Below are 953,795 nucleotides of genomic sequence, written 5' to 3'. Positions count from 1 at the left end.
CAAGAATGTGAGACTGGATATAGCAAGAATCTGGACAAGGGAGAAACAAGCAAAACAAAATTTGCAGTGATCCAATGAGCTGTTGAGGTTTGGTGTTAAGGAAGGAAAGCGCTTAGCTATGCTTGGGAAAGATTGATCCTGAGATATCTGAAAGATATCCCTTGAAAGCACACATGAGCCTGGGGTTAAACTCTAAAAGTTGCAGCAGAGATTTTCTGAAATACAACCTCCAGGCGGTGTTTGAATTTGTACCATCTGAGGCGGGAGAGAGCACAGCCTGGTTAGTTAGAAACCTCCTTTTTCACTGTCACTAAATATATGAAATTGTGTGCTAATTAGTGTATGATTTATAAATTTACATAACTGCATGCTACATAAGACAACACAGAATATTGAATGAGGTGATTTCAACTGGCAGAAGCAGAGAAGGCTGCTCTGACTGGGTGGCTTTCATCTGGAAAATGTCTCTCGCAATCCATACCTGCTCCCTGCCTACTTGATGGTGTTTCTGCTCAGAAGGGCAATAAACATTTTACAATATTGTGGCTCCATGTAGCTGTGAGAGAACAGGCTACCTTGAGCAACTTTGGCATGGTTGTGTAGCAGAGCTTTCCTGTGATCCTTCAGGAGAGCGTTTTGAAGCAGAAGACAGCTAAAAAAGAGCAAGAAACTGGATCTGGTCAGTGTTAGTGCTTAGTGACTCCCACAGCTGTTCACGGGGGATGCTACTGCATCCCAGCTGCAGCAAGAGGAGGGGGATGTGGGGGAACAGGATTTGATTCCCAGCTCTGGGGAAGCCACTTTGCCTCCCTCCGTGCCACGGCTTGGGTTCTGCTGGTGACATGTGTTCACTACCACATCTCAGAGGGACTGTGACTTATGTTAGTGCCTGCAGCAGAAGGCGCTGGACGTACCCACCCATAATTTGTCTGTGAACTGTAAGCTGTAAGAGCAGAAACATATCAGCCAGTCATTCCCATCTAACAGAAACTGAAGCTTTCAGACTTCATATATTTTGAGGCTCGAAGGGGTCGTTTCAGGCATGGAGGAACTAAGTGGGAGAAACTCGGATGTCACTGAGAGGTGAGGCCCTGGCATATGTGAGGTGAGAGATGCCCAGACCAGTCCCAGCAGACAAACCAATCCACAAGCTGCATCGAGAGCCATGAGTTCCTATTTTCCTTAATTCAGGAGTCATTCTGAGTATGCAAAAAAAATTATTTACTCATAGGATTCCATAACCAGTCTTGAGAGCGTATGTTCGTTCTTTCTGGTCTCCTCTCAGCAGAAAGGAGGAAAATGAAAAATTGGAAAAAGTTATCTTTCCTGATTGCTTACTAGCAACTACTTTAAGACCTTGAAATGTGCCTTTGATTAAAGCCATTGTCCAAACACAAAGTGTCGGATGTCATGAGCCTTAAGGACAATGTAGGAACCCCTCTGCTCTGCTAGGCCTGGTAAGGAAGGGAAGAACAAGATGAATTCAGACACAAAAGCTGGTTGTTTCTTAAGCTGGAGTTGACTGTGCTGAAGTTGCATTGAAATTTTAAAAGCACCTTGTCAAAATCTTCCAGTGTTTTATTATCCTTGCTGCTACAAAACTGCCTTATTTTGAGGTTGAGTTTGTCTAACCTTATTTTCCAGCTGCTGGACTTGGTTGTGCCTTCAGAAGCAGGATTGCAAAGTTCCCCTGTCGTCAGACAGTAAGTATCCCAAACACACTGATAAACTCCCCGTTCAGCCTTCTCTTTGATGAGATGGGGTCCTTTATGCCTTGTGTCCTACTGTCTGTTTTCCAGCCCCTGGATGATTTAGGATGTCTGTGTCTGAATTTTCTCTGGTATTTATGCGTCTTGAAGGGTTTACAGTAGAGCAGAATGCCCAGTTCTAGGTGCTGTTGCTGTGAATGGTAGCAGCCTGGCTTCATTCTGCACAGTATTTCTCTTTTGACACTTTCAGGAACATTCTTTGGAGGTGTTGGGCTGGATACCTGCTCTCGTTGCACTTCAGATCATGGCTTTGTTTCTTGGAAGCAGAAAGTCTGTGAGAGAAACCAGGAAACCCTACAAAATTTTGAAGAGTTGTGGAGGAAGAAATCATGTGAAGTAGAAATACCAAGCAGGGAAAAAATAAATAAATAAATCTCAGGATTCAATTTGGGATGGAGCATGAATCTGGGAGTGCAGCATCTGTGAACTCAGCCACCTTGAAAACAATCTGAAAGACACAGGCTTGACAGGATGGGGGAGACCCAGACAGCAGAAACCCTCAGAAGGGACAGAGTGAACAAAGCATGAGGTGATGATACCCATTAGCAACAAAAACAGACTTTTGAGCTGCAGGTGAGGAGGCGATGACATCTCCAAATTGCAGAGGAAATGGCTCCTTGTCAGTGGGCCGGGTCCCCCTCTATTTGCACTAGTGCCTTCAGCACAGGGATCTCATTACCAGAGAGTTTACTGGCAGATTGGAAGAATTTCACCGAGCAGTAATAAAAATGATCAGGGACTGCTAGAATTGACATAATGAGGAAACAAGATGGGAAGAGTCAGATATTTATAGCTGGGGTGAGAGAGACAATTAAAAGGTGGGGTAGGAGATGGACTGGGTGACCTGAAAGCCTTGATCTATTTCTAATAACTTCTTCTTGTCTGCTGTACAGAGGACTTGAATGTACCAGGTCTATCAATCTGACTCTCAACAGCCCTCACTTCCCATGTTGAGAAGCTCAGGTGGGTGTGCTCTGGCTGGATTGACACTGTCAGAATGTCACTGGTACTGTTTAAAAAAAAAAATAGTCATCAGCCATGTTGTGGAAAAAAAAATAACATGCTGACAGTAAAGAGAAAATAATTAGACCTTCATAAAATAAACAGCTGTAGAAGACCTTGCTGAGAGCAGAGTCGATTGGGAAGGGCTCCCAGGTTGTTCGGTGATGCTGAGCCCTTCTTGCTGCCTGCACAGTGGCCTGTGGAGTGGGAAGGTCCATGCCATACTGGAGGGAGCCGGTGTGAGCCTTTTTTCTGCAAGGCAGGTGCTGGTGCATGCAGCTCAGCAAAACTACTGCTCTCCAGCGTGCACTGATGTGCACAGGCTGTTGTGCCCGAGAGCTGCTGAGCTCCAGGGTCAGCCAAAACCCTGCTGGTCCTCCTGACGGCTATGGCTAGGTGTGGGGTTTCACTTCCCTTCCTATGCCCCCTGCACTGTGGGATCCAGCCTGGGGGACAGGCGGGCTCTCCTCTTGACGTGGCCCAACTCGCTGCCGCACCTGTGGGGGTTCCTGCACTGGGGTGTGGGTGGGTGCTCATGAATATTCCCCTATAGTTTTGCACAAACCCACTAAATTATATATTTTTACACAAATCCTGTCAAACACAAGCAGCCATTGCATTCTGTTTTCCTGAGTTGGAGACCCCTGAGAAGAGGGAAAGTGGCATGCTGGCCCACCTGGATAATTACACAGCACCCTTACAGTGAAGGTTATTTAAAACCTTGACTGAGACCGCGGCTGTCTGGCATGCTCCTCAGTGCTGCAAAGGAGAGAGCTCTGGGTTCGTTTTGGACTTGTGAGACCACAGCAGAGTTGAACACAGCCAAACTGGAGGCATCTCGGTTCCTGGGTTTGCAGTCAAATTAAAATGCCGCTACTGAAAAAGCAACAGGGCCGTGCATGTTAGAGACACTTTGGGGAACTTGTAGAGCAGCATTTGTTGAGTCTGGTGGTGGAGTAGTGGCTCTGTTTAATGATACCTGTGTGCAAAGGCCACAGCTGCTTTCATCCATTTCACATTAGTCTGACTTTAACAGAACAGACATAGCCTAGGGTGGTGGAAGGGAAAGAAAGGTGACCAAAAAAAAACCCCACAACCAGCCCCACCATTTTTTGCTACTTTTTCCATCCTCCTGGACCATGATACCAGGCTCTGGCTGAGCAACAGTAATCTTATCCAGCATACTGTTGATTTAAGCCTCTCGGTTTTATATAACTTTGGAAATGGTAAACTATATTAATTTGCTGTGTTTTCAAGGGAAAGTTATTTATTGAGAGACATTTTTAACTCAAGTGCCAGGAGCCTTAAATCATTATAATAAATTCATGCTATTCAGGGTTTCTTACATTGTAATAAATTTGTTTTAAACATGAATGAGGAGATCCATGATTTCTTTAATATACTGTTATGTATTTCCTTTCAAAATGACACAGCTCACTATATCAAGTGGGAGAATAATAGTGAGAGATTTACAGTACTTAAGAATAACACAGCCTGGGAATGTGACATGTGAACCAACACCAGGCAGGGGGCTGGAAACTGCGGGGAGCCCACCACTGCTCCCGGCAGCGTGGCCGAGAGTTAAACAAGCGACAACAGGTCAAGGTCAGCGAGTGAAACTGGTAGCTGGGTGAAAAGCTCCCTGCAGGGTGGGAATCACAATGCAGCCTTGTATTCACCTCCCATTTGCTGTGCAATGCAAAACACCTGAAAGGTGACATGGACCGTCTGCTGTGACCTGGGAGGGCAGCTGCTGAACCTCTGCCTCACTGGAGCAGGACCTGAGCCAGAGGTTGGCTTCCCAGCCCGAGGACACCCTCCCCTTCCTGACCTCGGACACCCACCACAGCCTTCTGCTCCTAGGGACCCCAGCCACCCTGGCCACGATGGTGCACAGGGTGCAGATCCCGCAGTGGCCACCAGTGCCTCTGAAGTGTGGCAAGCAGGTGCCAGGTAAGCACTTAAATAAATTTCTGTCTCTGTTGTTAATCCTTGACCCCTCATTAAACCTCTGCTGGCCCTGCCACTCGCTGTTACACACATGGATGGCTGTGAAAGGAAGGTGATAAAACCCATGGCTGGCTTTACGTCAAGTCCTTCTGGCTTCACAGGGGTCCTTATGGGCGAGAGGAGGAGGAGCTGGGCACAGCGAAAGCCTTAGTGATGCCAGTGCCCAAGGTCTGAGACAAATCCGCTTTGGCAGCGTGGTTGTGGCTTTCCTGGAAGGCGGATCCCCTCTGCCCCATGTAAACATCTGCTTGGTCTTGTGTCCCAGCCTGCTTCGGCTTGTCATGGAATGCTGCAGGAATGGGTCTCATGTTTGTGGTGATATTGGGATCAGGGTTGAGGGGGGCAACGCATCACAGTACCCAAAATGGCAAAGGCCAGTTGGTTCCCCAGTACCTAGTGAGTGTGATTACCACCCCGAGATACCTAATAGCCTTCCAGCTCCCCAGTGCACAGCCTTGCTGTAGAGAAATGAGCAGCTGTGCAGAGCCATCCTGCTGTGATGTGAAAATCAGCCCCCCAGGATGCCCGCGCACAGACTGGAGCATGTGCCTGGCTTTAAAGAGTTAATGAATCCTTGGTGGATGTGACTGTAGCAGGGGGTGGTTAAATGCTGCTGGTTCTGTGTGTGTGTGTCTCTGCTGCTGCCCCTCACCTGGCTGCAGGTGAGTTGTAGGACACCCGAGGACTTAGCTGCCCAGGGATGGGGCTGCCTGCACCACAGGGCTGGATGGCTCAGGAGAGGGGAGGAGGGGACGGGAGAGGGCCCCGTGTGCTCGCAGAAGTGATGGCAGGACCTCATCTGTCAACGCAGAAAAATGTCTGGCCAATAAACTTGCCAAACGTCCCTAATAAAGGGCTGGATGTGTTATCATGTAGAATGGTTTTATAGGGGACAGCCATAAAATGTGCACATTGCCCTTTAAAATGCCAGGACAAGGATTGATTCCAGCAGGGTGGAGGGAGAGGAGGAGGGGGAACAAGGCTAATTGGAAAAGGGGGATAAATCCAGGGGCTCGTTTCTCTGCTGTGGGTCCCCAGGGTGTCAGGGAGCAGTTACAAAGCGGGAGTCACTGCATTACAAGGTGCGCCCGGACCTGGGCTTCTGTGCTTTGTCCCCTCCACCCTGTGCAATGCTGGGTATCCTTTCTGGCATCCGTTTCAGCTGCTGGCTTAGTCCAGCCCTGTTCTTGCTCCTGACACCCAGCCCAGGACAAGCTGTGGAGATACCTCCACCAGCCTTTCCACTGGTTCTTCCTCGCTTGTGCTTCTTCTTTGAATTAAGGAGGGGCTGCATTGCCTCCTCCTGTCCAGTTCCAGTAGATACATCCTGCTTGCCCAGTGGTCTCATCACCAGCTCCTCTATCCCTGTCCTGCCTTGTGATGCCATTTCCTAGTCCCTGCCTGTGGAAGTCCACCGCTGCTGAGGAATGAACCACGGAGGTTTGGGCAGCAGCTTTGGGCCTCCTGCTCCACGGGCAGGAGACAGCCCATCCTGGGGATGCAGGTGTCTGTGTGGGGCTCTGTGTGCATAACCAGGAGAGGGGGAGCTGGAGGAAGGTCCAGGGTATGTTTCGTAGCAATCAATAAATACATTGTACTCCAGCTCCCTTTTAATGCTGCAGAAAACAGGAAGTGATTTCGCTTAATAAATGTAGACAGTCTTGCGGAGCTACAGGACCATCTATTCTGCTAGACAATTTCTGCACACCAGGACTGCACGTGACCCAGAGCCTGGTGGTGTCTACAGCTGAGGCTCACCAGCTGCCGTGGGTGGAAAGGACTGCCTCTGATTTTTCATTTTCTTGTTCTAATTTCCCTGAACAGAGATACTGGACAGCCAAACCCCCATGAGATCTGGTAGAGGGAGAAATAATAAACAAACAAATAAATAAATAAAAGTCTTCACTAAAAGTCACCTAAGGCATTGTGGATTTGGCTGCTGGATGGGAGGTGGGCAGGTATTGGAGACATGGAAAAAGAAAGAGCCAGGAAAATCCAGATTTTTGTTAGCAAAGACTGGTTCAAAAATGTTTGTCAGTGTGGATTTGTTGGTACATGCCAGATCTCACTATCTGCCTACTCTGTGCGTGTGGCACTGCTGGATTTAAAATTTGCAGTGACCCTGGCAGCTGGTGGTGGCATCTGTGTGAAGGTGGGGTGGTGCAGGCAGTGTGCCTGGGTTTGCAGTGGGTCCCTTGGCTCTGCAAATGCTCTTTGGCCACCCTTGGTGACCAAACACAGGCAAAGCTGGGACACCTGTTCGCTTCCATCGGGCATATAAAAAAATAACATTTTTTGCATCAAAGTTGAGAGGTGAATCGATACATTATGGTACGGACCCATGTCAGTCGGCATGACTAATGGATGTGGTGTATCATGAGTTTGGGTGAGGGAATAGTTTTTGCTGTTTAACAGATTCTCCTGGAAAGCAGAGACATGGTGTGAAATGCAGCCAAAGCCGATGAGTCACATCTGACTTTCTCATACTGTGGCTCTACTTCATGTGAAAGCACGTTCAGTTTATGCAACCAAGGAGCTTCAGGACTGGAAGATTCTGAGTTCTCCAAAATGTGCGGTGCTCAGGTCCAGGTTTTTCAGTCTTGTTACGCACTTGTGAAATTCAGAGCAACGTCCAGGCTCCTGAGGTCTGGATTTGCTTCTTTGCTACATTTTGGCTCAGCCCCATCTCTCCTATACCCACCACAGTGAAATTTTCATTGAACACAGCTTTAATTCTGAATTTGTAATTAAATTTAAGGGCTGGTAAATTTTGCTATGAACATTTTTCTGGCTCCCTTCCTAAGCATTTGTTCTATTTAACTAGTGCTTAATGTTTTGCAGATGCTATTGTATGTTATGGTGCCAACTACAAGTATGAAAAAAATGTGTGATTTAGAAAAATACTAATACATTTGAGGTCTTGTTTTTGCTTTTATGATCACACTTCAAAGCTTTTTTCAATGTCTGTTACGGCTGTAAACTTATGAGGCAGGTGGGAATCTTATCCTACCACTTGACACCAAAAGCTGTGACCTTTCGACTTCATCATCAAGCTTACAATCAAACCATGAGGATGACAGTACTGCCTGTAATTGCTTTCTGAATTAAAACATTTCCTCCAGTATCCAGCAATAAGGAAAATGAAATCTTCAGGTAGGGTTTAGTAGCTCATCTTGAAAGAATTTCATCTCATACTAAACATTAAGCCATGTAGTGATGTCTGGGCACTTGTCTATGTTGAGACCCATGGGAGAATTAACTCAAATTCACTTTTAAAGGGGATTAATTAAACTGCATCAGGACCCTGTTTTAACACTCAGAATTAAGATAAGTTGAAGTAAGACCCCTTTAATTAACTGAAAAAGATGAGAGACCTCTTTGACATCATAGGGAGGTGTCTGAGGAGCTGCTGGTGTGGTTTGACTAATCTGTTTTACATTATACCTTATTTAATTCAAACTGAATGACCTAGTATAGGCAAGCCCTGAGATGTGGAGACTGGGTGTGATCGTACTGGGAATATCTGTCTTCCCAGTTGTTTTGTGAGAGGATAGAAGGTGTGTAAGAAGCAAGATGCTCTATAAAATGAAACAATCAATCTTGGTCTGTACAGAACCCCAGTAATGCCGTGCAGCTTTCACAGCTTGAGCAAATGCCCAACATACTCTTAAAAAAATTGGAATCTCAGGTCTTTCAAGGATGGGAAATGTCAATAGAGAAGGTAAACTGGAGATAATAGTTCCAAAATGTTTCCTGTTCTGAGCAGGTTTTCTCCCATGTCACTTTGATTGGGGTCACTTCTTTGGTTTTTTTTGTTGGTTTGGATTTTTTTGGGGGGGGGGGGGTGTTGGTGTTTTGTTTTTTTTTTTTTTTTAAGTTTAATCAGCTGTTTTGAACATTGGGAAAAATTTACTTTTGAATGAAGGCTCAGAGTTATTTAGCTAATTAGATATCAAGGTGATGTGTGCACTATATACACTTCTGACAGTTTCTTATTCTTATCTCTACCATCAGTTACTCAGCTGTGAAGTCTGATGTTTGAAACACTGCCAGGATTTCTGAATGGAGTTGTTGGTGTGGGATTCCTCCACCTTTCGGTTCCCATTTCAAGATACAATAAGTTTTCTGTTTGCTTATGTCTTTTTCTTTCCCCCTTTCTGTTTTCTTCAGACTGGGGATCTGACACATGACTGACTCTCAGCATCTTGGAGACTATCTGTAAAATATCCATGGACAGTTCTTTATAAGAGAACTGGCCAACTTGCTTTCCTGGGGCAGAGGGGTTCGGAGCATAGTGAGAGTAGAGTAAGCTCATGAGGTTGTTCTTTCAAGCATTGTGCCAGTGCATATTCATGTAGGATTTTCCTAATAACCAGACAAAACTGTTAAGTTCATCAGTTCAAGTGTATGTGAGCATCTGAGGAACATTCTGTGGCTTGGAGGTCAGGTGCCACCTATGCCACGAATCTGCTGGTGTGCCTTCAGGATCTCAAAGTAAAGCCCAGCTGGGGAGGAACAGATTCCACAAAATATCGTACCACAGCAAAACCCACTCACACATCTCCTGATCAATAATCCAGAAGCCAGTGTAAGACACCAAATGGGGTGCTTTGCAGAAGAGCTGCCAAAGCCCCTTGTGGAGCCCCCAGAAAATGCCAAGAACAGGTCTAGATTAACTTTTGTCAACCTTTGGAGAGCCAGGGCACCTGAGGTGGGCTGCACTGGGGGCACTGGGGGGCTGTGTGGGTTGTGGTGATTGGTAGTGTCTCTGGAAGCCCTGACAGGGTGTGCTGCACCGGCAAGTTCTGTGAGGGGCTGGGGGTGCAGAGGACAGAGGTCACCCAGTGTGATATGCTAAAGGTCATTTAGCAGGTCATGGAGGAGCTAGGCCTGTTTTCCCTGTTAGCAGATCATGCAGCCTCTCACTTGGTCATTCCTGTTGCTGCTAGTATAATGTTCTCTACTAGCAAGACTGAGCTTGGGACTAAAGGACACTTGGAGATGTTCTATGGGGCAGATGAGCTGCAGGAGGAAGCCTCCCAAGAACAGCCTGGGAACTGGTGTTTTTGTGGGTCCTGGGCAGGGGACGTTTCCCATCCGTTCACTAAAGGAACTGCACAGAGTTTTCTGAGCTAGAAAATTAAACTCTACATCAGGTGAATCAAAAGCCAGGAATTACTTTTGGAAGAAGGGTTCCCCATTTTACAAACTCCAGCTGCATCCAGACAGGTTCAGTGTGGCTTTGCTAAATGCTTTTGAGCCCTGACAATCTTTGGAAAGGGACCCAGTCCTCCTCACCAGCTCCCCAGAAAGATGAGCGTCAGTGTGTGATGCGATTTCTACAACTTCTGCACAAAGCAGCTTAGCAATGGACTCACTGGCTGGTGCAAAAAGCTCCTGGTGCTCCACTTCATTGCTCTTTCCTGAATGTTGGCCATGGCTTTGCAGCAAATTGTTTGCAAAAAGTCAAATGAGTCCAAGGAGAATATGGTAAATGTAGTCTTGCATTAGACTGGGGAATTTAGGGTGAACGTAATCCTCTCCCCCTAATACTAGCAGTGCTCTGTCTTGTGCAGAGCGTGCTCTGGGCCATATACTTTAGAAGCAACCTCATAATTTTCTGTATTCCCATCACGAGGCACATCTACCCCTGGATGGGATACAGCCACTATAAAGCATGAAATCCCATACACACCTCGGTGCCAGATAAATGTTCTCACAAATTAAACTGGAGCCATTATCTGTTGTTTTCACTTTTAAAGCAAATGTTATTTTCTTTTGCTTGTAGAAGCAGTTGGTTGACCAAAGGCTGCTCACATGGAGTTTGCTTTGAGAGAAGAATGAAAAAAGAGGACTGGACAGGGCAAGGAGTTGAGAAACAAGAGGAAATTTTTTGAGCTTTTGCAGGTTGGTACATGAATTGCTGAAGATTTAAGGGGATTATGCAAGGAAGGAGCTAATCTGAGGGTATTTGATTTTGACAGAGAACAGGAGGAACATAGAGAGTAATTATGGCTTCCTTCCCAATTTTGGTTGTCACAGAGTAATTCCTTGGTAGGAAAGAGCCATTACCAGGAGCATCAGGATGTTGGAGTGGACAGAGATGCCCTGGCTGAACAAGGGTGGTGAAGCTTGCTGTGTGACCTGGGAAGCTACCCTAGAGAAGAGACATCAGCATCACAGGATAATTCAGGTTGGGAGGCACCTCTGGAGATGTCTAGTCCACCTTCCTGCTAAAAGCAGGATCAACTATGAGATTGGACCAGTTGCTCAGGGCTTTATCCACCTGTCTCTTGTAAGCCTCCAGGGATGGAGATGACATAGGCTCTGGGATGGCTAGGCTGTCTGGGCAGCCTTCTCCTATGCTTGACTGTCTTCATGAGGTATAAGTTTTTCCTTTTATCCAGCCTGAACTTCTCTTTTCTCAGCTTACCTCAGACTGTTCCCGTTAATCTCATGCCATCTGCAAAGTCTGTTGCCTCCTCCAAGTCATTGCTGAAGTGAAAAAGGATGGGTCTCAGAACAGACAACGGCAATAATCCATTTACCACTAGGTTCCATGTAGACCATGACCCATTCACTGTGACACTCTTAGACCAGCCATTTGACTATCTTTTTACCTGTCTAGTTGTGTACCCACCCAAGAACATTAACATAAATGGCATCTACTGCTCTTTGGCTGGTGGAGATCAGTGTTGAGAAGGGGAGATACGCTGAGCCTTGAGCTCATCTGCTCTCCAGGTGGGCAGATCCAGGCTTGTGCAGGACCACCTACAAGGCCTCCAAAGCAGTTTTAGAGATCTGCTGGAGAAACTAGATTTTCGTCTCCCTCTGTGTCACATGCCATGTGCTGTGGGGACAGCTCTGATGTTTATTATGTGGGCTGGGGTCATCCAGCCAAGAACTAGAAGATCCCTTTTTTTTTAATCTGTTAGCATCCTTAAAAGCCAGCTAAAGGTGATGGATATCTCCAATAAATATTTCCCTCTGCTCTTCCGTGTTGTCCCCAATAAAAGGAGAAAGAATGCTCTTCAGACTCCAGCTGGGCAAGACTGGACTGAGCCATAACTGGGTGAGACAGTTATTTATTGGGATCAGAGGGTTATGGAAAACAGAGTGAAGAAATGCTAAGAGGAGATTAGAATTGTTCCCTTCTCCTTTTACTTTTTTTTTAATTTATTATTCTTTCTTCTCCTGTCACTGTTTTTTCCTCCTAGGTGTTGGGGTCTTTTCAGAGGCAATCGTTACTGGTAATGATTTTAGCTTGTTGGCTATTATCACATTTGTGCCTGGGGACTGCAGCCGGCTATCTGGGCTCTGGCAGGCCAAAGCAATCAGCTCCTTCCTGCTTTGCACTAATTTGCTCACAGGAGCTCGGAAGAAAATACATTTTTTGTTCATTTTCCCCTTCTTTCTGTGGGTCTCTCCTCTCCGTTTTCTCTGCATCTGGCCTCTCGTCTCTGGGAGCTCTGCCCCAGAAGGGTCTGCACTGGGGAGGCTGGTGGAGAACCCCACAGCAAGGTGTGGGGCTCATGGATGAGGAAACATCTCCTGGGAAGAAGCACCCTGGCTTTTGTTATTCATGCCGTGTTTGGACCCAGCTCTACATTGCTGCTGGTCCCCCAGCTGTTACAGAGACAAGAAGGGATCATTGTGGTTATTTTATGAAAAGGTACGTGGATCTTTTTCAGTGGCTGAAGCTGAGTGCAGAGCGCAGAGCTTTTACAGCCTTGAGTTTAATATTCTCTTTTTTCCCTCCATCATCATTTTATATTATTCAAAGCAAATCAGACAGCCTTTGAAGAACAGCTCAAAGCCTTTTTTCTTTCTTTTTTTCCTTTTTTTTTTTTTTTAAGGTGAGAAATAGCGGGAGCCACCTGGTACATTTCCTTTCTCAACTGAGTGATTTTATTCATTGGGGAAGAGATCGCTTTGCATCTCATTCTTTAAAGGAGTGTAAAAGGCAGGTAAAATCTTTATTTCTAAAAGCCCCCAGAAAGTGTTTTCCTGGAAGGGTGACCCGCATCTTCCATGCCCTGAAGCAGTGTGGCCAGTGGAAATGTGGCTCCTCATGTGTGGAATGGCTCTGGCCTGGAACCAGTGTTGTACTCAGAGCTGCTCATCAAAATTGTTGCTCTAAGGCACTCTGGTGACAATCCAGAGTAATCTTGCAGGCTGAGAGGCTCCAAAGACCACTGAATCAAGTGAGGTTACCATCAGGGAACAGGTTGCCCAGATCTAAGTTGCCTTCTGGAGGGTTTTCTGAGCTGGGCGGTGCTTTGGCAAGGTAATCTCTTCCAGGAGAAAGTGTATTTTCCCTCTGGAGAAGTGGCCTGGAAGCAGAGATACCAGGTTGCAGCTTGGCAGGGGTTGAGGTGTCAGCTCCCATGTTTCTTCTAGGACCCACCAGGGTGCTTGGTAAAACCACCCCCTCCACAGTATGTACGTGACAGGTCTTGGTCCTGATGAAACTTGGATTTGTGAATGCCGAGAGGCTCTGTGAAGGGATTTTACTCAAAACCCCAGTTCTTGGGTAGACATTGGTGCCCTGTTGGCATTTTGTCAAAAGAACTGATTTCAGCTCAGTCAGTTAAAACATGCGCCTTGCTCACAGCCTGCAGGAACCTGCCACCTCTATGTGCATACAGGAGGAAACATGAAGTTTTGTTGGTTTTACAAACATCATGCTGCTGCATCGCTCCCCACATTTAACAGGTGACAACAGCACTGCGTGCCATTGCCAGAGGGTGTCCTGCATGCTTTTGTTTAGTTGCCACCTTCCTTTCCCCCAGGTTTTGGGGAGCAGAGAAATTCCTGATGACGAGTAGCACTCCGTCCCAGCTCTCTTCTTCATGTCCACTTGCCCCACTTAAAAGGCCACTGCTTGGGGCTTTCCCAGGGCACATGGTGGCTCTGCATGATGGTGGGGTGAAAGCACCTATGCACCAGTGCACTGAAAATGTGAACATGTAGAGATGTGGAGCTTCCTCTGGATCTTCACCCCGTGACTCAGGACCTTCCAGACCTGCCCATCTCTGCTGCTTTCACTACTCTGAGAGAAGCATAAAACAAGTCATCAACCCCAAAGGTAATGGCCTCTCTGGGCAGGTTGCCAGTCATTTAATATCTTCACTAATCATCTAGAAGTGGAAGTAAACAGCATGTTAATGAAATGTGTGGGTGAAGCTAAACTGGGAGGAGCTAGAGGGGATGGTTTGCACAGAGGAAAAAAAAAAAAAAACAAAAGGATTTTGGGAGGCTGAAAAGATAACAGGGAAATTGCAGCTTGATGTTTGGCTTTGGATTAATTTGAAGGAATACCAGTGGGCAGGAGAGCAGAGATAAAAGACCATGTTAGGACATAAGGTGGCTGCAGGTGGATGTGAAGAGCGAATTCAGCTTCTATCTGTCATACCTCTCAGCTGTAAACTGCTGAAAGTAGGGACACAGCAGTCTGTGTTCATAGGGTGGTGGACATGGGAGCACACATCTGGAATAATGCATGATGCCTTTGGCCAGGAAGGTGTTGGGAAGTCTGGTAGCAAGGTGGAGGAGAAGAAAAATCATAAGTAATGCCAAAACTGTTGCTAGGTAGGGCCTGGCAGCCGGAGGATCTCGCACTGTACGGAAACATAGGGCCCCCCTCCAGGTAGCCAACAGCTTTTAGTTTATGGTGTAAGCAGGCGGAAGTGACATTGTAAACCTAGGCTATATAGTGTCGTGCCGCTCAGCAATGAACGCCATTTGCCATCCACCACATTGGCGTCTGTGAGCTGATGGACCGTGCGGCCAGGGGTCGGCCGCTGTGCCGTTCCTGAGCCAGGTCACCGCGCGCCTGCGAAGGCAACACAAAACCCCTGCAAAAAAGGTCTGTGCCCCTTTGCCCCATGAGTGGCCTTTGATGCAAGGCATGTTTGAAATTGCAGCACATCAGTGTGAGAGTTACTGGAACAGTTTCTTGAACAGAATACAGATGTTTAGAAGTAGCTGCACAAAACTGAGAAAGGAGGCATTTCACTTGAATGCGCCATGTCAATTCCCAATGACAGGATCTGCTGAATGGTGTGCTATTAGGAAAGTCACAGTGCTTCAGGTAGAGAGGGTCTAAAGAGTCTGGCTTGGTTAACCTAGCTAACTGGATGCCAAGAGGGGATCCAGTGGTTTTCCATAAGTACCCTTGTGGGCAGAGGGGAGGAGAAAAGGTTTATGACAAAGTTAGAGCAGAAACAAACGGGTGTAAATTTGTCTCGAGTAGAGTGAGGAACCTAGATGTTGCATTCCAACCCTTTTGTGGTAATGGCTGGCAACAGCCTCATCTTGAAAAGTGAAGGAGTCAGTAAGGAGCATGTTCTGAAGATGCCTCATAATTAGTATTGGAAATTATTACAGTGATAATTTGAAGATGGCTCATAATTGGTATTGGAAATTATTACAGTGATAATTACAAGGGCTGAACGGGTTCAACAGCAGGTCCCTGAAAATCCTATGTGGATAGTGCTTTTAATCTACATGTGCAAAGAGAAGATGGCCAACTGCCCAAAAGGCCACTGTGGCAGCACTGGAAATACCATGATCAGAGATGGTCAAAAGCATCTGAATTAGAATTTTCCAGTGATATCCTGTTGATAATTTTGCCAGATACTGGAAGATTTTGAATGTGTCCATTTTCCTTCACCCTTCTTCATAGAATCATCTAGGTTGGAAAAGACCCTTAATATCATCAAGCCCAGGATTGCCAAATCCACCACTAAACCACATCCCTAAGCACCACATCTATGTGTTTTTTATACACCTCCAGGGATGATGAGTCCAACACCACCCTGGGGAGCCTGTTCCAATGCTTGACCACCCTTTCAGTGAAGAAGTTTTTCCTAATACCCAATCTAAACCTCCCCTGGCACAAGTTGAGAACGCTTCCTCTTGTCCTATCGTTTGTTATTTGGGAGAAGAGACTTATCCCCTGCTGCCTGCAACCTCCAGTAAGGTCTCCTCTTAAGCAATAAGGTCTGCCCCTCAGCCTCCTTTTCTCCAGGATGACCCCCCCCAGTTCCCCCAGCCGCTCCCCACCAGCCTTGTGCCCCAGCCCCGGCACCAGCCCCCTGCCCGTCTCTGGACACGCTGCAGCCCCTCTGCGTCCCCCTGGCAGTGAGGGGCCCAACCTGAACACAGGAGTCGAGGGGCGGCCTCGCCAGTGCCCAGTGCAGGGGGACAGCACTGCCCTGGCCCTGCTGGCCACGCTGTTCCCGGCACCAGCCAGGATGCTGCTGGCCTCCTTGGCCACCTGGGCACACGGGGGGCTCATGCCCAGCCGGCTGCCGACCAGCCCCCCCAGGCCCTTTCCCCCCAGGCGGTTCCCAGCCCCCTGCCCCAGCCCGCAGCGCTGCGGGGGGCTGGTGTGACCCACGGGCAGGACCCGGCACTGAGCCTGGTTGAACCTCACACAACTGGCCTGGGCCCATCGCTCCAGCCTGCCCAGACCCCCCTGCAGAGCCTCCTGCCCTCCCGCAGATCAACGCTCCCCCCAGCTGGGGGTCACCTGTGAACTTGGTGAGGGTGTGCTAGATCCCCTCGTCCAGATCACTGATAAAGATACGGAACAGGACTGGCCCCAGCACCGAGCCCTGGGGAACACCACCTGTGACCGGCCACCAGCTGGATGTAACTCCATTCCCCACCACTCTCTGGGCTCAGCCACCCAGCCAGCTGGTTACCCAGCAAAGATGCACCCGTCCGAGCCATGAGCGGCCAGTGTCTCCAGGAGAGTGCTGGGTGAGATGGTGTCAAAGCTTTTCCTGAGGGGGGGAGGAAATAATAATATTGGAATGAAAAGGGATAAATATTTAATGAAAAATTGCAGCCAGTTCTCTGCTTTGTTCACAACAGAAGAGCAATTGCAGGGCACCAAGCCTCCTCGCCTTTGTCTGAGCTTCATCTTTGCTCCACAGATTGGCTTGGATCATTTCATACTTAGTCTGGGTTACTGAGAAGGTTTTCTTAGTTTCTGAGTTGAACCTAAACTTTTCCTGCATCTCTGCAAAGTTCCTTGGAGGAATTTGCCTGAGGGAAGGATATAAAAACCTCAAGAGTCTGTGCTGTGGAGGTGGGGGTTCCTGCAAGGAATTAAATCCTTGAGCTGAAGCAGGTTAGATGATGGGTGTAAATTAGTGAGTAAATTTGTTGGCTCAACTCTCAGCTGGAAAGCAGGATGGATTTGTAATATGAGGAGCCTGGAAAGAGATTGCCCTAAAATTCAGTTCTAGATATGGGTTCATTGACTCCAAACCAAGGGATTTTGAGGGGCTGAAGGGATGGCAGGGCCTTATTTCATGTGAAAGGTCCACATAAAGATATCAGAAGCATGTCGACTAGCAGAAGATCTGAGTGAGGAGTTTAAAGACAAAGTAGAGTGTGAGTTTTACTAGTCAAGGCAAGCAAGCTGCCCCTCTCATCTCTGCTCGTGTCTCAGGCCTTCCCATGTCCACCCACCTCTGCCACTTCTGCTGTTTTCTCAGGGAGGGAAAATAAAACAAGTCATCAACCCCAGAGACAGCAGCCTCCTGGGCAAACTGCCAGTTGTTTAATATTGTTGCTAATGATCTACAAGCAGAAGTAAACAGCGTGTTAATGAAATGAGTGGAGGAGGCTAAACTGGGGAAAACTGCCAGAGCTGGGTTAGAGAGAAAATAAAAGACAAAGGTTTGGGGAGGGCAGAAACACACTGGGGAGAATCAAGATTCAAGATGGAGTTTGTCTGGGGATGGTTCGAGGGGATATAGTGAGGGATCGGGGGGTATGAGGAGAAGGAGGATAAAACAGTGCCAGAGGCACTCAAGCTGCAGCGAGCAGCTGGCCGAGGCCCATCAGCAGGAATGAAGAGACAGCTCTAGAGAGAGATCAGGTGTGGAGGTTGCTCATGATAAGCGTAGCCCAGCCTGCTGTCTCCTCTCCATTGTGGTGACTGCCCATAAATTTACCTCTGGCTCATGGGAGAGAGCCTGAACCTGAGCAGCACACAGCATTGCTCTAGCCTGGTTAGGAGAGGCTTTTGTTATAGCCTCTGCAGCAGCACAAATCACTGCCCGAAGCTCTTTTTGACGATAACTAACCAAATGGGAAGGTACTCGCCCAACATCGTTGCCTGGGGTTGAAACAAGGGCTCTTGAGTCTAGCCAATGAAGCTAGCTGTGAGGACAGCAAGCTTGCTATGGACATGGCAGGTGTGGGACTAGCTGCGTTTATGAGTCCTGCTCATCTTGGTGTACGTAGTAGGAAATGGAAGCTTTCACTAGTGCCACTGCCCACAGCCAGCAGTGGGATGTGTTAGCAGTCTGTCCTTGTATGGCCTCCAGGGAGGGGGAAGTAGTTTTGGATAAATATTCCCCCCAAAACATGTCATTTCTCCTGTTTTTTTTACCCCTCCCTCCCCTTTATTTGAAATTAAATGTCTCTAATTGCAGAGGTAGTCAAACTTTGGCTGAATCAGAACTGCAGGTCTTCGAGGGGACTCACATGCTGGACAGTAAGATGAATGATTTATTATTATATTATTATTTATTCATTTAAATTCATGAGTGTTTATCCAAATCCAACATTGCCCAATTTCATCCAGATCTGAATTTATAGATTTTCAGGCCAGATGGGACCATTCTGATCAGCAGCCTGACCTCCAGCATTGCGCAGCCCAGAGAACACCACTCGGCAATTCTGTGGTGGGGGGAAGCTTCACCACTATGTAAATCAGGGTTATCAAGCCCGGTGACTCGTCTGAAATGGTCTCTAGTGGAATCTGTGAAATTGCCATGTGGTTTGCAGCTCTGTGGCTTTGTGGCTGTGCATCACAGAAAATGCAGCTTCAGCTATCTCCTGTCTGGAAGAGAGCTGTGGATGGAGAGGGCTACTACCAACAGGTAAAGGCCAGGGAATCAGCCACCCTTTCTCTACAGCTGTAGGATCCAGGCTTGTTCTCATGTAAATACTGTGGCAGGAAAATACAGGAGTCTAATATAAGCTCCTGTAGTGCTAATTTGAAAAAAGTGCTTTAGCTGTAGGAACTGTTCCAGGAGCCCATGGGAAGTGAAGCCCCCAAGCCAAGGTGAGTCCTGCCAAGACAAGCTTGATGTCTGGTTGTTCAGAGAAAGTCTGCATGAACATCTGGTTTGAGGACAGATAACTGTGGGCTTTACTCCATTTCCTCCATCTCTTCAGGAAAACCCTTTTCATTTTCCTGACTTGTTTCACTGCCTGTATTCAAGTTGCTGAGTGACACACCACCGAAACCTCTAATAGCAGCTAGCAATTTACGTGGGTTGCCAGGGTTCTGAAGGAGTTTAGGGTTTGGGGTTGTTTGGAAAAGAAGTTGGGAAGTCACACAGGAAACCAGTGAATAATTAAAGGCAAATGAACTTAATTGGAGACAAGCACAGAACTGGATCCAGCCCGCCCTAAAGAGTGGGATAAGCACCCTATCTCCCAAAAGCTCATTAAAATGTGTCTGCACATATCTCAAGGAGAGGTTTGAAATCAGGAAATTACCTCTGGCAGCAAAGACGAGATAAAGGAAACCCCAGAGAGATTATCTCATTCTGTTTCCAAAGACTGTGCTTTTGCTGTAAACCAGCTACTTGAAAAAATTTCCCCCCTCTCTAGTCACTGACTCATTGACTCCCTTTTCCACTTTGCAAAAGGGTCTGGCGTGAGTTTGTGTCTGCTCACCTTTAGTGTTACAGGTCCTGCAGTCCCAGCCAGCAAATGTGTGCTGTGAGGTGGGTGGAGGGAGGGCTGAGCAGGCAGAACTGTTCTGCGTTCAGGCGATGGTCCCACGCTGCCAGCACCTGGGATACCACCACCTGGAGAGCTGCGTTTGCACACCAAAGACAGAACTTGTAAGAAGACCATATTTATCCTCACAAGTCCCTTAGTCGTTTTGCCATCCATCCAACTTGTGTTCTAATAAATCATAAACTGGAATGAGATCTGTGCTACCATGCCACAGGTTTGTAGGTTGTTCTTATATCTCCAGCTCAGATGAGATTTGTTATCTGTCAAATGACAATAATGATTCTCATTGTTTGTTTTCCGTGGTCTTCTGGTAGCTAGAGCTGTCTTGGTGGGCCTAGCAAGAAAGACATACCAGTCTTGCAAAATGAAGTATTGTTTTGAATATTTTAGTACACGTGAAACAAAAACGAGATAGAAAGAAAAGAGACCCATGTGGTTTGTGCTGTAGTCATATCTCCTGTGGCCCTTCAAAAGAACCCTGAAGACTTTCTACACTCCTTAACTTGCAGAAATTCAAAGATCACCTTAGCCAGGATCAAAAGACAGAAACATTTCAATGGTACACAGCAGCAATTAAAGATTAGAAGCATTGTGGCTTTGTTTTGCATTTCAGGTCGGTGGAATTGAAAGGAGGAGGATGCAATCATCAGTTGGATGTTGTCCAGGACTCTGAGGCTGCGTCTATACCTGTAAATTAACTGTAGCTAGGTCTGCTCTCTTGCGCAGAGGCCAGCTGGCACAGGATATCCTGCATCTGTACTATTAAATTCTCCCACCCTCCAAAAAAGGGGGGTTGCATCCAGATTGCCTACTGAGAACAGGCAGTAGTCTGTGCTAATTCCCAGGCTGTGTCTATGTATCATTTGGGAAAATGCTAGTTAGACTGTGCCAAAAACATGCCAGGTAGTGTTTGAACAACTTTCAATACTGAAGATCAAGTTCTAATGTCCAGGGACATTTTTGCAAGTGTTAATTCTAATGGTAAAGATGTAGCCTGGGGGTTTATGTTATAGCTCTGGCTAGAATACCCCCAGGTTCTTGGTGAGTCCTGCTGATTGGTCTCTTGCCCTCAGGTCCCCTCTGAAGGTCAGTGCACCACTGGGATTCTTCCCATTACCCGTCACCAACAGGCTTCCTCTGATCTCTTGGTGGCAGTCACATGTGTGGTTTTGCCACGGTGTGGGCAAAGCAGTGGCAAAAGGGACTCGGGAGAGAATCTGGCATTGCCAAGTACTTCACCATAGCATTGAGGTCATGGAAGTTCTCAGAAGTTGGTCATTCAGGTCTGCAGTGTCTTTCCGGGATGATTTATGGAGAGACCTGGGGAGTGCTGAAGGTAACCCTGGAGCATGGGGGCTGCACCAAGAAGATGAAACAGACACTTGCACAGGCTATGGACAAAATTCATACCACAAAGCTATCCCTTGAACAGATTTGGCGTTTGCATTTTTATGTGCTCTGAAGTCTCCCATTCAAGAGTATTCCCCGTATTATAGGAAAAGGTGGCATTATGGTGCAGGATCTGGACTGCAGTGTGCTGTAAACTGATGACATCTCCCTGGTCTAAAGCTGGGGTGAAATGAGGGAAGGGTCACAAGCTTGACTGTGAAAGCGGTGACGGTAGCTGTTAAAGGCTTTTCGGGAAGGAGCAGGGGGGTGACCCAACCCTTAGCATCCTTCCTGACATTCCCGCACCCTGCTAATGGCAGCCAACATGACTTTCTGCTAATGCAAATGTTCACAGCTGTATGCTGGATGTTGCTGAGTGGATAATGGCTGATGAGGTTGCCTGTAGACAGTCACTCCGCTACCAGTGTGTAATTAATTGCTATGTAAAGTGCTCTGAGATGCGGTGCTGCTGAAACGCTGGGTGTATAAATGCCATCCCCACATAAAAGGGAACAACATGCAAATTCTCTCAATATATTTTTAAATACGAGCATTTTTCAGCTGTTTGCTCTTTTGTAAAATTTATTAGGCCCCCTCCTGGGAACTGGAAGGCAGCAAGGGCAGTGCACATGGATGAGCTGGCTTCCAGGGGCTCCTACTGTTCATGCCCCTCAGTCCCAGACTCCGGGGGTTCATCTGTTTTTCTTTTCCTATTCCTTTAACCTCTGTTTAACTTTTGTTTCCCCTTTTGCTTGCTTGCTCACATGGTGAGCTGCTGCCTGCCTGCCTGGGGAGGGCAGCAGGGAAGAAGAATACTTTTTTGGCAAAGGGCAGAAGCTTGTAAGGGCTCCAGCCTCCATTTCCTTGTGAATCAGAGAGGTTCGTTATCCCACTTCCAAAGGAAATGTGTCGTCCCAACTGGATGCAACACAGGGAGAGGTGGTTTTGAGGCCAGCTGGAGCGGGAAAGGCAGTGAGGTGGAGTGGCAGCCTTGTCTGCAAGGGACAAAGCCCTGTTTGTCTACCTGCAGTGGTCTAACGTCATCTCTGAGGAAGCAGTGGGAAGGATAGACTGGTTCCCAGGGAAGACAGTGAGGTGATTGACAAGTCTCAGCAAGGTGGCCTGAATGGAAGTTTATGAAATCTCCGGTGCTAGAGATTACATGAAGAAGGCAAGATGTCTCACTGCTTCCCATACTGCAGAGAGGACGTGACATCCAGTGAAAATATCACACAAGTTTAAAACAAAAGATGGGAAGTAGTTTTCCTGGGGGCTTAAAATCCTGTTAGAGAATTCATCATGACAGTGAACAACTAAAGTGCGAACAGGTTAAAAAGAAGCAGATTAATTCAGGTCCACTGCTGGCTGTAGAATACAATGGTTGCTAGTACTGCTAGAAGAACTTCTAAACTTCCAGCTGTCAGAAGCTGGTAGAATATGTGGGAGGTGTGTCTGTGTATGTGCCACTGTTCCTGCAGTCATTTCCTAGGCATCTGTTGCTGTTAATGGATAGAAAAAGGACTTAGAGACTATATGGACTGGAAATCTGTGGGGGTTTTATGTGCTACTATTCAATAGATTAAGCAATGGGTAGTTGACAGATCTTGGAGAGAAATTATGAGCAGGAAATCTGTTTAATGGGCACTTTTCTATGGTGTTCCTGAGAAGGCAGTCACAGCTTAGATGTAATTTAATGTTTCCATCAATTGTCTGGAAATAAATAAAAACAGCACTGCTGGCTAAAACGTACAGATTACCTAAAGTTTGGAGGAGTACTTAATATGGCTTCAGAATGTGTGGAAAGGGCTCTGGGTCCATAAGTAGTCCAGGCATGCAGAGCATACATTTTCACAGCACCAAACTGGGAGACAGAATAGGAACCAGGAGGACAGGCTGAAGCTGTGGAGTGGTGAACAGCAGAATCACAGAACAGCTGAAGTTGGAAGGCAGCTCTGGAGATCATCTACTCCACCCCCTTCTGCTCAGAATAGGGCCAACCAGAGCAGGTTGCTCAGGATCATGTCCGGTTGTGTCCTGAATATTTCCAAGGACAGAGACTCCACAACCTCTCTGTCCAACTTGTTGCAGTGTTTTAGCACCTTCATAGTAAAAAAAAAAAAAAAAAAAGCTTTGTCTTACATTTAGAAGGAATTTCCTGTATTTCAGTTTGTGCCTTTTGTCCTTTGGCTGGCACCACTGAGGAGAGTCTGGATGTCTTCTTTACTTGCTCCCATTAGATATGTACATGTATTGATAAGATCCCCTTGAGCCTTCCCTTCAACACGCTGGCCAGTCACAGCTCTCAGTCTTTCCTCACATGTCGGATGCTCTGGTTCATTCAACATCTCTGTGGCCTTTTGCTGGACTTGCTCCAGTATGTCTTGTGCTGTCTTGTATTGAGGAGCCCAGAACTGGACACAACACTCCAAATGTGTCTCACCAGTGCTGAGGAGAGGGGAAGGATCATTTCCCTCCACATGCTGGCAAAGATCTGCCTATTGCAGCCCAGGAGACTGTTGGCCTTGTTTGTGCACACTGCTGGCTCGTGGTAAACTTGGTTCCCACCAGGACCCTCAGGTCCTTTGTAGAGCTGCTTTCCATCTGGCCATCCCTCAGTGTGCAGTGGTGTCTGGGAGTCCCTCTGGAAAGCAATGACTCTGAAAAGGATTGTGAGGTCCTAAGGGAAGGTTCTTCATCCAGACCTGTGTTCTCAGTATGGTGGTGGGACCAGCTAATAACACCTTGAAGGACACAGGTGGAAGGACAGGATTAATTTTAGCTTAGTGTAAGTCACAAGTGGACAGATGAAAGAAACCCTTCCCCAGTTCAGGGACATGTGCTTTGTCAGGGACAATGAGAAATTGGAGAGGATGCAGAGGCCCACACAATCTGGGCTGGAGAAAATGTTTCCAAGAGAGCAATTTGTTCAGCTCATCAACAAGCTCAAGTGGTGGCTTGCTGTGTGTATGCGTCTGTTATGAAAGGACTCTTAAATCTAAAAGAGAAAGAAAGGCACAAGACAAACCCGTGCCTGCAAGCTGAACACAAATAGACGTAATCAGGAATCCAGGTGCCTGTTTTGTTGGTCGTTATCTCTGGGAATACATTGCCAAAGATCTTGGTAGAGATTTCATCTCCTGACGTCTTTGAATCAAGACTGTGCAACTGTAGTTGAACCCAACTTGTCAAGTGACTCTCTGTGGTGCTGTGACTTGTGGTGTCCGAGATTGCAGGCTGGGCTCTTCTTGCTGTTGTCTTTAGCTCTGACTAGAGCTGTCCCTGAAGTGGTCATGAGCCCAACACATGACATATGGCATCTGCCCACTCTCCGCTTAGCTGACAGGCTGTGGTTTAACACCTCTTGCTGCATTTTACCTTGCATAGGCTAGGATTTCAGGTAGGTCAGAAGGTGGAGCAACAGAGGAGATTGGTGTGGAGGGTGGATGTCACAGATATTTCTTGGGGATTGAAGAGGTGCCTTCATTCACAGGAAGGCGAGAACCCTACAGGAGGCTTCTAGAGCACCCAAAGGGACAGCTAGCTGGATGTAGACCTTCTGTCCCCCTTTCTCAACTGTATCATGTCTTTTCGCTTGGGTTTTCCTTGGGATCTCAGCTATTACTCACAATACCGGCATCCATGGCTAGTAGCATGTGTCCTCTGTAAGGAAGGCCATTCACCCAATGATGACCAGACCCCAGATTTTCAGCCAAGTGCCTCTGTAAGCCATCAAGGCCGCTACCCATTGCTGCTGCTGTGGCTTCCTGCATATGGAGCAGAAATAGAGCTGCAGGTCTATGATGGGAAGAAATCTATAGGCACAAATGTCTTTTCGTTTTTCTGTGCTTTTACTCATCACCCACAACAGCTTTTATTTCTAACCCTGTGTTAAAAAAAAACCCCAAAAACCAAAACAAACCCCTGAAAGTCAATATTTATTTTTCAGCCTCCCTCTCCCCTGCTGCTCGTCTCTGAATTTAATGCTTCTGAAAGGTGAATGATTGACGATTTACTAAAAACGAAGTTAAAATATAAATAATTCCACAATTCGGCTGCTGTATTAAGCAGGCATATGAGAAAAGCCCAGAAGACCAAGGTTGGCTTTTATTATTAACAAGGAAAAAAATTAAATTTAAATAAATGTAATATTTATTAAAATTTCCTTTCACGCTCTTACCTGAGGTTCATAAAACTTTTGAGCTGTGTCAGCTTTGCACTCCCCAGTACATTGAACTCCAGGGAAAACTATAAGCAAATTCTTAAGATCAATGCAAACTACTTCTCCATTACTCAAAAAAGGGAATTTTAACTATTTTTGAAGGCCCCAGGACTCCACTAATCCAGATATAAGGACTTTTTTCACCTTCAGACTTCACAGTTCCAGCTCCCCTTTCACCTTCTCTCCTCCCATCGCCACCCCAACACACACAGCCCTTTACAGACTGAGGGAAGTGAATATACAGCTTTTAGTTCCTTTTCCATCTTTCCCATGGCCAATTGCCAAGTGGAATTTGCCAAAAGGTGGAGAAAGCTGCATCAAAGGCTGTTCCTGTGCCCAGCCTGTCCCTACGGCAGTGCCAGTGCCAAGGAGAGGAGATGTAAAGCTCTGCTCAGGAGTGGATGGCAGGAAGAGAAACCTGTTTTCCTGGGATGAAGACACTAGAATTGACAAAGCCATGTTGTAAACAGGACAGAGGAGAAGGGTTTGGGGATGAAGGGTCTCTTATCATCCAGTTGGGATCAAGGTTTGGATCTTAAAGAAAAACAGTGAAAAGATCCTGTAGGTCTTGCCTTGATGTTTTTAATGGTAACAGCACACTAGGAAAGCAGACCAGTATGAAGCAGCTTTGTCTGGAATACAGTTGCAGACCAGTGCTGGGCTTCAAAAATCTTCCTACCTATGCTATGCAAACACACTCGTGCTTTTAGAGCTTGATGGAGCATGGCTGAGCTCTTCCTTAGAATAGAGGAAATGGGGGAGAGGAAGCATTTTAACAGCAGACACTTAGCTTTGAGGGCATGGGACTAGAGGCTTAGACCTGTCTTCAGGTCCAAGTTTGCCTTGACATCCACTGTAGACACATGTTCCTAGAGTAACTGTTTCCCAAGGGGACCATAGGACCACATGGGAAGGAAGCACACGATCACAACACCTTTAGCATGCACTCGCCTGTGCCCTGGCATGTGGGTAGGCTGGGTGGGCTGAGCTCAGTCATGAAACCAGTCTGGAAGGACTTCACCACTGCTTGCTATAATGGCACAGGGGACCTGAAGGTTATGTGAGCTCAGGTTGCCTCTAGAGCAGTGTGGTAGCCATAGCACCAAACCTTAGGCATTTCTCTGATGCTCGACAGCATGGAGTTAGCATATTTGTTTGTCATTTGTCAGGGCTGAGCATCCTGAATGCAGCGTTCAATATATTTTGGTGTGCAACTCTAGTTTGGTTGGGGAGGGTGGAAAAAATCATGGATGGAACAGTCATCAGAATTTAGCCCAGGCATGGCAGACTCTGCAGGAATATATATATATAAATGTTCTATCTCAGAGGAGTTCACCTAAGTGTAAAGGATCTCGGTCCCTATATTAGGATGTTGATACTGCCCGGACTTCAAAGAAGGTTTCATGCATCAATGCAAGTTTTGCTCCTGGTGAAGTCACTGGGTGTGGAGACGTGGCGAGTACTAGTAGTTTAGACTTTGCAAGAGTGGATTCAGAGGAAAAAACTGAGCTGTAAGAGAATGTGCTTTGATGTTGATAAACGTGCCTTGTGGAGGCATTAGAAAAAAGGAAAAACGAGAGAAAGAAGGATGTTGAAAAGGATGATAAAGCAAGAAAAAGATTCATGGGATTTGGAAGCATTTGAAGAAACCTTTTTATAAAGCTGTGCTAGGCACGTCCCATCACATCTCTCCTGCTGTGAGGAATTTTCATGTTACTTTGCAGATAAACTTGTTGAGAGCGCTCTGTCTGCCTCCATGGGGACAGAATGGCATCTTGAAGGAAACGGCCCTGCATCATCATTTTTCCTTCAGTTCCAGGCAACATCTGTCACTGCAGAGCTGGGCTGTGAGCTGCAAATTAGACCCATGTCCTCGCTGGCCTAGAGAAGCTAAGCAAAGCTGCATTTTTCTCCATTTTGGGCTGACTTTGCCCTTTCATCTTGGTTGGGCAGAGTACTGTAAGTTCATGAGGGACTTGTTGCTTAGCTCTCTGTTCCAGAAACCTTCTCCTGATAATCTTTCTAGTTGCTGTTTTCTCTCTCAGGTGGCTTTTGGAGATATAAAAGGGAAGGGAGGAAGAGGTGAGGCTGATGGAAGGCATAAGATAAGGATGCATATACTGACAGGCAGATGAAGGAAGGGATGTGTGTCACCAAGTTGTGGCTTCTTAAAGTTGGAAGGGTTAATACAATTGTACTGCATGTGCTGATCTGTTGCTTGAATGCCCCTTTCATGTTTACTTTTAACCCCCTTAACGAGGTCTGAGGTAGAGGAGAAGGAAATCTCAAAGTTATTAAGCGCTTGTATGTTTTGTGAAGATAGGCATCTTCATGGACGAAAGGTGTCCTCTGAACTGCTACTGCTACTGATGCTCACAATGTTGGTTCTTTAGTTCACAGAAAACCTTATTTTGCCTGGTTCAGATGAAAATGAGGAGGCTACACACAGGAATAGGGAGAAAATGAGAGAAAGGAGGAAGGAATGTATAACTGCACCAGAAACTGATCTGAGTGAGAAGAATATTTTGGATGTCAGAGTAGGAAAAATGCTTTCCCTTGGAAGGGGCTGACAGCTCTGGGCTTTTCCTGCTTGTTCTCAGCTCACACAGAGATACCTTTTCCTAATGAGACCAGCAACCATGGCAGTTCTCCGTGGCCTTACATTACAGGGGATAAGGATGCTGGGGTTTACCATGGAGCAGTGCAAGTCACCTGGATGTAAGTCTGAAAGGAGGAGGCTGCTCACATCTCCCCTATCTGGCTATTTCCTGCTACATCCTTATCTACAACACCGGCCACTGGCGGTGCACTGCATTAAAAGGTCACAGACACTTTATCTCTTCAGTCTTTTCTTAAGATGCCATTGAAGGCTGTGCCAGCCATCTTTGAGTTACCTGCATGAGTCAGCCAGCTGGGAGGCAGCTATTTGTTTTCAAACAGTGCTCTACCCTTGGGTTGTTCTCCCGTGTTGGCTGCTCTGTCCATGAGATGTTGTTATTGCACCTCCACCCCATTACTTGTTACACTCAGTTATTCCCAAAATGAGACCCCAGCTCTGTAAGCCAAAGATTGCTTATTGTGTCTTTGCACTGCATCCAGCACAGGGGATGTGAGCTAGGGCATCAGATGGTGATTGAAAGGCAAGTAACAGCTGACAGTCCTGGCTGAAATGTATTGCCTGAAAATATTTCTCACCAGAAAATGGACTTTTTCATTAAATGGAATCTTTCTATATAACATTATTGGTTCTACAGAATTTTTCCACTTTTTATTTAATAAAAAGTTGTTTAGCTTTTTTTTTTTTTCCTCAGTATTTCGAAAATTGTTCATGTTGTCCAGTTTTAAACAGGAAAATTCCTGCAAAAGTGTCTAGCTTAACAGAAGTTTTTCACTTTTTTCTTACTTTGGGTTGGAAAGTAGTGGATAGGTCTCACTTGCTCCCAGTATAACACTGGTCACACAATGAACTCGTCTTCATCTAGTGAGTGTCATGTGCTCAAACTAAATGGATGAAACCATTAGTTCAGTAACGTTGTGTGTGATTTTGAGGGGATCGCTTTTGAATTTGTGGGTTCAAATCCTGTCTTGGAATGCAAGACATTTGAGCTTTGCATTTCTTCTGAGTTTAAATCAGTACCTTGAACAAGGGGAAGGGAAGGAATGTGTAGGGGAGGGGGAAGGGCAGAGAAGGGGAAGGAGAAGGGCAGAGGAGGGGAGGGGAAAGGAGAAGAAGAAGAAGAAGAGGAAAAAGAAGAAGAAGGTGGGGAAAAAAAACCCCATTGCTAGTTTCATGATTCCTCCATCTTCTTGACTTTTAAGGAATCAAGTCTTCCAATTCTTACAGGATAGTCCCTGAGGCCATGTTAAGTCACCCTTGTAATTACTGTCTTTAAGAAGAAAATTTGGAGTGCTTTAAAAGCAGATTCCCTTCTATTAAGAGACAGTACAGGTATGAAGCAGTGTGCTCCAGTGAGCTGGAGTTAACTCCCCATTTTTCCACCTCCGTGACTCTGGTACCAATCTCTGGTAATTTTGCTTTAGCAGCTTGGTTGCGGAGCGTTAACTTCTGCTCTGTGTGGTGAGAATACAGCCAGTATCACTGCGGGCCGTTGTGATGTGCTTTCTCGCAGGGATGCTTGGCTGGGAGGGACTGCAACTCTCCCCTCATGTCACATGGAAGCATTTCAGGCAAAACCTTTATGATAAATTTGGGAATGTGGTAAGCCAGAAACAGCCAGAGGACTGTTTTATTAATCTGCGGGTGGATAACAATAAAAATGATGAAAGATCTAATCAGCTACATCATTAGCTAGAGGTTAGTGTGGCCAGGAGAGAAAAGAGGTGTGGGTGTGATGTGGGTGCTGGGGAGGGTTAAAAGACAGGGAGAAACAAGAGCATTCTCTGTAATGCTGTCGGACAGTAAAACTGAGAGGTGAAAATGATGCTGGAGATGATGCCTTTAAAAATGCAGTCTTCAGCACCCCTTTCTCATTTGCCATTTCCTTTGACAGCTTGTTAATGCTGGGAGCACCCACATTTTCAGCAGCCACGTTGCCTGTTAGTACCTGATGCTCCTTGTCTCAGCTGCACCTTCCGCAGTCCTCAGCACCTCCTGGGGCAAGGCCGTGCCAGAACACCAACAAGACATTCCCTTCCTGTCTTGTAGAAGGTGGGGAGATGCCTCTTTTGTGGACTGCATTGGAGGGTGAGCTGCTGCTGTGTTTTCTTCTGGTGTTTCTTCACCTTTTTCAGCAATACCTAGGAGACTTTGCTGATAGAAATGAAGGAGGTGGGCAACTCAGGCCGCTTTGGTATTCAGTATTAGCTGGTGGGGGGTTGTATATGGTGGGTGGGATGCTTATGGTGGTAGATAAAGGCTTCTGTGTATTCTCTGTGCCCTTTTTCAGTCTAGGTTTTTCTCTTCCTTTTGGCATAGTAAGGTGAGCAAATACAATGCCGGAGAGCCCTGTCTAAGTACCTGGATATGGAAGAACTTGAAGGCTCCAAGTCTCCATTAAAGCTTTGATTTGGCAACATCACAAAGTCCTGCAGTCAACACACCTGTATGCAAATGCATTATGGACAGCTAAAGAGCCTCTGTTCTTCTCTTCCTCTGTTGTATTTTGCAATGCATATTATTTGCTTACAATTCAGGTCTGTCTCATAGTCTCTGTGGTAAGAGCATATTGAGGAAAGTCATCTCCTTTCCCAGCAATTTTCTCAGCTTCTCTGATCATTAACATGCTGGAAATCACTTGAAAGAAACACTGCAATTTTTTAAGGGATTTTATTCATTTATTCATCAAGGTTAAGGACCCTGAAAAACTGCTGTCTACATCTTTTAGCACTTACTTCTTTCAAATCTCATATACATTATAGTCCTCAATCTGGAGTTCTCTTTTGCTATGAGGTTTTCTCTGCCTGTGTCTTTTGTTGCAGTCTTAATGTACAATAAACTCCTTTAAAAATCAGTTATACTGCTACAGTTGTCAGAGGAACTCAAGTGATCTGATGAATTTAGTAAGAATTCCAGGCTGTGAAACAGACACAATGAAATTCTCTGCTTCAGCCTACTTGCCTCATTATTAAACCTTCAGTTTATAGTGTGCAGACAGTCGCACGCTATAATTGAGGTTGAATTGCCATTCTCATTATAAATCCCCTTTCCTCGCATGCTCATAACTTCAGCCAACACGTGGGTTGAAACCGTGCGCACTCACTTTTAGCCCACGGTAGGATATTTAACTCCATGATCTATGGGCTTTAGCTCTGCTGCCTTGCTCTGCTGCCCCATATATTTCACTGCAACAGGAGCTTCTGGTGAGGTTAAAATACAAAACCCGAGAATTAACAGGTCTGCCTGGCTTAGGCACCAGACTTGCATTTGTATTTTAGGTAGCTAGTGAAGCCATTGCCCTTGTGAAGGCAATGACATTTGCTAGCCAGCCATCTGAGAGGGTGTTTTTTCAAGTTGCTGTCTGGCAGCTCAAGCAATGTAAGTCTCTTCGAAGCCTTGAACAACACCTGTCCCTCCCCATTGACTAGACAGGAAATAGAGGCATTTCCCTCGTTCACTGCTCAGAACTTAGGTACAGGTGACTCCGAGCAAAACCCTTCCTCTTCTTCCTTCCTCTGTGCCAGTAAGGTCTACCAGTTCAGTCTGGCTTTCAGTAGGGTATTTAGAACTGTGGACTAGAACCACTTGGATCACGAGCAATTCTGTTAAGCTCTCAGTGCCAGGGGCAAGGACCTCCTTTTCTCTCTCTGTATGCCATGCTTCTTCTCCCTCCTCTCTACTTTACTACCAACACTAGCATGTAGAGGGAAGTGCTTGGATGCATACTCACACTGCATGGACCAACCTGGCCTTTCCTCCAAGAACGGGTGAGTTCTGTTCAGGTGAACAATTCAACATTGCATCTCAGCCTGGAGCCAAGAGCAAAAAGGAGAAGACTCATGGCTGCACCACTCAAGGAAGATGAAAAGATTTGGGGTTTGGAGCTCAATTCTGCTCTTTGCCACAGGTTCTGTGCATGCCATCGGATGAGGCATTTAGGTCCCAGAATAGTGGCATAGACCTCAGACTCAGATGCAGGCATTAGAAACTAGATGGGACCATTTCCACTATAACTATGCTTGGATGGATGCATGCCATGGAGGAAACCAGAGTATCTACAGAGACAGACTACGCAGTAATGTCCTGGGCAGATGCCCATTCCCTGTCCTGTGCACTCTCCACTGGCAGAGGAGGTGTTCCCCTGCCCGAGATTCAGCACAGTGACTTACCCTGAGGTGCTTCATGAAGAGGACTTGAGAGCTGAGAGTTTGCAAAAACTCATGCTGAGAGTTGGTGGAGAGGAGTGAGTTGTGAGGGTTGAAGAAAAACTAGCACATATTTGTCAAGAAACCCGAGCCAAAAGGATTTATGTCAAGAGATTTTTTTTTTTTTTTGGCAGTTATGAGAGATCACATAAAAAATAAGAAACACACATACTCATACATTTATAATGGGAAGAAGGAGGTGGAGGAAAGAAATTCGTGCTAAAAGGAAATTGTCGAGTTGGGAAGTGTAAGGTAGAGAAATAAATGACATCCTACAGCCAAACTACAGACCGAGACCAGTCCTGTTTGGAGACGGCTGGCGTAGAGGAGTGCTTTTGATGCATGCTGTCAGAAAGACCATAGCTGTTCACTAAATCCCTCTCTCTGCCCTTGCTGTCACGGTCCAACAGCTGCTCATGGAGTAGACAGCAGTGCTGATGGAAGGTGCTGCCATTTATTGCCTGCAGTTTATTACCAAACCTACATTCCTGCAGTAGCGAGGGGAAACCTCTGCCTGTTTCTGGCAGCCTGGCATCTTATCGATTTGCCTTGGACAGTGCTCCAGGACTCTCCTCCGCCACCCTTGATGTGTAAGCGAGCCCATGGTGGGGGCTGAGGACACAGGATCACGTGGCAGGACCTGAGGATACCATGGCAATATTTGCAGAGCTCATCTGCCAATGCCCCAAATCCCTGTTCTCCTCCAGGCATACGGCTCAGCTTTCTCACACCTCTCCCCCACTTTCTTTGCTCTCCAAGTGCTACTTGTAGGAGATGGGAGTGAAGTGACAGATTCTGAGGGAAAGGGGAAAACACAGTCTGTGCCTCTGAAAATGAGACCCTCCTGCATTCTTTATTCCTCTCCTGGTACTCGTCTCTGTCCCCAGCTGAACTGCTGTGACCAATTGCACCGAGAATTTTGTTCCACAAGTGCAGTGGAGATGAGGAAAAAGCTAAAAAGAGGGGAGGAATGTGACTCCTACACTACTAGCATGGGGGATTTTGTTTGACATAACCTTTATTTCAGGTGACATGGCTTAACATCTTCCTTAATGCCACTTCCCACATTTCAGGTCCACCCATCAAAGCCTGCACTCTCTGGAAGCCGGTGGTGTTTCCCTGTGTGGTACGTGCACATTTTGTGAATGTGTCAGAGATCTTGGTGCTAAGGCAAAGCACTCTCTACTGCTATTTTCCTCCATCGTAGTGGCAGGAGGGGCTGGGCATAAGCTCTCCAGGCTGCCCTGTATCAGTAACCTTAATAACTCCTTTCAAATCCTTCTCCTAAGAAGTACTTCTGACAATCACTGTCCACATGTGCCTGGACTGGACAGAGTTTTAAGAAGTAGGTTGGCTGGAATAAGGTGGCTGTGAGCTTTCCTGACAGTTATCCTTAGGAACTCTGTGAAGAGTTTCTGCAGCCACCAGAGCTGCTCTGAATTTGTAATGAATTTGAAAATCATGCCTCAAGTGTGGTCTGCTATAGAGGCAGTGTTTAATGAGGAGTCAACTCCAGCTAATATCAGGTCCAGCAAATGAATATAGGGTATTTTGGGTAAGTCCAAGTTCTCCTTGGTTCAGACATTGTCACTAACACAATTCTGCTGCTCTCCAGTTTCAACCGTCTGCAGGAAGCCTACAGCCAAGACAATTAAGGGCACACATTTTAAGGTGAGTTGTTCTCTTTCCAGAGACTGACTGGATGCTGGATTTGTGTATACATTTATAGGTGCAGGATATAAGAAATACATGAAGATAGTGTATGGACCTAAGAAGACAAGAACCATGGAATTTTGCTCACCAATCTCCACCTCATAGTTCTGTTCCTCTGATTAATCCTTCCTCCAGTACACTAACCATCCTCTGTAGAAATGTGGTAGCAAACACTTAGGCAGTGTATTTTATCTGGTGTTTGTCAGGCACTGTCATAGGGGGTTTTCTCTGTTGACCTGAATAGTTGACATTTACTGTTTCTTTCTTCTTATTGTTCCTCAGTTAGATTTTAAGCTTTGTGGGTAAGGCACTATCATTTGGTCTCCGTTCCTACAGTGAAGATTTTAGGCATCGTGTGGCAAGCAGATTATGGTGACTGGAGAAGGAAAATCTTCCCTGCTGAAATATTTTCCACAAAGAAAGGTCAATCTTGAATTCCCCTCCATCCTTCATCTCCTTTGTAGTTACTAATATGAAAAAAAAAATTGATTTTGAGCCTGCTGAACTTAAAGGACTTCATTATTGGTTGCAAGTGTCATTCCATATGCGTCGCTGCAGTACCTGACAGGAGACTAAGTGTGTAAACGATCCTTCCATCTTCTGCCACTGGTCCTTCTTCACTGAATGCTATTTCCCATGAAATACTAAAATAACTAGCTGGCAACTTTTCTGGAAAGTTTTACTGTTTGCAAATCAATTTTTTTTTTCATTAAGAATGTCTATATTTTGAGCTTTTTGGCCCCTCTGGGCTGAAAAATGTATGTTTTGCAGTCTGGGATTCAATTTTTTTTTCCATTGAGGTCTGCTAGGGAGACTTGTGGGAGATCTGGCCTCCTTCTTTCCCCACAAAGTTCAAGTAGGTCAAACGCTACCACTGATGATCTAACTTTAGCTTTACTCCTTCAAATCCCCACCAGTCTCCTGGACTTGACTTTACAAGTCCTTTCATGTCACTTCACACTGTAGTGGGAGGAAGTGAAAATTACGGGCCACAGGCAGGGTTCCAAAAAGTGCTCTCTCTTTCTCAGAAAAGGGCTGGCATCTTTCCATGGGCCTTCATTGTATTTTATAGCCATACTACAGTATTTAACAGCATAATTTAGTAAGTGTCGGTACTCTGCTGCAGAGTGTGGAGAAACGGTCTTATTCAACCTCTGGCGACGTGTGCTGATTCAAACAATGCACCGTGAGGCAACGTTAATGTTTTCTGGAAATGGAATTGTAGACAGAAATGCCCTTATTGGCCAGCAGCATAAATACTGGTGTCATCCTCATCGGCAAGCAGAATTCAAGACCTTTTGCCCCTAAAAGGTGACTCTCTCTCATGTTTTAATTCACTTCCCACCAAATTAGCTACCCCAAAGTGCAGGCACACATTCCCCTGGTTTATACCTGACATCAAGACGATTGGTTTTGTGCTGCTCTTCACGCTGCACCTCTCTGAGCTTTTGAGCACTGGATCATTTAGTCACTGTTACTGCCTATGGTTGTACCTGAATTAGTTTTTTTTTTAATTTAAAATTTAAAAATCTAATGAAATTATTAGAGAAAATCAAAGTCCTTGCCCTGGATTAAAAATATATACTAAAGGTGTTTGCAGAAGACCTGCTGCAACACAAAATCTGAGTGAAACTGTTTCTCACCCTTCCAGCTATGGTGCCTCTTTGTTTCTTGTGTGCTTTAAATGCTTGGGGAAGATAGGTATGGCTGGGATCCTAGACCGCCGTCTGATTTAGGGAGTTCTAAGCATGGAGGGATGGGAAAACAGTGACTCTTCTGTCACAGAGACCATTTCATGTTTACCCCAGCTGTGCAGCCACCATCTGTGTTTTGCTGGATTATCACAGAGGTCAGCTGTCAAATGGAGTAGGAGGCGGCAACAGTTGCATCAGAAGCTGGTCAGATGTCATCTCCTGAGGAGATTTTAATGTGTTCTTCAGCCCAGGAGGCTGCAGTAGTCCATCATAATTTCTAGCAGCTGTATCAGACTTTGTACTCAGCATAAAAAGCCCCATCATATTCATGTAATATCATTCTTCACGCTTGCAGTCACGATGTCAGGCCCCTCCAGCAGGACTGGTGCAGTTTGGTTTGTGCTGTATTGATTTTTGAGCTGTATCCAGGTCTAAGTTGAAGCTTCCTCTGTGTACCAGCCAAGGAGCAGCGACAGTTCCTGAAGCTACCCTTCTTTCAGCTTAGAGACGAGTTCTGGTGTTGGGGCTGTGCGTGCAACGTGTCCTGGCTTCGGCTCAGAGGTAGTAAGGCTGGACTTGGCCTGAGGAGGGCCTCCAGTGATAGCTATCCAGTGCACATGTGGGAGACCACCTATTCTCCACCATGTGGCACTGGAACTACTGTGTGTGGCACAGTAGTTCCCCACAACGTACACTGAAGTCCTTGTCCTCCTGTACACCTCAGTATTTCTTTGGGTCAAATGTTTTTGTTTTCACCACCCTCCCTACCCACATTGGTTTTCCTTGAAAAGAAACCTAGTCCAGAGTGGAGATGCAGTAAACCCTGGTGGATCTACCAGGTTGGACAATGGTGAGAAGAGGGCTGTATTGAGTGTCTGTCCCACAATGTAGGTATAATTGTGATCATGCAAATCTACCTGTATAGTCTTTGACGGTTTTATTTCATGAGAATAACAAGGGACATGGCGAGAAGGCAGACCTGCTTTGAGTAGGAAACTGGACAAGAAAGCCACAGAGGTTCCTGCCCATCAGCAGGGATGGGTTGCTGATATTTGGGTTCTATACCTTGCTCTGTTGGGGAAGTTCAGAGCAGTGATGTCTATAGTAGTAACATACCCATAGATCTACACACATCTACAGCAATCGTGGAACCATAGAAATGTGGAACATCCCACACTGGAAGGTTTCTTAGAGATCACCTGATCCAAGCACTCATGGGAAAGGGAACCTAGGTGAAATTATCTAGCACCCTGTCCAATCACATCTTGAAAACCTCCAGAAACAGAGACTCTACCACATCCCTGGGGAATTTGTTCTAGAGATTGACTGTTCCCCCTGTAAAAAATTTCTTTCTTGTATTGGGATGAAAACTATCCTGGTGCAACTTGTATGCATTGTCCCTTGTCTTCTCCATGAGGCCTCTTGTGAGGAGCGTCTGTCCTCTTTCTTGTAGCTGTACTTTAAATTGATAACATATTTCCTCTATATCCTTCACCTAAGGTATCAAAGCAGACAAGGTTGTATATTAACAAGAATAAGCTAGCTGGAAAATGGAATCTCTTTGTATTTTTAAAAACCTCCTTCGTAAACCTCAAAACCAATATGAGGCAAAGGCATATGCCATTTCACAAATGGATAAACTGAAGTGATGCAACCCAAAAACAGTGATGAGCAACACTGCCATAGGCTGAGCAGTGGTCCATACACTCCTCTCAAGATGGCATGTGGCTTGGTAACTGTCCAGCTCCACCATCTGCAGAGACTGAAACTCAATTGCTGTTAACGAGAATGAAATTATGGCAATATTAGCATAATTAAAATGAGAAGAATCCTAGTTCAAGGATGATTGATGCCCATGAAAAGCTTTGGATGGAGGCAGAAAAGACAGGTCCAAGACTGTTGGCTCAGACTTTATTTACCTGCACAATTTCTGCAGGTACAGGAGGAAATGTCCTCAAAAAATAAAGGGTTTAATGTGGCTACTGACTGGTATTAAATAAATGATGCATGTTGGCAAAGCGATAGATGAGAATAGCGGAAAACACATTGTGAAAGGAACCAGAAGAATTGCTGTCATAAATCTCCCCAAACTATTCTAGTCAGAGCGAGGCTAAAAACTAAGCAAGTTACTGTGAGCATAAGGAAAGGGGGCTTTAGAAGAAACTTGTGGCTCTGTGGGTTCATTGACACGAATTTTGCCTGCGTGTCCACCTCTTAGAAGAGCAGCAATGGAGGGCCAGAGAAAGGAAAGGGTTTTGAAGGTGTGACATTGCAACTTGGATTGTTTGGCTTTTGGGTTTTATTTTTTATTTGAGGCAGGTTAAAAGAGCTCCAGGTGTTCTCTCTAGAAAAAAAGAGATTAGAAGGCAACATTAATCAAGTTTACAACATATTCAAACAAGTAGATAAAGAGGAGAGAAAAAAATACCTTGAAATGTTTTTCTAATGACTGCATATTTTAGCTGAAGAATTCACAAGGGCCGACATGGAAAAAGACTTATATATGCAAAACTAGGGTTAGAAGACAAAGTGGGATTATTTTCAAAGCTCATAAATAATTTAACTGTTGGAAGAAAAATGCAGAGGTTTCTGTTGTTCTTATTGCCAAAGGAATGACTTTAGGCCTGATAAAGTAAGGGGCTAAAGGGGTTTTCACACAGAAGAATGGCAGAGCATAGCTGTTTGTCTGTTACAACTTGTCACACCAGTCACGGTTTTTATTGGGTAAAAGATGGGCATGTTGGGACAGCATATTCTGGCTTCTCTGACACACTAAAATGCCTGCATCCAATGCTAAATGACCTTTTCATTGGAAAGAAATTGCAGTTTCTTGTTGACTTTTGTAAGGTGTTCACTGAAAGCAATTGTAAATGTTCCTATTAACTTTTTTCTTTTCTGCAGAAAGAGCCCATTGCTGAATGCTTTTGAAAACCCCACTTGCAAAAACCTGGAGGAGCCTTACAAAGGACCAGCCACTGGAAAAATTTGAGAGGCAGAGTGCCTTCTTCATTTGCATTTCTAGTTACCATGAAAATTGTGCAACTTCACAGTGACTAGGGCAGGTCATATAAGGGCTTTGTTATCTATTTTGCATGCACAACAATCCATGCCATCATCACACGTGCTGAGTCTCCACATCAGTCACTTTGCACAGTCTAGTCGTGCAGTCAAGTGGCTGAAGTTCTCAAAGTCCCTCTTCTATATAATTTCTGTTCCTGCCAGCTGACAACAACCAATAACTACCCGTCCAGTTTGTATTCTAGTTTTGTTTTACTGAACTGACTTATCTTTTTCTTTGCCTTTGACTTCACATTTCCAGACAGTGAGAGAAGCTGGACTGACAGCCTTGAAACCTGCTTTCAGTGAACCTATGGTCTCTTTGCTTCAACACACCTCAAGCATGTTGGCTGGAAGTCACTGCTGCTCAGCTCAGGGAAGAGGTGCGTAGAAACTCCAGCACTTCTCTTCAGTATGCAGCACCCAGCCATGTGTGCACTCTGAGGCTATTTCAAATGGTAAGTGCAAACCATGGCTGATCTCTTTTACTTCCTGCTGCACTTGGCTTCTTTCAGTTACTACTTTCCAGCTCAGATTTAGTGGTTTCCATCTGCGCTGAAAGTGTTTCCTAAGTCAGCCATGTATAATACTTGGCCGTGACCATCCGCCCATCACCTGTGCGACAGACAAGGCGAATCCACGTGCTCAAGCACTGAAGGACTGATCTCTGAGAAGTGACATCTCACTCATTTCTTGGCTCCTCTGCTAAAAGTGCAATAAAGGCACCAGCTGGGCTCATAAGCAGTGATATAGGCCTCTCTGATCTAACACCATCCAAAGATTTCCCATAGGAAGGCTTACTGACCAGCTGGGTGGCAAGTAGTTATCAGCAATGACCTGGTACGGAGTCAAAGAAAGGTCCAGTTAGGCCAAGTCTACCCTCACCTCAGCTGCACAGACCTCTGCACACCTTTCTTTAACATTTGCAGTTAGTGGGGAGGGAGTGCTGCTTTAAATCTGATGAATGAGAACCCTTCCTAAAATTTGGCATTTGGTGGTATCAGCCCCTTCATGGAAGGAAAAATGCCCCAGTTTCTGATTAAACTGGATCTGGACTGTAAGTCTCTCAGGCAAGTGTGTTGGTTTACATGGATTCCCTACCTCTAGGAAAATAAAGCACTGTAAACGTCCAGTATTTCACCCAAATTCAGCTTTCTCCCAGCACTGCAAAAGCTTGGTAGTCATGGAGAGAAAATATTTACTTAGTAAAGCTTTAAGATCAGGCTTTTGGGCTGGAAACTGGAAGGTATAAATAAGCCAGATATAGGACAACTCCTGCTTAAACTGCAGAGCTTAATCTGCAAAGCCAGGTATCTCTAGCTCTTTATCCTATTACAGCCTGGACTTGCTCTGTGCGACCCAGTCATCAGAACTGGGAGTTTTGACCAAACGATCTCCTGAGTGGGATGCTCAGAGTGGGCAGAGGAGGCCAATAGCTTTGTCCCGCACACAGGGCCAGCCTGCTCTTCTCAGCTTGCTGTGTGTCTCAGTCTAATCTCACGTTTCTTCTTGTTTCCTGAACTCATCTGCTTGCTGATTATCAGCTAGCAGAGGTATGCACAGGGACTCAGACCGCTTTTGTCTTTGGCTTTTGGGCTGTGGAATGCTAATACGGGTGTTCTGGATAGCTGTCCCTTGGGGTTGGGAGCGCTGGGTCCAGAGGGCCAAGTATCTTTTTCTAATCAGTCTCCTGGCTGTCAGCCCTTAAACCACACCAGGCTGCTCCCCGGAGCCAGCTTCAGGGCACTTGTGTGAAAGGTGATGCCAAGCCTTAGTCTGAAGATTGTTGTGTGAAATTCATGTGCTCTGGCATGCTCTGGGGTCGCTACAGAAAGGAGCAACAGCAGAACAGACTGAGTGGAAGGAGTTAAAACAAGGAAAAATTGAGCTGACACTTTTCATCTGTGCTTACACACCATTGTAGCCGTGGCTGGGGGATTCTATTGGCTTGGCTTAAAAAAGGTATTGCTAATGTCTAACACTTGATGACAGATGGTTCACCAATACTGCTAGGCCCATTGTCTCACTTAATAGCTCTTTGCTCTAGCTGAAAGAAGGTAATCTTTTCTTGTAGGGGTTGGTAGGAGGATCTGTGTATGGAGTGCCTTCTGACAACTGTTCCAGTTTTGGAGTCTGTTCTGTAGCTCACTGAAGTGGAATCGTCTCCCTTACGCCCTGGGAGGAGGGGCTCACAAAGGAGGAATCACAGGCACGATGCCTAATTTGTGGGTGCTTTTCTATCTGGTAGGACTCGTAACACTGAATTCAGCAAATACATTCTCTGTGCCGTGTATGGAAAAAGTAAAACATGTGATCTGTTCAAAGGGTGAGGAGAAGTTTAGGGTCTCTGTCTCTCCAAGGAGAAGAAGCTCCCATTTTTGGGATGTCATGCTGTGGCTCCCTGAGACAGTTAACCCACCCACTCACCAGATGCCTGCAAACTTGCATGCTTGTGTCTCTTCTTTTTAAGAGCTGAAAGCGATAGCTGCAATCCAGCAACACGTATGCCGCAGGAGACTGACATCAATAGCAGACTAAGGTGTACCAGGGGGGAATTCTGTGTCCCTTGCTCCTGGTGAGGCATCCTGTGCTGTACAATGTGCATCACATTTATAGAAGCAGTGTTAGGAGCCTGGGTCTCCTAGGAGAAGTTATGGAGTCACTCACTTCCTGTTTCCATTTGTATTTCCACCTTTTCAAACAAAATGAGGCAAATCAGTGGGAGGGGTTCTGAATACCTCCCTAGGCTGCTTTACAGTTGTATGATCAGGGCATCTTTGCTTCATGGGAGCCTCAGGGGGACAAGTCCAAAACATTGCTGTGCTTTTGAGACAGAACTCCCAATTTTGGGGATTTTTTTTTTTTTTTTACCCTCCTCCCTGTGTATTTATGGTTTTTCGTTAGGCTGACAACCACCCCACTGCCCACTCCCCCTTTTGGCGGGGGGGGCGGGGGGAGGATCACCCTGTGACACAATAGGAACATCATATCTGAAAACAGTAGTTTCTAAAGCAGGACGTTAAGTTATTTTTTAAACAATTAGAAAAAAATATTTTTTTCTCTGTCCAGGGGACAGAGGAAGAATCTGAACTTGTTGTATCTCCCATGAATGCACTGCACCCCGCGAGGCTGCAGCTTGCAGGAAAAGGGCATGCTTACCTGTATGTATGCAAGAAACCTCCTTCCCCAGTCTGTGCTCACTTAAAGTAGTCCATGCCAAGTTCAGAACTTACCAGATCAAGGTGCAGAATTCAGGATGGTTTATGAATGTCGTGGTGGGTGGATGTTTGCTACCAAGGTGTTTCTTGCCGCCAGAACATGTTGTGTGTTTACCAGTAGTAGTGCTATACAGGTTCCTTAGCAGAAATGTGGGAACGTTTGAGGTTGAGTGGGCATTAACAAAAGCTTGTACAATATCAGTGGTGAATGCAAGTGTGCAGAGATGGGGCTTTGAGCAACCTGATCTAGTTGAAGATGTCCCTGCTCACTGCGGAGGGGTTGGACTAGATGGCCTTTAAAGGTCCCTTCCAACCCAGACCATTCTATGAGTCTATGAGACACCAGAGTGACCTCAATCCCTTAATAAATGGAGCACAAGGGCTCTGATTTGGTACCTTCCAAACACTTTTTTGGGATGTGTTTGGTCTATTGTGAGTGCTTAGTGTAGTGAGAGGGAAGCTGTGGGACTGAAACCTGTTCCAAGGGCTGATTTCCTCCACAAGTAGGACAGCAGTGCCGTTCCAGAAGGGATTTTCAGACCGACTGCTGGCTAACTTGAGACTGTGGCCTATTCCCATTTCATCAGCTCTGGAAAGGTAGGACAAGCCAGGTAGTTTCAAAAGAGTTTTGCTAAGGGACCTTCCTAGGCAACAGTATGAACATCTTCCTTCTCCAATGATGCTGTGCATAAGCTTGTGCAAGCTGCTTGGGCAGCATTTGCATGTCACACTAAAGCACCCAGTGATGTGTATTTCCCCATTTGCTAAACCCCTGCGATGTGTGAGCTCTTTCTGGGACCACAAATGTGAACACCTGACATGTTTCTAGACCCATGGGGCTGATGCTGCCCTGGCACATTGGGACTGGGCTAAACATGCTTTTAGAAACTGGAATAATCAAAGTGGAAAACTCCTCATCCTGCTTCACAAGGTCATTTCCAAATGGTATCACAATTTTAGTTACGTGAAAGGAAAATGGGAAGAGCTCTGTAGCCTCGTTCAAAGCCCAGTTCACCTTTAATAAAAGAAAGCTGTCTAATGGACATCTGCCTGGAGTGGGGATGGGGTGGAAGTGAGGAGAGGAACCACTTCCTCCTGTGTGTGCAAAGGAAAGGTGGCTCTGCGGCTATGTCAGGAAAAGTTGATATGGAAAAGTGACACCCTGCAGGAAAGGATTTACTGCTTTCTTAGAGACGCAGAAATGTGATTAGTGGTTGAGGTGTCTCCATGATGGTCCAGAAAGAATGACATGCAAACCATTTACCGAAGGTATGTGAATAGCCATCCTGGCTATTCATGGGGATGGAATTGCAGTTTACTATAATCACACTGGTGCCAAGGAGCACCTTGGTGAAGGATAGATGTTTGACCTTCAATAAGCCTTTAGTTTCATGTAATGTGATGTAGCATCTACAAATCAGAAAAAGGAGCAGCCAGTGGCTTTTGAACCTCTGTGATAGAGCACTCCCTATCTGCTGTACCCTGATGCACGTGGGTAGGCAGCTGCAGGCTTTCAGGTTGGCTTGGCCTCTTTCTTCATGTTCGTTGCTTCAGATTGAGTCTTCTCTTTGGCTGCTTGCCAGACCCAGCAAGACGGTCCCATGCGGGAACAGGCCCACGCTGCAAAACTTTAATTGTTTTGCTTTACAGCACCTACAGTGTAAACCCGCGGAAAGAAGCATGGAGTCTCCATATGACAGGCAGTTAAATCTTAAAACAGGGCAGGTGTATTTGTACAGCCCGGAGAAGAGTGTTTATATCAACCATAAGGCCATATCTACATGTGTGCTTCAGCCCATCCTGGTTTAGTCTGTGTCTCTAACGTAACCAGAGTTGAGTATGGCAAGTAAACATCACTTAGTTCAGGCAGCAGTGCGGTCACAGCAGTGCTTTATTCCTCAGCACACCAATGTAAATGAACCTCCAGCTGGCTGAAAACATTGCGGTGCCTCCCTCCTTTTTGCAGACTGGGCTTGGAGATTTGCCCAGTTTTTGAGCTTGCCGCATAATGCATGGGGAAGTGCTGGGAGAAAGGCAAGGACCATGCGTGGTCCCCTCTGTGTCACTCATAGCCAGATTCCCCAGTTCAGTAATCCCGATGGTGTCTCTGCAAAGTCAAATATTTTTAGAGGTACTGGCCTGGGCCACAGAGGCAGCTTTAATAGTGTTTTCAGGCCTCCCCATGGGAGCTGGCTGCTCCCCAACACTGGATATTTTATCTTTTGTGTATTACAGGGTACCTCTGGAATCTTGTCTCACAATCATTCACTGACAGCCCTCAGCTGTGTCTCAGTGGCCAAGGGTGTCCCCAGCTGTATGCCCCAGGGATGCAGCCCATCCTACTCAGACCACATGGCCATGGCCTTGCAGATACATCAGGATGTACCTCACAGTCCCATATCCACTGCAGAGACATAACATCTTCCTCAAGGCAGGTAAGGAAGGGCTCTGGGGAGCTTGAGGGTCACGAGGGGGAGTGGGGAAGGCAGCCAAAGAAACAGGGAGGGAATCAGGCAACACCTTTTAGGGGTACCTTTGCTGTGCCACTGTGGGAAATTGAGTCTTCCCTACTTGTTGTGGGTTTTCCTTCTTCAAAGGGTAAGTTTCACAAGTGCCCCCTTGATTCTCAAATTGGCCCAGGTCAGAGGATATGTCTCTGTCCTTTTCACCCCTACAACTCAGGGCGGGACACTGAATGGCCTTTGGTGAAGAAACCTCTTCTTACCAGAGACCTAGCCCTCATTTTCTAGCTCAGTGACATCTGAAGCCAATTCCCACGTCTTTAGCCTACTCAGCCCTCTACAGAGTATCTTCTCTGCAAAAAGACAGAGATGGGGTTGGTGTATGTGCTCTTCTGTATTTGCCTTTACCTTGAGATGAAAAGAAAATACTGACCATATTCCCTCCTTGTATTCATCACCTGATTTACATTTCATTTATTTCTATAGCCCTGAACAGACATTAGTAACTCATAATAGTAATAATAGGAGTTTCTACTAATAGAACTCCTTCCATCTGTGGAGTTCAAATTATGGACAAGCACCATTAGTCCCATTTAGAGATCGATTTAGCTGGTGCAACTTGTCCAAATGCAGATGCAGCTCTGAGAATCAGAAAAAAAAAAATATGCAAAAGCTCCTGGTTTCAGACCCAGCCTCAGCTCAGCTGATCTGGTACAGCCATTTCAAGGGAAAAAAAAAAATTAATCATTCAAAAGATGAGACGTGAGGGATGCTCAGGAAGAAATTGAGCCTCCTCTCTAGAGACTGCAGAATTTCACAAAGTTGTCCCAAAGCAGCAAAAGGAGCAATGTCCCAAGCTTTGGCCTCTATCCTTATCAGCATGAAAAAACCATGAGCGTGAAATCAAACAATGGTCTTCAAATGGGAGCTACAATGACTCTAATTTGTATGTACTGTTATTTGATCTTCTAACCTACTAGGTTTAAGGTAAACCACAGTGGAATAGCAAGCAGACATTAAATGAAACAGTGTCATTAATTCAATCCAATGAGATACGTTTTATATAACAAAGGGATTTGTTCTGATACTCAAACAATGTATATTAATGAAAAAGTCGAAATAGATTCATTTTGTTCTCAAAGCAAACACATTAAGGAAAGCCATCAAGAAGTAAAGAACATGGCATTATTTTTTTTAAACTGTGCTTTATTTAGGGCTAAGCTGGAAAGCGTCATTCAATAATTACAGAAGATTACAAGGAGTTTTAGGGAATTGAGAGTGAAAGAGCAGTTGTATGGAACTGCAGCTGCGTTACACATCTGTACTTTCTAGCTGTGGGCTCAGTCTGGCTGCCCTTACTCAGGCAAAATACCCTCTATATCCCCGTGGGAGTTCTGCCTGAGTAAGGGCCGTAAGATCTGGCCCAATAGGGAATTAGAATTAAAATTAAATTAAAAGAGAAAGGAAGAAAGTTTGAGATCGACATAAAAAACAGTAAGAAAAGCAAACAAGAACATTAAAACAGAGTAAAACCAAACAAAGAATCAGAAACAATTATCACACTGCTCAATCGATGCAAACAAGTGTGAGAATGATGTAAATCAAGTTATAAGACTGTGAAAATAAATTTTAATAAATATGATATACTTTAAAATATATGTGTTCTTAAATAATTCATTGTTTTTTCTGAGTCAGATTTTTTAAAGCAATGTCTTATTTTTTAACTGCTCTAAAGTCATTTACCAAAGATAAATATCGTGCTTTCATTAAATAGTTTTCCTTGTTTTTTCTCTATCATTACAATTAAAAGTCCTACAAAATATGCAAATTTATTTACAGAAACAGAGCCAGCATCTTTTTTTTTTTTTTTAAACATCCCCCTGTTTTTCAAAATTCCTTGTAAACAGTTTCAGAAATTCTTCAAAGAGATTGTTTTATGTTACTTTTTGCTTTTATTTTTTTTTATTTTTTTATTTTTTTATTTTTTTTTATTTTTTTATTTTTTATTTTTTATTTTTTAAGATTAAGGTTCTAGGCTAATCCTTGCCCTGAAGGTTTCTAGAGCAAATATGGAAGCTACTGAAGCATAGGATGATGGGAATCTTGCGGACAGCAGATCATGAAGACATGAAGCATTTAGCTGTGTTTTGTTGTTCAAGTTAGAACTAACGTCTGATAAAAAGACAGCTGTTTTGTTTCCCATTTGCATTGTCTACAGAATCGAGTTTTGTTTTGTTTATTTTTTAATAGCTGGAATGCTTGCAGTTAAAAAAGCTGCCATAATAGCCATTTATCTCCTTTTTCTCCTTGATATATAACAGCATCCAACAGCAATTGGCAGAGTAGGAATTTATGCTCAATCTAAACTCTACAAAAATTACAGTTCTACAACATCTTTGATTTTAGCATTAACGCTAACTTCTATGTAGTATTTTTTTTGCCTTTTTTTTTTTTTATGTTGTCTAATTTTTTCTATTATATAGGTATTTTAAACTTTCTTTTTTTTAAATTCTGTACAACTATTAGGATTTTAAATGGGGAGAGTTAGAAGCATTTACAAACCTTTTTTGTTTTCCATTCAATATCAACCATCTTTCCTTTCTCTTCTCTATGCCTTTTTATGTATTTATTTATGTATTTATTTATTTACTTTTTTGCTTTTCATAGATATCCATCTTACCTGCCTTTAACAGTGCGATCCTTACGTATTATACAGAAAACCATATGAAAGCTTCATAGACTCTAATTAATGTATAACCAAAGAACCTCCCAAAGTATGAAAGAACTATTATCTTGCTGTTTTAAAAGCATTTAAGCATTTTTTTTTTTTTTTAATTTTACATATTTCATATAATCGCTCTCAAAAACTGTTTTAGGAACAGCTCAGAGAAAAGGAAAGAACTTCCATATTTTACATACAGCTACAAGTCTGCGGTAAAAAGTTTTGTCCTTTGGTCCCTATATAGCTAAGGAATGACAGATAAAGATGCTTAGTGACTGTTACCATGGGTCACGCATGGTAACCGCATCCTTGGTGGCAAACAGGCACTCCTTTGCCAGTATCCAGGTTTGCATCTCCTGTTTGAAGAAAAGCCGCTGTGGTGATATCAGTGTCTCTTCAGAAATCCTGGTTGATCTTGTTCCTGTTCTGATTTTACTTATGTGTTTGTTTGTTTTGTTTCAAGCGCATGTCCTTCGAAGTCAGCAGATGTGATACTTTTCTTGAAGAAATGTTACAGTCTAAACAATCAAAGAGAGAATAAGTCTGAAGTCTTCAGCTTGATTGATATTTTGCTGATATGTCAAAGGTGTAATCCAACAGTTCCCGTTTTTTTAATATATATATACTTTTTTTTTTTTTTTTTTTTTCTAATTGTGGCCCATTCAGCTGCTGCCCTAAAAAAATGAAGAAGATCATTGCAAATTAAATCAAAAAGGGGAGGGGGAAGTAGGGAAGGGGGGGAGGGTACTTGGGACAGGGGGGAAAAGACCTAAAAAATGAAAATTAAATTAAAAACAAGCCTGTTCTTTTGGGCCCAATCCTGCTCCTGTTGAAAGTAATGGATGTTTTCTTCTCCCTTCAATTGGGACAGGATGGGGCTTCTGGTTTGATGTTTTGCTTTTGGAGACATTGGCTCTGATTCTGCTCCCACTCAATGTCAACAGAAAGATTCCCCTTGACTTCAGTGAGAACCGGATCAAACCCAAAGTGAGCAAGGTAGTCACGATCATGATAGAAAAAATACAATTGTTCCTAATAGCAATAATAATAATAAATCAAAATAATAGTAGGGCATGTCTATGTAGATCTGTATCACTATGTATGTGCAGATAGCTGCATTTTAATTATTTTTGAGTGCCACTTTACAATGCCAGATCAAAATCTTGCTTGGCGGGCTTTTGTAGTGTGAAAGACATCAAGAAAGAATTGTTCTACATTTTAATGGGGTGCCATCTATGACAGTGTATGAGCTTTCTGTGGAGAAACAGCTGCCAATAACATCTACTCCTTTGTGACTGTCAGAAAGTAGGACTTTGAAAAGGCAATTTATAGGATGTTAAATTAAAAAAAGGCTGTTGGAATAAACTTTTTTTTTTTGCAAAAAAAATGTAAAGCTAACATTTCTTAAATAAAAAGTTATTTAAAAAAATGTAATCATGATCCGACTAGGCTTGACATTTAAGTAGGATGCTTAATCATTAAGGATTAGCTCTTATCTCTTTCTAGCAAGCAGGTTCTTCTTATACACTTGGTGATTTATTACATCAAGAAACTTAGAAACTGCAAAAGGTCCACTCTGGTGGAAAAGTGTCATGCGGAATATCAATCCATGCTGGCAGGTTTTCACACTGTTGGTTCAACAAACAGCAAACCGTACACAGCAGTCTAAACAATTACAACACCAAAAATAATAATAGAATAAAAAAATAAAAAACACTCGTCAAGGACCCTTTTTCAGTTGTAAACAAAAAGATGCATTTTGCTTTTTGATCTGTATGGGTTTTTTTTCCCACTCAAAACAATCCCTCCCTCCCCCGAGCAATTAATTTTGGCTGGAGTTGCTGTAATATGGAACCTTAGAATTAGGAATTCTTGAAAAGACATACAATGAGGCTTTTCTTGGGGTTTCTTTTTTTGGATTGCTATAGTTTTCAAACTACTGTTACTATCATTACTCTTTTTTGGTTTTGTTTTTTTTTGTTTTGTTTTTGTCATTTTTTCTTTTTTTTCTTTTTTTTTTTCTTTTTTTTTTTTTTTTTTTTTAATTTTTAGAGAGTGATTTGAAATATCCTAAGGGGAAAAAAAGGTGTCAATTGAAAAAGGCCCCCAATTCTCCGGAAAAAAAATAAAATCACAAGATTTTCAGTGCAAAAAAATTAATCACGCATTTTTTTTCTCTCTTTTTTTTTTTCCAATTTATCTGTAGTTATAATAATCCCATTTTTTTCTAAAGAATTAGGAATCCATCTTTTTTTTTTCCTTCTATGTGACATCTAAAGAAGCATAAAACGCTGACGAGAAATCAAACAACAAATAAAGAAACCACTGCAAGCACCAAAAACGAAACGAAAATGAGCACAGCAAAAAATTGTGGCAGCACAAAGTCAAAAAAGGCACATGTGATCATGACTGGCCAATCATCAACTGATACAACATCCAAGAAAAATGCTTCAATCACGGCACCTGCACGAAACTTGACGGCATGTCATGCAACCAATTCTTAGCTTGTTACATGACGCCATCATGTCACACTTTCAACTTCGAGTTGATTTGAACTTACGGCCTGGGGGACTGTATTCTCCACTTTCATGTCATTACGTGAACTTTTTTCCTAGCTCAGCGCGAGACTGTGGTGGATTTGACTGGCTCTTGGTTGGTTTTGTTGGAATTTGATTGAATGACAAAAGAAGAAAAGATTTTTTTTATATATATATATTTATATATAGTGTGGAAAAAGGGAAAGGTGGGGAAAGAAGATATATATAAAAATAATAATAAAAAAAAAGTTACAAACACAGCATCAGTCAAAAAGATCTAATGGAAATACTTGCCATTAAACTATAGAAAATGAAACAAGCAGGAGAGCAAACCAAACTAACTGAACGGAAAGAAAAGAAAGAAAGGAAGAGGAAAAGAAAGAAAGGAAGAAAAAAAAAGGATGGAGGAGGCCTAGCTAGAGACACACACGTAAAACACACACTTAAATGTAGACACACGGTCAACAGTGAACAGTAACAGAACGCTGTGCAGCGGCTGTTGAGGAGAGCATGCACTGAATGAATGAGCGCAGACACAGATCAGTTTGCAAAGTCTGGAAAATAAATACATTTGCTGCCAACCAGAATGCTTTTGTTAGCACCGGCCTTTCCCACACCACCCCCAGCATCCTGGGCTTCACTGGACCGCTAGTCAAAGTCCTCTGGCAGTCTTTCCATTTCCTTGGATGGACTTCAAAGCAGGTACCATTTTAATTTGATTACATCCCAGTTTAAAATCAGGGGGGAATACAGACCAAGAGCTGCTTTGGCTACTGAGAATAAAAGGAAGAAAAAAAAAAAAACAAAACAAAACAACCCACCACCCCAAAAAATGAAAAATAAAATGAAAACAAAACCAAAAAGCAACTACTACTTGTTGCTGCATGTCCATTTTGGTTCACAGGACAGCAGGTTTGGAAACACAGCAATGCTGGTATGGTGTGGGAAGCAGACTTGTAGGAGGACTCAGATGGTATAATGGTTCCTGAATCAGCATCATTAAAAGACAGATATTTACTCCTTTGGCATTTGGGTCTGGTGTGAATTTAAAAAGTAAAAAAAAGAGAGACAGGAAAGAGGAAGCGGATGAGGGAGAGGAAGTGGACGAGGAAGAGGAAGAGGAAGAGGAAGAGGAAGAGGAAGAAGAGAGGAGAGGAAGAGGAGAGGAGAGGAGAGGAGAGAAGAGGAGAGGAGAGGAGGGGAGGGGAGGGGAGGGGAGGGGAGGGGAGAGGAGAGAAGAGAAGAGAAGAGAAGAGAAGAGAAGAGAAGAGAAGAGAAGAGAAGAGAAGAGAAGAGAAGAGAAGAGAAGAGAAGAGAAGAGAAGAGAAGAGAAGAGAAGAGAAGAGAAGAGAAGAGAAGAGAAGAGAAGAGAAGAGAAGGAGAAAGGGAAAGAAGAAAATGGAAAAGGAGAAGAAAGAAGAGCAAAAGGAGAAGGAAAAGAAAAAAGAAAAAAGAAACTGCCAGGAGCTGGTTGCTACAATCTCCAGAAACACCCTGTTCCTTTCCTACAAAGGAAAATGTCCCTTTATTGGCCCAGGGAGTTTTGCCTCAGTAAACACCAAAAATCACTGCACACAACGATACACTTGTCTCAGTCAGCAGCTCTGCACTCTGTTATTCAGGTATTGCCTTTCTATCCTCTTGGCAGGGCTCATATCTCTCCTCCCAGCTTATTTCTGAAAAGTCACTGCACACGACTGAAATTTCACCTTCAGTCTGGGTGTCACAAGAATATTGTTGGCAGTTCTCATCCTGAAGTCATGCATGCTGGCTAGAGAAAATTCTATTGCTGGCTTCCCCCCCCCCCCCCCCCTAGTTTTTCTGAGCTGAAACATGCTTTCTGGCTAAAGCAGTTATGATCAGCTGACAAGAGACGATGCAGAACTAAGCTCCTGATCTGAGCACTGGCTTCGGCTCCACACTTTTCCCACAGTTGGCTGGTGTCTTGTTTGGAACTGACTCCTTCTTGATGGCCTGGCCCCAAGCCCTGCCCTTTGATGAGCTGGAAGTGCCAGCATGATCTTCCTAGAGTCTGAGTGAAGGCAGTAGACTGGTACCCCTAAGACAGATGCAAGATCTAGGTCTACAGTTATTTCACAAGCCAAGAGGGAGAAAACTATCTTTTTGAAAATGTCTCAGGGTAGAGCTGCTGTCGCTTGTGTCCTTGGGCACCCATGGACAAGTAGCGTCATCTGTAGAGGTCCAGGTTGTGCATGAGGAAGAGGGAAAGGCCTCTAGCATCCCTTCTGCCTCTTAGGGCTTTCTGGCTATGCCGTACCACAAGAAAAAGAGCAGGTGGGAAGGAACAACAGATGGTAGTACCATCATAGCAAGACCTGGCTCTTTCCTTGCCTCAGTCATGCCAGCAGCATGAGTTAGGCTTTATGAGGATAAGGGCTAACAGGCTTTGCTCCCCTGAACGGGGCAGGGAGGCAGTGGGAATGGGAGAGATCTGGTGGAGCAGATACTATCTCACTATAAGGCTGGAAAGTGGCAGCAGCACCCACCTGTCTGAGGTTGGAGTATGGGATGGCACCAGCTGCAGCTTCAGGGGTGGCAGCACTATGGGAAAGGCAATGTATACTTGTGGATGCTAGCCCCAGTCAACACTCAAGCTGAGGAGAGGTTCTTTGACATTACCTTGATTGGGGAAAACATTTTCCCTTATGGGTGAAGCAGGAGGGACCAGGGTGGTCTGCCAGTGACCACTGGTTTTGGAGTGGGTACTACTATCCCTCTGCCTGTCCTCTAAACACACCCTCAGACACTGTGGATGTGACACACACACACACACACACACACACACACACACACACACACACACACACACATATTTATGTACAGGTGAAGGATTAGGACTTACTAAGGCTAAAAGAACAAAACAAAAACCCAGAAAATGTACTTTCACATGAGAGTCCATGTGGTCATCTTGCCTGCCCAACTTGGGTCTCTATTTCAAGCTCCAAAAGAAGCTGTCCTAAAGCAGAGTTCTACAGCACCTACCTAGTCAACGGTGGTGAGAAGACCCTTTGATGGTCTTTAGGGACATTTCCTTCCCACACCGCAAAGTACTGGACTTTAGGCAAAGATTGTAATAAACAGGAGTACACGTAGGTCGATTGGTTGAGTTGAATGACACAGGCTTTCAAGTGCAGAATCCCTTTTTCAGGTCTTAAACTTGGTCTGACAGACTTTCCTTCTGGAGGGCTACAGAAGCAAATGCCATTCTCTATTGACTAGTCGGAGGAGTTAGGCACCTATCTCAGGAGGACTGCTTCATCAGCAGCCTGAAATTGAGAGGTAAGTTAGGCATCTGTGTTAGACTGGACACCAGCCAAACTAACCTGTTTAAGAAAAGCAATTCACTTTGCTGGGAATGGGTATGAACTTTGGGTATTGCTGAAGTAAATTTGTGAGTAAAAGTGTTAAGGTTATGAAAACAAATATATACACCCTAGTTCAGAAGTGGTGCCTTGGAGATAAAGAAGGAACATACTTCCTGAGCATTTAGGACCTGTGCACAAGGACAGATAATGCTAAGTATCTTTGCTGCAGATAACACTGACCAGGAACTTGCTCTACTGAGGAAACCATAGCCAAACACAGCGGGTAAATGACAATATTCCTCCAACCCAGCTGCTTCTTTAAAATGTCTAAGTGGAGCCTGAGACTGTTCTCCTTGAACATTGTCTAGAGGTAATGACTTAAAGTCCTAATGATGGGATTCAAGACACAGATATCTCCATCTGAGCAAATCACTCTGGGCTGGTTTTAGTAGACAGACAGGGCTGGTAGGTTCCAATTCACCTGCCTGAAGTGATCCTTTCAGATGAGACTGAGAACCATGGCCAAAAAAAGCCTATATCTCTCTTGAGGTTATAATGAGGACCTTGAATAACTAGCCGTGAAGGAGACAGTTACAGAGTAGTTCTATCACATCAGGGGAAATGAATCTCAGTCAAAGCCTTGGTTAGAGTGTACATAACTTTAGTCATGTCCTTGTAACCTGTGCTGTCAGCACGGTAGTTCTAATGCTATGAACACCTCTGTCACAGGAAAGCTTTTAATGGCAGATTCTGATCAGACTGTAAGGATCAGCTCTGCATTGTTGCAGACATTCATTGACCATGTTTAAGCCAGAGCAATATTTACTTCCCCCAGAAGTCTTTGGCTTAGACTTATCCAATCCAGATATAAGCACTCAGCTCAGGAGTCCATTTACCCCAAACTCTGCAAAGTCCATGGAGGTGAAGAGGAGCAATGATGTTGCTTAGCTAAGATATGAATGGGACTTGAAGGTGCCTCTTTCACTCCTCAAAGACTAGAATGGAAATGTAAGTCCACTCAGCAAGTCATTGAGGCCAAATGAGAAACCCATGGAAAGCTTCTCTGTGGCCGCTTTCTTTCCCTGTTTCCACATGAGTAACTGCATGTGTGGTTACCCCAGAAGAGACATTTAATGGCAATCTGTTCATACCTTCTATCCCTACTGTTCATGCACATGGCCTTGCTAAAAAGCAATGATGTCCTTTGGAACTGATTCTAATTTTTCAGCTCTTCGTCTGTATTTCTTTTGCTCCACATAGGGCTGAGTCATTGCTGAGACCTTGCAGCCATATAAGTGGGGCTCTTATCTGGAGATAGATGAGGCTATGAGGCTGTACCCCCAAGATTCCAGGATCATTTTCCAAGGATGGATTTACCGGAGGACCAAGAAGAGGATGCTGAGACAGCTTTAGTCCCATATACATCACCAGCCTGGTGGGTAGTTATGGCCAGAGTCCAGGTCTGTGCACAGCAGGAAGGATGCTGCCCTGTCCCTTGCTTGGTGCTAATGGCAAACTGCCCTGGCTTCAATGGGAGAAGGATCCCATTGCCGGCATGACAAAGTCAAGCTGTTAAGTGGAGTAAGATTTGTGTTCATCTGTACAACAAACTTTTAAAAGCAAGAGAAGGACAAGCGTTTCCCAAAGACTTTATGAACTAAGAAAGTGCATATGATCTTTAAAAATACACAGCTCCTGTGCTCTGTGACATTCACAGTATAGTCCAGGGACTGCTAGGTTTGCGCAGCATCTTGCACACACCTTTCAGGTCATCTACCTGCTGTCAGGGTATGAATGTATCTGCTAAGCTTGCAAATGCAACCAGCTACAGATGCAAGACTGCTCTGTGTCTTTGCAGGACAACAGAATTAGCCCAACGCTGCTCCTGTCAGGACGGGTTATCACGTTGAAGTTCTTCTTCCATTACATAATCTACTGCCTCCTATTTCTTGTTATTCTACTGTGTCTTTCTCCCTAGTTCTTCCTAGCAAAGTCTCCACGGATCATCTTCTCTACCTCTTTTTCTGTGCTCTTTTGGAGGCAAGAAACCTCTCCCTGAAGAAACTCAAAGGCCATCACTTCTTCCAGCACTGAAGTGGCAACCTCCCGTGCTCACACCTAAGCTCTGATCATGGCTGAATATCGCTCATGTGCCCACTACATATGTAGACTTCTTTACCTTTAAGCAATACAAATTAGTCTCTGTTTACACACACAAATATACGTGTGTGTTTGCAAGCCCATCCAAAACTGCAGTCAGGATCCTGTCCTTCCATTTGATAGGGCCTGCTGTCCAAGCACACCTGTAATGGGGCAGTGGAGATATTTCTCTTTACAGCTATTACCTCTGAGGCTGATCAATATTATTACAATTCCCACCTGTGGTTTTTTCCCTTGTCTGTCTTCTTGTTTCTATAGCAATTTCTCTCTCCGTTTTATGCCTTTGCACCAACTTTCTTCCAATGCTGGATGGCTTCTCTTTGCCTCAGTCCTCATCTTCCCTGTTCCTTGATACCAACCCACACAGATCTCCCCTTCCCTGGCTTCTGCCTGGACTGCCTGGCAGAGGTGGAGGAAGGAGGCAAGGCTCGACAGAGCAGGCTCCATCCCTGCAACAACCACTGCTAAGACTGTCATGGAGCGTCCAAGATTAGAAGCCCAAATGTCTTAGAGAGGGAAAGGCAGTGCAGTGAAGGGGACTTTGCATCCATGCTGGGATTAAATGAAGCCTGATCATTTACACTAGAAATCAATGTGTTTACCTGGACTCTTGGGGTGCTATTTTTAGGAAGAAGAAAAAAAAAAAAAAGAAAAGAAAAGAAAAAAAAAAGAGAATGTTTTTGTCAGATGTTTCAGTTTGAACATCTGAAGGTTAAAAAGGAGACAGATTGTATATATGAATCTTTATATACATGAATATGCACACATACGTATCATACATATGTATACGTACAGAGGTACTATATATACATACATATCAACAGAGACAATTACACATATACAGACAGAGAAGCTGATGTGATCTAACAGGGAGATGGGAGTCCAGCATTTCAAATGCTAATGTTTTCTGTGGTTTCTTTTTTTTTTTTAAGATGCTTGATGACCCTGCCTCATTTTTCCCATCCATAAATTAAAGGTGACAATAAAAATTAGCTCTTAAATTGTAATGCCCTTCTTTCAAATAACCATATGACTTACTTGCTGTGCAGTGTTCTTACTAGGATTGCTCTCATTTAACTACGTTGCATTAAGAGCTAGTTGAAAAATGACAATTATTTTCCAGGGGGGAAATTGTCATTATTTTGGCTTTCTTTCCTGTGAATATTTTGGTTAAAAAACCAAAACAAATCTGGGGCGGGGGAGGTGGCCAGAGGAATGAATTTTTGCCTTTTTTTTTTAATCAATCTGAAAACCAGTCCATTTTAAACAGGAATTTAGTGTTTTGAAGGCCAACATTTTTAATCAAGACAGTTTTGGTTTTTGTGCTGTTGGCATTTCTTTTTTAATCTACTAGAAAGAAAATTTACTGTGGAAACATCCAGTTTGGTCAAAATGTCACCTTTTGGTCACCCCCTCCTCCCCCAGCTGGTGTGATGAAAAAATGTCAAGCAGCAATAGCTATGTCACCTCTGATTTATCTATTTTTCTAGAGTCATTAGTCTCAAGCAGCAGATGAAAAAGCACCACACTGGAGCAGCCGCTCCTGGAGAAGCCAGCCTGGATGGTCAGAAAATGTCACTGGTTCCCCTGTGTGGCTTTGCCTTTTCTTATGCTGTCCCCAGGCCGGGGCAGGAGAGGTGGTCATAGCATGATGGGGATCGCAGGGTGGTGGAGGCACCCTGGAAGAGATGTGGAGGTGTGCAGCACACAGAAGAGCTGGGCTGGGGTGGGACAGGGCAGGGATGCAGGGTGGGCTGGTTGAGAGGGAGCTGCGGTCTGCCTGCACAGGGGCTGCAGCAGGGAACAGTGGGCAAGGGCCGAGCGGTCACAGCCCTGGTTGCCCTCCTCAGCAGCATCCAGAATTTACTTGCTCATGCAAACATAGCCATGGCTCTCTATTCCTCTCTCAGCTTGCTTTACTAAGCAAGGGCTTTGCAGGCAAAGGTCAGAGCCATAAATTCAGGTCATTTTGGGAAGCAGGGAGCAGTGATGGTAAAGGTCAAATTATATTGTTAGGCTACTTTTCCATCAAAGCCTGTAGCCTCTTCTGCTCCCAATGGCCAGCTCAGTGAGTCCTGTGCCCGAAGGAACTTTTGTTCTGCCTCATACAGAGTGCTCACTCCTGCTTTTGCTGCTGGTGAACATTAGGCGGGAGAGGAAATTAAGCTGTGTGGTAGCTACCTTTCTGAACATAATGAAAGGTTCTTTATTACAAGGGGGCCTCAAGGAGTCTGCTGTCTCCTGAGCACTGTACCAACAGTTTAATTAAAAAAATGTACATGGTTGAGAACTAAGTCTAATTGGGAAGATGTAAGCGAGCCTCTGTGCCCAGTCTCTGCTGGTTCTGCTTTTTTCCCTTCGTAGGTTGACTAGAGCTTATCAAAATGCTGATGAACATGATGCTTCACTCTCCTGTTCTTGTTGCTGAGGGTTAGATAGGGATGCTATGCTCATTCCCCCTTTCCTTTTCCTCACCAGACTAGGATGATCTCAGGACCCCTGATGAAGCCCAAAGCCCAGCTCATGGGTCTCAGCAAGGAGGGTTATGCTGCCTGTGACCTCCAAGCAGGTTGCCTGGTACACCCTACCTGAGGCTCAAGCCTCTGCCATGAGACATGACAGCCCACAGCTCTCTGCCAGGCTGGGCTTGAGGAGTTTGGTCTGTAATTGCTCAATGGGAGCAGGAAGAAGTTGTTGGGGTGCTGCTTGTGTGAGGCTGTGTCCAGGAAAGGAAGAGACCCCAGCTTTCCTCCCAGATAAAATCCTGGCCACGGGTCCACAGCAACTCCCCCAGGACTGCTCTGGTGCCAGTGGCAGGAGGCAGGGCTGGACTTGGGAGCCACCAGGCCTGGCTGTAGATGGGGTGGCAGGGACACCCTGTGCCCCACGATCATGCAAGACTTCTCATGTGCACCAAGCACTCATCCACACTCATTATCACCCTGCATGTCAGACCTTGCAGTATCTCCCATGCGAAGCCTTGCACTTGTGGGTCTGCTTGCCTGTGCTACATAACCAGACCGTTCCCCAGGGGTGAGACTTCACCCTTCTTCTGCCAAGCCTGTTCAACCTCACCTACATTCCATACCCCTCTAAATCAGAATGCAGCCAGGAACACATATTCCCAGCTTGCAACACTCAATTACTCCTTCTGATATTTTATTTTTTTTGCCTGCAGGTTCAAATTACCTTCAAGGTGCACAGTGCAATTAGCTAAAAATATTTCCTGCTTCGTTTTAATTGCACTAAAACTCTAATGTACCTCCAGTGAGGAGCAGTAAGGTGGAAATTGGTGCCCCAAATATTTCAAATTGATTAAAGCCTGGGATGACTCAATAAGCTTACACAGTTCTATTAATTATTAAATGTTATTAATTTTTTTGTTAAAACCCCCACCTTCCTGAAGCCACGTTCTGTATGATGTTTCTGAAAGAAGATACTCTTGCTAAGAAGATGATAACTCTTTCTGAGTTTGAGACAGATTAAGACAAGAATTCCTCCACAGAGCTGGAGCAGTTTCCATCTGAAGAATTCACAGCTCTTGGCAAATTTTAGCATCTCAGAATTTGATTCTGAAAACACTGATGTATGTGACTTACATAAGTGACTCATTTCACTGCTATAGCTGAGGTATTTATATGGTTCTAATTTAGAGCTGGATTACATTTTTGTTCAAAGCCTTTCTTGGTAGAAAATGCAGGTGATCAGTCAAACATGGTGGCTTAAAAAATAATCAAATCTTATTGTCTGAGAATTTAAAAAGAAATCCAAAACAAAACTTTTTTTTTTTTTTTTTTTTTGAAAGCACTAAAACCCAGTATGTTGATTTCTTCATTCCCATGATGACTGGTTTGTAAGATTACTTCAATGTACTTTGGAAAAAGTATTGAAAGTAAACCCCAAATTCCATTTGCATCCAGTGGAGTCTGATCAGTCTGAGTCCTTTGGGTTTCTGGCACAGAAAGCCTGTGCTTATGAAGTCTGTCCCCTTGTGCCTGCAGCTGTGCTGCCTGGGAGCGCTACTATATCCTGATGCCCCAGAGCTGAACCCCAAGGATGGACCCCTTCAGCTCTGCTGCTGAACTTGGCTTTGTAACCCATTTTATTCTAAATCAACCTGTTCACCTTATATGACTGAGACAGCAGGTCATTGCTGGTCTAGCTGACTTTAAACACGGCAGCAAGCTATCATATGAGCCATTCAACTGGCAGAAGTGAGGTGGTGGGGGAGACACCGAGCATCTGGAAAAGGAAACCCTGCCAGCTGATCTTGCTGCAGCTGAAAGTTGGTGTGGCTACAGCTACAAGCTGTAGAGGGCTGTCTGATGTTCCAGCCTCATATCCTAGCCCCATAATTTCATTCCCTAATGCTAATATTTGTGGTGTCATTGGTTTGAGATTGTAGAAAAGTACTGCAGTCATCTGAGGTTCTGAAGTTTTATCAAAGGACCTCAAAGAATTTCAGAAAGGATTAAGACCTATACTCATTATTTCTAAGACTGTAATCTATATAACAAAAGCTGATTGGTTTACATTTGTTTTTTATACAGTTTTAGTATCAACATGACAAAGGCATTGTGTAAAGTAACCATGAACAGGAATTGGCAGTGAGAACTTTCACTGGCCAGTGTGCCTAGAGAGGCTATTCCCAAGGGTTCAATAGCTTCTCACCTCTCTTCGCTCTTCTAGTCCTCAGCTCTCAAATGCACTTGCCAACCTGGGTAGCAATCAGGGCTTGTGTGATATCGAGATGTGTTTGGGAGGAATTGAGGTGCGATGTGAAAACTCATTTCACATGGGCCATCAGTAAGGTGTCAGATGAGGCTTCCTGTTCTGCAGTGAGTTCAGCAAGTTTCCCACCAGTCTTGTACAAATGACAGGCTCATGCTAAGCTTTTTATGCTCCTCCCTGTACCTAAGGGCTAGTGATTTACCTGAGTAAGGAATGGTGGTGGGATTGAGTGTATGTCTCACCCACTTCCATGGCTGTGAATGAAGCCTGCTAGTGATGGTGGAGTCCATGGCAAATATCAAAGATACACTGCCCAGCTCTGCAACTCTCCCTCTCCTGCACCCTCTAGGGCAAGAACAGCCTCGACGATCTCCAGAGCATCTCATGCCTGCAACTGATGCTTACATGATTTCAAGGGAAATTGAAGGTGCTTAGCCTCTTGCCAAAGGGCACATCGAGAAGACGAGTCTCTGAAAGGAAAAACCCAACCCCTTCCTTCTTGTGTGCAAGTCCATTCACTTGCTTCCTCTGCAGCAGAACTCCAGGAAGGCAGGTACTGGCTCCTCCTTCCCCATGGGAGTACAGGAGACAGATTAAAGAGAAGGGGAAAAAAATAATTTCACAGCTAGTCTGCCCTTAACAAGAAAAGGTTCCTGACACCACCAAACTAATCAACACTGAAAGCTTATGAGGTCAAGGTTTCCTTTCTCCTCCATTATTCTTTTGACTTTTTCTGACTGGTTGGGACTTAAGCGCTGCCCTGGCAAGTCTATAAATATAAAAGCCTTTCTTGCCTTCCTCTGGAACACACCAAAGACCATTTGAATACCTGTGGGGATAAGTTAAAACTAAACAAACCCAAAGCAACTCACAAAAAACAGGTAGTCCAGCCAATCTTCAAGTGCTGACTATAAATTGCTGTTAAGTCAGGCCCAAGAAGCTTGTCTCTGCTCAGCAGGGAATGGGAAAGGCAGGTCTCCTCCTCAGAGCAAGCCCCCTGGATTCAGTGTTTTGTGTGAAGCCTTATGGACAGGAATGCTAATGGCAAGCAACTGGCCAAGCTGGGAACGGGGTGTAAGCTGTGCCCGAAGGATGGACCCAGGGACCATCAGAGCCAAGCTATGAACTTGTGAGTTACTTAGAGCATCTTAGTGCCTATGCACCACAAAATGCTGCTGAGCTGCCTTGGGTGGCCATCCGTGCACAGCTGCTAGGAGTTTCCCTGAGCTGGCCGTCAAGAAGATTCCAGCCCTTGTAGTCTTTTCCACTGGCACCTATAGAGTGTAAAATGATCCTGAAGCCAAATGAGGAGTGTTTATAAACCCCCTTGCTATGCAGGAAAAGTGGCAGAGGATCTAGGAATATCTACAACTGCTGTATTTGAAATATTAAGGGTCCCTGCCCTAAGGCGCTGCACATGCTCTCTGCACTGTAGCACAGGGACCTGTACCCAGCAGTCTTTTCATGGCAAAGGCAAGGCTGCTCCCTCCATCATTGCTGTCCATGGGCTTTCTGCTGGGCTCTGTGCTCCTTCAGTGCTCTAGTAGAAAAGGGTAAAAGAAAAATGCCCCATTCCCTGCTAAAGTCTGACAAACAGGAATCATAGCTGCGGCATAAGCTTCTCTGATGGATTCTGCCTCAGCAAAATGAAATTAAGATTTCAGCAAACAAGCTCCAATTCCATGGTACCAGAAGAACAAATGACATCTGATAATTGCCAGCTCCTTTTGCTTATTCTTTGCTCTGTTCACCCCATCAGTCTCTCCAGATTATATTTTCAGCTGAGTTTAATGAACGCCATTTATTAAACTAACACCAGGGTTCTGCTCTGGCCTCAGACAGATGTGCCTGCTAATATGAATCATTTTGTTCAATTGGATTATTCTGATGGAGAGTGGATCCCCGCCACTCCAAGGAGCACAAACAAATGGGTACAGCTTGCCTCCAGTTGCGACCAGCCGCTCGCGTTCATTAGGAGGCAGCTCTGGGCTCCGCAGGCAGGGTGGTGTCCCTGCCGCTCCCATCACCTGGCACTTCTGCTCCTTCCCATTGCCCCCTCACATACAGAGAGAGCCCAGATCTCAGTGCGGCTCTGGGACTGGCTTGTCAGTGGGATGTGAGCATCACTGCTACCTTCCCTGTGTTTATCAGCTGCATGGGCAACAGGGTTCACCTTCTTTGTCACAACGAACAGTCCTTATCTGAATGCGGAACAGACCCCCCTAACTGTATTCTTCCCTTCCCAATGTGCCATGTCTGACCTCCTTTACACTGACACCTGAGAAAATGTAGACTACTTATGTGCTATTGATCCTTCTTTACTCTGATCATCTCCAATTATTTGGGCAAAGGGACAGGGATGATATGCTTTTAAAGGCTAGTATTAATCAGAGAAAAGAGATAAAATCCATTTGAAATCTCCCAGACAGAGATCCCCCTCAGTCTATCGTTTGGGATTTTAGTGTTGAAAATTTTGGGTCAATCTCTGTAATATGTTGTGTTCAGGCACCAGACATCCATCTATCTGTCTATCTCAATACAAATCCTACCTTCTGTGAACCATAAAACTCCTAGCAAAGTGACATTACCACTTCTCACATCGACAGAACACACTGAGCACACATAACTTGGGGAAAAATTACAGAGGCAATTTGAAAGATCAGAAGAGAAAAGGCAGAAGATTTCTGCTCCCTAAGTCCAAGTGACCAAATCCCACAACAAGTCTTTAGCTGGCAGAAATCATCATCGCTCCGTTAAAGCCTTTTTTTTTTTTTTTCCCCAGGTGAAAGGCAGGCACAGCGCTTCTCCAGCTATCTGTGATCCTCAGAACAACTCTTTCTAGACAATTTCTGCAGGAAGAAATGGTTTTCATTATAATCCTAAGCAGCACCCTGGAGTTACTTCCAGGAATCACGGTAAGTACCAGAAGACAAGACTGTCAGGAAGCGGGGCTGTGCTGAAAAAGACCCCAAAGCCAACCATGGTGCCAGCCCGTGTGCCTCTGCTAATAGCCCTTCAGCATGCTCCTCAACAAAGCTGTCTAATGAGAAGTTAATTCCTACGTTCAGGTTTAAGTTCAGGAACACTTCTCCAGGAGTGAGGTAATCCTTTGCTTCTGATCAGGATCTGTACACCTTTCTCTACATTCCATTACATTGGTCTTCATGAGGAAAAGGAAAAAGACCTATCAGATTCCTGATGGGATTTTGTCTAATAAGGTCTGTACTCTCTGTACCAAATAATGCCCTGGTAAGCTAAAAGCAGAAGACAGAAAACCTTTAAATACAGCCCCTCTGAAAGCACAAAATCTCTTAAGAATTGATATGTAAGAGCCCAGTTTCCTAAAACAGTTGTTGGGCTGCTGCCTGGCTCCCTTTCCCAGTGCCCAGCCTACTATGGTGGAGCAATATGTCATGCAAGGAGAATGCACAGAGGAAAATAAAGAGCATGGAAAGCATTCATTTGTCATGTGTCACAGGAGATGGGATGCAACCTCTGCTGATGAGTGGAGATGCTTCAAAAGAGAAAAAAAGAATCTTATCCAGCAAAGACAAATCTGTAGCTGACTGCATGGCCCACGGATTTCATGGCCTAATTAATTTCCAAATCCTTAGAAATAAAGATAATGAAAACCTATTTTCTTTTGGAACAATCTGCTTTTTAAGATAGATATTGTATTACCGCACTCTACCATGACAACCAGGGCCCTGGTCCACAGCACACCCAAACCAACCAAAGGACGTCTGTTGGTTTCAAGGACCTCATATAGCCAGGAATCGCAAAGGTAGGCAGCTTGTTGCTGTGGGGATCTTAAAGAGTTATCCTGCTTTGCATGGAATGGGTGCTTCAGATGGACCAGCTGCTGGATCAGCCCTACACAGGAAAAGGGAAAACCTGAAGAGGCAGGGAGGGAGAATATATCTCCCAGTAATGGGAGGAGTCTGCTTTCTAAAGAGTGTGCAACTACAGCTTTCCAGGGATGCAAGAGGATTTCTTCTATTTGTAAGTCATTGTTGTACAAAGGGGTTTTAAGAATAAGCCATAGGGTTGTGTTTGGAGGTAGACATGTTCATTCCCTAGTTTCTCTGCTCTAAAGAAACCAGAGCGGCCAGAACAGTGGCATTGCATCTCCCTCTAGAATTGCGAGTAACTGAAACATCTCTGCTAGGAGAACATTTAGCATTAAATAAGTAACAGTGGGCCTGAATCCTTGGCTGTCATAAATCAGTGTCTCTTCACTGACTTCAGAGGAGCTGGTGATTGACGCTGCCAGAGAATGTTGCCTGATCATGGCTGTGGTTAGCACCTTTCCAGGCACAGCACTGAGTTTTCATTTACTGTGCTTCTTGCTTGGGAAATGACTTGACTGCTGTTCTCCTTTCCCCTCCAGCTCAGCCTTCTACCCAATATTTCAAAAAGGCTGGATGAAGCTCAGCTAAGTGGAAAAATGAACAATTTGAAATAAAAACTGTCTTTTCTCTAACTGCAGTCACAGGCAGGACGAAAGACACCTAAGAAACAGTGTTTGCACTGTAAAACTTCAATTCGCTGCTACAGCTGAATCAAACACTTCAGGGACCAGAGTTTTGATATTCACTTGTATCTGGCCAAAGTTACTGTACCCATGAATTATTCAAATATGCAATAATTGCATTTGATATATCACTGGGTATAACTGTGGGAATGAGAAACTGTGTTCTAGTGCAGCTGATTGTATATGCCTTCCAAACCATAAGAACATCAATTTAAGGTGCTCACACTGATGGAGCGCTGTGCAACCCCTTATTAAGATTCTTGGCAACTCATATAGCAGTTTTCCCCTGCAGAGTAAATTTCATGGAGTTTTTTAGCCTCCCTTTTCTTTATACCTACAGTGTAACTGCCAAACACTACCCCATACAGCTTCAATTCATGGTTCTGAAGTAGCTCTCAAAGGTCAGTGGCAAAAAGATCAGATCATTTTCAGCTTACTGATCAATGCTACACAAGTGACCTGAGTCCTGTGAACTATGTGTTGGAGCTGACTTGTAACTTTGACTTTACTGAGTGTTTCCATTTCCTACATTAACTTTCTCTGCTAATTCACTTTTCCTTAGGGCCAGAGGGCTGTGCTCTGCCTTTGGCCTACACTGTCCGTATCATCTTTATCTGGACAAAAAAAAGCGTGTTCACAATGCTGATGTTTTCTTTTCCTAAACACACCAGAGACAGACCTATCAGCCTTCAAGCATATGAAGCACAGGGCTGTCTAAGAAAAACTTCTCTTGTCTGAAGTCCTAGACCTTTATGGTCTCATACACCACTTGTCCTTTGCTCTCTCCCCAAGTACTTGCATGTGCAAATTGATAATGTGCTTCTTTCCCATCTACTCATTAGTGGGTGCTGCTCTCCCCAATATCAAAAGGTTTTGCTGATTTGTCACTTATTTGAAGGTCCTGTAGGAAAATGACCACACTTATTTTTAAACCTCATCCTGGATTTTCACAAGCCTCTTTTATTGTGGGTCTTTCCCCTCTCTCATTCTCTTTGTGCCTATTTTGTTTAGTAAAGGATTGATTCTGCCAGTGTTTGCTGCTGCTGGAACAAACATTTTGGCTAAGGGTGTCTCCTGTGTTTTTCCATGTCTTTGGCTCTCATTTCAACTCACTGCTGCTTGAAACATCTACCCATTCCTTTTCTTAACATTTCCCAGCTTTTCTTCAAGTGGCAGTCCCTTGTGCACTGGCCCAGCAAGCCTCTGTGCTGGATGAACCTCATAAAAAGGTTCCTTCAGAGGCTACTGTTTTTGGGTTACTGCAGCTGCCCATTAACTGACTCAGAGCTCACACCATTTACCTCAGAAGGGCTCTAAATCTAACTTACTCAGGTACTTTGCATGGCATGGTCCCTATGTGATCCCACAATAATCTTGTTGGTTAAGTGGATGAATATAACACTACCACCTCCAGTCAGCTCTGGGGCTCTGGGGCTTTTGCTGTTGGAAACCTTTGAAGGTGGCACAACCATACTAAGCTCCTGGTCTTTTCATAGTAGGGACAACTCAGCAGGATCTTTGCTGGCTGAGTCATTGGCAGAAGTTCTCACAAGCCTTCAAAAGTTTACTTTAGAGCGTCAGGACCAACAGCATCACAGTGGGATGAGAAATGGGAGGCTGCTTTCATATCTATTATTTAACTCTGAAATAATTGCATTATCTAACATTTTAAAAAAATGGGAACATGGCTTTTAATGAAGAATTCATGCTCTGAAGAGAAGGAAAGCTTTATGGTATTGCATTGTGCTGCTTTCTCACTCCCATGACAAATAGCACGGATCTGTTAGTGACCTACATGGACTCATTTAGATGCAAACACAGCAATACTAAAAAGCTGCCCTGCTTTGAGGAAGAACAAGTTCCAAATATTGCTGAATGGAATTCAGTCTCAGAGCAGTAATTACTGATTGTAATTTTGGAGTAAATGCAGTAATTAATTATTGTCGTTTTCCATCAGTGCATTATATTGTGTGCCAATCTTAGAATAACCACAATAATTAGCAAATGGGATTTTGCATGCTTTCGTATCAAAACTTTATAGAACAGGCATGAGAATTTTACCATAATAAAGTTATTAGTAATTTAAATTGGCAGGCAGGTTAAAAATTATCAGCCAGAAAAGAAATGGGTTTCCTTGTCAGTTTTGCAAACCCCTTCACTCTTTCTGTTTCACCCTCCCCCAGTAACACTCACTTCCATTCTCATGTATGAGCACAGGAGCGCAAAGTTTGGGTTAAAAACACAGAGAGCGATCTTTAATCACAGTCATCAGTGGAAATGAAAGGCAAAATTAATCTGAAGAAAAGAAAAAAATATTGGCTGAGCCGATGTTTTTCCAACACCTAAACAGACTTTCCCAAATGAAGCTGTGCTGATTCTGTTCTCGCTTTATTCACTCACATTAAAGCTTGCACTGGAGTACTGTTTTGATGTAATTATACTAGTGCAAATTTCCATAATGTAAGCAAGTCCTACATGATCTAAGTGATGACTAAAGGAGGGAAACAACACTAATCTGTGCAGGAGTAAGAGGAATTGGTTAGCGTGATTGCAGGAGGCATAACTACAAGAAATGGGATTAGATTCTGATAAAGGATGTTTACTCCGAATCTCAAGATGAGCATCCTAATAGACAACAGTGAGATAAATGCAACTGCAGAATATCCTCTCATTGAAGGTAATACAAGCCTGAGAGGCATAAGTAACCAAAAATTCAGTGAAAAATACACTTTCATTAGACTTTGTATTGAAGTGATCTGAAATGATAAGACAGCCAGAAATTTTCCATTCACTTCTTTTTGTTTATGGGCATTTAGAATTTTGCTTGTTTGTTTTATTTTTGGATGATAATGTCTGCTTACTTTAAAATTAGGTGGTTTGGTTTTTTTTTCTCTTATCAGAGCACAGAAAAAAGGAAAATTTAGTTTTCCAAAAGACATTTCCTCTGGGAAACATTATCACCTACTCCAGCCTGCTGCAAAAACAAGCATCTCACACCTTCTACAATAAACAACACATTGCACATGTTCAAGAAGCTGTGAAGGAGGACCTGAACATCTTTTTTTTTTTTCATATTCATGCTTTGGCTTATGTTATTTCCCCCAGCATTTTGGAGAAGCAGATTGCCTGGACAATGCATTCTTTTAATGTTTTGCCACTACTCTTAGGAGCTACTCTATACTTTTGCCTCACTCAGTTTGTCTCACTCAGTTTGATGCCAGTTAGTGCTCCAGGTTAGTCCCACTAAAATGTCTCTCTACCTTTAGCTTTAAATAAAATTTCAGCAAGGGGTAAATAAGACACTGGTAATGATCAGTCACTGCAATGAAGCCCCAAAGGGCGAACTGACAGGGTTTTCACTGCTCTTCTGTGCAATGTCTTCTATTGATCTACCAGCTAGACGCTTCTGTGCTGCTCTGTTAAGTCCCTAAAACTGGAAGAGCTGTGAATTATGGGGTTTTCTAGGCAATATTGTCCTATCATGACTACTACTGACTTAGCATGGACAGAGCAATGGGGAACTCACTTCAACACCCAGTGTGGAGGGCTGGAATCATGCTGATTACTTCTGCCTCCATGGGGAGGACCAGAGGAGGTCACCTTTCTGCCTGTCTAGCATTCCTCCATGGTGCTGGCCATGCAGCCAGCTCACATGCACCCCCAGGCACTGCAGGGTCTACCTTCAACTTTGCCATATCACAGCGTACCCAAGGGCTCCTAGGAATGGTTACCCACGGGAGCTGTGGATTTCAGGGTCTTTTTTGCTTGATTATTTTGTACATTTACTATCTTGAAAGATACAAGAAGTGGCTCCAAATCCTTGCGTTCTATTCCAGAGGGGGGATTTGTAATATACTGATTATAGTGATTTTGGCAGAGTTGCCTCAAATGATCCTCCTCTCTTACTTTTGTTTCCTCCCTGCACATGCCTGTTTCTTTTTTTTGCTGAAACCACTAGTTTAATTACAAAGGAGGGAAAAAAAAAAAAAAAAAAAGATAGTAAAGACAGCCATTTTGGAAACATTTTGCCATCCAGATTCTTCATGGCTCTGCTTGCTGCAGCTTGTGGGCTTATCTGTCATATCTCAGAGACCCTTTCAGTGTTTGACAGCAACTTTAGAGCACTTGCAAGGAAAACAAAGGACTTAAAATCACTGTGGCCTAGATTTCTTGTGTCCCCAAAAAAAACAGATTTAGAAGTTAAACCCTGCCCTGTGCAGCCAGAATTAAAACTGAGTGAAGATCTTTCTTTCTTGGTTAGGAAAAAACAGACTAGTGGACTACATCAAATTGGGTGCTGCTTGTTTGTTTTTTGTTGGCAGCTTCTTGTTTTTGGAAAGAAGTTCAATAAAACAAATCTTTTCCTTAACAAAATTCCAGTTAAAAGGTTTCTTGAGCATTGTCTTGAAGCACATGAGTAATTGCCCTGGTGTCAATACGGTTATGAGCATGCTTCATATTGGAATAAGGAACCTGAAGAACTGCAACCAAAGTAAACCCAGATAAAAACCACACAGGAGTTACTAAGTTTCCGACAGTCAACATGATCTGCCTGCTCTTCAGCTTTGCAATAGCTATCTGTGCCGTACCCATGTGTCTAGCTTGTTTGCACCCTAATGTTTTAAGGAAACTTCTAGTTGCAGCAATGATGTTGTCTACTGAGTGGGAAAGTCAGAGATTCCCAGTGGTATTTTGGAGGCTGACTGGAAACTGCACATCAAACCAGACATGGGGGTACAATAACACCACACTGAGCCAACAACAACTGACCAGTCTCGAAGGCTTATTACTGAGGGCTTAGCCCTGTACTAACTCCTACTGCACAGCCCTGGTGGGAAGCTGACTTGTGGCCGTCATGACTAAAAACCTGCTATCTGCTTCTAGGGTGCTAATATGGATTTTTCTAAGCATTGGAAAGCAGATGAGCTGAAGAAAGAGCTGGATCTAAGCCCTGATGAGCTTCTGTGTATCCTTGCTGTCACCAAGTCTCCTCACCAGACTAACCTAGCATGGTACTCCTTGTGCTAAGTCAGATTCTTCCCTGGGACATACTCCTTCAGTGTCCTCCTGGGGCCACATGTACTTTGTGAGTTCTTTTTGTTAGGTGCAAAAAGACACAGACACAACTTTTTTTTTTTTTTTACTTTTTTTTTTTCCCTGAATAATCCTCTCCTGCTAAAAGACAGGTCCTCTTCAGCTTCTGCAGTGAGCTCACCAAGATGGGAGTCTGCAAGAGAGCAAGGACCTCTGAGCTGTATTTGCTTCATTTTGATAAAGACTGTCTGTACCTCTGATAAAGGCTCCTATAAACAGAGGATGGAAGTGAGCTGGTAGTAACAACTGAACTGATTTTGCTGGACAGCTGATCATTAAAATCGAAGTAAAAGCCAGGAAGGCAAAAGGACTTCCTATTTAGAGGCAACAATTCAAGACTGTTCTCTTGCTTTTCAGAAGCAAAGTAAAGAAAAAAAATGCTCTGAGAGAGAGATACATAATTTTGTTGCCATCTTACCAACTGATTCCTTTTTATATAATTCATTGAGAAAAAAAAAAAAAACCAAACCCAAACAACAAAACAGTCCTACTGACTGAGTAATCTTTTTGTAGGAAACAAGCTGAGACCTCAAAATCAGCCTGACAGTGCAAGGGTAGAGGCAGAGCACTTCATAATGATCCATGATAATGAAAACACTGTAGGCTTATGCAGTGATTCTTTAACAACACAAGTGTCTACAGCCCTGCACTTTCCTACATGTCCATAAGAAACAAGCATATCCTCAGTGATCACAGCTGTGCTATGATACAAAGCTATTGCTTAGTGCCAGACTAGGGAGACACCTGTGTTCCTCGATCCCTTTGCAGATATTACTGAAAATCTCCCCAACAAAGGCAGTTCCTGCTTAAAAATGTTGCATGCATGCATCTCCCACTCTCCCCCACAAAAACCTGCAGTAAAAAGCCAGTGTGATGAAGCAAAAAGCGTTTGGATATGGAAACATATTTTGGTTTCAAGCTTCCAAGAGGCCTTGTCATAAGCAAGGAAAAGAAAAGAGGTATTTGAAGAGGGAAAATGCATCGACAATTATCTTCATATAGTCACATATAAAGGAGGGTCTAAACTATGGAGGCTGTATCTTGCACATGCACCTAATAGGTTTACTCGAAAGATTTCTTAATCTGCTTCATGTTGTCTTCAGTGCAGCACCTCTTTCTAAGACCTTTTGATCCCAGTCCTTAATTCCGGGTAGAAAAGATACTGCTCTGAAGACCAGAACAATACATTTTTCAAAGGTATTAGAGATACCAATGAAAAATTAGAACACTTTGTAGTTCTTTGGGAAGGTTGAAGGTAGGGATTTCCTGCCTATACCTTAGATGGGTTAGAAAAAGCCTGAATCGAAATCACTGGATCTTAAACATTACAGCTATAATGGCCTAGAAAGGTCACCTAACCCACCTCTTTGTCTCTAATTCAGGAGTGCAAACTCCTTGTTGCAGCTTAGGGCCACCCTAGGTGCTGGGTTTATTGGGAAGTCTCTGGTGTGAAACAGGTTTAACAACAGGGACACCTCTGCATCTGTAACAAATACATACGGTTTTATGTTTGTGTTATCTAATGGGAAAGCCAGCCAGTGGTAGAAAATACTTCAGTTTTTGGAAACATCTCCATTTCTGTTATTGGTGATAGGCTGGGGTTCCAACAATACAAGCTGCTGCTTCTGATGTTTTTGACAGTGTTACATGTATTGAAGTTCCCTTGGAGCACCAAGCTGGCTCCTTTCCAACAACACGAAGTACATGAGTCTAACAACGAGACCCTTGTTCACATTTGTCTAGGTCCTCACTCAGGCAAAGTTTCCTTGGCTTTGGTTGGGTTTTATCTACACACAGGATCTAACACTAACTGAGCAAGAAGTGAGCATGGATCCTTCTATTAACTTCCTGGTCTTGGAAAGAAAGAAATTAGGGGTTATTTAGTTGTCAGGGAGACATATTTACATAGAGTTATTATGCTGGGATGAAATTGGATACAGACCATACCGCATGAAGAATGAAGAATGCTTTGAAACATTTGCAACACAAAGCTATTGAGACAAACACTGTCCCAGTCCAGTCACCTGGGATTAACCTGCAGCCCAGTCCCATCTCTTAATTGCAGATTTTCTTCAGCCACCAGAAACGTTCTCTTTGGCTGAGCAAGGGGAATCAGGACAGCTGCTGGCTCTCCTCTAGGGACCAGGAAGACTTCTTAGAGATGCAGGATGCCCCTGGGGTGGGGGACTTGGCTCATCCCTCGTTAAGCATCCTTCCACCTCTTTTTCTAAAGAGACGCACACACAAATGGTTCCTGGTTTATGTGTGGGTGCATATCTGTGCAGGGTGGCTCTAGCCAGAGGCCTAAGTGAAAAAGGCAGAAGCTAGAGAGCCGCAGAGCTGAATCTTTTTGAGGGTCTACAACACAAAGAGAGGCTACAACCATAGCTGACACCCCCTTCCCCATGCAGTTACCTGTGCTAGTGCTTTGTATCCAGTGGTTCCCATAACTCCTTAGTAGGGACGATTAGCATCCTTTGGCCTCTTGAGCTGCACCTTCAGCCTCTTCATGCCAATCTGGAAGCCATTCATAGCCTGGATAGCAGCTTGGGCACTGGCAGGATTGTCAAAACTCACAAAACCTGTCAAAACATGAGGCAAGGCAGGGGGCTTAATGAGCTGAAGGGGGCCAAGGCACGTACATGCAACGACCACTGAGAATGAACACAGGGAGAGGGCAGCGGGAAGGAGTGAGTGAGCAGGTAGGAGAGTGGGTAGGTGGGCAGGAGAGTGAGGAGAGGATGGTTGCCAATGGTGGATGGAGGGTAGGAGGGGTTGTTACAGAACAGTGTCCCTGGATGCAGTGCCTGGTCTGAGTGCCAGTTTGGACTCAAGATTGTGTGAAGCATGGGGATCCTAATGTTGGTGCCACAGTACCAGCACACACAAGATTTGGGTCACCTTTGAGCTGGGTGTCAGCAGATGTGATGCATGGTCTCAAGGCACTCTGTCTTGCTCTTTTTCTCTCCACCACGCCTGCAGTAAATCTCTGGACCCTCCTTCACTCACCAGCATAACCTGTCCTTTCTCTTCCAATGTTCACAATGAAGGGAATCTGATATACCTACTGCTACTTCCTTATTATGGCAATATAAGTAAAATGTGAATTTAATAAGTTCTTCATTATGGTATTCATTGGCATGAATAGTTTGATTGTTGGCCACTTAAGCAATATGAGAAGCTTTATTAACTGGCAATTTCTGCAGACTTTATGTTGACTCTGCAGTTGAGAAAGATTAACACTAGTGCTTCCCTAACATTGTTTTCATAAGTAGTTTCATACCTTGCCAGCAAATCATCCAATCAGCCATGGAGCACATCCAGCAGTAGAAACACTTATAGTGACTGAATATTGTATCTACAGGCCACCTGAAATTACATTCTTTGTCTCAATGGAAGACTTGTTCTCTGGGGATCAAAATAGCCAAGGTAGGTCAGAACCACACAGGATGCAACGCATCTAATGCATTCATCTTTGGAGATGGGTTTTGGTGTGAAGTTTGTGGGGTTTTTTTTTTTCCTTCTTTTTGTTTTATATGTTAGGTCCAGGAAAGGGTCTCGTTTGCCGAGATTGTATACAACTTCAGTTGGAGTGACCATGGGTCTGAGATATTAGTGAGGCAGGGGGCCATCACATTGTATAAGAATTGCCTCTGCTACCTTTGCCAGAAATGTCCCGTTGTGCCAACAACACTTCAGAGCACAAACCCTGGGTAAGACTAGTCTAGACTAGCCTGCACTCCAGACAAAGCCATCTGTTTTCCCACCCCTGTGAAGCTCTGGCAGCACAACTCAACCCTAGGAACCTAGTGTCTCTCAACAGACAGGCTGAAATGAAGAGACAGTTTGAAAGCCCCTCAAAAAGCTAATGCTGAGCATTTGCTGCCAGGTATACACCTGCTCCTGACAGCAGCACCAGGCATGGCTTACAGCCTTGGGCTGTACTGTGATTGCATTCAGCAGCACCTCCTCCCTGGTCTGGTTCCTCCTTGAAAGTAAGTCTCACACATGACATAGGGTGGCTTGCATTTAAAAAAGGCACGCATACACCTGCATGCAAGGTCACCTCCTCATTCTTGAATTAGAGCTGCCTTAGGCTAATAGCAAAAGTTTATAAGAGATCATTAAACCTATGTCTTAGCCTCAAAGTAAGATAACAGGTTTACTGAGTAGGCAGATAGGGATTTAAGAGGGAGGTCCATGGAATAAACAGGCATCCCTCTTCATCTTCCCTTCTTGAAGCCAAGGCTCCAAGTAACAGGCTCTCCATGCAGTTTTCCTGCCAGCCGCCTGGATGAAGAGGTACCAACACTGCAGCTCTGAACATGTGCGCAAAGGTGCTGCTCCAGCCTCACGACAGTGATCAATCTCTAGACAGAAAACTGGAGAATTATGGTAATGAACTGGGGTTCATTGGCAATGGATCTGCTTTTGTGATCACTTATTAGCCAGTAAGCACCTGGTAATGTCCCCAGTTTAAATTTGACTAGTCGAATCACCTATCAATCAACAAGGTCCTATGATCTGATATCAGCAAAGGAACAAACTAAACACCTCATGATTTCACCTGAGTTGATTCAGTCTTTAAATACTTCTGAAAGCTCCCTTGGAAATGCTTTACTTGAGCATCAACTTGAAATTTGCTGTCTAGCTACCTCACATCTTTGAATATAGGATGTAGTAAAAGGCAATTATTTTTAAAATCACCTCTGGCTTGCTAATAATCCTGTGTAAGACCCATCAGCTACATCTATAACAGTAAACTAAAACTGTGCCAGGGAAGTTCAGACAAGCTGGAACCCAGTCATCTGTACCACTGAATTTTTAGAAACGTCCTTGACATAGTTTTGGCTTATGCCTAACCAAACAATTCCTAGACAGAACCTGAGTATTAGCACAGAACAGAGGCTGTTTTCAGTAGTTACCTTGGATGTGGCCATTATATTCTGGAAGGTAAGATAATTTAATAGTTTGGGTGTGGGCTATTCTCTGCCAGCTGGCCCCAGTGCTAGGGTAAAGTGCCAGGTATGTTTGCTTTACTAATATATACACAGCTACCAAATATCAAAGCTGAGTTGGCTGTAGCTGGGTAATTGTTTATATGATGTCTTTACAGAACCTAGCTGGCCTGAAAACTTTGATTTCTACTTTTGTAAGTGGTTCTGTTGCAGTGTACCTCCTACTGACTAAACGTGCACATCTAGAGTGTGTCTACACAGACATCACTTGGGAGCAAATCACCTTGGGATCCAAAATAATCAGTGGAGGTCTAACAAATACAGTCAATGGACATGATCTCTCTCCTTTTTCAGGACACTCTTAGCTGTGCCTAAATCAGCCAAGTCCCACTGGCTGTTTAGCAGGGACCAGCACTGACAGGAACGAAGGCAGGCACCTAGCTTAAGTCAAGGTACTTCTGTTGTGAGATTTACCTGGATCTGTAGGTGGGACTGATATCTCAAGGTAAGATGTTACCTGGCTAGTGCCTGGGTGAGACACTCCTCAAAATGGTGCTGGTTGCTGAATCAAACTTCTAAAGCATGTAAACCCTACCAGAAATGCTGCCAAGTATGATGGAAGTCTACTATTTATCTACTTCTGCCAAGACTAGACCTTTAGTTGGGTGATAAGCCCTGGTGCCAGGATGCTGACATATTTCTGCCTCTGCAGGAACCTTGCCTTTAGATAAGCTTACAAAGCTACACTAGTTTTTATCATCACTTTGCTTTAGAGATGGAATTCTAAGACCTTTTCCCCATTCTGTGGAAAGCTGTAAATAATAAAGCATTTTAACAAATGGTACTATTTTTTTTTTTGCTCACTATGTTTTGTTTAGACCAGAAAATGAAGCCGGGATTTGTATACTCTAGTGCTATTGGTATTAGTTGCCCACAGGTTTGGACCAGGTTTGGCTTATTATTTTGATTTTCCTCCTTCCTTATCCTGATAGCCGCTGCTGTAATATAAAAATCTCCACTGGCAGGCTGCTGAGGGTGGAGGGGGGGATCTAGGGTGCAAGGGCTGGGGAGAGAGAATGAGGAGGGAAAATGCCAATAGTGCATTTTTCTTGTGAGCACGTCCTAGGGACATAGCAGCTAATTCCTCTAGCTTCATTTTGCATTATAGTTTCAGGGGACTTGATACGCTCAGAAGTTGTTGGTGCATTCAGCTGTCCCCCTTTCTGTTATTTATGTGGAGTTGTATTTCATATTGTTGAAGGTTTTTGGATGGACTCCAAAAGGAAGAAAAGCTATGTGTTATCCTGAGGGCTGAGATATCATAGTGATAAAGGATAGGCAGATAGACAGACAGACAAGCTGTGCTAACAATATCATACTCCTTTGCCTTTTTAGGTCAAATATGTCCTGGTAGATCATATGACGTTGTTGTTGTTGTTATGTGCGCTATTGGCAGTGAACCATCTTTGTTTCTCCACGTCAGTGTCAGTACTGTTAAAGGTGCTATGCCATATTTAAACATGCATGACTAGGAAGGGAATTTATATACTGGGAAAATGGCTCAAACAGTTCTTTCTGAATGCCTTTAATGTTTGAGCCCATGACTATAGGGCTCAAAGCACGATGATAGTACTACAGTTGTCCAAGAAGCTGTCTGTGTTTTGAACACTATCCCTGCATTGCCATCTACATTCTTGAAGGACAAAAGAGAAAGGGAGAGGTTAAAAAGCTTGAAGCTGTTTCTGTGCATCAGTTAATTAATAATCAGATAAATATATGTTCTGGTCTGAAGATGGTTGGTAGGAGGACAGGATTCTGTGATAAATCTATTTTATAGAGGGGATGTTGTTTTTTGTTGTGTTTTTTTTTTCTTTCTTTTTTTTTTAATTTTATTTTTATTTTTGCCCAAGGGATTATGTAAAAAGGCTCTTCTAATAAATGATATATCAAAGCAGCAAAGAATGAAGAAATCTGCTAGGACTGCAGCTCAGGGCATCTAATCTTCCTGATACTGCATAGCATCTTCCAGGAAGGTTGTGACGCTGGAGTCCATGACTTCTCTTGGCCTGCCCTTTTCCTTCATGACTGTGTAAATGACTAGCAGGTAGAAACTGGTAGCATCTTGGAGGGTGATTTGGTTTCTCCCTGTTTCTTCCACAGAAAGTCTTGGTAGTGGGGCACACTGAAGGAGCTTCATGCCCTTTTCATGATACCAGCATGATCACCAATGGCTTTATGTAACTGATATTACTCAAGAGCTGTTTTTCTGTTTTAATTAGCTGACATGATAAAGAAGGGAATTAGCAATCTATCTCAGAGTGCATTTGAAAACTGTTTTGCAACTGTACACTTTTTATTCACAGTGAGTAGTGTCTCTGCATGGCCATGAATTAGTTTGTACACCAAGTGGAGTCCTGAATGAGCACATCATTAGGTTCCCATGGATCCCTAACTGGCCTTTCTGAGTTTTCTGTTCCTCTTTGCACGCTGCAAGGAGAATTGGTGGTTAATGTGTAGAATAGCCCTCCGATAATCTGCTACTGGGTTGGAATATCATATTGCCTCTCCAGTAGAAGCCTTCCTTTGGATGGAGCCCCATGCTTGGTAGCTACACTGAGCATCCCCTAAATCAGAAGTCAAGACTGCAGTGAATGACAGGTCCAGATGCAAGCTTTTGATCTAGACTCTGAACTGGGGGCAGATGGTCCTACAGCAGGTCCATTTGTGTAATCAGGCTGTTCTCAGGTGATGGAAATAAAAAGAGTAACCTCAAAGAAACAAATACTTAACTTCTCTTAAAACTAAGAAGAGTTATCTGATCTATGTTCCAGATGCTTGCTGCACAAAACTACCATCTCAGGGATGCACTTTGCAAGAGATCTCAACAGAAACAAATAGACATTGGTGCTTATTAGCTTTTTTAGGCCAGAGATACATTTTTTCTGGTTCTGGCTATCAGTGTGTTTTTCTGGTTGCCACAAGGAATCTTTCCTGCCACTTCTTGTTCCTCCAGTATGAAAGTCACTAGTTAAGGAGAGAATCTCATTCTTCCGAAGTTTTCCCTCTTGTAATTTGACCCATGTTCATCTTATTAGAGGGAAATGAGAATAACAGAAGAGCAAGGATCTGCCTCAGCCTGTTGAAGGCAAATTCCCATGTGGTGAAAAAGAAGAAACAGCATGCACATGGGCTGGGTACTAGTGCAGGAGAAGTCCATGCCCCTTGCTTCCCTTGCATCCAAAGTGCTGCTACCCAGGATGTCAGAGGGGTCCTCATAGTCAGACTACTAAGGTGTAGGAAGCTGCAGAAAGCACTGGCGATTGGTTAGACCAGAGGTCCTGCTTCTTGCCTTCCCCCAGGCGTTTGAGTTAGTAATTAAGGAATTAATTATTAACATAATTGGTTATTAATGTAAATGTTCTCTTAGCACAAGATTCCTTACTTTTGTTACTAACCAGTGAAGGGTGAGATCTAGGAACATCAGAGAGTCATTTTCTGCTGGGAAGGCAATGATAGGGTGTTCAAATTACAGGAGTCTTCTCTGCTGGGGATGAGCTCCCTTTTTTCTTACCCCACTGGGACCTGGCCACCTACCCCTGAGCACTTCCCTGCTATTTAAGTACATTTCATTCCTGAGACTGCCCAGTTTCTCCATGTTTATTAGTCTTATCAGAGAATGGAGGTTTTCCTTTAATTGCCTTGCAAGGTCTTTACCTTGCTATGTTCTTTACACGATGTACTAGCTGCTGTCTTGCAATTTTTTAGTGTTGTAAAGAATTTCAGGATACCATCTGTATGTAAGTAGCTCTATAATATATGTGTGCATTGGAAGGTATTGTATTGTAAGGTGATTTATGGGTACTGGAATACTCAATAAAGGAGTACGTCTGCAGATCAAGGGCATAGCACTTCAGCTGTTTTCCAGCATCTAATAGGTTTGGATGACTTTTTGGAATATTTAACCTTCCACTGATGTTTAATCATGTCCAAGTGAGATCTGTCTCTCCTGTTATCCATCCCATCCATCCATCCATCCACCCACCAACTAATTTTTTTAATGTATGGACAGCTAGTAGCTGACAACTATGCTAAACAACGACTATTAAGTATTTCACATCTGTGGGATGAGATAATTGGAACCTCAGAATATTTGAAGAATTGGCTCAGAAATTTGCTGAAGCATTAATGTTAATATTAGAAATTTATGGAATATTAGAAAATCTTCAAATTGTTCCAGGGGATAAAAATAACTAAATCTATTATTATTTTTTAAGGATGTAAACTAGATGGCCTGGTAAACTTAATCTTTCATCCATAAGTAAAAGTAAAATTATGAAAGCTTTGATAGGAGAAGATAGGGCAATGAATTAAAAAGCGTACAATTAGTACCAATCATCATGGTTTCATGGAAAATATTATCTATCAAATAACCTGATTACATGAAGTTGCAAGTTTGATTAATAAAGTAAGTTTTCATAAAGGATGCCTAAACTTTTCTAGAGTATTTCAGAGAGCCGTGCTTGACAGAAAATGAAAGCAGCCCATATCAAACTTCTTAAAAATGGGACGATAGACCACCAGAAACATTGTAAATTGTTACAAGACTTACAATCTTGAGGAGTTTCTAGTAGACTCCTCCAGGAGCGGGCTGAAAGCTCTGTGCTATTCATTTTCTCTAATGTTACCTGGAAGACTAAAGTAATTACTAGCAAAATTTTCCAATCATACAAGAACGGTGAAGTGGTAAATAATGACAGAAGTCAGTTATGCCGACCTGTCACTGCATAGACTGGACTCAAAGAGTGTTCACTTTAATCTAACCAGTTGCAAAACTAATTACCCACAAGAAAAAGCAAGTGGGTCACTCATAAAAAGGGAAAATATTCACTGGAAATCAGTTCTCCTAAGAAAAATATGGGTGTCATGGTAATAGCCAAATACATGAGCTCTCAGGATTATGCTGAAATACTCGAAGTCTGAAGACTCAGTACAGTCTCTGGGGAATACTTTCCAGAAGTAGCAAGGTGATATTACCTCTGACTGTGGCTCGGGAAAGATCTTTATTGGAATCCTGCATTTAGTTCTGGTGATTTCTCTACAAAAAATCGGTTTTAAGAATTATTCAGAACTACAGGAATAATTCTAGGTCTGAAAAAGTGATAAAGTTGTCACAAGTTGTGAAAAATACAGTCTTCTGACCATAGTCTAAAAATAATTTCTAATATAATGTGTTTAGTTTAATACAGGAAAAAAAAAAAGAGCTTGATGATTTCTTCGGGATGGAAGCAGACATTTGACAAATCTAAAATGGAAATAAGGCACTGAGTCTGCATTTTTTAAATAGTGAAGATAAATAACTATATTGGAACATCTTGTTTAGCAATAGGGGTGGAGCACCTATCAAGTGAAATCTTGATTAAGAGGTTGTCTAAAAGGGATGTTATGACTCAAGCAGAAGGTTTGAACCTGTCGAATGAACTAAGGCATCTGGCATATGATATTTCAGAGTTCTGTCCAAAGGATCAGAACAGTCCCTTCTGATACTGCATATCTGTCTGTCTGTCTATTGCTTATTTCACATTTCAGATATTTAGAAAATCAGTTCTTGCCTACTCATCTGGCATGGACTGTGGTAACAGTCATGATAGAGGTGACAATTGATGTTAATGCGTTATAATAAATGGCCCCAAAGTGTGGGCTGCGGACCACTGAGACAGCTGACTGGTACTCGTTCTTCATCTTGCTTCCAGCTGAGAGAAACTGAACAGATGGGAAGGGGAGATTAAATGAAGAGTGAAAGTAGATGGCATGATTAACTTTCTCTAAAGGTCAGAACACCCAGTGCAGAAGGTAGCTTGAAATACACAAGCATCTTCCTTATGTCACCTTCCCATCTTCCCGTGAATGAAACTACTTCTATACATTGAGGCAGTGTGAGCTGGAATGTACAGAATAGTGGTCCCTGTTATTGTGCATTGTCAGTTGGATGCTCTCCAGATAGTGTCTCAGAGAAGCAGTACCTTCTTTGAAGAAGGTTGAAGACTGTAGATACTGACCCTGAATATTCTGGTTCAAACCAAGAAGGAATTTTCTTCCTATAAGTCTTCTCTTTCACAATCTGTTTTTGGGTTTGGTTGGTGGCTTTTGTTTTTGTGGTGTGGTTTTTTGGTTGTGTTTTTTTTGTGGTTTGGTTTTTTTGTTTTGTTTTGTTTTTATAGTTATTTACATACAGAAATTACTGTTGTGACTCACATTGAAACCACAAGGTTAAGATTCAAGATTAGACTAGAATGTGGACAGTCTGAAAGTTGAGCAACTATTCATCTGATGCTGTATACTGTGGTTCTACCCATTCTGCTAAGTAGGAGTTGAAGTTACCCAATGAATGGATGGAAGAAGTGAAGGATTCAGGCTTCAGCCATTCTTTGGAGACCCCATGAATCAAATACTGGACCAGCATACAAACATGTCTGCTGTGGACAAGAAGCATTGTGTTTCCTCTAAAAGAAGCATAACGTTCCAACTCGGATGATAATGATGAGGATGATCTTCTTAACAAGGAACAAACTTGCCAGTGAGGAATCACAGACAGGTGAATGGTATTTGGTCTTTTTAAATGATGATTAGAATTGAAGCAATTTCCTAACTGCCTTCAGAAATGGAAGGAACTCCTCTTGACTTGCTTTCTGAGCCTTCCTTGTAAATGTTTGGTTTCATGATCTGTCATATAAGGTTTATGGGGAAAGTACATGGTTGGAAAAGGGATGAATTTTTGAGGAGACAAATCCTTCTGCCAGTGTAAAGCCAAAAGCAAAGAACAAGCTTAGTGTAGGTTTTACACAAGTTATGAGTGGGACCTAAGTAGGTGCTCAGTTAAGGATGCACTGAGAATGTTGTTGAATCAAGACAAAAGATATTTTTACATTTGTTTTGTTGGAGTTGTACAACATAAACAAGATGAATATAACTACTGAAGCTCCCACCAGCCATGTCACAATCTGTTTCTTATCTTAATTTTAATTTCTTTGCTCCCAGGTTGTCTCCTGGATCAGTTTGTGGGTTCTTAATAAAAAAAGCCATGTATATGAACACTGCAGCTACTGAAATCACCAATCATCCTTCTTGATCTATAAGAGACAAGCATCATAGAAGGTGATCTTCTTTTTGATAGTATTTCATAGTAGGGAAGTAAATTCCTTCCTGGGTAATGAAGAAAAAAACTCTCAAAATAGGAAAACGAATCAGAAAGGTGCACTGTGAATTGTACTAGCGACTACTTTTTATCAGTTCTTTTATGCCCCAGGGAGTCTTTGAGATAGATACATTTCTGGTGTAGTAATGTATGGAATCTCCCCACCTTGCTCCTGTTGATCATTACTTGGATAGGCAACTAACAGCCTCTCTCCTTTATGTCATTCCACACCTGGTACCTCATTATGGGCAGGCTGGAGAAACCCAACAGATACAGAAAGATTTGAAGCTTCTTTTGTGGGACAGTCTGGAAGTTTCTGTTCTGAAACCTGAAGTAGTGATGAACAGTTTTTGGCCATGCTTTTCAAACCAATACTTTGCTTTCTATGGAGGCCAGTGGGTGAAAACCAGCTAACAAAACTAAAATTGAAATCAAAAGGAAAAAACCCCTGCTGTTACCTGGCGACTCATTGGGAAAGAAAAGGAAAAGAGAAAATCCCTTAATATCTAGACCAGGAGGTTGTGAGCTGACACTGAGCTATGCTGGGCACCAAGAGGTGAAAGGAAGGAGTTATACAAGTATATTTTAAGCTGGAGAATAATGTACTGTTCCAGGTCCAACCATCTGTTCCATCTCTGGTCCTTTCAGTGTCAAAGTAAGATGTCTGTGTTTTCAACTACCCGCAGCGAACAGGGAAATGATCACCTGGCCTCTTCTGTTATCAACGTTAATGGGAATGAAACAACTATTATAGTGTAGAGGATCATAAATTCCTGTGGGTTTTCCATCAGAGTATTCACCATTAATGGCCTTCAAAATAGTATCCTGAATCCTGGGCATCTCTGTGAAGAGCTTTCTTCAGTCTCTCAGAAGAATTATTCAGTCTGTAGGACTTGAATCATATCATAGATTGACTAAAGCCTGTTCTAATTCTGGCTTCCTGGGGCTTGTGCCCAATGACCTGTCTGAATTCTTGATCCGCCCTTCGGTGGGAGATGGGAAAATAAGCTTATGCTTCAAATGAAATATGGGGAGTGAAATATTGCTGGAAAACACATTTACAAAAATCCCTTTGACTAGAAAAAGTGAAGATCTGAGAAAGGCAGGATGTCTATTGATAATTTGGACAGGGATCTTATTTTGAAGGGATGGGGTAAAAATATAAATTGCCCTTAAAAAAACTGGCCCTTGCATTGACTCCTAAAATCAAGTAACAAAAATTCTTCTCTCATAACCATTTTTAAACCCTCCATAACACAATAATCCTTCTGGAGCCTGTTCAACATGTCGGGAGATGCACAATGACCAGAGTAAATACTTCGCAATTTCTGGAAACCCTTCTAGAAAAGGACTTTAAAGGGTCATTAGAGACTTATCTTTAGAACAATCATATAATTTCACCTTGAAATGGTCAGAACACAATCAGATTAGTAGGTCATGTTGCCAGAGAGGGATAAAACCTGTTGCTTGTGAAGCAGCTGAAGACAGCAGCTGCTCTTAGATGTTTAGATACACCTCTTCCCTTTTATAACAATAAACATACCTGGCTAAATATCAGGGGCACTAAAGCTCAGCTGATGAAAGGGGCATAGTCCTACTGTCTCTAGATTTTTTGTGGCTTCCATCACTGAGGATCTCATTAGACATATTCCCTGGCCTGCAAGCTCTATTAACGAAAGCACAGCCAGTCAATTAGTGAAGCGATTACTATTCCCTAATCAGCACTCATTAGATCACATCTGGACTTAGAGTTTTGGGCAACCCTTTGCCTCAGCCTAGGAGAGAGAGTGACAAAGTAGAGTGAGTTCATCACAGGGCCATCGTGACAGGCAAGGGCTGGAGCACATGCCCCGTGAGTGCAAGAATACAGAGGTAGTCTCCTTGCGTCAGGAGAAGTTCAGATAGGACATAAGGAAAAGGTTCTTCACTGAGAGGGTGCTTGGTCCATCAAACAGACTCCCCAGGGAAGTGATCATGGCACCAAGCATATCAGAGCTCAAGGTGCATCTGCACAATGCTCTTAGTCATATGAATTAGTTTTAGGTAGTCCTGCAAGGAGCAGGGAGTTGGACTGGATGATCCTTATGGGTCCTTCGAACTTGAGATATTCTATGATTCTATGGTTCACAGTGGTGTATGGTGGGAGAATGAGAGACAAGGGACATTAACAGAAGCAAGAGAGGTCCAGACTGGATATATTGGTAAAGCTTTTTCATATTGAAGTTCAGCAAGCATTGGAGCAGGTTGCCCAAAATCAAGCCACTTTTTCAGTGCTTTTCATTGTTTTTAATAACTTGCAGACATATTTGTTATTGCAGAAATATATATATATATAAAATAGATAATGTACATACCTAAGCATATGCAATATTTTACAGATAATGACTGGGGAGAGTGGAGACGATACTGTATTTGGTTGAGAGTTTTAGGTAGATGGACTTGGAAATGGTTAAGAAAGGTATACCTATTTTTCTGGGCATCTGCAAGTTGTTACCCTGTGACAACCTTTGAAGATGTCAATATATGCTGTTTGAAGATGTTAATCTCATCTGGAGATATTTTTATTTTGATTTGCTTACTTGAAAAGGGAGGATAGCACATGCACTAATACATTCAAACAATGATAAGGTTGCAAAATTAAGCACTTGAGTTAGAAATGCAAGAAATGATGTTACCTATAAAATTTTAATTCTGTATTGTTTTGTATATGCATTAAAGCATTGCTTCTAAGCACACATTTCTGTATTTTTCTTTTTCATGACATCCTTGTTTTAATTACTGTAGAGAATGAATAACATAACAGGGTGAGGAAAATGGCAATGTATCAGACTCATTATTGCAAGTATTGGAATGTAGAAAGTAAATAAGGCAGGGGAAGGATGGTTTTGTAGTTGTACAACCAAATGCTGCCTTGGAGAACTGGAATTGATCCCTATTTCTGCCATGACATCCCAGTTATTCTGGTATATCATATATCACAAAATTTCTTTAATAAGATCTCCTAGGCTACTTTTTTGCTAGTAAATAAAATAGGGCAGGTTCTGACTGAAAATGGTACATTATGGCTTAAATCTACATGACTAAACTCTCTTATCCCTCGAAAGAGGGTGGCCTTGTCTTGACTGCTGTCTAGGGATGCTCCCTGACCCTTGTTACTGCTGAGCAACCTCCAGCCTTGAGTGAGGCCCAAACAGAGCCAATGGTACACAAGCATTAAAGAAACTTTATATGGATAGTTATGGCATAGTGCTTGAGCATGCCCTGCATTGTGCTAAATACTTTGGAAAACAAGCAAACAGACTAATCAGGCTCATGGCATCTCAGATTCAGAATAATAAATAATTTTGAAAATCTTTCTATGCCTCATCATCCCCTTGGTGAAATGAAGACACCCTGACCACTGTGAAAATGATGTTACTTAGCTCTGTGGACATCCCAGATGCTCTGCTGGGAAGTGCCTTAGGAAAAAAAAAAAAAAAAAAAAGGAAATAATAGTAAATTCATATTCGTAGTAGATTTGAATATTTTGTGGGAAGGAGGGCCTAAGGCCAAGCTCAGAGCTGTGAGGAACTATTGAACAGCTGCTCGGTAACTAGCTAGCTGACAGACTTCAGAATGCTGAAAAGCAGTCCTGTGCAGTGAATGAGGCAGGATAGATGGATATAAAGAAGTTGAAGATAGATATATGGGGGTTGGATGCATGGTTGGATGGACTGATAGAGACTCGTCCATTCTGCAGCTTGAATTTGCCTTACATCAGAGAATTCTTGGGAAAACAAAAATAAATATAGTAATGGTAATGGGTAACCAAAATGCTGTGGTGGGTTTGCAGTCTCATGAAAGCGGGATGTGGTAAGCCTGCACTCTGCAGATCAATCACCTTGAATTCAGAAATGCGATTGCCCATTGGAGGTGTCATTATTTCTGACTTCAGAACAGAAATTTCTGGCCTGCATATGAAAGTAGCACTGGAGACCGCCCTCTGGCATTTCTACACATGGATGCATTTGCATTTGAGACTATAACATCCTTACAGCACATGTAGGACCAGCCATACACGACTCAGGTTCATCTACTCTATCTAATGTCAAAAGTTTTTTAGAAGAGGTGGCAGCAGATAGCATGCTGTGCAGGCCCACGAGAGCCCCGTCAGGCTCTTTTCTTAGGTCCCAGTCCTGATGGACTGATCTGAAGCCTAGAGCATTAAGTTTTTTAATATCTTTTAAAAGCCTTTCCCCGCCCCCCCCCCCCCCCCCCCTTTTCTTTCTTCTGGCATTAATTCTTAACATTGGTCATTTCTATTAGTCACATAAATAGCTATTCCCCCTTTGAAGGTCATTAAATGAGTAGCCACAAAGACCCTGTAGCAATGAGTTCCTCCATCTAATTACCCCATGAGTAAAGGCATTTAAAATGATTGTATAAGTCTGCATATGAGTAGGTATATACAAAGATACCCATAACTTTAAAATATTCTGGATGGATCCTGTCTATTACTTGTGTGGAAAGATGGATGGAATAGTAACAGACACATGGACAGACAGATAAATAGAAGATAGATTCTGCTAACACAGTCTTGTCTAATAAATTGTTAAGCTACAAAAGAAAGCAGAAATCCCTGTGTACAAAGTATAGATTTTCTTTAATGTGAGTTATTGGGAAAAGACAGAGCTGTCCCTTTAACTGGAGAGCTGCAAACAGCTGTTCCTTATGCATACATGCTTGCTTGGTCTGAAAGTTTTGGTAAGTCAGTGCATAACTGACAGTTAGATTTATCTCCCCAATAAGCAATCAACATTATAATAAAGGAAAAATGCTTTCAGTGCACCTTTGAGAGTGCATCAGAAATTAATCTAAACATCAAATTAATTATAGTTTGTAAATGAATAGTGGCTCACAGCCCTAATACTTCTCCCGCTCCTCCTCCTCTCCCTAAAGCCTCCCCCAGCCAACTGCAATGGCTGGAGGTGTTGTGCAGTGAGTTTGATGAACAGCTCCTTCTCTTCCTTACTCACACAACTCTCCTTATCAGCTGGGAAAGAGTCTCATCCTTACTCTGCAGACCTGAAGTCTCAGAGCCTGACCACTTTGGAGTATAACAGAGAGTAGCTAGCAAATAATGAACTTTTGTGCCTCCTTCCCCTTTTCTCTGGGAGCACTAAGCACCCCTCTCATGGTGTCCTCCCACTCTTGGATCACTTTCTAACTGAGCTGGACACCTCATGAATCTCTCCGTGGCTGCCTGCCTGTGGCAGGTCTTTCAGAGTGGAGAGGACCACAACATACTAGCGCTGATCTGAAACGAAACATCCCAGGGGTTAGGCATGCTTAATGTGGCTCAAAAATCATTCCTATATCACCTCAACCCAGGCACCCAAATTAGTGGCCTTCTTCCATTACACTCTGAGCTTTGGTCTGTAGCTATATGGGAATGACAACCTGATATTGTCCAGGGACCCGAAACAAAATGTATTGCCACTAGATCATGCAAAGTAAAGGACATAGCCTAATTCCATGGGCTACAGGGACAAAAGCTCATGTAGATAATTTTCGTAGGAAATTTGAAATCAGGTTAAAAGCAAAAAAAAAAAAAAAAAAATCATATTTAATCATAGGACTGGTAACAGCAGCAAGCAGAGCTCCACCTCTCTCCCAAGTGCTTTCTAATAATTCCTCTATCGGGTAAGAATCTTCTTATTTACAAAATAATAATAATAAAAAAATCAGAAAAAAAAACCCAAAACCAAAAACTTTAAGCTGTTAAATAACTCTTCTCATCCATGGATCCTAAATCCCTGTGCAAAGGAGCCAGAGTCCTGCTACAGGAAGAGGAACCCAAGGTACACAGCTAGGCTGGTTCCCATATGGAGCAGGAGCACGAGACTAATTTCTTACCCTTGCAGCACCAACTTACTCCTGGGCCTGCTTATTTCCCTGGATAAACATAAGAGGAATTGTTGGTTTGGTTTTGGTTTGTTTGGTTTTTTTGTGTTTTTTTTTAAATTTTTTTTTTATTAAATGAGAAACTGCCAGATTTGGCAGGGTGTGTTGGAGGCACATTGTGAGCAGGTGCTGAACAATATTTTTCCTGATGTACCTCAGGGTCCACTGTTTCCCTCCTATGTCTTATGGAGTACTGCCAATGCACTTTAGACCTGATCTGCAATGCCCCTGGTCCCAGGGCTCTGCATAGCTTTGCCAGTATGCCAGTCTCTTGGTGCTTCTCTCTTCTCTCTGTTTCAGTTTCCAGGTTGAAGCTCTGCAGCCCATCACCACCTGCCTGCTGCTTTGCATCTCCCACTCCACCTTTCTGCCACCACACTGCCGTCTTGAACTGCCACAATGTGTTTTTAATAACATGATACAAGCTCTACTCATCCCTCAGCCCTTCTCAGCTTCGCCCCCTCCTGTGTCCAGTCCTCATTCCTCACTGCTTTTCTCACCTTTAATATCTCTCCTCTGGCTCCCCTGTTTCTTTTCATAAATGAGGAGCCAGAGTAAGTTTAGTAGGGAATAGAAATATTTAACAGCAAAAGTAATTAACTGCTGTGACCCTCATCAAATGATGTTATGTTTTCTCTTTTGGCATCTTCAGAGAAGACTGGATATTTTTCCAAACAGGGTGGCATGCTAGTAACTTTCAAGTGGCATCCCTGCAGGAAGTGGGAATGAAACTCGATGTTCATGTTGTACCCAGAGTCAAACAAGATGTTTCCTTTACACCATATATGTCTACGGTTCTGAGAAGCCCTTACAGTTTGTAGTTAAAACTAGAATGCTCCTTGCTACGTTTAATGTGGGACATTTCAAAAAAGAGTGGGACATCCTTCCTGCCAGTGTGAAAGTCTGTCTGGAATGCATAGAAAAGAAGAAAACCACCCAGCAGTTGTCGTTGCTCACATCTGGGGTATCAAATCATTTTGAACTGATTGGAGGGAAACCATGGTGTCTGTGGCCATAAGCGAGGTTCTTCAAAGTCTCCTGGAGTTATTGTCCCATGTGGAGAAACTCAAGCTGCCACGCCAGTGGATATGGGGAACAGGCACATGCCAAGGAGACACATGTGGGGGCCAAGGAGGGGAGGATGGAACAGAACTGGCCTGACAGCTCCTGCTGTTCAATGGTGTGCAAAAAGCCAGCAGATCTAGTTTCTCACTGCTCACAGAAGGATGTGACTGGAGTAATGAATTTCCAGCTCCACCAGTAAAGCAATTCCTCTAGCTTTAATTTATCTACATCTCATCTGACACCTTGGAGTAACCACTTGGCCTCTGCTGCTCCATCTACATCCTCGTTTTTCTAATTTCTGTCATGTCTTCCTAATTAATATTGCCCAAACCTATCCTTTTCTCTCTTTCCTCGGTTAAAACATTTTCCTAGAACATGTCTGTCTCTGTATTTCATTTGTTTAACATCTTCAAATACCTTCTTAAAATGTATCTTGTGTGACAACAGTGAGTGCTCCTGAAATTAGGACTGTATTGTAGGGTCACCCTACAAGAGAGGTAGAGTTAGTAGAGTTAGCCATGTGTGGGCAATGTAAAGAACTGCTCTTCTCACATTGACTGCTTGCCTTTGCACTCTTAATAGTGTCATTTTATTGGAGTTTTCTTTTTGCCTTGTAGACAAACCGGTCACATTTAAATTGCCTGCATAACTGAGAGGGGAATTACCACCAGAACCATTGAGATCAGCACTTAGATATGTCCTCTGACATTTAGCATACCTACGCACAGAGAAACTTCTACATATGCAGTGGGAAGGTGAAAGACCTTGTGCAGTCTCTGCCTTGCACGGAGAGAAGCTCCAGGGTCCTGCAGAAGTTGATGTTCAGGCTGTGGCACCCTGTGCCTCTGTGCAAAACTTCCTAGGTCAACCTGCTGTGAGAATGGCAGTCACTGTCTTCAAGGAGTGCTCAACTAAATGTAGTTTTTCCCTGAGTGAGACAATGATTCCTGCCATGGCCCTGCCATTTCACTGGGACTAGACAGCATGGTCCAGCAGGAGGAACATGCTGGCTGTAAAAGAAGTGCAAGGGAAGAGGCTGCAGATACCAGCTGGGTACTGAGTGAAGGACAAGTGAGAGAGGAGACAGAAGGGCAGAATGGTGAAGAGCTGCGAAGGTGAAATCAGTAAGTCTGAATACGAGAGGGCAGACAAGGCAACACCTGAGGAGAAACCCAAGGAGATGCTGATACGGTTGGCGTGATGGAAGCTCAGGCCATGGGGATGGAGAGGTTGTCGGTGAGGGGGAAGGAGAATTGTGGTTTGCATTTGGCCATGTTACAGCTGCATTAGGACAATGGAGAAAATAAAAGCCAGAGTTTTGAAAAGTTGGAAGAGAAAATGAAGCATTTGGGTGTAGCCTGGATGTGTGCAGCAGAAGAAAAGTCGAAGACAAAGAAGCCTCCTAATTTAAATCACTTTTTTCAGTGAGAAATCAGGGTTGTTTCTCAGGCAGTCTTACACACTACATCAAGCAGTCCTGCTCGGAAAAAAATAGACGTATTTTGAGCGCTGTCACACTTAACACGTGAGATTGGTGTTTGCTGTAGCTTGCATTCTTTGCTGATCCTTGTCAGCCATGAGGCAGCGGTCTCTGAACTGGGCAAGTCAAAGGCTTCATGACCACAGCATGGTTTCTTCAGCGTGTGCAGGTGCTAGTGGTTCTCTGCAGGTCATGGACTCCAGAAACCAGTAGAAAGGCTTGTGGCTGATCTCTCTTTCTTCCTAACACTCTGTGACTGCCTCTACACTAACCTGCCAGTAGCAGCCAAAGGAGATAACTGTGTGCTGAATATGTAGGGCAGAATTCAGAGCCAAATGGGAAGGAATAAAAGTCCTGTTTTGAGACGCTGCTCTACTGACTTGCTCACTTGGTGCCAGCTGCTTGCAGGTAGTTCAACAGTGAGACAAGAAGAGCAAATTAAGTATTTTCTGTTTCTGTGGAAAAAAACACAGTGATGTTTTTCTCCATATAATTTTTTAAGTTTGTCTAAAGCAGGACTTCTTGACAATTTCTTGACAACCTGGGGCTAGACTCTGTTACAGCAATTTACTTGGGATCTGCATAGCAGATACATTTTAAAAGGTCATATAATGGTGGAATATCTTTCTGGGGCCAGACAGAATTGTCCCCCCAGGCTATCAGTTGGAGAGCTCTAGCTGGGTTAAAAAAACAGCGCAACAGAATGCAAATGCTATGTTTTTACATGTTGAGTTTTGGGAAATGTTTAAAAAGAAAAGGAAAGTTTTCTTACTTTCAAAGTTTAAAAAAATCCCTTCTTTTCCTTTAGGAAAAAGTAACTTATTTATTTTTTTTTTAAACTGACTTTCTGAACAAAAAATTATAATCACTGCCAGCTTCAGTGGACTTAGCAAAACAAATGAAAGGCCTGATTTTCTGTCATACCCTCTACATGTTTCTATCACTTTAAAGTTGAAGGTCACCAGGGTGGGAGGTTTTGAAGAACAGCGTGACATACCTGTGATTATTATCTACCTGGACTTTTGTTATTTCTATCCTTCTGGAGGTGGTGCACATGGCAGCATAGTTAACACGTTTGTCTGAGACCAATAGTCACAGCAGGCACTCAGGTCTATGGGAAAGTAAGTTAAAGCCAGAGAAAACTGGGGCTTGACATTTGGGGCCCAAACCTGACTGGATATTTGTGTTTCAGAAGCTAATGCAAGGTGAGTAAGATCCACTAGCAATGTCTAATACCTGCCTTTGCTTGCCTCTGTGATTGAGTTGACACATCCAAAGGACACCTTCCTGCTTTCAGGCTGGAATATCCCACCATTGGTTTTGGAGTTTACTTCATCAAACAAGCTGATGTTTAGTTTCCCCCAGTAAGACTCAATGTCAGGAAAAATTTCTGCTCAGATCCCTCAGTTCCTGCTCAGTCATCAGCCATGATCTCACAGTACCTTGGAAACAGCAATAAAGGCAGCCCCATAAGCCTGCCCCACAAAGTGGGTATGTGTTGCTATCCCCATGTAGCCTTGTAGCCAGAAAGCCTTTCAGCTGAGAGGGGACAAGGTGAATACCCTTCCAGAAGATACTCTCCCTTATTGGACTTCATTTTCAGCTCGTTTCTCCATTTACCATTGGTCTTCTCACCTGTCAGTATGTGGAGAACCCGGCTCAGTAGCTCCCTAAATATTTATGATAGTAATGGCAATTTCATTGCCAAAGGTCCGTTTCTAACTTGTGAATATCATTGAAGCATTCAATGTCACCTACAGCTGTGCTGGTCTGCTCATCTTGTTATGAGCTTTTATATGGTTAAAGCTCTAAAAAGCAGGTGCTCTCTGGAGGGAACGGGACTAATTCATCATTTCTCATTTGAATTTCCAACTGCCTCTTCACACCAAACTCTTTGTCCTCCATTTCTCTAGTACTTGAGAGTACAGCAACCCAGTGACTGCTGGTGAAGGAGAATGCTGTGCCCTCTCACATCAGAGGACAGAGCTCCTTCAATTAAAGGTGGAAAAAAAACCTGTTCAGACCCTCTGTGGATGGGCAGGAGGAACCGTGCAAAGAAAAGGAGCATGAAAATCTTGGAAGTACTGTCTGACATGCACCATAGCTAGGAAGGGATGAAGTAAGAGTTTTGGGAGGTGGCTGTCCAGGAGAAGAAAAGGGAAGGCAGCATGGAGGGGAAGCATAGTGTGGAGACTGAGAGTGGCTTTAAAATCAAATGAAACTTCAGTAAGTGTTAACTCTGGAGGTTTGCTTGAGAGACAGAGTCCAGATCAGCTGCAAGTAACAGGAAAAGAAAGGCAGTAGTTTGTCCCATTGCACTTCTCAGGGAAGGTCTGCAAAGAGTGCAAGATGGTGGAGAACCAGAAATTACACATCCCAGTTGTGGGCACATGGATGGGGGAGATCCCCTGTCGGCCAGTTGGGATGGGATCAAATGTGGCAGGGTCTGCATGCCGCTGCACTGCCAGGAGGGATCCTTCACAGGCACGGCTTTGCAAGCAGCAGGATCCCACTCAGACACCATGCACGCCTCACCACATGGTGGTTGGCAGGCTGAGCCCTCCCGTTGTGGGTGCAGCTCAGGGTGTCCCTAGCTGGTGGCTCACAAGCAGCTGAGGCTGTGCTCTTTCCATGCTCCAGCTGGTGGGGTTGAGCCAGCAGCAAGGCCAGAGCTGTGTGAGCACGGTGCAGCTTTCAAACCCAGCCTCTGAGCATGGCCTTTCAGCTGAGGCTCAGGGTTAGCTCGGTCTGTCTCCATCTGCTGTGGCACTGGCTTGGGTCCAGCGGGCTCAGAGCATGGCTGCCCGCGGTCCACCAAGCAGCCACCCCCCCAGAAAAGCAGGTTTTCAGCTGATGTTCAGCCCTTGACCCCTTGCAGTCTAATGCATCACAGCTGCTGGAAAGCTGCCCCCACAGCTCTGCCTTCCCTTCAGCCCCATGTCCTGTTTTTCCTTTTCCTTAGGTACAAAATTTCCCCTTCTGCCACATGCTCATGCTGCTGACCCTGTCAGCATTTCACCTACGCCCCCAACCTTCTCCATTTTGCTCCAGGTGCTTTAGTCTTTTCTGCACCCTTCCCACCTCCCCTTCAAAGGGGGGATATTGTCCACCCCACCACCAGCAGCTGCAGCACCCGGTGGCTGGTGAGATGCCAAACCTTCACCTCTAAGCAGCACACACAACTCTGAGCATGAGACAATTAGGAGAGAAAAAGGAAAGAGGGAAAGTATTGACAGGAGTAAACTGAGAGAAATCATAAAGCTTAAGCAGAAAGAAAGCAGTTTGAAAGGTAAAGTATTCAGAGAAAGCCCTTTCCTGGATGAATCTAATTGTTTTGTTATCTTTACCCACCAAAGCATTTACTTTGGTTTGTCGCCCGATCCACAAACACTTTCGAGGAGATGACATTACCGAAAGGCAGGAACATCTGCATCAGCTCAGCATCCCCAAACTCCTGGGGCAGATGGTAGATAAACAGGTTACAGCCCTCTGGTCCTATCAAGAGAAAAAGAAGACCCATGAATGGAGAGAAATAGGATATGAGAAAGCACATGGTGGACCTTTACTTTGACATTCCCTCTGTCTGACTGGTGAAGGGTCACCTCGAGGACGCAGTCTGTAGACTCTCAGAGGAATGGACAAAGCAGAAGACCAGGAACTCAGAAAGTCACCTAGAGGCTATACTAACTTCATTAACTTTCCCAGGACAGACACCAGGATAAAATCTGGAGGCAGAGGAACGCATCAGCAGCACATGTGGCCAAGGAAAGACAGAATGGAGGAAAAAGAACAAAAAGAGTGAAAGAATGCAGTTCATAGTTTTTCTTTGCTCCTCATAATGTCCTTTAATCTGTAAAGTTTTAGGTGACCCATGCTAACCCTTGCCTCTTCTTAGTGTCTGCATGTAGAAGCTTCATTATGCTTGTTGTATCTGTGTGAGGACTGTGATAACAAAGAGAAAGATATGCACAAACCCACAGGCTTATTTTGTTTTGTAGCATTTTATATTCAACCCCACAGCTTGACTCAGCCTGAAGACTCTCCCCCATCTGGACTGTCTGGCTATGTCCCCCATTCTAGAGGGTTCTGCAAGAGAGAATACAGATGGATTTCAATCCATATTACTAGACAAGAGGAATTGCCCTTTTTTTGCCTCAATGTTATAACATATACTCTTACAGATTTCAGAGGCTGCTTGGAAAAATATCTAGAAAGGAATATTTAGTTAGAATATGCAGTTTTGTTAAAGCAGAGACCCTCAGAAAATGTTCTGTTGAAATTGCATTTTGGGGCAGAAGGCAGAGAATCTGCCTCTGGTCACATAGCCTAGAATGAAACTTTTCAATTAGAGTTTTATTTTTAATCATGTACAGACTTGAACAAAAGTCAAAAGGAAACAGGTGTATCCAAGTGGTTTTGTTGAAAAAAACCCTCTGACATATGAACCCTTTCCAATGTTCACTAGTAGGGAACTGTATAGTCTGAGGAGGCAGGGACTGTGTTTTTTCATGGTCTTATTTCCAAAGGTGATCTTGACAGGTAACTCTGGCTCTGCTTTGCTCAGGGAGGTTGAGGTGAAGGGGGTACACTGTGTGTTTCTTGCAGCAAAGATAAGAGGACAGAGGGAAGGAGGGTTTCCTCTTTCCCTACAGCCCATGTACCTACAACCTACAACCCTGTGACCTGACTTGGCCTGCTTTCCCCAACTGACGTCCAGGTCACAGTGTGGAGAAGGAAAGAGTTTTTAATACTCTCATTTTCTTCATCAGGGCATAATTACGGTGTCATAACACAGCAAATTACAACTTTGCCTTTCCTGTTAGGGAGAGAAGTTCGCCTAGATGCTCCCACCTTTTATTAGCCATTACTCATCCCCCTGGCTGGCAGGAGAAGTACGGCGAAGTCAGGATTCTGACAGATGCCCATTTAAAGCTCATTAAAATTCCTGGGCCTCAGCGTGATTGAAGTCACAGGCTCTCCACATTTCCTTTTGGATTAATGGAAAATGAAGCCCTAATGAATATTTGCTAAGCACAATTTTCCCCACTAATTTGCTAAAAGGACTGTCATGAAGGAACAGCTGATCCTTTGCATCTTGTGCATTTCCTAGAGGTCATGAGGATGGTAACAGGGTTTCTTCCAAATGGGGGGGATAGCGGTATGGTGGGATAATTAGCTAATTAGGCATCCGGTCATCTGCTTAGCTAAATTACTTTTGAACCTCAGTGGCCCACAATCATGCTCCCCTATTTCATGCCAAGCTTTTCTATCTTCCCTCCACCTCCCGTCTGCCTCTTCCTTAGTCCCCTCACTGAGCAACTATCCCTTCTCCACTCCTTGCTGCAGTTCATTTCCACACAATGTGGAGTTACTGGCACAGTAAACTAGACATGAAACAGTCTGAAAGTGTTAAACAAACACCGACCCTCTTAGCTGTCTGTTAGAATTGAGGAAATTCTACCCAGGAGGAGACCATGGTCCAGAATAGCAGGGAAAAATTCATTCCTTCATCTGAACATGCCCCAGAGCATTTCTGTTGTGGGATTTGAGATTCACATTATAATAGAATGGGTAAAATCTTGGCTTTGCTGCAGTTAGTGGCAAAATTCCCATTGACATCACCAGAGCCAGCAGTTTGCTCTGTAAAACTGGCAAATCATTTCATAATACCAGCTGCATTTCCTGGGGTCTTGGATGTGTTCTGCATGAGTAGGGATACTGCCTGCATGTGCTGAGAAACACCTACTAAGGCATAAGGCAGACAGGAGGCATGCAACTTCATCTACACAAGGTTTAGAGGTTGGTCTCAAGAAGAGAACAACCCTTAGTTCACCTTGAAAACAGCTTTGCCTCACACTGCTCAGAGACCAAGGGGAAGAGACCAGGAAGGATGTGAAAAAGCAGAGACCATCCCCAAAGCTCAGTTCAGCTTTGAAAGGTGGCTGAGAAATCCATGCAGCATCTTCCAATACCGACTAAGACAATGAAGGCCATACTCTGTTCACATCTTCAGAGGCTTTTTGCTAATTTCCAATGCTGAAAACTCCACTTGCTCCTGAGAAACAGCTTGGGGTAATTTGGTATTTTTTACTATCCTTAATTGTGAAAACTCTGCCATTAGAATTTAACAAGCAATTTCTTGTTAAATACATCCATCTCTAGGTTACCTACCACAGTGAGACTCCTTGGTAAAGGAGTTCACAAAACAAGATCTGTCTGCCTCAGCCTTTCTACCTTGTTGGATTTTTTTGGCCTGAGTCAAGTTAATCTGGACACTCCATGAAAGACTATGTGTTTATGTGTATGCCACTTCTTCGTAGATGTGTGCATATTTTAAGAAATATGAAGAAATATGAATTGTTCAGCTCAGAATACTATGAAAAGCTAAGTTATTTCTCAGCACACACATGCAATGAGTTTTAAAGGACTCAGGTTAACTGGATCCAGAGGAAGATCACAGCTGGTATGGCAAAATGATGAAGTGAAGATTCCAACTATCTTGCTTGAGCGAAAGGTCTTGTTTTGGACTGAGCTAATGGATAATCAGACATCAGTATACTTGGCAGTTCAGGACTGAATACAGTACTAAAATTATTTACCACACACTTCACTTTGGTTTTCAAAAGGGCTGTAAGTCAGCTCGAATTCTAACCCTCATGACACATTATGAGAAGAGCATCAAGGGTCATTTCTACCCTGACACCTACCGTGGCTCTTGGTTTTATGGCTTTAAGTTGTAGATATTTCTCTTCATTGGTACACAAGAAGCATAGATAGCCTTGATTCAGACAAAAGGAAAGAAAAGTTCTAAGGCATGCACAGTTTATGAGTGGTCTATAAATTAAAGGCAAACCATGCTGTGTAATAGAGAAACCTGTGACTGAGGCCACAAAAGCACATGATAGAGAACTCTGTGGTGTGTCCGTGTTGATTTGGCTTTGTTGGACTTGAGCTGCTAAGCCATTGCTCTGACCACCTCTTCACCCTCCATCTCATTGTTAGTTTTCTAGCATGAGGACAGGCGCAGACCCAACCTATCTCTGGGCGTCCACTGTTAACAAGAGTAAACCCCATGTACCTGTGATGACATCATCTATCTATTGTTGCATGCCCAACACCGGCAATCAGTGTCATAAGGAAAGGCCGTGACTAGACTGGTCTTCCAACAGCAATTAAAAATGGGCTGTCCCATAAGGCTGTATGTAAGCCTGCAGCCCTTTGGTCAGCTGCACACCTCACCTCTACAGAAAATACTCAGAGGCTGGAACTTCGTTGCCTTTTCTTCACCTGCTGGCTATTCAGTCCCCAGCATGTTTGAGTACAGGGAAGATGAGAGTCACGAGCCTGCATCACTTTATTTTAATATCTAAGTGTACTTCTGGGTTTCAGAAACTATGTCAAGATGAGCAACACCATATAAACTTAAAATTACACCCAAGTTTTGCCTGGCTGGCATGGACTGAAACCAGACTTCATCTCTAGCTTTGATCGTTTTGGATCTGTTCCACCCCATGCACCTCGTCAGCTGCCAGCAGCCTCAGCACTCATGTGAAAGTAATGACTAATCTCTACAGGAATGTTGCAGCAGCCAAGTGGGTCTGGGCTTGTTGTCCAACCAGGATCCAGGAGTGGAGGGTTAGCATTGTTATTAACAATGTGATCATTCATGTTATTGCTGTGGTAGGGCTGGTTCGTTAATGAATCAATGTTTGTGAACGTTCTTACAAACGTAACGTACTCTTCTCAGCACTGAGGGTTATTATTGTTACTATTAGAATTCCCCCTTGCTGCGTTTTCCTGTTAAAGGTTAGAGGTGCTTAAAGGTCTTGACCCTCTGCTAAAAGGGAATGCCACACAGTAGAGATTATTCCTTTAGCAAGTAGGCGAGAAAGTTAGAGCATCTAAACACTGCAGGAAAATGGAGGACACTGGGAACAGCAGCCTGCACTGGACTGGTGGTTCATCCTCTGTATCTGGCCCCCAACTATCCCCAATAACAGCTGCTTATTGAAAGGAGTGAGGAGTTATGAGATAACTTGTCCACTGGGTGACACTCACCCTCAACCCACAGAGACACACCATGCCTTGTGAACACAGGGAGCTTTGGGCAGTGGGTCTTTAAAGTGTGCACAATGACTATCCCTTGCTTCTGGTGGTTCCCGGCACCGTGCTATGCTGAGCAATGATCTGCTCGCCATTTTGTCCTGTGCTTAATCTAGCCCCAGTAAGTAATAAAAAGCAAAGTCCTTCAGCATGGGGGAAACATCTCTGTAATGATACGTTAGGTCTGTGCATCTGTTCTCACAGCAGGAACATGTACTAGAGCTAATCAGGAGCTTGAAGTTGTGTTCCCCAGGAAATTCTGACATCAGAAAAAAATTAATTCCAAATTAGATCGAAATGCCAACATTTTTAATTTTCTTACAAAATGAGATTTCTCCCCCAATGTAGTTCTAAGCCATCAGAATAGTTCAGTTTGATAGTGTCATCTTGACTCATTTCATCCTGACTGTTACACTATATTAAAATATTAAATGTCATTATAGATATATAATAACATGTATAACATAGAATATATCTGAATTAGTGATATAATAGAGGATAAAAGTTGAAATGTAATTATTTAAAACGAGGGTGTCTACACTAAGCTGAGGCACCTGAATTAAACGCTTCACTTTGGCAAGCAGTCCCCTCTTCTTGTCAAAAGGGATCAGTGGACTTCTTGGAGGACAATTGGGACTACCTGAAGGGGTTGCCTCTCAGGACCCCACTGCTACCCGCTGACTGTAAAGGGAACATTACATGGCATGGTTGTCTCCCAAAACACTTATATGAATAGTAAGAGATTCACCTCTTCTTACTTTTCATTACTCAACTGAAGCTATCCAGTCCTGCAGACTTAGAAAACCCAGGCTCCTCTTATAGTCAATGTAAAGAAATGGGTACTTTTACTACATGAGTCATCTCGTCCTGATATAGAGATTGTAGTCTGAAAGGCCTGATTTCCATTTCCAGGCTATCAAAGGAGGCTAAAAGGACTAGATCAGCTCCTCTAAATAGCAGGTATCTGAAATCATGTTTCTGGCTTCTAATGAAGGGCCACCAGTGCTTTGTTTCCTATTAAATTCTTTATTCCAGTGCAATTGCATTTTTATCTACATTCTTGTTGCTCATCCTGAACACAGATGGCCCTGGACATTATTATCTGTGCTGCTAACAGGTCTTTCCATGAGTCATGCACATCAGCATGCTCCCCTCCCTGGGGACTGAGAAGATCTCAGCAGCGTTTCTCCATAAGGATGATTCTGCATACTACCCTGAGTACCAGTGATGCCACACCACATACAGGAATAGAGAAAGGACCCAGTGGACCAGGGATTCAGAGCAATTGTCTGTTTAATGGGCACTCTCTAGGTGCATGAGGAGGGGAATCAATGTGGTGGGGATGGTGTGCTGATACCAGAAAGGAGGACAGCCCATTTACTCACCTTCTCTCTGTTGCTGTGGGATCATGGGAGGTGGCTGTGGGAACGCTTGGCTAATCTGGCCATAAGCAGCAGGATAAGCAGCTGTAGGGGAGAGAAAAGGAGAGAAGAAGAACAGGTTTCAGTGCTGGGAAGCAAGGAGTGTTCACTGCAAACCATCATACCAAGCTAAAGGTGAGCTTTCCCCCTGCATTTTGGCTCTGTGAAGGACCATCTTGTGCAGCCTGAGATGGCTTGAGGAGGTGCCACATGGCCCTGAGCACTCACCCTCCCTTCATCTTCATCAACAGTGACACTGGGGACAGCCACGTGGTGTCAGTGGGGGTTTATGTTGGGACTTCTTCTCCCAGCAGAGGTGCATAACCTCCCCAGGCTGTACTGCAAACACGTTCATTCACAAGCTCAGCATATTGATGCCCATGCTGCCAGCCATGTGCAGAGTGCCTGCATGTGTTTCCCTGTGTAGTGTCTCTTCCACCCTGATTAATTCACATGCTTATAAAAACAGTTTACATGCGTGTTTCTCCCCTTACTCTAACCTTCATATGCCCACACACTGTATAGGCACAGTTGCACATACACTCTTCAGGTATACATTTTCTTTCATGTCCATGGAGGTTTCCTCTCTCACACACAAACACAGTGGAAACAGTGTGCGGCAATTAAATGATTTTCCCCACCTCAGCTCCCCCACCAAGCAGACAAGGGGAGCCATTCAGTACCACAGATGGCAGATGATGTGCCTTGCTGCTAAAAATACAGAGTACAGGTCGCCTGCGAGCCCAGAGAGAGTGGGATAGGGGCCATGTGTGTGCAGAGGGGTTAATTAACAGCTCAAAGGGTTGTGCTGCTTCCCATCTATCAAACCTCACAAGCAATAAATGACAATAACTAAAACACCAGCAAATGAAGCCCTACATGGAGAATTAAATTAAGTTGCCAGATACAGCGCTGACATGAGATAATAGCCATTCCTCAGCAGGAGCCCATGATTGCTCCAGTTACCACAGGAAATAATGACTTTGGGGTGGCAGCTTCCTCGCAACGTTGGCCATGGACACCTCGCAAGGGGAGGCTGAACACAGTGGGGTCATGGTCTGCACCAGGTCACTTTGGCTGGTGTCAGTCCATCAACTGCAAAGGAGCTGCTTGGCATACATGTGGTGTGATGCGAGTGGAGGCTGACCCGTTGGGAGCTGTGGAGAAAGCTTCTGGGAAGCCAGGAGTATGTCTGAAGTCAGGAGTATGTCTGTGTAGCTTCTAAGCAAGCCTCAAACTAACTGGCTGGGGTATGGCCAGTGCAGATACACCCAAAAATATGGGTATGTGCAGACATACCATACCCTGCCCAGGCACAGCAGCAGTGGCTCTGCAGGGTCTGGTTGCCCGTCTCCCTGTCTTATTGTGGTACTCAAGAAACCTGTTATAGAAAGTGGCCTCCAAATCAGTGGCCTGATTTTGCATTTCTGCACTGCACTAAGCAGACCAGACCTGGTCCTGCCAGTGAAGTTGCATGCAGGTATAGGTCAGTGGGAGCCTTTCCCTGGGGACAGGGAGGATGTTTCCTCCTTTTGGGAGAGAAGACCCTGGGCTTTAAGCTTGTTTTCACAAGAAGTTCAAATTTAGTCTGAGGATCTGTGGCCCCCAGCTCACCCCTATATCAGCAAACACACCCCCTCCCCCAGCCCCCTTAAACATGTTCAGAGATTAAAGACTTCAGAGAAGAGAAAGGTTTATTGGGAGAATGTGTTAATACTAACGACCTGCGTACTGCTGCACTCCAGCGTAGGCTTGCTGCAAGGGGTCTGCTGCAGTGGGGCTCTGTGCTGTGGAGACACAAGAGAGAGAAAGATTTAAGGAGTTAAAGCACGATAATCGCTCTCCCTTTCTCTTCCCTTATCGATATGTGGTGTGAGACAGACAGATGCAGGGGCTGAAGGTCCCAGAAGAGGAGCAGCTGGCTCACCCTATGGATAGAACTGCACAGAGTCCCCTGCGATGACCAGGAGGGCTCTGCCTCCCAGCTGTCACCCTGTGAGATGTTGGAGAAGAGGGCATACAAAACTTTTCCCTCCTTTCCCAGGCTTAATTTATGGAGCCCACATCTGATCATGCGGATTTTTGGCATTGCAATAATAAACTCCCAAAAGCACTCATCTTAAGCCAGGACTAACACTGTGCTAGGTGCTGTGCAAACTCAGATCTCAGTGACAGCTACAGTCACATGAAAATTTCAATCAGAGCAGAAAACAACAGGGGCATAGCAGGAGGAAAGAGAAGAGAACAAAGCAGTGGCTCCTGCCATCCCGACATCCCTTCGAAGGATTGTGTTGCTGCCAGGCAGCCCCCGTGAGAGAGGAGATGCTGCTTGGAGGGGAGGGGGACACTGTCTGCTCCAGGGAGGGTGCTGTGAATCTCTGTGTAACGCATGCAGTCTCTTGCTGGCTTCAAAGTGCATTTTCTCTCTTTACAAGTGTACATTCCTCCCCCCTAAAACTGTTTATTTTTGTGAAACTTTGAAGTCTAGCTCAAATGCAACCAAAGCTAGTTAAGATTTTCTTTTTCTTTTTCCCCTTTGGTTGATAGGCAGAGAGCGAGAGAGAGAGAAACGTGTTGGATAAGCTCTTTCTTTATCTGCAGCAATAAAAAATTTAAAGCAAAGCTTGGCTGAACCTCCAGTCCAAATGTCACCTTGGCCCTAATATTTCATTTCTTGTTATGAGTTTAATTTGTATTTATTGATGCTGCACAGTTCTACATTTACAGAGTCCCTCCAGCTTCTTACTTCTTGTAGCATGATCCCTTGGGAAGCTGCCACTTTCCCCCTTCCGTCCCACCTTCCTCCTTCCTACAAGCACAGAGGTGTGGCTGGAGGCAAGGGTTTGGAGGATGCAAACGTGTGGGCCTCTTGAAGGGAAATCTGGTGCCATTGACCTGTCCAAGGAGAGTCACTGACTGAATGCCAAAAGGTGAGGGAGCTTGGCAAACATGAGTGTTACAGACTGAAGGAACATGGGCAAAGTGTTTTCTCACAGATGCAAACAGCACCTTGAACCTTAACTTCAAAGATGACCATTGATCATGATAGAAGCTTGCAAGGTCTTGCACTTTCGTCTCAAAATACGAGGAATGGTGAGAAGACCAAACTTTGATGGGACAAACCCAATTAGCTGGCTAAAGGTTTGGAGGTTCCTGTTCATTATGGGCATTACTGAATCACAAGGACTTTGAGGATGGGGTAGTCACAGGAAGAAATAAGTGGGATTTCTGTCTTAGGTTCGCCAAGAAAGGTTGAGTGATACACCAGTATCTTTGGGAGAATGGGTTATAATACCTTGTACCCCCAAAAAACTACCAAATACTGTCAGGTAGAAGAAATCACCTGAGGAAGATGAGGGGACATGTGGTAAAGGGAACAAATCTTTACAAGACATCCATGGTTTTGCAGTCTGCGGTCAAGGAGATGATCTACTGTGTCTGCCCTAAAGCCCTTCCTTGGTTGCACTCGTCTGTTTGTAGAGCTAGAAGAAGAAATTGTCTCTGCTGCTCAAGAAATAGAGTCACAGCATTTCCTTCCTTTCCAACTGGGGCTGGATCAAAACATACTTGTTCTTTCTCTGACATGCTATTAGCAATGTCTGTCTCCTCATTGATACGGGAGAAGTCACTGTGCAGTATGGATCTGACTGTGGTCCTTTCCTTCACTCCCTGTCTTAGCTGGGAACGTGGGAACGGCCCGCTCTTCTAGCTATAGCTGAGTCTGTGTCCTGAACAGGACCACCGGGCTCACTGCAGAGCTGCTCTCCTTGCCCCATCTGTGGATATGTTGCCTGCCTTTGCAGCCACACTCTGCCCACCATAACTAAGCTATTATGCTTAGGAAAGATACATTGAAAATCATGGTTCATCTTTAAGATTAAATATTAAAAGTGGAAAAATGCTTTATTTAAAGTGCTTGGGACAACAGGCCTTTAAATGCAGCCTTTCCCCCTCCCACTCAAAGCTTTTAGAGCTCATTATTTTCCTGAGTCTTAACAACTTGTCAGCAAGGGTCACATCTAAGGTGATGTTTCTTTCTCAGGAAGCTGCCTTGTGCCCCAGATCACACAGGGAATCTCCTCTTGGCTCACAGCACATGAAAGCCAGTGGGAATGCTCTCCCCTGGTTTCAGACAGCTTTGCTCCAAGCTGGGAATCACTTACTCAAAAGCAAAGAAGATGCAAAGTGGCTGGTCTAACGTACAGGACCCAAACACAGACCAATCCATCCCCAGATGCTTTTGAAAAGAGCAAGTCAAAATCATCCCTGGGCTGCAGGAACAGACATCAGGAGGCAGGGGAGGGGAGCACCCCTTGGCCTGGGGCTCCGTGTTTTACTTGTAGTCTCATACCCTACCTTGGCTGTTTGGGAAAAGCAGTTGTAAGTCACCACCTGCAGGGATTTTTAATTTGGTAGCTCTTAAAAAGAGATGTGGTGACTTTTGCTCACTGAAGAACTCATCTTCCTTAGCTCGAAGAGTGTGTTTACTCAGCAAATGAAGGTGTGACTTCAGTACAGTGGATGTGGCTGTGCTGGCCAACAGGGCCTATGAAGATGCAGGGACACAGACTCCAGGGCTGGCTGGGTACCCTGGCATGAAGCCAAGGCAGTTTGGGCAGCCATGAGCATATCTTCATGCTCCGCTCACTCTGCCAGATGAATTAAACCTATTGAAGGGCATAACTGCCTGCGCTCCCAGCTGTAGCGCATATGAAGCCAACGACTGGTATCAATCCAGAAATCTCAAGACACAAATTAGGCATTTGAGGAAGTTGTGGCCATGCTATGTTCAACAAAGTGACAGCCCTCCTACACACTACCGAACCATGAGACGTTCAGTGAGGGCTGAGATGTACGAGGGGCTCACAATCCAGAGCCAACCTGCCCCAGGCGTTATGTGTGACTGTAGGTTTTGAGCACACCATGTGCTAAAATTCAAAGTGATTCCCATCAAAGGGAAGATAAATCATTTCTGTGTCTCAGCACAAGAAGACCATGAGGGAAGGTTTGCTTTATTCCTCCACAAGATACACGTAACTTAACAGGATGTGCACCTCTGTGGCCTTCACACACCCCATGCTCCCTGTCTGTTACCCGTTCTCGCCATCCAGCTGGCCAGTCTTCTCTGTTACTGAAAGTAATAGTTGAACATGGGCATGGGGGTCTGGGAACAGACCTCAGCTCCTCTGCATGCTGTCTGTGCCAGGGTGCAAGCCCACTGTGGCCTAGAAGGTAAATACCTGAGTAAGGGCTGGTAAGAGCTCTAGGGGTATAGCAGACACTGTATGAGGTACATAGGTATCACAATGTGTCTCAAAGGGCCTTTTGGACCAGAACTAGCATATCTCTAAGTTGTATCACCATTAAAAGACCTTGGATGTGCTGGTGACTATCTGTGCAAATGTGCCCATAGATGACATTTGAAATAGCTTTTCTTGTGGTCAGACTCATGGAGATCTTAGGTCCAACATACAGACATATGAAGGATTAAACGTGATGTAACGTACACGCTAAGGATCAGCTGGTGAAGTGAAAGAAGCAGAGAGGCTCTTGAGAGGCCATAGGACAACCATCAATTGTGTCAGCCCTACTGAAGTCCATGTAGCCTCGCGACTTTGCAGGAGCTGATGATCTGGCCTTGCCAGGGCAAACCGAAGGTGTACTGTGGAAACAGATACTAATAGTAACTTCATTTGGCAGCTCAGGGCAAGAGCCTTATCCCTGGACATCACCTTTATATTAATTTGATCATTTCCATATCTCCATGGGAAAAATCCTGCTCAGATACAACTGTCTCTTTGCAAGACTCTCCTGGCCAAGATGCCACAAGGTGACCATGGCAGATAACCTTCCATAAACCTGGAGACATAAAACAAGCCAATGACCTACTATATGGCCATAAATATAAATTTAACAAAGGCAGCACTTATTCATTAGGCAAAAGTCAAGAAAGGACTCCCAAGTCCTTCAGAGAAAGTAGATCTGTTAATGTCACTTTCCAAACCCTCTGCCTGATGCCAAAAACCAAGGATGATTTCCCAAGTCAGCATAAAATACCAGTGCTTTAAAATTAACATCGGGAAGCTTTCTTACTACTGATATATCTCTAGATTTAAATCCAACTTTTTAAAGGGGCATTCAGCTAGTGTTAGGCCTGACATTTAGCTTTTGTCAGAGAAAGAAAGAATGGAGGTGGCAGAATGAAGCACGTTGTTAAAAATAAATAAAATCGGTTTAAGTGATGTTCTATAAAGAATCCCTCCTGAGATGCCAGTAACCCAGCTACCGTGTCTGGCCAAGATGAGCTCTTATATGGGTGCCCCATGTGAAAATGGTTGTAGGGCATAGAGGGCTGGAGTCTGCTGTGATGGTCAGGGGAGTAAATCAGGAGGATCTGCACCGAAGCCACGGGGGTGGTGAGGAAACAGGATGATGGTTGCTGCCTGAGCCTCCCAAAAGGGGGGTATGGGACAGTGTCCCTGTTCCAGCTCCGGGTATGAGAAAGCCAAGGAAATCTGCTCTTTGAAATCAGAGGGTCCCAGTGCTTCTGAGAGACAAAAGCAGTGTCTGGCACAAATCCCTAAGACACCCTGGGATTTCACTTCGGTGGAAGGATTCAGCAAACCTTACACCTGTATGATATCCTCGTCGCTCCCTGCATCTGATTGCTTATGCGTTTCCTGATAAACATGCTTTATTCCATCTCTTTCACTCTATTTTGCAGTGCTGTTCCCTGCATGGGTTTGCAGAAGCATGTTATCAACTGGATGCACAGCTTTCTGCTCTGCCTCATTTATTCATTCTTCTCACTGTCCTGGAGGTATTTTGCACCTCTCTCAGGAGCTGCAGCTTGGTCACTATCACCTCCGGGGCAGCGGATGGGGGAGGAGGGCAATCAAAGGGAGGCAGTGCTGTTCAGTCAAGGGGAGGTGGGGGATGGGGTAGTGCAGATAAAATAGTGATAGCAAACAAAAAATCTATGCGAAGACCAGGATTTAAATAAATAAATAAATGAGTGGGAGGGCTCTATTCACCTTCTCCTTAAATCCAATTTAAATCACTCTCTACAGCCCTAATCTATATCCATAATTATATCATTTTGTACAACAAGCTTGCGAGAGGTCTTAAGAAATTTATGTAGATTAAAATTCATGGGTGCCATAGTACAGATTCCATATTATTAAGATTGATTAAGACAGCTGATGCTGTGATTAAAGAAGCCAGCATTTACTGTTGTAATTAATTAGGTATTCAGACACAACAATAACTGCAATAACAGAAAGAATGTGCTGATCTGGCAGAAAACAAAGACTGATCCTGCGTTTTATAGTCTCATTTTTGCCATTTAGGGGCTGGACACTGCTCAGTCAAAGACATATTGTCCCACTATCTCTTCCCCTACACATCAAAGGAGCCAAGAAATCCAGGGCATTTGTGCCCTCTGCTCCATCCTGTTAGTTGGAAAAGCCCTTTTGGTAGCATCTCCAGGTATTGTAGATGCTTGTTTGGAACAATATATGGGTCTACTATAAAATTAACGTACTTCATCCCTGGAATTCAGGATCATCATTATTATTTTCTTAATAGTCCCACCTCCAAGCCCCATCCCTAGTCAGGCCCCTGCTGCAGTAGGTGCTGTGCAAAAACATGATAGGATTAATGTCTGGCAATGAAGATCTTCCAGTGGACAAAGCAAGAAAGACACAGAAGACTCAGAAACATGGACAGGTGGAGGTGGCTGGCCAAGGTGACAAACTAGTTCAACATCAGAGTCAGGACCAGACTTCCCTCCTTTTGCCTAAGGCCATAAACGTGTAAGTCAGGGTCAGGTTTTAAAAGCTATTAAGGTGCTCTAACTCCGTATTTTTGGGGAGCTTAGTTTAAGTCACCTTTAAAAATAAAGCTTAGGGTCTTAACTCAGGTGCCTCTGAAAACATCAGCTCAGAGGCTGATTTGTATTTACAACTTCTTCCAGATCAGAGGAGAAAATACTTTGGCTCTGGAAAGGCTCCCACAGCTGCCTTAAAAAACCTCATTCATTATGGCTGCAGCATGATCACTGGAAGTACATGGCATCATTAAAGTAGCTTAGAGTACAATTGAAGATGGCAACTTGTTATTATATTTTTAATGAGTGCATTCCTTCACTTATTTATTTTACCAGTAAAGCGTGGTTTATGGCATGTGGCAGATTGTTACAAATGGGTCAAATTAATGCTTCCTAGTCATAATGATGTTTCAGGTGCTCACTGTTGCAGTTTTGGAACTGCTGATACAAAATATGAGCAGGAAAGCTCTCGCCTGGAGATTTAGGGTGGACAAACACAACACAGCCAAAGATTTCCCATAGTAAGTAACTTAGCCTCAGGGTCGCTGAGCCAGGTACATTTCTAGGGCACGGTGTACATCTGCATCAAACTCTGTGGGGCTTGTTTTTTGTCCTTGACTTTCTACAGGTGCAGGCAGGTCAAGGTCACTCTTTTTCACACAGGAGGTCACACAAGATTCACCTCCCCTCTAAACTCTTATCGTCTGACATCTTTCAGGACTGAAATGTCAGGATGGGCGCTGGGCAGGGGAAGCTGGTTCCCTTCTCTGCCTGCACAAGGGAAGCCCTGATCTTGCCCAGTGCCACCAGATGGCGTTTGTCGTGATCAGGACTGGTCCTGGACTGACTGGTCCAGAGCAGCAGTCTGCCCATCAGCAGCACTGCTACCTAATTGACAAGCTAATAGATAAGGCTGTCATATTAGCACACCGACAACTCTTCCCCTACGAAATTAGCCTGGGTAATGATAATAATTACAGATGGAGTTTGAATCCTATCTCTGCTGGCAATGGGTGAAATTGGTTACTGCCTGGTAGCTCTTTGTTGAGCCAAGGAAAACGAATTGATGGTCTCACTTCAGTTCCTAAGACATGAGTTTCTACAGCACAGGAATTCACCCATGGGGGACATCTTTACTGCCAGTCTCAGCAGGGGCTTGGAAACATGTGGGCATAGAAGCTTGGCTGTCCATTCGTACTGAGAACTAGTTCTCACTGGAGAGGGCTGGACCCCAAATAGGGTGCGAAGTGGAGCTTGCTGTCTTGCTAGCCCAGACCCACAGTGCAATGAAAGGGGCGTGGGGGAACCTCTTCTGTGTCTGCAGAGAGGAGAGAGAGCTAGCTCTGGTGGTGGTGGGTGGTCAGAAACAGAACCACCATGTGCCTGAGAACAGTAAAAGAAATTACATGTTTTTAAAGCAACAGAGGGAACTTTCCTTTTGTTTTCCTCAGCAATTTAAGCCCAGACGAAATGCACTGAAGAACTCAGCATCCTGAAAACATCCCACACCTGAGGCTCCACAAAGCTGCTGTACCACTGGACCCATCTTTGGCTCTGGTCAGGCTGGACATCCCTTGGTCCAGGAGGAATATTTTTGTTTGGGAGCTGTTGGACACTATGGGGTGTATTTCTGCTTCTTTCTGGGCATATCACTGGACTGAAGACCATAGAGCAGCCCTCACTGTTTTCTGGTCTGTGCCTCCTTCCAGTTCCTTCATTTCACTGATCCTTTGACAGTCAATTCCTTCTTTGTCTTGTTTACTGCCCTTTGGTGTCTCCATTTTCTCATCTCTCCCTCCCCTTCTTTTCCCAAGGAAGTTTTATTTTTGGAGCAAGCATTTTGTCCAGTCCCTCACAATGCAATCCAGTAGGGCAGGACCTGTTACCAGACAGCAGAGTGCTGAGGGTGTGAGATGCAGCAGAAACCAGTGCAGATGGTCTCCACTGTTATTGTACATCACACACTGTTACAAGAGAAGCACTGGCCTCTGGGTGGCTAAGAAGCTTTGGCAGAAGAGCTCAATCTCTGTTACTGCGGCTAATGTGGAAATGGCAAATGCTCTTGCACTGCTGCAAAGTGACTCACAAGATCATGGCACAACAGATTATGCTCTTTGTCCCCACTATAAGTTGTGACACATTGCCACATTCAGTAGTTCTGCAAGCTGAAAGACTAAAGGGCAGGCATTAATACACAAAAAGGTCAGATCTCCAAAGGGGCTTAGACTAGTGGAAGAGGAAATATTTACTCGCTTGTTATTCTGTCCATGCCAGAAAGTGCACTGTGAGCCAATATGTACTGGCTGAGCTTGCAGAAGGTGAGAGCATGGCTTGCAAAGAGTATGCCTACAAGGAATGGTTTACTAGTGCTACTGCATGGATCCATAGCCTCACCAGAGCCACATAAAAAGCTGATTCCTGTGGGGATTGGGGCTGTGACCAGAGACCTGGTGAGCAGGGACATTTGACCTACCCTCACCTTTGCCCCAAGGCCATGGATGGTTCAGCCACCTGACTCAAATGATACCCTGTGCGTCCTTGCTCTAGATAAAGGAATCTTAAAAAAAGAACACAGGGGAAGACAGAAAAAAAAGAGTGAAACTACACAGTAAATACAATTACATGATCTGCACCTGTTTTTATAGTGCAAAGACTGGAGTTCTGGAGTCCTTTAGGTGCAGCATCAAAAATGTTATAGTACACACAAAGGTGGACATGTAGACAAACTGCACAATTAAAGGGATTTATTTGGGTCTGAATGATATGGTTGTCATGCCTCTACAGATTTTGATTGTCCTGATTTTCTATTTTCAGGCAACAAAGAGTATTCTGCTACAGGATATAATGGTGTGAACCCACATTTCAGTTTTTTTGTGGAATATGAAAGAGTATCTGAGAGCAAAATTCAGGCTTTAAACAATATATGGCAAGTCATAATCATAGCAAGACTATGGTTATGTACATAATACTGCGGCACTCTTGGCCACTTTCAAATGAGAGATATACCATAAAAGAAAGTTGTTTGGAAGATGCTGACTTTGGATGGAGACTGGCATGTTCTTTTCTTCTCTATAATGGTAGTGCAATTTCATGCTCAGTTTTAATATTTTACTTCTACCCTCGCATTTAGAAACACAGACATGCAGAATCACAGGGCAATGCCAACAACAAATGCTACAGAGGAAAGTACAAAAAATCCCATAATGAACAATGATGGAATAAGCTGCCCAGTGATGAAAATTTCCTTCTAACCAGAAGCAATTAGTGGCTGGCTTATATCATAAAGCATGAAGGTTTGTGTCCTTTCCGCATTTTTATCTAGTCTAATATGGCTGTGGATGTTCTCATTACCCATATAAATGTCTATTATTTTTTTTTTTCATGCTGCTAAGCTCCAGGCCTCAATAAAGCCTGTGGCAAGGAGTAAAGTTTTTGGGAGTAAAGAAATGGTCATGAGAAAGAAGAGAATAAGACTGAGCAAATACCTGATGTAAGCTACACCAAAGAGCTACAAAGGGGCTTGCTTTCAGGGTTTCATTGCTACTGGGGACAAGCAGAGGTAAAATGAGAGGTGAGGGTTTGGCCTGCCACTGTTCCCTTTACACCTCTGCTATAACTTAAGATGCCACTAAGTTATGGGGGAGCTGAGCACTGAGAGAGACCAATATATTGCTGAAGAGACACTGAGATAAATCCAAACTTTACACAAAGCAGACTATTTGGATGTCAGCTTTACCAGCAGAAAGGAGCCTCTGCCTGCAGCAAAGTGGAGCAAGGATGACTATCAGCTTTCAGTGCGTGAAGCTGTTGGTGTTTGTGCGGGGACTTACTGTGAATTGTTGGCTGAGCCAGTCTTTCCAAAACTCAGAGGGAATCAGATCAAGGCCATTTACTTTTATGTAATTGTGGATGAAATCCCTAACTGAAAGTTTTCTTTAATTATGGGGGTAGTTGGAAATGTTAACAAAAGCTCAAGTCATTAAGATCCGTCTAGAAAAATCATCTTTTCTCTGATACTTGCAGACATGGATCATGGAAGATTAGCTAAGAGGAGATAGATAAACCAGAAAAAAAATATAAAAATTTGTAGAGGAATTGTAGAGGAATGAAGGCCGGTTAATTAACATTGATAATATACAGCTGTGGGCTGGCTTCAGGGGCGGTGGGTTGGCTGACGTGGATAATGTGCAGCTGTGGCTGGTTCCTGCTAAGTAGTTAAATAGCTCTAAGGAATGTATGAAGAGGAGCTCCAGCTAAAGAGAGACCTGGAAGGAGTAGAGACAAGGAGAGGCCCCAGGAGAAACAGGGAGCCCAGATGAGTAGAGGCTGGCTGGAAGAGGAGCCCAGAGAAGAAAGAATCTGAATGCAGCAGAGCCAAGAAGCAGGGATGACTGGCTTGAAGAGGCTGAAGAAAGAGCAGGGACAGTAGATGAACTGTTGAAACCTTGTGGGGGATTGGTGGCTGTGCCGGGGCGAGGTGTGGGAATTACTTGCTGGAGTTAACCTGGTGTGGGGTGGTAAAAGGCTTGTTGCAGCTGGCCAGTTTGGATAGTGCTGCAACAATTGGTGCCCTGTGTGAGGCTTGAACTCATGAGACTGAGTGTAATGAGCGGCCACAGCAGTAATGGCTGTGCTGGGGGACATTTGCAGTTCCGAGTGGTGACAGTGGTGCCCAACGTAGCAGAGACAGGAGGGAATAGCCTGCAACCTGGATCCTCAGGTTCTCCCCACCTATCTCAACGTGATCCAGATCGTAGGCTATCCCCACCTGTCTCTGCTGCTTTGGGCCCTGCCACCACTGCTCAGAACTTCAAATGTTCCCCGGCACAGCCATCACTGTTGTTGCCACTCAGACATAGAAGTGGGTGATGCAACAGAGAAGTGATAGACTGGCAAACAGGAAAATACTTAAACAGAATAGTTGAACAGATGGCTGTATTTGTATGACCTTAAAGAGAGGGTGCTTTCTTGGTACTGTGGTTGAGCTCAATGAGTATACTAAGGGCTCCCTGCAATCTCCTGATGCCATTGTAAGTCTCCAAGAGCTCCACATACCTCTAAGCTGCTACAAACATGTAAATACATGCCTAGCTCTTGGCATGGTAAGCCCCTTGATTTCGATTCTTAAAGTAGAACTCATTGCTAAATGTTTACAAAGTGTGTGTTGATTAATTTTCAATACTCTCTGTATTTCTGGGCTTTCCTTTGCTGCATTCACAGGGTGCCTTTTTCAGTGACATTGTCTGAACTGTAACTAGGTAAGACTTTTGTACTTCTAAATTATGTAATATTTTTCCTTGTAGCTCATCAAGTCCCCTGTGATGTTGAATCTTCTGAGTTTTTGGGACTGGTTGAGATAATTTTTTTTTTCTTAGGCGTTTTGTGGTCTTTCTGGCTGAAGCATCTGACTTGGTGTTTGATTTCCTAACAGACTGGATCAATGAATGTGTGCCCCAGGGTAAAATACTCCTTTGCCAGCTGGTGGCTAGGATCGGTTAGTAATGTTTACTTAGATTTCTATTGTTATGATTAGTATGTGTACAGAAATGGTAAGAAAAGTCTTCCTGGCAGAAGTATAGCTTGGAGGGGAGGGCTATCTGAACTCTTGAGGATGCTGAAAGAATGTAGGTGCATATTAAGGGCTCGAACTCCTGCGTTCTCAGTGATTACAGCCTCAGAGTGTCCATATATTTGTAAGTACAGGTATAGAGTCAGGTGTGTATACTTCAACCTCCCTCATCCATCCCTGACTGCCAGGGCTTGCAAAATCATTCCTTCAGTGCTGGCATCTTTTGAGCTAGTCATGGTCTGAATCCCAGGAGTAGTTCTCTGGTGGTGTGCTACAAAAGTGAAGCTGATCCTGTTCTGTGGCTATATTAAAGGAGATTCAGTCTCCAGGGCTGCTGAGGCAACAGGATTTGGATGCATTGAGCATTTTGGAGACCAACACCCACTGCCTGCGCACATGGTCTGAGGCATGGAGCAGTTCGAGTCTCCATGAAGCAGCCATGTGGACCCTCTGGACTTGTGCTCCCAGAGCCATCTGGCTGCAAGAGATACCAAAGTGGATGCTAGGAGATGCAAACAGGCTTAGCACAGCTCCTTGAAGGCTAGCCAGGAGCCAGACCCCTGGGAGTGCCACTAGGACATCTGCCAGCATGAACTAGTTAGGCCTCAGACCAAGTTTTAGCTAAAGCAAAACATGCTGGGTGTCCTGATTGCATTCACCAAACAAGTCATCCAGCAGATGAACACTTAATTCTTCAGCAGAGAAATTCTTCACCTCTGACACGCCCTTGATGTCTACCATCCAGGTGTAAGTGTGTGTATAACCACTGTAGCTGGGTAAGCCCTAACTACACCGATGCCAGAGTGAGCCCTGGTGGCATGGGGTATCATCCTGCTGAGGACACTCACGCTAGGCAAAACCTGTGGGTATGGACAATCTCCCTAAGACTGAAGGAGCAGGTTGTGGGCACAACATTGGTCTTGCTTACCTGGGTAAGGGTGGATGCCATTAGCAAACACGGCTTCTGTGGCAGGCTGCCCATTAGCCTGCGGCGGGAGGCCAGTGAAACCATTCACCCCAATGGGAGATGGGATGCTAGGCACAGCTGGTGCAGTTATGCCAGGAGGCGTGCTTCCACCTGCAAGTGGGGAAGACACAAAATTAGAGCTGGTGAGTACTGGAAGCAATAACTACACAGAGAAAACTGTTGAAACTGCAGCTGTGACCACCACACAGAAACCTTCTGATAATCCAAAAAAATGAAAAATCTCCCAAGCTGTTGTGCAAAGACTTCTTGCCATTGCTCCTCTCCTTGGAAAGCACTTAAAGGCTTGAGAAACTTTTTTCAAAAGAGTGAAGCTTTTGCTTGGTGATCATAGTCTCTAGACTAGATCCACCAAACTAGCATCAAACAACAGAAAACTAGAGAAATACCAGCCTTCCTCCTAAGCTTTCTCCCAGGGCTATTACCTGTTTAAATTGAGAAAGGAGGGAAAAAAAAAAAAACCAAACCCAAAACCAAAAACTACATAGATGAAGGGCTTAGGGACATGGTTTCGTGGTGGGCATGGCAGTTCCATGTTATGGTTGGGCTTGATGATCACAAAGGTCTTCTCAAACCTAAATGATTCTATGATTCTTTCCTAGATAGCATCTAACACCAGAAGTAAATTCCGAGCCCCACCTTCCTACAGCATTTCTTCTCAGTTTCTCTATGGACATGTCACCTTCGTGGGCATACTGATTTCCAGGACTACTCTGTCTGTACTCTCTCATGAAGATATGTTTCATGTATATTTAATGTACAAACTCATTCTGAACTTTTTTAGCACCAGGGATCCTTGAAAGGTTTGGCAGGTTGATTGGTACCCTAAAGGCAGCCAGTGATACTGGGGTTTTGGGTGTCACTCTTTGGCCCAAATGTGACTGTTAGCAGAGAAATCCCATTCAGCAGGGGCAAATTTTAGGCTACATCTCTCTTTCATAGAATCATATTCCTCCCCTTCCTCCCAGATGCATCATGTGGGGGACTGTAATGCTGCAATCTGAGAAGAACAATTTACTCTTTATGTTTTGGGTGGGATCCTGTCACTCACTGACAGAGAATTCTTAAATTTCTGAGGGGAGAATTAAATCCCTCTGCTAAAGCATTGTTTGTTCCTAAGTGTGTTTAAAATGACTGGGCTTTCTGTGCTTCTTCTAATATATTCAGGATGTTTTGGTGGACCAAAAAAGAGTTTTCAATGAGTATAAATTTATATTTTTCCCTTGCTAGCTGTGAGTGGAAAGTTAAACTATCTCATCTTCAGCAATATCTTTCTGTGTCAGGGTATACTACTGATTGAAAGCACCATTTTTGCAGTAACCCTTTTTTCAAACCAATTACAGGAACTTCCTTCACCATAGCAGAATTCTATGATAGGTTAGTCCAATAACAGACTTTAATGACTGCTTAAATCTGTGTTGGTTCTTTAAGAAAGCCAATACTGGTGCATGAGGTGTTTTAATATGTTCTGATTCCAGTAGCCCCCAAAACCAGACAATATTTCAGCTCTTTTCTTATACCCTGAACAGACAAGCTGCTGCATCCCCTTTTCTTATTTAAATTGTGGTGGCCTTTAAAAATGTCCTCTGTGGAGGTACAGAGAGCCAGCAGTGGCAACTGTAGTCCAAAGGCAATGCTCTTAGCATATGCCATCACCTTGCAAATCACAAAGGCTACTTAAAATTTCAGTTGCTTTTCTGGATCTCTCGTTTATTTGCATAGACTGTGTAAGTAATTTTTTCTAAAATTACAGCAAGGGATTTGTGCTTCCTATTTTGTGCATGTTGAAGGAGGTTTAGGCATATTCATTGCAATTCTTTAATTTTCTTCTTATAAAGAATCCCCCTGGAGAGGTCAGATCTGTAGCTGGAGTAAAACTGGCATAATGCCACCGCAGAGAGCAAATGGTGGTGGTGCATGCCAGTTGTGGATTTCATCCCTGGTTTGAGATCTCTTGCTGCAGCTACACCATCTGCAGATTTACAATGTAGAGGGAGGGAGAAGAGAAGGAAGGAAGCCTAAATTAAATTTCATTTCTAGCCCCTTAGTCAGACCCACTGCAGACCCACTTTTCACCCAGACTATGCTAATGATGGGACAAATGTGAAAACTGAACCAGACTTTGAGATGTCAGTTTAATTGCCTCACAATTACGGACTGTGGGTGAGATAAAAACCTGACTCTTGATGCAGAACCATCAAACCGCCAGCAAACAGCATAAAGTTTTATGGTCTGAATTACCTACTGCCTCCATTGGAATGTCTACTGCACTCCATTGACCCCCGGCAAGCCAGGTGACTAGTATGAACTAGAAGTCTGACTTCTGTATGGTTAAAGCCAGATCAGATGGATCTCACAGTCTCTAGTCTGTTAAATTTGCCTGGAACCAAAACTTTGTAAGTTCCTAGCTCCTGTCGGAACTCGTGAGCCTGAATGAACTCATGGCCATGTCCCAAGGAACCCACTCTCCCAAAGGTGGGATGCACAGGAAGCAGATGCACTGGGATGTCTGAAGATACCAGCACAGAGGCACAGTGCTCTGCTAATACCTCCAAAGCCTCTAGGACTCTGGGTTACCAGTGTCCTTTTTCTAGCACAATTTCTTTTGCTTAGGAAAGATCAAAATACTTTTTTTTTTTCAATATTCCAAACACTTTTTTTTCTAATGCCTGTTTTTTAGTGAACTTTGAAATGTTTCATTTTCATTCCAAGTCAGAACAAAGATATACTTCAATGACTGGAAATCCTGCTATGAAGCAGAATGATCATTTTCCATTTGGCTTTCTGAATGTTAACAAAAGCCAGCAGGAGAATTCACATTAGGCTTCAGATATCTCCTGGCTACTCAGAAATCGCTTTTCATTTTGGAGGCTTGCTTGCTCAGATGCTATGTGAAACATTTTCTATGCATCTTATCAAAAGCTTTGTGAGTGTTGTAGTAACACAAGGAGTCATTTCAAAGTCTAAACATTTCACCCAAGGAATAATTGTCAATGGATGTTTCCACAAGCCATTACAGAGGTTTTTCATGAAGGAAGCTACCCATTTGAGGTAAATCTGCAATAATGCCAAAGTGTATAGGCTTCATGACTGAAAATATGTCATAAGGAGAGTGCAGACTCTGCCACCATGAAAGAGATCGAGGGGTCATCTAAACCAGCATCTTATTTTCAGTAATGACCAGTCATGGGTGTTCTGGGAAGCATGTAAAAACATGAGCTTTCCTCCTCTGTATTTTGACAATGTTTATCAGTCCCCAAAAGGCACCAGGCACACCAGAAGAGAAGATCTTATGCCGAAGACAGGCTGTGATATTTTTCATGTGCTGGAAATCATGGTAAGCACAGAATTTGGCTGTTGTATCAGTATTTACTTAGTTATGTCACAGAACTCACTCATTCTCAAGACTTATTTATATGCAAAAGACCTTGTGCTCTTTTGTGGTGAGGCCATCACAAACCACTGCCTGGATTTAGCTTTCCAGGCCCTGAGAGCATTTGAATTCCAAGCAGACTTTGTTTGATGTTCTCTCTGCTCCCACCAACACAAAACAAATCTAGCTAATGCAAATATGATAATCTTTCCAGCAGTGGGTTTAAAGGGTGCACATATAATTAAGCCACTTTTCTATTTGGATTTGCAGTAGCTCCATAGACTTGTTTATACATTTACTGTTGTGTAAACATATATTTTGAAGTGTGTGGTATAAGGTTTTTGAGTCAAGCGCTTTTCCTTGGGTCTCCATAAGTTTATGTGGAGAGCTCTGTCTTTCTGTATCTCCCTCCTTTCCCCCTTATATTCTAATACAAGCGAAGGAAAAGTTAGGTATCTGATCCAGTAGCTGCTGACACTGTTCCCAGCTACAGATTGCAAAGAGATGCTTAGCTCTGTGTGCAAGAGGAGGTTTTCTTTGGCAGACAAGTTAGTTAAACTCAGTTCATTAGGAACAGCCCCCAAGCCTCCAATGTTGTGGTGCCTTATCTCCCTGCCATCCAGTGTTTGTCAGCCATGAGGCATCTTTCTTGGCTGCTTTGTCAGATGGCCCTTTCCTGCTCCAGGACTGGTACAGACCTCTTCTTTTCTGGTACTGAAGCTGCCCCTTTTCTCTCACTGCTCTACGCTGCAGTCCCAGCTCCTGCTCTGCTCAGTGCTGCCAGCACCACAGCTTGCTCAGGCATAGCTCACTGCTCCCATGTCTCACCCCAAACCTTTGTCCAGCTGATCCCGTCCAGACCAGCTTGATGCTTCATGGTTCACACAAGTGCACTGATATGCCACATCTTTCTGAACAAGTACCATTCCCAGTGCCTCTCATAGGAACAACTCGCATCGCCCCAGGGACCCTTTTATCACAACCTGTCCCTTAGAAATGGTCCTCTGAAGATGTACCTTTGAGTCCTCTGCTCCCCTACCAGACTCAGTGGTATATTGCAAAGCTCTCCAGATTCTTACTTCTTTCCTTTTGTGGTTCAGCTCCACTTTCTCTGCTGCCCCACTTCCCTGCTGTTAGACCTCACGCTACTCCATGGCTATCAGCCTTGCTGGTTCCTTGACCTGTTCCTGCACAAATGATTTCCTTGTGCTTTAAGCCCCAGGAAAGCCAGTCCTGTTTCTGTCTCAGGTTGACTCCCTGCCCACTGCAGCTCTAGCACGAGCTTGTTGTGACACCTAGACAGATCCTGGGAGCCCTTTCCCAACTACCTGCCTCGGCTCCAGCAGCCAGAAACCCTCTCACCAAACACTTCCTTTGCAAGTATCACCAGAGGTCTTCCCTGAGTACCCCCTGTCTTATTTCACAGTAGGGGAAAGGCTTATGTACCCCAAACACACAGCTTATCTTGTTAACAACATTGCATCTCACCACAGACCTTATTTTATTTGTCTTTAGACCAGCCTGGCTGTGACAGCACCAGCACTGACCCTTTGGACATCTATATGCACCACCAATAAACCAGTGTAGGTTACTGGGGGATGCTTTGTACCATTTAGAGCAGGGGTTCTCAAACTGTTTAAACAGGGGGCTGGCGTGTGGATGAAGTGGCAGACAGTCATCTGTGGCTGCTTGGTTTCTCCCCCCCAACCCCTGGTGGGGGGATCTGTAAATACCGGGGGCCGGATCGAGGACCCTGGGGGGCTGTATCTGGCCTGCGGGCCGTAGTTTGAGGACCCCTGATTTAGAGGGTGCTCATAGCTAAAGGAAAGGGTAAGGCTGAGAGGGAAGGATCATGGCTGAAAGCCCTTTCCAGTGCCTTCCCTGCCAGCACCCTTCCTCCTCCCCAGCAATCCTGTTGTGTCCTGGCTCTGGTGAGTCTCAGCCCTCTTGGTCTCCTCACCCATGAGTGCCACTTGGCACAGGGCACAGCTAGACCAACAGCCCGCTTCTAGCAAACTCTTTGACTTTGTCCTTATAACTATTTCATGATACAGAAGCAGACTTGCAGGTGGCCCCAGCCCTGGAAGAGGTAGCAAACAGCCTTTCTCCACCCCTTTCCACCACTCTCAGACCACAAAAGGATCTGGTCAGCTCCACTCTTCACTTCTGGTGGCCTTCACCAACAAGACCAACATTTCTTTCAAGACCCCCTGGGGGACAACCTGTCAGCTTCCATGTCCTGCCACCTCTCCTCTGGGGTGTGTCAGACGTTCCTGGCCTTTGCCCTCTCCACCTCCCCAGCCCCTTACCTGAGGTTGGTGTCATGGGGGCGGCTGCCAGGCCATTCATGTTCAGAGCTGCCATCTGCTGCATCTGGGCTGCGGCAAAGGCTGCCATGGGGTTCAGGTAGCCACCCTGCGCCACCGACGCCATGATTGCGGCTTGCTGCTGCATCAGCTGGAACAAAGAGAACAGGGAAAAAATATCATGCGGTCACTGGCAGGGCAGCCCGTGGCACTGGCACCAGGTTGGGGACCCGGTGTAGGTGCAAGGCATCCCTGTTTTGAGATGTCAGCTCACCATGCCTGTGGCACCTCCCAGCCTTGCCCCCCCTTCTTACTATAGGGGCTGGAGGCAAAGTACATCTTTGCATCTTACGGTTTTTATGGTCCCCACCCCCACAATGTGTTCCTGACTGTGGAGGATTCCCATGAGTTGAACGCAACCCTCTGATTCCTTGGTACTTCCTTGATGATGAAAGGGAGAGAAAACACTATACAGTCCTGACCAGAGAGGTTTCATAGCTTACATTGCTTTTGCCAAAGCTTTGAGAAAGCACTGGAGGCCACCGATGGGAGACCAGTGTATGTGGAGCAGCAAGATGAGGAGATCCCTTCCCCAGAGCAGCAAGCTTAGCTAGTTCTCTGGGGCTAACCTGATTTGTTTCCATCTGTCAGCGACAAAAATATTTTTCTTATGCTGCTGGGAGGCAAAACCATTACCAAACCTTCCAACCAGATTACATAGCACCTATTTCCAACACAACCAAGCAGTGACTCCAGAGCTATATAACAGAAGGGAACTCCCCTATTTAAGCAGGATTAATACTGTGTAGTGGGAAAATCCCTTCCCTGTGGTTTTGATCTGGGATGACTTCCTTAATTGTTTATTTCGTGATCAAAATGCCACCTCTTACAAAAGGCAAATATAAGGAACCCAGCCTATATTTTCAGGAATTTAGGAGTAAAAGTTCTGAAGCATAAAGGTGGTGGTGAATGGTTATGCATGTTGGAAATGCTTCTTGTATTAAACCCAGACTTTGCTATCGTTATCTTACACTCTGAACCTAACACAGTCAGTGCGGTTCATAGGTGCAGTATGGCTGCAGTGGGCTTTTGAAATGCTCCTGGCATGAAGAAGAAAACAGTCTGGAAGTAGCTGCCTCTTGTCTCCTTCCCTGGAGCTGTACAGAGAGCCAGATGAGGTAAGTCTGGGTCCATATCCAACCCTCGCTAGTGACTGGTGGTGGATGCTTACAAAAAATATAGGGGAAAGAGGATGAGCAGAGAGAAAAATCTCACTGTTCATTCCCCAGCCTCTGCTAATGCATAACTTGATGATAATAGTGGAGAAAAAACCTGTTTTTCTGTAGTGGTTTTAGAAGTGACTCATGTCTTTGCTGTCTCCAGAATTGGAGTGCCTCTGTTTTGCTGCTCTCTGTGATAGCGCTCTCTCTCCCATCAGGAAATCACCCTCTGATGCTGTTGTTTAAGCACACGGGACACGCTTCTCAGCATTAAACAGACCTCAAAAGTCATGGCAAGGAACAGACTGTTCCTTACTGTTCGCTTTAATATTGAAATATCAGCTAAATTAGCTGATCATATACATACACGCTAAAACAAATCCTTGAGTTCACTGCCCTCATTCAAATGCTGAAACTTTCCTTGTCACCATCGGTTAAGAGACCAAAGCAAAGGATGCTCTGCCATTGACCTGCTGTATCACCGTGCACAAATTGTTTAAACTTGCTTCCGTTTCTTCAGTGATAAAATGGGACATGGGTTACCTGCCTCCCCACGTGGGAGTGCCTTCAGATCTACAGATGAAAATTTCTGTACCAGAGTTTAGTACAACTATTATTTTTTGAAGCCTAATGCAGATTGGTGGCAAGGTGGTGGCTTTCCCTTTGATTATCAATTACCTTTTTTTATTATACCCTGCATAAGACACTTTCACATTTTAATTAGCGATATTCTGTTCTTTGTAATTAATGATGGAGTGATTAGGCAATCTTTTCTATTATAGCACAATGCTGATTTCCCTTTAAGAACTACATTTGTTTCTGAGCATCATTTGAGTTTATTCTCCAGAGGAAGCACTGAGCAGGTGATTTTAGTAAGTGTGTCAATGAAGTGAATGAGGAAGGGGGAATCCATCCATCTTTAACACTGGATTGACTCCAACACTGAGTGTGCTGACTCGTGTCTCATTTTCTGTGCTGGATATTTTCACCTGGGGAAAGCTGAGCATATAACTGGCCAGGTTGCAGAAATGATCGCCAAGACCTGTGCTTATAGGATCTATTTAGAGCTGCTGATCAAAGGAGCATCTCATGAAATGGATGCAGTTGCAAGGTCTGGGGACAGTTCCAGTCTGGCCTTTGCTGACTTCTCTCTGTGTTTCTCCAAAGCTGACCAGAACTGCATGAACAAACCCACCTCAAAACACGGAGTAACATATAGCTGGTTGCATGTGTGCTGTGGTCAGCCTCGCTGGCAGGTAACAGCCTGGTATTTGTACCAGAGACCGTCTAGGGCAGTCAGGGGGCTCTGTTTCTGGCACTTTCCCTTGTCAGATTCCAAAAACTAAATACACATGACGTTTCATCTAAGCTGGTCACCTATTATGGTTGATATGATAACAGGCAAAGGAGTCTAGGCCAAGATCCACTGCTCCCTTCTGTACCTGAATGCCTCTGGGCAGATGAATTGCAGCTTCATTTCTCCCTGTTGACTGTATGCGGACCTCAGGTGATCAGTTCAGCTGCACATACCAACACAGTCAGATGAAATGATTCCCACCCTTTACCTGGCCCTCAGTGGATATTTTTGGACCTTGGGTCCCAGCCATTTAAAAGAAAAGTGTTAGTCCTTCTTTTGTTTGTATTTCACCTGTGCTGCAAGAGAAACAGGGCTCTATCTAAAAGATACTGCATTGCCAATGGTAGTACAAATGATTGCAGTCCTCCAAAGACAGTCCCCATTTTGCACTCAGCAGAGCTAGGCAATCACCTGTGACATTAGTTATGGCTTATTGTCCTGATTCCAGCTGGGTTAGAGTTAGATTTCTTCTTAAGAGCTAGTGCAGTGCTGTGTTTTGGCTCTGATGTGAGAACAATGTTGATAGCACACTGATGTTTGTGGTTGTTGCTGGGTAATTTTTATACTGAGTCAAGGACTTCTCAGTTTCTTGGGCCCTGGCAGCGAGAGGGCTGGAGGGGCACAGGGAAGTGGGAGGGGACACAGCCAGGCCAGGTGACACAAACTAGGCAAAGAGGGATTCCATACCGTATGACATCATGCTGAGTATACAAACTGGGGGAAGAAGGAGGAAGGGGTGGACATCCAACATTATGCTGTTTGTCTTCTGAGTAACTGTTACGTGTGATGGAGCCCGGCTTTCCTGGGGGTGGCCGAACACCTGCCTGCCCATGGAAAGTGGTGAATAAATTCCTTGTTTTGCTTTGCTTGCATGTGTGGCTTTCGCTTGACCTATTAAATTGTTCTTATCTCAACCCTGGAGTTCTACATTCCTTTCCAATTCTTCTCCCCACCCCTCTGGGTGAGGGGGAACAAGCAAGCGGCAGCAGCTTCGTGGTGCTTGGTTGCCAGCTGGGGTTACACCATGACATTTATGCAACTTCTTCTCCTGCTTCTGGATGTCTCTAAGCTGTTCAGAGTTAACTCCACAATGGTGGGTGCTCCTTTTGGTTTGCAAACCGGGTAACCTGAGTGTGTGGTTTCTTGTGTATTCAGAGGGCTTATAAATTTGCACTGGAAGATGCATGTTTTTGGAATATACCTTAGTTACATGCATGCTCCTTTTTGCAGTGTAATGCCATTTCTGCTTTTCTGTCACAGGCCTTCAGAAAGAAGGCGGCACTTCCTTTCTCCTTATGAGAACTAGATGGTCTTGTCTGCTGATCAGTGGTGAAGGTGCAAGGTCTGCATCTTAAATTCTGATGGATTTCAGTGAAACAGTCACTTTAAACTGGCCATACTCTGATGGAGACTGAATTAGGATCTTGAGGAGAAAAGAGGTTAAATTCAGCTTAGGATTAAAAAGCTAATGCAGTAAAAATAAGGCCCTAACCTGTGATTTGAGAAACTAGATCCAGTTGCTTCTGCTACAGCAGGCATCGTGCAGGGAGCGCTCACCCCGTTTCTGTTATGCTTGGTGCTCTGTGGATGCCCAAGATGCCCTGGAGAGCTGGAAACCCAACCCCCCTGACATGGTGAAATGAGCTGGTGCCCTGCACCTCCAGGACCAGAGGACATACACCTTGCTGCAGCCTTCAGAGCCAGGCCGTGGGGTAACCCAGTGTCTCCTCCAGAGCTGGAAAAAGCATAGCATCCCATACTTGAACACAGCCACACACCTCAGCTCACTGGCTCTCCTTCCTTGGCTAACCATGTCCCAAATCCTTCTGGACATCTCAACCCTTGACTACACTCCTGACACCCTTCTGTGGCCATATTTGCTCTTCATGCCCTTCTGTCTCTGGTTGGAGTTGCTCGAGGGTAACAGTTAAGGGGGAAGAGGAGGGGGGTCTTCCCCAGCCCTGTGCCTGATGGTCACAGCCTGGCTGAGTGCAGCAGCATCACAGGAATGGGAGGATGGGAACTTGGTCACCTTGAGTGAACCTGACAGCATAGACCTACCTCCTTCTCTGCAGGACAGCTCCAGGGAAATTTAGAAAAGGAGGGCAAGCCCTGTAAGGGTCACCGGTCTCCTTTATAAAACCTCTGCGGTATTCCCAACAAAAGTCACCCCACTCCTTCCCTGGCTCCCCCTGAAGACAAATGTTCCATCCACTCTCTTTTCACTTTGAAAGAAGCCCAGTGTATGGTCCCAGCTAATAAACCTGTAGAAAGTGAGGCAATGACCCCACCAGGGGCAAATCAATAGCAGCAGGGCCCTTGGGTATTGTGTACTTTAAAATATGCCATTTGAAATGCAGATTTTCCCTGCATGGGCTGAAACTGCAGATGAAGCCTAATCAGAAAGGCAGCAGCCTTATTATCTTGGACTGATCCAAGGGGACGGAGAGGAGCCTTCCCCTTCCTCAGCTGGAAGGACGTATTTCCTTTTGCTTCTTTTACCTCTTTGGCATGGCCTTTGCCTCACCATTTAAAACTTTTCCCCATCCAATTTTAAAGACTTTTTCCCTCTTTCCTTCAATGTGGCCTTTACTATTGCTCAGATATTTATGTTCTGAGGAGACCAAGAGATGCTACCAAACTGGTTCATGTCCATGAAGAGCACCTCAACAGCTAAAAGCTTGCAGTCCTTATCCCAATGCTTGAGAACCAATGGGGCTGCTGAAGAGGCACTGGTAAGGCCAACTAAAGCATGGGAAGTGGTGGTAGTGATGACTGGTCAACAGAGAGAGAGATAGGAGGCTTCATCTCACACATCTTTTTGACACCTCAAGTTGAGGTGGCTAAACTTCAGCCAGTTCTGTCATCAGTGGGTGGATGGGCAACTACACAGGCTTATCCATCCTATCCTAGCATGGAAAATGAAAGTAGCAGCAAAGGGTGAAGTTTTGCAGCACAGCTGCACTAAAGCAAGAGCTAGCTGATGCCCAGCTCCCTCTCCACAGCTTTGCACCAGGCCAGATGCACACCTGACACTGCCAAGCCCCAGCTCATGGACAGCACAAACACAGCGTTTACTGCCAGCTTTCCTCCCAGACATGGGGCTCTGTGTGGTCACGACCAGTCTACTGTCGTGGGGTGAGGACATGTGGCCAGAGGTGGGGCTAGACACCTGTCTCTGGGACAGCTGCCTCTGGCATCAGGTGGCTGTTAGCAGGGTCATGCGACTGTGCACAAGGAGAGGACATACTGTCCTTGTCTTACAGGAGGGACAGATGCATGCAGAGATGAAGGAGCTTTCTCAAGGCAAAAAAACTCCCGCTAGAAAAAGGGCAAGGATGCTACAGCCTGCCTACCCCAACCACCAAAAGAAAATACACGTGAAACTGGAGAAGGGGAAGAGGAGTGAGAAGAACTATTTCTGATATTCTCTTTTTGAAATAGCATGCTCATTGCCCTTGGAGAAAGCTTACTCTGAACAATCTGATGACCTTCTTATTTTTGTCAATGTTATTTTCTACCCTTGCCTCAGAACCGCATGATGTTTTGTTTGACTTTTCACATTCTTCCTTCAGTAATAACAATAAAAGTAATAACAGCATCCCACGCTTCCCACCTCTAACAATCTATACAAACACTTAGCTAATTAATCCTCATGGTACCCCTGTGATAGAAAGAGGTAAGTAAAGTGATCCACCAAACAATAAGAAGACACATATTTGGTAAAATCACAGAACTGACAAACTCACTTCTGTTTTATCTAACTGGCCATTGGGAAATAAGAGCAAAACTATCTCCCATGCCTTCAAACAAACAGAAGATATTCTGTAAAAAAAATCAGAATGGTTCTTCAGATATTTTTGATGTCTTCTGGAAACAGAAGTTTCTGCTTTGAAAATAAAATTTAAATTTAATTAAGATTTTGGAAAAAATAAACAAAAGTCAGCACTTGGATTCATGTGTCTTATTGTCTTTCGAAAGCCTGATACACAATAGTTTGAATTTCTAACTTTCTGAGAGCTCTGGAAAAACCCCCAAACCTAAAATAAAATAAATAAATATATAGAGAGAGAGACAGCCCAAATCTGAGTGTTCATTATTTCTGAAATACCAGGGAGCTGACCATTAGAAATATGGTATTAACCCTGCTACAAAGTATTATGGCTTCAAAATAGGTTCCTCTTCTGGAATGGATCAGAACAAGTGATTTGCATAACAGGTAGTATTTACCAAATATACTGCCCCATTTTGGTCATTGAAGTGTAACAGCTGTCATATGAAGAAGACAGTCTATATTCAGTAATTTTTCCCTGATTTCATACAGTTAGCAGAATGTTTTAAAGTATCTTTCCAAAATAATTTCACAGTAAGAATTGAATAAATATTGGACGAAGAGATTCTTCCCTTCAGTACTACCTCAGATCATTTAGCAGAAATGTCCTTTCATCTCCACAGGAGCCCAGACAGGGAGGCAGAGGGGTGCACCCAGGCTTTTAAGGTCAGCATGGTAGTCACTGCTGCCCTAACTTCCCAAGGTGACCACTTATGATGATGACTGAGAGCTTTGCTATACTGGATGTTCCTAGATTTGTTGCAGTTATTGCCTGCAGTTTAGGAGCTGCAGCATTTGTACTTTTTGAGAGTGAGGAGAGCTGGGATTTACTAGCAGGAAAGGACTTGCTCCAGGCCAGAGAGCAAATGTTACCATTGCCTATGTTGCCTCTGTCCCCATCTGTCTGGTTTTCCTCACTACCTCTATGCCTGTCCCCTGCTGCAGGATGCAATCAGTCCCATGGCTGGAATTTGGCCAGGAGACTGTGGCTAGCACTGCCACCCCATTTTTTATGCAAACTTGATTTATGACTTTGATCTTATTTTAAATAATTTAAAAATTAAATAATTTATACAGTATCTGTCACTTTCCAAGGCTCCTTCCTTTGTTCTTGCTTTGCTTTTCTGCATTTTTCCATCTTCCCAACACTTTTCAATCTGTGCACCCTTTCTTTTCTGCATGGTGGGGCAGCGGTGACATGAGACAGCTGCTAACTACTTGGTACATTCTTCACAGAAAGAAGACCTGCAGGAATTTTTGCCACTGTTGCTTATTTGGGCCAGGACTACAGTACCACTATCCATAGTCTGGTTTGATGGTTACTGCTCAGGATTTGGGGGCTGGCCACACACACACAGAGGCTTTAAGGTGTGCTGTGCTGCTCTGAGCTGCAGTGTGTGCCTGCAGGTTTGTGTCGACTGGCAGCAAATCAGAGGTGGTGGGTGCCACCTAGCATCAGTCTCCTCTTCGGGCTGAGTTCAGATCTGTATCTCAAGTTGGCCTTAACTGAAACTGCAGAAACAGCTATCAATACCCAGGTGATGTAAAGCCACCGTAACTTGACAACAAAAAGGGCTGGTGACCTATACGTGTGTGAATTAAAATAAATAATTGGCCCATAAAAGAAGACATGAAATGAGTATGGGAAGACACTGCTGAAAAGAAAAAAAAATCACCCCCCCCCCCCCCCGAAATAAATTAGTAAAGGGGCTCTGGGAGTTTTAGGGAGCCATGAAATCTGACTTGTCTTGAGCCGTTTCCAAAAGAGGGGAGGTGGGTCTGATATGACTTTCTGTGTCACTGAAAAGGCATACAGAGTTAATGCCAAGCTTTGTCTGGCATGCTTGCAGGTGGCACATGAGGAGGGGAGGCAAAACCACACACAGATGAGAACTCCCTTTGCTTCCTGATCTTTTTTTACCTCTGGAGCTGAGGCCATATGGCTGCTGAACCCGAGGACTGGTTGTTCAGCCGATGTGAGGCCGTCATTGCTACCAAGGTTAAAGTTGTTTAAGCTGAGGTTGAGTGGCTTGGCAGCGGGCAGTGGCTGGGAGTGAACTGTGACATGGCCATTTGCTGACATGCAAAGGAGGTAACTTAAAGAGCTGAGGTGCAGAGCAGTCCTGGTGGCAACACTAATGACTATCAGTCAAACACTGATGAACTGAGACCCTTGCTGCCTCTCTTCAGTGGTGCTGCTGGATTTGCAAATCCACAGCTGCACCCTAATCCTTCAAACAGCTGTACCATGTAGGTTTCTGCTGCACTGGCCACCTTGATGCATGGAGACCTTTTTTCAGGAGCTAATCCAGTTCCCGTGATGCGCCTGATGCCTCTCTGGGGGAGATTCCACAAGAAACTACTGCCTAGGGGACTCAGCAACCTCCTCCATGGGGACAGACCATTAGAGATAATTGATTAACCAGCTCTCATGGGAATGTCTGGAAACTATTATACGGAGACATCAGACAAACTTGGACTGCAGTGGAATAGCTGAGAGGACGAGTTATGAGTACAAACCAGCACAGTGTCTCATGTTAGTCCTGGCCTTACTACTAAGCATGGAGGCAGTCCTTAAACTTGTGTTCTCATCGTACCCCTGTGTGAAAACCCATGGGGAGACAGACAGGGTGTCTCTGGGGGAGAAGGGCAAATAAATAAATCTGATTATCAGCTTTATTCTTACATGGGGAAACGAGACTGAGGGTCAAATAATTCTCCCAAGGTCACACGAGTTGCCGGTGGCAGTGGCATCAGCTGTCATCACTGTCCTGCTCTTGATGTTTCACCTTCCCTCCTCTTGACTTGCCTTGGCTCTTCAACTTCAGTTCAGGCTGAATAAAACTGTCCCCCCTTCCCCTCTCCCCCTATCGATCCCTCCATCTCTTGCTGGCATTTGTGAGGTGCCAATCACCCTGATATCTAAGAGCCAGCAGTCCAAGGTGGATTAATTGGGACCGAGGGAACGTCACAGAGCCTTGGCACTCCCTTCCTTCCCTTTTGTGTGAGACTGTGAGATGAAGCAGATAGAAAGAGACAGAGATAGGGAGGCTGATTGAGAGACAGCATCTGAGCACGCTCCGGGTGTATAGGCACCACACAGAAATGTGATCCCATCATTTAGACAGCTCTCAAGTCCCCAGGGTAATTGGTGTCACCAGCTTGTCATATCCAATGGGTCAAGATCTAAAACTTATTCTTTCCCCCTTATTATCATATTTACCATTAAAAAAAAAAAAAAAAAAAAAAGAGGATGGGTCCAATTCTGCTTTCACAGAAATCAATAGGAAAAATATTAATTGGTTTCAAGTGGAGTGGAGCACACCCAAGAATTGTTTTCACTCTTTCTTCAGTGATAAATCCTCATTCAAGCACCTACCCTCCTAACATCCTGCATTATTTGGTGATAAATAGATGGAAGGAACTTTTGTGGTGCAAAGATGCACACTGCATCCTCTTTTGTATCAGTATAAACCTAGGATGGCAATTAGATGTATAGATTAAAAATTATGTGAGAAGAGGTTTTGGACCAGAGCACCAGGACAGTGGTGTCTTTACCAGCTGCCTGATCAATGCCTGTAGTATAACACCAGAGCCACATCTCCTGCCTGACCCCTTTAGATGTTTGTCCTGAGCTGTCCATAGGTTGCCTCCTGTTAATTCCTCTGAGACACGGAGGCACAGATGCTGCATCCCTCTGCCAGGCTGCTGGCCACTGACCTGAACTCAGCTGTGATTTACTGCTTTTCTACTCTTCCTGCAGCGTTCCCTGGCCAGGAAGGTTAAACACAGCCAAACTGGGGAGGGACAGCTCTACTGTCATGTGAGGAGGGGAGCAGGGGACAAAGGATGAAGCAAAGGTTCTCTTTAACTGGGAATAAGAATAGAGAGGGAAAAATAGAAGGAAAAATAAAACTTGCCTTGTAGGCAGAGAATAAAAATGTCCAGAATAGCACCAGAAGGGGCAGCTGGGAGGTGAGGGGGAAATTCTGTGGAGCTCTACAGCATGTCCTCATGACTCTACATGGTTCATGCAAGGGGTAGGCTGGGTTATAACAGGTGTTCAGGGAGGCACAGGACATTCAGCAGAGGACAGAAATGTCAAGGCCCTCAAATTAAAAAAAAAAAAAAAAAAAAAAAAGATTATGGGGATGTGATGGGAAATCCAGGGTGCCTACATGTGAGAAAGAAATAGGCAGGCAAGAAAGAAGAGCCTTGCAGTCAGCGCACTGGATGAAGTACGGGTATGTTGGAGTATGATTCCTGAGTTGGTCCTGTATACCTAGGGCAAGGCATTTGGTTTCTCTCATTCAGAAGATGCTACTCTGGAAAATGGGATTAATAGTACTTCCCTCCTGTACACAAATCTAGCAGAGTACAAGAAGGCCACACTTTGCTACCAAAAGGAAAAAGCACATAGATGCACTGTCACTGTCTGCAAATCTGCTCCAGAGAAGGCAGCCAAAGTCACCTGGCAGTATTGTGTCTGCCTGCTGCAGGGATCACCTCTACCTTCCTCTGAAATACCTGGCAGAGACCAAGTTACCTAAACTTGATCTTGTCTTGCAGGTCCCTTGTTAATTGCAGCCTAAGGAAAGGTAGTTATGCCAGAGGCATCCATTCCAGGGTTGTTCATCAAGAACCCAGCTCTCTGTATAGCCACATTTTCTCAGGGGCTCAGGGTCCAAGTCTGGTATGTAAGTAGGACACCTGAAGTTAAACAGTGCAACATTGCCTTAAATAGCTGGTGCGTTTTCCCAGTGTGCTTAAATCACTTTGTTTTGGGAAACCAGGACTGTATGTGTGCATATGTCTGCTTGTCCATTTTAATATACTCTAGCATGCTTTCATGACTCTAAAAACACCTATGTCAACAGCTGCCATTTATCCTGTGGTTACTCCAAAGGTACCCACAATGATGTGTGGTGCAGCAGAGCCATCTCCCCCTTTCAGCTGAGTCTGTGTGTCCTTGTAGCGGAGGAGGGCCAGAAAGGTGTTTGTACCCTCACAAACCTTCTTTGGCACCAGATGATGCTGACATGGGGCAGAGAAGCAGGATAAGATGAATTCAGACCTATTTTATCCAAATCCTTAAAGGCTAGCTGTGATTGGATTTGACAGCAATGGTTTAGACCCTGTAGGAAGTGTCTTGCATGTGTGCACACACGATCACAGTGTGGTTACTGCTAGAATTGGCTATTGTACCTCTTCGACTTGCCTGGCAGATGCCCTTGTCTACCCTGGGTGGCGTGACTTAGTTTGCTCCCATGATGTAATCAGTTTAATGGAGAAATCACTGGTTCCTCCTTTGTTCAGCTGTTCCTCTGCTCACATGTGCTTTTGTGCACTTCTAGGTGCTATTCCCGTTGCCATGAACATGCATGCATAGAGCCAGTGTCTATACTTACTGCCTGTGCATAGGCGCCATATGCTCCAAACTGGATGGCCATGGGGTTGAACATGCCCATTTGTCCTGCCATTTGCTGCATGCGTCTCATTGTACGCTCCTTGTCTGTATCTGCAAACTTCACCACCAGGCTTGAAGAGGCTCCCTGCGTGACAGGAAACAAAAGGAGATACACATGGGAATTAGCCCAATACACATTGGCTCATGCAATCCATACATCCAACACAGATCTGTAACACGGGATCCAGTTGGTGCTGATTTTTTCCATGCAACCTCTCAGAACTTTTGAAATTATACCTTTGCAAGAGGCTGAGAGCATCAGGAAAGAACTAAAGGACCCTGGGGGTGAATGATTGAGGCCAGCAGCCTGGTTCTTAGTTTCCTCCAAAATTCAAACTTCCAGGCTCCCATTAATGCTCTTGCGGCAAAAGCTGTTGCTTTATTCTTTCAACATAAACAGAAAACCTTCAAAACCTTCTGGCCCAGCAGGCTGGCCTCATCAGAGGACAAAGATCTGGACTCAGTGCAGCAAAATGTTGGAGTTTTGCTGGATGAATGTGGTAGGATCTAACTGATTCTGGCAGAATGTGTTAGCTCTGTATGTGCCAGAACCCTTGAGCTGGATCACACTTTCACACTGCCATGTCTTGTAACCCCCAATTAGAAATCCGCGTCCAGTGAGAAATTTGTGCCCAGTCTTGGAGACAGGATTCAGTATGCTGAACAGAGTGTGTGTCTCACCACAAAGCAGCATCTCGTCAGCACTGTTAAACTAGCGGAGCAAAAATCGTACCTGATGGACCTGGTTTTCCGCTCCATGAACAGTAGGAAACAGAGGCTACCACAAAAGACCCCACATTTAAAGCTAAGCTTTTCCAGGAAAGCTTTAAAATGTTTGGGTTATGTCTCCTGTCAACACTGGTGCAGACCTACTGACGATCATTAGAGCTGGCTGCAGAAGTCTGTGAAAAATGTAGAGCTTTGGGGAATGAAAGAAATCCTTCTCCTCCCCAAAATGAGATGAGTGAAAGGTCATTAACTGTGATTCTTAAATTTCTGATATGAAACAGAGATGGGAAGAAATAGATCTGCTTAGGAAGGAAGACACTGATAATTTTTTTGTCTGGCTGGCTCCAAGGATGTCCTAACTTGATGTGTTAGTTGATTCCCCGCAGCGTGGTGTCCCCGGGGGAAGCGGAGTGTTGGGGAGGGGGGATCTGGCACTAGCCCCGACAGCAGGCAGACAGTTGCCTTGGAAGCTGGGCTGCCACCAAGCCTGGGGAGATGGGCAGGTGAGCTGCCAGGAGACTGACAAAGAGCAGCTGAAAGCACCACGCTCCCATGGTACGCTTCCCTTTTGACACACTGGTATTTGCTGATGGAAATACATTCAGTGGGGAAATTGCCAGCTAAACCTCTGGCCGTGGCAGCAGAGGAAGTCAAGCTCCATGCCGGAGGTGCTGGGCTGTTGCAGGGCCCTCATTTTCCTAGCAGAGGTGGGCTTGTCTGGGATTGCACAGGGGAAGTGTTTAACTGGCTTACACACACCCCTGTGTCCTGGAACAAGAAAAAATCAAGTCTCGGTGGAAACAGAGTTGCTCTGCTACAAATTGGGAATAAAGTAGTAAACCATAGCTGTGAGTGTACTTATATGTAAGTCCAAGCTATGCATATTCAATAACCTCTCCAGATCCTCAGTTACAAATAAAGACTTGAGGAATTAACTTGCTAAAATAATTAAATAATCTAAGGCCACACAATAAGCGATGTTCCTCGGGATTAGCAGTCTGTTCTGGGAGGAAGTGATTTTCATTGGCAAAGAATCTGTCTTTTTGACCCGTTAGTCTGTCTTTAATAAATCTATAACCCACTCAAACAATGTGGTGAAGAGCAAGGGTTTGAAAGAAGTGCTTCAGGAAAACAATGGGATGGAGACATGAATGCTCTGTTCAAGGGTGGAGAGCAGTCTTCAGAAGTTATTACAAGAGTAAAATAGAAAGCGTGGCGGGGTTGCCGGGGGGGGTGTGGGGGGTGTGGGGGTGCGGGGGGGTAGAAGTAAAAAACCACCTAGCCAAAATTCCCCTGCATTTCTGCTCAAGGCTGACTGACTTTTAATTCTTTTAAATCACATGATGAGGTTATTGATCCTTTCCCAAATCACACTCTTAATTGCAGCTCATCGACAAATGAATATTTTAATGCATACATTTCCTGCTAATTATCACCTGGACCAGTCCTTAATTAGATTTCAACACTCATTTAATTAACCCTGATCCAAGAGACTGTTTGGTAACCTGAATCTAATGATTTCAACCTATTTACAGCTGTGTTGGAGGGAGGCACTGGTCCACAGCAGACTGGGCTGTTCAGAGCTGCTGTTGTGATTTGCAGACCAGAGGCTGCAGCACATGGAGGATTTTGAAACTGAGTAAGGTGAATGGGTATTCATCTCTGAAATGGGTTTTGAAGATGTGACCTGCTCTAGTTAACAAGACAAAGAACTGTAAATAAGTTGGTGTCTTTTCCCTTCCCCTTTTCTTTCTATCTCTGTTTACCCTGGGAGTCTTAAGGCCAGAGAACTGCCTCAGGAAACTGCTGATGCCTCACACTGTTGAAAACCAAGCTATTATTGTAGATGGCATCATGAAAACATGGGTAACCTCCACATGAAGTTCTTGCCCCTGGAGTGTTCTTCCCTCTTGATGTGAGTCATAGTGACTGCACAGCAGCTGTTTGACCCAATAGGATCTAAGGCTGCCTCTTATGAGATGTTTTTCTGGGTTGCCTGTCGCAGCAGGACTTCAGGCCTCTTTGAACATCCCTATCATATACACAGGGCAGAAAGGCCACTGGCAAACAGAAGCAAGTTAGAGCACACACTACAAAGAAAGAGGAGAAAAAGGAGGGCCTTTTAAGAGTGCTCTGCAATGAGATGCACATGTAAGTGGTTAAAGATTTCTAGCCAGTAGGGATGCTGCATTGCTCTTGAATATGAAGATTGACCTTGGGATTGATGCTTTTTGTATGTTGTTCCTCATGTGCAACCCTTTCATGTGGCCCAAAGGAAATCAGGCAGTAAACTCTATCAGATCACCCAGTCCAGGATTTTTACTGGAGGAGCGAAACAGTGCTGCTCATCTACAATTAGAACAAGACTACTTTCTAGTCCAGTGACTCCTACTAATCCACTGGATGTTAGAAATGCCCCAGAATGGGCCAGATATTCCACACAGTAAAAACTGCAGAGCCCTTCACTTGGGCTATTTATTGCTTCCGCAAGAAGTTAAACTGTGGCATAAATCAACTGTTGTCTGCTGACAAAGGCAATAGGTCCTGTCTGCTCGATCATTTATTAGTAATACATAATCCTCTTCCTGCTTTCTCCTGTTGTTGGACTGGACCTCATAGTTTGCCAGCCCCCAAGAGAGTTACAGTGGGTAAGTCAATAATGTTTGACATGTACTTTGAGATCTCTGTGTTAATTCGGCATTTTACTGAGGGAAGGACCTGTTTCTTTCTCTACCCTGCAGATCCACAATCAAAAAAGACTACCGTGAAAGTGAGCATTCCTGCTGGTGCTTCTGCAATAGGCTACTTGGAATTGGCATTTATCTCCTTTCCTATCAAATCAACCTCTTTTTTCAAGTGCTTTGATATCTACTGATGAAAAGGATACTGTAAGGGCTAAGTATTATTATGCTTTCCTTATCCTCTCTTGGGCCAGCAAGTCTACTTAATATGACTACCTTGCTTCCCATCCCCCTCCCATGCACAGTAATGAATTGCTCCCCTTAGTCAGCAGAGTCAAACGCTCTCTAGGCTGGCGGGGTGCAGGAAAAGATGGAGGAAAAATCGCTTTGCACCACACTCACTTTATAATCCCTAATCAGAGTCCTCTGCGGGAAAAACTAATTTCCCAGCCTGTCTTGACGTGTGAAATAAAGTCATTCTTGAAAACAGGAGCCTGACAGGTTGCTTGTGAAATTTCATATTCAACTAAAAATAAAATAGCCATCCATTGATATTTCATTTAAAGGCAAAGGAAAACAAATCTTTTGCCTGGTTGTTGGGACTGTTTCCCATTAGTTATGGCCTTCCAAATGGAGTGTATACACAAATTAAGCAAAACCTTTTCAGGAGACCAAATAATGCTGCGCATCGTCAGGGAAAGCTGCTTCTCCCTATAACAATATTCATAGGAAAAGTTTTGTGAAGCTGTTTCCTTGTAGGATATATGCCTGAATTTTCTTTTCCTGTCAGCCCTATAAGTCTGCTCTGACTCAGTACATTACCAGTCTCTACAGATGGTTAGACATCTTTTTCTTGCAGAACTGATGAATCTGGGCCTAATTTGTCAAAGCCATTAAATCATGTTTCACTTTAAACTTAGTGAATGTCCTTTTGGAAGTAAACATATGCAAATACTTTACTGCAAGGGTGTCTATCTCATACAGGTCGACTTTTATGTCTCGGCTAGCACAGACAGAGCCAGTTAAAAGTTCTGGGCCAAAAATACTGGAAAAAAAAGGCTTGTTACATTAAATTCCAGTGACTAAAGCTCTTGAGTATTAGAGATCTGAACATGCAGATCCTATTAAGTATCTTCCAAAATGTCAGCCGTGCACACCAGCTAAAATGCTTAAATGAATAGGTGCTGCTGGATACTTCTCATCTGGGTGATCAGACTACCTTCCTACGTGTCACCACATATGCTTCACAAGGCTTCAGCAAGCCATTTAGGGTAGGGTTTCCACACAAGGATCCTTGATGTTAGGGCCTGAAAGCCAAAGGAGTACTTCTTTGCCTTGGGATCTGTCAGATCAGGCCGTTTGGTATGATGCTTTCTAAGTTTGAAAGCAAAGCCAGATATTTAGTTTTTTAAAATGCTTGTGTGGCTCTACGGAAAATAGGGCTGCTGAATTAGCCAGTGGGGCTTTGACCCCAACATGGATTTCAGACAAGTGAAAAACAAACTACTGTCCAATTAAAGCTGTAGAGCAGAGGGAATTTTAGCTAGGTAGAAATGTAATTACCCGTGCTGGAAGATGGCCAGAAGACCAAGACTAACATCCCTCTCCTCTTGTGAAATATGCTATTTTTTCCTGTACTCAGGGCTTCAATTTCGTGTCTCATCTGAAAGATGAGTAGGATGGCAGTCACTAGGAGCTATTTCCACTGTACAGACCTGAGAGCTGGTTTAGACACACTTGAGATGAGTGACAGAGACGGAGTGGGGAAGGGAGGCGTTCATCCAGGGCTGGAGTGACAGACCCTTTGATAATGCTGCTCCTTCAGCAGAGGGGATTCTTCACGCAGTGCCTAAGTAGAGAGTTGCTGCAGGTACTTCCCTTCACAGGTCTCCAGAGCTGTAATTTATTTGGAGTGGAAGCTTGATTTAGGTTTTACTTGCCCGTACACTACTTAGTAGGTGTCTCTCTGAGCTGAAGTTATTGCTTTCCATGGGGCAACAGAATCATTGACTCCTGGTGGCACTGCACCCAATTCTAATTAGAAAGAACTCGATAAATAACCTGGATATTAGTATGCCCCTCAAATCAAAGCCAGATATCCAAAAAAACTGAACTTCAAAGCAGAACTCTTCAAGCAGCTCTGTGTTTTTCAGCTCAGTCTATGGATGATAAAAGTCCTCACAGAATCATTCGCCTTCCTTAATGCATTATGAAGTGGAAAGTGTTGTTATACTGAGAGACTGGAAATTCTTACCCGCTATTTAGGAATACGAAGCAATAAATAATTCTTTTTTGTCTATTTGAAGAAAAACTTAAAATCCAGAATTCAAAAGAAATCGTTATAGGTTTCCCTTTCCCAATGAGAGTAACATGGCTTGCAAGATAAGGTGTATTTAATTCTGTCTTTACTAAAAATACACTTCCCCTGAAAATATTCTTACAGCAACAAATGATGATGTAATTTTTAAATAAATTATTATTACTTATTAAGAAAATGTTTGGTAGCTGCAGCATAGAACCCCATGAAAGCTAGTATCTGAATGATCTCTCCATTATCCTAGGCAAGGATGAAAATAAAGATTAAGTGGAATAACTCCAGAGCCATGAAGTGAATTGTCTATTGTGAAAGCGAGGGAGCATCACAGCCAGGTATGGAGGCCCTGATGCTTTGGGACTCTGCTTACATGAGCCCCACTCTCCCTTGGCAATTTGGGATGAAGACATGAACAGCCTAAGATGACCTGGAAAGAAACAGATGTTGAGGAATGTCTGGCAAGCTGGGCAGCTCCATTACAACTGCGCACGTGACATAAAGGAACATTTTAGTCACACTGAGTTACAGATACACTGCACGTGACTGGGCATCCCAGATCAGTGTCGTGCTGTATAAATCTAGGCTGTCATGGTGTAAAGCATATTGCTTGATGGGACAGTAAGAAGTATTTGCATTTTTGCATCATATTTAAACTGAAGATCTCCAAGCACTGTACATCCATAGGGTCATTAACTGATACAGGATTCTGTTCGCAGGGAGGTATCACCCATGCTTTCGTATGGTGAAAGACATGGTCAACTGAAACTGTGAGACAGTGTAAACTCAGAGAAGCTCTGCTGGTTTTGGCGGAATAAAAAGTTGATTTATGCTGAAGGATCTGCCCTTACTGCATTCCACCCCACCAAGACTGAAACGTGTCTCCTTGTTGCTGTGAGAGACTTCACAACCACTGTTCCTGTGGGTACCCACACAGACCTTTGGGATGGGAAGTCAGGCATATTCCCCTACCTGATTTCACTTGCCAGCAGACATCTGAGGCAAAGACATCGGTGTCTGGTAGAATGCTTCACATTTTTGAATTTGTGCAGACATCTGTTGAGGGACTTATCTGAAAGTCATAGTTTTGATCTAAATACACCTTGGCCTTTAAAAATTCATTTTGATCTTTGCAAAACGCATTTGGGTAATAGCTACTGAATGACTTAATGCCAGCTATGCTTTGATAGGGATGGCAATCTACCAGTTACTAAAGACTTTCTGTTCTTAAAACAATGTGTGTTATCAATCCAGACCACCCACCTAACCATGGCTGGGAAGGAGTGAATTAAAGGAAAACAAGCAGAAGCATCAAGAGTGATTTAATGTTGATCCAGAGCCCACTGAAATCAAGAAGATCCTACTGATGTAAACGAGATTTGGAGCAAAAGAAAGAGGAAGGGAACAGAGGGGGAGAAAGAAATCCTCCAAAGCAAGCAAAGAGGTAAAGACCTAATACTGACATCTTCATTCCTCTCTGTGGTGGGAAGAGCACATCCTTATTAAACGAAGGTGGTGAAGCCCAGTGGAGTTCCCTCCAGTAGGCTGGGAACACCTCTGCCAGGCAGGGAGCATTTTATGCCTCCCAGACCGCAGGCTTACCAATGACTCTGATATTCCGGAAAGGTCAGTGCTTGTGAGTTATTTTAGCCCCTGCAAGACCTAATCTCATCCAGACAATAGAACCGTTGAGTGCCGTGAGCCTCACAGGGGCTGCTGCTGGCACCAGGACTTGGGCAATGCTTGGTGGTGGCACGGTCCAGCTCCCACTTTCCCCCAGCTGCCTCCACATCTGTTGATTTAGTCCCCAACTCCTCTTGGACCCACAGACAGTTATTATGGTGCCAATGAAATGTCTAGAACAAGGCTGTGCAGCTCATGAGCACTTGTCCCTCTTATCCCGTTTGGGGCCAATGAACGCTGCAGTTTGGAGGGAGCAAGAAAGCCTGGAGAACACAGTGAGTGAAGCCTGTCACATCCCATGGGTCTCTCCCTTGTCCTGTAGGATGCCTGTATGGCTACAGAGATGTGACATGAGACGTAAAGGCTGTCTTTGGTGCCAGTATGATTCATAGCCCTGTCAGGCAGCTGGACTGCCTGGATTTCTATTCTGGGACCCAGAAACATGTGATTTATTAGTTCATTTATGGAACAAGGGGAGAGGCAGAAGCATGGTCTTATGATTTTATTTTTTGTAGAAAGAATTAAGGGAAATTATGGTAACATTGGGAAACTGCTGGCCCAGAGGTTGTAGAATCAGCTGTCTTGGTGGCAGCAGTGGGGTGGGATGGTCTATGAAGCTTAGTTTGCCTCCAGCCAGAAACCGCTGCCCAAAGGGAAGTGAGGCTGAGCTGCTGAGAGCTATTTGATTCTAACGGAAGAAATGTCTGCAAATTAACGCCTAGGTATTACACATCCATTGCTTCTTTCATCCCAAAGGAGAACACATGACTTTATAAATGGCGTTCAGGCAGCATATTCAGAAAAATCATTCATTACTGGAAGGAAGGCCAGGCCTGCTGCTGGTGACTTATGAATGGGTTCCTAATGTATTATTGTTTTTTAATAGAAGGAATGGGTGTGCTGTACCTTGCCCTGAGTTAAACAAGCAGTCTGTCTGTTACACGAAGACTTTGCATGGAGTGTATGTTCTTTAGAGAGCAGCAGATCAATACTGAAGAGAAGAAAAATGGGTCTGAGTTGGCATCTGCATTCTCTTCCATCAGATTCTCCAACATCAACGAGGCCTCAGCCTTCTGCATTAATTTGAGCAGATGGACTTACACTGATGATACTCCTCTCTGCCCTAGACTTTGTGACTTTGGGCAAGTAACTTTAAGGCAAGTTCAGCTGCAAGGCATGAAGGGCACTTAGATGCTGGACTTTCATCAACTTTCACCTGGAATTACCTTTGAAAATCCCCCCTTTATGTTTCTGTGTTCCTGTAAAACTAAAGTCTAATGACTTTTCAGTTTCCTATTTACCCTGACAGCCTGAGGGGATCAGTGACTCTCTGTCTCTCTACTGACTGTCACAAGGCAGCTTTTATTAACTGAGAACCTGAGTCCACGCTGGAATCTCAATGAGAGTAAATTTTGTTGGTTAATTGCTATTCTGAATCATGATCTGTTTAATTGTTATCTATTTGTATTATCGGTTTGTCTAAGGTTCTGTTTGTGTTACCTGAATATTTTGAAGATGCCCTTGGGAAGTGAGGTGGTGGACTGATGGCTTAAAGTTTGACCTTCTTAATTCTGCGTTTTCCAGATTTAAGTACATATGAAGATTTAGATGCTCAAGTATTCACTGGTTATTACTTTTCTGTTGGGACCAGGAAGAAGAATTGCTGTGACTTTGGCTACAAAATTGCTAAATAGATTGATTAATTGTGTATAATACCAGTTAATTCCCAGACGTTGTATCGTGGCTTCTTTTGCTTATCTTTTGTGCCTTGTCCCTTAGAGAGACAGTTGGATGAGCTAACTGCAGCCATTTTGGGGTATCTATTCCAAACCGTCAGCTACTGAAGACAGACAGATGTCTCTCTAAGGAGCTAGTCTCTCTCCATCAACTGTAAGAGATGTGTAGATGGCAAGACTACAGATGGCCCCAAGATTTTATACTTTGATGAACACTTTGACGTAATTCAGCCAGGTCAACCCTGACCTTTAGTTGGTAAGCTGCTGATTGTGGGAGCTTTCCTGTAAGAGGTTTATACAGTGCTTAGCACACAGCAGCAATTCCATGTAAGATCAACAATAACCACATTTCCAGCAGTAGCAGTCTCAGAGAAAACATGCTAGAATTTCTGAGAGGGTGAAGAGGCGTGTTCCTGTTGAGGTGAGACGTGCAAACACCAGGCTGTGGCTCCACACACCTGGCTCACAGATTTGGTTGACTTCCTGAAGATGTGTCTGGCTGAACTGCAGCCGAACTCCCCCAACTTTGTGGAAATGATAAACCCTCCTTCCAAGCAGTAACGGCTGCTATGAGCCTGAAGGGAGAAAGGGAGTGTGCAGCTGGATGTGTGTGCGTGTTTGCGAAGAAGGGAGGAGAGATGAGGGAAGTTTCTCCTATGAAAGAAATGATCCAATTTGAAGCAAGTCCCTCATGGGAAGAGCTGTGACAGAGGCTGCTCTGTTCCTGTTAATTTTCACAGTGCAGCTGTCAGCGGGTCTGTAAATAGTACTCCGTGAAGCCAACACTTCCTATCCACACATCAACCATTCAATTAACGGAAGAACAGAAGAAGGAAATAAAGTGTACCACAGCCTTCTATCACGGCTTTGATGTTTCCCAGCAATTTATGAAAGTGTACACAAATCTAATTACAAGCCCCACTGCTTCCCATTTACATGGAGCTCCTCAAGTTCAGAGCTGTTTATATCAAAATAATTGTTAAAAATACCTCAGCTGATCTATGGCATTGTGGCCCCCCACTCACCGGAGCCGCCACGCTGCTCCTTCCAGGGACTTTCTGCCGACTCAGCACTTTGGTGCCAGTGTGCACGCATAATAACAGCCGCTTCCCCGCTGCTCTGTGAGCGAGGCACCCGGGCTACAACTTCATCATGCCCACAAAGGTCTATTTTCCATCTTTCCTCCACCTGCTCAGAGCTCCTTCTGCAGACTCTCACTGCTTCCCCTTCCATTCCTAATTCACCTAAATATTCCTCTGCTGCATTGACAGGGGATGAGGACAGCTGCTTGGCCAGTTTCTGTAATGGGACTGTGTCTGAAGGCAACTTCACAGTGCTTTGCAAAGTCGTAACTGCGCTGTAGGAATGCACAGCAATAATAACAGCAGTCATAAATGTGAGCCGGGGTTGGTTTCTTTGGTGGGGTGCCTGAGCATCCAAAGCCAGGAACATGAGAACCAGTGACCCATTTGCTATTAGTTTGAACAAGGGCCACTACACACGATGTACTGACAATCACTTGTGTTTCTTGGGGCAATTTTTGACAATCTTATATTTAAGTTACTGTCATAAACAGGTGAAAAATTCTTTCAGCTTAATTAATGGCAAAAATCCCTTACGGTATGAAAGAGTAGATAGTACAATGTATAAGGCAAGAAGACAATCCCTTCATCTGACTATTAATTGTGTTTGGCTGGGAAATTCAGTGCTATGGGTGATTTCCAAAGGATGTGGTAGGTGGAGGCTGAAAGTCAACCTTGTTCAAGATGTTATGTCATTCATGTTTTCTTGATTAATAGAAAATATATTAAATACAACAATTAGAGATCTAATCGGTCTATTGCCTAAGAACACTGAGCAATAATTGTGTAATTTTATATAGGTGGGTCCTAAACAGAGATCTGAAGTTGTTTTTCTCATTTGCAGTGATAAGAGCCGCACAAAAAAACGTTGAAATAAAAGCTCAAGTTAACAAAGTTTTCGGTTGCAGTATTATTTTTTTTTAAGTTCAACCAAGTTGAATATTTCTCTGAAAGGCAGACATCTGTTTAGTGCATGTATCCAAGTCTCACATTTTCCTTTCTTTTCAAAAAACCAAGGATTCCATCAGAAAAGCAGTTTTCATGGAAGATGTTCAGCCAGGCACGGATAGACTTGTGATGCTATTGCCTAGATGCAGAAGAAATGCTGTGGTTTGACCAAGCAGCTGTAGACTCCTACGGTAAAACCAAAAAAGGGCTTGGCCTGTGTGTTGGAGGAAGCCACCTTACAGGATTTTGGAGGTCTTAATGGCCTTAAATTTCATTAATTAAAGTAAGATATAGAATGAATGTAGTGCTAACAATTAGCGTTAGGCAAGTTCACAGTACACCTAATGGATCAGGAGTCAAAGGACTCAGGTGTGGGATGCCTGGTTTCCAAATTCCAAATTGCTTCAGTTGGGCAGCAAACACCCAGAACAGGATTCAGCTCCCCTTGCAGTGGACATGAAGCCCCCTTTAAGCTGCACACTCAGTGCAGCTCCTTGCACACTCAGCGGGGAGGCAGATGCCTCCATGGCTCCAGGGAGGCAATGATAAACCACATGTCTGAGCTACGTGGGAGGAATCGCCATCAGACAAGAAGCCAAGTGAACAGCTTTAATACCTGACTTGTAGGTGGCTAATGTCAGCTGGTATAGAGTCACCCTAGATCTTCAGCTCCGGCAAGATTACTAGATTACTGTGGCAGTGACGAGTACAGCAGAAGGATTTCAAGGTGGCAAGGGTATATTTCTGGTGAGCAAAGGCAGCTGTAGACTCTGAGACATCTGCAGGAAGTAAGTGTTTTTAGCTTTTGTTTTTAAGCAGTATGGGTCCTTTTTCATTTTAAGTTACACTTTGGATGAAGAATCACTGTTTCAGAACTGACAGACCATAGGAATCCGACACCTAAAATTAACTAAAAATCACACTTCTCTTTGGGTTTTGGTTTGACAGGTTTCAAAATCTATTTCTGTAAAATAGAGTTCCTCCATAGGTATCTATTTCTCTTTATTGATTGTAATAGAAACTTAGATGACAAACACTTAGATGACAACCTCAGACATAGTTTCTTAGCCTCTGGATGTCTCAAATTAGGTGAGCCGAGTCCCATCTCACGTATTCATTCTAATGCCCTTATAGAGATCTCCATTAAAATTAATGAAAGGGACAGGCACGCCCAGAAAGTGATTTAGTCCATCCCAGCACAGATACATAAAGGGAAGAATGTACAATTCTCTAGAAATGTCTCCCTCTCTCCATTCTATAGGAATCCTAGAGGATGTTTAGATTAGATTACAAACTTTTAGACTGTTAAAGCCAGATCAAATGAATCACTCTCTTCACTTCTCACCTCTATGCAGAAAATGTAGGTAGCAGTACTGTTCTACCCGTTCCAGAAGTTAATTCATAACAAAATGAATTCTGAGGTTCCACAGTGGGTGAGGTGGTGAAAAAGGTGCAACAGCAGTACAGGTTTTAACCCTGTGTACTTTCTAGGTAAGGATAGAAGCTGCTGCAATTTAGGTATGTATAATGAAGCACAGAGGACAGTTTATTCTGTGTAGGTGGGTGGACAAGCCCGTATCTTAGATGTGTTAGATGTGTTGTGCAAAACAACTTTTCAATATTTGGCTGTCACTGGGATATGAAGACATGGGAGAGAAGGAGAAAACCAAGCTGAAGATGATGCCTAGGTAGGAGTATGACTGACAGGTAGGATGATAATGTTGTCCACAGTGATTGAGAATGGAGGCGGAGGAGAGAGAAGACAGGGTTTGGGAGGAAAAGTTCAAGCTAGACATCCACTACGAGATGCTGGAAAGACAGGCCAAGATTTTAGTTTTGACAGGAGTCAGTCCTGCAACAGAGAAATTAGATCTACAAGCTGTCGCTATACAAATAGTAGCTGAATTTGTGTTGGTGGATAAGGCTGCTAGGGACGAGGCTTGGATGAAACAAAGAGAATCACATGAAGAGACCTATTTATGTCTCCATTTGGATGGGGAATAGATACAGGAGGGGACAGAGTAACCAGAGCTAGAAGTACGGGGCATATAATTGTTAGAAATATATTATAAATGCCTGCAAAAGTACATGAAAGTTATGAGCTCTCATAAAGAAGGACACAGAGGTCAAGTAAAACACTAGTGTAAACCTGATGAGCTGATAGGCAACATGATTTTAAAAGACCTCAGAAAGCTCTCTTGGCAGGTAGATACAGAAGGAACTTTGGGCCTGCTCAAAAGTAAGGGATTATGGGAAAGTCGTTTCTAAAAGGAATTTATTGTGTGAAAATTGGAAAGCTGTGGACCTGTTCAGTGGGCCCTTAGGAGAAACAAGTGCCTTGCACAGAGAAGTGGGCTTCTGACAAATGGCGGTCAGGCACCTGTCCAAGGAAAGGTTAATAAAAGAAAAAAAAAAGAAAAAAACCAAAACCAACAACAACAAAAAAAAACTTTCATAAAAGAAAGTTGCCTTTTGAAACTATTAGGCAACATATGTTGTGTGAACAGGAAGTCACAGTAGAGCAATAATCCTGACAGCTGTGGAGAAACAGGAGTCTGCCGCAGGAACGAACGGCTCGAGACCTGACAAGAATGATGATGGATGCCCCATTGGTAGTACAGGAGGACAAGGCAAGAGATGTTTAAATTGGCTGAACCACAGGAACAACTTTGAGTTGGCATCAAAGCCAGACAAATGAGGCCAGTCCTAATGGCGAGAGAAATGGGGGAGGGGGGGCTGAAGGAAGATGGCAGCAGTGCACCCCTCCTTTCCAAGGACGAGGGCTGCATCGCATCTCACCACCAGGTGGCTGCATTTCTCTGTGAACATCCAAGCCCTTAAGAAGCTGCACACCCTGAAGCACCATGAAAATGACAATAGGAACAGAGATCACCTGCAGGGTTTGGCCCATCCCATTGAAAGCGCCTTAGAAATTTTGAGGCCCTGTGGGAAAAGCACTGTGTTCCATGTCTTGACCAAGTGGCGGTCACTCCGCAGGTCCTCACTAGTCCACTTAGCTGTGGTAACTGCCTGTGTGCCCGCTTGTACCTCATGGGAGATACAAGGCAATGCCATATAACTTAACTTATAATGAAGAGGATGAAAATAATTTTCTACTTGCTTTTCCTGTGAACGAAGAGCAGGTATGTGGACTGCTGCTGAGGTTCAGTCAATTAATGGAAACTTGTCAAGCCATGGAAACTTGATTTTGAGCCTGGAATCTGCATCTAGTGAGGGTTAAATTGTTACGCTTTTTCAGATGCTCAGACCTGGTTATTCAAGAACATTTCTATAACAGGTATTTGAGCCAAACAAGTCAACAGGAAAAATGGTCCCATAAAAAACTGACCCATGAAATGGCCGGTTCTTCATTGTTTTGCACATCCTAAGCTCAGTTGATGTCAGCAGGACGGAACAGAAGTCTGCTCCCAAGTGGTCAATAGATGAGTATTTTTTTACTTATCTGAAGTCTGCCAAAAGTAGGAAGGAAAAAGGCTGGGAAATGATAAGGGTATTTTGGGTATACTAGGTCTAGATAAAGTCTTCAACTCTCCTTGGGTTTTGTCTGGTTTTTTCCTGTCTTGCTCTCACCTCTGTCACATGAGTTTGCAAGATTTTGGGGACAGGGACTGATTTTTAATACACCTTTTTGTGGTAATATGGAACTGTAATTCCTGATGTCAGTTTATAGACGCTATTGCTTTGGGTCAAAGTTTGAAAGATAGTCATTAAAAGTACCTCTTCAACCTGTTTGAGAAAAGATGCCCATATTTCACCATGGGATGCCAGCATCAAGCCCAACATCTGGTATTGTTAGAAGGAAACTTTTAGGAAGAGGGTCCTAAAAGTATTGTAATACTTCAAAAAATGGACACCCGTAACTTTAAGGAGAAGTTTTTCAGTAGTATCGCTGGTAAACATGTACCATTTTTAAACTGATTTGTCTAAGATGTGATTCCAGAAATGAGATCTTGATGATTTGCTACTTCCAGAAACCTTTTCCCCTGTAAAGAACTTTCCATTTTTGTCCCTGCAAAGATCTAGATACAATCTGCCAGGCCCACTTTATACTTATTTTAATAAATTCATGAATTTACATCAGAGTATCTTATTGAAAAGGAGATTTTACAGTCCTAAATATTTTTTAATGAGCTTTCCTGTATCCTTTCCAAGTTGTTGCCATGATCCTTTGCCTTTCATGATTTACACTGTGAATAATTAGTAATAAAAATAATATACTATTATAATAAACCAAAACGTGTTGGACCAGATTGTCTTTCATTGCTGACAGTGGAATGTCTTACATCCCTCTGGGTCTGTGTGATGGTGTACAAATATAATTTTCCATAGAAAATACATCTGCATTTCTACTTTCCTGAACTATCAGGTTCAAACCCCCATATTACTAGGTATTTGTCCAAATGGAATGATCTCTGAAATGCTTCCTGGAAGATCCAGTAGTTGGTCTGACTGCCTTTCAAGAGTTAGATATAGGGAACCACATTTATGCCTAGATAGGCACTTTTGTAATAGCAGTGGGAGGTGTCCGTCACTGTGCTTCTAGTGCCATCACGTGAACATGCTGCTCTTTGCTGAATGCTGGCAAAAAGTTATTTGGGGAGGGAAACAAAGAAGCCCTTTGGCACAAGTTTCTACTTGATTCATCTCTCTGAAACTTGGAAGTTTACACTCATGGTGAGGTCAACCCAATGTTTTTGGCATCTGTCTTTTTTTCAGGTCATCAGAATTGCTAGTGAAAGAACACAGCACCCCTTGGGGTTCTGTGCCTGTGTGAAATGACAGTGTCTTCCTGTCCTTTCCACTGATAAGCAAAGCACACCCAAGGCCCTGCATGCCTGAGCTGTTATCCATCCTTCCTGGAAGATGAGTTCACAGAGCACAGACAAATCATCCCTCCTCCTCAACCAGGCCCCAGGGCAGCAAAGGCCAAACCAGCCCTCACTTGCCCTTGTTACAGAGCTACTCACCGGCATTGTCTGGCTGCCATGCAAGGCATTGATGGCTGCTTGGGCCTCCGCATGTGAAGAGTATTTCACAAATGCACACCCTGGAAGAGGAAAAAGAAGAATATAAGAAAGGTTACACAGGTACCATGAATGTCCATCTAGGTAAGTACTCCACCCTCAGAACTGGCCAGTAAAGATTGTTGTGGAGAAAGTATAACAAACAAATGTTCTTCTGGTTGTTCCTTTCTGAAGTCCAGTCAGCAGCAGCCTGAGGACCTCTTAAGTCAAAGCTGCATCCAGAATTCCTGCACTGCTTGTGATGGGCAATGATGGGCACAAACATAGCAAGTACATTTTTAATTCACTTGTGTTTTGACCTCCACAGCTTCACATGGTAAAATGTTTCCCAATTTTACAATTTATTGCATGAAAATTAATTTTATTTGTATTAGACTTAATGCTGAATGCTCCTCCCTCTGGGATTGTGAGAAACAGTAAGGAAGTACATAGAAGTTGTCAGAAAGCCACACATACTAGTTACAAGCAACCAGAGGCCAAAGTTACAGAAAGTATTCAGGTTACTCCAAGCCCACAAGGTACCTTATCATACCACTGTCTGGTACAGCTCCATGATAGACTGCTTAGAGCTTGACTTGGCTCCAAGCAGGTTTGGTCTGACAAAGTGTGAGACAGCTTCTGATGAAGAAGTGGGGATGGGAGAGATCCACATAGTATGATTTACCATCTTGCCACCACCAGAATCTGAATCTTAGTCCTTCAAAGCTGCAGAGCCAGCACCTGTATAAGGACTCTCTTCTGGATGTTACAGAAACATATGCAGCACTTCTCCAGCCTGCATTGTCATATGAGGAATCTCACACTGAACTCTTACATAAGGTTTTAGGGCATAAAGGTAGATTTATGGATATGTGCTAGAGTGCAGAAATGATCAACACTTCAAAGGGTCACATGCACCACTAGAGTGGGGGGAAGTATTGCTGACACTCTTAGCTACAAGCAAACAGACTCAGAGAGAGGAAGAGTAATTTCCATATGCTAAGGCAGGTTTTGGAACAGATTGGGAGAGATCTGAGAAGTTCTGGCTTCCATCCCCTTCTATTAGTACCAAAGACTTTTGAGCTTTTAATCAATTTGCAAAGCCCTAGCTGTTTCCCCTGAAGGGGTGCAGATTGCTGAGCAGAGGATGTCAGTCCTGATGATGGGATGACTCTCCTTAATTCCCTTTGCAGAATCCTTAGAAAGTCCACAAACCCTTATGGATCCATACCACGCAGGGTGAAAATTAGAACAGCCCACCTGCAAACTCTAAGAACGAGCCCTAAAGGTCCCCAAAATCAGCACTGTGGGCTGGTACAAGCGAAACTGAAGAAAGCAGTGATGGCCCCTTCTAAAAAATGATACCCCCATATGAAACTAGCTTACAGACAGGAGCCCTTCACTTTCCATTACCCTTTCAGCACTGTGCTCGGAATGTATTTCAGGAAAAGCACAACGATTGTTGCTAATAGTTGGATCTAATTTATAAGGAGCTGAGAGGAGACAATCATGAGAAAATGAGATAGATAAACTTCAGCTGGAAACAATAGGGATCAATTATGACATAATCACAGCCCAGCATTCCCGGGCTTCTGAGATACTGCGCCTTACTCTTCATTAATCAGAGATAATCCAGAATTAGGGTGTTTAATTATTTGCAGAGATTCTTTTGTACTTTCTGCCTCTAAAAAGAATATGCTGATTAGCAAATATACAAAAGCTTTCCAGCTCCAGTCACCCATTGCATTTAGAGCAGGATTTTTGCCTGCAGTGATGCTGTCATGTTGAAGGCTTCACTCTCTTCAGGTGAAATCCAGCCCTGTGCTAGGGAACTTGATGGATCAGTGGAGATGGATAAAGGTGGGAACAAAGGGAGTAGCAGGCATTTATCTTCTTTAATATCCAAGATACTAATGGGATCCCTCCTACTGCTTCCAGTAGGTTTGAGGTAGCAAGACCAGTGAAAACTCAGCTTTTACTGGTGTATGGTGGCAAGGCAATAGCAAAGATCCCAACATTTTGGCCCTTCTGTTTATGTGTTCAATAGGATGGCTTCTGTACACAACACCAAATGTGCATGTAACCTCTTCCTTTCCTGTTGTCACCAGAACTGACTCCAAGATCTTATGAGCCAAGGATGCGAGTCATGCCACTCTCCTCAGAAAAATGGTATCCCTTTGACAGAAGCAGATCTGGAGTTTGAAGGGATTCTGACAGACAGAGAAATATATAACCTGTGCTGAACAGGCGAATACCTGTGTTTAAGGTGGTTTGTTTGTTGTTTTTTTTGGGTTTTTTGTTTGTTTTTTTCCCTTACTTCCAGATTATAAAGCTGGAAGAGCTGCTTTTACTGTCCTGCCAACTTGGAGGAGACTGCAGTCAGGGCCTAAGGTTATAATTGCGGAGGGTGTTAAGACTTTTCTTGTGGAACTTATGGTGCTGTGGGAAATCTTTGCTTCCCGAGTTACTGAAGTAGACAACTGCTGCATGGACGGGTGTGTGTGTGTGGGGAAGAGGCTGTCCATGGAGCAGCAATTCAGATGCTGTGGGTCCTGCTGGTTTGCTGAACTGGATCCACTTCAGCTTCCTCACCTGAGGACTCCTGCACTCCTGCCTACACACTAGTGGGCTTCACCCAGAGGGGCTCAGGGACTGTGCCTCTCCCATCTCTCCCAGGAGGGACAGGCTCTGCACTCCACTTCAGACAGGGAAATGCCTCAGTCCCAGCTCTTCCACCACCTGGTTACATGCTACAGCCACTTTGCCTACCCCTGAGTCACTCATGCAGGAGGTGTTTCTTCAGCCCCCTGAAGGATATAGCTCACCGTTCAGAACATCACCCATGGCCTCAGGCAAGGTTCAGGCAGCTTTCTGGCTGTGACTGAACTGTGGTGGCATTAAAGTGGGAAGCTAGGTCCTGCCTTCTGAGAGCAGTGCTTGCATGGAGGTACCTGGAAGACTTTAGAGGCTCACCACAGGGATGCCTGTGGGACTTCATGTAGTAGGTTGGGTAGGATTGAAGTTTATGGGATTTGATTGCTATCTGATGCTTAGACAATCTGCTTAAATCTCAAATTAGACCGAATTTAAGCCTTATGGGTTTTACCCAAATTAAGTAACTCACAAGCAATGTGTGTCACATTGGTTTCTAGCAGATGGAAAACATTACAAACTGGAAATAACTTTGGGGGAGTTGTGGCTTGCCTGACTAGCTCCTAAGATAAGGGCACTAGCCTTAAGTTTTCTGTTAGATTGACTGCTCTGTGTGCCTGTGTGCGTGTATGTAACTGTGTGTGTGTAAATTAGGAGCTTCACATTCTCAGTAAATAGCACCAGCAAATGGAAGCTGGTAATATTAACTCTGTCAAGGCTCAGTATTGATCCTGAACAGCTCAGTGAAACGCAAGCCTGAGACTGCAGCCCGCTAGCACTAATAATTAAACTGGTTAGCAATATGGAGCTGCCACTCAGATTCAGACTTATAATGAAATTGTTTAAGAGGGAAGGAAAGAAAAAAAGATGGAGCAAGTATGATTACAAGTCTGTGAGTTGGATCTCCTTTGGAATCTGTTTCTTGCAAATCTCAGACATCATTGCCTTTATTATTACTCTATTTAACTCCTTTGTCATTAGATTTTGTTCTGTACAATTTCAGGCGGAGGCAGATAGATTATTTTTGTTGTTGTTGTTTTCCCCAATTTATTGATTTGTTCTGTGAATGGAGTGCTTAACTGGTTACTGTTATGATGGCTGGAGCTCTTTTAAGCCAACCTAACCTACTGTTTTCCAGTGGGGCAGCCCCTCTATTTGGATGTCACGGAACTAAAGTAGACCTGCAATTGAAGAAAGGTGCCCACAGTTTATTTTCAGCTCAGGAAGGCTGAGCTTTGCTGACATATACCAGACAACTGCCCTGTAATGCTGGTGCGAGTCTTTTTTGCCTGCCAGTGATTTTACGGAATACCAATATCTTTCTCCAGTGTATCACCGTGATTTTTTTACCTCCCTGTTGCAAAAATGTGCTGGTTGATGTTGTCACATGTCAAAATATCCAGTGAGATATGAACATCAGCAGGACTGGTCTCTTCTCTGGTGCTGCACATTCCAGCACAGTTTATGATATATTACACACAGATCAATATTTAATGGACATATTATACTGTCAAAAGAAGAGGGCTTCCTATTCAAATTGAAGTTACTTTGTCTAGAGACTGATGGAGGAAAAAAAATGACCCTCCAACTCAAGAGAGAAGCCTCATTCTTATACCTGGGCTGTAGCAGAAGATCTTTCATGCTACCCATGTAACAAGTGATGCCAAACAGTGGCAGAAAGAAATAAGGCACGTCGTTTCACAATGAAGCATTTGTGGGTTTCAAATGGTACTTGTCTACTGAATGTAATGTTTGAATCAGTGTCCGTACCCTTGGAATTGTGATCACTGGCTGAGATGTATCTATGCAAAGACCAAGTGAAGACAGGGAAGACCTGGTTCTGGTGGGTGAGAAATAAGCTGAGATAATGGCAGAGACAGTAAATCAAGGTATAAAGTAGAAACCTTGGCTTTGTTTAAAAGGAAGAATTGGCCTGTTCAACAGGGTGGGGAGAGCACATCTTGAGTGAATGCAGAGGCCCTGCGTTCAGAGGGAAGGCTTTGTGCTGTGAACAAACTAATAGTTTGCATGTGGTGAGACATAGCTCATCAGAGGCATGTGCTTTTAGGTGCAATCAGCTTTTTGCTCTCATAAGCAAGCAGACACCAACCAGCAAAGTAACAGCTTCCCTCGGCATATGTGACCCCTCCTAATGTTAGAGATGCTTTCCTGGCAGCCACATAGTGACTTTGTCACGCCAGAAAATGATACACAAACTGAGCCTGGGTCTAGCTTGACAGAAGCCATCGCCTTACCTTTGCTGTTCCCATCGGGTCCCCGAAGGATTGTGCACTCCTCAATGTTGCCAAATGCCTCGAATAGCCTGCGCACATCATCTTCTGACTGCTGCTTATTGAGCATGCCCACAAAGAGTTTTCTGTCTTCTGGAACAAAATAAAGAGATGCTTACCATATTTCAGGAGGGATGTGAGAGCCAAGATGGCTCAGTATCACATGCAAAACAAACAGTGATTTCATTAAGGTGACATATTTTAGAAGCTGCTAGTCTTTTCAGGTGGCTGGCTTGAAAAAACTTAGTAGCCTCAGATGTTCAATGACTACTTGAAAATAATTTGGCAATTTCAAGAAACAAACAAGCAAACTAGAAAGTTTTGATTGTATATAAAATCTTTAACTGCTTCTTAAAATCTAGGCACTGAAGTCTTCCAAATCAACTTTTTCTGATCAATCTTTGCAGTCAGCTTACAGTAACTGAAATGACAACATTGCTAGAACCATGATACAAGAGGAATATGGATAAAGTTAGAATATAAAAATGAAGTCCAAATGAAAAATAACAAGTTAACAGCCTTTGCAATACTAAGTAAGTTGCAGGGAAAAAAATGTTTAACACAAGCTGTTTTAGATCAGGATATAAAGGAAGCCACAGCCTGTAAATGGAAATTTGTCATTCATACCCACTCACAGACATATACCTACAAGTTTGGATGAGTTTTTTAATACATTTTTTAAGTTTATTAGAAATAAGCCCCATATTTTTATACATTGTTTTTCAAAACATAAAGTTAATTTATGTCTACTAATATATGAGATAGCTCAAGCAGATGGTATTTCATGTCCAAGCAGGACATGGTCTGCTAGTAGATAATTTTTCTTTTTTGAATGAGGAAGCTCAACATGTCCCGGCAATGTGCACTTGCAGCCCAGAAAACCAACCGTATCCTGGGCTGCATCAAAAAAACATGGCCAGCAGGTCGAGGGAGGTGATCCTCCCCCTCTGCTCCGCTCTGGTGACACCCCACCTGGAGTGCTGCATTCAGCTCTGGGGTCCCCAGCATAAAAAGGACGTGGACCTGTTGGAATGGGTCCAGAGGAGATAATCAGGGGGCTGGAGCACCTTTGCGATGAAGACGGGCTGAGGGAGCTGGGGTTGTTCAGCCTGGAGAAGAGAAGGCTCCAGGGACACCTTCTAGCAGCTCCCAGTACCTAAAGGGGACCTGCAAGACAGCTGGAGAGGGACTCCTGACAAGGGCATGTAGTGATAGGATAAAGGGGAATGGCTTTAAGCTGAAAGAGGGTAGATTTAGGTTAGATATTAGGAAGAAATTCTTTGCAGTGAGGGTGGTGAGGCACTGGAACAAGTTGCCCAGAGAAGCTGTGGAAGCCCCAGCCACCTTCAGGAGTGTTCAAGGCCATGTTTTATGAAGCTTTGAGCAAGCTGGTCTAATGGAAGGTGTCCTTGCTCATAGCAGGGTTGTTGGCACTACATGACCTTTAAGATCCCTTCCAAGCCAAACCATTCTATGATTCTATGAGTTATACTTGGACTTGGTGTTGGTATGGGGATATTCAGTCCAGAATGAAACACCTTCAGAAAATGTTGGTGAAAACAGACTAAATTAATGACTGCTGAGTTGGCAGAAGGACCTCAGTGGGCACAGAGTGATGCCTCTAGATCAGGTTTATGTTCAGAGACCGATAGCATTACACAAATAAAAAAAGAAATTTACATAGTTTACATTGTGTATGTAAACAGGCCATTTGCACATGATTCATAAATGTCTTATCATTCATTAAGGGCTATGTAAATGTGTGAACCAATGATTTTTTCAGAGCAGTTTACAGAGCAGAAGTAACTAATTTGAATAAATATATCTAAATAAATAAATAAATAGTTTGATTTTTTAATTTATTTAGTTATAATGCACACGTTAACCTAAAGCTGAACAAAACATTGGTTTGTAACAACCCTTTTCTAGCTGACTAATTGGGCGATTTATGTCACTTTTGTTCACCGAGAAATCGCTCGTGTAGGCAATCTGTTCTGCTTCAACCTGTGTTTGATCAAAATTCCCCTCTCCAAGATGCACCTGCAAATTGGCAAATTACTTTATAGCCTTGGATGAGGATAATTTTTCATGCAGTGGATATCAAGAGAGGATATTAAAAGCTTTCAATCCTGTAGTCAGGTTATCCATGTAAACGAAAAGTGTACTGCCCACAGAAAGCGAGGAGTTATGTTGCCTTCAGTTAGGCTGTTGAAGTGGTAGGAAAAACAGGTTATGAAGGGCACATGTGCATTTCTGATAGGAGAGAGAAACAGCGCTAGCTTTCTGATAGCATGTTAAAGCAAGAAATATGCCTACTTTATGTTGGAAATGTTTAACAAAGAGGCTTCTCGAGGTCTTTGCTGGCAACCCAACGTTCAGGCTTTGATGATGCACAAAGCCCTAACTAACACAGTGCAGATTCTTTTCACCTCAAAATAAGGTACTTTGGATGTCTGAAAGGTCTGTTTTCTTGATGGCCAGACTGACCCACAAAAGAGACTCTCCGAGGTGGGGTATAAGCCTTAGAGAGGCAGCTACTGAAGTTGAGCTTGTGCTCTGTGGGGCATCTCTCAGTCTTGGCTAGACAAAGCCTTGGAGAAAAAGTCCAGTCCAAATTCCAGTGGTAGTCCAGATATTGGAGGAAAACCCACCCACCAAATGACACCAGCTGTCCTGGAAGATGGGAGATATTTTAGGAATGGGGCAGAGTGAGGTAATGAACTGGGAACAGCACTGGCAAAAGGCTTTGCCTGGAAAGTTTGTGTCTAGTAAATACTTCCAGCATGGAGGAAGCATCTGTTATATTGTACTTTATATGGTTTCTGCTGTTTCAAACAAGCTGCATCAGCAAAAGCACTTCTATAGCTATGTAACTGTATTTTCACCAGGCTTTTTGCTAATATAAATGTACCATTAAAAAAAAAAAAAAATCACATCCCTCCTCTGTCAGCAAAACTCTCTAGTGTGGAACTGGCCTGAAACTGCCTTGTCTGGTTTAGTTTATGCAAAGCTAAAACCAGGTGTTTTAGGAACCACTTAATTTTATATTCTGTTTTATTTGATTTTAATCTTTTTTTTTTTTTCGTTCCCTTTTCTGCATCTCTGCAGGACGCTAGGAATGGTGATGCCTGTCCCCAGAGCTGGCTGGCAGAAGATGCAGTGCTTTGGTGAGCTGCCCATGAAGTGGCCATCAGACCAGCAGGGACAGGCTCGGCTAAGGGTGAGGACTACCTCCCCCAGGGGCTTCTGGTCCAGCTGCTCCAGAGGACATGGCATGAAGGGGTCCCCAGGGCCAACCAGGGCTCAGCACTGCCTGGACATCACCTCCAGCTCCCTCTCCAAACCAGTGCCCAGTCTCTCTCCTGAAAAACTGCCTTGGGTTGTCAGGGGAACCATTTGTCACATCTGCCATTTCAGAAATCCTCACAATCACACACTTGGCTGATAAAAAATGAGTCAGTTTAACAAGATTTTTTTCTCTGAAAGGTGCTTCTAACAAAGTGCTGCATTTACCTTTCACGTCCCAGCCCTGCCAGGGAGCTCAGCAGCATCTTTAAACACCACCCCTCACAGATCTAGGGTGGGAAAAGAGAGGGCAGGCTCCAACAGCTGGGACCATTCAGCATGTTCCAGGTCTTGGCTAATCAGTTTATCCTCTAATGGGCTTATATGAGCCCATTACACCCCAAGTGTCCCCATATGCTGCTCTTCCAAGTCCCAAAGAAAAAGCTGTCATGCCATGCACCAGGGCAACTACTTTGCTCTAAACAAGGCCATGAGACTACCAGGAGAAAATGAAGACAGGATGTGCTGGTGTCAGTGGGACATGTCTGAGCGCGTATGTATGCCAAGATGCTTCCCACCAGACTTTTCCAGTGTCCTTGAATGAGAATGGACAGTAGTATCTTGCTGTTCCATCTCTCAGGCCACTCTGCATCCTACAGAAACCAAACGTTTAGGCTGCACACAAACCTGGAGCAATCCCCAGATCAAGCTGTCCCAGCGCTCTGCCTGTCTGCAGGGTGCAGGGTACATCCCTACCACCCATGGTCCACCCATAACACCTCACTGAGTCCCATGATTCCTTCTCTTTCAGTGATATACTATGCCAACTCTATGCATCGCAGGACCCACATCTGAAATTCAGAACACTGGGCAGACTCAGTCCCCTGTGACCTCCTTGCCAAGCTTGATGCTGTCATCCTCATTTAAGATTGTGGGACTGAGGGGTAAAGAAACCTTCAGATCAGGCCCCCTGAGAACTGGGAGTTGGGGCAAAATGAACACACAGCCAAGGAGAACAGAAATACCCCTGTCCAAGGGCAGAAGAGAGGGACAAAACGGGGCTGGGCATGAGCCCATGATCTGGGATGTCCCCAACTGGAGCTGTGGGCATCACTGTATGCTCCAGCCTAAGCGGCCAATGGCCATGGAAGAAGGAATGGTACCTCACAGTACCATCTTGTCTTACACAAAAGGAGCCATGAGGAGCAGCCTTTATCTCCTCCCTATGAGGGAAATCAAGTCAGTGAGCTACTTAGCATGTCTAAGAACATATATGATGAAAATCTATTCTGTGCAGCTTCCACAAGGGCACACATGGCCTTGCATCAAGTATTTATGCACATATGAGCATAGGCCATAGAAACACAGAATGATTTGGGTTGGAAGGGACTTGAAAGATCATGTAGTTCCAACGACCCTGCTATCAGCAAGGACACCATCCATTAGGCCAGCTTGCTCAAAGCTTCATAAAACATGGCCTTGAACACTCCTGAAGGTGGCTGGGGCTTCCACAGCTTCTCTGGGCAACTTGTTCCAGTGCCTCACCACCCTCACTGCAAAGAATTTCTTCCTAATATCTAACCTAAATCTACCCTCTTTCAGCTTAAAGCCATTCCCCTTTATCCTATCACTACATGCCCTTGTCAGGAGTCCCTCTCCAGCTGTCTTGCAGGTCCCCTTTAGGTACTGGGAGCTGCTAGAAGGTGTCCCTGGAGCCTTCTCTTCTCCAGGCTGAACAACCCCAGCTCCCTCAGCCCGTCTTCATAGCAAAGGTGCTCCAGCCCTCTGATCATCTCCTCTGGACCCATTCCAACAGGTCCACGTCCTTTTTATGCTGGGGACCCCAGAGCTGAATGCAGCACTCCAGGTGGGGTGTCACCAGAGCGGAGCAGAGGGGGAGAACCACCTCCCTCGACCTGCTGGCCATGTTTTTTTGATGCAGCCCAGGATACGGTTGGTTTTCTGGGCTGCAAGTGCACATTGCCGGGACATGTTGAGCTTCTCATGCATTAACAAGTCTTTCTCCTCAGGGTTGCTTTTAATCCATTCTCCTCCCAACCTGTATTGATGCTTGGGATTGTCCTGACCTACATGCAGGACCTTGCACTTGGCCTTGTTGAACTGAGCATCTCCCTTTTGCTTTTTTCAAGAAAGGCCTGTCCAAGTTTCTGTCTATTACATGCACTAAATGATAGTTTCTCTTTCTGTCTCACACCTATATATCACATGTTGGTGAAGAAACCTTACTAACCTCTCTGTAGAGGCAACCCTTAACAGCAGCAGCCTGAGCAGTGACAGTGCCCTGCAGCATGGGGGCTGGATGTGGTGTCCATGTAATCCTCTTCTCCCCACATTTTTGTTTTCCCTTACTAGTGCTCACCCCATTAGCAGTCTTTCCTTATAGCCTAAGTCCACCGTGCTTGTTTGGCCCATGGAAATAACCATGGCTAGCAAATTCTCTGGTGTGATGCCCAGGAGAGCCAGGGAGTTTTTTGCTGGTGCACCATGAGGCCCTTCCCATGAGAAACCTGAGGCACACTGATAATACTGAAATTAAGTTTATCTCAAGTCTACACCATTTTGCCATAAACAAACCACAGCAATAACAGGAGCCAGCACCCCCTGTTCCTCCCAGGAGGACAGGTAGGGAGAGAAAGGCCACAACAATAGCAAACCAGAGCTCTCAGGGATGTCCCCTTGGTGACATTTCCAGCATCACCATGAAACCAGGCTTCCCTTTTCTTGACCACTCTGCCAGCGACAGAGGCTTGTGCCCATCAGGAATAGTGGGCTGCAAGGCACAGTGGTGAAGAAATGTAACCTGTCAGATGAGTACACAGCATCTGCAAATCTCCCCAGCTGTGTTTATATGAAGCTTCAGCACCTTCCCTAGTGCAAATAGGGGTTAAATTATTCCCTGTTCTATTTGTATTTAAATGTTATTTCTCTATGATAAGCGTAAGGCAGAGGTGTCAGATGGGCCGGGGCGAAGGAGGCGGCATGCATGAAAGGTGAAATAATAGAGCGTTGCAAACCAAGTGCTGAGAGGAGATGGGAAGGGGGGGACATGTGAGTGTGGGGGAGAAGGGGGAGGACGGGCACTAATTAAAGAGACAGAAGGGACAATGAGATGCAGGATATTTGACCCTCTGTGGAGCAAGAGGACAAGAACAAGAATCACAGCAATTGCGGAGGGACTGGGGGAAAATTAGGGTCACTCACAGAGAGACACGACACAGGTTTGTGTTTATCCAGCTAGCTCTTGCTAATGTATGTGTGTGCGTGGGGGTACATTTAGATTAACAGTATATAAATACACTTGTGTTCTCATATTCCTCATGCAAAACAAAGAGGTTGAATCCTTGTATCAGGAAAGCATAAGCCAGCTTTACCATCTAGAACATTGCATTCAAGGCTTTGGAAATAAAGAGGGACGGATCTACCACCTTTGTGGCCCAGGCTAATCAAGAGGGTGAACCAGAAGGTCACGACGGTCCCTTCTAGCCACAAAACCCCTTATTCTAAAAACTGTGAGACTCCCTATTTCATCCTGAGTTCCCTGCCAGGGCATCACACACAGATACTGTGTGTGCTTCTTTGTGCAAGAATAAAACTGGCGTTTGCATATTTCTGTGTGGGAACAAGCATCTTCTCTATGCACATGGTATTCACCAGAGCAGCTCTCTGATGTTATTTGATGCCTTTGGCTTTTTAAGCATTAGGACCAGGTTGCTGCATGGCTTTATTTCAGAAACCAGATGCTAATTAATTCCATTATTTGTATAGCTAATAATTATTTGTCCCTGCTGCTATTCCCCTCCTCCTCAAACACTGCTTGCACACACAGTGAGGGATCAGCGGTAAAGCCTCAGTCCAGGCACTGGGAAGGCCTTTAAGCTTCTCTCCTTGGCACCATGACAGAACAAACGAGCAGCCTAGAGAAGTTCTCTGTGCAGTTGAGGGTAAGAAGAAAATGCTGGTGCACCGGAACAAGTGGCACATCTACCAGAGAGGCTGCCAGAGGCAGAGTGGATCTTCCTTGCCTGCTGTCCTGACTGGTCATTGCTTGAGAGGGGAGAGGAGGTGGCATTGATGCTGTCCATCACAGAATCATACAGAATCATTGAACAGTTTGAGTTGGAAGACACCTTTAATGGTCATCTAGTCCAACCCCCCAGCAATGAGTAGGGCCATCTTCAACTAGGTGAGGCTGCTGAGAGCCCCATCCAACCTGACATTGCATGTTTCCAGGGATGGAGCATCTCCCACCTCTCCAGGCAACCAGTTGCAGCATTTTACCACCCTCACAATAAAGAATGTCTTCCTTATATCTAGTCTGAATCTATACACTTTTAGTTTAAAACCATTACCCCTTTTCCTCTACTACTACAGGCTCTACTAAAAAGTCTGTCCCTTAAAGTCTTATCTTTCTTATAAGCCCCTTTTAAGTACTGAAAGGCCACCGTAAGGTCTTCCTAGAACCTTCTCTTCTCCAGGCTGAACAATTCCAACTCTCTTAGCCTGTCTTCATAGGAGAGGTGCTCCAACACAAAACCTTGTATTTTGTGGCCCTCCTCTGGATTTGTTCCGACAGGTCCGTGTCTTCCTTGTGCTGCAGAGCTGGATGCAGCACTGCAGGTGGGGTCTCACGAGAGCAGAGCGGGAGAATCACCTCCCTCACCCTGCTGGCCACGCTTCTTTTAATGCAGCCCAGGGTATGGTTGGCTTTCTGGGCTGCAAGCGCACTTTGCTGGATCATGTCCAACTTTTCATTCACCAGTACCCCCAAACCATGCAGTGGGATCAGGAGTCTGCCAGAGTCACAGGGATGGAAGAGAGATATAAACCTGTTTTTTTGGGGGACAGTCATGGACAAGGTATCCTCCTCTGGCCAAAGAAGAAAGGAGGAGCTATGGAGCAGAGGGGTGATTGCAGGTGCCCTGAACATCACAAAAGTTTGGGTTAGGCCCTAAGCTCAAAGCTACAAACTCAAACTGGCTTTGCTCTCCAGCCAGAGTGCCCTGCTGCTCCCCTCAACCCGTGCTAATCAGGTGGATCAATAGGCTAAAAGCAGGGCATTTCCTGGGGCCGGGGCTGCACACTTCTATTGCCATTTTCACAGCAGTCCTACAGCTCTGTGATGATGATTACAGCCCTTTCCACAGGGGAAGCGATTACGAATTCTGTTGTAGCTAATTGTAAATTAGCTAATTATCTTCTCCATGGTACCTTGCTGGAAAATACATGAACCTTGTAAAATGGAAGTGTTTCAAAAATTAGGACGGGGGAAAAAAAACATCAGCAACCAAACACCCAACCCACTCTGGGAACAATGGAAACCTACCACTACTTACTTGCAAACAATAACAACCAAACCCTCCTTCCACCTGCATGGGCTTCTATTTCCCTGCTTTTCACTCCTCCTCCCCATGTCAAACAACACCCACAAGGGGCTAATTCTATTGTAGGTTTTAAAATGTTTGCTGAGTTCACCTGTTCCTTGCAGCTGGGTGTTGTGGGGCATCCCTAATCACATCTTAGTAGGAGTGATTTCTTTGTGCTGATCGCTTCCCTTCCTCCCTCCCTGGTTTGGTTTTACTTAACAGATTCCTAATATCCCATACGTTAGCAGATATGATTGCACAGCTGCCGGTCTCTGACTGCTGAAGACAGAGGCTTTGAGACACCCGGGCTAGAGAGAGTAACAGCTAATCTGAACAGCTGTGTGATGGGGACAAGCGTAAATGAATATAAGCCCAGGTGTGGGAGCATAATTCTCCTGCACAAAGAAGAAATCTTCATCCCACAGGTGTGTTACTCTCCACTGTTGCTGCTGAAAACTTAGTTTGAAGGATTTCTTGTATTTAATTGCTTGGCTGCACTCTGAGCCTCGACTTGGACATGGATCCTGTATGCAGAGAGAAAGAACAGCTGTATGAGAGACAGTGGGTCTGTCTGACTCAGTGTGCTGCCTCTGGTAATAGTCAGTTGTGGATGTCTAGGAAAGAGTACAAGAACAGGGGAAGCAATTTTGTTAATCCCCCCAAATATTGTCATGGAATCTAGGGTTCTGCAGTTGAGGGACTTCTGGAGCCTGCACTGTTTATTTTAATATGTAACAGGTTTTAAAGTCTCCTTCTTTCATATAATTGTTTAGAGCGCTTTTGAACCCATGTAAACTGTGAGCATCCACCACATCCTCCAGCAAGATGTTCTGCAGCTTAGTTATGTGTTGAGTTAGGAACCTCCCCCTTTTGTTTATTTTGAACATGCCACAAACTATTTTCAATAGACAGGCCCTAGATCTCATTTTGGAAAAGAATGAAATCACTCCTGATCACAGAATCATAGAATATCTTGCATTGGAAGGGACCCATAAGGATCATTTAGTCCAACTCCCTGCTCCTCACAGGATTACGCAAAAATAAACCATGTGACTAAGAGCATCCTTCAGACACTCCTTGAACTCTGACAGGCTTGGTGCCATCACCATTTCCCTGGGGACCCTGTTCCAGGGACATGTAAGAGCGGAGCCATGAGGATGTGCAAGAGCTTGGCCGAAGCTCCTGTCTGTACATTTCACATTGGTATTTAGGACTCATGGGTCTCACCTCAAGCCATGCTCTGGATGTTGTGAAAGTCAAAATCACTTTTCCCTTAAACTGATCTATTATTCCTGGTACCAGAGAAAGGGTTCACCATGTAGTCACTGTTACTGAATACTTATAATACTTCTCGGCCAAGAACAGCTGCTTCGTTGGAAATATGGGCTACATAAATTACCCAGTGCAAAAAGGAGCCTCAGTTTCCCCATCTGCAAAAGAATAATTGGTACTTACACCAGGCAAAATTGGGCATTACTGAAGCTGCTCAGTGTTTGCCACATGCCAGGAATACAGGTAGCTCAAGCAGTAGTAATGGAAGACATCTGGCAGGCAGGTGGTCAGACCTATGGATGAAGCCTTTAATGGTTTCTATCACATTTAAGTGACTGGAGCTTCCCCAACTCCTTTTTCATGCAAAAGGAGTTTGTGGTGGGGGTAAGTCATGACAGGGTTTAGTTCTGAACAGAAAGCCCTGCTTTTGCAAATGACAGTGACTGTGGATCTTGGAGTTGTTGTTCAGGGAGACATTTTCATGTCCTGAAGTGATGTGGTCCCTGGAGACAATGCTGCAGTGATCTAGGTGCATGAGTCCAAGAGAACACAGATGTTGGATGCTACTGGTTCTATGAGCAACTGGAAAGAAATCAAACATGTTGCCAACTGGTGAACCCGAAGTCTAAGGTAATATTTTAAATTCAAATGTGTCTTGCCCTATTCTCTGCTTTTGGGTTCCTCTTCCATACTACAGCCCTATCCTCCTGAGCAGAGAGACCTGCTTGACAGGGAACTGCAACAGGCCCTCAGTCTGCATCAGCTGCTAAACCATGTCCAGAAATGGTTTGGGACAGCAAGCATATGAGCACAATTGATGAAGTGCAGAGCTAGGTCAAAAAGTGGAAAAAGTTGTTGAAGATGTTTCAGACTAGGAGGATGAGTGCTCTTTGGGCTTGGGTGGCCTGTGCTCCTATGGCAAGACCTGCTGTCTACCTGCACTGAAGTGAAATCAAACTGTAAACCTACAGCCTCATCTACACAGTTCAGACAAAAGCACACTCAGGCTTCTTCTATGCAGAGAGGTTATGGACAAAACTTGGGCAGCAGGCCAAGCAAACCCTGCCATGAAGGCATAGCCTAAACAATTCTTTTAACAGCAGACTCTTCTTGTACAGCTGAAAATATTATAACCCCAAGACAAATATCTTGAGTTCTGACTTGCTGAACTGTGCCATCACAACTGTCCATTGCCAAGAGATGCTATTCCCTGTGCAGATCTTAAATGACAGGTTTTACGGGTTTGATACTGAGCTGGGAAAACAACTCACAACAACCCGCTTTACTAGTAGCCCTTGTTTAAGGAAAGCTGGTGGTGAGAGCAGTCTAAAACCTTGTGTCATGCAAAGCACAAAGACTCTGGCTGTTTTGTGCCTGGCAGATCATAATTCTTTGAAGTTTATTCATTATCTGAAACACCCAAATGGTATATTTCTGAGAACGATTCATGGGGCGATGCTTTTTAGGAAGACTCAGGAGTCAAAATCTGATCTTTCTAATTTCAACACATTACCCAAACACCCACTTCCGTTTCACCATCCCTCCATAATATGAAGGATATCTGAATTAAAATCAGGCTTTCAATCATTAAAAAAACAACAACAACAACAACAACAAAAAGATGATGCCTCTTTCCCTAATATTGGCAGCCTCTGCTTACAGTTACCATGTCCTGGGAACACCACCAGAAATGTTCATGGGAGAAAAGTACCTAAGGAGACTCAGCATCTAAGTGTGGAGGTGTGCAGCTGTGCTGTAACTAAACTTTGTAGGGTTTTTCATGGCTGTTTGGGCTTCTTCCTCGTGCAGATCTACTGATGTCTCCCTGACCCAGCCTGATGGATTTCCTGAAGAAGAAGGAGGCAAAGGAGAAACCTGTCTTGTACTGCACTATCAAATGATATCTCAAATAAACACTTATTCAGGTTTTTACACTTATCTTTCAGAGGAAGCTCAGATTTGAATACAACTCCTACAGCCTTTGGTTCTGGGGAATTTAACACATCTTAATTTCTATGTGTAACATCCCCTTTTCACTCTGTGGCCAAACAAGGCTGAGCCTGAAGGGCTGATTGGTTTTCACGCTCATTCAGAGCAGAGCTTAGAAGCTTCTTGATGAACTCCACAGGGTCAGTGATGTCAAGTCTGGTATGTCAGGAAAATAAGTTTCAGTTCCTAAACTCATCTCACTGGTGACCTTTTGGGGCTTTGAAACCCTTTCCAGAAGCCTAGAAGGCCAGGACATTAATCCGTGGTACCACTCCAGCCTTGAGCACCGAAGACTATTGAAACAGCAAAGACAGGGGCAGGAAGGGAGGTGGGAAGGACATATTTTCTCTTGCAGGAGCTCAGACGACATTTCAGATCAAATTAAACTTCAGTTTTTAAAGACTTCAGTGGAGGTAATTGAAACACTTCCTCACAATTGCCTGAACCTAAGTGTTATCTCTCTTTTCCTCTGTATATCATCCCTTTTCCCCCAAGCCTGAGACAGCCCTGCACAGCCACAGCCTCCTTAATATTAAAGACAGTGATTAAATGGGATTCGCCAAAAGACAAAGGGCTGAAAACCTGCCAATTGTTAATCCCTCTTTCGCTGTGCTTAAAAATTCCATTTCCTTCATTTGAGGGAAGGGGCGGGGGGGGGGGGGGGGGGGGGGAGAGAAAAGAGAATTATATGCCTATGTCTAATTTAAATTCTGGCGTCGCGGGTCCTGTTCCCTTCTCCCTCTCTTGACGTCTGAATATATTCCTTTATTACCATTATTACAGCTTTCTGATTGCATTAAAATTCATCCACACGCTTCTCTCCACATTCCACTTTTCTTTTGCCAGTTTTTTTGCTAATTCCCTTTTTCTCTCCCCCCTTCCTTCCCCACTTTCAAATTATACAGAATGTCATTAAAGATCTCCACAAAATGCCTCAGCTCCCTTCTTTCTTGCTTTTATAAACTTCCTGGCTTTCCTCTTCTCCATCCCCTCGTCTACAAACAAAGAAAATGAAGGAGAGGAGAAAGAATACAATAATAATAAAGGAATCCAAGCAGCATGTCTCATAGGTCTCAATAACACCTTTCCTACATCATACAGCTCCAGGCCTAATGCTCACTTCAGTTATGAAGCCGTATTTCACACAGAAGTTTTGTTTATTATTTGTTTGATGCTTGTACCTGGAATCCTCAGTTAATATCAAAAGTGTGCCAGGCTGTGTATGTAAGCGTGGAAAGAGACAGTCCTGCCTGTGACTGTAAGCAGAAAAATCATGAGGTTGGATATAGAAATATAATTTCACCCTGCTTTACAGAGCAAGTGCTGAAATTCTGCAAGGATTTACCTATGGGTGTGAGCAGTGGAGCTGGGCACACAGCGCGTATGGCCAGTTGCAGGTGATTAGTTGAAGATCTGAACTTAAACAGGATCCACACGTTTAATCCTTCAGACATCCGGCTGACTGCAGGGAGACCTTAAAAGTGACATTTTTTTCCCTGCAAGGCATATCACCTAAATACAAGGTAGCCCTTTGCTTAAACCAGTCCCACTTTATCTAGGTGGAAGTCTCAGTCTGGGGATTTTATAGGTAGAAGTGATGGTGAGAACTGGACTCTCTCATATATCGACTACCATCTGCTTTACAGGTGTTTAAACTAAAAGGTGGGGGCACGACACAGTCAGTGTGATGAGGCTGGGATGACCGATCCCTCTAAGCTGTCCTTCTGACTTTCCTAGCCCAGCTAGGAGGAAGAACTCGCTGTTGTGCAACTTCCATTCATTCTTGCCAGTTCTTCCCAGGGTGCTTGAGTAGGCTTTTTGTCGGTGTGTTATTATTAATTATTATTGTTGTTGTTGTTGTCACCCTCAATTACATTGATATAATGAAATGACTGAAATTGGGTGAAAAATGGAATACTCTTTCTGTGGGAAATACTGATGCCTCAAAAATGTGCTTCCGCTTTGGAGAGGCCAAGGTTCTTATGAAATGGAAATTCTTCAGTTATGAAATGTTACAGGGTATTGTCTCAGAGGAATAAAAAAAAATTGTCTTCATGAAATATATAAAGCACAATGGCTGTGGTTTTAAGCCAGACAAAAGAGTACATTTTCACACACTATATGAATAAAGGAAAGATGCTTCTGCCATAGGAAGTTGCTGAACACAAAAGTCATAAATTAGCTCAAAAGATAATAAGACAAATTAGTGGTGGTTGTGTCCACTCTCTGCTATTAAACATGAATATCCAGATGCAAAATCTATCTTAGTCACTAAACCTCTGTCTGCTGGAAACTGGAAGATATTTAGGGAAGGGTCACTCTTTATAAAAGCCCTGTTCTTACTCTTTCTGATGGGCACTGCTGGAGCAGAGGATGCTGGACTAGACAAACCTTTGGTCTAACCCAAAACGGAAGCTCTTATGTTCTTAGTGGTTTAATACAATACAGACTTGAAACAAAATTAATCAAAAAGATCCTGTTAAAATGACTACCTCCTGAAATGAAAACTCGATGCATTAATTTTAAAAAAATGTCCCCTGGCAAAAATCTCATTGAAATGGACCTATTCCAAGGTAACACTTTGCCTTTTACAAAACTACATGTTCGGCTGGATAACTGTTCCTTTGAAATGCTTTGGCCAGCTCAACAAATGACCCAGGAAATGAATGGGTTTGCTTCAGGGTGCCGCCTGGCAGGATCTGGCTTGACTTATTCACATACTCATTTAGACCGTTACCGTAAGGTGCGTATGCGAAGGAACATTATATTCTAGTGATGCTACATCAGTGCTTGAAATAAACATTGAGGATTCAGGGTTAGAGCTGAAGCTTATTGAAGTTAATGAAAAAGAGTGCCACAGAGCCTTGCAGGCTTTGGATCAGACCCTCGACTTGCTGAACTGGCGCTCAGTATGTCCTTACTGCTGGGTATTGCAGATTCTCCCTGATGCAGAACAGTATGACACCCATGCCAGGGGAGGTCTGGTGAGAATGGAGCAAAAGGACAGCAGGATTTGAATGATGTCGATCACACCTTTTGTGTGCCAGGGTTTCGGTGTCTGTATGCACTTTCCGGACTCAGTCTCATTTCTTAGCCTCCTTTCACCACTCTGTTGCAATAAGGAAAAGAAAAGCACACCCCTATGAAATCTAGAGCACAGGCAAAGCTCATCCTTCCTGTGAATGGAAGACTTTCCTGCAAGCCTGACCCCAGGTTTTGAAACAGAAGTGCAGAGGAGTGAAAGAATGCAGGAGAACTGAAACCAGACATTGTGGCCTGAAATGCCAGGTGGCAATGACAGTGCGTGATACAAGGGTTGCAATAAGATTTATGACCAACACACTCACAAAAGGACTTTCCTCTAATGAAAGCAATATTCAGCACACACTTGGCTGGAAGCAAGAACTGCTGGACCCAGGAAGAAGTTACTCAAGGACACGGGATGTCCCATGCCCTGGTCTGGAGCCCCCCAGGCACTTCGTCTCGCTGGATTTGGGCTGGTTTCAAACTCAGAGGAGACCCATGCCAGCCAGCGCATTGAGCCAAAGATCTCTCCTCTCGCTGGGGAAAGTGAAACTCCTTTGATGTCACTTTGTATTCCCCTGTAAACATTTTATTGAAGATTATTTCTCCCACCCACATTCCCACCCCCCTCAACTCTCAGCTCTGACTGGCTTTAAATGCCACTGTCATTTCCATCCACTGACAGAGTTCTTTAACTGCCGTGCCGAATGGCATCTGCTAAAACCAACTAATAGAGGGAAATGAGGTTAACCTTTAAGAATGGTGAAAACGAGCCAGGTGCTATGCCAGCAGTAAAGAATGGTTCATAACAGCCTCCTGCTGCAGAGGCAGTTTACTCTAGGCAGGCACTGGCATTGCTGGTAGGTCCATTTGCAGGAGGGTTTTGGGGGTGAACATGGCCAGGAGAAGGCACAGGACTTCTCCACTCATGCAGTTTAGTAAGACCTTCCCTGACAGGCCTGTGGGGACAGTCCCAGGACTCTGACCTTGGCAGCTGCTGTCTGAGCTCACAGCCAATGTGCGTTGGTTGGAGCGGATATGCACAGCGTACTGGTGGCTTGCACCAGAAGAGCTTTTCTCCACTGTTTTCTTCCCTAGCTTGCAGGGAGATGGGAGTGCTCAGGGCCAAATCCTGCCTTGCCTGTCTTCTTGCTGAGTTTTTTACTTTCCACTGTTTTTTTTTATATCCTTCACAGCTCAGCCCAACATTACCTATTAACTCTTATTGACTGAATTAGGGCTCTGCTTCTGTAAAAGTGGTGTTGCTGTGTGGTCATGCACTCTCCAAAGGACTATCATTGTCCTTTTGTTTTCCTTCAGGCTTAATGAACTTGTCACCTTGCTCAAGAGTTAGATAAAAACCTGGCTGTAAACCGCAATTTGATCCTATTTGTGCTCATATCTGAGACCCTGTACTGTGCATCTCATGGAGGGTGAAAGGGAACAGCTGGGGACCAGAGACCGTGCACTTCTATGTAAAGACTGCAAGACGAGGGGCATCTCTTAGTCTACACTGAAGATTAACAGTAGATGAGTCTTACAGAAGGGAACTCAATACCTTACCAGTTTGGGTAGCAGAAGGAAAGGCAGCACAATGCCATGGTGGGAACAGGACAAATATTTGTTCAGTAATTTTCTATTGTCAGCACTCTGCTTCATCTAATTTTAATTAGAGGAGAGCGCGTGAAGGATGCCTATACTACTGACTATAATAACAACTGCCGCTACAGGACTGAATCTGTATGAAGTAAAAGATGTTACTCCTCTCTTTTCAGTTAATTTTCTCCACTTGCTATTTAGATGCATCTCTGTTTTTACAGAAGTGGACTGAAGTTGATCCTTTGTCTTACCCCTAAACACTGCTGACTATACTATTGTCTTTCCCTTGCCATGGTATATTATCCATGCCAAAAGTACTTGAAACAGAAGATTATACACCTGAACCAAATGATCAGTAAGCATATATCTGCAAAGCTTCCTGAAAGAAGGTCTTTAGTAGGTATAAATCAACAATACAGACATGCACCATGCAATGATAGAATTATTTCTCCCACCAACACAGCTATGGCCAGATCAGCAAATATAAAAAGCAGTTATCCTATTCCTATCCAAAGTTAGTACCTGGAGAAATTAATTCCCTGATTCAGAGTAAAATCCAAGTCTCAGAAAGGCAAATTTCCAGCTACTAGAGCTTCACTGTCCACATGGGAAAATGTAACCCTCAATAGGGTCTTTCCACCTCAGGTTTCATCACCACTAATAATGTTTTTTGGCTAACAATGCTTTTTGAGGTGTGTGGAGAAAGCAGGGCTGTGCAAGCCAGAACTGAACCTGGCTCCAGTCCCTATTACTGCAACAGTACTGTAACTGTGCTAAGGGGACTCATCTTTTCCCTTCATCGGTAGCCAGGACTCAGAGACACAGAGGGAAAGAGAGGGAGCGAAGGTGCTATTTTATAGCAAGCCTTTTCTGAGCTCGCAAGATCACTGTGCTGTTATTTCCCCCTTTTTCCCTCATTTCAGGCCTTTTTTAGTGTTTCATGTTTGGCCCTTGGCAGGCTGAGAGACATGCTGACAAGTTGTAACTCTCACTCGGCTTTGTGAGGGCTTTGTTCTCTGCATGCGTGGAACAGGCTCGCTTCCTCTTTCGAAATGTGACAGCGAGCGATAACTTTGACACAGAGAGCCAGCGCGTGGTCTCGGCACGCTCCACATGCTAAAGACCTTATCCGGTGATCTGCAGCACCAGTCAGGAAGCAAAGATGGGCATTGTATGGGGGAAAATACAGTAGTGATGACCCCTTCTTCCTCCCAAAATTCCCTTAACCCCAGGCTAGTCAGAGGCTCACGTGGTTTATTGTCAGAAAGGGATTTTCAGTGATGTGGTCTCTCCCCCTCCGTACTGGAGGTGCCCACAGAGGTCTCCCATCTCTCAGGAGCCTCCCATCCCACAGCTGAGCTGCCATGCCTAAGCCATTCTGCTGCTGCCCTGCAGTTATGCCTATAAATTGTGTTTTGGCTAAAATATGTGTCCTGGTGAGGGGCCAAGTCTTACTATGAGGACAACAGGCAGAGCAACTGTCAGCACCATAGTTTGCTTTGATGTGCATCCTTTTGTGACAAGAGCCTGTCTCTGACTTCTCACTTTGATGTGTTTGGCATCATGTTCAAATAGGAAAAGTTTCAGAGAAAAGTTCAGCCTCTCTCCAGCTGATGAAAGTGCTCCTTTGTATATAGGCTTTTTTCCCCAGAAAAGATACTTCCTTAAAGACTTTGGAGCTCTCTCAGGTGAGGATGAGTACAACTCTTTAAGCCTGAGACTTGGAGGCATCCGTTTCATTTATACAGCTCTTCTAAAAACCTTTCAGTTTTTAAAAGGTGAACACCAGTCTGGGATCAGTTTGCCAGAGTACTTCCCCCACCAACCCTACCTGCTAAAGATCATCTTTGTCCTCCAGTTTCCCTGTTTATACAGCAAGAGTTCCCATCAGATGGCTTTGCTCACCACCACGCTGGGAGCTAATGTTGACTTCCTCAGCCATGCTAACCACTTTTCTAGGTCATCACCTAGGTACTTCTTTATGTTCCTGTCTTATGAAATACAACCCCTCATTCTTTAGGCCTGTTTTTTAGCCTTATTCCTCCATGAGTCAGCTCAGGTTTGGTTCTGCAGAGACACGGACATAATATCTCAGCCAGCCAAAGCTCGTTCAGGGTGACCTAGGTGACTCAGATGACTCTGTATCAGAATCCTGTTCTTACAGATTTCCATTTTGTGTTCTTCACAGATTTTATCAGCTGGGATATTTAATTCCACATCATTCATGATAATGCTGACTAGCATCAGAGCTGGTACCAATTTGTGCAGAACCCTGCTACAAATACCCTCACTCTATCATGCTTTCTCTTTGACAACTACATTTTGAGATTTGTCCATTACCTGCTTCTTAATCCATTTAATGTCCGCCCTCTTGAACACTATACTCAGCAGGAACTACAAGGAAGTTCCAATTCTAGAGATCCAACCTTTGCAGCTCATGATAGCTTCTACTGATAAGGAAAACTCAATCAGTCAGTTTTGTGAAGGGGAAGATAGGATCTCGATGGCACATAGCCGCTCTCCTCTTGCCTCTGGCATTGTTCATTCTCACCAGCTTGAACAGCAGGCCTCCACCTCTGCTGCAGCACAGTTCTCTAACATTAACATTTCAAGAATATTGTATTTTCCTAAGTACAGGCCATATTCTCCAGATATTGCCACAGAAGCTGGGCATAGACCTTAGTTAATTCTATTGTTCACTGACTTCACTTATTTCAGCTTATTGCCAATGGCTGGGTTACACACAACTTGTATTTGCTATGCAAGTGTAGACATCATCTTTGCAAATCCAGTGACTCAACTATGGTAAGAAGGACCCTGTTCTTCTGTATTATAACCTTGCTATTATTATTATGCAGGACCCTGGGATGAAAAAACCTCTACAAACTAGTCCCACAGAAAGCGTGAGAGCTGGAGACACCAGCAACCGAAGGAAAAAAACCCCACAATTCTGAAGAGTGTTTCATGCAAGGGAAAACACGGGATAGTTTGGTTTTTTTCCCCACCTCAACATCTTTTTCCTGGGAGCAGAAGTAATTGTATTAAATGCACTCAAAGATTTCCCTGCACAGTGAAGCAATGTAAGACAATAGGATTCTTATTCAGCTTCCCTGAGCATTTCTCTGAGCTAGAAACAAAGCCCAGGTCCCAGTTGGGATGACATTTATTTAGCATATGTAATGTTAACCAAAAGAAAGTCAGGGAACATGCACTGAACCCTGCTTTGACTCCTCCACTGTTAACTATTGGCTTGCCCTGACTAATTCTTGGCCTGTTCCAGCAACTTTGTCCCAGTCTGAGGAAGATCTAGACCTGGGTGATATGGTGGTCCTTGATGTTGTAGGCAGCTACCGGCTCTGTCTTTCTTTTGGATAGACACATGCACCTTGTTTGAGCGGAAGGTAGAACTCAGAGAACACAGGCTTGCAGGATTTGTTGCAGGCTTCCCTGAATTTTAACAAAAACACTGAAAGTTTGCCCATCAATAACCCACTCCTGAGTAGGATATAACAGTTTATCCCTAACTCCCTAGATAGTGGTCTTACATTCAGAGAAGGCCTTTATCTCCTTGCTTCTGCTATTAAATGTGAGATTAGTTCCAGGCAAATCTCTGTTTTGCTTTTTTCATCTCCCCATCTGCAATCCAGAGGAATTTTGGCCTTGGCTATTTTCATATCCAATTCTGAAAGAAAATGCCATCACAGTAATGATAGCAGGGCCATAATGTTGCTCTAACATACTCATTCAAAAGTTGCCCAAGTACTAGTAGCTGGTGGTGCTGGCCCTAATTCACATTTGGGGAAACTGAGGCACAGTGACATTACAGAGGAACATAGCCTGGAATAGGCTCCTGGAGTTGCGATTGCCTTGCATCACAACGCACCAGAAAGGATGGTCCTTTTCTCTGGGTATGGACTTTTCTACAGTGCTTTCAGAGCACTATTCCATAATCCTGACTCCAGGGAGCTCTGCACAGTCTGCTTACATTATATTAAAGCACAAGATTCGGAGCTCAGTTCACTCAGAAAATGCATGTGTATGTCTGTGTGTTTGCATATGGATGCGTGCAGTGTGTGGGTGTGATTCCCTAAATATGAGGCAAAGTGCCTATCACAGAGAATAGACCTTAAAAGGGGCTTCTGAGCTGTAAGTGAGAAACCAAAGCTGGGAAGAATAAAATAAAGCAAAAAGGCAACCTTCCCACCACGCCCAGCAGCTCAAATTAAAAAGCAATTGTGTGTGTAAGAAAAAGAAAGCTTTGGAACTACAGGGATAAATGACATTTGTTGTGAAATGCCTCCCCCACTCCTGTCCCCAAGTGATAAGGAAATGAGCTGGATGCCAGGGGAACTTCAGGTCAGATTCAGGCAACAGAAACATTTTCAGGTCAAGCTTCCTTTGATGTTAGTTTTAATTCTGCCATTAACTGGCATAGGGCAATGGTGCCACTGCCATTACCCTCCAACCCTATGTGTCCTCATAACCTGATGGAGATGTGGACAGGTACCCATGGGCAGGCAGCCCTTTCATACTTTCCCCTCCAGCAAATGCTAGCACCAAAGTACCACCCACCATTTGCTTTACTTGAGGTCCAGGTGTGTGATGACATGTCCATCCCAAGAGCCTGGCACTGCTTTTCAGGGAGCAAACATGCCGGAGGGCTTGGGAAAGAGGAGAAACTACTCCTCCCCAGGAAAGCATGACACTGCCAGGACTCTTCGCTGCTCTGGTTCACTTTATGGAGGAGCAGGGAGTCAGGCAGGGAGTGCTGCTCACTTCTGGGGATCTGAGGTAGCTGAGAGTTTTCCATCAATGCTAATACAGGTGGGAAAGACCCAACCAAAAAAGTGCACCAGCAAGAATGGTGGGTCCCTAGCATGGGCAGAAGGAAACCAGATGCAGTATATAAAATGCTAGACAGAATGTAAGAGGGTGCTTTTTCCTCATCTTTAGTGGAGTGGAGGTCACTGCCTCATCTCGATTCCCATCACCCAGTGAGTCCTCAGAAATCTCTGCATGGTGCCATGGCACTGAGCACTGCCTTGATGGTGCTGAAGGGCTGGCAGGACGGGGAATGCTGCTGCTGCTGATTTACTTTCTTGCTACTGTTTGGGTGAGCAGCAAGGTAGGAAAGGGGGGATGATTGAAAGGAGTGGGGAGGGAAGAAGAAAGGGGGAAGAAAAGATAATAAGAAAGCCCCCACTGCCCTCTGCCACTGTGCTGTTCACTAGAAGGCTCCCTACAGAATTACGCTGTCGTCTTGCAGGAAAGCATGTAATAACTGAAAATACAGTGTCAAAAGGAATTTTTCAGGCTTTGACAGCTCATAAATTACAGTTCGTTGACTTCTGCCTGGGTCTAGATTTAAATTAATAGGCAGGCAGATATATATTTCTTTTGCTCCTTTCTCCTGAGCAGTAGCAATTGTGGAAGTGACGCAGTTTCTCGCATCTCCCCTTTCCCTCCCTCTTTCCCTTTATAGGCAGTCTTGCCCCAGTGCAGATCAGCTCAACTCACTCCCAAACCCCAGGGTGTGGCAGAGCGGTCCTGATGCCGTCCCTCCCCCGCATGCAGGAAGGGAAAGAAAAGGCAAAGACATTCATGGTTCCCTATAGAAAATAGTGTCTTACAAAATCTAGCCCTTTCAGAGGAGGTATTTGGCAGAAAACAGTCATAGGCAGTGAAGGTCAGAGATACTCAGGTAAGCTGGTGATGGCTGCAGCATCCGTAGTGAAAGCAAGCAGAAAAACCAGGCCTGCCTTCTAAGCAAATCAAAGTGAGATGATGTGGCCATCAATGAACAAACACGCATTGCTCTCTCCATGAAACTGTAGATGCTCACCTGTACTGGGAATAAAGGTGTGACTGGATGGATGGATAGATGGCTAGACAGTTGCGTACAATGGCAAACAGACTAGACACGTGATCATAGTTCCAGAAGGTAGTTATATTGTTAAAGGGATTACACTCTTCCTGCCTGAAATCTCTTGTAGATGCTTCCATTTGGATGCAATGTTAGCCCGCATGGTAAATCTGCTGTTCTCAGCTGAACAGCTACCAGCATTTTGCTGATAGGATAGATGATCTGGCAAGATGGTAGTTTGCACAACACTTGCAGGTCTCTGGTGAATAGGAATGCTCAGCACTGACCTGAGCACAGGTCTGGAGTTGTTTGGCAGTGCATTGAAGTGTGGTAGGTAGCAGAGGTGTTGGAGAAAACCTCTCATACTTGTGTATGGTGATGCATTTATCAGTTTGGGGCAGGACAAGCTGGGGTCTGTCTGTGCTGTTGCTCTGCAGTTACGAGGAGCTCAGCCTTCACCGATGATGGCTGTGAGGTTCCTAGGAGAATGTGGATTTGGAACACAGGTAGTAAAATGCATCAAGTGCTTTGGGTTGTGGAGTTTGAAAAGGTCTCATGTGAAAAGGGGTTATTAATAGCATTAATGGTACCGGCTACAAGCTGTAGTCTGTGGCTGCCTAAGAAGCTAGGATGAATACTGGGCTGTTTGCTTGGCAGCTCCTGTGAGACAGAAGTACAGGACACGTTTGTTTTTGGGAGAGTGGCAATGACTCAGAGCTGGGAGCTGAACATTTTCCCTTGTTTGCCATAGTAACGCAGTGAAACTGAGTGAAAAGTGCAGAGCCAGAAGGAACATGGGTCCTGTCTGCCCTTACGGAGGTATGCAAAGGAATGAGTGCAACAATCACACATTTGAATCATCTGAAAGATCTTTGCACTCTCACTACTGTCTGTGTTAATGCTGGCACTGAAGGGCGGTCATGTCCCTCTGAGAAAGCAGCTCCTTGTGAAGCACCGTGGCTGTGGATTGAGTCACCTCTTGGCTCAGCGGTCCCTGTGAATTACCCTTCATGGTGGGGCTGGGCAAGCTTAGAAGATAGGAATGAGAGTGAGGGGCTCACTCAAGCTGAGCGTGGGAATGGCAGGAAAGCCAGCAGTCCCAGGTGTTTGCCCTGCAGGAAGGCTCGCATGCTGTGACAAGAGGATGTTTCTCATTACCCAGCTCCTCTATGAAACATCCAGCCACTGTGGCATTCAACAGGATCTCTGGGTGCTCCCAGTGCACTCTCTGGTGCAATAACTGCAATGACACGGGAGGTATGGAAACCCAATTTCAGCTCATCCAGGAGGCAAATAAGCTATTTAGTGCTTAAGGCTCTTCATTCTGTTGTTACCTAAACTCTGAGTTTGACTGTTTAGAGGGAGGTGCTGTTTGGGTATGCTGGTGTCTTGAATGGGTAAAGTGTTGGGCCTAGGTGCTTAAATCTATTGGCTATTTTGTGAAATTTTGTGAAAACCGGTCCTGAGAAAGACAGTTATTTGCAATGCATCATTCAAATGAGTGCTGAATGCACCAGCAATGGTGATCTTATCTTAGGGAGGTGGGAGGGCAGGTGATGGGTGTTATCCTTTGCATTTTAGACTACAATTTGTGTAGGGATGGATAACTATCAGCCTGACTCACAGACTCACATATACTTCTATCAACACTATTTCAATTGGAGTTACTAGAAAAAATGTGTAAAGGAGTTCCAAATAAGTAAAGGAATTCTTCAGCAGTTTCACAATCCCATTGCAGGACTTTTTCCATGGCTTCCAGACCACTACAGACCACAGCTAATAGATAACACTGCCAAAAAGACACACTAATGTCCAGCCTATGTCCTTTTGTCTTGATTTCAGCTCACAACTATTTCCCAGCAGCTCTTGCTCCTGGCCCCTCACTGGAACCATCGAATCTGTTATGCCCCTACAGCCTTCTGTGCCTTACTCTGATAAATACTTACTGCAATCCCCAGCTTTATGATTTGCAAAACAGCATTTTGCAGAGGACACAAAGGCAGATGTGCCAGAGAAATAAGGCAACCTTTCAATCCATTTATCAAAGTCCTTGAAGTTCCCATTTCAAGGAAACAATCAGAAACGGGGAGCATAAAAAATGAATACAAAATCCAGGGCATTTTAAATAAATGGAAAGGTTAACAACAAAACTGACTCCCCTTGATCATAAGAAGAGAAAATCAGTCCTGAGACCTGTTGATCCTGATGGATCTTATTTATTAGGGAGAGCCAATTGAATGAAACGCTAGAAGAAAACCACAGAAATATAATGTTTATTCATTTCCTGTTTCTGTTTTCTTAATTGAATGTTTTACTTTGCAAAGTGCAAAACCAAATATGTGTCTGGTATGATGCTCTAGCCATGCGAGACCCATTTAATCACACTCAGTGGGTCAGAGTCTACACGAAGCTATGTGCTGTTGAGCTGTACCTGTCCTGTATTCCCCTGGCAAAGGCACCATCAGCTGGCACAGCTCGTTCTGACATTGCTAAAGACTGAGCGGCATGTATGAACACCCTCCCCCTCGCTTGGAAATGGCAACCACTAAGGCAATAGCTAGGCAGGAACTTCACAACTAGACTTGGGAGCTGAGAAGTCACAGCCGCTAATTTACTACTGCCCATTAGACTGTCTTCTGGCTAAGGAGAAGTTGTTTTCATGATAGTTGTCTGGCATAATTATTTTCAGGCGCAGAAACATTTAAATAATGAAGCTCAGAAGGCATGGTTTTTGAGCTGAGATCTCGTCTATCTAAGTGTTTACAACACAAGTGTCATGATGATGTCTCAGCTCCAGGCTCGTTGAACCAATGAGACCTTTAAGAGGTCATATCCTCCCATGTCTGTGAAATCTGTGAGGTTTTCTGCATCTCCTTCTAGAAAGTTTGATGCAGTCTCTTCTAAAGAAAGTGGTGCTGGACAATAGGACCGTAGGTCCCATCTTACGCTCATTAGTTGTTAAAGCTCTGCTAAAATGAGGCATGGATGGGGCAAGCCCTCTTCTGGAGTGGGAACTGCTTAAGTGTGAGGCAGAAAATAATTTCACCATAAGGGATCTGCAAAGGAACCTAAAGGGAATGTGGGCTATTTCAGGAACTGGTTGAGCACCAAAATCTCTCAGGCTGTCTGGGAAACCTCAGATGTTTTTTATTGTTGCTCTCATGTCATACTGATCACAGTCCCAGAGCTGAGTGCCACCACTTTTTTCCCTGGCTCCACTGATGATCTTCAGGAGTGCCACAGTCACTTAGAATCATGTTTCCCTTTCTTTTTGTTTGGATTATCCTTCTCGTAATTTCCCTCGGTAGCCTGCACCATTAGCCTATCTTCTCTCCTTGGCGCCGATGTCTGAGGCCGCGAAGGCTGCACTCAGTTCCCTGCACATGAGCGTGCATGATGGTGCCCTGAGTGTTACCACTGACCACATTCACCTGTGACAGCCTCAGCCAAGCAGCTGGAAAGTGGAAGTGTAAAGGAGCCTGAGATCCTTTTTACCCTCTGGTTTCAGGTCCTCTGGGTCAGACCCATGGGAGAGCTGGGGGGCAGGTTATACTGCCTGTCTTGTGACTGAGCGGAGGACTGCTATGCTCAGGGCACTCAGTCTGACATCTCTCACCATCATGAAATGTACTAATTGGGTTTTTGTATGTGTATTTTTTTTATTTAATGGTCCTCTAGGACACTGAACCTGCATTATGATCAGAGGCTGATGAGTTAAGGATATGGGGAATTAGGCTCAGCTGGGCATCTCTGCCAAGGGCTACAATAGCTTATTATAGTCTGTACAGTATTTCCAGCAAAATGTTTTGAAATCATAGAGCACCTTCTGTGTGAGGGACAGGGAACTCTTTACCATCAAGAAGGCAGTACAGAAAACAAAGCACGAAGCTTTTAACCCCTGTCAGTCATCTGTCTGCTTCTTAAACCAAGGCCCAGAAAATCTGCCCCTCTAGCTGATGGGATGCCTTTGCCATTACATAGTCCTGACAGCTCCACAATCCCCCAGCACTGAAGCACCCGATAGCATGTGTTTGTGTGTACGTGTGTGCATCTAACCCCAAGCAGTTCAAGCAGAATCTGGTACCACCTACTCAGCATCCCTTTGATAACCAAATAAAAAAATCCAATATGCCCCCACCCCCCGACTTGTATTAAGGTCCTACCAACCCCCTACTTCTCCACCCTCTGTTGCAGAACAAGTTATTTGCCTTGGCAAGCAGTGTAAAAGAGTTTTTGCTGCTAGATTTTGTTCCAAAAGGACTAGCAGTTTCTAAGACTTCAAAAGAGGAGAAGTATCTATCGTACAGGATGAAAGCCAACATCTATTTCAGGAAAACTGGCAAGGAATGGGTTTGGTGTAAGGCTATCTTAAAACTGCCTTCTGCTTCTTCTAGAGCACCTGGTGCTTCTGAAAGCTTGATTGAAAACAGGCTACCAGATTCAATTTCTGTCTTCTGTATCCACCGTTGCTTTAACTATTTCATATAATGTGCCCACCTTCATTTCTCCTCTGAGGTGTTTCTGCAACCTCGCCAAGCACATATGATCTGAAAAGAGGTCTGGTTCTGTTAGAGATGATGACTCTGGGGTTCTGGCCCAGCAAAGAACAAGGCTGTGATATCTGTGTGCAAAGGAAATGTAAAGCCACAAACCTGTGCGCATCATCTGGCACTGGATGTACATAACCACAGAGTTTAGTGAAGCGTGACTGAATCAGGAAAAGGAGGAAAAAAGCAAGCAAGACAGTGAGGGGAAAAAAAAAAAAAAAGAATGAATGTGATGGGGGAGAGCTTGCAGCGCTCAGTCCTGCATTTCTCTTTTAGCACAGTGACAACTCATGTGAAGATGTCTGTGTCTGTTAAAGTGGACATACAGAGCCAGGTCAGGAAACAACTGGTTCTTTAATCCTCTTTCTGGTCTCCTGGTCCACTGATTCAGGGTCAGGCTCCGCAGAGACTGAGGGAAAATCCTGGGCAAGAGTAAGAACTGCTGGGCCTCCCTACATTTAGTATTCTGTTGGTTGTGCAGAACAGGTGATAACTTCTAGCAAACTAGAAAACCTCCCTTCCTTCAAGAAAGTAAAGAACAGGCAGGGTATTTTGAAACATACTGATTTTCTGTGTTTTTCCTCAGTTTCATATTCAGCTCCACTAACTTCTGGGCTCCCTGAGGAGCAGGCATCTACAGAGAAGCCAGGCATTTTGAGGGGGGCTTGAAGAGCACAGAGGCAACAGCAGCACAGCACACGTGGTTTTGTATCTCCACAGCCAGGCTGAGAGATGCTCCAGTGCTGTGGGTGAGAAGATGCTTTTGTATTTATTGGGAATAAATTCAGCCGAGTTGCTCACGCAGCTCTTCTACTGTGCCACCTTATCACACACACACAGACCCCGACTTCTGCCATCTTGTAAAGGTACTGGAAGAGTTCATGCACATTGCAGCACCCTGGTTTCTATAGAACAGGTCTGGCACGTTGCACCAGATGAAGGCAATTTCCCCCCTTGATTTTGGAGGGTCAGAACCAATTAGCATAGTCCTTCCTACCTCCCTTGAGGGCAGGATAGGGTGTAATGTAGCCAAGGACTGATCTTGCCATGCAATATCATTGGGGGTGACACAGCTGAGCCCCTGATGAGATGTTTGCTGACATGTGTCAGGAAGGATCATGACATGCTTCCCTACATGCCCAGGTGGATTGTGGGTATGCCAAGGGAGGCGGGAGGCTTGTAACATTTTCTAATATGGCATTTAAGACAAAAAAGAGTGAGCTGAGGCAGAACAAGACAAATTAATGTAGGATGACAACTGCCTTAAGGAACATCAGATGTCCAGAGAAAATCAAAAGAATTCTTCTCCCAGAGACTTCAGTGTAAATTTCTGTATATACATATATATATACACACACACACACACACACATACCTCTGTGTGTGCATGTGTGTATAAAGACAGATTGTCAGCTTACTCAGTGGTATAGATACGCTGAAGTAGGGAAGTTATTTGAAGATGCTTAAACATTCATCACCTGTTTGCTTCTTGTATGTGTGAGCTGAAAACACTGACTAGAAGACATTTGTGTATACAGGTACATGCATGTGTAAATATTCTTTTCAAGCTCTCATAGATCTTGGATACAGAAATCACAAAGATGACTAGAATGGGCAAATATTGGGAAGAAAGCTTGTGTGTAAGGATGTAGCAGCTGTCTGGAGATGCACCTATAAGCATCAAGAGGTGGAAGAATTGAATGATGTAAATCATAGAGCTTTGACTGCATGTAGGAGAGAGAATTTAAGGAAGAAAACTTCCACTGAATGGTTTCTTGGCACCAAATTCCCAAAACTGAAGAACTGTCTTAAAAGAAAGGAGGTGGAAATGTCACAGTTTGAGAACTCTAGACACAATAAAACAAACATACACAATTGTGGAACAGCTGAAATAGGCAGTGATAAGGACTGGAAAAGGAATATGGGTTTCATATTATCAAATCTCACTGTTCTTTGAAGTCGATTTACAAATACTGAGATGCTTACAGACTACTCAGTGTTGCAGAAGCCATCGCATCAGCTAACTCTGTGTTCATGTTCTTAATAAGCCATACCTCTGGGGTAAGATTTAAATTGCAGTTTAAAACGCCCACATTTTATATCTACAGAAAGACTGGCCATTTAGATTGTCACAGCCAATGGAGACATAGCTGTACAGTTAGGGGACCTCAGTATGCTACTCCACTTGCCCAGTGGTAGACGCCTATATCATGAACTGCACTGATCTCTAGACCCCATGCTGCACTGTCAAGATCTCCATTGACTGCAGTGGAAATGTCAGCTCCTCACCCTCATGTAGACACCCACATCTGCAAACTGACAGGTTAGGTGTCTCAATCTGGAGCTATGTTATTGCTCAAACAAGTCACCCTCTATTTATTTCAGTGTAATGCTGCTTCTCCTTCCAGGGCAAGAAGTGTCACTAGGGTCTGCAGAACAGGATTCAGCCTTTTAATATCGCATCAGACATCTAAATCTGAGTACATCACTCCCACATCCCTTCACAGCCAACAGAGGTATTTGTGCCTCCAAAGGCTGATTCATCCTATCAACACCGTTATCTAAGAAAGGTCGGGCAAACTGCTCTGGGCAAGTGCCCATCTCTTTCAACTAAGTATGAAGTAAGTTCAAACAACTACTTTAGACTTAATGGTTAATATTCAGATGGCTAAATTTAGGCAAGATCAATCCTGCCTATAGCATATAAATTAAACACATGTAATCTTCTGTCCCTAACTGTACCTCCAGGTATGTTCTTGCTGGAAGTGTCACAGAGACATGTCATAGCTTATGCAACTGATCAAAACCAAATCAACACAGCTAGAATAGCCAATATCAAATAAACACAGGGATTATTCTTGTGATAAAATCTACAAAGGTAAAAAAAGCCTTCAAAATACATCTCTTAATGATGGCCTAAAATTACTTTTTGATTAACCCATAATCTACTTGCACATAGTGCATGAGGAGAAAAACAAGTCAAAAGAAGCTGGGAAAAAATACTATTGGCAAAATATTCCACCATTAGCATGATATATAACTGCTACCTACAAAAAAACCTTCCTGAGACAAAGAACAAAAACACTGAAAAATGTGGCAATAGCTGGCAAGACTCTGCAGCTCCTGAGGTTTCAAGATATTTTAGAGAAATAATATTTTGCACATATGCAGCAGGTTTCACCTGAAGATCTCAAAGCACTTTGTAAATATATATGCATTAATTAATCTTCACAGAGCTATGTGAGGTAAGCACTGTAAATATAATTATCTTGATTTTACAGATGGTGAACTTGAGACTCAGCGCACAGAAATAACTCCCCTAAGTTCACACTGTGAATCAGCAGCACCACAGTGACTGGAATCCAGCGGTTCCGCTGCCACTTCTCTTTGCTAACCCAGATGACAAAAGTCCCTTTGTTTACGGTAACAATAGACACCACACAGAGAAAAGAGCTGCTCTGGGACTTCACACTTTCTTGTTGGTAAGGCATTTTCCACCCTTTGAATAGGGGACATGATAAATGCACACTGTGTTATTTATTATTAATATGCTTATTAGCATCTGCATCATTACCACTGGAGGAACGTTATCGATAGACAGTGTTGGTTAGCAGGTCAGATCCTATCCCCAGTACCGAATACATCCAATTGTGGTGGCTGTTTGCTGCTTAAGAGGACAATTTCTTTGTTAAGCAGTTCTCAAGAAGGCTCAGGCAGCAATCACGCTTCCTGCACGTCTTTCATCTTCACTTAGTGTGACACTCTTGTTGTATCTTGTAAAGAACCTGTGATTGTCCCCACTGGGGTGAAACACAGTTTGATATGATGTCATCCTGAGCTGGAACTGAGAAAGCTGAGCTTGCCATGAAGGGGAGGGTCTCTCAAGCACCCACATCTGAAATCTTCAACCCACTCTTACCTTAATAAAAAGTCAATCTGCCAGCATGTAAATGGCAGTGTACAAAAAGGTATGACATATGGCAAACACAGGTGGTAGTGTGTATGGTGGTGGCACTTGGGCTGTTAGAGCCAAGGGGCTTCTGCAGGAGCACTTGGTAGTCTCGTTTCTCCTTCAAGTAATAAAGGTACTTCATAGGGTGATGCATTTTGAAAGCATTTAAAAAGGAACTGCTTTACTATTTTCATCGAAACTAAATTCCTTTAGATTACTCCATTCGATTCTGGTCTTGTTAACCTACTCTGTCCCTCACATGGAGCCCATCTCCATGGGGTACCTTTGTTTATGGCAATTTGTGCTCCAACAGTGTGTCTTGCTTTTTATTTTTGGTGAAAATCATAAGTATTTGTATATTATAATACTATGTTCTACTCTCCTGGAATTTGGAAAGGTATTTTCAGCTGGTAATATCCTAGCTGTATCCCTGCAGAACTGTGCTGGATCTAGGTACGTGTCTGGGAATCCTGAAGGTTCATACTCTTTCAGATGATCCCCAGTATATTCATGTTAGATGGTACTAGACTTCACCCATTTCCCTCAGTACATGGTAGCTCTACCTCTGTAAGAATATGGTAATATTCTCCTTTCTGATGTGGCAGAGAACAAGATAAAAAGCATCCCCTAAGCCACTGAGAAGGAAATTTGATCTTGTAAGGGTCATCACATAGAGGCATTTTGGGCTGACATCAAAAGCCACATCCAGTTCCCACTTCACTCCAGGAAGGCATCTCCCCTGCAGCTCAGAGATGGCTGGGTGCCAGATGTTCCCCAAGACCACTTCTGCGGGGGTCTGTGATGACTGCCTTGCCCTTGCCCCCATGCAGATACTTGGCCCTTATTGTGGAAGTCAGTGGGGCAGAACCTGTCTGCCTGCATTTCCTCCTGGGTATCTAAGTTTAACTGAGGAGACACTGAGTTTTGCTGTGAAGGTTAGGATATGTCCTCATTCCTTGCTAATTCTTGCCTGAGGAAATCAGTTGTGTGGGTGGCAAGCCCTGAGGACAGAAGGTTGTGAGAGTAATTCAGAGACGTATCCTGCACTGGGCTCTGCGCGATGCCACCCTATTGAACATGTGCAGTCCTGGGCTCTCTATTCTTACGAAGATGCCATGTTTTGTTTTTTATTCTAATACCATTTCAAATCCACCTCTCATATGTGCCTACAGGGAGTTCCCAGCTGAGGCCAGTAGCAGATGTGTGGGCACATCTGAAAGCAGGACACGTCCCTGAGCTCCCTCCCATACACCATCCCTCTGGGGATGGACCTCAACTGCTGGACATCACACAGGCCCCCTGAAGACAGCATGTGCTGCACATGCCATTTTTGCTTACTTATCTTTCTGGCAGTATATTAAGGGGAGAAGGTAAGGGAGAGAGAAAAGGCAAGAGAAAGCTCCAAAGTCAAGTGAGAGATGTCTGCAAGCTCTGTCTGAAGCATCATGTGATTCCTTCCCTGCCATTTCTTCCCCAGGTTTGAAAGATGCCCGAGGTAGGTTGCCATATTTGCATAGATTTACTTGTAAAGGGAAAATTCTGCTACTGCGCATATCCCTGTTGATTGCCACATTGTTATGGGCACCTGGGGAGTCCATAAAGAAATCAAAGGAAAAAAAAAGTTAAAAAAATTGCAAACAGCAAAAGCCATATTGCATTTCCCAGGAAGCCCTGAAATAAGGATACCTCAGAGAGGAGGCACAGGAGTAAAGCTGACACACAAACACAGCTCTTGACGTAACAGACAACCCCAGATCTGCATCTTACTCTAATTACCATCTTTGTTTTCAAGTGTACCTGCTTGTGCGGATCCTTCCAACCACCTGAGCATCATTTCATTTTAGTGCAAATACGGATCATCTAAACCAGCTTGAAAACTGAACAAGGCAAGAGAAGTAGGGAAAAAATCCACCTCATCTTCCACCAAAACATGACAATTATGCATCTCTTCTTAAGAGCAGAGGAATTTCCCCGCTGTGAGCTGGTACACTGTTCAGAAGGCATGGGTGCAACCAGCCATTCACATAACTGGCATTGCTTTCCAGCTGTTAGAAAATGCTGCTTCTGGATTGCTTGCACATGGCAAAGGTGCCACAGGACATTCTGAAAGCCTTGTGCTCTTTGTCTTGTGGCTTTCACTTGTGACTGGACTCTGTAGGACGACACCAGTTCACCAGTGCATCCTCCCAACCTTGTCTTGGAGGTTCCCTCCCACTGCGGGGCTGTTATGGTTGTTCATACAACAGCTGCTGAACTCCTGCAGTTTACAGCTCTCTGTAGTACAAAGTTTAAACCACCACTGATTTGGAATTCCACCTTGGGTAATGACATCTGGTAAGCATCATCATCCTGTGCAGCCAGGACTTAGGGTTCTTCTCTCTGAAACAGCCATGCTATACATCTACCACTTAGTCAACATTTTGGAAACTGAAAAGAGACTGATTTTATTTTATGCATTTACTTTATGCATTATTTTATGATTGTACAAATTGCCAGTCTTGAGGTTCTTTGACTGACTTTTGTCTTCTCCAGGAACAAATGGTCCTGCTTAAACAATGAGAAATGCCAGTGATGTAAAACCAATATATAAAATGTCCCCATGAACTCAAAACTAACAGGACAACTCGTGGAAGAAGAATCCATTGAAAACTGCTGATACAGAGAAAGTACCTCTGGTTCAGGAGATGCTTGAGCTGCCAATTGCAGGAAGCTAGGAAAGTATTGCTCTTGTAAATTTCCTTCCACTTTATGACTGACTAGTCTAGGAGATGGCATATGCGTGAGAATGACTGTTGATCTGATTGGCTATAATTGTCCTTATGTTCTTATATTACATTCCTATGTTCCCTGGGAAAAGTGAATTGGTGCTGTTGGAAATGGGGGATTACTGCAGCACCCTATGGAGAACTGTCCTCAGCAGACTGTTTCACTAAGCCAGATTTGTAGCCACCTCCTACAACTGTCATTTCTCACATTGCCAGGAACAAGGAATGGATTGGGCCATCCACTTGTTGGGCTAAATCAAGTGCAAAACAAGGTGGTCCCCGGGATGGCACTAGTATGTATTGGGGGTGGGGGAAAGAAGTGGAAGAAAACAGTGTTTGATTTCTGACCTTCTCCTCTCAACAGTTCAAAAAGTTTCCATGAAGAATATTTACAGAGAAAGCACCAAGCATTTAGACTAACACACAATATGTCACAGAAATATCTGTTTCCCAGAAAAAAGTTGGAAGGTTTATCTGGTTTTAAAAAACAGAAAATCAAAACCCAAAGCTCTTTTCAGCTGGAAGTAGAAGGCAAATAACTAGTTTTATAGGAATTCCTTGGGGGTGCAGGAAAAAATACCCCGTTTTACAAGGAGGTCTATTTGCAGCATGTTTGTGAGCAGGAAAGGTTGTTGCAAGTCTGGAAAAGCACTTTGTTGAATCATTATAGTGTCAGCTTGCTAATCTGTATTTGTATCAGAATGTGCTCAAAGACCGTAAGACTGTCTGTGTCTGATGTATTCTCTATGTGATCATTAAACTCTGCAGTTCCTTTAGAAACAGAAATGTTATTAGTTAGTTAACATCCCCCTCCAAACCCTAGAAAAAAACCTTCTTGCTTCACAAGGCCTCAAAATACTCACCACACTCTCGAACACCAGCTCACAATGAATTTTTTAAGACACACATTGGATACAAAGATGCTACCAGAAACAAGGAACTGGCTTCTTCACTCCTCTACCCCAAAACCCCAGTCCTGAATGATTACAGAAAGCCAAAACCCAGCATTTGCAAAGACGAAAGTGGTTTAGTTCAGGAAGGTGAGCCAAAAGGTGAACAAATAGAGCTGGAGGTGTTTGGACTGATGTTGCATCAGGGAGCTGCATATATGAAACCTGACTTTTGAAGTCAATAACTAGGTACAGACTTAGCACTGTAGACAATTACTAAGATAAGATGCAGTTTTACCAATTGTATATCTGTATGTCAAGCAGAACAAATGAAATCCTTGACAGTCTCTTATAGGATAGCAATCCAATTTAAAGTGCATGGTACAGGGATGAGAGCAGTAGACACAGGTTAAGATAAACCTTGCAATTTTGCTGTACTTTCCCAGATAATTTATTCAGTCTTTTTATTTATTTTTTCATACTATGGAAATTCCTGCATGCTCCTTCAACAATAAATTTCAGCTAGCAGTCGACATAAGAATGGGGATTGACAGATTGATTCTGCCTTTCATGATGAGATTTTTTTACTCTAAGGAACAACATGCAATTCACTGGTAGTCCAAGGAATTGCTAATTTGATATTAATTTATACTAATTTGATATTAATTTACACTGAGGGTATACTCCCTTGAAAGATGCAACTGTTAGAGCAAAAGGTTAACTTCACTGCACAGCTCAAGAAACAGCACAGGCTCACAGCACAGATAAGGTCCATGGCCAAGAAAGCACAGGGATATTAGAGACAATGAGTTTGTTTCAAACCTTCATTGTTTCAAACTACGCTTTTCTGCTGACTTCAGGTGGAGAGAGCTGGGAAAGAACTGCCAGGTTTTGTATCAATAAAACTACTCCAGATTAAGTGGGGGAGAAAGTTGTTTCCTGGCTCCAAGTTTACTGTAACACAAGATACTGTCTAAAAGCGATAACCTAGAACTGCTAGCCATTCATTTCTCCAAGATCTTCATTAAACACAAACTTGACTAACTCTGTCCAAACCTTAAATTAATCAGTTGAGCTCATGCCTCCACCCCCCCACCCCCCACCCCACCCCCCGCCCAAATATCAGGAGATCGACAACAGTTACTACCACTGCAGAAATGGCTTCATGTTACTGGTGTGTAACAGTTGCTGTGCTCTGCCCCAAAGGGACAGTATCTAGAGAGCAATTAGATGTTATTTTGCATTTTCATCTCCTATGACCATTATGTATGTCTGAGGGCTTGCTGTTTCACAGTGGCATTTTCTACTCCAGTTTCAATGGTTCTTTGGAAAAAACTCTGTAACTTTTCTCTCTCTGATCTTTTTTGGGAAAAATAGTCCAAAATATTTCTATAGGAACACATGACTGCTTTCCACTTGCATGAAAAACAACTCCCATTTAGCTTCTTCCAGATGAAAGTAATTTTCTTTTGGGTTTCCACTTCCTTGTCAACAGCTCATTGTTGTGGAAAGCCAAATAGATGGGAGACTGGAACGATCAACTCCAAAACAACTACCCTACAACAACTGCGGTCATTCCTGTGACACCAAAGCTTCCTTCTTCCTCAAGAATTTGTACTAAGCGAAGGTAAGGGGCTAGACCCTGCTGATTGCAGCCATCAGCTGTGGGTTGGAAACAGTATCCCAAGTGCTAAATGTTGGAACCTCACTTTAATGTTTAATTTCATGTTTAATTTTTAAAATTTGATTTGATCATTACCATAAACATTAAACAATATTTCCTGTTTAAATATGAATAGGCTGCATTATTTGATTGAAATGAGTGTTCAGATGGCTAATGCGTTTTATTATGGCCATAGAATTTTACTGTTATTTCCCCTCCAGCTGCTGCTATTGCAGGGAACTTGATGGGATTAAGTTTTCAATAGGATGGGCTCAAACCAATGGCACGGTGTGGTACACAAGCTTGCCAAGAAAAGCCTTTCCCAGACTGGGGGTACTGCTTGTTCCTGGTAGTTTTATAACACTGATGACTAGCTGTTATTGTTCAATGTCCATACAGGGACCTCTGAAAGACTCTTCACAGCCTATCTGCCTCCTACCTAACATCTCTCATTTGCTATTGAAATGCCAGCTCCCACCTTTGGTTATCCTGTGATAACATCCTCTATCACTCAGTAACTGAATTCTTCAGACAAGCATCTCATTGTTTTCTCCCATGCTGCCCTTTCATGCATGGCTGGAGCTTCTTAAAGAGAGCTGCAGTCCTGTCTCAGGATGTTCCCTGAAATTTCTCTAAGACTTGTTCCCTTTACTATCATGCTCACATATAAACTTCGACAACATTGAGACCATAAATCGGTTGAAGCCACTTCCCATCTTGCTGTTAAGCCTGTTTCATTGTTTTCTCTAGTCTATTTTCAGGTTTTTTCCTCTCTCTTCTCTTACTATCCTCGTGTTATGGAAAGTTTTGAGGTAGGTGTGCTTTTTATTGGTCTCTGTAAAGGCACTAAAAAGGTACAGTCCTTCCTCACTACAGGCACTTCTCAGCACTATCTTAATTAGGGTGAGGTGGAAAACAAGAATTCCATTTAGCAGAAAATGTCAAGTTTTCATACATAATTTTTGTTCTGGACCATGACCTTTAAAAAATGCTTGAACTGACATCATCACTCCTCCGCCCTGAACACCCATGAGCACAGACATTAGGATAAGTCAGCATCGCAGCTGTCTCCCATACTATCAGAGTATGGCTTACACGTTGGAGCAGTACTACTGCAAGAAGTCCATCCTGAACCTCAGAAACCTGCCCAAGAAATCTTTATCAAATCCACTATTTTTGTCCCCAAAGTCTGAATCATTAAAAAGCAACTTTTTTGCCTGAGAAATTTTCTCCCTCAAGCACTAATTATCATGGGGATAGTAAGTATTTAAGAAAGTAGCTTTCTAACAGGGTGTTTCAATACATCTAGACTAAATCTTTTTGGCAGTGGGCAATAGAACTAGAAATTGGTAACAGCTGTTATTTATTAAGAAAAAAAAGCATTTCCAACTTTGTTAAGATGAAGGTATAGTCCAGTTAACTCCTAACAAGGTTTATAATAAGGAAACAAATCTTTACTGTAAGGTCATTATGAAACTCCATCAGAAGTGATGAACCCACTTGTTAGGAAGCATAATTCTAAACACTTACAGATGCGAAAAAGCAAAACTATAGTTTTATAAACAAAAGTTACAGGTCGTCAAATCCAGTATTTCTCTTAAAGGTAATTTCTCCAATATGGAGTGGCAACAGACATTAAAGGAGGTATTCTCCAAAACCCCATAGTCTATAAAACTTCCAATTGTGCATTTTGCAGCATCTTCTCTTCATTATCATCACCACTTCTGGTTGCTTTGAGATCTTACAAAATACTTCTTTTGGTACATCTGGATTGGTTTTGTTTAAAGACAGAAGCAAGTTCAAAGTGAGCAGGTTGAGTACAGACAATACTACGAAGATGACTTACAGGAATCAGAAACAAAAAAAGACTTTGGTTATGTGGCCCTCTGGAAACATGGGATACCTCTCCACTGAACATTCAAAACCATTTTGCCTATCTTCATTTTAAGTAGTCCAAACAGCAAGTTACACCTCCCCATCTTGGGGGCTTTATCCACAGTCTAAGAAAATTCACAATGAGTACTTGCTTCCTTGAGCCTTGTATAAATTGTATAAAGGCAGTCAGACTCTATGATCTTAAGGGTCTTTTCCAACCTAAATGATTCGATGAAATTCCCCTTTACTTGAATTTTGTGCACAAAATAGGGCTTCTACTACTTCCTGGGAGTAATTACAGATTTCTAAATTATCTTATTGCAGAAGTTTGAGCATACATACACATGTCTCATCCAAACCTGTGTTTGCCAGCCATGAAAACCACATATGTCCTTAAGCAATAGAAGATGCTTGCAGCAAAAAGGATGTACCCTTGCTGAGTCTCTGAAGGTGTTATATACTATTAATAAATAGATATGATCTATCACACAAAGGCAGACACAAGAAAACTCAGAGCTGAGACCCTTTAAAGGTTTAAAGCAGGTATCTACCTGTGAACCTATGTGCTCCCTTCAACAAGATGCGATCTCTGTAATACTTGCTGTTACAGCACTGAGGTGGTTGCCTTGCTGTGGGAGGCTGAACCAGAGAAAATCACTGCCAGTCCTTTCCAGCGGCAAGACAGAGTACATAGCCCACAAGACTGTGCTGTTGCTGTCTTCTAGACAGATATTTACAATATGCACTTACATGGTACTCCACATCGACAAAACCAGGCCTTAATTGTATTTGATAATCAAATCTGCTGCTCCACTCAGGTACTGTACAGCTGGCAAGTCAGAATGGATATAACAAATAGGTTCAGTTTTGGTGTTTGTGGGGTTTTTTTTTGGTGCTTTCCTTCATTTTCCCCTAAATTCAACACAAAATGTAGTAGGTATGTATGATCCAGGAGGCATTCCCAGAACCAAGATGTTTATATTAGTAAAATAATACTAGGAATGGGATTATCATAATGGAAATCAGTCCCACTTGCATTCTGCAAATATCTTCTTTTCTATCTTATGAGTAATATTTGAAAGAGAACTGATTTCCCTCTCCCTCTTTCTCTCTCCCCTCCTCCCAGCTTTTTCCCTGTGTCTATTACAAGGATTTTAATAGAAAGACATTCAAATTGTAACATCAGCAGCCCATGAGAATCAATTATATTTTTTTTTCGGTTGCTGGTTACCATATTATTTTGTATAATTGTTGATGTCTGTCGGCTAAATTATCTCACCCAAAAAGCGATCACACACATGTCAAAAAATAAGAATAACAATAATAATAATAATAAAAAAAAAGTCTAACAACCCTTCACAACCCAGGCACAACCTTGAAAGAAGGAAAACACAAAACAAAAGAGAAAATAATAATAATAATATTAATAATAATAATAAAAGAGAACAGCCCATCTAGCTAATTCATCTGCCCAGTAAGTGCATGCGTGTGGTGGATCAGATAGGCCTGATGGCAGGTGATGGGGGTCGGGGCTTTGCACACAGTCTGAAAGGGGTTTGATGATTGCAATTACTCGTCCAAGCTTTGACACAGCACACAATGAAGGACTACAATTAGACAACTATTATTCCTAACTGCTGATACCAATGATGTCCATACAAATGCAGCTCGTTTGTCATTGCATTATTCATACTTGAGGTACATTTGTATATGTGTTTGTGAAAGGAGAGGGGTGGCAGTTGTTGTTTGTATTTGTGGCACTGTATAAATTATCTAGATTTATGCGCACTGTCTCTGTAAATCTCTGTTCAAGCACACAGTCATGTACATTGCTTTTCTGCCTGTAGCTTCAGACTTGCACACAAGGAGATGCAGCAGGATCCTTGAGATGGCACACTGCAGTTCTCCTGGTCTGCATTCAGAACCCACAGAAGGATTTACACTGGACATTTCTGGGGTTTGGATGAGGCCCTGGGTGGGTACATGGGAGAGAGGGATGCAGTTTTCTGTCCTTGTCTTGTGTCTTTTCCAGCTCTCAAATTTCTTGCATCACATTTCCCCTGCATTGCTGTGTGCTGAGCAGTGGCTTCTGGATATGGTCTTGTTACAAAGTGGTTTATTCTCACTGCAGAAGATTTTTAAACTGACAGAAGATTAAGACAGAAGATTTTAAAACTGATTTTAAAACTGAAATGATTACCTCTGCTCAGCAGACACAACTCAGTGCTGTTGGCAAACTCTTCAAACTGGGAGCATGGTGACATTCACTGAAGCCAGAGCATGCTGGCTATTGTATGCCACTGGAGACTTTGGGGTATAACTAAATGTGTGGAGTTTTTCTGGAATCATTAATTTCTAGTAGCTAGTATTAATACTGCTTAATGGTAAGACAAAGTAATAGCTTGCAAGAATATCTAAAGTTGATTAATCTTATTGGTCTACAGCAGTTTGACTGAAAAAAAAAAGAAGCCAGACAAGGAATTAATTAAGAAAAGCTGTTTCATGTTAAATGTACACTATACCTTAATGTGAACAAATGTATCTATGTAGAAAGCCCTTTTGATTAATTTTATCCTCTGGAAATGGGAATTCCAGTCAAATGTTGCCATAAGGAGTTAAATTACTGGTGGGACAGGGGCGAGGGATCAGAGCTGCAGGATATGCTGGGGCTGGGTTTAGCCCTCCTGCTCTTGCCTTAGCTGTCTGCATTGCAATTCTCACTATAGATACCAGTGAGACAATCACTGCATGAGTAATTTACTGTTAGATTTATACAGCCTAACTTAGGTAATATGAAATCCAGAGGCAAAATCAAGTTTGTCCCAGATTTACAATCAATCATGTTTTTAATTGATTTACTACTGCATCATCAGGATGAAAACATCCATACAGCCCTCCAACACACTCATACCTCCTGTCAGTAAACATTTATTCATGAACATTTTTGGACTGCATCGAGAATTCCTCCCAGGAAAGTCAGTCACAATGAAATGAAATGCAAGTGTACCCATTAACGACCAAATCATAAGGCACAAAATAACACAAAACAAGAGTAATAAACCTCTCTAGAGAATTGCATCATTGTTAACGAAGCAAGTAATCAATAGACCATTGTTTGAAAGCGTTGCTTATTACATGACTGCTTAGATAGAGACTTGAGTAACAGCAGCAGCCGGAAAAAAGGTTGTGTTCTGAAAGTAGCTACTCTATGAGAATTGTTTGGGAATGGTGAAATAGAGGATATTTAGGAGGTCTTTTGCTAGTGGTAAAGATTTGCAAATCTACAGGTTTGGGCTCCTGGAGAAGGCAACACTTCCTTTTACCTTATTTTTTTACCCTTAATTTATTTATAAATTAAATTTATAAAAATACCCTTTATTTACCTTATTTTACCCTTAAATCCAAGTTTGTGATTTAACAGAGGGAAACAGCAATGGGTATCAAGAACAATGAAGTTCCAGCAGGCTGGGACCCCAGGGAGTGCTCAGATGATCTGCTTGTGCTGATGTCTGTGCTTCATGGGTCCTCATCGTGGTTAGAAGAGACAGGCCAGGGAAAGCAGGAAAAGCCATGGCCAGGGATGATGCAAGGAATTGCAGCAGCTCTTGCTGCTCCCAGAGCTGACAGTCTTTCAGTCAGGGGTTTCTCCTCTCATAGGAAGAGGAGAGAGAAGGAGGAGATCTGGGATGAGATATTAGCACCATCTGTTTTTCCCTTTGTCTGCTTGCCTTTCATCAGCCTGTTTCACCTGGGGAGCCAGCTGTGGAGGTTTCCTAACACGAATGCATTTGGCCTGAGTCAAGACAGCTCCTTGTTCTAAGTCTCTGGGGCTTTCTTTTGGGAAGCTGGAGTTGTTAATAACATGTCTGGCTTTCCCAGCTTTCGGGGTGGTAGCATCAGGTGGCAGGTGACAGGGCTTGTCACCATTTGTAGATGTCAAACAAAGACCAGGGAGGCCACATGTCAGAGTTCAGGGCCAGGTAGATGCACTTCACCTCCCACCGTCTTGTAAACTGTCCAGGCTTCCTTCAACTCTGCAGCGGGGTTTCCAGCTGCAGACGTCCCCAAGACCTGACAAAGCGGTGACAGCCCTGCTGCAGGGCAGGTGGATACATGGCAGAGCAGAAAGGGGATTGCAGGGATGTTTTTGCAGCAGGACAGGATAGAAATTGGGGTGCAGGTGGCACCCCATAGAATAGCACCCCACAACACTGGACCTGCTTCCTACACTGGGTGTCTACCAACAGCACTTTACTTTTACAGTAAGAGCAGAGCTCTGTAAAATACCTGTCAATCCATCTAAAAAGTAATGCACTGTATTTTCAATGGTGGGGTCTAACTACATGTGAAACATTTGCTGTCAGTGTGTGCTCCACAAGAAGGAAACTTGCAAGTTAAAATCCCAGCACTCAAGGAAACGAGCCTTTGCTGGGTGAAACTTCATCAGCAAAAGGATCATCCGAGGCACATGGATCCCAGCCTGGATCCACACCTGGAAGCCGTGTGTCATCAAGGGCACTCATTCCTCAAACTGTCTGGGACAGATGTTCTCCCATCTCAAAGAATCATTTTGTCTTTCCAGGATATGAGCACAGGAATTCTGCACAGAGGAAAGGAACTGACATAGCAGATTGTGTCTTGGACCTAGAGCAGCTTACAGGCATCACAGTCTGTACCCCCAGCATTATACACCTTCTTTTAGAGATTAAGGTCCCAGCACTTAAACTGGGTGTGTTAGTCTTAACACACAAGGGCAGTTCCACTGGCTTCAGGGAGACTGCACAGTATTAAACTATGCATGTGTTTAAGCACCTGGTGTATGAGCCTTTCTCTCTAGTGCACTTCTCTCTCCTCTGGGCTTAATTTCAACTCCTTCCCCATTATACTTTGTGGCCTCTGATGTAAATTCAGAAAGCCAGGGAACTGATTTTTAAAAAATACTTTCTGCTTGAAATACTGCAAGTAAAGAGCAGATGAGATTATATATCAGTTAAATGCTTTTTTTAAAGGCACGTATGACATGACACGACACACTGGATTCTAAAATTAAGTACAGTAGCAAGGAACCCCCAGCTGGAATTTCCTAAAATATGGCTTTCCTCCTCTGAAACCACTTTTAATTTTAAGTGTTGACTTTTTTGACCCAGAATAAAGTTACAGGCAATGTTTACCAGCCAGCATAGAAGGGAATTGCTCCCTTATTGCATTCCAAGCATGCAAGCCACTGAAAATCAATATAACTAAGTAGAAAAGAAAAAATAAGCGCATGCCCACTCATCCCCCTCCTCCACGTGAACAGACGCATCCATAGACCTGTCTCTCTCCTCCCCACCATGACAGGTAATGGCCTTCTCTAACCTCAGATGTTGGCAGTGAAGAAAGATGAAGTTTGTCACGTTGTTCCCGAGCAGTAAGTTGTACATCTAGGTCACCTCCAATTTTTAGTTAGTCAGTCATAACTTTTCATAACCTTTCCATAAGCAGCTCACAGCTGCCATTCCCCAACCAACAGTGAAATCATGAGTCTATGTCACTGCAGAGGACACCATCTAAACTCCTGGTATCCCCTTCAGTTTGGCAACCTGATGGGAGGTGACAGGGACATGAGATAGGGCTGATGCAAGGCAGGAAACTCCATAACAGGCCTCCTTGTGGAGGTGGCAAGGGACTGACCTCTGGACATTTCAGAGACACAGGGAGTGACGAAGAGGTGGAAGCTCATGTCTAAAACATGCTGCTCCAGGGCAGGGGGCTGGAGGAAGGAGGCTGATCACTACTTGATGCCAGAGCCTGAAGGCAGACAAGATGCTGCAGGAGCAGCAGTGATCCAGAAGACGTCTCACAGATGTCTCACTTTCTTAATGCACTTCAGAGCTGAGGTGGGAGGAAGAGGAGAAAAAGGAGGAAAGGAGGAATGACTCACTTGTCAATTCTGCATCAGTTGCTAAACTTTCTGCAGAAAGGCCGCACTGCTCATAAAAAAGGTTGGATATTTTCTTTGCTTAAAAGGATACTTCTGATTTCTGCGTGGCTTGCAGACTTGTTTGTGGGAGAAACATACAGTCCTGTCTGCTGCTTTAAGGTTTATTTAAGTACTGTTCTTTCAATGCCAAAGCAGAGGTCTAGTGCAAAAGCAACACTCCCCTTTGACTCCCCATGGTATGGTCTAACTGGGGGCTGTGCAATTTAAGAACAGATTTTGTTTGTTGGAGGGGGCCTGAAGATGTTTTTGACCCATGGTGTCATGCAGGGCAGGTGTCTTGTGAAGCAGACATCAGCTGCAGGGTTAGCAGCAATCACTGCTGCAATTTGTCATGTGTGGGAAGTTAATGTAAGTGGCTCTGTCCTCTCAAAAGTCTTTGTGCCACATAGCGATTTTCTTCCCCTGGTAATCAGATGAAGAAGAGGAATGCAGAGCCTGGATTATCTGGCACTGTGAACTGAAGACCGACCCAAGATGAAGTGTCTGCACAATCATCAAACCCACCCTACCCTGAGTGTCTCAGGTCTGCCCTTCAGATATGTCCCAGGACGTATCTCTAAACGATGCGGTCCCTGTCAGTCCTCAGTGGCTGTAGCCTTGCCTACAGTCTGACAACTTTTTCACCTCCCTCATTCCCTCCTGCTCTCTGTCACTCATCCTTTGGTGCATGGGGTATTCAGGGCAATGGCTAATGCCAGCATTAATGGGAGTAGCACTTGGAGGCTGCTGGAGGGAATCAAGGCCTCCGTCTTCCCAGGCCATCACTGCCTCACGAACTCTGGCTCTCACCTTTAATGTAGAGTCAGCTTTCCTGGCACAGGGAGGATTCACCCTGTGGGATACTTTGCTAAGTTTTCTGTTCACCTTGACTCAGACACACAATAGAAAAAAAGCAGCTGTGGATTCCTATGGTTTCAGACCCTGCCCTGTTTCAATTAGAGAGACGCACATGTTTGCAGAGGAGGCTTTCAAGGAGGATGCATGGGTTTCCTATTGAGCCTTAACACATAGGAAGAAAGAGTTGCACTATGCTGCCTGTTTCTCCTGAGCACCTCCAAGCACCTGGCAAGCAGTTGGTGGTTCTTCTACCCTCCCTTGTCAGATAGGGGAACACAGAGTGCACTCAAATTGCATCACTGCCCCTTCACACTGCTCACAGTGAGGCAAAATGGTTGTGTGTTGGCAAAATCCATTCCCACATGGTAGCAGTGAGTTCTCCCAGCAGGACTTGGGGACAACACAGGGGCAAAGGGCATCGCTGAGAGGAAGTGACATTGGAAAGGCAGAATGGTTTGCACCCCTATGTCACCCCACCCTAGTAACTGTGGATAACTTGGTGCAGGCTGGACCGCAGCTGTTGCATTGATGGGGTCACCTCTGTGAACAGCTTGGTGCTGGGGCTGGGCAGGAGGTGACCCTATGGCAGTGCAAAGCATTCTCCCAAGGTCTGCAGGAAAGTAGCGTGCACTAGTTACCCTGCTTCGGTCCCTAGGCAACAATTTCCTCGTTCAGGTAAATCAGGCTCCTGGTGTGGAGCTGGGCAGAAGATAATTTGTCTCCCCCAGCAGCTCCTGCTCCTGCAAAGGAGATGGGAAATAGCTGGGAGGGCAGTAGGTGATGCCTGGCAGCTGATCCCCCCCTGACAGGCATGCTCACACCACAGCATACTCAGCTTCAGAATATCCTTTTGTCCTGGAAGCTCTTTCAGAAGCATCCAGCACAACCTGAGGAGCATACCACCATGTAAAAGATGAAACCAGTCCACAGTTTTTTAGAGGTGCTCTTGTTACTGAAGCAAGAGTCTTCTCCCTACTCTACTAATCCACCTCCCTCACGAGGTTGGAGGGAAACCTTGTACACCAAATTCCATAACAAGCACACTCCTTGCCTGGGAGGGAGAAGAAGGGGAGGAGGTTCTAACTGCAAAGTTGAGGAGCTAGAGTAAACTCAGAAACTGTTTCAAAAGTAGAGAGAATTAGTTTTGTGTTTGGTGTTATTTCGTTTTGTCTTTAAGAAATGTATATGAAATTGTTCCAAAAAATGTCAAGCGAGCATCTTCCCTGAGACACTCGCCACTTGGCCCTGGGGAAAGGCAACGTGCTCTGCAGCCTCCCACGAGGAACATAAGCAGCTATGAGGCGTTGTGCCTGGCAGAGGTTTGTGGCAATGATAGGGCTTAGAAACCAATCAGGATTTTCACAGCAATCTCAAGCTGTTCGAGGCCTTGCCCTCTGCTGTCATGTGCACACTTGAGGTTTTTTTTCTTTCTCGTTCAATAAATCCCCAGTTTTCTAGACCTCAGGAGTGTACCAAAGTTTGAAAGTGACCCAAGTTCAAGCTAAAGGCTCAGCAAGACGCAAATAAAGGAAACTCAAATCTATTATTAAATAAGTAAAACCTCATGACATCCTTAGGTCTGACTTACATGTTCTGAGTCCTTGATGTTGCTAATAAACACCAAGCAAATGGCTGCAGCTTTGATCCTCAGCTCTGATAATACTTGGGAAAATATTCAGAAATATACCTATTGACATTTGGAGACTTTGGGAAATTCTCCACATTTTTCAGTTTGGGCAAGCTCCTATGTGGGAAGGGTTTTGCAAAGTCAGGCTAGATTGGATCTGTGCTGTCAGGCTTTAGCAGCGGGGTGCTGCAGGGGCGGCTCCTGTGAGCAGCTGCCCGAAGGTTCCCGTGTCCGGCGGAGCCGAGGCCCGCGGCTCCGAGAGGGACCCCCCGCTGTCCAAGGCCGAGCCCCTCAGCGACGGTGGTGGCGCCGCGGGGGGGACGCGTTTCGTCAGGGGGGAAAGTTGCTGCCCAGCAGCGCCTGCAGCGGGAGAGAGGAGCGGGGTGTGTGAGAGCAGCAGCCCCGCAGCCCCCGGGCCGGGGCAGGGGGAGGCCGGGGGGCTCCAGGCGCCGCAGCAGCGGCTCCCCCAGCCCGCGGGGCGGCCCCCGGCGGGGCGGGCCGTGCCCCCAGCCCGCGGAGCCCCCGGGGGAGCAGCTCCCCCCCCGCAGCCCGGGCAGGGCCCCCCCCGGGGCAGGGGGTGCCCGCAGGGGGCTGTGACCCGCGGGCGGCGGCGCTGGAGCAGCTCCGGGCAGGGCCCGCGGCCCCGCGGGGAGAGGAGCCCGGGCCGGGCCGGGCTGGGGCAGGGCCGGTGCCCCCGCGGGGGGCCGGGCCGGGCCGGGCTGGGCCCGAGGGGCTGCGCCCGCGGGGGAGCGGGCCGGGCCGGGCAGGGGGTGAGGAGCCCCGGGCCTGAGGGGCAGCAGCGGCGGGGACAGCGCGTGCGGGGCTGAGCCCGGACCGGACCGGCGCTGGGTGCGGGGGGGGGGGGGGGGGGGGGGGGGCGCTGGGGGAGGGCTCTCCCAGGAAGAGAGGGAAGTTGGGGAAAGGTGTTTAAAGGTTTGTTTTTTATTTCTGATTACTGTATGATTTGATTGGTAATAAATACATTTCCCTGAGTCGAGTCAGTTTTGCCTGTGATGGTAATTGGTGAGCGATGTCCCTGTCCTTATCCGGACCCACAAGCACTTTGTTACGTTTTTCCTCCCCCGGCCCAGCTGAGGAGAGCACTGACAGAGCGGCTGGGTGGGCACTTGATGCCCAGCCAGGGTCACCCTCCCCACGGTCTTGGATGCATGCAGTGCTTTGCTCATTTCTAGCACGGAGTCAGTCAGAAAGCGAAATAGAGCCATTTTAGGCAGAAAGTTTGCACTGAAGTAAGATAGTAGCTTTTCCCCAAAACACAGTTCTCGTTATTATTTGAGCTGTTGACCTGTGATTAAAAAACCCTAAAATTCTTCCTTCCTCACGGTCTTCAACACTGCTTTACCTAGTGATCCCGCTTTTTGAAATGGCCTAGATAAAGTGCATAGTCATGGTCATATATACCCTAGACCTCCAGTTATTCAGAATAGAGCCCTAGTCAGAGTTTACTCCTTGAAGGGTAGGGTAAATTTAACCAATTAATTAAGTACTCCAGACCACATCTCGACACAGACCAACACCCATTTCGCTACATGTCATGGTTTAACCCCAGCTGGTAATTGAGCACCACGTAGCCGCTCGCCTGCTTCCCTCTCACCCAGAGGGATGGGCAGGAGAACTGAAAAGGAATGTGAAACTTGAGGGCTCAGATAAGAACAATTTAATACTTGAAATAAAATAAAACCAAAAGAACAATAATAGTAACAATAATAATAATAACAACAATGGCAGTTATAATGAAAAGGAAGGAGAAGGCGAGAGGAATGAAATCCAAAGGGAACGGAGAAAAGAAAACGTGGTGCGCAATACAACTGCCCACGACCAATGTATATACTGAGCATGACGTCCCATGGTATGGAATATCCCTTTGGCTAGTTGGGATCAGCTGTCCTGGCTGTGTCCCCTCCTGATTTCTCATGCCCCTCCAGCCTTCCCGCTGGCAGGGCCCGAGAAACCAAAAATTCTTAGACTTAGTATAAACGTTACGTAGCCCCAAGTAGAAAACATCAGTGTGCTATCAATGTTGCTCTCACACCAAACAGAAACCACAGCACTGCAGCAGCTACTGACAAGAAAATTAACTCTATCCCAGCCAAAACCAGGACACTACAGATATAAGGACCATGTCGTAAAGTAACCGCAGCCAAATGCAAACTCTGAAAGTCCATGAAATTACTTTCAGCTTGTTGAAGTATTTCACACATATTAATTAAACTTTACATCACCTGGCTTAAATCAGAATAGCAGAACTACTTCAAAACTAACTTTGAAGTGTGCCTGCTGTGAGCAGGAGACTGGACTGCTAGTCCTCCAGAGGTCCATTCCAACCAAAATTACACAATTTCATGGAAACAGCATAAAACTGTTGTAAACTGGAGTCGGTTGCTGAGACAGACACACTGGGAGTTTCTAACCAGAGGCCATGTTATTTCTCAAGAGCTGAGTGCCGTAGTCCTGCCTTACTGTTGGCCAACCCCATCGTTCAAACACCAGACAGGGCCCCCAACACCAGCCTGGGGACACGAGCTGTCTCTCTGCTGAACAGTTGCATTACTTTCAGAGGAAGTAAAAGCACAAAGTGTTTGAAGGTCTCTCTGTCTGAGCAGATTTGCATGACCAGTTCTGTTAGCAATCGTGCATCTCTGGCACGCCTGGGTAGTTAGATGCTCTTCAAAGATTTGCAGTGGGCAGTTTTAGCCATGCGTCTTTTCATCTTTTATAGCTACACTCCTTATGTCTGAGCCATTAGCAATATCTCTAAACTCCCTTTCAATCATGTTTTACGGTGCCTGTTCAGTGCATTGAGGTACCTTTTATGGTTGAGATGACACTTTCATTATAAGCTGCTGTTTTCAGTGGTTTATAACTTTCCCCCAAATTACCTTTGAGGGTTGAAATTTTCTCATGCTTTCTTATTCACAGGTTAGCAGTGAATTTATTTAGAAAGTTGGAAGATAATCTCCACAGCTAATTTGGAGTTATCAAAACTTAGGGCAGAAAACCAAAGAAAAAAATTTTAAAGTCCTATTTTTGATCCTTAAAGAGAAAAAGTGGGCATGTACTTCCAGCCTCCTGTAACACAAAAAACCCCTACTGTGAATGCAGGCTGCATTAGATACTTGTTTATTGTGATTAAATTTGAGCAAAGAAAAAAAAATTAAACACAATTCGAAATTATAAACCAGTCAGGCACAATCCTAATAGTAAGTGATGGAAAACGTACTTATGGCTGTTGGAGGTTGAAGAACCTTTTTTTGCTGGCTTCAGCATTTTGAATTTCCTGAGCTTTGTGCAGTGGGCCCTTACTACAGCTTCAATAAATGCCTTCTGAATCTGTAAACCAAACAATCATAGCCACTCAACAAACATATAGGCAAATGCAACTAAGGTATTTATCCAGTATTCTGAAAGTATTTGTTCACTTTTCAGTACATGTGTGTTCCAGCTGGTCCTTGATAATACTTGTTGATGTCAATTATTTTCAGACTTTATTTTGGCTGAAGAACAGTAGTCACAGTCTGGGCAGATGCTGCTTCCAATTATGTCTACTTTCCTTTTAAAGGAAAGATAATGCATATTGCCTTGTTCCCTTCTCAGTGCTTAAAGATGTTCTTCAGATATGTTTGCTTGTTTGTGTGACCAAAGGCTTTCATCTGAAGACCAGAACATCATCATAATGAGTCTGCTGGGTTAGATGGACACCTGCTTTGATGTAAATTGAAATAATCCTCACAACGATCTGGTAGGTATTATGGCCACTGCAAATCTACCTGGACTTCTTTTAGGTATATATCAAGAGGAAAATAAATATGGAGACAGATTCAGTTTAGATTATTCTCCGTGGATCCACTCCAATGTTGGCTCCAGCCAGTGGGTCCCTTTTCATTGGCTTTAATGGCTTTCCAATTAGGCTCTAGGGTCTGATTTTATGTTCAATGACCCGGTTGTTCATGATGAGGTTTCAGCAATTTCAAAGTAACTGAAGTTGCCAAACAGTTTTAGATGTTAAGTGGTTCACTTCCCTCATAAATTTTGCAAAAGCAGCTCCACCTACAGGATCCCCAAAATTAGCAAGAGTTAAGCAACTCCTGCGAAAGGGGCTTTGAAGGCTTTCTTGAGCTTTTAAAATTTGCATTAGGTTTCTGTTCCGATTCTCCTGTGCATTTTAACCTGTCCAGGTCTGTCTTAAACATCATCTCCTCCAGACTTGCAACAGTATCTTTCTGACTAAACCCAGAAATCACCACTTTGAGTCTAATATTCTAATTCAGGGAACTCTTAACTGTACCCCTTTTGAGCAACGTACTTAACTACCTTATTTTAATTTTCAGTACAAGGAAACCTAAGCAAACACACTAAATATTAGGTAGAGCTGAATGGTCTCAGCAGCCTGACCCAAACGGAATGAAGGAAAAATCTTTCCCCCCACATCAGAGATCATGAATAAGATGATGGTTTCTCCTTTAAAGACAAGTTACTTCATCCTGCAGTATGATATGCTGTATTTAATGCTTCATTTTAAGCTACTTTGAGCTAAAATGAATATAAATACCCAGTGGTCATTCTCTTTATTAAACTGGAGCTACACAAAGGACTAATAATCTGGTTGTCTTGTTGTTCAGTCTAATTATAGTAGGGAGTGTAAGGAATCCCATGTGCCTCCTAAGTTTGGATGAAAACAATTATTCTGCAGATTTCCTTTTTTGGCTTTTATTATTATCATTATTGCAATTAATAAACTTCATCTTCCACTGCCACAGTCTACACACTACAGACCAGAAGAGAAAAGTGAAATGAGATATTTCTGTCTTTTTTACTTGAATTCTGTCTTGCTCTTTGTGTACAATTTGTTTTGTGTATCAGGGCAATGAGCTCAAAGGCTGGATCCTGGAGAAGGGTATTAGAACAAAATGGTCAAAATTGTTTTTGGTAATGGAGGCTGCTGTCAACATTTCTCAAGAATAGGCCAAGCGCAAACCTTGAAGAGGGGCTCTAGGGAATGATTTATAGTATAGACTGATACAGTAAACACAATTTGTTTTAATTAAGGCGATGGCTTACTGCATAATTCACATTACGCTGGCTGAAATGACCGCACCAGGCAGTTTTGGAGAATCACAAGCCGTTCTCATAAATTCCATTGAATGTAATGCAGCAAATGTTGCAGGAAAGAGAGTTTCATCAAGAAATATAAATGCAATGATCCTACTTCTCACAGGTTTACACCAAAACTAATTCCACACTATGTCCAGTTTTTAGCTCCTGTATATTGTTAAGTATAGTTTTCCCCTCCCTTTCCCTGCAACAACCCCCCCCCCTGCAAATATGATCAGCATTCAAAAGACCCATCCAAATCCTTAAATAGCAACAAAGTCTGGTGCAAAGGAGGCAAACCTATACCCAAGCCCATCCAGCTGATCATGGTCCCTAGACCTGCACAGGTTGTTATGCTGGGGTACTGCAGCCTACAGGGCAACAACAATAGCAAAATTTTGAAGAGTGATTGCTGGTTTTATTTGAGAGTGTGTCCAGCAAACCTGAGATGCCTGGGCTGTTCAGAATGAGCACACCAAGTTGATTCACTCCAGCTTTGGCTTTTGTACTCTCAAGTTTACCCGCCCCCAAAAAACCCTATGTGATTATGCAATTTAAAAGTGACTCATGAAATAATGAAACAGAAATACAATTGAGCAGAATTAAATTTGCCTCAATCAGCCTAGTATTGGCATTGTCAAATGTCTTCAGAGACAATTTTATAATATTTACCTTTTTTTAATGTCACTTTGTACTACTATGAGAAATGTAAAAAAAATATACTGCCTAGCATATATGTGGTAGGGTATACACCTAGAGAGACTATAGTATTATATATAGTATGACTAGAGCTAGAAATAATCTAGGGATCTGGAAAAAAAAGAGTGCAACTTAGTTGTTAAATATTTACTATTTTAAATGAATAACCTCAGTTACTCCAGTCCTTGAAATCTGCAAATATCATATACTTGAAAGAAAACAACTGCAAACATCTTACCGTATTAGTGAGGTAGTTAGAGAAGGGAAGGAAGGAAAGAAGAAAGATATTGGATCAGCACTGGTATTCATGATTGGACATAACCATTGTATTTATCTCCTCAGTGAAACAATGATAACCCAAATACATGGGAGAATCTGATTCCTAATACCCTGTTATGGATTCAACTCACATAATACCAGCTACCTAAAACTTACATGTCTATTCTGTCTATAGGCAATAGCTGTAGGTTTCCAGAAATCTATTTACAATTGGAGGATAGGGTCTTAAAACGAAGAGGGTGAGCCACCCACACTAGCCAACACAGAAGTGAATTTAGATGTGACCTGCTCCCAGTCTACTGCACGGGGTTTGTGGCAGAAAAAAAGAAGTGAGTGCATGCTGACTATCTGAATCGCTCTGTGAAACAAACCAACAGAGCTTGCTGAAGCTGAAATTTCAACCTTGTCTGGGCATCCAGTGGCATTGCCAACCCAGCACCATCTGGCAGTGGTGCTCTACGGGCACACTCAGCAATTGCCTTCTGCCAGGGGTAACTGGGTCACCCCAGAGCCAGCCCCAGGACTATCCAGCAGATCGACGGCATTGACAGATGGAGAGCTTGACTTCAACACACCTTTGAGCCTACATCTGTGCAAACAAAAATGTTTCAAACAAAAATGATAGGCTTGCAATGCTCATGCAAAGCTCATGTTCAGATTCTCACAACTGGCTAACGAAACCATCCTCCTTATTTTGTTGTTTCTTCCTCTGGTGCTTGCCTTATCTACTTCTTTTATTCTCTGCTGCAGGACACAGACCTCTTCTTTATTTGGGTAATGCTGTGATCTCAACTTGAGGAGGGAGAAGAGGTAGATTTAGGTGCTGCCCAGTTATAAAGGAATGTCAACTTACAATAAGTTGGTGGCTGTGTGCTCTCCTTCCCCTCCCACTCTGCTGCCTGTTATGCCGTGTTATCGGTTTGCCTCCTGTTCTTTCTTTTGGAGCATCGCAAATGTAACAGCACGCCAGAGCTGTTTTTGAGCAAAGTTCCTCACTGCATTAAACATGAGTTTGGAAACAAGGGGAGTTTGTTCTGAATCCCACTTAGCCTCATGAACTTTCACAGGTGAATTTCAGGCCTATTTGGCTGGCTAAAGCTGAAGTTTGAATTATTGAAACAACAGGGGGGCGCTTTGGATCTCTTCTGCCAGGAAGGCTGAGGGAGACAGCATTTTATTTTCAGCCTTATTAAAACTTCTCTATAGAGAGGAAGTCGATCTTTTCAATTGCTCTTAATCTCCAGAGAAATCTCCCACTGATCCCTAAAATGCCGAACTTGCAATCCTGGAGCAGTTTTTAACCTGCAGCGCTGGAATATTTCTAATATTTCCAATATTACTTAAATGCATCTCCCTTTGCCGATTACCCTGCTGTGGCTGGATGCTGCCAAAGCCTACTACGGTGTTAATTTGCACGGAGATATTTGTTGTCTACAAACTTCTGGGACCACCTGTGCCAATCTATGCTAAGTGCTGGATCCTGAGATCCTGGGTGTTTGATAGAGATGCCGAAGTATGAGCCTGCAATACAATTTCAGGCAGGCCTTTGACTTTCAGGAAATAAAACTCATCTCACCTAATCCTGGGAATGGGATTCAGCTCCAGATTGCCTGGGCTTTGTTTTTATGTGGCCGTCTCTAGGTTTTGACAGACAGGTTAGCCACATGTCCTACAGCAGGGTGGACGCCCTGAGCCTAGGCAGATGAAGGGGCAGAAAGACAAAGATGACACACTCCTGGGAGAGGCTGGGAATGGTGTGAAAACTTTCCGTGATGTGGGTAGGATTTCTCTTCTGCCTGTGAGTCTGAGCAGGGCTGAGGCAGACACTCATGACATGTTCTGCCTGAGGGGATGGAAGTGGGGGAGAAAAGGTGGGGGGGACACAACGACGACATGAATTGTCAGCATCTGGATCAAAATGAGTTTTGCAAAGACGAGAGACAACATCCAGTTCAGTAATCTCACAGCATCAGCTGAGTTTTACCTGCACTTTTAACGTGTGCTGTTTAAAGATGATGAGCGTGAGATTAACAGCCTTTGTTTTCAGATTTTAGCTGCTTCCATTCCCTGGCCTGGAGTGATTCTTTATCTCCATTGCCAGCTTTGCATGTCATTCAGTTCAACTTAATCGCAAGGATCCACAAATCAAGTGATTTCAGGCTGGGGGCTCTGCCTTACAAAGCCTTTGCACGTCAGCAAATAGGATTTTCTTGCACTTCCTCACGGACTTAACAAAGACATTTGCTCTCAGTTTACAGAATTTACATAGTGCAATTTGGGCATTTCACAGTGCTGTCTGCATGAAGATCCTTTTGAAGTCAGAGCGCTCTGACAGCCTATATGAATGAATGGGGATTAGTACCGCATGTACAAGTTGCATCCACGTTGGAAAGCTCCTAATTTAATGACCAAACAGTTAAACCAGATTCAGAGTCAAGACCTTCAGCTCATTTGAGTGGATGGAAGTCTTGCACACTTAAAGGTTACACGAAGAATTACACCAACAGAAAATTACACCCTATTTTTAGGTTGTTAAATGGAGTTATTGTGAAGCATTCACCATGATTGCTGCACATATACTCAGATCTTCATGCGAAAAAGCCAGCACACTTCAGTGCACAAGGTTTACCAGAACATTCAAATGTGGGAGAAAACCTGGATCTAACAACATTGTGAAGGGGAACTTGACTGCCTCTCAGCTGTTGTACAATATGAGCATTTTTATAAGATATGAAAACCCAAGGAATCAGGGCATGCAGCTGGCTGAGAATTTGTGGTTACTTTTTTTCAATTGCTACATTCAATGGAGAGAACTTTGTGTGAAAGTTTAAATTGCATGTGATTTTGGATCAAGGAACACTGACTAGTCTTAACTAAAATTACTGCCCTCCTTGGAGCAAATGTTTGATCCTGGGTCAAAGCGTAATTGTTGGAAATTCTTTTGAAGTAATGTGTATTTTTATCTAAAGCTTGACCTGATTTCTAAAAGGGCATTAATGGTTTAAATTACCCCCCCACTAAACACAAACATATATTTCATGTAAAAAGTACATTTTGGGTTGACAAAAAAAAAAAAAAAAAAAAAAAAAAGGAAGGAGGGCACTCTCTAATGTTCAGGGGATTCATATAATTTTAGCAGAAATAAGCAGAGAGATGTAAACCGCAAAGACTTTCAGCCATCTGATCCAGCATTATTATGCATCCAGAAGAGATCAATTCCTCAAAGAAAAGTGCAAATTCCCCTGAAATGGCCCATACAAGACTATATATTTGACAGTGATTAGTACATGGATGTCTGAGGTTCCACCTTTTCTCCTTATTATTAGCTCCACTTAATGTGGTGTTCACCGTACCGGCTGCTGGATTCACATGGATTTGTGCAGAATTGGACTGGAAGAAAGTAGAGAAGACGTCTATATCCCAAAAATCTGTATGTTGCTTTGCTGTCTGTCCAGCCCTATTCTTCTTCCAGGATTAATCACTCTTGCCTAAAGCCTCGGTTCTTTCTGGGGAAGTTGTGGCAATGCTTTGCAACAGCACAACCAAGTGCTTAGAGCAGGATGCAAAGCCTGATTTTGTAGCCAGTTGCTGTGGTTGCGTGGTGCTGAATGGGTATGTAGATAGGCATAACAGACCCTGCAAATTGGAATTTGGCTCTGGAAAAGGAGTTAACAGTTGCAGCCTTCCCCAAAGTGCCATATTGTCTATAATGGCCACACGCTTATGGTTATAGGCTGCAGGCTGTGCCAGGGAATTAGGCACTGAGCTGTTTCACTGGAGCTATGAAAACAGCTTTCTACAAAGTTGAAAGCTTCGTTGTTTGTAATCATCTGAGATCAAAGATAGAGAATATGGGTTTGTTGCTTCTTGGTGTCTTGGAGAGTTCTGGCATTTTATTCAGATAGGCTGATTTGTCTGTCTCTGCTGATGTGTAAATAGCTCATCAGAACCAGTACTACACTGTGTAAATGAATAAAGGGATGATACAGCAAACTTATGTCAGAGTGAGAAAGCCTAGAAACTGAATATTGCTGTTCGAGCCCTAGCACCTCTCTAGCAGATAGTGGATTGGGGATGGAAAAGGAGATACAAAATTTGCTTGTGTGGGTCTATGGAATCAAAACCTCCCTGCTCCATCCAGAGCTTTAAAAACCCAACTGCTTTCAGATCCTTAAGGAAAAACTTGTTTGCTGGGAGAAGCTGTGAGGCTTGCAGGATGTATTTCCCCAGGACCTATGCAAACATGAGGAAGACAATCTCACCCCAGGCTGACTAACCTTTCAAAACAGGAGTAGGCACAGGGAAGGGTCGTAAAGAGATGCTTTGCAATGGCCTCATTTCTGATGTACATCTACTGTTCCCTGGGAGGAGGATATCAATCCTTTTCTTCTCCTTTTGCCTTGCTGAGTGATAATTTCCCTCCTAGTGCAATAAATGTGGATGCAATCACCTTTCATAACCGATCAAGTCTACAGTCTCCATTTCATGGCTGCTGAAGTGAAAACAGTGCCATTGCTCTGCCCCACTGTCCCTGCAGACACAGCCGAAGCCTCGGTGGTCCCATTGTACCATCAGGCTTGTCAGCATAAAAGCACATCCCTCAGCAGTTTCTGCTCACTCTATAACTGAAGGGAGCTGAGAAAAACTCATGTTTCTCAGTTCAGAGTAGTTTTGCCAGACAATCGGAACATATTTAGAATGACATGTCTTGAAAGCAGTGCCTCCTGCTCTAAGCACACAGGTGCACTCATGGAGTACAGGAGAAGCTGCTGGCAGCTCTGTTGAAGCTGTTGCTGTAAGAGAGACATTCCACTCTGAGCCGCAGAGCAGCCTGTCATGCAACTTTGCTGCATGTTTACTTTTCCATATCAGCTTTAAGAAAAGGCAAAATTAAACATCACACAAGCTGCAAACAGGGAGCTCAACATATGCACACGGGATGCAGAAATAACCACACACACACACGCACATGCACACAGTCCCCTTGTCAAAGATGGTAGCAAAGACCATTTTCCAAGGAGTTTTGAATACCTTCTACTGAGAAGCCTGTTTTGCCTTTGAGAAAAGTTGCTTTTGTTTTACAAATAAAGGAAATTAATTTAAACAGGTTTTTGGGGTGTCAAACATAAAAATGAGATGTCAGTTGGGGCAAGGGGGTGGTGGTGGTTGTGGGGGTAGCGGTGTGTGGGGGGGGAAGACAGACAGAAAAATGCTTCTAATGCAGGCAGGTGGCTTCTTTAAGCACAGAACATGTTGCAGCTAGCTGGATCTTTGGAGAAAAAGATTAATTTCTACCTATTTAAATGAAGGGAGAGGGAAAATCCATGAAGGTGGAGGGCCTTTTTTTTTTCTTTCCCCAGTTGTAATGGATGATTTCAGCCTAAAGTACTGAGACTTCCAGTGAAGAAAATATCTACAGTGATTTTGAGAAATCAATGCTTAGACCTTGCAGTTGCCACCTTGATGTTGGAGAGAAAGAAGTTTATGCTTCATGGTGTGGTTTGGTTTTGTTTTTTTTTTTTTGCACAGGGCTCAGAGGGCAAGGCTGGGACAGTCCTTCTGCCACTCCTGTGTTAAGAAGAGAGATTTACTCTTGAGCATCATTTCCCACTGTGGGGTTTTTTTTTTCATTACACAGGAAAAATGGGAGTATCCACAGATGCTGGTCTCAAGATAACAATAGGCAGACTTAGGGTGGCATATGGGGCTGCCAAGTGCTTGGAAAAGGGAGGAAACAGGCCACTTTGCTGACCTCCAGTGTTGGCTTCTCTCTTTCTCCATGTTTGTAGCTGTAAGCAAACATCTTTGCAGCAGAAATAAACTCTCAAACTTCAAAATATTTGTTAGTGGAGGCAGACACACAAATTCCTTGCATGGTTCAAGCATGCAGGGTTTCTGAGTGCAAGAATTCCTCATGGCTGCATTCACATATTAAATGGTCAAGGCAGTCCCCAAGCATTTCCTTTCCTTCTCAAAGGAACTGTTTTACAACCTCCTGCGAAATGTGGCTGCTTCTATGGTGGGGTACCAGGGGATGCACCAAAAAGTGTTGTTGTAGTTCTGTGTGGTTTTGCAGGAAAGTGAAGAAAGATATTCAATCCCATTGCATCAACGATTGGCAAAACACAATAGCCCAAGCTGGAGTATAGCTCAGATCATAAAGAATAGCCTGCACATGTGAAAAGGGAAACCTTTGAAGCACTACCCAGGACTTCTGTTTACACCCCAGCAACATTCCCAGTGCTGCTCTGGATTGGTGTGTGTGGGGAGTGCTGTAGTCTTTCACCAACTCTGATTTCTACAGCAGCAGTGTTTCTCCCCCTGGAGCACTGTCAGTCTTGCCTTGGCCAGATTTAACACTGCTTTGCTGATGAGATATGAACAGAGCAGAAGTGTCAAGCTATATCCTGGAGAAACTAGACTCTGGTGCTTCTGTCAGGCCCTGAATTAGAAACAAGCATTACTGGATTCCTAACCCAACCTTCATTTAAAAAAAAATGAAAACGATGAAAAAATACATTCCTTAGCTTTCAGCATACTAGGCATCTGCTCACATCACTGGTCCCCTGACTTCAGTTTCCAAAGCCCATTGAGACAGTACCACATCAGCACATGGGAAAGGGCAAATGAGGGCAAAGACATATTCAAGTGGAGCACATACCCAGTCCTTTCATTCACTTCCCCAGCATGGGGATTCCTGATGAGGACAGCTGTGCTCCTACAAAGGCAGTTGTAATTCCTCTCCCCCACTCCTGCCCGACAATGAAGTGTTTGAGCCTGCTCAGCGTGAGTGTGGAGCTACAGAGGACCAGATAAAAAAGACTGAGCTAAATGGAGAACACAAACACATCTCTGAGCTACACTAATGAGAACATAACTAATATGTTACATATTCCCAGCAGCACAAAGGACACCTAAGGGAAGCACAGGCAGTCAGAGGTATTATTTCACTAGCTGTAAGCTAGTTTTATTCGCACAAGGGTCTATCTATCAGTGTATTTAAGTTCCTATACTGTTTCTTATACCCTCAGAAATTCCCTAAACTTTGAATCTGAGACTAGTTTGCTTGGCTGTCTGTGCAAAGCTACATCAAAACCCAGGATCCAAGGTATAGTGGGAGAGGTGAGCTTTGGTCTGTAAAGGTGTGGAGAAACTCTTGAAATACTGTATGACCCTTTTTATTCCCTCTGAAGTTTGTTCAGTTCAGTTAGTAACCAGAGAGCTTCTGAGGGGCTCCAGATTCACCCAAGCTGCAAGATGAAAGGAGGGTTAGAAGGAAGGCTATAAACAAGATATACATCTTTTTCTTTCTTCTTCTTTTTTTTTTTTTTTTTTTTCGCTCTCTGCAGCAAACTGTGGCAGAGGTGGCAGCAGACAAGAATGCAGATGTCCATGTCATTTGCTCCCCAGTATATCAGGGGAATGACAGGTCAGCACTTGGGTTTGCAGTGATTTGCATTTCTGAGATGAGCAGGGTGACAATTTGAGGTGACATGACAGCAGGAAAAGTTTGTAGCTATATTGGCCCTTAAGAAACCGGGACAGGACAGCCAATGTGATATCTCTTATTGGGCCAATGGACAGACCCATTCAGAGGATATTTGCAGAAAAGGATGCCCATCCTAACCCATGAAAAAGATGCAGGGGAGTTTTTCTACCGGAGCTGTTACAGGGTGTCCTTGTTGTCTGTGAGAGTGAGGCTAGTAAGAGGAAGACAAAACCCAGAATTCTATTTTGCTTTTCCAACCACACCCTCACCAGCTCACTGTGCAGATGTGGGTACAGCAACAACACCTGCCCTCCTTTCCAAACTGGTGCAGGTCTTTGGTGCAACAGGGATGTGCCAAAAAGTCACTGTCCCAGGGACTTGCTGGCAGACACAGTGTAAGATCACCCTTCCAAGGCTTTTATTTTTTTTATTCCCTTTCCATTCCCGTGAAACTGATTACCACATTGGGGTCAACAGTGTCCATCAGTGCTTTCTGCAGTAGCAATTAATTTGTGTTAAAAAAGAGGTTTTCCTGAGAGATGGGTGAAAGCAGGGAGGAGAGGAGTGAGACATTGGAGGCAGACATAAAGCAGGCTTCTTTTGGCTTCACTTTTGCCTGCTCCCCCTTGCAGGTCCTATTGATGCCTGATGCTGCTCTGCAAACAGCCAAATACTTCTCATCAGTCTTTTTGGGTTTTGCATGCTTTCCTTGGAGGATGCTTGCCCTTAAACAAAGGGTCTTAAGCTGGCTGAGGGAGAGGAAAAGACTGAGTGACACTTTTTCTCAGACTGTGAGCAGGAAGATCAAGAATCCAGCCAAGTTTATGCTTGTGACAACTTCTGTGAGAATATTTCTGCAATTTCTAATTGGAATACAAGGCTTTGAGAGGGGAGAAATTAATCAAAATTGTGAAAGTTTTCCTACCAGCTCTAGCCAAGATGGAAGATTCTGTCCAAATTGAATCACATACATCCCCTCAGGCCTTTTGGCTGGTCTGCTAGGCAGGTGGCTTGTTGGCCAGGAAAAAAAAAAAAAAAAAGTTACACGAAAATGCCCTTACTATGCAGGCTGCAAAGATTTCCCTGCTTTGTTCTTCATGTCATGTTTAAGGGATTCCTTTTCTGCCCACTGGAGTATCTCCATTGACTTACAGCAGCTGGAGAGCAGACCCCTGGGCAGATATGCGGCTTTCCCTTGCTGAAACAGCTGATGTATTTCATCCCAGAGGAAATTGCCTCTGAGTACCTTATAAAGAAAAAACAGAGTGTGTGAAGGAGCATAGTTTGAAGCCTAACTGAAGCAAAAGCCCATGGCAGGGACGGAAGATTCAGCTGAATAGGAATAAAGAGTCTGTGATTTGGAGGTTGACAAGGCATTTGGGATGTGCTAAGGGGAATGCTGGAGTGGAAAGGACTAGACAAATGTAGGGTATCATTTGAAAAATTCTGTATCTAGAAACCCCAGTCCTGCCATCAAGTAAAACATGAGCTTATGTGAATTTCACAGAGCTTAGCACTGTCAGAATTTGGGAAGACACAGTCTAGCTCTTTCTTAAGCAGTGCTAAGCACATTTATTTAGTTATCTTAAATGACACTAGAAATGAAGCTAATTTATCAAGTTCCCAAATCATTTAAAGCAGCCATTACAGAAAATAACATTAAAGATGGAAGGAAAGAAAGCCAAATCAAAGAGCCCAACTGAGACAGGGTTTGCCTAATAATTTCAGCTTACAGAAAATCGACCTGCACCAGAAGAATTACAGTGCTGGGCAGTGGACTGTAATTAGTTCATGACAAAACTCTGCCAGAGAGAAGTGCTCCTCTTTTGAGCCCACAGAAGTGCAAATGGGCAGGGAGGGGAAGAAATTTTTTTTAGGTCGTTTTAGGTTTAGATGACTAAAAGTCTCACTTTGTGCTGAAGAAAGACTGGAAGGTGAACCACTGTGCATAGCAAAGCACTAGGCAGTTTTGCAGCTTTCTGTGTGGTTTCTTATGTGTTTTTCACTAAGTGGTTTTGGAAGAAGGCAAAAATGAAGTATCTTGGCTGGAGCTGACCTCCTGTGGGTTACAGTGTGACTGCAGCAGAGGTCATGCCCTGCAAGCTGGGACTTCTTGAACCAGAAGGGTGATTTGCAGGAGCAAACCATGCAGTGATTCAGCACACAAAGGTGTATTGGACCTCTGCTCCTAGCTTTCACACTGCCGCAAAGTCACCTGTCCCCACCACTTCTACTCATAAAGTTATAGAACCATTCAGCTCCTGTCACAGAATTATAGAAAAATGTGGTAATTAATCCCACAGCTTCCCCCTGAAATGTATTTGTTGTATGGGTATTACAGTTAAGAAGCAGGCACAGAGAAACTGGTCAGCCTGATTAAAACCATCTTTTCTAAGGCTTCCACACACTATTCAAAGACCATGCTGAATTTCTTCTCCTGTTGGCAGGACCAAGTGCTGCTGGGAGTTATGCTGTTGTAAATCTGAAACACAAATTTGCAGATTCCCAGCAAAGAAGCCAAGAGCTAAGATTTCTCTTTTTCTATGTCTCTTATTCCTCTGCACCACCAAGCGGTGCAGGTAAAGTGCAGGTAAAGTGGTGGGAAATAGCATAGAGGACCCACTCAGTAGCTGCTCATTCATTGTATTAATGGAGAACACCAGCTGCTGAGGCTGCGTGTTTGCAGACCTGGCTGTTCCCCACAACAGGGAAGGGCAATCTGAAGCCTATTTGTTTCTGCCTTGGAAAGTTAAGTAGCATCTGTGCACACGTGTATGCATGTCTGTGTGCAGATGCAGGCAGAAACATCACCAGTGGTTAGTTTGGCACAGCCCAAAGGTGTGTCCCTATTTCTGTATTTTTTTCCCCTTCATAATGGCAGTTTTTTTCTGTGCGTATATGAGTTATGTTTTAGTACTTTCCAGCTGGAATGAACTTACAATCCAAAAGAAATGAAAAAGAAAAGACATGAAAAGCATGAGGGAAATATGAAGAGCTGAGTGCCAGAGGCTGCCATCCAGAGATTTCTTTTGGCTCTCCATTTCCAAGAAAACCAGAGTGAAGCAGCGTGCCAGTGCTGGGTGTCAGATTCCCCTGGCATGGAAGGGCTGGCTGCTTGGGGAAGATGTCTAGGAATGCCATGAGCATCTACGTAGCCCACCTTGTTTTCAGGGAAAGGGTTGATTTAGAGTGAGCAGAACATAACTTTCTTCCTCCACCTTCCCCCTATGATGTTGCAGACCGTGACTTTTGGACATGCTCAGTGTTGGTCACAGTCAAACAGCATGGCCCTCTCCTGTTGCGTAATTTGTACTTCCCAGAAGTTATGACATTATTTTTGGGTTTGAGAGATCTGGAATTAGTCTCTGGCTCTGCCACAAATTTCTGTGGCCTGGGGTAAGCCACTTTTTGCTTCAGCAATAAAAATTTTGTGACCATCTTTGCTTACTTTTCCTAGGAAATCAACAGCATCTACTGTAGCCCTGAAGTTAAGCATGTGCATGTATGCTTGGCTAGGCCAGGTGAGCTTGTTTAGCATCCTGTAGCCTTGAAGCTGAGGTAGAAACAGATGAACTTGGAGTAGGTCTCATTTAGGTATAACTGTTTCACATGGAAGTTGTGCTGAATTTGGTGCACAAAAGCATCTCCTTCACACTTTGCAACCTTTCTTCCCCATCAATAGTATCACCGGACATGCCAAGATTAAGAAAACTGTTTCCTATAAACCACAATGAAACTTGGACATAAAGGATGATGGTCTTCATAGATACATAAAATCTATATGAAGTTTACTTTCAACTGTAAAGTCCAGCAATGTGGTGTGCTTCATCACACCTCCTGAGCTAGTCATCCAGTGAGTGCTTCTGAATTGCAGATAAAACATTTATTTCTGTGTAATTGTCTCTACTCCAGATACTCCAGACTCCAGAGGGTAGAGAAGAGAAAGAACCCAGTTCTTGAACATTACCCAGTTCCTGAACAGGGCAAACACAGAGAGGATCTGGACTAGGAAGTCAAGTAACAGGGCTATTTCAGAGACGGCAACCAAACAGGGCTTATGGCATTGATGTGGACAACCGCTGAAGGTCAAGTTGAGGAATTTCTAACATAGTTGCTTGGTAGATATGGACTGTGAGTGGACTTACAAAGATTAACCACTAAAAAAGTAATTGTCTGGAGCTGAGAGGTACAGATGCTGCTTCACCATACTTCATTTGAACTCCATACACTGATTCTCATCGAGTATAAAAAAGCTCTGGAACAGTCAGATTGTCAGACAAATAAAGCCTTCTACTTTACTTGATTTTTTAGGTTGCATTTGATAAATATTTAGTGGGTCAAATAATTTCTGTGGTGCCTCCATATAGTTGCATTTTTGCCTATGTAAATATACACACAGACCCTATCATATATGCACATCTGTATGCAAACACAGAAAGTACAGAATGATGTTTATGCATGGTACATATGTATATGCATACACACACACACATCTGCCTGTCTCTCTCTCTCCCCCCCTACCTACCTACCTATCTACCTATCTATCTCCCTGAAACACTGTATTACAAGCATAATTTTCTTCCTTATCCCTGATGCAAGCCCTTTTCTTAACCTCCTCTGAAAACACCTCTAGTGCCTCATTCTAGTGCCTAATTGGCCTTATCATTAAGATTTTTTTTTTTAACTAATGTCTAAGCTCAATGTTTCCTTTTTAGGATTCAAACCATTGCTTGCTTCTTGTTATGCTTCTCTCAATGATGTCTACATTATATGGATTGATACCCTAGTCAGGGATGGTTTGAAAAGAAGCAAATAGCATCCATTAAGGAATGACAATATAAGAATGAATCATATAAAAATATTAATCTAACTGTATATATATTTCTTTCTGTATGCAGGTGGACACACAAACCATTTGAAGTACACACACACAAATCAGACTGCTGCATTTCAAAGATATACAACACCTAAAATCCACAGACCTGTAAGATCACATTATCTCACTCCCTGGATATCCCAAACTACTGCATGCACATGTCTTTGCAGAAGCCCAGCAAGTTGTAGCTGGCCAAAATACATCTTGTCTGCTGCTAACTGTGTCAGTCATGCTCATTTCACAACCTTGTGATCCCTGAGTTTAGATAGTGAAAGTTAGGTGAGATAAATCCCACCCAAACCCTGTGAAGCTGTGGGTCTGAAACTAGTCATTGTTTCAATTACATAGATTTGTGGGATCTAGTGAAAGAGGCCTCCAGGCCCTGATTAAGATCTCTATTTGCAGCTTTAATGCAAAACACTATTATTAATAGTGTTAGTAATAAAGCGTACAGAATGGAAATCCTGGGAACACATGTTATCAAAGCCTTTGCAGACTTTAATAGTTGAATGTTTGTAAAGTACTTTTTGATCTTAAAAAAAAAAAAAAAAAAAGTACAAGGGAATTGACTTATTATTATTATTATTGTGGCTTCAACTCCACTAACCGTGTGTTTTTCCCTCACCTTCTTAATTATTTACACAGTAATTGATGGGCTGCTGATGGCACCAGACTTCCCTCAGACAGGCTATGATTGCATAAATACTGAGAGTGATCAGTAAGGGTTAACTTTAAGAAGGATAAGGTAGCTATAGAGATCAGAGTTCACTTTCCATTGTAGGTGGCTGGGGTGTAAAACACAAAGGACAGAGGTAGGCTAATGCTGGTAACAGGACTTTTTTCTTGATGGTGCTCAGAAATGTTTAAGTATAATCATTAGACAGAGGTTATCACTGTTTTAATGAACAATTTGTTGCACAGTGATGCCCAAACTAAAACTCTTTGATCATCACAGTAGAGTCTTCCTTCTTTCAGTTCCCAAAGCCCATTAGAATAAATTAACTCACCTCAAGTTTTAGCACAGCTTGTTGTTACTGGAAATTAGCTACTTTGTCCAATCCAATTTCAAATTAGACAACAAAATCAAAAGAGTGCCTGCCACTTCACTGGGAAGACCATACCTCCACCATCAAAAAAATCTCATCATTATCATACTCTGTCTAAGGTTTTCTTCATTTCCAGCCTTCTCTTAATTGCTGTTTGTTTGGACCTCATAAGAATGCCAAAGCTTCAGTTTACCGGCTCACATTCGTATAGATTTATCATGTCTTCAACTGCTTGAAGTAATAAGTACCTTTCCTTGAGTATTTTGGCAATGCCTTTCACTGAGTTGTCTGTTCAGTTACGCTTCAGGGTTTTTTTGGCCTCCAAAAGGACAACCTTCTACACACTGAGTAATATCACAGTTATACATAACTGGACCTTTATTCTGCATATGCCACATATTTACTATGGAGATGTTAAAATCTGAGGGCGGCTTTTTCAAAACTGTTTCATTGCTCCATGGTTCACAGCTGATGTGGTTCTGGAATGACAGAAGACAAACTGATCTCAAAGGCTGGACCACATGAAAATGAAATATAATCAGTGTCTTTTCCTTATAATCTTGGACTCTTACAGAAGTGGAAACAAGATGTTTCATCTCCTTCTTGCATCTGACATAAGAAGGATACAAAATGAACTTTCAACAAATTTCATTTCTAAAGATTACTTTCCCAAAATCGGAATATGAGATCTTAACTTTGCTGTTGTAAATTGATAAAAAAGCCCTGTAAGATCAAGCCGTATCTGCTATAATCCTCCAGCAACCACAGCTGTACGGTGAAAAAAAAAAAAAAAAAAAGAAAAAAAAAAAAGAAGAAAACCCAAGTGAAAAGTGTGAAAAAGGAACAGAACCCTAGGATGAACTTATCTCAGTTTGGGCCAGAGAGATACAAACAACTCCAGGAAAATAATCTCTGGGAAAAAAAACCCAAAACAACCAACCCAAACCAAAACATGGCAGAAACAAAGACATTTATGGATGTTTAGAAAAGCATGCAGAGCTGAGATGCTGTAACACAGCTGTTGCTTTCATCAAGAATTTTTCTTCCCAGTGGTTAGGCTACTATTAAACCTTTTAATATTAAAAACATTTTAATGCTGTTGGGTATATTGTGTGGTTTCTTTTGTTACTTTGTTTCTGGATGGAGACCTAGTCACCTAATATTGGAAAAAGGAGAAAGAAAAATAATCAGTTTCTACAGTAGATCATACCAACATATTGGGATTTCATCTTGCATAGCTGAATCATTTGTATCTGACAGGTACAACTATATGGAAGATTTTAGACTTCTCAGATAAATTAATTCAAAGAAATGTTTATACATCTGGAGAGTTGCACCCGTTGACTTCTGCTCCAAGCTGAAGCAGTGTAACCACATTTTCAGAAAATGGCTTTCCTGTTGCTGTGACAAAAGAGATTTTGGTGAAAGTCATTCACTTTTTATTACTTGAGGAAGACAGTGCCAGGGTGAAAAATTTCACTGTAATGTTCATGATGTTAATGAACATAAATCACAGGGCGATTTGGCCAACTGTAGTGGCTCTGGGAAAGCTTTCGTTAGCTGAAAGGAGGTATTGTGCTTTTGGTATTGTTTGGTTCAGAGGACATAGAAACAGGAATCAACATTGTCCCTTCACGGTGTGCTGAAGAGCAGGTGCTTCTGGTTTTGGCCAAAGTGGATGAGAGAGGGAAGAATGATGGAGGTAGCAGTCATGCTAAATGGGGCAATGCGCTGAGGAGCAAGGGTAGCAGAGCCATCGGACAGAACAGGATGAAGCCAAGCTATAGTAAGAGAGTTAGAAGTGCCTTTGATTTTGGGAGCCTTGAACATACAGGTTTCAGTCTGTTTTGACCAGAATCTGCTGGACTGCCTCTAGCACAGTCATGGTCATTACCTAAAAAGTGCCTGAGCCGTTTGATAATTGATGGGATAAAGATTTCCCTGGGCTGAATTCTATGGTTTACATTAAGTAACAATGGAAATGTAATCATTGAACTCATGGCTTTGTTCATCAGTTTGTGGGCCTGGAAGAGAAAATGGTTCAAAAGTGAACCACTTCTTAAAAGGAATAATAAGTATGAGAAAAGGAAAAGAAGGGTGACTAGTGCTATTAAACCATGCTATATATAATTTGTGTGTTTTCTCAGTCTCACAGAATTATGCTTTTTCCTCGTAGGCTGGAGCTGCAGCAGGATGTTTCTGATGCTTTTCTTTCCACCTGAGTTATGTCAACTATGTCAGTACATATGTGCAGGCACATACACACTTCCTTTTTTTGTACAACCATCCATTCCTTCACTGAGTCCATAATCACAACTGTTCTACAAATTTTTGTGGCCTGAAAACAGGCATAATATAGTTTTTGTCTAATTAAAACCTAGGGCTGAGACAATCAAGCTGAGTATGAAGAAAGAGAATGAAAGAATTGTGAAGTACTTTTTATGGTCCGCTAGCTAAACTACACTGTCCCTCCAGCATTCTGGCAAAATCAATGCACAAATCAGCTCTTTTCTTATTTAACTTACTGGTGCATTTGGGGGTGCTACTGTCGTCACTGGGAGCTCTCCCAGGACTAAGTTCTTCGAGTAAGTCTTGTAGAGGCAGAGAACCACCTCAGTATGCCGCAGTGTCAGGCTTAGTGCATGAACGTAGGCTAGAAGCAGATAACAAGGACAGAAGGCAAAGAGAGGTAAAGTTGGTGGTTCTCTTCTTGGTATGTGAGAATATGAATATGAAGAAATGTCATCTTTATGACCATTTCAATGTTAATTTCTTTCCTGATATAGCAACAATCATCAGTGCATAATGTTCTCTAACTTGTGGACCTCTCCTAACTCTTCCTTTGCCTGAGCCTTACTAAGAGCATTTCACATGTAAATCTGTTCCACATGCTGCAGTGTCCTGAAGAGGACACTTTCAGCCAGTTTGCATTATGATGGAGTCCATGCTTTGGGTTAAGAAGGGGGGTTAAGATTTTATGCAAGTGAGGCTTGATCTGTTGTCCAGGATAGGTCTGTGGGACGGTGTCCAGTCATATCAGTGGACTTTGCATCATAAACTGTGGAGTTGAGATGAAAACCAGAAGACATTGTCCAATGCAGGAGACAACCTGGAAAGTTGTCTTGAAGGTGCTTGTCCCAAACAAGCTGAACAGAAAAGCCATGTCAAATGGCACGACTGAGATTACCCACAGTGTGAAATATGACAGACCATCAATGAACTGAAAGTCGGAATACCCAAAGCAATTGAATACCTCTCCCGTGTGAAAGGAAGGGTCCCATATGAAACTGCATGTATTTTTGAATGTACTCACAAGTCACTCCAGAGGTAACGTTCACTTCTACATGACAGAAAAAACACTTAAGAAGTTCCCCTTGTTCCTGTGGTAACTCTTTACATAAGTGGAAGTGTAGGAGAGGGATTGTTTCCCAAAGAGAGAAGCAGAAATTTATCTTCCTCTCCCTATACCAACGTTCTCCAGTCAGCCCAGAAGAGCTCACTGTCAGTAGGTATTCTCCACAAGGAGAAATAGATATCAAAATCCTGCTAGGAGGTTTCCCTGAGGTGAAGAGTAGGGGAAAGAGGAACAAAAGGTGACGATAAGAAAAATTATCCTTTTACAAGGTGTAGAGCTACCTTCTCAGAAAAGAAAGCAGTGAGTAATACTCAGAAAATGTGACTGCAAGTGCCTCAGGTGCCTCCTGAGTTGGTGGCTTTTACTGAGTGCCAAGTTCTCTCTCTGGCTAGACAGTCACCTACAGGAAGCTCTTGGCTAAGACAGTGTTTCTGCTGGGCAGACAGAAATCAGCAATGCTGAGAGGATGGTCCCACAGGCTGGAAATGAAATGTCTTGCTAATGAGAGATGAGTTGGGCTGGGTACAAAGATCATTGCAAGGTGCTGCTGTATATAAGGACATCTGTCAAGTGCAGTTCATCTGCCAGAAACAAGCCATTTTAATTGGATGTGACTCAAACTTCCTTTCTCTACATGATATTTGTATGCTTTATGGAATAAATGATTCTTGTTACATTCGTTAGCATGTGTCATTGAATATATAATGTCCTGTCACTTTCACTAGTATGTTCTATTGACTATATTGCTGCTTGCAAAGCTCATATTGAGTTAATGTACTCGATTTATTTATACAATTCATTTTGCTTTATTTCCAGAGACATGCTGTGACCATACTGTGATGCAGATCCTGTGAGAGTGACTGTAATAAATAATCCCAGTGAACAATTATCTCCCAAACACAGCTTCTATGACACAAATCAACAGAGTATAGTTCTTCACTTACATTTAAGAGCTGGTGGTCGCATACCAAATGTGGAGTTTAACCAACAGGGAGTACAAGCAATGCATTTGTGATCAGAACTGGAGGGGCAGAAGGAAAAAACAATGAAACAGCTTCTCTAGTAATAATTTGGAGAGGAAAATCAGTTTTGTGGTGTGGGTCGACTGATAAAACAATCTTTCTGAATGTCTGTATTTTTCACCCCACCTTTATGGTGCATTGGTAGATAGATAAGCAGATAGATAGAAAGACAGACAGATAAATAGATTTTTTTTAATGGGATTTTTGTCTTATGATGCTTGCATTTGGCATTAAAAAACACCTTGTCCTTTGGCAAGAAAAGTACACAGCTTTTTCCTTCTGTCTGCACATTTTTTCTTTTTGAAATGAGTAACATTTTATTCTCTGTATGTTTTCTTTTGACTACCCTTGTAGTACAACTATTGTACACTCTGGCTGAAACTTTATCATTCTACTGTTAATGAAAACTGGTAAGTTTTTTGAAAACTGGAAGAAATTTCAAATTTCCAAGAGCAGAGTGCTGCAAAACCAAAGGAATCCTACAATCACTGACTTGCTATCTCTGTAGTTTAAAATAACTCTGAGGGGTGCTTAAAACTAGGTGCTCCAGACATGAGGCAATCGTGAATTGGATTCTAATAGTAGATTTTACAATGTAGGTGTGAATGTTTGAGCCAGGTGTCCAGGTGCCCTGATAAGAATCTGAGATCTCGTCAATACAGTCAGTATTATTTAGGATACAATTCTTGTGATCAAATGAAGGAATCTATTTTAAGCTGAGATTAATCTTGATCAAGCTCCACTGACTGTATTGCCTAACGCAGTGTTGACTATAGAGGCAGCCGAGAGAGATTTGCTCAGTTGTAGATGCATACTCTGTGGACACACATATTCGGTCAAATGAATCACTGCCCTGATTTTGAAGTAAACAAAATTGAGGAAGGTGAAGTCTTACTACGCAGTCCTTGTTAAGTCTTCCTTATCGTATGTCTTAGCGGTTACTTTACACTATCCACATTGGTGTTTGTAGTTCCTCTAGGCCTTATGTTGACAACGTGGCATCAGTGAGAAGACAGCAGCTTTGATTGCAAGATTGCTCCAAAGCCCTGAAAAGCTAACAAACATCTTACCCACTGACATTCTCGTCACTTTGAGCTCTGAGGTATTTAACTTCCACTATGCTGTTCTGCCTTCGCAGAAGATCTGCTAGGGGAATGACAATATCTTCACATGGCCAACAGCTGCCACCTACGTGAGACCTGCACCACTGTTTCAAAATGGATGAATTTCCTCTTCCCAGGTGCAACTCCATTCATGAAGTCACGTCATGGTAGAGGAAAAGAAGAAAAGAAGGAGTAAGTCATAGGAGAGGCAGGGGAGCACCATACTAGGAAGAGTTTTTATTGTGTTGGGGCTTAGTTGGTTGGTAAACTCGGGCACCGAGAGCTGAGGCGTCTCCCTGCACACTCTGATTCCTTACACCCCAGCAAAGGGGACACAGCTCAGTCTGTCTATCTGCAACAGAGCATTTAGGGTCATGGTGCTAAAGGCCATGGTACACCCTCACAGACACATGAAGTAGGTCTTGGCCTTAATCAAACTGAAGAGTGGACATTGAACAGCAGTCAAAGAAATCCCAAGCTCTGTCCGTCAAGCTCCTGTTAGCAGCCGTGCCATGGTTTGCTGATACTTGAGCTGCTGGCAGTAACAAAAAGAGTGTTGCCACAGCAGTCGTGCACAGCATGTCTCCTGAAAAGCCAGTGCATGGCAGGGCAAAAGGAGGGTAGGATTTCAACCTTCGCTCCAAGTTGCCTCGCTTTCCTGGGTTTATGTCAGGCCCTTAGCGTTATTTGAACATAGTTTTTGTGGTTTAATTTGCATAATTGATGAGATGGAAAATTATCTCGATGATTGATGGATGTTCTGCATGCACCAGAGTTTGTCACAAAATATAATGCATCTGTAGGATGAGCCTGCTGTTCCTGCCATGTTATTTCCCAACAGGGCTATAAAACTCTAACTTAACCCTGCAGGTTTTTAGGTTTCTTTTGTTTTTAATCTTTTACAATATAGTGCGCAACACAGTAAACAAACACAAAGACACAGCATCAGCTAAAGTTACCATCTTTCCTCATTGTACTCCAAGGACATGGAGTAGTAAAAGGAAAAACATGGTATCACACTTGTGGAATCGATCCAAGACTTTCTTACACGAGGTCTTCTCACTCTCAGTAGACTTGCATTATAGCTATATCTGTACATTTCCCCTTCCATTATGCATGGGATATGTCTTTCAGATGTTTGCACTAACAAAATTTTATTTTCATTTGCAATTCGTTAACAGTGTGTATACCACAACTCATGTGATGAGTGGACTTTTTGATAATTGATCATTATATAATGTTTTATAGTCAAAAGATGATGCCAACTGCAAAGGTACTTTTTAGTAATTAAGAGTGTTTCTTCACAGGGGAAGCTTGACTTTCCATTCTTCTTCAGCAAAGCACTGAGACACATGGGTGACTTGAAGACTGTCTTAAAGTTGAGTGTGAAGTAGCATATACTTTATGTCCAGTATGCTTTAAAGTTTTCTGTGGAGTAGAGATGGTCTTAGGGACACATGCAGCTTCTTTACTTAACAGTGAATTTGGAGAGATGAAGCCTCCCCTGTTCTGCCTGCAAATTAGTGCCCAGGCACAGCAGGTAGTTATGCAGTTTTCATGCACCCTAACTGTATGGTGGAGGGACATGCTTTGTGGGATCTGTCCTGTGTAATTCTCTTAGCTACCATAACAAAGTAGCTAATGAGCTCCTGCCTACACTGAATTGTGGACCAGTCCCTCTGGGCAATCTGAGATGCCTGTTTGAGACTGTCCCTGACACCCTAGGATGCAGTCCTTGGGGAATGCAGAAGGCGAGGCACCTTTTAGTCCTACATGGGCTATATTCAGAGAGGATTTATGAGGAAAGAAGGGAGAGAAGGAGGTGCAAAGAGAATTTTCTTGATCCTCAAACTGATCATACCCAAAGACTAACATTTCTAGGGCACTTTCAAATTATTTCAGCAGACTAAAAGCACAGGCTAAGCCTAAGATTATCACAGCACTTGAAAGACAGTTTTGCTGTGTCAGGTGAGTTTTCTAAACAACTCTAGTGCTGGTATAAGAAGGCCACAACTGCACTGATGTCAGTGAAGCTGGGGAAGATGAACAACACTGGCAGTCCTCCAAGTACTTAAGGTACCAGAATAAAGGATTTACCCCAGGAACTCTTTATTGTGACAGCTCATTGCACTGAATGAAAATTTGCTTCAATGGGAATTTGTTCTCTGAGATACATATAGATTCCTCCAAACTTTGAATAGGCCTAATCTGCTTTTCTCAGTGATATAATTTAATACACTTTAGTTCACGTTTACAAGAAGATAAAAACATATGTGCAGTTTTAAACCTGTATGTGGTACTATGCACTTTTTCCATAGTCTAACATATGTTGTTAATGTTGCCTGCAGAAAAGGGATAGATCAGACCAAGAAAGGGAAAAAAAAACCTGAAGAGCTGGGGGAAGGCATGGACAATATTGTGTCTATACCTGCAGAAAATTACTCCAAACCTGAAACTATTCAGCTTCTGAGCACTGAGGTAGAAAAATCATATGGTGACGGCCACGGTTCTTTTCCAACAAGGAACTTTTCTACCAAGGAAAATGAAAGACATTCTCTCCATCCCTGGTCCATGCATGATGCTGCTCCAGTTTGAAGTGACAAAGGGTTGATTAGTTATGATCGGGTGCTACAGTTGAGGCAATACAGAACTCCAATCAATTCCCCGGCAATCAATTTGTTACACCGAACTCTCTTTCCCTCCATCTGCAGCTGCCTGACATCCATCAGGGCCCTCTTCCTCTGCCTTCGAGTCCTGGTGAGCATCCGAATACAGCTCGGTGGGCTGAAATGGAGATCACTTGCTCAGCAGGCTGTTGGGCAGAGAGGCTGGCAGCATTAACCCTCTGGAGCTGAGTAGCTCAGCTGCACACTTCACATTTCCACTGTGATATTGTATTTGACATTCAATTTGAAACCCTAAACTCCTTTAATGCAATACCTCAGCACAATGATAGTAATAAGGCAGTACCACTTGCTTTCGATTTAACTACCAAAGGCAAAGTGGAGAGGGGGAGAAAACAGCCCCAATTATATTAACCCCTGCGCTGCTAGCTTGGTAGGTGACTCCCTTTATAGGTACAAACTTCTGTGTTGAAATAAACTGAGAAGAAAGGCTGAGGAATGCTTTTTCTGCTAGCAACTAGAATGCTTTTTTTTTGTTGTGTTTTGCTCCCTGAAAGTGCCAGAGGCTGCCTTTTTTCTCTGAAAATTTCAGTAAAACTGCATGGAGGTGGTACTCGATCACAGTAGAGCTATCACCTTACATATCTGGCAGGAGATAAACACTTAAAATCCTACTTTTCTAAATGCAGGGTCCTGGTGTTCCCTGATGGGGTCCTCACCAAAGTCCCTCTGATGCTTCAGAAATCTACTTCCATGGTTTTGTCATCATCACACTAACATAGATAGAGAAGATAGCAGTGTTTTAAAGTACTCTGAGGTCTTCTTTATCTGGAGAAATGGGTGGAAATCTGCACCAGCTCTCAGTATCTCTAATTTACAAATGGGGAAACCTGTCAAAACTGTGGTCTGGTTTTATGGGAGATGAAAAATGTGTTCACTGTTCAAGCTAAAATACTGACTGTTCACCTCTAGGCTTTCTCAAGGCTCAAATCTGGGGCTGTCAGTTCTTGAGAACCTTGAAACACCATTTCTAGCCCAAATTTTCCTCTAATCCTAAGGCGTGGTAAGATTGTCACCCAGATTTTTGTCAACTTTCCAGGCTGGGAAAATGCCAAGTCTGGCTGTGTTACACCAAATTTTGCTCATCTCTGCTACTGGTGTTCACCATCCATTAGACTCCGCAGATATGAGCCTTTGTAAGTCAAAGCAGGGACAAGAGTGGAAGGAAGGGACAGAGACCTAGTGAATCAAGTGTAAAAGGAGTTAATATTCCTACTATGCATGAGCTTATAAAAGCAATTTTTTCCTTTGGTAACTTAATTTCTTTCTCTTCTAGTATTTTCTCATCTTTTTTTCCCCTCATATATAAATCAGTGCTTTGTATACTATCGCTTTGACCATGTTTCTAGACATATGACCCATACTGTAGCAGTTGGTATAAAACTTCGCCGGCTGCCTCTCACCAGCTTGTCCTTAGACACAAATGAATGTCAGAGATCTAGACTCAAACTGTTTAAAAACATTTAGCCAGCTTTACACAACAACTCTTCGGTCAAACTTTCTCTGCTTTAGGAAAGGACATGTCGCCCCTCTTGGCAAATCAATTATTCAGACGCTGTGATAGTCCGAGGCATCGTATCAGTAATAAAGTAGTGAATTATTAATCATGGCTTGTGCCGTTTCGATTAGATTTGGGAAATTCAGGATTAAATTTCTGGCACCCTGTGTCTCAGATTGAGCTCAGCCCAGCTGGCCTGACAGGCATGAGCTGGCTTTGTACTTCAGAGGAGGCTGGTGGATAAAAATTACTTTAAAAGCCTCAGAACTTCAGTTTTTATTATTAGTATTTTGGAAGGAACTGGAATGACTGAAAATAGATTTCCAATCTGCAGGGCACTTTTGGATTCACACAAAACTTGTGCTGTAATAGCTCAGTCTTTTTTTCCCAGTTCCTCTGAGCTCATCTGCTTGCTGCAAGAAAGACTAACTCAGCTTGAAAGACGAGGCAGTCTGGTGAGTCTGTGTGTCTGTGTACAGTATTTACACTTTCCACATTTCATCTAGGCTCTGAGGACAGTCTGGGAGACTGAAATCATATTAATTAGAAGCACAGGACAGGCACTCCTGCTTCTCTGGCACTATCTGTTGAGGGAGGGAGAGCTTTAATGCAGGAAGCACGAGAGTTGGCATGCAGGAGACTTTGCTTGCAGCCTGCTTAGGGCCAGTGTAAAAGGGTTTTGGCTTTATCTGCTCTGTCCCCAGCAGACAGCCACCCCTTACAGTGCCCTGTCACATAAATTCAACCTAGCTTCACTCAGCTGATATAGTTTAGCTCCTGCCCATGGTTGATGCACGTCGCAGAGAGTCTGCTCTGAAGTGCTGGTGAGCACTCCCTTCACCAGAGAATGGCTTTTGGCAAGCATGCCTGCTACAGCAAGGGGAGAAAAAACAGGAATGGGAAAGGCAGCCAAGAGAGGGGAAGCTGTTGGGGGCTTGTGGGGAGTGCCAGCTGCCCTATATGTGGTGAGGGGACATGTATAGAAATACTGGGAGGCAATGCTGGGGTATCAAGTTTGAAGTGGTACCCCTGAGCATGGCATGGAGTGATGCTGTGTGTGGGAGCTTGGTAGCAGCGTCTTGGGGTCATGTGAGCTAAGATGGACCCAGGACCTCAAACCACCTGGGAGCAGAAGGGACTGAACTTCTGGGGTGCCACCAGCCAGAGCAGAAAATGTGCCACAGAGCTGTGAAGAAAGCATTTTTCCTCTCTAGTGACTTTCATCCATGGATGAAATTTATTTTTTCTTTGTTGCCTATAGGCATAGCAGATTTGTAGAAGTTAGTAACTTCTTCAACACTTAGGCTAGAAAGTTAAGTAAGTTTGTCCAGGCCTTAAGGAAATCAAAGGAAAAACCCAGGTGACCTGACCCTACACTCACATCCTTGTCAAAGCAAACTGATAGCACAGGTCTGAAATGAAGCCTGCCGGGTTTCTCTCTGTGAAGTTGGCCTTTTGCTAGACATACAACTGAGGGAACAACTTTTGCCACAAATGTAGTCCAATTCAAACCCTGAACAGGACTCAAAAGTGACTGAGTTGAAAACCCTTGACATGAAGGAAATAACATTTCACTCGGTGCAGTTTTAATTTCATCCCTCTGCCCTGAAGTCAGAGGTTTCTGCACAGAACTGGGACTGACTGTGGAGTGCATGTGCATTATGGGGAGGAACGTGTGTGGGGAGACGTTGCATGTAGCTAGTTTCTTACTTTTAGAAGCCTTCATGACTTTGGGGGAAAGGAAAAGAAAAAAAAAAGTTTTAAAAAGAATTTTTTGAAAGAAGAGCTGAAAAAGACATCAAAACAGATCAAAGAAACTCATGGAAGTGGGAAAAAAAACAGAGGGGGGGTGGGGAGGGAAGAAGGAAAAGCTCCGGCAGTAACATTGGATGAAAATTAAGCTTCTCAGATCTGTTTAAAAGATATTCTGTTTGATCTTTTATATCTTCTGCTCTGATTATCCAGGTTCCTTTTGATGTTGCTGAGCCCTATAGAACTGATATGTAAAAATACACATACATATGTATTAATATAGTGGGTACACATGCACAATCACGCACCCTCTCACGCTGTCCTTGCTGCCCATGAATGGGAGCATGGAGCTAATGGAGCTGAAGCCACACAGGAACAAGCTCCAGTGCTCTGACCCTGGGTTGTGTGTCCCATACCATGGTGTCAACAGGGACAGAACAGCCTCCTTGCTCCTCTCCCTGGCAGGAACCACTATGAAAAGCTGTGCTCTGAGATGCAAAGGTCAGGGGTAGTGTTGGTCAGCATTTTGAGTTAGGAAGCAGTAACTGGTGGCACACCATGTCCTGCTCTGTGCACCCCCCAAGCCCTCAGAAAGTCATGGACTAACAGTCATGACGATGTATGTCCATAGAAAGAAGTCTCTCAGAGGCTGTCCAAAAAACACCCACAGCCAAAAGGGAAACAAGACGTCTGCTCCTGGGGACGAACAGTTAGTGCCACCCCACAGTTCCCCAACAGAGATGTCCCACGGTGGCCCCTCCTGCCTCCTGACTGCTCCCTGTGCCGTCCCACCAAGGCCCGCTCCAGACTCCTCAGCACTGTAGGACAAACCGATTTGTTTCCCTGCCCTCTCCTTAGGGTAAGAGAGCAGGGCCAGCCCTAGGATGGGTCACTGGTGCAATGGGGAGAATGGGGAAGGATTTTGCACAGAGCAGCAGAGAGAGCCCCAGCATACCAAGCCAGCTGCTGTTGCTGGGGCGGAGGGAGGTGGATAGAGGTTGCATTAAACTCCCCTTCTTGGCCAGGCAACAAGCTTACTTTGCTTCAGTGCCACCGCCTGCAAAGTGCTTCTCATGCTTCTGTGAAATGTGGCCACTTTGGAGCCAGCAGGACCCGACCCCGCGTGGCTGCAATAAGCTCCACGTCCCCCCGAGCCCAGGCTGCACCGTGCTGGCCTCTGGTCCCCACTGCCACAGCGCCCACACACTTCCAAACCCTTAATCTGCTTACCCTCAGGAGGCCCTGGGAAGCAGGCAAAGTGGTGTTAAGCTCATTTTACAGCAGGAAACACAAGTGATTTCTGTACAAATACTAAGCAAGTTGGCAGCAGAGGTGGGACCCACACTGTATCTACTGAGGCTCTTGCTCTGGGCAGGAGGGCAGCTCTCTGCCGCCCACCTCCATCTCTGCATGCTGGGCTCTTGCACTGCCAGGTGCCATCTTACACACGGAAAACTCTGCCCTCCCAGTCCCCCCATCCCAAGGAACAGTTTTCTACACTGCCTCCCCATCCCCCAGTCACACCATGATGAACTACTCCAGCTGAACTGGGGCTCAAATGCATGCTTTCCTGTAATCTTAATACACCAACATGCTTCTAATTGTTATAAATGTTTGGAGAGGAGTGCAGGCAGCTGGTAGCAGCAGGCACAGCATTTTGGGTTTTCTTAGCTGGGGCTGGTACACCTGGTTGTCTCAGCCCCCAGGTGCTGTCAGTCTGACCCCATCGAACTAGCTGCAGTACCATGTATTTATTCTCATTGCTCCTCTTCCTGGTTGCTCTCCCACCCTCATTCGGATGTTACCCAAATAGATCTGTCTATTGCCACTCCCCTCCTAATGCTCCCAATTTAAAGACAAAAAAAAAAAAAAAAAAAAAAGGAATACACAGCAAATTTTTTTTAGTTTTACAGACAGCAATAAAATGATCAAAGGCTTATTTGCAGCTAACAGCAGACATACACCATTCATTAAACTAAGATGGGGGGGGGGACATTTTCTTCATCTCCTTACAAATGTGGTCCTTTAAAAAAAAATCAATGGAGGCAGATTTTTTAATTAAAACAGATGCTGATCCTTCTTGCCCCTGATGCTCCTACATGTTTTGCTGTTGTTATCTAATCTGGGCCTTTATTTATTTATTTTTTTAGCCCCTGACAATAGAAGACTGTATCACTGATTTCCCTGCTAGACTTTCGGGGAACAGAAGGGAGGTGGGCCTGTGCGAGGAAAATGTTTTTCTTTTGTCTCCAGTCTCTTTGCTACACAGATGAGGGTCAAACATCCCCTTCCTCAGGCTTTCCCCTCCTCCAGCTCTGGCGATGGATACAAAGGCTAAGCCTTGCTGTCTCCTTCTCTCCGTCCTTTTTACAGATGCAAATCCCCTATGCTCAAGCTCAAGAGTGTCTCCGGGAATAAAATGTGCTCTGTGGAAATGCCTTCATTTGAAAGCGTTATGGAGATCTGGAGATGAACTGCTGAATGGATGGCTTTTCTTTCCTTTTTTTTTTTTGTAATACCTCTCCCCTCCTCCCTGCCTGCCTCCCCGAAGAAAACACCAATGTAAGGGTCTGATAAAGTGATCAAGAAAGCCAACTCCTAAAGCGTTCGCCCTTCTACCTCGCCCAGCAGGCCTAAATCTTCAGTTTCCTTCCTCTCTCCTTCAACCGCTCCCTCAATGGCTCCCCTTACACGAGATCAAAGGGTTCCCAATGAGTCTTTCATAATGAATGTCCAAGATACACGCTTGCTAGTGCCGGACTTTGTGGGGCTGGGCAGGACCGAGCTCATGGTCCACCTCCTCCCCCTCACTGGTGCTCCACTTGATGTTGATGAGGGTCCCTGGTCTTCTGCTTTTCAAATCCAGGCAAGTGGATAAAGGTGGAGAGTTCATTTGCTGCAAGCAACTGGCAATACCCAACTGTTTCAGTCATCCTATAATCTAAAGCAGAGAGACGAAGCTGCAGAGAATCTAAATCAAGGATATTCATCCTCCATTTCAAAAGCTCTGGCTATGAGCTGTGATCAGCCCATGATGGAGGGAGATGTCCTGGGCTGGGACTGTCCACTGCTGCAAGCCCTTCTTGAAGGCCATATTTCAGTCCCCACAGATGCCTTTTGCCTATGGGACTCCCTGACTGTGCCTGTGGTTTATGCCTAGACATAACCTCAGGGGCTCTCTGGACTCTCCAGATGCAACAGAGACCTACATCAGCCAAAGACATGGCCAGAGCATTGTCTTTATGTCTGTCAATAGGGCACAAGATCCGTGCTGCAGGACTCCGGGAGAGATTTGTCCTTTCTGTCCCCCACCACGCTGCTGGCCAGGTGCTGCTGGGAGGGAGGGCTTTCACACTCTCCAAGCACAGACCACTGCTGGAGGCACAGTGCCTGACATGATGGATCGCTGGCCCCATCTGCTATGGCAAAATGTACCTTTATATGTGAAAGGAAACTAATAGTTTAATCTGCCCAGGGAGTGCTTTTTCTTTTCATCTTACATGTCACTACATAGCATCCGCAGACCTGTTTGAGCCTGACTTCCCAGGCTCTGCACACCCCTGACCTTCACTGACCTTAAAGGCTGCCAGAGCATGCAGCCCTTCCCCAGGTCTGTGGGTAGGTGCTGGCAGCCATACCCATGGATTGAGAGATGTCTCTGAATTCCTAACTGTATACTTCACTGGCAAAAATGCACATCAACAAAATATTTTTTAAACATTATTTTCCAGTTTGCAAAAGTGACTCTACTGTCCCAAAATGAGCTATTATGTTTTGTTTCCTTTTTACTAAAAGCAAGCAGATTAATAAAGGAAATTGAGAAAAGGGAAAAGAAAAAGCATTGTTTAAAAAATGCCTTTCCAGCAAAATAGAAGTTCTGCATTTTCACTCAAATAAATTTATCGTGGTATCTTATTGATAGGAGCATGCATATGTTTCCATTCAATGCTTCACTACCTTTTTTTCCCCCAAGGCATAAAATATTTGACCAAAATCCTTCCTTGTAATCCGGAATAACCATCTGCCATTATGTCTACAAAGAAAACTAAATATTGACTACAAGAATCTGCATATTTAGAGATTTGCTTTTGAAAGGGTATGATACATTCGGAAAAAACTTATGTGTTTGCCACCAGGCATGCCTCCATCTCAGATAATCACCCTCGACTTTCTTCTGTAGTCAAAAGAGATCTGGTCTGCAAAGTCAAGGTCACAACTCTCATTGTACAACAGACATCTACTTCTAGTCAAATCCCCTAGAAAACCACTTTTCTCTCCGTGTTCTGTATTGCAAGTCTTTACTGACTTGCTCATATGGAAGGATCTACATTTTAATTAGCTGTCTTAGATATGGGTAAATTTAGGGAATATTAAACCTGCCAACTAGTTTAAAAGTGAGTTCCTTCTTTAAAGCTGTTCAGGACACTAACAGAATTATGCAGAACCTAACAGGGCTATGGTTTCCCTGAAGCTGGCTGTGCAACAGGACATGGAAATAAATGTTTCTAATTTCTGATTGAATGCCTATGGGCAGAGTCACCAAATGTGCACAACAGTGTACAATTTGTTATTTGTAAGTGAAAACATTCACCCTGTAGAGGAAACACTATTAGGTGTAGCCCTTTTCTACTGAACCATTCTTTTTCTTAATACTGAGACCTTAGAATGCATAGAAAAATTAGAAGTGAGATATAAACAGTTCCCCTTCCCCCACCACCCACACTTACATAAGCACACACATTCAGAAGAGGTAAACTATATACATATATACCTGCAAAAGATAAAATCCACTTAAAAATGCAATCTGTAATCCTGTTCCAGCTTTTGCCTTTATCAGGTGGCAAGTGAAGACTTTCACACCAGTGGAGTGTAAATTCTGCTAATAAATTCTGCTACAATATCTTTGAAAGTGTGAGCCAATAAAATGTTATACCTGGAGATTAAATTATATCTAGCCTCTTTTTGGTGGACGTGGGTTACGGTAAGGGTTTTTTAAGCATCTCTCTGTACCTTTCAAAGTGAACTGGAGAAGGGCACTTCAGTCACAGTACCTTGGGATTAGATGTATTTTCCACTGCAGCCCCTTATCCATGTTTGGGGGTTATCATGGAGTAGCTGCCACACTGTACACATCTTTTCTCAATTGCATGTTATTGACTGATGGTGGAACAAGGTTTTTGAGTGATAGCTCAACAATGGAGAAGTTCCAGACTCCCTCTCTCTCTCCTTCTGCCAGTGGAGGGGAAAATGTCTTATCCTCAGCATTAATTAAACTCTGTGAAACCTGATCCTGCTACAGAAGACCTGTGTGTATTTTCAGATTCTCTGACATCTTAAATTCACTGACTGGCATTTACTAGGTAAATAAATAAGAGGATCAACCCGCACTACTGTAAAGGGGTCAAGCAAAATCTTTGGTCTGTCTGTGAAATACATGGGCCAAGTCATCTGCTCTTGAAAACCACCAAAGGCATACTGAAAAGCTTACTGATTTATGCCATGAAAGGATGAGCTTCTGTAAAGGACTTGCAGCTGAGAGAAAGTCTGAACCAGAGAGTGACTGCTATTAAGATAACCAGAGGAACCTTCTGCCTGGGGACCAGAAGGCTCTGGTTTGTGCTTTGCTTTGAGTCCTAGGTCCGTTTTGTTCTCTGCACCTTTTTCTTTCTGTGTTCTGCCTCCCTGTGGCTGTGTTTACCATGCACCAGATGGTGTGCAGTACTACTCAGCTAAGTCAGCTTTCAAGGCAGACTTGTGGAGACCTTACCCTCAAACTGCCAAGTTCTTGCCCTGTCTGAATGGTTTTACCTAAAGGTTTGCTTGTGCCTGTGTGAATTTTGCAGGAATGAGAACAGTGGTTTCAGGGCAACTGAAAGGAGGGCTACCTATATGATTGTTTAGGTTACCTCTGTGGTAAATTGGGCCAGAAAATGGGCTGAGACAATGTCCCACAATGGTCAAAATCTATTGCGGTTAGCACAGTGTTGGCCACTACTCTTCTGAACATCATCCAGGCATGGTTCAGGAGATAGCACAGGCCAGAAACTGTTCACAGTCTGCAGTATGGATTTGGGCACCCATTTTCGTGACAAAGGAGAGTTTAGCCCTGTAAACATGAGCATCCAGTAATTTGTCCCTATGTACAGGGAATGCACCTACAGTCACATGGGTGTAGTTCTTGTTTATGTTTATAAATATTAGCTGGGGACTCAGACTTTCTCTGATGTATGGATGCTCTATCCATATTAAAAATTCCCTACACAGAGAAGATATACCTCAGAACACTCATTATATTTTCCCTGATTTTTATGTATTTTTGATAAACATCTGCTGGCCGCTGCTTCAGAAAGGGTACTGAATTACCTTTTTCTGTGATCACAGACATTATAATGACATTTATATCCTAAAATGCCTTTGTTGCCTTTAAGGTTAAAGCATTCTTGAGTTATCTCTTCTAATTCTCCCACCCCCATAAATACATGATCCCTCTTAATCAGCCCGTTCTAACCACTGCATTTCTCCCCTTTGAAAATCAAGGGTGACTTTCAGCTCCCAGCCTGACTGGAAAAAAATTCTGGCAGAGAATAAAGCAAAGAGTTGCTTTTCCCTTCCAGAATCTATGTGGGAGGATGAGATTGGCAGACGTTATTGGTCAAAATATCACTTATGAGTGGCAAAGCTCTTCCTAGGACAGTCTCTTTCACATCCCACTTACAATAACAACAATAGCCTTGGTATCATTTTAAAAAAGAGAGTAGAAAAGGTGTGGGGGTGGGAAGGGCAGGAATTACAGCCCTTATATTAATCAGATAGAAAAGCTCTGTCTCCCACAATTTTTTCATTAGCTAGCGAGACAGGTGCCCTCTGGACCTCTAGCATCACTTACTTCCTTGGTAACAACTACTGCTGGCAGATGATCCCTCTTGTAGACTTCATCCATATTCAAAGAGTTGTCACATCCAACTGATGCTAAGAAGCTAATCAAGTGGATTTCTTTTCCTTTTCTTTCTCTTTTTGTTCCCCATTTCACTTCACTCATGCTAGAAAGACAGTTCCCTACCATGCAGTCATATTCTTTTGAACCCTGGGAAAAGGCCAGATCCATGGGGAAAGGGGCACAATCCCTTTTCTGTTCACACTTGGAGTCTCTGATGATTTTTTCCCTTTTTACACATCAGGTGTATGACTGTTTTGCATTCCCATTAACAGCATTTAAGAATGACCAAGCACAACCAGGGGCTTGGCTAAGACAGCTGTCACACCATACTTGGTGTTTCAGGGCAGGTTGAAAACTTCCCGTCAAAACTCTTTTGAGATAGAAAATTAAATTTTTAGTGCTGCCTGGGTATTGGAAGGATGTGGCCTTATTAAAGCAGTTGATTTCAGAGCAGATATAAGATGATGGGAGCGGAATTAAAATTACATTTTACACAGAGGCTAATATTTTCACTGATGTTTGCTGTCTCCCTCACGGTAAGGCCATCAGCTATGCTGTGCTTCCTTCCTGTGTTCAGAACAGGACTTGCCGATGTAGTCTGAAGTATCTAGCAATAGCTTATATGAGAATATTTTATGAGCATTTGATGCATTTTCTACAAAAATAGTATCTAACAGAGATTTCATGGTCATCTCTTCTACCCACATGCAAAGACCAAAGTGAGGTAATGTCAGGTACTGAGGATGAGAACGCTGGATCTGAAACAGCAACTAGATAGAAAAATCTGCCACTTATATCCTTGATGAGAAAAAAGAACCAGAAGAACAACCAAGATGCCATTTCTGCACTTTTCCTTTCTGAGATTTATAGATTTCTGATCATTTGAATACTCATCTAGGGGAAAATCTGAGACCATTGAGTTCAGACAGACAGACAGTAAATCTTCATTCACAGGTGTATGCCAATGGCTGTCAGTCAAACATGAGGAAAAGGGAATCAAAGTCAGGAATTTCTGCTCCAGAAAACATAGACCTTTATTTCAGTGAGAAACTCCAGAACACCAGAAATATTTCCAACTTTTGAAAATGATGTATGATTAGACAGAGAGAGTTCCTCAAATGGTACAATTTTTTCTGAAAATATATTTGTAAGCAACTGACCTGAAGAATCTCTAATAAAAAAGCATCATCTATAAACAATAGCCCCTTTACAATGCGACTGATTTGTACAATTCAGAGGAAATGCTGACATCTCCCATTCAAGCACTAGTTTCAAGCTACTGAAAATGTTGTTTTAAATCCTGATGGCATCTGTTCCTCTTCCATCAGTTAATTCAAGGGGAATAAATGTGTAAAATAAAGGAAAGATGGAAGGCGAAGGCACACTGGTACCAAACAAACACTACTCCCCCACATCTCCCTTATTTCTACCATCCACTCCCAGGTTTCTTGTTAGAATGTGCAATGCATAATTTACTCCTCATGTCTTTCCTTTCATCATCCTGTGAGTACAGATTCTTCCATAGGCATCCTTGGTGTTACTGCCGTTCCTGTCACTGGTGCAAACTGAAGCTGGCTGGCAGGTTTACTTATGTGTGTGTACTCTGCAGGATTGCTGCTGCAACTTCTTAGCAGCCTCTGTCTTCATGACCCCTTTTTTGGACCTCCCTCTCCCTCTCTCTTGTCTAGCAATGTCTTGTCTCGTGGAGACTGGAGAGCTAAGTTCATTAAAATGGAATTTGGTGGGTTATTGCACAAAATTACCTCCATTTACATCTGCTGCCTGTCACTTTCAATGCTCCATGCCTTTTATCACTTAATACTTCCACTATCTATCCATGCCAACTTTCAGTGGGCAGCAGTTGTAAACTCAAGTTAGCATTGCTTGCTGTGTGCACTCCTTCCTACAGAAGCTGCCTTTAATGGGCTGTGTGAGCTGGTGTCTTGGCCAAGAATATTTGTTCATGGGTAAGACAGAGCTACAGCTGTGCTGATATCCAGAAATGCCAAGAATGTCCATAAATTATTTTCCTAGGCTGAATTATAGTTCCTACACTGTTATTAACTCTTTGGCTACAGCAAAAATGTCTTTGTTGAGTTCAGCTGGGAAGAAAATAAAACTGAAAGTAAGCTTTTGGCTAGACTGAGCACCAAACCTGAGTCTTTCATATCTCAACTAGGCTGGGCTGCAATAATTCAGCTGAAAAAGAAGTTCTGAATTTTTATTCATTGAAGACAGCTTAGTAGTGAGTCAGTGAATGACTGCACAAAAACATTCATACCTGTGAGAAATTCAAGAGATGGAGACCCATCTGAACCTCCAGTGTCTTGAGTTAAAAGTCCATGCCTGCTTCCTGGTCAGGCACATAGCAGGCTGTGTGTTCTGGTGGCCAAGTCACAACCTACAGAGCAGTGTGTTGCTGTAGTCTAGCATACACTCCTGGTGGCACAGCACTGCCCTAGGGACTAGAAAAGCTTGAGAACCAACCCATTTTCCTGTCTTACACGCCACATCCATTACCTTCACCACTGTTTACTTGTGCGAGCAGTTCAACAGGGACATGGAAAGGATGAAGAGCGGCAGAGTGCATTATTTCCACGGACCTCAGCAGGCCCTGACTAATGTCCCACATCTGCAGAAGCTCAGGCAATTACATTTTTCTTATTGCTCGCTTTTAGCACGACACCCAAATACCTAACTGGCTACCACAGCAGACCCAGGAAATCTGCCCCTGTGAAAATTAGGCACATACCAACAGGGGACAGCTCAGATCTAGATCAGAAACAATGGCTTTAAAGGCTTCCTTTCTCACACTTTCTTCCTGCCCTTTCGTCAGTGAATTAACACGGCATCAAAGTGTCTGCCACCCTGATCTCTGACCATGAGCCTATTAAAATTGCATTGGAAGTTAACAATGAGAACAGAAAACAAAGATCAAATGAATAATGCAAAAACAAAGCACTTCAGTTAGATATTGAAGAAAATAATATAAATATATTAGATAGAAAAATATATTGAATTATAAATTAGATGGGAAAACTCTTTTTTTTTTTTTCTTTTTTTTTTTTTTTTTTCCCTACTGGGAGGAAAAAATGAAAGGAAATAAAAAAGTACATAGCCTTTGATTGGCTGATGAGAATAAACTGTGGTGTGGGGATATTTATACTTCTTTGCTGTTCAAGCTTAGTAATTTCATGTGTTTTTGCAAGATAACACTTAGGTCATGTGATTTCATCAACCAATTGAGCTGCCAGGCTCTTCACTGACACTCAGTAATGAAATGATATGGTAGGGTAGGACACAGTCACCTTATCTTTTTATAAATGCATTGAGTGGCATTTGGGATGCCTTCCTACCTTTCCGGTTCATTTGCATTACACAAGAACTCTCTAAATGTTAAAGCTTTCACTTGCAGTGAAAGTTTGACGCTTCCAACGGCATTCAAGGATATCAGTCTTGGAGTGGCATAAAAATAATGATGTGCAGTTGTGTGTGTGGGGGGACGGGGCTGCATATGTGTGTGCGCAACAGCCGTCTGAGAGGCTCCAGAGCTGTCTCCAGCACCAAAGCAACGCGTGGCGTCCATCCAAGTTGACAGGCCTACCCAACCTGAAATCATCTGAGTGCAGTTTCTGAAATCGTTTGAAAGTGGAGTGTCAGGAAGATGTTTGCATGGCGGCTGACATCTCCTCCCGGCGTGGTTTAATGACATCCCTCCCTTGTCATAACTCTCCTCACGCTTCACAAATAATAACAGCGGTGGAAGGACTTGGCAAGGCGGAGTTGGGAGCAAGAATGGGAACGTGAGGAAGGGCTGGGAGGCAGGAAAGCACAAAACGCTGGAGACAAAACCACTTGAAAGAGCTTGAATCAGCCTGAGCAGTCATACTTGGGAGGGCTGTGGGTGTTTCTTGCTTTCCACATCATTTTCTCATCTTGTTACACAAAGGATAGGGATTTACCTGCCTTTGCCAATCACCCCATATAGAGCAGCAGGCAAGGATGAAGCCCCTCTTGGTATGGAGGCCTGTCTATAAAGGTGCTAATTGCCTCTGTGTATTTATTACAATATATTTGGCAGGTGCAAGAAGGGAGAGGTCAGCGAACATGCTGCTGCCTGTGAGAGCTTCCTCTGACCCCCACTGGGCTCCTGGCTTTGGTGGGACTGGCAGGTGGGTTGCATCTGGGGTGAGACTAAAATAAACACCGCAAAGCCAGAGCTCGTGGGATCAAAGTGCTTGACCATACTGAGGGGTCTGAATTCCTGACTTTTAAAACCCGCTCTGCCACATTCCTGCTGGCTCAGTTTAGGCAAGATGCCCCATGCTTCTGTGCCCCAGTCTCACCCTTTGTAAAACTGGGAGGAGAAGGCAGCGCTGGGATTGAGGAATGAAGATTAATCCCAGAGCAGACCAAACACATAAAGATGACATGAAACATGTTATAACACTGTCACATGGGGGATGGACACGGTTCCTTTAAAATGCCCTATCAGCGCTACATACTCTCAATTAAATGCAATTATAGCCAGGAAAAATGATCAAGAGCTAACTGACTGAGTCTATACTGATTTGACGTTTCCTCCACTTCCAAAAAGGCATGTTTCCCAAGCGCTTGCTAATTAGTGTTACCTACTTGTCAGGCTGGGAAACCAGACTCCTGGACATTTTTGGTCAGTTCAGTGCAGGTGGGAAAGATGCTGCCTCTGGATTTCTGGCGGGGGATGCACCCAGCAGAGCAAGGCATGCCACCTGCAAAGTCTGTGGGCTGCCAGGCAGAGGAAAGACTTGTTTCTGTCAGGTGTGAAGACAGTGAGAGAGCCAAGGAGCTGGGGAACCAGGTATACTCCTTCCCACGTCTCCAGATGGCTGTCTCAGCTGTCTCTGCAGCCATAAGAGGCAGTTCAGGAACTGAAAGCCCACACCTGCTGCTGAAGGAAACATGATTTTGTAGGTGCTTGGTGTCTGAGGATTTCAATGTGCAATAAAAAGATAATTTATAGTAATCATAACAATCATGGGTGAAACCTTGAGGCCTTTAACAGTCTTTTGTGGGGCGGAACGACCACATAAGCTGGTGACAAGTTTGTTGTCTCAAGGACTAAGTAAATGACTGAACTGCAGTCCAAGGACTATCTCCAATAATACAGCAAAGGGAATGCAAAGACCCCCCTTGCTTTAGCTTATACACCTGAGGAAGGGCTTTTGTACACCCAAATTTTATCTTCTCCCCTCCCTCCATATGTAGTAAATGTTACCATGCAGTCCGATAAGAGTAGGTGGGTGGGTTTTTTTACTCACTAACTTTGTCTGAAACACAGGTATGACTGTGCTTTATATAAAACATAAAAGTTTGTTGAGCCAAATGTATCTGAGATGTAACTCATTTGAGCATGGTAGAGATCCATGTTAAGCACTGTGTCCAGCTATGCCAGGGGTATCTGGGGCATGTGTACAGCTCCCCACTGCCCCTCAGCCACCTCCACACACCAGGTATATGTGGAAAAGTCTCAAGCCCCTTTTTAAACATTTTTCCAGCAGATATGTAGTGGGCAGGCTCCTATGAGGATGGAGAGCATCTCCCAGAGGGCAGCAGCCTGCATTCCTGTCTTTGGTAGCAACACCTGACACCGTGGTAGCCTCTCAGACTTGTGTGTGCTCTGCCAGACCTTTGGGAGTGTATTTACAAATTAAATGAAAGAGAAAACAGATGCTCTCACATTACTTCACAAGGAACTGTATGACAAAGTCAAGGAAGAGGAAATGAAGAAAAAAGTTTTGTCAAAAGGAGTGTGCATCTCAGTGGCTGGGTTTTTCCTAAATGGGCTTACATCTATAGTACTGGCAGCGTGCCTAGCCACCAAGAAAGCCTGTCCTGATGATGCTGCACAAGGTACATACATGTACAACTTTGGATGAGTTGTTCAGCTAGCATTCTTTCTCCTGCTTCTCTTGTTTTTTCTGACAGAGGATAAAGGATCCCAGTGCATTTTCTTTGTCCAGAGTACTTGGTTCTACGACTGTACCATCCACCGTTTCCTAGCTCTGCACAACAGTCTCCTCACCAAGGCTGTGTGTGGGCAGCTATATGGCACATAGAGATTAGTATTTGTCCCAGTCTACAGCACTGCTCCTCTAGATTTTAGAATTTGCAAGGAACACATGGGCACCCCAGTGAGCAGAAATGCAAACTAAGGGATCGTCTTTTCTCTTAGGTGTCTCTGCTGCTGGTACCAATGTGCCACTTGAAAACGTTGGGGGTGGCTATTGCACCCAGTTTCTTTGCTGTACCATGAACATGGTTCAGGCTTGAAGAGGTGTTTGTGAGTGATGGACAACTTGGAGAAGGACACTGAAGCTTGAATTTGTTGAGGGCTTAGATCAAATTCTGATATAGTTAATAGAGTTAATCATCCTAACTGGGCTTTGAAGAAATCTCCAAACTCTTTAGGTAAGTATCTCTGGAACTCATTTCACCTGGCATCAACCAGCTGAAAATTTGAAGTAAAGGCAAACTGAACCATGCAAGCTCTCTCTCTCTCTCCCTCTCTCTCTCTCTCTCTCTCTCTCTCTCTCTCTCTCTCTCCATTCTTACCAATGGAAAGGTCTAGACTTCTCACTCCAGAGGGTGACCTCTTCCCTGGATATGGGGGTATAACATGAACTTCATGCCGAAAATTTACTCAAGGGAAAACATACAAGCCAGAACACCAGCATAAGTGTATCAGAAACAGCACCAGCAGATACCAGAATATTCAGGTAAATCTTGGGGCAAGCTGTATAGACATAATGCAGGTCTGCTAAATTGTGAGTGTTACTGTTAAGTGCAGAATGGAATCTAACTTGTAAGGCCTCTGAGATGGAGCTGCCTATGAATTTCTTACATTTTACTTGTGTTGGCTTCCTCAGATGTCTCCGTGACCCCAGCTAATCTTTCCTCTGCTATTCACTACACAACAGCAATGGGAAGAGTTAACTGTTATTGCCAGGGGGCATTTAAGGTGAATACTGTGCAATTCTCCATATTTAATTAAGTGGCTGAGGGGGATAACACATCTATCTTTAATAATATTTTCAACAGCACAGTACACGTCATTCCATTAGAGATATTTAGGATGCAGTACTTAAGTGATTTAAATAGGTAAGTATTGGATGAGTTTTGGTGGATTTGTCTTTGCTCTCTCTTCTAGTTTTTGGTTTGCTCAGTTTCTTTTTGGTATAAAATCTACATAACCAAAGGAGGATTGCAAAGAATAGGGTAGAGCAACTCTGTGTCAGAGGCATTGTGTGGAAACTAGAAGCACAGTTCATGTAGTGGTGTTCTCTACCCCTCATTCCCCCATAGCCAGAGGACACTGCAGTCAACGCTCTGCACGGGCACACAGAGACTCAGCTTTACCTGCGCCTTTGTTCCTACCACAGGTATCTATCTTGCTTTTTGAAACAAACCTGCTCATCCGCAGGAGGACTTTGGGAAGCACTGACCAAGGAGTCTCCCTTCTGCAGCCAGGTTTGCTGCAGCCCAGGCACGCTGAGCCTTGCTGTGGGCTCAGTGGATCAGCTCCACATGCCAGACAAGAAATGCTTCCCACTATTGCGCTGTAGCATGTGAACTATTGGCTATTTCTTTTCTCTTCTTTTCCCCACCCCCTGCCCTGCCACTTGTGAAATTTCTAAAACTTTTTTCATTTACAAGGAAAATTAAATAAACAAATAAACAAATCCCCAGAACTCAGAGATTTCTTATTAAAGTTTTGAACATATGCTACTTAGGAAAAAAAAAAAAAAAAAGGTGAAATTGGCTGATAAAGTAAGAATCCCACAAAGGGCTGTTCTTCCAATCATCTGGTATTTCTCCTGTAATTTCCTCAGAGATTGTGGAATGATTTTCCAGATGTCTCTGTTCCTTCCAGGTGGTGTGTTCAACATGATTGGAACAAGGCCAATCTTATGCTTCTTCCTATACAAAGGAGATGATGCTGCACAAGGTACATACATGTACATACTTCCACATTTTTGTAAATGTAAATAGCATGTTTCCTTAAGCGTGCAATTAAAGCACAACTCAGAGGAAGAGTGACTTTCTTGTGAGGCTGGCAAAATTACCCTGTTAGAGAAAGTCATCACCTTTTCCAGTCAGTAAGAAGAAAACCAAGGGCCATTTTTGCTACAGAGCAAAGGGGTCTGGAGGTGGCAGTCAGTTTCCTACTTCTCTTTCATTTGACTCACATAAATTCTTTTTAGCCTCAAAGCTACTTTGGTTCCCTTCCAAATGCTATACCTCCTTGCTTGCCTGTTGAATATAGGCTGGCAGCAGCAATATGCAACCACAGAACTAGGGCTGCAGGGAGTGGGGCTTCTCTTCTTCTGGGGCAAGAAACCTATGGCAAATGAAAATAGCAACAGCATGTCTGGGTCAGTATCTTGGATCAGGCCAAAAAGCATTGCATATTCTGCCTATATTCACTATCTTGATATCTGGGGCAAGGAGATCTGTTGCTATCTCTCCTGGAGGGCCTAATTGCGTGGTTGTTTTCTGCTGGAGCTGCAGGTGTGTGGCTGGTAATGAGGACCTCCATCCCTCTCAGCCCCTCCTTCATCTGCAAAAGAGCAGATGTAGCTGACGACAAACCGGATGATTCCTCAGTGGAGAAGTCTGCTATGCTTTTCACCCGATATACTTTTCACCCTGCAAATTTAACAGCTTCTCTGTAAATGAGAACCATTCTCATTGTCCAGCTCTGCTGTGCGTTATCGGAGAGATTTGAGCCAACCAGTACTGTCAGTGGCCCCTGACTACCTGTGATGGACAGATACGGCAATGTAAATGCCACGGGTGCATTTTAATAGTTGTGATTTCTAAATGATGAGAAGGATACTTGCAGGGAGGACCTACAGAGCTGGGCTTTGGCTGTGGGAGAGACAGCTGAGCAGTATCCTTGAGTAAGGTTTTTGTTCTGCCTTCTCCCAGCACTTATGTCAGCAGGAGCAAGAATGACATGATGGTTTTTAAGATGAAAGGGAAGGCATTTCCTCTGCTCTGTGTTGGCTAGTGTGATATATTTAAATACCTTCAGCATGCCAGCATCACAAGCTAAGTGATGGACCCTTAGTCTACGTTGCTTCAGCTCTACAGTTCACTGCTGCAATTCCCTTAGCTGGGACTCCATGTACATGTTTTTGCCATTTTCACTCATGTTTTTTCAATTGAAGCCCAGGCATTTAATGGAAAAATCTTTCCAGCAAAGTGCCTAAAAGCTGTTGAAGAGACATTTCCTTTCCTCCAGAAAATAAATGTGATTTTCAGAAAAATTCCTTAATCTTGTGTGGTCAAAAAAGACCTTGATTTAATTGAAAACTTTTAGCACCCATGGAAAACTTATTTCTTATCATCTATCTGTAATGGTCGCCTAAGCTATCTATCCTGTATGAATCTAGTTAACTTTCAAAGAAAATCAGGAGAATTAGGAATGGGGTAAATTCTAGGAATTTCAGAATTTTTTTCCCTTTTCTGAATTGTGGTCAGTGGTGCAATATTTTTGCTAAATTTCTCCTTGAGGAACAAAACTGAGAAAAAAGAAAGAACTTTTTCTCAGCTTAGGATCACTGAGACTTTCCATCTCCATAATTATATGAATACCAGAATGCTGTGCTATGATTTTAACCTTTTACATATTTTACCTTTTCTTCCCTGCAGCTTTGCCTGCATTTTGTACATTTCTGGTACGTTTCTAGTTCAATAGCCTATGCTTTCTTCAACAACCAAAGCAAATTCAGACATAAATATATATATATTAATTCTGAAACAAGAAATCTGCATAATTTCACCTGGTATCTCTTGCACTGGGAGGTGTGTTGAAAGCAATTTTTTTCCTTGAACTGCTTTGGTTTCGACAACTCACTTTTCCAATAAAGTTTGGGATCCATGTCTCCCAACGGAGGTTGTTTAAAAGTTAGATGTCAAAGCTGGTCATCCTACGGTTCCTTTATTGTTATTTTGTATATATAAGCACCTCCTGAGGGCAAATCTGGCTTTTCTTACATACTTATCTTTAGCTGCAATTAAATGACCTCAGGAGGTGCCTATTCTGTATGGATTGTGATTGTATGACTGACCCAGATTAGACATATGGCTTTCAGCACACCTGAATAAGGTGGTGATTCACAACTGGTTTGGCAGAAAATGTCCCCAAGCCCTGTTATTGGCATATTTATGATCATCCCTGTGCCAGATACCCTGCTATCTGCTGGCTCCTGGACAGTGTTGATGCACAAAGGAGACCATGTCTTTACATCTGAGAGCAGTGTGGAGAAAAACACAGTATGTCACCTGCAATGCATACTTTGCTTAGAAGTGCTGCTGAAGGGCTAAAAAGTTTGGAGACTGCTTTCTACCAAGTCATCAAAGAGAGCACTGGAAACAGGTTATATTTGTCTCTAAACCCCTCTTTTTCATTTGTGCCTTGGGTTTATTTCCCCAGAGTTTGCAACAGTCGCGTTCTAATTTTGGATACGTGACTATCTTTTACTGAGACGGTCACCAAGAACGCAAGATTGACAATAAGTTTTTGGATGTGGCAATCAGAAACAAATTACTTTGTGAAAGTAATTTGAGCAACACTGAATGGATGATAGATTCAGGCCACAAACACTTTCACCTGAATCAAGACAACCTCCAAAACAAATACACCAGCCTGGGAGAAGAGAGCCGCCTTCTACTGGAGGGATGACCGGGCCACTGAGCAAAGCAGTACTCATTATAGTTTGAAAAACGTAAGAGGAAGGATCACAAGGGAGGTCTAGGGAGAAGAAGGGTGTAAAGGGAAAAGCTGAGGACACCTGGGTTATTCTAGCCTGTTGAGATCTTAAATGCAAACTAAATGGGAGTCCAGAAAGATGAGGGAAGAGAGCAGAAAATGCAGCTAGTTTGGCATCTCTGATCTCACTCAGCCCACAGTGAGTCTGAAAACAACCTCAGGCTGGAGATCTCCAGCTGTGACTCTGGTGAAGATGGTGGCCCCTTGCCACCAGTGGAGAAAGGACAGCAAGAGCAATGGCTGGTATTTACACCCCTATGTTTACTCCTCAAAAAAGAAGCCCCCAACACTTTTGCCCAAGGACAACAACAATATCTGCAATTTCCCTTCTCCTTCTGCAGAAAAGGAGGAGTGACCCTGTGAAAACATACCCCTGAAGAAGAGGATCTCATGTTTGGAGAACCAATTTTCTTTTCCAAAAGTGTCCTGTGCTGACCTGATCCTGCTCCCAGGGAGAGTGCTGATAACAATGCCCCCCGACTGGAGCGAGGACAGACCGGCCAGCATGCCAGCTCTTTGGAAAGCACTGCCGATCTTGTGTACAGCGGCCCAGCAGGAGAAGGCTGTCTCTCGGCAGGACCTCGGTGGCTACATCTACATTACTCTGAAAGGGCACCATCTGGAGCAGCAGGAAACATGGCATACTCCACCTCCTGCAGGCTGCCTGCCTGTGGAGAGTTTGTTTGGACCTGCCTGGTAGCGCACTAACCCTCCAGGTATCCCTGGGATGTGAGGTCTTGCACGGTGGGAGCGGAGTATGCTTGACAGACCTTAGGCCATTCTTGCAGGCTCATTATCTTCACAGAGGGTGATTTCCTGGTCTTGAGCTCTCAGGGCTACCCTTAACAAACAGCGTAGACATCTAACATCAAGTGTTATCCAATTCCACCTGTTCACAAGCAGTTCTTCCCTTCTTTTGAAAAGAAAGCATTTTACATCTCTGTCCACCTGGGTCATTCCTCCCTCCTTCCCTCCACCCAACTATGCAAAACTGCGCACAACATCAGGGAAGGAAAAGCTGATTTACCATAACAGATCAGAGTGTGGGTGCATAGCATAAAATATGCTGTTTGTGATAGAGGGAGCCATCCAGCCAATTTGATAGCTCTGCTCCCAGGGGATTAAAATACCTCCTTCATCTCAGCAGAGAGTCTGTGTGTGGAGAGAACCTGAATTAAAATCTACCTTTTTCTTTGGTGCCTTCAGAACACCACTGCCTCTCATGGGCAAAGCCAGACATAATCCTGGATTCAGTGTTCCTTCTTGGTACTGCTCAGTTTGTTATCTCACCTTGTTTGTTTGTTCCACTTGTTGTGTACCCCTGACATGAGTATAATCAAAATCCCTGGAGGAGGGAAGCATCTTCCCTGTGGTAGTGACTGGAGCTCTGCCTGCACCCTGATGCTCCAAGGCAGTCATCAGTCTCATTTGGCTAATGAGTTTGTGGTGGTCCCCTGACTACAGAAGCTGAATACCTCCCCATCATTAGCTAGCCAGCTAGCTCACACCGAGCTCTTTCTTTTCAATAGCTAATGTTACCTAAGGTAAATAAATGTCGTCCTAATTGACTGGATCAAGGTAACCCAGGTAGTCTGTGCTAGAATCAGAATTTACACCAGAGGCCAATGTCCTCCCCAGCCTCAGGTTCACACCCCTAATGTGAAGTATATATACATCAAGGGGTACCAAATAGAAAAACACCACCTTTGGCTCAGGGATCTTTTGAATTACAAATCATGGGAAATGAGATGAATATTTTAGGGAAGAATCACTGTCTGATTGCTCTGATTTTATATTTTTTCTTAGGCATATACCCTTGGCCATAATCAAAGGCAGGATACCCGGCAAGACAGAAGTTTGGGATGCCCCAGACTTCCCATTCTTTTGTTCCTCCCTGTCTCAGACCTTGGATTAGAATTGTAGGGACAGCTTTTTAGTGGTGACATTGTTCCCAGCTTCCTTGGCCAAGGTCACATTGGAAGTTTGTACAGGGTCTGAGAATTAATTCCAAATTGCTCAGGTGAAATTTCTACACATTGGACTGCCTACCCCCCTGATTCATGGCTGCTACAACTAAATTCAGCTGCAGACTATCAAACCTTTTCAAGAGCTGTCTCTGATCAGTTGATAGTGTTCAAAAAGAAAAAAAAAAAAAGAAAGGGGGAACACGTCAAATAAATTCAAACAATAAATAACCCAGCTGAAATCGAGGTCTGCTCATGGATATTCAGTAAGCTGCAAAAGAATCAAAATCTGTTGGATAAATTATTCATTGCAAATTATTTGTTCATCTTGACAGTCATAAAATTATACAATCCATTAAAAAAAAAAGTCTAGTCACAGTATTTGACTCCAGCTCTGTGCTACAGAGAAAACCCCAGTAGGCTGGTATTTGGGATGAATGGAACACCTGTGCCCCCACTGATGGGGTAATGGGGACATTCAGCAGCTCCCAATTCAGCCTCAGAGGTGGGGTACTGTACAGGTAGCTGCTCAGTGGCTCTGGGAGGCATGGCTTCATTTCCCCTTAGAGGATCTGGGGATATTCCTCCATGTTCCGTGGCAGAAAAGAGAGGATGTGGAGACACCACTCTCACGTATCTCAAATGTTTTAAGTCACACAAATGAACTTCAGCTTTATGCCAAGGGGCTGTGCTCCAAGTAGGGTGTGTTGCAACACCTCCTGCTTGGACACATCTGTGGGCCTTTATGCCATCTGAATTTGGGCACTAGAGGAAGGCGTTTGTGTATTGCTGTTACCTCAGAGCAGTCCTGTTTTATAGGTGGATCCCTGGGTTTGTTCCAGCAGACAAAGAGAGAGCTGGAGTGTGCTGCTTGACTTTCTCCTGTCACCGTCCTCCTCTCTCAAATACACATCTGGGACCTTTTCCCTGCACAACATGATAAGTCTGTCTCTACACGAGGGAGGGACATTGAGCTATGATGATAACTTGATGGCTGGGCACACTCTTTGTGCTCATTTTGCATTGCCAAGTGTAGAGGGGTTGGACTCAGGTTGATAAGCACAGAGGCCATGTCAGCCATCACTTTGCTGCGATTCATCCTACTTCTTACAACCCAAACCACTGAAAATACCCTTTATTTTCAAAACGAGAAATACAGCAGAGCCCTTATCAACATATAGCAAAGTGTACCAGAGGAGCACACACTGCAGCGCTGTGAGTCCCATACCAGCAAGTGTGCACGCCTTTGATTACTTTCACACACACACACACACTCTCACTGTGCACACACACACACACACACTCACTGTGCATGTGTGTGTACAGTGACCAGTGCAATCTGATTATATTAGAAAAGTTGTAGACCTCAGAAAGTAAAGATCCCTGCTACAAAAGCAGAGAGAGTATAGGTTCTTCTGCTCTGTTCTATCTGGCATCTTACATACTACCTTGATCACCCTGTCATTTATTTCTGTCTCTGATTTTCTTCTTCTTTTTAAGGTTTGATCTGAGGCCAGGTTTTCTAACGAGTTTAGTGAAAGGATCAAAGGATGAAAATCACCATCTGCTTAAAGAAAACAATAGTATTTCCAATTGCATGATGGTATCTGGCAGGGAAAGCAGATTGTTGGGCTCCTTAGCTACATCACAGAAGAGAGATGGGAACTGCAATAAAGAAGGGAATCTTATCTAAACGGGTGCCAGAGAAATTTCAAGTCTTCCCAAACCCTGCCAATAATTTCTTTTCGGCAGTAGTAAAGAGGAAAAATAGATTTGAGAAGAGAAGATAATGAAGAGAAGAGAGAAAAAAAAAGAGAAAGAAATGAAAGGAAAAGAAAGGAAAAGAAAAGACAAGAAAAGAAAAGGAAAGAAAAGATAAATTAAATTAAATTAAATTAAATTAAAATAAAATAAAATAAAATAAAATAACATAACATAACATAACATAAAATAAAAGAAAGAAAGGAAAGGAAAGGAAAGGAAAGGAAAGGAAAGGAAAGGAAAGGAAAGGAAAGGAAAGGAAAGGAAAGGAAAGGAAAGGAAAGGAAAGGAAAGGAAAGGAAAGGAAAGGAAAGGAAAGGGAAAGGGAAAGGGAAAGGAAAAGGAAAGGAGGGGAGGAAAAAGGAAAAGCAGTGTCATGTGAGAAGCAAAGAGTAGATGTATTTATCCTCCTCCTGGAATGAGCCCCAGAGGTGCAGGAGTACAGGCTGGCAGTAGTCAGACAGACAGAGCTTATTGGAATGAACTTGTGTACGTCCAAGGCAGCTCCTCACCTGCCCCATTTGTTCCATCTCTTGACAGATCCCATTAAGCTGAACAGTGAGCTAACTGGTTTGCAGAGCCCTGTGGGCTGTTGCAACCGAGTGGATGCTTACGCAGCTCTGCTTTCCTCTGGCTCCTTCTGGGGCGGGTGAAGTTGTTGAAACAATTTAGTGTGTTTTAGTGGAGATTTAAAGGAGGGAGAACAATTTCAGGTTTGCAGCTTAAGACCCTGCTGATGGTTTTGGACTTCCAAGAGTCACAGTACTTACTCCCCTGATAGTGAAGCTACTTTAATATGCCTGAGAATAGAAAGGACAAAAAAGCTACTGACCACTTTTGTAAATCTTGGAATGTGAATGTGTGTTCTGTAAATCATCAGTACCGAGTTAGGAAGAGAGGTTTCAAAGAAATTTAGACTGCTGAAGAGATCACCATTCTCCTGTCATGGATTGCTGGACAACCATGGAGCTTGGGTGTTAACCTCTTGTTGATCCACACAGGGGCAATTGTGTGACCATATAACTGCACATGTCCATACTGCCAAGCACCCAGAAATCTCAGACAAATGCCCACCAGCCTCCAATTCTGTTTCCAAACAGAAACAAATGACTTTCTAAGGGAAAATCTGGAAGTATGGTGATCCTGCCTAAAGAGCGATGATGGGGTTTCTACTTTCTCCTTTTTGGCTGTTTTTAAAAAGAACACTGAACACTTATGCTCCTTATTAGAAGCCTTGATCCCTTTGAAAACCTGGACCTGTGTGGTCTGTGCATGAGGTGGTATCTAAGCCCATTCTGCGTAAGGTATGATGAGACAGAGGAGGTTGTGTCCCCAACCCTATACACTGGAGATGTCATCTTTGCAGACATCCCTCCTTAAGAAGAGAACACTCCGCTCTACCAGAGTATTTGTATTTTTTTGATGTTAGCATCAGCCTCTTCCTCCTAGGCAAGTTACAGGTACAGAAGAGTAAATGAGCTAAGCACTTGTGGAGCGAAGGGGGAGACAGCAAATCCACAGCCCTAGAGAACAAGCTAAGCAAAGAGGGACTCACTCAGGCCTTTAGCGCAGCATCCTCTCCCCGACCAGCTACTTGGCATTCCAGCAGGGCGGGTTAATCCTTTGCCTTTGATGAATCTTTAATCTTGGCACCTTGTGGCTGAAGCCGGCACTAACTAGCAGATCCTGGCGATCAAAGCTATGCACTTAAATATTTCATTTACAAATAAAAAATAATAAAATAAAAAATAAAGACTTGGCTTCATAATAGCAATACGGCAACACCAGGGGGGTTGTTATTGCCAATTAATCACACTCTTGGGACTGGAGAAGAGCTCCACTGCTCCTTGTAACTTTAATTGCCCTATGGGTGCAATTATCCATACCCCTCTCTTCCTCTCCCTGTCCAGCCAGACCTTATGGCTTAATTTCAGTGTAGGATTTCTAGTTTTTAACCTCTGTTGCTCTAAGCCACCCTCCCTGTGATCCAGACTGGGGATGGAGAGCAGTAAGACTATTTCTTCTCCTCCTGTGCAATTCACTGTGGCTGGCTGCAATGCAGGTTCGTTCACACCTGCTTCCATGCACACAGATCCAGGCTGCCACTGAGGACACTGAGGGGAAGCTCCATGCTGCAGAAGGCAATCCATGAGCACTGTCTTTTTGGATGGAGTTTGCAGTTCACGTCCATGAAAGCACATAATTCTCACCTCCTACTCAGGACCTCAAACTTCGCACTGAAGCTGTAGCCTCTACTCAGATCTCAGGGGCTGGACCTAAGTCATGAAATTTTGAGCATGGAAATGAGCCTCTTTATCTCTGTTTGTGCTACTTTGAATCTCTGGAAAATACTAGATCTAATTTTGTTAAAGACACATACCCTTTTCTTCATTATCTATTATTGAAGCATTTCCCAGTTTCAAGCTTGGACCTGACCCACAAAACGTCTAAACTTATGGATAAATGGAGGCACACATGACACTGCCATGGGACTGGCAGGAACAGAGACTTGGGGAAGGGAAAGAAAAGGGGAAGAGAAGAGAAAAAAAACCCCTAGAACACATCTAATGACTTTTTGAGCTTGTTTATACATTCTACAGAAAGGAGTTTCACCACTAAGTCCTGTTAAAAATTAATTTCCTTGGATCTTTTTGAAGTGTGCTGCCTGACAATTTTTTTGAATGGTCCCCAGTTGTTACGCTGGGAGAAGCACTGAATGACTGTTTTCTGTTCATCTTCCCTGAGAACTCAGTTTTATATACATCAGTCATATGCCAGTTTTATCATGGAAGACTAAAGGCACCAGTTAGCTCCTCAAAGAGAAAATTAAGAATTGATTTAATCACTTCCTGTGGAACAGAAATGTGAGAATGCAGGGCTCTTTATTTTAGCAGATGGGGATGTAGAAAGAACCAAATCCTGGAAGACAAAGCCTGACATGCAAAGAGGAAATAAGGTACCCCTTTTTAAGAGTAATTAACTATTAGAAGTCTTCACCAAGGACTACAGAAGATAACCTGTCGCTAGCTACTTTAAAATGGGATTGGATGTTTTTATATTTTACTTTGACAATAGCTCTTGGACTTGAAGTGGAAAATAATTCAGAGAAGTCTGAAGGCCTGTTTTATGTAGGAGGCTAGCTTAGATTGTCATACCAGTCTCTTCTGGGCTTAAGATGCATGAATTATTGGGGTCTGATACTGAGTCTCCACGGCAAAGGTTGCTTTCTCTGAAAGGCTCAAGCCTTTAAAGGTTCACTTGTAGCTACTTGTAATGTTCATCACCTGCTGTAGTGGAAGCCCAAAGCTTTGAATTCAAGTCTTAAAGAAAAAAAATAATTAACAAGGACTGGATTCAGACTATATGTGTTTTGTGGCTGATCTGAAGCTGGTCACCCTACTATGCCTAACTATGTGAATTGGGGGCTGCAAAAAAACTGCCATGCTGGAAGTTCGGAGCTCTCTATTTCCTTAAAGAAACCTGGTCTGTAACAATACAGTTTCCCTCATATTTTTATTCTTTAATATATCCTCAGATGGTATAAAGGAACAGAGCTCCCTTAACTTCAGCCAAGCTGTAGCAATTTACCACATCTGAGAATATGTCTCATTTCACCTCTCCATTTACTGATGGCATCACCTCTTTAGAGAAGAAAAAGGCAAAAGTAATTCCCATCCCTGATTCATTCCTTGCTTTACTGCTTAAGGCAGCTAACAATTATTGCTGATCACACACACATACTCAGAGCTTTGCAGAGAATCACTGCAGTCCTCCTGCAAAGAAAATGGTCTAGTTTTCATAAAAATTGGAGATCGAGCTGTTCCTATGCCTTGTGCTTTCCCTTAGCATTTAAGGCCTGGAAAGCTTGCTGCTTGTGTTGTAATCTTACCCAGCTACAGGATATGTGGCTGTGTTGCTTATTCCTCCCCTGTGTAATGTAGACCTCCATGCCTCACATAAGCCAGAGCCTTGTATGAGTTATATGGCTATTATGTTATAAGTAGGACTGATGTATTACAGAATGCTGCCGTAGATCCTACTAATGGCACTTGGGCTCCATTTTTTTTCTCCTTGTAATAAATTCGGCACTTTTTTGGAAATGGACAGTTTCACAAAGATGCAAAGATCCAGCACCTGGGAGGGTCTTAGGCAAAGTTTGGAGCTTGCAGGGTTAGGTGGTAGCAGAGCACCTTGCTCCTCTGCAGTGGCAGGATTTATGTTGACATGACCAGCCCCTGCTGATAAACTAGTGTCTTGTCCAGCCTTGAGCAGCAGTGCTGCCAAGAGGCTCCCCCATGCCCACACACTTTACTCTATTGCCTGAATTGCTTTTATCATAACAAAGTTTTCCCTTGTTCTGAATTTACTGTTACCTCAGCCCCTCACTACCGCTCTTTTCTGCCCATTGATAGACTTGCAGGTATCTGCCCTTCTTATAACACTTTCCTGTGCAGGAGCAAGACACCACATGATATTCACATACAGTGTTTTTTTATACAGTGATCTTGGTAAGAGATGAATCTGGAGCCATTTGTAAGGCTTAAACATCTCTAGGCTTTGCTAGATATGCACGGGCTGCAGTCCCATTGTGCTTTCTGTTTTTTGTAACAGCAAAAACCATAAAGCCCAGGGGACATGTATGTAGCGACTTAAAATCTCTATCTGGATATGACTTAGGTTGCACTCTGTTTTTAATAATCAGGATTCAAGCAAAACATGAATAATTTCCTTCCATGACAATCTCTTCCTCTTGAATCTGTCCTCTTAGGAAGTTTTGGGTTTTACTGAATTTGTAACTGTAGAATGAGTTGGAAGGGAGTTTACAGTTATGAAAGGTAGTTGGATGAGCTTTTCCTCCTTCCACAAGTTTTCAGATGGGCACAAAGGCTTATCACTGGCTTTGTCTATACCTATCAGCTAAACCAAGTCACAGCATGGACTCAGGCACCGTGCTGCGGCCATACAGATTGCCATGGGCCAGGCATCCTTTCCAGGAAGAAATTTAGAGTCACTCACCCTGTTGTGGATGGAAAAGATTTTAGGTAGGTGGATAAAAAGCTGTACTGTGTCACTTGTTCCTTGGGCCAGAAAATGGGCCTTGGCTGGTTTAATTTACTAGCATAGATATATGTTTTAAGATTCCATCGTGTGGTTGTGATAACAGGACATGAAAGTTTAAAGATAACAGTATCTTCCTCAGTACTGCTAACAGCTCACTGCGACTTTTCTGTATCTTGCAGTTCATTTTCTTATTTCTTTCTCCTATCTTTCCTTCTTCCCAAAACGCAGCCAACATGCACTATGTAATTTCTTACTGGATGCCTGGAAATGGGTTTGAAAAGAGCCAGGTTCTTTGCTTAGACTAGCTGTGGGACTTAGATATATGCACTGCTGCCTCTGATCCAGCCCAACTAAATGTTCAGCAGCACAGTGAGTGAGTGAACAAGTGGTTGTAAAACCATGATGCAATCGCTGCCTGTCACATCCGATTTAGAAAAGTCAGATGGTGTTCCCCCCCGCCCCCCCCCCCAAAAAAAAAAAAAAAAAAAAAAAGGAGCATAACCAGCGCTTCTGTGTTGGAACTGAAACTTCTACAATCAGAGGGCAGCATTGAAGCAGTGCAGCCAGCACATCCATTTTAGACATATCAGACCAAATGGAAATCCATGGCCAATAGATACAAGAAGCTTAAATACCTCGGTGTTGGTAAGGTAGACTCAACCTGATTGCAGGGAGGCTGGTGGGGTACATAAGGGAGGCCATAAATCCAGTGTGTAGAATGTGGTGAAGGCAGCTGTGGTCAGGGGCTGGGATTCAGGACTGGCTTAGCTGGGTGAGGCACAAGGGATTAGGAAATGCAGGTCCTGAAGTCACACTGAATTTACCACTAAATGAATCAAGATCTTTTTTCCAGAATCCGATGTATCTATTATTGCTGGGGAAATAAACTATAACAAGGTTTGGGGAGGACTCGCTAAAGGGAGGGGTAGGAGAGAGAAATGAAACTGAAAAGTATTTGCATTTATGTATTTTGAAGTGGCTCACCCTGCTGGCTGGGATAAAAAGCACCCCAAGTCCACTGTGAGTGCTAAAAATGCATCCTGAATCAGAGGCGAACAAAGGAGCAATGGTCTGTTTATTTGTATCCACTTGCACCATATCAGGTAAAAACCTCACAAAAAATGCTAATTTCATCTGATTTCCATCATGATGTTGGGAAGTTTCTGACACATTTATAAGAATCTGATTTATAGGATTTTGGCAATGCAGTGTCTTTCTCTGGAGTATATTTGCTAAGTTCAATCTCACCTTTGACCCTGAGTCCTCCTGAATCTGGATATGGTTTAATTCCTAGCTGGTGTCTATTTTACATATGTTTTACCATGAACCAACAATGTTTTGTTTTTTTTTAATAAAGGGAGGAAAACACAGATGTAACAGGAGAATTGATACTTCTGTGTTTGTCCTGTTTGGTCCAGAAGGGAAAAGTTGGGCAATGGAATGGAGAGAGCGTAGAAAAGAAAGTGAGGAAATCACAGCCAATTTTTCAAACTAGCCTGTTTCTCCATCATTCCCAGATATATCTTTTTCTCTCTCTTTCTTTATTACCAGGGACATTAAGATCAAGGCAGTGTCCTTTCTGAGTTGCACTCCTGTGGCTCCTGCTTGCAGAGCATCTCTAAATGCCTCACTGATATGACCGCATGAAGCTTCACAGCACCCTTGTGAGAGGAGTCAATATCATTAAGGATGATGGTACGTTATGATACATTTTCTAAAGCTCCATCTATGTACAATTAATCTCCAATTCCAATCCAGTATTTGGCCTTCCAAGGTACACATCACTTTCCGTTGCATGTAGTAATGATTTTCTGTCCCTGGTCCTGACTTTCCACTGGTGTAAATCTATACAGAGCCTGCTCCGGCTCATTTTACACCAGCCCATCATCTCAGACTCTCTCTGATATTTGTTGTCTGGTGGTGTTGCGGGTCATTAAGATAGATGCTTGTGGCTACCTCGGGACGGGCGAATGTCAGTGTTGGGAAGATGTGTTTCCTTATATATGGTTTGCTGTACTCAGTGGGATCTTTCAAGGTGGGAAAGACTATCTGAATGCAAAGTGGAACTGAGTGCACAGACTGTCACAACTGTTGGGCTAGAAGGCACCTAGAAAGAGCTCATTTTTCTTGAAAGGAGGCAGCATCACTTATATCTGTGTTGTTCTGCACAAAAGTTTGTCTATCCTGCACTTGCTGGTCTGGAGAGGCTGTACCCTGTGTGAACAAAGGATTTCAGCTTTTCATTGACTTTGTCATTGTACAGTGTGTCGTTGGCAGTAGTAAATTTTACCTTGTCATAAATTTTATCGCTTTTAGTGAAGTTTTTTAAAACTAGCACCTGCAATCCTGTAATGATGTGAGCATTATAAGCTTATTTTTACAGTAGGTTTCAAAGCACCATAATCGCTGGACCTCCCTGTCCTCCATTTCTCAGCTCTTGGAGGGATGAAAAAAATGAACAGATAAGGCAAAACACGATGCAAACCCAAAGAATGCCATATGTGTCTGTTAAAAAACACCTCAAGATTTTAAGCAAATTTTGTGCTTCTGTAAGTCTTGACTGCTGCTTTTAAATGTTTGGGATCAGGAATACTGCAGTGGGAACCAACAAGGAAAAGCAGGGGCCAATTTACCTGCTTGATGCACATGAGAACTGAGTATTATTCTGCCTAAAGTGGAAGCAGACAAGCTGCACAAAGCATCAGATGACAAGAGATGAATGCAGCCATCACTTGGTTAAGTGGTCACAGACCGTGGAGAGTAGACAAGTGCTCTCCTCCAGCTTTTGTCTAACTCTGTGATTCAGCCATCTGGGGTCACATATTCATTCTCTGGAGGAACATCCATAGCTCATACTGAGATGCTGGGGAGCCCCTCACCTATGTCTGAGGGGAAAATTGGGTTCTTAATTGCCTAGCATGGCTGCGCAAGAAAGGTGTATGGCAATAATAATGCAGTAAATGAGGAAGGTGTCTATTTGAATATGACATCCTTTGTCAGCTTTATTTCACTTAGTAATGTGACATGGCTTGGGGAGGGAAAAAATGATTAACCTTGCCAATTTTAAGCCTGAATTGCTAGGAGTTTTTCTGCTGAAATTCATGTCCTTAACTTTCTTTGATATTTAACAGATTCCTAGCTTTATCTCCATGGAAGCCTGTTTTAGGAAGGATGAGGGCTAAATGTCTTGGGGGTGGGGGTGGCAGGGAGAGTGTGGAGCAAGCCACCATTTGGGAATTGGGTGTAAAGTACCCTGGCATTGATTAAAAGAAAGTGGGAGGGGAAGTGTACTGAAAATGAGTGAAAGAACAGTATTGTAATCTGCTTTATTGCATTCCCGAGATGCTTGACTTAGCCTCATTGTCATAGCAAGATGATGTGTACCCTACGAGTGTATAAAAATATATGAACTCCTGGGACAATATAGTTCAATCTGCTCTGCTATTACCCATCATGCTCATCTGAGCACAGTACAGCTATTAGATCTGTTTGTGAAACAGCTGAGCCCATGGATGGATCTCCTGCAAACGGAGCCTGAATGTACAGTTGAGACAGGGTCTGAATGTACAATATATGGAAGCGGAAACAATGGAAATGGATGTACAATGGGGATGACTGAACAATAGGAGGTGCAAGAGGAATGAATCTTCTCCAGCTGAGGATATGTAATGGTAAAACAGACAGATTTCCATCTATAATTCATAGAGTTTGATTCCCCTTCCCCTTGTCAGATAGCCCTCAACCAGTTTGACTTGCAGAAGCTATCCTTCACTACTAAAAGTTGTTGAAAATCTGTCATGTTTAACCCCAGAGGTAGCTGCATTTAAAACACAGGAACAGAGCTCTGTATGCACAGAAAAACATGTCCCATGCTTTTTCTTTTCCAGAGGGACTAAAGCAGGGCTACCTCTGGGTGAAGAACAGCGACACCAAAGCAGCTCACTGCAATATGCGTACAAAGGCAAAACAGAACAGCATCCAACAAACCAAGCTCCCTATTAAAATGTTAAAGATTAAGAATATATGCCAGAAATGTAACATTAATATTCTTAAAGGGCTTCCATCATAATCCTAATAGCAATTCATTTTTAAGGCACATGAAGACAACTATTGTGCCATACCCACTACTAACACTGATGCTTGGTTATCAGTGATACCATGAAGTAATTGAGTCATGTTCTTCTAATCCTACATTATGACAGTTTTTACAGATATGTATTTTTTTCTAATGATGGCATTGTTGAACAGACTGAAAAATACCAAGCTGTCACACATCTGCATCTTTGTGATTCCGTCTGTAAGAAATTTTCTTGCATTCTCACTACTTCAGTTTGGAAGAATTAAAAAATGTTCCAAATGTTTTTTCTTGTCTATTCCTGGGATAATACTCTCAGCCAAAAAAAGAAAAAGGGGAGAAATAAAACCCCTCAAAACCAACACCGAACTCACAGAAAGAAAGCTTGTCTTGTTATTTCCTTCTCTGGGTGATTGCATTCTCCATACCTCCTGCTTCAGAGGCATTTACAGTGAGTACTGCCTTCCAATGCTTCTATCGATTTGTATCTCTGCAGGGTGAAAGCCAGACCCTGGCAAAGCCAAAGGGAGTTTTGACTTCATTCTTTAAGAACAAATCCACTGGTGTGCCGGATCAATGCAAAGAGTCAGAGCTCTGGCCTGTTAAAACGGATTTGTAACTGCTGCTCAGAGCTATGGCCATGCAAGCAACCAAACCATACTGCTGAGTTTAGCCTTTACTTTTTTACTGCCTTTTTAGTGACCGAGGTAATGTGGGTTAGTGGCAGGTGAAGGTCTAGGACATCCCTTTCCACTCCTGCATTTGGTTTATGCATTAAGTTGCCCACTTGGTTTAGCCCTACAAGTGGGGACCTGGTTCAGAGCCACCAGAGGGGTTGTAGGATGTGCTGCTGAGGTAGAGGAGAGATGAGAAGCTGTGGCAGACCTGCCTAGCAGTGTGAGGTGCAAGGCCATGCAATGTCTCCCAAGCACAAATGCCCAACCTGGCATGCAGTGGTGGACTTTATAGGGTAGAAAGTAGACTTGGCCCAAAGCAAGTGACATAAGTCCCAGTAAAGCCAGCAGAACTCCAGCAAGCAAATTCATGACACAGGAGGGAAAAGAGTCTACTGCATCGTCTCTGAGATCACATCAAGCTTAAGAGCTGAATAAGCTGTTGACCTTGGCCTGTTTGTTGGCTATACTATCAGATCAATTAGATACAATTGTTAATAGCATAGCCTAATTACTTCTTAATTTCTTCAAGAATACCCCAAGCATAAGAATTCAATTAACTGCAACTATACAGAAAGTTTGAAGTCTGCACTATTCTCTTATTGACATCATTTGGATGAAGAGAATGTGAGCAGATGTTACATTTCTTAAAGAATCCAATTTTTAATTAATTTTAACTTATAAGCTAATGAATGGGTTTCTCTTGTAAATTCTGTGAAAATTACTTCCATCCTCCAAAAGTAAGAATGCTAAGTTTGAGAAGGATAAGCTGCTGTTTGCTTGCAAAACAATGAGACAGAATCCCAGGCTTCACTGCAAAGCAGAAATTTTTAAATTACAAATCAAGGCTATGTTCCTGCGCTTATTAGACTTCCTTACGCTGTGTGCTTTCACCCCAAATGAAAAAAAAAAAAAAAAAAAGGTTGTCAGCAGCTTCTAGAAAATATATGGAATTGTGATATTACATAATGTTTTGCCAGAGTTTTCCTTCTTTTCCTTTTAGTCTTGTTCCACTCCCTAATGGCTTGGTAATGCAGTTCAGTGTGTACGATCTCTAAAACACTGAGGATGGCTGAAATGCACAGCACTATCTTAAGATATCAGGGAAGGGATCTTACCCAATGTGTGCAGTGGAATCTACTTCTAATGATGGAGACTCTTGGTTTTCGCAGGAAATTTGTGGAGGTGAAGCAATGGGAGTGTAAATTAGGCAGGAGTTAGAAAGCAAACCTGTTAGTCGCAGAAACTCAGGGAGTGGTAATACAACCCCTAGCACAGGTAGTAGCATCATCCCCTGGTATCACTGCATGGGGAAACTGCTCACTGAGAGTCCCAAGGAGCAAATAGGAAAATAGACACTCCTCCCCTTGTGCGACCACTTGGGTGAAAATCCCAGTGAAGTCCAGCTCTCCGGGACAATGCGCTGGTTTACACACACACACGAATATACACAGTGCAGACAGGTTAGAAATAGTTGTTAACTTGCTTAGGACCGAACCAGATTTACTACTTAGCTCCCTGTTTGGATAAATGTACCAACACATAGAAGTTGTACATCCTGCAGAAACCTCTGCAATAAGGATCAAAGGTGTCTGATTAGTTCCCTGTAAGCCTTGGGATGCAAACAGACAGCTATGCCCTCCCTCTTTGCAATTTCAGGTGTGGGCAGCTGTTTAGGGAGGGTTCTGTTTTTGTTAGCTCTGCAGTAACAGTAGTGTAACACAGAGGTATTGGCCTAAAAACCTTTCATACTTTTGCCCCAGCAGGAGGTTGCACTACTTGAACATGCTGGAAAGGGAAGGCAAAACAACTTTAATGCAAAGAGAAGGCTCCTGGGATCATAGGACACATTACCGTAGGCCATAAATAAAAATTAAACTCCAAAAGATGAGTCTGCATAGCAGAGCCAGCTCTAAGCATGCCAGGTTGGGTGTTAGCTGTGCAATTGCAGCAGCATGGATGACAGTGGAAAGCTGCAAAAAACCCCCACCGAACTGCTGAAATTAATTACATACAGTGTAATTAATTAATCAAGTCTGTCCTGAACTCGGTGTTTCTGCAGAGCTCAGCTGCTGGTGTTACCTGTGCAGCGTGGTGGAGGGCAAGTTCAGGGGCACCCACATCGGCTGCAGCCCTGCACGGTAGGCAGCACCTCAGCCTAAACTTGACCTGTGGGGTGCTTTAGGTTTGGCTTCACTGCATGGTCCTAAGGCTCGAGATCCCCTGGGAGTTTTGAACAGACACACTCCTCACCTCCAGCTTGCCAAGGGAGGCAAGACAAAGAGGTCTCAGGTACCTGGCCTTACTGAATTTCTGCAAGACACTTGTGAACTCTTTAAAACCCGTCTGTACTCTTGAAACACAGCTAGACCGAGGCACTGATAACCTGACCATGTGTATGTGACAGCACTGCCTCGAAAGAGAGGGTGAACCAGAGACCTTTGGAAGTCCCTTCCCACCATGCTCCAGTGATTTCCCTACAATGTTTCAGCTGATACCTCCTTGTGCTGCAAAGTGGTGGCCAGGTTGGCTCTGGTTTTGAGCTGGCCATTCTCCACGATACACTGAGATTGTCCAGAGAGAAGCTTGGTCCTGCACTGAGCGTTGGGCTGCCATATCAAAGCACCTCTCAGTTTCTCAGCAGTGTTCAGTGCCTGGCACAACTGATTTTCACACCTGAAGGTTAACATCCGTATTTATCTGTTTTCACCTGCTTTGCTTAAGTTTGAGTATAAACCCTTCAGCAGCCATTTTTTACCCTAGTGAGGAGTGAGAAAAGGAAACTTTTCCGATTTGGAAAACTGAATTGTGTTTGCTTTTAAGCTTTGCTACAGAAAGCAAAAGCCAGCTGGCCTTTGAACCCTGACACAGAGACAATTCTCACCGAAGATGGGTTGGTGTATTCACTAGACTACAGAAAGAGGAGGAGGGGGGACAGAGACAAGCATTTCAAAACGTGGTAATGAAAATGCTCACAGGAAATGTGTTAGATCAGTAGATTAAATAATAGCATTTGCAATTATTTAACATCCCTTTTACACATCCAGCATGGCTTAAGGGAGCCTTAATATAAATGTGAATTGGGGTCACAGGGAGAGAAATAGATACAAGGAAATGGGCCAAACTCACAGCGATGCGTTCAACCAGGATGCATTGGTGTAATTCCTAATGTATGTTAGGTAGAGATTTGTCCATACATTATATTCCCACACACATGGATGCAGACACACAGATACATGTGCTTTCCCTTAAAAACAGCAAGCTTTCACTGGGCCCCACTTCCCATTAAAGAGGGCTTACATCCTATGAAAATTCATAAACTCTGCAGGCGTTTCCACAGTGATTTGACGGAGTAATCTCCCGTCATCTCAGCTTCTTGGTGACAATGACAAGAGGAAGATGGATTTATCAAATACACAGCGACATGTTTATGACCCTGTTTTGCATAAGCAGGAACCTGAGCCAAAGGCTGTGCAGCTTGAGATAGCAAGAGGGTTTTTTTTATAAATATTGTGACAACCAGAAGTGATATTTGGAAGAACACGAACAAAAAAAAAGTAAAAAATGAAATCTTTCAGTTTTTTTGAGACAGACTGCATTGTGGTGGGGCGGGGGAAGAAAGCCTTTTTCCCCACTTCTCCACAGTTACATTTCTCTAAGAGCATGAAGGCTTAGCTTTCGCTCTCACCTTGAAAAGTTTTTCTGTTAACCCTTCTCCTCCCTCTGTGCAGGACATCCTTCTTATAAACGTGTTGTTAGGAAGGCACCAGGGTGAAATGCTGTCCATCTTTGAGAGGTACAGAAATAACATGGAAAAGCTGTAGGAACGCAGATGGCACCAATAATGCCATTTATAACGTGCTCGCAAACATGCCAGGCCCAGCTCCAGGCACACCACTGCCTCCACCAGCACGGCTTTTAAACGGGGAGCACCAGCAGAGGGCCCACGCACCATCTGAAGTGGATTTTACCCTATTGCACACAAAACCTTACTATTACGATTATAAGTGTAGTTCCTGAACAGTGGTCTAGACAGCTCACAGTGTACTGCACAGGAGACCCTCTCAGATTACTTGGGGCTGCAGAAAGTTTTTGTCTCCATGAGGCAGGACTAGACCTATGGTGGCATAAAAAGGCTTTAGAGCCCAGGTTAAGCAGGGTCTTGCAGAGACACCAGGTCTTTATCACCAAACTCTGCCTGTTCAGTGTCCCAGACTGGGTGCTGAGAGATGGCCACAGTCCCCTGCTCAAACTTAGGGGCAGATGGACTGTTTTCCTGCATGCCCCTTTAGCAGCCCTGCCTGCAGGAGAAATAGAGCTGTCAAGAGATGTGGAGACAGCTTCAGCCTGGGGTCCCTCCACCAGAGGCTGTGGAGATGTTCCAGACTGGGGAGTCTGCAGCATGCTGAGGTTTGCACAGATGTGCCATGCCCGGGGGGAACGCGCAGCGAAGGCAGGAGCAGGGAGCAGGGATGAGTGATGCTGCAGAGCTGAGGACCAAGCCCCACAGTTTTACATCCACAAGTCCCACAGCAGGGGGTATCCGGAGCACTGCCAGACACTCTTCTGGAGGCTGGCAGGGAGATAATAAAATGTTTGCACTGTCTTTCAACTTCTCATAAAACCAGAAGGGCTGGTTGAAAATGCAGTAAATGAATCACAAAGAGCTAAAGAAGGAAAACATGAGTAAAAAATGTGCTTGTATGTGTTTTTCCTCTCTGGATTCTATCGTTTTTGTGATAATTTATACACCAAATTAAAGGATGAAGCTAAGAGAGCAACTGTGTGTAAAGAAGGGTTGTGGGTACCCAGAGAGCTCATGTGCTAGACAGACTCGACCAAGACCAGAAATGCTCAATGTAAAATACAATCTTTGTTTTAAGTTTGTTTTCCTCCCCCCTTGCTCCCCTGTTTTCTTCCTCCAGATAAATATATTAATTAAATGACCCTTCTGTAGAATTACACAGAAAAGCCAGTTCAGGAACTTTTATTGAACCAACCTGTAAAACTAGAGCAAAATCAGCTTCTCTGTTGTTCTCTCTAAATGATTTTTCCATTGCATTTCACTTCTTATCAGGGACTTGTTTGGGCTTGAAGCTCTGAAGCTTTTTCTGTAGGTCAGTTCAATAAGGCACTCAAAGATGCTTTTCTCTCCATTGATTGGGATGTTTGGTATGGTTTTGGATTGTCTATTTTTTTTGAAGGTAAAATAATAATCTGTTTAGCTGGCTTTTGTTTCTTTTATTTTTAAAGGAAAATGGACATATTCTTGGTCCAGCACCTTTCTTACAATGAACTCATCCCATTTCCATACTTGGTAACCAGAAAAGACTCTAGCTTCTCTAGTAACACTGCAGCATTACAAAATTTGGCTCATTGTTCTGGATTCAAACTGTTATTTCACAAGATGTGAATGAAACAGCAGTTTCACCAGCCATTACACCCCAGGGCAAACTGACCCTCTATTTAATGACAATCTATATATAGCTTGTTGCACAAAGTAGTTTATTTGTCCTAATTTCTAATTTTGATGTCATATCTAATAAAGAGATGGATGACAGGTAGGCTGAGATTGGGTGGAAGGGACAGCATGTGAAGAGTTTTAGGCAGACTGAACTTAACAATGGACAGAAGAGAGGTGACACAAACGTATCAGACCCAGCGCTGGTACGTGAGGATGTCTGCACAGATCTGCCTCATGGCCAGTGGGTCCCTGGGATCTTTTTAGGCGCTTGCTACTGGTGAGTGTTTAGAGAAGTGTGGGGCAGCAAGGGTGAAGTGACCCCTCTCCTGTGCCTTTCCAGCCATCAGACTTCATGAGCAATAGTACACACCACAAGGTCAGAGATGGGGTTCAAACTCCCATCTGCCCTTTGGTGTAATTTCCCTCTGAGATCCCTGCTTCATTTCCACCCCTAATTATAGTTGTGTTCCCCGAGAAGAACTACCAGAGCGTAGCGTGGCTTCAGACAGCCCCTGGGTAGCCTCAAACAATGCACTGGGTCTATAGCAGTGAGCAGGGCTACCTGAAACCCCAAGGAACCTCTGTGACTCCTACAGGGACTTCTCTGGGCTGATAAAATCCAAGAACCCCTCAAATAACAGTAGTACACACACACACACACAGAGACACACAGACACAGAGCTGCTCCCCGCAGCCCCTGTTCCAGCTGCAGGCAGCATTACAATATCCCAGGAGGCCAAATTCAAAATTACTATAGCTCTATACAAAAGTCACCTTTCTTTTTAAGCATTAGTAAAAATTTCCTATCTCCAGTTGTCTGATTAGACATTTTATCTGTTACGTTATATTTCTTCTTCCTTCCCCCTCCAGCCTCTCCCCCCTCACAGCAAACAGTTTCATGCAAACCTTCTAAGATTTCTGTGGGGAGCGGTAGGCAATAGAACTCTGTTGTCTAATGGGACTTCCACCGGCATTTGGCATCCTTCCTGGCATTTCACCCTTCATATTATAATTTATAGAGTAATGTAATTTTTTTCGTATCATGCTATAACATAAATTATTGCCAGTTTGTCCTTAACACTCAAGGAGACAGTCTAGGGCTTTTTGTACCAGGAAAAAGAATGAGAGAAAGAAAGACAGACAGGCGGAAGGAGGGAGGGAGGAGAAGGAGAGAATGGAGTGAAGGAAGGTATGGGAAGGGGCGATGAAGAAAGGAAGGAAGAAGGGAGAGAGGAAGGAAATCTATTTACAGAAACACACACCCCCCACCCCCTGCCCCCAAACCAAACCGAACCAAACCAAACCAGTTTTTGTGAAGGTAAACTTTTTAAATACAATAAAATACAGAGTACAACTTTTTGTCCCAATAACTTATTAAAATGTTCTGCTTCAGCCTAGGATATATCAATGAGTCCTCAGTGAATCAGACAGGAGAGAGTCTGAGGAAGAGATCATCAGGCTGAAAAATAACATATTTTAAAGTTCCCTTATCTTTCTCACTAGTATGTCCCTTAAATTATTAAAAGTGAAGGACATTTTAATATCACTTGGAGGCTGTTTGTTCATTTTTGGCATCTCATTTAGCCTGGAGAATAACATTATAGAAGACAGTTTTACTGTCTATTTACTTTATTACTATATGTTATTTCTATTATAGTCGCAGTTAGAAGCCCCATTGGGTTAGGTGCTGCACAGATGCATCCCAAGGCGTGAGCAGCCCGTTTAGTTAAGGAGACTGCAGGGATGCACTCATGTCCCCTCCTCCCTGAGCTGGCACCGCTCCATGGGCAAAACCATGCCCTGCATGCAGCAATGCTGCCAGAAGACTGCTTCTGTGTCCTTCATTTGCATCACTTGAAGAAATCATCACCCTCCACCAGCTAAAAAACACCCTCCCTCTGCTCACATATCCCATGTCTCCTTTTGGAAGCTCCACTAAAGGAGCAGAGAGGGCAACAGATGAACCCTGGTGTGGTCAGACATTTAGGGACACTCTATGAGAAGTCCCAAACTCCAAAATGAAGGGACAGATCAATGCCATCATGTATTGGTCTCAATGGAAAAAAAAAAAAACCCAAAAGAAAAGAAAAAAGGAAAATAAAATTTAAACATTTTTAAACATGCATATGATAGTTTGGGGGTTTACTGAGGTTTGAACTACCAGGCTAGGACCATTTGCCCCTTGCAGTGTGGTCTCCTGTATCTGAAAGTTTGGACAGCCTCCCTGGGCAGACTCCCCGTGTGACCCTAAGGCAGCTCACCAAAGAGTTTGGGCTGCATGGCAAGGAAGGAGCTGGTCCCACCTTTGCCTACAGCTGCTGTGGCAGGTAAGTGTGCTGCTACGTGCGGGGTGGACCTGCTTGTGACATGGGACAGCTGGAGCTAAATGCTGTAGCCAGCTCCTGCTCACAGCAACCTGGGCTTTTACACCAGGTTTGGATGCTGGATCACAGCACACCTCACTCCCCGACACAGGCAGTGTACAGGAATGTCAGGAGAGCAAAGGAGTTCTGGAGGATGCCAGTGCCTCCTTCTCCCTTATTTTGGACAGTGTTCATGAGGCACCAAATGCTGGGAGAATCTTTGGGCTTTTGGATCAGGATTTTTTCTACAGGCCAGCTCTGACCCTTCCCCTCCTTTCTTTCCCTTCCCTCCTTTCCTGGTTTTCAGCAGCTGAAGCAGAGCAGAGAGGTTACCAAGCCACGCAGAGCCCTCCAGCTGCAATAATCGCTAAGGCCTGTGCAGGATTTACACCCTGCAGTTCTAGGATTACACCTATAAACAGCTCTAAGAAGAGAAAATTAAAGGAGAAAAAGTACTTTGCCATGTCCTCATCCTTGTCCTTTCTCCATGCTCTGAGTTACACACCTCCCTGGCCCAGGAGCTGTGGCTACACACCTCTGCTGGTGTCCCAGTGATTTTTCCTCTTCTGTCCACTTTGTCCTTCTCCCACAGCCTTGCTCAGCTACTTGAGCACAGTCTTTAGGGCAGCACCTCACACAGGGCTGCTCTTGGGCTATGGTGTGTGTTTGCCTTTTCCCTGCATGGGTGATGCTTGTGCAGGATGCCTGTGGTTTAGGAAAGCCAAATACTTCACCTTGTGGCAATTAGCTAGATACAAACCTGGCCACCTTTCTTTCTGATGGGCTGATCCGAAGTCTGTACACCTTTTGCAGGGCTCATTTTGTAAATTTCTTTTGCAAAACTGCAAGATCATAGGAGCTGTGTTAGAAAGGGACACCCCTATTGCTTTTTAGAGGAGGGGATATCCGTACCTCCATTAGAAATAGGAAGCAATGAAGGCGCAGAAGGGTCCTCTCACATCAGCCTGAAGTTGCCTGGTGGAAGGAGCCAAAATAGTGACCCCTCTGCCGGAAGCCTCTCTGCTTCCTGGGAATTCCTCATCAACTTTATCCTCTCGTCTTTTTGGAGCAGCAATTTAGAAATTTCACCCTTATTTCCCATTTTTAAAAGAATGCACAAAATCTGTCTTCCACTTTTTCCAAATGTCATTTTTCTGGCCACATCTGGTCTTCAGCTTTGTGGCATATCCAAGCCCTTCCCCTGTTTCACAAAGAGGGAGTACAGGTTGGCTTCTGTTCTCATTCTGCTGCTTAATCTAAGGTTTTATCTAGGTTTCACTTTCTGCCGGATTCTAAATGAAGTTTGTCCATCCTAATCTTCTCTGGGGTCAGCTCATGAGAACCACAGATGTTATCTGAGCCTGTAGAGATTCTCAGAGGAAGGGGTGGAAAGTGGAGTTGCACTCTTCAGACAGAGTCTATAGAAATAGACACATCTGTATTAATTACTCTGCTGAAAGATCACACATGCCTTGACTGATGCTCACTGCGTGGACCTGAACAGCACTCTTTAAACTTCTTCCACCTCCTTACTCCTTACTAATATTTTTCGTACTCTCTAAGTCCATGTCCGGGTTTGTTTCCTTCACTCTGCTCTGTCTTCAGACCCTGAGCAGAATTTAACTCAATGTGTTTGCTTATACATTTTTTGTCAGCCAGCTGAGCAGAACCACTATATTATAGGGATGCATATTGGCCCCTCTTAGACTTAGCCCGCTCCTTGTGTTTTTGATGTGATGGTTTTGAATTCAATCGATTGGTAAATGGCTAAATAGTGAGAGAAATTGCTTTCTCTCATTACTCTGCATGGCTGTGTCATTACCCTTTAATATTGCATCGTTATTGACTGATGCAGCCTGTCAAGACATGGCCAGCGGGATGTAATGCAGTGGTAGAGATGTGCAAAATATTTCATTCAAAGTTTACTCCTCTAATGGGAGGCATGCATATGGTTGAAAGAGGGAGAGGAGGAGAGGTGTGAAACCCCAGCAATCAAAATGGACAAGCCTGCTTCTCAGCTTGGCTTCTACTTCAATCTGTGATGAATGATTTGGTGGACAGATGCCCCCATTCTTTATCATAAGGATTAGATCGAATCTAAACCATGCCATGGAGACTGCATATCCCCTGAGCTCATACTGCCCTTGAAATGCCGGTTCCTTGTCGTAAAGAACTCTGTGACTTTCCCTTTAAATACTATTATGGCTTGATGTAACCAGTTAGATGTGGTCCAAGAGATGCATAAGCTGGAAAAGCAAGATAGCTTTCTGTTCTTGCTGATCTTCTTATCTCCCAGAAATTAAAATGAAAAACATTTTTTTTTCTTTCTTTTACTCCTAATCTTTTCACTTAAACAAGTGTTTTGAAGTTGCTTGCTTCCTGGGTTGGACTGGCCAGCTTTGGGCTTCCTGCCTCCCTCACACACAGAACACAACTTCGGGCACTCTATCAAATGTTTGTAATCTGATTTCAAAATTTCATTTAGTGTTTAGAGATTTCTGCTAAATAGTCCTTTCCCATTCAAGACTCTAGCTTGCTGCTTCCAGGGCTGAGCAATGCACAGGAAATGAGACAGTTCAAACACAAATGGGGGAGACTGCGGAAGAGAGAAAAAAAGTCAACTGAAAACAACTGTATGAAGAGAAGACGAAATAACAGACAGTGACAATGTGACATAAGAATAGTTATTGATTCACATGTCCATTCTCAAAACACATCCATGATTGCTCATTGCCTGCTAACTGCAGTCACCTCTGAATTAACCCACAGATGGCTGGTGGCATGTAGGCATGCTAATGAACACCTGGAAAACACTGTTTGCCCAAAGTGTCATTGACCCATGGAACTCCTTGCTGCAGGGAATCACAAATGCTGGAAGTTTACATGGGTGCAAAAAACAACTAGAGAAATTAATAGTGAAAAATCCATGCTGGGAAACTAACGCAAGGAAACAGGGAACGAAGGGCAGTATGTCCTTCTCAGCCTTAAACTCCCAGCTGCTGTTGGCTGCTGTGGATAGAAGGTACTGGGCCAGATAGCCTGGCTTGGTGCAGCTGTTTTTATTTCCCTGCGTTCATGTAGAACATGTATTTTGAAACAAAAATGTTGTATTAGTGAAAGAACAGAGAAAAGTGTGAGAAAGATTTTAAAAAATCAGGAGAGAAAGAAACAAAGGAAAAAAAAAAAAAAGAAATATTGTCAGAGGGATGGTGCTCTGCCCTACTATTCTCTTTCCCTCCCCCTTGCCATCCTAGCCCTCATTTGGGAAAGAAGACCAGTCAAATTAAAGATGGATAAAAACTCATTAAGAAACAACAGGCCTAGATGAAATTGCCACTGGGATTACACTGATGGGATGGTCTCTTCCCACCCTGTCTTTCGTTCAAAGATTACAAAACCTTTTTCTCCTCCAGGGCTCCATCCTGGTCCTGGCTAGCTCCACTTCTGAATGAACCCCTGGGTTTGAAGGGTCCATGTGGATAGAGAGGAGAAGAGAGTGGGGGTTGTTTGTTATGCTTCCTTTTGTTTTTAATTAACCTCCGGTGTTTTCTTTGCCTAAGAGCAAATCCTCTCACCCTGATTTTTACACATGCCTGCATTCAGACTGCAGAAATGTTAGATCTAGAGAGAGAAAATCTGAGAAAGTTAGAGGGGAAAAAATGCTGCTCTGTCAAAAGGAAGAGCATTATATGGAGGGGGAATTGCAATTTTTGTAAGCTTTACAGGCCAATCTTTGCTTATTAATCCTGGTGTAAAGCAAGCCCAAGAGGGCAAAACCACACACAGACTGATAGTGAGCTACCAGGCTTCTGCATTTCAGGTTTCCTGCAGCAAACTCTCATTGTGGGGGCTTGCACAGGAGTATCTGGGCCGGGCTTTAAGACAAAGGTCTGCAAAAATGACACCCCCACTCTGAAGCTTTTCCTGCTCTTTAGCCCGCACACTTCTTAAAGATGGTGATGGTTCAACAAATACCAACACTGAAAGAGCTGTGGACCTAAGGTAGCAGGAGGGTCAAGATATTTCACAGGGTAGTGGCAGTGCAGAAGTGACACATCATTGCAAAATAGAGCCTAGAAAAAGGGGAGCCACTGTCTTTATTGAACTGTCTAGACAGGAGTTCCTGGGATTGCTGGGGATGTGAAGCACAATTATAGTTTAGATTTCATGTGCCTTAATCTCCAAGAGTAAGCTGAGCTCTAGATTTTCATGCATGTGCCAGTGGAGTTACTTTCCAAAATAAGGGAAAAAAGGTCAAACACCAGTTAGCAGATGGACCAGCTAGAGGTCAAGGCAATGTATAAAATACCAAACGTGCCACTCCAACAGGAAGACAATCAACTTGACTAACTCCTAGCCTGACTGCGATTAGAGAACAAAAAGGAATATTTTAGACATGTATTGAAACAGAAAAATGGGGCAGGGGGCAGGACAGGTTAGATTTTTGCAAGGCAGAGTAACATAGGCATAGTCAAATACCGGGGTCAAAATTTACATTTAAACCTTCATTCCACATAAATTTGGATTGAAGTTGTCTGCAGAAAATGAAGAACAGATTTCCCTAAAAAAACATTATTTGTGTGGACTTGTTCAACATCAGCACAACATCATGCTGTGGAGAGTGTTTGCTCACTTCAGCACCCTAAATCTTTCCATGTGTATAAGCGTCCTCATCTTTTTTTGGTCTCTCTACTTTGCTAACAGTGGTGTTACATAAGGGAACATGTGAAATAGCAGCTTTCCTGTGAAAAGCGTTATCTTTCTGAGGGAAGAGACAGCCCAGCAAAAAGCTTTCTGCCACTGTCAATAGGGACTTTGGGCTAAATTCTCAGCTGATGTAAAACAGTGTAGCTCCATTGAACTTCAGGTTGATGAAGCAGCTTGAAACCACCTGATGTTCACCTTGGAGAATCCACAGGACATATTTTGCCCAGGCTATGTATTAAAATAATAATGGTAATAATGACAATGACATCAATGGAATTTGCCACGGAGCTGCTGGAACACCAATAACAAGTAGAAAATATAGACAGTATAAACATTTAAATATGATCTTCCTGTTCTGTAGACCAAACTTGGGAATTCAATGCTTTCTGTATCTTCACTGAACAAATATTCATTTCACTGCTCTTTTGAAAAGAGTGAAATTTGGAAGTAAGATCAGTTAGGTGATACAGTAAAAATAAAACTATTACAAATCTTGTGTAATTGAGTCCCAGACTCATTCACCATATCTGCTATGTCAAATTCAATTTGGGGAGTCACATATGTAAAGTATCACTCATGCATATATATCATACTGAATACACATAGAAAACAATGCTGAAATGATTCAATTTTTACTTCCTTAGACCTGGATTTCCTCCACTTCCCTCAAAGGAAAATCCAGTCACTGTTAATGACGGCAGGATCTTAACTGTCAAGGAAGGACAACCCACAGAACAAGGTTACTCATACACGAGGCAGTGCAATACAAGTGGGTTGCATGAAGCATGTAGATAGTTGTGGTAACCTTAAATCTTGTGAAATTGAGCACACTTCCCAGTCTTATGAAGCACTTGTGAACGGCCCCTCCTGTTCTTCACTTCCTTTAAGGAAGATACGGAGCAAACCCTGAAGACTATGAGGTTAAGAAACTCTTCACAAAGCCTTGGGTCTGCTGCCTGTGAAAGGAGGGCCAGAACCATAGCAAATGGTTGGCAGGACCCTGGAGAATCTGTGCAGCTCAACCAGCATGGTGCAGGAGCAGCTTCAATAGTGCTGTTACCGATGGTTGCATTTCTCTCATTTTTAATCTGCCTCTAGTGATGGAGAGCCTCAGCCTCCCTAGACACCCAATTCTACATCTTTTCTTTCCTCACCATTAGAAAGGATTTCTTTTAGTCAGAATCTTTCTCCATTCAATTTCCTGCCTTTTTTTCTGTGGCAATAAGGAACTGAATAGGTCTTCAGACAAACAACAGAAACCCCATTCTCTCATTAAAGTTGTCCACTGTAACATCCCTTAAATGACTGGTGCCATGAGATGCAGACATTGATACAAGCAGCAAGTTATCCTGACAGGGACAAGGGGAAGGACATATCCTTCCACTTTCTTTTCCCAAACTTTATCAGAGCCAGTCTTTCAAAATTCAATATTCATTCTGAGCTCTGGCTTAATAAACTTGGCAAACCTGACATTTTTAAAACAAAACAAAACCATGCTGTTCACTTTCCCTTTTCATTCTTAATTGGCCCATCTAAAAGCAATCAAGTGAACATTTAGCTGTGGTAGAAAGAACTGCAGGAGACCTCTCCTCCAAATGCCATTATTCAGGAGTGCACAGGACTGTGGATATGTTTATGGAGAGCGGGATGCACTCTCTCTCAACAGTGGCAGAGGAGCAGGAGGCTACCCAGGACTGGGACCATGGGTGATGTAGGCATCACAGAGCCCCAGCGCTGGGGACTAGCTATTAGGGGGAAGTCACAACCAGCAATGCCTGTGGCTTAGGCTCCCTCGACAGTGTCAGGGGAAATTAGGCATTAAAGAATAAACTGTATCAACAGCACAATGTATAGGAAGCTGCCTAAACTCGCCAAAACAAGACACTACTGAGAAAAGGATCTCCTAAACCTCATTCCTCAACAGGTTTCAGATACCACTCTTCATTAGGGGATCGACTTGCTGGGATTCAGGTGCACGAGACCCTTCTTACAGCATGCCCACCTGGAGGAGGGCTACCTCTCAACTAGCTGCTCAGTGAAAGGAAAGATAAATAAATATCAGGCTCCAAAGCAAAAGAGAAAGAGGCGTGCATAAAGTGTGACTGTAAGATTGTCTCTCTCATGGCTGAAATGCAGACCTGCTAAAGCACTTAATCTGTTTCATGTGGTAATGATATGGGAGGTATGGAAATGCTGGCTGGACTGCTTGGTGTGTGTGATGAAATACATCAGTTGTAGATCAAGTTAACTTTTCACAGCAGGTAACGCAATTTCCAGAAATACACACACAAATGTGTCTAGGGCAGGAATCAGATTTCAACAGTGGAGCCATACAGAACATGTAATTATATTTTGCATTTTTAATAGACTCATTAGCATAATAATGCATTAGTCTAATAGAATATTAATGTGATGCAGAAATATTAGCATATTACAGATCCTTATTCATTAATATATTAGAACTTTATTGTATTAGTAGCACAATCTACTAGAGAAAATGTTGCTTTGTGTCTGATACTGCGATTCAAGAAAAAAATTGGGATGGCAAATAAGAGAGCCTCTGTGTCATGGACATGCCTGAGTCTAGGTGTTATTGAAAGAGCTGAGGATAAAATGCTTTTGCAGGCAGAAAGTAGTCGATATTTGAGCAGTTTTCCCTCTTCCTCTGAAATCAACCTAAAAACTTTTCAAGGTGTTTCCATTAAAATATGGAAAATTGCAGTGCTCTAAGTCCAAAACCTACAAGAATCTCAGAACAAAAAGAAACACAGTCCCTTTTCTGCCCCCATAATTTGTAGGGAACTAAGTTCACATCATTGCTCTCCCACTGTTTCATATCCTGGGGAATGCCTGCTTTGGGGACCTGGTGGCATCTCTGGTGACCGGCAGCCCCTTGCAGAGCTCCCCTGTGTTGGACACTACCAAAAAGATCATCTCAGCAGCTTGTACCTCAATACTCCGCAGTGTAGATGAGCAACCTGACTACCTGTTTATCTGGGTTTCCAGTGTATCTTTCTGTATCTTCTATCTCACCAGAACTGAGAAGCCTGTCCTGATAGAAGCTTAATTGAAAACAGCAGCGTCCCATGAAAAGACGGGAAAAAAAATCCTATTAAATTAAGGCCCCCAAAATTCCTTTGTATCTTTGCTAAGACTTTGTCAGATTGACATCAGTTCTGAAGTCCCATCACTGGCCTGTTCTCTCCATCCACCCCTTAACAAGGAGTAAGACCTCTTTGAGCTTGTGTTGCTACCCATGCCTTTGTATTGGTGAAACAGACTGTGGGCGTTTTTAAAGGCAGGCTCCTAGGACAACCAGAATGTCAGAACAAGATCACTTTTTGTGATAGGGACTCAAGGCTCCCATGAATGGGACTGTATAATGCAGTTGTCTGCTCAAGCTGCGTACCAGGCTGCATGACCCTGATGTCCTTATGACAACTGAATAAACATTCTCTATAAGCTATGGAAAACAAATATCATCTAGTGACTTAATCCTATGTCTCTCATTCACAGACAGACTGACAAACAGGACTAATTCCTCTTATTAATACTTTGAGTATAGGCAGCAATGCTGACCAGGATGATTCATAGGTTGCATGATGTGCTTTTAGAAGGATTGGAGAATGTGTGAAACAGAAGAATGAACAATTTCAGCAGGGATGCAGGGTTTTGAAGTTTGATGTTTCTTTTTTCCTTTTGAGGATATGCAGTGCCGTCCTTTCCAGAAGCAGGTATTCTCCAAGCTCCAGGTAACACTCCCAAGTAAGGACAACAAAGAGAAAGTGAAAATCATAATGCTTACTCTCTAGAAAACATTTGCATCTACCTAGCATCTCTGTGGCATCAGGATTATTTGAAATACCTTCTAAGAAACTCAGCAAAGTAGGTATTTTGATTTTAAAAATAATATACTACATTCTCAAAAAAAAAAAAAAAAAAAAAAGCTATTGGATTGAACTGACTGTAGCACAAATTTCTCTTAGACTTACACTAGAGCCAATGGACTGTTTTCTGGGCTTCCCCCGTCCCCCTGCCCCCCTTTTCACCCTCTCTTTCCTTGATGTTTTTTAAACAGCAGCTTTTCCTCTCTCCTTGTGATCATGTTAAATGTTTAATTGCTCTTTGCATTTGCTGATGGCACAACATAAGCCCCTGCAGTAAAAGAGATTTGTGCTAAAACTCAAGTGCTTAAGAAATAAAGAAAGAGGTTATATTTTGGGTCAGTTCAATTATCTCTATTTTTTTGGAATTATATATTAATTTTAATATAAGCTGCAGCACAGGAGTGCAATTAGCATTCAGACAATGTGAGAAAGTCTTGCCTGAAGTTAACTGATGTGTACAATCCATGCAAGGGTTTCAGGGAGGTTAGACAGTGCAGATCACTGCCATAACACAACTAAGCCAGGTCCTCAGATGGGGTAAATCAGCATCATTGATGGAACTGCTCTGATTTACACCAGATAATTATGTCCCTCCACTGCTGCTTGAGATAGGCTCAAGATGACAGCACTGGAATCATCACTAGAATACAGACTTTTTCTAAGTTCCAAATTACACTAGAGCCATCCAGTTAGACTGAGCGCTAGAAAGCCAAGCAAGCCTTTCATTAGCAGGCATCAAGCTACTCAAAACCAACATCAGCCACTCCGGATAAGCCCGATTTAAGTAATAAGGAGAAAGCCTTGCCTCCCGCTTTCCCACCAGTTCAAGGCAGATGCTTTTATATCCCATTTGGAGATAAACTGCTGCACTCTCTGCCTGGCATAAAAGGGATATTGAGCACGGGAGAGCCAGACAACTCTCTGGTGGGACCCACCTCCTTCCAAATTAATGCTTCAGGTAGGATTTTGTAGATATTTAACTTCCTACCATGTCTGGCTCCTCATGTCTGAACCTACTGTAACCCCTCAGCAGGGCTGACAAGCTTTTTGCCAGTAAGACCCTCGTCTGATGAAAAAAATGAGCAAACAACCCCCCTTTGTTTCTAGTCTCAAAACCCCCAAACAGTTTGAGTTGGGAGGTTCACTCAGCACTTTTGTGAAAGAGTCTTGAGTGACAGAACCTATCTAAACTGAGAGAATTAATGAGCTTGTATTCTGCAATGGGCTGGGAAAGGAAACCAGCCAGAGAGACCCTCAATATGACCGTTAGTGCTGCTTTGTTACTATCCTTTGTTCAGCGCTTGTATAGTGCCCAGCAGACAGGGGCTTTGCTGCTGGGTGGAGAGGGGGCCCAGGTGATCCTGAAATGCAATTAATGCATAACAGCTTCAACCAATCCATCTGATTTACTGCCTGTATTTCTCCTGGGCTTGCTTTCCTCTTTATTTTCCCCTCCCATCATGTCCATCATGAGGGGTAGCCACTCATATTAAAAAAAAAAGGAAAAAAAAAGGAAAGAGTATACAAGAAATAACGTGGTGGGTTTTTTGTTTTTTGGGTTTTTTTGGTTGGTGTTTTTTTTTTTTTTTTTCTGAATTCACCCTGTTTTTCCCTTCCTGAACACTGTTTGGGGACTCTTATTTAATGAAACAAGGTCAGCTCATCAGCACAAAAGCTGAAAGTTTCACTGGGTCCAAGACTGCTTCCATCTACGGAATTACTTTTTAACACAGTCTGAGTTAAAATTATCCCCTCTGAGCCAAATGTAGATTGACAGCTAAACACCAAACAATCACATTTTGTTAATCCATTTATAGAGGTGCAAATGCCTAATTCAACACTGGTTTGCTCTGACACCACAGCAGTATTGTGGGGGTTTCTCTTTTCCTTTTTTTTTTTTTTAAAACAAACAAACAAACAAGCAGATTTTGGGAGGGAGACTCTTGTTAAGGGAGACTGCTTAAGGGAGAAGAGAGGGATCCTAGGAACCCCTGGGGCTGTGGGGTTGTTCACCACCATCTCAAGTCTGTTTAGCTTGTTTATAGTTCAGAATACAGCTTTTGTATCAAAAAAGGAAGCCTTTAACATTTTCAAAGCTTATCTTCCTCTCAGCTGTGTCGTGCATGCAGATGGAGCAAAACAAGGGCACCCAGAGTTCACCAGCTCTTACAATTGGACCTAAACTGATCTCAGTCTAGGGTCAGTTTCAAAAGGAGGCTTCAGGTGCCATTCAGAAATGACAGGAAAGTGCGATGAAAGCCCTAATATTACAAGAATAATACAATACTTATCGGTTAGAAATCATTGCTGGAAAGTTGCAGTCAGAATTGTCTTGCTTGCATGCAAGCTATGGATCTAGATCATTTAAACAGACAGATAGACAGATCTGGGTAAGGAGGTGAAATTCTGTCCTTGTCACTCAACCATCCAATTTAACCTGATTTTCTTAATTTAATTTTGTGTGCCTTACTACAAAAGTGTCTATCACCTCATTATCTAAGTGTGGGAAATGTGAAAATTGACTTATTGGTAATAGAGATAAATAGTTACACCATTCAACAGAGATATACTTATTACTAAGTATCTAACTCCCCTTACCTATTCTTCTACTTAGGCATGCACCTTCCAGTTTTTAGCGCTGTTGGAAAGGGAAACATTCAAGGCTTAATATTTATCTGCATTTTTTTTTTTTAAGCAGTCGATATAAACACTGGCACACACACTCACAGCTCTGCGGCAAACAGCCTGCTTGAAAATGGTTCATAGAGCATCTCCAAAACATCAATGTGAGGGCATTAGATCACACATGGGATATTCAAAAGCTGTGCCCAATGTTGAAAATTTACCTGTCGTATTTGCTTCTGGTCTGTTCTGTACGTAGAAAAGCTGCCAACCCATCACCTGACCTTTAGAAAACAGCTGGTTTCCACTGTAGTTTGAAAACACCTGTGCTCATGGCAGGGCTATTGCTTTTGAGAATAAGTAGCAGGACTGGGAAAAGAAGAGGGAAGGCAGACAACATGGCCCTTTTGGAAACTAACAAGTGATTCAGTTGACATCAGGCAGGGTCAGAGTGGTGGAGCTGAGAATTGTGCCCCTTGTCCCGCCTCCTCAGCAGAAGAACAAATTCAACCTTCCACTTCAACTATCCCTAAGGAAGAAAAGGCTCAAAGGGCTCTGCTGCCCACCCACTGTCCCAAGGACTCAGGGGCTGAGTTAATCCCATCACGCTAACAGAACATAACAATGTGTTGAGGGTACTTACCATATTCCTTGAAATTGAAGAAAGTTGCCGTGGTTATTAGTAGCTCCTAATGATATTTGCATAGATTAACAGACTTTAATGCAATCATGAATGCTACAATCCCGGGGAAAATAATGAAGAAATCCATTATGAGGTAATAAAGTAACTAAGTCAATACAGTAATAATTTGATCCCATATTAGTAATAATTTCATCTCCTGCTGCAAGGCAATTTTAATGCACATACCATTTCTGGACAGTTTTATAAATATCACCTTTGTTTGAGATAATTAATTAGCAAAATCAAAAAATATATTGCTGGTATTTTATACGATAAATTAGTCATTAGGTTTAAACTGGCAGGTTGTAATAAAACTTATTAAGATAAATGTGCTGGGATTCCTAACACTTCAGAGAAGCTGTTCTGCTCTGTCTTAAGGCTCTTCTGGTGCAAAACGACTACCGCTGCTGGGTGGTTTCTACGTATGTTAAAACCCAATTATGAAAATTGTGTTTATAAGCCTGACTTGCTTAGCAATAGGAGCCGAATGCATTACCCTGTGCCTGCCCAGTGGATGAGGCTAAGGTGAGGGTGAGTTGCTGAGGGCCCTATTATTTTGCTCCCTATTGACAGTCAGAGCTCAGAGCCACCTGCAAGACCGAACCAAACTAACTTCACATCAGCGGCACTCGGGTCCAGGTCCTCCTGCCGATACAGGGGAGGGTTTTACATTCTGAGGCAGGGGAGGGGAAGAACAGTAATCATTAGGGGGCTGGTTACCAATTCTTGTTCTCTACTTCTGCTCTTATTTTGTGATTACTGAATCATTTTGTGCTTTCCAGAACTGCTGGAAATCACAGCGGACCTCAGCAACATCTGTGACAAAGTGACCACTGGACCCAAAAGCTACTACACTTCACAGTGACCACCATTTCCAGCCCTCTGAAATATTCCCTCCATGTGGCTGGGGCTCCAAGAATGGCTTTGCTCTGTGTCTGGGGAGCTGTCCCAGCCAGATGGCATAGGCTGGCTGAGACTGTCAGAACTGGATGGGGACCAGCTTCTTACAAGGAGCACAAATCTTGCAGTTTAATGAGCTGGTCTTGGCTCCCTGGAAGACTGCACTGGGTGGCCAAAGCTGGGATCGCCATTCTGGGCTTCATGACATGACTATCCAGGAATGGGGGTACTAAATCATAAGATCACCTTTTCAAAGGGCCTCTGTTGGGTCTTGCTTAGACATCCTCTGAGCCAGTTTGCTGTCATCTTCCCAAGGCATTACAATTTCCCGCTCCAGCCAAACTCAGCCCTTTACCCACAGTTCCCCATCTAGCTGAGGATTCCAAATCCTTGTCAGTTTGCATTTGGAGTGGTAGTAAATGACACAAATTGATGATCCATCAGACTCTAGCCTTCTGTATGGGCCAATTCTCAGTGCAAAGTAGGACTGTCCCCAAAACCCCATTCTGATTTATAAAAAATCAACAGAGTGCAACATTTAGCTGGGAGCAGGCCATGAGTGCTGCTGGAATGTACTATGAAGCCAATATTGTAGCCAAGTAAACAGTCAAAAAACAGAGAAAGTGGCAAAACCCATTGCTCCCCCAGTCAGAAAACTACCTCTGGACAATATCTTTAAGGCAGCACAACACATTATAAAACTAAGAAACTCACTCTACTCCAGAAAGACTTCCTTTCCTGATACACCATGAATATCACTCTTTAAATACTTCTTGAAAATGATAGAATTAATACTTTGTCATACTTGTTTAGCTTCTTTTGGGTAGAACAATTTTTTTTTTTTCCCCCACCCAGTAGCGATGCCTTAACTTCATGCATACTATCTCACTGATGTACAGAGTGCTTTATGTACAATTTTGGTTTAGGAATTCTGTAAGGTCTGGAGCACTGGAGGCTGGAAGAGCAATTGGGGTAAAAATCATTGTTCTTTGTTCTGATAGTTTTTCCTAAGGATGCTTTACTAGCCATGTCAGGGAAGGCTATGGGACTACATGGCCTCTGATGTGACACAGAATGGCCATCATATACTCATAGCCCATCTTGGTGCCAATTGGCGTGGTCCATTGCAGTCAGTTGGTAGGCTGTACGCCTTCCTTTTCATCAAGATCTTATTAGACTTGAATTTATAGTCCTGATATTTGGTATATTGACTGGAAAGCTGTTTAAAAGTGTCGTGACATGGAGAGGACTGCAAGTCTAGTCAAGGCCTCATAGATTATTCCGTTTGCTGTTATTTGTGGACACACATCAACCCCACAGTGTTCTCTGTTCTACCACCTCTGATTTAGTGCTTTTGAATACACATTTGCTCTGACTGTTCAAAGGGGAAGGCATGTTTTTTCAGGACCACCTTTTGGGGTGTAGGTTTCCTCAGAACGGTCCGAGACTCCTAATCCATTGGAGCTATTTCTTTGGCTGATGTCAGGTGTGCCTGTTGTGTGATGGATGCACATGACACAAGTTCTTCTCAACCTTTGTGACCCACAAGCAATCTGGCACCTCTAAAATGGTATTTCAATGATGTCTACTACGTGGATTTTCATTTGGCTGTTAGATTGCCCTCCCCTGCATGAACTGAGATATGGCAACACAGAATAACCACAGACCATTTTTTAATTACCACATGAAACCATTTGAACTATTTGGGAGAATTGTGGCTTATTGGTAGCCCTGCCTCATTCCTCTTACTAAGGCCTTCTGGCTACACAGAATGAGGTGACAAAGCATCTAATGACCACTGGGGTAGTCCTGGGAGGTCTATTCATTTGGCCAAGTTGGAAAAGCCCCCAGGTAGTTGGCCATTTTGGGTTTAGCTGGTTCATGCAAGTTTTTGGGAGCCTTGCTGCTCCTGCTCCGACCCATTTTGTGCCAGGGATCCTCAGCTCCATGGTCACACTCAGCACCATTAAATTGGACGACCTGCGGGGTGAAGGCAGGAAGGAAAATGCCTAGGCATAATCCCTTTAGCATCTCCTGCGGAAAAGTGGCTTTAGCGACAAGCGCCTCACAACTGCCATTCCCACAATTGTTCCCCTTGTCAATACGATGACCTTTCAGAGGCGGAAGCTCCTTTTTATTACTCTGTGCACTGGGGTAAACCAGGCCATGCTGTGTTATCTACCCAATTTATCAACACTATTTACAGCAGGCCCATTCCACTGTCTGGCTTAACTCAGTGCCCAGAGACCTGGCATTGAGAGTGGAGGCGGCTGCTGGAGAGAAAGAAATGTCAATTCCAGCCTAGTCCCCTGAAGTGAAATAAAAGAAACAAAGTAAATAAGGAAGGAGAAGTAAATACAGTATCTCCAGGGTGATTACGTCTATCTAGTCCAATACAGGCAAGCATGAAACCAATAGAAACACCGTCTTATCCTCTTAGTTATCACCACACACAGAATGTCATCTCTTGGTGGCCTAAAAAGAAAGAAGTGTGCCACATCCATCTTTAATGAATATGACATGTCTTTCACCTGCTTGTATTTCAGCAAATCCAAACTGCTGAAAAATGAGATAGGAGAGTCTCTGTTCTCCTGTTAGCCCTGAATCATCAGGATGGATTAAAATGTGGAGAGTTTTATTTTTGGTTTTGTTGTTGTTGTTTTGCTTAGTTTTTTAAGGATTACTTTGGGTAATTCTGTTTTCTTTCTGCTCTTGTGTCCTCTAAAGGTTCAGGCTTACCAGCCATTTTCCACAATTCCGTGATCAAGACGTAATCTTTAACTCTTTATAAATGAAAGAAAAACAGGCTGTTACATGCGCAAATACTTGTAAAGGCTGCAGGTGACTGGAAAACAGCAAGTGTCATGAGACTCACTGTGACATCACACGGGTGGCAGTCTGCTTCTTCTGTCATACTCAAATCATTTGAGCCTTGGGCCTGCCTTTCTAGCAGGTTCAAATTCATTAAGTAGCAAAATCGGCCATACTCGTTTCCCTGTGGTACTGTTGCCTGGTCTGTAGGATGCTTTGAGCCATGTGATGAAGGGGATGCTGCTCAGATACTTCATATCTTCACATGTCTCAGCAGGTCTCTGTTAAAGTCATGTCCTCTTGCCATATGATCTGTACTGCATCTCCCTTCAACAAGAATCACGCCATGGCCATCCATACATTCTTCAAATGAGTTAATATATACATTTTATATTTCTCTGCCTTACTCCCCTGCACCCTGGATTGCTATCAGTCCTTGATAGCTATGCTAACTCAAGACTAAACAGGTAGCCATCAATATCTTGGATTTTGTCTTGTACTGTTTAGACCACTATCAAATCGTCACACGGATGGTCCATGGGGACTGTAACAAACAAAAGAAATTATTTGTTTCCCTACAGCTGAAATATGGCCCCTTCAAACCCCACAGCTGTGATCTATCACAGTGTCTGGGCATAGTCAGAAATCTAACTCAACCATGTCCTTACAGATTTACAAATCAATCAGAGCAAAATCAGGAGACCTAGCGGAAGCTGCTTTCTTAAATCATATTTGAAATGTGAAACTAAGAGAATAGCAAGAATAAAATATGAAATAAAAGATCTGTGTATAAAGAATAATTCAGACAGGTTCCACTGAAACTAAGGTATCTGTTCAGGTTTCCCATTATAATTACATTTTATTGCTGCCTTTCCACCTCTCTGGTGACTGCCTAGGAACCAGCCTTTGACAGCCCTCCCTCTAAAGCAGGCTCTCTGGTTTATTACTCTCCTGGAGTCAGGAGCCATAGCTGTCTACTCCAGGCACCTAAGCCAGATGTCTAGTGAGGCCCTAAAGAAACCGTCTGCTTACACTTGCCTTCAAGTCAGCGCTTCATTCTAGCCCCCGTGGACTTTCACTATGAAGCTGAGACAGTAGATGACAGGAAAGAAGAAGACAGTAGAGATCAAGACCATATTCCTGTTCATCCTTGTAAGTACTTCACCAGGGGAGAAGGGATCCAGGTGAGGATAATGCTTCATAAGGGGAGACTCTCTTGGCACTGCGCAAGGTTTGCTCAGAGCATGGATGTTGACCACCCCAGGTTCCCCACAGCAGGAGCAACAAGCCCTGGGTGCATCCAAAAGCAAAACAGAACGCATTTAAGAGGATTAGCTTGCACCAGTTCCTTAACAACCATCCCTCCTGTAATTCCCTCTGTAACCCCTCCCTTATTTACCCTGGTGAGCAGAACACAGCCCGTCACTGGTGACAAGCTGTTTCAGCGTCACTGTCATTCAGCTTTTGGTAGCTGCCTCCTAAGAGTCTCATGGTCATTTGGGCACTGCCAATACTGTGAGATAGCTTCAGCACTCCTATCTGATTGGCAGTGAAGTGTGACACCACTAGCACTGAACTTTCTGCAGTGTCTGTTAAAGATAAGTGGAGGGAGGAACCTGAATAATTTATGTAGTTAGTTTAATTTAAATAATTTATATGCTAAGCATTGCAAACAGAGCTGGAGTTGATAATGAGTCTGAGAAGCACATTTTGAACTCAGTTGCAGATTCTACTGCATTGTAATTCTTGCAGGATACAGGATTTCCTAGCGGTATAAAGGCCAGGGAGTGTAAACAGGGTAGTTGCTTGAAGAAGAGTCCGTACAGACTCCTTCTTTACCAATTACCACCAGATCATCTTACGTCCTCTACAGCTTGTTGTTTGAATCTTCTGAAGTTATCATGAGCTGAATGCATTCCCCAAGCCACAGTGAGAAGCCTGGCTCTATTGTGTGACAAATAACAGTTTGTAACTGGTGTAATCTGTAATCAGGAATCAATTAAAGAGATATCAACAGGAAAGGACAGATAAGGGAAAACCAGGAGAAAATCAATGAACAACATAAGGGAACTGATCATTCAAAGGGTCTTTCTTAAGCCCCTGGGTCCTCTCAGAGGCCTCTTTGCTGCATGGCCCATACGCTTTGTCTTTTCTTCTTCAGCTGCTTTTTGGCCCTTTTACATGAGGAAGCCCTTCTCTTTAGCAGGGAGTGGTGGTGGTGGTGGATATAAATAAATATATATATTTCTCCAAGCCCCGCTGCCCTCTAAGTTCTTTCAGTAACAACTGCCTCTTACACTTATGATGCAAGTGAAATACATTTGAGAGGTTGCTTAGAGCTAAAGAAAATTGATGCTAAACTTTGTGAATTCTTGCATGAATTCACAGTGAATATCTCCAGGAACACTTTAGAGGATGTACATATCCTCCTCAGGGATGCTAGCATCAAAGAGATCATGAGCACATACCTCATGAAAAATAATTTTCCACAAATCCTTACACAGTTTAAGAACCATCTTTGTCATAGTAGACCAGTTATTTGTTACTGGTGTCTTTTATCAAGGGGTTTGCTTTTTTTTTTTTTTTTCCCTGCTTGAATTTCTAACATCCTTAAAAATATACTTAACTGGTTTCAAAGAAGCCATGAGAACAGCAGTAATGAACCATATTATGAACTCCAGCAGTAGCTTTGAATGTCAGGATATTTTGTGTTGATCCATGACTCCTCCCAGAGTTCCGCTGTTATGTGTGCAAATCACAGCTTTCAGTTAAAAAATAAATACCTTTCCAGACATGAATTGCTGTGAACAACAAAAGCTTGAAAATGTGAGCCAAGTCCTGAGCCCTGAAGACTTGCAAACCACAAATGAAGTGAAAAAAAGCCATGCATTTAACCACTGGGGGGGTGGGGGTGGGGGGGATGGGGGAGTAACATTTCTTTAAGCTGATCAGTGTTATGATTTTTAGGGGGTCTTATTCATCACTTTTCAAGATCTGCAGGTTGTCACAGTTGTGAAACCATGAAAGGCTTTAGAGTGTTTTCTTGTAAAATGCCAAGATTTGTGTCATTTCCTCTTGTCAGTTGTACAATAGCTAGGGAATTCATGTGCCAGTGAAAACAGTACTGATGGTGAAGTGAGTAACTTGCTTCAGGGGCTTTCCAGGATCCCAAAGGGGTCAAATACAAAAGCTTAATCTGAGGAAGTCCAGAGGTCACCCTCCTCTTCAGACTGCCAAGGAAGACTAAGACATCCCAGGCTTTCTTTGTGCCCCACTCTTGGAGCTGGGAAAGATCATACAAGTACAGAAGGCATGGCTGTGAGAAGAGCTACCTCAGGTGAAGGACCTAACTGTATTCCCTAAAGTAGGAAAGGTTTTGAGAAGCTGGGGTCATCATCTTTGGGACCAGGTTTTGCCAAATGCCAAAGATTTGCACCTTCTCACATCTCAATCAATACTTGGCTTAAGCAAAGGCAAAATAAAAAAGTGTGTGTTCAGAGATGAGCCTCTGCAGTCCACACCTAATCTTTCTCACTGAACCTACAACCCTTTGCTTGAAAAACCATGCACTTCAGTACCCAAAGCAATCATTCCACTACTGTCTGTCACTGAGTTTTAGGATGCCACGTTTAACAGGAATAGGAAAGTAGAAATTTTGTTTTGGTAAAGCCAACATTTTTCTTTTCTAAACAAAGTGTGGGATATGTGACAAAGAAACCTGGGCTTTGCTAATCACAAACAAAAGTAACAAAGTGTAGCTGGCTCCCATCTCCTTAGTTCTGGTAGTTTACCTTATAATCAAAAATAGCTCCAGCCCCTGCTGGTGCTGAACTAGATAATCTCCAGAGATCACTTCCAGCCCCAACTATTCTGTGATAAACTGAACCTAGCTGAACAATTTTTAGAAACTAAGAGGGGGGAGGTGGAGCCAGGAACTGGCCATGCCAAGTATGTTTTCTAGCATTTCAGCACATAAAGTTGGTTGGAAATAAAAACTTACTCATTGAGTTATTTTCTTCTCCAACTTGTCAGCAAGCACTCTCAAGACAGAGAGGTTGGATTGACACTACTGATCAGATTTTAGCCTAGCCAAGGCTGAGATAAAGCCTGGCAAAGAACAGTGGACTTACGTTAGCGTTAAGCATTCTGGGGCTGCAGGTGAAATATTGTGGGCAGTAAAAGAGACAACAGAATTTGTTGTACTGGGCTGTACAGTGCTGGTCTTTCTCTTCTGCCTGGATGGTGCTTGCTGCCTTGGAAGATGGTGATCTCCCCATTTCACCCCAGTAATTCACAGGGTCAATTATGCAAAGTCAGACAGAGAGAGCAGAATTATTTCCTGACCCCATGCACCGCCAGTTGAGAGATTCCTTTATCTTTAGCTGGTGATGCCTTGATACCAACACAGGAAGTTATTGCCACTGCTGGTAAATAAAGATGTTTAAACTCTATTATAGCAAGATTTGTAATGGGTTTTCTCTCCATCAAGCTCCCTTTGTCTTGTTCAAAACACAAGGAGGGATGAGTCTTTGTCCCAGTGGTGGGTGGTAACGGTCAGGGCTCCTTTGACCTCCTTGCCTCTGACAGTCCTTTCCCTCCACTCTTCAGGGAGGGAAAGGTTAAATGTCACCTCTGCCTTTCTTGTTTCCGTCCCTATTGTTCTCTGAGAAGGAAAGCCCTGAAATTCATATCGGTGACATCAAGTATAGGGTCTGCTGTGCTACTGCATTTTTAAATTGACAAAGCATCCAAGATCGCCTTTCCTTTCTCTTCTCTCTCTGCCTGTTGGCTTCTTTCTTTCTCATTTAAAGCTAAGCTGACCAAGCATTCCCTCTGCCTGATTCCTATCCAGGACTGAGCATACCTGCTCTGCCCTCTCATCTTTCTCTGTTTCCCACTGATAATGGGACTAAAGCAAAACAGTGGGAAGAGAAGGTGGAGGGAAAGCTGATCATATGCATCTGTCTGCCTCTTGAAAACTCACATTGCACCACAAAATACAATTCTCACTTTCTTTTGCAAATCTGTGTTTCCACACATCCTAAAAATGTTTTCCAACTTATCTAGCACTTTCCCTTCTTGTCTTTCCCATTTCCTTAAAATCCCTTCATGCAACCTTTCTTTCCCCCACTTGCTCTGAGGGACTAAAGGAATAAGGTTGAGTTCACCATGTTAATGTTAAATTACTTTTTTTCCTTCTTACTGTTTTTAGCATCACCACTAGCACCACCATTCACAACCAATCTGCCTGTGTGGTGTTAAAATCCTAGCTGAGCCAGAATGGGGAAAGTAGATTAGGACAATGCACTGCTGAAAGTCACCATGGTGGATTCTTTTCACCACTTGCTCCCAATACTAGAAATAGCAAATGAAAAAGAAATAAAGGAATAATTAAAAGGATGGATAGCAAAAAGTTCCTCTGTAAAGAAGACAGGGATTCAGCTAAGCAGCTGGTGCTATCCACTTGCAAGTACTATTGTTTTGCTAGATTCAAGAACCTCACAGGCATGAAATATGTCTCCTTCCTCTCTCCTGAACTAACACATTCAGGACACGTAATTGTGTATGAAGTACATCCACAGCTCTGAAGCTCCTCACTTTGTAAAGAATTCTCACCACTTCCCCTTCCTGGGCTACTGATGCCCACCTTCCTGGTGAGATGTGCCTCAAAAGACTTTGGAAAAAAACATCTGTGAAAATTGAGGGGTTTTTTGTTTTGTTTTGGTTTTTTTGTTTGTTTGTTTTGGGTTTTTTTAAAGACAAAGACTTACATGGGGCGTCTAAACACAGCAACCTGAATTGCTTGTCACTGAGTTTGCTCAAGCCTGAGGACTGCATTCATTATTATTATTATTATTATTATTATTGCATTTAATTAGTAATAACACATCCCCATAAATTATGCAACAGGAAAGAAGTTGCGTTCCTTGCCATTAATGTCTCAAAATACATTAGACAAGATGCTTCATGGAAGAGCACTGGTCAAACTGACTGAAAACACAAACACCACATCAGGTATAGCAAACAGGGTTTTTTTGAGGGTTTGGGTGGGTTCCCCCCCGCCCCCCACCCCCCACCCCCCCCACCCCCCCCCGCCTTCTTCTTCAAAATTGTGCTCAAAACACTTGATTCTACCTTTCAAAAATGTGTTTTAGGTCAAATGTCTCCTTTTCTCTGCTAAACCCACAGATAATTTTCTCCTTTAAATGGGGATGATTTTCTGTTGTTTGAAAAAAGATAATTGAAGGATTTCTGATGAAAGTGGAATCTTCCCACAATTCAAATAATAGTGCTGAGAGCCATTTCTTGTGAGAGCAATAGTTTAGCTGTCTCACATGCCCATCCTTCACAGGGCTGGGCTCCCCTGCCAGGCTACAAATCCCATGGTACTCCCCATCCACAACATTTGCCTGAGGCACTGTGACAGCTCGGGTCTGGCCGCCTGGAAACTGAACTTCAGTTTGAGAAAAGTCTGAATGTTCTTCAGTCGAAGGTGTCTGCCTAAAAAGTTCCAGCATTTCTGAAATTCATTGTGCTAAGATGGGTTTGATATTCTGCCTTTTCATTCCAATTCAGGACAAAACCAAATGTTGACAAAACTGTAATTGCTTAAGTCAGCTTTCCTATTTAGGTTCGTTTTGTTAGAGCAAGGCAGAGAACTGTGAGGACATTTCTAATTCTGCTTAGTTCAGTTAGGAAGTTTTAACATAAGGTGGAATCAGTTGCCCTCTTAAAGGAATATTAGTGTTTTGTTTAACTATTTTTAGTAAGGTTCTTGTTAAATGGTACAGTAATCCAGGTACACAGCACCAGCTAAAGGATTAAAGAAGTGTCGGGCACAAGAAACAAAGTGCTGATCTTAGATGCTGCTGGTTCAAATGTCTTTGTTGGTTTTCATGCTTTGACTGTGTTTCAGAAAGTTTCAGATTGAACTTAAGGTTCAAGTAGAATCTGGGATTAAATCCCAGTAGAAAATCTATTTTCTATTCTTCTATTTAAAACCAGCTTTAAAGGTTGAAGTTTGTAACAGTGCTAGCTGGCTCACTGATGTAAATGTGAATGTGTGCTCACACCTGATCTGGATAAATTAATACCACAGTGCTTAGCGCATAGCTCCTGATTTAGAGATTTTGGTGCCATACATAATCAATTGCCCTTTGTCAGCTGATGTGATATAACTCATCAAATAAGTGTCCTTAGCTCTGCCACCGCTGCATGCAAAAAAACCCCACAAAAATCTCAGAAGGTGGATGGCAACTCATAAGCATTGGTAGCTCCATGGCTTTAGACCATGTAACCACACCTCAGTCCACTGCAGTTACATTAGTACAAGCCTGTTGCAGATGAAAATTGAGGTTCATTCCTGATTTTAGAGCCATGGACAAAATAATTTCAATATCATATACCTGCAAGAAGGTGCAAGTAATGTTTAATCACCCCCAAGCTAAATACAGATTTTCTTAACTGCTAACCCTGCCCAGTCCAGTCTCAACACTAAAGTACCAAGCTCAGCTTTTGACATAACTGTAAAGAAATAAAGATGCCATACTTCATAACCTGCACGTGGCTGCACAGGGAGAGACCATGGATCCAGACTAGCACATCCCTTTTCTGACAAAGGCCAGGAGTGGATGTGTGGGAAAGCTTTGTAAGAGCAGGTACTGATATTTCCTGAGGCAGTACTCCTTGCCTTGAAAAGCAATTGGTAAGTGTATTGACAAGGTGTGTGATGCAAAATACTGTCATGATGCCCTTTCTAACAGAGAGGCTGCCCAAGTGAAATGATCACCCTTCTACCAGCAATGGACTTGTTTGGTGACGGACAGCCTTTGGGCTTTCACATTGCAGCAAGGGAAGGAAAGGCATTTCAAAACATGTTTGTGAGACATCAGAAATCAGCAAAGGATACTCAAGGGCAAACATAGCACCTGAAACTACTTGTAATTCATATTTTGTTCCTGAGGAGGTAGTGCATTTGGCAATGTCCCTTTAACTGCATTGAGACTGCAGAGCCAGCAACAGCAACAGATCCTCCCTGCCAGTAACCAAGTCAGTGGTGATTCAAAGGCACACCGGGCTACGGCAAATGCAAGCATGCCACTCTCAGTGCCTTTACTGAAATAGTTCACTCTTTAATATAACTCCTCTTCAGTGCCTTGTTTCTCAGGGCATTTTGTAACTGGACTTTGTCTGGTCTCACAACAGTCCTCACAAGGACTAACCCATTTCCATGCAGTGGAATGAAAGCAGGAGGAATTCAAATGCCTGTCCTGAATGCACCTGAGACCCAGCAGCTGCAGGTGTACACCTCCAGGACAACATGGGCTTCAATGACAGACACATCCTTTTTTTTAACCGTTTAAGAATAACCCCATGTATAATTTAAATAATTCTGCCATGCATTATCATCGCTTAGTTGATCCTGACATATGACAGCTGCTAAATAAACAAGTAACATGGGGAATAACACAAGTAATGTCCTTTAAAACCAGTCTAGGAACTGAACAGTTGAAGGAAGACCTCACTGTATGGATGATTACTCTGAGGCAGAGTGGATCACATAGGAGCTGCCTGAACCATCCAAAAGCTTAGGTGATCTGTGGTGTCAATCAAAACTCTTCAGTGATTCTTTTAAACAGCCACAGTTGATGAGGTTAATGTGCAGTTAGAGTTATTCTTCTGATGCAGATGAAGAAACTAGCTCATGTTCCCAAATTGCAACAAAAACAAGAACAGTCAAATCTTCCCGTTTACTCCAGTGCTTTTGGAAATGCTCAGCAAGAATAGAAATGACCTTTGCAGAACTGCACAAAGTGACTGCCTAGCAGTTCTCTTCTCACACCTCACTGAAGGCAAGCCTTGATTTTGCATGGCATGTATCTTCTGCTCTTTGCAGATCACCACTACGCAGAGAAGACATCAAGAGGCTACCATCTCCAGTCTCCTGTTCATCATGGGGAGTGACAAAGCAAGACACTCTCCCACCCTCAACCCAAGAATATCTATGTACTGAATCCTAGTGAAGAGATCTCTTCTGGTCCAGGATGAGCAGTAAGACTGAGAGTTTGGCTATGTGTTAGCATGAAGCAGATCTTAGGGCGTTTTACCTATGTGTGGAGAGTTTGGGCAATTTCTTCTTAGAAATGCCAAGGACTACTTAGTTTCATCACTTTTCAAACTATCTGTTAAAGAAAACCACAGGGACTGTAGTGGAGAAGTGAGAAATGGCCATGAGCCAGGTACCGACCATGTACTGGCCACGAGCACCAGTCTAAAAGGAGTCATGCTGTATTTAGGAGACATTTACCCTCTTTCCTGCAATAACTGGAACCCAAATATACCACAGACAGACTAAGCTAACTCTGTTCACAAGCAACAGTGACAGCCATCCTGAACCTGCTTTCCTGGGGCCCCAGCCATGGGTACTCTGGGTGCTGAGCAGCCAAGCTATGCTTGCAGGAACAGTTGCCCACCCTACTGAGACCAAAACAGCTGCCCAGATGAAGGCAGGCATGATGTTCAAGAGCACCTTCACAAGGGCACACCTACCAGGTTGGCCAAAGAGCCGTGTGGCATGGTCCTCAGTGGAGAAGGGGACCTTCACAAGCCCAGTCTGGATAACTACAGTGACAGGGGTAGTTGTTAATCCCAAATTAAAATTTTGAAGTCACAACAAGGGCCACAATTCCCTCCATTCCCTGTCAAAGTGCAGGATGGCTTGTGAGCAATGTATTGCTTTCAGTAGGAAAAACACTTTTCTGACTGCGTATGAGAAAAAGAAAATCTGAAACAAACAAACAAAAACCCCCACACCCAGGGAGGCAGTAGGGAAAGAAAGGGCTAAAGGGCTAAGAGTGTGATGGCAAAATGTACGTCTCTCAACCATGACACATAAACACCCAACCCTATCTTCTGAACCAAAATCCTGATGTTGGAAGGCATGCAGGCTCAGAGGAAAATAACTGTAATTTGTGTGAAGGCGGCATTTGCAGCAATTCATTATAATTCCTTGCTTGCTGTCACCCGTCTCTAAAGTCACTGGCAATGCAGTACTTGTGTGAAGTTATTAAGGCCAAACTCTCTTTAGATTCACGGCAAGTGCCGAATGACAAGGCAAGAGCCCAGGCAGTGATAAAGTGACATGCCATAACCCCTTTCTCTCCCCCACCCAATCACCACCATGCCAAGGATGAAAACACTGTGGGTTTTGTAAATGAGAGCCACCTCTTCTCTCCCTGCCCTGTGATGAGCTCTGCCTGCCACACACACATCTCCTCGATGCACGCACCCCGAGGAGGGGGCAGGAGGGAATGGAGGAAAGCAAAGGAAAATGTGCTTTTCCTCGCTTTCCTTCCACAAAGATCACACAGGTTTCTTTCAGAGGTTCCCAGACAGATGGCATGTATGTGAGAGGCAGAGATAGGCAGGCTGGGCAGAGGAGAGATCCAGGTGGGAACTTTTCAGCTATCTGAGATAAAGACACCTCCTTCAAAAGGTTATATATCTGTATTTATAAATCAATTACTAACTTATCTGTATCTAGGTTTAGCCCTCTATCTGTGTTGTGCTGTTTATTTCAGTAATGCCCAAGACTAGACAGAGAAGAGACAAATCTCTTACAGTTGTACAGACTTCCGACAAATAAAATGTGTAAGTAAAAGGTGATCACTCTAGAGATCAGGGCTCCTTTCAAACTGTATTTCTCTGTCCTTCCCTGTTTTTTCTTGCATCCTTGGCCTCTATGTTTTCTTCCTTCCTCTGCCCGTCCTGTCTTTTCCTAAGCTGGGCAGAAAAATCAGCTTAACGGATAATACTGCTCAGCTTTCAGTAGGATAACATAGCCAGCCTACAGGGAAGAGAAAACCTCAAACCCAACTAGAACGATGAAAACAAGCAGGTTATTAAAGGTCTTCCTAAAGCGACAGCTAAACTCATGTTTGCAGATACTCACAGGCTGTTGCTCAGCAGTGAGGCTTTCTGGTTCAAATCCAAGTGCTTGCCAACAGAAGGGCTGTAGTGGGAAAAAATCCTCTCCTCTCTCCTAGCCCCTTACTCTGGAAAAGCCATATGCTATTTTAGCAGTGTAGGGATGCTCATAGGCTCTGAGCATCATCTGTCAGAAGCCAAAGAGGAATCACTTTGTCCAAAAGATTTCTACAAGTTAAATTAACCTGCAGTCAGCTTCTGCCCATGATAGGTTTAAAACTGCAGTAAAACCTATATGGCCAAGATTTCAAACAGATGAGCAAGGTTATTAAAAGACGTCTGATGGGACTAGATATATAACCACAGTCCGCTGTGCTCTTACGCACTCGGTCATGGCCATCCCTGAAGTCATCCTTCACACTATGGTACTGATGGCCCACCTCACCTCCTTTTAGACCTGGGAGAACATGTAGACCTTTTGAAGCACGTCTGAAAATTCAACACATTCAAATTCTCAAAAAGCAGGATTGAAAAAGTCTTCTGTAATCAGTGCTTGCAGCCAGGGAAAGGTCTACCAGCAGCCACTGCTTGCTGTTCTCCCAGGAGGAAATGCCAGTGATGTTGACTTTTCTGATCTTAGCACAGGCTTTCAGATGAAGGCACCCTCTTGGCTGAACCAGTTAAGCCCATGGGGCATGGATGCTCCATGAAAAGAAAGGAAAGGGGCCCTGACTTCCCAAGGGAGCAGGGCACTCTTGCTCCATTGAAGGCAACAGCAGTTGGGTCCTGAAACGCATTGGAGAACCCATGAGCAAGTAAACTCTGAGCAAAGATTTAAGGTTAGGGCACAACATAACTGCACCCACTTGTTTAAATTAAAATTGCCCATAACCCTTTTATTTCCTTGCATCTGATTCTTCCCTGGCAGATGACAAGAAATTGCTAGTTGTTTGTGGGTTTTTGTTGCTGTGAAAAGCCACAATCAATCATGCTTTCTTCTGACCCTGCAGTTACAGGGAAACAGAATGACTCTGGGCTATATTTTCAGACTCCACAGGTTGCTCTGACTCTGTATTTCGTGCTCCCTCCTTCCTCTCTGTCTCCATGTTATAAAAGATCAGGGCTTTCTTTTATAAAATAGTTCTGGCATTTCTATTATCACACATGCCTGCGAACAGGGATGAGATTGCGCTGAATAGTGTGAAAAAAATAAAGGAAAGGGGGAAGAAAAAAAAGAAAAATCAAAGCACAGCCGAGTTGATTATTTAAAGAGCTGGGTGAAATTTGCCATCCTTTTAAGGCATCCTGGGCTCTGGAATATCACTGTGTCACTTAATGTTTGCAGTTAAGTATTTACAGATCTGTTTCCATGGCAACTGATTCCTCAAAGTTACTTTTACAATTCTGTTTTCTAAAATGTGTTTCTTTGGTTGATTGCACAGGGATATTTGGAAAGCAGCCAGGTCTAAATCATGATTTTTTTCCCATTAAGGAGAGGTCCTTTCTAATCATGTTTAGTTAGTTCTTTGATGGCTTTATCTTGATTTGAAAATGTATTTTGTTTTTGGTTAGCAGGCGGGAGAGGGAAGGGGGGAGAACACGAACAAGCATTGTGGGGCTTTAGCGAAAAAAAAAAAAAAGGTGTTGAAAATTAGTAATGGGAAATAACCTTGTCTGAGTTGATTTTATTTATCCTTTCATTGTTTAGAAGAGTAGAACTTTAACCACAACAAAATAAATAAATAAGTGTCCCACCGACAGTTGGAATGCATTTTGAGGCCACAGGAGAAGATGACTCACTTATTAATTAGTCAAGGAAATGGCAGTGCAGGAAGGGATGATGAATACTAGAAATGGTGTGGAAACTGAGACAAGCGGATGCAATGTGTGTGAGGGTTGGTGGCCCCCAGCTGTGCTGAGGCACCTGCGTGGAGCTGGGGAAGGTTGGTCCTGCCAGCTGGGAGGCACCTCGTGAAGAACTAGCAGGGAAACAGTCATGAGCTACGCTGCAGCTTCGTTTGTGACTGTGGTCAAAGTAGTTTTAAATGTGTCTTTGTATGCAAGTTTCCTGAGCCCACTGACCTATGCCTTTCCCATCACTGCACTATCTCCCCATCCCTCCATCTGGCTCCCTGTCCATCCCAAGCACACAAAAGGGAGCTTGATCTAGCAAGCAACATCTCAGGAGCCACACAATTATGTGGGATGGATGGGGAAGGGGTGTACATATTCCCTGTGATAAGGTATTGTCCCTACTTGAAGTCAGAGATAAATTTAAGCTTGTTAGGATGGCTGAGAAAGAAGTGTGCTTAGCAGTGATTTAGGAACTTGGGTGCAAACTTCGGGCACGTGTTAGAGAGAAAATCAACTCAGATGTGCTTGCAAACCTCACCACAAGCAAGGAGTCCTGCAATGCTCAGCAAGCCACCTCCCAGGCAAAGATGTCCCTGCTGACGAGTAACTTCAAACAAGGGAAAGGAAAAGTATTGAGTTACTTGGCTGGACCCAGTACTGGTTGGGGTAGCTGAAGGTGAGCCTTTAATAATCCTTAATAATCCACTCCTGTTTTCAACCATGCTACAGCAGGTAGGAGTGTGTATCTCAAGGGAAAGGGTTAGACCAGTAGACAGGATATTACAGAACAATCAAAGTATTGCACAGCATTATCCAGAGAAGACTGGTGGGGTGTCTGGTGTACATAAAGTAGTTTAAATAAGGATGGATTATTACAATAAGATAAAGAACAGTAGGGAAAGGGATAGCTTGTTCCATATGTTCCTGTGCTTTGTGTGAGACAACATCAGATGGTCAAACCAAGGAATAAGGAGTCAGGACTCCCAGGCTTTTTTTCTAGCTCTGCCACTAATTAAATATGTGACCATTCAAGCACTCTGTGCCTCCACTAACCTAAACTTCCAGCATTGTTGTCAGGTTCAGTTAATTACTGTCTGCAAAGAACTTAGAAACCTACACAGGAAAGATGCTAGACAGGTACCCTGGCTTTAATGTTAAAAGTTCAAAATATTATAATTGGAGAGCTGAAAAGGGGTGTTGATCTGAAAATGAAGCAGCAGAACTACAGGAAAGGTTATAAAGTGAAGGAAAGCTTATAAAGTGGAGGAAAACTAAGGAGGGAAAAAACCACCACCTTGAAGAATAAAGAAAGGAAAATGAAGACTCCTAGGCAGGTGTCAGGCAAGGCGAATTTTGGCTGACTGAGATAATAAGCCACTCTTTTGAAACTTTTTCACTTTTTCCTTTTGCTGCAGAAATGCTCCATTAACTCTCAGGAAGATGATTTTCCATTTGCCCTTTATAGACAAAGCTGAAATAGTAGGCACATCATAGCAAAACATATGACCCAGCTTTTGGCACACCCTGTGGCTCCAAACCTTTAATGCACAACACAGAGTCTTGGAATCTGATGGGAGATGATAAAGAGACACTGTCTTGCTATGATGTTTATTAAATGGACAACAGCTATTAAGAGAACCAGAAGTTGCAGGGGGCAGATTCCTTACTTGCAAGGAGTGGAGTGACTTGGTTTCATGTGATTTATTTACCCTTCAGTCTATTGGGTGTAAAGAAATTTTTATGATCCATGACCTTGAGGAATAAGAAGCAAAAATGGTTGGTACAGTCACCTCAAAGAGAACTCAGAAAGAAGGATAAAAGAAAAAGAAAAGAAAATAAAAGAAAAATTAAGCATAATAACAGTAGAGTTTGGCAGTGTCCTGTTATATTATTAATTTTGGCTGGCTGGTGGGCATTCATAGCCTCATAAAATAGGATCCAAGTCACTAAAACAACAGATAATAATAGGTGCTCTTACCACCTCCCCTTTCTCTCCCTGGTCATTTGTTGGCTGGTCCAGGCAACACAATGATCTGTCATTAAATGGCTGCTGTATGAAAAGAAAATGATCTAACTAGCGCTGGCTAACCACCTTTTGAGCCTCCAGTCTCAAGATCACAGTTGATGAAAGAACAGAAAAGCTTTCCCATGCTAAAAGATACAGGTTTTCAGCTCCTGGAAACTAGACCTTCTCTTCTAAAGGCAGCAGAGGCACTGGGTATGTCTGCATGGTTAAATAAAACAAGGTTAAGGGCCATTCTCTAGCACCAAGGCCCACTGACGTAGTCTGAGCACAATCATAGTAAGTATGTCTGTTATTTTGCATGGCATTTGCATTTTGCATGAGAAAGGAACCCCATATAACAGACCACGGTTTTCAAAGCCTGAAAATAAGAGGATGTGCTAGTGCCATGAGGTGTGACATAAGGATGTATCAGCACCCATGAGCACGCAAAGCCTGCTGGAAACACGGTGTAGGACAGAATGGGGTGGAAGGAGGCAAACCTGACAGAAATTCATCCACACTAGTTTTGCGAATGGTCCTTGGCGTGTTGTATGCTTTCATGTAGGGACTGGTGAGCAGCCTGGACACAGGCCAAAATTGCCAGGGGATGTGTTTATAATTCAGTAGTGTGGCAAGCTGTAGGGCAGGGCTCATGCCAACAGCCTGGACTCTTTTATTTACAGGTAGAGATGTAGCAATGTTGCCCATAAAGACAGCAAGCTGTTGGCCTTCAGTTCTGTGGTTGCTCTTTGCTTTACACTCTGTTGTGAAACCCAGCCCCAAAAGATACCAACAGGTAGATTTTCTGGAGCTTTCTTTAACATGGTATGTTATTATTTAATTAGGATGCAAGCAGATTTTTTTTTTTCTCTTGTTTATATGGGAAATATGTCAGAAAACTGGGTTTTCTCTCATAAGCCATACTCTATAGCACATTCATTAGTATTATGTAGACATCTTGGAAAGAAACTTTTCTAGGCCAACAACTCTTTAAGACTTTCATATATAGTGTAATAAGTCTTTGTCCAGTCCTTCTGGAAAGAAACAAGCTGACTTCACTAATAGTCTATTGAGTTCTCACATCTCTATTATAAATAATTTTAGTTGCAGACATTTAATTAATGTTATAAATATACTATTTATGATGTGCTTTGGGAAATTACTAGTTCTCTTTGTATACATCATGTTTGGGTTTATTGCTTTACTTTGCCTCTCTGCAGTGGCCAGGTGCCTTGCAGTTTCCCGTGCAATCACAGGCTGTGCTATGGGGGTTCTGCCTTCATATTCACACCTTTGCTGGGGAGAAAGGAGCTTACCACTTTCCTGGAGTCTTTAGGCACCTAACTTAAATGCAAATAGGAGTACCTGGAGCAAGCAGGATAAAGATGAGATTTATCTAAGGATTAAGTGTTGGATGCCTACCCTGAGTTGTCACTTAGCCTCCCTGTGTAGTCAGAGGAAAGCAACAACAATCTACCTCTGTCTAGGACCAGCTGGGTGATCCATACTCTTTGCCTGCCCATTTTTCTTTACTGTCCCTAAAATAAAACCAGCTCAGACTTCTTCCTCTGACTTCCAAATGCTAACAGTAAAAGCCATGAATCCCACCCCTATATAATGAGTAGAGACACAGGGGCCTCCAGATTTTGCAGGGTTTGCTTCAGATAGCTACAGTCAGACAGTGTTAACACTCCCCTCTGTGCTCAGGCTCTGATCCATCCCTGTGGCTGTTTCCATCTCAAAAATGTGCTGTCAGGCTTGGATTTCTAAAGAGAAGCCAGAGGACTAAGAGACTTTGATGGGATGAAAGTGCTCACCTGTACCAGATCCTGGTGAAAAGCTTAGACTGGGTTTTCAGAATAATGTCATTCATGGAGTGGTAGAACAGCCTCCAACAGTGTGCTCTTTGTAGGAAAAAAAGTTTGTTGCTACTTTGAGTGAGTTCTCACCATGCTTTATGCAGTGATTTCCATCAGAGGATCTGAAATATCTTGCACAACTCACTCTAGAAGAGCTGAAAACTCGTGTGATGTTTGACATTGCCATGACTTGGGGTTTTCTTTTTTCGACTGAGTAAACTGAGGCACATTATATTATCAGGCAACAAGGAATGCACATTGAGCCAATAACTCATCTGACAAAATATAGCTACATAGATGATCCTGTAATTAAAGCAGCCCAAGAATTTAAAAAAAAAAAACAATATAAATAATTGAAATAAATTTGTTTTTTATAGAGACACATGTTATAAACCACAATATTTAATTTAATCTAAACACATTCCTTGTTCCCCTCAAGAAGCATGAAAAGGTTCACTTTGTCTTGTGAATGTGCATGAATAGCTTCATGGGTTTTGTCTGACCATAAAGCACCTTGCACACTGGACTCTCAGTTCCAGTGAGGATCAGCTGATGCTACTGTTGTTGCTGTTAACTGGAACAGCAAATTTGTAATAAGGAATGCCTTTCCAGGACTAAAAGTATGAGTCTGTGTTCAGCACAAGTGTCCTTGATATCAGTGGAAGTTTTATATGTACACAAGGTATATCAGAGTTCCTTGTGTTTGTGAAAGCTGTTCTGATGTATTGCTGGAGCCTGTAAGCGTCAGCTCATGCACATGCACATGCACACACGTACTCACTCACACACACACACACAAGATAGAGTCTTCTGCCACTTTCTATCTGGCAACATATTAATCTTGTGTTTCGCATCCTCTAAAAGCTTCACCATTATAACATAATTACTGCTGAAATTGACCTTTAAAATATATTCCAAATTTCAAAGGTCTTTAAACCCCTCAGTGAGCACCATTTTTCAATTTCACATATGTTTTCTTTTTTAGGAGAGGCGGGACAAAAGATGGGAAAGAGCATTAGCAGATGAATGTCAGCATGTAACATGCATGTAGTGATAAAACAAATTCTTGCAAAAATGTACCTGGGCACTTTTAATATCCAGTCTTTAAGCATTTACGATTTCCCTTAAGGTAAATGAATACATAATAAGACTAACTAAAATGTTGCATTTGTGTCTCACCCTTCCCTAAATTCAATCAATCAGTTTAGCTTCACTAATATTCAAATATATATCTGATACTGGCAATATAAAAGTTCAAGTACTCCTCAGCCTCTAAATACATTTAAAGTATCTTTATTAGACCATGCACTTTCCTAAATTTTTATTAGTACCTAAAATTGGTTGTGTTTCTAACTATCCTTAAAAGAAAACATAACTTTGCCTGCAAATGAGATGCTGAACTGTGTGTGGAGGCAGATTCCTGTACAACACAGCATCTAAGACAGAAAATGTGCATATTACAATGCACAGATGAACTTGTGTATGCTTACATTACTGTGCAAATAAGAACATATAAAAGCATGTGATAGAACTTCAATCTAGCAGCATTTGCATCCAGATTCATTCCTTCCATCTCCCAAACTCCAGGAAAGGGAGAGCAGAGGACCTGAAGGAGAGGGGAGGAAATTCCCATCTCCCACTGGAGCTCTCCACTGCTGTGGTGCATCCCTGCCCTGGTTTGGGACCTCCAGGGAACGACGGCTGAGGAAGAGTGCTGTTTGTTTGGCCAGTGAAAAGCTGTCACAGATTTATTCACATGGTTTCCAGTTTTGGCCTATCCTAGGGAGATCCCAGCTGGAAAAGATGGTTCATGGACCTTTCACACTGTCTTCTCCCACATAAACAAGTGTACAGTCTGCACACAGGGACCACTTACGTATGTATGACTGCTCACACTTGGAAGTATACACTCAAAGGATGCTTTGTTATCTCACACTAACAAAGCCCACTTAAGCTGGGGTAGAAGGGAGGTGGATAAAAAGCGAGAGGGAACTCTATCCACAGAGGCACCCAGCCTGCAAAACACATGCCGCATTTCAGAGATTGCTTTGAGTACTCACTGGCACCGAGTGTCTGAAGCCAAGCATAGCTCTGGCTTTACGCTTAACTTCTCTGGCCCCTTGTGGGGTCTCATCTCCTTCCTATTGGCACAGCTAACTGCATCCTTGAGCAAAGCGCTGGGCCTGAACAGCACCTGGCAGATGAGCCGAGGTATTGCCTGCGTGCTCTGTAAACTTTCCTTTGTGTTTTGCCCAGACCCTTTACTAACCAACCAGGAGGATGCTGACACCCCAAAGGGATGCAGCTTCGGAGGACCAGCTACAACCCTGGCAGGCATGTGGGCAATGACAAGCAGGCGGTTACAGTGCCAAAGCATGGGTCAGGCAGCTTGCCGATGGAGGTAAAAGGGGACAGCCTCACTGAAAACATGGGTTTTGTGTCCATTTACCCCAGCTGAGGATCCAGTCCATTACTTCCAATTAGGTTTGATGGAGCTTTAATCCAATCTCAAGTGTCAGTTTTCTGCCCCCTGACAGCTGCTTACAGTGTGACGCATGTGCTGTAACCTGCTGGCCCACCTTACCTTCCCTTTTATGAAAAAATGCCATGTAGAGTCAAGCTCGCTAGAAATGAAGACAAATGAAAATCATCGGAAATCTCATTAGTGACCATCCAACAGCTTCACTGAAAGGTAGAAGATTTTTGCTTTCCCTTGCACACACCTGTTTTAGGTTGCGGGGTTTTGTTGTGTGTGTCACACACACACACACAGACACCTTCTCCTTCATTCCTTCTACAGCACAGTGAGGTAATGCAAATAAATTGTTCTGCTTACTTTGTGCAGAGGTTTACATATTGTTCTGTTGATAACGTTTTTGGTATGCCTAATAGATGTGAGGGGGAAATATCTGTATCGCTCCTAAAGTTTGTGTATTACCTAACTAGTTCACACTGCTTTAAAGGTTTTTAGCCCTCCATAAGAAGTCCTTTTGCCTGCGAATCTTTTATGTTACACCTAGGTGTCCTCATTATAAGGGCTCTACTATTTGACAAGCAATGCTTGTCTCTACAGTCGGTGATGAACACAGCATGACAGGCAATGTGTGCCTCTGTCCAAGGCAGTGAATCACAATAAAATGGTAAATTACTGTCTGTCATAGCTAGAAACGGCAGTGACTAATATCCAATTCCTTATTCTACATAAGATGGGGGGGGGTGGGGGGGAGGGGGGGTGGGGGACAGGGTGCACTGGTTTGGTGGTGGTGGGAAAAGCTAGTATTACATTCCTTTTTATTGAATCCTTGCAATTGAAAATGTACCTGGACAGCAAGAAAGAAAGCAAGCAAGCAAGCAAAAGAGGGGTTTTATCAGGAGGAAAAGGGTGAATTACTAGTAAATGGCATTATCACTAGAATATTTTTGGATGGCTCAGAATTTGTTACTGTTGGGGTTCATCAGGATAGAGATATTTGCAAATGGGATTCACTCTTCTCATGCTCTGGCAGAAATACCGAATTCAGTTTCGATTAAAATGCAATAATAATTGTGAGTTGGACTGTGTGTCACTGCTGCTCAGAAAGGCCCCCATTAGAAAGGGCTCTATTTTAAAAGAAGCCATTCATCATTGGAGTATAATTTCCAGTAAATATATTGTTTGTTCAACTGTAATGCTAGAGATAATGTTTAAAATTCTCTCCTCATTTCTCATTATGAAATAATTGATAGCAACATGGCCATTTCTTTTCATTTGTGAGCCTTTTTTTGTTGTTTTTCTCCCCCTCTTCCTTTAAGGCAACCTCTTGAAACAATCAATATCAGCAGTTTCAAAAGTGTGATACAATAAATAAATCTCTCAGACAATGACAGAGAACATCCTTCTTATAATAAATTTACCATAAATAAAACTCTGTGTGATATTCCTAAGAGCCATTTTACATGAATGCCTTCAAATTTTGTGCAAGGAGAGAGAGAAGGGAGGGGGTTGGGGTGGGGGTGGGGGGAGCAGGGAAGAGAAGGTGGCAGATATGTGTATTCAACAAATTGCTTCATTCTCAAAGTATGTTAAATTTGGCTTGCTGTATGGTACACACAGAGTAAACTCCTCCCCCCCCTTGCAGAAATACACTGCATTGTTTGGAGTTGCTTAATTAATGTTGGCCTTGATTGTCGTATATGACTGGATTATCTGCTTCCTTTTTTAGTAAGATACAGCAGAGCTTGTGACATCTATTGTCTCACAAAACACTTTTGAATTCTTTCTGTTGTTACATTTCAATAGACCAAGATCAGTAAGGGCTTTTGCAACTGAGGTCCAGCTTTGAAGTGACCCTGCAAGAACATACCAAATGGGTTTAAATATCAACACAGGTCTGAAATGTAGATTATACACTGCTTGGTATAGTACAAAAATTCTTATATTGCAGTTTTTTCCTCTCATCTCATATGCCACTCTCTGGCATTTCATGTAAGATTGAATTTTTTGAGAAAATTTCTTGTCTCCCACTCCTTCCCCTCCCTGCCGGCTTTCATCAAAACTGGGGCTCCACTGAGAATTCAGCACCCAGCTTTCTCAAACATAAAGCATGTGCTTTAATTTAAGTACATGCGTAAGTGATTTGCTGAAGAGGAATCAAGCATATTGTTGACCTTACAGAGACATTGTCTTTGGCTTTGAACAGATATGCTTCAAGTGTCTGCACAAAAGACCAGAAGAAGGAAGAGCATATTTTTATGCAAGACATGCAGTCGGTTAGGGTTTGATATCAGTACTGGGACACTGGTATAGAGGTGGTAAAATACAGGCAGATGGCCAAGTTGGGCTCCTCTGAAATTTTGGATTGCTTAGATTGAAATTCTTTGATGGAAATCTTATGCTTTCCCACTGGCTTACGCTGGTGTTCTCTCAACTTCAGAACTATATTATTTAGGGAAAAAAGAAGAAATAATACCTGGTAGGTGGTATATGTTTTTTTGTTAATAATAATACTTGGCACTCAGATGTCACTTTTCATCTCCAAAGCACTTTACATAATTAAGTAATTCATCTTCACCATCCCTGCATGAGATGGAGCTTTTCACTGCAGCAGCATGGGAGTTTATGCATTCAGGACTGACACTGTTCACAGAGCAATCAGGCTATCCAGATGGAACCACTTTTGGGTGAAAAACAGGTGACCTGTCCTAAGGACAGGGCTGCCTTGGGACATTGTGCATGGGTAGGTGCTAAAAGAGTATTTACTTTGTAGAAGTTGGCATGTGGTTCCCCAATACTGACCCCAAGGCTCTGCATACCCATGCAGAGAGGGATGCTGTGCACTCCCCTCTCCAGGGCTGTCCCTGTGTCCTGGTGGACCCCCTGGCCCTCTGGGTACTTGGAGGGCACTGAAGGTGGGTTGCCAGTCTCATTAGTGTCTCCACACCTATAAGACCTGTATATCCATTCAGACCCATCCTCTGCCTTCAGTGGGGACTGGTGGACACAGGGTGATTCTTCATCCAGGTCTGTTGGCAGAACCCGTATGCGAGGAAATCTCCTGTGAAATCTACTTTTCCTCTCATTTAGATTGTCACCAGCATTTCTAAGTAAATATAGCAGTGACAAAGGGCACTCTGCAGACTTGGCTGGAGGTTCCTTACTCAGCAATTATGTTTGCTGACATGACTATACTATTTTCTTCTGTATTTTTTCTCTCTGTGTGATGATGGAACTTTTGCATCAGGACCCAATCCAAAGCACCTTGAAGTATGTTTTTCTGCCCTTTTTATAATGATCTGGTTACATCTGTGGGCCAAACGCAGATACTTCCACACTTTCTGCCAACAGCTCGGGACAACTGTTTTAATCTTGCCAAAAGCTCAGACATGCATTGATGACTTCAGTGGTACAGGTTCTGACCCTAGACTAGAGATCATAACAAGCACCTCCAGTGCCAGGCTGTGGAGACTAAACAAAGAAAACCAGTAGAAGCTAGTTTGAGGGGAGAACACAGGGCAAAAAGCCCTTGCAGGCACCCTGCTGCTTTCTCCTTCTTCTCCGCAGATGTAGAAACCTCAGAGAGAAATTACTTTTGTCACAGGGTCCCTAGCATGGCACCAAAAATTAGTGTGCACGATCTTCCCCTGGGTTTAGGCACGTGCTTTGTTGAATGTGGGAAGCTATTATTTTTTTTCTTGGTGCGTGTCCATTCGCACGTGCATGGGAGGAGCTCTCTGCCAGAAGGTGATTTGTCAGAACTTGCAATGAAAGTCAATCCCTGCAATTAGAGGAATGGCTGTACTTGAAAGAGAGATGTAGAACATCCCAGTGCGCACTTGGATTTATCATATTGAAAGAACACGGTCTTCTTTCTACACAGTTGCAGTTTTTGATAAACGGCCTATATTAGGGCACCTCAAAGGTGCACTGCATCATTAATTACCAGGGTATATGCTGAAGAGGAAGTTAATAAAACTTGTCTCTTATATGGAAGTGAGAAATCTTACTACCTGATGATTCCTGATGGAAGAAGATGTTTCTGAAGCCACATGTGCAACCTTGTACAGGTAATAATAGCAAAACACTCAGGGGAGTCTTTTATGTTTGAGGATGTCATTTTTCTTTTTGATTTATAGGATACTAATGGGCTTTCTCTTTTTTTTTTCTTCTTTTTTTTTTTTTTTTTTCTTTTAGCCAAGAGCCACGGTAAAAATCAACTGATGATGCTCAGAATCAGAAAGAAAAGCAGAAAAGAAAACAGCAGAATAAAATGGGACAAATATGAGTCTCTCTGGGAGGAATGCCAGCCGCTAGCTTCGCTATTATTATACTGGAGAATCTTATAAAACTCTAGCCATTAATAACAAGCTGCTGCCAGATATTGATAATTTATTCAAATTGTAGGTCTGGATTTGAGGGAGCAGATGTTCCTCATGCAGACACTTTCAGAAAATGAATTCCAAAGAAACAAAATAACATTCGGTGCTATCAGTAGAGAGGAAAGGCAGTATTTTAGTGTGCACTAAACATCTGGACTGCCTGCTATTTTTATTGCCTCTCTCTGGCCCCTGGTTTTCTCCTACCCATCTACCTTTACCACTCGATATTCTGTTGCTCTTCTTCAATGTTAATAAATAAATAAATAAATAAATAAATAAATGAACAAATACTCTGTTTAGTCTCCTGCTTGTGTTAGAATATATCACAACTGATTTCACTAGGATTAATGGGACCTGACCAACTTCAAATCACTTTGTGCAGAGCAAAGCCTCCAAACAAGCCATCTATTAGGAATAGTAGAAATTAATTTTGATCCAGAACAAATTCCTCTAGTCATTTCAACGTTTTGAGACTGCTTTACTCGATATGGGGCTTGGTTTTACCCTCCAGCAAATTCACAGATGTTCTCTCTTTCTCTGTTTCCCTGTGCCTTGCTAGGCTGGAGGAAGACTGGGTATTCATATCCCCAAAATCTCACTGGCACATATGCTCCAAATTGAAGCAAGCTGTTCTATCATCTTCTCCAGTTGTTGGCCAGTCCATTTGAAACCATCCTAGGCATGGTGCAACAGAATGTGCTGTGTGTCCAAAAACTGTTAAACATATTTCCTTGGGCACAGTGACAACTGTTGATGAACAGTAAACTGCAATGCTTGCTACCAGTGGACCTGTTTTCTCCAAAAAAGAAGCCAACCTCTAGGACCAAATCCAGAGGTTGCAGTGAGATCATGTTGGCCAGATCTTATCCCTGGGAGGTGACTTTGCTTTCTACAGTTCTGTGTAGCTTTGCACTGCTTGGAAAGGTAGGTAGGTCCAAGACTGCCAAGGGACTAGGATAGTGGTCTAATTTTCAATACTTTACAAACGACTGTACAGACTTGCATTCCCAACCAGTCCCATTTTACAATTCCCATCCATTTCCAGCTAATCTCATGCAATAACTTGTCTTCCAACCAGTCACACGTTGCCATCTGTCTCTGCTCCTGACTGATCCCAAGTCGCCATCTGCCCCTGGCCAGCCTTTTTCAACTATACCCCATTTGGAGAGGTACATAAACGATGATGCTCAGCATTGTCAGTCCTTCAGATTGTCTAGTCCAAGCCTGTGGCTGACACCCGGCTTTCACAACATACAGAGACTGAAGGGACACCTTCTTGACCCACCCCCACCACTCACACACTTAGCCTCCCACTTTGCAGTAAGTGCTACAAAGGATTGTTTATAAAGGGAACCAAGGATGGATTAGTCCAGGCAACTATACAACAGGATGTGGGAAGTGCCAGGGAAGTGAAAGAACAGTCGCAAGCAATTAATTTACAAAGGCTGTGCAGATGCAGTTGTGGGTCACTGCACACTGAATAATCCTAAGACTAGTTAAGGGTTTCTCTCATTTGCTCCCCACTGCCCTTTGCCCATTGTCTGTAACGATCGACATCCAGGGAAGGCTCTTGCATGGTAGGAGGCTAAAAGTGATCGCGCCTAATTCTGCCCACCCCCCCACCCCGCAGCTTGAATTATGGCTTTCGAGACCTCTTCATGAATTCCCGCTGACTCTTAGGCTGTCTTGCTTAAAGGCCTGTTCCCTTTGTGGGGAAAACAGAGCATAGCTGTCGCAACATTCCACTGGGGCAAATTGTCTCCCTTTTGTCTTCCTTGTGTTTAGGGGAGAACAAAAACCTCCAGGTTTCACTCTGATGGTGACAGCACTTCACAGTTGGACAGTAGAAGGGGAATGGAGTCAGCTCACTTCCCTTCCCATCCCTTGCAATGCTGCCTTGGCCTCTGATGCTGCACTTCCCATGCAAGACATGTGGAAAAGAGCGGAAGGATAAGGGCCTGAAGAGTGTGTCTCAGTTTATCCTGTGCCCGGTTACCAGCTGCCACCAACTTCGTAAAGTTTATTGACTACTGCTATGTCTGGTGTTAAGTATCTTCAGACTTCATTCCAAGTAATAGGAAAAAAACTGAGGGGCAATCAGCTAGTTCCATGATGAATGAAGCCCATGTCACTCAGAGAAAATGAATATTTCTTTGCAATAATGACCAGATGGTAGCAAGACTCAGATCCAAATTAAAACATGCATGATAAATGCCAAGAAAACACAGAAAGACAAAAACCCAACCTGGAGTGAAATCTCTCTATAAATCTTTCCCCCCCTACAACACAGGCATTTCTAATGGGAATTAAATTATTAAGAGATGTTGCAAGGAGAATACAAATGTGAGAGTCTTCCTCCTTCTTGGAACTTTTTGAAAGAGTATTTCAGCACAGCCAGCTGGCTTTTCTTCTCCATATGAGACAGCACTGGGCTGAATGGGATCTTTTCATGTAGAAGCACAGGCAAAATACTAATCCAGAAAATAAATTATACATCCGAGTTGGCATAGAAATAGAATATATTTTGCCTCCTGCAGAGTTGACCTATGGAACTCCTTGCTGCAAGAAATTATTGCAGCTGAAGGTCTTCAAGGACTTAGAAAGGGGGTATTAGTTGTAGATAGTGATACCTTTCAAAATATTTTTAAATAGAACAAATGTGGACAGGGGTTTTATTTACAACATCGTTGTTCCAGGTGGATGCTAAAAATAAATTAATGGTGTTGGAAAGAAATGTTCTTATGAAAAAAGCAGAGCTAGCAATTTTTCTGATGCTTTTTCATGATATATGTAATATTTGTAAATGCCTCTCTCTAGCCCCTGGTTTTCTCCTACCTAGCAACCTTTACCGCTCGATGATCCTGTTGCTTTTCTTCATGACAAAGGACAACAAGGACTGCTGGAGCTGATCTAACATGGCATTTGCAGGGATATTTGAAAGAAGTCTGTGTTTTGGCATCCTTCTGGATTGCTGCTGGGTGAGCCAAACAAAGCTTTTCACTGTCCAACCAAGCAATACCCTCAGAAACCTTACTTTTAACTGTCTGTTTCTGACCATGCATGATCTCTTCTATGTCCCCTTCCTTCTATTTACAAATCTCCCGGTGATACAAAATGGATGGTTGCTCAGGGAGCTGGATGGCTCCTCCCTGTCATCACTGACACCTTTCCCCAGCCCTAAGTTAATGAGAAATATTAAATGACAGAGGCACACACACACTTTGGAAAGAAACATGGTGTCTGATCCCACCAAACTGCCAAGCTCTGCTTAAAACTGATAACAAATGTTCTTCCCCAGCAAGATGTGATTAGCTTTTATACCTGTGCAGATTGTACAAACACACAGGAGGGAGCTTTTAAATATCATTGATTTGCCTATTTGAAATTATTAATTTCAAATTCAGCTGGAACAACCTTTGCTAAATTACACTGTGCCAGTGGGAGTTAGAGGACCCACAAGTCTAAACTTAACTTAAGAATGGGAGGGGGGAGGGTTAAAGAAGAAGAAAAAAAAAAAAGCCCAAAGCAACTAAAAGTCCATTTAACCTCAGTAGGTTTTCAGTTAATTACATTTTCACACCTATCCCAGCAGTTACAGATGTATTTATAATGTATGCCTACCTTGGTGTTTACCGAATACTGCATTCTTCACAGATTCTCTGAGCCAGGATTTCTTTCCTACATCTACAAGACCCGTTTTCTTTACAGTCATATCCAAACACTGTCTAGGTTCAACTGTAATGGCTCAAATGAATTTCCTTCCCTCACCATTTCTCCCCTTCTTTCCCCATCTCTTCTCTCCTGTGTAAAGGGAACAACTGGATGTCACATGTGGAGACATCACTGATACCTGGAGAAGCTTGTTTGAGGATGTACCCACCATTTGAGTGTGCAGTGGAACTGTTTCATGTGACTACTCATCACAGCAATCCCACCCCATCCTTACAACATAGTCCATCTCTCTTGGATACTGATACACTCATTCATACCCTCCACAGCTCCCTCCCAGGATGGGGATGCACCCCTTCTCTCTCTGAAGGATTTATCCTCCCTAACCCTCTGTGGGGTAGGACCCTGTGATCTGCTCTCCATGATGCAGGCCCACGGAAGGGGCCATGGCTGAGATTCAGCCCTTCTTCACCAAGTCATAGTTGGTGTCCCACAGCTCTGTGGAGTGAAGCAAGCTACTCCAGAAATCTATTTCCCTGTCTTGTTTTCTAGGAGGAGGTGAATTGCCATCTGGAGTTACCTTTTGCTCTCTGCTGGCTCTAAAGGGAGCCATGGGTGACTAGCTCAGTCACAAATGAACTTTCATGACACCTAAATCAAACCAGATGAACCCTACCCTGAAATTCTTGCTGGGGTCGTTTGAGGAGGCTGTTGCAGAGAAAAACTGAATATGAGTACACCTCAGGGAGTGAAGCTAATGTTACTGAGCCTTCTTTGTATCTGTGAAGGGTTCCTGAACCATTGGAATGGAGGAACAGGAGTGGAGACAGGGTTAATTCTGCAAATCCCCTCCACTCCCTTACCTTTTCCTGTGGAATAGACAACTTTTTCTGAGCTTGTCCCCTCAGGCCAGAAGTCCCCACCTCTTCTGAAGCATACTGGAGCCTCATATCTGCACTCCTTAGCCTGTATGCCTTTGGCCTCTCTAAATATCCTGCATGCTCAACTGGAGCCATATGAACAACTGCCCACTGGAGTGAGAGACTTTGAATGACCGTGTCAGCTCTGAAACACCAAAGGCTTGCAGCACAGTGAAAGGTTTCTCTAGGGCTCTGTGAAAGCATCTCCCACAAACACTATGGCCATCACAGACTACAGACATCTTTCAGTTATAGAACCAGGGCCACCTCCTTGGCTTGCCTTCCCCGCTGTACACCTCAAGTGCAGACATTGAGAGAGACTTCAAAAGCAAAATCAACAAAACCAAAGTGATCATGTACCTAAATTTGCTCCCCTGAGAAGAAAATGACAGAAGAGGCTGTACTGGAGAGAAAGCGGTCATATTGCTTAATGCATGACTAGAAAGCATGCCACTATGTTGGTGCTGAAGATGGGATGAAAACCTATCTGAAAGAGAACAGCACTCGAGAGATTATTCACAGCCGCAGCGTAAACAGTGAAAATTTACTGGAGTATATAGACCACCCAAGTGTGCAGCTAAATGAGCTTCATAGTAATGGAATTGGCATATCCCCCTGAATTGTACCTCTGTAAGGCTACCCTGCTGTTTCAAAAGCAAATTCAGACTAGATGGTAGGAGCCCAGGTGATTAGAATATGAGCCATAGGGAGAAGATAAACCATCTAAGTTGATAAGGATAGCATGGACTGCTCTGACAGAGCAAAAACAGTGTGAGCATTCAAGGAGACAAACAAGTTGTGGAAATACGGCAATGTTACAGCTAAGGTTGCGGAAATACTCACCTGAAACGATATCGTACTATCTGAAAAACCAACCTGTGATTGCTGTAAAAGGCAGCTATTCATCTGGTGCCAATCAGCATAGCTCCATTGATGTCAGCCTCTTTTCTCAGTAGTATAATGTGCTGTTCTTTTGCTAATATAGTGCTATATAATTTCACACTTTTTTAAACTTCAGTAGTTATACAGACTTCCACGAAGTGAGGGTTTGGTTGACAGCCTTAAGATGCACATTCAGAAGAAGGCAGTTAAGATTACAGAAGTAACTTTAACCTCCTTTCCTGATGTCTGAGTGTTTGCCTGCAGAGCCACAGCGTTACAGTAACGTGATTTCCTCCCGAACATTTCAGCCCCTTCTAACCATTCACAGTCCTTCTCCCTGCACGTCTTGAAAAGCCTTACAAATGCAAGTGAATGCAGTCTGCCCACCCACCTACCACAGCTGTTCAGCAGGTAGCAAAACTGGTGCAGTAAGATGCTGGCTGGTTCACAGAGGTGACAAGGGTTGCCTCTTTTTCTTACTGATTTTTCACTTTCTCCCTGATTGCGCTTTCATGAGCAGCAGTCAGCATGAAGCCATAGCAAGCAGCCCATTGTTTCTAGGGGTAGCCTGAAAGCTAGGGAAGGTCAAAACACCATGGGTTTGTCATTGTTGTCCAAGGGGGGAGCTTGGGCTCAGGTGTTATGCTCTGGATGTCCCTGTTGGTTTGCTACTAGCGTTCAGACTGGCACGGTGCTAGCCCTGGCGAGCTAGCGCTCTCACAGGGAATACCTGGAGACAGTCTGGGGGCTACCACAAAGCCAGGAACCTTTCCCTGTGGGAAGAATGGATGACAACATCTGATTTTAGGGAGAACATCCCTCTCCTGGCACTAACATTAGCACAGTGACTTCCCCTTTTTCTACCTTGAGTTGTCTAAATGAGGCACCTCTGCTGAGACACAAAGTCCTACGGGGTGCTTTGCAAGGGAGAGGTGCCTCCCAGTGCTGAGAACATCCCGTTTCTGAAATGCTGGCCAATGAACAATTCATTTTGTTGTCCCTGATGCCAGCTTATATCTCCTGGGTGCTAAGGCCAGGAGCAGCTGAGCAGGAGGGGCTCTCCCTTCCCTGCTCTGAGTGCTTACTCAGCAACAGGGGGCAATGAGAAGTGGGGAAAGACAGTGAGGAGGGACAGCAAAAATAAAACCTACCAAACCAGACAGAAATGTTTTCAGTTCCTGTCAGGAACAGAAAGATTGGAAATGACATCAAGTCAACACTCATTGATTCTCTTTTGTTATAACCATTATATAGAGCCTTCCAATCTCTTATCTCTTCCTGACTGGCAAGTGCTGTCTGAGCACCTCAATCCAGAGTCTCTGGGCCAGCCTCTCCCATCTTCTCTTTTTAAATTATTATTATTATTATTTTTCTCCTCATTGTTTTTAAATCGCTCTCCATATAACAGTTGTTTTTCACATTAAATAACATCAGATGAGAGTTTGCCATCGTCAGAAGAATGAAACTGTCATCTCTAATTTGGCTGGCAGAAGCCGTGTTGACAGGAAGTTGTCTGTGGTTGTTTAGAAATAAAATAATGCTCTGAGGAGAAGCACAGAAACTTAATAGGACTTTAAAAACAACAGGAGCCATGGGGACTGCAGATGGTTCCTAGGCCTAAGGACTAAATAAACAATGATTTTATAGGCAAGAATGTAGCCTAGGGGAGATGGCCTCTAAAGAGATGTTCACACATATTGTGTCCAACATCATTAGACTGCCCGGTGGGAGCAAACGTTCAGCAGTTAAAGACATTTTGAAAAGGAAAAATCAGCCTCAAAAGATGCTTTAAATGAACAGGAGGTGGAAGAGCAAACTGTCTGAAGAAATTCGCGCAGCTAAATGACTCACCAAACATCTGTCTCAGGGACCAATAATTTGAAACTGATTGACTTACTGGGTGTAAAATATATAGATAAATGTAGAGGGGAAAAAGTAAAAAAAGGCAAGGTGGGGAAAGTGGGATTTGCTGCTGGAAAACAAGGACTGAGGTGAGGAAGGGGGGCTGGGAGAGGGAGATTCATAAATAAGTAATGATAAAGGCAGAGGGGATGTGCTCTTTCAAAGGTCCGGAGCACAGCTCACATTCTTCCCCTTCTGTGAGGTTTCATTTAAACCTGGCACATCCGAGTGCAGAGATTAAAAAAACAAGAGAGAGAGAGAGAGAGAGAGAGAGATTGAGAGAGAGAGAGAGAGAACCTGGTATTCACTGATTGAAAAAGCAAACACAAGGACCAGCTTCGAAAGGGCTCCAGTGCTGTGATTTTGAAAATAAGGGCCTTGGAACACCAAGTGCAATCTTCTACCTACGGCTGCTAAACCCTTTCTGCCAAAACATTTAGATTTATAAGGCCTTCAGTCGTGTCTTCCTCCCCCCCTACCCCTCATGCCTCCCATCCCACCTCGTCTCCCCTCTCCTTTCTGCAGAGTGATCATTTCAGACTCACTCTTTTGTTATACCTGTTTGCAAGTGGGAATTTTGCAGTTAACTTCAGCTGGCCTCTCCGTATTTACAGCTTTCAAGACAAGGCAGAAGGTGGGGTGAGGGGGAGAGACGAACCAGGCTTTTTGTAAAGAGGTACGGTAAATTTTGCATCTAGCATTTTTTGGCGTGAGGGTTTGCTACAAAGAAAGGAATGTTGATGTTGATGTTGCAGCTGCTGCTGGAGAGACCTTTTTCTGCTACAGACAGAGAATGGTGAAATCTCTATTGTGTTAAAGCCGAACACTTATTTTTGTATTTTGATAGCTGTATACATAGATCTGTTAGATTCCAAACATTTTCTTATATTAATTACCTTGGAATAAGTTTGTTCCTAAATTAATGAATTCTTTTATAACTGGGAAGATCAGAATGTCTTTCTTGACAGCAATGTCAAAATACAGTATTTTGACAATTTTCTGACATTTCTCTCTGGATTCTGCCCCCACACCCCACACCCCGCCTCCTCCCCGTAAATAACACTGTTTTTAATGATCTGGAATTTCCTCATAAACTTAGCAACAAAAGAAACCATCCAAGCCAAGCAATATACAATTTAGTGGAAAATTCCTGACCCTCTTACTGGACAAAGTCTGCTTTTGTTACCCAATCTTACTTTTTAGCCTTCCCCTGAAGTTAGCAGTTTAATTGATATGAACCAGGTTGACCTGGTTTTTTTTCTCATTTGAGGGTACTTGGATCATATTCTGTGTCCCTTGAAGCAGTAGAAAAATAGCACCAGTGCTCTTGAAACTAACAGGATGCTCATCACCTTGGGTTTGTAAGACGAACACCAGATAAAGAGAATCAATAATCTATCTCAGAGCAGCAAAAACATCAGAGCAAGCCCTTCCACACAACCCTCAAAGGCTCACAGTGAGTCACCATCAGCAAATGCAGATCTTGCTTATGCTTCTCACGCTATCAGGATAACACACTAGAAATAACAGTGCTATTTAGATCTTGAGTAGTGTTTGTAGGAGGCAAACAAGCCTCTCAGAGCTCTTGCCAAATGCAGTTGAAGCATCACATCCCCATTTTGCAGACTGGGCAAAAGCGGGACCCTCAGGACAGGTCTGGGAATCAAGCTGGAGGCTCCTAATGAGCAGCTCAGTGCCCCATCACTGATCCATGGGTCACTCTGCTACCCATGTCACCAAAGGCATTGGTGGGGAAAACAGCTTTGGCTGCAAGCACTTGGGGTGGACAGCCTTTTCAGACACTCACTTTTGGAAGTACCTGATATGTTTCCACAAATACTCTGTTCCAGGAGCCAGCTTTAGCCATGCCAGGACAGAAGGGGTGATTCCTAACACCAAAGGTCCAAAACATGTCTAGAGAGGGAGCGAGTGGGTGCTCCGGGTTTGAATGGGAATTGAGGAGCAAGCTTGGTTCTGCCCCTACTGCTCAGTCGCCATCTCTGCTTGCAACCTTCATCTACTTTGCTACACCAGTGTTTTCAAATGTGGGTCCCTGAAATTAAATCCCTGATTCCTTATTCAGACATCAAAATAACTGGCCTTCATCTCAAAGTTGCTAAGCAACCATTGCTTGTGCAGGAGGCGATGGGATCTGCAAACACACAGCGGTACTGGCTCCAACAAGTGGGTCACTCTCCTGGTCCCTAAATGCTGAAGAAGGTTGCTGCTTCTAAGCACCTTAGGATGAACTTTCTGACCTTAATTTCTTTGTGCCTCAGTATTCCTTTCTGTGAAATGATCAGTGCACCTCACTGAGCATGGGGGTCTCTCACACAGCACGTCAGCAGAACGCCTCAGACAGCTTGGGTGAAAGGAATTACAAGCAGGAAAGGGGTAAAGCAGGAGGGCATAGCAGATAAAAGCCAGTGAAAGCCCTGGCACAGAATGAGGTGGCATTGGGGTGTACAGGCCATAAGCACCTCTCATTTTTCAGTGGCTGTGCTGATATAATTAAACCCTTATATTAATAAATGACACCTCACAAAGCCCTGCTAACTTCATGTGCTCATGCAGAGTCCTATAATAAGCATTTGGAAAGCCATGCATGAGGGCCGGTGGGGGGAAGGTGGGGGCTTGGAAGCAGTTACAAAGTTCAAAGAGACTCCAAAAAACAACTAGTTTAAGGATGGACATCCTGGTCCTGGGGTCTGGCTAACAGTCAGGTTTATTAGCAGCTGGGCAGGCAGACCAGCTGGCAAGCCAACTGAAATGCAGTGTGCTAGAACAGATTGTGTCTGAGGCGGGGAGCATGGTCCCTAGCCTGCTCCTGTGGGATGCAGCAGGTCAAGTCGAGGGCTGTGCAAACATAAATGCATCAATCTGGCACCCTGAATACCTGACTCAGGGTCAAGTGGTCCTGGTCTATTGCAGTATGTTGAATAGTGACCAGAAATTGTCCTCTTCACTAAAGATTGGTAATTCATACTCTTGCACTGTTACAATGGCCCATGGAGTGTATTTTGTCTAAACACATATTATTCTCCTAACGAATCCTCTGGATGGTTAGAGAATTAAGATAGGCCAAAGACCATCCTCAATATGCAGTGTGGATATGAACATCTTTTTTTGGAATCTTAAGAGACTTTGATAACACAAGATGCTTCATGTTGGTTGTCCTCAGTGATTGAGAGAGGTCCCAACAGTGTTAACTTTAACAGTCACCAGAAAATTAAGAATCTGGGTGTTTTTCATCTAGTCCAATCTCCTAAATACCCCAAAATAAAATATTTCACCCATCAGCTTCTGTGTGCAGCTTATTTGAACCAGACCCTCTCTTTAGAAGAACATTCAACAGCAAATTTTGTCCATGGTTTCTTCTGTTCCTTACACTGCTTTCATAGATGTTAGCCAAGTGAGTCTCACAAAAACACTGGTGAGGTCATCTCCTGTCTTTATGAGCATTTCACAGGGTTAGGGGCAGGAAAACGCCCATGGTTCAGACCAAGTGGAATCTCGGCAGAACCAGGAGCAAAGATGAAATGCAGGGATTCACAGTCCGCTCCACAGCACATCGCTGGTGGGTGACATTAAGTCCTGTGTGGATGCAGAGGGTGGTGTATGCTGGGAAGCAGTAGGGTAGGAAACAGTAGACAGTGTGTACACCGTGAGCAGTAGTGGGTAGGAACAGAAAGTTTTGTGGCAAAAAATGAAGAAGGATGAGGGACATTATTAGGTGTACTGTTATGGCTAAGAAAAATCTAACACCTGGAATTTGATCCATCCCAGACAGTACTGGCCATTTCAGTGGATTTCTTGTTTCCTTGGTCATCCAGGACTTTCTCCCAAACTTAGAAATTCCTTCTTTGTTATTACCAATTCCTGTCTCCCCTTTCCATGTCTACCTTAGATTGAGTTAAAGTACAGGAACGGCAAACCAATGAATACACTGGTATCTCAAAAGTGCCAAATATAAAGGAAAAACTTGGTTTGGTGGAAGAATTTGGGGCAAATTATTACTCTTTGCAGAGTCTGAGTCAGGAGTCTTCAGGTGCTTTCTTGTCTGTCACTCTAACTCTCTGGCCTGACCTCTCTCTTCCAGAAGATAAATTAGGAGAGATTCTGATTAGCAGGGATGGGAGGAAGCTGTGACATATGAAATGACAGTCTCTGCCAGGCTATGCTTGCACAAACAACCCCCTGGTGCTTTTGAGGGGGGAAAAATGCGGGAAGAGAGAAAGCAGAAGCTATAAGCAGTCTGGCTATTTTCAGGTCCCATTCCAGGCAAAACCGGTACTAAATTATTTACCAACCAATTGTGTGAAGGAATCAAATCCAGTGGCATCCACATGCGGCACTCATAACCTACTAACTGCATTAACGCAGCTGAGGATTAAGGGAGATTTGAATCAAAGTAATGGGAAAGAAATCTTGTGCTGAAGTATTTAGATGTAGTCACTTTTCATGCTGCCTTGATGCCTAGGGACCCATCTTCCCCCTTCCCTGGCACATGGCCGCAGCCAGCTACTAACCATCCATGCTGACAGTTTCCACCTCAGCCAGGCTTCCATTTTGGAGATTGAATTTGCAAAGATGTGGCTGGGTCCAGGAGAAAAAAAAAAAAACCCAAACAAAACCACAACACCAAAACCCAAACAACAAAACAAAAAAACGGACAAAAAGAAAGGATACTAAAATAATCCCTCAGCACTTTGGGAGCCGTATGAATTAGTAGAAGGGGGCTGGTGAAGGGAAGGGGAAGTCTGTTGAGGGTCTCCCAACTTTTCTCAGATGATTCTGCTAACCAGCCACATCTTTTGCTGGATTAAAGCCTGACGGGATAGGGAAACGAATCGGAATAGCAATAAAGCAGAGAGCTGGAGCAGTTAGTCTGTGAATGAACAGCCAACTGCTGCAGTGGTGGAGACAGGCAGTGTCCCGCTTGGCTGAGGGAGAAGGAGGAGGAAAGACAATCCTATGATTTTGGGAACAGTAGGGGAAACTGGTGACTATCTCTAAGATGCTCTCCTTCCTTTCATCAGTACTAAAGAGCTGCTACGTGAAAACAGGCCTATAAAGCTGCAGATCTAGTAACCTACCATAGGCTACACCAGCCAGTGCTGCATGGTGAAGGAGAGAGCTGAGCATTGGGGTCTCCTGTATCTTTTCTTTCTGCTCTAGAGCTCGCCCATGCTGAGGAAAAGCTGTATGTGTGAGAAGGATGGAATGAAGCAAGTGCAGCACTACAGCAGTGACAGCGGTGAGGACTTAGGCCAATGCTCAGTTACCTGGTAAATAACCAGCACGCCATTTTTCTGTTGTTGGTGGTTTTTTTTGTTGTTGTTGTTTTGTTTTTGTTTTAGAGGACAGGAATAAGTTTGGACTTTGGGGTCAGGCCATGTCTTAACGCAGTCTCAATGCAGAGTATCTGTGAACGGGTATCAGAGAAGCTTGGCTTTGAGAGTGGGTTGCATCCTATGGATCACCACCCAGATGCTGCATGGAGCGGTGTTTGATGACAGTGGTGGCGGTGAGGAGGATTATCTCTGCAGAGCCAAGTAAACCAAGGACACAATCTGGTCCTGCTTAGTTAAACCCTGTAAGTCATCATGCACTCAGTTCACACACAGACCTTGTGTTACAGGGGGAGGGAAACATTGGCAAAGACACTGAGGTGACATCTCTTCTGGGAAGGTTACACTAGGATCTTTTTAAACTCTTTGAACAGCAGCCACTAGAGATGTGCAGAAAAAGGGAGCTCCAGTGAATGGCTTATCTGAAGGACATCAGTCCTGAGCAGGCAAACCTGCACTCCGGGGCAGCCCAGGGTTGAGAGGTGGCAACAGATACCTCTCACTGAGCCATCTTAACTGCAGCATTCATAAATCTAAACCTGAAATTATATTTACTCCCAATACCCTATGTGATGTGGATTTTTTACATGGCAATCAATGATACTGTTCTCAAAGGCAGCATTTACCCTTGCCTGTAAAAGATGGCAGGATCGGACCTTAGGGATGGGAGAGGAAGGAGCCAAGAAACACACGCTGGATTTGAAATCTACAAAGATAGCAACTAGTTTCAACTTCCCTCAAATCTAATAGTAAATGAAATCCAATGGGTCTTTTAATTCATTTCATCTTGCAAATGTTTCTTTTCCTCTCTCCTGTGCAACTCTACATGGCAGTTCTACACATATCTCTTGTACTTTGCATAGATAAGGAAACTAAGGCACGGGTAGTAAGGAGCAGGTCATGACTTGCTCTGGATAGCTTGGATTCAGACTAGCATCTTAACCTCAGCCTTGGCTCAGGAAGTTGCCAGATGAACTGATTGAAGTCTTGACAGCTGGTCAATGTCAGCTGAAAACAGGACTGCCTATGGGATGAGATAGATGCACTGAAGTAATTGGGTGTAGGGAGAGCTGTGAGACATGTAAACATGTACCTTTACCTAACTAAATGCAACACCAGCTATAACAGATCTTCCAAACCATCCAACAGCAAATCCTGTTTGAAAACTACAGTCCATTCCTGCCTGTGTGAATGATTAATGCTTTGGCCTTGCACATACAGACAGGGGCTCATCAATTTCTTTAAATGGTGATGGCTCTCGAATGCTTCACCTAATTTCAATGAATTTGCAAACCCCATTTCATTTTACTCGAGCCTGTCCCCCAAGGGCTTACATTGTGCAGTTTCTCTGAAAATGTGTATTGCTTTAGATCTGTGCTTTGTTATCTGTTAACCACCTACTTAGCAGTGCTTGCCTTTTGGGATTTTTTTTTTAATAGTCTTAAAACTTATGAAAACATGAGTCCTAAATAAAATTCCTCCCGCTAACTACCAGCCATGGAGTCATTATTAGAAAGGGCAGCTGGTGGACGATAGGAAAGCTGAGCTCAGTGCTGCTATTTGGAATGGATAGCTTTGTACTTAATAAAAAAAGTCACTGAGTGTTTAAACTCTGCTTCTGTACATCTGATCAGCGTGCAGCCTGATCAGAGTTTGCCTCTCCTCTGGAGTAAAACAGCCGATTCAAAACCAAGCAACTGACCTTCTTTGGTTAATAGTAATAACAATGAAAAAAAAAAGAAATAGCATTCATGGGAACCCTCTTAACAAAAAGAAGCACTCAGCTTCATAAAGGAGCTATTACTTTCCTTTAAGCTAACACCTTCTCAAGCAGGCTATAAACAAAAAACCCCAAAATGTTAAAGCAGAACAGACTTGTCATATATTTTAAATTTTAATCATCCTATCATGCTGATTAAATAAACAAGGAAAGTGGAGATTTATTTGACAGGGAAGAATGACACAGGGAAAGTTCGAATGCATTCAAGGATCAGACGTGGTGCCAAACAGAAGTCAGGGAAGGAGGTACAGCTCTAAGGTAGTTTTTCCTTTGGACTACCTGGCTCCCAGCTCACCTGTAGCTCATTGTTGTGAACAGACACCAAACCTGCAAATGAAACAAGGTTTCACTCACAGTGTAAATGAACCATCTGTCTCCTATCAGCATTTGAGGTGTTGAGACGTGTCCAAAGAAGGGAAGCAAAGCTGGTGAAGGGTCTAGAGAACAAGTCTTACGAGGAGTGGCTGAGGGAGCTGGTGTGGTTTAGCCTGTAGAAAAGGATGGTGAGGGGAGGCCTTCTTGCTCACTACAACTACCAGGAAGGAGGCTGTAGCAAGGTGGGGGTCAGTCTCTTCTCCCAAGTAACAAATGATAGGAGAAGATTAAATGGCCTCAAGTTTTGCCAGGGGAGGTTTAGAATGGATATTAGGAAAAATTTCTTCACCAAAAGGGTGGTTAAGCCTTGGAACAGGCTGCCCAGGGAAGTGGTTGAACCAAAACCCCTGGAAGCATTTAAAAGATATTTAGATGTGGCACTTATGGATATGGATTAGTGGTGGGCTTGGCACTGCTAGGTTAATGGTTGGACCTGATGATCTTAAAGGTCTCCTCCAACCTAAACAATTCTATGATTCTATCCTAGCGTGACACCACCCTAACAGAACTGACCTTTGAAAACAAACCCTGGATACAAATCCTGCAAAAAGGTTTCAAGGCTGAGTTCTTATTTCAACCTTTTTGCTATTTTTGGCCCAAGTCTACCCATTCTTTACACTGGCACAACTTAGAACAAGATCTTGGAACAACCTTTACTCTTCATATTATTAAATCTCCATCTGGTGTCAGATATCACTCTCTAATTTTATTTTTACCCCTTGCACTTCAGAGCTGCAATTTGAGTAACAAAGGCTGTACAAAACACAGATGAATCATACAGGCAGGTTAGGGTGAACAGCTCTTGTATTAGTCACAAAAGCCTGAAGAACAAGATGAATTATGTGCATGCAAGTCATTGGGAGAAGATTCATTAGACCATTGGGCCTTGAGCTTGGTTAAAATCACACCCTTTTAAATCACCCTGGAGAGGTTTTCTGGTTCAGGGGATAACTCACCAGAGAAGGACTGAAAGAGCTGGGGTCTAGGCAGGCTCTGACATGGTCAGCAATATGACCTTGGAAAAGTAATTTTTACCTCTGTACCCTTGTTTCCCCTCATTTTCTCTGTGTGGTCTGGCAAAATCTGCAGATCAAGAACTACTGCATCTTATTAGATGTAAATCCATCACCTGGAACCCTCAAACCACTCACAGAGGGCATGTGGAGTTGCTACCAAAAGGCAAACAGTGATGCTGAGCCCACACATGCACAAATTGGCACAGAAACCGCAGTACTAGGGCATGCTTCCCATTGCAAATATATTTCAGAATGACAGTGCAGTGAGGGAATTGCTGCTCAAAAATTGCTCCTCACTACTACTTGAGGAGTGAGGGTCCTACTCATAAACACCAGCATTTACTTAATCAAGCCAAAACAAACTGGAGAGAGGGAAGGAAAAGGAACTTAGAAGAGTTGAGCTGTTATCTGACATGTGAAAGGTTGAGGTTGGACCAGTAGCTGCAGGAATTTTACACAACTTTCAAGGAGCAACAAATACATAGACCAGAGGCTGCACGTAACCAGCAAGCAAGATGTGAGGAGCTTATTAAGCATTAAGTATAAACAAATAAAAAAATGAAATTAAAAATAAAACAGATCTGAGATCAATACTCTCTCAAATACCTGTCTTATCAAGTCTGGCATGTTGATTGCAGCCCAATCAAAATGACCTGCAGTGAATGATTCCCAGTCCTTTTCTCCTTCATTTTTATTTTTTCATTCCTGCACTGGGATAATCTTTTATTGATATGATACACACTTGTAAGAACAATGCTGCAGAGATAGTGGGCTTGCATCTTTTCATAGGCAATGTCACGTTCAGGACCTCTGCATTCCGTCTACCAAAATTACAGTGGGACACATGCAGGATTTTCAAAGGAGTCTACCTCCAAACCAAATAGATTTCAGTAGGAGGTGAAAAACCCAAAAAGGTAATTACGTTCACTGTGCAAAGGCTGTTGGAAGCAGGTAAGAAAGGAGATTTTGTGCTCAGTGGTGTTAATTTGCATCAGTGGATGATCTGGCTTTTTGTTTATTACTTCCATTTTAACAAAGGTAAAACTGAGGCTCAGAGAAACTAAATTCAGTAGGCAAAAACTACATAGCCATCTTGTTGTAACTGAAGGGAATTAGTGAGCATAATTAACCAGTGAGGGTAATAAACCATTGAAACTAGAGGTGTGGGTACCTCTCCATTGCTTTCAGACTTTTCAAGGCAATTTGCTGTCTCTGGCTGTCGGACAGATGCAAGAGTCAGTAACTGAAATTGTGCATTGTGCATGAGGCCAGGCAGAAGTGTCAAAGGTTAGTCCTGGCCTTCAAACCTCCATTTGGAAGTTCTGTTGTTATTTACACCAACCCTTTGCTTGCACTCCCTGTATTGTACTCCCAACAAGAGAGTCCAGAGCTCATCTATACAACTGCAGCTCCATCTCTTCTTTGACTAAGGAGTTGTAGCTTCCACAGAGACCTGGAATATCTGAGTTTTCCATCAGAAGTTTCTCCCTTGAAATAGAAAACAAAATGACTCCTTTCTGCTTTCCTCACATTTGACTCTCCATCTCAAAAAATCACAAAGAAATGTCAAAGAACATATTTAAATGACATTATTTGGACATGGTAGCAAACCTGATTGAAATTAATTGATTGTGTGAATGCTCTTTCTGAATGTATCCAACAACTTATGGACCATTACACCTCTAATTCTATGAGTTTGGTGTGCTGGATGTTATGGAGCAATATCATTGAAAACTCATAGAGCTGAACAAGACAGAACCTGAGGTCTGAAACACTTCAGATCTAAAGGATGTTTTGATTTGGCTCAAAGTCATGCATACCAGTCATGTTTAAAGGAAGCCTTATTGATCCCTTGGTCACACGAATGAAGGGATTTTCAGGCAGAGATTATTTTTATGCCCTGGGAGCAGCAGTCTACAGTCACTAGTGCTGTTTAATTCCAGTCAATGTCTTCCACATCTGCTGATTGTAAGGGGTCAGAAAAAATCTTTCCACTGGCTCTCTCTCCCCTGTCCCATTTTTGGACCTTTTACCCAAAATCTTCATCATCTTATCAATCCCTCATGCAGTCTTTTTTCCACTCCAACTATTATCCCTTCTTCTTCTTTAACTTCACTACCAACCTTCTCTCTCTGAGCTTGAAACTTTCCTTTAGTTCCTTGTCTCTGTGTTTTTCTACATCCCTCAAAATCTCCCTCAGGTTTTTTCATATGAGGCACTTTTTAAATTATACGCAGCTGCTCAAGGTTTACACTGGAGCACATATATGTTAGGCTTTTTTTTACAAGAAGTTCTGAACCAGCACATGCATTTGATAGCACCCACTTTTTAAGCACTGCAGCTCATTTAGCAGCACATTACTTGCCAAATGGGATGCATGGGCTCCCACACATTATTTGCTGTCCTTAAGGGGAGCATTTTGGGATTGCAGGTCTAACATCTCATTCATAGTTTGCTCAAAGTGTGCTGAGAAGGGACAAAAGACAAATAAGTTGTCCTTTCTGTAGAGGGCTGAAGATCCAAAGGGAACAGAGTTCCTTCTCCAGTCCTTTCACATCTTTTTTAATCCATCTATCCTCTTCCACTTAAGATGTCAAAAGGAAGCAATAAAGTCCATAAAAGTATCAGAGAAGTCAGGAAAGCTCTCAGGGAAAGAATGATGGGGTTAGTCTAGGAAACCGCCCAAAATAAGGGCTGAATTTGCTCAAGACACAGAAGGACAAGCCTCAGAAAAGATACCAAGTAATATCTGTAGCTACAGTGCATGTTTTTTGTAAGAAAGGCAAATGCAGAGAGCTTGGGATCACACCTGAATCTACTGCAAGGAGTTATAAACATCCCTGTCACTGAACAGAGTTAAGATGGAATTACCAATTTACATGGCCAGTGGCTTGGATAAGATACCTAGGAGCAGGTCAACTTCAAATTAGTGTGACAGGGCCCAGAAACACCACCCAGGTCTCAAGTGCATGCAAAAAAGGTAGAACATGAGCACCAGCCTTTGAATCACTGCAGACCAAGATCGTATCATCCTGCAGCCGTCATCCTTCCAAATATAGAAGGGGATTCACTGACAACCTCAACTCCTTATCTTTGCTGCTGACCTTTACTGAGTTACACAATTGGTTTCCTGCACCAAAGGGGACTCAGATTCACAGTTTACTATGCACTGGCTGTCTCCACTTTTATGGTTTGCACTTTTACTTTATTATCTTTAATTTTCTTCTTCCAACCCTTGAGTGGGTATTAGAAAGTCAATACAAAACCTATTCCGGCCTTTTATTCTAAAATTACAGCACTAAGCTTGTTTATTTACACTAAGACAAGATGATATTTGTGACAGTCTTGTCAATAGTTCAATGGCATGATGCTAACTTTTTTCTTTAAACTCAAATGCACTTTATTGTGTGTATTTCTCTGTTTCTCCAGATTAACTCTTGCTTTCAAGAATCAATATCAATATTCTCCAAAGACTTGAAAAACTGCTCAGGCAACAGCTGGTGAGCAAGGCACATGGCCTTTGAATGCTTCACCCTAGGGTAGAGGTCTACTGATTCCCATGAACGAAGGGTTGCCTACTCATGCACTGAATTTAGAGTTCTCAGCTTGCTTAGTTGAACAGGACTATCTGGAAGAATTAGCTTTTACCACTAACAGGGAATAACTGGGAAATCATAAAATGTTCCTGTGAAGGAGCCCTCGTGTACCCCTCCCTCTGCAAATTCAGACTTTTTTTGGCTCATGCCACTACTTTCTGGTCACCCTGTTGCTATTGACTGATTCCTCTGTTCCTGGGAGCAGCTGAGAAAGGAAGAGTGAGCGGGCAATATCACTCACTGCTCCCTTTGGGAAGAGGTAAATCATTCATGCCCTCCTTGATAGAGCTTGATGCCCCACAGCAAGATGAGAAGAAAACCTTTGTCAATTCTGGTAGCATTATTTCTCCATCCTACTACAGTTGAACATTTTAGGTCAAGTCCTATGCCTTTCTGTGCCTCAGTTTCCCACTTGCAAAACAGGATGGATGTAAAACAATGGATTGATTCGTTATAGATATCAGTTGATAAAACCACATACATTTTAAAATTTTAAGTCTCTGAATGAAAAGCTTGATTTTCAGAGGATCCACACATCCCCTTTTCCCAAGAAATCAAAGGGAAGTGTCCTCTAGCCAGGGCAAACCCCCAAAGCATTAATAATATATGTAACAGCTTTCCTACAAAACTCAGAACCAGAGCAGCCCTGCAGCCAGGGGACTAACCAGCGCATTGCAGTAGTAGACATCTCTCTGATGTGCGACCACCATTAGTGGAGCCTTTTGCTGCTCCTTTTTGGGGTCGGTTGAAGATATTCAGATTGTACAAGAATCACTGAAGAGAGAAGCAATCCCCCAGGAAAGACTGTTTTTCCCTGGAGACTTTTAACACGTCTGAGATGCAAAGCGCCTCTCTACATCCAAACACCAGTAAAGCATGCCCCCCAGACTGGTTAGGTAAAGAAGCTATCCTCTTCTCCACTCCTGGCAGGAGAAGCCAGGAGGGACCTGCAGGCCCACTCAGCCTGGGGCTGTTACTAACATCAGTGGGATGGAAAAGTGGGCAGCCAGCTTGAATTCCCAGAGGGGAATTAATTCAGATCAAAAAGTTTGACTCAGATCAAAAGCCAGAAGTGAGATTCCTCATCTGAACAATGCAAAACCCTCAAGCCTGAGGAGCAGGTGTCTGAATCAAGGATGCCCTGTCAACTCCCCTCTTCTTGGCTGTTCTAAAGAAAGTCCCCAGCACATTTTGTCTCACAGCCCCGGGCAGCTGTGATGAATATTGGGACATTTCCCCGTGCTCTCCTTATCCTTTTCTAGATGCAGGTTACCTAGCTTTGCAAATCCAAAACAGGTAGGCTCTTTGCTTTTGATTCAGACCTGACTACTCTTTGGGCCACCAGTTATGGCTCTGCATTTTGTTGCCACTTTGAGTGGAAGGACCTCCACTCAAACCAGATGTACATCCACCAAACCAGATATCAGACAGACACAGATGCTGACTTCCCCAAACACATAAAACTGAGGGCTCTGCCTGCAAGGTTTCACCAGATGTGGTCTCAACCACCTTGTCTTTCAGATCCTTCTCACCAAATTTGAGATAAAATACAAAAGTGAGCTTTTGTCACTTTATGATTGAGAACTTTGCTGCTGGAAATGTGTTAGCTGCAGTTGTGCAACCACATTGTTCCTGTAAGGCCTGCGGTGGACATGTGCATTAGTGATAAGGAAGGTATAAGCTAATCCAGCCATTTCTTGTTGTAAGACCTGCAGTGCAAGGCTCATCAGAAAGTCCCAGTGAGGCAGGCAAGGTTGCAGCCCTCCCAGTAAGCCTGCTGCATCTGAACTAGTTTGTGCTTGTGCTGCAGCAGCTTGGTTTGCCTGTCCCCAGTGAAGTGCTTGCCTTTGTAAAGGGCTTTTCGTGTCTGCAGAACCTGAAGCCTTGTGATCCTTTAAAGCATGACTGTCAGGAGAGTTTGACCACCTTTCAAAGGAAAATAGGGAATTGCTAAATCGGGTCCATTTTCATTCCACATGGAGTTTGTGGAATAATGAACCTTGTAACTAAAGACAGCACTGAGTCTAAGTCTTTAGAAACACCTGATGTCCAGCTTGAACATAGGTTATACCTTCCTAATTGCACTTGTTCCTGTACACTTTCTCATGTCCTACCTAGCACGCATAGGGTGGTCAGTTTTTTGTTTTTTTTTTTTTTTTTTTTTTTTTTTTTTCTTTTGTCTCATCTGCTAGTCCAAAACATTGTTTTGGCTGAAGCTTGCCTCAGATCATCCTCTCAGAACTTACTGGGTTTTCTGTCCCATGGCAAATGTTTCATGTCATTGCTGTGACCTACTCCAGAAGAAGCTGCCTTTTGGTATTGGCTACAAATAGCAGTCTGCCAATTTCTGTAAGGACACTGTGGAGAGAAGGCATGCAACAAGGGCAGAGGAGGGTCATGAATTATTTTTGAACTCTGATTAGCAGTAAAGTGGTGCCTGGGAATAAACGTTAAACTGTGGAATTCAGATGTGGCTGGCTGATGATTTCCCATCTTCTTTTGACCCTAAAAGTCAATAAAGTTCCCATCCTGCCCTTCTTTGAGATTCCCCTTTCCTCCCTATAACAGTGTCATTAAAATACCCTAGTGCAGGGCCAGCCTATTTGGATGGTGCCATGTGCCTCTTCCCCATGGATTTCTTCTCTCTGGCTGTCAGCCAACCAAGGCCTCAGCAAACTGATCATGATTTCAGCGTGATTTAATGAACACTCCTTTCGTGGGGAAGGGCACATTCCTTTATAAAAACTGGTGAGATATCACATTTCACAGGATGACCTCTACTTTCATAAGATGATGGGAGAAAATTGGTTTTGGAAATCGAGGAAGATTGCATCTTGTGAAACAGAATCCAGAGAGTGACACAGAAAGCACCTTTCCATTCCAGTCCATTTAATTTTCAGGTTTGGGTTTTGATGGGGAGCTAAATATAGTGTGGGTCACTAGACCAGAAGCACAAATAATTAACAATGAAAGAAACCCCTCTCCCACTTCACTTTTTTACTCCAGAAAACTCTTACAGCAAGTGTACTCAAAGCTGAATAAAGAAATAGAGCTTCTCCATGCCACTGCAGCAGTTCTTGCGGGGAGAAATATACTTTTACTAACAATATCCTGCAATATTGTTTTACTGTTGTTGCTCTGCCCAAAAGGCAGATTTGAAGAATCAGAATGCAATGGTCCAGACATTTAAGACCTGGACCCAGAAGTGCTGTCTGGGGTCCAAAGTCCTACATAAACCTAGAGATTTTGGCACTTGCATATTTTTCAGTGTGCTATCCTGAATTCTTGAGGAAAATAGCAAAAAATAGTTAATGTTTATAAGAAGTAGAGTTTAAGTTTGGGAGTTGTTTAAAGAACTTAAGAAAGGTTCTCTTTCATGAAGTCATAAACTTGATGCTCTAGGGTAAATAGAGTCTGACAGGCATGTTTCTTCAGGATACATTTATTCCTGAGCTATCCAGGGACATCCACAATTACTGTCATGAGTCGCCTGATGATTAAAGAGCAGAATGAGCAAAATGGAAGATTAAAGGCATAGAACAAGGAGCAGTGATGTCTGTCTTCACTGAGAGTGCCCAACTGACAGGAAATTTTGAGCCATTCAGGAATGTGCCTCGGTGTGTGTGTTTGTGTACGCTGAAACTTGCTGTACATTTCTTAGACAGCAACTGCCCTGCTTCCATAACCTTTTATGGGTACAGCAGACCATCAAAGGACACAGATCTTATGGTCTGCACCCTTAGCTCTTCAAAGAGCCCATCCTGCAGAATTTGGACACTAACAGGCATGTATCAGTCCTGCTCAAGTGTTTGCTTTTCTCTGGACCTTTCTGTGGTGCCTTATAATCCCTAGTGTACCTACAGAATGCCTTTCATACACTTTCCACTTCCAATGTTCCCAGTGGAAAACTGAAAGTGGCAGAAGCACCATTAGTTTCTACAGCCTAATGTCTTTCCCCAGTATCATCTGGCTTCCAGTTTACCCTGTAAAAATTTAACTCATTCACTGGATTAGCGGGTGAAAACCTTTGCAGGTACTTGCTTTACAGGGACAGTGCAGTGGCTGACCCCAGGGATGGATGGAGAGGGGACAACCTACTGGATTACACCTGAAATGAAGAAAAAAAGGTTTTCATTGCATGCCCTTGTGTCACGTATTCATTCACTCTCCATGTCAAGTCAAACCTGCCTAGACTTGCTTCTCCTGGGGAGCTGCCACAGAGACAACTAACAATGATAAAAGCCCATTGTCATTTAAGATGTGATTTGGTCTAAATGTGTATAAGGGTCAGCAAGTATGCCAACACCTATATAATCACTAGGATCCATTCTGAATAGCCAAAGAGAGTGAAAAATAAGAAGAAATGTTCTATGAGTAAACTGTGAGGGGAAAAGGGGTGTCCAAAAAGTTTTACCTTTAGAAATCATGAAATGACAATAGAAAAGGGACATTTTATAGGACAGCCCACACCTGGGACAGTTTGGCACAGCCTCACCTATTTCTTTAGAATTTCTTCTACATCACTAGAGAGGTCTATATAAATATATCCTAATGAAAAAGTGTAGGGACACCCCATGAAATAGCCCATTCAGAGCACAGTATATGAAGGGCCAGATTATAGAATTGTCTAATATCTAGCTTTTCATCTCTTCATTCCTCATATTTTCCCTGTGTCCTTACCCAGAATGAGACTGGAGAGCACCCTGCATGCAAAGGGGATTAAAGCAAACAGAAAAATAAAGAAAAAGAAAAAAAAAAATCCTGTCCCCAGAGTCTCTTCACCTGCAAACACTTTTCTTTCTGTGTGTGCATGGCTACATGTACTGCAACTTTATGACTGCACTGGGTTCCCCTGGGGAGCTTCAAACTCTCTTAATGGTTATGACCGCCAGTCAATTTCCATCCAGAAATATCCTCCACAGAAAAGACGTGAAATAGGCAAGGAGAAAACAAATATTCATTACTTCAGGAGTTAAAGTAGCATCCATTTGGATTGCACATCTGTAAAAGGCCAATAAATTGAAGGCAATGCTCATAATTACATTGCAGGCCAGGCTTAAAAAATGATGCATTCCTCCAGAGCAATTTGCTGTTGTTGGGGTTTAGGAAACTTTTCCCTCCCTGCTGTTGCCAAAAGGAAAAAAAAAGAAAAAAAAAAAAAAAAGGAAAAAGGAAAAAAGAAGAGAAAAAAGATACTTCTTTCTTTGGATGATGATGATTAAATAAAAGAATGCTGAATGGCAATAGTCATTAGACCAGCAGGAGGAATAAATAAGCAACATCATTGGTAGTTGTAAATAACTGATGCTGTTTTGAGCACAAAGCAACACATCTGGTAATTATTCTCAATTCCACTCCAATTGCTTTGATTTGGTGGTATAAGGTGCCACAATGAATTCTGCCTTTATTTATTTATTTATTTATTTATTTATTTATTTATTTATTTATTTGCAAATCAGTGTTTAATTGTAAATTGTCTTGGAGGAATCAATGGGATTTATTGCTTCTGCCTTGTGAGGTGTGAAATGTTTGCCATTACTGAACAATGCATTATTTTTTAATAATCGTTGCCTAACTTCCTTTTTGATTGCAATAGGGTTTTTTTGGCATGGGTGGAGTTGCTTTTGGTCCTCGTTTTCCTCACATACCTATAATTTTTGCCTCTCTGCTTATACCTTTTCATGGCTGCTCATATGACAACTTATTAACATTTGTTCCTTTTTTAAAACAGAGCTTAAAGAAGACTACTCTGCCCAAGCTTTTTTATGTGACCTTCTGCCAATTACTTTTAGGGAGATGTTTTGGAAGGGAGTGCTTGGACATAGCCAACACATATAGCTCATTAACCAAAAAATAAGGATATTTTTTTTCTTAACCCTGATTATTTTTCCATTACAATTTGTGTTTGTCCTTAGAAAGAATCCTTCATATGCAGTCTTACTCCCTCCTGAAATTCAAGATAAAATTCCTCCTCCTCTCCAACACAAAGGTTAAATGGAGAAGGTACAGCTTTTTCCTTTTCCTTTTCAGTGATTATTAGAAAATTAAAGAAAAAAAAAGAATACAAATTTTGAAGAAATTTTCATTTATAAAAATTCTCTGGATTTGACTGATAGCACTTGTGGATGTCCCTTTCCTCTGTCAAGGATTTCAATTTACTCTTGCACGTAGTATGTCCAAACAGCACCAGGGGTGGTGGTGACTATTACACCTTTGAAATGTCTCTGGGCTTTGGTTCCTTATCTATGACACAGTAATAATGGACCTTTTTCCTGAATTGTCTGCTGAGATTATAACCATGCCAGGACTTCTTTTTCATTACAGCGTGTACAGTACTTAGCAGAACAGGGACACAGTCACAGTTGCTTTCTCCAGATGATACTGTAATTACCACATTAATTTGTATAACAACCTTCAATCCTCTGGCTGGGACACTCCTTCCCCTGAGCCACACTTATTCCTGTACTAGACTGACACATCCTTTCTCCTTAGGACAGGACTCAGTTTGGTTGAGTCTAAGATGCTTTTTTTGAAAAAGCAGGAGGGGGGATTATTTTTTATTTATTTTATTTTAATGATCAAACGCTAATATTCATGAAATCAGTTTTGCTTTCAAGCTAAACAAAGAAACAGTCCCCACCCTCCAGGCACATCAGTTTGAACCTGATGACAGTATCTCTGGGGAACCAGAGCCCAGGTGGTTGCAGGGACTGCAGCTCCCCAGACTTCAGCAGAGCCCAGCAAGCCTCAGAAAGAGTCCCAGGAAACCAGAGGAAAGGAGGACCCTCCTGTTTGCTAGCCATGAAGAGTCTTCTCCCCTGAGGTTGACTAGAAAGCTGCCTTCTTGAAAGCCAGTCTTCTGCAGAAGAGCAAGTTGCTGGAGCTGGGCAGAAGGTCCCTTCTCTCTTCCTCTGGCGACAATCATTGTGCATTTAGCTCTGCTGTGGAACCGAGCAAGCGGGCTAATTAACCAAATAAGTCATAAAGAGATGGTGCCAGTGGGGAAAATGGAGCTGCTCAAGCCTTCTGTGTTCATACTCTGCACAGTCCTCTGGTCATGAGACCCTGACTGTGTGATTAAGAATGACAAGTGTTAACCCCTCCGGTCTGGGGGTGTCCCAGATCTCCTGCTGCTGTGGTCTCATCCCATTTTCTTTCTCAAAATTACAGCAATTAGCAACAGAAAATACTTATTAGTTCATCTGTCCCACACACTCAGTCTTCTCCTTGGATGGAGTGAACTTAATCCCTGTATTCATGCAGCTTATTGTCCAGCCAATTTTTTAATGACTCAGATAATGAAGATTCCTTCAGAAAGCGGTTTCATTGACTAATGTCTCTCTCTTGGACTGATTAGCTCCCATACATGAAAGAATGAAATTTATTTAAGGAAGAGGTGAAACTGAAACATTCTCCTTGTAGAGCATTTACCAGATGGCTCCCTTGGGCATGGGTTAACCCTTTAGCCAGCAATCACATATTGACCAGCAGTCTCTATTTTGCCCGTGGTTATGTTTTGTGTCCCGTCAACACTTTAAGATCTGGGATGCAACTTCTGGTGAACCACAGAGACAAAACTGGAATTGACATTTTTGGAAAACAGTGCACTTGTAATGTTCTGATTAAAACAGAAGAGAAATTGGTCTTGCTTGGGTGGAGGGGGAAAGTCTGCAGAGAGTGGAAATACACAGCCCTGAGGATGTTCTTTCAGCAAGACTAAGCTGGGTTCAGGGCTGAGTGCGGGTCAAAACCCAGACAGAGTGACACTTTTTATTTTTATTTTTTTTAATGGATTGCAGTAGTTGAATGTGTGGGAAGGCAAGAAGGGAAAGGAGCAGAAGAGAATGGAAGGAGAAAGGATACAGTATGTTGATCCTGATCATCCAAACTCAGCAGCTCTCAAACCCTTATTTCCTCCTTGCAGGAAATTAGGGTTAAGATACCTCCTATGAACACCTGAGTCAGAGGATCATCTTTGTTATTTTTTCTTGGAGCAAATTTCCCTGTTTAAATTCTACAAAATAATAATAATTGAATACACACAGAAAAGCTAGGTAAATTCCAGGCACCACAACCCATTGGGAATGAATGCCGTTTTCAAGTTATATTTGTTTTTACATTTGTTTTCTTTCTTTTCAGCTAACAGTGCCTCATAGTTAAATATCCCCTGAAGGGGAAAAAATATTAAAACCTACAGAACAGCTGACATAAAGAAAAGGACTGAAAAGAGCATCTGACTAAAGTGGTTATTATTATTCACCTTGATACACGCTCACACACACACATAGACATTCATCCCTAGCAGCTCCCTTACTAACAACTTCTCTTACATTTGAGAGTGTTCCTCTCCAGTAATAAGAATCTATTGCATTTTACCAATAACAAGATCAAAATTGCCCAGGAGTATTGCTCAAATTCCAACAAACACGTATGCACCTAGACATTTTGTAAAACTTTTTGGGCTTGATACAGAACTCACTGATATCCTCAGTGGTGTTAACATGAACTGTACTGGGTGTTGGATGAGACCTTCAGTTTTGTTTTCCATCCTTGCATATTTTTTAAAAAAATATAGAATATTCAACATTGAAGCATGATTCTGGCAAGTGGGGAAAATCCTCAGCCCATGGATAGAATAATTTTTAGTGAATTATAGAAATTGAATAATTTGGGGGAGGGAGGGAAGGATGCTTTTTACCTTCAAATATAAAGAAATAAAGATCATCACGAGGATAGATCACTACAGAAACTTCTGTCTCTGTTTAACTCATGGCTTACCTCTCCAGAGGATAAAAAGCAAATCAGTCATCTAAACCAAGAAATGTTGCCCATCCCAGATTAACAGTGCTCTGGTTCCAGACATTACTAGTGACTCTGAACAGACCCAACAGAAGTCAAATGAGAGAAAGAATTGCTTCTGAGTCCCAGCTGAATTTCATCCTTAATGAAGCAAGAGACCTGGAGATGGGCATAACCTTCAAATACAAAGATGCCCGTTACAGGTCACCGTGGAGGAGTACGGAGGCTCTGGGACTGCAAGCCAGGACTTCCACCACTCAAGTTAAAGAACAAACTACTTCTGCAGGGCTACTGCCAGTAATGAAAATAATAACTATGGGGAGTTGTTCAAGCAATCTCAATAATATTTCTTGGAAACTAAGACCATGCACAATTTGAGTTAAAGTATGACCTGTAAAAATCTAGTCTCAATTACTGTAAGAGTCAATTAGTCTTGGGAAATACATATTCCCACTAAAAATTATGTGCTTGATCCATCATCAGAACAGGTATAGCCAGGAATGGCTTCAAGGAATATGGTTGCTGGAGTATTGCCCCTGCTTTCTAAGCTCAGCAGTGTATTCAAAGGCTCACTGTAAGATTGGGAACTGGAAGAGGAACTTGCATAAAATATGGAAGGAAGCTCTACAAAATTCTCCTAAGACCACAGCTGGTTTTGTCCCTGTTATTTCAGAGAGGTCTGCCCATTACTGGACAGCATAGAGATTTCATCTGCTGTGTGGACCCTGGTGCCTTTATGGTTCTGTCCCTTTACCACAGAACATCTGACAAGGGCTGGTGAACATCCTTGCAGCATTTTGAAGAACAAGACAAGTAATATTACATTTTAATATCAGTTGAGTGCAAAGGTGGTTTTCACTTATGTTTTCTGTGCTGCTATATGGCAAAGGTGACAATCTCATCTTGCTTCGCTGGGATATTGCCCTCCAGTAGGCTAAGCTAAAAGGGACAATCATTAGGTTTAGGTAACTAGAAGTACCTCTGCAAACCTCTGTCCTCCTCCTGAATGGTTTCTTCAGACATTTAGGAAGCACTAGAGATACCTGAAACAGACATTCCTCACCTAATACCTAGCCTGATGTTTCAAGTGAAGAAAATGAGATTATCTGGACCAAATCTATTTGCGAGGGTGGGGGTGAGTGATGGCTACAGAAAGGGGCTTACATTCAGCAAATAAACCTCAGCTTCTGCCAAAAGCCATGCTGACAACACCTCCTGGTGCCAGGCTGCCTGCTCTTGTTTGCTTCATCACTTTGAACACATCCATCTATAAAGAGGGTGGTCCATGCAAGAGCCCTGTGCAGAATCCTTGTCACCAGAAATAACCTACTTGACACCTGGTGGAATTGCCTCCCCCTGCCTCCCTGTCTCCTCTCTTCTTCTGTTTTCTGTTTCCGTTTATTGACAAGGGATAGAAACTTGCATTTTTTGCAGTTTCAACCTGTTGGTCATCTATACATATAAACAACTTCTCTGGCAGGATAACTTACACCAAAGCCTGCTTTAATGTACCCCACAGTAAATCAAACTGACTTTTAAGAACTTTTGTAGACTTAGTCACCACCATTTAAAAAAAAAATCAAACCTAGTCCTATTCTTTTGCCTACTTGTTATATCTTCTAGAAATTACGGTGATAATACCTAACGAAGCAGGCAGGCAGGTGGAAGAAAGAAAGGAAGAAATAAAAAAAAAAAAAAAGGTAAGAAAAGGAGAAAACAAGACATCCCAACTTCTAATAAAAAGAATAATACAATCATTTTAATAAAAAAAAGAAATGCTTTGACAAATTGAAAATAGACCCAATTATTTTTTCTGTAAAATTTCCACTGACTTCTAAAAAATCTAAAAAGACATAAGACCTGAACAATGCGTGTGCACACACAGCCCACATAGTACCAAGTTATGTGCAAATCCACATAATGAAATTCTTGTGATTTTCTTTGAAAGGAGGAATTAAGCTGAATTTTCTTTTACCTAGAATGCTACAATGAGAACAAAAATTTTACGTATACACTTAGAAAAATCTTGATCTAAAGAAATAAGGGGATGAAGCATTTTTGATGTTTATGAAAAGCAGTAACTCTGAAATTATATTAAATGGACTTTTTTTGAAATGCAGGTTGCTATATGACTGGTACCAACCGGGGGCATATTCCAGTTGTCATTCAATGGTGTCCTTGCAATACAAGGGTTTTTTTTGTGTGTGTTTTAATTCCAATAGTACCTTGCACTTTTTAGCCAAGGTATATCAACTCTACATCAAAAATCTTTACTGGAGAGCTTCACCTTTACGTTGCTTGTAGGAGATCACACTGTGTACTGTGAACACCTACATCTGCATACCTGTGTCCAGAGGTACGCTTCCATCCAGGAAAGCACAGGGATTTCAGAACTAAAGCTGAAGCACCATCTCTCCTGCAGCTAGATATACTGCCATACATCTGAGGCTTCGGAGGTCTGCTTTGGAGTGTGCTCTCCTGCACTTCATGATGAACAGAGACACTTTGAGTAACAGCTCAGGTTTGTTTACTCCACATGACAGACAAAAATTCAACACTACTAATGTAACAGGGTTTGGAAGAACATAGACAGGCTGGACCATGTCAAAAGAAAGTAAGATTTGTTCACCTACCTTTCTTAACCCTGAAGTCCATCTAGACAGCCTGGAGATGTGATTGAGTAACAGATAGCAGTATATATTTGAACAGTACTTTTAAATGCTGATATACCAGAGCCATTTCATAAGCATGTGCTGTTTTTCCTGTTACCTTCAGGTACTCATCACTGAAAAACAGCCACCTCTGATGTTGTGCTAGCTGTTAAACAATGCGCAGGAACCTCCCCAGTGGCTTTGGCTGGGGAAGGAAGGGAAATGCAACAAGCAGGCTGACTTCTCTGCTGTGTGAAGCACTGTTGAAATCAGCAGAAAGGAGCTAAGAAATCTGTCTGACGCCCTGTTAAAACCAAGAAACTGTTACTACAGGAGGCCTCTTGACAGGGTATCAGAGTGCACACACTGAAACAAGTTGCTTCATGGGCAGCCAGATGTGTAAACCCTCTTCCAATGTCCCTACCCCCATGAGTTCATTAATGTCTAATAAAAGATGGGCTTATGAGCACTAATGAGAACTCTCTGCTCTGCCTGACTGCCTATTTTCATGAAATTTATAGGAACACAATAGCTTTCAATAGCTTTGGGACTTCTTCCACCCTATCAAGGATAGGTTAAATTACCCAGTGGGTTCAAAGCTCAAAGGAGGAGCCCTTGACAGATTGACTGATAGATGGGCCCAGGCACACACTTACAAACAGCTTGATTGTACAAGTCTGATTTCCTTTGGAAAGAAGAAGTAGTGGTTTTATTGGTCACAGCCAATAGATGGAATAACTTGTAGCAAATTGTCTCCTATTGCTTTCTTAAGATGTTGCTTTAATGAAAACCCGATGGTAAAGCACCTTCTGGATTTTGAAGATGTCACTTTAATGCTTCCCTGGGCAAAGTGTCCTTGCTGAGCTTGAGAATATCACTATGATACCATCAGTGGTGAAGATGGTACAGCTGCCAGTGTGCTGAAAGCAAAAGTCTGGAAAAGAAGGAGAGCTTTTCAGAAGCATGTCCTTCATTTTAAAGGGCAAGGCCATGGCTTTGAGAAGCCGAACAATTTCTCTGAAGTACGATTTTGTTTGTGCTGCAGGGGTATTTACTGTTCTAAGGTTTCCTGGCATTTAGGTGGTGTCGGAAGAACAGATTTACATAAAAAGGGGGGAAAATAATCAAACCTTCAAAGGAGCTTTAAAAGGACAATATCCCAACCCACTGTCTGTTTGGGGGATTTTATTTGGACAGAGCTGTTGCTGAGCCTTTTGTGACCAGATATTTGTACGTGTTTTAGTGAATGTTTGCATGGCTGTGCGCAGGAGATAATATAACTGACAGGCTAGTGATGACGGATTCCTGCAGCACAGAGGATGCAGGGAGTTCAGGAATGGGGCTACATCCTCTCCAGTATGACAGCACCATCTTTTCTTTTTTTCCTGCAATGTCAACTGCAAGATGTTCCCCATTCACAAATGGGTGGGTGCTAAGGTCCTGACAGGCTGGGCCCGGAGGTAACTGCCCTCCAGACTCCCCACAGATGCAACCCATGCCCTCTGATTTGTTTTCTAGAAGGTTTACAAAAGCCAGAAGACTTACACAAAGCTGAGGTAGGGAAAGAGGAGAAAATGAATAAAGAAGCAGGCCAAATTTAAGTAAGGCAATGATTAGTATTTGGAAGATATGGCTTCTGCTCCAAGCTGTGTAATGAGGTGCTGCTACCAAACCATGATAACTCAGTGTTCCTCAGTTTCCTTGTCCATACACTGAGCAAGGCAAGGAGGCTGATTTCACCTGAAAAAAACTTTAAGAGCCGCTGACAAACCTGCAGAAGAGCAAAGAATTGCCTATTTCACCCAGTGGAGCACCATCCTTTTTAAAGCCATCTTTTCTCCCCTTCTTCATTTTGTGGGTAAAGGTGAGTAGCTTTACGTTGCTGGTACACCAGTGGGTACAGGAAGGAACTGCAGTTCCACTTTGCACTTAACTGTTCTTTTCTATGGGCAGGAACAGATGTGTGCACAATTGGCTTAAGTGTTTAAGGCATGTCTATAGAAAACAATGTCTAATTGTAGAAAGCTACAAGAACAGGAGGACAGAAGAAGAAAAAGGAAAAGAAGAAGAAAAAAACCAACCCACAGTCAGAAGCATACACACACAGGGAGAAACCCTTCTGCAAAATTTCTATGCCAGCTTCTGCAACCCTCAACCAATTCTTTTTAACACCAACTTGCCAAAATAAACTATAGTTTGCATTTTCAGTGGTTGCTTTTTTGGCTGTAATTTTCCCTCTGCTCACATCTCTAAATATATTTGCAGGAGGGGAAATGAATGTGTGCGCCCTTCCTGTAGCAAATCCACTAACTTGTCTCTACACTTCATCAGGCTGTGAAAGGCAGACTTCACACCGTGAGAAACAGCCCAGGATAAATCAGCCCATTCACTGTCTTCATTCATCTATTGAACATCTTTTGCATGTGTTCAGATTGTATTGTGGCGTAGATAACGCTGAAAGACTCTTGAACATTGGCTTTTAATTGCTGGCTGTTACAATGTTCAGCTTTCAGAGAAGTAACATGATTCGTGAAGAAAATTCCAATATGCAAACACCACATTGATGGTAAGAGGGTGTTTAAGACTCAGGTACTTGGACTGTTCTCGAGGAAACCTTCCATGGAGGCCTTGGTCCAAAGGCCTCTGCAGTCTGAGTAGGCTTTGGACCAAATCCTAAATAGTTTCTTGGGTACACCCTGGTTTCAGACCTCATCTTTGTACCTCTGGACAATTATGAATTTTCACAGTGGAGACAAAATCTTACCCCCTCCAGGACCAGACTGCCCTCACTGGCTGCAGAAAGTCCTGCTGACTATGAAAGCAGTTGCTTACATGGACAAGAGACTGTTAAGAGACTGGTTCATGCATTTCACCTGTCCTATAATGTGTGGAAAAAGAACCAGACACAACCACGGAAAAAAGCACGCACTACAGCCTGTCAAGAAACCCTACCAAATCTAAGCATTTCTGACATGCTTTTGCAGGGGTAATTGACCATTTGCATTGTGGATACCCAAACTGTAATTTTTCAAGGACACCATCTGATGAATGTGAGGTTTTCCCTGGATTTCCATCTTCACTCTGAAGGCAAAATGTATGTGGTCTATGAGCTCTGCTGGCTCATGTGATTGCAGTGGGCTCAGCCAAGGGCCATGTATTCGTTTGTGATCTGCCTGGAGCTGGTAAAGAACTGATATAAGATCAGCAGATCTGTGTCCTGGACCAACATGTCTTTCTCTTTTTTCAAGGGTGCAGGAGAGGACAGTCTTATCACAATCTATTTGGCCCAAGCTTCATATCTGGTAGAGCAGCCCATGTGCTTCCCTGAAGTGCTGTGAGGTGGATTTAGTCCTGCAAGCTATTTGCTTATTTTCCTGCATTTGATGGCAGGATCTGGAAAACAGCTACTAGGAATAATGGAAACTTCAGGGTCGACTGGCTTCAGGAGTTTACATTGAACATTTTGCAGGCAGGAGGACCAACTTATCAAAACAAGAGTCAGGTGAAGACTGGCACTACTAAATGACAACACTTGTGATAGCTTTTTCCCATTCTGCTAATTGAAATAGCAGCAGCAGATACATACACACCCACTAACGTAATCCTTTTTCCTGTAAGCAATGGAAAAGGTCTCATACAGCATACTGTCTTGCACACTTAATCTTCACTGCACCCTGAGCTATAGGAGGAACAGATCTCCCTTGCTCCAAAGCAGGCAGTGATGTCCCAAAGAAGGCAATAGTTATGGCCAAGGTAACCCAGGCTGTCAGAGACAGAGTAGACACTTGAATAAAAGTTCAGGCTGGACCTTTAACTTCTGGGCTGTCTTTTTCTGTTCATAACAGCAGCAAGTGACAGAAGGAGCCCAGCAACATTCACCAGCTTAATAACAATCATTACTATGCTAGGAGACTGGATGGATAACGCAGTCCCAAAGCATGGACATGAACTAATGTCATCAGCATTGGTATAAATAGGGTGTCTGCATTTAATTAATAAATAATAGGCTGCAATGCTAATCTCCTTCTGCTAACTCTTTTCTAAAGGTGCAATCTATTAATCACATGTCACTGCCAGCCTGGTCACTTCTTTTTTTAGATTCAAGACAGAAAAAAATAGCTAGAAATAAATGGATCCTAAATACAGCAGGGCAATTGAATAGCACAGCTAGCATTATGATCCACTGCTGATTTCAATCCTTAGCTACAAGTTTTTCCCCCTAAGGATGGATATAATACTTTAAAGAGAGAATGAAGGCTTGCAATGTTGTTAAAGGTCAGCATGTTACTAATGTCTGTAAAACGGATGATTTTTTTCCTCTGATTATTTGCCCATGGAAATCCTGTCTCTCAACATGCAGTAAGACCCATTTCTGTGGGCATTGGCTAAGGCAGGTGAGATATTCTTTTTGGGATGGGGACAGCACAGCTTTCTGAAGAGCACTGGAACTCTCTCACCTGTCTGGCACATGGTGAGACTAGGAAGCTAGAAACTTAAGGAGAAGAAACATTTGTGCTGGTATGGAAATGTGGTAAGAGGGAAATGAGAGCGCTGCTCATATAGAAGTCATGCAAATTTCTTCCTCTGCATCTGAATATCCACTTTCTAGGAAGCTTTCCTGTCAATGCTCTGAATGAACTTCATAGACACAATGCAGATTTTCACCTGTTCAGCTTCAGGATTATCAACCTGCTGTGCCTTTTCTAGGGTCTCTTTAGCAAAGCCTGGGAAACTTTGCCCCAGCAAAACATAGCCGCTCGGGGTTTTGTGTGCAGGAGGTAAGGGGGAGGCATGCGTATTTAGGTCAGAAAGCAAGTTTTCATCCAAATTATTTTGGTTGGAAAATATATCCTACTGTGTCTAGTTGTTAAACATAATTGATTGCAAAAATGTGTCCTTACTAATTGAACTGATTTTCAAAATGATTAAAAGATTTTCAGAAAGTTCATCTCCACAATTCCAACTTGTTTGATATCAGAGTTGTGCTGAACCCTCAAAAGAGTCATTCTCCGGCTAAATTTCTTTATTCTTCAAATACAAGTGAGACGCCTCAGCACAGAACATCTGGGTGAAATTTTACAGTTTATGCAAGAGGTTAAGTGAGATCTAACAATTCCTTCTAGATCTAAAACCTATTCATTTCCTTTTAATCTAGCCCAGAAACACCAGAAGAATGGCTAGTGCTCTGGTGTTTTGGCCTTTCCTCTCAAAGTCCAAACTTCAATAATAGAACATTACAGGCCCTAATAAAAACCACATTGCCTGTAATACCAGGGCAGAGTGCTGGATCACATGCTGAGATCAAGGAGAGACAGGGATAAATTCAGCTCATTGCAAACACTGGAGAATATACTTGCATCAGGATTTGAATTTCTGTTGTAAGACACGATGTTTGACCCCTGTTTTGTTCTAGGTGGCTCTGGGCCCTTTGAAGAGTTGCCTGTAAAGAGACAGCTGGTACTTATGAACTGTTATATCCCAGTTTTCTCCTGCTCACTTGCTTCTCCCACAGTACCCAGGGACCTGCCTTGCCCGCAGCAAGTGGCGCGGTAGCATAGTGGTCTCCCTGTCAGTGTGATGTGTCTCTCTAGCATCTGCTGAATCTCAGGTTCTTTTCTACTAGCAAACTTGTCCACCAAAGACAGCTTCTTCACCTTAGCTGCAACCAAATAGCACATGGTGTGACTGTGCAGGAGGAGGGTCCTTGTCAAGAAGGTCCTAAGGTCTTGTGTATGTTACTCAGGAAGTCACTCGCTTTGTCTCAGAGGATGTGTCCCCAAAAGGAGCTTTGCTTCAAGGCCATCCTTAATGTTTCCTTTCCCCAGGTAGACCCATAACTCCATGGCCCCTGGCCTGATGAATTAGTTTCACTCCCAGTTGTGCAACCCAGAACAATGCCTTTTATTGCATCTGGGAAGACACTGCATGACAGGTGCACATCCAGACGCTGTGTCTGGTCTTCTCTTTAGAGAGTAAGCTCTTAAGGAAAAGAGGGCTTCCATCTGTTCTGTACTGTGCAATGAACCTGGTGTCATGGTTCATAACTGGTCTCCCAGGCACTGCTGCAAGATAGATAGTAAATAATTAGATTTCTGATCTAGGGAGTGGAGAGACTGCTTTGGTTTAGTCCAATCTCTAAAGTCATTAAACTCATTCTATCTTCATTCCCCCTTGCCTGAAGTTCTGGCCCATTCTCCCACATCTCTTCTTCACTAGCTGTTTTTAATAATAATAGTCGTAGGCATTGTGGGGGGAAAAAAAATATAAATCCAAGAAAGCAACTCATCCAACCTACCTTACATTGTGGCAACATAATTTCATGTTAATTGGATAGCTGCTTATAAGTGTCAGTAGTTTGTGGTTTATAATCAATGCATCTGGCAATTCATCAGTGACTCAAGAGATGGATAAAATAAAGATTTGGGAGAATTAATTACCATTCATACGGCAGCTCATGGGCAGGAAGTCATTTACTAACTATGAATTCCTGCTTACTAGGTTTGATGCTACAAGAAAGCATCCCTCCACTAAGGCCAGTCCTAATACATTTGAGATACTTATCTCTTATTTTTAACAAATCTTCTACTCCTGTCCATTGGGCAATCTGGAATTGTATTATGAAACAAACCTTTTCCAACAGGACACGTCTTGCTGTAGTTCCCACAAGCATGAACAGGCAGTGTCTCTTACAGGGATGAGTCTGAGTTGACTCCACTGTAAAAGTGTGAGGAATCAGCCCCACAAAGTTGGCTCCAACTATTTTTCAAAGGGAATATTTAGACACACAAGGCCCATTGACTTTATGTGAGATTTGAGCAGTGAAACACATTTGACACTTTTGAACATCTCTATATATCTAACCAAGTTACTTCTGTGGAACTAATGATTAGAGAACCTGAGCACCTCATAATCTTTAATGTATGTATCCTTGCAGCACCAATGCTATTTTATAGAAGGAAACTGAAATCAGAGCAAGTTGTTTGGCCAATTTTGTATGTATTAGACAGTCAAAGATAATATTAGGCATCAGTTAGAAATGGAGTAAGAATAACAACCTGACCCTGAGTAACCTCTTCAAGGTCAAGGTGAAAATCTGTGACAAGGCAAGAAGTTAAGCCTCAGTCTTCCAAGCTGCAGTCTATTGCATTGCATAGAGCTTTCTCTTCCTCTGTGCAGGATAAGGCGGCAAGACTGTCCTTAAAATTGAAAAGAAAGGAAACAGTCCCTCACTAATTGAAGCCAACTGTTTATCCTCCCTGGGGGAAAATGTTTCAGTGCAGTGCTGCCTTGAAAATTACCTCTCTACAAATGATATTACAAGGGGCCGTATTCATTTTCCATCACAGATTCCAAAACAAGCTGGTTTTAAAGATAAAAATATTTTTCTTAATTATGAAAACACATTTTAAAGTCACTGACGTTATGCACTGTTTTTAATTTAAAACTTTTTTTTTTTTTTTTTGAGTTCACTTTCTGCTATGAGAATGGGAGTGGTATCAAACCCAAATACAAAAATGAAAATGGAAATTGACTTTAAAGAGGAATTAAAATTGATCAGATTATCTCTATTGCTCAGTCTGATTGGGATACTACCCCTCTTATCTTCCCCTGATATTATGAAGTAAACAGTAATGGAAAAAAGATGCCTTCCCTTTTTAGGACAAACCCCAGCATCTCCTAGAATCCACAGGTTTTATATAGCAATTTTTATTCATAGATCTTAACTAGGGTTTCAGAACGGTGAAGTATCATCATTCATACAATACAGATAGAAAACTGTGGCCTGAAAAGGTGAAAGTTGCGATTCATCTTACCTCTTTTCAGGTGTCTAAAAGTGAGATACCTAAATCTGAGTTAATTGTCGCAGGTTCATTCCGGATTCACTGAAGAGAGAGAGAAAGGAAACTTCTGGGCATCATTTATCCCATCCATCTTAGGATGGGGTAGATCACAGTTTGGAAGCACCTCTCTCCCTCCACTGTCCATAGGCAAAGCCTAGATGACTAACTTAGACTATACAACTAATATTTAGGTGCTAAAACTAGGCAAAGGGAATCCTGCCTGAAATAACATTTTAAGGACAGTGTTATAGAAGCCCTATTTAAAATTTCTTCTGTCACTAAGTTCAAGGCTCCTAAGACAACCAGTTTCTGGGTAAAAGCACCAGATACAGTTTACTCAGAGAGCTAAATTGTTTACACAGGGATTTTCTACTTCCCAAACTGATTTTGTGTCCGTAGTGCAGAATATATATAGCAACTGGAAAATGCTGTGTATGCCACGGAGAAAAGTTTTCTTGACCTCCAGTATCTCCTGAGTCTTGAAACTTCTTGCAAGCTGTGATACTATCATCTGGAATCTTAGCAGGCAAGGGGCAAAACCCTCCTCACTGAAATGCCTGCTCAGAGAAGACAGTTCAGTCTGCATTGAATCTGCAGGGCTGATCCAGTCTTATTTTAAATTGCTTAGTTATAACCCCTGTGTGCCAAGACCTGAGGGTACTGACTGCAGTCCAGACATTTTCTAGCTCCTATATCATGCTAAAACTCACTTTCCAGAAAGACCCTGGATTACTCTAGTCAAAGATCTTTGCAAGCATGCAGTAAACAAGTGACAGTCATGGAGAAACGGGCACACAGCAATACGTGCTGAATGCTGGACTCAGCTGTACCCTGGCAATAATTTAGGCAGCAGTATGACTGTATAAACTGTACTAGATCTGGAAACAACAAACTTATTTATCTGGAGCCAGGGTTATAAAAGTGGTTATAAAAGGTATTTGATTGACGCTGATTACAGTTGGGGTTAGATGAATAAACAAACACACATTAATTACATGTGTACATCAGATGCATGCAACTGTAAGTTGCCAGGAGGAACTGAAGTTCAGACCTAGAGTAATGATGTCAGGCAGGGGAATAACTCTGGATGCCTTATAACATTTTGTGTTGTTAACTATAAAATATGTCTCCTTTTATCCTGATTCCAAGTGACCTACAACACAACGAGTTTTCTGCCAGATGGCTCAGTTTCCTTTGTACTAATTCTTCTTTTTCATTCTTCCTTACATCACATTTTGCATCAGACCTCTTCTAAGACCTCTGCCTTCCTGGTACAGCAACCAGCAGCAATGACATTTTGACATGGGGTGAGAAACTGGATGTTTCGATTACAGGCCTTGTCCAGGGATTGCCTGTGCATTTTTATTGAAGTATCCCTGGAAAAATACAGAAGTGCCCACAATGCAGAAGTAAAGACAACACCAAACCCCTCATACCTCGCTCACTGCTGACTGTATAGAGGGATATTGGTGCATGACCGCTCTGGGAGCTGGGCTTGGACTTGGTCTGAGAACATTTTGATCCTTTGTGAATGTCAGACGAAATGCACAAGGAAGAAGCTTGGAAAATCAACAGAACATGAAATCTGTAGGGTATGAGCATCAGTCACTCTCACTTTATTCAACATCTGGCAGAAAAATTGCCTATATGTTCCCTTTCCCCCAAATGTTTCTCCAAAAGAACAGTGAAACATGTCCATTTTTTAAAGAAATGCCCCTGTAACCATAACTACAAGTATGTCAATAGAAAAATACATAATAAATGGCTCAACTTTTTTGTGAGACAGTTCATTAGAAACTTCATTTGTCTACATGGATTGCACTTATTCAGCTATATTCTAATAAAATGCACATTGCTTCCAATAAAGGGAATGCATTTGCTATTGATGTGCTATAAACTACTATACAGAGAGGTGTTATTATATCCCTGTGTAATAACAAGCCAATTATAATGATCAGCAAAACCTTTACAATAAAGTCAATGCATGAGGAGTGATTATCATAATGCATTCTAACTGCTCAGTGCCATAAATGCTTTGCAATTAATTGTGGAGCATATCTATATATGCATTATTAATGCTGTATAAAAACCCATTGACAAGCAACCTTTACATTAAAAAAAGATACTAGGATTGTAATGTGTCCCTGAGTTCACCTAGGAGCCTGAGTTGTTTACAAAGGCAGAATTTTTTATAGGATTACATTTTTTATTTTCTCCACTCTCTTCCTCCCACCACCTCTCATATTCTTGAAAAACCTCCAAATAACACTGTAGCATGAGGGCCCTCGATCATCCACTGTTTGATTTTTGGTCCTATACACATCATCTTGGGCACAGCTACAGGCTTTCACTGGTGTCCTAACCTATGACACTGACAGCCTGACATGGATGAATGCCAAAGGCACTTGCCTCAAGTAATGAGCAAACAAAACATATCACAACCTAAGCAGGCAGTGCAGGAAGGGTGAGAAGGAAAAGGGAATCGAAGTTACATAATTGATCAAAAGTCGTGTGGTAGCAGAGAACAGAACCGGCATCAAAACCTCAAGGCAATGAGCTTCCCAGCCTCTCCCCAGGCTCTGCTCGAGACTCTCTTTTTTGTCAGTAAAACTATTAGGTTACTGATGTTTTATGAAAAATGTGCAATATGTTGTGTATTTTTTCCCCTTTTTTCCCTTAATACTTGATTTTAAAAGGTTGTCCTTAGGACATGTGCTAGAACACAGTGTCCTGTGGATCTTTTCCAGTTCCTGTTGACAGGCACACTTCCATCGATTTCAATCATGATTGAAAGGGCAGACATGAAGAAAAGTTTGATGTCCCTTGTATTCTTTCAGCTGGTGAGTATGGAATGGAGCACATCAGGCTTCAACAATCGTTGAATATAGAACACTACACATGCGGGTCTGCTGCAGCCTTTTTTCTCCCCTAGAATAAAGTTTTACCAGACAGTGGAGGGCACGAATGGGGTCATCTAGGGCCACTTTGAATTAACTGATCTATTTGCATGCTGCTACTTTCTGCAGCTTGAAAATACAGTCTTGTGAGGACAACAGTGTTAGCTGTCAGTAGGGTCACGCAATTGTGAATTTCCTCAATAAATCAGATTTTCATTTTCCATTGACTGTAATCAGCCCCACAACAAGCCACGGCTAGAAAGAGAAGATTTTCATGTGTACTAAAATGTTCTTTCTAGATGAGTTTTATCTTACCACCAAAGGAGAAACACTATAGATTTTCACAGATATTCAGACCTGGAATTAAATCCAAGGGACAGGTTTCCTTTGAACCTAGTGGTTTTGAGCACTGCTGTAGAAGGTTCTATCACACACAATGGGGTCTAAAGCTTGGCTCTGCTTTTTGAAGACTGTGGCTTCACCTGAACTGAGAGAAAGCAATGATGTCCAAATCTGGGTGACGTTCTTGATTCTGCCCTGGACTCCATGTGTCCCTGTTCACATGGGGACAAACCCAGGACATACAGGAGAAAAGGCACCAGGGTGATGCTCGAGACTGTGCAGTATCTGAGGTAGCCTTTGTGATCCTAGACCCAGCTCCCTTCCCTTGACTAGATAGAGAGGTGAATGTGTTTCGAGGCACTGACATCTCTCGCTCCCAGTACTATAGCATCTCCAACGGCCATTCCTCAGGAGCCCGCCCTATCAATGACACCAAGGTTTTCTGCTGGTTCTGACACTTCCCCAGCCTCTGAGGCAAGAAACCTGCCTCCCAGTTTGTATCAAGATCTTCTGGTTAGATTCATCATATAACTTTTTTTCCTTTGACTCATGAGCTCATCTCCTCTCCCACTGGATTTTTTGAGAGAATATTAGACTATTTTTAAACAATTATTCCTTCTCTTTACCCTTCACACAAAGATACTGCAACTGAGCACCAGGGTGTTGTTTAATATCGGATATGTAATTAACAGAGAAAAGAGATTCAGGTTTGGGTGTGGAGGCATTATTATTTTTTTTTAATACCTTGTGCCAGAAAAGTCAGAACCCGTTGATTAATCATGTCTGTGGAAAAAAATCAGGAAAAGAAGATGAATAAGACTTAGAAGGAGGTTTTGGCATGGAGATAGAAATCTTTCAAACTGTAAGGGCATATAAAAAGGAGGAGAAATGTTGTTTAAACTGTTATGGGCATTAAGGAAAAGAGAGTTTGAGGCCCTGGGTGTGGTAAATGATTTTTCCAGAGGTCACCTCATAAAACATGAAGACAGAAACTGTTACTGTCCAACTAGTAGTCTTAGCCTTGCAAGTGCAATGCTCACAACAAAGGTGACCCAAGCTACAAAAGATTGGGGTGAATCATACTGGGCTCATAGCAGTGTTGAAGGAGTTAATGGGTATGCATTCATGGAGAAGTAAGCTTGGATCTTCTACCCTGCTGTGAGAAGGGAGAACATTATCTGTCTTCCTGAGGTGTTTGCCAGGGCCACCTGCCTGCTCCCGCTGGATGGGTGTGGGAACCATAAAAGAAAAAGAGATGAACAGTTGAAAAAGCTGTGGCAGGCCACATAAAGGTAGGTTGTGTGTATTACCATCTGGAAACAGGACATTCCTTCAGCCTGCTTTCCAGCTTCTGGGATAGGAAGTCTTTTAAAGAAGCCCACCAAAGGTACCAGATAGGGAACTGCTGGTAAAGAAGCTTCCAAGGAGATTGACATGCCAGGCAACAGATGTGGTTCAGAGACAAGGGAGAGATGAGAATTACAAAGGGACAACTCTGGTGCATGCATCGTTCAGGACTTCTTGCACACAGCCATAGCCTAATCTCCAGCAGTGCAGGAAAGGAGATGCTGACCTCTGCCAAAATTGCCATCTCTTCATCCTTAACTCTCTACTTCAGACCTTTCCAGTCTGAAGGTCTGAGCAAGCAAATGTAATCTTTGCAAAGCACTTCCAAGGAAGAAGGAAATTGCTCCATGTTTCATAGTTGTACCAGTGTAAAGGCAAACTAAGGTGAAAACAACCAGTCTTGCTTGATTGCAGCACCTAAACAGGCCTGGATCTGGCTGGTACCTGGATGGGAAGCTTTCTGAGAGGTTTTGGCCATCTGCAAAAGCCACAGAATTCTGATCAGTTAAATGGAAAACAGCTAAATGCCAAATAGTTACTGGGACTTTGGGCTGTTTGTCACAGATAAACCCTGCCAACTGCAGCAGAGAGCTGGTGAGAGTTGGAAATGGCCTGAATGAAATAAGAAATAGATTCAGACTTTTGTCCCAAAGGAAAATAGGGCTTAGAAATTGTGGAGAGGCCATTCTGGCCCCATCATCATTGCTAAGTTGATGGAAGGGAAAAAAAGAAACAGATCATAGTGCGTGAACAAGGCACCACTGCTTTTCTGTTTACTGTAAATGAATGCTTGGACATTTTTCTCTGAAGCTGGAGTAAACCATAACCAGGCAGATAAATTCAGAGCCTGCACATCGAGTAACAAGTAGAGAAATGATGCAAGTCAGTTGCAATATGAAGTGCAAACCTTCCAGCTGCTGCTATCACCTCCCCCAAACAGCAGACAAAAAAACACACGCTGCACATGCTTTCCCAAAACATACCCCCAAAAAACTGGCTTGCAAGCACAAACACAGACAAAAGCTTTAGTAGATTTGTGAAGTCTTGCATACAGAAAATGCTACAATGTGATGAACTGCACACCCCTGTAAATCTCTCAACACCCTTTTTGTAGGACACGGCACCCTTTCAACTCTGAACCACTTTGGACTTCGCCTTTTTATTTTCTTTTGCCCAGGAACCTTCTCTATCTCTTCCATAAAATGCAGGACGACCCCAAAAACACCACAAAGTGTTTCTTGGTAGAGACGTTAACACTGGGCCTGGGTAGCACACTCTGGGCATCTTTGCATGCCTTTCTTTACGGACCTTCCTCTGTCCTTTGAAAGGAATGTGGGAGCAATGGAGCATCTAAGCATCACTAACCGAGTACAACTAGAGCAGCAGGAGAATCTTTTCCTTTTAAAAAATGTTACTCCCTGTACAACCTAGTGGGACCTTGGGGCTGTGTTTATCGTAGGTTAACCCTGCCAGCTGCAGCGTGAGTTGTCTAGTGAGAGCTAGAGATATTGTGGATAAAATAAGAAACAGCTCCAAACTTTTGCCCCAAACCACAAAACAGACTTGAAATCTTTCCATAAGTTTCCAAAACTTTTAAGTCACTGATATCTAAAGACTATTTCTAGAGCTGAATATGAAACAAGAAACCAAAAACCCCCATCAACAACAGCATGAAAATAATATAAAATTCTATCAGTTTAATTGAGATTTGTCATGTTCAGAATTTAATGTGGAGTTATAGCTTACATCCCTAAAACCATACTGGACTACCTAATCTATGGTGAAGTAGTTTCTGTATAGTCAACCTAAATTTTGGACAACACAAAGGCCAATGAGAGTTTTTAAAACACCCTTAATAGAGCTAGAGTTACACTTCAATTTTTCAGAATGAAATACAGAATTGTTGCCTTTTTGTCACATTCTATCAATTCTATTACTGCTGAAGTCTCTATGAAATGTCAAAGAACTCTTTACCAACCAGGTATTTGAAGCTTCATGAAGCATTTTGCAGAAGGAATATCCCTGTACAACTTTTTATACATATGTGCACAAGCAGGCAAGAATGCAAAATGCAAAATTTTCCCATTGATTTAGACTGTTTCCCTAGAGAATGTACTGAGGATACATTCATTTCTAGTTCCTGTGAGATGTGGGAAATGTAAATAATGCCAGTTTTTATTGAAAAGGATTGCAGGATTTGTCTTGCTCTTTGTTCAATATGGGGATTAACGAACAAAATAATAAAACCCAGCAAAACTAATAAGGGGCACTCAGCATTTCAATTTTGTTGGGTTGAGTGTAATTTGTGCCAAGCAACATTTTGAATTTGTCCCCAAACCTAGATAGTCTAATTGTCCAAATTCTCACTCACATGCACTAGATGCTAACACATCTGCTTTTGGTTCAATTGGGAATCAAGACAGGAAGGATTAAATACCAACAAAATCCAGACTCCAGAACAAGAGAAAAAAATGCTGAGCAGGATCTGGTTGCAGGGTAGAGTAAATTCTGAACTCCCACCAGCTTTGGGTTGAGGGATAACTTGCTGGAAAAGTCAAAGATTCATGTTTTAGCAAAGGGCAGGTACTTGCCCCTATATAAAACAGAATCTCACTTCCTCAAGGATACTGCTCACTATTTCCAGTAAAAGCCTTCTTGCAAACTACAGTTTCAAAGAACACTGCATTTTTTCTTTCGTACATTGACCTGGCACCAAAATTCCCCGTAAGCCAGAAGAGAGGTGTATTCAGAGTGTGGGCTTTGAGCAGACTGAAGACCTGTACTGTGTGTGCAGAAGAGCTGCTTCATCTTCCAAGCCCCTCTGTTCTCTCACGTTCCGTACTGATACACAGGCACAGTATAATAAGCTACAACTTAGGTTCCTTTGCTGTTGAAGTTGACCTTTATCTTGCAGTCCTAATGAAGCCTTTTGATGTGCTCCTAAGATACAGGGCCCCCTTTTTAGCATTCTGTTTGCTGTACCTACTTTAACCAGTGGGCTTGCAAAGAACCTAAGTTTTCAAACAATGCCTCCCTTGGGTGACAATTGTTCTTCTCTCCCATATTTGCCCTTGAGTCATGCTGTCCTGAAACATCACCAGCCCAGAAGCAGCTTGTGGGGAATTACGACAACGTGCCTTTCATGCCAATGATGAGTGCACCCACTTGGCTCCTGCATTATGATCACCACTGATAGGAGCAATATGGGAGCAGAGTGTATGATAAAAGATGAGGTTTGTGTGCGTTGGGGTTATAATTAGCTAAAATACAATGGGGAAGGAACCACTGGTGTGGTGGATAATGTGGAATCAAACTGCCACCAGAGCCTTTTGCAGTTCAAACTGCACCGCCTAAAAGCAGCTGCTCTTAGCAAAAGAGTTTGAAAAGGCTTCCCAGAAAGCCAGGCATGCATTCTCTATTAGTGATTCACATTAAAAAACAAAAAACCCCAACAACAACAACAAAAAAAACCCCAAACCCAGTGATTGGGAGCTACATACCCTGTAGGCGCACTAAGCAAATTGGCCAGCCTAATTATTATTTTTTTGTACATCTAATTAAATAGACAAAAGGCTCTCCCTTCACTCTCGCTGTCGGCACAAGTTCCACTGGAATGTGCATAATGTCCCCTCATTTGCCCAGGCAGCTGAGCCTTTGCCTTTTCCCCTAGGAAATCGGCACTGACAACTGCCCATGGCTTACCCACTCCTGCTCAGACACAGAGCCAGATTGTGAGGCAAGGAGGGAAAGAGGGTAAACTGACCTGGTTCTGTTAAAAACCACCAGATGATGCTGTACAATGTGACATGCCTTTGTGGCAGGTTAGAAACGTATCGTGGCCCTTGATAGCAGAAACTTGCCATCCTGGAGCCCATCAGATATTCTGCCCAGTGCTGGCCAAATTCCCTCAAATTTACTTTACAGGGACTCTGAAAGTGCAATATTTATCCCTGAGCTTTCTGGCATTTTTCCAGCACTCAGCTCTTCTCCTGCTCTGCAATTACGTGGCACTGCAGCCCTTCCTCACAGAGCCTCTGCTGACCTGCTGGTTTCACCACTCTGTAACACCAGCCCTTTAACTACAAGCTACGTACAAAGTCCTCCAATGACTTGAGTCATTGGAGAGTTTCAGCCTCACACTGATGCACTCAAAGCCTCTGGAATCCAAAGCTTTCAACTGAGAAAAGAACACAATTTCAGCACCTTTTGTCTGCGACACATTTTACTACTTTTAAGCAGTTGTTGATGGTTTCCACTAATGCCAGCCTGAAGACAGTTGTTGCATAAAGGAAGAAGAGTTTACATATGTGGTGGGAATTAAAGAATTTTCGCACATCTAAGAGCCACATCATTACTAAATGACAAAATTTACTCCCACACTTATACGATACATAAGCACTAGTGTTTCCGCTGCATGTATCAGCAAAAGCCGCTCTATTTTTTCCTGAAGAGATAGGTGGAGAGTGGAAGGAAGCACCGTGTCATTATATATGCATGTATATATAAATGTACAGACACAAAAAAAGAAAAAAAGAAAAAAAGCACAACGATAATTTATCCAGCATAACAGACTATCTCACACTTTCCCCATGGGCTTTGCGTTTGCTTTGACAAACCATATCAGTTGTGGTAAAAAACCTTCTAGAGGAAACACCTTAACACTGGTGATCTACCAAACAGTCACTCGGCAAAGCCTTCCAAATCTACTGTGAAGTATGGAAAAGCAAAAGACCAGCTCCTGATTTTGGCTACACCTGTACTAATCCTGAATAACTCCCTGTGACTGAGAGAAGTCTTCTGTTTCCACAACAGGTTTATCCAGATAAGCTGATACAGGTGCAGAAAGCTGCTACCTTAGAATTTACTTTTTCCAAAAGCAGGGTTCCTTCAGGCCAAGCGAAAACAACTTGGTCAGATAAACCATAAAATATCTGCCTCATTCTAGCCAAATTAAACACCTCTGCAGCTCAGCCCAACACAGGTCTGGAAAACCTACATTGCCATCACCGCTGTTAAACTTTGTTAAGTCAGTGCCTGATGCTTCACTTCTTAACAAGGCAGTTATTTGTTTCCCAGGCAATTTCTGGCACCTGCCTGCCTTTTAAAATCAAATAATAATTGAATATGAGGAAAGCGAGACGAAGTAAAGGAGATTTAATAAAGAGAATCTTTGCTGCAGAGGGAATTTCTTTGGCAGTGATTACGTTACTAATTGATCAGCACATTGCCTGAGAGAAGCCAGAGACAACAATTATACTTAGCAGTGTGGTTGAAAGCAATGCAGTCAACTACCTCCTCGGCTCTCGCTGTCCGCTGGTTTCACCTGGATTGGTCTGTTCATCTGTTAGAAAGAGCGAAGAGAGACACATAATTAATGGTGGAATTAAACATTCATGCAGAGTCTTGCTTTGTTTTTTAACCATGCAACATAGTTAGCAGCAGAATTTACTCCATGAGGGTGGAAAAAAAAAAACAATTAGTAAGCACATAAGTCACCACTGAATACAGGCTGCTTCTTAGTCTGAGGTAAATCAGTGTCACCCCATTCACCTGACAGGGGCTCTGCTGAATCACATTGGGAGAGCGGTCTGACTCATTTCACGCAGGCAATGAAATATTAAACACAGCTTTTTAACTTTCTAATAGTTTTCTCTGGAAACACTACTCTGTCAGAGCAGGAATGCTTTGTTAGAACATTGGGATCAGTGAAACTTTAATTGCAAAGATTTCTTGAGATTGGCACGATGAAAAGAAAATGGAAAAGTGAATTCCACCTTCACTGTTAGCTCAGTAAGATAGTCACCCGTAACACAGCATGCTACATCTCATCCTTGGGGAATGGGATTTGGATCTGATTTGTCCACATGCTGCAGGAGTGTTGGTCATCGAGTCCTTTTTTTTTTTTTTTTTTTTTTTTTTGGGGGGGGGGAGAGTAGGATATGAGTCAAAACATCTTGCTCTGTTTCTTTTTCAAACATCTTTTTCCTTTCTCATATCAGAACGTGAGAAACTATAAAAGCTTTGCCATTGTGCTGTGAATAGGATTTCTGCTCTCCAATTTATCCCTCTCTCCCTCAACGAAAGCACTGGGTAGCATCATTACCCCCAGAGCTGCTCGCTCCCAGGAGAGAGGGCAACAGATGCCCACAATCATCTTCAGTGGTAGTGCCTAACATTTTGTAAGTGTCCGATGAACAGGGGTGAGGAATGTCCTCCCTGTTAATAGCTGCAGATGCAGATCGGATCAGAACCAGTTGAGATTTTCATCTGAAAGCCCTTCCCTGCCTCTTCCTCCATGTCACTTAAAGCAATCCATATACTATGCAGATGGACTATTCAATGTAACTTTCTGTGTGTGACCACCCCTGCACCCCTGAGTGGAATGAAAGTATCCCTTAGATTTGGCAGCTCAAAAAAAAACCAAAAAACAAAAAACAAGTGCAAACAGTCATCACAAGGAGCAGGAAGTCAGAAGGCAATGGGAATCTTCCAACACATTGCTTCCATTGCTTCCCAATAAAGTCAGACCACAATTTGGCTGATGAGTGTCACAGATGTCTTCAGGTGATACTATCCCTCCCTTATTTGTGGATAATCAGAGTCGGGCAGCAAGGCTGTTAGTTTTCTTTTTTCTTTTTTTCCTAATTTCCCCCTTTTTTTTTTTTTTTTGGAAGTAGTTCATAATAATTTAGATTTATTCTAATTGCTCTGCACACATATTTAGTAATAAAAAGTTATCAAGCTGGCTGACAAGTAGGTTAAGATGATGGAGAGCCTAGCAGATCCTGCTGCACTGTTGTCTCTAGAGGAAAATGTACTTAGCCATAAACTCACTACAGTTAGACTCACACTCGGGAAGAAAAGGATCAATGGCTACAGATGCTACTGAGCAATTTCTTCTCTCCTGAATACCTGTATCATCCAACAAACTCCAGACAGTTAAAGTGCTAAACCCAACAAAGAATCTGATACTAGATAAACCTTGTATCAGTCCTTGCTTCTGCAACTGTAAAGACCTGTTGGTCATACACATATCACAAGATACTAGCAAGGCTGGAGGTGATGTGTTAGCAGCAGCAGGATGGACATCCTGCCATAGGTCTCCTGTAACCACATGTGAGCAGGTGGCTGTTACAGACAATTACAGATCTGGCAACACACAGGTGAGGAGGCTAACTTATGCCATGTTACTCCAGATGTTTAAAAAGTGTAATTTTAAGCCACTCTTAAGCTTGCTGTCTGAAATTAAAAGGATGACTGATCTTCTGCTGTGCCTGTTCCTCTCCACTAATCATAGAAGTAATCTATGCAGTCAGAGCTGGGTGATATGAACCCCATCTTGGTTCTCACTTGCAGGATAATGAGCCCAGACTACACAGTTACTGTTCTTTAACTTTCCCCAGCTGTTCAGCCCCTGCGACTGATTTGTGTTTACATCAGGTTGGTGCTGACACCATCCATGTACGCAAGTCAGATGTGAAACCTGTTAACTTTTGACAGCTGCACTCATGCTATAAATTATGGTTTCCTAATGTGGAGGCAATGGCTGATCTAACTCCAGTCATCAGAGGAGAGTGGTCAGGGGTCCCTGGTGCTCAATCCAAGACAGACAGAACCTGCATCCCGAGCAGTCAGTAAGAGAAACAGTCACAGCAGCCAGGAATTTATGGGAGGTGTGCTGCACAGAGCCCTGGGAGGCAACGTCTGGAGCCCAAAATGGACACAGCCTTGCAACGAAGAACACTCCATAAATCCTCCGATGTAGGTACTGATACGAACCCTGCTAAAAGCCATGAAAATCCCCACTGAACTTGAGTGAACTTTGGATCCAGCCTTTAGGAAAACAAGACAGAGCTTTTCCTACTTGTTGAGTTGGGTGTGGTCGGTTATCAAAAGGCAGAAGAGATCACCATATCCTTATCAGCTAAAATGAGAGGAGACTACTGCTTGTTTGCAGTTGTTTTGTGGGTTTTGTTTTGTGGTTGGGGTTTTTTGTTTTTTTTTTTTTTTGTTTGTTTCTTTTGGGTTTTTTTTAGATTGAGGCATGAGGAAAAAAAGACAATCCCCAAGAAAGGGAAAAAAGAGGGAGGGAACGATCATCCAACAGAGGAAGAAAAACCTGGGGAAATTAATAAGTAAAAGGCTAGTGTAATTTAATGTATACTATGATTTATACACTTGACAACTTCTTTATAGACCAAAGAGAAAGTGCTGCCTGCACAGAGCCCATAATACAAATTGAGATCATCTTGACATGAAAGACACCAATTATAGGGAGAAACACTGAGAGGAAAATAATTAAGTTTCCTTTCTCTGTCTATAAAACCTTTTTTTTTTTTTTTTTTTTTTTTTTTAATACAGACACCGTGGGAGCAAAGAGCTAGCACAGCAAGCAGAAAAGGGTTATGTGGGGAAATAAAAGGGCAGAAAGACATACCTTCCCCAGTCTGGGGAAGTGCCTTCTTGTGGAAAAGGGAACTGAGAGGTTAAAGCTCTCTGCTTATTTTTCAACCGGGTATTGTTATGGGTTTAATGCAAAGAAACCAAAATTTATACTTCAGATGGTAGTCTTCTGAGTAGTATTTGGGGAATACTGATATGGACAGTTTTAGTATTTGTTCTGTCTTGGTGGACCCTGAGAGTGTGATAGGAGAAAGATTTACCAGTCAGCAGACCTAATCAATACCACAGGTATCCACATGGGAACATAGGAACGACAGAAATGGCTGTGAGGTTTTATTGATCCCTATCACTAGAATTATTCAAAAGAGATTTGTGTACATGGGGAAAGACCTAGGTAGGCTGATGAGCATTTGAACTGACAGCTGGACTGGATGAACTCTGTTAGGCTTTCCTCTAGGATGCTCTACACTTTTGTCCGTCACAATGGTCCTTCTTTCCTCTGCCCATGGTGTGCTCTGTGCTCTCCTTTGAAATATGGTCTTGGTTCCTTATTCTGTGTTATCCCTGTTGGGTTGCTACAGTAAAAGAAGTTTACTGTTTTACCATTAGCTAACCCAGAAAGACTTTATGTCCCTTTAGCCTACCTCCTATCCTTTAAGACCTGACTAAATTTTTTTTCTTTATACAAACTGTGAAGATTCATGACATTATGGTACCAGAATGCCTAATAGTGATAAAACCATTATAAAATCAGGACAATGTTTATCCATTTTGGCCACAAATTTACTTGAAAGTGCCTCATTCAAGAACAATCCATAACAGAGGTGTGCTGAGGACCACTGAGACACAAAGGGGTTTAAGCAAGAGCCAAAAATTTGAGTTTCTGGTTACATATGACAGACCCAGTTCTCAAAGGGCTGGCAAGGGGATGGCAAATCAGAGCTTTACCAACAACTGTGCTCCCAGTGAGGCGTCAGGCGAAGCCTGTGCCTCAGATTCCATCTGTGTTGAGAACAATGGGCACTGGTTACCATTACAACTGTGAATCGGCCCCGTTTCAGGAACCCCGTTTGGGTTGATGGAGGTGTTAGAACTTCAGATGCATCATGGTTCTTATTTTTCTTTGATTCTTTGCACATTTATCTCTGCCAAAACCCATCTTTACTATCCTTGGAAAAGATAATTGTACCTGTTACACTTCATACCCTTCATTTTGGCTTTTCCTTTCTTTTGCCTAAAACAAACTCATCCAAATAATGCCAGATGTCACCCTCTCGCACCAACTTGCCATTTGCCCCACCCCAATCCTCCCTGAAAGTAGAAACATGACATCATTTTTCATGTCCAATTACAGCCACCGTGGTGCCACTGTTAAAAGACAGCGCAGGTTCTCCTGTCAAAAAGGGTTTGAGTTACAAGAAGCGATGAATTACAGCAAGCCCTTTTTCAATTCTCCACAGAAATGAAATGTCAGAGCTTGCTGCTGTATTTTTCTCAGCAACATCAGCTACAGGCCACTGCAGGAATTAGACAGGGGACAGACGCTTTTCTGCATCATGATTTTTCTTTTCCTAAGGTTGTCGTTTTCTCCCCCACCAACCTTTTTCTGCTCCCTCTGGCTTTGATATTAATTTAAAGCAGGTAGAAGAATCACCAGGGAAAGAAGAGCATGAGGCAGAGACAGCTGATTTCTCATTGTCTCCATCTTTCTCCCTCTCACTGTTCCTACTACACTTTACTTTCTTCTGTCACTTGCTTTTCATTACTCATTAATATACCTGGTGTTTCTAGCCAGGACTAAGGCTCTACCAGGCTTGAGAATGAACAAACACAGAGATGAAAAGAAGAAAGCAGGGAGGATGGTGAGCCAGTGAATGGCTTCAAATGTGATCTGAAACAGGAAGGAAAAGTGAGAAGAGGAGAAGACTACTGAAGATCACTGAAACGCCACTAACGGTTAGGAAAATTGTGTCCAAGGTAGAAAAGAGCTGTGTTGGACGTAATATGCTGGTTGTGCTTAAGTAAGAAGTCACTTCAGGAGACAAAAGTGATTCTAGAGCTGTATGATCTGTAAGACCATGGAAGACGACCACAGTGATCACCTAGCCAATAAAAGCCTTTCCACCCTTCCTTAAGGGGCTTAAGAAATTTGAATACTCCCTGAGAACAGATTGGGCATTTTGATTAAAGCTTTGTATCAAAAACTATGAGGAAAGGTATTCTATTGTAGATGTTTTCTGAAGTTCCCAAAGAGTGAGTCTGGTACAGTGTAAAAAGTAGAGGTGTTAACCTCTGACAAAGCCTGTTTCCAGCTTTACACCGGCCTTCTGGATGAACTTGGACATATCATTACATCTGCCTCTTTCTCAGCTTTCTTTTCTATACAATGAAGATAAAGACACCCTAATGTACCATGAAGGTGGCTGATGAAAAAAAAAAAAAAAAAAAATCTTAATGCTGGTGTTAAACAAAGAAAGAAACCAACAAATGTCCCGTCATTTCTAAGCCTGAATTATGTGGACAGATAAAATGGCAAATAAGAAACTCTTTCTTGCTCATTGATGTGTCGTGTTTGGTATTGTTCAGGCATCAGCCCTCTAAATCAATGATGAAACACTGCTGTGACCTAATCACAAAGGATAAGACTCTTATGTGAGCTAGCAGGTCTTAGCAAATGCTTATTGGGCGCTACTGCATCTCTTCAGATGCTGGTTAGCCTCATGGAAGAAAATCCCATACCAGAACAACTTGCTTCCTAAAGATGTCAAACAGTTCTTGGTGATCTCATGACATAGCTCAGATGTTAACTGGAGACATGAATAGTTTACTAACTGCCCTGAAATTTCCAGAAAACAGGGTTGCTCCTTTTTTTTTTCTTCAGTGGAAAAGGTTTTTCTTGTTCAAAATCTCCCCTCAAAGCACTAACTGGAATTTCATTTTACCAGTTCTTCCAGCTTTTTGGGAATCTGCCATGTACACAATAGTAATTCTTCTGAAGTCAACACAGCTATTTATGTAAGTAAAGGTACTGGCAGGAATGTGTTTGTAGGAGTGGGTCATAACTTTTAAAGTATTGAGCAAAATCTGTTGTGATTGAAGGCCCTAAGGAAATGCAAAGTATATTAGTGTCAAAGTTTGGAAAGGCCAAGAAAATCACCTACAATTGATTTGTGTGTGTGTAATTGCAAAGTTCAAGTAAATCACTCTGTACCATAATTGAATTACAGTGATCTAAACTAGATAGCCGTAAAAGTGAATCCAAAGCAAGCTCCTCTCTCTGAAGAAAAAAATAAAGTCAGGGCCCAGTTCCTTACCTCCAACGAATTTCTGTGAATGTTACAGAATCGGGAAAGCTGCTTCAACATAGGTTAGCTGCACAACCAGCTTTCTGTATTTGTATGTTGAAGCTGTAAGGTATGGAGCAAAACCCTGCCCCCGTGGCAATAAAGGTAAATGCTGTGGTTGCATGAATCGCCGTGTGATTACATCTTAAGCATACTTTTGTGTGGACACTGCAAATTGATACAAAGTTGGATTAATGAAAGAGCAAGGAGAGGAAATATTTTAGAAAGTTTGGTGAAAAAAATCACTTTGGCTTGCCTTGTGGGAAGAACTCACTAGTAATCTGAATTGCATTGCATCTGAAATGACTCAATCCCAAACCTTATCTGGGTAGTGGACTCTTAATTCCTCCCCACCATCCTCTTCCATGCCTGATGAGATGTGTGTCACAAACATGTACACAAATAAATGAGAAGACGTGAAATGGGAATGTATGAGATATGAAAAAAAATCTTGAAGGATCTGACCTTTACAAATCAGTTAATGCTCTGGTGCCTCCCCCTGAGAATGATTGCTACCGGCCATCCCCGCACTCTGAGAGTATTTTTATATATCATATAAAATACATTATAATCCATCCGTCTAACTATCGATTCATCTTTTCACTTGTCTCTTGTATATAGATGAACCTAGAGGTGGCTTAACTTTAGTTCAGGCTCATGTGCAGAACCTCATGGCTCCAAATCTAAAACTTTCTCCTTGCAGAACACTCTGGGCTTGAGTGTGAAGAAACTGCTGATCTTGTTTACAGTAAAATAAACCTTTCCGGCACAACAAATCCTTTGGTTTGTATTTGGGAAAGCTGAGCATGTAGTGCCTAACCTTTGGTGCCTCTGGTTTTAAACGAAGTTGGGAGGGGTAGAGGAGGAACTCAGTCCTTGGCAGGTTTTGAAGGCAGTAGGAGGCAAAACACAGGATGCTTGGAGCAACAAAGCCTTATTTAAAAAAAAAATAAGACAGACAGCACTACTTTTTGTTTTAGTATTTCTATGTTACATGTACCTTTTCATATGCAAATCTGCACGTGAAAGAGACAGCAAGAGATCCCCTTAAAGCTCTGGGCAGTCACACAGTAAAGCCGATATTCAGTAAGTCTGCTTTCACCTGCTAGCCTGCGCCACCACACACCCGTGAGGTACTCATGCTCTGATCACCCAGACAGGTATTTTTTTGCACTCATACCATCTTGCCTGGCTTGTGCACTTGACCTTTCTTCCCGGGGAGAGAAGGGGTCCTGGTGGATGCTGGCTTTATCTTGGGAAATATGCCTGCAGTTCCAGACCCCTCATGTGTACGTGAGAAGTCCCTGGACATTTAGTGAGTTTACTCAAGCATGTAAAGAGGCCCAGGATTGCCCCACTGGTGATGCTAAGCTGTATAAAAGGGTCTATTTGTCTGTGATTCCTTACAGCTGAGGTATAAGCTCTGAAGGGACACCCTGCTCATTAAATCTAGTTCCCTGCTGTTAGTATGAGCAATCGCAATGTGAAATTCTGTTCATAAACACATCAAGTTCTAATATAAAACTAAGTCTTTTCATGTCCTTTCCTCCTCTCTTCCTTAATATCAGTAGGGTTAAGCTTTTCCACAATCTCACCTCTTCTCTAATTTCCCACTTGAGTTTATTTCAAGATAATTTACATGTAATTTTAAAATGTGCCCAAACCACCTTTTATCTAAAATTGTTCTTCTCTATCCCTGGCATTTTCTATTAGCCAATACTGCATGAATTTAGTAAAAAGCAAACACTTTCTCTTTTAGCCTAGATATTGTGATCCCAAGCTCTTTCCGGGCAGAGCAACAGCTTAATCCACACATATGAAGGTAGTCCATGTAGAGACAACCAAGATAGCCTTAAACTACCCAGCATGGCTAAGGAATAACTTTATCTAGGTGGCAACATAGAACTTAAATGAGCAAGATACACACCAAGGATCCTAGGTCAGTTTTGGCACGTGTACTCAGCTTGGGCGGTTGGGGCTGTAGGTTTAACCGTGCCTGCCCTGCCTAGCTGAAGGTTGCTCTCAGACCTTGTATCTGGGCTGCCCCATAGCTGCTCTCTGTGTGGGTCTGCTCTCAGGTTGCCCTGTCCTGTCTGCAGCTGGTGCTCACCCAGGCAGGAGCACAGCCTGGGGCATTCTCAGGAGCTGCCGTGGTGAGGAAGAGCAGATAAGGGGAAAGGCAGGGTGCTCTGCATATGGGTCCTGTGCCTGTTGCGGTGTTGACTGCACAGTGCAGAGGCCAGAGACCGCTTCAGCATGGGCATCAGTGGGGCCGGCAAGCAGGCCAGAGGCACAGATGTATTACTCAAGGCATTACAGGCACAACCCCTGCCCCCTCACTTGGAGATTAACATCTGCTCTCATCTTTTCCTTATCCAGAGCCCATGACCTCTGGCTGTTGTCACTTCCCTGCTGTGCTCTTCAGTCTCTAGGCTTTATCTCCCCTTCTGAAGCAAGACCCAAATGCCGCCTTTGCCACTAATGGTTGCTCGGCTTGACTCTGCAGACTTTAGGCAAGGCCAAGCTCCATTGACATCTGTGCTTTGAGTGCAAAAGGAGCTTGGCCACTGTCCATCCAAGAAGATTAGACCTTCTGTGCTTGTGGCTTTGTATGCCTGGCCACAAAGATAAGAACCACAGCCAGCCCTTTTGCCCATGGAGAAATGCTTTCCACAGCACTGTCATTTGACAAACAACTGAGTAAGCAGTGTAAATTAACTAGCTGCTTTCACCCACTGCCAGAATCGTGAAATAAAGGCTCCCTCACTGATATAAATGTGCAGGTAGCCTCAGGGCCTTAATTAAAGCATAGCCTCCCCAGGAGCTGGAAGAAGCTATCACAGGGGTAAGGCTGCAAGCAAGTTTTCTTTGGTACCAGACTAGACCCACTTAGAGCCACGAAGTGACTTCCCCCTAGCACTGTCCTGCTTTCAAGGGTGAAATGTTCACTTTCCTCCTCCCACCTACTCTCCTTTCTCCCAAGGGTCAAGGTCATCTGTGGGGTAAGCTTGCTGCAGTAGAACAGGGAGCAGTCCACTGCCCCCCAGTCCTACACCCCGGGAGGACCACCCCTAAACCTATTCCAAGCAGGATGCTGTGGCATTTCTGAAAACTAAGGGCTTCCTTTCAAGGCATATCCCTATCATTACACAGGTGGTGTGGCTGTGCTCTCCTTTCAGTTCTATTAGTTGAAAAAGAAATTTTAATTATTTTAAGATAACCTGAAATAAATCCCATTCAAGAAGAAAACAAACAAAACAGCAGCCATGCCACCACTGGTTTGTCTAAACTGATTGGAAATCACACCTCAAATTACATGTGTGAAAACCTTGCCTAAAGTTAAACCCCTTGGCTGTGCACTGGATCAGGGCTGCAGCTCCCGAAGGAACTGGCAAAAGGAAAATAATTAAATAAAAATAAAAACAAAACCCCAACCCACCAACAAACAGGGAAAGCCTTAGAGAAAGAATAAGATTAACTTAATCTTGGCAGTGGTCCTTTAAAGGAAATCTTTTGCGAAAGGACTTAGAGCATTAACTTTTTCTTTAGTCCTCTTTCACAGCTAAGAAATGCATCGGGGGGGGGGGGGGGGGGGGGGGGGGGGCAGGCATGGGGAAGGATTTTAAGCCCCTCCACCCATCCAAGCTAGTCCTCTGTTCCTAACAGTAAATGAATCAGCACAAGCAGGAACCTTGCAAATTAGTATATCATACAAAAAGAGGAGAAAACAAAAATCCTTGGTTTCCCAAATATTTCCTGAATTTGGAAAAGCATGGAAGGCTTAAAAAAACAAAACAAAACCTTTCAATCTTTCCAGATCCCAGATCCTCACAGTCAATGCTGTTCCTTGCGCCAGTTTCAGCCTCTATGGAATCAGGCCCTCTAACAGAAAACTAACTACCCCTCACCCCCATCTATGTATAGCTGGTATCATCTGGTCCTATGTTTTGACAATTATCTATAACATAATTACCAGACTGATGAGTATCACTGATTAATTATGCCATCCTTCAAAGTTGATCTGGGTACTTACAACAAACAAACACCCTGGCTGGGTAACAAAGGTGATTTTCTGCGTCTGTTCCAGCCAGCAAAGGCTAGAAATTTCATTCCACCATGTCAGGACGTGGTTGGAGAGTCCCGGGGATTATTTCTAATCTATCATTCATGTGGAGCTGCTTCTCTTCTGGCCCCTGACTACACCCTGTTTCCCCCACTCCTGAATGATATTTCCTCTCTGCTGAGAGCTATTCAGCACGAGTGATGTCTGATACTAATACATTGCTGATGCTTTCCTCCTTTAATTATGCCTAAACATTGCCTTTCTTTCTTTTCTGCCCTGATCAACCACCTTTTTTTTCTTCCTTCCTTTCTTTCTTTCTTTTTTTTTTTTTTTTTTTTTATTGCATCAACATGTACCAAAGCATTAAACAAGACATTCCATTAATTTCTTCATCATAATAACTTAAGCCTGGGACATACCCTTTAAATATTCATTCAGCTATGAAAACTGGGCATTAAAATTTTAATAATGTCAAGCTCATTTGAACTGAGCTCCTGGGGGACTATTACGATACAATTAGAATAAATATGATGATTGATTTGGTGTAAAGGTTCACCTGTCCACATCTGTTAGTGGCCGGAAGCAGCATGCCTCCTCTGGCATCACAGCCAACAGCTCCAAGTTATTTACTCTGCTCCTCCTCACTCCTATTTGCTTTTCACTTGCTAGTGAATGACCCCTTGCTTGCTTGCATAGCATGCTCAGCTTGGATGAAGTTGGAAGAGGCAAACCAGAGAGGCTCCATCAAGAAAGACAACTCATCCAACTGTGTTTTCCTCCCTCCTTCCCCTTCCTGTGCTGCAGCATTTGATTAAAGGCAGAGCATTGATCAGAGCCACTAGAAATTCAGCTATAAACTTTCTGGTGGTATTAGCCATTAACGTTTTTACAGTATGTGTCTGAACTCCCAGGGTCCGAGTCTTCTGTGTGGATCGGTAGCAAGTCTAAGCAGCGTTGACATGTTTGAACCAGCATGGAGGAGAAGGCTTGCTGCTTTCTAGCAGCATCCTTCCAAAATCACACCAGAGAAATATTCTTAAGATGCGACGCTGAGAGTAAAAAACCACAGAGAGGGAAACTGAGCAAGAAATAACACTACTTAAGAACCTTCTGTTTCAAATGTGGGGCATTCTTAAATACACAGACACATAATTAAAAGATTTTGGTCCACTGGGTGCTGAGCGTATCTGAAAATTTGGGCCAGATTGTACTTTCTCTCTCTGCAGTGTGAATTGGGTGCTACATGGTGTAAATATGAAATGAGATAAATTGGAGATGTGACCACTGAGAACAATCATGGGCTTTTTTTTTCAGATCATCTACTTTAAATAAACTACTCATTAATTCTCTGAATTAGGGTATAATGGAAACCTCTCTTTATTTAAAGGTAATGCTGATCTAGCCCTGCTTACAAGCACTGCCAGTGCTTCTAGCTTTTGGGGCTTTACCATCAGTCTCCTGACATACCGTGATTTCCTTAAATACTCAACTTCTGAATCTGAGCAAACTTTCAACAAGAATTTTAATTCCAGAATAAAAGAAAATTCTTAATGCTCAAAATACAGCTCAAAGAACGTGAATATGTGAAAATAAAATCTTCTTTATTTATATTATCATAACACACATGATTCTTAGAGATAATTTGTCTGATGCATCTTTACAGTAGGCAATTTTAATTACTAGAAGCATTATTTGCTTTTCACTGTTTTAAGCTGTTTCTTTCCGCTCTGTACTTTGCTTAAAGCAGATACTGATCCCAAATCTGTCACTTTCTTTTTCAAATTGAAATCGAGACCATTTCTTGTGCCTATTCATTGTCTCTACTTCTGCATTTACTTTTCAAAACCTGGTAAAAATATATAAAGCTGTCCCCAAAATATTTTTTTCTGCTTAAAACTAAAGAAAACAAAAATTCTTTTACTAAGTTTTATAGAACAAAAATATACCTACATAAATCTTTAGACAGAATCCTTACATTTAATATCTGTTCTTATTGTCAGCAGCTCACTCTTGCTTCTGTATGATGGACCTGAAACTTCATTTAGTTAGTAAGGACATACAGTATGTCATGGTAACAATCATCTGAGATCAATAGATCTGGTTTTCATGTTGGACATTGCTGTCCAAGTTCTTTGCCATTTACTTTGTTACCAAGATACTTCTAACTATAATTCGTCTGCCGTACACACAACAACTTTTCCCATCTGAACCCTTTTATGTCTGTAGTCTCTGCATGGAAGATCATAGGTACCCAGGTCTGGTTAGATGAGCTCCTGTGACCATCCTCATTATCTGCAGTTAGATTACACAACTGAGGTGACACAGGTGAACTTGTGGGTGTTTCTACCTTGACAGTGAAAAGTAAAAATTCTTGGGTGAAGAATGGGAAATGTGGGAAATGACAGTCATGAACCGATGCCGACTTTTGAAACCGTGCCTGCTTAATTCCTGAAGGCACCTAGAGGCACAAGATAACCACGGGAAGCACCAAAGGCAGTTACAAAAGGTGTTTAAGTATAATGGGTGTAACCTGCTCCTGCAAGATTTCTATGACCCTTTAGGGTCTCCCTCCCTGCTCTCTCCAGTCCGCCAAAAGCTAGAGATGTTTTAAAGTAAACTCAGGCCATTACACATTTCAATATGGATACAGGAAAGGGAGATAATGGTCACTTCATGTTGATTTTCTCAGAAGGAAAGGAGCAATTTGGGAAGTCTGAGGTCTACTGACTGTGAATGCAGAGTGTGGAAAGATAGGGCCTTGAACTCTCTTTTGAAGTCTATTACCTATCATCTTCTTCCCCACTTAGTTTCCTCCGTGAAGAAAGGGGTTAGGCAGTAATCTTTACCTTCAGGGACCATTGTAAGGATTAATTAGATATTATTGCCACAAAATTGTAAAGTTCTAAAATGCTGTATAAGCTCTCTGTTATTATAACGTGCCATACTCTGCATAACCCATACCATTGCAATATTACCCCTTGGTTGTTCAAGACTACAGAACTGCTGCTTCCAATTGAGTTAATGGCTTCAAAGGTTGGTAATTTAATAAAACAGACTGCTTAAACCAGCAAGGTTTTGATTAAATGGGGTATATGCAAAAGGGAATTTATATTTGTTAGAAGGTCCATAAATTCGAGGCACAGGTTATCGAGGCCCAGATAATGCCAACATAACAGTCATATAACAATGTATAGAGAGAAAGGAAGGACAGAGCTGGAAGCCGTAGAATCACAGAATCATAGAGTATCTTGGGTTGGAAGGGACCTACAAGGATCATTGAGTCCAACTCTCTCCTCCTTACAGGACCACCTAACACTAAAACATACGACGAAGAGTGTCCTCCAGATGCTCCCTGAGCTCTGACAAACTTGGTGTGGTGGGGAGCCTGTTCCCATGATGGGCCACCCTCTCAGCAAAGAACTTTTTCCTAATTTCCAATTTGAAGTTCCCCTGCCACACCTCTATTCCATTTCCTGGTCCTACTGCTGGCCACCAGAGAGAGGGGGTCACCACATCCCTCTCTGCTGCCCACCTGGAGGGAGCCATAGACTGGTGCCATGTCCTGCTGTGGTCTGATACGTTGGGCTGGTCCCAGGAATATACATAAGTCACAGTGTGCACATACAGAGGAGACACTGCGCTTCTCCCACTGATTATTTTTTTTAGACAGAAGGAGGTTATATCCTAGGTTATCATGCCCCTTACCTGACTTTGGAGAGAAACTCGATTTTTCCTTTCCAACTGGCCTCACCCCCCAGTTTAGATCTAATACTGGAAGGAAAATTTGAAATTTGGGGAGAGATCATATTTGCTTAATGAAAGGACTTAGCCTGTGCCGAAATAACAGATAGGTTGTGAAATTGCCTTTCTGTAGTAAGTGCCGAGCGTGGCCCGTGCAGAGAAACTGCTTGGGCTGCTCGGAGACCTCCAGAGGGAGCCCTTGGCTACATAAATTTAGACAACTAAATTATGCAGACCCAATTTCCTAGATGGAGAAATTAAGGATTTACTCTGGGAAGCCTGCTCCATTAGGTACTTAAAATGTACTCAAATGTTAGTTACTTCGATACACAGCCTGGATCACACCTTTGACTCCAGCGATTGCCTGTATGTAGTGATTTTGGACTATGGGAGCAGCTCCAGGCACTTCCACTGCCTGCTGGCATCAGTAGGAAAAATCTGCCCTGAACGTGGAAAAGCAAGGGAGTCAATCCCTCTATCTTGACACTTTTCTGTGCTGTAAATGCCAATTCATAGCTGTTTCCGTACCATAGGTCAGCAATGCTGTGAGAGAAAATTTTGTTCTTGCATCAACTTTCAAGAGCTCCAAGTCAGGCAAATCTGACACCAAAGCAATCCTGCCTTTCATGCATCTGACCCTGAAAGACAAAGTAAGCCAGGCACAGCTAGCCTGGCTGCTTTGTATATGAAGAACAGCACCCACAAAGCTAATGAGGAGCTTTTACAGCTGATTGTGGCACACTTATAGATAATCAGAAACAGGTCCAAGCTGCAAAGTTTCATCTGTCAAAAGCTGGGCGGAAACTTTCCATAACAGGGGCCAGACACAAAATTCAGATCCTTACACAAACACAGTCAGATTAGGAGGGTTTATGGCAGTTGTACTAGTGGCTGGGATTATATCTTATTCAGAAATCTGGCTCAGTTAAACAGTTACTCACTCACATCTTTATCTGACCCAGCCAAGCTCAGCAACATTTGGACTTCTGCAGGGCTCCATTCAGACATAGGAAGCTGTTGGGGTTTTGCTGGAGATGGGGATGCCTCACCCTACAGACTCAGCTGGATGATGGGGACCTAAGGCCAGACATGAGCCTTGAGCAGGCATTCCAGCATGGTGACCAATATTTTGTGGCCTCAAAGGAGCTGATGACAACACTTCCACTTCAGGGGGGAAGCTGGCTCGATGGAAAAAAAAATAAGAGAGTGGGAAGTCTGACATCAAAATTGGAAGTTTTCCCTTCTTTCTAAAAGTTGTGTGACTGTTTGATGACTGGTTATTGCTCCTGGTATTCATTAGTCTCTAGCTTACCCTACAGTGGGGGTCAGGCTGCTTGATGAAAATTGTCCTCCTCAGCCTTAAAATCTGCAAATTTTGCTGAAGTTCAGGAAAGGTTTGTGCAGTCATGGAGCTTTGTGAAAAGACTAATGACAACTTGCTTGTGGCTCCAAGTACTGTGCTCATTCCACACAAGAATCTTATTAGGGCATCATCAGAAATGTCTGATTAACATTACTTTCACACCAGGCCAAAATGCCCCTCTACACCACCATGACAAGATCCGTTGAGCCACTGCTGGACAAAGGGAATTCAAAATTCAGCTCCTTCATGTGAGATGGTGTGTGCCTCTGTGTGTGTGTTTAACTAAAGCATTTATGGTCAATAACGCCAGGTTATTATAGGCCAATAACTTTCCGTTATTCACTAGCCACTGTCAGGCACCACACTAGTGTGTTGGTTCTCGAGAAGCAAAAAAGCTCAAGATGAGCTTTGGAAAGGCAAGCACAAATACAGCTTGAGCAGAGAAAATGAAAACAGATGAAGGCAAGAGTATAAGAAGTTCTAGTTGCTCTTAAGAGTATTTTGAGGAACGTGTGTGTGGCATTATCTTTCTCATACATCCATGTACACTCAGCCCCCAGATTCATTATTCCTGGGCTCCCAGCTGGTCAGATGTGAGGCAGTCCAGATGCCAGGGCTGCATGACCACAGAGCTGGTCCTGAGTAAACATTATCTCTCATTAACGTCTACAAGCTTGGGCTTAATGACACAGTAGCCTGCAGGTTGTATAAGCTTTGCGTGTGGACAGTTAAGCCACACAGCTGCCTGCTTTGTACTTGGTATCCAAGAGAGGACAAATATCAGTTTGTGGTGTTTTTTTTTTTTTTCCCAAGTCAGAATGCAAGTATCAATAAAGAAACAAAAACGTCAAACAAATGAAAATAAATAAGAAATTGCAGGACAACATGAAAATTATATTTGCCCCCACCCCATCACTAGTGCACTGATGCTAATGCTCTGCTCTGTGTCTCATTAGAAAAGGGGTCAGGAGCCCTGAACAGCAGGCATGTGCAAATAATAGTCTGTCCCTGCGAGGACTGCAGGAGGCAAAAGCCAGCCCTGTGATTTGGCAGAGTCTTGTTTGGCTCCTGTAGAGGGTCTGAGCATGCTACTCCCAACCAAACATTTTGAGATGACAAGACAGGATGCAGGAGTTGTGGGACGGACTCATCTCTTGTAAAGGGCAGCCAGTGGAAAATGAGTTTCTGTCTCAAAAGTGGAAGCAGAGAGTAAGTCAAAGCCTGGGAGAGGAGATGAGGAAGAATAATTCTGCTTTTCATTGACAATGGGGTATCTAAACTATCTGCCTAGAAGCTTTTTTGGCTCTTTGCTGAGCAGTGTGTTGACCCTGCTTCCATCTAGCGCTGGGAAAGTGCCTCCGCTATCAAACAGCTCAGCACTGATCATGCCCTGTTTGTGGAGCGGGACTCAGCCTGGGGGAAGTGTCACCTTTTCCTGACGTCTCAGGTAGAGGCCACTGCCCAAGATAACAATCCCGGCAGCCTGGGCTCTGTTGACTCCCAAATCTGCACAGATGCCATGGGCAATGAGGAGTTAACAAGAGCTCTGAAGAGCTGGTCCATTTTGAATGTGAATAATGGGAATACTCTCCTTCAATCCTGTATTCAGCACAGGGATGTACAGAGGTATAAAGTTAATCACTAGCTGGGCCACCCCTATTTCCAGAAAAAGAACTTTAATACCTCCTTTATCCAATGAAGTACCATTGTTATACCTGCATATTATGAAGGGTTTATTAAACCGGTGATAATCTATTCAAGATAAAGTGATCTGTATGGCCAACTGAGCACAGATCAGACAGAATGATGGGAGGTTATTGTTAAAATATGCAAATTCACATCCTATTGAAATGCAAACCCTCCAGATAAGATTTTTTAATAAATCTGGTCTTTTTTCACTGCATGAAGGTAACCTAATGTTTATTGACTTCAAGACCATATAATGGAACGTAATATCTATTAGTCAGATCCTTGCCTCTCTTTCGATTACTGGAGGTACATGTTCTGGCTCCCGAAGAATTTTTGTTTTATGGTTTGGTACAAAAGAAAAGAGATTAAACCCCCTGAAATTAATTAACTTCCTTCTACCCAATACCCCCCTTCCCCTCAACTGCTGCCATTAGTTACTCAAGTAAAAGGAAGCAGTACCCATCAGCTGAGAAACTGTCCACTGTTTTCAGTGTTAGGAAAAACAGACAAAAGGAGAAATGCTGCTAATGCTGAACACCTCTGTACAGCATAGAAGTTAAGACTTTTTGATGCCTTCCTTAGGTTTACTATTACCATGACAGAGAAAGTTAAGTTTTATTTCATCCTTCCGTAAAATAGGGCTGTGAAATATCTTGACTTGACTTCTGTGTGTGTGTTTCTGGGTGTAAGACTTTTTTAATGCATACATTCGGTGTGCTTTTATGAATTGTGCAGGACAGGTGGTTACAGAACCAGACACAGTTTCAGGTACCCACGCAGCAGTTGAAATAAAGGCTTTTATTTTAGTGAAATGCCAGTGCTGTGATAGCAAAAGTTGAGAACCCATTTATGCTTAAAGGTCGCTTCTCCTCAAACCCTGTGAAATTTACATGCTGATGTAGCTTGATCTGAGATTTGGTGTGTCTGGTGGAGGTGGAAGGTTTGTTTCTTATTCCAAAGCAAAGGTCAGGGAAGTGAAAGTATCCTGAAATACAGCTTCCTAGTTCCTTGGAAAAGCCCTGCCCATCTCAGAGGCTTTTTTATGTCTCAGATAGACTCTCCCAGCTGTTTTGTGGTCAAATTGGGATTGTGATCATGTCTAAAATGCTCTCATCCACCCAACATTTACGCCAGCTGGTACTTGGTGGTCACAGAGTGGAAGCAGCAAGACAGAGAGGCTGGACAGGGGCTGGTGTCACTGCAGGGGATGGGGCAGGCAGCTCAGCTGTGGGCATGTGCAGGAAGGATTCAATAGGCAACTGAAGATGTGCAATCTGGGATGTGTGAACGGCTGCCTACACTTGGTTATCTGAAACAGTTATGCTTTTTCTGACCTGTGCGGTTCTGCACAGACAAGGCTATGCAACCCAGGGGTAGACTTTTAATACAGCCAAAAACCTTTGTAAGACTGGTCCTCTCTCTCACAGCAGACCTTTGGCTTCCACTGCAGCTGAAGAATAACCCAAGCTAAACCTTTCTGGACAGTTCATCTACCAGGCTGATGGGGATGTGCATAAGATGTACTGCCTGCCTGCATGTCTGTGGTGGGAACAGTGCTTCCCATCCTCAGTCTGCAATGCTGCCAAAACACAGACTCTCTGCCCAGGCACCCTTCTCATCAGTCACTTCACTGGGTATACCACCAGTTACAAATTAGCACTTAATCAAGATAAATCCCATAGGAAGGATATGGATAATATGCAACGCATTAAGCCTGCAAATTAAGATGGTCTGATTTAGCCCTGGCTTTAAAACTCCCAAGCTTGCATTAGGGCTAATGATGAATGGATGTACGTCCCTGGCTGGACAGGAGCTCTGTCAGGACAAAGCTGCCCAGCGGTGACAAAGCCAGTGCAAAGCAGGTGCTCTGCTTAATGTTCATCAGGCCTTCCACACTCTCTCTGCTTGGGAATGTGCTTTCCCTTGCTATGGATGGTTGTAATAGTAACACTTATCCAGGATCCATTGGCTTAATGGTGCCAGAGTTCATTAACAAAACCTGAGGGTGGTGGCTGCTGGCATAATTTGCCCACTGATCGAGTGGGGAAACTGAGGCACACGGGGCTATGTTTGGCATGGCTGACCTGCACCATGCCCAGGGCTTTCCATTCACTGGCTCTAAGCAGGACTCTGTGCATCACCTCACTTAGGCATTCTTAATCACACTGGGGAGTCTCTTGTTCTTTCACTAACTAGCTGCAGGGATGTAGGTGACATTTCAGCTCTCTAAGTGTGGCCCAAGGTAGTTAGAGCTCAGTGGCCTGAATTTTTCTAGCAGATTAGTGGAGGAGCACAGAAAAGAAACTCTTTCCCACTCCATCTTCTGGGCTGCAGTATGGATGATGCACCAGGATGGTCCTCAGTGCTTTTTTGCTCCAGGTCCAAATATCCAAATATCACTATTTCTAATAAGCACCCTGCTCCACGGTGCAGCGCACTTTGTAAATATACAGCTGGAGATTGCTCCTGTCCCTGTGTGACTGAACAGTTACAGGGGTCTGGTTAGGCTCTCTTCCTGCCTCAGCTCCTGCAAGACCTGAAAACAGACTGTTATTAGGCTTCCGATCTACTATATATAGCCCAGAAATTAATCTCTGTATGAGATCAGGGAGGAACAAAACCCCTTAGCAGCTTGCTCACCCATCAAGGTCAGGGTCCACACAGACAGGAGTACACCAAGGTATGAATCCTGCAAAATGCAGGGGGGCCACTACTTTAGGGGAGGATGTCTGCGGTGGAGACTTCAAGAGAAATCAGTTTAAGATTCACATCTGGGGAGCATCAGGAACTGCCTAAAGTCTGCTAAGGGTTAAGGGCCTTTGCTCTGGCTGCAGAAGTCATTTAGGGAAGGAAAAATCTTTAAAATAACAAGCATAGCCACATCTGTGGTTTTAAATGTACTTTTCTTCAGGTTTGCACTAGTGTGCAAGCTTGTCACAATACAGTATCTTTCCTGGATGTCATCTGCACTTATTACTAGGAACAACTACTTTCTACAGTGTGTCTCTACTTTATGGCTTTTTAAGATATGGATGCTGTCATCATATTCCCCAGAGATGTGTTCTGGTTCACGGAGAGGCTGTTTTATATAATCTCCCATGAAGGATTAAAACAACAGCAGCAGGAACAACAATAATGCAACAAACTACCTCCTGAGAAAAACAAAAAAGTGGTGGCATAGGCAACAAAATCTCATCACCCATTGCAAAGCGGCAGACTTGACTCCATCCAGGTGGCTGTGCTTCTCTTTCCACAGGAAGGCTGTACCACATTCATCCTCAAGAGGACCAGCCCTGTCACCCCATCCTGGGATGTCCTAATATGTATTACTTCATGAAATGACATCAGAGTTATTTCACAAGATCCAGGTAGCTTGGGACAGAACACAGAAGTTGTGACTGCACCTCTGTGATAAAAAACAAGGCTCCAGCATGGGCTGATGCCTCCTGAGGGTTGTTATCCACATTGTGTACTTCCTGGTGCTCTGGGCTGCTGCCCAGTTGTCCTCAGCTATTCCAAATCCACCCCACAAGGGTTTGGGTTTGCTCAATGAGACTAAACACAGTTGAGTGCACAGTAGCAAGCACACTGCTGATGTACAGTAGAGCCTGAACTGTAATGAGCATGGGAGTACATGCAAACAAAGGGAAGCCTGCCTCCGCCAAAGCACGCCACCTCTCCACTGGTTTTGTCCCCTCTGATATCACCAGTCACCGGAGCAGGCACTGCCATCCTCCCTGATGTGCCCCCATCCAGCAGCTCAGATCAGGTACCAGCAAGTGGAGCTCTCTGCCAGCCAGTGCAGCTCCTGATGATATCCTTCCTTTCCTGGCCAGAAAATGTCAGATCTCACAGTTTACAAGATCTTCCTTATGCCTCCTTCTCCTCCTTGCAGAGCAAACCCCAGTCAAAGCAGAGGTGATGGCAGGAGAGAAACTCATGGAGAAGGCCCCATATAAATTCATAAAACTCTGCTAGTGAAGGGAAGGGATTAACCTGGGGTACCTCACCCTGTGATCCAGGGTGTCAGCATGCCCCAGTCTCGGCAGAAAGTGAGTGAAGCTGCATCCAGCCAGAGATGCACAGTAATTTGCCAGGAACTGCCAAAGCCAGAAGTTACCTTATTAGCACTGTGACTTTTCCATTGCCAGACAGCACTTTAAGCCACATATCAATAACAAGAGGGTTGGCATGTGGTTTATGCAAGAGAGGAAAGTTATCTTTTTCATTTTTTCTTTCTTTTATTTATTTCCCCTCTAAGATAAGAGGCCGGCAGCTGCCGATCCGCAGGAAAGAAGAGGGCTTTGTGATGAGGGAGCAGGATTAAGGTGGCTTCTTGTTAATTTTGACAGTGCTGAAGGTACATCTTGAGCTGAAGGAACAGGATACGGCTGTGTCCCTGGAGGGGGGGCAGGTGTTTGTGTTTCTGTGTTTGTGTTTCTCCGGCTCCCAGGCTGGAGAAAAAGAGGCCAAGCAGGAGAGATCTGCGTGAGCTTTACACTTGACTGTAACATGCTTCTGGCTTACTTCAAATCCAGATTAACGCCATGGATTTTAAAGTTTGACCATGAACATGTGAATTAAATACTTAGGAAAAACTGTTGAAGGCAGACAAACAAATGGAAATGCAGAACTGAGGTGAGGCAAGTGATGTAAAAACAGGCAGTGATGAAGAATAAAATCCAAAGGCCTGCAGTATAAAGGAGCTGAAAGTAGGAGTTTGAAAAAGTCACATGAAAAAGAAGTATAACAAGTGCTGTCATGGATGATTATAAGGGTTTGAACCTGTCACCTACAGCAACAAGAGCACTGGCCTTTCTCACTTGACCTGAGGAGACAATGCTGTTAGCTGAGGTTAGAGAGGGCAGGTGATGAGTCGCTGTTCAAATACAAATCAAAGATGTCCTTTCATTCCAGATAATTAAACAAAAAACATAAGCAAACAAGCCCTGAAGCTGTGGAATTGCCTGGCAAAGTCCCTGAAATCCCTCAAGAAATGTTGCTAGATCTTCTTATCTCAACAGCATCCACCCATCCTTAGGAAAAGCCATTATCTCGGGGTTATTCTGTTCCCTGGTGTCCATTTAAAAATATCAGTCCAGACACAACCAAACTACACCTGCAGACACATCCCAAAATGTCCTGTGGTACTTTACAGTACACTGAATTCATACAGAAATTCCTGCTTGACATTGCTGAAATGCAGCCACGTCTAGGAGGTTAACACAGACGCTGTTTAGCCACGCACCACTAAACTGTGCAAGACAGTAAAAGTGATGGGAGAAGGTAAACTCCCTCTTCAAAAGACAGGAGTAAATTGCTTACAATTTTTTCTTGACTTATTTTGTGTACTTTCTATGAACATGCAAACAGTTGTGTTGTATTGCCATGAATATTCAAGAAAACCCCTGAATTTCTAAGACATATGTAGAAATACTAAAGGAAGCTGAATGCTCTATTTTCACACAGACATGTGTCTGCTTATTGAATCAGGAATATGAAACAACACCATATGATTTTTCTGATCAGTCACAACTCACCAACACAGCCTGAAAAGTGGAATGTGCATAGATAACAATCCAAGAACGCAAAAAGGGAGAGAAAATGCAACTTACAGTTAATAATTACGAAGGCTGCATTAAGAATTATCCAGCCATTAATATAAATTCTTTGGGATGAAGAACTACACCAACCAGCTATGAATATATTTAGCCTAGAAATTAGGAAAGCTTTATATCCCATGGACAGTGTGAAATCTTAGACCAGTAGTTCAGCAGGAGAAGTGGGGAAAAAAGCACAAGAATAAGTTCAAGATGGACCTTGACAATTAATGCAGTGGCAAGAAATCAAACTTCTGATCCAGGAATGTTTTTCACTATCATGTGTTTTCCTCTTTTTATTTTACTTTTGATTTTACGCCAGTGCTAGCAAAGCTAGGGTGCCTACTGCAATAGTGTCATCAGCTCTGAGGCTTGGCTTAGAAAATGCTTAGATTTTGAATTTTTCATCATTTGAAAGTAATTGGTGTTCAAACTTTTCTACAAATACTGGAGATAGAAACTTAAGTTTTATTTAATTATTACTAAGGTGAATCAGCACCAATTCACATGCTTCCAAAGGCAAGAGATTTAGGAAACAGATTAGCAAATATTGTTGTTGTTGTTGTTTTAATGATAAAAATATTGTGAGAACTGGCAGAACAGCTCAGGAGTTTCAGTTTTCAAAACCAGTTTCCAAAAACCTGGACAAAGATGTTTTGATTATCTCTTCATCTGTTCATGATACTTAGTTTTCTCATTTGAAAGTCTAATAAGCCAATGTCATTTGAAATGAGAGACACTGCCTGACGCATATGAATGGGAGTCAAGGATTTCTGCACAGAGTGGTTCAGAAAACTGCCAATTTGTGTGTGTGCAAAAGGAGTCACCACCCTCTTAACAAAGCCACTGAGTTTGAATCAGGGACCTCTGGAGCGGTGGGCTCCAGCTCCACAGCTTGTCTTGAAAAGCTGGCAGATGCCAGCTGGAGGCTTTAAAAACTCCTATCTCCTCAGAGCCAGAAAGGACGGGGCTCACGAGTTTAACACATGAGTTTCTAATGCTTTTAATGTCTCACACACATTTTGGAAAGGGACAGGGAGGAGGCTGAGGAGGAGGAGGATTCAACAAAAAACTAAAACATGCAAATTATCTTTTTTCCAGTTTCTGGCAAACATTTAGATTATTATTATCCATAAAGAGTGATAACATTTGAAAACACAAAGCCATTACTCTTTTAGTTGAAAGCTGATTTTCTTTCACGAACTACCCTCCCCTGGTATTTCATCAACATCCAGACAACTTCAACTTTAATAAAACAGCAACAACAAAGACATGAATTTCATAGGGTTTATTTTGGCTGTAAAGCCAGTTTTCATACTCATACATGCACAATTTCAATCAACACTTTAACCAGTGCTGCTCCCGTGTTTATATCTCAGCCCCACTATTGTCTTTTATACCTCAGTTTCCCTACAACAAACATCTTAATCACCTTCCCCTTTCACAGGTATTCAATTAAACATTTTAAACTGCTTTTAAGATGGAGAACAGAGAAGCAACCTTGAACCCTGCATATTTACACCTATTAACTTTGCAGTCTGGATCTCAGTTTTGAAGTGTAGGGATTACATCAGATGTTGTAAGCAATATTTAAAATCCAGGGATAGCGATTTTTGGTGGAGAAATAACCTAATGATCAATACAGTAAAAAAGAAAAAGAAAAGAATAAAATTTGATTGAAAGAGAATTCCTAGTCTAAGGATTCATAACAGCTTTAAAAAAAACCAAACAAACAAACAAACAAACAAAAAAACCCTACAAAAAACCAAAAGGAATCAGGGAGAGAGAAAGAGGAGACATTAAAAAGGAAAAAAAAAAAAGAAATACTAAGGTGTGTAACAGAACTTCCTCCAAGCAGAAAGCTGCTCTAAGACTTCTCTATAGACATGATTATTCCTGGCTGGAGGAAAAGACCCATTAAAAAGCATTTCTGCTCATTCCCCTAGTTATAGGACAGCATCCTGAAGAGAAACCATTGACAAGCCTGCCTTTTTCTGAAGGGGTTAGCCAAACAAATTGTTTTTCTCACCAGAGCTCCCCTCCTCGCTTCTGCCCTTTTGTCTTTCTCTTTCCTTGTTGTGGTTAGGAGTGAACAATTTGGCACATTAATTAAAAATAGTAATAGTTGCAACGGAAGAAAGAAGAGGAGGGGTAAGATGGGGGAAGGTGAAGGGGAATGGTAACTACAGGCGTAATTAATAGAATTACTCTCAGTTGTAAGCCAGTCTGATGATAACTCTTGTCCTTGTGCAACTACTGTGTCTATGCATATCTATGTATATATGCATATAGATAAATGCACATGTAAACACAGCTACTCTGTTGCTTAGCGGCTAGCCAGTAGTGTTCTTTCATGAAAAAACAAAATATATGTGATAAACCATCTCAGAAACACGAAGTTCTGTGAGCATATTTCTTTTCTCGTAGCTATTCAGACAAGGTGGAGAGTGGCTCTGAAATTAATGTCTCATCCAACGGACAAAGGCAGAACTAAGCTAATTGGATTCCCATCTGTTCCAAACATAGTCTCAACATCACACAATAATAATAAATAATATAGTTTTCATGGTTACAATTAATCTTTTAGTTTAGACTTTTTACAGGGTGTTGAATGGATCCTAATTTCATACATAGACTGCTGTCTGGACATATCTCCTGGACAAAAAAGAAAAAAAAAACACCAAAATATCAATCACCACCTGACCACGCACAATCATATCAGATCTTTGGGTATATTTCAGAAGAGCAGAGGCTGTCTAATCTAAATACCTCCTACAGCAAAATACAAACTGGAATTTAACAGAATCTAATTTTGATCTAACCCCAAAACAAATGTGAACTGAACTGTCAAATGACTGTTTAACGTGACACATGTACTTCTTGTTTAAAAAATTTCTGGGATGATGAAGCACTGAGTAAACCTTTCCATTTCAGCTGGAGAGAGGAGCCATACGCCTGTCCCCTGGGGCTCACAGAACGCCCCTCGCCACCTCCTTCCCCCGTCAGCATGCCTTTATCTTCAGTAGCCCCTGGTTAGGTATTTTAACTGTAAAATGGTTGGCCCAATTATCATCTCCTGATTCTTTACCAATGCAAAGGTAGCTTCAACGCAGGACTTTACAGCAGTACAGGTAGTAAAGAGGCTTTACAAACTGGGCAAATTAGCCTTGTAATAAACCAGTGAGAGAGTACAGAGATTACACCCCCTGATGTCCAGTTGCATGCCACTGCCCAACGAAGAAACCCTTCTGCTGGGTCCTCTGCATGGACAATGCAACAGGAAAAATTCCACAGGCACCCAAAATCCAGCTGCAATGTAAGGGGGACTGCGTCTGCTGAAAGTAATCTCCCCAGAGCCATTGCAAATCTCCATGGAAGAACTGGGTGTGGAAACAAGCTTTTCCACGAACATGTGAACTTCCCCACGTATTTATGTAAAGTTTTAATGTCTACAGCAGCTGGTGGCAATTAAATGCCTAACTCTGCTTTGCCACATGAAAATCACTGCCTTGCCTTTTTTTGACCTGGTTCCTTGGTAGCTTTGTCTGATGCTCCCTAGTTTTAATTCATGCTGAAGTCAACAGAGCTGCAGAAGAGAAGCAGGGCAAAGCCATGAAGTTGTTACTTCACATTGATGTGAGCTTTTGAACATCTGTTACAGCCCAAATCCGAAAGAGCCACCCTTTAGTGGTGAGGGAAATGCTCTCTACACAGCTATAGCTGTAAGCAGATGGATAGATACGAGGTGATGTGTGGAGCTGGAACAACCAGTTAGTAAAGTTTATAAAGTACTTTGGGGGTCCATCTGGACAGATGGCACTTTATAAATGTAAGGCCATTATCAGTGCCTCCTAACAGCGCCCGACTATCACTCAGCACTTTTTGGATGGACAGTTAAAGAAAACATATAAAATATATTCCTCAGCAGATATTTCACCCAGACTCTTACTTGCAATAGCAGAGGTCTGGGCTTTCATTTATACAGACCAATCCCATTAGCAGTCACAGGGAAAAATCCACAATAGCTCAACTCATGAAGTTGCTGGATCTGTTATATTTGAAGAATGAGGCTTCACAGCACAGCCCTGGAAATAAATGAGTGGTTTGGGAATTTGCTAGTGGCAGGTCTCTTGCTGCAGTAAGGGACAGGATAACTAAAGGGATAGTGATGGGAGAGGCACAGGGCGGGTTGTTGGGATTTTTTTTTCCTCTCTCCTCAGAGACACTGCCCAGAATTAAATTCAAGTTGGTAATGAATGAAAAAATAGATCGCCTTTCTGGTGACAAGGTGATCTCATATGTGACTGTTTGGACATCAGCAGAAGTTGTACAAAATATTTATTTTCCTTGTGGTCTCCCTCATGCTCCTTGGGAGTATGGCTGGGGAAGAAACTGGGAGATATTGCTCCTGGAGTTGGAGAGGAACAGAAACATCATGAAGATCTCACTGAGACTCCTCCACAACATCGGGACAATCTCATTCCTCATAGCACTTCTTTGGTTAAAGAAATATGGGGGACGGTGGGTGGCTGCACTCTCGAGGAAGCCTCTCCTCCTGGGTCTTAATCACCATTTAGTGTGAAATCAGGCTGTATTTCAGAGAAATTTAGGATTTGAGTTCTATAGATTTTTTCATGAAATGAATGTGGTGTCTAAGGATATTTTTTTTTCCTTCTGTTTTCTTTAAATCCTGAACACCCCAAAGATTTCAGTCTGGAGATGCTGCCAGAGGAAATGTGTTTTCATTTCCTGCGCTGCCATCCATTCTCTGCTATAAGATTGCTTCCCCAGATGTGCTAAACCTCTCAGGATAGTTTGTAGGCAAAAGTTCCCCTGATGAACTGTCTTCTTGCACTAAGACTAGAGACTATTATACATATCATACCCATGTAGTTAATTTAGCATTATGGTTTATGGAAGAAGTTACCCAAATTGCTATTCACAGCATGGTGGCCTTTTCAAAGATAAATATTTATTTATGCATTCACTTATTATTTGTCCATGGAATCAAAATATTCCATAGACAATTGTAAGGACCTCATATAATTGTTTTTGTCAACTTTTTTCTATGAAGAAAGGGAGCATAAACGTAATGGTTTACGTTTTTACTGCAGACCTAATTTCTCTCTGTTTGTGTCACTACTGATGGGGTATTTAAACCCTTTTAAGAGATAATGTTGGAATAAGCTGTTTCTTTACTTGATTTCCTGTTGCAGTAGATTGGGAGATTGATGGCAGAATCAGTCTCTACTTATAAAACTGTCTTTTTGGGCATGGGAATCAGTCCACTCCAACCTTCATTTCAAAACTTTGACACCATCATTAACTGTCAAGATGATGGTCAAGTAAGATGAACATGGTAACTTCTCAGGGAGATCTGCCTTAAGAGACCAGCTTGAACTTGTGTTTTGAATTCTGAAAACCTGTCCATCTGCCTTTCTTTAGTCCTGACTTAAGGATGGAAAGGGGAAAAGCAGAGCTATTCTGATAATAGGGGAGCTACACTGTCCTGTTGGACTAATCCTGACATTTCTGAAGGTCCTTACATTTCACAGCTAGGAGACTGGATTACAAGCAAGTAGATGTGTGAGTGGACAGATTTTAAGTGTTATTAGTTGCATGCTACCAAAGACATGCATAGTCAAATAATAAAGCATGAAGTAGGTAACACACATGATAGCCACATGCCACAGGTGGGAACATGTAAGTATTTACAAAGCTAGCATAAGGGCAGCAGTATTTGGGTGCTAAATAATGTTGCTACTCAGTGCAGCATAAAGGAGTCTGCACACTCAAGAAAGTTACGTTTATCCCACAAGAACTGCAGGAGGAAGAGTGACAGACTACATATGAATAATTGCCTCCAAAGAGGACCAGGACAAAGAGGTGGAAGAGGATATCAAGGTCAAATTATTACTTTTTGAATACAGTAGCCAGACAGCTCTCAAATGTTTGATTTGAACAGCTCTAATTGAACAATGTTATTAAAACCCAACAGTCAGTGCTCAGGCAACAGCATTGCTGAGTCGCTACCAATGTCTTGGCAGGTGAATATGAAGGTTCACACTGTTAATGACTAGCATTTGTAATGACCATTTTATTTCACTTCAGTAGATACTCCATTTCCAAAGCAGCCCCAGGAAAAATATGGTGAATTGAATCAACATGCATTTTGGGTTAATACGAGCTAGCAGCCTTTAGCTTGGTCACAAGAAGATCAAGCAGAGACCCCTTTCTACATTGTCACCAGCCAGCCAGCTCTTGACATTGCTAGTTCAACAACTTCCGCACCTGTGTCTATTAGTCTCATTAATACTCAGCATTTGCATCATGAATTGGATTCTGGTCCCCACTTGTAAAGCGTCAATCGCTTGCACACCATCAGTGTCACAACCTACATCCCAGATTCAGCAGAGGGCTTCAGCACATGCTTAATTTCAAACACAGGCATACAACCTATTCAACTCAGCATGACAGAAGCTTGTGTTCAACCTGCAGCATGGGGCAAGGAGGCAGCAGATGGGAAATTGGCACAGCAAGGACTGACACAGCATGGTTAGCTACATGTTTTTGGGGTTATTTATACCTATGGGGAGGGAAGGAGGGAGAAAGGGGGAAGCAGGAATGGAAACGTCAGGAGGAGGAAAGAAATGAAATCAGCACATTACATGTCAATGCAGAAGGATGGAGAAAAGTTCCCTAAAGAGACTGATTCCCCAGTTGGGTTTGGTTCTTTTTTTTTTTTTTTTTTTTTTTTTTTCATGGAGGTGTCATTCAAGTAGCACAATGGGATGCTGAGGCTGTTTGCTAGTAGGCATGCAGAGGTTTACTCACCGGAGGACTACACCAAGGAATAGGAAGGATGGAGTGAATGTCTTACGTGCATGGCAATGTTCCAGGAAAGCTAACTAAGATGTGTAAAATAAGCCCTTTCCCAACAACAACAACAACAAAAAAATTCCCAACAACTACCAGCTAACAACAAGCAAGAAGTTCAAACTAGTATGTGAATATCTCTAGAAAGCTAAGTGCATCCTACTGTGCATGGAACAGCTAGTGCCACACTCACCATCACTGGGGCTACCTGATTAAGGTGTGTTTGTTAGCAAGATAGAGCAAAACCAGAGCTGCAATCACATTCTTCATGATTCCACTTTTCTCCCCCTTGTGCACAGCTTTCCTAAGTCTAGGAAACAAAGCCTTCCTTCAGTATCCCCTCTTTCTAAAGACTACCTGCTCCAGGTTACTTGTGGATGGATGCTGACCACATGCTATGTAAAGGCACAATCCCCAGTCAAGCCAGCGTAGGCTGAACGTAGATATCATCATTGATAGTTCACCTGGTTTCAAATTCAAAAGGCAATTCTCTCTCTCCTTCATGGAAACCAAGGATTGGTAGTGCAGAAGTTAACTGGAACAGGTAAGGAGGAATCTCTCTCAGGGTTAAGGCAGCAAGGAACATCCCACTGGGCTAGTCTGTAGCCCTCTAGCTCCTGGCAGATGCTGAGCACTTTCTCCAGTGCCTTTCTAGCGGGACCGACACATGCTGGAGCCAAGAGTGAACTTCCTTTGTGTTATGCTTGTGCCCCAAGAACAAATTCTTATCAAGGTAGTGCCTTCTCCATGCCAAGGCCTGTGTTTCAAATACAAGAGACAAACATTGATGCAGTAAGTCTGTAACCTACACAGGCAATAGCTGGGAGAATGGGGAGAAGCATGGGGAATACAACAACCCCCTTCACAATCAACCGCTCATCAGGGTGAAGAAAGGAACGAAACCAAGGACAGCAATCCACAATCTAATAAAGGACAGCGATCCACAATTTAACACTGTCCCTGCTAGATAAGGATGGGCCTTTTTGAAAGACCCAGGCCAGGAGCTTGTTTGCAAGGCACTTCACCACTGACCCCAGAAGCCCTTGGGAGTACGCTGGATATACTTTGGAGAGCCCTGTTGATGCCTAATCTCTATGTGAAACCAGCTTTGATAAAGAGCAGATCTGGTGGCCAAAAATACTGCAGCGATTTTCAAGCAGACTACAAGCTAATCCCTAGGATCACGATTAACATGTTTATTTTGCTCAGTTAAACACATTCTACCGTCCAGAGCTGGGTGTAAGCATTGCTAAGAACACAGTCACTAAGCTGCCAGCTTTGGGTTGCCTTTGGTGATCTAGAGGCTACCCCTGACTATAATAAGCTTGAGCTTCCAGAGAGTGGGGAGGTAGATTTCTTTCCTTATGCTTTATTTTGCTTTTATTGATTTATTCCTATTTTTTAATTCATTTATTTGTTTGGGATTTTTTTTCATTTTTTTTTTTTTTCATTTTCCAGACCTAAAAGCTGCTCCGGTCTGCCATTGAACAGTCCTATTAAATATAAGACCTTTGGTCTTTTTAATTAGTCACTTATTTTCCTAGATTTAGGCAATATATTTTCCCTTTTGTTGCTCATGTAAACAAATTTTTACAGCCGGGGTGGGGGGGGTGGGGGTGGGGGGTGGGGGTGGGTGGAGCAAAGAGTTTATTCTCAATAAGTAGTAGAAGAAAGGGAATTGAGAGAGATGGAAAAACAGCTCTTCTCTACTTGTCCAGATGCTGGCAGGTTCTGTAGTCAGGGTTACCCATACGATGGAAAATGAAAGGAGATTGGTCTCTTGGACACCTGGTTGCTTTTTGCTCTCAGAAAAACAATTAAGTCACATGACTTTGAAATAATAAGTGGTTCACTTCAAAGCCACTAATGAAAGAGCACTCCTGCAACCCACACCAGACCTTTCCTGAGTAAGGGCTGGGGTGTTTGCTCCTATATGACTTGATTTCCATGTCAGGTTTCATGGGTGGTGGTGGTGGGTCTTTTACCTGCCCCCCACCTTTGTCTCCCAAGCATGTGGTGGAAGAAGAGACTATAAAGCATGAACCATCTTTCAGGCAAAACACACAGCAGAATGATGTCAGGAAAACAAGACCTCAGCTAAAGATCATGAAGAGCAAACCAGGAATCTTTCTCTTGTGCTTTCTGCAAAACACCATCTTGCTACTGACATGGTCCAGATACCTCAGAAAATTTCTGTGCCCTTTGGATACCCTCTTTCAACCGACTATTAGGGTGTGCTGTGCATGAGCATTCATGGGAAGGAAGGAAACATGAGTTTCAGAGGAAACATGAGCTTATTTTCAATTGCACATTCAATGCCAGGTCCTTTTTTCAGGTCTAGGCAAACCAGTACCTCTGCCTTCTCATAGCACCTGGTAGTGACTGACACCCTCTGTGGTCCCTGATGCTATGTTTTGAATTGTCATCTCCTGAGCTACACCTTCCTCCACACTGTCCTTTTACCACTCAGCCCTGGGCTTCACGTGGTGTTTATCCAGCTCCATCACAACAGTAGCTGAGTGACTCAAGGGTTACAGGCTCAAGGAATGACACAGGCAGAATTGACCCTGCCTTGGGGCCTGAAGAGAAGTTAGACAACCTCTGGGTGGCTCCACATTTTATCATTTCATGCCTTACTCTCCCAAACAGACATTAAGGAGTATGTTCCTAACAAAGAGAAAAGCCAATTGAAAATTAAGTTTTAAGGAGACCTGAATAAGTCAGAAATTTGGTAATATCCTTAATACTTTCTGTGAAAATAAGGGAGAAAAGAGCTTGGGAAATACAGAAAATGGATGGAATGGCATGCTTTTTCTTTTAAACTGAAAGGAAAGGACTGTACTAACCCCTGAAGAGCACTTCACTGAAATTCAAGAAAACCTGGCAGCGCTTCTGCCTCTGCTTTTCCCTGTGTCTGTTTTTGACTAAAAAAAAAAAAAAAAAAAAAAAAAGTTCTTTGTCTTTTATTTCTTTTATTTCCTCTGTTTCCCCAGATGATCATCTCTCTTTAGATGACAGGATTTCTGGAGAGGGGAGCACACTGTCTTTTGGCACCATCCTCAGCATTTTCGAACCTAGGAGTCACTGAAATATCTATGTAGGGATAAGACCCCACATTGGTGTAAACACAGAAATTGCACTAGAAGGCAGGTGCAATGAGATACATGACTTCAGTCCCTGCTCTGCACAGACTTTTTGTGTGATCACACACAGAAACTGGGCTTTAGTCTGTAAGGGCACAGAACCATGGCTCTTCAGCACAGCCAGGAATGTCCACACTTGTCTGCCTGTTACCTGTATGCTGGATATAATCTGGGGCAAGCCAAATGTCTTTCCAGGAGAGAAACCCCTGCATGAAGGAGAAGATTAGTCCACAGCAGTGGTCCCCTTACCTGGGTAGAAATGGCTGAAGCCTGCACACTGAAATTTTGAGCTCACACTGAAGTGGTTCAGGTGCCCCAGCTCCTGTAACGGGGCAACAGCTCTACAGCAGGCAATGTCACTAAGGGGCTGAAGGTACTCAAATGGCACCGTGTTGACCCCATGGTAACAAGTCAGTTAAATGAATATCTAGGTTGATATGTTTTCATTAATCAAGCATATGACTTGGAGACTGTCATTGAAAACATCTAGACAAGCCTGAAAGACTGCAGCTGTTAGCATTGTGTACTACATTATCACCACATACTTAGATTGTTATTAAGTGAACTTTAAGTAAGGTAGTCTCCATTTGTCATTTTCCCCCTGGTGAATTCAGCTACCAACATTGATTTCTTTTTTTTTTTTTTTTCTTTAATCTGAAAATTTGGCTATTAACTTTTCAAAACTTATTAATCTGTTTTCACTGCATTGGTAGCAGCTTCCCCCCACCTTCTCCTTAGCTTGTTAAAACTCAGAGCTGATTAAATATGACACAAGAGTAAAATATTACATAAGCACATGAGAAAATTTTTATTTCATTATCAGCACAAAGTGAGTCATCTTGAATATGACACTGGCTTTGGCTCCATTTTCTCTCACTTTTTTGCTTTGGTTTTATATTTAATCACAGCTTTTTTCTCTGTCTCTCTTTGCGCATATGATTTTGTTTTTCAGATCCACAGCAGAACGATCCAACTTTGTTCTTATGCTATTAATTAACACCACACTCTAGTTTCCAACATACTTAAATGATGAATAAGGTTAAATTCCAGACATCGTTCTGTACATTGCTATCAATTAACAATTTTCGAGGTAGCGCTTCATTAATAAACACTGATCAGCAGAGCCCTTGTGTGGAGTGCATTGGAGCTGAGAATTTGTACCAGAGCTTCTGTAATATGTGTGCTGGAGTGTGTGGTGTGGGTGAGCGTGTGCATAAGCATGTATGTGTGTGTGTGTGAAAAAAAAAATCAATGCAATATCCTAGGAAACTCATCAGCACATCATCTCCTTAAAGGTTAATTAAGAATTTGAGGAAGAACAGAGGGGCTGAAGCAGAGGTGATGGACATCCGTGTCTCTCCAGATCATTAAGTACTAATTAGGTTTGGAAAGTCTATTGAGCTTCCTTGGTCTCATCAAGCCATGTGATGGTCCCTGGATACCTCAGTGTGAAATGCCATCAGCACTATATCTCCCTTTATGAACAGGATGCACTTCAGTCTCAGGTGTGCCTGCTGTCTCTCACTCTGTCTGTGGATGCCTCTTGCAGTATGTCTCTGATTAAGCTACTTTATACACTGCATAAAACCTGCATGGAGAATACGGCCTGTTTCTGAATCATGTGTAATGCAGCATTTTTGCTGGAACACTAATGAGGCCAAAAAAGGGGTAAAAAAATAAAAGGCAAGAAAAGTTCCTATAAGGTATACATTCCAAATAAGCAGGGGAAGAAATTACAAGTCCATATGAACCCTCTTACTGTGCTACAAGTCCGCTTAAGGAGGACTTCCAAACTGTCTTCCCCTTACCTGTGTTTCCTGAACTCAAGATAGAGGTGGGGCCAGACAGGAGCTCCACAGTGGAACTTATCAGAGCAAGACACCACCATGCAGCTTCAAAGAGACCATAATATGTATTTTGTTAATTACCTAATCTAAGACTCTTAGCAAGAAGCGCTGCAGAGCTAAATCCCAGAAGTAGTGACAGTTTTTTAGAAATAGCTTCCATGGAAGGTGAGATGCTGCTTTTAACTTAATTTCCTGGCTTTTCAGTATTTCCCAGTCTACAGGTCTTACAGGGACAGACTTTTCTCAGGATGTTTCCTCTAAATTGAATTGGAAACACAAATTTAGACGCTCAGCTATGGACAAGGATCTAGGAAGCAATCCAATCTGTGCCTGAAAGAAACCTTTGAGGTGCCCAGGGACTGAGTCAGCTCTCAGTGCTAATGTGCAAAGTAATTCAAACCAGATGCCAGTGACCAGATAGGTTCTTCTGGCAACCAGCCTTGATGGTGCTATTAGAAAAAAAGCACAGCTGGCTCCGTTATAAGGGCTTCCTGAACTTGGCAACACAAGAATATTTGTTAATTCTAGCTTTTAGGCAGTCTTAAGCTAGTGGGATGGCATAAGCTGCTGAAAGGTAAAGGAAGAATGGACCTGGTAGCACTTCAGCTTTGTTAGTCCAAAGAAATCCTTATTCGGGAATATGCAAGAGACCTATTCCACACCCGGTAACACACCTATTCCCTTGCTTCAGGATGGAGTGAAGGGTAATGTACCTTAAGATGTCAGCACTCATTTAATAAAATGGTACTGGAACGGGCTCTCCTCTGGGCTGGCATTTTCATGCAACACCCAGTATAATGGAGGAGTTGACACTGGGCTTAGTTGCTGTTGCCTTTTGAGCCCCACTGAGCTTGGACTTTGATTGCACCTGATGGAATGGAAGTTAATGGTTCATTGGCTCAAACTGTTGCCCTACCAATACTGTGCTGTTAACATTTCGGTTATTAAAAGCAACTCCAGTTGCATCAGCAACATCCCAGGGGTGAAGGGAGCAGTCTGGGAACTACTAGGATGTGAGTTCCTTAGGATGCTTCTGGAATTAAAATCAGCTTCCTCCCACTCCCACTAATTCTGCCACCCAATTTTCAGCAGGAGATGGCTGAATTGAAAAGCTACTGATAATGTTGCAGCCTGCATGTCTGCTCCAGAATATCAAAGACCCCTTGATAAAACCACTGCAATGCCTGGAGCACTTCATCTGCAGGCGACTTGCTCTCTTCAATATGGAGAGGATTGCCACTAATCCTGGTGCATTACTGTTCACTTGACAGAAGTCGCCTGAAACAACTTGCGTCTGTTCTTGTCCTGATTTGCTGTCGGTATTTATTAAGAGCACTGTGTTTAAAATGGCACACAATGTAGCCTGCAGATAACATCTTAAGCTTCCTGCCTATACCAACAACAACGACCCCCCCACCCCCCCAAACAACCCCTCATGAGAAAATCTCCTCCAAACATTGTCACTCCCCACTTTGCTCAGCCATGTCACCACTGCTGCTTCCTCCCCAGGAGGTTCCTGGAAGAGCAGTGGTGGTAGCAAGATCCATCTTATCTCTGATATTTCTGGTAGCCATTCCTGAGCTGTTGTGGAATAATTTTAAAAACTGAAGTGATATAAAACAAAATATTAACCATTCAGATCAGCTCTATTTTCATTGCATCAGTAGAGAAACGTGTTAGACTAACAGCACCTGTGGTCTTTTATTGCCCAACAAGACCTTCATGTTCTTCCCCTTTCTGGCATAACTGAACATTAACCTCCAAGGATGTAAAGATGTAACAGCTTCTCTGAACATTTTATCTTAACCGTTGTGCTTAGAAGTGAACAAGACTCACTGATGAAGACTGAATATTATGATGGTTGTATGATGTGGGCATTTATTTACCAAGAATTTGGTTTGACTCAATGACACTTGTTGGGTGGATCTACATAGTCTGACTTTTCACATAGTAAAGACCACAAAACAACCCCACTAATTCCTGCTGTAATTCAGATTTGTGTCTAGACAAGTTTTTAAAGGTATAGAAATTCCTCTGAAGAAAAAAAAAAAAAAAATTACTACTAGTAAATGGCTCTGCAACATGTATTTTCCAGTTTTCAGCAAGGGTCCTACAGTATTTCCAGCTGGGTGAGTTACAACCGTTTCTCCAAGATTTCGATATTTCTTGGTTTCAATATCATACAGGCCAAGAACCTTTATCAGTTTGAGTGGCATAAGAGGTTCTCAACCACACCGGCAAATAGAATCAATCTGCTTTCCTGTGTCTCCTACACAAAAGCTGTGGCTCTTCTGTGAATTTAAGTGTTATACAGAAAAATCAGTCTGGGAAGAGATGGATAATCACTTGTGTTGTTTGTTTTTTCTTTGGTTGGTTTTTGGTTGTTGGTTTTTCTTAAATAAGGGAGATATCAGAGAACCTAGATGATACACCTTTGTGCTTCATTTACTGACCCTTGAAGATTTTTTTTTGTTAAACTGATACTTCATTGTTAGTGAAGAAAATTTTCAGACCTACCAGGTCCTTAAAGACCTATTTCTTCTACTCTTGGGTGGATAGTATGCTTAAGAATTCAGCATCAAACAAGCTTTTGCTTGTTCCTTTTTGCTCCCAGCACATTGGTCTCATGAAAAATTTCATCACTTATGCATGTGAAGGATGTGTGTGCATGTGTGAAGGTATGCATATGTATCAGTCTAGCGTATTTTAAGTCGCTTTATATACATATGTATATATACATATTTGTGGAGAGGACATGTATGTGTGAAGAGCGAATATCATCATATCTGGCCTGGATGTTTCTGTACTTTAGGCAGTGTGCAGCTAGAGAGTGGTGTGAATCAGTGAAGATTTATATTGTGGTAACTGTCCTAGAAAACAAAGAGTAAATATAAGGTATAAATTTTCTGTTCTCAGTGATGTACTGAAAGACAAACCAGTGGAATATCTTTCCTTCTGTCTTTAAAGAACAAGTTTGCAAAGCAAGGCCCCGTACATCAACCTAATCCATGCAGCATCTTAACATTTTTCTGGGACAAGCAACATTAGGTATGGCAGACAGTAACGGTGCTTTCAAATGAGGGACAGATGGCTGTCCAACCCTGACACGGCAGGTGTCCAGGACTTTTAATTCGGTTTCATTCAGTGGACCTTTTGCTCTCCAGTCCCTTGCTACCACTGTCAAACTTTTTCAGAAGCAAGAAAAGAGTGTGGGGACAATGTGATAGAATTACAGAAGGTGGTAGAGCCGTTCGTAAATCCACCAGGGAAATTAGTCCATCAGACAACACCCTGCCTCACAAACTAGATCTCTGGCAAACAGGTGTGTGTATTGTGTGTGTGTGTACATGCAGGGTAGTGGTGGGAAGCTCTGGGTGCAGGGGAGGGGACATGGAAGAGTTTTAGCTAGTGAGCTTCAGGATGGGAGGTGAGGAAAATGACAGCCAGATCCTGAAAAGATATAACAGGGTGTCCAAAAGAGCAAGGCCCAAAGTCTGCCACAAGTTCGCTGTCACCGCAGAGCCTCACCTGTTAACATCCTTGTAGGTACCAAGGGATGAAATAGACATGAATGGAGTAAAGGCTCCGTTTTTCTTTTATTTCTTTATCCGTTCCTGCAGAGCGTAGTGCGTGGAAGCTTTAGCATTTAAGGGTACAGACGGGGATGTCCCTGCCAGCACAAGGCAAAGTCCTCGGTAAGCCTGACTCTGGCCCTGGGAGCAGAAGATGCACTCTGTTACTTCTGTGCACTGCTCACCTTTCATTGTGATGATCCTTCAGAGATCACAAACCTGCTTGCAGCTGAGTATTTTGGGAGCCCTCTGCGACAATAGGTACCCTTCAGCTTGCCTGATACAAGTGCAGGGATGGAATCATCCTAAGCAACATTTCCTCTTGGCTGGTTCTCAGTAGCAAATGTTGGAAAGCACAGTGTAACCCTCGTGGAGTTTCTCAGAGCTTGAAAGGAGCAAGGACACTTTGCCTTGTCTGGCCAGACACAGCATTTATAGAAAACACTTTCTGTGAGCTCTGAAGGCAATGAAGCCTGGCTTCTTAACAGTTTGTGCTGTAAGCCCTAATTCCATTTGGATTTTCTGGTGTCTAGTGAGGGGTGTGCTCCAGCATGTCCCCTCTTTCCATGTAAGTGTTGTGCTCAGAACTGCACATTACAGCATATTCCTCTGCGCCAGCCCTCGACAGCATCTTCTTTGGGAAACAGGGTTTCTGGGCTGAGAGGAAGAAGGAAGCTCACTTTATGTATCTGTTCATTTCTTGAGGGATAGTGGCATTGTGAGATACAATTCTCCAGACCAGGACTACCAGGGTCAAAATCTGTCATGTTACAGGTTCATAATCTGCATAGGCTATAGATCTAAATCCTACCTCCTTGAGAAGAGGGAGAGGAAGAGGGGAGAAATCATAAGTTCATCCCTGGAAATTTTGATTACTTTTAAGGAATCCACAAAAAGTATTTTTCCAACTTTTAAATACAGAGCTTTCTCCAGAAATCAGGAAATGGCAAAAGAATTTCAAAACCATTTTACTGAAATTACATCTGTTTGGAAAGATATTTTCCATTAAAAAATAGTATCGCAGATGCTCGCTTTTGGCCATCTTTTGGACATAGCTTACACTGAATTGCAAGTCCTGGATATCAAGTGCTTCACCTTTGATGGAAATGATATGAAAAAATAAGTGGTTTTCTTTGCAGTCCCTAAGAATAACTGTATTTCCTCATCCTGGCTGCTCGGGATGCTAAGCTGTCCTGCTTCTGCACAGACGGGCAGTGCTGCAGGGGTATATTCCCACCCATACAACTGAAGTGCAAAACATCCTTCAAGCATTGTTCAGGGAAATTGCATATAGCATTTTGACAAGGCATGTTCTTTACACTAGAGATGAACTAACTCAACTTTACATCAGCAGTTTGTTCATGATCTCTGCAATCTTTATTTTATTCATTTGGATGAAAGGAATCATGATTTGGTCGAGTTTCAAAGTTCAGATTTTTTTTAGTTTTCTGCATCAGAAACAAACCTCCCAAGCCTTATCACTTTTGCTTGTCTTTAGCTGAGGTGAATAGCCTGATTCAGATTTTTGTAAATATACTTCAGCTGGTCTCTGAGAGGTACTCCGCACTGCAGAGGAATGAGTCACATTGTTGCTTTCACTTTTACACTAGGGATACTGCTCCTGCCAGGATCTTGCCATTTACTTGGAGAACTAGTCAGTGCTCCTTTTGTATTCCAGATTGTCATCCTCCCCTTCCCTTTCCCCTTTCCTCCATCCTCTGGGAGCTGCAGGATGCATTTTTCTATTGTCCTAAGGAGATAGACCTCTGGTAAGTGATGTTGCCTGATCCCTGGAGAAGGAAGGAAGGAAAAGAAAGCCCCAGCAAAACAAAACCTGTTCCCATTCACACTCCAAACCCTGAATATGGTCCCTTTGTGCCAGCTGCACCATCATACTACCGAGTTCTATCTTGCCATGATTTTTTTGGTGGAAAGCTGCTATGCAATCTGTGAGCACTGTTGGAACAGCCCAATTTTACAAGCATAAAGTATTATGATTGCATTGATTTCCATCATAAATCATATTTTCCATCCTCTGTCTCTCTTTCCTTGCACTGACTGAATTAAGCCTTGGTGTTTTCTTTAGCTGCTGCCAGAGCTGAGGCTTGAGATGATATTAGGGTAATGATGATAAATTTTAGCCTCAAGCCAAACCATTTCCACATTACAGATAATGTTTTTTTCCAAATAAGTTCTGTTATTGGAATCCAGGACCCACCACATCTGCAGAGCTGCCTCAACACAGTCTCTGCAGTAATGGGTTTATAGATTTGAAAATTTGCTCTAAACAAATAAATGAGAGAAGAGAGGAAAGAATGAACGAAGGAATGGAGAGGAAGAATCAACCAGAAGGAGGAGAAATAGAAGAGAAGGAAAGAGGGGAATAAAGAAAAAAGGAAGAAGACAAAAAATAAAGAGAAGAAGAGAACGATGGGGAGGGGGGGAGCAAACAAGGAGGAAAATGACATCATGCATGCAGCAAAGTACTAGCAAGGCCACTGCTAGCTCTGTGTGTGTCTCTGGAAAGGAGCAAAACTGGCCCTGCTGATAGGCACAAGTGCCACACAAGCATGCACATCCACACCTATGCGTTTCAGATTTCACCCTTGCCTTCTTGAAAGACCATTCCCTGCCTTGGACAGACTAATGCAATATCCCTGCAGAATTTCAGCTCTCCCCACAATGGACTAGGATGAACCTGAGGTAAGCCTGGCCCAATATTGGTATCTGTACTATAGCCTCAGGTGGTGTCTTACTGGTCTAAGTTTTTTCTCAATTTTCTGAAGCTACTGCAAAGCAGGTCATCTTCCAGTTTTCATCTGAGGAGAATTCAGTTTGTATAATCAGACCTGAAGGACAGTGCCCCACACTCAGCAGACTATAGATTCTGGGCATGGTGACCTTCAGCAGAGCAGCTGAGGGAGGCCAGACCCATTACTTACTTGTTCTTCACTCACTATAAAGGAAGGCAGTTTACGATGTCTTTGTGGCATCTTACGGGGGTATACCTGTATCCCTTTTTGGTGGTCCATCCCTGATTTGGAGCACAGCTCAATAAATCTTATGCTCCCTGTGTGGCTTGTAAGCATCTAAGTGGCTTTCTGCTCTTCTCACATTCACTAGACTGTACTTGCTTGAGTGTTTTTTAGGTTGTTACTCTACTGAATGAGAGAAGTCCACCATGGACGAGCATAGGCAGAGATGCCCGCTTCAGCAGCAGGCAGCCCTTGGAAATCAGGCTGGTTCAGAGCAACATGGGAGTTCTGAGGAGCTCTGGTTAAGGAAATCATCTATACACAGATATTCCCATGGGAAAAAAAACAGACTTTGATTCCTACTTTATTTTTCTCATGGTTTGCCCTGCCAGGTGAGACTTTCTGAGGAAGCTGCTTAGCATCTACCACCATTTGTGCATGCAGAGAAAGAACAGTTTTAGATCATTGGTTCATCTTGAGCTGTAAAATTGCATTTCATTAGCTTACATTTGTGACAGCAGGATTCATCTGAATGAAAGCAGATACCTGTGACACAGACATCTCCATCAGAGAAAGCCACTCCGGACTCCCTTTAGAGTCAACGGAGGCAGACATGCAGTCCTAGCTTGTGATTTGTCTCATCTTATGGTGGATATCTAAGTAAGTCAGGTGAATCCCCCACTAGCTCTAAAGGCGGTCTGGGTGGCTTGCTTAGATGTATCAGCCTGCATCTGAGATCAGATGAGTTGCACACAGCTGTACCTTACTTCTTACTGGTCCAGCTGCTTACAAAGTCACAACTGACTTGTGCTGTATTTGCGTGGCTTGCATAAGCATCCACAGTGTTATTCAAGCTGGCAAATACTACTACTGCACAATGAAATAGGTATACTGCACAGAAGAAGCAAAAAGGTGCCTATCATAGGAAAATTAATTTAATCACAGTGCTGGAATATAAAATGAAAGTGGAGAAAAGTGAATTCCATGTGGTTTGCTAAAGATATTCCTTGTTGTGCTCCAAAAGGAGGCATGATATCACAAAGGCTGACTTAGTATGACAAGACTCTGGGCTAAATCATCTTGAAAAGGACAGAGCAGAACCCATGGTTTTAAGCTCCAGAGAGGTGTGAAGTCACAGCTCCCTGCAGACTTTGCCTTTCAGTCCTGGAGAAGTTGATGGGTCTTCAAACTTTACCCCAATAACTCTTCACTCTGAATGACACAAGCATTTCAAAACAATCTAATGAGCTAAGGGGAAATGTCAGACTCACAAGACTTTTGTCTGGGCATTCTAGGACTGCACAGACATTTGAGTAATCTGGACTTTACTCTCAGTAGAACAGAAGCAAAGCTGGTGATGTTGGCTCTAGGACAAAGCCTCTCCCGAGGTGTCTGGTATCTGACACCACAGCCCCAGCAGTGGGGTCGACAGGTCTGGGTATGGGTTTAGGTACTGCACTGAGAGCACCCAACCAGTTTTACTGTTAGCATGATCCTTGGTGTGATTTTAGTTGCTGCCAACTAGTGTTCTCCCAATAGTTTGATAGAGGGGATAGCTCAGACTGGGAATGGTTCCAGGTGAAGTCTGGATGAGACTGCTCTGTTTTGGGAGGAAGAGAGCTCAGCCACTTGGATACACTTTGTTTTGTGCCGCTTGCTGTGGGTCCAGAGAACAGCTCCTGTCCAGTTAAGCCAGCTACCGCCTGCAGACTTTTTTTGTTGTGCCCCAGGTTCCATGAAAGCACAGGAATATCTGATATCCTGATTTACTTTTCTTCCTCTGGAGCTCAGTTATTGTTCTTCTCAGCCCTAAGCCAGAAGCCCTCACTGCAACAGGCGTGGGCAATGCTGAAATACAGATGATGCAGGTGGCAGGGGCCAGCTCTGACTCTGGCCAACGTATTTACAGCAGGGAGAAAGGAAAAAAATGGACCTGCAGATAGGTAGACAGGTGGCAGCATTTTATTTCATTGGCAGTGCTGGAATGCCTACTTCACAGGATGCCTAATGCAGTAAGTGGGGAACAGAACAAATTTAAGAGGGAAGAAGGAGGGGGTGAAGCAGTCAGTGCTATTCAGGGTATGAAAGGAACATCCTGCACTTCCAGAGCAGTCTCAAATAAGGGAAACATCCTCAGGATGTTGCCTTTGCAGGGTCCATGTCTTTATTATTCATATCAGCCCCTAAAGAGGTGTTTTCTCTGAGGACATGAGTCATCTGGGAAAGCCAGCAGCCCTACCATGCCCCTGCTGCAAGTATAGCACAGCACAGACAGTGTGTCCTGGGCTAAGCGTTCCAGATGATATGTCCTTAAAATTGGGTTAAACCATTTTACTCGCTCACCTGGATTAATCAAATTCAGATCAGTTTGACTTAATCCTACTGACTAGTAATCCCACCAGCACTCTATAATAAAAACCTACCTGACACCCTGCTGCTGCAGCCAGACCCATCAGAAATCTGTGCTGTCCTCCACCATTCCTCAAGGCTAACTAATTCCTGGTAGTGCTGACTAACCAAATTAGACCTCCACTTGGAATCTCTATTCCTAGTACCAAATCCAAAACTCTCGTGAAAAGGCAGAAGGATGCTGACACATAGGGCAGGGCTAAGTGATGCATTTTCCTCTATCTCTTTCTATCCCACAGGTTTATCTTTAAAAAAAAAAAAATATTAGTGAAGGCTTTATGCATGTCCTTTTGCCTGTGGAGTGCCTGCATTTTCACTATGCTGACTGCAGGAAAGGAGGAACCACAACTGAAATGTGGAATTTAGGTGCAGTAATTCACAGCTTACAATGCAGGACTCCTTTCAATGAATGGATTGACCACATGGGAGATAAACAAAGTGGACAGTGCAGCCAGGGAACAGCATGACAGCTGATGCTGTAGCTGTGCAAACTGAAGCAGCTGTAAAGGCAAGCAACAATCAGGCTTTAGGGTACAAAACTGTGCACCTGCAGGTACAGGAATGACTGCCACCAGGCAGTCAAGGAGAGCATGGATCCAAGCGTTCATAAGCTTCATGACACAAGAAGGCTTCTGCACAGTTCTTCCTTCTCTGCCTCCACAAATTGACCAGAAATGAAGGCACTGGTTTTGGCTTGCTTGACAGCTCTGCAGTAGCAAAGGCAGGAGTCTGACAGCCATTCCTAGGACCTCACGGATTAAGGTACCTAAGATGACAAAGTCACTCCACATTTCCTACCAACCAGCATTGCTGCTGGCAGGCACACCACGGGGAGAAGAATTAGATAATGCACAGAGAACAACCCCATCTTCTGCCTTGTAAAGGAGCATTTATAACCCAGCTCAATGGAGCATTTATAGTTACTGTGGCTGTACCAGACAGCTTCGGTCTGCTGGGCTGTGATGCTAGGCCTGGTTTTGAATTAAAAGAAATACTAAACTAGATTCAGACTATTTCATGGATGGTATTTTATTTTATTCCATTTGAACAGTGTTTTGGTTTATCTTGCGTTTAATTTGAAGGATTGAGTGGTTTCCCAATAAATCCCATAGTAAGATCTACATGAGAAATACACTTTAAAAAAAGCCAACACAGAACAACAACAACAACAACAACAAAACCCTTTCTTCTGCTGCTGCTGATAACAAGGCCTATTACTTCCCAGCCTGTGTTTGGTTTCAACACGTATAATCTCCCAGCTGCAAACAACAGACCAAGACAGCTCTGTCTAGAGCTACCCTATAAATGATTTTGTCCTTGATGTTTGTTCTCACTGGAGAGTTGCCCAGCTCCCTGCCACATGTTTAGGTACAGGTGGCAAATAGGCTTTCTGGCTGGTTCATAGGTAACTCACAGGTAGTTTGCTAGGGGAATCTAGTTTTACACCCAATGAGAAAACAGAACTGCTTCGAAAAAAACCCTGCGTCCTGAGGTACAACGTCATATTTTTCCCCATTTAGACACAGCGTATGACATGCCCCTCCTCGTGTTTTTTGCAGCACAGAACCTAACCTGGCCAATAAAGCATTCCATGAGGTTACACTGGCATGCAGCACACAGGGAACCACAGAGATCTTTTGCTGATGCCTCTCCCAAGTGCTTGATAGTGTTTCCCACTTGACCTGCTCCAAAGCTGACAGAGGCTGGCAGCAGCCTGTAGCTCCTTGGTTGCCCCAAATGAGTGAGAGCATCTCTGTTTAAACTAATGGATATGGACTGGCCGTGATTAAATTTAGGCTAGAAATTAAGAGGAGACAGAGATGTGGAAAGGCCTTCTAAAACAGAACAAAGAATGGGAGTGATCTGAACAAATGCAGATGCCTATAACTGAACCAGACCCTTCCTATTCAATTGAGGGAATTAAGCATCACTTATGAATCATCTCACCCTAACGAGGCACCCAAAATAGACCAGATGAATCACAGTCCAGAAACACCTGTTTTTCTCCCCCTCACTGTAAAAGCCCAAGGTAACTCTATCTGAAACAATTTACACATAGGCTGTTAAAGTTAGGTGAGATTAATTAAAAATATATATAAAAAAAATATGTAAAAAAATCAACAACAAAACCCTAACTGTTTTTAGCTGCAACAGGACACTTTATGAAGGTTATCGGACACTAATGGATATATGACTGAAGGAGGTGATGGAAGGATTCCACTGCAGGTGAAATAGGACAGCTCTTGCATGGAAACTGCTCACAACCACTGCCATAAAAATCCAGATACTAATGCAGCCATTCTTGGTTTATAGTGAAGAATTCGGGACAGTGAAGAACTGCGTCTTCCATGTTAATTTGAATTTAAGGCCTAAAGACTACTGTGTTTCTCTTCTCTCTTTAATTAATCTATTTTCATCCAATATTCCTGTAATTAGCAGAGATGAATCAAGGGATCGGTTTAAATAAGGAGGAAGCAGAGATTTATTCAGAAGTGAGTGTTCTCTTGATACTTTTTTCCTCAAAGTTATCTCAAATGCCACCTTTAAAGACTCCTTTCCCCTTGAATAAAGCCAACTTTCCACATGGTTATTTCTGCTACCATTGCTGCCTCAGATCTCACAAAACAACATTGCTTATGTGACGTTTCACTTGTCCATACTGATGGGAAATGGTAGTAGGTGATGGAGAGGAAAGATGGAGAAACCTTTGTGTTCTGGGTACATCTCTTAAACTGTATCACAGCAACTGTATTTACAAAAACCTGTGTGTGCCTTTGGCATAGGGTGGAACCACAGTGGAGACAGCAGTGGATCCCAGCAGTACCTCCCGGCACACCCACAAATTAACTGAGCCCTAAAGAGAGCCAGCACACATGGTGCGTGGTATATATAATACCCCAATTATACCCAAATAATATACTACCCAAAGGTATTGGTACCCTCTCCAACTCAGGATAAAGTCCTGACTCCCTGCTTTTACTAGGGGTTAACAGGATTCAGTCATGCTTCTGACACTACTGGAATTTTTTTTTCAGGGCAAGGAAGCATCTCAGATCTGCCAAGATTATTCCCCTCTTGGTGCCCATGAATCTGACAAAAATGGACTCCTGCTCTGGCTTCTAGTTTGGAAAGTGAGGGGTGAATTTTTGAAACAGCATGAGAAACATAATTCTGGGGTACCTTTACCTTGATTCACAAAACACACCGCAATCATACACAGAGGACCTCTGGCACAAAACCTCCCTAGGACACTAGGTTTGAACCTAAAGCAGAGTGGTTTTGTTCAGAGTTTGTCCTCATCACTCAGTTGAACAGATCCTAAAGCCAATGACGAAGTGCTGTGATTTCTTACCATGTTTATTTCCTTACTTACATTTTTTTCCTCACTTCATTGCATATCTAGTGTTAACAAAGAAATCTGTGTGCACTGACTGGCTTGTCCAGTGTTTCAGATCTTCTGAAGGCTCCCTCACAACTCTTTCACCTTTTGCAACAGTGACCGGCATGCTTTGAGCACGGTTCCTTTCCAACTGACGCCTGTTCTGAAACCCCCACAACAGCACCAGTCCTACCATGTATGAGATAAAATCAAATGCCACAACTTCCACTTCTTCTTCAGAAAACAGATCTCACTGCACTCCCATCTCACTAAAGAGCTGAATTATCTAAGCTTGATCTTCTGCATCATCACCATCATCATGTTTTTTAACATGTCACCTGGTACTGTCAGTGATGAGAAAACTGTTTCAGAGAAGTCTGCTGGGGTTAGTTGGATGCAGGTGGTGTCAGAGCATTACTTGGGTCCCTTTGAAACTGAAGTTACTGTATGGGGAGAAAACCACCACCTACAGTCGTCCTTGCCCCTGATGCACTGGTAGAGTTATAACTTGCTCCTTTTCCTTTCCCCTTTCCCCTTTCCTCATTCCCTCCCCACCTCCGTCGTTACAGGGTAGTCACCTCATTTGGGGATGAATGTAACAGACAACCGACTTCATGAGTCGAAAAGCCACAAGATGGCATTATGGAGCAATTAAACGGAAAATGTGCGGAATCTGTTTTTCCTCTCTCGCTGGAGGAGGAATTACGAGCAGCCGAACGGTGCTCGCTGCAAGAGGGGACAGGTGTTTCAGAGCAGCTTCCAACACAGCCACTGTCCCTTCTGTTGACGGTCTCACCTGGTTAACTCTTATTAACATTTCCAAGATTTCAGATGAAAGCCCTTCAGGAAACAGAGGAGAGCACATGCCTCTTAATCTAGCCTTTGTTAGTGTTATTTTCCTCTGAATGCACTGAAATTTTTTCTTCTCTTCCCTTATTCACAAGGGTATGTGCTTGTGCTTGCATCCTTTTTGAGGGGGAGTGTGGTACATCAGTCCATTGTCCCTTGAAGCTGTGGATATGATATAAACTGCCTGCTTGACCACAGCATGTGCTGCAGATACAGGTATGTGCAGGCATGTTATGGGTTAGTGTGGGGCCTGATGGGCCACAGTAAAAAGTAAGCAAGTGAACGTGTAGGGCGTGCACAGGCTGTGTGAATAGTGTGCGCACATAGTTTACATGAACATTTCGAGGTTTCGTGGCAGAAGTGCACGCGTGCACGGTGCAGTTGTATGTCTGTACGTGGCTGCCTGTGTGTAAAATAACAAGCGCTTTCAGTGGAAAGTTATCTTGGGAAAAGGTTGTAGGTGTGGTGTGTATTATTTTTGTTGCACTGTGGCAAGCTGCGTAGCTATCAAAGTGCATTGCAAGTGTGCAGGCATCTCTTGTAGCCTGTGGGCTCCATGGCACAGGGCGGGTGAGTGTCCGTGTTGTAGTGTGGGGTGAATTACTCAGACGAATGGTGCCCACGTGGCCATCCCGGACATAGTCACGCTGGCTTGGCTTTGTGGTGCAGCAGGCAGTGTGTGTGCATCAGCACTGCCATGTTTCATGTTTCTGGGGGGCGTGTGATTTACACACGCATGAACATTGTGGAGGGCACATACAGCTGGGTTTGAACAGTCACAGCCCACTGCAGCAGTGAGAGAGGGGAGACTAGTGACACTCAACCTGATCCTGTAGCACTTCTCAGCACTAAGGGGGAGAAATAAGGGTGAAAAAACCCCAACCCCATTGCTGACTTTCCCTGCAGCTTGACAGAGCATGCAGCATGTGCAGAAACAACTGAGCTGATCACCAACACCTGACACAGAGTAGCTTACTTTTGCAAATAATATAAGTCCCCTTTATTTCGCATCGTGCATTGTTACAGGGCAGGCCAAGGAATGCATTAGGGCTGATTCCACAGAGCATCCTGCAAATGAGACAGAGCTCAGGCTGAACACGCTTCAGAAATCAGCAATTCGAAAAAAAGCTGGGATCACCAGACCTCTCCAGTGTCTCCTTTCTCTTCCTTACGGTCAGTGAGGGCAGGTACTTTTCTTGGTGGCTGCTAGTGCACAAAGAAATGCAAAGGTACGAATGTTGCTGCTTTATATGCAGTGCTGTTGCATTGCATATACAGTGAAGCAACTATTTCCCTTTTTGTAAGTCAACTTAGTAATGTTATTTTTATTACTCTTACCATGATGTTTATAATTGTTACTGTTATTAAATTATTTATTAGTCAAATTGGCTATGGGAATCTTTGATTTTTTCCCCTTTTCTTTTTTCTTTTTTATTTTTTTTGCTCAGCTATAAAATTGCTAATAAGTTGCCTCATTGGGGCTCCAAGGGATTGATGAGAGATTATTCCCTCCTGGATTACTTTCTCGGTGCTCTGTCCAGCTTCATTTTAATATTAGTCATCACTGTTTCATATTTGCATTGTGCTCCAGTCAGGGATCATTTCAGCACTGCATTTCCTTAAACATAAAACTCCCAAAAGCTTAAAGGCAGAAAAGAGTGTGGGGGTGAGGCTCTCTGTGTACTGAGGTTCTGTTTTTCATGGCATTCTGCACCACAGCATTGTTGTTCCATTGCTTTCCTTTCCGTGCTTGAACCTCTCTGTTTTAGAGTGTGGCTGCACCCGGGGGCTCAGCCATATAACAGCTCCCTGTTGTCACTGAGCATGGCCAGTTCTCATCCCCTGACAGCTTCTCCATGGCCATGTGGTCCTGCCACTCTCACCTAAACCAATTTTGGTGCTCACAAGACACAGAGAAAGTTCATCCTGTTAGTCCTATGAAAAGATATTCCCCTTCCACCGCCCCCCTGTGTCCCCCTGTCCTCAGTCGTCCTGCTAATGCCTGTCAATGCAATGAGGTGATTCTGTCCAGATGAGCAGCAGACATAATACCATGGAGGGGACACAGCATGTGTCTCCACAGAGGACCCAGACTCTGTCACCTTTCAACTAAGCTGTTGCACTCAAGCAGTTGCTCAGAGTTTTGCCTGTACAGGAAAGCTGTAAACACTTTGGGGTGAGTATATACAGAAAAGCAGCATGATCTGCCTATCTGCTGCATCCCCTACCACTCAGCCTGCCTTGAGCCTCCTGTCCAATCCCATCCAGATGCAGTGAAGTGGCACCAGCTTCCAAAAGATGTTCCTGAAACAGGTCATGAGACTATATGGCTAAGGCTGAGCAGAGGGAGTGTGTCAATGGCCCTGTTAAGGAAAAGGCACTGAGTGCCACAGGCACAAGGGCACTAGAGCACTAGAGAGTCAACACAGGATGGGCAAGAGAAGGCAAGTACTCAAACACAGGGCAAACATACCGCGGGACACCAGAAGAACAAACTACAATGCAAAAGCCACGGGGAACTACTGCAAATGGAGTGAATTGTTTAGTTTGTGACCTCTCCACCCCAAAGGCGGAGGAACCAGGTCCTTATGTGGAAGCCCAGACCCTGTGCTACTACTGCCATTGCCATAGTATTGCTACTGATGTTGCAAAACATAGATGTGAAGTAGAGAAACAGAGCAAAAGGGAGATGTCTAGGGAGCTGAGATCCCAGTAAAATGATTCCTTGCCATAACTAAAAGAGGAAGGCATCTCTAACACTAAGAGCCCAATATCACGGTTATTCCTGTGATAAGAAGAGACAGCTCTGTACAACGCCTTAGAGAAGAAATCCCCTCCCAGGAACACTCTGAGGTCCTGATTTAGCACAGACTTAAAAACGCATTTGAGTATCACTGTCTCGAGTGATGCTTACTTCTGTGTGTACACCACGGCTTTCAAAAACTGCACCGGGGCACAGAACAGCTTACACCTGAAGAGAAAGCAGACGTAAGCACAACACAATTACTAAGGCTGCAGATTCAGGCTGCCTGAAAGCCTTCTTTTTAGTGCCTTTGCTTTTGCTACACACAACATGGGGAGACCTTTCTGGTAGGCTATCATCTGCTTCTGGCTGAAGCAGCTTAGCCATTACAAGGATGAGTTGATCACCCATGTATGGGAGATTTCTTGGCTTGAAGGACTGAAACTTTACTCTTGGGAAAAGTTCCTGTCCACCAGGCTATAAGCTACACTACAAGAGAGGGGAGACAGCTGCACCCTCTATCTCCTAACACTGTGAAATTGGTGAGAAAAGACAGAAATAATATATAGAGCAGAAGAAAGGGAAGCGACAAGGCTGTATCTCCAAAGCTCAGAGATTAGAGAGCATACCTTTGAGTTGGAAAGGTAATGCATTTGCCTTTTATCCAATGCTGATTTAATGTAAAATACATTCAGAGATTTAAAAAAAAAAAAAAAAAAAAGACTGAAAGAGAGGCTGGGCTATTCTTCAAGAACATACCCTACATATATGGTTACAAAATAAGAAAGAAATATTTTATGCAATTATTATAGAAGACAGTATGATTAGACAGACAGAGAAAGAAAGAAAGAGACAGACAGGCAGAAATATAAAAGAAAAAGCCACAGAGCTAGCTAGCTGTTAGGAAAACTGAGTATTATGAGAAATTGTTGTGTAAAGTAGTAGTTCAATAGATTAGGGAGAAAAAAAAAAAACAACTTAGCCTGTCATTGGGAAGGAAAAGTAGCACAAGTTCAGGATGCAACGAAGCATCCAAAGGATGGTTGAGTGGGTTAATAATGTCACAGCGACATAATCAAATTAGTAATGCTATCTTGGCAATGTGGTTTAGCCTATCAAGGCATTTACCTGGTTACATTGTTCAAAACAATACCACTCTAGAGGCAGAGGAGACCAGATGTCCTCCCCATCCTACACCCTTCATGGGCACATGCCACCCCCTCTTACATAAACCCTCACTGCAGGAAGAGGGGAGTTAATGGGGCAGAAACCGCCATCCAGCTCTCTCTCTCATCCCTGCACCGAGCCCTGTGCCCTGGATGCCACCCCCCAGCAGACTGGCTGGGGCAGAGGTTCAGGGCGAGTGGCCTCGCTGGCACAGCAGCATGATGCCCTCCCTGAGACAGCTCTGTGAAACGCTGCTGGCTGCAGCGTGGTGGCATCTGCCTCTAGCCATGGGTGAACCCAAGGTAAGAGGAATGAGTGTCCCTGAAGTCCTTCCTAGAGGAAAAAGATCTACCTGGGGAAGGATGCAAAGTTTTATTACCTGTCTTATCCCCCCTGATTCCTAACAAGCAGCACAGACTCACCGGGGCTGCAACCCCGCTCTTCTTGCCCTATCCATCCTTTGTGATTCTGTGCCTATCTACTAGTGTAGGGCTTCCAGGCTGAAAGCAAGGTAGCCTGACGGGAAGAAACATGAGCAAGATGAATCTAGTTAGCCAGGTGAATGAGATAGGAATAATGGGATAGGGACTGTTCTTAAACGATGTATCAGACTTGGGACACCCACAAGAAGAAGCAGAAGAAAACGCATAGGGACGGATGGTGGGGAGTGAACACATTTCACAAGATCGGGTGTGTTCAGGCTAGAAATTTGTACAGGGAAGGGAGAAGGGAAGACAGATCTTACAAGGACAGTGGTATGTGAGAGAAGCATAGGAATATTTTCACAGTTTTAGAGAACTCCTTTGGGCCGCTGCTTTGTAAGTCTCACTTTATGAGACTGAGATTAAAATGTGTTTATATTTATATAGTTATCTTTCATAGAGATGTTTCATTTAAATGCATATATGTATTGTATATGTGTATGTATATGTATACAGAAAAATGAGAATCAATAGCTGTAAGGGTCTTTTCTTCAAATTCCCACAACCTAGAAAGGACCATAAAGGCCACTGCTACGTGTTTGAAAAAAAGCCTGTCCCAGCCCCCTCCATCTGCTCTTCTCTTCCAGGACAGCAGGAGGACAAGCAAAGAAATGCAGTTCTCCCTGCTCCACCTCAGTGAGGAAGAAGCAGCACAAAGAGTCCCCATATCTGCCAGTAGGACTCAGAGACAGGCACGGGGCTCTCCATGAAGGAAATAGAAAATAAAATCAAATGAGGCTTAATCCGAAAAGCAAACGTTTGCAGGGACAAAGCCACCTCAGGGACTGTCATTTCACAAATTGTATTAATCTGGGCAAATAGTGCTTCAGAAACAGTAACTGTGGTGTTAATGCTCGGTTCCCTCTGCTGACCTTATCTTGCCTCCCTTGCTCCCCTCAATACGGGCCAAATCCTTATCACTTTGCACCAAGGGTCTCTTCCTCAGCACTGCAATCACACAAACCTGGAACTAGTGAATGAATCAAATAAGGAAGAGAGATGACTGAAATGTGACTTTTTTTCCTTTAGTTTAACAAGTAGTGTGAGAGATCAGTGGCACAAGATGACAAAGCAACTGAGCACCCGGATATCCATGGAGCAGTTCCTGCACTTTCCAGGGTTTCCTGCTTACAAACAGTATTGTGTTATCACACTCTGCATCTTGGGTCCCAACAAATGTGCAAGACTGAGCAGGTAGAGGGAGAGCTGGAAAACTAAACCATATGTAAGTGAAACAGGGTAAGCAGGAAAGAGCAAGGAAATAATTATAACCAGGCTTGCAACACTTCCTACGCTCCTTTTTGGTCCAGCCAACACATTGGCCACCCGTTTGCCTTGCAAGATGCTTTGCTATAGCTGTAGTCCTTCATTTCAGAAAAGAGATGAGAGGAAAGGTTTTTTTTCTGGAAGCTGACGGAATCTCTCTTCATTTGCCTATCTTAGTATTTCTCCTGATCACATGACTTCTGGGCACCTAAGAATCCAAGACTTTTCTATGTACAACTTTGACCAAGGTGAAAGTGAGAAGATAGTGGAATTTCAGTTCTATGGGTGGAGCCAGCACAGAAACAGTAGAAGAAAAGCAACCTTTTTTCCTAATGAATATTGGCTCAAAATGATGCTGGGAAAAGAGCTTTTTGTCTTGTTATGCTACAAACTCTATCAGACCTGCTCATGAGCTCGGGAGGTGGAGGCAATATTTTTTTCTTTCTTAATTTTAATGGTACAGAAACATCATGGGTTTGAACATTTCAGTTCAATCTCTAAAGCTATTGAGTTCATGTTCTGATTAAGAAAGGCAGTGAACAAAGGAGCAGGGAGTGTGTGGGGGAAGGAAGTAAAAGTGAAAACTAGCATGGTGAAAAATGAGGCAGAGTTAAAAATATATTGGAACTGTAAAAAAAAAAAAAAAAAAGCTTTAGAAATGGCGAAAAAGCAAAAAGTTATAGAAGAAAAAACCTATCTGTTCTACCTAATCTTAGTGGTCATGCTAATTACCAGATTTAGGTGTTTGCACGTTAGGGGAAGAAGAGTGTGTGTGTGAGCGCATGAGCATGGTTTCTGACAATTCACACATACTGATTTCCCCCTTTAGCTAGAGGAAAGATTTCTGTTTGTTTATTTATTTATTTATTTCAATTGAATCACCATCAGAATGAGCTGAATTACAGGAAAGACCAGGTTAGGCAGCTCATGTAGCTTTTGAGAAATCCAATAAAAAAAATCCTAAGGATTCCCCAAACCCCAGAACTCCAGGAAATGCCCTAGTTTCTGTGTATTACATTGTTTCCTTCCTAACAGATTAATGTCCACTACACAGCAATATGCAATGGCATGCTCTGGTTTACTTTTTCGTAACTAAGACTTTCATTCGACTTGCAGTTCTGTACAGTCTTCTGCATCCCCCTAAAGTTGCACTGGGTTTGGCACCCACATTTTTTCCCCACTGCAACCCAGAAATCACTAGCTTTGGCTAAACTGTGCTTTAGGATGTTAATGGGGCTTAAACAGGGGAAGGTGGGCAGAGGGCAGTTGATGTTTGCTTACTGATGCGGGGAGGTATGCAACAGCTCCAGTGACAACTACTCATTAGCAGCTAATCCAATCGCTCCTGCTAATCCAATCAGTTTGAGTAGCTGGAGTCCTTGCTTTGCAAGGGTGGTCATTTTGCTCTCTCAGATATCCCAGGAAGTTAACTGAGGACTGAAGGCAAGCTGAGCTGGCCAGATGTACCCAGCAGGTTCAGCCCCAGCAGCATCACCAACAGACTGGCCTTGGACCCGCATGGGAAAAGAGCAGCAGCCAAAAGTCAGGGCATGCAATTAGCCTCTGCAATATCGTGAACAAGTTTTACACTAGCTCACTCTGAGTGCTGGGGACTGGAGGCGGGCTGGGGTGAGGAGGAGGCGGAGAAGGAAAGGGTTAACCCACTGTTATCCCCTCCCCGGGGCCCCCACTCTGGCAAACTGCAATACAGCGCTGAATTTTCTCAGCAGCCTCGTTAGTATCATTCCACTATGCCTTCATTACCTCCTGATTTCTAAATAAGGGTCAGTTTGGCTCTGAAAACATTATGTGGTGCTGTTACAGCTGATATAAACCAGCAAAGCGGCACTTTGCAGATGAGAAGAACAAGCAAAAACCCCAGAAAATCCTCGGCAGTTGGGTTTAAACAAGGGCTGTAACTTCTCACACATGTCCTGCTCCCAGTCTACAGGAAGAGGCTGATTAATCCTGCGTGTGTTAAACTGGAATATTGCATTACTGGAAGCAAAGAAACCCCATAATCATATTGCTGGTTATGCCAGAGGTCTGTTTTCTCTCAAGTGCATCACATTAAGAGCATCCATTCCTGGGCTGCAGCAGCATCCCAGGCTATTTTTCAGGTTGCAGCACGACACACAGGCTTTTTCATTCTAGTTTTGTTTTAGTGGCTGACTTGCTGGGCTGTGGTTAACCTTCAGATAACCACAAGCAGCAAAAAAGTTTTTGAGTGGAGAGGAAGATGGGATTTTGTGATGTCCTGTCTCCCAAAGAAATGCTGATCTGCAAAGAAGAGCCTTGTTTTTAACCTCCCTTTGCTGCTTGCTCCAAAAGCAAAGGCGTGGAGGAAATAATATCACATACAAGATGGGAAGTGGTGCTCTCTCTTTTCTCCTCTTCTGTCTTTTCCACCCTGACCTGAAGAATGATAAGAATTGCACAAGGTGTACTGCTGTCTGCAACTTCAGCCCTTTTTGAGGGCACAGTACAACCCTGATTAGGTGTGTCCTAGCTGATAGGGTATCCTCCCAACTTCATTCCCTCCTTCTGTAGCAAGGCTTGTCATTAATGAGAAGAAAAGAGATTCTGTGAGACCATACTCACTTGGGAGATCTGGAGCTTTGGGAATCTGTAATTCTCCCCTAGAGCCATTATAGGAGCGTATAGGGAAAGAGAAAACACTGTGTTGTTAGCACAGTCCCTCTCTAGGAAGCCCAGGGGAGCACACAAGAAATGCAGACATCTTCTGGGATGACACACCATGCACCTGATCTCGGTTGCCTCTCCCCAGGCAGGAAAGGAAAGATGCTTCCCTGTGATAAGGAATAAAGGATTTGCTTCTGATACCACTGGAAAGTTCTTGTTCTGTGTTTAGCCCATAGCTGAGGTTCAAATTTGCACCCATCTCCTATAAAAGCAGGATCCCCCCGCCCCACCCTGCTCCACTTAAAAAATCCTGCCCTTCCCCAACTAGGATGTTTTCAGACATCCAACCACCAAATAAAACACAACCAGCATGGGAAGTCCTGGCAGCAGCTTCAACCATTACAAACACGTAGACAAGACCCGTGACGATAAATGATGTCCCACAAAGCATGCAACTAAGCAGAAATGTCTTTGAGGATGGCTGATTATTGCACTCAACCCCAGGGAGGAGGAGGTGACAGAAGGAAAAGAGCCTCTGTTTGTACAAGCCACTTTGGACTTTCCCTTTGAACAGGACACAGGGGCACTGAGTCTTACAGCCTTTTTAATAGGAGCATCTGCTCTTGTTCCCATCCCAGCTGGATGGCATCTATGCGTGTTTGCTGTTAGCGAGATGTGCCATGTGTCATGAGGGGGAGCGAGTGTATCCTGGGCAGGGAGCACACACATGGTTTAGAGGCCTTTACACCATGGCAGCAGGTCCATTTGTTTGGCCTGGGCACTTGCTTGGGGGCAGCAGCTGCATTCTCCTTCTACTGTGGAATTTCCAAATGGTAGAGCCCCCAAGGGTGGATGTCATTATCAGGGTAATGTGTACACAAGTGAGGGTGTGGAGGGAAGGGGCTTCATGGGCAACTTCTATTTATTTTATTTTATTTTATTTTATTTTATTTTATTTTATATTATATTATATTATATTATATTATATTTTATTTTATTTTTTTTTTATTTTTTTTTATTTTATTTTATTTTATTTTATTTTATTTTATTTATTTATTTTATTTTATTTTACTCTTCCACTGGTATGTGGAAATGAGAGTTCTCTCAACTCCTACAGACCCCATGAAATCAGACCATTTGTGGGATCATCTTTTCCTCACTCTCAGTGATGACCTGCTGTGCAGGAGATTGATGGTGATGGAAAGGTGATGTAGGAAATGTCATAGGGATGTCTACATGGTCAATAGCAAACTTGCCAAAATGGGATTTCTGTTTAGTTCAGAGCCTTGTTACACAGCTCTTAACACTTTGGTAGGTGTTCACAGGGATGGAAATGCCAAAGCAACCCTGTTTGTATGCCCTATGTTCTCCTTATTCCATCTATGCCCTTTCCCTGTGGAAACGTCCACCAGCAATTCTTAAAAGGCTCACGTGTATAGGGTAAGTGGGGGCAGATGAAGAAGTTCAACCCATCCTACCCCTTGTAAAGGACTTTAGGGGCCCCATGGAAACCTACAGCTGCCTCTCTCCTCTGTCCATCAGCAGCAAACTTAATTGCCCCAGCTGCCACCCCAGTCCTCCAACAGAAGACAAAATGGGCTAGCCCTTACAGCTAAAGTACAAACCATACACAAACTGCCATATGCGGTTCCTTCTATACAGTTTAGTACGATTTGCATGCAAAAGCAGTTCTAGTGTGGTCGACCCCCAAACTGGAAGTAAGAGCTGCCGAAGAATGGGTAAGTGCTGCTTTGTAAAGAAACCTTTGCCTGAGAAAGCGTACTATGAGGTTTGTAAGAGAAGCCTGCATTGATTTGAGCTGGGTGTTAATAATAAATCCAAAAAGCTACAGCATTGGCTCCCCGCCACCCACCTCGGCGAACCCGGCTGAACCAGCAGATGCAAATACAAGTCGAACTCTATAGGCTGGATACACAACAAGATACTCTTGTCCCATCTGTAGCCGTGTACATGCCAGTGGATATCAGCCTAACACAAGGCACGGAGATACATGGGGAAGCGGTTGCTTTTCTCCTTCCTTCCCACTTTTTTTCTGCTCTGAGCTGGGAAGGAAGCCTGGAAGTCAGTGCCACGTCCATGGTGCTCCCAATAGATTGGCTTTGATATGGCAAACAGAAGAGGATGCTCAACATATGCTCTGTTTGTGCTACGACACAGGGACAGACGTTATGGGACCGATGTAAGCATTACCTGTGATGCTGACACCCCAAATCATTCACCATGCCTTAAGACACCAATTAACCAGGCTCCCACCGCTTAAACATCAGGACTGCATTTTCCCCAGGAGTCCCCCCAGCACCCACACCAGGGCCAACACCCCTGCAACAGCCGGTAGGAAATTCGCTGGACATGACCTGGTTAGTGTCTCCGAGGCCTAATTGGCATCCTCTGCAATTGGTCTGGCTTCAGCTGCCAGAAGAGAGTAAATCGTCTCCTCATTTCACAGATGGGATGGGGGAAGGGGTGACCACTGCGTGTCTGTGTGTCGGTGTCAGGGGATGGCAACAAAGGATGTGAAGAACATGGCGCTGCCAAGGCGCTCACATATTTGGCTTATAACCTGATGAGTGCAAGGCAGGTGGCAAAGTCTATGTCATGCCCTGTGGGGAGTGGGGAGGGAAGGGAAAGAAAGGAGGAAAAAATAAGACTGGTGCAGATGGGAAGTGCCAGCTCTTCTCACTGGAACAGAGCTGTTCAATTGGGAAACCCAGCCAGAGAATCTTCAAAGGACCAGGAGGGAAAGAGCAGAGCTGGTCAGCGTCAGCAAGCTCCTACAGCCTGCTTTGTTGCTATTTTAAAAGTCTCATGTTGATAGGAAAATGAATTTTTAAAACCCCACATTTTTTTTAAAAATGGAAAATAAAGAAAATTTCAGAGATTTCAAATAAGTATGTGACATGGGTGTGTATGAGAGGAAGAAAGAGAGGAAGAGACAGAGACAGAGATTAAAAAAATAACCAAACCCACAAAAAAACTTCTTGGAACAAAACACACACGAGGCAATGCCAAAAACTTGAGAAGGAGAGTGGTTACACACTAATTTAATTCTCTAATCCCCCTACTCCTGTCACTGTTTACTCACTGATAAATGTGCAGTAGCTTCAGCAAGACAGCCACATTTGCAGAAACTGACAGCCTGACTCAGAGACTATTTACCTAAAGACCATGAATATTAAAACAGGTTTCCAAAAGGGCCCCCGTCTTGAAGGAGAAGATTAGCATGGGGCCTCTTGCTGACAGACTCTTCCCTCTCCACCCCTCCTTCCCCCACTCCGTGATGCATCTCTTGTGCAAACACTCGAGAAGTATCACCTAGCTGAAGAACTGAAATATTGGAGCGGTGCCCTGGAGCTGTGCATTCAGCTTTAGCCTGACAGGGAAAACACCCATCCGTCCAAGGCAGAAGTTGGGGTTAGCTTTTTGGTGTGTTTTTTTGTTTTGTTTTGTTTTGTTTTCCTTCCCCTCCTCCTTTTCTTTTTTTCTTTAAAATAATTCAATAAAAACAAAAATAAAAAACAAGTCTTTTGTAGTGGTCATGCCCCCCCACCCCCCCCACCCCCCTTCCTTCTGGAAGGTGAACTATAAATACAGAATCCTTCAATAAAATTAAAAAGGCAACAAAATTATATTCCAAAGTCCAGAACCTGAAATTGCTTCAGCTGTCTCCTACAATGGTGCATGGAATTCACCACAAAGCTGGAAAAAGAATAAAGTAGAACTAGAAAGAGCAGAGAAAAGGATGACTGAAAAGATCTGAGGGAAGAAATAGTTTCCACAGGATAAGGCAGATGAAATGGTCTAGATAGCCCAGCTGAAATGAGACAAGAGTGGAAATCAAATTGATGTCTATAAAACCAAGATGGAATGTCAAAGGGATTTTTTAAATAGACAGTTAACAGTTGTGGTGGGGTTTTTTTTTGTTGTGTTTTGTGTTTTGTTGTGGGTTTTTTTTTTAGAAGTTAAACTATCTGGGAACAAGTCTGAAGTTAAAGTAAGAATTTTGTTTGTTTACTCAATGTATTTTTTACTGGAGGAACTCTTTCGCCACAGAATCTTGTGGAGACCAGAATTATAAATAGATCCAAGGAAACCTTAAGAAATTTATGAAAACAGTGTAAAAAGTGCCTTTAAAAGCAATGATGCAGGAGGAAATGATCACAGATTGCTAGAAGAGAGGCAAATTAGGCTTGTCCTATAGCAGTTTGGCAATGGAATTAGAAGTGCAATATATTTACATGGACTTTAGTTTCTCTCTCCTTATTACCCCTCCTCTATTGGGTATGAGGAGCACTTTTTTCCCAGAGAAAAAGCCTCCACGCACAGAGAAATGGGCATCCACATACAGGCCATGTGGACATTGAGTGTAACTTCCATCATATACCCAGCGATACTAACACATAGCCCTCTGTCTAACCCACCCTGGGCAAAGCAGTAAGCCCCACGTCTCTTACAGTGGATGACAACATTATGTGAGGCATTTGTCCTGATGCAGACAGTACTGCTTAACCTTGGAAACGGGTGAATATCCTGGCTATGAAGACAATGACATCCAGTCTCTCTCTTAGGTCAGTGAACTATACAGACAGAATTAAGAGTCTGTGATTTTCCAGCCTCTCAAGCTACTCTAAGATGCCTTGATGTAGATGTTCATTTGGCGTAAAATGGCATAGCTCTGTTGAAGTCAGAGGAGTTATTCTGTGGTTTGTTTTTGTCTCCAGCTGAGGATCAGGTGTTTTGAATGCAAGCCTTTGGGAGCATTACTGCCAACTGCGTGATGGACAAGGCTAACACAAGGACGAGCATAATTCACTTCCAGGGAAAAGGGCTAATAGTCATTCCCAGCATCCCTGGACACCTTCCCAACTGCAACCAGGCAGTCCATGCCTAGAAAACCACTGTCAGTAAAGCTCCACCTCAGCTCTGCCTTCAGCAGAAAAACAAATGTCAGCAAAGCAGTGCCAGAGGCTGCTTGGTCTGAAAGGCTTTGCAAACACTTCATGATTGATCACGTGAGAGGGTTAAACCATGAGACCACCTGGCACGCAGCCCTCCTCTGGCTAACATCAGGCTTCTGCCTCAACATCAGTCTAGAAACAACCCCAGACTCTTCAAATTCGTGGTTCCCAGCTGCCATGAGTCTAAAAGTGCGCTGAGCCAGAGGAAGATGAGGTCTCCTTGGGAATACAGAGAAGGCTACAGAAAGACACCTCTTGTTCAGAGGGGATGGGTTAAGTCAGGAGCCAAAGTGAATGGAAATGTTCCCTAACAGAGGTGGAAGTCCTTGATGAACATTTCTTGCAGGCCGGATTTGGCATCCCATTAAAGGAAGAGTTTAATTATAACCAGAGCTACTATAATGAACAGGCAAAGGTGGAGTATTAGGAAAGTCTCCTGGAAGCAGAAATGCACTGTCGGTGTGCAGGTGAAGCGAGAGTCACTTCAGCCTCGGAATTTTGCCCCAGGACAGGCTGGCTTCCTCCAGCTTCTCTTTAGAACACCTCCCTCTGCAAAACCTCTTTCTACCACCTCAATGCACTTCACTTTCTTTGCCCACCATAGGCTTTTAATAGGCGCTGAGAAGCTCTGGTGTGACTCTGGGTATGTACTTGCCATGGACAAATGAAGCCCACTTCAGGTCCAGTTTTAGATGCAAGCTTTAGTCCGTGCTCAAAGGTGAAAGAACAAATGCTATGATGCTTAAAAGGTGTAAACAGTGTTTCCTGATGATGTCACAAGAAACATTTTGCTTTCTGGGACACCTTAGGCAGAAAAGGTTTTGGGTGCCCTTTGGTTTAGTGATTGCCAGAACCTTGGGGTGGGTTAATGCAGGCAAGTGTCACTCTATGCTACATTTGTTTCCTAAATACCTCTTTTAAAGCATTCCCTTTTAGATCATTGAACAGATGGGTCTTGGTATCTCTCTCCCAAGGAGCCCGAACAGGTATAGTTTTCTGTATTGATTGATACTCATTGTGGACTCAATTATTTGAGAAGCTTTTATCTCTATGCTGTTTTCTTTCCATTAGATATACATATCTATACCTGCGGAATGATAACATCCCAGGTGTACAGGCAATACCCCTTGATTTAGGAGGGTCCTGCAGCCTTTATGAAGTAAAACTGTGCCCAGACCCCTACAGGGTAGACAAATCCATTCTGAAATTCCTTGGGTAAATCATCTGTCTCACTTGCAATGGGTGCATTCCTGTTGTGTGCAGCATTATGCCTGTACACTGAAGTGCCACAAAACCTTTTCTGTTTAGTGTGCCCATGTGCCCTGTGGTAGGCTGACCTACTGTGGACCCTGGGGTGTGTGTCTGTGTCTGTGTGATGTGCCACAGAACCGCTGCAAGGTGGCATATCTTCTAGCCTGACCCCTTGCTTGGAGGAGCTCCTGCGGCAGGCACACTGCCCAGTGACGATGCTGTGCATGGGCTATTGCTTTTGTGAGGTGCCATAGCAGAATGATCACACATCCCTCCGTACATTTATGTGTTCCTCAGGCAGTTCTGCGCCCCTGATCCATGGTAAGACCCCATGTACAGAAATTAATGCAATAGGTATAGAGAAAATCTGCAAAGACATTAAGGTACCTAACTTCTATTTAGATATTTTGTGCCCAACATACAGAAGGAAGATTAGGGTCCTAAAGAAGGATTTCAACATATAAACATTTTCATGGGTGTGGGAGTCTGTCAAGGAACATACCTTCAAGACTCTGAGGAAATAGTTTCTGCTTTAACACCCCCAACCACGCATTCATCACCCAGCAGACATGCAGACAGTCCTCCTCTTCCCTCTCCCTTCCTTATTCTACAGCGAAACCACACTACTCAAACTTTTCCGCTATCAGTAAAAGAAGCTGCCGTTTACACATTTACAGAGCAGTAGACACAACACTAGTTTAATGATACAAGGAGGGAAAGAAATAAGGAGCGATCTGTGTATAATGTATACACATACATTTTAAAGACTCAGCGGGAGAGAGTCTACTGTCATTTTAGTTTATTGAGAAATAGCCAATATTAAAGAGGACCAGGGTTGATGGAATAGGACGGCAAGTTATATCTCTGAATCTATTTGTAATCTCCTGTGTCTCTGCTTCTTTTCTTGTAATACCCGCAGAGACATGACATAGTCCTAGCTACCTTGGAGAATGAAAAAAGTAAAGAATGTAAAAGTTTCCCATCATCTGGTACAGGTGGTGTTGGACTGGAACACCCCCAAAAAGGCAGGAAGGAAGAGGTCATTTTAGCCCAGGCACTTGCAATATTTACCTAGAGAGCGAATGGGAGAGGGAATTTGTGATGGCTACTCTATGGGAGGGATGACAGTGTCAGCAACTGTGGTCTGACTGAGCTGTGTGGCTGTAAGAGACCTCTAACTCTCCAGCTCTTGTCTCTCAATCCACACTTGCTCTTTGCAGTTCCTGCAACTGAGACAAAACCCAGCCTCGTGTGGCTTCCAAATTCTCCACATGTATGCACCGCGTGCATTTATCTCTGTGAACACATCCTCTCCTTATCCTTGCATAACAGCTCCAGATGGGTGTGATTAACAACACATAGGCCTTACACACCTTCTTTGGGAAGTAGTTGTCAGCAAATTTCCCCAATTTACCTTAATTTTACTGTTAGGCAGAAAATTAATTACTCGAATCATGCAGCATGCCCAATGGAAAAAAAAATAAGATAATAGAATCCATATTTCTTTTTTCTCTACTCTCTAGGCAGCACTGTGTCCTATAATGCTGGCATCATTTTAAAAATCAGTCACAGCTGTGGGGTTGAGAGAAGGACTGAGAGGCTTTTCGAGATTTTTTTTAATGTCTGATATGTATGTCTTTGCCAAATTATTTTTGAGTAGCTACTGACTATTTTTTCTTTAAGAGCTATTCACGAAGGTGCATGAGAGAGACATTACTTGTGCTATAGCTGGATTGCAGCCATTTGTCAGCAAGGCAAGACAATACCTAGTTGTAGTGGATGGTTTTGATCAGACAAGAAGCTTAGCTGGAAGGATGGATACTCGATTTGAGACCTTAGTTCAATTCCTAATTCAGCCAGGTTTCTTGTCCTGTCTCTAGTTCCCCTCATCTGGCCACTGAGTCAGTATTTTCCTGCTTTTCAAAAGTTTTTAAGGCAGTAAGTCAAGTAATGATCAAGAGGCACTCCACAGTCTGACACAGAGAGTACAAGCGCATAGGCAGGCAGATAAATTGTTTCTGTTCTCTGCCTGGAAGAGCATAACTTTTGCAGTTGTGTGTTTCCAGTAGGAGAATTCATAATTATGAATTCAGCAAGTCACTGCACTGTGCATATTCCACAGCTGCTCATGGAGAGATCATTGTCTGTGAGAAATGCTTCTGGTTAACATGTGTGCTGCAACAGGCATAAAAATTGATTGCAAACTGGCCATGAACAGGCAGAACAAATTCAATTCGGGAGTCACAGGGCTATTTTGTCCTGCACAATGGTCTGCTGTCATAGAGTTCTGCACAGGATCCAGGGACAGACATAGGAAACTTTGACTCAATTTTCAAATTATTTTTAGTTTGGTTTCCTAAAGAAATTAGGGATTTTGTCATTATTCAGTACCTTAATGCCTATTTACATATCTCTCTCTCTCTCTCTTTCCCCTCAATAACTTTGAACCAATTGGCACAGGAGGTTTCATTTGCAGCTTGATAGATACGAAAGAAAGTAATCATGAGATGAAATGCTGTAGGGAAATAGATTCTGTCATTTTTTCACTCTCCAATGAATGCATATTTTGGAAAAACTTTCCTGGGGAAGTGGAGGTGTTTTGGAATATTGTCTTCTCTCACCATTACAAATCTAGTGAATAAACTGAGATCCTTATTTGTATTAATTTCTAAGCTGACACAGCTATATCTGTGGTTTACATTGTTTGTGTAGGGCAGAGCAGAAATCATCAAGCCCTTTGCTGACTGGAAGTCCAAAGTATCGAGCCAGCAGTGTCTCCAGTACTTGGCCTTAATGGGTTACTCTTTTAATCTCCCATTGCTTAGACTGATATTGAGTGGTCTTAAAGGCAACAGACTCTGAGCTCTGACTTGGGAACCACTGGCCTAAACTTGTCTGGAAATCACCAGTCAGGCAGTCATGTCTACTGCCAATCAGTGAAGAAATCAGTCTGGTTCCAGAAATTCATTCTGTGATTTAAGGCCAGTCTTGCAGCCATTCTCATAACTTCCTTAGGCTTCCCTATGTCTTGTCAATCCTTAAGGCTAATATAAATAACAGTAGCCTTCATGCTGCTCTGACTTTTATGGAGGAACAGATTCAGCCAAAGCCCAGTGTAAAGGATCTACATAGCACATCTCCTCCTTGTCTCTGTATACTCTTCACTGACAGATCAAGGCTGACCTTGCAAAGACAGACCTTGTGGACGAAGAACCAGCATGAGATTGAACTGCGGGTAAGTCATTAGCAATTTTCAGCTGCAAGCTCATTAATTTCCATAGGTGCCTAAAAATTTTTCAAGATCTGGACCTCTTTACATCTCTGCCTTGGTTTGCCACCTACCAGATAGGAGTAAAACCCACTGGTCTGTTTCACAGGTGAGCAGATTTCAGTAATGAATTCCTCCTGTAGTGCCCAGAGGCTACAAAAACGGCAATGCCACCCAGCACTGCTGGCAGTGCACATGCATCCTTGTAGATCCTCTCTTTGCTCCATAGGACAAAACTCAGCAAGGACAGAGCAGGCTAGGCTCAATCCTTAGCTGGCATAAATTGAGGCAGTCACGAACTACCATTTTGCAGCAGCCAGAATGCCACCTGCCTGACTCTACAGTAACGTGATGACTGTGTAAGCTGTGTGCTCCTCCACACTCCTAGGAAAACCAGTCAAGCAAGAATTCAGATGAAGAGGAGTGTGCACAAATGTTTTCTTAATAATAATTAATACATGATTAATAGGAACAAATTCTGAAAATAAATGATTATAAGATGTCTCTATAGCATGCCACCAGGATGATGGGGATAAATGATGCTGAGGCACCTGAAAGTTGAGAGCCCATTACTAAGCATTTATAAACAGGAATGCATAAAAATATTTATCCACGTCTTTCTGAAACATGCTCTAATGTGTCTTTGAGCAATTTATCAGCTAAAAAGTAATTTTCATTAATCACTTATTAATTATTAATAAAGTGTTTGCAAGTGCCACCTTAATTTAAAGTGCTTCTGACTCAAGGTGTGCTTCCAGACTTTCATTCTTGAAGGAGAACTTGACTCCCAGACCTGAGTCCTTCAGACTCAAGTGACCTTGGTACATCCTTCTTTGCCCAGCCCACTCTAGGCCTCTACAACTGTTAGGCTTGCAAATGGGACGAGGTCATGTTTCTGAAAATCACAATTTCTCATTTCAGAAGGAAACCTGATCAGATCCTCTCCCCACTCACAGAGCTGGATGCCCAGACCTGGGAACGCAGCATTCAAATGTTTCAATTTATCATTACAATGGAACCCTGAAGAGATCACATCTGCTAAGACCATAAATTGGACAAGATCCCACTTTAGAAGGAGCAGGCTCAGCTCAATATTCCCATTCTTGAACAAGGGACCAATTAGGCAGGCTTATTTACCTGCCATAAAATGAGATGTTAGCCAGTGGGAGAAGTCACTTAAGGACAACAACAACAACAAAAAGTCTTTCTGATCTCTGTTAGAAATGGCCAGCTTAAGAAACAGCAGCACTTCATGTTCTCACTTCAGCCTGTATGTCTTCCTTCTGTTCCTCCTATTTCTTCATTCCTCCTTTCAAGTCAGTCCCTGCCCCTCTCTGAATTTTCCTCTTCATCTTACACATTTTTTCTTCTTTCTGTCCCTTCTCTTTGATTCTTTTCACCCTTCTTTTACTTAATTTTTCCTCCTACTACTTTGCTCTCACTTTTTACACATGCACACATTCAGACAAGATTTAATTTGGAGCTTTACTACTGAACAAGCAATCAAAAAGGTCTTACATCTTGCAACAGAACCTGGGCTACAAAATGAACAAATTGCTCACACCGCCTTTCCTTCATAAGATTTTACTGTGGGGATCAGATCCTCCACTTTCCAAAAACTGGATTCAGGTCCCAAAAGACCATAAAGGGGAAATCTCCAGGCTTAAAAAGTGATATTTTCTGCTTCTCCTCATAACCTCAATTTGGCTTCTTCCCTAGATGGATAATGGTGTGAGAGCATCCAGAGTGGAAACGGAGAGAAGCAGACACACACCTGTCAGGGATGGTCTCTGTACATTTATCCTGCCTCCGTGCTGGGGGATGGACGAGATGACCTCTTGAGGTCCCTTCCAGATGTACTCATCCATGAGCCCATGATTAATTGCCTTCATGATCTGCAGTTTGTCTATCCAAAGAAATAAGCTTCAAAATCTCCTGCAAATACATATACTCTGGACTGCCTGAGGATATTGCCCCTCCGTCCCTGGAGTGCTGCACCCTAATTTAGACTCCACTAAGGGGATGTCTCTCTGCTGATCCCGGCAGAAATATAGCCCCTTTCACATCCTCTAATAGCACAGGAATTAGAGAATAAAGCTGATTTATTTCAGTAGAGAAAAGAAAGGAAATTCAGCCTCTAAATGGGAAAGAAAATTTCTATAGTCAGCTTCCCCTCAAGACAGAGACAGGGAAGTGAATCTTGGTGAGGGCTGCTGGTGGCATACTCTGGTTTCCCAGTACTGCCTCCCCTCCAGTATAAGCAAGAATAATTTGTGGCTGTATTGCTGGGATAACGAGATATGGTGTGGCACAGAACACTACCATCCCTGCCAGAGGGGAGCCACAGGAGAGAAGCCCGTGACCCATCCTTTTCTCAGTCAGAGGGTGTCCTTGGCTCACTCTGAAGCAGTGCTCATCCATGTAAGGGCAGACATATTTTGTCAGGGTGAGCCAAATAAGCAAGAAATGAAAATACTGAAAAGGAAAGATGATAATGAAGGAGGGTGTTGAACAGAAATCTAACATGAATGTCTTACGAAAGACAGATATGAAGGATGGAAACCTCTTACTTATCTGAAGAGATACAGTTCTGAAGATCTCCATCTGAACTACTGAAATTCTCCAGCTGATTTATTCCAGGTATTTATTTAACAGGGAGATATATTTAACCCTAAAACTTTTTTTTTTTCTTCTTCTTCTTTTCTCTTTGGAGGCTGTTGTGGGCCACCTCAAATGGAGATTGCTGTAGTACTTAAACTTGGTCAGACACAACCTTCACAAAGAGAATTTACACTGTCTTCATTATGGCAGACAAGGCTCATAAGTAGAAGAGAGGAGAAGCTGGTCTTGCAACTCTAATTTACAGAAAAGGTGCCTCCTTAATGAACACAATGCATAATAAAGATATTAAAGACTTAATCTTACATTTTTAGGCTGGCCAGATCTAGGCTACAAGGAGTTTATATTAGCCTACACTTTCAACAGTCATGACAAAAGTAATAGAGGAAGTTCATTTAGTATCACACTTGCTGTCTCTTCCGAATCATCAGAATTCAAACTGTTACAAATTAATAGGGGTGAGATTCAACTTGCTTAACACACATACGTAGAGTAGCTGTGTATATCTGAGCTAGACACCTTCAACTCCCTTGTTAATCAAAAGAGAAAATTAGATACTTCCATGCACTTCAGCAATTCATTTCCTTCTCAGGCACATATCTAAATCAGAGATCAGAGGACTGTATAAAAAATAAAAATCTTATTTCCATCCATTGACCATAATGGGAACTTACAATAAACAGTTCAGATGCAGATTTCTGCAGGTAAATGGGGTTTCTAACTTGTGAATCCCAAACAAAAAAATAATATAGCTAGTGTTCTTTTCTATGGAGTTTAGCAGGAAAATAGCCTCACGTGTACAGCTCCCTCTCTTTTAAGAACTATAGAGCAGAGATATGATTTTGAACTGAGTACTTCCTAGTAACAGGAAAAAACCCTCACTATTTCAGCTTTATGTTTTTAATTCAACTCTCCTGACCAATTTTTTCATTACTTTCTTACTTCTTTAGTTTTCCCCATCTTCTTCCAACAATCTCACCACTTGTTTCTTTACTTCCTTTTCATCTTGAATACAAAGAGCATGTTGATCCCAGCTCTGGCCCTGGAAATGTCAGGCTGAAAATGTTACTCTTGGAGTGATTTGCATGCATTACAAAGTGACAGGTGACAGGTGACAGGAGCACACAACCTCGGCTAATAGATGATTAATGATGTGATGTTGGCCAGCACTGTTGACTCGTTTTCCTGCTCTTCGGGAAACTTCAAAGGCAGCTGGCATTTCTGTTGCCTTATGACAGGCTCATAGGTGAGCGTAATTGTTTAGTCCATATGTGCATAGCATAGAAGTAGGCATGAGCATGTTCACAGAGCGCATTTATCTGTATGTGTGTATATGAGGCAATGTGCAGAATCGTGTGCATGAGCTTCTGCGTGTTTCTGTGTGCATATGAGCTCCTTATACACAAACTGCCACTGCCTGGTTTTTTGCAGGTTGCTGAGAGCATCGTTAGCTATCTACTATATTCTGTATAAACTACCGTGGCCCATTTGGGGTTACAGTCTAAAGGAATGAAAGAAACTTACTGGAATTTAAATCTGGATGGAGAAAAATCAGCCCTAAAGTAAACAGTACGTTTGGAAGGCAGCCCAGTAACTAGCAATCAGAACAGGATTAGAAATAGGTCAAGGCTGTAAAGTTGGATCTTTTCTTCACACCCTTTTCATTCTCAGCAAAATGTGGGAGGGTTTAGGCCATTATAGAGATTAAGGGTAGTGGTAAAAGATGAGTTCAGATTTCAACCCCACCTAGAGTTCAAAGCATAGGCTCACTTCTGATGCATGTATTATCAGGCTGGAGTCTAGTTAAAGAAGTATTTGGAATTTTCCAGTATAATATTCTTAGGCAGGATCCTCCCAACACATACAGATGACATCCTCTGGATTTAATATCTTTGTGTTTGATGAAGGTGAAGGAAATCTCATTTCCTACTCCATACAAGAACACCTCTGCCTTCTGCCCTGAGTTTCCTATTCCCCAGCACTGTCTATTCAGGAACCTCTTTTGAACTTGCTTAGCATTAGTGGAAAAGCAAGAAAACTGAAATTATAGACAAGGATTAGGGTTTGTAGTTCAAAACAAGGATCACCCAAACTGGCCTTTTTTAAACAGAAATGAGTAGATTTTGTAATCAAAATTCTGCACTAAAAGTGTGTGGGTTTGTTGGTTTTTTTTTTGTTTGTTTGTTTTGTTTTTTCTTTTTCTTTAAATGGAAAAGAAAAAGTGTGAAAGTTGAAAGCTGGTCTCTCTTTAAAATAACAGATTGCTCAAGAGCCAGTATTGCGTGAAGTTGCTGTAGCATAAAGGAAGCATGTCCTTAAGGAGAGCTTAAGACAGACACATTTTGTCTTTGTTCTTCCAATAGCTATCATTTGGAAAAGCACAATGCAGTTGTCAAAAGCTGAAAATACATGTTCCTAAAACCAGAGACGAATAGCCAGAGGAGCCTTGAAAGATTTGTATCTGTTGATTAAAAGGGGAACATAACAGCGCCACTGACCACTGACTGAGATAAATCTTCTACACAGAATGACATAAAATTGGAATTGAAAGTTCCTCAAGAAATCAGCTGGGTTCTGGGCAAGAAACCTGTCCTAAGCAATTGAAGCCCATGTCTGAGCTCTGAGCAAGCCCTGGCACAGGACATACTTTACAAATCAGCTGGACCCAGGGCAGATCTTGAGCCTGTGTCTCAGTGTCTGCCTGAGCCCTGTCGAATGGTGGTTTCTCATCTCTTCAGCTTGGACACAGAGGGGAAATAGGCTTGCTAGCTGCACACAACTTGAAGCAGAGGCTTCAGTGCTTCTGAAACTATAATTATTTCTTTGGTTTTCCTTGCCTCATGGATCATTCAGTTTGTTAACTCAATCTAAAGACTTGCCATGTCCACCTTTCTCAGCTCTCACTAACTCTCTCAATTTACAGGACATCAACCCACTCCAACTCGGACACAGCTCCAAACAGCACAAGACACTAAGTGCCGGAACACCAGAAAGCAGAGAGAAAACAGAGAGCTGGGAGTGCTTTGATCCATTTCAGACCTGTCAGATTAAGCAGGTCTGGAGGTCTGGGTGATGGCACTCGTGCTTCATGCTTGCTTAAGCAGAGCTTTCTCCACGGTTGATGGAAGGCATTCATTGGGACCAGGTTAGGTCAGCCTTTTGGAATCCTTTCCCCCCACCCCACTTATTAGTAGTGTTTACAAGTCATATAAGGCAGTTTTTCAGCCCAGCCCCAGGAAGGAGACTGGTCTGCCTTCAGCTAGCTGGCAGGTGGAGGCATCCCTTTGCTACTTAGTGCACAAGCAGCCAGATCCAGGCTCACTGACAGCCTCTTTTACCAAAGCGAAGGCGGCTTGTTTCTACTTCTGTCCTTACCATGCCTGGCTTTCCCTCATGGTAAAGTCTGTGTCACCCTAGCTCCTCCTATAAGCAGCAGCAAAAAAACTCTCAGCATTTTGAGCTTGTGACAATACCAGCTCCTAATTTGTGACATGCCTGTCACAGACTTTCAGGTTAACCCAGGTAGATGCTAAAAAAGGGAGTTGTTGTTTCTACTCCTTATAGAAATGCAATTCATTCTATAGTTTTTATTCAAAGCCTCTTGAATAACATGCATACATATGACTGTCTGTGAATGTGTCAAAGGGGGAGGGATGTCAGTAACAGAAAAAGAAAGGTAAAAGTCAGCCAACAGAAACAAATATTTTAACTTTTTGATATTACTATGGCACATAAAAATATAGGTTTGATAGTAGAAACATAGGTGCATATACCCATCTAAACCCATAAAAGTTGTGGCCATTTACCAGTAGTGCTGACATTTTTAAGTGATACATTAAGTGGTACCTTTCTTGTTTCTTAGCACTTTGAAAGGCTGCTTTGAACACTTTTCCCTAGGTTATTGATAAGTATTAACTTCAGGTATCTGTACCATGCTGTTAGTTTTAAAAGCTTGAAAATTTAGAATTACAAAAATCAATTTTCTTCCAAATGAGCTTTGTGAAGTCTAGTAAGCTCAAAGAAAAAAAAAAAAAAAAAAAAAAAAAAAAAGGGGGGGGGGAATAATAATAAAAAAGAAACAACAGAAAGAAAGCAAGGTTAGTTGGTTAGTTTCTGCCTCACAGTTGCTTTTGATAGGGATTAGCACCAATAGCAATGGAAATGCTTTCCTTCACCATATTCAATAATACACCCTTATTTCCCCCCTATTGTTTTAAGTAAAAAACTGGATGGCAGCATTTAGAAGAGTGGCTGGTTTGTTCATTTTATTTTCCTTCCAGAGCTTGTACTGAGCAAATGATGCTGGTCTAATTCCACACAGTCTTTCTGGTTGACATTAAGAATGGACATTTGCAATAGAAGGGAAATTGTTTTAAGGAAGATTTGGGCAAGCATGAAAGGGAGAATTTCAGAGGAAAATTAGTAACTGGGGATTGCTGCTGACACTCAGCATAGTACTGGAGTCATTGCTCACCTGCTACAGAATCACAGCTACCTCGGCATGGAATGCACTAGCAGATGAATGTCTCAGTGCTGTTGTTTAAGACAGCAGGACTTTCACCATGTCCTAAGTGGACTCAAGATTAGTTATACTATACAGCAGCTGAGTACAAGAGGAACAGTGCTTTCATTTAAAGTGCTTCTAGGTCTGTTAGGCTTAGAAACTTCCTCGCATGCTCTCAGACCAAAAGGCTTCCACTCCAAAAGCATCTGCTGCTGCTGTGCTGGACAGTCCCAAGCTCACTCCCTCTGGCCAATACAATTTCAAGAGTGGAAGCGGCAGCACAGTGAAACTGTGGCAGTAATCACAAGCTCTTGAAGCTACTATGAAAAGAGAGATGTAATATCCTGAAGTTTCTCCCACGACCTCAATCATAATTTCATACTGTTGTTACATCTTCTACAACTCAGCTCCAAATGGCTTGTCAAAATGCTGCTCATGCCTTCTAGACACTCAGTGTGTGTATCCAATCAATCCATTTGATTTGTAGGTTAGGACTAAGTCTTACAGTCAAACCCAATGATCTCATTGCTGCTAGCATGAATGTAAAATACGTTGAGTGAAAACAAGGGGATTGATCTAAAAGGACACAGGTAATTTAGAGAAAAAGTTGGGCTTTTGTGTATTAATTAAAAAGTTCTCTGTAACCTATGGGACACATCAATGCTCTTGCAAAGGTTGTCATCTCTGTGCAGCCAGCCATTTGTTTTGCCTTCTTCCTAGAGAAACTTGATTTTCATGATGGGCTATGCCTTTTGCTTCTATATCCTCTGGGAGAGAGGTCTGGTCAGATGATTAACATTATCTTCTCTCTTAAATATTACATTATTAAAATTGGGCAGGGGTTTTTATGGTAGCTGACTAATTAGCCCCATGTCTCATCTCAGCTGTCAAAAATCTCTATTCATTGACAGTTTACTTTAAGTGGCTCAATTAGCATAACAAATGACTCACCAAAAGTTCTGTAGGCATCCTGTTGATTAATGTCATTTATCTTGCAAACCAGCAGTAGATGCCCGAGTTGCTCCTAACAATTATTATATGTGTTTATATATGTTATGTGTCACTCTCAGGGAAGCAATGCAACTTAAGAGTTATTTGTAGACATTTAATAATAATAAAGAGCTCTCATCAGCTGCAACAAGATGGACAACTTCCCAGTTAAGAACCAGACAGAGGATGAGGCCAAAATTCCTTGCACATCACCTCTCATACATCCAAGTAATATAATGAACAGAAATTTCTGAGAACATGTGATCAGACTGAGAAGAAACGAGCCTGATCAGAAGGCTTAGAGTCTGTCTTTTTTACTTTTGCCTGTTGTCTGCACACACCTTTTAGTACACTGGCCTGGTATATAGTAACTTTGTTTATGCTTTACATGTTCCATGGTTAATGCACAGGAAAAAAAGAAAAAGAAAAAAAAAAAAAAAAAGAAAGAAAAAGCCTGGATTCTTCAGCTTCAGCTTCAAAGGCTTGCCTTGGGATTTATGCTCCTAAAACTCTTATGTGATTTTGAAAGCACAGTGTCCTAAGCCCCCATGGCCAGAGCTGATAGCAGATCAAGGGGCACCATACAGCAGCATGGCCGCTGATTTCCTATTACAAGAGGACCCTTGACCAGTGAGAGTGCAGCAGTGCTGGGCGGGGGGTGGAGAGATGAGGATTTGTTTTTTCCCTCAGCTCTGCCACTCACCTTTGGCATGGCCTCACTTAACCTCCTCTCTGATTTTTTTTCCCATCCACTTTGATATTATCTGCACTGCTCATGAGGTCCATGTGGTCCTTGCCACAAGGACAGTCCTTCCCTGAATGTTTACGCAGTGCTTGACCCTACCTAAGGTCAGGTCCTCAGAAACCCCTGCTGTGTAAAAATATGTTTCACCACAGAACAAATTCCAGGTATTCACCACAGTGAGGGAAAATGGGCTTATCAGCTGGCGTCAGATAGTATCTCTGATCAGATGACAATGTTCTGAAATTTCTGCAGATAGAAGTTTTCTGCTAATAAAATCAGAGATGGCCATGTCTTACACTGAAAGGCATTAGTATGGATGCCTCTGTAATCAGTGTGAAAAAGTATGTGTGGGTTTCAGTTGTTTCAAAGTAATTCTCCTAGAGGAAGAAGCTTTTATCACTGAACTCTTTAATAAGGGCTCTTCTCCTCAGCCCCAGGAGGGATGGTGCAAGCTTTAAAGAAAGTACAGCAAGTGCTCTCACTACTGAAGCCACTAAGAGTATATTTTATAAAGCAATATTAAAGAAATACTGAGAGCAGAATAATTTAATCAGATTCATGAAATCAAATACCCCCAAGGCAGCGATGAAGATGCAACTCAACAAGTACTGGCATTTCATTCCATAGGAAGAGGAAAATTCATCAGCTCCCTTTTTTTTTTTTTTTTTTTTTTCTCTCTCTCTCTTTTCTTTTCTTTTTTCTTTTCTTTTCTTTTCTTTTCTTTTCTTTTCTTTTCTTTTCTTTTCTTTTCTTTTCTTTTCTTTTCTTTCCTTTTCTTTTCTTTCCTTTTCTTTTCTTTCTTTTCTTTTTTCTTTTTCCTTTTCTTTTTCCTTTATTTTCCTCTTCTCTTCTCTTCTCTTCTCTTCTCTTCTCTTCTCTTCTCTTCTCTTCTCTTCTCTTCTCTTCTCTTCTCTTCTCTTCTCTTCTCTTCTCTTCTCTTCTCTCTTCTCTTCTCTCTTCTCTTCTCTTCTCTTCTCTTCTCTTCTCTTCTCTTCTCTTCTCTTCTCTTCTCTTCTCTCTTCTCTTCTCTCTTCTCTTCTCTTCTCTTCTCTTCTCTTCTCTTCTCTTCTCTTCTCTTCTCTTCTCTTCTCTTCTCTTCTCTTCTCCTCTCTCTTCTTTCTTTTTTTTATTTTCTCCTTATCGAACTAAAACTGGACACTAAATAAACTAAAAAACAACCTGAGAACATGAAGATTAGTGCAAAGGCACCTTGGGCCTCCACTCAGTCACACTCTGTCCTGTTTCTTTTTTTTGTGGGAGCTGGAAAGTATTCAGTACTAAGGAGCTGGAGAGAAGGTTGTCAAGTGTTTCTTTAAACAGCAGGTTTTTTCCTGACCACATGATCAGTCACTGGCAAAATATTACATCACCTTTTCTCTCCCTACTTGCATCATGCTGCCATGACTATATTGTCTTCTGGTAAAGGGCAGCACAGAAATCCTTGATCCCAGCCTGGGGTCTCCTCATGTTGTAGAGAAATGTAACAATAATATATGAAAATCAAACTGAAAAATAAGCAGAAGGGTAACTTTCTAAATCTTGAAATTTAAGGTGCCTGTGTGTCCTAACTGTTAAAAATCTCTTGCAATGAAGAAACGTATCATTTTGGTTCGTTCATGCTATATATAATTTCAGCTTATGGCTGATGGCCTTCCTGGGGTTGATGCAGGTGAAGTGTTTCTGTAATAATATTGGTGTAGGCTATGAAAATTAGTACTAAACTGACTTTGAAGGCAACTTGTACTGCTAATTAGGAGACCACGGGAAAAGCCTTTGGAGGAAATCTAGTGTGATGCCTCAGCTTCTACTATTGCCCCATTGAAACAGCAGCTGAGCAACAACATTGAGTGTACCTGTCCTTGGAATGCCTTTGGAGAAGTCACTCTCATTTGCCATATACATAACTGAAGCCAAGAGATAAATTCCTCTCATGTAAATTGAACCATCCAAAGTTAGACATTATGTTCATTCCAGGCATCTCCACTTGCTTTATCAATAGGTGATCAGGTGTCCCATGCAGTGAATCATCCTGTGCTGCGAAAGGTGTCATCCATTGTCTTACAAAGGTGCCTGTCTCTCCCTATGGACTATAGAGAGTAGAATATTAGCTTAGACTGAATACCTTGCTTTTTACAGAGCTAAAATTAGCTGAGAAGTTTCCCATCTAGCCATCTTCTCCAAAGTAACACAAGAGAAAGTGGACAGCAATGTTAATTATTCCTTCAGTCCACTAGGCATACACACTGTGCAGGGGATCAGCCTTCCTTTTTATGTGGCCATCAAACTTTCTCTGCAGTGAGGGGATAGAGATGCAACACCAAATCTATGCACCTGAGGTCTGGGTGAATGCAGTCCACAAGGACTAAGGTAGTTTGGAAAAGCTGAGCGACTACAGAGGAACAAAACATCTAGGCAGCACATGATGCTGACAAGTGGCAACAATATCCCTGAGACAGATTTTTGAAGAGTATGGAGAGAAGAGCCTTCAGTTTATGATGCATATTTAACAGCTAAAATATATCAGCAGTACTGTCCTGTCGTGCCTTATGGCTTCTTTTTCCAACAAGGCCATCATATTTCTGCCTTGAGCAAAGCAGAACTGATTGGACTCAATTTATTCTTCTTTAAAACACACACACAAACACATTCACTAGGGAAGAATATAGAAGTTCCAGGAAAGAGCCGTAACTCAATTGCCATTATAGAACAGAAAGATAATTAAGTAAATGTTGGCAGGGGATAGCATTGAATAACTTTAGCAGAATGAGTTCTTCTTTGCTTTGCCCTTTGCAGAAAGTATACCGCATTCTCCAGAGACCCCACCCTAAATTGGTTTGGATAGCTTCCTTTTCCATGAAGGAACAGAGAGAAGAGAAATCCAAAGGTCATTTCCCCCCACTACAAGGATCAGCTCAAGCTAACGTGGTAAAGATGCCTGTTTTCTCTGTTCGTGGGCAGGAGGTTGGTCTGTATGTTGTGTAGGTATGCAGTTAACCCATCCCCTATTAGCTACTTGGAACTTGGGGAGGATGCAGCTAACATCTGAATTACTTTGATCTACAGTTTGGAGTCAAGAGCAGCTTTTTAGAAAGAAATGAATTCTAAGTGGGACATAAGTAGACACCCTGAAATTTAACTAGCTTCTGATTGTGCCTGAGTATCCAGAATACAAGGGAGCCATGAGCTGCAGTTACTAATTATTTCCAAGGGCAGATAAATAGCAGCTCTGCTTTTTATTTTTCCTGTGTGGTGACCCACTGGGTTTGTAGACTTTGGCACATTTTATGTCTCAAATTTATCTTGAGTTTATAGCCAGCCAATAAGTTAACAGAAGAAGAAAAAAACCCATCATTGTAAATCTAGGGAGACTGTACTTGCACTAGAATACGAGAGAGAAAGAGCACGTGAGAAGAAAAGAACGAAAACAGAACAGTAAAATATTAAATTGGCAAGTCTGAGTTCATTCTCATTGAGGCAAATAGGTTTTAAATTAGATGGCTTTTCTTTAATGTCAGTGGGTTTTGGACGATACATTTCTTGTTCTTTCTGAGTTCATTGGAAGTATTGTATATAAAATGCTATGTGTGTGTACACGTATATGCAGCCACCTTTAAAATATAATTATTTTAAATCAAAGCCTTAGAACTTATCTCACTTTCAATCATAGAAGGTTATTCAAACTTCTTGGTAATGAATCTTTGTCTAAAACATATTCTGCAATCTTTGCATAATCATGTCACTGCATTTCATAGACTGCACCTTCAAGAATCACCACATGATGTGTGAAATGAAGCGAAAATAGCAGATATCCCTAGACTGACTTTGGTATGGCAGTGCTAATTTCTCAGCCTCCAGAAAGATCAATGTAATGGTAGAGTTTCAAATACGTGAACAAAAATATCTTTGAGGGGGAAACAGATGTACAAATGGGCTGTTTTAATTTAATGTGAAAGTTAGCACAAAGACATTTTGGGCCACCACCACACCTGAAATGTATGGTAGACTTAGGATGATAGGAAATATTTCATGATTGCACAATCACAAGCAGTTCCACCCTTATATAATGTCTTTACTGCTGCATTTTGTATCTTAAGGTCTGTTATAACAACACCTGTTCAGAGAGTCTCATTCAAAAAATGATATTCCAACAATGTTGTCCTGTGTTTGTATGGGAAAGAGAAGATGATCAATAAGAAAAATACACCCTACCGGATCAGCAAAAAAGCAGCAGTATCATGCTTATCCAAGGCATTGGATAAAAAGTAAAAATAATACACAGTAATAAGTATATGTATTTAGCATATGATTCATTTAATCTCAGTCAATCCTAACTTGAACAGTATAGCCTTTAGTTTGACCTAATCCTTCCATCTCCTTCCATCAAATAAAGAGAAGCACATACCTCCAAAGAGAGATTTATTTTGTTCTTAGGCATAGCTTGAGGATATAGAAGACAAACTCTCTTTTGTGATTGTCTTCTTTCTCCATTGACTACAGAAAAGTTCTAGGTGACCAGATAAGCCTCAGCACCCGACTTCCAGACATCTAGAGGTTGGGTGTATTGAAGCCAACCCAATAGGATGTCTCATTTCAGCCTGAAGTGGCTAAGATAACAGTGATTGAAAAGCAGTTGGAAAACCTTAGAGTTTTCATTTAATTGCAATATTGGAGAATACAGATGACCTGATTATAATTCATGATTTATATGTTAGTGCTACCATGAAGCTTAAGCTGCCTAAAGTATACACTGCAAGCAGAGATGATGGATAGGAAAGGATGAAAGTTACAGGAACTCTAGTACTGAGATTAAGTGACATCCTGAAGATCACAACAGCTATCTTGTCTATGGGAAAGATAGGACTTGGAGCTGGATTTCTTGAAACTCAGCTCAGGGACCTAACCGCGAAGCTCTTCTTCCCTCTTTAAAACCATAATAAACTACTTCAGGTAGAATAACAGTTCCTCATGTACAAATCCTGAACCAGAGTATCATCAAAACACTTTAAAGCATGATCAAGAGTCTAATAAATAAATAAATGAATAAATGAATGAATAAATAAATGAGGTTGTGGTTGAGATCCACAGTGAACCCACAAGCCTGAAAGCAAAACCAGAACAAGAAAAGCACCTCAAATGGAAAAAGTATCAGCTCCTAAGTCAGCAACACGTGTTCCTTCAGATGAGCAGTTTTTCCACCTCAGCACCATGAAGCTTTATACAGTACTGGAGGCAGTGCTGGAGAGGAAATGGAGAGTCTTGGACACAGCCTTGCGTTTTCCTAAGGTTTTGAATTTAATCCCAGTTTTCATTAGACAAGGCGTCTTGTTGTATCAGGTTCCCTCTGTAGTCATCTGAAAAAATAACGGCACCTCAAAAATGAGTCGAATTGTCCAGGCACTGAATTGCCACCTGGAGTGCCCTTTCTATGTATGTACTGTAAGGAAACCTAGTATTGACTCCACTTAGAAATATAGAAATGATGGGATGAAAGTACCCATGAAGATGAGATGAACAGATGAACAAATCATGTAACATGGATCTGGATAATTTGAAAATTATCCTGTGAATGAGCATGGTTTGACATTGGGTACAAAGTGTTGCCTGAGCTTTGCCACTAATTTCAGCAGAGCCTGGATTTTACCTGGATATTGCAGAAGCTCAGTGGAGGAGCCCGGTTTACAGATAGGACTGCAACAGGTTGTCTGATGCCTGCTTGGGACAGGTATCCAAAGGATGAATAGGACATCTACGGGTGATCTAGGTTTCAAATAATCGTCTAGAAGATTATTACCAGCGGCAGATCTCAGTATCTAAGGCTCATCTGTTATAACTTCTTAGTAAAGAAGAAATGAAAGAAAAGATCTGCTAAAAATATACATGATGGATCAGCCAAATTGTTTCTAAATGGTACCTTAGTCAGAGATTTCCACAGGGGACCCGCAGCCAGCTGCACTACACTGTAGAGTAAATGCTACTGCTTTGGAAAAGAATCAGTGGCAAGTGATTTGCATTAAACATTTTTTTATGTGTTTGTTTTTGTTGCTATTTTTGGCTAACACAGAACTGCATCAGCATGTGAAATTCAGAAAGAAAGTGCCCAGTTGCTGATTTCTAGTATATTTTTTGTCTCCATGTTTAGAGGCTTTACTCCCAGCACGGAGAGGGGAAGGGGGGAGTAGCAGGGAGGAGGTGGTGGTAGGGAATCCAAATACACCAAGCAACCAGAAAGACAATCCAAAGCCAGAAACAGCTTTTGTTTTCCAACATTTTCTTTCAAGCTCATGAATAAACAGAAGTCTGTGAATTCAGAACACCTGTGGTTAGCTCGCCTTGGAAATGAGAACAGAAGAGGGAGAGCTAGACCTATGATGAAAGCCACCAAACTCATGAATGTGAACGAGGGGCATGGAAGCAAATGAAACCCAGGGATTCATGGATCACGCCATGGGCTATAGAGGCTTTCAGTGAATGATTGGTACGCAGCAGGCTCTGGCCATTTTCCGGCTATTGAGGCTGCTTTTGGGACTGCCATTCTCCTGCACATGTTTGTCCTGGAGGATTGTTCTCACTGATACGGTGTGATGAAATCCATATCTAAACACTTGCAGGTATATGTAGGGATGGCTCCAACTGTAAGCCTGGTCACTTGCCCAGAGCAGCACATTGCTAGGGGCAGCAAAATGGCTTTGCCCCCACCTTGTCTGCTCTCATCTAGGGAGGTGCTGGGTGTGTTGGGGAGGTGTTACACTCATCCTGCAGCCACCGTTCTCTGCTGAATGCAAAGGTTAAGATCAGATTTTCAGGGCTCTTCCCCCATCTCCACTCCTTCCCTCCTGTGACAGAAGCAACCTGGCTGAACGCAGCCCCTCATCCTAGGAGTGGAAAACACTTGGATGCTTCCAAGTGTTATCTCTAAGACATTTTTCATCCCAGACACACATGGACTTATGTGTAAGTAATCACATAAAGATCTGTAATGACTGCTATAAGGATAAATATACAGATAGGTGTATACATTAACATGCATCATATATGTGGATACATATGTATGGATTAGAAAGGAAAGCAAATACATTAAAAGATTAAAAAAATCAAAGTCCAAAAAAGACCACTGGAACAATCCAAGAGGCTTTCTGTCTTGCATTAACCAATCTTTATTATCTAAGGCAAGCCCTGTTAGGTTACGGAACATGCTGAAATCATACAGTATGATGAGGAAAACAAGAACAAGCAATGAAATATTTAATATCCTCCTGTGGCACCGACACTGTCTTCAAGCACAGGGCAGGGCATTAACACTGTTCGCTATGCCTCTTAACTCAAGTGGATAGAACTTGATTACTGGAGACAAAATGCAGAGAACAGTTTTTGCAGTCCCTTTGAACTGAAAAAACCCTCAAATGAACTGAGGTTTGGGCACTGTTCTTGAAGAAATATGTGGATTGATCAGTGAGTTCAGAGGAAGGAGTGTTAGAAGCTGGGAAAACACCAGCCACAAGAAATAGTCAAAAGAGTTGTGCCTGCTTAGAGTGCAGAAGGAAAGAATAAGGGTACGAAATCAGTATTAGAATACATAAAGCACTTTGCCTAGAAAACAATTATGAAGAGGTTTCAATTGAAGTATGAGATGCTTTTTGCCTGGAAAGGTTACATATCTTAGAGTAAGACAGCTCCGATCCTCTTGAGATGTCACACATAGTCCACTGCTGGTGGAACGAGCTGAGCCAACGTGCTTAATCTTTGCGTATGATGATAAGAACCCTCTCCAGGTGTGACAGCGCTGTCTGAAATACAGGTGTTTGATGAATCAGTGCCATCACTGGCACGCTACACTTTCTTTTTGATACCTTTTCCCTGAGTATGTGCCACTTGCCATGGTTATACAGGACACACGTCTGTGAGTCTTTAATCCAACTCAACAGGATAGGACATATGTTCTTACGTAAAAGGCCCTGCCAGAATACTGCTGAACTTTGGACTGATGTGCACAGCATGAACATGAAACTGTATTTCATCTGAGATCCCTTGCCCCACAGATGCTATCTATGTAAAGAGGGAATTCATATCCAGGAATCAGCAGCCACATCTTAAATACCATGCATATTCCTGCGATTCCTACATTCTTTTATCAAACTCATTAAAAGTTTGACTTTTTTTGGTAAAGTGACAGCCCAGGTCCGACACAGAGCTCTTTTCTACCTTTTAAAATGCTGCTAGGATCTTCCATAGACTTGGTGCCTTACAGAGGAAGCTCTGTTGGAAGATTTGGTCGTGGTTTTTTTTTTTTTTTTTTTTTTTTTTGGTTGTTTTGTTGGTTTCTTTCCCCAATGAAAGTTCCAAACCCCTGCCTCTCTTCAACAAGATTTTTTGCTTGCTGTATGAGAAAGATATTTACAAGTCACTAAAAGCAACTAAAACTCTAGCAAAGTATTTGTTTCCTTGGCCTGTCTGAAACATATTGCTGGTGTACATTAAAAGGACACATGTACAGTGATTACCAGATCTGCTGTTCAAGCAGACCTCTTCATTCTAGACCTACAAGTCCTGGATAAGGGTAGTTTGTTTTTAAGTCCACCCGAGGCAGATTCAGAAATTCACTGTAGCAGAGGAATCAACTTAAAATTCAAACACCCTAATTCGGCAGACTAAAGACTCTTCCCTCCTGAATGCTCTCTTGGCCACCCAGCCACCCCTCCAGGCTGGCTGCAGCTCCCAGGCACTCAGAACGGATTTGGTGCATGAGATGCAGTGCTCAGGCTGCAGGTCTGTAATTCAGTGCCATTAGTTGCAGCCAGGCCTTCCTTTCCTCGTTAGAAAAGAGATAAATTATACAGTGTACTCTCAGTACAAGCAGAAAGAACCGACAAAGCCATGGAAAAGGGAGAGGTGGAAGGAAAAATAGCCTGAAAAGCAGGGCTGACTAAATGCAACATGGTGTTGGGAGTGGTGGGAGGGAACCCTCATCCTGGGTCTGCACCTGGCTGGAACCATGGCAGGGAGCAAAAGACTTTACTTTCCTTGGCCCTCATTTCACCCTGCCCAGCTGCAGGGTGACATGTCTCCTGCTACGCTTGCCCACGCTCCAAAGGTCCCTCAGTAGTTACTCTTATTGTACCTAAGACTTGCATAGAGAAATTCAGTTACTTAAAACTCCAGAGCCTGAGAAGGAAAACGTTTATCCTATATCCCAAGCAGACCCTCCATGAGAGAGCCTCTCCCCTGACACCACTTTGCAAAGCTCGATTTTCCCCCTGATAGATGCCCCTTGAAGCACGGTATCAATGTGAGCTCTTCTCTGGGGTTGTGCTTATTTTATTTCCAGGAAAAAATACAGTAGGGGAGAAAGGGGCTGTGTGAAATATCCTACAGCCACCTGAGCAAGATAAAACATACAGGGTGTGGGCAGGAAAAAAATGGTCGACATTAGCTTAGATACCAGACCCCTCTCAATCCTGGCCACTGCAGGACTGTCAACATGGTAACCAACCATCCTGGCACCCTTCTGTGGGAGAGAAATCCTGCCAGGAGCTGGGCCGGACTCACATTAATTTTCTCCTGGCCAACATAGACCGACCAGATTGCAAAGACTGTGAACTCATGACCTTGATTTTTTTCCCCTCCAAAAGCTTCCTGGAATGTTTGGTTTCACAGCCTCCTCTCTGCCTTCTCCCCTCTGGGGCAGATACAGCCCTGACCACGCACCCCTGTGCAGACCTGACCCACAGGGGAGCAGGAGGAGCACCGGGTGCTAACGTGGCTGGAGTCCATCACTCATCCCCGCAGCACAGGTAGGACTGGGCTGGAAGGACCGCACATCAAAGACAGACCACGTTTAGCTGGATACTTTCCCTCAATCACTGCATTAGCTTTTCCTGATCCTATAGTTAAAAACAGCTATTTATTCTATCACTACACGCTGGCAAAGATATATTGCACAAAGTCAGCACCTACAATTATTATAGTACAGACAACCTTTGCTGTAGCACGTTTAGTACTGCTATTTATCAGACACAGCTATTACATCCTGGCTCCCAACAAGGCTATACAATCCTGGCACCCAGGAAGACAGCAGGTGCTCTGAATTAAACCAGAACCCAAAGACTTTCTCTTCACCTTCCTCTGTCTTTCCTTAATAGTCTAGCTAGGCTTGCAGGCTATCGGAAAAGAAAAAAGTTGCAAGAAAGCACTCTGCTTATCTGACACAATGTCTTGGTGTAATGAAATATTATGTGGAGGGGTGAAAAGTTTGCCGTGTTGTGAGGGAGGCAATGGGGTCTCTAGAAATTACAGAAATTAGAATCCAGGCAAGTTGTAGAGTTCCTCGAGGTGCCAAAGCCACAGTATTTATAGTAGAGATTTCTTTGTGAAATGCTTAACCAATACTACCTGATACCCAAGAATATTACATGTCATGGTCCACCTGCCTATCCAGCCATCAGAAAGTGTACAGATATTGCTGCTGCTCTATTCATATGCAAGCCCAGGGCTCTGGATATCTGTTTGGTATCTTTGTTATATTACCAAAACTTCATTCTATTATTCTCAGCAAAACTATCTTGCCAATGATCCACATTTCAGACTAATCAACATAGTGGTATTGAAGAAGGTATTTCTTAAAGAATCCTCTCCAATTCTCTAACTTCGGTGTTGCTAGTAAACTTAAAATTTGGTTCACAAAGTATACAGATTTACTGTAACGATTGAAAAAGAATGAGAGAAGGAAATGCCAGAGAATAGCTGTTGATCAGGTAGAGAGGAATTGTCTGGATACTTTTCTGAGAGCCTGCTCTTCCAGAATTCTCTCTCCCCCACTGTCACTAATTTTCAAAAGAAATTCAAGCCTGAATCTAAGAGACTTCCCTGATGATTTCTTTCTGAAAAATGACGCATTTTTTTGAAAACATGTTTTTTTCAGTAGAAAAACATTGTCTAAATTACTTTGATCAGCCCTGGCCAACATCTTTCCAGCCCAGAGTTGCCAGCAGCTACATTGAGTAATCTGGGTGTAGTCTCCGTGGAGCCGTGGAAAGTACCATTGCTGGTGACTGCGTGTGTTCAAAATGCCAAAAGGCACTCAATGTCTGTCGAGTCCCAATGTTTGTAGGAGCAGAAGCAAATCTGGGGAATTTCTAAGTTCTATGAGAAGGTCTAAAGGCAGAAAAGAATATATAGTAATAGCTGAATGGGGATCAATACCCAGCCAGGTACACAGGACTAAGTCATAATTTTCACTGTGGGCTGGATGCAGAACACTTTGGGTCACTGTTGTTAAGGATATTTTCCTTAAGAAGTTTTTGGGATACTTTGAAACATATTTAGCTTTATTTTCACCTGCTTCCTGCCAAAGGCATCTTTTCAAAGTTGCCCCTGAAGGTCTTAAGCTCCCAGGCTTCCTCTTGGCAGGAAACACATGGTCATCTGGAGCACATTGTCATCATATTATGGAGTTACTACTGACCACCGCTGCCCCATGGCTTTGCCTTTGCAACACGATAGAGGTGGCTCATGGGATTTTTGTGTAATATATTTCTTTATGTTTGATGCTCCGAGACAGCAGTGTCATTTTGATAGAAGAAATAAGCACATTGGATTGTGTGACAGAGGAAAGAAGAGTAAAGGAAGTGAAAATATTCTCAATAATAATAGCAATATTAATAACCAATGCAAAAGGAAGATTTGGCTCGTGGCCATCATTGCTGATGTACAAGACACATATGGTGAGCGGATCTATTGACCTGATATTCCTGCTTACTGTGCAAGTGTTACTAATGTTAGGATGACTATATTTAAGAGACAGCAGCCCTTAAGAGGCATCTGCTGATGGAGCTGCAGACACCACCAGAGATTCATGCTACTAACTAGGGGAGGGACCCAGACAGTGGAAATAATTTGCTTAAAAGCATGTTGATTTGGACATCACTAATCTCAGCATTGATCTCTGCCGGCATTAACTTTGCTGTTAATGCAAATAACTGAACATAAGGATGCCATTAATTGTATTGATATAATGGAAAGCATTGCCCTTGACTTCAAGGCCCTCCTCCTCGGTCTAGTGCTTGCCAACGACTCAACATTTTTGTCTTGTCTCCCCTTTTCTGCTTGTCCAAAATGATGTTTCATTCCTTTTTATGTCCCTGTTATGCTTGGAACATCTTGTCTCCACATTCTGCTCCTTCAAACACTCCTTTCTTCTTGAAGGTCCTGCATTCACCTTCTCTCTTTCCCATAAGTGCAATCTCACAACTATAATGAAAGAAATCAAGACTATAGATCCAGAACACAACAGCAGCAACACAGCTGAAGAATTCAAGTTGTACTTCCAGCATGGCAAATTCCCCCTGTGATTCCCTGGGCTGAGAGGATTGTGAATTGCAGGAGTGAGGGCTTAATGAGGAAAAAGCAACAAATGTGACTTATCCCTATGGCTTTACTGAGGGTGTTATTTCAAAATAGTGCTTTTTCCTACTGTCCAGTTTCCAAACTGAATGCTGATAAAAAGTGATGGCTCTAAAAGAGTTTAAAAAATTGAGCTGGGGGCTTGAAACCCTTGTTTCAGGAATGGGTTCAGGGAGTCTTCATATGTAGCTTCTACAAAGGGAAGTTAGGAAAAGTCTGTTGACCTTTATTGTTATCTATTAAAAGAAAAAAAACCCTGATGGTAGAGAGGCATTTTAGTTCAGGATATAAAGGCACCACAAAATACCACACTAGACAAACTAAGTCTAAAATCACAGTACGGTTTATTTTAACCATGAGCCAAACTTCTCAGTTTTCAAATCTTTAAATCAACTTCAGTTTTCTACAGGCATATTCAAGATATGAAGCAAAAAAAAATTATGTTAGGAGGAAAGCTCTTGTTTTCCCAATGGAAGTGTTAACTCAGACTAGAGACTTACCAAATACATGAGAATCACTTTCTCTGACCCGAAGATTTTGCAGTGCCAAAAGGGAAGACACAGGAAGAGAAATACCATTGCAGATTTATCATGAGTAACTACAGTTTTCATTGAATAATAAACCAAGCATCAATTAACTCCACATTTTTCTCAACCACTATTAATCGTTTGATTTCCTGAGGGTACTATCATGGTAGAAACTGGTATTGAGTGGATCTGAAGATGTGAGGGTATGGGGAAGATGTCACATGTGTGTGTGGCTTGCTGGATCAGGAGGCCTTTGGGCTGTCTTTTTCAACCAATCACCGCAGCTTCGTTTAAAACAGGGTTGCTGACTGTTTGAAATGCTGTCAACTTTGAGATAATCAGAGGCATAGCCTCTGGAAACTAGCGCATTGTGGGACTGTAAAAGGAAGCCCCTGCAGGGGAGAATAGGAATAGTGTATGTAGCAGCATTAAATTGGTATCTATTTGTCAAAACGCATCCTTTGCCACCTCTTTTCTCCAGAAAAAAAAAAAAAAAAATCCACTGCAAAAAAAACCCAAAAACAAACAACCACACTCATCCTCCAGTTCCTCAATTAACATCTGAATTGCAATCAACAACTTTGCATTCCAGGAATCTTGGAAGAGATGAGAAAATGAATGTTGTTTTTCAAACTGAACATGAAAATGCAGTGATGATAGTGGGATTATATTGGAAATACATGGCCAATAGGAACCTTGGAGGGGCTTGATCCATTCCAAATCCAAATCCCTTTTGGTCCCTTAATCCATAAGGCTTACTAAAGAAGTATGCTATTGCTAAATAGTTGTGTTTAGGATTTGCAGCTGGATTTTCGTGTACAGTTGTCTATCATCATACTTCTGTCTGTAAATGCATCTTCAATAATTGCTTTGCACTTACAGAGGGTTTTTCTCTTTGCAAAGTAGTGGTACAAATGCTAATTCTGAATAGCAGTTCTGTAAATGGGAGATATTTATTTGCTCTGTCTTACAGATTGGAAAATTAATAGACAGAGTGTTAATTGAGACTAGTTTAAAAGAAAAATAAGATCAAAATTATTTGTCTCAAAAGAACACACAGAGTTCCAGATGTGAAACAAACCCCTTTATAATCAGCACTGTAAAGAAAAAGAAAATTCCTGTCTCAAGTAGCCTTCACCCCAATTATAAGACAATAACGCATAGACAGGTGGATTATCACAAAAAGTAGCAAGACTAAAAGTTAGTTTGTTCTTTCCTGTTCTTTTGACAGTAAGGTATCCATGTGGGTCTTAATCTTTCCTGATTTAGTGAAAAGGGCAGGAATTTCCTGGTAAACAGAGGAAATGGGCACGCCCTTGGTTTAGCCTTGATTTACTTCAATGTGGCTAATGCTAGAGGGACCACTCACCTCAAACTGTCTTTCTTCAGAGGAATGGTGTCTGGGATGCTCCTGCCCAGCAAAGCAGCAGGATCTTGGTAGCATCTGCCTTTTCATTAGCACATAGAATATAACATGATACACCTCTCTTTTAAAGTAACACATAAGCCAAGTCACTCAGGAGGCCCAAATTTCATGCTGCTTTAGCTCCACAGACTTCAAAATCCAAGACCTAGCTGGAGACCCCAAATATGCCACAGATAATCAATTTTCAGTGGTTCCACAGTTCCTGAGGAGGAACAACAGATGGAGAGGAACACAAAGAGGCTGATTGCATAAATCCTGTTTTTTAAGGAAGTAGACTGAAATAAGGTGTTTTAAATTCCAGATCGAGGGTTAACTTTTGGAATGAAGTGCCTGCATATTAATGCATATGGCTAGGACAGTAGCTGTGTCTGTTACTGTTGTCAAAAATAGGTTCTGATACACCAAATTTAGTTCTGGTATGTCATTACAAACTGTTATGTCATAAAATGAGCCCTAGACCCATGCATATCCAAATAGGTAAGTAAGCTTTATGGTCATTTCCACTTGAGCCATGCAACCTCCTAATAATAACTTCTAGTTTCAGTCAATTACTTTATAATTATGTTTTAAAATGTCATGTCTGATTTGAGCCAAACACTTGGCTTTTAGCCTTGCCAAGAAAAAGAAAGACTGTGGCATAAAATCACAATATTAAAAGCAAAAAACTGTGCCATCTATAGAGGTACTCACAATTCAGGGCTATATTTCTATGTATAACTTGGGGCATGGTTCCACAACAGATACCCTTCCATCGCAGAGCCCTCAGAAAAGGTTTCAGCTTAACTGTTTGTGAAATGATCCATTGGCAAAACAATAAATATTATTAAAAAATAAACAAAAAAAACCCCCAACAACAAAACCCCACATGTCCAAAACTTCCAATACTAAATAAGAATGTCACCAGCAACACATTTGATCTAAAGTTAATCCAAACAAGCAATTTTATTAGTAAAGATGAGAAGGGCAGTGATGACTTGTACAACAGTGGTGAGGACAGGAGACTAATACAGAAGACTGGTATGTACAGTGATAATGTATATATCCTCTAAGAAGCTAGCAAATGATTGCCTACTCTGACACACACACTATCTCTCAAAAGACCAGAGAGACTCCTTCTTGATTTCCTTTTGCCACCTAACCAGGGGAAAGGTTTTGCCCTGTGATGATTTTGCACAGAATTATGGACAAGGAGAGCATCTCCAGTGCTATTCTGGAATATGCACACCATGCAACAGGGTCAAAACCTGCTGCAAATCCTGCTGCAGCTGCAGCCTTCCAGGGCTTCCACAAATCTTCCTCCCATCACTTCCCCCAGCATTTCCCACCACACGCCCTGGTATGAATCATCCTTCACAGCATGAAAGGAAGATGCTGAAATTATCTGGCAGTATCTATATACACTGGTTTAAGGATTGGAGATGTAGTTCTGAAACTACCTTTCCTTTGCACAAGACCAAAGCACTCCACGCTGAGTAACCCATGAGGACTGCCACTAACTGTGTATTCATGGCACTCATATGCAGCTCAGATCTCCATTGTGGCTTTGAAAAATCTACCCCCAGTGTTATTCTAATGCAGCTGTTTGTCTCCTTGTGAACTTATAATGATAATAATGATAGTAATAATGACTGACATTTATATAGTACCTTTCATCCAGAAGGATCCCAAAGTGCTTTGCAAACTGATTTGCAAACGACTGCATACCCATATTAAACACCCCGTCCCTATGTTAATGCAATGTTAATGTTGCAAATGTGAAGCAGCAGAGACAGGAAATGCAAAGGTTACAGCTTCAGGAACAACATGCCGTGCATCTTGCCTATGAAGGTCTACCATTCAAAAGATCACCTGGTAAATTTTGAGCAGCAAGTAACTTCCCAAACTGAAGGAAAGGTGCTCAAAACCTTGTGTATCTGGGCATGAAGGTAATTGGGCGAGTGAGGCAGAAATTACACTCAGTCCCCTTTCTCAGGTGCTCATGTGGAAAGCTCAGTGCTCTAATTTTCTGGTTTTATTTGCTGCAGTTGAGAGGGCGATACTAGATGTAGATGCCCAACAGTAAGAAGTAATGTGGCTAATGATGCTGCAATTGGACAAGGGAGGGAATGGAGAGAATCCTGTTGGCTTCAGGGAAGGCTGGATCAAACATTTGTTGAACTTTCTGAACAGTAGAAAAAATTCAGTCTCTCGCTTTCTTCTACCTGTTATTGATATTGTGAGTTGCTCTGTGTTTTTGCAAAGGGAAACCATTCTTTTCTTTTTCACCCCTTTATTCTTCAAACTATGGGGAGGATAATCTATTTTGGAACTAGATCTCACATGGCAAGTTTCAGCTGAAAGGCATTTAAATCCATTTGAGCTATGTTCCTCTGTTGATAGAACAGATGAGCCCAATGTTAATGGTGCAAACGGTGCTGTTTTCAATGCTCAGTTAACCAGGTCAACACCGTGATGAATGAAAAATAAAGCTAGCATCAGGGAGGACCCCACGGAAGTTGAAATCAGTTGTTTAGGTGCTCATGGCTCTTAACACGTCTTATCTCTCAATAGACACCCTCTTTTTCCTCACATAAGATCAAATCACCTGCATCAAAAGGCTGAAGTAGAAGAGTTTGAAGGAGACAACTCTGTGTTTGAGAGTGAATGGTTTAGCAAAAACAGCAGCCCCAAACCTTTTGACTCCAACAAGCTGTGAGCTGCTTTTTGGGCCATCTGGACAGAGAGCGATTTTTTATTTTTCCTTTTTTCTGTATTGCAAGATGACCTGGTGAACAGGGCAAAAATATACACACAAACACAACAGAATCTGACTGTATGCACAGGGCAAACACCCACCATGTCATCACTACAGCTTCTCAAAAGCAAATACTAAAGCTAAGCTATCTGTTAAAGCAGCCATTTCTCACAAAATGGGAAGTAGATTCTGACTATGCAGATCACTTAGTTGTTCTGGCAGGAGTCTGGCATTAGTTTGGACTTGCCTGTCTGTGCTGCTGCCATACCTGTTATTGCAGGGCAAAACTCTGAGCAGAGTGAGGGAAAATAAGTACAATTTTATCTATCAAGTTCCTCAAGGCTTTTCTTGCTATGTTTTGAGAGGCTATTTCCTGCCAACTCTGTGTATCTTCACACAGTGATAGCAATCAGAGGAAAAGAAAGTAGCAGCAATATATAGAATATAAATTATTTGCTTTGAGAAAGACTTAAACCTTTGTTTGCCTCAACATCCATATCAGCTCACAATGGTTGAAATTCACTCCTATGTACCTGCTGCTGTCAAGGTAGGTGGTAGACTGGCTTCCCAAATATCTTGCAGTTACCCTGGGGGTGATTTTACCCTGTCATTTTTGCACCATGAAGGCTTTCATCCCACCTTGAGTAAGACTCTGTAATGGCTGGCTTTGCACGGCTCTGGGAGAAGAGTGGTTAATAGTGTCATTTTGGAATTTCTTATTAACAGGCCAGCAGAACTACAAGGTTGACAGCACTATTAAATATGACAAAGTCTTCTTTAAAACACTGACTGACTGGTGGGAGACAAAAAAAAAAAAAAAATAATTCTGGCATGATTTATACCTGGCTGTACGAGTCACAGACTCTCTTCTGCATTTTGTGTCCAAGGATTGATCGCACATCTACAGTCTGCATTGTGCTCAGACAGCTCATCACAGATGGCTCAAATTTACTCTATAACATTGAAACACGCTTGTGTGTCACTCTGCACCTTTCCTGGACAAACCACCTCCTTCTGGCCCCCAATCTGTAGGAAGGTTTCCTCCAAAACTGAAGGGTTTGTAATTAATCCCTGCATTGGATGGATGGCTGTTCTTAATGGGAAAGTCACGCCCCTAACGGATGACATCACTGTTCGAGGTGAAGATTTCATAGATGGACTGATAAGGTGTGTGGGTGTCTGAAATGAGAAGGCCACTTTCAAATGAGATTGATGAGTTTATTAAAAAAAAAAGATTTTATACATATAGCTGGGAGTTTTCAAGACACAGAAGAAAAATGCATTAAAATTAGATTAGATGAGATTAGATTGGATTAATAAAGCACAGACATAGTGACCAGATCAACAGTCAGTTTTAGTTCAATACCCTGTCTCAGACAGTGGTCAATACCATCTGCTCCTCTGCAACAAGCAGGGCATCCTTCAGCGGGCAGCTGTGGGGATAACATACATGAGGACAACATCTTCCTAAACCCCATTAATTAGAAGTTGGTTTAGCCACTTGAGGCAAGAAAGCTTTTATCCACTCTGAAGCTCTAGGAGGTGTTTTTTTTTTTTTTTTTCCTTTTTTTTTTTTTTAAATCCTCACAATTGTAAATCTGGATGTTCTTGCTACATAAGCTTAATCCCATTCTCCCCTTTCCCCTCCTCCTCCTCTACCATCAAAATTTTGGTTTCATAGACTAGGGGGAATAAAATTATTTTTAATAACTGAATTGCAGCTTTTGCCTGGGCAGGACTGAGAAACTTGCATAACAGCTCACAGCAGCTCTGCCCAGTGCTGAAGAAACAAGGGAGAAGAATGACTTCAGCCACTGAAATCAGAGATGACCGATTTTGTGTTACCTGGCTGTAATCATTAAAGCATCCTGAAAAACGCCCTTCCGTGTATCTTCACTTTTAACGTTTAGCACTCATTTCCTTCATGAAACAAGTCTAGTAACTAAACCAGCTTGGAAGGGATCCAGGGGACATGGTTAGCGTTATGTATTTTAGACATCTTCAGTGCATGTTTCTTGGCTTGGCCCCTGTCTCTGCACTGCATTTGAATAATACAAGGTTTTACTGAGAGGAAGAGGAAAAAGTATTATCCAAAAGAATAAGGAGTGATATCAGCTCTGCCTCATTTCAGATGCCAGCCCAGTGCTTCATTTTACTGGATGAGTTGTGTAAGGTCAAGAATATAAACACAGGGCTCAGGGAGAGAGGATACTTGTAGTATTTTTCTGCATGATGCTTCAAAAATGTTTAAAGACACAAAGCCCCATATTTTAAACAATACCTCACAACTGCCTGACTGTGAGGGTTTTGCTAGTTTGGCCAGTGTCACCTCTTTCCATTTCTCAAAATCTCTGAAGTGTGGCTTGATTATTGGTACAGGGGTCCCTAAGGAAATCATATGAGATACTGTCCTCTAAGGTTCTACGTTTTTGGTTGTTCACTCTGCTGTTGTGGTATGTCCTTTAAGTTGTCCAGCTATTAATGTGGCCATCTATAAAACCTTATAAACAACAGCTTGCCTCCTCAGGAAAATATTGTTTTGGTTTTGCATCCCAGAGACTTTACAGAAGACCTCAAACACTGTGATAAAGGTCTGTTTCCATATGGCCTTATGAGCTAGTAGAGGTCTCCTCTCTCCTCTGTGGGTAGTGGTCCCCAGACAGACTTCATGTCTGGTGATGAACTGCTCCTTTTAAAGCAGAGGAGACAAGACATGCAACCTGAAGACAGAGTTGAGCCTACAGAGGTAAATGAGAGTATGAGTCATTCCAACTCCTATCACGTGTTGCTCTGACATTCTTTAATAAAAAATTGCATCTTTCAGATGAAATACCTTATTTTTAAAAATGTAGTCGTACATGAAATGTTTGATTTTTCCAGCTGAATGGGGAACATATTTTGAGCAAATGCAATTTTAGTGTTTGCCCGCTGAGTCCCAACTTTGATATCATGAGGAAGTGGGCAGGACTTAACAGCTCATATCTGAAGTGGTATAGAGGTCCTGGGTGGTAGCTGAAAAACCTATACACAGAAAACATCTGAAGCATACGTCTCTGCTTATCTATGCTTGCATGGATATGTGGGGTTTTGTTTTATTTTATAACAAGATGTATTGACTAACTGGGAGAATTTTATTAAAGAAAAAAGTCTGGGTAAAGCCAGCAAACTATTCACTGCCAAAATTTACCCAGAAGTACCTGTGTAATTGAATTTGGCTGGCTTTAGCAAGCTATTTGATTTTTCCTAATTGGATTGGCTAATGGGGGGAAGAGAGTGGGGAGAAGGAGGAACTAGAAAGTTATCTATCTCCCTTGACAAAATGATCCAGTGACTTGGGAAATTTCTCTGCCCTCAAAGAAAGAAGGGTCAGATAAAAACATGAAAACAAAGCGAGAGGTAGGGCTGAAAAGCAGGGGTTAGCCCATGGCTCTGCTACAGACTCCTGGGATACTTGTGGGCAAGTCACTCCATCTTCCTGTGCTTAAATTCTGCACTCTGTGCCTGACATTTCATATTCTGAGTCCTTTGGAGTGCAAGTGTGTTGCGTATTACAGTGCAATTGGGTAAGAGCTGGACCTTGCTACATCACAGAGGAAAAACACACTCTCCCATTGAATAAGCCAGTAAATAAACGAGGATATCGGTAAGAGTGTCTGAAGGGCTATCACATCTCTATCATACATTTTTTCTACAACATTTTTGTAGACACATGAGACTAGAGGACATGGGCCATATATTTTAGGATATTCAGCAATCCTGGACATACCCACTGTGTGCAACTCCCTTGTGTGTGTGTGTGTGTTTGGCATGAAGCACCCTGAGGTTGCCCTTCAGGTCATTTCCTATGGTGATGGACGAAATTCTCCTATCACAGGAGATTCATGATACTAAATGTTATTAGATATTTTGAAGGAATAAGAGAAGCCTTACCAGATCAGAGAACAGGTCAATCCAGGTAAAGTTCCTCTCATCAGCCCTCCCTGATAGTTGGTGCTTAGGGCAAATGTAGGCAGCAAAGATTATATTTAAGCTGAATATCCTGCTAAACTCCAGTAATTTTCAGTTCAGGGGATCTCTGAGATGTAATATCTACACAGTCAGTAACCTTCACTGCATTCCCATACCCATCCTACATGCTGGACCCATGAAAAACAAGGAAAGCAAGCCAAACTCACCTCATGCTGTAGACATGTGTTTGCCAAAAATCTCATTTTTAGTAACATGGAGCCTACACTTGTCACCACAGCAAGATCAGATGGGCTGGGAGCAAGAGTTTAACAAGGGGGATAAAGACAGAGACCAACAGCTCACCTAATCCCTCCCCAGCTAGGTAATACTCCTATACTGGTGGTATGAATATATTATGTTTGGCAGTATTGTGACACTTTTTGATAGCAGTGTCAAGAAATGCTCTAATGCTCTCCTTATTCTTCATTAAAAATGCAACATATTCATTTTAAAGGATTTTAAATGTCTAATCAATCTTCCCTAAAACATGAGACAGATCTAAAGCCAAGATGGAATAAAATCTTTGGTTCTTGGACACAACTCTAGTATGAAATGAGTGCTAGAGTCCTTTCTTAGTAAGTAGAGTTTGTTTTTCTAAAGAAATGAAGATGATGTGATCAAGCTGCGTGCGTGTGTGTTAGTCTATAACTCTTTCCTGATTACATTATTGCATGCTTCAGATGAATGTAAATTGGAATAGGAAAAAAAAAAAAAAAAAAGCAAAGCACATAAACCAACAACATACAAGTTAGCACTGTCACTGAAGGGAATGGTTATGTTAGTAGCTCACTCTTATTAGACACCAGATAATCCACAACAGTGAGAGTCATCATGAGCATCTTGGTCACAAGCAAATATTCAGCCATGGCATGTGCATGCACCTTTTTTAGACTTCTGAACATCTAATCATCAGGCACAAAGTCAGAGGAATTCCAGGTTCACACGTGCATGGCTTACAGAAAAAATTCATTTTATTTTGCAGCTAGATGAGCTATTACACTGGGGATTGTAAAACTTTTTGGAATTAAAATAGATAGAGGAGGAAGAAAGAAAAAGAACACATACCTAAATCTTTCTTTAAGATTTAATGACAGTCTACTTCTAAGAACAACCTGTTGGGAGGGCTGGTTTTATAGCCTCACAAAACTGCAGTCTGGGTTACCCTTGGTATATTGTTCCTTGCCTGCCTACTCTTTGTAGGAAAATGTACTCTCCACCATCAATATACATGAAGTCAACTTCCTTAATCAGTTTAAAAGCCTTTCGAAAATGTATTTTGTGGGTGTCTCACTAGCTGAATCTTTTATTTATGGGCTTGTACTGGGATGGTCATTTGAATTTTTGTTGTGAGTCCGTATTTTATTATGCATTTTATTTGGTTTTTATTGAAAGCACTAAGAAAGATGCTGGGCAAGTGATTGAATAAAAGCAAACTCATTTCAAAACCCCTCCCTGATCTTTCTGCCTCTTCCCTCTGCAGATATGCACACATCCAGACTTCTGCCCTCTATTTCATAGCACACACGAGTACTTTCTTTTATTTTCATCTTCTATGTAAACCTAAGCAATTTGTCCCGTTTCTAGGAACAACCAGCATTGGAATGCTAATAGATGTGATAGAAACTGCAGTAAGTTTTTTTATTTTGAAGAAAAGTTTCAGAAACAGAGGAGCCTCCTTATTTTCCTAAAAGTTTAGGGTTTTTTTCCCATCAGTTGTCTCTTTGTGCAAGAAGCATTGTAAAAAATAAATATCACTTAAAGATTTTTTTAAAACTTTGCAGTTTTAAAGAAGATGATTTTGAGATAATTATTTTTGCCCTATTTTTAAAAGGAATCCTTAATATTTTTGCCCTATTTTTAAAAGGAATCCTTAATATCATTACTATTTTTTTGTGTGGAAAAAATAAATCTTTTTTGAAAAGAGAATGAAAGAACAGTATGTGCTGTTTTCTGATTTGTTTTGGTCTTTTTCCTGTGCTGTTCTGCATATACTGGCAATCCTTCAGAATGGGCTATTCCACAGATAGATGAAGTCACAGCATCCGAGTCCATCAAGATAGACTCCATTCAGACTTCTGGCCTACTCTCACTTTCCTTTGGAAACTGATGAAAGGTAAAATCTTAAAGAAAGCCAGTGATTGTTCAAGAGCTTTTTACTACTTGCTGACCATGGTGCAGGACTAAAATGCTGCCCAGTGTTCCAAAATGCCATCAGTTTTGAATAGAACATCTGGTGATAGAGTTACACACAAATACAGAAAGAAAAATGAAAGATGTAGATGAATACCGAGGAGAATTTTCTTAAATGAAAAGTATATTAGGTTGTAACTACCACGGGAAATAAAGGAAGCCCTTTTACTTGGGATCTTGAATACTCAGACAGATCAAGAGGAAATACATAACAGAAAACTGGCAAAAGTACATCCTACATCATCTAATCTGTCCTCCCAGCTCTTTTTTCAAAATGTTGAGATTGTAGATATTTGCTGAATGTGGCTGTCCACAGCCATGTTATCGGACATTTACTCATGATGAGTCTCTCCACACAACTCCCCATTTATTCCAGATCATCCTGCTTAGAGATAAAGGAATCCCTTTATGTTTATATTTTACTTAAAAGGTTATGTCAACATCCCTTAGCATGACAAGCTATATAATGTACATCCAGCTCACAAAAGCCAGCTTTATAAGAACACCTGATTTAGGTTTCTGTTACCCACATTTAGTGGGTTTTTAGCACCAACGACATGCGTGTTTGCCAATAGATTTACAGCAGCGATCTTATAAATTACACAACCACATGATGAAGCATAGAAAAGGTGATTAACTACATTAACCACACACCTTTGGCCAGGTCACCTGCACTCTGTCCACTGATTTATCACCTCTTTGTGAGAAAACCAAACACAGAATTTTGAGAATACTAGAACTGCTGACAGGTCAACTCCCAAAGTGCTCTGATAACAGTATTTTCTTCAGCACTTGGGAATAAGAGTTATATGCTGAAGCCAGTCAGATGAACTTATTGAACTTTAACATCACATGGTCCAGCTGGACACAGATAGACACATTTACATTTTGTGCTCTTTTTTTTTTTTCCTTTTTTTTTTTTCTTCTTCTTAACATGGGTGAAAATCTGAGACAGTTTGAAAGACTGAACACCTGTAAAGTTGTAATGCTTACTTTGTACAAAAATAAATGTTTCAGTCTGACTGAGCTAGAAATCTTGTAAGAACATGTTTCCCCTAAGTCTTTTGCATAACAGTCAGGTCAGGAAAAGCTTTTCATCACACTACCACTTAAAGGTATGAAGAGGATAGCCAGAGATTAAATATTCTTTTGAGCAAGCATCCTTGACCTGGCGGGGAGTGGAGAGTTGAACACTAAAAAAGACGATCACATTGTCACCACACAGTCTGATTTATATCTTTCCAACAGGAGGGCACACTCAAACAAACATCTTCAAGCCCTTTTGGTAAAGCTGAACCCAGAGAAGTACCTAGGACATGTCTACATTATTTTTCATGTGCAGATGCAACTGCACCTTCACTAGTCTCTAAGCATACAGGAATGTTTAGCACCATGGATATCACAGTGCTGCAATGAGCTAAGGAGTGCTGCTGAGGAGCAGGAGCTAACAGTTTGGTTTTGGTGCCTCTAGGAAATTTCTCCTCCAGGAGGCCAGAGTAAGTTTAAGTTTATCCAGCCAGATGTGGTTATTGAACACAGATGACTCCATCTGAGCTAGTCACTTCTGATTTTCTCTTTAATCAGCAAAGAAAAATGGGTGCTTTTGGGACACAATTTATTTGACTGATTCTACATTTCACCATTAAGATGAGAGGAATGACGTCATAAAAGAGTGTACTTCTCTCTCCTGACTGTAACACAAGCCCATGCTGATTAGCTCGAATGTATATACCTAAAAATCTCCGCAGCTACAGATGATGTGTAACATGTCTGTATAGGCAGGCTGTAATGGGAGTTCTAGTAAGAAAAGGTGGGACAAGGGAGTAATTAAATAAATTCTCGTCTTTTATTATTCAAAATTTAAATATAGACCATGGTAAAGTGGCTGAACAACAATTAACTGACAGAGTTAATGAGATGGGGGGGAAAAACACTCCAGCATCAGGTTTGGTGTATCAGGATTCCTGTGTGCACCTTGCAAATTTACAATGTCAAATTGACATAATTTGAAGGAGATGGTGGGCATTATCCTAGAAAAAAAAGAAAAAGCAGACCACTTGTAATTTGCATATGCATATTTATTTATTCGATATAGCAGCAAATTCTGCTGTTCTCTGAGCAGCACCTTTGTATCTTACAAATTTCTCCCCATTTGCACAATTAGTGCTGGCAGATAAATGTGCTGGCTGGTGAAGCATTCTCTTCTATCTTCTCCCCTGCTATGAGCACAGGCCCTCAGATATCTTGTTGAAATGTAAAGCAGGAGCATATCACTGATAGGCGAACTTGCAAACTTCGGATCATAATCCAGTGCAAAACTATTTTCTGTGGGTCATGTAGAGTGGGGGAACCTCTAATGTGCACTCACCAATAAGGTGGACATATAGACTATAACCTGCATGAGCTACAAAGAGGTGTGTGAAGTCCAGGATGAGCTGAACATGTGGCATGGGTAGTGTTAACAGCTGCAAAGTGTTCATCTCCTAAAACGTCAACACTCCAACCACTCAATAGTCCAAAAAATCAGAATGAAGTTCTGTTTCCAGCTTTGACCTGTTCTGTAAATTTGCATGAAAGACCTGGATTTCTCAGTAGCTGTGTTCATTCATTGATATAGCAGCTGTGTACTGTACTACAGGCTGTAAAGCTTAGTGGTCATAAATTGTTCCTTATTGCTCATTCCCAGAAGAATCAAACACAAAACACATATGTTTACTCATGTAAGACACGTTATCCCCGTACTCCTCTGTCTCCCACCGCAGACCGTGCCCAGAAACACAAATAAAGGAAGAATAGGTTAACAGGGATATCATCCATAGGGACAAAGAGGTACCCCTTGGCTACTTTTCCTAGGCCACATAGACCTCTCCGGAATAAGGAAGGGATTTTCAATTACACATCAAATTAATAAGGCACTTCTGATGCTCCATTCCTGCAGGAAGACATTAGTAATTTGTTTGTTCCAAAGGCGCCACTCATATTCACACAAAATGGCATTTAAATGTTAATCGAGTCAGGGGATGGGGAGTGCTTGCCAATCACTACGCAACTTAAGGTCAAGGTTTTTGTCTTAAAGGAGGACTCAATGTTAATTTTAAATTTAAAATTCTTGACAGATAGCAGGTTTTCAAATGCCTGCTACAATCTGGCTTGTTTGATTCATTTTAATGAGTAAGTAACTCGTGGCAAAATGAAGGTTTCTCCATGTCTTCAAGGAAACGGAAGGGCAAAGAGGCTGGACTAATCCTGCATCCACTACAGGGAACAGGAAGCAAAACCAATTTAGACTCCCATTCATCTCCTTGCTCCCCACATAGAGACCAAAAAGAGCAATTTACATTTCTACAAATGCTAGGCAATTATTGGAGGTTTCAGTTTAAAAGGGAAAAAAAAAAATGTTCTCAATATTAAATTCAGCTTTGACTCTCTGTGCTGGGGGGACATTTTGTGTGCACATCTGCGTACATGTTTGGTTTTGTTGTTTCTGTGTTTTACATTCTTTTGATATGTTTGTGGTCTTTTGGTTGGTTTTTTTGTTGGTTGTTTTGTTGTTTTGTTGTGGTTTTTTTAACCTTTAGATTGTAACTTTAAAATAGATTTAAAAACCTGCAATTCTCTTCCTGCCTTTTTTCTCCAAATATGACAGGCCTCAAAAGGAGCCAGAGGGCTTTGCCGTATTTACCCCTGGCTGTTGCAGGCTGGGGCTCAGGCTGACATCCCTCTCAGGCGGCTCTCGCCACTGCTGCACAGGTACATGACAGACTGTCATATTTCCCAGGCAGCCTTGCAGGGGGTGATGGATCCAGATTGCCACTAACTCAAATTTGTGACCTGAGCCAGGTAAGAATATACAAGGACTACCTCTGCCGATTTCTTTGCTGAGAGAAGCAAGATGGGAAGGGAATGAGAAGGGCTGTGAGTGATCGATGCAATCACTGCGATATCAAAAGTTTTGCAGATGCCTTATAGTAAAGGGGCGAAGTTAAACTCTGTGTTCAGGAGAGAAATAGTGTTTCCAGGGTGTAATGCATGCAGTGGTATGCATTACCACTGGAAGGAGGATGCATAGATCACATAAATGAAAGAGGCCATATCCGTGTCACTCAAAATGACTTATTTCTCTCTTGACGAGATCTTTTTTATATAACTAACTCAGACACACAGACTGCCAAGTTAGCTGAAAGGAACTCCGCACTAACTGTTGATAAGAAGAGCGGGAAATAATTTATTTTGACCTCTTCTTAGATCAATGAAACTAACTTCTGCACTTTCCCGTGGTTAGACTTGAAAGTCACATCTGCCCTGCTGGAATATATGTGTTTGGTGTATGGATACATATGCACAGAACTCATGGACCTGCGTACCGAGCACCACTTGAGCCTTCGTGAACCAGGATCTCTTGACTTCATTCCACCCCAACCCACCCCACCTATGAAATATATGAACAGCATTTCCATGACTCACCAAAACATTTAATGGTGTTGAGATGCTCAGATTAGCAACACACAACTGGTTTAGATAGGCAGTATCTGAAGAATGAAGAGTTTTGGCAGGTTTTTCCCCACCAAATTAGAGGACAAGTCTCCATCATTTGACTTTATAGAAAATGGAGACAGATGGTGAGAACTGGGCTTCTGCAATGAGCTATTCAGTGCAGGATCTGAATAAACCTCCAAGAACATCAAGACTCCTCAGCTGGATGGAATTAATCTGGACATTAAAAAATGTTATGGTGCTGAAACTATCTGTCCATTCCATATGTATACAGTCCTCAACAAAGAGGCCTCAGAACTGTAATCTTGACCTCTACGTGTTTCAATAACATTTTACAAACCCATAACAAACGTGGCTGGTTCATTCATGTGCCATCTCCATAGGCATGTGCCCTTTTTGTCATTATACTGGAAAGCACACTTTTTCTCACTGGGTTGGTGTGCACTTGCATTGAACTGAGCTGTTGACAATCTCCCAAGTCTCTTAAAATCTGCAGGGCAGAAGAATGCTAAAACCCCATAAAGCCAAACAAAATTGAGCACATGGAGTCAGAAGTGATCTCATGAACAAGAAACTGACCCACCTTATGAAGTCAAGTTGCCCAATGAAGTCAAGTTGCCCAACCTTCAGCTAATGAAATACTGTTCCCCAAAAATGTGCTGCTTAATTTGTTGTTATTTCAAAACAACCAAAAAGACTTTGAGTCCCAGCTTTGATAGTTCCTGACCTGTGTGATGGTGCTTAGGGAAAACTGTCTTTGGATACATAATCCCCAATTACTGGATTTTATTATTTATTTATTACTATTTGTTTTATTTTTCCTTACTGTGTAATTCAGCCTGAACTCTTTGTGCAATTTTTCCTTCCCATGCCATCACTTCTTTTTACGGAGTTACCTAAATTCTTATAGTTAATCAGGAAAGAGATTGATGAAAGTAGTTATTTTTACACTTGTTCATGGAATAAGTAAATTCAAACACACAGAAATAAATCCTTTACTAGTCCTGAATACTTTCATTTACAAGTGACAGGTCACTTACTTTTTCTGCAGAGTAAATACCAGTAAGATGTTAGGATACAGAAATACAGCACTAGTAAGTGTCACCACTATTATCTTCTCTTCATTTTCCATTTAAGAAAACTGAAATAATATCCCAGGGGCCCCAGCTGCCAAATAATAATATAAAACTTATTGTTTAAGGCAGTAGTAGAACAACTGCTTTGAATAAAATGAGTTCAGTCTATGACTTTCCATTCCAAGAAGGAAATCTACAGGCTCCATCAGATTTGGTTAGTTACAGAAACAGTTAAGTCATGTCAAGCTATTAATGTAATCTGCAACCCAGCCACTGTGAGTTACCTACAAGAATTTCTAATTGGCACCTTCCCCAGGTAAGTGTTCACGTCATTACCATGTCTTTGAATAAGTCTGTGTCAAGATCAGAATTAAACTAATTTCCCGTCCAGTTTGTCAGTAATCAACTGTAATCCTGGGAAACAAATGTCATTTCTCCCAGCTTCTGCTTTTATTCCCTGTCTAAATCCTTGTTGTTTTACTTGGAATTGGACAGTTTTCCAGTGGGCACCGTATTTGAATGACTGCATGCACAGCACTTGGCACAGTGGGAACTTCATCTTGGTGGTGACCACTGGCTGCTACTGAAATACAGATAAACAGTAACAGTAAGAGCAACTGTCCTCCCTCTCTCATTCCACATTCTCCTCCACCAGAAACAAACAAACAAACAAAAAAAAAACAAACCAACAAAACCAGGCTAAATAAATGTAAGAGTAAAGATAAAATATCCATTCCTTGTTCAGATTATTGTACTGAGAAAAGGATAAAAAAAACATTATGGGAGCTCTTCAGACTAAGTTTGGAGAATTTAAAATTCAAGAGAAAAAAAATCACCAAATTACCCTGAAAGAAGAAATTCTGCATCCTGGCTGTTTAAGCTTTTCTCTGGACTTCAGTTTCCTGGCTTCTTTCAGATGCCCTTTCATATACATAGAGATGTCTTTGTGTGGCCAAAACCTGTACTTTTTTTTCCCAGCATCCTAACCTGTGTAGTGGCTTAGCCTGAAATATTATCACTTCTTGGGAAAAGCAAAATCTAGGGCATTTCAGTAAATGTGTAAAATAAATTATTTTTGCTTTGTCTGGAAAAGCAAGAGGAGGAGTTAAAGTTAAGATGAACCAAACACATGAACGCACTGTGCCCGCTGGGGTCTGGCTGTACATTCATTATACAAGGTCAGGGTCTCACTTCCATTCCTCCTAGTGTAATTTAGGTAAAGCCACCACACAATGCCTGACCTTTCCATGGGACAAGCTCCCTGCCTCCCTCCCGACAAGCTGCAGTAAATTTGTGTGTAATTAAACATAGTGTTCCAACACTCCAGGTCTCTGCGGCCGCCTGGCCTCCCCTCTACAGCTGACCTTTCAGACTGAATCCAACACAGACCATCAAGGCTGGGAAATGGCTAGTATCGGACTGCGACGCGTTAAAGAAAGGCATGTCTGCTCAGTTTAAGACAGGCTCCCTGCTTCCCTCACTGCTTGGGCCAGCACAGCGTGCACTGGCACTGCATTCTCTGTGTTGAATCAGGAGCAGGAGTCATGGGAGAAGAGTAAAAAGCCATCTTTGCCTCCTCAGTGATGCTTCATTTACACCTGGGGCACATGATACCTCCAAGTTCCAGACACGAGAGTCCAATAGACAAAACATTAAGTATGTGGGAATACCAGGTCCTTCTCTAGGGAGATATGAACAACCATCTTTGGAAGGATGGAGGCTTTTTACAGTAGGGCCCTCACTACGTTATATGTGTTGTTGCTGGCCTGGGCTGATCTACTCATCTATCAGAGAGCATAATAACTCTGGGTCATGAAGGCAGGATGAGATGGGGAATGGCCAGACTGAGTGTAAGAATTAACTACAAGAACGTTCTCTAGTCCATAGGAGTTCACCTAAAAAGCAGGATTTCTTCTTGTAGGAAGCTGCCAGAAAATATAATGATATGGCATTGTAGGGAACATGTTTAGAAATATAGCTGCTTTGGAAAAAAAGCTCCCAAAATATATGACAATACCAGCCATCTAAAGACATTCCTTGGAGGTTGCAGATACTGTTATGGAAAGACTACAGGAACAAGTAATTATTGCACAGGACTTGGTTACAAAACTGAGAGTCAATGCGCCTATCTTCATTCATCTATAGCCACATTTGGACTAATCTTCCAGCTTTAATTTATAGTCAAAGGAAAAAACCTGAAAATTCCACATATCTTCTCTGGGCAGAGGTCTCAACCATGCAGATTTATGAAGATCAGTTAAAGAAATCCCACCCCAACTTCTTCTTTTACACACTGACCGGTGAGCACCATTGTGGTGATATAAGCGGGTCTTGATGGTCCTTCAGGGCACTCAAAGGCAGACTGTCCCTGGCTATATCAACCTCAGTATATTCAAGTGAAATGACTTCTTTGTGCTTTATTTTTTCTAATAAAAAGAACAACAACAACAAAAAAAAAAAAAAGGCAGTGTAACAATAATATGAAAAACTATGTTCCCCTAAATTACAGTAGTGTATTACCACTAACTATGACTGACACTGTCTAGGATAATGAAAAGTGTGAAAAGCCTGAAAATGAAGAAATTTTAAATATCATTTCTTCAAGCAAATAGTACTGCAAATCTGGGTACAACCCTTGGAAACTTTTCTACGCCATGACAAGCATTTAGGACTAAGATTAACTTTCTGTTAGTAGGAAACAACATTATCATGCTGGTTCTCTTCTGCATCAGGAATGAAGACACCAAAAGGAAAAAGGCACTGCACTGTACTTTCAGACCAGTCTCCATCATTAGAAACTGCCGTTTACCATCACCTTCCTTCACAGACAGACCTAACAAGACAGTGGTGGTATCTTAGGTATCTAAAAGACATTTTGTGTTCAAGATTTTCAGATGCACCATACCAAACTTATTACTACAATCTTATCACATAACCTTGTCTCTGCTTTCTCTTTACACTCTGATATTAATAATTCTCAACCCCATCTTGCTCACGGCTCACGATCCCATTGTCCTCTAGAAGTTTCATGATATTTTCTCTGTCTTTACATTCCATTATTTTAATGGGGAGAGAAGTTAGATTTATAGGATGGTAATTGCCAGGACCAGAAGTAAGAAACAGAAAAAGACCTATTTTTTTTGTAGGTCATCCAGCCATTTCCCTTGCCAGTGTCTAAATGTTCCTTCCTGCATATGTTCCTGTTTTGCCCAATGTGCCTCTACGTCTCCTCAGCAATGGATTTTCTACCCTTTCCTTTGGGAGAACATGGCTTGATATACTTCACTGCCAGTAAGTGTTTTATTCCTGATATTTATTGTGAGTTTTTCTTTGCATAATTGTATCCCATTACTCTTAGTTATATGCCCATGGACCATCTTAAATAATTCCTTCCATCACTGGCATCTTTCTCCTTCAAGTTTGTGTATTTATTTCTTGTCTTGTTAATCACCCTTTAAGAAAAACACAATCTTTCAGCACCTTCATCCTTGAGATATGGAGGAGATGTCTCTGCCTCCACCAGTTAAGGTCACTCTTCATGTTCTGAAAATCACAGGGATTTTGAGAATGTAGTTTCAGAAGTAATTTGCCTATAAACACAAAGGATAGGTAAAAGAAAAGAGATAAGCTTTACCGTATAGTGGAAGGGTAAGAGTTAGAAGGAAAAGCTGAAATAAAAGTATTCACACTAAAGTGACCAAATCCATCTAGTAATCTTAAAACCATAACTGAGGGAGTTCTCTGGTACTGTTTCCTTGTGGGATCTTAAGATAAGTGAGCCACATTCAACTGGACTCCTTAGTAAACTTTATTTTATCTTGCATGGTGAATAATATACTGCGACACTGCTCTAAAAGGTAAAATAAAGCCAAAGACTTAAAAAGAAAATGCAGCATTTAAGTAGTATCGAAGCAAAATACCTGGTGTGTATCAGGTACTGTCCCCCTCCTGCAAATTAGCAGTTCATAAAATTCTCTTATGAAGACTCAGAAAGAAGCAAAGGTCTTGCTGGGTGAAATATCTGTGTCCTGCCACTTAGAGTCTTAAGCCTATATATTTCAATTTCTAATAAGTCAAAATACAGGATTTCAATTCAATTATAGGGTGCATATTTAGTTGCAAAGTGCATGTTAGTGCTAGACTTCAGTATCAATACCAGCATCGTACTTCTCCTTACATCACCAGGGTGCAATGAGGATTACTTAGTTAATGTCTGTAAAGGGCTAGGAAGTGCTGTTTAAATGTTATTCTTCTGAGCTCTTCGGTTTTGGGGGCTGATTTCATTTCTGTTGAAACTGTCACTAATACTTTCTTGACCTTTTGATTCAGCTGCAGCACCTTTGGCAAGAGAACTCCCTTTCGAGCTGCTGGTATTTCATCCATTTGATTCACCCCTGAGCCTGAAGCGCACTTATTTGCAGTCAGAATTAATGCATGGGACAAGGGCTGTTGAGTTACTTCTTCAGCCCTGGCCAAAAACACACAACACAAAAAATATGAAAGAAAGGAGGCAGAAAACAGAGACAAAGTGTGTCTTTGTCGAGTCCCCTTGCTAACACCCTCCTTTTGCAGCTTTTGAAGCAGGAGGAAGAGATGTAAATCAAATCTAACGGAGTGCTAGATAGAGTAGGACTGACATTTGAAGCTGCAATACCTTAAAGTCAATATCATTATCTCTGGTATTTACTGTAGCATACAATGGTTGGATGAAATGGTAAAGTTCACTTGTTCTTCCCATACACACTACATTGTCATATGTGCTTTTATACACACACTGACATATAATACACACATGCACACACACAGAGAGAAATTAAAATTAGCTTAACCTAAATGTCCAGTGTGAACTTCCATCTAAGTACATCTGCTGCTCAGACTCCTCAGAAGTGCTGTGTTGGTGGGTGAGCCACTTTTTAATATAGGTTATCTCACTCAAATGCTTTTTCCAAGCATAAATGCTGGTAGTGTTTGGGTTGGGTGGTTGTAAAGATGACTACAATTACTAAAGAGATACAGTATCTGAAGGGGGGCAAGTTTTGGGACTTCCCAGGTATATGCAAGATAATAAGAATCTTGCCAGTATGAGAATGTACCTAGACATCTGCAGTTGGACACTCAGGACTCTTTGTAGTCAACGGAAAGAAACAAGCAAGCCCTGGAAACTCACAGCTGAGTTATCTGAGAATTGTTTCTCAGGACGTGATGAATCATTCTCAGGAATGGACAATTTTTCTTCTCTGACCACAAAGGGAGGCTAGCATATCTAGTCCAGTCTCAGACGTCTCTATTCTGGCCTTCAAGGTTAGGACAGATGGATCTCACCCCAGGTTATATTTTTTCTTTAGTAGGGAAAGATTATAAGTCTTTAACACAGGGGGGAAAGGACAGTATGGGACCAAGGACTTATGATTTTTTTTCCTAGATCTCTAACAAAGTTCCGGAGTGGTCTTCTGTAAACTTATCAGAGTGTTGTGGAATCTCATTCACTCACCTTAGGCACTGAAATAATTGAGTTATTTCTAAATATACCCAACAACACCCTACTTTACCAGCGGGGTCTGCTAAGTGCCCCTGAAGGCCTCCAGAGAAAAAATCTTCATTAATTTAACCACTGGACCGCTGCTGGTCAGGTCACTATACTAGTAACAAAGGAATTAAGTCTACGATATCTGGCTCTAATGCAAGAATATCTTATATTTGTTGAACTACCGGCCATGATCTGACATACATTCCTTAAGCACAGCAAGGCGAGATGTCCAAGTTCCAAGCAAACTCTGAGTTCTCTTTTCAGTGAATGAATACATCTTCCCATTTACTTTTCAAGCCTTCAAACATCATGTTATATACTGTTATTTCATACTATGTACTGTCACCTCTCTTAATGCAAATCTCACCTTGACAGCACTCATGCCAAGCTGAGCTGTCCTGCACTGAACTCAAACCCTCCCTCTTCAGCCATGCAGAGCACAGACCAAGATCTCAGTATGTGGTGTCTCAGACACTCATATCCTATTATTGTCATAACATTGTCTCAGAAAGGACTCTGAACAGCATGGAATAGCCTAAAACAGAGGTCCCCAAACTTTTAGTGCTATGAATGACTACTGCTGCTGGTAGTGGGTAAAGGCTATGTGGAAGCTCCTGACCATAGCGGGAACCAGGTTCCAAACTCCTGCCTGAACACCTGAAAGACAAGAGTTCTTGCAGGCTGAGAGCAAATTTTGCTGGTGATTACAGCAAATGGCTGAGACAAGAATTTCTTTGAGCAGATAGGAATTCTAGGGCTATTTCAAGGGATCCCAGTGTTTCTTGATGCCAGAATACTCCATACTCCAAGTCACTTAGATTATTTCTCCTAAGAAATAAACAAAACAAAACACCAAAAAATACAAAAGCATCCTCCCTCCCCGTTCTGGGTTTCATTATTAATAAGCTCAGAATTGCTTCCCTGAGAAATGACCACCAAGATGACGTCAACTGTCTTGACTTCAAAAGGAACCCTCCTCATTTTTATGCCTTTGTAATTTTATATGAATTTTGCACTTCAATGTGATCAAGAGATGCATTCATCTTGTATGGCATTATCTTAGGAGATGAAGGTATTTCCTTTTTCCTTATTTTCTTGATGAAAATATTCTTTCCACTACCTTGCCATTATCTGAAGGTTTGGCCTTCAAGAATGTTCATTCCTATTACTACAGCACTAGCAAAAGTGGAAATAGCAAAACACACAGAGAAACAGGGAAGACAACACTGGAATGAACAAAAGAATTCTGCAAAGCACCTTCAATTTTTTAGAGGGGATTTGAAAAGCTGTCAATTTTCTGCTGCTAGCTGACTATTTCTCTGTACCTCTAGCCACAACAAGCAATAATAATGTAGCTTGCACTTCTTATTTCTTTACCTGAGCTTCTAAAAACTCTTGGCTAAATCTGAACTTGGCAGCCTGGTGTCTGGGAAATCTAGGTAGGCTTTGCTATGAATTCTTTCTCGGCTGCTATCAGGATTCATTATTCAAAGACATACACTTGGATGGCAGGAGTTGAATTTTTCTAGGACAGAAGGCCAGTGCTGGAGTAGATTTGTTTTCCATAACAGGGAGCATAACAAATTCTATTGGGACATGGTGTTTCCTGCCTTAGACACATCAACTCCAATGAAAAGAAAATGGTGGCATCTCTTTTTCTTTCTTGGTGATACCAGTGCTTACCCAGATGCTCTTTCCCCATAGTCCCTGGATCTCAGCTTTCTTTAAAGAACTTTAATTGCTTTAAATATGTGTCAAGGTCTGGGTCCCAGTTTACTCCCTCCTTTTTTTCACTTGCCTATTTATCAAACACTGACTAGTTTTCACTAGTGGTGAGAGAGCCTTTCTCACTTTGGCTCTTGTTCTCTGAACAGCAGAGTTTATCTCACCTTCTGCCTCATGGATTCCCTTCAAATTGCACTTGAATGTCTGCTTTCCCCTACAATAATGGGACTACACCTGCAGGTCCTGAGACTCAATTTATGCTTAATTTGTGAAGGATGCTCCACTATCTTAGTGCCCCCATCTTGAGGGAGTTGATATTTCATTCACCTTAAGTGTGACAATTTTTAGCTATCTTGGGACACTCATTGCTTGGAAACTGTTCTGCAGAGTGTTCTGTATTTTAAAGTGCAGATTATTGCTTCGCTTGTAAGAGCATCAGGCCCCTTAAATTAGATCATTCTACTCATAAGGACTGCAGTCTTGTTTTAACGCAGGAAGTCCATTGGGTCCTACTCCTGCCGATCCTATCGATCCACTCTGGAAGCTGAAATAACTTTACAAAGGGTGGAAATCCCTGCTGGAGAAATCCCTCAGCCCTCTGATAGGAAGAGGAATGTAGTGTGGCCATGCAGCTCTTCTTCATGCAGCTCCTGATAGAGATATGGGAAATAGAACCCAAGTTACAAGCAATGGGAGGTTTCTCCAGACTTGTCCAGGTGTGCTCCAGCCAAGTCCCAGGCAGCTGGACACACAAAGATAGAGAGCTGTTATCCTATACTCCCTCTCTATGGTCTCTCTTAGCACGGGAATAGGCAAAAAACCAGGAACCAAGGCCTTCAATCTGTGTGCTGAGACTAAAGCCCATGTATAATACCAAACCTTTTGGAATCACTTCTCTGAAAGCTTCAACTCTGTTTTCCTTGGGACTCTCCCAAAGCCCTGTCTATACTCCTTTTAAAAATGAGAATGAATGGGTGAACGCTGCAATATATTCTGTTAGATCAACCCATACACCTTCTGTGTTAAGTCAAAAGTTTTGGATAACTGTTCCCATCCCTTTTTATTAGATGGCATGTTTTACTTTGCCAAAGAAGAATGAGACACAGCAACAGAATGCCGCAGGAGGGTTTGTTCACTGCTTTCTACTGCCAGGGAAAAGCTGAACAGAAGAGACTAAGCAGGCCAGTTGGCCATTGTCTGGAGACAGGAGAAGGCAAGGAAGGCTAAAACAACTCACCAGTGAACCAAGATCTAGTTCACCAGGAGATCTGGTTTCCTTAATAGTATTCTAGGTGATTTTTGCATTTTGTGACTCAGTTGCCATACCTTAAAAAAATAATAATAATCAACATAAAGATAAACTGACATGGTTTTGCTGCTTCAAGAAAAAATAATACTGACTTCTTTTGGTGCCTGCAGTTTGGAACCTGCTGACTGGACAATATAACTGCCTCATACCAAATCCTAGTCTTAAGGTGTATATCATCACTTCAATGGCTCCCAATACTATGAGGCCTTGACCTCAATTAAACCCACATCTTATGGAATTTAGTTGGAATAACATGGGTGTGCTTTATATGGAATTCAATCAGGCTTATAGTTTAATATACACATCTGGGTGAAAAGGGGCTAATAAATAAGAGAATTACTGAAAGAACAAGCTGCCTTTTACAGCCAGAAAAGGACCCTAAAACAATACAGAATTTTAGTTATAGTTTTTAGCTACAAAAAAGGAGGTTTTTAGCTAAAAGACAAAAATACACCTTTGGCAGCATTTTATTTACTCATTTATTTGATATTCACTCTCCGAGCTGGTGCATTTTTGTATCAGACCAGGATGATCTATTACTCAGCAAACAGAATGATCTAAAGTAGAGATGGAAGAGATCTACTGGGACAGATTTTCAAGCAATTCACATGCACTCTTATATATACAAAATATGACCACTCTTGCACACATAACTATACATGCAAGTCTGCATCAACGCATATGCAAATCAGGCTATTGTGTGGGGTATTATGCCCAATCAGCAATTCAATTGGTGCAATTAACCAATTTCTACGCAGAACTCTTGTAACTGGGCATGCAAATTAATGCAACTGCATGCAAAGCTTACACCAGCGTTTGTGTACCTAAATGTTCTGTATGTCTAGTCCATTAAACCAGGGTCTGTTTTAATTAGACTGTGTAATTCAAGCCAGACCAGATCACAATGTACTTGAAAGTCCAGTAAATCGAAATAAAAACATGTTTTCTGATATGCTGTGTTGTTCAAAGACACTGTGAAACCCCTACCACCTCTCTTGGATTATGAAATTGCAATCACAGCCTATCAAACCTTAACATGGGAAAAACATTTCCCCTGATGTTCAGTCTCATTTTTATCTCACTTAATCTTATTTCCTCTAGTCATCCTCCCACTATAAGCACCATCTCCCACAGAATCATAAAGTGGCTGCTGTTTTTGCTTAACTCAATTACAATATTTCTAGGAAATGAATTATATCTGTATGAAAAAAAAAAAAAAAAACAAACAAAAAACCCAAAACAAAAACAACAGGAGATCAGTGGATGTAGAAAGGGGATACTCTTCCATGGGTCTTGTCGGTGACAAGAGCCCTATTTTGACAAGTCTTGAAGGTGTCCCATTCTAGTAAAAGTAAACCTTGAGTGGTACTCACTAGACCTTGCAGAATATTGCCTTACACTTTTCCTCAGTTCATCTCAAAGCCAGGCTCAGATAGACCCTTTTCTGTGGATGGAAAAAGTAAAGCAAAGAAAAGGAAGCGTCTTCTGTGGGGTCTCACTGTAAATCAGTAACCAGGCAAGGATAAAGTCTAGATCTCCTGAGACCAAGGCCAGCAACAAAATCTAGTAAGTGGAAGGATCTTCTAAAAAAAAATAATTTCAGCAGCCCTGGTTCTTCAACTGGATGTACCCTGGTAGGTCACTGCAGGCTTAGGCTGTGTTCAGAAACAGCAGACTGATCTCTGAATGCAGTGCAGGTGTCCTTAAACCAGTACAATTCAGCCCTCAGGGTTGCAAAATTACAGAGCCATTTAGATTGGAAGGGCGTCATCTGATCCAGGCTCCAAACTGAAGCAGTGCCTGCTTATATCACGGTCCCTTCCTTAACACATATATATTTACCTAATATAATGATGATTTTAATATAGATTCACTCCTTTGATAAATGTGTTTTCTGTAAGTATGGTATGTTTATTTTCTTAATGCAACCATGACATGACAAAAGGGGAAAAATTAAAGCCTTTAAATGTAAAAATTTTGTCTAGCTACAAAGATGAGGTTAATCTATGGCTTTTCTTTACATGGGTGATGGTGCTAAACAAGTATAAAGTTGTGGTACCCCACTGAATTAAACCCCCATTGTAACAAAACCTGCTTTGGCTAATGGCTTAAAACCATTCTGTTTTATCAGACTTAACATAATATTATGCTGTGCAGATCACATATCTTACAGCTGCACTAGAAGCACTTATTCTGTGTTCAAGGTCTCCTTTCCTATATATCAAACAACACAATAATGAAGAATTATACTGAGCTGCTAAAATATTAGTGAGAGAGAGAAGGAGGGAGAAATACATTTTTGCAGTGTTTTGAACCTGGTGTCGCTGGGATTTTTTAATGCATAAGAGGCAGAGTAATTTTGCTCTAGTTCCACATTAATTCCTGCACAATATGCATTGGGGATATTATTTTTTAACAAGACATTTTAAAACCAGGCCTGAAAACAAGCAAAATCCATTACTGACTTACAGTAAATTCCTAAAGGATTCTCTGTACTTCTGTTCCTACTTCAAAATGGCTATACACACACACACACACACACAGATTCAGCAAACATGGCAGTATATTATAAGATTCACTACCCTGAAGAAAATAAGACAAGAAACAGTAGACCCCATTCAGCAAATTTATTGTACTTTCTTAATTTCCAAACCTCAAAAGCACAATGGGCACTTACAGTACATGATGATTTTTAATTCCTAGAAAGTGATCTAAGATGGGAACATTCCAAATGATGACATCCAACAAACCATTTCAAACATGGCCCTGTCCTAGATTTGAACACTCTGGTAAGACTTGCAGACTTATTGATGCTTTATACTTAATATGAAGTAGAATTAAACTTTTACAACTATTCTTTGCCATGACGTCAGGAAAAGTTAGTAGCTGAACTGTAAAAACCCCCATATATATGCATATATATCCATACACACACACACAGACACACTGTATAATACTGCAGTAATGGAAAAGAAAAGTGATGAATATGATTCCTCTTTAATAAAAAAGAGAAGGGGAAAATTAAAGAAGAGATACAGTGTTATACTTCTTAATGTTATACAGACAAGGAAGGAAAACTGGAGAGCATACTTAGATGTCTGGGCAGCAAGTACAAACCATGTCTGTTGAGGTTACTCATTGGGATTAAAGGGTGTTGGACCAGATCCGAAGGAAAGCTGTGGCTGTAGAACTGGGAAACAAGTTGGAAGACTGATGAATGAACCTCAGACCTTCAAAAGACTGAAAGTGAGGAGTTCACTTGCCATATCTGAAAGCTGGATGCTAAAAAAACCCCAAACAAACAAGCTAAATAAATCACAAAAGTCTTTATTATGTGGCAACAATAGTTTTTCCCTTGATGTTTGGAAGTGTTGTAATATTTGGAAAGATGCATGCAGGTAAGAATGAAATGACACAAATATTTAATGTCAGCACTGCCTAGCTCTTATCCTATGTGATTTGGCTTAGGCTGAGGACTAGCCAAGTAGCTGAACTTGCAGTCAGACTGCCATGGCTCTTTGCTTGTTGTCAGTAGTCAGGATAACGAGTAGCACTTTTTACCAGCACTGTTCATGCTTACAGAATAAAAGACATGGTAGATAAGTGCATTCCAGAAGTCTGTTTTTGAGACTTCAGATGGGAAGATGAGGCTAAGGTTTTCCAGGGTTTGATTGCATGAGGTTGCCCAGTTCGAGTCTTCTAGAGTAAAGCCAACGGTTGTCCTGACTCCTCTCTGAGCTCAGATCCACGTTGCTTCTCAAATCTCACTTTGCCTTTACTCTGTAGTGCTTTAGGTTCTATTCCTTTCATCTCAAGCATACCACTTTAAAGCACACAAAAACCGAGCCCACCCTGACAGATCCTGCTCAAAGTCTTGAGCCTGCCATAACACAGAGAAAAGGCTCCAGGGCTAAGATTGTAATTAGGAAGCTGGAAATGTTTGTTGCTTTATTGTCCACATCTGCCTATACATGACAGATGTGGCAAGATGAGATCTGACATGAGTATAGGCTCTCCTGAATCCTTTGTCACATCACTTCACCCATAGTGCATGCAAGGGATTGGGAGACACAACACACACGTTATATATGTGCACATATATACCCTCTCCCTTTGTTGCACATTCCGCAATGAGCCAAAGTTTTGGAGACCAGAAGAAGCAGCAGTGAATTCAAGTGGAAATAGCAGAACAGAAAGGCATTTTGTTGTCACAGGAAGGATTTTTGGTGTCTTTCCTGCTACTTCCCTGCAATGTTTTATTAATGTATAAGAAAAATCTAAACAGCCACTGAGATTTCCCCATCAAAAACAGGGGAGGAGGAAGACATCATCTTAGTTCTATTTTTAAAGCAAGAAGAGCAGGGGGTGGGGGGGAAGTGATTTTATATTTAGACTTTCAAACAAAGAAAGGGAAGATGGAGCTAGTAAAATGGTAACTTCAGAGAACATTTTGGGTTAATGGGATGCTGATAATGCAAGCCCTCAGCCTTACAAAAATAAAAGATCCCTTGCTTCTCCTATAAATTGCTGTGTCGTTTACATATAAATGACTCCCCTCTATTTAGCCCCCTCCTCTTTTTTTTTTTTTTTTCCTTTGGACTTTGTATCATCTCCATCTATTCTGCCAGACAATAAAACAGCTGAACTCATCACCAGAATTTATAGGCTAAGGATTTGCTCTGGTCACCAGCCTAGGGCAATGCAACACAAAGAGGTTCAGGCAGGTTTAAAGAGAAGGCATTAGCATGTGTGCGTGGGCATGTGGCAGGGAAAAAATGAAAAGAATTATTTCAAGTGATAATTCTTCTATAATCATTACAAGATACATGACTTGTATATGTACAGATATGTATATACAGTGAATTTGGGTTTGCTGAGTAGGAGATTCTTTGATGTCCCATATCCAACTTGTCTGTGAAATAATGAATGTGCCTGCATGTAAAAGTCATGTTTATGTATATAAAATGCATGCAGCTCCTGTGGGAGATGTGTTCCTATGCTGCCTTGTCCAGCAATGTGTAGAGGGTAGGAGGTTTTATTCCGGTCTCTGAAGGACTTATGGATGTGTATTACAGCTACACATCTGTTAGCATGTTCTGACTTGCTGAAAAGTCCTTGAGTGCTGTCTGTGAGTATAAAGGCTACATGCTTGTCAGAAAGTCTGTATGATCATTAGCGTGCGTATCTGTGTATTCAGGCATGTATTGATACACACTGACTTGTATATGGTTATGTCACATTGTGTGAGTGCGTTTTGCCTTGTTTGAAAGTCTCGGTGAGAGTGTATATATCTGCCTTTAAAAATTGCATTGCCGCAGCATATAAATATTTATATATGTAACTGTCATAAATCTGTCAGCTTGGCAAACGTATGAGTCGCCAAGGTAACTTTGGGAGATTTTTATTGAAGAACTCATAAGCTGGATTTGAGGAATAGCTGAAAGAAATAAGAATTAATGGCTACTTAACATCACTATCATAAAGTTAGTTATCCCAAGTTTCAGAAAATGAAACAGACAGCATTTTGGCGACCCCAGGCACAATTCAAGTACATCAGATTTGCTAAAAGCTTAATATTTTGACTAAAACTAAATCAGGGTACTAGGTCAGTGTGCTGTGTACTGCTGGGGAACCCTGGACAGTCACACTTGGAAACCAAAGGCTGTTGTCCTCCTGTGCTACACTAGGATTATTTTTGGAAGAGCCAACAGGATTTTCATCTGGTGTTTAAATGTGTGCCAACCTACAAAAAAATGCTGCAAACAGGAATGTTTTTGTAACTGAAACCCTCACTTGTTCATAGGCAGTAATCTTTTGTCACTGTGCAGCTATTTAGAGGCACCTGGTTATGCAGTTGTCTTTGCTAAGTTTTAGTTAAAAGGAAACAGTGCAGTGGTTTCATTTTGAAGAGGTGTTACAAAAAATGGAAAACATCTTTCCCTTAGGGCTTGTCTACACAGGATTGTCTTTCTAGAGTAAGCTGGAGTCCTGGCTTTGCCTGGGATAGAGTTAATTTTCTTCCTAGTAGCTGGTATACTGTTGTCTTGTGGGTTTAGTATGGGAATAATGATGATAACACACTGATGGTTTTAGTTGTTGCTAAGTAGTGTTTATACTAAGTCAAGGAGTTTTCAGCTTATCATGCCCTTCTAGTGAGAAGGCTTGAGGGGCACAAGAAGCTGGGAGAGGACATAGACAGGGCAGCTGATCCGAACTGGCCAAAGGGATATTCCACACCATATGGCGTTATGTTCAGCATATAAACTGGGGAGAAAGCTGACTGGGGCCCACTGCTCAGGAACTGGCTGGGCATCTGTTTGTTAGCAGTGAGAAATTGCATTGTGCACCACTTGTTTTGAATATTCTAATTCTATACTATAATAATAATAATAATAATAATTCTCATTATTATTGTTGTTGTTGTTGTTGTTGTTATTATTAATAATAATCTTCCTTTTCTGTCCCACTAAACTGTCTTCATCTCAAACACAAGTTTTCTCACTTTTACTTTTCTGATTCTCCTCCCCCATCCTGCTGGGGGCAGGGGGAGCGAGCAAACAGCTGTGTGGTGCTTAGTTGCTGGCTAGGGTTAAACCACAACAGCTGGGCAGTGCTTTTTCACCTGTCACTAACTGGACTCTGCTGGCTCACATGAAAAACAGTTCAGAAATTAACTGTGATAAATACACTAGCATTCCCTCTAATTCCCAGGCCAGCTTCCCCTGCCCTCCCAGTTTCCCAGTGTAGACAAACCCTCCTGCCATGTCCATGCAAAACGTGGTTTTTTATTGCTCATGTTTCGCGTATCTGTTTGCCACTGGACTTGACCAAAGAAGCAGATGTCCAAGCTCTGGTTTAGTACCACCAGCTTCTGGTGCCTCCAAGCTATAGATAGTATCTCTGGTACTACCTTGAAAGCACAGTTACAAGATATGTGGTTCATTACTTTGGGGGTACAGAATAGTTTCTTAAATGTGGGGATGCTAGTGGTTTTCCACTGATTACTGGCTTGATAAATAATAATAACAGAAATCCTTGTACAATGTGGGGGGGGGAAATAAGATAGGTGAATTTTTAAAATAATTTTAAAATAATTTTAAAATAATTTTAAAATAAGAAAAAAATAATTAGAAGATGTGCTTACACTTCCAGTTGAGAAGCATGCCTTTAAAATCTGCTAACACAGCTGGTGTTGGGTTGTTTTACAGCACTTGGTTCAACAGCAAGCACACAAAGCCATTGTTTGGATAGGAGAGGGGTTGGTAAAAATGTGGAGCATATCCTTTAGGATTTGCAAAGTAGCACAGGGGTGTGCAAGGCTAGGACCACTTGCACCCTGAGAAAGAGTGCATGGACACCCCTCCAGAGACAGTTCTGTGTCTTGGGTAGACCTCTGCAATGCTGCAGATACAGCTGTCATCACATTTAAATATAATAGGCAACCTTTCATTTCCATATAGTTAGTTGATTTCCTTTCTATTATTATTATTACTTTTATAAGGCATTCACTAGGACTCCTGCTTCATGTCTCAGCTTAAGGCTAAGCACTGTACTGTCTCACAAACAACTTCCACTTTTTCTTTCAAACACTACCTCAACTTAAAATATTTTTAAGTATCTTCTTCTTAATGTCTTTGGGTAGTAAAAGACAAGTCATGAAACTAAGTTGTTATCTCTCAATATATTTATACATATTTGTATGTACAAATGTACAGAGCTGAGACTGTATATACATCCATATTCATCCACTCATACATGTGCACACCCACACAAAGAAGCACATTTCTATAATTTTAAAGCTGAGGAAAAGGCTTTGGTGTGCTAGAGACTTGTTTGTAGCTGGTGAGACCCTTCCCTGTGGTAAGGAGCAGGATAAAAAACCCCGATAAGCTCAAGGATGTGAGAAACCTTCATCTTTTCCTCCCAGCAACTTGCTGAGTTGTGGACAAGTTCACACCCCAGGCAGTAAGTTTGCCTGCGGTATCTGCTAAACCAAAACGCAGCCATCAGGGATAGATAGCAGAGGAATGCCAGAAGCCTCTGGGATGCTGCTGCTGCTCTCCACTTGTGCTTGCAGAAACAAGCACCTTTCTTCCCTGCTTGGTCTGCCTGGCGGAGCAGAGCCGGCCTCCCATGGCACTGCTGCGTGATGCCTCACACAGGGATGGCTGGCCACACGTAGCAACGCTAGTGAATAACTTCCAAAGCTGAAAGCAGCTTTTGGCTTGATTTCCATGTAAGTCTGTCTTGCTTATTATTTATCAGACCCCTATCCCCTGCCCTCCTTCCTCGGGCATAATTGGTCTCATTATTTGCACACAATGGAGATATCTTGCTTATCGGGGAGCACAGCAGAATCAGGGAATCAAGGAGATGATGCTTCCCTCTTCCCATCTTGCACACAAAATGTTCCTGTTTCTTTACGTTGGAAGATAAAGCCAAACGCAAAGTCCCCACAACCCCCTTCAAAAATGAAAAAAAATTAGAAACAGAAAAAAAAAAAAAGAAAAAGCTGAGGATGCAAGTTTTCAGACAGCAACCAAACAGTGTGGCACTACATCACGCTGGATTTATGACATCCCAGAGTGCAGGACACTTCCTTAAAACACACTCACAGTCAGGAAAGTGACTCTGTTTAAAATGCCATCTGAGGTTTCCACATTTTATTCTTTCTCTCTCATAATGTTTCCAGGTTGAGTTTGTTAAGTCAAAAAAATATTTTTTTTCCTTCCAACTCAGCGCTGGCACACTCCCCTAAGGATAGGTCATGTATTATCTAGCTCTTACATCATTTTAGAGGAGAAAGATGCTGCCAAAAAAATGCATTTTGATCATTTTCATCCTTACACCTTGTCTGCCACCCTGCAAACCTGTGGAATTTCTTTCAGAGAGCAGTGGGAGGTTAGATACACAAATACTCCTTTGAACCTCTTTCACCCACAGTACATTACCTTAACTAAAAAGGTAGAAAATGAAACAGAGGAACTGGATTTTTTTTTGCAGATGTTTTATGGTTGAGTCACATAAACCTACCATTTTGAATATTTTTATTATGAACAGCTTTCTAACACAGGATCTAGAAATATTTAAATCTGAAAACTGTAAGGATATATCACAGGTAAACCGAAACAGTGATTTTATTGTGCTGAGGGAATATACAGCTGTTGTCCAATCAGGGCTAAAAGATATCACTATGGTCAAACCAAACATTTTTAAAAAAATGTTTTCTTAGTCACAAAAAAACCCAAAACCAACCCCAAGAAAAAATAGCTAATTGTTCCTTGCTAGTTGTAACACTCCAGTTTGGAACCATGTGAGGAATGAGAAGGAATCAATGTTGCAGCCCAGTGGAAGAAAAAAAAAAAAGTAATTTCTTAATTAAAAATTATGAATGTAACTTTTGTTGTGTGGAATTCCCTACAGAATAGCTCAGATCTTCCTCACTGTGACTTCCAACAGCTACTTAGAAAGCTGGCCTCGACATCAGTACAATTACGATCTCGCTGGCTAGCTAAAGGGAAGTGAGAGGCATCTCTTTGTGCATTGAGCCTTTAATTAAGCAATAATAAATGAGAACTACCCATAGTTCTGTATGTCAGGCTTTGGCTTAGGAAATATAAAGACTGAGGAGCAGTGATTCATGTTCAAATATAATGCATGGTTAGGTAACATCCAAACTGATCAGAGAGGGGAGCCAAGGTCCTGATACAACCCAACCATTCATCACTTATCAGCTCTAACCTCTTGACAATCAGGGCACCCCTCCCTCCTTTGGTAATAGGTTAATTAATTACCAATTTAGAAGTAATCTTACAAATCAGCTGTTGCCCTTGATAAGAATTAATTGCAAATACTTTTTGGGGAGGAACATATTAAATGGACCTTTCTTTAAACAAAAATATCATCAGAAAGCAGATGAGCAAGACTCCTAGAGTGGTTCCAGAGATAGGAGAATTGTTTGAATCCTCTTCAGTGGGGATGTGGATGACTACGGAACTAATTAATTTTATTTATTGAGGAATTACCAAGATAGTGATAAAACTGTTCTAAGCTCATTTACAAGCCTCCTTAGCCCACCCATGTTTGAATTTCTCTGAAACAGAAACTTCACCCACTCCTCCTTCTGGTGGGGGATTTAAATACAACTTAGCTCACTTCCCACTGAAATTAGCTAAGCTTTTTAATTATCCTGGGTAGGATTCCTGCCACTTTAGGTATCTGGAAGGTAGACATCCAGGTTCCTCCTGTAATCAATGGAAACCTCACCAATCTATTCACATGATGCAATGTGAGTGTCCGCTTTGGGATGAGATGAATCATGGCCTAATCTTCAGTAGCTGTCCTGTCTACCTACCCTCAGACTCTGAAAACAACCTCAGGTCACTTGCTGAGATAAGGACACACATATTCTATGCAGAGCACTCTTTTTAGATAGTATTCAAGCTGACTCTTTTACCATAGCTAAAGTTCTTCTGCTGTGCTGATAGCACTAGACTTCCTTTAGAGGCAATAGAGAAAAACAGGTACCTTCCAGGATGGGATGGGTGACACCTTTTAGATATTTGCTTTAATATGATAATCATCTTGCAAATGCTAAGCCTTCTCCATGGAAAACAGAGGTATTTTAGAGATACAGGTGGCTGTACCACGTGATGTCTGTGTTTGTTCAGATGAATCCCAGCTTCTCCCCTAATGCCACAGTTTCTTTAAAGTAATATACTTGACATCTAATGTGCTTGAAAAGTACTCCTAATAGACTATTCCACTCCGCTGAGACTGAGCTCTCATCATCAATAACCACATGCTTAGCCTGACCTTAGAACAATATATGAAATACAAGGTAATCATGACAGCAGCTGATGTCAGACTGCAATATTGAGTTCCAGAGCCAGATCTTAAAAGTGTAAACCTCTTCCAGCTTTCAGAAGCTTTGAAATGTGAGATCTAACCCATCAGAAAACTAGGTATCAGCTATAAAGAGTTCAGTGAATCTAGATCGAAACTCCTCCAGAGTTGGAAGGGCTTTTCACGAGTAGTCTTCTTTAATAAGAATTCAAACTCCTGGACCTCCTGATGTTTATCCATTACTAGAAAAATGTATGCTTCATTTCCCATCCCCATTAACATGGATAGCTGTGGCAAAGGTGCATGAGAACCAGCAGGTTTATAGATCTGTAGCCATATGAATTATCAGCAAGATGGTCTGAAGCCACTGGAGTCCGATATTTACATCTCCTGCACAGGGCCACCATGAAGTCTATGCATCACTTCAGTCCTACCTAAGCACTCAGCTTGGCTCTGCTCTCTCACAGCCTGTGCAGCAATGAGATCAGCTCCAACTATTGTAACCATCAGCGATATCTGGCTCAAATTTTCAGGAAGATTTTGAAAATTTGTTCTTATTCTATGGTTGAGAGCTTGCTTATTTCTTATGATAATTAATAAAAAGAATTAAATAAAAACAGTCTTATACCTCAACGTTATATTATCTTCTTGGGTAATTATTAGACTGAAGATATGTTCTATCCTCCCATCACTTTGGGAGATTTTGTTGGTCAAAAAGAACTGAACATACTTGCAAGAAAAATCTGCTAAAAATTGCAAGGGAAATAAACCGAATAAATAAATAAATAAATACCCCCCCCACACACTTCTATAATTTCAAAATAAACATGATTCCATAATTTCAAGACAGGAATTGCTGGGGAAGTGTCACTAGAAAATTACTTTTCACTTTGAAATTGCAGTTCATACCTAAAGGGCTAATAAACATAGTAAGATAAAAAGCAAATTAAACAGTTTAAAATAATGATCTTAAAATATATTCACCTGATTTAATCTGATTTTCTAAAATGTTTGTTTGCCACAGTCTTCTCAATTTTACTTTCCATCACAACTAGACCAAAAATTATTATATAAAATCAATCTCAAAAAATTTTCTCCAATGGGAAGAAACAATTCCCATCCAGCTCTGATGTGACACTGCCCCGTTTTGGATGTATAATTAGAATAAGATTATTTAGCCATTCCACAGCTAATGAAGATTCTTGAACTCAGTGGCAGGGGATAACACTTGTGATGCAGGAAGACTTATTTTCAAGCATCCCTGTCACCATGAAATTCTGAGCGGCCAAGGCAAGAAGTGTAAGAAACACCATGAAGTCACAGACACCAACAGGTGCGTTACAAAAGCATTTGCTGCTAATCGCTATGATCGGTATAGTTTCTATTTCTAACTACAGCACAGTTCCTAAAGCGTTTTCCCTACAGCCATGCAAACCTGTTGTTGCAAGAAAATGAATGGAAACTAGGTTTCTCAGGTGTTGTTTTTGGTTTTGGCTTTTGTTGTTGTTGTTGTTGTTTTGACACCACATGCCACCCCCCACCCCCACCGGGTAGGGCTGAAGTTTGGCTCCTGTGTTTAGAGCCTTCTGAGTTTGATAAAGAAACTTGGTCTCAGATCCAAGCAAACCATTTACTCCAGTTAAGATTCAGAGTTTTGTTTCAAATTGGGACAACTCTGCCAGTGCAACATCTTTATGAGTCTCAGAGTAAATAAAGATTGAAATTCAAAAAGAGTTGTGGGTTTTTTTTTGTTGTGGTTTTTTTTTTTGTTTTGTTTGTTTGTTTCTGGGTTGTTTTTTTTTGTTTTTTTTTTTTTTTAGTCTATGAACCTGTCGGAAACTGGAGCATAGCCTCCTCTGACTAGAATCCCTAGAGATTCACAGTCCCCCCTAACCCTTCAGCCCTGCATTCCTCACCAAATAGATGTCATACATCATTTCTGAAACTAAGACTGCAGATGGGAGCTGAGAATGTGCATTTCCTAGAGGCAGGAGTAAGTGATTCCCCTGACATCTCTTTCACATATATGGCGTTCCACCACCTATTGTCCACTCTGTGTGCTTCCTTCTCCCTGGTAATACCCCCAAGAGATGGCTGATGTCCCACAAAATAAAAAAAGAGAATGCATCTTTAATTGGGTCCAGAAGAAACTTTATTACCCTGTAGCTAGCTTCTTTGGTTTTTTTATAACAAATTATCCTAATGATCTGACCCAGGACCAGATGTTAATTGCAATGGAAAGTAATCAATTTCCTTTACTGAGCGTGAACTCATTTGCAAGGTTAGTCAGTGAACAGATATGGAGTTCTTAATGAGGCAAGAACCTAGCAGACCTTCTGGGTTCCTTGTGTCATTTCCAGGTTTACTGCATTGCACCCATTTTTACTCTACCCATCTTCAGCTGGGCCACCTTTTTAAAAAGGTAGCAATGAAAAAAACCTGCAATCTGTCTCTAATCACTTGGTAAAGGATGGAAAAAAAGTAAAAATGCAACAACCACAGCCATCTGAGAGTGGTAGATTCTTAGAGACAAAATCACCCTCTGTATATATATAAAAATAAAAATAATAAATATGTAAATCACACAGGAAATTATGGCTAACGGCATGTTGTTTAATAGAGGGTATTATTATAAATATGGGAGATGCTCAAACAACAAATTAAGCCCGCAGTATTCTGAAAAAGAGCTCAGAGGACACAACCTAAATTCTAACTTGGCTGCTGTCTTTGGTGCTTCTGTGCTTTCGTCTGGGTTTTATATTACCACCGAGCACAGCTTTAAGAGGGAAAGGTTGGGCCATCCAGAGCGATAAAAATATAAAGAGGGGAGGGCAGGAGCAGAAGGAGGTACTTAATCTTCCAGTAAATTTCTCAAAAGATAGTTTTGTAAGAAAAAGAGCCTTCAGTGCACTTGGATGTGAAGAGTATTTTCAGTCCTGGGGAGGACATGGGGAGGACGGTTATCTGTTCAGCAGCCACCAGGATAGCTGTAACAGTGCAACCTCTAGTGTATTTGCACCAGTGGAGCTGAAAATTGGAGTAAACGCCATTGTTGTGAAGAGCAGTTTAGCCAGCCTACCTAGAGGTTGCAGTGGGGCAATTACACCCTACTGCTGCTTATGGTAAGTCTCTAGTCTACCCTGGTTATATGAAACACTTTTCTCTTTTTTTCTTTTTTTTTTTTTTTTTTTTATAAGAGAGGATAATCTTCCCCTCCAGCTCGATCTCGCTTCCTAATTCTAAAGCAAGCCCTGCTGCTTTTCAGCCCCGTTTTTAGAGCACAAAATCCCATATACACCATTTTATGTGTGAAAGGGGATCATAAATTTAAATCAAAACCTCTTACAACCAAACTTGGTTTTAAAATATTTAAGAATTAGCCCCACTGTATCAAGATTGAACCTTGTATCTCTGTTAATTGGGGAACTGTAGATACAAAATCAAATAGTTGTTTCACACAGGGTGATCTTCAACAAAGTCCTCCAAATTATACCAGCTGTCAGAACAATCTCCATCCCAGGGATCTATCTTGACAGGAGAAAGAAACGCATGCTACCAGGTGAGTGATAATAATGTCTAGGACCATCACTTCCTTTCAGAAGAAGGTGTCTCACATCTACAGTTGTAGCAAGTGATTCTGGAAATTCACACTTTTGGGGCTGTCAGGACCACTCCTGGGAGGTGCACAACTCAGGTGAGCCCAGACATGAGGGCAATGTGCTGTGGAAGCAGCGGAGTCAGGTGAGCAAGAGAAATCTAAGGGAACAAGTATTAATTAAAAAAGAGGAGGGGGAAAAAAAATCCATCTCCATAATATATTTTTATTCATATATATTACAGCAGCTAATTGCAAAACTGAAATCTCAGTGGCCCCCAACGGAGTTACATAAAACACTAGTAATTTTCAGTGCATTCAGCTAGAAAGGGGTATTGGAAGGTGCATTCTGCACCTGTCTACATTAATAAATAGCAGTTCAGTAAGAGACTTTCTCTGTGACGAGGTCACCCCCATGTTGTGCCTATATTAGAGCCCCTTTCAAAGCACACACGACAGGTTGTTCTGCTACGTCAAGGACAGGGTTCGACAAAGCCTGGCAGCTTCCCAATTTGTTTGAGGTGAATGCGAATCCTGGAGGTGAGGGGTGTATGCCTGTGGCTGAGGAAGATGTGCTTCGCACTGTCACCCCTCATGTGCTTTCAGGGGCAAAAATCTGAGTGGGGGATTTAGCATGGGGCGGCTTCACCACCAAATTGAGTTAATTGGGAAGGATGCTTGAGGAAGAAAATATATCATCATGGTTCTGGCTGAGGAGTGCGAGTGTGCATCAGCTCTGCTCACAACTCTGTGCATGCCCTGGAGTTATCTCAACTCTGGCAACAGGAGTAAACACACTTTATAAAAGTCCTTTCCTAGAATTCTTTCAAGCTCTCATCTGGCCTGTTATACATTTAAAGTGGAAATCAGAGGATCAAGTGACTGTCACTGAATCTGTGAGAAGATGGGCCTGATAACTACTTGTGGTATTGGGCAGAAGAATTTGGACCATTGTGCTGCTGAGGCAGCCCTGGCCACACCAGCCCCAGCCCCTGAGCCCATCAGGCTCTTCTCTGCCTGCAGTGAGGAAGGAAGAGCTGCCCCTGGGGCTATTAGGCACGGAGCTGCTTTAGCAAAATTGATAACGGTGCAGTGAAGACCTCAAACCTCTTCACCTGGAGTTTGATCTTATCTATTCACAGCTCTGCAAGCCCAAAGCCCATTCATCTGCCTGTCAGATGCCAGCCTAGATATCTGCATGAGTAATCACTGCAGATTCAAAACACTGCATGTGACTTAGATGCCACTTTCTCCCCCGCTTCTCCTTTCCCCATCTCGCCCAAAATAACAATGACGTGACTGTTACTTTCACCTGTTCCCCAGTAGAGACATCCAAAAGCACTTGCCTGTCTACTTATCACGTCTCCTTTCTCCTCAGAGTCTCTCTGTGCATCAAGAAAGGTTTTTTTGCTGGACATTGAGTGAATACGCCCTCTCTTTTGTAAGGTTGCTTATAAAAACTTTTCAGCAGAGGATGCTGAATGCTACCAGAGAATTCACTAAGTCATTAAAGTAAAGCTGCAAAGAAAGTGCAGGAAATATCATAGGTTCACAACCTGTACCATGAACCCCAGACCCCACACAAACACATTTTCTTGCTCCATGAAAGGTCAACTTTGGACAGACTCAGACAAATTGAGCCAGGCTTATTAGCCTGGGCTCCCAGCCAGCATGTTGGAGCCTGTGGCAGGGTGCAGAGGCTAAGTGTGGGTGGTGTGGGAGGTGGGAAAGTAGAGATAGCATGGAAAGAGGGAGGTGGCGGCAGCGGCAGGAACCTGGGTCACAAGGTGAGTATGAAGAGGATGCTCAAGGAAAGAGGAGGAGGTACACCAGGAGATGAGGTCAGCACCAAGGCAGCAGGAGCACACAGAGAAAGAGGAGCTGGCAGCAGGGTGTGGATTGGTGACTGCCATGAAGCTGGGCTTCATCACCCACTCCAGCAGTAGCTGATGTACTGGTGTCCCAGCAAAGGCAACCCCCCCGTGCCCCCCTCCTCCCTGGCACTTAGCCAGTTGTGCAGTGCTGCATGTGGGGAAAAAGAAACTTCTTCCTGACCCCTGCAGGCAATCAGTTTATGCCCTGAAGCATGAGATTTGATTAGCCTCATTATCTCAGCTTACATAACTGTAAACGTTATTAATGGTAATAAAATTATCTAGCCTGTTTTAATAATACAGCCACAGTATTTGTCTCGATGACCTCCCGTGGCTGTAAATCCCACAGGGGACTGGCACATGGCATAGTGGTTCTTTTTATTTATTCTAAATTTGCCAGCCATTAATTTCACCAAGTCACTCCTTGTTCCCCCATTGTGGGATAGAGCAAGAAGAAGCAGATTAGGTCTCAGTGCATCTTTCCTAATGCCAAACACAAGTAACTCCAAGTCTGATTAATAAATTTGGGAATAGACATCACCAGGCCTTCAAGCCTTGGGATTAATCCTCTCTCCCTAGCTGTCAACTACTTTATTCCCATGATATGATGGGACTTGGCCTGAACTCTTTAAAACTCACTATTTAGTTAAGAAGATTTAGTATGCTAGATGTGAACCCATCAGTTACTTGAAGTCTTAGCTACAATTTTGGCTTCCAAGTAACCCAAAGTAACACAACTGCCCTGATTTCTGTGGAGAGGTCTTGCCAGGACAGATGCAACAGCATCACTTTAGATTTCAGCCATAACATCTTACTCCATCTCTGATGTTCTGCTTGCTGCCTCTGCTGAAGCAACCAAACAACAGCACACATTTCCCTCCTACCAGTGGATGCTGCTGCCTCAGAGGTCTTCTCCAGTATGTACTCAGGGAGTGTTCAATAGAGGAAAACCTGGAGATGGCCACAAACTCTGTAGGTGATGCATGCTTATTCCATACTACGAGAGGTGAAGGAAGCTCCCTTGTCTCATCTTATGCAGAGAAGCAGACAGACAAATCAGATAAAGAATGATAAAACAAGCTATTCCTTGTCTTGCCTACAGCAGATTGTACCTGCCTATACAATTTTTATGGAAATGCTGGGAATCTGCTCCTGTACCCACACTTTTAAATATAAAGGATGGCATTATGGGACAAAGTTAGGGATAATTCGGAGAGTAGAGGAGTAATAAAGAGTTACAACTCTACTGCACTTCTGCATATAGTGCTATACTGTGTTCTCACATAGGATGTGGGAGAAGCATACCTTCAGCTTTTTCTTTCAAAATTAAAGATACAATGATAGAATCCACATTCTTTGGGTATTTTTTGGTGTGCGTGGGTTTGTTTGTTTGTTGGGTTTTTTTTTTGTTTGGTTGGTTGGTTTTTTGTTGTGTTGTTTTTTTTTTTTTTTTTTTTTTTTGTTAACTAGTGTTTGCCTGCTTGTTAAAAATACCCTATGTAAACATTTGCTTATCATCACAAATGAGGCTGTCCCTAAGTGACTAAACAAAAATGAGTCTGGTTGAAAACAAATAAGGTCAACATGGAGGTTGTGTCGTTGGTTGGTGTAACATATTATGTTACATACCTCAGATTAAACTTTTCCGTTCCCTGTTTCCCATTTTGAGAAATCATTTGTAAAGCCATTCTAATCCAAATGAGAAACTGGGGTAAACAATTGCTTTGGTTTGTAGAAAAGAGGGCAGTTCTTCAGAGATTATGTCAGGGGCAGGCAAGCAACAGTAGGTGAAGGATCCATTTGATCTGCACACCATGACTGCAACATTTGTTCACCTATAGGATATATGCACAGGATCCCATCCCAGAAGCCACTGTGTGCTGTTCCTCCCTGAGGACACCACGGGTCTTCAGCAACAAAAACTGTTCAAGATCCAGATCTGTCATTATGACAAGACCGCCAAGACTTTCACCCACATACCCTCAGTAGTTTGGGGACAAGGGATTGCAAGTTCCTGCCCGAGGGCACAGCTGCTAGCTTTGCCGTTGGGCTGCTTTCCTGTCACCTTTTTGACCAACAGCTCTTTAATACTAGAGGCCAATCAAGCCAGTGTCCTCAGGACAGGCAGAAGAAGTGTCCCTCATTTTGGGCAAGAGCAGCTCCCCAGTAGAAGCAGCAAGAGGCAGAGCAGTTCTTGCAAAACCCATCAGCTTTCAGAGCAAGGGGCAGGCCCAGGTAAGCCTTATGGAAAGCCAGTGTCCTCTGGGCCTTCCCCGTGCAAATGCTGCTCCTCCGCACCGCATAAATCTGTGTAGATAAACTCTCTACACTGAAGGCAGCACTGAATTCCCAGTCCACAGCACTGACCTACTAGTTAAGCACTGCAGTGCCATTTGCTGGACTCCCAATGCAAACATATGCTTTCAAACACAAATTGGGATTCTTCTAGCAGATTAAAGCTGTTTTCCTTCCCTGGAAAACAGCCTGTGAGGAAAAGAGTTAAAGGTTCGGCTGCCTCACTGTGCTCCCTGGCTCAAGAGGGTTTAATATTCAAGTTGCTCATTTCCCATCCTCCCCCCTCTGCTTCTCCTCTTCCCCCACCCCGCGCCCCCCTACCCCCCGGCCCCAGACCAGCTCCACGTCTGGTGCCTTCCTCCTACCGATTTCCCTCAGGTCAGAAGAACTCTGTCATCAATCCCCCACTGAGACTTATTTCCAAAGATCAGCACTGACCCAGAAGTCACTTGGCACTGCACCATCAGAACAGCGTGTGCCGGCGCTGCAGAGAGAAGAATCTCACAGAGACCGGATTCAGGATGTCGGGCTGTCTGCTAAGCACTTGTCAGGCTCCCATATTTCAGAAAGAAGTCTTTATGTGGCTGACCCAGTACTGGAGGATGTATTTATAAAACAACACACAAGGGCCAGGCTGGTTGACCCTGCTGTAACACCCTGCATTGCTGAGCAGACGGGCCTGTGCCGGAGTCCTGCTTCTCACTGCTCTCACCCAAAGCCAGGAGCAGGGCAGGAGAAGGCTCCCGCGGAGCTTGGAGTCAGGGATAGGAAGTGGGCAAGCACTCAGTATTGGGCATGTGCTGTGGGATGAAGGTCTGCAAGGAGGATGGAGAGAGATGCGAGGTACCCGTTGAATTCTGCACACAGTCGTTGGCAGAGGGCACTTCTGTGGCCACACAAGAGGAAGGACCTCCATCTCTGAGCTGGTGTGAAGTAGGGACCAGGTAAAAGGGATTCTTCAGCTCAGGAGGCCCTCACCAGAAACCCTACACAACATCATATCATCCTTCATGCTCTGGGACTTCAGTTGCTGCTTAGTGGACCACATGTTCATCAGACACCTCCATCTGAAAAAGGAAGTCCAAGGACAAGGGAGGGAGAAGCAGCAGCACTGTCCTGCAGATATACTTGGTCTAGGAACTGGCGGGGCAGTACCTACATGAAGGACTGTTTGTAAGCACAAGCCAAAAGACAGCTTAGACCCTGTGAAAGAAAGAACAATAAAGTCCTATGCTACAGATTAAAAAGAATGTTCCCCCAAAACAGACAATGCAGAGATACCTTGGCACCAAGGAACTACTTCTACCTACAGGTTTCCTTCCCATTGGGATCTTACCTGTGGCCTGCTGCAAATGATATCCCTACCCAGCTCATCATCTCCCTGCAACGGAGGGAGCCTTCTCCACATGAACATCAAGTCCGGATTGCAAGCATCCCTCACACAATCTCTGTGGTCAGAGCCTGAATGAACTGATACATTTTTCATCACAGCCTTAATGCATCCCTTGGTGCCTGCTAGCTCAGAAGACACAGAGGTTTCCCAGATCTGGGGCCACTGGATTGCATCCTGCACGCAGACATGGGACAGCTGATCCCACAATCAAAGCACGACAGATGGAGAAAACTGCCTTGCTTTGGACACACAGATGCCAACCACAAAGGAACCTCATGATAAAAACCAATTGCACTGACTGTTCAGAAGCTATCTAGGACCATAACCTCTCACTGCATAAAGGGAACCCAAGCCAGAGAGCATCAGTACTGACTTCAACAGGGTTAGCTGATGTTCCTAAGCAGGCAAGCATCAAACAACTGATGTTTCAAAGGTGCAGATCTGAAATTTGAGCCACATTTTTTCAGTGTGGTTGGTGAAGAGTATGACACATACTATTACGGTTCCATCTTCTGTGGTGAACAAAATACATTTTTGTGGTGATATTTCAAGTTGTCATGCTCAAAGCTTTGAATTTTGCATTCTATGAATACTGGTAAATCCTCAAGGGTTTAAGCATTCAGAAGAAGGGAAAAGGCCACTAATGGGAGATGGAGAAAGAATTAAAAGAAACCACAACATAATACATACCTAAACATAAGCATACATGCACAATCAACTCAGTCCTGGTTTGAATGGAATCACTCCGCAAAGAACAATTTCTTTCATTCCAGGAATTACTGGGTGAATTTCTCCAGCCCATGTTAAGTAGGTCAAAGCAGATTATTGCAGTAGTCCTCAGGGCTTTAACATCTATGAATATACCCAGCTGACTGCTGAGCAGGCCTTTGGAGTGGCTCAATGCAACGTGTGCTGCTGCTGTTTAGACACAGAGGGTGGGTGCATGCCTGAGCTAAAAGGACTGTAGTTTTTAGTTATAACTCACGATTTTCAGTGCTGAGATGCTGGATTCGCATCCCAGTTCACTTACTTTCCCAGCCTTCACTTTGGTTTCTGTGCAGCCTGGGAAAGGAATATGGGTCTTCAGCTGTCGCTGCAGAGCCATGGGACACGCTTTCTTGGCAGCAGGAGTTAGAATCTGTTTTCCAGTCCTTTTCTCAGGATGGCACTGGTGTTTGTCTGACCAGTCTGATCTACATCAGGCCTGGTCAGTGTAGGACCTCAAGCCTGATGAGTGCTACACTGGTGCAGTAGAGAAGAGCATGGACATGCAGCTAAGTGTGGGAGACAACACTGCCCCTTTTTGTGGCAGCTCGCCATTGGAGCTATTTACTTTTATCATCAAAACACGTCCTTTGCTGTCCTGACTCAGGAGCTCTAGTGATTTATACAGGGCTGACTTCAGACATCATTCCCTTCTAACACAGCTAAGTGCCTCAGTGGTGACAGCAGAACCAAAGCCACCTCCTTTCCCAGCATCTCAGCAGAGGATGGCTCCAGCAGGAACCAGACCTGGCAATCTGTTGCATCTTGCATTAGGACCCCGGGCTGTGAGCAATAGCAGCATGAGGCAGACATGCCTTCTGCTCTGCCGCCTTGTCTGTGGGGAGAAGCAGATGCTGGGGAGAGGAGACAGGTACCACTACAGATTTTCTATCATAGAACACCAGGAGCTTTGAGTCTGAGCGGGGGCCAGGTCTCCAGGCATTTTAATCTGCATTCCTCCAAACATGGGTCCAGTTAATTTTCAGGGTCCTCTTCTCCCTCCTCATAAGAACTGAGTTACCAGGATGTCAATATTCATCCCATGGTACAGGTAAAACCAACGTTAATTCTTTGCTCTCCCGTCTCACCATTTCTACTTCAGGAGCTCTTGGTACCTTGGGATGCAACCCTTATACCCTGAGTTTAGCCCACAGGTAAATACTCAGAGGTGGCTATACCTACTCTTTCTATGCCCATTGCTTTTAAAAAATATAATAAAAAGATGCCTGCATTAGTATGCAGAGAAAGTCAATTTATACAGGGCATTAGGCATGCAGTATAAATGAGGCTACAGGAAAAGCAGAGTGGATGGTGAATGTTTATAGAATAAGTTAACAACTGGGAATGATGTTGCATTTTCCATGCAAGCAGACAGACAGATATAACATGGTCCCAACAGGGAAGAATAAATCCCTGTAGTTTGTGGCCTACTTTCAGCTTCATTAATGGAATAAAGGCCAGGAGGCATGATGTCATGAAATTAGCTTCCTAATTAAACATTGCCTTTGCCTCTCTTCCCCTCCCCTCTGTGGATGAAGTCAGTGGCTTTGCTGGCTCAGAGTCCTTGTTATTTGTCAAGGGTTGAAACTTCTTCTGAGCAGGGTGTTTAGATGTCTTTTGCAGCATTTTACAACAGCATGATCTGCAGTTTGGAACTCCGAGACTGGTACCCTGGCTTCTCTTTTCAGGACACTTTGAAAGCCAAAGGACTCTCTGATTGTCTGATGTACCCATGTCCTTTCAAACACCAGCCTATACAACCTTCTCTAAGAACCTCTTAAGAAACGTGCTATGTATAGACCTTAAGGTTCTTAAAGCAAATTTGCTAGCTGGAACATGTTAGTGGTGTAATGCTTGCTCTGAATTCGTTCTTTCATCCCAAGTTTTCACACAAAGAGTTAGAACACCAGCCATAACTTTGGACTGTACAACCCAAAGTGAGTGATGAATCTGCCTTGCCAGGTAGCAGGAAATCAGCTCTTTGTTGCCCTGCCCGTGCCTATCACTGCTGAAGAACCAGCCTGAGGAGGCGGAAGCAGATTAAAGGAAATACTTTCTTTCCTTCCTTTCTTCCTTCTCCAGGCACAAGCAACAATGTTAAGAAGCTGCATCTCTGCCTTGTGAAAGGAGACCAGAACCAGGTCATACCCATCCTCTTCAAATCTTACTAAGAGCAGTGCAGAAGTAAACGCAGAGGTTATCCTACTAAAGAAGGGAAGATCTACCCTTTTCCTCTTTTTCTACTTTTGCAGTCTATTAATTGGTAAAGCCACCATTTTCCTCCATGGTTTATTCTTACTGTGGGTGACTCATACATAGAAAAAAAACAAAAAACCCACCAGTATTTTCACCATCATATAATATTTCAGTTTACAATAGTGACTCCAGAAAGAGAACAAAATTCAGTGCTATTGTTAAAACTGGTCACAGGCTTTCAAACTAATCCAAAGTTTGTGGCAGCCTGGTACAGATTTATAATGAAATATCATTAGATCAAATCCTTATCATAGTTATAAGCAAACTAGACCTCTCCCAAGTTTCTGAACATCCGTCACTGGCATGAACATGCTTGTTACTCTTCTGAATCTACAGTATGGGAAGTGCACTGACCTTTCTCCCAGAAAATGTCCATGGCTTTACTTTGTCCATTCAGCTAAAAATGCTGCAAATACAGTATGGCCATGAATAATAGAGAGCCCAAAGGTTGATGTTGCCAAGAATGGGTGACTCAGGAAGTGGTTCAGACATATGCATGAGAACATTTAGCCCTGCAATTCATCAAATGTGGATGCGTTGCTCATATTTATCATTTTTATTCCAATACCAAAGCAAAATCTACTGTATTCATTAAAGAAGTAATAGCTTCTGCAGCAAAGTAGTTCCCTGAAGATGAGTGCAACCCAGTGTGAGGCCAAGATCCCACTCTCCTTGCCCTCCTCACTCAGGTTGTGTGGTAGGGATACAGAAGTCCTGACACATCTTTGTATCAGGGCTCATGGCGTGGGGCAGGAACATCTGGTGAAGTTTCAGACAGAATAAGGCTCTGGTATGCTCATATTAATCTCCATATGTAGACCCCACAGCACTGGCACCACTCCAGCTTCTAATTTATCACCTATGGGCACCCTACATCTCCTTAAATCCCACGTGTAACAATCCAGGGATTCAGAAATGAGCTAAACTGCTCTGTAAAGGGGAATGCACCATTGGAGTGTGACTGATATTCAGGGACTCAAACTCCCTTTGCCTCAGCTGTCTATTCCCGCTTGATGGATGACACTGATGCTGGCAAACTGAGGCACAGAGCAAGAAAGTGGCATGCACAAGGTCATGAAAGGAAGGGATAACGGGGCTGTGTGCCAAAGCTCCAAAACATGATCTATAGCCCTAACCCCAAACTGAATATCCTATATACCCTGTGCTGCTCTTCCCCTCTTCCCTTTCCTGCTCTGCCATACAAGTCCCAGTGTGATACTATTACACGGCATCCCTGTAACGTATGTTAAGTAAGTGTGTGTCTCCGGGTTTGCTTGTCTCCCGTCAAGATGGAGCTATTTTCTCTCACTCGGCATCTTTTGTGCAGGTGCGTGCTTTATAAACAGAAAAATCAGCACTCTGCAAAAGTGTTTCTGTTAACATTTATCACCCCTTCCCTTAGCCATCACCACAGCAGCCCTCCCCGGGGAATGGGAATGCTAATTCAAGGGAAGATGTAATGCTAATCCACTGGGAGCCTTGGATTAGAACACCACAAAATGAAAAAAGGAGAAAAAAAAAAAGGGGGGGGGGGGGGGGGGGGAGAGCGGAAAGGAGAAACTCCTAAAGACAGAGACAGAGAAAGAGTTGAAGTCTCATTCCCTTTTATTGCAGCCCCATGCTTTTTAATTGTTCCGCCTGAGTAAATCCTTCCTCTGTGATCCTGTTGTTAATGAAAAACTCCATTGTGGTCATTCTGCTGGCTTTAAGCTTATGCTTGTCCAATGGTTTCTTGAATCCCAGAGCTGTTAATATATCTGGAGTGGAGCAGCTGCAGGGCAACCTATTTCTATGATAATGTGTATACAGAGCTTTTATCTTTTTTTCAGGGGGTGGGAGCGGGGAGGGAAGAGATGAGTGATGCTTAACTGTTATCCCCTTTCCTCCACCTCTGATCTTTCTGCTAAATATTTCCAGAAGGTCTACCCAGAGCCCTGGGTGTTACTACAGAACTTAAATTTTGATAGACCACTGTTAGGGCCTGAGACTTTATCTGTAACTGAGTTGTATAAGGCTCAGTGTTGTCACTGCAAAATCATGGGTGTACAATGGTTAATCTCTCTAAAGTACTAGGCTGGTAAAATGAAAATCCCAATCTGTCCCAAAGTGCTTTCAAACTGCAGCAACACCTCTGATTTTGAATTCCAGAAGTAAAATGATTTCACCCTCCAAGAGTTCCTGTAGATATACAGTGACTGAAATGGCAACCTGGAGTTTCGCCCTATAAAACTGTAAAATATTAAAGCATGAAACCAAATAATTTTGCAGACTCCACCCAAAATTGCCACTATCTGTGTCTGAGGCACCTCTGTGTTGTAGTACCACACAGAAACCTATTATAATCGATGCCTACAGAGTTAAATTTAATGCTTATTTCCCTTCCACAAAGGTTGGTCGAAAAGGATGTTAACTTTTTCCTTGCATTCCTCTTGCTGATGAAATTTTTAAAAACATGAAACAAGAAACTGAAATCTTCTAAAATGTCTCAGATGCCCATCAAAACACAACAAAACCCCAGCTCCATTTGTCAATTTCCCCCTTTAATAGACATTTTTAGTAGGAAAAAAAAAAAAGATACATATTGGCTACAGTTCTCTAGTACACAATATTCCTATTTTAGCAAGAAGTGTAGTAGAGTAAGGACTGCCCTACAAAGCTAAGCATGACATATAAAAATAGTCAGCACAACAAGTCGCAGAACTTTGCCATATTATCTGTAGAGATCCTTTGGATTTTGTTTGTATACAAAATGGATAGACTTCCTTTGGTTATATGTATCAAAAGCATGTTCTATTTGAAGGCTGTAGTGCACAATACTTTCCTCAAAAGGCTGTTAAAACAATGGGGACCTGTGCAGGCAATGAAGAAGCAGAAAGCAGTAAAGAACTCAACTCTTCCTCTATTATTTCTTCATATTCTCCAAAGCCAAACCATCCAAACCACAAGCTTTTTTTTCAAGTGTTGGTATCACAACCTCAACTTTGGCGAAGGGTGTGGCCAAAACACAGTGAAAAATCAAGCTGTTTCCTTTTTGTTCTCCACTATGCTACAAAAAGGGTGATTGATATACTTTCCCCCCACCTCCGCTCCTCAGTAATTATTCAGATGATATCATCACAGAAGGGCCAGGTAACAGAAAGCTTGAATCAGTCTCTCATAGATAAATTTGGTCTAAAAAGGGCAATGGCACTCACGTTCACTGAAGAAAAGTTTGGGGAGGGTATTCAAAGGCTTTTGGGGTACAAGAAAAGTTATATTCACAACATATATAGTTACAACCATGTAGCAATGTAGATTTTAACATTCCCACCACCCCACCACCCCCACCCCCCGCCCCATACTTCTATATTTTAAGGCAAATATTTAATGGCCAGCATCCTGCAACTTTGCCTTTTTCTCAATCTAAAGACAACACTGTGTCAGTGAAAGGTCTTGTTTGAGCAGCTGGAGACCTGAAGATTTACATTTTCAGACAGTGTGGAATAGTTTGCCAATGAGAACAACTCTAAAGGTGAAAGGAAATTTCAATTTGAAGCTTATTCAAATCCTCAGTCTCCATTTAACTGCAGCCCAGCTAATGATCCTTAAGAGTGCTCTACCTGTGCAGTTGTTGCAGGTTATACTCTACTAATCCTTCCCCATATTGAATTAAATCGACACTGTATCTGCAATTAAAAATAAATGGGATAGAGCAAGACAACAAGAGGAACCTATTTGATAAAAGCAACCAAAGATTTATCAGTAATCTCATATATCAGGTGCACCATCTTTACAGTAGGGAGAGGTGCTACTCAGTCAAGATTCTCTTGACATGTTTTGACAAAACTCCTTTCTTCAGGTTGTTTGTTTGATCCTAGAGTGCACAAAATTAGAGCCCTGCTGTTTTATACGTTGTACAAGCTCCTAATAAGGAACAGTGTCTGGTCCCTAGAGGACTTAAATTAAAACAGACGTGACAGAGAATAGGAACAGTAATAAAAGCAAAAACAAAAGTTGAAGGGCATAATTTTCAGGGAAGGCTCAGATATCAGAAGCTTTCAAAGCCCAGTTCTTTTGATCGTTGGGCAGAGTACAGTGGAGTCTGGTGCAAACACCAATCCTGGATGAAGGGACAGGACAGCTGGGTTTGCTGCTGTGTGGACATACCTCCTGGCTCTGAATGAACTCAGGCATTTGTAACTCAGCGCTCCCTCTGGTGCAGACATTGCTTATAAATCACTCTGAAGCTCTGACGTCACTTTGTTGCTTTTGAAAGCTTTATTAAAAATTAATGCACCAGGTTGGCTATAAAGTCCCATCAGGACTGGTATCAGAATGGAGGTTTCCAACATGATAGGGCAAGGTCCACATCCAAGGAGAGAAAAGGGGTAAAATCCCTCTAAAATCATTGCGGTTTATAAAAGGTGATTTTTGTCACTAGAACTGTGCATGGTGAATGGTGTTAGGTAGGGCTGAGAGTTTTGGAGCGCTATAGCTCTGGAGAGGTTTGGAGATGTATTTCTGGCTCAAACAGCTTTCTCCATGGATTGAGTTTTTCTGTTCTCTATCAAAGGTACAGAATTCACATTTAGAGTCGCCACTGGATACCAAAGACTTTTGATTTTAAATGACAAAACCAAAACAAAAATCCATCAAAGATCCCACTGATATTAATCTATTTGGCTAGTTTAGGAGTTAAGTCCTGGCATCTTAGCTAGATCAGATGGCTTGGGAAAAATATTTCTGTTGTTTGCCTACTTCTGTGTAGGCCTTGAGTTGGAATGATGATGCTTCCAGAAAAGCTGCAGCTGTGTGCAAACGGAGGAATCACTAACTTAAGCCCAGTATGGTGATATGCTATGAACTGAACTGGTCCATTTTCTCTTCCAGAAAAATGTGTTGACTTGATGACTCAGGGAGAAAAGTTAAAGGGAAAAAAAAAAAAAAAAAAAAAAAAAAAGATATTAAATAGAAGTAGCAAAAGGAAGCTGGAACCACACCAGCTTAGCCTTCGCAAAATCCATGCTTGGCCTCAATCTCACCACAAGAAAGAGATGAACAGAGCAGCTGCCTCTCCAGGGGGCTCTACCAGCCCGTACCACAATGGTACCAGTTGAACTGCAGATGCTTTGTAGCAGGTAGCCTTGAAGGACCAGGGAAGCCAGCCCACTGCCTTATTGAGCTATTACCTCCTATATAAACATTACATTTACTATCCACATGCCTACCAGAGGCATTGTGCTTTCATCCTGGCTTGCTAGGCACAATGACCGCTGCTCCCCTCTCAGTCCTTTTGCTTTTTGTGCTTCCCTGCTTCATTGTCCTTGCTGTCCTCAGGAAGGAGGGAATCTGGGACATTGCTGCTTCAAAGCACACTGCTGTCTACTGATGAGTGTACAGCTGTAGACACATGTTTTCATGTGCCCCTTATTGTCTGCTCTGAGAAAAACCAGATTAGCTTTACTCCAACCAGAAACTTTAGACCTTGAGAAAGCAAAAGCATTCCCTCCTTTAGTCTAAAATTACAGCAAGTATAACTTTGTACACTCATTGCAAAGCTACACTAAAAAAGCATCACGTCTTAGCTGCTGCAAGGAACACCAAACAATAATGCAGCTTGCAAATTATAATTTTCAATACAGTAGTTGCTGGCTCAGGCAAAGCAAGTAAGAGGGAGGGGGGCAGAAAACCCAGAAGGATTCTGGGTATTTTTTTTTCCTTTTACCTCATTAAGCTTTGCTTCCAATTACATTTTAATGATGCTTGATGTCTTCTGTATGCTAGCATTTACTGCAGTCTCTTTAAATTTAATCGTCTTGATAATGGGTTACTCTGACACTGCAAATTAGGGGCTGAAAGAAACCTTTTGCCACATCCAGAAAAAGCTGTATGTCCACTCCACAGCCTGTTGTTACTCAGCAGGAAATAGCAGACTTGCATTGTGGTGTTCCTTCTGCCTCATGGCTTCCTGCTTCCTAAATGGTGAATTAAGGATGAACAAGCCACACATGGAAAAAACAAGAGAGAGATTTCTGAAAAGTTGTTTTCTGCCAGTGTGTTTGAAACCACTTTGGGGCATGGGGCATCATTTCAAGAAGCTAATTTTCTCCAATTTTCACTACCCTCATTAGAAGCTCTAATGGTTGGTTTCTTGTGGTAAGCAGTAGCTAAGGGGAATTTAAGGAATTATTTTTTAAGATAGCCTTACATTTTTCCAGCACCACTCATACTCGTACAACAGGCATCTAGATATTATCCATGCAAGCTGCAAACTCACAGCCTCATGCAGAAAGATGAAAAGAATAAAATTAGAGGCTCATCACCCACATATTTTCACACTTCCTTGTGCTGTATTTTGGGTACTGCTTTCACTATCAGTTTATACGACTTCCCATCATCAAAACATCTAATCACCTAGCAACTGCTGGGTCAATCCCATTTCTAGGACTTGAACATTTTCTTGTCCCCTTTTATTCTAGAAGTATGATAAATGGAAAAAAACATGCAGCAAAGGCAAAGAAAAGAACACAAACAAGATGAAAGAACACTTAGAGAGATGGAAAAACCAAGCGCCACAAGTCGTAAGTCACTTGGGGATTTTGGTCGGGTCCAGGTTCCGTCGAGATCTCTGTCTCCCTTTCCTTAGAGTTTAACATATTTCTTGAAAAAGCAGTTCTGAGCACAAACTGTTTCAAAGGAGCTTTATGGATATGGCTTTTGATTCAGAAGTTGGTTATGTTTCCCAGCTACCTTTTTATCATATTTTACTCTCCCAAATTATTATTTCACTAGAAAGTGACAGCACCTCCAAATAGCATGAGCTCCTTGGGTGGTTCAGTGGAATAGGTCCCTCTTCAGCCACAGAGACACACAGGGAAACAGCACTTCGTTAACACATCTGGTTTGCCATTAAAATACGAACCTACAGCTTCAGATTGATCCCAGCCTTCCAAGTGTTCCTCAACACGGAACTCATAAATTGCACAGAGAGTGGTTCCAGTAGGATCAAAACCAGTAAAAAGTGGGGCAAAGACACAAAGACACCATTTTCTTTCCAGCTGTTATCTCCCCCTAGTAATGGAGGCCAGTAGTGGAACCGATTGTAGTGATGGAATCATTCCCATCCTCCACCTCATAACAGCATTTCTTCTGCAAAGAGAGGAACATCACTGAGATAGGTACATGATTTTTGTTCAGAAGTTGGCAGGCTGGTGCAAACAATCCAGATCCTTTTCATCATGTTTATGGAAAGTAACTAGTTTGCTTAATGGCTGTCCCATTAAAGACAATAATTAAATAGATTATGGAAGCTGAACTAATCTAACAACCTCTATGACAAAGATAAACATTTATGGTCTAAGTCTGATAGAGCAAGTTGGTTTTTTCGGGTTTTTTATGTCACTCTCTCCTGTCTTTTTTCCTGAAGGAACTGTTCTGGTATATCAAAGGCCATAATTTCAGTCAGCTCTGAAGAGCGTGTGTGAGGCCTCGCACCTCTGGAGGAGTGGAAGAGATTACTCCAGATGTTCTTGTAGAAAGAGCTCTTGTGGCTACACCCTGGAAAGGACTAGCCAGTTTATATTTACATTATGGTTCTCAATTGATAACTGATCTTTCTAATTGTGAGTTTCATAAGCTCTAATTTCTAAAAAATTGACCAAATTGATTACCTTACTTTTCTCAAACTTGGAGAAGGTTTCTGTTCCACCCCCCTCCTACCCCCCTCCCTTCTTCCTTGGAGGACCATGAAAGCACAATGGGATGACTGTGAATAAAAATGTATTTATGCAAGTTTTTGAAATTTCTAAAATGAGCGTGAATTGTCTCTGGAAGCTGGCAAATTTTCAAGTGGCTTCATCCCTAAACTTTCCCAACACATCATTTTTACCTCCATTGTTTTCATTCCAACACATCTCTTTTGTGCTAAAACAAATTTAGAAAGCAGAAAACCCACCCGCCACATCCAAAACTCACAAACCTTCTGACTTTAACCTTATAAATGAACTTGAAGGAAAATAATATCCATTACTGCCAAGATGTCTCTCTTATAAGCCAGTTCTACTATTTTGGGGAAGCAGAATCTGCAGAAAGAAAATCCTAGCTGTTATCCTCAGTCCTAAAATAACCCTTCATACATATATGGTGTTGGTTTTTTCTTTCCAAGGGGTTGATTTGGTTTGTTTTTAAGGATCTGATTTAGGTTAAATATGGTATAAAACCCAATCAATATCTCAAGGAAAATGTCTCACTTCAAACAACGCTCAGCCTAACACACCTCCATTTGTTCAGCTTCCTTTCCATTTCAGTGCTATTTTAATGGGGTCTCCTCCCTTTTGCTCTAAAATAATCCCCTTACATCTTTAGAATCAATTTCTCAAAGGCCCCAAATGCCATCCTGTTGCTTCTCAAAAACCCTCGGAAATGGACTGGAAACCAGAGAGGGTCAGGCTCTCTCTCCAGAGGTTTCAAATGCCCGCTGATTCAAGGAGGTGTTGCTTTATTGAGGAAGGCTGTTCTCAGCACATTTGTGTTTCTGCTTAAGTGCTATCCCAAGAAGTTGCACAAAGGCATAAAATATAACACATCTCTCCTGCCTTCAGCCCTAAAAAATGGATTACTTTTCTGGCTTTGGAGGAACGTGACTAATGAATGAAGCTCTCACCTCGGCCAGGTTCAACATTGATATATGCAAGAAAAATTTAGCCGTATCCAAGGAAGTTTTGCTTTTACATCTTCTACAGAAACTGTGCTTACTTGTGCTATCCATCACTATTTTGCAAAAAGCAGCTACATACTCCTATTTTCAAGTTGGGAAGTTAAGGGGTTTGCCAAAGTGCATTAAATAAATCCATGGCAAAAATTAGAACTAAACCTCCATCCTCTGTTTTTGTCTTTTTCCTCTGAGCCTTGCTAGGTGATAAACTGATCTCCTACCACCAGTTGATCTAGGGCCAACATTCTCTTAATTATCATCTCAGCTCATATTCCAGTCTAAAATAAATAAATAAATAACAAGGAAAAGGGATTCTTTCTTCAGATTCTCAGTACCTTTAGTCGCCTTTCCCTCTCCACCCGCCCATTTATCATTCAGGGAACATAAATAATTGAAAAGAATAGTACATAAAATTAATTGTAGAAAATACAGGCTTTTAAATTCTCATATGCATTAAAAAATAAAACAGAGATGCTTGAGCACTCCATTTTGTAAAGTCACTTCCAGCAGACTTTCTGCATCTGCATAGAATTAGCCGCAAGACTTAGCAGCACCATTCATCCTGTGAAGATGTTCTTATCTGACACCCATAGATCTTTATCATAGGAAAACATTAATTGAATATTTATTGATGAACACCAGAGAGAGGCAAGAGAGGCTGACTGAGTGAAGATGGAAGGAGACAAAAAGCAGCGAAAGTGCGGTTGGAAAAGTGGGAATGGAAAGATTTTACAGCTGTCCTTTTTATAGATGGCCCTGACTGGTCTCCCTCCTGCTATATTCATGAACTATATGATAGCAAAGGAGTAAGATGAGTGCAGTGAGTTTCTGTTCCTCAGGAAGACCATACTCTAGGCAGGCCAACTTTAAAAAAGGAGATTAAGAGAAATGCTACACAACTTTGTGCTTTTGCCTTCAGCACATACGGGCAGAATGAACCCTGTCCAGGACACACATTCACTGCGACCACTTCCGAGGGCAACCTCTGCCATCTGCCCTCCATACAAGAGATCAGCAAAAGCAGTGAACATAGGCCACCGCAGGACCAAGCTGAATCCTGAACAACCTGTTCTACCCAGTTTTCCTAAGGAAACAGGTCTTACAGAGCCATTCTACGTTTATTACCTATCTCCTTGTCCCATTCTTTCTCTGTCAGTATTTCTTATAGCAACCGGGCAATTTAAACCAAATTTGACAGAGTGAGAGAAAGCAAATTCTTACAAGAGAAAAAAAAGACATTACTTTTCATAGATGTTTATGAGACTAGACAGCTGACTGAAGGAAAGCTTTGTAAACCTCTTCTGAGAGAAAGCCGACGTTTGTTCACCTCTTTACAACAGACATTGGAGAATCCACGGAAAGGATGTGATGAGAGAAAGGAGGGAGGCTGGATAACACTGGAAACTGGGCTCCATTCCTTCTGCTGCACAAAGAGAAGTTATTTTTGTTACCAGCACTCAACTGCCTTCCAACCATAAATAAAAGTGACACAACTGAGGTCTGTCAAAAATATTTTGTGCCCTTTCTCTTCTATCTCCCCCACCCGAGAGAGAAGCCCGTGCTGAGTGCAAAGACTTTTCTCTGAAGATCTAATTGTAAATGTTTTTTTGTGGGGTATTGTAGAAGATGGCTGATGAAGGGCAGCTGGAACAAAACACTCCAGAATACATTGGAAAAGGAAAAATAGAAAGGGAGGTAGAGAATGGAGCGAAGCAAGGAACACGGAATAAGGAAGGGATAAGGTGGAAAGTTTGATAAGGTAATTCTGTTTGGGTCAGATAAATGGACTTCAGGATCAGTGAAACGAGGGCTGGCATTAGGACATCTGAACCTGCAGTTCTGTCACAGGTTTAATGTGGACATGTGGTGTCCAATTTCCTCATCTTTCATGAGCTGGAGATGTGGAAACAACTTGTAACTATCTTTCAAGTAGGTGGAGAGGAATTTTGAACTTGAGGAGAGGAGCACTGGGATGGTAGAGCCCAGCCACAGAAATGTCACTCAGAAAGAAACCTAGAACCAGGATGTTCTGAAGTAATCTATACCAATGATGGTTTACCGCAAGGAGTAATGGAGTGGCATTAAAAAAGGGAAAAATGCAGGCTTAATACACGGGAGAAGACTGAAGGCAATGAGGTGATGCAGGCTCATGACGGACGTGGTGAAGGCTACGTTATCTGAGATGTTAAAAAAGAAGCCAAAGAAAACACTAGAAAATGCACATCAGGAGATACTGTCACATTGTCCTCACTTCACTATGACTGTCCCAGCAACTTTCTAACCTTAGGTGAAGAAAGTCAGTTTCCTTTACTGTCTTATTTTTTCTGGAAAAGCTCCCAAACTTTCTTTCAGAAGACATTGAGATTCTCAGCTTACACTCTACTATTGACAGAAGACTTCAGGTTTGTTTGCACCTTGACTAGGAGTCAGATAATCCTGACAAAAACATTGGATAGACATGACGGCTTTGCTCTCACCAGCAAACTCACTGATGTGTGGCCGAAGGGTGTGTATGCCGCTGTTGTGCTTCTCTTAAATCTTTGTTTTCCTAGTGGAGGCATAGTAAAAAGACAGATGATGCCAACACCAGCATGGGCCTGGGCGCCTGCCCCCTCTCCCTTCCACAACTCACTTGGGGTTGTCTCTGCTCAGAAGCCTCTGATAAAGGCATGTGTCCCTCTCTGTGCTGTCGTCCATGGGTTCATTTTTGCTCAAAAAGTCCTAAAGGTTGCTAGGAGGAAAGACGGTCCAATGGTTAAGGGCCAACCGAAGGCTCAAGAGATGTGGTTTTAATTCCTCTGTGGTTTCAGGCAAGACACTTAGCCCGACATCCACATAGGAAAATGTCAAAACACTGCATTTCAACACAGTCAGAGACAAAGTGTTTCATGGCGGAAATGCCAAAGGAAAAACAAAACCAGAACAAAACCTTTGTGTTTGGAAACCAGTCTTTTCTTTTCAAAATGCCTTTGTAAAAAAACAAAACAAAACAAAACAAACACACAACCCCCCCCCCCAAAAAAAAAAAAAAACACAAAAGACCAACTTTTAAATGAGGGGGCATTTTGAAAAAAAAACAAAACCCCACCCTGATAATTACACAACTTTTGATCATCTGCCCCATACAAAGAAGCAAGACAAGAACAAAGCATTTTAGTCTTCCCCTGAAAAGGATTACATTTTTTCCTTTGTTTTACGCAAAAATTGTACATTTTGATTCATCAAGCCAGACTGAAAGCAGGATTCTCCTCACTCCAAATTGTAATTCTGCTTTGACCATCCAACACAAAATTCAAGGTGCAGATGGAAATGAATGAAGGAAATTGAGGACAACAAAGCAAAGAGTTGATAATGAGATAATTTCAAGTTGCTTCTTGTTTTGCAGTTGTTTTTTCAATCATAAACAAAAGTAAGCTGGGAAGACAAATCTAATAGTGGTGAGAGTCTCTTTTGAACATATGTTCTTGACACAGAGACTTCTGAAATAAAATAATCTGGCTATCAGCCTGCTTCTCTGCTTAAGACTGATGTGACAAGTAATTAACTGAGATGGGGAATATATTTTTAATGCATGAGTTCATAGAAGCACAGAATGGTTTGGGCTGGAACAGACCTTAAAAATCACCTAGTTCCAACCCTTCTGCCATGGGCAGGGACACCTTCCATTAGACTAGCCCCATCCAACCCAGTCTTATGTATAAGTTGCACTGTTTATGCATCTGTCCTTTTCTCCCCCTCTTACTCTGACCACTGGACTACTTCCATGGGACACTTTGAAAGCCCATTGCTTGGGAAGGTTTTGATCGCATCTTTCCTGCAGCACTGGAAGAACTCTGGGAGGGCATTCAGGATTTCATCCTCAAAGCATTTAAAGGAAGAGAGAGAGAAAGGCAGAAAGCAGGACAGAAAGAGAGAACTAAGAAATTCAGAGGGATGCATTATTCAGCACGCTTGGAAATAACCCTTTCCACTGGCTCCACTAAGCCTAAATGCCCTGGAGGTTTTTACTATCTATCTTTTTCCAATGCAGCTCGGAAAAAAAGCTCACATCTGTCAAGATCACAGTTTCAAGAGTCCCAATTTATTCAGCTGAATGGGATAAAAGCGCCTGTTGGAAAAAGATTTGAAAGGGGGAGGGCGAAGGAAACTGTCCCGCTCCTACATCTATCTTTCTAACTCTGTGTGCATGTGTGTATATAAAACATGCTCATTCAAATATACACACAAGCAAAAGCTGTCTGCACTCCTGTCATCACAGAACTGTTTGTCTGTCTTCATGCAGGGCAGCTCCTCAAATCTCACACATGTCAAGAGCTGGGCAGATTTACATGCATTGACCTATATATATGCAACCTAAGCGCATATGGATATGGTATAAGGAGATACAGATATATATGGGAGGCTGGGAGTGTGAGGAGAAGGAAATACAAGGGAAAAGCTTAAAAATCTTGTTGACTCTTTTCTAATCTCTGCCCTTCTTGATCTGCTAAATGCTGTCACAAAAACATTTATTAATATGCAAATTCTAAGTAGCAATCTGGAGCCAGTCAGGTTGCGCTAATTTGCACATTAATATCCCTCTTCTGGTTTGCCTTTGCTCTCCAGCGGAGGAGAGGAGACAGAGGAATCTCGTGCTGTATCCTTTTAAAAGGCTGCCACGGCAGTGGTCCAAAGTTTCATTTGAAATGCTGATGCACATTTGAAGAGGAGAAATACAAACAGCATCTAACTCAGATGAAAGAACAGGGCAGAGAGAGAGAATGGAGTGGGTATGATAGAAACCACGGCCAGATTCTTTTCCCCCAGATTCCATAACTGCACCATAATTGCAGGCTTCAAAGAAGGCAGCACCATAATGAAAATGGTCTCAGAAACTAGCTTTGGCATTCCGATTGTCTTCTTTTGTGGGCTGATTTGTGTTTTCTTTGGCCTGGTTGCTTCCTGGATTGTATTTCTCTTTAGGTCACTGATAGGGAGGGAGGGGGGAAGGAAGGAAGGAAGGACCACCTCCCTAAGGGAAAGAGGACAGCAGAGTAAGAGAGAGTTAGAGTGAGACGGGAGACCTTCCTCTTTAGAATTTGTAATTTAAAGATAGCAGAATGGTCCCGTCTTCAGCCTGGAAGAGGCATAGCGGAGGGAGGAGGTAACAGAGGTCTATAAAACTCTCAGTAGCATGAAGAAACTGAATGATAATGAATGGCTGATGTCCTTCCAACATAGGAATCAGGGACTTTCATGTGAAATTAGCATGTAATTGGTTCAAAATACAGAAAAGGAGTTGATTCTTCACACAGTACTTACGAAACATCTTGCTTGTAGATACAGGTACCAAAGATCTGCATAAGTTCAAAAGCTATTGGAGAATTCAAGAAAGAAAAGTCTACCAGATGCTTCTAACTGCAAAAATCTCACCTCAGAAAATGCCTGAGCCTGAATTTGCTGAAAGAGTGCTGTTAGTACCTAGCAAAATGTTTTTGACTTCCTTTTACAGCTTCATTTGAGCATCTTTTTAGAACCAGTGTTGGAGAAGAAGCTGCTGGATGACACTGATTTCTGGTCAGTAAAGGTCTTCTTAGAAAAGCTGGGCTTTTGCTTAGGTGAGAGACAAAACCTGTAAGTAATCATGAGCGCTGAACATTAGAGTAATAAAGTAGTTGACCCTGTAATTATGGGCACATTTCTGCAGCTTGCTTAGATAAAGCCTAATCCTATGTATGGTGTATTCCTCTTGGGGCACAGAGTCTTGAACTAGGTACTGTACTTCATTAAGGCATCTGAATGCCTTAGACCAGCAGGGCTGGCGAATGTTTAGTTAAAAAAGAAACAAACGTTATTTTTTACAGGGAAACTGAAATGTTGAAGCAAGAACCTGGCAGATTCTCTTAACAGTCTTTCAGAATCTTCCCTTCTGATCTTATGTCATACTGGGAGACAAAATAATTGTATTCTTATATATTCAGTCCTAAAACAAAGACAAGAGTGGTTTTCTGATGTAAACTTAGTCAGCTAGTGTAACTTAAGTTGATTGAGATCTCCATACCCTGGACCCTGGAGTTCTTTCTCTAGAGACTAGGCTGAGACCTTCAACTTGCTCTTACCATTTAGTAACAGCCACTTTTGGTCCTGACTGCCCTAAGTCAAATGGAGTCCAGTGACCCTGAGGTGAAAGGATCATTTCCAGGCAACTTGATCGATAGCCTAAGTCTGTTTTGCAAAATTGTCAGGCAGATTTACCAGCCAGGTCACCAAGTGTACCTACTCAGACTTTCACTCATGATGTTGATTGTAAAGCTAATGATATTTCATTCACACACTGCAGAGTTCTGTTATGGGCTCAAGCCATAGAGCCTCTGTTGGTACAGGTTCTTCAGTCCCCATTACCAACTGTAATTTTCTGTTAAACTGCTGCAATGTAATCTGTCCTTACTTTATACTTATGCATAAAATTGTAAATGAGGGGTGAATAAATGGATCTACTAGTCTTGCTTATAAGTACAAGGCAGAGGTATTGAGGATGAAAAACATCTTACCTATTTTTAACTACTTTGAACACAAAATATCTACCTTAACCTAGTTGTCCACAGTCTTCTTACCTTAAATAAGGAGAGAAATCTCTCCTGGAAGTGATTGATCCCATTCTGAGGCACTTAACTGCAGCAGATGTGAGAGTGGAGGCACCTTTCTCATCACTGTCTGCAGAAGAACCAGAACAGCTAGTTTGGATTGCATGCATAATTTTGATCAGTCTGAAATCTGATTATACGATCATCCCTCCTACCAGGAGATAAAACCGCTGTGATCTTAATTCTACTTTTTGGCCCATACTGGGCCCACATTTATGGGGACCTGCACCTTGTGCCAACATTTATCGTGGTGCAAAGTCAGAGTAAACACCCTAGCAAAAAAGAAGGATGGTGCTTGATTTTACTAGCACTATGAAAACAAGCATGTGGAGAAAAGTACAGGATCCACTATTGCTATCATGGGAGCTGATGCAGAGTTGGTTAGAGGGAGATGCCTCGGTGAATGCTGGACTCACTGACAACAATCCCAGACAGGCAGGGGAAGGTGCAAGGTCAACCTGTAGATCACTGGAAACTAAGCACTTCCAATCCATTAATTAATTACACAGCTGGAAAGAGGGGACTGTAAAAAAAGGTGAACACAATGACATTGCTGACAACAGGAGCCCTCTATTTATCAGTCATAATGAGCTTCTTCCGCCCCCCTGCATCCTCCCTCCCCCAGTGCTGCAGCTGCACGGATGTGACTGAGCACTTGGGCTCCCTTCTCTACTCCCCAGCCAGTCCCCTCCTTGCCAACGTGAAGGTGACTCAGTTATTCATGTCAATTAGGCCTGGGGTATCTCAGTCTGTACCAGGCTGCTTGGAGAATGAACACCACCCCACCAATGCAACATATCTGCCTGCTCTTTCCTTGGACCCCTTTACCCAACAGCTCCTTTTCCTCCCCTCTTGACATCTTGTGCAGTGAGCCCCTGGCTGCAACTGGAGGGCTAAAGACTATAAAGTGCCACCACCTGCTCTGCATACTTGAAGCTAATGAAGTGAGTGCACATGCATATTGAAAGTAAGGGCTTTCTTCTTTCTTTTCTTTTTCCTCTCAAGTGGTACAGAATTAAATTACTTGTTGCAGGAGATTCTGAGGCAATCACAGAAACAAACTTCAGAAAGAATGACTAAACAAATTCACAGGTCTACCAGCATCTGCTGAGCAAAATTACTTCAGAGCAGGAAGTCTTTACAAGTTATATTTCAGGAAAAAAATAATTTTCTTTCCTTATAATATGTCCCCAGTTATCTACAACTGTTTTAAAAATGGAATACTAGGATAGATGGACTTGTGATCTCACCCAAATCAGACCTATTCTTAAGTTAGCATGCTACAAACCAATATCTACAGCACACAAGCCACAATTTAGACTTGAGACGACACCAGGATTTGTTCTTCCCCAAGTTCCTTCTGGGCTTGCCTAGCAGAATCCTCCACTGTGCCCTACTGCTGGAGAACAGACTTGTTATACATAGAGAAACTGAGGTGGAGTTAAATGATGCACAAAGATTGGAAAATCTACCTTTTTCAAGGCAGAAATGACAGCACATCGCTTTCTGAAAAGTGTACGCCTTTTAGTTAACACAATCTCTCTCTTCCAGTGGCAACTTCATTGGGTAGCTCAGAGTTCATGTTGGAGAGGAGAAGTGTGCAATAGATCAAACAAAACTGCATATTTCTAGGAGAGGAGCTGCAAACTCACAAGTGTTATCCCTTATGAACAGAAGAATAGAAAGGTGTGAACTTGTCATTTAGGAGAATAGAGCTGGGGTGCAGATGGTACAACTTTAACAGTCTCCTCTCATTTGCAAAGGCTAAGAAAAGGAACAATGCCTATTACTGTCTCCTGTGTTACTCCACACTAATGGATGCCTCTGAACTAGCAGAAGTCGTTCCCATTAAATTCCTGCATTATCAGGCCATTACTTGACAGGGCAAAGATTAATCGCAAACTTTCCGGGGACCATTTATTCCATTTGCCAATCTATCTCTCCCCGTTACGCTGCTTTGGTTGTGTTGTCAATTTTTCAAGTGCCAAGGAGTTTGGACTGATCCAGTTTTCTGTCCATCCATCTGTCACACACCTGTCAATCTGGTTCGATCTGAATGCGCTGTTTGCTTTGGGAAAGTCAGAGGGGGAGGGGAGGTGGGCGGGGTGCTGAATGGTGTAGGAGTGAGAAGGCCCGTGTTTGAAAAATAAACAGAAAACAGATTAGCAGGATGTATTAGAGAATGGAGTATTCAGAGAAGCCATGGAGGTAAGACTGAAAATTTAACACCATAAATTTAACATGCTGCAGGCTGACTCATATTGCTAGTCTGAGAAACTATAAATGGGGAACCTCAAAACACTCACAGATGTATGGCTATAGTTCATTTTATTGTGCTGCTTGGTGCAGGGCAGAGTGTGAAGTGGATTGAATGGGAGAACAGATCTTTTAAGAAAATAAACTTTTAACTCGGTGGTCCAAGCCATTATTCAACATCTGCAGAGCTCAGCACCAGTACTGCTCAGGAAACATAGCAGAGGGAAAGTGAATTGTACAAACACTTGAGAGTGGAGTTAATTACCCATCCTGATTTCCTTTTAATCGGTATGCATTAAAGCAGTGAGTTTGTTCACTGTTAGTTTGGTTTTGAAAACGACCTTTCCTTTCTAAGCTGTTCTATTTCATCATCAGTGTATTTGTCCCATGAATAAAAGGTATTCTCACCTCACTGGTAGGTATCACAGAAAATCCTGCATTTCAGCCAAGCTCAGAAATAACACCCAGTGCTTTCCCATGCAGTTCACATAGATTTGTGATTTGGAAATTTTCTTGGTTCTGAATTATAATCAGGGTAAAAATCCATCTCAGTTCAAGAGTGATTTAATTGGACACAGCAGCCCAGATCCTTCCATGTAACTTCAGGTATTTAACTAAGATACTAAAGCTTGGAGTTTAGCCATCCTAAGCTCTACTGTAGTCAGCGGAGGGGGAAAAAAAAAAAAAAAAGATACTCAAATATTAAGTAGTTGTATTCCCTGTGGAAATTACCTCCCTCCCACCTTTAGCAGACTAGTTGTTAGACAACCAGTATAAGTTTCTCAGGTAATTGTCTAAAGCTAGGTGGGTTGAGCCTAAGCCACAAGCCCAGCTGGGATCCACCTTTAGCTCAAATGATCCTGATCTCCAGGAAATAGGAAATCCTAGAGTTCGAAGGCTGCAGCATTGGTTTTAATATTCAGGACTCTCTTGAAACTCATGTGCATTCACTCATCTTTCACATCAAATCTGCCAGGAAGTGCATGGCAATGCTTACCTTTCTCCTTCTCCCCCATGAAAATCAATCATAACTTACAAGCAGCTTGACTCCAGTCCAAATTGGTTTTACTCATACTTTCCTTAGAGACATTGTGCTAGAAAACTGGGGACAGTTCCCTCAACAGGGACATCCTTGTGGATCAGCTACTGGTTTAGGATCTTTAGTATAATGAAAATGTAAGAATTAAAATTTGCAAAATTGTCAAGTCACTGACAAACTCCAAGAAAAGACAAGAAATTATAGCTGACAAAAGCCAGGTTCAAAACATTTTACAGAAAGCTCCCATGAATGATGTCTGAAATTCAAGATGTGTGACAGATACACTGATCCTAAAACCAGGTGAGCTGAAACAGGTAAATACTCATCCCTTTACAGGGGGACAGCTTTTACATTTTTAAGTTTTCCTCTTTCTTTATTTGCATGAAACAGTGTAGAAGACAATTTCTGATTTTTAAATGTGCCTAACAGTAAATGACCTCCACAGAGTTTAGGCTTGTGAAGATCACTGTTGCAGAATTAACCCTTAAGCATCTTTACTCCTTCCTTTTTGCCTTTTCCTCATCTTTGAAACTGAAGGTTAAAAATAAGACAAAGTAGAACAATGTTGTCAGACAAATTTGAAAAATCAGTCCTGCCAGCTTTATCCCATCGCTGTGGAGTGCCAGCTCCACTTTCATCAGCACACATTAGAGGTTTCTCACCTTCAGTCCATTTAATCAGGGGAAAACAGTGCAGGCAGATGGAATAGGATGGTTGATGTAGCATCTACAGAGTTGGACTAGAACAATCCTTCCAGCAAAACCTCAATGGAGATGGAAAATAAAATAAATAAATAAAAAAGAAGTTCTTCATTTCCACTAATAACCCTTCCTCTTGCCTTTTATCAACTCCTTTGCATGAAGTATTGGAGAAGAGTGTCCCCATTTCTGTCTTCTTGCACTAGAAAACTGATTTGGAAAATGGAGGAAAGTGCAGAGAATCTTGGAATATTTCACACTTGTTTGAAAGATCACAATCATGCATTACTTGTTTGAATTCAGCTTAAAGGGACCAACAGAGCCTAGAGAACTGTGAAGGTGACATACCTGGAGTAAAATGGGCATGCATTTTTTAATGGAGAGCTCCTGAGTCACACCTACTCCTAAAAATCCACACCACTTTGCAGTCTTGTTACAGCTGCATGAGGACTGTGGGAGAGAAGACTACTAGATAACCGTAATGTTAAAGATAGGTCCTTCAGGATAGGGCTGAGATGTCCTGAATGAGACTGGCTGGAGAAATCCAGCCTCGCGAGAACACCATCCTCCAAAACTGATGATCCCAAACCATTCATTAACAAGGACATGCTGAGGTATTTGGGAAAGCAAAAGGTGGGACCATAACAAAATCTTCTTTAGAAATCTCCCCAGCAGTACTTTTGGTGTGAAATGCAGGTGAAGTTTGTACAGCTGCCTCCTGTCAGGGCCTCCTTCCCTGCCTCCAGGCTAGCACCATGGATCCTGGAAGGGACTCTGAATGCACCATGAAATCAGGGCTACATTTCAGTTTCTGTGTCTTTTCAACTCTTTCCTCTTTCAACTGCAGGTCCCATCCTCTCTTCTACACTTAAGGTGTTAGTTTTGTATTTTTGTTGTTCTTGTTTGTGACTTTGTGTGCCCTGTCTCCCTGTCCTCTGCCCTCCCAATATGAAAACACATTTCCGATTTTCCCTTAATACTCACTTCTCCCTTCCATTCAAAACTGACATGTTGTGCCTCTCAGGTTTCTTTTTAAGTATTCACTCAATTTCCAAGCAGACGGTTACCTTTGTTTCTAAAGCAGACTCTTTTCTCCATTTATAAACCCAAGTTTGTTGTTATTTAAAGTATTTTTTCAGCAGAAATGCCAAAATTTTATACTTTAAAACAATGCAATGAGAAATCTGCACATCTCTCTGTGCTGAATAGAGGAAAAGACTGAGAGAACTGTAATATTCATCAGTGATTTAGAACATTATAGGGCTTCGAGTTCTTTATCCCTATTTTAACAAAGAGTAGGATGGAAAAGCCTGCCATGCAGCTGAAACAGCAAATGGTGCATCATTACTGCATACAGAGGAACAGTTGAGGGCAAAAAGTGTATAGTCACTACTCTCATACCCAAAGCTTCTTCATAGCACGCTCATATTTTTCTGGTCAATAAAATGCCAAAAGCAAACTAGATTTCTGAAGCACTGGATATCCACACAACAAACATCCTAGTATGTAGCAACACCTTATATGCTTAGATCAGCTAGAAAAAAGTGATGCAAACTGAAGGCTTCCATTTAGCTCCACTATTTAGGCCTTCTGCATGCAGAATTTCAGGCAGTAAGAGTCAGCATCTTAAACTGTCTCTCAGTTGTACCTCACCGTCTCTCCTGCTTTATTTCAGTGCCAAGCCAGCGTCATTGAAAACAGAGGTCAACAACTGATTGTGCAGGTGCCAAAGATGGCATGGAGTAAGCCAGAAAAAAAGAGTGGGGAGATGTGGCTTTTTGAAAGACACATTTGTGAGAGACAGGTGCCTTACACAGAAGCGAGATACTGCTGATCAGCTGTGTGTGTCTTTCAGTGTCAGTCTCCTGGCTCCCGTTGGGTTTCTACCTGTACATGTAACCTCTAATTTTGGAAATAAAGTGCCTTACACTGAAAAAAAAAAAAAAAAAGAAGAAGAAAAATCAACATGTCGCTATTTAATGGTTGCTGATTCCATAGTTTAATTCATTATTGAAGTTTCACCTTGCTCTGAAACAATTAGGAGTGCTTATGTGATCAGTTACCAAGTCTCAGTTGGGAGGTAACAATTTATGTCTGAGAAGCTGGAGGCAACAACTTCTGAAAGTGCCTTTCAATTGCATCTCCCCTCAGTTATGATGAATGTATGTATTGATGTAAACACATATTTAGGAAAAAAAGTTCAGGAAGACGATGTTACACAAAAATCACAACCAATGGTTCATGCTGATGTACAATAGTTTATGCTGTATTATGTGCAGCACAATAGAGTTAAATAATTGCATGTATTATCAGAGAAGAAAAAGCACTGATGTAGAAAATCTAAATTAAGTCCAATTCACTATTTGAAGTATGATACAATGTAAAGTCTTTTCTAAATTGACCATCACTGCAGACTTGCATGAGGTACTGAAGAAAGATGCACCATGAAGACCAAAAATCAGTGAGAAAGGGGTGAGCAACTACACTAAGTGCCGTAACATGAACACATGCTGCCCCCATCGCTTTCGCTCAGGAGCGAGTTAAATGTGCTTCAGGATGGCACCAATAACCTTGCCCAGTTGTTCTTGTGTGCTGCGCTCCCACTGGGAACATTAGAAAAGGTTCCAGCAGGGTGGGGATGAGCAAAGGGGGAGCAGGTTGCTAGTCTTCTGCGATACGCTGTTTATCCAGCTTAGCCATAAAGCAACGTAAATCAAGCATGTCATCCTACCTAATTGCATGTTCATATAGGACTTAATTGGTAATATTCCTGCAACCCAGCTCCTCAACCTTCATGTTGCATTGAGTTCCTCTCAGAGACTAATGAGCTTTATACAACAACAAACATTTAGGTCTGTTGTTCTAATTCATTAACATAATGGGCAATACAATGAGCAGTTATGATAATAAACACTAATAAGAGGTACTAGCGACACTTACTCCTAGCAATGCCAGGGTTGTATGATGTGTTTGTACAGTGGCAACAGTGTGACAAAAAAGGGGTGCACTCCTTCCAGGTCCTCTTTCAGCAGCTACCCAGAGTATCAGTTCCATGTCTGCCAACTGAAAGTGACAACACTCTATAAATAATTGCTATTGTAGATGATGAAACAGGACAACACAAATAGACTTTTTTTTTTTTTTTTTTTTTTTTTTTTTTTTAATAGTGACAGAATTTTAGAAGGAACGTGGAACACAGGGGGAATAGTTCTCGGAGTAATTTTGTCAAATACACTGGCCCATCCCAATAGCTATGGACTTGGCTGCTGCCTGAAGAAATTTAAGCTGCTCTCCTGTTTGTAAATGCACTTTAGTATTTACAAGAAAGGGAAACACATAGGGAAAATGTTTTGGGGTTTTTTTTCCTGACATTCAGGTCAGCCATCTTTGACTACAATTAATTTTCTGTTATTAGATGACACTGTAATTATCCACTGGGACTATCTGGTCCCAAAAGGCACATGTATGTGCACATATCCCCCTGCAAAATTTTTTTACAGACCTCACTGAACATAATTGTGGTTCACTACAGCTTAGTCCACTCTTATACCGATCTCTATTGGACTTTGGATTATGTGTAGAACACCATGCTGCCATCAGAAAAGCTCATTCCCCTTTGTTATTTCTCAGACAGATAAAACCAGGATATAAAATTTGGATCTTGCTGAAAAGTGTACTACGTGATAACCTTCAGCACAAACCCATACCCACTGCTTCATTACATGTTAAGCAATGATCTAAACAAGTTCAGATGTTACAGTATCTGGTCCCTTCAAAATTTATTCATCTCTGGCCTTTTCCTCCTTTTGGGATCATGGGAGAAAATGCTTTAATCTAGTTAGGATGGCATGGAGGCACTGCAGGTAAGACAGATCTGTAGGATCATGCTTTGTTCTTTGTCATGTCAAGCTAACCACCCTGACTTAACAGTCATGCTTGGGAAGTGACGTATCCATTTACCTTTTAACCTGATTGCTAAAAATGGTATCCCATTTAGAGGACAGTTTTTTTTCCTCCCTTTGCTCTTCTATGAACAGAAACCTTTACTTTCTACAGTCGTACTCAGGTTTTCAGTGACAGACATTCCACGAGCAAAGAAATATAAGGCTACAAAACCGTATGATTTTTGAAATTTATGGACAGAACTTTATCACAATGGAAATATTTTTTCTAATTGAAATCTATGCTAATGTTATGACACTAATTCAATTACTCCTTACATTTCATCCACCATAATTTTACCTTCTTGTAAAAGAAAAGCCACTTGTTTCCCTGACATAGGTAGGGCTCACCCAAGAAGGAAGGGGTGAACTTGCATTCTAACAATATCCTTTAGCAATTAAGCATAAGGGCAATATTAAAATAAAATCATAGAATCATGGAATCATTCAGGTTGGAAAGGACCCTTATGATCATCAAGTCCAACTATTAACAACAAACCACAACAAACCCCATGTTTAAGTAAATATTCAATATCCCAAAGGCTTCTAAGATTATGCCAAAAGCCATCTGACAGTTCAATATCCTATTCCTGAAAAGCTGGATGCCTCTTTGGAATAGTTTAGATCAGAAATTTATCAGTTTAGAGAACACTGGAAAACTTTTTGCTGCAGTAAATAAGAATTTCTTTTAAACATGTCACGAATCACCATCAAAGACTTCTGGATGGTGCTGAGAACCTGTGATATGCAATGCATGGTATAGAAAATATCTTGTGCTGGAGGTGCATCATTTTTTATAACTCTGTCATCCCTCATGGACCCTACATATATCAGTAGTCTGTACCATGACTCAGACTTTCCACATGCTTCCTGCCAATAAACAGTGTTTCTATACAGGTAATGATTTTGACTATGATGGGAGTTAATATCTGTAAGGACACAAAATGACCGCTCTGCTGACAGTCTCAGATATTTATCTTCTACGCCTGTAACTCATACACAGCAGCAATTTCACCCATATATTTGGCTGTGAATTTCCCTCATTGAGTAACAAAATGCCATAGGTACAGTTATTGTTCACACAAAATCACCAATGAGTCTCTTGCTATGAACCTCTTTGCGGGGGAAACAAACTAAGAATGTTGGGTTTTTTCTCTTACAAGATTCTTGTAAAGTGTCTCATTGAAGCTATTCAGATTTTAAGCCTAGCCTCTAAGCTAGTAATTTAAGACAAGACTGTAATCAATAGTGATCTGTACCTCCATAAAGGACACGCATTCCATCCTAAAACTGATGGTGGTCTCTTAGAAATATAGGTAATATTTGGTATACAACTTTCAGATAATTAGAAGGAATCTACTGTCTTCTATCAACTGCAGAAGCAGCATGAATCTGGCAGTCTAATGTTCAAAGATTCAACTGTTCAGTGGTCCTTTGAACTCAGATGTTGTATAAGCCATATCATTTATGTCTGGCATCTATAGCAAGTAATCGGAACATGAGCGCCTTGGCCTCTTTAATAAGGAGAAAACCTAGCTTAATTCCCATAGGGAAACAGAAAGGCACCTACAGCAATGCTTTCCCTGAAACTCTCTCTTTCATTCCACTACGCGTCTTGTAAGAAACAACCTCTTCAGGGCAGGAGATACATTTTCATGTGATTTACACAATGTCAAGCACACAATTTGCATGAAAACCCTATAACAGCCATTGCCATCAAGCCATGCCATCACAGACATGGCAATTCATCAGTTCATGTACTGCCCATTCACAAAATCTGTTCATCTTTCTCAGTCGGACTGCTGGACTGTGAGCCACAACAGCAGCAGAGAGGTGAACACAATGGCACACCTCCCTTGGAAGGTTTTTTTTTCCCCCAACTCTCTGTCAATGCTTTTTACTGACCTGCAACAGAAGCAAGACTGTGATTCAAGGAGAGAGCTTATTTCAAGGAGGGGTATGAGGATGGAGAAAGACATGTTAATTTGTAACCCAGGAATTCTGAGGGGTGCCGTTGCCTCAGGATCAATATTGCTGGTGCCACAAATGTCTCTGCCACCCTTGCCCTCCCTTCAACAAAAACACACATAATTTTTCTTCCTTTCAGGTCTCCTTCCTGCTCATTCCAGAAGCTTTTACAAATCCTACCTCTTCCCATCAAAGCAAACTACTAATGGAGTTTGGTCTTGGAGAAGAGGGAGTACGGAGAGAAGTTGATTGCTTTAGAGAAGAAAATTATTCTCTGCATTCTCCCATCACAGCCCTTGGTTTTCTACCTGGAAAAAATGCATTGTACTTGAAGGAAGTAATATTATTTTCTAAAAAGTAAGAATATGAAGATAGGACTCATTGGTAGCTTTGAATCCCGTCTTTGACAATCTCTCCATCCATTTATCTACAGCTTGACTATGAAAGATGCATTGGTGGCAGGTCACTTAACGATTTTAGAACTAGCACTGCCAGTGTCCCAAGCCAATTTGCCATTAACCAGCAGAGACTTGGAGCCTTTCTACTATTTGGTCTAATTTCTGGAGGGTGAGGAGATGTGAATTGGTTTTTCTGTGTTGGTTCTCACCAGAAAAATTAGAAATCTTAACAGATCTGCAGTTTTGGACGTATATTTTAGAGGTATTTGACATCCGAGTGCAAAACCATGACACACTAAAATGAAAAGCTAAGCCTAGCCAAAAAGTGTTGGCTGTCACAAAAGCTAGTGTTTTCCATTAATTTATTTAGGAGAAGTGGGCCCTGGAGTTACCCCACAATACTGGCTGTACCTAGAAACAAATCTTTTTAGACAGTCATGCAACAGACATATAAATACAAAAAACCTTCAGCTGGGATGTCTCTGTTATAATTGTAAATGAATTGGGTTTGGGTTTATGGTTTACAAGAAATTGGACCGTTGTTAGGGCCTGCTTGCTCATCCCACATCCTTCCAAAAGAACCCTGATCAAAACACCGTAGTTATGTTTCCAGAAAGTTAGTGCATTCATTCAGAAATTCTGAAGACCTCTAGATCCTTCAACTGCAAATTTTTCAGGTGCCTCTTGCCAAATTTACTTAAAATGTGGCAGCACAGACCGGTTGGTGTCTGCCCAGGTCTCCATCAGTGCCAGACATAGCATCAATGCCAACAGTTCTCCGTCACTGCTTTTGAGTGCTTGACACTCTACATAGCACAGAGCACTGAATTTTCCCATTAGCTCTTTATTAAGTACAATGACTTTTTAAGTTGAAATTTATGTTCCAAAAGAGCCCTCTACTCTTTTTGAAGATACTAATAGAAAGTACACCACTTGTTTCTCAATAGCCAGTTATACTTAGTGCTTAAAAAAAATAGTCCATGTCTAACTGCAACTTCTGATCTTTTGTTTCTTGCAGTGTTTCCTGCCTTAGATTGAAGCATATTTTATTACCTGGTATTTTCTTCCTTCTCACTGGGTTGTGTACATGCCTTCAGCTCAGACCTTTTACTTGGTGACTGCTGTGCAATAATAGTATGGCTGGCTTGCTGCTGTGTCTCACCAGGGCAGTAGACTTCTTCAGTGGCAAAAATATTGTTTGTGATCATGTACTTGTGCTCAACTTCTTCCCCTCCGTTTCTCCTTCCCCTCCCACTCCTCATCTGTTGGTGCATTTGCACATGTTGTTCTCCACCTTTTTTAAGTTGGACCCCCCTCTCACTGTCTTCTCCTCCTCCTCCTCCTTTCCCTTACTCCCTGACTTCTTGCTTGTCCCAAAATCTGCCTGCTTTGCAACACCACCTCCTCAGCTCCTGCTTGGTGGGGCTGGCAGCTCTGTTTCTTTGAGGAGTCAATGTTATTAATGGCAGAAAATCTCATTAGCTTGGATTCTGTGACTTTATTTTAAAGCCAGTGAGCTACATTTCAACATTAGGAGCCAGTGATTTAGCCAGTAGGTACTGTGAAACAGGGTCTTTACTTTGGTTATGCACAGTAATGACATCTTCTCACTGCTGATGATTCTTTTGACTTCTGGGGGGCTACTAACAATTACAGTAAGTGATTTAAGTGACGATCTGTGTAGAGTAATTAGGTAGCTATCTCTCCCCTCACCTTTCCAGGACCTCTCTGCACATGATCCTTGTAGCCTTTGATTATCAGAACTGTCAGGACCCTTCCTGACTGACTGTGAACTTGGATTAATTCTGCCTGTCTCTGCCTCAGTTTCTTATGGGCTGGGCAATCATAATAGTTCATGCTTCAGGGCTATGAGGTCTAAAGTGGTAGTGTTTGCATCACGTTTTAGGATCATTCAGTGCAAAGGCTCAAAATAAATAGTGTCGCATTACAGAACCAGAATACTTCACAATCTCATTATTTTAATTTCACTTCTGTTTCCAATATTAGTGGCTTTTTTGCAACTAGGAGGATATTTCCTAAGGCTCCAAGGAAAGCAGAGAGATGGTTGCCAATGAGTTTCATTGGAAGATGGGAAGTCAATTACCTTTTGTCTTTTTGGAAAGCTATTAAGTGTTACAAAAGAAGTGGTAAATCAGATAAAACTTCCTGGCAATAAATGAGTGATTCTTCTTTCAGGTCAGAGAAGGAACAAAATCTTAACAGCAAGTGTCATAACCCTCTATGAAATGAAACACTTGAATTTCACAAAATTTCTGTCAGTACCATTTCAACATGACCATACTAAGAAATTCACTGCTTTATCCAGTTCTAAGGAACAATTTAAGTGGCAGGATGCAAACGCTGGCTCAGGTGTCATTACAGCAGTGATACTCATTCCTGATTAACTTCTGACATGTTGTGCTGAAACTCACTCAGACGCCCAGGATAATAATTTATTCTTAAGAGCAAGCAGAAATTGCCAAGGACCTATTCCATATAGGAGCTGGTGTTGGGAAAAACAGGAAGTTCATATGATCTTGAAAGAAAAATCCCTGGACCTTTATTACTCTACCAGATAGTGGCTCACAGGTTTTATTTGCTTTTCAAATCTCTCAAGATCTCCCCATTCCTTTTCCTCATATATTTTAGCTTTAGGAGAAAATAAACCCTTAAAAATAAATAAAGGATTTATAATGAGATAGAGTTCTAAATTCTGTATGTAACCGATGTTTGATTGAAGCCTTTGGCAGTCCTTGTCTAGTTTCTAGGATAATGAGACAGATACAATTTTTATATTGCTATTGCAATAATAATAATAATCTTCATAAATTTACACTCTGCTCATGGTGTCATCCCATCCCCTTCATCCAACCTATTTGGCACAGATCATTCTGTGTTTCTAGTGCTGGTCTAATTTAACATCTGGGAAATATACAAATCACACCAAATTTTAGGATTGTCAGATGACAAAAGTCTGGAAATGGCTACCACAGTCCACAGACTTAACATATGCCCCCAAAGAAAATTATGGCATACACCTTCAAATGTATATAGTACCTAAATGTTAGTATTAAGCAGACGAACAGAGCAGAAATATTGTATATAGTAGAAATCCAAACAGGTCTGGGAACTGCTAGAGGATGACTGGCTCATCTTCTACTACCAGTTTAATTCTAGTACCAGAGGTAGAACAGTCCAGCAGTTTTTAAATGTATGCAAGATACCTGAGAAATGTATGTTTCTTATCAGCATTGCTACCCAGTTTCCCCTTAAGTATCCATATCTGAATTCAAGTATATTAGATATTTTCTGAAGGAAGAAAAACATTTCTTCTCCATCTAGTCCTCCACCAAAACATGATTAAATCTTTTTTGCTTGAGTAAGTGGTGGTTTTTGTTTGAGGGGCAGACGTTGGAAGGCAGAGGGGGTGATGTATCATTGAACAATGACAATTAAATGAATTTCATTTAGTAGGTCATAAAGGTAATGTGCCTAATTGGAACATAAGGATAGAAGAAAGAAAGGAAAAAAGAGGCCCTCCTATTATCCTTTCTATTTCTTTCCCCTTGATGATAGGATAGCCTATCATTAGTCATCATGAAAGCTCTTGGTGACCACTGAAACAGAGGAGGGACCTTTGACACAGCTTGATCAATCCTAATTGAATAGACCAGAGGGACAGCAGCCAAAAGCAGGGGACCCATTCTTTGCATTTGACAGCCTCGTCCTTTTTAGTTTGTCAGCTGTCAGAAGACATTGGGGCACTCTCAGGGTGTATGAGAATGCTTTAAGTTGCCATACACTTTTTTGCTATGTGCAGAAGATAGTTTTAATACTGGAAAGGTGTTTGATCTGCTCAGAAGATCTAAAATTTGAATGTAGGAAGGTACCTGCTGCAGTCAGTGAAGCAAATGGGAACTTTCCAGGCGAGGCCTTGCAATTTTTCCTCAAATTAAGAGAAGGTTTGGTTCCACTCACCATCCCGTATATCCCAATGCAAGTTATTCATCATAACCCTTTTATCATTTATCCTCTGCTTTGCACAGGAGTAGGATATGAAGCAGAGACTCAGTATTTTCTGTGACACATCCCCCTTGAAGATGCTTTCTCCATACTTCTACATTTCTCTTGAAAAGTTAACAGTTTTCTTAAGAGAAAACCTGAACTCCTAGAAAAACAACATGTACGGGGGCAGATATTCATTTGTGTTTGCACTGCTGTAAATGTGCAACATCCTTTTTGACTTCCAAGAGGCTGCCCAATGTTAAGCCCTAGCACAACTACCACTAGACCTGAGGAAATATTTATAGGAAATACAGGTGAGGAGGGAAAGGGGATAGAAAATGACTGCCCTCTTTCTTACTGCCCTCCCACCCTTTCTCACCCAGCTATGCTGGTAAGGCACCACTGCAATCAGGGAAGTAGTTTCCCATTAGAAATTTCAAGCAGTAAATAAGGGACCAGAGTAGGAAGATCTACAGCACATTAAAAAAAAAAAAAAAAAAAACAAAACAAAAAACCAAAACAAAACCAGTCAGACTGAAGAACATTAGAAAAGACCTCTGCTTCACACTCAGAACAAGCACTTTCATACTCAGCTCTGAGGCCTCTTTACTAGAACTGACTTCCCAAACTCTTCTCTTGCCTTCCATTGCATGATTTTTTTTGGGATCAACTGCACCTGTCCTGATTATTCTTTGCATCCAAGTGCCAGACAACCAAGGCAATTCACTGCTTTCACACTGCTTCCAGCTTGATGAGGAGTTTAAAATGCTAAAAATCTTCTCAGAAACTTAATCATAACTGGGTCTCCATCCCAGCTATAAAAATCCAAATAATTAAAAACGCTTGGAGGTGCTACCGTCTTTTCCTATGTTAGTCAAGGCTCAGCCACGATTGCTTCTCATTTCTCCTCTCATATTTTGACAAGATGGACAGGAACTTAAGAAATGTCCACACTCTTGTCACTTTCTGATCACCTCCCTTACTGCATTGCTTACAAACCACACTGTCCTTTCCGCTATAAGGACTGTCTCCCTCCATGTATTTGGTAGAGGAAATGCACACCAAGATCACAGCTTCTCTAGCCATCCATCGCATCTAGAAGACACCTTCTTCATGAGTTGTAAGGGAAGCTAAAATTGACACATTGAGCGTTCCTTTGGGCAACATTTGGAATGTTGTGTCTGTTTCTACAATGCTGCAAATTCTTGTTCTTATATTGTTCGTAGAAATGATCTATCTTTAGGCAATTGATGCACTGCACAATATTAATATAATTAAACCAAAAGAGCAACCACTCCAGCAAAACTGGAAAAAAAGAATGCTGAAAGGAAGAAAGAATAACTTAAGAAAGGTCAAAATAGTCATCAACATTGTCATGACTGCAAAGGTCTTAAATAGAGCCTGCATGGCCATAGAGGGAATTCACAGACATCCACAGGGAAGGTCTGAAGCTGAGCTCTGAGGGTGAAAGTTCCTGTCATATTCTAGAAAGTGTCTCAGCACTGAAAAGCCAGGTGAACACAGCTGTACTGGAAGTACCATCTCAATTCTGACAGGTCATACCTAACTCTTAACGTAAAGAACTCACAGGAATCTGCCCTTTCATTATTCAGCTTATGCTGAGAGATACAAATTTCAGCTTGCTGCACTGGTTACTCCTGTGACAGCTGAGAGGGGCTATGTGTCCAGCAACAGCAAAATAATGTATTCTTATACTCTATTTATACTGACAAACATCTCCCACTGTGGCAGCTTCACAAGATTTTAATTTCTGCCTAGAGCAACACAGGTACTGATTTTGGTCACCAAGTCCCTTTTAGTCCCAGAAAGGGGAGAGGCCATGAGGGAGGTAATGTAAACTATTTCCAAACATGTCTCAGGCTGTAATTTAGAGAACTCAGGTCTCTGCTGAATTTAGTCCTCCAATAAATAAACAAAAATTAAGTGAAACTCAAGTTTCTTTGCCTTGGTGTTACCAACAGAAACTTTTTGATTCTCCAGATGCCCATGATTCACAGAGATGTGTTGAAAACCAATTTAAGACCCAGCATAACTGAATACAGCACCACATTCAGCCAGCTGTGGAGATTCATGCCAGTGCTTCTGCCACTGGACAGATGATGAATGGCTGGTGGTGTTTGGGAAGATTCTGCAGCCCGGAGCATATTGCCTTGATCTTGAATGTCAGGGAATAGGTTGTCATACTGCTAGCAGTAATGGGAATGCCTGGTTCTTATACCTACTTCTTTTTATCATAGCAAAGAGAGGTTTATTATTAGGAAAAGCAGAAGAGAAGTGTAAGGTTTGGAGGTTGGTGGCTATGAAAAATTACAAGCATAAGGTGCCAGGGTTGCTGGCAATACTCTGTTCCAGCTTAAACAGGAAATTCAAAGGTGCAAGACAACCCCATCTATAAGTAACACGTCTCACACTTTGGCTTCAAGAAGAAAAGTTGTTTTACTCAGGATACCAATACCTTCTGGAAAGCAGAGTAGAAGGAGGAGAAGAGAGAATGAGAAAAAGTGCAGACTTTAGGCGAGCGGTGTCGGAGCCGGCAGGATCGGCAGCGGCGGGCCGCAGCATGGCCCCCCGGGGGTCCCCCCGCCCGGAGCCTCAGGGGAGCGGGCAGACCCGCCGGGGCCCGCAGGCACGCACGGCGGCTGCCGGGCCGGGCCGGGCCGGGAGGGGAGCGATGGCGGCCGAGCCCCCCGCACCCACAGGGGCCTGTGCGCGGCCCGGCCGCGGGAGGGAGGTGCCGGAGGGCGCTGAAGCGCCGCCGGCTCGGCCAGGGGCAGCGGCGGCCGGCAGCCACGGCCCGGCCAGGCTCTGCCCCGCGGGCCTGAGGCAGCGCCCCGCGGCGCTCGGGCGAGAAGGCGCCGCCGCCCCGGTGCCGGGCTGCCGGCCGGGCCCGGCGCTCAGGCCAGCACGGGCCGGCAGCCGTGAGCGCGGCCGGGGGTGCCGGGGCCGCACTGCCCGGGGCCAGAGCCCCGCGGGGAGCCCCAGGGGCGCCGGCGGTGCGGGAGAGACGCCGGTGCAGCCCCAGCCGCCCCCCGAGCCAGGCCCGGCGGGAGGGCAGGGGCCTGGCAGGGCCCGTCGCGGCCCCGCTCCCCGCCCGGCTGAAGGCCGCGGCCGGCGGGGTGGGGGCCGTGCGGGCGGGCGCTGCCCGGCGCTGCTGCGCGGCTCCGCTGGGGCTGCCCGGCCGCCCCGGTGCCGCACGGCGGGGGTGAGGCTCTGCCGGTGCCGCCCAGCAGTAACGGGGCGGTGGGTCACTGGCACGGCGGAGCCGCCGGGCGAGGCCGGCCCCGCGCCAGAGCTGCTGCCGCAAGGGAAGACGGACGGGTGGCTTCAGGGAGACCCCATCTGGGGGGGACAGGAGCCCAGCACGGCCGGGCCCACCCGTTAGGGCAGCCCGCTGTGCCCCCGCGGCCGGGGCTGGAGCTGTGAGGAGAAAGCTGCCCGCCCTGGCACGGCCCTCGCGTGTAGCCGTCACCGATTTTTGAGGGAGGCAGCGATGAAGCGGCAGCAAGATGTCCGAGGGCCATCAGGAGAGACTTCAGGGCCTCGGGACGGCGGGCTAAGGGATCAGGAGCACAAGCGGCGCTCCCCCCTGAGCAGCCGGTGCAGGGGATGCTGAGGGAAGGAACAGGAACATCCAGGAGATCAGTGCCCGGCTCCCAGCCAGGTGTCACCGGCAGACTTTGGGGGTTTTGATCATGGGGCAGTGACAGATGGGGCAGGCCTGTCGCAAAGGGGGAAAAGAAGCATTGCAGAGGAGTTAGCAGGGCTCATTGAAAGGGCTTTGAACTAGATTTGAAGGGGGAAAGGCATAAAACCAGGCTCACTAGATATAAGCCTGGGGTGGCACACCAGTGTTTGAGGACCAATGTGCTAATGAGGTCCTGTGGTCTGCCATTGCAATGGAGGTAGGAGATGGAGAACCATGTGGCAGCAAAGACACAGAGCTTATTGATGTATTGGTAGCAGCATGGGCAACAAACTGGTGGTGCTGGAAACCATCATGCAATGGAAAAACTATAATTGCTATCACAGCAACATGATGGGATAATTCACACAACTGGAGTGCTGAAATGGATAGCTGTAAACTCTTCAGAAGGGACAGGCAAGGAAGTAGAGGCAACAGGTAGCCCTGTATCTTAGGTAGTGTTTTGATTCTCTAGAGCTTGATGATGGTGATGGTAGGGTTGAGTGGTTATGACTAAGAATCAGGGGGAAGGCCAACAAGGCAGATATCATGGTGCAAATGTGTTACAGACTACCCAACCAGGATGAAGAGGCAGACAAAATGTTCTATAAGCAGCTGGAAGAAGTCTCACAATTGCTAGCCCTTGTCCTCGTGGGGGACTTGAACTTAACAGATGTCTGTAGAAATACAACACAGCCGAGAAAAAAAAGCCTAGGAGGTTCATGAAGCATGAGGAAGATAACTTTCTGACATGGCTGGTGAATAAACCAACTAGGGAAGGCACCCCACTGGACCTGTTGCTTGTGAGCAGAGAAGGACTTGTGGGTGGAACTATGGTTGGAGACCATCTTGAGCATAGTGATCACAAAATGGTAAAGAGTTTTCGGCTCTTGAAAATAAGGAGGAGGTTCAGCAGAACTGCTGCCTTGAGCTTCTGGAGGGCAGACTTCGGCCTGTTTAAGAGACTGTTGACAGAGTCCCTGAGGAGGCAGTTCCAAAAGGCAAAGGAGACCAGGAAACCTGGATATTCTCCAAGAAGGAAATCTTGAAGGAGCAGGAGAAGGCCATCTGCATAAGCCAAAAGGCAATCCAGTGGGGAAGAATACTGGTCTGGCTGAACAGAGAGCTTTTGCTGGAACTCATGGTAAAAAGGAGAGTTTATGAACATTGGAAGAAGAAGCAGGCAACTCAGGAGGACTACAAGGATATTGTGAGGTTATGCAGGAAGAAAAACAGAAGGGCCAAAGCTCAACTAGACCTTAATCTGGCTACTGTTGTAAAAGACAATAAAAAAGGTTCCTATAAATAGATTAGCAACAGAAGGTGGGGTAAGGACAGTCTCCATCCTTTATTTGAGGCAGGGGGAAACATAGTGACAAAGGATGAGGAGAAGGATGAGGTACTTAATGCCTTCTTTGCCTCAGTCTTTAATAGCAAGACCAGTTGTTCTCCAGGTACCCAGCCCCTCTGAGCGGAAGACAGGGATGAGCAGAATGAAGCCCCCATAATCCAAGGGGTAATTGTTACAGACCTGCTACACCATTTAGATGCATACAAGTCTATGGTACTGGGTGGGATCAATACAAGGGTACTGAGGGAGCTGGTGGAAGTGCTCACCTAGCTACTTTCAATCATTTGTCAGCAGCCCTGGCAAATGGGGGAGGTCCCAGTTGGCTGGTGGTTAGAAAATATGATGGCTACATAAATGAAGGACCAGAAGGAGGATCCAGGGAATACAGGTCTGTCAGTCTTACCTCAGTGCTGGGGAGGTTATGGAGCAGATCATCTTGAATGTCATCATGCAGCATGTGCAGGACAACCAAGGGATTAGGCCCAGTCAGAATGAGTTTATGAAAAGCAGGTCCTGCCTGACTAACCTGATCTCCTTCTAAGACAAGGTAACCTTAATGGATGAGGTATGTGGGTGCTGTCTGCCTAGACTTTAGTAAAGCCTTTGACATTGTCTCCCACAGCATTCTCCTGGAGAAACTGGCTGCTCATGGCTTGGATGGGCATTCTCATCGCTGGGTAAAAAGCTGGCTGGACAGCTGGGCCCAAAGAGTGGTGGGGAATGGAGTTATACCCAGTTGGTGGCCAGTCACAAGTTCCCCAGGGCTCGGTATTGGGGCCAGTTCTGCTTAATGTCTTTATCGACCATCCGGAGGAGGGGATTGAGGACATCCTCAGTAAGTTTGCAGACAACACCAATTTGGGGGAGAGTGATGGTCTGCTTGAGGGCAGGAATGCTCTGCAGAGGGATCTGGGAAGCCTGGACTGATAGGCCAAGGTCAATTGCACGAGGTTCAACAAGGCTCAGTGCTGAGTCCTGCCCTTGGGTCACAACAACCCCACACAATGCTATGGGCTGGGGAAAGAGTGGCTGGAAAGCTGCCTGGTGGGAAAGGACCTGGGGGTGTTGGTTCAACAGCTGGCTCAATATAAGCCAGCAGTGTGCCCAGGTGGCCAAGAAGGCCAATGGCAGCCTGGGTTGTATCTGAAATGTGGCCAGCAGGACAAGGGAAGGGATTGTTCCCCTCTAATTGGCTCTGGTAAGCTGCACTTCAAATACTGTGTTCAGTTTTGGGCCCCTCACTACTGGAAGGACATGGAGGTGCTGGAGCATGTCCAGAGAAAGGCAGTGAGGCTAGTAAGGGTCTGGAGCACAAGTCTTATGAGGAGTGGCTGAGGGAACTGGGGTTGTTTAGCCTGGAGAGGAGAAGGCTCAGGGGTGACCTTCTTGCTTTCTACAACCTAAAAGGAGGTTGTAGTGAGCTCAGCGTTAGTCTTTTTTCCCAGATAGCAAGTGATAGGAAAAAAGGAAATGGCCTCAAGTTGCACCAGAGGAGTTTTAGATTGGATATCATGAAAAAATTCTTCACCAAAAGGGTTGTCAAGCATTGCAACAGGCTGCCCAGGGAAGTGGTTGAGTCACCATCCCTGAAGGTATTTAAAAGATGTGTAGACGTTGCAGTTAGGGAGATGTTTTAGTGGTGGACATGGCAGTCCTGGGTTTATGGTATGATGTGATAATCTTAAAGGTCTTTTCTAATCTAAATAATTGATTCTATGATCTATGACTGTTACTATTGATGGCTGTCAGTGCAATGATGAAACAGTTCCTAAACGTGGACTACTCCATGGGGATTGTCCACCTGCTGCAGGAACCATAAAGTCAATCTCTATAACCTTTCATGTACAGAAATTTAACTAGGTAGTATCAGTTGCCTCTACTGACCCTGACATGAATCAAGGACAAATTGAGATCTTTTCACATATGATGACATTATCTTTCTGGTCTGTAACCAGATGGATGGGATTTCCTCCTATCAGCCCCTATATACACATTTCTCAAGTATTTGAGCACAAAAGTGTTTGCTCATGTATAAACATCTTACAATGCTTTAAAGGCTTCTTTGTCCCTCAGCAAGGAAAAAAGTTCCCAGTGCAGATTCTCAAAAAGCACAAGAAAGAGAGAAACCATAGGAATAAAGTTGTGTCCTTCATACATATGGAAATATCACGGCAGGGGGTTGAGGGCAGGACAGAGAGGTTTAGAAACTGGAATGAGCTGGCTGGAAAAGACACATACTGAGTGATGGACAGACAGAGGAGGGTTAAGAAAAGGAGCGACCCAAAACAGCTGCTTTAGAAAGGACACAGGTTATAGGAAAATCAAAAGAAAGAACAAATGCCACTGGCTTTTGGGGTTTTTTTGCTTTTTTTTTACTTTTTTTTTTTTTTTTTTTTTACATTTGGAAACAAAGTAGTTCCCATTTCAGCACTCCTCTCCTTGGACCTCCCATATCTACTATGCATCACTTACGAGTTGTAGCACACTTTCTAAGGCATACATCAGTAAAGATGCATCAGAAAGAGAAAACTTGTGAAACAGAACTTACATGTGTGCAGTAATTAGCAGCTTACATTGTGGACAATTTCTATTTCATCACTATGGATCTGTGATGTTCTAGAAACAAATCTAAGAATTTGGTAGAGTTGAGTAATTCCTTGCGTAATTTGGTACTGAAAGTTTTATGAAACTGGTGAAAAAATTACTGAAGATTTTATTGTGATGAGAACCTTCGATAATATTGAGGTTGCCATGCCTTTAAACTTCAACTGAAGAGCAGTAAAATTTGGTGTAATTGAGAAACAGTTGCTGAGCTCATTACAAAATCAGATGTGCTTTTTTGCAGAAAATAATGCAAAGACAAGACGAAAAGAAAACTTAAAAAAAAAAAAAAAAATTACGAGAATCACTATATGGCCTATTACAAGTAAATTTGATTCTGTTCAAACAACCCTGACTACAGAGACGTTTGAATCAGCAAAATGAGATACTTAGCAAGGAACTGGTACATCTCAGTCTTGCTGGACTGTCCTAGTTCTTCATCCCTGTAGTAGTAATCAATTGAAAAGACTCATTCATATTTCACACCTGCTTATTACAGAGACGGTTTTGTGTTAAGAGTCTGATAGATACTCTATTTCTAAAGCAGAAACAGAATAAGGAATGACATCCTTATTCTACAAAACAAACACACACACACACACCCACACACACCCAAAACAAAACACCCAAAAGCAAATTATTGCATGATATTCTACTTTAGCAAGAAAGGGGATTTTCTGCATATTTTTTGTGGTGTGTCATCCCCCACCCCCCACCATGCCTTTTGCATGGCACAAAGCTACATTTGTTTCACTCTATTTTAATGATAAAATCAGTGCTAGTATGTCATTTCACTCATTCAAAAAATTGGGGAAGAGTAAAATGTCAGGGTTTTTTCCAAATATAAGCACATTTCTCTAGCTCTGCTTCTGCTGCTAACTGTGCAAGACAGTCCATGGGAGGAGATTTCTAACCCAGTCATCAAAGCCAATGCTGACAGGCTATAACTTGTAATCAAAGATTGACCTCACTCAGATGGTATAGAACTCTAGGGAGAATCTTGGGAACTACAGACTGGTGAGTATGACTTCCATCCCTGGTAAGATGACAGTCTATAATAAACAATAAAATCATACAGTACATGAATTTTCCATTGGGAAATAGTCAGCATGGCTCATGAGTCAGCTCATGAGTATTACCTCACTAAACTGCTGGAGTTCTAGCTGGGTGGCAGTAAACGCATGGATAAAAATGCAAGCAGAATTCAAGAGAAGAGGCTTTTCAAGAGAAAAGTCAATAGGGATTGGTCCTGGAAGAAATTATATGCAACATCTTTGTCCATGACCTGGAGAAGAAATAAGCAGAGGAGTATCCAGCTTTGTAGATATGATAATCACTTCTAGAAAGTCAAACTGCTTTCCTCTTGGCAAGGAATCACAGACAGATCTCATAAAACTGTACAAATCATTGAAATTAACTCTGATGTGGATAAACCTAAGCTAATGTGACTAAGGGAAAAAACAAAACAAAACAAAACCTAAGCCATCACTGATGGTTTGCAATGCCGAACACCAAACTGGCAGTTACAGTTCAGGTAAGAAAACCTGGCTTAGTGTTGACAGGTGTCTGAAATCTTTGGCTCAATGTGCATTGGCAGCTGAAAAAGCCAGTGAGATATTGGAGACCATCATGAAAGTGTCTCCCATAACATCCTGATAGGTAAACTCAGGAAGTGTGGGTTTTGATGAGTGGACAGTGAAGTGGATCAAGAAATGGCTGAATGCAGAACTCAGAGGGTTGTGATCAGCAGAGCAAAGTCTACCTGGAGGCCTGTAGCTCGCCGTGTTCCTCAGGCATCAGTACTGGGTCCAGTTCTGGTCTTCGCATTCATCAATGACCTGGATGAAGGGACTGAGCGCGCCCTCAGCAAGTTTGCTGATGATACAAAACTGGAAGGAGTGGCTAATACACCAGAAGGCTTCTCTGCTGTTCAGCAAGACCTGAACAGGCTGGAGAGTGTGGTGGAGAAGAACCTCATGAAATTCAACAAAGGCAAGTGTAAGGTCCTGCATCTGAGGAGGAACAACCATGCACCAGCACAGGCTTGGGGTTCATTGACTGGAAGGCAGCTCTGTGGAGAAGGACCTGGGAGTGCTGGTGGACAGCAAGTTGCCCATGAGCTGGCTTTGGACAGCCAGCCTATGAGTGTGCCCTTGTGGCCAAGAAGGCCTATGGGATCCTGGGGGGGCATGAGGAGGAGGAGGGTCAGCAGGACGAGGGAGGTGATTCTCCTCCTCTGCTCTGCCCTGGTGAGGCCCTACCTGCAGTGCTGTATCCAGTGCTGGGCTCCCCAGTTCACGAGGGACAGGGAACTACTGGAGAGGGTCCAGTGGAGTGTACAAAGATGATGAGGGGACTGAAGCATCTCCCTTATGAGGAAGGGCTGAGAAAGCTAGGCCTGTTTAGCCTGGAGAAGACTGAGAGTGGGATCTTATCAATGCGTACAAATATCTTAAAGGGGAATGTGAAGAAGCTGGGACCAGGCTGTTTTCAGTAGACAAGGAGCAGTGGGCACAAACTGTAGCATAGGAAATTCCATCTGAATCAGAGGAAAAAACCCCTTTACTTTGGGGGTGACAGAGCACTGGAACAGGCAGCAAAGAGAGGCTATGGAATCTTCTTCTCTAGAGACATTCAAACCCCACCTGTACGTGATTCTGTGCAGCGTTGCTGTGGAAGAACCTGCTTTAGAAGCAGATTGGACTACATGATCTCCCGAGGTCCCCTCCAACCCTGACCACTCTGTCATTCTGTGTTGGTAATGAGACAGGATACATCATTTTGCCTCTCTCTAAAAGGTGTAGTACACCTACATCTTAAGCACTGTGTGCTTTTCTGGCTTCCACACTTCAAATAGATGTACTGAAGTTAGGAAAGGTACAATGAGAAAGCAAATACAGGGTGATGGGGCCGCTGCCTCATGAGGGGAAATTGAAAGTTGGGGCCAATTCAGGAATCTGAGGAGAGGTAGCACTGCGATTTACAAAAGGTGAAAGCACTGGCTGAGCTGAACATGGAAATGTTCAACACATCATGGAATAAAAAAATTAAGGGAACAATGAAAGTAGCAGTAGGTCTGTTTAAAAGAGACAAAAGAAAAAGCTTCTTTATGCAGTAAGTGTTGAACCTCTGGAACTTGCTACCATGGGAGACTGTGTGGAAGGAGAGTATCAGCTGATTTTATAAAGAGACTAGACATTCATAGACAGTATACAAGTAAAATGGAGACCAATAGGATGAGGTGTGGGAGTACAAAAGGAATAGTCTGCAGAAAGTGGCTGGTTTTATATGCTCTGCTTGGGTAGCATCTCTTACTGCTTCTGCTGCAGACTGAACACTGGGAGAGATGAACAACTGGTCTGATTCAATAGTCATTTCTGATTTTCTTACATCTATGTGCTGCTTTGATGGCAGACATGATTTCCATACCCATATTCTAAAGCAGGGTCTACATGGAGTTCTGAATCCAAAGCCATGTAGCAATGGTTGAAGCAGGGTTTACTCCAAGCTGAATAGCTATTGTGAAAAATAGGGAATACAAAGACAAACCCAGTACCATGATAATGCAACTGCATGATCCAGCCTAGAGATGACTTGCACTTGCTCAGGTCAAAGCTGTGTGAGAACTAAGGTCTATCAGGAAAATATTTCATCAGTATTTCTTATTACAATCTGGTATCTCCAGAGTCAAAGGTCTACCAGCGATCTCCTGGGACACCACATCAAATCTCCTGCAAACATCTTGTTGTCCAAGGCAGGAGGAAGTTTAAGGGCGTTATTTTTATGGGACTTTGTAAGAAATCAATATGATGTATACGAGCTTCTGACTGAGGATATATTTTGTGAAACATTAGCTCATTATTTATCTTCTAGATCTTTTATACCCTAGGTGGGCCAGTGGCATGAATATTTCAAAAGAGGCTTTCTTTATCCCTCTGAACATAATATGAGAAAAAAATGGCCCTTCTCAGAGGCAGCTGCTTCTTCTGATCCAAGAGTTTGTGATGACCTGTAGCTGTCAATTTTATAAACCTAGTCAACAAGGGCACTAGAATCTAAGTGATAGTGACCGAAGCTATGGAAATAGCCTGTCCTTTGTGAAGACATTTTATCATAGCACTTATAATTGGAAGAGTGAGTGTATAAATCCAAAGCAGGGATTCACCAGGGAAGTCCTGCTTATGCAGTTGAAGATCTAAAAATAGGGTAGCAGTTATGACCTATTTTTGGTAACCAGCACATGACTGGGAATGAGGAAGGGATAAGATCCTGACATCATCTACTTCTTCAGGAGTCCTGGAAATACTGAGCCCCATCCTTGTTCCATTGTAGGTGTGGGGAAGGGCCTGCCTTGAGTCTGCATAGCAATGGGCACAATAAGTTAGGGTCTGTTCCAGCTTTGCACTTGGGTGAAAGTCATCCTTGGCATGATCCCAGTGCAAGACATTCAGCAGACAGAATTACACATTCAGACCACTTGGTTGTATGTAGTAACTATTTGATTTTAAATCCAGAAAGGGTGGAGACATTTCCATCTGTTACTGCTAATGAAAAATTGAGTGGCCCAAGACCCCAATCCCTCAAATGGAAGCCTGTCCACAGCTGCAGTCTTGTAATCCACTGAAAAGAAGAACTGCTTTGAGCTTGTGCTAACCAAAATGTGGGTGGGCTCCCCATTACCCTCTCTTTATGAAACAACTTCATTATTCTCAATAATTTAGACTGGCCACTGTACTCCCTCTGTGCCTTGCATTTCTCTCTCCAGAAGTACAAGCTTTTCACCTGGTTTGTGGACCATTACTACACCTAAGGAATGAGAATATCTCAAAGACCCTTGTGGTCCACATTCATAGTACTGGAAGTTCCGTATGGAAAGATATAGGTAAACCTCTGAATTCTGTCATCTCTTCACAAGCGGTCAATGCCCCTGCCCCAAACACATGCTTTAAACAAAGGCATTAAAGGACATGAATGAAACAACACATTAGTTTCCCCATAGCCTTTGTGCTTGCTGCTAAGAATAAGACACAAATAGGATGGTGTAATTACCACATAATAGCACAAGGGTACTTGACTGCTCATGTGATAGTTCCGTATTCAGTTTTTGAACAGTTTCTCAGAAGGGCCTTAAATGCAGAGAGTTTGAATGGAACTTAGGGGACTAGCTTGCTACGTGCTTCTACTTTATATATTTAAGTTTAGAAGACAGACCAGACTGTTACATATGCCAACAAAATACACCACAGTTTCACCAAGAAACCTATTGCAGCTCCAGCAGACCATGTTGCTAAATCTGTAGTGAGGATAAAGCTTGCTATACACACTACAATGCTCATAAATAGACAATACTAATACTGATAGTAAAAGAAGTTTTTAAACTGGCCACATTCTGATGCATCCTTTCTCATAGTCATACCTCAGAACCTCAGTAATGATCTGTGAGAACTCCTTGAAAACCGACCAGGCATAAAATCATTTGCAACAGAATTTGTCAGCAAAAAGTATTCTGTAATAAATAGGTAACTTCCAGGTCCCATTTTTGATATACCATCTGCGAGATTGCATCTGCATGCAATGGTGATAAAAGTGGTCAGGTTCTGGGAAAAAATTGGGTTAATATTTTAACCCTTTAGAGATATGGGTTATTTTATGCAGGAGTTTTGCAGATTCTGATTTTTGTTATGATAGTGTGACTCCAGAATAATTCATTTATCTGAAGACTTTTAGATTTATTCCACTGAGATCAAAAGGAAGACAAATCAAACTGACATCCAACAAATAGCCTTCCAAATATGTAAATCAAGAGATATGAATCTGCAGTTATTGATAGGTACAAATTACCGGTAATTGTCCAGGTGAGGAAAGAGTTTTGTCTACTTCTTCTTTCTCAAAATTCAGAGGAAAGAAATACAATGAATCAAAAGAAAACCCTGAAAGCACCTGCAAACTCATCAGTCTCTTTCATTTTTCCAAAGCATTATCACAGACATGTCTTACCAAGTGTAATTGTTCATTTTGATTAATAAAGAAACAAATAAATAGATAAATAGATAGATAGATAAATAAATAAAATAAATAGAAGAATTAGATGTTACAACCATTAAATTTGGCTGAAAACAGATAAGAACAGAAATCATAAACAAGTCTGGTGTTGACCTGTTTTCAATCTGTACAGACTGGTAAGTTTTGAACAATTCAGTCAGAGAAGTGTTTGACTTCCTGAGTGATTTAGACCTGAATGAATCAGTTGAGCTTAGGTTATGTGATCAAAAAAAGAGATCTTTTCTTGATTTCAAATATTGCTTCTTTCTGAAGGGTGAAACACAAGATGCATATGGGTGGTGGACCATAATAAGAGTCAGAGAGATATGGTATTTTAAAGCCCCAGAGAAGACCTCATTTGAATTCTATTCTGAACTTCCTGGCTTAGGCCTTTGTCTACACCCTCCTGCTTTTATTCTCTTTAGTTGTGCACTAACAACTTTAAGGCTCGTGCAGCATGTAAGCTGATTGCTTTGAATATAAATGGGTAGACTATTAAAAGCAGAATTTAGGCTTCTACTCATAAATCATAAAAGGAAGCATAAATTCTGTGTTTTAGTGGAGATTTAAATTCCTAAATGGGTTTTATAGGAACCACATAAGACCTACTGACAATACCCCTTTATGATAAAAAGTAAATAGAAGTGACAAAGTCAGAATTCAAAATGCCACTGCTTAGCTCCCAGTAGCCTGAAGAAGACCAAAAAAAATGGCTGTAGGAAATCTCAGAGGAAAACAAATGATAACATGAAATTAAATGTGTAATATTCCTTTTTATGCTGTGTGGCGGGAAAAAAGCACTCAGAGAATGAGCTGGTACATTTGCATAACAAAGGAAATCAACAACAACAACAAATTGCCATCGTGTTCAAAGCTGATAATTGCACAGATGACAACAAGAAAGCGCCTTTCTTCTCAGCTCTCTAGGGGACAAGCCTTGTTGAGATGAGGGAAAAAGGTGGAAAGTGACCCCACTTGCTTTCATGAAAATTAGCAAGCTCAGAAAATGTCTTTGGTGCAAGGGGGTGGCCAGTGAATGGTGTGAATGCTGATGAACACGATGAGGGCAGAGGCTCAGCCAATGTTCTCATCAGCTCCATCAGATGATCGTCAACTGGCAGCAGACTCTTCAAACAACCCTCATCCAGCCTACCAGCATTCAACTCACCTTGTCAACAAGGTCTTTTTGGAGAAGTGATTTTTGAGGGGGTTCTGTTTTTTTGGCTTTGTCGTGCTTTAAATTATTATTTGTTTTTTCTATTGATGTTTTCTTTCAGAATGCCACTGAGTTTGAATTATTCAAGACCTGTGAAATGTGGGAAGCTCTCCTGTTTCTCTACAGAATGGCCCCAATTAATGGTCCTCAATTTTCCCATACCAGTTATCTGCACATCTCACCTTACTGGGATCAAAGTCAAAGTATTTTCAGTCACTACCTCCTCTGATGTTCCCAAGCCCTAGAAGAGTTCTCATTCTAAGAAAGAGGTGCTTCTTTGGGCACCAACACATCACCAATTGTAACTGGTTTTGTCAGCATGAAAATATATATTTGCTTCATCTGCAAGATGAAACATAATTCAATTTTTCCAATGATTTCCTGGAAGTACTGTGACTTCAGAAGTCTACTAAAGTGCTGAATAGTGGTAGTATTTTTTTATTTATTTTTTTTTTTTTAGTTATCCAGTGGTAGGGTGTCCTTGAAATGAGCTCTGAAACCCTTTGAAAGTATGCTACTGCTGCTGAAAGTCCTATAGAGAAAGACAGGCTGTAGGAGACCAGGACCAATTGATACATCCTATTTAACTCCTCATTTCTTCCTTACTATTTCCCATGCCTGCATCAATAATGCAGCAGGCAACAAAAATGAACGAAGTCACAGTCTCATTCTAATCATTCTTATTCTAGGACAAGCTCTAATAGTACAAAAATAGCTCCCATTGGCAAGTCTTTATAGACTTGAGAGGTTTAAACCCCTGAAATCTGTCCTTTAACCTTTTGGAAAATATATATAAAACTTAACAGTTTCAACCATTTGAGGTAAGAAAAAACCTTTTCAGAGTTTGAAGAGTTTAACACAAATAAAATAATTCTAGGCATATAAATTATTAAAGTCAGTGTATATTCTACAAGGCAAGTTATCTGAATGTATTTTAAAGTCTTTGTTACTGAATTTTGCAGCAGTTTTAATTTTCTGTCATGGTCAATAGGATTGATTAAAAAGCAAACAGCTCCTCCTTCCACCCCCCTCAATAATGTAGAGAAGAAAAACACAAATGTTTAAAATCAGTGAGGCATTGTTTTGTTTTTAAATCCCCTGGGATTTTTCTATTTGGTTTCTGATATCTAGTTTGCTTTTATTCATTCCAGAATAAATGAATGGCAGTCAGAGAGACCTTGAATAGACAAGATGGTTAAGGTACTCATATGAGATCCCTGGGTTCAAGCCTCAACAGCAGACAAAACAGAAACTTTTGCCTGAGGCTTTAACATTCTATGTACCTTAACCTGTCAGTCCTTACAGTTGGAAGAGTTTCATCTTGTATAAATAATGAAACATTTGTAGGGAAAGGAGGTGCAGGCGTGAAAGCTCTGTCATTGAGGGACTCATTTAGGAAGACTGAAGGCACAGATTCAAAACCTTCTTCACCACAGGAAGAACAGGTAAAAGGCTTTCCTATCACCTAGACAAATGCAGTAAGCCACTGCACTACATTGTCTCTCATGTGGGTGGATTTACCTCCCCACCCTGCCTCTGGTGGCCAGTAAATATGAGAGATCTTAACATTATTCTGAATGATAGTTAACCATTGAATCCTTAAAAATCTGTCATTGGGTAGAACTCTTTGCAGTCAAATTTAGGCTCTGAGAAACAACTGAACTGCTGTAGGAATAAAAGGATTAGCTGACCAGGAGAGGAATAAACACCTATATGGGACTGCTAATGGATCCCTTAGCTATCTGCACGCTCCTGTTTAGAAGGAGTCTCATTTTACTTTCTGAACATACTTAATTGGAAAGTGACTGTAGAAGGTCACTGTAAGATGAAAAATTTACATCTAACTGCTCCTCTAAGTTCAGATGTTTGCAACACAGGATCATCATACCCGTGCTACAGGGCACAGGGAGCTTTGCTTTTGTCTCCACTTCATGTCCAACAATCAAATGAAAATGAAGTAGAGACCAGGTTCTCATGAGACCTGGGAGCAGTGGGAGACAAAATGAAAATATGAGTCTGAATTATCTCAATGGAATCCAGGATGCAAATGTGGGGGGCAGGGGGGTGGGGTAGAGTTGAACACTTTGCTGTTTAGTTTGTTTTGGACAGGTTACAAGAGCAAGGTTTTCTTGTCCGAAGCCAGTAGAGCAGCTCATGAAGACTTAATCAGATAAGTGGGTCTGTTCTCTTCTTGTTTCCCTGGCTGGCTGATGGAGTTCAAGACCTGCAGGCAACGGAAAGAAGCACCAGTTGCCACCTCTCTGGGTGCAGGTTCACTACATGCATCTTTAATGGGTTAATCCTGCCAGGTTTTGGTTGAAGCAGCAAGCCTAGGGTCTGCAGGTAGGTGAGTTTTTTCCAACTGAGGACAGCGGGTGCACAAACTGAACTGCAAAAACAGGAGAAAGAGACTGGCTTGCATTGATCCTGCTGAATGCAGCAACCTGAGCCAGGGACAACTCTGTCTAATGGGCTGTGGGAGTTGTATCAAAAGTGATGAAGATGGGGGCAGGCAGAGGAAAGGTTGGAAATGCTTGAAGTGATAGTCTTCAGCCTAAATCCATCACACTGCATAATCAAGTGCGTATGGGAAGCTGGTCTTGAGGTGCTGCCCAGATGCCCATTAAAATCAGTTTTCTACAGTGCTGGTCATTAGCAAAAGGTTGACTGTTAATACTGTTAATTTTCTGTAGTGTACTTCAGTTTACTGATATGACAGACAGAGCTGGAAGCTCCTTCCTCAATATTTTAACATAGTTCCTAAACAGGAACAAATAATTTCAGACTTTGTGAAATCAATGAGGCCTGTTTGCCAATAGCTTGCTCGTGACTGGATTCTCTGATGTCTAATAAAGGACAAGATCAATTAGCTCTTCCTTCAGTGAAAGCACTGATAGTGTCTTTTCCTTACCATTCCACCTGTTTCCAAAATTCATGTGAGAACAGAATAATATGTGAGCCTTTTTACTTCCACTGTTAATTTATCACAAATCAGCTCAGAGTTCAAAAGTTGAAGGACAGAAAGAAACTGTGATCATGTAGTTTTTCTTCACCTTGAAGCCAGATGTATAATTTTAGATTAAGTTGGAGCTGCTTAGAGATCTCCATGGCAGTACAATACCATTTGTCCAGGGAGCAGACTGAGATAACAAAATTATCATGACCGCTCCTCAGCTAAGCTGATTAGCCTGTGCCTCACCAACAACTGCCCCTCTCTGGGGGCCTGATCCCACCATGCATCTAGACCCTGCCCATGTGTATAAGGGAGTAGTTCCCTATAATATTTGGAAGTGTCTGGCAAACATTAAGAAATTTCACAGTCTCACCTGGGAAGGAACTGCATTTTAACTCCATTTAGCAGCTAGTGAAATGAGGGAAAAGGGAAAAATACGTTTTGTGTGTTGTTCAAGGAATGAAGAAAAGCTGTGGCATAAAACCATGTATCTCCCACATATCAGCTTTGTACTTCCAATGAAATCTTATCTTTTAAACATTGGTAATTTAGTATTTGGTACAATCCTGCAGTACTTGAAAGGTTGTGTCTAGGGTTTGGTATGATTTTGTTTCCCTTGAACCAAATTAGGATCTTTCAAGTGATGGTTTACAACAGGAGCAGGGCTATTACTTTTCTCTAATTAATTCATTCATGTAACAGGACCACTTCCACCACGTGAAAAAATTTCTACTCCTGTCCTTTGCTCTCCAGGCACAAACCCAACCCCACGCCATTACAAGGTCAATCTCCAGTAGGACAGAGAAGGCATCTCTTCCAAATCCCATGTCCCTGTTTCTACTTGACATTGGATCTCTCTCCCCTTTATTTATTTCATTTCCTGTTCTCAGTGTGCTGTGAACCTCTCCAGGTTCATTCATTCATTTCACTTTGGCAGCAAGTCACTACACAAACAATCTATTGAGGATGCAATGGAAATAATATTACGCTACTGAGCTGATAATACTTGACTTTAATATCTTTTAGCAGCATCTCCATTATGCTATGTCAGTGAAACAGATCAGACAGTGTAGGTCTGTAATGTAAACCAAGAAGGGGGGTGGGGGAATACTTCTGCTATCAAAGTGAAACTTCTAATACATCAGCAACAGAAGGTGAAGGGGCAGCAGAACTGCAAGGGAACAGATCAGCTATCTTTCAAGTAGTGCCTCTGAGCAGGTAGCTAATAAACATCTGTATTTAACTCCAAGCACTTTTCCTCCCTCTCTTTCTCTCATCTTCTTGTCTTGTCTGCTCCCACTAATACACTAGGTTGGTTATATATAGCTCGTTTTAGTGACATCATAACCATTCCATTGGTCATTATCATGTTACTTAAACAGATTTATGGTCTGTGCGTTTGAATAAAAAAAGGACAAAAGGGAGATGTTCAAGGAGCCATGAGGAAAGATATTCAAGAAGTGTGGTTAAGACAGCCCTAAGAAGCTCTGTGAGTGGCTTTGCTCTCTAAATCAAGCCAGTAAGCCTGTCTTGTACATAAGACACAGGACAGGGAGTTGGGACAAGCGTGCTGTTCTTGTTTCTTCCATTTTTTGGCTAACTGACCTTCAGGGATTATCTAATTTTTCAGTATCACTGTTTTTACATTTCCAGCTTGTGTGTGAGAGAGTATCTTCTGTGTTTTAGTGGCTAGATGGACACATACATGCTAAACATATTCATTCCTTTAATTCAGTTGATATGGCAGCAGTGTAGCACTTGATGCAGCAGTTGGCTCTAATAGACCCTGATCATGGGTCAGATTTGATCCTGACGGCCAATAATTTCATCTGAGGATAAGGGTGCAGTTGGATAGAAGGATATTTCTATTTCATTAAATAACCTCTGCTGCCTCAGCAAGCAACTCATCAAGGGAACCATTAACAGCGTGAAATTTTTAAATGCGTGTTTACAGATGATTCTATAACGAAGATGCCTGGAAGAGCCTTTCAACTCTTCCAGGTGAATTTTAATGGCCACATCAGATATAGATAAAATGCAGAAGGTTGAAGAGGTCAAGTCTGAAATGAATGGATCTCTGTTTAACTCTTCATGTCCTGGTGAACTTGGCTGACTTTATTCTGCCTCTCTGGTATTCTTCTGCATGCCGATAATGACAACTTATCATTCCTGAACCTATTGCTGGTTGGCGTACCACTGCCATCTATACCTAGGATTGTAAGCTACGAGTGTGAAATCACAGTTCAAAGGAGAATTAAAATCCTGCATCTCTGTTCCTACAATTACCTCATACATATCTCTAGAGGAGCAGAGAGGTGGTCCTGTTTGCTATATTACAAGCTTGGGGAGAAGTGTGAATGACAGCTGTACTAAGGCAGACTAATTTACCAGAGAGAAAAAGTCAAGGAAAGGAAAGAAAAGAAAGAATAAAGTTTTTAATGGGTTTCTGAACTTTCTGAGAGGCTGCAGACACAGCATCCTAGTTTTTGAGATCTATGCTCAAAATGATGAGTTTTCCCCATTTTCTTTTGCTGCTAAACTTCCTCATGCAGCCAAAATACAAGTGGTCCCTCGGCACTTGATTTATATTATTTTTAGCGATGTGCAGGCAGCAACAGTTTTAGGCCCTCAAAGCCTAATAATATTTTTCCTTCAAAGAAGAAAGAGCAAGAAAAGTGATCCTCCACAGCAGATCAGAGCAGGGGGAGGTGACTTATAAAAGTTGGGACTGGCAGATTCAGCACCATACCCTAATTAGATGGGAACTTGGCATTTGCAGTGACTTCTGCCCAGGTAAAGCTTTACTCTGACTAGAGCAGGGAATAAATTCAGCACCTCTTAAAGCTGTCATGGTCTAAAATCTGTCCAGCTCTGTGAGCAACCTCAAATTTAAATGATCCTGACTTCAAACTCCTAAAATAACATGTGCTGAACTATAGAAAACAGCTAATTTTAAGGGTAAGGTACTGGAATAAGACTCAGGACACTTCAGTCATTACCAATTGTGTACCAAATTTAGAAGTCACACTGGGCAAGGCATATAACTTAAACCACATCTGTTGAACAGGCACATTCTTTTGCTTGTTTTGTTTCTTCAGACAAAAACAACTTTGGGAAGAGGGGTTCTCCTTACATGTCAGTCCATGATCTTAGGCTCTTCTAAAGGATAAATAGCCAGAAGCAATTCAGTACTGGCATATCTTCATCGGAACATTGGGAGTAGATTCATCAGTACAGATTTAGTCATCTACAGTGTTGGCATTTACATCTGAGATAGTCATCTAGGTCACCTTCACAACCCATGAGGAATTGTCAATTCTAAAGCACGATCCATTTAATTCAAATGTAGATGTCAGGAGAATCACTCTCTGGGATTGCCTGTTTCTCTCCACTGACTGTGTATAGAGTCTAGGCAATTAGGTCAGATGCGTATTCCTTATACGCATTCGTCAATGCAGCCCAGGTAGTGACCCCTTGCAGAAGACACCCTCCTCAAAGCATCTAGACTTTACAGGATTTGGCTTGTAGTTAGTCTCAACTGTGGGATCCTTACTGACCTATGGAGACTCCCCTGAGTGCCCAGGTATTGCTGTGATCTGCTAGAGCTCGGAGGGTGAGAATAGGAGTAAGATGAGCACTGATGAAACAAGGAGTAGATTTACATATCCTTTTAGGCAACAACGTTGAATTTCTTCTGTAAGGTAAAGAAAAGCAACACACACATGCCTACAAATGTGAGCAATTCTGTCTGCAGGAGAAGCAATGCACTTTGACTTCTTGTGAAATCTTTTTTCAAGAGTGAGAGACAGTGGGCATTCTCCAGTTTTACTAAGGCAACCCTTTCACAGAGTAGGGTAGTAAAGAAGCACCATTTCCTGTACCTAAGACCCTGGTTTCACAAAGCTGGTCACAACTTCACATTTAATTGAAACCGTCCCACAAGTTCAAAGGTTACAGCTGGGGACAAGGCAGAAAGGAAAACTAACAGGCACTGAGAGAAAGATTTCTTAAGAAGATGAACTGCAGAGGAAAATAATAAAATAAAAGAAACAGAACATTAAAAAAATCAACAACCCAGTCTGGAAACCACCCCACTGCCACAAAGAAAGCCATTAATTTACATTCGCAAGGAACCCAACAGCAGCTGGAGGTGTCTGGGCACTGCCATTCCACAGATGATGTCAGGCCTGTGGAAGATTTTTCAATTAATCTCTCTTGACCCTATGCCTTGAACCATCATTCCTATTTTTAACAATCCCATTCTGTTGGATGACCTTGGGACCCAGTGACCAATAATGCCCATTTAAGTAACTGCGGGGGTGTCGGTAAGTATGCAAGGAGAATTTGCAAGGGGCTCATTATATAGAGAGTTAGTTACCACGAAGAAGGACTCTCTCTCTCTCTTACTCTTGCCTGTAGGCTAGTAGCTGGGGACCTGAAGCAGACACTCAGTCATGCTAAACACACACAAAATGCTCTAAAAAAGCCATTCTGCTTGTAGACAGTTATAGAACTTGAAGAAGAAAGGGCATATGAATATATACCAATCAAATCTGCCAACATCATGAAGAAAACCATCAAAAAATTCATATTCCTTCTTTCTACTAAAATATTAGATATAAAGGAATTGCAACTAAAACAAAAGAAGCCCAGATTTGTTTCACAGCACAGTGTAGAACCTAGGTTATTCCTGCTAATCATGTTGAAAGACTAACACAGGAAGGATTTGGCTTCAAGTTCATGCATGTACATCAAATTTAGAGAGTAATTTTGTTTGAGATGAAATGCAGTAAACCACTTTGCCTCACCAGTTTTACAGAAGTTTTATGCCCACAAGACGTGTGCTTCAAAGCATCCTGACAGAGATTCAGCAACAATCCTTGGATGCAAAAAACTTTTATTCCAATATGAAAATGTGTTGTATGCTCGTAAGCATTGTAACGTTATGAATGTGTTCCCTTTCCTGTCTTCAGTACATGTGTTTGACAGGCTGAGAAATAATATATTTTTCTGTTTTCTTAAAATAAAAATAATTATACTTTGTTGAATAGTGCTATGATGACAACATGGGAATGAAAACACTGTGTTGTGATGCTATGCAAACCTCTCTGTACTCCTTTGTTGATGGAGTGACAACCATCTTGGTCCTAACTCTACATTTCAACCAGCTATCCTTTCTGCAAAACTGTTTGGATGTGAGAGGGGGAATGATAACAGATAGGGCTAGGTTTAAAGTAGAATGAATGATAGACCTCGCAGACTGGGTTGAATTTGAAGATATGCAAGTGAAAGGAGAGTTTTCTTTGTAGAGTCCCCACTCTTGGGGTTCTGGTAGGTAATAGCTGAAGAACAGGTAAGAGGATTTATAGGAGTTGTGTGGGTAATGTGGGATTAATGCTATTAATCAGAACATAAAACCTGTCATCCTGGGTCAGACTAAAAGTCTGTAACAAAATAACCTGCTTCTGACAGTGACCTGTAGCAGATGTTTCAGGAAAGTATATAAAAGCCATGGCAATTACAGTACGATCTTTCCCCTGGCTGTACTCTCATGCCTGCAGTCAGAGGTTTAGAAGCTTCCCAGTTTTGTTTTTTTTTTTTAAGCTTTCAGAAGATTTGCATGTAAAAAGTTACAAAATCCATCAGTAAAATCAGGCATTGCTGATGTTTACTGGTGAAAAACACTCTTGTAAGAATGCATGAGGATCAGACAGCTTGTTTTTATTATTCAGACTGAGTAATAATATTATTATTACTCCAAACAGGCTTAGATCCTTGACTAAAAGCACCTTTGGCATATAGGGAGAGCATGTAATTTTCTCTGAGACGCCATTCAAGATCCATGTCCATCAGATCATACCAAAATGCATAAATCTAGTGGATTACATGTTGAAAGGCTGGATATAGTACTGGAGCAGAAAGATTTCAAGGCTCTCTGAAAATTCATCAATTATGATAAACCTGTTCATCCAGCATCTGCTGAAAAACTCTTGTCCATGTATTTGTCCTGGTATCACTCTTGCTGGGTCATAGACTAGCAAGGCGGCCAATGCACTCTGCCCTAGTAGCGTTACACAAAACTGATCCTAAGTCATGATCAAATGAAAGCAGAAGGACAAAGCACCAGCAGAACAAAGAAGATAAGGCCCACAGAAATCCATCAAATTTTAAAATGCATTGGATGCAGTAACATCTCAGAGGAGACTCAGATAAGGACACAAGTAACACTTCTCACATAATCCTTTGAGACTGAACTTTGACGCACAGGCTTACCAGTTCTCCAGCAGGTCTGCTCACCTCTTTGTTCCTTCAGGAGCCTTTCTTTTCTAATGGTGAGATTTCATTTTGCTGAGCTCCACTAATTATTAGACAACAAGAACTAAAAATCAAATACTGCTGTGTGGATTTCTCCACCTATCATATAAATCTCACTCACCTTTGTTTGCTGTTGCCACTCTAGTTTCATCCAGGGCAGGTCTGCTTACCATAGCTATGTTCAGAACTCATTTCTATATTCTATACTTCCTGACATTAAGCAAAACCTCCCTTTTTTTCTTGTTTACTCCAATTAGTTTATATTATAACTTTCTTTATGTCCTTTACTTATACCTTTTAATTCCCCTTTCTTTTTAATTCACTGGCTCTGCACCAGTGTTGCTTAACTCTCATGAAGTATTTTGGGACATGCTTGATTAGAAAAGATAGAGGAGATTAAATTTCAGCAGTTCTGTATTTTTATCTAGATATTTCCACTTTCCCCTGTTAGTATAACTGGAGCATTTATAAATTTAGCATTTTAACAATGGGGTGTTGTTTTTTTTTCCAAATATTCTGACTTCACTGTTTTAAAACAAAGAGAAAGAAACTTACATGATGGATCTAAAAAGGATTCTGAATTTCTTCTTTTGAAACATATTTTAGTATTCTAATTGGATTATTATTTGTATAACAGCCCCCATGTTTTCTGGACATTTAAAATAAATTCATGTCAAAGTTACAAGATTTCTTTGATGTTATGTGGAATGCCTAAAGTATTTTGGGTTTGTATCTCTTTTCAAGCAGAGTTTGAGATACTAATAAAATTAGCTGATTTACAGAGATGGAAGTTTCAGGGGAAAAATTATATATATTATGAGTCTTTGGTCCTTACAAGTTTAACGCTCAGATATTCTTCATTTTCCTAAGTGAAAAAACTTAATTTAATAGATGTTATTTGTGATTCATTCTGTAGATGGAAAGGTAGGGGTTTTTTCCTCTTTAAAAAGCTGTGCAGTGCTTTAAACATAACCCTGTGAAAAAAATAAAAAAATCAGCCATCCACCTGGAGTTTTGACTCATATTCTCTTTCCTTCAAGCCGTACGCCTGACTTATTTGTAAACCTTCCAATAAACATGAATCTGACAGTCGGCCTAATATGCTGGAATCAAAAGCTATTATTGACTTTGCCATATTGATCAATGGTGGCCCAAGCCCCGTAATAGATTATGGTGTTTCTCTCTGAATGCGGCTGCTCAGCTGTTCCCTCGCTGCATTAAATGAATGTTCCTCTGTCAGGAAGTGTTAAAATGACCTGGTTCAGAGCCTCCTGCTCCAGGCCTTGCCCTCCCATAGATTGGGTGCACAATACACTTCTAGAGCCATGTAAATGCCAAAGCAGGAGGTTGCTACTCCTGTTTGGAGGTGGATTTCACGTGGTTCGTTGCCACTCACCCCTGTTTTACCCTCCCTTAGTAACACATCCATCTCCTTTCCCATGGCACGTCTCACCAGCATTTGTACATTTTTTCTTCACCACTCTGCTGTGTGTGCTATATCCTCATCTTATAGACTGGGAACAGAGCCACAGGGAGGCTAATTGACTTGTCACACAGAAAGCTCATGAATAAGAGGGAGTTTGAAGCCACTTCTTTCATGTCAACAGCAGGCGTATGAAATGTTGACTAGCTCCTTCTCTCCTTATGTTCCTCAAACCAACCTTCTCCCAGCATTAAATTCCAAGACAGTCACTGGGTGAAAAAGATCTCTTTGTCTTCTTGAAAAGTATGGCAGGGTGGCTTTTACATGACATCAGTCTGAGCTCATAGGAACCCTGAGAAGGACTATGATGCCTGGAGGAGACTTACATTTCAGCAGACTGTGCAGTCATGTCTTTTCTGAGCTACCTAGATGTGTTAACTGCAATAGCTCCGGGAACCACACCGACCCTCTCCCATAAGCAATAGCATCAGCCATCCGGAAGGCAGCCCCTACGCTGTGCACTGCTCTGGGCTGGGATTTAGGCCAATGATCAGTCCAGCTAAGTTCCTAGCAGAAGCAACCTTTCATGAGGGGTACAAGGATTTAAAAAACACAGAAAGTTCTGCTGTTTCTACAGCAGCCCCTTCTCTTGAAACCAGGAAGAAAAACAACAAACTAAAACCAACCAACCAAAAAAAAAAAAAAAACCACCAAAAAAACCCCCAACAACTCCTCATGTATTGTGGAAATATGCAATTCAGAAATTTTTAAATGCAGAAATGTCTAAGGAAAATTTCTACTTCTGCAGAAAAAGATGTAATCTGTACTGAACAGCCAGTTGCAAAAAGTGTTTCAATATTATCTTTTCACAGGAAAAAATTATACATAACGTTCAAGAAAAATGAAATGACTACATAAATGTGGGTTTATTTTTCACAGATTGTTTTCCTAAGTTAGAATATATTGACTGGATATAATCTGAAGAAAAGCAAAAGATTAAAGAAAGGCAGAAACATTCAGTGATCCACTCAAGACAGGTCAGAATTTGTGAGACCCAAGCAGGTCAGGAGCAAGGTGTGTACAGGAGCTATGCAAAGGAAAGCTAGCACTGCTCTTCCCTGGGAGTAAGTCCACAGCCAACAATTCCAGATCTGTTATTCAACAGACGTTCCTTCAAACTGGGAGAAAACAAAACTGTGCTGTGAAGCAAACAATGGACATTGGTATTGAAATGAAAAAGATATGGAGAACATGAGAGTTTTACAGCAGGTGGCATCAAACCCTTCCCAAGCAAGTCAAGGGCTCAGTGTCCCCAAAGCAACTCGGCAGAGAGTTCCCCAAAGCAATCTCTTACAGTCTTCTGTAGTATGTAAATTTATTGAAATACAGTCCCCTTTGCCTACTGGGAGATGAGTGCGCTGTGATCCGTCCTCTCTGCCCACACTGACACAGGCAGCTGACATTGTGGTTTTGAAGATTTCCTTTTTGTTTTTGCTGCCAGCTCGTGGGAGGGGGAGAGAAGGAGGAAGGGGAAAGAGGAGGGCGTTACGCGCCCGCAAGTATGTGTAGGCAGGCCAAGAGAATCTGTGCCACTGAACACCCAGATGGCAGGAAAAAGTCACCTTTTACTAACTGGATCTGAGGCAGATTTTTATAGTGTGTGGGTGTGAGAGAGGGCAGGGGCTGTGAGGGGGATGCAGGAAAGCAGAGCATGTAAATGCACATATGTTTACCCCAGAAAGAGGGAGAGGAGGGCACAGAGTGGATAAACAGGCTTCTATCTGCTTGTATAGAGTGACAGAGTCGCACAGGGAAGAGGGGCAGGGTTACAGAGACACCCTTCAGGAGTAGAAATTCAAGCACCTGATAAGTCTTTCCTTTGCCCTCCGCTGTGCAGAGGCACACAGAAGGTCTCCAGCTTCCCACTGCCCTTGCAAGGTATATTACAGGACAACTTCTTTTTCCCCAGATCCCCTGAAATTAGCTTTAACAATGGTGAAAAACTGTCTGTCTTGACCTTTACTTTCTCTACACCCCTGAAGGTGACAAAGTCCATGTGCAAGGCCAGGGTCACATTCTGTGACTTCATGCTCCTGACCATGAGGCTGTGCCTCCACCTGTACGTCCTTGCAATCTGTATTTCTGGCTTTAGGAAGAAATGAGCCAGCAGAACCATTCAAATATACTTTTCTGAGCACCCATATATCTATGCTAATAAACTAAACCAGTCTGTAACTTGTTCTTTGACCCTACAGGTATGAAAGCCTTGCACATGTGTAGTTAAATTCTCTACCTTCTCCCCAAAACTGGGTGGGCTGAGTCCCACATGCCTGAAAGTCTCCACTATCCCCTAGACTGTGGCACAGTGCTAATTAACATGGGCCCAAAACACGGCAGGGAGTATGCTAACAGCAAAATATTATGGACAGACCCTCGCCATATAATCACAGAGTGATTGAGGGTTGGAAGGGACCCCTGAATGTCATCTTGTCCAACCCTTCTGCTCAAGCATGGTCAACTTCTTGTCAGTGCTCAAGTCCGTGCCCATAATTTACCAGTGTACAGGGTTCCTTGGTAAGATCTTGACTCTTCCATCTCCAGGAGTTGAATCCCAGTTGTAGTTTCCATTCACCTAAAGTATCTGAGATGCTAGGTGGCTTGCAGCTCTTGGCAGGTGAGCACAAGTCAAAGGGACAAGAAGGCTGACTGGAGCTGTTGAATCCTGCTTTGGTTAGGAGCGTATGGGATACGCATATACAGTTCTCCAAAGCTGCAATAAAATACCTCTAAATATCCCATATTAATTGTATATCTGAAACAGTACTGGTGCTCATCTTAACGGTACCTAAGGACCTTGCAATTCTCTCCGTAACAGGAGGTGTAATGAAATGCATGCAAGATAGCTTAATACCATGACCATCTCACTTTCTGGGGGGCAGTTCTTAAAAGATTTGTAATTAATTGAGGTCCATTAAAAGACTGACAAATATTTCCAGTGAGATCTGACCAGACTGGGGAAGATGTAAGACTTTTGGCGACTGAAAAGAGAAGGGATAGAGGGTTCATCTCAACTTCAGCTGGAGTAAGGTGCAAAACTGTTCAAGAATGATCTGATAAAGAAAGATCTTAAGAGCCTTGCACAGAGAGTATGCTGTGAGCTTACATCTCTAACGTCCACAAGCTATGTGTCCTGGGTTGTGTTTCAAGCCAGAACAGACCATTTTGATTATTTTAAGTCCTGGATAACAGAATTTAAGTCACTAATTCCCAGACTGAGTGTCCTCTGTATCCCTTACTTAGTAGTACTGACCAAGCATCACCCAACACCTCTGCCAGTAGAGGTATTTTGCCCACCACCTTCTTCCCAACACAGGAAGCAGTTGGTCTCTGTATTCTTGATTTAGCCCCAGCCATCAAAGATACTCTGCATTGTGGTAAAAACAAAGTATGTAAAGTGACCTCACATGCCAGCATGTGCTATGGGGGAAATCCACTGGGAATGCCTTGACGGTGAGTATCAAGGCAAACCTTTTTTAGTACCTTCAAAAGTAACCAAAATCAAATGAAAGCAGGGAAAAATAATCCGCTTAGATCTCCCTCTCTGCAGGCAGTAAATTTTTTAAAATTCACCAGGCAACATCTGCTGTGTAGCAGACAGTGGGGCAGAGAGGGTGGCTGCTCTGTACAGCTTCCTCCACCCCCTAGGGCTGCTTCCAGGGATCACATCTGCATCTGCAATTTGGGATTTTTTATATATATGTTTGACCGTTACATAGATCTTTGGTGCGGGGATCTGGGTTTGTTCCCTGCCCCTCCTCAGTCCTCCCTCCACGAGGGAGGGGGCCTTGTGCATGGTAAATGGCATGCCACACTGGCTATTAGTAATCCACCAACTGGCCAGTGACCAGGAACCGCTGCAAGCAGCATTTCCAGCTGACTCCAACGCTTTAATTGTTCACTCTGTGTTAAACAGAAATGCATTTCTGAGTCTACAGATTATGAACACGAGGCTTGCTTCTCAACCCTCCCCCCGGCATTTTTCCTTGACTTGGAGGAGGTTATTCCCTCCAAGACACCCTGTTGCAGAGCTTGCTGTGATAGCAGAAAGCGATACCAGATCATCAGTGTTAGTAATCGAGGGTGTAAGCCTCAGCCCTTGTCCCAACCTTCCATCTTGCACAGGCTCCTGCTCACATTGAGTGAGAGCTCATCCCACCTGGGTATTTCTAGCTTTGCTTGTCATAAGCTGCACCTTAACACAAGCTTGATTCAAAGCCCACTGAAGCCAGTGGAGAGACTCCTGCCCTCAGGAGCTTCAGATCAGGCCCGTAAGAAAATATCTTCAGCACAGCCAGCAGACCAGATCATTAGGATCAATGCAACAGCACTGACTTCCATGAAGTGAGGCCGAAGTACCTTAACAGAGACCTATTTCAGGAGCTCTGCTAATAGAGGGAACCAGTATTCCCTGCAGCAACACAATGAAGATGCAGTGCCTGGACTGCAAGTTCTGTCACACCATTGCTGTATCTCCTAATACCTTCCAGGAAGTTCTTTGTGCAGTTTTGATCTCAAAAGGAATTGCTTAAAATCTGTGTGAACTTCATTTGCAGAATACTTATTTCTCTGCTAAAAAAAAAAAATAATAAAAAAGAATGATTTTTGGACTAATGTAACAAAATAGGTTACAGATTGCTCAGGTCAGATGGACTTCTATACAGATGTCAATATGAAAAAGACACACCTCTAAACATTGCTTTTAAGGAAATATACATGACATAACTGTCTAGTCTGACCTCTTTTACAGCACTGATCGAGATACTCTGAGGTCTAGACCCAAGTCCTCTGCAGGGTCAACGGCAGGGTATGACAGTCCCTTATATCAGGTTGCTATCCTTCCTTGGCATTTAAGGTGTTCTCACAGACTTCCTAAATGAACCATGGAGGAAGCTGCATCCTGAGTAGGTCCCTTCCTCCACACTGTCGTGCAGGAACACATGCTATTTTACCATCTCATACTGTTAAGCAAAGATAGATCACATAATGCCAGATTCTGGCAATATAGAACATATTTCATGAAAAATGCATGCAAAAAAAAAGCAAGTAGAAAAGAAGCAAAAGTATTTTATTTTCCCTGAATACAAGCATCAGAGCCCTCTGAGATACTCAGCCGTAGACATCTAAACCTTTGACATCTGAATTTGAGATAGTCATTCCATTACAGACAATTCATTTTGAATGAATTGTTATTGGACTGAAGCATTTAAGATGATTATTTTAAAGACAGACAGCCTGTTAACTCCTCTCATTGACCACAGAAGGGGTGGAGAAAGTCAGTTCACATTTAAACATCTGTCTTTTAGGTTTTTAAATAAACCCCATCCCTGAAACTCATCTTGAGTAGGGGGCCTATATACTGCAAGTGGAAAAGGCTTGATTTGTGCTGCAGACTTCTGTGGACAACACTACCATTAGAAGATCCCTGATTCTCAGACTGATGCAGAAGCAGCTACTCCAGCCAGCCTGAGAGCTCACTGTGCTCATGGAGAGAGTCTTTGGCTGTCCCTGTACCGTGAACAGATTTACTGTTGCATCTGTGTCTGCGCCAGGAAAACTTATCCTACTTTCTGAGATGTGTAAAGGCTCCTATCATGGATAAGACTGAACTGGCATTCGTAGATCTGAAGAAAAGAAGTTATCACCAGAATATTTTAACCTCTTTGAATATACTGGCTTTGAGTCCAGGTTCAAGCCAGGTTCTCCAGCACCTGAGCTTAGCCACACTGTGCGGGATGGGTTTAACAGAAAACTCCATCCAGTGTCATGTGAAACCAGCCAGAAGAAAAAAAAAAATAATCACAAAACCAATGAACCAAGCCAACAAATGAGAGGGGGGAAACAAAAAAAGATGACTTAAGAACTAGGAACGAAAAATATCAAACAAAGCAAAACAGCTGTGCTGCAAATAACACATAATGTTTTTCATTTATTGCAGAAAGTTTCTTTCAGCAAAATAAAATAAAACCAAGAAAACAAGAAAAAAGAAGTATTTGTCTGTATCCCTATTCAAGATGAATTATCAGCTTCTCTGAGTACCTGGTTAACACTATCTATTTTGGGGTTTAAACCTCAGAGTCACAAGAGTATGTTGTTGTGGACAATGGCAGTGAGTGCAAGATTGTGATGTCCAAGACTACCCGGGAGTCCGACCTTACAGCTTTACTACTCAGCTGATTTTCCCAGGCACTGGTGCAAACATCTGGGTGTTTGTGTGCATGTTGACATTTATATCTATATTTTTAATGCCACGGGGAACTGAGTATTAGGTTTGTTATTTCCACTAGCCAGGCATTAAAATACTTTGAGCTGATCATGCCCTTACTGAGTTTCAACTGAAAAGCACTAGGCAGCGAGGATGACACAGCCCTAGGAAACAGTAAGAGAGATTAATGCAAAGCACAGCAGCAGCACAAACAGCACCCAGACGTAATGCACCGAGTAAACTTTTTCCCCTTCCTTTCACGTTGTGGTAGATTGGCCACCAGAGGGAGTCCAAGAGACCCCCAAGAACTGCAAGATAAACAGATCAGCTTTTGGCAAAATAGAGGTAATTAAACATTTTCTACCAGGGACTGCACAGTTCAAACCAATGTGAGCTGCTTTAGGTCACTGTGAGATGTGCATCACAGCAAGATTTCTCAGAAAAACTGAATCAGACTTCATGTACAGTTTAACTTCTCCAAAAAACCCAAAGGGAATAAGGAACTGAGTTGACATTGTTAGTATTATTGTTGATGCTGAAAATGGTCTTCTCCCTGTGTATTTCTAATCAAGTAATATTATGTGTTTATAGGTCAACGGAATGGAAAAGAAGGTGAGGAGACCAGAATCCAAAGGGCAATGCTGCCTTATCTGTATCACTATACACTTGCTTATGTGTATGGAAATACACACAGATATTTAAACACAAGTACATTACATACTGTTCAGTCTTACTGTTTGGTAACAGAGGATGAAGACACGAGATTTCACATTGCCTTGCATCTTCCAGTCTGACCTCAAGGGTGGAGGAGGAAACCAGCTCTCCCAGGGGACTTGGAAGGGGTGTCACAGGCTGCTGTTTATGGCCATGTCAGGCTAGAGAGACACTACCACACACAAATGTAAATAATCTCCCTCCTTGTAGAGCAGGGCAAGAAGTAACATCGGTGGGCCAGAAGTACTGACATACTGAAAAACTGGGTTGTGCTCTGCTATAAATAGAACTTTTGTGGCAAAAAGTAACTGCATAAATGTCAGGAAAGACATCTTCCCCAGAAGATCCGCTATGCTTCCCTAGTTTAAGTTGGGACTATCACCTTATCAGCCAAAAGTGGAGCATTTGTCTTTAACACTGAGCTACAAAATCCCCATCCCTACCTTTCTTCTAACGCTTGTTGTCTGGAGAATCAAAAGGTTCCCTGCCCCCGCCCCCCCCCCCCCCCCCCCCCCTTTGTCCTACAGTAACAAAATCCTACAAGACCAGTCTGAAAACAGATGGGTTTCTGCAGAATATTGACATTTTAAGCAGGAAATGCATACATATGTGGAGGAGGAAGGGACTCATACTATTTCTGGGTAATATGGGGCAGATTGTGTTTTCAATATCATGCCGGTAGTGGTAGCTGAGCTGAGCTGTCCAAGAACATATAGCTGAAATAGATGAGGTAAGGGAAGGGTGAAACAGGTGTTAAGAGAAGTGACTATGGCCATATAGTGGATTGTTGGCAGAGTACACCCTCATCCTCTACACTAAACAGACTGTCCTTTCACCATATTTGAACTCTCCACCTATTAATACCTCACCCATGGTTGCATATGCAATGATTGGTTGAATATGATGTATCTACAGGGCTCTATACAAGAGTTAAGAGCTGAGATGTAAAAAAAGATGCATGATACTCAAAAGAGTGATTTGGGACCAGTTTGTCAAGGAGATCAGGCTGTGGTTGGAGATAAATGAATGGTTCAAGCAACACCTTCTGGACCAAGACCTGTCCAAAATCTGTGAGGTGAGAATTGAAAAAGAAGCCTGACCTCTTCCTCCAGCACATGAGGAGTGTGAGATAACGTTCCCTGGCAAGCTGTCTGTTCTCTGGATCAGCAGATTAGTTGGAGTGATTACAAGAAAAGAAAGGATATTTTCCACTCAGTTATTTACAAATTGTACCTAATGAATTATTGATCAGGTGAGTAGCCCTTTGCACAGCCCTCTAGGAATCTGTCCTTTGGAAGTCATGTTCACAGCCCCCTGGCCCAGAAGGGCCAGTGGAGACGTTTCAGCCCTTATACTAATGGTGTACCTGGCTGCTGAAGCCACTATTGTTTTTTCATTGCTTTCTCGGTGCCTGCCTGCAAATTAAACCTCATTAATTTAGGTGGAAAGCAACAGAAATAGGGAAAAAAGCCAAACCTACGCATCTGTACAGGATAAATGTTATATCCACTGCTCCAAATGAGAAAAATTATTTCCCCATTGTTGAAGGGGGTGAAGGATAAACACAAGACTCAAATTCAGGAGTCCTAAGCTCCTTTCTTGTCTCTTCCACTGAAACACTGAACAGGTCACAGACTGTATTTGCCAATGTAATTAACTGTCAGCAATGAGAGTGTACAGCTGGCGCATGTCTCATCCATGGCTCTCTTCACAACCATTGGGGACTGGACCAAGAGCCCCACCAGTCTAGAGTGCAATTCATCCAGCTAAACACAGGTATCTGCTCAAGGCCAATGTGAGTCATGCCCTAAAAGTCACCATCTGTCTTTCCTACCTCTCCATTAATTATGAAGTGGAAGCCTACACTGTATGGATCTAAAGGTAGATCAAATGAGTACCACCACCAATCTGTGTCCCAGTTCTCCAGCTGCAAATGGTACCCAGTCTTTCACATTCTTGTCTGTTTTGTGTCTGTGGTTCTACATAAATCCTCAGGCCTTATGGCCACATCCATGCATATTAACACAAACATGTTTTATCTGCATCCTTCTGTTTCAGTACTTCCTTGTGAAAAAAAGATGAAATAAAAATAACAGCATCAGAATCTGAACCCTGGGTAGAAATGTGGTCTTTGATTCCACTGTACGAAATACAGCGAGGCCCCAGTTTTCATGGCTGTCCCTTTGCTTGCATACTCAGATGAAAACAGCTTGAGCTGTTCCATGCCAGACCTTTTACCAGTACAAGGCAGTGTCATGGCACTGCAGTCAATGGCACTACTTTAAATTATATGGTTGAATACCTGTTTATAATCTATACAGCAAATATTTATGCTTCATGTAACTTCAACTTTATTTTTTTCAAGGGAAAAGAATAACTTTATTATTATTGGTTTTTTTGCATAGCTGGCAAGAAGGTTAGAGTCAGTCTCTTTCTCTCTCCTCCTCTCTGAGTACCAGCTGTTCTTCATGGGGGATATATGAGCAGTTTTATACAGTTTTAATATCCACCAGAAATTACATCTCGCTGCCTTTAGGGACTGAACCTTTAAAATTCAATTTCAAATAAATATAATTATAAAATAAGGTAGGGGAAAAAAAAGGGCAAGAGAGGAAAAGAGAGTATCAGAATTCAGTTCCTCGCTGTAAAAGCTTCAGGGCACAGCCAGTGGGGCTGTGTTCTTTAGCGACAGTAAGAAAAATGGCCCGGGGCTCTGAGATTAGCATGTTGATGTTTTGGTCACCACTCTCTATATGAAGCCAGAGATGGCAGAATCCCATGCTACAAAGGAGGAAGGGGAGCGAGAGGTTTGCAGAGGAAGTTTTTATATCTTCTCATAATCTATCGTAATTGGAGAAACACTAGAAGAGGAGAGAATGAAAGCAGAGTGTTGAAACAGAGCTGAAAGGAAGAAGGGAGGACTGCTGAAGTATCTCAGAGTTCTTCCCCTAGAAAAAGAGACCTAGCTCCAAACAAAGTAGGGTCTCAGAAAGCACAGCTGTAATTTTGGCAGGAAAAAAATGCCACAAGCGCTAAAAAAAAAAATGCCATCCCAAGGCCAAAAGCTTTGCAGCTTGTTAATTTCCCTCTAAAATGACACAGAGAGGATGGTCTTGTTGTATAAATGTAAAACTGCTGTAACTGTGTGGACATGCTAGTCCTCAGAGGGGCTTTCAATCCTTGCATGTGCAGAGTTTCTAACAAGCTGGAATTTTTAACTGGAGAAGATTTCACATTAACATAAAATTAAGAAAATCCTTGCTTATAAATCTGAACAGTCCTGAGCTGATAGATGTTCCTTCTGCTCAGTGAAGCTAAGGAAAAGAAAGCATCTTTAGAATTTTGCAGCAGTGATCTCCTATTTATTGTTAGCAATACTAGACAAATCTAGCATTGCTAAAAGAAGAAACAGATGCACAGAAAATGCAGGTAAGTGGGACTGAGGTTATAGAGTAGGCCACTCTCAGGGTTTTGTGCCCTGTCCCTCAGATTGCACTGCATCCAGGGAGCACAAACACTGGAGACTTACCTGAATGCTGAGGGTGGATTTGTTACATTAACGGCTTGTTAAGTCTGGTTGGACATCGTACTGGTGCTTCTGAATCTGTGATTTAATTCACGTTCATTGGGAAAATCATTGTATTGAGTAATTACAAAGAAGTGACTTTGAGAGATGAGGACCCACCTGCACACTCCACACTGGCAGCAGATGCTTAAAGTGCTCAGCAACTTGCAAGAAAACTTATGCATGTAGGTGCCCCATTCCATGGCCAGCATTCTCCCCATGTGCACTCTCTGCCTCACTTCCTGGGAGGAATCTGCTCTATCCGAAAGGCATCGTTGATGCTTTAGAGAAGAGGCACATAGGGGAAGGCATATGGCCACAGACTGTTTGGACCATGTGTGGGCTGGACTCCAAGAGCTTACTTCTGATTTTCTGAGCTAAATCTAAGAGTGGATGTTCTCTGGAAATCAAGGTAAAGAACGCTTTATGGGAAGAAATTATCTTTTTTCTTTCACCAGCAATTCTCAAATTTTAGGCCAACCAAGTGACCTAGCTGTGAAAGACTGAGTATCCCTGAGGATTTCTGTGAAATGAAGAATCACATAACAAGAAGGAAACACGATTCATGGGCACAAGTGAAATTACTAAGTCAGGCCAAGCATCTCATTGGGTCAGCCATCACACAAAGTTGCTCAGAGGCCCAGGTCTTACCTGGAGCAGATTTTAAGAACTTGTTCTGGAACACAGTGGTTCCAGGAAACATTCCTCCTTTTCTCTAGCAATTTTGCCAGTCACTGCTGGGGCTTTGGTAGAAATCCTTGGAAATAGATTTCCTCTACAGCCTTTTCACATCATGTTCCAATCACCAGCTTCACTCAATCCAATCCGCCCAACTGCAGCAAGACACAGTCAAAAATCACTCAGCATTTAGGGAGTCCCTTCTCTTTTATCTCACCTTGGTTTCTGTCTGCTCCCTACCCAGGCCTTGTCCTTTCTTACACAACTTGTGTATCATTGGATAACCAAGTAAATATAATTTCGGAGAGCTGCCCCCTTTTGCCATGCATCTGAATAAGCACCAGGTTTGCAGTTATTTGTTTAGCCACTGAGCTGAACAAATTAGATTAACACAACACATGCAGTGAGGGGAGGAGGATGGAGGGGGTGGGGGTGGGGGTGGGGGCTTCTAACAGAGAAAGGAAAGATGCTGGGGAAGTGCTGTCGTCATGGCAATTAACCCTGTCTTGGCAACTGGCGTCCTTCGTTCCCCCAGAAAATCTGCTAGGTAATTCCCCTTTCCTTTCCTCTCCTTTATGTGTGTTGCAGAACTGGGGCAGAGCTGCACAGGATCAAAGCTGTGCTTCAGAGCTCAGGAGGTTGTGACAGTTGCATTTGTGCGAGAGGAGATGTGTGGGAGAAGCTTCCTTCTGCTAAATTCAGTGACACACTGTTAACAAGACAATACAACAGCAGGGTTGGTTGCTGTTTTCCCTCCCTCTCTCTCTATCTGTTGGGGTTTTTTTTACAGCCCAATGAGACCTTTCATTATATTTCAAACGTGTTTGCTTTAAAGCTGTTGTGAAGATTCCCTCCTACTGCTTCCACTTCTCTTCCTCTTCTTTCACTGTAGCCGATAAGCACCTCACTCCATCAGGTCCTGTTTTATACAGGAGACGCAATGCATGGTGTTGTGGCAAAACATCTTGCTGCTCTCCCTTAGAGATGGGCATCTCACAAGGAGTCTGCTCTTACCAAGCCAACAAGTCACCCTCATCTCTAATTTCAGGGAAACTTAGCATGTTCTTCACCCACAGAGCTGGAGAACAGGTCAGTAACATTTGCAAGGCAGACTTTCTGTTGCTGTAAAGTAGTACAGCTCCTCTGAAGTCAAAGAAATTACTGTCAAGATGGACCAGATTAAAGCATGCAAACATTGGAAAAGTTGAGATCCATTTTATAAATGGCACAGCAGAGTTAGAAAAGGGTGAATCACATGGAGTCACTGTCTCGAGAGCAGACAGAAATCTCCTGCATCATAAACCAGCAAGTCAAACGCAGAACCCCTCTGAAGCAGCAGTGACTGTCTCACAAACAGCCCTCTGGGAAGCCCAGAGCCTGGTCCATTTTCCAAGAGGAAATTACCAAAAAGGCATAGGGAGATTTCCCTGCAAAAACTGTCTTCAAACGACATACTACCAGTAAAAAACCCACCCAAGGTAAGAAAAGGACTAGCTGTACCAAGGTAACTTAATCAGATTTGTCAAAAGATAACATTGACTGTGTTCTACAACTTTGACTTGGTGCTGGTACTTTTTTTCATCTCTCTGCCCCTCTAATTGAAAGGTCTGGAAGTAGTGACCTCTCACTGTGGGAGGCACAGCACTGAATTGTGATTTTTCTATTTCTGAAATAAACTACTCTGCAAAGGGGAAAAAAGACCCCCAGCACATCAGAACATCTCAGTGAGTTCTCTTCCACCACAGAAAAGAATGGGCAAGTGCTTAGGTAATTGGAAAGGGGATTAATCTAATTGCAAAAAAAGCTTTACTAGATTAATCAATTGAATGTCCCCTCTGATAATTCATGAAGGAATTCCATGCAGATAATCACGATATATTGATAACCCAAGCTAATCAAGAGGTGTGGAGAGATGGAACAGCCTTTTTCCTCAGTGTACTATTGTTACAAAAAACATTTTGAAAGAATCAAACAAGAATTTCCTTCCTTTTTTTTTTTCCTCTTTTGTTTGTTTTTTTTTGGTGTTTTTTTTTTTTTTTTTTTTCTTCTTTTGTTTGTTTGTTTGGGTTTTTTTAAAATGAAAACTGTCTCTACAGAATTTTAGGATGACCGGAAAAGATTCAAAGATCTTTGTTTATCTAATCAAACTGTAACAGTCCTTTTCCAGGTCTTTCCCAGATTCTGTAGTATTTCCCAGTGGTCTTCAAACTGAAATAGGGACCTGCAGCCAGAAGTTAATCAGCCTATTGCCCTCAGCAGTAAATAACATTAACAGCAAGAATTCTCTGTTTCTTAGTAGAGACATGCAGGGGGAACTAATGGAGGTGGTGGCAGAAGGGTGACCTCGGAGTTAGATGAAACCTGTAAGGTGTAACCAGGTGGGAAGCATTGAATCTGCACATGTGTGAGGCAACAATGCCAGAATTAATTTGCTCTAAGGTCAGTGAAATGACCCGTCTTGGAGGACACTATGAATTTTTGGACACTGTGACTAAGTTACGGGTGATGCCAGATTTATGAGGGATGACGCATGTATGCACAATGGCAGAAAAAGCAGGGTGAAGGTAACCATTTCTTGGTACTTTCTCTGCTGTAGGTGCAAAGAGGGGTGTTAAATGGGATGCCTGTGAATGCAAAGCAAAGAGTTAACCAGTGTGTCTGCTTCTTGCAGACTGGTCCTCAGAGGCACCGGGGACTTCCAGCTCCTAAGTGCCACTGCAGAGGGATGTTCCTGAACCATTATGTTTATATACAGAAAACTACAGTACCTCCTCCCCACAAAGATGCTGCATGGCTTTCTGCTCTTGCAAGGGAAGAGAGTTGACAATGAGAGGCGAGATGCATACTACAGGGCTGACACCTCCCTGCTTTCAGCATTACCCAGCAGAGCTGACTTCACAGATTACCCAGAGCAATGGGAAACAGAGCTGACATGGACATTTTTGTAATGGATTTTCCTATTTAAAAACATTTCTGGGGCGAAGTCTTCAAACTTTCAGGTCTTTTCCAACCTATATATATATTGTTTGCTTGTTTGTTTTCACTCCTTTTCCGCTGTCACATCTCAACATTCAAAGAAAAGTTTCCCTTGGAAAAAAGTAGTTATTTTGATTTCTTTGATGTTATCTTTAAAAAAAGAAGAAAAAAACCCACCCCACCTGCTTAGTCAACTGGATTTCCCAAGATGTAATTCCTCTTAGCCAAATTCAGCAGAAGTCCCTGTGCTTTTCCATAACCCTGTAGGCTGCCATACTCTGCTGAACTGTAGAAGAGAGGGAATGCAATTGGTGTGTAAGGGAGGTATCTGGAGAGCCAGACTCCTAGGTTTTGTGTCTGCTTTCATCACCAACATGGTAGCACCACTTTTTTCAAATCTCCTATGACAAAACTTTCGAAACTTATACTCAGACACCTCCGTGAGTCTTCTGAAGTCTAAAATCATCAAATGTAATGCCTTTAGGTGCCTTGTGAGTGTAAAACCATGAATAAAGGCATTTATGCCACATCTCTGATAGCACCTTTAGGCAGCTCTGTCTTCCCCAGTTCTAAAAGGAGGTTGGACGTGCATACCCTGAAAGGGCTACTGCACAGAGCTGAGATGCTTGCAAGGGGCACTGGAGGAAGTGCCAAGAGGTCTGAGAAGTCAATCTCCCTCCCATCCTTTGCACTCTCTGGGAGTAAAATTCACTCCTGCAAAGAGAGTGTCCAAAGCAAAGTTTTACAGGCCTTAATTTGTGCTGGATACTCCTCAGCAAATGCTATTCCAGGTGCCAAAGGCCAGCTGCAAACTCCACAGCAAGAGCTAAAATCAATTTGCAGCCAAAGTGAAAAGGCCTGGATATCTGTCCCTGGCTCCTTCGCTTTCCAGCAAAGCCATGAAATGAGCTGCTGCCTTTGGTTACATGCTTAATTTCAGAAATGAAAAGACCAGTAGAAATAACAGCATCACCGGCTACATGGTGTGGAGCTCAAGAAAGAACATGCTGGTTGCCTTTGCAATCCAAGCTGCAGAAACAGTTTCCTCTCAGAAACAATTTCCTTCCATTTTTTGGAGGAAATAGAATAGGCCTAATTCTGAGGAAGAAATTACATCTTTAAAACATATATGCGGGTGAGTGAGGAAGGCCTTAGAGAAACAACAGTGAGCATCACTGAGGGCCAAAGAAAGGGGCCAGCAATCATAAAAACAATGTAAAAAATTGAGGCTTTCAGAGAAGGCAAAAGAGAAGTAATTCTAAGTGGGGAAGAGAAGAAAACTTTTAATTATTTTTTTTCCTGTAACATGAAATTTTTTCTGTTATGAAATAAATAAAACCACCCTTTAGTGTATCTGGAAGATGGGTGCTTTTTTTCCTCTCTCTCTCGGATTCAGAACAAAACAGATAAAGGAAACTGTTTTCACAGTTGCTGTGCTAAATCCAGCAACAAAGCCTGATTGCTGGTGCCATTTGACATAGGCTTCTCAGAGACCTCAAACACCTGGGGTATGCTCCCCTGCTAAGTGAATGGTAACATTTTGTGTTCGCCATTCATGCCATTCCTCTGTCCTTTTAGGCTGAAGAGGGCTGGACTCATATACTTTAAGGAGGAAGGCTAAAGTCTGGGAGATGTTTTGTTGTGTGGGTTTTGGTGTTTTGTTTTTGGGGTTTTTTTTTTTTCATTTTTGCTCAACCGCAACTTTCTGGATAATAGGACAAAACCAACTAAAAAAGTGATATGCCTGGCATTCAGGAAGATGTTACACTTAGGCGTCTAGTTTTCCTCCAAGGTCGGTTCACCCTTGCGCTGAGCACCAGAAGGAGGCCTGTATGTTGAGGACATTTCCCATCAATTAGGTCATGAACGTGACAATCAACGGCAGGCAGATTGCACCAGTGATGGGTTTCTGCACCAAGGCTGTATGCACCCACACTGCTGCTCAGGCAGGAACAGTAACACCCACCACATCCCCCCAGTGTGTTCTAGACCCTGAAAAGTGCTTGCTGTACCCTGAAAAGTGCCTGCTGCCTCATGCTATGGTATTTAAAAAATAAAAAAAAATATGGGTTTGCCCATGTGATTTCCCAGAGATTACACTTTGCCTTGATATAGCTTAATCACACTTTCCCTTTCTTGACTGTCCCTTGATATCCCTGCAGGCAACTGCAGCTGGTACTTTGTACCTCAACAGCTTTGTAGACCTGAAATCCTACCTGCCCAGCATGGACACAAGACAAAACACAAAACAGGGAAGCTCCCTGACTTGACTGCATGGACTTACTGTGTCCAAGCAAACCTTGTTTGGTGTATTACATCTAAATATGTCTGTGGTGAAACACCTGATATTATAAATAAGAACAAAGCGCAAAGGGTGAAGGGGGACCAGATCTCCCAGATCTCCAAGTTGGTACCTTAACTGCAAAAAGTCTAAACCTCATAGGAGTTTTAGCATTTCCATAGAGGAAAGCTCTTGGAACTTGATTTAGAACAGTGAAACCCTAAATTAAGTCAGCTGTGATTCAACCACATGGCACAACAGAGAAAGAAGCTAACACAACCAAGTCCGCCATCACTAGCAGAAATACAGATTCATGAGAAGAGAAAACCAACAAAAAAAGCCTCACCACTGCCTCAGTCATCCATGGTAAATCTGAATATATAGAGCTACAGACTGCACAGATCCTCTGCCATGAATGTTTCTTGGACTGGCAGGCGAAATACTATTTAAAGGCTAGCCCAGTGAAGAGACAGCCCTGATGCTCTGCTGTATCCAAAATGCTTGTTTAACTCGAACACTGGTATGAATTACACTGCATATTTTTGGCTGAGGTTAAATTGTTTCATAATGATTTGTGCCTCAGTCCTGCCTAGTAATTTTGCACCAGACACATAGATGTCTTAATAACGCTTTGGTTTGGCTTTAGCTTCTCTTCTGACCAACCTCACTGCCAGTGCTCGCGCTGGTGGATGGGAATGGCTAAGGGATTTATTTCTTTCTGTTGCACGTGGAAAGTGATAGCTAACGCAGTCTTCTTTATTGTCACAGCAAGCTCCCTTGCACTCTAAGTTCCCTCTGTATAATTAATTAACTACAGCTTCTTCTTACAGGGGAACAGTAACTGTGGCTCATATTAGGTTATCTCTCCTTTTCCCCACTGAAAAAGCAAGCAATTGCCCCCAGCCCCCAGTAACCTACATTGGCAGCATCACAGCAAGAAAAATTACACATGACTGGAAAAGCTTAAAATCCTACATGCAAAATATATTATTCCAGTTTCTACCCTGTTCACCCTTAGGATCATCAACTGCCTGTTTAGAAATGTGATCAGAAATGAAGCAGAGTGAGATGGTTTCCCAAGAGTCTAGGGACCCAAGGGTCCCAAGGGAACAGGCAGAGCTGGGCTGTGGTTTACTCTGACATCTAAGGAGCTTCAGACAGTTGCAAACACTCTGTGCACTGAGCATCTTTAGGATGGTCAGTCCCATCCATGCTGCAAGCATTGACACTTGATCAGATGTCTCACCCATTTTGCCTCAGCTTTCCACCAGGAAACAATGCTTTTCCAGCCTTCCCCATTGAATCTGAAAGCTCTTTAGAGCAGTTCCCAGCTCTTCTGAGATGTCTGAATAGCACCTACTGTATTTGGGCTCTGATTATTGGCATGTTCTCTGCAAGCCACCACATCACAGTTGTGAATCAGGAGATTGTCGGAAACATACACATATTCTCAAAACAAACAGAAATAACTACTCCTTTTTGGGATAATATTTACCATATTTTGAAATTGTGAATAAAGAAAATTAAATCCCATGTTGACAGTTCTGAAGTGTTTTGAAGGAAAACACAAAGGGCGGGGGAAGGAAAATGTTCCCCTGCTCTCTCGCTTTATTAGTTTCTAGAGCTACTTCTCCTTTCCTTTTTTTTTTTTCTTTTTTTTTTTTTTTTTCCTGCTGCAGAAGTGGGACCGGGGAGAGAGAAAGGTATGAAAAAAAGTATTATAAAGTGTGAGTTTAAACCCATCAGGACCTCTTTATGATGCTTGTGCAGCAAACTCTGTAGCACCAGCAATAAAAATAACGAAAGGCTTTGTCTCTCTGTTGAAATGACACACCGCATTTTATAAGCATTTTGAACACTTTCATTGAAAAATTGTGTTTCAAGAAAAGAAAAGCAAAAGACGCCTCAACAAGGTTCACAACACTTCCATCCCAAACAATTTCTTTAAAAAACAAACAAAACTGTTAAAAAGTTACCTTGTGATAATTTTTCAATTCCTTCTAGCAGTGACAGTCATGACATTTTTGAAATTTTTCTTTACTCTGCCACTTTCCGGATAAGCCTTCCCATTCTGTTCCCCAACTGAGAGTAAAGGCATTGCCTTTGATGGAATGACTCTGGACTGGGACCAGTATTTGCAAGGCCTGAATGTAATTCAATAAATTTTCAAGTGTTTTAAATTTGAGGACATCTCACCTTGGCTTACATTTCTGAGTTTTTTCACTCTTCCCTCCTCCCCCCTCCCTTTCCTTTTAATAGAGTTAATCTGTTCCTGGCTTTTGCTACAATAAACTCTCTAGATTAGTATTATTAATAAAACTCTAATTTCCACCCCCTCATTCAATTAATCTATGCATCCTTTTTTTTGTGTGAAGGTGTCTGATGTCAACTTCAATGATTTAGTGGCCATAAAAAATAAAAATAAAAATAATAAAATCACCCAATAAGCTCTTAAAAAATAAGGGGGGGTGACGAGAAGGAGGCCCTGTGGTACAAAACTATAAAAGGTTAGATTAGACTTTAGCAGAAAAGTCTCTGTGATAATTACTGTTATCTGCTGATCCATAAACTCTTCACACAAACTGCAACAGTAAACCAAAAAACTGACACTTTAATAGCAATGTGCTTTGTAGCGCGGGGACGTCTCTCCTCCTCCTTCCCACATCTCTGTGCCTCCGAATGCTTCATTTCCTCGCAGCCCTCTGACAGGCAGAGCTGACAACCCGGATTCCGAGCAAGCGGTGAGCAGCTAGAGGTCGGCACTAATTATTGCTAAACTTTTGCAGACTCACAGCATGATCTAGTTGGGAAAGAAAGGAGGAGGAGGGTGGGGTGAGACAGACCATCGCTCTGGTAGTTTGGGATATTTTTGTGGAAGGCAGAAGGAAATAAGAGAACGCCAAGAAAGTCTGTGAGAAAAGAGCTGACCCTGTCCAAAGTGCAAGTCCCGTCAAGGGTCCACCATTCCCTGCTGACCCTCAGCTGGCATAGAGTAGCACGGCTCTGCCAGCTTTAGCTGGCTTACATCTCCAGCTGTTCACCCATCCCCAGCATCTGCCGTGCAGCCCTTTCCATGGCTCACAGAAGGAAGGGATCTGGCCACCACGCAGATGGAAAGGGAGAGATCCGGAAGCACCAGGAAATCTTTCTGGACTTGGCTTTTGTGACACCAAATAAAGAGCAGATTTATCAATGCCAACTTAAGGATGCAGCTCTGGAGAAGGAAATTGAATGCTCCATTTCTCATATTTGAAAATCGTTTTTAAAGTGGCAACTTTGTGCTCCTCCTGTAGCTTCACACAATTTTAGCCTCTTGCAGGTACTGAGGGGGAAATCGACTAAAGTGGGGGGAAAATACAGCCAAGGAAGAGCAAACTTTTTAAAAAGGATTTGAGTTAGAGAACTGCCCTGTACGTAGCCATGCAAAAGGTACTCTGAAGTTAATGATTCTATAAAACAATTAAAAGGAAATTGCAAATTTGAATTATAATTAAAGACTCTAGGCCAAAACATCAGCTAGCATAAATCACTGAGGACAGATCATCTCCACTTCCTTCCACTGGCCACATCTTTGTCTCATTTCTCAATCCATTAGAATTTAACAGGAAGCTATTATCCATCCTTAAATATTTTGAACCACGTAGTAAAAATTCAAGAAGGATTCACACCCAGTTTCTCATGTTCTTTAAGAATAGTGAAACTCCCCCCAAAAGATCTTGCTTTCTATTCTATGTCATCAGGTTTATTGACTCATTTTCTAGAGAACACTTCAAATTTGATAACATCCTACTCAGTCCAAAGGGAATTTATTCTGAACAACTTCTGCAACAGTTTTATTTAAAAATACTATTACATGACCCAAACAAACCAACTAATAAAGTCCTAAGCCAGTAACAACTGGGACAAAACCATCTCAACAACTTGGAAAAAGAGATATACATCAAATTGGTCTAGCTAAATTAATTAACAACAGTAACAAAAAATATTTCACCATTTTGCCTAGGTTCAGAGGCTCTTAGAATACATGAGGACACCGTGATTTTTAGTCTGACTTCATGTACAAAATATTCTCTTCAAATCTCACACAACAGTTTCTGCACCAGGTCCCTCTATTTTGTCTAGGATATGGCGCATTTTAAAAAACCGTGCAATTTTCATGTGAAGATCCCCTGCTGATAGAAGGTCTATCATGTTCCCAGATACACTGCCCAGCAGCATCCCTTTTTGCTTATTCTTTCAAACCCTTATTTTATTTAATCACAACCTGCAACTCCAGAGTTGTGTTACATAAACTAAATGTGTACCTAAATCTTGGGGTTTGGGTTTTTTTCTGCTTTTTCTTTTCCATGTGGTAGCTATATTCAGGCAAACACATATGCTCAAAATTTGAAGAAACAGGTGCCCCGAAAGAAATTCCAGAGATCAGAACGCACAGCCCTCATTCTTCCAGGAAACCATTATCCTGATCAGCAGGCTTTCTGTGAAATTCCTGATTTTTTTATATATATATATATATATATATATATATATATATATATATATATGCATATATTACCAGTTTGAGGGAGAGTCTCAGTAAACTGAAAAGGAGAATGCATTTAACACAGACAAAAGATTTTTATTTATTTTTTAACTACACTGCATAATTATCTTATGCAACTTATTGCCACAAGGTACCACAAAAGCCAAGACCTTACCGTAATTCCAAATAGGATTAGACATTTATATGCATAATGAGAACATCCACAGTTGCACTGTCTCGGATTAGAAATGCTAGCGAAATAACCCTCATGCTTCTAGGCATATGTCAATGCATAGGAACAAAGTTGAGAAGAAACTCAGTTTATTTTGTACTTATCCCTTATGTGGATTTTAGCACTTGTTCTGTAACACCCAAAGCTGAACATTATCTTAAGGCAGAAACAGACCATTGGTTCAGTCAAGCAGCTCTAGCAAGGTTCAATTATACAAGTGTAATTTTCAAGTCACTGTTTAACATACAAGGTCCCCTCCTCACCTGGATTTATCTTTTTCACTTACATAGCTGTCTTGTGTATAACAGATATCCATACTGTCTACAGAGTTATGAGAAAGGAAACTTGGATGTATATGCATCCATAGGATTGAATTGAGTATGATCTTAGAAGAATCTTTAGGATATATTGAAATATTCATAGCTATCTATCCATGAGATCAAAACGTTATCAAATAGATTATATGCCCTCTCAGAGCTGTTTCTAAAAAAGGCTGATGATTTCATTTCTATTGAGTTTTATGGGACTTTGCCATAAGAAACTAATATGTCGAGTACTGTTGAATTGGTCTCATTATGCCGGTGGTAGGCAAAGGGTATATTTTCATCAATGGCTGATAATTCAATTAAAGGACTATTCTGAAAAATTAAACAATGCATAGATTTGAAGTCTGCAATATGCTGACAACTATCTAAGACTTTGCATTGGGCTTCCTTGCTGATTCAATCACCTTCTTTTCCCTGAAGACCGGTCACTAGGCTTATGAGTCCATTTCTGCTTCTGTTAACGAGATAAATCCTCCACTGCAATCAAGCAAGATTTATGCTTTTAGACAGGGAGGTCCCAGGTTACACACCAGTAGATTACACTACTGACAAATATGTGTCCTTTGCATGGGACAATAGACCACATCTATCCCATTGTCCCTCTAAGCGTTGCTCTCTGCTGCATTGCTTTAAGAAGCTTATGCAGAAGACTCCCCAAAAATGTCTTTTCTACCCGTACGGAATGTCACGTAGTCTTTGGCATATATTCCTGTCTTTTATGCTTGGGTCTTCTAAGACTGACTTGCTTTTTCTTAATGGATTTAAGTAGGGCCCAGTACTGTGGGTACGTGGTTTCCCTGAGCTCAGCACACATTGTAAATAAGTGAACCATAGCAGACAAAGTCAGAGAAAGCAACACAGAACAATTTGCCATTCGACCAGCTCAGTTTTGCGCAGCCCCCAAGACTACATTTAAATTCTCTCATTATCAGTATGCTACTTGATTATTTCTAAATTGTTAGGCTGTAACAAAACTGGCCTTTAAAGTCACCCTCCCTTGCCCAGCTGGTACCCTATGATGCACACAAACCCTGAACACAATAGCCAAATCCATCTCTGCCCTCACCTTAAGCTTTTCATCACGCTAAAGTCTCATTAGTCCAGACCGAGACGCGCACAACAGCATCCAGCAACTGGCAGATCCCGCTCAGAGATGAAGCAAAACAAAATCAGGGGAGGGAGGAGTGGGGGTTTAAAAATATCTCAGAACCTCAGCCTCTCTCCCGGGCAACTTTCAATCCCATTTATTTATTTATTAATTAAAATCATTTAAGCCACGGAAACAATCTCTGGAGATGTGGAGTCTCATTTAGATATTTTTATTTTTTTTTTCCCCCCTTCCCTGTCTGCTTGGAGCATCCTGGAATGATCTCTGCCTGCCTCCTGAGGGGACATGTGGCACTAGCAAAGCCAGAGGTAATTTTCTATTTCTTGTTAGGCCATGAAAGACCCACAAGAGAGTGACTCGGGTTTTTTCAGCTTTTCTGTCTGACCATGGCCTATGAAATAAGCCCTGAAGTTCTGGCTCTGCTGAAGTCAATGGCAAAATGCTCGAGTCAATGGCAAAATAGCTACAGTTTCCCTGAAAACAAAATTCTAGTCAGGATTCCTCATCTTCAAAGATGGCCTCAGAAGCAAGAGATAAACTCTGTCTGTCTCCTGCTGCCCCTTGAAAAACAGTGTTGAGGCATAACAGCATTAGGGTAGTGGAACTAATTCTTGGCTGAGAAATAAAATGGAAAATATACCACCCAGGTTCATCATACAGCGTGACTTCTTGAGACAGAGTTGGCCCAGCAGCTACTGACAGCAGAAATGAAGGAGCCAATAAAAAGCCAAAGACCCAAGTAGTGGTGCAGTAAATGGCTTCATACATTTAGTTTGCAGCTTCCTAATTCAAAGCTATGACCCTTCTCCATGCCAGCAAACAAGGCAGGAAAACACTGAAAGAATAGCTTCTGATTTGGATGTTACAGTCACCTGCCCCAAAACTGTGTCCAGCTCTACCTCAAGGTACCAGCAGGTCTCGGAGTCCCTTATCTCAGTGAAGTGCGAGGTCTGGAGGGGCTGAGGGAAGAAACCGTTCCAGTAAAGGCCCTGGACTGGGTGTGGGAGCAGAAGAGCAGAAGCAGCGGCTGCCAAACCACTCCTGATGTGTTCTTACGGGGAAACTGAGGCATGGGAATATGTGCGGGTATTAGCCTGAAATCACCGAGAAACAAGACCCACCACCAGGACCCTAACCCCTCTCTCCAACTCTTTGTGCAGTGCCTGGATTCCCACACCCTCCCCTTCCTTCATCCAGGACACATCTTGATCCCTTCCTGAAAGCTATTTTTTTTCTGTTTTAGCTTCATTCAGCTTTTTAAGTACTTTTCCAGCCACGGAGATCACTGCACACCTCCAACAAAAGCTCTGCAATGTCAAAGTACTCTATAAAGTCCTCCCTCCATCTCCATCTCTTTATTGTTTTTTCCTTTCTCTCTTTACTCTTTTTTTTTTTTTTCCCTCCACAGCCCCTCACATTATTCATCATAATCATAAAACATTCATTTGCGCTTCTGACCAATTGGAAGGCCCTCGCGGGAGGCCATAAAGGGGGGGTGTCAGGGTTATAATGAATGTAAATGCCAGGTGTTTAAGCTGGATAATGTGCAATTTGCAACTCAAGCAATCTGCACAATAAGCAAACCTAACGTTATGGTACCTGATAGGGGCACGATGGCCATTCAGAGAGAATGAAACATTTTACGACCTCTATGTTGCCCTGATCTCATGATCTAATAATAGTCCAGACAAAATTAGTTCCTGCTATAATGTATTCGAATGTTTGGGGGGAGGTGGATGGGGAGGAGGGATTGCAAGGAGTTGGAGAGGGGGATGAAAATTATATCAGGTGGCTGAGCTGAAGTTTCAGAGGATCAAAGGGAATTGCGAGCTGGATGTGCTATTTAAGACAATAACCTTCTGCTGAAAGTGAGGAGGTCAAAGACAGGTCTTTCATAACTATCTCTCACACACATATATACACCACACAGAGCTGTTCCCCGGGATTTTGGTGCTGATGAAATAAAAATAAGTTGATCCTTGTGAAAGGGCTGATTTTCTGGCAGTGTGGGGCTGGGCAGCCCAATTCCCCAGTGCCTAATGGAGCAGCATCACTCAGAGATTAGCTAATCTCAGGCTGGAAATAACTGCGAAAAGGACTTACACCCATCTCACTCGCCTGATCCCAAAAGTGAGTTTCATTTTCTTTCTTTCTTCCTTGCAAGCCTGGGTCTGGCTTGGCAAGAGAAGGGGAAAGGCAGGTCTCCACTCGCTCTTCTTGCCCCATCAAAGAAACCAGCAGAGAGGCTGCTCTGCACTGGTGGAAGGGGCACTCAGAGGAAAGCCTCTCCTCCTCTCTGCAGTCTGTGCAATGCTTTTTAAAATGCTGTTCAGATTCTGAGGAACACTGGAAGGAAACAAAGGGAAAAAAAAAAACAAAAACAAACCACAACCACCAACACAACTCTTCCAAACAGAGCGTTGAAAGCATCAGAAAGTGCGGTTCCCTTTGGGGAATTCGGTCAGGTTTGTTGCTCTAACCCACATGATATAAACACTTTCCTCTCATGGTACAACAGCTCCAGAAGCGCTCACTGTACCTCCACAGAGCAGGGGGGGAGTGCAGAGGCTAAACTGCCGTCTAGGGAGAGCTGTCGAAACTGCAGGCCTGGCTGAACTCCACCAAAAAAATCCTGCCTATCCTCCCCTGTCTCCAATTCTTGGCTTCGCTTTATCCATCGCAGCCCCGACGCTGCTCATTTGGGTGAGCCTAACAACACGCACACACCTTCCAGCACCCTGGTGCTCAGTCACAACCACTTTACTCCATGTAACCACAGCAGCCTCAGAAACATTGTGTGGCCTTTGGACATCACAGCTTGTGTCCACCCTGTACTGGAAAGGTCACTTCATAAAGGCATCAAAAGCATATCAGAAACAGTAACGTGGATTTTGTACTTTCCCACCACCCCCTGCAAAGGAATGTCACCACTCAGCATAGCCTTCTGCGCAGCATCTAGCAAGCTGGATATACTCTGGGAATCCACATCTATTTAACTTCATTTCATAATGTGGCTTTGTTTTGTTTTGTTTTTTTTTTTGTTTTTTTTTTTTTTTGGTTGTTGTTGTCGTTTTTTGTTTTTGTGTTGTGGGTTTTTTTTCTTTTCCATTTTAAGTCAGAAAAGAAACACTAAAGTCTGTTGGTTTGGGTTTGTTTCCCTTTATGATAGATTCTTCTATGTCTCTTGCATTTACTGTTGAGTAGGGATGTGTACGTGTGGCAGGCAGATAGATATCCCACCTGTCTGACAGAGCCAGATAGCTGGATTTGGTTCAGATGTTGCAGAGCTGAGTTCACCACTGCAACTGTTCAAGGAAAACTGTGATTCTGCTCTCATGAGCTTTTAGGTTTGTGTTTCAAAAGGACCTCACTTTCAGGAAATTTCTATTGACTAATCTAATTTTAAAGTTACAAGTTTTTGTGCTAACCCTCATTAACATTTTTAGAGTTTTAGGAGAGAATTTATGATAATTTAGCCACAAACTCTCCCTGAGAAGTTCCCATCAGAAATTTCACGCATACATGAATACAATAATTGCCAAACAAGCTGTGATCAAATTTGGCTTGATTTTTTTTTCTTAACCTCTGTGAAAGCAAAGGAACAAGCCAAATGCAAAGAATCATCTGCCATTGGTCTAATGTGCTTACCAGCATCACACTGCATTCTCTACCCAAGACCCAAGGTTACCTCATCCATTTTTTCTTGCTGAATTTTGCTAAGTTGTGGACCAAAGCTCTCTTCCCTGCAAATTTCCTGTCCTTCCAAAGTCTATAGATTTAGGTCTGAACGCTGTTTCCTAGAGTATGTATTAAGGTCTGCAGCCTCGTATACCTTCCTTCTGTTCCCACTTCAGCTTCCCACAGGCCTTTAACCACCCTTGAGCACATAAACTCTTAAAACCTTGAGGAGTCAACCACATGCCATTGCCCTCCCAATTCCACTTAGATGTAGAAGATGGAAGATGAGACTTTAGCCATTTCATGGTCATAGACTGACCCATGGTGAGGTCCCATTTCACCTGAACCTTCAGGCTGTCCTAATCCTCAGCCCTTTATCATCTGAAATCTTTGTCCCAGAAACTACTCAAGGCTGCAGCTATTCTCTAAGAACGCATTAATTTCAGGTGACCTAAAAATAGTAACATATACTTGCACCCCGGCAACTCTACAGTTCTGAAGACAAAATCCCCAGGGAGGGGCCGGTTTGCCAAACTTGTTCATCATAGGATGTAAAATTTGAACAAGATGTCCATTCTGTGCAATACAGGATACAGACTGAACCAAGGTTACTTCTGGTCTTTCTTCAGTCTCCATCACAACCGTTGATGAGGGAGTCTCCTTCCCAGGTCAGTATCAGATATCTAACATGTTCTGCCAAAGGGATTTAGGCACTGAACAGCAGAACCTGTCAAATCTCAACAACCCCTTTCTTGTCAACCTGTGTTTCAACAACATAGCCCTAAGTGGCTGACATTTTGCCAGAAACAGGGATGAAAGGTGGCTTGCCTGATTTTCTATTATAATTTCCTGGTTTGACTTTTTAATTGCATGTGTGTGGGGAAAAATATATCAGATCTTGGCAAGGAAAAATGCCCCTTCAGAACCTAAATTCTGCAGATTTTATTTTCTGGAGCAGATGATGGTCTTTGTTTATAAGGAAAATTAGGCCAAATCCAACATTTTCACAGATGGAGAAGCCTGAATTATTTATCAGAGGTTCATGGGCTTTCTCTCTCTCTCTCTTTTTTTTTTTTTTTTAATTTTTTTTATTTCCTTAACTGGTAAATAATCAAGTCCAAAAAGGCTGATATTTATTTCAAGACTGGGATCAACTCCACACCAGCAAAGCGAAAACAATTTCTCTCCATTTTACTCCCTCCCTCTTTCTCTCCCTCTCTTCTCTTGGAGATGTTCCACTTGTATAAATAATTAAACATTCATTGGGCCAAGAAACAAGGAGAAAGAGAGACTGACTTTTTGGTGTTGCAGTGAAAACATACACAGAAAAAAGTTTCATACAATGGGAAATGAACAAAATGGCATAATTTAGCTAGTTCCAGCTGTTTCAATTGAGGACACAAGGAACACTAAAGCAGAGAGTGATGAGATAATACGTTCCCATAGAAACTTTCCTCCTAATGCATAGTCATTAAAAGGTTGGTTTAAGCCATGCATTTGGAAGCTTTGCGTTACTGTGTCTTAAAATGTTTCCTTATTTTATTTACTGGTTTCTACATGCACTTTTCCCTTCTTTTCTGTCTTTAAAGCCTATAAAAATTATTCTCATCAGCTGTACTCATATGGCAAAGAACTTCAGTGGATTAGAGTCTGGAGAGACACAAATATCCCCAGAATGAGAATAAGGAACATGTTTATGCTAGGTCCCAAATGAATAATAATAATAATTTATTAATATTTTTTTAACTTGTACCCTGCCCTAAAGTCACAGAAGTTGCAGAATACATCTGGAAGTTTGAAAGAGATGCAAAAGTAGAAGGAACAAAGGAAAGAAAGAGAAAAAAACCCACCAAAACCCACACAGCCAGAAGCTCTTATGAATTCAGGCTAATTTGAATTAACAAGTACTTTGTACTGAAACCTTACACTGGCATGGAGATCTAGGTTAGAGTATATTCAGATTACTCATGAGGAATGCTAATCAAAACCCCACAGGAAAATATAATACTTATCAGCTTGATCTATCCATATCGTACCAGTCTGGAGGTTTGGGAACTCCTTGAATCCCCACTGAAGTGTATTTAACTCTACCAAAAAAGAAACCAACCAACGACTCTCCCTCACATATTGTTGCAGCTCTCGCAGATGGTCAAGACTGGATCCCATAAGCAAAGATCAGTTTCAGAAAGATGCAGAACCACATAAAGCTAGCTAAATAAAAATTTCTGCATGTGAAACATCTTGTAATTCTAGAACTAACTCTGTGATGGAAATGGATTATATATCCAGAAGACAATAGTTTAAGAAAATTTTCATAATTCACTTGGTGATGCCACTTTGGTACTTGAAAAGAAATGCAAAACTTTCAGCAGGTTGAAGAAAGGATCGATCCCTTATCTGTACCACAAGAGGGTGACATGATAGTCCTCATGCATACACATAAGTCCAGGCTTTGACAGCACCTCCTGTGAAACACCCAGTAACTTATTTTTAGCACAAAGCACCAGTAATAAAGGGACAGTTGTGAGAGATCATTATTTGAAGTTTAGCAAGACCTGGCACAACAAGAAAAAAACCAACACCTGATTGGTCTGCTCAAAGTCCTGCAGATGCACTCCTGTCAAAACAGCTGAAAGTAAATTCATTTTCTCTTTGACGGCCATTAAACCTGGGTTATGCTCCACTGATCAGTTGATCTAATGGAGAGGTCAATTTTCATGAAATGTGGTGGATAGGAGAGCTAAGGAGATGCATCATTTTTCATCCAAGTATCTGGCTTTGGCTTTAAAAGAAATTGTCTTGCAAGAAGAATGAGATAGATACAGAAAAGTTTAATGAATGTTCTAACCTCTTTCCCTATAAACTTCAACTCCATCACCCTATTATGCTTTGCTTAATCTTAGGGAAACAACCTCAGAAGAAACCAGGGTGACGTCTGGACTAATGACAATTGCAGTATAACAAATACTATGCTTGCTAGTAATTTACCAGACATCCCACTCACACTCCAGAAACTTCTTCCCACGCTCATCACCTTGCCAAGCTCTATTCACTTCCCTGCAAAACATGAAAAGGATGGCTTGCTTGGGATGGGGAAAGCAGGCATCCCTGCAGCAGCAGTCTTTGCTTCCTAACTCAGAAAAGTTTCAATCATAGGAAGAGATACAAACCTAAAAAGGGTAAAAGTACCAGAAAGTCAAAGCATCTGTTAAGTGAGAATCATGTGCACTGGGAGCGTAAGCCAGTCTTACCGAGATACGTGGCAAGAGATCTTTACCACCTAGATAATTGTGAGGTCTGTAACCCAGGGATTAAGTACAGGCTTTGCACACTGTTGCAGAACAAGGAATCTGGCTATTCAAATGGATTTGAGGCCACACTAATCAAACAATTATTCCATGTCCATTTTATCAGTTTCCTTTTTTAAAGATGCAAATTCAAACCATGATATTTCATTGAACAGCTAGCTGGATATTCTGAGATGCAAATAATTATCAATTCCAAGTTATGTTCACTTATCTTAAATGAATTAGAGCAGATTAAAAAAAATAATTTCATAGGTCTTTGAACTACACATATACATTAAAAGGACATATTATAAGAAAACATGCATTTTGCCAAAGACACCATGTTGGAAACAACTGAGTAGCACTCTGCAAACATTTCTGGTCTAGCTGACTATATCTACAAAACTAAAACTTTATGAGATTTATTCCTTGAATGAAATGTCAGTGATAAACTAGGATAAAGCTCAGTATGTAGCTAAAAGGCTCATATTACATACCATTTAACTGTCACCACTCAGTAATTGCAATTACAAATTACTGTAGCTTTACAGTCACCAATCTGAGACTAAATACTTGGGAAAAGTACTGAGCAGACACCCCAAAGTGAATGATCTCTGCCCTAGTTTGCTAATAATTTAGGCACTGAAATACTCGGGCAAAACAGACTGATGGGGTGGGCTGGGAAGACTGGTGCAGTGAAAGAAAAGGCGTTTGCTAGGCAATCCCAAATCACAAAAGGTCAATCTTCAAAGCACACACGGGAAACACCTCAAGGCATGGACTATGTATGTGGAAGAGACCTAATGCTGTACATTATGGACTGTATTTGACAAGCTCTGAAAGCCCGTCAGATTTCTTCTCCATATATATACGTAACTTAAATGGGAACGATGACTTTCAAGACAAATACAGTATTTCAGAACCAACACAGGAACAAAGGAGCATTCTGGACACACAAATTTCTTGTGAATTTAACTGTCTTCCTCAAATGCTTACATGAGTAGCACATGGATTGCAAAGGCAGAAACAAAAGAAACCCTATCAAAACCCTACTCCACTCGCTCTGCTGGGGAGATGATGATAAAGAAAATTAGCTACAGATGACATAATAGTCCAGCTGTTTAGAACACTATTGGAAAGTGTTTAGATACAGCAATGAGATAAGAAAACTGGAATTGAGAAGAACAGTGTGGGGAGTAAAAGTATGCTTAAGGAGGAATTTATGAGATGAATAAGAGAGCAGCTTTGGAAAAGGTGATACAAAAATAATCCTGCTTGTAGAGCTCAGGCTCCAGTCTGGCTCAGCATCCTCGGCATTGAAGGGACACTCCTGATCCTGCCTACAGCTCAGCCGGTGCATGGAGAGAGCAGCGGTCACCATCACTCCTGTGCAGCTCTGCTTTCCAACAAAGTGTGAAATCAGCATTTGGATTTGAAAGCAGTATTCGAAAGTGCCTGAAATTTGTATCTGCAATTTTAATTGATTGAGAAACCCTTAAAAGGAGGGAGCTAAGCACAGCCCGCAGGTACATAATGCCTGACAGACAGTGTTAACAAGGACATACTTAGCTTGCCTGAAGAAACAAACAAGCACAGAATTGATAACTATTTCATGAATGAGCTGTAACTTGTTGTTTTAAAAAGATGCTGTCAGAAGAAAGATGCAAACAAAACAACACATGTTATTGAAGGGCAGTTGCTATTATCTGGGCTATTAGCAAACAGAAAAAAAAAAAAAAACAACTATTAAAGCAGAAACAGTGTTAGAAATCTAATTCATTCTTCAGCATTAATGCTATTTACTACTTCACTCTTAGGTTAGAACAGAGAAAAAGGACTAATCAATTTTCTGTCCCAGTCCTAGCACAATTTCTTAGCAGTGCCTGAAACAGTGTGGTTTTGGAGTGTATACTCAGAGCTTACAAACTAGAAAAACATGACCTCAACAAAGAAAAGTGGTTGTAATGGACGAGGGAACTTTGGAAGAATGTTGACAACAATATCAGCCTTGGTTAGTTCCACCATTTCTAGGGATAATTTAACCTCTCCTGTAACTTGCAGTTCCATTTAGAGTGTCCAAAAATGATCAGGACTGGTGTGTTCAACACTGTTCCCACAGGAAAACATATTCCCTCCCATTCACTAGCATATAGCTAGACAAGGTAGCTAATGAATTTGTGAAACCAAATACCATCCCTCTCCCTAACTCCTTCTTTTCATAAACTTCTCATGTTCTGCTGAGGGCTTCTAAAGCAACTCTGTGGCACAGACAAAATCCTATTATTTTACCTAAAACCTCGTTGCTTATGCTCTCAGTCAACTTCAGTATCTGTGGACCTGTCGAATGTAGTGGACGACACAAGGGAAATAAAAGAGAAAGAAGTAACATGGCATTTGAAATACAAAGAGGGCAAAACCATAAATTAAAGTAAGGATTTGGAATATTACTGACTTGTTATTTTAAAGTTTGGAAATGCTTCTGCTGAACTTAAGTTTGTGTAAAATCATGACTGTTTGAAGCACAGGATAAGCACTTTAAATGCAAGCCAAAGGAAAGCAATATACCCTTAGTACTATTTCCATTTAAACTGCTTAGCCACACACTTGCAGACATGAAACAATCCCACTGAGGTTCTCCTGCACTCAGGAAATTCTTCATGGGTCACTGACCATCATTCAAAGGGCACATCTAAGCCCAGTGTCCAGTGTGAATTTTTCAAATTAGCTTTCAGTTGCTGCCTCTGCAGTATACATGATTGTGCTCAAAAACCCTGAGTTTTTCAGAAAGGCCCTTATTCCCATTTAACAATGAAAAAACCATGCAACAATATATAATTACTATATTTCACATGCTGTGCAACCACATACACAGGCCCTATAAAAGTGAGACGCCAGCTCCCTTGAAGGCTCTTTATTAGGCTTGCATGCCTTTCCAAGAAAGTTGCTGTGATTCAGCCCTAGTGACGGGTGCCTGGTACAGGAATCACTGTAATCCCATGGCTTCTATAACATCCAGAAGGTCAGGAGAAATGATGCCTTCTGTCCTCAAAATCCTCTGAGTCCTTAATATTGAGGTAGGCATGGGAGAGCCTTTTGCAATGGTTGGTTCAGATAAACATCCTAACAGCATGATAGTGTTGGCTTAACCCCAAAGCTATGTCAGCTGTTTCTACTGTCCAGAGACCTTTGTGTACCAGGGATGTGAAAGTCCTGCCAACATCAGAGGCATCTACTACAGAGTCTGCCTCACCATCCCTCCTTGAAACTCACCTTTGCAGTGACACTTCCAAACCACTCAACACCCACGAGGCAGCTGGTGTGCTATCACTGCAACTTCCCAACCAAATCATAATCTGCTCTATATTACCTTGCTCTCCCTCCATCTGTTTGCTGTGGCCTCTCTCAGGCGTTCACATCTCCGAGCAGTTCGGGTCAAGGACCATCTTTTCATTTTGCATGTAGTAAGCACTAAGTATTCCAGGTCTTTTACCTTCAAATAGGACCTCCCCCACTTGTGGCAATGCACACTATAATAAATCACCAACAGCAACAGTCCTGAGGACTGGTCCAGCTATGGAGTAGCCCATGTCAGCCTCAAACCCCTTCAGGTTATCAGCTCTTCACTCGCTGCTCACAGCACAGCAGAGATGCTGCAGTGACACCAGAGCAGTTTCACGGGCAGCCCCCAAGCAGAAGCATGACACATGCCTTGCAGACACAGACAGAAAAACCATCCCTCTTCCTGCACCATGCCCTTGCCTTTGGCCCCTTCGGATGACACTTCCATCAGCTCAGCATAGTCATGACTGGAATCCTTGGGTCCATGCCAGGAGTGGAAAAATCCATCAAGTTACTCATGTGGATTTAAAAATAACTTTACACATATTTCCCCACCCTAAAAACGACAGCAGCAATAAAACCCAGTGCTTTCTTCTTTCACTGCCAGATATCTGATAACCTGTAGCACTGCTTTAAGTCACCATTTTTCTTCTTGCTTTCATTAAAGTAAAACAACCCTCTTTGGTCATCCATGATTTTTAAAAAAGAAAAAAGAAAAAAAAAAAAGAAAAAAGAAAGAAAAAAGAAAGACAAAAAAATATTTGGGAAATTACATTGGGTAGGTTATTTTATCCTGTTCTAGTATACTTAGAATTTCATGTTCTCCAGAGAAATAAGTAAGATACAAGTCTTCTGTTTGCTTTAGAAAGATTAGGTGATGGCTTAAATCAGACCTTAAGAGGGCACCATCTTCCCCCAAAGTGCTTTAACTGGTATCCTCTCCCTCGTGCTGCATCAAGCCAGCTCTGTTTGCTGACCGCAGACAGATAAAACCTTTCTCCACTACTTCACTTGACTACTTTGATTCTAACCTCTCCAGAGCAGGATGCATCTCCTACGTATTTGCACTCTATCTACCCCAGCAGTTCCACCTCCATGAAAAGGTTTGGTGTTCCCAGATTTTTGCTGGTGTCCCACGCAGGGTTTACCACTGTTAAACTCAATTTGTGTTTTTTATGGCACTGTAAGATACTGAAGCAATGCAGTGGGTTGCAACGGGATCTAATTTGAGCCTCTGGGAAGCCCTGGACACCTATTCCTGTATGGACTCCAAGAACTTGGCCTCGAATATTGTACACACAGAGGCCCAGATTTAGGAAAGGTGGTGCGTGCATGAATAAATCCTTCCCTCTTTAGGACAACATTCAAGCACATCCTTAGCTATGCATACAGCGTGTTTCAGTGTTTTCCAAAATAACATTGATTTCCCAAACTAGTGCTGCAATTTTATGGGTAGGACTATGCTGTCCATGTAATTCTGATTTTCTTTTTTCTTCTAAATCCTTTGCTTTACTGTCACTGCATATATACAAGCAAAGGCTTGCAAAGAAACCTTAAAAACATACACGGTCTTTCTCCTGCACTTTCCTGTTTCAATCCCATGATTTTTAAACAAGCCTAGTCATTTTGAGTTCCCCAACACCATCCATGCTTTCCAAGCCTGAGGTTCAAGCACACTGCCTGGCAAACAAAGCACCAGTGCAGGCTTCGTGGCAGTTTGCTCAGGAGCACACTTAAATCAACCACAAACCAGCTGTCCCAGACCGTAAGGGAGCATGCTGGGCTGCTGAAACTCTTCTCCTGAGTGGGCATAAAATTGAGTCACATCCACTTGAGAGTAGCAATACTGCAGGGTCTTTTTCATAAGCATGCCCCAGTGATTGGGAACAAATTCTTTCCTTTCAGTCCCTCCCTCTGGGTTCCATGCACAGGGTTATGACTGTATAAATATTCTAGGTTCCTGGGACTTGGGGGCCAAGGCAAGGAGGAGGAAGCCAAAGAAAATACATTTTAACTAGCAGGGACAGTTGCTTCTCCTCCTTCTGTCACCTTGTGAGCTTTTGCAATAGAAGAGGTATTTTATTTGTATTTAATAAAGCCCAGCGGTAGAGCTGTTTATGAATCAAGCAGCATCATGCATGGAGCTAGAAAAAATATATATTGGGATTTTCTAGCTCGCTAGAGTTGTTAATCTGGCTCAAAGCCTGCAGTAGGATTTAATATATTAAGTGAAATTGCAGGCCTTTGCCTCTGTCTTTTTGCTAAGACAACAACATACATACGCCATATTAGATTTCATTTTTTGTACATTTCAGATAAGGAGTGGATTAAATAATGAATGAGATTCCCATTAGCTTGAAATTTTGCTTATTTCAGGCAACATCCTCCTCCCCTCCTGCCCCCCCTTTTTTTTAATCAAAATGACTCCACAGTGGAATATTTTTGCATTGCATTGAAGGGATTTTTTTAAGCACTCATTAAATTTGCATTTACACATCTGACAATACTCTTTTTTTTTTTGTCCCAGACACTGAAGACTGCATTAAAAAAAAAAAAAAAAAGGAAGAAAGAAGAAATAAAGAAAATAAAGAGAAACCCACCCTGCTTTTATCTTGAGTTGTGTGACATATTTCTCTGGCAGAGTCCATAAAGATCGGAAGATCTTTGGGATTCCCTATTACTTGACAAAGTCAAGTGACAGATTCCAGTGTGGCTTTGGTGAGCATCAGACGTCACTGTTGTTGATATAGGAGACAGAAGACACCAGTGCTTGCCATGCTACATATTTCTGCCAGACTTGTATGGGACTCTCTCTTGCAAGGCCCATTCTGATATTCTTACCAGAATAGAGGCCTTAGGTGAGAAGGCCTCTCAGGTCTTCATCTACTGGCTTTCCAACACCATGCTAAGAAGACTTCTTTTCTCGGGTTGGTGTTGGAAAATTGCTCTTAAGTTCAGTGAGCACTAATATGGAGCTCTGTAGCAAACTGATCCTAGGCTGGAAAGCAGAGATTCTCTCTTCAATTTATTTACCAACTAAATGGCAAGTTTTCCAATGTTTTTTCTGAATATAAACCCCTGCCACAAGAAGACAGACACATCTTGTGCTTGAGCTGCCTTAGGAAAAGGTTCTACCAATCTGTCTTTAGAAATGTCAGCAATAAATGGTCAACAACTGGCTTATGCAACACCAGACCAGCCAATGTACTCAAAGTCTAGCCAAGCTATGCTTAGACATGGATTTTTACCCATCTCTACTTCACATATTGAAGGGTGAACTTTCCCTTCTCTGCACTAAACCTTTTCTCAAATAGCAAGACAGGGTAGAAAGCAATCCTTCCCTATTACCTAGGAACACTGGAGGCAGGAATCAGCTTGCCACTATTTGCCCCTTCTTACTGTCAAAATGCTATATAAATATTTACCATCATTACCTTACCCTTAACAAAATTCTCTTGACATTTAGCTGAAAATTTCCGTTGCTTAATTTCCTACTACAACTTCTAGTAAATCTCCCTTTGTACCATCATAAGCAGTACATCTCCTGCCTTGGAATTTACATCCTTGCAAATATATGGAGATAAATATCACATTCCCTTCCTCCCCTTCCCTTCAGTCATCCCTTAGCCAAGCTACACGTATTTGGTTCTTTTAATCTCTCCTCATAAGTCAACTCTTCACAGGCCCTTCATCATTTTTGTGGCTCTTGTCTGAACTCCTTCCAATTTGCCCACATCTTACTACTGAGAAGATGCGAAAATGGAAAAAAATGGGATGAGCCACTTTCTGCTATATGTATCGCAGACTTGCTACTGACACTGTGCAAGGCTCCCCCCATAGCCCACGGGGCAGGTATCCTGGAGGCTGATTCCTCCATCATGATATTCAGCTGGTAAGAAATGGTGCATTGAAACTTCATGTGAAAATAAAGATACCCTAGCCTTACACCAGTCACGGATATTTTCTCCGCCCCCCCCCCCCCCCAACCCCCCAACCCCCTTACTTCTTACTTTTCTTCTTTTTTCAGCCACAAAGAAAGTGGCTGGAAAAACAGTGATTTCTATGTTTATAATCAAAACCTGAAAACATTAATGTAACAGAGAACATAATATTTTAATCAATATCTGACTCAGTCAAAAAATGTGATCTAGGTTTAGGAATAGGAACTAAGGAGCATGCTATCTTAGGGAACAACAGGACGTAGACTCTATTCCTCCCTTTTCTGCTTAAATTCACTTTTGGTCCAGGACCACACAACTCAGTGACAAAGGAAAAAGACCTGAGTGACTGCATTTGTCTGCATTTTAGGGAGCTGGAGGCTTGGTTCACTAGAGCAGATAAAGCACTGAGATCCCCAGCCAGGCCTGCAAATCCTTTCTTAGCTATTGGGATATACTGGCTTCTCTCTGGCTGCTTAAAGAACAAATGCAGTCAGCACAGTAATGACCTACCACCCAACACATAATTGTATATTTTTACCATTGCAACACCCTCAAAATACTCTTTTTGAATCAAAAACTCCCTGTGCTGGGTACTGCACAGGCAAGGCATAGAGCAAACAGCCAGCTGCTGCACTCCCCACCCCCCCAGCTCAAACTTTGTTTCGGATCAGTGCCCACAAATGGCAGAGGTGTACAAAAGGAGGATTTTGTTCAGGCTGAAAATCAGTGATTTCCGCATGGTGCTGGCTGACTATGGTTACTGGAGTTTTATTTACAGCAGTATGAGAGCTTTTTAATTGTGCAGGAAATAAAACACCAAAGGACTCCTCCCCTCTATCCCTTTTTTTGCAGAAGACAGATTTAGTTTACAAATCTATCCTGTAATAGATCCTTTGCACTTTTATTTTTCCACCAAAAGATATACTGGTTATTTACAAACACAATTAAATGTGGAGAGGAAGGGCTGTAAATCACAGTGACTCAAGAGGAAGGTCTACCAGTTAGACCCAAATTTAAAAGCTGGCTGCAGTGAGCACAAAGCGTGGCAGCTCCCGTGCACTTTAGTGCACAAGCACTTTGCAGACATGGAGAGAGCAGGGTGAAAAGCATGGGAAGTTGGGGAAAGTCAGGACACCTGGGTTCTTTTCATGTCTCAGTCACTGTGTGTTAATATTAAAGTCATTTACAGTCTTTGGGACTCAGCTCTAAAAACCAGATCTTCCCTCTGTAGAATTTTTGGGAGGTAAATCAGATGTGTTAAAGTTGGGTGATAGGAAAATTAATGACCTGTGCTTCCCTGCTTCTCTGCCTTCCTCCTTGGCCCAGATGGGGACTTTGTGTGGGTTCAGATGCATTCACAAACACAGCTGCAGCACAAGGAGAGGATCTACTTCTGCACCTGGGTTACATTTCCCACTGATAGGGATGGTCAGGTCCCTTTTGGGGTCTGCATGTTTCTGCCCTCTCCCAGGGTGTCATCATGGACTTGCACCCACAGTTCGCGCTACTTTTTATTCAGAAGTTCCCACACATTTCCACTTGTGTTCTCCATAGCTGTAGTCCCCCAAACTGTCATTTGGGAACTGCTGCTGCAGCATTTGTGTCGTGGTGGATAAAGGCCTCCACACTACAACAGCCAGCAGAGAAGCTCATTGTGCAGTGTGCTCTTTTGGGTCCCAGGGCTCACTCCACTAATGGGCACTGCCCGGTCCTCTCAGCGCAGGCCAGCTCTCAAAAACAAACGTGCCATGATTTGGAAGTAAAACCCAGAGCAACTGGGTTAACAGCTATTAGCCTGAGCCAGAGACTGTGGGTCTGGGCAAGGCATTCCTGAGCTGGCAGCTGCAGCAGCTGAAAGCAGTCCTTCTTAAGGATGGCTCAGCATCAGCAGCAGTTAGGAAAACCAATCTTCTGATGAAGACTGCTGGATTCTAATTGTCCATCAATTAGGTACATCTGGTCCTGCCTTGCGCCTGAACAGACACTCTTTCAAGATCCCTCCCAACTAGTGCACTGTACTAGAAGTTTCTTGATAACAATTATCTCTGATGTAAAGCTGATATATAGAGAAAGAAGGGATGGAGAGACAGAAAAAAATAAATATTAATTTGAGTGAGAGCTGGGAAAAAGGTCAGTGAGAGCAACAAGGTGAGGGGAAGCTCTTTCCTCTTCCAGACTTTGAGGAAACAGCTTGTCTGTATCTTTTCTTCCTTTTTTTTTGCAGAAAAGAGAGACCCTTCTGTAAAATTCAAAGGCAACAGAACGCTTTTGTGAGAAATCAGGAAACAAGTGATAAATATGGCTCAAAAGCAAAGGAGCTGAGCTGGCAACTACTAACAGATTGTTCAAAAACTGCTATTCACCCAAAAGAAAGGGATAGAAGGAGGGTGTGAGCAGGTGAAGGGGGAATCCACTGAAATGAAGACAAATAGATGAAGGTAACTGTCATTGACTTTTCATTTTGTGTTCCTGATAAGCTCCTGTTTCAAACTCTTGTGTCCCACACTACCAGCTTGTTTTTCAGAGAAAAATAATCAAAAAAGTACTTTTGTCAAAACCCACCCTGCCCCAGCACTGCAGCCTTGCTCAACGTCCCACTTGCCGGGGACGAGCTGTGTTTGAATCTAAAACTGGGACAAGAAAAGATGTGGCCTCTCTGACATGCTCTGGGGCAGCTCTGGGCAGCCCCTTCTGTGCCTGGACCCCTCGCTGTGCCTCTGCACATGTCCCAGCAGCTACACCAAGGTGCCTTGGGTGGTATCTGGGGAAAGCAAGGGAAGGACAGGGATCTGGAAGAGGCTCTACTATTATTCCCTCTTCTCCCACCACCACCTCCGCTGTCAGCTGTGGAAGAAAGGATATCCTACTAACTGTTTGGCTGTCCTGAGGTAAAGCAGTTATCCAGACTCCAGAACCTTGGAATGGGGAATATCATCTTTCCCACTCCTGCCTGCAAGGGCAAAGTGCACCTTTTGAGCCCTGGATGCTGCAACCAGATAGAACACTAGGTCTTTGCAGTCAAGCAGAAGTTGTTACTCAGGAGAACAATGGACATGAGCCAGCCTTTATTCTTCCTGTGTCCTGGTTTCAGCTGGGATGGAGTTAATTTTCTTCTTAGTAGTTAGTACAGTGCTGTGTTTTGGCTCTGATGTGAGGACAATGTTGATAGGAGGCTGATGTTTTTAGTTGTGGCTGGGTGATGTTTATCCTAAATCAAGGACTTTTCTGTTTCTTGGGCCCTGCCAGTGAGAGGGCTGGAGGGGCACAGGGAACTGGGAGGGGACACAGCCAGGACAGGTGACTCAAACTAGCCAAAGAGGTATTCCATACCATAGGACATCATGCTGAGTATATAAACCGGGGGAAGAAGAAGGAAGGTGGTGACATCTGGCATTATGGTGTTTGTCTTCCTGAGTAACTGCTAATGTGTGATGGAGCCCGGCTGTCCTGGGGATGGCCGAACACCTGCCTGCCCATGGGAAACAGTGAACAAATTCTTTGCTTTGCTTTGCTTCCATGCGCGGCTTTTGCTTTACCTATTAAATTGTTCTTACCTAAGACCTGGAGTTTTACACTCCTTTCCAATTCTCCTCCCCATCCCTCTGGGTGAGGGGGAGTGAGCCAGCGGCTGTGTAGTACTTGGTTGCTGGCCGGGATTAAACCACGACATTCCTGTCAGACACCTAACCAAGACAGATGTTGATAGCAGGTATATCTGTCTACCCTAGAAAGAAGGAAAAACTGTTCCTATTAGGTCATACAATCCATGCTGTCTGGTACATCGTTTACCATCCTTCCTTCATCTTGTCCAGGAAATGCCTACACTGTTTACATCAGCCCTGTGTTCTGAAAGGTAGGATGAAGTATGCTGTGCCACAGGAACAAAAGTCATCCTGGCTACAAATGGTACCTGGGACCACTGGATTTTTAGGGATGCATCAGTGTGAAGCTTACAGGGAGCTGTGACCACCATCCTGCAAAAAGGTGATGCAATGGTTGAAACTTTTTCTTTGAGTGATGCAAAGCCTCTCAGGATGCCACTGATCAGTTACTTGGTAGGCCCTTATCACTGTGTGCAGCAAGTGGTAAGTCACTCCCAGTGAGTTCTTATCAAAATAATTTCATCTTGAATTTAGAAAGAAAAAATACATTTAGCCACAATGGTGACAGAGGAGACTGTAACCATAATAAAAGATTCCCTTCCCTGCCCCACCCCACCCCACCCCACCCCCCCAAAAAAAAAAAAGGTAAGCTCAGAAGTTTGCCATAGACTATAGACTTCTTCCATGAGGGTCTTTCAACCTTCCTTGCCTCAGTTTCCTGACTCATGTACTGGGGAAGTAACAGTTTCCACTCTCTCCCCAAAATTTTAGCAGTCTCAGTACATTCAAGACTACAATTGCCATCAAACCCTAAGGAAATTTGCTACTGTTCATCAAGTTGCATATTTTTTGCCTTTCTTAAGCAAAATACTCCATGTTTTCCAAATACTTTGAGATTTTCAGATAGCTTTGCAGTACTGAAATATTTTAGGATGTGAGAATACCTTATTACCAAGTTTTTCGTGTTTTCACAAAGAAAAGACTAGGTGGAACCACAGAGAGAATAAATGAGCAAAACCTGTGCTGATGTCACTGCTGCAATAATCACATTATTATACACAGGGAACACTTGGGCCCTTGGATATAATCACTGAAGTTTTCTCTTAACCTGCCTCACTTTTGTTTTAAACACACCTTTGCAGGTCCTTCAGGGACCCTGCTTGCTGGCTCCCCGGTGGAAAGTTGTCCTGCTTTTATGAAGTGTGAAAGCAGCTTCTTTCCCTGCACACTTCTCTATAATTTGAAGCTTAGCCCCTGGGAGAATGCACAGCATTTCAGATCAGACCCAAAGGAAAGTATTTTACCAAGAGGAAAATTTCTGCATACTTCAAAATACCCTATGACATTATTTTTAATCTCTGCACAAGGGTTAATGGCTTCCCCCTTGAATTCAAGGTTCCAATGCCCGTTTATAAAGGTCATAATAAATCTGTTACAATTATCAGTTTCTCATCCCACAGCAGCTTTGTCAATCTGTCCATGGCTTCTTCCCAATGAAGCCTGGTTCAAGCTTCACTCCTTGCCTTAGTAGCACTCAAAATACCCAACAAATGAGGATGAAATAATGAAAACAGTAGCACTAGACCCAACTAATGATTCTTCAAGCCCAGCACCTATTTCAGACAGTAATCAGGAGATGCTTGTGGATGAAGGATAAAAAAAAGCACAAGTCAATCCCTCCTAGCCAGAGGCTCTTATCCTCTGAATATCAGCAATTACAGACATTTCTCAGAAATAGGTTACGTGGATAATCATATCTGAGAGTCGCCATGGACTCCTTCTCTGGAAATTTGCCTAGTACGAATTTGCCTAGTACTCCTACTTATTTATTTATTTAAGCCTCCCACTCCCAGAGTACATTTTGATCTTCATAATGTCCTGCAACAACTAGTTCCACATTTTGATTATTACTTGGGAAAGAGCTCTTCTTTTCAACGGAGCAATCTCTGCCTTATATTTAGATCTTAATGTCTCTACTCCACACTACCCGAAAGTTGTTGCTTTGCTGGAGCCTAGCTAACTTTTCCGCTTCTTGCCTCAATGCACTCAGGACTGGCTGGGTCCTTCAGTACCCTGGGCCTTTCAATGATACTGGCATTTTTCAGAGGCATGACATTTTTTGAAGCTAAGTGGCACATCCTTCATATACTGTGAAAACATTGGAAATAATAATTGCTTTCCCAAAGTACAAAGCCAAAATAATGAAGCTTGGCTTGCTACAGGTTAGGCCTCCCATGCTTTCCCATCTCAACAATCCAGCCTCTTCTGTAAGTTTTCCACTATGTCCAAAAGACTGAGCTCCATAGCTAAGGCAGAGTACTGTGCATACCAGTTGTGTTGGCAGGTGTGTGGGTGCAGACTGGACAGCTGCTGTCCTGGCTGAACTCTGCCCACCATCTCCTCATCAGGGAAATGCACTTTTATCCCCTTTCTCTGCAAATTTTTGCACAACCAGTGGGACTGTGATTATCATCAAAACTTGCAGGGTTTATTAAATGTGGTTGAAACCAGTTGATAGGTTCAAAAATATCATGGGGGAGTGCCGACAGAAACAGGGGTAGCACGGGAGCATGTGAACAAACAGATGTGGGTGGACTGTGTGGCTGAATAAGCTGTGTTTTCTTTGGAAACATGACAAAAAACATTGCTCAAATCCAAGCAAAATAAAGGTTTGCCTCACTCTGTTCTTCCCACCAGACCACTCCACAGTTGGAGCCAGAGTGTTTACTGAATGCACTCACACATGTTACAGGCTACTGCAGCTGGGTAAGCAAGAGCAAGAGGGAGCAGAGCTCTAGGCTTTTCTGCAGTCTGCGGTGAGCCCCTCAAACACAGCCTTGCTGAGGAGCAAATCCTTCCTCCCCCTTACGCATCTGGTGTGTCAGATGTCTCCTTTCTCTACACCCACTGATGTTTCCGACTGAAGAGGAAGAGCAGAGATGAAACTCCAATGATAGCACATTTCCTTATCACAAAGGTCCATCTAGAGTGGGCAGGGAAAGGACACATCCCCTTGCAATGTTCCCAGCTATGGAGAATTCCCTATCAGTGTATTTCCATTTTTAATTCTTTGAGTGGGTCGATATTTGGGTGGGTCAGTAGGGAAAAGAAGGGGTGTGAAGAATTTAAACCTGTGTGTTTGCCAAAAAGCAATACAAAATCTGCTCCAAACAGAAACAGACGTAACTGAAAGGAAAAAGAGAAGACAAGCAAAGAATGCTTGGGGATGGGGGGTGTATGTGTCTCTTTTTCATAGCTACTACTAATGTTCAGATTGAAAGAACTGCAAGAAAAAGAAAAAATCTCCATCAAGAATGCAGATTTCAAGCTAAGGTATTGAGTGGTCTCAGCTCCCACCATACCCAATGGTAAAATCACACAACTTGTCCCTCTCTGAGGTTCTGCTGTTTAAGACATTCCTTCAAGGTTTAAATTTGAAAGCAGTAAAAGCAGTTGATTATGGTGGCAATGATGAATCAGGAAGATCCTTTTCCTTTAACACTGAGCTTGACTATCACAAGGAAAGCAGTATTATCCCAACAGTGGTTCTGTTGGTACACCAAATCTTCTTGCCTCATTTCCTGCTACAGGTTTAAAGCAGGATCTTGCATCTGCATCCTTTACAGGTCTCTCCCTCCCTCTCCCACTTGCAAAATTACCACCAGCATCAGTAGGTTCCATTTCAGATAATCCCAGTTTGTGCCCTCCTTCCTCTCAGTTTTTCTTATCCCTTCTATAAGAAAGTGTAAAACAATGGCCCTTTAGGTCAAAATCTTTTGTTTAAATCTCTGAAAGATGAGACTCAAAATGGATTTTAAAAAGGTCAGAGATCTAAGCTTTCAATTCTCTGTGAACATGAAAAGCCTGAATCCACTCCAAGACTCCACTGAGCAGAAAGACACAGGGATGGGGAAAAATTTACATGGAACTGCTGTTCCTGAATCTCCTTTATCATTTTCCCACTCTTCTCCACCTACAGCCTCTATATAGAGGGCACAGCAGCTTCCCTCTGCAACTCACAAAAAATCAATAGTCAACAGGGAACTGTGTATTCTTCCTCACCGTGCTGCACTCCCAATTCTCTTTTTCTGTAGTGGCAATGCAAAATACCCCATGAGGTACCTGCCCTTAAAGACAGCTAAAGCTACAGGGAGGGGAGGGGGAAAGAAAAAAAGCCCAAACCCAAAGAAACAAAAAGAGCCCACCCACTCTGAAAATAAAAGACAAAGGAAAAAAAAAAAAAAAAAAGAAAAAAAAAAAAAAAAAAAAAAGCTGGAATCATCCAACAGAACATATTTCACAGGCTTTAAAGGGTTCCGATCACAACTGTACCTGATTACCATGAAGTGCATCACTCACTTTAGAACCCCAAAAACTTAGTGTTCTTTCCATGTTTATTACTGTAAGTTATTGCCCTCCAAAATGTTGATTCATGAAACTCAGTTTATGGAAAATATGCTATATGTTAAGGCAGCAAATCCTTACACCATCTCTGCTGCAGTTCATGTCTCTCCTACTACAAGTGTCAGTCAGGACATAAAGCAAGGGATTTGGTACTCCTGGTTTCTTATTCTTGCTTCTAACACTGATGATTTATGTAATATTGGGCACCATACACTAAATTAGACATCCCCTTTATCTACCCAGTTGTCTATAAAATGAGAATTGAGTGCCCAGTACTCTCAAAAACAAACATTAAGACATACTGAACTGCTTCTCTCAAAAAGCATAAAAGTTTTATAAACTGTATTTTTTCTTAATTTTAGGACTGTACAGGTTAGAAATTTGTTTCTAGAAAAGATGTGAAATGGAAACTCAGGTTCTTATGTAATCATGTTTCTAGCAAGTGAAGCTTTATGGAAGGTCTAAATATCATTATGCACGTGAAAAATACAAACAGAATCAGAAAGGGGGAGAAGCAGAAACGGCAAATTTGAAAGCCTGTCCTCCACACAGGCATTGTCAGGTTTCAGCAGTTAATGTTGTCAAAAGTACTTTCGAAGAATCTCAGGAGAAAGGTGTAAAAAAGTGTAGAATGGTTGTTATTTGCTTTCTGAAAGCTAAATACCACATTTAAAGGCCAGCAATGCACAACCCTGGAAGGGTTTAGGCACCAAGAGGGATCTCTTCCAGCCAAGCTCAGACAGACTAGAACTGGGAAGACTTACTATTTACATCTACTTCATGATTAAGCAACAGTACAAACAATCCTACAGCTTCCCTTAAGTCAGTGCTAAAGCTCCTGGTCCCAATCCTGCATGGGCCTCCTGCGCATACTTAACGTGGGTTTCATTGAGTTGAAAGGGATTACTCATGCATATAATGTTATTCATACAAGTGAGTGCTCACTGGATTCAGGGCGAAAAAAGAAACCCTTTTCAAAGATTCAGAATATTCAGCAGTCTTCATTAATTATTACTCTGATTTACTTCTTATTTAATATAATGCTGCATTTTTTCTGTATATTTTATAAACTTGTACACAGAGATCAGCATTGTGGATTTCAGCAGGAGCAAACCCCATAAACTATCATGAGGAAGTCTTTTCTTGATTTTAATTCTAGATCACCCAAACCCAGGAAGCCCTACAAATCACACCTGAGAGAGACCTTCTGAGTCACTTCCAGTTACCAGGGGTCTGGATTAGGACTGGCTGGGGAATGGGCTTTCCTATGTACTCAGATACAGAAAAAGAAAGACTGAAAAACATAGCATTGCATTGGATTCAGTCTATAGAAAACTTCAATTTTTCATTGAAAATCAAAATAATCTTTTGGTCAAAACTTAATCTTCTTCTCTACCTTCCCCTTTTAATTTATCAGTGTTAAATCACTATTTTCGGGGGGGGGGGGGGGGGGGGGGCGGGGAAAGGTCTTTTCATGGAAACCTAGCTGGATCAAATACCTAGTTATTCCCAAACCCAGCTCTGACAGAACATTTTTACTAATCCTTGTTTGTACACAACTTAAAAATAATTCTCTGCTGCTTTTTTGAGATCCTTTTCTCACCCTTTCCATTTTATGCCTTTTCTGGTAGGAAGCTGGAAAAATCAGAACTACCTCACGTTGAATGGGTGCTCACCATGTTCTCAAGCATGCTTTGTTGCTCTGCCACAGCTATCTATGGTCTTACACAGCTTAAGAACAGAAGAACACCATGTATTGCAGGGTGAAAGGTACCGTCTGTAAGGGATATTCTCGAATGAGCCTTCTTTCAGAAATATGGGAAAATGTCGTCTGCAGTGACAAACTCATTTGGCGCCACACCCAGGCTGAAGATCCTGTGGTCCTTTGTCAGCACTCAGAACGTGCTGGTGAGATGGGTCATCCTATAATAGACAAGGAGTAGGTCTTCTCTGTGGAAAAGCAGTTGGAGTTACTGCCTCTTCCCAGTGTGCAATTCGGGCAGATGTTCCCGTACACACTTTATATAAACTTGATTGGACAAATCATGTTCTCCACAGAAAACATCACCAAGTTTGTGCACTGAAAGGTTTCCCCTAGGAGAACTTCGCGCTCTGCACTGACAATACAGTGAAAGGAGGGACACCAGACTGTGTAGGCACCCCTTGCTGATCCTCCTTGAAAGGTGAAGCAATCTGCCCAGGTCATGCAGTATGTCAGGGTAAGCCTATGACTTCCGAGTCCCGTCCCAGCACCTTCTCCATAGCTTTATGCTCTTCCCTTTGTTTTAGCTGATGCCCTCTAAACTGACAAGCCCAACTTCCAGAGCCCTCCTGGCCCCGTCTGTCATCCCAGCTGAAAGAAACTCCATTCAGGCTGTCCAACTTGGGCCAGCCTGAGCAAGCAGAGCTCACAGATGGTTAAATGCATTTGACATTTCACTGCAGGGCCTGCAGCAGAAATCCTTGCCTGCTGTAGCCGGAGCCCCGGATAGTAGCGAATCAAGGCTCGTGGCTCCAACGCTGTGTGTGCACACTCTGCTGTGAGTTAATATTATTGGCTCACCCCTCAATCATGCCTTTTCCAGCTAGCTGCTCCTGTCAAAGCACATCTCATTAGGCCTGAAGGCTCAATGAAATGGAAATTCATGTTTAAATTTAAAAACAACATATTGACCCTGGGAGCCAGTGATGTCTACATTTTTAATAACTTACTGAGAATAAAAGGAGTGTATGTGTATGGAGGAAGGGGGAGGGCTGGGTGGCAGGAGAAAGAGGGAACACACAAGTGGAGGGAGGATGAGTGGATAAGGTGAATAGCCAGCAAGGGATGGTGGTCCTCTCCACTTCCCTCCAGCTCCATTCTCACTTTATTTGTCCCTCTTGCTGCATTGAAATGGGCTCAGGCTTAACTTAAGGGACCTCATAGCCTCAGCAGGCAGAGCATGTCCATAATCTGATACTGAAACAACAAGGGAGGGAGAAGAGCATTGTCTAATGCAGCCTGTATGTATACACATATGCGTACTCATCTATAGGCATGTGCACAGACATGTGCGAACCCTGGTTGTCAAGCCCTGAGCATCCCAGCGAGATGTGTTTCATTTGTACAGAGCGGTAGTGTGCTGTAGAGCAGAAGTAAACACAGAGCCTCTTGGAGGAGGATGTGAAGACAGCCATGCTGCATGTGACTTGTCATGTGGCACCAACCCCAGCCCCTACGCCTCTGTCTGACGTCATTCCCAGTTAGGGAGGCGCATACAGCTCCCTCGCTCCTTCCACCACACCAGTTAGTTAACTGGGAGGGGTGGGGGGGGGAGGCAGAGACAGAGAGGCATGGTTCTCCTCTGTGGTTACAGGAGGAGTGATTCTTCTTCTGCTGGGCTTCAGTGTTCTCTGCTAGCACCCAGGGAGTTGGGGAAGGGAGGTGAAGGTGGGAGGTCCTTTTATTGTGTGATCACTGTGGACCCCATGCCAGTGTTTTTTGAAAGCAAGCAGTCTGACAATGTCATCTTGGCTGGCATCCAGCTTGGGAAATTACACACTGCATGGATAAACCCGTTCTGGCTGTGGCGTCTCCCTCCAGACGGAGACAGGTCGTTGTGTTGCTGCACAGTAGCAAGACTCTCCTGATGCAAACTACTGCTCAGCAGGAGATAAAAGTCAACACTACTCACTCTTTTGGGGGGAGCATGGAAAGACAAATTTGCAACAAGCTTTAGGATCTTTGGATGGAATTGCTATAGGTGAGTAAAGTGCCTAATGAGAGATGAAATCAGTTTCAAAACAGCACAGCTCTTTCTTTGGTGCTCCCTTCACTTTCTCAGCACAGTACTCCTAGACTACCGAGCAGTCCTCTGGTGATGCCTCTCATCTGTAGCTCAGCCCTAGTCATCTGTCTGGCTCAGAGGGACATGCTTATGGACAGAAAACAAGAACATAACAGGACTAAAGACTTCCTGACCTACATCCTGTTCAAAGGTGTCCACTGCAATTGAAACCAAGGTCTAAACATTGTAGGCATGTGAATTCCTCAAGTTTTCCTCCTTTTAACATGAGATCACCTATGCTTTACAGCTTATTCCTCTGTTGTCTTGCAACCGCCCCTCCTATCTTTTCTTCTAGACTGCTTACCGTTAGCCCTCAGCTCTGCACTACCTCTTCTAGCTTCCTTATTTGCAGTCTTTGACTATTTTGATAGTTTCCCCAGCATTTTTCATTGTGACACTGATGGGTTTTGTTTCATACTGTTGTCATTTTCCAGATGTATTCAAAGACTGTGTTCAAACAGTTTAAGGCCAGATTTCTCTATCTTGCCTCCTTGACACCACACTTGACAATTTCCACTCACGTACTGAACACCTTGCTCTTGGCTAAAGCACCTTTTCTAGGAAGGCATCCAAATGTTGATTTGAAAACTTCAAGCGATAAAAAATTCACCCATTTGAAGTTATGACAAAGTTCAATTACACTCACTGATTACAAAAAAAGCATAACTTACTTATCATTTTTGTCTGGCTTCTTTTCACAGGTGTTAGTTCTTGGTGTCACTTTCCCTGATAAGCTAGAGAAATTTTGTTGTTCACATCATCTAAGTTATGACACTCTTAAGCACTTTTCACCTTCCGCAAGCCTGCTTCATCTGTCTCATCTTCTCCTTTATGGCTCACTGAGTAATTCTCCATCCCCATGCTTTTTCCTGGTGTTCCAGATACCACCACAAGCCTTCACTTGCTGTCCCAAATAACCCAGGTGCCCTGGTGGAGTGTGGTTTACGTGCATAAGGACCTATGGCGGCCTTTCAGACTTGGGGGATGGGGAGGGGCGTGGGGGTGGGGGGGGGTGGGGGCTGTGAATCCTCTCTGCAGGCCACATACCTCCGAGCCCCTTCAGACAGGAGCCTGCATATCTTACCAAAAGGCTACAGAAGTCCATGGAGCTCCTTCTGTATCCCACCCAACTCTGAAGCCTCACGTGCAAGCAGAGAGGGAAGGGGCAGAAAGTCTGCAGGGGTCACATGTGAATGCTATTAAATAGCCTTTAGGCTTCTATTTTATTTATGAATTAAGCTAGACAAGGAGTGTAAAAAGGGATAGAGGTACTTTGTTTCTCAATTTGTGTCTATTATCTATTGAAATTTGACATAATGTCTCCACAGCTCCCCTTAATATTCCACTGTATATAGAATGTGACTAGTTCCACCATCTAATGTGACAGCTTAGGAAGATTAAAAAGAAAAGCTAAACTAGCAGTAGTTGGAGATGAGGAAAAGTAGCACATTTATGAATAATTTCAGCTGAATTCTAACAACATTGCATTCCCTGGACAGGACACATTTATTATCTTATTCACCATGACTACTGCAACATTAGTGATTTGTTACTGAATCAATTATTAATTCATATGAGTGAATAAGGCTCTGTCACTTAACCCTTCAGCTGGCCGTGCCCATTATATACTGATTGCCATTTTTAACCCTGTTTTGTATCCCCTTCAATCACCCTCCTTATCTCTACCCTCCTTGCACATCCATAGTGAAACAAGATTATGCTTTCCGTTTCAGAAATCCATTTGACAGAAGCCACTTGCTTTCCTTTTAATTGTGAGTCTCTCCCCTGCAAAGGTCCTCTTTTAACACACCAACTTTATACCCCAATGGCCAAGGATGCAGTCTCAGAAACTGGTTGGGCAAGACGCAATCTGTTGAAGAAACGGGTTAAAAAGATCAAATGTCAAATGAAGACATCTTCCCTCCAAAGATTCTTAGGTTCCCACCACTAAAGTTGCAGGAGGAAGACTTTTAAATGTTTTGAGCTGTTTGGTCACTAGGATATAAAGCATGCTATGACAAAACATGCAGATGGCAGGTTTTATTCTCCAACAGTGAAGTACAGCAACAGATGAGCTCATGGCCTCAATCAAGGCCACCACCTAAAACAGAAGCAAAGGTACAGGTAATACCCACACCATCTGATCTCAGGCTTGCAGCTAATACACCTTTGTCTGTCATCTATTTAGGGAACAAGGCAACAAATTTGAACAGCTGGATTATAGTCAAGGATCCAACACAGATTTACTGCCATGGACAGTGATGGTCACATCTGAGTTTTGTCACCCTGCTGCCTTTGAAAAAAAAACACTAGAAGGAAATGGGAACATACTAAAATCTTCACAATATCTACTGCAAGCAATTGAAATGACAGTCATTACTTACTCCTTGTCATGTGCAAAACAACAATGGTCATTAGGCAGAAGGTAAAAACAATCATTTTAACCGTAACTACTCTCAATGAAACATACTGTGATGAAGCTTTAAGCTGTGCTTAAACCTTATGCTTAGAGTGACAGAAGAATGCAAATTCCAGGCCAGGACTAGTTGTTATCTGAATTTCTCCTATAGTCCTCTGGATCAAGCTGTAAGCAGCACATCTCTGCGTGATGGAAGTGAGGTGCGCCCCTAGCTGCTTTCCTGGACTTCCAGATCAGACTGTGTCAACCAGAGTTAGGGTGGCAACCAGACAGTCCTCAGTGTTGAGCAAAGCAAGGGCTGTCATTCATGTGAGTGATGCAAATGTAGCCACCTGTCCATTGCAACAAGAGCAATGTCCAACCGTAAGGAAAGGAAAAGGCTGCAGCATCCTAAGAGTGTTCTTCATGGGTCTCCCAGAAGGCTTGGGTCTGTCCATGCTCATCATTCAACAGCACAATCTGCAGATAGTACTATAAATTATGTGCATAGTCACCAAGCACCCTGTTGTTTGGGGTTTTTTTGCTCTGTTTTTTTTAATTTACTCTGCCCTTCCCAAAGCCTCCCCAAAAGTTTCAAGACAAGGAAAAATGAGTTGGTGTAAAACCTAAGCCAAGGTCTCTCAAAGGGACTTGCGTATGTTTACTACAACTTTGTTTTCAGGTGGAAAAATGCAAGTTTTTGTATCACACCTTTGAAGCACATCAACATAAGGTCATTCTCCAGTAGTGATGACTGAAAATGAAGGGCTTTCCATATCTATCACAGAGGCACTTAGCCTCTCATTAGTAACACCCTGGCATATTTCAGATTAGCAGAATTACCTGCTAACATATATCGGTATGAAGCTAGAAAGAGAACACTGAAATCAACAGAGATCTTGCAACTGACTTTACTGCTACCACAAATGAAGCTTTCAGGGCACACTGCTCACATCCTTATTACCAAACAGTGTTTCTCTCACAGTATGGGGTCAATCAAGGATCAATATGAAAACTTACCATCCAGGTTTGCAAGGATAGTACTTAAATGAAAAATTTCCTCAAATTATGCTTTGTAGTTCTTTAATGAGAGACTAGAGAAACAAGGTAACATTTTTAGGGAGATGATTCTACATCATGCTTTCTCACAGCTGGTACCTGGTGCTGTCAGCTTGTTCCTTTCAGTGCTATCACCTGATGTAAAGTTTTCTACGGCCACAAAAGGACTAAAGGCATCTAGCTTATGAATAAAATCTCTCCCTCTGTCCTCCTTCCAACTTCACTGCCCAAGCTGAGAGCACCAGAAGAACTAAAGTAAATAGCCTAAATGATGACAGGTCAATTAGAGGATTGAAATCATGTCCGTTTTCATAATGTGAAGCATTGTAAGTAACACAGAAAGGATTTATCTACACACACGAGTAAATATTTGATTTTTATCTTGACATTGTCCTTTAAAGGAAAGTCAGAGAAGGGAACAGACAGAGATTATAAAGAGGATACTAATGTGTTGAAAAGCAAATGGTTTACGGTTAACAGCTAGGTAGCATAGGGAGTATGCCACCAAGTCACTGTAGTTGTCAGAGAAAGGGACCAGCCATGACAATATGACCCATTCTGTCTACTAAGAGGGGTTAAAAAGGGCCTTGATTAATTACTTTGCATGGCATCAGCCTTTTCCTGATGAGAAGATGACTTCTGCCCCACACATCCTGTAGTCACAGATCAACATTCACATGCAAACACAAGTACACATTGTACTGCCTGCTTTGCTCAGAGGAAGAATGTATTTACTACAGTCACGCAAGGAAATCAATAGTAAAAGAAATAATGTTAAACCCTCTACAAAACTATTCCAGCTCGAATTGGTCAAGATCTGGCTGCTTATTTTCTCTATGTTTTGCCAAAATTTTGTCTCACACTTGGTCTCCCCACATCTGCCTCTATATTCTTCAATATTCCAGTTGCCTCCCATTTTGACAAGAAAAAGGAGATGTAAGTCTGGAAAGTCATTTGCAAGAGTTTTATTCCATGCTTCAGAAACAGAAATTCGCCTCTCAGTTTTCCACAATTCTCATTATAATTAAAGTGGCTGTGAAAGACAGGCAAAGTCTCTGCATCAGCTGAGATGGCTTGACATGGACCTCAGGAAAACAAAGCTACTGATGGAAAATGTTTGTTTATAAAAGCCTAAAAGGACAAAAATGAAAAAAAAAAAATCCTCTATCATTTAAGCCTGCCCATAAATCTCAGTAAGACTGCAAAGTTGCAGCTTGCTTGGTATATTTTATAGACAGAGATCTTGCTGACTTGGCTGACACTGGCTAGGAGGCGGGGAAGGCAGGAAAGTTGAGATTTGGGGTGGGTAAACATTCCCATCCATCAAGCAATTGGATTTGCAACTAAAGCTGTGAAAGCCACATCAGATTAACGTTGCCAGGGCAGGAATGATGTGAAAATCATCTGTCTTTAATGCAAGTGACGGTAGGGACAGGGAATACACACGTGGGGCCAGGGCAGTTCTGGCCCCTCTGTACATTCAAGCCAAGGTGCAGAAAAAGACTTGCAATGCAGATCCACGCCATTTCTCCTACCAGAGTATCTCCTCAGCTCTTTGCACTTGGTGGGGAGCAGTGGGGGAAGGGTGGAGGACAAGGTCTGACAGCCAACGCTGCAATTCCCTTCAGCCTCACATCTCTTTTGCCAGAGCAAGATGCCCCAATCCATGTGAAAAAAAAAAAAAAACAAAAAACACACCAAACCAAACCAAACCAAACAAAAAAAAAAACCCCAAACCAAAACAACACCAAAACCAAAAACTATGGAGCTTTTTGACCTCCAGAATCTCTCAGGAAAGGGCTGAGACCAAACAATTTAATTCACTTAGGATCTTTGTGTCTTATTCCATTGAGCAAAGTTTTCTACTGGCTGCAGGGGGACACAGGGGAAGGCAGCTCTGCACGGGCTCCCTGGGGCGAAGGGCAAAGGCATGTAGGTGGAGGGCAGAGAGGCAGGCAGGTTGCTCAGCTGTGATCAGTCACGGAGCTCCCACCCACCCGGAGAGGAACCAACCAGGCATTACTGCACACCAGCTCTCAGGAATGCAAAGCAGCTTTTGTGTGTAGGTCATTTCAGGACGACAATGACAATTGCAAAGAACCCTAAAACACACTCACACACCAAATGATGAAGGGAGGTGGAGTCTGTGGGTAGAAAGAGAATAGGTCCAACTCCTCCCTAGGGGGGCAGACGGAACATGCAAAGGAAACAAATTAGCTTAAAAATAAATACATATGAGGACAATCTATGGAAAGGAGGAGGCTAGGGAAAAAAAACCCAAAAAACCTAAAGAACCCAAACACAAGAGGAACAGCACACATTTGGAGTGAGGGAGCAAAGGGACAAATCTGGCTGAATAACAGCCTAGGTTGCGTGACTCAGGCAGTACCTCAGTGTATCTAGGAGCCACCTGCTTTCCTTCCTCAGTCCCTTCACATTTACGTAGCCTTGCCGGGTCAGGGACCAAGTTGGACCCTGGCATTGAAACAGGCAGAAGTCCACTGGGGTGTGGGAGTGTGAAATTACCTCCAGACTCATGCAGAATAGGACTTGTCTCACCCCCTTCCCTTGCCCAAACCCTAACTCTCAATGTCTCCAGCTACCAAAGTGTCATTGCTTCCCTTGGTGCTTACAGCTTGGCTCTGCAGAAGCAGGACCAGAGACCAGGATTTGTACGGTACTTGGAAATTAGAACCTGCCAAAGGAAACAGAGCAAAACTTTGTTCCTATGTGTGACACCTATACAGACACGCAAACCCACACACATAAAACCTCACTCCCCTCCACCCCATGCTTTATAAAGGTTTGCTTCTACTTTAAGGACACAGTTCAGGAAGGGCAGCTGTTGAATCACATTTCTCTACAGACCACACAGTTCTGAAACAAAATGTTATCACGAAAATCCCTGTGGACTGAAGCTGGGAAGGAAAAACAGACTCCTGACCTGCAGTTGTTAAAAATGGCTTTTTGCAGATGAATGGTAATGTGAAGCCCTATCTTACAGAGGGTAAAAAAATAACACTGGGAACTCAAATGGCATGTACTTTTAGCACCTTGAAAATAAAACAAAAAAAAAACAACAGCCCAGCCTGTGATCACTATTGGAAAGTAGTATTGGCACAGGTCTGTGGTGTCCTGAGAGCCATGCATCTGCTCCTCACATAACTTGCCTGCACTACTACGGTTGTAAAATAGGTATCACTGCTCAGGCTCAGATCGATCTCTACTGCGCTGTGCACGTGCAGTGTGGTGGTCAGGCCCATGGCAAGGTGGTGAAAGAGAGAAGTTTGAGGAAGGTAGAGAAGGAGATAGACCTGGTTCTTCCTGAGCTCCAAGTGCTGTAACTCAGCCTGCAGAGACCCAAGAGCCACAAGCCTTGGAAGGTGCAGATGGGTCACTGCGATGGTTCTGAAGCAGTTGAGCTCATGAGTCAAACAAGTGACATCAAGATTTGGCAGCAGCTGGGCACTGTGTTTGATCACAGGTCCACACTGATACCAACACCCTGTGGCAGTGCTTTCTCTGCCTCCTACCCATAGGTGTAAAACACCAGTATCTTTCCTCCTTCTCACTGTAGGTCTACCAGAAGCTAAGACCTGTGTAGTACCTACAAACATATCCTGTTCACTCAAGACCCTGACAGGAAACTCTGTAAATCATGAAATATAGGTGGCATTTGCCATAGAAAGAGAAATATCAGCATTACTGTAAGCATTAGAAATTAGTTGAATTCAAATGTTAGCAACCATGTCTACAATTGCGAGGTGAAGACAGAACCACTGCTTACATCAGGTGCGATGTGCCTCTGACTTTCATATCAACTCTTTCGTGACAACTTGGGGAAGAGAAGTGACTGTCATCCATGGTTTTCAAAAAGGAATCAAGACCCCTGTGAGCCCAGACAGCTACTGAGAGTCTGATCTGAATTTACTGCTGCAGACGGAGGGAGAGGTAAATGGCAATTTATGAACTCCGTCATTTATTGACTCACCAACATTGTTTGCTTTTGGGGAGGCTAGTGATGCTTTTAAAACCTTTTTTTTTTTTTTTTTTTTTACACTGTAAAAGGAGCTGCATTTGTTTGGCTGGCTGCACTGGCCTGATGTAGCCAGCATCACAACCTCATGTGTCTAAGCATGCTCCTTCTCCCCTGTATGGGTGCTGAAAATGCTCCCTTTCACAGCTATTTCACTTGAAGCTTTCTGACATCCCTTATGAAGACATCTCCTGGAAACCCCATGCTTCTGCTGGTCCAAGAGCAGGATGTTGTACATTCAGCAGTACTAACTGGGAACACCAGAGGTCCTGGGATCCTCCAAAGAAGAGTGTCCTCTTCAGTCTGTCCTGCTGAGTATGGCCTCAGAGAGCTGCAGCAAGCATCTGCTTAAGGTCTTCCTACCTCAAACACTGGTCTGGCGGAGTGACTGCGCTGAAGATCCATGCATGGTCAGGCAAACTGACTCACACGGGAAGGGAATCACCTTCTCTAACTGCCCCCAGCTAGAAGTTAGGCTCTGGTGGGCTGGCCCTGGCTGGATGCCAGGTGTCCACCAAAGCTGCTGTGTCACCCCCCTCTTCATCTGGACAGGGGAGAGAAAATAAAATAAAAGTTTGGGAGTCAAGACAAGGAGGAGAGATCACCCAGTTACCGTCACAGGCAAAACAGACTCAACTTGAGGAAATTAGTTTAATCTATTACCAATAAAATCTGAGCAGGGTAATGAGAACTAAACGCAAACTTAAAACACCCTCCCGCTTCGCCCCCCCCCCCCCCCGCCCCCAGCGCCGGTCCGGTCCGGGCTCAGCCCCGCACGCGCTGTCCCCGCCGCTGCTGCCCCTCAGGGCCGGGGCTCCTCACCCCCTGCCCGGCCCGGCCCGGCCCCCCGCGGGCGCAGCCCCTCGGGCCCAGCCCGGCCCGGCCCGGCCCCCCGCGGGGGCACCGGCCCTGCCCCAGCCCGGCCCGGCCCGGGCTCCTCTCCCCGCGGGGCCGCGGGCCCTGCCCGGAGCTGCTCCAGCGCCGCCGCCCGCGGGTCACAGCCCCCTGCGGGCACCCCCTGCCCCGGGGGGGGCCCTGCCCGGGCTGCGGGGGGGGAGCTGCTCCCCCGGGGGCTCCGCGGGCTGGGGGCACGGCCCGCCCCGCCGGGGGCCGCCCCGCGGGCTGGGGGAGCCGCTGCTGCGGCGCCTGGAGCCCCCCGGCCTCCCCCTGCCCCGGCCCGGGGGCTGCGGGGCTGCTGCTCTCACACACCCCGCTCCTCTCTCCCGCTGCAGGCGCTGCTGGGCAGCAACTTTCCCCCCTGACGAAACGCGTCCCCCCCGCGGCGCCACCACCGTCGCTGAGGGGCTCGGCCTTGGCCAGCGGGGGGTCCCTCTCGGAGCCGCGGGCCTCGGCTCCGCCGGACACGGGGAACCTTCGGGCAGCTTCCCACCGCTGCAGCCCCTCTGCTACCAAAACCTTGTAGCTCAAACCCACTACAGAGGCTCTGCTCTAAGACAGTCATCTAGCTCTTTTCAGAAGTTAATAGACACAGACAGCCACCTCAAGAGATGTTTTGCCCCACTTCTTTATAGGATGGACTGCACTCCCAAGTGTTTCTTCCCATAGACAGCAGAGCAGTCTAGATGGCTAAGTCTAGATACCATCCCAGATTTTAGGGGCGCTGGAGCTCAAGGAGGTGAATCCTGCAGCCCTGGTCTCTGTGCCTCACTTCCCCACTCTGAGAGCTCTTATTTCCACATTCTTGCTTCATTCAGTTCAGTTAACATGGTGAAAATACAGCCCTGAAAATGAAATCTCTAGAGGTTAGGAAATCCTGGTGGATAGGTGTCTATGGCAGACACAAGAAATTACTGCCAGAGCTAAATAAAAGAATATGCTCGAAACAGCCCAAAACACCTAGTAAAACTGCTTGTAGACAAACAGGAGTAACATGAAGGGTGACTTAATATAGAGCCTCTGGCCACCATACCCAGTTCTCTCCTCCAACTCCTCAACACCTACATAAGGCCAAAGGACAACAGGGCAAAGATCTTGTGCTCTTCTTCATTGCTGTGATGACTTCATCTGAACAAGGGTCACCGACTACCCGCACACAAACTTCTAGGCCCAAAACCTGGTCTCATTTCTGTTGGGCCACTAACCACTCTCTGACCGGTGCATCTTGCAGGGTTCTGACCATGCAGCACAGCTTGGGCTCTCCATGGCTAAAACTCAAGGCTGAAAGAATTGCTCTTTACATGATGGCCTCAAGGTACAAACAAGTATCTTCATAAGTTTTGAACTAACAAGTCCCAATTTCTGGTTTCTGAGTATTTAATCATTGGATTTCTTGGTATCTATCAAAGATAAAGCAGCAACCAAAGCTCCACGAGTTGGACAATGTAAAAAGTTGTTTTCCTACATGTCTGAAACAATGGGGTCAAGATAGGGCTTGGTTTTTTCTACAGGAAGCTAACTAGTGGTTCTTTTCTCATACCAAGATGAAATGTGTAGGAACTAAACATCTTTTAAACCAATAAAGCAAGTGCTGTCAAATTCATTTCAAACACAGGAACAAGTCCAAAAACTATTGCATGGGAAAGGGAGGTGGGAAGAGACAGAAGGAGAGGAGAGGCAAAGAGAGAGATAAGGAGTGCTGGAAAATGAGATGTTTATTAAGGAGTGTTTCTGCACAACTGCTAAGTTACCCTAGAATAAGCCAAGGCTGGAGGAATCAGCAGAAGATGAAAACTTCAGTAAGAAGAGGAAATATGGTCTCAAAGCCTCCAGGCAAGCCCTGTTCCCCCCATGTATGCCGTGACTCTGAGGAAGGTGTGGGAGCAGTCTTGCCAGCTCATTGCTGAGGGACATGTCTCCTGCTCAGCTCTTCACGTCCACTCCCACTTAAGCTGCCACAGAATAACCTTGTGCTTCCCGCTGTGCCACTGCGCAAGGGCTGGCAGGGGAAGGGGCTCGGGGATAATGAATGAAGCTCTATATTAGCCACAGAAGCACAGGACAGTCAAATGAAAGGGTAAAAGTATGGTCATGAAAGACAAGCAGTCACTCCGACTGTGTGCTGGAGGTAATTACTGCTATATAAATAAACCAGAGGAAAAAAAAAATCTTTTAAAAATCTAATTACCATGCAGCACTGTGGGTTTCAACCTTGGTCAAGTACAGGCAGACCTGATTTACGCTCCATCATAAAATCCTAAGCACGAGGCTGGTCTCGCTCTCTCTTTACAATATGAGTCAGGGAATCAGCACAGGACATTTCTCAGAGAAGAGCTGCCTGATAGATGTGCCCATGTCTGGGTGGGTCGGCATCTCCAACAAGCCAAGACTACATGAGTACACCACCTGCACATATATTTATCAGTTTTCCCTCTTCAAGATATGGCAACATGTGTTTTGAAAAAAAGAAGAAAGAAGAAGCAAAAAAAAAAAAAGCTCCAAACTCCTGTTTCACTTGCTCTTAGTATTTGTCATGACCCTTAATAAGGATATTTCCCTTTTGTACAGACCTGCCACCTTTCTTTCAAGCGTATCATGAAGGCATTTCTATGAAACTCTTATGATTGTGTAGGAAAGGGAAACTGAGGTAGAGCTTTAATTTACCACTGAGACTTTTGGCTCCTTCTACTCAAGCAAGAAGTTTGTGCTCTGCTTTTTCTGAAAACCTCAGTGTGAACACTTTACCCATCATCCTAAAACAAATAATGACCCAAACTTAGATCTTTATTTTCTGTGCCTTTGCTTTTTGCAAGACAGATTTTGTCCAAGAACAGCAGGTGAGTGAAATGCAGCAGCTAGCTTTAAATGTATCATCATTCTGAACTTGCAGAATTGAGGCACTTTCAACAGCAGAGCAAAGTAAATCCTAAAGAACATCTGATTCTCCTTATGTGGAACCAAGTACTACACTGCAGCTTCTTAACTGCAGAAATACTTCTGACAGCAATCAAGTTCAGACTGGAATTGCAGCTCCATGCTCAGAGCTGTTGATATAAGAGGAAAGAAAGCAGATTTCCCACCATGAGTGAATAGGAGACATTTTTTTTCCCCTATCCCAAACAGAGAGTGAAAAATCAGAAACTATTGTCAATAATTTGTATGTCAGTAGGCATGCACACACACCCACACACACCTACAATGACAAATATGTTAGGTCAGTGAAATCTGTCATACAAATTTCAAATGTAAAATTGTGTTAAAAAATCTGCAGCTTTATTTAACAGATTTGAAATCTAAACATTGTTTAAAATCTGAAAGCCAATTTTGCTTAAACCCATATCAAAACAATATGTGTCAATACTTTCTAAACATAAAGACAGATCTGAAAGTGGTGGGACACCCTAGGGGAAAAAATCGCTCGTTGTGTCATCTAATTGTTTCCAGCATTGTTTGGAAAACAAACAGTGAATCCAAAATAAGTATTAAACAGTAACAAAATTTAGGAAAAAATACCTTCAGAGTTCAAAAATAATGTAATCTCCCTATCATTGTTAGTGAGATTTATTACCCAGCATCTGCTATACTACATTTAAAAAGTTAAAGCCCACTTTTAATAATTGCCTTTTGCTTTTATACAGTATTTGGCACTCACACAGCTTCCTTGATTAAACCTCAGCACAGGTAAGCACCGTGAATCAGAGGAAGGAGAAGGATTCAGAGGTAAAACAAATTGCTCATAGTTTCACAGAAATCAGTGCCAGAGGAAACAATCAGAGGTCCAACCTCACGTCCTGTGTAATAAACCACCCTGCAGCTAAAGTCTTGGCTACTACTCCCCACCGTTAGTGTGCATTTTGCAACCTTGATGGCAGTCAAACTTCTGTAGCTGGAGTAGTTGCACAGAAGCATAAGTACCCTCGTCGGAAGAGACCCTGGCTGTTTAAACAGACACAGTAAAGCAGGTAGGTGCTGCTGTTCATGAGGCTGGTCATGCATGCCGCCATCAGAAAAAAACCTAATAGGTGCAAACAGGTTGCAGACATCTTTAGACTTGACAGTTTGTGACCCCTGGAGGAACAAAATTCTTGAAGAGCCTGAGTGAATTAATACACAGCTTTACCCAGGGCTGTGATGTGGTAGCAGCACTAGAAGGGGAGAGGAGTGGGTAACTGAGGTGTCCCACCTGGTCTCATTGTAAAGGGTGGGGAAATAACTCACCACGTCTTGTACCCACTTCTGACAATCATATTTTTTAACTTATTTTTAACTTGAGATTTCACCCTGTTTTGATGAATTTCATATAGGACAAAGAAAGTGAAAACATTTCAGCTGAAATTTTACTAGCTGTGAAAATCTCAGCTGTAACAGATAACATTCCTGTAGCAGCATTTCTTGAAGCGTGTTTATCAAGACTATGACCCATGCCTTTAAATTTTATCCTATCTTCCTGCAACCCTTTCAATCAGGGAAATTGTAAGCAGAGAATTCAAACTGTGTACAGATCCACTTACTTTATATTTAAAAGCAAAAAGGAAGGGAAAGATAGCAAAATGGACATGTATTAAAATGTTTCCACACACACAAAAAAGAGAGCTCTAAAAGCAATTGGAATAGCTCTTGGGAACAGTTCTTGTTTCTTGAATAAATACTTTGCAGTTTACAGCTTTCTATAAAAAAGAATATTTTCTTTTCTCCATCTTTCTTCGAGCTACACACAAGCTTTATGTTGTAAAAGAACAAGTCTGATAAGCCCAGGAATGGGCTGCTTGTATGTGTGGCTGTATATGTGCATTTTTAGACTGGGTTTAAGAAAAATGAATGTACAACATGAGCCACACACTGAGACTGGCCCTGCTCTAAGCACTTTTGTACATGCCTGCAATTCAAGGACTGCACGGAAGGCATGACTTGGAGCTTTGTAGATGAAAGACACCAGCAGAAGGCAGACCTGGAGGCACATCAAGAGAAACTCAGATCTTTCTCATCAAACTGAAGTATCTACTTTTTCTGTTTTCTATTCTCACCTTCCTCTTACTTCCCCATTTGGCTGTGGCCTCCACGCTTAAAGGTAACTCTAGTATTTGCAATTATTTGCAACGTTCACAGTTTACTGGACTTTTCCCAGTCAGTCCTTCTTGATTACCAACAGGGATTTCATTTACACACACACACCTGTGTGTCTGTGTGTGTGTGTCTGTGTGTGTGTGTAAAATTCATGTTAACACTGCAGGAACGGTTATTATAGTTAAAAAAAAAAAAATACAGTAGCTGATTTTGAGGAAGACAGGCAGATGTCAACCCAGAACAGAATAGCTTAGTGGTCACACATGCCTAACTCTCTTATCAGGCTGATCTCTCTCTATAGACTAGTCAATGAATAGTTTTACTTACTCCTGTCTGATTCATCTGACCTCGGGTGACCTTCCCTTGGTTTGTCACAGGGTGAGAATCATCAGGTAAATAAAGTGCAGTGTGAAATTTGGAAAAGTTCAAAAGCACATCTGAGATTTGTATTTGTTCTTTTAAAGAAATAAGATGTACTACACTTATAAATGGTCCTTTAGGTTCCTGAAGTGCCCAGCTGATACAGTAAATGTTTTAAGTAAGCAAATGTTTTAAGTGTTTAGCTCTTACTTTACAATCTAGAGTAAGTGACAGGATGTTGAAGTCTTGTAGGCAAAATATCTTTGTGAACAGTAGAAGCTGATCAGTAAGAGGCAATCTCTAAAAAGAGATGTACAGATGTACCTTACCTAGTGTAAACAAGGCTATGTATTTAATATCCAGGCTATTACCGTTATTCTGTTATGTCATGCACTTTATCCTGTGAGGTAGTATTCCTGTTCTGGAAACAGGGCTAATACATTTACTTTTGTTTCGATATCACAGTAAAGTTATGTGTACACGATCCACCAAAATTTGCTGAGAATTGTGGTTGAATTTCTGAAAAAAAAACCCCAACCTTTATTCTGATTCTTAAATAACTTCAAATGCATTGAGTTCTACAAATAAATAGTAGAATTCTTTTTTTCTTATATCACCACAATACTGTATATTTTTAAAAGAATTTTGAATTTTATATGGTACTTCCTGCACGTCTCCAATATTGCACAGACTTAAAAGTTCTGAACTGCAAAACAGAAATAAATTCTAAATAAAGGCATAAACAAAAATGCAAAAGGACAGGATTAGGCAATAAGAATTCTACTCCAAGAGCAGATGAAAAAGTGAGTCCAGATCTCGGATGGAAACCTGACCACTAAGCCACAAAACAAAACTGAAATTCATCAAACTATAAAATGAATATATTTTTTCTAGCCTTTAGAGCTTGTGGAAAGGGTCAGGACAAAATGTGGGCTAAGTCTGCCATCTTTACATAACAAAGGATATGAGGAATGATTAGGAGCTGTTTCACTTGTACAGTAGCAGAGGAAAGCACCAAGCTACATAGCTAACTTCATGAAAGAACCGAGGGAACTATGCTTACATGGTTACTGGGATGCAGCAGAATCAGGTAATCTAACAGCAGTGTCTTGCGGGGCTAAGGCCTTCACTGCTCCATAAGACACCTTAAAGGAACCTTGCTCTGAAAACCGATAGAGCTTGTCTAGGTAACACAGGCTTTAAAACTGCCCCTGAGTTTCTGTCCCCTCTTTCTGGCAAGGGACCTCCAACCCATGTGACAGCATCCCAGTGTTGCATCAGCAACACACCCAGCTCATAACAAGAGATTTACAGCTGTGTCAGACTAAAGGAGGCTGGGTGAGGGCAGCCACACTAGAATATTTATTGTGCATCACTTAGAAGATGCAGAATATTGCTTGGACACTTTAATAGATGCATCAGTGTTAACTGATTTGCTCTGAGGCACCATATGCTGATCAAATGGGGTGCGATGCATAATGTCACATTAATGTCATAATAAAGGAAATCTCAATGTGTTCTGTAATGTCTTTATGATTACCTTTAATTTTAGATAGCTAGTGAAGGAATGTGTGTTCAATACCTGGATCTGCTGTCTAATTACCTAGCATATAACAAGAACCAAATGTACAATAAAAGGCTAGGGCTTTTATTGGAGATCACTGGTGACAACATAAACCATAAATAAGTCTTACAATCTGTACAAGCCTGAAACACCACAATCTGATTGGCATGTGAGATTGTTTTGGGCGTATTTTGATTTCTTTTCATCTTTAGTCACCAACCTGGAGAAAGGAAATATATAAACATAGAGGGATGTAACTTCAAAGCCACTCCCAGGAGGATTAAATACACAGGTCCAACAGATGTTTTACATTTACTTCTACAAATAAACACACGGTTCTGTCATTCAATTCAAGCCACCCCTTATGCTTGCAACAGCCTTTCAGGTAAAGTCATCTTAAGCTTACTCATCTTTTTCATAAATGCTCTCACACTTCCCTTCTTAACACACACACATGCACTTATTACTTTGAATTAGCTTCTGACAGTTTGACGCAATACAGAGAATATTAACAGCATTTGGATTTCAGGGGTTTTGTTTTATGTAATTTGCCTAATCCTCAGTGTGTTTTGCATAAGAAAATGGTTACTTTTATTCCCCTTTTATAACCAGGGAAACTAAGGCACAGAGTTTTAATAACCTGATTTGTGTGACAGCACTTTGGAGGTGGTATAGGTACCAGTTCTCAACTTCTAAACCAGCATCTGAGCAACTAGATGCTTCAGATGGAGTTCCTTACATCAGGTAGCTTGTGCTAGAAGAAAATAAGAAAATTTTGGTTGTGCTGTGTCAGGGATTTGGAGTCTTGCACAAAAGAGAATTGATTTAAAATCATGTCCATGTTATAAGGATTCTCACCCGAAATCTTGTGCTTTTGAACACAAGCATAAATGAACCTTTTACCCTTCTTTTGTAATAGCAGCTTTTAAACCAGGACCCCAGAGGAAAGGTTTTGCAGCTGAGTTGGTGAAATGGAAAACAGAGCACAACTGAAATTTTCTGCAGCAGCCATCCCAACCAGACCTGCACGATGGTGATGTTTGAGCCCCTTCACACAGCCAAGCTCCAAGATGGCTTCTCCCTGAACATATTCAACAAGTGTACATGAACAGAGTTATTTCAGGCTGGTGTTGCTGAAACTAAGATGAAGATCTGGTCATTATGACTGAAACAAATAAGGATGGGAAACAGTGAAATCTAGATCTCTGAGTTAACTACAGTCTGCTACCCTAGTATGAATCAGAGAAATGACTGCAGGTCAGTGGAGTCACACCAGGGTAACAGCCATATAAAACTAGGTGAAAACCAGGCCCAGGAATTAGAGCAGCATTGCTGCCTGGGCCCTAAGAGACAGCCAGAAACCCTTTGATAGAGTAAAATCATGATACACTGCAAGAAACAACCTGCAAGTGAGTTCCCTATCGGCATCATTAATGCATTCCCAAAGCAGAAACCAGAAGGCTTTTTCCAGAGGAGCAAAGCTGTGGAAAGAGGCTTCTTCTGTAATGACAAGAGGGAATGTTTTGTCTGATGTGGAGACGTAGAAATTGGCTTCTGATGACTTGGTATCCACATGGGCTGGGACTGGCCTGAAATTCATAGTCAGAACATGTGCAAGACAGAGTATGAAGGGGAAAGGAGGAGTCAGCTTAAGTGGTGGGGCAACTACAGAGTGGTTTTACCATTTATGATCCTTACTAGCCCTTTGGCTTTCTGGAAAATGGGACTCAATTTCATTATAATCTGTTCTTCTGCCTACTGGATTTATGGAATACATGGAAGAGGTGTTCAGGATCAAGCAGAACAAAATCAAACAGCCCTGGGGACAGTCTTGGCCTCAAATAAGAAAGAGATTTGAACTCTGCACCAAGGCTAAGAGTCAGGTTTTCTGCTTTTACAGGATTTTAAGTCTGGATTTTGGTTCCAGGCCAGCTCAAAAAGCATAATGCTGTTACTAGGTATGGAAGATTTCCTTCTCCCTCTTCTTTTCTTCAAAGGTCAAGTCTCAAATCAGTTTTGCTGTTTCTAAAGCTGGTTAAAAAAAAGCTGTGAGGAATCCCAGAAGATCAGCTGTTTCAAAAGGAAAGATTAACACCCAATCATTCATGGATGCTTGTCTAATGTCATCATAACCTCTATGGACAGAGACAGCACAATCCTAAACTCCTACCTCATGGTTAACATCTTTGCTGACCAGCTTCACATCATAATAGCTTTCTGGAGCTTTTTTTCCTACTTATTGAAAATTACTGTTCCCAGTGGTAGCTGTAAACTGTCCAAACACAGAAGTTAACTAATTCCATAGAGGCACATCTGCCTGACCTCTATCCTACAGTGGCTAACAGTTTGTTTCTTTGTCATTTTTACTTTTTTCTAGTCCTTAACTACCCTTATATTTAATGGTTCCATTTTCCCTTATCTGACTAGTATAACTTGTATTATTTCCATTGTCACCTTCTGTGTTTACATGAAGTTTAATTTGCATGGGGATGCCCTGATTCTTGACCTCTATGCACTGTTTCAGTGCTGGGTACCAAGGTACTGGTTTTATCATCTGAGTCAGATGGATCAGTTCAAGAAGGGATTTGTCACTCGGGTACACCTGGACTTCTCAACATTAACACTGTCCAGTGGGTGATGAAGTAGTAACCTGGAGATGATCAACACCAAAAGGAGACAACAGAAAGGAAAGATCCTGGAAGAAACTAGAAACAAAAGCAGACAAGGAAAAGAGATTATAAAAATATTCAGAGTCTTATAACTACTTTGAATTTCTCTACCAGTAAAGCATGGAAACACATTGGCTGATATAGATACTGAACTTTCTGTGTATGCTACAAATATTGCTGCAGCAGAGTCAAAACGTAAACATAGCACTTCAGCCCAACTCCAGCTGAAACTCAAGCAGAACCTAAGAATTTCTGGGTTTGCCTAAGCTGTATTTCTAATGCGGTTTGTTCTAAGGCAGCAAGCCCTAGTTACTACAGGGAATGTGTGAACTTAAATCCTAATCCATATGAACAATGGCAAGAACACATAAGAGTGAGAATCATAAATCTAAAGCATTTTATTTTATTTTATTTTATTTTATTTTATTTATTTTTTATTACCTGATGGTTTCATAGCTTTAAGCATTGTGGTTTCCACAGAGGGTGGCAGCACACTGCCAGCAGCATACCTAATTATTTCCTCCTCGCCTGTTCCATTTGCCTTCCTCATCCCCCATCCAACTGACCTATCACTTCTCTTCAAAATAGGCTAAATTAATGATGATGAAACTAAGGAAGAAGTGAATTATTTAATTCCAGAAAGTATCAAAGCTTACATGAGCCCAGCATTGACTAGGCAGAAGTATCAGTCCATGCCCTTGGGATTGTTTCTCTGGGCTCCTCCCTGTCTTCTTATCAAAATCAATGAGAATTTAGCCTGGTCTTCAGTGGGTGACCTTTTGATTCTCAAGAGGTGTATAACACTTGGCATTTACTCTGTGTAGTGTCTTTCGTGAGAAGGGCTCAAAATATCTCTCTATACCAAGACTCACAATATCCTCAGAGGGAAAGTAAGCATTATCCTCATTTAATTAATGCACTGCCAAAGGCTAGAACACGAACTAAAGGAGACTGATCCTTCAAGGTACACAGCTTGCTTATATTCTGGTGAAGTTGGTGGGGAGATTAACATACTGAGCACCAAACAGGATTAGCCTCTAAGACCAAGATTAGTTTTCCGATCAGAGATTCTGGTCCAGCATGCTTCATCCAATGTTTTTAATCAATGCCTTCCTTCATTGCCATGTCAAGACCTAAGTGATACAAATAAAAATATATATTTCAAAGGAAATTGTTTGTGAGGGTGAGTATATGGACATAAGGCAGCCAATCCCAAAGCAAGTTTCAGAAGCTCATAAACCAGTATGACCATTTTCCTCTGCCAATCAGCATAGCATAGAAAGCAGAAAGGCTCACTAGGAAGCCACCAGAAATGTTCACAGGACTTGGATTCGATTCCTGCCCTGGCCAGGGCTTGACTTATGGCCCTGAGGTAAGTCACCGCTTGCAGATCCTCTGTTCAAGTCCTATAACCATCAGCTTGACCCTAATGATGAGTATCGTACTATCAGCAATGCACTGCCCAAAAGCAAGTAAAAAGGAAGGGGAACTGAGGCATAGAGAGGCCAAGGAATGGCTGATGTCACGCAGGATGTCTAATGTAGCCAGGGAAATCAACAGAGTTGACACAAATCTTTGTGGAATTAAGGTTCTGTCCACTGGACTGCAAGAAGAGTACAAAGATGTAAATTTCCTTCTTATTCTCCTCTGCCACCCACCCTTTCCCTTCTCCTTTTTGGTCACAAAGCTACTTATTTTCATTACATTCTAGGTGATACCAGGCTTTCTGTACATTTGAAGCAGACTTGATGGCTTGACTGAGACTCATAACAAACATATAAGCAGGCAGATCCCTGAATTAGTTGAAGAGTCCTGTTAGATGCATCATTGTAAGAAAAGTAAGCAGCAGTGGGGGGAAAGAAAACTTTACCACGGTGCAGACCAAAACCCAAATGCCCAGAGTTCCACTCAAACCCAGCATCAGGGTTTGTTTTTTTTTTTTTTTTTTTTTTTCTGTATAGCAGCTGTAAAACAAAATTAAGGTAGCATGTCACCGAAAATAGGATCTCTCCTATGGGGGGTAATGCCTACCATCATCTCAGAGCAATTTTCTGCTCTGTATTCAAAGAACTCCTGAGTTTCTACAATAGGCAGTCTAATTGCAAACATTTGGTGTTAATGTCTGATGACTGAAAGCACAAGCAAAGCCAAGGTGTGTTTCAGAATGGTATGTATGCTCTCTTTGCTTCAGAGGCAGGGTAAGACATCCATTAGAAGGTGATGAGCTAACCACAGTCTTCTTGGAAGGTTTTATGACTGTACCAGGACTAAAAAAATGTTACTTAATGCACCTCAGATAGGTCCGGGTGTGAGACCAAGTCACATATAAGTACTCCGTCAGAGTCACTTTGAACTGGGGAACAAGGATTTCAAGATCTAAAGCCAAATAAACAAGACAATGAAGAGGAGGGACAAACTGGTAAGTCAACCACCAGTCATAAGACTACTGTGCATGATGCAGTGTATGCTGTAGGTGATTGATATTGACTAGTTTGAACTAGACTGAACTGTCTCCAGCATAGCCTTGAGTATGGTAGTGGTGGAGGAAGTGTATGAGAAAAAATCCTAAACATGTCATCTTGATTAATGCCAAAAAAGTTTCTTCAAAACCTTACTCTCCAGCTGTGTATTTGTGTTCTCTTCGGTCACAAATTCTATTGCCAGTAAAATGCAGCTTCTGTTACAGCAAAGCTCAGCTGCGAGAACTTGTATATTCTGCAGAATATTCATGAAAACTAAAATGCAAAATTTCTGAAATGTTTAATTTTTATTTTTTTTATTGCAGCAGTTCTCTCAAGTCTTTGTGTAACTTGGTAGTGGACAGTATTAAAGGAAACATAAAAAAATATATTTATAACTTGATGACACTTTTTTCCCCCCGTTTTAATTTTGACCTGAAATTCCATGAGCAGGCTACCATATTAATACATATTTAATACATAGAGTTTATAAAAGAAAAGGAATCATGCAGATCTTTTGACAGAGTACTTTTCTTGATTGTTAGGTACTCCTTAGTGTGTGCTCCAACCAAGTGCCACTGTTATAAACCTATAAACAACCCGACCCATAAAATTTCAACACTAGCTTCTAGTTGTATATTGTTACTTACTATTTTCTTTATTATATTAGACATCTCCCATGCTCCAGGTATTTTACAGCTCTTAGGATAGTTAATGCAATTTAAATATATATAGTAACTGTACTGAGTTCTCATTCAGGAAAGGAACTGTAATCTATCAGAAAAAAAAAACCAAAACAACTAATTACGGTTCATCCCATTGATTTATTTCTCCCCAAGCCTCCCCTCCCAATTTTTTGTAAGTATTACAAACCTTAGGTTGTAATTTTGATATATGCTGCTAGATAGATTAAATACCAACTAATTCTCATATAAAACTGGTAGTTTGATCAATACAGCTAAAAGCTTCATTCCTCACATATGTATTTCCCAGCTTTAGAACTATCAGTTTTAATCTCATGTGTCAGAATTAGATAGTAATCAGGCCAGGAATTCAGCTCCAGAGAATTCAACAAACCTTCCCATTCAAATTCATTAGTCAGAAAATAACGGTTGATCCCTCTCTGGGTTTATAAAGATGGACTGGATAACCTTACCAGGTTCTGTCCAAGGCTACATCCTACTCTTCTATCATCTCCCCTTTGCCTTCCTCCCTCTCTCCCTCTGCCCTCTCTCTAAGGAGTAACCTTCTAGGAAGAGATGTGAGAGACAATACATGAACTGAGTTAGAAAAGGCAGTTTCTGAGATTATTTGTTTCCCAGGCTAGAAACACAAGAGAAGAGAGTAGAAAACCACTGAAAAGGTTTGTTCTCATATTCTGTGAGGAACTGAGCAAATCTGTTTTGCTCTTCCTGTATGATCCAGATGGATTTCTCGCCAAGGCATTTCATTTCCCAGATAGCCCCTGTGTCCTTCTTATGTAGGAGGACACCAGAGAGAAAAGGGAAAACAATAAATAAAAATCACTTGGATTCGGCAGCGATGGGTGTGATGTGGGAACCTGATTAGAATGTCATATTGCAGTCCTGATATAGGAAGCTAAATAAATAGAGTAAGCAGCCTACAAAGATTTTGCTTTCAAGTAACATTGTCACCCTGAAAAAAAAAGAAAAAAAGCAGCCAAGCAACGGAGGTGGCGCTGGATCTCCAAAAGGCTTTCCACAGTAACTTTGAAGAAGTTCATGTGAGGAAAAGAAGAAACTGGAGCCCTTTTTCTCCACAGAGGAAAATAAATGGTTGACACTATGCTAATGAAGACAATTCACTCCAGGATGAGTCATTCAGCAGCAGCAAGGTCTCTGTTCTGCCTGTTGATTCATATTCTCTTCCCCCTATCACCAAGAAGTTGTCTTAAAAGAGTTGGCTGGGTGACCTACCCACTAACAGGTTTGGGTTCGATTTTGTTACTTATTTGGTATTAGCATAGTGTCACCCCAAGGAGATTTTCCCTTCAGTGGTGGAATATCCTCTGGGTTATCTTCTGTGGGGTGAGGCAGAGAGAAGCTTGAAGCAAGGCATGATGCCAGAACGACAGCAGAAACAAGACATGAGCAGGCAGCATGTCTGTTGGTGGGAAGGTCACACTGGCCTCCACCCTCACAGTGTAAAAATTAAGCTAGGATTTTTTTTCGCCTTGAAATCTCATTGTCACTGTATGAATTATTCCTAACAGTACGTTTCTCTCCTTTGCTTTGACACACAGGAGCTTTTAAACAGAGCAGCCCCTCTGATGTGAAAGCACAGATCTGAACTGGGATATAGGTCCAATTATGCAAAGCTTCCTTGAGCAAAATTGTTTAAAAATCAAAATAAAATGAAGACATCCACAATGCTTGGATGTGTATCCAAGAGTATCAGCTGCACAAGGACTCTACATTGGACATGACTGACTGCAGTGGAAAAAATTATAAACATTGTCCTTCAGAACTAGAGCACTTTATTTTCATTTAATGACAACTGTGATGGTCTTTTTAAGCAGCAAGCAAAAATTAAAGTACTGTTTTTAAGTGTGCATTTTTTAAGTGTATCGCTTTATGGAGATATTACTAACCAGATAGCTGGTATAAACTGTCATATTTCTAGTGACTGAAGGCAGCTGAATCAATACTTCAAACTAGGTTTAATATTTGAATGGAGCAGTAAGGAAGGTAGTGTAATCCACTGTTATAGATTAGATGGCATGTCAATCCTAAACTGCACATTACAGGAGAACCTTTAGTTAGCGAGACTTTTCCTCTAAAGATAGCTGTTTTTTCCTGAATAGTAAATATTCTTTGTACTATGTCATATAGTCCAAGTTTTCCCTGGTGTCAAACAAAGCAGAATTTGTCTCCTGCATCTATCACATTGCCAATAACACTCAATAAAATATCAAATTAATTATCAAAAAGTATTTAAGATCAAAATCTTTGATTGCCCATAATGAGATGTCCGATGATGCTAATCACAGAAAAAGTGTCTGTTTAGAACTAATCATCAGAAACACATTTCAATGTGAAATAAGCAATGATCAGCATGACAAGAATAATAAAAAAGAGAATCAATTGCACATATATTAAGCCAGGGTTCTCGTACATTAACTATTAATTTTATGCTTCACATTACACCTATAACTTAGTAAATAAATTTTAATGTTTATTGGGGATTTCTTAACTTTCTGCAATGATCTTTTGAAAAGAAAATACAAGTCTATTTAGAAAACTCTTTGAAAAGGTGACTTTAAGTTTCATAATCAGACAAATACTTTTTCTCCAAGTTATAAGAACACTGATAAAAAGAAATCTCTCTTCATGTTTTACTTCTTATTGTTTAAAAGGTTGATTTTCTATCAGCCAGGGCCCCAGTTCTGCTATTGATGTAAAGAAGGCAAAACTCCCATCCTCTTCAACAGGAGCACAAGAGGGACTCAAATTTGCAGTGTACCCTGTCTCTCAACAGCCACAACATCCTGCACAGTCTTTCCCCTGTACAGACAGCCTGATGCTGCATTGTTGGACAGTGCTGAGGGACAGAGACATCCAGACTAGTGTGGGACAGTTTCCCATCTTTTGCTATACCAGTGAGAGTCCCAAGTAACTAAACAGAAGCCGAGCTGTGCTACACCAGGTTTAGAAAGTCTCAGCGGCAGCAGTACCTGGCTCTGATATTACATACGAAGCCACTGGAGGAGACAGATCGTTTGCGATGGGCAAAGACAAGGCAAGCTTTGGAAACTTCCCTCCTCCCTTTTGTTTGAATAGCAGAGGCTGTGCTTGCCTGGAGCTGCTGCAGTGGCAACCCATAGATTGTAATCCCTTATATCATCATTAACCTGAAAAAGCATGTAATCCATGCTCCAATTTACCAGTAAGGATTGGATAAATGGCTCTGTTGAAGGCAGCTATATCCTGGCAGCCCTGCTGCAGCAGCAGTGAAGGGTATCCTGTACTCAGGCTGGATCAGCAGACCTGCTCCTTGTGAAGGTTTGGGATGCAAGAGGGCCAGGTAACTCCTACAGGAAAGCTAATTTTTTTTTTTTTTTTTTTTTTATTTTTTTTTTTAATGGGGTTTGCTTGAAAGTGGCCCAGTGGGTGCATAGGACATCACTGATTTGTGTTCAAGCTATACATAAAAGTTTATCCGATTTATGGTTAGGTGCATTGTATCTCCACAAATTCCCTCACCCACAGCTTTGGGTGGGCTCCTGGGCCACTGTCTTACACCTCTTTGCAGAATGACTGGATGCTGGTGTCACAGCTGCCACACTCCACTGCAGTGTCGTCTCCTGTGGGAAACACTCTTGCAACCACTTTCAAGTCAGTGACAGAAACCCCATTTGCTTAAAAAGGAGGAAAGCTTTTCACATAAAGCTCTAGCAATATTCTTCAGTACTGGTAAATTGCTTGTCCCTGCTCTCTATCTCATGGAGACTCAGAGAGTTCTGAAAGGCGCAGTGACCTGCCCTGGCAGAACGCTTGCATCAAGTCCTGGGTTAAAACCACCTTATGATATTTGCTAGGCCAAACCAGACATCCAGGTGAAAAGCATGAGATCCTGTCTATAATTAGTATATGGTTCTTTTACACATCTTTCTTCTTGGCATTCTTTCTTTCATTTATTATTTATTTTATATATAATATTACCTCTGAAGGAGCAGATTGCCGGGAATTCTGCACATAGGTGCACAAATGGTGAAATTAATGAACATTAATTTTCCCAGTCTTTCTCCCAGTTTGGATTTTCTGATGTCTAGATAATATGTTTAATCTCAGCTGAGGCTTTTCATTCAGTGGGAATTAGGCTTTCCCTCCCATATCCACAGTCCTATTTTCATTAAATTTGTAGGAACTGAATACCTTTGAGAGGGCTTATTGTGTAGGGGTGGGGGCTGGGGGGGGGTGGTGGTGGTGAGGAAGTGAAAGACAGAAAGAGCAACCAGGCCACTCAGTTCAACAGTTTGAAAAAAGGTACGAAAGAAAATAGAGCTACAACACAAAAGTTTGAAACTTGCTTTTTCAGAAATCTAAGCTTAAGGAAGATTCAAAAAGTATTCTGGTGATTTCAAATATGTAGCTGATTGAGCTACTTTACTAATAATGTTGACTCTCATTTTATTCACTTGATTAAAAAAATAAACAACAGAGAAAGCAAATAGATTAAAGCCATTGGCAAGAAGAATGGATGACAAATCCAAACAAAAAAATCTGATTATACTGGTTGACTGGTTAAACTGCGTGTGTTGCCATTTCCTGAGTCCTGACATCTTTCTCCTATACTTATGTCTCTTGTGTATTTGTCCACCTCTTCCATTATGGTGCACACTGATCTCCTAGGTCTGGCATACTTTCTAAACACCTTTGAAGCTCTTGAGCCTTGGTTGCAAGCAGTGGCAGTATTATAGGTGAGCACGGCTGTTCCTGCCCTTGGTTGCGAAACACGAGGGATCAGCGTCCGGAGTGCAGAACGGAGCAACAGGAAAAGTCAAGGCATCGCTAAAGCAAGGAGGTCTGAGTCCCGCCTAGGATGAAAAAGACTCTGTATGCCTAAGATGGAAGTCCAGCTCCTTTCAAGACAGAAGAGCCTCTGGCCATACACAGTGAGTTCAAAGTGTGATGTACAGACCTGCCACGCCAAATGGGGTTTAACTTGTGGAGGGCAGCTTAGTTCCCAGTTTCAGTGAGGAGGCGTTGAGGAAAGATTGAGCCTAATAGGTGTTTCACACCAAAATGGAAGCAAAAATCATTGTTTCTAATGTAGCACATGGAGAAACAAAAAATATCTGTACCTTTATTCTCTTGGTAAAACTCTTCAAATAAAACATTATTTTCCCGTGCAGTGTGACAAAAATGACAGCTGCCTCAAAAGCTGTGTTTTGTCACTTTTTGTGACATCTCCTGTCTGCTCAATTATTCAGTGGCCCAAGGGACCAAGCTTAGTATGGTCTTGTTTAAAAGCTCATGGTCGGAGCTGCTGATCTAGGGAAGACTCGTTTATTCACAGATAGTTGAACAGCAAAGTTTCTGTTGAGACAGAGGCCACCTAGTGCCAAAAAAGTAAGTTATTCTGTAAGATGGACACCCTGGTACCAGGTTGACATCTCACTGGTAGTGTGGGAAGAAAAGCAGCTAACAATGAAAAAAAAAAAGAAAAAAAAAGGACAAAAAAAAAAAAAAAGGAAAAGAAAAAAGGTGATTTTAGACCCTTCCATTGAAACACATTTACTCATGTTGATTCAGCCAAAAATCTAAAATACTGAATTACTTTCAGGTAATTTTAAAACTTTTTTTTTTAAAAAAAAAAAAACCAAACCAACAACCACACACTTTTCTGAAAAGAAAATTATAAACTAGACTTTTTAAAAAGGAAGAAAGCAATCACTTTTTCACCTTCATGTGCAGCCTTTATCACATTTCACAACTTGTTACTGTCCAAAATAGCCACCAAATTTAACCCAAATTAGTTAAGATAATACACATTTGTTCAGTTAAAAATCTAACAAAAATGTCCAGCTCTGCCCTTAAATCACTGGGACATGGGAAAATAAGGTTCAAAATCTTGGGTTTGTCATAATTTTTTCTGTAAATAATGTGAAGAAATGTAATGCTCATCATACGTTTGTTTGTCCAGCCCTCTCGAACCCCACTATGCAAACACACTTGCAGTTGCTGAACACTCTACAAATTGAGTCCAAGATACAAAATCATAAGATAAACAGGAAGGAAAAATAATGAGAGAATACCTGAAGAGCACATTATATACAAAACATTTCCCTTCCCATGCTACTGTAGATTATGTCTATATAGGGGAAAAAAAAAAAAAAAGAAAAAAGGAGAAAAGAAAAGAAAATATAAAATAAAATAAAATAGAAAAGAAAAGAAAAAAGAAAAGAAAAGAAAAAAGAAAAAAAAAGAAAAAAGAAAAGAAAAAAAAGAAAAGAAAAAAGAAAAAAAAAACAAAACAAAAAAGAAAAGGCTTCAGAGCAGACATAATTTCTTATGGAATGCTTACAGAGCCACAAGTGCAACAGATCCCAACACCTAAGCAATACAAATAGCTTCAACTCTTGCCAATAAGGCATTTGAAAATACGTATCTGTTTCTAGGGTTTGTTAATGCTGGAAAACACAAAGTTAGTATTGTGCATCGTAAAAACAAAGGTACAAGCTTTAAGCACACCAGCCAGTTTTATTAGTCCACTGTGCCTTGTATGCTGCAAAGAGAGTAGCCCTTCTGTGGCTGGCATCAAATTCTTGTGCTCTGCAGATGTTGCAGGGACCTTTAGTTCTTCATCAGTTCTCTGTCACACCTAAGCCATGTTCCTGCACTAGACCATGTGAAACCTTAAGTACGCACTTTAGTGCAAAAAAGGCATTCCTCTTTAAGGGAAAACTGAGCTACTTTACACTTTGCCAGAATGACCATATTGCTAGGTGGGGCAGAACAAATGAAGGTCAAAAATTTGCTCAGGGCTAGGACGGCTGATGTACCTAAGCATCTGTAGCCAGCAGCACAGTAGGCAGTGGCTACCACAATGTCCAGGCACAGAATAGACACAGAACACGTAGATTCATGTGCTCATTCTTTAGACATTAAGTAAGTTCTCTACACAACTTATTAACTCATTGCTTTACTAGCTAGTTGTACTATATTCTTGTAAGCAATTGGCAGAAATGTATTTACAGTTCTTAAAAGGTAGCTTTTTCCACCTATGCCTTTTTTTTTTCTTTCTTTTTTTTTTGTCCATGCAACTCTTATCAGAGGTGAGCAGCAAATTTCTAATCAACACATTTAATCACACTGTCTCTTCAGAGAGACCACTGTAGTGCTCACGTAATCTCATTTGTCTGGGTTCCTGGAAATTACTTGGAAAAACAACGGTGTGCAGCTGCAGAAGTGCTGCAGGGTGAACAGGGAAAAGAGGTGCTCCAGCCTCCTTCTCACATCCAGAATTTCTCCCTCAATTTAGAAAATGCAGAGATACCAATTAACAACATTGATCAGGGTTTCTAGAGCTATTGATGGGGCCCTGCATGGGGCATTTCACTTGGCTAGTGAAGTATCATATCTAACCTAAAATACAACCCATACTACTAACATGTTTATATTTCATTGGCTAAATGGTATTGGAGAGGCTAAAGGCATCACCATCGTTGCTTAGGATTTGTCACGTGGACAGATCAAATACATGTTGGAGATTTCAATGGGCAAAACCGACAGCAACTTAAAGGGGCACCAACTGCTCAATTTATCTCATTAACTTCAGGCTCTTAATAACCTGTCCTTCAGAAACGCTTCAAGAGATTTCATTGACTGCAGAGTGAACTGAAGGAGATTAGCTCCTAACTTGACATCTCAGCTGGAGTGAATCAGAGACCAGCAGTCAAAGACACAAGACTGAATCACCAGTTCTCTTCATAGCTCGACTGCTAGCTACTTGTGAACAAGCCTTCCTTTGCCGCACTTCTCTGCCATCCCTCTCTGCTTCTGGAAAGCTCCCAAAGGCAAATGACATTTCTGCACATTTGTAAGACACTAACCCTGTAGGGTCCCAACTTTCGCTGGGGCCTGCAGCAATTATTGATACATAACTTTACAATCTGAATTACTACATCACCAGCAGAACTCATTTTGACAAGGCAACAGTATACGTTTGAAAAAAAACAACCACCACCCTCCAAATTAGATGATTCTAATGGAATTACAATCTTCTACATATGAGTAGAATATTAATATAGAATTGGAAACAGCATCTTAGTATTAGGAACCCAGTCCCCAAGTTCCCTATATATTGAATGAACAGAGATTGGCATAGCCAGATGGCAATTCAGATCCTAGGTAGGCTGAATTGACCTCTGGAAGTGTCTGTGAATATTAACAGTTCCCCTTAATGATTTGGAAAGCACATCTTAATTTACACTGAAGCCTCTAGTGTATTTCTTTCCTTTCCCACCCACCTCACAAAATGCTGACATAGAAGACACCAAAGCAGAAAATCCCACCCCCCCACCCCCCCAAAAACCTCTTAAAGATTTGCTTTCATCTTCTTTTTTGGAGCTTTCTATGCAACAGATTGTATTAACTCATTTAGTTGCCCTTCCTGAACTAAAACACTATTGCAAACTAAAATTTTATCATTCTAGATTGCAAGTCATAAATCAAAAAAGCATTTAAGCGCCATATAGTACAAAAGGACAAATTCTGTGTCTGTTGACACAAATGTCAAAGGTCTTATTCTTTTGTAAGTTTCAGCTTTAAATGTTAGGGCTACCACAGCAGTATTGTTGGAATTGGGACTACTGTGAGTGATGGGGGAGAGAAAAAGGAATATGAAATTAAGTTGCCCTTGCACCAATACATCATTTTTCCCTGTTTCCACAGAGCATAACAGTTAAAGAGGAGAAAGCTGGACATAGGCCTGTTCATATGAACAGCTGCTCCTGCTAATTACCTGTCGGTTTCTAAACTCCTCATCAGAAGGCAAGGGAACAGCATTCCCACCACTGGAACTATTAAAAAATCATCTGTTTCTATCATCAGACTAGAAATGGAGACTCATCTCACCAGGAAGTTTAGGAAGGAAATCTAGGAGGGAACTGTAGCTGACAAGGATCCATTTATCTCAAATTCTACCACTGTATTTATGCCCAAGACCTTTTCTATTCCCACCTGCTACAGTGGGAGATCCTGCTCTAAAAGTACCATGACTAAGCTGCTATTAGAAGCTACACAGTCATGGGTAGCATAGGAAAGCAACAAGTCAAGAGTATAGATGGGTGACCAGAGACATGCAGAATTAAATGGGAGTAACACTTGCTAAGAAAGGAAGACCATCCTCAGTTGGAAATTCACTCTAAGTTCTTCTTCACTGACCCATTTGTGTGGATTTCAGGGTGGGAAGGAAAATCCCAGACTATGTGCATTCATGGGTCATTCACAGTTGTTTGAAGCCTCTGCTGTATCTGTTTGTTTGTGCCAGGTATCCAGGGAGATTAGAGTGGAAGAGGAAGACAAAATACAACTCACAGGATCAACAAGATTTCAAAAACTTTAAGAGGAAAATCTGCCAGGGCCAAATAGATTTTCCCTTGGGATGCTGTCATCAGACCATGAAGGCAGCTGTTCAGATCTTCCAAACACAGCTTGGGGAGGAACAAAAGTGGGGTCTGGATTCAAACCCACTGAAGGTAATAGCAGGATTCCTGCTAACATCAGTGAGGTTTGGATCAGGATGGCAGCTGGTCACCAGGCATTTGCACCAATGACTTACTAAGACCCTGTGTCAGCAAACAATTTAATGTATCCCCAAAAGTCAGAGAGTTTTAAGGTGATTCTGCAGCCATCCTCTGGTCCAGACTTTAGAATACATCCAGTCTCATCCAGTTCATGTAAAAAGCAGACATCACAAGAAATGTAATCAGCTCAGTAAAAGCTTAGTATTAGCCACTGTTCAAAACCCACAACTCTTTTGTTCATTATCAATATGTGATACCAAATCCAACAGAGGAAAGGGTTGGTGGACACTGTGTACAGTATGGATTTTTCATGCTGCCAACAATTAATTTCTCCCACAAATGAAACACCTTTCATATTATTTTGTCAGGGAAATACCAACTTGCCATCAGTAGGGACTTTTGGCAGTGTAGTTTATACATACTTTTTACCCATCTGTTAGCATTAACACTTTCTGCTGTTTTGGTGGTGGGTTGTTGTTTTATTTTTTTTTTATATATATATATATATCCTCTTCCAATTCTCCTTGAAAATTGAAAGGGATTAGGTTAGTGTTTTAAGCAAAAAGTCACAAAGATGGATGAAGATACTTTCAAAGAGATAATACACTAGATATTACTTGCTACCAACTGTCCCTAGGTGGGAGGATTTTCCGTATTAATTTTTTTTCTAAAACCTCTATATAGTTTATAATTTTTTTTTTTTTTTTTTTTTTTGCTTCTTCTGTCAAAGTAAACTGGCCAAGGTATCACTTACCTTCATTTCCTGAGACCCGACCAAGGGTCAGCAATTACCTTGAACTAATATCTGACATTAGCGAATAGACAATCTCCTCTTGTTTCCCACTTGGTGACTCAGCAGTCCCCATGCTAATCGCATCAACAGATTTAGCTAAAGCAGAGGAAGGGGAATTCCAGGCTGACAAATAGGTCTCGGGAGAAATGTACCTGTCAGTTACAGGAGATCGCAGAGGCGAAAGCAACAGGATGGATCTGTGCCACGGAAAGCTATACTCACAGGGTCATGGTGAAAGCCAGCTACACTGATGCACACAGGTTACTGGGGCAACATGCAGCCAATAGGTACTACCCACCACAGACCCCAGAAAGAAAAAAAAAATAATTTAAAAGCACAGCAGTGTATATAAACAGGAGATGAACTGGTCAACTGACATTTTGCTCCTTTTGTTGTTTCTTGCTGTATTGCTACCCAACACCTATATACCAACAACATCCTAATGGTCTCTGGCTCCCTGTTACCCAAAAATATTCCTCTACCCAGTTGTCCCAGAGAAAAATAATAAAACTTACTACCCTTCTAGGAGGTTTATTTTATAATTTCAGAAAAATACCCCACACTTTCTTGGCAAATACGGTCATTACTTCCCCTCCCATAGTGAACACAAACCAACAGTTAGGCCAGGTCCTGTACTAGAACCAGCTCCAGCATTTGACGTTTTTAGTCTTGCAAGTAGGAAATCTGGAACTGCTATACCATTCAATATGGGAGGAAATATATATAGAGAGAGACCACCTTTGTGGCCTGCTGTGGAAAACGTGATTTTGAAAGGAGTATGATAGATGGAAACAAAGTCAGGAGATTGGTGATGGGAAGGAAGTGACTGGGTCATGGGTTGGGGTCACTCTTTTCCTCCCTGCTCAAGGAAGCTCCTTTGTTACACCGAGGCAAGCTGAGAACCTGGCTGCACTCTGAGGCAATTTCATCCCCCATTGGGAGCTGGAGCACTGAAGGTACAAAATGTGTCTCTACTCAGAAACTCCTCACTTCTGTTGCAGCTCTGATCACTGCAGCGCTTTGCTAGGGAAAAAAAGAGTACCACCACGAGCTGGGGAGATCGTCTCACTGACTTCTCCTTTTCCCCATAAAGAAGGAGCCAAGTCTGTACAGTCCTAAGTCAGAACATGGCAGGACAAGACAGAGTGAAACACAAAATTAATAGCACCAATATTGCTATTATCGCATTAGCACAAGCTCCAAATCCTTCTGAATTACAAGACCAGCCTGGGATCAGCCTTCTCAAACAAGTCATGGAAAAGCAGGGAATATACATCTCCTTACCTGTCAAATTGTGCTCTTCTCTCGAGCAAAACGTAATTTTTGCTTTCAAAGAAGTGAGAAAGAAATTTCATGGGAAGCTAGCAGTTCTGTTTTAATAATGAAATGTACGTTAACCCAATTTTACTCATCAAGAAGAGAGAGGCTTTAAGGATGCCCTGAATTTCCAGTATTCAGGTGGCCACTGATGCCCAAATTAGCTCGTTTCACAGCTGTTATTAGTAGTGCTTTGTGCCTGCTTCACAACTAACAAAACAGTTTTATATTAACACAGGGACCTAAATAGATTTGTCCATTAAGCGCTAGTACATTAGACCCAAGGTGTCCCTTACAAGTGTCCCAGTGGAGTTTTCTAAACAATCTTGGCTAGAGCAACCTTGGAAGGCAAGTTTACTGAGAAACATCACTATTAATAATAACCCTTCCAGGGCTGAATCCAGGGTCTAATGCAGAGCTGATCTGGAAGTGTGACTAAAACTACTCATCCTAGTGGGAAGAGGGAAAATAAACTGTTAGAAGTGACATAAAGAAAAAAGAAAAAATCCCAGCAGGGAATGATGTGATCAAAGATTTAGATTCAAAATCCATTACTTTAAGCAGGGTCTTCCCTCACCCCTCATGCCGCACCCCCCGGCATTGACAATGATATTGCAAGAGCAACAAAATAAGATTTTTATCTCTAGAGGGGAAAAGACTTGTTAATTTCTTGGTGAGCTGGGCAAAGCAATGAAAATCATATTGTTGTAATTATTAATTTCTTCAGTAAAGTGTTAAATCTCCAGGTACTTTACCTATTGGCTAGTTGTTTTTTTTTTTTCCCAGAAAAGCTATTTAATGTCTCATCTTTTCAGAGGAAAGAAATCTGAATGGAATTAAAGGACCCGTGATTACAGCTAGCAAAATGAGCAGAGTCAGGAAGAAGGACAGAGAGAAAAAAATCAAACCTCTGATAGTTTAAACTGCCCAGGAACACCAGTGGAAAAACGTCCTCTGCAATCTTAACTTGTCCTTATTTGGGTAGATTATCGATCTCGATCAAAGCTATTTTTCACCACTTTAGTTGTGCCAATGAGTAGGTATTGGCTGTATCAGACCAAAAAATGTTCTATAGAAAGGAATACTTTTGCAAGATGGTATTTATTTAGAAGTAGCACGTGCATGCAGACATAGGCAGTCTGAATACAAACATGCATGTATATAATTTCTGCCCACAATACGTTTCTGAAAAGCACCACCATTGGCTTTGATTCCTGCTAAGTTACACTAGGATCAAGGACTTTGTGACTGCAGATCTGCCCCAGTTCTCCTTCTTTCTCAGAAATCTGAAGTCAGGGAGTGTGGGCTGGACAGAGGATCATTCGCTGGAAGTCACCATCACTGTCTTTCCCTCCACTTTACTCCACGGAACAAGCCTGATCCAGGCCCCTTTTCCTTTGACTGTGACCTGCTGTGGCCTTATGGAAGGATGGGACAAGTATGGAAGGTCTGGGACCAGTAGAACCATTTGTTTGGGAAGCCTGCTGGGCAAGGGGACGGCATTGCAGCAATGCCTGTACCCCCCCATTTCCTGGACATGTGCAGCAGACGTGTCACCAGGGAGATGAATCCAGGCTCCCTTCATCCAAAGCCAGTGCCAGGCTAGAGAGGTTAAAGGTATCACATTAAATAACACACTAAACAGCAGTCTGACACTTTTAGTAAATGTCTGAAAAAAAATTTTAAATCCCAAGTAAGGAATTTGTTCAGCCCCAAATAATGTGGTTTTTTTTTTTTTTTTTAGTTTATAGAAAATGCCAAGATGATTGTGCTGGGGGACAAGCCGAAAGGTTTTGCTTTTAATCTTTTATTCTTTTTGCTTTCTCACTGCTATTCATAAAGCATTACCACCTAGGGACAGGTTGCTAAGGGTCCAAATGTGATGATAGTTTCCACATCTCTACCTGAGACTAGGAGAGGCCAATGGGGAACGTTCTTCCTACTAAGCTTAATATTTTCAAGGAACAATGCCTGTTACAAACCCACAGTGCTGCTGTGCCCCAAATTCTCCTTTTATTAAGAATCAGTCAATGCAGCTCCACCTTGGGAAAAAAATCAGTCTCCAAGCCTCAGCCACGAGCCTTTCTCAGAAAAGAGGGTTCTTGCCATGCCTTTTGGTTCCCTCCTTTGGCCTCACTGCAGCAGACCAGGTTGTTAATTGGAAAAGCAAGGCTAATTAAAACCAGAGAGGCAAAAGAAACTGTGAGGGAAGTGGATGGAGAGGAAGGGGGAGGGAAAAAAAAAGGTAAATTCAAGCACATAAGAATATTTCTGCCCTGCTGTTCCTAGGAGGGATCTCCTAACACTAGTGCAACAGCCCAGAGGCTACAAGGAAAAAAATTAAGCTACTGTGTATAACAATGAAAACATCAAACCCTTTGTGTACCATCAAAATGGAAACCAAGAAATAAAGTTAAGATGCTAATGTGTTTGAGAAGCACTGAAGCATGCGGCATGTATTTGATTTCCACCTTCTGGGGAGTGCAGGGAGGCATGGCTGAGATCTATTAAATCCAGTGATGGCCAAACGCTCCGCAGGTGCATAGAGCCTGAGTCAGGGCACAAGCCCTGAAGTTCAGGCACACAGATTTTGAAGGGTCATGCCACCAGGCATACATGCTGCCTCCCTTTCCTCTGGAGAGAAGTGTCTGTCATTTCTTGGGTGAAGGTGTCATAACCTTTCTCAGTGAGGATGCTTAGAGATGCTACATGTGCTCACCCTTCATCCGGATACTTTTGTGTCTCTCACTCTGGGACCAGCCTAGGTCCCATCCACCACAGCAGGGAAGTACCTTTGCATGCAAAGAAGTTGCATAAACCCTGAAGTTTATAAGAAACCACTCTTCACAAATATGACACCCTAATTCCTCAAAGTCTCTAATGCGCTGCTGTATACAACACCTTGCTGGTGGAGAAATGCAGTCATAAAGGCCCAGAAAAAGTGGGTATCAGGATTTAAAAGGTAAGAAAGAGATACTTTGCCTCCTCTCTAATTAAACACCTTTTTTTGTGTGTGTTTTACTTCTCTAAGAATGATGAAGCCAGGTTAAATTTCAGGTGATATAGAAACTTCTCATTTTTGTCCAGCAAGTCAAAGTGGCAGAACGGGGGAATGAGAGGACAAAGACTGACTCTAATTTCCCTCCTTGCACATCCCCTGCTCCTTCTCCTGTGGGGGAGTTTCACATCTTTCACAGAGTCCCCAAATGCCCGCAGTGCTGTTAACCCCTTTGCTGGCTCCACGCAGAGCTTGCTGTGTTTCCTGCAGGTCACTGGATTCTCCGTGTCCCAGCCTGCACACGTGAAGCAAGAGCTTGTGGCAGCCAATATGGACAAGGTCATATTCCTGACCACTTTGATTTCAGCAGCCCAGAGGTGTCTGCCTCCTTCAGTAATACAGTTTGAGGCTCACTTTAAGGCCATTCAGGTACAAGGATATTTAAAATTCCCAAGTAAATCCAAAGCCTGTTGAAATATATCCAAGTCTCGTAAATAGGTAGGAAAAAATGGTTTTCCCCTACAAGATCACTTTCATTTCAGCTGAGAAAGAGACCTAAGTATCTGAAACACACACAAAATACCAAAAGGAAAACTCAACTCTGCCCCTGCCCTCCACCACCACCCCCACCACCCCCATCTCAAGCTACCTTTTTGTTATTAACTTTAAAAATTACCTCATTAATTGGCTGCAAGGAGGAACACCACTCACAAAACATTTAGCTACTGGGAGTAGGAAAAAATATAGGAAAGATAAAGCAATGTACATTGAGAGTTTGAAGACAATTTTGCATCACAATAGGCTTGGGGGTGGGCGGCTACATTAACTCTCAGCATTTCTGTCCCCCCACAGTCAAATCACTTCCCCAACCTGCTTCATCAGTTTAGAAAGAGTTCCTGTTTCTAAGGGATTTTGACCTCACTCCCTTTGCTTCCTCACCAGGATCACAGTAAGTGTGATAAGACCTTAAGGACAAAGAGAGGAAAATAAATAAAAGCAGGCAAGGACAATTGCAGAGCGGACAGTGTTAATGTCACCATATAAAGGGTCTGTCAGCATTTCCATTAGAAACTCCTATTTTCAAAGGTTTATAACTTGGCCATAAAAATTCACTCTGAGCAGCAGCTGGAAACTTGGCAAACAAAATCTCACTCAGCTTTGATTGATTTTTCTTTTTCTTTCTTTCCCCCTGTTCCCCGTCCACCTTCATCCTCTATCTTCCCCCTGCCCCTCACCCCCTCTTCTTTCCTCCTCCTTCTAGACGGTAAGTTTGGCTCATTTAACCAAAGGACTGCAAGAACAGGCATCCTGCCACAAGTTGTCAGATGTGCTAACACTACTCACATTTTACCTTTTCTGTTTCCTAGTGCTTTCTTTATAGAAAAGCCTTTTGCTTTGCTTCCAGACATTCTGAATAATGCATTCTCCAAATTTTTTCAGGACAGAGCTCTACTTTGGGCTGACTGCAGGTGCCATGTCAATATACCAAAACTCCACAACTTCTTTGAAGAGAAATAATTCTATAAAAAGAGAGACTCATGACGAAAGTGCGTATTGCAGTCAATCATTTGCAGCATGTGAAGCCTGGTCAGAAATGTCAGGATAGCTTATTCAGGACTACGAGACGTTGAGTCTCCTGGTCTGTGCTGCTTTTGACCCACAAAATCCCTTCTCTTGTCATACAAAGGGCTCATCTACATGGGATGCTTAAATGAATATGACAGCAGCCATCTTGCCTGACACTTGAGACTAAACTGGAGACTCTAAGCATGACGCTGTGCAACTTGAATTAAATTGCCAAGGCGGATGGACCAGGCATGGAGAGGGGACGCGTAACATATGCTGAACAGCAGGAACGCAGCTCTGTAGGTGTAAAGAGTGACTTGAATTAAATGCAATTTGCCCTGGTACAAGTCGCTTTCCCAACAGCAGCTCTGAGTATTCACAAATAAAGACAAGGAGAGGAAGGAGGAAAGGGAAATAGGTGCATCAGTATCATTGAACAGGGAGATTTAAAAAGAAATCCCACTGAAAGTAGGTCTTAAGGTGATGCAAAGCAAACAAACATTGTGAAAGCAGGGCAAGGAGACTGAAAAGCAAGGCACAGAAGGCTGAGAGTTCAGGTTCGGAAACATCCCAGTGTTTGAGATACTTCTCTGAACTGCCTGAGTCAGCAAAGAGGAGACAGTGATGGGGAGGCAGTGGCCTCTGTCATGAGATTTTCCATCCTGTATTGCATTGGCCAGAGCATAAACTCATACACAAAATAAAGCCACAAGATTATATAAGGAGGAAAAAAAAGACAAAATACTGATGGTCTGAATTTTGGGTCATCATGTATCAGGGAGGGTGTGGAATTATATTCATGCCTGCATACTGGGTTTTGAATTCCACTGAGGGTTTTGGGGGTATTTTTCTGCTGTGTGTCACAATATAGTTTAAGCTGGACAGAATGAGATGACAAGACCAAAATAGCCATAGTACACTCTTTCTATTTTTGCATTAATCTAAGCAAAATAAACAATTATATTAGAAGGGCATGAGGAAATTACATCAGTATGGGAGTAGCCTTTTTGTATCATGATCTCATTTTTCAGACTCTGCACACAGAATTATCTTTAGAATGAGACATCTCCCTCTGTTTTCTGTTTTGCACATACTAAACTGCCTAAGAAGAAATTTAAGGCAGTGTCTCGGTCTTCCTCCAAGTATTACATATTTCTGCATCAGTTAAACAGGAGAAGTGAGTTTAGATGTCTGCAGCTCAAAACTGAATCCAAGCTTTGTAAAAATTCATATTATGGGGTTTTTATTCAAATTACGTACAACTGTGTTTTCATGATGACCTAAGATGCACACTTACTTGTTCAGTGGCTTAGGGTTTATCCAGTAGAACATATGAGCTCATCTAACTGAAACTTGTATGTCTCAACTACCCCACAAGCAACTAACTTAACAATTATATTAGAAGGGCATAAGGAAATTACATACAATTACCCTTTGGAAGAAATGCTGCAAAGATTGCTACTTTAAAGAAAATAAAAGAAGTCAGCAACAAATTAAACAAGATGACAAAATTAGTTCAAAATCATAAGCTTACATTTCTGTCAGAGTATGTAAGCTCAGCAAATGCTTGTTTTCCCCTCTTAGTGTAGTGGTGTCCCCCTAGCAGGGAAGGAAAGGGCAAGCAAATAAAATAGCAGGAGAGAACTGGGGCTGCAAGGAAGCTCACAGAGGAAAGAAGGAACACAGTAATTAGGAGAAGGACTTAGGGAAACAGTTACACCATCCCATGGAGTAAGAGATCAAGTGGAAAGGAGAGGAACCAGGAGAGACTTTGGTTTTGATGTTTTTAATTGATGTGATGCATGGCTGATGCCTGAAGATTTGCTACCAGTTTTGTTATTCTAATTAGCAAAGTGTACAGACAGGCAAACCAACATCAAAACCCTGATCCATCGCAGCAGACCTCAGGCAGCTTCAGCAGCAACTGAGGAGATGTGTAAAGCACCGTGACACCAAACACCTACACACTGAAAAGACAGAGATTTATGGGCTAGCATGCAAGACTGGCAGGGAGACTGTCCCTTATTGTGGGACAGAGGCACCTTTGGTGAGCTATAGCTCAGCAGCAGAAGGGAAGTTTGAGCATTAAAAGCACAGACACAGGGCTACTAGCTTAAGGCTGCACTTGAGAGGGGTGTGGGGGTGTTTGCTGCCTCTTTTTTTTTTTTTTTTTTTTTTTTTCCCCACAATGGTTCATGAATATGTTTGATATGTAGATGTAGATTTATATCAGTGAAGACAGGCTAAGTAAAGTTACCGGATAAGAGAGGCTAAGGAGGTGTATGGTTAGGGATTAGAGTGTGATGATAAATGATAATATGCTTTCGTAATTAAAGCAAATCTTATGTTAAAAAGGACTGGAGTCTGTTTGACTGGTAGATAGGGTTTGGGGTTTATTTACAGTCCAAAGGCACATTTAAACTGCTGAATCTCCCAGTTCCAAGTAGATCCTTTGACTGTGTGATGAGCATGTTTTTCATTTTCTTACTGATACCTCCTTATTCAAGGCACATCCTGGTTTCTGAAGGAATGAGTTTTTTCTTTGTGATTGCTATCCAGAAGTCGAGCTTTGAAAATGTGACCCGGTTCTGTAAATATTTGACCTCTCTATCCCTTGCACACACCATCCTCACCTTCCTTCATCCCCTCCGTTCTCCCCACCCCCACCAACTGCCTGCGAAACACCTTCTTGATGGCATCATCTCTCATGGGATAGGAGATGGGCAGCACAGAACCAAATATTGCACACAAAAAGTAGTCGTGCTGATATTTTCCTCTGAGGGTATTCACTTTATAGTTCACAAAATGGCTACCCATCTATAAAAACATCAGTGAGGGATTTAAGTGCATCATATATATATATCTCAAGACAAAATAAACTTGGATATAACTAGGTATATCACAGTCCCAAGTAAATGACTCGAGGCATTGCAGCTATGTAGGAAGCTAATCTTGGTATCATATCATCCCAATTGCCAGTTTATTATTTCTTCTGCTTCTATTCAGAGGTGGATTTTCCAGGCTGATAAAGCACATGCCAACTTTAAGTTAGGAATTGGGGCTATTCACATGGAAGGCTGGACCTGGAAATTATTCTCTCACATCTTCAGTTTGGAATTAGCTCAACAAAAATGAACAAAGTTTTCATAACCAGGTTTTCTTTGGAAGATGTGGTTTTGTTTGTTTGTTTGGGGTGGAGGAGTATGTTTTGATCATTCACAGAGCTCCTTAAAACAAGTAAAATAAATCCCTCTAACAGTAAGCTACACTCATGCAAAGATTTCCTACTACCTGTCACCCCAATCTTCCCACCATTCAGCTTCTTTTTCCCTTAAATGACTCCAGAAAATTTCCTTCTTTTTTTTCCAAAACCTTCATCTCACCCCTCTCCCTGAACAGTACTTCCCTCACGTAAATACCACGAAATGCTGAAATATTTTTCTCCAAGGACTCCTATAAAGCATTGCTAAAGCATGGCATTCAGGTGGTTTTAGTTCCTCCGGATACAGGCTAACTCATGGCACACCATTCCCAAAGTTACCTTGTAGCTTTAGCTAGACTCCTGTCAGTGCTCGCTGTAGGATACCTGGACGCGGGTACTATCGTACACAAGCCTGAACACATAGCAAATTACAAATGCCTGTTGGTATATAAACACATACACAGCACATTCTCAGCGGATCACTAACCATCTTTTAATCAAAGTCCTTAAGTTATTCTACGCAGTCTTATGATCACCTTAAAATATATTCCTATAGAAAGAATGGGGTTGCCTGACATGATCACTTACAGCGGAAACAGAAACACTATGACCAAGGAGACCAGTAGAGAGAGCAGAATCGAAATAATGAATTTCAGCCAAAGGGACGCCAGGTGATTTGCCGTTCAGCAGCCAGGCAGTCAGAAACAGAGCTGCAGAGAGTTATCTGACCTCTGAGAACCGTGCCTTAGACACAGGACCTTATGGACATAATCACACACTGCTGGTTTCTCTGCTTGCAGCCTCCACCTACCCTGTCCCCCAGGCAAAAATCATTCAGAGACGTAACCCCATTCACATACTCAGGGGAAATCTTACATTCCCAAAACCGCAGCACACAATGAGATTCCTTCCCAAAACAGAAAGTTCACAGGGTCCCTTGGCGCCTATAACTTTACACACACAAAGGGAAAGAGCAGAACACAGCTGTATTCACCAGCACAGACTAGTATAATTTCAAATAAATAATAAAAAAAAAAAAAAACAAAGGCCAGCCAATCACTCTCTGGACATCTACATTTGCATGGTTTATGGCAGGTGTAAATCTAGAAGCCATTAACAAAAAAATCTAGCTTTTTAAAGACACATCCACAGCTTAGTGTCTTTTGAATAACATCATTGCCTTCACAACACTGCATTCACTTTATGAATCATCTTTCCTAAAATCAGTTCTTCACTTTTTCTCTCCTCATCCTTCTTCTTTTTCCACAAATGGGAGACTTAAACTCTTGAGCGCTGGTTCCCACCAAAAATAGTGTCATCTGTGCACTTTATACAGATATCAGGCAAGAATGGTATTCGTTATGATGTTTTCCATGCTTCACTGCATTACTGCAGGCTCCATGAAGAGTTAAACTCCTTTGCTGGAAATGATGGGTAGCTAAACTTGTGTGGGAGTCTAGTATATTCACAGCCTCAGATAAGTTAGGTGTGGTATCTCACAAAACCCCACATTCTCTAAGAGTCAAACTTGCAGCAAACATGTTTACTTTCAGCACAACCAACTAAACAAAAGCACTGTTTATTAACTGATAACTCTAACCCACAGGGCCAGAATGAAAAGTCTTCACACTACCCAAGTAGACCCAGTGCAACTTCTTGCTTAGGCGGGGAAAACCAGTTAGCTCAAAAAGACTCGTTTCAAAGCTGACAGTGAGCGTATCTGCTCCGACTAACTCTTGAAAGGGTCCTATACCTGTTGACTACCAAGAGACATCAACCACAGGCTGGGAGCTCTGTTTAAGTTGCCTGGAGTATCCCATTCCCTCTCCAGTGAGCTGGCTGTCTGCAGCAATTTATAAGTGCTCCTGTCCACTGCACCAAGGACCCTGTTCTTTACCAGGCAGAGCAGCACTAACTGTGCTCTGAGATGCAGAAGGTCCACACGCAGCCTGAAGACATGGCATTCCAAGGAGCACTGTGCTCAGACCCACCACAGCACACGATTACTATTCTGAGTTGAGGAGCAGTGTGTGTGAGGATGGCTGCCTGCAGGAGGACGGGTAGTGTTACCTAAAGGTTAAGTGACTTATTTTAGAACTTGGGTGCATTTGCAAGAGACATTTAATGCTAGGAAGCAGCTCCTATTTCCACCTTAATAGGAAGGAAAATTACAGTTTCTATCACTAACTTGAAAAGCTGCTGGAAACTCTAACCCTGGAGCAGGGGTTCCTTTTCTAGCTATGAATATTTTTTTTTTTTTCTGCGTTTCATTAGAATGGGTGGTTGTGAAAGAAGAGGCAATAGAGAAGCTCTGGTGCTTCAGCACCCTTCAGAACAGCAAGGGCTTTGCAAATTGCTCTATGCAACTCAATTAATACAGATGTACATTAGGGGCAGCAATTTAGGTGTGGGTTTATGTATGGCTAGATAGATATCCTCACAGTATACTTGCAGATAGATATATATTTATCTATGTATGTATATAAAAAAAAAAATCAAGACAGATAAAATGCACACAGCTGTTAGCAGCTGAAGCAGGCCTTAATTACACTCAGGTTGTCATGGTAACATCTCACAAGCTTTGCTTTCCTGGATGGGAACATTTGCCCTCTTGGAGTTTCAGTGCACCAAGAGAGAGGTTCTAAGGAAAATTAGAATAAATCACACAACTTTCCCTGGCCTTTGTGTCTTCCTGCCAAGGCAAAAAGGCTGGGAAATGGTATTGCTCCACAGGCCTGACACATTGGAACAAGGCAAGACTAAAATGGTACAGGAATTTAAAGCATGCTGGCACTTAAAATACTTAGGTTTGCTGAGAACTAGCATCCAGCCTAAGATCTCAAAGTATTATCATATTTGTTTTTTAAAAAGTATAATTAATGCAACATAAATGTCAGTAAGTCTGGAACATGAAATCATCACTGGTAACATCTAAGCTTTTATAGCTGTTATTCAAGTAAGAAAACTGATGGGAGAAAGACGCTACTCATTTCACCCATCACCTTGTATCAAACCAGGCACACAGCCAGGAAGGGAACTTAGGTCTGTTCTTACTAGAAGTCCATACTCTTTGCTTAAGGGCAGCTGGTTTAATATGCATTCATTGGTGTCTCACAGCATTTCTGAATAAATTCTGCCTTTCAGTGGAACAGCATTGGAAAACACTCAAAACTGGAAAAAAACCCTCTGTAATAGATCTGATTGAGGAAAAAACAAGAATTCACTTGGACTGTTTATTTCAGTAGTACTTTGCTGAGAAAACACTAAATAGCAAGCACAAAACCCTTTGGAGCAGAGACCTAGAAAGGAAGTGGCAAAGCTAAACACTTGCCTTTCCTTCTGTCAGAATCAAATAGGAATTATTTGATTTTCCCTTCAATAGCTTTGAATTAGTTTTCCCTTCAATAGCTTTGCAGAAGTAATTATTCCTAAGCATAAAATATTCAACAAGCTTCACCCCTGGCCCTTTCCTTCCCATGTCTTAAAAATGGGGGGGAACAAACAACCCCAAACAGAAAAAAAAAACCACCCCCAAAAAAACCACCAACCCCAACCCCAATCCAAACAGGAGAAAATACTGGATATCTAAAGCACCACATATCAAGACTGCTTTAATTAATCTGGCTCACACGCACATTTTCCTGAATTGTTGGCAAAAAAGCAGCACTGTGGTGTGCTACTTCAGTGGTAAGCATCCAGCTGGTGAGAATGGTTTCAACATGTTCAGGAAGCCTGGAGTGGAAGTCAATGATCTGAACTTTGACTTCAAGTTTGAGTTAGTCAATCTGGACTTCTTCTGTAGGCAATGCAGACCAACAGGCACAGGGAATGTGTCTCTGAAGGTGCCTGTCCCTCTCCTGGCTATAAAATGGGCCCAAGACAGCCCATTCAGGCACACACTTTCAGATGCTGGAGATTGAACAAGATGAATCTCCTCCACCAGCTCTAAGAAAGCCAAAAAACATACAAGTGAGCATGTCAGTGGCAGCTCTGTTTAAATCACACAGATGTGGCTCAACAGCCTTTCTTTGCTCTTGCACAAAAGGATGTTAGCAATGCAGAATTCATGTGTTTGTACAGCAGGCCTCCAAACACTACTGTAATACATCTAAGAAAGAAGAACTGAAAATCCTAATGAAAGCAAATTTGCATACAAATGAAAGTTATTTTTGTATGCACTATTCCCCCACCTCCAGTTTCATTCTCTTCTCGGAACCTCAAGGATGCATAAGACACGAGGAATTACTGCTGGACAGAAACCTTGTTTCCATTTCCCACAAAAAGAAAAACAGCAAAATTTCTCACAAAACATACTTGGCTATTTCTATGCATTGATGTGTTAAAGTATAAGGGGGACAAAAAGACTTACCTTTTTTTGGTAACTTAAAAAAGGGGAAGAAATAGTGTTTCAAAGTGGAAAGTCAAAATGCTTCATTACAGAAAACAGAAGCAGAAATGGGAAAAGAATAATCCCTCTGGGCCTCCCCCAAAATTCCAGAGGGCACAATGCTCTAAGATGTTTTATTGCAGGATGATATTTTTAGATTAAAAACTCTATTAAACAAAAAAAAAATATTTTGAGAAAAAAAAATATTATTCTTCCTTTGCTGAGCACTGAATGTGTGTTATTCTGTCTCTGAAGGCTTCTCACATATTAACTTAGAGCTTTTTGCATCATTCTTTCCTAGGAACCTGTTTCTAACTTCCACTCCTCTCTCTCTCCTCCTCCTGCCTTTAATTTTATTATTATTTTTTTCTTCCATTTCATAAGCTCTCAGCTTTTTAATATGAGAGCCTTTATTTCTATAAAACTGCAGCTGCTTTCATTTAGTTTTATGGATTTAATGTATTTAGAGGTTCCAAGAGAAGCTTGGAGCTGGCAGTATTATCCAGACGTTTGCTGCTTAGTGCCTTTTCTAATGACAAGACTTATCTGATTCAGAACATTTCATATCTGTAGAAAAATTAATTCTCTCTCCCTTTGTCTTTAGGCCTCAAGATTTAATTTCTTCAGGGGATTCTTTCAAGAATCTTTTTTTTTTTTTTTTTCTCCTCTTTGCAGATACCCTGATGACTTACTTCCAATGCTGAAGTGGTTCTTCCTGCTGGCATGTGAGTCTGAACCATTTACAGCTTGGTACTTACGTGCCTTCCCATCACCATGGCATCTGAGCTGCTTTCAGTATTTAATGCATTTGGTCCTCCTGCTCTGTGACATAGAGGTTGCTATTTTCACCATTTTACATACATGGAAATGAAGCAAAGAGGGAACTAGAGCTCATTTCTACAATTGATCCATATTGATTTCAATATGAGCTACTCATCTAAAATACTTTCCTGAATGTAACCTTAAGTGATTTACTCAAGGTTGAACAGCAAGTCTGGTGAAGGAGTGGAAGGGAACTTGGGCACAGTATTTATCGTCACCATCCTTTCTACCAAAACACATCCCAATCTACAGCATGGTGTCCCTGTAGGCATTATGGCAAGCCAAAGAAACACATCCATCAGAGAAAACTGGTCAATGAACAGTTGAAACTTTTGGACATTGACCTCAATACTGAGAAGCACAGTAAGACAAGTTGTGTAATTTAAGACAGGTCTGAAGACGAAACTAGATGAGCTAAAACTGTCCTGTGCTGGTAACAGGTGGACAGCATATGAGGCAGCCTATCAACATTCACAAAAGTCCAGGTTCTCTTCATGGATTTGATCATTAGACAAGTATATTAATTTCAGACTACTTTGTCCTCTCATCAGAGTAACTCAAGGACAGCAGCGGGATGCTAAGGCATGGACCAAGACTTTGCAATTACTGAAACACCGATTTAGTTATCACTTGCTATAGTTATCACTCTGTCACCTCTGTAGCACAGGAGAAAACTGCACCTGTTCAGAAGCACAGTTATTATCCATATCTATTTTCTCTATTTCATCTCTCTACTTTTTGTCCTCTGCAATAACTCCTGAGGACCTTGGAAGGCCTCATACTAGCCTTCCTCTTCACCCCATCTATTAACCTGATCAGCAATGAAAAAGTTCATTGCAATATTCGTCCATAATTTTTACGCTTTATGGTTAATATCCTTTAATACATTTATGGGGAATTCATGCCTTGCAGAAGCACCATTTCTAATCACTTAGGACAGTTCACTGTCTTTCTTGGTTGAGCTCTTCCTGCATTTTTCTTGCAATATTACAAACTATGTTGGAGATAGTTGAGATTCCTCATGAACAGTTTTCAGAAATTTGTTTTCCCCACACTGTTAAAAAAAATATAATAAAATAATAATAAAACCACCACACATCTACGTAAACCTTATTGGGTTTGCAATCTAAGCCTAAAATTGTGTATATTAAAATTTGACAATAAAAGCTGTAATTGTTTGTAATTAGATCTGCATTTAAAATTCTGAAGTTGTAAAATGTTTTCAAAAACAATATTGAAGGAAAAGAACCCCAAACAACCCAACCCTAGGATAAGACAATAAACTTTCTCCAAAATCATCACAACTTTTCTGTCTGTCTTTCAGCTACCTGTGTCCTCCTCTTCAGAAAAACTTAAACAGTTCTGAGGTTTGAATTTGGGGGTGACTGGGACAGGGACTTGGTCTAGAGGTCAGAAGATAGAAGAGAACAGAAACAGCAAAATAAGTTTCTGTGCCTTCCTCCTCTCCCCTTCTAAAGTGTTCTAGATAGCTAAACCTTAAAATACTAAGAACAGAAGTCTAACTGAGAAGGAAATGCATGTTAATGTTTTTGTTTACATTTGTTTGAAGATCTGGGGTTAAAAAAACCTGAACACCCTGGTGTGTCAAAACCTTATCATCTCTACCCCCTTGAAAGCTCATGTTTATGAGGCATTTTAATAAAACAAAAAAGGAAAGATTTGATACTATGGTGAAGAACAAAACCACAAAAAATACCTTTAGGTATACATATCATAAGGAAGCTAAGGCCACCCCTCAAACCTGTTGTATGCATTCCCATGCACCTACTCTCAAGACTTTTGACGGGAAATCTCATGAAAAGGTTGTATGGTATCAGCTGGTCAGAAGCAGGGCGGTTATAACTGCATGTGCTACCATCCCAGAAACAGAAGAAAGGACAAGGGATAGGTATGATTCTGTCTCTGCATTTCCCATCTGAGTTCCACATGACTATTAAATATGTGTGTTAGATGCCTCGCTGACCACTGAAGAAGGATGGTGCTAGGCAATGCGGAGGCAGAGAGCATCTTTAAAATCTTACAAGCCAAAGAGGTAAGACAGCAAGAGGAGGTGGTAGCAAGCGGTTTTTCAAGAGTCACAGCCAAAAAGTCAAACAAAAGATGAAGCGGAAGGAAAAGTCAACTTTTCAGCCCAAGGGAGTACTTGAGTACGATGTAGAGAGTGACGGTGCCTCTCTAGCTGCCAGCTGTGTGCACGGGCACCTTCCCTGCACACACAGGCTTGGGGAGAACCTGCAGAGGGAGGTGCTGCCCTGGGTATTCTAGAGACATGAACAGCAGGGGATTGCTCTCCAGCTTCATGATGAGACACACAGGCATCTTCCCTGGAAACCCAGTCGACTAAGACAGGTGTCACTCTTCAAGTCAGTGCTTCGCGGTTCCCTTGTGCAGGGTCCAGAAGATGGGAGTTTTTTCTCACAGGGAGGCGGTGATACAGCTGGGATGGGGGGTCACAGCAGTGGGTATTCCCGCACATCACAGCTCCCTAGCTCCTCTGCAAGCACATTCTATCTTGTTTAACTCCCCAACAGAGCTGCACACAGAGCTGAACTCTGTACGCTCCATTTCATATCCCTTCCCTTATAAACCTTTATTAAGGCTTTATGTTACACAACTATCACCGATACAAAACTATTGCATTTAGGCTTCCAGGCGACCGAGTGCATTAAAACTCCTTGCGTGGAATGGCAGGAACCAATTCCTCATTTTTACTGGCTGGGAACTGAACCTTAATAGGCCACAGAGCACAAAACTCATAAACCACTGGAGTATGGGGAGGAGGAGAGAGGGCGAATAAGGATGGAGGAGGGGGAGAAGTTTGTTGCTGAGGTTATGAAATTATAACATAAGAAAACAAAAGATGAGAAGCAAGGCACAGCGAGGAATTCTCTCCATGCATGGCAGAGTTAACCTTGTTGCAAACACCCAGCAGCTGGAGGGGAAACAAATAAGGCGGGACCATGCTGCTAAAAGAAAGTGTAGCTCCTTGACACTGGAATAGCAGCAGCCTTCATCTCCAGCCCTTACACTCCTTGGGAGAGGCTGGGATTGCTGGTTCAGGCATGAGTTGCCTTTGCCTAGCAACCAGTGCAAAGTCGGTCTGTCAGCTTGGCCTACAGTTGTTTCATTCCACCTTCCTCCCTTCTCCATGCATGGTGTAGGGTCTCCGAGCTCGTTTGTCAGACTTCAGCTCCAACCACCTCTAAGCCCATCCAAAGAGCTCACTGCTCCCATACTAACTACATACAAACTAACTTTGAGTAGTTCATCGCATCCCCCTTCATCTTATTCTGCTTTTGCAGCCCCTGCTTGAGAAGCTCTCAGAGGAGGCACCACCTGATTTGACAAGATACTTAACCCACTGGATTCACCTAGGAGGCATCACCAGACACTCCTGAAAACACACACATCTCTTTCTGCCTGGCTGTGATATTAAAATGTCCATTTCTCCATTCTGGGTGCAAGGACATTTTTAAAGCAGGAGGTGGGACAAAGGAAAAAAAAAAAAAAGAAAAAAAGAAAAGGAAAAAATAAAAAGATTGGAAGCTAATTTCTAAGGACTGTTCTCCCTGATATATAACAGGTGCTGTAAATGCATAAAAAAATTCTGCAGATTGAAGAGGTAAAGTCAAGTCTACAACTCCAAACTCTACCCAGTTAAATTCTCCAGCCATTTATTTTAATGCTGGAATTTGCTGCTGGTATTCTGCCACGCTGTGTCACTCTGACCTGAACCACAACAGGCTGGGGATGATACTCCTTCCTGGAATAGCAAGAATTCATTTCACCTTCTTGCCCAACAAAGGAACTTATTAGGAAATTAAACAAGCTGCAGTGCACAAGACAAGCCCAGTAAACACAATTGTGCTCCAGTCAGCATCAGAAGGGCTGGCTGGTCTCCAAAAGTTGAAGCAAGTTAGTCCCTACATCAGGGTTGCTTCAAATCAGAATGGAAGATAATCACCCATTTCAGGCACCAGAGGGATATTTACATAGTGTGTTCGGACTTTGAAAATGGAAAATTAAGAGATATACGGCTGCAGTTACCTTTCAGAGCTTTAAGTTATCATAATGCCATTCTTCTAATTATGAATAAAACTCTTAATGAACAAGGGCCAAAAGGAGCCAGATTCCAAAGGTAGGAGCAGTGTGCATCAGGTAAGCTTACCTTGGGAGCTGCCTGGCATCACATCCCAGCCCACCAGCAGGAATCCTCTCCCCTCACCATCAGGGTCCTCTTCTAAAGTATAAAGTATTTTTTCACCTTTTAAAACTTACAGGAAATAATTTTCAATTGCAAAATCTGTCTGAACAGAGGAAGAACATCTGAAAGCAAAGAGAAATTTTTTAAACACCCACCCACCTACCCACCCAAATATTTTTCCTTTGAAAGTAAAATGCCTCTTTCTTCTGGGAGTGAAATTTCAGCAGTGCAGGGCAGTTGTTTCACAGGTCAGTGCTTGGCATGTACCAGGACCAGGGAAATTACACCCACAACGCAGCCTGGAGGCCAGGCCTAAATATAGTGATACAAGATGCTGAATTCAGCCATGCGACACCTGGACCAGCATTGGCAGAAGTGAGGCAGATAGTCGTTCTCACCCTGCTGGGTTGCTAGGGCAGCACCAAATTTTCTCATCAAAAAGCTTTTCTCTATAAAAAGGTAGAAGAGACAATGGTTTTTTTAACATTTTTAATGATATCAAATTCAATTGAAACGAGCTACTTTGTCATCACGGCTGCTTATTGATCGCAAGCTGAACATTCTCGGCAAAAACGGGATGAGCAAGAGCAAATCTTACATAAAAAGCACGGTTCTATTGATCACAGCAGCCGCCATTGGCCCTCCACTGAAGCAACAACCAGCTACTTTAATAAAAATGTAATCCTCCAATAGAGAGGAAGCCATCTGCCTTCCAATCCACTCTGCATCATACTCTTCCAAACGCTCTTGAGAGAGAAAGCAGACCAGTCCATCCCCCTGATAAAACACTATTACTATGCAGTGACACCATCACACTTGATTTAAGTATATCTGGCATTTTCAGGTGTAAAGCCTGAAGCAATAATACTGAAAAACTAGAACAACCCTAGCTACACCCTCTGGGAGTTGCATGTGTGTGAACTAAGTAACTTATAGAGTTCCTATTTCCATAGTATCAAGCTCTTTACATTCTGTAAAGTATTTGCCTTCCTGCTACCCAGGGGAAGGAGAGGTCAGTGCTGCTCCTCTTGCTTTCCCAATGCTTACTTAGATCTTCATTTTCTATTGCATGGGAGCTGGAGACCTGATCTCTGCGTGGGCTTGAATCTAAGAGGCCTGGCCATGGTCACACGGGAAGACATCACTGTGGCTGAGACCTGGCTTTGAGACTAGCCACAGGTCAGACTCCAGGCTCTGCTGGAAGCCATTTGGGCAAACTGGGTGTGATGATCACAGCGGGTGTCCCTGAGGATGTATCGGGACTTCTGTCTCCATTTCTGCTGCTGGGAAATGACATCAAGCTCCACAAACACTGTTGTACTCATTTCCCTTCCCACCACCCACAATGCCATATCAACATGGACTTTTAGGCTAAACATAGTGAAAAGGAGGCAAGGAGCTCCTGTTCTCATGCTGAACCTCATGAGAAGTCCCTTGCCCTGTCATTTTCCTCATTTTCCAGTGTTTAGGCTTAGACCTAGGTGTCTCTGCCTTCAAAACGTCCCTGGGGAGGAACTTGGGTGATCCCCTCCTGTTCCCCATCCTCCTTGCACTCTCTGCAGCCCTGCCTTTACGGCTCACTGGGCCCGTTTCAAAGCAAGGACCAGGGCAGCAGCCACACGTACGGATTCAAGCTTGCTTTTCTGAACAGTATGGGGCAGTTCGGGTTCTGTAAGCAGAAGAGGTTCAGGAGATGACCGAGCATGCATGGAAACAAAGAGCTGGGTTTTCATCTCACACAGAGCAAACAGGCAGGGAGACGTATGGACCGATGGAAACCCGTGAGGATGGACAATTGTGCAAGGAGATAGGTGGAGCTAGGGAACTGTCTGCCCTGCAATCGCTAATTATGAACAACCATGGTTTGCTTTTTGTGGTGTAACCCACAAGCAATTCCTGCCAAACGGGTGGAGCTGCTGCTGCACCGCAAAAGGGACGAGGAGATGGAGCAGAAGCCTGTGGGGGCATTCAGTTCCCCTCTATCACAAGCTGAACACTAGCACAATAAAGGACACGTGTAGCTCCTGTGTGGACACGTGATGCTGGGGACTACAGAGGCTCTGCTCAGCAAGCCGAGGAGTTAATAGAAGCAAAACAAATCCCCCTTATTTGCCTCAGGGTCAAGGGTCAGTGTAAGTAAATCATTAATTAACACGCTGGTGCCTCAGTGCTATTGACAGGGTTTTGTGTACACAGTGGGACTGTGGCACCCCCTGCAATTAAGCAGGCAGTGAACTTTCCTCCTCCTGCTGTCTCCCGCTCGGCTTGAGCAGCCTCGCTTACTCCCCTGTCCTCGTTGGAGGCTCCTCTCTGTTCTTCCTCTCAGCACGGGGTACCAGCCACCCCCATGATCACGCTTCTCGCCTGCCCAGAAGAGCTATCTTCAGAAACCAAGCCTACTCATTTTGCTGCTTTCCAACTTCATGCAGCACCTGCTTCTTAAAAAAAAAAAAAAAAAAAAAAAAAAGTCACCGGGTATTAATTCATCAACACGTGCATTTATTTTACCTCCCTGATCAGGCAAAGCTGCCTACAGCCTCTAAAGAGCTCACAGGTGCTTGGTGATAATTCGCATGACTTAAGACACTACAGTGTCTCAGAGGAAAAAAAAAATATTCCTTGCCTCTCAGCCCTTAGATTTTAATAAAAACCTGAGATTCTAATACCTTACTAATGGCACGTGGATATTCCTGCCCCGCCCCCCCGCCCCCCCCCTCATCAAAACAGGACTGTTGACAGCCTGATTTCTGTGCCAGCTGGGAAACTGCCATATAAAGAGCAGTCATTTCAGCGACTGCAGTCACAGATCCTCTTAACAATCAGGCCTACGGTGTCAGAGGAGCTCCTAAGAAATTTGTTTTACACTTTTCTTTGCAGAGCAGCCTGCTTTCTTTTGGTTGCTTTGGGTTTCAGAATGGTCTTGGAATGCTGTGTGAAGGTCTGATGTTGATAAAAAAGACCACCTGCCTCAGAGCTACACCACACTGAGGTCAGCACCAGTTTTGAAGCTGAACTTTAAGTCCCAGGGAACATCAGCTGGAAACCCAAGATCAGGGTTCATCCCTCCCAAACCCAGAATTAAACACCACATCATTCTTAGGTGACAGGACAGCCCACAGTCTGTCAGGACCCAAAGTACAAAGTGAAAGACCTGTCCAGGCAAAATCCTAATGTATTCTTGTGCAGCTACTAGTTGAAAACAAATACAGGTGCTCGGATCTGCTTGAACACATTTGAAATAAAAGCATCTGGACAGTCACCACCTTCTGCTCATGAAGCATCGTGTGAGTTCAACATTGTTTTAGAATCTGACATATTTTTTGACATAGGATAAGAATGAGATGATAAACATGATCTCAACCCGTAGGACCTGCAACTACCTAAAAACTGCAGTCATATTAATCTGATTCCCACAACAGTCTGCCCTCCCCCAATTTTTTTATTTTTTTTTGTATTATTATTTATGATTTAGGAAATTCAGCTAAGTGCCCAGTCATTTCTTCATTATACCTTTGAGAAATTGCTACTTTGGGGAAACAGTCAGTAAAGGTCCTCTGGTACAAATTTGATTAACTTGCCACAGCACTTTCTAGAGAGAGAACAAAAGCACAGTCTGTGCAAAGCTCCTCTTCTGCCTGCCAGCTGCAAGCACTGGACAGACTGATGAGGACTGGGAGAGGGAAGAACACAGCTGAGCATCTCCAGAAGCTGTGCAAACTCCTCTTCTGCCTGCCAGCTGCAAGCACTGGACAGACTGATGAGGACTGGGAGAGGGAAGAACACAGCTGAGCATCTCCAGAAGCTGTGCAAGGGCTTTTCTCAGATTTTGAGACTATGACAGACTAGTACATCCTCAAGAATTCAGATAACCTACAAGTCTGCCTCATTTCAAAGCTTAAATGCCAAGATATCAGTAATTTTAAATGTGCCCCCAATGCATTAGACACAACTGAAGTTTCAGGTATGCTGATGGCACTAGTCTGTCCCAACCTATTCCTCCTTGCCCCTCCCTTACACCCAGGTACTATTTTCTTGTATTTGTACGCTGTTACTAGAAATGGTAGTCTTGACTTGTGTACTCTACTTACATGAAGAGAGCATCTACACACTGGCAAAATTTCCTTATGCAGTACACTTGTGGATCATGCATCCTGGTATTTTTGGTCACCAGGACAAAGGTTGAGGGAATCAGAGCTCTCCTCCTCTTTCAGAGTATTCCACTGGTATTTGCCATCTTTGCATTTCAGCATCCAGTTCACAGCCCTTGCACTAGTTACATGAAAATGCCATCCTGTAAGGTTCCTGAATCCAGTGGATGTTAAAAGCAGAAAGCTGCTAGCAGCCAAATTAACAGCACATAATTAGTCTTATGCATAAACCTCTTAAAAAAGTACAGGGCACTTGGTGTCAAGATTAGACAATTAACTTTGTCAGAGCACAGGAGAATGCGCTGAAACGCTTACATTTGCAACGTAGTATTAAGTCTACAATTCTCACCGGGACTCATGTGAGTAAATACTCTAGGTCAAAGCCTTGACAGCCTTATTTAGATTTTGCTCACTTAGTGCAGGCTCTGCTCAAGTAAAGACTACATATAATCCAAGGAAAGACTTCAGAGTTTGGCTCTGTGTTTTGATAGCCTATAAAAGACTGGCTGGAGCATAATCAGGATCAGCAAAAGTAAGCCCTTCCATACACACAACTCTGAAACCAGTGCTGTTTAACATGCTAGCCAAAACGTGACTGTTCACTGCAGCATATTCTGCAGTGGTCCAGCCAGCTAAGCTTTAAAAACATCCCAAAGTGGGGAAGGGCTTCTGCCAATTCCCATCATTGTGAGATGCAGCATCAACAGAGCGATCCATCAGCAGTTCATAGCTATGATCAAATAGGCTCTTTCCCCGGGGAGTGGCAGACCTAGGGAGATTGGCACCTGTCTCTTTTCTGTTTATCACTGGCAGGTGCTTAAGTGAAGCAAGATATCAGCTCTGCTAAAGTGAACAAAGCTCCCAAAAGATAAGATGGATATGATAGGCCACTGAGCTAACGCTCACTCAGGAAACAGAGCAAATGAGTCTCCATCTGTTTAGCAAAGGTAGCTTTGTGAGCTGATAGGAGCAACATGGTAATTCATTAATACGGTGAGTATTAAGGGTCAGTATAATGTTACTAGGAAAAAGCCTTCTGCAGCACAAACAAAAGAAATTTACTGGCCCTGAAAAATGTGGGGACCTGGGTGACTCTACAATGTCAGGAGCAGACAGGCACAAGCTGGCTCTGTTCAAGCTAATCCCAGAGCTGCAAGATCAAGGGAGCCCGGAACAGAGGTGTGGATGTGAGCCTGCCCTGATCTGGAGGCAGTCTGGCCACTTTCACGGAGCACCTGAGCTAACAAGCCCCCCTTCTCTGCAGGCAACACTCCATCCAGCTTAACTCTGTCAGCTAGATAGCTAGATCTCTGTGTCATACTCTATTCTGTAACCACCTGGTGTAAATATCAGACAGTAAAACAGGTTTTGTAAGTAGAACATCTGGGTTAACTGTTGCAGGAGTCTGTTCAGCGCTGAAGAACTCAAGTGTGTGGAAGGCAAGAAAACAACGTGAGAACTTAGCCACTAGGCTTGCAGTTTCATTTGACCGTGCAAAAGCTAGAAGAGAATACTGTCGTCACTATGTGAGTAAGGAATGGAGGAGAAAAAATAGCTCTCTGCTTTCAGTTTTGCTTAAATGTTACCTAGACATCTGTAGCAGCACATGGGTTTGGGTTGTTCCGCTCCCCGCCCCCCCCCCCCCCCCCCCCCCCTTCAAATTACTAGTCATATAGCAACAGAACAGCACAAAGCTGACATGGTTTAGTGGTGAACTTGGACGTCCTGGGTTGATGGTTGGATTTGATGATCCCAAAAGGTCTTTTCCAGCCTAAATGAATCTGTGATTCTATGATTCCGTGAAAGGTTGCACTCATTCAATCAGTAACAGAATTTTAGTACTGTGATGCTGCTTCTTGCTCCACTGAAGTCTCCAAGTTTTCATATTTCAGAGGCTTTGCAAAAATATTAACTCAGATACTCTAAAAAACTTGCCTGACACAGGAACAGAAATGTCTGTCAAAAGCTCTGACCCAATATGTTGGTGTCTAATGTCTTCGTAGAATACAGAAAATCTTCCAACATTGTAAGAGTAGGTATCATTTGGCCTTCTCAGTTTAAGGAAAAAACAGTTCCTTGTGAATTTGTTTAATGTAAATAAACCCTCTATTTATCCTTGCTTTTAATGAATTCATGCAGTATTAGAAAATCCTTTATACAAGAAGACCCACTGAGCTATATCATCTCATTTTAAGAGATTTCCTGTCGGTGGAAAACAAAGCAGCCACCTGCAAGGGCCTAGTGCTCAAAAGGATTTAAATAAACACACAGATAATTAGATCAGTTAACCTTGCAAATTAAAACAAGCACATTGCATTATCTCCAATTTATCCTAAAAGAAAATATGAAGTTGCCTCATATAAATAGTTTAACAAAGATTTAAGTAAAGAGCTTATACAAGCAGCATAATGCTAAATCTTCTAAGCATGTGGGCTAATAGAATGAAAACCCAGTTTCTGACTAGCTTTATTTTGGAGAACTGGTTACTGGTTTGCATGGTACCGGGGGATCGCATTTAATTCATAACCCACATTGTCAGAGCAGTTTCACCTAACATCACTCAGGCAGCCTAAGCCTTTGATCTTGGGTCACTCTCTGTTCAATGGAAAAGAGCAGGTGTGATGAGTGGACACATTCAACTGCTGCCCTCCAATGACTCTAGAAGAAAACCAGACATTTAACCTTCATTATGCTGAAGTTAGGGCAGATGAATCATACCCGTGTGTACAAAATGCCACTTTATGTCTCAGGCATCCACTTTCTTTTTGTAAAGAAAGAATTGCAGTTGGGGTAAGTTTTCTTACACAACCAGAAAGCTGAGCACAGCACATTAGTTAGGCTACAGAGAAAAAAAATCTAGAGTGAGAGTTGCCCTAGCAGCTGGGTAACACCAATTGTCCATTAGCATCAGTGTGCCAGCTCGGCATTAGGTCACCTACATGCAGAGAAATTTTCCTTGTGGTCAGCAGCCTAGGTGCTTAGCACACAAGCTGCACCAATTGCCTACCAGTGTCAGTCTGCTGTGACCACCCATGACCAGGGCTGGCCAAAAACCACCACTTCATTCGGTAAACATTTGAAGGCTTTGATATGTATTTTTCCCCTGTAAAGAGACCAACGTTTTAAGAGAAGATATATCACTGCGTATTATCCAGTGATTAGATGTGATTTTAAAGGACAGTTTTCTACCAGTTTCAAAGCAGGTTTATTTATTGGTTTCTAATCCCAGATGTCATCAAACTAGGATAAATAGAACATCTTGGTCAAAATACTGTCCTGTATCTAAGATATCATCACAGTAAGACATGTGCTGAAAGCAATATTGTTTCAGAAAACATTTCAGTTCTTTCCAGGAGAAGAAAAACTTTTGTTTGCTTATTTTTCCATCATCTCTGCTCATAAAATCTGGCAGCACCCTATGTTTTAAACAGGAAAGGAAATAGTCACAATTCTAGCAGTGAACTGGACTGCACTACAGCTCCTGCACACAGGTAGCTCCTACAACCACACGTCACAGGCCACTTGCTGTTCACTGCTGGAAGGTCATAGATGGTTGGTCCTGTAGTCAGGAGCTGCTGTTACTCTGGCAGTTCTGTCACTGCTGCTGATGGCACCTGTTTTCATGATCAAAACTGTTAAGTTCTCAAAAATGTTTTGTGAAAACATGGTGAAAATGACAGATTTAAAGCTCTACTGGGGCTGGTTTTGTTTGTTTTTTGTTCGGGTGTGTGTGCATGTCTGTCTGTATCTATCATCTATCTATCCGTCTATCTATTTACCTATACATGAATGAACCCCTATACAGCTGAAGTGAATGCCATTCAAGCACCAAGGACAAAACAGGTCTTTTGGTAAAGAAAAATGGTAAAGAAAAAAAAAACACCCCATGATTGACTACAACAGTGACAACTTTTTTGCCCCAATATTGACACCAAAACATGTTTATGGAAGATTCAGAAACAAGGTGGTCCTATACTGAGGCTTGCTAGGAGATCTACGGAGAAATAAGCTGGTGTCCCAAATAAAATAGAGAAGTTTAGAGTGAACACTTGCTGCTATGTCAGCTAGTCTGCCTTACCATGTCACATGGGCCACTGAGGTTTGTAAAGATATTACAAGCCCTAGCATAAATTGGTGGTTACACAAGGAGACTTCACAGGGGTAGAGTGAAAACTGAATGGATCATGGGGCTGAACTGATTTTTTTGTTCAGAGTGTGTTTAGGTCACACACTGAGCGCATGCCAGAATCTCAGTTTGATCTTCAGGCTCATTTCTGTACACATAATGAAATTCTTAAGTCAAGGCTTGATTACCCACTGCCCTTGGTTACCAAATTGTTCTGGTTAGCCTAGCAAACAAACCTAAATTTGCATCTGCTGCTCTGCAAATAAATCCCCTGGGCTGGCACAGGAGAAGGTCATGGCATTGGGAGTGCATTCCTTAATGCCACAGGCTGTACTATGCAGCCCTGTAAATAAACACAGGGGGCTTAGTTACCAAGGCTATCCCTTCTGCTGCACCTCTTACTGGAACTTCAACATTCAGAAGAAAATAAAATAAAATAAAATAAAAAGGGGGGTGGTGGGTGGTGTGTGACACACAACAACAACACAGAACACCAAGATTTAAAAAAAAAAAAAAAAAAAAAAAAGGCAAGCCAGAAAATAATTTGGCTGCTACAATGCTAAGAAACAGACCTTCCCTCACCTATTTTACACCCCCTGCTTTCTGCTGCAGATCCAACAAACTCGTGTTTCATTTCAGAAAGTAAAGCTGCTAAGCAGCTACGAAATGACCTTTGCTTCTCAGATGAGTATTTATGGCAGGCAACACATACATCAACAACAACAAAAAGTTTCCCCAGTAACAAAAATGTTTCTGCCAGCAATGTATCTTTTACAAGCTTGCAAGATGTACCGAGAGTCTAATAATCAGATTAAAATCACATCAAATTGTGTTGGGAAGTCAAGGTGAAGGCCTTTGGATTGTTCTCATGAATAGCCCTATCCAGACCTACCAGATGATGATAAATTCAGGTTTTTGCTTAGTTGGTGTTTTTCAAATTTATTTTAAGGGCTTACAGTTTTTAAAAGCCAAGAGGTGGGAAAACAGTTGGTGTTTTAGCAGTTCTTGCCAGCATCTGACAATAGTGAAATGGTAAAGAAAAAACCTCATGATTTCTCCTGTGCAGGGGGCCAATGGACCTGGTAATAAATACTTGATTTTTCTATGCCACTTTACAAAAGAGTTTAAGAGCTTTGTCTTCCTTTTACATGTGGAAGCCCAAGTCTCAGAGAGGCGAAGCAATTTTCCCAATATCATTCATAATTCTAATAGTTAACCTAGTAACAAACTTTGAAACCTAAAGACCCAGGATGGGGTTGTATTTCCTCCCAGGATCACTAGGAACCAGATTAGTGGATGGGTTTACTGCTTGTATTTACTGCAGAACTGGAATGGTCAGAGTTTTAAGTTGCTGAGCACAAGGAGAAATGCTGAAGGCCTCGTGCTTTATTTCCATCTCCCATAGAGAGCTTGCCTGAAAGTTTGGTTTGAATCTCTGCTTTCCTGAGAGCATACAGCAACCTGTGTATAGGTGCTTGAAACGGATGCTACACTCATGCTGCTCCCTGCCTTCCCCTCCCTATAGAAGGCCACCTGGGAAAAATAGACAAGCACTGACAAATGTTTTTAGAAACACTGTCATCTGTCAAGGTGGATTATTACGTGTGAGAACAGGAGTTCAGAATGTTAATACCTGCTCTGCAGATATAAAGAGTAGGAAAAGCCTATCCAGATACCTGCAGTACCTGAGGTGTGCAGCATCTAACCAGCCTAGTTACAGGTGAGCATCTAAATTACAGAGCCCTACCCAGTTTACCGCAGCAATGCCAGAATATCACACCCATTTCAGCTTAATTTGAAAGTCAAATCACTTGACTACATTTTCCAGTTTAACTTGCATGTCTGCCACCACCAAACCAGTTTCTAAGAATTGTATTCACCTACCCACTGCACAACTCTCACCAGCTTCCCAGTATATGAAAAACAGCTTCCTTGGAGATAAAAGAGCTCTATCATTAGGGAGACTTGGTGAAAGCCCTGATCCTCCCACATGTACTGAGAATGGACACTATGGGTAGCTCACACAAAAAGAAGGGTTTATAATGCCATTGATTTAGATCTACTTTCAGAGAAGCCAGATTAATTTTTTTTCACTGTTTCCAATGGGAGCAGAATAAAACAGATACCGAACATGTATTTAAGAAAAATCTACCCACCTATTGCCAGAAAATCCAATCTACTTTATCCCTTACCCTGGTACTAAGTTGGGTTCTCTACACAGAAGTTAATAAAGTGTAATTGGCTAATCTGCAGAGAGATATCAAAACCAGCAAAAGAAAATGCCTGAAGAGCCTCTTTGTCATCTTCCCTCTGGAAAAGTAAAACTGTGCTTTAATTCCAGCTTCAGAAAGCCTCTAATTTTTCTACACAACTGCTTATTCCCATGAACTCCTGAGATGACATCAGACACCGGTGGGACTTCACCACATAGAGAGGCAACCTCTCCTAGACACGTGAGTGTTGGTTGCGGAGGCATCAGTGAGTCACCAGCGAGCAGATACACTATGTGTACACACAGCCCATATGCTACTGGATGTATCATCTAACTGTAGTACATCTCACAGGCTCCAACGTGTTCATGGAGCAACCTGCCTACCCCAAACTGGGTAGAACTGGTCCCTCACAGCATTACAGCCATACCCAAGGCTGGTTTCACTACCAGACCAAGCAGAGTGATCTCATCCCTGAATCATCAGAAGCCTCAGCCAAACACCCGGGGGGCCAGTGCCAAGCCTTATGCAACACTTCACCCACTCCCAGCATCCTGAGCTTCAGCAAGGAAACTGGCAACTAGTGAGAAAGATGTCTCAGCAACCTCAGTGGTGCAGAGCAGGTTTAGGTCTTATGAAAGGCAGGTCCTGCTCAACAAACTTTCTATGAAAGTTGACCTGCCTAGTGGATGAGGGAAAGACTGAAGATACTGTCTACTTGGACCTTAGCAAACCCTTTGGGACCATCTCCCAAAGCATTCTCCTGGAGAAACTAGCTGCTCATGGCTTGGATGGGTGTACTGTTCATTCTGTTAAAAGCTGGCTGGATGGCCTAAGCCCGAAGGGTGGTGGGGAATGGAGTTACACCCAGTTAGTGGATGATCACAGGTGGCGTTCCCCAGGGCTTAGTGTTGGGGCCCGTCCTGTTTCATTTCTCTATCAACCGCCTTGAGGACGGGATTGAGTGCACCCTCAGTAAGTTGCAGACAACACCAAGCTTGGTGAAAGCACTGATCTGCTGGAGGGTAGGAGGCTCTGCAGAGGGGTCTGGGCAGCCTGGACTGGTGGGCCGAGGCCAATTATATGAGGTTCAACCAGGCTCAGTGCTGGGTCCTGCCCTTGGGTCACATCAACCCCATGCAGTGCTACAGGCTGGGGGAAGAGCGGCTGGAAAGGTGCCCAAGTGCAAAAGGGCCAGGGGGTGCTGTTTGATGGCCAGCAGAACATGAGCCAGCCATGTGCCCAGGTGGCCAAGGAGGCCAGCAGCATCCTGGCTGGTGCCGGGAACAGCGTGGCCAGCAGGGCCAGGGCAGTGCTGTCCCCCTGCACTGGGCACTGGCGAGGCCGCCCCTCGACTCCTGTGTTCAGGTTGGGCCCCTCACTGCCAGGGGGACGCAGAGGGGCTGCAGCGTGTCCAGAGACGGGCAGGGGGCTGGTGCCGGGGCTGGGGCACAAGGCTGGTGGGGAGCGGCTGGGGGAACTGGGGGGGGTCAGCCTGGAATGGAGAAGGCTGAAGGGGGACCTATCGCTCTCAGCAGCTACCTGGGAAGAAGTTGTAGGCAGGTGGGTGTTGGTGCATCCTCCCAGATAACAAGTGACAGGACAAGAGGAAACAGCCTCAAGCTGTACCAGGGGAGGTTTAGATTGGGTATTAGGAAAAACTTCTTCGCTGAAAGGGTGGTCAAGCATTGGAACAGGATGCCCAGGGAGACGGTGGAATCACCATCCCTGGAAGTGTTCAAAAAAACCACATATATGTGGTGCTTAGGGACATGGTTTAATGGTGAACTTGGCAATCCTGGGTTAGTGGTTGGACTTGATGATCTGAAAGTTCTTTTCCAACCTAAATGATTCTATGATTCTAGCTCTTCACAAGGGGACTAACACCTCCTTACTTCAGACAAGGTAAAAAATACACTTTATGTATCAGGGAAATTAACATCACTCTAGAAGAGAGGCCATTGAGGCAAAACAGCAAGTGTGTGATCCCATTAAGAGTGATCACAAGTTGAAATGGTTTTGTGTCTTTTACTTCCTGAGAAACAGTTTTTCAGAGTATATCATCCGTATTTTTTCTTATCTTCTGAGGACCTGTGTGCCAAGTACTTGTACCTTAAGAAGAGTGGATGCTCAAAATTAGAGAAGAAATACCAGCTAGGAATGAAACTAAGACTCTTCTGGCAAATAAACAGACTCTGATGAAGTGGGCATCAAGGGAGGATTTCTAATTTTCTTCTTGAAAGCACGATGTTTCATCTGTATGCACTTGTAAGCAAGTGCTTCTTTCGATCGCTGTGTATCAGTATGAACTAGAACAGTACCAAACCCAGTAACACTATGAATAAATAGTTATATCCCTAAACTTAATTACTAGAAAAAGCTTTTTATTGATAGATTTTTAATAATAGAATGCAAATTATAGGCTATGAGGATTATTTGTTTAGAAGCTTTAATCAGCAATTATTTTCCCTAGCAAAAATATAGATTTTTTTCCTTGCATTAATGTGGAGAGGAGTATTACTTGTTGTTTACATTCCTTATTTTTTCGTTTTCCTGACCGTATAGAAAGTGGCAAACAAAAAATGTTGTGGTTTTTTTTTTTTTTTTCCCAAGATCCAAGCAGAATTGTCTTTTGAAAATAATTTTAAAAGGATTTTTATCAAATGTTCTGAAGAACAAAACAACAAAACCCCCAGTTGTGCACCAAATAGTGTTTTCGGAGTACTGGAAACTAATGTGAACCTCTGCTAATGGGACTTGCAAAATTAGTATTTGCATTCAATTTTCAGTGTCTACGTCACTTGAATTTTCAGAAAGCTTTTGAGAAGCCTCAAGAGATAGATTACAGAAGATCCAAGCTAGTCAGAAAACTACATTAATACTTATAGTTTCAATGCATCTCCTTTGAAGGTTTGCTAGAACCTGTACGAAGAAAAGATTAATAGGAAATAGTTGCCCCCAGTAATTAGCATCCTGTGTTGAAAACCATTTATTTGACTTTCAAAACGTATTCTGACTCACCTATTACTTGGAACAACAAAGGTTATATTAAAGGGCTGTTTGAACAGCAAGAATCTTACAGGGAAGACCACAAGATACTAAAAAATACCAGGATGATAAAACAAACACTCAGGCAAATTTCTCAGTCCTCTTTTTGCTTTTTACTTTGGGTACATTTATCCTCCATTAAAATTCTCTATCTTCTACTTGATACAACAAAAAAAAAAAATGTACAGCATAAGTATATTAACTCTCTCTCTAAAGTTTCAAGAAAGCTGTTCTCCCTTTTGTTTCAGCCAAACTGAGCCTTTTTCCCCACTCCCCCTCCCCCTGATGGGGGGAAGGGCAGAAGAGAGTTTCTTTGTGAAATCAAAAGCTACCCTTGAATCAAGTCTGATAGGCTGTGGAAAATGCAGCACAGAAACGTGTTTCTGTCAGTGAAAGACCTTGTTTGTAACCATAAGGATTGCATACAGCAAGTTGTTTGATCCTGGGAGGACTTTGATCTATGCTAGCACCTCAAATATAGCAAAGGATGTCACTAGGCTTTGGAAAAAGAAGGGAGAAGAGAGAAGAAAAGGGAAAGAAAGTGCAGGTGTGTGGCACCAAGCAGATGACACTGAATTATTGATGCATTGGTCAAGCGAAACTGGGATTTGGACAGAGGGCAGCAGATGTCACACCTCTGGAGGGAACTAGATTTCACCATCTACCCCAGAAAATACCATTCCAAAACAGAAAAGATTCAGTGAAAGCACCTCAGAGCAGCTCTGGGCATTGAATTTGAAGCAAATAATTTCTTTACCTACGATGACATGACTACAAAACCTTTTATAAGGCATGAGTGAAATGAAACTCAGTCGTCTCTCCTCCTGGTTTCCAGTCACCCCACTCAAAGTGGACAAGGTTTGACTGAGACTCAGTGCTGAAAGTATTCTTGAGGGCTAGAAACAAATGTTGATATACAAAAGCCACCATAATGCTGTGGGCACTGATCCAGAACCGGTAGGGCAAGATGTATGAGGCCATCAAGGTCAAGAGCCATCCCTAGATGTGAACAGATCAGAGGTCTGTGCTAACATATGAAGTCTCCTGTTGCGGATGGACAGTGTACAGATATGGCAGGGAATCTTAGTGCCAAGACTATACAGATAGGATCTATTCTGCATACAGGCAGATGCCTAAAATTTGTGCACTTGTGAGCAGCGTGGGAGGCCTTGAGCAAACAACACTGAAAGAAAGTGACCTAAGACCACCTTTTTCATATGCGAATGGTCATTCCCTCATCTCTCCCCAAGGCACTATTCATTCACAAAAAACCCAGCTTGCAACCTCCTCATGAAGTAACAGCAAGAAAAAAAAAAAAATTCCCCTTGACAAAAGCCCTTCCTCCCTCCCGCAATTCTTACCCAGACGGGGAGAGGACACAAATGATCAAGCAAGACAATGCGAATGCTTCACCTTTTTCCTGTGCTCACTGATGCTAGAATAACTTTGAGGAGCTTGCCCTTGCCCCTTGCTAACCAGCTTCCCTTTCTGTGCCTTGGTGAGATGTGGTGGAACATGATAGGCATCTTGTATTATGTCTTGGAAAGAAACAGAGAAGAGAGAGGTGAGGAATACTTAATACAATGCAGAGATTCAGTGCAGTGGCAATAGTCTCTATTATTCTTGACATGACCCTAATACAAGCACAGAGCTGTTTGTAGGATCCCTCTTTTTATTGAAAAGTATATCTGACCCAAATTTTATTACAGATGTCAAATATAGTATGGACAAGTACAGCATGAATCTAAGAGAATTTTTCCTTCCTTTTTATTAAAAAAAAAAAAAAAAAAAAAAAAAAAAAAAAAAAAAGGCAATAGTAAGAATGTCACTCTTCCCTTATTTATTTTCAGGTCAATCATGAGAAAGTGGAAAGAGACAGCCCATTCTGAAAGGCAAGAATGATTCTGAGCCATCACCTTATATCGGAAGAAAGATTTTCCCTCCCAACAGTTATCATCCTTTGTCAGCATCACAGGAATGTCTAGGACACTGTAGTCAAAAGCAGGAGCTGTCACTGCTAAGCACTGTACACAAACATAGATGGATAAGAAAGGAAAAATCCTACTCTGGAGAACTCTACATGTCTACTAATCAAAGAGGTAACAGTGGGAGAAGGTTAATTATCTCCATATTGTGGGTCAGATATGAAGGCAAGTTCTTTGACTTCTGTCACAAGGGAAGTAGTGAATATAGATTTCTTAAATCCTGCTTGTGTTTCAACCCTCAAAACCACACCTTATCATAGGTATTTTCTCTCCATACTTTCTCACAGCCTCACTTTTCCATCTAAAGGAAGATGAAAGAGACCAGTTTTGAGACAGATAGCTGAGGAGCTGCCAACATCTTAATGAAACCTGAGGTCAGCAACAGTAAACTCCCAGTCTGTATGCCTCATCCCCTCTTGCTACAGCATGTCAAGACCCTGTATATTCTTCTTAAAACCAGCAAGGTCTGGTATTGTGCCTCAATGATCCATACAAAAACCTTCATCCACTCAAAAAAAAAAAAAAATCTTTAGTATTTCAGATAAATTGCTTAGTAGTTTCTGTAAAAATAGAAGAGATGAGAACATAAAGGAAACACATGTGCCAGTCTTCAAATAGTCAAGAATGAGGTGAGTAGGAAACTTAACTGGGGTGGGCAGAAGAGAACCAGTGTGTGTTCACTTCTTAGTTTGAATTTGGTAAGACAGAGATTTGTATCACGGAAGCTCCATATGTCAAGCAAATGTCATGCCTGCCTGTTTGGGTTGATTTCTGCTTTTCTGGCCTTTTCATTTGAGCAAGAATTTTCTAACAGATCCAAAAACCTCAGTCTCAAATAAATGCATGACCAAAACCACCATGATCCCTCAAATGGAAAGGTCCTGAATTGACATTTTCTGGAGAAAATACTTTCATTAAAAAGAAAAATTAAACATAAGGCCCTAGTAAGAATCTTAGGCATTATCAAGCACACTGTCTAGGATAGAACAAAAAGTAAAAATAAAAAAAAGAAAAAAAAAAAAAGAAAAAGAGAAAGAAAAAGGAGGAGCGAGATCATGAGATGACAGAGACTAGTAGACCTTGGAGTCAAGAAAGCAATTCTGATTTCCTTTAGATATGCAGAATTCATTTCTAAGCCCAGCATTTGAGAAGCATAAACATTGCACTTTGGTGTTACCATTGCAAGTGTGAGGGAAACAGACCCACTTGCACATAGACTCCTTAAGGAGAAATCAGAGTTAGGAGTTCTATTTGCTTCAGTCAAAGGAGAAATGGTATGAACTGTTTATTCTGAAATGTGCATTCCCTCACAGGTTAAAAAGTAATTTTAGGATGGATAAACTGACATATGGTAACTCACACTCCAGGTTCAAAGAAGTGAATCCAGGTTTCAGCAACTGGATGAACTGGTGATTTTAAGTTTGAATGATAGATACTATGGACTTACTGGTTTAGGATATCTGTATATCACTGACCTGGACCCTGTTCCAGAAGCTAAACCCACTTGAAGGAAAGCAGTTTTCTTTAAGTGGAATAAGAAGAAAATTGGAGGGCAGCTTCTACAAAGCTGATAGTGGCCGCATAGAAAAGGAATGGGTGTGCAAGCAGCTGAAAGTAGTAGTACGTTGATGTGATCTGCCACTGGATGGTTGTGCAGTCATTATACACTAAATCAAGTTGTTAACTGTTGCTTTAACAGTAGTTTTATTGAAGCAAATGCTCCATGACTTCAGTCTTTCTGGGGAGAGAAGACTCCAATTCTCTTCCTCAAGTACCTGGGTTTTGATGAAGGTCTTCTGCAGAGTTGGAGGAAGGGGGAGGAAAGGCCGGGGGGGTGTGTGTGAGGGGGGTGTGGGGGTGTGGGGGTGGTGCATGCATGCACAGCCTTCCAGAAAGAGAATGATAGAACACAGAAATATTTCTAGGGAAAAAATGTTAAAAAAATTTATGTTTTTCTCTGATGGTATAAATTCTTCCATTTTACAACTTCTTTTTTTTTTTTTTTTTTTTTTTTTTTAATTTAAACGCTGTTGAGTTCACCTGGTACAGATCTGATTTTAACACAGTTGATTGAAGTGCTTTGAAAATTAAGTAAGGAAAAAAGAGTAATTCATTTTGATTAAAAGGGCATTAGGCTAGATTTCAAAAAGCCACAAGGTAGCATATCATCTTAGTCTAAGTTCAAGGTTAGAGCTAGTCTTAAAAGGCAAAGCAAGTGAAATCAAGAGGGTTACTGTTAAACTTGGCTCTTATAATAGTGTCGGCTTCTGTTCAGAACTCTCTTGGCCTTTGGACAACAATTCAATAACAGCTAGCAGAGACTTTCTAGGACTCTCAAGGATGTTTTCCGAGATATAAATGGAGAGACCTCCAGTGGCTCTGATCTGTATCATCAAGCCACCATGGTGCAAGACTTCAAGCAACATATCAGGAGCAGACCTGGCTGACTGGATGGGCTATGAAGAACTGTAATAACAACAATTATAAAGAGCGTTTGCACATCAGTGCAAAAGAATGAGGAGCAAAGAGGATGAATGTGACTGTTAATCTTCAGCTATCTGCATGGGAAAGTATGATTAATAACTACAGAGGCTTAACATAACCTCCTCAGATAACGAGTGAGGTGGCCTTCTCCGAGCCCTGATTATCCTCTTCTAATGGGCTTCATTTATTGTGTAAACTAATAACCAAGGCCTAAGCACTGTGCACTCCAGGGTCTGCAGGAAAACCACTGGGCCCAAATGTGATTAAGCTGGTGAAGACAGCCCAGCAACACAGTGTGTTTGTTGAGGCGGGGGGGACCAGGAGGAGGGAAGGGCAAGCAAAGGATCCTTCAAAAAAAATTAAGCAGAAAGTAGCAGTGATCTGCCATGTCAGGCTGTTGGTATAAATCGCCTGCTTTTCAACTGGGATTTTTATGAGTTTTCAGCTCGAATTGGTGGAAAGCCAGAATACAGCCCCAAGGTGCTAATATCAAGAAAAAGAGGCATTGATAATGAGGGGATCTGATTGCAATGCTGTCCAGAAAGTCAGCAGCAATGCCAGATCTGGAGAGTAACTCAAGTTGTCAGTCAGAGTTTCAGTGTTCGAGAGCAAAGAGGGACTCAAAGAAAGCTGGATTCCCCAAAGTGAATAAGTTCAACAACACAACCCTGGCCCAAGAAAAAAAAAAAAAAAGAAAAAAAAAAAAGAAAAAGAAATGACCTTCCAGCTCCCCTGGCTGTTTTTCTAAAGTGCAAGCACAGCTGAAGGGAGGCAGCTTTACAGGGTATCTAAAGAAAAAGGGTGAGATTCTCATTTGAGCTGCACTGAAGTAAAGAAGCTTAAACACTGCAGAGTCCATGGAGTTACTCTGAATTTATACCCAGCAGACAAGAGTACGGAATGAAAGCCCCCCTCACTGGGAAGCATATTTCTTAGATGCACAATGAACATCACATTAGATTATCCAAACTGAAATAATTGTAAATACCCGATTTATCTGGACCCATTTATGCTGTCTGCTTAATTGTTGCACTTCACTCAACATGGAAAATGAAATTAGTTTGGACAGGCTCACTTTAGAGGCATTACCACTGTGCTGTGGCAGCTTGGGTTCAGAGTGCTGATGGAAAAGGTTTAAGGCTTAATAGAACAAAAATAAAAGAGAAACACATAGCAATATAGATAAATTTGGGACCTCCACTGGGGTATGAGACAATGTCTTTGAAGCGTGTCACATCTGTATTTTACTTTTTGGAGTGTATCCACATTTGTAGAGCCTGTACTATAGTTCCAAAACACATAAAGAGCCCACAAGTATATGCGTTTTCTCAGGATCCCCTCAGCTGCTATCTGCTTGCTGGCTGCTAGTGACATGCTGTGCCCAGCTTCCTGGGAGTGTCTTGGCTGCTCCCCTCCCTGGTGAAAATGAGTCTAATATCAAACAATGTGAAAGTGCAGTAATAGAAAAAACAACAAGCTGGGAGCAGGGGCTGCTATCACCAAAACATCTAGCCTGCAAGGCTTGGCTCCCCTGCACAAACCCCACCTCCCTTCCCCTGTGCAGGATAAGCATGGGCACAGAAATCAGTTGCTAGTCATTGCCCATTTGTTCTAAGGAAGAGCAGGCAGGAGAATGTTGCATGAACAGCCCTCTCCTTGCTGCATTGTTTCTGGGCAACATGAACATACATGGCAAAACCCCACATAATTTCAAAGCCTCATAATTTCAAGGAACATCAGATTTACAGCAAGCGACCTCTGCTACCTATATATGTGTAGCTTCACAAAATGTGGAAAAAAAAATCCGTCACCTAAGTCTTTCCCTTTGTCTGGGAAAAATACACGATCTCCCATACAGAGGTAGTTGGGAAGTAAGGTGTTCCTCCTTGGTAGCTGTAATCTCAAGTCATTTCACCAGGCAGGCAATATGTGAACACAGAGTAATGCTTCCAGCAAATCTAAAAAGGAGATGAGAGATGGCAAGGGCAGACGTGCAGAGTGAGATGGGACAGAGGAGAAAAGAAGGAGAAAATGCCGTTCAGCCAGACATGAGGCACTAGTGTGACTTTATTGAGAAAGGACACCACAAAGTAATGCAAAAGACAGAAGCAATGTCTCAGATGTTTAACAAGAAAGATCTTGACATAAGTCAGCCATAAATAAAAAGACCTAGAAAATCTGATTCCAGTTTTACCACCCTGGAAACAAAATGCTATTCCATTGATCAAAGTTATAAATGAAATCAGAAACTCATGCCAGCAAGTCTTATAAGTTACATATTTACCACACAAAGTCACTATAGTAGCATCAAAATGTCTGAACCATTCACAGAACAAGAGAAAAATAAATTCATTCCATCTGTTTGAAGGAGCAACCTGAGCTTGGAATGGATTAGATATAGCTGGACAAGACTTCAAGACTTGCTTTGCCAAAACCAGCCTACAAAGCCAGTGATCAAAACAGTTGTTTTTTGCAACATGCCAAAGAAAATATGCATTGGAAAGTAGCAGAGGCTTTGAGGATTGTTGTTTACCATTCCTAAGGGGAAAGGAACAACTTCATTCTAGAACCATAGGATTCATTTGGTGCTGAAAATGTATGCAGACCAAGGTCAAAATATGGTGCAGAACTCATAGAAATTTGAAGGTACATGCTTTTAAAAGGAAATTTTAAGAAGATTTTTTCTTTCAGTATATTTTTATTTTAAAGGGGTGACATGATGGGAAGGAGAGGGGAGAAAAAGTATAAGAAACAAGATATAATAAGTCCCCATTAAAGAGAAAAATGGGAAATGCACATTTCTTCTTTGAAAAATAGGTTAGGCTTAATTTTGTCCTTGTACTTACAGAAACTAATCAGAGACATTTGACATTGCTGGGAACCTGCCAAGTGCAGAAACTCATACATGCAGTGCCACTGTAAGTCTCTCACTGCAGCTTCTCAACAGAGCAAAATCACTTCAGATACCTACTTGCCTGAACTGATAGTGCAATCTCATGGTCAGTCATTCCCCACCACTTTTTCCCTGCCAAAGTAAGAGCTTAGCAGAAGTAAAGCACAGTAGCTAAATGGGTTATATCATGCCAAGTCCTATCAAAAGTTATCCATAAGTGGAGAGATGGGACAGTTTTTGTCTCTCCCAAAAGCATTCCAGCTCAGCTAGTTCTTTAAAACGTGTTCTTAACTTTAAGCACAGTTTTAAGCTTAATGCATGAATCATGCTCTCAGGCTGTTTAATATAGGTTACACAGCTTTTTGAAAACATCTGCAGCCAGTGGTTGGATTTCACATGGTAAGGCTTGCAGTCTGTCTATGCTGCAACTGAAAGTCTGTTCTCAACATGCATTGATGTTCCTAACATACATGGCATGAGTAGCACTAAAAGAAATAACATTTCAGGCAAGATTCAAGTCCTTATTTTGTAATCATCTCACAGGAATTACAGTAATGGAATGTAGTGGCTCCACAGCATTCATATCTGTGGTTTCGTGTTTATATTGCTATTATATGTGCCATTTAAATTTAACTAGACCAAGACACACTTCTTTGAGTTTCAATGATAATAATTTTGGAGGCAGACGTACTTACCTGATCCATCACTCTTGTGTATAGTCTTCAACCTTTTCTACTTAAAAAATAATATATATATTATTTTCGTCTCACCAAGTATCTGAAGGATTTAAAGACATACATGCACTGCATGAAGAAACACAGGGCAGACAGCTTACACCAATGTAAGCTATGAGAAGTACAACTGCCACTGGTAAACCTATAGTTTAGGTGGGCATATTGCCAGAGGTGGAAGTCAAAATCACATAATTGTACAGCATTTTCATCTAAGTGCATTACTGAAAGCTTGCATTGGCCTTGCATTACAGATTACAATCAGCACATTCTTCTCCATTACTGTATAGTGCAAATACGGGAAGCGGGTGTTTATGGAAAGGTTATCCTGTGAACAATGACCCCTGGACTAGGTAATGTCTCACAATATCATCCATATGACCAAACAAATGAAAAGTAAATTGATTGTTAAAGCATGCCTGTTCTTCTCTACCTCTGTCGCTCTGGGACTGAGAACATGGGACAAGAAGTGTAGGTTTATGGCCTGCAAGTTATTCCTGGGTGTATCCCATCATCACTCAGATCAGTAGGGTGATGCAACTGGAAACCCATGTTTAGGGTTTGTTAGCATCTAATGGCTAACACTGTTGAAACACCAAGACACCAACCATCTTTAATTCCTATAGCTTGAAGCTGGGATCTCTCTCTAGTAAAAACCCCATGGGAGCTACTGAATGGACCAGCAGGTGTCAGGGATGCTCAGCATTTTGTGAGATCAGATATTCAGATGCAAAGATTCTTGGTAGAAATATGTTTCCTCATTTAGAGCTATGGTACTGTTCACGATGACATCATTTCGGCAGTGACAAATATAGCTGACTCTGCTCTTTCCTACGCCATATAAATCCCTTGACCTCAATCAGATGACTGCTGATTTACACTTGTGTAAATGAAGTCAGAATCAAACCCATGGCATTCACAAATGTAGGCCAGAGTAAGCATTACTCACAGACAAGAGACAACCCTTCAGAGGAAGGAAAAAAAGATCATTTTCATGCAAATATCCTTAATAATAAGGAACAAGAGATAGAAATAAGAGTATGAATGAAATGCAATCAAGAACTGCTCTGAGATCAGATTTGCTTCTAACTTTATGATGCTGCATCAGCTGCTCTTAAAGTAGCTTAAGCCCAAAATTTGACCTACCTGAAGCTTGTTATATATAATTTTTCATCAGGGATCTGTGAGCTAACTCAATCCCTAGGCTTGGCTTTGAAGGTAGCTGAAGGTGCTCAGCTACTTGCAGGATCTGAAAAGATTTGATTGCTGTGTTCTATGAAAATGGAAACTTTTTTTTCCCCCCCTGAGATCCAGGTTTGCCCTCAAATTGTTACACATTATCTATTTATTTATGCATAAACAGTGGCATTATGGCTTCGAGAACAGGGGCTCTTTGATGGGAGGTAAGCTTGACTAGCCTATGGGAGTTTACTGCTATGCATATAAATTAGGCCATACATACAAATATGCAGAATAGACAAGTGAAAATATACAGCATCTCTTTAAAATGAAATACTTTGATTGCTTCAATCACAAGAAGTTGTAAAACTACCTTGAAGAATTAACAGCCTCAGTACATGCTAACTACATCCATCATAAATTCGTCTTTAGTTTCTGTTATCATATCACTGTCTCTTGGGACCCCCAGTGCTGTCATCATTTGCCCTTTATAATTTATTCAGCTTGTACTTGCCTGAATCCTTTCTACTTATCATTCATCTTTACAGTTGTACATAAAATTAGATTGATCCTTCTATGCCAGACACGTCAGAGAGAAAAGTTGTCATTGAATAACACATAAAGCAAATGAAGGTCCAGCAAAAGCTTTTGTTGAATAACTTGGAAATTGTCCTTTGAGAGCCAAAAGGTGTCAAAGCAGAAACACAAGACCATATTACCTTTATAACTTATTTTTTGCACACCATTTTCCAATGCCTGCCAAGTCTCAAACACAACTGAGAAGCCTTGTTCCCGTTTTGCATATCAAGCTGATCTTAGCTAGCCACCACAAATGTGATGAATACCCCAGTCTCAGCTGAGATAACAGCATGCATCCAACACACCGGTTCTGTCAGAATGCTTGCTCTGTATCCTTTTCCTCCAAAGCTCTTTGGACTGGGTGGCAGAGAGATAGTTTACTTTGTATTCTGGAGGCTGCTGTATAGGGATACAGAAGCCAATCTTTAACTAGTGAAATGGAACTTCAATGTTTACCAAGCAGATAGGACCCAGGTGTTTCATCTCATCTGGTGAACAGAACAGCACTGTCAAACTACAGAGGTTTTTAGCAAATGGGAAGTGCATATAGTTTCCTCTCTCTTTCTTATCCCCCTCCTTTCCCCAAAGCAAGATCTGAACGTCCTTTTACTGGCTGGTCAGCCAGGAGGAAAGAAGGGGCAAAAAAATAATAACTATTTTAACCATGGCATTGACACTCCAAGATTTTAAAGCATTGGAGAATTTCTACAGGACTGTTTTTTGCAAGTCTCTTACCTCAGATCTGGTTTTATTCCTTTTCATCTTCATTTTTAACTTCAGAAAACAGACATGTTTCTCCCAAGGGAACAATTAAATGTGTTTTCTTTCAAAATCTAAAGGGCATGGTGAGCAGGCTGTGTGTTCAGCAGGCTACTTTAATCAATGGAACCCATCCAGCCTGGCACTGCTGACCAAATTGCAATTTACATTGGTCGAAAAAAACTTTTGAAATGGGAAGGTGTGGGACTGTAGTACCATTTTTTGCATAATGCAGTGTGCAGGGTGAGATGTGGTTTAATGGTTTTCTAACAAGTTTTTGGAAAAAAGCTTTGAAACACTAAAAAAGACAGTAAGACTGCAAAATTACAGCAAGGTCTGCTTGAACAGTGAAATCCATGTTATATGTGCAGGGCTTCTAACATCCAGATGACACTCATGTCTCATGTAAGCCTTATTACAAGGACTCAAATGGGCTAGATTTCGCAAGACAGCCTCTCACATCCTCGCCATACTCAGGTTTCCTCACATATACAGAAGAGTCTGAGCTGGATAAGGCTAACAACATAGAAAAACGTTTCTTTTTTTTTTTTTTTTTAAAAAAAAAAAAAAAGAAAAACAACAACTAAGCACAGATTCAGTTTCATTAGAGAGGGGTTTTTATTTGTTTAAAGCTGAGTTTAATATAAGTTTTATAAGCTCACCTGTCTTCTAATGTTAAAGTTGCATATTTTTGCATATGATGAATAATACAATGCATTTTTTTCTAGATGGCAGAAGAGACAAAGGGTATGAGAAAAGTTAGGAAAAAAAACTAATTATGTTATGGACTGAGAAATTCAGCATACCAGTATTACCACTCTCCCTTTCTAGAGCAAGAAATACAGCAAGAAAGCCCAGTCTGCCTCCTAGCCCAAATAAGCCCCGCAGATTGCTGAGGTTAACAGATTCTTAGCTACTTAATTTTATAGTTTTTCTTTGCAAGTCTTACAGGGAGGTTTTAGCATTATGCAAAGAGGCAGTGTCTCCAACCAAATATACACGGACTATTCACTCCCATTGCCTGAGAGAGCCACAAAGAAGCAAAGGAGAAAAATGCTGCTGTGCTTATCATACATGAGCTCAGTTTATTTGTGCTATAAATAAAAGTAGATCTTGATAGCATAATTACATTTCTCAGCATTATCCTCTGCCATTCGCTTCAGAAAGAAAAAAGAAAGGGGAGAAAAAGTTGACTTCACTATAATTTGTAATCAAAATGACTACACTTAAAACATAATTTTATTTCCCTGATTTCATTTCCTGTGGAGCTTTGTGGGGCAAATAGATAATATTATACCAAATGTGCAGGCAGATAATTCTCACATCCCCTGCACTGTCATTGTCTAGATCACTTCCTCCCCTTCCCATGCTTTCCCCAAGACCATGGGCCATGGGTTTGATTTTATCATTGAGAGAGATATCAGAATCAGAAAACCCAAGGGTGAACCAACTTTTACTTTCTCTACTTTCTCTCCTGGTCCCCCAAAATTAGTCTTCCTTGCCTAACTTGCTTTTTATAAAGTTGGAGGGAAAAGAAAAAAAAAAAGAAAGAAAGAAAGAAAGTGGTTTCCCACTATGAAGGATTAGCACAGATTATGGTGAACAATGTTAATTATAGGTGGGGAAAGAGAATAGTGCATCTCTCCAATCTGTTCTTGATTTCCCCCGTGTCTGTCTGTCTGGTAATAAGCCTCCTTTAATCTGGCAGTCCCCTTGGTGAAATCATCACCACGGACAGCAATATTGATTGCTTCTGAGAAACCATCACAGCTGCTCAACCAAATTACCTTTGATATGTGACCTTTAATGTAATTACTGCAACATCAAAGCATTTCTATAAATTATTAAAGAACTCATATACTTCATCATCCAGCTACTCTATTATATGTAAAATAAACAATTACAAGTAAACACTAAAATCTGAATTGCCTGACACTTGCAAAGCACTCTTTACACACACACACACCCTGCTACATTAACCTTCCATTTTAGGCAAGACAATTTCCAACTGCCCAAAACAGCCTAATTCATTTAGATAAAGAGTATTCAACTAATAATTTTATGGTTTACATTCCATTCTCATTGCTTCAAAATATCTATCATGATTCCTTCCCGCCCCAAAACAAAATGCTGTAAAGACTTTATTAATCAACACATACCTGCTTGGAAGTCTTTTGATTATTCGACAAGATGACTTTATGTCCCACATATAACATAGAAATATGTGAAACATATTTCTGTCATCTTACAAAGCACATCCAGAAAGTAATTACTGTAAAATATGTGCATGTAGCCACTCCACTAAAAACAAAGTGATACATAGCTAAGAGCAAGGCGTCTGAAATCTGGACACAAAGTCCTCATGCCTCACTATTTCCATACATTAACATTCATGTGCATACTATTAAAAATGACTCAGTTCTCTGTTTTATAGTACAAAAACCACAGCAATATTGCAAGAGCAGGCAAATACAGTTTTCTGGGGGATGGGAAAGAAGTGCCTTGATTCAACAGATCACTGTAGTACTATTTTCTTTTTTGTTATAGCAGACTTGTTAATTATTTTTGATACCTCCTAAGTACTGCTGTTTATGTCACAGACAGCAGAGGGTCAAGAGAAGGTGTTATATATGTGTCATTTGTGAACTCATGTGAATGAGGACTTAGACCCCTGACCTTACAAGTGCTTTTTATTTTATGGTGATGAACTATGCTTGATATTGTTGGTGCATGTTATCAAGAACAGTCAGGTAAGTCATAAATAATTCTTTGCTACTCACGCAGAAACCATAAAACAGATCTAGGCACGATAGTTTATCAAGAGACAAGACTGGTTTCCTTAAATAAACTACAGTGAGATCATTCAGAAGATGATTTTAGAAACTTGGCAGAAAGCTGTATGCAGAGGGTTTGCTGGTGGAAAGTAAACCTTTATCCTGAGACAAAGAGAACTGGAAATGGAAGGGATGGCAGAAATCAGTGCTCAGAACTCTCAAAAACCTGGTTGCTATTTTAGACAGAGGATTCACCATTCTCAATTCAATCAGATCCTGATGTGTCACCTCTAAGTGTAAAACAAAACAAAAAAGCTTTCTGAAGTCATCATGCTCAGTATGGGCTATATGTGATGGAAATTACATAAACCAAGGAAGAAGTGTTTTGCCTGTAGTCTGGAATCAGTCATCATAACCTCTGAAGGAAAGTCTTGATCCTAATGCAAAAGCTGGTTGAATTTTTCCACTGTCCAACAACAGTTTCGACTTTAAGAGTTTTGTGATATGAAATCTCTAAGACACAGAATGAAATTCAGAACTGTGGATATATCATCACTTGCCCTCCCTCCCCAGTTCTGAGCCCTCACTCACTGACCCACTGTCTTCTTGAAGAGATTTGCATAATACAACTTCAGAGTGAGATTTTAACCCTATAAAGAAGATATGAGCTCCACATGTGAGTGGTCTGGCTCTAATGAGGAGAGCCAGCAGTCTCAGTGAAAACAACTGGAATTCCAGTTAGTATTTTTAAAATACACACCACCTTATTCATCACAAGCATATTTCTAGTTTCGATTTTGAATTTCAAGCATATTTCAGAAAATCTCAGGTAAAAGGTTACCTGAAACATCCTTATTCAAAATATTTTCATTTCTTTTACATCCAGTTCTATCAGAGGAGAGAGAAGTAAAAAGAAAACATCACCTGTCAGAAGCCGGGTGGGGGAAGGTGGGGAAAGAAAAACCCCAAACTGAAATCCCACCAAAACTTATGCTACTTTCAATCTGTAGCTAAACAAGTGTCTAGAAAAAAAATAATTCAGAGGGAGTTGTCAGCTGACAGAAATTTATTTTTAGGGAATGAATTATTTATATATTTACATAAGGTATGGCCTTTAAAGCAAAGATAGATGTAGACGAGCAAGTGCATGGGCATCTTCATACTGGAAAGGTGGCATAAAGATAGGTAAATAGACCTGGGATGATGGAAACAAGCAGAGCAGAATCAACACTTCCATCAACCACACAGAGCAACTGATGCATCTTGTTTTGTGGAAAGGTAGGTTATGGGTACGCAGGACTCAGTCATTCAACACCAACTAATAAAGGCAGACTTTGGGATCAATTTCCTCTCAGTTCAGATGCAACCTGGAACCCTCAGGATCCCACTCTTAATTATTTGATCACTGACTTCTGTGTCATTGTGAAACTAGCCCTATTCTAGCCACAGGAGTACTGTACTCAGCTGTTTCGAATCCATGTACCCTGGCTGAATCTAAATAGTCTCTTTCTCTCTCCCTCCTCCCGGTTACTGCTAAACTGGAAAGCCATCCCAGCAGGGCAGGTCTTCCCCACATAATGCTGATTCTAATTTTTGTTCTGCTTGTGTTGTCTGAACCTTAGATCTTGCTCATGTGAATAATTTTCCTCATTATCTTGTGTTCGTCTCTCCTCTCTCTCTTTTCTCCTTGTCTCACCGCCTTTCCAATCTGCTACAGCTGCCTGAATACTAAAGTAACTGAGTCAAACCACTTTGTCATCAGGAATATGTTTTCATTCTGTAATAACTCAATAATGTGATCTGTTTCTTGATTTCTTGCTGCCACACCTTGCTTCAGAGGAAAAATATAGTAAGACGTAACACCTGGTGAACATTTCTAATATTTCATTGTAGTAGTCAGAACCCTAAAACCTTCCCTCAGCTGAGTAAATCTGATAGAATCCAGCCCATAACCAGTTAAGTACTGCTTTCTGACTCCCAGTAAGAGCAGAGATGTTTTCATTTTTTGCATGGAAACTGTTTGGATGGTTCAGTTGATTTTATTAGCACAATGCAAATAGTGAATCATGCAAGTAACCGGAGATATTAGTGTTCCAAACCCAAGACAAGAACTCCATATACAACCCTTTATAGTTGTAAATAAAAAAATAATAGCAAAAAAAGAAGTTATCAATCTGGACTCACCCCTGGAAGTGTCTTCTGTTCATGCAGTGCACTCTGGGCCTTTAGAGCAGACTCCCTTTCGCAGTATGTTAAGAAGGCACAGCCTGTAAACAAAAGGCAAAACCTCAGTAAGAGCAATGTTTCAAAGAGGATCTGCTTAAAATTGAGACACAGAGCAAACCATATTCTTGTCATCACGTCATTCCCAGTAAATCAATAATAAAAATCTCTCCTTAGTAGGTCGGTAGTAAAGAGTCAAGAAATGAAACTATCACCACTTCCTCTGAGCCCTGATGAAGTGAGCAACAGTGTGGCCATGAGTGCTTACTCTTGTTTGAATACATGTTTAACCATTGGAAACAGAGGGTTGTACAGGGTTAGGGATCCCAAAGAACTCACATGGTGGCAAGGTGGGGTAATGAGATCCCATTGCTGCTCCAGCAGCACCACTGGGAATAAGCCACATAACTGCCACATCATGCTGAAGGTCTCATGCCCTTCTTTTGTACCCAGTACATAATTTAAAGGCGTACAAGGACTTAGGACTTCCCACTGCAGAGGACAACACCTATTGTTTAGCCTGACTTGCATCTACAAGCAGTCTCCCTGTTTGCATCACACCAGAAAGCCACTTCACTGCACTTGCTGCTGCAAGGGCTCATTGGCTTCCAACCATTCATACAGACAATCACAGCAAAGCCCAGTCAACCAATGCAAAACATCCATGTCGCTTTACAGAACATTAGAACTTCAGAGATGCTCCAGTGGATCACTTTCCTGATTCTTTAAAAAAAGATGTCTTCTAAACCGCAAAGGCTAAAGCCCTCTCATGGTAGGGCAGAGCAAAAACTCTTCTCTCCCCACATCCACGCTTGCCTTCTGATAAAACTGATCGGTTGCTATGTCTTACACCGGTTGTGTGTGTGTATGATGTGATCAGACTATTCCTTCTTACTGCAGTATACTGAAAACCTGCCAGTTCCTGCAGCAAAAGAAATGCTTGTTATGCAGAGGACATTTTCTCTTTAGTTACTACAGAATGTCTGCAACCTCGCCAGCTCCTTGAAATGGAGGTATCAGATCTTTCAGGGTTTAGGGAGCATGTCCATCAAACTGTGGGCATATTCCAAGAACAACACAAGTACAGAGAGACTGCCAAAGAAACAAATGTGTCCCACAACCTCATCTTGACCCACCCACCTTTTCCTCATGCATATAAGAAGTATGCAACAGGTAAGCACACAGTAGACTATGAACTTTTTTTCATCTCTGATCACCACTATGAACTTTTTGTTCATACAATGTTCACTGCTTTATCAAGGTTGGTTCCTTAAACAATATTACTGAAGAAATATATGCTCATTCTTTTCTTCTTTAGAATGCTTTAAATATATTAGTATGGCCAAGAGACTAGGGAGATTTTTTTTTCTATATACATACATACATATATATATAAATATGGGTGTGTGTGTACTTTTTTTTTTTTTTTTTCTTAAAGATTGTTTTGTGGAAGTCACCCTACTCTTCACACAATGAAGCTACAAGCTGGATCTGGATGAATGGTCCAATTTGGTGTGGAAAAAACCCAACCCTTATTTTTGCCCTATTTCTTACTCTATATTGCTTTCTGAAGGTCTTGTTCCTTTCAGTTTATTCAAGCCAACCGCATTTATTATGTCTCAGTAATTGAGACTCAGAAGTGGAAGTTGACAATTAAGGAAGCAGACTGAACAGCAGCAAAAGTTTGCATACTCTAATTGGAATTATTTGGATTCATTCCCCTTTAACTTTAAATGGATGAGTTTCCAGTTAGTCTGCATCTACCAGAGAAGAGGAAGAAACTGTGGCAGAGAGTTTACAGCTAGTAGAACTAATGGGTTGAAAAGGATCCTTAAAAGTCAACCATAGCCTGATAATCAAATGGGAACCTATGCTTAAATTTAATTTCAGCGTTAAATCACAGGCTGAGAGCTCTCTCTTGACTAGACACAATAAGAAAGTCTCCCTTTAGTAGCAGACGTGGAGCAGCTGATACAGTCTAATTAGGCACATCATAGTGCACTGTTATAGAGATAAACTATGCAGTGTAAAGCTCCCATAATGATAGCTATATTTTTCTCCTTATTGTGATGGTCATGACGACAGTTCAGGGTAACAGTGTCCTGCAACTCCTACCATATCATGACTGTAATTCGAACTGAATAGACAGGAGACTGCTCCTCTTTGAAGGATCAAAGTTTCTGTCCGAGATCCATGTGAAGGGGGCTGGGGGTGGGGGGTGGAGTTTGAGGGTGGAAGTTCTCATCAGGGAGAAACCTCCGTTAAGTCCTCTTCAAACATGTTTGTAAAAGTAGTAGAAGTACCAAACTCCAAGAAACAGTACTTACTAGAACGCATCCAAACATCTCCAGTTTCCCAAAGAGGGTGTTAAGGGTAAAAAGACTTTGAAACTGTCTCTCATACGGTCAGACAAAGAAAAAAACATGTTTTTCAGGGACAATTTCTTTTTTTTTTTTTTTTTTTTTTTTTTTAGGTATTTATTTTTCCTTTCTCCTTAAAAATATTCTATGCACATGAATTACACTCTATCCCACTCTTGTTGTGTAAGAAGTAATTCATTCAGGAAAAATAATACTTCATTTAAGTAAGTGTCCTGATTGCTTAGAGACAGTAAGAAGTTCCATCCTAGCAGTGGCCAGCTGGAATAAAGTAGAGCTTAATGTTCATAAGCCTCAAACCTGAACCTTAAAAGCCCAGTTCATGGGGTTTTTTTTGTCTTCCTTGTGCTTATCACAAAATTGCTTACAAGGCACTAACCCAGCATCAACTATCAGCTAGAGTAGAATTTTTCAAAAATATTAACATATGGCTTGTGATGAAACAATACGTATCTGTTATTCCATCCTGCAAGAATTTCCATATTTCAGTTCCTTGTGCATTGCGACAAAAGGCAGTAAGATTTCTTTCCTGCCTTCCACCACCCCCTTCCCTTAGATACATCGAAATACTTGATTTGTCCTTTGTATTGTGATGCTTAATGTAATTACAACTATAGCACCTCTTTCAGGTGTTACTTTTCCTATGCTACATCTTTCAATGTGCATTCATATGAGCCCTCCAAAGGATTCTTGCTTCCTGAAGAACCTTGCTTAAAGAACAGAGCACTGATCACTCAGGTCTTGAAATAACATCATATGGAGCAGCAATACTGGGTTTTACAGAGAAAAGTGAAACTGGTGAGAAAAGGTGTTTTTTAAAATTTTGATTTCCCAGATGGAAAATAATTTCAGAACAATCAGTTTTCCCCACTGACAGTTTTGATTGTGTATAGAACCACCCATTTCACTGGGTGAGGGGGTGGGGTGTGTGGGGAGCACAGGGGAAGAACCAAACAAAAACCCCAAATATTTTGCTAGTAAACTGTTAAGCAGCTCAACCTGATTGCTCACTTCCTATCAGCTCTTCTTGCTGGATGTGTATCTGGACTTCTGTGTGAAAAGCTTCATATTCCGTTACCAATCATTCGCACCATCCAGCCCCCTGGAACAGCCTAGGTTCAACAGTATAATGCATATTTCTGAACACATCTCTTAAGGAAAGATAGAGTGAAGACTATGCATTATTTCTGTCATCTGCTTGTGTGGGTGATAATGACTGAGGGAGTACAGTGCTTGAGAATCATATCTGAATTTGAACAAAAAAATCTAATTGACTAATTATTGATAATGAATGACTTGCTCTTAGCTGTTCCTAATTTCAGTTCCATTTCTCTCAAACATACCGAGTTTTCCAGACATATGTCAATCAGCTAAATGATGCTTTGTTTGGATTATGTCTTTCCAAATGTTTATTTGCTACCAGCGGACAGCTCTTTGGGCTAGTGCATAAACATCTGGAAACTCCCAGCTGGCAATTAACTCTCAACCTATTGAACTACAGTGTCTTGGAAACATGAGGACGTACCAAGTAGTCTCCTGGGAAACAAGGCTGTTAAAGAGAAAAGGGAAACAAAAACAAGAGCTTGAGATAGGGGTAAAAAAAAATTTAAAAGCTCCATTTTAATTTTACCTCCAGGGAATTCAATAATGTAAATAATAATTGCATGGAATACAGATGGATAATGATCACACTTACACAAACTTCAACACCACAATAAGTCTCATGAAGGTTTTGCAAAAGCCTGGGAGGAAAAATGGTCAGAGGACACAGTCTGAGCTGAACAGAATAATTCTAGAAACAAAGAGTTACTTCACCCCACCGGTACTCGGTTCATCCTGGGACAAATGAAAACAAGTTTTCTCACGACATCTTGGTGCTTATCACTTCAGTGAAACAGGTGAATGTCAGTCACTTTAAATCAGTCAGGTAGCTCTGACCAGCTAAAAACCAGTGGTCATCTAACGCAAATTTAGCTATTTAAAATTAGTTATCTTAGGGTCTACTATCAATGACAAGACATTCATTTAACTTAGCATACAGGAGAGGAATAAACCTCTGGAAAGGCCTATTCTCTACATCAGGTGTAAGAACTATGCACAACCATCTCTGGTGCAGGCTTTTAGCTTGAAGTTTGCATGTTCACAGCATTAGATTCCACCTGCTACTTCTAATTTCCCAGTTACCTCAAGTATATGCATTATCTGTACCTTAATTAATCCTTGTTATATGTGATGGGAGATGAAGATGAAGGATACTGGAGATATATATATATATATATATATATATATATAATTTATATTTTTATTATATATATTCAGATTAATAACTGTAATTTTCCCTCTTTTTTTTTTTTTTTTTTTTTTTTTTTTATTCTGGCAGACAGCCACAGGTATCCCAGCACAGTTTCTCCTCTTTACCCATTGTTTAGATCAAAGAACAAGCACTTGGTGACTTATGACTCTTTCTTTGCATGATGTCTTTTGGTGACATCTTATGATTTTATTTTAGAACTCTATAACCTCATGCAAAGCATGCCTTTAACATCTAGATCCAGAGGCATTGTCTAAGATAATTTCCAGGTATTCTTTGTCTGTCCAAACAAGCTATTAAAGGTCCAGTCTAAATCTAATGAAAAAATGCTTGTACACTTTGACAGGCTTTGGAGAAGGGGCCTTTAATCTTTCTGTGCCCATGTTTACTCTTTGGCATTATCAGGGAATATTTAGAAGTTTGTTAGGTGCTTTAAGACTCTTGGACAAAAGCCAAGAGCTAAAGCAGATTCTGAGCTCAGGGGTGTAAATCCAGTCAAGGGGAGAGCTCGCATGTAACTCAACAGAACTATGCAATTACACCGCCATAAAACAAAGTTCCTGATTTGACCCATAATCAATATACTGCCTCTCTTAGAAGGATCCTGGGCTCAGACAGTGATTCGAGCTGAACTGGTGATAATCCAGAGTAGTTAGGGTAACCATAGGTTTTGAGCAGGTTGGTTCAAGTGGTCTAAACCAGTTTTTGATTCACATACATTTATGATTATAGAGTATGCACTCAACCAGTTATCACAGCTCAGCTGACAGCTGATAACTTCTGAGACTACACCCCTTCTGATACCTGTAAGGATAATTAAAATCAGAATCATTGCCCAAGAAAAGATAAAACTATCACAGGGCTGTCAGGATTTTTGTTCTTTTTTTCTTCTTTAAGTCAATTAGCTTCATGCTTTTAGTTACAATAATATTAATTGACTTTAATGGTGAGTTTCCTAAATTGACCTTCCTATGTTGTTTTATGTTAAGATTCCTGGATAGCACACTGAATGGTGAACAATTACTATTCTTCAAAACCCTTGTGTGAATAATTATGCAAGAATGAACAAAGGAATCTGTTCATAGTTTCTCCTACTGTAGACCTTTCCCCCCTATCACCTTTAATGTACATAAGTTCCCAAAAACCCAAGGCAAAGAAGCCAAGGGCTTTACTCCAGCAGCACACTGTGGAGCTCAAGAAAGCAAACTGCAGTTCAAGCAGAACTATCCAAGATCTTCATGCTTCATACAGAAAATGGAGGAAAGTAGTAATATTGTATACCTTAAACCACATGTTAGTACTGGTAAGAATAGCTACAGTCTTGCAAATGAGCTGCTTTGAGAGCTAAAAGCTTGCATCTCTGGGAAATCAGAACTCTCAGCTGGTCACAGGTCTGAGCATCCCATTTAGTGATGTTTCAGTCTCTCTGTGCTCAATTGCCTTTGAAACTTTTAGATCAGCTTGTACAAGTTACCTGTGGTGGACCAGAGACCTGTTCCCCATCTTCCAAGCTCTAGGTTTCTATTTAAAAGAGCCTTTCCCATGAGGATAACAGTTGCTTGCTTCAAGATTTCAGGGATCTGTTATACAGAGAAAGATTGTAACACCTAAGAAAACTCTTTCCTTAAAATCAACATCTTGAATGATGTCTCCCAGCTAGGATTTCAAAGTGAAAAAAGAACCCTTTTTCACTTTAACTATCCTAGCTCCACATGTCTGGTTTTGAAACAATTCTCATTTGCTCTGTCTACAGTGGACTGCCCAAGGTTTAATCACTTGAGGGTTTCAGAGATTGAGCTGAATTTTCTTGAGGGGGACACAATCAATAAAGACTTTTGGAACTGGAAATGTTTTATCCAATTTCTTCATCTGTTTCTCTCTCAGTGATTAACTACCTTCTGATGAAAGTTAACGTCTTTGCAGGTAAAGAACATTCACTTGGCTAGAACTTTCTTTTTCTCCATCTCCCCTGCTGCATAACTACTGAACACTAACTGTTTAGAGGAAAAGATAGGAATAAACATCTTCCCAGATATCTGCTTCCCTGTCAATTATATTACAAGGCAGATTAACATCCGAAATGCCCTGCTGTGTGGAATGCTAATTTTCTTTCTCCTCTTATGTTATCTTCCATTAACTATTATGATGCTGCTGTTTTCCTACTATAGATAACTTGATAGGGGACTGTATGTAAAAGCATACATAAGGCACACTCACATAAACCCATGAACCAATATTAAAAAAAAAAAAAAAAACAATTTTAAGAGTCCAAATCTGAAAACACATAAATTAATCATGTTTACAGAATATTAGCTCACTTACAGTGCATTTCAAAATGAGACATGGATATGCAAAATTCAAATCAGAGCCCTTCCTTCAACTAAGCAGGGCTTAATTACATTTAGCAGTGTCCAGGCAGACAGCAAAGAGACTCGAGTATGTGTTAATGTATGTAAGCATTTCAACAAAACACAGACAATAGTTTCATCTTGATTTTTTATAACAAGTAGGTTTTTAATGAAAACACCAGTTTTTAAAAGACCAAAATTTCTCATGGAAAGTTTCAATGAAATATTTCATTAACAATCATTTCTTAGCCCTATGATTGTCCTGTTGTCAGCTGGGATAGCCACTTTTTCTTCTCAGTGGCTGGTACAACATTATGTTTCAGATTTAGTATGAGAACAATGTTGATAATACACTGAGGTTTGCAATTGTTGCTACCCAATGTTCATACTAAGTCAAGGACTTTTTAGTTTCTCAGGCTTTGCCAGCCAGAGGGCTGGAGAGGCACAGGGAATTGGGAGGGGACACAGCGAGGACAGCTGACCTGAACTAGCCAAAGAGATATTCCATACCATCGAACATCATATAGAGTATGTAAACTGGTGGGGAGGGCTGGCCAGAGCAGGCCAATCACTGCTCAGGAACTGGCTGGGCATCAGTCAGTGGGTGGTGAGCAATTGTATTGTCCATCACTTAGGTTTATTTTTCACCCCTCTTCTCTTTGGTTTTTATTCCTCTCCATTTCTCTCTCCTTTTCATCATCATTATTGTTATTATTTATTATTTTACTTCATTTATTAAATTGTTGTTCTGTCAACCCTTGAGTTACCCTTGTCCCCCCAGTTCCCATCCCCCTCCTGCCAGGGGGAACAGGAGGAGTGAGTGAGTGGCTGTGTTGGTGCTTAGTTGCCAGATAGGGTTAAACCATAACAATGATACAATTTCTGATGCAATCCTACAGCAAAAGAAGCTTATTCCAGGACAGTCAGTAGTCCAGACTGTAATCTGAATCAGTGAAACAAGGTCTCAAGCCCAGGGCTTCTACACATCAGAGCAGAGTGCACTGTCACTGGCAGACCCCTGAGGGTTATCTCCCTTTCTTCAGTAACTCCAGAGCTACCTTACCTCCATCACACTGCAGAATTGGAAATCTCAAACCTTTTTTTCCCAGGATGAGGGAACAGTTTCTGGCTCTGATTCACACAATGATAAGTTTCTCACAGGTTCCTTGCAAGTTGTTTTGAACCATCCTCTGTGGACTGGTAAATTCAAGATAAGGTACAGAATGAACCATTGATTTGACATAGCATATGCCAGGTCCTGTTTTCCCATAACTGCCAACATTGCAGTTTTAAATTTTATCCTGAAACTTCTGAGATACTTTTGATCATCTGAGCCCAAGTCAACCCAAGATTGGCTGCTCAAGTTTCTGCAAGTCTAGTCATCTAAAGAATTTTATTTCCCAGAATAAGTGTCTAATTTCTGTATGCACAGTAAACCATAAATAAATAGACATCCCATTAGAGAAATATGAATGTTGATTACTGGTTAAGGTAGTTGTCTACCAAGGAGAGTGCTGGTGTGCCTAACAGGGCCTGAAAATATTTGATGATTTGAATTACAGTAGAAAATTACTTTTAAACACACCAGCCTCAGTTCAGCTTCTCTAACTGTGGACTCCATGTTGTAAGGAGACATGCATGCCCTCAGGCCCTATCCATCAAGAAATTATGGCATTTTTTTTTTAATTTAAAATTTAGGTTTACCTAAACCACTGATGTAAAAGTCAAAGCCAAACTCTATGGAACGCTTAAGTAAGGATAAGAGTAAGTAGGTTTCAGCTTCTACTCAGTAAGGAAACATCAAGTCAGAATTCTGATCACCTCTAAGCTTGGCTCATTCCAACTTTCCTATTACTTCAGAGAAAAAGTCAACATATTGGTGTTACCCATTTAATATTGTAGCCTCAGAAAAAAAAAAAAAAAAAAAACCACCTATAAAACTATGTCATTAAATCTTCAAGATTTCTTGTTTCCAGGGTGATGATAAGTGAAAGAAATATGGAAGGTGGGGTTATCGCCTTGCTATTTACTGGTGAAAGTCAGGAATGTAACGAAAAACAATCCTGCTATTGAAACACTACTGCTTGCCTTCAGACAGTTATGGGTTAAACCTACTTAGAGCACATGCATTAATTAGACTCTGTACTTGCTGTTCTGGGTCCTGCCTTTCAAGTTCTTACTATTGTTAGCAGCATCCGAATACCTCAGTAGATTTTCTAAAACACTTAGTTGTTCCAGAAACTTTTCCCTCTCTTCATTTTGTTTTGATTTTTATATCCACTTCTTTTTGGGGAGACTTTTTCAAGAATTCTGAACTAGTCTCCAGAGGTTGTTTTACTGCCAAACAACATTCATTTGGAATGCCTTGAATCTCAGTGAAGTAAACCTAAACCAAAACCATCTCCAAACAGATTAAAGTGTTCTACCACATACAACTTTTCCCAAGCCTTGACTTTCTGCATCCACATAGGGCTCTTTGGGGTTTTTTTGGTTGGTTGGTTTTTGTTTTTGTTTTTGTTTTTGTTTTTTCCCAAGTGCTCATTATTTTTAACCAGGGTGAGGAACAGACATTTCTTGGAAAATAACATCAACTCTGTGTGCAGGAAACTTGTTTGCACTTAAAAACATAAGAAAAGTTGGTATTTCCAACCTTAAAAAAAATGTCAGGGCCATGCAGTGCATATCTTCTTAATAGCACCGTCATCATGATCAGTTATTTATGCTTTTGTCTTGGGAACATACAAGTAACCTGTTCTAAGTGCAAACTTGTATGCGCTCCAAATAGCTTCATATTCTTTCTTCTGAGATAGGGCACATGTGTCAATAGAGACTTCTGACATTTCCAGCTCAAGGTTGAAAGCAGAAGGCACTGAAACAACTGCAGGAAAGAGCTATTATTAAACAACTTCTAGCCCATTCAGAAACAGACTGTTTAATATCTCTCTATAGAGTTATTGTTCTTACAATTGTGCCAAGCCACATTTTTCCAATTCAAGAAGTTCAGATTCAGAGTGGAACCTTTAAGACACCTCTCAAAATCAACCTCAGTACCTTTCTGTTACTTATGATCAAGTTTTTTTCACCTTGTGCGTAAGAACTGTAAACAGAAAAACATTATAATCTCTTTCCTAAGTTCCACAGGGTTTTGTTATGTTTAAGTTCAGGTAAGTGCATCTGAAGCCACCTTAGGACTTTTATATTACAAATTGAATCCAGACCCACAAAGAATGTATTTCATGATTCCAGCTGATACAGAAATGAAAATCTTTAAGCAGCAGCTGCTGCTGCAAGATGATCATCCTGAGACTGGAAGTCTCCAGAAACTTGCAAGAGTCACAATATGAGCCAGAGAAAAACTCTGCAATACCACCTGGCTTCATGAGATTTCTGGAGACAAATTTTAGCTGTCAGAACAATTAACATCCAGGCTCCCATAACCAGATGCTGTTTTCCATATGTTTTGACTTTGAATAGTTTCTTCTATCTTCTAATTGATGTTAGTAGCATCAAGTATTGTCTTTTCTATTTCTTTCTCCTTACCCTTCTTTCTCAATTTGACTTTTTCGTTAACTATAGGCAGTGGAATAGCATGAAGTAGGATCAAGTTCTTCTGCAAGCAGCCAGAGATGAAGTAATCTTCTTAATCAACAGACTGCTATCTACTTAGGGCCAAGAACCACAAGGCACATACTCTTTGTGTGTGCATGAGAGAGAAAGTAAGGTGAAATGAAGTGCTCTGGGAGTACATCAGGAGAAGGATGGTAAAGGCTTCTCAAATGTCCTATCTGGATAGCACAGAGGAAGAGAGGTAGGTCCCAAGAACAAGAACCTCCACTGCTTCTCTGGCAAAAAAATAAAAAACCTCTAAGTTGAGCCATCATTGTATTGTACAAGCTTGCTTTAAGAGCCTGGCTCAAACATAAATTATTTAGGAACAAGACAAGGCATGCAAAGTCTGGAAGAAGATTTAACCACCTGCCCAAAACCACACAAATAGTTTGTAGTAAAGGTCAGCATTGAACAAAAACTTTCCAAGACCCTATCCAGAGCTATGAACACCTATCAGTCTACTTTTCTTAAACTTGGATGTATTTCTGCATAGACTCACAAATACATCATGTCCCAAGTAGATTTCCTTACAAAAGTAAACTAGAAACACTATTGTTCCTTGCATCCAGGTGCACTTTCCCATCCACTATTGTGGGACTGAATTTCTGGGTAAGAAGTTAAAAACAAAGAGTGTGTGATTTTCAGTCAAAAACACCCTATTTTTACAAAAGATATAAGGATGTAATCTTAGAAGTGAAAGAGAAACATTGAAATTAATTATAACAAGATCTGTGTAATTTACAAAGCTTCAGTGCACTGGGTTTAAAAGGGCTCTTGTCAGTGTGAAGTGGAGGAAGTACAATTTCCTGATGAATATAGAACACAAGGTAAAGTGTGCAGTAATCATTACCAGAGGTATTCTGATCACCTTTTGTTGTTGTTATTGTTGATCAACCTAAAAATTAGTGAATGCTGAGTGCATAGTAGATTGTTTCAGTTAAATATTTGAAACAACTTCTAGCAGAATTTTTTTCTTTGAGAAATAAATTCATATTAGATTGGATGAACAGAAAGCTCCCAAAGCACTGAGGACTGGCAGAAGGAATGTGCATGGTTAACATCAGTTGCATCAAGATAGAAGAGCTATCTAGCAAAGAAGATCCGATCTCAGATTGAAACGGCACAGCAATGAAGATTTCACACATGAAGAGGAATGGAAAATAAATTTCAACAGATCCTTGAGGGTGCTGAGCTCCTTAATAATGTGCCCAGTCACCTGAATCACTATTGGGGAGGATTAGCAATGCCTAAGACCTTGCATGATTCAGCTCTTAAAATACAGGTAGGGAACAGCCACAGAGGCAAATATCTGAATGTTCAACAGGACATATGAAGCTGGAAGGCAGTAATGTCAAAAGTCACTTTTAGATGATAGTGGACAATGTCACAACCAGTAGCATGTATGTCACTTCCAGATCAAAGACACCTCCTTCCTGTGCTGTCAATAGAAAATCCACATCTAAAGTGATCCCGTCAGCTATGATCACCTGACAGTGTTCAGAAATACATGGAAGGAAAAAAAAAAGGAAAAGAAGAGATGGAATTCCGAGTTGAGTAATAGAAATTCTTAATGGGCTGGGAGGACTGACTTATGTGGGGAGATTAAGAGAACTAAATATGTGTAATTCAGGTAAATGATGGCTAGGGGGGATAAACAATAACCAGCTACAAGCCTTGAAGGTATAAACACAAATTGTGGAGAAAGGTTGTTCAAGGTGATACCAGACGATAACAGCTAGGGGTAACCCCAGAACATTTCAACAGAACATGGAGGCTGAGCATAAGAACTGCTTCCTGACTGTTGAGAATATTGGTCTTTGCTCCACCCCAACAGCCCTTAAGGTGGCTTTTACATCTAACTGATCTGTTGGTCAAGAATATATTTAGTTTCAATTTATTTCAGTTTACATGCGTAAGTGTAGCACATGACCACAGAACCTAACATTTCTCATATCCTACAAGTTTGGGAACAATAGTGGAATAATCCCTTAAACATGGCTTAGGTGTGACTGTTGAAGGTGGAAGTGTAGAAAAGGCAGGGATCGAAAAGACAGAAAGAGATAAAACAATGTAGTGGGGTGCCTTTCAGCACAAACTTTTAACTCTGCAATTTTCCAACATCTTTCATGTCACTGTTCCATCTGACAGTTCTGCAAGCTTTTTGTCTCTCTGTTCCACTGAGAGGCATAAGGAGAGAGAAACGCTTGCAACCCTAGAACAGAATCATGACCACATATTCTTATGCAATTTAGGACAATTGCAAGTTATAAGATGGAAGTTTATGACCCTACAAAAGGTAAAAGTAAATATCATTTTCTCTCCCAGCCTTTAGAGCAAACCACTCCTTCATGGAATTTCTGTTACTCAAGTCACTTGAAACCATAAACAAAAGTTAATGCTGACCCAAGAGCAAATGCATTCAGAGGGCTTCCATTCCCCCCCTTCTCCCTGTTTAAAGCTGTTGGATAGAATCATAAAAGTTAAACACATTGATTTACCCGAGAGAAACCCATTCTTTTAAGAAACCAGTTTCAATAACCTTTCTCGATGAAAACAAATCAGAATGTCTACTGACTGGGATGGCAAGTTGTATTAAAATGCAATCCATCCATGGTCAGCTGAGCAATTACCTACAGTTTTTAAGGGGTTGGACAGAGATGAGCAGCCAGCCAGTTTTTCTGAGTGGTGTGATGTTTTTATTTTATGAAGCTCAATTTCAGGAAAATAATTGAGAGTCAATTATAAAAATGCAGTTATAATTCTACTAGAGTGTTTTTAAAATGTTTATATGACACCTTGCTTGGTATTTATTTCTCCACTGAATTAATACAGATGAGAGAAGCTTTAAACCAAGAATGAACATAAAGGCACATGTACCAACAGAGTACCAGCAAACAGTTCCCAATGGGAAAGTATTCAGACTGTGGAGCAGTCTCCTTAAAAGAGACTAGTAGAAGCCATTTTTTCCAAGACGTTAAAAGCTGGAAGAAAGAACTCTTCTAGGATATCTCCTGAATACGGTGCCCTACCAAAACTTTCCCTGTTACCAGTCTATGAATCACTGGCTAGTGGATGCCTGGAAACAAACACACATTAATGATGTGGTTTCACTCTATTATTTTTTCCATCAGGAACACTAAAAATAGTAAGCCAGCTGCTGAGCATCTCTGGGAGGCTGAAACTCACTGGAGAATCCCTGCTGATGTCAGAAAGTAGGAGAGTAGAGTTTAATGAGTGTAAAAAAAAACCCCAAACAACAAATAGTGTTGTCTTCAAAAGGAGTTGGATTAGAGCATCATATAAGGATGATGGTAGTAGGGCAGACAGAGTCTGTCTCATACAGTTTCCTGTTTCCAACAGTGGCCAGAAGCAGAAGCCCCGAGAAGAGGTTAAGGAGAGGATGTGCATAATGCCTCCTCTGGGTATTTTCAGTCTCCAGCTTTGTGGCTCAGGAACTTCTGGGCCAAAAGTGATCTCTGTGTATACAGTAATCACTTGATGAGACTGAATCTCTCATTTTACACACCCATTTAGTACATTTTAACATTTCAGTTGTTATTTTCACTGTACACAGATTTAAGGGGGTTTGTTTGTTTTGTGGGATTTTGTATGATTTGTAGTTAATACATTTTCCCAGAAAAGTAGTAGAATCCTGCCTAGCAAGCTGAAGTCTTAAAAAAATGCACCATAAGAGTCTGCTTCCAAGGCCACCTATAATCTGATCTCACTGAGCAGCCCAAAAGGCAAATCAAGAGATTACAGCTTTAGAAGTGTGACCCACAGGGCTCCCAGCATCTTACCAACCCATTTACAGACAGCCACAGAACCTTTCAAGACCCAAGTAGATCAGCTGGTAGAAGCTTTGAGTTGAGCATTTGTTAAATATTTTGTTCCAGTAAATCAACATTACTCAACATCGAACTAATTTATCACAGGATTTCCTCTCTAGTTTTACCTCTGCTGATAAACCAAATTTCTCACAACGATACCTTCTGCATAATAACAGAACACTCACAGGAATACTAAATAATATTCCCCCAACACTCAGAAAAAAAAAAATATTATATATATATGTCCCTCCCTCCCCTCCCTCCCCTCCCACCCCCCCCCCCCCCCCAACTATAAAAATCCCCTTACATCTTAAAGAGTGAAAATACAAGATTTCAAGGGATGTTATCTTGGAGGTGTTTGGGGGTTTTTTGGTGGTGGTTTGTTTTTTTTGTTTTTTGGTGTTTGTTTTTTTTTTAATGCAAATCAGAAGTCAGAAAACATTTGAATTTAAATTGCCCCTATAGCAAAACTACATTAATATATGTATGCTTTATAGGAGTTGTCAGTTATATGATTGCACACTATTTTTTCATCCTCTGTACTCTAGCTTGTCACTGGTCTGTCTTTGTTCTGTACTTGTACAAATCCTAGCAGATCAGCATCCTCATCAAAATAAATGTATGCAGCCACTTTCTCCAGTATTTCTAAAGTAATTCACTGCCTGAATTGAAACATGTGATATGATCATCATATGATTTATTTGCAACATATTAAGTTTATCAGGATGTATAGAATGTTATGCTATAGCTACAAAAGCAGGATTCCTTTCCTTGGGAAAAGGGCAAAAAAGCAAAAGGCAGAAACCTCTTGTTCCAGCTATTATTAAAGAGCCCTAATACTGGACATCTCAGAAAGGCCAATCTCTTCCTCCCAACCCCCGACATGCATTCAAACCTTCTTCATGCCACTTAGACTCCACTCATGCACTAGTTTGTTCTTTTTCACCCCCTCTCTCTACAAAGAGATTTCAGAGATGCATTACCAAGGAGGATGCATCCTGTAAGAATGCTATACCCAAAGGTGACGAGAAACTTTTGTAGACCCTTGATTCAGTTTTGAGTGAATTTAACAACTAAATTTAACAGCTAAATGAACAAAATTTGGCTCCTATAGCTCATGCAGTATGAATATATTGCTTTGATATCCATATATTATTGTATAACACAGCAGTGTGATAACATGACATTTGACAACCCATGCTAATGTCTGTCCAACTAAAAAGCACTCTTCAATGACAACCCACTGACACAATGTACTGGGGGCTGATATTTACTGTTACCCTACATCTTGTCTTTGCCTTCCATGCAACACAGCCAGGTATCCACAAAGTCTCTCATCTGCTCTGCATTAACACGTCTAATACTTTTACAGTTCTTGGCTAAGTACTCTGCAACCATACCACCACACCTCTGGCTACAATGCCTGCAGAACTCATGAAACCGTGTCTCCACAAGAACTCCACTTGTAAAGGCTTTACTTACAGCTCACATGCCACAGCAGGAAGACTACATGGCATCAGTCTTTCCCCTCACACATCATTTTGCACTGTATTTGGCTTTGTGAATGAGAAGGCAAGCCAGAACAACTTGTAGCTACTCTTTCTTCTAGTTTTGGTAAGCATTCAATGCCCATGTAGGTCCTTGCAAGGTCAGAGACTGCCTGGAAAGGTAGCAATTCAGTGGTCATCCAGTGAACGTTACATAACAGGAAATGTTACAACACTCTAAAATGCATGTCCAGGAGTATTGCTACTCCAGACTGTTCATTTAAGTTCTCACAACATTCCTTATTGAAAGTGCAAAAAGGGAAGGACAGTGGCTTCATCTCAGTGTGTTGCTCTAATGCTGCCTCCAGCAGTTAACAAAGCCTGTGCCCAGAGGAATAGTCAAGATCAGGAAAAAGAGTACATTAAAATTGCCATTAATATGAGGCCGTTGTGAGGCCTCAACATGAGGAGGGGGTACCATTCCCCACACCGGTGTTCCAAGGGATAGAATACAAAGCCTGGAACTAGAAACATATTAGCAAGTTTGTGTTTTATGCAACAACTAAGAGCTTGCTCTGTCTGTCTAGCAAAATGGAAAAAAAAAAAGGCTCAGCGCGGATAGGATTGCTAGCTACATCCCCACAGTAAATATCAAGGAGAAAAGAAGCAGCATTTAAAATAAAGGACAATGTTGCACAAGGACAAATAAGTATAAATTGACCATGAATAAATTTGATTTGGGAATTAGAAAAAGGTTTCTAACCATCAGAGAAGTGATGCTCTGGAACTGCTTTCCAACAAGGATAGTGAGAGAAAACGACCTAATTAGTTTAAAGATGAGGCTTGATAAACTTATGAAAGGGATTATGTGATGCGGTTGTCTGCAATAGTAGGGAGCAGATCCTGATGAGCCAGGATTTCCTCCCAGTCCTGTGTTCCAGGCCACATCCTGTCAACCTAAATTCTCAGCTGCAGTGCAGTGATTTACCAGGCATCGCTGGCTACCCTATTCTAAAATAGGACTAGCTTCTTTTTTCCGAAAGGCATAGGTTTCAACTAACATTGAAAGGGAACATTTCCTACTAGGCTGAAAACACAAGAAAAAAAGGGCAGTGGGAAAAAGCCCCTAGAAAGCTTTATAGAAGATGTGAAATGAGAAACTTAGAAATTTGTCATTGAAATTAAGGTGAGGGAAGAATGGAAAGATTATTTCTATTGGAAACTTGAGCAAAGTACTCCATTATTTTGAGAAATAATCATATAGGCAGAAAACCGTTTTGATATTCAATAAAAATCAGTCCATATATTTGTAATTTTTGTTGCAGGAGATAGCATGCTAGATAAGAATATTAGTCATGCAAACCATATTTTCTGTTCAACTTTACAAATTGAGAGCAGCACTCTTGGCTGCATAGCAGTAGTAGGTGAATCACAGAACTGTCAATTCATACCAATTACTATGAAATGGAGCTTGGGAGGTCAGCTCATCCAACCAGCCACCAAAACATATGGTATACATAAACCATTTAACATTTTTTGTGCAATCAATTCCTAGAAACCTTCAGAAATAAAAAGAGAATCTATATTTTGGAATAATAATGCAATGTACATTGACGACAAGTATTAAGGTGGCAGGTGTAGGAGATTTAGAATATAACCATTCCTCTTTTTTCAATAAAAAAACCTTATACTGTGCTTCCGCAAAGTTAAAGTTGTCCCAGGATTACTCCAATAGCCGTCTTGTTATTAGCCGTTGTTATTCCGTAAGATAACTGATAAGGTTCCCAGGAAAAATCGGTCTTGATGAGCAAAGCAGTCTCACACTGCAAGGGAAATTATTTTCTGATAAAAGTATAAACCAAGCACCTCTGGACTCTAGAGAGATGTTAAGGGTGTCTTAGATTCACCAATTTAAAGGGTTTTTTCTTGGCCACTCCCAACACTTAAAATGTTTCCTGAATTTGATCGCTGCCATCATGGCTATTAAAGTCATAGGGACAGAACCCCCCATTCCTATCATTACCAGAAGGAAACCAGGCTGCACAGACACGGTTCAGGTTTCCAGTTCTTGTTTCAGCCTTCACCTAACACAATTGGCCTCTATGCAGAAATGCAATAGCTGATGAGTATAATGTATTAAACTTCCTAAACTGTAGGGTTTTCTAGCCATGTTGCAAGAGTCTGCAATTTTGATTCTTCTGAACCAGTGCTACAGAAAAGGTAGAATTTGTTATCCCTGTTTCACAGATGTTTGAAAGAATGTTTAAAAAAAGCAGGAAAACCTCTGACTACCTTTCCTATATATGCATATAGAGTAGTTCAGGGCTGTTTATCCTAGATACCAAGTTAAAACCTGTATTTTGCCTCTTTCAGCTTTTCCCAACTTGTCCATAGTGCATTTTACCTTCTCTCAACTTAGTCCATAAAGAGATTTGGGATCTTTTCTGGAATGGAAGATGTTCTACAGCTACAAGCTGTTATAGCAGCCAGCCTGCCTACTGTTCTCCTGGGCACCTGCATTATGCAGAGCTTAGTGTTCTCACTCTTAGCTCCAGGATTTGGTTCGACACTTCGGAAACACAGCAGACTAGAGATAAGATATTTAAAAGAGATAAAATTCCTTAAGAGTAGTTTAAATAACTTGATTTTTCCAAAGTTGTTAAGAAAAGGAGTTTTGAGACCAAAAAAAATACAGATGTGTTGGAGAAAAACACAAGGAGTAGGAAGGATTTAAAGTAGTCAGAATGACCTATACTAATGTCTTTCCACCTGGTCTCCCCTTCTTTGGTTTTACACATTAAGAAAATGGAGTGGGCTTCTCTGTGAGAAGTGCTCTCCAGCTCACTTTCAGGATGCATGACCAGCCCTCATCCAGCTGATCAACCAAGTCTTTCTAATTTTTGAGCTGTGGAACAGGGCTGGTACTTCCAAATACCCAAATGGTTCTTGGACATTTAAAACCCTTCATGAAGGGTAAACAGCTCCTTCCTTCCTTCCCACTGCAATGTCATAGTCTCTTCTTAGCTCCCTCTTACTTCTGCCACACAATACTCCTGAGATTTACTTTAAAGATGAGCCTGCTCTGGAATCACATCCCCGCCCCTATTCTTTCAGGAACAGGATAACATATATGCTGAAGCACACTTACAAAGTTGCTTAAATGTATGTAATGTCTCATCGTACTGTTTCTTTAAGAGGCAAACAACAAACATCAGAAACTTCTTTAAATTCTCCTAACTCACTTAAGAATCACTTTCTCAGACCACTCTGGAAACTTCATCCAATGTTTTATTCCTTTACTTATGCCCTTTTAAAAGCTTCCAAGTTCCATCTTTAAAGTTTAGGCTTTATTCCACCAACTTTGTGAACACAAGCCATTTGTGACTCAACTCCTTTAGGTACGCAGGGGGTCAAAGAATAAAAACATACCTTCCTGAAATGTCTGGGTTAGTGTTATCTGGGAATGGGAAAGAGGGGGAAGAATGGGCAAGGCCAAAATAATGATATTATTTGCAAACAAAAAGTCCCAAATTTGAAGGTTATAAGGAGTTTTGTTCTGAATCAAAAGTCTGTGATGAATCTTTCTGTCCAAGGCAAAGGGACAATAAAAACAACAAACAAAAAAAGTCCAAAAAATGTTTCATTTCAGTGTGAGGGTTTTTTCTGTCTGTGTCAGCAACCTACTGCTACATCTGTAAGCCCACAACTGTGGGACAAAGAATAATTCTGATTTTCATCACTAAGCTTGATTTCTTCTGAAAATCTTAGTGTTAAGTTTAGAACAGATAAAAAACTATTCCAAAAAAGCTCTGGCAAAGGAGTAAGTGGAGTCCAGCCCATCCCCAATCCTATGATTTTAAACCAATGACATGAAACATCAAGTAAAGACTTCCAAAGTACTTAAGTCACGGCACAGCGGAATTCTATGTAGTTCAATATTATTCCTGTGAAATGAGCTCATGCACTTAAATTTAGGCATTTCAGACTAACTCTCACTAAAATCAGTGAAGATACAAGGATCCTCTGTCACAGGAACTGTGGTTTTGCCTTTCTGATGTCTGGGTCAGTGTCCCGGTTTCGGCTGGGATGGAGTTAACTTTCTTCTCAGTAGTTAGTGCAGTGCTGTGTTTTGGCTCTGATGTGAGAACAATGTTGATAAACACGGATGTTTGTGGTTGTTGCTGGGTAATGTTAGTTATATATATGTTTTATACATACATATTTTATATATATATATATATATATATATATAATGTATATATATACATATATATAATTATATAAATATTAAGTCAAGGACTTTTCAGTTTCTCAGGCCCTGCCAGCGAGAGGGCTGGAGAGGCACAAGAGACTGGGAGGGGACACAGCCAGGACAGCTGAGCTGAACCAGCCAAAGGGGTGTTCCACACCATGGGGCGTCATGCTGGGTATATAAACCTGGGGGGTTGGCTGGGGCCTGGGGATCGTTGCTCGGCCACTGGCTGGGCATCAGTCAGCGGGTGCTGAGCAGCTGTACTGTGCATCACTTGTTCTCCTTTCTCCCTTTTCCTCTGGATTTTATCCTTTCCCCCACCTTTCCAGTAAAACTGTTATTATTACCATTATTGTTATTATTGTTGTTGTTCTTACCTTTCTATTCTTTTAAATTATTAAATTGTTCCTATCTCAACCCTCGAGTTTTACATTCCTTTCTGATTCTCCTCCCCAGCCCTCCAGGTGGGGGGAGCAAGCAAGCAGCTGCGTGGTGCTTAGTTGCAGGCCGGGGTTAAACTACGACAGTCAGCAAAAAAGTTGATGGACAATTCCTTCCCTGCCTGCTCTCTACCCTTCCATGTTCTTGCTTGGAGCTTTGACTCCTGATGTCCACTGACAGAGATTTGCTTCAGGACAGGTTGCTTACAGATCCCATCTGCTCTGCAGCAGCAGATGTCAGGCTCTTTCAGGAAGGATTTGGCAGCACCTTCTCCACTGTTTGGTGTTGATCAACCAGCATGGCTGCAGGAAACATTAAATAACAGAGACAGGCCAGACACAGCAGACCAGTCCCTCCATGACACAAGTAAATGTGCACTTTGAGCACAGAGCCTTTATTCCCCCTCTTTTCCCTCTGTCCCTTAGATCTAGCACGCCACAGACTGGCACGTGCCCTGTATCGATGGCCAGCAGGGTGGGACCTGAGTGCAGGCGTGGGTCCAGCTTCCTTACACACTGCCGAGTTATCCTGAGGCATTTGAGGAAAAGGTACAGGAAGACAAATTCTCTTGCTTCCAGCACAGAATACAGACAAAGTGACAGCAGATCTGGATGGGGAGCACTTGGCCTTGTTACAACGTGTGGGGAGTAAGAACAAAACTAGGCTCTGGGCCTGCCCAAAGTTTGGCTCTAGGCCTCCATGGCTTTATTCCTGCTGCAGCTACAAATGTGTGAGTCTACAATTTAGTAATAATATACTTCTTGACTGACCTTTTCTGGCAAGTTAATGACAGGAGAGAGTAATAAGGACATGCTTCTTAATCTAATGTCAGTCAATAATAGTATACAACTAATAGACTTAGACATCATACATTCAATAATTGTTTTTACTTAAAGCCCTTACAGTTTGCCCACTGAGACATAGCATGTCAGCAGCAGTCGCTGCTTATTGATAGGCACTGGCAAGACATTTATTCATACCTTTCTGGCTAGTTTACCTTCTCCCAGAGCATCCATCACACGAGTATCTAAGCACTGAGATACACATTCATTTATATACACACACATTTTGGCTCAGCTGCCACAGAACCTGGATTCATTATACATTTCTCAATAGAAAGCTAGCTCCCCTACAACTACACCCATTTATTTCACTTGGTTGCAGAAGGAACTTATTTATACCTTCTAATACCTAGAAATCCCAACCAAAATCAGTACTTTCTTCATGTGAAGAGGCATATGCATACTTGGACCATATTCAGCTAGACTGAACACAAACCTTTTTCCTGTATCTGCTTGTGTGTCAGTCGCTTTTCAGAGGAGTAAATAAAATACTGAAGAGGGAGACTGAATAAGAAGCACTCAGCACTCCAGAAGGACTGAGTGAAGTAGGATATTACCTCAGACCGTGGCCAAGGATGTAAAGGGATCCCTGCACCAGGTCCTGTAATGCTATGAAAAAAAAACAGGTTGCCTTATCCAAAGTCACCCATCAGGGAACAGCATCCAGGTTTTCTGTCACCCAGCACTGAGGCACAGTATCCCACAGCTATCATTGCCATTCAAGCATCAGTTGTTTTGGAGAACAGATTACCAAGGGTTCAGTTAGAACTGAGATATCTAGAATAACAAGAATTTACTTTTTTTCTTTTTTTTTTTTTTTTTTTTTTTTTTTTTTTTTTCCCAATATAAGCATTATTCTTCTTTTTGGTAGGGGGCAGGAGAGACACATTAATATTTAGTTTTTTAGATAGTAGTTGCCCCAGGGTTAAATTGCTAAAAAACACTCTTCTTCCTTGTTATCCTTATTTTGTTGGAAGAATTAGGTTCATCATTTTACATGGGAAAGATGAATGACCCAGGCCACTGGCAAGGCCTAAATTATAGCCTTTTGCATGCCGAAGTCTTCCACCACTTACTCTTGTCACAAGCAGCACCCTGCAATCCATTTAGTTTCATTTACAGCAGATTAATTTCTCCCTGACCCTTGGCTCTACTGCCAAACAGGCCTGAGACAGACAAGAGCTTAGGAGCAGCAAGTGCATTTGATGATGTCAATCACTGGACCTCGGGGATATTCTTAACTTCTCATGTGCCAGAGCACCACAAACAAAACCTCTCTGCTCCTGGATGCTGGCATTCCCAATGACTGTTGTTGCTAAGCAAGCCCTACACAGTCCCCACAACTGCCTGTACATGAAGATGAAAAGCAAATATTTTCCTTATTTTAAACTTATTTTCAAATCCCACTCTACTTTTCCTCTGACAATTAGATTGATTTTCTTTAGGTTAAGTTTTAAAGGTAAATTCTTTAATGTAAGGGTCATACTGCTCCTATCACTACTCCAGCAATTTTATTGCCTTATTGCCATTTGCATACCATTACCCAGTGGGCCTTGCAGCATAATTACTTTGCTTTTAAGACTCCATCTCTAAGAAAAAGAGCAAGCTACAGTCACTCTGCATAAGGAAAAGAACAGTTAAATTCAACTACTGCCTGCCCTATTCTCCAATAGAAAGGTCTCTCTCCCATTCACCTCCATCAGGAATTACTTTAGCTGAATGCTCACTCAGAACTGAGATTTCATCCAGAAGACAGGGAAGACAATTTTGTTTCCAAGGGACAAGGAGTATCTGTGGTTGGAATCTAGGAACTACTTTTGTCCATCTTCCTTTCAAAAGGAGAGGAAACTATTCACATCAGCTGTCACAGCTCTACTCATCGTTGGACTTCCTCAGTATAGAAAGCAAGGCTGAAAGGAAGGGAAGGCAGTTAAATTAGAAGGCCTGGTTGGTCTTATCTGGATTACTTCACTCGCAACTCAGCAGTGCTCAAGAGGACGATGGGAGTTGGACTCCTTGCTATTTCCAGGGCACCACCTGGCAGAACTGCAGGACTTCTCATGTCACCTAGCCTCAGTGCCAGTCTCCACCTGCAACACTACGCAAATCCTTAGGCTTTCTTTCTCTCCATGAATTTTTCATGGGGACTTCAAGGTTTACTGCAGCAAGTTAGACATTTCCATTAAAGAGAACACCCTGAGTGGAAGCAGAAGCATCTTTTCAGTCTCTGTTCAAGAAGTCCTTCTGCAGAGTTGGCAATTGCTCGTGGAAAATTATTTTCCAGAACACATCCAGACCCTCTTCCTGTAGCCATATGCTAAAAAATCACGCTTCACAGTCTGAAAGGCCCAAAATGATTTGAAGGTCTGTCATTTTTCCTTTCCCACAACTCTAAAAATTCTTAAAATAAGTTCCCTTTTACCAAAAGAACTTAGGTTTTTCAAAAGCAAGCAATAAAGGGAAATATGCAGAACTGAGTCATTTCTGCCAGCATGTTTCTTGAAAATAACGATCTCCCTTCTCCAGCACTTCCTTTTCTAGAAAAAAAAAAAAAAAGTGTATCCGTGTAGATAATGCATTTTTAACTATTGCTTGTTACAGTTGGGACTAAACACAAATGTGCAGCAATAAGAGCAGTTTCTGGCATTAATTACACTAAGCACTCCCACATCACTTTACATTTTGAGCAATGTCTCTGACCCGTCTTTCCTTGTCTCCTTCATTTACACAACTTATTTTAGAATTAATTTTGTTTAGTAGCTAGTACAATGGGCCTGCTGATTTCAGATAGTGCGCTACTACATTAAGTGTTAAGTTAAAATATTAAAAAAGTCCAAACACAGAAGCACGCTTTCTCAAATCCTTCCCTATATTTTACTGTATCCAGAACACCTGATTGCATTGGTTTTCAAGAAACATTATTAACTTTCATTGCAGATTATTTCTTTAATTTAAAATAAACCTTGCCAGAGATGGAATCCAGTTATTTCAAACTCTGTCAACACCTTTCTAGCTTCCTATGTCAGGTTTCTATGTGCATGAGAGAAGCCTGAAGTGTTTTGATCTCCTTAGACAGAAGACCCGGCATGAATCTTCATGATTAACAATACTGTGTGATGCTGATATTGTGAATTTATAGGCATGCCACTCCAGGCATATGAGTGTGTGCAGAAACACAGATATGCAACACTGTACAAGAGAACTAATGCTTGGCACTTACAAGTGCCTGTTAGTTAAAAGTGTTGGAAAACTCTCCAAAGCTAAAGGAAGCCTCAGAGCATAAATATCACAGGTAGAAAGAGGAGCCAAATGACTCATGCTCAGTGCTAACTGCTAGGTCATATTCAACCATCTGATGCATGTGGTTGTGTCCACACCAGTCCACCAGCCACCTTCTGCTCTAGATAGGATTTTTTGTTTCTCAGCTACATGTGTGAGGATGACAGCAGACAAGGGTGAGTGCTTAAAGAGTTCACCAAATACCTATTTCATGCTTTTCTGACCAACACATATATTTTTCCACCTTCTCTGCCTTCATTCTTACATGCCCAGCCTGCCCAATTCACTCAGAAGGGGTCTTAGAAAAATCAGCCTAAAAACTGAAGCATGCGTTTATGCACTGCTCCTTTTCTGAGGCCATAAAGAAGTGAAAAAAGGTTCATCTGATATACTGATGTGGGTGTCCTCTCCATGCTCCACTCACCCCTTACATAGTTATTCTAAAAGAAGGAGATGCACAAGTGCCATAATGTGACACAGGGATGTGCTCTGGGAAAGCTGTTTTATTATTAAATGGGTGAATACATTGGAGGGTAAAGGCCTGACTATGCTATCAACACATTTATTACAACTCTTACTGTTGTCTTGGTGGTTTTGCAGCTTATTTTATAAAACATTTCAGGGTTTTTTCCCACCTGAGTTGGGCCTTCCTCTTAGTGTTTTTTTTCAAGATATGGGTGGTCTCCCATGCTGCAGAGCCCAGAGGACAACTGTGGGAGCAGAACTGGGGAAGGCAAAAATTTAATTTCAAATGGCTTGATAGAAGAGAGATTAGAGCTTTCTTAGATTGAATGACTGAAAGATTGTCCCTTTTCTCTGTCTATCTCCAACTAAAGAAACATGCCACAGAAGTCAGCCATATCAAAGTTATAAAAACTGGCTATCACATGTTAGAGACACTACATACCCACACAACAAGGGGTTGCCCAGATCCTCCAACATTATCATCTACTGGTAAGAACTAGATGGTTATCGGGAAGTTTTACTCTTCCCCAGATCTGGTAACCTGCAAACCAAATTCAGGTCTTCCAATTTGCTCTCCATCCCTCAGGAAAAAAAAAAAATAATCAAAAATCCAACACACAAGCAGAAACAAGTGTCCTGGTTTCCACCTTGAAGTTGTGTGATTCACCTCTAACCTCCGAGGTGGCCATGGAGGATTGACTTGAACTTGTTGCGTTGTACACAGGAGGTTGGCTGGAAGCAAAGTAAGGATGGCTCCTTCACTTCTTCAGGAGAAATGTGGAACCTTTCTACAGTCTATAAAAGCTGTTGCCTGAAGCCTGCACACATACCATTATGTTCATGGGTACCTTCTATGTCACTGCAAGACTACTCTGGCTCCAGAGAAACAGTTACCTCTGAGCCCCTCTGCATTGCTATAGCTGCTCAGGAGGCAGCATGGCAAGTCCTAAATAATGATACGCCATCTTGCACCTCTATCTCTTCTGACTTATTTTCAAAGGACAGATCTTGGTTTCTGAACAGTGGCAGATTCTGTAATTATGTACATTTAAATATGAAGGGGGAATCAAGAGCAATTTTAAGGGCATGTGGATCTGGCCTTCTGCCAAAGTGCTTTATTCTATAATGAACTCTTCCTTTTAAGCCATTTTGGTCTGAGCCCAATATCAATAATATAGGTTAAATTTCACATGCTTAACAATATTTAACCCTGGGGCCTCTTCTTGGGCCATTGAACACCAGACAGTACACCAGCCCAGGGTACTGGGATAGGAGGTGAAAGCTGGGAAGGCAGCCCACCAATGGGTAACTGGAAAGAGAATGGAAAACCTTGACCTATGCTGTATGAGTTCAGCATTGCAAACAGTAGAGCAGACCTTCTCTTTCAGGCTGTTTGTAGTCACATTTAAATAGTCAATAATTCATCACTTACAGTGAGAATGTTAAATGCAGAAAGCAGCAGAATGTAAATTGAAATAGCTAATCCTTTTTAGTATGATCCATTAACAACAAAATATTAAAGGTGAATGAGAGAATGAGAAGAGACTTCATGGGCAAGTGCATTGGCCTTTTGCCTCTGAGGAAAGGTCTGTACTCAAAGCTTCATTAGGTTAGAAGCATAAGTGGGTCACACAGGCCTAACAGACGTTTGTCCATATCACAAAACCAGTGACAAGCTGCAAGTACAACCTAGAGCCTCAGGTAAAGCTGAGGTTATGAGAGGACCCTGTTAAGTCTGTGCATCCCCCAAGCTGTGTGTGGCACTGAGCGTGCTGCTTTGTTTCTTCAGCTCTGCCACCCATCTGCAAGGGAACAGTAACTCCTGTGCATCTCTGTGGTGCTGGAAGGATTAGCGAGTTAAACCAAATGCTTGGGGATTGTCATTATGGGGAAGGGAGAGGATATTATAAGTGGAAATGACACTATCTAAAATACTGATGTCACTGTGTATGAAAACTGGGATGTAGCAGCTGAGCTGGAAAGTAGAGTAGCAAGAGAGGATGGAGCTTAGGATGCAGTTTTACACTTTCACTGTGTTTTCATTTAAAATCCTAACACAGAAAGATTAAAACCCTAACAGAACCGTATGATATCAGAGGCAAAGCGGCTTTACAAGTACTCCCTGTTGATTTGAGATGATGATCTCCAAACTCTAAAACCAAATCAAAATATCAACGGCCTCATTTTAACCACGACACTGAAAGACTGAAGGACCACCTCTGAAAGCAGGCATTATAACCTTTCAGCGCTAAAGCTTAACCTATACAAATTGAACACTGGCATCACTACAAATGTTGTCTGCAGGGCCAGAGGTTTGGTGCTAGAACAATGTTTTAAATTGTTCATTGAGATAGTAGAGCTATAAAGAAGCAGAAATTATTATCAGAGCAATGTATCAGAATGGGACCTGAGGGAGCTTTTGAGGGGTTTGGGTGCATTCTTCTGGGACTCTGCTCATTCATCATCTTTCCAAGAGAATTTATTTACTCCAAGATTTTGCTGGGTGTTCATGATTTGGGTACCTCCCACCACACCACCACTTGGGCTGCTGAAATCTGTGTTCTGAAGCCATTTCTTTCAGGCAATGCTCCAGAACATAGCATTTCTACTGGGAAATAACGACTGCAAACAAACATAGCATCTACTTAGCAACAGAAAGAAAAAGAAAGAGAAGTGGGTTTTCTTGTAGTTTTTATAAAAGGCACAATAATCTCTTGCCTGAAGAGTAGTATAAGTGCTTCTCATAAAACAACATAAAACAATACAGTCCTGTAAAACCAAACAACATGTCAAAGCCCTATTTATTCCTTTCATTAACCTGATCTAATCCCAAGAAATTTCTAATGGAACATGCATTGAATTGATGAGTCTTCCTCCAGCCCCTCAACTTACCCAAAAGTGATGAAACAAATATAAATATATTTACACTTTACACTCAGTCTTAATTTGTTCAAAGCTTGGAGGAACTTAAAAACCCACTAGTGCCTCATGGAAAACTGACAACTATTTTATTTGGAGATATTTTGGCTGCTTATGCCCTTGTTTTTCCTATGGTGTTCCCTTCCCCCACAGCAAGGGCTCATTCACACTGGGGACATGAGAGTTTTACTGACATTTGCTGAGGAAGGGCCCTGCCACCTGGCACAGACCTGCTAGTGGGGAACTGTTCCCCACAGCCCTCAGTTCTGCTATAAATAGTCAGGTAAACTACATCCCCCTTTTTCAAGACCTGCCCACCCACGGGGAAAAAAAAATGCCATGCTTTTTTTCCCCAAGAGAAATACGTTTATCTGATTTAATTAGTATGTTCTCCTTGACCTCTATAATATCCATTACTAGTTTTCTCCTGTTTAACTTCATCCCCAGTTCTTTATGAACCCCATTTCAGAACCCACCTCCCAGTAATCAGATTTTTTCAGAGGTTCTTGCTCCATAAGGTTAGATAGGAAGACATGATGCAATCACTGGAAGGGAAGGGACCATTGAAGGAAGAGCCACCTCTCAAATTTTAGGCAAGGATCTTTGTAATGCCAATGGCTGTTGGAAAAAAAAAAAATGGTTGTATTTGATCTAGCTCAACCTGGGAAGAACAGGCGAACATGTTGTACTTCATAGCTTTATCTCTACCAGAAAGCAAATGTTAGCAAGGGTGCTGCTCTGTGGAAGGCAGCAAGAGTATATAAGCAGATGGTGTTTGAGCATTTAACCACCGCAATCCAAGCATGACTTGGCAATGAATATACTAGAGGCCTTGTTTACCCTAGAGCTTTGGACAGCACAGCTGCTACTCCAGTTCTGGTAGAAATTTTCAAGCACAGGTATGCTTGGTGAGGGGCAGGGATCACTGCTATAGATGGGCAAGAGGGACTGTCTCAAATTCAGTGGTGCATAGACTCTCCAGACACTCTCCATTGCTGGTCTGCACACTGAATCCTAACCAGGGTGGCTGATGGATGCATCAACATCTGAGAAATAAGAAATACTTGGCCCATACAAGCTCTGTCAACCAGTACTTGAGAGGCTGACTGTTTCCTCAACAACCAGTAATGTAGATGTGTTTTAACTGCCCAGCTGTAAACTTCACCCCACCCACACCCTCCTCACACATTTCTGCCCCACTAACTATCTGCATGAGACTGAAAAGGCAATCTTCAACAGAAGCCTGTCTTTTTTTCTGTCCATGATGAAAATATCCATGGATGTTTGGAGATGTTACTTACACATAGCTAAAGATGGGAAGAGAGCAGGATGATCTATACAGGAATAGAAATTAAGGAAATAACCAGTAACTCCACATTCTCAGGCAAGAACATTAATCTCCTCAGTGAATTGTTAGTGGTTTAGTCTAAGCCTATTTTCAACAAATGTCCTTGGGCATAAAGACCAATAGCAACCTGATAGAAATCTAGTTCTGTACTGAAAAGCCCACACTCTGACCTCCAAAATCAGATCCCAAATATCCCCTATTTCTCAGGCAGTCAACCAAATATAAAGTACAAAAAACAAATCCAAATTGCCTTAACGTCACTGCCTGCAGTGCAATAGCGAGGTGATCCCTTGCCTCCCATTACCCACCCCAATAATTCTTTTATATGGAGTGTGAAATAATTAGGAGCAGCAAAAATAATTTAGGAAACAAGAAGAAACTAATTGTATAAGCTTGTTTGGGGAAAACACAAAGGACAAAAGCAAACCTCGTAGAGATGCTGACAGATACAGTACCGGTATATTAAAGCCCACACATGTATTAATAATAAGCTAACTAATGGTCCCTTGCACAATACACAATGAATTTACTACACGGCAGCCTGCTGCTATGGTGCACTGTGGGTCCACACTACAGAGAAGATCACGGTTTGTGAAGCAGGAGAGTTTAATATCGTGTCCAGTCCAATGACTTTACACTGTGTTTAGGGATACACCAAGGTTTCAGAGTGCAGCTTTGGGAACCCAAAAAACTCCAAGCCAGCAATGCTGCTGATTACATCCTCTGGATCCAGGCAAGTCACAATCTACCTCAGTGCCCACATTCCCAAAGCATTAGATCCACGTACTGATAAGTGACATTAGTCTGTAGCACCACTGCTCAGGCCTTTAACTAGTGCTGTGACTCAACCTTCAGGGATCAAACTCATCTTTCTGTTTCAAAATGACTTCTCAGCTGAGCTAAAGGACACTCTCCATCAGCGATACAAGTCAATGGAAGCATTTTTTCATACCTGAGGTACCGTTTCCTTTCCTCAGAGCATGCTGGCAAGCCAAGAGGTTATCTAGGCTTGTTAATTGGAGAAACCAAAGTATGGTGTTGACTGGAAAGCTCACTGAAAAATCACATAAGATACCGAGTTTGTGTGGAGGTGAATCCACAGCTATTGCATCCTTGTCCTGCACTAATAGCTCGAAGATCTTTAAAAACCAGGCAGAAGTCAGAAGCTTAAGGTCAGACAGTTTGTTTCTGAATGCCGAGTATGAAGCCTGTTTGACTGGACTAGCACAGCCTGACCTCTGGCAACACAAGCTCTTCTTGACAGCCAGACCACATTTTAACTTCAAGACATATTTGTACCCTCTTTTAACATTGTCTTGTATCATGCCTATTAGTGCCCAAAACAAGTGGATACAAGATGTGTGTGGATTTGCAGATGTGAACAGGGATCTCAGCTGGTCACAGCCATTCTAGAAGCTGCTTTGTTCCAGGGTAAATGCTCCCCCATGACGAGGCTGTGTTTAGAGAGGTGAGCATCAACCAAATAAAATTTCTAAAAACCCACAACACTCAAACCAACACAATCTTATAAAACACAGTTGTGGCCTTCTGCTAGAAGAGACAGCAAGTGGGGCACTGGTCTCAACAACAACAAAAAAATCAGCTTAAACAACTACCCTTTCAAGGTTCCAATCCTACGCATTTCAAACTCAACCAATGCTAACTAAATTGGCTGACTGTCTACACAGCCCAGCCTAGATCTGCTTGCAGACCATTGTTTTCTCCAGCAGCTCAATTCCAGTGTCTGAGCTTAGTCTGTATCCTGAGCTTTAGCTGTTAAAAAAAGCCCTTTGTTCTTTGAGTGACTATCTTAAAGAAGCCAGCCAAGTACACTTGATCCTCCCAAATTACCTTTCCTGATCACAAGCTTCCTAGCTGAACTCACTGATTTAGAAACAACACACTAACATACTTCGAAAGCCCCTTCCAATTTTTCCAAGTGAAAGGCATTCACTCAGGCATGCTGCTCAAACTCACCCAAGTTGCCTGCCCAAAGCTCCTCTACCAGTTCAGTGTGTTGCTGCTTCTTTCTTCAGCAGCCACTGCTGCTGCTGGGTAACACTGCTGTATATTTAGCCACCCACCCACTGCACATCACCCCAGCAGTGACTGAATGTCAGTGCCAAGGCTAAAGGTTTCCTTTGTGCGTATGCTGATTTTGTAAAGCACTTCAGGATCAAAGGTGCCAGTGAGATGCAAGGGTATTATAAAAGCCCAGAATTTCCACACAGCCAGCTTGTCAACTAAATACAGTTGTGTGCTTTGCTGAGAAGCTCTGAAAGGTATCAAGATCAAAACCCCATGCCACCACCTGACACTGACAATGCTGTAACCAGGAGTGCTGCCATTTTTCATGCTTTCAGGACTGGCTTTGAACTGGATGAGAACTCCCATAGATATGTGCCTGAAGCACAAGCCAAGTGCACCAGTGCAGTGATCCGCCACACTTTCCATCACTTTACACTCAACTGCATGCTAAGCCTTCATAAATTACACTTGCTTTCCAGTCTGCCTCCAACAAGAACACAGTCGACTTCAGTGTCACTCGTGCCAGTGGCGCAAAGCACAGGCAGAAGCTTGGATGGAGGACTGCTCGGCAGAGCTTTTCCATCTGAAGGAGTCATCACAAACATGCTTCTTTCTCCCTTGCCCTCCCTGAAAAGCTGCAGGTAATCTGCAACACAGAGGGACTGACAGTTTAGACCTTGACAAGAAAATAATTTTTCTGGGGTTACTGAGAGTCCAGGAGAAAGCCAGGAGCAGAACTTGGTCAGATGAATCTCAGTACACCATCTCAGACTGTAACTCTGGCTTTCCTTTGAGAAAGGGCTGGTATTTCGGTACCAGGTGTTCTTTGTTTGATCCTGCCTAGTCTGACACACATGGATAACACCCCCAATCAGGTGACTGACTGCATGGGTTAATTAAGGAAAGAAAACCAAAAGCCACATCTTCCAGCTTCTTACTCTATGTGCTCTAACAACACAACTCCATTTCTTTGCACGCTGTACAAGAAACATCGGGGGCTGAGAGCTTTTTCCCTCCTCCTCCTTCCTCACAATCACTTAAAAAGAGATTGTTCTAGCTTTTAACAGGTAGTTTATGAAAGGAATTGAATGACGTGGTTGCTTGCAATTGCAGGGGGGCAGGCTCAGTGACCCAGGGGTCCTTTCTAGGTCTGTGTCAGCCTATGACTAACGTCAATAAAAATTATTTCATCCCAGCTTTTACATGTAGGCAGGAGAGCAAACAACAAATTAATGAGAACAAGAATCTCTGAAAAGCTGTAGGGAGGGGGGTGGAAGAGAACAACAAAGCCACGCGTGATGTTTAGTGCGGGGAAAGCGAGCATTCAGCTTGGACTAAAATATGACTTACAAGGCTGTTCATTTCCACCCGTACTCCCACGTACCCGAAGAGAATAGAATTTAAGTGTCCCAGCTCTGGCTTTGTAAGTGATTTGACAAATTGTTTTCTGTGCTGCTGCCACAGCCACCCAAAATAGGTAAAATATTTCATTTCAGAAAGGAAAACATTTACATGAGGACTTGACCTTTAACTCAATGTCAGAAGCTCCCCAGGTGGGAGGCAAGACTGATGGGAGCTTTAGCAGAGTCTAGAAACCTCCTGGAATAATTACTGTCACCATGGCAACAAAACACTGACATGGGAAGAGGGGGGAAAAGGAAGGAGGGGGTTATGGACCTAAAAAGCAGGTGGGTTCCCACCTATATACAACCTACAGCCATTAAAGATGCCCAAGTCACTCTTCTGGAGTGACAAGAGCTTGGACAGCCCAAGTGGCTTTCTCCATTGACCAGATGGGGTATCTAGCATGGGTGCATCTTCAAAGTACCACGCTGCAAGGCAGGACCCCAGGAGCAAAACAGGATGAAAGCCACCTCCACCCCTGCTCATTGCTCAGCTTTCTGCTGAGGCCCTCAAAGGGTGAAGAGCAACAAAGGCAGAGAAAGTGCTACTAGCCCTAGAAACCTTAGTTCACCTGCAAGCGGAGCTACAAAGCAACAAAAAAGCCTGGAGACAAAGAAGTACAAGCTTTTAGTCAGAACTACTGAAAGGCATTCCGTTTAGTGAGAGAGGGAAAAAAAACCCCACAAAACAAACAAACAAAAAAAAACCCAAAACCCAACGAAGGAAAAGTAGAAAAACTAGACTTCCTTTCAGAGTACTGTTGGCCTGCTCTCATCATCATTTAACAAGCCAAGTGGACTGACTGATTTTTAGATGCTTCACCATAAAATTAGAGTTTCTGTCCAGGAATTTCCACAGGACAGAGGGAATTCACCAAGTTGCCAAGACAGAAAGCAAAACTAAACCCGTTCAAAACCATAGAGGTGCACATGCTGATGATCATCTTGACAGAATAGCTGAGGTTGGAGGGGACCTCTGGAGGTCATCTTGTCCAGCAATTGTCTTGACCAAGATCTTCCCTCTTTTTGATCTGTATTAGCTCACTCGGATCTCGGTGAGGTAGTACAGGCTCTGCTCTAACTCCAAAGACATTCTTCCTTTAGGAAGATGCCAAAGCAGCAATGCTATGTTCAGGTCCTATGTGACACTGTGTATTCAAGTCTCTTAACTGAAATTCCTTGCTAATGGCTCAAAGTGCTTTGAGGGAGAAATAAGGCAGAGGCATAAGAACTTTGCTTCCTGATTTTAGTACAGGAAAGGTAGTATTTTTCATCTTGGTGCTAAGCAACAAATGTTTCCTTCTTTTCCATGCAAGGTTTGTGTTTTAAGGCATTTTCTCCTCTCTACACCCTTCTCTTCCTCCCCTCCCTCCATCTACTTACAAAAGCTGTTCCATTCAGTTTAATTGGAAAAGATGGAAATATAGAAAGTTCCTTTTAAAAATTTAAATAAATTATATACACACACACTTTTATATTATGATCTGGAGAAGGGAAAAAAATCAAAATCTGAGAGCAGAGAATATGAAGAGCTAGTACTCATTGTTCTGATGCTGAACTCTAATTTTAGATGTGTTTACAAATGTGAGCCTTCAAAAATTTACAGAAAGTGCTGTTCCATAATATATGTTTTTGCTTCTCTTACGGCTAATGCTTTTTGCTAGAAGCTAGCAGTTGAAACCTTCACATGCAAAACAATTCTATCCCTCAGAAATAGGGAAGAAGTGGTCTATGAAGTTCACCAAACACTTTCCCCACTCCCCACCTTCCTTCTCTACACAAACAACTTCTCTCATTTTCCCACCACCCCCTTCTTTTGACCCTGGTACATTTAACTTTCTAGAATTATACATTTTGTGCCTGAATTTAGTACTTCTGACAAGTGACAGCTACTGGATTGACAACCTGAGAGAATGACATCCTATTTATCTGGAAAAGGGGTACAGGAAGCCATCCATAGCTCTCTACCTACCACGTTAATCCTTCCATGCTCTTGTAAAGGATATTTCATGGGTAAATCTCAAAGCACTTAATGAAGTCACTATCTTAACTCCATTTTACAATGAGAAGACAGAGGCTTGGAGGAACGTGAAGTGACTTGGTCAAGGTCAACCAAGAGAGGTGTAGCAAAGCTGTGTATGCAATCCACCTCCTTCACGGTCAGCCCTCTGTCCAGCTCACCCACTCATGCCCCTCTGTTGTAGACAGCAGCACATTTCCTTCAGCTCTTACCCCAGCCAAAGTGCATTTTGAGGTCAGATGAACACACCACAGAAAGTGCGAACCACAGAAACCATTGGAACTGACAAAGGCTTCTGCATGGTGTCCCTCTGTTCATCATAAATAGTGAGATACATACCCCCACATAGGTTATTAAGGTAGCAATTAATAGTATTACTGCCATTGTGAATAGTGCTGATTTTATACATGGCCTCTTCTTCAGGCATAAGGAGGATTGGATTTGTAGGCAAAATAGAAGTCTGAAAAATCTACTTGCACATTTCATCCCAGCATTATTGAAGGCCTCTGAGCAGGAACATAGCACCTGAGAGCTGCTACCAGTCTGCCAAGGAACAGAAAACCAGAGCAGAAGGCTGTATTTCTTTCATATTGAGAAGTTAATGATGAGCTGAATTTAATTTATTATTTAATTCAATGGTAAGACCGTTACAATTAGCGCTGCCCTCTATTTATCAGCCCTGTTGACTACAGAAACCCTTTGTCCATATCATATAACCACAGCTAGAGCCTCACAGTATCAGCCAGAAAGCAGAGACATCAGAAATGAGGTGGGGGCGGAAAAAATAAAAGTCATGGTCTAGTCTTGTTTGAGATGTTTTGTTCACCTGAAGGTACTTGATGTCTTTCTGCCTTCACTGTACTACAAAAGGACATTAGATTTCCCAGGATCTGCAACTGAGAGTTAGAAGCTGCTAGGAATATACACCTAATACAAGTAGACAGAAAGAAATAGACTGAACTTTTAGTTACTAATGTTATTAACGCTGCCTCAGTGAACATTTTTTCCAACTACAAAAATCCAAAAGGAACAGGAAACCTGAGATGTAGACCAGCTAAGGGCCATGCCACCAGATCAGGCTAGCAAAACTCATAAGCTGAACCCTGAGTCTTCTCCAGATGATCCAGGCAGTATCCAGATGAATCTCTGCCTCATGCCTGAATCTTACATTGAGACTGTCTCAGGAGGCCAAGATTTGTACAAGAACTTTGCTGAAGATGGATCAGAAGTGATCTAGATGAGCAAGGAAACAGATACACATGGATGTTCTGAGAGTATAGAGGGAAGAAAGAAAGTTAGTGAGCAAATGTGTGTTTGGTGCAGACAGGCAACAAGGTCAGACTCTGTCATTCCACCACACGTCACCCCCGTCTCCAAAAGAAACAACTTTCTCTCCCTGCCACTCCAGCAACATTTCTGCAAGTCTGCTGCAGAAAACAGTACAAACAAGGCAAAATACAATGACTGATGTCTCCCCACCTTTCCAGTTCTACATCTAAAACTCTGAGATATTTTTACCATTTCTAAACCTCTCCCTTGGGCTTTCTGTTGCTTTCTGTGAGTTTGCATCATTATAGTTTCCTGGTTAAGGGAGATGAGAGGAATCAATGTAAATTTGCATCCCCTTGATGCCATCCTAAACCAATCCTTTCCCTCCTTTAAGCTGTGCCCACTACATGAGAAGATCAACACCATGCCGCACACTGATGTGGGAGATGTGGGTTCAATTCCTATCTTCACCACAAATTTCCTAGGTGACAGGTGGGTTTTATTTTCCCCTCTAAAACAAGCATTGCATTTCATTACCCTACAGGGAATTTGTGGTTGAAGCATCCCAGTGATGTTTCAGCAGCTCAGATTCAAAGCTGGTAGAAAATTTCTATTAGAAATACTTTGAAACTGTGGGAGGGGAGCTATTTTTCCCCCAAAAGTTGCACACACACACCCCATGTAAAATAGAAGAAAAAACATCCAGCAAAAGGTCCAGGCAAAGAAACATTCATCTCTGTGTGTCCCCCAGGCCAGTTTACTCAACAACAACAACAGAAACCCAACAACCAAGAGCCATTTAAAGATATATACCAGCACTTTTTATTTATAATAATAATAATAATAATTATTATTATTATTAATATTGTTGTTGTTGTTATTATTTTCTATCACTCTTGTGCCTTTTTAGAAAAACAGAACATTCTGGTCAATTCCCTAAGACAGATAAAGGCCACCCCAGAGCCTTGCTCTCTTTAGAGGTGTCTCTGAGACAAGCATTCTTTTTCCACTCCGCTGACAAACAGCACCATGGAACTAATGGGTGAAGATCTGAAAAACTTTTCCTCTAAACAGGCAGGGCGCATGAAGGCAGGAGTTACAAGGTACCACGTGAATAGCTAGGACACAGAATGGAGTCTAATTCCATACAGAGACAGATCATTCTAATCAGACAGACAATTTAAAGATGCATTATGTCTTTTCTTCTTTATTAGTAATGAACATAAATCAAAGGTAACAAAATCCTCAGTGCTGCCCCCCCCCTCCCTGCAATTACCTACCTGATCATGAGCTCTAAGAGAACAGAAATCATGAAAGAAATTTTGGCATGTTTTGTTTTGGACCATCAGGCAGCAGTTTGTACTGATAGATGTATTTTTGAGAGCATACAGCTGCCTTATTCACTAATTAAGGCTTCTGAGAGTGTAATGAAAAACTGTGTGATTTCACTGCATGGCAAACGGCCAGCACAATTTGTTCCAGATACACAAAAGAGATTCGAGCTGCAGATTATCTGGGTATGGGTAGGGTGAGTTTCATGCAGGTGTGCTGCAAAGGCAAGGGAAAGGGGCTGGCACCGTATTCCCAGCACAGTTGCAAATCTTACCATTGGCATTTCTTCCAGTGACAAAACCCCACAAAGCACTGGTGACATTTACCGCTTGTCCCCGTGTAACAGCCCTTACCTGAGCGGTGACAGCATATGCCATACGTACCTGGTAACGCTAGAGGGAGCGTGTAGAAGAGGAGGAGGAAGAGCAGTTATATTTTTGGTGAAAGCTGTAAATCTGCAAACTAGTGTAACTTCTATAATAAGGCAAAAAACATACTCAAGTAAAGGACACGATTCCCTTTTCCATTCATTCTTTTGATGTGTGTTAGCTGGTGTGAATGTCCCTAACCGTTAGACATATTTTATACTTGCTACCAAAGGCAGAAAAGCCTCTTTCATGTTGTGAGAGGGGACACCAATAAAACAGTTTAGGCTTGCTCAATACCGAGCAGCACTCATGCAACACAATTCAGAGAGAACAGTCTCCAGACAATGGCTGGTATATGAACACGTCTCGAAATGATGCTGCTATTTCAGCAGTCCAAATGACAGAGGCTAGGAAAGATGCCAAGACCAGGAGCCCCAAGAATTGCTGACAGGCTAAAAAAGCACCAACTCCACAACAGAATCTATCCCAGAACATCATGCAGTGTATCACCCTGACCACACTGGCAGCAGCTCTGAGCTATCACAGAGTGAGAAAGAGGCACACTATCAAATTTACATACATCAAGCAGACAACAATATGACCAAAATTAAAAAGCTACTAATACATAGCAATCTGCAAAATCGAAATTCTGGATTCTTTGGATATGCAACTCCATGTATCTATCTATTATATTATGAACATAATCTCTACGACTATCAGCAGCTGGAACATACAAGGTTTGCTTTCCTCAGTATTTGGAAAAAAAGCTCACTTTTTATCCCAGTGCTCCATAAATAGCACTTTTCCCGCCAATTTATCTGCACTATAATCCAGATTATATCCCAAACCTTCAGTCAGAAGCCATCAGCTTTCAGATATTAAGGAGAATACTGATCCATGGAGAGAAAACATGTCAAAGAACCAGATCCCTCTCACTGATGGAAATGAACACATTTTTGGAGATAAACCTCAGCCTCAGGCACGGTTTTGACAGTCTGATCTGTACAAGGCAAAGTAGTCACTAAAAACATGCAGGATCTTTAAGCAAAAGCATTCTCAATAGGAAAGGGAATAGGCAGCTTCTTACAGATTTACAGGGATGCCATGATCTACGTTTTTAGCTACACAGTTTTAGAAATCAGAGTTTTTAGAAATGATATTGTGCTTAGTAAAAAAATTAATTGCCAACAAGATATATACATTTTTTTTAAGGGATTTTGGAAGACAATAGCATTGTCAAATATTGGACATCCCTGTTCAAGCATTCCAAGTTGCCTCTACAGGCACCCTTCACCCTTAACATAGCTGCAGGGAACAACTATGTTTTAGAAATAATAAAAGAACTGACCAAAGAAACATGACATGATTTTTGTTTGATTTTCAAAAATTTCCTTTGGTTTAGTTACCTTTCAAAATAATTATTTGTTACTTAAATAAAATCTCATTAGAACTTGCAATACGGTTATTTCCCACTTCTTTTTTTCCCCCGTCAGAATAAAATTTACTATTTCCCTGCCTGCCCTAGCTCACAGTGAATTCAGTCAGCTGTCCCATGCCTCAACAAATCACAGCAATTAGCAACAAACACCACCACAGCACACACATTTCTAAAGACTGTCCACAAAACACATCCAGAGACAATATTCAGAACACATATATCAAGAAGCACTTAAAACACCAGTCATGAAAAACCTAATTAATCAGATTCAAAATAAATACTGTAGCAAAATGCTAAGTGACGTTGAACAGGCTGCAAAAGACTTCTACAGGAACAAAGTGAACCCTTGACATGGTCAGTGAAGCAGTACAGCAGTTCAGAGAGGGAGGGAGGTTTGGGGCATGGATGGGTGCAAACCACAGCGTGCTGAGAGTAGAACAAGCAGGAGAGAAGCTCCTGTTCGGAACACTGAGCTCCATATGACCCTGGCCTAGGCATATCTTACCATGACACATTGTGGGAACTAGAAATCAATGCTCCCACTAAAACAGTGGCATGATTTTTCAGAACTGCTGAGCATAGAGTTGCCCCCATTGATTTCAGTGAAATCTTCTGTGTATTTGTATCTCTGAAAGCTAGGCCACACACTTAGGTGCCTATATATAGCATTAAAAGTCTATCTTTAGGCACATACTTAAAAATAAGCTACAGAAACTTCAACCCCTGTTCCTGGAACTACTGTCTTTGAGAAAAGAAGCAAAGCCCACAGGGGCTGGCATTGCCCTGGCATTTCAAATCCTATCCCCCTCCTCAAAAGTGTAGCATTCAATGTGTTGCTGTGGCTATAAAAACTGCAGGAAGGTACCATGAACCTACTTGTGTTAAGGCTGAACCAGTGCTTCATGGTTATGAAGGAATGAGGAGACAAAGGCCCTGCCTGTATTACTGAAAAAGATGCCAATATTGTGATGGTGGTCAACAAGAAATCCCTCAGTCCTTTATTCTGGTCAGGGCACATGTGCTATCCGAGGAATGGTGCCCCAGCATGGTTAAAAAGCTGTTATGCACTGCCCCACAGCAGACACACTCCCCTTCCTAAAAAAAGTAACAAATCTGGTTTATAGTGAGAATGGCAGGTCACCTTGAAAACATCAGAAAAGAATATAGCACTGGCAGCTTTACATGATTTAGAGATGTTAACTAGTGACTTTACCAGCCTGCACAGCTTCTGTGGTATGTTAGGTGCTTCAAAAAGTTTATGATATTGCCTGTTTTTAAGCATGATAATATATGAGGATATTACCTCTGAACAACTACCATGCTTCATTTGACAGAACAGGTCATAACGAGCCTTCACTTTACACCTTTGAAGCTTTGAATCAAGGGTAGGATTTTTGTCCGTTTCTGTACTAAAGCTGATAAAATTGACGTCCCTTTTCTCTCCTCACCACAGAGCCTGCATTTTTTCCACAGTCCTAAAAGAAGTGAATACTCTTAAATCAGAGACATATGTTGTTCTAACACCTAATATTAAGCTGTTACAAGACTGAAGTATGAAAAGATCAAATATATTGCTACAGCTGCTGTACTGATTAACTAAGGGTTTATAAAAGCCCAGTTTTCTTCAGCAAATGGTTTTTCATTACCAAATGGGGGCAAAGAAAAAAGCACCAAATACACTGCCTTGCCCACCATCACTTCTGGGTTTTGGAGAACATTTGCCACTCACCATTACGGTTTTAGTTTTCACTTGACTAGAATAGACCTGGAGACAGAGATTCCTCCCACCTCACTTTAGATACATGGCTGGGGCTCTCAGAACAGAGTGTGATGGCCCAAAGTTATTTATTCAGCCAGTGAATGCAGAAAAAGGGGTCTCAGGAGGGCCGTTTATAACCACAACCTTCTGGGTCAGGCCCAATGTCCATTTATCCCAGTATCCTGTCTCTGGCAGTGGTCAGTAATGGCTATTAAGTGAAAAAGCATAAGAACAGCACAAATATGTACGTTCTCTCCCTAGTATACTCTCTTCTTTCAAAAACTTGTGGACCCCAAGGTAACAAACATTAGACTGAAAATAAAATAAAAAAAAAAAAAACACAACCCTTTAGTGGAGTCATCTGAACATTTGCCTAGTCACTCTGAGTTGGAGAACTTCTGCCAACCCCATCAAGCTGCAAAGAGCTCATCAGTGCATAGGCAATGATGTAGAAACTACTGCCATAATATCACTGCTTCAAAATCTTAGGAGAATGCTTTTAACCCATTGCAAGACACGAGTAGGCATCAGTAAAGACATCCAGCAAGACTCCAGCCTCTGGAAGCAGAGGTAGAAATGCCACAGAACCAAGATCAAGCTACTTTTTCAGCATCCAGTAGCACAAAAATGCAGAAGCACTTTTAATATGAAAAGCCATCAACATTAGTCTAGCACAGCTAGTGAGGTGCTGACAGGGTGTCTTGCTTCAAGTTGCAGAAGAGTTAGGGAACAAGACTCCTGACCCTCAGCTCAGCTTTGCATTCCCCAGTCCAGCCATCTTCTGTCACACCTACTATTTATTAGCAACTATTTATCAGGAGCAGATACTGCTGCATGCTGGAAAGGTTTCTGTGGGGCTTCCTGGGAAACACTTTTGAGATACTGAAATGCTATTTTCTAAGGGGGTTTCTAAGCAATATTTTTAGCTTTATCAACTCATCTTAAAAGCCTGGCATTATTATTATAGGGTTACAAAAACAACACAGAAGACTTTCAGGAAAAGCTGTTTGAGAAATTGTTTTCCACAGTCTGTCTTTCAGCTGGTAACAAACACAGTTGTACCACTCCTCAAAAGGCTTGTAGCAAGTCAGCTGGATACCTCGCGTGCTGCCTACAATTCCCAGCACCCTGTGTAAACCACTTCCAGGTCCTACTGCTTTTTGCTTTCAAACCATATGCTGATCCAATAATCAGGTATCATGTTATCTGTTTAGCCTGTCCAGTCAATGCATTGCTATTTAAGTTGCATTTTCACCAAGATATATTTGGTACAACATCTACAGGGACTGCATTGCAGAACACTTACTTGTTTGCTACTGAAATGCAGGGCTATTCAATCTGTCCACAAGAGGCCTTGAAACAAGACCCCATCTCACCCCACACCTGCACTGCTTTCCCGGACAGCTTTAGGGACAGTACCTGGCCAGTGTCTTCTGAGGTCCAGTACTGGCTGCAGCGGCAGTGGACCACAGGAAACATGGCACTAGTATGTGCAGAGCTCACAGCACAGTACCAAAAAAATATCAGAGCTGCTCAATGTCCTCACCCTCCGCTAAAACATAGGCAGAGATGAAAAGCTGGTGATGTCCAGTGTGATTCATAAATGGTGCTTTAGGCCAGAGTGAAGGAGAGCAGATACCACTAGTAGATGGCCACAGCTGAAAGGCAGAATTCAGAGGGGGGGGTGGGGGGTGGGGTGAAATAGTGTATTAAATTAGCTCTAAGTTAGCAGTGAAAAAAGGGAAAAAACCTGGAGCCACAGGACTGACTACTTCTGCATGGATCCGCTAGCCAGACCCAGACATGAGGGAAAACATTATTATCTTCTGGTTTCCATGAGTTGCTTATTACCATGTTCCTTCAAAGCTTCCCAGAGAGAGAGAAAAACATCTCCCACCATCAGGCTCCACCAAAGTGACATCGTTGCTGGGAGACTCACAGTTGCAGATACCTACTACAGAGAAGTAAAAAGACAAATTCATTCTGCATGTGCAACTGAGGCTTGTGGTTCAGCCACTTCCAGCTTGCTCCTGGCAGCCTGGATATTACCTCTAAGATAAATGAATAAGAGTTTAGGTCTTATTGGATTACTTTTTATTGAACTTTATAAATTCCAATTAACAGACCCCTGAGCAATAAGAGACATGTAGTGTACTCTTCATTTTATAGTGCAATTATTACTGAGTTTATCCTCAGCTGAACAAGAGGTATTAACGGATAAAACATGGGAAAGAAGACATACTAATAGATAAAAACAGATATTGGAGACAAGGAGATAAACAGATACAACTAGGAGAAAATGCACAAGGCAAGAAAGAGCACACGTATTTGGCTGATTAGGTTATTTAATTGCTTATACTACTATGCAGGAGGCCTACAGGAAATAGATGAGACAGTTACACAGATGAGTAAGTGTCCTAAATATGCAAGCAGGAGAAAGGAGGTAGGGAGAGGGAAAGGGAAAAACAAAAAAAAGAGGTAAACAGCAATGAAAATAGGACAGAATTTGGTGTTAGTCCTTTTTATTTTTTTCCCCACAGTTTCTCTAGAGGCATGAACATGTTGAGAAACATCTCCCTATTCAGCATTTGGGCAATGTGCAGAGGTTGTACTAGTGAAGCTTTGGTACTATTTAAAAGAAGGAAACATGGCCAGAGTGTTCATCCATTAACTAGTTTATACAAACAAAATACAATGCAATCCCTCCATCCCCACCCCAATATCAGATAGAAACCAAGCTGCCAACACAAGATCTGTGGAAGCTCAGCTCCGTTAAAAGCCATGATGACGGGAAGGTGTTTTTTAAAGTGCTGCCACTACAGTTCTTTCAAGCCATCCCTGCCACCCTCCTCATTCCCACCTGCCTTTTTTTTTTTTTTTTTTTTTTTTTTTTTTTTTTTTTTTTTTGTTGTTGTTGTTCTTACTGAGCCTGTGCATACTGTCTTTTTCAAAGACAAAGAGTATGTATGTGTATAAACTCCAGCAGTAACCAACTACATTGATCCAGTCCTTATTGCAAGGGTTTCCAGACTTTCACATGCTAAATATAAGACCTCCCCTACCTGTTTGCTGCCGGTATTATGAAGTGGAAAAAGGAAAGAGATTCACGTCATCTTCATTTCATGGTTGAACTTCCACATTATGGTCCTTCACTGGTGGGAATATTAGCAAGGTAGTTTCCAGTTCCTTCTCCCCATCCCACCGTGATGTCAGGGTACAGATGCCCTGTACTGATTTAAGTGTCCCTCAGGGAACTCGCAGCTTACAAGATAACACATAATGTGGGTGGTGGGTCTTTTGCTTCCTAAAGTCCCAAACACAGGTTGTCAGTTACTTAATTCAAAATAGGGATCCAAAGAAAAGGTAATTTCTAATGTTGGGCAGCTTCTTCCTGGTCCATAGAAAGAAAAAAAAGAAAAAAGAAAAAAAAACCCCAAACCAAAACCAAAAAAAACAATCAATCCTGCAACACTAAAACAAACTGAAGATGTTGTTTTGTCAGCAGGGTTAATGCTCTCCTCCCTGTGCACTGATGTCAGGGGAGATGAGGGTCAGGGAGCTGATCAGACATGCTACACAATTACTAGCAAGTTAAAATAAGATCAAGTGGCTACACCTAGGTGTTGTGCATACTTGCAGTGAAAGATAGCCGTGCCCCAGCTCAGTTACAGTCTGAACAAAAGGTTTGCAAAGAAAGGGCAGGACAGCAGAGCTGCACACGAGGAAGAACACCTTTGTTAGGGCATTGACCTTTCACCCCATCTGTGACAGAGCTTGAAACTGGTCCTAGATCTGTCCACCCACAAATGATTTCTTCTAAACATACAAGAGTTGCAAGGGAAAGCTGGCAAGGATCTTTTCCAGTCCTCCTCCTCAAAGGAAAACAGATTTAGTTGTTGCAGTCTGGTTTAAGTTTTGTCTTCTCCTAAGGGAAGAACTCCACTGGAACTGCTGGTGTCAACTGCCATAGGTAATGGACTGCAGCAACAAATAACCCACACATTAGTAAGAGATCCAAACATCCATCTTTCTCTCTGAATACTATGTGGAAACTTCTCCCTGTGCGAAGGAGATGTAGGAAGGTTGATTTGGTAGTGCTTTGAATAAACAAGGCTTTTTTAATATGAAGAAGATATGAAAAAAGACAAGGCAAGGCCTATACCATTTTAAAGCTTTCCTCCAAATACCAGGGTGACTTTTCCATGATATAGCAACCACAAAGTTTAAGAAACTTGATGGTCTCAGCCTTCTTTTTTACAGCTTCCATCCCTGCAGCTACCTCTAGCCATATCAACCACAGGAGTCACTTATATTTCTCAGCTGCTTTCCTACATTCTCTTCTCCTTTATGTACTTGGAAGCCGTAATGCCTACCCCCTTAAAGTTATTAAGTAGCAAATTGAAATAAAATATTTCTCTAAGAGGACCTCTTGTTGATGAAGCACGGTCTGTTTATGCAAACACTGACACAACACAGGGTTGCCAGCAAAACTGCAAGCTCTCCTGAAGGTTAGAGGTTGCACAATACCCCAACAGGTACATGAAAGACAGCAAACAAGCCCCAGGTCATTGACAGTTATCTACTTAAACAACTTAAAGTACCTAAGAAAGTAATGCAAACTAATAATGGTCACCCCCCAGCCTACTCCTGTACCACCTCCTGAGCTCCCAGGTCTTGCAATAGATCATACAGAATGGATTACATTAATTTTCTATAAACTATATCACTTGAGTGACATGTCCTTAAGGGTTAGGTAATTGATATCCACAATGAAGTCTTATAATCTAAAATCATATTAATATTAATATTAAAGATTTTCTGTCCTTTATGTGCATCATTAAATTCCGAGTATAAGGTGAAATTGACAACATACATTTTGACAGCTTATCTATAATAAATATGCAAATCTTGATACCAGCGTGTCATCACAGACTTTGCTGCTCCTTGAAATATCAGAGAGATCCTTTCTTTATATGACATTTACAGTGAAAGATCAGATATAAAGCATTTTGTATGACTGAGATTTTCATTGGTTTAGTCTTCAAGAACAATGATAGGAGTTTCATATTCCATTGGCACCACCATCCTCCCTCCCTCCTGTCTCCTTTTCATGACACCATGGTTGGGAAAAAAATTGAAGTGTTTCTACTTTTTCTTTGCTCTTCTTACAGGAAATATTTTTTAAAAAACAATAACTCTCCATAGGAACCTTAGCAATGCCTTCCCTTACGTTCACTTATACTACCAGAGATGACGGTTCAACACAAGAAGCTTGCATTTTACCCAGGAGGGGAACTATATGAGTTAATAGACAGAATGCCAGCTGTCCTTCACCCTGTGAGGGCACCTCAGACATGTGTAGTGCCACCCCACACAAATACATGGCACAGAGAACTTAGAAGCCCAGCCCTGATGGAAGCAGTATTTTGAAGCAGTACCCTGCTTGTTCCTGCCCATTAGTCCCACAACCCCAATCCACAGATACTCACTCCATCACACAACCTGGTACACAACATCTCGTGCTTTTGTGTTCATGGATGTTCAGGACTCTGGCAACAAGATCTCCTTTCACTTCCACCCTATTGCTTGCTGGGACTCCACATATGCAGTGTAAGCCAATGCCACCCCTGGGCTGCAGCACAACACTTGTGGTGCAGAGTTCTAAACCCACTGTTCTGTGCTGACCACAGCACGTTCTGGAGCCTTCAACCCTTCCCTACCTCCACACTCCTTATCAGAGGCTGCTGCCAGAAAGCAGTGGCAGGAGCACTGTTTTGTTACGTGAAATTGCTGTGACTAGCACAACAAGTATCTAATTTTGATTGGGAATTTGAAGCATAACTAATCTAAACGACTAATCATAATTTTTACACTATCTTGAGAGAAAATGTGTACATGTCCATGTACACATACAGTTACTCATTATCTCCTTCTAAATTAGTCCTTGCATCTTCTTGTCAGTAGAAAAAGAATTGAATGGAAATATAAAAAGATTTTCAATGAGGACAACAGTTCATAAGAAACCAACCTGAGGCTATGAAATTTATTGTCTCAACGTCTGTTATAGCTGTTTATTTCTGACAAGGTAGGGCACAGATAGAACGGGAACAAAAAGATCAAACCCCACTTCTGTTATCTTCTGGCCAAAGCCTGACATCAGCCATGAAATGTGGGATATGAACAGGGCAACATGAGAGCCCAAAGTGTGTGACAGGGGCTTCGCCAGAAAGTCCATGTGCGTACACAGGCAGTTGCGCTGAACAGGAGATAAAAGTACAAAGTAGCTTACGCTACACTCGCTGAAGGATTAAACGCTGAGCCTTTACTATTTAGTAAAAGCATGAACCCCAGCAGTTTGAACAGAATAACCCCCTTCATCCTCAGGGAAGGCAGAAGATTTATAATTTATTCAGGTGTTGAAGCCTTCAAGGTCTTTTATGCTCAAAAAAAAGGAGTAGGGATTGGCCAGGGAAGACCAGCCCCTTTTTCCATAGTTTTTTCGGTGCTGCCATGTCACTAATTCCTTGCAACTGCCACTACTCGCCTTTCACTAAAGTCACAGGAACTTATATTTAAAAAGCATCTAGGTTTACTCAAAGGCATCTTCCCTCTCACAACAGGCTTGCATGGATAGTTTTAGTGCTTCAGAAACTCCACTTTCCAATACGGCTCAGTTGTTTGGAGTCTCTAAGGGAAATCCTGCTGCTGGAGAAGGGAATGTGTGTCACAAAAGGCATCTCCCAGTTCATCCTGCCAGCAGCCAGCCTCTGCTCACAGCCACACCACACAACAGCTGCAAACCGTGAGATGTGGCTGAGGGCTGCCACCTTGCCTGCCATCTAGGAACCAAAGAAGGAACTTCTGAAGCTGAGAGTTACAACTCTGAAACATGAGTTACGCAGAAAGTGAGCTCTACAGGAAGGCTGCAATCTTTGCACACTAGGGACACATTACCAGAACACATTGTCAATGCTGACCCCAGGACAGACTGTCTTCAGAGAAGGAAGGGGCAAATAAAGGAGGTTTTATTTCTTCTTCCCCTGCACCATTCTCACAATTAAGACTCAGCTCTTGTGTTGCATTCATCTCTGACTAATCCTCCCCTGCTTTATTTTTTATTTGTGTTCACTTGAAACACCTTAATCCCTGAGTCAGCCCCTGTTTCTTGCTAAACCAAAGGAAAATTATACCAAGTCTACCCAGCAATGTTAAAACCAGCAGGATTTATAATGCAAAGCACCTGCTAAAAATACTCAGGCAAGCATACTGACTGCAAGAGCTTTCCACAGTGCCAGAAACAAACATGTCACACCCAGAAGATGCAAAGCAAAACAGGGGTAAAGCAATGCAGTGTATGAGAGACCAGGACTCTATCCTGCACCCAGCTCCTAATGAAGGAGAAGGCAGAGGCAGGAGAACTTCTATCCTGGCCTCTACTCATGCAATGATTTTTCACACTCACTTCCCCTGGACCTTGGTTGTGCCACCTCTCACCTGAACATCACCCACGTCTCTCACTACACCATGCGTGCATAGTCCCTCAGAGCGGGTGGTGTGCTTGCTTTCTGTCACACACATATTCAGCCTCACTTGTGGGGACTCTGCACAGAGGTGTTTCACCTCACCCAGGGCACTGCCTGTGCACACTCCTTCACCCTTAGCTTGCACACACTCCATCAGTAGCATGCTTCCGCACTGTATTTTTGCCTCTCCCTGTTTTTGTCACCATCTCAGAGGCCGACACCCTACCTGTCTCTGCCTCTTGCAATTGTACACGCTGATGCGTTCCCCCTGTATCCATGTCCCAGGCACTGTGTGCAATTTGCACTTCCTCTCCCTTCCTCCTGCCTGCCGACATCAGTCTCTCTCCAGCTTGAAAGAGCCATGTGCCAGGCAGGAAGACAGTTTTTGATTCATCCACATTATCAGCAAAGTGCATCCAGATCCAAACAGCCCTGTCAGCTCTTGAGAAATGAAACAATAGCAAGTATCTGGTGAATTTCATGGTTATCAACACTCCTAATCAGGCAGATGAACTGGAAAAAAAAGCATTCATTACTTTGAACTAATGATTCCTTAACGCCTTTGCTTTTTGAGACTTGACTCATTTCAGTTTCCTATTTTTATTTTAAAATTAATTGAAAACTCAACCTTTTTTGCCCAGGAATTTCTGCAATATCCCAGATCCTGAGGTCTTGTTCCCTCCTCCCCCTCCTCTGGTTTCTGTTTGCAGAGCATCATTATCATTATGTAATGATGTTTCTGTCGAGCTAGCAGAATTGCATAGTAAAGTGCATTAACCTGGCGATAACGGATCACTTACATTTTTTATCATGATCTATTGCCGAGTTAGCACACCGGGCCACTTCCAATAGCACCACACACTCAATAAATTAGTGTGCTGGCCTAGAACCCGTGATGGAATATTGTTTGGATTTCTGGTGGCTCTGCAACTAATCACATTTTTTCCCCTTCTGTTTGCTTTGCTTTGACTCAGGGCTGTTGAGGGAGGTGAGGGTGTAGGGGATCAGAAAAAAAGAGATCTGTCTGTGTAAGATTTATCCCTTGGCACTAATCACCTTAGCCACTCCTTCATTAGGACCTCTCCCATAAACTCATTCCCAGTTGATAGCATCCAGCTCTGCCTGATCCAGGCAAGGTGCTGAGCCCCTCCTTATTGTCTATAGGGAGGCAAAGTTTTACCATGGCTGCTAGTAGTTTCTGTAATCAGATCGGCTCAGGAGCATTAGATGCCTGAAGTTTTCAGCCAAATCTGGAACAGGACTGGGCTTTCCAGAGTTTTGACTTCCTATTGTATTGGTCTCATTTACAAACCCACATGCCTCAGGAGGGAAAAAAAAAATAAAATAATCTAACCGCCAAAGCATTCCTCAAGCCAAGGGAGAGCTCAAACTGCTTAACAAGCAACAGCAAATCCCACCTGACCTCCAGTTCCTCACCCAAAATAGAAGTGGTAACAGGTTTTGAACTCAGTAGGTTTTTGAGAGGATAGAAACACTGAGATTCTTGGTAGGCTCAACAGTCAAGACTAGGTTCCTGCACAATGATGTGCAGGACCAAGAGATGGGTGCCTGCATGGGTGGCAGCTGACCTTTCAGGCCAGAGATACATATTGCTATAACCTCTTTGCTCATAGCTTCTGCAGCAGACACACTTAGCACAGCTGATACAGAAGGTGTGTGTGGGGTTGTGTGTGTTTGTTTCCTTTTTCATGAAAGCCTTGTTCATTTTCCTTGCATTTCAATAATCAGGGGCAAAAACAAGTGGTATTGCCCCTATCAACATAGGGCCTCCAAAGCCAGATTACGGCATTAGGTGCCTTTGTGCACAGTCCACTGAGAGCTGCCCTGTTATTACTGCAAGCTAAGCAGGTCACTAGAGAGACCTAGAGATCCCATTTCTGGAAACTTATGCATGTAATCCTCATGCCACTGCTGACCACAACAAGTTTATTTGTGTACTTAAAGTTAAAAAACTTCATGAAGTGCTTGCAGAATCGGAGTCCTATTTCCCTGGATGGTAGTTCTGCTGCTGGTAAATAAGTGGCAGGAAATAGAGCAGAGACATGCTGGTTTGTGCATCCCCAGGCACACAGAAGATAGAAGCAAACTCTAATATTTACCAACCTGAAAAAACGGTAAAAACCTGGAGTTTCCAGCTTCTCTGATGGTACTAGCAGCAGAAGAGTGAAATAAATTAAATAATCATGCCATAAATACTAATTAATTGCCATTAAAAAGTACTCAAATCGTTTAAAAGAAAAATGCAGCCATTAATCAGAATAGCTCAGGTACCTAAATAAATATTTACTATTATGTGTGCATATTTAATCTACCTACCCATCAAAGGCTAATGCTCTGTTCCTTGCCAGTGAGGCTTATTAACATCCTAGAGGGATAAAACAGTGCCCCAGAACTGTGCAGGAATGGGGCATAGGGATTTAGGAGTAACACAGTTGCATAGGTAAAAGCATAAGCCTGGAAATGTGGTCCTATATATAGACTTACATACGGGAATAACCTCATCTTATTAATTGTGTTTAAACTAACAGCTCTAGGCCCTAATACACAAACTCATTGTCCCAAGCAAGCCCTTCTTAATAGATCCCACCCTGAAGAGCTCCTAAGCCCACACATCAAAGTCTTCTCAAGATCAGGATTTAACATATTGTATTAATGAGAATTACTTTCAAGCGACTGTGCAAGAACAGGTCTATCTATAGCTTTTGAAAACAAAATATCTCTGTGTTTGAAGTCTGCTCAGAGATGATTTGTTAGGGAGGTGGGTTGGAACAATTTTCAGAAGAAAAAAATACAGTTAGGAAAGAAAAACAGAGTTTTGAAGATTTAAAGAATGGGGGGGGGAAGGCCCTTAACTAGCCTTGTTAGAGAACACACAATCCAACTCAAAGTTCACAAACAAAAATTAAGAATACTCACCATCTGGAACAGAGATTTAGCAGTCTACCGCCTACTGCAAAATGGACCCTTTAGGGCCTTTGCAATGCTTCTGCCCCTCATTTTAAGGGGTCATCCCCCCTAAAAAACAAGCTAGAAAGATGTCATTGAAGGGAAAGTTTAACAAGATACAGCTAAGGGGAAAGAAATGATAAAAGGAGAGGACATTTGGGGCTTGTTTAGATGCTATTATGTGATGCTTCTGGGGTAGTCCTGAACTTGCATGCTCCTGCTTTTTGAGTAAATTGCTTTTCCAAGTGTCTTTAGGGGAAATTAAATATAAACATTTAATAATTATTGGAAAGATTATGTTTAAGTGTTCTCAGTAGGCATTTGCTATGATTGCTATTATTTCTAATAAAATTAATGAAAGCAGAGGATTTGAAGGCTTTTTTTCCACCACCACCCCCAATTGGGCTTTGCTGTTTTTTCTTTCCCCACAGTGAAATACAGACAGATACCTCAGTAGTGACAAAGCTAAGAAAGACTCAAAGAAAAAATATGTCTGTTAAACTTAATAAGCAGGGCTTACTGCAACAGCTTGTTTGATTTGGTGTTCTAAAACTTCTGTTAACTTCTCACATATAGAGAGTTAAAGAGGTTTAAGCAGGTGGAGGCTGCTCTAGAAGCCAGGCTTTTTAAACACTACTGCCAATAAAACGCTAAATACCTTTTCCACTTGCTAACTTTTCTGATGTTTTGTTTGCTTCTGTTGAAAGTGAATTTCAAAGTTTATGCATTCCTTAGCAGCTGAAAGTTATTCCTTACCTGATAGCTCTAACTTACTAAGGGAAGTTCCTATTCTTCCCAAAAGAATAGTTAGGCTACTACATGCTGGGTAGCATATTCAGGGTATAAACTTACAGTCATAAATGAAGAAACATAAAGTACTTATTTCTTAGTGACTAAGAGCTAAATCCAAAAGCAGAGTCAGATACATATCTGCAAGGGGATTTCAACAACAAGTCTACTATCTAAATGACTTTAGAGATGTGATTATACATCATACACGTGTCTATAGATCATCCATTCACGCAAAACAGCTTTAGAGAGAAACAGCTCAGGAAAGAGAAAATAGCCTTATAACCAATGTCTCAGCTGCTTGAGATCTCTGTAGCTTTAAAGTAATGCTGATTTACTGCAGCTGGGAACCTGCAAGACAAATGCAGTGAGTGGGAACCAGGTCTGATCTTGCAACGAGCTCCTGCCCCCAGGTGGAACCACTTCTGCCTGGAGAGCTGTTAAGGGCAGAACAGAGCTTTGCAAAGGAGTCTGGCAAGGTCCCCCTTCATTTCTGAGCAGAACAGGTGTATTCCCTCTCTTAACTATGTGCACAAAATCTCTTTTGTCCTAACCCTGTACTGCTGCTCCTTCTAGGTAATCTTGGTAGGGAGAAGAGCAATTTTCAGGAAGTAACTTGGTGGGGTTTGGGGGACACAGTAGAAAGTGTTTGGGTCGCAAAGACAGCAATGCCTGGCTGATACCTTCCCAGAAGTGAGATGAGTTTACCAGAAGATTTTAAAAACAAAAAGTTTGCTCTGGATGTTGGGTACGCCTAGTTTGGATGAAATATCTGATGGGAGAGGCATATGCAGGTGTTTAGTGTTAAGGAGCATAGATGTGAAATACCTGTTGACAGGATGTGGCAATGTCTTCTAAACCTGGTGTTTATTTTGTGATTGCATAAAACTGATAATTCCCTGTTCTTGGGTGGCTGTAGTGGCAGTGGCGGGCACCAGTGCTGCCTGGGCACAGAGGAAGGCTGCTCTTCTGTCACTCACCTTTCAGTATCGCTGCAGAATCTTCTGCTTTTCACTGTTGACATTGTGGGTTTGTTGCTTTGTTTTCCACATGGCATATGTACTGCTCTTGCCCTGCCTTGTGGATCTGAGCTGTGGGTGTAGAGCCAAACAGAGGAGTAGAACATGGAAGCAGCTCCATGTGGCTCAGATGCACTGTGGAACTTGCACAGGCGAAAAAGGAACAGGTGTGACATGTCATTATAAATGTTTGGGGTCTCTTGCATGAGCAGCCCAGCCTGTGTGTCTGTCTCAAATTTAAGTCAGCCTTCCAGCTGTGATGCTTTCCAGAGATGTTTGCAGGAAGGGGATAAACTAACCTCAGTGACTCTAGCATCCCTTTGAAGAGAAAAGTCCTTCTAAGCTGGTTCAGCAGAAGGACCTTAATGTGAGCAATTTGGATTTACTGTAAAACTCTACATTTAAGGTGATGGGTGGGGTTTTTTGCTGATTCCTTCTTAGGATTTATTGTCTTTCTTTTTTCTTTAAGTGTAAGGCAGATTCAAATCAACGTTTCAGAAAACAGCACCTTGATTCTCTGTCCTTGATTCTCTGTCCTTGACCTCAGCCTGTATTTCTCTGCAAAGAAGCAATGCTGTTCGGTGTTTTTTGTTTTTTTGTTTGTTTTTTGTTTTGTTTTGTTTTTTTTTTTTTGTTTGTTTTGTTTTGTTTTGTTTTGTTTTGTTTTGTTTTGTTTTGTTTTTTTTTGTTTTGTTTGTTTGTGGGTTTTTTTTTTCTGTCAACTGTTAAGGAAATTACAAGCTTTGCGTTTCCATGACCTGGCCTGGGTTTTAGTACTACGGAGATTTTAACAGAAAATCTCAGAAAGCCCGGTGTCCTACATGTTTCTGGTGAACATCTGTCTTGTGTATTTGTGGACAGAAAGAGTGCTTTTGACTGGTGATCTTGGGCACAGAAGAGGTCCAGCAGCTGACCTGGGTGTGCTAAGCTTAGCTAGGGGATGCTGGTGCTGGAGATGGCTCTCTGGACTGACACAGTTGAGTGAGTACCCCACCAAGTACATGGCGGTGATTTGATGTGACAGTTCCCAAGGGAAACAGTGTGCACCAAAAAGAATCAAGATGGTGCTTTGGATGCTGCATTAGCAGGGGATGAAGAGGTTTTGCTGCTTCTTGTATCTTAATTCTGGACCAGAGAGAGTTTGAGAACGATGCTCTGGTAAGAGCATTTATGTGACTCAAAGGAGACCTCAGATCTGGGCCCTGTTCCAAAATATGGATTTGTTAGAGAAGGTGTATTTATGCTGATGGCATAGGTGGTTTTGGTCTTGAGTAGAAGCTGAGCAGGGCATTTGAGGTTGGGACACAAGCACCACAAATTATGGTCTAGACATTTTTCTTTATTTATTTATTTGTAGCTGTAGCTCCAGCTTTTTCCTACATCTCAATTCCCTTTATGTATCGGGGAACAGAAGCAGTTTTTACTTTCTAGGGGCAAGGTAAGAATATAGGTTGTGAGGTGCTCTTGCATGATGATGATGAAAAGTGTACAAAGTATACAAAACGCTTGCTGACCTCACTGATGGTGCAGTGTATGCTGCAGCATAAGGAACACTGGGCTGGTGGTCAAAACACTTAAGTTCATTTTTTCCCTTGGCTGCTGAGTTGCTGCATGGCCTTGAGTGTATGACTCCCTCTCTTCTGTTTCTTTTGGCTTGCATTTTTGTTAAAGCATGAACAGCACCTTGCACTGTGGGGCACTGATTGCAGCTGAGCTTTCCAAACACAAGCATATCACATAAGGCAAACTTATGAATTATTTCTATTGGTTGTCTGATAGAAAACAGATTTATTCTTACTCTTGTAGTAGAATGTCATTACTCTTGTAAGGAAATGGAGTTTCCCCCAGCTGTGCAAAGCTGGTGGCCAAACTAGAGAGCTTTGAACTCCCCATGAATTTGCTAATGCATGAATTGTCACTGACTGGCAAGTAGAATTTTCCTTCATGTTTGTTTGTGGGTGAAATTCATTCCTCTCTGTTTAGGCTTATATAGCTATTTAAGTTGAGGCTGACATAGAAGACTTACAGATTGCATAGGTGTGCAATTGCTCTCTATAGAGGAGTTCAGGCTTTTCATCTCCTGTCTGCTCTTAGCTTTCCTTTAAGATGGGGTATGTGCTGGAAGTATCTTCAAATCAACTGGAGTTTGGAGCTAGAGTCAGAGTTGGTGTAAAGAGTTAAACAACACTGATATCAGTGGAGCATCATCTGTTTCCAGTAGTGTCCTGCATCAGAAACCGGGAATTTGGTTCAATGACTCCTGGTTTTGCAGGGGTTAACTGCAAGTCACGTACTGTTTCCTGCCTGCTATAAGGCCAGAAAGACCAAAAGACCTGCTTCCCATTGCATGTTGGCTTCTCTTCTAATGCTAGACAGAGGCACTCACTTAGACCTAGACCTCACTGTTCATATCCTAAACTCAAAGACTAGATTAAGTCTGTGCTAGTGGAAAACTAAGAAAGATTTCTGGATTGCTCACAGGAAATTCAGGGTGCTGTGTATCCTTGCAGACTACCAGAAACTGTTCTGTGGAGATGGATCAAGACAGCTTGAGCAGGGTAACCTGCCTACCTGCTGGTGTTACTCATTTGCCTTCTCTCCATGGAAAGAGAGTTTATTTTTAGCTTAGTTTTCAGAAGACAATGCCGATGTGATGGTGGTGTCACTGTCTCTTACCCTCACTTCTCCACTCCAATGATTTCTGAACCTATTATCCAACCTCAGATAACTTCACTAGGTAGAAAGGCTTAGTGACTGAAATGGAATAAATTTTATGAAAATGGATGTCTGGGTAGAGAAGAGACACTAGAATTAAAGATGCCCTAAAGAAGAGACCACAGGGATGGCTCCACCATATTAGCTGAAAGAACCCACATCCTGTTAGTCAAAAAATCTCTCAGGTTTTCTTTTTCCCAGCACATTTATCTGTCTCAGATGGCAGCTGCTGAAGGAGTGCTCTCAGTGAGGCATTTCATACCAAGAGCACTGAGAAATAAGAAAGGAGCCAGTCTGGTGCTCTTGGGTGACTCCAGTGACAAGTCAGTGCAGCCAGGCCTTTCTGCCGTGCCCTTAGTTGTCCACACAGCATACTTAAGGGCCACCTTAAACCCCTTGTAGGTCAGACCAGGCCTGGGTAAGGATTGTCTACATTATGGTCTGCTATGTGCTTTTACCGTGCTTCAACTCATTCTGTTTCAAGTACCTCCTAACACAGCAAGAGTTGTGGTCTCTCACTCTTAACTTCGGCATTTCTGCAGATGGCTGGGTTGGCGGACAGCTGAGGTTGTGTGTGAGCTTGGAGGGATGAGCACAGATTTTGTCTACAAAAATAAAAAAACACCTATAGCCTGCATTTTCTGCCTGAGTGCATGAATGTTTCACTATTACTCCCTGCCTAGCACAAGCCCTACTTTTGTTTCCTCTGACCTCTCATGACTATTGTTTTAAATTCTTTCCCTGACTCCGAATTAGCACATGAAGCTCCAAAGTCCATGGCAGGGAATTTTGCCCTGATGGACTATCTGAAAAGGTAAACGCAGCAGCTGGAGCACTGTGCCTCTGCTCTGAAGTTCCTAAAGTAATTTTCTCTAACTTGGTCCAAGCTCACAAAGTTCCATAGGTGCCTGATGATTCAACACCTCACATACCCTGCTAGAAAACAAGCACTGAACTTGTTAAGAAAATCTACAGAACCTGGAATGTGCCTTCCTCATCAGGGAGCATCTTCATGAAAACACACAAAAGATGACTTGCAGCAATTACTTTGAAGCTGATTTCTTATGGAAATGTGTTTTTTCAAGCACCTATGCTGTCTGCCTACATAGAGGTGGCTCTGTCTGTCAGTCTGCCCTTCCTGTGTAACCCTGAAACTCACTGGGCAAACCATTCACCGCAATATGATAGAGAAGAGATGTCTTGGAGACTATTGTAAACTTCATTAATGGGGTGGCTGATAGTGAAAACACTGAAGAAAAGGCAACTAAGCTCACCACTTAGTAGACAATAGAGAAGCTGCATGGAGAGCAGGACATCAAAAGTAAAGCATCACCAGTTTGCTCTCTGAACAACTTGGTTTTAGTTCCTCTGGACCTGAGTGAGACAGGGAAAGGATGAATTTAATTCCCCCGCCCTGGCAAGGGAGTATGCTTAGCCCCTGACATCATTACAGACGAATCCCTCCAGGGATATTAAAGATGGAGAGCATAGTTCAATCTTGGTGGCGTCATGTCCAGAGGGCCAGTGGGAGAAATCCTCCTTGCCTAGTTAGGCTTAAAGGGAAACTTAACACGAGGAGGATGACTAAAGTGCATTTAGAGCCAGTGATTTATGTAAAACTATAACCTTTATAAAATAGGATTAAGTGCCAATGTGCTTACATTTGGATGGGGAACGCTTGTTATTTGCCCTGCAAGAGTTATGGCCAATAGGTCTCTGCAAACTGAGACCGAGGAAGAGACAGAGAGTCTCAGTCGCTTTTTCTTTTTCCCTTTGCTCCTGCCCCCCTCCTTCTTTCATTAAAGCTACACATCATAAGAAGTGGCACCAGCCTCGGAGAGTCTCTGACAAAACCATTGCATGGAGCCTCAGGACAGACCTTGCTGCAGTTCATGTTCTCCCCCTCTGCCCTTCCTCTCCCTGCCTTTTGCTTTCTGAGTGTACATCCAATAAGTCAGATGAAACTTAATCTTGTTTGCTTTGTCTCTAATTCTCTCTTCTTTTCTCTGTTCTCCTTTTCTCTTGCTGCTCTGCTTCCTTGTCCCTCCTCTGCCCTCCAGCTTCAAGCTATGGTTTGTGTTGCTCTAGAACAGTGGCACTTTTTGGGTTTACCTTTATTCTTTCATGTGTCTGGCCTTCTCTCTTAGTTGTGGATCAATAAGTGCAAACAGTGGGCAAGGGAACATCAGTGGAATAAAAATGAATTGATACAGCTCAGCCCGGTTTATGTCTCTTAAATTTCTGAATGGGGTGATTTGCAGCAGAGGTGTGCTTGGAGTGGAGGGAGCAATTCTGCTTTTTTGTTCTGAGGCCTGCAGGGGCTGCGTGCTCCTGCTCAGAGACACAGATGCTGTCTTGAAGATGAACCCCTTGCCCAGGAGGTGTTGAGTGAAATGATGCTCTGATCTGTGATGATTAGTAGCAAGCCAATATCACAAGGCTTCATTTGCCACCACCTCTGTGTCCATATAGCACTGTCCTGAGTACTTTTGGATCTGCTTTGGGGTTTTTTTAGGTTCTGGGTATCTGTAAAAATCTAAACAAGAGATCTGCTTCTGCAGCATATGCTCTGCTCTCTAAGAAGATGAGCCGTCATTGCCTTGAAGTTTTTATTGTTTCTTGGGCTTTCTGTTTTTTTGTTGTTGCTGTTGTTTTTTACAAAAATAGAACTTAATTAGCAGACAAGGGGTGCTATAATCAATGAACTGGGGACTCAGGCTTGTATCTTTCTTTCTGTGAAAAAACTCTGTCCTTTTTAACACCTTCCTCTGTGGAAAATAGGAAACACCACCCACCTGAAACGATGAAAGTGGGGAACTCAAACCACTTAAAAATAAGCACTGTCCGATGAAACCTGCCTCTAGTAATTTCTTAGTTTTAGGAAAATGTTTCCCTTCTCATGCTGGTGGGAAAGCAGAATTATTGGTAGACTTTGTTTTTCACATCCTCTGCTGCTATCTCAGAAGGAAATTGTAAGTATAAATCAGTTGGAGACTCTGATCCAGGTATTCTCTTCTCTTTTTGAGCGCAGATTGCTATATTTTCTTCCCTATGAAATGGGAATTAGACTCATGGAAATGCAAGGCTTGTAAAGCTAGATTCTTATCACACTCCAGTTTTCTGCTGGTATTATTGCAATGACTTCTGTGTTCTTTGCTCCTGGTATATATTGTGATTTATGGAGATAAGGGTTGGTGCAGTAAGGTTCCTCAATACTAGCAAGAATAATTAATTTCTAGTCTGAGCCCTAACATGACATGTGCCAGTTATTGATGGATGAACAGTGAAAGGGGCAGAGGCTTCACCCAGTTTGAATTCTTGCTCCTAAAAACCTTTTCAATATACTCTCAACTTTAGCCAGGAGCTGTAACATTGCAATAAGTCCTGTCTCAGATTTTTTATCTTGACTCCATATGATCTCTCTCCCTAATGGTTACCTGCAGCTGTCAGGATTAGGAGCATTTATCTGCTCTCAAGACAAAACATGAAGACATTTTCAGGATCTGGTTTTCTCAGATTTCCTCCTGCTCTTGGCTAAGCTGGCTATGCTCTAGCAACAACTTTTCTTCCAGTGACTCTGCTTTAGCACTGGAGCTCAAAGCACTGCATTGAGCCAGGAGCCAGGAGAGCACCAAGGCAACTAAACCCCCTCCTCCCAACACCCAAGACATCCCAAATCAGTTTGATTACAGTTTTGCTTGAGAGCTGCTGGGTCCCTTTGAGCCTAAATGGTTGTCATGTTTTACAGATGGATTATTCCAAATCTGTAGGGAGGGGAAAAAAAATTAACAAGGAGGATGAAAGTAGGAAAACACTGTTGCAACAGTCGCACCAGCTTCAGCTACCTGATGGCTGCTGTTGTGTAATGCAATCCCCCTATATGGTGCATTACTGGCTTCCAATATGCGGTAATATTTGCATTAGCATTAGGACACCATCAAGCCTTTACTTATCCACATGGTCAAAATTTTTATCTGTGTATGAACCCTAGAGATGATATATCTAATTGTCAGCAGTGACCTGATGATAATAGCAGTACAATTTAGTTACAATATACAATATCATTAATCATCCAAATGTAGCATAAACAGAATGGACCATTTGCTAAGGTCTTGCCGGGGGTGGGAGGATGGTCCCTCACTCATAACAGCTGTATATGCCAGAGGCTTCCCTAAGGAAAGGGTCTGGCACGATGGGGAGGGGGAGATCTTCCACTGAAATCAGAATCACCTTCAAGGGTGGTACATGCCTCTATTTATTAGCATTATGCTACATATGCTAATGGCAGACTGTACACTATTTCTGAGCATTAACATCTGCTCAAAGCAACAGACTTTCACTTACAGAAACTGATTTAAACTCAGTGAAGCAGATAAACACAGAAATCTAAGCAGGTGGCTGCGACTGAAGGAAGAATTCTCAATTCCTGCACTCAACCGATGAACTTCACTAAAACCATAATTAATATTCAGATAACTATATTCCGACACATAAAATAAACAAGATCATTTAAAGGATGCAAATGTCTACCTGGGAAGAGGGGAGGCAGGGGCTCGGGTTTGGAATACAGAGTGGTTTGAATAGAAATCCAAAGCACTCCTGAATTTCATACTGCTGCCTTTGATGTTGGCCTGGGCCAGAGAACACGAATAGCAAAAGGATGTTATTGCATTGTTCACAGGCACAAAGTGGGAATTCAACTTTTAAACAAGCAGTTTGTGGAAGGTAATGATAGAAATTCATTTTTCCTTGTAAGATCTTAGCTGGTGTAAAGAACTTGTTACAACAGTGCTAGTAAATGTGGTCTCTACTTTTAACACCCCAACCTTTCATTGGGGAAATGTTGTACAGGCATGATTAAAAATACAAACAAAAAAATAATTTTCTGTTCTCTTCAGTCACACTGGCTCAAGTTTTCTTTTGAGCTGGTTCCAATGGAAAGAGTCACCAGTGTTTCATCTATGGGATAAAGTTGCAAAACCAAAAGTCCTCCTAATTTCTCTCAAACTCCAGGCTCATCTGAAAGGTTGGATGGAGTAGCCTAGCTGAACCTGCAGCTTAGACTGAATTGTTAAACAAGAGTGAATTTTACATAGATTCACCTTTTACTGCAGGCATTTTATCTGGTTCTAGATGTACCATTTCTCCAAAAAATCATTCGATAGTTCTTTTTCTTATACTAGGGATATGTTTCCTTTCTGCTGGTCCTAAAAGGCATATTCAAACCTTGTGTGCTTCAGCTAGGTCTCTGGACGGGTATTTCCTCTCGGATGCTTCCAAAAGACTCTGCTCAAGGCTTTATTGTGCCCTCTGAATTATTTTTCTCCTCTCTATTGACCAGATGCACGGACTTAGGTCGATGATGCTAAGTTTTCAAGGATTGTGGATAAGATCCATGCAGTGATGAAACTGCTCATTATAGTTCATTACATGAAGAAATGAACAACATCAGGCTTTGGAAATCCCTTGGGCTGAAGACGGTGAGAAGCTGGGAGAACGTTTGGGGGGAGATATTGTATACACTTGTCCTGTTCTTACGGTTCTCTGGGCATGTGTTTATGGCCACTGCTGGATGCAAAATGGCCTTCTGTGTTCCATACCTCTGAATCAGTACGGCTGTACTTCTCTCCTTAAGGAAGCAGCATCTTTCATTCCTTTTTCTTTCTTTTTCCCTTTGCATCTTTAATGTTGAAAAGCTTTTCTAAACAACCTTCGAAGATGTAAGCTTTGTTTATAAGGCTGGTACCTGTGTTCACTGGACTCCAGGAGAAGATGAATGGGAAAGAATAGCAAGCAAAGCAAAATTTAAAGGATAATTGTAAGACCTGACCCTCAAAATAATTAAATACACCATGTGCATAATCAAAGAACCAATTTGCTATTCTTTTTTGGTATTGCTGTCTCTTCCAGTTTCTACAAGCCTGGTGTACTTTGCTATGCTTCCTCACAACCAGCTCCAGAATGTGTGAGAATATATGAGAATTTCAACATTTTTTTTTTCTTTTTTTTGTTACATACATTTTCCAGCCTGTGTGTTAACTGAGAAAATCTGAATCTTAAAGATTGAAATATTGCAAAACAATTAGAAATCTACTGTACAGTTTTGAGCTAAAATAATTTAATGTCTTTTGTCTTAAGATTTTAAATCCAACATTATAGTTTTGGAGGGTCTATTCCATTTTTCTAAATGCATCAGAGTTTGCAATAAAGCTCTATTAACCTTTAAACTCCAATTTCTTGTTTTCTTTGAAATCAAAAGTAGCAGCTTCATGGACTTCCAAACCCTAATACCAACTCCCTCTTCTGTGTACGCTGGGAATCACAGGGTATAACTATGCTACCATGATCTTTTGGGAGGAGTCGTACATACTAGATACCTAAATTACCTATTTATGGTGAAGATTTGAAGTTTACTTTGGCTGATCTATCCTTCTGCATTTTCATTCCCCAAGTACAGGTTCCCTCTATGGATTCTGGATATTGGAGTCTGCTAGGTGTTTTTTATGTTACACCTTATCAGAAATGTGGAGGCAAATTCTGCTATGCCTATGCAATCCATTTGACTTGAGTGAGGCTGCACCCCATTAAGTACTTCATCATATGCTCAACAAAGTCAATATTAAAGCTCCTCCCAGCTCCAGCTGTGCGGGAACAGGGCTAAACTGAGGGCAGAATGTATATTATTACCAGTTTGAAGTTAGTAGTTTCATATATTCCCAGATTTTTGAGTATTTAAAATGACTGTTAGAGGCATGCATGACTTTCTGAAATTCTGTTCAAAAGGATTCTTTACTTCAAAATATTAACAATATGGAGAATTTTCAGATGGAATTATTAGGTTGTTGTAGCTTTTTTTCTTTCTTTCTTTCTTTCCCCCCCTTTGTGCTTAATTGTATGCACACAAATGGTTTCATTGACTGCTTTGGAGGGGTGCGAAAAGATCTGCCTGAAAAAGTGTTCTGTATAAAATCACAAGGGGGAAATGAAAAGAATGCCTACCAATCTGTTAAAAAAAAATAAAATCACCCAAGTGTGTGGTATCAATTTCCAGGGAAGAAAAAAAGGGTGTTTTCAAGAGCCCCTAATGCAGCCCTAAGTAAGTCTTCACTGCCAGTTTAGAAGAAGAATTTGTCTGAGGAAAAACAAAGCAAAAGCAGCCGCCAAAGAAGCAGCATGCCTGCAAAACCAAACTTTTTTTTTTTTAAAAAAGCGTACTTGCAGCTGTTGCCAGACCACACTGCAAAATGCGACTCAGTTACAGCCATCTTTCCCCCCTTGAGTTCCCCTGCCTTTCTCCACGTGTGTATTAAATGCCTGGCTGTTATCCACTCAGCGCAGTAGGGTCACTACAGACTGGATGATATTCTTTTAGCCAGCCGTGACTGAGCGAAATACAGCATCTATGTTTGGAGACGGGGCCCCAGTTCTGCACTGTGTTATTTATCCAACCATCAGGAGACATGGACTCCTGTTGCCTCAAACTGGCACAAATGTGGGGTTAAAATGGAAGGTGTGAGACATTTTCAGGATAGGGGCTGCTGTCGTAGAGGGGAGGAAAATGTGTGTAATGGGTGGACTGGCTCTGCAGCTGAGCCATCCTGCTGCCAAAAATACGTGGGTTGCTCTGTGCCCTGGGGTACCCCTTTGGGTACTGGGAATGCCGCTGCTTTTCTCCTCTCTGCAAGTGAAGGAGAGGTATAAGCAGACAAAGCAGTCTGAAATCTCTGTTTGAGCAGTAGGACAGCTGTACGAAGATGTATAGTTATTATAGACATATATATAGCAAATAAACCAGACTGGAATCAGGACATCAAAAGACTGATGCTCTCTCCCAAGTATTCATCCTTTAAGTACTGTGTCTTTCTTTCTTTCTTGTTTTGTTGACTGCCTATTAGTGTGCTAATCTCTTGGGGGAGATTACTGAACAAATAGCTTTTGGACAAAAATAATGATAGGGAAGGAAGGAATGAAAAAAATGTAAGAAATGGAGGAGGGGCTGGTGATGGTAGAAGCAGAGGCATATGAAATCACTCACAAGTTTAAGAGTGAAGGAGGGCAAAGAGCCTGATTTCCCTATAGGTCAAAGGGAAAGGGAAACCAGCTCTGCACAGAGGGGACTCAGCAGCCTTGCAGGATCTGCCCATGCCTTCCCCAAAAGATGTAAACCCACATTCTGTGTGGGAGTGGTAGCAGGCGATGCCTGATTGCCCTCTTCACTGTTCCTGCAGGGGCGATGGTTGCTGTCCCTGAATGCTTCAGATTAAAACAATGACTTCCCAAGCTGAACAGCCTCAGTGAGAGCTGGGAGCGATGACAGAGTTGCGTCCTTCACGGATCTGGTGTGGAGGGGGCACATGCAGCATACCCCAAGCTGTGGGTGATGCCGGCCACCCCTGGGGACCTCTACCAGCTCTGACCTCCGCATCCGCAGCCCTCACTGCAGCCCAGCCCTGGCCCTACTGGAAATGCAGCTGTCTGAGGCACAGCCCTTACTGATTTTCCAGCTAACTTGTTCAGAAAACAAATCTATTGTCCGTGGTATGTGTTGCACAAATACTCACTTCCTGGGAGGAGCTGTTTATCTATATTTGCCTAGGATTGCTTTTGAACTGGACGTTGAACCCATTTCCATGCAATGATTAACAGTGGCGGTGGAGCAAACAAAAGGAAATAGCTTGGAGTGAGCTGGTTTTAAAAAAAAAAAAAAAAAAAAAAAGGGAAGGGAAAAAAAATCCCTGTGGTCTGATAATGCTACAGTCAAGGGAAGACATTCTGTAATCTGGGAACAGTCCTATATATAGCAATATGCCTGAGTGCCTCTGGGGAGCTGAAGCACTTATAAATCTCATGTATTAGATGGAGGCAGAGTACAGCACTCTCTCTGTTCGTATGGAGGTGGCTGTTTCTAGTGGTTCTTGTGCATCTTGGAGTAATATCACTCTACTCCAGGCTGCCACTTTAAGAGAAGAAGAAATCCTTTTTGCTTTTGCACTGGCCTATTTGGCTCTTTCCTAATTTCTTTTCTATTTTGTCTACTTTTTGCTTAGTTTGGAGAGACTGAGAGCAGACCGTTAGCTTGATGACTAGACTTGCACGATGTTTTTGTCAGCTGATATTTGTAGAGGAAAAATAGCTTAACAGGAAGGAAAGCTGTTCACAGATTTGGAGGAAATTTGGCAAGTTGTTTCAAGTAGGAGATAAAAAGGATAAAACCAAAACATTTTCTTTTATTATCTTTTAAAAAAAGAGAAAAATTTTCTGTGGAAATAATTTTTTTTCTTAAATAGCCAGGACTTGTTTTGTTATTATATTTTAAGAAAAGTGTAGAAGACGCTCCAACGTGAAAGTGCTTCAAAAATACCTTGAGATTATAATTTTTTTTTTACTTAGAACACAAAACAAATTAATTTTTTAACTTAACCTGAAATTCTTTTCCCACCCCCCCACACCCCCACCCACCCCAACTGGTAAAAAGTTCTCAAACCTCCCAAGCCAGGCTCCATTAACTGTTTGCAGGTCTGTCATTCTGATTTCTCCCTGGAGCTGCCGTCCCTGGCTTTCACTGCCACCTCTGTCACTGATGTGCCCTATGTTCTTGGTCGAGTCATCAAATCTCTCACCAAAGGTTTCTTTCTCCACACGTGCATGTGCAGCGCCTCGCACAGAGGGACTGGCTTTGGTAGCGACCTGAAGGTGTCACTACTACACAACTAATACTGGTACCTTCGGGTCCTGTTCTGTAGCTCCAGGATGGCTGCACTGCAGTTACAATGAACATGCAGAAAATTGCAATAGGTGTCACAAAGTACACCTTTAGCACTTAAAATACACCAGTATACTGACCTGTTGGTGTCCGTATTTATTCCTTAGTGGATGCATTACATTGGCATATAAGCTCCAATCTTACTTCCATTAAAATCAGTGACAAACTCCCATTGACTTAAATGGTGCAGGATAAAGCCCTAAATCTTTAATGTCATCGTGTTTATGTCTGTTTTTTCTAGATAATATAACCACAAAGATATAAAAATACATCTATTATGTGGACTTTACTCAGATATCTGTAAATGTGACAGTAATCACCCTTTCATATTATATGCTGTATATCAACAAGTTATTTCTACTTAGTAAGAAAGAGAAAAGTTCTTATAAGTTCTTTTCCAAAAATGTAAATGTACTTCTGAGTAGAAATTCCCAGCTAAGACTCTCTATAAATATTAATTCTTCATAACATATACCAAGGCTGTCTCACACTAGGAATTTCACTCTGAAAGACTCAATCTTTACACAGTCACTGCATGCAAATATTCCTTGGTGCCTATACATCCCTACAGCACCAGCTGGGTTAAAGTAAGGCCAGCACTTATACCAATGCTGTTACCAGGGCTGCCAGACCCTTTTCAACCTCATTGCAGCCTGATCGTGCAGTTAGGATCAGGTTGTGGACAGTTTTACTCACTGTAATCAGCAGCTGCTCCTGAAGTGCCTTCCCCACTGCTGCCCTGCACTTTGTCCACCCAGCAGCAGTGAGGAGGTCTTCTGTGCTGCCACAGCTTCCAGGCTCGGTGGGGAAAGGATGTCACACCAGTGCCTTGATTTCCCCTCTAGCTATCCTCACAGGGCCAAATCCTCAGTAAGTGAAAAACTAGGTGTTTCACCCTTCTGCCTGCTGAGGGTTTGGTCATCTTGAAGCAAAGAAATGGAGGAAAACACTTTCCCAGCTGTATTTGCAGCCTTTCTCACACACTGCCAGATCCACCTCCCTCCCTGCCCCATCCTGTTGGTGTACATCTGCAACTCCTGTCTCCTTAAAAGCAAGGGCAGAGGGCTGCAGAGGTGCCTGCCATGTGAAGATACGCAAGTAAAGCAGACCCTCCCAGGTCAAGTATCCCCCCAACACTCCTGTCGGAGTGGCCAAGACCCAAGGGCATCCCTCCCTCCTGCCCTTTTCAGGCTGGAGTAGTGAAGAGCTGGAAGGGCAAGAAGGGACCTGGTGGGAGACATCCCAGGGTGTCTGTCACGTTTGCCAGGTTAATTAGCCAAGACCGAAAGCCATCCTCCCAGCTGCTGCCGAGCCCCTCCTCACCCCTGGCTGCTCCCGGGCACCTGGAGCGGACGGGCCGCTGAGATGGCTGTCAGCCACGTTGCCGAATAACGTCTCAGTGTCTCCTCACACTTCCACCGTCTGCCGGTATCCATCTGCTGTCTCTCGTCCCCTGCTCAGCATCCAAGCGCCTTGAGGCAGGAGGTGTCTTTTTGTCCCCCATCTGTGCAGCACCCAGCACAGGGGGGCTCCCAGCCCTGATGGAGGTGACATGAGGGACGGCTCTAGCCCAGAGCCAAGGCAATCCAAAGGTGCGACCGTGCTGCGTAAAGCAGGAGGGTGTTTGTAATGCAGAGAGGAGGCTGAACTGCCCTGTCTCTGTTTGCTGTCTTTACAATATCATGTGAATTTTCTTTTACCCTGAGAAGAGCTATGGGCTCATCCTGGGCATTAGGGTGCACCCCAAAAGCTGGCTTACTGCACCCTGCGGGAAAGAAACAGCCTCGCAGAAATAGAGCCAGTTCCCTTGGCTGTGGTGTCTTTAGGCCTGGTGTGCAGTAGGATTTGGAAGATGGGAATTAACATGCATTAATCCTGCAGCCTTGTTGAAGCAACGTCTAAATAGCTTATATGTATTAAACACTCACAGCCTTTGCTGCCCGAGCCTGTTACTGCCTTTCAGCAAATGCCTCTAGAGAAGGTCCTAACCAGACACCAAGACAGAAAACACAACAGAAAACAAACAAACAAACAAACAAAAAAACCAAAACAAAACAAAAAAACAAACCCAAAACTTTAAACAGCCTGATTTTAAGCAGGAGTGTTTGGAGAGGGAAAGTTAGGGGCACAAATTACACCTCAAGCAACCCTGGTGCTCTTCTAACTGGCAGGTTTCCTATTGTCCTGGCAGCTAAATGCAGAGAAAACCATAGCTATGGTACAGTGACTCATGGTCCTCTAGAAAATTCTCCCTGCATGCTCCAAATCCTCACTTCAATCCTGCAGTATCAGAGAGGAGCCAGCAGGCTTGTAGGAGATGACTGGACTTAAATTAACATTTTGAGCGTAAATTTTTTTGGTAGGCTTTAAACCTGCTCCATGAATCGAAGCAACTGCATGGGCATAAGGGCTCCCCCACCCCATCCCCGATATAACTGCATCCAAGCTAGTTATCCATCAGGGCTGTGGTTGCTTTGGAGTGTATAATGCACATGTTCAGCTTTTGAAATATCTTCTGGCCCTGGTGACTTTGCAGTGGCTTTCACAGGGTTTGGATCTGGCCCTTCCTGTTGTTCTGTAGCTGTGTCTCTGATTATGTGAATGTTAGTGTCTGGGGAAGGGAGATCAAAAAGGTCCCCATCTGTCCTGATTCTGAGAGACTCGGGCCTGATCCTTCCCTGCCAGTCGCTGTGAGTAAGGCTGCCCTGCCAGCCCATCCCAGGCAATAAGGAATTGCTCGTGAGGAGTAAAGGTGGAAGAGGAGGATGTCAGACAGCCCCTCCTGGAAAGATTTATAAATGCACCATAACCGACTTCACAGGCTTAGTACCTTGGAGAGTAATTGAAAGAGATGTTCCATATTGATCTTTTCAGAAAGTTCAGTTTGTCTAATCCATCCCCTCCCTAGAGCCGGGTGAAAAATGTTTGAACTTGTAGTTCTGGGGTTGGATTCTTCTCTCTGTCACCTGGGTGTAAACCTAGGGAGGCACCTCTGAAGGCCATGGCAGTTTCCATGGTGTAAAGGAGAGCAGAAGCCAACCCCAAGCAGAGACAAAATGTACTGGTCTGTCTGTAGCTGGGCTTGGTTCAAGGAAAACCATTTCTGTCACAGCAGGTTTCCAGTGATTTTATGGGATGGGCATTATGTATCCATGTTGTGATGTGAATGCCAGGGATTTATTGCACAAAATATGGAGAGGACAGATGATTTTGTGATTAAGAAATCAGACTGGGACTTGTATAATCTGTGTTTAATTCCCAACCCAGCTGTAGATTGCTGCTCTGCCCTTGGATAAGTCATTTATGCTCAGATCCATAAAGCTATTTAGGTATCTAACACCCATTGATTTCAATGGGAGTTGGGCTCTAAGTGCCTTTAAGGATCTGAGTCTTAATCTCACTGCAGCTCAGGGTTAGGAACCAAACCTATTAGATCACTATCTGGTACTTCTTTCTCCTACTGATGTGTGCTTTTTTGTGTCTATTTGGAATATGGTAGGTCTGTTTGTGCCTGTACAGCATCTAGCACGGTGGGGTCCTGAGCTCAGCCATTGCTGGAAAATTACAATGCAAATACGATGACAGCTACCAAAATCCCCAACAAAACAAACCCCAGAATCAAGAACTAAACTGCAAGAAAATAATTTAATGACCTTAATGTTACTATTTTTTAATATTCTATTGTGTTTTAAAAATTATTAGCAAACCCCATGTCTTTTGCTGTACATAGATCTCCCATGGCCTTTTAAATTATTCAGCCCTTCCAGTGACCCTTCCTCAAAATATCTTAGTTATTTTACAGGTGCGAACTGGGCTTTGAATCCTACCCTTCCAGACATGGGGTTATTACTTTGTTTACTTTGCAGTTCAGGAAACTGACTCACAGAACTTTGCCCCAGACAAAAGTTACATAAATAAGCACTTAGGTCTTGAAACAGCAAAACATCCCAGTAGCTGCTGCCCTGGAACAGACCTGCAGCCCCCTTGTTTCAGTCAGAGTTACAAGTATCCTGACTTTAACCAGGTCTCTGGGGATAGGAGTCCCAGTTCCAGTACTCTGGTTATTAAACTAGTCTTTTCTGTCACCTCCTCGTGCTTCTCACTAGGTTTGTTATCATAATAACAGTGTTCTTCACGAAAAGGTTGTCCCTCTCTCTCAGTAAGAACAGGCAATGTGTAGTCCTTCATGTGATTTTATGCCAAAAGGAACGTAAAATTAAGCGGCCACAGAGAACACACTCTTTTCAGGGTTGTGGAGTCTTTTTGATTAAGAAACTTTTTAAACCTTGTACTAGATACACCATCAGGTGTCTGGCAGTGTTTGCACAGCATGAGGACTGCAGGTGTACCCTTTGCTAAGAGGCACCAGGGACAGATGGAGAAATGATGGGGATTTTTTTTCCAGTCTCGTTCCCCCTGCTGCCCCAGCACTGTGCAGGAGATGTGGGGAAGCTCCCTGGCTGCGGCCAGTGGCTGGGGTTTGCCGGGACTCAGGCATAGCTCGGTGTTACCACACTTGAACACGAAATGCCAACCTCAAAATCTAAACCTGTTTCCAGGATGGCTAAGACATTTCCATAGATGAGCACTAGATTCTTCTTGTCGGGGGCACATTTTCCCCAGAAATAGCGACTAGCCTTAACATTCCTTCTTCTTCTTTTTTTTTTTTTTTTTTTTTTAAAGAAAGTTTGTAAACTTGCAGCATTGCCCTCCTGCTCTTCGGATTTCAGTATCACCAAGGGCCAGATGCAATGTGAAGACTCACTGAACAGAGGCAAACCATGCCGCCTGGGGAGCACCGAGGGTGAACGGGGAGCCAGAAACATCCAGTGCTTCCTGGCTGCAATGGTTCACATCATCCTGAAAGAGCAACAGGAATTTGAGGAGGATGTAATGGCCTTATTTTGAAACAACATTTCAGTAAAAAGCAATTAATTCATTTCCTGAATTAAAAGGAGCCTTGGAATTCTAGTGGTGTTGCAGTACACCGAAGACTTGCCTAACCAGGATGAAATGGGGAGAATCACACCAGGAGGAAACCATTATCCTTATTGTATCCAGGAAAATGGGAGCAGTTCCACCTGGCGTTTAATTCATGTGAGTGTTGCTGATGGGTTTAAAGCTCTTCTGTTTTTCTCATGTGTGTGGGGAAAAAACAACAACCAATGACAGATCTCTCTAAATAAATTAAAGGACTTTCTTTCCTCTACTCAGTTGCCCTCTCTGTCACATCCCTCGCTGTCACTCCTTCCTTTCTCCCCTATAAAAAATAATCAGTGTGAAATAAATGATTGAAAAGCCAGCATCTTACCAAAGCATCTTTGTGGAAAGGTTTAATTTCCTGCCCTGCTGTGTTTTTGTGTGTGTGTGTTTTTCTTTTCCCCAAAGGAGGGAAGGAAATAAAGAAAAAAGCAATGGGAGGAAAAATAAAAAGAATCAAGAACTTGACAACCAATAAAGAGAAGATGTTCAGGAAAAAAATGGCCTGATCCTATCCGCATTTCCACGTGTATATTCTGCTTGCACCAAAAGGATCAGCCACCTCTGTAAGGATCTGGAGAAGTGGGGTAAGACAAAAAGCAGGCAGTGTCTATCAGAGAAATGAAGTTTGGCATTCCTACACCTTCCCTTCCAACGCAGTGTCTTTGTACGAAGCACTAGCCGCCACCCGAGACAAATTATGGGAGCATGCAAGGGTCTTGTAATTTATGACCGCTGGCAGGGGGCTCTTCTTTGGTCTCTGCCTATGCTGGAGGCAAGTGGGGCTGGGTGGCATCCTTGACCGTGCAGTGTGAGCTGGAGTGCCAGAAGCCCTCCCTGGAGAGAGAGACAGGATGCTCTCTCGCAAGATCTGAGCGGCGGGCGAGTGTGTGCGGCAGAACAGAGAGGAAGGAGCCACAACGTGGCAGCATTGTATCTGGTGTGCTGGAGAGACGGCGAGAGTCAAGCTAGGCTGACCTTGGTCCTGCCTGTATCAAATCTGAGCTGATTAATTAGGAAAAGGTCAGTGCTGGAGGAAACATGCGAGGAGCAAAGTTTGTTCTCAGGCACCAGCACTTCAGCATCTACCCCTCTCTGGAGAAGAGGAAAAAGAAGGAAAAAATTGGAGTGGCTTGATTATTCACCAAAACACGCTGGATTCCCTTGAGCAAGAATCTGGCAAAACTCTGCTTGTTAGGAAAAATCTGTTAACACAGTATGTGCAAGTCCAACAAGGTCTGATCCCTGATACTGCAAGTGACTGTCAATTTGTTAACTTTCTGGAAGATCTCAAAGTTCTTCATGGAGAAGTTTTATTTATCCAGTTTTGTAGGCCAAGGATCAGAAACACAATGCCTACAGTTACATATCTTGAGGTTTTTTAAATCAACCCCTAATTTATGGTGTCCAACTTGAAACGCCAATTGCAGTAGGGACACCCCTCCTCAAAGCACGTACACAATGAGCATACAAAACAAGTAGACACTAAAAAAAAGTAGTAGCCAGTAATGTTTTTTCTCTAGAAATTACTTGTTCAGCATCTGCAGAGTAAACCAACAACTAAGCTAGAAAAAAACAGCCATCTCTCCTAACTGCCAGCCCTCAACAAGACCATAATGGTGCTTTACAAGTGTAGATAGGGCTGTGAATCAAAGGCTGTCCTCATGGTAGGACCTGGCCAAGATGGGTGGCTTTTCTGGGCTCACCCCAGCAGTTCACCTGAAACCAAGGAAATGAGCTATCAAGGCAGTCCACTTGTTCATCAGGTTCATTTTGTCTGCAGTCCTCAGAAGGATTTCTGTTCCTCTCTTTCTCTACTCCTCATAGAGAGAATGGCTCCCATCAGGAAAAACAAAAACAAAAACAAAAAAGGAAAATGTATTTGTGTTGTATAGTTTGAGCATGAAACTGATATAAAAATAAGGGCTTCAGAATCTGGGCTTGGTGAAGGAGAGGAAGGGGGAAGAACTGGAGTGGGGGGGGGAAGGAAATAGCAATTTGCTGTCACCTGAATTATTGTTTAATGCTTTGCTTAAAAACGCTGACAGCTTCTGTACTGCTGTACCCACGATAGAAGCAGCCTGCTGGCACATTGATAAAGTATTAAGACGAATGCAGATTTGGGCATGGTACAAAGAGAAGAGATCTCCTTACAGTTGAATTAAGGCAACGCACACAAAGTAACCATTACCTGGCAAAGGATGGTTTTGATACCAACGTCTTTTGTTTTGATTTCAGATCAAAGGGAGGCTAGGTTGTGTAGGGCTGGAGCTCCAAGCTGGTGCTCTGAGCTGCATGGCTAACTTATCTGTGGCATTCAAGCCGGTATAACATCGTCTGCTTGTAAGTAGAGAAAGATCTGAAACACAAGGGAAGGACAGGAGACAAGGGGGAAAAGCAACACCAACTCCATACTACGGAAAGGTGCAGTCTCGAGTCCTGCAGAAGTGCATTTAAATACTTATCTTTCTTCTTTAAAAAAGTTTGGGTGCAAAGTCCTCCTGCTGTTCTCAGTCTGGAAAGCCTCACTCCAAATCCAGATCCGAGGTTGTCTCTGCTGTTAGAAAGCTCCGGCTCCTGTGCTAGGATACCCTCTGGGTCCACAGCCCCGAGCCAGCGTAACACCACCTTGTCACAGAAAACATTATCCCAATAGACCCTGGAGGGTGGGCACAGCCGTACTGGTATTAAAATGCCTGATGGAAGAATGCCTTTGCTTTACTTCTATCTGTGTGTGTGTGTGTGTATTTATATGTCAGTGTAACCATTTCTATACTGGTATTGTATTCCCTCTAACAGAGAGATTTGCCATCCTGATCATGCTGCTGCAGTTAAAACAGTGCAGATTTTCTCCTTCAACAGACCTAAACACAGTCCTGCAAAGCCCTGTCAGTTCCTGCTGGTTTGGAGGGAATGTCAAAGCATCTTTTGAGAGGGTCTCAGCAACCCTCCCTGCACCCCAAAGGAGAACTGGGCCCCAGGTTAACGAAAACTAGGGCGACCTTATACTATCAGCTGTCTGAGAGGGTGCCTGGCATTTAGAGAAGGAGTGACAGAGAAAATTCAAGTTATCAAGGCAATAGGCAACCTCAACATAGTGAAGGCAGACATAAATATATGGGCAGGAGCCAAACACAGTCGCTCTGAGACAGGCTTGCTACATGCACTGCCTCAGTTTCCCTTTGATTCTGAGGCAGAAGATGATGCTGGTTCACCACAGATCATCGTGATGAAGATGTTGCAGCCAAGATTTCTGATGTGCTGCTAAATGACCTGCTCTCTCTAAAGTGCAAGTATCTTCTTTGTGTTGCACTGGAATCAAATAGATTGGCTTTTCTGCTGCCCCTGCTGGAGCCCTCACAGAAGTGAGTTGTGCGGCGTACGATCCCATCGCAGCCCATGCACTCTGCAAAGGAGAAAAAGAGAACTCCGACTCTTTCTTTGCTTTCTTTCTCCCACCAGACTGGGCCAAATCTTGATCTCATTTATATTGCAGTAATCCTGGAAGAAATTCATGGGAATCAGTTTTTTTAGATTTACACGGGTATAACTGAGAGCAGAATTCATCACCACGTCTTCATAGATGGCTCCTAATCAGGGAAAAAATACCAAGGCCTCCTTTATCTTGACGGCACAAGATGGCTCAATAAATGTAAAGCACGTGTTATATAACAGTAGAATAATCTATGGTATTGAGGGCTCACAGATCCTGAAAGTCTTTTCCACTTGCAAGGGGAGGGGGGAGGGAATTAAATAATAAGAAAAAATATATATTGAATAAAATGCTTGTTGCAGAATATTTTTTTAAATACTGAACTGTGAAACCTAAAGTAGGGCAATACCCTCCCTTTCAACAATACTTTGACTTCCTACAGTCAGCAGATGCAATATGCATAGGATTCAGAAAGATCCCATTAAAATTCATTAAACCGTGTTTCCAGCTATTTAGTAAATTTTGAAGAAAAGAAACCTATTGCCTCTTCTGCTCCATACGATGGCCTCTTTGAATGTAATTAACCCTTCATTCATGGGTCTTTCTATCCAACTAATCTCCCACCCCGTGCCTTCCGATGCATTTTTAATAGCACAGCTAATACCACCACCTAAAATCCTCCAGCAGTCACCATGCAATAGAGCTCTTTGTACAGGCAAGGTACTGTAAATCTCCATAAACAGTGCTTGGATGAACAGCAAATTCAGATAAGTGATGTGTTCTTTTTCATGCCTTCCAGTTACAAACGGGGGATGCTCTTCATCCTTCAAGGTAGATTTTTATCCGGGAATGATGTTGGTTTCACACCTGCTCAGGGAATGTAGTCCCTGGATTTGGGGAAGCTGGGCAAGAAGAGGTGTGAGAAGGGGAAAAAGGGCTTAAATAAATAGTGAAACAGTAAAGAGAGACCTAGTCATACACATGAAAACAACCTTCCAAAATTAAAAAGCAAAATCATAATGGATCTGGCAAATTAATAGATGTTATACAAAGTGTCAACTTCATCTGTGTAAAGTGTAAAACTCTGGTCTTTTTATTACATGGTTGACAGAGACTCAGGACCCAATCTGGTCTCATCCCGCGTGCGATAAACCGTGACCAATTTCAAATTGGAGCTCCTATTTACGGAGGTGCTAAGCGAAGAGGGGGATTATATCATGCAAAACAGAAGCAACCAAAAATATTCCTGTTCCCCCCATCCTCTTTTCCCATCTGATAAATGAGCTTGTTTGTCAAAACAGGGTGTGGAGTTGGAGGGCCAGGGAAAAGGGATTGGTATAAAAAAAGGAAACGGAAAATGAGAACTGAAAATATTCTGTTTCTTTCTGCTCGGAGCAAATCCCATTCCCAGGCCAAATCTAATCAGAATCTGTCCATTAAAAAAATCAGGAAGTAAATGCTTTGAAATATAAGAAAGGTCTCAGCCCGATCCATCCTGCAAGGTGTTCAAGGTACATGGCGTTTCTTTCATGACTTCAGTGTTCTGTCAAAGCTATGAAGTGTTATTTCTGAGTCACAGAATTATGATTTTCACTTGGCTTTTGTAACACCCCTACACTTAATTGTTTCATCTGAACTGCAGATTTCCATGGATCCAGCAAAGCATTTAAGCACCTGCTCAACTTTAAGGACCTATTGCGTTCTGGGAGGCTTTCACAATATGAATTAAGAGCACATTTTGCAGGATGGACAGCTACATTTTGTCTGGAAGAGATACAAGCCTGTTCCCGTGGGGTTCGCTGCTGTTTAGTACATCAGTCTAAAATTTGTCCATGAGTGTATGCGCCTCTTTTGTGAAAGACTTTGTTGTACCTGATTGAACTCCGGTACGATGTTCATGATCAGTCTTGGACAACTCGGGAAGGACTAATCCTGGCACCGCAGGACAGGACATGAACATTACAGTGTGTGTATCACCCTAAGCCACTGGGAAGCCAGCCCGAAGACTGCTTGCTTAAGAGAGAGGCACTGTCATTGCCTTGCTCTACCAAATCAGGTTATTTTAAAGAGAAAGCAGAGCAATTCTGTTTAAAATGCACAAGACATCTGTACAGAGGATGAGAATTTCAAAGTACAGCACAAGTCTTACTTTATGGGAAGTATTATTGTCATTATTCTTACAGAGCTGGAAAGGGAAGAGAAAAAAAAAATATATAGGAGCTCAACTCTACAAAATTTGCAGACCTGAGTGACAGGCTAAGTGCTACGCAGCAAGCTGTGGAAAAATATCAGCAATCAAAAGCCAAAATCCTGGTCCCTGAACTTCCCATTCAAAGACATGCATTGTATTTTTCTTTACCCAAGAAAAAGTAGCAAGGACACACTAAAAATTTAGTGGTTAAATACCCATATAGGGGAATATGTTAATTGTTTCACACACCACTGGCACTGGACGTGTTGCCTGTAACACCATGGAAATGTGTGTACAAGTTAACAGCAAAGTTCAGTCACTGCAAGATGTGTATGTCTTTGTCTGCTTTAATTGTTTCCATGATTTAAGCTTTAGGCACCAGGAAATTAATCTGGGCAATAGTCAAGACAATCTGTACAAAGCTGGGTCCAATGTTGCTAAAACAAGCTGGCTGAAATGAAAAAGTGCAGCTGTGACTCTCCTCCTGATACCAGCGCACACACACACACACACACACAAACACACGCGCACACTCAAAAACGGCCCGATTATTATTCTTATTATTTATGGACACAGATGAAAAGCCAAAGGGGGCATGGTAATGCACACAGATGCTGATTAGCTGGAGATTATATTGATGATGTAATAAAAATTCACTTTGTCTCTTAAGCTGCACCAGGACAATCAAAGACAGATTAGATAAAAATCAGGGAGAATGAATAATAGAAGGGAGAGGTAGCATCGTAAACCATAACTCTCTGCAAAATGTTCTACCTCTGAGTGCCCCTGGTCAGAATAAATAAGGGATGGAGGGTATAAATGCAGTCCAAAGGTACGTAGGTAGGAGGTAGATGTGGCTTTGTACGCATATTATTTATCAATAAGCAGCCAGATATGCGCATCTACCTGCATGAGTTTGCAAATGCACACACATACACATCTACATGCACACACCTTTCCAACTCTGTTGAACGGATGAGGCAAGGGAGTGCAAGAGAGAAAGCATTGTGTTTGGAGAGGGCAGACAGACAGAGAAAGCGTACGGGGTGAACGATTAAAAGCATACGGGAAATGATCTGAGCGAGAAAGATGTGAACTTGTGAGGGAAAAACAATTCAGTCTCTACTTGACAAGGTAAAAGACACACATGCAAGCCTCCACATGTGCATGTATTTACCTAGACATATACCAGCGTCTGGAAAAAAGGTCCCTCCAGCCATAAAAAATCCTGATAAGGGGAAATTGGAGAAAACTTTCTCCTCTTAGAGTGCTTGCTTGGAAAGCAGCAGAACTCTTTTACGTCCAACGTTGGTTTAAGTTTACTGACCATGTTTAATATTTGATTAAACCTTTGGCATAGCTGACTATCCTGATCTGAATAGATGATCCGATGCTTTCTGTGGTAGTAAAGCCAAGCATAAGTAATAGCTGTCCTCTGACAACTGCTGCCTTGTGCATACGAGTAGGATTTTGCCATCTGAAAACCTGCTTGCTACCTGCTTCTGGATTCTTTTCAGCTGCTCAGTATTTTCAGCTGTGCTTTATGAAATCAAACGAAAAACACAAAAATCCTTCTCCCAAACATGGAGAGGGCTGCAATTTATTTGTAGCTGAGGGAAAAATCCCTTCCTTCCCAAGTCTTCTCTGGCTTAAGTATTTAACTTGTTCTCCTCACTGTACTTTTTGCCTGTGGTTGCATCGTTACTTGCTAAATACATTAGCAAATGTTCATCAGCTTGCTCGGCAGCTTGGGGATGTTTGTGTGGTTGCCCACACACATGCACAGACGCATACATGCAGCAATGTTACGAATAAATCACAGTCACAGGGGTGAGGAGAGGGCATGTGGTACTTCATAAGGGAGCAGAACAGCAAAAAAGAAAGGACATCTCCAGGATCAGAAAATAAGGGCTGTCAGAGTTTCTCTGTGCCTCTGAACGCCTGTGAGGTGGCCACTGCTGCTGATCACAGAAGGTGAGAGGAGGGGACATGAACCCAGGCTGCTTCTCCCTTGGCCTCCAAGGTGAGGAAATGTCTAATCCTTCATCACAGACAAAAAACAGGCCTAAATTATCAGCCTACATGCTCTACACCTCAAATGAGACAAGGCTTGCCAGGAGAGGTAATATCTTTTATTAGACCAACTGATACAGTTGGAAAAAAATAGACAAGCTTTCAGGCACAGAAGGAAGTCTGTCATTTTTTTCCACAGCTATATCAGCTGCACTAATAAAAGATATTACCTCTCCTTACAAATGTTGTCTCATTTATAACCTCTAGACCATCACCACTAAAGCTACAGCACGACTTCTACCTTAAATACACACAAAGCTCTTTGCAAAGCTGGATATCACAAATTCCTCTTTACACATAGCAAACTGAGGAAGAGCAAGGTCTAGGAATGGGATCTGGCAGGACAGAAAAGGTTAGTAAGAGGGCTGGCCTACAAATAGGCTCCTAATCCCTTCCTACCTAACTCTGAATGAAGAAGACTCTGATGCAGCACTACATAAGCACAAAAGCTTATTTTGCCTTCTTGCTTTAATTTGGGGTTGCTAGAGAAGGGTTCTGGAGCTGAGGGGTAGTTACGTTTCAAAACAGCAGTGAAAAATATTTTTGCAAGAAGCTGAACTGTAGTCCCAGAAGGGACTGCCAGGAATAGTTAAGAATAAGATCACGATTTTAAGAATTCAAAAGAAAATGTATGCAGATTTTTTGTTCAGGTGTGAGAAATCTGCTGCTGATTTAATGAAACAAGAAAAGTTAAAAAAAAAAAAAAAAAAGGTGCAATTGCCTTGGTGAAATTATAGACTTACTGCACTGTTTTGTACTTTTAATCTTTGACAGCGGACAATAAGCTTTGAACCTCAAAAGAAAAAAAAAAAAAAAACACCCACCTTTTCTGTCTAGTCTCAGTAGCTGATGTACAGAAATACACGTTTGTGTATCTGTGTGTGTGTGTACACTTTGTGGGTGTGGGTCTTTCCGCTACTACCCACAGCTTTTTTCTTTTGGTAAATACTCGGTCAGTATGGCTCTCTTTCCCCAAACCCTGTTCAGGAAAGAGTGGCAAACGGAAAGGAGAGATAGTTAATGCGGTCTGAGAGAATCAGAGTGGTGACTTGCAACATGAACCAGTGAAGTGCTCTCTACAGGGGTGACAGCCAGCAACAGCACAAGGGCAAAATGTCGGTGCAGAGATGAACTGAGGGAAGAGGAGTGTGAACAGTGATGGTGAGAGCCAGGGAAACAGGTCTGTAGTGGCAGAGGTTGGCTATGGAAAATAAACGACGCGTGAGAACAGGTAGACTGAGAAGGACGTTGTGGGAAATGGATATTGAGCCTGGAGCAGTGGCCAGGGAAGGGACCTGACGCTGGGCACAGATCTGAGCCTGTGGTCCTTGCACCCATGCCTGCACCTTCCACCCAAGGAGGAAGCCTGGGAAGAAGTGATGAAGACCTGGTCTTGGATGCAAACCCAGCCAGTGAGAGCCCAGGTGCAGGGGCCAGGCATGGAGAACCGAGCCTGGGGAGCGAGCTGCTCGCCTGGCAGTCAGACCAATGCCTTTTGCCGGGTGGCACAGAGCAGGGTCGCTGGGCAAGCTGGTGGCTCGGCTATTTCTTTATAAACTAAGAAACTGCTGCCAAGAGTCTTGTCCCTGGATTGGTGTAGGGGAGAAGGCAGGGGAGTAACACACCTATTGTGCAACTCCTTTTATGAATAAACTCATAAAATCTAATTCTACCAGCACCTGTCTGGCCTTTTTCAATGAGCCAGTCAGTAACAAATGATCATTTAACAGCACAAAGCAGCCGTTATATAGGAGAACAGATTGAGGCTAATACAACACACGTTCCCCTCCAAACAAGAACCCAACATTCTTTCTTCATTTTTTTTTCCCCATCTGCAAACACTGTCAGTAAAGCTGAGTAAATATATAAATAATTAAACAAACAAATACTTTCCCTGCTGCCCCCGGGTCTTTGAAACTGAGACTTAGTTGGATTTCAGGCAATCAAACAGCATCACATTCACACACTCACACTGCACGCACGCTTCCTCTCCACCTTTGACAGAATATCATTGACTTGAGTGCACTGTGATGATTTCAGATAGACTAGGGGTTAGATAATCGACTACACACACATACACACATGCACACTCCAGCTCTTCCATTTATTTCATAAAAGACATAAGCACAGATAGGATGGAAACACACACACACACACACACAAAAAAACCCAAAACAAACAAACAAACAAAAAAACCCCACCAAAACTCCACATACGTTGCTATTGATGAACTAACTAAAACTGCAATGAAATAACAAAAAAAACCACAGGGAGATGAATTTGTTTGCTTGTCAGAACTTCACTGTAGGAGACCACCTGAAACCCTGGTTTTAAATGAAAAGGTTTATAATCTAATTTTGTTGTGGCTGGATACTTGAGGTCACTGGAATCTTGTTTGTTCCCCACAATAAGCTACTTCTTGGGTAGCCGTAGTGAAAACTCCCTTCTGGAGCACCTTGCTCTGCCAAAGACGGACATGCATATCCCTGTTTAAGGATTCACATGGTGTCTGTCTGTTGTTTGTGAGGCTGGGTCACAGTCTAACTATTGACTTGAGAGAGTGTTGGGTCAGTCCTCAGCAAATGGGCGACGACTGCCAGTTCCATCTGCCCATACTGAGGGCAGGAGTACACTTATCTAGAGAGAACTTGCTCTTTTCACTGACCCGGTGAAGGCAGATACCTTTGGCTTGATCCAAATCGTACTGCAAACAATAGGTTTGGATCAGGCCCTTAGAGAAGGAAGGTGGGATGAGCCCTTCATCAAATCCTTGAGCTTTGCAGCTCCCTCAGTTGCCATAACAATGAAGAGTATGTATGTGATTCACTAAAAGAAGAAAAAAAAGAAAAAAATCAAGATCCTGAATCAGTGAATGATGATATTCCTGTAGACAGAGAAATTAAAAAGGATGAATCCTACTCACATAAAGAAAACTGGCAAAATTGCTATTGACCCTTTCTTAGCAAAGCAGGGACAAGTATGTATTTACAAATGAAATGAGCAAAGCTAATTTTCCATCTCCCCACAACGTGTTTTTTTGAAAGCGTGTTTTCCTGATCTGCATTGAAAGGGGCTCTGATGTAACACACTTGTCATCAGAGATACACCAAAACCTTTACTGAGAAAAAAATAAATGTCAAATTTGTGCCATTAAATTTTCCTTCCTATGAAAAATAAAAAAAAACCTAAAATTAAATTTAAAAAAAATCCAACTGTCCCAATACTGCAGATGGGAAAATGAAAGATCAATAGCTCACTGGAGCCAATGAGAATCTTTCCATTCATTCAACAGGTTTCAGATCAGGCCTGAAGGCACCGAGCTTAAGTGACTCCATCAGAGAGTGATGGTGAGTAATTATCCATGCTGTGATTAGAACCCAGGCGTCCTCACCGCCTGCCCTCACCTACCAGATAACGCCCTTCCTTTGAATGAAACTGCAGGCGCAGGCAGCAGTTTAAGAGGGGAAGCTCTGAGGTGTATTAGCTATCAGCAAATAATCCAGAAGGAATGGCAACACTTGCTTTTCTTGTTTATTTATTTGTTTGTTTAATTGGATTTTAACTTATACTAAGTCATAAGAGAATGTAAAACCTAGCGCCACTCTATCACCCTTACGTCCTGCAAGATCTTTACCTTCATTTCCTCCCAGTGTTTCTACGGATTGGCTTGCCTTCACCCCCTCCCCGGCTTCTCTGTCAATGACTAAACTAGGAGTTAAATTATTTGTAAGATACTCTTTTTCTTTGGTATCAAAATTGGCTGAATCCCGACTCTTGTAAATGAACATGCAGCGATGGTATGGTTTAAAAGATTTTGCCAAAGGATTTTTGTTAGTTGTCTTGCCCATTCCTCACTTCCACTCCTACCTTCCTCGTTTATTGCCAGTATCTTGAATGAGATTTCTTTTTCTTAAAAGGAAAAAAAAAAAAATCCTTAAGAAAAAAACCTAAAAGATAGAAGGAAAACAAAGAAAAAAAAAATTCCAGACTCCCTCCGAATGCACAAACCAGAACAAACCCCACAGAATAGCATAACTGAATAACAATGTATCTTTATAAAAGAGGGTGAAAAAATGCATCCTCATCCATGTATTATTGAAGATGGAATACAATCAAATAAATCGCTTTAAAAAGCAATTAAATACTTACAAAATAAAAATACTTGTCTTGTAAACTGACCAAAAAGGAAGGATGTAATGAAATGCAAACCATCTTGAAGCTACCACACAGAAACAGGAATGAGACACTTCACGCTGAACCATATAGCAGAAGTGAACTAGCGTACCTAGATAAGGCAGCCTATTGCTGAAGACGGAGTAGTTAGGAAATTCAGAAGGAAGCAGGTCTGTGTATCTGGATTTAGACGAGTAAGAACCTAAAGGCAGTCACATTGCATATTATCGGTCATTCCTGCCTCAAATAACTGTTTCTTGCAGAACTGTCCGTAACCTAGGGCCCAATCCAAACACTGCTGCGGGCAAGGTGGAGTTTTCCTGAAGACTTCAACAGGCTTTGGAGCAGGTTTGTAGCTGCTCTGGAAAGTGTTTTCCTGTCAATTATAGATTACACATGTCACAGAATATATGTTACTTCCACTCTCTTCCCCGCCCCCCCCCCCCCCCCCCCCCCCCCCCCATTTCTTAAATGCTGCTAAGGGTGTGAAAAAATAATCTAAATCAAGCACTTGTGTTGCATTGCTGTGTAGAAAAAAAAACCCTCTCTAGGATTAGTCCTGTTCTGATGGAGGCCAAACTGGTTGACCAAAGCAATCCTAGTTGCATTGGGTTTCTCAAGCCCCCGGCTTCTCTGCAGCTGCCAGGCAAAGACCCGATCCTAGGGAAAGAGGTGTTTCATTTCCATCTGGGTCAGGCGAAATAATGGGCAAGAAATGGCACCTTGCCTGTAAGAGGCAAGAAAAGTGAGTTCGCTCTGGGTTAGCTTTTGAAGAGCTGCGAGCCACCTACTTCAATCTGCTTAGCAGAGGTGTCTCCCTCTCCCCTCCTTTCCTTGCTCATACACCATTTCAAAGAAGCGCATCTTTACCTTATTATATTATTAGAATCAATCAATAATATTAATATTACATGTGAGCAATTCTGTAAATTCTTCATAGTTCTCCTCCTTGCCTGTTAACAGCAGGTACATTATACAGTCTCTGGTTAGATTGGTCAACCAGGCTATCGATAGTCTTAATAAGCAATATCTATATTGTGACCTTTGCTCACCGAACTGAATCTCTCCTATAGGGCTGTCAGATTCCTTAAAGAAGTATTGATAAGCTCATTACTGTATTGCTACATATAATTTTAGGTGTTATTTTCACTCACCCTCAAGCATCTAGTAGCCTCATGCTTTTTTTCTTTTTTTTTCCCCTCCTAAAGTTTCGGCCCTTTTACAATTGATCAAATAGTGAATTAGAGCATTATAGAGAGGAAACATAATCAGGGGATTTCTACAAGCATACTGTGATATATCTTTTGATCTTCTGACAGCCTTCTTCCCTCTGGATCCTAGGAAAGAAGCACTGTTTTATAGGGATATTATTAGGCTGATGCTGGTTTATACATATACCTGCAAGAAGCTACCGAATCCAACAAAGATATTTGTGCGCGTTTGCAGTGAGTGATGCATATTATGTGATGCGAATCTGTCCTTAGGGACTGAAAAGGAGAGGAACTATGTGCAAATGTAAGTCTGCCCTTGCGATACATGTGTGCATACACAGTCTCTGTGTATTATAGACACAGGCATTTGAATTAAAAACAGGCCGAATATGCAGTCAGATCTCATCAGCCCAACTCTGTCTGCAAAGCTCCATTTTTATTCTGTTTGAAGAAGCTTCATGTCCAGAGTTATCTGCCCCAGCACACTGGGAAGTCAGCTGGGTTGCCTCTGGAATATTTTGGAGACTCAGAGACAAATAAACCAGAGATGGATTAATTAAGTGTGACTGTATCATTAAATTAGTATAATGAACAAACAGCTATGTATCACGTTAAACTCTGCATATAATTCCAGGAATAGCCTGTTAAGTCACCTGCTACTTTCATGCAAGAGTGTGATTTCTGTACTGTCTTTTAGAAAGGAATTGTTTAGAGACCTGTATCAACCTGTCTGTACTGAATACATGTTTTTGTTAGTACCACATGTAATAAATGGGGGGGTGTGTGCGTGATATACAAACATGGCAGGCACACTTCTCTCTGCATATGCACTTCTCACATAAATGTTCATTCTCGGTTGCACCTTTCACACAAGCGATGTCTTTTTTATGTTTTCCAGACTGAAACAAGGAAATTATAGACCTCAACCACACAAAGTGGAAAGAATAGCCTGCATTACAAACTGAGTCTGCACTGTACCTTGGTATATCAAACTTTAAGCAACTTTCTGGTGGGAAAATACTTTGAGACACTTAACAGTGAAGGTGCTTGTTGCTGGCAATTGTATATCCCTGGAGGCACCAACATTGGCAACAAATCCATCTATGAAATAGTTAATGTTAAAGAATGATTGTCCATGTTCAACAGAGGAGGGAGAAATAAACAGATAAGGTGAGGTAGATCGAAATCTGCATGCCTCATTGGCTGAGGATATTTCTAGTTGCTGGATATTTCTAGTGCATCTGAAAGGTTTGTTACTAAGAACCTGTTAAGTATCTTTAAACCTTTGATCTGTAGCTGGTCTTAACAAAGGTGACAATTAATTAGAATGCATTGCAATAAAGTCACATCGTGGTCAGTTTATATATACCGTCCAAAGCTGGTTCACAGAAGTCACTGTCCATTAAAGTCTTCTTGGAGTCTGGTTCATTATCAATTTTTCCCCCTTGCCTTGATCAATATTTTTGGTTGCTTCTGCTTGACAAACTTAACACAATGTCTATATCTATATGTCTTGCCATTCATTTACATGGAATAGATGGCCATATATGATTTATTTTTAGCTACTACATATGGTCAGGCACTTTATTTGAGAGGTTTAGCTTTCTCATCCATCTTTATTTTAAGGAGCGACAATAATAAGCTTTCTCTTCCTTCAAGGGGATGTCAGTTGGATATAATGAATGCACATTAAAAGCTGCATTCACCTGTGTGTGCATTCAGGCTGTGGCTCACGGTGACAAAAGCAAACAAATGCAATATCTGTGGTGACATCCTGACTCCAGCCCACACCAGGCAATGCAGCGCAAAGTGATTCGACAGCTCCTGCGATCCCCAAAATGCGATGATGCATCTCGAGGAGGCACAGGGAGAGAGAAGCCCCTAGAATATATACCCTGGCTCAGCCAGCGAAGTCGCAGTGGAAGAACAGCCATAACTTTAGCTCACCATGGTTATTATTTTTCCCTTTTTCCACTGCAGATTTTAATACATAAGGGTCAGTCTGCCATGAAAAACCCTGGCGACAGTCATACGGGCATCGGTGGAGCAGTTAAGTGAGTGAGAAATGTGGCAGAGTTCAGGCTTTTGTCAGTTCCTCAGCTTTGGTTTAGTGTTGGTTTCACTTATGGAAGGAAAGCTAAGTTAAGGGCAATCCAGTAAGCACAGAAGCTGGTAACATTAATTGCAGGTGTTGTAGTTTGCTACTTAAATCCACACTCCAGCATTTTAAAGGGAATGTGAAACGCAAAGTGCAAGCCTGCACCAGAATTTCCAAAAGTAGACTCACCGAAGCGATGGCAAAAATCTCACTGACTTCTGCCAGCAAGCAGGCAACGGGCCTTCGCTCCCTAAGTAAAATGATGCTGGGATTAATGGAACACCAGCCTCCCTGTTAAGGCTGGGATTCAACTTAGGGCACTTAACACCTCTCCCGCTTAGCACAAACCGTTACAGGGCAGAAATCAGACAGCACTTAACGCACAGGTCATGGTGAGCTCCGCAGCCTCCTGCTATTATGGAAAATTATTTTAAGGCTATAGCCAATACCTACATGAGTCTTTGTGCATCTGATGCTTTTTCTCTATTTTAAACGCAGGTAAGTGGCCCAACAGCCTAGATCATCTCCCCCACTTTTTCTCCCTTGGAACCATTACTGTCTGTCGCATAAACCTGCCTGGGTTCACAGTTGATTGACGGGAGGGACAGTAACAGCTCCTTTAGTGTCGTTATGGTCTGTCAGGTCAGTGCGGCTGGTATGCATGCGCACAGGGTATGCATGATAAAAAACACCCTGACATCTTGCGGAAAAATGTGGCTGTGTATTTCCAGCTCTTAAGGCTAGGGGAGGCCCTCCTTGACCATCCAGCCCCTTCTGCCCCTCGCTCTTGACCACCGTGCATAGAAAGTCTGTCCTCTGCCCGCTCTTCCTGATGGGTGCAATCCACTTTTCCACTGAGCACGACACTTTCCGCAACCTCACTCATTTCTTACCCTTGCAAAATTTCCAGATACCCTCTGACAACTTCCTTCAAAAAGCTATTCCATCAGCTACGTGGCTTTTATTATAGTATGCAATTTGAATCCTGTACTAAAGAAAGCCCTGCCCGTGGCACTGGCCACTGGCTGATGCAGGATACAGGACCAGATGAACCACGCTTTTCATCCAAGGTGACAAGGTTCCTCAATTTTTTCCCCTACTTCAGTGCTGATGCTCCCACTCTCTTCTTGCTGAATATAGGTTGGGAGGGGAGGGGGGGATAAAATAAAATCAAACCAAATTGTCCCCTTGTTTCTGTTATGCTTCAGAAATGAGTAAGCTCCTGATTCACCCTTTAAAACCATGGTTTGGCCAAGTAAATACTATGAAATTTGGTTGTTGTCGCTATTTTTTATAAGTAAAAGAAAAAAAGTACTTTTTTTTTTCCTTCACTAAAATGCACAGAGACACCCGTATACGTAGATATTGAAGGACAAACCCAATTGTAATCCATAAATGTGTAGGAAAATAAAAGTCTAACCTGAAGAAAGGCAAGAGAAGAAACAAAAGCTCTAGAAACACAAACTTTAATTTCTTTCCTCCACGTTACGTAACTTTAAAACAAATCCGTTCTTGTAAGGATGATTAGTTGATGTGGTAGTGGGGCTAGCTGAAGAACAGCTTTCAGTGCAAAACTTAACAGCCAAGCGAGAGATCCCAGAAAATTGGAGTTTGTATTGGAAATGCTGACACAACCGTAACAACAGCATCATAACTGGCTGCAGCTGCTTTTAGAAACCAGAATCCATGTCCAGACCCCTGAAAAAAAGAGTTAACATATAGCCTTCTAATTTATGAAGCAATCTGGGCTATCTGTTTGACATTATCAAAACACATACACGCTCATCTGTATGGAAGATTTTAATGTACAAGGAGTTGCTTTTTTCTGCTCTCTTCCATCAAGTTATCCAATTGCATTTTGATTGTTTTAAAGGGTTGTTCTTTAGACCTTAGGCATAAAGCCTCCTCTGTTTTATTCCAGTTTATTTGTGCATTTACCTCCCTAAAACTTGTTTGGTTTACTACCATACTAAATGCTGTATGTGTTGCTTTCAGCCAGGCAAGCCTTATGTTTCAATTATGGAGGAGTTTATTCAGCACCTATATTGCGTTGTGCTTCTTTTCAACTAAATTTCCATTTCCCAAAGGCTATATGCATAAATGTGTATACACCTCTTTTTTCGGTATGTATACAGATACAAAAATCTATACATTTATACACATATACAAATATATCATCTTAACTGAATGCTCATTTCCATTGCACCTTTGAATTTCTGAGATATCCAAAACCTTCATAAACATATTTAGACTTAACAAGGTTTTACTTTTTCTAGCATCTATCTTTGTAATCAAACAGAACAGAATACAATGAATGGAATCCTTGTTTACCTACCCCCATGGTGTCTTAAATTTCAATATTATTTATACTTTTGAGATGGTAAAGCAGCAAAAGAACTAAACTGTTCTTTCCATACTGCATTTTTCTAGCTGCATTGAATGCCTTTCGAGTGAGGTTCGGGTCAGGTAGGAACACCGTCCTAACCACGGGACTGCAATGGTGGGTTTCAAGGAGGGTTTGGAGTTTTGTGTCTTTTTTTCCCCTGCTAAACAAGGGTTGAAAGGTTGTAGTATCTCTCAGGTCTATGGAAGGCTCTTGCCTTCTCACCGCACACTATCTCCACTCTTTAAGTGCACTCACCCGCGTGTGTTTCAGTAAATCTCAGTTAAGTGTGGAATGCTGATTTCTTCTGACTTCCTAAATAGAATATTATGGAGACCTGTGCGTTTTAAATTAAAACACATTCCAAGCCTTGGGTACAAGCAAGCTTTGATAGAAAAGGCTGTTTAAACCTTTGGGACAGTCCTATATTTAGATTACATTAATTCATAAATATTATACTAAATACCACTTAAATTGGCCTTAAATGACTTCAAAGATAATGCATTATAATATGGCTGTCCTGAGAGCACTAACCTTTATGTCTCCCAGTAACTCAGCCTTTAAGCATACTCCACTGCTAGATAAGGAGGGGAGAAGTTATGAATGAATGGCTTGCTAAATTGTTCAAGTGTGATTAGTTAACTCCGTGCGTGTGCGTATGTGTGTGTGTATGTGTGAGTGCGTGGGTGGGTCAGCTCAGCCCTGGTAGGTTCCTACCCGTGGATCTCAGCACACAGCCTCTTCCCAACCCTAGAGCAAAGTACCACAGCAGGAGCCTGTTCCTGCCCCGTGTGGAGAGAAGCGAGGACGAGGGAAATACGCAGCAGCTATGCTCGTGTCATGAAAGCTTGTTTTCTCAGGGATCTGGCAAGCCTTTCCTACCACCCCTCACACACTGCTTCCCCCGTACCCTTTTCTCTCTGCATGACTGTGAGAGAATTGTGCTCCCCTGCCTCTTCCCTGGTATCTGGCCTGGCATCAGCCGGGGCTGCTGGTGAGAGGACGTGGGACTTCACTCTCCTTTTGTGATAGTTTTTTTAGGAAGGGAGCATAGCCATGTACTTTATCTTCAGGCTCTTAATTCTCTATTTCCTCCTGCTATACAGGAACACCACAATAGGATCTCTTCATAATATTTTCAAGAGCACACATCCTGTGCTCTCATTTTGATAGATTTACACCTGAAATTACTCTGGATGCTACATTTTTACTTTAAGCTAATCCATGTCTCTTCCCTCCTTCCAACACAAACCCACCTTCTCCCTCTCCACACCCAAGGTTTGCTCTCCATACACTTAAATAAACTACAGCTCACTATTAACCCTTCAAGGTATACCACTACCACAGCCTCATCCCCTGGATTAGGAATGAAATCAACAGAGTGATGGATCAATTAATGTATAAGCATTATGCATCACTTATGGAAAGCATCTTGGGGTTTCGTATTGCCAGCCTACCCCGAGAGCCAAGTTGGACTATCTTTATGCAATTCTTCACCTATGCCTGCAAAGCAAAGCCAAAATAAGGAGATCTGAGTGAATACTATGCTTCACATGACGGCATTTAGAGAAGGGAAAAGGAAAAAAAAAAGATTAAAAATGAAATAAAGTGAAATAAAATAATAAAAAATAAGCCAAACACAATCCTCTTCCTTCAAAGCCCCATCATGCTTTTTGATTTAATAGTAATTAATCACTACTGGCAAGAAAGTAATTTTTTTCCAGGTAGCCAGAGGCACATTTTTATCAGGATTAGCTAATAAATCAGCGGCATCGCTAGAAAGGAGTTCAAACTCTTCTCGGATGTACTAAATAAAACCGATCTCTGAAACGCTGGCAACTCAGTGTCTATTGAAGCTTCACTCAAACCCTAGCCTGCGAAATAACAATCATCATCATTTTTTTCCTTCCAAAGTCCAAAACTTCTAGCAGGTTAAATATGACTGTTTCTTTCAAGAGGAACTCATGCAATTTGGTTTGATGAGGTGACAAGATTTCCCACCTGGCTTTTTTCCTAGGTTGCAGCTTTAGAACAGAAATGAAATGAAGGGAAATGAAGTTAGTATCTTGCTTAATTCAGGAATATGTGTTAAACACATCCAAGCAAGATAAATGATCCCTCTCTCACTCTCCTCTCCCTCCCTCCCTCCCCTGCTTCCTGAGTTTGTCTCTGTGAATACAAGCATACAGTAAAAGCAAAACTGAACTGAAAGGGAAAGAATTCACATCTATGAAAGAGAAATTAAAGTTAACGCATAGACTGATTAATTACAGGTTTAAGAAGAACATAATAAAAGAATAAAATCTCATCAACAAATTAAAATAACCACCCCCCAACAGAAAAATCCTTTATCGAGGTGTTAGCTCAAAGGTTTCCTCTACACTATTTGAAGTGTTTCTCTTCAGTGTGGCTTTTACTGTTGTTATTTTTATTTTACAGAAACCGCAGATAATTTTTGCAAACACATGCGTGCACACATGATCTCAGTGGCTACTCTCACTATGGTTCGTCTGTTAGATGAAACCTCCCAGGACCTTTCCATCCCTGTACTTCTTACTATGATTTTTATTGTTATTATTAATAATTATTATAGTATGGATGTCATGTTTAAATGATGCCCATTGGACCTTGATGTGGCTTCTAGGAAGCTAGTCGGAAAAGAAAGCAATGTCCGAAAGGGCTACACTGATCATCATAAATATGAGAGGGGTGTTTGGAGCAACCGGCAAGAAGGGAAGGAAGAAATATCCTATAACTTGGACTGACTCCCCGGTTCCCGAGCCCTGAACATTTTCTCTAGCCTGTACGAAACCGATACTTTGTGCTGTCAGGGTACATTTTGAGTCGCATTTCCTAAGGGTGGAAGAGAGGAGGGGAGTGAGTGGGAAGAGAACTAAACATGCTGTTAAGTTCAAGATTTACAACTCGCCAAGGCATCTAGAAAGCTGGAAAGCCAGTAATGCCATTACCCGTGACTCTCCCTTCCGGGAGTCCACCAGGCTGGAGTAGACACTGCTACTGAACCTCTCCTGTAAGATACAACTTCCACTCCCCCCGTGGCTCCCTGCAAAACCCTTTCTCCTCCTGCACTAAAAGTGGAGTCACACCCCAGTCACTTCTAGTCTGGTCTTTTCTTTTCTTTTTTTTTTTATAACTACATATCCAATGAAATGAACACACACACACATTCACAGAACCTCAGTTAATAAAGTGGCTCACTTTGCTCCTGGGTCTCTCCTGCTCCTAAGCTGGGCTACCATGCAAATTATCTTCAACTTCCTCCCCGTGAGTCCTACTTTCCTACCCGGGGACCCGAGCATCTCTCCCCCACTACACGCACCCTCCCCCACCCCCAAAACGTAGCATTATCTAATCTGAAATGCACCTCCAGAGAGCCTAAGCTAAGCAGGGAAAGCAGTGGGCAGAGATGGAGCGAGTGAGGCATTGCATGGGGAGTATGTCTCCACTGCCTTTAAAAAAACCTAAAAAGTTCCCGAGATGGACTTTGGACACCTTAAAGTAGTGCTTGGAATATGCTTGCTCGGGGACTTCTCCCCTCTGGAACTAAACTGCCACCTGTCCCTCCCGGCTCGCTCGCTTCAACACAAACACAGACACACACCATTATTTTGTATACGCACCCCTGCCCCGTTTGAGATAGCCTTTTTTATTGTTGTTTCTAACCCTGTTCCCACGCTGAACAAAATCTAAATTAAATCCCACCCCGGAGCAACTCACTCTCCTCCACCTCTGGCGCTGGATCAGACTACAAATAATAATTGTAAAAGCAGTAAAAATTAATATTTAGGGAGAAAAAAAACACGGAGCTGGGGGGAAGGGGGAGAAAGAAAAAGAAAAGGCGCCGGTGCCACATACACAACAGTTGTAAAATCGGGGCTTCCCAGCCCGGCGCAGGCAGGCGGGCAGGCACACGGGCACACACCCCTGGGTGGGCAATGCGCGGCTCCCGGCGGTGGGTACGGCACCCGCTCCCTTTCAGCACCACGGCGTGCGGACAGCTGCCCGCCAGCCCCGCCGCCCGCCCCGGCGCTCGCAAGTAGCTGCATCTCGCCCCCCGGAAAGGGGGGAAAGAAATAAAATTTACTAATAAACCGAACGGAGCTGACTCCTTTCGCTGCCTCTCCCTCTTCTCTTTCCAGGAGGGTCTATTATTTCTTTCCCTGTCCCCCCATCCCCCCCAGCCTGCCGCTTCTGCCCTCCGGGCCAGCCAAAAATGAAATAAAATGAAATGAAATCGAAAGGAAAGAGAGAAAGAGAGAGCCAGGAAGGGAGAGGGAACCTGCCTTCCTCTCCCCATCTCTCTCGGGAAAGTTCAGGAGGTAACTCACCTTTGTGCATGCCAGTGAACCTGTCCTTCAGCACCGTCAGTTCATAGATCTTCCCGAACTCCTCGAAGAGCGGTTTGAGGTCTTTCTCGTCCAGGTTACGGGGGATCTGCCCAATAAAGAGCTTAATGGCATCGTGGTCCTTCATTGGGATGGTGGATGGGTTTCCGGGACTATGGTTTAATCCGTTCATATGCCCGTTGGTGCTGGGGTTGCTGTGATTGCTACTCAGGCTGGTATTGTCTGGTTGTCCGTTTGCTAACGTGGCCATCTTTATATACATAGAGAAAATCTTCTTTCCTTTTTTCCCCCCTCTTCTTTTCTCTCTCCCTCCCTCTCTCCCTCTCTCTCTCTCTCTCCCTCTCTCCCTCGCTCTCGCTCCCTCTCCCTCTTTCACACACACACACACACACACTCACACACACACACACTCCTCCCTCTCTGTCTCTCTCTCTCTCTGGGTCTGATCTGATTTTTTTTTTACATTGAAGATCTGTGTCCTTTCCGTTTAAACAGGCTGGATCGGTTCAAATTCCCAGCCAGACTAGGGGGTGGGGTGTGAGTGTGTGGATGTGTGTGTGTGCGGGGAAGGGAGGCTGGGGGTGGGGGACTGCTTTTGCCTCTACTCTGGCTAAACCCCCTCCTCCCATCCAACCACCCCCCGTCTGCCTGCCCGGTAGAAGCTCAATGGTATCTTCCAACACAGCCCCTGGCTATAAATAGCACTAGGCGCATGGCTCTTTGAGAGACAGTCAATTTCTATTGTGCCAAGTGAGCAAAGGGGAACGGTTGCGTTTTTAGGACCAATGATGATGATTTTTTTTTCCTTTTCCTTTTCCTTTGCAAGTTCTCCGATCAATCGTTGTCGTTATAATTTCAGTGATCATCGGGAAAGCTGCCGTTTTATTTGAGAGGGGGAAAAAACCCAAACCCAAGGTGTTCTGACTTCTTCCTATTAATATGATGTCTCTTATTTATAATTTACTCTTATTATGAATTCTCAATTGATAATAAAAGCAGTACAGACACGGACGAATCCTCGGGCTCAGAGGTTGCTTTTGCTGTTGTGGTTGTGGTGTTACAAGCTCTCTTTACTATATCTCTTCTTGTTGCATCTAAAAAAATGCATGCTCTTTACGCTTTTTTTTTTTTTTAATTATGCTGCTGCTGATGACATCAAGCTAGAAAAGGCGCAAACTGTGTTATTGTAGCTCTTTGGAGGGAGACGAAAAATATTGAGATGACTTAATTTTCATGATGCCGATATTTATTTTACATACAATCAGTGCGGGCGTTATCTCCTATACTAGCTGCGTGTGTGTCTGTGTGTGTGTGTGTATTGGAAAGGGATTGATTAGATAAGATTTTCTTGCCCGACTTCCAAGCCATCAGGATATTCTGTCTCTCTCTGATGGAAACATAAATTGTATTTTGTAGTCATCAGGGATCGGGAGTTGCTTGTCCGAACAATGCTCTCTAGACGGTGTGTACTGTATGGTGGAAATGAAATCAGCTCTGCTTTCATAGCATCTGGGGGTGGGGAGGGCAGCGAGGCTCGGATTAAGGACACAACTCCCCCTCGTCCCCCAAATAATAACAGTAATCCGGACAGTAACAAAACAAGGCTCTGCATGTTCTCAGAGCAATTTTTTGTTTCTGCTTGGCTTTTTTTTTTTTTTTTTTTATCCCTTTCCCCCGGTTCCCGTGCAAGCTGCGCGGGGACGAGGTTTGGAGGAACAGCAGCAGGCGAGCACCGGAGCAGCCTGCGAGTTACCTGGCCTGAACCCCCCCGCAACCCCCGGCCAGGCTGCAGCCACACACCGCCCGGCTCTCTCCTCTACCGCGGGGGTGCTGGCAGCCCCCCTCCCCGCCCTGCCCTGGCCGCCCTCCCCCCGGGCACCGCGGGGGCTCCCAGCCATTGTTCCCGGCGCCGCTGGCTGCTCCCCGCAGCGGAGGCGGCCCCGGGGGGCGGGCTGGGAGCCGGACCCCCGGCCGCCCGTCCCCCGGGAGCGTCAGGCAGGGCGCTGGTAACACGTGTGACTGTAAACGGAAGGGGCAGCCGTGGAGGAGGGAGGTTATTACTTAAAATTTGCAACGTCCCTGCGTGTTTTATTGACCGGAATTTATTTTTATTTCTGTTTTTTTTTTTTAAAAAAAAAGAAAACAACAAAACCAACAACAACAAAAAGGAACAAACCCACAACACCTTTGTAGCAGTTTTCACTTCATTTGGCTTTGGTTGTAATAACAGAGCGGCAAGGCAGTGTCCTGCTCCACCCTACCCCCTACCCCCCCCCCCAAAAAAAAAAAAAAAAAAAACCAACAACAAAAAAAAAAACCCAAAACCAACAAAAAAGACAACCAAAAAACCCCAAACCACCCAAAAAACCAACCCAATGCAGGTGGCTCCGCTGTTACAACTACTCCCGTGAATGCGAGCCCTCCCGTGCCTTAAAGGGGAGCCCCTGCCAGGGAAGGAGCGCGGCGGAGCCCGATCGTGGGGCGGAGGGTGGCCGGGTGCGGAGGGGTACAGCAGGGCTGCGCCCCCTCCTTGGGCGACCGACGGCCCCGCGGGGGGAGCGCGGCGGGGCGGGGGCGGGGGCGGGCCCTGCCCCAAGGAGCCGCCCCGCCGCCGGATCCCCCCCCCCCCCCCCCCCGCCCCTTCCCTCGGGGCCGGCTCCGGAGGGCGACACCCGAGCAGAGCCCCCGGCAGCCCTGGCTGCTTTTTACGGCTCTTGAAATATCTTTCGCCGCTAATGGGGAGGCAGCTGCTGCCAGACGCCTCACGCCGGGCTGGTGGCAGGCACCGCGCATTGTCTGCCGTCTGACCGGGCTTGCTATTTATTGGGGTCTAAGCGCGGGGGGGATCTACCTGCCTTCCCTTCCCGGGCATGCACTAGCAACGTTTAAAGGCTAAAGAAACGGAGATCTGACAGCCCAGGAGCTGCGGGGAGGGTAAAACCCTCAGACAGCCCCTCTCCCAAATCCCCAGCCCCGTGACTCACCTGCTTTCAAATCCTGCCTTGTGCCTTGGACTGTGATAAAAGAATAACAACAACAAAAGCTGCATGAAACAAAACCTTTCAGCACACACCACCCACCCCCCGAACCAGGACCTTAAAAATCTTGATACCCACTCTTCCTGAACCTTAAAACCGTACCCGTGCTAGAGCTAGGGAGGCTCACCGAAAGAAAGACTTGTTAAACGTTTTTGAAAGAAGGAATATCCACTAGTGAAAAGTGAAACAGCATCCAGCACTGATCCATCCCACGGATAGCTCTGTTAACACTTTGTCCCTGAGCAGGCCGCTCTGCCTGCAATCACGACTTATCCCAAATGGAAGCCAATTAAAAGAATAGGGCAGTGAAAAAAAAGAGTAATTTTGTTGCTCATCAAGGGTGTCCCTTTTATAACAATATATATTTTTTAAAACTTTGTGCTGGTCCACGCCCCGTTTTCACAAAGCCACAAGTATAGTCATTTAGAAATGGATGCTGTTCAAGTACAGCCCCCTGGTGCACAGGCACAGCTGTGAGGGGTGGCAGGATGAAATAATATGGACACAAATATTGCTACAAGGGCTCTGAGATGAACACAGCTGCTATACCCCGTAAGCACCTTTACACATGTACAAGGAGCTGTACTGGATTTTAAACAGATAGAGGCAAAGGAGGAGTGAAACACTTATCTATAAACCAGCCTTTGCTGAACAGTTCCCAAGTGAGAAATGTTCCCAGTGTAATCACAGTGGGTCCAGTTCAGTCATCCATAAGCAGGGGAGTCCACAGGAATTTTGTAAGAATAAGGTCTTTTGCAACAGTCTCCGGTTTCTCCCAGAGAGTAAAAATTATTTATCTGCTTGGAACCAAAATAAAGCACTTTATATTACCCCCTCCATTTTTTGTTTTTGTTTTTGTTTTGTTTGGTTTTTTGTTTGTTTGTTGGGTTGGGGGTTTTTTGTTTGTTTTTAAATGTACCTGCTTGCCACAAAAATGCAACTCTCTCCCCAAACCATTTACAGCCCCATTTGCTTCTGCTCCACACTCTGGTTAGTGTCTCTTTTTGGGGGGGCAACACAAACAGTATTTATCATGGGGTAGATTGCCAGCAATTTTTAATTCTTCAGAAGAAATGCTATACCCCGAATCAGCATAGCTGGAAAAATGCACTGGCATTGCTAGACCCGCAGCAGAGAGATGCAGTGGGACCAGCCACAGGTATACACACACACACCTCGTGCGGGAAAGGGTTTGGGGACCAGGCTTTGGCTTTTAATGTGCCTTTCAAAGGGCTTGATTGATTGCTGTTAATCCTGTGAACAACTTCCGTGTTGTTAACAGGACTGCCCGCATTAGTAAAGGTGCTTGCATGCATTTGTATGCCTCTCGTCCCCATGACGTCAATAGACAGCTTTCCAATGACTTCCAGGAGGGCTGGATCAGGCCCTTGCTATCAGCAAGTTTTTAATGAACACCGTTTGGTGCAGGGAAGAGGGGCATAGCGATACATCAGCCCTGACTGTCTTCAGTCTCCAGGAAACAAGCAAGTAAAAAAGCAGAGCAGGAATAGGCCGAAAGGTTGCTGGAGGGGGATTCTTCTGCTGAACTTCAAAACCTGGACCCGTAGCACACACAGCCATCATTCGCTGAATGCTATAAAATAAATGGCAGGCAACTTTTGTTCCAAATAAGTAAATAATACCTGTGATTATTTTTTTTTTAATAGATAAAATAAATGGCAGACAAGTTTTGCTCCAAATAAATAAACTGTAAGTGTTAATTTTGTTTCTAAATAGTAATATATCCTTCTTTAGGTCAGCCCAGATACTTTCAGATACTCTGCTAGCTTATTTTATTGAAATTTTTCCTAATAAAACATAAGACCGTTAATAGCAAAGATACACATTCCGGTTACAATTCAAAGATACAGCTCTCAGCTACTATTAAAGGGCCCGATCCTGCCAAGCTTTCTAACTCAGCTGGGACTGTTTACTTCAGCTTGTTAGGCTTTCTAGGGAGCGCTGACAGGATCAGGGCCTATTAGCTGCGTAATCAAATAAAATAATTGAGAGCTGCATGTGGGCCTCTAATACATCTAACTAAAGGAGAGGGACCACCATCTAGTAAACTTTGAGCAAGAACCTAAGCATCAGGGGATGGACCTGATCCTGAAAACCTTAATCTGCATTGCTGTTAATCAGTCTGCTGTGGTCAGAGGGATTATTCATCTGAGGAAGGATTACTCATGTGAACATTTGCAAGATTGGTCCCTGAATTAATGCGTGAATCAGTGTGGGGTTTGGGTTTTTTTTCCCTCTTCTTCCCCCCACCTCCACCCGCACCCCCGCCTTAGTTAGAATCAAGAAGGTTGATTGAGGAGAGAACTGAAAATCTATTTGCATCCAAAGGAGCTTAGTACAGGATTGTAGACAATGTAGGCGATGACAAAAGGTATCACTGTAATGAAAAGGGAGCTTTGTTTACGGAGGCCTTTTGTTATTAAAGTAGCACTGGTGAATTTCAGGTGGTAAAGTGAAGGCTGTATAGAACACGGAGGTTAATAGAGGACAGAAAAATAGAAAAGACCATGTATGCATGTGTTTGCATATACGTTTAGACACAGGGTTTGTGCAGGCACATACATGCACATCCTTACATTCCACCCTATGGATTCTGCTATTTAAACAGAGCTCTCCAGAATATTCCTAGTACCCGCACTGTGAACACTGTAAACATGTTGTATTAGTCCTTTGAAAAGAATATCGAGTTTATTACCTCCCCATCCCTATTCTGTAGTATGTATGTCCCTGTATATAATGAGTAATGAAAGCAGGCAAGCCTGTATTGCAGGGGCAATAATGCTTCATGTTAATATGGTCCTTTTCATCATCAAATCATTGTGCAATCAATAACAAATTAACGTTCACAGCGCCCCTCTAAGGAAGGGAGATTTCAGTTTAATAGGATCTAGTAGCACCACCAATTACAAAGGTTGTCTGAGACTCCATACAATAAAATCCTGTTTGGCTTTGACAAACTACACGTGCTTTGGCTGAAACTCTAAGTTGGGTGCCTGCCTTTAGTTCAAATTCTTTAATTATTTTGGCAAAATTTCAGCCAGACCCATTTGCCTGTCCCTGAGAACAACCCAGAGGAGAACCGGGCAGGTTTGAACTGAGTCAAATGAGATGCTTTGTAAAGCTCTCCTGTCCCCATGCTTTACAGCATGATACTAAGAGCTGACAGGAGGTGAAGCTCTTTCTCAAGTCTTTTTGCTATCTTGGGGAAAATCCGCCCCAAAGTGGCCAATTAAAAGTCTTGGGAAAATGGCAGTTCTCATGCTCACTAGAGATGCAGATTTCCAAAACCAGATTCCCTGGTGGCTCAGCTCTCAGCGGGTACACTCTGGCGGAGGCAAGAGTTATTCCTGTCATTGCAGCACTGGCCTGGGACAGGCCAGGAAAAAATTGAGTCTGGGTACCTGAGACAAAAGCAGCATGTCTGTCTTCCCTGTGCTTTCAGGGACCAACAGGGAGATCCAATAGTGAGACTAGAGGAGGAACTAAAAAGAGCTGGAGGGAATTCAGGAAAGCTAGAAAGACAAAGGATGTTGGAGTATACTGGGATGGATTGAGAAGAGACACAATGGGGAACAGACCGGGATTCAGACTCATGGGTAGTATCTGCACTAGCAAATGAACCAGGTCCAGAGCATAGGTTTGAGAAATTAATTATTACTTTAATCTTAGCACATACTTTGGCATGGGTTTGGCCCATATCAGCCTCTCAGCCACCTTATGGATGCAGTTTGAAAGTCATCACAGGCCAGTAGGGTGTTTCCAATAGGCACTGTAGACAAGGACAATGTGGTTTTTGGCAGAAGAGAGTTTAGCCATATAGGTATGTAGTGCCATTACATTTAGACCCAGGGTAAAAGAGTTCTCCAGTTACTTATTTACACTGACCTGGTTAGCCATGGAGAGCTTGGGAGGAAAGGTGGTGCTGAGACACAGCAGTCTGCTTCTCCATTGGAAGAATCTGGGAAAATGGAGGGAAATGGGAGGGGAAGCAGATCTAACAGGGAACCGTCTGTGGTAGAATAACAGGGAAAAGGGAGGAGTAGATATACAGAATGCAATGTAAGAAAGCATTGGAGGGGAAACTGTGGGAAAGCATAGAGGATCTGAGAACTCATGGGGTTTGTAAACTCGGGGACAGGCCACTGGATACCTAAGGCAGGAAAAAGAGACAGATTGAGGAAGAGCCAAAAAGTGAAACTGTATACTGCATTAGAACTGGATGGGGGGATACAGAGTGAGAAGGGCTGGATCTGAGACAAGGATGAGTTAAAAAAACAAGAGGTGTTGCCAGGAGGACAATATTTGCCCCTAAAAGACCACTCTCCTGTGTGCTTGAAATAGGAGGCAAAATCCCCCAGTCCTCTGCAGTCAACAAACGGCACTGCACATGCCATCTACTCTGTGAGTGATCATGTAATTAAAGGCTGAATTAGAATGCATCTGTACAACAAAGGAAAATCCAGGTTGTGCACGTAACCTCAATTCTGGGGGCTCTTAATATTTAAGTGCTTGTCTTTGCAACCAGAATAATTTCTTTTTAATTAGGGCTTGTGTGCATGTTTGTGTGTGTGTATGTGCACTTGCATATATATGTGTGCATATGTGTGTTCAATTTATATTTATCAATTAAGAAAAATAACACCAGGCAAAGAGCTATAGGGAAAAAAAGTTAACTCCTTTTTTTTTGTTTCCTTTATTTTCTACCACTAGTTTGGGATCTGGGGACTTCAACTTAGTTTAGGTAAAAGATGGATTTTAATACAGCTTTTTGGGAGCAATGTCCTCCCAAAACTGTAAGCACACTCAGTACATCTTCTTGAAAATCAGACCTAACTTTGAAAAGGACTTTAAGCAGCTAATTCATATTTGGGCACCCAGCTGCTCGCTGAGCTTTAGAGAGAACGGAACATGGAGATTAGGTACATGACGTTAGCATCCCAAGCCAGTGGTCACTTTTCAAGTGGAGCTTTACAGCCTCAGGGGAAACAATGACAAAGTCAGTGCTCAGATTCAGAACACCCTGATATCCCATGGCATGTTTTACTTCTGAAGCTATGCCCAGTCTCACTTTGAACAATGTATGTTGTAGGCACAGTCTCAATATTGGATTTGTTTGCATGAATGAATACTTGTTTTATAAAACCCATTCTTGCTCTTATTTTATTCTGCAAGTAGCCAGAGGGAATGTCAGTCAGGGTCCAGCATCAACAGTGCTGATTTCACGTACCTCATTCTAATGCAGATCCATGGCAGATGACCAAGTGTTGACAGCATGTGTGTGAGAGGGTGTGTGTGCACGGGCATGTACGTGTACATCTACACATACACATGTATGGAAATAACTGTAGATAGAGAAGGAGGGCATTCTGTAGCCAAATGGCAAAAATGTTCCTCATCAGCTTTCTGTTAGAATTTCATAGTACCTTTAAAGATTTTTTCACCCCTTATTTTGTATTAATTCTCTCTGTCTGTCTATCTCTCTGCATATTTCTCTCTCTCTCTCTGTCTATCTATATATCTATGAATCTATCAGTTCTTTGCTGTCTGATACATGGTATCTCTACCTGCATTATTTGCTATTGTTTTTGCAAATATGCTCAGTTTTCTTAATGGTCGATTTTCTAAATCCATCCTAGAATTTATGAAAGTAATAAACTTTAGATCTCCTCTTACACCTTTTTAAACTTCTATTTCTTAGTGGTTTTGTCTGTTTCTGTCCAAGATAGTAAATCATCTATACTGTGGGCTGTCTTCTAAAGGCCAGACATGTAGATGGAGGCTGTAAAGGAAATAAGCAAGGATGTGCAAACTGTCCAGGCCTTCAATAGCAAAGGGAGAGACTACTCATGCTTCTAGTTAGCTGTTTAACCAACCCCAAACTCATAAGCTTATGGAACAAATACAAGGTGTCATCTGGCTGCTGTGTTTGCACACTAGTGTGTATTCTATAGGAAAGCTTCATTTCAAAACAACTTTTACACCTGGGAGCAGTTTTCATCTCAGACTTCCTTCCAGCATCTCAGGAAAACTGTACACTGCATGTACCGCTCCCCCCCCCCCCCCCCCCCCCCCCCGTGATCTTAAAGTAATAGTTATAGTAGAAGTGATAGCATAATATAGAGATTCAGACCCCATTTGTTCCGTTGACTGCAATAGGAGGGTGAGAATTATTTTTTTTGTATTTAGCTGATGGGTTGTGCTGGGCCTGAAATTAGAGCAGACAACATTACATCCTTTGTGCTTTCTGCATGTATCCTTTTAATTCAGGAGCCCCAGTTGCCTTTGTAGTTGATGCTGAAAGATAGGCGTTGTCGAGGGCTGTTCATCCCTCCAGACCTTTGGCTGAAGAGGAAGTGGTAGATTTGAATCCAGAAAGAAGTGCCGGGTCTCTGAGAGGCAGCAGATGAGAAAAACACTCAGAGAAGGTCACAAGTGGGGCTAGGAAGAGGGGAGAGAGAGAAATTGAGAGGGAATGTAGATATGAAAAGAAAACTCTAACTCATAGGGAAGGCAGCAGAAGGCAAAAGACCTAGTTTCCTGGAAGAACTAGATAAGTCTTCCTGAAGAAATGGCTTGGGATCAGAAAACCATAGATTGCAGGAAAAGAACTGGGTAGATAAGGAAACTGAGACCTTTCTGAGGAAGCTCTGAAGAGGCAGTTAAGGAAACTAGATGCAACGGCTTGGAGGGGTGGGAGCATAAAGTCCAAGAGGTAAAGCATGGGGAGAAATGACAAAAAAGCTGTAGGCTTTTCCAGAGTCCGTAATGGATAAGAAGTCTCTGAGTCTTCTCACACTTCCACAGTCTTCCAATTCATCTAGGATACTGACAAATTGTTCCAGCTCCATTCACAGTGGTTTCTTATGGAAATATCATCTATCATAGACCCATAGAATCATTTAGGTTGGAAAAGACCTTTGAGATCATCAAGTCTAACTGTTAAGACAGGATGGCCAAGTCCATGTGACAGGAAATAATGAGTTGACTGTAAAGATGTCATCACCTTTGTGAATTTATCTACACCAAAAAAAAAGTACTTAAGATGAACAGAGACATTTGTATAAGCAGTTGCATGCATATATTAACATTGAAATTTAAGATTTGCCAGTATTATTTTCACATAAATTTGGAAATCAGGGGTTTTGGTGTGAAATCATGGGAGAAGTTTAAACATGAGTTAAAACTTCCTCCCACTGGACTTGCTGGAAGCACCCCATCAATATAATCAAGAAGTCAACTCAAGCACATGGAAGAAGTCAAATGAAATACTGGTATCCAAAGTAGGATCAATTGAAGACTCAGAGTCAAAATAGGAGAGTTCCTGTCCTGTAGTTCTGTTTTCATGCATTGGCTCATGCTGTGCTCCTGCTGGTGCCCAGCCACAGCGCTGCTAAGAAGAGACCAAGAAGAACCCTGCTAAGTCTCAGACTGACAAAATTAGACCTTGCTTTCCAGGGGCAATTGATTTTGAACAAAAAAAGGCCTGATCTTCTTTGCAGTCTGTGCAGAGGGAAGGAAATTTGTCTTTCTTCTTGCTTTTGACTGCAGGAAATGTCCAACTGACTGATCAATGGTGTACATGCTGTCTGTTTGCTTGCAATGCAACCTGAAAAGAAACAAGACCCCACAGAGTGGGACATAAAGGTGAGGCTGTACCATTCTTTCATCAGAGAGAGAAATGCATAGCAAATGGCAGCCATGTGTGTTATTGCTATTGCCTTTGAAATCAATGAGGAGAGAAGCTTTCTTAGCAATGCACCTGAGAGAGAAGTTTGCTCCCTTGAAGAACCAGGATCAGGCCACAAGGATATCAGCTAGCTTAAAGATTTTACATGGCTGAAAAACATCATGTAATGAAATTACCCTCTTGCACATATCAATATATTCAGTATCTTTGGTGTTGTTATGAAATGGAACATTTTTAGCAAAGAGTTGTCTATCTCTAGGTGATCTTTTTTTCCATCCACACAGCTGAATCAGTTGAACTTGTGTAACTCCATACATCCTCTGAGCCTCAGGCCCCAGCAAGCTTGTCCTACCAACATGTCAACCAATCAAGCTGTAAGAGCCTGAAAGCTTAGTTACTTTCCACAGTCACATCAAAAGGTCGTATTAAAGGCAAGAGCCTTGCTGGTGGCTTATGCGTTTCCATTATAGAAAGTGAATGTGTCTAGGTTTCAGAATACATAGGAGTTTGTGCTTAATCAAGATGTAGGTACAATTTTTGGTGACTGTTTTCTGCAGCAAATTTGCTTCCCAAAGACACAAGTGCTGCTGTCCAAAGGCCACCGGTTCCCTCCATCTCTGCCTCTCCTGAACTCTACAGAAAACTTAGACTGGGTTTCACAGCCCATCCCAGAAAACCTCAGGTTTTTAATCTGAAAGCAAGGACTCTTTCAATCAAATCTGAATTCTGTCTCAATGATTGGTATGAAATACCTTTGTTTATATTGGTTAAGGATCTGCTTTTTCATGCCAAACAATTCAATAAGAAACTTTGCTGTTACTCAATTCCTCTATTTTCAAAGAAAATAAGAACCATATGAGGGGTAAACCTCTGTCTAAGCACATAGGACCCAAAGCCACCAGCATGCACCTCAGTTTCAAAACACTAAGATTCTTCTCAAGTGTTTCCAAGCATGGAAAGTTGCAAGGAATTCTTTATTACTATGTCTGAAATATCCAGTTCAAATATACACTTAAAATATACAAGTATACATTTTTAAAGAACTCTTTTGGTTGTTGTAGCCCTTTTCTTTCTTTCAAAGCATTCATCTTAGCAGCAGATGATATACCAAATCATCCCCAGTTATCATACTTCATTGATTTTGCTATACTTGCCATAGACCATGTTGAGGATTTGAAAATCAGAATTCAATAATGTCAGCTGAGCTTGGGAAGGCAACGTGGCTTCTGATAAACCAATTAATTAGCTGAACAATCTCAACCTGCACCCTAATATTGACCTTAATATTCTGGGGCATTTCTGCCACATACAATTTTCAACATGTTAAATTTCTATTGTGACATTAGTAGTATGTTCTTCTTGTACTTAAGCTTGTGTAAACTGGAAGATACTCTGTTATCAGTGGATTTACTAGTGAGTTGGGGCAAGGCTGAGCAGTATTAATTCCCAAATTTAACGGAGTACAGAACAGCTTGTAGACTCAGCAGTGTTTCTGTGTTCCTGAGCTCATATCAGGATGAGATATAGGAACATATCAAGGCTCCTGTGCCATGGTTTCCATGGAAAGAAAAGTGAGACATGCAGTCTGGATGGGAACTATTGTGTGGTCAGTTTGGAGACAGTAAGCACTCAGTAGACTTTCCAAGGTTCCCCACATTTGTGTTGTGCTGAAAGTGGGGGATGTGAACTATAAGAATTGAGTTTCATTCCTGAGTTTAATGCTGCTTTCATTAGGGATGTCATGTATCTATGCTGATCTCCAGTTTGCCTTTTGTACTGAGTAATGGACTCAGTAATTAATAGTCATTATGTGTTTTTAATATTGACAAATTTAGATTTTGGCTTATACGGTACCCCAGAAAGCAGGAGGCAAACCTCACATTGAATCTCTGGGTGGTATTTTCCTTCCTGACTAGTCAAAATAGCTGCTGGAGATGCTTTTGTCTATTCAACAAACATGGGAAGACTCACAACTAGTCACTAAATCAAGTGAACTCCTAAAATTAGGTGGTAAAGCTTGAGTCCTAAGTTCGTAAGTGGTCCATGAGTGCACAGAGGAAAGGTCACTGTGGTAAGTAAATACCATATGACACACAGCAGTATCCCTGGATGCAATAGTTTCCTGGAGATAATTCGCATGATGATGGACTGAGTATCTGGGAATCTTAGCAACAATGAAACAGTCTTCTGCAATACGACTCAATGCTTGTAGATACAATGAATGCAAGGAACTGAATGTAATGCTGTTGTTGGCCCTTACCCAGTTTTCTGATTGAAAAACAGTCTGGAATCCCATGCACACTCAATCAACCAAGGTCCAAGATGGAGGAAAAGAAAGAAAAGACCAATACAGTCAGAAATACGTTATGCAATATGAGGGCTTGGACATGATAATAGCAGGGTTTTTTAAATAGGATGGAAGGTATGACACTCTTGAAACTATCCTCTCAGAGGCTGTCCAGGGAGAAGTTCAGCATCCCTTGGCAACAAGAAAACAGATGAATATAGAGTTAATAACGTTCCAAGGCCAGCATTCTCCTGCTGAAACAGATTCTAATATAGAAGGCTACATGTGAGCTATTTTTGTGCCTACAATGACTGCTGTGTTTGCCTCCACTCCCAGCATCACTCTCATTGTACTGTATGTAAAGCACTTTGGGACACGTTGGCTATGAAAGGAAGTTCAATTTGTGAAACCAAATTCTATTCTACCCCCAGTCACTGCACACTGAGCCGGGTCAGCTCTGCATTCATTTCACTTCTTCTTTTTTTTTTTTTTTTTTTTTTCAGAATTTACAGCTCCTGCCTGTCTTCAGAGTTACCGAGGAAGCACACACATGATTTTATATAAGTCATGCAGATATTATGTTTTTATTTGTAAAAATATATACATGCTTACGCATACACAGAGACATATACAGACTCTGTAGAAATGACTCATAATAAAAAGCAAGAGACAGGGGGAAAATATATCAGTTCATGCCTTTCTTTGCTTCAGATTTTTTATTGCTTTTCTGTTGAATGATATTTCTGTACTATCTACATAATGAGTACTGTCTTTCTTCAGATAATTAAAGAGATGCTGCCCATATCCAGCTAAAATTATATATTTACACATGGCAACCTTCTAATAATAAACATGTGAGATTGTTACAACTGAACAAAACCTCACAAGTCTTCATTATTTCCCTCCACTTAGGCTCTTTATTATCCTTCTTCTTATGCATCTAGCTCTGGTGAGTGATGCCAGAGAAAATCTCAGTAAAAGAACAAGGCAATACAGCCTGTTGGCTTGCACCTGGAGTCTGATGACTTGGACTGGCTCCTTGGTTCTGATCTCTGGCGTGGCTGTGGGCCTCTTTCCTTTGTGTTTCATGACCTCTAAAATCGGAATAGCACCATTTCTCCCTTACCTTGCTCCCACACAGAGACTTTCAAGGAAACCTGACAGAAAACCAGTCTTTTTCAAGGCCAAATACTTGCCCGTGAAATATCACAAAATACCTCCAGACTGTGATCCTATGCCCTCCCTACAGAGTATGAAAAATCTTCCTTCGAATGTGGTGACTCATTTTGGATTCTAGTTTTGTGGTCTTCTCTGTAACATTAGAACCAGAGGGAGTTGTATTAGACCAACAGATGCAGCTGGAAAAAAACCCCACAAATTAACCACCAAAACCCAACCCCCAAAAAATCAGTTACATGAGCCTGAAGAAAGCCCTGAAGAAATATGATGGCTGAAGTATTGTTATGGGTTTGTTTAATTTTGTTTTCCTTAGCAATATGGCTGGATTAATAAAAAGATTTATCTGCTTTCTACTCCAATTCACATTATTCCTATGCTTAAATCATCCTTATGACAAAACCAGTACCACCACAGTGTACTGCAACCCTGGAAGAAGAAACAAACAATGCACACCTATGTAAAACACTATAACTAAATGATCTTTTTCTTTCTGAACCTACAGAACAACACATACAAAGCACATGTTGCATCCTGCCATCTTCACTTTGTGCTAAGGAAGCTGACATCACTGTTCTTGCTCCAGAGCAGTGAGCTCAATCTGCAAGTAAGAATCACTTGTGCAGAGTTGAGGAAGAAAGCTAGATTTTCTTCTTTGGGTTTCCCATTAAATGAATACATGAATAGCATTCTCACTCACATGCCTCAGTTTCAGCATGACTGTGATCAAGAAAAAATGCAGATAATGAAGCATGGCCAGTTCAAGTTTAAGCAATATGGTGTTTACTTGTTTCCCACAGCCTATCCTTGAAACCAAGCAAAAGGATTTGCTCCACTTCTTCCTTTCCTGCTCACCATTCAGCATTTCATCTCATCTTCCTGCTCCCCTGCTAAGGTGTATGTTGGTTTTGGTTTGTTTTTTTTCTTTCTTTCTTTCCTTTTTTTTTTTTTTCTATTTTGCTAAGTCTGTTTACAATGATTCCTTCTTCTCTTTTTCCTGTCTTCTGTAATCTTGGTCCCAGGAGTTTGGTTCTCTGAAGACCTAGTTTGATGCCCCTTGTTTTACTGTTCTAGATTATTTGGTAGCCAAAAAACATTTCAATTCACATTTGACTTCCCCAATAAATCCTGTTATCCCTGCCCAGTTGCTAGCCTTCTCACTCACAGTCATTATCAGCTATATCCTATTTGCCCTAATCTGGTTATCTAGTCTTTTATCAGCTTATCTTACCAGCCCCCACCCAAGCAAAACTCCCTTGAATCCAGTAGCAGGCAAAGGCCCTCCTGTCTTCTTTGGAGTGGATAATTCAAAACCCCAAAGCATGTGACAAGGCAGTTCTGAAAGAAGACTTTGAAAACATCCATGCAAAATAGCTCAGGACAGTGATTCCCCTCAGAGGCCAGGGTAGCTGAACGATTCCACCCAAGCCATGCAACAAGAAATCACCTGGGAGTAAGATCTAGACTTTGCTCCATAACGTCATGCTTCATAGCCAAAAAAATCCTCCATTCCTCCCACAACTGGCTGCGGTATATTTCTGTACTTGTCCACTTCCTAGCCCCTTCCAGGCTTTTGCAGGTACTCACTGATCAAAACCACTCTCTTGGCAGAGAACATTTTGGCAGACTACACAATGTATCTCTATTTCCCATGAATAAAAGTTTCTCATCCACCCTCATCCACGGTTATGTGCATCTGAGCCTGGACTGAAATTTTTCACTAAGCTATTTCTTCTGATTATCGAAAAGGAACATCTTGAAATGTTTGAATTTTGTATACAAAACACAACCTTTCACATGCCAGGACCTTTGGAAAATCTCCTCAGCAGTTCTGTGTGTTGAATCAATAGCCCAGAGGTGTGTCAGATGACAGTGCAATGTTAGACATGTTGGTCTCAGATGAGATGTAGAATTGTGGTCCTAAGAAGCCAGAGGTTTTGAGAATGCTGTCTGTTAAACAGCAGCTAGCAACTGGGTAGTTTTAGATCTGGAAGTGAAGGAAAAATCTCTCCTTCACTGATAATGCAGCATCAATACATGGAGTGTTGATATGATTATTTTTGTGGGGGGCTTTGGGTAAGACAGGCTGTGGGATCTTCAGTAACCATCAGTAGGCAGGACTGGATTTGATGTCGTGTTTGAAGGAAGGCATCTGCAAGATCACAATACCTTTCATGACCTCAGCAGAGCCCTGCTTGGTAACGGGCATGGAGTGGAAAAGGAAAGAGGTCTTTTACTGACTCATTCCCATTTCCTGAGTCACTCGAGTTTCCCTTGCAGGTCTTCAACTACGCATTATTCTAAGGTTGCATTACTGAAAATGCCATAATAAAAACTGAGTTGTGATATTTCATAATGTAAATTTCTCCTGCATTAAATTTTAGTGATTGAATTCTTTCTACAATTGTTGGCTCAAATTCATCAAAAGAAAAATACATATTCTAACATATTTTTTTTTTCTCTTCCACATTAAAATATACTGATGCTTTTATTGAGAAAACCTTTAAAAGACAACTTATCCAAAAATGTGAATATATTTATTTTTGGGTTTTCCCAGATTTTTTTCAGCACTCCCATTAATTTAAGACAATCTATCCACACTTCCTATTTCACCCTCTGACTCATCTTTAGGATTTCTCAGTCATCTGGTATGTAGTGGGAGTCGAAATAACCAGCAGAAAAGTTGGGCTCTTGCCTCTTCTTCCCCACCTCCCATGTCACAACTAAATCAAGATATGCCAAGGAAACAATGGAATTAACAAATAAACTACATTGTTAAAGTAAATGGATGCAGCAGAATCAAATTAACAGTAATATTGTTTTTAAATCTTTAGCAATTGTGAAGGCAACCAATTCTAACAACATAAGAGGGGACAATTCAACAGTTACACTCTGGAAGATGGAGAGTCAATTTCCTCCACAAGCACAAACTCTCTGCGTGAATGTTTCTGTTGCCCATATGTCAGGGAAGAATTATAGCATCTCTTTCCTTCACAGGAATGTTGGTAGGATAAATACATTGAGGACTTGGAGGCACTCAAGTCCAGACTCATCCCACTTAACTATGACACCTGTCTGAGGAAACCAAGAAGAAGTTTAGTTATTCAAGGATATATAAAGTTGAGGCAGAAGGATGGACATCTGCAGAAGGCAATTTAGCCTGCTGGAGATGTGAGTCACCTTCAGGAACTGTTTATCATTTTCCATGGAACTCATAGCAACTATGTACTTAGGGATGGGATGCAGTTGTCTGAACATGCATTTGTAATGATCTCCTTAATGCCCTAAAGAAGCTAAGACATGTGCTTGGGGTAGATGGATATGACACAAGTCTTCCAGGACAGAATGGGATGTCCCACAGCTCTTTCCATGACAGTTGATGTCTATGTTGAAACAATTGAATTTTTCTGAAAGTGTTTAACACAGGTAAATAAATTTGGCCTCCAGGATATCACCAGTGAGCACCAGTTAGGAGTTAAATAGGACAAGTCTATTAGATGTAGAAACACCCAGCTGAAGGCTTCTGCTAGAAGAGCATTGTGACTACCTTGAAAAGTGTATCGAGCTTCAAAAGTACCTTTACTGTTCTGCTTTCCCTCTTCTTTCAGCTTTCAGTTTCACCTAAACTGTTTGTTAGCTCTATGTTTAGCTAGGAATAAGGACACGTAAAAGGTGAAATAGGTAATGCTATGTTACGTTACATATGATTTTTTAATGAGGTGTTAAAGCAGTGACATTCCGCAAGGACCGCTGAAGGAAGTGTTTTCTATATTCTGTTCTCAGACTGGTGGCTGCTCTGTGTGTGTCTCTGAGCAGGTTTTGCTCTGCTGGTGAAATAATGGGTGATCTTGCAGGTCTGTTAAAAGTTAGCAAAGATGATATGTAGAAAAGTCTAGACTATCCCTCACAATGCCATGGAAATTGCCAGTGTTTCCTGAGCATGTCATTCACCATCTTAAGTCTCGTAGATGTATCTGTGGCCCTCATTGGTCTAGGCTCCGAATATTCTCCTAATCTCAGATGGCTGCAGGCCTTAAGAAATATGAAGCAATAGGTTAATTGATGCAAACTCCCTGTAAAGACAGTGGAAAGAGACAGAAAGACCCAGTCAGTGATTCAGATGTAAGGTGGGCTGAATTCCTCTTATGAGGTGCTTTCTCCATCAGTCTAGAACATCTCTGCACCCAGCCTAGGTATGCCAGCTCAGTTACAGCTGTGCAGGCCACAGTGGCTTAAAAAAACATATATATTTAGAAACTCCAACAAATTCCTTCCTCAACTCCAGCAAATTCCTTCCTCACCAGCAGAGATACAGCCCTGGTGTATAATGTCATTCCCTCTCTGTATTATTGGCTTTTTCCCCATCTCTTGGCTCCAGAGCACTGCCTCTGTCTTGCTGTATCTGAAAGATTATGAACTTTCTTTTCTGTCCTCTTGATTATTCCTTCAAACTCTGCTAATAGCTGACCAGCTTTCCACTGCACTGTAACACAGTATATAATAATATGCAATTATTGTCCATTTAGGCTTTCCCCTGGGTCTGCTTTATTCCTGCCATCAGTGGACCTGTACACTGCTTTTCTGCTGATTTTACTACCAGATTCATTGCTGTGGAGAAGAAAAAAAAGATCATTGATGATCTATAACCTGTTATATAATTTTCCTGACTGTCGTTCTTATCTTCTACACCCCCACCCCCCAATTCCTTGGCCTACTCTAGAGACTTTACAAAAATTCCTTTATAATATGCCTTCTTCAGATGTTGCATCCTGTTCTGTACTGGATCACTCCTTAAGTGTTTTGCTGCTGCATTCGCTACTTCTGCACAGCAGTTACAGTTTATGTGTTACCTGGAAGTCAGCGTGCACAATAGCTCTGCTGCATTTTCACCCTCTTTGACTTGGCTTCTCCACCCGCTTTTCTGCTCTGGACAGCTAAGGTATCTAGAATCCTAGCTTAGATATTACAGTTTATTACCTTCCATTTTCATTAGGAAGGAAGAAATTATTACACCAAGTCTGACCTACTTAGCATCTGCACATGTAATTTAGTCTATCTACAGAGCATCTATCTCCTGCCTTTCTTCTCAGTTTTGGGTTATCCTCCATGCCTGGCTTAGGTAGGCTGGTAAACCTTTCATTCAGTGAAACTCTTGGATTGAAATGTAATGAATTTCTCAAGGCAAAGTCAAGTGGCAGTTATGCAACTTACAAGCCAAAGGGTTATTGGTGGGAATAAAATTTCTAAACAACTCAGAGGATCTAGGCTGTTGTACACATGAATTTACAGAGGCACACTGTTATACTTACTTCTTTCATGTGTTTTTTGTGTGTGTGTGTGTTTTTTTTTTTTTTATTATTATTTTTTTTTTCAATATACCACTGATTAATTCCACCACCTTTGAATTTATCCAGTCTGTTCCTGTAAACATTAGAAAAGGGGTTCTGTGCACACTCAGGCAAGCCCACATGTATGCTGCTCAAAGGGTTAAATGTGTACAGTTGCTTACTAAAGGAAAACCAAACTCTTCTGCAAATCTTTAGAATGAATGTGTATGTAGCCTTCTTCAGCTCCCCCTCCCCCCGCGACCATACTTATGCTTGGTTAATGGGCATGATCATCCATGTCTAGATCCAGTCAGTTCAGAGGTAGCTTCACTGTTGAGCTGAGCAGAAGCAAGGAGTGAACCTCGATATTTTGTTCGCAGCCCAGTGAAGCTGCTCCACCACCCTGCTATGCCAGATCTGTCCCCCACAGGCTTCCTGGGGGTGCCGGGACGTTCTCTCCAGGAGCTGTTTGTGCTGCCCTCTAGTGGCCAAAGCACAAAGAATACAGTCAAATTAAGAGCACATACCAATTTTTATGCGAAGGTGATCATGGTTTGTTGGGTTTTTTTGACAACAGGAAATCAAAGCAAACCGTTTGGGAAAGTGGAAAGAAACCCACACCACTCAACAAATAAATCTGTTTGAAGTTAAAGGTTGGGAATGAAATGGAACTTCTAAAATATGAGTGTCTTCTAAATATATGCAATTTGCATAATACAAAACCTTGATGAAGTGGAAGGTGATTTTAGAGTTTACACAGGGACTCAGAGTATTTTAAATATACCAGAGATTTCTTGTGTGAACAGAAGGCAATAGTTTGATGTTCCCACTCAACACCAGTAAAATATGACAAAAATACTGAATTTCCTCCACTATTTGTCTCTTGTCGACTATAAACTTTTTCAGCTACAGAAACTCTCCTACACTGTTCATATAGCTCAGTGAAGTTCTTATCTTTGTTGAGCCCTACCACAACAGTGAAAGGAATAAATAATATCTGATGAATTACAAGGTTGTAGAAGATGAGGTAAGATGGAACTCAGTGGTGGAGAACTGCTGACCAAAGATGTCTAAGCGTTGTGGAGGAGCATGAGACAGGGTTTCCAAAGTTATTTAGCATCTGACATGCTGGATACTACTATAGGGATCATGTAGGGTGAGTGAGAAAATTCAGGGAAGGATAAGGAAGGGCAAAGGGACAACACAGCTAACTGCCCACAGAAGAAAAATGGGCAAAAGATGTGAGACTCTGAGTGCCACAGAATCCAAACTGACACTGAGATTTAACATGTATAAGAAAGCAATGAAACATCCCCCAATATTCCTCTCCTTCCTAGTCCTCACCAACAATTCTTTCAAGTGTACATTTAGAAATGGGCCTGTTCTGACTCTTAGAAAGCCACACGTTTTTGTAGAGAAAATAGGCTCAGCAAGAAACATGGGAAATGCTGGGGAACCGAACCAGCAAAACACATTTTCTTTCAGTCTTGCTTTTCAGACCGGTGGAAACAACACTTGGCAGAAGACCTGTTTCGATCCCAAATATTCAACAAAGATTGTATGGCTTCTTATAATGTTGCTGGGAGCTATGGAAGAAATGTTCCCACATACTTATAATGCATACATACGAAAGTCCTCCCCATAAAGCTTTAAAGGTCCTTTAGCGAAGAGTTTCAGAAATCTCAGAGGTTTGCATCTCTGGGCATCTACAATGAGGAAATTTAATTACTAGTTGTTCAAATGTTCAGATGGTTCCCAACTGCTTTCAAAACACAAGGCTATTGACTTCTGCTGACACCTCTGTTCTCACTTGGGATAACACTGAACTACTATTCAAATGGCAAAGGAGCAACTTAGGTAGAAGTTAAGACCATTAGTTTAAGATTAAAAAAAAAAAAAATAATTACCCAAAATTTTTAAACTGCTTTAGGTAGTGTGAGACATCATCTAATTTTATTACCTGGTAGTTCATAATCATCTTGCAGTAATGTGCCCAGGCAACTCTGTTTCTTCTACTGGGCATGTGGAAGAGGGTTGCCATTTTGATTGTGCTGTGCTGCTGGAGGTCTATCTCCTATGGGGCTGTTTTAGTCTCGTGAAATAGTAACCCTTAATTTGAGGGGCTTGATGCAGTAGGCAAAAATCAAAGTAAGACTTACATTCATAAAAAACTCATGAGTTTGGCAAACAGAGGATAAGACAGCAGCTGAGAGTTTTGAATTGAAAGCTTAGTGGTTAGATCACGGTTGCTTAGTGTTCGTCTTCAAAGCTGTACTCCCAGGAAGGAGGGCAGGCAACCTAGATATTAAGTGGAAGATCAGATTAACCCTGACATTTCTAGGTCAAGGGAAAAACTGAGGTCATACCTTTCCCATGACCACCAAAGTCACATCTGTGCTGATCAGAAGTGCTCATGGAAGTACTGATACAAAATTCAGAAGGGCAAATGGTGCCACTACTCTTTAAAATGCAACATGTTAACAATTACTTATGTTTTCACTCACTACATCACTGTGTATGTTCTACCCTGTCTCTCTAAAGAAATCTTATGAATTATTGAAGCAAATGGTTCTATTTTTGCCTCAAAAATCCTAGCCTTGAAATCTTATGAATATTTTCCAAATTAGGTCTTCAGTTTACTATATCATTTTATTACTTGGAACTGGCTGATTTATTTTTTTTTTTTTGCTGGTCCTTACTGTGGAGAACAATAGCTTGGAGGCAGAATAATCAAGGAACTAGCAACTGTTTTATGAAGTGCAGTCACCCTTTCTGGTTTCTGGAATACACTTACCTCCTGCTTTTGCATATTGTGAAGAGCTTCTGTTTAAGAAGAAACAAAAAATTGACTTTGGTGAGTAACACAGGAGAGCTAACCTGGGTTTAGACTGTAGTGAGTGCAGAATCATGAAATAAACTTTTCCTTTCTACTTCTAAGGCAGATTTTCTGCCTGTTTCAGGCCTCATAGGTGTTCACCGTGTTTTAAAGAACCTCCAGCAATGGAGATGTTACATGCTTTCCAAACAATTTACTCAGCTGCTCAACTATTCTCCATCAGGAGAACATTTTCCTGGCATCTAATTTAAATCTTCTATGCTGTAATTTAAGTCCATGCGTTCTTCTCCTATCCACAGTGACTCTGAAGAATAATTCATCACACTTGCCTTGGCACCTTCTGAACTGAAGAACCATTACTTTGCCTCCCACTAGTCGTCTCTTTTCTGGACAAACCGCACCAGTTCCTTCAATCTTTCTTTCAGACACAAGCAGGATAGCTATAGCTTAACCATGTAGCAACATACTTATGTTCATGGCCTTGTTTTTAATATGCCATTCTGTTCTTTTCTCATTATGATCATCTTTTTTTTTTTTTTTTTTTTAAATTCATATTCCACATATTGATGTAAATAAGAATGCTTTTATATTTGGCTTTGATTGCCTGTAGCTCTGTGTGTCACCCTCTGCCGACTGACAGTAGTTTAGAGGAGATGCTACAGCATATGACATCTGTAGTGGTGGCTTTTTCTGTAACTCCCATAGTAGCAGATGTGAGGACTTCAGGAGCTGTGCTTTAGTCTGTGTGTACTAACTGTAGGTTTCAGCACACTGGCTGTAGTTTTTCCATAACAGAACTGTAGTCTAAGACCCCAAGCCATGGCAACCAGTAAGTAAAGACATCACCGCATCCCTGAAAAGTATTGAGGCCTTCCATTGGGAAGGGCAAATGCTTTATTTCTAGGAGTCATGGAGCAAACGTTGTCCACATTGCCATGGACAGATTAGACAGAAAACTCTGCTCAGCTACCTTCTGTGCTACCTGTATGACTGTGGGTTAGTCATTAAGTTTTCTGTTGTCTAAATTTCCTCTCTCTTGAACATGGAGAAAAAGGTTTCTTGACCTCATAAGGAGAAAATAATTTAAAACTTCATAATGGTACTAAAAAAATTATAAGATGCATAAGTACCATTATGGCAAGAACAACTCCTCTATAACAAACTGTGAAGCACTGACACCTTTCAGATGATGCACAAAGATCTAGATGTACAATATCAAAGGAATACATTACAATGACTATCCCTTTTACTGTTTAGCTCATAAACAAATGTATTTGCTCCAGACACAAACTATTATATGTATTAAAAGTACATGCCAGTTTACCTTAAATGAGATTTCACATACATACTAATTTTTACAATGAATTTATACAGTACGCATTTCTTATTTTGTAAAAAAGTATACTTAGGTATCAAAATAAGTATGAGAAATGAATAAAAAATTGGGTTCTTATTGTAGCACCATTTTAAATGGCCATCTCTTGGTAACCAACATGACTCATACATTTCTCTATTCTGTGGGCAATGTGGACATCTCAGTGCTTTCAGTAGGTAGGATTTTTAAATATTGTGACTTGTAAACTATGAAAACTATGGTAATCAGCAACTTTAAATTTTCCTTAAGTGGAGAGTTTGACATTTTGTAAAGCAGATACTAGTCCCAGATAATGGAATCATTAGATGGTGTTGGATCTTGTCATCTCTGAAAAGTAGGTTATTTCCTTCCAGATAAGCAGCTCTGGCTGCTCTGTTCCCCCCTAAGGCTCATGACGCTTCCCCTTATAAGGCCCTCAATCCAGTTTCTTATAACTTTGACATCTTGAATGCTTGCTTGTCTTTGCAGGAAAAAAAACCCAACAAACAAACACAAACCCCCAAATCCTAAACCACTAGCTTTTCTGGAGAAGAAGCTAGGGAAAAATAAATTCTTTGTCCTACCTACAAATTTCTGGTAATATTTTGTCAATTATGCTCTGTAAGCTGCTGTAAAGATTCAAGATCTCAGGTGATGATGACCTTTGGTTTGGAGAAGTGCTCCTTGCTGTGACCAGGACCTGACTGATGTACAGGCCTCTCAAAATTCACAGGCTCACTGAACTCTTAGAGGCATCTTAAATTTCAGCTGCTAAATTCAACTTCAGCTCCAATTTCAGTTCAGCATTGTGGGCTGCAACAGTTCTACCATTTTGATACCTGAATGCAACGTGTCTCCTGTGCTTTCCCTGGTATCCTTTCTTTCTGCTCTCCTCAGGTGGGTCTTGCTGGAGAAGATGAGGAACATGCTTGGTGAAAATGCGGGAAAGAGAAGGTTTGGCTTGAGAATGGTGAGGACTTTTTAAGGAAGGAGGAGGAAGAGGAGTGGAAAAGGAAAAAGAAACTGCAATTGGGTACTAACAGGAGGGAAAGGGAGGAACCTAAAATGGAGTGGACAGTTGAAGGAAGTAGGAAAATGGATCTAATTTAAAAAAGAATGGGTTGTAGGACAAAAAGACAAGAAGGGTCTGAGGATGGGTGCTGTGCTTGGGGGCAGAAACCACTGCAGGCAGAGAATATATGCCAGGAGGGCAATTATTTTCATTGATGAAATTGGTGAGTCTTCAGTGGCAGATGACTTCACTATAGCTGGATTTTGAACACACGAAACACAGCATAAAGTGATCCACACTGAAAGGTCAGGTACTGGCCATCTTCATACAGTTACCTATGATTTTAAACTTTAATACCTTGGTGCCTCAGTTTCTCACTGTGTATATGCAACCAAAACACTGAAGAGTTCTAAAGTAAATCCTATTCTATCCATACACTGGAAAGGAAGGTAATTTTAAAAAAAACTTTTCAAAGGAAAGAAAAGGCTCTTTTTTCGGTTGGGTGTGCCCCCGCCCCCCCCCCCCCCCCCCCCCCCCCGCCCCCGCCCCCGCCCCCAGTTGTTTTCCATGGAAATAATGGCCTTTAAAATAACTTTTTCATGCAATGTTTTTCTAAATTCCCTGGGAGAAAAATACCTTAAGTTAAAGATAACCTCGGTCCTTCATGAGTATTTAATTATATAAAAGACTCCAGTTTTCAGTTCTACTCATATATGCTGCCTGTTTGTCTCAGTCATGTGAGAGCAGCTAGAAATAAAACCAAAGTCTGTGATGTTTCTCTGTTACAAGGCAGAAAGCTGCCAGCACAGTGCTTCTTGATGCAATGGGAGTGGTGTTTTTTCTGAGATGAACATTTGCAGCATCTAAACTCACTTCCCCAAGCAACCATCAGATGGTAGCAATGCTTATTTGCTATCTACCATGGACTAGATTTCAAACTGGGATGCAGGAATCAAGGCTGTTACTGCCAGTCACTGCAGCCACCCAGTCAGTCGCCTTTTGAGAGTGCCCTCATGTTAGCATTTCGGAGGATGTGGAAACCGCAGATCTCAGTGTTAATGCTGAGGTAGACACTATGTAAAGTGATCTGATCTTATATGCACAGAGTTGTAGCCAATAGCCACATGCATGAGGGAACAGATGAAACCCAAGGGAAATGCAGATGTCCTGTCCCTGGTTTTGTTCTTGAGGTTCTGGTTTGCTGCAAAGAAAGACTCTAAGGGGTGAGGAAATAAAAGTAGCAAGAAAATTAGCTTGGGACCTTGAAACTAACTGTAGTAGAGACTCTCAGGGAAATTGATCCAATGTCACAGAAGGGTGATAGAGCGGACTCCTGTAGCATGTAGGAGTCCTTGGTGAAGTGTTAAAAAGCTTTCTTCCTGAAGGCCTGGCCTAAGGTCACTGAAAGCAGCCCTCTACTGTGGCTACTGTTAGTCGAGCATCACCCTTGAAGCTGAGGACAGGATTCAATGCCCCTGACTTCAAATGTCAGTTAGACGCTCAAGCCTGACTTCCCGTCTGCATTCCCTGTATAGCCCGTGGGGAGACAGAGAGCTCAGGAGAGAGAAAAAACTTTGCCCAGGCTTAGGTTCCTGACTTGAGGTGTGACAAAGCAGCCTGAGAAGGCGGCTGTTTCTCTCTGCTAACCAGAAATGGATCTTGTTTGACTTGCTTATATTTTGGCCCTAATTTTAAGTGACTAACATGGTATAAATCAATCCCCACGAATGCCATTGAAAGGCATAGTTCCCAACATTCATTCTGCTTTCCTGTCCCAGCCAAAAAATAACTTTGTAAAATGTACACACATGACATGCAGTCACAAATATCTGTAACCATCATATTCAGTTTATTAACAATTCTAGAGTAATTGGTTCCTCTCTAGTTGCTTGAATTACCAAGTTTCTCCTGACATACCAGTGCTATTGGGACTTTCATTAGCAGTTAGAAAGTATGTTTGTTCATGAGTACTACGTTTGCCAGTCTTCCATCATGTCCAGTACTGACTCCCTTAACATGTGTTGTTTCTGCTGTGAGATACCTGATCCAGCCACCCTGGGAGAGCTGCCTTTTTAGGTTCACCTTGTTTTGCTGTTTGGTGCTTGTGTGATGCCTTTTTGGCAAAACATCCCTTTTATTTCCCCTTTGGCCCCTGTCCCCTTTGTCTGCATACACCTCCTGCTCAGTCTTCCCAAGGTGGCAGCTTCATTAAACCACAGGATGGACACTTGGGGCGTCTTTACTGTTTGAGACAACTAATTCCCATCAGTAAATTACTATACTGTAACCCACTGTCAGACTTTCTGGTGGCAGGTGTACTATATTTAGCAAAAATAGATTTGGCATGCCTGATTACCTGTTTAGCCATAGTGTCTCATAGTAAGCTCTCAGGGAAGTGAGAATAATATTCTAGAACAAGTACATTTTTTTTCCTGTCAGCATAATCAGACCTATGTCGGCTTTGCTCCAGAGAGCCTTTTCTTTTTTTTTTTTTTCTTCCTGAGTCACTGACATTGGATTTTTTCTGACTTGGCCTGGGCTTATATTTTTTGGCATGTATAGCAAGTCTTGACAACTTCTTAAATGTCAATTTATATTTGTCTAGCTTTTTTTTTTTTTTTTTTTTTTTAATAGGTCTTTGAGCTTTTTCTTAGATTTTTTCAATTCTTAACTGGCCTTAGTAGTTCCCCAGAATTAGTTGCAATGTCTGAGTGCAGCCATGAACTGGGACAAAGAGAAAACGGTCTGGGCTGGCTACTTTTATCCTACATGCTCATCACCAGGCAGCTCAGGCACCTTGGTCACCCTGGTGGTGTCTCCTCAGGACTGGAATATTACGTTGTACCTCACCAGATGTGCAGGTTCCCTTCTGAGTTGTTGTTTTAGAAAATACAGTATGATTTTTTTCAGGCATTTTTTTTGTGCTAAATCAAAGAAAAATCTCAGAGAAAACCTCTGCACAGTGCTCCTTTGCACTTCAAGAACATGTTCCAGAGAGAAGGACTGAAGTTTTAGCTGTCTGCGAAGTTTTGTTTTAGCTTGCAAACCATATCAAAACAAAAAAATATATGTTTTCAGCATGGTGGTGGGAGGCCAGGAGATGGTTACATGTTGTTTATGGTCAAAGTGGAGAGTAACTGCCTCTTACAATTAAGTACATGTTATTTACTACATCTATATGCAAAGAGTAAAGCCTTAGTCTCCATTTAACTTCATCAGTGCAATGAACCCTGTACCACTCATCTTTGGTGCTTACCATGCTGCTGTAAAAGGTCATTAGTGGTGCCCACCCTAAACAATGGCATTTTATAGTTACTGTAATAGCACCTTATGCCTGTGCCCTTTTAAAAGAATGCGTTGTGTCTGCACATTCTTTACTGAGATTTGTGTCACATTTGCGTCCAGTAGGCATCTGTGACTCATTGGTTTGGATAGTTAGACTGGTGGTTACTTTTCTATATTGCTCATCTGTGCATTTTCCCTTTCTTTTGCAACAGGATGACTCGTGATGACTGATGTGATTGACTTAAACACCATGTCGAATCACATCATATACTTGGTTTTGTGTTTACAGTCTTTTGAGGCTGCCCAAAGCTTTTGGTTCCACTGTTCCAGTATTGCATCCCAGAGCTATTACTGCCAGCTATACAGACCTCTCTGCTGTCCACAGTGTGGCTTGTTTGTAGTGAGATGTGTCAGGTATTGGAACCAACCTAAACAGTGGAGTGTGGAGACGATGCCTCCAAAAAAATATCCTGAATATGCAGAGACATACGGCATTTCTCGTAGAGGCACATGCCAAAGTTCTGACTTCTCAAGCAGAAAATATTTAGCATTGACCCTAACCACTGTTATTTTTCTCTTTAAGGATACTAGAAGACATTTTCTTTTTGCACATCTGTTCAGTTTGGAGGCACCTATAAACAGGAAACTTTTCATTCTCCCCAGTGTCTTCACTTGGCCCTTTCCTCACTCGAGCAGTCTCATGGCAATAAGGCTGCCTCAGGTTTTCTTTTAGCCTCTTTAACAAAGAGCTTTTTTTCCTGAGGGCTCTAGTGACCATGAAGTTCAGCTGCCCTGAGAACTTCTCTGTTCCTTATGCATTTCCAAAGTTGTTTCAGTCTCCTACTTCTGTGCTGCATATACTTGCTTGATGACTTTAAAATGTTGTTGAATTTTAAGCCCAGTAATGAGTGGGCTTTCATCTTGTTGTTGTTGTTTTGTTTTTTTTCTTTTCCTGGGGATATGACAATTGCCATATATCAGGGATTTCTTCTAAATGATAAAACTTTTGCTTGTGTGACTTCATAGAAAGCAGAAAACTTTAAAGCAAGGATAAAGCAATACTTGCTTTTTACTGTTGTGTTTTTTTTTTTTTTTTTTCTTTACTGCTTGATTGTTGTAAGTGTTTATAAGGTGAAAACCAAAGTGTAGTTCACACATATATATATGATTAACGGGAAGTAAAAAAACATTGCAAATCCTGTTGGTTAATGACAGATATAAACCCTTGTTAATTCTTCCCTCTCAGCACTATAGAACCAGAATATAATATGTCCATGTGCCCTTTTTGCATAGCCCGTAGCTGGGGAGTTTCTCCCCATGATTGTTCTACCTGGTTTAAACACCTACAGCTGAACCTCAACACTTCTTTCTGGAAACTGAAGGGGTTTCACTATTGTCATTGCTGTCAAAGGGAGGGAAGTGGGTGTACATGATGCAGGTGCTGATGACTTACTTGTGCGGTGTTTCTTCTTTTGTGGCAGTGGCAAGGATTATGCCATCATGTGCCTATGAAAAACCCAGCTGTATCTCTGAGCATGAGATGTTATGAGTCTGAGCAAACTTGTGGAAATTGTATTCTTTTGACTTGCAACAAGAATAACACCATCTGATATATATCAAGGCCTCTACTTATTTTAGCTATTTTTTTCTGTTGTTGATAGAGTGATGACTAAGATTTCTTTCTTGATGGAGAACAAAATAGGGTGGATAAAACATAGTGAAAAGTTAAATCAAAGGCATTTGTGGTTGCTGAAAGACAGCATTCATCAGTAGGAAAAAACACTGGGAATCTGGGAGCTCTTTGGATTTTAGTGTCTTTAGTTTAAATGTCAAGCTTCAATAAGATATTTTTCTGAATCTCTAGAATTTAGGCTCAGAGTCTTTAAAGAAGAAAAAAAAGAGAAAAAGATTTCTAAAAGTTACTAGTACCTGTGTTAAGGGCCTTATTCAACCTTCCCTCCATTATCCAGTGTAAACTGGAGAATGTTCGATGTCGTAAGTGGAGAGTCAATGCGTGTATGAAGAGCAAGGCTTCTTCTCCCTTGAGAAAATGTACCTGCCCAAGGAAAGCTGCAGAGACACTGAAAGAGGTGATTCATAGTTTGCAGAAGTTGAGAGCTATCCAGATTATTTTTTTGTCAATTAAGAAGGAAAAGACTGTAATGCAGAAACTGAAAAGCTTACGAAAATGACAGGCATCTGTTTCTCTTACAATGCAGAAACACCCAGAATATCCCCTCTTGAGTAACATAACTCAGCTGTGTGCCAAGACAGAGAGACATCGCTTCCTCTTCACTGATGGTAAGCCTTATCCCCAGTTCTGAAAGACAATGTATTTGGAGGGAGAAAAAAAAAAGGGGAAGTTGTAAGGAGGGAAAAATATGATGGGTAAAGAATATCCACAGGCATCTGTCAAATCAAGGCAACTTGTCAGTTCTGCAAGCTTGTGGGTTATATCAAGTCAGATTCCTCCATTATATTTGGACATACTTGATCTCAGCTAAGGAAGATTCACAGATGCTTCAAACTGATTCTTCATGTAAACATGAGCAAACCTAAATGGATGCTTTAATATGGTGTTTTGTGTAAGTGTTTGTTCATAATAAATCATTGTATTCTTTAGAAACAAGCTTGAAACAAGTGCATAAATATTAAATGGCCTCAGGAATAAAGACATTTTTAGCAGAATTATTGAGTGTAGTTTTCCAAATCCATTGGGTAATCCAAAATCCCCATAGTCATTTAAGGACCAACATGTACAGCCATTTATAGCAATGCAAATCCAGTGTAACTGTGCTGAAGTCAATAGAGTTATTTGAAATTAACATAAAAAAATAAATAGAGTTTGGCCTATGAAATATAAACAACATAATTGCCTGAAATTCAGCCCATTAGGATAAAAGAATGAAAATTCTATACCTCCGCAGAAATAGGAAGTGATCTGTATTATGCGTGTACAATTCAGGCAAAAAAGATTATACTGATTTCATTCATGTGATAAAGCTCTTACACCCTAATCAGAAACCTTGAAGTAGAAGTTATACATTAAAAAAAAAAAAAAAAAAAAAAAAAAAAAAAGCAAAAAAGCTATTCTACATTTTAATAATTCCAGCAGAAAAAGAAAAGGAAGGACCGGCTCTGTGGCTCCTGCAAAGTAGAGGTATTCAGACCAATTTTATTGTTTGCAGACTCCTTTTAGGAGGGAGTGGTAGAAAAAAATGAACAGTTCCTGTGTCCTCAGTTTCTGATGATCCAGAGACTTCTCATATCACAAGGGACAGTCTTTTGGAGACGGCCATGTTGTGCCTTGGTTACACCTGCATAGGTTGCCTTTATCCCTCCTTTTATATACGCTTCTAAGATACAGTTTGCCTATGTATGCGATGAGTAGGTAGAGATGGGAGACAGCTAAGTCTGTGAGAGACGTGTAACTTCAAGGTATCCATCTGCAGTAAAACCAGTCATATTACAGTCCTGCTAGCATGAGGGAGGAACCAAAGACCTGGGGCTCCTCAGTATAGCCTGTGAGAGTGCCTTTGGGCAGCTCAAAACCACCCTAAAATGCAAAATAATGTTTTTTTCCCTTCAGAGTGGAACTGACCACTGAGAGTGAGCAGAGAGTAGGCAGTGCGACCTGATCCAGCACGGAGCTAATGGTTGGGTACTGTGGCAGTGGAGAGGCATTCTGATACCTCACTCCTGGGCAACAAACGGGACATCATAAATGGTCTTCTGCAGGTAGTGGGAATGTTGTGAGGCACAACATGTTGGTGGAGGAAAGCATTTACTCAGTGGTGGTACTGCAGTTCCTGCTGGAAGGCCGAACAAAAATGATGCATGTGGAGCAATGATGCCCTCCCCTTGGTGTATTTACTTGTGCATTCATAAGTAGTTAGGGCTCAGTTTGGCCCATTAGGTCTATACTACACAATCTGGGATGCTTTTGCCCAGGATCATTGTTTGATGCCCAAGCAGGGACCCAGGGTCCTGCAGATGGCCTCACAGAGCACAGCAGGCACTGCTGTTGAAACCTCTCCTGTTAGGACACAACTGCTGACTTATTCTCTGCCCTGCTATCCATCAGCAACAGAGTCAGTCACAACTACAGGGGACAGGGGATGACTTCAGGACATTGTGTCGTATATTTGAGTGCTTGATTTATGAAACATAGCAAAGGCAAACCAAAGCTGGAACAACTTGTCCATAGGAAAACTCCCTGTGCTTCAGCTAGGAGACGTGCCTTTCAATGCAACCTCAAAACATTTATTATAAAACAGAACAATTTGTATTGTATTCAATAATGTTTTCAAAGGATTGTCAAGCTCTGTCTGCAGGTACCTTTTCTTACAACATATAATCTATAGTGTTCATTTCCCGCCCCCCCCCCAATAACCATATAACAGAGATATGCATTACAGAATATGTGTATAGGTTTGCTTCTATTACAGTCATGATCAAAAGGCTATGATATATTGAAATATTTGCATTGTACAAATACATCTGTTATCAGAGGGTTCCTTAACATAAATGGTGTATTTTCTATAATGTGCTCCATCTAATGAATGGTTCGGCGAAGGCATGAGAACAGAGCTATGTGGAGAGAATGCAGTAATTTCTCTTTAACGTGCAGGAATTCTGAATACAAGTAAATGCATGCCAAATTTTATTGCTTCTAAATCTGAATAATTGTATTTCTGAGCTGTGCATCTGGGTAGATAATAAAGCCACAAAACAATTTAATGAAACATATAAAAAATCAAATGACATTACTAAATATTATAATATGCAGAAAATATATTTTGCATATTGTCACCTAATCTTTCATCCACATACTAACAAATAATGCAACAATAATTGAAAGTCTTATTATCCATCTACGTAAATTGAGACCAAATTTACCTTGTTTCCTTTTCTTTGTGTGTGTGTGTGTGTGTGAACATAAAGGTGAGATTGATATTATTGCTTTATGTTTATGGTACATTTTTTCCATAATACCTAAGGTGACCAACATAAGTCTTTTTTCCATTCAAATCAGTCCTCAACTCATATTGTGATTATGTTACCTAACCAAGTACTTATAAGAGGTAAGACTTGAATATGTGGCCTTCATTGTTCCCTCTCTTTGATGCATAATTCTGCAGAAATGAAAACTGGAGTACCATAAAGAAAGTGGGAGTTCTCATATACAGATTCAGTGTCTGAATTTCACAGGTATGAGATGCCCTCATAGTCAAAGGACAGATATGGGTAATGCAGAGGGCAGTACTGCTGACTCATCCCAGAAGACTATTTTAGGACAAGCCAGGCTGCTTTTTTGGAGGTTTGTGCTTCTTTCTGTTGACTCTTAAAGAATCCTAAATAGTTAACTTAGATTTAGATGTCTAACTCTTAAAGGACCATGTAAGGAAACAAGAGCCTCAGCTAAAGAGGTTAAAATACTCACAGGCTCCAGGAGGGAGGGATGTTTTTTGTTCTTGCAATGATTCTAGCACTTTGTCACTGATTTATTCTGCTCTGCCATGGAAGAGGTCAATGCAGACTTCCAGCTGGTTGTAATGTCTGGATTTAAAGGACAGCAATCTGAAGTGTCTGCTGCAAAATGCCTTTTGCAAAGGTGAGCCCGTATCATCAAAGGCCATACAAACAGTCGGAAAAGGACTGAATTTCCCAAAGACCAGGGCTTGGTAGTGTTCTGGCTTTACTCAAGACAACTGTCTCCTCTTTCTTTCCTGGTTATGTGTTGGCCCAGATTTTTACATGCTTGCACAGGGAGCAGTGTCCCATACCACTGGATGCTCAGTGGTAAGATGTTTCTCCTTGCTTTAAGAATATATAAACAACTCCTTTTTGATAGTTACCACCTATACTCATAGAGGAGGATTACCACCACCACCACCTCATCTATCCCTCTGTGGCTGGAAGGAAATTCACTCTCTTCTCTCCTCTTTATTCTGCTTTCTTACACACATTAGGTCAAGCTCATAGTCTTGAACCTTACTTTACAAATTCTGGAAACGTAAACTGGGAACTAATAAACACCCTGAGCCAATTAGTGAAAAAACTCTCATTGTGAAAGAAGGAACTGTCCTCAGTGAAGACAGAGACCTTGTACTGTGAGGTGTTTATTGTATTGAAGACAGGACTTGTTTTTAAAAACCACACTATGATTGTGGAACACATTTCTGTAAGAAGAAAGAGCCATTGTAGAAGTCCTAACACTATCCACTCTGGGTGCCAAGTGCACTTCTGGATTCCGTCTGCTTGTTCTTACATACAACTCACATGGACTCGATAAAGATATTTTGTAAAAAATAAGAATTTTTCTTATCAGGAGGAAGAGTAAGAAAGACCCAGATGTAACTAATCTTGGTGGCCACATTCCTTGTGATGCTACTGGAATAAGCAAAACTGCAAAACTGCTTGGGGGGGGGGGAGGGGTTGAGGGGGGGGATGTAAATACAAATATGCTGAAAAATAGAGATTAGGAATTGCCACTTAGAGAATTGCTGCAGTGAAATGGTGAGCTAAATAATCAATGCATATAAAAATATTCTGCTTCCCTGATTTAAGAATCAAATGCCTGTAGACAGGTTTTCTTCTCATTCATACCAGGGTAATTTATTGTACTTCACAGAATGCAGAAGAAAACTTGGCCCTTAATCTGTGAAAGGAAGTTTTCAGGATGGGGATTTTGATTTGACTTCAAAGAATATGAATCAGTTCTTTCTATTCTGTAGTCAATTATTCCCTTTCAATGCAACTCCCATCGGGAATAAAGCTTTCTCTGATGAGGTTTAGCCTTATAGTCCACTGCTATCACCCTGGATTCAGTCTTTCCTCTGAGATTATTTCTTTTCTTTCTCTCTTTCTCTCTTTCCCTCTCCCCCCACCCCTCCTCTTTCTTTCTCTTATTCTTTCTTGTTTCACTCTTTCTTTTCTTCCTTTTCTGTCTTCCTACCTTCCTTCAGACCAAGATTTTTCCAACAATTTATTGAAGATTTATTTAGACAGCCACTACCTAAATCAGAACTAAAACCCTGGTAAAAGAGTCACGTTTTAATCTTTGATGCTTAAATGAAGGAAGTGCAGTATGTCTAACAGGAGATTTATGCTTCAGATATTTGGTTTATATATGATTTGTGATGGCATATAATCTTGAAAAAATAAAACTCCAACAGGTCAAGATCTAGGATTGAATAGCTGTCTACTTCCTAAAAAAAGATTAAAAAAAAAAAAAAAAGAAAAAAAAGAAAAAAAAGAAATAGTTCAAACCATTGTAACTCATTAATTCTAAACGGAACTCTTTATTTGAATGAGTACTAATGGTCTTTAATTCTATTAGTATTTTAAAATATTAGATTTGTCCATTCAAAATAAAAAGCATATATAAATATACACTTTACTTATTCTTTAGCCAGTATAAACATGGAGCACTGTGTGCCTAAAATAAATCTCCTTACAATTTCCATTTGTGATGGTATTTCAGGTGATGGAATATTTTTTTAGAATTAATGTGAATTAACATGAGTTTTTGAGTGAGGTTCAAATTACAGGTTTTTATGGAAAAGGTACATTTGTAAGTGAAACATAATTATGACTCCTAGTCCTAGATTCAAATCTGAATGCTTTTCTGACGATCTGAAAGATAAGATTTTGCAGGTACATTTTCAGAAAACTTACTAAGTACTGAGCTTCTCCTCTCTTACTTTCCTCTGCCCAGATGTGGCCATTTTCAGATGTTTAACTGGAAACACATCCATTTAGAAAACTTTTCCCATAATTGTAAAAACAGTGTTTGTAGCTCAGTTACATGGACACTGTAAATTTAATTCAGGATTAATATGTAGATTTGATACACTTGCTATTTTCTGTAATTTAGCTATATCTAATCCATCTTTCTCTCAGCCATAAAATCTGAGGAATATACTCCAGTGGAAATTAAACAGGGACTATCAAAATAATCAAAACTTGTTAAGGACATGTGTTTTCTCTGTTTCAGAGTGATGTATAAATGGGATGTGGGGCAGAAAAGTAGAAAAGCCAGACTTCTCCCCCCTCTAGTTTTTATATATTTCTAAACTTTCCTGGCAGTACATTAAAATTGTCATTTAACCTACTAGATCTAAAGTGTTAAATATCTCCATATGACGTCTTAAATGCAAACAACAAAATATTCCAAAATTGTAATTGGAAACGAGGAAGTGAAATAGATTGTAAACCTGAACTGAAGCTGATTTTTCAATTTCAGCGTCCCATTATGCAGAAGCATAAAACACAACAACAAAAAAAGAGATCAGATTCTTCATTAAAAAATTGAAAAACAAATTACTCACCCTGGAGTCACTATCTGGAAAGGGGGAAGGTTGCAAACAACTTGGGGGATTCATATAGGGAGAGGCTACACCTATCTGTTCCTTTTTATACGTGAGAGAGGAGGTTTGGTATTTTTTTGTTCTTGCTATATAGCTTCATGATACTGGAAAAAGGGTGAAATTCTGTGATCTAAGGTGGAATTTATCCAGACAAGGAAACATCTCTTTTTTAGATACTCAGCTTTACTTTCATGTTCTTCCCCTTTAATGTTAAATGGGTCACAGGACTTACAACCTACCTACCTTTTAAAACTATTCTTTTGCTGCTTGAGATAACCAGCAGCGATTAGAATTGCTTAATATTTCAGGCAGAGGTGTAGGGTGGAAATGCTCTAGCTTATTGGTAAGCAAAGTAGGCAGCACTGGTCTCACTGGTAGCAGGAAGATGAGTGGTTTAGCATCAGACATTATATACTTGGAAGAAATAAAAAAAAAATCAGGAAAAATATAAATAAAAAAGAGTGCAAAGTTTTATTGTCAAGCGCGGCTGTCACTTCATGAAACCAGAGTCATATATAAGATATATGTGACATACTAATAGGAAGTAATTTACCCAAGGATGTTTTTGTGCCTTGAAGTGCCTTCAACATTTCTGCTTTGAAAACTTTGCAAGTGTGTATGCATCAGAGCAGTTACTGAGGCGCTGAAGTTCCCAATTTGTGCACAATGTGACTTTTATAATGCTATTAAACTCATCTCATAGAAAGCGGTGTGCACAAAACAATGATACATGAGATCTCAAGGAGGCTGCTGAGCGGGGGAGAAGGCTGGAGTGAAGAGAAAGCTTTTATAAAGTCACTTTGAAAATGCACCTCCGCTCCAGAAACCTGTTTATTCACACTGGAAATTATCTCCTGTGCTTTGGGCTGAGATTCATGCTGCTTGCATTCCTCACCCCCTCTGTATAATAAATTACATGCAATTTTTTTTCTTTCTCTTTAAAGTAAATTTAGTGTTGATGAGATGCAGCAGACTGACAGCCCTGGTAATTGAACTCATGTATTTATCTCTAACATGGGGCAGTGACAGCCCAAGATTCCCTCATGCCCCATGAGCTCTAACTTGAAGGGATGGTCTCAGATGAGGATGTGGTATCTGTAACACAACTGGTCATGCAATCATCAATAAAAGCTCACAATTTTCCAGCTGAAGTGTGACCTTTTTCTCTCTTACCCTTGCTGCCGCCTTTCCCACCTGCCCTGCTCTTTTTTCTTTGGCCTCTAGACTGTAAATTCAGGGGAAATTTTGTAATGTGTGTAAGCAGCAACATACCCATGGACCCCAGTTCTGGGTACAAGGATTTCAAGGAGTTTATTGGAACAGGTGAACCCCAGAATTACACAAATGAAAATGCCATCTTTTCTCATTGTGGCATGCTGGGAAAGTTCTGATCATTACTTTTGCCCCAGAAGGGCCAAACTGAGGGCACCAGATTAATTTCCTACAGGAAAGCTGTGAGATGGTGATAGGCCTGAGGAGAGAGAACACACAGACTTTCTTGTGTGATAGAATAGTCTAAACCTGTGATTTCTGTCCATTCATAAAATACAAACAAACCTTGAGAACAAACAAATAAACCTCTTGCTGCAAAGTGAAATTCCCTGGAGGAAAAAAAAAATTGGGGGAGGTGAAGGTCAGTCCAAACATTTTGCTGTAAAAAAATTAGAGCATTTTATTCAGAGTAAAACTATACATGACTTTTTTAAAGCACTAAACCAGCAATTTTGTGAGCTATTTTTAAATTTTAAAAGAAGTATCCTTTGTGGAAAGTATTGCCATGGAATACTTTCTCATCACCATTGTGTTTCATTTGTTTTCTTGCTCACATTAAATTTGCTTGAAAACAATACATTTTTAGGTACTTTGAAAAATGTTATTTTCATCACCAGACAGGCATTCTGACAGCATTGCTCTGAATAGCTTTAAATGGCATTGTTTCTGATTCTGAAACACTCTGCCTGATTTAAGGCATCTCAGCTATGAGTGTAGTTACTGTGGATGTCTTTTGTCAATGGAGAAAGAAAGAAAGAAAGAGATGCCTCCAAAAAGCAGTTCAGGATCTTCAGTTTTACCATGTCTTCTCTGGCCACGCTGGCAGAAATGAAGTTATAGCAATACAAGCTTCAGTTGCCACACACATATCCATCAGATCTGGTAGGTATGTGGAGCCCATACGAACTTCACAACTACCTCTGTTTTGGCCAGCCAGGTGAAGGCCAACAAAGTCACAGTGAAGACTCTAGACTACTCTTTCAGCATGGCCCTTTGCTTCATGAGAACTTAGGACAGATAATCCTTAGTCATGGACTTAAATATGTTGGATATACTCAGGCTTGCATTCAATAGCTAGGAACAAGTAAAACCTGAGAAAGTTGGGCTTAGGTATGGGAATATCTGTTTAGTTTGGAAAAGGTATAGTCTTGGCTCTGTCCTCTTTCTTCACTGGCCTTCAGAGTTGATGTAGCTCATCAGCAAATAAATAGTCTTACATTAAAGTAAGGAAAAAGCAGTGGAAGAAGGTAAGCCCTGATAACTCAAAACCTACTCTGAGATGGTATATTATAATACATTAATAGATTATTTTTGGTTCATGCCTCTTTCCTCCTAAATACACAGCCTGGATCTTTGTCTAGGATTTGGATGTGGAGATCTCTACATATCACCCCCAGACCCTATTTCTTCCCCCTCCCCTTCAATTTTATTAATGGTATTCAGGGAGAGTCAGACTTTTTACTTTTCACATGACATCAAGTCATTGTGTTAAATATAGGATTTGGGACTTGGCAAATCAACAAGCACATTGTGCTCCTATGGAGACAAAAGGTGACTGAACAGTTTAGTCAGCTGACATCCAGGCAAAAGGAATGCTCCACAGTAAGAGGATTGCCAGCTCTATTGTTGGGCCTGCAACAGTAACCAACTTATTGCAACATTAATTTCCCATCTCACACGGAAGTTATTTAAGGGAGAAGACTAACAAGAAAACAGTGCCCACAGTTTAATCCTATTGTCACCCTGATGGATTTATATTTGCTGCTGGGTTGTAGGGGTGGAATGAGGCGGCTTTTTTATTATTTTGACTGTATTTGCCAGGGGAAAAAACAACCACAGGATTAGGAAAACATGACTTCTGCTACCTTTAGATAGTCAGGAGCTGCTGTTCATTAGTGTAGGTATAAGATGACTAAAATTGTATCTTAGTGATGCAGAAATCCTTCACTCAGAGATGATAGAAATATTTTTAACTTAAAACTTGTGAAATGTTTCCTTTTTTTGGCTACATCTGTTCTCATGACTTCATCTCATTTCTCATTTACCTTTTTTTTAACATGTGTAGCAGCATTCACAGCGGTACATGGCGCCAAGTGTAGTAGTTATTGTGTAGTGTGGTTTCCTACTCTGCATCCTGCAAATATCTGTAGTTCCCCTATAGATGTATATTTTTTCTGTAACCCTGAGGTGTGACATTAATTCTGCAGTTCTAGGCAACTGCTTTACTGGCATCGAACAACAACCACAGACAACTCCAGTAGAGTAGCCATTCAAATATTTAGTTATTCAGGTTTGGACAAGGTTTCAGAGCCTCTAGCAATCCCTTTTAGCACAAAGCTATTCAACTTTACATGCACAGAAAGGCAGTCACATCTTTGGATTACCAAGCAGATACAGCATAGATTCAGTTTAGCCAAATCTTCAGCTGGTATTGATTGTCAAAATTCCACTAAAGTCAGGAAGTGTCACAGTGATTTACATAAGTAAGAAAAACAGACCTGTAGCTTTTATGGCTTGCTTGAAAGGGATAGTTGCTTTTCTATTTATTCATGGTCAGAGTGAATAATACAGCTGGAAGTCAAGAGTCCTCATTGCTTGTGTTGAAATCACAAATCTAGGTCATTTACAGGTAGTCACCATTTCACCTGCTTAGCGATTCCAGACAAGTGTTTTTGGGTAAAAAAAAACAAAACCAAAACCTACTAATGTTTTGGGGTGAAAACTACCTCTAATTTTCTTATCCAGAAATGCCTACGGTTTGGGGTTTTGTTTTTTGGGGGGGAGTTGTTGTTTTTGTTTTAATTTACTGAAACCCATTGCCTGCAAATGTACACTCGATTTTTTATCTTGATTATGCTTAAGGGGAAAAAAAAGAAAACAACAACAAAAAACAACCTTAATATTTTAAATTGCTTGTGAACAGTGTTTACTCGTTTTTCAGCCAGCTTTAACTGAAAAAAAATATTTTTGCCCACAGGCCACTGGCTTAAAGCAAAATCTTTCTTTCTTGAGGCACATCCAAATGCTGTCTTCCTCTCCTCTTTATTTGACTGCATCAGACTAGCATTCTGAATGGCACCATGGCTCTAATGCTCCTCATTATGTCTTTTTATTATGTATATGTTGTATTTTTTTTCCTCATGTATGCATATTATATTTTTTGGTGCTCAATACTTTATTCCATACGGATGGAACACATGCAAGGGCCTGTCAGCTTGACAGTCTTTCTCAGTCTTCTTTAAAAATAATCTCTTTAAGTATTTCTTGATCCAGATCTCTGCCTTATGCTCTTTGGAGGAGGGAACATATCTGATTTTTAAGTACAAAGAGTTCCTTTCTACAATTAGAAAACACATTTTCAAGGATGGAAATCTGATATACAGTTCTCAAAAAATCCAAAAATGTGCAAAATATCAACCAGTCCTGTTTGCATAATCCCAGTGCTAGCATAAAGTTTTTATACTCTCCAAATACCTTCCTTCTCATAGATTTGAAGCACATGTATTAGAAGTGTCTCCTTGTACCATTTTAAGTTATGTGTGAGGTCCCCAGTCTCCTTCTATAGCCTGTTCCTGAACTTCAGCAGCCATCATCTTTCAGCCCAGCTCTGGAATATTGATCAGACATTACTGCAGATCCCAGCACAGTGGCTCATTTGCATTTAACATAACTAAATCTATTTAAAAATTATGAATTTGGGATTCCTTTCACCTAATTTTAGTTATCTGCAGTGCAAGTGTCTACAAGCTGGTTTTCTGAGCTCTAGTTGTGAGACTCCACAGTGGGGCTCCTCCAATCAAATCCAGTACCTACTTCAGGCAGAGCTTGATTATTCTCCAGACTACATTGGTTGCACCTGGAAAAGGGTCCTAAGTGCTAAGTTTGTATTGCAGGATGGAAGGCACTTGGAATCCTGTATCCTACCTATCAGCCCAGCATCCATATCTTGGATAGCCACGTGTCAGTGCATGTAGCTGTGCTGAGCTCTAAATGTCCACGCATTTCTGAGCTGTCTTGGTTCCATCTGGAGTCAGCAAGGCAAGACAGCTGGGGGGAACTGGTTTTGGGAGGTGGGTGTTGCTCATTCTTTGCTGTAAAGAAAAAGTACATACCCAATTTTTAAGACAACTGAAGTGGTCTGTGGTGAAACCCACCCTCAGTTGCATATGTGGGATGATGCCAACCTTCTAATAGTGCTTTTAAAGAAACACATCCTTAAGTCACACCCTGGAAGTGAATATTAATCTGTTTTGGTTTGGAAGGTTGCTTCTGGCCTCGATTTGTAGAGGATCCTGAGGCAGTTGCCTACTTACTTATTTCAATATTTCCTTATCTGAGCAGTGGATAATACTCTCACAGGGATTATATTATTTATTTTTAACACCGATACAGCACTGATTATATACAAACATATTTAGAATCACATTATGTTAGATACTGTAAAAAAAATATAAAAAATCAAATCGTACAATTTCTATTTAATAGAATTCGCAGCCCAAAAGATAATATGTAACAAGTGTCCAAATAAAGAGGTGAGACTGAGATGGAGGACCAAAATTAATTGTACAAAATCCACAGCCAGTCAGTAGTAGCAATTATAAGTCATTACCTGATATTTTTCAATGCTTTAACATGTTCGGATGACATTCTCTGGATAAGCTAATGCCAGTGTAAGTGAATCATATAGCATATGAGTATTTGTAAGCAGACTTGCTATATTTGAGACAATAAATGCTTGTGTTATGAAACAAAACAAAACAAAACACAAAACCCCCAAACACATTTGCTTTGAAATCTTTGGAACAGAATTCCATTTATATTTATTAAAAGTCATTGTTATGAAAATTAATTTCTTTACATTTAATGTGCAACAGTTCAGTGCAAAGATTATGAACCTATTTTGACTTTTTGACTTGCATTGCTTATAGTAAGGTTCATCTAGTGGATTTGGTTGGATAAAAAATACACTATGACAGGAGAAACAGATTAGCTGTGTGGGAGAGGGAATATACCTTTAGACTAAAGCAAACAAACAAAACATACACAGAAGTCTACACTGATTTAACAGACAGCCTCCTCTCTAGAAGAGTGTCATGCTGTCTTGCTTTGGGTAGTAAGGCACCCATGCTAGCAGCGCAGTTACCCTAGACAACAACTACAGCTATCAGAGAACACGAGTCACACAGAATTCTTTGCAGCATAGCTGGTGTGAATCTCAGCCCAAAGATTTGATGCTGAAAGGACTAGATAGGTGCCTCATCGTCAGGAGATGATGTAGCTGATTTGATTGGACAACATAATGTAATTTACTTGTATACTTATGTACTTATCTATGCGGGACTGTGACCTAAAGACACAACACAAGTAAGCTTAGTGGACTTGAGCACCTGTTTAAGAACAGGATCTTACTTACATGCTGTCCTAAGTAGAACATGAAGTCCAACTGTTGTAGGATAATCTGTATTATATAAACTTCAGTTTGTATCTTATAGTCAATAAGTGAAGTATTCAGCTAAATGAAAAATATATATGACTGCTGCAGGAACAAAACAGATCTGGGATATGTACAAAGCACAGCCTGACTTTTCCAGTCTGGATTGCTGAGCTGGTTCTCTCTTACAGGGAGTTCCTGCTGAATAAAGTTGCAGTCATTCCTCCACCTGGTTCACTGTGCAAAGACACCTGCACATACTGCCAACATAATGCATACTTGCTAAAACTAAACAATAGGGGGTTTTTGTACAACACCATGTATTAGTATAACTAGTCACACTAAATTCATATACTAACCCTGCTCTACAGGGCAAAAAAGAGTAGAAGAGTAGGATTTATTTCACTAAACTTCCAGTGTCTATGGTATGGCCTTCTCCATCTGAACTAATAATCTAAAGAGGACGTATATTCAATACAAAGCAGCATGCTGAGGATGTAATTGCTTTGTCTTATTTTACAAGTTAGGAACATACTGTAAGTGCCTATACCTGCACACTGACAGTGGAGTGAGGACGTACAGAGATAGAAGTATCTACCTGTTCATGGATAAGTGCCACCTTCATTTCTATTAAATCTCTACACAATATGTGATTTGTCATAAAGTCATTGACTGGAAAGGTTTATATTTGCTTAATTACTGTTATTGAATAAATACATCGGTCAACTAAAGCTGTTTCAAGAGGAGTAGTTCTGATAAAGGCTGCTGTTCTATATCTTGTCTGGTGGGGATTCCCCAGTATTTAATGAGAGGTAACGTTACTAAATTTTCACTTGCAGTGCCTCATTTTTGTATTTTGGGACATTTCCCTTAAATATGTGGAAACTTAGTATTTTTTGTTGTTTCTGTCACTTTGGCAAAATTGGTTGAAATTAGCTAAGGCTTCAAAAAAACTGAAATGAAGATTGAAAATCTGACATGCTTTATGATCACAAGCATTGACTTTCCTTGGAAAATTGCTGAATAACTGCAGCTATCCTTCAAAGTTGCCCCAATATGCAAGAACTTTTTGAAGCCTACAAATTATGACATTGATTTCTTAACTTGTATGTTATATGTATTCTTATCCCTTGCCCGCCTAAATCTATTACCTGCTCTGCTCATTGAAAGTGCAACATTTAAAGAGGCAACACTGGGAATGAGTAGTGTCTCAGTCTTCCCTATCATAATGGAATACATCTCTTGGTTGTTCTTTAGGTGTTATCAAACTGCATCTAATAAATAATAGTGACAAACTGCAAACACCATGGAAAGTTGCATTGATTATAATATTAATTCAAGTACAAATAAGATAGATTTTTTTTCTGTAATTCAGGAGGAACAAAGCACAGCATAGAAATTGAACATAAACAGAGTTGGGATCTGCAATTCATTTTTCTTGTTTACTATGAAATTGGGCCTAGTTAAGTTTCAAAAATGCTAATGAGGAAATAAATTAGGTAGCAATTTTCCAAGGCAATATCTCATTGGATTTGTATTTGTTTACTTTTATCTATATTTGTCCTTGTTAACCCCTTTTTTACTGGCCATTCAATTTAATTCGTTTTGTTTTTTCTCTCTTTCTGTATTTGCTTATTTGTTTGGTATGATTGCATTTTGTATCCTTCCAGGACACACTTCATAGAAAAGAAAGGGGACAGAAGAGGGAAATAACCCACTTCAAGGGTCCTGCACTCTATTATTGTCTCACTGTCAGCTGCATAACCACACCACTCATACTGGATTTCCAAAAAGCACTTGATATTTGACTAGCTCTATTCACACTAAAGTCAACGGTAGTTCGTTGAAGCCAGTGAAATCAGACTTAGGCCAGCAGTAATCACTTTTGAAAATTCTGTCCTTAATCTCCAATAATTTCTATTGACCTTTTTGAGAAGCTTCTCTGGAAGGAAACTTGGACTGTAATGAATCTTGAACACAAGAGGCAAAATAAGGTATTTTTTTCTTAAGGCCAAACTATATACTCTTAAGTTTAAATGTAACTCTTTTGTAAGTATGTCTTTTTTCTTTCAGTGAGAACCATATTCACCACCATAAGAAAAAGTTAATAGTAAATTAGTGCATGACATGAAAGCTATATGGCTTAACGTAATGCCATAGCACTATAATTCCCTTAAGTTTTGCTCTTGGTAACATGCTTAGCACATGGGCATCAGTCTGGGTAGAGGACAGACAACGCACTTGCATTGGGAAATTCATCTGTGATGCAATTCCTTTCCATTCCACAGGTTTGTCACTGTTATAAAGTCAATTTTCAAACACCATATAATGACTTTGAGAATGGCACTCGAGGACCTGCTGATATAAAACCTATCGTTATCAGGTCAATCATTTCCCAATGCAGTGACAGATATTCAACATTATTTTCAGAGATAAATGAATAGTCTTCATCGCAGCTCCTCTCCTTGTTGGCAATTTCAGTAAAGAGGCCAAGAGGTGAATAGCCTGGCGAACTTGTTCTCTTCTTTTTCATGCCTGGGGTTGACTTTTTTAAGTTAAAGACCTTTTGGAGAAAGTTTGCCCTCTCATAGCCTTTTTGCAAAAAGTGGCCATGTATGTGAATTTTGAGCACCAGCAACACCCATTGCTAAAGGGCAGGAGCTAACCAGGGAAAGGTCATTCCAATTCACAAAGGGCTTTGATATTTCAGAATAGCTGACTTTGTTATGAACTGAAGGAGAACCTCACATTTCAAATTCTTTGTGTAAAAGAAAAATGTCATGGTCCTCAGGAAACCTACCAGAAGAGCCATCCTGAAGGTATGAATACTGGAAGCTCTTGGGGAGGTGGCTCTACAGAGGTTCCACAAGTTTCCTGGTTCTTTTACCCTACACATTAAAATGGGAAGCCACATTGATGAGCAGCAAGATGAGGAGGGGCCAAGGTGTTTAGGAACAAAAGCTCCAATAGCTTCCAAGCTTTCATCTCCCCTTCCATGTAAAGAGGCACAGTGGGATCCCAGCAATCAACATAGCAAACTAACAGAGAAAATGGAGACAGGTATTGACCAAAGAGAAGACAACTTTTTTAATGGAACCATCATAGATTCTGATGCAATTCTATCAACACTCAACAGCTGTCATAAAACATTCCTATTTCTATGAATCATAACCTCCTGAGGAAATAAAATTCCTTGGGGAGTTTCCAATATGAAGAAATAGCACTTCAAGAGGTGAAGCTTTTTTTTTTTTTTTTTTTTTTTTTTAAAAAAAATAAAATTTACCATTTCATGTTAGCCTAAACATAAATTTAGGGTTCACCTGAGGCACATGGACCCAGCTTTAACAATATTTTCCATGTTTATTCATTCTTTAGTTTGTTTTCCACAGTAGTTTATAGCATGTCAAATGTCAAATATGAGGTAGAATCAGATAATGGTTTGGGTTTTTTTTCAGAACTGGGAACTGAGCTTGGCTCCCTTCTATACTAGATATGTAACTGGAAATAAGCAGAAAAAGCTATATGAAAATAAGGCTTTATAAAGTTTTCTTCAATAAAGTGGTAGACCTTTAAGGCACGGGAAGAAAAAAAAAAAAAGAAAAAGAAAACACACCTCCATGAAAAGACATATTTTATAGCTGTTGTTATATTCCTGCTTAGATTCTTCTCTCCTGCATGTTCACCAACCAACCAATTAGCTTTTTAAGCAGCTCCAGGTACACCAAGACTTTTATTTTATTTTTTGGGAACTTATTCCTTTGAAATGAAACAGGTCAATATATTTCACATACAAACTAGATCCATCCCCTTCCTGAAACCTCTTGTGGAGGCCTCTCTGTAGCTGTCATATCCCTCTGACGAAGCCCAGATGCTCACAAATTGAGGACACCCCTTTTTTCTGCTCTGCTGAAGTTTCCCTGTGCCAGTCTGAGACTTCCTGGCTTCCCTTCTATGCTCTCTAAATGCCCACATCAAGACCTCATTCCTTGAGAGAAGATGCCTGTTTCCTGCTAAGAATCTCTTGAACAAGCCTCCTTCTAAATAAACATCATCCATCAGATAATTGTGTGATTTATACTTTTCATCAGTGAAGATGTGTTGATCCAGGCGCCAAATGTACACTGAGCTCCCTTAGGGAATGAGTTCACCTGTATGAAACTTCCTCTTCCAAATCCATTTCTCACGAGTGTTTCCTTTTTCTCCTTCATTGTCTCCCACATATTGCTATTTCCCTTCATCCTCCAGCACATCAAGTGTTTTTATCTTAGTCTTCCTACATTAAAAAAAAATAAAGTAAATCAAATCATTATTACAGGGAACCTTTCAATTAAATTTCTAAGTAAAATGACTGTATTAGGCAAAAGTTTGTGTGGTAACCAATAATTTCAGGTAGTATGGAATGAAGGCTTGGGCTAACCTTGTAACCCAATAAGTTATTATGTGCAAGTGTTACAACTCGATTTTGAAGAGAATACACATGTATGATGAAGCCATATTATAGCTGAGTGATTGATTACAGCATTCTGATCCATCTCAACAAGATAAACTCAGATAAAAGAATATGTTGATATTTAAGACTTGACAATTTATTATCCAAAGACTACTGTAAAAAATGATTTTATAATTCCCTTCATTTAAGTGGGTTTTTTTGAAAGTAATAAAACATATTTTCCAGAGTAACAGACTATGATCAGAAACTTTTCTTGCTACTAGCAGTAAATTCCACTAGGAAGTAAAATGAGACAAAACAAACATTACTGGTTGTCCTGCTTCTTGAAACTTGTATGAAAGCTAGTCAAATGGGAACTTGTTTTTTGGTGAAAATTTTAAGCCTTAAAATCTTGTTATGGGCTAAAGGGAAATGTAGCAAATATGTGAAGTCAATAATTTATTACTAATGAAATCTTAACAGTATAACTAGACAAATATTATTAGTTCAGATTTATTTATTGCAGAAAAAGAAAATAAAGAATGCTTTTACCAAGGAAAAACCCTCGGAAATATAGCAAAGTGGTTATAATTGTTATACGCACAGTAGTACCTATCCCTTTTAAAAGCATTATGGTCACCCTTCCACTGTCCCTCTGGATACTACACCACCAGTCTTCCTCAAGCAAGGGGACATTTGAACCAGGTCATCAGTGTTCCAAGTTCTTCCATGGGAAAATGGTAACGTTAAATGGGGTTTAGTCTTTCTTCCTCTGTTTTTGGGGTGATTGGCATGGGCTATTTCTGTATTTTCTAACTACCCATACACACTGCTCTTTATTCCTTGTTTGCAGCTACATACTACATCCCAGTTTACTATATGCAATGTGTTCTACATATGCTAGATATCTGGTCTTTGCTGTCTTTGTTACCCTTTTTATAACCCAGCTCCGGGTCTTCATTTCTTTCACCATTTTTGAGTTGTTTATAGTCTGTGGGTCTAGAACTAGAGTGGAGAGCAGGATTCATTTCTCCTAACCACCTATTAAAAGTTAAAACCAATCTTTAATTGAGGTGGGTGGGGAGAGAGAGGACCAAAAAGGAGCCTAAATTTTATGCATTCAATTAATACTGGAAACTTTTTTGTCTTTCTTACTTCCTAAGAGTTATAACTCTTTCTTTTTTTTTTTTTTTTTTTTTGTTTTGTTTTTTTTTTTTGTTTGTTTTTGTTTGTTTTTGGTTGTTTTTTTTTTTTTTTTTCCTAATCACCAGCTACAGAGGGATCTAATACTTCTTACTCCAATGCAATTTTGAACATATAATGGCATAACCACCCTACCAGTGCCCTACTTCCATTGTGGTAATATGGATCCCAGACTATTAAGAAAATATGAGCAGTTTTTCTGAAAAACATTGGTACAGTTTACACAATCTTCCCGCTCATATTCAATGTTGGCAAGTCTCTTTCATTGCCCTCAGATTCAACAATTTAAATTTTGTTAAAGAGAAAGCAGAACCACCAATCTTCCAACCCAAATAAATGGTCTGGAAAGCTGCTGTTGACTTCCTTGAGAACTGGCTTGTTCTGTAGTTATTGCTGTATTCAGACTTTCTGGACTTCAGATAAATATTACCTCAACTGGCTCTGGTGATCTGGAAAACTGTCTGTTTTGGTGTCACAGATGCAGTGACGCACTTCACTAGTAAGACAGAAGCAGCAATATGCTTATTGGTATAAAACAGATTTAACAACGTTTGATAAAAAATGCAACAGTGGTTTAACAAGAGCTGATGGCAAGGTACACTTGCTTATTTACTGCACAGAGAACTGGCTCAGACAAAACTGTCAGGGAGACCCTCCCATTGAGTCATGAGGTTCAGAAAGAACCTCCTTGTGGTATAAACTCCTTCTCAGAGAGGAGTTTTAGTGCGGCTAGATTCAGACTTAGACTGGATCAACAGTTTGTATCTAAAGCACTACATGTGCACAATGAATCCTTTATATCACTTAGCTAAGATTTCAAAGTTTAGCATGCTCTTAGTCACTTGCGGAGAACCTGTTGTGGCAAGGAATTTCTGAACCTTGAGGAGTAACCTTGATGTGATAGCTTAAGGAATAAGACGAATTTCTACCATTGAGACTCCTTTATTCTATCACTCTTAGTTGTATTTAATCTCAGTCCAATGAAACATATTGCTCTAGAAACAATTAGAACCAGAAGACTTTGTGTCCCTGCTCCAAGTCATTTTCTTTCCCTAACCCTGGGCAAGATTTTTAATCATTATTTCCTTCTATCTCTGATACATAAAGTGGGGAAACTGGTGTAGCCTGATATTAAATAGCAAATTTCAAGATACTGGAACCATCTAACTACCATATGAATAATGATCTGCATATATTCCCTACACATATAAATAACCATAATAAATGTTGTAATAGGTAATAATGCATTTCCTTGTTGTGCCTATTCTTTCAAATGGAGTAAAACCAGAACAGCAATAATTGGTATGAGTAATCAACCATCACAACAATGAAAGTTTCAGCTGAAAATGAGTACCAGATGCTGAATGAAAAATAGTGCAATAAATAGATAATATAAACCTAAAGGTGTGAAAAAGAAGCAAATTCCATTTCATCAACAATTTCTGAGATGATGAAGTTTGGCTTTTTTTCTGAACTGGATAAAATATACCTAAAATGTTTATTAGGAAAAAATAATATTTATTCTCAAAATACTTCCCTTTAACAAAATAATGAAGTTACATCTTTATTCAAGTCATTAAAAACTTGTCTATATATTACAATCTAAGACAAAATGTTATAGCAACATAAAAATCATATTACAACACATATATCAAGTTTCTGTTCCACAAATATTGAAAAGAGACATTACAATGCCATCAGAATCCTTCCCATATTACTTTAAATTAAACTGTAAATTAAATCTATCTTATTTCCTGAAGTTTTTTTAATTATTATTATTTCAGTAGAACCCTGTACCCTCACTTTAATTTGTCAACATATTTCTGACCAGATACAGCCATAACACATACTCAATATGTCTTGTTTCTGTCAGCTGCAGAAGCTAAGATTTTAATTCATCCAACATCACTGCATGTAAATGACAAGTCTTGGAGGCTTTGTCACCCACGTCTGCTTTCTCACTGGACAGACTGAGACCATCACTCAGCAACTCACGTGATACAAGGTTGTCTCTGGAGAGAGTCAGGTTTCTGTGTTGTCCACTTTAGGTGGAAATTAGACCATGTAGTCTCCTAATTTAAAACCTTGTTTAGGCTTTAAGCTTTGGTAAGAAGAATATAAGATCCTTACCTCATGTTTCAAATATTTCTAGTGATTTATTTTGGTTTTGGATCAGTATTGAAGGTCATCAATTTAGCTGCAAGAGTATTATCATTGAAATCTTGGATTATTTGGAAGTTAGCAATACCAACATTCATAAAATAGATACATCCTGCCTTTGGAATTATTATCCAAGATAATTTAACTATTGAAGGTTTAGTTTTCCACCCATTGAATATATCCAAGTAAAGCTAAGGTGTTTGGTGGTGTTGTTATTAAACACTTGGGCAACACAAGCTGGGGTTTAAGGTACCCTTACTACCTTGAACCATTTCTAATAATTTAAAAACCATTCCTATATAATACATCTGTTCAGTTCAAATATATAATTACATTTTGTTGCCATCTAGAAATGCACAACAGTTTTATCACGCATTTTGTGCCAAATCATTCTCCCGATCACAGTTCTCTGAATTTCTGTTTCTCCCATTGTGAGTGAAGCTCAATATTAAAGCTCTAAATTCTTGTAAGAAAAGTGTCATTCTCAATTCATCCCATCTTGTGGCAGCTGTGCCTTGAAGGAATACAACTTCTACCGCCTTGTCATGGCCCCTGATCTGGTGGATGTGCATTGCTCATAAGGCTGAAAGAGTTGTAGCCGGTTCTATTTACAGGGTCTTTCTGGACTTTGGTGGGGGGGACAGTGAATGCTGCCAAGACTGGGGTGTTTTTATGCAGGTCAAGAGCTTTCTGATTCTAGTCACTGTCAACAGTGAAAGGAGACACTTCTGCATTGTCCCACCAGCAGGGAACTGGCTGCTTGGTGGGCAGTTTTGCAGAAAAAGACTTGGGGGGCCCTGCTAGACACGAAGTTGAATGTGAACCGGTGATGCACCCTTGTGAAGATGGTGGCTAACCACATACTGAGCTACATTAGCAACTGCATTGGCAGCAGGTTGAGGGAAGTGATTATTATATTCCATTCCACACTAGTGAAACCAAACATGGAGTACTGCATCTCCCCTGTATGAAAAAGGTATTGGAAAACTGAGGCTTGCCCAGCAGACAGCTACCAAGGTGTCCAGAGCATAAGACATACAAGGAGAAACTGAAAGAGCTGGATTTATTCAGTCTTAAGAAAAGAGGAGTAAGTAAAAGTCATTAAACAGATATTAGGTAGTTAAACAGATGGCAGAGCCAGACTCTTTTTGGAGGTAGACACAGAAAGAACAAGAGGTGATGGACACAGGTTACAGAAAGTGAAGTTATGGTTGTAAATTAGGGAGAAAAATAATCTTAGAATCAGGATGGTTAAACTTTAAAGCAGAGGCCCAGCCAGAAGGTGAAATCTCCATTGCTGGAGATACTCAAAACTTGGATGAACAAAGGTCTAAGCCAAATGATGTAATTTTTAAATTGGCCCAGATTGGAGCCCTTATGACCATTCAGGACTTCCTCACAACTGAGATTATGATCCTATGATCATGTGGGAAGTGTGAGTTCTGAAATCAGATTATCTGGCCTCACAGCTACTGAGTCAAAGGTCTAATTGCAGACATTTTACTGAAAACCATAACTATAAACACTTAATGGGTAAATTCTGTCCGTATCAGAATAAAATTAAAACAATGGTCAAATAGATAATATGGGGAAAAAAAATAGTGAAATAATTTTTCATTAAATAAAAAACCTCAACAAACCAAACCAACAGACAAACCTCCCAGGAAGGTTTTAAATATTCCATTAAATAAATAAAAAACCCTATGGAATTTAGTGTTCAATCTTTAAATGAGCTAACTTGTAAATAACCTAGTTGAGCTTTTAAAAAATCCTAGAAAACTCAAGAGAAAAGCAAAAAAAAAAAAAAAAAAAAGACTTAGAAGGCAAATATTTTTTGAAATGTCTGGATGACATCTGAAAAGAAAAACAACAACAAAACCAAGCTCAAATAACCAATGTTTCTCACCTCCTTAGGAGCAAGCCCAGGAATTGTTTCTTGTCCAGGATCATGTTCTGTTTTCCTCTCCAGCAGTTCAGCTGCTCTCTAGTGTCTAGTTTTGTAGTAGTTCAGGGCAAATCTCTCTATTGCTTCATAGCCATACAGCCTGTAAAGGATGTTTCAGCTGCTTATTTATCTCTCAAGGTGGACTGTAAAAGGCAAAAGGAGCCAAACCTGAAGGAAATGTCTTTTTACATTTTTTGACTATGGAAGGAGGGAACCTCTGGGTATTTATGGGACCAGGACCAGGAAGAATCACAAAGGGGTTGTGTTTTGCCTCAAAATTATGTGATTTCTATCAGGTGACTTTGAATTGTTTCTGCACCTTCTAGAGGGCAGTGTGTTCAGTGGGACTATGAGTTGCTAAGCTCTACTGCTTGTATAATGTTTGCTGGCATGGGTGCGTATTCCAGCAGTTCAAATGTGTTCTGACATACCTGCACATATTCACGGTAACAACCTGCAGCTTGTAAAACAGAAGTGAGGTGTGAAGTTAGGTGAATGAGAAACATTGCCCCTCCATGACCAGTATTCCCTCGGTCTCAGTGTCCAGAGTTTCCATTAAGAAGTGGTGAAATACCTTAACAGTCTCCTTTGGGCTGCCATGTCATTACAGGTCTTCCCCGCTCCCCTCTGGAGTACGGCTTTGTGGCAAGGTTTTATAGATGAAAGGAAATGGTTCTCAACAGCTGAGTCCTGTTTCTCAACTGTTCTTCTGTGTAATATCCCAGAGCCAAAAGAACAGGCAGGAGTACATACTGAAAAGCATGTTCCTAAGAAATTCAGAGCACCCAGTTTGTGAACAGGTGTGGAGGTGAGTGCCTTCTGACGTGCTCTGGGTCTTATATGCAGATGAAGTAGGAACTAATATTTACCCTATCCATGTATTGCAGCCTGGAAAGGCTGAAAGACTAAGACTGGTGGGTGATCTTTAACTCCATTCACAACTTCAACCCTACCCATTTAAATAAAGCTTTTTCCCTGGGATGAGCACAGCTTTTTATAACAGTTTCAGGAGATACAGTAAGTCTCTTGGAGATACAAGCTCTCCTTTGTGTTGCATGTGGCTGCTTTGCCTTCCTCCTAGGACTCAGAAAAATCTACAGCTGCACTTCCCTTGCTATCGTATGTACTCACAGCCAGGGAACATGTTTTGAGATGTAGTTTCCAGCCTCTCAGTTCTATCAGAACCATATTGGACTTTCCTAAACTGATGTCAGAATCCCTTGGCACCTCTTAGATTCTCGTTAGGAAAGAGTGAACCTGTCATATAGCTTCATGGAAATTCACCACATCCATACTTCAACTAATATTGTCTTCCCAGCGAATGATACCACTTTATCATGGCTGTCAGAAGATAAAACTTTTTACTTCCCAGGGAGGCAGTTATAAAGACAGGCTCTTAGTCTTTTCTGGCCTGGAAGGGGAAGGACCAACAAATGCTGCATTTACTGGGAATATAAGACAGAATTTCTTCAAGGCAGTGAAGGCATTTAACATGCTCATTTGTCAGTAGAATTTGGCTGTGACAACAGGGGCAGATTTTTAAGTCTAGGGATTCTAGGAGAGCCCTGACTATGGAGAGGATTAATAAATGTCCCAAGCTGGGTAAAGAAAGATGTGTCAATTAATTAGTACTGATCAAAACACACAAGAAAAAGGAATATAATACTGATTCTACCTGGTAGGTCACACGGCACACTGGGAAAGGGAAATGTACGCCAAAAGGAGGGAGAAAATGGCTAAAATGCATTTAAGTGCTCTGTGGCAAAGAACCCACAGTGTAGAAAGTTAATGTCTCCAAGACTATGTCATGATAGAAATACTTTTCACAGCAGTTGTGAGCATCCATAGTGCTAAGCAACACAGTAAATAGGAGTCACAAAGATTAATCAATGTGTAAGTATCTTTATCCAAATCGATTACATTAAACTTCTTTCATAATCAAGGGAAAATGAGATCAGTATATCCAAAGGATAGTTCATCTCATTCAAAACCAGGTAGCTAACTTAGATCAGCTGGCTTGACAACTGGTCATGCCACCTTTCCTTCAATGATGGTGAAAGCCTAAAATGACCTGTATGTCTAAGTTCAGATGCCTAAATGTAAGTGATAAAAATTACACCAATGTGACTCTCACAATAACACCAGTTATTTAAGTTAATGACTGAGTGAAACAGTCAAAGAGTGTAATAGAACACCCATAATGCTGGTCATTTCATGAAATGTCTGAAAATTTCAGTTATTTCATGAAATTACTGCTTTCACCATCTGACTGTAACATACAGGTAGAATTAGAAATGAACAGGCTACAACCACGTTCTTAGTTACTGCATTTGTATCTGAGCACAGTTGTTATTTCACTGAGGCTAAATCCTTATGTAGGTTCTTATCAGAAAACTTTGCTATTGCAGTTCCTCTTTAGCAGATAAACAATTTTTTGCTGTTCTGTTCTTTTCCCCCCTATTGTTACCAAAATAATAATGATTATAAACATCACTTTAAAAGCATGCCATGCTAGGTTTGTCTGTATGGCAATATATCATTCTGAACTCTACCTTATTCGTTTATGGTGAAGCATTTTATATTAATGTTTCCATTGCTTATCACAGACACTGGCATTATAAGTGCTTAAGTCAACTCAGCTCAGTTATTTATTAGGATGGGTTTCACTGCCGTTTCCTTGAGCAAAATCCTTCCTGTTCCCATTCAGTGCAACTGGTTTATTCCTGCCAGTCACTGCTACTTGCTACCCATCACACAATTCAGTCCATCAGCATTAAATAAATTAAAAATAACTTGGATTCCTGGTAATTAATAATCATGCTTTTCAGACATGCAGCTTCTTAGGGTTATATGCACAGATTAAAAAAACCCTAGAAAATATAGAACAATTAGAAAACAATCTAACACCTGAACATCCAGTCACATTTGAAACTTCAGGTGTTAGAAGCCTTGATCCTTGAAATCCAAGTTCAACAGTTCTGGTCTATTCTGATTCTTGGTATTCCATACAATTTCCTGAAATATGCTCTCTGTTTAAGGCCCTGACCTTTGCTGATGAATATTAAACAGTCCAAACCAGTGTTCATAAGAAACTGTGCTTCCCTGCCTTCCTTGGCAACTTCCCTGTGCATCAGTTGTTATTTTTCCATAGTGAACAGCTCAGGTGGCAGCAGCGAGATGATTTTCCTATCTGATCCTTTACCTGTAAGCTACCTTCCTTAGACTACTCTTGAATATGCAGTTTTTCTCAGGTTTATTTTCTTGAATTCCTCCCAACAGAGAAGATTTTGCATCAGGGTCTTCTCTGTTATAAGTAGAAACTTTTACGCTGAACTCAGCAGGGCTGGACTACTTCATAACAGCTAATGGTTTGGCCACATGTTGTTACTTCTTCACCTAAGAAACTCGTGTACATCACTGGGGCTAATTCCTTGTTTAGTAGTTACTTGAATGTATTGACACTAACATGCTTAACAGGCTGCAAGCTAGAAGTATCCCAGAAAAAAATGGGTTTTGAGAAGGTATTCGTTGCTATTAGAAAAAGCGGGACAGAGAAAGATCATACATAATGCTCTGCCAAGCGCTGTCTGGAGGCAATATGGTATTCTTCACCCTCTAACTAGCTTCTTATTGGGGGAGGAAATCCTGTCCAGCTTACGTGTGAGCAGTTGAGTTTGCTAGTGACCAAACAGAACTCCACTAAATGAGGGGGTCAAATGGAGTCTCATTTTGAGGTTTCATGCAAAAGAAATCTGAGTCCTGGATGTTGAAGGATTATCTTCAAATCATTTTTTTTTTCCAAAGCTATATGTGTATTCTTTAAATGTAAATGGATTTGCTTCTTTTCTGTGGTTTTTCTTTTTTTTTTTTTTTTTTTTTTTTGTCTGCATGTTGAAGAATTGTGCTAAAAATGCTACCTTGAGTGGAGAGGTATAAACAAAAATCCAATGGTATTGTAGTCCATTGTATGTCCTATTATGGGGGGAAAATGACTACCAAAATGCATGCATTGTTTGATAGCTAATCCTAACAAATAGACAGACCTGTGTAACTAATTGATTTTTCACTTGGCTGGTAGACCCAAAAAGATTTTTCTTTGCCTTGCTGAAAAAAAGAAAAAAAAAAACAAACAAACTTGGAGAGAAACAGAAGACCAATTTGTTTTGTATTCGTATCTCTTGTTTGAAATTACTGAAGATGCTTTTTAAAAAATTAAAGGTTTGGTTTTGTTTGAAAATACAGAAAGGTAATAACATGACTTTGCTCATTCTGGAGGCATGAAATTCTTTCCACTCATTATGTTTCAGTGCACAATTAGTTCTTGTACCACAGCATCTCAGCCCACGGGCTGACATCCCATCCTTTCCCCAGGGTCCTGCCCTGTTATCCCGGGGCTGTGTCTGACACTGGCTACTCTCTCCGAGTCTGATCCTTCCCCCCATCCATAAGCTCAGCCTGGCCCTGTCACCATGGTCCAGACATATCATGGACAGAAAAAGAGCTGTTATGTGATTTTATGGTGGTATATATTAGGTTAACTGATTGCAACATGGCAAATATACCAAGCTCAGCTTCAGAAAGCATATACAAATGTGTTCTACAAACATACAAATGTGTACTATCAGTTAGATAGCATTACCAGTGCTGGTATTTATATGATTTAAGTTAAGAAAGTACTTAGGATCTTTGTTGGGTATAGAATTTTAGGAAAACAAAGTATGTGGACTTACAAAAAAGAATCTAGTAGTATAATCTAATAGGAATGAGCACAATATGATAGAAAGTCATACTGAAAACTCAGCAGAAGAAGTTTCTGGTATATCAAAATGCATGGTAGTTAAGTTTACTGTTTTCTGGAGAAAGAAGCATTAAAAGAACAAATAAATACAATTGCTCCATGACGGACTGCTTTCAGAGCACAAAAAAGCCTACTAGTTCATAGGGCATGTGTCATTACTTGTCAAGATCAGCAGTAATTTGTTTAATTCTATCCAAGAAAAATACTTTGGAAAAGTAATTGAAAATCTGGGAAGGTAACAGAAAGGGAGGAAATTTAGTATAATATTGATTTTTGAAAAGAAAAAATAATAATAAAAAAATTATCATGGTAGTTATCACTTCCTAGGCCCAGCTGAAAACTACACTAAAATAATAGATCAAGTACTACAAAATAATAATTAGGGAACCTCTAGATAATCTTACAAGCACAGTAAGCATACTGGGCTCATCAAAAGAAAATACTGGAGAATTTCGTCGGTCAACTTGTGTCTTTTCCTGAAGGTTAAAACTCACACCTGCAAGAATGGCACATACACAAGCCCCTCCCTACCCCAACTCCAAATAAAACAATACAGAAACCATAGCCAAGTGGCATCAAACTTTTGCAGCTTTTCCATCCTTATAGAGAATGTTTAATTATTTGGGTTAGCAAGAAGCAATCTTTTAGCAAGGGCTAAAATGAGACCTTCATACAGAAACAATTTTCATATAAATGCCACCTTAAAACTCAAGGATTGAAGAGCTTTACAGATATTAAAGAAGTGATCCTTAACCATGTAAACTTCTCAGCTGAGTATTCTACTGAGGTTGACAAAATTGGTCTCAGGAGTAAGTGCTACCTGTTGAATTAAAAGTGGTTGGGATTGGCCTTCACTTTCACCGCCTTGCTCTGAACTACAGAAGTGTTATTAAGGGTCATTATTAATCAGCATGTCACAAATGGGGAAACTGAGCCATCAAGAATTGATTTATTAAAGGTCATAGAATAAATCCTGGTGGCAGAAGCTAGATGAAATGATCTCCAGCCCTTTTAACATATGATTAACATTTCCCATCTTAAGATATCCACGTGCACACAAAGATACTTAGAAATATAGTAATAAGTAAATTAATAAATAACTCTGCGTATGAATACATGAGATCTTGGGATTTCTAGAGACTTCTGTACTGCTTTACCTCCATCCACGTTAAGTGGGAATGTACTTTGTTGAAAGGTCTTTTTTTGATTACGATGTACTCTGTGCTGTGTTTGTGGGTTAGAAATAAAAAGCTAATAATTTACTTTTCAATTAATTTTCAAGGTCATAAGAAACTCCACTTTGATAGTTACCTGCATTTCTGTGTGTGATGGACCTATGGAGTGCAGGAAATAGGTTTTGAGATGGATGGAAAATGAGCAACTGCTGACAATAAATAAACTGTTTAGTCTAAGACAGATTGAAAGTCAAGATTACTCTTTCATGAACATAAATGGACATTTAGCCAAAAGATCTGGCAAAAAAGGACTCAAAGGAAGGGGCCCATAAAGAGTAAGAGACATTTTAGGTTTTGAGTTTCCAAACTTCAAAGTCAAAATAGACAGAAAGGCCTACAAAGACATCCAGTTAAAGCTCATTCCTCTTTTCCAGTGTAAATCATCTGTAAAGTATTTGGGATCTTTATGGTTGTACAGAAAAATAAATAAGAACAAATATGATTCAGAAGACTTTGACCAGAGGTGTGTTATAGTATATTTTTTAGCTACAAAGACATTTGTTTCTTCTTAAGGAAAAAAAAAAGGAAAGAAAAAAGAATGAAGAGAATTTCATTAACCAGCCAACCAATGAACCTCTATCCCTCCCCCCCCCCCCCCCCCCCCCGCTTAAACAAGGAGAAAAGAAAGCTTGAAGAAGTTTAACAAAAGACCAATCTGTGTAAGTTGCTAACTCTGCTGATTTACACTAGTTGAAAGATGCAGTTCAATATAGAGAAGAATGGGGGAAAAAATGATAATGAGCTTTTATATAGATCTCAAAGCTATTTCTTAACTTTTTTCTTTGGGAAGCACTTGGCACAATCTGGGGGCTGCAACAACCAAAAAAAGAAATATAAAAAAGAAATAAGGAAGGATCAGTTTCGCATACGCGCAATGACTTGCCATACAACATATGGAAGATGGAGGAGGCTTAGTAGAAATGTTGATCACTGGATGGTTAGGGAAGAAAATCAATAACGTATCCCTAAGTCATATTACAATGTGCAAATGCTGATATTATTGCGAATCAACATGTAATACTGTAGCATTAAGTTTTAGCTTGTAGGCTCCTTAAGGAAGCTTTAGGTTGTAAGCTTTTTGGGACTGAGGGGTAAGTTCCTTCTCTGTTGTATGCACAAGCCATCACACTGGAGCTTGCCAAAGGGCCTGGGGCTTTTCAGCAGTAGCATAACACATACAGTTTTGTGGTGAAAACTTTAACCCCATCCAAGACAATTGTTAGTTCTGGATAAGTCGGGTTTCATTGTCTGCTGCGCTAATGCAGTCCCTCAGCCAGCACTCAGAATATAATAATAAAATACAATCAATGACCACAATATTCTGCTCTGTGCATGTAAGCATGAATCCTGGGAGATGATAGATAAGATGCCAAGAATCTCAGGGGATAGCAAAGTTGCTCTGGACTTCATACAATTCCGATTTCTAACTGAACTCTTAACACTGACTCTAACCTTTGCTTTTAGAACTTTTTTTCTTCCATATTTTTTTTCTTCCACTGATTTTGGCTCTGTCAGAGTGGCTGTATGAAACTAAGGATGCTGGAGGGGGTTGACACAGAGCCTCCCTATTTTTCCACTCAGCCAGACTGACAATACGCTTCTATACTCTTTATTTAAAAATCTGATTAGGTTGAACTGTGGGTTGTGATGAGACATCCAATGAAAGGTCAATCTTTCCTCTAAATTTTGCATAAACTATGTCACGACAGAGTAAAACTGCATATGATCAAGTGTACTAACATGGTGCCTATCACCTATTCGGCTTATCCAAAATAGAGCATAATTGTTTTTCCACATAACCAAGCTCCTCTGTACAAATATTTTTGAATAGGAAAACAATCTCAAAACAAACTCCTTTCACTTGGGTCCAGTGGTGTTTTCTCTCTCTAAAGGATACTGGGATTTGACTTCAATAACGAACACATCATTGATAAGCAGGAAAGGGACAGGGAGGAAAAGGGGGGAATTTGTGGAATCAGAATTACGCTTCTGTAAGTATAAAAGCAAATAAAAATGTATCTGATGGTGAAACACTTTCAGTTTAAAATACAACTTAAATACTTGCACAGTGATCTTGGAAGCAACTCTTACTGCCACAGGAGTTTAGAGATGCCCCAGAAACGTGGGACCATGCTACCTCCCTGCAAAGAATCACTGAATGTCGGGACAATAACTAAATTATTATTTTTCAAACTCAGCCCATCTGTAAGATCAGAATTACTAGGGAAGCACTGGCTAGTTATTGCTGATTCAGAAAGAAAAGCAAGTGTGACATGATGTAAAACTGCATGTTGAAATTAGGGTGTACATAGATTTGCTTTTAAGCTCAGCATGCTTAGGGACTGTGTAGCTAGGGCAGATAAAATCCTCTGGGAATTATTAGCCAACATCACATCAGCCAACCTTTTCTTGATTGACTGGGTTTCTGAGGCTGCAGCAAAGCAAACAACAGCATTTTCCTGTTTTCTGATTCCCCTTGCTATTACAAATGGATGTATAGGGGTGAGGCCACACATCCTAGTGAAACCTCTTGGTGCCTAATAATGGATGTTTCTATATACAGGCAAGTGGTATCCTATTATTCTCTACATCCTCTGTGCAGGGAGAGGGGAAAGATAGACTATCAGGAAAAAAAGGTTGTATTCATTATTTCTTGGCCTTAAGAAAATGTGCCCATCAATCCATCAAAAATGAATTTTATTCTGTAATATTAACGTTTAAGGCTATGCTTTTCTGGCGTATTGATTCTCCATAGGCAGAAGGACTCTGAAATGGAAACAATTTTAGAAATGTAGTTTTCAGTTTCCTTAATATTGTATGTTCCTGTTATGAAAGAAAATGGCTTTTCCTTCACCCTTCTCTCTTTCTGCACTATATATATTAGTCACAGGAAAGTGGGCCAAGTTTATCTCTTGTACAAGTCCAAGGACCTTATGTATCTGTGAAATTTCCAAAACTAGTTTATTTCTTAAATAATTATATGCCATCATGCCATTATTTATAAATATTGCAATAAAATTCTGGCCCAAAGTCAGAATTACAATCAGGTTTTCTTTTTTTTTTATTTTTCGTTGAGTCCCCACATGCAGGGCAACAACCGACTCAGGACACAGGTTAAACGCATGCTTAACTTTGACTGCGCTCGTATAAATTCGTACATTTGCTGTTTCTAAAAGATGGAGTTAAACATGTGCCAAAAGTGTTCCTTTGTTTCTGTAATTGGGGGATGTTTGGGCAATGGAAAAGTGAATCTTCAAATGCTGTGCAACAAGATCTTGCATTCAAATGAGCACTGGGGATGAGTGTTGGTAAGTGTTACGGAAATCAATGGTGCAGTCTTGGACAAAGTTCTGGGGAACTAAATTCCAGATCTCTAAAGTTGAGGCTGGAATTGGGATGGCAGCTAAAATCTCCTCACGTCTCTACATCTGGTGCCTCTATATCGTGGCTAACATACATGAATGCTTCCACTGCCAGTGCTTCTAGTGTGTGACGTGGTTTGAAATCTGTTTTTTCCTGTTGGGGAACAGAAGGTTTAGGTCTCCAGCTCTGTCAGTTTGACACCTCTTGACAGCACAGACCTCCCTCTTTGGCACTGTGTTTTTTAGCTTTTCTGTCAAACGTCTCCTGCTTTTTGAAGAAAGAAATCACTTAATTCATTATAGCTGAAATGCAGTCCTCTACAGATAGCCAGCATATGATTTCTGCAACCCTAGGGCACTGTCTGCCAGGATCTAACATAAGGCCTTCAAAGAGGACTTGGGAGACATTTTAAAGGTGAATGGATCTTGTTCTGGACCATTGCCTACAAAAGAACTTCAGTGCAGGGGAGGAAACCACACATGAAATAATATCACAGATTTCATCCAATATGCTGTTATTTATATAACAGCTACTGATAACCCACAGAAGGTCTCTAAGCATGGCTTACCACAGGAGATCATGTAAACAGGCACACTTGATAGACAGCTGTCCTCTTGAGCCAATATAAAGAACAAATGTAGCTTGTTTATAAACTCTGCTAAAATGAGATCTAAATGGCATTAAAAGAAAAAAAGAAGAAGTCCTATTTATAAACCTTGCTTCCATACTCAATAAAAGTCTGCAGGCTAAAAGTGTGAAAAGCCTTCACCATACGGGTTTGCAAAACACATGGAAAAATAAAGATGTGTGTGTTTACAGAAAATATCCCAAACTCTCAGGCTGCTCTCAGCACCCAGGCGATGATCACAGTTGACGGGTTCTATGGTGTCGCTGTATGACTTGTTATGTCAAGCATCCATCTTGGCTCAAAGATTTTGTACAACCCTGCCTGCATATCGCTGCTGTGATTAATTCTGTAATTCACAGGAGGAGGAAGTGCCATGTAGATAAGCCAATAAAAGTTAGGTGGAAGGAAAACTGCTTCCAGCACTACCTTCAGTGCTGTGGGAAAACATGATATTGACATTCATCTATTAATTGTGGTCAGCATCAAATACATATCTCTGAACAATTACTCTAAGATGTAATTGTTTGCTTTTGAAACACCACACGATCTCACACAGCTTGCCAGTTTCTCCAGCTCAGTCATGAGATGGATCATGGTACAAAGCAGCTCCTCAAAGTTTAGACTTTTAGTCATACAGTGATGCTGTGAGCAGGATTAGACACTGAGTTATCCACAGTTAATTACTGTATGCTTGCTCTGGAGCTCACAAAACAGTTTAGGCTGACTTCTGTTTCAAGGGTGACCTGTGGTTCCATGTGATTTTTTTTTAGCATCTATGCTTGGAATTATTTTAAAAGGTGGATTGACCACATCTATGTTAGAGACAGGATTAGGAGAAGGCAGAGCAGAAGACGAGACATCAATAAAAAAAGTATGCTGATTTACATCAAAGTATCTGGGAACTTAGAAATAAGAAATATTTTCATTCATGACAGAAATAAAATAGTGCCCTTTTCATATCTGGACTGTGAAGCAATCATTGCCCTCTGAAGATGTTTACTGTGGCTTCTTTGTAAAGCAGGTTTTGTTATGGGCTGTTCTTCACTTAAGTGAGATATGTTAAAGTCAAGATAGATGCCTTACCAGGGCAGCTCTCAGAGAACCGATTTAGCCAATGTTAATGAACAGTAATGCCTGATGCTTAATCAGGAGAGTATTATAGGGGGGAAACTAATGCAGCAGAGATGTGTATTTAACGTATGCCAAGTGATTAAGTGGTGATTAACCAGGGGTTGAAATTCTGAGCTCTGGACTTTTAATAAAGTGTCAAATAAAGATTAAAAGGAAGGAGAAAGAGTAGTCAAAGAAGAAACTTGGTAAGCTTCTCTTTTATTACTGTCTTTTTATTCAGTTTAGGTTTTTTTTTAAGTCCTATAGATTTTTAATCTCAAATAAAATATTGCAATAGAGATGGACATTTAGAATGCAATATTCAAATGCACTTAATGGATTTGAAAGCCTGCCTGTTATCAGGTTGCTTTCTACGTTACCTAACTTCACAATGCATTAAGTGGAATCCTAACTATTTACAGTATCACTTCTAAATATAAATAGATATCTTTGTTACATCATTGTCTTATATTAAAACTCCACTGCAAAGCACTTAATAGCTTCACAAACCACTGATCACATTCTGCAGATTTTCTCCAGCTTGGATAACAATTACTTGGGAAAGCAGTGTTACTGAAGTCAATGGGCAGAGGCATCGATGCTACTGTGCCATGAATGTGGGTCATGGAATCAAAACCTGTGGTAGCCAAACTACTTTACTGACTCCAGAGGACTTATTAACATGCAGTGGAAGCTCTCAAGGTGGTTCTACTCTCCAGAGCTAATGATTCATGCCCAGGTATTATCATCATGCTTCAAGTGCTGTTCAAATGCAGTCTATCTCATCAGTTGCAAAGGATTTCATTTCTAGATAGCACCACATGCTAAGTTTTAACTCCTCTTTTGGACAGGCAGAAATGGTAGGTACCTAAAACCAGCATCTGGGAGTAAAAATTCCCCTTCAGCAAAAAGCAAGCAATGAGAAGTAGTAAATTACTTTCATGTTTTTCCTCAGCCTCAGGACTGAACGTTGATGGGGGCTTGAAGAATCAGGCTCCAACTACCCTTGCATTTGAGTAGTGCTCTGTGTTATCGTGCAAAGGTGGCAAATTACTGCTTAATAGTCCATGTGCAGCTGCTTCATGGTGCTCCCCAAATGTTTCACTGCAAAGGGAGAGGAGGAATATCAAGGATCTTCTCCCAGGTGATGCTTCCTAGCATGGGAACTGCAGTGATCAGACGATGAGTTTACAAGGAACTTGCCATGTTGAGTGAACTCTGAAAGAAACACCAGCTGTAACTGAGGTTGTACAGTGAGCTGGACAAGAAATTAAAGATTGCCTTAATGAACTGATTCTTCATTTTTAGGGTACTGCAGAAGTGAAAACAAACAATGAAACAATAAAAAAGAAAAACCTAACAAAGTGAAAAGATACAGAAAACAATCAGTAGCTTCATCAGCTAGACTTTAAATCATCATGATTGCTTTACCAATACTTATTTTTTACAAATAGTCTGTTGCTTGTATCTTTACTTCTCTTACTGCAGCTGAAGACTGATTTTTAAAGCATTTTGATTGTCATAATGAAAATCAACTTCAATTGAAAATGAAGGTAGCTCAACACCTTTGAACACCAAGCTATTATAAAGTTATATCATAGCTGATGACACTGCCTAAGTAATTTCCCAGGTAGTATTACACTGCAAATATCCATATACTTAATCCAGTGGTAGTTATATGCAGAAGTATTCTTTGGCACAGAAAAGGAAAAAAATCCATCCAGGTAGCATATCTTTATACGGCGTGATTGTCTGCAAATTCAGAAAAGGCTGCACCAAGGAATATTTCACTGATACTTGTTAATTTTCACAACTGTAAAGAGTGAATGACTATAAACACTCTTATCATGCAGTGAAACAGGTACTTTTTGAAGCTGTGTCATGGAGTCTTTACTTATGGTTCAGCTAGCTGAAAAAAAGGATGCTTTCTCAAACATGGAGAATCTTATCTTTATTTTATTTCTTACACCAAATTTACCTCTGGGGTTGCAGAAGGCCTCAAACTACAGTCAGTTTGAAAAGTGGGGAACTTGCCCCTAGAATAATGAAAAGAAATGTCACAGCAGGCATTTGCACAGCTGTGATTCAAGCCAAGCATAAGGTTTTTGTAGGAAGAGTGTTAAATGAAAAGCAATGTTTATCATGATTGTAAGGGTCATCTTTCCACTTTTGACAATCCACACCTCTCCATGTCTCTTTTTCCATCAGCATCTGGATCAAGCATATTCCAGCATATGGTTACTGAAACCCACAGGAATCACTTCTTTAAAGGGTTCTGTAGGTAGCTGTTGACCGGTCTGTCTCTAATTCAAGATCAGATGGAAAACAGACAAACACAGACATTGTCACCAAGAAAATGATACTTGCTTATCCATAAAATCTCTAAAATTATCCAAAATGTGTCTAAAATGTGTCTTTCTTTTATCTTGGTAGTTAGATCTATTTTTCTATCCTTTGCCACTGCAGTCCTGCAAAGTTTCTTTTGATGAAAACCTGCTCAGCTGCTTGTTTTCTACAGCTGGGAATATACATGTAACACTGCAGTGGAGAAGTGCTGAAATCAGAAAAAAAATAAAAATCCCAAACATAGCAGGAATATGAAGACTGTTACCTTTGCCTACTTGCATTGCTGATTCCTGTCTTTCCTCTTTTCCAGTGAATTACCATCACAAGACTATGAATTTTAACAGAAGGAGCCACTGCCTTTAGAGTCTTGAGTATTCTCTGTGGTCTTAATTTTGGACAGTTTAGGGGATTGTATTTATGCTCTCCCATTGAAAATAACTTTTTAAAAAACTCTTCTGTGCTGAATTGCTTATTACATTCATGTAAATCAGTCAGAGGTGAAACCTGTGGCCACATGTTCTTTATTTCACCTCCCATCGCCACTGTTTGGCCTGCAGTGCTGGGCACCATCAGGAGAGACCTGCTTGGATAAGAAGGTGCCATAATGTAACAGTCATAAACCATTTACAAATCCAACACAGGCAGCTTAACGTAATAATAATAAAGAAAAAAAAAATCAAACATAAAATAATGGGAAAATACATGTATTGTTTGTTCTGTTTGACATCATAAAGAAGGTGCACACTTGGGATGTTTATGCCCCAGATTGTTATTTTCTGATAATGTACCTGGTTAAAGTAAAGTTTTCCCTCTGGATGCATATATAACGCTTAGATAAGAACAATTCACAAAATCCTATTATAGTGCTGCTGTACACAAACACAGTTTCGGATGCTTCAGATAATATCAGGTACATATATACAAGAGGAAAAGGTATTTCTAGGAATATCATTATTGGTGGCATATCTGTTCAAGTTTCCATATGCACTGGTGGCTCTTTCTTTGAGGCAAACATTAAAAACATCAAAAAATACATTTGTGTTTGGTTTTTGTTTTTTTTTTTTTTTTTTTTTTTTTAATAACGGATTTTTTTTTTTACAGACATGCAAACAAAGAAACACAAAGTTTTAGTATTCTTCCTCTCCACTAACTACCATGATTCTTTCTTTCTCCCCAGAAACAAAATCATCACTTCTAGATCTCCAAGGTACTCTTTTACTTTTGGTATATGTTTAATTCCATCCAAAAGAAGGAATGCATGGCAATTTTAAACTGTCAGGAAGCATAAAATGGAACTTTTTCTTGCTTTTTAATAGATATTTAGCTAAGTAAGAAGTCTAGAACTTACACTCTGGAAGACACTGTTTTATTGCTGGTGCACTACTCTGAAGGACTCTTCCAAATCCTTACCCAGCACTGAGGAAACCAAAAGCTGTGCTGTTGAACCACACCTGTTTTTCTACAGACCTGCACTGTAAGGTCCGTATCCACCATGGACTTTTTTTGTGACCCCATGTAAACAGTTTAATCTATCTTTGTCATCAAGACATGGGGATAGTCTTGAGGAAATGTCTGGGTTTGCCTTTGGCTTCCATTTGGCAAGCCATTTCTTTCCTTGTGGTTTTGTCATCCCAGCTGTGCCTAATGAATTTGAAACTGGTACTAAAGGGTATTGATATTTATAGAGGCCTCCAGCAGAATGCTAGAGGGGGAATGCAATCACTGCTGATCCTTTGAATACCTATGGTTAGTACTGGAATACACTCAAAGAATTTACTCTAAGTGGTTAGTTAGTAGTTTGCTGGGAAATTTTAAGATAGCTTTGTAATTGTTTAAAATCCCCTATGTTTAAAATAGGTTTAAAAGTATCTGGGTATATATTTTACTAAAATATTCAGGCTATTCAAGTATTCAAGCTAATTAAAAATAGTCTATACTGGTCCTATATCTTTCAACTAAGAATCGGCTGTACACGTTAAAGGAGATAAGACCACAGGCTATAGAACAGCCAGTACTATATGAAGTCTAAATATCAGCTTTTATAATTATAACATGTTTTAGCTTTCACTATCTTCAGCTATACTTGGCAATATATTTATAAACATTGAATATTTTATAGCACTTATGGAAGAAAACACTTTCAATAAGCAAATCATTAACATATTTTAGTAGATTTAAACTAGAGCTTAAACTAGGAGTGAAGTAAGTATTACATTTTGTGCTTTGTGTAAAGTATTTTATAAGAGCCTGTAATTGGAAAGTTGTAAATGCAATGCAGTTGTAAAGCTAGGAACCATTTGGTCAAGAATCAAGCAACTAACATGAATGTCTCCTCAAAGAACAAGACTCCTTGTACTAGACATCCAGCTGGTGTAGACATTATCATAATCTCACAAAAACAGATTTTATAAAATATGCTTTAGAAAGAATCCTGACTTTCAAAAATGTAAAGAGCAAAGAGGAATGTAGGGTTATGTTAACAGAATGTATCATAAACAGCTCTTATTCTACACTCTAAAAAAACTTCTTGAAGTCAAATCAAAACTTCTTGATGATGTCTTATTGAATGTGTTTTGTTCTAAAAGTGCTTTAAGCTTTTGAACTTGAAGAAACATATATTTATGGCTCAAAAAGGCGTTAGAGGAAAGGGTGATTAGTTCTGTAATATTTGTGTTTTCTCTTAATCTTATAGATGCTTTTTGCTTTGATCTCCTGATAACCATGAAACAGTAAAATTCTTCTGAGATATCTATCTGTAAATATTAGATTTTAGTTTGTACATGATATGAGCCTAACTTGCAGCAGTAACTGAGGCATTCATCGTAAAATAAAAATATGATTCATTTTACCACATTTTACTACCTGAGCAGAAAGGAGTCTAATCTAAACTAGCCTCACAGGCTCCACCTGTAGTGAGTACAGGAATACTGATGCTTTCATCCCTTATGGTTGTCATTTAAGATGTGTGGTGTGTAAGATGAAGCCAGCCAAAGTACAATCTTCTGCAACTATTTATCTGACAAAGGGGACTTCTTAACTGACCAGTTCAGATGAGGTGCAAAATTTGAAGTTGAAGACAAGTGAGTTGAACATTCCAGCAAGTCAATAGGAAAAGGCTGATATTTTCACAGGGTTCTTCCTGAGGGGAGATTGTGTCCAGCTACCTTAAAACATCTAAACTTACATAGACATTATCTTTCTGTGACAGCCTTCAAATGTTTATTGCTTTCTCATAAAGAAATAAGTGACTATCCAGCATGTTGCTTCAGGAGGCAAAAAAGTTTAAGAACTTGTAAAGATTAGTTTACCATCTTTACTTATGAAGTTTATGGAAGCCCTGTCATGGAACAATGTGGACTGTAATTTTGGAGATTTTTATTTACAGGAAACCTTTTAAAGATGAGAGTGTATACTGTTATATAGTGTGTACAGTATCAAATGAAGACTTCGGTAAGACCATATATTTGTTATTTAGCACTGGATGTGCTACTTCAGGTATATCTATGCTAAAGATTAGGGCACTGAGAGCTTGTTATGTCTATTGTTGAGGCATAGAAGTGTGTTGCAAAGTTGCACTACTGAACACATTTTAACATTCCTTCTCAGTACTGCTTATTCATTTAGACCTAGTGCTTTTCAACCAAATTCTTAGATGTTCTGATCAGCACAGCAGAAAAGCTGAACAGTTCTCCTTGCTTGCAACGCATGTTATAGCTATAGCTTTTCTTACCAATTGAAAAATAAACCCAAATAAATACATACATAAATGAATGAATGAATATATAAGTAAATAAATAAATAAATAAATAAATAAACACAAATAAAAAATAGATAAGAAGGTAAAGCTTGTACACTAAGGAAAACCGCAATGCTCTTTTCCTGGTCATTCACCTTGGAAAGCCCTCTTAAAGACCCCTTTAAAAAGACTCTTCTGAGAATACTGTTCCCCATCTTTTTTTAAAGAGGAAGGCCACTGCTATTTACTTGAAACAGAATTTCAGCTTGTATTAAGCATTATGAAACTAAATAGCCCAAATAAATACAAAAAGTTAAAACCTTGCCTTGAAAGGAACTCTAAGTCATTTTTACTAGACATACATACATACAAAAGCCAGTTAGAAGTGAACTACATATGCACCGACTGCAGTACTGAGCTGTGTTTCCTAGGCCACAAAGGTGTTGAGTGGATGACAAGAGTTGATTTTTAATCCATCGAAGCCTGAAAAAGATCCACATTTTTCCTTGCCTAAAGTAAGAGAGAAGGTTATGAAACCCTCTGAAATGAAAGGGCAGCTCTCTTTCTGCTCAGCTTTATAGTATGGCCAACAGCTCTTCCAGTTCACTCCTGGGGGTTTACAGCAACCAGGGGCCTAAGAAGGGCTGAGAACAAAAACCAGTACAACTCATCATAAAACAGCAGTATCCAACAACTCAGCACTGTTCCTACCATGTGATGACATCACTGGGATGGCATTAGGAGAGATGATCTGCAACTGGGAAGCTTTGCCACAGAACTTCTTTTAATTTCTCTTTGAACAGTTTTACCAGGGTGTTGAAATGCTATTGTTATGTAAAGGGATGAGGGCTTCTACTCTTGAATGGCAGCTTCTTTAGGATATATATTCCTGGAGAGGACACTGAGGCTAAAATTTGGTAAACAAAGATAAGTAATGGGATTTAATACAGATCTAAGGTTCTTGATATTCATTGATTTGTCTGTCTCAAGATAACTGCTTGACTGGCTTCTTTTGATTAACTGACTTAAAGGCTTTCTTTGGTTTCATAAGATTAATTCAAGATTAGTCACATTTGCCCAATTATAAATTGGTTAGGTTCTCCATGATATACCAGGTAGCATTCACCAACCCTTTAATGAATTTTGCCCATCTATAAATTATTTTAATTACCTGTGATACAGTATTACTTGTCAGCTACTAATTTTGATAATAGAGTACTTGGTTCCCTCAAGAGTCAACTGACTCTCTAAGGTGTAATATGTTTTAAACACCCTTTGTAGAGAAATAGGCAGGAGATTGAAGTAATCACTGTTTGTGTACTGTTTTGCTTTTAATCTAGGTCTTCTTTTTTTGAGATTAAAATGTTCATTGCAGAGAATCATCCATTTCTTCTTTTTTTTTTTTAGCTTTTAAGTATGACATGACAAAGAACCCAGCTCAAGAGACTAAATGAAGGGAATCAACCCTGATTCACCACCCAGAGAGCCAGATATTAAAATTTAGTTTACACCTCTTATAATTTCTTCAGATTATGAATTACCTGCATGTTTTTAAATAAAATTAAATGCCACTCAGTAACTTGAAATAATTCTTTCTAACTTCACAGTATTATTAGTCACTAAGAATATTTGATGGTCATCTTTAATCTGATTATTTGTTCTTGCTAAATAGGAGCCCTTTTCATCAAGGATTTCTTTCCTGTTCGAGAAATGGGAAACTGAAAACCAGCATGTGTGATAAAATATCAAGCAAATTGGAAGGAACTGTAATCAAGAACAGACCTGGCAGGCAAGTAGACGGATATAATGTAATGTGAAAGAGGCAACACAACTTCTATAGGAAGTAGTTATCCCTTACAAAATTTATTACAGTGCTTTTAAAGAGTGAGCAAGCATACGGATAAAAGTGCACTTGGATTTTTGAAAAGTCCCTTTCCAAAGGCTTGTAAAGAAACTAAAGTATTGCAGAAAGAAATATGAAAATATTTTCTTGTGTTAGTTTCTAGTGTTAGTGTTGTGTGGTCTGTTTTCAGAGGGAGGTGTCCAAGGGAGTCCCACAAGGATCCTTTCTGTTTCAATAGAGACAAAATCTGTTGATGGCATTGATGTAGTCAGGGTAATAAATCTCGCAGACAGGAGCACAGATCTCATGATGCTGAATGATTGGGCAGCAAAATGGTAGGTGAAATTCGGTGCTGATAAGTGCAAAGTAGTGAAAAAGGGGAAGAAACCCCCTAACTGTATAGACATGGTGTTAGGCTGTCATGTCTCAGGAAAGTGATTTGGGAAGCACAACAATAAGTACCACCAGAACATCAGCATATTGCTCAATGGAGGTAGGAAAGGCAAAAAATGCAAATAAAAAGGAAACATCTTTTTGCCATTATTAATATCAAGTGCACCTATGTTCTGAGTCCTGTGGACATGTCTCTCCCCTGTCCAATTGAGGCTAAGAATGGATGTAATAAATAGAAAAAGGAAAGAGAAGGGCAGCTAGAAATGGTAAGCGCTGTGGAAGAACTTTTGATTTTCTGCCTTCTGACAAGGCAGTCATGGTACATATGTACCATGTACAGATGGGAGGTCCCAGTTGACTAGAGGTTAGCAAATATGACACCCATCTACAAAAAGAGCCAGAGAGAGGATTTGGGGAATAACAGGCCTGTCGGCCTGACCTCAGTGCCGGGGAAGGTGATGAATCAGATCATCCTGAGTGCCATCACACAGCAGGTGCAGGACAACCAGGGGACCGGGCCCAGCCAGCATGGGTTTATGAAAGGCAGGTCCTGCCTGACAAACCTGATCTCCTTCTATGAAAAGGTGATCTGCTTAGTGGATGAGGGAAAGGGTGTGGATATTGCCTGCCTAGACTTCAGTAAAGCCTTTGATGCCGTCTCCCACAGCATCTCCTGGAGAAACTGGCTGCTCATGGCTTGGATGGGAGTACTTTGTGCTGGGTAAATTCGGCTGGGTCGCCGAGCCCAAAAAGTGGTGGTGAATGAAGTTACATCCAGTTGGTGACCAGTTACAGGTGGTGTTCCCCAGGGCTCAGTGTTGGGGCCAGTACTGTTTAATGTCTTTATTCATGATCTGGACAAGGGGATCAGTTTTCTGATGACACCAAGCTAAGGGACAGTGTTGGTCTGCTTGAGGGCAGGAAGGCTCTGCAAAGGGATCTGGGCAGCCTGGACCGATGGGCTGAGACCACTGTATGAGGTTCAACCAGGCTCAGTGCTGGGTCCTGCCCGTGGGTCACAAAAACCCCACGCAGTGCTACGGGCTGGGGGAAGAGTGGCTGGAAATCTGCCTGAGGAAAAAGACTTTGGGATGTTCATTGACAGCTGGCTGAACATGAGCCAGTTTTGCAAGAAGGTGGCCAAGAAGGCCAGCAGAATCCTGGCTTGTATCCAAAGCAGTGTGACCAGCAGTACAAGAGGAGAGATAGTTCCTTTGTACGGGGCACTGATGAGGCTGCACCTCAAATACCATGTTTAGTTTTGGGACCTTCATTGCAAGAGGAATGCTGAGATGCTGGAGTGTGTCCGGAGAAGGGCAGCGAGGCAGTGAGGTGAAGGGTCTGGAGCACAAGTCTTATGAGGAACTGGGGGTGTTCAGCCTGGAGAGGAGGAGGCTGAGAGAGGACCTTGTCGCTCTCTGCAACTGCCTGACAGGAGAGTGTAGGCAGGTGAATACTGGTCTCTTCTCCCAAGTAGCAAGTGATAGGGCAAAAGGAAACAGCCTCAAGTTGCTCCAAGAGAGGTTTAGATTGGGTATTAGGAAAAAAGTTCTTCACCAAAAGGGTTGTCAAGCATTGGAATAGGCTGGCCAGGGAAGTGGTTGAGTCACCACCCCTGGAGGTATCTAAATATGTGTAGATGTGGTGCTTAGGGACATGGTTTACTGGTGAAATGGGCAGTGTGAGGTTTATGGTTGGACTCAGTGTTCTTAAAGGTCTTTTCCAACCTAAATGATTCTATGAATCATGAAAACTGTTACAGGCAGAAAGGAAAATGGCCCTGAATTTTCAATGTTTCTCATGGTGTTGGACCTAGAGGGGAAGAAATTTTATGATCAGGAAAGAGATTCAGATTTTCACTAAGCATTAGAAACACATCTTAATTAAGCAGTTACTAGAGACGTAGCAGTGTTTGCAGAGCACTTGTGCATTTAAGTCATGCAAGCACACTTGTACCTGTCCATATAAAGCATGATGGTGGTGTATTTTCCTTTTCTGCACAAATCTTAATAATACATACACAAGAATAATATCTATCTCTATCTATTGAAATGCACGCTGGCTGGGCGTCTCTGTTTATACATGTTTACACATATATTTATACTGGGGTTGGCACGGGAAGATTCAGTTCCTAACTTCAGAAATGCTCTGAAGTGCTTAAAGCAGGCATCTCACTGGATAGAGAACTCAGCTTCTGCTAGCGGGAGAAAAGGGCTCATCTTTTTTTATGCCTCTTCAGTTTTGAGTGATGCTCAGGAGAAAGATGCAACAAGTTAGATTATAATCTCCCTCCCACCAGGCAAACCCAGAGCAGACAGACCAAAGCCAGTCACTTCATTCCCAGTGTACAGCAGCCGAGCCAAGAGCAGACCCTTGCCACACAAAGTTTGATGAGAGCTTGCCACCACAGAGCTTCTGGAATAAGAGATTACAGTCATATGACTTAAAGTCTGAAAGTTTCTGACATTTAATATCAGTAATTAAGAGTTCATATTGGTGGCTGAATCAATAACCCCTTGCAGTTATTGATCAGAAACTGCCACCCTGCCAATCACAGAGCACAAATGACCTTATGAAAGCTGATCTTTGCTTCTAGCGCTGTCCCTGTACCACCTTCTTATGGCCTACGTGCCTCAGAAGTGCTTAAAAAGATGTGCAGATGCTGTCATCAAGATTTGCTCTGACAGGGGTCTTCTGGGACACTCAGCAGTGGCTGGTTGCTGCAGCTCACTCGGGTATGGAAAAATCTTCAAAGGTCCAAAAGGCAGGACCACTGGAGAGGCACTCCTTCCCCCACAGACCGACCCGCCTCTCAATCTGCCACCTCTCCGCTGCCAACCCAGAGCAGCTGTCCCCTCTCCCTTAACTGAGACAGCACAATCCTTTCTCTCTGACATGTAAACCAGAAAGTTCTTGAAGCACCCTTTACAGCCCAGAAAACTTCACGCACCGTAGAATGAATCTGCTCTGCCATCCCTCCCTGCTGATCCCACCATGGAGGCATCATCGGGCTCCTCCATGCACTGGGCTCTAGCACTATGCTACGGCCTGTGAATGGGAGACACTTACTTAGGTGTGCAAAAGGCACTTAGCTGAAGAAATGACCCATTGAACAGTACAGATGGGTATCAGGGTAATTTTTTTCATCATTGGATCTCTAATGTTTTACACAGGCAAGGCTTTAGGTTTTATTTCCCATCTGAGATGCAGGAGTGGCTGTAAAGTTACTATCTACAATAGTTTAAAAAGTAGTATACTACTACTACTACTACTACTACTACTGCTTCTACTACTACTACTACTACACAACAATAACAATAATAACAATAATAACAATAACAATAATAGCAGTAATAACAATAACAATAACAACAACAACAACAACAACAATAATAATATTAACTGCCAATTAATATAGTATCACAATATAATATTTTACAAAAGTAGTCTTCTTTCCAAAGAAAACATTGACTTTTCATTCACCAAGAATAATTCACTGGAACAACCCCTCTATCCCAACTATTATATCAACAAACATAAATACATTAGTTTACAAATTTTTCTCTTGGACCATGTCTGCCATGGTTAGCTGTGTTCAGAGAGTCTTTTGCCTTAGCATGTAGAACCATTATGTTGCAATGGGAAATTTAGTTCAACCAGACAATTGAAAGGGAATGAACACATGAAACATCCCTTAAACCCTGTAAAACTTGTGACTCCCATGAAACACCCAGGGAACATTCTGAATCAAAATTTTTCAGCTTTTTATTTTAAAAAAGCTGTAAAACTTTTTCAGAAAACAAAACCAAAAAAACCAAACCAAACCCACAAAACCTAGCATATAATCAATTTCTATTACCAGCTTCAGTATTATTAAAGGGATCCCACCACCTCTGCCATTTTTTTCACTATCACCTGCCAAATGGCTCCTTGTTAATTAGTGGGAAGTTTTAAAAGATTCACAAGCCAATGTTCAGAGTCTTTCCACTGCTAAATAATATGCTTTATCTTCTCTGCCTTATGCCATACCCATGAGTGGCGTGTGACAGTGTTTCACATCCTCCTTCACACAATGCATCTCTACTGCCTGGTTTAACACCTGCCCCTGAAGGAGAATTAATAGTTACTTAACTTTTTGGACTAACAATGGATAAGTATTTTTAGACTTGGAGCTATCTACAGATCTCGATTTTAGTCTTCAGAGATATTAATGTCACATAAGGGCTTATATGTTAAAATAAAATTTGATTAAACTTTAAATTAAGAAATATCTGCAGAAGCGGGCATCTGTGCAAAGCAGGAGAGAGGCGTGCACAAGGAACAACACTGGTTATCTTTTGTTCTTTTGAAACAGCTCTTCTCCGAGCTGAATCTTCTGAGATGGGACCTGTAAACAGTTCACCTCCTTCAGCAGGGACCTGGGGGAAGCAGGAGCCGGAGGGTGCTGTAAGTCTGCTCCATCAGCTAATGAAAATTGCCCTGTTGATGTACAGATCAAGTTGGGTATGTTACTGGCTGAGTGCAGCAAGACTTAGCTATGGATGAGGAAAAGTCACTGTGTGTGTCTCCACTGTACGCTGCCCAATCCAGCCCAGTCATCATGTTTATCCTAATTCAGCGCTATGTTTCACCTTCCCTTGGCAGAGTGTGTGACGTGTGGCAGAAGCACCTAGCAGAGAGGACAGGCTGATAATGCTTTGAAAGCCTGTTTCATAGGAAACACTTTGCTGGCACTTTGACTAGCTGACCTTTAAAGGTCCCTTCCAACCCAAACTGTTCTATCATCCTGTGAGCTCATCAGTCTAAACCAGAACCTTGACGTTTGCTATCAGATACAGTCAAGCTAGCGAGCACTGTCCACATGGGGAAAAGGAGGTGTAAGTTGTCACTCACCTGAAGGCTGTTCCACTGTAACACGTTTTAAATATGAAAGGCTGAACTTACAGTTTAGACCTGGGACCTGGACAGAGCCAGCCAAACATAATGATTTTGCCATTTCTGTATATATACAGTTATTTAGATAAAATCCCTGTCCACACAATAACTTAATAAATACAGACAGGGGCTACAAAGTACAGTTTCCATTTTTCTCAATGATTTTCTCAGTCCCTAAGGTACAGAATATTTCCATCATTGACACCAGGCATCCTACCTATCTCCTTTTACCCTATGCTAGTGCATGCTTCCGGGAAGGAAAAGAAATTGCTTCAAATCACTTCAAAAAGACTGAAGATTGAAAAGTTAGTTACTGTATTCCTGTGTGAACACTTTATTTTCTGAACTTTTGGAAAAAAGAGGCCTTTCTCTAGCATGAGAATTTGTCAAATGCTTTGAGGTTGTCTATTGCACGTGACTTACATGTGAAAGAGACACTCAGCTGTTTAGTATCCCCAGAACCTAGACATTTTGGGCCAAATCTAGAAACACATACAGGCATTCAGTGACCCTTTATAGTAGCAAACTGGATGCTTCCTTGTAAGTCCTACAGGACAGGCCCAGACCTGTTATTGGTGCTGGCTATTACTTCCTTAGAAATGAACTGGCCCACAATGATATCTATGTGCTTTAGTAAGGTCTCTCAACCAAACCATGCCATTTGCATGGTTTCCCTTGCAAAGAAATTAGAAAGGATTCCCAAACAGGAGGAGCTTTCACCAAGCCTCACTGGAACAGGAGGAAACACTCAGGATGAAAACAATGATCCAGACTGTGAGAGGGCCATAAATATTGTCCATGCTAAACCTTTCACTGTCATATGCTCCTTGCTGCCATTACCTGTGCTAAGGAAATGTAGCCAGTATGTGTGTGCCTTTCCTTCTGCTGTGAATATACCTTGATTTTTTTGTGTAAACACACCCTCAGCTGTTCTGCTTCTCAGCACCCCATCTGCAGAGATGGAGATGACAACACTTCCCCATCTCAGGAAGCCTGATAGTGGAGGTCTTCGTGATTTCAACAGATGGTGCCTTGGAATTTAGGTGAGGAAATCAGCTGGTAATCTGGATTTAGAGAGCTACACACACTTCAATTCATGCATCACATTGGGACAAACCTCCTGGTGCCTGTTCCTCAGGTTGGGAGCTTGCCCAGGGGAGGGCTGTGTAGATACTTCATTTCACACAGTGGCTATTTCAATTTTAGTCTCTTTCCTGCACAGGGACAAATGGATTAATTTTACAAATAATGGCAGAATGTGTCTAAGGCAAGACAATTTAGATGGATAGATTTTGGCTGATGTTTAAGAACTGTAATAAATAATCTCCTCCTCACCCACGCCTCCCCCAGAAATCTACATACCTTTGTGCATATTTTATAACAAACCCTAATAAAGAAATAATCCAAAATGGCACCTGTTAAAAAAAAGAATAACCCCAAAATGTAGGTTATTGAAATATGAGTGTAATATAGAAAAGATAGCAGTGCTGATATTAATGACCTATCTGTCTCCTGGTGCACTTAAAAAAGTCTCTCAAGTATTTTATTTTATTTTTTATTAGAAACTGTATCATTAGCTCTAAAAGATCTTACTGGGAAGGGTGGGGAGAAAGATCTGACTTTAAAAGCCAAATTCAGGTAGACGGTTGTTTTTTCCTCTTACTTAAAAAAAAAAAAAAAATAAAAATAAAAAATCATAAACATTTTTTTCCCTCTGGCTGGAATATTAGGACAGTATATTAAATTTCTGCCCCCAATTCTGCAAAAGGAAGACCCAGCTACATTTACATAATAATGTCTCTACTATGCTTTTGACAGATGGGTTTCATCGACACAGACATACTGTTAGGGTCCTAGCAATAGATTAAAAAAACAACAACAATACAGTGTAAAGTAATAAAAGTGTATTGTAATGTACATCATAACTTTTGGCCAAGGTTAAATATCCAGTTGGTGTATGAAAGTCATATTCTATTAGACAAAATAGATGTCATGCTGCAAAGCATTAAGGATGAGTTGACTAAGTTATTTGTTATTATTTATATTACATTATATTTTCCTTGATTCTATTTATGCAGCAGGTAAAAAAAGAGAAATCCTTCAGTCTCCCTTACTCACCTACACTGCTGCACGACATTGTAACTGACAGTGAGTAGAGCCACAAGATTCATCTGCTGTAATTGCAGCCCTCCCATGTAGATACACCTCAGCAAGCTGCAAGCTCTTACTCTGTTAGCAAGGCAGCCACAGCCGTGCTGAGCTCACTGAGCTACAACATGGAGTGCCAGGACAGCTCTGTCCACACTGCTCCAGTCACCTCTGCACCAAGAGCTGGTTCCTGCTCTGCCCTGCTTATAATTTCAGAGGCCAGAAGGGATTCCATGCTGTAGCTCAAGAGCTGAGCTGCCACAAGGTCCCAGCTGTCCCCACTCCTTGCTGTCTGCCCTAAGCTTCACAGAATAAACTGCTTTGTAATATAGGGACTCTTGGAAGCAATATGCAGGTGAATTTATCGGGGAGGTATGTGCAGTCCTACCCCAGGTGTACCATCCATTGCAGTGCTCACTCTGGGTCAATTTACAGGCGGGTCCTGTGCATTGTCCCCTCCTCAGAGCACTTCTGCAGCTGCCTCCAGTCCTCAGGAGATTCTCCAAAAGACTGAAGAGAAAAGGGAGCAGCATGTATCTTATTTTTATTGTTGTTGGTTCTTTCCCTTTCCCTCCCTGCTCCAAGCTCCAGCAAATTTGTGCCTTTCTTCAGTAATGGCTTTGTGCAGCTTCACGATAACAGTCATCCACCAAAGAGACAGAGCAGTTTTCTCTGCACGTCTCCCTGAAAGGTACTCTTGGTTGCAAGAGCTTCACAGCCTCTCTTTAATGTCAAGTTATATGGTTTTGGGGGCTTTCCCAATTCCATCAATCCCCCTGACGGCATAGACACTTTGAGTGGAGTGGTGAGGACAGAGCTGATAAACTGCAGCCTCCTCCGGTACTGGACTCTGTCCAACAAGACAATAATGCTCTCCCCAGGAAGTGGTTTATGCTCTGTATAAAAACATTTTCCCACCAGGAGGTGGTAGCCAAGATGCACATGGGGATGCATCAGGTGAGGCTGACTTCCCTGGTGACACCATCTTTCCTTCCTTTATGGAGCCAAGGCAATGGCATCCTTGTGTTGTTCCTCCTGTTGTCATGACAACATGCAGTCAGAGGGTCTCATCCTGCCTTGGAGAAGCTGTCGTGACACTCAACACAGCCCAAAAGAGTAGGAAGAACTGTAGTGGAAATCACTAAGAGAAGCCGTTCACTAGACAGCAAGGATGAAGGGAAGGAAATGTAACATCTAACAGTTTGGGAAGTGAATGTTCAAAAAGCGATCAGATGCCCCTGCTCTCTGCCACTCTAGGTTTCCATCACCATTGGGCTAAACACAGTATGGCACAGGTAAAGGCAGTGTCATGAGAAGTGGCTCACAACCAAAGGCATTAGATTTGTGCTGGAAGAAAGGAAACGGATCTCCTTGCTCTGCACAGAGGAGTCAGGGATGGACTCAGTCCACTGTCCTGTTCACACTTCATGTCTGCAGAAGAGTGAGGAAATGAATCCCAGATCATCATAAGGCACAACAGGTGTATTGCTTTTATTCCACTTCCTATGAACTCTAGAAATAAGCCCTGGAACAGTAAGAAATTAAGTATTATCTGGGCAGTCTGGTGTTGGGCTTTCCTCTTTTGGTCATGACAGACAGAGGGACTGTTAGGCATCCCTCCAGTAAAACAAGTCAGTGGGTTGGATAGGCACACAATGAGGTAGAGGCAGTATGTTTTATTTTCCCTCCTTTGCCTTGTGTTATACAGAGGTCACACAACCTCTTGACTCTTTCTAGCCTCAAATTCTATGCTGCCATAGCACCAGGATCACGTCAGAGTGACAACAACTTTTTATACTTCCCATTCTGGAAGAAGGCCCTTTTCCTGACATCACATTACTGAACTTGACTCCTGGTACTCAATAGCAAACACACATGCACACAGAACTGCGTTTTGCAATGGGCTAACATAGCACTAACCCAAATTACTCTTTATTTATGAGTAGAAGGATATTTCATATACCAAAATGACGGGGGTTTTTTGTTTGTTTTTATTTCTTAATCACATTCTGAAGAGGTCATATGTGAAACACAGCTGCGAGAAGAGTATATTTTTCTGCTTTTTATCAGCCTTCCTCCTCATTTATTCTTATAAGATTATACAGCTATCTGCTTTTAATTTCCTATTTAAAGCATATCTCCAACTTGTAAATATATTTTTTTTTTCTGGTTCAAGTCAAGTTTTAGTCTTCAGTTAATGAGTAAAATGCATTGAACACCAATGCCCTGTTACAGGGTTGTTGATAAAGTGAAATCTAATTATATTCTGGTCTTTGCACTTGCTGTAGATGTTTAGAACTTGTTTATACTCAGGGTCTCAATTCAAGGCAAACTAACACATCATGTTTGTGTTTTGAGAACCTGCATCAACTTTCACCCCCTGAAGAATTTATTAGTGCTCTATAGCATCTGTCTGCACAGGGCTGCAAATGGGGAAGAAGAGGGAGGAGGCCATTTTTGTGATGTGTTCAGTTTAACCAGGGAAAACTAAGTCCAGGCATCTGAAAATAGGGAAAATGTAAAATAAACCCACTTCCATGAAAGATCTATGACACTAGGATAAGCACCAGGGAATGATCCAGACATTCTGATTAATGCATGTCTCAAACTTGCAGGTAAATGTCTGATAGTTACAGGTAGTTCTTCTTTCCAACAAGAGATGGAAAGAAATTCAGCGATGTCTAAGTACTCATTGCTTACCCAAGAAAGAAAACAGGTTTTGTTTCAGTATCTAAACTCTGACATGCAGTGGGTAAAAAGAGTCATCCATGCAGATAAGAAGATCCTCAGATGCTGCTGCAGGGCTAACTCAATTGCTTTCCTCCTGTGATAGCTAAAATTGGTACCTCCTGTGCAAAAGCCATGGTAAACAAATAGCAGTATCATTCCAAATGCACTGTCATCATCATCATCATCATCATCATCATCATCATCATCATTGAAGGCCTCCTCCTGGTCACTGTAAGATGAAGGCCTGACCTTAAAAATGGCACCCCTGGCTCGGGCCAAATGTGACCGTTTTTGTCCCTGCCATCTGTCTATTCATCTTGGTGACAGGCAGCCCTGGCTCTGCTCACTGCCCATCCACTATGAATAGACAAGTGCCTGCAAATGAGCTTCACTTAAATGGAGGGAACTGATACCAGCCTCGGGAAAATATTTCACACATCACAGCAGGGAAGGGCCGTTGCTTTTGTTCAGAGTTGGGGTTTATTTTTGGCTATGCTTATAAGAAAAGAAATTGTCCTCCTTGGGGTTAATGCAGAAGTGAGTTCATAGTTTCTATGGGCAACTAGTTAAGGGGCATTATAAAGGTTTCAGGGATGTGGTGCAAGCCAGAGAGGCAGTGTGGGGCAAGGATTTGACATACTAGTGAGAAAAGCAAATGAGTGTTTTTTCTGGGGTAAATACCCAGAAGTAAGACCTTAGGGAAGGTAATAAGTCTTTGGAAGGCATCTGGGATTTGTTCTGAAAATTGTCTGATTAAACCATATTCCCACACAGTCAGTAAAACCTCTGAATTTTGCTCCCACAAAAATTCTTGCCTCTTGGGAATTAATGAAAACTTAGAGACTAGCAATCACAGAGAGAAAATAAAGACCAGTTATTAAGATGCGAAAAGACCTGAAAAGGACTCTGTTCTGCTGTAAGTATGTTTTATAAATCTAGACAAAATAACTCAACCTTTCTACACCAAACTCTCACAAGTAGAGACCTATGAAATGGGTGTAATAACACTTATTTACCTTTCTAGAGCTTGGAAAGGGCACACAAACAAGAAGAATCTAATATAGAAGCATCACTTTTCTACTGACATCACTGTCTTACTATGCTGGGTCACTTTAATAATAGGGTGTGTGGTTCAGGCCCCAGATTTCCCCACAAGCTCACACAGGTTTCTATTTCTACCAGGACTGCAGTTGGACATCATGTGTCATTTGACCATCCCACACTGATCCTGTCAGTCTTTTCTTTCCCTGACTTACAGAGCAGTGTTGTTGTGATGTTCCCTGGAAAATGTATCTGGTGGAGGAGACAGGAAAAAAAAAGCAAATCTTAGTCAGGATGCAGACAGCATGTTTTGGGTGGTGTATGAGGCAACGAGGGGGAAAAACACTAGTGGGACAGGAATGGGAGAGGAGAGAAGGCTGCATTGCAAAGAGCAAACTGGAGAACTGACAAAGTTAGCAGTGGGTCCTGGGCAGGAGTGGGGAGGATGGCTCACACAAGAGTGTCATTGTGTGCTGCTTGGCTGCTTCTCCAGATGGAGAAGATGTTCCAGGAGGCACAGCAGGTTTCTGGCCAAGAAAGGAACAATATTCAAACCTCATCATTACTAAACTGCTATTTAATCTTTTTCCACAGACTTCTGGCATTGGGCTGTTGCATGACTGCCTAGCGTGCTAGGAAGAAAATCAGGACTGCATTTTGGGATGAAGGTACACTTCCTCAACTGCATTGTGCAGCCCCATGCAGGGACTCAGATCACTTCTTTTCTTTGGGTTTTTCTGGTGGAGGGTAAGTTTGGATGGTCATCATGTGAGAGGGATGGACTGGGAAAAATTGCATGCTTTATATGAAAATACAGGGCACAAGAAAGAGCTGAAGTATATGATTAAAATGAGAACACAGATTCTGTAGCCCTGGGCAGTTCCAGTGAAAACATTTATTTCACTGGTCTGGTCTGGTTACAATTTACCAAGGTGAGATGCCAGTTCTTGCCTGAATTTGAAGCTATCCTCCCTTTTGAAGAGTTAATGTTGCCCACCACTAATCAGAGCCACAGTGTGTAGCACCTTGAGGTATTTGTTGGGCAGCTGGGTTGTCACAGAAAATATGACATTCTTTTAGGAACAGCCCAAATTCATGCATACAGCTGCCGTTCATGCAGCTCAGGGACACTCCCAGGTGAACACTGTTTTGGGGCTCCTATTTTTCAGGAAGTGAAGCTCTCTCCTTTCTTTGCCTAGATCCCATCATGAGACTTTTCCACCACAACATGGTCAAGGATTCTTTCTCATAGCAGTAGTCTGGTGGGACAGAACTTGTTACTATATACAGAAAAGAGGAAAGGCACGTACATTGGTGTTTAATAGCTGAAACACTGGCTTGAGAGTCTCCATGTGGTGACTGCATCTAGAGGTCTGGAATGATAGATAATATCCCCTGATACCATTTGTGTGACTCTACTGCCCATTTGAGGCTTTGGATATGTGTGTCCAGGAAACTACAAATTTTAGAATGCAGATCCAGGGAGGGATCGCCACAAAGGTGTAAATCCAGGTCTAGAATTCAGAAAGAAATGGAAACAACACCTTAGCAAGGAACTGAGGTCTTGCTGCAAACCAGTGTACAGCATTTTAGCATGGCACATTACCTAGATTTAGGTGTCAGCTTGTCACTGTGGGACCTTGTGCTGCCTTTCTGTTGTGACTAATGAGCCTGTATAGCCAAGTGGGCTCCTTGCACGTCTACTGGAGAGGAAAGAGAAAGGTGATCTTAGAGTTTATGGGGTTGAATAAAGCCCTTGAGCACACAGCCTCACTTTTTCCTCCTGTTGCTGCTACAGATTTCATTTTACCTTATAAAGAAAACAACAGCAAAGAGGTGAAATTCATTCATGTCTCTGGGTTACATGGATGGGATAATGGCAAAACTTTGACAGATTGCACCAGAGGTAAGCAAGGCTTTGGTGCAGGCAAGAGATCTCAGGGGTGGAGTTCTAGTCTTGGTATGCATGACCTAAACAAGTTAAAGACCATCTTCCTCCTGTATGACTAGACATCTGTTGTCTCTACTGATGAAGTAGAAAAGAAGGGTTTCAAATCAAAGCTGATCTCCAGAAATGTGTGTACTTGGCTCAGGCATCATCTTTGTGATGGGGGGTTTACCTCTGAGATCCCAATTCAAATAACAGTAAGGGGGGTGGCGGGTGGGGGAGGTCCATTTTAGTGAGGGAAACACACAGTTTAGAACTTTTTAAGTAGCATTGTAGATATATGCTGCCAAAAGGGGTTGTGTTTGGTTGTTTTTTTTTCTTTGGTTTTTTTTTTTTTTTTCTTTCTGCCTGTATAAAAAATGACTCTGGATGCAACAAGAACAAGGTGTTCTAATTAAATAGATTTGTTTACATCTTGTAGCATGAAAAACTAATTCAGTCTGTTACACTGTAGGTTCTTGCATTCTCTCTCACTTAATGTAAAATTACCCATTTTAAGTAGTGTTTTATTTAAGAGAATTTAAAAAGTAGCCTTGATTAAAGAAAAACTGATTCAAGTTCCAAAGTGTTTGTTTCTAAAATAAAGGTTTCACTTCAGGGTGCAAGATGATGGGAGGGGGAGAGCAGGAGCTGTACTATATCTATCACAATATTTCCTTCCTGTTTTATTACATTGCAAAGGTCCCTACCTTTACTAGTCATGAGAACTCATAGCCTGTGGCTAGAACACATTTTATTAAGTGAAGGTTAAAGTCAGGGCCAAAACAGATCCACTGTAATATGCTTACAAACATAATATCCTGACCCAGACCTGTGCCACAGCATCAGCTCCAAAACAGAAGCAAAGACAACGCTTCCTGATTGTAATTGTGTTCCTACCAGTGTAAAGACTTCTGCAAGTTCTCTACCCAGACAAAGCTGGAGCATCCTTAAAGGTGCCACAACATGAATTAATCGGAGGATAAGCACTGCAGCTACTATGGGATCCAGCTGCAAAAACAAAGAAATGAGAACAAATCTCAGCAACTTATAGAACAGACCTGGCTATCAGCTGATCTTTTGTAGGTTTATAGAGCAAGGCTGGATGAAGCTGCTGCAGGGAAGAATAATATCCCAATGAATTTATTTCTCAGGTTTCCAAGTGTTATCCACAACGAGATAAACAGGAATTTTTACTGCCGTTTAGACAAACTTCAGTTCAGGGACAGGGGACTTAGATGACCTGCCACAGACAGAAGCAGAAGCCAAGTGTCCAGTCCACCCCTGAATCAGAAAGACAGCAATGCACATAAATCAAGCAGCAACTTTCTGTATCTTATAGTTCCATCTATGGGGGTTATAAGTGAAAATGATGGACTGCTTGAAACAGGGTAAATATTGGATTGGTCACTGTTCTCTAAGAGAAATCCCCCCTGTCCTTTCCTGGGACCACCAAGTGCTACTGTAGAGATACAAGGAAGCTCAGGACCCTCAGTAAGTAACTGTTGCACTTCATTCATGTAACCTTTTATTCCTGGTGCTGTTCATGGCCGCTGTAGATGGCTGTGTTCACCCTGAAACTGGGCTTGGGAACTGGTGGCCACAGAGTGACTTGGGCAGTTCTTGGTTACAGGCAGAGGACTGCCTCAGTGCATAACCCCAGTTGTTGGAGGTGCAGAGTCCTTATGACATACATAGGGACACATCCATTGGAAGACAAGAAAATTGAGAACAGAGCCTATAGATGGCTAGGTATAAATATGATCTAGTACTGAAGGAAAACCTGTGTCACATTCTTCTCTGTAGAATGAGTGATCAAAGCCATTTTTAACATAATAAGTGCATTAATCTATATCCAAGGAAAAAAAAAAAAAGTTTAAAAACAAGTTTCTTCTAAATCCTGATGCCTAAATGAACTTAAACTGTGCTAACTTCCAAAGTTCTTTTTTTTTTTTTTTTTTTTTTTTGAGGGGTAAGAAAATTGTTTTTGCAAGTTCTCACTCTGCTCCAGCTCTCTGGCAGCCAGAGTTTCAGGAGATGTGGGGATGCTAAGCAGCTTGGGCTTATGCCTCCCTGGCAGCTGGAGCTGTAGAGAGGCTGCAAGCCGGGTGGGAGCTGGGTGCTCAGCCCCTGGCCCCCTGCCTGCTGCAAGGCTCCTGCTTTTGTCAATTGTCGACAGGCACTGAAAGTTAAATTGACAAGAACCTTCAGGGGAGGGGGTGGGGAGGATAAAAGGAAGAGCCAGGAAAAATCACTGCCATCTCTCCAAATCCAAAAAAGAATAAAACTTTAAAAAAAAAAAAAAAAAAAAAAAAAAAAAAGGAAAAAAGCCTCAAATTTGTCACTGACATTGAAAATTTCCACAGAAATTTTGTTTGGATGGAGAAAGGATGTTCCACCAGGAAATCGTTCCAATGGGCAAGAGAAGGAAATGAATCATGCAAAACTCTCCCAGGCTCCTGATGGTCTCAGTGAAAGGTGTCCATCGCCTTTCAGGATAACGATCAGCACTTCCCAAGAGACACTTAGCACCTTCTGAGGATTTTGCCTTAAGCCTGGTGTAAGAGGAACACAGAGGGTAAGAGCTCCAGGGAAGAGTAATTTTCACCTTTCTGGTGCTTACAGCATGATAAAAAACTTTCCTCCGTGCTTTTGAATTAATTCCTCAAAAGTTCCAATGCCTGCACACCCATTTGTTTCCTCATTGTTTTTATTAAACAAGAAAGGCGAGCTTTATTACTGCGCAAATGAAAGCATCACCAGAAGATAGATACTTCCCAGATTCTTATTAATCTCTAAGACTTATGAGGCTGCCTAAGTTCCACAGAAATTAACATACTCTACAGATTTCTTCCAGCAAGTCACTAAGTCCTTGCTACCCTATCTGGAGAGAGAAGGGAAGCCAAAAAAGCAAAACCAAAGGAGAATAAATCTGCATTATTAGGAGGCTGTTGCAACTCAAAACGTGCGTGTGCTGGCATGTCTTTTTTCTGTAGATATAGGGCAAGGATCTGTGTTATGGTGCATCATCTACAGCACCATTATAGTAATTTACCATAGATGGTGGTTGTATAGATTGAACTGTGTGCCACAAAGTAGAGGTCATAATCATAATTAAAGTGCAGTTTGATTTGCAATTCAAAATAATTTAAGACTAATCTCTAAACTGCGACTGTGCAAATTAATACGGTAGGGCATTGAATTTATTCTTGTCCCTACTTTTCAGTGTAAGATTACCCATGCCTAACTGCAGGCACATTTAATGCCTGTATTTTTGCAGCATTTAATATTCCTAGCAGAGACCAAGGTCCCATAGCAGCAGCTATTACACATGAGACAGACCGTACCCCAAACATAACAGTCAAGAAAAAACCCAGAGGCATAGCAGATAGGTGAAAGGACTTAATCATCCAGGTCAGTGGCTGAATACCCAATTGAATACTTGAACCAGAGCATTCAACCTGTAACACCTTAAAAAAAAGAGTAAGAGAAAAAGAGAGAGAGAAGCATAAAGAGCACACCAGGTCCTATCCTAAGCCAGGAATAACATACAATTAGGGCAGAAGAGGCTTATGCCACTGGCAATATTCTGAGTATCTTCTGCTCTGTTCTAGTGGCAAATTCCACAGTTTGCTGCTGCAGTTTCTTGTGGTGCTCCAGTTAGCTAGATAAGGATGTTGTGTAATGCTGGGAAGGTCTGTGTACTTTCTTTTTTTTTTTTTTTTTTTTTTTTTTTTTCATTTGAAGTAGATATTTTGATAATTCTTTTGATGTAAGTGTCTAGAACAAGGTTTCCTGAGACAAGAGGAGACTGAAGTATATGTCCCTCATGGTACTCATGTGCCTGTGCTCCCCAGTTACTAGGTTTCTGTTGACACTTCAATTCCCATAAGTTCTCACCCACTCTGCTGACTTACCTATGCATTACATATTTATTGAAAGTCAATAATGGTTAGTCAGTGAATGTGAAAGAGAGAATGGGAAAATTAAAGAGTGCTGATTGTTGAATATCATGGGATGTTCCTGGCATACCAGCAAAACCTCACTGAGTCATGTAAGGTGCATCTGGACTCTTAGGAACTGTGAATTGGCATAGACAGCTTTGTTACTGATGCTGATCACCAGTGGATTTAGTTTCATGGTCAAAATACTACGACTTAACCACATGATGCCTAAACTTCAGTAATGGATTTTTTTGCCACATGAGCTTACTTAATGGCAAATGAAAGCAGCCTTGTACAGAAACTTAAGCTCCACTGTGCAGGTAGTTTCCTAAAGGTCTTTTGCAGTGCCACATGTATTGCAATGGACTTTGCATAACCAATGGGAGGCATTTCCTGGCCTGAAAGGAGACCTCATGGGCAAAAACCCCAGGAAAAATAAACTTATCTTGTCACAAAGAAGGGTTCCTTGCATTTTAAGTAATTAATTGGTAATGAAAACAAAATTGAGCAAGCTTGAAGACTGCAACAAATAGGAAGAAATATTAAATGAAGGCTTGCTGTCTGTGGTCACCTGCTAAAGCTTGTGACTGGGTGGAACGAGGTAGCTCAGGTTAGCAGCCACAGACTCTAAGGTATGCCTGATAGGAGTAGGGGCATGGAAAGGAAAAAAAAACCTGTGACCTAACATCATCGAAGAACAGCATACAGCATACTATCAGGAAAGGACAGGAGGGCTTGAGCACCCCTGAGGTAGCGTGAAAATCATGCCTTGCCTGTTCACGATCTATATGATTGTTTATTTGTAGCAGATGCTGAGATATTTCACCACATCATGTAGTTTTTGGTAATAAAGTCATACCGACAATAAAGTCACACACTATGTGACTTGTGACATAGTGTGTCATTCTTTCCTCCTTCAAGTGTCATGGTAGGCTCGAATATCTATCTGAATATTGGTTGTGCAGACTCCCTCACACACCTCAGGTACGTACTGACCTGTGTGCACATGTTTTTCTACCGTCATCTTCCCTGGCTGGCGAGTAGCAGAAGACCACAACCGACGAGCATAAAGTTCAGTTGCCTTCTACTTGCCCCAGATCAGGAGAGCACATAGACAGTTATAAGGATGAACTGATCTGCAGCAATTTAGAATCAGGTAAACCTACAACTTCAGAGCTAATCTGATCTTTCAGCTGAAAACCTTAATTCCTGTAACTAATTTAAACTTCTTCCTGAAGAAATCAGACTCAATTGTTTTGTGGTCCCCTGTTTTGTGCGTTGTGATTTGGTGGGGGTTTTGTTGTGTGTGTTTTTCTCCTTTCTCCCTCTCCTCCCCACACTCTGGTTTTGGGTTGCTGAGGTTAGCATTTCAGTGTTCCTTCTTTAACAAAAATTTCCAATGTATACACGTTGTGCTCCTCATTTATGCTTCCCCACTACCCAATTAACGTCACACTAAATTATATACCTGCAACAGATTTAATTCCAGACCACTGAGCTGTCGCTTTTAACCCTCTGCATGTACCTCTACAATATTTATGAGAAAGCTGTACTTACTTTAACAAGTAATGAGAGATTTCTATAGGTTTTTAACAATTCAGTTTGTTATAAGAAAGAATATATTCCTCCATTGAAATCTGTGGGATGGTTCCAAATCCATAGAGAAGGATTTTGACATCTATTCAATTCTCAAGGTTTTAGAATAGTTTTCCAAATCCCTATTATGCTGCTATGGAATGAAAATGGATGGATCTATGGCTAGAGTTAAGCAGAGATCTGGGCTCATTTCCAAGCTCCATTGAACTCTTCTCAGATGACCTTGAGCAAAGCACTTCAGATGTGGTCCAGAGTGTTTATTTCAGTGTCCAAATGGGGCTTTGAATGAACTCAAAACCTTAAATTCCAGGAAGCTGTTTTAAGGGATTGTCTAAGCCTAGAGCCACACAAATCTCACTGCAGATTTCCATGGTGCCTGAACTCAGAAAGTACAGGACAATCACAAGCTGCCTGGCCTGAGGCATTAGAATGCAGTCATCAGGCTCATCACCTACGTAGACTTCATCAAACAATTTCTAAACATGAAAAGCCTCTCACCACTCCATTATTCAAGGTACAACTTGAAATGTAGTTATTGTCCATATCAAGGATAAAAAAAACAAACAAACCAAAAACCCCAGAACACCACAACAAAACCAGGCCCTCAGCTAATTGATACAGACTGGTTTGTGCCTGTATTTTCTGCAGAGGTCTGGTTGTGGCCATCATCACTTGGAATGAAACCTAGAGGGTTCAACATCATCCTGCTTTTAAGAACTGGGCCTGTGAATGGGCTGACCTCTCAATAACATTTTCGATATCTTGGAGACAGACCTTTCACCTCCCTCCAGGTAGGACCAAACTATTGCATACTTGGTCTGATGAATGCGGCACTAGGTCCCAGTGCAAGAAGTGAGCCATTTCTACAATGCAGGTGTATCCTGTGGTAGTTGGTAGGTGACTCTTGAACAGTTCCCACAGAGCCTCTGACATGAGAATCAGGACCTCTCCCTGCTCAAAGACCAGCATAGAATCAATGAAATTGATTTTTGGCCATTATGATGTGAAAGTGAGTACTATGAGTCTTGCTTTTAAACTTTATAGCTACATCTCCAAAGATATTGCTATATGATGATTTCAAAAGGAAGTAGGAGGTTAAATACCTTTTTGGTATTTACTGCTCTGTCTCAGTTTCTTTCATGTAAAATGGAAACAGATGCACTTTCACTATCTTCTATGGCTGTTGAAATGAAAAAAATGAGACACTTTGAAGAAATCAAATACCATACTTTTGAGAACATAAGCAACTTACATAGATAAACACTGTTTGGTTTTGACACCACCAATTTTCAAAGGACTTTTTCTGCGAGGTGACACAGTTTACCTCATTAGGCAAGAATGAGCATTTTCGGTTCTCATACAATCTTTTGAATACTTTCTGCCACTACCTTGTTTCATGCATGTGCTGCTTCCTGCAAATTTTTAGTATTTATTTGGTGGTTACAGTCTTTCAGCTTAACCAGACTTATCTGTAGTTGATGATCAATCCTTTGTATCTTCTTCATTTAATAGGAAATATATATATATATCTCCTGGTATTTCTTAAAGAAAACAAACAAACCCCAAAACCAAAAGCATTGACAAGCATTTTCAACAAGACAAAGTCCACACAGCAACTGTGAAGAGCTGAAAATTACATTTGCTCATCTCCTATGCCAGATCAGTCAAAGCAGATCTGATTCAGATGCTATTGTTCAAGCTCAGCAGGATTTCTAAGTGTTGGCATGGTAGTAAGGGTACCCAAATCCTCAGCCGGGTCTGGCCAGTACTGTCAGCCAGGTGGAGTAAATGAGCCACCATTGCTACATGTTCTGTAGGTATCTCTCAATACTTCTGTTACTTAGTCATCGTTGATAGGGAAACAGAGCAATCTATGTTTTGAAGATTTGATTGGTGTTTCATGGCCATTCAGAATGACAAAGCAAATCTCCATGTATGTGAAACTGCTGTTTTTTCAAGGAAGCCCAGGAACAGTTCCTGATTTTTTTATAATTCCTGCAATTCGTCAGAGTTCTGGGTAGAAGAAAGCAGTATGGTCATCTACCCTTTCCAACAAAGGGCAGATGAAAGCATAAGAAGGCTCAAAAAGTACAAAGGTCCTGTAGTTTTTATTTAATTTATCCTGATTAGGAATCAAAAGTTAGTGGTGTGATTTGGCTCAGGGATTAAGACATCTAATTTTAGATGTCTGCATGTGAGACAAATGCCCAAATTCCCATTACAGAGAGTAGAGGTCTAGTCAATACACTTAGTGGTTTAGAAAAAGTGGTTTAGAAAAAGATGAAGCAAATGTCTATATCTGGTCAACCAATAGCTCTCCAAGCTTAGACACCTAGCTCATATGTAAACACCTAAATTTAGATATATAGTGGCTTGAGTCAATTGCCTGAAAATAGAAGTCTGACAACACTTGAAGTGTCCTTGCTTTTTGGAGACATCATGGAATCATAGAATCCATTAGGATGGAAAAGACTTTAAGATCAAGCCCAACCATTAACCCAGGACTTACAAGTCCACCACTAAACCCTGTTCCTAAGCACCATATTAAGCATTTTTAAAACACCACTCCCATAGATGGTGATTCCAGCACCTCCCTGGGCAGCCTGTTCCGATGCTTGACCACCCTTTTGGTGAAGAAATTTTTCCTAATATTCAGTCTAAACCTCCACTGGCACAAATTGAGGCCATTTTCTCACCCACACAGCTGACCCATGTGGTGCAGGACTTTAGGGAGATGCCTACTTTTTTGCATCAGCCGCTGGAAGCCAGATGTCATGCACTAGTACATTTTCAAGTGACACTAATTGCCCTCTTGTGGTCTACTGAAAAAGTTCCACAGCCACTAAGCTTAGCCTAGATGAGTCCCAGGACTTTCAACTGCCCATGCACAAGTATCTAGTGCCACTTGAGATGTTCTAGGCTATCTGATACAGCTAAAATGTCTGGCAGATATGGCATGGAATCAAAGGGATGCTACACCCAGAAGCTAGACATCTGTCTGGATAGCCCAGGGCCTATATTAAAGCAACTGAATTGAGCTCTAAGTGTTAAGCTCATTGCCTGAGGCTTGTTTTCATAGCCAGTAGAGAGAAATACAGAGAGAAGTTCATCCCTTTCTCTGATAAAGGTCAAAAGCAGGTCAGAAGAATTGCCCTCCAGATTTCTCTCAGCTGAGGGTGAAGGGAGCCCAGTATGGCTAGTCTCTGCTTTCAGTTTGGGAGACAGAGTTCATAAAAGTGCAGGTTGCATGGGAGTCCATGTAGCATCCTAAGCAGCAAGGACCCATCAGTCTTCTAACAAAATGCTCAGATATACCATATGCATTTATACTGTCACTATATGCCTTTCAAACTCTATTACCGACAACTGACTGAAGAGACTGACACACGATGTATATTACAAACATCCATATTGGGATGGAATCCCTGGCAACTGTGCCCATCAGTATAAAACAAACCACCATATCTTGCAGTCCTGAATAAGATCCAGTGCGTAGATTGCATATGACAAATTTGCAGACAGCTTGTTTATGACCAACAGGCCATTTTTTTCCTGTGTTTGCTTTACAAGTTAATGTGGTTATACTACATGGAGCTTTTCTCCCAGAATGATCCCAAAGCATTTTGTAAATTGAAAAGATGCAAAAGAACTGGGGTAGGGGCAGGAGGAGGAAGAAAAAAAAAAAAATGTTTCACCTCTGCTGAGAAAACAAAAACCTTTTTTCTGAGTTAGGAGTCTGGCAGTTAAAATTGCTAAAGGGCATTGGTAACAGATATCATCTGTGAGTAACATCAAAAGATTAGTTCTTCTCAGATACAATGTGGGATCTTTTATTAATATGATGTGGTACAGACTGGAGAGTAGGACCAGAGGCATTTGAGGAATTTCACTTCCCCTTTGATTTCCCCTTAAGCACAGGGTCTGATTCTTACTGCACCTTTGAACCAGTTCAGCTGGTGGGGAGTGGCGGGGGGGGGGGGGGGGGGGGGGGAGAGGGAAGGAAAGGCCCAGAAAACCTTTCACACTTGCTGTTAAAGCCATCTGCAGAAGGAATCATAGGACTTAAGCAGTTGATTGGAATGGGATGTGTTATTTGTCATTTACATGAAGGTTTCACTACACAGATTCACTAGTAGACATCCTCTAGGGCTGTGGCTGAGCATGTTTTAGTCCATGTCATAGATGGTTCCCTAAATTTCACCTGCCTTGTTACCAATTTTTACAGGTACTGAGTTCAATGAATTCTTAGAGTCAGCAGATTCCCTTTTCTCTGAGGTTTCAGTGGTCTGTATGTTGGTATTACTGCACCAAGGGCTCTTACCGCTGCTCTCCGAACTGAGATAATCACGGAGTTCATTAAAGCCACACACTGTGTTAGGCATGCTCTTTCAGATTCAACAAATGAAGCAAGAAGACCTCTTTCTGCAATAAATATAACAAGGGGTTAGAGATCTAAAGTCCCAAGAGGTGGGTACATGAGAGGCAAAAGGGGGAAGCTGACTGGCCCAGGGGATTCCTTTACCACAAACCCAGGTTGTGCGTGCAGCCCATGTGGCTGGAGGCTGGACAAAATCAAACTGGATCCAAAGCAAAATCAAAACCACAGTTTAGAGCTTATAGGAGATGCAGACAAGGTTTTAGAAAGAAACAGAACACTTCAGATACAGTCACCGCCTGCAGGAAAGTGAGGTTTCCTGCTCCTTTTTCTTTTACAATGCTTCCACTGCAGGATACCGGGTTTCTACCATTATGTTCTCATCCTACAGACAAAACCATCTGAGACCACCTAAACCAGAAGGCAGAGGGTTGAGAAGTTTTTGGAAGTCCACTCTCTTTTGATTAACAGCACTGAGACAACTGCTGCAGAAACAGGAACTCATCTGGGGAAAGAAAAGCTCTCCTGCTCCCAGAGAAGAGTGTGCAGGGTGTGAATTAAAATAAATAGTTAGTAAAAGGGGCGTCGATGTCAAAGTGGTGCAAGGGCCTTATTCCCACGGCCAAGCCCAGCGTCTGCAGCTCACCTCACTCTGAAAGTCCACTTTCTCTATGGGCAGCTCTGATCACCTGGCAGCTTCTCCTCCTTTGCCCAGAGGACAGGCAGCTCTGCCTTGCCCACAGCCTCTCGCTGTGCACACCTTTCACAAAGGTACCGGCTTTTCTTTCTGCTCGGTTCCTGCTCAGTGCCCTGTGCTGCAGCAGGAAAAGTTATTGCACTGGTGACATTTCCATGTGCAGGTTGACATTTCCCTTTGCAGGAAGCTACTCACCTTACAGTCCGTTTTATTTATTGTTGCTTTGGCTCATGGGCCACCATGGAGGTTACTTTAACATAGAAGTAATTAAGGATCTATAATGATAAGTAGGGATCTGCTATTTTTATTCAACTGTAAAAATCACATACAACCACAGGGACTGTGTAAACCATAAATATAGACATGGTTGTGATTCAGACCTCAGCAACTGTGGTGTAAATCACAGTGAAAGCAGTGTATTTAGGAGAGCCTTACTGCTGTAAATTAGAAATAAATCTATATAGTATTAAGCATTCTATATGTATAAATTTTAAAAGATTGTGCTGGGAAAGTACCATCATATTTTTTTTAAAGATGGATACAGATGCTTTAAGGTCACATTCCAAGTCAGTCTGGTAAAGAAACTGGTCTTCGTAAAATCTAGGTCAATAAGTAGTATTTTGGATTAATGCAAGCAGTAACTGGTAAAAAGAGTAAGAATTCCCATTATTTTTTATGTTTTTTTTACTTGAAATTTGAAATAAAAAAACTAGAGTTGGAAAGAAGGAAAAAGTATCAGTGTGAAAATGTTTTCATTATTTGCATTTATTTTGACTCACATGTACACACACAAAATGAGAAGAACTGCAAACTGAAGACTGAAGAAAGTATTTAAATAAAAAAGTTAAACTTTTTCTTTCATTTGAAGACGCAGCAGGAAGGCAAGGATTAATCTTTGGAGAGAATTAGAGAAAATGATATTTTGGAAATAGAAAGCTGTAATGTTTCATTTTCAAATATGTCAAAATATAATATCATAATAAAATTGGCACTAAAACTTTATTTTTATTTCAATGGCAATTTTTTTTCCAGAAAACAAAATAAAATAATAATTAAAAAAACACATGTAAAAGTTACAACTGATAGGGCAAGAGGAAACGGCCTCAAGTTATGCCAGAGGAGGTTTAGGTTGGATATTAGAAAAAACTTCACTGAAAGGATGGTGAAGCCTTGGAACAGGCTGCCCAGGGAGGTGCTGGAATCACTGCCCCTGGAGTTATCTGAAAGATGTTGTAGATGTGACACTTTGGAACATGCCTTAGTTGTGATCTTGGCAGTGTTAGGCTATGGTTGAACTTGATGATCTTAAAGGTCTTTTCCAACCTAAATGATTCTATGATTCCATGACTCCATAAAAAGTATTTTTACTGACGTCAGAAATTAATTGTAAATCCAGCTTATTTATTAATTATTCAGAAAAAAATATTGATGCTTTCTATGAAGCTATGTAAGAGACAATGCTGAACTGAAAGGGCTTAGAGTCTTTAATAGACAAATTACAGTGTTCTTATGTGACATTTTGGATCACTTAGTGGATCTTGATTAGTAGATTTACTTTGAAAAAAGAAGTGATTCAATACATATTGCAGTTACTTAGCTACTTGCAGAATCATAAAAATATGTGTTGGGAGACATCTTTTGAGGTCTCTAGTCTGGCTGCATATTCAAAGTAGGACAGCTGCCAGCATTGTATTAGGTCAGGCATGGCTATATCTACCTGATCTTGAAAGCATCCAAGGATGGAGAATCCTTCAGTTTCCTGGGTGATTTGCTCCAGGGCTGCACAATCCCCAACAGAGGACATTTTCTACTGTCCAGCCTAAACTGCCCAAGCTGCTCCTTGCAGCTGTTCTGTCTGTCATAATATCCACTACTTCCAATAAAAGTTCATCTGTGCAAAAGAAACTGACAAATTATTGTAAATAATTTATTTTGTTAATATTTTCCAATACTTTAAAAAAATAAAGGTTAATAGAAGTAGTTCCACAATCCCCTATACAGACTGTTCTTCAATGCTCTTTCATTCTCTACAGCGAATATTGTGTTAAAATAAAATTAATAAAAAATAAAATAGAAAAACTTTTAAAAAACTTTTATTTGATTGAAAAGCACATAAAATTGAGCATTTTAGGAAAATCTTGAAGTGCATGTGCTTTCATCACCTTCTCTTTGGGGCATTCAAAGAGCTTTACATCAGATTGGTGCAGCATAGGTAATTTCAGGCTGAAGTTCTTAGACTAAAACCAGTTTTTCATTTTTCAGGAATACATTGAGTGCACCTTAGTCCTTTGAAAATTTACTCCCTGAGAGCTTATAAAGTGAGATGGGCTAGAAACAAGGAGAAACTGATTCAAGTCTTTTCCAGTGCTACTGAAAATCCTGAGACATTTAAACAAAGCACCTCTTCAGTCTAAGCCTTAGTCCTTTGAAAATATATTCTTAAGACTCCACATGGCAGAAGAGTTTTCACAAAAGTAAAGCTTGTAATTGTAAATTCTTATTGAAATTTTGATCCAAATGCTTTTATGTCAGAGTTGTTCCTGTAGAAATTGCTGGCCTTTGCAAAAAGTCTAACAATAGTAAATTCTACTTCAACTGTAAACTCTTCAGTGACACCATTACATCATTTGTTTGGTTTGGGTATAGCTCAGAGGAGACTGAGACCAAACTGGAAACTCCAGATGTAATCATATTCACATCATGATCTGATGTTTACCGATTCTTTATAACCTTGATATCAATTGTTTCAAATGACTTAACATGAATACCAGAAAAAAAGTAGGGAAAACAGATTTATCTTAAAAGGCCATTCTGCAACCAGGTTCCCTTCTAATGCAGTGAGAGGGGAAAGAGGTCAGATTCATTTACACATTGCTTGTTCACAAATCTGAAATATAATAAATGCTACCATTCATTGAAATGGTGACCACAAACAATGAACACTTCTAAAAAATTAATTAAACAGCTGGGCTAAATCACAAATACACTGAATGAATTTTTAAGCAAATTTTTAACAGGAGTGCATTTCTTCTTTAAATTTGATCAAAGAACTACATATAAACTTGAAATACATATTTGCTTATTTCTACTTCTTTATATTTTCCTTTTAAAAATAAATAAATCTGATCTGCTGGAAGATGCAGTATAGTGATCAACTCCAAGAGTATCAAATCCAGATACTAAGAAGGGGGCTGTGCTTGAAGAGAAGGAAAAGCACATATCACTAAAAAGTTTGAAACAGCCTAACCAAAAGCCAAACACTTCCTCACTTTTGATTACCTAAATCAAAATAATCCCATTGATTCCTTCTGCACATTTCACTTCTTTGTTGTGAAAACCTGCTGTTTTCCACTACCCGTTGCAAGTTCTCTGGAATAAGAGTTTTTTTCCCAAAAGATAGGTATGCTGTGCTTGATATATGTGGACTGTGGTTCTTATTTGGCATGGTGAACACCCTCATCACCGTCATCATTTTAAGAAAAACAACGAACCAACCACCTGGAAATAATGGAAGGAGGAGACATTGCATAGAATGGCTACAGCAACTGCAAAACCTCGCAAGATGCAGCTCATACAGACCACCAGTTTCAGAGGAAGGGACCGCAGCTGCGGTTCATGTGCTGACAATGAACAGCTGTGACGGATGTGTTTGCTATGTTGTTTCTGTTGAAGTTGTCTTCAACTCCTGGTTAACCTTGCATCTGGCATAGTCTGTAGGTAATCATCATCTCTGATAGCTTCTAGGCTCGTACACTGTGTACGTGTCTCAGCTTCTGTGAGGTGTTTGCTTGTAAAGAGAAATGTAGCAGGAGTCTAGGTGCACAGTAAAACTCATGCTGTAGTCAACCAGCTCGCAGATGACATGTCTAATAGAAGGTCAGTCTGTTATTTAACCTGAAATTTAGACAAAGTATGTAAATATCTCTAATGAAAAACAAGAAACAATTTGCAAAACAGAGGATGTTACAAATACTTAACAACATATGGCCTTGGGAGAAGGAATAGATGCCATAAATATGTCAGGCTGGGGCATAACAAGATAAGCTTAAGGAGAACCAAATGGTTAATGAGACCAAAAAGAAAATTACTTGAACTACCTGTGTACTGTCCTAATTAGCATACTAAAAGATCTGCCCAGGAGCAAAGAAAGCCCCCTACTAACAAAGACTCCTCCCCACAGAACATGCATGGTGAAAAAAAAAAAGGCTAAAAAAGAACCTGCACTTTTTAATGGAGAGGAGGCCCATAAGAACCAATGAGAATTGTGACTAAAACTAATTGTAAACAATTGTCCAGAGTGTATAAAGTATTTTACTGTGTATTAAGAGGTGTACTAGCTTTGTAGATTTACCACCTGATGCCCATCTCTGTGTGGACATGTAATAAAAGGTATCTCAGCTCTGTGTGTGAGATGGGCTCTTTGCACACCAGGGAATGAAATCTGTTCATGAGACAGCACCGGACTTGTGCACGGGACTATATATGTTTCCTACAGAATAATTGGTTGAGGAAATGGCCATAGTCCTTTTACTGAGGATGCGGGGCTTCACAGGTCCAAAACTCCAGCAACACAGCTAACATTTCATTCATCTAGTTGTTACAGATTTGCTAACAAGTTAGAATTAATTGACCTTATTTGATTTTATAAAATAATTTTTAATAGAAATATAGAGGGATAAGAAATATATTTTAATGAAACTTGTAGTTGCACAGCAAAAGCTGCTATGAAATCCTTTGTACAGACCTATACCAAGGCCAGAAGAATGGGCTAGAATCATTGTTTAAAATTTAGGTAACAAATTTGGGATTTTACAGATTTCTTTGTATTTGACTAGTCTTCTGTATGTAGAAGTGTATTGAAATGTCAGAATATAGAATTAATGGAAACTGGGGAGAGTCGACTGGAACAACTAGTAGTTACCTGCCAAGAAACCGTGAACTTTAGTAAAAGGTAATTCCGGCAGGGGGAGATCGCGACCACCGACTCACATACAACGTCCCAAATCGTACCCCAGACCCATTTCTGAACCTTTCTAACCTTTACTGCGCAGAACTGGATATGGGAGGAGGGTATGTTAATGATTTTTGGGAAATATTATGATTATGCATGAATATTTAATGACTATGTATGATACATTCTATATATGGTGCATGATTCTGAAATTTGGTGTGTGTTGATTGTGAAGAGACTCACTCACGCACCCAGCTGTCAATAAAGTGTCTGCTTATCTACATCACATTGGTGTCGATAAGTTCTTCATTCCGAGATTTCAGTGACATAGTCAAGTTTTCATAAAGGAGGCAGCTCTGTCTGTTACAGTCTTGGATGAATTTTAAGAAACATTCATCTGTAACACTTTCACTTTCTAGATCCTTTGTGTTTTGATTCCCATTTGCCTCTGAATTTCATTTAAAAAAAAAAAAAAAGCCACCAAAGCAAACAAAAAATCTCACAAAAGAGATCTAGAACTCAAGTACTTAATGCCACACACACACACACCCCCGCCCCCCACCCCCTTCTTTATTAAAGTAGAAAATATCCCCTTAAAATTGGAAGGATGAGTTCTGTGACCTGTAAACCCTGAAACAAAATTACTGATGTGGTACCAGGACAAAGTTATGTTAGTATTGTATCTCTTTAGGGGTATAAAACACCTCTTCATTACAAGAAAGGGTATTTCTGTAGGGTGCTTCACAGAAAAAAAGGCAAGTTGCATTTACTCATGCCAAGTGGAAAGCACAAAAATAAGGTTATTGAGACTAAAGCAGTGATAAAGGGGCCAGATTCATTAGCTCAAGGATGTCACTGTGCTAACTACTTACTCAGCTTTTGGTCCTCTCAATGCATGTCAAGAGAGGTCTCCCACCCACTCACCCGTACCATCTTGACCATGCACAAGTATGTGCTGAACTACACCTTTTCCTTAAGTGATAAATCTTCAGCCAAAAAAAATATCTGGGAGAAAAAAAAAAAGAAGAAAGAAAGAAAGTATTTTCTGATTTTGAAGATATCAAGTGATGGAGTAAAAAACATTTTCCTCAGTAGTTTGTGCCACTGGTTAATCATCTCCTCGGTTGTGCCTAATTTCCAATTTGAATTTGTCTGGCTTCAGCTGCCAGCCATTAGTTCTTGATGTGCCTTTCCCCGCTAGATTAAAGAGCCCATTAATACCCAGCATTCTTCCCCTGTGAAGGTGCTGATACGCAGTACTGCAGTCACCTCTCAGTCTTCATTTTAATAGGCTAAACAGATTGAGCTCTTTAAGTCTCTCTCTGTGAAGCATTTTCTCTGGACCTGAAATCATTTCCATGGCTCTTTTCTGCACCCAGCTCATTTTTTTTAATAAACTCCTTATTTTTATTCATGCAGATGCCACAGTTATATTCTACTGTCAGTCCTATGAACACTGAGCACTGAAATAAAATATTTTCTTCACTCCTTCACCCTTCCCTCTTTATGCAGCCAGGATCACACAAGCTTCTTTTCTACCAGTGCTATTCTTGAAATCACTATTACAATTATCCTTTTCAAAGTCTTCATTTTGCAGCATCCCGTGATCATTCTGTGTCTGGAGTGCATATGTTGTTCTCATGTGTATAATTCATTTAGAGAACCAAACACAGCAAAACTAAATACGATGGGTGGCAGAGAGACTCATTTACCAAGAACCCAGATGCCTTTGAATGGGTGCTTGGATATTGTTAATATTTATCCCTCTATCAGCTAATGGAATGATAAATAATGTGTCATCTGCACATTTTATGAGTAATGATTTTATATATTCTTCCAACTCCCTGTTTAAAATGTTGATGAGCATTAAGTCTTTCTCTAAACTTCTAGTATTCACTGATGTTTCTCTATTGATAACAAGTTTTTTCACAGCTCTCAGGTTAGTGGACAGAACTGTGTGGGTTTTGTTGATACTCTGAAGTATGTATCTTTAATTGATATGGTGCACTGAAATAAATAATGCTATAGCACATAGCATAGTAGTAGAATTACTTTTACCAAGCAACTTGCAAGCACCTTCAAACATAAAACCAGGTTTGCTTTATGGGGCCTCTTTTCCATTTTTTTTAATTATTATTAGTACTATTGGTTTTGATTGCATTCTCCACTTTAATTTTCTATTTATTTGCTGAATGTCTTGTAAAATTTTCCATTGTCTTACCCAGAATTGACTTTTTATTTTTTATTTAAATAATGGAACAATAGAATTATCTTTCTAGATTGTTAGGGGTTCATTGTTGGGTTTTTTTCCCAAAAAACCTATTACAAATTTGTATTAACAGGAAGATGGGCACTTAAGGCCCATGCTCAGGTTCTTGAGATGAGAATTTCAGCCCCCCTGATTTATAAATGTCTATGCCTAGAAAGAATATTTCTCTACCTTTATTAGTTACTAATGGACTGAAAAGTACTTTACTCACCTCATGTGATACAAATGCTTCATATTGCCTCTTTCAAATATGAAAGCTCACTTTTTACAGGAAATACCTCTTTTTGTGCATCTTCATTATAATTTTGTCTATTACCATTTAGTAATGGAAATATTCCACTCTTAGGATCTATTTTACTCCTACTACACTTGGAAACTCTTTTTTATTTTTCTGTGCCCTGCAAGTAACATAATGTTTCCTTGAGGTCTTTATGAATTTTCTTTACATTTTAGCTTCTATTCCAGATAAGCCAGAATATTCATAATCGGGATATCGAGATAATGTACTGTTAGTGTTGGCTGTACCTGGTTCAGATGAACTTCAGTTTCATACAAGCCCTGGGAATGTCTTAAGGATTGAGTGATGCCAGATATACTGTTTTCAAGCTTTTCAATTGTTAATATATCTCTTTGCATATATATTGCAACACGCAAAAGGGTAGGGGTTTTGACGGTGATGCTTCTGTAGTGCAAAGCATGTTCTAAAATTAAAAAAAAGACAATGGATATTATATGGTTAGCAACCCTCTTTTTATTTCTATTCTTGACAAGCCTTTCATCTTATATCTGGTAAATTTTTACTACTTAACAAAGAGAAAAGATTTGAGGAGTTAGTATTTACTGATGAGGTGCAGTGGGCTTGAGTTAACGGGAACAGCCATTTTTAAAGGTATCTGGCAACTATAACTGACCTACTCACAGAATTTTGCAGAAAGGAGCCTTGGTTTCTATCCCAGATGCTAAGTCAGTTTGGTTAAATAGGAAACATCTCGAGATTCTTACATGATCCTCACTCTTCATCATCCCTGCTTCCCTTGAGGTTCATGTATGAATAATAAAAAAAGAAAATATTGGCATTAGCTGGCAGCCCAAAAGCAGAAACAACTCTGAACGCTGTAAGAGCATTGTATGATAAACGTGTTGAAGATATGGCTATTTGCACAAGAATTTGACCCCTTATTATTGTCACAATACCTTTCCCTAAAATTGCAATACAGCAAACCAAAGCCTGTCCTCTGTTACCAGTTCCTGGGCTTGGGCATCTAAGGTGTTTGGAATGCCTTTATTTTCCTGTGGTAGGAAAAAGTACTTCACTGAGAAGGTGGCTGGTCACTGGAACAGGCTCCCAGGAAAGCAGTCACAGCACCAGTCCTGTCAGAGCTCAGGAAGCATCTGGATGGTGCTCTTACTCATATGGTTCAGTTTTAGGTAGTCCTGCAAGGAGCAGGGAGCTGGACTGGATGATCCTTATGGAACCCCTCCAACTTGAGATGTTCTGTGTTTCTATGATTCTTTCTTTGTTCCAACAAAACATTCATCGTTTTACACAGAGAAGGGAGAACATCAGATATGAAAGTACTGAAAAACCCTATCCCTAATGCTCAAACATGCATACAACCAACTAAGCAGTAGTCTGAACAGACATTAATTATAAGTCTTTGAAATGCTGTCATAGCATATTTCTCCTTTCTTTATGTGCAAACACATGCATATTTTTATGTGTCTGTATGTATTTGTATATATATATACACAGAAATATGTACGTGCATATAAATAAGTACAAATTGAATGTGCATCCATCTGATATTTCTCTCCTTCTCGCCGCCTTTCTGCATGAACTATTTTAACTTTTCTTGGTTAAAATTACCTCTATTTCTTTGTTACTTAAATATATATTTATGAGTAGACACACATCTGTTTTCCTGAATTAACTTTTGTCAGTTGTGCTTCTCAGATGGCTCAGGGAAGACTATAAAACCTGGGTGTCTTCCAAATGGTCCTGGTCCATATGAAAGGCTGTCTGAGGAACTTCAAGAACATGGTCTTCATAGGCAAAGTAACAAGTGAAATGGTATGAAATGGGCAGTGAGAAAACAGATACAGGAGGTATCTGTAATTTTATCTTAGACTGTCTCTTGAAATTTTTCCTTTTTACATTCCCAACCTTAACATGGCTTGAACTCTTGTGGAAAAACCTATGCAAAGTAGGATCTTACAGCACAGATCATGTGATAAATGGGATGCCCTTCAGGAACATAAATCTGTGCTTGTGCATCCTGATGCAGAATTGGTGTTGATGTTAACATGTAATTTTCCCAAATGCTTCAGAGTCCTTTGGGCTTGCCATGAATGTAAGGATTTATCTTCTAATCTCAGAACCACTTTTCTCTGTCTGGATTATCCATGAGCAGGAAAGTCATTAACATTTATGAACTGGGGATTAATGACACTCCAGAGCATATTATGTGTTCTGTTTTTCCCCTGCCTAACCCCTTAACCTATGACTGAGGTAGAAAAAAACCTGGTAGCAGAGGCCTCTACTCGCCTGGAAACTTAACGGAGTTACAAACTAGCTGAGGTTGAAAGGGATCTCTAGAGACTGCCCAGTTCAGACCCTGTGATCAAAGAAGGGTCATCTATAGCAAGTTTCTTAGAACCATGTCCAAAGGGATTTTGAGTATGTACATGGACAGAGAATACACAACCTCTCTGGGCAACTTCCTGCCACGTTTGACCACCATCACAGTTAAAAAGTTCCTTCTTATGTTTAAATGGATTTTCCTGTATTTCCATTTGTGCTCATTGCCCATCATGCGCAAACTTGTTGAAGGTGCATTGTCCCATCCCTCAATCAATTAATACAGAATTTAAACAGCATTGACCCTTATTGTAGACCCTTGGGATACACCACTAGTAATTGGCCTCCATGGACTTTGTGAATGCAAACCCTCTAGAAACAAGTTAGGCAGCGTTCAGACCACCTCACTGTCTATTTAACCAGCCCATATTTCATCAGCTTGTCATGATGTCATAAGTCTTTCTACAGTCAAGAGGAACAAGATCCACAGTTCTTCCTTTGTCCACCAAGTTAATCTTTTCATCATAGAAGGTTGTCAGGTTTGTCAGGCATGATTTTCCCTTTGTAAATCCATGCTTACTACTCCAAATCACCTTCTTGTCCTTTATGTGTTTAATTCCCATGAGTATTTGCTCCATCATGTCCCTAAGGACAGACATAATGTTGTCCAGCCTACAGTTCCCCAAAGCTTCCTGAATGCCCTTCTTGAAGGAAGGAGTTATGTTTGCTTCCCCAGGAACCTCCCCCAGTTGCCATGACCTTAATTATTTGGGAGTGGTCTCACAATGACATTGACCAGGACCCTTAACAATTGTGGGTGAATCCCATCAGGTCCCATGTTCTTGTCTATATCCAGTCTTTTAAAATGTTCTCTAACCTGATACTCTTCCAGCAAGGGTAAATCTTCCTTGCCCAGACTTTCCCACTGCTCCTGGAGATTCTTCAAGGGGTTTGGGATTCTTGATGTTAGATCTCACCACTGAAGACCAAGGCAAATAAAGCATCGAATACCTCACTTTATCATGTTCCAAGTCCCCTGCCCTGTTTAGAGGGAAGACTAAATATTCTGTAAGTTTTCCTTTTGACGATGAAAAAGGCCTCTTGTTCTCTTCATGTCTTGCCAGAGTCAGCTCCAAGTGGGCTTCCCTAAGACTATCACTACATTTAGTCTCTATATTGCTAGCAGATCCCTTAACCCTGCCTCAGTATCTTGTACACTTGCTTTTCATATCTGAGTTTTGTCAGAAGGTGCTTGTCCATCCATGCAGCCCTCCTGCCACCTTTGCATGATTTCTGGCTAGGTGGGATGGACTATTCTAGTGCTTGAAGAAGGTGGTCTCTGAAAATCAACCACCTCTCCTGGACCCAACTTCTCTTCAGGTCTGTACCCTATGGGATTCTTCCAAGCAGATCCCTGAACAAGGGAGTCTCCTGTTACCTTTTTGTTACCTCCTCTCATGGTCCTGTACTCCACTGTCTCTTAGTCACTGAAGTCAATCTGTTCCCAACCTTCACTTAAGCACAGTACTATTCCTCAGCTAGTGTCTGCCTCTGCAACTGAAGAGTCAGTCTTAGAAACAATGAATGACAAGCTTGCTTTTGTATAATAATGCTGGACCTCTTCTGAAATACTGCGGCAGAAATAATTATTAGCTGATCCAAAGGACATGGAGGTCAACAGAAAGATTTTCAGACTTTATGCTCTACAGATTATATTTGATGACCATTTTTTCAACACAAAAAATAGAGGATGTCAAATTTAATCAGTAAAAGGCAAATGAAAATTTAACAAATGAAGGGTATTCTTCTGATGGTAAAGACGAAAAGCTTGATGAGTTGTTAAACTCCTTGCTGCAGGAACATTTAGAGATTAAGTATCTGTATAGGTTCATAATAAGCCCTTCATGAAAGAAAAAGCCATCAAGGCTAACACATAAAAAGGCCACCCCTTACCTTAGAAGTCTCTGCACTGCAAATTGCAGTTAGTATGGGAGACTGAATGCGTATTCTGACAAAATGCCATGTGTTTACCTTACCTGGTCATCCACCAATTGTCATTATTAGAGAGAGGATACTCAGTTTGGTGGGTTTCAATGTGCCAAAATATTGTCACACAGAGTCCTGATGCAAGCTTCTAAGGTGCTGTGGGCAAAACATCTGAAATGATTGGAAGGTTTGTCATTGCCTTTGATGGAGTTGGAACTCAACTGTCACCAGTTCATTTTAGGAAATCGCTCATATTTTGATGTTATAAACCGAAGACCTGTGCATCAATCCATTATGGCACTGTGGGTCAAAGATGCAAAGATGTTTCATACTTGTTAAAAGGACCTGCTTTTCTAAAAAGTATGAAATTTGGTGTGGTTTTTGAACACCTTTCCCATCACTAAAACATGAACTTCTCAAAAGACTGGAAAGGTAAAGAGTGCTGCTGCTTACTACAAATGCCAAGAATAAATACTATGCAAGAAGTTTAATTCTGGCATTTATGTATGTATAAAACAAAGAAATAATTGAATTGTGAAATAGTTTGTGGTTTTCCTGTTAGTGTTTCTTCTATACGAGTAATTTTGTAAAGTCCAGATTAATTTCTGGTGCAAGTCTATGAAAAGCTCTGCATCAACAGAAAGGATAGATTTGTTGGGTAATCTTTTTTTATTCCAGTAAATGATAAGCCCAGAACTTTACTCACTGTTTCTCTTTGTGAGTTAATACACAGTATTCAATTTCCTCTTTGTATTTTCATTCTTCCTTTGTGTAGGTTTTTGGTTTTATTCTTTTTTTTTTTTTTTTTTTTTTTTTTTTTTTGATTACTTTCCCCAGAGGATGAGGCGAAAGCTTCACTGCCAAGAAAGCTTTCAAAAACCAGCTTTTTTTATTAAAAAACAAACAAAACAAAACAAAAATTAAAATAAAGAAAATGAAGTGTGTTTCTTCTTATACGGAGCAACATTTTGCAGCTAAAAAATTTTGTTGTATTTTTGGACAGGTTATTGGAATTATTAGTAGTCAGGAGACAGCATGTAATTGCAATGATGTAAATCAGAACTGGATTGAGGAAGAGAAAGAGGAGAGAGAAAGAACAGAAGAGAGAAGCAAAAAATAAAAAGAAAGGACAATGACAGCAAAAACAATGGGCCATATCTTTCACTGTTGTGAATCATATATATGCTTTTATTAACAAATACAAGCTAGTTTCTGGTCCTGCTTGCTATCGTCATTACAGAGCAGTCTTGTATTATTACAAGTGAGGTCAGCATCAGGATCATGTGGTAGGAGTGAATGACATATGTCCTCTTGTACTGAGACTTTCATGTTCTGTCTGCTCTGTTGACTGAGGATAGGAACGACTTTTCATTTGTATTTAATATGTTCTAAATGGTAAAAATAAATACCGCTGAGGTTTCTGAAACTGATGCTGTTACCTGGCGGTTCATTCAGTTGACATCTCACATTGTACATACTTGTGGCAGGGTAACAGCAGTCTGATTTCTATTATACAGCACCAAGCAGCATGAGAGATCTAATCTGGAATAGCACTGCGTACTCATCAATACAAGTAACCTAAAGCTTGTTGAGTTTTGAGAAATATTACAAGAAAAGAGCCAAATGAAATACCTAGAACCCTTCCCGTCCCATACTCTTACTAAAACAAAATGTTTCTCACCTACATCTTTGCATTTTTGTGCTGAAGAAACAGACCATATACCTGGGTAGCAGGATGGCGAGCTTCCTCTCACCAGAAAGAGCCTCATCCTAATACAAGACTCAGATATATCCTCTGATGGCACCTATTTTTCTCCATGGATCACAGAGATAGTTAGATACTTTCTTAGTATCTACACAAGCCTAACAATAGATGACATCACCCCACTTCATGTATCTACAAAATTGTCCAGTCACATTTTGACCAATCTACTTTCAAAAGTGGACCCTGGCTGCAAATGGATTTTCAGTTTCACAGGACATTACAGGATTTCCATAGTTTTCACTTTTTAACTGGATAATATTAATAGAACAAATATGAAATTTACTCAGGAATGACAGTCTGAAATAAAATAATAATGATTTTTATTTGAAACTTGCTTTTTCAAAGAAAGTGAAATGGTTCATTGGAATGTTCATGTTTGATTTTAAACACTATAAGAAGCTTTAAAATAATACAAAAAAAGGACGTACGGAAATGGAAACACCTGAACGTTCTGTTCCATTCCAAGCTCATCAAAACAATCTTCTCAGATTTCTTCATAATGAAGTTTTATTAGAATTTATACATTTTTAAGCATGCTGTTTTGACAAGCATTTTCTGAAACAAAGAAAAAAAGGTTGGTAGAGGACACCCTGCTAGCTTTATTTGAAAATCTCTGTATTATATTAAAAGAAGAAAAAAAAAACCAAACCACCACAACAAATTCACCCGACTAAAAAATAGCTAATCTCTTCATTTGGGTTCTCTCTAGATACTTCTTTACTATGGTTCTTCCACAGGAAGATTTGATTACTTTGTACATAAAGAATATTTTTTCATTCCAGGATCTCTAACTTGCATACAAACGTTTATTCTCAAAACAGCTCCAAAGGGTAGTCTAATATATCTGTTCTTACTTTCCCTTTAACATGCTAAAGTATAGACATTTTAAATGAATTGCAAAACCGAAACTTGAGTTTGATGAAGAATCCAGATTGAGGTATTGCCACGTTAGACACCATTAGGCACCCCTCCCTCCAATAAAAAAAAAAAAAAAAAAGAAAAGAAAAGAAAAGAAAAGAAAAGAAAAGAAAAGAAAAGAAAATTCCTCATTTGTGGATAACTGTTACAGCTCCGCCATGTGCAGTACGAAAGGAGAAGTTGCTTTATCATGCTGAAGCATCAAAGAAACACTTTTGAGGGAAAAAAATAATAGTGGAACATCCCACTTTTGCTTCTCCTGCATAAATAATGCAACCCAAGGACAATTAGCATTTGAAGTGTGGTTTCTTGTCATGTCAAGCACCACTTCAGAAGCCAAATGATATAGACAAGTCCCTATTACAATGGAAAACACAGTGGGACAAAGAAAAATATTTCACTTCACTAGGTAAAATCCTTTATCTAAAGGCCAGCTACAAAAGAGACAATGATCTTTGTTGCTGGACACCTACTAGCCATTAATGGAAAAGTTCCTCTGAAAACATACACATGCACTTACAGCTTGGGCTCTAATGAGGGCTTTGCTGTTTGATGACGACACATCTGGCATGCTTTCAGAACTCTGCAGTCCCAATTATAAAGCTGTCCAGCTTAAAAACCCATTACACATCTGAGCCACCAGACCTTCCAAATGAGGTTGAAGAAAAAGAAAAAAAAGAAGGGGAAAAAAAAAAAAAAAGGCAAAGGAAAGGGGTTAAAGATGAAGAAAATAAGGAAGAAAAGAAAGGAAAGGAAGGCTTGATTTGGGGGGGGGGGGGGGGGGGCGGGAATTAAAAGGTAAAATGCCTTTAAAGAAAAGTTGTTCCTAGAGCCCCCTGTAATGTGATAGAGCTAATTTGTGCCTTCAGAGATCTAAAGAGCCTGCTAGCTGCAGGTGACAAAAAGGTTACTTCTGGCATGGACTGTGGGCATCAGACAACATAACACACAAAACTTCTGTCCCCCATGGTAAAGTTAATGAGATCAACTCTTTTCGGATCCCCTAAAAGAGTTCCTTTAACCTCACCTCATCCACATCTCATTCTTGCAGCCAAACAGAAAGTGTCTGGTTGAGTTTAATTGGCCAACCAATGCTTTGATAGCTGGGGTTTTTTCGTTGCCCTTGGGGTTACTCCATGTAGCAGAATTAGGCTAGTTTGTTGAAACATGAAAGTCAGCTTTCATGCATTTTTTGTTTTGTTTTCCAACGTGTGTGTGCATTTTTACTGCTATTGAAAATTTAGGCCTGGTAATATATTTCCACAAATAGCAAACATTTTATATCTGTCAGCTTTTTAAGTGTGAAGTCCCATCATTCCCAGAGAGGTCCAAAGAACCTCCAGTGCAGCTTTAAGTGAAGAAGACTTAGAATGAGCAGTGGTGCATTTGTTTCATGATGTGGTGTGATATAATTTATGCGTGTTAGTGTGTATATATATATATATATATATATATATATCTTCAGTATTAGAGGATTCAACTATTACATCCACAATGCATTAAACATACAAGATATAAAGTCAAAACTGGGGGATGACTGCACTGCATGGAGCTGTGCCAAGATACCCTTTCTGTAGTACATGCATCAAACAATAGTCTCAGCAGAAAAAAAACCCAACACCACCAAAAAAACCAAACAAAAAACCAACCCAAAACCCAACAACTGTACAAGGTAACTATTCAGCAAATTTATTCCATATTTCAGAGGCCATGATACTGGTCTTTATCAGAGAAAGATGAAAGGTCGGATATGTAAAGCGAGGAGGAGTCTACATAACCCTAAATACTGGTCTCTTGTAGAATTGCTCTCTCAGCAGTGTCCTTTAGAGCACAGATCACTGCGGCAGTTGGCCTTCCCACTACCAGTTGGGTCTGTAGCTTGAGCTCAAAGTATATAAACTGATATATGATCTGAACTCAGGAATGCATGGGAAGGTTGCAGGGCATTTGGTCCTGACTGCATCTTTTCTGTTCAGCCAGTGCATCATCTGATAGCTTGCTCTGGGCAAACAAAACATTCTCGGATGCTCCCTAACATGGGAACTGCAGACCTTGGCCTCAGTCCATATGGATTCCATATGTAAAATGGAAAGTCTAGATTAGAACCCATCCTTTCCCAGCAAAGGACTAGAGGTATCTTTGTGTGAATCTCAGGAACTGAAGCAAGTTCTCTGATGTAACAGCCTCATGATGATCAGACAATTTCTCTTGTTCACATAATCACCCCAGGTGATATTTTCAGCTGTCTAGATTCTCTGTAGCTTCTTTCACAAAATCTGCTTTTCCCTGTCCTCTGTGAGTCATTCCCTTCCCTCTTCTGTACATCCTCGAGACAGAGGATTATTTTACACCTTTACCTCCATCATCATTTGTCCAAGTCATTCGCCCCCCTTTCAGAAGGGCTAAGGGAAACCACCTCTTAGTGTGAGGAGGCCTGGGAGTTTAATCTCTCCTCCTTTTCACCTCTTAGGGTAATGTGAAAACATTTTCCTTCAGAAAAGATGTTTATGCAGCATCAGCATCAAAAAGCCATTTTCTTGTTTTCCCTAATGACTTTATCAGACACACAGCAACACAATGAAAGATGTTGTTGTTATTCCTTTTTCTTTCCTTGATCTTTATGTTTTCATGGAAACATCATTAGTGAGGATAATAGTTGTGCCAGAATATATTCAACACATGGGCCTGACACTCTCATTCTAATGTGTTGCCAAGAAGATCTTGGGTGTTTTTTTTCCTTTTGAAACTCCCTGGTACTCATCAAAAGTCCTTTCAGAAGCAGAAACCCTGGATTACCCTTCTGCCATCTTTTAGAGAGAAGGATGTGAGAGACTTCTACTTTATCTTTCCATGTAATGATACGGTATCTCCATAGGCTGGTAGCATCTGAAATAGTGGAGACTTGAATTCAGTTTCTTACTCTTTCTGCAACGTGTTTCATGGATTCCTTTCTCCCTGGAGAAAGAGGGAACTTGGCCTTTTCCAGCTATGCTGACCACCATGATGAAATACGAGCTCTCATCAAATGCTGGCAGAAACCCCTACTATAATTAAGATTTACATAAACAAACAGCCAAAAAACAACCAATAAAATTAAAATAAACCTTAAATTCTGCTATCTGTTAGTCTTGTTATCTGTCTGGGTTAACCCGGTGGTTTTGTTAGCAAAGGTTTTTGTACTCAGGGGTGGTTATTACAGTATGTCGGTCTAAGTCTCAGCTTTTTTTAAGTAACAAAATTATAACTAGGAACACCACCTTTCCTGTGCTACGTAGCAGCTGCTGAAGAAAGCACGGCTTTAGCTTCACTGAGCAGTCATTTTTCAGTGGATTATACTCCAGTTTTAGCTTTCTGCATCTCCATTTCTCTGTGAAATGTTAGCAGTGAATGCCTACAGGAAAATCGATATCCAAAGAAGACAACTGAGATTAGCTGTGAGGCAGAGACAGCCCATGTCCTCAAGAGTTTAGAGACCCGTTAGACAGTGGAGACAGAGAGTAAATAAGGACATAATGTTACACACAGAGGAGACTCAGGAGGTGGAGGAACTTACTTGATTGACTCCCAGTGCAACACTGCTTTTGCATGTAGCGATTAGGGCACGTCTTCAGAGAATAAACTTCCATTAGTCTGTATTTGGAAGCTGTGCAACTTAAACTTTGTGTGAAAAAGTCCAAATAGGTAAGCTTTACTTTTCAGGGATTGCTAGCTTGCAGTCAGTGTTGCGTCATGGCTCAGCAGAGTGGGTTTATTCCTTTTTGGATTGTCACGTGGGTAGGAAGCAGATACAAGCCTCTGTCATCACCTATTATATCATCTTCCCAGCCGCAGGCTCTCTCCAATTTCTGAGGGCACCCACTCACCCATACTCCTTGGTTATATGCTGGTGAGCAAGTATATATGCAATGGGAATGGCTGGTTGCCATTTAAGCTTGCTGCAGCAGGTCTCTATTTCTTTAACCTTACAGGCTAGTTTGCAGAGAATTATGTATTTTTGAGGGGTGTTATTTGCTCAAAGGAAAAGGCTAGAAATGCACATTATTTTTTGAACGCTTTCTCAGCTGGTCTCTTAAGAAGAGCCTTCTGCAAGTATTCCCCTCAGCAGTGAGTCTTTCTCTCTGTATATCACTGGAGTCCCCTGCTCACAGTTCATCTAGAAGAGAGTGAACTGCTCAGCCTCACTTCATAGCTCTCAGGTCCCAGCTGAGATCTATTCATGAGATGCTCTACAGTACAAATCAAGGGACCCTTAGGGCGCTGTATAAATTCATAACAAGGAGTAATCCTTTCTCAGCGGTGCATGCAACAGCACTTTAAAAAAAACACACCCAGAAAACACTGTGGAAAACATCGGGGGAAGGCAGAACCACAGGGGGATCACAGAGTAGTGTTGCAGAAAGACCAAATTCTCCTACCCCCAGTGCTGTCAGGGTGCCTGAGCACTAGGCAGGACAGGGGGCAGCTGGGCAGTCCCCTTCACAAAAGGGGAATTGGGGCACTACAAGCATCTGGTGGGATCCATCCACTTCATCTGAGGATGTGCCCATGCTTGGCGTGGGATTGTGCTAGGTTTTCTTTAGGGATAATGATGGGACTTGAGAGTCCAGCTGAGTACTGGACCATGTCCCAGAAGGGTTTTTTGCCTCTCTCTCTGTTAGGTTTTGGGGGAAATAGGGTAGTCAATATCTAAATAAGACTAATATTTCAAATTAAACAGGTTGAGGTAGGCCCAAGGACATTACCCAAAATTAAAAAGAAAACTTACGATAACCCTGAAATTATGCCACAGTTTATCAGTCTCTGGAGTAGACACTAACTCATTGTTTGGTTACAGCCTCTTGCCTCCTCCTGCCTTTCTCCTCTTCTGTGTTGTAACAGAGAAATAATAAAACCCAGTAATGTCACTGAATCTTGGGATGTAGCAAGGTGAATGGGAAGTCACCTGGTGTAAAGGAATCCTAAAGTAGTTTAAGACAAGTAGAGATATGTTTATGCCTTACACAGACACCTATCCCAGGTATTGGAAACAATTGATTTCCACTGAGGAATGGTTAAGAAATGCTGCTCCTTCCACAATGTGGGACTCATTAAACAGTCCTTGTATGCTGAATTTGTCTGTAAACAGAACCAGCTCAGACGCACATCTAACCTACCCCTGCAGCCAAAAGACTCCTGTGTTAGCCCCCACCCCACTGAATGTCTGAGACAGAAAACCTCCAGTTCCTTGCTCTTTCACTAACATTTAGTGCAGCACTTTCAATGTGTCCACTATTAGTGTGCTACTTTTCTGACCACAGCAGGTAGAAAAATTGGCCACAGACCAAGACTGTGTAACATCAAGTCAGTATTTCAAAATATGGAAGGTTTTGTGTGTGTGTGTTTGTGTGCTTAAAATGTCTCACGGCTTCGGTTTATCAAGCAGTCTATACCCAAACTTACTCAACAGAATTCTGGCAATTGATGACAGCACTACCTTGTGAGATTTCCTAAATTTTTGAAATTTATCTAGGAATGTAAGCTCTAAGAATTATTTTCCTGGTGTACTACTATTATTTCTCTTTTCAGTTCTGATAGAATGTGTGTGTGTGTGTAAAGATAAAAAGTGGACCCAACATATTTAAGTTACTCAAAAATCTCAATATGAATCAGATCCATAAGACAAAAAAACACAAGTAAACATTGTCAGACAGTAATCTTCAAATTATTATGACATTGGAGTAAAAACAGTAAACTTTTTTCTTGCAAAAAAGAGAAATTACAGAGTTTTTGCTTTTTGCACAATCAATAAGTATTTAAATTAATAATAAAAACATAAGTAGATGTTGCTAATTCCACGAGTTGTAGGCTTGTCAAGAACTAAAAAAAGTGAGAACTGGAAACAGCAATGGGGAACTGACTTCATTACCGCTGTAAAAGCTGTTGCATCTCTTGGGCGATAAGGAGCTTTAGGTACAAGCAAACAGGTTATAGGGGGTGCTGGTAAAATAGTTAGGGGCATCAGCACTGAAGACCTCAACAAAAGTCCATGAAGTCAATGGAAAAACTGCTATTAACTTCAGTGGGCTTCAAATCAGGCTTTGAGTTCAAATGCTTTGATAGGGCTGCGGGGAAAGGATGAAAAAGAGCAGAATAATAAAGAATAAAGCAAAGCAGTACTGGGATGAATGACGTACACTCCAATAGCAAGAAGTACCAAGGATGTTGAGCTGTAGCAGAGCGCAGGGCTGTGAGGTGACTACAGATCTGTGCAGGTGAATTCACACAACAAACATTCATACCATTTCTCAGATGCTTACTCTTCTGAGCAGTAAACTAATTCATCATTTTATATGTATACATACAGACACACACATATATATACACAAAATTTTAGGAAAAGAAAAGCATGCTGTTTAATATGTGGCTCCAGGATGCTGAGTGGGAAGGTAATGATTTATAATACATTATAGGAGTGGGCATGATAAAAGTCTGGAAAAGATTCTATTGCTCTGCAGCCTCTGGTCTCTGCATAACTTAAGCAACAAGGTGCCTCTTGCAGACTGCATGGTTTTAACCTAAAGCTATTACCAGCATTTGAGATAACACATTGTTTAATCCTTCTAACTTCAACATGAATCATTCAGAGGAATGAGGGGAGGAAGGGAAAAACTGAGGAGAGGGAAAGAGAAGGACTCTTCTAAGAATTATTAGAAGTGTGAGCTGCAGGATCGGATGATAAGACAGAAAGAGCTGCTGAGCCATCTGTGTAGGGAAGGTAGGATGCTACGTGACAGCTCCTGGGGATCTGTGAGCGCACCTACCAGGCTGAGAGATGAGCAGCGTACAGCGGCTTGCCCCTGGCCTTTGCTTTCTGTCAAGGGGTATTTGAATCCCTGCCCAGTGAAGTGTCTTTGAAGCCATTTATTTTCCTTCACCAGTGACCACGGCTGATGTGGTTGGAGCACTGGAATCTTCTCCCCGTGGTGGGTCCCATCCCCATGGTGGAGCTCTCGTTGCTGCCAGGAAGGGACACATTAGAGCAGGGTGTGCGTCTGGCCTCTCGTACCCTGCCTCTGGGACTAGACAGGCTCTGGGGTCTCACAGAGCTTTTGAGGACGGAACTGAGACCTCAGAGATGACAGCCATATGCAATACCTACAGGCTTTCCTAAAGCACTATAGGGCCAAAAATCAAAGTCAGTTGCCTTAGTCAAAACTATATGTCCAGCACCCTGGGAAGCTCTCTGTGCAAGAAGTGCTGTCTCTCCGCCCTTTCTTGGGCTTCTTTTCACAGCCTATTGGCTTATTTCTTTCTGTTTCAGGAGCATTATAGATTGCAACTCTTGGTACTCTTTTCAGCTACAGGGAAACTTCAATCTTATATGTTCCTAACCTGTCAAGTACTCTAGTTTCAGGGCTTTGACACAATCCAGTTGTTATACTGCAAAGAACAGCTTGTTTTCTCTTTTTGCTGAGCCTGAAGGATATTTTTTGGCCAAAACATTAGCTTTAATACATCAATACATTTAATGAGATTTATATCTGCATCCAAAATTTACCCGTGGTGGCCTTTCAGCCTTTCAGTCAGGTGTTGGCAGCTTTGTACTCTTGACTATTTGTTTGAAATTCAAGCTCGTAAAGAGTGTTTCTACCCATTAAGGTGACATGAATTAAATATTCCCTTGGAGCTTACTTGTGTATAACCAAGAAAATGCATTTTTTTTTCCTTGAAGACAGGAGAAGCAAGCAGCAGCTAGTAATTGGGTATCAGACATACAGTCTCTCTCTTCTTGGTCCTATTTGTGGCTGTAGAATGAAAAAAAAAAAAAAACAAACAAAAAAAAAAAAAACAACAAAAAAGCTTTTTTTCCATTCTGAATCAAGGTGATTGATCCAATGATCTTAAATTGCAGTGTAAAGGAATCCTTGAAACGAAGAGATCTCTATTTTCTAGGTGATTTATGTGCAGATAAAAAGTGCATATAAGATATTCTGTTCATTTTGTAACACCTAAATCTAGATGTCTGAATACTGAGCCTAACTACCACCTATACTCTTTTTGAATAAACCAAAATATTACTTTGGGCAGCCAATCTCATGGAGATCTGTTTTTCTGGGTTAGTAGAAGGAAATACATCTTCCTTTCTGTCATTATTTTTTCCTTTGCTTTCTCTAATGATATTTTCAAGGAAAAAAACCAAACATCAAAGCTTAGAACACAGGCTCATTTTAGCTCCATTATGATTGTTATTATTACTACCAGTAGCACTACTTATTTTTATAGCTCTTTTTCTTGTATATTTCTCAGAGAACTACATAAAACAAGGAAATGTTCTTATTCTGCTTTCCTGAGGCACTGAAACACACAGTGAAACGAAATAATTTGCCAGCAGTTAAAATGGAGGTTGCTGGTGTGGGTGGAAACAGACCATAGGTCAGACAAGCAATGGTTCAATGGTAGAATAGCGGTTTCCAGGATAGGCTTGTCACATGTCTGCAGAAGTGCTCCATTTTATATTGGGAATTGGTCTTTCAGCCAGAAATCTCTGTTCCAGGTGAGAAGAAAGAATATGGGGCACTGGGTGGAGGTAGAGTGTCATCTTAACAGGTAAGAAAAGACCCTGGACCTAAGTAGTTGGAAAAATTGTCAAATACAAACCAAAAAATATGAGAAACCCCATTCAAGGTGGTGTTACCTCTTATTAGAAAGGGGAAATTAGTCTCATTTTTTGGAAGATGGGGAGAAATATTCATACATGACTCTTCAGTCCCACAAAAACATTCTTTCTAATTAGGCCAAACCCAGGATTTTCTCTAAACATATTTCAATTCCTGAATTTCTGGTTGATTTTTCAATCCCAGATATATTAAAAAACAAAAACAAAAACAAAAAACAAAACAAACAAAATAAAACAAAAAAACACCCAACCCCCCAAAAAAAAACACAAACCCCCCCCCCCACAAAAAAACCCTCTACAGACTGCCAACTCTGTTGGTATCAGTCACAAATGCTTACAAGGATTACAGCACAGTAATGAGCTTTTGTACTAATGGTACATCTTTTAATAACTACTATCTGCACTTCCAGTTGTAAGTGATAAGTGAGGCTATATTGTTAATGACAAAAAGCCTCACCTTTCCCCTCCCTCCACCCTGATATTTTATCTTTCTCTGAATTCGTCAGCTGAAGGTTGTAGAGGAATTAGTTTATTCTGAAACGGTTGCTTCAGACCTGGTGCCACTGCGGGTGGCCGGTGCCTCCCAGCTGGTCACAGGACTGAGCTGGGTCCCCCTGGGCTGCGGCACTGGACACCTGCACTGGGGCATGGTGAGGATGCCCAAATGAAAAACAGCGAAATCCTTCCTTTTGTGGCAGCAAATGATAGCAGCAGGGATAATAATAACAGCCTTGTTTCAGAGGCAAAGAGAACTGTGGAAGGACAGAAGGACCAGAGGAGGGACGTAAGCAAAATGGCTTCAGCTTTCAGCTTTCTGCTCTGCCTTCCTGCGCCGTGTTGGCCAAGGCATTTCTTTTTCAGTGCCCTCTCTAATGCTAACAACATTTCCCCATCTCACATGAAGGTTCAGAAGGGAAAGGGAATGGGGATACAATCATTCAGTGAATGTCAGGTCATTACTTATTGTGATGGAGACATAATGTTGTGAAACTTTGTTGCTCTGGAGCTTTTTAAGAGGAGATTAGACAGTGTCAGCGCCAGACTGCATTGCTCATCCTCCCCTGGGCGCAGCCAGGTCTGTGTCCTGTGATTTTGTAGCTACAGCTACATCTTTGTTTAAGCATTAACTTTCCCTCTCAGCACCCCCTTTCTTTCTTTTTTTTTTTTTTTTTTCTTTCTCCTCTCTACCACTCTTCCCCCTACCCCCCACCCCCCACCCCTCCCACCCCCACCCCCCACCCCTCCCACCCCCCCGGCCCACCCCCCTACCCACCCCCCCCACCCCCCGTTTTCCTGAGAGGTGAGAAATTCAATATTCATGGAACTTCACAGAAGAGCAGAAAAAGAGTCAGCTCACATTACCGGCTTGCTTAGCCTCTGTTCATCTGGAGGCATCCCTCCCTGACAGCACAGTCAGTGCTGAGCCAGGTTCTCTGATGTCTCAGTCTATGATGGTGTCCCCTCTTCTAGCACAATCTATACTCTGTACCCATATAAACTGCAGCACTCTGGGTTTGTTTATTTTATTTTTTTTTTCCTGATCTTTCTGGAGTACAGGAATGTATCTGTTCAAGGTACAGAGACTGGCCTGGTGTTTGGGAACCTCACTGAGCAATGTCCTCTAACCTGAGGCTTTAGTCTGGCTCGGCATGCTTTCAGAGTCCCAGTGAGCTTGGTCCACAGCATGGCAAAAATTGCACTAGTGACATAGGCAGAATGAACTTGCTTAGAAAGAACAAGGACAAAAAATATAAATAAAAATAAGAAAGGATTTGGCTTCTACACAAAGTTATTAATGGAAATAATAATAAAAATGAAACCTTCTGGAAAGGAATTTTCATGGCTAACAAGTGCCACACATATTTGTACCAGTTGAGCACTTCATCTTCTCACCGTACTTTATAATTAAGGAAAAGGAGAGCATTAATAAACATCCTTTGTTCTTTAAGTGATGTATAGAGCTGGCCAGAAATTTGAATTTTCAGAAAGTATCCAAGACTCAAATACTTCTTTTTCTTGTTTGGTTGGGGATTTTTTGTTTTGTTTTGTTTTAATTTAGAACAAAATGTAGTCTGGAATTTCAAGCAAAAGAGAATATTTGCAGAGGGAAATGTCAGAAGCACAGTAAACGCAGCTATCACTACCACCTGGAACTGTTTAGAAAAATTTCCATGGAGAATTTTATCAAAATTAGCACATTTCAGAAACATTTTGATTTTGCTTTAATGGCATATTCAAGTGGAAAAAAAAAAGATATATAAAAATAGTTTGAGCCATTGTATGGCTTATTTTATTTTATTATTTATTCAGTAAACCCATTTGCTTGGATTTTTAAAACTTGAGATAGAAGAAAATCACTAGACAATGTAAGTGTGGATAATAATCCTACCCTGGGAGAGAAATGGAATATTTTAATAATGTGAGGTCCTTATGATCTCTGCCTGCTAAGATTATATGGTAATAATATTTTTCGAAGCAGAAACAAATGCAAAGTCTTTACTGTACAAAAAGTCATGGCAAAGAAACAGTGCCATATGACATCAATACAAGACCTGAACAAAAAATTTAGGAATGCCCCCCCCCCAATATCCATAAACATATTTTCTTCAGGCCTGTCAAAACATTTTTTTTAAAAAAATATATATACAATTCTGTTTATGTGAGCATTTATGTATTTCATATGAAACAAAGTAATTTTCTTTGTTCAACTGTGTTTCAAAATGTTAAATTTACAAATTCCATTGAGATGTTCAGACCAAACATGTAATGCTCAAAGTTTCTTCTAATGTACATCAAGCAGTTACAGCAGTACTTCATTTTCAGCAGTATTTATACAGATGTACACCTATACACACAGACACACAGAGAGAACATTTCTATTGAAATAAAATTTCTGATGGAAATCAGTTTTAAACATTTTCTTCTGACAAGTTCCACCAAAGAGCTAGAGGGTGAAAAATGTTGCATGAGAAGAGAGTAAGCATGTAGTGCTCTTTCTCCAGACTATCCCCCAAGGATTCCTTGTTTCAGGCTGTTCTTGGTCAAAGGCAGTATCTTTGGGGATAACAAATCTCAAAGGATTTTATCTCATTTCATCTTTTTTTTAAACCCATAGGAATTTGAGCACACACAGCATCCTGTGGCAAGGAGTTCCAAGAAGTATTTCCTTTACTTCATGTATGAATTTCCATCTGCTGGTTTTGTTTCACGCCTTCATTCATATTTTGAAAGATCCAGTGAACAATGTTTTCATAGACCTTTTTCTTACCATCTCTCAGTCATCTCTTTTTTTTTTTAGGCTTCAGAGTTTCATGCATGGATTTTATTTTACATGTCTGATTTTTCTTGTTGCCTTTTTTTTCTATATCTTCTCCGGTTCTCTTTCTTTAAGAGATGATGAAAAGTAGAACTGCACACAGCATTGTGTGCAGTGATGCTGCAGACTTGCAGTGCTTTTCTCTCTCTTGCATTCCTAAATATAACTACAGGTGAGCTGGTATTTCTTAGTACTATCTTTTATCATCCCAAGACCTCATTTCTAAATAGTTCTGAGCCCATAATGGCACAAATACAGTGAAAATTTCTGTTCCCATGTTCATCGATGAAACCTAGGTGTGATTCTTTATGTAAGGAAAAAGGAAAATAAGGCACAAGATGTTCTAGGATATAGTAATACCTCCAGATAATAACCCTAGGCAAGACGTTCAGGGTGAAGACCCTCACAGAAAGCTGTTATCTACAGGAAAGGGTGAGTGAGCTGAAAGATGATGAAGAGCCAGATGCCAAGGGTATAAATTCTCAGAGTATAAAAGATGAGGAAAGGTTAAAAAAGGAATTAAAGAGAGATTAGCATTATTTGGAATTTTATATCTAGAAAAGAGTCTGCTGAAGGAGAGCACTATGGTGAAAAAGCATTCTAACATACTTTCTGCTTACACAGGGAAAAAGAAGAAACTGAGGCAAAAAAAGTGCCCAGAGCTAGACACTGTCACCTCTGCTGCACAACTGGCAATTCATTTAATAACTTTCGAACCTGTGTCTTGGTATTACAAGCTTTAAAATCTCCAGCTGAAAACAATCACTATTAATAACCCCCCTGCTTTGCAACATGAAAGCAGCAGGTACAACAGTGAGACACCTATAATCCCCCCCATGTTAGACAGCAGCAGAACAGCACTCAGCCAACCATGGAGGAGAATCCTATAAAAATACCCAAATCCATCTCTCCATGATGGATGGTCTTTGTACAAGCACTAAAGTGTATTCCCTTTAGTACCACTGTCTATTGATGCTGAGCTACTAAGTAATCTGAGGGAAACTAGGAAGCGATCGCCATGATAAAAAATGAAATGGATGGGGGATAAAGCTGGAATTTCGTCAAAACCATCATGATCAGAACAATATTGCCTGAGAAATGGGGAGCTTTATATCTGTCAACATGTCAGTGTTTGGACAGGAAACCAAAGCCTTGGAGATTGGTGTCAGAAGAGGGATCTTTTTCTTCCATAAGCACCATGCGTGTACCAATGTGAAATACAAATGCAATCTTGCTGACTAGAATTCATGACAAGTAGCTCCTGTGAGAACAGTCTGAAACCAGTAAGACTGTTCAGATATTCCTGGAAGAGTTCTCTTATTCACTAAGCATTTACTCAGCCTTTACTCATGAAATACATTCTGCTAATTCATAGGATTCTTTTCTGAACAATTCAGGACTTACTTCTAAGTTTCCAGTTCAGCCAAAACCCACGTACCTTGTGTGAAGTAATGAGAAGGAACGGTGAGAGAATGACTGATGGGATTAAAGGCAACAGATAGGATCAAGCCATACAGAAGTACCACGACCAAAATTCTGACAGCATTATTGGGATCTAAAGCTGATTGAAAGAAGAATTAAAACCAAACCAAACCAAAATTAAGAAAGATGTGTTGACACTGTGATTTAGAGAAAGACAGACTGTCAGCAAAGTCACATAGGAAAAAGTTAACTATTTTGGGTTTGACAGCTGGGGCCCACCATATTTCTGAACAGTATGGGCACAGGGATGAATGTCTTAGGACAGAATAAACCATTCTGGAAGAATAATGGCATGATGCCAGGAAAGAAAAGTGGCCTGAAACCTATTTCTTCTCTGCATGTGTGTTAGGGATGCAAAGCAAGGAAGAATCACAGAGTCACAGAAAAGGTGAGATTGAAAAGTGCTTCTGGAATTCCTCTAGTCCAACCCCCACTTCAGAGCAGGGTCACCTTGAGCAGGTTGATCACGACCACGTCCATTTGGGATTCGAGCATCTTCAAGGATAGAGACTCTACAACATCTCTGGGCAACTTGTTGCACTGTTTGACCACCCTCAAGTTAAAAAGTTTCTTCTGGTGTTTAAATCGAATTTCCTGTGTTTGTGCTCATTGCCTCTTGTCCTCTCACTGGGCTTTCTTTACTACCACTTGTAAGGTATTTATGCACATCGATTTAAGAACCCCCGTAAGCATTCCCTTTTCTAGGCTGAACAGTCCCAGCTCTCTCAGCTTCTCTTTGTACGCCAGATGCTCCAGACCATTCATCATCTCCTTGACTGTTTGCTGGACTTGCTCTGGCGTGTACATGTCTCTGTACTGGGACCCCAGAACTGGAACTGGCACTCCAGATGTCAGACTGCTTCCTTTTTCTGCACTAGAACCACATTAGGTCTCTGAACAGGAGAAAAAAAAAAATGTAGAGCGAGATTTCACAGGCTTTTATCAGGGTGATTTAAAATAATTCAGTAGAAACACTGGGAAAGGATTGACAGAGAAAAAGAAAGTGAAAGCCATGTGAGCAAATCTTACATCAACAATGGGAAATAGTATCCACTTTCTGTTAAAATGCTTTTGGAAAGAAGTTGATTGAAAACACAAGATTTTTGAGGCTTGTAGGTTTTTGAAGTCTGCAGAGGGACATTCATGAGCAGTAAGTCTAGAGTTCAGCTGCTCTGAACTTGGCCATTTGCCGCAGAGAGCTCCAGTGCCTTTCATTAGAGTATTGTCTGGCTAAACAGTGAATAAGACCCTTACAGGGTAGCCTCAGTACCTTTAGCAGTTTAAAAAAACTTTTGGAGATGGGGAAGATTTCTGTAAGCTGAAATGCATCTCACTTTCTGAGCTGAATAGATTTTATTTTATTTATTTTTTTGTTCACAAAATGCTTTAAAATCTCTAGGTTTGAGTTATCTGTGGCTGGGGAATTGCAAGTACTTTTCATGCATGAAGACCATTTCAGACTCTTTGCTTGTGCACAAATAATTCAATGTTCGGGAAAGTAAAAACTTGGCATGGAGATCACATGCAGCAAGAAGCAAGACACCAGCTTCTTAAGCAAAGGAATAAAAGGACTAGAAATACTGAAAATGGAAATATTAAGGCCTCAGGGCTGGATAGCCTGTTTCTCCTAGAGGATGTCATGACTCAAAGGATGAGACACATACTCAGATAAGATGAATACCAAAAATTATAATAAGTATTTACCAACTACCACCTTTGAGGGTTTAAGAAAGAATATTGTCTCGGGGACAGGTTATTCAGTAATCTGTAACAGCTTTCTTTATTTGGGTTTTGGTTTGGCTTTGTTTGTTTTTTCTTTTCTGTCTTCTGTTGATATTTCAGTTTTTTCTTTGAGGCAGACAAGCTTCTTGTTATGGGAGACAGGACACTGAACCCTCTAACTCTTGCTCTGACCCAGCAGAATGAGTTCTGTGTTCCTGTATTACACATTATTTATTATTCTTCATATGAATCATCCAAATAAAGCAAATGCATGCAAAAGCATGTACAATCATCTGTGTTTCGCAGGTAGAAGAGGGTCTATTTTCAGAGCTGGGTTCACGTCACCTAGTCTTTTCACATTTAAATACTATCTCTAAGATGGCTCACCTAGGTTCTGCCAGTACTCAGTAGAATAATGCAGTGATCTATAGATTTAGTCTTGGACAGTCATGTTAACCTACGTTGAAAGCAATCTCTATTGCTCTTGTCCTGTTCCTTCCATTGATATCACCACTGCTTAAGTGTTTAGCACAGCCTAAATTGTTAGTTACATGAAATCCACCCCAAAACTTGCATAAGTATATAAACAAGACTTACGTCATATTGGCAGATGATAAGAAATCTAGCTGTTTTCTGGAATGCTTGGGAATGAGAGGAAAGGGAAATAAGTACCAGGGAGGAAGAAGAAATTATTAACTTAAAGGATAATGCTGATGCAAGAATATCTTGAGGTAAGTTGATAATGAGTAAATGTAGGATGGAATGGGAAAGTCAATTCCTAAAAAAAAAAATAATAAATAAATAAATAAAAAAATTGGTTTAAATTGATGTTCAGTATATGGATCTTCCAGCTCTGTAATGAGAATCAGAAAAAGGAAACGTAATTTTCTTTTGATTTAACATATAATGAAAGCAGTTTTCTGAGGTAGTACCTGCCCTTTATGACCAGAATGTCCTTACTTCCCTGTGGCAGTAGTAGGGCAAGCAGAATTCGCTTAATTTAAGTTTATTTCAACATGTTTCACACATCTTATGGGAATTAATCTTTTTTTTCTTCATTAGTGTGAATATTCATTACATATTGCTTTTATTTCACACTTTAAATGTTTATATAACTGCAACAAAATCAGGCAGAATACCATATTACATTAACTGAAGTAAAAATTTTCATTGAATTTTTATAGAGTTTAAATTAAGTTAGCAAGACCTTCAGCATTCAAAATCAGGAGCTTCACTATGTACAAGCCATCAGAGATGCCAAGCCAACTGGAAGCTCCTAATAGGATGATATGCATAGCTTTATGCCATCTGACCAATGTCTTGGAGAGTCTCTAGGCCTGCAGGGGGAAGATTTAATGAAAATAAGAAAAGCAGGTTGCAGATTTCTTTCTAAAAAAGTTTTGGCCTTGTATGACTCAAAGGGTCTTGGGTTATGTTTTAATGCCACTCGAGATACAAGCTCTGTCAGGAAAGCTTTCCATTGAACTGCAAGGTATAATGTAGATAAGGTGGGGTGTTTCACATGCCTCAGACTGGTTAAGGAAAAATTTAAGCCTCGTCCTACATATCAGTGTAGAGATCTTACTTGATACAATATAAAGACATGAGATCAGCAGAGTAGATCTGAGCAAACAATTTTGCTTTGTGATGTGCATGCTAAAACCACTGGGAAAAGCAAAATTCTTAACTCCCTGACTTTTATCAGTTTTGTAGCCCTATATTGCATTACTTTGAATTTATGATGGTTTGGAAGTTGATTTTTGTAATTTTTTCAACAGCTATTAGTTTTACTGGAGTTTGGATGCTCAGTACGCAGTCCTTTTTCTCTGCAGAAACCATAGCAAGATTCAGTCTGTGTAACTATCATGTACAGGAAATTAGGATAGAGAGTTTTCATAATTCGTGGTCTTGCATACAAATCTCCAATTTCTGGAACACATACAGCACTTCCCTCCCTCGGACCTGAAGATAAAAGCCTGTGAGTGATTTTGAGGTGCTAAAATATGAGAGACAAGGACCAGATAAGAATCTTGGTAGATATGATGGGCAGATATAAACACTAACCCTGGATAAGATTTCAAGCAGTAATCTAATCAATAAACATATGGGCAAATGAAAATGCAAATGAGCCACAGAGATATAAATGTTCAGGAAGAAAGAAAGATTTCTGTAATACTTACCTGTATTGCATTGACTTCAAGTAGCCCTTAAGTGGAACTGACGGTATTACAAACACAATAAGCACTTCTAGACAAACTGGAATAACAATCACTTCAGGAGCCTGGAAGCATTCACAATTCTGCTGTTGTCAACTCTTTCAGTGGCTTTAATTTTCAATGGTAAGCACAACTCCTATATAGTGTTGTCAAAACCGCAATGAAGTTATGTCATTGAATATTAAAGCGCTGGCCTGCGGAATGCCAAGCACACAGATTTGAATTTCATGCTCTCTACTAAACATCAAGACAAATATGTCTAATTTCATAAAAACCTTGCCAGCCCAGAAAGGCTGACAATCAGGCCTAGTGTTACCACTTTGCCAGCTGAAACCAGAGTTTCTAATGTAAAAAAGCTCTTCCCAGGAGGTCAGAGGAAGGGACAAGCAGCCTGGGGTTAGGATTCATGGATGCAGCATAAGATCAAAGCATAAAGAGGTTGGGGTACTAAGGGTACAATTCATCACTGAACAGAAAAGGCGTATTTGTGTATGAAAATGTGCTGTTTGGAAGAGGCTGGCAGGTGATTGAAGAAGTACATATGGAAATTGTGATATTTATCCTAAAAGACAGGAGTTTCATTTGCCATGGAGTATTCCTGATTCCAGCCTTGATTTGTGAGCCATGTCGGTGACTTGTTCAACAGGAGGAGCAACACACTTGTGCTCTTCACCAAAGTCCAGAGAGCTGCTGCCTCTCTTGTCCTTGCTTCCAATGCTACCTTATGTTTCAAGACGTACTCAGGGCCTCTGTCTTTCCCTGTCTTCCCATATTTTCATGAGACAAGATAATTTATGGTAATATCTTGGAAGTCTGTAGTCTCTCTGTTAAATCTACTTAGGACTGATATGTGCTTTACCCTCTGCAGCAGGTTTTGTGTGCTAGATTACAAATAGTGATGAGGGATTGTAACCACTGGAAAAACTTAAGAGGCCATATGATCATGAACTTAATGGTAATCTCTATAGACTAGTGAGGCAGTTTTCTTCTGTCATGTTTTCTAAAAATGGTTGCTTTGACCTTGAAAGTAAAATTTTGTACCTGATTCTATTGGATGAAATGCATCTATTCAAGGAATAGATGCCCAAAGCTTACCAATTATATTCAGATGCTCAAAATAGTCTTGACACTGATATTATGGACAGAATGAGTTCCATGCTGAAGTATTCCTGGCAGGTAACAAAAAAGAGAAAATTAATTGCTCAATCTTATTTGGTCTACAGTTTATAGATAGCACTGTAGAAAGACATGTTCACTGTGCTGGGTTTCTGCTCTGTGACCTCTCCAGTTTGAGACTGTCTGAAATCCGCCAAACTCTTTGCACCTACATATCTTAAAGCTTAGAAAATTAAAAATCATTAATTACCCTGACTGTAGTTTTAATGACTAGTAAATAATCAAGAATTATAATAATTATTGGGTTATTTTTGTTGTTGTTGTTCCATAGAACACCAAAAGCATATTAGAAACACCACATTTCTCCCAAAGTTACATTGGTTTCAAGATATTTCTCTCTGATTTTTTTTTTTTATTTCCTTGGGGGAGCATCTCTATGCTCACAGAAATCTTTTGGATGCTCTGTTTTACCAGTGTTTATGCCCTCTGAGATCTTGCATTATTAATAATACTAATTATTGCAATTATTTATTATTAAATGAAGGGTGAGAGAATTTCCAGCAACTGGCAAAGCACAGAAGGGAATGTAAGCCTTATCCTGCAGGGGTTGTGGTTGAACTTTCAGAACCCTGTGTAGTGAAAAGCCCCCAACAAAGAGGAATTGTACTTAGGAAGAACAGCTGCTAAATGGACATAGAAAATAAATAAATAAATATAAAGACCTCATACATCACAGGACTTCTTACTAAAAAGGTTACACTGGGGGGGCTGCTAAAGAAAAAGAAGAAAAAAAAAAGTATAGTAGATAGTATAATAATCCAGAATACAGATCAGTATCTGGAGAGGTTGATTAACATCTCATAATTTCATGAGGCAAACTTTAATTCTCTGTAGGAGACATCCTTTATCTCTTCTGAATGACAGAGAAACGCCTGGTCACAAAAATGCAGGTGTACTAAATGAATAACCATAGCTCATAGTGTGCACTGTTATGCAAGTTTTCTGAGCTAGAGCAAAAATAAGAGAGATGCTGTATCTGCAGGTGCAGAATCACAGCTCACAAGCTACTAGGAGACACTGAGTTCATATATCAAACAGCTTAGGGTAAGACCCAAAGTGATGCAAGGTTATAGCATAGTCTGACTGGCACAACAGACTGTCCTAGTCAAAAAGATGTAGGATAATGAAAGCTCAGAAATAGAAGATGGCACTTTGAGAAAAATTATCTTCAGGGAGTTTGATGTTAAGGAGGGAGCATGTTCTCTGAAAGGCTGGCCCACCACATCTGTATTTTTCAAGGAATAGAGAAGGACATCTGTTTTTTTCACTGTAACTTAAAAACAGAGGCCTCTAACTCATATAAGTGGTGAAACAAGAGCTTAGGCAGATCTAGGCATATCCATAAGTTTTTATATTTCTAATTCTCACTTCTACTTGCTAAGCAGATATCCTTTCATCACTATATACTTTTGATTAGATAATTTAAAAGAAAATGTATTGGTTTTCACACAGAACTGGAAAGCAACAGGTAGTTGATACAGATCAATTATTGTGTTTTCATTTTGGTTCAAAGCTGAAGAAAACAAAATGCTGCCCAGAAACTACACAACCCATGAAGTACACCTAAGGTGAGCGTCTGAGAAGACCAGAGGGAGAACACAGACAAAATAATCTCTGTAACTATGACAGTGACATTAGTGACTTACAGAAGCTTTCAGGTATTATCATTATTCAAAAGGCGAGTGTGCTTCCCTTGTTCTTTTCTTTCTGACACATGCCTTCCTACCCAAACACACAGCAAGTGATTTTTTATGTCCGAAACATATTCTATAGAATGAAGAACAACAGATGTACAATTGAAAATGGATCCAATCCAAAAGGCTGCTTCTGAACATCTGACTCAAGAACATTTTTCCTTTTTTTTTTTTTTTTTTTAATTAAACCCATCCAGAAACAAAGGGTTGGTTGTTGTTTTGTTTTTTTCTTTCATGTGCACCTACCCACACTCCTGTCTATGCTGAAGGAGGAGTCCTACTTTAGAATCCAAATGGCTTAAAGCCAGCAAAGTATGTCTTAGATACAATCATAGAAAAATAGCTTTGCAAAGGGTCTTGAAGAGGGTGTGGAATCCATGTAGTTCTTTCCCCAAGGCAGGATCAACTAAAGCCATTTGCAAGAGAAGATTGTTCTATCTCTTGTTCTCAGTAATGATCAGTGATGTATTGCAAACCATATACTTATGTAACGCTAGAATTCGGAGAGTACAGGTCAGATTAAAGTCTTACTTGCTGACACTGTGCAAACTCCTAAGAGGCAATTCCAGTTCCAAACAGCTTTCAGCCTCAATAGACAAAGCAACCAAGGGAAAGAGAAATATGTCATCATGATTATTTTTTATGGAATTTCTAACTTTTTAGCATTAGTCTAATCCATCTTTGTTTAAGGTTAATAGTGAACCTGCAGCTGACCACAACTGGAGTTAACTAAAGGCACCACAGATTATGCAAAGGATATGCAGAAAAGAAAAAATGGTCCATATGGGACTGCTGTATGACCCAGATCTCTCACATCTCAAAATAGTGACAAAGACTTCTGTGTCTAGCACGAAAGTTTTGGCTCACTGCACATTTACAAAAGAAAATTATACTTTTAACAATAAATAATAATAAAAATAAAGCATAGCACATGATGGAGTTTTCCAAACACAGCATGGAGCTGTGGAGCCAAACAAGCTTATCCACATACCCTGAGTGATGGTTTATGTTTTGACATTGACTAACTCATCCCTGCTCAGGGCACAAGCACTCAGACAATCTCCATCACCAGTTTCCCATTACAAATCTTGATCTCTGCTGAAACAAGCTCAATTCCTTTCATTATTTCCCAGCCGACAGACGGCTTGAGAGGGAGGATATTACAAGTGTCAGTCTCTTTGCCTCCAGACAGGCCATAGATGACACAAGAAGGAGAGAAACAAACAAATAAAAAATATCTCTGTTTATGTGACAACTTTTTAATGTGTTTGTTGTACCAGTATGCTTCATTCTTTCTCCCAAAACTAGTTTAAAAGGTATATATTCTTGGAAATCCTTCAGCAAAAGTGTTTTCTCTCCCCTTTTTCTCTGATTTGTTAGGCTCTTGTTATTTTGCTGAACAAAAGACCTGGCAATCGATCTTGAATTGCTGCTTTATTATTAGAAGGAGTTATAGAGCTTTTCAAATTAGTCATTGCATAAAATTTAACAAATATTTTTAGAAGGGTGGGGGTTTCTTACTAAACGAGACAAAGAACAAAAAGATAAGTCTTAATGTAGGGTTTTCAATAAATAGCTTCAGAAGGATCATTTTATTTGTTAATACTTGCATCAATTTGGCAATGAGATATCAAGATCAAGGTCTGTAAGTTAACGAGAATTGTCATAGCTCCATTAACTACCGTAGTGGTACAGTGCTTTGTGTGAAGAGTTAGTCACAAACATAGTGAAAGATAGTCCCTGACCTGGACAACTTACTTTTTGAAGGCAGAAAATAGACAGAATTGAGAAAAAGCATGAAGAGTAGAAAGAAAGTGTGTTTTCCAATCAATGCGATTAGTACCAGTCACTTGATATGAGCTGGTTCTGAACTTACATGCCAGCCTCTCCTCATTCTCTGTTCTTGCCCCTGTGTGTTTCTGGGTATAGCCTATAGTTTTCTGTGTGGAGGTTCTCCAAAACTCTTTTTAGTCAGTAGCATTAGAAGACTCTGTGGCTATGTTAATACAAGTAAATTAAATGTTTATTTGCCCTTTCCTTGATACTGAATCTGGATGCTGTGAAATGGCCCTCATCCATACTATAGCACATAGCTTTTAAAATAAGATTTTAACTGCCTATTAAGAATGGTCCCTGACCCGTACTAGATGCTCAAACCATACCAAGGAATAGCTTTGGAGACCGATAACTGTCATAAGCCAAAACCATATCAGGAACTGTTCTAACTATTTAGTAATATCGGGATTCATGTTCTAGTGCCTGTGAACGTTCCAAGACAGTGTTTTATTCATTAACGTAGCCATTCCCTATCTGTCCCCTCAGGGGAGCTGCATGATGGCCAGTGAAAGAGCATCAGCACACAGGTGAGTTTTATTAAATGTATATGAATAAGACCATCTGAGAAGAAAGATAATAAAAGATTGGTAGTGTGGGGATGTGACTAAGGTAGTTATCACCAAAGAGATTCTGTAGCCTCTGGAATATGAAAATATTAGTATAGACCACATTAAAAATTAAAACACTTTCCCTTAGCTGTTGACGTTCGCCATTTCGATGGAAGTTTTCATTAAAAAACTAATCTTTTTTAATATGTTAAAAGAATCTAATAATGGAACAGAATCAAAACAACATTTTGGTGTTAAAAGAAGGAGGAGAAAAAAAGAAATACAGAATCATTGATAGGAGAAACGATGCAAAATAAAATAGGTCAAGGAAAGCTAAGGGAGGATGGGTGTAATGTCTCAAGAAATCTAGTAATGACCTGCTAGAGCATGGAGGAGAAGAAGGTGTGTTTTGCTTTATTGTGTGTTTCTGTAGAGTGCAGTAAAAGAAAATTCTACCATCTGTCATCTTCAAGAAATTGGCATGCTATGATATTGGACAGGTTTGCTCATACTTCCAATCTGCTGCTCGCTCATTTCTGCTGAACAGTTTTGTTCTCCACTTCTCCCACGTAATTTTTATTTTTATCATCATTATTATTATTATTATTATTATTATTATTATAGAAGTTGGATCATGTTCCATTTTTTTCTATAGCTGAAATTCTTCAAGGAAAAAAAAAAAAAAAAGAATAATATAAAAAGGACCAATCTACCAAAAAATCCTAGATTGTCTCCATTACCTGGCTTGATCTTTGTTTTTTATTTTTCCAGATGTCATTTAGGTATATATTTTAAGTTGAGTAGGTTTCCCCAACTCACTGTTTGGGACACATTATTAAATGAAACATGTCATAATGAACATTAATGTAACATCAATTTTTACTTACGTTAAAATCCATCAGGCAATATATATAAAATCTATGTAAGTAGGCAATATCTTCTATAATAGAAAGTATATTTCTTCAGGGTATAGCAGGAAAATGACTCTGTCAGAAATTAAAATTGCAAATCCAAAAGACAGGATGCCCTTGCTCTATGTCACAGAAAGTCCTAGATATGGGATTTACTTAACCCAGCTGTCCCAGGTGTGTGGTATTTGGATATCAATTCTCAGCTTATCTTCCACCTTGGGAGATCCCTGCCTCCATTGTATGCTCAAAAGGGAGGACACTAAAAAAGAAAACCTTACCATTTCTTACTGATGACCAGGAGGGATTAGACAACCATTGCAGGGTAGAGGTCCACCTTTTAGACAGTAAATGTTACAGTAAGCAAATATAATTCTGTGTCACTTCAGATGTGCCAGGTTCCTAAATCTGCTAGGTCAGGGATCTGAAAGGGGAAAGCTTGAATATTGTGACTTCATACTCCAAGATGTAGATTCAATTTCCTTAATTTCCTTCAAAGAGCACAACAGGTCCTGAATGGAAAATGAGGTCCTGAATAGGAAAAAAAGAAACCAACCCAATCCCCCACAAAAACCAACAAACCACACCAAAAAAAAGCTTTTAATTCCTAGAGCTACAAAACTTTTTCTTGGAATTCATCTCCTGCTTCATATTTTAGATTTCCAATGATTGGTACGTCTTCATATTACAATCACAATTTAACTAAAAAGCAGACTTCAGGCATGTCCACATGCCTTTCAACAGAAATTTTATAATAAAGCATAGCTTCAAGGTGAACAAGTTGTTTTGTAGAAAAAAAGTAGAGTAGAAAAAGATGCAAATTTTGAATTGCTGAATTAAGCAGATCCATATGATACACAAATGTATTTGAAATAGATTACTGAAAGAACATTTCCTTGGTGTAAAACTAAGTAAAATAGGTTTTAAACATTATTAGATATATTTATGGTCCAGATATGATGCAAATAGTGATAGTTACATAAATTTTGGTGAATTGAAATTATTAGAATTATATAATTAGAAAATGATTTTATTTTTTTTCCCCAGGGGTGGGTGGGGTGGGCAGGGGGGGAATCAATGTTTTTTCAGGTTAGGGAATATTTTGTGTAGCTTTCTTTTATCCTAAAGGGAAAGGAAGAGAATTTAAGATTACTGAGGAAGGCAAAGAAAAGCTAGAAAAGGATTCATTAGGCTGAAGCAGCAAATAGACCTGCAGGGAAAAACTCCAGACTCGAAACTCTGAGAGTGGTGATGACTCAGGGGAGTTACACTAGACTTGGAGCAGTGAGTCTCATAGCACAGTTTGGCCCACAGCCTAGAAAAGAGCCTTCTTGCTGTCTGTCAATGTTCAAACGATTATTCTTCAAACTTAGCACTCTTTTTATAGTGTCTTCCATCTGGGGTCTGTAACATCAAGGTGTAAGAAAGATAAAAATTTGGCCAAGTAGTTTATAATTCAGGAGAAAGTGCTTCTAGCCTGGTGACACATGGTGTGTAATCAATAAATAACAATATGTACAACATCTGTGAAAATAGTTGCCTTGTTAATTAAGATATAAGTTGACACATTCCTCATAAGCCAGGTTTAACAGATCAATTCTAGCAGTATTAATAATTGAACGTCTTTTTTGGGTGGTGGTTTTTTTTTTTGTTTTTTGTTTTTTGTTTTTTTTTTTTTGGTTTTGGTTTTTTCTTTTGGGGGTGGGTCATGGGCAAGGCAGGGCAGGGCAGGTAGATAATAACTAGCAAGTGGCATTTGTGGAATTTTGAGAGAAATAAATGAGTTCTAGAAATTCCATCCAGTAAAAATTAACACAAGCAAAGCAGAGAAACAAAAAACACAGACTAAGAAAAGACAAGGTCAAACTTTTTGATTTGCCATAATCTCCCCCATAAAGAACGTGTTTCCAGATCCTTTGCATGACTCAGTGCAACATTTGATCAACCAGTGAAAGTACAGAAGTTCTGCTCACTGTCTCTGGAAAACGTTGATTATCTCAAATGACCTGATCCCCCTGTCATTGCATAAGCTTCAACTGATACTGTCTTTCAGAAATGGAGGAAACTGAGACAGACCAACTCCTCTCCAAGGACTTCTAAAACTCACCCTTTGTTCCTCACCCTTCCCCTAATTAAGCAAAAAACAATGAAGATGAGAAACAGAGGAGAAAAAATAACAGAAGTTCTTTAGCCCCTGGCAGTCTTTATGGGGAAAGGTTCCTAGCTCCAGATCTGATGCTAAGTTTGACACCCAGCTCATAAGAAGAGCAAACCAACCAAGAGGTGCTTCAGCACCCTCCACAGGCTTCATACAAATGCTCTCACTTGTGATTTGTAGCCAATGTTCAGAGAAGATGAACAAACTAATGTATTCATTAGGCAAGGGTAGAGAAATAGGTGAAGGGGAAAATCCTTCCTTGTCCATTCAGGTAGTAAGAAGAAAGCATGAAGCATGGGATTAGCGCATACCAGGAGACAACTGCCATACCTTCTGCCAGTATCATTTTTCTCATCAAAAACCCCTTGTTGTTCTGACTGTGACAATACTTGGTTGGCCTTTTGTTACATTCTCATCTGCTTCTGGTTATCCAGTCATTAGCCATCAAACTCTACTGTCATGAGCCACTACCATGCAATTTTTTGGTTCAGTGTGGGTCAAGGATAACAAATATTTTTGATTGCATCTTATTTTCTTGGTGTCTTGGGGGGGGGGGGGGGGGGGGGGAATAAACAGTTAATCTATTTCATTTTACTGATCACCATCAGGAGTTCTGGATGGGTAATTTTGTGTCGTTACTCTGTCCCCATCTCATAAAGTTTCATTTACTGCCTTTTTAAACAAATGATGACTCCAAATCTATTTGTCACACAATAGCTCTCAAACATGCCAAACAATAACTATTACTATTCTTGGCTTGTTTGATCCAAATGGCATTTGCAGACATTATTCCTCCCCTCTCCTTGAAATGACTTGAATAGAAACCTTTAAATAAATAAAACAAAACCCAGAGCAAACCTTGAAAACAATAAACCAACATCCAAGCCCTGGAAAATAATCACAAAAACACTGGCTGTTACCGTTGTAAGTGGGGAAATCCAATTATGAGATGTCAATATTGTTCTCCTTTCAATTGCTTCAAAAAGATTCATATGTGTATAATTTTTAGGTTGATTTCATTGGCTTTGTCAAAAAGAAACAGAAATTATGTAGCTGAAAGAGGGCTTAACCCTCAAAATTCTTCCTGTACATGAACATGCAAATACATGCACGCACATACGAGCACACACACACAGACACACACACACAAAGTAATCGATATCAATTTTCAAATGTACTATTGATTTCAGTAGCCCTTAATTTCAAGACAAACAATAGTTTCTTTTGTAATTTCCATGCTGCTGATATAACTGCCATCATTGCTGACCTGTATGTTGTCAAATAATATTGATTGGGTATGAAATGAAGCAAGAAAGGGCTGGCAGTAAGGTGTGTGATGGGAGGGGAGAAGAATATGGGTGCCTTCTCATTAACTAAATGAATAAATGAATAAATGAAATGGGTGCAACAACTATATAGTCAAGTAGCTGAGAGAGCTGGGTCCTCAGTCTGGGTTTTGGTCTGGATAAACTTTGACCCCCTGCACAAACTCTTCTTCCTTCCTGTAACTCTGTCACTGGGTTCCCCTTGGTGGATTCTCCTATTTATTCAAACTGTAAACTCATGAGAGGGGATTTTCAGCTTGAATTCATTAAATGTACTTCTTGATTAAGCCAGAGAAGAAGAATGTTTTTATGACTACAACACTGGAGACTCAGGAGTCCCCAGTTTTCTCTCTGGTCTACCAGCGGCTGATGAATCCAGAAGCATATTTCCAGGTGGCTGACAGTTCTGCATAGAATCATGGAATCATTTAGGTTGGAAAAGACCTTTGAGATCATCAAGTCCAACCATTAACCCAGCACTACCAAGCCCACCACTAAACCATGTCCCTAAGCACCACATCTACAAACTTTTTAAACATCACCAAGAATGGTGATTCCACCATCTCTCTGGGCAGCCTGTTCCAATGCTTGACACCATTTCAGTGAAGTTTTTTTCTTAATATCCAATCTAAACCTCCCCTGGTGCAACTTGAGGCCATCTCCTTTTGTCATATTGCTTGTTACCTGGGAGAAGAGAACAATACTCCCAGCCGCCCTGCCCTGCGTCGTCCCCCCGACTCTGGCCCTCCCCCCCCGCCCCCCCCCCCCCCGCCTACACCCTCCTTCCGGGTAGTTGTAGAGAACAAGAATTTCCCCCCTGAGCCTTCTCCTCTCCAGGTTAAACAACCCCAGTTCCCTCAGCAGCTCCTTGTAACACTTGTGCCCCAGACCCTTCACCAGCCTCACTGCCTGTCTTTGGACATGCTACAGCACCTTGACAACTCTCTTGAACTGAGGAGCCCAAAACTGAACACAGTATTTGTGGTGTGGCCTCACCAGTAAATCTTTTTAGAATATTTAAAAAAAAAAAAAATATTGGTTCCTTGATAAGGAATCAAACTTGGCTTGTGGTAGTGAAAATGTAGAGTCCGTCATTAACTCCAAGAGGCAGTCCCTAGATGCAGAGCTGCAGCTTTTAGCAGAAGATCAAAATCAGTTTTAGTTTAACCTGATGTCCTGGTTTCAGCTGGGATGAGCTGATTATCTTCTCAGGAGCTAGTACAGTGCTATGTGTTGGTTCTGATGTGAGAAAAATGTTGATAGCACACTGATGTGTTTAGTTGTTGCTGGGTGATGTTTATACTAAGTCAAGGACTTCTCAGTTCCTCAGGCCTTATAAGTGAAAAGGTTGGAGGTGCACAGGGAATTTGGAGGGGACACAGCCAGTCCAGCTGACCCGAACTTGCCAAAGAGGTATTTATTCCATAACATGGGGTGCCATGCCTGGTATGTGTACCTGGGGGCTGGCCACGGCGGGCAGTTTATTACTTGTGGACTGTCTGGGCAAAGGTCGGTGGGCGGTGAGCAGTTGCACTGTGCACCATGTGTATCTTTCTTCCTTTCCCTCTGGATTTTATTCTTTCCCTTCCCCTTTTCACTATAACTGTTATTGTCATAATTGTTTTTATTCTTTCATATTTATTCCATTTCAATTATTAAATCGTTCTAACCTCAGCCCTCGAGTTTCACATTCCTTTCCAACTCTCCTCCCCATCCCTATGGGAGAGGGTGGAGCAGGTGAGCGGCTGCGTGTTACTTAATTACCGGCTGGGGTTAAACCGCGACACCTGAATAAGTTTGATCAGTATGGGTGTTAGTTATTCTGATGACCACCACGTCTTGGTGTCTTCCCATAATTTGCATTGTCTTTACTGTAATCATAGCCTGGTCCATACCCATAATACCCATATCCTGAATAATCATAGCCTCCACAGCCACCATAACCTCGCTGATAGCTGTATCCTTGATTCCCATATGCCTGATTCCAGTAATTGCCATAACCTTGATTCCACTTTTGACTTTGAGCTCCACCTGCATGGTCCCTTTGCAAGACATCCATTCTCCGAGGTGGGAGTACAATTCTTTGTCTTGTCCATTAAATTGTACAATTTTTATGATAAAGGGTGGCAATTGAGACATTTCATACAGCTCTTATAGGGCTCTGTCTGAGTTTTGGGAGGTTACTGGGCTACAGACACATTTTTGGAAGTGTTGTAGCTGTGGTATGTGCCACAACTGCAGGTGCACAGTCTACATACAAAGAAGGCAGCCCAGGACTAGATTTTGGCTCTCATTCAGGTGACTAGAGCATTCACCAGGATTGTCAGATCCTTAGATTTACTTTGTAGGACTCCATCCACTATCTTGTGCTCTCTAAATCAATATTAAATCCAAAGTATCCTCATAATCATGTCTAAACTTGGAGTTATGGATATTTGAAAGAAGCCTCTGGCTCTCACACAGGAAGGAGAATATTCATTCACTTGTCTGGACAACACGCTGACTGGTGTAATTGTATTCTACCAGCTCAGATTTCTCCTGCAGTATCTGCTGGCTTTGAAATCATTCTTAACTTCCCATCCTGAGCTGCTTTGTAGTGTTGCTGTGTGTTTTAAATCATCTGAATCAGCCATGTATCCGCAGTGATGGTACCACAGCTGACTCATGCATTAGTGCACGTACCTCAGCCCAATTAATCTTCCTCTGAGGAAACTGCATAAATAAGACCTTATGACTACATGTTATCCAGAACCTTTCATCTTAAAACATTTTAGGCTTTCTTGCTAGGCTATATGTATATGTACATATACATGTACATTTATGTATATAAACACACAGTGAGAGAGAGAAGAAAGGCCAAACATGCAGTGTTTGGATCCAAATTTGGGTCATAGCTGTAAAAGATCCAGCTTCAGGGTATACTGATACTCTGCACACTTACTTACACTAACAGTTCACTTAACTGACTTCATTATGATTCATGAGAATTATAGATGCATTATACTGCGTTAATCTATACCATAGATATGAGCCTATGGGTAAAATCCTAGGCCCCTTTGGAATCAATGCAGAAATTCCCAAATGACTGAAAACTTCTTTCTGTCTAGGAATCATTCCCTTTGGCATGACAGTGCACCCCTCACTGGAGTGGGAAGCAGCTGCAAAGTTTTAATAAATGAAAAAGAATATAATATCCAGCTAAAACTTAAGTGGGAATTATAAGTAGGCAAATCAACCAGCAGTTACTCAAATTTAAATCTATTGAGGATGCTGGGGTTAATGACTAGTTTATGCACTACATTTCCTTCCTTTAATATTATTTTAATATTGTTGTATTTTATTTTAATTACATTCAATCTTAGTTTTTCTGTTACTTTATAGAGGAAACACATTTGTGCTCACTAACTTGGAAAAAAAGCAAGAAGCAAATGTCAAACTTACACCATCACATGGGATCTAAAGCTTGGTTTAATTCTGGTTAAGACAGATCTAAATTAAAACTACTGTCCTTTCCCTGCAGACCCCTTATTTAAAGATGACAGATCCCTGAGTGTGTCTGTTTGTGAGACTGCATGTGTTACTAAAGCGTTGTGAACAGAGCCCAAGAGAGAAGTAGAGAAAAGAAACAGGTAGGTGCAATGGTTGGTTTCAGATACTAAGTCTTGCTTGAGTTTCCCACCCTTTTGAAGTGCCTCTGTCCCTCTTGTTCTGTGTGAGGATGCCTTTTACCTTTCAGACTGCTTTGGAGAATAAGCTGAGTAACTATAAGAATCACACAGGATACAGAGAATGATGGCACACATGGAAAGAATCTATTGTAGAAGCAACTGCTCAGCAGTCTTTAAACTATGTATTCCAGTTTATGAGAAAGGAAAGCTTGCATAGTTTCAAAAAATAATAATAAAAAAAAATAGTAAAAATTGCTACTGTATTCCACAAAGAAATATTTATTTAGTGATAGGGAAGTACAAAACATTCTGGAGACTCACAGAGATAAGATCTCGAATATGAGTTCTTGGTTGCTAGCTGCTAAGAAAGACTGTCTTGTTACATTAATAGAAATGTGTGCCAGCAAGAACAAAATGGTTAAATAAATAAAAGAAAGATAAACCAGAGTGAATCAACTGTGAGCATGAGTTTGTTCAAACCTCTAGAAACAACTGACAGCTTGGGAAAGAAAATTTTATGGACAAATTCATTTTCCCACCCCTTAACTTTTGTGATCGATGAATGACATTCCTTCACAGTTTTATCAATAGAATGTAATTCTGGCCAGATCAGTCTGTCAACAAGGAACAACATCAAATCATTTTGTCCATATAAATAAATCACTTGCTGTTTATTATTTCTTTTCTTTGTGGATGAAATTGGGCTATTAAAATGACTTCTGTAGCCCAACATAAGAATGGGGGAAGATACTTCATTGCAGACAAAACACCCAGTACAGACCAAATTGCCATTATGCACAGAATTACAGAATGCAAAAGGTGAAATGAAGTGAATGTGAAAGAACCTTTGATTGCCCACTGCCTGATTTGTAAAATGGATCTGTGGTGAAACTGATGGTTTGAGGTTCAGGTGTGGAGCTTTGTGGTATAAGCACAGTAAACAAAAAATCATGAAAGTTGTGTGGAAGGGCTTGAGAGGCAGTTGTCATCACTGGCTAATATGCAAGAAATTTGGGGATGTCCATTTCAGTGGATGTTCTCAGTTAAGGGTGTCTGCTTCTAATAGAAATGTTTCCAAGTTCTCATCCCAAATGTTCCCAATTTTCTTAAGAAAATTCAAAAGTGTTGGGGTGTGCGTTGCGATTGATCAACCAACTTTTATAAATGTTACTTCCTCAAGCTCATCATTGCAGAAGGACACTCTATCCCACTACAGCCCTTTCTCCCACCCACAGGCTGCTAATTCCTACCCCTTTACATCTACTTCTCAACCACCTGTGGCTCCATGAAGGGAACCACAGAGGTCAGACAACTTCTGTTAATACTGACCACCTCCTTACCATATAAGCTCTACGTCACAAAGCAAGGAAATACTGTAGAAGATTAAAATTAAGGATTTGTCCAACTGACACTGTTTCAAGTCAGAACCTTTCAAGTTTTGGTTGATCCAGGTTTATATACTTTCATACAGTGATGGGAACAGCTTTGTCATGATCTGACATGTCACAAAAAGAGATGAGCGAGTGTAACTGTCTTTATCTCCTTGTAGTTCCCCAGAACTGGGTAGGACAATGTGCTGCAAACTGTGTCTTATAGCAATCAAGGACAGGAAAATCTGGACCTATTTTGCCAAATAATAAGCTATGTATCATCACAAACAGTAAATTCATAAGGATAATGTCTTTCATGCCAAAAGATAATTCAGGACAAGGACTCAGCAGGATATTTGATAAATCATGGCAGAATAAGAAATAGATTTAGCTGTCTGTAATCCAGGATATACTTGGGTCTTTGGATGACCCTTGTCCTCAAATCAGGAGATTTCAGGCTCTGGGACTCTTTACAAATAATTCTAGCTTTCTGCAGGCTCTAGAACTTTGAAGGATGCAACCACTGGAGAGAAGAACACAGCAGGACACAGCTTTTCCATGAAACTGCAGCATGCATCAAGGATACAATATTTAAAAAGTTTAAATGAATAAGTGAAGAAAGACAAATACTTTGAATTCTTGTTCTCAAAGCAGGCCACAAATAAACTAGTCAGTAGATTTTAAATTGTCCTTCTCAAAAACACAGGTGCCTCATTCTGGGTTGCCAGAATGATTGCCACCTTCTAGTCGGCACTCATAGCCATTAATGTTCTTTCTAGCCAAGTTGGTAACTCTAAGTTTACTGTCATCTCAGTAGTTGGATCACAGTTTAGCTTCCCTCTGTTTATAGTGATTTAAATTCAGACCTCCTCAGCTGTGGATGACTGCACTAGCTTCAAGACAATACATTGCTTCATGCATGAAAATGTAATATTTGTGCCTAGAATTTCTCAGAGGTGTTCATGAATGAGCTGAGAAAATCCAATGATCTGAGAAAGCTTCAGGCCAGTCTTTTCATTTTGTCTAGGCTGGCAAAGAAGAAGTATTAATGAAATTCCACTGTCCTTTTTGGTACCTTCTTAGCTCCTTCAATATTTAAAAAAATATAATCTGTACAAAATGAAACTGTTTGTAGCGGAGAACTTGAACTCAACCCTGTTCAGGGTGCCCAAAGCCATGCAGTTGGGCTATAGTCCTAGGATGTAAGGATAGGACAGATTCTTAACTTATGGGCCTAAGTGTTGTATGACAGTGAATTTGGACCCAGGTGACTTAAGTGACAGCTGAGCAGAGACTAACCCACAAACTCCTTTCATTAATCTAACTCTGCATCAAACCGCTGACCATTGAGTGCTGGAGGCTCTTAGCCTGAACCAGCTGTCCCTTAGACAAGAGCAAATATATCAGTTGCCTGCAACCTGCTTGTTGCTCTGGAAGGGAGCCAGAGCGGGATGGTGGAAAAGCCAATGATCCAGCCTCTAAGTCAGGCAGGTTGTGTGTGTGGATAGATTGGAAGGCTGTGCCCCAGGGCAGAGGCCCTAGGGAAGGATGGTACTTCCCTGTAGCCTAGTCTCCCTGACTCTAGATTTCTCGGTTATATTTCTTACCCTCATTTTCCACACTCCCCCATGTTTGCTGGCAGGTCTAGCCCATGCAAAAAAAAAAAAAAAAAAAAAAACAACAACAAAACAAACCTGTAAATGCCTTAGTGTATGTTCATTTTTGTTGTTGTTCTGTTTTGTTGTTGCTTTTCTTCCTCAAGTCCCCAAAGAAACATCAAAGTACAAAGGAAAGAAAGCAACACTGAGAATAAGAGTGAAAGCCAAACAAAAAGACAGAGGGAAAAAACAAAAGAAGAATAAAAGAAGATAGTGATGGCCCTGCAAAACTTGCTTCAAGGGGGTTAGGCTTCCTTCAGAGAAAGTTTAGATATATGTTTGTTTATTTGCATTTTCAAATTGGGGCTGTTTGTGCACATTCGGAGGAGAAGAACAAAAGCAATGCAGATTTCAGGGGAGGTGTTTAGTGCGGCAGGCTGCTGGCACTGCCACCTGGCTATTGCAAGCAGCCCATTGCCCGCTGTGCTCACCTGCTTAAATATTAACAACGAGGGGGCAGGCAGAAATGTATCAATTAAACATCAGGAGCGTCTGAGCAGGGGATTGTTTTCAGGACACAAGGCAGGCAGTCATGTACCCTAACTTCTATTCCTGGTTATTTAACCCTCTGAATGTTAACCCATGCCAATGTGTCTTCCTTGCTACCCTTCCCTATGAGGACATGATTGTGACACACAAATGGAGCAACATTCATTTTCTAAAAATAAGGAATAGAGATTCGATATTAGTCCAGAAGCGGACTTGAGTTAACTACAGCTCCAGACAAGAATCTGGCACCCTTTGCCTACAGTCTCCGCCCAAGGTGTCAGGTGTTCTGTGCAAAGTAGAAGAGAGGCACACAAAATAAGTCTTAGTGACTGCAAATTAAACAACCTGATAGATGTTGAGGATCCTGTCTTTGCTCTGTAGCAAGGAAACCCATCCCAAAGCCAGGAAGCAAACTCTAATCAGTCTGAACTGGAAGACTTTACCTAGCGAGTCTTAAAAATAATAACATACTGGATGAGAGTTAGGATCCATCAGCCCCAAATTCTGAGTGCTTCTAATAATGGGTGCCTAGGGGTAGGTATAAGAAAAAAATAGGTACATAAATGTTTTGTTTTGTTTTGTTCTGTTTTTCTGTACAGTCTCCTAGCTTCCTGAATGACCACCTGAATGTAAAGGTGTCTTCTATATATTTAGTTACTTTTAATTAATTTACTTTTGGTGACATTGTTTTTCCTTGATTGCATGTAAACATCTGACTTCCGTGAACTGCTGTGGCAAGGAGCTCCTCCATTTGACTACTCTAATTGCACAGCTTAGGGTAGCTGTCATGTGTTAGATAACACACAGGTAAACCTGTGATCAGGCAACATAAATACTTAAGGTGGCTGCACTTTTCCACTATATTCATACTGCCATTTGCACCAGATTTTGAAAAATCTTCTTATGTGACTTTACTTCAAAGTGTGGCAGGTTTGGTGAACGGACTTGAGAAGAAGATAATCTGGAAAGTGTACAGCAAAGGAAGGTCATACACAGTGATCCGAATGGGAGATGGCTTGCAGTCATGTGCAGTGCTACTCAGGCAGTGAGAAACATGCTTTCACCTACACAGATTCACCTACAAGCTTGGCAGTCATTACGGCAGAAGACCTGGGGTCTTAATTTCCAAACTCCCTTTCAGTTCTTACTAGTACCTTAATTTCATACTGGCTTCATTTTGGTTTGAATTTCAAGAGATTTAAACTAGAACATTTTTACCTCTTCAGCTAAGCAATTTAAAATACTTGCTGATAGTTCAAATATGCAGATAATTTACTCTCCCAGTATTTCTAAGAACTAATTACCTGTGTGTATAAAATGATAAAATCTCATTATATTTTCTTTAAAAAACCCACCATGCATTTCATTACATTATCCAATTACTGCTGTGCTTGTACAGTATTATGTTACTGCCCATTCACAGGCTATTTACTGTACAGATGTGTTACTTTAATTAAACAAATGCAACTAGTCCTACAGAGCAATGTTTACTCAGAATAAAATTCTCAAGTACTGGCTATTGATTCTGACTTTAGTTTAACCAATGAAGGGTGAATTAGTTTTGCAGAAGACTGGTCTTTCAGTTTCCATAAACTTTTCAGCAGCAGTGATTGCTTGGAGTTTCTTCAAATTAAAGCTAACAGTCTAAAGCTGGATAAAAGATTTTTTGCCCTCAGTTAAAGCCTAGAATACCATATTAAAAAATATTATTATTTTTCTATTTGCAGTGGTGAAACTGGATGGAGAAGGGATGAATGAGAACATGAAGCAGAGACATCTGAAGACAAAAGTCAAAAAAGGGTTGGAAAGGAGAAAAGGAGCAAAGAACAGCAAAAGAAGTTGGCTAAGGACCCTCATTAAGTCCGTTACACCGGAGGTGGACCTCAGATCTTTACAGGCCCAGAGTCGTGTTGTACCCTCTTGACCAAGCTAAAATCTTAGAATAATTACATAGGACCAGCTCATCAACTGGCAAAACCCCCCAATACTCTTGACTTCCAAGAGGAATCTTTATAAAAAAAAAAAAAAAAAAAAAAATCAAAACAAAACAAAAGGAAAGGAAAGAAAACAAAACAACAACAACAACAATAAACTGAGAACTTGGACAATAACATGTATTTGCAAAGAAAAAATATAAGAATTTTTAAAAGGGATTGATTAACATTGGACAGTGCTACTTCTTTTATCCTTGCAGGCATCTATCTTGGTCTTGGAGCTAGTCTTCTGAAGAAGAAATGCATGACTACATATAAAGGTTCATCTTGTATTATGTATTGATATTATATATGCTAGCTGTTTAACAGAAACAACCAAATCAGGATTTGGGTAATTGTACTTTCAGGAACTTCAACCCACTTTCCTGATGTAATTTTGTGTGAAGTTAGAAAAGCTATGATGGAAAAACCCCTTCCTGTGCTGTTTGCCACAGCTCCCCACAAAGGAACTGCAGCAAAGATCTAAGGATGATGCAGCATTTCTAAAAAGAGAAACTTGCCACTACTCCAGTGGTGTTGGCAACTCCTGAGGCTGTGTATGAGTGCCATCTGCTGACCCCTGCCATGGGCAAACATTGCAAACCCCACTGGTGTCATTGTTCCTTTGAGTCTGCAAATGCTTCCCACCACACTGAGAGCAAACCTGTCACCCTTCCCCATAATGTAATACATTCCCTAAGGCAGCTGCTTTCCTAGTTATTTCCACCTATTGGCTTCCCCTAAGACCTCACAACTGTACAACCATACACCCACTCTACGCTGCATTTTCTTTTTAAACTAAAAGCCTAGTCCAACACCCAACCTCTGCTTGCTGTCTTGACATGAGCCCAAAGGTTCCTTCAGCTCCTATGAACACAGTATCTTCTAGAGCTTCAGCTAGGGCATACCTTCTTAGTACCACATCTTCTAACATCATATGGAAAAAATATGGCACAGTGAGACACCAAAATCTATGCAACCTTTAAATTTTGCTTATATATGAATGATGTTACAGTAATAAATGCATCAACCTGGGACTGAACTACCTGCTGTGTATGCCCTAGCTTTTCCACAGTTTGTTGTGTGACATTGGACTTCTCACTGAATCATCCAGTGACTTGGGTCTCTATCTGTGAAAGGGGGATAAGAATATTTCCTCTGTTTGCCTGGTCTGGGTGGATTGTGAGCTCGTTAAGGCAGTCACTATTTCTTTTATGCATTTCTTACAGTCTGCCACAGCATGTTCCCTCTGGCATCGTGAGGACTGCACAGCTGCAGTACATACAAAAATACGGTAACATTAATTTAAAACTCTTTTGAGGACTCACATAATGCTGGTTTGGGGTTTTCTTTCTCTTCTTTTTTTTTTTTTTTTTTTTTAATTCTTCTTCACAGGGGAAATTTCACTCAGAACAATAGAGACTAAATTAAACTGTAAGACCATTGGGAGAGATTCAACCATTTCAAGTAACTGTTGATATCTATATGCATGATCTAAGTACTGTGGTACAGGATTGGCAAATCAGAAAAAAAAAAAAAAAAAACAAAAATCGTCCTAACTCACAGCAGCAGTAGCATCCCACCTCACTCACAGTCTTTGCTTGTCAGAGAAAATATTCTTCATTCAGATTATTTAATGTTTGGATCAGCCAGACCCTTCCCCAGAAAGCTGAGGTTCCAAACCAGCGTGGGGATTTGCTAGCCTTGTTCCACCGTCAGGAGTCGAAGGCCAGGGAACTGAAAGCACATGTCCAAGACTGCAAATACAGTAACGCTGCCAAGAATGGGAATTGAACCCAGACTTTCCCCGGATTACGCTGCAGAGAGATGCATGCACTATGAGCCAAGTGGTGTTTGCATCCGTTGGTCCTTTAATGCCATGTGATTCTGTTTGCACAGTGCTGAGCCCAGGTGAATAGGCTGTGCCTCTTGGCTGGGCTTGAAGGCTGGGGTGTGCTGGCACCTGATGTGCATTTATACAGGTTTTAGTCAGCCCAGGATAACACGCAGCCGGAGCACTGGCCCCAGCCCTCCACATGCCCAACTCAGATTTTGGCCACAGGAGCAGCTTTTAAGAATTTGCTTCTTTAAGGTAGAGGAGGAGGTCAAATAATACATTTCTTCCTCAAAGCCACAAAACAGTGAGAAAGGCAGAAAAAAGCTAACCCTCCCTTCCCCCGCCACCTGCAAACAGCAACAAATTCCCACCTCTGTGGGCACCACATTTCCAGCCTTTAAATAAATAACAGCGAGGCCAACCTTTCTATCTCCCCTATGTAAGAGGAGAAACATTCTGGCTTTGCCACATGTCCTGTAATTATGGGTCGAACCCCTGTTCACAGGGGTATCGATCTGCTGCTAGCTGAGTCTAACTCATTAGGTATTCCTTCATTGTTTCCTATGCAAATTAAGTTAATGAGAATTAGGAACATAATGGAGCCCATTCACCGTTCTAGTTGGTGGAAAATGGGTTTGACTACCAATTTTCCATTACAGCTGTTTTGTAATTACTCTGGAGCACTCTGCATTCTAATGGAGATCCTGAGCTGATCTGACAGTCACTTAGCTTTCCCCCGCCCCCTCTCCCATTTTCTTCTTCTTCCCAGAAAAAATGTAAGATTTTTTTCCATTAAAGCTCTGAAGTTTGATTTCTACTGCAGTTAGAAAAAGAAGAAAGTGGAACAAAATCCCCTTTCTTCCCCTCGCCCCACCCCCACCCCGGAATAGCTTGCTCCTTCCTTTTTCCTGAAGTCTGACTTGGGGGTTGTTCTGCTTTTAATGCTGGGGTTAGTTTGCTCTGGAAAAAACAAAGGAAAATTAAACAAAAGCATCATGGATTTTATTTTTTTTCACCCTGGTTTCTGAAGGAAATGAGGCTTATCATGGTCAAAGAGCACATGTGCCTCTGCCTATTTGTCTGTCTGTCTCACTTTACAGACTGATTAGCTCATTTCAATCAAATTTAGCTGAGGGTTGGAGGTGTCAAGTATATTAAATTACTACGAGCTTCAGAGAAGAGGCATCTGAGTAGCAGAAAAACAGTCTGTGAGCACAGCCGTTAAAGGCGGGCGGCAGCACGAGCCCACTCTCATTAGACACGAAAGAACCCACACAGAAGAACGTGGTTTTGAACATCTCAGCCACAGGATCGGGGTTTGCACCTTCCCTGACACAGCACAGTCTAGCTACGAGACACAAAGCCAGCAAAACCCAGGCTTCATTAGTTCCACAGATCACAGGATGAGCTGTTTTTAAGCCATTGAGTCTAAAAGTACATTTAAAGCTGCAAAAGATGTTCAGGGTTTCAAGCCTCGGAAACTAGTCTCAGCTATTTCTCTACGGAACACGTATTATTAATCACATTAATTACAACACTGCCTATGGGCCAATCAGGTGTGGGGCTTCACTGTGCAATTAGGCACTGAATAGACACCAAATAGTAGCTGGTCCTGGCCCTGGAAAGCTCCTTACTCTTATCATCCAAGTTGCATATGAAGATAGCGAGATATTGGAAAACGTGGAGTCAGATGTGGCAGTGGTGCTGTCCCCATCAACGTTGTGTCCCATCTTTGTTGAGGATAGAGGTAGCTACCCTCAGCCCAGATCCTTCCCTTCATCATACTGGGCATTAGTATCCTGGAAACATTCTGTGTGTTGGACAGTGAAGTTCGTTTTGCTTTTCTGCTTCAGAATATCTGGGGTGCAATCCTGAAATAAAATTAATATAGTTCTGAAGACTGATATAGTAAAGGCACCTTTCTGCAGTTATATGAAGAAATGAAAGTTATTAACACCAAAATATATTTTTACTATTAATAATAAACACACTTTATGTGAACAAAGATCTTAAGAGACCTTAGCATGGTCTGACATGCTGCTGTGCTCAAAATAGCAGAGATGGTTGCTCTTGCATGGTTCTTATGAATTGCCTTTTTGGGCTTCACCTCAACTCTATGGCTCTCCTGGAGCTCAATAAAGTAACTCGAAAGATTAACAGCTACTGGTTGAGGGTCCACAGGCCACCTTGCAAAGAACAAGCCCAGATGTTTCAAAGTGATTAGCGTTTCTTACTCCTTTTGAAAAGCTGGCCACATCCAGTCCTGCACGGTTTCCTTTCTGACTCCAGCGAGTGCAAGATGCACAGCACAGTTTGTAGTAAACAGAAAAATTCCCCACCTCCCATAATGAGAGCAGGATGAGACTGAGGGTCGAGAAAAGGCAATGACTACGTGCAAGGAGGTAATGGAAGTACAGCTGGATACCTCTATACAAGGCCAAATGCACACAAAGTCCGTCATACCACTTGGATTACGAGGGAGGTTTAATTGAAATGCACAAACCAAAAGGTCAAATTCATGTAAAATTTAAAGGCCATTTTTATTATTTGACATGGAACAAATTGTAACTTTATATTGCCTTTAGATGCAATTTTGTTCAATGAAATTAGATTAAGCTAAAATAAAACACGCCCTTTAAAGTGTTAAGATGAAATATTAGAACTTATTATGGGCGGAAAGAGGTTTTGATTTCTCTAATAAATACCGAGGAAAATATTTGGTGGAAACTACAGCCACCTAATTTGCATTAATACAAATGAGAACTATTAAGTTTAGCTGATTAGCATATTCATATGTACTGTAGGCACCACATATTCAAAACAGACTCTGATTACTAACTTAAAGTACCACATTTAAAAGCAGAACCTCTGAAACTCAGAATGCACCATTCATTGTATTTGGAACACGAGGCGAAGGAAAGGATTTTACAAAAAAAAAAAATGGAGTAGATTGCTTGCTTTTTTTTTTTTAAATCAAAAAAATCTCAGAGTTTGAAGAACTTTAAAAATGCCAGAAATAAACATATATGAGATAATGCTGACTGTTTTGGGAATGTTTCACTTTAAATGGAAAAGCAAAATAAAAGAGAACATTGTCAGGTGAAAAAAGAATCACAAATACAATAGAGATATGGTCCCTTATCAACATGGCATCTGGACATTAAGGGATTTTATCCTGATGACATTTTAAGATTACAAGAAAATTATTATCCCTGTCTTCACATGAGAGGAGGTTAAATGAAATGACTGTCTAAAATCACAGAGGAAGATCTGGGCTCAGATAGAGTTAAATACATACATAGATACATATATACATATATATATACATAAATTATTTTTTTGACATCTGCTATTTATGCCTTCTTTGATATCTTCTTCTCACTAGACATTTTCTTCCATTTATCATAACATGCACCACTCAGTCCAGCAAACCACTGCGGCACATATTTTCGGCTATATGAACTAGCAGGACTATCTGAAAAATTCCATTGACTTCCATAAAATCTAGTTTTGTTTAATGATCTCACACATCCTAAGTAGTTTGATGCATCATGGTATAAACTACTGGCAATTTCAATTCAACAATTACCTTTGTAACTTTGGTAAGTGTAATATAAAAAGAAATAATAATATTTTCACTCTGGATATTTTAGCTTAGGTGGTTTCTATTTATCTTATTGTTTGGCTATCTTCTTCCAGGGCTTAGTGGGTTTAAAGAGTCCTCCATCCTTGCCCTGTCATGAAGAAGCAAAGGAGGAAAGTCACTGCTGTGATCTATCCAGACCTTTAAGGAAAAGGACAAAGGGAAAACTTACTTGTTATTTTCTTTCTCTTTTCCTCTAATCACACTTAATACCAGTGTTGAGCTGGGGTGCTTATTTAGAAACAACCATACAAATTCCTTGAAAAAGCATGGGATGCTGACAATGTATTCTCTGCTTTAAATTTTCCTTTGAAAGAACTTAATAACTCTACCGGACTTGCATCAGTGAAAATATTTTATAAATTACCAAGAGGCTTTAAGTACCATGATAGACCTTTCTAATTAAACATGTGGAACTTAAGAATAGGAAGGTCCATTCAATAGTGAGCTTGTCATATTGGCATACCAGTCACAGACTGGAATTGCAGATCTGATTGATCTAATGAAACTCTGGCTGTTTTTTTAAACCTGCAATTTTAATAGGAGCTTGGGAGGTTTTTTCCTTACTTTTTCCTTACGATTTTACAAGGCAATCTTTTCAGCATTCGACTCCCCATCATCACTGTTATTCATTTGTTTGTTTTTTGATTAACAAAGAAAGTGAAATAATTTTCACAAGGCTACTATGGATGCATTCAGCCACTGAGATAAGACACACCATCAGAGATTTAACCCTCAGGTTTGTATTTCCATCTCCCTCTTTACAGTAGTTGTATTCAAATCTGGCAGGTTCTAGCCAAAAGATTAGACCTCCAGCTGTCATAGCAAATTTAACTCTAATAGGATCTTAGGCAAAAATAACAACAGCAACAGCAACAAATTGTCCACTAGTGAATTTTCATGGTTCCACTTCTTTACCCAGCATTTCTAGAAACTGGATAAACTGCTGATATAGAATGTGAATCACTGAAAAGTGCTTCAAAGAAGTCCTCCTTGGGCAAATCCTATCCCAGATAAGGGAATAAGAATTCACACTAAGAGAATTTCAATGAAAAACATAGCACCAAGATGTATCCAACACAGCAGTTGATGCTAAATCTCCCACGGGGGGGTGGGCGTGGGAGGGAAATCCATTGGTAAATGTGTTTTAGACTGGATGTAGCTAAAAACTTACAAAGGTGCATATGATAAACAAATTAGACAACATGAAAGGGATCTGAGGGTATACTGATCCCTCATTTTCATAACATTTGGACATGCCAGTCTCAGATACACCCATCTTCACAACATTTCACAGGTATTATCATCCTTATTTTGTATACACCAAGCCACAGAAAGAACACCTGGTATTCAGGTCTTCAGGATTAAACAGTGCCTGCCTTCCTTTCAGTGGAATTAAAGCTAGCATTACAAGCACAGATTTCTCTAAAATAAGAGGAAAGGTCCAAACCCTGGGAACTACAAGAAGCTAAGCATTTAGTGGGATAACTTTTTGCTATGGAGACCTCAATGGGAGTTGTAGGTGTGCAGCATCTTTGAGGATTTAACCTATCACTTTCAAAACAGGCAGCGTGAAGCTTATTTTCTCTTGTCCTCACTCACCCAGACTGTGCTTTGTTAAGAACGTTGTATTCAGAGCAAAAGACAGTTTTGAATTTCATACTCAAAAGGTGTAACTTGAATTCCTGAGCTAATTGAATTAGATGAATGGTTTTCCCCTGGACTTTACTGGGATCAAACCTTGCAATATTTCATTTCCATTAATGAGATACCAGAGATATACACTGGCAGCAATTCTGGCAAGAATGAAAGTGGAAAGAAGAGCAAATGGTCAGACTGTCCTTTTTAAACTTAAACTCTGAAGGCTGTTAGGGAACTTTTCTTTCTTTGCCTTACTACTTCAGATTTTCTTGCTCCTTTCTCTAAATAATCCACTATTCACCAGAGATGGAAGAACCAAGATGAAGAAACAGACATCTATTACAGCATCCTTTACAAAAGCCCCTAAACTTCCTGTTTTCAAATTCTCTTTTTGTACAGAATAAGACAGACCTAGGTGTGACCGTATTTAACAAAACTGAACCTAGAAATCCTCATTATTCCTCAGCACTTTCCCAGTACAGCAGAAAGTTTCCCAGGAGAAGCTAAAGAGGGCTAAAGCTTCAGATCAAAGCCAAAAAAAACCTGGTTTTGTTGGCAGGGGGGTGGGGGGGTGGGGGAAGGAAAAGTGCATTCGGAAATATAACTTCAGTAGAACCCCTGGGAAAGAAAACAGTTGTTCTTTGGTATTTCCACCCCCCCACCCCCACCCCCCACCCCCACCCCCACCCCCCACCCCCCCCGTTTCTTAGCAGTTTTTAAAGGGAAAATAAATCACATTAGAAGATTTTTTGAGAAATTATTTGGAACACAATGCAAAGACCTGCTGAATGGGCGGTATGACTGCAAGAAATAAACTGGCACTTTGAAGTAGGTTGGCACTGGACCAAGAAGCTGGGAGAATTTTTGTCTGATACAGCCCTAGCACACTTGCTGGGCAGGAGGAGTGCTATGAAAGGCCGTACTTGGAGGAGTGCAATTTCATACTGCAGCAGATGTGATGCCAGTGGACAAAATCACACTGATTCTTTAAGAGGGAAGCTCTCTAGACTGAACTCATTGGAATACTTCAGTGATTAAAGCCAGCATCTTCAGGCTGGTTTGTAAGGGATTTTGTCTTCCAAGGGTCTGTCTCACATGTGGAAAAGACAGACATGAGGTTATATACCATTTTCAACAGGATCTTGTTGCTGTTTTCTACAAATGTTGCTCATGAAGGATGGCAACGTATTTCAAGTACTATTAAAGATTTTACTTCCCTTCTCTGTGTGAAATGGAGAAAGTAAAGTACTGACCTGACCCCCATTACTGCTGCTATTCCCTCGTCTTTCTCCAAGGTGAGTAAATATTCCTCGTATCATATCCTTTAGAATTAGTATTATCTTGTGATTAGAAATGGAAAACTGGGGCTTCACTGGGAATCAGGATTGCACTTCAATCTAGTCACTAACAAAGCTGCCCATCATCATCCCTCTGCTGCGAACCACCTTTAGAACATGAGAGAGAGATGGTATTCCCTGTCTCACCCACTGTTAGATATTCACTCATACAAAGCTAGGATGCATCGATTACCAGTGGCATGACCTGTTTCTGCTAGAGTTTTTATTTTTCTGCAACCAAAGGCTTTCAAAGAATCTCTAGCATTAATTTGTCTGTGTAACACCCTTGAGCAGTGACAATGTTTGGACTTTAGGTTGAAACGAGTAACCCCCTTTCCCCTTTATTAGAAAATTGAGAATAGGACCACAAAGCCACAGGGCAGGTCAGTGCCCCTCTTTTAGACTAAGGCCTATTCCCTGCCACATTCAAGAGTACAAGAATATACTGAATGGAGCCACCAGAAAGTAATGTAAATTACTACTGTATAGCTCTCTGTGTGTTGACATCCAGTGAAAGCCAGGAACCAAACAGTCTGTCCCTAGGCCCATCAGATTCATGACTTTGAGAAACAGCATGTAAAATACATCACATAATGTCCTCCAGGGATGTATTTAAGCACCCAAATCTATTTTCTGCCTAGGGCTGCTTGGAAGCATAAAATAACATTCCTTCAGTTTTGGGAGCTTTAAAGAGCTTCCAGTTTTTTACTTTCTAAAACTCAGCACGACAGATGTGCCAATCAGTTGTTTCATAATGGTACCCAACTCTCTTAGTCCTTTCAGAAGAAAATTACCTCCTTCCTCTCAAATACTATTACATACAATATCACCTATGCAGAAGTTGCACTGTCTGTAGTCAGTGCTTAAGGTCAGCTCTCCAGTACAAGTGAGAGTTGGTTTTACTATACTCAGTCTGAACTTATTTTTAAGTCGCAAGGCAGGAGAAGCGTAGGCAAAGCATAAAGAAAAATAATCTAATTCACCAGGAGATTGCCACTTAGTTTTGGATCTTGTCAGCAATTATAAGTGGAGGTGCATCAGCATAACTGCGGAAATATTGATTCACTTTGTATGTCTGTGGTACAGACATACAGCATAAACTAGGCCAAATCTTCAGTTAGGGGAAACTGTCATAAATGTATGGAAGAAAATAAAACTACCCTTGTTTACATCAGTGAAAGGCCTGGCTCATGACACATGCAGAGAAAAAGCTGAACAAAAAATTCAAATATTTGCACCTATTTACATACGTATGCATGTACATCTAGACACTGCTTATTGAGTTTTTAAAGTCAAACACTCAGGCACTAGTAAACATCAGAAATAAGGTTGCCAGTGCTATTTGCCTTTCCTTTCATTGTGGCTGTTGATTATGAAGCCACTCTTAATTACATGAAGACATGTTGTTCACTCCATGGGTGTCCTGCCTCATTCAACACTCAGGTTGAATAGGCCTCATTTTGTGCATAATGATCCTATACGTGCTTTCCCACCGTTGATTACCAACCATGGGATTCACCTCACCTCCTTACAGAGATCCCACAAGTATATGTTTATATCTAAGCTAGCTGCTCCAGGCTCCCCCTCTAAACAGGGGGGAAAAGTCATTTTAAGAGCTGACCCATTTTAAATGTGTGTTTTAAGTGAAATGAATCACCCCCTAAGGAGAAGCACTTCTCTCCTTTGACTATAAAGAGACATTGACTAGCTCAGATGGAGCCCTCTGCACTGTTGATGCATCTCAATGCATGTGACCTCAACTGTTATGTAGCACATAGCCTTTAAACCCTCTTCCAAAGAAAGAGGTATTATCAGCCCTATGGGTAACCTGGTGGTCTCTGTAACACCGCCTGAGTGATTCCTGTAGCACATTCACACTGTAGGCAAGAGTGCTCCAATCACCCAGCTTCCAGCGCCAGTGTTTGCTAGCAGGGCTGTTGAGCCCATCTAACCTCACACCATCAACAATCGATGGAAGCAGTGAGTCCTCTCCAGAGAGCAATTCGCCACCAGCTCATGAGAGACGGTACGGGGATGTATTCTGTGCTTAAACTTGAGTGAACTGAATAACTCTTTCACCCGTGACTTCCTTTTTTAGACTACTTCATGCAACGTTTTACATGCTGAGTGCACAGCCCCTCTTTCCTTTCATTACTGCTGTGACCCAGCACACACCTTCACAAATCAGACCCCAGAGCCTGAAGTCAGGCACCAGAAAATGAGGAAGAAGCCATTAGTGACCACACCTGAGAAGTTCACATCTTCATTTGCAGCATGTACAAGGCATAATCCTGATCTCCAAAACAGGTCAGCATCTTGTGTTCTAACTCTATACGTCCTTTACCACAGGTAAGGATGGTATTTTTCTTTTTTTATTACTTCTCAGTCCTGTCTAACCACCAGAATATATCCATCCTTTTGAACAAAATGAAGCAGAGATTCTTAAAGGCCTTAAACTGAAGATAAATTCTCTCCCTTGGCCTTGTTATGACATTTATGCAGACTTTCTAAGCTAAAAAAAAACAAACCCTGATAACAAGTATGCCGGCTTCCCTTCTTAATCTCTCAGGTGTGGCATAAGCATATCAGTGACCCCTGCAATTTTCTCGACTTGTTAGTTTTCTTTTTTGCCCACAGGCTCAGACTGTCCCATCCTGAAGCTTACAGCTGAGGGTGAGCAGGTGTCTGAGAAGAACGGACCCGAGGTGAATTCAACATACACTCGGACACAAGCAGAAATGACAGTACAGTTGTATCCTCCTTGTCCTTGCAGCTCAACTTTTTTTTTTAATGATGTTCTTGTTGTTTTGTGGCCCTGTCTTCTGTGTTTTCCCCATTCTTATTTTCTGTCTTTTACAATTCACATCACTTATAATTTTTTTGTTTTCTTCAGTCATGCTAAAGCTTTAGTGATCTTCACCTGCTTTACTCCTGGCCTATGCAAAGGGATGCCGTGCCCTATCAGTTCCAACTCCCTATCGACTTGGTATTCAAAAGCTGGTTTGGGTTTTTTCCATCCATTCTGTTTGGCAAAACCTATCACCCATTTCTGGGTCTCTGAATTCAACCAAAGAATTTTTATTTCTCTGCAGTGCTTGAAAATAGCAAGAAAGTCACTAAAGAAGCAAAGGCAGGACAATTTCCTTGGTTGGATCACATATCTAAACTTCACTGTAGTTCAGACAATAAAAACAGGAATGCATTTCAGGTTTGGACTAGACCATACCTGATGGAAAAAGAAAATGATCACCGTGTTTAGCAGCAAGAATCTATTGCCATGTAACTTGTACAAATTGATGTTTTCAAAAACTTGTGATTTTGGCACACTGGGGAAGTTCTTGCTGTCCAGAACAAGAAGCATCACTGTTACTGGGATATTTTGGGACCACCAAATCTTGCCCATGCTTTTACTAAAGCACAGAGGCTTTTAAACTTTTCCAAACCAGACTGACTTATCATTCAGGAAAGAAAAATTGGTATTTTTCTGTCCTATCTTCACCCACAGAATAACGAACCATGTTGGCTGAGTTGAAGAAAGCAGAAGCAAAACCAAACATCTCACCCACAACTGGAGGCAGACACACTGCTGAGACAACTTTAGTTACAGGGGCTTAACTTTAGCATTTATTGTTAGGTTATATGATGAAAGCTCATCTGCATGCCTACACAGGAGCACAGAGAGACAATAGCAGGTGGGGGAGCCTAAATAATCCACTACTAGGTTACTTCCATGCCCACCACATCAACCCATCAAGGCCCAGAGGTACAATGCCAGACAGGCACCCAAATCAAGGACTCCCAAGAAACAAACACCCTGTCTGTCCCTCTGACCTCAAGCTGTCCAGCAAAGCCTTCACCCCAGATGACAGGTCTACAGGTGTGACACCCACCACTATAAGCCATCAGGAACAGCTCTTGGGATGACTGTCCAGATGAAGTAGGAGTTCCTGCCCAACAATGTGGGACATGTTATAGAATGCAGAGGAAAAGCATTATGCGATTGCACTGGACTTATTATTGATATTTAGGGAAGAAAACAAAGGAAGGGAAAGGGAAGGGTTTAGGTGATTTTGGAAGGAACAAGGAACGGAAAACAGAGGAGTAAGAGGACAAAAATAGCCAGTCCCATGTAAATAATTTACCAGTGAGTACACTTGTCTGGCTGTGCCCTGTGCCTGCAGCACAAACTGCCCTGTCTTCTAGTTAAACTCTTTTCTCTTTCCTGTGTGAAGCTGTCTGTTCTGTGTAGACGTGTGTGTATGGGGTGTGAATGCAGCAGCTGGGGGTCAGACCTCGGGAGGGGACCCCTCTGTCCATTTGGGCAGCAGGTGAGCAAGCGTGTGTGTGTGGGTGAGGCTGTGAGTGCCACATAGGGTCAGGTTGACGGGACAGTGAGTAAGTGAAGTTGCACAGGGCGGTCAGGTATGGGAAAAGGGGAATTCCAGCCAGCTCTGTGTGTGTGGTGGTCTGTATCAGCAACGGGAGTAGGGCTGTGGCCTCAGCAGCTCATATGTCCAGCTGCCAGCAACTGGGGAGGCTGGGATCCAGGGAGAATTAGTGAGCAAACTGTGTGCCTGAGACCAGTGGCTTGCAAGATCCATCCTGTACATATATGTACATATACATATGTTCTCACTAGTGGACCTCCATTCTCCTCAGCCAGAGAAGGGAGCAGGATGAGGGTGGTGGTGGTGCTGTCTGTGTTTGAGTGTTCTGAGTGTCTGTCTGTGATCTGTGTGGCCAGGCAGCTACTTATATATGTACATATGTGTTATGTATGTGCGCTTTGTGTGTATGGGCTCACTGGGAATACAACCTCATCCTTGCTGCTTGTTGGACCAGGGGATTAGGAGCTGTAGCAACCTTACCTTTCTGGGGCTATTGAATCCAGCATGATATATTTTTCTCTAACACTTATAACTAACTCAATACAACATCTACTAACAAAACATATAGGAGAATGACAATATTAGATCTTGGTACCAAATACCCTCAAAACAGTATCACAAGAATAACGCTCCTAAGTCTCTGGCCAAAAATGGGAAGGAAACACCCTCCGAGAAGACTGCTTCTCACAATCTAGTCAACCTTTTCATTAGTTAGCAGTGTGTATTGGCAAAAGCCTCGAAGAGTTTGTTTCATGTTTTGTGAATTCTCACACAGTCCAGATATGATCAGTGAAGCTGCTTCTTACAGACATTACTATTGAGTCTCCCAAGGACACCTTGGTATTTTGGGACAAAATGATACAAACCACTAGCTTGAATCCAGAGTAATCTAGAAATTAAAAAAAAAAAAATATTATTAATTTGCCACTGTTCCATTCACAGGAAAGTAAAAAAGGAAAGCTAGATGTGTATATATGCAAGCTGTTTCTTTAAAGATAAAGTAATGCTGCTTTTTGTCTGGTGGTGTCAGCCTCTCCAGCTGATGGGTAGTTTTAAGCTGACCAGAACCACCCTGATTGTAAACCCTGAAATTTTGATCTGAGTCAGGAGGGAGACGGGAGAGTTCATTAAATTATTAATAATCTCTTAGCTAAATGTACTTGGAAAGCTTTGGAAAGAAAACAATTTTTCATTATTTATCAAATCAGACAGGTTTGTTTAACCTGTTTGTTTTCTCATGCACTAACATGCACTGTGACATTTACTAGGGTTTCACATTGTGCAGCAGCTATTCTGTAGCCCTTGTCATATCAAATGACTGCTTCTTTTGCTCCAGCTGTGAAGACACCTCCACCTCAGGTTGGATGGCACCCCTTCATTCCTTGGTTTTGGAAACCTTAATAATTAGCACACCCACCCCGTCACAAGTATCTCTGGATGGGGTGCTGAATGGCTTGAAGGGCATAGTCACACCACCGTACAGCATTCTGTGGGTCATGTGCATCCTGATGCTTTTCTGTTTGCAAATAACTTTTAGAGATTGAAGGATAGGAAAAGTGCCCTTGTGTGGCAAGAAGACAAGAAGTGACCACCAGCAGAAAAGATTGAGCCAAAAAGATTCAGCATGGTAAACTAACAGGAAAATAAGAAAAAATCTCAAAGGTCCATCATGTCAGGGCTGCAGCTTTAACCAGGGCTGTCTGATGGTCCCTGAGGTGGCATCGTTCCACTGCAGCTCTGATACTAACTGAGCACCAAGAAAATGAAGGCTTTCCAGGCAAGAGACATCAAGTACAGGGGAAGAAGAGGACATGGAGAATGGCTCGAAGTCTATCTCCCATGCAGATAACATGGATTTAACTGACCCAGGAAGCCTGGTACAGAAAATTCAAGCTTCACAATAAGGAGTGGTTAACAGGGACAGAAGAGAAACAGGCAAAAACACTTCTTCAGTGAGGGACGAGCTCAGCCTCATCACTCACCTGAATTTATATAGTTATGACTGCAGACTATATTAAAAGTTCTCTTTTCCGTCTTAAGGACAGGACATTTTCTTAATACTTTAGAAAAGGAAAAAGTATCCACACTTCTTTACCCTTTTTACCAGTTGTGTAGTAATAGGCAAAGAGGAAGCCAAAGCAATGCAGCAAACATTTGAGGAACCCTGACAAAGACTTTCAAGTTCTCCATGCATTTCAATTTCCCCTACTGTCTATTGTTGCCATGAACAAGAATGTTGTCTAAAGCAAGGGTGGAGATTATATGACCAATTATCCCGTTACAGTGCACTTTGCAGACATTCATCATGAAGAATGGCTTTCAGAAATGAATGGTTATCTCAGGAGACTTTATTCACCCCTTGTCTGTTGGTTAAGACCCTACTCCATTTGTTATGCTGTCTGTGGCACAAATATATAAGAGCAGAGTAAACTGGAAGATTTCTAATGAAACATTTCCCGATTTGAAATAGTTAATCTACCAAAATCTACATTCATTGTGGGAATCTGAGGACCCTTGTTTAGAGTACAGACTTGTTTTCCCATTTGCTTTCAAACAATTTGCAAATTAATTCTTTTCTTCTTCTTTAGAACACTTTTTTTTTTTTTTTTTTTTTTGAGACATTTGGGAATTCATTGGGATTTTTTCCCTTTAGTTAATTCTACAATCAATGGTGTGTTTGATCATTTAAGAGCCTACAGTCTAAGAAAGTAATTATTGCTAGTAGTGATTGGATGTTACATCCTGATATGGACTAATGCATTTGGATCTCTTGAGCAAAATGAGTTTAGTGTTATCAGGTATTTCTCAGGATCTTATATGTACCATGGGAAACAGGCTAAAGGAGATGAAGGGGACCAGCTGATTCACTGAGTCTGCCACTGCTGACAGATGTGTGACTAACATACCCCTGTACATCCAACAGGTTTCCTTTTAAATCTGTTCGGCTTCTTGACCTTCCTGTTCTGGTTGAATAATGTTTGGATAAATAGATATAAACATAAATGGACTGACAGAGAGTTGAAAATACTCTGGAATGCATTTTGATTTTCTTTGCTGATGATCTATTGAATATACCTGATGCATCCTATGTTTTCATTGACTTTTCTATTTGTTTAATACTTGTACTCATTTTTACTGATCACCATCCTGCCTTCTGTAATGTCAAGATATAATGAAAAATCTTCCAACAACAAAGGTGTCCTTTTATATTTCTTATAGCTTTTATATATATATATATATAAATTTATTTTTTTTCTGGATCTGTGCCTGTTGCTTTTTGATGAAGTTTCAAATGCACAGCACACAGTCATAGCTCGGGATTTGCAGCTGGGGTCTCTTTTGTCCTTCCTTTCATCAGATTTTTTTTTTTTTTTCCTTAGCTATTTTATTCAGAATTGCCATAATTGTGTAGAACATTTAATAAGGTTGTTCATAATATTGTTGTTATCTGACTAATAGGGAACTAAAAATTGGTCAAGTTATTGCACTAATGAAAAATGTAGATGTGAATGTTAGTCTGTTATTTTGTTGCTGAAATAATTGACAGGTGTGACAATACTGACCAGAACAATTTATCTATTTAACAGAGGTGGGGTGTTTAAAAGGTATCAGTGACTTTGCAGTGCACCCGTGTCAAAACAGTTTATCTGAAACTGAAGCTCCTTATGCAATACAAATGCTATTTCGAGAGTTTTCTAAGTGCAGTGTTTTGTTTTGGGTTTTTTTCTTATTCATCTTTGCTTTTCCCCTATATTTTTTTCTTCTATGTTTTTTATTGTTTGAACATAAAAGACAAAAGGACCCTGGAGGGAAGACTTAAAAGTGGTGTTTTCTCACCTTCACACACAATGGTCTGTAGTGGAGGAAAAGACTTAGAGCAGCTTTCTGGGGAGGGGGGGAGTAAGATTTTCTAAATGGATTTTCAACAATATTTTTACATTCTTCCTATCCTTTGAGGGGAAAAAAAAAAAAAAAAAGATGAAAAAGAAGAAAAGAAGGGGGGAAAAAAGGCTTTGACTCAAACATCTGTGAATTAACATGAGAACTCTGACATGAATTTAAAATGGCTGATATATAAAACAAAAATTTAGAAAAATCCCTGCAAGAAATGGAAAACAGAGGTACCTTGCCGAGTACCTTGCCCTTTAAAAGGGGCACATGCATTGAAACAGATTGTAAGTGCCTGTCCTTCTAGAGGGGAAGGCATCCCACACAGAACAAGAACCAAAACCTTTCTTGACTGGCACCCTCAGCAGCAATCCCAGAAACTGTGAAAAATGGCAGTGATCTGAAAGGTCTGGTCCCCCCGTCCCACACCGGCATGAATCAGAGCTACAGATTCCAGTGGATTTATCTGCGGGCAAACCTGCTGTTCAGTCACAATAAGGCATTTGTCTTCGAAGACATGTTTACCACAGGTTATTGGGTGTCGTACATGAATTACTGGGTGAAGTTCCTCTGGCTGTACTCTGCAAATTGATTGCCAACTCCCATGATTTCAGTTTGTTTCCCATGAAAATTATTTCTCTTTAAACACCTACTTTCTGGAGGTACATGTTTTGGAGAATGTCTGGGTTTATGTCTGTCATTTAAATATCTTGTAGTCCCTGCAACCGCAAAATTAAGTATATGGACATGGTATGAAAAGAATCCTAAAACCCTCCCTGCAACCTCCCCCCGCTCCCCGAAACAAACAGTGAGAACCGGGGCAGTGTCTGTCAGCACACCCTTACAATTTTTATACGTTTCATGATCTTCTAGGAGGAAGGGCTGGGATTCGGTATTGATATTCCTGAATCTGGTAGTGGGTAAGCACAGTAACATCTAATGGCCTCAAAATGTGAACAAATACAATATATTCTTACAAATAATCTTCTAAAAAGAAAGTCAGTAACAATGAACACCATGGTGAAAAACTTTGTCTTGCTCACACTGTGCCTGTCCAATGAACAGAGGAAGAATAACGCTTTGTCATGTCAATCTATTACGTGTTTTTTTTTTTTTTTTTTTACTACCACTAATTAATTTTGAACACAGAGGAAAAAATATTTAAGAAAAAAAAAAAAGGGGAGGGGGGGTGGGGCAGAAGCTTGGGAGAGCTTGCCTAAATCTGATTAACTTTCTTTTGTAATTAAATGGCTAAGAAGTGACTTAAAGTGCAGTTATCTAGGCATATACTTAATTACTACATGATAAATAAATAACCTGAATTGGAATCTGACTTCTTGGTAGAGGAACAGCAGACCTGGGTAGGCAAAGTGGTTGAAGCAATGAAGAAGATGGGAGAGTGTGGCTTGGCTCCTTCTCTAACTAGAACTCTCTGCATTTGAATAGATGAATTCCAGTTTATAACAAGTATTTATTATTATATTGTCACCGTCACAGCATGTCTCTCCTAGTCAAGCAGGCTGAACTGTTTTAAGATAGCATCTGGGTACTCCTCAGGGTGGGCCTGTATCTCTTCTCACGGAAGCTGTGATAGGGGAGATTCCATCTCTCCCTGGGACCTTCCCTGTGCCTAATAGAAACTAAAGGGACTGTCTTCTTCCACAGCCTTCAGGATGGCCCACACCTCCAGACACAGGCAGAGATGTTTCCACCACAATGGTTACATACTAGGGCTAGAGATTGTCCTGTCGCTATCCATCACAGTATTTAGAGAAGAACCGTACTATGCACTTAGGCCAAGCTAGACGTGGTATCTTCCAATAGAGATATAAAGGACAAGATGTGCTTGCTCCAAGGAGACCAGGGTAACACACATTGTCGTTAAGAGCAAAACAATTTGCTTTAAATGGAGAAAAAAAAGATCTGATTGGTCCACAGGATTTTTTATATTGTTACTATTATTATTGATTTTCAGAAAATAAAATAAACTTTTTGATTTGTATGTTTTGCTGTATTTGGTCTCTACCCCAACTGCAGCAACAAAATTTTGAATTTTGTTGTCTTCAAGGAAACAGAGACCTTGGTCTCATTTCCCATTGCAAATATAGTTGTTAAAGTGCTGGCAAAATTCTTATTCTTTAAATCAATGCAGTGCTTTCCCTGGTACCTCTTACATGATCTTGGCTGTTTGAAGGGTGCTTGCTCTGGTTTCGTTGCTTTGACAGCAAACTGAAGAAATGTTTGAAGGAATGCAACTGCTTGAGCCTCACAAGGCTGAATTGGAAGTGGTATCCACATTTTGAATGAAGCTTTGAAGAAGGTAAAAAGCAATGTGAGTTTACTCCAGCCTGCAATTATACTGCTGATAAGATGTTAATGAAGAGAAGCACTGAACAGACTCTGCAAAGTAGTTATAATCAGGTCTTGTTGTAATTAAAATTGTCAACAAATTGACATAGACTTTTAGTGACTTGTACTAAAACTGCTAGGAAACTGGAGCTGGGACCGTCTGTGCATTCACTAAGGCCACTAGCTGAAACATTGCCTCCTTTCAGGATGACCTTCTCCTTAGGGAATTTCCCATATATAGGTTCAAGGTAAATGTCCTTTTAGCCTAAACGTGAAGTCTACCTGAGGCCAACTGCATCTGTTTTGTGAAAGTGTGTAAGAAGTCAGGGAAGCACAGTGACGCTTTGCCTCTTTCCTCCTAGCAATACCCAGTTTCAGGACTTTCTGATCAAGACTTTGTGCAGGTGTCCAAGCTTCAAAACCTTCTGCATATTTTTAGACCTACAAAGGAATGGAACTTTCTCTGGGCTGAAAAACCTGCGTGTATGTTTGTATACATATCTAAGCACCACCTTATCTCATTCTACCCATACAAATCTTGTTATGTACATATCTCGCTTTAGGAAACAGAAGATCTGATGTGTAACATCAACATTGTGCACATATAAGATAAAAATTGCATTCATGCAATGGTAGTGGAAGGGATCTCAAAGTCTTTTAGAGGCTCTCTAAAATAGTGTAATTCAATAATAAATAAATAAATAAATAAATAAATAAATAAATAAATAAATAAATAAATAAACAAGCAAACAAATAGATAAATAAATAAGTAAGTAAGTAAGTCTGTGGTGGTTTATTTGCAGCAAGGGTCCAACCCAGGGAAACTATGGAACTGGTAGAATTCACAAGGAATGGGACTGGGTTTGGTTAGCATGCCAGGCATAGCTAAGGGTGGCTGTACAGGAGAACTGGTTGTCTGGCTGCAATTTTTCTGAACCAGGTCATCTCTTCTTGGTATAATGTTATATTTTTCCCTTCTATCGTTACATCAAAAGTTCATGGAAAATCATTAGCAGCAGTTTCTCAACCTTCAAAAGGTATCACCCCTTTTATTCCACTGTAAAGGAAAACACACTGTAACTCTCAGCCTTTCATCCTCAAGTATTTGCCACTTAAAAACAAGTTTGAAAGCAACTTAAATGTACAACACATCATATATTTATAAGCTAGGAGCAGAAATGAAACAGCCTAGGCTTGAGGGAAGGCTGGAAATAGCCCACATCTATTTCTATAGATAGATCCTTTTGCATATGGCACATAAACCTCTGAGACAAAAAGATTCTAGTGTGCAGTGTGAAATAACTCCTTGCTTTTGAGTAGGACAAATGCAACGTGATGTGATTAAAAGGATGATTGTAATATTGTATGTCCCGAAACATTAATAAGCTGGAATTACAAATGCTCCCAGGTAACCAGTTTTGACATCAGCATTATTAAATGTTAATCAAGGAAGGGGAATCACTAGATAAACATTAAGCAATAGTGATCATGGAGTGTTAGTAAACACAGGAAGAAACAACGTGTTCTCACACGTGGCTAGAGCCGGCATCTACATCATGTTTCTTTCTTGTTACATTTCTCTGCCTCTCTTCCTAGCTTGTCTCACTAGGCATTCTGGGAGTTTTTTCTTCAAATTTTGGTTTTTATTTTTGTGAAATGCAAATATTACTAGTAAAATCTGTGAGGCTTAGATGTTTATAATTGTTTCTTGCAAAATTATTAACACCTTCTTTAAAAGCATCACATATTAGTCCTGCCAGAAGAATGAAAAGGGATGGAAGAATGTTCTGAATAAAGATGTTTTCCTATTTTCTTATGTTTTCTTTTGTGAAACTTAATCTGAACTCGGAATAAGTGTTTTCAAAGTTTGAATTCAGCAATCTCTTTGGTTTATTTAATTAAAAAAAAAAAAAAAAAAAAAAAAAAAAAAAAAAAAAAAGCACGACAATCCAGCCACTTTTCATGCACCTAGTGAAAATGCATTATGTTTCTTCAGGATTAAAGGTAGGCAAGTCAAAAAAACAAAAAAAGAAGAAAAAAAAGAAAAAGAGGGGAAGAGAAAAGTGGGATGGTTCCTCCTGAAAAGAGACTAAAGGGTGACTATGGCAAGCGTTCTTTCCCCTGAGCTGGTGGTGACTTATCCAGGCTTACACATTTTGCAGCCTGTGAAAGAACAGCCACACAGCCTCTCTAAAATTCTGTCAGCCTGGATTCGCCTGAGAGGCATCACAGTCCTGCTCTACTTCCCCCTCCTTCCTACACCACTGACATGTCCCCCAGCCTGGGGGGTGGGATGACACACAACGACTTGGTATCAACTGGGGATCCTTCCCTGATGAGGAAATCCTTAGTGGCCAGTTTAAAGCAGCTGGAGATACCCTTTAAAACACTAAGGCAGTCAGAAAGTGGTGGTTAATCAAGGCTGTCCTAAATTTTACTTAGAAAACTTATTTGGCTGACTTGCTTGGACTATAGAGACAGAGAAAATGGGGCATGGAATGGACTTCCTTCCAAACATGAACTGTGTTTTTCTTTTTTAGATTCTTTTTGACAAGAAAATTAGAGTCCCTTCTTTATGAGCAGTTGGTTATTTTGTGCATGTTTTTCAAAGCTTGTCAGTAGGTGTCAAGACCCATAAGAGAAGTGCATTTTAAAAATGCTCCATCAGGCACACAGGTAAAGGTACATATTCGTGGCTGACACTTCCTCCTATGCTCTGAGCTGCACAGCTTATGGAGTCACAGCGACGTGAGTGTTGAGTTGTCACCCACTTCTCCCAGAAAAAGGCTTGATAAGATACAGTCAACAAAACCAAAATTACTTACTTTGTATTTCAGAGTACATAACTGTGTAATGTAAGCCCATTCATGTCGGGATATGTAATAGAAACCTGCTAGAGCAAGGGGGAAGCCAAATTCTCCATGCACCATTCCCACTTCATTTTTCAGCGCTGTCTATTCCTTGCAGCCAGACACTTGGAGTTTCTGTCTGTCTCTTATTTAAAGCAACTGACTCAGGTTCTGTACCTGAGTCTTCTGAGGCTGCACTCCAGGCAAGGACCATATCCATGCTTAGGCACAAGGGAAAAGTTATCTTGATGCAGTCAATGCCATGAACAGAGGGAATTGATGACTTGGCATTCAAGTGCCAAGTCATCAATCATAAAGAATCAATCTTCACTCCCTGAGGAGCTGGCCCCAGGCAAACATAATTCTCTTTCACTGCCACAGACCTGATAGCTCTTGTCCCATTTGTAGGGAGTGTATTTGTTCTTATTTCAACATTGATTCACTTGGCATTCAGAAGTATTTTCCAAATTCCCAGAAAATGTCACCTAATTCATCCTCTCTCAAAGGGGTGGTGATGCTTGTATGTTAGAGTATCCTAATACTTGTTTTCCCAGTAGTATATTACACTCTAAGAGCTGAATGGAAAACAAGATCCTGTTTGTTCCCATATTGCCTTTTGTGCATGTGATTTGAGAAAGTGGAGTGGTAGGCACACAAGGAGGGCTGTTAAAAGCTTTGGAGTGCTTTTAACTCAGTCAGGCTTTTTGTGCCTGTCAGCAGGCAGGTTAATCAGTAAGCCTTATTATTTGTATTCCAATGGCAACTGAAAGGTATCATTCCGGACTACGACATCATTGCAGCCAGGACCTATACTAACCAGAGAATGAAAGCTACGCCCTGCCTGCTTAAAGTTTATACTTTAACTTTTAGATTTGATAATTTCCTTCCTTTTCTGTTGTTTTTTTCTTTTTTTTTTCCTTTCTTTTTTTTTTTTTTTTTTTTTTTCCCCTGAGCCAAAACGTCTTGAAAAACATCAAGGTAAGTAAGCTCACTGAATTCAAGGAATTTGGAGTGCTGACTCAAAAGCATAGTTGCTGTAATCATAGACAAGAGGAAAAAATCTTATTATTATTGTTTCTTCTCTTTTTCTCCCTTTAAATTATTCTTAATCCTAGACAGGGAGTCAGAGTAGTCAGCTCCCAAGCACCAGAATGTGTAACTAGCTAATTATGTGTGAAAGAGAGGAGTGCATTTACAGTGTTCTCTTCTGCATAGGTCCTTATTATAATTTTTGGGACCTCTTGAAAGATAGTGTTTGGAGCTTAGAAATGCTCCAATAATTAGGAATCTGCATCACTTTTTTCTTGTTAGAAGTGGAGCTGGTACTCAAAACCTCCTAGAGAGCACTTTTCCAAAAAATGGAAGACAAAAGGCTTCAATGTTCCTTCCATGCTGTGGGGAGTAGGGACTCACATCTCCTGCATCACAAAAACAGGTCTCAGTCACCAGTGCCTGCAGTGCTTCAGGAAGTTACATTCCTCTCTTCACATGTGGCTTTCCACTTGGCCTGAACTGATCTAACATTGTGCTACAGGCGAAAAGGGTTATCATCTCAACCATCCCCTGCTCCTGACTGTGATCTCCTGCTGCTACCTTACATGAGTTCCAGAAATTATGCAACCATGCAGTGAGATGATGTAATTCAATGCTCTAGTTGAAAATGAAGTCAGGGGAAAAAAAAAAAAAAAAATATTCCAAAGCCCTAAATGTTTGATTTTCAGTCAGAAGCAAACTGATGAGACTCACTTTGTAGTCACCAACATGCTAAATCGGACATGAGGTCAGGAATGGGGATGGAGGGGAAGAAAGGCTGACGTCTTTCAAGCACAACCTGCATTAGGTCATGAAATTGTAGTGCCTACACTTGAGTTACTGTGTAATCAAGACTGGCAAATTCGTGTGTTTAGAAACAGGTTGTGTAAGAGGATGTGGGAAGGATCAGAAGTCTTGACAACTTCAAACACTGCTGGAACTACAAAACAATCTAAAGTTTTTTTTAGACTGTCATCCAAATTGTTCTTTCCTCCACTTCCTGGAGAGTTGGACAGATGTCTAACCCTGCTCCTCATTTCTTAAATTTCTTCCATTTTCCACAAAGTGGAAAATCTGTTTATTTTCTTCTCTCTATCTCTCTCTTTTTCTTTCTTCCAACCCCCTCCCCCTTTCCACCCCCCACCCCCACCCCCACCCCCCCCTTTTAATATTTAAAGGAATTATGGGGAATAAGTAAAATCAATAATAATCAGTTTGAGTGTTTAACCACTGGAAAGAACCCAGATTCTGTTGCTGTCATTTAACAGGGTAGGATACAGTGAAGTGGAGCTAGAATCTTTTTTTGGGGTGGTGGTGGGGAGATTAAAGAGATCATATTCACTCTAGCTGAAATTCATCTAAGCAATATAATGGCAGCAATGTGGCCTTCAAAAATAACTTAAGTGGGAGTTTCTTAGTATGCAAAAATTGTTTGGGATGTTCTTATAGGTCTGAAATTCCCTTCTCACAGATAAACTGGGGCAACGATGGTGAATTTGCACCTTGTTACTCCAGCACTAAATTCCTGGTCTACAGGGAATTTATAATCACATCTCACTGGCCTAGAAGAATTTTTCTTCCATCTGCTTTGCTGTTCTGGAATAAATAATTAGTAATACCAGAGTTTAATGAAAAATTCTGGTTTATCTTTACAGACATGAGTTTCAAAATAAATTTATATAAAGTTTTGATAAGGCTCTAACCTGAACCTTCAAACCAGCTGAGTTTTGTTCATTCTAAGCTTTAAAGCTTGGGAAAGTGACCAATGAGGCATAAAGCAAATCTTATTGCTTCATCAGATGGTGAGTGCAATTTATGATCTACTGACAAACCCAACAGAGAATGCTGAAATATTTTGGTCATGCCTAATAAAATAGCAGGTACAGTCTACAGATAGGGCAAAGACTAATCTCAGCTTCATGCACTAATCTTTGCTGAAGCCAATGGGAGTAACCTTGGCCTTGGTTCAACAAAATATTTAAGCACATACTTAAGTGCAGAACTGTCGTTACAGTAACTACAGGCTACAAATGAGACAAAGTAGGAGCAAACTCTCAACGAGACTAGATGAGGCGGCCCATTTCACTCCTTTTACTAAGCCCCATAGCAAGTGCTCTTAAACACTGAGTCAGCTTTGTAAGAATTTTTTTTTTCAGATTTGAAATGTTCTGAAGCATATGTTTTAAATTAAGGTTTTCCATTTGGCTGAATTAAGTTTTGAAGAGAAAATTTGTCCCACAGATCTGGGACAGTGATGGTAGGCAAGCTATCAGGAGGTTCTGCTGGCCAAAGAAATGCACATTAGATCTTTAAGAAGTGGTTTAATTAACCAGCAAGTTTCCAGGAGACACAGGAAGACATTCACAGTCCTCACAACAACAGAGAAGCAGAGTCTTGCTGAGACAATGAGGGACTTGCTTGCACGATGAATCCATGATTATCTTTCTCTCCACACATTCCTGCTTGTCCTTCTCACCTAGCTTAGGAGAGCTCTTTTCGGAGAGAATTTCAAGGGCTGCTTTATTTGTTAGGAGACAAGGAGGCACTAATAAATTCCTCTGTGTGAGGTATTTAATTACATAATAATGTGTACACTAATCAAGGTAAATGTGTTTGTGAAAACACCTTGATATGGGAACAGTTAATCACCCAAGGCATTGCTTCTTAACACACCTTGGAAGTTAACTTAATTAAATTAATTAGAACAATGAAAAAATGAACTGTTTATTGGTCTACAATGGCCTGAAGCGAACGCTTTTCCACCAATGCTAGGAAATCTCCCAGACTGCAAGTAATTTTTCTTTTTTTTCCCAAAGCCTCCAGTTCTTTCACTTATGGCGACTTGTGAGGAGCCTGAAACTGATGACATTTTCCTCTACAGACTTCACATCTGAACTGTCTCTGCAGGAACCACGTGATTTGTACCCAGAAGTACTGTACCTGATGCCAAGACCCAGAAAATGAACTTATCGGTGAGCTGATCTGTGTCACCCCATGCTAGTTAGAAAAGAACAGTTAATCCGCAGGGGATATGCTTGCTCACAATCAAAAGCCAACAGAGATGTGTGGAAAAACACCGTATTATCTCTAGTGAGCTTTGCACTGGATCTCACTATCCATTATCACTTTCTACCTCCAGATATTGCATCCAGTACAGCCATTTGCTCTCCTGTTTTTCTGGTGGATCTGGCTGACAAATACAATTATGTTTTCCCCTGTGGCTTCAGCAAATTCTTGTTGACCACAACTTAGACAAACATACAGCTGGTCTACAGGAACGTGATTGTGTCTTTGGTCACACATATAGCTGCTGTTAGCTCTATGTGGACACCAAGGCTGACTTAAGCTGCAGATTCATGTATAATTTAAGATGCTGTCAAGACAACATTGATGTGGAAAAAAGCACACACACTCCTCTAAGCCTGTCTTTCCTGCTCTCTTTTCTTCCCATCTTTAGCTCTGGAAAAAAACATTCTTACAGCGTTATGGAGAGATAGATCTACTAGACAAAATATATGTATTTTGCTTGCTGATCTTAAACCAAAAAAGCTCCTTGACCTGATTCCTAGTGGGGCTACACAAAGGTTAGCTTTAGCACAGAATGGGGAGGGCACACTACAGGAGATGGAAGGAGGGGCTGGGTGAGATTGCAGTGGGTCTTCTTTGTGAAAGCAGTAGCTTATGCTGACTTAAATCATGCATGAAATTAATGCTGTAGCAAGTCATGCTGAGTGATGTAAGCAATAGGGTTGGAAGCCTAGCAGACAAATGGTTGTTGATAACTTCTGCCATGCATTGACCTTTTGGAAGTGACCTAGATTACTCACTCTTGGACACCCAGGGGAGGCTGGTCAGGGACGGTGAGGCCCGTGGATGCCTCAGGACCCTGACACCTACTTGTTATCTGCTCCCAGATGAAGCGGAGGAGAAAGGGCTTCATCATTGCTACTAATTTGAAGTGAGGGTTAGTCTTTCAATCAAGAGAACAGCCCTTCTTCCTTCATCATGGTCTCCTGATTGTGTTTGTAAAAGGAAAATGTAGTTTCTGAGTAGACTAGTTTTAAAAAGAAGTTGTTATAAATACGCAAGACTCAAGGACCTCCTTGTTCTAGGCATTTTGCAGACATTGAACAAAAGAATGGGCTTTGCTCCAAACTGCTGCTTTGGGGTCAGCCAAGATGCTTTGTAAACATGGGACTGGGTCCTGAGTTTGCCAGTCTGCAGAGCAGAATGGGACTGTGCACTCAAAGATCCAACTTGGTGACCTTTCAAACCTGATGGTACAGACAGGACTGTATCTTGATAGGACAGAAATAGCAGGTTCCACTCCTCCATAGAAATTCTGCCTTTTGTAGCTCCCAGGAGTTTAGTAGCTGGTGCAACTGTCCCTTCAGAGCAAAACCAGCATTCGCCTTCAAATGGATTTCTTCACATTGTTCAACCTAGGAACTTGTGCAGATGCACAACTGGATCCAGAAAGAGGCTTGTTGTGTCAGTGTGGCTTTGCATCACAATTCATGTGTCCTGCTGCTCAGCTTTGCAGTTTAAATACAGACCTCTGTTCATACATACAGATTCATCTCAGCTCTGCAGCTGACGTGGCCAACATCAGCCCAAGGCTCTCCTATTGGCAAGTGCTGATGAGCCCTGTGATGTGGAGAACTTGATTTAGTGACCTGGAGTGTGTTACTGGCTGAGTCAAAGATGAAAGAATCCCACAAAAACCAACTGTGAAAACAGTACTGGTATTTGCGAAGCCAATTAACGATTTTGATAGACAGTTTCTTCCTAGATAGCGGTTGTCTCTGCCAGCTATGCTTTGCTTATCAGGACCTTTGAAGGTATCTCTAACTAGTTTAAGAAATAAGGACTGTGAGGAAATGAAGTGCAGTACAGTTCTGGCCTTCATTTTTTTAACCATGTAAATGAATCTGCCACTGCAGTACCTCACTCTCTCCTGCTCTCACTCACCTGTATGATCCAGTCTGCCTCATTGTCACAACTCAAACCCAGCATATGAAAAGAGGGGGAAAGAAGGCATGCCTTGAATATGTGACACCAGTGTTCACTGCTTGCTTTGCCTAATCCTGTTTTTTTTTCTGAAACCTCTGTTTCCTTCTACTTCCAGGTTTTATAAACACTGTTCTTCTATGTAGGTATTGTTTGTCCTCACTTTGATTTCTTTTTTTTTTTTTTTTTTTTTTTGTCTTCTTCTTTATGTATGTTTTGTTTTCTTAGACTTTTTTTGTTAGTTTGTGTGCATGTGCAAACGCGTTTATAATTTTCTCGGGACTCTTTCATCAGAACCTATTATCCCAAACCTATGTTGTTGCTATGTAACGAAGCCGTGCTGCTGTTTTGACATCGTTTTTCTTGCTTTATCTCTGTGCTTCTTTCATTTCTTAATTCTCTCTCTTCCAGACATTTCTCTCTCTCCTTCCTCTCCCCTGAAGAAGTCCAAGAGGCATATACTACATATGCACATGCACACACACATACACGGGCACACATGCACACACAACTGCAAAGAAACACTAGGGGAAAAACACCCTTCAATTCTTCCTGTGCTGTTCGGTGACTTATTTATTTATTTTTGAGGTCTCTTCTGGAGCTGAAAAATAAGACACAACAAGGTGTGTGTTATGCTGAGATAACACATGCCTTTGGGGAAGTGTGAAACACAAGGCAAAGACGAGCGCCTTCAATGACCCAAGATGAGAGTTATCTTGTGGTAACACACACCTAGATGTGTCCCATTATGGCTGTGAAGGATGGGGATGGAGGAACTGGAAATAAAAGGAATCCTAGAACTTAGATTCCTTTTATTGTTGTTATTATTTTTAAGTTAGTCTTCAGCATGTCCTGTCATTAAAAGGAGAGTAGGATTCCAGCCAATAATCCTGTGGGAAGCCCATTATAATCTGAAATAATAAATGCAGAGATGATAAAGCCAGAAGGGACACTCACATTCACTCTTCCTGTGGGTAGTTCCATATCACAATTTATTAAATGTCACCAAGCTGCCCAGCATTGGATTAAATGTATTTGATTACGTACCTTCCCAAAAGGCATCCCTACCACTTCTGAAGACATGAGAACACAAGGAATCTATTACTTACTTGGGTAATTTGTTCTGATAGTTTATGACCCTTACTATTAAAAAGTTGTGCCTCCCTCCAAATGTGACTGTCTGGCAGTATGAATGTGTCAAGTCATTTGTGCTTCTTCTGTCATATTGCTTTAGATTAAACTACATATCCTACCTTGTCCTACCTATGTTGTAATCAAGTCACCTCCTGGTTTTCCTTTCAGAAAATTAAGTGAATTGAGTATCTTTAATCCTTCATTAAGAACATTTTTGAATTCATATGATATTTTTTAAGACTTCTTTATCCATTGCTTTATGTCAGCACCTTCATTTCTCAGGACTGTCACAACCCTAATCTCATTGGTATCATTTACAGAATGATTCTTGTTTATTCTCCAGTTTAGACACTGAATGAAAGTTTACATAGGCATATTACACACATGTTTTTAAAAAATCAACGTGAGAATCCACGATGAGATTCTGGTTTTCAAAAGCATTCAGGGTCTTCTTTCTAAAGAAGGCAAAGAGGTTTTGGACCTTCCTTTTCAAGGTATGACCTTGGCATCTGTTGCAATGAAGCTTATGTTTATATGGTTGCCGTTTTTTGAGACAGCCAAATGATTTCCCTGTCCCCATCATTACTTACCATCCTATCAATCTCTGCGTCATCTGCAGGTTTAAGCTGTAGCAATTTCTTATTTACTTATTGATGAAAATATTGAATAATGCTGCACCAATTACCAAACCACATTAGAAACAGCTCCCTCCTAAATCCTGGGATCATACAACAGTGAGTGCTGCATTTTGAGATCTGACAGTTAGCCAGTTCTTAATCCATTTAGCATATGTTTTATTCATATTGTATGGTGATAATTTTTAAATTAGACTGTTTTTCAGTACTAAGTTAGATATAGCAAAACATACTGTAAAAAAAGGATAAGATGAGAGGAGTCTTATGTTTTATTGACCCTTTCAGCTATCCAGGAAAAAAAAAAATCAACACAAGAGATTCCATCTACATTTATTTGCTTTAATGACTGGCTTTTCTTTCTAAAACATCGAGCTTTTGAAGTCATTGGAACTCGTCAGAGATTTCAGAAAGTAGGCTGATCCAAGACAAAGGTAAGAGAAGATTGCTGCAGTCCTGCTTTTGGTACACGAACTCATCTGCTATCATGCGAAAATCTGTCTAACTATGATCTTAGAAACAACAGTTTTTCTGTGTGACCTGGGTAAATTGAATTCAGTTTTTGTTGTAGCAAATTGTGCTCAATACCCAGTAGAATGAAAACCTCAGATTAATAGATTTTAAGGCCGGAAGGGAACATTATGATTATGTGCTCTGACCTCTTGCATAGTGCCTGTCGTGGAATTTTAGACAGTAACTCTTGCCTTGGGCTCAATATCTTGTGATGCATAACAGCCTATTACTACAGCAAGTGTTGGACTTCTTTGGTGCTGCCTACATGAGAGTCAACTGTTTTCAGCATCAGTTTGGGGGTAACTTGGGGGTGGCTTTGGAAATGGCTGTGAAATAACATATAGTTTAGCATATCTTTCATAAGGGAAGGTAGAACCTTTCATACTACTTTACAGATATATATGTGTGTATGAGGGGGTATATAAATACATATAAATATACAAAAAAATATAAATACATATAAATACTATATAGAAACATATATATATATATCTATGTTTAAAACATAGAATCATAGAATCATGGAACTACAGAACAGTGCAGGTTGGAAAGAACCTACAAAGATCATCTGGTGCCACCACACTGTCCAATTGCATCTTGAAAAACTCAAGTGAAGGGACTCCACCATGTCCCTGGTGGCAGGGGCTGTTCCAGTGAACAATTGCTCCTACTGTAAAAAATTTCTTTCCTATATCCAGAGGAATCTATTCCAGGTGCAGCTTGCTCCCATTTACCTTTTTCTTCTCCCTGTGGCTCCTTGTGAAGAGAGAGCCTCTGTCCTTTTTGTAGCTACCCTTTAGGTACAGGAATACAGTGATAAGGTCCCCCCCTGAGTTTTCTTTTCACCAGGGTGAAAGGACCTAACTCTTTCAGTCTTTCCTCATAGGGCAGCTTCTCCAGTTTTTTTGGTCATCTTTGTGGCCCTCCTTTGGATTTCCTCTGGTCTGTCCATATCTTTGTTGAACTATGGGGACCACAACCACAAGTGCCGCCTTAGAAGTGCTGAGTAGAGTGGCATGTTCACATCTTTATATCTGCTAGTAATGGACCTGTGGATACAGCCCAGGATTCAATTTGCCTTTGTTGCTGCAGCAGTGCACTGCTGATTCATATTCAGCTTGTTGTCCACCAGGACCCCCAGATGCCTTTCATCAAGGTTGCTCCGCAGCCACACAGATCCTAGCTTGTACTGGGCTTTTTGGTTATGTCATCCCAGGATAATTAAATTTATTCAGTCTTAAATTTCTTTTGGAAAAAAAAAAAATATCTTCTCCATTACAATTCCTGTATTCTGGACAGCTAGTGTTCTCCATGCTTTAGGTGACGCAAAAGCTTCAGGACTTGACATGGCTCAGGGTGTGTCTACCCTGACAATTTAGTTTGGAACAGGAGTGTATTTCTGAAGTGACCTGAATCTTTCTCAATGACTACACTTCGCACAGAGTGAGTTTTGAGGGTGTGACCCGGGTCTTGTTTTGGACAAAGCTGATCCCAGTCATAAAGTGTAACAGAACAGCTATTGTGCCTCCTGTAGCTTGTGTTTATGAAAGTAGCCTAGGGCTAGTCTGAATAATAACAAAAAAAAACCAACAAAAAACACAACAAAACCCAAAAGGTGTATGGTGTTGGTACTGGGCTTAGGGCAGCAGCTGATTCTGCATATCTTCTAAAGTTGCATCACCCCGCTTGTTAATGTAAATGCATCCTCAGCTATCACCACATCACCTCATCCTGTGCATGGCTCTGAGGCTAAGTAACTGCTCTGCAAACAGTGAGAGTCAGCTCCACTCCAGAAGCACTCCTTTAGCTTTATCTACAAGCCAATTGGCTTTGTTGGTCTCAGCCTGCACTGGGAGGAACCTGCTTTGAAGTCAGCCACAGGGCATGGTTTATCTACAGTCTGAATAATTATCTCATCAATAAATGAAAGCTGGATTTTTTTGCTGTGGTAGCTTTCTACCTTCAGCTTTTTAATGCCTTCACCTTTGGCATATCACAGGCAGGAATCTGGATACTTCCATTCATCTCATGCATGAGGACACACATCTAGAGGGTGTGAAGTTTTTCTTCCAGATTAAAACCTGATGGCACTGACTAGCAATGTCCTGGGGTACTCAGAAACTTGTTTCTAATACCTGCTTTTTACATTAAAATGATAAACATGAAAGGTTAGGGTCTCAGAAACCCAGAACAGAATGAGATTTTCAATCTTGTGGTATTTTAAAGCTGTGTTTAGTGGTTAGTGAGTGGTCCATATGGAGTGTGTTACTCAACTATTTTTTTAGGTTATCAGGGTATGCATCCAAGCTGACATCCTGATTGGTAGTCCAAACAGTTCATCTCCAGATCACCCGGGCACGTATGGTGAACAAACTACGTACACTAGAGGTTAGGAAGACATAGATGGCAATTTTGATGCTGTGAGAAATGTGCTTTGTGAGCCAACCGAGGCTTTGAGCATTCTGTGGGACTGATGCACCTTATGTAACATAGAGATAACTGCTAACATTTTTTCTGAGTGCCCTTTCCTCAAGGTCAATGAACTTGCTATTGCTTCACAGAGGAAAATTTAGGTCTCATATACTCCTCTTTTATTCTTCACTTGATTCTCAGGGTGCTGGTCAAGATGGCAGACTTTGCAAATATGAACAGAAGAAAAACACAGCAGGGATCTAATGAAGCAAATTCTTCAGCATGTAGCAGTAACGGATTTTTATACCAGTCCTAGCAAGGACCCTCACCGTGAACGACGTGCACATTAACTTGCATTCCCAGGAACCTAACACAAATTCTTTTGAACACAGTACTGGAGACAGGACAAGCTAAGGGGTGTCATTCTACTCACTAATAATGCCATATCCATTATTATCTTCAAATGCCCCTTTTAGAACTTTGCTGATCCCGTTGAATATTCTGGGTAGCTGAGTTTTCAAAACATATTCATTCCCAGTAGAGCTCTATGCTCTGTTGATTGGCTGCCTCCTTTCCTGATCACGCTGTGAACTTTAGTGGATGAAATTTTATACATAATCATGCTGCATTCTTTGCTGATTGAGCCGCCTATTATCACTGTTTATATAGCTATTACATTCTGCGTTTCCCAGTCCAGTTGCAAGCTTGTTTTTCCCCCAATATATTATGCAAAATAAACTGAACAGGAATTACAGTATTTCCAACCTGCTGTGTCTTCAGAATCTAAGATAGCAAAATGCTTAGGTTTTCTTTCAAATAGTAGGATAAATGCTTCTCCAAAGATTGAAGCTGCTGGTTATGGAAAGCTTGTGCCACTTACTGTATGCAAAATAGGGAGATTTACAAAGAAACTGATTGCATCTTTATTTGCTTTATCAAAGAATCTAAAACCATAGCTGAAACTATAGAAAATGCACTTTAGTGGTCTTAAAACAAATGATATCCCCAACAGATTTGTCGACAGCTTAGCACATAAGCCCAGACTGCTGAAGCAAAAAGCATCTGGAATTTCTACTGCTAGAATATGCACCTTAATAAGGAAAAGATTCAAAAGTTCAATGCCTGAATTGTACAGCTTGGTCAGCGGAGTTTTGCAGCTGAACAAGCGTTGTCTGTGCAGCTGGCTTTGCCAAAAATAAATAAATAAGGGGAATGAATAAACCGGCACTGAAAAATATGAATCTTCCCTAATAATAAAATATGCAAAAATGATAGTAAACTCTCTCCATTTATTAAATTCAATTATGCCTCTCAATCAGCAAAGTGTGCAACAACTGCACTCAAGAAGGGCGTCACTAAATCAGGGGAAGATACAGCCCAATCAGGAAAATTTAACAACTCGATCATTAAATTAGGCAACACTACCAGAACCAAGGTAAATAAAAAGAAGATAAACTGTACAGGCTGATCTTTGCAGGCTAAAACGGTGAGAGGGAGACTGAAAAGACACCATTGGATAATAAATAGGTCAGTCTCCTGGGGGACTAGACCTTTAGGTGATGTAAATAATTATTGCTTTAATGAAGTCACTGGAGCTGTATCTGTTCTTCTAAAGTAAATACCTGGTACAACAATTGCGTTGTGACTCTTCCTTTATACAATATTAGCTCCTTTGTAAGCTGATGATAACTGCTACTGCTACCTACCCCCACCAGGACCCTACTGTGACAGGTGCTCTAAAGGCAAGCAAGGAACTGATGTTTAGTTCTTACTTACGTAGTAGTGCTCTTTTCCTTCTTTCCCCAATTAATTTTTTGTTTAAAAAAAAAAAGTCAAAAGTGTTGGATGTACACAAATGCAAAAATATTCCACCAGTGCTATGCAAAAGATCAGCCTTCACGCTCAAATGTTTTATGCCAGCCTTGAAACATCAAATGACTCTGCAGGGCAGCTTGGTGTAGGCGTTACAAATGGCTATGCGGGCCTAACACGTGTAATGGGAAAGAATTAAATACAAAGAAAAAGGCAGTGACTTGAAGGTGGTGATTCCTGGAAACGAAAAGAAAGTTTGCTATTGATATGAATGGGAGATTGACAGTCCAAGCAGGCCTGCTGATAATTTTTTAGCCTGTCTAATCAGACAACCTGTTGTAGGATGGTGTGTCTGGAAAGTGATTAGAGGGCCCTTGGATACTACTGCAATGAAGAGAAAATCATAAAAATAGATAAGATGATATCAGATCTTGTATAGCAGGAAAGTCTTACAGGCAGTATTTTCAATAAATATATGACATTTTACCACTAATTTCTGAGATAAATCTGACCTGTTAATGATGGCTGCAAAGTGAACATGACCCTGCACCATAAGAGCTCAGTAGACTGGGCTGGAGAGTTTGCAGTCTACTAGACAGATCAGGTGAAAGGGTTAAAAGATACCAGGGGATTATGTGGCCAAATTGAGGAACAAGTGTAAGTCCATGGCGAAGCTGCTGATTCACGCTGTCCTGACTTGGTCACAAACTTTCATAGTCCTGTAACGCAGGACTCACTAGGTGGCCATTCACTAACCTGTGTCAGTTGTTTGCTGTCAGTCGTCACTGATCGGCGTCCTGTCCATTTGTGAGGACTGGAAGTCTGGATATTTACTCAGGGCCTTTGGTGGGTGCATATGAGTTTTTCTAGCCTGTGTAAATATATCATTGCTATTCTCTTTACCCGTATCAAGTAGGCTAAAGGCAATCTGTTCTGAAATCATGTCTCCGTTTTGCTGGGTAGACATATGCTTAGTCAGATCCTTAAGGAAAGCTGCCACTAATACAGTGTATGGAGGAGCTGAAGCTACTGAGCATTACAGGTGTTTATTTAACCTTGGCATACATGGGAAAACTATAATGATTTGTTTTGTACCTGAAGCCCCAGAGAGGATTATGCTGCCTGTCTACTGTCTGTATGTGAGGTGTATGAGCAAGGCAACTTAAAAGCCACAGCCAGTTCCTGTGCTTCATCAGGATCAAACATTTCAATTAAAATACTAACTTTTAAACATTAACAGTAGTCTGAAATAATTATAAAATAATGTTCCCTGTGGCCATTATATCCTTAAGCGAGATGTAATTTCTGCTGTTAGTGTTCTCAGCACTATTTTTCCAGCTTTCTTCTTTACAATTCTTTTCAATAAATTCAGTGCTCTTGAAAATAAGATACTAATTAAAACAGCACAAGAAGGAAGGTGCTAAAGAACACTAAAGCACAGACATGCATAAATCCTAGAATCATAAGAATCATTTAGGTTGGAGAAGACCTTTAAGTTCATCAAGTCCAACCGTTAACCCAGGACTGCCAAGTCCATCGCTAAACCATGTCCCCCAGCACCACATCTACATGTTTTTTAAACACCTCCAGGGATGGTGATTCCACCACCTCCCTGGGCAGCCTGTTCCAATGCTTCATCACCCTTTCAGTAAAGAAATTTTTCCTAATATCCAATCTAAACCTCCCCTGGTGTAAGTTGAGGCCATCTCCTCTTTTCCTGTTGCTTGCTATCTGGGAAGAGAAACCTACCCCCATGTGTCCATATCCTCCTTCCAGGTAGTTGTAGAGAGCCACAAGGTCCCCCCAAGCCTCCTCCTCTCCAGGCTGACCCCCCCAGTTCCCCCAGCTGCTCCCCACCAGCCTTGTGCCCCAGCCCCGGCACCAGCCCCCTGCCCGTCTCTGGACACGCTGCAGCCCCTCTGCGTCCCCCTGGCAGTGAGGGGCCCAACCTGAACACAGGAGTCGAGGGGCGGCCTCGCCAGTGCCCAGTGCAGGGGGACAGCACTGCCCTGGCCCTGCTGGCCACGCTGTTCCCGGCACCAGCCAGGATGCTGCTGGCCTCCTTGGCCACCTGGGCACACGGGGGGCTCATGTTCAGCTGGCCACAACCAGGATCCACTGGTCCTTTTTTGCCAGCTCTTTCCCCAGCCCATAGCACTGCATGGGGTTGTTGTGATCCAAGGGCAGGACCCGGCACTGAGCCTGGTTGAACCTCATACAACTGGTCTCAGCCCATTGGTCCAGGCTGCCCAGACCCCTCTGCCGAGCCTCCTGACCTCCAGCAGGTGAACACCCTCCCCCAGCTTGGTGTTGTCTGTGAACTTACTGAGGGTGCACTTGATCCCCTCCTCCAGATCATCGATAAAGACATTAAACAGGATGGGCCCCAGCACCGAGCCCTGGGGAACACCGCCCCTGACCAGCTGCCAGCTGGATGTAACCCCATTCCCCACTACTCTTTGGGCTCAGCCACCCAGCCAGCTTGTTACCCAGTTTATAGTATACATGTCCAAGCCATGAGTAGCCATGTGCACACACATGCATATATAAACATGAAAAAGATGTCTGTATGCACACAAGCATGCAGAAGCTCTCCTAACACTTCCTATTCTGGATGGTCTCATCACGCACTATATTCTACAGGTCATGGGGCCATAACAAAAATATATGCACAGTCGACATTCAGATGTCACAAAGTGGTAGATGTCTGAAGGAACCATAGCCTCAGAAGCTGACAGAGGTATAATTCACAGGAGTTTAACAGGGCTTTGAGAGATACAATGTCTTTGCATCTTCTGCATGCTTCCCATGGTTAATTCCCATTCTGCCCCCACTAAAGTCTATAGCTGAAATACCCAACACCCCTGGGGCAGATCTGGGTGCTCAGGAGACATTGATTTGCCAAACACACAGGCATGTGCTTCAGAGCCACTGACTTCAATAAGAACTGCCCACTTGTTCTCAGCTTTTATTGAAGCCAATGGCTCTGAAGCACATGCCTGCATGCTCTGCGGAGATAAAACCTGAGGAACTGTCATGTTCTGAGGCTGATTCAGATACAAGCACACAGACCCCTTAAATTGATATAAAAATCCTACAAAACATAGACACACACGTTTCACCACTTTATCATCCTTGAAAATCAAGGCATTGTGAAACAAAACAGCTTCTCTATAATGCTGGATAATAGATGAAAAGGTAAAATACATATGATATGACACACTTTTACCTGAAATTGTTCCTTAAGGAGCATTTGGCCTTTACTTAATGGTGCAACAACTTGTTATAAGAAGATGTGGAAATTTGTTTATTTATTCAATTACTTATTGGAGGGTATCATTATTTAATTTCTGAAGTGTCACAATAAGAACACAGAGGACTGGGGAGCATTTGCCCTGTTTTTACATATGGTAAGAGGAAAATTTATATGTATGTTTGGGGAAGGATACTTAAAAAATGTAAAATGTTTCATTAAACAGCAGCTTACCTTAGCTGTTAATTTCATTTTTATACTTTACAGAAAGGAAGGTGCTGCCAATAGCTGTTCAAGGCAGCTGATGTCTTATTTAAGGTTGTTAGCTGCAAATGGATGATCATACATGTCCATTGTTAGGCAGTTTGCAAAGCCTCCTCAGGCTGGCTGTCAGCATTGGAAACATCTGAAGACCTTCGTAACGCCCAGTTCACTGCAGTGACTCAGTCTTTGCAACCATTAATGAATCGAGTAGCAACATCACAATATCATTAGTGCCAGGAGAAAGGGTGCAATTCATATCACAAAATGTAGATGTGTATATATGAGGTGGTCATTTCAGGGCTTCCTTACCTCAGTGGGCAGAAACACATTTAGATAATGTAGTTATATAAAATGGTGTATTAGAATTGTGTTGGTTTTTTTTTTTTTTTTTTTTTTTTTTAATGATTTCTTTAAACCAATACAAAAAATTGCCATGACAGCCACTTTGGAAGGAAAAGGTCAGAGTAAATATTTCAGTGAAAACTCTCTGGGATGAATACAGATTAATTATACTTCCCTTAAGCCTCCTCTCCTTCTTACCTCTCTCCTATACACAACATAAATCCTTCTTACTCTAAGGGAAAATTGCTTATATTAAGGGAAGATTGTGATGAACATTTTGACCAGCTGTGTTTTGTATCACCTGATCGATCAGTTTATATATACATATATATATTATATGACATATATATTATATGATATAACAGGCACAAGCTCTGCCATCGCTTCAGGACTAAGCATTTCTTGTTAGAAGATGGTTTAGGCTATATTAAACTTTTTTTCTGCATGTCATACAAATCCTCTGAATTTACTGGTATTTAAACATGTTCCTAAAGGACAGCTTTTGGTTTCAGTGTTCTTCTGAATGGGATTTTCTGCTACTTAGGTTTGTAAAAGCATTGATTTTGTAAAAAATAATGTTAACTGACCACCTAATTAAACCTTAGCTTTCTGAGTCCCCACAAGAGGGCTGAATCCTTGTTCAGATTCATTTTGGTGTGCTAACTTTTAAGTACTTCAGTTTGCAGCTTGGTAATGTTCTCTTAGCTTAATATGTGTGTGATTTTAATGATGTCCTCTGTATTCATGTATTGTACATTTAGAAGGCCTTTTTTAAAACAGATACTGGTCTGAACAGTAATTTATTGTTACAGTACCTCATAAACTGTTTCTCAGAAATACAGAGCAATTTTAAAAGGAATAATTTTTCAAAGTAATTCTTGTTTGACCATGTCCCTTCCAGTATGAAAAAGCATAATTACTTCATTTTTTCATGCGACCTAACCTCAAACTGTCTTTAGAAAATATTACTTTTACAAAGTATGTATGCAATTTCTTTAAAATATATTTTTTAAGATGTTCCTTTAATGAGAATCTGCGTGCAAAATTTATACTGTACGTTACTATCATTATATATCTAATTGGATAAGAGCACAGAAATGGGAAATGGAATTTTTCTGTAAGCTGACAAAAAGCATGTATGTTTCCAGGTGTAAAGTATTTAACTGTATTAACCTGCAGCTGTGTAATTGTATTGCCAAGCCAAACAGGCAATCTTACAGTCATTGATAATTAATCTTGC

The 953,795-nt window shown here is 41.9% G+C and overlaps 1 protein-coding gene and 1 long non-coding RNA gene across 12 annotated transcripts; one reads left to right on the top strand and one right to left on the bottom strand.

Annotated features, from left to right (window-relative positions):
• Window positions 1-41,277: 41,277 nt before the first annotated feature.
• Window positions 41,278-771,455, bottom strand: CELF4 (CUGBP Elav-like family member 4). Of its 11 annotated transcripts, XR_013924765.1 has the most exons (14): window positions 767,860-771,455; window positions 675,028-675,110; window positions 356,826-356,874; window positions 152,438-152,566; window positions 147,495-147,574; window positions 131,278-131,421; window positions 119,464-119,611; window positions 113,725-113,874; window positions 101,121-101,186; window positions 99,364-99,444; window positions 93,227-93,370; window positions 71,653-71,819; window positions 49,416-49,503; window positions 41,278-47,529 (listed from the first exon to the last, which is right to left on the bottom strand). XR_013924765.1 is itself a non-coding variant. In XM_080371390.1 (13 exons), exons 1-12 carry the CDS (start codon window positions 768,137-768,139, stop codon window positions 71,692-71,694), a joined length of 1,482 nt encoding a protein of 493 aa, XP_080227516.1. In that variant the 5' UTR covers window positions 768,140-771,455; the 3' UTR covers window positions 41,278-49,503; window positions 71,653-71,691. The 11 variants fall into 11 exon arrangements, 10 of the variants coding, with proteins under 10 accessions (XP_080227516.1, XP_080227519.1, XP_080227520.1 ...); XM_080371390.1 differs by having other exon boundaries at window positions 41,278-49,503; XM_080371393.1 differs by lacking the exon at window positions 49,416-49,503.
• A 75,332-nt stretch (window positions 771,456-846,787) lies between these two features.
• On the top strand, window positions 846,788-878,798 carry LOC308056285. The gene is made up of 2 exons (XR_013924766.1): window positions 846,788-849,595; window positions 849,634-878,798. It is a non-coding gene; the product is annotated as an uncharacterized lncRNA (long non-coding RNA).
• The last annotated feature ends 74,997 nt before the right edge of the window (window positions 878,799-953,795 follow it).

Source organism: Falco punctatus, assembly GCF_963210335.1.
Source record: "Falco punctatus genome assembly, chromosome: Z".
Taxonomy (NCBI): domain Eukaryota; kingdom Metazoa; phylum Chordata; class Aves; order Falconiformes; family Falconidae; genus Falco; species Falco punctatus.
This window is presented reverse-complemented; position numbering and strand designations above follow the sequence as displayed.

Coding starts and splice junctions, on each gene's coding strand:
- CELF4 (XM_080371390.1), bottom strand. CDS start 768,139: ATGTATATAAAGATGGCCACGTTAGCAAACGGACAACCAGACAATACC. Junction 152,567..356,825: donor GGACAGCGAGAGCCGAGGAG/GTAGTTGACTGC, acceptor ATTTTGTTCCAG/AAGACAGAAAACTCTTTGTG. Junction 71,820..93,226: donor AAACCAAAGTAAATGCTTTG/GTGGGTAAAGAT, acceptor ATGTTTTGACAG/GTTTTGTGAGTTTTGACAAT.